We start from the raw sequence: 1,032,314 nt of genomic DNA on the forward strand, positions 1-1,032,314 counted from the left end.
TTGTTGTTGTTGTTTTGGTTCTTTTGGTCAGTCATGGGCCTGCACTTAGGGCCTGGGCACTGTCCCTCAGCTCTTCAGCTCAAGGCTAGCACTCTACCACTTGAGCCACAGTGCCACCTCCGGCTTTTTTCTTTTTGTTTATGTGGTGCTGAGGAATCGAACCTAGGGCCTCATGCATGCAAGGCAAGAACCACTGAGCCACTTTCCCAGCCCTGTCACTATTGTTTAAAATGTTTACAAAAACATTCACTGACACACAAAAAAATTCCATAGGATTAGTGTTAAATATAGAAAATAATCCAAGTGTGACAGTACATGCATATGATCTCAACTCTTGGGAAAGCTGAGGCAAAAAGATGGAGATTCCAAGATGAGGCTGAGCTGCATAGCAAGACCCTGTCTCAAAACAAACAAGCCAATGCAAAAGCAGAAACATGGTATGAGACCACTCTTCAGAAAGTTATATGCATTTACACATAAAAATGTAATTATTCTGTATCTCCATGTGGTAGAATTGTAGGTGACTTTTTATCTTTATCTTTTTGTATTGTCTTTGATATACTGGACTAACTTGTACCAATTTTGTAAATAAGTGTACCATTCTGAGTGCCTACTATGGACTGAGTTGTGTCCCCCTCTTTCTCAGTTTAGATGTTGAAGCTCTGATTTCCAGTGTGATATGTAGATCATTATATTTTGGCAAAAATTTGAGGGTGAGATCTTTATTCTGGGATTAATATCTTTACAAGAAGAAAAAGAAGAAACTCTAGAACTCTGTCTCTTTCTATATGCACAGATTACAGAAGTGGTCATGTGAGCACAAAGAAGATGGTGTCCATCTACAAGCCAGGAAAAACACTCCATCAGAAGAATTCTAGTCTCTGGAATGTGTGTGTGTGTGTGTGTGTGTGTGTGTGTGTGTGTGTGTGTGTGTGTGTGTGTGTGTGTATGCTGGTCCTTAAGCTTGAACTCAGGGCCTGGGTGCTGTCCCTGAGCTTTTATGTTCAAGACTAATGCTGTACTACTCGACCCATAGTTCTACTTCTGGTGGGGCTTTTTTTGTTTGTTCAATTTGTTTTGGTAGTTAATTTGAAGTACGAATTTCTCACGGACTTTTCTGCCAGAATGAGTTGAAGCCTTGACCCTTGGATCTCTGCCCTTTGAGTTGCTAGGATTACACATATGTGCCAGTGGCAACCAGCTTAGCCTCTGAAATTATGAGAAAATAAAAATACCTGTTGGCCACACAACCCATTCTACAATATTTTGTTGTAGCAGCCCAGGCTAACTAAATACACTGCTGAAGGGGACTCCAAAAAATGGTCGATTCCTTATTGTTCAACCTACATAAAAAACAAAAAGAAGAAATAAAATGAGAGACATTCACTGAAATGTCTTTGCAAGTTCAAGGTTGCATGTTTTCTCTCACATATAGATGCTGGACTTTATGGATAAACACGTTATCACATGCAGGATCACGTGTATACACGTGTACAGAGAACATGTTTGTAGTTGTGGGAATGTTTCAAGGGACTGGAGGAAATAGGAAGAGAAAAAGAGAACATTAGAGGGTGAACAATAATGAAACACATTACATCTGTGTGTAAAGATGGCTTAACAAAACTCATTGAAAGCCGTTGACTAAGAGTGGGTGTAGGGATGGAGAAAGTGAGAATGAATAAGGGAATTAATCTAAATAATGTATTGTATATGCAAGTGTGAAGTAACACAGTGAAAACCCTTTGAACAATTAACACACACTTAAAAACAGTTAATGAGGCTGGTGCTGGTGGCTCACACCTGAAATCCTAGCTACTCAGGAGACTGAGATCAGAGGATCCGTTCAAAGCCAGTCCAGGCAGGAAAGTCCATGAGACTCTTATCTCCTATTAACCACCAGAAAACTGGAAGTGGCACTGTGGCTCAAAGTGGTAGAGTGCTCGCCTTGAGCAAAAACGAGCTCAGGGACATTGTTGGGGTCCTGAGTTCAAGCCCCACAATCAACAAAAACAGACCAATTAATGATGGAAATGCCTAACAGGTCCTGTTGTGGGAAGTGGGAAGGATAGTTGAGAGGTTGAAAGAAAGTGAATATGGCTGAAATACTTGTGTACATGTGGGAAAATGGAACAATGAAGCTTATTGTGATTGGTTTGGGAAGGGGAAGGGGATGAAGATGAAAGAGCGGGCATCATCTGACCAAGGCACATGGTATATACATATATGGGCATGTCAGAATTAATAAAAAGTATGAAAATAAAAACCTCTTTGCAAAGGATGCCAAAACTTAGAACTAAAGCAATCACAATCAGATGAGGAAACAATGATGTCAAAGATACAAAAATGGTATACACTGTAACTTGGCAACTGACAGTATTGAAAGATTGTCTTGATGTGTTGGGATTGGCATTCAGAAAGTGAATCCAAAGACTGTACAATAAGAAATTGGATGGTGGTAGTGATATTATCTAAGACAACACATATCCGGAAAAATCTGTTTGGGAGCTAGCCTCTAAGATGGCCTTTAATAATTCCCATTGGCGGTCTTTATCGTCTCAGGAACTACCTCTCCTTAGATACAGCAAGGGAAATACAAATAGTCTCTGACTTAAAATAAGTTGCTTTGTGATTTTATAATTGTTTTTCTTTTGCCAACCGATGCGAAAGCAATGCATATTCAATAGAAACCAATCTCCAAATTGTGAATTTTTCATCTTTTCCAAAATGGTGGTATGCCATGTCTGTGGGTTAGCTAACCCACAGACAGTAAGGAAATAAGGTTTGCCAGAAACCTTGCAAAAGACACTGGAAACAGATCCTCAAGCTCAAGTTCACCCTGATTTCACTCCCTGACAGACCACCAAGTCCCATACTATGAATCTCAGTAGTGTCTTGATTTCTGTGCCACAACAACTGGGAGATAATAAATGGTTGTTTCACGTTGTTCATTTTGAAGGTAATTTGTGATAGCACCCAGTTTTGATTGATGTTATTCTTTTTTTCCATATATATTTTTTATTGTAAAAATACTGTACTAGTCATCGAAGGCAGACATAATGTCTTGGCAGTTAATGCCTCTTTCATGGTCTATAGTCAACAAATATATATTGCAAGCTGAAAAAATAGAAAAGAGATCAGGAAATCTGGCAAAGTAGTTGGGACAGACCCTGGTAGGGGCCGGCTAATGGGCCATAAGATGGAACTGTTTAGGATAAAGATTTGTTAGAAGAGAAGTGTAGTGAATTACTTTCACGCTTGACATTACTTTAGGGCCTTACTTACAATGTTTGTAAATGTACTCTAATAATCTTATGTGCTTTAGAGGCCCATAAATCCCAAATACTCCAAATTGTAGAGTTCAAACCTGCAACTTATTGTCTTTTATAGAAAACCAACTTTGAAAAAGGTGTGGTCCTGGATGTTTTTCACTATAAAAGGGTTTAGCCAGAGTTTTCTTCAAGTTCATTTCAGTGCTTTAGGTAATACATACTGAGCAATTTTGTACCGGCTTTCCTTTTTTATTTTTTTTCCCTTTGGACTATTGTTGACCTTGATTTAAGGCCAAGAAATGTGAAATTCAAAATTTTTGCAGGATATTTTTTACCAATTATATGATGCAGTAGTGGTCAGTCTAGAAACATTCTCTCATGTCTTATCAACAACTGATTGAGCCCATTAATGCCCCAACACATATTAGAACCCAGGAGAAGCAGAACATGTAATAAAGAGAGTCAGTCCATTTAACCTTAGTGTACCAACAGCAATACCTGTTCTCTAGGCAGTTTCTTGTCAAAATAGTCCCCTGAATAAACAAACACACTCATAGGCACCCATGTGTACACTCCATGTTTTATGAAATCACCTCATACTTGTTCCATCACAATGAACCTAATTTTGAAAACTGAGGGCATTCATGAGTCTGTGGAAAAATATTGCATGCTTTATGGCAATGAAATCGGTGGCGGGGGGGGCGGGTAACCTGAGGTGAACATCGGAGTTCTTATTAAAAAGTAACAGAGGAAAATTGCACATCCTAGCCAAAGGTAAACAAAATTAACAAGAAACATTTGCATCTCAGGATAGACTCACAAAAGCTGAGATTAACAAAAAGAGGTAGGAAATCTCAGGAGTTAATCTGTAGTTCTTTCCAGGAGAGATAGATTTTATAACTCTCATTTATTATGAAGTCTAGTTTTGTTTGACATCCCGTCAGCCACCCAACGCTCAGCTCTTGCTTCAGAGACTTCTAATTATGTATAGCAAATACAAAATTTCCCTCCCAGAAAGCTATCTGGTCTTTTCTCTTTTTTAATGTTTCATCTCATAATTCTCTTTGATACTCCTTGTACCTCTTCCATGTAATTTGCAACTTTCAAACACTAGAAGATAGTTAGCCTTGCCATGTAGATTTCATTTGACTAAGTCATCGTCAGAGAGATTTTACTTCCTTTTAAAAAGTAATGGCAAGAGCATCTCTGACCTTCTACCTTGACTGCAATTAAAATATCAGCTCCAATGTTTTCTGGTACAAAATACAATAAATAAAGTATGAATCGATACAACAAATTCACTCAAACTGCAAAACAAATAACAGGGTATTCTTTACCCTTCTGTTGCAGTCAAGTAGCATTCCCTGCTGTGTGGTCTTTAGAAAAACATCTAACCTTTCTGTGCCTTGGTTTCCTAATCCATAATAGGATAATTCTTACCCTTGGGCTTCACTAGGATTAATTTAGGATTAACTCCAGATTATGTGACTCTCTCACAACAATATAGATGATATTATTCGTAATATCTTCCAGAATCCACTGGTCTTCCTTTCTCAAAATATCTATTTCTTACTTCATTTGTGCCTCAAAACCTGAAACAGGAATCATGTTGTTTTTATCATCTTGTTTTTAGATTTGAACTGGACACATCTGCTGAGTTTACGGTATCCCCAGATTCAGTACCATGAGAGATGGTGTGCATACACATGTACATGCATGTATAAATATGTGCATATACATTTATGTATTTAAATATATAATATACATGGAAATGCATTAAAAACTTCAATAATGATGTGTGGTAAAGAAAGCATAGATGTTTATATTGAGATAGGTTACTTGCATGTTCATATTTTATTTATTTATTTATTTATTTATTTTGCTAGTCCAGGGGCTTGAACTCAGGGCCTGGGCACTGTCCATGAGCTTATTTTGCTCAAAGCTAGCACTATACCACTTGAGCCACAGTGCCACTTCCAGCTTTTTCTGTTTATGTGTACTGAGGAATGGAACTAAGGGCATACTAGGCAAGCACTCTACCACTAAGCCACACTCCCAGCCCTGTTCCTATATTTTACTTCCTGATTTGAAAATGTGGTTATTCCTGCACTCAATCATGACTAAGGAAAAACTATAGTACATTTTAGCACCTATGACCTACTCTTTCTGCTGTCAAAGTGTCTTTTGTGGGCAGATTATTCCTCTGTCTCTTTAAAAAAAATCATTAGTATATTTAAGTAGCTGGAAAAGGGATTGCTATTTAACAAAGCACTTTATGACTACAATGTATCTGGATCAGTGTCACACCTTTCAACAGTCTAGCCCATTCCTCCCTCCCCCCCCCTTCCCTCACTGCTCTTAATTTTATAAGATATACATTGGATTATTGACTCTGCTTCTTTTTGGTTTTCTTTTTTCCAGTTTAACCATTTATTTGAAGTCTTAGAGAGCTTAATTACTACTTGATCCACAGTTTATACATCTTTTTTAAAGTTTGTTGGTGGTGGTGGTTGGGTTTTTGTTTTGTTTTGTTTTTGATACCAGTACTGGGGCTTGAACTTGGGGCCTTGCACTTGTCTCTTCTCATAATAGGCTCCCTTCCCACTTCCTGGAAAGAAAGCTTAAGCTGAATCCATGGGAGACAGAAGAATGAACACAAGGTGTTCACATTTTGAAGTCCTTTTGATTTGCCTTCAAATCCAAAATCTACTTCCCCCCTATGGAAGTACAACTATAATACCTTCTCTGAGCTTAATTACCCTTTAGCAAAATAGGAATAATGACAGTATTTGCTCTAATGAGGTTTAAATGAGATAATGTGTGTGAAGCACAGTGCAGAGCACCTAGTGAGTGCTTAATTTGTTGTTGATGGTTCATATTTAAGGCAGGATAAAGCTGTTGCAAGTGTCTAAGAAACACCCAAGAATAACAAAGGCTTAAACACAACAGCATTTAATTCTTCCTCCCTTAGAACCAATAGGGCAGGTCAATGGTGCCAAGAACTCAGGATCCTTTTATCTTGCTGCCTTGCCCAACTCAGCTGGTACCTTCCATCTCAGTCTCAATGGCTTCTCCAGCTTCTTCCATCTTATCCATACCTCAGTCATAAAAGCAGTATAATTACTTATTTGTCTGACTGTTTCTGTATCATAAATCAAAAATGTAGTGGCACACAACAGCAGTTAATTTTCTTACATGTTCTGTAAGGAAGGAAATTGGGAAAGCCACAACCACAAAGGGTAGTCTCTGTGCTACAGTATGGGAACAGGGGTGAATCACTGATTGGAGGCTGGAGCCACCACCAAGTCTTCCTTAATTCATGTTTGAAATAAGTTGGCTACTGACTTTGATCTCCATCTACCTTCAAACCTTCCTTTGTGGCTACTTGAGCTTCCTTAACTGTATGATGTCTGGATTAAAAGAGAGAACCACATTTTCTTGATCCATTCATCTAGTGAGGGGCATCTGGGTTGGTTCCATATCTTAGCTATGTTAAATAATGCTGCAATAAACATAGTTGTGCTGGTAGCTTTAGTGTGACCTTGCTTGTTTTCATTTGTGTAAATGCCCAGAGGTGGGATTGCTGGGTCATAGGGGAGCTCTATGTGGAGTCTTTTGAGTAACTTTCATACTACTTTCCAAAGTGGTTGAACAAGTTTACACTCCCACCAACAATGTAGTTAAGGTTCCCTCTGTCCACATCCCCTCCAGCATCTGTTGTTACTAGAGTTCTTGATTATAGCCATTCTAACTGGGGTGAGGTGGTATCTCAATGTTGTTTTGATTTGCATTTCTTTTATGGCTAGGGAGGTTGAGCGTTTCTTCATGTGTCTATTAGCCATCCTTCTTTCCTCTTCAGAGAAGTCTCTCTTTCAAGTCTTTAGCCCACTTGTTCATGGGGCGGTTGTTTCTTTGAGGATCTGGTTTTGAAGGATTTAATTCCTTGAGTTCTAAGTATATTTTAGATATAAGACCCTTGCATGTTGTATGGCTAGTGAAGATCTTCTTCCAATCTGTGGGCTTTCTATAGATATACAATAGAATCCTCTGCTTCCATCAGAAGGAACAACACTGCCCCATTTGTTAGGAAATGAAAAGACTTGGGGAAAAAAATCATATTAAGTGAAGTATCCCAGTTCCAAATACATTTAGGTCCCATGGTTTCCCTTATTTGCAATAATTAATATACATATAGGATAATCTTATCAGAGAAGCTGAAAAGCTCAAAAGCCATGTACATATGACTATATATGATGATGCTAAGTAAAATGAACCCCAAGATATGGACCCAAGATGTCTGTCTTTACTTTTATTGTTTTAAATGTACCATGTGATTTTATTTTTTGTTGTTTCCTTTGTATGTTCTTTCCCCTACGGCATTTACTTGATTTTGGTACCCTGCATCTTATATATACATGTGTTTAATCTGGGGAGGGGAAGGGAAATAACAAAATGCTGAAACAAGGACACAGGATGACCCATTGCAACAAGGATACTTATAAGACAGTATATTAGAAACTAACTTTACGACTTTGGGCTGGGGGGTAGAATGGGGTGAGGTAGGAGGAGTGTGGGAGGTGGGGGAGGGAAGGGATAGTAGGACAACAACAAGGAAGGGAAGAGGTAACAATGATGGACAAGTAATGTACTCATTACCTTACTCATGTAACTATAACCCCTCTGTAAGCATCTTTACAAAAAAAAAGAGAACCAAGTGAAAGTTGTTGTTTCACCAAGTGAAATAACATCATCACTTCTACTGTTTGCAAGCCAAATTCAAGATAAGGGCCACACAATTCATCTCTCACTACATGAAATGTCAAAATCACAGTGCATGATATCATATGGGACAGAAGACTGAAAAAGTCATTTCTGGAAAATACAGACTGAGATAAGTTCTAGGGATATACACTATATTATACCCCAATGTATTTCATATACCCCAAGGAATGCTGTGGACCAATTAAAGCAGAAGAAAGGTAAGGAAAATGGCAGGATATTAGGTATATTTAGTGTGGTAGAAATGCCCTTTGAAAGAGGTAGCATGGGAATAGAGTCCTCACTGGTTAGGTGGACCAGCCATGCAAGAGCTGAGTCAAGGGAATCATCAAGTGTTATCTGAGGTGATAAGAGTTGGTGTCTATACAGAATAGTAATAAACACATGTGACTGGTGGAGAGAGATTCTGTAAGCAGGAGTCAGATCCTCAAAACTCAATAAGAATTTAAGGCCAAGATTGAGTCTGGGGTTTAGTCAAGGTATGTTTAAAACAAAGAAATCAGTGAATTGTGTTTTCATTATATATATTTATACACATACATACATATATGCTCATTCTGACAACTATGTGAAGAATAGATTATGTAAGAGTACAAAGGGGGCTAGGGATGTAGTTGTAGAGAGCTTGCCCACATACATGATGCCCTGGATGCAATCCTCGGCAATGTCAAAAAGAAAGAACACCAAATGGGGAAACATATAAAAGTAAAAATATAGGTTATGCCAGTAGTCAAAGAAAAGGTGACAAGAGCTTCATAAGGAGAGTAAACTCAAAGACCTGGGAAGAAGGAGCCATTGGACTAATTGGAAGTAATTAATGGACTAGCTATTTGAGTTGATTTGGATTGTATTTGGAAGGTAGCATCAAAAGGACTGGATTGGATGTGAAGTATGAAACAGAGACATGAAGAAGATGGCTATTAGATTTGAGGACCTGGTTTGTATTGGAAATTTCCTCAGCACCTCAAAACTAGAGGCAGCATACGCAGAATGATTCAGAAACCTCAAACAGAAACTCAAACATCAATACAGACTAACATACCTAGCAGTAACCTTGAACTTTGAGCAAAACTAGCCACACGGAAGCTAAACTTTTGGTGTTTGGGTTTTTTTGTTTGTTTGTTTTTTGTGTTTTTTTTTTTTTTCAGAGGCAGTGGCACAAAGGAATCAGGAACTCCCAGAGCAAAGCACAATGAAGCCCTAGGGAAAACAGACCCTGTAATGCCCTCAGAATTGTGGCCTTTGTTTCCTTTGTGCCAGGAACCCAGTGGGCATTCCCTAAACACCAATGACCACAAAAATAATTTTGTTGACTGGGCAGTACTGCACTCATTTGACCAATTATTTATGATCGTTCACCTGATTTCCCACTCTTGTAATGGCCTTCAATTTTACTGCAAACACAATTAGGGCATGCCAACATAAATGCTTTACCATCACAAAAATAGATCTTGCCTCCCACTGGACACCTTTATACATTAAATTTGTGGCTAACAGCCCCACTAACAAAGTCCCAGGCAGGGTTCTCCTGCCTGCAGATGAAGGCAGTTGTAGGAAAAGTCAATAGACCAGATTCAGCCTCAGCAGCGTCACATGGAGTCGACATTTTCAATCTTAGCAACTGTGGTCCATCTGCTTCACCCTCCCCCATGGTGTTATCACATCCATATACTTACCTATTAATTGCATGAATAGATTTTATTTCTGAAACCAAGTATCAATTGATCCCGAAGACATCTTACTATTTTTGTTCTCTTTCTTAATCTCTTCCCTTCCCCCCTACATCTCCAGGTCAAACTAGAAAATAAATTCAACATTACCCTCACTTCCAAACTCATTCAAACCCTCCTTGGGAAAGACATTTTTCCCCTCTCAGATTCCTCTTCCCATTTATTTCTTCAATGTGGTCACAGAATATTCTTTTCTTGGGGGGGAATTAAAATGTTTTTCAACTTAAACCCTACCTGCATCATAACTCTTCTCTGCCAATCTACCAACCCCAGCTGCTGGAATACAGAATGATAGCAAGTGCGTATCTAAAATAAATACAAAGGGTATGCTGGGTTCTCTGTATTTCTCTGTACCTACCCATCTCTGTCCAAGCTCCTGACCTCATGCAAAAATTAAGGAAAGCAATATTCTGGTAATAATTCCAGAATACACTTACAACAACAAACAAACTGAATTATCTAAATCATTTAATCTAGGGCCCAATGGGAAAACATTTTAAGTAACTCAAGCACTCTTGATTAGCCACTTTAATCCATATTTCATTTTCATTTCTTTGACACATTTAAACTATAGATTTTCTTCTCTACTTTGAAATCTCTCAAGCACAACTTCATAACACCGCCATACAGGTAACAGATATTTCTGCCTTCTTCCTGAATGTGATGGTATCTGTCATTTTCTAGCTCTTCACATCTTTTTTTTTTAATTGTTTCTGGCTTTATTTTTCGATCATTGACAAAGGAATCCTTCTCTTATTAAAACTAGTCATCAAATATTTGTGAGTGAAAAAAAATTTCAGATTCCCTGATCTTGGAGATGAAAGACATTGTTCTTTGAACAAATCTAGACTCTAGGCATCTTCATTTCACTTCCTTCTTGCTACATTGTAATCTGGGAGAGAGGTGAGATTTGAACTTAGAGCCTATCATTTGTTAGCCAGTTACTTTACCTGAGCTATACCTCCAACTTTACCTGAATTACTCCTCCAGCTCTTTTTCACTGGTTATTTTGAGATAGAGCCTCACTTCCTGGCTGGGCAAGGGTCTTAGGAATTTTCCTGCCAAGCTGATTTGGAATTATGATTGCAATCTCAGCCTCATACACAGCTGAGATGACAGCTGACAGATGACACACCACAATGCCCAAACTATTGGTTGAAAAGTGGTTTCATATGTTTTCTGGGGCTAACCTTGACCCTTAACCCTCCTGGTCTTAGCCTCTCAATTAACTAAGATTACAGACATAAGTCTTATGAGCTCTATTATACTCTTTAAACCCTAAGTTTCACTTTACTTATCAAACACGTGTCAAAATAACACTAAAGGTACCAGTGGCTCACATCTATAATTTTAGCTACTTGAGCAGCTGAGATCTGAGAATCTGAGCCTGACCAGAAAAACAAAACTGACAAACTTGTATCTCAAATAGCTAGCAAAACAGAAGTGGATGTGTGACCAAGTAGTAGAGTATCAGCCATGAAAGAAAAAGCACAAGGCTCTGAGGTCAAGCCTCAGTACCAGAAGGAAAAAGAGAACAATAATCTAAAAGCAAAAAAAAAAAAAAAAAAAAAAACAGACAACTTTAAATCATTTGATGGTTGTATTTTAAAAAGAAATGTCCATAAGATTTTCATAGGCTAGTCTTAATGACTTGATTTTAATAAATTAAATAAGTAGATGGAAATGCTAGTTATCCTGAATTGACCATATTGTGATATATATGTATATACCACATATAGAAATATCACACCATAGTGTGATATTTCCATGAATATGACCAGTATTCCATGAATATAATCAGTATTTCCATGAATATGACTGAATTGATGAGTATTGAGATATATATGGTATATGTATATATCATATATAGTATGGAAATATTATATTATGGTGTGTTATTCCATGAATATGCAGAAATTTAAAATAAAAATTTAAAATAAAATATGAAGCACTCATCTGTGACTTTAAAGATTGGTCTCTAAAGTTCTTTGTTATGCTCTCATTTCTTTCTTTTGGGACACTTCTCTGGAGAGCAGGAGAACATTAGATGCTTCCAAAAAAAAAAAAAGATTGTTTTGCTGAAGACAATTGGGCAGAAGCAGATGCAGGAGATTTCCCTTACCTCCCTCTATTTGCTAAAAAGTGGGACATAGATTTACAAAGGCAAAAACTATTCTGCCCACCACCTACCAGGTTATCAATGACTAACCACTGAAAACAGAAGTTAGATCCATATTATCCTGGGATTGATGTAAGGGGAATTTATATTTACAAGTTTTACTAATATAATGATAGAAAAGTGAAATACTTCTCCTTGTCCATTGTAAGGATGAGGGCATAAAAAATTCATTCAACATGACATGAAACCTTTAGAAATTAAGACTCCAGAACCCATGGAAAACTTTTTATGCTTGGTTTGACAGAGAATAGATAGCTGTGTAGAAATATGATTATACAAAAAGGCTATGTCCAATTGGTGATAGGTTGAGGAGGGAACCCAGAAAAACCTATCTATTAAGATTCTTTGGTTGCGAGTAGCTCTGCCTGTAATCCTAGATATTTGGGAGGTTGAAATCTGAGGATCCGTGGTTCAAAGCCAGCTTGAGCAGGAAAGTCCATGATTCATCAGAAAGGCTAGAAGTGGAGCTGTGGCTCAAGTGGCTCCCTCCCTCTCTCCCTCCCTCCCTCTCCCTCCCTCCCTCTCCCTCCCTCCCTCTCTCCCTCTCTCTCTCTCCTCTCTCTCTCTCTCTCTCTCTCTCTCTCTCTCTCTCTCTCTCTCTCTCTCTCTCTCTCTCTCTCTCTCTCTCTCTCTCTCTCTCTCTCTCTCTCTCTTCCTGTAGCAGAGAGTATTGAGTATTGATGCTTGCTATGCAGGTGTTTTACCACTTGAGCCACACTCCCAGCCCTCTTAATATTATTCTTCTTAGCTTCTCAGTGTGATATTCCTTCCTGTCAGTCATAGAACAGAATCCTTGTAGAATGAGGGTCAGCAGGGCAAAGGGAAAAGAAAGTGACTATTGTGGGTTTTGTAGCTTGCTTTAGGAGAGAGGAGCTCTAGTATCTGTTCCCTTTGGGGACAAGGAATTGTGGTGTCTATGAATCACCTTCAAGGAGGAAGAGGGGCAGGAGACTATAATATAGAACATCAACACTGCAGTCTCTTTCAGTTCAAAGTGCTCAGCATGGCAAGGTGCTATGCTTTGGAGTATTATATTCTGAACCCAAACACTAACTAACCAACCTTTATCTGCCATTTGTCTCCCTACATACAACCTTAGTTTTGTCCTTTTATTTTGTCTTATCACTTTTCTGAAGATGGGCTCTTCTTGACTGAAGATAACATCTAAGCTGGGATTCAAAACTGTCTGAGAACGATCTACTCTCTAGATGAAAATGCATGTATAAAATATACATAATAAACTCGTGTTTGTTTTTTCTCTCATTAGTCTCTCTTTTATAATAAGCAGTGTGTTCCAATTATGGATCTATAGGGATGATTACTTTTTCCTTACAGGAGTGAACTGACCGGCATGTCCTAAGAATGTCCAATAGCCCTTTGAGGAAGTTCCTATAATGGGGAACTAAGGCCTCCTGCTGACAGCCATGTAAACAAACCATCTTGGAAGAGGATCTTCCAGACCTGGTCAAGATTTTAAATGATTGCAACCCTGGCCAACTTTTTTTTTTTAGTTGTGAAAATACCATACAGAGGGGTTACAATTACATGGGCAAAGTAATGAGTACATTTCTTATCAAGCATTGTTGCCTCCTCCTGTGTTTCCCCTTCCCATCCCTTCCCAACTCCCCACTCCCAAAGTTGTAAAGTTGGTTTTCCCACATAATGACTTGTACATTTCATTGTTGCAATGGGTCCACCCATATCCCTATTTAAACGATTTGGTTTTTTCCCTTCCCCTCCACAAATTATACCAACATCAAATACAGTAAAAACAGGGGTTATGCCGTGGGGGAGGGACATACAAAGCAACAAAGAAATCATCTTATACATATGTTAGAAAAAATTGCAAGAAAGAAAAAAAAAACATTTGAATCCTTACCTTGGGGTTCATTTCACCTAACATCTACTTAACTGACCATTTCTGCTTGTCTCAGACATATACTAGTTATTGCAAATAAGGGAAACCATGGGACCTATGTTTCTTTGGTCTGGCCAACATCTTTATCACATTATGAGAAACCCTGAGTCAGTATCACCCAGTTAAACTGTTCCTTAACCTCTCAACCACAGAAACGGAGACATTAACCATTAGTTATTCAAATTGGCCAATTTGTAAATAGTTTTATTATGCAGCACTAGACCATGAATATACAGACGATTCCACAGGTGTATTACCTTTTGCGAACTTGATTTTACACTGGCAACTAGAGTTACACTTCCATTTTTATAAGGCTCTCTGCAACCATGGCAGTTAGTTGTAGTTGTTGCACATAATATCTATAAAACTTTTAATTAGCTCAAAAGTATATGGAGGCCAGGTGCCAATAGTTGTGCCTTTAATTCTAGCTACTCACTGTACTGTCCGCTCCTGGATGGTGAGCAGACTCCGCCCTCCTCACAGCCAAGTCTCTGCCCAGTACCTGCGTTGCCTTAGACAACTGGGACACCTGGAAGAGCTCACATCTGCATCCGCTGAGGTCACACCTGGATTCAATGTGGCCACACCCCCACCCCTACCCTAGATAAGGCCTAGCCCAGGGCCAGACACCCTCTCTCCCAGACGCATGGAGGGCCAACATGGCCTGGTGCCAGCCAGAACAATGAATTAACCTACCCCTTACCTGAATACCACCTACGTGGTGTTGTTCTTTAAAAGCCTAACACTCACAGGGCTGAGATTTCAGGATTGTGGTTCAAACCAGGCCAGGCAGGAAAGTCCTTCAGACTCTTACATCCAATTAGCAAGCAAAAAGAGGAAAGTGGAGTTGTGGCTCAAGTAGTACATTGCTAGCCTGGAGAAAAAGGAAAAAAAAAAAAAAACTAGAGGACAGTGCTCAGGCCCTGAGTTCAAGTCCTATTGCAGCGCGCGCGCGCACACACACACACACACACACACACACACACACACACACACACACACAAAGAAAATAAAAAAGTAGGGAAATGTATGGCTTTTTTTTTTTTTTTTTTTTTGGTGTTAGGGATTGAATTTAGGGCCTTGCTAATCATATTCTCTATTACTAAACTACACTCCCAGTCTATTTCTGTGTACTTTTTAAGGGAGAAAAATGTTTCTTAAAGTACCATCTATCTGGTGGGAAATCGTTTATTTGATGCCTATTGTGATGCAATTACTGTATTAAAATACTGTGCAATTTCTAATTTGATGTTATAAATTACATCTGTCATAATTATTTTATAGTATAAACCTATTTCATTTCATCCTTATCATAACTTTTGTAGTTAAGTATCACTTTTTTGGGGGGAGGGGGTCCGGTCGTGGGGCCTGAACTCTGGGCCTGAGCACTGTCCCTCAGCCCTTCAGCTCAAGGCTAGCGCTCTACCACTTGAGCCACAGCGCCACTTCCGGCTTTTTTCATTTTGCTTATCTGGTGCTGAGGAATCGAACCCAGGGCCTCAGGCATGCAAGGCAAGCGCTCTACCACTGAGCCACCTTCCCAGCCCAGTATCACTTTTAATAGAGTAAAAAAGTGAATCTCAGACATATTGAGTAACTCATTAATAAACAGCAGAATTAAGATTTAAATCTATTCTTGAAAAATAAAATTGTATTCTGATTCTGTATAAATACAAAAGATTTTTACAAACAGTTCTATTAGAAACAGCAACCCAAGCAAATGTAAACTTTAAACATGTATCTTATCAGATAAGAATCTCACAGTCCTACCTAACACTAATCAAGAGCATAAATTATTATATTATTGCATCCATCTATTTAAGTTGTTTTTGCGTCCTTATTAACACATTAGAACATATCAAACTGATGTGGAAACTGCTAATCTCAACTGTGCCCTGAATTTTCCTCCCATGGTGAAATTCTTTTACATTATAATGAGTTTACTGATACTGTTGCTTACCAATTTCATTCTCTATTACTCTCACATAGGCTATAAAAATCTTAGCAAGTTGTTGGGGAAAATTAATTCAAACATCTATATCATTAAAGGTAAAATAATGTTTCTATAAAAATCTTTTTTCTGAAATAAACTACGTGGAAAGGCACTCAATCTCAATCTCAACAGATGTGTGTGTGTGTGTGTGTCTGTCTGTCTGTCTATGTCTGTCTGTCTGCCTGCCTGCAAGTACTGGGACTTAAACTTAGGGCCTGAACACTGGCCCTTACTGATTTTGCTTAAAGCTAGCTCTCTACCACTCAAGCCATACCTCCACTTCTGGCTTTTTGGTGGCTGACTGAAGACTTTCTTACCTGGGCTACCTTTGAACAAGACCCTCAGATCTCAGCCTCCTGAGTAGCTAGGATTGTACATATAAGCCATCCACAAGTGCATTCAACAGATACTTTTTTTACCATCAAGATGATTTTTTGAATAATTTAGGCCAAAATAATACAATAAGTAAAATAATTGCAAAATTTTCAAGATAAATAAGATGCTTGCTTAAAAAATAATTCCCAGGTGAATCATTTTCTTCAGCTTATAAAATAAGTGACCCAAAATGAATTATTTCCAAAGAACCATATTATTATGTTTGGATGTTTTTTTACTTTACATCTTTTTAATTCATAGCCTAAATTGGTTTTCAAATTTTTCCACAGTGGGTCTCATTGTCTTACATTTTTATAGGTACGCTTCTTCATAGTAGCATATTTTTTCCCTTCTACATTTTCAATTTGACACTACAGATTGTTCAATTTGTTGAAAGACAGAAGGCTAAGAAACACACTAATCAGGTTTTCTAAATCTGTGGTGCTCCCAAAGTCTCTTCCTACAAATTACATGAAAGAAAGGACATCTGTGATATCACTGGGAAATAAAAATTTTCCCAATTTAGCTACTAGGAAGTTTCTTCTATATGTTTTCATGATGAAAGAACTTAGTAGGCAGGTGTCGTGGTGCATGCCTTTGGGAGGCTGAAGCAGGAAAATGGCCAAGTTGAAGGGCAGCATAAACCAACAGGCCTACATAGCAAAACTCTGTCTTAAAAAAGAGCAACAGAAAAAAAAAACAAAAACAAAAAAAAAACACTTGGCAACTGGGAGCTCAAACCAAAGAAACCAGTTGTTGTAAATTCCTCTACTCTGTTACTTGTAATTGGCCACTAGTCTGTGTATGTCTTAGAGCTTGCTCTGAAATGACTTCTATAAATGTCATATTTTTCTCCCCAATACTTTGTAAGCAGTGTATAAGTAGGCCTGATTTGTTTTTCAAATGTTTGAATCTTCTTTGGATCCAAATTAAATTTCTCAAACTAAAATACCTCTCAAATGTAAAATGTCTTTTATGGAACTTTTAGCACTATATGACTTCAGTCAGGGTTAACAACAAACAAAAGCTCTAGTCTCTGTATGATAACTCTGTGTGTGTGTGTGTGTGTGTGTGTGTGTGTGCGCGCGCGCGCGCGCACGCGCGCACATGTCTGTACTGGGACTTGAACTCAGGACCTTTCACTCTAACTTAGCTCTTTTGTCTAGGCTGACCCTCTACCATTTACGCTTCATTTCTGCTTCCTGCTTTTTACTGGCTAACTGGACATAAGAGTTTCTCAGCCTCCTGAGTAGCTAGGATTACAGGTGTGAACCACCAGTGCCTGGCTCTTTTCTGCTTTTTGGTTGAAGTCATCATAAAACCATTGTCATCATAAAACCATTATGATTTGTGATTCTAAAAACATCATTCCATTTATAAAACAGAAACATAGAGGCATAAAGAGTTTATTTTCCTTGTTTTTTTAACAAGCATGATAAGAAATCAATTAAGAGGAAGACATTAGGAAGAGCCTTCCAGCTATATTTGGGGCTGACAACCAGGAAACAACAGCAATATTAAATAGTTATTATGGTTTTCTTAACTTCTATGTACTGTTGAGGAGAATTCTTTTCTTTCAACAGATACAAATACAACAATCTATTTCAATTCATTAGCTTGAAATTTAAAAACCATTTCTCACAAGAATGTTATTAAAATTAAGCATCTATGTGTCTATTCTGCGATTCGGTCTTTGTAGAGGTAGTAATAGTCCACCATTGTGATTGTAAGGAAGCAGGTACCTTCTGTTCCTATGTAGAATATCATTAACAAACTGTATTATATTTGAAAGACTGTCTCTCAGAGGAGAGAAATGAAATTGAGGGCAGGTATTTGAGCCCTTATCAGTTCATTAATGAACTAGCAAACTCCTTTATAAAATGGATAACACCATAGGTCCAACGGAGCTGAAGCTAGCAGCGATACCATTGTGCATGGAGCAAAACAGCTCCCATAGGCATGCTCTAAGATAAACCACAAAGAAGAAAGCCATGAACAATGTGAATTTTAATGTTGACTTTGAAAAGATTTCATTTTTCTATAGGATAATCTAGGTCAGCAATAGACTTTTGCAGATTTGCTGGTATTAGAGGTCTATGGCAAGAAATTTCTCATAAAAAAAGGGCTGCACAATTTGTATTCTCTTGATTTTACAAAGCAGACAACATATCGTTCACAGCCTCATATTTATCTTTAATATGTGGCTATTCAAGAATAAGGTACTTCAAATGGGTTTTTCATTTGCCAGGTTAAAAATAAAATCTTGTCAAGCTCAGTACAGAGCACTAGATGGGTTTTGCGTTAGTGGTGTTTTTTTTAACATCCCTCTCCAGAAATTTTTTGAGTTAGGACCCAAGTGCTTCTCCATTTGTATTCGTTCCCTCCTCATTGCAGTTTGGATGAAATGCTTGGCTCAGCTTTAGAAGAGAAATAATACACTGATATTTTATACCAGACCTCACTGCAGCAAACTTAAGTAATATGATGTCTTTATAAAGCCCACCATTAGGAAGAACAAGTACTCGCACAAATGAACTCAGCAATGAGACGAAGATCTTTCCAATGATACTGAGAAACTCTAGTGCAAATTTAAAACACATCTACAACTTCTTGGAAGACACCACCAACTGCCATAGAGGTAAAATCCATGTCCCCTTCCTTGTATCTCAACTGACCTTAGGGTCTTTTTGTAATGATAGAATATAGTGAAGATGGCCTTATGTAATTTTGAGGCTACCATGTAGCCACTACTTTATTCCCTGGGCTTGCATCCAGTAGAACCAAGTGCCAAGGGAAAAATTCTGAATAGTGTGATTCATTTGCATGGCTAAAGACACTAAGTATAGATACTGGGTAAAGAGCTTGATTGAGCCCTCAACCCTGATCTAGCTTTGATGGCTGGTGTGTGAGGGGGAGCTGTCTTGGATTTCTTGCCCCTCCATACCACAATCTTGGTCCACAACCTGGTCAACTCCTGACTATAGCCACATGAGACCCCTGCTTCATTTAAGAGTGAGCAAAATAGAAATGATGCTTTTAAGCTACACATTTGGGGGATTTGTTTTTTATTTAAATTTTATTTATTTATTTATTTATTTTTGGTCGGTCGTGGGGCTTGAACTCTGGGCCTGGGCGCTGTCCCTCAGCTCTTCAGCTCAAGGCAAGCGCTCTACCACTTGAGCTACAGCGCCACTTCCAGTTTTCTGGTGGTTTCTTGGAGATACGAGTCTCACGGTCTCTCCTGCCCGGGCTAGCTTTGAACCGCGATCCTCAGATCTCAGCCTCCTGAGTAGCTAGGATTATAGGCGTGAGCCACCAGCGCCAGGCTAAAGCTATTCTCACTTTTTTTTATTTTTTTTTTTGGGGGGGTCCGGTTATGGGGCCTGAACTCTGGGCCTGGGTGCTGTCCCTCAGCTCTTCAGCTCAAGGCTAGTGCTCTACCACTTGAGCCACAGCGCCACTTACGGCTTTTTTCATTTTGCTTATGTGGTGCTGAGGAATCGAACCCAGGGCCTCAGGCATGCAAGGCAAGCGCTCTACCACTGAGCCATCTTATTTTATTTTTATTTATATTTTATTTATCATTTATTACACTGAAAAATAATCAAAGCATTCTTTTGCAGAAATCACAAAAACAATAGATAACGCTTTCATCTTCTCACATCTCTAAAATCTAAGATCAGCATTCACACTTTTTCCTTTTAAAAAATTTGTCATTTTTCCGGCCTGCTCTGACACTTCTGGATTTTCAATATTCCATTGATACTCATATCAAGATTATAGACTAGATTTTTTTAAAGAAAAAGACTGGGCTGAGATGCCAATGACATCAAGAACAATTGATGGTCTCCTTTATACAATGGATTATTAATGAAAGCTGAGCTAATGCTACTTTAGCAAATGAGCACAGAGAAAATCATTGTTTCAGCCATGCTCAAAAGTCTAAGTATATTGGCTACTTGGAAATACCTCACTTGAACACAAACATGATCTTCTTTATATGATTTAAGATCATAATGAAATTTTGTTTTGGTTTGGTTTGCATTGGTTCCTAAGTAGAGCCAAGGCTAATAAATAACTCAGGATACAGCTAGAGACAGAGTTTATGTGAATGGTAAAATTTATGACACAACTTTGTCCACACATCTGATTGCTTCAGGATATTGAGAGTCCTTAACCTGAATTTATCCTGCACAAAAGTGGGATGATTAGATAGATTCAATGAACTTCAGTTCTCACTTGATTTGCCAATGAAGCAAAGAAGTTCCTCTAATAAGTGAGCATTTGCCAATGATAAACGACAAAGCACCTTGACCACATCCATTTACATAACTGCCCTGTGGCTATGGGAGCCAGGCTGCAAAACAGCCTGAGTGAATCCTGCCGCTCTGAGTCTAGCTCAGTCGGTGATACTTATCATCATAATGATAAATTCCCAAGCAGATAATCAAGGAGCCATGCCTATACCTTGGCTAAGGAGTGATTTTCAGAATCTTTCCTGAGTGGTAATATTCTAGATGAATAATGCACTACTGCTTTAAAGGTGTTCTCTTGCAAGGAAAATTCAAATTTCTTCCTTACAGATATTTTAATGATTTTCAATCACCTAAACTCTTCCTAGATCACTTTCTCTATACATCAAGAGAAATTCAAGCGACTGGTGATAAGAGGTTACTCAAAAGAGGAGATTAATCAAAATTATAAATCAGTTTTGATAACTGGAGTCTTTCAAATGAAAGCACTATTTGATATCAATTACATGCCCCTACTTTGAATGGTTGACAGAGATAAGCATCTCTGGTAGTTTCCTGACAAGTACTTACTTCCTTTTAGTCAAGATACAGAACCTTCATTTTCTTGGTAAAATTATACTTTGCTTATAGACAGGCTCTATATTTTGAGTAAAGCCAATCTCACTCCTATCTTCCCATTCCACATGTGTAGGCATTTGATTCAGGGCAAATTTGATTCTAGTAGCAACCAGAATGCGCTAAGAAAACTACAAATGCTGGGTTATAAGTAAACAATTGACTCAAAGGAATCAACAGAGGGGGGCACAGGATGAATGCATTCCACAGAACATAGAATTGAGAGGTAAAGCAGAAAGAGATGAGGGAACTCTTGAGTATCTGTGTAGGAATTTGAAATTTAAAAGCCATTTGAGGACTTCACACAGGGAAGATATAGGATGCTTTTTATATTTTTATGAAGTAGCACAGTCCCCATTTTGATGAGAAAACTTTTAGCGGTCCAAGATCGAATCAGAGATTTAGGTTGGAGAAACTGTTACAGAAATCTCAGCATACCATGAGAAGGTACAGAAGTAATGCTGTGGTAATAAGGAAGCGAAGAGAGAAGAAGCGTTACAGAGGTAAACAGTGATTGCTGAATGACTCAAGAGAGAGGAAGGAGAAGACACAGGCTGCCCATGTGCAAATATTTCTCTCTTTTTTGGTGGTGATTGGTTTTGCTTGGTTTATACCCATCCTGGGGCTTGAACTCAGGGCCCTAGCACTGTCTTTCAGCTTTTTTGCTCAAGGCTGATACCTCTATCACTTAAGCCAGCTTTTTGGTGGTTAATTAGAGGTAAGAGTCCCACTGACTTTCCTGCCTGCACTGTCTTCCAGCTGCAATCCTCAAATCTCAGCCTCCTGTGTAGCTAGGATTACAGCTCCATGTTATTTTCATAACATACTGCATAGGATCATTTCTGGTTTATTTCAGTAACTCTCACTTAAAGAAGGCCTTGTATGAATCCAATAGTGTGATATTAAGAGCTCAAATTCCCAATCAGCCTCAACTGTAACACTTCCTTCAGTAATAAGTGTGACTTTGGTAATTTACCAGTCCCTTTGAGCCTCAGTTTCTTAATCTATAGGATGGAACAGATAATTATACCTCCTTCATGGGATTATTGTGAATATGAAATGAATTATTTCATATGTATACCTAGAACAGTTCTGGAACATAGCAAGTAACTCGTAAGTGATAGCTATTGTCAATATAAGGCATTCTCAATAAATATTACAATAACCAACTGACACTGCCCTAAAACACATATATTTCAGCGGGAAAAATAACAGCATGTCCTTTGACATAATTTATCTTGGTTATCTGCTCCATGGTGTTAAAATGAAGAAAACTTATAAGCTACTTTCTGTTAAAAAAATATTACAACAATATTTTAATAAGACAAAAAAGAAAAAAAAGCCAGACAGAATAAAAAATAACTGCTCACAGGCCAGAATCAAATTGGGAAAAGTAGGGTGCCAGAAGGCAAAAACTGAAGCACATGCTATTTAATATCTTTATTAATGATCTGAAGCACAAAGTAAATTGTATATTATTCTTATTTGCAGAAAATCATAAACAGTGAAAAATAGATCAACAGTACGGAATAATCCATAGACCTTGGAGAGGCACATCAGTTTAAGTGTGATGAGTTCAATTTACAAGAACATAAAAAAATACACTTTGGGAAAAATACTATGAGACACAGACATAAACTGAGAATTCTCCTAAAGAACAAAAGGGCTTAGGAGGATTTAAGGGTGAGAGTCAACAGCAAATTCACAAGAGGTTATAATGTGCTGCTAGTATTGCTTAAAAATGAAAAAGACAAGAAAGGGAGACACTCCGCAAGAAGAGCAATATGAAATTACTGGTACTGTGAGAACCCTACAACACATGCAGAAATCTAAATTGTTCCAAGTTACTCTATGAGTTTCTAATTTCCACTGTGGAGAAATATCTAGTAATACATTCCTTGCTGTGATTCATCTTTATCCCCATACTTGTGAAACAGCAAGCTGCCTGAGCAAATAGAAATAAACAATGCTGCTCTAGCAGTGGAAACAGTACTTCCCGGGGCTGAAGGGCTCAAGTGGTAGAGCACCTTCCTAGCAAGTACAAAGCCTTGAGTTCAACTCCCAGTACTGCAACAAAACAAAGCCAAACAAAAAGAAAAGAAAAGAAAAAAGAAAGAGAAAAAAAAGTAAAAAGAAATAGGAGTCCCCAAGACAAATAGTCTTTTAAGGAATTTGAGGGGACAATAATATAAGAATGTCATTACAGACATTTGATTTTATCAGTTATCTGTAAGGAAATATCCAGGAAAAAAAATACATGGCATTCTTCTACTCATTCAGTAAAAATTTATTGATAAAATAATGTAAATAGTAATAAAGCACAATTTTATTATTCCTATAGCAACAGCTAGTTATCAGAAAATAAATGGCATGTAATTCTTTGAGAAGCAGACTCCTCCACTGATTCTTGTAACTCGGAAGTATAAGAGTTGGATTGGGATAGTTGAAGACCAGTCTAGCAGCCACTGTGAAAGCCGAAGTTGAAGAAACAATGTTTTTGGGAGGGGGGTGGGAAAGAATGGCACCTAAAAGTCCAGGTTTAATGTGCTGACAGAGACATCTGGTATTTTGCCAAGGCTGCATCCACAAGTAGCCTCCTTCTCTTGGAAAAGAGTACTTTGATTCTTTTGGGAAGACTTTTCTCCACTGGCTGAATTAGTGATGGGAAGATTTAAGGCCAGGAGATTTAAGCTTAATCCTCCTTTTTTCCCCCCATGAATTAGAATCATGAACCAAAGGACAAGCAGATTGAAAAATGGTGGCAATATTTCACCATAGTATTCCCCTTTTTGCCTTTTCTATTACTTCTTGGCCCTTTTAAAGTCTTTGCTTCTTTCCAAGATTCTGAGATTGCCCTCTCCTCTCCTTAACTCTCCTCCCCTCCTTTCTTCCTCTTCCCTACCTTCATCCCTTCCCTCCTTTCCTTCCCTTTCCTTTTTTTGGCTTTTGACCCAAACTCCCATTGTATTGTTTGCAATTGGACATATCACTACCTATTACATTATTTTTGTTTATTCATATATATTTTCTAAAGGAATATGTACCAAATTACATATTTTTTAAAAGTCCTCCCAGAGAGTGAAGGAAGGGGTGACATTGTTGAAAAAGAAATGTACTTTTTATCTCACTTATGTAACTGTAACTCTTCTGTATATCAGCTCTATAATAACAATTAAATTTTAAAAAAATAGTCTACCAACTGGAAAAAAGCAAGCATTTAAAACTACTTCAAGTGAACCACTCAAAAAATTATTTGTGAAATGTCTTTTTTAAGGCCTAAAGCAATTTAACTTTGAGAAAATATTGGGTTTCCTCAATTAGCAATGGAAGATATTTAAAGCTCTCCTCCAAATCCCTTTAAATGTACTGAAGAGGTAGGTAAAATCAAGTCATGACATCAAGAGAACTATTGAACGATAAGCTCCCCAAGCATTTCCCCTAAGGAAAAATGGGTAGAGTACTTAAAATGATTTTTTTCCATTAGGTACAGCAATGAATCAATTTGAAATTATTGAGTGGCCGACATTGTAACACAGAGGAATAATGTTCTGGAAGTCTCACTTAAATTACTGACATCAGATATTTGAAAATGAATGACTCTAAAATCTACCCACAGGTAAGACACCATGTATGCAATTATTCTTTCAATTTTAACTAGGGAGACGTGCTTTTAAAAGCTTAAACGGAAAGGTGTTTTTTTTTAATTACACTGCCCATTGTATGTATAATTGTACAATCATGAACACCACTGGGCTCTTCTTTTCTCAAATAATTGGACATTGTAAAGTGAGAGCCACCTTCACCAGAGGAGTTAAATCTAGAAACATAAGGTCAGACCACACTCCTGACTAAAAATCATCAAGGATTCTTCATTTTTCTCAGGACAAGTTCATGTATTTTACGGAACTTTCAAGGACATCTCCCATCGATGAACATTTGGGGCTGAGGCACAAACATGTTCAATGCCATTCTGCATCTTGCTCTTGGATTCTTTCTTTATCCTTCTTGGTGGTGGTCTCCCACTGATAGTATTTATGTTTGTCTCTCCTCATTCAGTCAGTGCATTAAGATCCCCTCCATTTATCTCCTCTGTGAAGACTTCTGCAGCCACCCAGACTACCCTAGACAACTCCTAATCAGATATCCCTATCAGTCACCGGTACTGATCAGTCACAAGCTGGTCAAACATCAGTTTGTGTTGGTACTTTTCTTGATATATAGTCATCTACCATGTCCATGGATCGGGCAGGGATTCATTTATCAAATAGTATCTGGATTTCTACCTATGTCCAGGCATCATCTTCTCTACAGAAAATGTAGCAGATCAGACATAGATCTAGTTTAGCTGAGAGACTGATGTTTTATTATTCAAACTTAGTTGTGAATAAAATTATTCTTGTCTCCATTAAGACATCGCTAGCTTCAAGTAGCAGAAAAAAATCTTCATCCTAAACTGTCAAAACTTACATGGATATTTGCCACCTCTTGCTAGCAAGTGTCTTAGACCTTCTTTGAATTTCTTTGGGCTTTGTCTTCAGGCTAGCATCAGGATGATGGCAGGTGTCCCAAGCAACTACTTTCCAGTTAGAAAATATACTGGTTCATTCCAAACTTTTTTACCAGCAAGAAATACTCCAAAGCCCCCTTCCCCCCCCCCCCACCCCGCACACACACACTTTTACTTTACTGGTCCACATCAAGTTATGTGCCCACTTCTTAACCAATCATTGACAAGAAAACTTAATGAAAGATAGAAATAAGTCCCCTGTCCTAAACCATATAGAAAGAAGTGAACACCTGAACAAAATTCATTTTGGACTACTAAGGTGAAAGATGGGAATGAATAATGAATAGGCCACTGTCCAAGTACCAACTATCCATTGAGAGGTACAGAAGGAAGAATATACATACCAGGAGAATGGAACACAGACTGCAGAGCAATGGAGAGGAAAGGTATACACTTGTGAACTATTTGGGCAGTATTTTGTCAGATCCTGACAAGGAATTGAACTGCAGAGTGAGAGAGGGACGGCAGCATCACAGATGACTTCCATTTTTCTCACTTGCCCAGAATAAGTCAGGCCATTTCTCAAGGTAGGAGACTCTGGAAGAAGCCTAAGTGGAAACCAGAATTATAATTCTAGTTGCACACACATGCATTAAAAAAACATCCTTTGCGACATGCAAGCAGGGTCAGTGAGGCAGTTGAACATATGAATTTGGAACCAGAGAATCAACTGAACTGAAGAGATAAGCCCGTGAAATATCTGCATATTGAAGCCATAGGAGAATCAATGTTTCCAGGTACATAAAGTGAACAGTGGGAACAGGGCCTGGCTCAGGACAGAGTCTTCATGAACTGCTAAATTAAATAACTAGAAGGAAAAGATAACTGGCAAGTACAGAGAGAAGGAATTCCCAGAAGGGAGTAGATTGTAGATTAATTGGAGCAGGAACCATTTTATACTCCAAATCGCTCTCAAGTAACAGAAGCACATACACTACTCATTGCAGACGCTCAGATAGTATTCCTTGATTAGCTACAATTGCTCTTTCCATTTAAACATGGCGAATTAACAATCATCACAGTTAGTACCTTTGTAAAAATGCCATCATTCTCAAATTATCTCTAATATACAATTTAGCACTTCATTTTGCCTACCTATATTATTATTCAAAAGAATTGCTAATCTACCACACTCTTCTATTTGTTTCACCAGCCAGACAGGAAATTCCCCATTGGCAATGACCAGCTCTTATATTATCTTTATTCTCAAGGTCATAGCACAACACTCTACCCACAGTAGTCCTTGAGCAGATACCTCTTGAGTTTAATTAAATAGGTTCTGATACTTCCTGCATATTTATAATATCCTTAATTGTAGGGTGTGGAATAGTTTTACTCTTCCTTTATTGAGCTTGAGAGCCAGGCCTACCTACGCGGCAGTAAAAAGAACTAAGCTCTATTTCGAATCCATACACATCACATTCCCAACCTCATAATTATCAAAAAGCATTTTTTACTAACTACGCCTTTTTTCAGCTAATCTACAGCTCTTCATTATTTTTCTAATAGACTAGTTAATAATTTACAAGTGTAAAAATGAAGATTGTGACTTTGAAGAAACATGCCCCTCCCTTTTAACCAGATAATTGCTAATAACATTAGAGTGCTGTCAGTCAAGCCACCACATTCTAATTTTATGCTCCTAAAAGGCATTAGGATTCATTTATTTCTCTGTCCCTTTAATAGCCAATATTTCAGATTAATTTTGGAAATTCAGTTGATAATGACTATAAGTTGCCCTACTTCTAAGAATCTGAGTCTTAAATGCAACCTGCATATCATTCTGGTGGATTTCTATCCACTTTGGGATCTCTAGCATTGTCTTGTGAGCTTTTAGAATGATTGAAGGTAAAGGGGAGGTAGTTGCCTCCTCAAAGGGGCAATGTAGAAATAACATTCCATGAACATTAAGAGGAAAATATTTTATTTATTTATTTATTTATATTTTGTGAACATACTGTACAGAGGGGTTACAATTACATGGGCAAGACAATGAGTACATTTCTTATCAAGCATTGCAGCCTCCTCCTTTGTTTACCCTTCACATCCGTTCCCAGCTTCCCCCCGCCCTGAGGAAAATATTTTTTAACATTTATTTTTTATTTATTTATTTTTTGGGGGGGCGGTCCGGTCGTGGGGCCTGAACTCTGGGCCTGGGCGCTGTCCCTCAGCTCTTCAGCTCAAGGCTAGCACTCTACCACTTGAGCCAAAGCGCCATTTCCGGCTTTTTTCTTTTTGCTTATGTGGTGCTGAGGAATCGAACCTAGGGCCTCATGCATGCAAGGCAAGTGCTCTACCACTGAGCCACCTTCCCAGCCCCTTAACATTTATTATTATTATTATTACTATCATTATTATCATTATTATTATCTTTAAGTAGTTGTATAAAGAAGTTCCCATTTTACAAAACAGTATATGAATACAGGGTGTCTGACAACATTGTCACCCATCCCTCTTAACCCATGCCTTCTCTCACTTTTCTTTTCTTTTTTTAAATTGAGATTAGGTGATTACATAAATTTCACATATTTCACAGTATTGTGGAATAGTGATACTTAGTTAAAGTCACAAACACATTTTAACCTTCACAAGGCAAATTGTCATTATCATGGTCTATAAAGTTTGTGAATTCTATGAGCTTTGACAATATAATTATTTCTTCCACATCAAGTGATGTTTACATTTCTTTCCTTTTGCTTAGTGTAAGCTGTTCCCTCTTTCTCTCTCATTCCTCCCTTCCCATCACTGTCTTTGGGTTGCTTAGTTTTTTTCTTCTATGTCCAGTATGGCTGATGGGCCCCTTTGTTGTATGTTGTTCCATTTTAAAAGGAAAATATTTTCACATACAATAGGAAAACAAAGGCACATGGCCTGATTAGTAATGAAGAGAGCTGCTGACAACCAAGAGTAAGTTTCCATGAGTATATCCTAACCAGAAATCTCAAGAGTTCCAAGTCTACTGGAATTCTCAAGTACCATCACTAACATTTTCAACGGAAAACAACAACAACAACAACAAAAATCCTGGGCTGTCCTTTTTACATTTGTAAAGATCCCAAAACGAAAGAGCTAGATATATTACAAAGTATATATTTGCTAATCTGTATAATATACCTGCTTTGTAGCCTCCAGCTTTGTGTCTAACAGAGAGCCAGTTGGATTGTCCATCAATCTTTAAAACCTATAAGGGGACTCCTCTGCCAGCCATGTGGGGAGGAGGAAAGACTTCAGTAGCAAGCTTTCCAATATGCTTCCTTTCATTAGATTCAAAAGTCACTTCTCTTTGTCTTTTATTAAAAGGAATGATTTCATGTCCAGCTCTCCCTTTAAAAAGTGACAGAATTCAACCATGCAATATTCATTAGTCCTTTTTGACAACTCCATCTAGTTAATGGGAACATCAGGTACATTCATGTGCAATTATTAGATATTGAAAATTTATTAAATGCATGCTTTTTTTTACAGTACACCCATGCTCTCAGGTTTTTACTCTTCACTTGTGAAATAAACACAAGCAGCTGTAATATGCTGATAGGCCTCTGTGTAGTTGTCAAGTTTTCAGTTTGCCTACATCTATTTAGTGTGACATCTATAGCCAATGGTTCCTTTTTACTTTCCCTAGCAAAGACACATAACCAGGGCTCACAAATTTGCCCCAAGTATGTGAAAGTTTCAGAGGATGGGAAGAAGTGGAGAACTGTGCATCACACTATGATACTGAATCTTACCTGTTAACTTGATTGGCTAAATAGCTACCCAGATAGCTGGTATAGTATTGCTGGATATGTCTGTGGGGGTGTTTCTGGAAGACATCAACATTGGAATTAGTGGACTATCCAATAGTGGTGAACACCATCCAATCTGCAGTTTTTCTCTCTCCCTCTTTCTCTCTCTCTCACCCCCCCCCAACACACACACACACCTCTCTTCTCTCTTTGGATATCAGAACTCCAAGTCAGGTTCTTGCTCCTTTGGACTTGGAGACTAGCATTACCACTCTCTTTCCCCAAGTTCTTTCAGGACTTTACCCTCAGACTGAAATATCCTCCCTGTCTCTGCTGGTTTTGAGTCCTTTGGACTTAAACTGAGCTATTCTATGGGGTTCATTGGTTCTGTAGCTTGTAGAGGACATACTATGAGATTTCTCTGACAATCAACTCCTCCAATAAGTCCCTGCTTGCCTCTGTCTCTATTTTGTCTCTGCCTGTTGCCCCTCCCTCCCATCCTCTTTGCCTCACTCCTATTGGTTTGTTTGCCCAGAGAACCCTACCACAAGTATTTTCTTGGCAAAGCCACTAACAGAGATTTGCACTAATGGTTGACAGCGCTCATGGTGAGGTCCATCTATAGCCGGTGAGGCACCATCTATGTGCTCTAAAACAATCTGTGTCTCAGCCTCAGCTGCGTTATCCATTAAGTAGAGGTAATACTAGAAGGAGAGAAAGTCCTGCGAACAAGATAATTATAAAATTCAAACTCAGCAGTCAAGATCAATGTTTTCATGTAATATTCTTGAGAAATAAATGGGTACAATAACCAAAAGTTTGTAAATAAAGTTTCATTAAAACCAGGACTAGATAGGGCCAGTGAGGTAGTCATGCAAGTTCAGGGTTGGATTTCCTCTTACTTTAAAATGATGGTATTTTATATAGCATGTGTATTTGCATGGATTCTGAGTGCTTAAGGTGCTACATGAAAATCCTATTCACCTTGAGCTATGTTGGGTTTGAATCCCCCACTCGCCTCACCAGAGTCCTGGCTTTTACCAATGCCTACGCATGGTATTACTGGGAAGATTTAATGTGACAGTACCTCCAGTCCTGCCCTACTGGCCTGCTTGGGGCTCTCCTTACCCAGTGCTCACTTGCCTGCAGCACACAGTACGTGTACATGCTGACAACTTTCTACATGTCCTAGCAGTCTCTCTCCTTTGTATTCTCCCCCATCAGAGAAACTTGCTTAGTCCAAGGCTTTCAGAAATGCCAGGAGTTCAGCTGGGTATTCACACATATAATGGATCAGGAGGTAGATAGCAGAGGACTGTATTTTGCAAACAGCTCAGGCAAAAGTTAGCAAAACCCCTTCTCCAAAACAAGCAGTCTGGTGACACATCCCTGGAATCCTAGCTACTTAGAAGTTGAAGGTAGAAAGATTACAGCCTAGGGCCAACCCAGACAAAACTGAGACTGCATCTGAAAGACAAACTAAAAGCCAAAAAGATGAAATGGTGTAGTTCAAGTAGTAGAATACTTCACTAGCAAGTACAAGGACCTGAGTTGAAATGTCAATATGTCAGAAAGAAATAAGAAAGGAAAGGAGGAGGTAAGAGAGAAGAAGAAAGCAAGAAACAAAGGGAGGAAGGAAGGAAGGAAGGAAGGAAGGAAGGAAGGAAGGAAGGAAGGAAGGAAGGAAGGAAGGAAGGAAGGAAGGGAGGGAGGGAGGGAGGGAGGGAGGGAAGGAGGGAGGGAGGGAGGAAGAAAGGAAGATGAGAGAAGTAAGGAAGTAAAAGGAAAGAAAGAACAGAAGGAAAGGTAAGAAAGATGGAAGGCCAAAAGTTGACCACCTCTGGGAAGACACTCAACCATAACTGGTTAATAAATGAACCCATTCAATAGATAGAGCTTCCTTCCCAATGACTGTTCACCAGCAGGGAAAGAGCAGAATTAGGGTGCAGCAAAATAAAGGGTGAGCCTCCTGAGTAAAATTTAAGAAGGTGCCAAACATCAACTATCAAGATATATAGTGTTTTCAGGTAATATGTTTTTTCAAAAAAATAATAATGAGCTGTAAACCTTAAAGATAATGTGGTGGTGCACTTAGAACCCCAGAGCTTTTATATGGAGACGATTGGAAGCTGAAAACATTTGTGATACAACAAATGTAGAAATAAGGCTTCTTGGAGCTTTCCTTATCTGGCTAAAAGCAGAAACTTCTGGGAAATGAAATTCCATAAATTTCCCCTTCTGGGCAGTTTTTATACCTAGGAAGAAGACCAAATATAAACCTATCATAAATCCCCTCTCTGGGGGAGTTTTATGGCAACGAAGAAGATGGAGAGACCACTTGCTCCTGCATGAACAGGCATTATCACAAACTTTCTTGTCTTTTTCCCCCCTAGAAATCCATTTCTCTTTCTTAACGTACCCCATTTGTACCTCCCAGAAGCCTTTTCTCCCTGTTTATTTTTCAATCTTAAATTAGGTATATAAGAGCTAACTTTACTCACTTATCATTTATGCAGGTAATTCTTTTGTAAGCTGTCTCCATACAAAGAAACTGTTTGCTGTTGTCCGTTTAATTCACAGGCCCTCAGATAATAACCACAAAAAGGTAAAAGAAAAGATTTTCTTCCTATGATTGCTTAGAAGATCATGACTGTTTCAAATTATGATTGCTTGATTTGAGTAAGGTAAGTTTCATGGTCTACATAACTCATCATCATCTGAAAGTAGAGCTAACCATTTACGAGTCATACACTTTCAGAGAGAAAAAAGAATAGAGAGAATTAACAATGGAGAAAGTCCTGTCCCACGCAAAATGAACAGAAAGTTTCAACTTACCAGGAACTCTCTTTGTTTTTCATTCTCAACCTCTTAACACTTTCCCCTAACAACAGACTACTCATTACCTACAAAAATTATGACTGCAATGCTTTTGGAAAGCAGATATTAAAATATAACCAAACACATTTGGTTCAAACCACATTTTTCCTTTTAGCCAAAATCACTTTTTACTTTCTTATGAAAAGAGGAAAACAAATCCAAGTAGGTGAAGCAAAGAAAGGGTCATATGTGTTTTAGTTAATTCATTTCTCCAATGCAACTTTGTTTTTAAAAGTCTAGTAGAGTTTATGAAAAGTCTATGCAGAACGTCTAATCCTGGGTTTGTTAGAAAGCCTCTCATTAATACATACTCTATCATGCACAAAACCTAAACTGGACATTTTTCTCTTCATAATCCTTCATAGCAAACAAGATTGTAATCTCCCTTTCTTCCTTATCAGGTTCACCTCAATCCTTCATAAGTGCCTCGGAAAAGCAAGGCTAACTGCCAACAGGAACTAGAGAGCCAGTCTTGGCACCAAGATGTTGGGCACTGTAATTTATTTTGTATTTTATTCCAAGGCTTTCATAAGAAGCATGTTAGCCTGAAACAAATAACCCAGAAGGATTGGGATAGCTCATGTAGATTGTCACTCTGGAAGAAGCGCAGCATCCTTTCCTCCTGCTCTATTGTATTATTTCCATGGAGGTCCGCAACAACTCACCGAGCATCTTCCATTCATTCATTCTGGAACAGACGCCTACCCTTTCCAACAGAGGCTTTTTACCACCACTGCCTCTGTAATCATTATACAGAGCAGCCCGCATTTCTTTCACCTCTACACTAGTCAAGCAGATATCAGCTTCATCCTATTTGCATCTGAAATCTAGAGCCCCATTCCTAGGGGAGTCCAAGTAGAAAATACTGATGATGAAAGTCAATAAGAAAGAGCCATAGCAATGGACCACTAAATTCAGCTATACATTGCCAACCTTCCTGGAAATAAATGCAGCTTAGAAGACAGTGGTTTTCTTCAAGTAAATTTTAACTTTAAAAAAAAACTCTATGCACAACTCAATAAGAATCTCAGTACTGAACAACCACCAAAAAAAAAAAAAAGCAATTTAGTTATAAACAGCCAAAACAAGTGCAGGAGCTAAAAACATGAGCAAAAGTTTGTCTTCCCCTACAGCATTAACTAACTAACTTCCCCTACAGCTACATTAACTAATGTAAAACCTCCTAAGTTAGACATTAAAATGACATCATTTTTAAAGAATCAAAGAAATACATCAGTCACAGGTGTGAAACCAAAGGAAATGGGTGTTGGATTATTTTAGAATGCATAAAAGTTCAACAAGCTTAACCAAGCACAAATGCTGCCTCTGAATAAAATATTGAACAATTTTACATACCAAAAAATGCAAGCTATTCCAAGATAGTTTAAACCAGTTGTGGAGAAAAAACAGTTGGAAAATTAGTCTTATCAACAAGTGCTAAAGGAAGTGATTTTAGAGTAAAATCTGAAATAGAAAAATGTTGGCCAATTGTTCAGAGGTTTAATAAACACAGTCACTGTGGAAGATTTGTACTTGCTACTTAGCTCTTGTGCTTTCTAAAGTAGAAACTCTTTTCTACATTCTCTAAGTCTCTTATGAATACCTTTTGAAATCGATTAAGGGGTGGATAACCAGATTGTTCCAGGAATGATACATTCTTGTCAGTCTAATTAGCCACAAATCTCTTTGCTCTGACCCTTATTGTTGAAATTCTTACTAGATTGACTTTTTAGGGAAAATGTAACATACTTCATCTTCTCTTGAGATGTTGGAGGACTTAGCATCACACACAACTGCTGGAATAAAATTATATGGCTTTATTGGGGAGGAGGTGAGGGAAAATATAGGCCATACTCTTATTCTTCTTTGCCCTAATGAGATGGTAGTACCTGTCTAATTAGCATTTGGCTTTTAGCAATGAGGTATAGAGTGATTATTCAAGGTTCTCCAGAGAAACAGCAAATAGGATATCTGTTGATCCATAGATAGATCTATGACTAACTAGATAGATGATGAATAGATGATAGATAGATAGATAGATAGATAGATAGATAGATAGATAGATAGATAGATAGATAGATAGATAGATAGATAGATAGATAGATAGATAGTAATGGCTCATGAAATGGCCAAGTTGGCTGGCAAGTTCAAAGTTTAGTCCATAGAATGGTGACCCTAAGTAAAGTTGATGTTATGGACCATGTGGCTCAAATAAGTTGGCACACAAAATTAACCCTCATAGAAGGGTCAGGGCATTCTTGAAGGATTCATGGAATCTTCAACTGGCAGGGAAAAGATGATGACAAAGAAAATAAAGGGCAAGTTCAACTGCTTCACCCTAACATGTCAAGGCAAGAGAAGGCACGCACAGAAAGCTTGCTATTAGGCTAACCAAGATCATCTTTCTTTTAATCACCAACTAGTTTATTATCTGCTTATATCCCTAAAGCAAGGGTCCACATCAATTATTCTAATGTTCTATCACTATACCTAGAAGACTTATAAAGAGCTTCAGATGTGGTAGAAAGAGGTCAGGTGGTAGAAAGGGATTATGAATACTTTACATATATTACCTATTTCATCCTCTCCACAACCCTATGAAGTAAATGTTCATCTGTCATCTTCACAGATGAGGAACAGATCAGAGAGGTGAAGTGACCAACCTCACATTATCCAGCAAGGAAGAGAGAGAATGATGACTTCCTAATTCATAGTATCACAAAGCCAATATTCTTTCACTCTGGACTGTGGTGCTTCAGTGGTGGATTTCATCTTCATTAATTCATTAATTAATTCTCAAGCACATGTCAATTGTACACAAAAAAGAGTGTGCTGTTTAGACTACAAAAGATGGGAAATTAGGAGCTTCTCTTTTCTCATATAATAATTTTAAGTAACTTCTCTATGCACTTCTTTGAGTGATTACTGAAAAACGAAATGAAATAATTATTCAGGTACAAAAAACAATTTAGAAGCGGGGTGCTAATAGATTATGCCTATAATACTGGCATACTCGGGATTTTGAAGCCAATTTAGGCAGAAAATAAAAGTCAGACTGTAGGTATGGCTCAAGTGGTAGAGTACCAGCTGATCAAGCACAAGGCCCAGAATTCAATCTCAGTACTGAACAACAACCAAAAAAAAAAGCAATTTAGTTATGAACAGCCAAAACAAGTGCAGGAGCTAAAAACATGTATAATGTAAGATACATGCGTAAGTGGGTATGAAAAATCACTATCATCCAATTTACCTTGCAAGCAAATGTAAATACTGAAGTGTGAAGAGTGAACTGAGAATGTATTCTCAGTTCTGGCCTCTTGAGAAGCTCAAAAATCCTGGTAGAAAAGCAAAACTTCAACATTAGGACCACAAAAACAAAAAACAAAAGCAAAATTCAAGCACAATCAAATATCATTAATGGTGTTTCAAGGACCTCTGAGAGAGGAGAGAAAATGTTGATTAATAATTGGTCTTAAAGAGTAGGCAATTCTTGATAAGATACTGGAAAAAAACGAGGAAAAAATAATGATAATTGGCCTTAGTCTTCTAGCTCCTCTAAGAAAGCTCCAAGAAAAATGGGACTTTTGGGCAAGAGGCAGGAAGAAATCAGTCAGTGACACCTTTCAAAAATGGCATACCTCAGCTGGGAACTTCTAGCTCAATAAAGACCTGGTAGCAACCTGTTAGGTTATAACAACTGATTCATTCTCTCAAGCTGTGTCTCTACAAGTGGCATCCAAGGAAATGCAGGCAACCATGAGTTCCATCAAGGTTAAGTAGTAACACGGTCCAGGGCTGCTCCTGCGCCCTGCCTGTGTCTCCAGGCATCCCTCACTGCTGCTGAGCCCCTAGTGCCCAACGCAGGCCGGACAAACAGTTGGTGCTTAATAAATGACCTTACAAATGAAGCCACTAATCAGAGGCAAAGTTGCTGGCTGATGTGAGGACAGTATTTACTCGTTCTGTAGGTTCTTCCTATATTTGCACTTCATACCTACAACCATGTTTGGGATTTGCTTTGCTCTAGGAAGTCTGAAGTCAGTAATTTCTGTCTTACATGGAAATCCAGAGTCACAGAAAAAGTTATCCTAGATTCACCAGGGAGATTGAGTAGAGGAACTCTAAGAGATATAAGGAGGAAAAGATGGGAAATTTTTCAGGAAAGGTGGGGGGAAATCAAAGGTTGATGGCATCCTTTACATAGCCAGACCTCACATTACCCTACAGCAGCAATCTGGGAACACCAGCATTTCAGAGGGGGCTAACTATTCAGGGCTGCTCTTAAGTTAGAAGCTCAGCATGCAAGTTATCTCATTGCTAATTCTAGCATTGCAACCCTCTCCAACAGGCTGTCTGGCAAATGAGGGTCTATGTAGTGTCATCACTCTCTTCTTGAGACCATGTGGACCCCAAGAGCTGTGTGCACAGCATCCTAGCTAGTTGGGAGAATAGGGAAGAAGAGGATCCTGTTAATGGTAGAAGATGAAATTAGACTCACCTTCACAAGATGAGAGCACTTAAGGAAAGATTTAAGGCAATTAAGAAATGAGATCATTTCTTCTATCTAGGAGATTACAGGTGGAGACTCATAATTGCTACAGAAGTTTGGTTTATAAATTGCAAAGAACAAATGCACAGTACTCAGTTGGTGACATATTTATCACCTAGAGAAGCCAGGTGAGTTAGGAAATGTCATTTTGCAAGAAATGCATCCCTGTGGTGGGACAGGCCCGGGGACCTGCTGGGGTCTGTGGCTCATCCCTGTAGATGCCCCACTTCCTAATGATTAATGCCCCATTAGTGCTATTAATAGCAGTAAATGTTGTGGGGTTTTTTTAAGGGAGGAAAAGAACACAAATAAAAATGGTTATATTGTTGTAGAGTTCTGCAGCAGCTGTATAATGAAAACAAAGCAGAACAAAAAAATTCTTCCATGGTATTATTTTTACATACAGGATGGTGCTGAGCTCCATTTTTTGCACACGAGGAAGCAAAGATGTAGAATGGTTTAAAGCCTTCTCGTGCAGATGGTAAAGACAGGATTACAGATCTTTAAGCACAGCATTGAACAGCACATTTCTAGCATTTATTCATCTTGCAGGACTAAAACTTGATACCCATCTATTAGCAACTGTCCATTTTTACCTTCTCATCCTCACCTCCTGGCAAACACAGTTTTATTATTTGTTCCCATGAATTTAAATACATCTTAAGATGCTCCATTTGGGTGGCCATTCTGAACATTAACAAAACTCTTGTTCTGATTCTGCCTGGGCCAAGAACCTTTCCCTTGTCTGGAATACCCATAGTCACTTAGTAGCTATCTTGTTTAATAGCAGATGTCATGTATGCAGTGGTTGCATTCAAATAATAATTAAACCTTATCATAAGTATCTACATCTAGGAGAAAAACAGTATGCATAGGCTTAATACTGTGTATTTTCAGTCACCTACTTGGAGTTTGGGATCATATCCCCCTGGATAATGGAGGAGGAGTACTATACTAACAAATAACCAGTAGGGTCTAAAGATGATTGCAGGTTTAGTGTAAGACATTCTCCAAATCACAAAGATCCTAAGACACACCACCACATACCTCACCAAGTTCCCCTGAATCCTACTTCCCCCTCCTCTTCTTCTTCCTCTCCTTCATTATTCACAGGGCTTGAACTCAGGGCCTGGGCACCATCCCTGAGCAATTTTTGTTCAAGGCTAGCACTCTTACACTAGGCCACGGCTCTACTTTTGATTTTCTGATGGCTAATTAGAGATAAGAATCTCCAGGCTGGTTTTGAACTGCCATCCTCAGATCTCAGCCTCCTGAGTAGCTAGGATTATAAGTGTGAGTCACCAGTGCCTTGTTTAAGTCCTACTTTTCTAGGTGAGACAGCAACCATAACTTGCCCCACATCCTTTCTCTTTCTACTTAAACTTTCTTTCTTGTCAAACCCTGTTCCCAGTTATGAAGGAGGCCATCTATCGTGATGGAGGTGCCATGACATTGTACATTCACTCTAACAGTGACTCCCAAGAGAGGCTAGAGTTCGGGCAGCTCCAGATACTCTACCTATAGGAAGAAAAGTACTTTTGAAAAGTATGCATGAGCTTATTCTTTTTTTGGAAAAGTTTATCTTATATGTTGTTCTACAATATAAACACATGAAATATGGTGAAATCATCTTGGGTGGTGGGAAAATCTACAGGACTGGTGAGTTTTCAAGAATCAAAGAAGTTAAGTTTCGGTAATGAAAGCCACCTTGTTTCATGCTCAGAACTGTTTGACATGGTGAGTTCATGTCTTAGTTTGGGTTCCCAGACTAATAAGGGGAGTGGAAATGCTAGGAAGTGTTACTATGACCAGTGAAGAGTGGGTAGGGAAGAAAGAAAGTAGGACAGGACAGGGACTGAAGTCAAGCAAGGGTATCATCAAAACAAAGTCTGATTAAGGATGCTGCTCCATCCATGAAGGGCACCCTTGAGCTGTTTTTTTTTTAATTTTATTTTATTTTATTTGTGAACATACTGTACAGAGGAGTTACAATTACATGGGCAGGATAATGCGTACATTTCTTACCAAGCATTGCAGCCTCCTCCTTTGGTTTACCCTTCACATCCCTTCCCAGCCTCCCCCCTCCCCCCCAATCCCAATCCTTCTCCTTCCCCCCCCCCCCCCCCGCACCGATGTTGTAAAGCTCGTTTTGGACATGACAACTTGTACTTCTCATTGTTGCAACAGGTCCACCTGTTTTTCCCCATCTCCTCCACAAGTTATACTGACATCAAATATAGTGAAAGCAGGGGTTATACTGTGGGGGAGGGACATACAAAGCAACAAAGAGATAATGTTATAAATGCGTTAGAAACACATGCATGAAAGTAAAAAACATTAAAATACATATCTAACCCTTGAGCTGTTGTAGACAGTGGTTCCTAAGGGGTCGCTCGGACCAGCAGCAACAGCAGCACACCCTGGGAACTCGCCAGAAGGAGAAATTCTCAGGCCTCATTCCAGACCTGCTAAATAAGAAAAGGACTCGGGATCCAGCACATCATTTTCTAACAAGCCTTCCTGAGATTCTGAGGCATGCTAAGATGTGGCACATCTCAGATGACCCTCACTAGCCTATGTTCATGCCAGTGGGTAAAAGATCCAGCAGGTTTGGGGAGGCACTAACTGTACCTGCTAGATTCATATCTCAGAGTGACTTATCTGAGGCCACATAGCTAGTCACTGCCAGAGTCGAGATTCAAATCTAGATTTGAAGATTGCAGGCCTGGGCCTGTAATCCTAGTTACTCTGGTAGCTGAGATCTGGAGAGTTGTAGTTCAAAACCAGCTTGGGCAGAAAAGCCTGCAGGATTATATCTCCAGCTAACCAGCAAAATGCCAGACTGGAAATAGGTCTCAAGTGGTAGAATGTCAGTTATAAACAAGAAATCCAAGCAAGAGTACAAGGCCCTGGGTTCAAGATCCAGTATCAGTATTTTTGGTTAAAAAAGAATCAAAGCTAGGTGCATTGGACCCCCAAAACCAGTCTTTTAACCAAAACATTATAGAGCTTCATGGTGGGCATGGGTGGAAAAGATACAGATGCTTATACTTCTGCAATTACTCTGAAAATCTTTCCTCTTCTTTCTTTCTAAGCCTCTTCTTCAACTGAGCATTTTCATTGAATGTTCATTGAATGTATTGTCTGCATTAAAGTATCAATTATATAGATTTGCTCCACAAACATCCTATCAGTGACAAAGCTACTCCCTTAATTTAGAGAGTGTTAACATCTCTAAACTAGTAAACTAGTAAGGCTTAATAATTTGTTTCTTAGGAATCTTCTGGGCCTGGGCATGGGGCCATATACCTGTTATCTTAAGCCATCAGGAAGTAGAGGCAGGAAATTCACAAGTTCAAGGCCAGCCTGGGATATATAGCAAAACTCTATCTCCAAAACAAAAGGAAAAAATTGGGATGATACATTTTAAATACCAATGGAATGTCAATGGAAAAGCATACCTTCTAGTCCAATCTGTAGTGGTATCTATGCATATAGGAATGAAGGGAAGTATATAAAATGAGTCTGATTTAAGCTTGTTTTGCAAGTGATTCAATACAATTGCTTGGAAAGGATCAAGATGTGTGGCAGAGTTTCTAAAAAACATAACCTTTCTTTTGGCTAATGTAGTAGCAACTAACAATGCTCGAACAGCTACTTCATAAATTCAGTGCAACCTATCACCAAATTGTCATATAACATGCAGTATTCCATTTCTCTATCTGGACCTCACAGACATGAGTTCACAGAGTCTTCCATTGTAGCTCATGAATTGCAAAAATATTTCATGCTATTACTCTTACCATACTTTTCCAAAAAAATTACCAATTGTAAAAATAAAACAATTTTTGTTATTCCTTATATTCCAACCTAGAAGAGTTTAATACAATTAGATTCAGAGATTATTACTTATATATCTGAATTTAAGGTCTTCTGAAGAATCCATCTTTAAGGTCTTGAAGAATCCATCAAATTTCCCTTTATAAAGAATCTATTTAGCCGGGCACCAGTGGCTCACACCTGTAATCCTAGCTACTCAAGAGGCTGAGATCTGAGGATTGAGGTTCAAAGCCAGCCTGGCCAAGAAACTCCGTGAGACTCTTACCTCCAACAAAACCACTCAGAAAACCAGAAGTGGCACTGTGGCTCAAGTGGTAGAGTGCTCGCTTTGAGTTGAAGAGCTGAGGGACATCACCCAGGCCCAGAGTTCAAGCCCCATGACTGACAAAAAAAAAAAAAAAAGACTCTATTTAGCCAAGTGTAGTGGCACATACCTGTAATCCCAGCAACCAAGAATCCTGAGCAGAAGAATTGTGTGTTTGAGGTTAGTCTGGGTTATATAATAAGTTCCAGGCCAGCTTGATTGCATGTCTTGAACAATTCATATAATTTCAACGCAGAAGAACCCTTATATAGATTAACACTTATTATTCAAAATATGGGCCAGAAAAGCCTATATCTTGTGGGAGGATACCAGAAATGTAAAAATCTCAGATTCTCCCCATATCTACCAAACCAGAATCTGAACTATATTCTAATTAAAACACCTAGGGTTAGATCCCAACACCAACATTTACCAAATGTATTATTTAACCTTTCTAAGCTTCAGGATTGTCATCTGCAAATGAAATAATAGAATAAATTCCTGCCACACAGATTTGCAGCAAAGACGAAGCAAAAGAATGCACAAAAGATACAATAATAGAATGTTACCTAAAACACTCAGCTAATATTAGCTACTACATTAGTTTTGGTCAAAACAGCAAGAACACACACACACACACACACACACACACACACACACACACAAATCATACCATAAAGATGGCTTTCTACTTAAGCCAATAAACTGATACATCTTCAAAAGTGCTTTGGTGACACACATTACCTTCAACATTTGGAGAATACACACAGATTTCCTACTAATTTGTTAATGGCTGATAGACCCAATATTGATTTGCTTAATGGCTATGTGTAACCCGAGAGTTTATCAAATTCTCTGTGCAGTCAAAGCAGATTTCCAGAAACAGCATTTAAGGCAGTGCTTGATAGAAAAATACTTCTGTTTGCTGGAGAAATGAGGAAAGTAAATTGGAAATGCTCCCAAAGGCAGACTTGCATTCGACTTGCATTCAGAAAAAAGGATTCAGTCCATACAATTCATATTTACATTTTTTTCTTCAGATCTCTAAAATATTTACTCATATTTTAAAACACAATGCCAAGCCCAATTCAACGAAACTGCAATGAAGCCCAGGGACAGTCTCATCGTGTCGTTATGGCAACTTCTCATACCACTTCCTCTTAGTCCTTGAACAATTGCTAATTTCCTTGCTTTGCAAGGAAGCCCCCATTGCTCTCTCAGAAGAGTTACCCTGGTATCCAAAGAGACTGTGAGTGATGGTGATAGAAATGCTCACAACACTAGCTTTTGGAAGAATAGCATTTTATTGTTAGGCACACTTTGCATTTCAACTTATTTTCTCTCTCAGCATACCATTTGTGCTGTCCCTGATTTCTGACAGTTGAGCAGACTTTAGCAATGAAAGGACTGGATGAAACTGCTTTCTTTCTAAAACCCAGGATAGCACAAAATCTCCCAAGTCATCTGTAACTGAAAGGGGATGGAAGTTCTTCTCTACATCCTTCTAGTCTAGCAAACTGGTTTACTGGTTGAAGACAAAGAGAGAATCAATCATGCAAACAGATTTCTGAGCTAGTACCATCTTTTCCAGAGTGCAAAGGATTATTTCAATGGTTTACTTTTGCAAGACTTAAATGAAATAGCCCATAAACCGAAGAAGTTATTTCATTATTGGTTCAACCTAGAGCCGTGCGTGGAACTCTGAAGGCTCAATGAAGATGTTAAAAAATATTTATTTTTGAGACATGAGAGATATGCAGTGAGGATTATCAGTTCAATCTTGGATTGGGGTAGAAAGTAGTTAAATTGATATCGTTGCAATAATTGGAATAAATGTTAACATTGGCCACATGTTAGATGATGGTGTTATTAGATCATGATATTAAACTGACATTAAGTGTGGTAGAGGGAATAAAACTAATTGCAACCCAGCATACACATGTGTGGAAATGTAACAATGAAATCTCCCCCCCCCAAAAAATGAATGAATATAAGCTAATAAAAAAAACTAACATTAGAAGTCTCAAATTCAATAACTGTGTAGTGATCATGTAGGAGAACTTCCTCACTATTAGGAGAAAATTGTTCATCTGTTTTCTACAATTTCTACAACTAATTCTCAAAACATTTTTTAAAATTACATATACGCTTGTATACATGCGTATAATATAATTACACAGAAAAATACACAGATAAAGAAAACAAATGTTCACAATGGAAACATTGAGTCAAGAGTATAAGGTTGCTTCTTAGGCTACTTTTGCAATCTTTAGATTAGAAATGAAAACCAGGAATGGAGAAGTCCTTTGCCATATAAACCTTCAAATCTGATGAGAAAGAAAGGGCAGAAAAGAAGGGGAAGAAAATACTAGTACAAAAAATTAGATATGAGTATCAAAAGGATATGATAATTTGATAGTTGTATCAACCACTAATAATTCTTTGAGGACCAAAATCATCTCCATTGGATGGTCTCCATAGAAGTCATATCTGACCCTATGATATAATAGATTTTATGACACACCAGAACCTACCTTTAAAATAACACAAGTAGAATGAAATGGTCTCAGACAACTACAGAAATGCTGAGATCATTATGAAAGCAATTAGTATCTTAGACCTGCTGTCTCAGATGACAAGTTTATAGACAGATGACTGGCAGAGCTGGGAACCCAGGCTCTCAACCACACATGTGAGCATTGGCATCCATTTCATGACCTCTTTCTAAAACGTCTCATATCATACAAGTGCTGAACTCATCAGGTTACAAGCTTTCTGAACAGTAGAAAAAGCTCCAAGAAGCCAATATTCATTTTAATAATGGATGCAAAACTGACAAATATTCCTTTTACTCATGTCTGTTGTTCTTGTCATTTTTTTAAACTAAAAAAATTGACCAATCTACTTTTTTTCCCTCAAATACATTCTTCAAAAGTCATTGCTGCACAGTACAATGGACTGGTTAAAAAGGTAAAGGGTCTGAATTGAGCCCACAAAAGGTTAGTATTCAATCTTTTAATCTTTCAGAATCTCAGTGTCCTCACCTGTAAAACAGAGAGAATAAATATATTTTTTTAACCTCCAAGACTTACTATGCTCATTAAATCAGATGATACTTTGTGGACAAGATAGGCCTATTCTAAAGACCATCTAAATATCAGCTCATACTATTTGTACTTCATCTCAATGGACCTACATTCATTTATTTCCCAAAATAAAAGCTACACATAGCACACTGATTTAAAAAAAAGACTAGGTAAAATACTTACCCAAATCATGTAGGATCCCTAGACACCTTATGGTAGAGGAAAAAATACATCATAGATTGTGGAGTTTTACAAACCTGTTTTTGAATTGCTAATCTCTTCTCTAGCTTTAGCAAATGCTTGATCTTTTTTGGATTCATGTCTTCATCTGGAAAAGGGGAATCAAATGCACCTTCTATTCCCTAAGATGACAGACTATAGGAAAAATACCCATTACCCTGCCCACCTCACCCAACCCCACAAGATAGGTAGATGATCATTTTCATTCTAGCAGCCTACTCAACAAGTAAATGTGTCTCTAATTACAGATAGTTGTATATAAACCAACATAAGCAATAATGGTCTAGATTACCTTAACAATAGTCCAGCGTGGCTGAAAGTATTCTGACTTCAAGCAAATGACTTTGTAAATACATTAACTTGTTCTGACTTTTGGGGAATATTTTGATCTAAACATTTTTAGTAGCATACATTGGTTGTACAGTGAGGATACCTGCATACATCTTGATTAGACTCATCTTCTCCATCTCTTATCTCCCAGTCTTCTCTTCATTGTTCTATTTTCACACATGGATGTTAAGTATTTTCAACACATTTACCCAATTAATATACATTTTTAATGGTGATTGTTCATTTTCACAGAATCTCTGTGTAGCCCAGGCTACCATTGAACGCATAATTCTCCTGCCTCTGCTTCTCAAGTGCTGGGATTATAGGCATATCCCACAATGCCCAGATGTTTTGATTTCTTAATGGAGATACAGTAGCAATAAACTGCTTGTGTTTTTTTTCCTTTTTTTTTTTTTTTTGTCAGTTGTGGGGCCTGAACTCTGGGCCTGGGCACTGTCCCTCAGCTCTTCAGCTCAAGACTAGCACGCTACCACTTGAGCCACAGCACCACTTCTGGCTTTTTCTGCTTACGTGGCGCTGAAGAATCGAAACCAGGATCTCATGCATGCAAGGCAATCACTCTACTACTCTACATACACTACTGAGCCACCTTCCCAGCCCAAACTGTTTCTTTAAGCGCACTAATCACAAGCCATAAGCACACAATTTGATGTACTTGTATGTGCACACATATATATGCATGGTATCCTGCACATACTTCTCAGGACAAAAGATAGTACTTCTAACATCTTCGAGCTTCCTCCCTACCCCCAATGTTCACCCCCACAGGAAGCCACAGTCTTCTGCCTTCTGTCAGCAGAGCTGTTTTAACTTTTCTCAGACATTCCTACACATAATGACCCAGTGTGTTCTCTTTTGAGTTTCTCCCCCTTTTTGTAGCATATGTTACATACTCCTCTGAAAACACATTAACATTTCCAGTGTGAGTCTGGTGAGATAGACTCTTCCAAGAACCTTTCTACTATTTTTTGTTGTTATTATTGGAAAGCCCTTGTCTTGGTTTCATATTCACTGTTTGTTTCAGATACATTTTCGGGACATGCTCTGAAATTAATGGACTGTATCCAACCAGCTTTCAGGAACTAAGTGATGACTACTTGTTCTATTGAAGGGAAAAAAAACATGGGTATGGGCATTCAAGTATATCCTCTAGAGAAAGAACACACAAGTGGCTGCTGGGTGCTATTATATAACCAACAGTCACATTCTCATTTCCAAGGCTGAAAGCATAAATGCTTTGTGGTGGGGGCGGGGGGGGGGAGAGCAAAAATACAATTGTGTAGGGTTTGGGAGAGAAGCATGCTCAATATATACAAAATATAACTCAGGGAGATAGCAGCTAAAAGGATAGAATGAGAAAAGCCTAGGGAGCAAGAAACTATGACAAAGGTATCTAAACACACAATAGGATGCTACACCCAGGAAAACAAAGGTTAGTTTTGCTAAATCATGGGTAAGCGCTTATAATAAAAGATGCAGAGCTGAGTGAAGGCGGAGCTACTATTTCATCTCAGTCTTCAGCACAAAGAAAGAGGAAAGCAGGAGCTCAGCAAGATAAATATTAATGAGTCCCTGGGAATACCAAGAAACAGAATTAATAAGAGGCAGGTAAAAGAATACTTATACAATTTAAATATTTATAAATTGGCAGAGCTAGGTGAGACTCATTTGAACAAATTTGATGAACCAACCAAAGCAGATATACTTCCATGGCTACCAGGATTTGTCGAAGAGACTTATGAACCACAGAAATTTAAGCAGGCTGATTTAGTGTTGGAGATAAAGCAGCCAAAAGCAGATCCGGGAAAAGGTGGGCTAGTTAGCGTATCCAAACTACCAGTCAAAACTGTAAATGAAATCATAAATCAGTCCACGAGCACCTTGAGGAAAATAACATAGTAAGTAATAACTAAAGAGATTCATAAAAAATAGAGCCTGTCAAAGTAACTTGATCCATTTTTGGATAGGCTAAGAAACTTGGGGAGGTAATGGACATCGTTTAGGAATAAATAAGACATAGTTTAGAAAGTCCCCCAGATGTTACCAGATAATTCCTTTGTTCCCATCTTCTTGGTGCAGTGGCTGTGGCTCTTACCATTTTCAACAGTGGAGGACAATTTCACTTGCACATTTGCTATGCAGGGATCGCGTTCTTTATTCATTTCCCATGACACCTCAGCATGGAATGCAGCTATCAAGTAAATATAGCCAGTGCCCAGAAGTATAAATTAAATGTTACCCAAATGAGAGTGAGAGATGTTGATAATTCTGGAGCAAACTGGATGCCATCATTTGGGAAAGCAGTATATGTACATGGGCACACGGGCTTGCCTGTAATTAACGAGAGAGTTGAGATAGAAACAAATGTGTTTGAGTGGATTGCTTGTATACTTACAGAGCAAACAAAAGAACTTTGTAGAGTATAAAATGGTTCTACCACCAAATGCTAAAACTATTCCATGCCTTCCCATTTCCTCAGCTAGAATCCTTAGCCTGCCCAGTGTGACCTGTGCACACCTCTCAAAAGAAGATAAGCCAGCTACCATGGCTTATCTACCATGGCTTATCTACCATGTTCTTGCCACTGGATCTTTGCACATTCTGTTTTCCCTTTCTCTTACTCACTCCTCATCTTTGTACTGGGATACTACTTTGAAGAGGAAAATCATTTTTTTAATCTCCTAGATTATGATTTTCATTGGATTTCTGCACAAATAAATGCACATTTCCTTCCAGAAGCTTCTGAAGCACTTCCTTGAAAACATATTTTACATTCATTTTGTAAATATAAAATTTAATTAATATTAAAAATAGGATTTTTTTCCTCTGTTTCTATTTTTGTTTTCATTTCCTTTTGTATTGCTTGTTTATTTATCTGTCTCTAGGAGGGTAAGGAGGACACAGAAATGAAGGGTCAAAGGGTGAACAAATGCAGCAGTGATACTCACTAGACAGTATATTGAAAATGAAATACAACTTATAGGTGGGGCCAGAGGGGAAAACTGGGAGAGAGTAAGGGAAGAGGTGACATTGTTCAAAAAGAAATGCATTCTTGACTTATATAACTGTAACCCCTCTGTACATCACCTTTATAATAACTATAGAGTTTAAAACTTAATATAGTCTTCTTTCACTAGACTATAAGCTCCATGAGAACATGAATGACTTCAAAATTATCTCTCCAAATTCAAGCACAGTGCTGAGCACAATAAACTGTGATCAACTTAATATATATGCATTCATACATAGTCTTTCCAGATAGGATCCCTTCAGAAAAGGTTAGCCAGCAAGAATACCTCTACCCTTAGTATTGCAATATTCGCTTCAGTTTTCCTTTCAAGTACAATACCAGGGAAAAGTCTTTAATGAGAGTCTTGTTGACAAAGGTGTAAAAACATGAGGCAGCTAAAACTCGAATTGCTGAATTCTGTATTTGCACATTTATAGTTACCTCTGATGTGTTCCGAACTTTCATTTCATGGTGATAATGAATCTGTGGGAAATTAGCATCCTACCACTCATCACATGAAAGTGTTAGTGAAGGTTTTCTAACTTGTGTATCATGGAGAGCAAACAAAACACTTTTCAGGTATCCAACTTTGGAATGCAGACTTCCTGTGTTCATCTCACACCTCAAAGACACTGAAACATCCAATTGGAGAGAGCCATGAAGTTAGAGAACCTGATTTTATTGCAAGACCAATCAATCTCCAGAAATTTTCTTCCCTTTCCTTAATACATATCTCTTGGGGGGGTGTCTTTTTTTCTTTTTTTTCTGTCTTTCTTTTTGTTCAGTCATAGGTCTTGAACTCTGGGCCTGGGTGCTGTCCCTCAGCTCTTCAGCTCAAGGCGAGCACTCTACCACATGAGCCACAGTGCCACTTCTGGTTTTCTGGTGGTTAATTGGAGATGAGTCTCACAGACTTTCCTGCCCTGGCTGGCTTTGAACTACGATCCTCAGAACTCAGCCTCCTAAGTAGCTAGGATTACTGGTGTGAGGCATCAACCAGCACCTGGCTCCTAATGTATATCTTTTTAAAATAGAAATTGGTAAATTAATAAGTAACCAGATCCCTGTTGGCAAGATTCAATGATCTCACCTTCTTCATTTGTTCAACACATGAACCTGAATAGTTCCTGTGAATCTGTCTGGTCCTATGCTAAACACTCGAGAAATAAGAATGAAGCCACTGTCCTTGTCTTTGTGAAATGTGTTCATAGTTACCAAGATAAACCAAGCAAGGAAGCATGCTTCCCACCACTGTGGGGAAAGCTATTTGGAGCATCTGTTCTTGGTGCCCCAGGCTTCATCCCTCATCTCTCCTCTGAGTTCAGCCACAGCCACGGTGAACAGTTCCCAGTTCTGCTGCTGGCTTCTCTCAAGTCTAAAGATACCCTCTGCATGAGCCTTGCAGCTTCGGGCAGAGCAGTCAGCAGGAAAATGAGCAGCCTATGGTGTGTCCATCCCTGGGAGGGTTTGGGAAGTGGTAGATAAATGCCTTTGCCCCATCCTTCTGAAGGACAATTCTGAGGTTTATTCTATACCTTGTCCACTGAATTTTTGCAGACTTTCCTCCTGCTCAGTCTCTTTCTTTCTCACCACTATGACTTCCTAAGACCAATTCCCAGTTAAAGTTCCTGCATCTGTCACAGCAACACATAATGTCACTGAATGAATGAAGTTTCGAAAGCCACAGTTGCAAATAGGAGCATCTTTTGTTGGTTAGACACGTAGTCCCTGTCTTTGGTGGGTTGGCTGGTTTGGGTTTGGATTTTACATACCTAAAGATTGTAGTATGAGAATGCAAGTCTGGTAACTCCAGGTCAGAGACTAATTGAATTTTTAAATAAATACAGATGCATGTGTGAGAGGAAGGGGAAAAGATCCAGGAGAAGGTGGGGGGGGGATAGGCTAAACTGGCACCCTTGGAGCCTGGGCAAGAAAAGAATGGAGAGGGCAAAGTAGATAAAAGACAGTGGAAAAGGTCTGATTATGTGGAGCTGCCTATAGAAATAGAAATGTTAGATGATACAGTGTAACCCCCCATCCCCACCTTTGTTCCAGGTTTACACTGGGCTCTATGTGCTTCCAGACTCCCCAAAACACACACACACACACACACACACACACACACGGTTTCAGTCTGTGACTCCACTCTGAGCTGCTGGGGGGGGGGGGCGGGGAGAGACTGCTGCTGCTCACAGAGATTCCCATTACACAAAGAACAGCAAATGAAAAATCAAAGAGAAGGTGCAACATAATGCCTAGAATCCCTGGAATTCCATATGCTGTCAGAAAAAAAGTCACTACTTATCTGTAAGTCATGCCTTCTAAAGGCAAAAACAGGGATCCAGAAAAACAGAAATGTTCAAAATCAACACAAATCAAATCCCTGTTGGGGACTCAAGCGTCACCCCTCTGGGATACCTTCCACCATGTTGAGATGATATCTAGGTTGGAGCCACAGCAACCTAGCATAGCATCTGTCACAGATGGCACTTTATACATGTTTATGAAAGAAAACCAAGAAGAAAAGAAGGATGGAGTAAGATACATAGATATTCAATTAATGAGTCACACATCCAAAGGTTTCAATGATATAAAATGATGATCGATGCATGTAACTCGGTAAATTAAACCTTCATGAGAATGAAGACAAAAACATAATTCAGAATCTCCCTCAATCTTTTGTGTTAGGGATAGTCATCGCCTGGTGGGGCGGGGGGAACGGATGGAGAGAATACTAGTGATTGCTTTTCTTCGGAAAACATCAGTGGGTAAGATGATGTTCTCTTATTGCTAATGAAATTTGGGCTGCTTTCCAGAAAGTGCAGAGATTCGTCTGGCAAATCTTGTGCCCTTTGATGGGAGGATTGCTGAGAAAATACCTTCAGCTGAGTAAGAATAGGAGAGAAATTTGAAGAAGTCATTTCTTTTCTGCTGTGTCTTTGATGTACACTAAGGAAGTATCCCAAAGATAAAGACCTTATCTGTTTTTCTTTCTCCTGATGAAAGCTTTGTTCTACACTTCCCTAGTGGGACATAATCCCAATCGATGGGTGGCAGATAATAGGATGTTCTCATTATCCCAGTATTCATTGCCCCACTGCAACAGGTTGCACAGAAAAACCAGTCACCATAACACAAAAATATTTACTAATGGACTTACCTCTGACTGAAAAAAATTCGTTACCAATTACAAATACCCATATCTATACAACAAAGCCAATCAAATGCTAAAATAAATTGCCAATATCTTGTAAAGGACACAGTACCATGAGGTTAATCAAAGTAATTTTGGAAATATTCTAAATATCAAAGGGATATGTCCTTGGGGGAAACTAACAAAGAATGAACTTCTCTTTTTCTCAAAATGATCTGTATTTCAAACTCTCACCAAATTTAAGCATAAAGTGAATGACTCTATTTTCATGATTCCCTAAAATTTGTGATGAAAATTCTGATTCTTCACTTAAAACATTAGTTTATGATCGTGATTATGACATCATTTTTGATAATACAAAAATAATCATTCAAAGCTAATGCCAGTTTAAGTTTTCAGAATGAGATCTAACTAAACCTGTTTCTTCATTGTTTGCTTTAAAAAGTATTTACTTGATAGGCACCTGTGGGCTCATGCCTGTAATCTGAACTATTCAGGAGGTTGAGATCTGAGCATCACAGTTTTGAAGCCAGCCTGAGTAGGAAAGTCCATGAGACTTGCATCTTCTATTAACCACCAAAAAGAAGTAGAGCTGTAGCTTGACTTCAGCCAAAAACAAAACAAAACAAAACAAAACTCAGGAACTGGTGCCCGGGCCTTGAGTTCAAGCTTCAGGAACAGCACATGCACATGCGTGTGCACATGCACGCTTGCACACACACACACACAGAAGTAGTCTTTGAATTCAATGACTGCATTCTCAATTGCCTCTTCCAAATATTCTGTCTACATGCAAAACTCCTCTACTTTTAGATTTATCTACTTCTCCTATCACTACCATCCCTATCCTAATCCAAACTACCATCTCCTCTCACCTGAGCCACTCCAGGATTTCTGACTGGCCCACCACCTGGCTACCTTCTCTAGTTCTTCCTCCCCATGGTAGCAAAAGGGGACCTTCCCCCATGCAAACACAGCAATGTCTCTCTCTTACATGCAAGTCTTTTCACGGGACCCATCTGCCTTTCATGGGTACATGTCTCAGTAGCTCTTCCAGCATCATCCTGACTCAACCCCTTTCTCTGATTAGAACTGTTCTCCCTTCATTATCCTCAGTCCCTGATCCTGTACAGGTTGCCTCTTCGTCCCAGCTTCTCAACATTCCTCACTGCACTATTGTTCCACAGCTCTGGCTATTATATGAGCTTAATATCCACTCAGCTTTCAGATCTCAATTTAGAGGTCACTTCCTCCAGGAAGCTTTCCCAAATCATCTGGGTTCCATTATGGTAACATAGGTTCTATAATGATCACTATAATGAAGTATTTAGGTCACAGTATAACATTCATCTCTCAGGAGAGAAGAGAGACTGGGCCTGATGCAACCCCCTCATTATTTGGCTGAGAACAGATATGGAGTAAATGATGAATGAATGAGTGAATGAGAGAGGAAGAGAGAAAGGGAGAGTGCAAGAGGCAAAAGGAAGGAAAGGGGAAAGGAGGGAAGGAAGGAGGGAAGGAAGGAGGGAAGGAAGGAAGGAAGGATGGAAGGAAGGAAGGAAGGAAGGAAGGAAGGAAGGAAGGAAGGAAGGAAGGAAGGAAGGAAGGAAGGAAAGAAAGAAGGAAGGAAGGAAGGAAGGAAGGAAGGCAAAACAAAGCTAAATGAAAACTATGTCATAAAAAGAGTGAAACCATGTTTTTAGACTGAAATATTTTCAAGTTTAAGACATTAAAACTATTCCCAAGACAGGCAACAGTGGCCCATAACTGTAATCCTAGCTACTCAAGAGGTTGAAATTTGAGGATTATGGTTTGAAACCAGCCTGGCTAGGAAAGACTGAGAGACTCATCTCTCCAGTTAACTACCAAAAAGCCAAAAGTGGAACCACGGTTCAAGTGGTAGAGTGCCAGCTTTGAGCAAAAAAGCTCAGGGACACATCCAAGCCCTGAGTTCAAGCCCCAGGACAGGCACAAAATAAAATTTATTCCCCATAGTAATTTCTGGGGAGAAGGATTAGCAAAGTATGAGAAAGACATTTCATTTACTTCACACACCTAATGGTTATTTCCATAACTACACATTGCTATTATAAGGAGACCCATTTTTAAACAGTAAATTCTAAAAACCAAGTGTTTTCTATTTATTGTTAAATAAGTTGTGATAAATTTCTCCTGCTTCTAAATTGGAAGATTTCTATTTGGGTTCCCCCTACCCCTAAATTGTTCAAAATACAATAAAATAGAAAAATCTTTAGAACTATCAAAGAAATGAAATGTTCTAGACATCTTAGCTTACCTTATATGTGATGTTTATATAAGGTCTCAAGGATCTTTGTCTATTGTGGATATTATGTTCTTAATACAAATGTGTCTTGAGAATTTAGCATTAGTCCTTTAGTGAAATGAGATTGACCAAAGGCGAGAAGAAACTTATACTTTTCACTGCATACCTGCTGTACCAGTCAAAAATTTTATAAGATGTTCATATTACTTTCATAATAAAAATAAAAACTAATTAAAATGTAAAAGCAAATATTGGCAAGCATTTTATGAAGCTTTTTACAAATACATTAATACTCCTGGAAACTCCAAGGCAAATATTACCTTCACTTTAAAGATGAAGAAATTGAGACTCCAAGAAGTGCTATGGCTGGTCCAAGGTCATAAAGCCAATAAGCTGAAGACTAAGGACTCAAGCACAAATCTGGTTTAAAAGCTAAGGTAAGGTTCTTTAAAAAATGTAATATACCATGTTTCGTTTGTTTTATTAAACAAGCAGATAGTGCTATGCCTAGAGGATAAGGGAATTGTGTCTCTTTGGGGATGGACAAAGATTTCTTTTCTTAGTTTAGGGCAGTAATAAAGCTTAAGGATATACAATTAATGCTTCCTTGGACTCAAAGAAGAAACATATTGGCTGTAAAATTGAAAACAAGTTTCTTTCTCACAGTATTATTAGTATCTTAAGCATTATAATATTTCCTAAATATTATCTCTCAGCCTTGGCAATAATAAAGCCTGCCATACACAACCTTGTGTCTAGAAAAACAATTGATTCTTATCTTAAAAAATTTTAAGTGGTTTTATATGTATACACATACACATATGTGTTTTCAAGTGAGTGTACATATGTATAGTTCAGAAAAATGCATACCAATTTTGAGCTGCTGTACTCAAATAATAAAATTATAATTTTTGCTTTCTGTAGAATTTTATACTTTTTCAATTTTCAAAATGGATATTCGTAAGAATGAGTCAGATCTGTTCTACAAGATAAGAAGATATTATAGAGCCATAGTAACCATTAGTATTGATTTGATAATGGACAAATTGATCAATGAACTAGAATAATATAGAACTCCTAGAAACACATATGAAAAGTTGATATATGACAGAGATAATGGTAGCAGTATGAGCTGGAAGAATGAGGGTCATGAAGAGGAAAGTCAACAAATGAAACTGGGGAAAAATGTTTTCCATAATAGAAATATATGGTTTTAAAGTGCTACCTCAAGTCAAAAGTCAATTAAGGACTTAAATGTCACAAGATAAAACTTGTAGAAAAAAGAATATTTGTAAATTTGTTAAACAAGGCAAAAAGAATGCTAACTATTAAAGAACAATTCAACTCTAATAAATATGAAGACTTTATGCTAAGAACACCCTAAGGAAAGTGGACAAGTCACAAGTAGGGAGAAAATTATGTGCAATGGGACCTCCAACCAATTAGTACAAAAAATATAAACAACTCCTAAAATCAACAAGAGAAAACAAATAGGTTAAGAGATAAAGAGCAAAGGACACAAAATAGTCATCTCAGAGAAAAGTAAATACATGACCAAATGAATACACAGAGCACTTGCCAATTTCATTAGTAGTTGGTGAATACAGATTATAGATAAAATACCATTTTATACCCACATGCTTAGGAAAAACAAGAACAGTGAAAATAATAGGGAAGGTGGCTCAATGAATATTTTTGGTAGCAAGATAGAATTATTTCAGCAACTTTAGGAAATAAATTTAGAATATCTGTTCATCAGTATGGGGGTTCCTCAAAAGAGTCAACATAGAACTCCTGTACGATCAAGCAATCCCACTCTTGTGCATTTACCCAAATGATCACAAACAAGGCCACACTAAAGCCACCAGCACAACTATGTTCATTACAGCATTATTTACCATAGCTGAGATATGGAACCAACCCAGATGCCCCTCACTAGATGAATGGATCAAGAAAATGTGGTATATATACACAACGGAATTCCATGCTTCCATCAGAAAGAATGACATTGTCCCATTTATAAGGAAATGGAAAGACTTGGGAAAAAGCATATTAAGTGAAGTAAGCCAGACACAAGAAACATAGGCTCCATGATTTCCCTCATTTGTAATAATTAGTATATATCTACGATAGTCGTTTGTAGCGAGGATCACAATAGCTCAATAGCTATGTACATATGACCATATAAAATGATGCTAATCAAAATGAACTCCAAGATATGGAAACAAGAGGGTTTTTGTTATTTTTGTTTTTTTTAATGTACTGTGTGAAGTTATTTCTTTTTTTCTTTTATTTTGTTTTTATCTTTGGTTTATCCCCTGTTGTCACCGTTTTTTATTTTGGTACCCTATGTCTTATATATACATTGATTTGATTAGGGGAAGGGAAGGGGAATAAGAACATGGTGAGACAAGGATAAAGAGTGAACCAATGCAACAGTGATACTCACAAGACACTTTGTTGGAAATGAACTTTACAACTTGAGGAGGAGGGGAGTTGGTGAGGAGGGAAAGTGGGAAAAAACGGGGCGGGGGGGGGTAACAATGCTTGACAAGAAATGTATTCATTACCTTACATCCACACATTTTTGCAATAAAATTATTTTTTTAAAAAAAGAATATCTGCTCATGTCATCCATTCACTTGTGTCCAAATCAGCAATTCTACTTTCAGAACACAGAATAGAAAATCCCGTTCCTGTGCTCATGAAGACATATTCAAGAAGACCCGTGGTGGTCAACTTCATAATAGTAGAAAATCCAAAACTATGAGAATGCCCAGAATGACAAGTAGATCAAAGCACACAAGACAGTACCTTTCTTTAACAATAAGGAGTCACTAAATAGTAGTCATTATTGTTATCTCTGAGCATTAGATTCTTCATTATAGTATTGCAACAAATATACCTACATCATGAGAATGTGTAAAGAATTAAGTGGGAAATGTGTAAGTCCTCGCCACACTGGAGACATCTGACAAATATTCCTGTCCCCTTATAACCTGACTGCTGAAACTTAGCCATAGGAATTGACAAAGAAAGTATGCAGGTAAATACAGTATTGCTGGCTGAGGCCAACACTTGGCAAAGTTGCAAATGCTACCTGATTTTGTTTGAAAGCAACATTAATGCTTATTCTTTGCCCAGAAATCTCCTTCTGAAATGATATCCTGTCACTCCCATTTTATGCACACAGAAACTGAGCTTTTATGAGCTGATTGGTCCCAGACCACAAACCTCTGGAGGAGGAGATCTGAATTTAAACCCACAGTCTACTCATCTTGTCTGATTTTTTTTAAAACCAAAACTCTCTAGTAGTTCTCTAATATCACCAGAGCTAACATCATCCCTAATGCAAAGTCAAGCAAAATCTTAATAAGTGGAGCTTCCAGAATCTTCCTTCTATCACCTACTCCTGAGGTGTGTGTGTGTGTGTGTGTGTGTGTGTGTGTGTGTGTGTGTGTGTGTGTGTGTGTGTGTGTGTGTGTGTGTGTGTGTGTGTGTCTGTTGGTGATGGGGACCAATCTTGATATCCTATGGGAAGACCTCAGAGCAAATGTCAGCTCTGAGGGCCAAAAGCCATGAGTGGTTAACAGCATTATTCCCTGAAAGGGTACCCGAAAGTCAGGTAAGCAATTCTTGACCTTTCAGAAGCTATTATGAAGAAAGCATAAAGAAACAATTCTGCAGGCTTAATGAAGGAATGCTGTGAAAAGTGTAATGGGCTATTTGTGCACATCTAAAAAGCATCCTATAATTTAGCACAATTGGCAGTTCATTCTCTACTGTGGCCAAGCAGGGTGTTGCTACTTAGGCCCAAAGAACTTCAGCAAAGCCAGGTCTCCACCTCCCTCCCTTCTCTAAAGCCCAAGGCGTCTACGACTTAATTCTCAAGGCTTAACCATCAGTTGCTGGAATGAGACATGGGGCAGGCTCTCATGTTTCCCTTGAGTACCAAAATACATTTTATTCTTCAAAACATACATAAACCCTATTTTGGTTGAATTTGACTTTTTAAAAAAAAAACCTGCTCCAAATACAGATAGATAGATAGATAGATAGATAGATAGATAGATAGATAGATAGATAGATAGATAGATAGATATAGATATAGATATAGATATAGATATAGATATAGATATATAATCTGCAGGCAATTAGTTTGTTAGGTTGATGCAGCTCTTCATGATTTTGGTGGGGCCTTGTACAAGAGTACTTCATTATTTTTAAAAATGGTTATTGGCTGTGCTCAGTTCCCATATTTCATTTCCAATTTCATAAGGGCATTTAGTGTGCAGAGTCTGTGCATAAGATCATCAGCTGCTACATTAGCACAATGGCTCTTTTGGAACCATAACAGTCTACCATGGAAATGATCCGTGGATTATGTAAGTTTATTAGGTCAGATACACTTACAAACAAATAGGGTTTTTAAAAAAAAGTTTCCATTATTTATTTCTCATTAGGCTATCCTCCCATTTTTTTAGCTCTTTAATATAAATGCAAACAATAACAGTGAAAGCCAGAGAGAAACATCTCCTTGTATGTGTAACTAAGGCTAAGAGATGGCTGAACTGATGCCACCAAAGCTATGATTTTTCACATTAACCTGGCTGCAGCCCCCATGTTTGGTTCTACAGAGTCTCATTCACAGTCTGTATTGCCTTCCAAATGCATGAATAAGTACATGACATTCAACGCCAGGATTTTCTAGATTTCTGGGTTCTGTTTGTATTTTGTGTGGCAGTCCCCCAAGTTTAAAAGACTGTTGAATGATGTATATATAGTGCTGTTGCGATGGCCATGGGACATGTAGATCTTCTTTATTTCAGGTTCTTGGTTGTTCTGAAATTGGGTGGTACAAGAAGGAAGGAAAACTTGGTAATCATGTATCTGGACAATATGAACTTTTTTGTGTATTTGTATAGGTCTTGGGGTTTGAAATCAGAACCTGGGGACTGTCCTTTAGCCTTTTCACTCAAGGCTAGCATTCTATCACTTGAGCCATAGTTCCACTTCAGGTGTTTGAGTGGTTAATTGGAGAAAGAGTCTCAAGAACTTTCCTGCCCAAGCTGGCTTTGAACAGCAGTCCTCAGATCTAAGTCTCCTGAATTGCTAGGATAACAGGAGGGAGCCACTGGTGCCTGGCAGGTGCGAACATTTTTAATCAACTTACTAAAAAGATTTAAAAACAACTTTGTCTCTGGTTGGCAGACAGAAAAAAAATCTTCAGTGGCCTGAACAAGGTCAAGTTCAGAGCCTGCTTGATAAAGCCACACACAAAAGCAGTGGCAAAGTGAATTTAATGACAACAAAAAATGTGCCCTGGACAACTGTCACTGCTCAGATTTGATTGGATAAGTTTTGTTACAGTACAGCTTTGCCCTTCACTCTGGCACCAGAAAATAGATTGTTTCCCTAGAAATGGAATATTCATGTCAAAGGTATTTTTAGACATCTCTAGAAATATATCCATAAGGAATACTGGACTGACCATAGCATTATTTCTCCCTACCAAGACCCAATAAATGGTAGTAAAACAATAAACCCATAACAAAGGCAGACACAGAGGAGAGACACCTCACCAATTTCTGATGCATTATGAAGAGAGCAGAAGCCTTTTGGTAGATGAAAGAGAGTGGGTGAGTATTTGTGGAAGAAGACTACATAGGTAGAAGGAAATCGCTGGTTGGGGGAGATAGAGAGAAGCTAAGGAGAAGAGCGGCAGAGTTGACAAAGGGCAGACATGAAAAACAGATTGGGTGTGATTAGCTCTGGACTTTAGCTTTCTCTCCCACTTTCCTCTTCACAACCCTGATGAAGTAGTGCAGCTCTTGCTGATGAGGCATGTGTGGCTTTTCCACGGCCCTCTCCATTTTCCCCCAAGCTAAATAACCTAGGTTCCTGCCATCACCTTCAAACCATCATTTTATTTCCAGCCTGAAAAACCAGATGGCTTTCATCTAAAGAAGCTGAAGTCACAGTGTGGAAAGGAAGAACTGCTCAGCTGGCCTCAGGCATTCCTATATTACAGACCCCCCACCTCTGGAATTTGAAAGCTTCCAGTCTAAGGACCTGCATGCTTATCTCGAAGCAAAACCATCTGAGCAGTGGTCCAGGCCTGCATCAGTTTTTAGGCAGCCTGATAATTCTCCAACTAATAGTCCTAAGACCTACATGGATAAGAGTGGACAATCATCATCTCTATTGTTGACCCTGCTATCATTATTATCTTCCAACACTCAGTGAGTGCTATGTAATGTCACCTGCTGGGTCTCTAAGACATTGAAATTGTTGTCCCCAAATGGGGCACATTTTCTGACTCCCAGCTTGTTTCCTGGTTAGTTAGAGGTAAGAATAGCATGGACTTTGCTGCCCAGGCTGCCTTTAAACTGCAATCCTCAGCTCTTAGCCTCCTGTGTAGCTAGGATGACATGCGTGAGTTACCGGCACCCAGCATATAATAGTTGTTTAAAATGTGTTCTTAACTGCTAGAAATACAGTCGATCTAAAGTATTCATAGGTGAAAGAATATGCTATGCAAACTATGTTTTGAAATGATCTTGTGAGTGAATTCCTATTTATCAGTTAAAAATAAAAACTAAAATACAACATTGAAGAATAGAAGTATTTAGTAGTGTAGTGGGGAAGGGTTGGGTAACCTAAGGAAAGCTGGGACAGGGTACAGGGAACATGATGTGATTCTCTCTGCTTTGTGTAAGCCTGAAGTTTTCCAATAGAGAAAAATGTACAGGACAGCCTCTGTCATCACACTTTTTAACCCCTCATCTAGAGATCAGACATCAGAGCGAACCCTGACCCTCAAATCCCCTGAGAAGACCCCTTCTGGCACATAGCATCCTGCACCCACAGTAAGGATTTCATCTTCACTGTCCCTCACAGAACTCTTAGCCACTCACTCTCAATCTAGATTGCAAGAACCGGAGAAGTGAAATTACCTCTTTGGGGATGATCATCTAGCCACAGGAGAGTGGTTTGTCCCATACGTCAAAAAGAAAAATGCCAGAGAAGGTACCATGTCATCAAGAACCTTGCCTATGTGTGACATTGTATACATCATATGATGAACTTGCCGACGACCCAATGAAAGAAACATTTTTTAACGTATAAAACTAAGGTACCCTTCTCCCGTGCATTGTGAAGTTTTTTTTGGAGGAGAGGACAGAACTTTTATATAGATGACAACACACACATATACATGCACACTTCTACCTGATACAAGCAACCATAATGAATTTACTAGCCATCCCAAGTAATTTCTCTACTTGCTGTTTCATTTATGTACATTTCAACCTGTATTTCTGGAGTACTTATTCTATAGAAAGCACAGTGCTTGGTACTAAGTGAAGTGGGGACCCTCTTTGCCCCCCAGAACTGATAGGAAGATTATTTTAAACTAAAAACATTTGAGATTCAACATGTATAATGTGAAACCTTCTTGGCATTTCCCTTATCTGACTAAACACAGAAACTTCTAGCAATGAGGCTGTCATAAATCCCCTCTTCAGGGCAGCTTCACTCCCAGTAAGGAGACAGAAAGCGAAAATGACATAAATCCCTCTCCAGGGTAGTTCATATGCCAGAAAGAAGATGGAGAAGGCTACTTGCATTTGCATATACAAGTATTATCACAAATCTTTTTATCTCCTATTTTGTTCTACTAAAAGCCCATTTGTCTTTACTGGAGAAACATGTCTTTTCTTCCCGTAGGAGTCTCTTCTCCATACCACCATGCCTTTCACCTTGTTGTAAAGGTTACAAAGTCCCTTTTTCAGGCAGCTTAGAGACTCAGCTTTTTCTGTAAATTCTCTGAACATAGATACATAAAAATCTGTCTGTCTGTATGCTAATCTGTTTACTGTCCATTTAATTTGCAGGCTCCCATGCACTGAACATAAGAGGATAAAAGAAAAGCTTTTCTTCCCTAATTGTGATGAAGATAGAAAAAGTCTGGCTCTTGTGGAAACAATTAGAGAATACACTCACAAGTGGAAATATAAGAACTACATAAATACATAGGTTATGATTATTGCCATAAACCAAACAATCTATCTGTTTTGACCTGGTACAAAGATAGCATTGGGGTTTTCTGTTTGTTTGTTTGTTTGTTTTTGTTTGCCAGTACTGGGGTTTGGACTCGGGACTTCACACTTGCTTGGCTGGCATACTAGCCCTTAAGCCACATCCAACTCTGATTTTTGCTAGTTAGTTGGAGATAGTCTTAGAGATTTTTCTACTCTGGCTGGCTTGGAACCTCCATTGTCCAGATCTCAACCTCCTGAGTGTCTAGAATTAACATCCCTGCTCAGGATATGATTTGTTAATACTGAAAGTTTGTTCTGGTTGGATAGTAATCATGCCCAAGGATGGTTGAATATTGGGCACTACCCTGAGAAGGAAAATCTGTCCAAAGAAGTAACAGCGTTGAGTTTGAAAGTATGAGAAAGCTCCAGCTTTAAAAATGTGGAACAATAAAGGCAGAGAGGACTCCTCCCTTAAGCTTGAGCTTAAAATGCTCAAACAAAAGTAGAGCAGGAGCAGAGAAGGCAGAGAAGTGCGTACGTCCATGTTATACAACATACAGAGTAAGATTTCAGAACCTGTGAGGGTGATTACTAGAATCAACAACTTCCATGATAATGGGTGGAGCAGGGTGGGGAGAATATAGGAACATCCCAGGTAACTAAAGGGAGATTTCAAGTTATAAGAGACATGGTACATCTGAGGTTAAAAACAGATACAGTAAGCATACATAGATATGCCATTCTAAAGCAAGGACCAGATGGGAGCTATCAGCATCAAATAGAAAGTAGAAGCTCTCAAGGCTTTCAGACTTGGGATAAAGGAGTCCTGTGGGTCTGAACACTGGGGAGGGTGTGGATGAAAAGAGAAATCCAGAGACAGAGCTAAAAATATCAAGGCACATATGAGCTCATGGAATGTGGTCCTCAGACCATATCTGACCCATCATTTTGTGTTAGCTGTCTTTTATGGGGAGAATAGAGAAAAACAGCCACACAGTAATCTTCTTAGTAATGAGAAACATTAGGAAGGCATCTTCATCCCTTTATCAAGTGAACAATGTCTCCTGTTATCTCCTAGAGACCTGCCTGGGACCAAGGGCCTCCCAGAAGGTAGACAATACTACCTTAAAGCAATATTTGTATGCAGCAATGAAGGAAACAGTTGTACAAAATTACGTGACTCCAATATTCCTAGAATTCTGTCTGGCATCTTTGAGTGAAGGTTGGATTTATTTTGTCTAAAGGAGAGTGCATTTTATGTCAGCCTCGAGGAAATGCAGTATTTAAAGTTAACCTTATTACAAGGAGGGATTCCTGGAAAGACATAACAAAATCCAACAATTGGAGGATTGGAGCTGGAGGTCACTCTAATTAAGAAAGTAAAGAGTAAATGGAATGCAAACAATCCTATTTCACACTAAACAATTCAACGCGGGGAATCATTTTAACATAATGACTCAAGGCAGATTACATTGTCGGATGTACAGGCACAGCCCCCATTGACTTATACAGCAGAAACCCATGCATAGCTAAAACACAGTTTGGGGCCTAGAGGCTGGTGAAATAAATTGTGTGAATCAATTCGAAATGCAGCCAGATGTTTTTACTCAGAAAATAAAAGACTCGGGATAGGAGGGAGAAAAAAAATCCACTGATAGCCCTCATGGACGAAGACTAGCAGAAAAGTTTTCCCTACTCAGACAGAGTTGAGAAATGTGATGTCTTTCCATGTCCTCTTACATATCTGTAGTTTTACTTTCTGCTGTTTCAATTTCCGCCCCTCCCACACAGATAGTGACAATCTAAAAATATTAATGGGAAATACAAAAAAAAACCCACTAAATCATCCATTTCTATAGTGTAGAGCTCAGATGTGCCTTGATATTTTTAGCTCTGTTTCTGGATTTGGCTTTTTTTCTATAGTGTACCCATGCTATATATAGTCTCTAGCCAATTGTTAGAAACTCCGTAGCTATCTGAGTTACCAGATCATTTATCTCAATATCATGATACTATTCTACTTAATAACTGTCTTAAAGCAGAAGAGTAGTGATGTTGGCAATGCAGATATGCCAGAGAGAAGCTATAAACTTCATTTAAGTGGGCAGGTGAACATTTGCCATAGGTATGGATGTGTAGGAAAAAACAATGCAAATATGGTTTAGTACTATTAATGATTTCAGACATCCACTGGGCATTTGGGAACATATTTGCATAGACAGAGAAGACTACTATGTTTCATTTTAGGAAGAATACATACTAATAAATTGATAAATATTTTGAAAGTCCTCCTGATTTTAAAATACTCTGAGGAAAACAGGATGGATCTACCTAGGTTAGACCTTAAAAAGCTCAAAATTTTTTTTTCAGGCTCAAATTTTGACTAACAGGAAACTGACTTGTTCACCTACAAGATAAAAGAAAAACAGGAAAACATTGTAAAAATAAATGCCAGAGACTTTTTTTTAAGAAGCTGTCTATAGAGATTTTCTGGAAGCAATTTCTTCTCAAAAAGTTATGGTAATGGGATAATCACCATCTTTATACATTAATAATGACTAATGATAATGAAAAATAGTTTTCAACTAAAGAAGATGTTGGAGGAAATATTAAGAATTTAGAAAATTGCTGATAAAATACTATCAAGTGAAAAACCAAAGGGCTTGGGAAATAGTTCAGAGGTAGAATGCTTGCTTAGCATGAGTAAAGCCCTGCATTCAATCTCCAAGCACTAAAGAGAAAAAGAGAAAGGATAAAAAAGAAGAAAAGCAGCTAACTAAACATAATATACAATATGATTCCATTCTACAATAAAATAAAAATATTTTTACTTTGCTTTGTAAGAGAGGGAGAAAAAAAATGTTCACCAAAATATCTATGCTTAAATGAAACCACAGACCTATAGCTACCTAATCTTTGATAAGGGAGCTAATAAAATAGAATGAAAGAAAGACTGCCTCTTCAGTAAGTGGTGCTGACAAAATTAGTTTAACACATGTAGAAAACTAAAGCCAGATCCTTATATATCACCCTGTACCAGAATCAACTCCAAATGGATCAAAGACCTCGAAGTCAAAGCAGGTACCCTGAAAACATTACAGAAAGGAATGTGAGAAAATCTAGGGCTCCTTGGCACAGGCTGAAATTTTCTTTTTTTAAAAAATTAATTTATTTATTTTTATTGTGAAAATACTGTACAGAGGGGTGATAATTACATGGGCAAGATAATGAGTACATTTCTTATCAAGCATTGTAACCTCCTCCTTTGTTTCCCCTTCCCATCCTTTCCCATCTTCCCCTTGCCCCCTCCCAATTCTCCCCGCTCCCCCCCCCAACACACACCAAAGTTGTAAAGTTCGTTTTCAACATAACAACTTGTACGTCTCATTGTTGCAATGGGTCCACCTGTATCCCTATTTAAACAATTTGTTTTTCCCCTTCCCCTCCACAAATTATACTGACATCAAATACAGTGAAAGCAGGGGTTATACTGTGGGGGAGGGACATACAAAGCAACAAAGAAATAATCTTATAAATGTGTTAGAAACAATCTCATGAAAGAAAAAAAAACATTTGAATACATATCTTAGGGTGCATTTCCCTAACATCACCTTATCTGACCTTTACTGCTTGACTCAGACATATACTAGATATTGCAAATAAGGGGAACCATGGGACCTATGTTTCTTTGGGCCTGGCTTACTTCACTTAATATAATTTTTTCCAAGTCTTTCCACTTCCTAACAAATGGGGCAATGTCACTCTTTCTGATGGAGGCATAGAATTCCATTGTGTATATATACCACATTTTCTTGATCCATTCATCTACTGAGGGGCATCTGGGTTGGTTCCATATCTTAGCTATAGTAAATAGTGCTGCAATAAACATAGTCGTGCTGGTAGCTTTAGTGTGGTCTTGTTTGTAAACATTTGGGTAAGTGCCCAAAAGTGGGATTGCTGGGTCATAGGGGAGCTCTATGTGGAGTCTTTTGAGGAACCTCCATACTACTTTCCAAAGTGGTTGAACAAGTTTACACTCCCACCAACAATGCAGTAAGGTTCCCTTCTGTCCACATCCCCTCCAGCATCTGTTGTTAGTTCTTGATTTTAGCCATTCTAACTGGGGTGAAGTGGTATCTCAATGTTGTTTTGATTTGCATTTCTTTTATAGCTAGGGAGGTTGAGCATTTCTTCATGTGTCTATTGGCCATCCTTCTTTCCTCTTCAGAGAAGTTTCTCTTTAAGTCTTTAGCCCACTTATTTATTGGGCAGTTGTTTCTTTGAGGATTTGTTATTGGGGGATTTAATTTTTTGAGTTCCAAGTATATTTTAGATATAAGACCCTTGTCCATTGTATGGCTAGTGAAGATCTTCTCCCAATCCATGGGCTTTCGATTGATTTACTAGCTATGTCCTTTGCCATGAAGAAGCTCTGCAACTTCATGCAATCCATTTGTCCAGCCTTTCTTTGATTTGTTCTGTTTCCGGGTCTCTTTCTTAAAGAGAAACTTCTTTGAAGAGGAAATAAGAATGGCCAATAGACACATGAAGAAACCCTCAACTTCTCTAGCCATAAAAGAAATGCAAATCAAAACAACATTGAGATTCCACCTTACCCCAGTTAGAATGGCTGTAACCAAAAAAATCTAATAACAACATATGATGGAAGGGATGTGGCCAAAAGGGAACCCTACTGTATTGTTGGTGGGAATGTAAACTTTTCAACCACTTTGGAAAGCAGTATGGAGGTTCACAAAAGACTCCACATAGAGCTCCCCTATGACCCAGCAATCCCACTTTTAGGCAGTTACCCAAACAATCACAAACAGGGCCACACTAAAGCTACCAGCACAACTATGTTTATTGCAGCATTATTTACCATAGCTAAGATATGGAACTAACCCAGAGGCCCCTCAGTAGATTAATGGATCAAGAAAATGTGATATATATATATATATATATATATATATATATATATATATATATGAATTCTATGTCTCCATTAGAAAGAGTGACATTGTCCTATTTGTTAGGAAATGGAAAGACTTGGAAAAAATTATATTAAGTGAAGTAAGCCAGGCCCAAAGAAACATAGGTCCCATGGTTTCCCTTATTTGCAAAAACTAGTATATGTCTAGGACAAGCAGAAAAGGTCAAAAGCTATGTACATATGACCATATAAGATGATGATAAGCGACATGAACCCCAATATAGGAACATAATTGTTTTTTTCTTTCTTGCTATTGTTTTTAACGTATTTATAATGTACTATGTGATTCTTTTGTTTCTTTTGTATGTTCTTCCTCCATGGTATAATCCCTCTTTTCACTGTATTTGATGTTGGTGTCCTGCATCTTGTATATACATTTTTCTAATTTGGGGAGGGAAAGGGAAATAACAAAATGCTGAAATAAGGATTCAGGTTGACCCATTGTAACAATGAGATGTGCAAGACACTATGTTGAAAACAAACTTTACAACTTGGGGGGGGGGGGGTGAGGGAGGAGTTAGGGAAGTGAAGAGGGAAGGGATGGTAGGGGGAAAATAAAGGAGGAGGTAACAATGCTTGATAAAAAATGTACTCATTTCCTTGCTCATGTAACTGTAACCCCTTTGTACAATATTTTTACAATAAAAAACATATATAAAATATTTTTGTGCTTATCCTTCATGGTGATATAATTATAAATGTTTTACTTTTTGAACTCTGGGCCTGGCCGCTGTCCCTCAGCTCTTCAGCTCAAGGCTAGCGCTCTACCACTTGAGCCACAGTGCCATTTCCAGATTTTTTTCTTTTTGCTTATGTGGTGCTGGGAAATCAAACCCAGGGCCTCATGCATGCAAGGCAAGCGCTCTACCACTGAGCCACCTTCCCAGCCCCCATCTATATATTTTTAACCACAACCATACATAAGTTTGCATAACTAAAGTAGAAAACTATTGCAATGTGGGCTTAGACAGATGATAGATATACAACGTACAGAAATTTTGAAGAGGAAGAGGTCACTTCAGATGGAAATGCAAATCCAGGAATTGCAGGCAATGGCAAGGAAAGTAGTCAGTATTATCGGAGAGCAAGCTAAATAGTCTAACTCATTTTCTGTCAACAAATTTCCGAGTCTTCCAAACCCTTCTGTATATCAGCCTGACAATAAAATAAATAAATAAATGATTTTAGAAAAAGAACTAAGTACAATTGGTGATCAGTATCCATGTCCCTGGATTCAACCAACCACTGACAGAAAATACATCATCTAATTGCATCTGACTGGATATACAGACTTTTTTTCTTGCCACTATTGTTTGCATAACCACTATTTATATAGATGGATATTATGAGTATAGTGTTTTATCAGCAATTTTCTAAGTTCTTAATATTTCCTCCAACATCCTCTTTGATAGTTGAAAACTATTTTTCATTATTATTAATCATTATCAATGTATAATGATGGTGATTTTCTCATTACCATAATTTTTGAGAAGAAATTGCTTCCAGAAAATCGCTATAGACAGCTTCTAAAAAAATTCTAAATTCTAAAATTACAGAAAATATGAACTGGTTACATGCAAATACTATGCCACTTTAGATGAGGGTATAGAGCACCCACAGATTTTGTTAGCCATGGAAGGTCTTAGCACAGTTCACCCAGGGATACCACAGATGACTCTATGCAAGGTCTCTGTGCTACACAACTTTGGGTACCATCCTGCAAGTGGTATTTAGTTGTGTAACCAACCACCTTGTAGGCAATATTCTCTTCTCTATGAAACTCATGATTCTTGCAATAGCTAAATAGTATGTCTCAAGTTAGAATGCCTGCCTACCATGTGTGAGACCTTGATTTCAAACCCCAGTGCCAAAGAAAAGATTCAAAAAGAAATGTGCTCCTTACTTGACTTACATACCTGTAACTCCTCTGTATATCACTTTTACAAGAATTAAGTATTTTTAAAGAGAGAAAGAAAAGGAAAAGGACAACGAGAGAGAGGGGAACCGGTGGAGGAGAATGGGAGGGGAGAGAAAAGGAAAAGGAAAAAAGGAAAAATAGAAAGAGAGTTGAAAGATAACTGGGATGGGGGGGGGGGAAGCAAGGCAAGAAAAATCCAACCAATTTATTGATCTAGATCAGTAGAGCTTGTACTAGTACACTTCGTGAACACCTGAAAGAGGCAGGCTTATTAGGGGAGATTTGGCTCTTTGCCCTTCTCCCATTCCATTTCCACAGGCAATTACATAGTTTGCAGTGTCCAATGCAAAAGGAAAATGGAACTCCCTTTGTTATAAAAGCCAGAAAAATGTGCAAGATGTTTCAAGGGATCCAGAGGATACACATTTTGCATAAAAATAATCGTGTGGTGAAGACATTTGAAAATCAACAGATGCAAAGAGGCTTTGTTTGAACAAATGCTTTTCTGCCTAAAACCAGAACCTTCCCCAAAGAATTCAGATACCATAAACCCCCCTTCAAGCAAGGTTTCTTATTCCAGAGAAGATTGACTCCAGACGCCAGAAATGAAGAGCCAGTGCTATCAGGAGGAATTGCTTAAACAGGCCATACTAAAACAGACTTCACCTCCCATTTATTGCCCTCCTTGAAATCCTAATTGCCCCCACCCTTTGTTAAGCTGGTAGAGAAGCCCCATACTTTTAGGAAAATGAAGGAAAAGGGAAAATGAATAGACCAGACTTGATTTTCAACAGGCTAGGATTGTTTATTACCAGCAAAGGGTACAGACCTTCCCGTGGGTATGGAGGTTGTGAAAGGGACTAGATTTGGGGTCGGGTTTATATGGGTCTTTACGAAGGAAGCAGAAAATAATAAAATAAAATAGGCTATGGTCTCCTGGAGGCCAAGGGCCATGTCCTTGGCCAGGCCCAGAATGGAATGCTCTGCCTGGGGTGAGGGGACTTTCAGCTAAGTCAAGGTTAGAGTGACCTGTCTGCTGACAAGCATGCAAGCCTGCACTTGGTGTTTTGCTTGACCTGGTGGAATAAGGCAGAAGTCAATCCTTCACCTCCTGTTGCCACTTCTTGAATCTACATTTTTCTATGAACAAATTAAAGATCTGGCCTTTCTCTGGCTAATTTGTCTTTGTCAGTTTAATTTCAAGGCCACCAATTAATAAGAAAAAAGTAAAGAAAAAGTTTTTTCTCCCCAACAGTATTAAAATATGAAACTTGTTTCTTTTGTGGTTTCTCTCTTGCCTTGATGGTTATGTGTGTGTTTTTATTTCTCTCTTAATGTTTTTCTAGGTAAATAACAATTAAAATGTTCAGTTATTAGCATTTATTGTACCATCTATCTTTATATAGTGCGATGCAATTTTAAGTACAAATAAAAGAGCATTTAATTTATGTATAAAAAATTACTGAAATTACCCCCAAATTATCTCAATATTCCTTATTTTAATTCTTGCTATGCACAGTTTCTTCCAATATTCTTCACTATTGGCTCACAGATGAATTAGGAAGGGCTGAAAGAAAAGGAAATAAAGGTTTTCATTTTGGACTTAAGTGGTTGGCTGAAAGAGATAAATAATAGGAACAAGGAAGGGTACAGTAAGGTTCTGGGTTCTTTCTGTTGTTTTGTTCTGTTCTTTAGCAGCGCTGGTGTGTGCTCTGGGCTTTGCACTAGCTATTCAAGAGCTCTACCACTCTCACCATACCCCAGACCCCATCTGTCTGGATTGCTTAGAATTCCATAACCTTCTCTTTATGCAAGAAACCAATTCTAGTCTAAATTCGAAATGTGCCTTCTTACCCCCTGCACACTCTGTTGTAGACCTAACACAGGTATGGGGTGACGGCTTTGAGTCTTCTAACTTGCACGCTCCATGACTCCATTCCCATGGCGTGTTATTCAAGTCTACATGTCAGTGGCACAGCCATACATACAAAGGAGGCAGCAAGGTCCAAACAACTCCCAACACTGTGCCTTACCTCCAGAGCTCATGAGTATATTTGATTTGTTCCCCTCTAATGTTCTTACAAAACTGAAATTCTCAAGGAGAATTCATAATCAGATAGGAATGGAAACCTTTCAACTGAGCCTGAGAACCTTCTGAATGTGGCACCTTCTGCCGCTGTGCAGTCCCCACACCCATGAAACCACAAGAACAATTTGATAGTGTGAAATATCAGTCTAGTAAGCCATAAATCCAAGTGCCTGAGTAATAGGATAGTAATAGAAAGAAGCCAAGCAGCCTTCTTCAGTTTCTCTGCCCCAGTAGTGAAAGATACCAGGAGAAAATTATTCCAATTCTTCTTATCTCTACCATAGGAAAACCAGTGACGCTTATACTGTAATAAATGACCTCTGACCTCAGCTTCAGTGTCTGGATCCACTGGGGACTACTGGGGGTTAGGAGACAATTATAAACCCCTGACCCACTGAAGAAACAGCCTTTGCTGAGGGCCAGCTACTGTCTTCCAAGGGGGAAAATGAGCCCAATGCTGCAAGAGCTTCCAATGGTTTATTTTGTTTTGCTTTTTGATTTTGCCAGTCCTGGGGATTGAACTCAGGGTCTGGGCACTGTTCCTGAGCCTATTTGTTCTCAAGGTTAGCGCCACTAACCACTGGAGCCACAGCACCACTTCTGGCTTTTTCTGAATAGTTTTATTGGGGATAAAAATTTCATGGACTTTCCTGGCCAGGCTAGCTTTGAACCTCAATCTTCAGATCTCAGCCTCCTGAGTAGCTAGGACTGCAGGCATGAGCCACCGGCACCAGGAAGCTTCCAGTATTTTAAGATATGCTAGAAATCCAAACTCATATGTCACATCTCCTAGTTTTTCAATATTGTCACCTAATTAAATTGAATTTGGTATAAGGTACCTAAACCAAATATATCAAGGGAACAGGACAAATCAGTTGGGGGGGGGGGGGAGATGAACTGCTTAGGAGATAGTGTTGGGAGAAACTGGCCCATCTTATGAACAAAAACAATACTGACTTCAAAGAAGAATAAAACTAAATCCTGGGGCTGGGGTTGTAGCGCAGTGGTATTTTATGTGCTTAGCATGTAAGAGATACTGAGTTCAATTCCCAGCACCAAGAGAGGAAAACAACAATAACAAACTATAAGAAAACACAAGTCCTGACGTGACACCACATAAAAAAGTAATAGCAGAAAATGTAGGAAACTACCTTGTCACTTGGACATAGAAAAAGACCTCTTTAACAAAACTTCAAAAGCACAAACTGAGGGCACTAGGTAAGAGATGTAATTACAAGTCAGTATAAACAGAGTTAATAGATCTCTGACAGATGAGGCATATGCAACAGAAGTAGAATATACAGCATATATATATATATGTGTGTGTATATATATATATATATATATATAATTTTAACTATTTAATAGCCACTCTAGAAAACTAAGTAAAAAGAGATCTAGTTAAATTTAACAATGTATTTTATTTCAATCAATCTTTTCAATATGCATTGCTTACTTAAAAATTGTCAAGATCTTTTATGTCTTTCAAATGCTAAAATCTGATATGTATTTTACATTTATAGCATGTCTTAATTTAGGCTTGTCACATTTCAAATGATGAAAAGTTACATGTGACTAGTATTTGCCATGTTGAACAGCACAGGTCTAGAACAAATGAGGAACTCCTTTAAGTCTCTAACAACAATTTCTGATTAAACCAGAAAAAAAAAATCAAGTGGAATAATGCTGAGTTGATAGAGATGTAGATGTGAGGAATGCTCATTTTCCAGGGAGAGTGTAGTCACCAAGTTATGTGGATGATAGAAATTAATTCTGTTGGTAGGCATTTATCCTAAAGAAATTCTTACACAGCTTAGATTTTACTTTCATGTTAACTGTCTCTCCCATAGAGAGACAGAGAGCAGAAATTTTTGCCTTCTCTGTAGTTCCAATATTGTGCTTACCACTTGCTCGTAGTGGGTGCTCAGTAAATATTTGCAGACTATACAGATCCCACCACAATCATCACAGAAATGAGGAAAATGCCACAAGAGTGGCCATCATCACAGCATAACATACCTAGTTGCCTAGAGTTGGCATTAGCAAAGTCCAGCAGCCCAAACTGATGCTTAACCACCAACCACTTACTGTTACTTACTGAGAACCTCAGAGAGAAGGCCAATCTACACAAACTCAAAAGCAGCACTACCTCACTATGTTTTCATAGTTTACATTAGAGCATGTCTAAATACAAAGAGCTTCCTAACTCCTTGAACTATCTTGGGTAGTACCTTAGATGAAAGATTTTATTTTAATAAAAAGAAGAACAAAAAAGAGAGAAAGAAGAGCAATGGGACTGTGTTCGCTTTAAAGCCTTTTGTTCCCCATTGCACATATCTAGTCATTCCATAACAAAACAGGCAGTCTCTAAGGGAAACAAATCACAGTTTTATTTTACAGCTTTAATGTTAAAAAGGGTTAACATTTACCCACCAGTTTGCGTGCTTTTTGCTTTTTGCCTTTCACTTTCTCTGCATAGTTTGGATGAGTTATCTTCAGAAGATCATTTGAGTACTTGCTTCATTTTCTCAGTTCTTTTTTGGCCATCCATTTCTTGGCAGGTTTCACCCTATTTGAGTCTAAGTACCCACTCTACATCTCCTCTCCATTCGTTATTTCATGAATCAAGTGTTAACTAACTTAGTAGCAAAACAAATCCATCTGGAAATTGGCATTTCTACAACGTGTTTTTAAAACTGCTGTTCATCATTCTCAGCGTGTATGTATGTGTGAAAAATTTGGAATACATTTAAGCAGGAAGCTGTGGAAACGCTGGGTGCACATTTAAAAGCCAGACTGCATGTCATAAAGGGAGGGCAGGTTTTGAGAACTCAAGAGGGTAGACTAGAAGCTTTCATCCGGAATGCTAAATATTTTACCATTTTGACTAAATGCTATTAGTCTTCCTGAGTGTATCCCACCTTCTCTATTTACCTAAGGATTATTTCTCAATTGCAAAAAGGATTACAATTACGCAAAGTCAAAACACCGATTCCTTTTTCTTCATTAGTCAATTTATTTATAACCAAGCCTTGCACACTACACCAAAAGATTTAGTCAACTGGATTATCTGTGAAAGAAATCCTTTCTGGTGCTGACCTCTACATCCAAACAGATAGCATCAATTAAGATTAATAAGAATATAATGATTCCCAAATGGAGATATCTTTTGAGTGTCTACCATGCGTCAGATTGTACATCAAATATTTCATAAATTTGCTTTTCATTAAACTCTCACAAAGACACTAGAAGTACACATGATCTGTATCTCCATTTCATAGACAGAGAAAATTGAGGTTTAGAGAAGCAGAGAACAAACCTGAGTATAACCAGCTGAGGATGACTCTGGGATTGGAATCCAAGCTTGTTTCAGAACGTCCACTCTGTACCAACCGTTATCTATTGCTTTTCTAGTAAGAGATATCTGGCTGGAGAAAAAGGACCTCATCAGTCACTTGAGTCCAAGAGACCCTTCAGCAATGAGCCGGGAAAGATAGGTGACCAAGACCAGCGGTATCAAGCACTTAGCCTTGATAATCTCAAATTGCTCAAACTTAGTGCAGGAAGCAAAGCATAATGCCTTCACCTACGATTGTGCTCCAGACCTTCCTCCCTAGACTGTAAGGCTGTGGCCACCTCTACTTATTTTTTTAACAACCATATCCCAAGTCTATTATGCATGCTTGACATTTAATGGGTGATCATGGAATATTGGTACATGAATGTGCTACCAACTCAGAAAAGAAGGCAGCAAAGGGGTTGTCTGAGGAGACAGTCTTCAGGAAATTAAATCACAAAGCAGGAAAATAAATGAATTTACCCATGAGGGGCCACTTTAGGCGTGATCCCACTAATGTATCCCACTCCCTAATAACCACGTCTTATGTAATCCTCTCACCCTGATTATAGGCCAGACATATTGACTTGCTTCTAACAGATAGCATATGGCACAAGTGGTAGGATGTCACCTCCAAAATTAGATAATAAATAGACTGTAGCTTCTGAATCAGTCTTTTCTGGCTCTTATACTTTCCCTCTCTTTCCTTCCCTCCCGACCTCCTTCCTCCCTTTCCAGATCACCATTGTCACATCATGTGGCTACTCAGGCAGCCTCTGGAGAAGGCCATATGATGTAAGAACTGAGGCTTGTGAGCAACCACACAAGGAAGCCTAGAAGTACAGAGGCCCGTCATCAGCCACCTTAGTGAGTATGGAAGTTGATTCTCCAGCAAGAATGAGACTTGAAATGATGACTGCCCCATGTTGACCACAACTTCATGAGAGATTTCCAGACACAGAATGAGGAATGGTAAGGCTGGTGTGTGTGTGTGTGTGTGTGTGTGTGTGTGTGTGTGTGTGTGTGTGTGTGTGTGTGTGTGTGTGTGTGTGTGTGTGTGTGTGTGTGTGTGTGTGTGTGTGTGTGTGTGTGTGTGTGTGTGTGTGTGTGTGTGTGTGTGTGTGTGTGTGTGTGTTTTAAGGTGCTAGAATTGGGTAATGTATTATGTACCAATAAACAACTAAATCACAGCAGTAACTTCCAAGCAACCTGCTTGACTTCTGACTAACCACTGCATGGCAGTCCTCATAGAGGAGGACCATTAAGGAGCAACAGGGTGACGAACATCAAAATACTTGGTCTCATTCCACAGCCAGTCCTAGAAAGGCCTAAGTGTGTTGGTCATGAGGTCACAGCTTTGAAAAGGGAAGACAAGAGGATATTAGAGGGCATGCCCAGGATTGTTCTCTGGCAAATTCATATTGGTCCCACAATACTTAAAACACTGAAGTTGGATGATATATGAATTAAGGTTAGGTTTAGCTATAAGAAATAGGGAATCCTCCCAAGTAACAGTATCTTAAAAAGAAAGAGTACCCTTGGTCTGTTGTGGGAAATCATCTGAAGATCTGTCCTGACCATCCTACAGGACCATCTGCAATCAGGTGCTTGGTGTCTATTCTTGAGGACTTGCCAGCACAGCAGTACCATTCTCGTAGTTCAACATAGCTGAGCGATCTTTATGTTACATCCTCATTCCAGCAGTGCATAGAAAAAAGAAGAGCAAGCTTTCCTTCCACATAGATTCCTTGGAGTCCCATGCAATTCTTCTGTTTATGTCTCACTGGCCAGGATTTATGCATATAGCACACCAGAGGCCAAAGAGGTTGCCTAATGTGCCCAGCTAAAATTCAAGTTGCTGCTATATATCAGAGAGTCAATTACAATGGCCCTTCTGGTCATGATGGGATTGTGTCCCAATATATCTATCCTAGATTGGAATCATTGTAAGCAAAAATGCATTTACTCTGCCTAATCTGCTGGACATCATAATTAGCACTATGGAATGGTGACAGCATGCTCTCATGATCATGTGGGCTTCTAGACCTCTAAAGCTCGTTGCCATGGGCTTGCATCATGAGAAAGCATGGTACCACATAGTGCTGTCTGGGCAAAGATCAAGATGTAAAACTGAACATATCATGTCCACAGAACAAAGCTTGCTCCTGAAGCATCAAAAAAAATGGTAAATTAAAAACTTGCCAAATTGTGTGCCACGAGAAGTCATCTATCATCCAGATAATAAGAATGATAGGGGACCATTCAATGAGATCCATGATGTGACCCCTTTCACCCTCCAGGTTTATCTCTCCTCTTTTTGTTCCATTCAGTAGGACTTGATTCTATTCCTTATGCTTTCCCATCTTTACCTATACTGGGCCTGGTACTATAGGCTCAGCCCAGTCATCAGTGCTAGCCAGGTCCAATATCAAATCCTCTGTAGTTCTGTACTCTGCTCTCTCCTTCCTCTGAAACCCTACAGCACTGATTTGCTCTTTTGTCCAAGTTCACAGAAAATATTACCATGTACACTGTTCTAAGAATGCAAATGTGAGTAAGGTAAGGATGTGTCCCACCAAAAATGTATCAATAATGTCCATTGATAAATGTTACTTGAATGATGGATGACTGATCTGCTTTGCAGTATTAACATCAAGCTTTTTATTATATTGTTATTCATAATCACTGTGTAATGAATAGTAGAATTCTATTTCAATTAGAATCTCCTCAGTACAGAGTGAAAGCAGATACATATGGCCAAAATAGGTTGTTGGCATGTATGAAAATAGAATAATAAAACCTGTTGAAATCATATTAAAAGGGAGGAAACAGTAAGGGATAATGATAGAGGTGGGGGTAGATTGATTGGAATGTATTATATACAATTGTGGAAATGTAAAAACAAAATTCCCCTTATGTTGCTACTGCATGCAACGTCTAGATAGAGATAGATAGATAAATAGATAGATAGATAGATAGATAGATAGATAGATAGATAGATAGATAGATAGATATGCACATGTGTAACACATTTTGTATACAAGGCCTGATTCTTTCCCTCTAGTAATTAAAGGGAATACTGAGAAATGGAGTAGTGCACTTCAATCCAATAGAGAACTAGGCTTAGGTTGACATATATAAAGTAATAAAAGCACTAACCCTGGTGAGAAGAGTTGGGATAGTTTCCATGAGAAGCTAGCACTGGAGTCTGAAAAACAAATAGAAATGAGGCCCTAAAGGAAGGACTAGCATTTTAGAACAAAGAAAACACCATCTATCTATCTATAAAGGTCCAGGACTGACTGGACATGAGGGAAGATTCCTTGATTACTGGTTTGTTCAACTGAGGGCTTTCACAGAGAAGAGGAATGCAAGAGAAGAAACAGGAGTAAGAGAGGGGAAAAAAATAGGTTCTCCTATACATAAGTTGCTTTGGAGGTACCTGGAGAACATGCAGGGGCAGGTCTGGAGTAAAGATTAGATTTAGCAGCACTTAAAGCCATTAGATTGGATCTTGCCCTCAAGTTGCCAAATATGTTTCTTGGGCGATAAAACTTCAAGATGGTAGACAGTTCTGGCACACTGTAAAAGAGTTTGTGTTCAATTGCCAAAATGCGGTGCATAACTATTTCAGGAAGCCTGAATTAAAGGAAGTTAGTGTAAGGTGGCCAGAATGACCCATATTGCTAAACGAATAAGCAGGGTTGTTCCTTTATTATTATTATTCATTGGCACAGACCTGCATTAGCCTCTGACAAAAGAGGCTGTAGTAGCTCAGAGACTGCTTTCACCACATACATGGATGCCTGAAAAATGTGAAATGCAGAAAGGACATACCTTACCCAACCTTCTCACATAGTGACAGAGAGAAGGGGCTTTGAGGGATGAATGCCCAAAAGAAAAGAATCAAGTGAGATCCCAATACATGCTAGGCCTCCACCCTGAGAAAACAACAATACTTATTCGAAGGAAAATGAGGTATGGCTTCATTTATAAAAGTCAAATGATTAGAAAAATGAATACATAAAAATGTCAGTCTCTAGAGCCAGAAAGACTTGTTTCTAAATCCAAAAGCCTCCATGTAAGCACAGCAATCAGGAGACTTTTAGTTAAAAAAAAAACAAAAAACCAATCCCAACAAATAAGAAAATTATTGGTTGGCATCATCGACGAAGTCCTATGAGTGGTAAGGAAGCCTTTCAGAGTGGTTTCAGCAGACCTCAAGTTTGTTTTCACCATCTCCCAGGCTTAGTCCTCTTTGTAGCCTCTCCTTCAGCATGATTTCTCATTATGTTGGATTCATTTCCTTATCCACAATGCATGGCATGAATACAGATATACACCAAGAGCAGGAAAGTGGAAATGGTCGATTCTAGGTACAGACAGTAAGGAGACATGTTATCTGCAGAAATTTTTAAAACAACTTTAAAAAAAAACCAAAAAGATGGCAATTTGTAAAGATGTCAGTGATAAAATGTTCCTTCTAGCCATGCCAACAGCAACCACATTCACAACTTGGCATGTCAATGCATCTGTGCTCAGAATTTCCAACAAATGTTCCTAGAGCCACACTGATTGGACTACATAGAGTCACATGCCTACCCTTACACCACTCTTGATGAACAGGGACATGGAGCATGCTGACTGGCTAGGAGAGGCGACGGGCTGATCCCAGAGTTAGAATCAGCTTTCCCCAACCACTAAAATACCTAATTGAAACCTTGGATGGTTGGCATGAGGACAGATAAACAGATGCCAGTTAACCAATCACCAGATGTTCACCATACTGTGCAACCTTGCACAAGGTATTTGACCCAAGTCTCAGTTACAGGTCAGATACCATCCTAAGCATTTTACCAGCTATGTAAACTCATTTGAGTTCCCACACCAACCACAGGCTGTAACTTCTCTGACTGTTTACATGGATTAGCTAGGATTTCAACAGAAAACAAAAGACAAGATCAAGCTGGAACAGCGGGAATGACTTATCCATAATGAAGCTATTCATACGGGTATAGGGAACCATTAGGATAATGCAGGGACCAAGAGCTAGAAGCAATGGAGCTACCACTGTCCGGACTATGGAGTCTGTTTGTGAATACATAAACATGGCTTTGGCAACTTGAGAGAAGCTGGTTTGGCCAAATACACAATCAACTCAAAGCAATCCCTCAGCAAGGCAACTTGAGAAATAAATCCCCTAAATCTCTCTTGTAGCTCTTCAGGGGCTCCCTACTGGCCAACCTGAATAGGAAGCAAAAGGGTCAGTAGTCTGTTGATGACCTCCATATAGCTTGCTTCTTGGAGCAGAAGTCAAGAGTTTTTAGAAAGACAGGTAAGTAGATTTGGAAGGTCAGAGAGACGATGCCCAACACATTCCATTCTCCAGATGAGGACTTGGAGATTTGGAGAGGTTAAGTCCCTTGTCTGATCCAAAGGGCCTGGTCTTTATCATTACTCTGTGCAATCTCTCAGAGCCAGTGAAACACCAGGCAGAGTTCCTTATATATAATGCATGCTTCACAGATGTTCACTTTCTACTTCATTTTAGTTTCTACTGCCAAAGAGAAACTGATAAAAATCGCAGTGTCCAGACCCTCCCTGGCAGGGTGCTCCCCACAGCAAATGAACTAAACTCCCCCTCTCCCTGGGCTTCCCCGCCTCCCAAAGTCAACCAACATCTCACCATCTACACAGTTCCATAGCACCCAGGAGACTATGCTATAAATGTAAATGACATGCTGCTCTCTCTTCCCCTCTGCCTTTCTAAGCTAACTTGAATCCTCCAGCTGTACCACAAAAAAAAATAAAATAAAATAAATCAAAATGTGATAGTCTGTGAATGGTTTCCATTCAAGGTGCAATTGATTTGTTACACAATGTGCACAGTAACCCGAGCCACACAGCCTAAGTAAACAGGGTGACTGACAATATGCTGGTATTCTAGCAAGCAGCACCCGCAGATCCCTCTCTCCAAGAAAATCAAAGTGTTCCACTGGCTTCTTCCTCCTCCAATTCATGCTTGCTTCACTCTTGTCAGAGGGTGGGTGGCAGATATTATTTATCATCCCAGTGTCACTGGTGGGCTCAGAAGGGTGACATGATTTACCTATTGTCAAACGAGTTTTCATAACAGCTAACTCCATTTGACACATCCCTTTCAGCAAGCCAAATATGCTGTCGGTCCATACCTTGAATGTGTCAAAATAATTTGCAAGTGACACCCACATCCTTGTCCCGTTTGATAGAGCTGGGTTAGTCACTTGGGAGAGTTACTAGGGAGGTTATTTGGAGAAGAATATGAGAACACTGGTAACATAGAGGCTTTGCCTACACTGATGAAGCTGGTAATTAATTAGAATATTACCACGTGCACAGCACAGACTGCAGGCAGAGTACTGCTACAAAGCCCTATGGTCACATGATCTCCTCAATGGCTCATAAGCATTCTCTGAGGAGGAATTTGATCCTAAAGATTTGAAGTCACATGCTGGAAGCAGAGCTGTGTGACTTTGAAAAGCCCTTACATGTGACTTAGCCCCCTTGAAATTGTTAGTTAACTTGTATGCTGGGGGACTTGCACTTCTTACTTTGTTCTAGGGCCTGAAATAAGATAGCTGGTTCTTCCTAGAGGCGTTCATTCTGCAAAGCCTTGCATTGCATGTTCTGGGTGCTGTGGCTAGGCAGTGGGAAACGGAGGCTCAGAAGTCAGCCTAGCAGGACCCTGGAAGAGATTAGGCCAAGGGAAGCGAGTGAGCAGGCGCTAAACATACTGAAAACAGAAAAGAAACCTAAGCAGCTCCTTCACCTGGCTCTTGGGAGCTGAAGCACAGGCAGCAAGAAGAGAAAGGTAAAGTGAAATTGAGAATTAGGCAGGCACAAGGGCCTGGTTGGGACTTTGGACTTGAAGTTTTTGTCATGAAAGCCAAGGAGCAACAGGAGCTGAGGATATTTAAGAATCACTCGGGCTAAAGTCAAGTGAACAGATTAGGGAAGAGCAAAGAAACTTTAATCTGTCCCACACACCACAGCTTGTTACAAAACAGGTGGGAGGGAAGGCAAGGATACCATAAAGATACGCAGAAAATGTACATATTACTAACTCACGTTTGTGTGTTCTTATACATAGATACATATGTACATGCTACATCTGGAAAAATGATTCACGTTTCATGTAGATATAAATACATACTCACTTTAAAGAACTAAATGTCAAAAAGACACTATGTATACAACAATAGACCACATGATGCATTTCTATCTACTATATGATGAACTCACTCAGACACATTCCTATATCATCTCATATTAAAATTCCTTTGCCATTCCTGCTTATTTGATGAGAATATTAACAACACTGTCACAATTTGTTTAATAGTGTTGTGGATAGAACCCAGGGCCCTCTCTTCATATTACTGTTCAACCAGAGCTAAAATAAAGGGAGAGAGGGAGGGAGGGAGGGATGGAAGGAAGAAAGGAAGGAAGGAAGGAAGGAAGGAAGGAAGGAAGGAAGGAAGGAAGGAAGAAAGGATGGAAGGATGGAAGGATGGATGCTGGGACTGGTAGAAAATTCTCTCATACAAAGCCCACAATTGCTTTTTTTTCTTTAATTTTTATTGTAAAGGTGATATACATAGAAGTTACAGTTATATAAGTTAAGTAATGAGTACATTTCTTTTTGAACAGTGTCACCTCTTAAAAGCTCACAATTTCTAATTTGGTGTTCCCCATCTAATCTTCTACTATCTTTCTTTGGCAGTAGTGGGGCCTGGATTTGACCTCATGCTTGCTAAGCTGGCACTCTATCCTAAGTCACCTCTCTAGACTGTTTTTGTTGGTTATTGTTAAGATAGGGTCTCACTTCCTGACCAGTGCACTCATGAACTGCAATCCACCTATTTTGGGCTTCCCCATAGTTGCTGGGAACATGAGTCACATCATTTCCTACAGCTTTCCTCTGCGGATATGAAGTCTCATGGACTTTTCTGGCTATTCTAGAACTGATCCTCCCAGTCTCATCCTTCTAAGTAGCTAATATTACAGATGTAATATTAACAGATGTGAACCACTTGTGTCTGGCTTGACTACCTTTAAAAAAATAAAGTAATGCCTTATGCATTGAAAGAGATACTTGTATTTTCTGGTCTTAAAAAAGACTTTGTCTAGCCAAGCACAATGGTACTTGCCTATAATCCTAGCTACTCAGGGAGATGTAGAAATATCACTGTCCAAGCCGGGCGCTGGTGGCTCACGCCTGTAATCCTAGCTACTCAGGAGGCTGAGATCTGAGGATCGAGGTTCAAAGCCAGCCCGGGCAGGAGAGACTGTGAGACTCCTATCTCCAATAAACCACCAGAAAACCGGAAGTGGCGCTGTAGCTCAAGTGGTAGAGCGCTCACCTTGAGCTGAACAGCTGAGGGACAGCGCCCAGGTCCAGAGTTCAAGACCCATGACCGACCAACAAAAAAAAAGAAAAAAGAAAAATCACTGTCCAGCCTAAAGCATGAGACCTTATCTGACAAACACATTAAAAGCAAAAGAGTTGGGGATATGTCTCAAGTGGTAGAATATTTGCCTAATACCTGCAAAACCCTAAAACTATTTTTAAAATTTCCTATTCCTATTGAATATCCAATCAGAAAACCATAATAATAATAATAATAAATATCTATATGCAAGGCTGGTCCTACACATAGATTCACATACTCATTAATGAAATCCTGACAACTCAAGAACCAAAACACAATTATTGACACCCTGTTCACACATGTAGAAAATGAGCTACACAAAACCTCACAGCTCATTGTTAACCACTATCCCCAAATCACATAGTTAGTGCATGGCAATGCCAGAATAAATAGCCAGGCTGTCCAGCTGAATAGGTTATGAACTGTACTGGAATTAGCTGAGTGGGGTGGTAAATGACTCCCGGGCCAACTCTTGTCCTTCACCTGTCTTTGCCAATAAAGTTTTATTGTAACATAGCCATGCCCATTTGTTTCCATCTTGTCAGTGCCTGCTTTTGCTACAAAGGGTTGAATTATGACAGAGATCATATGGGCAGAAAGTTCCTAAAATATTTGCTACCTATTTCTTTATAATAAAAAAAAGTTGACTGACCCTTGCTCCAAACCACCAAACTATAATGTATCTCCAGTGTACCAGACACTGTCAAGGAATTAAAGAGATGATGAGAACCAGAACTAATGAGACTTCTGCTCTCATGGTGCTAGTAATTATAAAACCACAAGCTTTTGTGTATGTGAGCATAAAGGGGGAATTCTGCTGCTGCTAAAAATGTGAAGCATTCAAATGTAGATGATCCTTTATAATTTATTCTTCACTTTGAAAAATCTAAGGGTACTAGATCCTTGAGTGTCTTAAAACTTCTTTGGAAGGGAAACTGATAGGATTCTAAAGGTGTCTGTCACAAGCAAGATATAAAGAGTGGGCCTCTGACTTAGCAGGATAAGACACATAAAATACACCTGTCTACTAGAATAGTTCAACTGCTTTGTTCTCATTGAGCATGCCAATAAAAGGATAACTCATAGAGATTGCTAAAAAACCAATTAACATTGGTAATAATCAAATCTATGCCTGCCACTAAAAAAGAAACCTGGCTAATGCCACAGGAATTTAAATGTTTCCAAATCAAAACTCTACCTGCAATATTTTTCTCCCACACCCTCAACTGTCTCTATTAGGAGTTTGTGATTGTCAGCATTACCATGGCAACCTGTTTGTGAGGGGCTGTAAATGATGCACCTGAGGCTACCTTAGAGGTATTCACCAGTAATGTTCATCTTTGATTAAATGGATGAAGTTCAGACTCTTCATGTAACCAACAGTCTATACCAAAAGATTTGCTTTTTTATTCTTTTCTTCTAACAGGTTATCAGATAATTAAGAAATTCACTGCATTCTTAATATGAACGGAATGCTGGTAAGATTTCGCATTTGCAATCAAAACATGGTAAAAACCCATCAATACTGAGCAGTTTGCTGATCATATTATCATAATTGTTGATTGAGTGATAGATGACATTAACGATCTAAACACAGATTTTCTTCTCTTTTTAAATATTCACTCTTAATTCTAACTTGTGGCCTTACCTCATGAATTTTGAAGCCACTAATTTGGAATTTGTGATTCAAATTCAATCAGAACGTATTGAGTGTCTACCAGGTGCCTTCACATGCATCTTTCATCTAATTCTCTAGGCTACATAACCATTCTAGGAAGTATATATTATTCCATCTATTTTGCAGATGAGTAAACAGAAGCTCAGACAGGTTAAATAACTTGTGCAAGGTCACCCAATAAGAAAAGGGCAAAGCTAAGAATCAAATACTAGGGTATTTCTGGTATTTTCAAAGCCAAATGGATATAAACCATTACTTAGCAATATTTCCCATAGATTATTGACTATCTATAGCACAGAGGGTAGAGAAGATATTGAAATAAGTGAGGCAGTTGTTTTCAAGTATCTCAAGCTGTTTAGAATATAACATCTATACTCAAGTCCCTATAAATTTGACATTACAAATAACTCTCTCATTTATTCAAGTATTCCTGAGGTTTATTGCCAGACAGGTTTGTTTTATAGTAGTAATTATTTGACAAGGAAATTCTGCTGCATATTCTCTATCCCTCCATCCTATTCTATGCTTTGGGAGGTCTTTCTGAACTTACAAGGATTCCTTGTTCTTTCTCTTCCTAATGGGTTCAGCCAATGGTAGCACTGTAGGAGATCAGCCAGTCAATTCTGGCTCTCTTCCTGCAAGCTGGCAGCAGATGGATGTCTCTAACAAACACCAAACTCCTGCCAATCTGTTTTATCCCGGAGCTACAGTTCTCATCAGCTTGACTTCAGGCCGAAGGTACTTTCTCTTGCTGAAAAACCAGGGTCATCCACTATCCTTTACTTGTTTCTTTTAACCCTCCTGACTTTTACCATCTCTTCACAGAACGTTCTGCCATCTAGGCCTTCACAGTAGGAGCTAAGATTATGGATTGAAGACTCATGTCTTTTCTTTTTCTTTATTCTATGTTGACAAATTTTAGCTGTGTATGTTTATGGGGAATGAGGTGATGCTATCTATATATTTCAATATAATGTCATGTTATGTTTTTTTTAATATACTGTGAAAAGCCAAAGCAAGCCAACCAAGTCATTCATCACTGTAAACAGTTGACATCTTTTGTGGTAACAGGAAAGATATACCCACCCAATGATATCAAAATATGCAGTACTTTCCAGGCACTGGTGGCTCATGGCTGCACTCCCAACTTTCTCAGGAGGCTGAGACCTGAATATCATGGTTCAAAGCCAGCCCAGACAGAAAAGAATGGGAGGTCCTTATCTACAATTAACCAGCAAAACACCAAAAGTGGAGGTGTAACTCAAGTGGTAGAGTCAGCCTTGAGAAAAAAGACTAAGCTCCAGAAATGAAATGGGTCTTATTCTTCCGAGTTAAGGGTGGCTTTGTATCCTACGGTTATCATCTCTTCATCAACCCAGCCTCTAAGAACTGCCATTCTACTCTCTCCTTATGAGTCCAAGCATTTTGTTTTCTATATATAAGAAAGAACAGACACAACTCGACTCTCTCTGTTTGGCTTATTTCCCATAGCATAATATTTTTTAGTTCCACCCATGTTGCTTTGCTGTCTAGAAGCCTTTTCTTGGGAAATAATCTCATTTGTTCATTTTTAATTTTGTTGTTTGTGCTTTTAGAGTCAGAGCCAAGAAATTATTACCCACAATAATGTCATGTCAATTTTCCTGTTTTCTTTTAGCAATTTTATACTTTCAGATTGTAAGTCTATAAACCATTTTGAATTGATTTGTATATGTATATGTATGTACATGTGTGTATATATATATAATATTCTATTATTTTGTATGTGAAAATCCAGTTTCCTCAACACTATTTATTGAAGAAACTGTCTTGTTTGTACATAATAGCTTGCATACAGTTGGGACTTTTCCTAAAACTCAACTCACTGTAGGTGCATGCATTCATTTGAGGAATCTCTATTCTGTCCCACTGGTCAGTGTCTATCATTATTATGTCATTACCATGCTTTCAGTCATTACTGTTTTGTACTCAGGTAGCACAATGGCTCCAGCTTTGTTTTTTTCTATTGTTATTATAAAGGTGATGTACAGAGGGGATATCATTTCGTGAAGTGAAACCCCTTCCTTCATTCTCTCTCAGTTTTTCCCTCCTGCCCCCATCCACGAGTTGTATAGCTCATTTTCAACATAGTTTACACAGCTGCATTTGTTCACCCTATGTCCTTCCATTTCTGTGTCCCCTCTGTCCCTACACCAAGACAGATTAACAAGCAGACAAAAAAGAGGATGAGGAGGGGGAAGAGGAGAAGGAGGGGGAAGAGAGGGAGGAGGAGGAGGAGGAGGAGGAGGAGGAGGAGGAGGAGGAGGAGGAGGAGGAGGAGGAGGAGGAGGAGGAGGAGGAGGAGGAGGAAGAGGAGGAGAAGGAGGAGGAAAAGGAATCTCTTATTTCCATTTCCTGAAGTTCATTTAAATAAATATTATTTTATATGATCAGAGGCACAGAGGCATTGCACCTTTGTGTATTTCCCTTAAGAGTATCCTTCTAGGCTACAATGCTTGATAAGAAATGTACTCACTATCTTGCCCATGTAATTGTAACCCCTCTGTACAGTATTTTCACAATAATAAAAAAAGAGTATCCTCCTTTGGTCTTCCTGTTGATGGATGCCTAGAGTCCTGTATACTTTATCATGCACTTTAGATCTAGCTCACAGATATGAGGGAAAACATGCACCCTTTGTCTCTCTGATTTTCTTGGCTATTTGGTTTGCTCATGATTCTCTTGGCTATTTGTGATTTTTGTTTTATTTGTTTTATGGTTCCATATAAATATTTGTGAATGTGTGTCAATCCTGGGGCTTGAACTCAGGGCCTAGGTGCTGTTCCTGAGCTTCTTTTGCTTAAAGCTAATGCTCTACTACTTGAGCCACAGCTCTACTACCTTTACTGGCAGTTTAATGGAGATAAGTCTCACAGACTTTGCTGCTTGGGCTGGCTCCAAACCATAATCTTCAGATCTCAGCCTCTTGAGTAACTACGATTACAGGTGTGAGCCACCAGCGTTGAGTATATAAATTTTGAGTTGTATTTTTTGTTTTATTTGTGAAAAATAACAGTGATATTTTTATAAGGATTGCATTGAATCTGTAGATAACTTTGAGTAATATGAGTATTTGAACATTAATTCTTCTAGTCTATGAACATGAGGTAATTTCCCATATATTTATGTCTTTATCAGTTTCTTTTGTTATTATTTTATAGTTTCAGGGCATATGCCTTTCACTTTCTTGGTTAAATTTATTCCTTAGGTTTTTGGGGTTTGGTTTGCTTTTTTTGGTTGTTTTTGTTTGTTTTGCTCTGTTTTATTTCAATTTTGGTTTTAGTTTGGTTTGGTTTGGTTTTGCTATAGTCATTATAAATTGTATTGGTCTCTTGGTTTCTTTCTTAGAAAGATAATTTGTTGTATAAAGAAATGCTATTTATTTGTGTGCTTGTTTCATTTCCTGCAACTTCATTATTTATCAATTCTAACCATTCTGGGTGGGGTTTTTTCCTAAACATAAGATCATGAGATCAGAAAACAATGACAATTTTCCTTCTTTTCAAGTCAAAGGACTTCTATTTCTCTTGCCTTACTTCTCTGACAAGGATTTCTAGAACTCTATTGAATAGAAGTTGTTTATTATATCATGGGTATGTAAATCAAATGAATAGAACCTTCTGTGAACATATTAGATTCTTTTGCTTGATGATGTTGTTGAGTCCTTCTATACCTTTCAATTTTCTGTTGGGGATTTCTATCAATTATTGATATAGGAAACAGGTGAGGAAGTTTTCTGTGTGCGTGTCAATCCCGTGGCTTTAACTCAAAACTAGTATTCTACCACTTGACACCCCCCCCCAGCTCTACTCATGGCCTTTGGATGGTTAATTGGAGATAAAAGTCTCATGGACTTTCCGGGGCTGGGAAGGTGGCTCAGTGGTAGAGCGCTTGCCTTGCATGCCTGAGGCCCTGGGTTCGATTCCTCAGCACCACATAAACAAAAAGAAAAAAGCCAGAAGTGGTGGTGTGGCTCAAGTGGTAGAGCGCTAGCCTTGAGCTGAAGAGCTGAGGGACAGCGCCCAGGCCCAGAGTTCAGGCCCCACGACCGGACCCAAAAAAAAAAAAAGTCTCATGGACTTTCCTACCTGGGGCTGGCTTTGAACTCTGATCCTCAAATTTTAGCCCAGAAACTGGAGCCGAATGATATAAGAACTGGACCAAACAGGAAATCACTGTACAACTAAGAACTATGAAGAAAATGCAACCAATATTGGACTCATCCACAATCCCAAGTAGAAAACAGAATACTTAAAAGTACCCTGGCTTCTCCCTTGCTCTCTCTTTTTTTTTTTTTTTTTATTTTATTTGTGAACATACTGTACAGAGGGGTTACAATTGCATGGGCAGGATAATGCGTACTCCCTTGCTCTCTCTTTGCATCCCCTTCTATTGCATGCCAATGACAAAACCCAGCAAAGGTCATTTGGCAAGGGCACTAGGGAAATGACATTTGTAAGGATCAGTATCCTGGATACCAAGCAAAGCAGGAGAAGGTAAGAAACAATTCTGTGAAAAGAGGCAGAAGACTAGCACATAGTTATTTTAAAGACGCTATGGATTTGAAGTAAAAATGTCCTAATGAAAATCTAGTATAACAGCACATAGTACACACAGAAAATGTTACTATTGTGTGGTTTCATATGTGGTTAGAATTAGGGGGCAAAATAGCCCATCATATCCTAAAATATGTTGATTATTTCCTTAAAATACATCTACTTTCCTTCAGCTATAGCAATCTAACTTGAAAGACAATAAACTCAAAATATTTGTTCTTGTAACTGTACTATTGTTTAGACTCTTGTGCTCTGATAACCAGATAATGAAGTTAGGGGGTTGGGCGGGGGTACCCTATAAATATTCACCACACTTCCTCTGTAATCTTCTTCATGAGGTTGAATGCTTTGTAATATTTTGAATCAATAGTGAAAGCAGCAGCTTACACTATAGTTTCCATGTACTTAGGCAATCTGAGTAGACGTTCACTGTGTCTCCACTTTTAGATGGATAGATAATGCTAAAAAGAGCCTTACTTGGGACTGGATATATAGCTCAGTGGTTGAGCTCTTACCTCACATCCACAAGACCCCAGGTTCTACACCAGTACATCAAATTAAGAGAGATTATTATAAAAATTTGAACAAAGGGGGAATGTCAGTACTGCTTACAAATAGCTTATTCCATTCCTAGATGTCCAATGAGTAGATAAAACCACAGAAAGTATACACAAGATTTAGATAGCCACTACCACTACATCAGTGCTAATTTGGTGCCAATCCACATGAAAAGACTGGAGATGTGGCTCAAGTGGTAGAGCACCAGCATGAGCAAACCAATCTACTTGAATTTTCTGATATAATGGAAAGGAGGTGGAAAGAACTTTCCATTGGCAGAATCTATGAAAGGAAGAAAAAGAAGGATGAAGGGAAAAGCTTGAGTATTTTAAAGACTTTTCAAGGAATCTCTTCTGGTAAATAAGCACTATGTTTATAAAAAATCTCCTAATTCAGATTTGTTAGCATACTCCTCTCAATGAGGTGGGAGTTGTTTCTATACCATATGACAGAATTTATGTGCAACACAAATAAGCTATGTTTATTCTCTCAAATGAGCAATGTCTTTGCCTGGCAGATTTTTTTTCCCTAACTAGCACAGTAGAGTATAGTTGACCATAGTCAACTATGTAAAATAAATCATCCATCTTCTATCATTCTGAACAAAGTTTGAAAAAGAACCAAACATTGAGTGGTAGAGATAGGGCAAGCCCAGACTGTGTGGTCCCTAACAGTGCCCCACAATGGCCAGCCTAGAATAAGATGAGGGTGACAAAAGTCAATTAAAACCTTGAGATGGCTTCTGAGATGTGGAATGCTAATTAAGAGAAAGGAAGCATGCAATGCTGGTATAACCCGGCACGCATTGGAAATCCTGTTTGTAGTTCAAGAAGCCAGTTCTTAAAGAGTACTTGAGAGACTGAAAAGATGCATCTAGGAAAGAAAGCAATTAAAATAATTCAGAGCTGGAACACGTTAGGTCAACTTGGCCCCATTTAGAACAGAAGGGTACCATGGTCATGGAGCTCTCCAGGAAACTACTAGAACAGCTACTTCTGTGAAACTCTTTTGTGGCTTTGTTTTATGTTATTGGTTGTTTTTTTTTTTCCTTTTTTTTCTGGCAAAGGCCACTTTGGAAATACAAATGTGAAAAAGACAGTTACAAGTGTGTAGTGTTGCAAACGATTATGAATTGCCTCTTTCAAGCATAAGTGAGGGAAAAGCCATTTCTGCTCTGGTTAAGCAAATCATATTTGTCTACAATAGGATTAGAGATGCCACAGACTAGGAAGCTTGGCTCTATCTCTGTGACAGGATGTTTACCCTGCAAAAAATAACTACCATCTTTGGAGAGCCTCCTTGTATAGCAAGCACAGTAATATGGTTTATTTACTCCAGAAAGCATGCTACCTAACAGGCAGGGAAGCTTGCTTGTTTAAGGCATTATTGGGCCCTCCATGCAAGGCAGATGGTAGACTTGTGAGCACTCGATAAATAGTACACCGAATGAATGGTTCTTTTCTAATGGTTCCATTTCTTGTGTTTATATTACTTCTGTAATTGAGAAAAATGAAATTATGATTTATTACTCCTTGGTATTCATGCCTCTGTGCAAGCACCTCCCTTTCTGGGTAGGCTAGAACCTAATGTCTTGTTTCTGATGAACAGAATGCAGATAAATGTACAGGATGTCTCTTCTGAGACTAAGCTGTGAAATGACTCACGTTTCCACCAAGTGCTTTATTGCTCTCTCACATGCTCAACATCATGGACTTGGGCGGCCATGTTTTAGGCACCCCATGAAGAAGACCATGACGCAGGGGACTGAGGGAGCCCTCTGACCAATAGCCAAGGAGGACGTAAGATCCTTGGCCCACGAAGGACTGTATCCTGCCAGCAGCTATGTGAGCAAGTGTGGAAGGGCTTCTCCAGTGCTGGTGATCCTTGCATCCTCTGCAGCCAGGTAATCTCACCAGAGACCCTAAGCCAGAGTTTCCCATCCAACCCATGTCTATATTCCTGAACCTCTGCAATTAAGAGATAATACTAAACTGTTTCAAGCTACTAAATTTGCAGGTAATTTATTTCATAGTCATAGAGTTTTTTTTAATGACGCTATAATTTTCTACTTTCTGATCTTTATGAAAGATATTAGTTATGAAAGGTATTATTGCTCAGAAACCAACCTTGCAGTGGCAATGTAATAGTAGCTGCTTCTTCCATGGCCAAAGGATGAAGGTAATACTGCTATCAAAATATTGTCTCCTCTTGGAAAAAAAATATATTAAGTGAAGTAAGCCAGGCCCAAAGAAACATAGGTTCCATGGTTGCCCTTGTTTGCAATGACAAGTACATGTCTAGGACAAGCAGAGAGTCAAAGGCTAGGTACATATAAGATGATGTTAAGTGAAGTGTACCCCAAGACAGAGCCACAAGTGGTTTTTATTTTTCTTGCTATTGTTTTTAATGTACTTATAATGCATTATGTGACTCTTTTTTTTCTTTTGTATATTCTTCCCCCATGGTATAACCCCTGTTTTCACTGTATTTGATTCTGGTGTTCTACATCTTGTATATACATTTTTGTAATTTGGGGAGAGGAAGGGATATAGCGGAATGCTTAAACAGGGATGCAGTTTGACGCATTGTGATGATGAAATGTACAGGACACTATGTTGAAAATGAACTTTACAATGTGGGGAGGAGTTGGGGAGATGGGGAGAGAAAGGATGGTAGAGGAAAAACAAAGGAGGATATAACAATGCTCGGTAGGAAATATACTCATTACTCTACTCATGTAACTGTAACCACTCTGTACAGTATTTTTACAATAAAAATATATAAGAAAAAGAAAACACTGTATCCTGTCCCCCAAAAGATTTTCTTCTCTTTTCTTATTAATTAGAAATTGTGATTATAAAAAAACAACAAAATAGGAGAGAGCAAAGGAAATAGGAGAGAGCAAAGGAAAGGGTCTGTCCAAAAAGAAATGTATTCATTACCTGACTTATGAAACAGTAACCCTTCTACACCTCACCTTTATAATAACAATTTTAAAATATTTAATAACAAAATGAGGCATACTTTTCCCAAGAACACTTACAAAGTGATTCCAAGAAAACTGCTAGTGGATCCAGGCAGGAAGGGGGTGTGTGTGTGTGTGTGTGTGTGTGTGTGTGTGTGTGTGTGTGTGTGTGTGTGTGTGTGTGTGTGTGTGTGTGTGTGTGTGTGTGTGTGTGTGTGTGTGTGTGTGTGTGTGTGTGTGTGTGTGTGTGTGTGTGTGTGTGTGTGTGTGTCTCTGTGTGTGTGTGTCTGTGTGTGTGTGTCTGTGTGTGTGTGTGTGCGTGTGCATGTGCGTGCATGCGTGTGTGCGTGCGTGCGTGCGTGCGTGCATGTGTGTGTGTCCTAGGGCTTGAACTCAGGGCCTTTTTTTGCTCAAGGCTAGTGCTCTACCACTTGAGCCACACCTCCACTCTCAGCTTTTTTGAAGTAGTTTATTGGAAATTAAAAAAAAAAAAAGTCTCACAGACTTTCCTGCACAAGCTAGCTTCAACTGTGGTCCTCAGATCTCAGCCTCTTGAGGAGCTAGGATTACAGGTGTGAGCCACCGGCGCCTGGTGGAAATAACGTTTTTAGGTTTATTCAACACAGCGTTGTACATGTAATGACACTTAGTAATAAGCTTCATCTCTAGCCAATTTCCTATTGAGTCACTCTCTCTGTCTTGTTCTATTTATGGCAATAATGAAATCTGATTTAGACTAGATCAATGGGTCCTATGTATTCATACCAATTCACCATTCCACTTATGACATCTACATTAGTTTACTTTTACACTATTAAATATACACCTTAAAATTCTTAAGGCATGCTTCATATTGTGATGGAAACATGGTAATACATTCTTTGAAACTTTCAGGGTCTTCTGAGTTACCATTATGCAGAGCAAGTCTTATTCTAGTCTATTCATGTGGGCCTGCTATCATGTAACTGTATCTTAAACCTTTTTTTTGTCTTTCCCCAAAACATAGATCTTCTGCTTTATCAGTGATAAGCATCTAGTACATAGGAGACAGTCAGCTAATGAGTTAATATATGAAGTTTACCCTCATTTACCTACTCACAGCTACTTCAGCATGGTCCCTAGCCTAGGACTGATAGGGGAGAAAAAAAGAACTACAGAAATGATTGTGATGTAAGGCACTAACAGTAATTACTTTAGGAAGTACTCAAAATAATATTGGGGACTTATTTTAAAATAAGATCCTTGGGACCCAGCCTCCAGTTGAATGTTTAGCTTGACATGAAATGATTAAATTTAACTTGGTTTAAGAACAAGCGCATAAATCATAGGTTGACAAACACTTTCTGTAATGGTCTAGACACTGAATGTTTGGGGCTTTGCAGGTCATATAAAATCTGTTTCAACCACTCAATTCCACCATTGTGTGCAAAAGCTTCTGTAGGGAGTATATAAATTAATGGATATGGCCAAGTTCCAATAAAACTTTATATATGGACCCTGAAATCTAAATTCATTCATTTCACATAATTTTCACTCACTATGATATATTCGTCTTTTGATTTTTTTTTTTGTTCAACCAGTTAATAATCACTCTTGGCACTTGGACTGCACAAATCAGACAGCTGTCCAGATTTGGCCTTGTAGGCCCTTCTTTGCCAACAATTGGCATGTATAAAAGAGCACAGACTCTTGAAATCTTCCTGACCTATGTTTGTGTTCCAGCTCTAATCTCTTCTAGCTGGTGACTTGGGTGAGGTCAAGGATCCATGTGAGCCTGTTTCTTCCTCACCTAATATCAGGAACTTCAGCATTCACTACATTATCACTGAGATGGCAAGAATCTTGAAGGCCAAAGAATGAAAGACAGACAAACGGACAGTGATGCATACAAGAAAAGCTTAGAAGCCTATGTATTAAAACAACTGTGCTACTTGAACTATCAGAGTAAACATGTTTTCTTTTTACATGCCAATCAGGGAACTAATTTGGACATGGGATTTAATTAAATGTAGCAGGCTGCATCATTAATATACTCCTTTCTTTTCATCATATTCTATTACACAGTCGGCACTTCATTTTGGCATTTGTTATTGTAATGTGATGAGACCTCACCATATCGTGTCATGGAGTGCACCAGACAGCATCTTTTATTTTTATATGACTGGGTTTTAATGGGATTTTACGATTTAGCTCTAGGATGTCTAGCCTGCCAAATCATTCAGCAAATGCTAAGGAAATTGTCTTAACTAGCACACTGCAAGGAAATGGTTCAATTTAATACATCATAAAAATAATAAAAAAAAAAGAGTAAAAATAAAACGGATAGGGAAAAAAAAAAAGGGAAACATTTTTGGGGGGAAAAAAGCCTGACTTCTAAATTAAGACTTTAGGAAATAAAGTTTACATTTTATTTCTGACAGAGGTTATAGCTACTGTGATCATGATTTCCCACCATCCTGCCTTCCCTCCACAAAAAGATAGATTCTTAGTTTAATCACAGTTTATTCTCAGTTTATATTGTGCCTAACAAGTAGTCATTCAGCCTCATTTCAGCAACTTTTCTCTGATGGAGGGACATAAAGCAGTAATGCCTTGTCCAGGATAGTGGCTCATGTATGTATTCCCAACACTTTGGAGGCTAGGGGAAGATGATTGTAAGTTTGAGGCAAGCCAATGCAACATGGCAAGTTCAAGGCCAGCTTGAGTTAAATAGTGAAACCCTGTCAAAGAATCAGAGGGGGGGGGCAGGGAGGGAGAGAAAGAGGAAGGCACAGATATGCTGGGCAGAGCAGGGTGGGAACCAGACTTGGATCCAAGCCAGGTCTTCTGGATTGTGACTATTGGAATTCATAATCAAGTTCAGAAAAACTGTTGGATACCAAGATCTGTTGACAACATTAATGATAATCCAGAGGCCAAAATTAAGTAAATCATTTCACTTACAGTAGCATCAGAAGGAAAAACAAAATACTTGGTGACCTTGGAAAATGTCAAGACATTTTTGAATGACATTCAAGACCTCCATAAATGGAAAGACAATGTGTGCTCTTAGACTAGAAGCTTTAATATTAAGATGGCCGTATATCTCAAACAGAAAGAGGAAGTGAAGGGCTTGGTGAAGACCCAGACCCCATTCCTACCTAGAACCCAATGGAGCCACAAGAACTTTGATGGAGAGAATATTCAGAGCCTAGGGCTGAAGACACCAAGCTGTGTCCTTTTGTTATAAAACAATATGACATCCCAGTACCCATGGTTGCTTGAAAAAGGAGGAAGACAGGCTTTCCGAACTGCCTTTCCTCAACTGATCCCAGGTGAGGGAGAGAGACCAGGCACAACTGACTGGTTTTTCTGGACACTCCAGCCCTTTAGGGGGAGGGATACACCAAATAACTTTGATTAGAATTCATTCCAAGTAGATGAATGAGGTCTGACACGGTTTAATTTGACAAAGTAAACAAATGTGGGTTTCCTTGTCACTAAGAACTATAGATCAAATCCAATACTACAAAGGTGAATGGAAAGAGAGGAGATGATCAAAAGAAGCTATCTAGGGTAATGCAACAAAAAGTAGAAAATTTAAGTTTCTGTTCCAAGGAGAGGGTCTTGGGGAGTAAGTGTTAGAATTATCTGGTTCTCCTTTACCTGTTGCTATTTTGTGTGGTTTGTTTTGGTATGAGATAGAGTCTCATTATGTATTTCAGGTTGTTCTGGAATTCACTGTGTAACCCAGGGTAAGCCTCAAATGCATGATGCTTCTACTTCAACTTCCTTGGTGCTAGGCTCACAGATGTGCATTGCCCTACCCAAGTCAGAATAATCTAATCATTCTTCATGATCTTAGCCAGAACTTACACTAAGCTGGGCAACTGGGACTCATGCCTGGAATCCTAGCTACTCAGGAGGCTGAGATCTGAGGATCGTGGTTCAAAGTCCAGGCAGGAAAGGCTGTGAAACTCTTATCTCCAATAACTACCAGAAAACCGGAAGTGGCACTGTGGCTCAAGTGGTGGAGTGCCAGCCTTGAGCTGAAGAGCTGAGGGACAGCGCTCAGGCCCAACATCCAAGCCCCATCACTGACAAAAAAAAAAAAACTTACACTAAACATGCCTTCTGTTTCTGGAATCAAACTAAAATTAACTTAGTTGTTTGCTCCTTTAGAATACTTTCTGCTGGAAGATTAGGCTGAGAATAACCTAAGCAGCTCACTTCTCAAAGCCACAGTCCATATTTGCCTTAAATTTTCAGCCTTTGCCCACCAACCCAAATAACCATGACACAAACTCAGTCTAATTCCTGCCTACTTATTTGTTTATTTAGTGGTATGTTGTTGTTGTTGTTGTTTTATATATAGGGTCTTACCATGTAGCCCAAGCTAGCCTAGATCACATGATCCTTCTGTCTCTGCCTCACAGGCACTGGGATTACAGGTATGTGCTACTATGCTAGGCCAGTTCCAATCTGTTTCTGCCTTACAAGATTCACCTTAAAATCACCCTAAACTCTAGAATCAACCTCCACTAACATCTTCATTCTGAAGCATTCCTAAAAGTCTATGAAGGTGGCCTATCACTGATGAACTCAGCTTTACTTGCCCAACAGGTTTTCCTGATAATCTTTTAGAACAGTTAAGAAGTCAGCAATACAAGGAAGATAGATCAATTAACAACGTGTAGGAAAAGAATATCACTTAGAAATAAAGAAGTAATGCTGAAGTAATGACTTGAGAACAGATGTGATTTAAAAAGCCTTCCCTCTGGTAGTGGGGAGGGACGAATGCAGACAATTGCATTTTATGATGAGTTCTGCACAAATTATTTTTTAAACCCTATATGCATATTGTCCTGATAAAAACATGTGAAACCTTAAAAATGATGTAGTACATTAATACAGTGACTATTAAGCTACTTTCTAAACTAAAAGAGCCATCTCTTTCTGGATTTAGCCCTAAAATAATACAATACTACAGTAAAAAGGGGGCATTACAGATTATATCTATCCCCAGTGCAAGAACATAAATGTCACAGCATAACAGGCATAATGTATAGGCTCTGAGGGGTGACCAGGAACCTATGAAGCAGGCTTCAACTACTGATGGAGATAAAGATTGCTAGATAAGCAGTAAGTCTATGAAGTCCTGGGCCCTGCCATCTCCTATCACACACTCCTAGCCAGCCCTACTCTCCACTCGCTTTCAATAAGAAAATATCACATGGGAAGAAGTCGTTTTACGTAGAGGACAGAACCTGAAGCTAAGCCTCAGTTGCTTTGTTCATTGTACACCTTAGAAAGGAAATTGCCTTTCTCGATTGGAAATTACCTGTTCGGATTGGAAACCACAGTTTCTGCCAAGCTTCACCCTGAGTTTAAATGAGTTTAAATGAAGGAGTGAGCATGGAGGATGAAGGGGAGCACTCAGAGGAAGGGTTTGGAACTTACCTCCAGTCCTGTCTTTTGCTGCTTATCTTCAAGATAAGGTCTCAGGAACTTCTCTTCCATAGGTGGGTCTCAGAATGCAATCCTTCTGCTCTTAGCCACCAAGAGTTGCTAGGATGACAGGTATGAGCCACAAGTGCCCATCAAGAAAATAGTTTACAATCATGATGTGTTTCTTCTTTTAACTTCAACTTCTACTTGGGATGGTGGTAACAAAAATACTACTGTTTCTTCAGTAATAGTCATTTAACAATGTCTGTTGAGATCTCTTCATGCTAGAAAATACTAGGCACCAAGAAGAAAGGTTAAGAAGTCCTAATCTTTAGTCATAAAAGAAATGCAAATCAAAACATTGAGATTCTACCTCATCCCAGTTAGAATGGCTATAATTTTTAAAAAAATCTAATAACAACAGATGCTGAAGGGGATGTGGCCAAAAGGGAACCCTGCTGCATTGTTGGTGGGAATGTAAACTTGTTCAACCACTTTGGAAAGCAGTATGAAGGTTCCTCAAAAGACTCCACATAGAGCTCCCCTATGACCCAGCAATCCTACTTTTAGGCATTTACCCAAATGATCACAAACAAGACCATACTAAAGCTACCATCACAACTATGTTTACTGCAGCATTATTTACCATAGCTAAGATATGGAACCAACCCAGATGCCCCTCAGTCAATGAATGGATCAAGAAAATGTGGTATATATACACAATGGAATTCTATGCCTCCATCAGAAAGAATGACATTGCCTCATTTGTTAGGAAATGGAAAGACTTGGAAAAACTTATGTTAAGTGAAGTAAGCCAGACTCAAAGAAACATAGGTCCCATGGTTTCCCTTATCTGCAATAACTAGTATATGTCTAGGGCAAGCAGAAAAGGTCAAAAGCTATGTACATATGACCATATAAGATGATGTTAAGCAAAATGAACCCAAAGATAGGGACACAAGAGGTTTTATCTTTGTTGGTGTTCTTTGTAATGTACTTATAATGTATCATATGATTTTTTTTGTTTCTTTTGTATGTCCTTTCCCCATGGTACAACCCCTGTCGTCACTGTATTTGATTCCAGTGCCCTGAATCTTGTACATATACATATTTTTCTAATTTGGGAGGGGAAGGGAAATAACAAAATGCTGAAATAAGGATACAGGATGACCCATTATAACAATGAGATGTACAAGACAGTAAGTTGAAACAAACTTTACAATGTTGCAGGGGTGAGGAGAGGAGGAGGGGGGAGGGAAGGGAGGAGTTGGGGCGGTGGGGAGGAAAAGGATGGTAGGGGAAAAATAAAGGAGGGTATAATGGACTTATTACTTTGCTCATGTAACTGTAACCCTTGTACAGTATCTTTACAATGAAGTACATATATTAAGAAAAAAATCAAAATGATGATCCAAAAAAAGTTCTAAGTCCCACCCATTAAAAAAAAACTCCATGCTAGTACTTTGTACACAGTAGGCACATCAAACATTGACAAAGTGAACAGACAAGAAAAAGTTAAGCCCAAAATAATAACATAAAAATCATAATTGAGAGGCAGACTTTGCTAATTATCTTAAAATATGTTTTTAAATGTCAATTAAATGAACTAAATTGAGAAACTATACAAAGATGAGAAATATCTCCTCACTTAAGGGTGAAAAAATACAAAACTCTACAGTTTTAATGAAATATGTGTTTGTCCATAGGGGGGAAAATCAATAATGAAACAATCTAGAATGTTAGCTATAATTTTCTCTAGAATTAGAAATGATTTGTTTCCATAGTTTCACTTTTTCATTGTTTCTATGCTAAACATACAGCCTGCATATAGATAGGAATATTTTTAATTAACATTTCTATTGTTATTATAAAGCTATTGTACAGAGGGGTTATCATTTCCTAAGTTGGGTAACAAATAGGACAATGTCACCCCTTCCCTCGCTCTCTCCCTCCCTTCCCCACCCACAAGTTGTAAAGTTCATTTTCAACATAGTGTCTAGTGAGTACCACTGCTGCATTTGTTCACATTTTGTTCCTCCATTTCTGTGTCCCTTCTTACCCCCCACCCAAGACAAATGAACAAATAAGGCAAAAAAGAAAAGAAAGCAACAACAACAAAGGGGAAAAACCTCTTGTTTCCACTTCCTTGAGGAAGATTTATTTTTAAAACTCACTACCATAACTGTGTATATAAAAGATTTGGAAAGCAAACTTGACTGACAAGCTAACTAGTTTCTACCAACTTAATCTTGATCCCATAAGACAACTTCATTTTGCTCCTCAAGTCTTATCTCTGGGCGGTGTGAGAGTTGCTAACCCACAGGGCAGCCCCAGGAAGAAAACATAAGGAAATCTTTCTAGTAGCACAAGCCAGGAAACAGTAAGGAACTTGTTCTAATCAGCCCACACCTGTCATAACAGAACCCCTAAAAGCACACACATCTGAAAAACGTTGTTAGATGGATGGACTAATCTTGTTCTTATTCAACAGTTTCTGAACTCACAGAACTTTTAATAGTACAGTGCATAATTTCTACCAAAAATATCATCCTTAAAATTTAAACAGTGTAGGGGGCTGGGAAGGTGGCTCAGTGGTGGAGTGCTTGCCTTGCATGCATGAGGTTCTGGGTTCAGTTCCTCAGCACCACATAAGCAGAAAAAGCCAGAAGTGGCGCTGTGGCTCAAGTGGTAGAGCACTAGCCTTGAGCTGAAGAGCTGAGGGACAGTGCCCAGGCCCAATGTTCAGATCCCACAACCACAAAAAAAAAAAAATCAAACAGTGTCATTGAATAGTCAGTTCATAGAATTAACACACTATGTTAACATAATAGTGCATTAACCAATAATCTTTAACATACTATTAATATTAATGCTATCAATAAAATACTATAGTAAGGTATTAATAATATTGATAATAAGAACAAATAATATTAGTAACTATTATTAATAAGAACATACTATTATTTAATAATAATACGTTAATGGCTACTGTTCGGTTTTTGTTTTTTGGGTTGTTGTTTTTTTTTGTCAATCATGGGGCTTGAACTCTGGGCCTGGGTGCAGTCCCTGAGCTCTGTCCTTGAGCTCTCTGAAAAAAGATGGTAACAAAAAAATTCAGTCAAGATCATGATGCATACTGGAAAAGGGGGCCTGACCCAAGTATGGGTAATTACTGATTTTCTTTCCCTGTACTTCTGAGACATTTTCAAGACTTGATAGTCACTATTTCTCTCCAGGAACCAGGAGGCAGAAAATGCAACTTTTAAGCCTTAATAATCACTACTCACCCTTTTAGCCATCTTTTGAGTAACCTTGAGCACAAAAAGCTCAGGGATAGTTCCCAGGCCCTGAGTTCAAGTCCCAAGAACAGCAAAAAGAAAAGAGTGGAAGAATTAGTGATAAGATATTATTTAGCTATTTCTTTATCAATTTTTGTCTTGTATCATGTACTCTGGTGAAATTATTACCTCAACTTAATATTAAGAAGATAGTGGGCACCAGTGGCTCACATCTGTAATCCTAGCTACTTAGGAGGGTGAGATCTAAAAATTGCTATTTAAAGCCAGGCCAGTCAAGAAAATCCATGAGTCAGTATGTTCACAAATAAAATAAAATAAAATTTTTAAAAAAAGAAACAGCAAAAAAAGAAAAAAAAAGAAAATCCATGAGACTCTTATCTTCAATTAAGCACCAAAAAGTCAGAAGTAAAGTTGCGGTAGAGTGGTAGCCTTGAGCACCAAAGCTTGCAGATAGAACTCAGGCCCTGAGTTCAAGCCCCACTAGGAAGAAAGAGGAAGAAGAAGAAGAAAGAAGGAGGAGGAGAAGGAGGAAGAAGAGGAGGAAGAAGAGGAGGAGGAGGAGGAGGAAGATGAGGAGGAGGAGAAGGAGGAGGAGGGGAGAAGGAAGAGGAGGAGGAGGAGGAGGACGAGGAGGAGGAGAAGGGGGAGGAGGAAGAGGAGGAGGAGGAGGAGGAGGAGGAGGAGGAGGAGAAGGAGGAGGAGGAAAAACAAGATAGTGGAAAGAATCAATAGACATATACACTTCTTGGGAGCATATATGTTTATTGAAACCAACCCAATGCTTCTTTCCTGTATATTCAATACATCAACAGCTAAAAAGTGATTGGGAAATGATTTACACCACTGAAAACAAATCATGTGTGCACTCAAGGAACACCATCTCTTTTGTTATTTTAGATGTGAGTAAGTTCTGTATTTGGTAGGCTGTGTTTGAATAAGATGTCATATTCTTAGTCAAAGACATTAGATCAAAGAACAGTGATTCTGAACCTTCAGGGATCTTTCAAAATATAAGCCTTAAACTTTAAAGATCCTGCTTGCTCTGGGTAGCTGGGGATCTAAATTGGATAAGCCTCCACCATGATTTGGATGTACCACTTGTTACATGACTCATTATTTTGAAAAATACACTGTGGGTAAGAATCAATCAAGCATGGGCTCTAGAGGTCACACAAGCTAAGTCTGAATCATGTCCCTTTCTATTTTGGACAGGGTATTCTTAGTCAAGCAACATAGTTTCCCTAAGCCTTGGTTAAGAGATCACCTTCTTAGCTTGCTATGATTATGAAATCTCCAAATTTTGTAAAAGCCTAAGACTTTTACCGTTTTGGCTCCATCCTGAGTGTCTAACACAAATCACGACTTATGATGTCATACATGCAAATACCAATGTACATATGAGTGCAAGATCCCCATTCACAAAAGTCAAGTGTTCTTCTACATGTATAATTTTCATAATATCTTTAAACAAGAGGAAGCTTTAAAGATGAGTGAAATTCTATTTGGATTCTAAGGGGATATCCCTTCCACTGATAAAAACACTGAGTTCTCAGAAGGTACTTCAGGGTGATCTAAGTAATTTAATATCACAGATAGATCTTAAGCTCTACTGATTCTCTGTCCAGTACAATCTCCCCTCTATCTATTGCTCACTCCATATTTTTCCTATTAGCAAACTCCTTTAAATCCTGCAAAAACAAAAACAAAATGAACACCTGTTTCTATATCGTAATACACAAGGATAAAAAGATTTGTGCATAATTTCATTCTAAGACATAAAAAGCAAGATAGAAGAAGCACCTTCCTCTGAATTTTGTAAAGCAGCCATTTAAATTTTTATTCACTAAGCGTTTGTTAGGATACCTATGAGGTATCCCCCAAGGACCTGGAGATGCAGATGGTTCATTAGGATTCTTTGTTTATTTCAACTGGAAGAATTTACAGAGTACATGATTTATTAGGTAGCTGTAGCAGACACATCTGGTGCCCTGAGTCACATCCACCTAGCCTTACATCTGACTTTAACAAGGGTATAATAGACAATTCAATGCAATCTTAGATTTTTGCTCTACCTGATTAAGATTCTGGCTAGAGTCCCCAAGGAGTACGTTTTCTGTGCCATGGGTGTTTCAATGGAATTTAGAATTTTCTTATGTATATGTGCAGAAATAGAGTAGAGGACAGTCTACCAATGGACAAGAGCTAAAGGATAAATACTCCTCTTTTCCAACCACATCCCTCCCAAAATTGTGTGGAGAATTTTGAGAAGCATTGTATGTACTTCTAGGTTTCTAGTAAAATTAAGCCTGTCTACTAAAGCAACAGACTTGAAACATTAGCCTCATTCTTCTTGTTCCCTTATTACAACCATCAAGCCATCTTTTGGAGAAAATCAAACCACAAAAATTCAAACACTAAAATTTCCATTTATAAGAATTTCGATTTCTCATCTTGTTTCATTTATAAAAACATTACTCCTCAGCTGCTCTTTTCTATGGCCTGTCTTCCTAGACAGTAAGGGATAACTCAGGTAAATGTGTTCTATTATAATGCCATCTAGTGGTGAGGATGAATCAAAGCTCCTGGCCATGGTGTAAATATTAAACCCTGGTAATTGTACGTTACATGAGATAGATGTGGGTATTCAAGAGCAGACAGTCTTACTACAGTTCCATTGAAGGTCAAAAAGATAAATGTTTTGTGACAGGATATTAAAAGGTTGGGATAATTTTATGATATGTAGGTAACACAAGGTAAGACAATGCTAAAGATAATCAAATCTCATGCATGAAAGCTAATCACTCGCAAGGTCAGGAAGAGCTTTACCACTGTGTTTTGATTTAGCTGAGCATGAAGCTATATTAAATACACAAGCCACTTCTCCCAGTACACAAATCTGCCCCAACGGCCAGTGCTAAAGAGATGTCAGGACAGGAAGATGATTAGTAACATGGACAATAATAGCAGCTAGCATTTCATGAGTACTCATTTAATGAGTCCCTAATTTTCACAACAGCCCTCTAAGATGAGTATTGCTGATTTTAAAAAGAGAAACAATAGTTAAGTTTCCCAAAGGTCGCCTATCAGTAAAGAAAAGACAAGGATTCAAAAGGCAGGCCTACTTGGCTGGCTACAAAAATCTCTTACCCAGTTGATGATTCACACAGCCTCATAAACCATGACTAACTTAGGCCAAGTATGTGTTGGTAATCAGGGTTATCTCTAAGAACTCTCCCCTCTGCAGATGGAAGGCTGAAGCAGTCACAGTTATACCTTGCCTCAGGGTCATCTAGAAAGCCAGGGTCTGCTTGAATTAACAATTTTTGCTCATAAGACTCTAGTCAAAACATATATACTTTTCCTTGACTGACTTCTGTCAGCAATTAACTTATATCCTAAAGCAAATGATCTGATTGCCATATTTTGTATTGTAGAACTGAGAAATGCTATTATTAGATAAGATAATCTACAGAACCCTGGGGAGAGGAGGAGAACTATTCCAGAAAATTTAACTCAGTACTGTCTTGGGTCAATGAGTTTTAGAGTCCAGTCAAGTTTAAGGTGAATCTGAACTAAATAGTCAGCAAAGGAGGGTCCAAGTATCTCATCCTGGCGTTTTTTGAGAATCAGGGATGAGATGGATTAACCAGCACAAGGCATTTGAGTTTAGTTACGATAACAGATAACATCCTCCAGTTAGACATGTCCTTCCTCTTAAGGAGAAAAAACTTGCTGGATTCTGTTGAGTGTTCATAAGCAAAGCCTTGGATTGGATATTTAACCTTTCTGAAATTTGTTTTGCATCTCAGAATAAGAAAAATGAGGGGCTGGGAAGGTGGCTCAGTGGTAGAGTGCTTGCCTTGCATGCACGAGGCCCTAGGTTCGATTCCTCAGCACCACATAAGCAAAAAGAAAAAAGCCGGAAGTGGCACTGTGGCTCAAGTGGTAGAGCGCTAGCCTTGAGCTAAAGAGCTGAGGGACAGCGCCCAGGCCCAGAGTTGTGCCCCCCACCACAGAAAAAAAAGAAAGAAAGAAAAATGAAACTAGCTGTATAAAGTAGGAGTAAGGGTTAGGATTAATCTACATAAATAATGAATTCTTAAATCACTTATGAAAATATTCTCAAAAGTGTTACTTCTCTTTCTCCTTCCTGATTCAATGGAAAAAGGATTTTATACCTAGCTGAACACTAAATAATTCTTTAGAATGAATGCTTTTGAAATATCTAAGCTTGCCAATAGAAGATAATTTAGCAATATCTAACAACTTAAAAATGCAAATGCTGTTTGATCCCGCCTGTGGGAATTGACCCTACAGATAAATAATGTAAATATAGGGCTATTTATTACCATATTACGTTTAATAGAAAAAAAAACTTTTTAAATTGAAATGTCCATGAACAGATGACTTGTTCTCCACATTATAATACATCGTAATCCATAAAACAGCAAAAGTACATAGGTGGAACAGAACCCCAGGATATATTTTTAACTGGGAAAAGGCAGGGACACATGGCAAATGTGAAAATCTCACTTAGACTATGATTTGAATGTTTGATCTCCAGTTATTTTGGGAGGTTGTGGAAACCTGGGAGGGTGGAGCCTATCTGGAGCAAGGGCATGCCTTTGAAGGTTATTTTGAGTGGCTAGTCTACTCCTCCCTCTCTTTGCTTCCTGTCTGAAGCTGTTTCTCCACTACCCAATTTGTCTGTCATTGTGATGTTCTGCCCAAGTGCATAGGGCCAGCAGCTGTAGATTGAACCCTTGAAATTGTAGGCCAGATTAAATCTTTCTTTCCCTAACATGCCAATTTCACCATAAGATACAAAAAAAAAAAAAATACTAAGCATTTGGAAATTGTACAGTAGAGTTTTAAATAACCCAGGGATCAAAGAAGTCTCAAGAGAACTCAGAAAATATTTCAAACTGAAACATGAAAGTCTGAGAGGTGTGGCTAAAGCTGTACAAAGAGGGGAATTTATAGCTTTAAGGGATGACATCAGTAAAGAGTATCTAAAATCAAACAGTTAAAATTTCTAACTTAAGTATCTAGAAAGAGATCAAGTGAATGGGTTGGAGGGGGGAAGGAAAGGAATGAGATGTAAAACAGACAGATAAGAGAAAAATTAACAGAAAATAAAGGCTAGTTCTGTGGAAATATTAACTGATAGAAAAGGAAAACATAAAGCTCCCTCAAATTATTAATAATATGAAAGGAAAGTTAATCACAACATATTTTAGGGACATTAAACACATAAGAAAACTTTACTAATAACTTCATGCCCTTAAAAATTGACAAACCAGGGCTGGGAAGGTTGCTCAGTGGTAGAGTGCTTGCCTTGCATGCCTGAGGCCCTGGGTTTGATTCCTCAGCACCACATAAGCAAAAAGAAAAAAGCCGGAAGTGGCGCTGTGGCTCAAGTAGTAGAGTGCTAGCCTTGAGCTGAAGAGCTGAGGGACAGCGCCCAGGCCCAGAGTTCAGGCCCCACAATCGGACCCAAAAAAAAAAAAAAATTGGCAAACCAGTCAGGTGCCAGTGGCTGACGCCTTGAAATCCTAGCTACTCAGTACGCTGAGGTTTGAGGAGCACGATTCTAAGAAAACCTAAACAGGAAAATCCATAAGACTTTTATCTCCAATTAACCACCAAAAAAGCTGAAAGTGGAGGCTTGGCTCAAATGGTAGAGTTCTAGCCTTGAGTAAAACCTTAGTTAACCTGAGTTCAAGCCTCGGGGCTCCCTCTCCCCGACAACACTCACATACACACACACACACACACATACACACACACTCACACACACACACACACACACACGCACACGCACGCACACAGTGGCAAACCATAGGAAATTAATAATTTTCTAAAACATTTAAAAATCAGAATGGGCCAATAGTCAATATATTTTAAAATCAGAATGGGCCAATAAAAAATTGTGGAAAATATATTTTAAAATTGGAATGGGCCAATAGCTAGTAAAGAATATGAATTTGAGTCTAAATTTAGAACTCATCCTGCAAAGAAAACTCCTGCTCCAGATATTTTCACTGGTAAGTTCTATTTTTTTAAGGGAGAAAGATAACTATTAAACTCTCAAAAAAGGAAGATAACTCTTTGCAACTTATGAGGCCAGTGCTACTCTTATGCTAAACCTCACTGAGACATTTTAAGCAAAGAAAATCATACCTTTTATGCATATAGATGCCAAAATCTTCTACAGAATTTAGATGGTCCCTGACTTGTGGTGGTTTGGCATAACTTTGCATTTTAGAATGATAACAAAGCATGCATCCAGTAGAAAGCTGACATCACATTTTGAATGTTGGTTTTTCTTCAGGCTAGCAACAGTGCAAGGTACCATGCAATGCTCTATTGTCATGCTGGCCAGGAGCATGATAAACTTCCCCTTCCAGGCTGGCCACGTAACCACTTCAACCAAATACACAGTAGGTTAGACACATTAGATGCAATTTTAACCCTTAGGGGTTTATTGAGATAATGCCATCATCATAAGTCAAGCAGGATCTGCATTAGTAAGTTGACTACAGGAATATATAAAACTTGCACAGTTTTTGTTTTTTACAAGTACCTGGATTTGAACTTAAAATTTTGTGCTTGCTTGCTCATGAGTCTGCTCTACCACTTGAGCCATGCTTCCAGCCTAGCTTTGTGTTGGTTATTTTGGAGATTGAGTTTGGTGGACTTTCAGGCCCCAGCTTGCTTCAAACCACAATCATCCGGATCTTAGTTTCCTAAGATAAACTAACAGTATATATGTCAAGTTAAAAGCAACAATAACAACTTCATTCAATATTCAAATATTAATTCAATCAATGTAGTTCACTACATTAATGTGGAAATCATCCAATAATCATCAGAATATATATTCAAAAGTCACTTGATAAAACACTTCAAAAACAGAAGGGAAACCATTTCATAAAGGTTGCCTATGAAAAACATAGCTAATATTAAGATATTAACACTTTATCCCTAAGATTAGGAACAAGACAATAATTTCCTAATCACTTTTATTAAATATAGTACAAGATTTCTTAGAAAATGACTCAAGAATGAGCAATAAAAAAATAACCTGGAAGTTGAAATGGATACATTTTATTTCGATCCTAATTTACAGATAACTTCAAACTACATTAAAAATTAAAAGCAACCTATTTTGAAACCAGTAAATAAGTGGATTTATTAAAATTTCAAAATACATATATATATATATATATATATATATCTTTAAGCACTAAATGAAATGTTAACTCTTTAAATGAGTGCAGAGATTAAACACAGACCTAAACAAACCTCCTAAGGATTGATAATTCTAAAATTTAGAATTTCAAAGGGTTAGGATCATCAAAAGAATCTTAAAAAAAAATTTTTTTTAATTAAATTGGGCTGGTACCAGCGGCTCATGCCTGTAATCCTAGCTAGTCAGGAGGCTAAGATTGGAGGGCTATGGTTCAAAGCCAGCCCAAGCATGAAAGTCCCTTTGCCTCTTACTTCCAATTAACCACCAAAAAAGCCTGAAGTAGAGGTATAGCTCAAGTGGTAGATAATGCTAGCTTTGCACCAAAAAAAAAACCAAAACAGCAAAACAAAATAAAACAAAAGAATACCAGGGGCAGCACTCACGCCCTGAATTCAAGCTCCAGGGCCCACCAGGAAAAACAAAAACAAAAACAAAACACCTAAATTGGAACATTTATGTCACCTGATTTCAAGAGTTAATATAGATATGCAATAATTAAGAAAAAATGTAGCAAGATAATTTAAAGAATATTGTTCCTAACATTTCAGCTATATTAGATTCCTACTATAGAAAAAAAAATCTAAATAAAACTCAACCATTACCTCATACCATACATAAAAACTTACTTGAAATGAATCATTGGGGTGGGGGGTGGTGAATATGATTAGGATACACTGTAAGTAAATTACAGATATGTCAAAAAAAAAAAATCTCCCTGCTAGAACTAGTAAGTAGAGGCCAATTAGAAAAATGAATCATGGATAGAAACATTACAAACTAAATTCTGTTACTTCTAGAAGAAAACAGTTACTTCACAACTTTGAGATATCAAAAAAAATGCACTCTTTAACAATTAATGTTAGACCACATGGCAATTCAAATTTTTTTTTTTTTTTTTGTCAGTCGTGGGGCTTGAACTCTGGGCCTGGGCACTGTCCCTCTGTCCCTCAGCTCTTCAGCTCAAGGTGAACGCTCTACCACTTGAACTACAGCACCACTTCTTGTTTTCTGGTGGTTTATTGGAGATAGGAGTCTCACGGTCTCTCCTGCCCGGGCTGGCTTTGAACCAGGATCCTCAGATCTCAGCCTCCTGAGTAGCTAGGATTACAGGCGTGAGCCACCAGCGCCCGGCAATTCAAATTTTTTTTAACTGCCACGATTCCAGTTTTCATACGCTATAAATAAAGAAGACACACATCTACCAGAAGGGACTCCATGCTCTGGCTCCTCACTACATAGCCTGGTGAGGCTAGAATCTCTTCCCATAGGGCCATAAAAACAGCCTCTCCAACAATTGAACCACTGAATGGATGAATACACTCCAGGTGTCTTCGGTGAAGCCTCAACATTACAAAGATTTGTCAAAACCGAAAACAATACCACTCTTCTCCTTCTTCATTTTAGAAAGTATGCTTTGCACAAGACTTACCTTAACATGCAATATGCTGATTATCTTATTTCCCAATGCAATGGTATTTTTTAAAGTTATGATTTAAAAAAAAAACATACTACGTATCATCAGATATACTTTCCGTTCCCTTTCTGTGTGGCCATTCAGAGGCCTTAAGTCACAGTGTTTTTCAAGTATCTTCCAGATACACTATCAGAACTTGTGAATTCTCCCCAACAGAAGCTGTTCCATGAACACCCAACTCCTTCCCTGCAGTGATGGGTATCCCTGCTCCACTTCCTGTGGTTCCAGAGCTCACTACTCCAGGTGCCTGAAAGAAATGAAGTCACACAACATTGCGTCCTGGTATACTGGGCACCTTCGACTTGACTTAGTGTTTTTCTTCCATATTATATCACATCTCTGAATCCTATTCCTTTAAGAAAGACTGAATAATACCCCATTGTATGACAAGACTGCATTTTGTTTACTTCTTCATCTATGTGTAAGGTCTGCACAGGGACACCTCCCTACCTCTTCGCTAAGTTTCTGCCCCAGTGTTACCTGGGTAACTGGAAGCAGTCACATTCCCCTCCTGCTAGGTCGCATCCTGGGCCACCTCTGGTCACATGCCTCCCGTCTGACCTTAGGAGGGTGCCAGACCCTGAGGTCACATCCGGTTCCAGTGGGGCCACACCTCTCCCCCACCTGGCCACACCTTTCCCCCACCTGGCCACACCTCTTCCTGTCCCTGGCCTAGATAAGTCCTGGCCCAAGGGTAGGTTGGCCTCTTTCCTTTTCAGCCATGCCTGTCCACCATGCATGGCTGCGGCAGCAGTTCCGTAAATAAACTTCTTCTCCTGCCTGAATAGTGTGTGGTGTTCTCTTCATCAGCCACCTAATGAAACCTACCTATTTAATACACCTCACACTATTTATAGACACTTTTCTGACTAATGGTTGGAGGATCTTGGTATGGATACAAGTGTCCTCGAAGAGGTCACCCTCATTCTTCCTCAGAAGAACTGAAGGGACCCATCAGCATTGTTATCTGACTTTTTGAGGAATTCTCAGCAAATGGTGCAATGACGTCTGAGACTGAGGAACAACTTAGCAAATGCCTGGGACGCTCCAGCTTCGTCTGGTTCACTGTGGCTTCTGGTACAAGACAAAGGCAGATATCAGGTTCAGCTGGAGGTTATTCAGCTACAGGTGGGTCAGCTGCTGGAGGCTCAGAAGTGTGCCTACGTGTAATCAATGCACACACATAGCCACAGCCATCTATGTTTTTAATATATGGTGTTTAACCTCCTTGAGGGAAAGAAAAGGGAACTTTTGGGTGGATAGGGATTAAAAAAACAGGACAGACATAACAAGTGTCAATAAACAGGTGCTTCTTGTTCCCATAATGCCTTTGGCTCCTCTTCCTCCTCCTCCTCCTCCTCTTCCTCCTTTTCCTCCCTTCATTTTCCCATAATGCCCTGGCTGCCCATTCAACCAATAAAAAGAGCCAGGGCAGTACCTGCACAAGCAATCAAGTAACCAGTGTAAAGTGAAGGGGAATCTCACTACTTTCCTTTCACTTCCAAATAAACTTACTCTGTTTACCTTAAACACTGCCCTGCCTTTTAATTCTTTAATAGGTGGAGAAAAGGAATCCATTCATCTTGATAGCAGCACCCTGTTAATCTTTCTCTTTCGCTTCCTAAATCGTTTGAGGGCACACTCCTATTTGAGTGCATGTTCAAATCTAATGGTGCATGAAAAGTATTTGTGAATTACTTTGAAGGACAGTAAAGAAAATCCTTTCAGATACTCTGTAGAAAGACACCTCTGGTTGACAATAAAGGCTTCCTGCAACCCTGTACTGGAACCCTGTGCTGGGAAGGATTCTGCACCATGTGGAGACTAACAGGAATGACAGGGACTAATTAGCAATGTAAACAGAGTGTGGAAAGATCTACACTAGACTAGATGCTAAATTCTCTTGCAGTTCCAACATTCCATTCCAAATGTAGGGCTGGAGGTATGGCTCAAGTGTTAAGACTGCAAGAAAGCCCTGAGCAAGAAAGCTGAGTAAGGCCAAGGCCCTGGTTTAAGATGCACTCATACACACACACACACACACACACACACACACACACACACACACACACACACACACACACACACACACACACACACACACACACACACACACACACACACACACACACACACACAGTGGAAAGCAAATGTAATTTGGTTTTCAAGCTTCACCCTTACTACTTTATTTTAACAATGATTCCTCCTTCATTAGTACATTAGGTGTAACTATATTGTAGAATCCACTGGATTAAAAAAAAAACAAACCCACAAATATTCCCTCTTCAGTCTTCATCTATACCCCCTCAAAAACCATCCATGATCAGAAGTTCCTTATAGAATTCTTCATGGATTTTTTTAATACATCAGTGCAATTTTATGATAATACCAGGCTGTTAGATTTGAAATGACTCATATGCTTTCATCCGGAGACTCATTTCTTAATCCAACTAGCATTCAGAGACAAATATATACAGCCTACATTTTCATTTTATTTCTAATTTCATGTCTTTGCTTTTATTTATAAAAAGCTACCTTGTTCAAAAGTAAAAAAAATCAAATATGCATTATTACATTATTTCTCCAGTCTTCCTGGTACAAATGGACAGCTGTCTGATACCTAAGAAATTACCAGCTAAGATAAAAATATAATGATGTCTCAGAAGAAAGACTAACAGAAAACATTCAAAGGGACAGTTTCTAGTTATTATAGGCTCCCTGTCAAAGAAAACAGAGAGACGTCTATAAATTAAGCATGTGTTATTATCCATATGGGTGACATGATATGTTGGTATACACATTATTAATTTACCAACAGATTGATCCAAAGGTGTTGAAAGTGGACTGGAGATGTTACTCCCAGAGAGCTCCTTTCATTGGTATTGTTTAGATTTGCTCAAAGATTACAATGCCTTGGAGAATCTGCTGTGTACTTACCTTAAGCCCATCCTGCAAGAAACGTAAATGAGGAATCAAAAATTTTATTAAAATCTAAATAATACTACTTTCATAAAGAAAGGGGGAAAATTACAATTTCTTGAAGATCGGGAAGATCTTTGAGAACAATGAATGTTTTATGGCCTCTGCATACATATGGAGAAGAGCTGCTAAACATTGAGTATGATGGAAAACATTTTTTTTTTTGCAACCAAAGCCCCCAAATATACTACATCGAATTTTATAGCACTCTTTCGCTTTTTAAAAACACACTCACATCCATTATTTCATTTTCTCCTTCCAAGAAATCTGTAAGGCGGACAAGTCAGGTTTCATTATCTCCAAGATTTATCTAACACTCCTACTGGTACTATTTTATGATAGGCTTCATGAATCCAGAGAGAAGTATTACTGGCATCATAGATAGAGTGATTCATAAGAATTAGAGAGATGAGCCAGACACTAGTGGCTCAGGCTTGCAATTCTACCTACTCAAGAGACAGAGATCAGAAGGATCATGATTCAAGGCCAATCTGTGGGGGGGGGGGGGGGAGGGAGGGCAGGGGAAGCTTATAAGATCCTACCAATCTCAATCAATAGCTGGGGGCAGTCGCTCACACCTGTCATCCTATCTATGTGGAAGGCTGGGAGAAGAAGGATGGTGATTTGAGGCCAGCCCGGGCAAAGAGTTTTCAAGATCCTATCTCAACAGACAAGCTGAGTAAGATGGTATGCACCAGCCATCTCAGCTATGGTAGAAAGTAGAAGAAGCGATCCAGTTCAAGCTAGCCTTGGGCAACGAGTGAGATCCTATCTCAAAAATAACCAGAGGATAAAGGGGATAGAGACATGGCTTAAGTGTTAGAGTACCTGCCCAATAAGCACAGAGCCCTGAGTCTAAACCCCAGTGTCGCCACCCTCCCCAATCAAAAATAAAGAAGTAGATAAATGAATTAACCATATGAAAAAGGCTAGAAACACTTTTATATTTGGCTACTCAGAGTTCCCTTACAAATGTTTCTAAAGTCGCAATCGACATATTTGTCCTACTGTGTTACATGGGAGATGTCTACACAGACTACTTTTGATATGGTCCCAGTGCTTATGTGCAACAAAAACACTGATCCATAATTTCCTCCTTCTTAACTTTCTCATGGTTAGCCCACTCCATCTGGCCTCTAAATCAAGAGTCAGGAGGAGAGAATAAGAAAATTCTAGGTGAGAGATAGGCATAGGGATTCAGGCCTGCAATCCCAGTGATCCCGGGAGCTGTGTTCAACAGCATAGCCTCTGTCTATTTGCTTTGGCTAACATTGTTCTGGCTTTCTGGTGACTGGAGACTTACACAGTTTACCTATCATCCCATTCATAAACATTTTCAATTGTATTCTCTTTCCTTCTTCCTTTTTAAAAATTGTTTCTGCATCACCACTGTATTCCTTGCAACAGTTGTCAATTTGAACTCCCTCTAGGCCACACTACAATTCTGCCTTTGAATTCTACTCATGCAACCAAAAGACACAATTTTAAAAAAAAAAAGCTGACCACTTCCTGTGAGACAAAAAAAAAAAAAAAACTGTAGTCAACTCTCTGGACAGATGCCTAGCATTTTTTATAAGTACCTTAGCATTTAATTGAATACTGTCTTTGATTGTTCTTTTTAATATTTTATACCAGAATATGGTCATTGTACAAAGAGGTTTCATTACACATACATTTGTGCACTTATACCTGCATATGTGTACATATGTAGTATTATATATTTGTATAAATCAGGCACATGCATACGTGTGTGTGTGTAAAAGCATTCCTCAGGGAGCAATAATCTTGTGAACTTAGCAACCTCCCTCACTAAATTCAAACCATGAGCTAACACATCTAAGAGTCAGCTCTCTATGCTGATTCCAAACCCAGTTATTCCAATGACAGCTGACTTTATTTACCTGGGGGAAGTGAGAGGGGGAGACCATAAGAACAGATAACCAGTCAGTAGAAGCTATTTTGCAAATGAACTCTACAACTTGAGGGTGAGGATGGGAGGAAAAAGCTGAGAGAAAGTGGAGGAAGGGGTGACATTGTCCAAAAAGAAAGGTACTCATTACCTGACTAATGAAATGTTAGCCCCTCTGTACAGCACCTTTTATAATAGCAATAAAAAATATCTCACCAAAAAGTACAAAATAAAAAACCCATCCAGAATTTAAATCTGACCCATTTCAAGCTAAACCTACTGACTTCTGTTTCACCCACAGCAGACAAAACTAAAGGTTTCCTTGCCTCCTGCCATGGTCCCTTCTGGTCCAGGCTGACTGGCTAGAGCTGTTTGAAGCCCACAGTATAGCTAGCACAGCAGAGAGGGAACAACCAGAGAGGGAAAAATGCCACCTCTTCTCCCCACTGCATGACTCACAGGAGCCCAGGATTACCACTCCCTCCCTCTTCTTTCTAACAGCATGATCTTAGAAAAGGTCATTTTTGTGGAGAAGGAAGATAGCAAGGATTTACCACAGAGGCGCTTATGAGGTTCAATGAGATAGGCAGAGGGTAGCGTGGGTAAGGAAACTGCCATGTGGTCCAGGCAGAAAAGAGTGTATTAGAGGGAGAGCATACTGCAGGCCTGCACAAGATACAGGGGGTGGGAGGGATGCAGGCACGGGTTGGGGATAAAGGGGACCACAATGATGGAGACTGATTATATAGGGAGGGGGCAGGAAGGAGGTGCAGCCACAGGGATGGCTTCAGAACCTGGGGGAGGCAGGGAGGAACCTCCCACCGCCCCCAGGAGCTCTAGTTACCTGGGTTATGAGTGCTAGGTGGTGACTTCTAGGGAAGGGGCCACGTGTTCACCAAGGGAGAACAAAGGAAAGGGGGCCATTTTTCCTGGGTGGACCTAACGTGCAGTATCTATTACTCTCTCAGCAAATGTTAGGAGATAGTTAAAATAGACCCTTTGTAGAAGGTATAATATATCAGTTCAGAAATCTTATGTACTACACCTTCACTAATGGCCTTTACAGACAGAGTCTAGGGTGGTATGTATCTATATGGACATCTGGAACCACATTAAAATATAGCATTGGTAGCGAGGTGCCAATGGCTCACACCTGTAATCCTACCTACTCAGGAGGCTGACATCTGAGGATAGTGGTTCAAAGCCAAGCAAAGCAAGAAAGTCCATGAGACTCTTCAATTAACCACCAAAGAGCCAGATATGGAGCTGTGGCTCAAGTGGGAGAGTGCTAGCCTTGAGTGAAAAAGCTCAAGGACAGCACCCAGGCCCTGAGTTCAAAGCTAAGTACCAGCACAAACAAAGTAGCATTGGGCTAGGGGAGGAGCACAGTGGAGGAGGAGGACTAAACTCATAAACTCCCCAGCACCAGAAAGAAAATGTGTGTGTGTGTGTGTGTGTGTGTGTGTGTGTACACACATGTGTATACATACTGTTACATGTCTCAACTAGATAAAGCATATCATACATCCAGGAAAGGAAAGGTTTAATGTCAGGAAAGACAGACAGGCTGCTTCCATCCCAGACGGAGGGCAGCAGCTGCTGTTTAAGCTAGGGGAGCAATTATAGGGAGTGAACCTGTAGGAATGGGGAAGTGGGAGCCTGCGTTGTAAGCGGGGAAATTGATTCTGAGAGGATGACATTTGTCGTCAGGCCAGGTGGCCAGGCCAGGTCAGGGAGACCTGAGTTACAGGAAGCCAGGCAGAACCTGAGCAACCAGAATGTCCACCACTGCAGGATGACTTCACCGCAGCCACCACCCCTCTACCCCCCACACACACACATTACCTTTTCATATCCTTTATTTTGTTCCTCTGTGCCATCATACTACCTCACACGTACCTGATTATTATTCCGCATAATCCTTTTGTCCTGTGCTGGAGAATAAGCACCTGACAACAGAGATCTTTTATTTAATATTAGCTTCAGCTATTCTAGCTCTGCTGAAATTTGCCTCCTTCCTGGCTTAAGACCACTTGAGTTGCCCATAACAGTGCTTCTGAAGAAGGGATGCTGAATCTAACTGGTGACATGTTGCCCATGTGGTAGATGATAGGATATTGGGTTTAACTGGGGCCATCTTGTCTTCATGGTGAAGGCAGGGAAGTCCCACCTCCCAGGTGATGTGCATGCCTGAATTCCTAGAGGCAGGAGTGGGGCCTTGGACAATAGGTTACTGGTCCTGCCAGTCTTGGGCTGTGAACTCTCCAGCTCCCTATGACTCTGCCCCCTGACCTGATCCTATTTAGGCCTGGACCAGCTCAGGCACTAGTAAGCCACGCCTCCTGTCTCTGTGTCATGTCTCCATGCCTCCTGACACTTCTCCCCGTCAACACTGCACCCCAATTCAGCTCTCCATTGGAGCTGATTGGTTTGTTGGTATTGTTTTTCTGCTCTTTCTTACCTTTCCGGCTCTCGTGGCTGTTTTCTGACAAGCTGCAGGTCTTTGTAACAAGAGCCCACCTGTGGGTGGTTGGCTTTCTAATAAAGACTCCCAGTTCAACCTCTCACAATGTAGCTTCTCTGTTTTCTTGCTTTATGACATTCCCAGGTCTACTCCTCCATGAGACGCTGTTAATTACTTAGGTCTTCTTGAAATTTCCCCTCTTGGGATACTGTTTGTGGCCAATTCTCCTGAAACCTGCACATTCTTTTATCTTCTTCTGTGCCCAACCTCCAAACACTGGTTATTCCCCCACTGAGCAGCAGATAAAAGAAACAGGTAGCTCTCACTGTACTGATGTGGAAAGATTTTCAATATATTGACTGAAAATTTTAGAAAGCAAGATGCTTCTATGCTTTGCTGCCTATCGGTCTTTATTTTTTTTAATACCCTTGCCATGGATACTGGCATTCATGTCCTCAAGTTGACATAACTGGGCCAAGCAGGCCCAGTGCAGACACCTCCCTACCTCTTGGCTAAGTTTCCACCCAGTATCTGTGTTACCTAGGTAACTGGCACCCCCTTCCTGCTAGGTCTCATCCTGGGCCACCTCTGGTCACAAGCCTCCCATCTGACATTAAGAGAGTCCCAGGCCCTGAGGTCACATCCGGATCCAGTATAGCCACACCTTTCCCCCCACTAGGCCTCACCTTTTCCTGTCCCTGACCTAGGTAAGTCCTGGCCCACAGGTGGGTCATCCCTTTTCAGCCATGCCTCTCCACCAGGCATGGCGGGGACAACAGTTCAGTAAATAAACTAACTTCATTTCCTGCCTGAATAGCATGTGGCGTTCTCTTCATCAGCTACCTAATGAAACCTACCTATTTAATATACCTTACAGAATGTATTCCAAGGCTAGAAGTTTCGATTTTCAAAATAAAGGTTTGGGGTGGGACTGGTGCCCTTTTGGAGGCTCCGAGGGAGAATCTGTTCCTTTCCCTTCCCTCACTGGTGGTTCTTGTCAGCAATTCCTTGGCATTCCTTAGCTTCTAGATGCATCATTCCAACGTCTGCCTCTGTTTTCACATGGCATTTTCTCTGTGTGTTGCTGTCTTTGCCTGGCATTCCCTTTGTGTGTATCTGTGTTTCAATTACTCTCACTTTAGCAAAGATACCCAGTTGTTGGATTAGAAGCCACCATCCTTAATCCAGGATGAATATATCTGGATTTGAGAACTTCTGCAAAGGTCCTATTTACAAATAAAGCTCCATTCATGGGTTGCACAGGTTGGAACTTCAAGCTACCTTTTTATTTATTTTTTTAAGCAATATGATTCAACCTATAATACTATGTTTTACTTTTAATTATTTTTAGGCCAATCAAAGAAAACTGCATAGTAAATGGCTGAGTAATTTTCTTTTCATTTCTATGCCTTATTTTCCTAAATCTCATAAACATTTTTAGTACATATATATTAGATAACAATACAGAGGCATTTGCATATGATGCAATAATTATTAATGCCCTATAGCTTTCTGTCCTTGGTTATCAGGTGATATCTGTGAGTGCTATTTCTCTCTTTGTTCAACTCTGTACTGTGAACTGAATTGCACCCACCTAAAATTTGTATGCTGAATCTCTAACCCCAATGCCATTAGCTTAGTCAGTTTGAGAAGCTATTACAAAATACTACAAATTGCATAGCTTAGACAAATTCATTTCCACAGTTCTGGAAATCGAAAGTCTAATATCATGGTGCTAGCACAGTGGATTCTGCTAAAGGTTCTCTTCTAGGTTGCAGACAAGACAACTTCTCCTTAGCAAAGGCCGCATCTCCTAATACTCACATTGGGGGTTAAAATTTTAACATATAGGAGCCATGGAGACTGTTAAGTGATTGTGTTTGAAGAGAAGACATGAAAGAAGTAATTAAGTTTAAATGAGGCCATAAGGGTGGGGGCCTTAGACCAAAATGACTGATGTCCTAATTGGAGGAAACAGAGCAAGATGAGGAATGTTTAACACATGAAGAAAAGGCCACATGATAACACAATAAGAAAGTGACCATCTGCAGGCTGGGAAGAGAGGCCATCGGAGAAACTAACCCTGGAAGCACCTTCATATTCCAGCCTCCAGAATAATAAGAAAACTAATTTTGGCTTTCTGGACTGTTCCTTTTAATATAACTTCCTTAGCTGACTAAAATGCTGTTTGCATGTTTCATTTTTCCCAGGAGTTTAGCTCCTCTTGCTGTGCTGATGTCTCCCAAATCAACATTCTCTGGTCTTCAAGGGTTTCAAGTGTGCTTCCTGAAGTAAGAAGCATGTCATATGTCCATAAGAAAATGACTATCAGCTTTTTTCTTCTCAATCCTCCATCCTGTACTTAAAGACCCAAAGATACCAAAGCCAGAAACAGAGGAATCCCTTTCCTCCAAACACATTTCATCAATCACTATCCTACTGATCCTGTCTCATTAATATCTCTCCTCCAAATCCTCCCCTTCACTCCATTGCCATTGCTTGAGTCCAAGTACCCATTATCTCTTACTTTGTCCACCTCCATAGCCTGCTAATTGGTCCCCCTGCATACGATCTTGACCCCTTAAGTTCATCACTTCCAGGGTAACTAGAGTTATTTATATAAATTACAAGTTGGATTTTTTTGTTGCTCTGCTGTTTAAAACCAGTGCCTTATTCCTCCTTGCCTCCAGCTCCTGACCCTGCTCATAAAACCATCCCTCACCTGTTCTACCTACCCTTTGGCCTTATCTCTGGGCATTGCCTTTAATACTGTTCTCCTAACATCAAACAGGTACTGACTCACATATCTCTTCCTCATTTGTGTTAGTCCCCCTACTAGTACAACCATTTCATGAATCTAAGTCAGAAAAAGACATATTTAATCCTTAACTTTGACCAACACACCAAATATGTTCCCAGAAAAGTTTGAGCCACAAAACAGCCTTAATCTTTAGGTCTGGCAAGAGAAGAATTCAGGCAAGGTGTGAACATAAGTAAAGTGATAGGGAAGTATATTAGAAAAGAAATATACCAGAGAAAGAGAGCATGTGGCATCGCTATTCCATGGAAATATGTCAATTCAGCCTATGTCTGCCATTTTGGTTGCCTTTCGCATTATAGTGGATGGGTTTGATTGGTGGCTTTCCTTTTTGTTTCCTGGAAGGTTCCTATGCCAATTATTTACTATCCACTCACTATTTCATGATTGTTTGTTTTTGTTTTTGTTTTGGCTTTGGTCAGTCGTGGGGCTTGAACTCTGGGCTTGGGTGCTATCCCTCAGCTCTTCAGCTCAAGGTGAGTGCTCTACTGCTTGAGCCACAGCGCCACTTCTAGTTTTCTAGTGGTTTATTGGAGATAAGAGTCTCATGGACTTTCCTGCCTGGGCTGGCTTTGAACCGTGATCCTCAGATCTCAGCCTCCTGAGTAGCTAGGAATAGTAGCCGGCGCCCAGCTTATTTCATCATTCTTTTGTCCTTCGAAGCTCCCTTCTCCCATTCCCTTGTCTGGCAGGTTTTGGTTATCAGCTTATCCTACCACCTGCAAACTGTATAGGCCTCAATTCCCTGATTGGCTGCTTTTCTGCTAACTTGTCATTACAAATGTTCTTTCTTCCCCTTCCTCTTATCCATCTGGAGGGAGTTCAGGTGTATTTTCCTTCTAGGAAACATCTTTGGATCCTAAGTGAGGCAAAGTGCTCTTTGTACATGTAAGCACAGTTCCCTGAGGACACTCAAACTAGATTTGTGCATCCCTGACTGTAAGAACCTGAGTGTTTAAACCATATTTGCATAGTGTATATTTCAATCCCTGGCACAAAGTAGGTGCTAAAGAAATGCTGACTGAGTAAACAAAGGAAGGCATACATTGCAAAGTGTTCATTAACAAAGGACTGTTCAGTTGTGAATTAACATCTCAGTCATCATCTTATTTTGAATAGACTTGGGTTTCTCAAGTTTAGCACTCAGATATTAGAGTGATTCCTTACTGTAAAAGCTGCCCTGAGTAAAATAGGGTATTTAATAGCATCTCTGGCCCCAGATGCCAGCAGCTTTGTACCCTGTATCTGTGGTAATAGAAAGGCTCTAAACACTGATGGAGGTCCCTGGCCATGGTAGGTAGGGGTGGAGGGATTGGGCAGCAGGAGGGGGTTGTTGTTCACTAGTACAGACTGAAGTTCAATGTCAATTGTGAGTTTTGTAACAACTCTGAAGGATGGGCTTCCCAGAACTTTTCATTTGGTCCCGCAGAATGTCAATTATTCTTTGCAAGAACAGATCTGCCATAGTTTATCACATGTTTTTTAAAGGCATTTACATCAACTGTATGTAAAACCCTTAAGAGTTTTTCTAATATAATTACCTTGTAAAAAGATGAGATCATGTCATTTATTGTTCTATAAAAATGTAAGGTTGTTTTATAAAAAAAAAATCACATATGTGCACTGGTTCTCATTTGGAAAGGAAAGAGGTCTATAATTTAATTTGAAAGCTGCTCTCCTCTGCCTAGGAGACAGAGAGGGAGTGAAAGAAGGAGGGAGAAGGAAAAAAGAGAGGAATGAGGGTCATTTTAATCCAAAGGAAAGAGAGATCTTATGTTAACTCCCTATTTCCTTTGCTCTCAGCATGATTCTAACCCACTATTATTGATCAATGTGGTCACCATTAAACAAAGAACAATGAACACTATTGCATGGCCTGGTCAGACAAAGGTCAATCCAATATTCTAGTTGACAGAGTCTCCAATATTCAAAGTATTCTATTAATAAACACACAAAACATGAAAAGCACACTAAAATATTTTAACATTCTTTCAAACAAAGGAAGCACCTCTTATGTACTAAGAAATAGGCCTTTTTAAAATGAATCATACAGATGTGAACTCTATTCCCTGAAAGTTTATGATCTAACTGAAGGATATAAAAATTAATGAAATAGTCACATTGATGGGGATATAATTACAAATTGAATAAATGCTATGCAGAAAAGTAATTACGGAACATGACCTAGACTCGAAGAAGTGACACTTGAATTGAGATCTAAAATTCACTGAAAGCAACAGAAGCACAGCCAGAGCTGGAGGAGAATATACCTTGACTGGAGCGAACATACATGGGAATGAGAGTGAGCCAAGATGAGGGGAGTCTGAAGGAACCAGATGAGTAAATCAGGACTGGGTGGGTCATGCAAAAGGGAGCTAGAAGAGCCACCTGCTGATAGATAGGTTAAGAAATCATTCTGCCTATGTTGTGGGGAAGAGATCGAAAAAGCAGAGAGGAAGAGATGCAGATAGACTAGCCTCCTACATAGATCGAGGTCCTCAGGACGCTTTACAAGCTCTGATTTTAAAAATAAAAATAAAACATTACTATTCTATACCACGTGTACACTTTGTTTTTGTTTGGTGTATTTGGTTTGTTTTTAACTCAGGGCTAGACAAGTGCTCCACCACTTGATCTCCAACCCAAGTCCTTCTTTAGCTTTTGTTATTTTTCTGGGCTTTGCCTTGAATTATAATCCTTCCACCCCAACCACACACACATAGTTAGGATTATGAACATGAAATATGATACCCACTTGGTTTGTTGAGAGAGGGGATTCTCACTTGTGTGGGGCTGGCCTCAAACCTTGATCCTCTGCATCTCTATCTCCAGAGTAGCTGAGAATGGGCCCCTGGGTCCCTGCCAATAGGTATAAACTTGGCAAACACTATACCAAGTTGAAAAGGAACCCAAAAACACTTCTTCAATGGTGTTGGAAAAACTGGATATTGATGTACAGAAAATTGAAACTGGATCCCTATCTGTCACCCAATACTAATATCAATCTAAATGGTTCAAAGACCTCAATGTAAGATCTGAAACCATGTAACTAGTACAGGCAGAAGTTGGAGAAACATTAGAACTTCTCAACATAATCAGGAGCTTTTTGAGCAAACTTTTCATGGGCACAGCATATCAAAAAGAGAATTAACAGATATAACTAAGAAGTTTCTACACCACATAGTTAACAAGCTAAAAAGACAGCATGCATACACAACAAAGGAAGATCTTTGCCAGCTAGTCAGGCCTAAAATCCAAAATATACAAAGAGCACAAGAAATTAACTCTTCAAAGAATCAACAACCCAGTTAATAAACGGGGAAATGAATAAAACAGAGACTTCTCAAAAGACAAATTAAGAATGGCCAATAGAGGCAGGAAGAAATGCTCATCATTGCTAGTCATAAAGATATGCAAATAAAATCTACACTGAGATTCCATCTCACCCCAGTCAGAATGGCCATTTTCAAGAATACAAACAACTGGCCTGGGCACCAGTGGCTCACACCTGTAATCTTAGCTACTAAGAAGCCTGAGATCTGAGGATTTTGAGGATAACCCTGCCAGGAAAATTGTCAAGAATCTTACCTCCAATTAGATACCAAAAAGCTGGAAGTAGAGCTATGGCTAAAGTGATAGAGCACTAGCCCAGAGCAAAAGAGCTCAGGGACAGTGCTCAGACATCCCAGGGCTGGAACAAAAACAACAACAACACATACAAACAACAACACACACAATACAAACAACAGATGCTAGAATGAATATAAGGAAGAGGGAAGCCTTATACACTGTTAGTAGGAATGTAAATTTGCCTAACCACTCTGGAAAGCAGTTTGAAGGTTACTAAAAAAATTAAACATAGAACTACCCTATATGACCCAGCAATACTATTCTTGGGTGTTTATCCAAAAGATTGCAAATAAGGACACAGTAAGGCCACTTACACAACCATGTTCCTTGCTAAACTATCTACCATAACCAAGGTATGAAAACAGCCCAGATTTATCCTCAATGGATATAATGGATGGTTGTAGAGAGCTGCGAGAGGCCGCACCTGGAAGATGGCTCCGGCTTCAACCCTGCGCCTTCCCGATGGCGAGTGCTCTCGTGGTAAACAACTCCTTATATGGCTAGGGCAAAGAATCTGGCTTGCTTCCACGCACCTGAACCTATTGGTGGTTCCTACGTGGCGTATCAGGGTTGGCTACCCAGCGGGTACTTAAGGCTGTGGGGAATTCTCCCCGGGGTTGGGGTCAGAAGATTACTCAAAGGTCCTGAATAAACTGCAGAGAGAAGAGTCCGGTGTCGCGTCTTCCTTGCTGGTCGAGGCGGGTAGCGACAGATGGTGAAAATGTAATAAAAATATACAATGGAATTTTACTCATCCACTAGGAAAAATGACACTACACCATTTGTGAAGAAATGGATGGACCTGGAAAAAAAAATGTTAAGCAAAGTAAGTCAGGTCTAGAGAGACAAATGACTGCCATGTTCTCTCTCATCTGTGGAAGCTAGTTTTACTTTATAAATATACAAGAAAATACATATGGGGTTGTATGTAAGTGTATACAAATGTAGTAAGTGAAGTATGGCATCTGCAAGGGAGAATTCAAATTGTGTAACTTCTCAGAGAAACCCCCAGTCCAATAAAATGAATACCAAGAAACTGGCACTTGTAAAGTATGTGAGGAGATTAAAGGAGAGGGGGTAGAAGTGGGGGAGAATGCAGTCATAATATTCAATGCATATCCTGTAAAAGTAGGAAAATTGAGGGAAGTGGTTGGGAGAGAGAATGATGAAAGAGGTAGCATCAATCAATATGCTTTGTACTTATAAACTGATTTGCTGAATGGAAACCCCTTTGTACAACTACTTAAAGATAATAAAAAAGATATATTTTTAGAAAGGCCACCTACTGTGTGGCTCTATTCACATGCCATGTTCAAATTAGCAAATCAATAGTGACAGAAAGATTAGTGGTTGCCAGACCTGGGCTGAGGGAATGCATAAAACTAAAACGACTGCTAATGTGTAGGGTGTTGCTTTTGGGCGAGATGGTAATAATCTAGAATTAGGCAGTGATGATGGTTGCACAGCTTTGTTAATACATTGAAAGTCAATAAGCAAAGCACTTTATAAGGATGAATTTTATGGCATGTGAATTACATCTCAATAAAATTGTTCCCAAAAATGTTATTATATCTTAGGATAAAACGAGGTCTAAAATTTCTAAGTAAAACACGGTTAAGAGCTGACTTTCAAAATGGTTCATTTTGAAGTCATGTTTTAAAAATATTCATTGCATTCCAAAATTCACTTAGTCAAAATGTAAGAATTATATTGAAACAGAAGCATTTAAACAATAACAGTTGATCAATGATTGAAAGAAAGCTCCCTAATTCCCCAATCACAGTTTTTGTTAAGAAAAATTGTAAGAACACCAACCACTGGGAATTAGATCAATTGGAATTTTACTATTTTGTCAATTCAGTCAAATAGTGTATTGTAACTTTTAGCACGATTTCCATTTTCTATCCAGATAGTCACTTAGGAGATATGTGATAGCAATCTTTATTTCCAACCTCAGCTTTCTGAATGAATCGAATACAGAAGTAATTGTACAGAATGAATTTTAAACACAGATCTCAACTACCCTACAATTACATTTACAGATGATGACCATGGGAATTGCCTTCATGTCAGGGTTCTACCCTGACTAATATTATTAATCACTAATATTATTAATATACATATATATAATTTTACTGTTTTTATTAAGGTTTACAGAGGGGTCACCATTTCATAAGTCAGGTAATGAGTACAATTTGTTTTGCTCAATGTCATGCCTTCCTTGCTTTCCCCCAGTCTCTCCCTTCCATCCCTGCCTACAAGTTGTGTAGTTCATTTTCCACATCATTTATACTGAATACTATAACTGCATTTGCTCACCCTTCTTCCCCCAATATTGTTATTTTAAAGCATACACAATAGTCTAGTACAGGGTGTATATATTATACCTTCTAATAACTATGACACCATCTGATATTGATCTCTCTCTCTATAATATATATATATATATATTTGTGGGTGGGTTTGGGTGTACATGTGTGCTCTTAGTACTAGGGAACACAGGGCCTTCTGACTACATAAGCACTCCACACTTCAGCCACACCTCCAGTTCTTTGGCCTTTAGTTTGATTTTCAGATAGGGTCTCCTGCTTTTGCTCTGTCTCCAGAGTAGATGAGATTACAGGCACACATGCAATACCGTGCCTGGCTTCTAATATTTATTCTGAACTCAGATATACATTAAATTATTATCTAAGGGAAAAAAATTAATGTATGGAGAGACTGTCTGTATCAAGATTCATTTTAACAGGATAGAAAATCCCAATCAACAAAATATAACTAAAAATATATTCTTTAACACCATTAACTGTGGAGTTCGGGTGTGGCACTAACTTCTGGCACAGCTATAGTCAGGGCTCTTGGGTCGTTTTCTTCTAAATTGGTTTTATTTTCAGGCTCAGTTTTGTCCCACTTATAAAAGGATGAAGGCAACAGCTTCTTCTGCCTTTCCCCTACCCTTTTCAGCAATGACAAGCTGTGTCTCCTGACTCCTAATCGAGCATGCGCTCAGTCATGTGGACCAACCAAAATGGCAGGGAAAATGGGGCCTGCTGATTAGCTTGGGCTTGGGTCATATGCTCATCCTTAAAGGATAGAATCCCACTTGAACATGCAGACTGAAAGTAGGACAAATCTCCAGGAAATGGAAATAAGAGTTTTGTTTTTTGTTCTCTTTGTTGCTGTTTTCTTTCTTTTCCTTTTGTCTTGTTTGTTTACTTATCTGTTGTTGGGAGGGTAAATGGTGGAACAAAGGGTGAATAAATGCAGCAGTGATACTCACTAGACACTATGTTGAAAATGAACTGCCCAACTTGTGGGTGGAGCTGAGAAGGAAAAACTGGGAGAAGGTGAGTGAAGGGGTGACACTGTTCAAAAGAAGTATACTCTTTATTTGGCTTATGTAACCATAACCCCTCTGTCCATCACTTTTACAATAAATAATAATAAATAAGTATGTTTTAAAAGGAATTGTTGCCAGAGTATTGGAGAGCCATGTCTGCCAGGGAAAATAAATATCCATTAAATTTCCAAGTTAAGCAGTACAATGGGCGGCTCACACCTGCAATCCTAGCTACTTATGAGTCTGACATCTGTAGAATCCTGTTTCAAGGCCAGATTGGGCCAAAACATTCACTAGACTCCATCTATAATACAACTAGCAAAAAACAGGGTTAGAGAGATGGCTCAAGTAGTACAACACCAGCCTAGTAAGCAAGCAAAGCAAAGCAAGAGTGAGAGGTCCTGAGTTCAAATCACAGTGCTGCCAAGAAGAAAGGAGAAAAAGAAAAGAAGAGAAAGGGCAGGAGAGTGGAAGAGAAGGCGAGAGGGAAGAAAGGAGAGGGGAAAGGAGGGAGTAAAGAAGGAAGGAAGGAAGGAAGGAAGGAAGGAAGGAAGGAAGGAAGGAAGGAGGGAAGGAGGGAAAAAGGGAGGGAGGGAGGGAGGGAGGGAGGGAGGGAGGGAGGGAGGGAGGGAGGGAGGGAGGAAAGAAAATTTCAGTTAGAAGACAGACAAGAGCCAGTGCCCTGAGTAAGCCAATCAACAATTTGGGCCTAGAAATAATAAGAACTCCCTTTATTACAAGACCTGGGGAACTATACCATTTACTATGGATCTGGATAATTTCCCATAGGCCCATGTGGTAAAGGCCTGGTCCAGAGCTCATGATGCTATTGGAAGGTTGTGGAGCCTTAAAGAGGTGGAATTTAGCAGGAGATCTTTAGGGTCACTAGAGGTGTGGCCTGGAAGGGTAACTCGAGGCCCTGCCTGATCTCTTCTTCTCTCAATTCCTTCCCAGGCATGAGGTGAGTGGCTTTGCTCCGCCACATGGTTCCTACACAATATGTGACCTCACTGCCTGCCCAAAAGCCACATAGTTCACCCATCACCGAAGACAACTTCCAAAACCGTAAGGCAAAATAAATCTTTTCTCTTTATAAGTCGATTACTGAGGTATTGGTATTTTTAACAGAAATGTGCCTAACACATCATTCTTTGTATGTTTCCCTGTGGATAGCTTTGAAATAATTCTTTGATTAAACTCTTTATGCATTATCATAATTTGATTACACTGTCTATTTCCTGCTGGGATTCTCACAAATGTACATACTGAGGATGACATACTAAGAATGAGTGGTGGCTGTCATCACACTTTCTTGCATCACCTCATTTCATTATTTCTGATCCTCACATTTTATCCTCAGAGGTAGGGATCATGACTCCCTATGTGACAGCCAAGGGACCTGAGCACAGAGCCCTACAGCCGGTATGACCCAAGAACCCAGCTGACACTGGAAAGCAAGTCTCCTGTCCCACTGTGTGTGTCCACCACTCCTCATATCTGGGTTGAGCTGCAGCTCCACTCTTTTTTTTGTCAATTAATTTTTTTATTGTGAAAATACTGTACAGAGGGGTTACAATTACCTGGACAAGATAATGAGTACATTTCTTATCAAGCATTGTAGCCTCCTCCTTTTTTCCCCTTCCCATTCCATCCTCCCCCCGCCCTCCCACCCAATCCTCCCCCCCCCACCAAAGTTGTAAAGTTCGTTTTCAACATAACAACTTGTACGTCTCATTGTTGCAATGGGTCCACCTGTATCCCTATTTAAACAATTTGTTTTTCCCCTTCCCCTCCACAAATTATATCGACATCAAATACAGTGAAAGCAGGGGTTATACTGAGGGGGAGGGACATACAAAGCAACAAAGAAATAATCTTATAAATGTGTTAGAAACAATCACATGAAAGAAAAAAACACATTTGAATACATAGCTTAGGGTTCATTTCCCTAACATCACCTTATCTGACCTTTTCTGTTTGACTCAGACATATACTAGATATTGCAAATAAGGGAAACCATGGGACCTATGTTTCTTTGGGCCTGGCTTACTTCACTTAATTTAATTTTTTCCAAGCTTTTCCATTTCCTAACAAATGGGGCAATGCCATTCTTTCTGATGGAGGCATAGAATTCCATTGTGTATATATACCACATTTTCTTGATCCATTCATCTACTGAGGGGCATCTGGGTTGGTTCCATATCTTAGCTATAGTAAATAATGCTGCAATAAACATAGTCATGCTGGTAGCTTTAGTGTGGTTTTGTTTGTGAACATTTGGGTAAATGTCCAAAAGTGGGATTGCTGGGTTGTAGGGGAGCTCTAAGTAGAGTCTTTTGAGGAACCTCCATACTACTTTCCAAAGTGGTTGAACAAGTTTACACTCCCACCAACAATGCAGTAAGGTTCCCTTCTGTCCACATCCCCTCCAGCATCTGTTGTTATCAGAGTTCTTGATTATAGCTATTCTAACGGGAGTGAGGTGGTATCTCAATGTTGTTTTGATTTGCATTTCTTTTATGGCTAGAGAGGTTGAGCATTTCTTAATGTGTCTTCTGGCCATCCTTCTTTCCTCTTCAAAGAAGTTTCTCTTTAATTCTTTAGCCCACTTATTTATTGGGCAGTTGTTTCTTTGAGGATTTGTTGTTGGGGGATTTAATTTTTTGAGTTCCAGGTATATTTTAGATATGAGACTCTTGTCTGTTGTATGGCTAGTGAAGATCTTCTCCCAATCCGTGGGCTTTCTATTGATCTTGCTAGCTATGTCCCTTGCCATGCAGAAGCTCTGCAATTTCATGCAATCCTATTTGTCCAACCTTTCTTTGATTTGTTGTGTTTCTGGGTCTCTATTAAGAAAATTTCGGCCTGTGCCAAGGAGACCTAGGGTTTCTCCTATTCCATCCTGTAATGTTTTCAGAGTGTCTGCTTTGACTCCGAGGTCTTTGATCCATTTGGAGTTGATTCTGGGAGCTGCAACTCCACTCTTGCCCTCTTCTTACAGCTTTTCTCCACAAAGAAGCCAAAGTATCACCTGTTCTATAGATCTACAAGGTAGGTCTGAGAAAAGTCTATGATGTAACAAGTAAAGATTGGTAAACATATCTCATAAATATGATGTGGTTCTTCAAATAATGAGGATCCTATGGTCACTTTCAGAATTTAATTCCATAGTGTTAGAAAATCTGGAGGAGACACTGGCAAAACTAAATCTAGGGATTCAGTCTCTCTGGACTCCACCTATCCATCTTCTTCCCTAGAAAGTCTCTCTGAAGGCCAGGCACAGTGGCTCATGCCTATAATCCTAGTTACTCAGGAAACTCAGGTCTGAGGATGGTGGATTGAAGCCAGTCCAGGAAGTGAAGTCCTTGAGACTCTTATCTCCAATTAACTATCAGAAAAAATGGAGATGTGGAGATGTGGCTCAAAGTGGTAAAATGCTAGCCTCAAGCAAAAAAGCTCAGGAACAGTTCCTAGGCCCTAAATTCAAGCACTATGACTGACAAAAAAATTTGAGGGATTACAGTTATATAAGTCAGGCTTTGAGTACATTTCTCTTTGAACAGTGTCACCTCTTCCCACATTTTCTCCCAGTTTTTCCTTCCCAATCCCTCTCCTCCACAAGTTGCATAGTTTATTTTCAACATAATGTCTAATACGTAAACTGCTGAATTAATCCACGGTGTCCCACCATTTCTGTGTTTCCCCTTCCCTTCCATAAATCAGATTAACTTACATACAAGACAAAAGCTATAGAAATCAAAAACAGTGACAAAGGAGGAAACACAGGTTTAAAAACAAGTAAAATTAAAAAAAAAAACTGTTGTTTCCAGTTCTTGGATAAGCATCATTTTATATGATCATATGCACATAACTATTGAGACCTTGTGATCCTCTCCTAGGAATATCTTCCTTTGGTCTCACTGTGTGAATGTTTAGAGTCCTGTTTAATTTTTCATGCCCAAGTGTAATTTTTTTCTTTTATTATCCATTGGGTTTACTTGTAGATTTATAGGCACATTCTCATTATTATAACTGAGTGAAACCATGCAACTGATGTTTCTTTGGGTCTGGCTTACTTTGCTTCATATAGTTGTTTCCAAGTCTTTCCATTTCCTTACAAATGGGGCAAAAAAAAAATTTAAAAAAAACTTTTAAGATAAAGTCTTTCTGAGACTGAGCCCAGAAAGGATGAAGCACCCGCTAACTGTTCCTGTAGTGTTTATCCCTACCACAGCATTTATCCCGTGTGAATTATGTTACCTGCTTTCTACTGCTTATCCCACATTCTCCTCTGTTATAATTGCCCATTTCCTCTCTGTCTCTTACTAGACCACATAGGGCAAAAGCAATACCTATCATTTCTGTATGCCTAGTGCTTTCACACATACCTATAAATAGGTGCTAAGTGTAGACCTGTTAAATGAATGAATTACAACATTGTTCTAAATGGAAAACCAAGCCAGCGAGATCCCCTTTTGGTAGTTCTCATGCCCAATATGGGCTGTCGGGGTCATTAAAAGATCTGTCCCTCAACAGGGAAAAAAATCAGCCTATGGTTGATTTTAAAATCTATGTGATTCTGGATAATAAAGGTACAATCTTATGTCACAAGTGCATGAGTTAAGAGATCTTAAACTACCCTATGTAGTATCAAATAGCTGAACATATAGACAATAAGAATGAGATTTTTCCACGTTTTAGAGAAAAGTTTTTTGTGGAAAAGTGGTGAAATTCAAATGAGGTCTTTAAGGTAGGTAATAGTTCCTTCTCAATGCTTCTTGGTTCCGATTGTTGCATTATGATGTCAGCGTTAGGGAAACCTGGATGAGGAGGGGTAATGAGAAATTTCTGTACTAGTTTCAAAACTTTTCTGTAAATCCCAAATTAAGTCAGAATGAAATTATCCATGATCACATTTCTTTAAAGCTAGACTCCTAAAATCTAATATACGTGATAAAATTTCACCAAGAGGTCCAATATGGGGGGCACATCAGTAGCTTTCTGGGTTAGGCAGGATCGCAGACACTTTGAGTTTGGGGACAATCTTGGCAGTCACCATCCACCATGCTGCCCTTGAGGGAAAACTCTCAATATTGTCCCTGACAGCCTTTGCTGGGATCTCTCTAGGGAATAGGAGTACACGGCTGGCCCAAAATGAATTACTGGAATAACTGGAAGTCTTCCTTCTATCCATCAAGCTGAATCCCTGGGCCTTCATGGTGATGCTCAAAAGCACAGGGAATCGACATCATCCTTTAGCAAAACTACTTGGGTACCTTTGCCAGTGTATAAGGATGTTTTCATAAGGCTTGTCTGCTTGATGCAACTGTTTTTTGTTTTGTTTTTTTATTTTGGGTTTTTTTTCACCAGTCACAGAATCTTGGTCAAGGAAATTCTCATAGGGAAGGCAATATAGAGAAGAGGTAAAAGTTAAACTGCTCTGCTAGAAGAGGCAGGGGAAGGGCAGGAGACCTATTTGACCCTCACCTCACACACCTTAAGGAGAGGAAGTACAACCTATAGCCCTTTGTAAGTAACTTCCTAGCACAAAAATCAAATGAACCGGAAGTGGCGCTGTAGCTCAAGTGGTAGAGCGCTCGCCTTGAGCTGAAGAGCTAAGGGACAGTGCCCAGGCCCAGAGTTCAAGCCCCACGACCGACAAAAAAAAAAAAAAAAAAAATCAAATGAACCCTTCCTTAAGCCACAGGAATGAAAGGACATGGGAACCTCAAACCTCACAGCAGTTTGTACGGGAAATGTTTTTGAATGCACACTTTCTGCTCATCCCCCAAATGATCCCATATGGACAGTTCCTGATACAGTCTTTTGTCAGTGATGAACTTAATCATAAGTAACACCTAAGAATTCATAAGTATCGATTCAAGAACCTGATGGTATGGGTAAAAGGATGATTGTATTTTATAGATGAGAAAGCAGAGATAGGTAGGCAAACCAACTGCTGTCCACAGAAGTTGCAGCGTTTGTCTTGGGACCTTGATTTCTCTAAATCCAAAATCAAGGTCTTGGTCACTGTACCTTCCTGCCTCTTGCAAAGAGAAATATAAAGGAATTATGAGACTTCAACCCTTTCTCCCCTCCCATTCTCCCTTCTGTAGTGGTCACCTGACAACCTGAAAACCCTCCTAGAGAAGACTCCCTGGAGGAGTCTCATAATCACCTTATTTCTAATGGTGGCTTGAGTTGTTGTCCCAGGTCAGGAATCTGTCTGGTCTAGCCATTGCCTGAGTCTAGTCATAGGACATAGACCATGCACCTCAAAATCAGCCTTAGGAGCCAGATGCCAGTGGCTCATGCCTGCAATCCTAGCTACTCAGGAGGTTGGGAATCTGAGGATCACGGTTCAAATTCCAGAAATTCAGTGATACTCTTATCTCCAATTAACTACCAAAAGAGCTGGAAGTGGAGGTGTGGCTCAAGTAGTAGAGCTCTAGATTAACCTATTTCATGAGCAATGTACAATTATCTCTAACAAATCAACAAAATGGTTCTGAAACCATTCTTCATGTTGTCCTTTTTGATTTTGCAGCCAAAACCTAGGCTAGGAGGACTAGCAAAAATAAAAATAAAAATAAAATCTTGCACTGAAAGTCAAGTATTGATTTCTGCTGGCATCTCTAAATACAGCCATATGGTCCTAGAGGCCACAGTGCTGCAAGTTCCACCCACTACAGGAAAATCTCAGTTCCTAAGAGACCATATGTCTAATGATGTATCCCAGCCCTTTCATTCACAGTGTGGTCTGTCAACAACTCTGCTTTTAACTGCAAGGCATTGTCAGCAGTATAGTTCAAGGGACACTCAGAGCAAGTATCAGGTATCTCTGATGAAGGCTTATCTTGGAGGAGAGCTGCAATTTGGGGACTTGGCCATCACTCACTAAAAAGCCTATCTGAGTGGGCTGGGAAGGTGGCTTAGTGGTAGAGCGCTTGCCTTGCATGCATGAGGCCCTGGGTTCGAGTCCTCAGCACCACATATACAAAAAGAACAAAAAGCCAGAAGTAGTGCTATGGCTCAAGTGGCAGAGCACTAGCCTTGAGCTGAAGAGCTGAGGGACAGCGCCCAGGCCCAGAGTTCAGGCCCCATGACCGGACCCCCCCCCCCAAAAAAAAAGCCTATCTGAATCCTTATCAGTTTTAGAAGAGACATCGGGAAGCCCAATTTTCTTCGTTAATTATGCTTCGTTAATTATCCCGGTTCCTTGATTTCCTATGATATATATCTCAAGTTTGGGTCTTCGAGGCCAGAGTGAGAGAAAGAATGGAAAGGAAATTGAAGATTTGTAATATAGGATTCTCACTCACAGGTTGGGGAAAGACACACATCAGTGCAGTAGAAATAAAGACGCAAAGCAAGGTATTTGTGGTTTGGAAAATACAAGGCATATTCTGGTATCTGTGTTGTTCATGTTGTTTGTTTTTGTTTTTGTTTTTCTTTTGGTCGGTCAGGGGGCCTGAACTCTGGTCTTGGGCACTGTCCCTGATCTCTTCAGCTCAAGGCTAGCACTCTACCACTAGAGCCACAGCGCCACTTCCAGGTTTTTCTGTTTATGTGGTGCTGAGGAATTGAATCCAGGGCCTCATACATGTGAGGCAAGCACTCTACCACTGAGCCACCTTCCCAGCCCTGTTGTTGTTCTTATCACTTGGAAGATCAGTGGACACCAGGTGGAGGAGAGAGGATAAAGAAGCATATGATCTGGGATTGCAGGTGGACAACATTCATTCACAAGGTGAGAGTACAGCTCTGTTTTGCCTGGGGGATGAGGCAGACCCACCATCAAGACAGAAACTGCTAAATTGAGACCCCAAACAGGGATTTACACAGGAAGGACAAAAGCAGGACTCTTGCTACTCAAATCAAATCAGGTGACACAAAAACAATCAAGAAGTGCAACTTGATCTTAAACAAGAAGGCTGACTTGACACTGAGTTATGAGGCTGTGGCAATAGGGTTTCTCTAGGGTATCAAAAATGTTCTCAAAACCTGATGTGGAGTGGGGTCTATGGCTCCATCTGTGTGGATGAGATAGGACTGGATAGGGGGCTGTGACAGACAGATTTTGTTCTTTGTCATCCCTTGGTAACTACCTGTTCCCCTATACTCACTCCCTAGCAAAAGGAAGGGAAAAGGAGACCACAAAGCCATCCAAAAGAAAAGAAACAAAGTGGAAAACACCTGACGGTATTGCAGAAAAGCTTATCTTGGCTGGAAAAAGCTACCTCTCACTTGGCAACATGGACCCAAACATCTCTGAAAAATTTCAAGAACAGCATACAGTATGCAAGACAAAACAAGAGTTGCTTCAACAGTGTTTACAATGGCTACAGGCACACAGAACACCCAACAATCTTATTGAGCAACAGATTCACTGACTTCGGACATACTATGTACCCTGTTTTTTTTTAAGTAATGCTTGGTAAAGTCAGGAAATAGTCCCAAGGTATTTTCTAGTTTCACAAAAATGCCTTTAAAAGATTCTAGCTTTCTATAATTTTTTTCTTCATGGTAGTATGTAGTATTGGGGATTGAACTTAGAACCTGATAGGTTCTAAGCAGGTGCTCTATCACTTAAGCCATGTCTTCAAGCCCCATTTTCTGTTCAAGATAGGGACTCATTTTATGCCTTGACCATCATGGGCTGTAATCTACATATTTATGTTTTCCCAGGTGGCTGGGGAATGACAAGACACATGCCACTGTGCCCAGCCATTGTTTGAGATCGTCTCACAAACCCTGGACCCAAGGTAAATTCTCCCAAGGTGACTTGTTTCGTGCTTTCCAAGCTGGTCTCCAACTTCTAGGCTCAAGTCATTCTCCTGCTGAGTAAATGGGACTATGAGCTCAGACTACATATTCCAGTTTTGGTTTCTTTTATTACACCTGCAATGTTTTTGTTTTTGTTTTTGTTTTTATAAATCTTGTAGTTCTGGGGATTGAGCTCAGCCTTATATTTAGTAAACAAATACAGTAAGCAAAACCTTTTGAGCCACTCTGCCAGCCCTATCTATTACAATTCTTTCTGCCAGAATATCCTCCAAAAACTTCACATTCCATGTTTTTGTTTTATATTAGTTGGAGGTATTTGTGAGGTCGTTCTCACTACACATCCCAGACTGGCCTCCAACTTGTGATCCTCTGCCTCAGCCTCTGAGCGTTGGAACGGAGGCAGGTACCACCACACCTGGCTTGGGTGAGTAAATTCTTCAGCTATTTTTCAGTGAGAACCCAGTATATGTCAGACATAGTTTTAAGCTTCTCCCACAGTTAAAATCTATTTGGCCTCCACATAACCCTAGGAGCTAGACAGTATTATCATTTCAGTTTGACACAGATTAAAAACAGGGACCACATGGTTGAAAAACTCACCCTGGGACAGATAGGGACAGGCAGTATGGTTTTGTGACATTATATAGCTCCTTGCATTAAACAACTCTTAAAACAAGTGCTCTGAGAGAATGTCATAAAACTAAGATTCAGTTTTGTCCTTACCCACACACTATCAAGAAAAAAAAAATGCCACTTGTTATCCCATGATTACTGATAGTAACCTTCCAGAACTAAGGGCAAGCAGAATGGTAGGAAAGATTCCAGAATTCAAGGAAGAAAGGGGAGGGATCCTATATCTGAAATATTCTCTATTAATACTACTACACTACTCATTTGTCCAATAACCAGGTTTAAAAAAAGAAAATTTAAAAGAAGGGGGTAGCTGGGAATGTGGCTTAGTGGTAGAGTACTTGTCTAGCATAAATGAAGCCCTGGGTTCGATTCCTTAGTACCACATAAAGAGAAAAAGCAGGAAATGGCACTGTGGCTCAAGTGGTAGAACAAAAAGAAGCAAAAGAAGCTCAGAGACAGTGCCCAGGCCCCAAGTTCAAGCCTCAGGACTGGCAAAAAAAAAAAAAAAAAAAAAAAAGAGGGAGAGAGAGAAAACAAATTTGTCATTAGGTGATTTGGAATCATTCTACAGGAGGCAAGCATGCTAGTAAAAATATTTTAAATGTACTAGCCTTGAGTCTTCTATGCCCAGATCTACTTAACTATATGCCCGGATCTACTTAACTATATGCATTTGTATTGGCACCTAGTAAATCCAGGCATTTAGATCTGCGCAAAAATATTTTACCATTGAGAATACAGATGAAACAAGAATAGAGAAATAGCTGATTGCCCCCTCTCCAGAGATTCTGTCTCATGCTGTTTCTCAGTTGTCTCTAGCCTCAGTGAAGACCCCCACAACTCTACAGCAGGATGAATGCTACAGGCACATTTGCCACTTCAAATGGGGACAGTGCCAATAAGTCGTTATTTCCCTCCTACATCTCCCTTTTCTCTGACAGCCCTGGGAATTCAGACTGATTTCAAGTGTGGGCGGTAAGAGAGTGGGAGGTGTTAACCAAAATCCCCTTCCCCCAAATTCTACACCAAGCTGCTGCATACATTAAGCCACCCTCCGCTCTCCATGCCGTTCAAGGCACGAGAGCATATGGAGCTTCTTTTTAATTCATTTCTGCCTTCGTTGTCACACTCAGAAGGAAGGTTAGATTAAAAAGGGGGGCTCCTTAATAAGGGGTTACTGAGTATGTAATTGCTCCCAGAGTGTTTTTAGAGTGATAGTCTGTTGGTAGGAGCCAAGCTTGCTATAAAGAATCTCACTAAACCGTCCAAAGACTGTAATTCTATTTATTGATGGTTATTTGATTAAGGGAGCATCATTTACTGAAAGCCTTTTTTTCCCCCAGGTTTGAAAAATCACAAGTTCAAGGTTTCTTATTTTTGAATTGCAGAGCGATCAGGTTCTTCAAGTGAGTGCTGAGGTGATTCTAGACTCACAGCAGAATATACCAAAAAAAGCAGATATGATCTTTGCCAGGGTTGCAGCCTGCACATCTGAACTATAAAATCCTTTTCAGACCGTAAGAGATCATAAGACTCATGATCATACTCACATGCCCTATTTCACAAACTACCTCACAGAGCTGGGAGTGGAAGTTCCCTGGGCTCTAACTGGCTGTTCTTCCCATCTTCTCCCAAGATGGATAAAGGCATGCTCAAACCTGACCAGGGTGAGATGGCCCAAAAGGGCTGCATACAGTCTTGACTTCGTAGAGAGTTTTTTGCCCAAGGTCTCACTGGTATTCACATTTCTCTTAATAGAAACTTTATCTGTTCTCTATCATCCCAGAACAGGTGTAAAAGTTCCTCCAGCATCTGCCTACTTTGTAGCTTTCCAGGCTTCACCTTCAATACTCTGGCCTGAGAAGGCCAGGTACACACTGTCTAGCCCTCCTCATTTTCCCAATGGAATCTCTTAGTTTGCCTTTCTTCTCTAGCATGGTTAAACTACAGGAACTCAATGCAGAAGAAGGAGTTTCCACTCTAGAAGCCAGTACACATAGATTTCCAGTTGTGCCTCAGATCTCTCTGGGATTTTCACTTCCTTAGGGAGGCCTTTGGCTCAGGTTTATCCAGTTTATCTGCTTTCTCATTGCCTTTTTAATGGCCCTTTGGTTAGAAAAACAACAGAAGCAAGATGAGCCCTTGTTATGTATGTTTGCATCACTAGGTAGAATTTGCTGGGGAAGCATTGAGATTTTTGTGGACTTTCCAGTAGGTTTCTGGACAGTGAGACAGGATTAAGGTACAAGATCTCCCCCCAACATCTCTCACCCCTTCTTTTCAATCACTATATAAGCTATATAAAGTACCAGAGTTTTTAAACAGAGCCCTATGCTTGCTCAGCTTGCTTGTTTCGCTGGCACTCTACCACTTGAGCCATGCCTGCAGCTCTGTTCTTTGATGGTTATTTTGGAACTGGAGTCTAGCAGAGTTTTCTGCCCAGGATGGCTTTGAACCAAGATCTTCCATATCTAAAATCTTCGAAGTAACAAGTTTTACAAAAGTGTGAACCACCAGCACCAAGCTTCCAATCACTACAGAATCTTGAGAGCTTTCCTTTCCCCATCACCACAATTCTGGGAGCTTACCTTTGGCTAAACCCGTTTATTATATGAATTACTCATTTTATGGTAAATACACACACACACACACACACACACAGACACACACACACACACACATACACACACACATACACACACGGTTTACTTCTCAGTCCTCTGGGAAGTGACTGGCTTTGTGCTGTAACTTAGGCTTATTCACAAGGGAAGTAATGTCATTATGTACCTGACATTACCTTTTGTATTCATTTTGTGAATTATGCACATAGGTTTTTCAATCCTTCTGTGTTACTCAGTGTGACTTAGCTACCAGCCATAGGAGTCAAAGCTTACTGTAGGCCGAATGAGGAACCTTCTCTCAATGCTGCTTCTTTCCAGTGAAAAGCACAGTACCTGAAATGATAGGTAGTCAGCAAGTTTGTTAAATGAATAACAGTCAAGTATTCAGGATATATTAGTCCATTTACTATTGCTATGATAAAAAAAACAATTGGAAACAGACAACTTTATAAAGAAAAGAATATTTAGCTCACAGTTTGGAAGCTAAGTCCCCAAAATGGACAAACCCATTGGTTTAGCCACTGGTGTGGATCTAGAGCACATGAAAATGGCAGGAACTTAAATAGGAAAAAGAGATCACCTGGTAAGACAGGAAGTAGAGAGAGACTCAGGGCTTAGTCCCAGGCTTCTAAAACAATCTGTTCTTAAGCAAGAAGTCATTCTGGGAGATGAGGATGCCCTTCCACAGGCAGCATCCCCAATAACCTAACAACTTCCCACTAGGCCCCATTTCTTTCTCTTTTTTTTTGTTTTTGTTTTTTGGTCAGTCATGGGGCTTGAACTCTGGGCTTGGGTGCTGCCCCTCAGCTCTTCAGCTCAAGGCAAGCGCTCTACCACTTGAGCTACAGCACCACTTCTGGTTTTCTGGTGATTTATTGGAGATAGGAGTCTCACGTCTTTCCTGCCTGGGCTGGCTTTGAACTGTGATCCACAGATCTCAGCCTCCTGAGTAGCTAGGATTACAGGTGTGAGCCACCTGCGCTCGGCAGCCCCATTTCTTAAAAGTATCATACCACCTCCCAATATGACCACCATAAGACCAAGTTTCCAACATATGGAACAAAGAAACAACATCCAAGCCATAGCATGGGGAATACTGATGATTATCTTTTTTAATCGCATGAACTACAATATTAACTACAGAATTTGAGAAGGAAATAATGTTATACAGTTCAGTGTTTACTGTCATAATACAAATAATTAAATACTATCTAATGGTCCATAGAAAGAAAACTCAGGCAGTGGTGCTGTAGCTCAAGTTGTGGAGAACTAGCCTTGAGCACAAAGAGGCTCAGGGACAGTGCCCAGGTCCTGAGTCCAAGCCTCAGAAAAAGAAAAAAAAGAAAAAGAAAAAGAAAAAGGAAGGAAGGAAGGAAGGAAGGAAGGAAGGAAGGAAGGAAGGAAGGAAGGAAGGAAGGAAAGGAGGAAGGGAGGAAGGGAGGGAGGGAGGGAGGAGGGAGGGAGGGAGAGAAGGAGGGAGGGAGGGAGAGGGGAGGGAGGGAGGAAAAGAGAAAAAAAGAGAGAAAAGAAAGGAAGGGAGGGAGGGAGGGAGGGAAGGAGGGAGAAAAGGAAAGGAAAGGAAAGGAAAGGAAAGGAAAGGAAAGGAAAGGAAAGGAAAGGAAAGGAAAGGAAAGGAAAGGAAAGGAAAGGAAAGGAAAGGAAAGGAAAGGAAAGGAAAAAGAATAATGGACAGTTGGAGAGGCCAGCTTAAAGGACCTCAACCTGGAAAGGCTCACAGAATAGTTATTGATCACTACTGTAACTAAGCTCTGCAAAGATTTTTTTTGTTGCAAGCAGCAGGAATTTAGTAAAAGTAGATCAAATGGAAATAGGGGGTGAGGGTTCATTGTAATGCTTCAGCAGTCTCACAGAATCTGAGAGGAATGAATAAAATTTAGATGGATATTATGGCAACCAAGGCATGGAACAGGACTGGAGCTTTTCTCACTGCTGCGTGGAAGTGGTTCCTTCTTCCTCTCACCTAGTTCCTGCTGCTTACTCATCGAAGACACAGCTCAGCAGTGATAAACTCAGATGCCCACACGACACAGCTTATCTCCTTTAGTCCCCAGCTTCAATATAACCTGTCTGAGCAATTATCTGTGTGGCCATATTTATCTGACTTTGGTAGCAATTTAGAAGTCATAGATAGATACATGACCAATTGCAGAGCGGCCACCTTTGAGACAGGTGTACATTCCCAGTACCATCTTCAGTGGCTGAGAGCAAAGATAGAAGCAAATACATTTTCTAGAAAGTTCCAAGGCTGAGGCAGATCATGAAACATACCTAGTATTATCTGTGAACTCTTTGTTTTACTCATATGTACTTGTCACCTAATATAGCAGATATTCAGAAATAGCTAATGAGTGACTCAATAATATATGAATTAGACTGAATGACCTTTAAACTCATTAAGATATCATGTCATACATAACTATAATCAGAAGGACATACAATAACAAAATAATGTTGACAAGGATGTAGAAAAACTAGAGTCCCAAACCTTTATACACTGAAAATGAAATGGTATCTCCTCTTTGGAAAAGTTTGGAAGTTTCTTAAAACATTGAATAGAAATTTTCCATGTAACACAGGAAAATCACTCGTAGGTGTCTAAACAAGAGAACTGAAAACATATGTCCACATAATAGTTATATACAAATGTTCATTACAATATTATTCATGACAGGCAAAAAGTAGAAACAATCGGGCTGGGAAGGTAGCTCAGTGGTAGAGCGCTTGCCTTGCATGCCTGAGGCCCTGGGTTCAATTCCCCAGCACCACATAAGCAAAAAGAAAAAAAAAAGCTGGGAGTGGCGCTGTGGCTCAAGTGGTAGAGCGCTAGCCTTCAGCTGAAGAGCTGAGGGACAGCGCCCAGGCCTAGAGTTCAGGCCCCACGACTGGACCAAAAAAAAAGTAGAAACAATCCAAACATCTATCAACTGAATGCATAAACAAAATAAGAAACATTCATACAATGAAATACAATAAAAATAAACTAAAGATTGAAGAATGCTACAATATGGGTGAACCCCAAATATGTTACTATGCCTGACAGAGCCAAATATAAAAGACCACATATATTATGATTGCATTTATATGAAATGTTCCTAAACCAAATCTAAAGAAACAGGAAGTTACTTAATGGCTACCTGAAGTGGGTATGAAAACAGGATGTGACTAGATATGAGCACTTCTTTTGAAGGCAATGAAAAGGTTCAAAAATGAGATTGTTGTGATGATTGCACAACTAAAAAATTACTAAGAATTATTGAATTACAGACTTAACTGATTGAAATTTATGATTTGCAAATTATATCTCAATACAAATCTGTAGGATTGGCTGGGCCTGGTGGCTCAAGACTAGCTAATCCTAGCTACTAGCAAAGCAGGATGGAGAATCATGGTTCAAGGCCAACCTGGGCATTAAAAGAAGAAGAAAAGACAAGACAAGGGGCTGGGAAAGATGGCTCAGTGGTAGAGTGCTTGCCTTGATGCATGAGGTCCTGGGTTCGATTCCTCAGCACCACATAAGCAGAAAAAGCCTGGAAGTGGCACTGTGGCTCAAGTGGTAGGTAGAGCTGAAGAGCTGAGGGACAGTACCCAGGCCCAGAGTTCAGCCCAAGACCTAGACTCCATCTCAACCATTGGCTGGTGCAATGTACATGTCAACCCAAGTTATAGAAGAAACAAAATGGCTAGGTGCAGTGTTGCATGCCACCCACCTTAGCAATGAAGGGAAGCGTAAATAGGAGACTCACACTCCAGGCAAGCCAAGACAGAATATATAACCTTATCTTGAAAAAAAACTTACCCCCAAAGAGGCTGATAGAATGAATAGCTTAAGTGATAGAATATCTACTAAGCAAACACAAGACTCTGAGTTCAAACCTCAGTATAACCCTTTAAAGAAAAATCAGTGAGGCTAAAAAATGGCCATATAAATTATCTAAAATAACCAAATGCTATTAATTGGTCATTTGTGTTATCTTCCTGTGCCTAATGAACATGTTTCTACCCAAGCCTCTGTTAATTGCATCTTCTCCCTACAATCTAGCTTGTGGAAAATGACTCTAACAGAATCAGAGTGGTCAACCTATTCATTTGAGGCTATAAGGAGAAACTGAATTATATCCAGATAATGTCACCAGCTAAAGTTAAAAGAACGTTGGGATTGAATGTGGTAGCCTGTTCTTCATCTCTAGTAAGCCATTCCCCACAACATAGACAACATACTTATCAAGGGAGATATTACATGGTATTATGATATGGGCCATTTGCTTGCCTGAGAAAATAGAGCCAGCTGGTCATTTTAGGTATCCATAAAAACTTTAATGTAATTGCCCAATGTAGTGTCCCATCAGTGTATGGAGAGTGCTTACGATTACATTCCTCAACAAGACATATTATGATGTTTCTATGATCTCCTTAACATAAATAATTTTTCCATATGGAAGAGATGATAGAAAGATCTTAAAACAACTAAATATTTCTCAATCACCAGTGTCCTCATTATTCCTGGATGGTAAGGAAGGACAATATTGAGGAAACAGCAGGTTTCTAAAACAACAACATTATGGTTAGATCACATATCTTATAGGAAGTTTACAATGTATGGAACATATGCATTCAAAGTGATCACCACTCTATGTTTGCCATTCATATGGTGCTTGAACTCATGATTTGAAGTAAGGAGTCACTCAATTGCTCTCCCTTGCTACTGTTTTCCAGAGACTCTTTTTGCTCAAAATAATACTTTATTTAAACATTTGCTAGAGCTCCTAAAAGGATCTTGGATATGGTATCCAAGATACCTCAAGCATTATAGTATACACATGCATTATAGTATACACATGCATTATAGTATACACATGCATTATAGTATACACATGCATTATAGTATACACATGCAATCTCAGCTATTTGGGAGGGTACAGCATAGGAGGGTCATAGTTTGAGGCCAGTTCAAAGAACAAAACAAAAAGAAAAAAGTAAAACCCAGTCTCATTTTTTAAAAAAGCCAGTTTTGGTTACACACTTAGTAGCCTAGCTACTTGAGAGGTAAAAGTAGAAGAATCACGCGCCAAGGCTTGCCCAGGCAAAAAGCATGAAACGCAATTGGAAAAAAAATGTTTTAATGTGAAAATGACTGAGGCATGGCTCAAGGAGTAGAGCACTTGCCTGAGTTCAATCCCCAAAACCATCAAGAAGCAATATCCACAGATATCATTTAAAACTTGCTTTAAAACAAATGCCCTATGAATTCCCTAGACAGGCTGATTAATTAGTTGAAAAAATAAATAAACAATGAAATGCATGTGTGTATGGAGATGCTTACATTTTCTCTACACAACTGCTCAAGATACTCAAATGGAGCCAGTAAATGTTTGATGAGTCCCTCAAGGGAATCCCTTGTACCATAAATTGCAGTCATGGGCAGGAAGGATACTGATGGGAGCTACTAAGAAAGACTGTGTCTTCAAAGCAGTATAATAAGGACTAGCATTAGATAGGAAAGAAGGGAGGAAAGAGGAAGAGGAAGGGATAGAGGAGGGAAAGGGAAGAGGATGAAGGAGGAGAAGAAAAACCAACACCAATACCCATTAAGAGAGTGCAAAAACCCTAAAAATCCTGGTTCTAGTCCATGGAAATATACAGCACAAAATGGGTTAACAATTCTTTAATAGAAAATCAAATGATAAAATGTTTCCTAATTAACCAGCGCACCTTGTAAGTATTGATTACAGCTTAGGAAAATAATAAACTTGTGCATCATAAATCAAGCAGAACATATTCCTCAAGGCATGATAGATGGAAAACAATGGATTGAACTTATTAAAAAGTTCACTGCAAAAACAAAAGGATTTCAATGTAAAATGTTTATACTTCCTGTTTATCATATGATCTCCCTAAATGAAATAGATCTGGAAGCACATTTTTCAGAAGTTGAGAAACTGATCTTCCTACACTAATAGAAAAAGCTAGGAAAATATCAATCAGCCCAAAATATTACATGATTCAATGTCTGAGGGAATATAATGGGATTATAAATAATGAGAATTTGATACTGACCTTTTTCTTGCCTGTAAACAAAATCAAGTCTGAAATTGAGGTGTCTATCTTTAAAATTTTACTTGCAGGGTATTTGTCTTTATCATACATAGCTCATTTAAAAGATACCAGATCTTAAAATGAAATGGGGCAGTGGGGGGAACAAACAAACCACATTTTTTGAAAACTAGAGCAAGAAAACAGCATTTGAGTAGCGTGGGAATGAAGGAATAAGTATGCAACAGTGTGTGTGCTGTAAAATCACACTATGTTGGATTACTGAGGATAAAGCCAATTTAGATTAATAAACTAAGAACAAGAAATATCTGAAAAGAAAACAAATGCTGTTAGTTTTTTAGCACATACCCCTAAAAAAAAAAAAAAAAAAAAAAAAGCTAATAGCTAACAAAGTGCTGGACCTGATGTTAGGGTAAGTTTTAATTGGTATACAAGACACATTTGTAAATGTGCACGAATTGGTTTTGGACCTGCATTAATCACCAAGTATTTACTAAATACTTTACTGTGTATCCACCCATGTACAGAATGTTGGAGAGGACAACAAAGATGACTTCATAAACTTGGCTTTCTGAGGGAATCGGTAAATGTACTGACTAGCCTTCCTAATTAGAAGTAATTCTAAGCAAATCACACACCCCTCCATTACAAAATAATAGATTTTATGGAGAGTCATTATTAGGGGAATGTGTCCACTGCTGTGTGCTATCAGTCAATGACACTTTCAGGAACCATTAAGGAATAGAATCTTTCAGTAACTCTTCTTCAAGGTCTTCTTCAAGTGCTTGTACCCTCTAGTAACAAACTTGATCCCTATTAATTGCAGGGATCCTCTCTATTGCAATGAGAAACCTGTCTATTATTTTCATCTTACTCATCTTCTTAGTGATAACTGTTAGCCTTTCTACCACTAACCTGTCCCTCAACACATACACACTTACAGTCCTTGTGGTCTAGATCAATCATCATGTCATCCAGGCTGGACATTTCAAAATATCCCATCTTCTTGACTGGTCATAAATGACACAGATTGATCCAATATGAACTAGTTCTAGTTTTTCTAGTTCTATTGGGAAAATGATATCCTCTTTCTATCTTGATTAACAAGTACAAAGATAGTATGATGGATAGCTAGGCTTGGTAACACACCTATAATCCTAGCCACTTAAGATAAAAAGTTCAGGGGCTGGGAAGGTGGCTCAGTGGTAGAGCACTTGCCTTGCATGCCTGAGGCCCTGGGTTTGATTCCTCAGCACCACAAAAAGCAAAATGAAAAAAGCCAGAAGTGGCTCTGTGGCTCAAGTGGTAGAGCACTAGCCTTGAGCTGAAGAGCTGAGGGACAGTGCCCAGGCCCAGAGTTCAGGCCCCACTACCGGACCAAAAAAAAAAAAAAAAAAAAGATAAAAAGTTCAAATGCGGTCATATTATGCAAAGCATATTTGTGAAGTTGGAACTAGAAAAACTGGGGAATTGGTGGAGTTGGGAGAGAGGAGAATTATGAAAGAAGTCATTGTGTTCATAAACTGACATGTTGAATTGAAAGCCCTTTATACAACTACTTAAAGATAATTTTTTAAATTTTTTAAAAGTTTGAAGTCAGCTCAGGCTATATAGTGAGTTTATGGCCAGGCTGGGCAATTAAGTGAACCCTGTGTTAAAACTAAAAAGGGGTTTAGGGATGAAGTCCAGTGGTAAAGCTCTTACATAACATATACAAATCCCTGTGTTTGACACCTAGTGCCACCAAAAAAAAAAAAAAATGTGATAATTGATTGTCAATTTGCTTGGTTTCAGTCATGCATTTTAAGCACATGTATACCTATAAGAGCATTTCCAAAGAAGGACTCACTAAAGGGAATAAGATCTATCCTGAATGAAGATAGCACTATCCGTAGGCTGGGGGGCTAGATGGAATAAAAATGAAGTGAGGGGAAGAAAGCCAGTTAGTGCAGACACATGTTCTCTACTTCCTGGCCACCATGATGTGTCTTCTGTGCCACATCTTCCCTGCTGTGATGGACAGGAACTTGTAAGACGATTAGCCAAAATAAAACCTTCATGCCTTAAATTCTGGTATTTGATCAAAGTAATAAGGAGCTAAGTAACACAGATAATATAAAACTAAAGAGAGATCTTGACAAAGAAGCAAAGAAGTAAATATAGAAGAAAGAACCCTCCCAAAAATAATTAAAAAAATAAATAAAAAAGAAAGAAAATCTTTTTTTTTTTTGGGGGGGGGGGTCCAGTTGTGGAGCCTGAACTCTGGGCCTGGGCGCTGTCCCTCAGCTCTTCAGCTCAAGGCTAGTGCTCTACCACTAGAGCCCCAGTGCCACTTCTGGCTTTTTTCTTTTTGCCTATATGGTGCTGAGGAATCTAACCCAGGGCCTTAGGCATGCAAGGCAAGCGCTCTACCACTGAGCCACCTTCCCAGCCCAAGAAAGAAAATCTTATCATCAAAAAAAGAAGCAGAATCTCAATGGCATGAAATTTCCTGTATTCAGCCATACCTGAAATCCACTCCTATTTCAGTTATGAGCCCTTAGAGTATCATTTTTTACTTATGCTATTTTTGGTTCTATTTCTGATTCCATGCAACTAGAAATACCTGTCTAATGGTCACACTCTATTTCATTTGACTTCTGTAGAAACCCTCTGGGAAGATGACTGGCACATTTTGTGCACCAGAAATCTGAGGTTATCCAGGTACTATGGTGCAAGCCTGAATAGTCCCAGCCATTCAGGAGACTAAGGCTGGTGGCTGGCTTGAGCTCACAGGTTCCAAGTCAGAGTGGGAAACACAGTGAGACCCTTTCTCAAAACAGAAAAAAAAAAAAGCCACAAACAAAAACAGAATCTCAAAGATAATGAGAGAGTTTCTCAGTGATGCAGTCATAACATGAGAACTGAGACTCAAATCTGTGACCATCTACTACCAAAGTCCATGCAGATATTTCCCCCATATCTCATGATGTCCCTATGACCCCTGTGAATTTTTTTTTGGGGGGTCCAGTTGTGGGGCCTGAACTCTGGGCCTGGGCGCTGTCCCTCAGCTCTTCAGCTCAAGGCTAGCACTCTACCACTTGAGCCACAGCACCACTTCTGGCTTTTTTCTTTTTGCTTATGTGGTGCTCAGGAATCGAACCCAGGGCCTCTGGCATGCAAGGCAAGCACTCTACTACTGAGACACCTTCCCAGCCCCACCCCTGTGAATAACACAGGCTCCAACACATATTTGGTGCCCGGGCAGTTTTATATCAGAGTTGGCATTAGAAGAGACAGGATCAAGTTTTACTGCCAAATAGATGAAAGCAAATAATAAAAGAGCTGGGAGAAAATCATCTGGGGAGTGGGGAAGTCTCTAGGAGGAGCAGGGAAAGAAGGAGAAAACTTTGACTAGAATAAAGCATTTTAGCAAATTCTTTGAGACTGGCTCAGTTAAATCCTAATAAATAAATAAATAAATAAATAGCCAGATGCCTGTGGCTCACCTGTAATCCTAGCCACTCAGGAGGCTGAGATCTTTGGATAATGTTCAAAGTCAGCCCAGTCAGGAAAGTCCACGAAACTCTTATCTCCAATTAACCACCAAAAACACAAAAATGGAGCTGTGGCTTAAAGTAGTAGAGTGCTAGCCTTGAGTGTAAAAGCTCAGGAACAAGTGTCCAGACCCGGAGTTCAATCCCCACAACCAAACAGATAAATAAATAAATAAATAAATAAATAAATAAATAAATAAATAAATAAATAAATGTATGTTGACTTTCAAGCATGGATTAAAAATTTACTCAAATTACCTGATCATCTGATTCATTTACTTGGTAGCCCATACTTCATAAATAGCACAAAGGAAAACATCAAAACAGCAACGTTTGTCCATAAAAGCAAACATATACCTAACACCTTCACCTTTCAGACAAGCTTTCTTGCTTCAGTGCTGAATGAATCACAACACTGAATTTGCTCTTTTTTAACTCAAGCTAGTTAGTGATCCCACAAGGCCCTGTTTCTGTTCATGGGCCCAGATCTGTAGGGCTGGCCTGAGCACAACTCCCTGCAGAGCCTGAGAACCCTTCCCGTGTGTTTGCTCCATGGAACCTCAGAGCAAGAAGAGAAACAGCCTCTGAAATGGAAATGCACACACGTGTAACCTAGTTAAACAAAACACACTCCAAATATCATTAGCCCAGTGTTCTCGCGGATGGACCCATGAGGGCCAGCAGTACAGCTCGAAGCTGCAGAGTTGTGTCCATGTCATGAATCTCTTCCAAGGATGGATCTCAGGCCTCACTTCTCTGGCTTACTCATCCTTGGCAGTTCTGAGTCCATTAGGCAGATGACCGGGGAGAGATGCTAACACAAACTGAAGACATTCGTACTCTATGTAGCCATGACAACGGGTGATTACACAGACATTCCCTCCCAGGTGCTAGTCCAGAAGGCAAAGACCTTGCTGAGAAACCCCATAAATTGTCCTTATGATTTAGCATACATGAAATATGTGAAATTTCAAGAATAAAGTCAATTACTGAGGGTTTGCTGTGGTCCCATATCCCCAGCCCCAGTAATCCTTACCTCATCTTCACAACCAGCCCCACCATGGTTGCTACTGATGTTATCTTGCTAATTCCCAAACTAGAGAAAGTGAGGCACAATGAGATTAGCAACCTGCCCAAGTTCTTCCAACTCACGTGTCAAAGCTGGGGTTCAGCTCAGGAGTGAGGTGCTTAACCTGTGGTGTTACCCTGACACCACCGGAGCAGATGCTGAACTTACAGAGGGCTTCCACAATGCAGCTCTGCTTAAACTACATTTCTTTACTTTTTTTCACTGTGCTCAAATGCCCATAATATAAAATTTACCATTGTAACCATTTTCTGTGACATTAAGCATTGTTACTCTGTGGTGTGAGTACCTTCTACCCGACTTCTTCATTACTCCAGACAGAAACTCTCTTTATATATCTGATAATGACGCTTCATCCTTCCCTCTCCTACCTCCTCGTAACCAATATTTCACTTCCTATCTCTGAATTGGCCTATGTTAAGGATCACATATATGCACATAGATACATATTTAGCTTTTTTTTTTTTTTCGGTCAGTCATGGGCTTGAACCCAGGGCCTGGGCACTTCCCTGAGCTCTTTTGCTCAAAGTTTGCACTCTACCACTTTGACCCACAACTTCACTTCTGGTTTTCTGCTGGTTAATTGAAATAAAGAGTATTACAGAGTTTCCTGCCTGGGCTGGCTTTGAACCATGATTCTCACATCTCAGCCTCCTGAGTAGCTAGGATTACAGGTGTGAGCCACCAGTGACTGGCCCATATTTATCTTTTTATGTCTGGCTTTTTCATTGAAGGTAATCATCTTCGAGGTTCCTCCGTGTTGCAGTATGTGCTATGAATGTAGCATATTTGTATCATGTGTGGTACATGTAACATGATAGAACTAACAATGTGGCAGATATGCAATGTGAAATATATGGTGTATGTAGCATGGTATACCACAGTGCATCACATAATACTGAATGTAGCATTGTGGTGGATGTGGCATGATGTAGCATGTATTATAAGCATAATGAGACTCCATTATTTTCAAATAGCACCATTGTTTAACACTTGCGCTGCTCATGAACATTTTGGCATTTCTAATTTTTGGCTATTATGAATAACACTACTATGAACACCAGTGTATGACATCTGTCGGAGTCCCTGCTTTCAAGTATTTGGGGCATAATCATAGAGGTGAAATTACATATAATTATGGGTTTTTTTAATGAACTACCATACTGTGTCCATAATGGCCTCACTGGTTTAAATTCCCACCAACCTTGCACAAGGTTTCCATTTATTCACATCTATTCCAGCTCTCATCATTCTCTGGGGTTTCTTCATGACAGGGGAAGGGGTGTTACAGTTTGTCATATTAGCTACTGGAGTGGTATCTCATTCTGATGTCTTCTTTGGAGGAATACCTTTTCTAGTCTTTTGTCATGGAAATAGGTTGTTTGGATTTTTGTTGTTGAATTATAGATGGTCTTTACATGTTCTGGATATTATCTAATGATATGATTTAGTTCCCATTCTGCTGTTCCTCTGCTGTTAGTATCTTTGTTGTTATTGTCTTTTTGTTGTTGGTGGTGGTGGTTATGGGGCTTGAACTCGGGGCATGGGCATTATCCCTGAGCCTCTTTGTGCTCAAGCACTCTGCCACTTGAGCCACAGTGCCACTTCCAGTTTTTGAGAGGTTAATTGGAGATAAAAGTCTCGTGGGGATTTTGCTGGCCAGGCTGGCTTTGAACCATGATCCTTGGCCTCCAGAGTAGTTAGGATTACACACATGAGCCACTAGTGCCCAGCATATTATTGCCTTTTTAAATTGCCTTTTATAAAAAACAAAAGGCTTATGGCCAGTGTGCACAGAATTGTGGTGGGGGTGGGGGGTTCTAAGGTGGGTAAGAGAGTCTGTACATCACAATGAATCTGTTAGAGGTAGAGTGTGATTAAAGCCATACTGGAGCATTAAAAAGTGCTGGGGGAAGAGGACAGAGGATGCAATGGTTGATTTATATCAACAGAGACGTAGAAAACCTTCCAGTACTCATCTCAAGCAGAAATTGTTGCCATAAAATAGCACCATTCCTTAAGAGAGGATGATCAAAACACAGAAGGGAGATTGAAGGTAGATGGAAAAGAGGACTATCTAGTGATTAGTTTAAGTTACTCTCCCCAAGGGGAGAGAAAGGAAGAGAGCAGAAGGGAGGGAAGAGGAGGAAAGATCAGGGGAAGGATGTTAGAAAACCAGCACTCAATTCCCAGCTGTATACAGGTACCAAATGGGGCGAGGAACAAGTCTTTTCCACCATCATGCTTGTGGTGAGGGTTCATTAATTAGAAACTGCAAAGTATCACTCTTGGAGAACTATGAAGAGCCATCAAACAGAACACACAAGAGCTGCTTAAAATTAGGCCCAGTGTATAAATATTTAAGACAACAATATGGCAATCCAGAGGGCTCCAGAGTGCAAGGAAACTAGGCTGCCAATCATTAGGAAATAATTTGGAGGTCAAGTGAACAAAAGGGAGAACACTTTCAACCTATTTGGCACTGGGGAGGAGAAGATGATCATGGGAAAGTTATCCCCACCCATACACAAGTGTGAGTGGATCATTGCAAATCCAACTCTATAGTTTGCAACTGATATAATGATACCATAAGAATTTCTCGAGGAACAGCCTTATAGGATACATATACTATGAAAATCATTCTTTCAAAGTATAATCCTATGAGGATTTTTTTTGAGACCCTGGATTCTGAACTTAGTGCCTGTGTTTTACCAGATAGACATTCTACCACTTGATTCATGTCCTCACAACATTTTGCTATTTTTTCAAATACCGTTGCACAGTTTATCCTGAGCAAACCTGGAATATATTCCTCTCTACCTCCAGCCACCTGCATAGCTAGAACTATACATATGTCCTACCATTCCTGGCTTGTTAATTGAGATGCAATCTTGCTAACTTTTACTCCAGATTGTCCTTGATCTCTAACTCTTGAGTAGTTGGGTTTATAGACATGAGCTACCATATCCTGGCATCATAAGGATCTTAAGGATATTTTGTGTATCCTACTTCTACTGCTTTCCCTACTCTACCACGCATGCCTTTGAAGGGAGTCCCCTCACTGGATCATATAGTTGAGATGGAAATATATGGAATGTTCCTTTCACCACTACTACAGAGGACAGGTAACCATAAGAACTTGGTTGGCTTCTCAGGTTCAAATATGAAATGTTCCCTATAGGCTCATGTTTTGAAGCCTTGGGCCCTCAGAAATTTCAGGAGATGGAACCAAACTGGAGGACTTATCGTGCCCTGGCCCCTTCCTGTTTCTCTCTTCTTCACTTCCTGTCCACCATGCTGTAAGCTGCTTTCCTGCACCCTATGTTTCCCTTCATAATATTCAGCCTCGACTCTGGCCCACAGTCGTGGAACCACCCAATCATGGACTGAAACCTCTGAAACCAGAAGCCAAAAGTGATCTTTCCCCTTTTTAAGTTATTCCCCCTAAAACATTTGTCATAGCAACAAAAAGTGTTCCCAACACACCGGCCAAAGAGAACCTCACATCCATTTATTCATAGTGCTGATTTGAGATAGGCACATAGACCAAATTAATCCCCCAGAGAGAACTGTTTGATGGCGTTGGGGGACAAAAGAAGCCCTCTAAAACAGAAGTAGTGAGGCTGGAGTCCCCTCACGCCACACCCTATCTCCACTCGCCTGGCCATGTGGAGGAAATCCACCTGGAGGAGATGAATGAGACGGACAATAGAAAGGACAGAGTCCAATGAGAAGAATTGTAAAATGCCCAATGATGCGTCTCTCTCTACCACTGGGGTCATCAAACTACTGTCTGTATATGAAGCTAAGCCTGGTATGGTAGGGCTTAACTAGGGTTCTTACACTTTTGATATGGTTGAAGACAAATGGAGGGTATTTTGATATATGAAAATGTTATGAAACTCATATATACTGTCTGTACATGAAGTTTATAGGAAAATAGCCATAGGCATTCCCTGGAACCTTATTTGTGGCCCCTTTTGTACTACCACAGCTGAACTGGGTGTTATAACTAGACCTTGTGGCCCATAAAAGCTGAACATATGTGCTATCTAGTTTTATCAGAAGAACTTCACTGATCTCTGATCTAGAGAGAAGCTGTCACCAACCTTTGACTGTTATGTGAGTCTAAAAAAAGTATTTTATTACCTATACCATGTAAGGGTTGGATCTTTGTCACCTCAACAAAGAATGTGCTGAAGAAAAATACCCCCTTGGCTTTGGACATGAACATGAAGCTTAGAAGAAACACATTACTGGATTGATTGTACGTTCAATTACAGAATAAGACTGAGGTCTCCAGTGTCCCACAAAGGCTGGCTTCGTGGAGATACAACCTGAGTAGCATTGGTCCTGAACTTAGAAGGCCTTAGTGTTTGGTTTAGTGCCTTGTTTTCACTATCTTGAAATTCTTAATCATTTTGAACACAGGGTCCTGCATTCTTGTTTGGCCCTGGGCCACACAAATTATGCAGCTGGTGCTGGTACGGCCCACACACTCCCCAACTCTACCAACCTTACCCTTCGTTAATCACATCCCACTTCAACATTATAATTTTCAATCATCTTAGCACATTAATATTTGGGAAGTCAGTATTATAGCAGCCTCCATGTTTTAATTCCAATATAATTTACAGTCAAAGGCACCCATTTTCCCACCTTTATAACCAAATTAAGTTTCTCCAAGGTTCATGTAAAATAGCTATAATTTTATTTTCCCTGTGATTTAACCATTCTCATCATCATAATTGTTTTGTATTTATTTTGTATTTCAATTGCACTCTGGGAGTGGTGTGGCACAGGGAATGAACTCAATAATCCTGCAAGTTCATAAATTATGAATGGGATTTCAAAAATGGTGCTGGTGATTGAATCTCATGGTTGCTGTGATTCTGAATTGAAAAGATATATAAACTGCTCAGATAAACCTCTAGCAGAGCAATGTTTGGGTCAAGTAATTTATAGCAGAGGGCAAACAGGCTTAGTTGCCTAGTCAAACCTAAATCTCTGTCTGAAACATTCAGTCTGCAAAATAAGAGCCTAAGAAATGCAAGAGGAGCTGTGTGTCAGTGGCTCACATATGTAATCCTAACTACTGAGTAGGCTGAGATCAAGGTTTCAAGCCAGTCCAGGCTGACAAATCCAAGCTACTCTTTATTTCTAATTAACCAACAAAAAGCCAGAAGTGGAGACATGGCTCAAGTGAGAAAGCACCAGCTTTAAACAAAAAAGGTAAAGGAGAATGTGAAGTCCCGATTTCAAGCCCCAGACCCAAAAAAAGGAAGGAAGAAAAAGAGAGGAAGGAGGAAAGAAAAGGAAAGAAAGGGGGAAAAAAGACATGTAAAAAAAAAAAGGAAAAGTCAATCACCCAGAACAAGAGTGTCCTCCATTTTTATCAATGTTACTCAAATTATATTGTGCATGATGTGGGGGAAGTGAATAGTGGGTGTGAACGTGCACTAGTCTGAAGACTTGAATTCAGGGCCTGCGTGCTCTCCCTGAGCTTTTGTGCTCAGAGCTAGCACTCTATCACTTTGAGCCACAGCCATTTCTGGCTTTTGGGTAGTTAATTGAAGATAACCTCATAGACTTCTCTGCCCAGACTTGCTTTGAAACACGATTCTCACCTTTCAGCCTCCTAAGAAGTGAGGATTACAGGCATGGGCCACTGGTGCTGTGCTCTTGTGTGAGATTTTTTTTGTTGTTGTTGGTCATAGGATTTGAACTCTGGACCTGGGAGATGTCCCTCAGCTCTTCAGCGCAAGGTGAGCACTCTACCACTTGAGCCACAGCACCACTTCTGGTTTTCTGGTGGTTTATTGGAGATAAGAGTCTCATGGACTTTCCTGCCTGAGCTGTCTGTGAACTGTGATCCTCAGATCTCAGCCTTCTGAGTAGCTAGGGTTACAGGCATGAGCCACTGGCGCCCAGCATGTGATATTTTTATTTTACAAGGTTCCTTGTTTTTCTAAGCCTTTAATTAACTAGCTTATTCTTCTTTCTCTTTTTTTCTCTTCTTTTACAGTTTTTGCCATTTACATAAATTACCCAAGTAATCCATGCTCATTGTAGAATATTTTTCAAAAATTAAAAAAAATGACCATAAAAATATCTACCATCTTACCACCCAGAGATAACTATTGTTAACATTAATTTTTGTCACTGCTAACATTTTAAGTATGCCTTTACTAATCAGTTTTATGTGTACATACAAAACTTTTAAAAATGGAATCTGACTGTGCATACTGTTAGAAAATTGCTTGGGTCTATTTCCCCATGTCTTCATTAGTCTTCTGCATTGTCATTTTAATGGCTATATTTTATATCATCTCTTTAATGAATTGCTTAGTGTCAGAGATTTGGGTTGCTAATTTTCAGCCATTCAAAACAACACTGTAGTGAACATCCTTATAGCTAGGTTGAGTATGTATACCCATCTTTCTTTTTTTCATTGTTTATTAAATACTAAGAGAAACAAACTATACTCTGTATAACTCTACAACTTCTCATTTCCATACCACTATCTATAAGGGAATTTGGATTTAAAATAATTGTGGTGTGTGTGTGTGTGTGTGTGTGTGTGTGTGTGTGTGTATGTGTGTGTGTGTGTGTGTAATTTCAAACAGTTGTATTAAACAACGCCTCCATTTAGCTTTGCTTAACTAATGATGGTTATTGACAAATCCAAGAGGGCATAGCTTCTTTGATGTCTAAATCAAGAACAGTCTTCGTTAGGTCTCATTTGTAAACTCAAACATCAACTTAGCATTGTGTGTGTGTGTGTGTGTGTGTGTGTGTGTGTGTGTGTGTGTGTGTGTGTGTGTGTGTGTGTGTGTGTGAATGCACTCATACATGAGTACACATTAGTACTGGCGCTGAACTCAGGCCTTGTACTCTTTGCTTGGCTCTTTTGCTCAAGGCTGGAGCTCTACTATCTCCATTTCTGGCTTTTTACTGATTAATTGGAGTTAAGAGTTTCAGATTTGTCTGCCTGGAATGGCTTTGAACTTTGATCCTTAGCCTTCTAAGTAGCTGAGATTATAAGTGTGAGCCACTGGCGCTCAGCTCAACATAGCATTTTTGGAGTTTCAAACATTTGTATTGTACCATCCCATAGAATATAAGTGCCACTAGTTTAGTGCCCATATAAAAAGCAAAATATCCTTTTAACCCATTTCTATTTTAGCATGTCCCCTTTACCTTATTATTTTAGAATTACCTAAATCTATAGTAAGTCAAAGTAGTCAGAAAACTAACAAATTATAAGGATACAGTTATATGCAAAACACAATTCACCAATATTCTTTTCTAAAAATTGTAACAGTGTTAGAAACAAAGATCCAATCCCAACTTAATAAAAATTAATAACTGGGATTCAGGCTTTTCCATTTTTATGTTAAATACATCTAAGGTATTTTATTATAACTGACAGGTAATTTTAATTTTTAAAAATAGATTAAATACTCATAATAAGAGGATTAAATTTAATCCCTTCTTGGTGTAGTACTCTACAAGGGACTCCTGTCTTATAGACTTCTAGTAACCAAGTTTTGAACACAGCAAATTTTCATTTACATGTCAGCAGATATGTTGGTATATCCCAGGTTTCTTATGAATCTCTAGAATAATCATCACTCTAAGCATAGTAAGAATCACTGAAGAGAATGCTATAGCATAGTATTCAGTTTCAGGCCTTGTATATAGATTAGAATGAAAATTTTTGCTAATAAACTAATCAATCAGTGCCCTCAGATATTATTTTATACTTAACATCCAGGATAACTTTTTCTTCTCTCTATTGATTACCACCACTGACTTGTGATCTCTCATTGTTCCCTCGTCTGTAAAATGGGTACTATCATTGAGAGACATGAAGTTTCAGTGAAGTACATAAAACACTTTATCAGGCCTCAATGCATACTACCCTTCCCACAGCAGCATTCTAAACATCACCGTGACCATCATCACCAGCATCATCCCTATTAGCATCATCATACTTGAATGCAAATGCATTTGACCTGCTCTTATTTTAAGCAGGCAGAAACAAGAATAAGAATACCCAATAACTTCCTTACTTGGAGGTGCCAAGGAGAAAGAAGTGAGAACTGAGGGAACACAAGGAGAGCTAGGTAACTTAGGAAAAGCAAGATATCCCAGAAACCCTTGGCCTAGTGTCTAAGAAAAAAAATACGCTGTGTGATTACAGTTGTTATGGAACTTGTGTTTTATGAAACCAGAAGCTAGCACTGTACACTAAAACAACTCCAAAATATCAAAAGACCACTTTGGGTGGCCTGCCAGTGGATTATAGACATGACTTTTATATTGAGAGGGATTGTCTGGCGGTGAATCAGAAGAACTATACAGCAGGAGCAGCAGGAGACCAGCAGCTAGTTTGAGCTTAAATAAAAAATCAAAAGTGGCACATCAGTACAGCATAAGCAAAGCCTTAGAGATTTGTTTTGTACAGTGTGAAGAGAGTGGATTTTGTAAACATCAAACTCTAGAGGGAAAGACTGGGGCTTTTCCTTATTTTTGTCTGTGTGCTGAAACTTTGCACAGAACTCATTGTTGTACAGGAAGATATCTAATATCACAATCTGAATGACAGCACTCTTTCAGATAACTGAAGAACAAATTCATCATTAAGAAAACTCACTGTTCTAATTATTGAGGGGGGAAAAAGATCACAAGTTCAAGAGGGATCAGGGAAGGTTGAAATGTCCCTAATTTCTTAACAGAAAAAGGAGGAGGGGGGAAGAGGAAGGAGGAGGAGGAGGAGGAGGAAGGAGAAGGAGGAAGGAGGAAAGAGGAAAGAGGAAGGAGGAGGAGGAGGGGGGGGGCGGGGAGCTGGATCCTGTTGTAATCCTAGCTGCTCAGCATACTGAGATCTGAGGACTGCAGTTCAAGCCAGCCTGAGAAAACAAGTCCATGAGATTCTTATTTCCAATCAACCAGCAAAAAGCTAGAAGTGGAAGTGTGGTTTGAGTGGTAGAGCACCAGCTTTTAGCAAAAACAGCCAAGGGAGAGCCCCCTAGCTAAGCACAAGTAACAGCACTGCACAAAAAAGAAAGAGAATGAGAGAGACAGACAAACAGAGACAGAGACAGAGAGGAGGGTAGGAAGGCAGGAAAAAGGGAAAGAAGGAGGGAAGACAGGAAAGAGGGAAAGAGGGAGGGAAGAAGGAGGGAGGGAAGGAAGGAAGGAAGAAAGAAAGGAAGGAAGGAAGGAAGGGAGGAAGGAAGGAAGGGAGGGAGAGAGGGAGGGAAGGAGGGAGGGAGGGAGGGAGGGAGAGAAGGAGGGACGGACGGAGGGAGGGAGGGAGGGAGGAAGGAAAGGAAGGAAAAAAATTGTTCTTTACTGAAAATCACACCCCCAAAAGCTAATTTGAGGATTTATCACTGTGTCAGTCAGCCACTGGTGATTGATGAGTTAGCAAATCTTATAAAACAGAAACAAAAGCAGGCACAACTTTTAGCTCAAAATTAATCAGCTACCACGGCAGCATCCGGAATTCTGCTGTGTGCTGCTACCTCTCTTCAAGACGGATTGCTGATCCATGTGCCAAGCAAGTTCTAAATCCATTTCAGCGGCCACCATCGCCATTTCTCATCCACTGGAACACAACATGCACAGAATGTCCGAGGCGGCACAATGGAGTTATGTTCTAGGATATTTAGGAGCCAAGTCTCCTGTGAAAGCAGGTAAACTATGAATACAGTGCTAAAACAAGCACAAACAAACTGTCATTTCTCCCTGAAAACTTTCACCATGACTTTGCCCATGAGTGATTTAGAGCTAACAAAGAGAAGACTTCCGGTCATCACAAGTGACGTTGCTGTTTCTGCACAAAGCCCACTCAAGAAATGGACTGTTGGCCATATTAGCACATTTTGAGAGCTTATGATTATACTTTGGTCCTCCCACTGGGGTTTGAAATAGAGACTTCTTTCTGTTCAACCCTTTGATTCAACAATGGCCTACAAACAGAACTTTCACTGGAACTCTCGCTATTGGCCTTGCTGCATTTCAGAGAGAGAATCTGAATCAAGCCTTGATTGCAGCTAATTATCTCAGTCCAACCAGTGTATTCACACTCCCAATCTGTCTCTTCTGTCAGTACTGAGCTTGCTGGCTAAGAGCAGGCTGAGCTTCCTGTCACCAACCCCTGTTCCTTCCATCCATCCTCTCTGCCATCACAGATACCTTTCTCAAACATAAATCAGATATTGTCAGCACTCTGTTTTCAAAATCATCAGGAGCAAGCCTCTTTGCCACTGGATTAAATCCAAAATCCATACTGGAACCATTAAAAAAAACCCTGCATGTTGGGCACTTCGTAAACATTCTAGTAATGTAATAATTACAATACTTTTTAAACTGTTAAACAAAGATATATTTTAACTTTATGTATCCTTCTGTTTTACAGCTCTTGGGGAAACAGTCCCAATTTTCCTGTTGTTGTTTCTATGAATCACCAGATGCATACCAGAATAGAAGTTTTCAACAAAAGAGAGTTTTTCCTCCAGGGGACATTTGGCAATGTCCGAAGGTATTTGTTGATGGACACACTGGGAAGCCTCAACAAGGGTGAACCCTAGAGATGCTACTAGTGGCACAGGACAGGCCCTCACTACAAAGAATCATCTGATCCCCAAATGGGAAGAGCTCTTTGGATGAGAAACTCTGCAATAAAATGATTTTTTAAAAAATACTGCCTAAGTTATGACCATGACATTCAGTTTTAGAGTCTAAGATGACAGAAATAGGATTCAGCGGCTATAATGTCTATTTCAAGGAATTGTCCTTAGCTTCATCATCATAAGGTTGTAGCAGATAGTGAAAAAGAAAGGTCAGGTGCCAGTGGCTCTCATCTGTAATCCTAGCTACTCAGGAGGCTGAGATCTGAAGATCAGGGTTCGAAGACAGCCCCGGCAGAAGAGTCCATGAGACTCTTATCTCTAATAGAAACTACTCAGAAAAAACTGGAAGTGGTGCTGTGGCTCAAGTGGTAGAGCATTAGTCATGAGCAAAAAGAAGTTCAAGGACAGCACCCAGACCTTGAGTTCAAGCCCCAGGACCAGAAAAAAAAAAGACCACAGTGCATATATACACACACTATACACACATATACATTATTTTGTGCATAGGATCTACTGCATATTACCATGGGAAACACACGCGTGTATATGGCGAACGTGGTTTGGTGTCTCCAGATGGATCAGGCAGCAAAAGGGCTCAGAAAGGATTTAAAAATAAAAATGTTAAGCTTTAGATGCTGAGCAGAATTCTCACTCCACACTATCATTGCTGACAGTCCCCTACGAAGAACTAGGGGACCTAAGAAACCACCCCTCTGAGAGCATGCAGTGACAAAGTCTGCTGGAGCTAAACAGCCTGTTTCTGTATTCCTTGCCATTTAAGATTCGCACATCCTCCAACTTCATCTGTTGGTGTTTCCATTCATCACCATCCCCGCAGGACGGAGACACGCCAGTGAGACGATGATGATCTGAGCTAGACAGAGCTGAGCAAGAAAAGGGAATTTGAAAAGTCTCCCGTTAACATAGCAAAAGTAAGCCTGGAGATCTGAATGAACTTTTGTTGTTGTTTTCTGTCTCTTCACCACAAGCTAGAGGAACCAAGCAACTGGGCAAGGATACAAGGGAATTTCTCTCATGGTAGGGGTCCAGATAAAATGTAGGAGGAGAAGAAAGGCAGGCAGGCATGAGAGTATTGATTCCAAACAGAATCAAGATCCTAGATAGAATCTGGGCTGGGGTGGAGGGAGGAGAAAATGAGGGCCAGGCATCACTTTGCATTTGTAATTCTGAACCAGCCAAGGAGAAGGAAAGTGTAGCATGTTTTTGGCAAAGAGATAGATGGTCTGGAGGAATGCAGATGTTTCCCCATGATGAATAACCAAAATCAGTTAGCAAGTTGTTGACTCCAGTTGAGTTGAGCTGAGGCTGGGATGGTCAACTAGAGCTAGAGGTCAGAAGCAGGATGCAGGGAAGATCTGCAGATTCTGCCACAAGAGACCCCATGTCAACATGGAAAGGGTAAAGCACACGAGGAAACTCACCAAGAAAACTGAAGGTATTTTAAAACCATCTCTGAAATTCAACAACTACTGCCAAATGGGACCAAGCACATCTTCATGAGGTTCACGATGGCCTGGTAGGCCCAGTCTGTGGCCTAGTGGTCTTGATGTTAGTCCTTGACAGGGCATGCAATGTGTATACACAGGTATCCACTTAGGGGAGAGAGAACTCTGAGAGAGACAGACTGAAGGTCTGTTCAAATGTGAGCAAAGGCAAAAGGAATAGATAACCCTGACATTTAAAGAAGCTGTAATATTTCACATGACTGAGTTGCACTGTTGAAATATGTCACTGCTCAGTGTGGTGGTTCACTCCCATAATCCCAGCACTCAAGAGGTGGAAGCAGGAAAATTCATGAGTTCCAAGTCAGTTCAGGTGATCCAAGCAGGTCCAAATCTCAAAAATAAATAAAATAAAATAAAAACTCAAATGCAGATGCCCATTTCCATAGCAAACTCCTTCTTACTGAATGCAATTATTAGGAAATTGGGCCTGGGAAGGTGGCTCAGTGGTAGAGTGCTTGCCTCCCATGCATGAGGCCCTGGGTTCAATTCCTCAGCACCACATAAACAGAAAAAGCTGGAAGCAGCACTGTGGCTCAAGTGGTAGAGCGCTAGCCTTGAGCCTTGAGCTGAGAGACAGTGCCCAGGCCCAGAGTTTAGGCCCTACAACCGACAAAAAAAAAAAAAAGGAAATCACAGTGTTAAACTCACAGCAATCACAGAGCCTGGGGTGAAATAAGGTGGAGCCCTGGCTTCAAAGACCAAGATTTTTCTTTCCACTGTGCCTCCCTTATCACAGCATTCCAGCACACCCTTGGCAGTCTAGCCTCCCTAAATTACTGGCCTGTAGATTCTTACATCACACTGGCTTTGTTTCCAGGATTCTTTCCCAAACATGCTAGGCTTTTTCCTCCTTCATGGTTTTGAGCAAGTTTTCCTGCTTTATCCTATCCACTTTCAGTATACCCTTTCCTTCCCTCAAGTTGATTTTTCCCCCTTTTACACAACCTAAAAACCTTTGGGTAGGCTGTAACCTTCTTTGTTTGATAGCAGTGGATAGGAAATACTGAGATGCTCGCTGACAGAATTTCATTAGCCTAGCCAAAATTCCCAGAGAAAGAGCACTTCTGTTTCTTAGCCAATCCACTCTCCTTCTGGAGCCAGAGGCTGATAGGTTCAATGGCCAGGGCAGCGTGGGTCCCCACCCATTGGCTTGATTTGACACTGCTACAGTAGTGTCAACAAAGCCACACCCATCAGTCCGCCAGCCCCAAAGCTTGTTCCTTCACCCTATTCACAGCCCCACTATTTCTTAGACATCCAACCCTTATTCCTCTGGCACACACCTTCCCCAACTTTTCTCCCCAACTCTTCTCCACCATGACACTAGTCCAGCCACCCACGATTCTTGTTTATCTTACCTTCCTGTGGCTTTTCTCATCATCATGTCACTAACGTGAGCGGTAAACCCACAAATCAAGACCATCAGAATTGCTTCCTTCAATCATCTGACACCCCTCACTCTTATGGTCCAAAGACTCACAATGTCCTGGAGCCTCTTTCCTTCTGGACTGGCCGTACTGAAGTCTCCCTACAACTCCAAATCAATTTTTGTTCTCATGAAGCCAGTTAGGGAACTACAGTGAACTCTCCAGTAGAACTGTCGATGATGATGGACAGCATGTTTTCTGTCTCTTTGTCTAATATTGCGCCCAGTGGTTACTGGTGGTGACTGAGTCTTTGCAATGGTAAATTTTAAATGGCATGTAATTTTAATTAATTTAACTATTAAGGCAAATTGCCATGTGTGGCCAGTGGCTATCATGCTGGACAGGCCCAGGATCAGAATAGTCTAAGTCTACTGAATATAAAATGTATCTCTAACATACAGAATATCCCCCCACATGCACGCACATGCACACAGAACATGATTATATATTACCTAGTAACCAAATCCATCTTCTATGTTAATACTGAGTCTACAATAGTTATTTTCCTCTAATGCAGATTTCCCTTTGTTCAGCAGTTATTATAAGCAAGCCAACAATTACTTCCTCATCAAAGCCCTCCATCTCCTCTGCAGAAGCTGGCATCATTCTTTTTCTAAGACTTAGACCATTATTCCCTATGAACATATCATAGAACCCGTCATTGCTGCTCAGTGTGTCATCTACATGCTACACATACGGCAGCACCCGTGGAACCTTGGTAGAAAGGCTACAATCGCTTTTTCAAACAAGCACAGGAAGGATGAAGTTTGACTAGAGCCGAGATAATAAATGTATCGCCTTTGTGCATCTTTCTTCTACACGCGTCTTTTTTCTGGAAAGTCACTGTATCACTCTGAGAGATGATGTAGAATTCTAATTGCTAAGGAGGCCTCCACAGAGGCCAGCACTAAACACAGTATTTGAGTTGTCAGTTATCAAATGTTGGGAGACAACATGCCTGGTAGAGCGGTTCTCACCACAGTTGTCACCAGCTACACATCCCAACCCAAGAACACATTTCTTCAGGCTTCTGAGTCACAATCGCTATGGGGAGTGTTGCTGTCACTCCCGCCCCTTCCTGGCCTTTTCCCAAACTGGAGTGTCGTTGTCTTTTTAAATGCAAATGACGCTGGGTCATGACCAAGACTGAAATCCACTGCTCACAAAACTCCTCAGCACGACTTGCAGGAACCTGAATGAGCTGTCATCTAGGACTTCATGGTCTCCAGATAACTTCCTTCTGGCCTCAGAGCTTATGCACTTCCAGTTGATGCTCCCTAGAGACTCTCCCCTCTCTGACTAATCAATGTCATCTCCTTCCTCAGCACTCAACTCAGGTGTCACTTATAGGAAAGACTTTCTTGATCATCTGGACAAATCCAGATCCTCCCTTTAGCAACAACACACATGTCTTCAAAACTCTCATCACAGAAGACTTCATGCACAGTTGTGGTTGATGCATGTCAGTCTCCTCCTCTAAATGTCTCGCTCCACGTGACCCTAAGCTGTGTCTGCTTTTATTTGCAATGTGAGAGCTTGGTTCTTAGCCCTAGGCACAAAAGGTATTCCATAAGTACCTAATGGATGAGTGAAATGATTACTGATTGGCACATATAACTTTTCTTAATACTGTAGGCCCAGCAATGAAATATTGTTAAAGATAACAACTCAAGCTAGGCATCAGTGGCTATCCTAGCTGCAATCCTAGCTACTCAGGAAGCTGAGATTTGAGAATCAAGGTTTAAAGCCAGCCTGAGTAGACAAGTCCTCAAGATGCTTATTGTAGCTCAAGAAGTAGAATACCAGCCATGAGCAGAAAAGCTGAGCGAGAAGCTGAGAGTTCAAGCCCCAGTGCAGGGAGGCAGGCAGACAGGCTCACACATACAGAAACTCAAACTCAAATACCTAAAGAGAACATGAATTGGGTTCCCAATAAAGAATAAATTCATTGATCATAGCCTGACTTCCCTGTAGTAAACAATGAGGAGGAGGAGGAGGAGAAGGAGGAGGAGGAGGAGGAGGAGGAGGAATAGGAGGAGGAATAGGAGGAGGAGGAGGAGGAGGAGGAGGAGGAGGAATAGGAGGAGGAGGAGGAGGAGGAGAAGGAGGAGGAGGAGGAGGAGGAGGAGGAGGAGGAGGAGGAGAAGAGGATGGCTCTCAAATCAACAAGGCACCAATTACTTAGCAGATTCTAGTTCTTCTAAGCAGTGACCCCATCTAGAAGAAATTATCTTAGCATAAGAGTCATAGAAATTCTACAGGAACTTAGAAATACTGACGTTAAAATATCCAGAATCGGAAGTGGCACTGTGGCTTAAAATGGTAGAGAACTAGACTTGAGGAAAAGAGATCAGGGATAGCACCCAAGCCCTGAATTCAAGCCCCCACGAGCAGGGAAAAAAAAAAATCCAGAGACCCTTATCATGAAATTTTACGTCAGGGACTAAGCATAGGAACTTCTAAATTAAAAGTTTCTTCACAAGTCAAAGGAAATCAAAGTTTTCCTTTTGTATTTTGCGTCTGACTTTGGATATTGCTGTAGTTTGCATGTGGTCTGTTCCCCAAGCGGTCACGGGTAGGAGGCTCAGTGCTCAAATCAGGGTGCAGAAGTGATGTGGAACCTTTCAGAGGTACATGGTCCTCCTGGGAGCCACTGCCATCAGAAGGGACAAAGGGGACCCTGGTGGGACCCCTGAGTTCTCACAGAACAAGTTGTTCTCAATCAGTCCTGACCCTCAAGTCACGCTATGACTTCCGGTTCTGAGATGGGATCCCTTCTTCCCTGTCTAGTCCCATCCTTGGTGACCGAACGGGTCCTTGACAAGGCAGAGCTGACACCAGCCCAGACTCTCGAATCCCCAGACCGTGAGCCAAATTAACCACCAAACACGGACTACCACCGAAGAGGGAGAAACACAAACTTTATAATCACACAATGCCATACATTGAGTAGAAGCAGACAGCTATTCATTCAACAACTATTTTGTAACTGGCTAATATAAACCTGGCCATGTTTGGCACACACAGACACAAGGTGTCGCCTCGTGCAGCCTCCAATTCAGCCAATGATAACAGCTCAGATTGAGCAAATAGCTGCTCCTGTGGCAAACATTATGCTAAGAGCCTAACATGCATGATCTCATTTTTTAAAATTATCTTTAAGTAGTTGGACAAGGGAGTTGCCATTCCACAAAGCAGTTTATGAATACAAGGCATCTGGGCCGATAAAAATATGTTAGTCCATTCGGCAGTTTTTGTTTGGGAAATCCCTGGGAATGCACGATTCTTAGCAGTCACTAACTTTTCTGATAAACTATGCTCAACTGTTCAACCAAAGCTCACCCTCCTGAGCCCTGTGCTCAATACTGGCGAAGCCAAACAAGAGCTCCCTGGCTGGAGCCTGGGCCTCACGCAGAATGACAGAGATTGGAAAACAGCTGCTACGCCATTCCGTCTTTAAACTAGACTCCATCTTTAAACATTCCTGAAGGCAGGAGGTTGCTTAGAGCTTCCTTCTTCCTAACTTCCCTTGCTGTCTTCAAATGTATGAGCCCCTGATATCCTTCCAAAAAGAAAAAAAAAGAGGAGGTAAACTCTCTCTCTCTCTCTCTCTCTCTCTCTCTCTCTCTCTCTCTCTCAAATTGATACTTACAGCTTAAGAAAATTGCCATTACAAATGCTTGTTAGACCATTGCCTTTAAGATTTCACAGTATTTACTCTTTTGAAACACCAGTGCAAACAAAAAAGAAATCAGTAGTCCTTTGATTTACCAGAAAAAGGATTGCTTATTGTAAAACTGGAGGAGGTTTGTAATAAATATAAAAGATGCAAAAAACAAAAGATAGGTCTTCAAGTAATTTATACCACATGACCTCTTTCTTCATGTTTGCCTCATCCCTCTGGCTTACTTTAGACAGATCTATGAAAGAGATTCTTAGAGAGATTAGCGAATGGGGGGGATGGGGGGGAATAGCCTAGAAGAAACAAAGTCTTTAGGTCGAAAATGATAGAGTTAGGATTTAACCCATGAAGTCTGATGGTGGAGGTGAGGTGGGCTTACTCCCAACAAAGGAGATCTGCCCCCCAAGTCCCATGGATTGCAGGGTAAATTCCAGCAGCAGGTTCTGTGCCATTCCAGTTGGATAAGGACATTATTAAAGGTCACTATGAGCTCCCAAAGTCTACGTGTATGTTATTCTTTGTTGGCCAGTTGGGGGAGGCAGGCTGGAGGGGAGAACTAACTGAAGGATCTCCTAGAACCCAGCATGGAGGTGGTCCACAGAAATGGGTGAGGTAGAGGTTTGTAAATAGAAGCAGCCAGAATGCCTATAGCTTCTAGTTCCAGCTGGACACCACAGTAGAAGGGTTGACTATTGACAGCTAATGGTTTTCCTTGGCTAGTACCCCCAAATTGAGCTGGAACCTGAGTCAGCTTTCCAGTTCAGGTACCGCCCCCACCTCCTCTCCCACGTCCTAGCTAGAAGCTCCATGTACTTCCAGAAGTAGGAACACCCACCCGGCAACCATGTCTCTAAAACCTTCAGGCCCCAAGCCTCTTCTAGTGAGTTTTCAAGTCTTTGTTAATGCTCTGGATGAATTAGTCAATCCTGGGGGAAGAAGAAAAGGATCCCACAAAACAAGTGAAAACAGACAGGGGTAGAGACCCTAACTCGCTGGAGTTGTAGCTGTACCTCATACCAAAGGAGTCTACTGACACATGTTCCTTATGAACTCACAAGAGGAGAAAACGTGTATAAATACATTGGAGTCCAGGGAAGAATCTAAGAGCATTTCTCTCCCTGTGGGTTGTGGGTTTCTCACACATACAATAACAAATTTCTGGCTTCCCCAGCACATATGTTGAAGCAATGTGTTGCTGTAGCTGTGACAGTTGGTGACATTTCCTTTGCAGTCGGTAAGATTCGTACAGAGGCTGTGTGTCCAATAGAGAAATTAACATCCTGCATTCCTACATTTGCTCTTAGTCATCATCTGTGCCTTTATCTAAAAAAAGGACTCATTGAACACCTACTGGGTGCTCAGCCCTAAGTGGACACAAAAATGAACCCAGAACCACCATTCATGCCCTTGGGGAAATAACCATTTTACCCAGTGATATTATTAACAGGAAAGACTTGCGATCAACATCATTCTCTATGCATTTTAAGTTACCCTATTAACTATACACAGTTTAAAAATAAAGAAAAGGAGCCAGGAGGGGTGGTGCAGACCCATAATCCCAGCACTTCAATGGCTGAGGCAAAGAAGAAAGTGAGAGGTCTGCCTGGGCTCTAAAAAAGATCTTATGTCATGGCTTTGTTTGTTTGTTTGTTTGTTGTTGTTGTTTGTACCAGTCCTAAAACTTGAACGTAGGGCCTAGATACTGTCCCTAAGCTTTTTATTTTTATTTTTTCACTCAAGGCTAGAGCTCTACCACTTGAGCCACAGATCCACTTCTGGATTTTTGCTGGTTAATGGGAGATAAGAATCTCATTGACTTTCTTGCCCATGCTGGCTTTGAACCATGATTTCTCAGATCTTAGCCTTGTTAGTAGGTAAGATTACAGGCATGAGCCACCAGCACCCAGACGCAAAAACAAATTCATAAAGGGAACATGGAAGAGTTTTATGGCCTCAAGATCTCACGAGTACATTCTGACACAAAGTGCTTCTGGGCTTCAGGAGAAAATTTGTCCCACAGAGCGGTGCTGGGAAGGTTGAACAGCAGCATCAGTGTGTGAGCCCCTGGGGTTGCTGTGTAGACTCTCACCTTCATGTTAAGGAAGTGGAGCACATTTCCTTTGTGGGTCTCACCTTCAAGAATCATTGCTGACCTACATCCTTCATCAGAGAGTTGCTTATGAATCTGCAAGAACTGATAACAGACTTAACATGGAGACCTGATGCTTCTATTGATCTCTTTTCGAAGCTTAAAAAAAGTTCTTTCTACTGGTTTGTTGTGCTTGAGATCTGAGAATTCAGCAAATCGATTTAACACTGGGAGGAAATTACCACAGTTAGAAGATCAATTGGAGAAACTGATACCTTGACAAATTTGCCTATTGGCTAAAAGGCCAATACACTATCAATTTTTTTTCAACTACATGAGAACTTAGACATAAACCAATCTATCACTTCCTGTTTAAAAATTTTAAAAAGGGGCTGGGAATGTGGCTAGGAATGTGCATGAGGCCCTGGATTCGATTCCTCCGCACCACATAAATAGAAAAAGCAGAAAGTGGCACTAGGGCTCAGGTGTTAGAATGCTAGCCTTGAGCTGAAGAGCTGAGGAACAGCACCCAGGCCCAGAGTTCAGGCCCCACCATTGATGAAAAAACAAACAAACAAACAAACAAAAACAATGGCTCACTCAAGGAACTATCTGATTATGAAAAAGAGTCAAGATTAACACCCTGTCTTCTGATCCCTAATCCAATATTCTTTCCACATCAGAGAACAATTTTATTGAGATATAACTGAAATATACTAACTCACATATGCTGTGAGCATACAAGTTGATCTGTTTTGACGTATGTATTCAACTGTAAAACCATCACCAAAATAAAGATAAATATTTCCATTGCCCTCAGAATTTTCTTATGCCTTCTATTCCTTCTACTACCTCTACTCCTAAGCAACCATGGATCTGCTATCTATCACTCAAAATTTTTATTTTTGACAGCTTTACATAAGTAGAATCACACAGTATGTACTCCTTCTGGCTGGTTCTTTCATGCATAATTATTTGGAGATCCATTCATGATGAATAAAGACCACATGGTTCATTCCTTTTTAATTGCTGAGTAGTAGTCTACTAGGTGGTTTGAAACACAGCTTGTTTAGCCATTTGTCTTAAACGGACACAGGTTCTTTCCAGTTTGTAGCTATTATTGTAAAAAAAAAAAAACTAATACAAAATAAATATCCAAGTAGACTGGGATATGTATGCTTAGCTTTTGAATAAAATTCCAAGCTAGCCTTTTTTTTTTTTTCTTGTTTGTTTAGTGATACTGGTATTTAAACTCAGGGAGCTGTACCATTTGACTCCTGTCCCTTGACCCATGCCCCTTGACCTATGCCATCCTTTTTTACTTTAGTTGTATTTCAGACAGGGTCTTGCTGGCCTCAGATCAAAATGGTCCTACTACACTTCCCACAAAGAGGAAACTATAGCTCCATACCACCATGCCTGGCTGGTTTGCTAAGATGGGAGCTTACTAACTGGGGTGCTCTTTAACTACAAGCATCCCAACCGCTCTGCTCTGCAAGTAGCTGGGTTTATAGGTGTGGGTCACCACATCAAACTTGTTTGTTTTTTTCTTTTTCTTTGTGAGACACAGTCTCAATGTGTAGCCCAGGTCAGGCAGAAAGTTGCTATTTAGCCCAGACTGACCTTGAACTCATGATCCTCCTGCTTCAGCTTCCCAAGTCCTGGTATTCCAGATATAGTTCATCACACTGGGCCTTGAAAAATTGCTTTCCAAAGCTGTGCACTGAAGTCAAAACTTCAATGAGTGCATGTGAATTCCTGTTACTCCACGTCCTCTTCAACAATTAGTTCTAATTTTCATTTCATTACTATCTTTATTAGCTAGTAAGGATTCTCATCACAACCAACAAGTAAATTCTTCCACACATCATTGGTGGAGAGATGTCTTTACAGTGTCTGAAGTCTGGAAATGATTTATTATCCTTTCTTCCTTCTCTGTGCTTTCATGGGACAAAATCTTTGGTGTAAAAATAAAAAGAAGTAAGAAGAATGGGTGTTTCTAGAGGAGATAACATGAATAACAGAGCCTAGCTTCCCTAGAGGAGCCCCCTTTGTGAATCTGAAGGAAGATAGTGCTCTCACTTAAAGCACAAGCTGCTCCTGCCTCCAGCCTGGAAGTAGAGGCAGCACATTGGAGGTTGGAGGATCCAATGTCTCAATCCCAAAGTGTCCAATGAAGGGAAAGAAGAAGGGAGTCCCAACCAATGGGGGCTCTTCAAGGACCACAGGTAACTTTCTTTTCCTCTCCTGGACTCTGACAGTAGACATTTGCTCTATGAACAATTGGTAGAAACTAGCTCTAGTGATTTGTTCATGGTAGCCACTAGGTAATTGCATGTCAAAACTCTGCTACAAATATCAAGTCAGTGATCTCGTCAGCATTCTCAGAACCATCATGGTGCCACTAGCATTACTAAGAGTAGGTATTCCTCATATGTTCCAGCTGAGAAAGTGAGTCCCACCAGAAAGACACGTCACATCCTTTCTGTTATATATAGAATCCAGATTTTTTTAAAAGGCACTGACAGTAAAGGGATGACTGACTATTTGGGGAAAAGAAAGGGATAAGCAGGGAAGAAGAAGGGGGACAAGAGAAGGTAATATGTAAATATGACCAATGTGCCATTATATACATGTATGAAATGTCATCAAGGAACCCACTATTTTGTACATTGACACACATGAATAAAACACTGAATGTGAAAGTTGTGAATGTAAGTGAATAGGCAATCCCTTGCAAGCCTCACCCTCGGTGAGTCTACCTGCAGTACCATGGAGTGATTGTAGGCATTGCCATTATTCAAAGAATTCGCACAATCTTTAAATACTCACCAAAAGTAGGTCCTTCATGCTCCCAAGAGAACCCTGGAGAGAAGAGGGAATCTGTAATTAGAACTTTGGTTACTAACTCTACGCATCTTTCCTTCCCTTTTCCTTTCCTTCCAATCTATTCCAGTTTATGTGTCAGCAATTACTACAAATTTCCAGAGATGAATGCATATATGCAATGCCAAGATTTGGCATAAATTTCCCCTGAAAGCCAGTATGTTAGAGGCTTTATCCTCAGCCCAAGACACTTTTGGGAGATGGTGTCATCTTTTAGAGGTAGGGGAAGGCCTGTTTGAAAGTCTTCTGGGCCAACGTGGGTGTGATCTTCAAAGGAGTAATGGGAACCCAGCCCTGCCTTTCTCTCCTTGCTATTCATTCAGCCACCACGATGTGATCAGCCTGACCCCACTCCCCAACGCATGCCACACAGTACTATGCTAGCATAGCACAGTGCCAAAAACAATGGGGCCGAGTGATCCGCAGCTGGGGGCCTCAAATCTGAGAGACTAAATTACACTTTCCTCTCTTTCAGTTAGGTCTTTTAATACTTACTAATACTATGTCACTTCTGACAACATCCAGCGGTTCTCCATCTATGGTGAGCACAAGTCTCAACTGGGTCGCATATTAAAACAGAAATACCAGATCTGTAAATTCTTCAATTCTGGTTGAATAAAATGAAACTTGTTTTGAGTGGAGCCCATGCATTTTCATCAAGCGTCGTAGGCAGGGCATTCCATGTTCTTCTGGTAGCTGTCCATCATTCTTCCCTGACCTGAGGGCAACACAGTTTAATTAGGGGAATTGTCCCACTGGGCTTGGTCTAGGTGGGAAGGCAACTCTGAGAACTCACCTCCTCAGAGCCAAATCCTATTTCCCATTCGTTGTGTCACACAAGGAATTGACATGGGACCTAAGCTTCACCAGTCATATGCTTCTCTCAAAACCTGGAATTTTCAGCGAAGAAGTAGTGATGATTCAGATCAGCAAAGTTTTTCTATGTCAGCTATGATGACCTGCTTCCTGCTTCTTTCATTGATGTTGTCAGCCAGTAGTAGGGTTTGAACTCAGGGCCTCACCCTCTTGCTCAGCCTCCTTGCTTATGGTAGGCGCCCTACAACTTGCGTTGTGCCTCCAATCTGGCACTTCCTGCTTCTTTCCTTAGCATCTAAGCGGTCCCCCAGAATCTTCTTTTCAACAAATACATTGTGTGTGTGTGTGTGTGTGTGTGTGTGTGTGTGTGTGTGTGTGCACGCGTGCATAGGTATGTGCGCACACACACATGCATGCATGCACACACACGCTGGATTAGCACTTGAACTCAGATCTTTGGGTTTTTGCTTGTTTTTTCACTCATGGTTGGCACTCAGTCACTTGAGCCACATCTCCAGTCTGGCATTTTGCTGGTTAATTGGAGATAAGAGTCTCTTGGACTTTTCTGACTGGGCTGGATTTGAACTACAATTCTCAGATCTCAGCCTCCTGAAGAGCTAGGATTATAGGAATGAACCACCAGTGCCCAGCTTCAAATATCTTTTCTTCCCTTCTCTCACATTGATCATTTTGTCATGCTTGCAACCAAAGGGATCTATCCGGATACATCAGGAAATTCTGACACAAGGGATCATGAGCCCAGCCATTGAGAGGCACAATCCTTAATTTTCAGTGTTTCCCTAGTTGATCATTTGGGGAAAAGCCATGTTGCCTCTACTAGCAATCTTTCATCATCTTTTCTACATAAGTAAAGCTCAAATCTTTTCACAAGCACAAAGAGACCTACTCCAATGCTTTATGCTTCCTCTTTTGCATATAACACAGGTAATCTTTGCATACACAGTGGTTCACTGTTCATAGAACTCTATGATGTTCTTCTTGGGTTGCCAACCCCAGGATTACCCTCACTGGCTCCTCTTTGTTTGTGCAGCTCGCACGCCTCTGTCTTGCAGTAGCGGAAGAGTTGGAGAACCAAGTGGACATCTGACGAGCCACTAATTAGCTGCCTCGTGGTGAGATGGTATGGGCCATGACCTCAGGGAACTGACTAGAAGGTGACAGTCCATAGGGAAGTATGGACTACCAAAAGTGCACCAATATTAGCAGCTCCTGATGAAACAGTGACATTCCAGCAATAACAATAGATGCTAATTGTCCCCTAAAATAAAGTTTCTATGGTAATAAGCCTTTGGTCACAGATTTGTGGCTAAAGAGTTAGTCATTGTAGAACAAATTATAGCAGAAAAAGAAGAAGGGCTGTAACCTTCCTTTCCCAGCTAAGGCAATCTATTTACTTTGGTGTTACATAATGCTGTTAGAAAACTAGTTTTAAGATCTGATCTTCAGAAGAAATGCCACCTGGGAAGACAACAGGCTTCTGTCCACCTAGTAGCTATTGTTATTTTCCCCTCTGAAGGAAGTGTCCTGATTTGTCTCTGGGAGACCTCCATTCCCCCATGGTGGAACTATGTCCTTTCAATGAGATTGATGCCATCTCTTCAGTTTCCTAGCACGGGCAGCAAATATAGGCTTGGCCTACATGGATAAAACCAAGATGGGTGTATGGTACTGTCAGACTAGTGAGACTCAGAACTGGTTAAAAAAAATATGTTAACGTTCTATCATGAAAGGAAAGTCTAAGAAGCAAAGCATCTCAGCAGAAAGCAAATCTGAGACTGAAAGAGATTTCAAATGTCCCTGTGTGAGTCCTTGGATCCAGCCAAGACTAAAGTAGCACAACCCACTAGGCTTTTCCATTCCAGCAGTCAATAAAGTCCTTTTCTGGGCTCTACTTAAGTTGTTATTGAATTGGGTTTCTGTCCCTTGCAACCACAAAAAAAAAAAATCCTGATGAATACACATGGGAAGCAATAGCCTGACCTCCAGGAAGGTTATTTGATGAGGTTTGTTAATCCATTCATCTGGAACTTTCTGTACCACTCTTTTTGGTCTGAAAAGGGGAAGGCCAGGAAGCGCTTCTAATTGAATCCTTCTGCTGCAAACACTTTTCCCACACATTTCCTAAGCTACGCAGCTAAACCTTGCTTCCTTGCCTTTCCCTTCTGTACAATATTTTCAAATTCAGAACATATGCTGACAACACTCCAAGTGAACTCGACTTCTGTTGTTTCTCTTACTCCAAGAACCCATTTTCTTTTTTTCTATGGACTGGCTAGTCTCTCCTGTCTTCTTGATGCCTTTCTTCCACTTGTGGTTCCTTTAAGAAATCCTACCAAACCAAGGTCATAACCCTCTTAGGGTCATCCAATGACTTGAACATATTTTCCACCGCAGTGGTCAGAGAGAAGGCTGGGCAAGGCCAACTCTTTGAATTCACCCCAATGTGCACATTCTGTTCCTTAATGAATTTGCACTAAGGGAGGGACTCTTCTCTGCTGGTGCAAATCAGACTTTCCGATGTAATGGGATAGATCTATTGAGTATCCCAACATGCCTCACTCCAGAGGAGTTATAAAGTCAATTTGCAGCTTATCACCAGCCTTGACTCCTCACAAGCAATTTATTGCCAAACTCTGGGATCTCTGGCCACAAGGAGCTTAAAAGAATGAAACTCAGATTGGCTAAAGGAAAACTCAAAGGGTTTTTTTACTACCACGAATCAGGGTGTGAATAAACTCAAGACCAACTCCACTAGATATATGACAAAATAAAGTCTAAAACCTTGTAGAAACTGACTGGAGATAATAGAGAAGAAAATGTGAAGGAGACAATAGTAAAATTTCAGGGTGTAGAAATCAGAAGGAAAAGACATGCTAAAGCATCATACGAGTTTCTCACTCAGGAAGTTACATAGAAAGTCATAGCCTACCCTGTAGACATTTTATATATCTAAAATGGTATATCTAAAATGTTGAGTAATTCACTGAAAAATGAAATTTCAAAACTCCTGTTTATACTACTCAGTGATGTCAAAGAGTGATCATAAAATACTATGCCAGACCAGCAGAAAAATCCACAAGACTCCCATCTCCAAAATAATTAGCACAAAGCGGTGCTGGAGGCATGACTCAACTGGTAGAGTACCAGCCTAATAAGCAAGCTGAGCAAGTGTGAGGCTCTTAGCTCAAATCTGACACTGGCAAACTAAATGTACCATAGTCCACCTAACAAATTCCTTATGATTGGGCATTTAAACTGTTTAAAAATTTTCTGTATTACAAACAATACTTGCAATGAAATCATTATATACGCATACACATCTGTCATCATTTCCTAAAAACAAATGTGCTAAGAGAATCCCGGGGGTGTTTCATCAAGTGTTTTTCTAAATCACATTTCCAACAGGTGGATGAACCATGTGGGTTCCTGGGCACCAGTTCTATATCAGGGTATAACAGCAAGTCAGTCCTGGTGGATATAGCAGAAGAGACCGGAGTCAGAAGATGTGCAGGCTGGAGGGGCAATCCAGCAAAGCACTTAGGAAAGTAAAGCCCAACTTCCTTCTCCATGTCTGGTTTCCTATCTACACAAACAGAGATAACTAAACTTGCCCAGCTTGATGCATAAATGTGAGTTTCAAAAGATACCACACACTGTACCATTCACGTGGACCAGAGTAATTCATGCCTGCCATGCTAGGAAAATCCAGGAATAGAAGAGAGGGAAGAGGAGCAAGTCAAAAAGTAGAAGCAGGATGTGGGATTTGAAGATAGATCGATGAGACTCTTAAAATTGTTTTAAGAATCCAGTCATGGGAAGAAGAGGAGCGAGTTTGATTAGGATATATTTATATGCATGTTTGAATATCTCACACTGAAACCCTTCCTTGTACAAATAATATATGATAAATATAGAAATCCTAGCTGAGATATGAGGATCAAGGTTCAAAGCTAGCCCAGGCAGGAAAGTCTATAAGACTCTTATTTTTAATTAATCACAAAAAGAAAAAAAAAAAAGCCAGAAGTGAAGCTGTGGTTGAAGTGATAGAGCATTAGCCTTTAGCAGAAAAATCTGAGGGACCATAACACGTCCTGAATTTTAGCTCAAGTACCAGCACAAAAAAAATGAATCAAGTAAGTAATACAATATTAAATAAAGTAATAGTATAAGCATATCTGAAACACCAGGGTGAACTCTCTTGGTGCGATTAATACACTTTAATTTTTAAGACAGAAAAGCAAAACAGGTTCTATTATGGGCAGTGGGAAGGACTAAGAGAGCAAATGAGGATGAACATAGCAGCTTAATTGCATGTATATGGATTGAATATTGAAACCTGTTGAAATTGTTTTAGGAAGTGAGGAGTGGGGAGAGGTAAGGGTGGGGTTGATGTATATGTACTGTATACGAGTACGGAAATAAGACAATTAACCCCCTCTTGTACAATTAAAACAGGCTAGTTTAAAAATCATAACATAATAATGTAAAAAGAAACTGATCTCGAGGCTGGGAGATTCTTCATGTAGGGAGGTGAGGCTAGACAGGCTGAACGAGTTCTCCTGTTCTATGGCACACAGCGAGAGCTATACACAACAATAACTGTACCACCTGTTCTCGCCACAAAGGAATGCTAAGTACAGAGGTGATGGATAAGCTAACTTGGCTGATTGGATTAGTATACAATGTGTACATGTACCTAAGCATCACACCATACCCCAAAATATACACCACAATTAGGTACCTATTAGAAACAAACAAATAGAAACAAGAAGGGGGACTGGCCGGAAGAACCAGGATCCCCACATGTTCAAGTTGCAGAAATACAATTACCTCCCTAAGAAGGCAAGCCCAGGAAATGTTCCGTGCCGGCTTCCACATGTCCCTGCTGGTGTGTCACCCCAAAACGGATTAACTAAATGCTTCCTGACTGTTATCCATTCCACAGCCTGAAGCGACATGTGAGCTGCACAGAAGGCCAGTTACTGAAAGGGACTGGGCTACCTGCAGAGGGGTGAGGGGAGGTGGAGGGAGGCAAGCAAAGGACAGGGGAAGGTGAACAAGGGAAATGTTCTCTCTCATGTCCGATGTAATGTACCTGTGTGGATGCACTCCACCTATCATCCAGACCATTCATAACTGCTTATGGGTACATGTACAGTGTATGTGTAGATACATATATATATTTATATATACTATAACACATTCATAAAATTATTCAAATATAAGTATTGAATCCAACATATGTTCATAAAAGTCAAACATCCTTAACTGAAACTAACCATGCTGCTTAAAAGAAAAAAAAAAAAAAAGATTGAGAGGTTACTATATACCAGGTCCTATACTAACTACATACTGGGTATTATAATAATATGGTCCAGAGCTGAGCATAGTGGCATAATCATATAATTCCAACACTTGGGAGACTGAGGATGGAGGATCTTGAATTCAAGACTACCATGTGCTACACAGTGAGGCCCAAGAAAGAAAGAAGAAAGAAAGAAAGAAAGAAAGAAAGAAAGAAAGAAAGAAAGAAAGAAAGAAGGAAGGAAGGAAGGAAGGAAGGAAGGAAGGAAGGAAGGAAGGAAGGAAAGAAGGAAGGAAGGAAGGAAGGAAGGAAATAAGGAAGGAAAGAAAAAGAAAAAAGAGAAAAAGAAAAGAAGGAAGGAAGAAAGAAAGAGGGATTGTGATAAAGCAATACAAAGCTAATTTGGTAAATTATATTTGTAAATGGAGATGTCACAATGAAAGCCCTATCCTCTAGAGTTTCCACTCCAGCAATATAAATTAACAAAAGATATTTTAGCATTTGTTTTTCAATGATTAGATAGTAATATAATAAATGATTAAATAGTAACATAGTAATAAAAACCTTAGGTTTGTTGGGGTTAGGGTATTGTTGTTGTTGTTGTTTGCTTGCTTTGTAGGTCATGGGGCTTGAACTCAGGGCCTGGCTGCTGTCCCTGTCGCTCAAGACTAGCACTCTACCACTTTAAGCCACAGTGCCACTTCCAGTTTTCTGGTGGTTAATTGGAAATAAGGGTCCATAGACTTTCCTGCCTGGGCTGGCATTGAATCACAATCCTCAGAGATCAGCCTCCTGAGTAGCTAGGATTATAGTCATGAGCCACCAGTGCCTGGCTAAAACTTAGTTTTTAGAATAATGAATGATCTGCAACAGCTATATAACAGAGCCACACAAACAAATGGACACATAAAACAAACCAAATGAAAAATAAACCAGCGCAAAGAAGGCTTACAGCCATGATTTTTAAAAAGAAAAAAATATATACAGACTTCGGGATTAAAATGAATCCATTTGCCTGGGACTGATGCCTAATGCCTGCTACTCAGGAGACCGAGAACTAGAAAACTATAGCCTATGTAGAAAAGTTTGCTAGACACGAGTTCTAAAATAACTGGCAAGCCAGGCTGGAAATGTAGATCAAGTAGTAGAGCTAGACTTCATGAAAGCCCTGCTAGGGGGTGAGGGATGGGGGGATCTATTCTCAAAAATCTTATTTAAGCCAGGCAACAGTAGCTCATGCCTATAATCCTAGCTACTCAGGAGGCTGAGATCTGAGGATCATGGCTCAAAGCCAGCTCAGGCTGTGAGACTCTTATCTCCAATTAACTACCAAAATACTGGAGGAAGAACTGTGGAAGAGTGCTAGCTTTTTTGGGGGGGGCGCTGTCCCTCAGCTCTTCAGCTCAAGGTGAGTACTCTACCACTTAAGCCACAGCACCACTTCCAGTTTTTTGGTGGTTAATTGGAGATAAGAGTTTCACAGTTTTTCCTGCCCAGGCTAGCTTTGAACCACGATCCTTAGATCTCAGCCTCCTGAGTAGTAGGATTACAGGCATGAGCCATGGGCACCCTGGCCTTAGAGTGCTAGCCTTGAGCATAAAAGCTCATCAACAGTGCCCTGTCCCTTAGTTCAAGCCCCAGGACCAACACACACACACACACACACACACACACACACACACACAATCTCATTTAATCTCTATTGCAGAATAGGAATCAGCAAGATTTTTCCACACAAGACAAAGCAGTAACTGTGTTAGTCTTTAAAGGCCTAGGAGCTCTGTGAAAATGGCCATGGACAGCAGACTGATGAATAGGCAGCCTATATATATGACAAGATTTCACTTGAAGGTGGGGAAATCTGAACTTCCCATTTTTACCTGTCATGTCTTTTAGGGTTTTGTTTTTCTTAATCATTTAAAACCATAAAAATTACATGGGGGAGAACAATGAAAGGGGTGACAATGATCAAGATGCATGATACTCATAAATTATGCTGAACTGAAACCCCTTCACTCAACTACTTAAAGAACATCTTAAAAAATGACTTCTAACTCTTTAAAACAGAGTTGGCCACAGGTGACGATTGCCAAGCTCTGATTGTAAGAGCTACCTATTAACCCATTTGTGTTGATGTATTTTTTAAAAATCCCCCACTGGTAACATTTAGATCATCTCTAGCCTCTGCTGTCCCACACAACGGAGGCATGAGCATCCTTAAAGGTCAAAGAAGGATCTTCTACTTGTCCATCTCTGAATCCTCTCATGTTGGAGGCATCCCTCCCTTCTGAAAACACTAATGGGAGGGGGATCCTACAGTAATCCAAACACAGAGGCTCATGCTGCTCTTTTATGCTCTACCCTAATAATTCTGTTTTTAAAAGGCTGTCAAATTACCTGATGTGAGTTATGCCTTACCAACCCTGCTGCTTGTTTTTAGTGATTCATCAGCCTCGATATTTACTACCAGGTTCTCAAGATGGCCTTGAGTTTTACTCACCAGCCATTTGTCCAAAGCCTACCTCACCAATGGACTACCACCTACCCTCAGTGTCTCTCACCAGGATCACTCTTTACCTGGAGCCATCTTTGTCCTGACAAAGCATTTCCTTCCCACTATCATTTTAAAGCAAGTACCTGGATGGATGTTTGGTACCGTTGTCTGTATTTTTTTTCAATTTCTTTGTCTTTTCATGGTTATTTCTGCCTGATTCTGCAGGCTTCTATTTTCTCTTTTTCACCCACATCACTTCAAACTTTGTTCTTAAATTATGTTTGTGAATGAAATGCTTACTTGTTGTAAGAAAAGGAAATATAACCTCATTAAACACCATAAAGAGCAGTGGGCAAAGTATTTCTTCTACGCCCTCACAGTAACGCCATCCAACCCCATCAGAACAGAGGCAGCCTCTGTTCTCAGATCCTGGGATTGTGCAAAACGTTTATCAGAGGTGACAAGTCATTTCACTTTCCTGAGTCTTCTCTTCTTCCTCTGTTAAAGCAGAAATGATAGTTCTTGTCACTTGGGATGAAAGTTATGCTTTGGAAAAAACCTACCAATACAGTACCTGACCATATCAAATGTTTAGTACACACCATAGCTATATTAGTAATATTACTAAGAACTTTTTGCTATCCCTTCTGTGCAAGTACTAGGATTTTTTAACTCTAATTTTCATCTTCATGCTTATTAGGCAAGCATACTACCAAATTTTGGTAGCTTTTGAATTCATTTATCTGGAACGTTTGTTTTATTCTTTTTAGTGACTATGAACTTCCAGTATCCTGCTGTCCCATTATTTCTTTGGAAATTCCACCAATGATGAATCTGAAGTTTTCAGGTCATATCGACTATGTGTTATTTATGGTACTAGAGGGTTGAACCCAGGGCAAGTGTTTGGCCACGCGAAGCTCTCAGCTTTTAATTCAGATCTTCAGTGCTAAAGGAATATCCTTGAAAACACTAGTTTGGGGATTTATGGAAGTATTTTCTTTCTTTTTTCTTTTTTCAGTGCCAGCCCTAGGGCTTCAGCTGTGGGCCTGCGCACTGTCCCTGAGCTACTCAGGAGGCTGAGATCCAGGGATCGCCATTCCAAACTAGCTCAAGCGGGAAAGTCCATGAGACTCTTATTTCCAATGAACCACCAAAAAGCTGGAAGTAGAGCTGTGGCTCAAGTGGTAGAGAGCTAGTTTTGAGCATAAAAAGCTCAGAGACAGTGCCCAGGCCCTGAGTTCAAGCTACAGAAGCAGCACACACGCATGTGTGTGCTCACACAGACACAGACATAGACACAGACACAGACACACACACACACACACAGACATACACACACACACACACACACACACTCAGCTGACCTGTCACAAACCCAGGACTTTCATGCTATCAATCACACATCATTTGTTACCACAGCATAACCTGACTGATACACTGCCAAATTACTTCTCCCCAAAAGATTTTTTACCAAAAGAGCTTGCTTTTATACATGTCTTTTGTAATTTTTCTGAAATTTGTTCCTTTGCATTAGACCTATTAGAGATGATCAAGAGGAAAAGTGTGTAATGTCCCAGCCAGTCACCAAGGCTTTATTAATTTCACACCTTTATTTATTAGCAAATGCGATTCCCACCATGCTAATATGCCACTAAAAGCCTTTCTCCAGCAATTTAATTGCTTTTTTTCAGCATTACCTAATTCCCTCTTTGTGGATCTCATCTTAATTTTCAATATCCTAAACAACTATACTATAATCCTGTCCACGTCTCTCCATGCTCTTCTCTTTTGGGGGGTAGGGAGGGGAGGGTCCAATATTGGGGTTGAACTCAGGATCTGGGTGCCTTTACCTCTCAAGGCTAGTGTTTCACCACTTGAGCCACAGCTCCATTTCCAGTTTTGGGATAGTTAATCAGAGAGAAGAATTACTTCCTGGCCTGCCTTTAAGCCATGATTCCCAGATCTCAGCCTCTTGAGTAGTTAGGATTATAGGCGTGAGCCAATAATGCCCAGCTGTCCTTGTACTCTTGATTTTTTTATTCCTTTGGAGAAAAATGAGCAGTCACTATATTGGATATGTGACTGTTCTAACTGGTTCTTTTGAACCATTTTGTACATTAGCATTATGACTTTTACTTGTATTTCTAATAATGGCTTAAGGTAGCAGCCCCCTCCTCTGAATTTCTGTGCACTTTGTCTTTTCCACAGCTCTGGCCTTGAGAGCTGCAATGAGCAGATCTGCTCTGTGAGCTCACCCTTCTTCTGTCCCTTTTGCAATCATACCATGTGTTTATATGGAACATATTTTGCTACTGTTGAATCACAAGTTGTGTCACTGGGTAGCAGCTGTCCCTAGGAGCTAAGGAAGTCATGTGATCTAAGCACCAACGTAAAGCATTGCCAACAAGGATTTGGAAAAGTCTAAAAGCTTTAATATATGAGTGCTCAAATTCTAAAACCCCAAGTATATTTACACCCACACATACATACTCACCATATCCCCCCCTCTTCATAAGTCAGATAACTCTTCTACTGAGAAAATCCAGGACCAAGGGATTTGTGATAGCCTTTGGCTCAGAAAAATGTAGTAGGACAGTGTGAACTGACTGACTCAGACAACAACTACTAGAGGAAATTTGTTTTTGGTAGAATCTGAGTTCCAATTGGGCATATAGTAATTGTTTAATACATATTTAGAGGTAAGTCGATGTAAACTACCTCCCTTAAATCTTGCCTCAAATCAAGTCTAGTTCCAAACGCTACCGTACAAACATTAGATAAGCACTTACCCACAAACAGGCACACAACCAGTGGTATAACCTCCAAGCTCAACCAAATCCCCTTTCTGTGTTCTATGTGCTCTCAGCAGAAACATGCCCCTGAGCCAGACACAACTACGTTCTTGAGATACAATTCAGTTAGCCTGCATAGGGCAGGGCCAGGCTGCCAGAATCACCTGAGTTAGTGGGTGGAGGTAGGACTACATGAGAGTCAAGCTTCAGATAGCACTTTTTGGAATATTAAAGAGCCAGAACTGTACTAGAGTTCTATGTCCTACTCATGCAAGATTGAGAATCACTCTCAAATATTGTAGCCCATCTAACCCACTTCTCTTATGTATTATGCTAATTAGCATAGCCTTTGATGATGTTCATGAGTAGACTAGTTGAGGCACATGTGGTTAAATTCATCTGAAGTGTGGCCTACAAACAAATGTAAACCAATCGTCTCTAGAGCAACTTCCCAACCAGAGGCTGTCTGCCACCAGGGCGTAGCCATCCATTCAAACCATGCTCACTGGCAACATCATTTAAAAATCAATTCTAGACATCAGTGCCCAAGGTTTCACTCATAGAAGATTCAAAATCACAAAAACTAGGGTACTGAATCTAACTCTTGAAACTGGGAGTGTCCCTGAACAAGAAGCTCCACTGGCATCTCTGTCTATGTCTGGTCTGATGAACTTCTATGACAGTGTAATAAAATGAAGAATTGGACTCACCAGGAAGACACGTCTTCGGGCATATTGCCTGTGTACACTGGGAACAGCTAACAGGTAAGCCTCAGCTCTCCAAAGTGATCAGTGAAGACTCCATCCACCCTCCCCCACCCCCAACAACATATCCTCTCTTCCCATCGAAAATCTCAACATAAACCTTGGAGCATTTCCAACACACAACTTTAAGACTGGAGAGAAAAAGCAATGTATGTTTTATTCCTTTAATAGAAAAACAAAAAGAAAGGTTTCTTTAAAAGAGATTTAGGTTTGCAGAAAATTTGGGCAGCAGGCACAGAAAATTCCCATATGCCTCCTCTTCCCACAAACTCCCTGACACCCACAGTTCCCCCTCTGTGAACCTTTATCACAGGGAGTATGTGTGTGGTATCTGATGAACCCACACTGATATGTCATGATCACCCAAACTCTATACTTTAGGGGTTACTCTTGGCATTGTACATTCTGTAGGTTTAAGAAAATATGAACTCATGTATCCAAACATACGAAGTGCCTTCACTACTCTCAAATTCTTCACTACTCTACTCATCTCTCACTCCCTATAATGTCTCTAACTATCCCCAAAGCTGTAACCCTTCAAGTTAGATACCTTGTGACCATATACCTATACATCATTCTGGGACATCTACTTGAAGAAATGCAAATTGGTACACAATATACAGGCCTGCACACTCATATTTATAGCAGCACATATTTGCAATAGCCAAACTATAGAACTGCTCTAGGTACCCATCGATCAATGAACAGAAAAAGGAAATGTGGCATGTGTACATAATGTTATATTACTCAGTGATAAAGAAGAATGAAATTAGGTCACTTTCAGAAAAAAAAAATGGATGGAGATCCATCAAGTAAAGCAAAATAAGTCAACTCAGAAAGACGAATGTGGTTGGGCGCCGGTGGCTCACACCTGTAATCCTAGCTACTCAGGAGGCTGAGATCTGAGGATCACGGTTCAAAGCCAGTCTGGGCAGGAATGTCTGTGAGACTTTTATCTCCAATAAACCACTCAGAAAACTGGAAGTGGAGCTGTGGCTCAAGTGGTAGAGTGCTAGTCTTGAGCTGAAGAGCTCAGGAGCAATGCCCAGGCCCAGAGTTCAAACCCCACAACTGATAAAAAATAAAAATAAAAAATAAAAAAAAGAATGACAAATGTCACTTTCTTTTTCCATATGCAGAAGCTAGCTCTAAAGGAAACAAAAAAAGTAGACATGAAAATAAATGGGGGACTCTTTCTGGGGAGAACTACATGGGTGGTGGAAAAGATAGGGTAGGGAGGAATATGATGAAAGACATTGTATGCATTGTTGTGAAAAGGTTATAATAAAATTCATTGGAAACTGCAAGAAAGAAACATTTTTTAAGGTAGAGGATGGAGGAAGAATAAGACAGTAATAGAAGCAGTGAAAATCATCAGCATATTACAATGTATGTGTACTAATACTCTATTTGAAGCCACACACATTAAACAATTAATTTTAGAGTTGGGAGGGGGAAGGCCACATAATTAGAATCACTCAGTAATACCCATTCAAACTGGCTTGTTTCTTCTTTATTGTCTTTAAGGAGACTAGAATGGAGGGAAAATTCTCTTTTGGACCCTCATTACATTGCTCCTTCTCACCACCCTAATCTTCATGTCAGCTACCCACTGCCCAAAGAGACAGTTCTGGGTCATCCTCAGTCTCCTCTCTCTCCCCCCAAAGCACTCCTTTCACTAAAAACAAAAAAGCGTACTTTTGTGGTGGTTCGTGCAACATTTTACTACACCCCTGGAATTCCTCCACGAAGGTCAACCACTTGAAGCTATAACTGATTGCACACTGCTTTTTATTATTTCCTCGGTATTTACATAATGCTTTTTAAGTGTTTTTAAAATGTGTTTTGGGTCAGTGTTAATGGATGAAAAGTGTTGAATGGTATAACTCTAAGTACCTGTATCGAGGTCTTTGGGAAATAATTTTATGGTAATAATTTTCCACCATAAGTCCTTACACTGTGAGTTGCATTTTTCTGGGAAAAAATAGCCTTGATATGTGATGCAAACCCCCTCTGTTCCTAGCATATATCTCTTCCTATTGGAGACTCTCAGGGCAGGATCTATGCTTTTTTCATGGCCAGTGAATCTGGCATCCAGTTTTTTTCTTCCTTCCTTCCTTCCTTCCTCTCTCCCACCATCTCCCTCCTTCCCTTCCTCCCATCCACACATCCTTACCCTTTCTTCCTTTCTTCCTTTCTTTCTTTCTTCCTTCCTTCCTTCCTTCCTTCCTACCTTCCTTTCTTTCTTTCTTTCCTTCCTTCCTTCCTGGCTTTCTTCCTCTCTTTCTCTTTCTCTTTCTCCTTCCCTCCCTCTCAACTTCTTTCTTTCTTTCTTTCTTTCTTTCTTTCTTTCTTTCTTTCTTCCTTTCTTCCTTTCTTTCTTTCTTTCTTTCTTTCTTTCTTTCTTTCTTTCTTTCTTTCTTTCTTTCTTTCTTTCTTTCTTTCCTTCTTTCTTGTCATTACCATAGCTTGAACTCAGAGCCTCACTAGTCTTGTTGGCTATGCCTGGAATTCTAAGACTTGAGTCATGCATGCCTCAAGCTCTGCTTTTTTGCTAATTATTTTGGAGATAGAGTTTCAAGGACTCTTCTACCCAGGCTACCTTCAAATTTTGGGATTTCAGGCTTCTGAGTAGTTAGAATTACAGGCATGAGCCACTAGCTTGCCTCAATGTGACTTTTTTTTTATTTTATCATAAAGGTGATATACCTAAGTCAGGTAATGAGTACATTTCTTTTTCAAAAACCTCACCCCTTCCCTCACTCTCTCCCAGGTCTTCCCTCCAGTCAACCTACAAGTTGTGTATAGTTCATTTTTAGCATAGTACCTAGTGAGTACTACTGCTGCATTTCCAAGTGGATTTCTTAAGTAGGTGGACAAGGAGTTGCATGACAAAGAGTGATTATTGGCTATTTGTGATTGTTTGACTATGGTGCTGGCCATATTTAGACTTATCTTTGCTCAGCAATTATGTTACATTTTCACTGTATTCCGTTGGATCCTAAGTATACACAAGTTTAGTGTACAACTTAGTTTATTTTTCCCTGGTACTAATTTTATATTTTTACAGAAAGAATGGTGGGCATGTGCCAACCCTACAGAATTTTTGCCTGAAATTAAATCAGTACTTGCTGTGTTTTTAAAAACACTCTAAATTATGGGGACAACTGGTGGCTAGTGTAATTTTCTTTTCTTTCCTTTTCTTTTTTTTTTTCTGTCGGTTGTGGGCCTGAACTCTGGGCCTGGGCGCTGTCCCTCAGCTTTTTAACTCAAGGCTAGCGCTGTACCACTTGAGTCACAGCGCCACTTCTGGTTTTTTCTGCTTATGTGGTACAAAGGAATCGAACCCAGAGCCTCATGCGTGCAAGACAAGTGCTCTACCACTGAGCCACCTTCCCAGCCCCATGGCTAATGTAATTTTCTAACTAGAAGAAAGCTTGGGGTTTATTTAATAATATGGGTTTCTGTTTTATTGTATACTTACTATTTGCAAGGACTATGCCAAGTAACTCCTAAGCATGATCTCATTGGATCTTATTTCTCTTGGCCTCAGGCTCCAGTATGGCTTGGCACAGCACCATTACTGATCATGTTCTTTTGAAAATGTTGATCATTTACTCATCATGAATTTTTTTGCATTAATTTTGATTTTTAATATGATTTATCTTGGTTGCTGAGGAGGGTTTTTTGTGTCCTGTTCCCAATAACAGCTTTAGAATATGGAGATCTTTCTCCCCTCCCCTCCTTTTAGAGAGAAAGACACTGGGATCAGAGTGGTTGCAGTTGTGTAAGATTTACAGATACCAGCTCTGGTGGAATTAAATCTGAATCCTAAAGCCCAGACATATCACCCATCAGCTTCAGCCTATAATTTTACAGATGAGGAAACTGAAACATGCTAAAATCTGGCATTTCTCACCTGTCATTCAAATATATCAGAAGGACATTCCTTGCCAATGCATCCTTTGTACTCTCCAGGACTGCTGAATTGATTCTTCAATAACTGTCTAAGAGTTAGACCTAAGAGTGGCATGCAATGTACTTGGTCTAGCATAGAATTTGGGAAGAAGTAGACTTGAAAGGCCTTCATTCCTTCATTTACCCACTTATGCTCTAGCACACACTGTAGCATGTGACTTTAAGATATACACAGGCAAAAATCTAAGCCGGATGCCGGTGGCTTACACCTGTAATCCTAGTTACTCAGGAGGCTGAGATCTGAGGATCATAGTTCAAAGCTAGCCCAGGCAAAAAGTCCCTATGAGACTCTTAGCTCCAATAAAATACTCAAAAAAGGCAGAAGTGGCACCGTGGCTCAAGTGGTAGAGTGCTAGCCTTGAATACAAAAGAGATTCAGGGACAGCACCCAGCCCTGAGTTCAAACCCCAGGACTGGCACACACACAAAAAAAATCTAAGATGCAGTATGGTAAAGTTCAACCATGGAAGGGCTCAAATGTTACAGGGCTTCTGCTGTATATTTTGAATACTCATTAACTTCAGTGACACTTCATCCTCTAAAGACAATGTTATGTGATGGCTGGAACGTTTTCAGAGAAACATAAAATGAGCCTCTTTCTTTTTCAATATGGACCCACAAGAAGTCTCTCTCTCTCTCTCTCTCTCTCTCTCTCTCTCTCTCTCTCTCTCTCTCTCTCTCTCTCTCTCTCTCTCTCTCTCTCTCTCTCTCTTTCTCTCTGTATATTTATATATACATACACACACACGTATGACATGCCTGACATTGACTTGACTCGTTTAATGATTCTCATAATTTACAGATTTCTTTGCTGTATAAGCATTCATTTCTTTTCTCATTGAAAGTGTATTGTCTACCAGACAATAGTGGCTCATATCTGTAATCCTAGGTACTCAGAAGCCTGAGATTTGAGGATTGTGGTTCAAAGCCATTCCAGGCAGGAAAGTTTGTGAGACTCTTACCTCCAATTCACTACTGAAAAAACAGAAGTAGATCTGTGGCTAAAGTGGTAGAGCTTCAGCCCTGAGCAAAAAGAAAAAGCTAATGGATAGTCAAGTAGAAAGCAGAGTATTCTACTAAGAGTTTGGATAAGAACATCCTACGTGCATGAATTGGAGATGACTCAAGGTATTTTCTCAAACATTGCTATCCTAGGTGGATGGATGTGCAGCTCAGTGGCAAAGGGTTTAGCTAGCAAGCCTCGGGCTTGATCATCATCATTCAAAAAACAAAAAACAAAACAAAAAAACAATCACAGACAAGAAAGAAGAGAATTTGCTTATAGCCAAGTCCTTTCCAGCTCTCACTGGGGACATGTACGCAAAATCTTTTCATTTGAAGAGTGGTTTGCTGAGCCACAACTTCACAAAACAACTTTGGGATGATTATAAAAGTTTACCTGATTCTTTTTTTTTTTCAGTAAAAATACAAAGAGATTTAAGACAGATTTAGAAACTATTGCTGGATATATAGCCTCACAAATCCAAGAGTGAGACTATTTGTAAACAACCCTTTGAAAGACCATTTTCCAAAGCAATTCAGGACTTCGTGTCAGCAGGGCAGACGCTAGATAAACAACACTGCTGAACAAAGCAAGTAAAACACTGGATTAAAAACATAAAAATGTCTGTTTAAGTGCTTCGCTGGCCTGGGATGGAAAGAAGAAATCTCCAGGGGCCACGAACAGAAGAGCAAAGTTCCTGGGAAACATTCTTAAGACAGGAAACCTTGATCTGTGCCATAGACAGCTACTCAGAGCAGGCATCGGAGGGGTGTCAGTGGATAGAGGTGCTAATTTGATGTTCCTACATAAAGTTGAGACCCACTGAGCTAGATGCCAGGAGAAATAAACTTAGTACTATGACAAGAATGAGCAGAAAGGCCCTGTGGGGGGGGGGAGGGAACCAGGAAGAAAACTCCTCTGAGAACCTGTGACAAGCCTGCCTTTACCTTTCTTGATCCACAGACTAAATTCAACCTGTAGGATCCCCAAAACACTTCTAGAATAAAATTTAATTTAAAGCAGGACCGAACAGTTTAAGGCCCTATCTTTTCACACATTGAACAACAAATTTTTTTAAATTGTAAGGTTTCTTTATTAGAAAGGTTTCACAAACATACACACATACATATATGGAGAAAGTGCAGAAAAAAATCATAGGAATAGTTTTCAAGAAATGGCAGGGGCTGGGAAGGTGGCTCAGTAGTAGAGTGCTTGCCTTGCATGCATGAGGTCCTGGGTTCAATTCCACAGCACCACATAAGCAGAAAAAGCCAAAAGTGGTGCTGTGGCTCAAGTGGTAGAGTCTTAGCCTTGAATTGAAGAAGGACAGCGCCCAGGCCCAGAGTTCAGGCCCCACATCCAGGAAAAAAAAAAGCTACTTAAAATCAAGAAATGGCATATTCGTCTAAATTACTAAGAAATTACAGAGTTTTAAGAGCATAAACCAAGAGTAGTTATGGTAATAAAATGTTTAAAGGCAGCATGTCGAACAGAATCACTCCTTTAAAAATTATCTGCCTCTTTTTTTTGTCTTGGGTAGTTGCTCTAGTTAATGTTTTGGCTTTCATGTAAGAAAAATAAAGCTTTTAGAGCTCTGTTGGAATGAGAGAATACGATGCATCCTTTTAACTGGCTTAATTAATGGCAACTGATAGTTTTCTTTAATTATATCAATATTTAAGCTCAGGGGGGATGACAGGGAATTTCCTCTGAACTAAGTCAAGCATGTAACCCTGGGAGGAGCTCAAAGCAGATGGGCAAGGGAGAAAGAAGTTAGATCTTGATAACTATGTAGGTCACTAGGGAAAAGTAGTATAAAGGGAACAATTATCTTGATATATCAATGTTTTCCTCCAGCAATCAACCTCAGTCTTCCAGATGTTCAAATTTGCTTTATTTGTTCAAAGGAAATCAATAGCATCCACAAAGCACAGTATTTAAAGAGTCAGGTTTCAAATTTTACCCAAGCAGATGTTTCCTCCGTCTCATTAGCAGGTCCTAGAGCTCGAACTTAGGGCCCAGGCACTACTATCCCTGACTTTATTCTCCTCAAGGATAGTGCTCTACTACTTAAACAACAATTCCACTTCCAGCTTTTTGCTAGTTAACTGGAGACAAGAATCTCACACTTTCCTGCCCACACTGGCTTTGAACTCAATTGTCAGATCTCAGCCTCCTAAGTAGCTAGAATTACAGGCATGATTTATCCATGCACAGCTTCTACATTCTTGATTTTTTTTCTTGCAAATATCCTCCTTTAAGTCATATCAGGTAATTCAGGAATTGTCATATATTTAGGGTTGATAGACAATGAGATGCGATGAATGCTCACAGTGCCAAAATAATTATTATAGCTCTATTATGGGAGCAGGGATTGGTAGTCAGGCTAAAACTATTTTAAATCCAAAATCAAGATGTCTCAGCATGATCCTTTCAATGTATGATAATAGATCTGCACGGTATTTCATTAAACATAAAGGCACTTCTTTGATAAATCAAATCTAATCTCATTTTCCTGAAGAATGTCTTCCATAGGAAAAGTTAAGGCTCACCCTCTTAATTTATTTTGAAGACAGTTTGTAATAAGTGGGAAGGTAACTATTCTCTAACTCAAGTCAGACACCTGGCTTCGCTGGCCAAAAAAATGAGCAAAAAAGATGACACTTTACTGAAATTTGATGAAGAGTTAAAAAAAAAAGAAGAAGACATGAAGGAAGGAAAGGAAGGAAGAAAGAAAGGAAGGAAGGAAGGAAGAAAGGAAGGAAGGAAGGAAGGAAGGAAGGAAGGAAGGAAGGAAGGAAGGAAGGAAGGAAGGAAGGAAGGAAGAAAGGAAGGAAGGAAGGAAGGAAGGAAAGGAAAGGAAAGAACGGAGAAAAAGAAACAGCCTTAGAGGGAACATTTGCTGATGGCCTTTTCTAGGTGATTTCTAGTCTTCTCTGCTCTAGACAGTACCTCACACACACTTCCCAATCTGAAACTCTGGCTGGAATTGAACTCCTCCAAGAATGTAATGGCAGCCCTGAGAGGCTATGCCAGCCAATATACCCTTCTTCTCCCCATCACAGAAAAGGCTTATTGGAGGAATCAGGGAAACAAATACCTCCTCTCTTCCATGGAAGCTTTCTTTTTATTTCTGCTAATGCAGAAGAATGTAGCCTTCCTTCCTGCTACCAGCTTTTTGTGATTATAAAGCATGCCAGGCTTTAAGTGAAGCCTGTGAAGAGGAAGACAACATGGAGAGGAAAAAAGAAAAACCCTGGCCCCTATTGATACTGTTTGAACCAGTAGACCTATCTATACTGGAAGCCTGACCTGTCATGGAAATTCTCAGCTCAATAAACTGATAAGTTCCTCTTACTGTATATGCTAGGCTGGATGGGATTTCCTGTTACAGTGCAAACAAATGACTCTAGTCAATTATCAGTGGGTACTGCAACCAGATTAATAAGTGGGCAACCTTTAAAAGATCCAGACTAGAATAAAACGATTCATGCATCTAGGGATTCACAGCTTATACAGCATAGGTTATTACTCAAACAAGAACTATAACTTGGTATTTAATAAAGTTGAATCTATTCACAAAGAAAATACTAACATGCTGGAAAAATTGTTATTGCTGGCAGAGTTTATGAAAACTCTTCACTATGGAAAAGAACTAAAACTAGTATCTCAGTCTATTCTTATGCTTATACCAGGAAGGAAGGAGGGAAGGAAGGAAAGAAGGAAGGAAGGAAGGAGAGAGATCAAATTTCTATTTTTCTATTTCTTTCATCATCTCCATGAAAGTTGTCAGATTCTCCATCATAAAAGGCTTTGTACAAGAACATGTTGGTTGGCTGATTAGTTTGTTGATAGACTTGAAGACAGGAATTTACTGGGTGTGGTGGTATATACCTGTAACCTCAGATACTAAAGAGGCAGAGATCAGGAAGATTGCAGTTCAAGGTCAACCCAAAGGAAAAAAGTTAGCTTGGCTCCAGTCTCAAAAAAACAAAGCAAGTATGGTGGTAATAGTCTGTGATCCCAGAAATCTGGGAAGTGGATATCTGAAGTATCCCAGTTTGAAGCTAGTCTGGACAAAAATCAATGATACCCTCCCGACCTCAATCAATAAGCTAGACATGGTAGCACACACTTGCGGTCCCAGCTGCACAAAAGACACAGGTAGGACTGTGGTCTGTGGCTGGCCCAGACATAAACATAAGACCTTACCTGGAAAATAACTAAAGAAAAAAGGGCGGGCTGGATATAGGGCTCCCATGTGGTAGAGTGCCTGCCTATCAAGTGTGAGACTCTTGAGTCCCAAGATCAATTAATAATGATAATAATAATAATAGTAATAAAGGAAATCCAAAGAAATACTCTTTGAATTTTTAATATAAGGAAAGAGCCAGCATTGGGTGGAAGAATTAAGAGTGAGGCCCTGACTTCAAGCCCCAATACTGACACACACTAAAAACTGGTAAGCACAGAATTCTTTTTTCACTCATCCTTCAGAATGCCATTGAGAAAGTAGCACATTTAGAGGTCTCCACGGTGCACTGTAGACTTTCAGCTTGTCTGGCCAGGATCTACCACCTGTGTCCCACCCATATGCAAACTGCCCTGGGATGCTGGTAGCCATGATTCTTTCATGGATCCCATTTGCTGAACCAGGGTTGGATTCTTGTTCTGCTAAGCCAGTCAGCATCTTCTGTAGAGATCTGGGTTTGAAAGCAAAAGAGCATCAAGTTAATTTCTATCCTGACACTAAATACTCTGTGGAAGTCTTAACTGCAGAGCCTGGAAGAAATCATTATTTATCAATTATCATAACAAGGAGAATTCAAGGAACAAACCATTTTTGAGAGCTTCCTCCATAGTAGACACTAAGACCTACACATCCCTGAGGGAACAACTGTTATGCCCAGTTTATACATAAGATTAGTAGGGAGCTAGGTTATTGCCAAGGTAGAAGACCAGTGAGTATGAGAGCAAGCATTCAAGTCTGGACCATCTTATGTGTGCTGGAACTTGAAATCAGGACCTGGGCTAGATCCCTGAGCTTTTGTGCATAAGACTAGCACTCTACCACTTAAGCCACAGCTCCATTTCTGTTTTTTTAGATGTTAATTGGAGATAAGAGACTCAGAGCTGAGGGGTCAGTGGCTCATGCCTGTATTCCTAGCTACTTAAGAAGGTTGAGATTTGAGGATCATGATTCAAAGCCAGCCTGGGCAGGAAAGTCTGTGAGACTCTTATCTCAAACTACTCAGAAAAAGCTGGAAGTAGCACTGTGGCTCAAATGGTAGAGCAATAGCCTTGAGCACAAAGAGGCTCAGGGACAGCACCTAGACCCTGAGTTCAAGCCCCAGAACCAGACAAAAAAAAAGTCTTAAGGACTTTTCTGCCCTGACTGGCAACTACCCATCCTACTGGGTAGCTAAGACTACAGGTGTGAGGCACTGGTGCCCAGCTTCAGACTATCTTACTGTTGATCACTCATTTGAAACCTTTAAATCCCACCCTTAGTGCCATTTTCCCTTGGAATCCTGTAAAATCATCCAGTATTTCTATAATAAAGTTCCTTTTTTAGCTTTAGTTGGTTTCTGGGTTTTGCAAGGGGAAAAAAATGTATCTCAAGGAAAGCATTACTGAGAATCAAGGACCAGCCATTGGCTGGTGCCAGGGTGAGCAACTGCATAAATGAACACAACAACTTCCAGCTACTCAGGCCCTGTTCCACTCCTGACGCAAAGCACTGAGCAATGCTTCCTGTTTGTGCCCCTGCACAGCAGATGCTCCATCCCTGGGCGTTTTGGTAGTAGGTGGATGATTTCCTGGAACTGGAACATGTTCTGGAGCAGACACACAGACAGCGGCCTCCTCTGCCGGCTTGGCATTTCAAAGGACAGATGCAGGACTCGAGGGAATTACAATGGGGGTGTGGGTGGGGGGACTGGCATTGAAATGATTGAATTTCCGAAAAGCAAAGCCACCTTACTTAGGGCAAGATTAACTCAAGGCTGAGAATTGAGAAGCAGGTTTGACTCAAAACCCTGAAAACCTACAGGTTCACCATTTTAAGCATTTAAACACAGACACACACACACACACACACACACACACACACACATTATTGAAATTGAAAGGGGCAACCCTACTACAGTATTTTTTAAGACCATGTTTCTCTTAGAACTATCATTACATCTTAGCATATTTGCCTTGAACTGGTATCTTCCTATCGCCACCTACTGAATAGCTGGGGTTGCAGGTGTGTACCACCATGCCTGGTATCAACTCCATAACGTACTTATCTGGCATAATCAACTGGGGACCAGAGATGCTACTGGCACAGCAATGCATAGGTCAGCCCTACAATAAGGAACTACTTGCCCAAAATGTCAAGATACAAGAATGGAGACCAGGGGCTGGGAAGGTGGCTCAGTGGTAGAGCACTTGCCTTGCATGCATGAGGCCCTGGGTTCAATTCCTCAGCACCACATAGGCAAAAAAAAAAAGCCAGAAGTGGTGCTATGGCTCAAGTGGTAGAGTGCTTGCCTTGAGCTGAAGAGCTAAGGGACAGCGCCCAGGCCCAGAGTTCAGGCCCCATGACTGGACCCAAAAAAAAAAAAAAAAAGAGTCTGAAATCTGAGGATTAGGGTTAGCCTGAGCAGAAAAGTCTGTGAGATTTTTTTTTTTTTTTTGGTCGGTCATGGGGCCTGAACTCTGGGCCGGGGCGCTGTCCCTCAGCTCTTCAGCTCAAGGCTAGCGCTCTACCGCTTGAGTTACAGCGCCACTTCCGTTTTTCTGGTGGTTATCGGAGATAAGAGTCTCACAGACTTTCCTGTCCCGGCTGGCTTTGAACCGCGATCCTCTCAGATCTCAGCCTCCTGAGTAGCTAGGATTACAGGCTTGAGCCATCCACTCTCTGCAAGTCTGTGAGATTCTTATCTCCAATTAACCACCAGAAAACTGGAAGTGGAGCTATGGCTAAAGTGGAAGAGTGTCAGCCTTGAGAGAAAAGTCTAAGGGACAGTGCTCAGACTCCAAGTTAAAGCCCTAATAACCCCTCCCCCTACACACACACACACACACACACACACACACACACACACACACACACACACACACACAATGTATTCCCTTGCTATAAGTAACTGACTAATACATTCTCCAGGAGGATTAGATTTAGGGAAGACCCATCTGGGGGAGAAAAATAGAAAAAAGAAAAAGAAAAGGATTATTAAAACCCAGCATTTGACTACTGAATACTGAAGATGCCAATTAATGTGTTTCAATACTTGAGCAAAAATTTTATCAAGTAGCCTTCACAATTCATTAAGAAGAAAATACTTTCTACTTGTCTCCTTAAAATGTTTTGCTTTTATTGTGATGACTAGGAAGCACTTTGCATTTTGGTTGAATATACAGAAACTTAATTTTCTGCATTAATATTTTGTAGATTGTGGTACAAAATAAAATGTATCACTGCAAACCAGTGGCTCATACTTGTAATCCTAGCTATGTGGGAGGTGGAGAATGGTTGGGAGGATTACAGTTTGAGGCCAGTCCTGGCAGAAAAGTCTGAGAGATCCCTGAGCTCAACCCATAGTTGGACACTGGTATGCATCTGTCATCCCAGACTACAAGTAGGGTGAAATTGGTAGGATCACGATGCGGGTTAAGCAGGGGTAGAGAAGTCCATTAACAAGACTCCATCTCCAAAGAGGGAAATGAGACATAGAGCACATTCCAATGGCCCAACAGGAATATCTTTTATTCTTCTTCTAAATTCTAAACGGAAAAGGATTCTCCTTCGTCTTTGCCTTGGTACTGTACTAATACATGGAAAAATAGGCTTTAGCTGGGATGGCTTCATGTGTGTGCTGCTGTTTCTAGGAGACAATTAAAAAGAAAAAAAAAAAAAAAAAGGAAGCTGGGTGGCTCATACCTGTAATCCTAGCTACTCAGGAGCCAGCCTGGGCAGGAAAGTCTGTGAGACTATCTCCAATAAACCACTAGAATACCGGAGGTTGTGCTGTGGCTCAAATGGTAGAGCCTTGAGCTGAAGAGCTGAGGGACATCGTCCAGGCCCAGAGTTCAAGGCCCACGATAGGAAGGAAGGAAGGAAGGAAGGAAGGAAGGAAGGAAGGAAGGAAGGAAGGAAGGAAGGAAGGAAGGAAGGAAGGAAGGAAGGAAGGAAGGAAGGAAGGAAGGAAGGAAGGAAAAAGAAGAGAAAAAAACCCAGATGATTTCAAAATCCATTATGGATAATCTCAGTGGACACTGAACTGGACCAAATCACATCACAAATAAATGACTTTGGATAGGAAAAATAGTTGGAAATATGCAAACATGGACCGATACCAATTCGCAACTTCTGTGAAGACCAAGTGGATGGCCTTTTGGAGTTAACAGAGCTATTTATAAAAGTCCATAGGGCTGTGGATTAAAAATAAAGTATTAAGAGATTTGGCAAGATGTAAAATCCACAGGCTGGTGTCCAGAACTAAGGAGGTCACCCTAACTGTTCAAAGGGAGCTCAGCATGTCACCTTGGAAAACCATGATGCACCATGTTAAAGGAAGAGAATGCAGAAATGAGGACCAGCATCAACAGAGTCAATATAAACAAAGATGTCATTTGACAAGTGATATTTTCCATGAATAATTAAATCTAGGGTTTGCTGAAGCCAGACTCCAAGTCATTCCTTGAAATAAAAACAAATGCACTAAATAACCTCAAGGGAAATTCCCGATGTGTTAAATGGAAGCCCCCCAGCTCAAGGTTTTGACCTTGATCTATTTCTGATATCATCGGTAGAGCTCTGCTCACCTGCTCCTTGACTGAAATGTCCACTCTTCTTATTTTTTTCTCTCTCTCAAATTAAAAACATACTACTTTTTAACCAGCTTTGGACATTTCACCAAAAGTATCTGTGCTTGTTTTAAGGGACACAGAGATAATTAACGTGTGCTCCCTTTCTACTTGGAGCATATACCGTATACTGCATGAACAATAATTATAGTGAAACTCGATTAATATAATAATAGGCATAGCATAGAAGCTCTCTTACATAATGTACAGTTAGGCCTTCAATCTTGTTCTTTCACTGATTTGGCGATTCTAAGCTATTTGGCATCTATATTTAATTTTAAAGTTTGTCCTGTCAACTTATATTTTTAAAATAAGAATGTTTTTTAAATAAGAATGCTTTTCTTCATTTGTTGTTAATACTTTTTTATTGTAAAAATACTGTACAGAGGGGTTACAGTTACATGACCAAGGTAATGCGTACATTTCCTATCAAGCATTGTTGTCTCCTCCTTTGTTTTCCCCCTACCATCCCTTCCCTCCCACCTCCACAACTATACTCCCCCCTGCCCCTGCCACCTAAATTGTAAAGTTTGTTTTTCAACATAATGTCTTCTACATCTCATTGTTATAATGGGTCAACCTGTATCCCTATTTAAGCATTTTGTTTTTTCCCTTCCCCTCCTCAAATTAGAGAAGTGTATATACAAGATGCAGGGCACGAACATCAAATACAGTGAGAACGGGTTATACCATGGGGGAGGAAGGTACAAAGAGACAAAAAAATAAATCACATGGTACATTATAAATACATTAAAAATAATATCAAGAAAGAAAAAAACCACTTGTGTCCCTATCTTGGGGTTCATTTCGCTTAAAATCATCTTATCTGGTCATATGTGCATAGCCTTTGACCTTTTCTGCTTGTCCCAGACATATACTAGCTATTGCAAATAAGGGGACCTATGTTTCTTTGGGCCTGGCTTTTTTCCAAGTTTTTCCATTTCCTAACAAATGTGGCGATATCATTCTTTCTGATGGAGGCATAGAATTCACACACACACACACACACACACACACACACACACACACACACACACACACACACACACACACACACACACATAATCACATTTTTTGTTTTTTTGTTTTTTTTGGGTCCGGTCATGGGGCCTGAACTCTGGGCCTGGGCGCTGTCCCTCAGCTCTTCAGCTCAAGGCTAGCGCTCTACCACTTGAGCCACAGCGCCACTTCCGGCTTTTTTCTTTTTTCTTATGTGGTGCTGAGGAATCGAACCCAGGGCCTCATGCATGCAAGGCAAGCGCTCTACCACTGAGCCACCTTCCCAGCCCTATAATCACATTTTTTAGATCCATTCATCTACTGAGAGGCATCTGGGTTGGTTCCATATCTTAGCTATGGTAAATAATGCTGTAATAAACATAGTTGTGCTGGTAGCTTTAGTATGGTCTTGTTTGTGATCATTTGGGTAAATGCCCAAAAGTGGGATTGCTGGGTCATAGGGGAGCTCTATGTGGAGTCTTTTGAGGAACCTCCATACGGCTTTCCAAAGTGGTTGAACAAGTTTATACTCCGACCAACAATGCAGTAGGGTTCTCTTTTGGCCAACATCCCCTAAAAATTACAGAATTTTTGACATGCTAATAATATTTGATTATGTAGCCCATGAATTTGGTACATAACCCCCATTTATTTGAGTTTTCTTGGTAGATTTTTTCTTTTTTTATTGTGAAAATACTGTGCAGAGGGGTTATAATTCCACGAGCAAGGTAATGAGTACATTTCTTATCAAGCATTGTTGCCTCCTCCTTTGTTTCCCCTTTCGGTAGATTTTTTTTAATATTTGTGTTTGTAGACACTACTCTAATAGAACTTAAACTATTTTTTTTTATTTAGGAACATCTTATAAGCATCCATTTGACATATTTTAAGATGCTTTATATATCATACATATTATAAGTCAATAGAGATCCTGATTTTTCTCTTGTAATTTATTGATCTGGTAGATTGATTTTCAAATGCTGAAGATTTCTGTGTACCTGTAATAAATCTTGCTAAACACAGCATGCATTTTTCTACATCTTTGTATTTGAATTGTTATTTTGTTGATTTTTTTGGTGAATTTTTTATATGATGTATCTTAGTAAGATGTATTTGGATTTATTCTGTTTCGAATCTGGCCAGATTTAGTTGAGTTTGGAATGTTTTCAATAATAGTTCTTCAAATACTCCCTCTCACCTCTTCTTCTGGAATGCTGATGATACAAATGTTGGATTTTTCTTTATTCTTTATAGGTCCTTAAGTTACTTTTTCTGTTTCTTTCATTCATTTTGGTTTGAATCTTCCACTCTAATTTTGAGCCCAGTCAACAAGTTTAAAATGTTTGTTATTGCTGTTTTCATTTCTATAATTCCTATTTTCTTCTTTTCATAACTGCTGTCTCTCTGCTGCCATTTTCTAGTTGTTCATTTTAATTCATCTCGTGGGAAACTGCTGGATTATTGAAATACTTTTTGTAATTTTGCTTTAAAGTCTGGTTTCTATCAGTCGGTATCATTTCTAACTCAAATTTTGATGATTCTTGCTTCTTGTTTTTGGGGTGATTGTCAGTTGAATGCTATAGATCATTCTATGCTTTTAAGAGGCCTGAGTCCTATGTAAATCTCAACCATCCTGTTTAGACTAGCATATGGGTCAGGGCCTCCTTTGTGTTAACTACATTTAAAGTAGTATAGTTTTCAGAGACTTTGGTGTGTTTTTGTTGTTGTTGTTGTTGTTTGGTTTTTGTTGGTTGTGGGGCTTGAACTCAGTGCCTGGGTGCTGAGTTCTTTTGCTCAAGGTTAGCACTTTATCACTTTGAGCCACAGCTCCACTTCTCTTTTTTTTTTTTTTTTTTGAGAGGTTAATTGGAGATAAGAATCTCATTGGGACTTTTCTGCCCAGGCTGGCTTTGAACCATGATCCTTAGATCTCAGCCTCCTGAGTTGCTAGGATTAAAGGTGTGAGCCACCAGCACCCAATTTGATTTGTCTTATTTTGATCTGCTTTGTTTACTATTGCATATGGTGCTGTTTAGACAGAAGAGATTTCCCTGGGCCAGGCTACCAGACATCTTTTGCTGAAATGGGTATATGGTGAACTGTACCTGGTAGTGGTGTCTGTGGGTGAGAAAAGAGAGTAGTGTGTAGCAGAACTGAGAAGTTTCTTGGAGTGGACTACTTGCGATGGTAGGAGCTCTCTAGTATAGCTCTTGGCAAAAATGTGTATTTTCCGTGGTAGGGAAAAAGAGCTATCAGTTGAGTTTTTAATAATAAATTAATCTTGCATTTCTGGAATTTGAATTTGATTTTCCTATTTTATTGCTCCAGATTTTTTTTATCAGGAATCCTCAGGGATAGTGAGTTATAATTTTCTCTTTTTAGAATCTCTATCTCAAGTTTATGTGCAATGTTTGTCTTTTAAAATGAAGGGGTATGTATGTTCTTCTCTACATTCTGGTTGTGTAATAATGGCCTTATGTTTTCCTTTGAGTATTTGATAGAATTCACCAGTAAGTCTCCTATATATGGGGAGCATTTTATTTATGAGAAGGTTTTCTTTTTTCTTTTTCTTTTGGTAATGTGTTAATTTTATTAAATTGATAGAGATAATGGGATTTTCTGTTTCATCTACATCTATAAGTTGTATGTTTTTAGCATATTGAATTTTCTGGCATAAAAGTATTCATAATATTTTATTATAACATGACATTACATTATAGGACATAATAGGACTGCAACAATAACATCTATTAGTGATATTGTGATTTATATTTTGTTTTCTCTGGATCATTACAAAGACCAAAATTTTGATTAACAATTATTGTTACTCTGTATCTGTTTTTTCTTTGTTTTCCTCATTGCTCTCTCATTTGTTTTCCACTGCTTTTATCTTTATTATTTTCCTCCTTCTTTGACTTGTTTGGGTCTGCTCCAATCCTCTTATTTTAGCTTTTTGTAAATGTACAACCTTTGATCATTGATATAAAGAATTTGAAGTTATATCTTTCTATCTCAATACTGTTTAGCTTGATCTCACCAGTTTTGACATGTTGTATATCCTTTGTCATATAGTTCAAAGTATTTCATAAATTTCCCATTGATGTCATCTCTGAAATACAAATTGTCTAGAAGTATCTTGTTTAATTTATAATTTATAAATGTTAAGAATTTTCCTATATGTTGTATTATTATTAAGTTCATTCCTTTATCTCAGAAAAACATATTTAATACCCTTAAATATATTGAGACTTGTCTTATGATCTATGTTATGGTTTATTTTCATCAATATATCATAAAACTTGAAAAAAACATTTCTGGTATATTCTATAAATATCAGTTAGATGAAGTTGGCAGAGAGTATTAAACAAATTTTCCAATTCTTGATTTTTTTTGTTTTTGGTTTTGTGCCAGTACCTGGGCTTGACCGCTAGGCATCAAGTTACTGCTTGGCTTGTTTTGCTCATGGTTGATATTCTACCATTTGAACTATGCCTCCACTTCCAGTGTTTTGCTAGTTATTATAAGAGTTTCTCCTATTTGTCTTTACCACTTGGCTTTGAACCTCAATTTGGAGATCAAGCTCCTGAGTAGCTTGGAGCCATTGGAATCCAGCAAATTTTTCAGTTCTTCACTGATTTTTGTTGTCTAGTTTTTCTACCCTTTGTGATAGAGTATGAAGATCGAGTGCTATAATTGTAGAATTGTCTTTTCCCTTTAATTATGTCAATTTTTCTTCATGTATTTGGAAGCTTATAAGTAGGTAGCAGCAGGATATAATCTGGAAACATTCAATGTTGGATAAGACTAGGCATGGAATAATATTGGAGTTTTTAATTTTCATTTTTATTAAATAATAACTGCATGGATAGTTATAACAACATTATCATGCTGTTTCTAGTTTGTATAATAAAACTTTTTATAATAAAAATAAGTTATCATCAGAAGAATCTCCAGGCACTTCCAGAACAACTTATCATTAGGCAGAGTTTAAATGAAATCTTTTACAGAAAATTGTCTTAAAATATACAAACACAAGTAGGAGGTATAATGGTCATTATCATTATAAAATCAGAGACAGAGTCATCTTCTAACCAATTCCATGTTAGAGAAATGAAGCCTTTAGGATTAATAAAGTCCATTAAGAACTCTTCTATAAACTATTTACAGAGGAGCTTGAGGTGTGGCTCCAGTAGTAGATCACCAGCTGTGTGGGGAAAAATAAAAACTATTTGAAGTCATTATGGTGTTAGTAGGGAGTACTTTTCTATGGGGGAAAGAAAAAGAAGAAGATAGGTAGGTAGGTAGGTAGGAAGGTAGGTAGGTAGAAAACTACTCTGAAAATTACAAAAGGATACCCAATAATGAATTAAGTAAATCTGTACATAAGCATAAGAAAAACTGATCAGAATCCATTGTGTGTGTGTTTAAAGACAAGACATGACTCCACAAGGATATGTAGACATGTCTATGTTTATTTGCACAGGTCTAGATCAAGAATGAAATTGTTAGCCATAGACAACTCTAAGGGAAGGGATTCCAGAGTAGGGAACTCTAGCAGGAGGTAGACAGTCAATGGTACAAAGGAGGTGCTTTCACTTTCTATATTTTATATTATTTGTTCTTTCTTTTATAATCAATATGTATTATTATCAATATGTATTATTGATCTAGGACATGGTAAAAAAAATATGCACCAAAAATGTAGTTAAGTTTTCAAATGTCGGAACAGGACAGAATCTTAATAAAGAGAAACTCCCCAGTGTAGGTACTTCTCTAATACAATGCTGCATACAATTGCTAGAGTATTTTTTTCCTGAAAATTATCTGTTCTGAGATTAATGCTAATCATATTTTGTAACTTGTTTGTGCTGTTGGATTTTTAATCATACTTTTAAAAAAATTAGCAAATACAGAGCTGTCTCCTGAGCATTAAGCACAATAGAAACCTTCCCCACCCAGTGATACTTTATGTAAGATTCATTAAATTAAATTGGTTCTTAGGGGATCACAAATTCCACAGAAGCCTAAAAGACAGGGGCACGTGGAACTCCCCAAGCACAACAGCATTGTATCAGGACCTGGTGGGTTGGGCTGGTCAGTGAGAGACAGAAGGATTTGCTTGTAAACAAATCTATGTTAGATTAAGCAAATCTATTTTGTCCCAGAAAATTATGTTGGCCTGCTGGTTGCTATTAGCTCACAACTATAATCCTAGCTACTCAGGTAACTAAGATCTGGAGGATGACTATTTGAAGCCAGCCTGGGGGTAGTAGAGAGATCATCAGCCAAGCAAGTAAGAGGATATCCCTGAATTTAATCCCCAGTAGCAGCAAAAAAAAAAAAAAAAAAAAAAAGATAAACATAAATGAATGAATGAAATAGCTCTGTGACACTCTTCTTACTTTGAGTCTTGCTGCCCTGTTGTTTTTGCTTACTGTGGCAGCCATCTTACTACACCCTTGGAGGAACTGGTCACTGATACACTGAAGATTCCCCACCAGGAACATGGAAAGAATCTGGGCCATCCTTTCAGTAGGAACATTACCTTGAAATCACCTTTTTTTCATACTTCTATTTGTTCTTCCTTAGATACGCCGAGGTGTATTCTACTTAAGACTGACAGAGGAGAACCAGTACTGTCCATTTCTGTGGCATAGATTGAGAGGCTGGAAGCTGTGTGCAGCACAAGAAGCAGCATGACCAGGGAGGTTTCCAGTCACTGTGTGTGATCTGAGGAGGAAAAGAAGGGTGAAATCCCCTTGGGGGGGGTATTGACCCCCTCAGACAGAGCTCCATTTCCCAGAGGAACTCAGCACATACCCTCCAGTCCATGCATCAGTGAGACAGGACTCACCCAGTGGTTCAAAATGGATATTTCATCTATCCAATCTACCTCTTGCATAAGTCGTTCTTTGTGCAGAATTTCATACTTCTGGCATTTAGGTCACAGACCTTCTCCTATAGACTCCCCTATAGACCCCCATCAGTGATTTATCCCTTCCAGGACTTGCAGGCTGAAGGCTGTAACTCCAGCTGAAGGCTTTGACTTCCAGGCAATCAGAACTGCATAGTCATGATATACCTAACACTTATTGGCATCTCTTCTGTGCCAGGTTCTATTTTTCATGCTTTCATGTATTGTTATGATAATTTCATAAAGAGAATATTATTACTTCCCCCCACCCATGTAGGCAGCATGTCATATCCACTAGGTTGCATAGCTGGACTACATTCTCCTACCTAAAACTTTCATTTAGAAATAAGCTTACTTCTGAATCTAAGGAGAAGGCAGGAAAGAGGATTTAACCTAAAGAACGTATTGCATAGTTGGGCACTGGTGGCTCACGCCTATAATCTTAGTTATTTGGGAGGCTGAGATCTAAGGATCATGGTTCAAAGCCAGCCCAAGCAGGAAAGTCCATGAGACTCTTATCTCCAATTAAATACCAAAAACAAAAAAAATTAAAAATCCAAAAGTAGAGATGTGGTTCAAATTGTAGAGCTCTAGACTTGAGCTCAGGAATAGTTCCTAGGCCCTGAGTTCAAGCCTGAGGAAAGGGGAAAGAAGGGGGAGGGGGAGAAGGAGGAGAAGGAAAAGGAAGAAGAAGAGGAAAGAAAGGAGGAAGAAGAGGAAAGAAGAAGAGGAGGAGGAGGAGGAGGAGGAGGAGAAAGAGAAGGAGAAGAAGGAGAAGGAGAAAGAGAAGAAGAAGAAGAAGAAGAAGAAGAAGAAGAAGAAGAAGAAGAAGAAGAAGAAGAAGAAGAAGAAGAAGAAGAAGAAGAAGAAGAAGAAGAAGAAGACGACGAAGAAGACGACGAAGAAGACGAAGATAATGTATGTCCAGAGGAACAACAAAAGAAAAGAGCAAGAGTTCCCAAGTGGAAAATGTGATGAAAATGAGTGACACTCTCTGAATCATTACATCATCACGTCCATCATTACATTATCATTACATCCATCGTTACATCTTTCCTTGCAATTCCTTCTTTCAAAGCAGAGAAGGCATTACTGCAGTCAAAATGTTTCCCTGACTTGCCAAGGATTGCTAACGCCTTTTCCCAAAGCTCCTACTTTTACTCTCTCCATCCCTTTATAACCTTATGTTTGCTGACAATATATTTATCAGGTGGTACATAGGAACTTTAGGTTGCTATTTTTCTTAACCAGCCTTTGGAAACAGTGAACTGTTACCTTTGGTGGCATTTGACCAAGAGCGAGGTGTCAGTTTCCTTACAGAGAAAGGAGTTACAGAGGCAGGATGATACACTAGCAAAGCATTCCCCTTTCCTGCTGCTTCTGTTCTGTAAGGATGGATTCTCAGTATCACATCGCTCCCCTGGCATCCCTCACAACTATTTGCCCAAAGAGAACCCTCCAACTTCAGGGGTTGCCCTAGACCTCCCCTAAGATGGTAATTCTCAACTCTAGGCACAGTTTGAATCACCTGGGGAACCTAAAACAGAGTTCATATGATGCCCCAAATCAATTACATCAGCCTCTCTGGAGGTGCCACCCAAACAACAGTACTATCTGAATTGCCCCCAGAGGTTGAGAATCATTTCCTTATGACAATGCACAGCCTCATTGTTAAAATATCATTTTTCAAAAAAGGTACAACCGTGACTCTTATGCAAATATAAAACGAATGTGTCAAGTTTGTTCAACTCATCAACGAGGGAGCCAGTAATGTGTCAAAATCCAGGTCAAAGAGCATGTGAGGAGCTAAATATTTATAGACAATGTTAGTATAAGGTTGTCCTGTTACATACAAAACTAATGAATGTCACTTCCTGAAGCAAGATACAGATTCAATGGGATCCCTATAAAATCCCAATAGCTTTTTTTTTTTAAAAGAAATTGGGGGGCCCACGACCGACAAATAAAAAAAGAAAGAAATTGGGGGGGAATCCTAAAATTCATCAGGAATTGTAAGGGACACTAAATCCCTCATTTAAAAAAAATTGGAAAAAGTAGAACAAAGTGTAAGGTATGTTAAATAGGTAGGTTTCATTAGGTAGCCGATGAAGAGAACACCAGGCGGTATTTAGGCAGGAAAAGAAGTTTACTTACTGAACTGCTGCCCCCATCCCCATGAGTGGTGGAGAGGCTCGACAGAAAGGGGCAGTTGACAAGAGGCATGCCTGCCGTCCTGTCAGGACTAATGTAGGCCAGGGACAGGAAGAGGCGTGGCCAAGTGGGGAAAAGGTGTGGCCACACTGGCTCTGAATGTGACCTCAGAGCCTGGGATCCTCCTACAGTCAGATCAGGAAGCAGTGACCAGAGGGGCCCAGGATGTGACCTAGCAGGAGGGGTAGGTGACTGCTTCCAGTTGTGCCAGTTACCTAGGTAACAGATACTGGACTGAAACTTAGCAAAGAGGGAGGGAGGCATCTGCACAGGGCCTGCATGGCCCAGGGTGGAAGTTGAAGGCCTCATACTTGCTCATTCTGAATCTTATTACAAACCTATACTGATCAAAAGGGTGTGGAGCTGGCATTAAGACATACATATATTCCAGTAGAATTGAATAGAGTGTGCAGAAATAAGCCCATATATCTACAGCCATCTGAATTTCTACAAGGCCATTAAAGGAGCAAAGAGCAGTCACTTATTTTTTTTAAAAAAAAAGAATAATAATAGGGTCAAAGTAATGCGTTATCCATGTGCTGAAGAATGAAGTTGGACCTTTAACCTAATAACATAGCCCACCCCAAAGAAAACAAAGCTTCAAAAATAGATCAAAGTCCTAAATGTAAAACAACAATGTAAGTAAACCATGAGTAAATATTCACTACTCTGAATTTGCCAATGGTGTCAAAAGTACGAGCAATGAAACAAATTGATAAACAACGTCAGAGAGCCAAAAGACAATCCCCAGAATGAGAGAAAATGTTTACAGATCATATCCCTGATAGACAATTAGAATACATACAGAATTCCTAAGACTCAAGATAAAGATAAACTCAACAGTGCCAAAGGACTGGAATAGACAGTTCTATGACTTGAAATGGTCACCTAGTACATGACAAGGTGATTGGTGTCTTTAGTCATTAGAGAAACACAAATTAAACCTATAAAAGTAAGTCAACCCATCAGCTGCACTGGACATTGACCAAAATGAACTAAGCAACTCAATGGCAGCGATGGGAGGGAGGGAACAAGTGGGAAAGAGGGAACAGCTGATGCTATGCAAAACAAAAGAAATGTACATATCACCCAATGTGGAAGAAATAACTGTATCACAAAGCTCATAGAACTCATAAATGTTATAGACCGTGATAGACAATTTGCTCCATGAAAGTTAGAATGTGTTTGTGACTTTAACTAAGCATCACTGTCCCACAATACTGTGAAATTTGGGGAATTATGTAACCACTCAATCACAATAAAAAAATTTGGAAGAAAAAAAAAGTAAGTCAAGCACTAGTGACTCACATCTGTCATCCTAGTCTCTCTGGAGGCTAAAATCTGAGGATATTGATCAAAACCAGCCCAGGCAGGAAAGTCTGTGAAACTTTAACTTCCAATTAACCACCAAAAGGCTGAAAGTGGAGCTGTAGCTCAAGTGGTAGAGCTCTAGCCTTGACAAAAACAAAAACAAAAACTCATGGACAGTATCCAGACCCTGAATTCAAGCCCCAGGACAGGCACACACACACACACACACACACACACACACACACACACACACACACACACACACACACACACACACACACACACACACACACACACACACACACACACACACAACAACACTTCTACAAAAACCTACATGTCACACACACAAATTTGGTCATGAATCCCATACAAAGGAAAGTGTTGATAAAAGTTAGAAATTGTATGCATGGTACTCCCTCAAAAAGCTAAATGTATGCTTGGAGCTGGTGGCTCACACCTGTAATCCTCCATCTAAAGCAATGGCTGGTGTGTTGGCACATATCATCCTAGGCAAAAAAAGGGTACACAAATGGAAGTATCACAGAGCAGGTGAGCCTGGGCATAAAGTGAAACACTGTCTTGAAAATAACCAATGCAGGGCTGGGAAGGTGGCTCAGTGGTAGAGTGCTTGCCTTGCATACATGAGGCCCTGGGTTCAATTCTTCAGCACCACATAAGCAGAAAAAGCTGGAAGTGGTGCTGTGGCTCAAGTGGTAGAGTGCTAACCTTGAGCTGAAGAGCTGAGGGACAGTGCCCAGGCCCAGAGTTCAGGCCCACAACTGACAACCCCCCCCCCAAAAAGAAAAGAACCAATGCAAAAAAAGGACTAGTAGAATGGCTAACCTGGAAAGAGGCAAGGCTGAGATCTCCATTTCTCAGCTCCCTGAAGACTTAAGTCCCCTATGCAAATGTACTACTCACTTTTGCCAACAATCAACAAGACCTCATGGGTGAGTTTATCTGTCTGACTATAAAGCCTACTTATGTATGTCCACAATGAGGAGGGAAGAACTAGCCTCCCACTGCCTAGGGAGCTGGATTCTCAGTCCTTCGCAAATCTGACAAAACACAAAATGCCCCAGCAAACTCTTTGTTGTTTGTATGTTTACCTCCAGAAAGGTTGCTGGGCAAGAAGAATTCCTTCCTACTCCACATCCCCACCCTCCCACCCACCCCCCCTGAATAAAGCAGAAATGGCCAGGATAAAGCATTCTGTAATGTTCAGTGTGATCTTGCTAACCTGTCTATAGACAAAGCCTCCAGTCGGTAGCTTTCATCTTTCTGAAAAGATTCACCGAATATATGAAATTGCTCCCTTTATTTGTAGGTTCCTGAAATGAGGAAATCAAATCGTGATCCAGGAAGAGCACATCAAAGATTACTTCATAGACTTGCTTTGTGTAGTTCAGTTACTTTAACTAATTAGCCAACCACTGTTTAAAGACATTCATGTTGAAAAACCTTACTTCTTTCATTGTGCCACATTTATTTACTGTGTCACTCTTGTGTATGTACATTATTGATTAATGAAGTCTAGAACAGTCTGATTGATTAGGCATTACAGTTTTAGGCTAAAAATGCAGTGAGCCCCACCAACTTCTAGATTAAATTAACTGTATTTACCTTCTCCACGCAAAGACAGACAGACAGACACAGATATTGTGTGTGAGCATACATATGCTTGTGTTGGTGTAGAGGCTTGAATTCTCTGATCTTTTTAGCTTACGGCTCATTTTCTACCACTTGAACCACACCTGCACTTCTAGCTTTTGGCTAGTTAATCAGAGACAAGAGTCTATTGGATTTGTCTGCCCAAGGGCTGACTTCCAACTGTGAACCTCAGATCTCTGCCTTCTGAATAGCTAAGATTAGAGATGTGAGTCAAGAACAAGGGTCTTACATCTGCTTAAATGCTGCCCCTGTCAATTACAAACTGGTATTTTCCTCTGCTGAATGACTTTATAATTACTTATTTCTGCCATGCTATCACAATTGTACTCAGAATTCTTGGTAAACCTTGGGCTATTTCAGAGGAAAAGGAAAAACATACACAGCAGAATGGTATTGATTTGCGCATCGGGCGATCGGATTCTACTCAACACCAGCAAGAATTGACAAGGAGCAAATATCTTCATCCTACAGATTGCAGACCAGAGACAACCCAGGAACCAACACTCTAGTGACAATGAGACAAGGAGAGGAATGGAAGGTGTCAGGAGCCTCATATTGCTCATTCAGCATCACCTCATATTGTAATGACACTGGAATGGTGAAGTGGCAGAGAATGCTGTGACCTCCACCAAGTGAAGGACCTCTATGATGAAAACTTAAAAAACCTGAAAAAGGAAATCAAAAAGGAACTTAGAAAGTGGCAAAATCTCCCATGCTCCTGGATTGGAAGGATCAACATCGTGAAAATGGCAATATTTCCCAAGGCTATCTACAAATTCAATGCGATACCTATCAATATTCCAACCTCATTCCTCAAGGAAATAGAAGAGGCAATCCAAAAATTCATATGGAACAATAAAAGACCCCAATAGCAAAAACAATCCTCAACAGAAAGAACAGTGCTGGAGGAATATCAACACCAAATTTCAAACTCTACTGCAAAGCCATAGTAATCAAAACAGCTTGGTACTGGCACAAGAACAGACCTCAGGACCAACGGAATAGAATTGAAAACCCAGAAATGAACCCACAGACCTATAGCCATATAACCTTTGATAAGGGAGCTAAAAAAAAATAGAATGGAAGAAAGACAGCCTTTTCAGTAAATGGTGCTGGCAAAATTGGTTAACTACTTGTAGAAAACTAAAGCTAGATCCTTATATATCACCCTGCACCAGAATCAACTCCAAATGGATCAAAGACCTCGGAATTAAAACAGACACTCTGAAAACATTTCAGGATGGAATAGGAGAAACCCTAGGTCTCCTTGGCACAGGCCAAAGTTTTCTTAATAGAGACCCAGAAGTACCCTTTGTTTTGTATGTAAGTTTGGTTTGGGGAGAGTAAGGGGAAGCACAAAAATGGTAGGACAAAGGGTGAGCTCATTCAGCACTGATACTCACTAGACACTATGCTGAAAATGAGCTTTACAACTTATGGTGGATGGGAGTTGGGGGGGGGTGGAACTGGGAGTAAACAAGGGAAGAAGTAACACTGTTCAAAAAGAAATGTACTCATTACCTGATTTTTGTCACTGTAACCCTTCTCAATATCACCTTTATAATTAAAAAGAATACATCACTTGTAAAAACAAAGAAAGAATAGTTTTGAACCCCCCCCCAAAAAAAGAATGGTATTATTTTGGAGGGGGGATGTAAGTTAAAAATAAGATTTATTTTGCATACACCATAAAAGGGCAGTCCTCAGCCGAACTGGAAGGGCAAGAAAGAGCAGATGCATAACTAGGAGACAACGCGGAGTCCTCAGGAAGCAGTCTGCAGGTCCGAAGGCTGCGAACAATCTCTCAACTTCAGTTAAGAACATATCATTAAGTGTCATAGAAATTTGTTTTCTTAATACTTTTTATGATTATGAAGTTTAAAGTAGGATGCAAGGTCTTTTTTTTTTCTTTTTTCTTTTTTTAATGTCATAGAGTTGATGAACTGTGTTTCTAGAAAGATGAAGAAAAAGACATTAAACCAGAGCCAGTAATCAGTAGCCAAGGGCCAAAATCCAGTACAGGATTTTACAACAAGCATTCTTTTCTTTGACCCAGTTACCATTCTGATTGGCCAGGCACTTTGTTGTGATTCTGATAGGCCAGACACCTTGTTCTCATTGATTAAAGTCCTGGGTAACCAACTTACCCTTGTTTATAGGGGAATTCTCCAGTGTTAGCGTGGAAAAGTCCAGTATCTCTTTTCTGTCATAGGAAAACAGACAGTAAGTCACTGTAATTACCCCCTTAACAAACCCCAACATTACTCATCTAAAGCACCTCAAGTCCATGTTTTATAAACAACTGTCCTTCATCAGACTTGCAATACACTCCAGGGGAAAAAAAATTGCTTTAATATGCTCAATTTGAAACACACTTAAGACCAGAATGGAAATTACATGAGTATTGTGTCAGAAATGCCTGGTAGCAGAAAAACTCATTTGCATTGGCATTTTACAATGGAAAAAAATTTTCCATATTATTTGTGAAATTAAAAATAAAGATTTTTAAAACAAGAGGCAGATTTGGAAATCTGCCTCTAAGATGTGTTAATCTAAGAAAACTGAGGAGTAGAATCTCTTGTATGGTTTCAGGTGTGTTGTTCTTTTCAAATACAAATTGTGGGGGCCTGGGAAGGTGGCTCAGTGGTAGAGCGCTTGCATTGCATGCATGAGTCCCTGGGTTCGATTCCTCAGCACCAGATAAGCAAAAAGAAAAAAAGCCAGAAGTGGCACTGTGGCTCAAGTGGTAGAGCGCTAGCCTTGAGCTGAAGAGCTGAGGGACAACACCCAGGCCCAGAGTTGAGGACCCACAACCAGACCCCACTCTGCAAAAAAAAAAAAAAAATACAAATTGTGTTTATTGCAATAGGTAATAAAAGGACACAGGACAAAAATTCAAAGGGAACGGGAAATCTGTGCACAATGAGGCAACTCCTGTGCACTCCATTCCCCAGCCATTCAACCTCCCCAAACCATCATTAATACTGAAATACTGCTCAGTCACTCCATGCAAATATAAACAAATAACCATTTAGAGAGTTAAATAATTATGACTTTAGATGAAGTTGGAGGCATGCAAGATCTAACCTGGGGCAAAGGTTGGAGAAGCCCGCTCTGCAGGTTGACTTTAGGGTAGAAGGTCCGTCCTCAGCCAAACTGAAAGGGCAAGAAAGAGCAGAGGCATAACTAGAAGACAGCATGGAGTCCTCAGGGAGCAGTCTGCAGGTCAGAAGGCTGGGAGCAAAGGGTACAAAAGTACTGGGGACTGGAAGAAAGAAGCTGAGGGACAGGCAAGATCAGAAAATGATGCTTTCTTTCAAGCAGGAATGCATAATTTTTTGTTATAAGTGAATGTGAGCAAAAGCAAAGCATATTGAATCTCTACCAACAGGGAGGGTGAGGGAAAGGACAATGCCAGTTCTCTTGCTTCAAGCCCAGTTTAGACCAACCTTGGGATAATGCTGTTCATGGCAGAGTGTGGAAAAGGGAAAGGGGTCTATGTTCAAGAGCAGACTGAGTTTCCTATAAGACTGATAACACTCCCATAAACTGAACAATAAGCAAGCCTCTGACAAAGGTAGCCTCTAAGGGGAACTGTTTCAGCAAGCATTCAGCTTTTGCATTTCCCTAGACTATCCGGACAAGCTCTGGAAGAGTCCAGATGGTTGGCAAGGGCTGATTTAAAACAGTCCTCCCTCCTCCAGTCAGGGCTGGGGCAGATGCACTCTTTGCATCTGATGTTATAGGAAAAGCGTAAATTCCATCCACTGGTGGTGGCTAATGGCTTCTGACAACTCTAAGTGTGTTCCCCTTGTTGAGCCAACCCCCAAGACTTCTATTCCCAAGCAGTTCAAGGCAGGAGTCTCCTAACTTGGCTCCGTATTTCGGTCAACTTAAGAATTTAAAAAAAAATTAAAAATTCAAAGCCCTGACCTCAAATTACTATATCAAAACGGGGAGAGGATGGGTGATAAAGTTTTTCTTGTTTTGTTTTGTGTTATAAGCACCTTGGGGGTTATAATTAATCAACCAGATTTGAGGGACTCTCGGTTACTTTAGAAAGAGGCAAAATCCTCAACAATTTCCCTGAGGCAGTTGACAGGTTTCTAAGGACAGTTTAGGAGAGTAACTCCCCTGCAATGTGCTTGCTGGTCTCCGCTGCAGAGGCTGTGGTCAATGCAGAACAAAATCCTTATGAACACTGCATTGTTGGTGGTTATTTAGCCCTATGGGCTTATATTCATGCAGTAGATGTGTTTGTGTTCCCAAAATAAAGAATGAAGTAAACAAACTTTTATAAGTGGGATTTTGTAAGTGTACAAGGAGACTTAGAGATTTACAAGGATCATACGGGGTATTTTTCAAATCAGTATTTTCTTTTAAATGTAATACATGCAAGAAATCCATACCCAGTAGGGAAGAAAATAAGGAAAGGTTAAAAGAAACAAAAAAATGTTGCTTCTACTCCTTATAATTTCTCCCAAGTAATGAACAGTAACCCTTTCTCATTCCCCAGTCATTTAACACATACCATCATGAGTTTATAAAGTCTCTTTCCTCATCTATTTATGTATGAGTGACCCTTCTCTGTGTTAAAAGATTGAGAGCCCCATCATATGTATACTGGCAGAATGGATGTCCCTTAATGTTTAATGTACTTATAGAAATTTAGGTGATATCTCTCTGTTTTTGTCTCTGTCTCTCCCTTCCTCTCATGTATACACAGAGAGACATACACATACAGTAATGGGCCTATAAAAACCATGGGTGAATATGTCCCTCTGAATGTCTTCATAAATATATAAAAATGTATTAGGCCATAATCTATTCCTTAAATACAGTAACACAGAGTAATAAGTTATAAAGGAAAGGGTTTATCTGGGCACCCGTGGCTTACACTTGTAATCCCAGCTACTCAGAAAACAGACATGGAAGATTTTAGTTCAAAGCCAACCCAGGAAGAAAAGTTCAAGTGATTCCCTCTCAAATTAACTAGCTAGACTGAAGGTGTGACTCGAGTGGTAGAGTACCAGCCATGGTGCAAAAAAAAGAAAGCTGCGTAAGAACTAGAGACCCTGAAAACTGCATGAAGCAAAAAAAAAAAAAAAAAAAATCAGGGGAGAGGTTATTTTTGGTTCATGTTCTTGGTCCAAAGTTGAGGGGCTGCATCTGGTGACAGCCTTCTTACTTAGCAGAATCCCATGGCCGTACCAGGCATGTATCACATGACAAGAGACAGGGAGCACATATGTCCTAGCTTCTCTCTCTCATTGTCTTTTAAAAATGATTATTTAGTCATGGGGCTTCGCCCTAATAACTCTAATTCTAATCACCTGTCAAAGATGTCGCCTCCAAATACCCAAATCAGATTGTTTCTATCCTCTGAATATCTCACGATGGGGATTCCACATCAATATAAGTTTTCAGAAGGGACAAACTGTCTTCAAAACGTAACAGCAGGTATCTATAGAGTGCTACATTGTATCATCCAAGATAATTTCCCAAAGGTGAAACTGCTTGGTCTATGCTTGTCAGATTTCACAGACCTTCTCATTCTCAGAAAGTATTCCCTGAAAAATGCTCCAGCTTCCGCTCCCAACAGCGTGCATGGCGGTCCCCAACATGAAGTCCCCACCTCGCCCCTCCCCCGCTCTGCCATCTCACCTGTGAAAATGTATCTCATTCTGGTTCAAATGAGGATGATATGGTATGGAGGCCGATTCTATTTCCCTGTGGGAACTGGCCACTTGGACTATTCTAGTGAAAATTCTTGTGCATAGCAGAATCATTTTTCAAAGTGATCCTTCTGTTCGTGGCCATGATTTATCCCTTTCTAAGTTCCGGTTGTCAACAATCAGCCAGAACAAATCATTTCCAAAGGGTAACCGAACCCAGGTCACCATTATTTTGAAAAGGCCATCATTTGATCCTGCTCCTGTCCCACTTCTCGTCTTGGCTCTCCTGCCAAAACACTCAAACTTATTTCCTCTCCGCCCACACCTTCCTCTGTTCCTGAGTTCTGGCATCTGTCCCTACCATGCTAAGGAATGGGCCTTCAAAAAAGGTCACCAAGTACCTCCTTATTGCTAAACCCCTTGACCTCTACTTTATAATCATTCTCTTTTATTGGGGGAGGGGGGGAGGGAGAAAGGTACTTGCAGGGCTCTACTGCTCCCAATCCTCACAGGGCCTCAGAAACACAGAATATACTAATAAAAATACCCCTCCTAGCTTAGGTTTGATGAGAGTTTTAAATGAGAAACTGTCAATGTGCCTTGTAAGCTATAAAATACAACACAAATAGAAACTGTCACTACTGTTCCCTGACCCCACTGTAGTTCCCAGGATAGGGTAAGCTTACAGGAGCTACTTTACTCTTTCTGAACAGATGACAAATTGCCTTTCTTACCTTTCTTCCTTAGAAGACATGTTTATGAGCTGGGCGCTGGTGGCTCACACCTGTAATCCTAGCTACTCAGGAGGCTGAGATCTGAGGATCACAGTTCAAAGCCAGCCAGGGCAGGAAAGTCCATGAGATTCTTATTTCCAATAAACCACTCAGAAAACAGGAAGTGGCGCTGTGGCTCAAGTGGTAGAGCGCTAGCCTTGAGTTCAAACCCCATCATCAACAAAATAAAAAAAGAGAGAGAGAGAGAGAGATGTTTATGAATGCCTACTGTATACCAAGCATCATTCAGGGTGCCAGGGAAACAGAGTAACCACTTTTGGAAACTCTTCCCTTGAATGTTGCTAGTAGGTCGGTTAGTATTATGCCCACCTTTGGTCCTAAGCTCCACCCAGACCTGAGCTCCCCCCAGCCCTAGAGTTCCTGCCATACATCTGGCCACTCCCTCTCTCTGCCCAGACCCACCTGAGCACTCACCTACGTCATTTCTGGCCCCCAAGACGCTCCTGCTACCTGGATAGGGATGGATGCCATGTGCTCCCTCTTTGGGGAAATACGGCTCCTCTAATAAACCTTATAATAATCTTTCTCCTGTGCCTGGTTGCCTCCGAGTGGTCCCCTGGGATGGCTGTGAAGGATTCCTTTCAGGGTCAGTGTTGTGTCTAGCAATCCCCAGCAATAACAATGTTTAATCCTCACATCAGTTCTCAGAAGCAAGCATCATTTACGCTCGACCCAGAAAAGTTAGTTTATCTAAAATTATGCAGACTGCAAGCAGGGAAGCTGGGATTTGAACCCCGGGCTTTATTATTGCTTCAGAGAATGCTTATTCCTACCTGCTTTACACACCTGTTGGGAGAGTTAAGTGAGACAAAGTAGATGCTTACTAATGGTAACTTCGTTATAACCCCAGGACCCGTGCATAACTTCAGCACCTGCTGGCCTAGGCAGAAGTGATATGAGGGAATATCCTGGCCTCACTCAGGGGCACTTTAGCTTCTCCAGTTGAGTACAACAGTGGCATTCATTGTATGATGGCCAGCCTAAGCCACAACCAGTAACCCATTTCCACTTTCTGCCACAGGGGTCCATACCACTCCTGTTGTCACTCAGTTGCTGGCCTCAGAAATGGCAAGGGATTGGAAGTCATGCTGCAGTGTAGAGCCTGGAGAAAAGCTGTCTTGTAGGTCCCTGCAGGTAGGAAGAGCAGGGTGCCTCCACTGGACTTGAACTGTTGTGTGGCTAAGATTCTGTTGAAAAGTGAATTAGCTGTCCCTCAAACTTATTTGCATATTAGTCAGACAAGTCAAAGAGAAACATAGTTCACTGATAGACCATCTATATGGAGCAATGAAAAAATTACCAATACAGCTGAATACCCTTGGCCACCAAGGACACAGCGGGCTAAGCACCATTAAAACAACTCTGCTGCCCTTTTTCAGGCAAAATAAGACAAAAGCATTTGGGCCAGTTTTTTTTTTGTTGTTGTTGTTGTTTTGGGGGTCCAGTTGTGGGGCTTGAACTCTGGGCCTGGGCGCTGTCCCTCAGCTCTTCAGCTCAAGGCTAGCGATCTACCACTTGAGCCAAAGCGCCACTTCTGGCTTTTTTTCTTTTTGCTTATGTGGTGCTGAGGAATCGAACCCAGGGCCTCAGGCATGCAAGGCAAGCGCTCTACCACTGAACCACCTTGCCAGCCCTTGGGCCAGTTTTTAACGTACTGCTAAGAAAACCGACACTTAAATCATGATCTACCACTAATACTAAGATGCACCTTTAGCAGGGCTACAAAGGTTAAAAAAATGTATCTCAGAACTGATAGAATTTGTAATAATAAGAACAATTAGAATGTGAATGGCTGGGCACTGGTGGCTCACGCCTGTAATCCTAGCTACTCAGGAGGCTGAGATCTGCGGATTACGTTTCAAAGCCAGCCCGGACAGGAAAGTCGGTGAGACTCTATCTCCAATAAATTTTTTAAAAAGTTTTCCACTGGCTGGACTGTGTTTTCAGTGCATATTCATAAAAGAAACAGTCTCCCTCTTTCAAGGTAAAGACTTAGAGGTCTAGAAACCTCCCCACCACATCACAGTCAAGGCCTCAGGACTTTCCATGAGCAAGTGTTGTGTCTCCTATCCGCTTCCATCAGTTTGGGAAAGATCAGCATGCTCTTCAGCATGCCCAGCAAGCAATGTGGAGTCACAGAGACCAAGCTGGAGAATGAGTGTAGTGGGAATGTTGCCCAGAGCTGGCACCTGCCAAATGACACCGGGGACAACGCGCTACAGGAGATGTTGTCTGGCTTTCTTCATCAAGGTCATCTAACATCCAGAACTCAAGAAAAGTTCCAGACAAGCTCTGGAATGGACTTTACCAACAGGCCCTGATTCATCTCCTGCACAGACAGAGCTGAGCTAGAGAGTTGGGAGTGAGCCCACCCTGACAACCCTCTCCTTGGCTTATTCCTGGCATGCTGAGCACATGCTTGACCAAGAGGGCCTGATGAAACCCAGAAAGAGAAGTGTTCCCTTTGGGCATATTTTCAGAGAGACCTCCAACAAAAGCTAGGAAACCATTTGTGATAGTCATATGGAATCCTATGATAATGGGGTTCATTTGCATTATTAAACGCCTAGGCTTAATGGTATCTTACCTTTATTTTTATCAGCGCAGCAAATGGAACAGAAGGTCCTAAAAAGTGTGGCAGTGGAGGGATTACCCGGATTGCTAAAACAGTTGGGTGCTTTTACAAGGGAAATCAGCGTTGTCATTAATGAGGGCGGGCAATGTCCGCAGGCCACACTCTCAACTGACTCACCTCAGGAATCTCATTAAAAATACTTACCTGCACCGTTTCCCTGCCATCCCATTTAATCAGATGAGAATTCGTATTTACCTTCTAAATCTACAACTTCTTTTTTTTTTTTTTCCTTTGGTTGACATTTGCACCACGCAATTCTTCTGAGGGAAAGAAATTTGGAATAGTTCCCACCTGGGTGAGTTGCAGAGATGGTGGGTTGCAGAGATGCAAATGAACCTGCATTGATTCCTATTGTTTTCTCTAACAGGGAACCAAACATTTCTTCCAGCTGCTTTCCTGAACATTCACCAGCACGGCATTCATTCCAGCTTTTTCATAAGGGGAAAACTGCAGCTCAGATGGCCCTAAGTTTAGTGGCTATGTCAAACTTCTCCGAAACAAGAATAAATGTGTTCGATCATTATTCCCATTTTACCGGTGTGGGCTCCAAAGCCCACAGACATCAGCAATTTGCCAAAGACTCAAATATGAATGAGGCAAGTAAGGGTTAGAGCTTGAAACCACCATTTGAATAAATCTATTCTTTTGGAAATGTGGTTTTAGCACTTTAAAAAATATTAGTCTGTAAACCAGGATTCTTATAATCCTAGCTACTCAGTATGCTGAAGTGGAGAGAATCAAGGTTCAAAGCCAGCTTCTGCATCTCCAAATAACCAGCTGGAGGAGTAGCTCAAATGGAGCAAGCATATAACCCGGAACCTAAGCTAACCTGTTTCCATCAACTATTCCCACTGACCAATGAATGGATAATAAAATGTTGTGTACATATCCAGCTATTATATATATATATATATAAATGAAATTCTGTCATTTGTGGCAACATGGATGAGCCTGGAAGATATTACACTAGGTGAAAAATTCAGTCACAGGAAAATGATGACTGCAAGTTCTCTCTCATATGTGAAGCTTAGACTGCTGATCCCATTAATATAGAAATCATAGTTACCAATGGATGGGAATGGGGGCAACGGAGAAACAGTAGATTAATGATACAGAATTATAGCTAGATGGGAGGAATTCATTCTAGTGTGACATAGCACAAGAGAAGTGACTATAGCTACCTGAAGGATGGGAAAATATTCATTGCACTTCAGCTGCACCCATTTGTGGTTCTAATTGCAAAGTGTCAAATATACCAGAAAGGATTTTAACTTCTACACAGATTCAAATAGAACTACTCAGTTCTTGTGTTATTAAAATAACTCCTTACCTCAGCTGATTAAATGTCAGTGCACAGCAGAATCCTTTTTGCAACTTGTTAGAAATGCAGATTCCTGGACCTGAGAGGTTGTGTCAGTAGATTGAGAGTGGGGTGAGATTTGGAGATGTGCATCCGTAATGAACATCCCAGCTGAATCTCACCGTGGGGACCCATTTCTGAGATTCTGCATTAGCAAAACTTAATTTGTAACTGCTCTCCATTCTTATTCTCTTTCACTCCAGGGGTGAGTGGGAAGGGGCTGTTTTTGCAGTCAATACAGACTTGTCAGAGGAAGTTGAAAGAGCTCTGAGTTTCAAGAAAAAAAAACAGGTGAATTACCAGCAGTGATTTATGAAGTGAAACAACTCACTCATTTAGGCAGAGCGGCTCCCCCTTGTGGAATGTCCCCGGTGGCAGGTACAGTAGCCTCTCCATGAACTGGTCTTTGGTACTGAGCTGATCAGCAGAACTTAACCAAGAATATTCCTGTGCTTCTTCGAGTTGGAATTCTGGAAAAGCCATCTGGTTTTCTGCATCCTTCCTCGCTTGATTTCATGCATCTGATGTGATGCTTGAAGTTACCAGACCACGATGGCATGAATAAATATTAATTGAATTAGCCTGCCTCCAACCTTCATTTGCACCAACTCACTTAGCATTTCATTCTGCAATGTCTCCTTTCCCTCAAAGCACTCTCTTTTTAGAGGTGAAAATCCCTAGATAAACTACCAACAAAAAGGTTTTTTCCCCTTGGCTGTTTCCAAAGGTAGATAAGCGAAATGAAGTTTGTATAATAGCTTCCGTCATCATTTCTAAAACAAATATTTTTTTCAAACTCTCTTAATTCTATGATAACCTCTTGTAACATGTGTTTGCTGTATTACTTAAGATTACTCAATTCTGCGATGGAAAAATAAGGGAAGTAAATATAGAGAAGAGATGAGCCTAAACATAGAAGCAAATATCTTATGAGACACCTTACCAGATAAAGTAAGAAGAGAGCAATATATGTGTTCAACATAGATTACGGAGGACGAGAAGATCAACCAGCACCTGTTATACAAGGTAGAAACCAGATTTCTAAAAGGGATGTTATGCAAGAAATTACACTCATGCAAGTACAAGAGCTATTCAACAAGTACAAGAGATATTCAGGCTCCCCCACCCACCCCAACTTGCTTAACACTGTGGGTCTGTGGTGGCGAGGGTGGGGTATAGCAGTACTGAGGCTTGAACTCAGAGTCTGGGTGTGATCTGTTAGCTTTTCCCCTTAAAAGCTAACACTCTACCACTTAAGCCACAGCTCTACTTCCTGTTTTTCTAGGATTAATTGGTGATCAGCCTCATGATTTTCCTGCCAAGGCTGGTTTTGAACTGCAGTGTTCATATCTGATCCTCCTGTGTAACTAGGATTACAGATACAAGCCACCAGCACCCAACTGACACGTTGTTATTGTTGTTATTTTTTTGTTTTTTCAGTCATGAGGCTTGAACTCAGGGCACTGTCCCTGAACTCATTTGCTCTACCACTTTGAGCCACAACACCACTTCTGGTTTTCTGTGGGTTAATTGGAGATAAGAGCCTCACAGACTTTCCTGCCCAGGCTGGCTTTGAACCACAATCCTTAGATTGCAGCCTCCTGAGCCACCAGAGCTTGGCTTGACATTGTTGTTGTTGTTGGTTCTTTAAATTGCTTCAATAAACCATATGAGCTGAGCACCTTTGACTGGTTGGGAGACGCTGAAGTAAGTGAGCCTTCAGTTAGCTTGCTTGGTTGTATATTTGGAATCTGTCATTACAAGGTAATTTCCTACATATCTCTTCATCTTATGTTGCCAAAAGCTTGTTTTGTTTTTTGTTTGTGGTGCTGGGGGTTCAAAACCAGGGCTTTGCACATGCTACGTAAACATTCTAACACTGAGTTACATCCCCAGCCCTAAAGCTTGCATAGAATACATTAGTATACACAACATGTAATGTATGTACAAGGTAACTGTTAGGCATTTAAAGAGGCTACTGAGTAGGAACAACACCATGCACATGGTTTTCAGGTAAGAGGTAGGTTTATTTAGTGGACTGGCTAGCACCAGGCCAGGTTGTCACTCCACGCAGCTGGAAAAAGAGGGCATCTGGCCCCGGGTGCATGCCTTACCTAGGGTAGGGGCAGGAGAAGGTGTGGCCAGATAAAGGGTGGTGGGACCAGGTAAGAGGAGATGGGATCAGATGGGAGAAAGGTGTGGCCACATCAGATCCAGATGTGACCTCAGCAGATGCGGATGTGACCTCTTCCAGGTGTGCCAGTTGCTTAGGTAACACAGGTACTAGGCAGAGACTTGGCTGTGAGGAGGGTGAAGTCTGATCACCATCCAGCAACGGACCTTACAGTAATGCTTCTCCACCAATCAACATAAATATCAAAATGCTGGATCAAGATCCCACATGCAGTCAGTAGGTGAAGAATACTAATCATGAATCAATACACTAGAGATGCCTCCTTTCCCAATGGCTTCAAATCTCCCTCAATGGCTTCAAATCTCCCTATTGGAGATAGCACCATAAGTTCTATTAATTAGCATAAAAGGTGCTAAATAGGTTTCATTGTATGAAGTGATATGAAGTTGTGCCTTGGTACCCTCTCTCTGGTGTGGCTGAGTGTATGCTTACCTCACAGTTCAGTAGCCAAAATGGTACTCAAATCTTATTGCTGGTCATGGTGATGAACACTGGTAATCATTAGTGAGGAGGAGGAGTCAGGAAGATGTTTGAGAACTGCCTGGGCTCTACACTTTTGGGGACTGAAGGTGGAGCTCAAGTCATAGCATGCTAGCCAAAGCCCAAAAGCAAGCATCAGACACCAACTTTGAGTCTCAGTCTTAACAACACACACACACACACACACACACACACACACACACACATCACATCACATCACAAAGCTTAGAAGTCATTTCCATTTTAAGCTGTCTCCGGTTTAATGTATTTTCACCTTGATTTGCCTTTCACCTGGTCACAACAGCTTATCCAGTTCTGCTTGGAATAAACCCTTTCATACACAATGTCCTCAGAGCATCTAACATGACAGAAAACAATTGCATGTGTGATTGTTTGGTATCTATACTTGTTCGAGTGACTCAATAAAATCTGAGACTCTCCTTTTGTTGTTTCCATTAGCAATGCTAGCAGGGAGAGGAGACGGAGCCATTTCTCCCCTAACTACTGGAAGGTATCATACCCATCAGAAAGAACTCTGAGGGGGCTGGGAAGTTGGCTCAGTGGTAGAGCACTTGCCTTGCATGCATGAGGCCCTGGGTTCGATTCCTCAGCACCACATAAGCAAAAAGAAAAAAGCCAGAAGTGGCGCTATGGCTCACGTGGTAGAGCACTAGCCTTGAGCTGAAGAGCTGAGGGACAGCGCCCAGGCCCAGAGTTCAGGCCCCACGATCGGACCCCCCCCCCCCCAAAAAAGAAAGAACTCTGAGGCAAACTGAATTTCCTCATGTGAATGTGACTTATACTGGTTATCTACTTTGGAAAGGAAGAAAGAGAAAGAACGAAAGAACGAAAGAACGAAAGAAAGAAAGAAAGAGAAAGAAAGAAAGAAAAGTACCCCACAACTTCAGGTGATATGCAAGTATGATCTCAGGTTTCTCTGATCAGGAATTCCTAGATGATGAGGCTGGGGAAGCCTTACTTTTTAGAAGACTGCAAGGAAGTGTGTCAGGGTCAGCGTCATTGGAAGAGGTTAGCAGAGTGGTTCCCAAGGCATATCATTCTTTTTTTTTGGTTCCAGTCGTGGGCCTGAACTCTGGGCCTGGGCGCTGTCCCTCAGCTCTTCAGCTCAAGGCTAGCACTCTACCACTTGAACCATAGCGCCACTTCTGGCTTTTTTTTTCTGCTTATGTGGTGCTGAGTAATCGAACCCAGGGCCTCAGGCATGCAAGGCAAGCGCTCTACCACTGAGCCACCTTCCCAGCCCATGCATATCATTCTTGTTCTTTGCAGGCAGTGTTGGGGAGGCCTGGACTGCTTGACTCGTGAATGACATGTGACTAACACGTGAATCTCTCCAAAGGACCCACTTGGGCATCCTCAGGGTATGGAGGCTGGCTTTCTCCACCTACCACCACAAGGTGAAAGTATTAGGATCTTTTATAGAAAGTTCTCAGGAATCACAGATACTGTCTGCTACCATAGTCTACTCTTGAGCAGTGACTGACAGAGAAGTCTGTCAGTTGAAGTGCTACATAATTTGAGGTCATTTGAAGACCTCCACAAGGTATATATTTGAGCCTCAGATTTGCAAGCTAAATGAGATTTGATCCAATCCATCCACATTCTTAAAACATAAGCCTTAAACTATGAGCCTTGTAATAGATGTTAGGAATAGCAGCTCTGAGCCTAGCAGAGCTTTGGGGTAGGCAGGAGGAAGGAGGTAGGCAGTCAGCAGCGAAGCCAACTGACTGCAATGGAAGGGTGTGGTTTTGTGTGAGGATGTGTGACCGTGGTGACTGAGGTAAAACACTGAGTGGTTTCCTGTCTATAGAACACATTTACCATTTAGATGATCTGCAGGACTATGTCCGCTCAGTATGTCCCCTTCGCTCGCTTTTTTCCAAGGGAAGATGGAAGTAGGCAAAATTAACAAGTTGCAATGTTAGCAACTATTTCAATTTTTTTTCAAAACACTATGAGGAATATATGTGTGTGCATATATATATATATATATATATATATATATATATATATATATATGCACCTCCTTTCACCAAAGTTTGTCAAAGATTTTGCCAAATCTAACAAACAACAACAAAAAAAAGCTAATGATTTCACAGTAATGTAAGCATAAACACCATAGTGGTAAGACAATACTTTAGTGAAGGATTGAAAGATGGGAAATTCATGCATGAATATCACATAGATCAATGTGTTCATGTAAAATAGTACAAGGGCGGACAAAAACTCTGTTACCCTTTTAGAGGTCCTGATAAGCTTAAATACTGTTAGATTCTCTTATTTTAAAATGATGTTAGGGGCTGGGAAGGTAGCTCAGTGGTAGAGTGCTTGCCTTGCATGCATGAGGCCCTGGGTTCAATTCCTCAGCACCACATAAACAGAAAAACAGCCAGAAGTGACACTGTGGCTCAAGTGATAGAGCACTAGCCTTGAGCTGAAAGTACAGAGGGACAGTGCCCAGGCCCAGAGTTCAGACTCCACAACCGGCCAAAAAACAAAAACAATAAATAAATAAATAAAATGATGTTAGTACTTTTGGTAAAGCTCAAAAACAAAAATCCCTAGAAAATAGAGTTTTTAAAAAATGGTGTAGGTCTGGGAATGTGGCTTAATGGTAGAGTGTTTGCCTAGCAGGCATGAAGCCCTAGATTCCATTCCTCAGTACCACATAAACAAAAAAAGCCAGAAGTGGCACTGTGGCTCAAGTGGTAGAGTGCTAGCCTTGAGCAAAAGAAGCTCAGGGACAATGCCCAGACCCTGAGTTCAAGCCCCAGGACTGGCAAAAAAAAAAAAAAAAAAAAAAGAGGGAGGGTTTGTACTTAAGTAAAGTGAGTATGTAATCAAGTTCACAACAATCCTGGATAATGTTTTGCCCGGCCCCTTACTTTGAGGGGGGGAAAATGTGATATATAAAGAAATGGTTATAGAACTAAACATATAGACCTTTATCTATATCAGAACCTAGCTTACTAACTTGATGATTCAAATAAGAGCTATCAGACTAAGGATGCTGTTCACTGGTAGAGGGTTTGCTAATTTGTGAGTGACCTGGGGTTCAATTCCTCAGTACTGAAAAACAATTAAAATAAGAGCCATCTCTTAATTGGTTAGTCATCTCCCCTTTTCCCCACCAATGTTTTCCTCTCTTTCTTTCTTCCTTCCCTTCTTTCTTCCTTCCTTCCTTCCTTCCTTCCTTCCTTCCTTCCTTTCTTTCTTTCTTTCTTTCTTTCTTTCTTTCTTTCTTTCTTTCTTTCTTTCTTTCTTTCTTTCTTTCTTTCTTTCTTTCTTTCTTTCTTTCTTGAGTGGGGACTTTTTCTGCTTTGGTGTGGTTTTTTATTTTGGAGGGTTTTTTTGTGCCAGTCCTGGGACTTGAACTCTGAGCCTCCGGGTTGTCCCTGAGATTCTTTTGTTCAAGGCTAGTGCTCTACCACTTTAGCCACAGCACCACTCCAGGCTTCTCTGAATAGTTTATTGGAGATAAGAGTCTCAGGGACTTTCCTGCCTGAGCTGGCTTTGAACCACAATCTTCAGATCTCAGCCTCCTAAGAAGCTAGGATTTCAGGTGTGAGCCACCAACGCCCAGTTTCTATTTTAAATATACAGTTTGCAACTGAGAAATAGAAACCGTGATGTAGCATGCTTTTCTTTTTTTTCCTTTTTTTTTAATGGTACTGAGTTTTCACCTGTGTCTTGTGATTCTTAGATACGCACTCTTCCAGAAAGACATAGTTTTAGCCCTTTCGTGCCTGATTACTTCAGAGGGAAGATCCCACTTCCTGCTGTGTATATACTTAAACCTCAATGTGAGCGTGTTAACCTTTCCCTCATAGCTGAGGTGTGTACCACCACAAGATGGAGTCTTGAGAACTTTTCTACCTACTGTAAACTGTTCCAGAACTGAGATCCTCCTGCTCTCAGCCTCTCATGGAGGTCAATCGTGTGTGTGCCATCACATTCAACTATTGTTTGAGAAAGGTGGGTTGGGGGTAGGGGAGGCTCTTGAGTGGGGAGTGTGCCCAGGCTGGCCTTGAACCAGATTCCTGTACATCTCAGTTTCACAAGTAGCTAGGATTACAGGTATGAAGCACTTCTTGCTTTAGTAATGAAAATATTAAGCCAGTAAGACTGACTCTCTCATGCTTTGGAATTTTAACAAAACTGTTTAAGAGTGGCATTCTGTAACTGAAGCAGAGTGAATGTGGATGCTCAAGTTTCAGAAGGTAAATGATTTCTGCAGATAAAGTCAGAGGATTTATACCAAGAAGGTCTTGGTAAGAACATGAGTGTTTAGTTTCAGATTTTTTTCCCTGATAACAGGGATTGAAATCAGAGCCTTTGGCTTGCTAGCATTCTACCATTGAAGCTACACTCTCATCCTTTTCCTTTTTTTGTTTTTGGTATATGTTCTGCTTTTTCCTGCAATCATTTACCACAATCCTATCTCCAGCTCTCCTGGTTTCACAGGCTCAATACCTAGCATGTTTTTGAGATAAGCTCTGATATGTTTTGCCTGGGGCCTGCCCTGAACCTTGATCCTCCTATCTCTGCCTCCAGATTAATTGAAGTTACAAACATGAATGACTATGCCAAGCCCAAAATTTCAGGTTCTTGATTTTATTTTATTTTTTGTCAATCGTGGGGCTTGAACTCTGGGCCTGGGTGCTGTCCCTCAGCTCTTCAGCTCAAGGCTAGCGCTCTACCACTTGAGCCACAGTGCCACTTCCAGTTTTCTGGTGGTTTACTAGAGATAATAGTTTCATGGATTTACCGGCCCCGGCTGGCTTTGAACCTTGATCCTCAGATCTCAGCCTCCTGAGTAACTAGGAACACAGGCGTGAGCACCAGTGCCCAGCTTCAGGTTCTTGAATTATATTAGAAAAATTATTATCTTAGACAAATTATGACATCTCTCTAGAACTTTTTCTTTTAAGTTTTTAACTTGTAAAATAAAGACAATTATGTAATACACCTCAAAGCCCTGGAAGGTTGTACAAGATCTCTGTACATTCTCAATGCTCAATAAATGTCAGTTATTGGTATTACCTGACCACAGCTTCCATATGGCTACCTTGTGGGAAAGGACTCTTCCTACCTCCTATAGATCTTTCTTACCCTTAAAGTCCATGGGGCTCCTTGTAGGTCACAATTTGAGCTCACAGCTGCTTTCTTCAAAGGGAGTTTAGTATCACCAGGTAGGAATTTGTTTAATCCCTAAAAAATTGCCTTAGTGGTGTTCAAAGAAATTCAAATCTTGGCATTCATTTGATGACCTCTTCTATCAGAAAGGGTAAATCACTTAAACTCTCAGCTTGTTTGCTTAGAGATGAGAATAAAAAGTCACTTTCCTAACTGTGATATTAATTAGGACAAGTAAAGTGTTTTGGAAATGCAAAATATGGCTAACTTTTTTCAGGGTAAAACATAAATGTTAAGTTTCTTGAAATTTTATCACTTTGTAGAGGAAATATAACTGTGTTAGTGCTTTTTTTTATAGGAAAGCATTAGATGGTGGTGGTAATATTTAGCTTTCAAAGATCTAGATTCATTTGGAGCAAAGCTAAGCAGAGCCTTGGGACATGAGACACACTGCCAAGTATTGGAGTTAAAGGGGAAAAAAGAAAGTAGGAATTTTATAGGACTATTTTCCCTATGAGATCTTTTTAGTTAAAAAAAAAATGTTTCTGGTTTCCCAAGATTTCCAGTGCTGAATATCTCTAGTTTTAATATGGGTATAATAGCTCTAAAATTTCCTCTTTGCCACCGAGGGACTCTCTATTGAGTGTTAAATTGTTCATTTCCCTTGTGGAAATGAGGGTCCCTGAATCACCAAATCAGCGTAATGGGTTTTTATGTGCTGGTTTATATCAGTGAGATATTCCCCAAAAATGGCTTTCTTAAAGAACTATTTGGTTTTTCAATATGGAAGGACTATCCATTTGACCAATAAAATTCACAGAAAAATCCCTAACAGGGAGAGAAAACTGCCATGGAACCGCAGTGAATGTTGGTAAAGAATAGGGTGATGGCTTCTTTTTATTTTATAAAGACTATTTAGCTTTTATTATTATTATTATCATTATTATTATTATTATTATCACAATCTTGGGAGAGTCCTTGTGGAGTAGACATTATCCCCAAGGATGGGAGGAAATTAGGGCACTTGGGTGTGGTGACTGACTTTTCCTGAGTTTGTGATGGAAGTTAATGAAAGAACCAAAATTAGAATCCCAGAGTTCCAGCCCACTCTCTTCTCTCCACTACGCACACTTCATTCCAGGCAACCACCACTTACCATTTCCTGAGAGGTCTCTGAGGAATTCAGACCCTCCCTATTCCTTTTTAATTTAGTCTCACCTTCTTCCAAAGACAGGAATATATTTATTCAACTACTCTCTTCTAAAGATCTGCCAGGCACCAGCCATTTGGGGATTTTAGAGGAGGAACAGGCTGATGAATTGGGTTGCAGGTGACTGGGTATCCCTGCTCAGGGTTGAGCAATGGGTCTTGTAACAGAATGGAATTAGTTGAGAAAAGACAAAAATCTAAAGACGGCCTGAACAAGAAGCCTCAAGGAAAGGAAAAATTGTAACTAGGGTTGCACAGTGATTGAAAGCAGAGCTGGGAAATCAAAAGGCTCAAATTGAAGGATAGAGGTTGAATGAGAGAAGGGGAAGATTTTTGTGTCTGGGCTCTGGTTGGAAAGGTAAGCAACTTGAGGATGAAGAGGAACTTCTTGAGTTTGGATGTGATGCTGTTTAGAGTGAAACAGGGCCACCGGGTCTGGCCAGTGCCATCTTGGCCACAGGGTGGATGGTAGGGTCTGGCATCTTGTCTTCATGGTGGGAAGGTATAGGCCCTGCTCCCCAGGTGATTGGCCTGCCCAAATTCCTGGAGGCAGGGGCAGGCACTTGGCTGATAGGTTACTAAACCTGTCAGTCCAGTGCCTGGGGGACTGGTAGTTTCCTGTGAACCTGCCCCCTGACCTGACCCTATTTAGGTCAGGACAGCTCAGGTGCCATTAGGCCATGTTAATGTTCTATCTCCTGACTTTTCTCCAGTCACTATGGTATCTCAATTCAGCTCTCCATTGGAGTTGAATTGATTTGTTGGTATTGTTTTTGTTCTTTTTTCCCCTCTCTGGCCTTCATAGCTCAGTTTACTGTGTTAAGTGTATTTGCTAGAGGCCACCATGCAGTCACCTGCCTTTTAATAAAGACTCCAAGATTCAACATCTCAAAATGTGGCTTCTATTTTCTCACCTGATAACAAGAGAAAGGGAACGCGTGGAAATTATGGGTCCTGGACTAGGTAGGTAGGCAGAGAAAATGACTCCAGACACAGAAAATGTGTTATTCAAGGCCACAACCAAATATATTGCTACCCACCTTCCCCCCCTCCAGTCTCCACCCAGTCAAGAGCCCCTTTTGTACTAGTACATAGAAACTGAGGATCCAATCATAGGGAAACTTCTGTGTTTGTGCTCAGAGTCAGAGTCAAAAGAACCAATAACAAGACTCCCTGAAGTGCATATCCACTCTTTGGCCAATCAGACTAGGAGCACATCCTTAGGGATGGAGACAAAGGTCTCTATAAATAGGGCCCTGAGAGGGGTGGGGGAGAGGAAGAAGGGGGGAGGGAATGGGAAGGGAAAGGGTCGGGGAGGGGACAGAGCACCCGGCTTCAGGCTTCAGAACCTCTCATTGTACTGATACACTGTTTTATGCCAAATAAACCTGATTTGTCTGCTTTAAACACTGCCCTATCTTTTAATTCTTTAATTAGTGGGAAAAAATGGGGAATGGACCATATGAGTCTGTAAGGCCTGTCTGTGTCAGAGAGGTTCAGACTGAGAGCCTAGGAGATGGGAAGAAGTTTGGGGATCTTATAGCAAACGCAGATTCTGACCCAGTATGCCTAGCATGGGTTCAGTCTGTGTTTCTAATAGTCTCCCCCAAAATATCAGACATCCTCCCTTTCTTTAGAGCCACTGCTGTGTTTCATAGAGAAACTGGGTTATTCAGGTTTTGTGGCCTGTTTATCCTCTTTCTAAATTTGGCTCACCGCTTCCCCATAAGTTGTTTCACCCGTTCTTATATTCCCTATATTTCCTGTGGATTGTTATTTATTGCTGGAGGAGTGAGGAGGTCCTGAGTACCAGAGACTCTTAATTAGAAAAAGAGTTTTCAATTCTGTCTCTGTCCTTGGGAGTACTAAACATTACAGATGCCCAGGTCTCCCAGAACTTCAGGTTTAATTGGTTTGGGGTACACTCTGCATGTCAGGATTTTTAAAAGCTTCTGGGTGGTTCTGGAAGACAGAAGGATAGAGAAGTTCTGGGTGGAGGTGGAGTACATCTAAAATGGAGGCACACTGGCATGGACAAACTGTGAATAATTCATTGAAAATCACAACTTCAAACAGCCTGGAACACCTACTCAAGAGGCTGAGATCTGAGGACTGCAGTTTATAATCAGCCCAGGCAGAAAAGTCTGCGAGACTCTTATCTCCAATTAACCAGCAAAAAGCCAGAAGTGAAAGGGTAACGCAAGTGGTTGAGTGACAGCCTTGAATGGAAAAACCCTGACAAGAATATAAAGCCTTGAGTTCAAGCACCAGTACTAACATACACCCATAAAAGTAACACTTTCTCCAACCCAATTGCTCTTCTGCCTGTCTCTTGTTCTGTCCTGAATGTTCCCTTTCTATCCCAACTGAAAGAAAAATCTCTGAAACACCATCAGAGCAAAACCCAGAAACAGCTTACAAATTGTGCTTGCAAAGAAATCTTTATTTATTTATTTTTTTTGAGAATTCACCTGGCAAAGAAGCCTCCTTCACAGCACCTTGCTGAGAATTAGTCACCTGGTAGGAATCTGATAGGACTGCATGGGGTAGGCCCTAGGGTCTTTAGCTTTGAAGTATCTCCTAGTGATGCTAATGTATAGCAAAGATTGACCCCAGGACACTGCTTCTCAGTTTTAATGAGTACCTGAGTCATCTGGGACCATACTAAAACTGTGAGAGGCAGACATCAAGAGGATCAGGGTTCAAGGCCAGCCCAGGTAAAATAGTCTAGGATACTGATCTCAACCACTGCCTCAGCCAGTAAAAAAATGGGCACAGTGACACACCTGTCCATTCCAATCACAGCAAGAACACAAATATGAAGATTGCCCTCCGGGCCAGCCCAGGCATAAATATAACTTATTACCAAAAAGAGAAAAAAAAAACCTGAAGCAAGAAGAACTGAGGATGTGACTGAAGTTGTAGAGTACCCATCTAGCAAGAGCAATGTTGTAGTTCAAACCTTAATATTACAAAAAATAAAATAAAAGAGAGAGAGAGAGAGAGATCATGCACTTTGGTGGTAGAAAGAACTGCTATTCAATTCTACAGCCACAACTTTCTAACTTGTGTAACTTTCAGAAACTAGCTTACCTCTCTGAGCCTTTTTCCTTCTCATAACAGCCTTAGCTTTAGCCCAGGTTCTTGGGAGATGTCAACAGCACAGAAAGCCCCATCTGGGTGTTGAGTCTTTTCCCACTGATGCTAGATCATTTCCAAGATGTTTGGCCTTGTGGCTGATCTTCTGGTGTAACCTACACAGATCAGTGCATTTGAGGAAAAGTTTTCTGAGAGCAGCTTGTCTATTCCACTGCATTGCATCAGACTCTGCTAAGCCAAGCAGAATTTGAGGTTATCCATGACCTGGGCTGTTTCTTAACTTCCCATCTTCATTACCTCTGATGGGTATCCCAGCTACTTTGCTTTGCCCCAGTGCTCTGGCTTAATCGTCTTTATAATGTCATAAATCACAGCCAGCACCACGTGTTTCTGTGATTACCATGAAGTGAAACTCCTCTGATGGTTCTGTCTGCCTACGTGGCCCCCAATCTCTTCAGGTCTTCTGTTTACCCTGACTTTCAACACTCAGTACAGACCCCATCAAGAGAGGTACATCTGTCTTCAGGTACAGAAAATAAACTCTCCAGTTAGCAGAACTCACAAACAACAAGTTCAGATCCCTTCGTGTTAGCCTTATAGAGGAATTTGGAAATTTGTACATCCTGTGACTAAATGAAGAAAGACCCTCTCTATTTTGTGTACACACACACACAAAAAAATGTGTATTTATTGTTTCCTTATGTTGTCAGACAAAAGTTGGCCATGTCCTGGAATGGGTGGCTCACACCTGTAATCCTAGCTATTCAGGAGGCTGAGATCTGAGGATCACAGTTCAAAGTCAACCCAGGCAGAAAAGTCCTAGTGAGACTCTTATCTCTAATTAACCACTCAAAAACTGGAAGTGGTACCATGACTCAAGTTGTAGAGCACTAGCCTTGAGTACAAAGAGGCTCAGGGACAGTGCCTAGGCCCTGAGTTCAAGCCCCACAACTGACAAAACAAACAAAAAACCCACCACACTCAGCATTGTAGGCAGAAGTAAAGAGATAAAAAACAGTAAAGTCTCGTGAAAACCTAGAAGGGTGGGGAACTATCTATATAATCAACTATCATATGAGCTCACAGAGGTGGACACTTCTCAAAGCCTGGGATCCACCAGGATTTTCCTAGTTCATCACGCAAATACTAACTTTGTGTTATCATTCATTGTCAACACACTGTCCCTAGTGGTAGGTCATAAAGACTCTGAGATCAGAAATCTTATCTCCCTATCTCTAGGGTCTAATCAAGGCCTGCAAAACAAAGGATGAAAGGGAGAAATGAGAGGGGAAAAAAGGCTAAGTTGGCAGTGAGATGGACTGGTGTTTATTCAATGACACTGAGTAAAAAAGATATAAACACCACTCAGTCCCCAGGAATGCTATTAGACGAATCCTGGAAGCAATGCAGCAGGGTCGATCTGAGAAGTTATTCTAGTATTTTCAGCACCTGCCAAGTGCAAGGTAGGGATACAGAGTGGGTATCTCTGTTGATTTAGTTGTGCTTGGGATAAAACCCAGAGTTTGTTGCTTGCTAGGCAAATACTTTATCACTGAGTCACTCCCCACAACTGTGCAATTTTTTTTTTTTTTTTTTGGTCCGGTTGTGGGGCCTGAACTCTGGGCCTGGGCACTGTCCCTCAGCTCTTCAGCTCAAGGCTAGTGCTCTACCACTTGAGCCACAGCGCCACTTCCGGCTTTTTTCTTTTTGCTTATATGGTGCTGAGGAATCGAACCCAGGGCCTCAGGCTTGCAAGGCAAGCGCTCTACCACTGAGCCACCTTCCCAGCCCAACTGTGCAATTTTAAAATGGAGATGAAGAAGTAGATCTTCAGGGTGTGTGTCAGTGGTAGAATGCACTTTAGCATGTGGGAAGCCCTGGGTTCAATTCCAGGACCCACAAACACAAAAACTGTGCAACAGCAATGATAATGAGAGAGCTGTTAAAAGCCATGGGTGCAAAACCATCCATTCTCTTTTGTTCATTAACTGAACATATTGTATGCAGTGGGTGTTCTGGGTTCTGGGGCTCAGAGCAATGCAGACATGTGAGGTTGCTGACTGCGTGACGCTCAGACTCAGAGGAGAAAGGCAGTGATTTAAGAAAGAAACCAGAGGGGCTGGGAAGGTGGCTCAGTGGGAGAGCGCTTGCCTTGCATGCTCGAGGCCCTGGGTTCGATTCCTCAGCACCACATAAGCAAAAAGAAAAAGCCGGAAGTGGCGCTGTGGCTTAAGTGGTAGAGCACTAGCCTTGAGCTGAAGAGCTGAGGGATAGCGCCCAGGCCCAGAGTTCAGGCCCCATGACCGGACCAAAAAAAGAAAGAAAGAAAGAAACCAGAAGCAGAGCTTGGCACAGTGAAAATGGAAGCAAGAGTTGAGGAAATGCAAGTATTGTGGCTCAAGTCAGGCTCAAGCCTGGGTACTTGGGAGATGGATAACAGAGGACTGTGGTTCAAGTTGGAGCAAAAAGCTTTTGAGCTGGGCACCGGTGGCTCACACCTGTAATCCTAACTCAGGAGGCTGAGATCTGAGGATCACCCTTCAAAGCCAGCCCTAGCAGGAAAAGTCCCTGAGACTCTGCTCTTCAGTAAACCACAGAGAAACCGGGAATGGCACTATGGCTCAAGCGGTAGAGTGCTCGCCTTAAGCTGAAGAGGTGAGGGACAGTGCCCGGGCCTAGAGTTCAAGCCCCACAACCACCACCACCACCAACAAAAACAAAAAGCTTTGGAAACCCCATCTCAACCGAGGGCTGAATATGGTAGCATGTTCCTGTTACCACTACTGGGAAAGTACAATGGCTATGGGAGATGATATGATGATGTCACTGAGGCTACCTGATGGGACCACAGGCCAGGCAGAGTTGGCATAAAATAAGACCTTACTTTAAAAATTAGCCAATGCAAAAAGAGCTTGGTATGAGCTCAAGTTTAGAGTTCCTGCTTTGTACTTCCTAGTAATTCCAAAAAGGGAGAAAAACAGTTGAAAATAATTCCAGCGAAGACAAACCTGAGATTGGGCATATTTTGCTCCCCAGAACATTAGAACATTAAGCCGTGTATGTAGACATTCTTGTTGTCATGTCTTTGTGTGTGTGTGTGTGTGTGTGTGTGTGTGTGTGCGCGCGCGCGTGCGCGGCACCAGTACTGAGTCTTGAACTTGTAAGACCTAGACTTTTTCCACTCAAGGCAGACATTCTACCACATAAGCCATACCTCCAGTCCTTGCTTTTTGCTGATTCATTAGAAATAAGAATCTTATAGACTTTCCGGCCCTGGCTGGTTTCCAACTGCAGTCCTCAGATCTCAGCCATCTGAGTAGCTAGGATTACAGGCATGAACTACCAGGGCCCAGTTGGTTATCATGGCTCTTTTGCCTACCTAAATTGCTGACGTGGGAAGAATTTGCCATAAGGGTGTAGTGGGTGGAGGCAAGGGAAGCTAGGAAAAATGCTTTAGTGCACAGGAAGCCCCACAACAAAGAGTAACCTGACTCCACATGTTAGTCACACTTATCGTGACAGCTGGGCAGCTGCTCCCAACATGAAGCAAGCAGGGACTAAGTCTGACAGGCAGATGTACCGAGGTGCTGGTGGCTCACACCTGTAATCCTAGCTGGTCAGGAGGCTGAGATCTGAGAACTGAGGTTTGAAACCAGCATGGGCAGCAAAGTCTGTGCAAGTCTTACTATATCTAATTAACCAGAAAAGTGCCAGAAATAGAATTGTAGCTCAAGCAGTAGAGTGCTAGTCTTGAGCATAAAAGTTCAAGGATAGCACCCAAACCCTGAGGTCAAGCCCTAGTGTTCAGAACAACAACAACAACAAAATCAAAGCGGAAAAACAAGATAGACAGAGGTGCATTGAGGAGCCCAGAGAGAAGAGCAGAAGGCAACAGGGAGGTGGAGAGGTAGGGATCAAGTCTTAAGAGGCCTTGCTGACCATGGCAACCAGTACTCCAAAACTGTGTGACTTTAAAACCATTAACCTGGAGCCCAGAGCTGTCCCCTTTTAGGATTTTAGGTGGATAAAGTATTTCCTTTAATAACTTTACAATAAGCAAGTCATTGTATATGGGTTGCTGTTCCCAGCTTTCTGTGGTTCCAATAACAGAGAAGAAGAAAAAAAAACCCAACAAAACAATTTTGATACAATTTTCTTCTGAGAGTTTGAAGAAAAAGAATTTGCAAACAATTGGGCTGTTCATTCTGTGGATCAACAAAATTGCTGCAGCAAAAGAGGGACTTAGAAAATGGAATCTTGTTTAACCCCATTTAATCCAATTCTCGGGGCTTCTGTCATACATCTTTATGGCTCTTTCGCCCACCTAAATTGCTAACGTGAGAAGAAAGACACCTTCATTACGGAGAGCTCAGGTGTGATGGATGATGATGTAATGATTGATTTGCTGTCGTTGCAAAACCTAGCTATTCTGTAGAGAAGCCAGGTTGAACAGAAACATGGCTGCTGAGGTGGTTGTGGAGCCACGTGACATCACGTACCTTGGAGGTTTTTGATTTTCACACAAGTGTCTAGATTTCTAAGCATGTTTATGAATGCTTTAGTTGTTCCTCACTGTATTATGGATGTAGCCAGGAGCTCTGTTGTGTGCTGGAGTATGTGTGCGTGTTGGAAGCTAGAGGAAACAAGAAGGCAGAATTCTTGGTTTAAAAGAATTTATACTTTATGGATAAATATACTTTATATATGGACAAATTTATAGTTTATGGATGTCACTCATGTAGTTAAGCTGGGTGCTGGTGGCTCACGCCTGAAATCCTAGCTACTCAGGAGACTGAGAACTGAGGATCATGGTTTGAAGCCAGCCTGGATGGGAAGGTCTGTGAGACTCCATTTGTTTGCTTTTTTGTCAGTCATGGATCTTGAACTTGGGGCCTGGGTGCTGTCCCTGAGCTCTTTTGCTCAAGGGAAGCACTCTACCTTTGTGAGCCACAGTACCACTTCTGGTTTTCTGATACTTCATTGGAGATAAGAATCTCATGGTGCCAGCTGGAGCAAGAAACTCCAGGACACTCTTATCTCCAATAAACCACTAGAAAACCAGAAGTGGCACTGTGGCTCAAGTGGTAGAGTGCTCACCTTGAGCTGAAGAGCCCACGGCCAGCGCCCAAGCACAGAGTTCAAGCCCTACTACCGACCAAAAAAAAAAAATCTCATGGTTGTTTCTGTCCAGGCTGGCTTTTGAACCTCAATCCTTAGCTCTCAACCTCTTGAGTAGTTAGGATTACAAGCTAGAGCCACCAGAGCCCAGCCTGTGAGATTCTTATTTCAATTAGGCACACACACACAAAATATCTAAAAATGGAGCTATGCCATAGCAAAAAAGCTCAGAGACAATGCCTGAGTTCAAGCCCTAGTACCAACCAATATACAGAGAGAGAGAGACAGACAGACAGAGACAGAGAGAGACACAGATAGAGATAGAGAGAGACAGAGAGTCTGAGACAAAATTGAGCCTAGAGGAAGAGAGAAAAAAATCGGTAGAGCCTCTGTGTGTGTGTGTGTGTGAGTGTGTGTGTGTGTGTGTGTGTGTGTGTGTGTGTGTGTATCTCCAGGGAATCAAACAAAGGGCCTAACACATACACAAGGGGAGTGCTGTGTTACTGATCTACGTCCCCAGTCCAAAAAAGGCTCTTTCAGCTCTTCTTGAAGTCAGGGTCTTCTTTTTTGTGGGGGAAGGATTTGAAGGAGGGCCTAATACTTGGTAAGCAAACTACCACTTGAGCCATACAGCCCCTTCTGTTATTTTTCAGATAGGGCCTCATACTTTTTGCCCAGACTATTCTCAAACTTGAATCCCTTACAAACATTGCCTCTTGAATCACTGGGATTACAGGATTGAACCACCAGGCCCATTTTAGAAAATGTTTTTTAAACTTACATGCTGAATTTTCTTTGGTGCATAGATGTATGTTATAACACATGCATATACCCGGGTAGGTACAACCACGATCAATATTAAAACAATGCTATCACCCCTCAAAGGCTTCTACCCCACCCATAGCTGACACAAATGTTTCTGTTTTGTATCTATAGTTTTACTTTTCTAGACTGCTACAGAAATGGAACATTCTGTGGAACATTTCTAGAATGTCACAGAAATTGACTGGCTTCTCCCCAGGGGAAAACTGCAATTTATCTAATAATTACCTTTGTATTGGTGGGTAATATTCTACTGATTAATGTGCCCCTGTTTACCCATGTTCCTTCTGAAGGACACTTAGGTTATTTCCAGTGATTATGACTGGAGTTGCTAGACCCAGTCAAGACAGGCCTTCTTTCTGGGGTAAATTTCACTTGGGTAAGTACATATACGTGGGATTGACTGGCAAATGGCAAATGTGTGATTAACTTCACAGGAAACAGCCCACAATTTTCCTGAATGGACCATCTTTATATTCCGAGTGAGAATTCCATTTACCCTACCCAGTGCACTTTGTATTGTCAGTCTTTCCTTTAAACTGTATAACTGGGACTGTAGTGATATCTTCTTGTGATTTTAGCTTGCATTTCCATAGGGGACTATGATGTTGAGCTTGCTTTTCATCTGTACATCCCTTTTAATGATGTGTCTGTTCATGAATTTTTGCCCATTTTTCCTTGCTTATCTTTTAAACTGTTGAGTTTTGAGAGTTAAAAAATTCAAGATACATATCTTCAATAAGATAACTGTTTTCTTTTTTTTTAAATTTAATTTAATTTTATTTGTGAACGTACTGTACAGAGGAGTTACAATTACATGGGCAGGATAATGCGTACATTTCTTACCATGCATTGCAGCCTCCTCCTTTGTTTACCCTTCACATCCCTTCCCAGCCTCCCCCCTCCCCCCAATCCTTCTCCTTCTCTCCCTCCCTCCCTCCTGCCCCCCCCCCCCCCCCCGCACCGACGTTGTAAAGCTCGTTTTGGACATGACAACTTGTACTTCTCATTGTTGCAACAGGTCCACCTGTATCCTTAAACAACTGGTTTTTCCCCATCTCCTCCACAAGTTATACTGACATCAAATATAGTGAAAGCAGGGGTTATACTGTGGGGGAGGGACATACAAAGCAACAAAGAGATAATCTTATAAATGCGTTAGAAACACATGCATGAAAGAAAAAAACATTAAAATACATATCTAAGGGTTCATTTTCCTGACATCACATTATCTGACCTTTTCCGCTTGACTCATACATATACTAGATATTACAAATAAGGGAAACCATGGGACCTATGTTTCTTTGGGCCTGGCTTACTTCACTTAATATAATTTTTTCCAAGTTTTTCCATTTCCTAACAAATGGGGCAATGTCATTCTTTCTGATGGAGGCATAGAATTCCATTGTGTATATATACCACATTTTCTTGATCCATTCATCTACTGAGGGGCATCTGGGTTGGTTCCATATCTTAGCTATGGTAAATAATGCTGCAGTAAACATAGTTGTGCTGGTAGCTTTAGTGTGGTCTTGTTTGTAAACATTTGGGTAAATGCCCAGAAGTGGGATTGCTGGGTCATAGGAGAGTTCTATGTGAAGTCTTTTGAGGAACCTCCATACTGCTTTCCAAAGTGGTTGAACAAGTTTACATTCCCACCAACAATGAAGTAAGGTTCCTTTCTGTCCACATCCCCTCCAGCATCTGTTGTTGTTAGAGTTCTAGATTTTTGCCGTTCTAACTGGAGTGAGGTGATATCTCAATGTTGTTTTGATTTGCATTTCTTTTATGGCTAGGGAAAGATAACTGTTTTCTTTAAATCTATGCCTTGAAAGTTTCTGTTGTTGTTAGCAGTATTGGGATTTGAACTCATGTCCTCAGGCTTAGCTTGGCTTGTTTGTTTGGCTGGCTCTCTACCACTTGAGCCATGCCTCCTGCAACACATTATCTTTTATTCTTTATAATAGGTTTGTCAGAGCAAAACAAAAAGGTGCAATGCCTGTGTACCTCTGATCATATAAAAGAATATTTATCAAAATGAACTCCAGGAAATGAAAACACGAGGTTATTTTTTCTTCGTTGGTTTTTGTTTGTTTTCTCTTTGTTCATTTATCTGTCTTTGGGAGAGTAAAGGGGGAGGCCCATAAGTGGAGGGGCAAAGGGTGAGCTAATACAGCAGTGGCATTCACTAGATATTATGTTGAAGATGAACTATACAACTTTGTGGGTGGGGATGGAAGGGAAAAACTGAAGGAAAGGGTGACATTGTCTAAAAAGAAATGTACTTATTACTTGATAGATAACTATATGTCAGGTATATATAACTATAGCCCTTCTGTACATCATCTTTATAATACCAATGAAAAATGTCACAAAAAAGAGTTATGAGAGTTGATTTCCTTGACTTGTTTTCAGTTTTGAAAGTTAATAATTCAGTCTTTTACATGTAAGTATGAGACTTGCTGTGTGTTTTTAAAACTTAGGTGGACTTTATCATGATTAAGGAACTTCCCTTATATTTCTAGTTGGCTGAGATGTTTTTCATCATGAGTGGATATGGAATTTTGTCACATTCTTTTCCTGTTTTAACTGGAATAATTGTGGAGTTTTCTTTAGTCTACTAATATGACAGAAGATATTGACTGATTTTCAAATATTGTATCAGATCAATATTCCTGGGAAAAACTACATTTGGTTATGGTATATTATGTTTATTATGTATTGAAGGACTCAATTTGACAAGGACTGGCAAGAAAAAAAGGAAAAAGAAAAATAGCATGAGTATTTAGAAAAAAATATATAGATAATGACATGCAACTCTTTGTACTTATGGTTCAAATAAATCCACCAAAATATGTGGTAAGTGTAATACAAAATATCACCTTTCAAATAATTTCTCTTGTAAGATTATTAATCTTGTAAGTGATCATTCCTTTGTGCTTATATATATGCATGCATACATGCACACATGCATGTGTGCATGTGTGTGTATGTGTTGCAGTACTGAGACTTGAACTCAGGCCCTAGAAACTGTCGCTGAGTCTTTTGGGCTCAAAGCTAGGGTTCTACCGCTTGAATTCCAGTTCTACTTTCAGTCATTTTCGTGGTTAACTGGAGATAAGAGTTTCATGGACTTTTCTACCCCAGCTGGATTCAAACTGCAATCCCCAGATTTTAGACTCTTGAGAAGTTAGGATTACAGGCACGAGCCACTGATGCCTGGCTTTATTTCATTTCTTAGTATTCTCCTGATGGTGTTTAGAATTTTAAGAATCCTGTAAAAAGAGCTGGTTGAATAATGAACTTCATGTTTTCACCTAAGAATAAGAATTAAGTGTATTATAAAGCTGCAGAGTTTGTTCTTTGACTTTCTGACTAACTGTCTTCCATTCACACACATTTCAAGGCACTTTATTAGGGCAACAAACTGAAAATTTCCAAAGTAAATGTTTTTGTTTTCGAAGTTTCATTGTAGAAAAGTTTAAAAGCACAAGAGTTTTAAAGAAGAAAATAAAGCCGGGCGCCGGTGGCTCACGCCTGTAATCCTAGCTACTCAGGAGGCTGAGATCTGAGGATCGAGGTTCAAAGCCAGCCCGGGCAGGAGAGACCATGAGACTCCTATCTCCAATAAACCACTAGAAAACCGTTAGTGGCGCTGTAGCTCAAGTGGTAGAGAACTCGCCTTGAGCTGAAGAGCTGAGGGACAAGCGCCCAGGCCCAGAGTTCAAGCCCCACAACCGCCAAAAAAAAAAAAAAAAAGAAAATAAAAATCACTGGCAATTTAACCATCCTGATATAACTATTCTAAGTGTTTTTTGTGTTCTTTCTTCTTATCATTTAATTATGCATTTTTTTTTACAAAGTTAGGGCTATCTATTTACATTTATGTCTGGATTTTTATCTTACACAATAAGACAAGCATTTTGTTTGTCTTGAACATCAGTTCAATGGCTGGGCAATGACCAATTTACTATATTGATAGTGAGCTTTCCAACATATTGTAGTGGTATCATGCAAAATTCCCAACATGTTGTTCTGTGTTTATAATTTGCTATTATGAAGATTTGTTTGCAAGAAATATCTTTATAAGTATTATTGAGGGACTCCTATCTGAGTATTTCTGTTTTAATAATAGCAAACTAGTATTCTAAAAGTTTAATTACTGGCTAAAAGATGCCAAGATTTTTGCGGCTCTTGATATGTATGGATAGCTATGAGTAGAGTTTGATTTGGCCCCTTGAATTATGCTGAAATATAACTGCCATGTGAAGTATTAAGAGGGTAGAACTTAATCTCACTAGGCTGAGTCCCAGTGGACACTAACAGAAATGAATAGGATTAGATAAGGTCACTAGAGTGGCCAAGTGCTGGTGGCTCACACTTGTAATCTTAGGTACTCAGAAGGCTGAGGTCTGAGGATCACAGTTTAAAGCCAGCCTGGGCAGCCAAATCCAAGAGACTTTTCCTCCAAGAACCATCAAAATGTCAGAAGGGTAGCTATGGCTCTGGTGGTAGAGTACCACCAGCCTTGAGCAAAAATAGCCAAGAGGAAGTGTAAGGCCCTGAGTTCAAGCCCCAGTACTGGTAAAATATAAACTAAAAACAAAAATAAAGTTACTAGTGTAGAGGCCCTGTGACTGAATCCTGATGGCTTGAGAAGGGGGAAGACCACGTAGACATATTACACACACACACACACACACACACACACACACACACACACACACACACACACACACACACACACACACACACGTCTCTTGCCATATTATGCTCTGTGCTTCCTTGAGACTGCTGGCAAGAAGGCATCACCAAATGAAACCTCTAGACCTCGCAACTGCTAAAACCAAAATAAACTTTTCTTTGTAAAGCAGCCAACCTCAGATATTTTGTTAATAAACATCTGACTAGTACACTGACAAACTGTGTTTTAGAATGTCTATATCAACCTACATTCCCCTGGCAACACCTGAATATCCATTTTGCTGAATGCTTAGTAGCATTTAGAATTGCCAATACATACTTTGCATTTAAATCTTCCTCCTTCCTTCTCTTCTCTTCCCTTCCCTTCCCTTCCCTTCCCTCCTTCCCTCCTTCCCTCTTTCCCTCTTTCTTTCTTTCTTTCTTTCTTTCTTTCTTTCTTTCTTTCTTTCTTTCTTTCTTTCTTTCTTTCTTTCTTTCTTTCTTTCTTTCTTTCTTTCTTTCTTTCCTGTGTGTGCCAGTCCTGGGGCTTGAATTCAATTTCTGCACCCTGTCCCTGAGTTTTCTTTGCTCAAGGCTTGTGCTCTACCGCTTGAGGCACAGCCCCGTTTCCAGTATTTTTAGTGCTTAATTGGGGATAAGAGGTTCATGAACTTTTTGCCCTAGCTGGCTTTGAACTGGGATCTTCTGATTTCAGCCTCCTGAGTGGCTAGGATTATAGGTGTGAGACACCAGAGCCCAGCCTTTGGTTTGCTTTTGAGGGGCACTAGTTACAGAGCCATTGCATACATGGAAAACAAGCCATTTCAGAAAAACAAAAGAAAGCAAAACAACAACAACAACAAAAAGGAGGTTTCTTTCTTATCTTTACTAACAGAGAATCTTAAATGGAAAACCAAATCCATTGCTTTTTCTAAGTGCTTGTTTTTTTTGGGGGGTGGGTGGGGCTCCAGTCCTGGGGCCTGAACTCTGGGCCTGGGCGCTGTCCCTCAGCTCTTCAGCTCAAGGCTAGGACTCTACCACTTGAGCTACAGCATCACTTCCGGCTTTTTTTCTTTTTGCTTATGTGTGCTGAGGAAGGGGGCCTCATGCATGCAAGGCGAGTGCTCTACAACTGAGCCACCTTCCCAGTCCATCAAAGTGCATGATTTTTTGAACTCCCCTCCCCCACCTTTTTTTCTGCTATTGTGACAAGAATTACTATAGCTATTGGAAAACTGTTTGAGATTTTTAAATAATTTCAAAATAATCCTTGTGAATGGCAGTGTAATAAGCTATTAAATGGCTATATAACTTAATTGATTCCCCCATAGTTGGAAATATTTCAGTTGGAAGTGCCACAGTGAAGATTCTTATTCACTTGTGATTCTTGTTCACAGATTATTCTGAGCTTTCAACATGGTCCAAGATGTTGTGGTTTGCCATCAACTTTATCTTGGAGATCTGGAAAGTAAGTGTTAGGGCTAATCTCTAAGCCCAAGGTACCCCAACAAACTGAGTCTCTATCTTATTCTCGAGTCCTTAGTAGCTTTACAACTAATTACCTAACCTCATCGTGCCTTAGTATCCCCTTTTTTCAAATATCTGATTTGGGGAAGGGAAGGGGAGTCACAGAAATGATGGAACAAAGGGTGAACCAATGCAACAGCAATCCTTGCTAGACCCTATGTTGGAAATGAACGTTAACAACCTGAGGGGGGGGAGCAGGAGAAATCCAAGGGAGGGGGTAACACTGGTTGAAAAGAAATGTACTCATTACTTATGTAACTGTAATTCCTCTGTATATCACCTTTACAATAAAATAAAATTAATGTCAGAGGCTGGTGCCTTGACATCCACTGCAGCAAAACCCAAAAACTTACATGAAATGCAGATTACAGGTGATTCTACCACAACTTCAAGTTCGTGAGTCAGTGCTTTCTAAGCCACATCAAAACTATGTGAACAGAAGGAGGACTAAGAGCGTGCATGTGCACATGCGTGTGTGTGTGTGTGTGTGTGTGTGTGTGTGTGTGTGTGTGTGTTTGAACTCAGGACCTCATGCTTGGTCCTTTCTGAGTACAGGTGGATCTACTACTTGAGCTACCCCTTCAATCCTGGATTTGTTGTTAGTTTATTATTGGAGGTAAGATTCTTGAAGATTGTCGGCCTGGACTGGGTTCAAAAAGTAGTAATCCTTGGATCTCAGCTGCCTGAGCAGTTAGGTTTATACAAGTGATCCATTGGTGCCTTGCCCTTGACAGAGGTCAAGAATTTTCTTACTGATCCTTTTTCTCCTCTTTCAATCGCCAGTTTGGCTGAGTCCAATATCCTGATCCAGGCAGGGATACAGAATCCAATGAAGATGAATCAGAATGCATTTTGGGGGCATCAATATGTGCACTGGAAAAGAACTTTGCAAGAACAGAAATCACCAACAAGAGGAAATACTGCTTCTCAAGCATTTGCCTGTGCAGTTGAAACTATAAAAACTAGAGAAAGCACAGCTAGGAGAATGTGAGGAAAAATTGGAGGTCCTGGACCCAGTTTTTGAAGTCTTGAGCTTCTCAGCAGTCCTATAAATCAATAACTTCCCTTTCTTTGCTCTCTTTGGTACATGGGCTTTTGTTACTGGTAACCAAGAGTCTTATCAGTCCTATTGGCTATCATTACATAAGCCTACTTTTTATAGGGTACATCAGAACCATTAACTTGTTCATTTTCCTTCAGGCCTTATATATAGGGCATATATGTAACACATGTTAATATCAGAGGTCTTTAAATTTTCCATGTTACATTTATTTTTCAGAACAGGTAAACTGTGTTTAATTTTAATTTGTTTTACACAGAAATAAACATTTCCCCTAAATGTAAATCTAAGACACTTAGAATGGGCTCTTTGCTGTTACAGGTTTCAAATATTTGCTTGTGTTGCTGAAATTATAAAATCTATTGAGGGGGCAGTGTACTAGTGGCTCATGCCAGTTATCCTAGCTACTCAGGAGGCTGAAATTTTCTGGGTTTGAAGTCAGTGCTGACAGAAAAATCTGTGAGAATCTTATCTCCAATTAACCAGCAAAAATCAAACCAAAACAAAACAGAAGTGGAGTGTGGCTCAAGTGGTAGAGTACTAGCCTTGAGCCAAAAGCTCTAGGACAGCACAGAGGCCCTGAGTTCAAGCCCAAGGACTAGCACAAAAACAAAACAAAACAAAACAAAACAAAAACAACACCCAACAGCTGGGCGCTGGTGGCTCAAGCCTGTAATCCTAGATACTCAGGAGGCTGAGATCTGAGGATTGTGGTTCAAAGCCAGCCCAAGCAGAAAAGTCTGTGAGACTCTAAGGTTCAACTAACTACTAGAAAACCAGAAGTGGTGCTTTGGCTCAAAGTGGTAGAGCACTAGCCTTGAGCAAAAGAGGTCAAGGGCAGTGCCCAGGCCCTGAGTTCAAGGCCCATGATGGGGGGGGGGGAGACGATATTTTATCTGTTCCTATCATGGTTACATTTCAGAGCTTCAGCTTCACCTGAAAAAGCATCAACTCAAAGAGACATAAGTCACAAGAGGAAGTTATTAGTTCAAGGAATTGACAAGTCTAGAGATAGGCCCAGCCAATCTTATTAACTTATAAGATTAATTAACTTGTATTCATTAATCAATTAATTTCACTTATTCCACTTGAAGACATTGGGTTTCTTGTCCCCTTCTCACTCTCCTCTCATGTTCTGCATCCCTCAATATGTCTGTTTCATCCTCAGACAGGCTCATGAAAGCTGGGGCCCTCCTATCAGTTCAAGTCTGGCAAAACGAAGGGGAAACTTGGCCCTCATTGGACCAATTGAACACATGACCATGGTCAAGGTGGGCCACATGTTCATGCTGAGCTGGAGGAATAGACGGTAGAGGCAGGGGGAGGAAGGCAGGGGCTTCATCACAACCAGGCAGGGTGGTTCAAACAAAGGAAAACTAGCAGAAAGGAAAGCTGAGCAGGTGGAAAATAACAGATGTTCACTCTCTATCACATTGCTGGGTGAACAGATAACAGTAATAGCTTACATTTATTAAATGCTTATTAGGTACTTGGCACTGTTCTAAGTACCTTATGTATATTAATTCCTTCAGTGCCTCTCAGTTGAAGAGTAAATGCAGTTATCTCCTCACTTTACAAATGAGGAAACTGAGGCATACAGTGGCTATGGTGCCCGTGATAATGCATCTGCAAGCAATATCAGAACCTACTAAACGTGCTTCAGAGCTAATGCCTTTAATCACCAGTCAGTGTAGATGGTGACTTGTGGTGTGTGTGTGTGTGTGTGTGTGTGGTTAACTTTGCAATGAGGGGCAAGCTATCAGCATTTGGTAGGAACCATAATTTTCAATCTGGATTTTGGGTTGATATTTTCTGGAGATATTGGGCAGGTCCGGGTGAGAGGTAGTCACAGGACCACGGGGAAAACAAGCAATACTGTACATTATGCTTATAATATTTCTGACTTACAATGAGTTTATCAGGCTGTAACCACATTGTAGTATCAAGGGACATCTGAACTCTAAACAGGCCATCTCCTCTTATGCTAGGCTGAATCCAAATATAATCACCGAGATTGGCGTTCTAAATATATAATTCCCTCTTCCTGAGAGCCAGTAGGACTTGCAAATGTGGTCACTCCCTTGGTGAGGTTAAAGTGTGGCATAGAAGTAGTGGCACAGTCATTCTCAAGAGACCATGGGAGAGGGTTCTCCTGTTGGTTTTGATGAAGTAAAATGCCATCATGTGAGAGAGCCGTGAGGCTTGGACCTCTAGCTGAGGCCAGAAAGAATGAAAACCAGGATCTCAGTGTTACAGCCACAAGGAGCTGAAACCTGCCAATATCTGGAATGAGCTTGAAAGGGGACTTCAACTTCCAGAGGAGAAGGCTTGATTTCAGCTGCAAACAAAGGATGCAGCTATACTACTGTGACGTGCTCCTGTGAGGGTGATGAGTAGCTAACAGCAGCACCTTGTGTTTGTAGACTTTTCATCTCCCACCAAGGGACAGGCCCCTCCTTCTCACCCCCAGGACCAGCTCTGTACTGGGTATCCTCCATGCTACCTGGGAGGGGCCATGTGCTGTAACCAGGTGAAGGCATGGACTGGTCATTTTTGAGCCACCAGTACTTGAAACAGTATCAGCTATGTATGCTCTGCAATTCTTGTAAAATGAGGATGAAATTGCATTGTGTAGTATACCTATAAAACATCTTCCTTCCTTCTTTCTTTCCCCTACCCACTCCACCCTCTTTCCTTTTCTCCCTTCTTTCTTCTTCTTCTTCTCCTCCTCCTCCCCCTCCTCCTTTTTGCTAGTCCTGGGGCTTGAATTCAAGGCCTGGGCACTTTCCCTGAACTTATTTTGATCAATACGTGAGCCATGGCTCCTCCTTTGGCTTTTTGGGTGTTTATTGGAGATGAGGCTGGTAGATTTTCCTGCCAGGACTGGCTTGAACTTCAATCCCCAGATCTTAGCCTCTTTAGTGGCTAGGATTTTTTTTCTTAATAGGAATTGATAGAGGCTGGGTTTGTGTTTCCAAGATCAGTTTGGGGTAAACTTCAGCCTAAGACCCCAGAACATCTACTAGATGTTTCATATCTAATGGATGTGAAATATTAGCATGGGGCCCTTGATCCACGAGGAATGGTTATTCAACTCTCCAGACATGTTACATTTTCTTATAGAAGCTGCCTTGATTTCCACTTACCCATTCCAGTGTCTTCTGAAACTACTTGACTTGACAGCTTTGAAGGCAAGCAGGCTGCAGCACACAGTATGCTTAGCATACCTACTAAGTTCTCAATACATGTGTTGACTCAGCAAAGGGTTCGCACAAAGAATTCAATTCAGCTCAGTCCCTAGTAGACAGTAAGCACGAGGGCAACTTTTACCGAGTCTGTTTTACAGATGAGAAACTCGAAGATGACGCTCAGGTTTCACAGATTTCCCTCTCCGCCCACCCCCCCCCCTCCATTTTATCAGCCGGCCTCTAAGAAGGCAGTCCGGTATGTTGGCATCATTCACCGATCTCAATTTCTGACAAAGGAACTTCCTCCCCCCACCCCAAACCCCACTTCCAAGAACAAGTGGTCCCCACGAACACTCAGGAGGGAGTCAGCGCTTCCAACAAAACCAGGAAGACCTCCAATTCCAAAGCAAACAAAAGTGGCTTCATTCTCCACCCAGGGGAAGGTGGTCACTAGACTCTGCTAAAGATAGAGGCTTGGACCCTCCCCGGGAACTTCCTGGCTTTTATTACTTTGTCACCCCCACCCCCTCCCTCCCCACGTTAAGTTTTCAAAGACCTTTCTTTGGAAATGTGGGTGTGAAACTGCTTCCTAATCACGTTTTGCGGGAAAAGCTCTGCGAACATCTGTGTATTATTGGAAAACCTGGAATCCGGTTGGGTGGTTCCAGTGGGTGTGGGACCCCGCCCTGGTGAGATCAAACCGCAGGCACACGTTTAAAAACGCGTGGTGATCGCTTTTTTTAAAAAACAGGCAGAAAAATTAGGCGAAAATTACAAATGGCTAATTACCTTGGCTTAATTACACAGGTAATCAAAAGCCCGCCTCCCCACCCCCACCCCCTTTAGCACAAAAGTAAGAGCGGAAAAATGGGAACGCTTAGAAGTCTCCACGATAAAGATCTTCTTTCTCAGCTAGAGCCTAGGGACAAAACTCACTACAAGCCCAGCTCTCCCTTCCCCTCCCCAGCCCCACCCTCGCCCCCCCAGGCCTCTTCGGAGACTTAGGGAACTAGTAGTTTCCCCCCCCCCCCGGGGCAGCTTGGCTTTCGCCCCGTGGGGGTAAGAGCACTTCCTGCGCCGTCCGCCAGACCAGGCCCGGGTGCAGCCACCGTCTCCAAAAGGAATCGCGAACTGGTTAAACTCCGCCACGGATCCCTCACTGCTGGGGTGGGACTTGGGCTGGAATTTTGCAAGCTTGGGGATCAATATATCATCTTCCCCTTCTCCCATCTCCTCAGTGGTGGACTCCGCCAATGGAAGCGCGAAAGGGTGGGGGGGGGGGGAAGAAAAAGAAATTCCACGCAACCTGAGTGCAAAGGTCGCTGGGCTTTGTTCCCAAGTCCGAGAATGCGCCGGGCAGGGGGCGCGGGGCTGTGCGCCCCGCCGCGGCAATGCTTAGGCGGTCAGACCGATCAGGAAGTCTCCACGCTCTAAAAAGACAGCTGGCCACTACCTCCCTCCTCTCCCCCCCCCCCCCCAGCCCAGGATTCAGGCCAGGCCATTCTCCCCCTCTTTCCCCCCCCCCCCCCCAAGTCCCGGATCCGTGAGCGACGCCGACAGGCGATTCCGCCAAACCCGCGGAGAGCGCAGCGTCTTTTAAGAGCTCGCACGACGGGAATCTGGCAAAGACGCGCCGGCCCCAGAAGGCAGTCATCCCCCCCCTCGCTCTCCAAAATCCGACCTGAGTCACTCCAGGGGCATCCAACGGCACCAGCAGAGCCCCAAACTCCCAAGGCCCGCCTTGGATGGCAGAGTTGTGCGACCCACTCCCCCTTTCCACCCCCACCCCCAGCCCCCCCTCCGAGACCGGAGCGGAGCGTGGCCACTTTAAGAGCGAGGAGCGCGCGCTCCCGCCACTGGCCGCCCCGGGCCGCGCGCCCCCAGCTCGCGCGCCCCCGTCGCCGCGCGTCCCCAGCTCGCTCGCTCGCTCGCTCGTTCGCTCGCTCGCCGGCTTTAAAGTCTCTGCCAGGATCCATGCTCACATGTTACTTCCTGTATGGAGGCATGGCCAGTTTCCAGCCCCGCGCTCCCGGTTTCTCCTCAGCCTGCGCCGGAGCCACAACTTTCGGGAGCATGGACTGAAGGCGCCCTCGCCTCAGCGCCCCTCTGAGAGCCTTTGTGTTTTCCTCGGTTTCCTCCGGCCGTTTCTCTGCGGTGGGGGGGCGCTTTCCGCGGCCCCCGTCTCTGCCCTCCCCTTCCCCGCTGGCAAACATGCCTCCTTCCTTCCCGGGGCCCTGGAAGGAGCTGCCCGCCTGAAGCCCGGAGACGCCGCGCCGCGCCGCGCCGCGCTCAGCCCCGCCGTCGCCCGCCGGCTCTCCGGCTGCGCTGCCGACTCAAGTTGGGGGATCGTCGGCTGCTAGCCGCCGCCTGCTAGCCGGTCCCTGCCGGCTCCGGGGCCGCGGGCACCGCCGCCGCCTGCTCGTCCTGCCCGCTCGGCTCGCCTGTGTTGGAACGGAAAGCAAGCCCTTCTCCGCCGCGAGGACCGGCCCCCCAGCGTGGCCGGGCATCCCCGGCCACTTTTTCCTGGTCGAGGCTTTTTCCGGGAGGGGCGCTCGGCCGGCTTCCCGGGTTCCAGCGGGACTCTCGCCGCCGGGCGTGGGGGGGGTGGGGAGGGAGGCCCCCCGTGCCCCCGGCGAGCAGGGGGTGGCGGAAAGCGCCCGGGCTGCGCGGAGCCTCTCGCACGGAAGCCAGAACTTATTCAACAAGTTTACCTCCCCCCCACACACCCCCTGCGTTCCTCTTTTCGATGTGCGTTTTCGGACATGCGGAGGTTACTGGAACCGTGTTGGTGGATTTTGTTCCTGAAAATCACCAGTTCTGTGCTCCATTATGTCGTGTGCTTCCCGGGTGAGTGCTTGCCGCTTGAGGGGACCCGGCCCCGGCTCCGGCTCCGGCTTCGGCCCGCGCGCGCGCGCGCGGGTGCACGGGGTAGGGCAGAGTTTGTGGCTGGGGCGCGGAGCTTGGGCGCCAATCTTAGGGACCCCGGAGAGGGTGAAGGGGAGGGTCAAGGCGGGGTGGTGGGGGGGGGCGAGAAGGAAAAGATCTGCTTCACTGCCTCTGGCAATATTTAGGGAGGCTGGTTGGTTGGAGGGGGGTGAAGAGTGGAAGCCAGGAAGGGCTGGCCGGGGGAGGGGGGAGGAGGGTTGGGTATTCCAGGGGTCTGCTACCACTCTGGGTTGGGGAGCTCTGGGGGCCTTGGAGGCGGGAGGTAATGGGATTTGCCTTGCTAATCCGGCACCCATCGTGAGGGCTAGAGTTGTGGAGCGACTGGGGAGCTTGGATCCTTGGAGAGGATGCTTGTGTGTGTGTGTGTGTGTGTGTGTGTGTGTGTGTGTGTGTGTGTAGGGGAGTGGTGAGGTGTTGATGGTGGGGTCCCGGGGGTGGTCCCCTTGCTCTGGTAGGGATAGAAGGAGCTCTTGGCAGGGCAGGGGGGCTTTGCTTTGCAGCTCTCCGACAGACCCTTTGGGAAGGCTGGTGTTCGGGGATGGAAGCAGGAGGCTGGCCGCAGAGGATCGGGATGTGGGGAGCAGCTGGCATTCTGGTCTCGGGGAGGGGGTGGCGGGGGCGCCTCCTCCCACACCAGCTCAGGGCTGGGGGACCTGGGTGCCAGGCTCCCGGGGCTGGGCTGGGGTGGTGGGTCGCCTCCCTCAGCCCTCGGCCTCCTCTCTCCTCCTCTGTTGCTTGGTGGGGCTGGGTGGGGGGGTCGGGTCGGTGACTAGGTTTGTGGTTCGCGCCGGGGCGGATTTTTATTTTTATTTGAACCTCTCCTGTCTCCCGCGCCCTGCCTACCTTCATCTTTGCCCTTTTGCAGACTGTTCGCAGCTGACAGACCCAGACCGGTTCCTTTCTGATCAGGTTATAAGACAGGAGCAATATTGGCCATAGACGACTGTAATAAATCACGGCACGTAACGGTGTTGTAGCTCGGCGACCCTCCACTTCCAGCCGGCAGCCGGCACACCCTCCCACCCCGACCCCCGCGAGGGCAGAGGCCGGCCGAGCCTCGCTCGCTCTCGCCTTGTGCGGGGCCGGCCCCGCGGGGAGGGCTTGCAACCCCCCCCCCCCACAACTCCCTCGAAGCTGTTTAGCCCCCTTCCCCGGGGATGGAGGCCACATTCTCTGCCCTAGCTTAGGGAAAAGGGTGGAAAAATGGGGGTGCCTTTCTTCCCTGACTCCTAGGAGGACAGGAGAATCCCCCGTTTTGGATCCCCCCCCCTGTTTTCTCATTCACCACTTCTTGGATACTTGCAGGTGAGGGTTATCTGAGTCGGGGGGGGGGGTAAAGGAACGTTTCCCCGATGTTTCTTTCCCTGCTTCACCGCCGCCTGCCCCCCCCCCCGCCCTCCGGCCGCCAGGGCGCCGGGATTTGGTGCAGCGGCTCCCCCAGCCTGGTCGTGCGCCTGGGCGCACGGTGCTGGCGCCCTTGCTGCCCTCTCGGGAGCTGGTTCCTGGGGAAGGAGGACTGGAGGAGGTGGGGGGGGGGTGAGACTGGCCATAAGAACCCTCTTCTCCGTTTCGAGGGTGATCTGGGGGGACACGGGTCTTTTCCTTGGCACCCCTCTTTTCTCTCTGCGCATCCTCCGGTGCCCAGCACGGCGCCGATGTCTCTGGTCAGCGTCCTGAAACCCAGCTCCCCGGACCCGAGCGAGGAGGACGTGTCCACACTTCTTCCCAGGAGGCCTGGGGTTGGGCCACCCAGGGTTCCTTCCGGCTTCTGTGGGATCATCGGGGTGGAGAGGCATCTCCCCTGAAAAACAGCTACCCCTTCTCCCCGATCCAGACCACCGTTAAGGATTTGCACCACCGCCCCCATCCCATCGGCTAGGCTCCCCATCTTGGCCTCGGAGTGGCCTGCTGGGTGTCCAGGTGCACCCCGGGCCCTCTGTGAGGGTCACTGTTTTAACAGGGGCCGTGGGAGGCGGCGAAGGGCAATCTTGCGAAACACTTCATTTCCAATTTCCAAGGCTGGCCGCCTTCCTGGGGATGCGTACAGTTGCCAGCCGCGATGTTCTTTTCCCTGGTGTCTGAGAAAGCTTGAGATAAAGCAAGAAAAGAAAAAGGAAATGGGATGGGTAAGGTTGGGACGCGGTTTCTCGCTCTCCTTTTCCTTACCTGCCACGCTGCGAGCCTGAGCTCCCCCGAGAGCCTGGGGACATGGGGCAGAAGGGACAGCGAATGGACGGAGGCCCCCCCCGGGAAGACGGGGTTGGGTGTGTGGAAGGGAAGGAGCAGGGTTTCGCCCTCTGTTTTGGCGGCAGCCGAAGTTAACCACGTCGCACACAGCCTTGGGAGGTTCGGGCTTTCGGTTTTCCGAGGTTGCTGTGACGCGGCTGGACCTCAGGGGGCGCCCCGAGCCACTCGTCAAGCTCTGGCCACTTCCTCTCTACGGAGGATGGAGAGAGGAGAGAAAGAGAGAAGAGAGAGAGCACAGGTTCAGAGATGGGTGGGTGGGGAAAGGGGGCGCAGCATCCATCTCCACCCAGTGAAGAGATGATGCTCACGGCCCTGGCGCTGCTGGTCGGCTGGAAATTGGAAGGGGGGGGGTGGCTGGAGTTCGTGTTGGGACCCCCTCACACACACACACACACACACACACACACACACACACACACATATCACTTGGGAAGCTTTTACAGATTCAAAATGAGGGATTAAAAAAATTCTCATTTTGGATTAGGGGGCGGCCCTCCTTTGTGGGCTCTTCACCCCAAAGCTCGTGTTACTTTGGTTACTCAGAATCACCCCACGTTCTCAGTTGTATTTTAGTTTCCAGTTTCTGTTGTAGACCACAGGGTCTCCCTCATCTGGGCAGGGCGTGGGGAAACATCTAGCAGAAGTCTCCTCCTCCTCCCTCCCCCACTCGTGAATCAGAAACAGCAATTTGTTTGTTTGGTGCCTGTACTGAGGTTTAAACTCAGGGCTAGGGCGCTACTACTTGAGCCACAGCTCCAATTCTGACTTCTTGGTGGTTAATTGTAGATGAGTCTCCCTACTTTCCTACCCAGGATCCTCACAATCACACCCTCCTGAGTAGCTAGGATTCAAGACATGAACCACTGCCACTCAGCTGAGTTTTTCAGTTTTACAACAGCAGTTCAGCTGTGGTGAGATCACATGTTATTTATTTATTTACATATTTATTGCCAGTATGGAGGCTTGAATCAAAGCAGAGTGGTTGTCAAACATGATAGTGACCACCTTTCATTCTTATTAAAGATGTTCTTAAAAAGTTGTTGTGAATAATATACACGGAAGAATATAAGGGACCCCTCCATGTCTCCTACTCAGCTCCAGACTCAGTTTATTTTCATCCGTGTCCCCCTCTCTTCCCAGCATCCTCAACAAATGTAATTTTAAAGCAAAATTCATTTTAATATTTAGTCTGTAGCTCCAGTTTTTGGGAAAACAGTGGCCTCTTACAGGATGTAAAAATACGTTACTCGAAAAGGGTGTTATCTATTTTAAAATTCTCTAGCTATTCAGAAATTTTAAGTAAAAAGAAAATATCTCTTTTCTTTCGGCCCTGGAGTAAAACTTCTTTGGTTCTGAAGTTTTGTGTGGCAATTTGATTCCATCTAGGCTTCGGCAGTAGGAAGCTGTGTTGGACCTTGGATGGACAGAGAATCTTGACTTTCCTAAGCAGGTTTTTTCCATATTTGCCTGTGCTTGGCTTTTATTCCGATGAGCATCTCTCAAGACTTTCTTAGGGAAAGGTAGAGGTAATATTTGCAAGTCTATAGTCTAATTCTCAGAAGTGTGATGAGAAATCATAACAGTTTGCCTCCCTCCCACCCCCATCCCTAGAGTGTCTGGTTTTGAAAAGATTTTTCCTACCTTCTACACTGGGTCCCTTTGATTAGGGTTATGGAATTAAAACCTTTGATGTTCCTGTTTCCTTATAGATTGGAGTGGATGAAGTTAGGACTTGAATATAAGGCATAACAGGATCACTGCATAGTTGAGGAAGAAGGGTCCTAGGAAAGCTGTAATGCCTGAACACAGCAGTCTTACCCCCTTCCCCCAATACAGCTTGAGCAAGTCCCTGTTTTCCCTGACTACAAGATTATATTGTTGTTTACATGAAGTTCTTCAGGGAAATGCTGACGACTTAATGCTATGAAACCAAGCAAAAAACCTTTTAGATTTACGTTTCTCTTTTTCTCAAAACACTCCTCAGTTAACAGAATATCCATGCACCAATTGCAAGGGACTTTCCTGTTAATATCAGACCATTTCAAATGCTCCTGCATAATCATGATTAGGGAAGCCCTTTTCCCTCATTTCTCCCTCCCTCTAACCTCCGTTTTTCCTGGCATCTGAACCAAAGGAACAATCTAGGCACCTTGGTCTTGCCTAGGTGAGGAAGGTCTATAGTACTGCTAGTGGGTAGTTGATTTAACATTTCTCTTTACCCATGAAAGGTGGTGGTGACTTGAGATGGGGTTTCAACTATGCTCTTCGCTGCAGGCCAGCTCTGTACTCTGTGTCGTCCAGGCTAGCTTTGTACTCAGTGTGAGGCTGGCTGGCATTTTCCATCTTTGCCTTCACATTCACAGTGATTGGATGACTGGTGTGTGCATGCCTGGCTTGGTAGTGGTAATCTTCAATCTGGTCTTCCTGGTTTAAGATGAAACTCAGCTTTTCCACCCACAGCTTGTGGGACAGTGCGATGCCATTTCTAGGTAGGATGAAGATGATTTCGTGTGCATTTGGAATAGGGAGATGAAAAAAAAATAGCAATTTTGCTTTCATCTCTGGTGCTCATCTGTCTTGTAGCCACACGTTGTAATCTAAAGCTTATGGGGGAAAATGAGCATACTTAAGGTTGTACCCTGAAGTACCTGATGCTGGCCAGTATCTCTGGGGATACATCATCAGTGGAGAGATCACTGTGAAATGGCAAGTGATCTGCACCAGCACAGGCTGTGCCTAGTCAGAAGTAAAAGACTTTGCAGAACTAGTACTATAAACGAACCCAAGGAAGTCTGTAAACCCTCCCCTCCCCCTTAGGTCTCCTGTGTGGATCTGGGTCAGGCCAGTCACCATTGATTGATGCAGGAGAGGCAGCCGCTCAGAGAAGTGCAAAACCTGCGAGAAAGAACTTGCTCCCAGCAGGCTGTGAGAGCTGGGTTTGGAATTTGGCAATAGTTAGTGTCCCAGAACCAGGTGGCCGAGGCTCACATCAGGCTGAGGTTGGCCATGCATGCTTTAGGCCCTAAGAAAATATTTGCAAGAGGATTAAAACATTAGGTAACTTCCAGTTCCCCCTCTGAGGAACGGGAGTTAACCATCTTGACTGCAGGGAGAAAGAAAAAAATCCTAAAAAGCAAACAAAAGACAATCCTGGGGCTCTGGCAATGTTCTGTGCACTCTGGAAATCAAGTGCCCACCTGTAACAAAGGATTATCTTGTTACTGACTTGGTTTGACTTATTTTTGGTGGCTAGAGGACTATCTTAGTCTTGCAACCTTTTCTGCCTGGGCTGGCACTGAACCTTCATCTTCCATGGTTCAGTCTCCTGAGTAGCTAGGATTATAGATGAGCCATCTGTACCCAGCTTCATTGGTAAATGTTAAAATTTTTTTACGTTTTTTTTTTTTTTTGGGCTGGATAGAAGAATGAGTGTTCATCAGATGTAGGTTTTCTTTTCTTTCTTTTTTTTGGCCGGTTGTGGGGCTTGAACTCTGGGCCTGGGCGCTGTCCCTAAGCTTTTCAGCTGAAGGTGAATACTCTATCTTGAGCCACAGTGCCACTTTCCGTTTTCTAGTGGTTAATTGGAGATAAGATTCTCACGGAGTTTCCCACCCAGGCTGGCTTTGAACCATGATCCTCATTCTCAGCCTCCTGAGTAGCTGGGATTACAGGCGTGAACTCAGTTTTTCTTTGAAGCCCCCTAACTGAACTAGATGGTATTGTTGTACGTAGTGTTGGGAAGGGGGTAGGAGGCAGCTGGCACATTGAGAACTTGGGTAACCTATGCAAGTTGGATGTATTGTTTGGTCAGCATATATAGCAAGGAGAGACTGTTCGGAAGCCTATCACTTCTTAACACTTTTATTTCATTTTTTCCCCCCTAAACCAAGCTATTGAGAGTTGTAAGAGAATATAGCGAAGCAAGAATTTGGTCCCTGGAACCAGGCTGTTGCTAGCTGTGTTACCTTAGCCAAGTTATTTAACCTCTCTGTGCCTACACTTTCTCTGGGCTCGTGTTGTTATTTGACTCCTTAGGTCTTTTTGAGGCTCAAATGAGTGTGCGTGTCTGGACTTAGCACAGTGTGGTGAAGGGTAAGTCTCAAGAATGGAGTTTTAATGGGAAGCCAGCAGTGGTCTGCTTAAAATTATCACCGGTGTGACCCTTGAACAAGCTTACATCCCCTGACTCTGTATTTTCACAAATTCAGACCTACATACAGAGCATGTCAAGGAGAGCGTAAATCCTATTCCTAGTTATGGCCCTCACTGTTTTTCTTTTTTTTTTTTGTCAGTCCTGGGGCTTGAACTCAGAGCCTGGGCACTGTCTCTGAGCTTCTTTTGCTTAAGGCTTGCGCTCTACCATTGGAACCACAATGCCACTTCTGGCTTTTTCTGCTTATGAGGTACTGAGAAATCCAACCCAGGGCTTCATGCATGCTGGACAAGCACTCTGCCGTTAAGACACATGAGGTACTGAGAAATAGGGCTTCATGCATGCTGGACAAGCGCTCTGCCACTAAGACACATTCCCAGCCTGGCCCTTACTTTTGTTGCAGAAATTGGGAAGATGGTTTTCTGGCCCAACAACAAAATGTGATTTTGAACTACCCCGTTTTAGCTGTTTTGGGGGAGTAGCAAAGTGACACAGTTGGCTGCTGAAATCTAGCAACTGAAACATAAGAAATAGAAGCACAGTTCATGGATATGTAATATACTTCTATGGAAGAAAATAGGACAACCGATCTTATTTTTGGGTCTGTGATACTTACTATCTTTCTAAAGAGCAGAGGGAAGCGGGGTGTTGTATGATGCCATGGATACACTTTTGAGGAATTTGGATCAGCTACGATATGAATCAAAGAGCTGTCTGGGTTCTAGCATGGTGGCCACATACATTTTGTAGTGCACTTGAAATCAGATGATGAATTGATTTGGAATTCTCTGGATGGGGCTGCCCGTTGCCTATGGCTTATGCCTGTAATCCTAGCTACTCAGGAAGCTGAGATCTTGAGGATCAAGGTTTGAAGCCAGAAGTGAAGCTGTGGTTCAAGTGGTCCTTTGAGTGAAAAATCCAGGGGACAGTGCCCAAACCCTGAATTCAAGGCTAAGTACTGGCACATGTACACCACACACACACACACACACACACACACACACACACACACACACACACACACACACACACACACACACACACACACACACACACACACACACACACACACACACACACACACACACACACACACACACACACACAGCAGTTTGCTAAGCAGAAAAGCATAGTCCACACACACACACACACACACACACACACACACACACACACACACAGCAGTTTGCTAAGCAGAAAAGCATAGTCCAGATTACTGAGGAATTTCTTGTTGACTTCAAGGTTGTCTTTTCTAAAACTTCTAAGAATTGTCAAGAAGATTTATTGGTAAAGCAATGGTTTTAAGTGATTCTTTTTTTTTTTTTTTTTTTCTTTTTTGCAAGTAACACTTTTCTGGAAGTGTTTTTATTCAGAGTTTGGAGGCTAAGAGTCCATGGTAGTCTTTGAGCCATCCCTGGCTTGGTAGGCTGTTTTGAGCAAGTTATCTAATATTTTTGGGGTGCTGGGGGGCATTGGAGGTTTGGGACTTCTAGATATTATAAGTACTTCCCTCCCTCCCTCCCTCCCTCCCTCCCTCCCTCCCTCCCTCCCTTCCTTCCTTCCTTCCTTCCTTCCTTCACCCTCCTCTATTTTTGTGTGTGCAGGTACTGAGCCTTCAACTCAGTCCTGTTCCTTAGCTTTTCCCCTCAGGGCTGGCATTCTACCACTTTAGCACACCTCTACTTCTGGCTTTCTTGGTAGTTGATTGGAGATAAGAGTCTTATAGACTTTATTGTCTGGGCTGGATTTGAACTCTGTCATCAGATCCCAGTCCCCAGAGTAGCTAAGATTACAGGCATGAGTCTCTGGCACCTGGCTGCTGTAAGTAACTCTTGAAATCAGAAATCACACCAAGACTCCAGAGAAATTCTCTGTCCATTGCAGCAGCTTTCTTGGGCAAATAGGGCTCAGCCTTTTGATTTCTAAAATGGGCACAGCAGTTATAAGTGCTCACACTTACCAAGCATGATGTAGGTGCACTGCCTGAGTAATTTATATGCCTCAATCCTCTCCAGAAATGGAAATCATCATAGAATGGTTATAATATTAGGAAACAAAGCTGAAGGAGGTTGTTATTCGTTTAAAGTCACATAGGCTTAATAGGTTTCTCTTATCATTTTGAATTTTAGACCAGATGCTGTTTGAAGATAGGTTGAAAGCTGTTTTTTCCTAATTACAAAGGAGGGCCAGTTCAAAGACAGCCTCTGCTTTAAATCTCTCACCCTGTTACTTTGCCTATAGAAGTAAGTACCATTAAAACCCTGTTAGAAATCAAGGTGCCTTCCTTTCCTGTATTTGCTACAGTTGAGTAAGGAGGCAATGAAATTAGCATAGGATTTTATTTGGTTAGATCATAGAGACAACTTTTTAGCATATCACTTTAGCTTCTGAGTAAGTTGATAATAACTGTGCAGAGAGTCTGAATTTGTTGGTGGTGAGTTTTTTCATTCCACTCATCTTCAAAATAATCTAAATTGATTTGGTTAGTAATTTGAGAACTTCTGTTTAGGGCCTAGACTCTGGCTACTTTATAATCATGAAGTATTTTTATTATACCTTACATTACCAGAGTGTAGGCTGCAGGTTCTGAATCATACAGGACTTCAGGAAAAGGCAAGAGGGTGTTAAGTTGTACTTAGGAAGAGATGGTTTGGGGTTCTGGATTTTTCCTCCGGAGTTCAGAACTATCTCTGAAACCTAACTTACCAGCGGAGATCTTGAGGAAGGCTTTGGAGCTATTTTCCTCTCTTATAACTAATTGGCTTCCAGAATTCATTTGAAATTTTAGGAGCCATTGATTCTAGGTAGCTTGGGAGGATTGTGGTCTTTTTGCAATCTGCAGATCAAATGCATGTTGTGTACTTCCTGTCAGCTTGGCTCCTACAGGGCTAAGAACCTTTCAGTTAGCCTATTAAACCTCATTGTGGAATATCTCCAGTGGGTAGATCTTAAGCCATGGATGCCTGTGTTTCATTATAGAAGTTCAATGGATAGGTGTTTATGGAACACGGATTCATGAGAGGAGTTGAGAAAGAAAAGACCTAATTTCTGCCTTTTGTGTTGTTTTGTTCATGATGGTGCTCAAGTGACTGTACTGAAATTTACACAGCAAAGCCGGTTACAGGGTATCAGAGATTGGACACAGGGACCTAGCCCAGACTGGTGATTGGAGAGCTCCCTTGGGAAATAGCAGCTGACCCTGACTGATTCTTGATCAGAGGCAGGAGCTGCTTAGGTTGATGTCTCATGAGTGAGTCATGTGACATCTCAGCTGTGAAGTTGAGGTAATGCAGATGGAGAAAGCACCCTGTAAAATACAGAAGGGTTAGTAATGTTTCAGAAAGAAGATGACAGGGTACCCTCAATGTCAGAAGTATCAATAGGAGGCAGCAGAAGGACTGGAGATGTGGCTCAAGTGGTAGAACTCTTGCCTAGCAAATGTGAAGCCCTGAGTCACTCCCCAGTAAGGCCAAAAATTAAGTAAATAAAGAATCTCTTAAAAAAATGACAGAGGAAATAGACTGAGATGGCTTCAAATCCAGACCCTGCTAACATCTCTCACAGGAATTGGGACAGTGCTTAATCTTTCTTAGTCTCTTTTTTCACCACTAAATTCAACATAATAATATCTTATTGATTATATACACACATACCTATATATATAGGTATATATATATATATGCATATATATATATTTATCTATATATTTTTGGGGGGGGTCCGGTCGTGGGGCCCGAACTCCGGGTCTGGGCGCTGTCCCTCAGCTCTTCTGCTCAAGGCTAGCGCTCTACCACTTGAGCCACAGTGCCACTTCCAGCTTTTTTCTTTTTGCTTATGTGGTGCTGAGGGATTAAACCCAGGGCCTCATGCATGCAAGGCAAGCGCTCTACCACTGAGCCATCTTCCCAGCCCCATATATATATATTTTTTTCTTGACCTTTTCCTCTGTTTTATTTTATTTTTTTTTTGGGGGGGGTGCTAGTCTAGGGCTTGAACTCAGGGCCTAGATGCAGATCCTGAGCTTTTTTGCTCAAGGCTAGCAGTCTATCACAATTAAGCCAAAGTTCCTTTTCAGTTTTTTTTTTTTTTTTTTTTTTTGTGGTTACTTGGAGATAAGAGTTTTACAGATTTTCCTGCCCAGTTGGCTTCAAACCTGGATTCTTGGATCTCAGTCTCCTGAATAGCTAGGATTACAGGTGTGAGCCACTGATTCCTGGCTGACTGGCCTACTTGCTTTGCTTCCCTCCCTCCCTCCCTCCCTCCCTCCCTCCCTCCCTCCCTCCCTTCCTTCCTTCCTTCCTTCCTTCCTTCCTTCCTTCCTTCCTTCCTTCCTTCCTTCCTTCCTTCCTTCCTTCCTTCCTTCTTTCCTTCCTTCCTTCTTTTTTTGAAACTAAGTCTTGAGTCTTGCTTATATAGCTCTGGCTGGTCTTGAACTTGAGATCTTTCTGCTTTAGCCTCCTGAGTGCTGGGATTTTAGGTATGTGCCACCCTATCCTATTTTTTTTTCCAGTCAGTGAGAGGGATTGAACTCAGGGCCTGGGCGCTGTCCTTGAGCTCTTTTGCTCAAGGATAGTTCAAAGTGCCACTTTGAGCCACAGCACCACTTCTGATTTTCTGGTGGTTAATTGGAGATCACAACCTCAGGGACTTAGCTGCCATGGTTGGCTTTGAACCTCGATCCTCAGATCTCAGCCTTCTGAGTAGGATTGCAAGTGTGAGCTACCAGCGCCCGATCGTTTTTTTGAAAAACTTTTAAAATGAGCACCCAACTTTATTTCTCCTCAAGTCAGGTAAAAAAACAGTTTTGCTCATGCCAATGAAGTTACAGATGGTCTTTAAAACTATCTCCTGTGATTTATAGTCAGGCTGCAAAGGAAAGAGTCTGTCTAAAATGAGAACACACAGCCTATTCTGGATCTTGTGTCTCCTTCTAGAAAAACGAAGGGAGAAAGCACAGTCATTGGGATTACCTGGAGTTCTTCAAGGGGAATTTGGCCCAAAGATACTCTATTTGCCACTTATAGTGTTCTTAAAAGAAAAAAATTGAGTTAAAAAATTGGGGGCTAGCTGGGTGCCGGTGGCTCATGCCTATAATCCTGGCTACTTAGGAGGCTGAGATCTGAGCATAGCTGTTCAAAGCCAGGCCAGGCAGGAAAGTCTATGAGACTCTTATCTCCAATTAACCACCAGCAAACTGGAAGTGGCACTGTGGCTCAAGTGGTAGAGTACTAGCCTTGAGCTGAAGAGCTGAGGGACAGAGCCCAGCCCCAGAATTCAAGCCCCATGACCGATAAAACAAAACAAAAATTGGGGGCCAGGTGTGGTGCACACCTGTAATCCTAGCACTTAGGGGGTGAGACAGGAGAATGGAGGGTGCAGACCTCAATCTGTGTGCTTAGACTCTACCTGAAAAATAAACCAAAAGGGCTGAAGGTGTGGCTCAGGTGGCCAGGTATATTTCATATGGACACAAGAAAACAGCAAGTGTTTTCCTAGTACCTACACTGTTGCGAGGTACTGTTTCAGACATTGGGGTGGGGGGAATAATGGTGACCCAAACCGACATGAACCCCTATCCTCCAGAATGCTTCCCATGAAAGGCTTGGATTACTCTTGGAAAATGGAAATATAGGATCCTAGGGCCTGTGTTCTTGCTTGGTAACAATAGCAAGCTAGAATTAAATAGTGACTGCCCCTGGGAATAGGGTGCACACCTGGCCCATAGTGGTTATTTACAACGCTCACCTGATCCCTGGAGGGCTTCGCCAGCCATGAACGAGTGAGTTCTACCTGAGAGACAGGTGGTTTTTTTTGTTTTGTTTTCTTTTTCTTTCCAGTGCTTGGTTGGGGCTTAATGTTGCCTGGTCTGGTCATGCAGAATAGTGTGAGCATATGCATTGTTGGCTGATGACGTGACTTCATTCCTGTCTATCTGGTCTATAAAGTCAAAGCCCAGCTGTTGCAGTGTGTCCTTTTTTTGGCTCTACAAGTGGCCTGCTGCATAAATATTGCAAAGTAATGTGTTGACTACTATTTGTGATCTCAGCTAGCTTGATCAATTAAAAAGTGATTTGATTTGAGTCTATTTAAGGATTGGCTTGCCAGAACTGACTTTTTTTTCCCTTGGATGAGATGTACTGCTTGTCTACCTTTGCTAATGTTGTGGATTAGACATATGTTGCCTGTATCGTGGTGATTGAATGTATTTAGGCAGAGACTTAAGTTTTCTAGAACATATTGCTAGTCCATGCCTGCCATATTCCTTTTCCTGCCAGGTGCTTTCTATACTAGTTATTTTCTCTTCCTTACATGATCAGAAAGTGTAGAAAATCTCAAGTTTTAGGTATCAGCCCCCTGTTTTCTCAGTTGTTGCGTTTGAAAAGAGGCCACTGAAATTATTTCAGTTAATAGAAGGTGCTAACTCTGGCATTAGTGTACCTTTGTTTTAGTTTTAGTTTTTTTTTTTTTTTGGTTGTGGGGCTTGAACTCTGGGCCTGGGCACTTTCCCTGAGCTCTTCAGCTCAAGGCTAGTGTTCTACCAATTGAGCCACGGTGCCACTTCTGGTTTTCTGAGTGGTTTATTGGGGATAAAGGGTCTCTAGGCCTTTCCTGCCTGGGCTGGCTTTGAACCGTGATCCTCAGATCTCAGTCTCCTGAGTAGCTAGGATTATAGGTGTGAGCCACTGGTGAATGGCATTAGAGTTCTTTCTGAACACTGTTTTAGGTTGTGCTTTCTAGAAACATTTTTTTTCCCACTTACTGAAATATTTTAAGTGAGATAAGGGGGCTGCTGATCTTGAGATTCCTGTATCTGCTCATGATGCAAAGTGGAGGAAAAACTTGACTTTCTGGAAAATCTTGGGAACACTGACCATCTGAATGAAGAAGTCTGTGGAAGTTACTCTGCTTCTCCTGTTGATGCAAATGATGACTTTTTTTCAGTTGCACAGATGCTGGAGAGAATCTCAGTTTTTTTTTTTTTTTCTTGGTTGGTAGTGGGGCTTGAACTCTGGGCTTAGGTGCTGTCCCTGCGCTCTTGAGCTCAGGCTAGTGCTCTACCGCTTGAGCCACAGTGCCACTTACAGTTTCCTAGTGGTTTATTGGAGATAATAGTCTCACGGACTTTCCTGCCTGGGCTGGCTTTGAACCGCAATCCTCAGATCTCAGCCTCCTGAGTAGATAGGATTACAGGAGTGAGCCACCGGTGCCCGGATGTTTTTTTTTTTTTTTTTTTTTTTTTTTTTTTTTTTTTTTATTGTGAAAATACCGTATAGAGGGGTTACAATTACATGGGTAAGGTAATGAGTACATTTCTTATCAAGCATTGTTGCCTCCTCCTTTGTTTCTCCTTCCCATCCCTTCCCATCTCCCCCTGCCCCCCATTTTCTTTTTTAAAAGGTAATGTACAGAGGGGTTACAGTTACATAACTCAGATAAAGAGTACCTTTCTATTTGGACAGTCTCACCCCTTCTCTTGCTCTCTCCTACTTTTTTCCTCCTGTTCCCACCCACAAGTTGTATAGTTCACTTTCCACATAGTGTCTTGTGAGTACCACTCCTGGATTTGTTCACCCTTTGTCCCTCCATTTCTGTGCCTCCCTTTTACCCTCCCAAATACCGATAAGACAAAAAGAAAAGGAAACAGAAACAGCAACAAACAAAACAGAACTCTTGTTTCCATTTTCTGGAGTTCATTTCCATAAATATTTTTTTAATATAATCAGATGCACGTAGGTATTGCGCCTTTGTATTCCTCTCCTAAGAGTATCCTTTCGAATTTCAGTTTTGTAGCTATTTATTTGTGGCCATTTCATTGTTTTTCTCATCTGTAAAATGGGCATACTGAATTTTAGTGGTGCTTTAGAGTCCTTGAGATGATTTACTGACATGTGTGAAAAATCACTGGAAAACTATTGAGCACACAGCATACTATAAATGGTATCTGTTGTTTAATAGCTGTTGTTTAAGACCTCTGCAACAAATGCTGTACTAAGTAAGTTTTCATTTAATGCCATGAACCCTGGGAAGAGGAGGTGATCTGAAGCTTAGGGAGAACAGAGATCCACAGCTAATGGGGCAGAGCCAGAACTTTGAACTGAGTTTTGGGTCACTGTCACACTTCCTTCTCTGCCGGTACAGCCAGGTGGTGGATGAGTTTTAAGGTTACATGTCTGCTCAGGAGTAGTTGTTATTCACAGAGGTTTAGTGGAGATAGTCTTTGTGTTAGTCAGATTTCTGTTGCTTTGATGAAATACTGGAGAGAATCGACTTGTAAGAAGGAAAATTTTTGACTCATGGTTTCAAAACTTTTGACTCATCCATGGTTTCTTGGCCCTGCTGCTTTAGAGCTATGGACAACATGGTGGACCGTATGGTGGCTGAGAATGGGGGAGAGAGCAAGGGTGGGAGGAGAGGTAGAGAAAGACAGGATAAAGGAGGGAGAGAGGGAGGCAGAAACGAGAGAAGAGCCAGGGTCCCAATTTCTCCTTTAAGAATACATCCTTACTGATTTAACTTCTTTCCATTAGCCACCACCTTCCACTACCTCCCAATGGTACCACAGATGGGTAACCAAAAGTCCTTTGGGAAACACTTTAATTTAGACTGTAGCAGCCACTAAGGTTTCATTTGCCAGGTATAGCCCCTAGTTGGAAGGAGTAGGCTTATCAGATAGGCTTTCTCCTTAATCCTTCTGCTATTTTCATTATTGAAATGATCAGTGTGCCTATGTCTGTGTTATCGTGGGGGCAATCGGTTCTCCTGGATATGTATTAACAGGAACATGAATTGAAAGCCAGCAGCACTCTTCTTCCTGCCCTACTGTGTCATTTTATAGCTTTTGTGGAGAGGGAAGGGAGGTCAGCATTTGAGCTGAGGGGTCCCCAGTATCATGTGGACATGGCAGACATTGCTAGTTGATTACAGAGCTTTTGTCTGTTAAAAGCCTAGCTGAGGTACTCGACTCCTTTGGAAACTCTTAACAGGGAGAGGCCTTCTGTTGCCATCTCTGTGCTAAATTGAAACACCTTTGCCAATCAAACAGCTCCAAGGCAGCTTTCCCATCCTTGCAAGTAGATGGGCCGCTATGATGGACAAGTTTTTAAGGTTTCCCAGTTCATGAGATTGATTTTTGTTTCCTGTTTGTTTATTCAGGAAAAGAAAAAAAAATACGATCTCTTGATGACGGTTACATCACATCCTAATTGGTGAGATCCTCTAATGGAGGTTTAGGGATCTAAAATTACTTGCTTATTTTTCCTTTCTTCAAAGCCCAGAGGTTTTGCATCAGATTGTAGTACTTTCAGGACTGTTTATATTCCAGAGTGACACCTTTTCTGAATTCTTAGCTATTTAAGTCAGTGTTAAGTACGGGCTTGGTGACAGCAGTTTTTAAAACTGTGACTGACTTAATTGATCCCTTCCCTCTCTTGTTTATACCTGGTGAAGTATCGGGTGTTTACTGTGAATAAATTCATTGTTACTTTTAGGGTAGCTTGTTTCTGAATATTGGAGTTGGTCCTCTGATCAGTGTTATTTTTGTAAGGAAATCGGAGATGAAGGATGAAAGGGGAAAGGAATTTATTTTGTGAAGCCAAGTATGTGGATGACATCAAGAAATCCTGTGTTTGTTCCCTGGATATTATTTTTTCCCTCTTTTTTTTTTATGGCAAGTCCTTGGCTCATTTACTACGAAACTTCTGTACAGCTGGTCTGTCTCTTGTGGTATTCACCAGCCTCATGTGGCGGCTGTTGACACTCGAAATGTGGCTCCTTTGAGTTGAGATGTGCTTGAAGTATGAAAAAAGTATGTGGAGTATTAGATTTAAAATGTGTTTTATTACCTAGTAACATGGTAACATTTTAGCTATATGGAGCAGAAAACATGGTTAGAATTAATATCACCTGTTTCTTTTTATTGTGTTTTATATGACAGCTATAAAATTTAGAATAACCTATGTGGCTTACATGCACAGCATAATTGTACCTGTATTTGTGCATTGCAGTTTAAAAAATTATTATTATAAAAATGGAGTACAGAGGGATTATAGTTACATAAGTTAGATAAACATTCTTTTTGGACAATGTCACCCCTTCTCTCAGACTCTGTGTGTGTGTGTGTGTGTGTGTGTGTGTGTGTGTGTGTGTGTGTGTGTGTGTGTGTGTGTGTGTGTGTGTGTGTGTGTGTGTGTGTGTGTGTGTGTGTTAATGGTGTTTGAACTTGGCCTTACGTTTACTAAGTAGGTTCTCCACCAGTTCCTTTTTGCTTAACATATTTTCAAAATAGGAACTTGCTTTATTCCTGGGCTGGCTTGGACTGTGGTCCTCCTCTTTGCGCTTTACCTTTACCTGGGATAACATGCATATACCACTAAGCCTAGCCATTAATTGAGATGGAGTCTCTTGAACTTTTGTGCTAGGCTAGCCTCAAGACACAAATCCCCCAATCTTTGCCTGTCAAGTAGGAAAGATTACAGGCTTAAGCTTCCTGGCCTGGTTTCATTCATTGCATTTTAATCTCAGAGCTCTTGTTCATACTGTTTGTTCCAACCCTGTCTCATCTTGCAGATGAACATATTATTTTTGTAGTCTGCTGTGTAATTACCATTACCCTGGTTACTTCTTCTCCTCCCCCCACTCCATTTCCTCAAAGCTTAGCCCCAAGAGAGGGTTTGCCTCATGGAAGCCACTGTTGCTTAGAAAGCATTGGAGGCTGGGAATCATGATGTTGGGTTGGGATTGTTTAGGTTGGTGAGTTTGTTTGTCTGTGAAAGGTAATGATTGTGTTCCAGGAGGTACTTGGAGGAATAAATAAGGTGAGCCACCTCAGGCCTGTGACACAGGCCTGGCATCTCTTGAGCACTTGAAAAGAATAGCCATCATTGTTATTTTTCAAGCTCCTGAGTGAGGATTGAGCCAAGTCCCTGGCATTGATTTCTCCCTCTCTGGTTGGGGTTGGTGATGTGTCATGGGTCTTGGGAGGGTTGCAGGTTTCTGCTAAGGAAAATCAGACACAGAGGAGAATACCGTGAACATTGTAGCTAAGCTCTTCAATGATTGGAACTGCAGAAAAGGCTATTGCAGATCTTTCAAGGTGGCATGTGGCCTGCAAAAGAGCCTTGACAAAAGTGCTAATGCATTTTGGGCCTCATTCTCTCTCCTAGCTGGGTAGAAGAAGCTATTGTGTTATTCTCCTGCAGCATTTGGGACTCTACACTTGGCCTTTGTGGGTATTTTTGTTTTACTGAAGCTCAAATTCCTGTTTTTACTGACAGCCAAGCTTGTAATAGGATCCACGTTTTGCACTTTGGGTTACTACCTAATGCAGGCATTCCATACAGCTGTAGATTTATTTAGTGTATTGGATTGGATAGTGGTCTCTGCATCTACATTCTGAAGGCCCTCCAAATGCTTGGTTCCTTTCTCTAAGAGAGTGCTACAGGGACTGACTCTGTGCAGTGAGTGAATGTTCTGTTCCTATCCACTCTGCTTCAGTTCCCCCTTGGTATCTGGAGGTGTGTGTGTGTATGTGTGTGGGGAGGATGGCTGGGTCTCCACAACACCTCAACATCCACAGATGCTCAAGTTCCTTAAGACAGTATAGTGTTTGCAGATAACTTCCACAATCCTCTTGTAGACTTTAAATGACTCTTAGATTACTTAGACTTCCTTAAGACAGTGCAAAATAGTTGTTATACTGTATCTCTCCGGGATTGGTGACAGGAGATAAAAGTCTGTGCATGTTTAATACAGATGTAATGTTTTGGATTCCTAGTTGTAAGGAATATGGGACCATGAATATGGAGGGCTAACTAGACCTAACTTGGAAGGGAAAATGGGAAGAATAGGAGAAACAGACAGAAGATCCCTTTACCAGAAATGTCTGTTAGGCTTGCCGGATTGTAGCCTAGGCCCCGTGAGTATCCTGAGGCTGGAGGGGATTGGGTGGGGTGGCAGGGGGATAAATATGGGGTTCATCCCTGTTTCACTGTTTCTCAGGATCCTCCTGGGACTACTGCTTTCCCATGAGTTTGGCAGGCTGGACACCTGCCCTTTGTGTAGTGCAGGTGGAAGGAAGCTGGAATTCTTCTGGTTTTGGGTGGAATAAAGGAGTCTGGAGTCGTAACAGCAAGCATGTGGAAAGGATATGGGGCTGCCTGATTGGTATCCCAGGGGAGGGCTTCTGAGAGCATCTGTGCCACCCACGTGGGACAGGGAAGAAGAAGCACTCTCCAAGGACATCCTCAAACTGCTGAAGGACCAGACTTAAGTGATTCTTAAAGGCAACAGTCCATAACTGTCCCTTTTTAGAGTGCTGGGATTCCTTGCATCTGCCCTGGTGACACTCCCCCACCTCCCATCCCCTGCCTTGTTCTTCCTGTCTTGTCACTGGAATTGTCTTCCATGCAAGCTCTGAGCTGTAGGTACCACCTCCTTCTCCAGCCAGTCTTAGGGTGGAGGGAGGGGTGAAGGAGGGTGTCTGGGAAATCTAGTGCTACCTCTTCTACAGGTGCTTTAAAGATGTGACTGATGTAAACCACTGAGAGCATCCAGGATGGATCCTTACTATGTGTGAAGCAAGATAGCCTCTTGCTTCCTATTGGACATAGCTTTTCTGTAGTTTATCCTTGCATTTCCCAAGTTGTACAAATAGGAGTTCTGCTAAGTTAAGAAACACGCCCAGTGTGAGATAGCTTTGCTGATTGTGGAATCGGGTCCTGACTCGATAGCTGTCTGTCCGTCTTCTTTCTGCATGGGACAACTATTCATTTATTCAGCGATACGTATCCATTCATACCTGGAGAACTGCACTTACTGTACTAAGCTGATTCTGATTCTGTAAAGGAGAAAGGACAGGTGATCAAGCCAGAGGCTAACACAAGCAGGTGTTTCATTCCAAAGCACTTGGCCACTATAGGATCTGTGGGATTGGTCTTGTATTTGCATTCTTATCTAGGGTTAATGAAATGCTGGAATCCGTTTTTAAACTCAGACAACTTGCATGTAAGAAGAAGGAAGAAAACTGGGTGTATAAGAGGGTTTAAAGATTATTTTCTTGTGGCTGGGGGACACCTTTCTGGAGATCTTCATTTTCTGGGTAATTATACCTTTTGTCTGCAGGGGGTGGCATATCAGCAAAGTATTATAAGGTTTGTATTGCTTTTAGAGGCTTCCAAATATTTTACCAAGAAGAAATATCTTATAATGGAGAGATAGCAAACATATGTATTTGGCCCTGTGACATTTGAAAAACATTTGGCCTTGGTCCAGTCAGGTGTTTATATGGGTTACATTTTTGGCACATGTCTATAGACAAAAAAAAAAAACATAGCTAGAGTGAATTTCTAACTTCTGAAAGCTGAGTAGGTGGATACTATTTGGATAAAGACTTGTTGTAAATCCTCATCATCCCTCGCTCCCTTCTCTCTCCTTCCCTCCCTCCCCCCTCCCTTTCCTCCCTCCTTCCTTCCCTCCCTCCCTCCTGCCCTCCCTCCCTCCCTTCTTCCTTCCTTCCTTCCTTCCTTCCTTCTTTCCTTCCTCCCTCCCTTCTTTCCTCCCTCCCTCCCTCCCTCCCTCCTTTCTTTCTTTCTTTCTTTCTTTCTTTCTTTCTTTCTTTCTTTCTTTCTTTCTTTCTTTCTTTCTTTCTTTCTGTCTTTCTTTCTTTCTCTTTCTTCTTCCTTCCTTCTTTCCTTCCTTCTTTCTTTCCTTCCTCTCTCTCTCTCTCTCTCTCTCTCTCTCTCTCTCTCTCTCTCTCTCTCTCTCTCTCTCTCTCTCCCTCCCTCCTTTCCTTCTTCTTTCCCTTCCTTCTTTCTTGCCATACCTGTTAATTAGGTATAGACACTGGTTAATGAGACTGCAAGTGTGAAAGCTCCAGGGTAAGGAGGGAGGTAAAAATCTGTCTGTACCTGCCAGAACAGCCCTCGTTCTAGGAGCGAGGTTTGTGGCAGCTTTCCCTTGTTGGGTCCTCAGCTCTGTAATTGATTCATTTCTCCTGCCCACCTGAGTGTCAGTGCCCATTGCGGTGGGACATTTTCTCTTGGGACAGGAGGTTTATGTTTATTGATGTGAAAGTGAGGCCACAGAATATGACAGGGTTCACTGAGGTCAAGCAGAATCAGGAGTCAGTGAGAGAACACCGAGCTGTTTCTTTATCTTGGCACTTGGCTAACCTTTTAAATTATATTTTTAAAATTAGCTTACATTAGTTATACAGAGCAGAATTATATTATTACATTTCCACATAGGTTTATAATACATTCTACTCACTCTCATTTGGCAAACCCTTGAATAATCAGTTAATTAATTAATCCATCAATCCATTTAGCCGCCCATCCATCCATTTGTGACTGGCTGGTTTTGAACTTGTGAACTTCCTGCCTCAGATTCCCAAGTGCTGGGATTATAGAACCATACCAGGCTTCCCCCCCCCTCCCCGCCCCCAACCCAATACTGTGGCTTGAACTCAGGGCCTAGATGCCATCCCTGAGTTTTTGTGCTCTACCACTTCAGCCACAACACCACTTCCAATACTAGTTTTTTTGCTGGTTAATTGGAGATAAAAGTTTCAAGGACTTTTCAGCTCAATTCTCAGCTTTCTGAGTACTTAGGATTATAAGTGAGCCACCAGTGCCCAGCTCATATATGCTTTAAAATATGGGTTGGCTATCCTACATCTGAAATGCTTGAAAAACACCAGTGTTTTAGATTGTGAGCTTCTTCAGACTTTAGAATATTTGCATATGTGTAATGTGATAGCTTGATGATGCCGTTCAAGTCTAAACATGAAATGCATTGGTACCTCTTAGGCACTTTTCACATAAAGCCTCAAAATAATTTTTTTCCCACTGTTTCTAGTACACTTGTGTTTTGAGTCACATGAGGTTAGTGTAGAATCCTCCACTTGTGTTGTCACACTGAATGTATTTCAGATTTTTGAACCATTTTGGAGTTTGGATTTTTGGGTTAGATGGGAATACATGATTTCTTACCATCCTAGCTCCAGTCTGTGATAGATTCTGCATCTCTCAGAGGGAGTGGAGATTGTCTCGGGTTGATGACTTTATATCACAGGGGACAGGTGCAGCTGCAAGTAGCATAGCTGGAACCCTGGGCCTAGAGTTGAGTTGGGGTAGAATTTACCTTTACTGTCTCTTATATGTGAACAGGAAGACTCCTTGCTGGGTGGAGCCACTGACCTCGGTTTGGACCTCTCTGTTTCCAGGTTGTAGATAGGGAAAATGAATATCTAAGCTGTCCATTGGTGTATGATGGTTTTGAGTGATCAGGGGAAGCCTCCTATACATCATTGCAAGGGATGTGATAGCTTCCAGATGACTGTTATTAGAAAATAACATGAGTTTGCACTGTGCTTAATACTGTGGGATTCTAAAAATGTGTGTGAATGTGAGGAATAAGAGATCTCTAAGACAGCTCATATAGCTGTGAAACTCTGGAGATAATAAAATGTAAAGATGGACTGAGACTCTGTGTCCAGGAGCTTCTCTGTGAAGCAATGGCAACTTGGCCAGCATTTTATTTGAGCACAATAGTAGGGAGCTGGTGTCCAGAGGCTGTTCTGAACCTGTGTAGGTGCTTGGCCATTGAGTAAGTGGGTTATTTATTTATTTATTTGTGTGTTTATTTATGCAGGTACTGTGGCTTGAAGCCAGAGCCCTGAACTCTGCTCTTGCTTGGCTTCTTCACTCAAGGCTGGTACTCTACCGTTTGAGCCACAGCTCTACTTCTGACTTTCTGTGGCAGGTATTTGGACATAAGAGTCTCATGGACTTTTCCTGCCCTCGCTGACTTCAAACCTAGATCCTCAGATCTTAGCTTCCTGAGTCAGCTAGGATTACAGACATGAAACTATTGGCGTCTGATACTTTTATCAACTTTTGCTGACAGCTTCTTGGTTGTGTTTTAGATGTGAGTGTTTCTTCTCTGGTCTTCTTGGGACCCTCTGCTTATTACAAGGCTCTGTTCTTCCTGATTGCAAGTACAGTGCCCAGGTTACTCATCTTCTGACTTATTTTTTTTTTTTCCTCCCTGGATTTGATTGATTGAGCCATCTGACATAGGCAGCATTTTCTCTCTTGATTCCTGAGGCCTGGAACCTTAGATCGGCTCTGATCCTTGCCTTTCTGAAGCTGGACTGTGTGGCTGTGTTTGGATTCTTTGAGAGGTAGACAAGATCCTTCCACTCCTTTCTTTTCTGCCTTCAAGAGTTCAGGGTTGCTTTTGGTCATTTTCAAACAAAGGGCTTAGTATCACTTAGGACAGGTAAGTGGGTGTTGAGAACAGGAACCTTCTTCCTAACAAAATAAAAGTCCTTTTGTAGTGGGTGTTTTTTCTTTAAATTTTTTTTTTTCCCTCTTACACTGGTTTTTAGAAGTTCATGTATTTCTAGCTTTTTATCTTTAAGAATACAAGGACTTTTATTTTGGCTGTTGGAGACCAACAGCCTCTCTTGAGGAGACACGCTGGTAACACTTAGCCATAACTGCTTCTCCTGATTTTATTTGTAAATTAGAGTCCTAAGGATCTGTATAGAAACGACTCAAACTTAATTGAACAACATTTAGAGCCTGAATTAAAAATACTACTAATAAAAAGTTATCCTGAATGGTAAGAGGCCCAGAGGATGAGATGAATGCAAAGCCATGTGTCACATCTAATCCTAGCTGTGGTGGTTAACTGCTGCTCGCACTGGAGGTTGGCAGTGTCCCATTGCCACCAGAGCCCTTCTCCTCTGATCATATCTTGTCCCTGTCCACCTTTTTTTTTCTGGCATTATTGGACAGCAAGTGTTTCAAACTAAATTAAAATCAATAAGAAGCAATTTCATTTGTGTTTTACTGTGAAAACAAGTGCTTCCAGCAGAGCACAGTAGTTTCAAGTAAGGTTCAGTTTTATTTGTGTTTTATGTGTTTTTGCTCTTTCAGGCTGGTGCACATACACACACATGCACACACACCCACACATATACATCGCACACGATATACAATATATATATCACATACACATCATACACATGACATATAACATCACACAACACATACATCACACATGTGATACACATCATATATATGGTATATGACATATGTAACATATATCACATATGACATATCACATATATGATATATAGTACCACACACATATATAATCTATGACATGTCACATTAGATATACATTATATGATACATATTATATATATATATATATACATACACACATATGACATATATTGCTATATAACATATATCTGGTACTGGGCCTTGAACTCAGGCTCTGGGTCCCGTCCCTTAGCTTCTTTACTCAAGGCTGGCATTCTACAACTTGAGCTACACCTACTTCTGGCTTTTTTGCTCATTAATTAGAGATAAGAGTCTCATGGATTTTTCTGTCCAGGTTGGCTTCCAACTGTAATCCTCAGATCTCAGCCTCCTGAGTAGGATTATAGGTGTGAGACACCATTGCCTAACTGCGTTCATTCACTTTTACATGGTGGTCCTGCTTTGTCGTAAGTCCTTGTTAACATTACCATGTCTGTTAAACTGGCATAATTGGTTGGCATCTGAGTTTTTGTATTTTATAAATCCTTAACTATCAAAGTATAGTGAGGTTTGGTCCTTGCAAGAAAGAAGTCTTGTTGAAAATCAGGATCTCAGCCCTTGCTAGACCAGTGGAATGAGAGTATGTGTTCATTTCTCAAAGCTCCACAGGTAACTGGGGTCATGCTGGAGTTTCAAATCTGTTCTCTGTTTGAAGGCAAAGGTTATTTTCATCTCCTTGTTTTTCATAGTTTCTTCACTGGTGATTGAAGTATAACAAATGTTTATTATAGAAAATAGATAAAAATACACAGAGGGACATAGAAATTGCAATGTCAGAACCCAGATATAATGAGTGACTTAACCATTTGATCTATAACCTTTGGGTAGATTGTTGATGAATAAAAACAAAACAAAACCACAACAGTTTTAGCCATGTGCCAGTGGTTCATGCTATAATCCTAGCTACTCAGAAGGCTGAGATTTGAGGATTGCTGTTCCAAGACAGCTTGGGCATACAAATCCATGAGACTTTTCTCACCAATTAACCAGCAAAGAAACTGGAAGTGGAGGTGTTGCTCAAGGGATAGAATGCTGACCTTGAGCAAGAAAGCTATGGGACCCAAGTGCCTAGGCCCTGAGTTTAAGTTGCAGTACTAGCATACACCAAACAATAACAAACAAAAGCAGTATTAGGAACGTATTATAAATACTAAAACTTTTTTTTTTTTTAATTCTTTTGCCAGTCCTGGGGCTTCTTTTGCTCAAGGCTAGCACTCTACCACCATTTGAGCCACAGTGGCACTTCTGGATTTTTCTGTTTATTTGGTACTGAGGAATCTAACCCAGAGCTTCATGCATGAGGCAAACACTCTACCATTAAGCAATATTCCCAGCCTAAAAAAGCTTAGTTCTTTCGAGGTGAAATCAAAAGATGCAAGCTCTCCTTTAGTTGGTAGCAGAACATTCTTAGAAAGCACTTTTTCTCTCTTTTTTTTGTGTGTGTGGGGGGTGGCAATCCTTGATTTGAACTCAGAGCCTCATGCCTCCTACCACTTGAACCATACTTCTAGCCTGTCCTTTTATTTTTCTGTTATTTTGAAAATGGAATATCTTGCACTTTTCTTCCTGGGCTGGCTATAAACCATGCTTCTCCGGATCTCAGCCTTCTGAGTAGCTAGGATTATAAGCATGAAATACCAGTACCCCTGTGGAGAGAAAACTTGTAGCATTGATTACCTGGGGAACTAGTAAATGGATGATGGCAGAAGAACATGAAATTAAAGATGCTGTTTGGGAGATCTGGCCTTCTCATCTGTATTTTTGGTGAAGCCACTGACAATTGAGACTGAGGATGTGTCATTAATACAGTTTACTTTTCCCTAGAATTTTCCTCCTTTGTGTTTGGTTAATGCTGGCCTTGTTTTGCTAGTATGTGCTTTGAATTAATTGGTGCTTTAATTGCTTTCATTAGGTGATAGATTCCTCTGATTGAGTAGACCTTTTCCATCCCAAAATAGCCAAGATTTGAAACTTAAGGTTAGGAAGGAGTATTCTTTATTGGGGAAATTAAAAAAAAAAAGAAGAAGGTGGTTGTCTTGGCAGCGGAAGCTTGCTAATTACATGGCTGGTTGTAGTATCTATTTGTGATGGAGGCACTGGGGACCCAATTAGCGGGTCATGTTCATGTAAGGGTTTTGGGATTGGTCTCTGGTGTGTGAAGATGATATGGTAACGAATTTGCATGCGCCTTCTCAGTGTTGGGGAATTAGAGGTAGCTTTAGATCTTGTGGCCTCAGATTGCTGCAGTTCACCAAAGCTTTGGGAGACCAAAGGTTGGCTGTGCCTTCTATTCTTTTGATCTCTTGGTTTCAAAGTTGTCTTGTCTGCAGGGCCCACTAAAGTATGCACAGGTTTCTCCTCTGGAGAGGATGGCTTCCAGGAAGGCTCTGCCACAGTGGTGAGGCCAGTGGAATCATGACAGGTCATGGAAGTGGAAGCCCAGGGTAGGAATAGCGGTGGCCCAGGAGTGCCTGGACACATCTCTTTGGTTTGGATCCCCCACCCCACCCAGCCTTTATTTGCGGGTGCTTGAGCTTGAACTCAGAGTCTGGGCACTGTCCCTGAGCTTTTCTGCTCAAGGCTAGCATTCTTGAACCATAGCTTCACTTCCTGTCTGGGCTGGTTTTGATCCACTATCTTCAGATCTCAGCTTCCTGAGAAGCTAGAATCATAGGGGTGAGCCATGGGTGCCTGGCTTGTTGTCTATTTTTCTTGTGACAATCTGCTTTCTCTACACAGGATCTGGTTGATTGCTGTAGGACATCATCAGACCCACTGCAGTACCATAATATTCTCCCGGTTTATTATTTATAGGGTGTGTGTCTCCCACATGTTTCTGTGCTTGGTCTTCTGCTCACATATGACTGTATAGTAGAGTGTTCCTCACCAGGCGCTGCTGAGGCAGGATGGGTTCTGTGAAGCGGTGATTGTTGTAAGGTTGGTAATGGGAGGAGAGTTTGGAGTCCATTTTAGCAATACTGAGGTCAGAAAGAAGAGCTTGTAGTGACATCAGACACAACCATGTATGCTTCCTCCTAGCACTAATGGCACATATCCCTTTACATAATTCTGTGAAATAGAAGCACAGAAAGCAGCCACACATGCTGTCCTTCCAGAGGACTTTCACAGGAGACTGAAATAGTTGCACTTTTCTGGAGAAGTTGCAAAAGTTGTACAAAGAAAGGATCTCTGTAGTCAAGTGTCCGTTATTATATTTGTTGTGTATTTCCACATACATGTGCAAAAGTCTCTCTTGCTCGCTTTCTCACACAATCATGCATGCACACAATTTTTCTTCTCTCTCTCTCTCTCTCTCTCTCTCTCTCTCTCTCTCTCACACACACACACACGCACAATTTTTTCCCTCCTGGGGTTAGGGAATTAGAGGTGGGGAAGTTGCAAATATGATCCTTCATCTTTCAGCATGTTAGAGTTCATTCATTTAGTTTTCTTCACTTCTTCTCTGGAACTATACCCTGAAATGAAATCCTGTTGTCCAGTCATTTGTGGGCTATATGTATTTACTGAATGATTTCAGCTCCACAACGTATAAGCCCACGATCTCAGGGTACACTGTGCTGTCCTGTCACTCTTGTGTCATTGTCTGCTTATATTGTTCATGACCTTGACCTTGGCCTTGAAGAGTACAAGCCACTCTTTTGTAGGATTTCCCTCACTGTGGATATGTGTGCTGTTTCTTTAGGATTCAAGCTGTCATTACAGTTGTCTGTCCTGTTTCTGAAAAGGGAGCTAGCTAAATAGGGCTTGCCTTGCTCATGTTGATCTGATACTCTTTATTAGGGTAAGTTCTGAACATATATGCCTACTATATATATTTCTAAATTACACATGCATTATTATACTGATGTTATGTACATAAAACATTCCAAAGATACAAATTTCAAGAGGCACAAGTTACTATTTATGCATATATGCATATTCATACACATGCATATTCATTTATACATCCATGCATATGAATATGTAGCTTTTCTTCAATTAGCCCAGTGCTAGAGACTTCTGCAGCAAACAGCAGTGACAGTTTCCCACAGCATGACAGGCTGGGATTTCTTGGAGTTCCTTTACTGTAAGGGAGTCTGTGGCCAAAGTTGCCCTACTGCCCTTCTTGTCTATCTGGTGAGCTGACGAACATTATTTTACCTTATTTTGCTTTTTTTTTCTTACATTTTAAAATCACTGGAAACAGTTTATTAAAGTATTTCAAGATGTGAAAAACCATATGATGTTCAGTTCTTGTGCCTACAAATAAAGTTTTATTGGAACAGTGTCATGCCTGTTTGCTTATGAACAGTATCACAATAGGAAAGGACTGTTCAGCATTCATACTTGAAATATTTACAGGAAGAGATTGCTGGTTCCTGTTTGACTTTTTTTTTTTTTTTTCGGTCGGTTGTGGGGCTTGAACTCTGGGCTTAGGCTCTGTCCCTCAGCTCTTCAGCTCAAGGCGAGTGCTCTACCACTTGAGCTACTTCCAGTTTTCTGGTGATTTATTGGAGATAGGAGGCTCATGGTCTTTCCTACCCGGGCTGGCTTTGAACCTCGACCCTCAGATCTCAGCCTCCTGAGTAGCTAGGATTACAGACGTGATCCATCGGTGCCCAGCTCCTGTTTGATTTTTTTGGTCAGTGATGGGGTTTGGATTCAGAGCCTTATGCTTGCTTAGCTTGCTTGTTCGACTTGCACTCTACCATTTGAGTCCAGACTCCAGCCCTGCTTTTTGCTCTGTGTGTGTGTGTGTGTACGTGTACATGCACCAACACAGTACTGGGGCTTGAAATCAGGGCCTGGCATTCTCCCTTAACTCTTCTAGCTTTTGCATCTTCAGAATAACCAGCCAAAGCCCTGTGCTGGTGGCAAATGTCTATAATCCTAGCTACTCAGGAGGCTGAGATGGTGATTAGTCCCTAGTCAACCACCAAAAAGCTGGAAGTACGGCTGTGGTAGAATGTTAACCTTGAGTGAAAAAGCTAAGGGACAACACTCAGGCTTAGAGTTTAAAGCCTAGTACTGGCATAGAAAAACAAAAGACATAAAATAAAAAATTTATGAATATATATAAAATTTACAAATATATGAAATATGTGAAAACATGTATACAAATATATATAATTGAATAAATACACATACAGGTATATATATGTGTATGTATACATATATAGTGTATGTATATATGTGTATGTATTAGACTGGCTGTGAATTGTGATCCTCATATCTAAGCCTTCTGCATGGGTAGGATTACAGGTGTGAGCTACCAGCACTGGGCTAATACATTATTTTTTTAAAGAACATTTTTAGCTAAAGCTTAGATCTGCTTCCCTCATTTTGCCTCTTCATTCTGAAGTTATAGTTTCACTCATAGATTTATACAAATACAGATCATTTTATTGCTAATTTTTTTTCATTTAATGGCATTTAAAAAGACATTTCATTATTGATCTTTATTACATTTAACATAGTTGTTTTGATTGCTATATATCATTGTGTTCCATAAAGGGCCTGGGATTTAGCTCAATGGAAGAGCACTTGACTGGCAAGTGCAAGGTCCTGAGTTTGGTCCTCAGCTCTGGAAAAACAAAATAACAACAAAAAAAAAGAGCATCATTGAGGTAATTAGATTCTTTCTTGCTATTAAGACATGTTACAGAGAACAGTTTTGTTTTGTTTTGTTTTTGGTGGTTGTTGTTGTTTGGTCCTAGGGCTTGAATTCAGAGCCTGGCCACAATTTTTTCTGACCTTTTCTGCTCAAGGCTAGTGTTCTACTATTGGGCACCACAGCTCTACTTCCAGTTTTTAACTGGTTAATCAGAAATAAGAGTCTCACGGATTTTCCTGCCTAGGCTGGCTTTGAACCATGATCTCAGATCTCAGCCTCTTGAGTAGCATTATAGATGTGAGACACTAACACCTGGTGAGAACAGTATTTTCTTTTTAAAAGTTGATATGTAGAATTTGATTTGCCTGGGTGAAGAATAATAAAAGACTGTCTGGTTTTCCCTCTTCTGGTCCAGGATACTCTCCTATGTGATTCAACCTTCCCACACCTGTCTTTATACTCTGGGTTCCTAAGGCTGCATTCCTCTTTGTTTGTGGAGGCTGAACAGGCACAGGGCTATATGCCTGATGTCATACTTGAGGGCCAGATGTGCATGAATCCAGAACCAGCTCACCTACTGAGTCACTAGCCCTGCAGTAGGGTTTCCTCCCCCTGGTTGTGCTAGAGTGGCAGGGCAGGTATATCAGATTAGCTAGGGCAGCCATACCAGGTCAGAGGGGCAGAAAAGTAGATGGGGATAGAAAGGAAAAGGGAGTGGAGAAAGGAAAGGGAGTGGAGGGGTGCAGAAGAATTGCAGAGAATCCTGTGGATGATAGTCTTTGTGCTTGCTAAGGGCAAGGCCTTACTGCTTGAGCACAACCCAACCCTCAGGGTTTGAACTTGGCAAGACACGTGCCATTTGTTCCTGATTAGAAATACTCACAGAAAATCTGAGCGACATGGCTGTTCGTTGTATGCGGTGATCCCAGCTATTCTGGAGAATGAGTACTAGTGACAATCAGGAGGATTATAGTTAAAAAAAATGTAGTGAGGGGCTGGGAAGGTGGCTCAGTGGTAGAGTGCTTGCCTTGCATGCCAGAGGCCCTGGGTTCGATTCCTCAGCACCACATAAGCAAAAAGAAAAAAGCCGAAGTGGCGCTGTGGCTCAAGTGGTAGAGCGCTAGCCTTGAGCTGAAGAGCTGAGGGACAGTGCCCAGGCCCAGAGTTCAGGCCCCATGACCGGACCCCCCAAAAAACAAAAACAAACAAACAAAAATGTAGTGAGATGACCCTTCTACTTCTCAAGGACTAAGCTGGGTATGATGGCAGAAGCCTGTCATCCCTGCTATGAGAAAGGCATAATTAGGAGGATTGTGGTTCAGGCTGGCCTGGGCAAAAATGGGGAGACTCTATTCAAAATATTTAACTTTAAAAAAGTAAAAAGGGCTGGAGACTTGGCCCAGGTGGTATGGCCCTGAGTTCAAATCACAGCACTCCTCTCCCCGTCAAAGGAAAAAAACAAAATCCAAACAAACAGGCACACATTTCCTCATAGTTTAAATAGCTGTGGTTCCATGGGTGGGAATTGCCACTGATAGCATGTTCCTTACAAATGAGCTGTGTATACAGTTCCCTTTCTTAGCTAAACAACATGAAATGGCTTTTAAAAATCAGAGATGAGTGAGTTTGTTTTTTTTTTAAATCATAATCACGGGCATTCACTCATCAGCTCTTGTTCTTTTCTTTTCCTTTCAGATCTGGGCATTTTTAATGAGGAATTTAAAAGCAGGGGGTCAGGAAAACCAAAAATCACAGAAAGAAAAATTCTGCTGAGCTCAGGAGCTGTTCTCAGTTGCTTAAAGTGCTTAAAACGTAATAGTGTGTTGTTACTAGATCTAATTAATAGCTAGCTTGTGCTCAGGAAGATGTCTTTCAAACTTCAAGGCAATTGGAAAGATGCACAGTTGTGTATTATCATAGAGAATGAATTCTCTCCCTCTCTGTCTCTGTCTCTGTCTCTGTCTCTCTGTCTCTGTCTCTCTCTCTCTCTCTTCCCTTCATCACTTAGCGCTTTATCAGCAATGTAGACAGCAGATGGACAGCTGTGTTTGAAAAGTAAAACACATCTCAGGGTGCTCACTGGCAGGGAATGAATGTGGATTGATTGTTAGAAATAATATTTAATTTTTAAAAGAAAAAGAATACGTGTCATTTTGAAAACAGAGTCTAAACTGTGCTAAGCATGGTTCTTAGCTAAGTATTCAACCTCTTCCCCTGGGGATGGATTAAATGCACTAGTATATGGAAGCCAGCAAAGGCGCATTAGAATGATTGAACACCAAGGGAGATTGAAACACAAAGAGAGGATGAAAAAAAGCACATCCAGGCTAGGCATGGTGCTGTATGTATGTAATCCTGGGAATGGAGTGGCAGTGGAACACTGGGGGTCCCAAAAGAAGACAGGTAAGGATTGCAAATGTTGCATATTTAGTAAAGAGTGAAGAGTGACTTCAGAGGTCTGGAAGACTCCTATCCCTCTTCAGTTCAGTGATTTCTGGTGAGCCCTGCCCACTTGAGGGCAGAGGTGTTTAAATAGTCTTGGTCAGTTTGGCAAACATTTTTTTCTTTTCTTTTTAGCTCATGGGGCTTGAACTCAGGGCTTGGGCGCTGTCCCTGAGCTCTTTCACTTAAGGCTAGGAGTGTACCACTTTGAGCCACAGTGTCACTTCCAGTTTTCTGGTGGTTATTTGGAGATAAGAGTTTCATAGGAGTCTCATAGGTTTTCCTGCCTGGCCTAGCTTTGAACCGTAATCCTCAGATCTCAACCTCCTGAGTTGCTAGGATTACAGGTGAGAGCCACCAGTGCCTGGCTTCTCTTTTCTTCTTCTTCCTTCTTCCCTCCTCTTCCTCCTCCTCCTCCTCCTCCTCCTCCTTCTCCTCTTCTTCCTCCTCTTCCTCTTCCTCCTCCTCTTTCTCTCCTTTTTCCTCCTCCTCTTCCTCCTCCTCTTCCTCCTCTTTTTCCTCCTCTTCTTCCTCCTTTTCTTCCTTCTTTTTTTGTATGTGTCTGTCCTAGGTGGGTACTGTCCCTGACATTTGTTGTTCACAGCTAGGGCTCTACCCCTTGAGCTACTGTTCCACTCCTAGTTTTTCTGGGTGGTTATCTCACAGACTTTTATGTCTAGGATGGTTTCAAACCTTGATCCTCTGATCTCAGCCTCTTGAATAGCTGGGATTATAGGTATGAGCCACCAGCTCCTGGCTGGCAAATGCTGTCTTAAGTATGTCTTCTGCACCAGGTGTCCTGGTTTGAGCCTGGGATCTGTGGATAGCCATCCACAGTCCACATGCCCCTCATTTACCCTGTGCTAATAATCTGCGTTCAGGCTTACTCTTATCAATAAACCACAACAAAGTAATCTGCACACTGTGTTTAGAGAAATAGTTTACAGGAAAGAACCAAATTGGCAACCAAATTGGCCTGCTCTAAGCAGAGCCAAGGTCTATGTTACAAGTAGTGCACTTAAAAAAAAAACCCTAAAATCCAAACTCAAAGCATTCTTAGTCTGTTAGGGGAAAATGAAGGCTATTTTTTTTTTATCTTTAAAGATTTTTTTTAAAATTTTATTTTATTTTATTTGTGAACATACTGTACAGAGGGGTTACAATTACATGGGCAGGATAATGCGTACATTTCTTACCAAGCATTGCAGCCTCCTCCTTTGGTTTACCCTTCACATCCCTTCCCAGCCTCCGCCCTCCCCCCCATGAAGGCTATTTTTTTAATCCAGATGAGAAATGGGAAAACTGGTGTGTTCCTTTCCAGATGTTTATCACTTAGTCAAGCCATACAAATGACAGGCTGTGTTTTTATAAGGCAGGAGAATGTCCCACCTCCTTGGACAGAACTGAGCAAGGTTGAGATGTTCCCTTTGTACCCTGAATGAATAGCTAGGCTTTGCCCTTGGGTTGACCGAGGAATCACTTTGTTTCCTGGCTGGGTGGATGGTAAGATCATCTTTTCAGTAATAAAGACATTTATTGGTGATACTTCTGTCTAGAGAAGGAAACAGCTGTTGATGTTTAGCAGTACAAGGAAGTTCCCTGAAGTTGTGTTAGAATAAAGTAGCTCCAGCATCCTCATAACTTGGCGTGATATCAGTGTAGATATCTAATTGTGGGATTAGATTACAGGTAAAGGGAATGTTTATTTCTCTGGCTACTGGGAGGAAGATGGCAGAGAATCTCCTTTTGATGTAGTTTGTCCCTAGGCTTGCTCCCTCCTCTCTCCTCTCCTCCCCTCCTTCCCCTCTTCTCCCCTCCTCTTCTGTCCTCTCCTTTTTTGGGGGGGGGGCTTGAACTCAGGACCTGGGTGCTGTCCCTAAGCTTCCCTGAGCAAGGCTAGCACTCTACCACTTGAACCACATCCTTACTTCTGGCTTTATTTTTGTTAGTTTAGTAGAGATAAGAGTGTCATTGACTTTCCTACCCGGGTTGGCTTCCTCAGATCTTAGCCTTCTAAGGAGTTACCTGCACCTGTCTTGACCTTTATTTAATGAGATAAGGAATAAGCATTCATTACCTGGAAGACTGGAGTGCATGTGTACATGTATGAGTGCATGTGTACATGTATGAGTGTGTGTGTGTGTGTGTAGACCTAGCTGTCAGGCTGTGGGTGGGGCTGTGCATATACATATGATCTAAGACCCACAGATACAGCTAAAGTCTATGAGTTTTCTTTATATCAGTTTTATAGGTATTGCATAACTGTGTATATAATAGGTAAGAAGTCTAGCTAATATTTACATCAGGATAAAAGACTAGATAATCCATCTGCTGTATTTCTTTTAATGTTTTCTCTCTAAACAAAGCTTGAGGCAGGTACTAGTGGAAGGTTAGCATCACTATAGTCTTTAGTAAGACTTGAAAAATAGAAAACAAATTTGAAAAAGAAAGTTCTCCATCTGCTATTTACTTTATCCATAGCCCACCTGGAGGCAACAATCTTGTTAGGTAGAAAGACAATTCATCTGGTAAACAGAGGTGAATAAATTCAATTTTTAATGGATTTTAGAAATGGAAAATGTAGCTGGGTACTTGGTGGTTCACGCCTGTAATTCTAGCCACTCCAGAGGCTGAGATCTGAAGATCACGGTTCAGGACCAACCTGGGCAAACAAATCTGAGATCTAGGTATCTTCAATTAGCTTGCAAAAATCTGGAAGTAGAAGTGGTGGATCACCGGCCTTGAGCAAGAAAGCTAAGCTAGAGTGTGAGGTCCATGAGTTCAATTCCCAGTACCAGCACAAATAAAAGAACTGGGAAAGATAATGCTTTTTAGATTGATTTTCAGTAATTTTTGTTAAAAAATATTTTAGGGTAGAGAGCAGTGTATTCATTAAAAAAAGATGGTTTCAGCTATGTGCCGGTGGCTCACGCCTGTAATCCTAGCTACTTAGGAGCCTGAGATCTGAGACTCTTATCTCCAATAAGCCACTAGAAAACCGGGAGTGGCGCTGTGGCTCAAGCGGTAGAGCGCTTGCCTTGAGCTGAAGAGCTGAGGGATAGCGCCCAGGCCCAGAGTTCAAGCCCTACCACCGACAAAAAAACAAACAAAACAAAACCTGGCTTCTTTCTTCTTACACCCTTTTATTTTGGGTGATTATGCACTGGGTATTCATGTACTGCTGAGATATTCCCTCAAACCCACCTCTTCTAACCCCCAAGTTCTTAGTTTAGAAATGCATTGGGTGGTCTTGGGGCTTGAACTCAGGGACTGGGCCCTGTCCCTTAGCTCTTCAGCTCAAGGCAAGTACTCTACCACTTGAGCCACAGCGCCACTTCTGGTTTTCTGGTAGTTAATTGGAGATGAGAGTCTCATATGGACTTTCCTGCCCGGGCTGGTTTTGAATCATGATCTTCAGATCTTAGCCTCCTGACTAGCTAGGATTACAGGCGTGAGCCACTGGCGCCCAGCTCTGAGAGCCTCTTATCTTCACTAACCTTCCCCCCCCCTTTTTTTTTTTTTAAGAAAGGCTGGAAGTAGAACTGGCGGGGGGGGGGGGGATTCAAGTGGTAGAGTGCTAGCTTTGCACAAGTTCAGGGACAGTACCTGAGTTCAAGCGTCAGCACTGGTGTTGCCTATGCACGTGTACACACATACACACACACACACACACACACACACACACGCACACACAGAGTAAAAATTTATCCATGTTGGTCATCTTCTTATTCTTGAATCAACTAGAATGAAGCCTGCACACACACACACACACACACACACACGCGCGCACACACACACACACGCACACACACACAGAGTAAAAATTTATCCATGTTGGTCATCTTCTTATTCTTGAATCAATTAGAATGAAGCCTGCACACACACACACACACACACACACACACACACACACACACACACACACGCGCGCACACACACACACACGCACACACACAGAGTAAAAATTTATCCATGTTGGTCATCTTATTCTTGAATCAACTAGAATGAAGCCTGGCCCTGGCCTTTTCAGCTGTGTTTTAAAAAAACGCTGTTAGGTCACCATCCTAAACTTACTACATTTTAACATCCTGTATGTGGTTTGCTCATGTCCTGTTTGATTTAATCCATTAAAATAGATAATTGGAAAGAACACTGAAGCTCCTGTGCTTCTTTGAAAGATTTTTGTGAGCCATTTAACCACTTTGTTTTTGCTGTGGGTTGGAAATGGATAGAGTGGTTTGTATTGGTTATAATTAGGGTCATTTTACTAATATGAAATTTATCCTCATAAAGTATTTGTAACCATTACCATAGAGTAGAACACAAAAGGAAACATTATTCTTCCATGAAAAATTTACTTGAAAAGTACAGCTCTGGCCAGTTTGTTTTCTTTTCCTGCTTTGAAAACAAGGGCCACTGGCCATTGGAAGAAGCTACTGGCACTGAGTGAATAGAAATAATACCCATGCTTGTTTTGAAACTCTGCTACTTCTGTTTAGGGTTGACTAGGCTCAGTAGCAACAAGCTTAAAATGAAATAATGCTTTTTTGCCAAGACCATCTTGAGTCTTCTTGTATGGACTTCTTGAGCCAATGTAACACGAAATGTAGAGCAAAACAAGGAATCAATAAAGCCATTAAGCAGCTCACTCTCTGTCTGGCTAGGAATGTTGATGAATGGGTTCGCATTTCCCCTTGGGTGTTTTTATTCACCACGGAAGAAAAGAAGTGGGCTACAAAAGTAGAGAATTAGACAACAGCTTTTCTTACTTGCTTGCCTGACACCAAGCAACTAGTGCCTTTTTTTCCCTTTAGCCTTGAAGACAACCCTCTTTTACAGCCTTAGATATGAGCTTGGTCATCTGAGCTGTCTGTTTTTGGGGTTATTACTTGATAAAGTGAAGAGGTATGGGATATATTTAGGAAACTCAGCCATTAGTTGAGTTATAAGTATAAATAAGTATACTGAAGACCAGGGCAACGCTATATAGTCAGGTAGCAAGAGGAAATGTGATTGTATATAGTATGTCAGTATATAGATAGGCCCCAGGGCCAAGTTGTATATAGTATGTCAGTATATAGATAGGCCCCAGGGCCAAGTGTATATATCTTCGTGGTTTATATAACGGAATTTTGTCATTTTGTTGTTTTGGGGACCAGAAGTCTCAGATCTAGGTTGTGGACAGGGTTGGTTCTGTCTGGGATTGTTGAAGGAGAATTCTCTCTATGTCTCCCCTTAGATTGTGGGGTTTACTGGCTAGCTTTGACATTGCACGCCTGTCTTTAGGTTCACATGACATTCACTCGATAGGTATGTGTTTGTCTAAATCCTGGCTTAATAAGCACACTATGCTGGATTGAGGTCCTTCCTGTTGACCTCATAACTCCATATACCTGCAGTTACCCTGTCTGCAAAGTAAGTTTGAACTCTGAGGCACTAGAGGGATAGTTTTCAGGACACAGTTCAACTCATGAAGCTAGGACTGCAGCTAGTTTTTAAAATTTTTTTTTAATTTTTAAATTTTTTTATTTAATAAGTTTTTTTTAATTGTGAAAATACCGTACAGAGGGGTTACAATTATATGAGCAAGGTACATTTCTTATCAAGCATTGTTGCCTCTTCCTTTGTTTTTCTCCTACCGTCCCTACTACACTCCCACCCCCCTCCCCCAAAGTTGTAAAGTTCGTTTTTCAACATAGCATTTTGTACATCTCATTGTTGCCATGGGTCCACCTGTATCCCTATTTAAACAATTTTTTTTCCCTTCCCCTCCCTAAATTGTACCAACATCAAATACAGTGAAAACGGGTTATATCGTGGGGAAGGGACATACAAAGCAACAAAACAATCACCTTATAAATATGTTAGGAACAATAGCAAGAAATGAAAAACCACTAGTGTCCTTATCTTGGGGTTCATTTTGCCTAACATTATCTTATCTGACCTTTTCTGCTTGTCTCATACATACACTAGGTATTGCAAATAAGTGAAACCATGGGACATATGTTTCTTTGGGCCTGGCTTACTTCACTTAATATAATTTTTTCCAAGTCTTTCCATTTCCTAACAAATGGGGCAATGTTATTCTTTCTGATGGAGGCATAGAATTCCATTGTGTATATATACCACATTTTCTTGATCCACTCATCTACTGAGGGGCATCTGGATTGGTTCCATATATTAGCTATGGTAGATAATGCTGCAGTAAACATAGTTGTGCTGGTAGCTTTAGTATGACCTTTTTTGTGATCATTCGGGTAGATGGCCAAAAGTGGGATTGCTGGGTCATAGGAATCTTTTGAGGAACCTCCATACTGGTTTCCAAAGTGGTTGAACAAGTTTATACTCCCACCAACAATGCAGTAAGGTTCCCTTCTGTCCACATCCCCTCCAGCATCTGTTGTTATTAGAGTTCTTGATTTTAGCCATTCTAACTGGGGTGAGGTGGTATCTCAGTGTTTTGATTTGCATTTCTCAGGACGAATGGAATAGAATTGAAAACCCAGAAATGAACCCACAGACCTATAGCCATCTAATCTTCGATAAGGGAGCTAAAAAAATAGAATGGAAGAAAGACAACCTCTTCAGTAAATGGTGCTGGCAAAATTGGTTAACTACTTGTAGAAAACTAAAGCTATATTCTTATATATCACCCTGCACCAGAATCAACTCCAAATGGATCAAAGACCGCAGAGTCAAAGCAGACACCCTGAAAACATTACAGGATGGAATAGGAGAAACCCTAGGTCTCCTTGGCACAGGCTGAAATTTTCTTATTAGAGACCCAGAAACACAACAAATCAAAGAAAGGTTGAACAAATGGGATTGCATGAAGTTTCAGAGCTTCTGCATGGCAAAGTACATAGCTAGCAAGATCAATAGAAAGCCCACAGATTAGGAGAAGATCTTCACTAGCCATACAATAGAAAAGTGTCTTATATCTAAAATATACCTGGAACTCAAAAAATTTAAAAATTTTTAATTTTGTAGGTCATGGGGGCCTGGGTGCGGTGTCTGAGTTCTTCAGCTCAAGACAAGTGCTCTACCACTTGAGCCACAGTGCCACTTCCTGTTTTCTGTTGTCTAATTGGAGATAAGAGTCTCATGGATTTTCCTTCTCCGGGCTGGCTTTGAACCTCGATCCTTAGATCTCAGCCTCCTGAGTAGCTAGAATTATAGGTGTGAGCCACTGGCACCTGGGTGTAGCTAGTTTTATGTCTCTAAAAGTCTCAGTGAAGACTGGCTTCAACCAAGCGAACTACAGCTTCTTTTTCTTTTTCTTTTTTTGCGCTGGTATTAGGACTTAAAGACAGAGCCTCATGCTTTTGCTTGACATTTTTTTGATTAAGGCTGGCACATTTTACTACTCAAGCCATACTTTTCCTACTGGCTTTTTTGTTGATGAATTGGAATTCTGGTACTTTTGTTTTTGTTTTCTTTGACTTGGCTTGGCTTTGAATCAGTATCCTCAGGTCTCAGCTGAATGAGTGACTGCTTGCTGTTAGGACTTTTTCTTATTGGGACAGTTTTCCTGTTTCCTACCCTAGGTAATAAATGTATTCCTGTGTCTACAAACAGCAGAGATTTTATTAATAGGAAAAGAGAACAGGCTGGGAATGTGGCTTAGTGGTAAAGTGAAATCCTGGGTTTGATTCCTCAGTACCACACACACAGAAAAAGCCAGAAGTGGTGCTGTGACTCGAGTGGTAGAATTCTAGGCTTGAGCAAAAGAAGCTCAGGTACAGTGCCTGGGCCCTGAGTTCAAGCCCCAGGACTGGCCAAAGAAAAAGAAAAAGAAAAAGAACAGACTCCATAGGATGTCTACTCATCTTGTTGTTTATTCTGGCTACCAGAAAGCTTAATTATAATCCTGAGTCGCTCAAGTGAGTACTTTGATTTTAATCAAGCACAGTGGGTGGCAAATGTAGGCATTACACAAAACATGGACTGCCTCACTGTATAAAATGTAAACTGAACTGTTTGGGTGAGTCAAAGGATTTGTCAAGGATAATTTTAACTGTGGCTGAAACTTTGTACTCTGACTTTTTTTTTGTTTTATTAGCATAAATTAATTGCACGAAGGGGTTTCATTATGATATATACACACATGCATATACCGTACATTGATCAAATTGACCCCCATTATTGCTTTTCTTAAGCCTCTCTCGCCACACTGATTTATATTTATTTTTATTTTTGGTTGGTTGTGGGCTTGAACTCTGGGCCTGGGCACTGTCCCTGAGCTCTTCAGCTCAAGGCTGGTGTTCCACCACTTTGAGCCACAGTGCCACTTCCAGGAGATAAGAGTCTTTATGGACTTTCTTTTCTGGGCTGGTTTCCAACCACAATCCTCAGATCTCAGCCTCCTGAGTAACTAGGATTACAGGCTTGAGCCACCAGCACCTGGCTTAGATTTTTAAAAAGAATTTTACTGATTAAATCAAGATAAAAACATCTTCTCAAGCTACCTTTCCCTCATGAGCTGAGCGAACTCATCCAGAACACAGCTGGGTATAGACGTAGAGAAACTAATGCGTGGGCATGTTTACTTTGTCATGTGGTGAGAGTTTTTTAACACCCAGGGGAAATTTGCAACCAGTACAACTATCATATAATATGCTTTTGGTCATTTCAGGTTATTTATGGATTCAAATCAGTGCTCATGTTTTGGCCTTTCATTCCCTTACTCAGCAAAAATTGGGTGACATTTGTGTCAGTGAGACATTTTCTTCGGCCAGAGCTCATCTATTCATCCATCTGAGTGCCTGCTTCTTCTGCACTGTGTTCCATTTGATCTGGAATAATACTGGCTCTGTGGAGTTTGTGTTTTCATGGGGGAGGATGCTAAGTATCAGGAAAAAGGAAATTGGGAATGGCTGGAACTGGGTGGGTGGCCACCTATTTTAAATACACCTCTCTGGCAGAAATTGACATTTGGCAGAAATGTGAAGGAGAACAGAGAAGTGCAGTATCTGGGAACAGAGGCAAGATCTCATTTGTACCTGGCATGAGCAAGGACTGTTAGAGCACTAAGCCAGAGCTGAGGTCATCCTGGACTAAGTGACTAGAGTTGCAGCCCGTGGGTGAGCTGTGAAATGCAGATGCCTAATGGGACACGTGTACATGTGAGCTGCCTTAGGCTTCTATGGCTGGTGCTGCGTAGCCTTTGGCCAGCCTGAGAATGTCAGAAGGATGAGATTAATCTCTGTCTTGCTCACTTGGGTTTTTATGTGCCTTGCTCATAGTTGGTGCTTATTGCACAGGTGCCGGTTGAATGAATAGGTCCCTTTGGCAGTTACAGAGAAACCCGCACAGTCCAGACGAAGGTGACAGTACAGTTCAACGCAAAGGAAGATTGTCTGTTCAGGGTGCTTTTCGGCCAAGCATCCAGCTGTTCTGCAGCTGGGGCTCCAGATAGCTACCTCACTCACATACATGAGCCTCTAATTTTCTCTGTGGGTCACACTAAATAGTCCGTTGTTCATCAAAGAGAGTAGAAATTGATTTCAAATTACTCCCGTATTGGTTAAAAACCGAACTGCCATGGATGTTTTATGGGATCAGGGAGAAGATAGGCCCAGGGTTTTAGCTGCAGTAAAACCTGCTTAATTAACCGAACACTGTCTATTACAATCCAACAGCCAGTGTGACCCTCTTCTCCACAATGGGCTCAGTGTGAAGACCATATTGCCAAGGCCAGGTGGAGTGTAGGCCTGTGAGGATAGGGGATTTATGTTCTTCGCCTCTTTCCCTGGGTCACAACTGGTGGTGAGGACCGATTATTACCCATTCAGGAATTTTGAGAGCTAGTTACTAAACACGATCTTTTAAAATACAGAATTATTATGTAAACTTATGTAGGTTATATTTACGAAATACTCCAAACTCATCAGCACTTTTTAGTGATTTCACTGCCATCTCTGCTTAGAGGCTCTGCCTGTCCTGTTTGTATGAGTGAAGCAGGACACACCAGAAATGCAGTGCTGTACGTGCATCTTTGCTCATTCACACTTTTATCACATCATGGTGGTAGTTTGGAGCTGACCACTGTGGAAATATTTACACCATAGAAATCAGCATCAATTACAGATGGATTGCCCTACTACAGCCAGCGTGAAAATGTTTATCAAAATGCCACAGCTCAGAGCCCTCTTCTGTATTAATTTCTTAGAGTGGCCATAACTGAATGCCATAACTGAATGCTTTAGAGGACAGAAACACACAGCCTCTTGGTTCAGGAAGTCAGAAGCCCCAAATCAAGATGTTGGGTAAGGTTGGTTTCATTCTGGAGGCTTTGGGGAGGGCTCTTGGCTTGACTTTGCTTCTTTATACATAGCTTGTGGTGCTTTTCTGAATTCCTAGGATTGTGGAAGCATCTCTTCTGTCTCTTGGCATGTTCTCTGTCTCTGTCTGTCTGTCATAGCCTTCACACCATAACTATACACCACCACCATAACTGCTGCAGGTGTCTTGGTACCAGCCCAAGGATGAAGTGAACGTGGAGAGAGGCTGTCCTGGAAGGGAAAGGAAGGGCCTGCGTTCTTGTTGACATTCTTGAGCTGCTGAGTCAGCTGGCTTTCAAGCCTGCCTTTCATTGGATGGATTTCTGTTTGTGGAAGAGGATAAATGCTATATTGCTGTTTTCAATGCTGAAGGCAGCTTGAACTGGCCTGAGCAGCAGAGAAGTTGGGAGGCTCCTATGCATTTCTAAACATGATGAATCACTGGTGATATTGGAGGATTATCCAAGGTAATGTTTCATCTTTCTGTGGAGAAGGAAGCTACCTTCGGGGGAGGGGGGCGGAATAGAGGATAGGGAGGGGGTGGATGGAGACATGATCACTTATATTTGTTAATGGAGTACAAGGTGACATGTGGCAGGAGCACTGTGTACTTGTGGCTGAGGGTTTGGGGGCAGGCCTGCCTGCCTATGATACCAAGGCCTTAGATTTACACCAGGTTAAGTATGAATTAATACCATGAACTAAACCATGACCTTTTCCATTCATAAAAATGGTTTTTCAAGTGATATAACTTCATCCTGGAAAGGACCTCACCCTTCCAAGGAAGAGTTATATTTAGTGCAATCCAAAAAATGTCAGGTGCTTAGAAAAGTATAAAATAGATAGCAGTTCCTGCCTGACCTTTGGATTTCTTTGAGGGTAAGTCAACTTGGAACACCACACGTATCTACATAGTCCAGATTGTTGTTGTTGTTGTTTTTAAAGATTAGACCATGACTTTTAGTTTGTGCTGGTCCTGAGGCTTGAACTCAGGGCCTTGCACGCTCCCTTGACTTTTTTGTACAAGGCTGGAGCTTTACCACTTGGGCCACATCTGTACCTCTCTCTCTCTCTCTCTCTCTCTCTCTCTCTCTCTCTCTCTCTCTCTCTTTCTCTCACTCTCTCTCTCTCTCCCCCTCTCTCCCCTCTCTGCTCTCTCTCTCCCCTCTCTTCTCTCTCTCTCCCCTCTCCTCTCTCCTCTCCACTCTCTCTTTTTGTCTCTCTTTTCCCTCTCTTCTCTCTCCCCTCTCCTCTCTCCTCTCTCCTCGCCTCTCTCCTCTTTCACCTCTCTCTCCCCTCCCCCCTCCCCCATCTCTTCTCTCCTGTCTCCTGTCTCCTGTCTCCTCTTTCCTCTTTCCTCTCTCCTCTCCTCTCTTCTCTCCTCTCCTCTCCTCTCTCCTCTCTCTCCCTCTCACCTGGTTAATTGAAGATAAGCACCTGGGCTGGCTTAGGACCTGGATCCTCAGATCTCAGGCTCTTGAGTAGCTAAGATTACAGGTGTGAGCCACCAGTCCCTAGCAAAACCATTACATTTTAAGAAAAATTCCTTCCATCAGCATGTGCAGGTTATTTTTCCAGCCTCTCCCTAATTAATTAAAAATTAAAGATTGGACCTTCGTGAATAATGCAGATTGTTGAATGATGCACAATGGATCTAATAGCTATGTTTATTTTATTTTATTTTTGTGGGGGCTGAACTCTGGGCCTGGGTGCTGTCCCTCAGCTCTTCAGCTCAAGGCTAGTGCCCTACCACTTGAGCCACAGTGCCACTTCCGGCTATTTTCTGCTTATGTGGTGCTGAGGAATTGAACCCAGGGCCTCATGCATGCAAGGCAAGCGCTCTACCACTGAGCCAGCTTCCCAGCCCAGCTATGTGTTTTTATTTGTGATCAGTGAGGTGTTTGAATAGTTAGGATTGTGAACTCTGATGCTGCCTGCCTGGGATTTCTGTATTTCTTTTCTCTTTTTTCCTTCTCTTTTTTTCCTTTTCTGAAGTACTGGGGCTTGAACTCTAATTCTCACCTCTATCACTTGAGCAATGCTCCCTACCCTCAACTCTTTTTGTTTTAGTTTATTTTTCAGATAGGGCATCATACTTTTCCCCCATCCCCAGGGGTGGACTTGAGCTGTGATTTTCCTATCTGTTCTGAGTGCAGGTAGCTGGAATTATAGGTGTGTGCTACTGGACTTGTGCCTGCCTGGATTTAAAACAAATTTTTTTTTTATTGGCCATGGGGCCTTGGCAAACAGATTACTCTCTTTGTGGCTTGGCTTCCTAATGTGTACAATGAAAGTCATTATTGCAATGACCTTGTAGGAATGTGAGAATTAAGAATTTGATACATTAGTACATTTTAAAGTGCTTGGAACCATGCCTGGCACACTGTAAGTGCTATGTGTTTGATGTTAAGTGTAATCAAAATAACTAATAAAAATCTGTTATCACATTCCTGGCTGTGTGGGATCAGTTTTTGTTAAGAGATTTTAGAAGACTGAAATCATTTAGAAGTTGCATTGTCACTGTCTCTTAGATTATGAGTAACTTAAATTTCCCTAGGAATAGCCTTGGAGGAAGAGGTCTCTTTGGGCCTAGGATCAGCTAGGGTCACAGCTATAAAGTGACTTGCACAGTGCCTTTCTTCCTCAACATTTTAATTTTCTTACTTTTCTATTTCTAGCCAGCATTTTAGCTTCATGAAAGCTTACTTAGAGGACAATATACATTGTACCATTTTTGCTTCATCTCAGTAGATCTTTCTCAGGTAGAAACTTGTTTAGAAAGAAAAGAATAGGGCTGGGAATGTGGCTTAGTGGTAGAGTGCTTGCTTAGCATGCATGAAGCCTTGGTTCGATTCCTTAGTACCACATACAGAGAAAAAGCCAGAAGTGACACAGTGGCTTAGGTGGTAGACTTGAGCAAAAGAAGTTCAGGGATAGTGCCCAGGCCATGAGTTCAAGCCCCAGGACTGCAAAGAAAGAAAGAAAGAAAGAAAGAAAGAAAGAAAGAAAGAAAGAAAGAAAGAAAGAAAGAAAGAAAGAAAGAAAGAAAGAAAGAAAGAAAGAAAGAAAGAAAGAAAGAAAGAAAGAAAGAAAGGAAAGAAAGAAAGAGAAAGGAAGGAAGGAAGGAGGGAAGGAAGGAAGGAAGGAAGGAAAGAAGGAAGAGAGGGAGAATGAAAATAAAAGAATACTGTTTTCATGGTGGTACTGGGGTTTGAACTTGGGATCTGTTCCTGACCTACCACCTGAGGCATGTCTTAAGCCCTTTTTGCTTTGGTTTATTTATTTATTATTTATTTTTAGTGATTGGGTCTCATGTTTTCATCTGTACTGGCCTTAGACCACACTACAATCTCTGCTTCCCAAGTAGCCAGGATTGTGTGCATGAGCTACCTCCAGCTCTCTCTTGTGTTTGAGACAGATTCTTGCTATGGAGTCTAGGCTAACCTTGGTCCAGGCTAACCCTTGAACTTGCAGTCTCCTTGCTTCTGCTTCCTGAATGTTGTAATTGCAGGTATTCTCCGCCATACCTGTCTGCTTCTTCTCCTTTGATGAGTCTCTTTTATTATTAATTTTGGTGCTGGTCCTGAGCCTTGAACTCAGGGCCTGGAGCTTTTCTTTGCTTAAGGCTAGTGTTCTACTACTGGAACCACAGCTTTACTTCCTTTTGTTTTATTTTATTTTATTTTTTACTTTTTATTTTTTACCAGTTCTTGGGCTGGAACTCTGGGCCTGGATACTGTTTCTTGAGCTCCTTTTTGCTCAAGGCTAGCACTCTACCACTTGAACCACAGCAGCATTTCAGTCTTTTTCTGTGATTAAATGGAGAAATGACTCCCAAGGACTTTCTTACCCATACTGTCTTCAAACCACAATCTTCAGATCTCAGCCCTTTGAGTAGCTAGGATTACAGGTGTGATTCACCGGTGTCTGTCTTGTTTTAATTTTTCAGAGACTGGGTCTCACTATGCTACTTGAGTTTGCCTCAAACTCTTGTGCTTAAGTAGTAGGGACCTTGGATACATGCTTCCATACCCATTTTAGTTACTGAATTTTTTTTGATGAATGTTGTTTGTTTTACATCACTAAATTGAGCTGTCCACATCCTAATAGAAATTTATTTATGGACATTGCAACCTGAATTTGGTATATGTTTCATGTTTTATGAGATGCTCTTTTTTTTAAACTACTTAAAAACAGAAGAAAACAAACTCTCTTTACATGAGTACCATATACAGACAGGCAGTTGGAGTGTGTTTTCACCTGCATGAAGGTTTATCAAAACCAACTATCATATTCTTTACAGGTGAGGAGGCAGTCCCTTGAAGGATTTGCCTGGCAATTATGTTATGTTGTAAGGTGAATCATCCCAGAAGCCACATTTTGAAATACATAGTATTGGAGTCTTTATTATACTGCTAACAGGCTGCAGGCAGCCAGTTGTTACAAAGGCCTGCAGGATGCAAATACACTTAGTACAGCTAGGAAACAGCTAAAGAGGAAAGAAAGAACAAAAACAATACCAACAATCCAATTCAGCTTCCGTGGAGAGCTGAATTGGGACACCATGATGATGGAAGATGAGCCAGGAGACAGGACACAAGACACAACATGGAGACACACATGGCATGGCATGATGGTAGCTGGGCTGGTCCAGGCCTAAATAGGTCTGCACAGGGGGCAGATCCACAGGAAATTCCCAGTCCCAGTCCCAGTAACATAGGTTACTGAATCTGTCAGTAACCTATCAGCCAAGTGTGCAAGCCCTGCTGCCCCACCCCACCCTGCTTCCAGGGATCAGGGCACGTCCATCACCTAGGAGACAGATGATGGGCAGGGGGTTTCCTTCCCCCAGCATGAAGACAAGATGCCAGACCCTACAATCCACCATGTGGCCAATATGGCACTGGCCAGACCTGACCTCCTTATTTCAGTATCATGTTCAGTGTCTTAGAATGTACAGCATTGTTCTGTAACAATGTCTGATTTGGTTGAGAAACTGTTTCCTTGGATGGCTCCTGCCAACAGATGGCACACATCATTCCTATCTATTCAGCTCCAGGTAGTTCTGGGCAGGGTAGCATGTGGTCTGATTCCAGTCAGACATGCTAGTGCTGTGAGCCCAGCCCAGGTAGCTGTGGGGCATGCATTGCCTGATTGCTTTCCTGAAAAGCTGTTAACTTCTCCACTGCTTTTGAAAGGAACTTGAGCTTTATGTATTCTCCTGCCTCCTTCATTCCTTCAGGTTTCTTACCCCCTGTCTGCTCTGCATTAAAGGTGCATTAATGTATTCTCTGTGCGACACTTTAGAGTTCTTGGAATAGGCAGAGAGCAGTTATATCCCATAATAGCAGGATAATCAATGGCAAGAGATAGATTGCCAGGTTGTAAATCATGTGAGAGGATTTGATGATACCAGCTTCAAGGGGCGAAGCAGGATCTTATTATTCATTCTGATTCTGAGTTCTTTGGTTTTTGGAGTGTGTGTGTGTGTGTGTGTGTGTGTGTGTGTGTGTGTGTGTGTGTGTGTGTGTGTGTGTGTGTGTGTGTGTGTGTGTGTGTGTGTGTGTGTGTGTGTGTGTGTGTGTGTGTGTGTGTGTGTGTGTGTGTGTGTTTGTAATCACTGGGTGGAACAGCCTTTGCTGTGAACCAGCCAGGACAAAGAACAGGTCAGCTTTGCTCTGTAGTGTCCTTCCATCCCTGCTGCCTGTGATCACCTGCTATGAAAAGTGATTTCTATACAGGATGTAGTCAGGCTTGCAGAGTGGCTCACATTAGACTGGCAGCCTGGAGAGAACACTGATTCCTCCATATTCAAAAGTAGAGAAGAATCAACCTTTAGACTCGAACCCTTGTAAAGCTTCCAGCATCCTAGCAAATGCAATTGCTTGGCAATCGAGAGTGAAGGATTTTTTTTTTTTTCTGTTTTTAAGAAAATAAATGGTGCTTTCTGACTTAAGGCAGAGATGTAAAAAATATGCAAAAATCATGTTTTCTAGAGGCACAGACCAGAGACATTTTAGAACCTATTCATCTAGCAGAACCAGCCTCCTTTCAACAGAACATCAGGATTGCTTCAATATTTAGGTATTAATATTCCCTTGTGGCTCAATCAGCTCTTTGAAAATGAATTTCTCCGCTCTGCTGTCACAATTAAAGACAGGCATGCTGAGGTGCACGGGAATTTGTGTGGTTCTTAGATTGCAAGGATGTGTTGAGTCAAATGAACATCTTCTCAAGGTTAAGTTATCTATTTAAATCCCTCCCAATTACAGTCCCAGGTATAATCTTTGATGAGATTCAGAGAGGAAAAAAAATGACGTAATCTGTGAGATTCTTTTTGTATGAAGGGAAAGCTTTGCAATCAGAATGAACTGGACAATGTTTATTATCAAGGGGAAATAGTTACATAAATTGAACATGGCATAGTCAAACATGAGCCATTATTGGGTTATGAAGCCTTCTGATAAAAGAGGAGAAGAATGGTTTTCTTGTTAGTTCTTAATGGCTTGGATCTCTTCTTCCCCTTCCTCCCTGGCCTTCCCCTCCCCTCCTAGTGCCAGTACTAGGGCTTGAATTCAGGGCTTCACACTCTTGCTTGGCTTTTTTTGCGTAAGACTGGTGCTCTAATAATTGAGCCACAGCTCTTTCTGGCTTTTGGCTGGTTAATTGGAGATAAGTCTCACAGACTATCCTGCCTGGGCTGGGTTTGAACTACAAACCTCAGATCTCAGCTTCCTAAGTAGTTAGGATTTACAGGCCTGAGCCACTGGTTCCTGGCTAATGGTTTGGATCTTAAATGCCTCCCAAAAGTTTATGTGTGGCATAGTTGATGGTGCTTTTGGGAGGGGATGGAGACTTTAAGGGTGGGGCACAGTCAGAGGCCTTAGCTTACTGTGTGTCTAGGGGGTAGTCGGATAGGAAGAGCCTGACTCCATCTGTTTGCTTCCTGAGATAAGCAACTTCCAATTGTCATGTGTTCCTGTCACAATGTATTGGATTGTCACAGGCTCCAAAACTTCAAGACCAAGTGATTGTGCACTGAAACCACTGAAATGGTGGGCCTTTTAAAATAAAACTGCCTTTTCCTTAAAAGTTACTGATCTCAGGTATTTGTTGTGGCATCAGAAATTAGTGGGATTTTTTCCCATGTGGGAAAAATCGTAATAACAGTAATAAGTACTTCTTTGTACTGAGTCTCATACAAGGCACTTCAATGAGAATACAGGTTCCTCCCCCCCCGCCCCCCCCCCCCCCCAGTTACTGGAGTTTGAACCCCAAGGTACTAAGACCTTGCAATTGTTTGGATTTTGCTTGGCTGGTGCTCTACCACTTGAACCATGCTGTCATCCCAGCAGTTTGCTGGTTATGATGGAGAAAGAATCTTGTGGACTTTTCTATCTGTTCTGATGTTCAACTGGGATCTTCAGGGCTCAACATCCTGAATAGCTGAGATGTCCTGTGTGAGCCACTCTGGCACCAGGCCTATTTATTTCTATAGTTTTATGAGTTAAAAATCTTGACACCTCCAACAGAGTTCAGCCCTGCATGGTTCATCTTAGTTGTTTTCTTCGTACATATGTTATTGTCCTGTCAAACAGAGAGGCTTGGTTTATATTTGTGAGTATGTTTTCTCACCATATATCACAGCATAGCTGGGGCCACTTTATATTGTTGATAGCTTCTTTACCTTTCCTACATGCTAATACTCTCACACTAAGTTCTTCTTCTTTTTCTTCTTTTTTTTTGGGGGGGTGGGGGTGGGTCATAGGGCTTGAACTCTGTCCCCCAGCTCTTCAGCTCAAGGTGAACACTACCAATTGAGCCACAGCACCACTTCTGGTTTTGTGGTGGTTTATTGAAGATAAGAGTCTCACGGACTTTCCTGCCTGGGGCTGGCTTTGAACTGTAATCCTCACATCTCAGCCTCCTGAGTAACTAGGATTACAGGCATGAGCCACCCTCGCCCGGCTTACCAAGTTCTTCCTGATACCCTCCTGCCTCTACTGGTGCCTCTTCTGAAATTCTTCTTCTTCTTCTTCTTCTTCTTCTTCTTCTTCTTCTTCTTCTTCTTCTTCTTCTTCTTCTTCTTCTTCTTCTTCTTCTTCTTCTTCTTCTTCTTCTTCTTCTTCTTCTTCTTCTTCTTCTTCTTCTTCTTCTTCTTCTTCTTCTTCTTCTTCTTCTTCCTCCTCTTCCTCCTCTTCCTCCTCTTCCTCCTCTTCTTCCTCTTCCTCTTCTTCCTCTTCTTCTTCTTCTTCTTCTTCTTCTTCTTCTTCTTCTTCTTCTTCTTCTTCTTCTTCTTCTTCTTCTTCTTCTTCTTCCTCTTCCTCTTCCTCTTCCTCTTCTTCCTCCTTCCTTCCTCCCTCCCTCCCTCCTCCTCCTCCTCCTCCTCTTCCTCCTCCTCCTTCTTCTTTTGGAGTACAGGAGATTGAACTCAAGTCAGGATGTCCTGCACCTTTTGTTTGTATTCTGTTTTTGAGAATCTAAATTTGCCCTGGCTGGCCTTGAATTCTTGGTCCTCTATCTCTAACTGTAAACATAGTTAGCTATGTTTACAGTTATGCCACCATCATCAGTTCAGGTGATGCTCTGGTGCAGTTAAAAAGCCATGCTATTTTCCAGGTGGAGAATAGCACCATACAAAAAGTACTCTTGTGGGTAGGCTGAATTTCATTTCTCTCCAGGGACCCCACACCTTTGTATCACATAGTAGGAAATACCTCTACTTTATGGGAGCTGCCCTGATGATTACTGTGTCACACAAGAGTGATGGTGATGGGTGGACCCTACAGTAGGTTGGCCAATGGTAGCTCCTAAACCACCTTGGATCTGAGGTTATACTGTGAATGTGTTGCTTTGTTGACTACAGATTTGAGATGCTGGTGCTAGTAGTTGACTTTTTGCCATGGAGGGTGGGAGACAGACAAGATGTGGCTCAATGAAAGGAGGGGAAAGGAGCAATAGAGAAAGGACTGTTAGAGGCTAAATGGAAGGATGGAGCTCCTGTCCTTGGTTTATGTTTGAGGCTAGCTGCTTGTCTGTGTTGGCATTTGAGGAACAGCTTTGTATTTCTTGAATATGAATACTTTCACTGTTGAAGTTAAGCAAGTCATACAGCCATACCCCAGAGCAATGGACAGAACAATAGGACACTGTGAGCAAAGGCTGTAGGTGTAGGGGCCAGTTACCCAGTAGACGGACTATTGAGAGGGAAAGTTGTTTGCTAAAGGCTAACTTGTTAATAGGTGGCAGAATTCAGAAATCAAATGAGGTTGTTGACATCTGATAATCTCTTTTTTTGCTTCCCGGTAAAATAATAAGAGACTTGATCTGCTGGTGGGTTCTTAGGATCTGTAAGTGATTTTAAAGGGTGCCTCTCTTTTTTCTTTTCTCCACCTTCTTGTAAATGGGAAGCTTGCTTTTAAGAATATGGTGTCAGTCAAATAAACATCTTCCAAGAGCCAGATGGCCTTCATTTCTTTCTCCCTGATTAGTTGTAGAAAGCTAATTGTCCAACTGAGAAAGGCTTCATTTTCCAGGCTTATAGAGTAGGCAAGCTTATTGTTACACAACTTCTCAACCCTCTTGTGTATTCCTTACCAGAGACTCTGTGTTGTAGGGAGAACCTGAATTTAATACTGAAGAGTTTTAGAACAAGTTCAGTTGTTACAAAAAGTCACTATGTGCAGATCAGTATCAAAACATTTCAATTTTGCCAGTTACAGGTGTGTGTCTAAATGTGGTCCTTAGGTCCTTCATTATAGGATCTCTTTGTGTTTGACATTTTAAATGGCTGGGTTGACAGCAGGAGTTTGTGTAGTTTTTCTTTTTGCCGGATAGTGTCTGCATTTATGTCCTGTAGGCAAAGGAGGGTAAATGCTGGAGACCATATTAAGGAATTATAATATAAAAATTATGCTGAATTATAAATGTGCAGGAACACATTATTCTAACTAATTATGAAGCTCACAAAGAGACCAAGTGGTACTTGGTAAATCTGATTATTTAGTACAGCAGAAAAACTATTTCTGCATCGGTGGAAATAGTGTGTTCAGGCATCGTGCCTTTTATGTAGAGTAAAGATAATAGTGCTTAGAATACAGGATTAGCATGGCAGGCTGAAAAAAATCCATTTGTATGTATGTCTGGCAAATTGCCTTTCTAATTTAAACTTTGAAAGTTAAATAAAGTTTATTCTGAAGTTATATCCACTAAAAAACTGGTAAAATAGTTCAGTCATCAAAGCCTAGACTCCAGCATTACGGTTTGTGTGCGTGTATGTGTTCTGCTAACATTTTGGTTGTGAATTCACGTTGCATTCCATTGTAAGTGTGTGACATTTTTAATTAAGACTAAAGCATGGCAGGGTATTCTAAATTAGGCCTGATTATAATTGTAGATGGCAATTGAGCTTTTTGGAAGCTGATTTCTTGAACTGTTAAATAAAAATAGTCTTTTTAAAGTATTAGTTTGTAGACGTTTAGCAGTGGTGGTTCAGGGAACACTTTCTTTTCAGCTTGTTGTTTCCATTGAACTATCATAACACACTCATCTTCTTTTCATGGGGCTTGGAACGGAGAATTTTTTCCTTCAGATTTTCTTTCGTTTTAGTTCAGAGACTGTATTCAAACTCAGTACCTGATGCTTCCACTCATTGGCTAGCACTCTACCAACTGAGCCACACCTTCAACTCCAAGATTTTCTTAACAATTTGTCAAAGTCAAACTTTTAGTTTTGACTTTGAGCTTTCTGGAGACCTCCCCATTGATGAATATGGAAAAGTCATGATAGATGTTGTCTAGGGGCCTTTGACATGCTTATGGGTCAATACCATAATAAAGTGGTGATATTCTCTTTTATTATGGAAAAAAATAACCATGACCCTCAGGAGATGATTAATGATCAGAGTTAGATCTTCTTATAACCTTCTGTTTGATAGGGAAACTTGACTTTGTTCAGTGTTCCAGGAAGAATTATGGGTATGGTAGAATATTACCTAGATGAGTAATTGATTTCTTTATGGGGTTTCTTGTATGGAGAATCATCTATATGCAGTTTCTACTTATTGATAGATATGTAGACCTTATAGACCAGTGGTTCACAACCAAGAGTTCACAGTTATGTCCTTTTCTAAGGGACATTTGGCCGTGCTGGCAACATGTTTGATAATCAGGGTTTAGAGCATATTACTGGCATTTGTTAGGTAGAGGTCTAGAATATTGCTAAATATCCTGTTGAGTCAAGCATACCCAACCTTCCCCCTGAAAAAATTTTCTGCTCCATGGTGTCAGTGGTGTAGCTGTTGAGAAAGTTAGCATTAAACAATGAGCTTGTAGTGCCTTCTTTGGTCTTCTTCTGTAAGATAGACATGTGTTTGCCAGATCCCTTCTTGCCATATTTTATCCTGCCATTGTACAGCTGCTGCATTCTATATTAAATGTGAATTGATATGGAAGTGTTTTGTTTTGTTTTTGTTTTTGTTTTTGGGGGGAGCTGTGGGTGTTTGGCTAACGTGCTCAGGGCTAGAAGGACCTGAGTTTGATCCCTAGTGTCTTTTCTCCCTCTGTCTCTCATACCCAAACCCCCAAATCTTCCCACACCACCTCCAAACATATTTCTTGGAAGAAGTCAACAGGGAAGTCAAAGGAGAACCATGAATCAGGGATATCCTCTAGAAACCATTAGTTTACAACAGGTCTGATAATGGAGTTGTAGATGAGCTTTGGGGAAAAGGATGTCTTTGACTTGAAGAAAGTCTGCTTTTGTGAAGGTATTACTTTGTCCTTTCAATATTAGTTCTCACAAGTGGTGAATTCTTCAAAAGTTGTTGGTGAAAACAGTTTCATAAATGAAGAATGACACATTCTGTCACTCTTTCACACTAAACCTTTCCTCATGAAGGCTGGCTGTGTGTGACTACCACCACTTAATATTGCCACACAGCAGAGAAAATAGAATAATAAAAGGACTTTTCGTATGGTGGTATTTTCGGTGTGTGTGTGTGTGTGTGTGTGTGTGTGTGTGTGAGTGTATATGTGTATGTTCCTTTTCAGTTCTATGTGACTGGAGGAATACAGGAGCAGTATGTCAAGTAGCTTCTAAACGGTTAAAACCACTGGGCTTCATTTACATTGTGTAGCTTGTACACCCTACTCCTTCAAGCACGTGAGTAGGGAATTGAAATTGCACTTTGCCTATTATGTGTTGGCAGAAATCTTTCAACAAAAATTTTATGTTTCAAAATCAGGCAGCCAACAGCAGTAGCCAGTGATCTATGGGGCTATTGATGTGAATTGAATTTGCAGAGGGAAAATGGGATTTGGTTGCTGCATGAACTCTTAATGAGGTGGCCCACAGATTTGTAATGGTCAGCCATTGTGTGCTCCTGGGATTAGCTAGGATCAAATGTCTTTTGGGGAGAGACTGAAATGAAACTTAAAAGTTTTATTTATTGATTTATTTTTCAAAGCTAGCTTTCTATGTCTACCCCCTCTTTCCCCCAATGAATGGAGTGGTTCTGAAGTGATGTCACTTAGTTTGGCTATTGAAGATACTTGCAGTTTACAGGTATGTTCTTTAAAAAAAATTCTTTTTATTGTAAAGATACTGTACAGAGGGGTTACAGTTAACATGAGTAAGGCAATGAATACATTTCCTATTGTGCATTGAGGTATATTCTTTTAAGAGAGGTTTTCATTGATTGCAGACTGATCAGTAAAGACATTGGACCCATCCATACCCTTGATATAATACATATCTTTATTTGTATCAATAATATTTTTTTTGTGTGTATTGCCAGTATTGGGACTTGAACTTGAGGCCTGGGTGCTGTCCCTTAGCTCTTTTGTTTGAGGCTGGCATTCCACCACTTGAACCATAGCTCTACTTCCAGCATTTTGGTAGTTAATTGGAGATAAGAGTCTCATGGCGTTTCCTGACTAAGCTGGCTTTGAACTGTGATACTCAGATCTCAGCTTCCTGGGTAACTAGGATTGTAAGACATGGGTCACTGGCATCTGCCTCAAGATATGTGTTCTTTTACTAAAATCTTTCATAAAATACAGCGCATCAAAAGTAAAGCATATAGGTAAAACTATTATAGACAGAAGGTAAACTTCTTTGTATACCCATTATATATATATTTGTATACCCCATGTACTCAGTGCTAGACGTGATAGGCACGAGACTTCTTTAGGTGATGGTTCAGCATTGGAGAATATTAGTAGTCTTCCTTCTACAGTGCAAGCATCTTGCTGAAATAAGTTGACCTAGTATTGAACCCAAAGTTGTGTTCTATGGTGGGAGCTGTAGCTAGGATTGGATTAATAATAGATTCAGGAGTGATTTTTCTGTTTAAGGTGTGAAGTGGAGCTGAGAAGTAGATTAAGTCACCCAAAAATGTTCTCACTTCTCAGGTTTGCCCTAGATGCTGTCCTTCAATGTTTATTCTCATTCATCCCCATAGTTTTCTTTTTTCCCCACCTGTATACTTTTCTTCCTCATTCCTTCACTTTCTTTTATGTGCCTTCCTTTTTTCCTTGTGCTAGAGGAGACCAGGACATACTATATATATTCTAAACATATACTTATAATACATATGGAATGTATGTCTAGAATTTGTTTGTTCTTTGAGGTCAGTTAACTGAGTTTGTGGGCTAAGTTAGAATCACCATAGATTCGGATAAGTGAGTGGATGATCAGTAGATTTATATCCCTTCTTCCCACCTCTCTTGGAATAATAGTGGGCCAGTTGGTGACTATTCTGATAATTTCTTTTCTTATCTGGGACCCATGCAAATACATTTATTTCTTTGTAGAGTAGATCCTAAAGAGAGCCCCAGCACAAGGTTTAGCATCATGTATATGTCCTTTTAATTTTCATGTCATGATTCTTTCAACAGTTCTGCTCTACTTGGAAGCTTTCAGAGTATTCTTGAAAGTCTGTACTCAACCTCAGAACTTCCATGGCAGAATGCAGATTTACGTGTTTTTTCCTCCTCAGTAAATTAAGATTTAGGGGTAGAGGGTTAGAAACCAAATGTCAGTTTTGCTTCACTGACTCTTCTTGGCTCTTCTCCAACATCATGATCAGTATAAAATCAGAGAACAAATTCTTAGCTGTCAGGTAAAAACATTTTTGTGTTGAAGTTCCTCAAACTTCAGTTTGGTGTTGAATCTGAAAATTGGCTTTAGAACTACAGAAGGTGTATGAAAAAAGTTGGAAGGATTTCAAGAAGGAAACTTTGCTAATTGTAATTAGTAGTGCCGAACAGAAGTTGGTACATTTCTGTAGTTTCCCAATGTCAATCACATTGGGTGATTAAAAAAATTTTTTTTGCTATTATTTTAAGTGACAGATTGCAGTATGTATTTTAGGACCTACCATCCATATTGATTTGAAAGATTATGTTGGAATTTTAGAGATGGCAGGTAAAGATCTAATTTTACTAAATAACAGGGTCTTCAGAATCTTGTAAATTACTTTGCTCTTAGAACAAGAAGTATTTTTCTCTTGATTTATTCTACAAGTAACTGTAAATCCTACACCAGAGCAAAGTAAAATGTTTCAGAATGCCTTTTAGGATCTGTTTTTGGGTTTTATGTATTCTGTAATAGTTTCACCTTACTAGGTAAGAAGTATAAATTCTGTTGATTGCTGAGCAAGAGGAAGGCCAATATATTTTGGTTATTTCCATTTAGCATCTGCCTCATATTGAGTAAGATTAAATTTCTTAGTTCCTTCCTTTCTTTCAGAATGCTTCTGTGTGTACCTTAAATGTACCATAGAGATACTATTATTTGGTTGCTGTTTTTGTTTCTAAGAGGTATTTTTCAGGTGATGCCACAGGGTTTCTTGGTTGTAGCCCATAGTGGAGATTGTCACTGACTTCAGCTGGCTTTGGAAGTACCATAGGGTTTTTTTTCACAATAATCTACTAATGTATAAGTGGGAAGGTTGAGGACAATGGGCACAGATGGCCACTTGGTGTGATGTCTTGATCCCCATCATATCCCAGTTGTGAGAAGCTGGGCGCTGGTGGCTCACACCTATAATCCTAGCTACCTAGGAGGCTGAGATATGAGGATCACGTTCAAAGTCAGCCTGGGCAGGAAAGTCTGTGAGACTCTTATCTCTTATTAACCACCAGAAAACCAGAAGTGGCACTGTGGCTCAAGAGTGGCTCATCTTGAGCTGAAGAGCAGAGTGACAGTGCCCAGTCCCAGAGTTCAAACCCCACAACCGACGCCACCCCTCTCCCCCCAAAAAAAAAGAAAAGAAAAGAAAAAAGAATGATGGTATTCAAAACTCAGATTTATCTTTGGGAGAGAAAAATGACCTGTATGGATAACCTCAAGAAACACTGGATACTGTGCCATGGAGAAATGGAGAAGAGTATCATGAAAGGTATTTTTTTTTTTTTTTGGGTCCAGTCGTGGGGCCTGAACTCTGGGCCTGGGTGCTGTCCCTCAGCTCTTTAGCTCAAGGCTAGCACTCTACTCTTGAGCCACAGCGTCACTTCTGGCTTTTTTTTTTTCTTTCTGCTTATGTGGTGCTGAGGATTCGAACCCCGGGCCTCATGCATGCAAGGCAAGCACTCTAACACTGAGCCACCTTTCCAGCCCTCATGAAGGTACTTAACTACAGCTGGGTGGGGTTTTTTTTTTGAGGGGGGAGGGTGTTTTTTGGTTCAGAGTCATACAATGTAAAGTTTTGGTCATGGAACTCCTCATGCCAGCCCTGCTGGGTGAGTGATTTGCTTGAGACTGTAAGTTATTTAGTATAATTAGGTCTTTACCTGTAGTCTCTAAAATTTGATGGTCAGCCTGTTTTTTTTTTTTTTCTCTTCCTAGACAATTTGATTCCTAAGTCATAGTACCTCAGACTGAAAAAACAAACAAACAAACAAACAAACCCTGAGTCTCTCAATTAGCAGAGATAAAGGTATTGACAATGTTATAGAGCAGATGCCTGTAAACATAGACATTGTCTAATTAGAAAAGAACAATTATATAAGATGCAAGGAAAACGGCTGTTTTCTCCTCTTCTCCTTTCCTTCCTTTTTTCTTTCTCCCCAACTTCCTTCTCCTTTGTTTTATAATATAGGGATTGAACTCAGAGAGTCGCTGTGCTTGTTACTCAGGTGCTCTAACATTTACACCCCATCTTTTGACCTTTTCAGACAAGGTCTCTCAGGTAGGCTTTTCTGTGAGCTGGTCTTAGACTAAGGTGTTTCTATTCTCTTAATTCTGCTTCCAAGATACTGGGATTATGGGCATGTAACACATTGTCCTCACCCCTAGCATGTGTTTGTAGAAGCCAAAAGCAGAGGTGTCACTGATTTAAAGATTCTTAGTAACCTTGAAGAAATAAAACACTCAAGGTGACAGCATCAAGCAGGGTATTAAGTCTGTTCCCAAATCTTATTGCATAGCACCAAAAACAGCCTCTGGTGTTTATTTTGAAAAGGCTCTTTTTAGAGGAGAGGAGGAAGAGAGAATATGATCAAAATACACGATTTATATGTAAGGAAAGCTGAGTGCCATTGCAGCTCATGATTGAGAATTACAAGTCTTCTTTGTGATGCAGTGTCAGCTTAGTGGCAGCCACACATGTTATGGGACCACTGCTGATGCTGGTGACTTTCCCTTCTAGTTACATGTTCCAGGTGCCAGAGTTCACCAGGCTAGTACTTGATTAAGCCATAGTACATGTACAGACATGTAAAAAGGCTGCAGTTTCTACTGTGGAAGGATTCCTCTAACTCCCTTTTAGTGTGAAGCCAGTGTCCTCCTCACAGCTGTCTTCTTTTCCTTTGGCAAACATTTCAAACATTGAGATCATCCAAAGTGAAAAGCCAGTAGTTGGTGAGCAAATAAAGATCATTTCTGTCCTGGCAGGACCCCTCCCCCCATGACTTTTAGGCAACATTATGTGTTTGTAGGGGCTTGTTTCACATAAAGGCATAATTTAAGTGCAGCTGAATAGGAATCAAGGGTCTGATTCAAGTGTAAGCCCGTGTTACTTTATAGATGAATTACTTTATGGTGGCCTATTTCCTGACAAAGCTTTCTTTTTTTCTTTTTCTTTTAAAAACAACTCAAAAAAGGATTTTTCTGCACTCTAATCGTCCATCCTGACAGCAGCAAAAAAAAAAAAGTTGTTTCTCCCCTCCCTTTTTATTCTCCCCCTTAGCAGTGATAGTAGGAATTGCTTATTGCTTAAAAAAATCTATACTTGCCTGCTGGTATGCTATTGGAAAGGGATTTGTAGGCTGAATTCCATTTTTCCATCTAATGTAACATATAAGGGAGTGCAGTTTCTGTATTGGCCATATGGGGAGTGGCAAGGTGAGCTGTGAATTTCCTTTTTCTGTTAACCCATGCCAAGGAATGGGAGGGAATATTTACGTGTGAACTAGGTGGATGGTAGCTGAGTTGTTAACCACTTTAAGTTATGGGCCAACCGGGATACAGATCACCATTTGAACCTGTTGCTGGGTGTATGGGTGTAGATGCCTAAAGTGGACAATTCTGACCATCCCAGCCTTGTCTGGAAGGCAGGGGCCTTGTCTGGCTAGTCATGAAAAAGAAAAGTTTCATTTCCATGGCCCGTATGATCACTTACGATATGTTCTTGGAGAGAGAGGAGTAGCTTAGACAGTGGGGAGAAAGCATCAGGTAAAACATAAATACACCTGGAAAATAACCAACAACCAGAAATCTACAATGAGGAAAATTATACACTACCCAGGACTTGATAGAGTCTCAACAGTTTTATCAACCAGCTTCAAAGGCAGGGGAAAAAAAATGCTCTGGATTAAAATCAACCAAATTTAATGTGTGGACTTAAAGGGCCTTGTTTGAATACATCAGTGTTATTGTTTGGTTGTAGGACTGGAACTCAGGGCCTATTACTCTTGTTTAGCTTTTGAGCCACACTTTCCTTTTCAGCTTTTTGTAGGTTAATAGGTGATAAGAGCTTCATGAACTTTTCTGCCTAGGTTCACGTCAAACCATGAATCTGAGATACCAGCTTCTGGAGTACCTCGGATTACAGGTGTACACACTGGTGCTTGCCTTTTTAAAAAAAAATTTTACAAATGCAGAAATTTGGTTTTTGGATGTTATCTGACTTATGGAATTATTATCATGTTTAAGGTATGGATAAGATAGATCATAATGTTGGAAATATACTATAAAATGCATTCTTAAATGCTGAAGTAGTGATGGGTGAAATTATAATGTCTATACTTTAGAAGAAGTCATTTGGAACAAGAAGTGGTTTGGAATAAAAAGAAATAAAAATTGGCTTGCAAGATAATGATTGAAGGTGAGGGATATGTATATGAGGGACTCTTTGAATGTTGGGAATTTTCAGAGTACAAAGTTAAAAAATAATAATGACAAACCTGCCTTCAGTTCTTCCTGATGTTCTGGCTTTAGAAGGCCTGCTTCTTTTTAAGTTTCTTGAATATTTGAATATATTACCTTTTACCTCAAAGTACTCTGAGTATAAATATGGTCACTAACTATAGCAACTAAATCTTGCAGAATTGACAGATTTTATTTAATGACCCATTTTCCTTTATTTGAACTCAGCCCTATGGAATAAATGGAATGTTTTATTCATCAGACTTTTTTTTTAAATTTTAGAATGCCTTTGTAGAAATTAGCAGGTGTTTAATTATCAATGGGAGGATTCTTTATTTGCTGTATGCAGTAGAAAGTCATTAAAAGGAGTTCAAAATATGAAAGAATCAAAGTGGGAGAACTTGGGGGAGAGGAATAAACCTGCTCTCTCATGTCCTGAGTTTATTAAGGTCAAGTGAAGTGTGGTTTAATGTTTTGCTGCTTCCTTGTAAACCCAGCCAAAGTAAAGTCTTTCTGCCCTGTGGTTAAACATTGCTCTGTGAAGAAAACACCACTTGAAATGGAACAATGCCAAAGTTTTGGGGTCAGACCTGAGACCATAAGTTTAGATAGCTGTGCTAATCCTGGAATAGAGAGATTTACCCCATCCTCTACATTAAGAGGTTATTTCCATTTTTACATTTACTTTCAAGCTTGCAGAAAACATAAACTACCTGTGGCATATTTACCTGTGTGCTGGGCACTAGAGAAAAGTACAAGAATTTTTACACACACACACACACACACACACACACTGTTTTTTTTTTTTTTTTTACTTTATCCTTTGTTTTGTTTTGTTTTGTTTTGTTTGTGTGTATACATGGCCTTGAACTCAGGAACTTAAGAGCTCTCACTTGATGTTTTCACTCAAGGCTGTCACCACTTGAGCTTCAGTTCTGCTGCTGACAATTTGCTGGTTAATTGAGGATCAGAGTTTCTCAGATTTGTCTGTCGGGTTGGCTTTGAACCTTGGTCCTCAGGATTTTAGGCATAAGCCACTGGCACATGGCTATCACTTTATCCTTGTCTGCTCTTACTAGCTTTGTTTTTGTTATTGTTTTGTTTATTTTTTAGCAACATTCTATAAACTTCTAATAATACAGCATTCATACTGATGGTTAATTATTTGGATCTGGGGGAAAAGATGTGGTTAAGTTGGAGCAGCTGGCAGAAAAGCAAAAGGCTACCATTTTATACTCAGCTCTGACCCTCTGCCATATACGGCATAAAGATGTTTAATGTATTTGATTTAAAAAAATCTCACATAAGGCCAGGCACTGGTGACTCATGCCTGTAATCCTAACTTAGGAGGCTGAGATCTGAGGATCATGGTTCAAAGTCAGCCTGGACCGAAAAGCCTGAAAGACTCTTATCTCCAATTAACCACCAGAAAACTGGAAGTGGAGCTGTGGCTCAAAGTGGTAGAGCACTTGTTTTGAGTAAAAGAATTCAGAGACAGGGCTGGGAAGGTGGCTCAGTGGTAGAGCGCTTGCCTTGCATGCTCGAGGCCCTGGGTTCAATTCCTCAGCACCACATAAGCAAAAAGAAAAAAGCCGGAAGTGGCGCTGTGGCTCAAGTGGTAGGGCACTAGCCTTGAGCTGAAGAGCTGAGGGACAGTGCCCAGGCCCAGAGTTCAGGCTCCACGACCGGACCCAAAAAAAAAAAAAAGAATTCAGAGACAGAGCCTAGGCCCCAAGTTTAAGCCCCATGATCGATTCCCCCCCCCCCCCCAACAAACAAACAAACAAAAACCCAATGTAAGAATTATTCTGACAACTCTGAGAGTTAAAGCCATGACTCAGGTGTCATAGCTTATAAGATTCTTTTCTGGTAAACAAACATTGGAGGGCCATGCTTATAACTAACCTACCATATGCTGAAGGTTGTAATGTTTTCAATGCAAGATCTGCCATCTTGGAAATCCTGATTCTGTTTTTGAACAGTCCCACCATGGGACCTTCAGGAACCAGAGAGTAGGAGAGGGCATTTGGGAAGTAGAGGCATTTGTGCCTTCAGGCAATTCTCTTGGGCTTCTTACCATCTCCATAAACTACAAGGTTCCCTAAGTTAGACTACAGCTTGGAGGTTTTCTCAGAGAAGGAAGGACTCAGGAAGGAAAAATAGAGTGATGGGTTTTGGTACTGTGAAGTGGCTTTGCTGGTTCTTCTGCATGGCTGCAGTGTTTCAAGCTATTTCTGTCATGTAATATACAGGGATCTTTGTGAACAGAGCCTCTGGTGAGTATCAGGTGTTGGCCACAGTACACTGTCTTCTCAGGCCTGTAAATGATTGTTTTGGTGAACTCAGGTAAGGAGATCAGAAGGGTAAGGTTTGTGGAGTTTGTGAAGCAGTAACAAAGGCAGTCTGAAGATTGTCCTGTCTCTTATGTGCTGTCCTCAGTTCAGGCTCTTTGGCTATTCAAGGGTGTTTCTGCCAGGCTGTGACCCACTGTGCCAGGAGTGAAGTCTGATGCTGAAGCAAAGTGTTTGCTAAACAGGTTAAATGGACAGCAGTGTTTGCAATTGATGGACAATAAATAACAGTTGGAGAAGTTACTCGTGCTGTGGTGTTGTGGCCAAAGTCACTGAACACTGGCTGATGACTGGGTTGACTACTTAAGTAGTGTTTCTTGGCTACTTGTGGTAGGAATTGGTTAGTTGGTTATTTGCCTTAAATGGATGGTGTTGTGGACAGGAACTAGAACAATTGAGGGACAATATCAGACTTGCTTCCTGTACCTTACTCCATGTCTTTTTTTTTTTTTTTTTTTGGCTGGTCGTGGAGCTTGAACTCTGGGCCTGGGCACTGTCCTGAGCTCTTCAGCTCAAGGCTAGCACTCTACCACTTGAGCCATAGCACCCACTTCCAGCTTTTTCTGTGTATGTGGTGCTGAGAAATCGAACCCAGGGCCTCATGCATGCAAGGCAAGCACTCTACCTCTGAGCCATGTTCCCAGCCCCTACTCCATGTCTTTATGTGTGGTGTTGGCCAGCTCAGACTTTTAAATTTTAATGATTTTAACTAGTGAATTAAGTTTTTGTAGTCTTAGAGTTTGAACTAGAGTCTTGGTAGGCCGTGGCTCTACCATGTGAGCAACATCCCCATGTTGTTGCTCTTAGTTGTTTGTCAAGTAGGATCCTGCATTTTGTTACTTGGGCTGGCCTGCATTGTGATTTTTGCATGGAGTAACATGTATGTACGAACACACCCAGTTCACAAATGTTCTGCTCAGGCTGGCCTTGAACCTTGATTCTCCTGAGCTCAGCCTCCTCAGTAGCTGGAATTACAGGTTTAAAACTACCACACCTGGTCCCCAGAAAAGATTTTGAGATAAGGTCTCATTTAGTAAAATGCTGAAGTATTTCTACAGACCCTACACACATCTGCTTGTATATTTTAAGTTATTTACAGTTTGTGCGTAATACACATTTTCACCATTGTAAATGATTGCTCTACTGTATTGTTTAGGGAATAAAGGCAAGGAAAAAGTTGGTGAGGGTTCAGTGTAGATGCAGTTTTGTTGCTGTAGTTTTTTTTTTAAACCAACTTTTGACCCACAGTTTAAATCCACAGTTGGCTAAACCTGAGGTATTGGGGAGGACTGTACTGTTTTAAGAGACTGGGGAAGGTTGTAGTAAAGATGATGGTAATTGTGCTGTCATTTTCAGATTGCAATGAACTTTATATAGTATAGTCATCTGCTAGTCATATGGAAAATATGGGAGGCCGATTGCACAATGGCTCAGAGAGGTCGCCTGACATACCCGGCCGCACAGTGAGTAACTGTGAGGTGTTCAGAGTTTGAGCACTTGTGACCATTACTCTGCAAAGGACCAGAGGGATCACACATATCAATTCCCTTTATCTCCTTACTCACACGAAGCCAAAGTGTACTTGTCACTCCAGACCAGGGCTGAGACTTTGCCTTAAGACCGAACCTTTTGCTTCCCTTGTAGGGTAGGTATTTCAGGAATAGAAGCTTGCTTCTATCCCAGAGATCTTAATTTGAGCTGTTCCAGTTGCATGGAAAGCCATTGGTGTCCCAGGCTCCCCCACCCCCACTTTCTTAGTTAGACTTGTTAGAATACCATGATTTGAGGGAGGCCTCCTCGATCACTATATCTAAACTACACTCTACCCTGCCATCAGCCTGTCCTCACCTTTGTCTATTTCAATTTACTTAACTTTTGTTATGACACTCCTTCAGAAGCTTTTTTTTGTCAGTTGTAGGGCTGGAACTCAGGGCCTGGGTATTGTCCCTGAGTTCTTTTGCCACTTCTTGTTTTGGAGATAAGAGTCTCATGGACTTCCCTGCCTGGACTGGCTTTGAATCTTGATCCTTAAATCAGCCTCCTTAGTAGCTAGGATGAGAAGTGTGAGCCACTGGTGCCTTTCATGTCTTGTATTTTGTATTTCAAATTAGAATGAATATTTCATGATGGATGATGGAAGGAAAAATTTTCCCCTTTTATTTGCCATTATTCTCTGATTTCCTGGATTGTAGGAAGCAATCATCAAGTATTTACTAAGTGAAATAGTTGCTTAAAAGTTCAATTTGGTAGTTTTCCCAAAACTAGAACTAGGAATTGTTGAGTTAACTTTTGGGACAAGGTGATATCTAACACAAGCTTTTACTGACATTTTTGGATTAGTCATTGCTAGTTTACAGAAATAGGATTACCGTTTGTGTATTTATCTTGTGTCCTACAACCCTGGTGAGCTCTTTCATTATTTGCATAGTTATTTTCCACATTTTTTTTTTTTTTTTTTTAGGATTTCTTATGCACTCAGTCACATCATCTGCAAATATATAGAGGTTTACTTTTCCCTTTCCAATATGGTTGCCTTTTGTTTCTTTTTTCTTGCTTAATTTCCTTGTGAACATCGAGTATAGAAGTGAATAGACTTATGTCCTTCCAGAATGGATATGATGGGATCAGATATGCGATCCCAGGATCTGACACTGATCTCGGGAAGAAAAATTGTCTTTTGTCATTGACACTGTCATTGCCTGGTTTTTCTTTTTTTCTTTTTTCTTTTTGTGCCTGTCTTGGGGCTTGAACTCAGGGCTTGGGTGCTGGCCCTGAGCTAGTACTCTACCACTTGAGCCATAGTTGCACTTACTGCTCTTTGATGATTAGAGATAGGAGTCTCAGGGACTTTCCTGTCCAGGCTGACTTTGAACTGCATTCCTCCGATCTTTGCCTCTGGAATAGCTAAGACTATATAGGTGTGAGTCACCAGCACCTGGCAAACTGTGAATTCGTAATACAGATCAAGGAAATGCTGCTTCAATTCTGGCTTGTTGAGTTTTTGTTTATTTCTTTTTATTTTTTAAATCATGAAATGGGGTGGAATTTTGTCAAATATTGGATCTGCAGAAACCTAAACCTTCAGGCTAGAATTCTACCTTTTTATAGTACATATTGCAGGATAAAACTTTCCTTCTTGACATTCACTCAGCAAAGCTTTCCCCCTTGCCTCCTCTGAGCTCTCTTACCTACCCAGAGCTGCATAAGTCTCAGGGTTAAGTGTCAAAGAGGGATTCCTGGGGTGGTCCTCTTGAGGAACTCCATGACAGGATGTTTTCCTGTGAGTCACAGAAACAGCCTGCTGGTATACGATGCCTCATCAGGTGTGTACACCTTTGCTGGGTTTGTTTTGCAGGTGTAAGGCTGTCACCACACTGTTGAGTGAACTGATTTTGAGCTGTTGATATAGTGCAGACCTTGGCAGCTGTCTAATCTCCTCGAAGCCTTAGTGTTTGATTGCATTCGTTTGCCCTGCAAATAGTGAACGGTGTAAGTGATCTCAAAGTGAGAATATATCTACAGCCTGTATTTATTATAGACAAGGTTCCAAGGAGGGCTGAGAACTTGCAAAATACACAACGTGGGTTTCTGAGTGTGTAATAAAGACTTTTAATTCCTGCTTTTCTGTGCCTGTTAACTTATTATAGGAATGGTTTGGATGCATGGGACTTTTTCTTTTTTAATATTTACTAATACATGAAAATACACATTTTGTACATCTCATCTGACATTTTAACATGATATACATGATGTAATGCTTATGTCAGGTTACACATATATATTTCCTCAGTCATTTTATTTATGGTGAACATATTCAAATTTCTTTCTCACAGCTCTGTATGCATCCAATTGTGTAGTAGCACACCAGAGCTGCTTACTAATATTTAGCTGGAACTTAGTACCCATTGATCAGCCCTAACTCCCTCTACCTTCAAAGAACTTGTTCTTTTAGAGATTGAGCCCAGACTTTCCTACTTGCCAGGCTGGTACTCTACCACTTTGTTGGGTTTTTTTTGCCGGTCCTGGGTCTTGAACTCAGGGCCCAGGCACTGTCCCTGAGTTTCTTTTGTTCAAGGCTAGTGCTCTATCACTTGAGTCACAGTGCCATTTCCAGCTTTTTTGTGGTAGTTTATTGAAAATAGGAGTCTCACAAATGTTACTGCCTGACTGGCTTTGAACTGAGATCCCCAGATCTCAGCCTCCTGAGTAGATAGAATTAACAGGTGTGAGCCACTGGTGACTGTCTTGTTGATAATTTTTAAGGTAGGGATCTTATGTGAAGGTAGCCCAGGCTGTGACTCCCCTAACTTGTGCTTCCCTATGTTGCTGGGGATGACAAGTATCTGCCATTGTATCCAGCAATTGTACTTACCTGTAGCTTTGAACCTTTTAATTCTATTGTCTTAAGCTTCCCCAGTGCTGGGATTATAGGCATGTCCCACTGTGCACAGTGTTACTTATGAAGTATTATGAACAATGTTGGGATAGGCCTTTGTTCCAGCTGTTATCTTGAATGCACAGTGTTCTCCCTTGGAACTGCTTGTCTGTTACATCTAAACATAGAATTTACTTAGTAAGATCTAATATTGTTAGTATCATTAGTAAAACTGTTCCTATTGGTCCCACCTTGCTAGAAGTGTGAAATTCTGATTCTTTGGATGTGAGATCTGTTCATTCCAACTTGTATGTTCTCCCAGTTGGTTACATCTTCATTCTCTGTTCCTCTAGCTCCTATCAAAATACTGCACATGGTTGATAGAGTAGCTGTCTACCACATAGCTTGCAGGGGGACAGAATCTTTTCCTTCTAGCCATTGGTCTGTGTGCTTTTAGTTAGGGGACTAACAATTATCTATGTCGATGGGAAACATTTAGATTCTGACTCAGGTATCAAGATGGCCTTAGGGAAGTTGCTTGAAGCTTAGCTTGGTTGATTTTCTCATTTGGGAAATGAGGCTAATAGAAAGATTAAGCTCACAGGTTATTGAGGAGACTGTGTGAAGCGGCCCATATAAAATAAACATGTACTGGGCACCTTGGTAAGGTTCTATTTCAAGGAAGATAATGGGGGCCAGTGGATTTTCTGTGGCTTTCTCCTTGACCAAATAGGAGCTACCACGCAGAAGACCTGAGGTTCCTTTGGGAGCCTCATTCCCTCAGGTGTCAGTTTCTGAAGGATGCAGATGTGCTTGTGATGCGGGAACAGCACACCTGGGGACCTTCATCCCACTTGGGAGCTGGCCAGGGTGGTGTGCTTCACTTCTTTCCCTAGTGTGGTCATAGGGGTCTGTGTCAGTGTGTACTGTTATTGACCAGTCACCACACACATACCAGTCAACCACATCTGAAACTACTGGTCACCCTATTGGAAAAAGCTCTTGCTTGTCAGTGCAGCTGATCATGGAAGAGCCTTCTCTCTTCAGTGATATGGATAAATGAGAGTAGCCATTCTACTAAGTCCAAAATGTTTATTTCCTTGATCTGGATTAATTTCATTATAAGAACTGTGTGTAATCTTCATATCACAATCCAATTTCAATGATCAGAATGATGACTCAATCTTAAGAAATTTTAAGGGCTCAATAAAAAAAAAATTGTGGTTAGCTTTTTAGAAACTGTTGGCCTTAGATTTGTTAAACCTTTAACCACTGTTTTCAAAATTGTGGTTATAACAGAGTTATAAAAGATTATGTATTCCTTACCCTGAATCAGGCATAGAGAACCTTCTTTCTGCCCAGGATCATCTGGCTGTTATAAATACAGGTCGCCAGTGCGAAGCATGCCTCTCATTTCTATCATATACTATAATGGTCATTCCATGTTTCTCTCCCCAAAATTAAAGTTATTATTATGATTCACCTAATAGAAATTTATGTTGCTATGAAAGAAGTTCCTAATTGTATTGAATTTTGAGTCCTGCCTGGGTTGCCTTGGCTGGGCCAGGCCAAATGATTTTGTAGGGCCAAATGATTTTTATAGGATTTAACTTGTTCCTTACCTCTGGCTTAAGATGCTTGGGACCACAGGTGTTTCAGGTTTGGAATCTCAGGGATTTGCGGGGGGGTCTCCCAAATTTGAATATATGTAAAAGATACAAGCTGTGAAAATTTCTTTTGAGTGTTACGTCATACTTTGGCAATTTGGTGCATTATGGATTTTGGCTAGAGTGGTATAATTTAGATTTGTACCATTCACCCATGGAGTTTAAACAGTCAGAAAGTCTGAGAGAGGAAAGGGGCCTGAGTGAAAGATGAGCTGCTACAGGAATGCTGCTGAGATTTATATATATTCCAGGAGTATCTAATAAGGCTAATTATAGTCATGCTTGAATATAGGGGTTTTTTTTGTATTGTTGTGGTTTATAGCAGAATGTCAGAATGATACTACAGAGCTGTGTGTCTCAAATTTAATTTACCAAATCCTAAATGGGAAATATTGAAAGAATTGTTAATTTCTTCACAAGCAGAAGATACTTCTTCTTTTTTCCTTGAGCTGTCTTTTGACCACCAGTTACAAAGGATTCTAACCTGGCTTGGTTTCAAATGGGCATATCTTATTGATAGATGATCATGGAAGTGGAGATTCTTGGGCATGTGAACTGGAGTATACCCTAGTTGTCTTTCCACTGCATTTTGAGAGCATCTCCCAGGAGATGATGAGCCCAGGTGGAATATGAGGATCTGATATTTCTAGAAGGAGAACTGTGGGTTCTACATTCATGAGGCTTGGGGTGAGGGTGGGGGTCAGGGGTCGGTGTAGGGGGAGGGGGGGGGGGTTGGGCTTTTCCCCTGGGATTTTGTAAAGTACAAGCTGTGAGTTTTCTGAAAAATGTTGGAAGAGAAATTGTGTGTGTGTGTTTATGTGTGTAATTCATAATTGTGTATATAAAATGTACTTGGTTTATAGATTTGTTTTAGGTGGCCTATCTGTTATACACCCATAGTTTCTTAGACACCTGATAATTGTATTTTATTCTCTGCATATTCTCTGTGTGTGTGTCTCTCTCTCTATGTGTACTCTATGTATTTTTTCTCTCTGTGCACATGCGCGCGTGCGCGCACGCGCGCGCACGCGCACACACACACACACACACACACACACACACACACACACACACACATTCTCTTCCCCCCACCCCAACCTCTAGTAGCAGGAATTTATTTCAATGCCTCTATGCCACTGGATTGCTAGACAAATGATCTGGCACTTGAGCCATGCCTGGATTCCTTTTCCTTTTCATTTTTCTTTTTACTTCTTTCTTTAAGATAAGGTCTTGGCTGGGCTGCCTGAATCACTAACTTCCTTCTGAGTAACTGAGATGACAAGGGTGTGCAACCACACCTGGCTTCCTTTGCCGTTTTCTGACAGTATGTGGCCGGCTCAGAGTTTATGGTTCTTGGATCACTTTAGAAGAAGGTTCCTTCTCAGTTCCGTTATTTGAGCATGAACTAACTTGGCATGAGGTTGAGCCAAGTGTATTAGTTTCCCATGGCTGCACAGTCTCAGTGGTTTAAAACTCTAGAAATGTGTTGCCTCATGATTTGAAAGACCTGAAGCCAGAAGTCTAGGTGTTGGCAGGCCATATTTCCTCTGGAGACTCCAAGAGACTCTGTTTTTGCCTCTTCCAATTTGTGATGGCTGCTGGCATCCCCTGGCTTGTGGCCCCCTCTCTTTCTCTGTGGTCTCACTGCGTCTTTCTCATCTGCCTGTCTTTTTTCTGTCCGCCATACTCTCATGAGGGGACTTGTCATTGGATTTAGAGCCTACCTGGGTAATCTAGGAGAAACACCTGTGAAATCCTTAAGCATATCTTTTGTCATGTAAGGCAGTATTCATTCCTTTGCTTTGCAAGATGATAGTCCCAGGTCTAGATGTTAGGACGTGGACTTTGTGGACTTCTCTCTTGGAGGATGGGCAGGGGGGGGGCACACAATTCAGCCCAGTACCACAGTCAGTGTAAAGTGCTAGGTTGTATCTAGCTATGAACAGCTTCCATAAAGAATGTTGGATGCTCAGCAGAATATAGTGCACCTTTTAGAGGGGCCCTATTTCCTTCAAGTGACTTCTTTGTTAGATTTCCTTCGCCTCACACTGTTGTTAAATAAAAACTATATCCTAGGTGGGGGTGGGGAAAATCCCTTCAAAGTATAACTGACATGGCATCTTTCCCATGGAGAGTCTCAGTGTGTTGCCTTCTCTCCTTGAAGGCTTATCAGCCCCCATGCCAGGAGGACATTTCCTTGGCCTGTCTGTCCTGAGTCTTGCCTTGGTCTACGATTGACAGCCTTGTTTCCTGGTTGAACAGTTTATGTGAGCATGAAAATTCATCGTGGCCTTAAGGGATGCATGGACTTCATGTGGTAGGTAGGCAGACAGCCATCACTGTCTTTGTCTTTCCCCCAAACCAAAGCTGTCCTCCCCTGAGGGCAGAGAAGGCTGTGAGGTCTGATGGCTTAACACTTTTACTGCCCTAGCTTGAGCTTTCCCTGCCATGAGTGATAAGTGCTGTCCATCTTCCTTTTCTTTTCCTCTTCTTCCTCTCCTCAAGGCTAAGTACAAAGGCTTGATTTTAATGGTCGTACAGCTGTCCTCATCCTATTTAAAAGGGGAGTAAAACTTCTTGGGGGAGGGAGAGACGTTACCTGTTGACCAGTCATGTGACTAGCTCCTTGTGGGAGCCTGAGGTTACCTGGGAGTGATCCCACTCCTTCCTCATTCTGTGTAGAAAGGAAATGAGGTATGACACAAGCTGCAGCCATCAGAGCTTGCAGCCATCTGAAAGACCAGGCAGAGATATATTCAAGATCCACTTGCACATCCCTGCTCCCGGTTTCTTCTTGGGGCAGCCGCAGAGTCTGGTGGATCTGGCTCAGTCAGGGCCCTGACTCCATGGATTTCTTACTTCTCCTTCAGTGCTCTAAGTGGAATGGTGTTTGTACATTAAGAGAAAAGGTGATGTGCTGCCTAGTAATGCTCCTTGCCACCATTTGAGGGGCCCGTAGGGCACCTGGCAGGTCAAAGAAAGACTTCCAACCCTGTTGAAGATTTCCAAGGTAGATGATGTGAAGGCCTAGGAAATTTATAGGGAAGATCTGCAGCCTGACTGGTCGATTCTCTCCTTGGAGTATCCCGGTACCTCTGAGGCTCCCTTGGTTGTGGTTGTTGCTCATAAAGCTGTCCTGGCTCTTGGGGAGGCGGTAGTGAACAGCCATGGATGGAAACCTCTGCCCCTCCAGGGTGTTCCTATCCCTGGGATGCAGTGGAGGCCTGAAACCCAGCACATGGTTATCCAGGGCTACAATTACAATGGGAGGGAAGTGTTTGCTAAGATGTTTGCTAATCTGGGGAAGAGAAATGTTTCTAACATGTTCATTTCTCTTTGTCTTCTTTTGGTTGATCTTTTTTATTGTGGGGGGAGGTGATGGTACTGGGGCTTGAATTCAGGGCCTTGTATTTGCTAGGGAAGCACTCTACCATTTGAGCTATTCCTCCATGGTTTAGCAATTTTTTTTTTTAAATAAGGTCTTGTGTTTCTCTATAGGGATAGCCTCAGACTCTGATCATCCTGTTTGTCTCTTGTTAGGAAGGATTAGAGGTGTGGGGCTTACTTGTTGAGATGTATAGCCTTCAACTGCAATACTTCTCCCTCTGCCCCTAGGTCTCAGCCTGATAAGTAGCTAGGACGACAGGTCGGAGCCCCTGCACCTGACTTTTATTTATGTAAATATTTCCAATTTCTTTAGGGCTTATCAGCTTTCAGCCCGTGGTTCTGCTTAAAAGATGGGTCATTGGTACTTCCATATAAACCCTTAATCCAGGTTTCAAAGTGCCTCATGAAATTTCACACTGATTATAAACACAAAGCAGCAGGCCACAAATTCTGCATATATTATGGCCACAAATTCTGCGTATGTCTGTCCAACTCTGGAAGATAGTCAAGGGCTCTAATTCCAGTGCTTATACCTTTTAGAAAAATGGAAAGCAGGAGATGATCCTGGCCTGCCGCAGAAGCTTAAGGTTCAGAGTGAAGTGGGTTGAATTTTGTTTCTGCATTTCTGTTTAATGGCCTGGCCCCTTTCCTTTGGGCTGGTTGCACATTTAGCTAATGAAAGCTTACTGGGGAGCTCTGGATGGCCATAGAAGGAGGGCATGCCTGGCCTTCGTGTCTGGAGTTCCAAGAGGCAACATGCACACTTGCTGGCAGAGCTACAGCAGGGCTTACCTACCGAGTTGTTTTCTGTGCTTCCTGTTTGACAGGGTTGCTACTTGATTTAAAAAAAAAGAAAGAAAGAAAGAAAGAAAAGACCAAGCAGAAACCCAAGCACTGACCTGAGATATTTATTAACTCAGCTCCTCCAGCCATCTTTGTCCATGGCAGAGCTGCCCATCAGCTGCAGGCCCTGACCCCTGGAGCATGGCAGGTACCTGTCTCCGCCTGGGGGTCATCAGCCTTCCAATTTGTAAAGCTTTCTTTCCATTGACTTCAGACCATAGATTTCATTCATTCCCCACCCCCTCCTCCCTTTGTCAATGTCTCTGCTCTGTGCTCTTGAAGATCTTTCCTGGCTCACCTTAAGGGAGCCTCTGTTCAGGTCACAGAGGCCTGCCTGGGGCTTGGGGAGCAGTTCAGACTCCCCCAACATTCTGGGAAAGTAGTGGAGGAGGGGGCTGTGCTCCAGAGCTGGTAGTTGAGCCTGCAAAAAACCCCTGCCTAGGGCCCACAAGGCAGACCAACAGGGTCCTGAGTTCTCTGCACACTTCCGTGCTCTCCCTGGACCCTTTGTAATCAGATGTGAGCTGAACTGTCTTGTCCTTTTTCCTCATAGACCCCAGAATGCATTGAAAACGAGGAGTCTTTGGGTTGTGATGTCTGGTCATGCTGTAGGCAGTGGGGGCTCCGATGAGTATGGAGATCAAAAGTGCAGTCTTCAGGCAGAGGTAAGAGGATTCTGAATTCAAGGCCAGTCCAGGCAACATAGTGATTCCATTTTAAAAAAGAAAAAAAGTAATAAATTGAATAGCTTAGCATGTGTGAGGTCCTGGATTCCAACCCTCAGATGGCTTTGAACCTTACCATTGGGGAAGTGAAGCAGAGGAGGCAAGTTTTCCTATATAAAATCATGAAAGCTAAAAATGAAGGCACAGCGGTAAGAATTTGAGGAAGGCCCTATTAGTGAGCTGATGAGTCTAGGCATGAGACATCCTCACTTGGCAACATCTGCCCCTGGGAAGGAACAGCATCTGCCCCTGGTGGTAGATGCCGGTTTCCAAGGAAGTAGTCTTAGAAAAACTAAGCAGTACAGTTGGTTCAAGTACCAGTATATGGTAATTACATCATGGGAAACAAGGGCAAGAGTCCATACCAAAGGCAGAGATTTGGTTACTTAAACAAACCAATGGCAGAGGTGGAAAGGAGGTTAGAGAGGAAAATTTACATATGAAAGAATTTAAAACACCTAGTCACCAGTATATCGGTGAGTCCTTTATTTGAATCCTGATTCAGATTAATCACGTATAAGTTGGGCATACCTGTAATCTCAGCACTCCAGAAGCTGAGGCTGGAGGACTGTGCTATAGGTACTGTGCATTTGGAGATTTGAACCCTAAATGAAAATGAGATGCTGTTGGGCAGTGACTGTCGAGATGTTTTAGGTGCAATGCTAGTTTTGTTGCATTAATTTGAAAAGCTCTTAATGTCTTAGATATTTGTGGATAAAAATAAGCAGGATGTGTTTGAAATAACATGAAAGGAGGAGGTGAGTGGGTGTTGGTGAAACAGGATTGGCTAGGGGCTTATAATGTGGAGGTAAGTACACTGTGGTGGGCCTTCTTTATATTGTTTATCTTAGGTGTTGGAAAATCTTCATAATTGAAAATTTTAACAAAAGGGAAATAGGATAAGGAACTACCAGTAAAAGTTTTTATTGTTTTCCTAATAGGAAACCACATATGTTCACTGTAATAAATACAGGTAAAGTAGATACTTAGATGCTTTGACTACCTTAATATATTTGTGTGCATGTACATATTTCAGCATTTCTAAATGAACATGAATGTTCCAGAATGCTCTTGTCATCTGCCTGCTTTGTTGCTCTGTTTATTTTGTCCTAGTCCATTGAATACTCTTCTGAAACCTTGAGAATTGATTATTGACAAATGTTAGGTTTCATGCTTATGCCTTGATTTTATTTAACGGTTCCTTTATTGTGAAATAAGTGGTGCTTACAATTTGGGCTTTTATAATAACCTCTGTGCTGTGCTGAAAGTCATTCAAAATCTCAGCACATATCTTTTATTTAAAATAAATTCCTTGAAAGAGCTAGGAGAGTGTTTATTCCAGTGTTCCTGAAAGCTTTCATTCCTATGCTTTGCTAGTGAAATCAATGTTCTTAATTTCCTTTTGTAGGCTTGCCTGCCTGCCTGCCTGTCACCCTTCCCTGCCTACCTGTCACCCCTCCTTCCCTCCCTCCATCCCTCCCTCCCTCCTTCCTTCCTTCCTTGTCATTACTGGGACTTGAACTCGGCATGATACACCCCTGCTTGACATTTTTGCTCACAGCTGGTGCTCTACTACCTGAACCACACATCCAACCCAGCATTTTGCTGGTTAACTGGATATAGACTCTTGTAGACATTTCTTCCACTGATCCTCAGATCTCAGGCTCCTGAGTAGTTCCAGATTATAGGCTTGAGCTTGGAAAATGAATGTTGCTTGAAGTGTTTGGGTTTATTTTGGGTGGCTAGGATACAACCAGATGGAACATTATTTATTTAAATCAGTGAAGCATAGTTTTGTGCTCTTGGGGTGGTTTAGCCACTCCCTTGTGGTCCTCCTTTCCTTTCTCCCAGCAGTGTGAAACGGGGCTATCCTTGAAAGATGGGCACAGAATTGTTTTGCATTTCCAAATTTCACGTAAGAACCTGCTCTCTCTGGGGGAGAGACAAAGAAGTTGAGTACCCATTGAGCATTTCTCATACGAACTTCTGCAATCTGAAACTGTGTGGGTACTTCCAGGACAATGGGAATGGAAGATTCCCCGCCTGCGCTTGGAGGATGGCTCACAGTGAAAGCCCAGGTGCACTTACAACGTGTTTGAAATTACCTCAGGCTCTGTGTGCAGGGGACTGAAACACAAGTACATTTCATGTTTAGACTTGGGCCCCATTCTCAAGACACAGCTTACTCCATGTACAAACATTTCACAATCTGGAAAAGTCTGAAGTTTGAACCATTCCAGATAAGGGCTTCGTCTGTCTGTAACAGCATAATGGAGGTCAGTTTGAAAAGTCAGTATATGGGGGCACCTGCTGAAAGCAAAGCAAGATATTCATCTCAGACTAATGTAAAGGCAGCCAATTGGACAGGAGTAATCCGGACCCCCCCTTCAGCCTGTAAAAACAACTATGTGGTATTGTTCAGGACCTAGAAACCGCCCCCCCCTTTCTTGGTCAGTTGTGGGGCTTGAACTCAGGGCCTGAGCAATGTCCCTGAGGATTTTTTGCTCAAGGCTAGCACTCTATCTCTTTGAGCCACAGCTCTACTTAAGGTTTTTAGATGGTTAACTGGAGATAAAGAGTTCCTTGTACTTTCCTACTCAGACTAGCTTCGTACTGCGATCCTTAGATCTCAGCCTTCTGAGTAGCTAGGATTATAGGTTTGAGGCACCAGTGCCCAGCTAGGTAGCAAAGGCTACCATTATAGTAGCCCAGCTAGGGCCCCCCTTTTTTTGTGTTTAAAAAGCAAAAGTTACCATGCAGACAGAACTGACTTTGTATCCTAACTGTGCCACAAAATGCTGTTAGTTTGAGAGAGATTACACGAACACATGTGCTTCAATTTCCCCATTTGTAAAGTTGTGAAATCTAGAATTTACCAGGTAGCTAGAAGGGTTAAGTGGAATAATAAATGAAGTAATGTTTATGTCTAGAATGATTAGGATAGTACTTGGCATGTAATATAATGGTTTGTGATTATTATTGGCTTTTGTTTTGTGTGTATGGTTCTGGGAATTGAACTCAGACCTTAGTTATAATAGGTAAATGCTCTGCCATTGAGTTTACATCCCCAACCTTTCTTTTTTTTTTTTGGAGGTTAGGCTGGCTTAGAGTTTGAGATCTTCCTGCCTCAAACTCTAGAAGTTAGGATTATAGATATAGCAGTATAAATATTTGGAGGTATTTCATCTAACACTAGTTGCATTGAGAAAACAGCAAATACTGTCTAAGGTTCACTTTGCTTGCATACTACATTATTTACATTTAATTGCTAGGATTTTTTTTTTCCTGGACGTGCATTTGTACCATATAGTGGGGGAGCACACAAACCTCCTGATTTTTTTTTTCCTTCCTCCAGGCTCTGTAACAGCAACTCTATTATGTATACAGCACCTATTTGTAACAGAGATGATTGTAATCACATTGAAATGAGACTGTGTACCTACAGACTTTAAGCAGATGTGTGAATATTAAGTTATTAATAACTAATTGGGTGCTAATTATGTGCTCTTGAGTTCTTGGAGCTGATAAAGAGGTGTCATGTACTGTGTCAGGTCTCTGTCTTGTCAGTACTGGAATATCTTTTTTTTTTTTTTTTTTTTTTGGCAATTTGTTAAAGTTAACTTTTGAGCCTTGGGATTTGAATATCATTTCCCTACAAGTTTTTGCTTTTATTGTTTTTGTGCCATGTGAAACCTTCTTATGGAACTGCTGTGATTTTCCACAAGTAGAAATTCCATGTAGCATTTTTCAAAGGTGAGGAGTACCAGTCGGTGACAATGCTGTTTCCTCTCTTGTGGAAATTGAAGAACTACATATGTCTGTGAACTGAGAATAATTCTGGGGATGAACTCGATGTTGCTAGGGGAAATTGTAGAGTGACTTGATACCTCAGTGGGCTTTTTATTTAATTTTAGTGATAACTATTTCTGAAGGGCCTTGAAAGGCCATTTCACCAGTAAGGACATATGCTTTGAATTATCACTATCTCCAAGCTGTTGATCTATCTTAGTTCCATTCAGAAATATGTCAGCTTTAGTTAACCTGACGAAATCTTTCAGTTAGACATCTTGAATTAGCCAGCAGTGCTGGTGGCCCATGCCTGTGAGCCTCTCAGGAGGCTGAGATCTGAGGATCGAAGTTCATAGCGAGCCCCAGAAAGACAAATCCAAGAATCTGTTATCTCCAGTTAAGTAACAGAAAGCCAGAAGTTGGAGGTGTGGCTCAAGTGGTCTAGTGCTGGTCTTGACTGAAAGATAAGTAACAATATAAGGCCCTGAGTTCAAGCATTGGTACATGTGCGCGCGCGCACACACACACACACACACACACACACACACACACACACACACACACACACACACACACACACACACACACACACACACACACACACACACACACACACACACACACACACACACACACACACACACACACACACACACACACACACACACACACACCCTTGGATTCACGTCACGGAAGGAGCTCTATAAAATGTAAGAGAGATGTTGTAAATGAGACAATCACTGTAGATATTGAACTTTCTCTCTTTTTGTCCTTAGTAACTTATAAGCTTGTTGGAATTTTCCATCTCCCACTTTTAGCAGCCTTAACAACATCCAATAAGAAAATGAGGTGTTGCTTTATGGTTGATTAGCTGTATTTGCTTCTAGAAGTTGGTTAAAATGTCAGGGCTGCCTTGTTTGCTTCGTCTTTTGTTGAAATTACACAAACATACATGCAATTGAACAGGCTCTGGGGTTGGATATAATTATGTCTTATCAAAGAGAAAAAATTAAAAAAAAAAACCTAAAATCCCCCCAAACTTTATGTATTTCCAACCCAAGGGATAAAACTAGAGTACAAAGATGAAAGGGAAAACTAAAGATGAACGCAAACACGTAGGAAGCTGGGCTTAGCAAATATTGACAACGATTAACACTTCTTACTGGTCAAGTTGGCAGAAAACCAAGTGTTTTCGTTGAGCCACAGAAAGTAGTAGTGAACTCATTTGGCTTGTGGTTAATAGCTTGGTCCACAATCTGCATATGGCTTCTATGCTGTGTTTTTAGATTCCTGCTTTGAAAGCCCCGTCTATGTTCTGGCCTTGCACAAAGTCTATGTGACTTCAGGTTTCTAGCCTACCTTGAAGCCAATTTGTGAGCACGTGTTTTGCTGTCTGCTAGTGTCATACATCTGCCTCTTATTTGGAGGTGGTTGGCTGGTGCTTTTACAGTCATAGGGAGAAGGGAAAAGACATTTCACATGTGCAGCAGTATGGTGGATGGGCCTTTTCTTTGATTTATTAGTTTCAGAACTTTATTGGTCTGGCAAATATTTTTCTGTAAAGGGCCCAGAAAATACTTTTTGTTATGTGGGCCAATTGCAGTTTTGGTTGAAGCAACTTCTCAGCTCTGCTGTAGTGGTGTGAAATCAGCCATGCACAATATTGAAAGGGATGAGCATGGCTGTGTTCCAATAAAACTTTATTTATAGGAACAGGCAGTAGATTGGGTTGGATTTTAGTTTCTTACTCTTCCATGTTTTTTAGCCAGTAAGTCTAGGAACTAAGCTGTCTAATGCTTCTAATAAATTGTTTTTCTTACATCAGGTAGAGTTGGTTATTTTCCTGGCTTTTGAGATGGTAATTCCTACTTCTATACTCCATTATGTAATTTATTACGTATAGTGGCAGTAAATTTCTCTGTACTTTATACAGATACAAATTGGGTCCACTCTGTGTACAGAGAGATGGTAGTTCTTTTAAGGTAAAATGGGGGCACATTCCTGATTCTCTTCAGTAGATCACTTTAATTTTTTGTTTTTGGTTTGTTTGTGGTATTGAAGATTGAACTCAGGGCCGTGAGCACGTTAGGCAAACATTTGAGCCATGCCTCCAGCCCTTTTCTTGTTAGCTTGTTCAGATAGGGTCTTACACTAACTTTGGCCCGGCTGGATTCAAAATGTGATCCTCCTATTTTTCCCTCTAGAATAGCTGGGTTACAGATGTGAATCACTGAACATGGCCTTAGATTATCTAATTCTAAACTGATCTTTGCTGAAAACTTTTACACCTGCAGACATACTTTTCATTAGGCATCTTTCTTTCTCCAGAGTTTGTCCCTAGCACATTTCTCCCTCAGTGGTATTTTCTATAATCTATGAAGACCAGGACATTGCCATTATTGCATTTGCAAGTTGTATTTGGATTTTACTAGTTTTACATGAATGCAATTGGGTTTGGGAAGTATGGGCCTCTGTGTGTGTGTGTGTGTGTGTGTGTGTGTGTGTGTGTGTGTGTGTGTGTGTGTGTGTGTGTGTGTGTGTGTGTGTGTGTGTGTGTGTGTGTGTGTGTGTGTGTTTCACATCACCTCCAACACAGTAAAGATACACTCAGGATGTAACAAAGATCTCATGTGCTACTTCCTTGATAGCCACTTACTAGCCAATTGCTAACCAATTGTCATTTCAATAATTTTGTTTAGATGTAGTTAAATAGTATATTCTCTTTTGAGACTGGCTTTCTTCACCTAGCAGGATTCTTTTTTTTTCCTCCTTTGAACTAATATTTCTGGCTTTATTTATTCATTTATTTATTTGTGTTTGGTTATTTAAATATATTTTTTAAAGTTACAAACCCCTTTTAATCTTCACAGTGATAGTTATCATTATCTTGATCTACATTGATTATGAGCTCTATGAACTTTAACAACAAAACTTTTTTTTTTTTTAACAAATCCGGTGATAGGTACTTTTTCTTTTTTCTTTTTTTTTTTTTATATGTACTTTCTTTCCTTTTGCTTAGTATCAGCTGTTCCCTCCTTCTCTTTTGTTCCCTCCCTCCCATCATAGCCCTTGAGTTGCTTAGTTCACTTTCATCGATGTCCATTGCAGCTGATGGCCACTCTGTTGTATTTCTTTTTTTTACCCACTTTCCACTGATTCTGTTCTCTCCAGCTGGATTCTTTTGACCTATCCAAGTTATTTGTTTTTATTGTTGAATGGTATTCCATGGTATGGGTATAATACAGTTTGTTTAACTTCACTTCTTACGGTTTTGGGTTTTAAATTTGGGACTCTTGCAAATAAAGCTTTAAGAAACATGCTACAAGGGTTTTTGAGGCAGGGTTTTTTTTTTTTTTTTTTTTTTGCTTCTCTGAGGTAAATGCCTGAAGGTACAGTTGCTAGATTATATGGTGTTCATATGTTAAATTGTAAAGGAAACTGCCTGAATCTCTCTTTCCCTAACCAGGCACAAGACAATTTGGATTGGCAGTTTTCCCTTTCACCTCCATCTTTCCCTCTTTTTCTCTTCTCTGTCTTCTCTCTTCTTTCTCCTCTCCTTTCTATCCTCATCCTTCTCCTTTCTCCCCTTTTCCTCCTCATCGTGTGTCCTTTTAGCCCTCTCCTGCCTTCTTAGAACAAATCAAGAATGTCTGTGTGTTACGATGCTTATGAAGTGTTTTGACCCCATCTTGCCTTTTAAGGCCCCTTATAGCCTACTGATGATACCTTTTTGGACCCATCCATGAACTTACTGCTGCTGGGGTTTTATTCCACATACAGTTTTTAATATGCCTAAAGCCTGAGGCATTTTATCACTTCATGTTAAGTGAAGGCTTACATTTGGTCCTGTGTTTGATCACCTAGGAAAGTACTATAAGGTTACTCTCATTGGAGAGGAAGATGTTCTGAGATTATAATAATGTAGTTGTAAGCCCCGAGCTGGTGGCTCATGCCTAGAATCCTACCTATTTAGGAGACTGAGATCTGAGGATCACAGTTCAAAGCCAGCCCAGGCAGTAAAGCTTGTGAAACTCTGATTGCCAATTAACTACTAAAAAGTCAGAAGTGGAGCTGTGGTTGAAATGATAGAGCACCAGCCTTTAGCAGAAAAACTGAGGAAAGGCATCCAGGACCCAAATTCAAGCCCAGGTACCGGCCCACCCCCCAAAAAAAGGCTATTGTAGATATAGTAGATTCATTTCCCATGCAGTATGTTCCATGAAGACAGCCAAGAGCTGAACCTCAGATGGACTGTGGATTTCCTGGCATCCTCAAGAAACCCATGAACTCCATACCTGGATTTCTTCATGTGGTCAGGTTCTGTCCCAGACTCCTGGTGACCCAGATGTGTGACATTTGGAATGCTCCCCTGTCAGGGTATGCAAACTCACCATAAGAAGCATAAATGAAAACCAGGTTGCAAACATCTTGAAATACCTCAATTCCTACACTGTGGGTCCAGAGCATTTCATTTGGACCAGCAGTTCAATGTGTTTGATTGGGAGTGGCCTCAGGCTAATGCACTTGGGGAGTGTCTCGCTTCTGTGGTTTTCTGAGGCAGAATTGCCAGTCCAAGACACTCATTTGACTGCCATCTGGAATCCTCCCAAGGAGAGGTTAGAGAGGATTTTTTTTTAATATTACCCTGTGTTAGAAGCTTAATGCAATATTGCTTCACTGTTTCCTAAGAGAATGTGTGTGTGTCTCTGTGTGTGTATGTGTATGTGTGTGTGTGTGTGTGTGTGTGTATGTGTTCGTGTGTTCCAATGTCCAACTTTTAAATCTGAGCATATGGATGATAGTAGGGGCTGATAAGTGAATACATTTCCATGTGAATATTCTGATTGGTTGAATTAATTATTTATTTACATTAAAAAAAGATGCCTTTCTTGAACTGTGTCAGCGAATCTAAAAGTTCAGCAGTGCATCTGGATGTGGTAGTGCATGTTTGTAATTTTAGAATTATGGGAGGCTCCTGAGTTGGGAGGGTGGGGGAATTAGGAGTTTTAATGCTATAGTAGGTTACAGACCCTGACTCAGGTACAAATTAAAGTAAAACAAAACACAAAAAGTAATTCTTGTTTGGAGGAAAGTGAGTGAGAGGAGGAGTAATAGGGTAGGCTGTGATTATGATTGAAATGTTTCATATGCATGTACAAAAGTAGAGTAAAATTCATTACAAGTTGTAAAAAATAAGGGTGTGAGTAGGGGGACAGGAGAAAGATAAGGCAGTGAGTTTGATCAAAGTGTATTTTATGCACACCTCTTTGTACAGTTACTATCTACTAATAAACTTTAAGGGAAATTTGCATAGGTTTTTGTAAATTGACTACCAAGATGGCAAAACACCTAGTGGAACTTGGTGGGGGCATGTCTTACTTTGTTCATTTCAGCAGTGATCAGATGATACTGAAGGTGAATGATTGAAGAACAACAGAAATTTATTTCGTATGGTGCTGGAGGTTAAAAGTCCCAGGTGAAGATATTGGCAGGTTTGGTTGTCTCTAAGGGCTCTCTCTCACTGTGGCTCCTGTATCTCCTAAGGCCCAAGTGTAAGGTGAGTGGCCTCAGCACTGCAGGAAGCCTTGCTTTAGGAGGTTCTTAATCCCATTCTTGAAGGGGGAGCCCTCATGTTCCTCCCCTCCTTCCCCCAAAGACCCACCTCTTAATACTCTGTCTCACTGGCAACTCCTTTAAATTTTGGAGGGGACACACTTAATAGCAGATCTCAGTCAGTATCATATAACAGGTAGGTTTTGTCTTGTGTTGAGCATGGTACAAGCATTTTGCTTGTGTTTTGATTCCTTGTAAAAGTGGATTAGTCTCTTATCTAGATGAGGATTTGCCCAAGATCTGGTGATAGGGGTTATTATAACTGGTTTGGACATTGTACTTTGACTTGTCCCTGATTTCAGCCAGTGTTCTGTGTTTGGCTTCTGAAAAGCAGATGGTGAAGAAAGAATACCTATTACAGTGGGTGCTGTGATGTATACCTGTAATTTCAGTACTTCAGAAGCTAAGGCCTGTATAGTCTGTATAGAGACTATAGACGGACACCAAACCCAACCACAAAAACAAAAACAGTACTTTGTAAAAATGGCAAAAGTTCAAATAAAGATGGCCCAGAGTTTACTACTAACTTCATATGGGTCTTCTCTATGTTCTCTTTCTCCTGCCTTAATTCCCCAAAGAACAAACAAAACCCCTAAATACCAGAGAGATTAGAATGGTATCTTTTTTCCTCTCTCTACAAATGTACAGAGGAAATCATGAAAAGCAGAGCTGCCTACAAGGCTGGGGAATTACCTTTTGATGCCTGAGGTTCAAAAACTGCCCCAAGGGAGCCAGCTAATGGTCAGTGCTCCCTGTATAGGAGTCTGGCCCATATCAAATGCCAGCCAAGGGATAGGGAGTCTGTCATTGCCACACAAGGAACAGCAAAAAGAATGTGTGATACAGGATTCTTGTGGGATGACACTCATGTTCAAAGAGTGTAGGGAGGAGTTTTCCAGAAAACTGCTAAAAAGAAGCCAACAAAAAAAGAGCTCATGAATGATTATTGAGCCCTGGCCAAGCGAAGGGAAATTTGGCAGCTGACTTTATTAGGATACAATGGTTATCCAGTTCAACCAGTGAATGTGCCTGTGGCTTTCCTGAGGATTTTTGGAGGATGATTGATGAGAGAGAAGTTTGATGTTGAAGTCCATGTGCTTTTCGCCAGAAGTTGTTTCCTTCCTTCCTTTAATTTTTTTTTTTTTTTTTTTTTAACATGCTGGTATCAGGTGCTGTTCCTTAGCTTTTTTGCTCAGGGCTGGCACTCTACTGTTGAGCCACAGCCCCATTTCTAGCTTTTTGCTGGTTAACTAAAGATGCGAGTCTGATGTGCTTTTTCTGGCCTGAGCTAACTTTGAATCGCGATCTGCAGTTCTCAGCCTCCTGGGTAGCTAGGATTACAAGTATGAGCCATACATGCCTGGCTAGCAGTTTTCTTTCCCACAGAATAAATGTTTTCCACCTCTTGTGTGAAAATTTAATCACCATTATCTCATCAAACACAGTCAAGTTTTATTTTAAAGTTTATTAATGCAATCATTTTGAAATGCCTTGTGTTGTTTAAACTCCTGATAAAAGCTTTTCTCTGAGATGGGTACATTTAGAAAGGTCTTCCTCAAGGTTTTCCTTGGATAGCTTGCTTTTTTTTTTTTTGTTTACTTTCTGTTGTAAACTAATTTTAACTAGCCATAAAAGTTTTAGGGATCCTATTTACATCTGAACAATGATTCAGCAATTTGAACCTATATTTTTCTGCTGTGGAGTTGTCTAGTAAAAACTTTATATGACTCTGCTGACTCTAATGGCTTAGATAAATTACACATTTATCTCTGTGTCTGTTTATATTTCTTTCCTCTCTGCCTCCAATTTTAGAACCCTATTCATCAACTTCAATTACATGGGTGTATTTGGACATTCTTTCCCTTTTTTTCTTTTTCTTTTTTTTTTTTTTTAAGGAATAACATAATTTCTATGTGTTTCCAGATGGATGTGTTGGCTGTAAGATAAAACTCCCCCCTCGCTCCCCTCCCCCCAAATACTTACCAGGCCATCTGGTACCTTGGTGGGGTTTAGTTGATTAAGTTCTTGTATATTGATCGCAGTCTCAGCAGAGATAATCACACCCTGTTTGGTGTCTACTTAAAAAACAAAGTGCCATTTACATTTTGTCATATTGTTACAAAGTTTTCATTTTCACACACATACACACACACAACTGTTGGTGATAGTAGAAGACATTTATTTGTTTTATGCTCTCATGTCATTGCTGTTGACTGGCAGTAGGCCATACTGCACTTGGCTTGATGAGATATATGAACTGAGCTCTGTTCATAGGACACAGCTCGCTGTCCAGGAGATGCTAAAGAGTCTAGGTGGGAACTGACCTCCCCTGGGTTCCTTAGCTTTGAGCTGAAACGAAGCAGGCTCCATTTTCCAATGTGTTGGAGGTTTTGGATGTATGCATTGTATTTAGCTAAACACTAATACTGTACTTTTTTTGGGGGGGAGACTAGGGACAGTATTTGACGGTGATAGACATTGACCTGGGTAAGTCAAGTGTTAATCACTTAGCGCAAGGGTCAGCTCTCTGTGGCAGGAGTGTTTCGGCCATTGGCACAGCTAGTCTGTAGCTCCTGGCTCTGAAGATGGAATTTAATCTGGGGTTGCTCTGTGCTCCCTTAGTGGATTAGATACCTGCTGGCTCTTGGCTGTGTGCCACACCTGGACTATGGCAGGGGTAAGGGACATTCAGAACAAATGTGCCTTTTCTTTGCCCAAGTATGACCTTGTTCCTGTAATAATAATAATTTATGTGTTCATTGTTCTTTTATTTATAATCAGTGTTTAGACGTCCTGCCTATTAATGGTAGATGGTTTCATTCTAAAAGACATATTGAGCTAGGTTGTTCTATGTTGTGGAAACTCTGCCACTAGCATTGGCCCGAAGATGGAACAAGCAAAAGTCTCTGAAGAGGCTACCAAATGTCCTTTGGAGGCTGGGGGAGGCAGCCTGGCCTCTGTCCCTGAGTTCTTTTGCTCAAGTCTAGTGTTCCACCACTTGAACCACAGCTCCTCTTCCAACTTTTTGTGGTTAAGAGTCTCATAGACTTTCCTGCTCTGGCTGGCTTTGAACTTTGATCCTCAGATCTCGGTCTCCTGAGTAGCTAGAATTATAGGCATAAGCCACTGATGTCTAGCTTCTTGTAAGGACTTTTATAAGTAACTGCCTGCCATCTGTTTGTCACCAAGGACAGAGCAGAGGCCTGGTTTGGCAGCTGCTTAAAGTTTCTCATCCAGACATTGAGGAAGGAAGGTTTTCAAGATGACCACTGGGGATCAGTGGGGGTGGACATTGTGTCAGCCAGCCGATTTGTATTTATGTTAGGACAATGGATAAGTACAGTTCTCCTTGAAATCCAAGGGGCATCCATTGTAGAAATCTCCATTAGTACTCAAACCTGCAGATGCACAAGTGTCTTATGTAAAATGTTGTACTATTTGCATATAACTAATTCATATTCTCCCATATACTGTAAATTGTCTTTCGATGACTGATGATGCCTAATGCATTGTCAGTGCTATTTAAATAGATGTTATCCTGTACTGCCTAGGAAATAACATCAGATAATAACACACCAATAATAACTCTCAGTATAGATGCAGGTTTCTTTTTGTCCCTAAGCTGTTCAATCTATTGAATCTGAGCTTGTGTGTGTGTGTGTGTGTGTGTGTGTGTGTGTGTGTGTGTGTGTGTGTGTGTGTGTGTGTGTGTGTGTGTGTGTGTGTGTGTCTATATGTATAAGATAGGAAAGGGCAGTTTTAAAAAACACATAAACAAAAATTGGAATAACATTTAAATATCATCGTACAGTCTAAAGAAAAGTGTTGCTTGATGTTTTACTTTATGTCTTTATAATTTTGTTTCTATACCTTTTGTATAGAATAGATATGTGCACAGGAGAGCTAAAACATCCCTTCCAGCTTGCTTTTTTTTAACTTTTTATTAAGACTTGCTTTCTTTTCTTTCTTTCTTTCTTTCTTTCTTTCTTTCTTTCTTTCTTTCTTTCTTTCTTTCTTTCTTTCTTTCTTTCTTTCTTTCTTTCCTTTCTTTCTTTCCTTTCTTTCTTTCTTTCTTTCTTTCTTTCTTTCTTTCTTTCTTTCTTTCTTTCTTTCTTTTCTTTCTTTCTTTCTTTCTTTCTTTCTTTCTTTCTTTCCTTCTGAGAGATGGAATCAAATGTAAGATAATTAACTTCCTTTGTGGGCTGGGAAGGTGGCTCAGTGGTAGAGTGCTTGCCTTGCATGTATGAGGCCCTGGGTTCAATCCTTCAACACCGTGTAAACAGAAACAGAAATGGCACTGTGGCTCAAATAGTAAGCATTACCCTTAAGCTGAAGAGCTCAGGGACAGTGCCCAGGCCCAGAGTTTAAGCCCTATAACTGACAAAAAATTAAAAACAAAAAGCAAAAACAAAACTTCCTTTGTGGTCCAGGCTAGGCTAGAATTTTTAGTTCTCATGACTCCTCTCTCTCTCTCTGGGGTTTGAACTCAGGGCCTTAACCAATATTCTACTACCTGAGCCAGACATCTAGCCTAATCCATAGGTTACTTTTAAGATAGGTCTTGCTTTATGTGCCACTATCCTGGCTACTAGTCTCCTACGTGTGCTCTCCTGTGTCTGTGGGGATAACAGATTCTGTGCCCTTTGGCATCTCTCAAACTTGTTTTATACCCAGGCTGGCTTTGGACTGTGATGTCCTGATCTCCATTTCTTAAGTAACTGGGATTACAGACTTGAATTACCATGCCTGGCTAGTTTACTTTGATAGTCATAGACTTTTGCCCAGTCTATCCTTGAACTATAGTTCTCCTACTTTTACCTCCTTAATAGATGAGATTGTACCCCCATGCCTATCTTGTTTTTTAATCTTTTTTTTTTCAGTACTGGGATTTGAACTCAGGGCCTTGTGCTACATGTACTACGCAAACTCTTGGCTACTTGAGCAATGTCCCTAGACTGGCTTGGTTTTTGAGATAGGGCCCTACTTACTTTTTGCCTTGTTAGCCTCAAACCTTAGTCATCTTGTCTTCACTTCCTGAATAGCTGGGATTATAGGTGTCTGCTTTGATGCTCTGTTTATATTCCATTTGTTTAGGTCTTCTTTTCTGGCATGCTTTAAGTCTACCCTCATTTTTCATCATTTCTATCAGTTGCATTGCTAATCTTTAATTAATGGGCCATCATCTTCTTTTCTATCATTTTAGTGATGAACATTTAAGTTTTTCTTCTTTTTTTTCTGGTTATAAACAATGCTTTATTTTCTAAATATTTCTTCATATCCTATCATGAAGACAGTTACTCCTGTTTCAAGCACGCATGATCATGTGTACCCTGGCCTGTGCATCTTGGTCAGGTCTAGCGAAGGATCATCTTCAAGTGAGAACACAGTTCAAGTTGATGATTTTTTTTTGGGGGGGGGGGTTGGTTGTGGGTCTTGAACTCTGGGTCTGGGTTCTGCCCTTGAACTCTTCAGCTCAAGGCTAGTGCTCTATCACTTGAGTCACAGCGCCATTTCCGGTTTTCTGGTAATTTATTGGAGATGAGTCTCTTGGACCTTCCTGGCTGGGCTGGCTTTGAACCAGGATCCTCAGATCTCAGCTTCCTGAATAGCTAGGATTATAGGTGTGAGCCAACAATACCTGGCTGGAGATTCTTTATCTGAAACATTTTGGCCCCAGAGGTGTTTCAGATTTTGGTATATATGTGAGGAGGGCACTCAAGTCTAAATGCACAATTCATTTATATTTTGTGTATACTTTATCTGTCTGTCATCTGTCAGACTTTTTGTGCATGAAACGGTTTCACATGTGGGGTTTTGGAGATTTTGACATTTGGATTAGGGGAGTTTAGCTGGTATATGCCTATAAAATCATAGATTTTCTCCACTAAGCTCCCATCCCATTTCTAGGTCATTACTGAAACACCATCGCAGGGGTAGCCCTCTACTCAGGAACATGAGTTCTCCTGTGTTTTCTTCTACATCTGTCTTGTTCTACTTTCATCTGCAGAGTACCTGAGTATTCCTTGCTGTTCCCTGCTTTGATAGGGCCTGAGTCATGGCCTGATGAGCATCAAAGACAAGATGTTCATTGTTTTTATTTTTGTAGCTCCAAAGCTGTCAGTCTGGTTATTTGTTCTCCAGATTTTATATGGGCAAACAAAATATATGTGTTTTTTTTCTAATCAGCAAAGCTGTGATTATACAAGTCTAAATAGTGCCATTCTGCTGAGTATTTTCTAGTTCCATTTTCAGGAGCTTTTAACTGTGCTTTGTTCATTGGAGAGGAAGAGAAGATAATTTTGTGGAATGCAGCAGGAAGGAGAGACAGAAGACTAGGCTTTGATTTTTGAGAGCCTTTTCTCCAAGGATGTTTAAACAATTAAATATTTGTTTTTAAACCTTTGTGTGTTGGTTTCCTTCTTTTTCCAAAGAGTGTATTAGTGTATTAGCTTTAATGCCGTGTAGTATACTAGATCTAATGTCATATAACTAGTAGATATCCTTTCCAATGTCATTGATGATTATTAGTAAGTAATTACTACTTAGAAGTCTTGTTTTGAGAATTCTGAAGTAATATCTAGGAAAATGTCAAGATACACTTACTGATATTTCTGTTAACTTATTTACCTAGGCCAGATGTATGCTAGTTTTTCATTCCTGTGTATGATATAAGGTTTTTCCTAAAAATCTATTTATTTGATTGGAAATTTTGAATTAATGCTTTTCATAACACCAAGATAAGAGCTATAGGGATGATGGATATAGCAAAAACTAGGCACATCATATTAGAAAGAAATTCTGGAAACACGAAGAGATGACTTATAAAACTGGTATAAGTGGCTTAACAGGCCTGTAATCTCAGCTACTTGGGAGGCAGAGATTGAGGGGTTGAAGATCAAGGCCAGCCTGGGCCAAAGGAAATTTGTGAGACTCCATTTCAATCAATGGCTGGTCACTGTGACAGATACCTGTCATCCCCAGAAACATGGAGAAAGTCAGTTAGAAGAATGTAGCCCAGACTGGCCTGGGCATAAAGTAGCACCCTACTTCAAAATCAACCAGTGCAAAAAGATCTGGATGTATGGCTCAAGTAGTAGATACAAGGATTTTAAAAAGGACTGGAAGCTTCTAGAGCACCACCGGGTACAGTACAACACAGCATCCATCATGTTGGTTTTGGTGTTGATTCCTAGGAATAGGATATCTTATGTACATTCAACAGCATTGAGCATCCCTCCTTGCTCCCCTTTGAGCTGACTAAAGTCTTACTAGTTTTATCAGCTTTGTTTTTATTATTTTTTTAAAGGAGTTACTTCTGGATGGAGAAATAGCAAACATTACCTTTAAATGTGCTGTGTCTTCCCTAGATTCTACCTGCTACATTTTGTGCTGCATGATTCTTATTTATCTGGCTGCCTGGGCCAGTTTAGAATATATATGCATTTATGTAACTGAGTATTTTCCATAGCCACTTAAAAGCCTGTAATCTCTGGGCAGGTCACAGTGTGTCTGTGTGGGTCACTTTAGATGACTGGTGTTACAGAATGGAAAGGTCTCCATAGGTATTTGTTGAAAGAAAGAATAAATACCTAGTATGAATTAGAGTGATTGACAGTGTTTTTGAGTCTCAGTAACATGTTCTGTGTGGTGAAAACAAGTAACTCTGTTCTTATAAGGCTATTGGCTATTGGAAGGCCTGGAGATTGTGTGTCTTTGTGTGTGTGTGTGTGTGTGTGTGTGTGTGTGTGTGTGTGTGTGTGTGTGTGTGTGTGTGTGTGTGTGTGTGTGTGTGTGTGTGTGTATACACGTGTTTTTGTTGGTTATGGGCTTGAACTCAGGGCCTGGATGATGTCCCTGAGCTTTTTTTTTTTTTTTTTGTCGGCCGTGGGGCTTGAACTCTGGGCCTGGGCACTGTCCCTCAGCCCTTCAGCTCAAGGCGAGCACTCTACCGCTTGAGCTACAGCACCACTTCCGGTTTTCTGGTGGTTTATTGGAGATAGGAGTCTCACGGTCTCTCCTGCCCGGGCTGGCTTTGAACCTCGATCCTCAGATCTCAGCCTCCTGAGTAGCTAGGATTACAGGCGTGAGCCACCAGCGCCCGGCTTCCCTGAGCTTTTTTTGTGCAAGACGAGTGATCTAGCACTTTGAGCCACAGCTCCACTTCTAGTTTTCTGGTAGTTAATTGGAGATAAGAGTCTCATAGACGTTCCTGCCCAGACTGGCTTTGAACTACAATTCTCAGATCTCAGCCTCCTGAGTAGCTAGAGTTATAGGCGTGAGCCCCCCGTGCGTGGCTTGTATGTTGTGTTTAAAGCACCTACTTGCACATCTAGCCTGCAGTAGACAGGTATGTATCTCCTTGCATGCTAAGAAGTAGTTGGAGTTACGATGTCAGAGAATAAATGTGAAGTTTGGGTGGAAATGGCCTGGGCAGCTCTGTTCTTGAAACTGTCAGTGATGGATTCAGAAGGAAGCTGTTGTGTTCGGCTTTCATATTAAGTGGATTATGCTGACAAGTTCCTACTGCACATGCTCCTTGGACTGACACTGATGTCACACTCTTGGTTTCCTAGCACATCTGCTTATAGTTGTGAGTCATGGATCTCCAGCAGGAAGCCATGCTCCTAGGACTCACTGATGGTACCTGAGGACAGAGCCCATAATGTGATTGAGCCTCACTCCTAGATTAAAGTCTTCAGTCAGAGTCATCAAGATCACTGATTGCTTTCACTGGGATTGTTCCAGTAAAGCAACCTGTTATAAGTCTAGATATTCAGCAAAACATTTAACTTTAACCTTGTACTGTAAAATAAGTACATCGTGCTCTCTTTTGGGCATTAAAGAAGGCATCATAGGAAGATAGTGAGTGGGAGGCGTTTGTCCGTAGATTACATGAAGTTCATTGGATTGGGAATGCCTATTTTGTTTTTGTTTTAGATTTGTTTTGGTTTTGGTTTCATTGGCAAGTCGTTTTCTGATACATGTTAGTGCTTCTGTTACTGTCATGTAAGAGTTACTTATGAGGGACTCTACACAATTTGTAGCAAGAGACTGGTGGCTCATGTCTATAATCCTAGCTACTAGGGAGATTAGTAGCTAGATCCTAAGAAGACTAAAATGGTTGGGTCAGGGTTTAAGGTTAGCCTGCCTAGGCTTAAAAAGAAGTCTGTGAAACCCATTCTTAATGAAGATTGCTAGACAAGGTTGTTGTGCTTATTATCCCAGCTAGAAGTAAGCCTAACATAGGTGGACCCTGACCAGGTGCCTGTGCGGCCAGGAAGCAAGACTTATCTCAGAAATAGCAAGCAAAAGTCAGGGATGGAGGCATGGCTCAACCGTAAGAACACCTTCTTAGGAAATGTGACATCCTAAGTTCAAACTCCGTGACTGTTAGTAGAAGAGGATTTGTATTTAATGTCGGATGTTGTGCTTTGTGCTATTGGTCTGTGGTCAAGGTAGATTTCTTCTTTTTATTTATTTATTTATTTAATTTTATTTGTGAACATACTGTACAGAGGGGTTACAATTACATGGGCAGGATAATGCGTACATTTCTTACCAAGCATTGCAGCCTCCTCCTTTGTTTACCCTTCATATCCCCTCCCAGCCTCTCCCCTCCCCCCCCAGCCCCAGTCCTCCCCCCCCCCCCCCCCACGTTGTAAAGCTCATTTTGGACCTGACAACTTGTACTTCTCATTGTTGCAACAGGTCCACCTGTATCCTTAAACAACTTGTTTTCCCCCATCTCCTCCACAAGTTATACTGACATCAAATATAGTGAAAGCGGGGGTTATACTGTAGGACATCTTGTGCAGAGATCCTGGTAATACCAGTCTCTCCTTAACTTTCATGCAGAGGTATAGACCCAGACCATGTACGAAATATAGACCCAAGAAATAAATCATTGACTTTTCTGCAACCCTGGCCTACCTGTGCATTTTCACTGTCCTCTAACTAGAAATTTGGTTTCACATCCATTATAAAAAGTCAGGCACAAAGGTTTGAGTTCACAGTTCTTTTATAGAGATGTAATTCTCATTTAAAGGAGGCTCAGGGAGTCATCTTGCAAAGTTTAGGCTATTTTATGAAGCAAAAGCAAAAGACATTGACTGGTTTTTTGTTTGTTGTCTGCTTTTGTTTTTGAATAACTAGATTGTTTAAAGATTTTGTTTAAAGATTTTGTTTTCCTAAAGATGAAATATGGAGACAGAACTTTGATTTGAAATTTTGAATGTGAATTTGAGAGGTTCAGAACATGAAAACAGATGCAGTTTGCGTTGAAAAGGATTCTCTGCCCCCCTGCCCCTCCAGTGAGATGATTAATTATACTAGGAACTGGGAACAGGTGGTATCCGTCTTGGTTAGGCAAGAATGAGGCAAACCTGCCCTGAATGCTGGTGGTTATTGAGTTTGGACAGATAATCCCATAAAGGAGAAAGAGCTGCAGAGTGTAATAAACTCCCAAGGTGCTCAATAAAACCTCTGTTCCTGTTCCTGCCGGCTGGTCAAGATCAAGGGCACCACTGGGGAGCCGCCAAAGCCTCCTTACCTGGGCGAAGGTGATGAGTTCTCACTTCCCCTGTTCTCTGCCCGAATTAACTTCTGGGCCTGACAGAGATGGGCCTGACTCTCACTTGACAGTAGCTCAGAGACTGGATGTCTTGCTTTTTTTTTTTTTTTTTTATAAAGAGTTAAACCTACCAGTCTTCATTTGCCAAATAATTTCCTCTTCTGGGTGCTGTGTGGGGGTAAATGACACATTTGTAGTCCATTCCTAGCTGTCCATTTGAAGCTGTAGGGCCTGGAGCAACAACCCAACCTCTCTGTGCTAGCTGCCAATCAACAGGAAAAGTAGCTTTGTAAGGCTGTTTGGAAAGTAAAATGAGGTGATGAAAGCCTAACATTTTGGGCCAGATTATTCCTTTTTTTTTTTTTTTTTTCCTTCCTATTCTGAGGAATAGGAAGGGTGTTCTCCCTTAGCTTTCTGTTCAAAGCTGGCTCTCTAGTCCTTGAGCCACACCTCCACTTCCAACTTTTTGATGGTTAATTGGAGTTAAATTTCTCTTGGATTTTTTCCTTGCCCAGGATGGCTTTGAATGTTGATTCTCAGATGCCAGCCTCCTGAGTAGTTAGGATTACAGGCATGAGCCAATGGCACCTGACCAGATTATTCCGTAGTTGTTTTTTTTTTTTTTTTTCTTTGGTCGGTAGTGGGGCTTGAACTCCAAGCTTGGGCGCTGTCCCTGTGCTCTTCAGCTCAAGGCGAGTGCTCTACCACTTGAGCCACAGCGCCACTTCCCTGCAAAGGCTAGGGTGTTCAAGAACATTATTGACCTTCATATTAGATGCTAGCATCATAACCCTTTTGTCTGTGATTCTAAAATTGTCTCCAGACAAATTTGTCCCTGATCACTGCTAGAAATCACATTAAGAAAACTTGATACCAGGTTTTATTCCTTTGTTAAAAATAGTATAGAACAAGACTGGGAAGTTGGCTCAGTGGTAGAGTGCTTGATCGCATGCATGAGGCCCTGGGTTCAATTCCCCAACACCACATAAGCAGAAAAATCTGGAAGTAGTGCTTTGGCTCAAGTGGTAGGGCGCTAGCCTTGAGCTGAAGAGTTAAAGGACAGTGTCCAGGCCCATAGTTCAGGCCCCACTACTAACCCCACCCCCCCAAAAAAAAGTGTAGAACAGAACTGGGAATTAAGGGGCGACTTCCATTTAGTAATTATTTTTCCATTTAATATATCATAGTGTTCTACTCCTCTCTCCTTCCTTTCATTGAAATGATGATTTAAAAGATGTTTTAAAACTTGAAGTCCTATGGTTAACACATGCATGCACGCACGCACACACACAAACACACACACACACACACAGAGGGACATGTTAAATTGTATAAGACTCTAGACATGTACACACTGAAGCCAAAGGAAGATATGCATAGGAGTCACTGACAAAGTCTCAATGGTGATGTGCATATGATCACATAAAATAATAGTTTATGAAGTGAATTCCAAGAAAAGGAAACCAGATATTTTTTAGTTGTTGCTGCTGTTTTTGTTTTCTTTTCCTTTTGTTTTCTTTGTTTGTATTTGGGAGGGTAAAGTAGGCTACAGAAAAGTGGAACAAAGGGTGAACAAATACAGCAGTGGTACTCGCTAAACACTATGTGGAAAATGAACTGGGTAACTTATGGGTCAGGATGGGGGGGAAAAATTGGGAGAGAGAGAGAGAGAAGGGGAGACGTGGTTCAAAAAGAAATGTACTCATTACTTGATTCATGAAACTGTAACCCCTCTCTATACCAACTCTACAATAACAATAACAACAAAAACTAAAAACTTGAGGTCCAGCCATCTGCTCCTTCCTGTTGTAAAAACCTAGCATACACATTTGGGTTGGTTTTGTAAACAACAACCAAATTACTGCAGGACACTCAGGTCTTAGGGCAATCACATATCGTATGTGGAGGAGTACAAAACTTAAATGCATACTCAACAACTTAAGTTTGGATTGCATACTTTTATGTATTTGGCTGGATATTTAAACTCCTAACATGTATTAAATATTGGCCAGGTCTACTTGTTAATAGATGTCAGCCTGGTTATAACTTGCTTCTGTCAAGTCTGCAACTGACCCACAATAGTAGGCAATCCATGGCAGACAGGGAAAATGTCACCAGGATCAATTTTGACTAATGAAACTCCCTTCGTGCACAGCTACTCACCCTGTTTGCTGATTTCTGGTAGCTGTTGTCTTGGTCCGGTGCATTTGTGGTTACAACAAGGCTTACTTACCAAGGCTAAAAGATTTACTCCCATCTGGATCTCTTATGAAAAATATCTGTACAACGTTATATAAGAATATTATCTTTATGTATAACTTAGAAAAAGAAGATATTAAAAAAACTCTTACTTCCATAAACTTTTAAATACAATCTAGTTAAAATTCATGCATTGAGGATCTTAATATTTGATGCCATTCTTACAGTTACAGTGGATTGTAAAACATTTACAGAATGTCCTGTCCCCTCAGGGCAGTCTCCACCATCTAGAGAGAGAGAGAAAGAGAGAGACAGACAGAGAGAGAGACAGACACGGAGAGAGACAGAGACAGAGAGACAGAGAACGCACAGTGAGTACGAATGCTATTACTACAGAGTCAGATTGTAACTCCTGCAGAATTTGCAAATAGCTTTCAAACTCTGCATTCTTCTCCTTGCTTTTCCACACCAGCTTCAGAATAGAAACAGACTTGGCGATGTTACAGAAAGCACTTGGCCCTTTCCAACAGGAGGCTCAAGGCTGGGAAGAAAGAGACCAGAGAAGTGAGTTCTATAGAAAGTATTACAGGAAATAGGCTTTAATTTGTTTTATGGTTTTTATTTGCTGTTTTTAAAAGGTTACTTGGTGAACATTACCTTGCCTGAACATGGTGAGCCCTTCTGAAGTTTAATGAGATCTTGGAGGAGAATCTGCACAAATGTATCTCTCACCTGATTTGAAGAGATGGGATTATCTGGGGCTTAACGTGTGTCTCACTAAGGCTGACATTTAATAGGAAGATTTACTCTACCACCCTGTTTCTCATTATCTGAAATTACCAAGAGCTGCAACATAGAGCTTTTGGTTGACACCGAATTTGTAGAATACTTATTCAGTGTATCCTAAATCAGTGGTGGCCTAGTTGTTGTTGTTGTTTTTAAAGGCTCATTTATTATGGTGAACTTTAGTTAATATAGAAATACTTTATAATTACGGTTTTGTCCCCTGGTAAAACAAACACTGTGCATTGCATTTTTTATAATTGGCATTTCCCCCTGGGAGAAGAGGATGGGGGTGGGGCGGTGGGGGGAGGGCTGTTTTCTAGGACTGATAATTTTATACTTTGATTTTTTTTTTTTTCCTCCTTGAAAGTGCATGAGGCTTGGCAAGATTGAAACAGAAAGAAGAATGGTAGGGTTGATGGATTTTTTTTTTTTTTTTTTTTGTGGTCTAGAGTTTGTGATTCTTCCTTTCAATTGTTCAGTAGACTCAGAATAAGGACATAGAGGCTGATATCAAACAGAGTAGCGCAAGGCAGGGGATGTGGCTTAGGGGTAGAGCACCTGCTTGGCATGTTTGTCCTTGGATTCCAGTCCCAGCACTGCAGAAACTAAACAAAAAATTACTTGGGGAGTTGACAGTGTAGCTCAGTGGTAAAATATATGTTAGCAAGTGCAAAGCTCTAAGTTTGATTCCCCCTGATGCTTACACAATAGAAACCAATGCTGTGCTTTCCCATTGATACCCAGCTCCAAGAGATTAAGCAGCTCACCATGGGATGGCCCATGGCATACCATGCCTGTAGAACACCCACTCAGGTCCACTGTTAACTAACTGTGTCTATTTCATGTAGCCTATTTCCTTTTGGATTTCAGTGTCTACAGTGTAGTGGTGTGTGTGTGTGCATGTGTGCTGGTACTGGGTTTTGAACTTGGGGCCTCATGCAGTCACAGCTTTCTTGCTCATGGCTAATGCTCTGCTATTTGAACCATGCCTTGCATTTTGCTATTTAATTGGAGATGGAGTCTTGTAGACTTTTCTGCCCGGGCTGGCTTTCAACCTCTCTCCTTTAGGTCTCAGCCTCTTGAGGAGCTAGGATTACAGGTGTGGGGCAGGACACTATAGTGTTTTGTGTAATGAATGGATGTTTTCACTTTTGTATTTTCTTCTTTTTTGAGGGAAGTAATTTCTCACTTGCTATCATTCTGCAGGGTGTGTGTGTGTGTGTGTGTGTGTGTGTGTGTGTGTGTAAAACCATTCAGTAGCAGGTACATCACTTTGATGGTCTCTGTCTTCTATAGCTACAGAATTCTGTTCCTGGCATGGTCTAAGATGGAATTGGAATTGTAACAGACTGTGGTTGGTTGCTGATATAATGATGGTGAGCTGGGGGTGTCTGCTCTGGTTGAATGTAGTAATCAATGGGTGCAGCCTTGGTTGGAGCTGTTCCTACTTGGGGAAGAGGCCCTGATGGAGTGGTTAAGAGTTTAGTTGGTATGGACATAGTGACTCATGCCTGCTATCCTAGGTACTCTGGAGGCAGAAATCTGGAGGATTATGGTTCAAGGGTAGCATGAAGAAGAGAGTTAGTGAGACTTCATCTGAACGAGTCAGCCAATTGTGATAGCTAGTTCTAAGCTGTAATCCCTGCTACACAGAAAGCATAGGTAGAAAGATGATGATCAGACTAGTCCACAAGGAGAACATGAAATACCTTCTGAAATACTAACTAAAACCTAAAGGGCTTGCAGGTATGCCTCATATGACAAAAGGGCTTGAATTCCAACCCCATGGCTCCCTTATGCCCCTGAAAAAAAGTAGCAGTATTGGGAGTCCCAACAGATTGAGATTTGTATCCCAGCTCATGGAGTGTTTGACGTCGAAGGACTTTATTCAGTTCCTTTAAACAGTAGTTTCTTTGTCCATTTGATAGGGGTTAAGTAACTGTGTCTTATGTTGCTTCTTGGGAAGATTTTGGAAAGCCCAGTGCTGGGCCCCTTGTTAGCTTTATGGTAATCAGATTTGAGCTCAATGCAATGGTATTGGGACTGGTCCATCATCAACGACTACTGTATAGGAATGTCTGAAGAATACGGAGTAGATTTGGCACATCCTGAGATCGTGTTTTTTTTTTTTTTTTTTTTTTTTTTAAAGGAATTTGCTTATTCTTTTAGTATAGCAAGGTGTCAGAGAATTAACTAGCTGCTAGGGTCTTAAAATGTTACTGTGACTTCCAAACCTACTTGACTTATTCTTAAGAGCACCTTGCCTGGTCAGAATCCATTCTGTTATATTTGTTTAAATTACGTTAGTGTGCATTGTGGACCTGTAATCTGTTCTCACTACGGTATTATCTGCCCCCAGGTTGATGTATGCCCCATCTTTTACTGGCTTATCTTCATTTCCCATATGGGCATACTCCAAAGCTACACCTCAAGGAGACCCAGGCACTCATTAACCCCTCTGACACAAAATTCAGATGCTCTGGAGGGGACTGGCCATGGGAGGCAGTGTGTGTAAAATCTCTTTTAGCTCCATTGAGTTTTTTCCCAAGCCGTGGGTGTAGGTATCAGAATTGGTGCAAGTTTTCCCCACAGGGGGGAATTTGCCATGGTTGAGATTGTGCTGTCATTTGAAAATTGTTGTGTAGGTCTTTGAAAAATAGAATCGCAGCAAGGAGAGTCCTTCCATTGTTGATATGTTTTCCTTTTTTTTTTTTTTTTGTAGTTGTAGGCATTGACACCTCAGCTCTCTACAGATTTGCCCTACCTACCCCATACTCAAGCTATGCTAAGCTGAAAACATGATAGATTTCCCCTCTCCCTTCCTGTCCTCAGCCCTCCCGCTTCCCTTCCCGCATACTTACTAGGCAGTCTTCACCTTTTGAATCTACAAGTACTTTGTAGTGTGTGATTTACTCATCTTGTGTTGCAGTTGTGTTTCCGATAGAGTCTTTCACCTTTTTCCAGAAACCAGACTCAGATCATGATCTTCCTCCCACTGTCTTCTGCACAACTGGGATTCCAAGTATGCCTCACCACACTCAGTAGAGGATTTCATTTGAGAACATGGTAGTGTCTATATCTAGGCTGTTAAGGGTTCCAGAGAAGCTGGATGGAAAAGCAAAATATTAGACATGGATAAGAACAAATAAAACAAACAAACAAATACCTTTCCCATGTGGTTTGTGTATTTTGTTTGAGGTCTTTGGATCACCCTCAGCATTTTGTGAAGAAAAGTGTTTTGGAGATTCTCTCATATCTCAAAAAATATTACTAAGTTGTTTCTCTATGTAAATCAAGTACTCTGGGCTTTTTGAAAGATGTAGGCATTTTTATGGCTTGAGAGCTTCTGCCTATTTTGGATAAATGCCTAGGAGTGCAGTTACTGGGCTGGATGGCAAGTATGTAGTCAGGTGCTTTCATAGCCGCAGAACTCTTTACAGTTCTAGAGTTTTTACTGTTCTTCATTCATACCACAATTACTTGAAAGGTAGATTCTCTGTCACCTAAACCCCAGGTTTTGGCTCATCCTCCTTCCCCTTCTTTCCCTCCCTTCCCTCTCTTCCCTCCCTTCCTTCCCTTCCCTCCCTTCCCTCCCTTCCCTCCTTTCTTTCCCTTCCTTCCCTTCCCTTCTTTCTTTCTTTCTTTCTTTCTTTCTTTCTTTCTTTCTTTCTTTCTTTCTTTCTTTCTTTCTTTCTTTCTTTCTTTCTTTCTTCCTTTCTTTCTTTCTTTCTCTCTCTCTCTCTTTCTCTCCTTCCCTCCCTCCCTCTCCTTCTTTCCTTCCTTCCTTCCTTCCTTCCTTCCTTTCTTTTTCTCTCTTTTCTCTTTCCTTCTTTCTTTCTTAAGCACTTGTTAGTAGAATCAGTAGAAAAGGAATATAAAATAATTTCATCTTGACCTTTTCCTCGAGCAACATTTGTATTACCTCATGAGGTAGCAAGAAAAGTCCTGGGATGCCTTTCAAACTCTAGGTGGGGGAATTACTGTTTAGAAGTTGTCAGCCCTTGTCAGTAGGTGATAATTCCCCTTGGTGAATGTCATGGTTACAGTCGTTTTTTTTTTCCCCCTCTAAAAGAACAATTATATTCAAGAAATTTCTTAGTGCATTTAAAAACAGCTGGGTGAAAGTCATTTTAAATCCCCAAATCCAACACATTAGTTCTTTTATGCATTTAATTAAGCAGAAGTTAAAATAAATTAGAACAGAAGACATTCAGTGCTGATTGTTGAATCAACAAAGCAAGAAACAGCCTAGCATTACCCTACCACAGATGTCTGTCACTCACTGCTGGTGCCCCAGAAATTTGCATTAACTCTTCACATTTTTCTTGAATAACGATTTATTTTCTAGTAAAACTGGCACATGATGTATAGTAAGTGCTGTTTTTTACAAAAACCATACGTGTGTGTGTGTGTGTGTGTGTGTGTGTGTGTGTGTGTGTGTGTGTGTGTAAGGGGGGAAGGAGAGGAGAGAGAGAAAGATGCTCCCTTCTTACACTTGTATACATATTCTTTGGAGGATGGGGGAAGGGCTAGACTAAAATGATTACATTTATAAAAAAATACAGAAAAGTAAGATTTACTAATCCATTTAGGTATTATTCATGGATGTGAATGTTGAAGTTGTTTCATTTCTCATACTAAAATATTCTTAAGGATGGAATGAGATTGAGCTTCATTTATCCTTGCAACGCATGTCATGCATGATTTGTTGTAGAAAAAAGCCAAGTAAAGACACATCATTCAGGAACCCAGCCCTGAGCTGCCATGACCCAACCCATAGTTAGCATGTGTATGGGAATGTGTTTTCCTTTTTTAAACAAAACAGGATTATGCTTTTTAGACGGTTACCCTTCCCCCCATTAATACTAATTTTCCCCATCCATACTAAATTGTATTTAGCATTATTAAATTAAATTGTATTTAGTATTAACTTTCAAATAACCAGCATGAAAGTTGAGTGTTTGGCTCCTGTTTTCACCCAAACAAAGTTAGTTTTACGCTTGGTATAAATCCCATGGCTAGGTAATAGGTACTTCTCGGTGTTAACCTTTGCTTCCCTGTTTAATTTCTCTTATTAAAACTGTTTCATGTGTCCATCAGTTCTAAAGGTTATCTCAGATCTCTACTTTACATCTATGTTGTTTCTTTGAGAAGCCATGTATCATTGCCCTGTAGCCTGGACCATAAATTACCTAATTCCCTATCATTAAAATCTCAGTTGTTTAGCTTTAGCCTCTTGTTGGCAATGAATACAAACAAGCCTGATACTTTCCTTAAGAACTTGTGGGTTAATTTTTTTCCTTTTTTATATATAGATGTATGCTTGTGTATATGTATGCATGTGTTATGCATGCATGTGTGAGTATGTATGTAGGTAGTTTCAGTGGTACTGGGGATTGTGCTCTGGACCTTTTACTTGGTCTGCTGACATTCTACCACTTGAGCCACTCTTCCAGCTCATGTTACATTGGTATTTTTGAGGTAGGGTCTCCTTTTTTGGGCAATTTTTTTCCATTTGTGCTTATTTTCCTACTCCGTTGTTGGGATTAGGGATGTATACCACTTAGCCCAGTCATTTGGCTTCCCCTGTGGGTAGGATGACAGGTGTATCTCACTACTCCCAGCTGTTGGTTGAGATGGATTTCTTTTTCATCTTAATTTTATTGTTATTAAAATGGTGCTGTTCAGAGGGGTTACAGTTACAAAAGTCAGGTAAAGAGCACATTTCTTTGTGGACAATGTCACCCCTTCCTCACTCTCTCCTAGTTTTTCCTTCCCATCCCCATCTATAAGTTGTGTAGTTCATTTTCAACATAGTGGCAAATGTGCACCATTGCTTCATTTGTTCACTCTTTGTCCCTTCATTTCTGTTCCTCCTATTACATTCCCAAAGATATATAAGTAAACAAACAGAACAAAAAGGAAAGGAAACAAAAGCAGCAGAAAAGAAGAAATCTTTTGTTTTCATTTCCTGGAGTTCATTTCAATAAATATTATTTTGTATGATCAGATGCACACAGGCATTATGCCATTCTATTCCTCTCCTAAAAGTATCCTCCTGTGGTCTCATTGTGTGTGAATGCCTAGAGACCTGTATAATTTATTTTAGATTTAGCTTCTGCACATGAGAGAAAATTGCATGAGAGAAAACATACGCTGTTTGTCTCTGAGTTTGGCTTAGCTCACTTAACATTACTTGTCCTAGGTCCATCCATTTCTCTGCAAATGACATAATATTATTCTTTCTAATGGCTATGTAAAATTCTATTGTGTACAGGTAACACATTTTTTGTTTGCACTCATCTACTGTAAGTCATCTGGCCGTTTCCACAACTTGGTTATTGTGAATAGTGCAGCAATGAACATGGATGTGCAGATATCTTTATGACATCCTGGCTTGTGATATGCTAAATGCCCAGGAGTGGGTATGGCTGTGTTGTTGTGAGATGACTTACTTATTTCATGCTGGTTCTTTTGAACTCAAGGCCTGGGCACTGTCCCTGAGGTTTTCTGCTCCAGACTAGCACTGTAACCATTTGAACCACAGCTCCACTTCTGACTGTTTGGTAGTCAATTGGAGATGAGTCTTATGGACTATTCTGCCATGTCTGGCTTTTATCTGCAGTCCTCAGATCTCAGCCTCCTGAGTAGCTAGGATTACAGGATTATCTGTGAGCCTAAACTACCTCTTATAGTAAAGTGGTTTTATCTTTTTCATTATCAATAAGGAATCTTGAAGTTTGATTAGAGATTGATTGATACTTTGCCTATTAAACACTATAACCAGAAATTTCCGAAACTTACAAGTTTTTAGTAAAGTGAAGTCAGTACATTTTTCACATTCTATGTTGTCATTCAAATGAATCTTGTAGACAGACAGACAGACAGACGCGCGCGCGCACGCACACGCACATGCGCACACACACACACACACACACACACAGCCTATCTCCTCATACACATAGTTTAACTCATTGCTACTTTTTATGGGCAGATGTCCTTTATCCAAATACATCTTAAGATGGAGATACAATTTATGTGATTCCTTAGGAGATGTCTGTTGGGCAATGAAGACAGGTCTGTTTTTGTTGTACTGTTTATTCACCTCCACCAACTAATGTCCACTTTTTTTTGTTTGTTTTGTTTTGGCTGGTCGTGGGGCCTGAACTCTGTCCCTCAGCTCTTCAACTCAAGGCAAGCATTCTACCACTTGAGCCACATGTGGTGCCACTTCCAGTTTTTTCTGCTTATGTGGTGCTGAGGAATCGAACCCAGGGCCTCAGGCATGCAAGGCAGCCCTAATGTCCACATTTTACCTGAGAGCTATCCTGGGCTTTCCCCTGGTCAAGGGTCAGTAGAACCAGACAGGACAGAGATTGGGTAACATCCAGTGTGAATCAGTAATTCCTTTCTTTTCTGCTTCTATGTTGTCTAACTGAGGATGCAGAGATAACTCTGTGTTTTGAGCCTCCAGAGAGTTTACATAAGACTAATACATGAATGGTCGCTTTCCATGTCTTTGTAGTATCAGACAGGTGCTTTGTCACACCTAGCATCCATCTTGTCCACCTGAATCTTTTAGCAGCCTTCACAGGCAGTCTCTATTACCCCCACTTTATCATCAAGGGATGGAGGCCTAGAGACATGAGGTAATTTGTTCAGTTAAGGTTACACAGTTAAACACACCTTAGATGACACCTTTAAATGCAGCTTTGATCATGATGTATCAGTGTTGACCAGGTGATGTGGTTCACATCTGTAATTCCAACTCCTGGGAAAGCTGAGATTGGGAGAATTACAGTTGGAGGCCAATGAGGGAGAAATTTTTTGAAGCCCCTTATCAACTAGTAAAAGCTGGGCATGGTGTTTTGTACCTGTCCTCCAGCAGTATGGGAAGTGAAAGTAGAAATATAAAGGTCCATTCGTGAGATCCTGCTTGAAAAGTAATAAAAGCAAAAAGTTTGCCCCAGGTGTACAGGACTTTTGTTTAAGTGTCAGTACAACAACAACAACAATAATAACCAAAAAAACTATCAGTGTCAAGTTTTGGTAGGCATATAGCTTTTTACTAATTACCATATATACCAATGGTAGTACTAGTCTTGTGATTAGAATCTACCTGTTGGTTGTTTCCTGAAGTTTCTTTCCATTTATATGTCAGTAGACTAGATTGTGCTGACTTCCCATTTTCTACCTCTAAATTGATTTGGAACAACTTAAATTTCGAGTGCAGAGGGTCCCAGAGTAGTAGAACGATGTGCTTATTTGGCATATTTCTTGTTAGAAATTCCTGAAAATTGGCAGCCCCCTTTGATGTAGAATACCTAGGCTATAAGTCAATTATAGAGTCCTTAGGAGTACTGAGCCGTGGGCTAAGTGGGGGTGAGGCAGGGAAAAGACTGGCAGACTCTCTTCCAAAAGTAGCTTGGGTACAGTGGTTCTCATGAATTAAAAATTGATGAAAGCTGTTTGGGAACTTGAAACCCAGAAGAGCAGACTCTGTACTGGGAAGCATAGCATGCTGTGCACAGAGCAGAGCAGAGCAGAGTTTGGATGTTGAGTAGATTAGAGTGTTTTTATCATCTTTAGACTAGCAGCAGGGGCCAGCCCACAGCGTGGGTCAGGGGATAGGGCTGGATGCCCAGGCTCAACTCACAAGCTTGTGTGGGGCTGCCCAGCCGTAAGGTAGAGAAAATGATAAGGAAGAGAAAACGTTTTCAGAGACACTTGAAAATTAGCCTCGTGGAAACTATTTGGAATAGCTACATGAATTGTAGTTCTTATGGCTTCTTAATAAAAAATAGACAGTCAGTGGGGCTCTGGTAGCTCACACCTGTAATACTCTCTGCTTAGGGGGCTGAGATCTGAGGATCATGGATTGAAGCCAGTCAGGGTGGGAAAGTCCATGAGATTCTGAACTCCAATTAACCACCACCAGAAAACCAGAAGTTGAGCTGTGGCTCAAAGTGGTAGAATGCTAGCCTTGAGCAATGAAAAGCTCAAGGACAGCACCTAGGTCCTGAGTTCAAGCCCCACTACCACCCTAAGCAACAACAACAAAAAGGAAGGGGTTAGATAGATTTGTTTCAGGGAAGAATTGTCAGTTTGTTTACTGATGTTTACGTATTAGTCTTTATACTTGTGTTGTCTAGATGCACAATGAAGAAATGGGAGGAAGGAGTCATGTGACTGAAATTGGCACACACATCCTGGTATTTCTCCTCAACTCTATTTTATTCAGAAAGAAGGGTGAAGCTGTCCATGGGAGCTTTCTCGTCTTTGTGCTGAGTTCTCCAGGTCTGGAATATCTCCACAGATGTACCTTACTGATAAAATGTTCTGTGCCTGAAAACTCTAAGTAAGTTTACCATCCTGCCTTCCAGACTTCTTATCTTTCTATCTTGTGTTCACAGGACAAGGGCTGGTCCTCTCATAACCTTATTCCATTTTTGTAAGTCTTAAAGAACTAAAAACTCCTTCGTTTGCAGTTTTTCTTTTTTTCACCTCTGTGTATCTTTCTCTCTCTTAAAAAAAGTTTTTATTATCCTTAAGTAGCTGAAAAAAGAGGCTTTAACTCAATGCGTCAGTGTCTGAGTATAATATATCTTAATTGGTTTCACCCCTTTCATTTTTCTCCCCCATCTCCCAAAATCCATCCATTTCTTCATTTTACCTAATTCCATTTGATTGTTGTTGTTGTTTGATTATTGTTTTAACAATGTAGCACAGGGTGGTCTGGAACTTGTACTCCTTTGTCTTGGCCTTACAGGTGTGTATCACCACTACTGGCTGTTGAAAGTTGATTTTTATTTTTTTAAAGGTAGAGGCTCATTATAAAAGCCAGTGTATCTGTATCCCCCACTCTTAGGTTTTTGTTGTCTCTGAATGCCCCTTATTATGGACCTCTGAACTAGATAACTGCCACCCCCACCCCCCCACGCCCTTTCCTTTTGGTTTCTTGAAAGCTTTTTTCCCCCTTGGTGAAGATAGTCCTCCTTGAGTTATTTATCTTACTAGGGGAGGGAGAGAAGGCTTCACTGTCTGATGGGATGGCAGCGCGTGATGAATAGCGTGAGACTGTGCCACAGTGTGATTTGGAAAGTTTGCTGCCTCGGGGACAGATGTACATACAAACTCCCTAACGGTACATTAATTGATTTTGATTATATGACTCCAAAGCTGGAGCATATCAAACTGTTTTCAAACCTATGGCCGCCACATTTGGCAGGGAGCCCAACTGTGCACTGGGCTCATTATCAAAGGAGATCTTGACAGCACATCAAGAGGATGGGATGCATGCAAGGTTTTGGAATCGTTGCTCAGTTGCAGAGGACTTTGCATTGTTTCTGCTTAAAAGGTCTTTGACCTTTAGCACCCCCATCATAAACCAGCCTTTAAACCCCCCAGTCATCACAGTATTGTACATGCAGAACCTGAACAACATGGGCTCAAAGTCTCCTCATTACATTCTAGCTAATAAAACTGTAACAGATCAGAGGTTCCTGGGGTTTAATGAAAATTCTCTAGAAAGCAAAGGGTGGTTCCCAGGAGAAGGCCACCCTGTGTAACACCCTGCCTGCTTCACTGTGTCCTACTTTCTCATGAAGTGGCCCATGACTAGAACAGTTTCTCTTTCTCCATTTTGACTGTCCCCTTAAGCAGTGTACTAATTAGACATTAAAACTTGGATCGTCTCAATCCCAATGCAAAACCGATGAACCTTGCAAAGCAAAGTGATTGGGCTAGAGAAGAACAATGATACCTGATGCAGACAATCCCAGCAAGAGCCAAAACAGGTGCCCAAACCTGGGTCACCTTGCCAGCTTGCCCCAGTGTAATTATGAACTGGGTATCCTTTCACTCTCAAGCTTACTGGTCTAGACCATGTGCTGTGAGACCACTGTCCGAACTAGTGGTGCTGAATGAGGTAGGGTGGGAGAGAGGAGAGGCCTTGGTCTCATGGAGCAGCCAGTACTCTTCCTCATCAGCACGGGTGGGGCTTCACAGGTACCTACTGGGCCCCAAATGGAGCTCAAGGGAAGCCAGAAATTTGGTTTTTGGGTGAATGTTCTGATTTCAAAAATATTGGCAATGATCCAGCTTTATAGAAACACTGACAAACTATGCTTGTGATCTGTAGGCTGCTTTTGATTAAAAAAAAAAAAACAAAACTTCATTCCTTCTACCTTGTAATTTAAATCAGGGTAGCACCAAAAGGTAAACTGGGAAAATAGAGAGCATGGCTATTGTAGCCCTGGGGATGGGTTATGAGATTATATAATTGGCCACACACACACACACACACACACACACACACACACACACACACACACACACACACACACACACACATCCTATAGATATTTCTGGCTGTGCAGTACAGAGTAATTACTCTGTAATTCTGTAGGCTGATAGAATAATTGTTATTACTGGGTCAGTGTTTGGCTACAAGTGTCCCCAATGGACAGCAGCACTCAATGTGGTACAGGTCAGGAACGCCATAGGACACATGACATATAGGAAAGAATCAATGTGGAAGCTATCATTTTCAAACATAGCCATGGCTTTTAGGTTGTGAATTTTCATTCCATTCCACAATCAGTTTAGATGTACAGCTTTGGTTTTGAGTCAAGTTGAGTTAATCTTACATCTTTATGTTTTTCTTAAAAAAAAATGTAATAATGTCTTCACTTCCCTGAAGTCATTTCTGTCTCTGTGAAATAGGCGATTTAAGGTCCATCCTGTCCTAAAAGCTTTTAGCTTCTGAAAAGCTGCTTTTTCTGCTTTTAAAACCTTCACTCTGTATTTAGAATAAATGGCAGTTCCTGGATCTGTTAAGCAGGCAGTTAATAATGCCATACAAGCTGCCCACTGCATACCCAGCTATAAAACCTGCTCAGAGGGCAGCACATGCACTGGAATGTTCTGCAGATATCAGATGCTGAAGTGTTCAAATGAGTGGGATCCTGCAATCTGCCTGTCTGCCTGCCTTTCTTCCTTTCTCTGGGTTCTGTACTCGCTAGTTAGGCACTGTTAGCACTAAACTATACCACCAGCCCTGTTTTTCTGGTTGGCTGTTTTTAAGATCCAGTGTGGTTCCTACCTTGGCTCATGCATGGGACATGGTCCACCTGGGTGTCCAGAGGCTAGAGAGAACAGATGTCTGCTACTATGTCCAGCTCTTTGGTGAGCTGAGCAAGGGGGGGGGGGGGAGGTCTCTCAGACTATTTTTTTTCCTGCCTTGAACAATGATCCCAAACCATCTCAGCCTCCCAAGAAGCTAGGATTATAGGCATGAGCCATTAGAGCTAACACAATCTGTGTTCTTCATTTACAATGGTGTAGGACCCGCTTTTAATTTATCCTGAAGGTTGATGGGAAGTCAGTAATGTGTGCAAACTAGACTGCATGAAAGATGTTCTCATCTGCCATGCCAGACAGGCTCAAATTCAGCGTTTCAGAGGAGGGGTTGTCATAGGGAAAAAACACAAACTTTCATCTTGTAATGTTTCTCCTTCCCTGGGGACTATTCTGCACTTGATGTCTGTAAGCTATAGATTGTAGGAACAGATGCTTCGGAATCTTCCTGGGGTTAGATTGACCATGATGCCTGTAGACTTAGTGTTTCATGTATAAGCTCCAATGAAGAAGATAGCCATTTAAGATACCTCTTGCTCCGGATTTCAATTTTTTAAGATCCTGAATTTTAGATTAGTGTTGACTACGGAGGACAGTTGTAAAAAAATGGATTGCCTTTTTTTCTTTTCTTTTCTTTTTTTTTTTTTGGGTCCGGTCATGGGGCTGAACTCTGGGCCTGGGTGTTGTCCCTCAGCTCTTCAGCTCAAGGCTAGCGCTCTACCACTTGAGCCACAGCGCCACTTCCGGCTTTTTTCTTTTTGCTTATGTGGTGCTGAGGAATCGAACCCAGGGCCTCAGGCATGCCTTTTTTTCTTGATTGTTGAAAAATAAGTTACCTGTGGAAGCAAATAAGCATTAGTATTTTTTTTTTTGAAAATGAATGAAACACAAAACTGGACTGTAAATCAGATCACTACATACAAGAATGTCCTTGTCATAAGAAATACACACACGTGTTTGGGGGCTTAAGGGATATTCTCTCAATGGTCGAGGATAAAAAGATTGAAGCCTAGAAATTATCATTGTATATAACTATCTAATAATGAATGTGGATTTAGTTTGGAGCTTGTTGTAATATTCAACAGTGAAAAGCTTTTAGTCAAGTGGGCTGGAGAAGGAAAATGCTGCTTGCAAATGTAGTGTAAAAGGATTGGTTCAGTTCTGCTGGAAGTTTCCGTCAGGAGCTGGATTCCTCCCAGTGATTCTCTCTGTCTGAGGTTCTTTACTGTCCTGCAGTTCTCCATCCCTGGGCAGATTATTTGGGCAGAAGATCTTCCTCACCCAGATGCCAGTGGCCCTGCCGTGTTGTTTCCAACTCCCAGCCATAATCCTTTGTTCATGACATTATAATCATCACCATAAGTGGCTAATTGTGATGTCACAAATGGAGGATTATGACTCAAATGAGGAATAAACAGCAGGAGTGGATTAATTCCTAAGCAACAGAGAAGATTCTGTTTGGTTCAAATGCCCTAGGGTAATAAAATTTAAAACAGTAAAAGGCAAGAGGAAGACAAAGCTGAACATATGTGATCTATTAGCCAAAATTTCTTTAAGTGGACAGTCAGCTCCCCCCGCCCCCCCCCCCCCGCCAGCCCCACTTAATTTCTATGTGGCATTTTTAGCTCCTCTATGGTAGATAAATGGATGTATGGATGTATTTTTAGGTCTAACAAAGGCTCAAGGTGTCTTGCTAACTAATTACAGGAATGTCATGCCTGGGCTGAAAAGTGAGTCATTATGGGGCCATCAAGGTATTTTTATTTTCCATCATATTGAGTTGTCTTTGCAGCCAACATTGCAAAAGTCAGGCTATAAAGATCAGTGTTATGGCTGGAGACAGCTGGGTTGATAATTGACAGCAGTCACAACCTGGAAACGCCGTGCCTGTTGGGCCGAGCTAGCCGGAAAGGCATGGTTCACTCAGGACAGTTTGTTGAACGGCTTACATGGAAATGAAGCCGTGGTAACAGCTGCTGCTCCGGGTTGGCCTAGAATTAGTAGTCAATTCTCTGTGGAACTGTAATTTTCAATTCCAAGTGAAGGATGTATTTTTTTCCCCCTCCTTTTTGGAAATATGTGGCTCCCATATACTCTCTGGTTAACCAAGCATCCAAGTGACACTTAACTGCTCTTTTAGCCTCAGGAGTTCTTTGGCTGTCTCAAGAGTGCTCTTGAATTTGTGGCCTATTCAAAAACCAACGTAGCCAAAGGAAACCGGAAATCCCTTTGAATTGTCCTCTTCTTCCTAGGACATTGTGTTCTCTTTCTCCATCCATTTTATATTTAGTTCTTCTTAAGTCTGGACTTTGCCCATCACTTCAATGTGGGAAGCCTTCTTGAAAAACATCTGTTAGAGAGTTGGAGCTACAGTTTGGTATTAGCAGAACAACCAAACCCATGTTTTTTAAAACATGGTAAATTTAGTTATAAAAAGCAGACTTCCCATTTGAGTCTAGGCACTTAATAATAGCCTTTATGTGCAAGGTAGAAATTACGTGATTATTATCTTGAGGTTGTGATTAGGAAGTGTTGCTATATTGGTTGCATTTAGAACCATCCTTGGCTCAAATGAAGCATTTGTGGTGCCAGATAGCAGGGCATGAACTCAGTGATGCAGTTGCTTACTAGGTTGATGGTCTCTCCAGACAGCACAGCCAGGAGAAAGCTAAGTGTCTTGGGTACCGTTTCCACTGGAAAAAGCTGTCAATGAAAGGAATGTTTCCTATGTTGGTTGGAAGAGCTCAGACTGAAGTTTTGAGTTCTGAGCTATGTAGTCACAGCTGGTCATTTCATATGTGTGTGTGTGTGTGTGTGTGTGTGTGTGTGTGTGTGTATGTTGTTCACTGTCTAGTTTGGTATCTGCTTTTCTCCAGGATGTTTTATCTATGTATCTTTGTACCTGTGCTGGTCATTTTGTGTGTGTGTGTGTGTGTGTGTGTGTGTGTGTGTGTGTGTGTGTGTGTGTGTGTGTGTGTGTGTGTGTGTGTGTGTGTGTGTGTGTGTGTGTGTGTGTGTGTGTGTGTGTGTGTGTGTGTGTGTATGTTGTTCACTGTCTAGTTTGGTATCTGCTTTTCTCCAGGATGTTTTATCTATGTATCTTTGTACCTGTGTACACCTCTTTGGAGGTGAATGGACATTTAGTTTTATTTTTTTACTTTGGGTGTTTTTGCCTGGAGCAGGCACAGCCCTTTAAAAAATAAATGCCGTCATTTACGTGTGATTTTTCTCTCATCCAGTATTTGTTACACTCCAGTGACACTGGGAGAAACAAAAGGCAGCTGTCCAAGCCCAGGGGGCTCTGTCTTAGTGTGTGTGACCAGAGCTCCTGTTTCCAGTGTGGTTGTTATTGTGGGAAGTCCATTGCTCTGCAAAATGGGGAAACAAATAAACACAAGCAGCAGCTTCTGATCCTGGGGTATTTATGGCTTCATTTGGGAGTCTAAACCATATGAAACAGCTTTAAATAATTACAAAAGCAAAAATCTGCCAGTATGGCGATATAGGCTTATACTTGCATGTTAGATGTGGAGGGACTTAGAGAGAAGGGAGTAACAGTTTAGTGGGGAAGATTGCCTAGGATTGGTTGGGAAATATGTTGTGGGTTTTTTGTTTGTTTGAACTCAGGGCCCAGGTGTTGCCCCTTAGCTTCCCCCCCCCTCCCCCCAAGGCTAGCACTCTACTGCTTGAGCCACACCTCCACTTCTGCCTTTTTGGTGGTTAATTGAAAGTAAGCGTCTCAAGGACTTTTCTGCCAGGGCTGGCTTCAAATTGGGATCCTCTGATCTCAGTCTTCTGAGTTGCTAGCATTACAGCTGTGATCACCTGGCTGGGAACCAGGTTTTAAAAGTACCAGCAGAGGGTGATGAAAGGTGACTGTGATCTTTGTCCCCAGAGGCTGCTGAGTGTGATTCTCATCCCTGCCACTGAGTGACCTTGGGACAAATTATTTACTGCAGCCTGGTCCTCTGGAGATGAGTTCATGTCCCCACATCCCCTCTTCTTTTGTTCACCCTCCCCCCTTTAAAAAAATACAGGTAACTATTACATTACCTGGTAGTCCTAGGCACATGCAAGATATCTCACTAAACCGAGAATTTGGAATTACTAGTGGAGGAGAAAGAGATCCTGGCATATGCAAACAGTCTAGTTCTGACTTGCACAGCAGGTTATCTTGGCTAGGAAGGCTGGGCTGTATGTCAGTGGTAGAACAGGTGTTCTTTATGCAGGCCGTGGATTTCATTCCCAGTACACACACACACACACACACACACACACACACACACACACACACACACACACACACACACACACACACACACACACACACACACACACACACACACACACACACACACACACACACAAGGTTGTGCAGGAGGATGTGGGTGGGGGCTGGGGGGAAGGTTTGATTAAAAAAAAAAGAGTATCCATGATGGTTCCTGAAGGGATCTGACAGCCTTGTTCCAGTCAATTCATGGATGTAGACATTGAAAGTCAGGGAACTTGGTGGAAAGTTAGTGCCTATGGCAAGAAAAAAAGCAATGTGTGCACGTTGGGCAGGAATGACCTCAGAATACCATGCGGGTTTGACTGACATATTCTCAGCCAACTCTGTGAACAGCCCTGTACCCCAACTCTGTGCAGTCTTTGGCTGGGGACAAGCTTCATCTTGACCAAATCTACTTGGATCCTAAATGATCCAAACAGAGAAGCAGCAAGTCCTCTGTCCCTCCCTTCACCCTTGCCCTTCCCCTCCCTCCCTCCCTCCCTCCCTCCCTCCCTCCCTCCCTCCCTCCCTCCCTCCCTTCCTTCCTTTCTTCCTTCCTTCCTTCCTTCCTTCCTTCCTTCCTTCCCCTTCTTTCTTCCCTCTCTCCCTCCTTACCTCCCTTTTACTTTACTCCTCCCTCCTCTTTGGTTCTGGGTTTGAACTTAGGAACTTGATCTATTGCTAGGCAAGCTCTGTACCACCAGAATCATATCTCCGTCCTTTTTAGCTAGGGACAGGTAAGTTCCTCTACCCCATCCCTTGCCAGGTGGCCTCAGACTGTGAGCCTCTTACAGATATGAACCCCTAAATCCCCATCTTGGGTTTGTTCTTTTAGATAGGGTCTTGCTACTCCCCCCCCCCCCTCTTCCTCTTTTTCCCAGGTTGGTCTGCAGCAAAATTTCTCTTCCCAAGTAGCTGAGATTACAGACTACTGTGTATACTGTGTATACACTAATATAAGTATTGTGTCTTCCTAGGACTGTTCGACTCTTTTAGCTTGGGTTGCTAGCCTATCTTAGTTCTGTCATGTTATTCTGTTTATTTCCTTCACAGCATTTGATCATCAATTGTAACAACAAATTTGTATAGTTAATCTCTGTCCCTAGGGTGCAGTCTTTGTCGGTCTCATCGACGGCTGATTCACTGAGCACACTGATGGAGTCCAGAGGTGGCGATTTCTTGGACAGCCTGGCATGTACCAGTGTCAAACCTCTGAATGTCTTCAGTCTCTCATTGGAGAGATGGGTTACCATGTGCTGGGCTGGGAGTAGGAGTTGAGTTGTTTGCAAGGCTTTCACCAGGTAGTTCACTGCAGTGAGCACTTGGGTGTGTTCTCATTCCTGTGGTCTGGCATGGGGAGGACTAGATTTTATTTGTTTAGAAGTCTGCACGCAGCATATATCTACTGGTAAGTGAGAAGGGTGAGCATTAGAGGACATACACATTAAGGTTCTCAGGGCCACTGTCTTCAGGAATGGCAGAGCCCTTTTGTGTTCTCTAAGCCTGTGTTCTAATTGTGCTGCTATTGACAGCAGATAGAATTGGGCATCAGGGAATGAAGGGGCGGAGGATTTGACCCTCACTGCCCCTTGACACTTCTCATTATCCTCTGTGCCAGAAGTAATTGGTCTTTCAGAACCAGCCTATGCCATGAATAGTTCGTACAGCTGTGGGTCTTGAATCATAGCCCTCATGCTAGTGAGGACTTCATATTGATGCAGTTTCTGTAAAGAAACTAGGCCTTGCCTATCACCTCACATTTATATATTCATGCATATGTGCGTGCGTGTGCGTGCGTGTGTGTGTGTGTGTGTGTGTGTGTGTGTGTGTGTGTGTGTGTGTTTCTTGAGACAAGATCTTGCTCTGTGGACAGGTTGGACTGGAACTCACAATCCTTCTGTCTGAGTCTCCTGAGTGCTGGGATTGCACGTACATGTCCTTTAATCTGGCACCTCTTCTCCCAAGGCACCAACCCTGTGGATGTGCTTGTCCACGAATGCAAAGTGACAGATGTCAAGGTTATTCATTGGTATAGCATTTAAATTTAGAGAAAAAAAATGGAAGTCACCTGACAGCCCATTAATTGGGGCAGCTTTAATAAATTATAGTCTGCTGAATTATGGCATATGTGCAGCTGTTATAATTAGCGAAGCATCTCCCTGCGAACAGATACATATGTTTACCTATATATCTGTATCTATATTTCCCTAGGTACTTTATTAATTGGATGGGGCCAAGGTGTGCAACAGATTTTAGATGAGGCTACTTTTGTGGGGTACACACAAGGGAATGATTCAGATGTTTGAGGAGAGATGAAGGAAGAAGATGGAGTTTTTCACTGTCCTTTCTTTTCTACCTCTGACTTTTCTTTTGTGGTATTAGAGATTGAATGGTAGGTCTTCTGCGTGCTAAGCAAGTACTCCACCACCTGAACCGCATACCTCAGTCCTGACTTTAATTTTTATAATATTTTCATGCTTTATTAATTAAAAAATAATAGAGTCACCGTAAAACTCCTTCAAACCAACTCACCAATCAAAAATGAATTAGGTATTGGCCGTGAGGACTGGTGAGGAAAGCTCACAAGTAAGTTTACCAGTTGGCCATAGCGTACCCAGACATAATGCACAGTATCTTGTTTGTTTCCCACTGAGAGGAGAACACCCAGGGAATTTCCACCACATTTGAAGTTGATGATAAGAATAGTTTGACTTAGCTGTCTTACCTGGCATTTGCTTAGGGCTTCAGCAGCCCTACACATAGTGTTTAGCCATATCCACAGACTCATCTTTGCATTTGGAGTGGCAGGTGGTTGCCTGGCTTCTGCCTTCTTCAGAGTAACAGGTGTTTCAGCACTCTTCAGAGTAAGCAGCAGTTTCTTCATGTAACAGTGATTGCTGATTGATCACCACTTTAGGGCAGTGCTGCTAGGGTGCTCACCTCCTGGAGGAATTTATCAAAGTGTTCAAAGGACTCTGGATCCTGACATCCAGGGTACTTGGCCTGACCTGACTCGAAGTGGCTTTGGGATCTTCATGGATATTAGCACCTAATATTGTTTTCCCTCTCTCTTTTCAATGTGATAGCAATGAGAAGATAACAACACCATGAACATTTTGCATTTATCCAAAAGTATGGGAAATAATATGGAGTTCCGAATTATCTTTTAAGTAGGACTGTGTAGCTTTGCTGGCCATAGCCTTATTAACACATTAGATACATTCTTTAGAGACCAATTTGCATTCACTTAGAGAAACATTTGTGGGAGTGGCATATAAATGTGCAGCCATACCTGCTCCTTTTTGGGAAATCAATTGTTCAATAGCCCTCAGCCTATGACAGCTTTAGGGTAGATTATGACTTCTTCTTTTTTTTTTTTTTTTGTTTCCATGTCTGATTAAAGGGCTAACAGAATAAGACAGTTTAATCACATGACATTATGTTGATAGGAGTATGGGAAGCTCAGATATTGTTCTAGAAGAGGAAATGGGCTTCTTACACCCTGCTTCTTCATGAAGCTTATAATTACCTGGTTTGGATGTATGTCCACTCAGCCCCTTCTTTTAAGAGGCTGAGTTGTGGCTGACATCACTTGGTCTACCAAAAGGTCCAGGAAAGTGATTGTCGGGGAGATGGCTTGCTAGGTAGGTGATACTTGAGAGGGTGAAGAGAAGATATCTTGGGGGAGATGGAGCAGGGAGGGAGAAAGAATATGAATAAATGGCTGGATGAATGAATTTATGAAATTACCTCCCTTGGGTAAGCTTTGTTTTCTGTCACATTTATATTGTTTACAGAGGCTAGTCAAGGATCCAGGCTTAGGTGTTCAAAAATTGTTTTTGGACTTCAAGCCACAAAGGCCTTTGTGATCACTGAGCAGGAAGTATGTCCCCGCGTGGCAGCCTAGACTGTGTCCTGGCATTTGTCATCCCTGCTGGGGATCTTTGTAAAGTCGGAGCTCCATGAAGCCAGAGCTCATCAAGGCCCTCTTTTCTCCTCCATCTCCATCTTCCTGAGACTCAGAGGTTACCAGCTGCGGCAGCGGGTCTCAGCTTTGTCGGTGATTAGCTGCACGGTGGGGAAGGCTCTTCGCCTTTTCCTCTGTGCTGGGGCTCTTGAGGGGCGGGGGGCTGCGGGGAGGGGGATTTGCAGCTTTCTAATCTGGCTCCTCACTGTGCTGGTTGCTGGGTACTGTTGGTAAAAGAAAAAAGCCACTATCCCACCACCCCTGTGTGTGTTTTCCATACCAAAGGACTTAAAGTTTCTGTTTGCAAAATTCAATTGTCAGTGCCCTTGTCAGCTGCTACTTTAAATTCTGTGTTCTTTTTGTGTTTCTGGGTCACTGCTTCTTGAATGGCAAACACTGCCATCTCTCCCCCCTCCTCTACCCCCAGCTTTTCTTCTTCTGGGTTCTGTGTGTGTGTGTGTGTGTGTGTGTGTGTGTGTGTGTTTGTGTGGTGTGTGTGTGGTGTGTGTGTGTGTGTGTGTGTGTGTGTGTGTGCCTCATTAAGAGCAGAAGCTTTGGTAGGGCAGCTTAGCCTTACCACAGTTGCCATGGTCATACTTGTCCTTTCTGCTCAGAACATCAGGAGACATGTCTCCTGTGACCTTGAAACTGTCAGAGAGGGCAAAGGGTGAGCATTTTTTACAGTGGACCTGTACTTGGGACAGGGGGTCAGTGTTGATATATCATACCTGATTTGCCTAGGAATCCCATGTTTGCCTGGACCTTTATCCTCCTGTTTTAGGCTCCTGAAGTAACTGGGATGAAAGGCACTTGGTCTCACACCAAAAAATTCTTTCTGTTGAGATGGAGTTGTCTCGGACTTACCTGCCTGGTCTGGCCTGGAAGTGCAGTCTTAGATTCTCAAGCAGCCGAGATGACAGACACCTGCTAATGCTCCCGGCTATTGGTTTGTGGGGGAAAAAAGTCCAACATGTTTGCTTGTCACCTAAGCATCTTGACATCTGTTGAGGGCTTTTTGGTTTTCCCCTCCCCTAATAATTTATCACTGTGGACTTTAGGTTCTAGGAATGGAAATTATATTTACTTTTTGCCTAAGGAAACCATTTTTGCAATTCATATTAGGGGCTGGTGTAATGAAGCCTAGCACCATCTATGAGTGATCTGGCAACTGGAATTACCTATTTGATTCATATAATGGTTCCCTTATCATCGTGGACAATGATGAGGTGAAGCTATGTATGCATTCACACACATTTTTATACTCACACTAATTTGTTTACTCTGCCTTACAAAAAGTTCAGAAGGATTTTTTTTTATGAAATTGGATATGGATTTATGATGGTCTGGCTTAAAATGTAGCAGGTATGAAATTCCCCACAGAAGGAAATTCAATCTCCTAAGGGGAGAGCACTTCAAAGAAATAACTAAATAGGCAACCATTCTCCTCTAGAGCACCGAGCCAGACACAGTTGGAGGCCAGTGTAGCTGAATGGTGGAAAGACCTAATCTCTGCTACCGTCTATTGAGGATCATTGAGGCTTTGGAAACTTACCTACCTCTGGTGAAAGGGCGAATGTGACTTGTGGGGGTGCTGCTTTCGGATGTATTCCTGAGCCTCCCAGGTGGTGAAGTCGCCTTAGGAATTCTTGTCTCTTTGTGGACAATTCAGGTATGATAGTCTCTTAGAGCATGCTTATCCTCATCTCAAATGAGTTGAGCAGACTTTGAGTTCTTAGTCTGCTTTTATTTATTTTATCCCGGAAACATTTGTGAAGTCTTTGTATTTTGAAACTTTTCTAGCTAGGATGTTTTAGTAGCATTTAAAATTAAGTTTTTTTCATGTACTTTGCCGTGAAAGCATTTCATTAGACAGGACAGACTGGGCACTGTCCTCTCTAGGTTAGATGGTCACGGAGAACTTTGCCAGATTCCTTTCTGGCATGAACCCCAACTGGCCAGTAGTGTTTAGTTGGGACAATTTCACCAGGTCTCATAGCTTGCAGCATATAACACAATGATTCCTGCGGCTTTTATCACTCCTTAGAGGGTTTGGGGCTTCCTTTTCTTCACATTTACTAGACCTAAACAGGGAGAGACTTAAAGATGGCAGAGACTCTGAAAGGGCCCATGCCAGAAGCCTTTCTGAGTTTGTGGCTTTTGCTTTCCAGAACAAAAGGACAGGGCTTATTTTGAAGTCCCTGTGCTCTGTGAGGACATATGTTATATATAATAGGTGTTTCAGGACCTGGCTGCCTTGTTTTCCATCCCTGGACATCTGATACATACAAAGAGAAGGAAATGTAGAAATGACTAGAAGGTAGGTTGAATAAGTAAGCACAACATAAGGTAAAGGCCAGGTCCTTAAGATGTGCATCGTGTTCTTGGACTGAACATTCAGGAAGGGATAAATTCATGATCATCATATACTTCAAGGCCAAGATTGTACCATTATTAGATTCCCCATACTGAGAGAAAACCATTCACTTAGAGTTTCTGGTAGTTGACACCTGTTCTCTTTCAAATGTACTTCTGAGTAGTAGCTGGACAGAAACAAAACTCTTTGGATAGCAGTAAATGTCTGTTGGCTTTTGAGTTTGGGTTGAACTTTTGCTAGAGAGTAAGTTTTTTGTTTTTTTGTTTTTTTTGGGTCCAGTCGCAGCTGCACTCTGGGCCTGTGTGCTGTCCCTCAGCTCTTCAGCTCAAGGCTAGCGCTCTACCACTTGAGCCACAGCGCCACTTCCAGCTTTTTTCTTTTTTGCTTATGTGGTGCTGAGGAATCGAACCCAGGGCCTCATGCATGCAAGGCAAGTGCTCTACCACTGAGCCACCTTCCCAGTCCTAGTTTTTTTTTTTTTTTTAAAGGAAATTAATAGATGATATACTCAGTGCCAGAGAGTTTTAGATATCAGAAAAAGACATTCCTCAAAACATGTTACTGTTTCTTTACATTTCTGCAATGGAACTGCCCAGAAAATGATTTTATTTTTTTTTGGGGGGGGGGAGAGGGAAAGGAAGGAAAGAACTATATACATACATATATATATAATTATATATATATATATATATATAATTTTTTTTGATTGGTTGCGGGGCTTGAACTATGGGCTTGGACGCTGTCCCTGCACTCTTCAGCTCAAGACTAGTGCTCTATGGCTTGAGTCACAGTGCCACTTCCGGTTTTCCAGTGGTTTGTTGGAGATAAGAGTCTCACGGCCTTTCCTGCCCGGGCTGACTTTGAACCGTGATCTTCCTGAGTAGCTAGGATTATAGGTGTGAGCCACGGGTGCCTGCTCTGCTATGGTTTTATATAGTCAAAATTAGACTATATGATATGTCAGTGGAGGAATGATAAATCAAAAAGAACACACCAGAAGTGTGGAATATTAGATATCCTCTAAAGTTGGAAGTTTGTAGGCATGAAGTTTGTATGGAAATGTGTGTGTGTATGTGTGTGTGTGTGCACGCGCGTGCACATACACGTGCACTGTCTGTGCTCTGTGTGTGTGTGCCCTGTGTCTGATACTGGGTTTTTAACTCAGAAGCTCTTGTTCTCACTTAGCTTTGTTTCAACTGATGTGTTGTTTCATCACATTAATGAAAACATTTATATAATCTTGATAAATAAATTCTCGAAACTCTCCCAATAAGGTTAGTACTTTAATGCAGAAAGAACTTTACCTGAAGGCTCATTTATGTTCTTCTTCAGAACAGATGGCTAGCATCAAGTATTTCAGTATAATGTTACTAGTTTGGTTCTTTTGTTGTTGTTGTCTGAGACCAGGACTTAAAACTAGTATCTGACGCTTTTGTTTATTGGCTAGTGCTCTCCCAACTGAGCCATACCTCCAACCCTAATGTTACTAGTTTGGATAGCATATGGAAGGTATAATCAAGTCACAGTAAGTCAAGAGGACTTGTATTTTGATTCATAATGAACTTAGTGATGGGAAGGAAGAAATGGATGTTACTGTACCATATACAGATAGATGGGAGGCAGGCATATTTTGAGTTGTGGAAAGTACTTAAGTATAATGAAGAATGAGTATTCCATGTTCTCTCTGTAGTGTATGCCAATGAGAAATAGTGAATAATGTTGGAGGTTGTGCAAGGGACTGGATTTTGGGGTGGGCTTAACAAGGAGGCAGAGAATAAAAAAATGGGCTGTCATCTACTTGAGCTCCAGGGTGATGTCCTTGGCCAGGCCCACAGTGGAATGCTGGGTATGGGGGCTATTGTCTCCTGGGGGCCAAGGTTGGAATGACTTGCCTGTGGACCAGCATGTGAGCACACACCTGGTGCTTTGCTTGACCCTAGGGAATAAGGCAGGACTCAATCCTTCAAATAATATACAACCAGCTATGAAGTTTCTCCTGCTACTTTGCTTATGGGTTCAGCTACCCTTTTAAAATTTAATTTAATTTAATTTTTTTATTGTGAAAATACCATACAGAGGGTTACAATTACATGAGCGAGGTAATGAGTACATTTCTTATCAAGCATTGTTGCCTCCTCCTTTGTTTCCCCTTCCCATCCCTGCCCTCTCATCCCCCTTCCCCGCCCCCTGCCAAAGTTGTAAAGTTCATTTTTCGAAATAACGTCTTGTACATGTCATTGTCACAGTGGGTCCACCTGTATCCCTATTTAAACGATTTGTTTTTCTCTTCCCCTCCACAAAGTATACCAACATCAAATACAGTGAAAACAGGGGTTATACTGTGGGGGAGGGACATAAAAAGCAGCAAAGAAATCATCTTATAAATATGTTAGAAACAATTGCATGAAAGAAAAAACATTTGAGTCGTTATCTTGGGGTTTGTTTCACCTAGCATCAACTTATCTGACTGTTTCTGCTTGTCTCAGACATATACTAGGTATTGCAAATAAAGGAAACCATGGGACCTATGTTTCTTTGGGCCTGGCTTACTTCACTTAATACAATTTTTTCCAAGTTTTCCCATTTCCTAATAAATGGGCAATGTCATTCTTTCTGATGGACGCATAGAATTCCATTGTGTATATATACCACATTTTCTTGATCCATTCATCTACTGAGAGGCATCTGGGTTGGTTCCATATCTCACCTATGGTAGATAATGCTGCAGTAAACATAGTTGTGCTGGTAGCTTTAGTATGGTCTTGTTTGTAATCATTTGGGTAAATGCCCAAAAGTGGGATTGCTGGGTCATAAGGGAGCTCTATGTGGAGTCTTTTGAGGAACCTCTATACTACTTTCCAAAGTGGTTGAACAAGTTTACACTCCCACCAACAATGCAGTAGGGTTCCCTTCTGTCCACATCCCCTCCAGCACCTGTTGGTATTGGAGTTCTTGATTATAGCCATTCTAACTAGGGTGAGGTGGTATCTCAGTGTTGTTTTGATTTGCATTTCTTTTATGGGGAGAGAGGCTTAGTATTTCTATTGTGTCTTAGTATTTCTAATGTGTCTATTGGCCATCCTTCTTTCCTCTTCAGAGAAGTTTCCCTTTAAGTCTTTAGCCCATTTATTTATTGGGCAGTTGTTTCTTTGAGGCTTTGTTGTTGGGGGATTTAATTTTTTGAGTTCCAGGTATATTTTAGATATAAGACCCTTGTCCATTGTATGGCTAGTGAAGATCTTCTCCCAGTCGGTGGGCTTTCTGTTGATCTTGCTAACTATGTCCTTTGCCATGCAGAAGCTCTGCAATGTCATGCAATCCCATTTGTCTAACCTTCCTTTGATTTGTTGTGTTTCTGGGTCTCTATTAAGAAAATTTTGGCCTGTGCCAAGGAGGCCTAGGGTTTCTCCTATTCCATCCTGTAATGTTTTCAGGGTGTCTGCTTTGACTCCGTGGTCTTTGGAGTTGATTCTGGTGCAGGGTGATATATGAGGCTCTAGTTTTAGTTTTCTACAAGTGATTAACCAATTTTGCCAGCACCATTTACTGAAGAGCAGGGTATAAAATTAACCCTCAAAAATCAATGGCTTTTCTGTATGCCAACAATGAGAAAAGTGTGGCTGAAATCAGGAAAGCAACTCCATTTGTAATAGCCCCACAAAAAATAAGATACCTAGGAATTAACTAAAGAAGTGAAGGACCTCTATGATAAAAACTTTAAAAACCTGAAAAAGAAAATCAAAACAGAACTTAGAAAGTGGCAAAAACTCCCATGTTCCTGGATTGGAAAGATCAACATCGTGAAAAAAATGGCAGTACTTCCCAAGGCTGTCTACAAATTCAATGTGATACCTATCAATATTTCAACCTCATTCTTCAAGGAAATAGAAGAGGCAATTCAAAAATTCATATGGAACAATAGAAGACCCCGGATAGCAAAAATGATCTTTAACAGAAAGAACAGTGCTGGAGGAATATCAACACCAAATTTCAAACTCTACTACAAAGCCATAGTAATCAAAGTAGCTTGGTACTAGCACAAGAACAGGCCTCAGGACCAATGGAATAGAATTGAAAACCCAGAAATGAACCCACATACCTAAACCCATCTAATCTTTGCTAAGGGAGCTAAAAAAAATAGAATCGAAGAAATACCCTTTTTTTTTTAGATGTGATGCCAGTTAATGTACAGCATGGTGATCGGTTTGATGGTACATACTTCTGCAAATACATTCTTTTATTTGTATATCCCACAGGATTGACCAAATCAGTAGTCAAGTCTGCATCTGCACAAGATAGTAGGAATACATCCTTTAAGCTTTCAGCTGGGGTTTTGGGGCTATAAATGTGAATTAAAAAAATCAAACTTAGCTCATAGGATTGATCTATTTGCACCAAAACAAACAAGTATATTTGGTGGCATATATTATTGAGTAGCTATTAGCTGCTGTTACCAAAGGACTTGCCTGTCCTCTCTTGGCCCAATATTTTATTTATCTAAAGATGGAAGATGAAGGATGTCAATCCACCTTATTCCCCCTGGTCAAGCAAGACACCAGGTGTGCAGGACTAGTCTTGAACAGGCTTGAACCTGTCCTCAGGCAGGTTATTCCAATGTAGGCCTGGCCGAAAGTGCCTATCACCTCAGGCAGGACATTTTACCCTGGGCCTAACTGAAAGTACCCAGCCCTAGCCCCCGAGTAATTACAGCCTGATTTTTACTCCTTTATTTCTGCATTAAGACCCATATTAGTGGGACCCCAAACCCAGTCCCTTGTACAACCTCCAAACCTTCAGGAAGGTCTGTGCCCCTCACTGGTAATAAACAGTCCTAGCCTGTTGACAATTGAGTCAGGTCTATTCCTTTCCCATTGTCCTCCATTTTCCTAACAGTTACGATAGCTGGAAATGAGTAAAAATCAAATTTTCATTTCAAAGGTGGCTGCTCTTGTGCAAGTATATATTACAGTTTTTTGTTTGTTTCTTTCATTGTTTGGTGTGATGATGCTAGGGCTTGAATTTAAGGAATTGTTCTTGGCTTTTTGCTCAAAGCTACTATCCTACCACTTGAGCTATACCTTTACTTCCCAGCCTCATGGAATTTTCTTCCCAGGCTGGTTTTGAACCTTGATCTTCAGATCTCAGCCTCTTGAGTTATGAGGATTACAGGCTGAGCTACCAGCACCTGTCTGGTGTATTACAATTTTTTGGTATGTTGTACAGTTCCTTCTTCAATATCTTTCCAGTCCTATTAGTAACAGTTGTTCTTACAGCAATTGGACGTGTGAGGCTACGAATTTTATTAATTGGTTGCTATTCTTTGGAATAAAAATGAAAAAAAGATTAACAATGGAAGGATATTAAAAGTGCAATTGGCTCATTCATTACATGAGCTGTTTGAGTTTTATGGAGAGGTAGGCATCATATTAAAGTCCAACTATTTAGCAGGATGTATAAATGATTAATATATGAGAAATTGTGAATTTAATACCCGTCTAAAACTTGTTAGAATAAATGATTTTTATGTTTCCATTAGATTTTGTGATGGGAAATAATACATTTTATGTAAGAGAAAATTCAAGTGCTTTCATTTCTTAGCCAGGAGGTGTCTGTAAACTTGGCACTGCCTTCCTCTTTCCTAATGTATTCTGAACTCTTATGGTTAACTGCCTAGGTAATGCGTTGTAATTGAATATATGTTCACATTAATAGTGCCTGTTAGCTGGTACCTAGTAGAGTCAGCTAGCCTTTTCTGCCCGTTAGGAGGGTGGGCTTAGCAGTAATGAGGCTGGTCCTTGTACCTGGAATGGTTGGAAGTATGGCTTAGTGGCAGAGCACTACCTGGAATGCAGGTGGAGGTTCTGAGTTCAGTTGTCAGCATGAGAAGCAAGTGAACAACAATGAAATATGCCAGGAAGAGAGACAAAGGTATAATCTGCTACAGAAACAAAAAAAGGGGAGCTAAAAGATATGTGTGTCCTTTGTTGGGGAAGAAGATAGCCAGGATGAGTTCTGACTCAGGTTTGTATGTGGTGAGTTTAGAGAGGTAAGCAGGAAAAGTGACTTTTCAAGGGGAACCCAGCTTAAGGGTCTGTCATATCCTTTCTGAGACAGTAATTAAGGAAGAACACTTGCTAAATAAGACTAGTAGGTACAAAATGCTAAGTTAACTCATTAGGGGAGTAGCCAGAGTAGTAGCTTAGCAAAAACTTGAGTAATGTAGGCAAGAGGCCAATTCATGGAGAGCTTTGTGAATCCTTCAGAGACATACAAAGCTGGCAGTCAGGAGACTGAGATCTGACAATGGCCATTCAACAAAGCCAGACCCAGCAGAAAAGTCCAGGAGACTCTTGATTTACAATAAACCACCAAAAAGCTGTTCCTACCTGCAAGGTGTGGCTCCATTAATAGAGTGCCAGTCTTTAGGCACAAGTGAGAGCTTGAGGCTCTTGCCTGGTAGCAAAAAAAAAAAAAAAAAAAAAGCTGATCTAGGCTACAAGTAGATGAATGGGTGTGGCTATGTTCCAATAGCACTTAATACATACACACTGAATTTGGCCCATAGAGATCAACAAATGTACCTGTGTTTCCTGTACAACCTGACTTACCAAGAAGTTCAGATTTGGCACAGTAGTGGCTCTCAAACCTTTCCATCTCAGCTCTCCTTCATAGTCTTAATAATTATTAAGGCGAAGCCTTTCCCTCAGCTTTGTTTATAGAGACTCTATCTATAGAGAGATACCATTTTAAAATTTGAAACGGGAAGTTACAAAACTATTCTTCTCAAACACCACTTAAAATCTTAGTATGTTCAACCAAGTGACACATTTCTCTGAAAAGGAAGCTATTTTCTAGAATAAATTTTAGTCAGAAGAGTACAAAATCCCTTTTTCACCTTTGCCTCAGCAGAAGACAGCTGGATTTTTCAGAACAGCTTTTGCGTGCCCTCTGTTGGGATGTTATGGGTCATTCATTGTGTGGTTCTAGAAAACTCCCTTGTATCACCTGAAAGTAACTTGGGGACCCTAGGGACCTTCATGCCACCCTTGGTACATCTCTGTTTGACCGAAATCACAAAGGGATGTTAAGTGAAACATTCCCTGGAAAATGCCAGCTGCTCCTACCTGCACTTGCCAGTGCCTTTGTCACCCTTTTCTGAGCTAAAGCGAACAGTGCAGTGTCCTGCCCTGCTGTCCCCAACCCCCCACTACATGTGTCATCAGGTGGTAGGAGCAGAGGCAAACAGATTTGTTTTATTTTCTGCAGTGATTGTCATCTTAGCTTAAATTGTCTGCGACATAGAGTTTTACTACAGCCAAGAAACAAAAGGCCAGAGATAGTATGAATTCATTGGAGTAAAGAGAACAAAAGACGTAGCTTTAGAACAGGAAAGTGCCTGTGAGGACAAAGGAACCTAAGAGAACAATTTGCATAAAACTGAAGCACTTGAAAAGCTGAGGGGGGTGGGGGTGGGGAATAAGATTAAGTATAAAAGGAGACTCACCCAGAGCGTGGTTGCTTTTGAAATAACTTAAAAAAAATTTTTTTTTCAGGATTTTCCAAGAACAAATGATTTATACTGTCGTTTCAAGGGTCCTTGAACTCTATAAAGCAAAGATGGCTTCTAGTCTGGATTCTTGGGGGTGGGGAGTTGTGTGTCTCTGTGGTTCTTTGGGAATCCATTCTTATTTAGTGAATAGCTAAGCGGGTCTGAAAACCCTCAAAATTTTCTTACTGAATTTCTCTGTATGCATCTCCCCCCCTCCAACCCCATCCCATTCCATTTGGGAGTTGTAACTGTCTTGTAACTTTTCAGCCAAGCAATAAGTTGAGTCATGTGTATATGGACCCAGGCTACCAGAGTCCCAATATAAACCTATGTAGGTGAGATATTTTTCTCCCAAAGAAAGGCAGTTATTTTAGCCAGATCTATCTTCTTAGATACCCAAATAGATAGGGTGACAAAGTGGAAAATAAACTGAGAGGGTTTGATGGAGAGATTTATTATAGCCCTGATGAAATAGATATTGAGATAATTCAGCACAGTGCTATGAAGCCTGTATCTGCCTTTTCTTTCTATTTAGCTTAACTTAAAAAATTATAACTAAATTGGGCACAGTGAATTCCCAGGTTGCCTACTTTTATTACCCATTATGATATATTTCTGCTTAATTTACCTCTGTGATCCTTCAGCAAGGAGAGGAATATTTGTGGAACATGGTGACATGAACTTGACTGTCTTTCGAGGCTGAACTCTAGGATTTCTTAAGAAACAAAAAAAACCCAAAAAACAGCCACAAAAAACAGTGTTATTCAGAATGTGGCTATTGGAATTATGGCTTCTATATGAATTCCTGAATTAAATACTTTAATTTTCTCATCCACAGGTTCAGCTGTGTCGTTTCTATTCTGTGTTTATGCCCCTTCTCCATTCATGATATCTGTTACTTCTGTACTCCACAGAAAATAAGATACCTTAATCACCCTCATCAGAAACAAATGTGCATCCCCAGTATTAAAGCTTCAGCTTGTAAGCTTCCCTTCCATAACAAAGTCAAAAGGCCCTGTCATAAGGTACCCAGGTGATTAGCAAGAAGTGAAAACTGCCCTTTTTCTGGAATCTTGTGCATTGCCACATTCAGTAGTGATCTCTCCCACCCTCCTTTCCTAACCCTTTTGTTCTGTTTATCACTAGCTACATATTTCTTCCTGTGTGTTCTCTGAGCTCTGCACCATCACACCATATGGGCTTTTTCCTCTGGTGATTAATCAGGCTACACGCTGGGCTCTCTGATTCATTGGGGACTGTGTTTCCTCATGGTCTTGTCAGAACATGCAGAATAGCAGTGTGATACTTCTCACATTTGCTCTTGCTGCTAACAAGGTATCTGACAACTCCTGAATATCATGTTGGACACAGGACTCCATCAAGGAAGCTTTTGGGCAAGTGCTGTTTCGCTTGCAGATCCCTGGAAGGTTCAAGTTCGAGGAGGTCCAGGTTACATTCTCTGAGTTGTCCTGCATCACTAACTTAACTGATTTCGTGTTATAATAATCGTATTTGTTGCCCTATTTGATTCAACCACAAGAGGCAGATGTAAGCCAAGTTCACATCCAATGACCAATTCTTTACCTCTACAATATATTAATGAAAAGAAGTAGACAAATATCTCTAAAAATGATTATCATTGTAGTGATGAGGGTAGAGATAATAGCAGCTTATGTGCCATCAACAGACAAAATTACAACAAATTTAGCTGCAGATATAATGGAATTTTATTTAAGATTTGTGAATCAGGAGCTCTCCATTTTACCAAACAGAATGGAAGTTCCCACTGAGCAGTGGCTTAACAGTGGGCTTTAACAGGAAGGAATAAGAAAGCAGAATAATAATCTGAAATAAAAACATGATTGTTTAATCAGGTTTAACAAAGGTTACATTTTTGTAAGGGGCTAGGAAAAAGGGTTTTCTTATCCCTTTGAGTCAGTTAGACTGAATTCTCCTATAGAAGAACAGGTCAGTTCTAGATCCCAAGTTTCTATAATGGTTTACTTTGATTCTGTTCTGTTTAGCATGAATGACTCCATTTTGACTTGATCTGGTGTATACATATATGTGGTAGGGTCTCAGTCCCAAACAGTGGCATAAATAATTTTTATTTAATATTGCTTTGAGGCAATGGGATACGATTTTATCCATTGTTAAATGGTGTTTACTTTTTACCACAGCATGGTGAGGGTAGGTTGGAACTATAGTTATGTTCATTTTACAGAAAAGAAATTTTGAAGCCAAGGAAGTGAAATATCTAGCCTCGAGTCTCAACTGAGAAATTGCAGAGTTGCATTTTTTTGGTACTTTTCTTTAAACAATTTGGCATTTTGAGTAATTGAATTAAAACATATGCAGTTATCTATTTATAATGTAGTGCATACATACATCTGAAGTTTGTGGCTGCTTTACTTCAGAACTATCCCTAAAATAAAGATATGGCACATTCCCAGCATCCTAGTCACCTGGGTCATTTGTCCCAGGGTTTACTCATAGAACCTCAAGCATGTGAAACCACAGAGTATTTTCTCTGTCATGTGTAGCCTCTTTTTAGAATTCCTTCTTGATAGAGTATATGGTACTTTTTGTTAGTTTATGTCAATTATATCAACATACAGCAGTTTACCTATTTTCCTGTTGTGATTACTTTCAACTGTTTCTGGTTTTAGGGTTCTGGAGACACAGCTGTAAAGAGCATTCTGTAATGTCTGTTGGCATACAATTGAATGAGTTCTCTTGGATGCACATAGGAAATTGCAAGATGGATGCACAACTTACCTTTGAATCTGGGTTTTCTATCCCTAGACCTTTTCCTTTGCTGCTACCTGCTTCTCCTGCAGCCTATAACTAACTTCAAAACTTGAATTGCTCCTCATATGATGAAGTTGTAGATTTGCTTTCTGAGAGTTACGTGGACTGGCCCTTTGAGATATTTCTTAACAAGTTGTATTTGTCTCCCTCTCATGTGACTAAACTGCCTATCATTTGCCTACTGATGCTTTTGGTAAAACAGATAAAGGATAGTTGAAGAATGACTCTTACCATTGCTTGAGGTTAAAGTAGTATCAGGAGTTAATGTCAAGTTCTACAAGAGTAGCTTTGTGAGAGTAAGTAATGTTTAACTTGGCTGATGTTTTTCCTGATTTGAAATGTAGTTTGAAAATTATTTAATAGTCTTGCTTCTATTCAGATGATCACCATTCAGAAACCCCAAATAGTATTTCTAAGATGTTTACAGGTTGGGGAGAATGGGTACCATCTTTTCCTATGCTTCCCTTTTGCTAAGCGGTTTTTTTTTTTTTTTTTTTTTTTTTTTTTTTTTTTTAAATTGTATTTTATTTTATTTGAGAACATACTGTACAGAGGGGCTACAATTACATGGGCAGAATAATGCATACATTTCTTACCAAGCATTGCAGCCTCCTCCTTTGTTTACCCTTCACTTCCCTTCCCTGCCTCCCCCTGCTAAGCGGTTTTGTGGTCTTGGAGATGCCACTTAGCTTTTCTTCCTGGTTTTCTCATTGGTAAGCGGTGTGTGTGTGTGTGTGTGTGTGTGTGTGTGTGTGTGTGTGTGTGTGTGTGTGTGTGTGTGTGTGTGTGTGTGTGTGTGTGTGTGTGTGTGTGTGTGTGTGTGTGTGTGTGTGTGTGTGTGTGTGTGTGTGTGTGTGTGTGTGTGTGTGTGTGTGTGTGTGTGTATGTTCAGAGAGTTCTTCCCTTTGCTTGGTAAGCTGTGGAGTAACTCTCCTTTGAAAAACATTTGCATAACATATTTGCATCCAATATTCTATGGGTTTGTTCATTTCTATTAGCTCAGGATTCCTCAGTTGAAAAGGATATTTCCAATTCTGCTATTAAATAAAAACTCATCTCTCAGCGGTTTGAGGGATTCTTTTATTGCATCAGGTTTATTGTTCTAAATTCCAGGATGTCATAGCTAAAATAAAAACGAAACCATGGCTTGCCTGTTACAGGGGGAGCTGGGTACACCATAGGTCCCACTTTAAGTCACTTGTCTTTGAGAACTGCTGCTGTAGGGTGGTCTTTGTCTGGGACGTGGGGAAGGGGACAAGGCATGAACTCTTTACCCTCCTAACTAGCAGTACTGTTGGGGTGGAGAGGAGGGGGCTGGGTTTGGTTTGGTGACCAGCTATGAAGAGGCCGCTAATCTGGGAGGCCTGATAGTATAATGGGGAAAGTGCAGGTCTTTGTTGCACATATGTTATATCAAATCTGAGATCTGCATGGGTCAGTCTTTTAAAACTTTTACCTCCATGTGTCTTATCTGTGTGTATTAATGCCATCTGCCATTTAGGATTGATTATCAAGGAAGTATTTCAGGGCTTTGCCACTGCTGGTTACTAGGCCAGATACTTGTCACAGGAGGGTATTCTGTGCATTGCAGGGTATTTATCCAACTTTTTGGCTTCTATTCAATAGCATCCTTCAGTGTGGTAATGAAAACTGTCTCCTGGTATTGCCCAGTATCCCCTGGAGGGTAAAAACAACTCCAGCCCTTCACCCCACTTTGAGAACCACTGGACTTATGTGACATTATCTGTTAAATGCAGTGGTAAAAAGTCTTACTGAAACAACCCTGGCCTTCTCTTCCCACAGTTCCTCAGAATAAGCCCTAATTTCCTGTCTGGTTGTGGGAACAACCTCAAAGGTAACAAAGGCCAGTAGGCAATGTCTTCCTGTCCTTGCCTGGCTTGCTGAGTTAGGGATGTGCTTTCTACCATGCACGGTGGCATCAAGTGGCATTGTGGGTATCAGGTAGCAGAAAGACTGGTGGCTTCTTCCTGGCCCCTGCCTGTGGTCACTGTCAGGTGACAGTTCTGCTACCTGCTCATCTGCAGTTTACCTTCCCAGGCTTCCTGCAAACAGACTTGGCTCTGGTCTTTACTCAGAACAGACTTGTGAAATCATGTTAAAGCTGATCAGCTCTGCGTAGAGGATGCCAGCCTGCTGGAGGTATGGGATGGGGGCTGGGCACTGTGTGAGCTTAGTTGGTGGGATCAGAGAAATAGATTTCATTAAAAGGTGCTGGGTGATGAGTGCTAGATAGTGGCTTAGCAGCAAGTAATACCCCCATACAGTAGAGCTATCAGCTAGAAAATGGTGTTGGAGTACCTGAAGTGCCAGTTATTAAGTTAGTAAAGACGGCTGGAGTGAACCTGAAGATGGTGGGCCTAACACCTATGAAGACTGTGGAAAAAGCAGGGAGTGATATTGTAGTACCTGATGGGGTCTGATTGTTGGGCCCCCAAGCTGGAGGAAGGGAGGAAGCAAGGGGAGAGGTTCCAAGTCTTCCTTTATTTTTCCTTTGTTCAGTTGCATCATGTTTGTTAGTCCTTTCAGGTTTTGGGTTCTCTGGCTAAGTTTCAAGTGAAACTGGAAGTCTGCTGTGATGTGGACAACCGTGTGTGTGTGTGTGTGTGTGTGTGTGTGTATTGTTGGTACTGGGCTTAAATTTAATGCATCATGATCTCCCTTAGCTTTTTCCCCTCAAGGCTAATATTTAACCCCTCAAGCCACATCTCTACTTCTAGCTCCTTAGCTAATTAATTAGAGATTCTCATAGACTCTACTGCCCTAGCCTGCCTCTGAATCACAATTCTCACATCTCAGTATTGTCTAGTTAGGATTACTTTTACGATTAAAGATATTTTACAGGGAAAGAATGCTATGTTATTCTCGCTATCATTGTGCAAAAGAAAATGTAGGAGGAGCAGACTAGAGCAGGAGGGAGCCTTCCCTTTCTAGCCCATCCATTTGGTGATATGGGACTCATGCATAGTGTTGAATAGTGATGAATTAATGCATGACCATGTCCGATGCCCATCTGCCTTGGTTAGGGCTAGATGACTGCCTTTCCATCAGATGTGACTTCATGCATGCATCTGTCCCTGACGTTCTCGTCACTCCTCATTCTATCCTTTGCATTTGGTTTTTCCCTAAATAGCTGGCAAGAGTGTAGTACTACAAGGTGCATTCCCATTCCCAAAGCGCTCACTCTGCCTCTGTGCCCTAAGGTACAGCTAGGTCACAGAATGCAGTCCCCATCTTCTGTACCCCATGTCCACACAAGAGAAGGCTAAATGAACACAACGGAATTTGAATCTGCCTTAAATGCTTGTACTCTATTGATACTCCAAATGCTTATAGCGAAGAGAGCTTTTACGAATACAGAGGCAACCTGTTATTTAAAAGTCTCGTAAAAGACACCCAGAGAGGGTGCTGGATGTAACTTTGAGTTATCCTGGTGGGTAAGTTTTTAATTTAAGTTGTGGCCTTTTTTCCTACTAATAATTGAAAAAGCATAGTCATATAAATTTTCAGTAAAGCTATCCGACAAGGAGAAGCTCCCCCCCCCTTTTTGCTTTTGAGAATGAATGTTAAAGCTGTATTAACTCAGTTATTTTCTTTGATTTTTAAACAAAATCTCACTGTATTATATATTGCTTCTTGTTGATTTAAAAAAAAATGAATCCATTACTGTTTAAACAATTCTAAAAATAGGAAGTAGAGCTGCGACTCAAGAATAAAGTGCTAACTTTGAAAGAAAATGCTAAGAGACAGTGCCCAGGCACTGAGTCCAAGGGGGGCTTAAATGCCACCCCCAAAAGTATGACCCTCAGCTGGGTGCCAGTGGCTCATGCCTGTAATCCTACTACTCAGAAGGCTGAGATCTGAGGATCACACAGTTCAAAGCCAGCCAAGGCAGGAAAGTCTGTGAGACTCTTATCTCCAATAAACCACTCGAAAACTGGAAGTAGCACTGTGGCTCAAGTGGTAGCATGCTAGCCTGAGCTGAAGAGCTGAGGGACAGTGCCCAGTCACGACCAACCTCCTCCCCTAAGAAAATGACCCTCTAAAAATGTGTTAACATGTATTTCTAGACCTCTTAGAAGTAACTTCTGTGAGTTTTGTGCATTTTCCATTTATTTACCTATAGGGAAACAACTAATTTTCAGTTTATATAATGCTATATTCATATTGTTGTTAAACTTTTCTTTCTTGGTATTTCTTGGAAATTTCTTGGAAACCAGGTTATTTCATAGATAGCATTCTTATTATTGTTGCCCATTGTGTAGTACCTGTGTCTAATTGTGAGATTATATTGAAAACTAAAACCTGGTCATGCACAGGTGCATTGCAGCCATGTTCAAGAATACAGAATTATTTTTATCTGTATAACTCAGCTCTTCACCAATGGCTTGGTGCCTGTGTCACCAGTTACACAGGTGACACCAGTGACATAAATAGATTACAGCCCAAGTCAGCATGGCCATAAAGCTAGACCCTACCTTGAGAATAACTCATAGTAAAAAGAGGCATGGATGAGCAAGCAACCTTTCTGAGTTTAGTCCCCAGTACTCGCCTCCCCCTTTCCCCCAAAATATATGACATGGGAAGGAATTCCACTCAAAGTCACTTCATTAATATATTGTATCATTTAGAATTTTGGTCTTGTTCATAATTGAATTTTCCCTTAACTCTTAACCCCACTCCCATGTTTTCCAAAAACTACCCCATGGAGGTTATTTTACACGAACCTTGTCTGTCTGTATAAACTTGGAAATATTTTAGTTTTGGAAAACAGGGCATCAATATTACTGTTGCTTTCCTCAGAGAAAAGTATCTTTTAGTTTCACTGTCATCGGTTCATTCTTTTTGTTAAAGTTTGAGTTAATTTTTTACATCAAGAAGAAACACCAGACATTAACACATGCAAATATTTCATCCTAGTTATTTTGAGAGAGAGAGAGAGAGAGAGAGAGAGAGAGAGAGAGAGAGAGAGAGAGAGAGAGAGAGAGAGAGAGAGAGAGAGAGAGAGAGAGAGAGTGTTTCTGCTAGACCTGGGGATTAAACTCAGGACATGGTTGCTGCCCTTAGCTTTTTAGTTCATAGCCAGTGCTGTACCATTTGAGCCACAGCTCCACATTCAGCACCCCCCCCCCTTTTTTTTTTTTTGTGGCTCATTGGGCATGAGTCTCATGGACTTTCCTGCTGGGTTAGCTTCAAATCTCAGCCTTCTGAGTATCTAGGATTATAGGCATGAGCCGCTGGTGCCTGGCAAGGGATTGTTTTGTTTGTTTGTTTGTTTTAAAGAGAAAATACTAGGAAATAACTAAGTTTCTAAACATCTATGGCTCTTTCCTTCGTAGCAAAAGTCAGATCTTTGTATTAAAATCACAAAATCACGCACAGAAAAATCACATGTAGTTTTCAACAATGTCAATTTTATGTTCAAATTCTACTAAGTTCAGGGCGTGCAATGCCTCTGTGCCTCTGATCATGTAAAATAACATTTATGGAAATGAAATGAGATTCCCAAGTAAGTTCTCTATGAACATTATTGGAACAACTGGTATTCTTCTGTTTTATATGGAGACAGCATCTCACTATGAGGTATAGACCAGACTGGTCTTGCACTCCCAAGCCTCTGCCCTCAGACTTGCCCTTGCTGGGTTTACTGTGGTGCCCCTCCACTCCTGGCTCTATCTTACCTGGCATGCCAGCCCTCCCTGGCTCATCAGTGAGGTTTTATGTTGTTTGTTTTATTTTGATTTACCACTGCCTCTCTCAGACTCCTAGAATGTGTGTGTTGTGTCTCATGCTTTCAGTTTTTATTAGCTTTTTGACAGATTCTTGGAGGCAACAACTACTGTTAAGGCCTTTGATGCCCTAGGCCTTTTCTTGGGTTTGGGGCTACACTACCAGATAAGACGTATGTAGATTAAGTTTTCATGAAGTGTGGACTCAAGTAGTTCTAGTTTCTACCCCCTACCCCAAGTTTGGTACAGTTGTGAAATCTTTAGATGAAAGGTTGTGTCTATAGATCAGTGGAGCTTCAGGTGTTATATGCAGGTGTCTGTGTTAGTTCCTGTCACCCTCATGTGGCAGGCAGTGTATCCCATTTTTTGGCTCATCGAAGGTGGTCACCTTATCTATTAGTTGGCAATGAGGCATCTGAGCTCCTATTAAATGGGCTGCAAAAGTTATGTGCTCGTTTCCATTCGTTATTAGACATTGTGCTAATTGCACGGGTGATTTCAATGTTACAAAGGCAGTAAAGCATTTGTTGTAATAATTAACAAAGGAAATCGGCGAGTTACGAATGAATGATTATGCCGTATTTTTAAAATACAGCGTTACACATCTATGTAAAGTGGTACAGTTATGAAACATTAATATCCAAATGAGAGGTCTGAACTGATTGATCTTCTAAAATCCTTTCAAGTAAGTACTTTCTGCTTCTCTGAAGTATGAGATCTACAGCTATTAATACGTTTCGTGAAATGTCAAATGATTCTACTCTGAACATCTCAAGGAGAAAAGCCATCCCACCTTTCATTATATACCTCTGTGTTAACCTGGTTTTTGATAATGAACTATAGACTGCTCATTGTCTTTATTTTTTTTTTCAGTAATGGTAATCCTGGTTTTCTTAGGCAGAACTACATGGAATAAAGACCAGCCTTTAGCTTTTCCTGCAGTTAACTGTGATTGATGTACTAGCTAGTGGGATGCATGTTTAAATGGCTTGCCATTGCAAAAAGTTTCCTTAAAGGGAAAGTGACATGTCCCTTTGTTACCGTTTTCTTTCCAGAGACTTTCTCACAGAAAAAAAAAAAAAAAACTCTGACTATGGGGTTAAGTGACAGGTTGAGATTCTCCCCAAATCCTGCTTCCCAACTTGTACTTGGAGAAGGGTTGTCTCTGACTCCTGGTCTGGGTGGGGAAGGCCTGGTCCTTGGCCTCCTGTTCTCCTTCACACCTCTTGGCTGAGAGGACAAAATGAAGTTGCAGGTTAGATATTTAGAGACCAGGTACGGGGCTGGGGGAAAGCCTACCAAATAATTGGAAAAGAGAGAAAATATAGGAAAGAATACATTCATGTTGACATGAACTTATACACAGGCCTGCACGTTCTCCAAGTCATCAGTGGATTGGAGCACATATTAGTGTTTTTGTTTTATTTTTCCAACAGGCCTTTTTGCTTCCTCTCCTGTTTGCCACTTAATTCTCTCCTATCAAGAAGAGAGCGCTAACTCTGTATTTATTAGTCCACAGATCGATCAGCAGATCCTTATCGACTCGTCCTGCTTTGTGCGGGGACCATGGTGGGATGTGAGCAGGACATAATGACATAATGGATGGAGGCCCCCTGGGGGGCTGCATACAGCCTGATTCGTGAGGCTTGCTAGCCTGCACAGCCGTGCACACCCTGCAGAAAGGGGCTGGTGGCTTAGCTGGCTGCCCATCTGCCCCAGCCCTTCCATCTACTATCCCTGTGGGAAGAGGTTACTCACTTTCTACCCCATAGTTGGGAGATGAGGTCTTAGCTGTGAGAGGCTCGTGTACCCTGAACGCCCCAGAAACTGTCGCATCTGAAGTGCTGTTTGTGGTGGTTTCATGGTTTTTCTTTATGAAGAATTTACCTATGCAGTCCTGGTGTCATCTGATGGTGAATTTTGGTGGTTTTTTTTTGGGGGGGGGGTATGTTTTTTATTGTAAAAATGCTGTGCAGAGGGGTTACAATTTCATGAGGAAGGTAATGAGTACATTTCCTGTTGAGCATTGTTGCCTCCTCCTTTGTTTTCCTGCTACCATCCCTTCCCTCCCACCTCCCAAGTTAGGGACACAAATATCTCTTTTCTTTCTTGCTATTGTTTCTAATGTATTTATAATGTACCATGTGATTTTTTTTGTTGCTTTGTATGTTCCTCCCCCATGTATAACCCCTATTTTCAATGTATTTGATGTCGGTGCCCTGCATCTTGTATATAAACTTCTCTAATTTGGAGAGGGGAAGGGAAAAATAAAAATGCTTAAGTAAGGATACAGGCTGACCCATTGTAACAATGAGATGTACAAGACACGATGTTGAAAACAAATTTTGTTGTTTATCAAGGATGCATCTCATTTGGAAGAGAGAAATTTCTTATTATGAAGCAAAACAAACACAAAGTATTGTGTACAATATGGGAAAAGTGTCTCTTCTGTAGGCATTTGAATTATTGTTTAGGTCAGGAGGGTAGGTTTATATAAACAAATTATGTTCCCTTCTCATAAACACAGGGGGGTGCTGGGCAACAGTGGCTCATGCCTATAATCCTAGCTACTCAGGAGACTGAGATCAGAGGGCCCTTTTTTTTTTTTTTTTTTTTTTTTTTTTGGTCAGTTTTGGGGCTTGAACTCAGGGCTTGGGCCCTGTTCCTGAGCCTCTTTTGTGCTCAAGGCTAGTGATCTACCACTTGAGCCATACTTCAGTTTTCTTGTAGTTAATTAGAGATAAGAGTCTCACAATGACTTTATTGCCTGAGCTGGCTTTGAACCATATCCTCAGATCTCAGCCTCCAGAGTCGTTAGGATTACAGGCATGAGTCACCAGCCCCTGGCAAAGGATCTTTGTTCGAGGGTAGCCAGGCAGGAAAGTCCATGAGACTCTTACATGTCAATAACTACCAAAAAAAGCTGGAAGTGGAGCGTGGCTTAAGTAATAGAGCAATATCCTTCAGCAAAAAAGCAGAAAATCTCAGGGACAGTGCCCAGGATCTTGAGTTCAAGCCCTAGGAAGGGCATTAAAAAAAAAGGACAATGGAGGACTTAGAATCTCTTACATGCCATTATATCCTTACTGTAGGTTCCATCACAGGCCGTGTCACAGCCTTTCAAAACCCTTGCCGAGGGCCTGGGAAGGTGGCTCCGTGGTAGAGTGCTTGCCTTGCACTCATGAGGCCCTAGGTTGATTTCTTTTTTTTTTTTGGGTCCGGTCGTGGGGCCTGAACTCTGGGCCTGGGTGCTGTCCCTCAGCTCTTCAGCCCAAGGCTAGCACTCTACCACTTGAGCCATAGCGCCACTTCCGGCTTTTTTCTTTTTGCTTATGTGGTGCTGAGGAATCGAACCCAGGGCCTCAGGCATGCAAGGCAAGCACTCTACCACTGAGCCACCTTCCCAGCCCCCCCCCCCCCCCCCCCCGGGTTGATTTCTTAGTACCACATAAGCAGTAAAAGCTGGAAGTGGTGCTATGACTCAAGTGGTAGAGCCCTAGCCTTGAGCTGAATAGCTCAGGAACAGCCTCCAGGCACAGAGTTCAGGCCCCATGGCCCACAAAAAGCAAAAAACAAAACAAAACAAAAAACCCTTGCTGAAAAGCTACATTGCTAATCTATATCCATTTTTTTCCTTTTTCATTCTTAGTGATACTGAGGATTTTTGAATTCACAGCCTTGTGTTCCTTGGTAGATACTCTGTCACATGAGCCACACCTCAGCCCTGTTTTCTTATTTTTGGAGCATGGATTCCCTTTTTTGTTCAAGCTGGCTTGGTCCATGATCCTCCCATTTATACCTCCTGTTAGTTGGGCTGACAGGTAGCCAGCCTTTTTTTGTTGAAGTGGAATTTTATGAACTTTGGCTGAACTAGACGGAGCATTTTGGATTTCAGACTTTTGGTGTATGAAGTGTGTGCAAATATTTTACATACCTCCCAAAGACTCTGAAATCTGAAACACTTCTTAACCCTAACATTTTTGATAGACTCTGACCAGTATTAGAAATAGACCAAATTCTGGTTTGACTCAGAGAAATTTTCAAGTTCATTGTTTTCCTCTTGGTACGAATTCAGTGTGTGGCCAAGAGCAGTGGAATTTAGCTTCTGTGTTTTTAGATGTAGCTTTGCTTAGGGACCAGAATCCACAGCTTGAAAAAGCTGAGGGTGTGGCACAGGCTTAACTCCTGCTGGCTGAGTGGGACTGGGCTGTGCACACGTTTTCATTTGTTTTGGCCTGGTTTCCTGCAGGTCTCTATCCAGTTCCCATTGTAACAAAACCCTGTAATTCAATGTTATTGACGAGGAGCAGTCATTGACATGTGAAGCTCCAGTGAATTTGGAGTTTGGTTCTTGAGAGGGAATCAACAATCAACATTGAATTGTTGTTACCTGTCAGAGCTCTGTGGCTACATAAATTGTCCCCTGTGATCCATCACAAATGGTAGGTTCTAGTCATTCCCCTGCTTACAAAAATCATTCGCAATCCCCAAACCTCAATTCAGGGACTACATAGTTCCACACATTAAAACATAGATATAATGTATTGCTTAGCCTGTCACTCAACCATCACTATCACGGAGAGAAAAATGAGCAATGGAATATGAAATTTGTGGGGGAAATACTTGCTTGTTGAATTGTGTCCCATGTGATGATGTGATTAAAGAAAGGACCTGGGTTAATTTCTATAATGAGAACAAAGCACTACACCTATTCATTAAGCAATTGGAGCCCTAGCCTTGAGGTAGAGGGAGATCTGTAGGATGAAAGCCTTTCTTACCAGAATTCTTCTCTCTTCTTGGGACTTAGCAGTTTTGAGGTGGTGTGCTCACCTCCTGCTCTGCTTGGTACAGCTGTGGTGAGTCTTGTGCAGCAAGGGTGGTTACAAACAGAGAACAGGAAGAAGGCAGAAAAAAAAAGTATATTTTCCCCTGTCCATTCCTTTTCCTCATTTTCTACTTCTCACCCTCTCTTTGAAGTGGAAGATGCTTCCTGGAAAAGTCCTGATGGTGATAAAATAGGGAAGAACTGCAGTTCTCCTACCAGTGTTTGCTGTATAGCTGGGACCACAGCTTTGTAACACCATACTGACTTACTGAGAGTGGATCTGAATAACTTTTTATCCAGTGTTGTCCTGAATCTTGATTTCCCAGGTGACTACCTCCTGAATAGCTATGGTTAAAGGTGTGAGCCACTGTGGTCAGTTGAGAGCGACTTCCGTCACTTGCCTTTATTGCCTTTATGTGGGTGGAAAGGAGAAACCCAGGACACATTGAATGAGAAGCTTTTATCCCTGAGCTAGCTAGATTTCTCAATCAGGCAGTTTCATATTTACGGGGTTAGCCTCAGTGTTTGGAAAATGCATTTAGAGACTTTGGAAATATTATCCAGTTGCAAAAACCAGCCATTATAACTTAGCCAATTAGATTTGTCACTTGTTTCCGCTGTGTTGGCCTTGATTATTTAAGTTTTTACCTGTGATCTCTTTAGGCGAACTCTTCTTGCTCGTAATTCTAATTTATTGTCTATTCTGTTTGCTAGACACTTAATCAGCCATCTCTCGGGTGACCATCTTACAGGATTATTTAACTTCTTCTTGCCTTTCAACTACATTGTAAATTTAACCAAGCATAATTAATGTGCACCAAATTTTACCCTGCAGTCCTGATCCTTCCATAGCAGGAACTATAGTGCATCTTTGTTCCTGGTCTCTGGCTGGTCTCTGTGGTGATTTGAGAGTTGGTTACTGTTCCACTTGGCTGCCTGCATTTGAATTGCCACCTGTATTGTTTTAGTGCTTTAAGTAATAGAGTGTCATCAAATCTGATTATATTGCTAACCATTTGAGATTTGATGATGAGTTCAAGGATGCAGTGGCTTCTCTGGCTGTAAAGATGTCTACAAATTCAAGGATGTGACACTCTCTACCAGAGCTACTTAGTAATTGATGAATCAGGTTATTGGGCTTTTATCCTGAGGATGACAAAGAAGTGGCCAGAGTCAGGGGAACTTCTTTGAACTTATGCAAAGTCATCTGTCTGTGAGGTTTGACCAATGGAGTAGTATATAATCATTAAAAATCCAGAGGAGTGGTATTTCAGGAGGAGTTTTGTGTCCTGTTTTTATATTTGACAACACACCTTGTATATTTCCCTTTGTCAGGATAAATTGGTTTCTTTTAAAACACATCAAGACTGCTTTTGTGCGTTTGTATGCGCGCGCGCGCGCGCGTGTGTGTGTGTGTGTGTGTGTGTGTGTGTGTGTGTGTGTGTGTGTGTGTGTGTGTGTGTGTGTGTGTGTGTGTGTGTGTGTGTGTGTGTGTGGCATATAATGAAAGCCCGTGCATTACTTAGGAAAAACCAAGTGGTATGTATGAAAGACCCAAATCGCAGCAATGAGAAAATCAGGAAGCTAGCATAGGGTATTGCAGATCCAGACATGTAGTGTATTTGTAGGGAATTGGTGGGATTTGGGGTTTGTCCTATCCTGTTGACACTGTTCTCTGTGTATTTGATTTGTCTTGATCCAGTCTTCTACTTGCTGCTGGGAACTTAGGCAGCATCCTTGAAGCTTCTGGCAGTCTGCTTCCTTCCTATTGCTGTAACAGATGACTAGAGACAGAGTAATGTATAATGAACAGAAGTTTATTGGTTCGTTGGAGGTCAGATAGTCCTAGACTGAAGCACTACTAGCATTTAGTGAGGACCTTCTTGCTGTCATATCTGAGAGCAAAGAGGGAAGAAAAGAGAGAAAACAAGTCTGACAGACACACACATACATACCTCACACTTACACGATTACTCTAGCAGTAACATTTATTCCCAAGATAGTAGCATTAAGGAGATAGTAGCATTAAGTGTGCCCCTGATCCATTCTCCCATTTTTCTTCATCTCCCATTCTCACACATTCTCTTTTGGGGGACTCACTTAGCATAGCAAGGCACACAGCTGAGTGATGGAAGGGATGGAGTAGATTCTGACCTGGAAGGGGAAGCAGGTGGGCTTACAGATACCCAGTGGTATGGGCACTGAACCTTGATGGGTACTCTGTGTGCTTCCTATAATTAGGGCTGGGTTTTAGAGCTTAGCCTGTGTACAAGATTTTCCTGCCAGGCTTCTATTCTAAGCCACTACATAAAGTCACTATCAAATTTCTGTTTTCCTTTAATTTTGTACTTGAACTAAGTGAAATTATTACCTTGGTTAGGTCATTATTAACAGTGAAATTTTTTTTGTTAGGTTTATTTATTTTGGTGAAAATTTCAAGCAGACTTCTGTCCATTTTCTTTCTGACCTAGTATATTTTAGCCTGTAGATGTCTGCTATGTAGATCTTTAAATCATGGAAATGTATTTTGTGTTCTTAAGAATTGTGTGACAGGGCTGGGAAGTTGGCTCAGTGGTAGAGTGCTTGCCTCGCATGCATGAGGCTCTGGGTTCGATTCCTCAGAACCACATAAGCAGATAAAAGCCAGAAGTGGCACTGTGGCTCAGGTGGTAGGGCACTAGCCTTGAGCTAAGAGCTGAGGGACAGCACCCAGGCCCAGAGTTCAGGCCCCATGGCCGACCCCCCCCCCCCCCCAAAAAAAAAAAAAAGAACAAAGTGACAGTGTCAGCTTTTGGAGTAATGAAAGGAATGTTTCTATTTGAATAGTTTCAAAGATCAAGCTGAAGCTTAGAGGATTGTTTGAGGGGTTGGTAGACTTGCATGACTAATATAGAGGCATTGGTTTTGTAGCCTGTCCCTGAGTTAAAACTTTCAATACTGAACCCAGGTCATATATTTAGAGCTTGGCTTAGTTCCCCTCCACCCCCCCCAACCCTTTATTTTTCCAGGAAATGCCTTTGTTGTAGATATTATATAATCCCTTAATTGGTTCATTGTTCAAAGGCCAGATAATGTGTGGTAACACACTTGTGTTTTATTTCCCAGTGTTTTATCAGATGATCAACAGGAAATTACATACCTAGAGTAAGCTGGCTGTCCTCTTTCTCCCTTCACATGCCATTGATCGCAGGATCTGATTATCTGTGCTGATACCTTGCTAAGAAGCCATATGTTTCACAGGCTCCTATTCTCTTCCATCTTCCTCACACTATCTATCCCCTTTTGGCTTTCTATTGGCAATAGGGTATGTGGGCAGTGGTCAGTGTTTTAGCAGAACAAGAAAAGAGAAACTGTGATTTCATTGTCTTCAAATATGTGCGTCTTGTAGCATGATTTCCTGCTTTATTGTGCATGTATACACACAGTAGATATTATATATATAACTATAGACACATATACATATATACGTATATATAGATATACATATATACACACAATGTCTATACAGATATATATATAGAGAGAGAGAGGGATATATACGTATACATATATACGTACACACAGATGTTCCTCAATTTGTGAAGAGCTATGTTCTGAGAAATTCATCCTTAGTTAAAAATACCCTAAGTGGAGAATTTGCTTCATAAATGTGCCTTTGGGACATCCTAGCTTGGCTATATTGCAGTAGAAGTTTGACTGTTTCCCCTTGTACCACAGAGCTGTCTTGGAGATACTTCCTGCTGCATGCCCCCTCTTCCCCTTCTGTCTATGGGAGACCAGGGAGTGTTGGCTGTGGAAGAGCTCCATGTTTGTTAGTGCCTAGGATGAGTGGTGGAGGACAGGCCTTCATCACATTTTGAATCTAACTTTTCTGGTTTAACTGTTTCCACATGAATCATCATCATGTTTTGTCCACTTTTCACCTAAGTCTTTGTGTGTCTGCAGACTTTACCTTCGGATTTCAGTCATACTTCATTGCCTTGGTTTGTGTTCAGTGCCTTTTTCTTAGGAGCTTCCTCTTACGGCTTCATTTACCATCATTTTATTTTATTTTATTTTTTTTCTTAGTCAGACTTTATTTTTTTTTATTGTGAAAATACTGTACAGAGGGGTTACAATTACATGGGCAAGATAACGAGTACATTTCTTATCAAGCATTGTAGCCTCCTCCTTTGTTTCCCCTTCCCATCCCTTCCCATCCTCCCCCTCCCCCCCATGCAATCCTTCCCCCCCCCACGAAAGTTGTAAAGTTCGTTTTCAACATAACAACTTGTACATCTCATTGTTGCAATGGGTCCACCTGTATCCCTATTTAAACAATTTGTTTTTGCCCTTCCCCTCCACAAATTATACCAACATGAAATACAGTGAGAGCAGGAGGGGCTATACCATGGGAGAGGGACATACAAAGCAACAAAGAAATAATCTTATAAATGTGTTAGAAACAATCTCATGAAAGAAAAAAAGACATTTGAATACATATCTTAGGGTTCATTTCCCTAACGTCAACTTATCTGACCTTTTCTGTTTGACTCAGATATATACTAGTTATTGCAAATAAGGGAAATCATGGGACCTATGTTTCTATTTAACATCAGTTTAAAGCAAAGGCCTCTTGATTTTCATTTGTTTGTTTAATTATTTCTAGCTCTAAAACTTGAATTTAGGGTCTGGGTGTATCTTTTTGCCCAAGGCTACTACTCTTCCACTTGAGCCACAGCTCCAGGTGCTTTATTTCTAGTGCTTAATTGGAGATAATAGTTTCATGGACTTTCTTGCCCCAGCTGGCCTTGAACCATGATCCTCAGATCTCAGCCTTCTAAGTAGCTAGGATTCCAGGTGTGAGCTACTGGCTCCTTGCAGGCATCCTGATGTTTAAACTCAGTGGATCTTTCTTTTCATGGAGAAGGAAGTGTATGAGTTAAGAGTTGAAAATAGTCATGCTTTGTTGTGCAGAGCCTACCTTAGGACAATAGAGAGAATAATTTTTAGGGGGAAATATACCATCAGTTCTTATATTGAGAATTTGCATAATGGAAATATATTGCTCTTCAATGGATCACATATAATTTTAAGTGGTAACTTCCCTACTTCAGGCATGTAAGATGCCTTCAAGGCTATTTTATAATTCATTAAGCACTGCTGGTGGAATTATATCCCCTTCAGTGCTTGTTTTGATGCCTGAAGTTTGGCCATTAAGGATCATTATTATGATATTTTTGAACTCCTAGAAATCCTCAAAGCTAGTTCAGCAATTCCCCTGAGCTGCTGATGTGTTAAGCTGCTCTTGCTAATGGAGATTGAACTATAGGATTTCATGTGGATGTTTGGGGTCATTTTCCTGAGTGCTATACAACATTGGAAATGGAGTGGAGAAAGAGAGGCACACCTAGCACATAAATTTTGAAGGAAGAATGGTAGAAGTCATTGCAGCTTTAAATCATAAGCTTCAAGATGTTAAAAACCTGCTCTTATCCAAACAAAAGAAACCTATGGCAGAATCTGATCCTTAATAAGATAAACAATATGGAAAGCTGGCCCAAGGCACATTTTGAGGAACTGAGAACTCACAGGCCATGATAGCTGGATTATATCCCATATTGGTTAATGTCCAATCAGATAATAAAATTGAAACTCCAGTTATTACTGTAAAACAGTCCTGTTTTTCTTCACACTGGACAGAGATCTATAAGTTAATGTGTAGCTTCAAGTCTTGCCTTTATTTTTTTTAATTTTTAATTTTTAAACATTGGGGTTTGAACTTAGGTCCTTGTACTTGCCAGGCAGCTATACCCCCAGTCCTTTTATGCTTTTATTAACAGGGCCTGGGCACTGTACATTAACTTTTTTTTTTAAACCCAGTTCTACTTCTTGCTTTTTGGTGGTCAATTAGAGATAAGAATCTTAAAGACTTTTCTGCCCAGGCCAGCTCAGATCAAAGATTCAAGTAGCTAGGATTTCAGGCACAAGGCTCTGGTACCTAACTTGCTCTTCTTTAATTTTTTAAAGGAGGGTCTGCCTTTCTTTTCTTTAGTATTTTTTGTTGCCCAAGCCAAGCTCAGACTGTGATCCTTCTACCTGTGTTATAGAATGACAGGGGCATGCCAACACACCCAGCTACTCTAGCCTCTATTCTCAAGTTCTCTGCCTCTCTAGTATCTGGGGTGACATAAATGCACAACTATACCCATCCCAAGTCTGGCCTTTAATCCTACCATATAGGATTTCTCCTGGATCATGAAATAATTTGGAGTAAACTTGTTAAATTCTGTAGCACAATGACACTAGTTTGCTATGGTCCATTCTCCGACTACTTTCCAAGTGTCAGGTATTGCTCATCTTCTGCCTGTGAAGCTTTGTGAAGCTGATGATGCTGGATTATACCTATAGATTATACATTGCTGATGCTGAAGGTAAAGCACTTTACCAGCTGCACTTGGTCCATTGTTTTCCTTTGTGGGCATTGAGCATGTGCAGTTCCTCACCTTCGCTTCCATTACTCTGCTAGACTCCATTTCTGCTTCTAAAGTTGAGTAGCACACTGGCCAAGAAGAACCAGTTGTGGACAGGTTGTGAACCCCTTTTTTATTTTCTCTACAGTTTTGGCCATGGGGTTTTATGAATTTGCCTCTGCCACAGAGCACTTGAGTGACTTGGCCTCTCCAAACTTCTGTTTTGGTGACCTAAAATAGACCGCATTCCCCATGCTTACTGCTACATGACTGGTGCCGTGAGAGCAAAAGATGAGAATGAAAAATTTAAGTGATACACACTTTGTAAGTTTGCCTGGTAATCTCTAAAAGCTTTATTATCTTTTCTAATTTCCTGTTTTATACCCTAATCGTCCTGAAAGATTTGCACACCTATATCTTTAAGAAGGACCAGGGTGGCACATCCTGGAGACTAGCTGAGAAGACTTGCAGAAACCTAAGTGCTGAAAAGGCAGCTCCCTGGCAGCCCAGCTGGGGAAAGACCTGGGTTTTGGAGCAGTAGTAAGGTGAAAGGAGGCTTATATCTGTGCTGGGCCACTTGTTGCCATGTGGTGCAAGTCACTTGATACTAATGTTTTTAAAAGAAGAGGCTCAAGTCTGGATTGACAGGTTTTTGTTTTTTCCTCTCCTTTGTAAATGTTGGCAACTGACTGATGTAAAACAATTATTCTGCATTTGTGAGTTCCATGTTTTTGATCCTTTGTTTGACCCAGGACTCCTGAGTTGACTGAAGAAGAAAAGCGTATTGTTAACTTAGATCATGGAATACCCAATCTGTTGCTTCACAGATAGGGCAGTTGGATTTGGGCTAAGTCACATGATCTGTTGGTGATACTTTCAATTTCTTGATGGAAATGAGCTTTATTTTATACATTATTCCACTTGGGAGATATATAGATATCTCTGAATCTAGCTGTCTGTCTGTCTGTCTGTCTGTCTATCCATCCATCTATAGTATCTACTTTTGTAATTGTTGTTTTTGAGATTCTTTCTTGCCATGTAGCCCAGACTGGACTGGAATTTTTGATCCTTTGCCTCTACTTCCTGAGGGTTGGGGTTATAGGCATGTACCACGATACCCAGTTGAGCACAGACTCTTATTGGAAAATTTCTCCATGCATTAACAACAACAACCAAAACCTATGAGTCCACTGATTATTGGAACATAGGAAGGAAATACACCCATATTTGAGCAGTGGTTATGGCTATTTTATTTTCTTGTTTATGATTTTTATGTACTCTGTGTCTATTTAATGTACTTGGCTTATTAATGTACTTTGCCTAATGTGCTTCTGTCATGAATATTTATGGCTCTTATAATCAGAAAAAGCAATAAATGCTATTAAAATAGGAATTTATCATAGAAATGCTTAGATGTGTGATAATATGATTATTGATCAGCTCCATAGCCTCAAAGATTGCTCGCAGCAAAGTGAAGTTCATTATTTCGTCTCCTCCAGGACAATGACAGTGCAACTGATTTTGCTATTTCACTTAGGCTATTCGCCTGTGGTGAATTCTTAGACCGAGTGGTTTGTGACCTGGAAGTTGCCCGTCTATCCCTGGGCAACTGCCTATGGGGAATCCAGTCTGTGTTGGCAGAGGTAAGGGCTGGTCTTACTGGGCCAGAGCCTACCAACTGTTGTAGCTATGGCTTCTCAGCTGTTGTGTTGTGCTTTTGCCCTGTTAGTGGCCATGTAGATGTTTAAGGTTCAAGCTAGGGCACATCTGTTGTGAATCCTGTGACCTTTAAAAACCAGACCAGAAGGAAATGCAAAACATACGACTTTGTATTTTTTTTTTTGGGGGGGGGGGCTAAATCTCTAGGCTTTCTGCATATACATCATTTTAGAGGACCTATTGAGAAATAGTTTCCTAAGCTTCTTGTGTAAAAGGTTATTTTCCTTATATTAGCACTGGATTTACATTGCTGATGACTTGCTCAGAATATGGTTTGTTATAGGACTGGCATCCCATCAGAAGTTTGTTCAAAATGTAGATATTCTATAGCCCCACAAAGGGATTATGATGTTAAGGGTGCATTCACAAATTGCATCATTTAATTGTATTATTTTTTTAGGTAGTCTCCCTATGTACATCAAGCTTGTCTTGAACTCATGTGTGAACCCAGGCTGGGCTGGAGCTCACCATCCTCCTGCCTCTACCCCCAGGTGCTGTGATTCAGGAATGCACTAGCATATTTACCCCCAGTGATATGGGCATTGGGACTGTGTGTCCACAAGGTCAACCTCTTTTAAATAATTGGCATGACGTTAGAAATCTGAGACTGACATGAGAGGTCATGGTCAATCGGCTAAACCTAGGAATACTTAGACTTGTTAGAAAGTTGGCTTTTGTTCAGTTATCACATAGTAAGGAAAATGAGTGTAGAATGTAGGGAAAGATCCTAAGGTTATGTGACCTAGAAATGACCATTGCTTTGCAGGAAGAACTTGTTTCCAAGACTGCACATCCTGATTCATTTGGCTGTGGGAATAGTCTAAAAAATTGTCCTATTGAAAATGAACATGAGCACCTCACTGTATGTGCTCTCTTTCAACATTAAACCAAGGCATCCAATGTGCTCATGGATTTCTGAGACCTCCCTTCCTGATGCTAAAGAACAGAGAACCACTGGGCTTCATAAAAATATGCCCTTCTACCAGGCACTGGTGGCTCATACCTGTAATCCTAGCTACTCAGGAGGCTGAGATCTGAGGATCACAGTTCAAAGCCAGCCTGGGTGGGAAAGTCCATGAAACTCTTATCTGCAATAAACCACTCAGAAAACTGGAAGTGGCACTGTGAATCAAATGATAGAATGCTTGTCATGAGCTGAAGAGCAGCGCCCAGGCCCAGAGTTCAAGTCCCATGACCAACAACCACAACCACAACAAAAAAAGCCCTTTCCTCTATTGAATTTATTGTCCCTTGAATAGTAAAAACAAGGAAGACAGAAGTTGAGTTCCCTTCAGTGTGAGAATGGGCTAGGTAGAGAACAAGAGAACATGGCAGGAAAGCAGTGTTGGAGCTGATGATCATCCTAGGGCCATGTGAGGGTTTGAATAACACTTTCCTTTCCTCTCCATTTTCTTGTGTGCCACTGCTCAATAGAAAGAATATAAAGTCTGGGATGATTCTGAGTGATAGAGTATGAGCCTGAGGGCCTGGATTCTGTCTGTCTCCCGCAATGCAAAATCCAACAATAGCCAGCAGTGGTGGCTCATGCTTATAACCTTAGCTACCTAGGATATCAGAGGATCACAGTTCAAAGCCAGTCTGGGCAGAAAAGTCCATGAGAGTCTTATCAAAAAGCCTGAAGTAGAAACAAGGCTCAGGTGGTAGAGCCCCTGCTTTGATTGAACAAGGTAAGTAAGAACACAAGGCCCTAAGTAGTACCAGTACAAACCAACCAGCCAACCAACCAAACAGACAGACAGACAGACAGACAGACAGACAAACCTTCCCTACATACTTACCTACCTACCTACCTACCTACCTACCTACCTACCTACCTACCTACCTACCTACCTACCTACCTACCTACCTACCTGCCTGCCTACCTACCTATCTTCCTACCTCCCTCATCAGTAAGCCATATAGATGCTTTAACTTCTAGTACCAGCCATCACAGGAGAAGAAACACGTGATACAACTATAGCAACTTATTTGATATAATCTAGGGATATACATAAAATACCCTTGTAATGTAATGAAACGAGATTGTAGAGATATTGTACCTTCTTCATGGGTCACCAAAGTCCTGTGTAAAGGCCACCTGTGAAATCCACGTGGCTAGGGTCTGCTGTGAATGGGATAGTGTGGCCCTACCAAGCGCCATCTCCTCCCCGCTTCTCAGTTGAAATGTGAACATATGCCTGCGTGGAATGTTCTCTTCTGCTGTTTTACAGAAAGTGAGTTGTTTTCTCAGCAGTTCGTTGGTGTTAGCATAATGCCTTCCTGTGTAGGCTGTAGTGCTAGAATTCTCTTTGCAAGCCTTGTAATAATTTTCAGGAATTACCATTTTTATTACAGTCCATTTGGTGCAAGTAGAGAGATACAAGTGGAGAGCGTTCACTGTGTGAGATCTCTTAAAAGGGCAAACGAAAACACATTGTGCACATTGTGTTTCTTCTGAGACAAGAGGGATGGGTAGTAGCTTGGTAAAACCGAATTGTTCTGGAGATTCTTGGTTCAAGGGTTTCCATTTGAATCGATTGCTTTGGCATTTTGTGTTCAGTTCTTTGTATCTATTTGTTTTAAAAGATATAAATCCCTCCTAGGTAATCTCTGTGGAGCTCTAGGTCGTTTTCTCAGTCTGTGTGGACTGTCTGCATTTCAGTTCCTTTCTCTGTCACACTCAAGGTGGCTTTGGCAGACGATCTAACCATGTTGTGGCTCAGTTGCCTGGCTTGTCACCTGGGAAGGATGAGAGAATTTGCTCTGAAAGTTCTAGTGGGGTTTCCTTGAGTTATTCTGGCTGCATGCAGGACTTCTAACATAGGGCTCAGTGCCTGCCAAGGAATACAGCTCTCCCTGGGTGCCAGGGGCTCACACCTGTGATCGTAGCTTCTCAGAAGGCTGAGATCTGAGCATCACAGTTCAAAGCCAGCCTGGGCAGGCATGACACTCGTATATTAACCAGCAAAAAGTTAGTGTGGAGGTGTGGCTTAAGTGATAGAACATTAGCTTTGTGTGAAAAAGCAAACCAAGTAAGAGTGCAAGGCTCTGAGGTCAAGCCCCTTACTAAATACCCCCTCCCAATGCACCCCCACCCCCGAAAACAAAGGGAATTTAGCTCTTAACAGTTTCTTCTGTGATCGTTTTTTGCTCACATTAAAAACTAAAGCAGCATGGGGAGGACTTCTGGGAATGCATTTATTTCTTTTCACAGAGACAGAACTTTACAAAAAAAGCTTCATTCTGTATCCTAACATATATTTAAACATCTCTCTTCCTGCCACATTATCTTTAGACTCTTTTCTCCCTCTGACATTTTATCCTAGATTCTCGTATCTCTTTGCTGGGTAATTATTTTATTTTCTCTATTTTTGATTTTGATTTGGGGTCTTGATATGTAGCACAAGCTGGCCCGAAACTCACAGTCTTCCTTCCTCTGCCTCCCAGTGGTGGGATTCCAGGGCTTGGGGTCATGATGCCTGACTGGTGTTTTTTTTTTTTTTAATAAGAACTTTCTAGTTAAGAGTATCAACTTTGAGGATAAAGCCTCAAATGTAATTTCACAAAGTATCGTACTGTCTTCTTGTCTATGCTGTAACACAAGTTCCTGAAGAAACCATAGATGTCATTCACAGTTGACAACACCCACAGACTTCCCTTTATCCAATTTTTGGTTCATTGTGTTGCATATCAGAGAATGTATTAATCAGAAAATGGATAGACCAGCATGAAAGAAAAATCAGAGGCTTCGAATTGTTCTCAGCATTTTATTTAGTACCTTCTTATTGCTTATGCAGAGGTGATATTTAAGAATCAATCTGTTTAGCAGAGCTTTGTAAGTAATATTTAAAGTGGTGTTTATTTTCCACGATTGTTTCAAGAGCTCTGTGGTCCACGATGCTATAGTTTGGCTCGTGTACTGGAGTATTGCATGGTTTATTTTATATTGTTCTATCTGCTCTGCAAACTCAAAGGGACAATTTGATTCATTCATTTAGGCCTGATATTGAAGTCTCCAGAGAGAGAGAGAGACAGAGAGAGAGAGAGACAGAGAGAGAGAGACACAGAGAGAGAGAGACAGAGAGAGAGAGAGAGAGACAGAGAGTGTACCATCAACAATTTTTTTTCTTTTTAAATAAAAGAAAATGCCTTTTTATTCCCCCTCCCATACCAAGTTTGATTGACTGGATTGCAGAGTTATAAAATGATTTAAATTCAGGGTAGAAGCATCTCCTTGAAATTGATTGCAGTCCATTTCTTGTATACAAATAGGTATTGTGAGAGGAAAAAAAGGGAAATATTGAACCGAAACTTTCAATTTGGGATTTGAGCTTTCTAGTGTTATGCAACTGCTTTTCCATTTCAACTCTTGGTGTGGGTCTTGCAAGCAATTGGTTAGAGCCGGAGAAGGTTTTAACAAATTCAGAAGGAAGAAAGAAACAAAGCTTGCTTTTTTAATCACAGTACTTTGTTCATTTGGAAAGGACTTATGGTTCAATAGCTTTTTATTTTCTTCCCCCCCACATAAGAGGACATTTTTTTTTCCTCTAGTAATTATTAAAGAAATTGCTTTTAAAGCTATTTAAAGAGACTTAGAGATAACTGCCTAAGCCATCTCAATAAGATCTGGTGAAAATTTTTATGTGGTTAGAATTTTTAAATGAAATCATTTTATTTAAGATTGTAATAGCCCTCTTAAATTATTTTCTTTGAGACTTGCATTGTGTTATTTGAAGTTAATAACTCCTCTTGAAGCAAAGCAAAATGCTTCTGAACGTTCTTGCTGCCCATGAAAGAGAGGACGAGTGAGCCTCCCATCCTGAAAAGAAAGCAAACAACACCAAATGGAAATGGAGATAACAGATATGAACTTGCAAAGCTGCAATGCTGGTGGCTTGTACCTGTTTAATCCTAGATGCTCATGAGGCTGAGATCTAAGGATTGTGCTTCAGAGTAGGAGCATCACCCTCTTACCTCAGATTAACCACCAAAAAGCAGGAAAGTAGATGCATTGCTCAAGTGGTACAGCACCAGTCTTGACCAAAATAAAGATAAGAGATAGTGACCAGGCTTTGACTTCAAGCCCTAGTATGGCACCAAATTAAAGAAAAGAAAAGATAAAGAAACAAACCTAAAGCTTTGCGACATTCTGACATAATATGCAAGTTGTTGCCTGGTCAATACTAACTGAATTTATGGGATTATTTCCCCCCCCCCCCCCTTAAATGTCAGAGTTGGGTTTGCATTGATTAAAGAAACACAATGAAGGTGCTTGCTTATCAGACCTAAGAGATGATTCTGTGGATTTGGGATGAGGGAGAGCAGTGCATTCAGTCATTTATCTCCCTCTAACCCTGTCCCTGGATATATTTGCATGATTATATAGACAGTCTTCAGCAGTTGCTAAAGACAAAATCTATATCATTACACAAAGATGAATGACCTTCAATTTAATTTATTAATTAGCCTTTATCTAAGTTACTTTCCATTCCTGTTGCTCACATCTTATGGAAGTTATTTTTCAGGGCCTCTTCTTGGCAGACTCTGTAAGGCATGTTTTAGTATGTGCATGTGTAGATGATGATAAAAGATTATTTTAAAGAAAAATCTTCCCTTAAAGCTCCTCTGAAACCTATGAGTTCTCTGTGGCCGTCCAAATACATCACACATTTCCAATCTCTGTCTTGTAGCAATCTGTAGGAAAGTATGGTTGCTTTTTTTTTTTCCTTTAGGGAAAATATAGTGATGATGGTTACTTTTGCTTTTTTCCCCCGTCTTCATTATCTTCGTAAATAGTTGCCTGCTTTTTGTTCTTTTCTTCTAACTGAGTTGTGTAAGTCAATTCATTTCTTGAGCAATTTTATTCAAGATGAAAAAGAGCAGAGGTGAATCAGAAAAAAACCATAGCAAAGAAAAACTAAGAAGCTGTTGTCCAGGCATTTGTCCAGCTAAGGTATATATATTAGACCAGAATTTGTTTCCGTTCTACAATTTGGCTTGTGTCAAAGGCCTCAATTCCCCTGCACAGGGGTGCAAGTACAGGCCTAGTGTCTTGAACCCTGGGGGCTACTTTGAGGAGCCTCTGCTTCACTCCTTGCCAACCTTCCTCCTCTGTTCTCCACAGAGAAATCGTTTAATCTCATACCTTGGTAAAGATGCTCTCTATAATTAGATTAGGCTAGTGGTTTTACAACTGTATGATAATATTAAAAATCATTTTATTGCAATAACATTTTTTTGGTCAGTTGAACTCTGGACTTGGGCGCTGTCCCTGAGCTCTTCAGATCAAGGCAAGCACTCTACCACTTGAGCCACAGAACCACTTCCAGATTTCTGATGGTTAATTGGAGATAAGAGTCTTACTGACTTTCCTGCCTGGGCTGGGTTTGAACCTCGATCCTCAGATCTCCAGCCTCCTGAGAAGCTAGGATTACAGGCGTGATCCACCAGTGTCTGGCTTGCAATAAAACTTTTAAAGGATATCATGTGTCAGACTCCACTGGTTTCTACTTGAGAGCTCTTCCTGTGCCTTCTCAGTTTCTTTTAAGGTCTTACCCTTTGCACCTCACCAAGCTTCAGCCAGGCGGCCGTTTTTCCTCAAGTCTGTCTTCCCTCCTTGTATTCTCTGTGGCTTTATCATTTATTTCACTTCATTTTTGAAGTTTGTTCTCCCGTGTATACAAGCTAAGCTCCAAGAGGGCAAGAGAATATGAAGTACCCATTCATTTCTCCAATGATGTTGTTCAATGACGCATTCTTGAGTGATATTTGCCTTTGTCTTAGGATACTCCTTAGAAATTCTATTTGGCCACAATCATTTAGGAACTACTTACACAGATGGTAAGTGTGGAGGGAGAAAAGAGATTTGGCTGACCAGAGGAATGAAATGTGAGGGACTATAAAGCCACAGACCATAGAGTGCATGATAGGTCTGCATTGAAGGGGGAATCTCCAGCCTGGTTCTGGGGTCACTGGGGTTTGATTTACCAGAATGGATGCGTAAGAATTGGGTCTTCATCTGAAGGGTGTCATGTTTGGTGTGTACTCTATATTTGATCCTCCGATGGTGGGGCCTAAAGTTTGTACTTGCCATTTTAGAAAATATCTACGTGGCTTTTGGTTATTGTGGAAATATAATTGTCTTTAGTCTGTTTTCTGTTAGTATAGCCATTATCATAAAATGAATAATTTATAAAGAATAGAAATTTGAAGCTCGCCATGGCTACACATACTTGAATACCACCAACACATGAGAGGAGACAGGAAAATCATGGGTTCAAGTCTAGCCTTAGGCTACAGAGCCAGTGGAACAAGGCCAGTCTGGTTACATAACTAAGGTATTATCTAGCTTCCTATTTTGGAGGCTGAGAAGTGTAAGAGCTTGTTATCTGCCCAGGACCTTCTGGGCTAAGGACCACACGGCAAGATGGAACAAGCATGCCAACGCCCTAGACAGCCCACAGTTCTTTCATTTCATGACTGGATCAATCTGTTCATAGGAGCTGTGCTCTCAGGAGTCGGTCATTCACCAATACCATTCACATTTGAATTTGGGCATTTAGTTTCCAACAGAGGAAATTTGGGATATACATCCTATCCATCCCATTGACTTATCCCTGAATTGGGGAATTGTCCTTTGTGGGTGGGCTGTTGGCATGTTACTAGAGTTGGATATACTGAGATTTTTAAAGGGCCGCCCAAGCCATACTTGAGCAATGTTGTTGTTGCTGTTTGCCTATTTTTTGTCTTGTTAAAATATACATATTTCAATATTCCACCTGCAGTATGTCTGTTATATCGCACTTGAGCCATGTTATGAAGCTTATTTCTCATGAATGAAATTGTATTAGTCACAATTAACATTTTAAACAAAAGAATCTGAGTGGAGAGAATTCATTACTTCCTCATTTGTTTCTTTACCTTAAGTTATAATAATATATGTAAGCTGGGCACCAGTGACTCATACCAGTAATCCTAGCTATACATGAGGCTGAGATCTGAGGATCCTGGCTGGAAGTCAGTATAGGCAGGAAAGGCCATGAGATTCTGGTCTCCAATTAACCACCAGAAAACTGGAAATGACTCTGTGGCTCAGAGTGGTAGAGTGCTATAGCCTTCAGTGAAAAAAAGCTCAGGGACAGCATTCAGGGCCTGAGTTCAAGCCCATGACTGACAAACCAATAAAAACAAAACAAAACAAAAAAACCCATGTAGTTGTACTTGGATCTTCTCAACGTGGTAGAGAAACTATATTTTTTTCTGGTAGTATTGTTGTGAAAAATGCTTTTTTTTTTTTTTTTTTTTTTTTAAGGGATTGAACCCAGGGCAAGCTGTTAATCCTTTTGCTTTTATTTTGTTGTTGTTGTTTTTCTGATAGTGTTGTGCTAATTCTGCCCTACCTTGATCTTCCTACTGTCTCCCTTTTGCAGCTGGGATTATACATATTATTGTGCTCAGCAGAGGAGCACGTTTTTATCTTAAGTTTCCAACAGTGGTAGGAAGAGTAGCCTAGACAGCTTCCTTCTTTTGAAACTGTTCTGTCTTTAGTTTCCTTAAGGTTCCTCTACAAAGTTTTCACTTGTGATGTTGTTGATTTTCTTTTGAGTAAGTGGAGTAGCTAGCTGTTAACTTAGAAATGATTTATGTTGTCAATACTTAGTTCTGTGAAGAATATTTGTAAGGGGCTAGGGTTATAGTTCAATGGAAGAGTGCTTACCTCACAGGCATGAGGTCCTGGGTTTGATCCCCAGCACTAGGTAAAAGGAGACTAGAGAACAGATGAAATACAGTATCAGCTGTGCAGGCTTGAGAGTAATACCTGTCTCAGAACAAGTAACATACATTTTCTGAATAATTATACCCGACTCTAGTATCATTGGAAGAATTATACAAGCCAGTATATTGATTCCAATTACAATAGTGCCTGCCTCTTACGTAGTGATTGACTTAGTAAATAACTTTTAATTGAGCCAGTGTAAACTCAGATGACATATTAAGAAATATAAATGATATTTATATTTCTGGATATTTGTGAACGTTCTTTGAAAAGCTGGTTGCTATATAAAATCTAGGGAAATACAGATACTGGAGCTCTTTTTTTTTTGCCTTTATCTGTGTTGGCAACTAATCACACACACACACACACACACACACACACACACACACACACACACACACAAGTGTGTATGTGAAATAAACCATCTATGTGTATGGTCCTTTCAGTATGGTGGCCACCAGTGTACATGCAGCCTCTTGACTGTGTTTGTCATATTTGTATCTAGTTAAGTATTATAGGAAATGGCACAACCATAAAATTGGAGAATGCATTTGTGGCATTGAACATCATCACAATGCTACCTGTGAATAAGCTTTATATTCCTGGAAATATACATGGATTCTTTGCAGACCAAACACTATTAAAGCAAACCAAAATAATTGTTTTACTTCTCTCTGATGTTATAATGGATTTGAAGTTGAACCCCACCCTTTTTAAGAGGGTGTTGTAATAAAAAGTGAACCACAATATTTCTCAGTTTTTCTTTACAAAGGTACCAAGAACTTTATTATAGATCAGTTTTCTGCTGGGCTCTGATGGCTACCTACTTAAGAGGCTGTGATCTGAGGATTCCAGCCAGAGCAGAAAGTCCATGAGACTCTTATCTCCAATTAACTAGTACAAGCTGAAAGTAGAACTGTGGCACAAGTGGTAGAGCCTCAGCCTTTAGTGGAAAAAGCCAAATGAAAGCATGAGGTCCTGAGTTCAACCCTAGTACCAGAATACATACACACACATACACACACATTTTCTATGTGTACTTTTCATTCTTGGCTATTCAAACTGTAACAGAATTAGCATGAGAGCAGTAGCACTAATATTTTTTTCTTTTTAATAATTCCAGGGTTGGAATTATTATAAAATAATGAAAAAAGTTTAGGATTTTGCATTTCTACCTGATTTAACATGTTTGAATGAAGTAGTGTCTCTTTTGTCTCTTACATCTCTTTTGTCACTGAGGGGAAAAAACCCCACTGCTTTGTGATCTCCTTTTCCCTTCATTTGCCTCTGAGCTTTAGTAACTTATTGTATGAAAAAAATCATGGCTCTATATTAAGTCTCTTTAACACCATTAGATTATGAAAAATATTTCCTGGCAGGACAATAGGTACATTTGAATATGATAAAATGGGCAATCTACTGTAATAAAATCTATTGTATTTGAGGTTAGCTCAGAATCCCACACAACTAGAGAACCCATCTGGAATTCTTCCTTAGTTGCAAAAAAATAAAAATAAATAAATAAAATAAAACATACTTTTTGATTGTACTTTTTTGGGACACTCACCAGGTACATTTTAGTACAATTAATTGCAATCTAGGCACAAAAGAGATGAGAGGCTGATCAGAATGTTTAATTACGTTTAACTATCATTTGATACTTTTGCCCATTGTGGACACAAGAAAGATAAAGATATATTCATTTCAAACTATTGTGTAAGATTTAATGTTCTTGAATCCTCTTTAAAATTTAGAGAAAATTATGCTTGATTTCACCATCGTTGAGGGATCTTTAATTTGTTTGTTGTATGAGTAGTTATAATCAATATAAACAGCCTGCCTAACTGCTTGTTTGCCATTCTGAAAAAAATCTGCATTCTGCACAAGAAAATAAAAGTGCCTGTTGCTTCTTTTTAGGTGGCTCATTTTTGGCAGTGATTGACAGATGACCTAGGACTGTAGTGGAGCTTTCTCCATCCATCCATCCATCCATCCATCCATCCATCCATCCATCCATCCATCCATCCATCTATCCTCTGCAATATTTATTTTAGCATTCAGGAGCCAGAATATCTTTGTTCTGCTGTTTTCAATTTTGTATGGATGTTTTTCCCATTCTCCCAGGCTCCATACTCTTTGGAATGACCTAGAATCAGATCAGTAGTTAAGTGGAAATACTCTTACACACGACCAAACCATTTTGCTTTGGGCACAGTCAATGCAACTGTATTGTGCAAGGAATTATGGGTGTTAGATATTTACTATGACCTTACTATTTAGCCTTTGTCTTAGAGCTGCTTTGTCTTGTAGGAAATGACAACACAGAAGATGTCTAGTGGACATCACTGGCTTGGGTGAGAGTTGAGACTGTATTGTGGAGAAATGCAGTGTTCGGAAATCCCTGATGACTACCTGTCTTCCCTTCTTGCTAGGTATATGACACTTCCATACACGAGCACATACGTAAAGAGTCCATTTTTTTCAAGAAAAAGAAGACATTTCTAGCTACTCAGGAGGCTGGGACCTGCAGGATCAATATTAAAAGCCAGTCCAGACTCTAGAGCCCAGCAAAACTCCTTCCTGAAGGCATGGCTCAGGTGGTGGCTCAGGTCATGAGCAAGCAAGCTGAGCTAGTACCAGGCCCTAAGTTTAAACCCTTGTACCAATCAGTTTAAAAAAAAAAAAAAAAGAAAGAAATCATCCTTTTACTTTGATTTTAGTTTATTTATCTGCAGATTTGGCTGAGAAATATTTTGTATCCATATAAGACAACTTTGGTCTTTGTTTTTATTTTGTGTGGCAGTACTAGGGTTTGAACTCGGGGCCTTGCATTTGCCAGGCAGTTGCTCTGCCCCATGAGACACATTCCCAATCCTTGTAACTACCTATTCTTATCTCCCAAACTCAAATGAACCTTCCCTCCATCTCACAGTAAAATCTAGAAAAATCTATCCAAGTCAAGAATGCTATTTAATGTGGTATTCAGAGGAGCTGGGCTTATTGATGGAAAACTTTGTCTGCAAATTAACACAGAAGACTTAAACACAACTTCAAGTTATTTCCCCCCAAGTCAGAATCTCTGTGCAACGCTGATGCGACTGATCACGCAGAATCCTCCTGAAAGCTTTCAGGTTATATATCTGCTTTTAGATTCCCAGAATAAAAACATATATTCTCATAAACCATGTCCAGTAGCTCTGGGAAATTAAATCATGTACATAGGAAACAGTTTTGTAGATATCGTCAGTAGTAGGTATATTTTTATAGGATATTTTTATATCATAGGATATTTTTATAGGAAAGAATTGGGCCTTTGGGTCTGGAAACAGTTTTATCTTTTTTGCTTCAGGCTGGAAATGAGGAAGGCTAGGTAGAAGTTCTGAGAGGGGAGAGAGTTTATGAAAACTCCCTGATGAAAATACCTGTCACTCATTTAGCTGTCTGCCTAGCAACCAAGTTGACTTAAGATTCCTCCTGCTGAGTGAGATGTAACAATCATTGGCTAGTTAATACTATTGGTTTTGAAATCTCTACTTTCATTTAGTCAGAACTAAGAAACGCAAACTGTCCTGTAGGATGGGAGTGGTTAGATTTGTTCTTTGCAATCCCGTTTCATAATTATACAATCCAGACCCTTGACGACTACTTAAAATTCAAATTCCTCATGCCCAGGTTTACCAGTGAGTTGGGAATATGTGTGTTTCTTGGTTAAAATGACATTAGAGTTGATTTGTTAGGCAAGGGAAATAGAGCTATGTACTACTGGGTTTCTTTTTGTCTTATGTAACAGCCATTGCAATTGCTTTCAATATTGCATCATGATTAAAAACCCTCTTAAGCTTTTAGATAACAAATGACTTCAGCTCCATAAACTATAGTGGGCTTGGTGCTGTAGAACTTGCTAGAAAATCTGTTTGCAGAACACCATTTCCTTCCTATTCTTAGTCACATGGTAACCATACGCAGATTTACACTTATTGTCTGTTTGGAAGAGTGAAACTGACTGTTTTCATAAGCATACTCCATTTTTAATTGGGTAATTAAGTTGCTGACATAAGCAAGTATGCAATTTCACATTAAGGTAAGGATCCGTAAAGGCATGCATTTGCATAATTTAATTTTCTGCATAGAAGATATTGAAAATCAATAGCATGATTCATAGCCCTACCATATCAGTGCCATGCCACTGTTGGTTGGCTGTGGGGGCTTAGGAGAGTACTGGGTATTAAAATTGATTGAATTGGGTTTGCTGACTCTGGAGCTTTATTTGGGAACCACACAGACTGCCAATAAAATATTAAGTTGTTTAATATACTCTCTTATATGTCTTGGACTGCTATTCAAATAATGGTCTTTAAGAATTGTTTTAGAAAACTCACCTCATCATTGATTGCAATACATTTGAGGACTTCAACTTTTGTTTTCCTTTGATGTACGCACTGCCAGTCATGCATGATTATGTTGTTATTAGGGGGCGGGGCAAGAAATCACTCATTGCTTCCAGATACAAAGAAAAAAAAAGGAAGCTAAATATAGCCACCTTTAATGAATAGTTTATCTGTCAAACAGAAAATCTGGTGCCAAGTGATAAAGTCCTTTGCTGCCATGTTTATTTCTGAGTTACTTCCCTGAAGAATTGTTTAATGGGGGCCTTGGGAATTTTCCCTTCTTACTTTGGGTATTAAATGTTTGCTGTTTCTGATAGGTGGGCATTGGCTCAAAAGACAGGCTAGGAGGGGGAGAAGGTAGTGTTTTTGTGGTGGTTTACGGGAATACACACTGATGCCGGCACAGAAGTAGTAGGTAGATGCTCTCTTGTAGATGCTCCCTAACCTGGCCGAGCATGGCCTTTCCGTAGCATGTGCACACATTCCTTCATTCATTCCCTCCCTTCTTATGTGCAGGGGGTTATGTGGTGGTCCCCTGTTGGGAGTGGACTGGCAGTGGTCCCGGAATATATGCGCTCCTATTTCCTGGGGACCTAGAGCCCCTCATACATGCTGTGTGCCTTTGGAAGTGGATTTTCTTGCACAGCCTGAACTTGTAAGTCCTATAGAGTAACCTCAGTTCTGTAAGCCAGGGAACACAACGTGAATTTCCCTTCACCGGTGTGTAGTTAACACTATCACATTTCCTTTTTGTCCTACGAGATCTACTTTTTTGACAGGCACTTCTTCTGGGTTTCTAATCCCTAGTCCCACAGAGCCATGTAGTTGTGTGGCTCTGGCATCATCTACTTTTCTGGGGTATCTATTCTATGCTTAAATGTCAGAGGACAGTCTTTTGATTTTTTTTTGAATTGGATGTTGGTATGGATTGACTTTTTTTCTGTTCGTTAGTACTGGAGTTTGAACTCATGGCCTCGTGCTTATCTGCTACCATTTGAGACGTATCTTTATTCTTTATTTTTTCTTTTTTGCTTTATATATTGGGATAGGGTCTCTTTTTGTTTTTGTTTGTTTTTATTACCTACCTGTGTCTCCTGCAGAACTGGAAACAATACACTTGGCTCTTTTGTTGAAATGAGAACTTCCTTTTTGTGTGAGGTGGCCTTGAATTGTGATCCTCCTGACTTCCTATGTCCCCTCCAGCACCCTGATGATCTGCATCATTCTGGGGAAGGAAAACTACTTCCTTATGAATAAAAGTGGGAATGGGTAGTTGGGATTATGATTTTATATTCTGCCTGTTATACAGAACATAGGAGTCAATATGCTTAAAGAATACACACCTTCTCTCATTTTCTGTGTGCTTGGCTCATGAGCTTTCTGGATAGAAGTCTGTTTTGCTCAGTTCAGATTTGTTTATATGCATTTGAACCACATTCTTATCCATTCTGCAGCAGGCTGCACCTTTCTGCTTAGACAGTCCTTTACTTGTGTGGGTTAGATCTTGAGGGCATGAGTTGGGGATGGCAGAAGTGAAGGGAATCTTAGGTACATCTCAGTAGGGAAGTTAGTTGGCCCTTTTCTCATTCTTCAAAATATAGTTATCTGGACCCAGAAAGAGTCTCATGTGTTCCTATAATCCCAGCTTGCTGGAAGGCTGAGGCAGGGCTTTGGGGCTAGCTTGGGCAAATAATAGTCTTAACCAAACCAACCAACCAGTTGACCAACCAAACAGTTTACTTGTAGAACTCCTTATCTATCCCCTTTCTTATTTATTTCTGGGTCCCATCCCAAGTAAGTTTAAAGGCATACGTTTATTTTGTGTTCCTATCTGTTCTGGGTTCACAGACTTCAGTTCTAACAATAGCCTTTTTATGAAAGGAGAAATTGATAGTCAGAAGTTGAAATGACTGTGTTAAGGACACGATCAGTTTCACTGAGGGATCTTTTGTGTAATATGGAGAACAGGAAAAATGTTAAGAGGTATTTGGATTATAGTCTTACTACCTGAAAAGGTTAGGATAGGGCCTGGTTATTTGTGAATCAAGCAGTCACCCACAAACAGAGCAGGTTCTGCAAATCCAACAAACATATTTGATCAGTAGATGTTTATAGAGAGAAATGAAGAGGAGACACAGAAAACAATTTAATGGGCTCCAGTTTAGTCAATCCACCACTCCATTTACTTACATCTTAGCCCAGTAATTGTTTACAACTTAATCAGTTAATTGGCTACAGAGCTTGCTGCACCCAGCCAAGGTTAGTTACTGCAACTAAGCTCAAGTCTGTCCCACCTCTGCAGAGGTATTTTTTGTTTGGTAAGTCCCGTTGTCTTCCTAGCAGCTCCTCTGAAGCTGGCTTTGTTTTGTTTTTTCTTTATTTTACAAAGAAGAAAATGGACAGGACCCTGTTTTACTCAGTATCTTAATAACAACAACAACAACAATTTGGGACTAATTAGTTTGAAGCACAGTGTACATTATAAAGCTTATCTTATGCACATATAAGTAGTCTAACAAATAAGTAAGTCTAACAGTTATTTAGTGTGTGTTAGTGGGGAAGAATAGATTGGCAAGGTAGGAGATGAGAAAATTTAGTTTTGATCTCTGGCAGGTTACAGGGTCAACTTCTAGTGCTCTGAATGGCTCATCTGTAAAATAATAGGTTGGATTGGAAGATAAGGAGCATAAAACCTTCATTGTAGTTAAAAAAAAAAAAACAAAACAGAACATTGACTGAAATTCTTACTTTGTTATTCTAGACCAATAAAGAAAGAATAAATGTTGTGTAGGTGTGTGTTTGGAGTTCATTAGAGTCCCAGTTTCTCATCTCCTGGAAGGTCTTGGTTCAAGCATTACTTATTGGTGTTTGCAATTGAGGTGTCTGCACAAAGTGCATTATATGTTTCTTCATTTTCCTTTCTGCTGGTCCCTTTCTTACCAAAGCTCTCGGGATGATACTATTCACTATTGTGTTTCCTCCTTCCCATCCTTATCTTAAACTGAAGAAGATACAGTTCCTCTAACCATTTTCTTTGCTTTTAAAAAGCACCCTTGATTTTGTTTGGGTGCATTTAAATATGAACATAGTCAGGTGGAGTGTTTTGTTTGAAGATAATTCCATTTCATTTTGATTCTGGGCACCTGTGATGTTTGTCTTTGTACACATCCTTGCATTCAGGTGTGGGCTCACTACAAGAGAGATTTGCATCCCTGAAGGAGATGGGAGGGGAAGGGCTTTGATGGAGATTGCAGGCAGATGGAAACTCTTCATAATGGTGTAGAATTTTTTTGTTTTAGCTGCATCGATGGGATTCTTTTTTTTTTTTTTTTTTCCCCTTCAGAAACTTGTTATTTAGTAGTGTTCTTTTTCTGGCATCATCTGCCTGGAAGGGTTTCTTACTTCAGATCCTCAGTACCACAGGTGATTTGTGGCTTGTGGATCAAGGTGTGGGAGATGAGGCCTGACACAGTGCTGTGGTTGGCTGGCAGAGAAACTGGCTTTGATGTAGGGATATTTATGTTTATCCCCAGGTTGGCTACCTGCTTACCTGTGTGTTTGCGGACCAGTTAGCATCTCAGGGCCTGAATTCTTTTACCTGCAAAATGAGTACAATGTCCTCTAGCTCTGGGAAGATCAAATCAGACTATTCTAGGCTTATTCCTAGGACATATACCAACTCTTTGCATAGTTGGAACCAATACCACATGTTCCAATTCTTCTAAGAGTTTCACCTTGGGCACATGAAAATGTCTGCACTTCTTGAGTTCAATTTGCTTATTGTTGAGATGAGTATATCTATTGCCTGGTGGTATTTGGCAGATTAAGTAAAAACATATGTCAAGTATTTCATGTGTTGTGTATTTGGCCCAGGGATCATTGTGGACTCTAGTGAATATTATAATCTCTCTGGAGTTTTCTGTAGTTGGATCTGCCTTCTAAGAGAAGGAGGTTCTATTTATTCATCCACAAGATCTCCCAAGTCTGTCACCTAGTATATACATCTGTCACCCTATGTTGGATGGGATGACGAGTTTGTCTAACTGTGGTCGCTCTCTCTTCCAGCATTGACTGAAGGCTATGTCGGGGCCCTGCAGGAGGACAGACACGGCAGCACAGTGCAGATCCGAAGGCGCAAGGCGTCAGGTGATCCATATTGGGCCTACTCCGGTGAGTTGAACTGTCCTGATGGAACTATGCCATTGTGCTTTACTGGCAAGCCCAGGTTTCCCCATGTTCTCACCTGAACTCTGTCTCTGGAGTCTTTCATTCAATGGAAGTTTGAAATAGCCAAGCCTGCGTTTCCTCAGGTGTTAAGCACTCTTAATTCATCCTTCCACCTGTCTTCTCAACCTTTCCTCCCACCCCCAGCATTTATTCCCGAACTTTCCTTATTAATGCGTTATTATACCAAACTTGTAACTTTCTGAAAGACACGGCCTACCTTTTAGTGGTTGTGATTTCAGGATGTGGAAGATAACAATGGTCATCTTAAATTGCTTCAATGTCAGCTAAATATTACGTATGTATCAGCTGCAGAAGGGAGTCTCATCTTCTATGAAGTACAACCTTTATTTTAGGTCCTGTTGGTTGAATGTATTGTAGTTCTTTACCATTGACTGCAGCTTTTTTCATGTTTATTTTTAGTCTCCACTTTTGAGAGAGTGAAATGAGAAAGCATTGTAATGAATATTACCCTGGAAATAATTCTCTTGTATTTAGAGACCTGTCTAGATTCTGGATTATGTTTCTCACAATGAGCAACAAGATTTTGAAGCTCAGAAATATATGGAAAAAGGATTATTGCTAATTAAGGAGGAATACTTAAACAGGAAGATAGACCACCTTGGAAATTTCTTTGGCACTGAATAATTCACATTTCTTGTATGAAAGAGCTTGGAGGCATAGAGAATTACTCTTCATAATAAATCTATGTATTATGCAATGTTGTTGATTATAGAGCTGGGAAATGTCCTTTTCATAGTCATACTGTGGTTTTAAATCCTGAATTTCCACCTGCAAATCTTGTTAAATTTATGTCATTGTAAAATTTATAGGTCTGATCTTTAATTAGACCTTATCTATTGGCTTTTTGCATCCTTTTGTCTATTGATAAATCTCCTGCTCCTACAGGGAGAAGAAACTATCAGTTTTGTTTCGCTGCTAACAGATAGTTATTGTGAAGTCTTCCATCACACCCAGTTCTTGGTGATTAGAATGATTTAATTAGAGCTCTTTTTGTCACTATTTTTGATAAATGAAGGATATCAGGCCAGGAAGGACAAAATTTTATTATATATTATTTTTTATTTTTTATTTATTTAGTATATTATCTATTATTTTACACAAACACATATCTATCTATATCTACCTTTATATCTATCTCCTCTTGCTAAGGAGCCCAAAGTAAATTTATTATTTTGTACTCTGTGGCTCTGATATGAGACAGAAAGTGGCCTGCTGTTTATAGTTCATCAATTTAGAATAATAATGCTGTTAGTCAGGGAATTGGAAGTTATATCCCATCAGCATCTCTAATTGTAAATGGCAGTGAAGAGATGAAAAGCCTAAAACTTCTCCCGTTATGCAGTTACAACAGGACTTAGATGGTGCCATCTTTGGGATGGAGCCATTATTGATGTCCTTGTCTCTGGAGGTGAGGGTTAATTGATCTCCATTTGTACGTGTGGAATGTGTTTTGACTAAATTTGAGTCCTCCCTTTATATTTGGAAGGCCTCATGATTCAAGTTTAGGGATTGGCACACTTTTTGCAGAAACATCTAGATAGGAAATGTCTGATATTTTTCTGACCATATGGTCTCTGTCGTAGCCGCTCAGCTCTGCCATCACAGCACAAAAGCATCTACAGATAATTCTCGCAGACTGGCTGTCTTCTCATAAAACTTTATGAACACCAGAATTTGAGTCATATAATTTTCATGTGTCAGGAAATAATCTTTTGTTTTTTTTTCCCTGAGCCATTTTAAAATACAGAAAATCCCATTCTTCCTTTGCATGTTTTGCAGAAATATGTTCCCAGTTGGTTTGAGTTCACAGGCTATTATAGTTTGTTAATCGTTGTTTTGGTAGATTTCTTCTCCTGTGCAATTTATATAGGACAGTCAGTTAGTTATTTTTCAGAGGGCTATGAGGTGGTTTAGCAGAATCAGTAACATCATTGTTAGTGTGATGGAGAAAAGGATAAGACAGAGACTGGTTCAAGCCTGAAATATTCAGCACCAGAAGTTAAAAGTGAGGTGTAGACTCTTCTGCCATCATATGTACACACATTCAACAAGTTTTGAGTTTTGGATAGCTTAGATTTTGGATTTTTAAGTTAGGTAGACATATGTACAGGTCTTTGTACATAAGCAGTTCTGCTTAGAAATCTACCATGCCAGTGGTTTAGTATTGTCCTTAGTCCATGAAGAGTTGAGGTCCCTCAGCTACTTCTTAGTGTCTAACCAATAAACAAAGAGCAGGAAGGTGTAAAAGTTGGGATTTGTCTTGATGAATTAGGTCCAGTGCCTTAAAACCATGGCAGAGTAGACAGGAGATTATTAGCTACAACAGTATAACTTTGGGCATAAATTTTGCTTGCAAAGCAACCCCAAAGAAAAGCCCTTTCTTTGTTGAGAAAATGTTTATAAATTTATCACAGTTAAATGAAGCCATTGTTCAAAATTGGCTTATTGGTTCGTTTTCTAATCTCACATCTGCAATTCTCCAGTGAGATATGGCCATTTGGTGCTTTAGGAGTAGAAGCGTATAAGAGTACGAAATTTTGTAGTTATATTTTTAAACCCTGGTTCTGATAGCAATATAACCATTATGTTTTTTGAAAGAATCCTTAATTGCTTGGAGTATTGGTTTTCATTTGTGAAGTAGTGATAATATTCCTTTCCTTAAAGGGTTTTGTGGGGATAAAGAAAGATGATGTGTATGAAAAGTTTTAACACAGTCTCTGCCGCGAATCCAGTACTAAATAATAACTGCTGTTTTTGGCACTGTTAAGTCATCAACTGTTGTTGATGTTGCTATTACTGGATTTTTCCTTGGGTTGTCAGTTTACAGTGGGTGACTACTAGATAACACTAAGAGTTGAAGAAGCAAGAGTCAGTCAAATTTACAAGATTTCCCATTCAGGGTTTGGGAATTGGTGTCAAGTTTACTCTGAAGTTCAAAGGTGGGCAAAGTACAAACTACAGCTTCTCTTTATAACTCAACTTTTATTAGAACACAACCATTCTTATGACTTTGCTTATAGTATGTTGTGTTTTGTGCTATAATACAGAACAAAGTGTTTTTGACCCATACCTTTTGACTGAAAGTGTTCAGATACGATTTGTCTTTACAGAAAAAGTTTGTCAGTTCTTTTGATGCAGCCTGCATTTTGAATAGTTCTTGAGTCAATTGAAGAACTGTTCAGGGATGGAGAAGAGATCATTTAATTTCTTTGCATTTCTCTGGAGCTGGAATATTCTCAGTAAGCCTTTTGGATAGCACTCACAGTGATTATAGTGATCTTATTTTGGAAAGGCTGAGTGGCATTTGATATGTTTTGGGGAGTGGGTCAAGGAGATGAGTGACTGGTTACTATTCTGGGTTGCTGTATCTTGTGCCTTAGGTTGCTGTGGTGTAGGGTTGGGTTTGGTAGATGATCCTAACATCATTATGTCAGTGGTATACTGTAAGGTCCGTTCCTGGATGGCAAGCAGACTCCACCTTCCTCGCAGCAAAGTCTCTGCCCAGTACCTGCATTACCTAGGCAACTGGCACACCTGAAAGAGGTCACATCTGCATCCTCTGAGGTCACATCTGAATTTGATGTGGCCACACCTTTCTCTGCCTATGCCTTAGATAAGGCCTAGACTAGGCCCAGATGCCCTCTTTTCTAGCTCTTTTCTAGCTCTTTCCCAGCTCTTTTCCCAGCTCTTTTCCCAGGCCTTTCCCATCTATGTGGAGGCCTGGGAACCAGCCTGGTTCCAGATGGCCTGGTACCAGCCAGAATGATGAATAAACCTACCCCTTACCTGAATACCACGTGCGTGGTGCTGTTCTTACTTGGTCACCTCTTTTTTTACACATACTATCCCAGTCACTCATGAGAGTTATAGGAAGTTTAGAGGTTCTTTATAGGATATTGTCTTGAGTGAAGTTCATTAAAATTAGGGTGACCTTTCTGTTTTCAATTTAGGACTAACCAAACTAGTTCATTTTTACTGAATTACTTTGCATAATGCAGATATCCTGTTTCTATTTGAAATATTATAAAAAGCTATACTTTTATAGACTAATCAGACAGTTCCTTTGTTAACAACTACAGTTTTAGCATAGAAGTTGATTAGGTTTAGGAACCTGTTCTAGATTCATTGTGGCCATTTGAAGATGGGTTACCTCTTGTTCTTTATTTGATCTGTTGTATGAAAGGGTCATACCATCTGAGTTTCATGTGGAAACACTGTCCATAAAAGATAAGAAGTAGAACATAAGACATTGTGGTTCTCTGTTAGTAGTATCCATGTCATTTCAAGATTGCTTTCTATCTTTGCATTCTTTTTCTTTATGCCAGGGAAGAGAGGGGGGAAAAAAGAAAATGATCTCTTTATTTCATGCTGATTTATACCAGAAAAAAATGCAGTTGCTTCAGGCATCTCATTAGAAATCATAAAACAATTCCTCGCTGTTGATTTTACATAGCTAGAGATGTAGGTATTTTTCTGTGTTACTGCAGGTGATGACAGCTTATGATTTTTGGAATTTTCCCAGAATTTCTATAATTATTCCATGAAAAGTAGCACATGTTGGGTAGGTCACCATTGCTGGGAAGAGAAATAAGAAGCAAATCTGGAAGAAGTTCAAGTGGAGATATAATGCATTTTTGTAAACTGATCTACATGTTGCCCTTCAAATTCTTACTTGGAAAAGAGAAAAATCTTGTCCCTTCCTCCAGATTCTTTACTGTATCTTTAATACTGTCTCCTGTTTCTTCTGTGAATAAAGAATTTCTGTGAATCAATACAAAGGAGAAATCTCTTATCTTTAGAGGAATCCAAAATTTTGATAAGCAAAATTCCCTGCAAAAAGTTAATGCATTGGGCCAGCTGAAGGTCAAATGAGATTATTCTAAAAAGCATTGCTTCCTCCAGCAGGGACAACCAAGGTCCTTTCTAATGGCTTTGGTGTTGATGACCTGCTACACTGTAAAAACCAAGATGAAAGGACCACATTTGCTAGCATGGTGGCCATAATCATAATGCTCAGAAAAGCTGAGGCAGGATGGTCTTGCCTGGGTTACTTAGTGTGAGACACACACACACACACACACACACACACACACACACACACAGTGTGAGACACACACACACACACACACACACACACACACACACACACACACGATAAACCAACAAAATCAAACCAATCAACCATCCAAACCGTAAATTGAGCCTACCTTCCAGAGTGGCTTTGATCAGTCCAGAAATGTATGTTAGCCCTTGAAAGAAACTTTGGATCCAGCTTGGTGTGAAGGAAATAGTAACGGTTACTTTTTAATAATATGCCATTCTTTGTATGTTTGTATAAGATCTTGTGAAAGACACATGTCTGCATGTGAGTGCATGTGCAGGTATCTGTCTGTTTCCCCAGCAATTGTTTTTCAATTTTGTATCCAGATGGACAGATAAAGGTGGATCTTGCCAGTTTGTGCATATGCACTCATTATGGGGATCCTGCCATAAATATTGACAAAGAAGTGGGTGATTTACTAAAGCTATCACCGTTGGATCTCTTTAAGTAATGAGCTTGCCAGGTAAATTGAAGACATAATTAAATTCTTTAACATTACATTTCCATGCCTATTTTTAAGAATGTCTATACAGGGTAAATCAAAATACACCTTCCTGCCAAAGCCTGCTTTTGTCATTAGAAGAATAAAAGGCACTGTACAAGCTTGAGGTTTAATAGTAATATTATCTATTATTTGCCCTTCTTTTGAAGGCCTCCTAGAGTCTTAAGTGAATTACTTTCCTAGAGACTTTTTCATCATAGATCTCCTCTGATCCCGTGGTGCTACACCAGATCAGTCTTGAATTCATTCTCCCATAAGTAATCCTAGTGATGAATAGCCTTGACCTCTAACCTTGACCTACCTTTCGTGTGTGTGTGTGTGTGTGTGTGTGTGTGTGTGTGTGTGTGTGTGTGTGTGTGTGTGTGTGTGTGTGTGTGTGTGTGTGTGTGTGTGTGTGTGTGTGTGTGTTTTCTGTTTTGTGCCAGTCCTGGGGCTTGAACTCAGAGTCTGGGTGGTGTCCCTTACCTTTTTTTGCTCACGTCTTGTGCTGTACTTCTGGCTTTTCACTGTTTAATTGGAGATGCGAGTGTCACTTACCGACTTTCTTGCCTGGGATTGACCTTGAACTGTGATCCTCAGATCTCAGCCTCCTGAATCACTAGCATTACAAGTATGAACCAGCAGTGCCCCATCTTCCTTATTAGTTTTGCACAGTCTTTAAAAAAGAAAAATTGAATACTGTGAGCCATGTTGGGTTCCACTGTAGCCAGAAAAGCTCCTTACAGAATTGCTTGTGAAAATGCTCACCTATAAAGATTGGCAGATGATTTGCCACAGTGGGCAAAGGCTTTGAGGCATAATAACACTCTGAAAATACCTGGCACGGGAAGAAGTCCCATAGGTCCAGATTCTGTGCTAGGGTAAAGAAAGCAGGGGGAATGATGCAGAATGTTGCATTTCATCTAGTTGGAGGTATAGCATTACTTGTGATTTAGAACTAGGTGGAGGTTTATGGCATTACTTGTGATCCAGAACTTTAGCTGACAATTGGTTTTCTGTATAAGATCACTGAATGGTCAAGGATTGATCAATGGGAAGATGAGGGTGGGATAAAATAAAATGATGAGGTTGTTTTTTTGGGGATTTGTGAGATAAAAGGAAAGAGTCCATGGAAATTTATTACCACTGGTACATGGGAGAGAAAGCAAAATGGAATGTGCTGGATGTTCCCTATTGTGATTGAAGATGGTACCACATTTAATTTAAAAATGAGCAAATGTGGAGTGGTGGGTTGGCAATAAAAAAAAAAAACTTGGACTTGAACCTATTAAGATGTGGTTTATTGTTTTGTCCATTTTTCTTCTGTTTTGTAGACTTTATATTCTCTTAAGTAGAAATTTGTTCCTAATTAATCTTTGTACTTCCCTGTTTCTACTTCAGTGTTTTGCAGTGAAAGATCTGCAGGGAGGAGATAAATAGTGGAACAAACTGTAAATTATCTGTTCCTTGTCTGCTTGATCTGTGGCTACAAGGAGAGCTAGGGTGAGAAAGAACACATATGGCCACACACTAATCACAAGCTCTGCACAGAGAAGAGAAAATGCATTGCCATATGCTAAAGGTACTTTGTCTATGCTTTAATGTTGGCCAAGATTTTTTTCTTTCTCTCTTACTGTTTAAAAGAAATGGTTCAAAAAACCCCTGCAATTAGTTGTTTTTGTTGTTTCTTCTCTTCCTCTTCTTCCGTCTTTCCATCTTTCCTATTCTCTTCTTGTTCTTCCTTTTCTTTCTCTTTTTTCTCTTCCTTCTTCTTCTTCCTTCCATCTTACAAAACTTTATTCAACTCCTTACCATTCCAAAGTTTCTTGATCTCTTCTTTCCAGTCAGTTTCATAAATGAAACATGAAAGGCATATTGTAAGAAGATACCACCTCATTCTTTAGTTCTTTGTAACCCTTTGCAAGCATATTAGGAAGATGAAATACAGCTTGATGCTGTGTTGGGATCCTGTGAATCATATCAGTGGTAATGATTTCAGTTTTTGCTGTGATGCGACATTTGAAACATGGGTAAGTGGTAGGCTGAGAATTTGAAGGTAACATGTTGATAGAGTCTGTGGAGGGTTTTTTGGCAATATCTGTAAAATGTTAAATATCGATAGTCTTTCATCTAGCACTTCTGTTCTCAGGAAGTTACATTTCAGAAATACTTGTGCTTGTCCTCAAAGTGGTACAGTGTTTAAACAGCCAAGTGTCCATTGGTAAAGATTTTCCTTACATTGAAATGCTCAGCCAACATCCATCAAAATGAAGTTGAGCTTCAAGATGAAATAGTGTAACTCCTTAGAAAGCCAGAATCAAAAGTTCAGCAAAATGAAACATTAGGAAACGTACTTGAAATGCATAGGGTGGGGTCAGGGGGAAAAGGCTAGAAGGATAAAGAAGAGGGGGGAAAAATGCAGACCAGAATCCAATGAATATCTTACAAAATTAAGAAGAATGAGGGAAGAGGTGGATAGGGGAGGATTGGGTGAGAATGTTGAAAGGGATGACATTGATCAAGATACACTGTGTTTATAAACTACTTTGCTAAATAGCAACTCTTCTATACAACAATTTAAATATAATAAAAATAAGATGTTAAAATGATACGGATAATATGGTCGCATTAATGTAGAAAGTACAGAGATGTAGAGACAAAACCAGATTTAAATTGTGGTTATTGGTGAGAATTGAGGAATATGCCAGGATATCTTTTAGGAGAAATATATATACTTAGAGAAGTATATCTTGAGTTTATAAGTTTCTCATACCAGTATATCCATAATTTAAAAAGTGATCCTTTATTTTAGAATAGATGGCTGAAATCTTATCAAAGTTCAGGCAGTTTTCTTTGTAACAATTTTGAAGGGAGAAAAATGGAAAGTCAGGAGGATTTCCCAAAGGGAAGCTAGAAGAAAAGCAAAAGTGTTGTTTTTTTTCCTCTTGGTTAGCTGTATCTAAGATTTTAAGGTGAAACATTTTCACTAGCAATCCAAATTGTATAAAATGCTGATATGAAGCAGGCAGAAATTAATGAACTGATATTGACTTAGTTTGAAAATGAACATCAAGATTTATTGAGCAAGCAGTAACTATTGACCCAGGCAGAGATAAGGTCAATATTTACTTTGACATAACATAAATCCTTATATTCATTAATCTATAAATTTTAGTGGGTCTACACAAGGCACACGGGGAGTTATATCTAAGTATATATTTTTCATATCTGTGATGGATCAAAGTCAGGCATCCTCTTTTCCTCCTCATAAATCTGAAAGGATGATCTTCTGGCCTTTGAAACTGACTTTTTTTTGGGGGGGATAGAGTGGGGTAGATTGTGGGTGAATGAATGAGTGGTAGGATATTATTTAATAGCTCAAAGGAAAAGTACACAAGTTTAAAATACATGCCTAAGAACCAGGGAGCGATTATTTGAATGTGCTCTGTGATTTACTTAAAAGTTATAGGTCTGTCTTTCCAACCTAACAAAATGTACTCATTTATTATGTCTGATTTGGTTCATAAAATCTACTTCCTGGTTTTATAAAACAGAGGAACATTCTCTCTTTCCTTCTGGATGTTGTTAAGCTTAGGTTATGTAGAATTTTCCTTTGACAAATAAAATATCTTTGGCATATATCTTTCTGAATACCACTTTATTGGCTTTTTTCTTGTTGAAATTAGTAAGTGGGATTGAACTTTTATGACTTGTCTTGTTGCCACTGCTCCTGGCATGGTGTTCCTGGTAGCAATATAAAATTAAGAGAAAGTTGTTTCACTGGATTGTGAACTTTCAGTAGTACCAGTGTATTAACAGAAGAAGTGTGTAATATGTGCTTAAGGATTGAATAAATTCAAAAACTTTCAGGGTCACCTAGACCTGAGCAGTTGACTTTTGTCTTACATGTTACCAAGTATGTTACTGTGATAATCAGTTTAGGAGGAGGAAAGGTTTAGTTTGTAGCTATGGTTTTAGGAGTTTCAGTTTATAGTTATGTCAAGGAAACTGCTCACATAGGGATTCAAATAAGGAGACTCAGAGAGGCCCTTCAGAAGCATGCTCCCAATCATTGAGCTTGTGTCCATTTCAACTCCTCCCTATAGGGCCATACCCTGCCCACCAAAGGGTCATTACAGATTGAACATATAGACCTGAACTGTTCTTTGAGTGATGATTTTAGTCTTCAACGCTTGTTGGCTTATTCTGTAGTGACGGACACTGGCTCCTACTTCTTAGCTGGTTATGTTTTTTGATTAAAAGTAGCATGTCTTCTTGGTTGTCTTCCATGCTATCAGAACTTAGCTTTCCTATATTTCAGTGACTGTAAACCTCATTTTCTATTATGGATGTAAGACCCTGGTATAGTTTTTTAAAAAAATAGTAGTTGTATGTTTATCCTGTAGAACCTTGCCTTCATGAAAAATAATTTCTAATAGCTTTAAGAATCTTCACTTTTCAGCAATGACTCTAGTCTATTATATTTTCCACCAGTGTAGCATCATTGAATGTCATTTTAGGTCGTGATAAGTTCTCTGCTGTGATAGAAGTATTTGACTTTAATGAAAGACTCTACTATGATATGTAAGTATTTGACTTTAACATAAAAGTCATTTCTTCTTGAGTGCTCTTTTTTTTTTTTTTTTTTTTTTTTTTTAAATCAAGGAGGAACTCATACTCTGGCACTCATAGATTTTTACACTTTTGCTTGTGTCTTTTTCTTTTTCTTTTTTTTTTTTTTTTTTTAAGATTGATAGAACCTGCCCTAGAGTCTTTAGCTGATAGAATATCTTAGAACTAGACTTTGTAGATTCCATTATTTCTTGGTACTAGTCCTGTCTGGCAAGTCCTGCTAGTTTTCTGTTGGAATGTGTTAAATTTCTTATTAAATTATATTTAAGATTTTTATAGAACATTGGCCTGTTTAAGAAAAACTTTATCTAAACAGTGATACACCTGGTATTCCAGTATAAAAAAATAATTTGTCTTGTATAGGAGTTCTTATCAACATCATGGAAGAATTGGGAGAAGCTACCCTAAAGTTAGAGTAATCTGTGGTTTGAAAAGTTATAAATGGTATGTCATTTCTTTGAATTAGTTTAAAAATAAAGGAACTTCTGCTTAGCAAGTGTAAACCCCCAAGTTTAAACCTCAGGATCAAAAACTAAATTTGCGAAAGCATTTAGAGTCCTGATTTAGAAACCTTAGCTCATGGCATGTACTGGTTCTGGTATTGTGATACACTTAGACACCCTGAAATTCATAGTTGTTCTTAGTCTCCTAAATTCAACCTCTACCAATGCCCTAGGGCATCTTTTCTTTACTTAGGAATGTGCTAAGGATCTGAAGGGAAACCTCTACATTCGTCCTTCATTGTCCAGTCCAAATATCGGATTTCTTAAATGTTTTAAATATCATCTCTTTGTATTCTGCTGGAGGGAATTCCAGAAAGTATGGAGGCTGACTTGATGATATTTTGGGATGTATGATATATTGATTAACTTACTCCTTTTAATTGATCTTGATAATCTCCCATGGAACTGAAAAGTCACTGGATTCAGATTTGTTTATATAGTGATCCACAATTTTCTAGTTTGCGGGCCACTCCCAGGACGGAAAATTAAGCTCCTTCTTGAAGCTGTGTGAAATTTTCTGCTCCCAAGGGTATCATTTAGTAGCTCTGACCCAATTATTGATGACCTCTTTTCCTCCTGTATATAACCCAGTTTTCTCTCTCCCACTATTGCCCCTCTTCCAAATGTCAAGACTATATTCTTCCTTTTAGCAGGCATAAGTGCCATTGGCACAGTCAGTATTGATTGGTCACTGAGAGGTTTTAGCAGGAAAGTATAATGTGAACTTTTCCTAGGTTGTTTGACTAGTATTTATCAGGATGAGCTAAGGCGGCTTTAGTGTGTTTCTGTTTCTGGGACTTACTGTGATAATGGGAGGTATTTTCTTCTCACTGTTGTTAAGTACAGAGTCTACACTCTGCTTGAGGAGTGGTTTTGACACTTTTTGAAGATCCTGTGGCTTTTTACATTCTTACACCACCTCCTAATGAGCTATCTTATAACATCTTTTTCAGGTAAAGATTGCCCTTTCTCTCACCATCCACTAGGGTGTGAAAAGGAAGTTTCCACACATAAGGAAGGCCATTGGGCAGCTCCCCTGCTATGCCAGGAAGGGGCAGTCATGCCACTGTACTGCACTGAGCCATACTGTTGGGATCTTTCTTCTGAGAGCCCATAGAAGTCCTTTTCTGGACTGGTTGAGTGTAAGAATTTGTTGGAAATGAGTGATGATGTTTTAGCCTCTCACAAAGCTCCTTGACAGACAGGTGGCTTGATAATAAGGGCAATTTACTCTCACACACCACTCTGGGCAGCTTCCTTGTACTTACTCTGCCTTTTAGAAATTACAGGTATTGGCTTATTGATACTTCATGGGCTCCCTTGGACCTTCGAGGCACATTCCTTGTGGTTTTCCATATATATGGCTTCAGGAGTTGGAAAGTCATAACTACTGAGTTATGAAGTCCAGAGGTTGAGGGGGGGTGGCGTGGAGCAAATCTACCTCTTTCTTATTTCTGTTTAAAAACAAGTGAAATGTTCCTCAAAGCACTCCACTGCTTGACCAGACAAACCTCATATTTTATTGGCCCACGCCTAGGTTACATGCTCATGCTTAACCAATCTCTGACTGGAGGAATGGAATTAACATGATTGATTTAAGTCTAAACAGTGTTTGCCCAGCACTTGTAGCAGAAATGGATATAGTATAAATAGACTCTGGTAGTTACTACTAACATTGCTGCAAATGACATTTTGAAGGGCTCCTTTGGAAAGGCATCTGGTATTGAGAACCTCCCTGTCCACTTCTGTCCACATTGGCCATATGTGGCTGTTTAAAGTTGAACTAATTACGTACAATTGTAAAGTTTCTTTTCTCAGTCTCATTAGCCAAACTGCGAGTTCTCTGCAGACATTAGTGGCTTCAGGCTGCCCTTTTGTTCAGCTTGGGGATGGAGTATTTTCTTCCTAAGGGAAAACTCTGTTGGGCAATATTGTTCAGAGGGCGGAGATATTTTAGAGGAGTCAACAGATCGGTATTTATTGAGCAGCCACTTAGTCCCTGGCTTTGGGTTAGTTGCTGTGTCTTAATGGATGCTTATAACATAAGATAATGTCTTTTCAGGAAGGGGAAGTGAGTTCCTAGAGACTTTTCCAAAAGATAAATAGAAAGCATTAGGTTCTAATGTTGATTAAGGTCTTTCTGAAAAGCTTTCATATAGCTCCTACAAGCTTCTTAATCCAGGGAAGCCTGTTCCATACTGGCCTACAACTTCCTTCTGGGGAATTTGGGAAATTGGGCTTAAGTTAGAATTCATAAACTTTTTTTTTTTTTTTTTTTTTGCCAAGATTCTGTATCTTTGGCCAAGTCAGGGAATTACAGTGAGAGCAGTGTATCTGGGGCATGGGCAGGGTTTTTGTCCTATTGTCAGTTTTCATTCTTGGAGTCATTCACTGAAAATTATTTATGAAGCCCTGGCCAGGTGGCAAGCTTAGCTCCAAACAGTAGGACTGCTCTGGAGAGCAAATTACTTAAGGTTGCATGCCTAGCTGGTGGAGAAGGAGTGAAGCATCCCATCATATAGTCATGTGAGATGATACAGTAAATTTGAAGAGTGATGAGAAGGGAGAAGAGCTCTGTTTAGCCTTGGAAGACCTCTTTGGTGATATTTGACCAGAGACATAAATATATAATGAGGGGCTAACTTTGCTGGATATGTAGGATAACCATTCCAGGCAGAGGAAAAAAGGACAGCCACATAGAACTGAGAAAGATTAAACAATTTGTCTAAAATCCCTCTACCAATTTTGATTAAGCTTCCTTTTGGAACCTTCTGACTTAGAAGTTTTGCATTGTGCTTGAGGAGGTGTTCTCAACTGGGGACTGTTTCATCCTCTAAGGAACCAAGTACAAATGTCTGAAGACATTCTGTGCAGTAGTGGTGTGGGCCATTAGTACGTAGTTAATAGAAGCTTCGGTGTGTTAAGCATCTTGCATGTAGAACACTTCACATGAGATCTTTCCTGCCTTCAAATGCCAGCAGTGCCAAATTTGGGAAAGTCCTGTAGTAGAGATGCACTAGAATTGATCGTTTTTACATAGTTGGTCACCACAACGCTATGACAGTTACTCCTTGCTAGGCAGCTATCGACTAGATTTTCAATAGAGAGTGTATTGAGGGACACACACACACAGCAAGCTTGGATATGAGGGATGACTGGAGTGTTGGAGAATCCAGTGAGTGCCACGGAGTGTCCAGTCTTTGGCGTTCTGAAGTTGAAATGGGAAGCTTGGCAAATGAGTCACAACAGTCTGTGCCCTGGTAAAAGCACAAATCACGGTTGTTTCTGATCACGGTGAAAAGCCCACCTCTTGTGTCAGTCACGTGAGGATGATGAATGACTTGGTGTTGCCACAGTAAAGAGGTAGTGAGATTGCTTTTATTATGATTGTTTTACTTTCCAGGTCTCTGATGACTACTCCATGTGTCAACTCTTTGATCTAAGAGGCTGTTATGAAATAATATCCATTTTAGTGTTGCTAACCATGAAGGCCCATGAAGAATCGACAGGCCAAGCTGCTATAGCACCATAAGAAAATTTATGGTTGTCCAGTTGTAAACTTTGACAAGTCACTTCAGGGCTGGGCAGGGAATAGCAGCTCCTCACTTGATCACCTGTAGCAAATGAGTCATTGACAGGCAACCATCTCCTACTTTTTTTTTTCTTTTTCTTTTTTGGTCAAATGTCATCACCTGAATATTTAATGAGTTGTATAGTGGTATAATAAAGGCCACAAATACCTTCCAGGATGCCTTCCTCTCCTCTTTGTACACATCCCACAAAAGGTACATTGTAATTGGCTGTGTGTTTATTGATTCATCTCTTACCTCTCGGATGGTCCTTAACTCCCACAGAGGAGGTGGTTGCTCTTGTGTACCAGTTCATGTGCGCAGCCCTCTTTCCTGTGTTTGGATTTAAAGATGAAATTCTTGTGTTCTCTATCCCTGTGGGTCTCAAAATGTTCTCCCTTCCCTTTTGAAAACGAAATTTTAGTATCAATATTAACAACTGACTTTGTACATTTAACATAGCAAGACGTGAAATATTCATCCTGATTATTTAGATGTAAAGTCTCCTAAGAATTGAAAAAGATGGAAGGTTAGTCAGATGCCAGGTACATTCTGGGATGTCTTTTCTTTTTCTTTTTTTTTCTTTTTTTTTTTTTTGGGTCCGGTTATGGGCCTGAACTCTGGGCCTGGGCGCTGTCCCTCAGCTCTTCAGCTCAAGGCTAGCACTCTACCACTTGAGCCACAGCACCACTTCCAGCATTTTTTCTTTTTGCTTATATGGTGCTAAGGAATCGAACCCAGGGCCTCAGGCTTGCAAGGCAAGCCCTCTACCACTGAGCCACCTTCCCAGCCCTGGGATGTCTTTTCTTTAATTGGGTATGCTAGCGTCTTACCAAATTGTTGTCACAATCCTTTTCAGTGTGTGTACACGTGATATTCCAGCTCTTTCTCCTGTTCACAGGTAAGATTGAGAAGCTTGTTGATGGTGGAAGTCATGGAAGACATAATCCCTTCCCCCCTTTTCCCTCACCCCCCCCCCAAAAAAAAAAGGTTGGCCTTATTTTAGGATCTTTTTCCTGCCCTGGCTTCTGGCTTCATTCTTATTTCCAGAGTGTTTTTCCCCTTCTGATACTAGGCACTTGAACTCAAGGGTCTGGGTGTTGTCTCTAGACCTTTTCCCTCAAGGCTGATGCTGTACCTCTTGGGCAACACCTACTTCCAACTTCTTGGTGGTGAACTGGAGATAAGAGTCTCACAGACTTTCCTGCCTAGGCTGGCTTTGAACCACTATTCTGAGATCTCACCCTCTTGAGCAGTTAGGATTATAGGTGTGAGCCACCAGCTTTATTTCTGGCATCATTCAGAAAGCCTCTTCAGGAATGCTGGTGACGAGAGACATTATTTTTGGAGATAATTATTTCTTTAAGTTTTCTCTTTTAAGTCTGATGTCTCTGATGGGTACATTTTCTAGATTTCCATCTGTATATAAAAAGAATAGATTAGAGATTTCAGATTTGTCTGGCGGAACTAATGTCTGCATTATCAAAAGGAAAATAGGTTGTTATCGCAAATGTATTATTTAACACTATTATTATGTTAAAATGTTTTTTTCCTAATTAAATATGCTAATAAATAGCCATCAATTATTCAAACATATTAGTTAGAAAGTAGGACTGCCAGATTCTGTTTATTAAAAATAAGCAATTTTGAGTTAGATAAATGTTACATCATATTTTTTTATTTCCTTTGGTTTATTCAAAATAGAGATTATTTTTCTTGTAGTAAATCATTAAAAAAAATCAGCATGTAGATATTCCCAAATGTGTAGATTTTTCTTTATATGGATTAATTTCATGTTAACTCTTAAATATAGAAGAAGCCAGGCGCAAGTGGCTCATGTCTGTAATCCTAGCTACTCAGGAGCCTGAGATCTGAGGATCACGGTTCATAGCCAGCCCAGGTAGGAAAATCTGTGACTTTTTTATCTCCAGTTAACCACCAGAAAACCAGAAGTGGCGCTGTGGCTCAAGTGGTTGAGCACTAGCCTTAAGCTGAAGAGTTGAGGGGCAGTGCCCAGGCCCAGAGTTCAAGCCCTACGACTGACCAAAAAAAAGAAACTTTTTGCTTGGGTTCCTCTTTCCTCCCCACTCCTTCCCATCCCCCACCATTACTGGGGCTTGAACCCAGGTCTGGGCACTATCCCTTAATGTGTTTTCCATTTAAAGCTGTCTGGTGCTTTACCAGTTGAGCTAGATTTCTTCTGGTCTTTTGCTAGTTAATTGGAGAGAAGAGTCTCTGATTTTACTGTCTGGGCTGGCTTTGAATTGCTATTCTCATGAGCAGAATAGTTCAATAGCTATATACATATGATCATATAAGATGATGCTAAGTGAAATGAACTCCAAGATGTGGACACAGAGGTTTGACTTTGTTGTGGTTGTTTTTAATGTACTATGTGATTTCTTTTTTCTTTTGTGTTACTTTTCCCCTATGGTTTATCCCTCACTGTTTTTGATTTTGGTACCCTGGGTATTGTATATACATTTATCTGAATTAGGGAAGAGGAAGGGAATAGTAAAATGGTGAGACAAAGGACAAAGGAGGAAACAATGCAACAGCGATATTCATAAGACAGTATGTTGGAAATGATCTGTACAACTTGTAGGGAGGTTAGGAGGGGAGGGTAAGTGGGAGAAAAATGAGGGGGGGGTAACAAGTTGGACAAGAAATGTACTCACTGCCTTACTTATGTAACTTTAACCCCTCTGTATATCACCTTGACAATAAATTTTTTTAAAAAAGTGACCTGCTATTCTCAGATTTTAGCCTCCTGAGTAGCTAGGACTATAAGTATGAGCCTGGCATATATGGTATTGTTTTCAGGGTATTAAATACATTTAAAGTATGTTTGGTATTCATTGCTTGGCATTTAGAAATTTGTAGTTATCTTAATAAATTAAGTAAATCTGTAATAAGAAAGGTGAAAAAGCAAGTTTTTACCCTTCAAAGATATTTCAATACACTGTATAATGCTTAACATGTAAGTTAAGATGAATATTTGATATTTTATTTCGAGCCATCATTACAGAACAGCATAGATTTATGCCTTGGGAGGAGAAGAAATGTAATAATTAGAAATATATTAATTGATTTTAGATTTTTGTCTGTAAAATAGTGGTCATAAATAGAGCTATTAGAATCCGTGTTTATGGTCTTGGAATTTGATAGAGACAGAGAGTTATTCATCAAAGCAGCCAGCCACCAGTCTCGCCATTTATCACTACAGATCATGGATTTATATCTCTGCAACTCACAGGTGTGATGTATGTCTTCTTTTTTTTTTAAAGTGGCAACATTTACTATGAGAATTAATTTTAGACATTGGTGGAATTTTTCAGCCATTTTAACCATTCCCTGCCTAGATATTTTTCTTTTTTTATCAGTTGTGGGGCCTGGGCGCTGTCCTTCAGCTCTTCAGCTCAGGGCTAGCACTCTACCACTTGAGGCACAGTGCCACTTCTGGCTTTTTCTGGTTTTGTGGTGCTGAGGGATTGAACCCAGGGCCTCATGCACCAAGGCAAACACTCTACCACTGAGCCACTTTCCTAGCCCCTCCCTGCCTAAATTTAAATAGCTTCTTAACATTTACCTGGGAGAATAGATTTTTCTTTAAAAAAAAAAATTAGCCATGTAGGGTTAAGTCTCTCTCTAATTACCTCAATACTGATTTTCAATGTGGAAGTTTCTGAAAGATCTTAACTATATGTACTTGCATATACAGCATATACAGCTCAATGTCTTTGACTTCAACATAAGTAATTGGTATTTTACAAGGACAGAGTTCTATAGCCTGTGGAGATTGGGAAATGCAAAGGTAAAGACTACCTTTTTGTTTATGCCAGTATTTCTTAGAACTTTTTATCGTTTAGCCTTAATAAAGAATTGAAAACTGACCTCCCTTATTCACTCTCTAGATTCCTCATGGAGCTCTACTACTTGATTCAAATGCCCAGTCCTTTTGGTTCTTGATAAATTTTGAATAGAATATCTTTTTTTGCCATATTCTGCTAGTATGATAGGTATGTACTAAAACATTCAACCTTTTTATTGATCAACATGGAGTTTCCTGAACTTTTTGCCTGGAGTTGGCCTTGAACTTTATAGCTGCTTGAGTAACTTGGATTAGAGACATGAGTCACTGTATCCATCTTAAAAGCTTAAGAAAAATGGGCTCGGTGACTGTGAAGACATAAAAAAAAAAAAATGGGGCCATGTTTCTTTAATTATCTTTTTGTTCTTTCTGACTCTACGAAGTAGCAGAACCCCCAGTTGGGACAATCAAATACGTTTCTTGGTGTTGCTTCAGGTCCCCTGGGAGACAATGGTAACCTCATCCTGGGTTGAGAATCACTGCTGTAGAGCATGTAATAAATTATAACAGACAGTTAACAGTATTGGATTATTAAGTGCTTCATTTGGAGTTGGTGTTTCACCTGACCAATTTATGTTGATTATTTTAAAAGGTTCCTTACTATAAGGTTTCTTATAGCAAGGTCTTCGTGTTTGAATGAGTCGCTTTTATAAATTTGGTGGGTTGGAACTGGTCACTGGGCACTGGTGATTTATGCCTGTAATCCTAGCTACTTAGGAGGCTGAGATCTGAAGATCATGGTTCAAAGCCAGTCTACATAGGAAAGGCTGTGAGACTTCTTTCTCCTATTAACACCCAAAAAACCAGAAGTGGAGCTGTGACTCAAGGGTTAGAGCACCATCCTTGAGCATGAAAACAGGGATAGTGCCCAGAGTCTGAGTTCAAGCCCCAGGACTGGCATAATTCACCACCACCAATAAATGTAAGGGGATTGGATTTTTTTCCTTCAATTTTTGCTATGTGAACCCTAGAAATTGGGGATGATGTTGATTGTGTGTCATTCAAAATGACAGGAGGTCCCTAGTTAGCAGTATCTGTGTAGGCCCTAGTCTGTACAATCCCTTGTTTCAGGTTTGTTTCCTAGTGATTGGGTTTGTGTTTAGAGTTGATTTAACTTATCAGGATTTTATCAACAGACCTTCATCTCACATATACTTCTGTAAAGAATCAAACTTAATATTAGAGTTCTTTATTATAGCCATTCTAACTAGGGTGAGGTGGAATCTCAATGTTGTTTTGATTTGCATTTCTTTTATGGCTAGAGAGGTTGAGCATTTCTTCATGTGTCTATTGGCCATTCTTATTTCTTCTTCAGAGAAGTCTCTCTTTAAGTCTTTAGCCCACTTATTTATCGGGCAGTTGTTTCTTTGAGGATTTGTTTTTGGAGGATTTAATTTTTTGAGTTCCAAGAATATTTTAGATATGAGACCCTTGTCTGTTTTATGGCTAGTGAAGATCTTCTCCCAATCCGTGGGCTTTCTATTGATCTTGCTAGCTATGTACTTTGCCATACAGAAGCTCTGGAGCTTCATGCAATCCCATTTGTCCAACCTTTCTTTGATTTGTTGCATTTCTGGGTCTCTATTAAGAAAATTTCGGCCTGTAGCCCCTCTGTACAACATTTTTACAATAAAAAACGTACCACAAAAAAAGGAGGGGTAACAATGCTTGATAGGAAATTCCTCATTACCGTACTCATGTAACTAACCCCTCTGTACAGTATCTTTACAATAAAAAAATAAAATAAAAAATAATCAAACTTATTGCCCATAGTTAAAATGTTAGTTGATATAACGTTAACTACCTGACAATGTTAGCCTGAAAATGTTATGCATGCGTACACCTGTGTGTGTATGTGTGCATAAGGCGGGACTAATTACTTGAATGCTTTTCTTTGCATTTACTTCTTCCTACGTTTAATCTACCTCAGATCATATTAAATTTCTGCAAAAGTGGCTTCATAAAAGTTTTGAGATGAACTATGATTTGAGAGTTACTCTTAGAAATGAGAATTGCATTTATCTGAGTTAGAATTTTATCCTGAATTATAACTTGATAACTTTTACAATTATTTTACATTCATCTCTGAATGTAGTTAAAGAAAGCTGTTCTGATTTTGGGGTAGAATAACAGCTCCCACCTCTGTTTTGCCTGCCAAGGAAGGGTTTCTTTCCCTTTGGCTTGTACAGGGGGGCCTTTCCACACCTCTTATTTACTTCCATCCCTGCAGTGCCAGGGTTTAAATTTTGCGTGGCAGGATTTCTGCTTTCTCCATTTTTCTACCTTTGGTCACTAGCAGTCATGCCTTGGGGCTGCTATTTCTATTCTCAGACATCTCAGTGTTAGTAGAGCCATGGTGTCTTCTCTTGCTTCTTCTGTTTGGTTTTTGGTAGTTGGAGTGGTTGGCAGGTGGGAAAACTTGATTTCAATGAAATGGAAGTGAACTCCTACCTCTTCACTGAACAGTGTCTGAAAAAAAAAATTGGAACACAAAGAAAATCAGATGCATTATATAACAAAGCTTTAGCCATTTCTGAAGATGAAGTATTCAGTTCTCATAATAATGAATGGAGCTCAGAAAAATCTGCCAGGCCTTTTTATTCTTTGTTCAGCTCAGGCTTGCTCTGGCTCCTAGGAGGATAGAGACAAGGGGATGTTGAAACTTGAGAGCTTTATCTTTGGGTCCTTTAATTTTATCTTTTCTTTTTCTTTTGTAAACCTCTTAAGGGAAGTCAAAAGGCATATTAGCTTTGTGTTTCCATCGTTTTTTAAGTTTCATTTAAACCAGACAAGCTGACTTCTGTCTGTGTGTTAACTCACATTTAAAGATCATTGACCTGCCTTGGTTCTTTACTTGAATTCTTAGGCATCCCTGGTAACTTGTTTGTTTTATAGTTTAATTGCTATGGAGATGAGATACAAAGCCAAAATAATTATGATTCCTACACAATTTGTATGCTCTTTGGATTTACTGCATACTAGATTTAAAAAAGGAAAGTGATTGTTTTTCCTGGTTGTTTGCATCTTGTGTGTTCTTTAGTTTTTGTGTATTCTTTTAGTGTTTTGTTATTTCCCTCAAGGAGTTAAAAAGGGAAAAGAAGAAAAGATAAATTTTTAGCTACTAACCAGTGATTGCTAAATAACAAAAAGAAAAGGTAAATTTTTAGCTACTAACCAGTGATTGCAAAATAACAATGGACTCCAGTTCATTCAGTATGGGAAAAGTGGTAGAAATTTCTGGGGATGCTTCATATTTTAAAAGATGGACACATGGCCAAAAAGAGAAACTTTGGAGATTGAAGGTGGTTATTGGATGAACAAGAATGTATTCCTTTGTATAAAAGATCTGCGATAATATCCAACATTTTTAACAGGCGTGATTATTGTTGCTAATGTGTAAGTGTAAAAATCAATGGCAGTGTGGTTAAGCAAACTGCCCAAAACTAATTGTTGTATAATGTTGTATAATGCAAAAGGGCCTAGCATGTAGTACGTTCTTTGGATTCTTTATTTTTTTGTGTGGCAATACTGGGGTTTGAACTTAGGACTTCACCCTTGATGGGTAGGCATTCTACCATTCTACCATGCCTCCAATCCAGAAAATATTTCTTTTTTTGAAGATTAAACATTTTGAAGTTTCTACCATGTGTCCATTCAGAGATCATCTTACAGACTGAAATTGCTTCATGGAGTTGTTTATATAGAATATAACAAAATATGATTGGAAAGGAAGATTCTTTCAAAAAAGAAGTTTGTTTATAAGCCCATTTTGCTGATGATCTTAGTGACTTAAGAATCTCCAGACTATGAGATTGTTCACTAGGAAGTGTTCCTGGGACTCTCTATGTTACTTGTTTATAAACATCAGCATACATTATTTTTGCAGGTGATTGTCTGTGTCTGAATACCATTTTGGAGTTTGTTGGCCGGCATTTGAAGAATCTTTGGCAGTTATATAAATGGTGTGAGGATTAGTACTAGACTGATTGTAGAAGGACCATACTTTGGACCATAGTTCACAGACAGAGAACCTGCACCTTAATCAGAGCCCCACATTTGTGGTGCATAGCAAGGTTTGTGATGGCTGGTTGCCTCAGCTGGATGCAAATCTGAAGTTGGTTTCATTTTGTTTTCTAAGTCTGGATGTGTCTTGACTACTCTCTTGGGTGACTTCAGAGTTCAAAAATCAATTGTTTCATAATTAAATAGTGTTAGGAACATTGTCAGTCATGATAGAATCAGGAGGAGTTGTGTTATGTGGATTTGTGTACTTAGGCAGAGGAAGGTGAAGGATGCATGTGCATTGATGGTGCCTGATTTATAAATGGCCCAGGGCTGCTGACTAACTTCTCAGGCTATTAGGAAAACAGAAACTATGTTACTGGTGCAAGCAAAATTGGAATGGAGGTCAAAGAGTACACTGTTTGCTCTGTCCCAAAGTGGAGAATTTATTCTTTTGGTAAAACCCAACCTCCCCTCCGCTTTCATTCAGTTCAAATTAGTTCTCAGTTTGTAAATTTGACCAGAGATTATGTATAATATTGTAAAAAGAAAAAAATCTTTTAAAAAGTTATTTCAACATTCAGTTCTTTAAAAAAAAAAGTTCTTTCAGCATTTTAAACTTTTCAAGAAGGAACCTTTCTTTTGGTAAACTCATTGATAGCAAATTCTCAGGTGGGTGTAGTGGTACAGCTATTTAAAATCGTAGCTGAGAGATAGAGTTAAGTTTGAGGCTTGTCTGAGAAAAATTAGTGAAATTCTTCCTCAAAAGACAAAATAAGCAAAGAGATTTTTTAAAAATGCTTCTATGGACTGTGGCATAGCTCAGGAGAAGTTCTGAGTTCAGTCTCCAGTATCACACATGTAAACATACGTATATATTCACATGCCTACATTCCTATACACATACACATATGTATGTTCATACATAGAAACCAGCTCTCCAGTTTCATCCAATTCTCAACTATCTTGAAAACAGCTTCACAGAAAGAGCTTAGTTTCATGGACAACAATCAATGGCATGGCTGAGGATTCAAGCTTCTGGTACCATCAGTGGATTAGGTTGGTCTGAAATCTCCACACCTGTACGTCTTTTTATCTACAGTTGCACCAAGGAATCCTAAACGGTTCTCCACTGAGGGAATGGTACTCCTTGCTAAGTCCCAAAGTTTTAGTGCCAGGGTTTTTTGTTGTTGTTGTTGGATGAGCAGAGCCATGAGCTTGCCTTGCTTCTTGGTGACCTGCAGCTTCTCATTACTGAAATTTTCAATTTAGTTTGAGTATACTGATACCCCCATGTTTAGGACTCCCAACGTAACAATACATGGTGATGGGGAGAACGAGTTTGTGTCTATTATTAATATTTTGCTCTTGGTTAGACCTGCTCTACAGACTGAAGAGATATAGCGAGAGAAGGCCTATTTATAGTGAACTAGGAACCCTGCTCCGTACTCCATAGACTCTGTCCCTTTAATTGGAGCCTCGGGGTTCTGGAGACTCTGGTTGTGATGATTTGCAGCTTTGCATCTTGCCACACTCTTTCTCCTAGTTACTACCACAAAAAACATTTGTCATTCTCGAACATTCTCAATTTTTCCTGCAGCTGCATTTTAATTTCTATGCATTTTGAATCAGGAATGGTTCTTTGTTGTTTACTAAAATTCTCCCTGTCTTTGAGGAGTATCACAGAAACCACATCTTTGCCTAAATGTTGCTAGAATTTAAATTTCACTTCATTCTTCCATTTGAATGAATTAACTCATGCCTGCCTTGCTCTCCTTAATGATTATTTTTGCATGGAGTCTACCTATCTTTGACTGTGTTTGACACTCAGGCTTGAACAATCCTTGAGGGTTAAAGTTCAAGTCTAATTCATTTGTGTTTCCACTGGGCCTAATCTGGTACCTCACAAAGAAAAGTTCTTAGATAAATATTTAAAGTGTTTTATTGAATTAGTGTTGCTGGCAGACATCAGGCGTAACATTTCCTTTCGTTTTTGGTCAATACATAATGAAGGGTTTAGTTGGTAGCTTTATTTCATGAATGTCTATACCGGCACAGCCCAATAGAAGTCTTTCTGATGATGGAGATGATCTATTCTGTGGTGCCTAACACAGTAGCCAGCATCCATGTGTCACCACTGAGGATCTGAAATATGGATACTGTTTCTGAGGAACTGAATTTAGTTTGATTGACTTTTGCCATGTGGCCCTGAGAGAATGCATGACAGAGTCTCTGCTGCTTTAAACTGAGTTTTTTCTTTTTTTTAAGTCATCTTTATGAAGCACGTTTGGGAACAAAGGCATTGCCAAAACATTGGGGATATGAAGACGCCTTAGTTCCTTTGAGGACTGGGGGAAATGTATTACAGTACTTTTGAAGGACTGAAGATCTCAGCACTCTTGAATGCAGAGGAGTAAATGTGATGCTCTCACAGCCAGGAGGAGTAAATGTGATGCTCTCACAGCCAGGAGGAGACTAGGGAAACCTAGAAGGAGAGTAGTTTGAAGCCAGGATTGTTTACAGCCCAAACCTTAGAGCTAAGGGTCAGGCCCAGGTAGGCCAGGCCAAGAAGGTATCACAGGATGGTCACTTGAGATGACCGTATTTTATTGCCGATGGTATGTGTCTTAGAGTAGCTTTAGATTTGTTTTTCCATTTGTGAAAGATGGCAGATGGTAATCAAGGGACCTGTTAAGGTATCTTTGTTCTTAAGAAAGTCCCTTGTAAAAGTAGGTCTCTTATAAAAGACAGCTTTGAAGTCCTATTACATTGCACAATTCTTCGACTTTCAACCCTGACATTGTTAAAAGCTTAGTGCGTCAAACACCACCTGGATTTAGCTTATGTGCCTAATTTACGACCTGCTACATGGAAGGTACATAGGAAACTTATTTACTCAGTCTTACAGCAGACTCTTGGTGCCCTGGTTCATGACACTGTGTCTTCTCTCCAGTGTGAAAAATACCATAGTGGGCCTCTACTATCACCATGAAGGATGCGAATTGAGTTGCCATAGGTAAACACAGTAGGGGTATATTTTAGGCGACACCCAGCAAGGTTCCCCAGTTATCTGGGACCCTTGGAAAGAATTCCAAGCAAGAAGAATGACGAAGGACCAAAATTGAATCATGAGGAGAGCACATTGATTGTTTTAGCACTGTCGGAAGGTAAGTGAGGGAGACAGAATGAGGGAAAAAGGAATAGGTGAGTTCTTACAAGGAGGGAGGATAGGAAGGAAGGAAGGAGTGAGCAAAGGAGTAAGTGATAAAATGCTGTATAATCTGGTTCTCCTAGAATGTGTTCTGGTGCATAAAATCTTAGCATTGGTTAATGATCACTGAAGTGAGTAGCAGTGTTTATGTTTCCTTCCAGAAGACACAGACAGACAGAGAGACAGACAGACACATGCACTCGCGCACGCGCGCGCGCACACACACACACACGTATACTCTCAGGGAGAAAAGTCTATAAAACTTTTAGTCTACATCCTAGAAGTTCTTCTGGTCAGTCCCATTGCTATTTTGGGATACCCTCATTTGGGTCATAGATTAAAATCCATTAAGAAACTGCACAGTGCTCTGCATTCTCCAGGGAGTGCTTAAAGCTAAGTAAACTGGAGGAACTTCTGATGAATCCTTGGAGAGACAAGAGTGGAGGAGATAATGCTGCACAAGTAGGTTTTGACTTCAGGTCTAATTTTAAGAGTGAGCCTCCCTGTGAGAGGCAGTAATTGGCCAGAAGAATGTGATTGCTCCTAATTGCCTTTCTAATTACAGATGCCCATGTTGGGGTCTGAAGGCCTAGTGCTTGGCACTGTACATCACAGTTGACTTGTCCTTGGAGAGTGGAGACCAAAAATACCTCCCAAGGTTGAGCCGATTTTCACAGCCCTCCTGCTAGCAATGATACAGACAGGAGGAATTGAGAGATGGAGGTTATGTAAATGCTCTTTTGTGGGTGGGAGTGTTCTAACTGGAGTAGATAATTCACCAGACCTAGGCATCGGAGGGTTGGTTTTCTAACTTCTCTTCCTTTTAGCTTTCGCTTGGTGTAGAGTGTACCAAGAATTCAGGGGACACAGATGACATTGGTGCCCTACCCATGTTTTCTCTTCATTTCCAAACACATACGTATTTTCCTGGGTTGTTAGGCTGCTGCTCATCTTTTTGGCTTCTGAGACCACAGGAAACTGCATCTGTCATTCCAGAAGAGAGAAGGGGGCTCTTTCTCCCTAGTGAAGTAGTTATGAGCCCATCTCTGATCAGAGTGGGCTATTTCATTTTTCTAACTTGTCTTGGACACTCATTGTTTCATGGACTATTTCCCAATTAAATTACTGGGACTTAAATTTCTATTTTAAGGCCTTATCTGTGAGTGTATGTGTGTGGGGGTGTGGCGGAATTCCAGGTTGAAACACTCTGCCTTAAGAAAAGTTGATACAAGAACTTCATGGATACAAAGATTTATTATAGCTAGACATGGAGGTTAGATGTGGAGCCTAAATGGGTTTCTCTGAATAAAACAACGTCAGAGTTACTTTATAAAAACTATAATCTGTGCTGGGAAGGTGGCTCAGTGGTAGAGCGCTTGCCTTGCATGCCTGAGGCCCTGGGTTCAATTCCTCAGCACCACATAAGCAGAAAAAGCCAGAAGTGGTGCTGTGCTCAAGTGGTAGAGCACTAACCTTGAGCTGAAGAGCTGAGGGAGACAGCACCCAGGCCCAGAGTTCAGGCCCCACAACTGACCAAAAAAAAAAGTATAATCCACCATTTAGTCATTGTCTGTTGTTTCTTGCTAAGGATCATATTACAAAGCTGAAAATGGCTGAAGTTTGATTGGGAGAGAGGTGGATATGTTTGAGAATGGTAGATGAAGCTTCTGAGACCTTTGTATGAAATGTAATCACTGGCAAAATGGATTTTTCTATAAGTTTAGGCTGCTTTGGTTTACATATATTTTGGGTTCCTAGTGTTCTCACTGTCTTGGAAATGGTTTCCAATATTTAGAAATGGATAATTTGAATCTGAAGTGCCAAATATTAATATTTTCCTTTCATTAGACTCATATTGCACATCTTTAAAATGATACAGGAGAAGCCAGCAGTGGGAAGGCATTCAGCAACAGGGCTGAATGCCTGCAGCACCTCCTTCTATTTAGTTCCCACTGTTTCAGAAATATCTTGAACTCTGCTGTTGCTATTCTCTGCCAGGCCCCTTGGGACAGTTGAGTTTTGCATCCATGATTTAAGAATTTGTTTTCAGTTCATTAACTGTTTGAAAAAAACTTAATTCTTAGGTATTACTACCAATTAGCTTTAAATATGAAGATAAAAGATGTACCGAATTAAAATGTGAGCCTGTGTCCATCCTTTTTGTTTTAGAGGGTCATCTACTCGACAGTGTGCTATTATAAGTTAATGGGATTTTGTTAACCAAAACATCCATGAGCTCAGAGCTCTCCCTGAACGTGCCTCCAGAGGGAATGGGAGGAATTTTTGGTAATTATGTAGTTCTTGGAGTATCTGACTCCAGTCTTGTTAGTTATGTTAGCTAATTTCAGATGACTCAGAGTGTCTGCCAAACAGTTGAGGAACACATGGCTAGAAGTACTTGGGTAGAAACAGCCTTATTGACGCCCCCTGTTGGAGGAGGTCTGCATAGAGCTCTAATAGGGAATTAGCTATTTGATTCCTTCCCTCTTTCGGTCTCAGAGCTGGCCTTGGCAGTGCACACATTTGCAACCTCTGACCCTTAGGGAGACCAAGGCCAGGAGCATTGTGTGTTCAAGACCATTCTGGTCTACCTAGGGAGACATCCCATTTCATAAAAACAGACCAACCTCCTAAGTCAATAAACCTTAGCAGAACAGCCAGGGAATGTACATATTATTTCATAGAAAGTAATTTTTAGTTATACACATATATATGCTTTTGTGATAAAACTTTAATAGATGTTTGTGTACATGTGTTTAACCTTTTTTTTTTAATTATACAACTTAATAGTAGGTAAAAACTACCCTTAGTTTGGCTGTTGTTTGAATGGTCATTCTAAAACTCACAGGGAAAACCCTTGTCATGTCGACCAATGAATTTGAAGTAATCTCTTTTTCCACATCCTGACCTGTATAAAATTTGGTTCATGATCATGATTGGCTTTTCCCCCAAAGCACAACAGTATCTATTTGTGTAAGTTTCTGAAGTAAGAGGATTTATTACTTAAGTACTCCTATTTTTCTTAATAAGCAACATCTAAATCTGCTTCTCCTCAGACTGAGATATCCTACCTCTTTGAATGAGTACTGTCCTAGCATTAAGCAAAGTGCTGCAGTGAATAGGTCCTTTGTTTTGTCTCTCTGTGACATTACTGAACACCTTCTTTTGTCTTTTGACATTTTAAGACCTTCACAGCCAATGGAAAAAATTCTTTGAGTTTCCATTCTGTTGACTTCTATTAAAACTTGAGCTAAAGCTGGTCTTAAGTATATCTGTCTTGTCCACCATCTCTGCAATGCCAGGTATTGTTTATTTTTCAGAGAATCACTTGGACGGTTTGACAAACCAATCAGTGCTAATTTAATAATAGATGAAGATGCTTTATTCATCAATTTAGTCATGTGTTAAATCAGTCAGTAAATTGAGTATGAACCATTAAGTCAGGCTGATGAACCCAGCCATCACAAAACTTAGTTGGTATTACGTGTTGAGATAGAGAGAAATGGCTGAACACATTTTTTCACCAGTTGTTGATTTAAGAGTGATGTGAACAAAGTAGTTTGGTGCGCAGCTAACAAGCAAGTTGAGTGACCCAGAAATGGTAGCATTTTTAGGAGGCGAATTACTGATGTTGTTAACCGAGGCGTAGTGTTCTAATGAGATAAGGGCCAGAGGAGATTGATGAGGAGGATGTATCTTGGTTAACCTACTTGAGTTAGACCTTTTCCTTGCTGATGTGATGTTTAAAATAGAAGGTTTTATGCCACATTTGCTTTGTCTTCCTTAATCACTTGAGTATGGTGGTTTTGTAATGTACCTCTTAAAGTATATTTATTTGTTTATCTGCTTTGTGCCAGGTACCCTCCTGGGTATACTTAAAGCACCTAACAAGCCCTTAAAGGATGAGGTACACAGATGACAAGTCATAAAACATCATCATGATATAACCGTGATAGTAGGGAAATGCATAGCGTAAAACCCCAATGGGATCCTTAAACTGAGGTGTGGCTTGGTGGACTGAGAAGGTTGCTGACATGTATTGGGGATGAAATTGTCCCACGAGAGGAGGGTTGAGAACAATGTATATTGAAGGTGGAGATTGGCATTTCATTGGGGCAGGTGGCAGCATCTTGGCTGTCAATTAAAAAGACCGAGCAAAAAAATGGAGACCAGAACTGGCCTTACCTCACACTGTCATTCACAGGGAAGACTGAATCCTAGAAGAATCCAGTGGGCAGGTGATAGAGAAAGATGAGCTTGAGTTGTCAATCAGGACCCTCATCACAGAGAGTCTTTGTACTACGCTTTGCCCTTTGAAATAGAGAGCCATGGGAGGGATCCATGCAGTTGGTGGGTTACAAATTAGAGGTGCAAGGTCTAGCTTAGTCATTGGCTACTTGACCATGAAGATTGGGCTGGGACAGAGATTTAGAATTAACTGAGATGACCAACAGAGAATTTATTGAACAACACCTTCTGAAGAGCGCTGGATTTTAAGAAGTTGAACAGGAAAAAAAAAATCCACAGAAGCAAGACTTGCATACAGTTAAGTCAGTTGAGTGTCTGATGAGCTGGAAACTGCATCACAGTTTTTGAAGAGGACCGTGGTGGATGAAACGAGCAGAACATGTTCTTCATGCTTAGCAGTGATCTGAATAGCACCACATGACTCACCATGAATTGCACAGCTGAGGGTGTGGCTCATGGATGAGTAGGGAATGCCCAACTGGGCAAGAAGCATCTTTCAGTCAACTGTTCCATGTTTCCCAGATGATGATCTCTCATCATGTATGTGATAATAAGAAAATGCTTTTGATTCTGCAGGAGATGTTTTTAATTTAAGGATGGTGGTGAAGGGGAGATAGAGATACTTTATGACATGATGGAGTTTATTACTGGCTGATCCTAGGGATGGAGAAAAGTGGTTGAGTGAAAGCTGTTATCTCTGTCTCTGTGATCTTTGGAGAGGGATGTGCTGGGGCTATATAGCAAGTCTTACGGGTAGTTCTTCCTTTCTAAGTTTCTAATGCATGCCCCAGTGAATTAGGTGCCTGATAATGTCTTTCTGTGGCTTTGATCTGTTTCTTTTGCCTTTCCATTTTCACACGTAGAAGCAAATATCATTAACAAGCAAAATGATTCATTTGCTCTCATTATGAGATACAATTCTTTTCAAGAATTTAGTATGCATCTCCTTGACCTTTTTTTGGAATTAAAAATTATCTTGGAAAATTTACCTCTACATCTGTAATTTCTGTGGTGTGCTCAAGAACAGCTTAATAGTGTGAAAACGGATGAATTTAAAATTAGAGAGTTGAAGGTCGTAACCCAGGAGTGATAACTCAGCTAATGAAATATTCATTTCCAACGACAAAGTGGCACTGTATATCAATATGTTGTCACTGCCTGTCATCGTTACGTAGAGCGCAGGTATATTTATGCATTTATAAATAGCTTAGGAGAGAAAGAGAGGCTAATTACATGCAGGAATGCTACAGAAATTTTCATGGCTCTGCCTCTAACAGGCAGCTGCTAACCATTTTTCCAAGGCGTGTTTATGAATTAAGTATAGGTTCTACATGTTAACCCCCAGTGTATTTGGTTTGAGAATGATGCAATTAGACAGAGGACAATTCAGGAGAGATACGTGTCTTTTTTAAGCCCTGTCCACTCCAGGGGTTTATTTATACAAAGGTAAAATGAAGTGTGCAATTTAGCACTTACCTAGGAAAATTAAACGGAAAACCCTTTGGTTTGAAAAATCTAGAACATTTCAGTGAGATATATATTTATACAATTAGTTTCACCAATTAAGAATGGATTTACTTTAGCAAAAATCAATGTAATTATCCTGATAATTCAGGCTAATTAAAGTCCTTCCCACATCCTTAGACCTTCATTAGCTGCACGTTACTGGTAACAGCAGATTTTTTGGTGTTAGTTAGCTTTATAATTTGTATCAGTCTTGCTCTGTTCTGCTGGTGTAGATCTGGCTTAAAGTGATAGTGCATATTTGATAAGTAGATGTCCTTGGGAGAGAAAAATGAAGTGGGAAGTGTAAAAAGTTTGTGCATTAAAGTGAAAGCATGGTTGAACTTACATGGACAAATCTTAGAATATCTATGTATATATGTATATATATGTGTGTATATATATGTATATATAAAATCTTTACACTCAGGGCTCATACTTGTAATCTACTTCATGGGAAATGGAAATGGGAGGATTGATCCTCAAGGCCAGCTTGAGCTTGAAAAGTTCATGAGACTTGACTTTAATTAGTGGCTGGGTGTGATTGGCCACATCTATTATTCTAGCTACAGGATAGATAGCATATGGTTGGGTGCAGTTGCACAGGCACAGTGACAATGGGAAACACATGTAAGAGAATTGCATCCCAGGCTGGTTGAGGCAGATAAAGAGACCCTAGCTTGACAAGAACCCATACAAATTAGGCCTGGTGGTGTGCCTCTGTTGGTAAACCTACTGTCTAGCAAGAGTAAGACATGAGTTCAAATTTTAATATCACCTACAGAAAGGAGCTTTGTCACCTACTAGCTAGTGGCAGTGCTCTTGAACAGCACATCTTTGTTCTTTCAAACAGCTTCCTGTGGAGACACTTGGATAAATGTCCATTTAGCCCACAGACTCAGCAATGTGGGCCATTATTTTTGGGCCCAGGCTCTGAGATGTTGCTTGGCTCTTGACTACCATTCTTGTAAACTGTGGCTTTGAGAAGGAAGAATTTAATCCCTTTACATAGGGTTGAATATATTTAGGGCCATAATAATGCAACTTTAGTGAATGGTCTGTTTCTCTCTCTCTCTCTCTCTCTCTCTCTCTCTCTCTCTCTCTCTCTCTCTCTCTCTCTCTCTCTCTCTCTCTCTCTCCGCACACTTAAGAAACCTAGTTCTCCTCAACACTTTGCCTTCTTTTTCTTCCCCAAATTTCTCTGGTCTCAAGATAACCACCTCTTCTCTCTACTAATTGGTTTTATAAATAAATGCCACCTTAAGTGAACATCATATGTAGGTTATCTAAAAAATCATTTATACCTCTCGCATTTTCCTAAGCATCCACTGTGGAATAAAAAATATAAGATTCTCATAGTTTCCTCCGTAATATGAAGGAGGGTGGAGTAGGCGGTGTCAGATGTGTGCGTCATGGTGGTTATTTAGAAATTAAAATAGGAAGATTTGCCTTGGGCGACTGGTATTTCGTTTTGGTGTCTGAAAATTTCATTTGGTTCTTTTTCTTCTTCTATAACTATTCGTAGCTTTTTTTAACTTGAGAAAAGAACACACATATATCTTGGACTCACTTCATGGCATGGAAACCACATGACCATATTCAGTTTAGTATGGTATTTGACTGTGGGTAGATGTGATAACTTGTGATTGATGAGTTATTTTATTGTTACGTGGTTAGGAGCTATCTTTAAAGAGCTTTGAGGGGAAAAAAGAAAGGTAAGTCTGGGCTGGTGATTAGAATTCAGGTAGGAATTCAAGGGTGGTTGGAGAGTCAAGAGTTAGGACAGAGTAAAGAAATCTATTTCAAGCCTGGTTATATCATTAGCAGTGTCAGGAACAAGAAAGTACATTATTTTTAGATAATAGGCCTACTTTTATCTTGGCAGTCTGTCTATTTTTATACCTACATCTCATGTTTTTTTTCTTTTTTTTTAAATACCAGAGATGACATGTCTATCAAGTTTTGGAGCTAATACATTTTAAAGTAATTATTCTCTGATTAGATCATGTAGATTTCAAATATGCTAAGACTGAGGAAAATTACCCTTGTGTCTTTGAAATGTTCCATTGGGAATTGAAGCTGTGCTCACCGTAAGGTGCTGAACAGACAGAGTGCAAACAGATGTGTTCTGAATTCTTTCTTAGTTACCACTGACAATTTCCAGGTCTCTCTGCTAGATTTGTTAGAATAAAGTAGTTTCAGTTTTAATAGATATTACAAAAAATTAAAGCGCTTGTGATCTGTTAAGTTGCTTGAAAGTGCTTTGTAATGTAGAGTTAAAACAGAGACTTTTATTATTTTCCATTATAAGAACTATATGCAGTGCTGAGGGCATGACTTAAACAGTTGAACACCTGTCTAGCAAGTGCAGTGCCTTGTTAAAATGTCAGTAACAGGAATATACACAGATATGCATAAACAACCAGGCAAATAAACAACTCCCCAATAAAGCCCCTAAATTGTATGTTTTGAGTTTCAGCTCCTTCTTCTGTCTCCAAAATCCCCATGGATGACTTCTGCCCTTTGCCTTGCTGCGACAGTGAAGTATTCAACCCATTTCAGATGATGTTTTTGAGCATCAGTAAGCATTACATGGGGCCTTGTAAGTAGCACAGCAGGGACTCACCTTCTGTCTTAGGTATTGGAGAGATATTTAGAGTTTTGGAACTACTACATCTAAAATAACTTTTAAGCCCTGTCAACCATAGGTTTATAGGATTATAGAAGAAGCTAGCTTCCCCACTGTCTGCCCACCTGCCTCTCTACATACATGCATACCTACATATACACATACATATATAGTATGAATGAATGAATGGTGGGGGGTAAATAATCTCTAGGGACCTTTTATGCTCCTGTTTGGTTGTAGTTAGGGAAAACTACTTTGGAACGATTCCAGGAGCATGAAAACGTCCACAGTAGGTTCCCTTCCTGCCACTTGGTGAAAGGATCTTTTGGACCTGAGATGGAAACAGTCCCTCTCTGCTGTGATCAGTGTTTTGGATGTATTATTGCACTAGTGATTGAAACAAGAAGGATTCTGTATTGTATTATTCCTGTTCACTATTTGGCGCCTGTGTGGCCCACTGTGAGCAGTCAACACAGATACTTACAGAAACACTGCTATTTTATTGATTAGGCCTTTCTGGCTAGCTTCTCAGGCTTTCTCATTGAATCAGTGGATCCTAAATGTCTCCCATGCGCCTCCTCAAGAACTTTAATGTCCACTCTGGTTTTCTGAAAGCCTTTTGTTTAGGATGATGGACATTCGATTGCAGTGGTTTCCACAGAATTGTTTCACTCAGTTTGTTTCTCAAAACTTAAGAGGAAAGTTTATTGGCTGGATGGGCTATAAAGTTGTTTACCTTGATTAAGAGAATTACCTTTTTAGGTAGGCCCTAGTGCCCAAGATAGTTTCATGATACTTTGTTACCCAGTGCAAACTTGTTAAAAGTGTTGAAATTAGGACACCCATCCCCCAAGGATCTTGATTCTTGAGGATGGATTCCAGTGTAGGGGAAAGAGTGACTGCCCATTTATATAAGTTTATCTGGGTAAAAGGAAAGGTCTACTGCAACATTTAAAATAATCAAGGCAGTAATCCTGTGTTTTAGAGCCTACCGAATCTAGATTCCCCCTACTTTTCCCCAAAGTGGCCATTGTAGAGATTTCTGTTCCTATCCTGCTACAATACTACAGTATTGATTGACCTGCAACTGGACATGTGGGTTCATGTATATCATCCTAACAAACTTAAGAGGTAGAAATCAAGAGGATAAAAACTCAAAGCCAGCCTGAGTAAAAAGTTTGAGAGGTCACATGTCAACCAACAGCTAGGTGTGGTAATGTCATGTACTTGTCATTCTAGCAACATAGTGTCTGAGATCAGTAGGATCCTAGTTCAAGCCAGTCATGCTAAAATGTTCTCCAAAACCCATCTCAAGAGAAGAAGCTGGGCATGATGATGCACACCCACTCTCAGAACTAAGGTGGGAAGCTTTAACCGGAGGGTGGAGGTTCAAGTTGGCCTTGAGCAATTAACAAGATCTTATATCAGAATAAACCACAGGAAATAAAGCTGGAGGTGAGGCTCAGTGATAGAGTGTCTGCCTGGAAAGCACCGCCCTTGGTTCAAGCTCTAGTATTACCCTTTTCCCACCCCCAAATTGGCCATGTTGAGCAATTTCTGTCCCTGTTCTGCTGTAATAGTGAAGTATTTACATAATTCAGACTGTTCTTTTGAGCATCAATGTACCCTGCATGGCGCCTTGCAAGTATCAGAGTAGACTTATATTTCTCTCTTGGGTAGTAGAAAGAGAGGAGGTTTAGTTCCTGGGGACTACTAGATCTAAAAGTATATGTTTTTAATGGGAACAGTGGATATATAATATTATAGAAGGGAGTAGTTCTATTGAGATAGTTTCTAAATATTACAATTTGTGATTGGTAGTAAAAACCTATTAACAGCTATCATAATATTAAGTTGCCATGAGTACCTGTGGCATTTTGAGATACCCGCAGCAATTGTGTTGTGTGTTATTTCTGATGGTGACGCATTCTCAAGGACTAACAGTATCCTAGTTTCTCCTACCTTCATAGTTGCTAAATGTTAAATTCAACAACTTGAGTTTGAGATTGTAAAAAAACAGAGATATAATTTCTCTTCTAAATTCATGGTCACAGATTGCTGGAATTCTAGGTATATATAGTTTGTTGTAGATCAGGAGTTGCAAGCTTATTCTGTAAAAAGTAATGTGGTAAATGATTTCCTCCCTCCCTCCCTCCCTCCTTTCTTTCTCTGTCTCTGTGTCTCTCTCTTTCTCTTTCTCTGTCTCTGTCTCTGTCTCCCTCCCTCTCCTCCTCTTCCTCCTCCTCCTCCTCCTCCTCCTCCTCCTCCTCCTCCTCCTCCTCCTCCTCCTCCTCCTCCTCCTCCTCCTCCTCCTCCTCTTCCTCTTCCTCTTCCTCCTCTTTCTCTCCTCCTCCTCCTCTTCCTCTTCCTCCTCTTTCTCTCCTCCTCTCCTCCCCCTCCCCTCTCTCTTGGCTTTGTAAGCTAGATAGTGCTTATGATCCCATGAAAGTAGCTACAGTTGATGCCTACATAATTGTTCAGGGCTGTTTTCTAATAAAACTTTATTTGGAAAGAACTCACAGCAAGAGTTCTGGATTTGGCCCATCAGTCATGATTTGTTGACCTGTTATTTGGTGGTGTTTGTTTTTAATACGAAGGTTTTCTTTCCAAGACTCAATCTCTATCTTGGCTGACAAATTATCACTTAAAGGGTATGTCCCTTTTCATGGTTGGGTACTTTCTCGAATTACTTTTTCATTACATTTTTTACCTTTTTTCTTTTAATAATAGGCATTTCCTGAGCACTAGTACACTACAGAGATGATTAAGACACAGTCCTTGCCCTTACATAACCTCCTACTGGTTGGGTAGATCAACATGTAAATGCACATTTACATGTCATGTTACAATTGCTCCACTATAGTTCAGTATAAAATGTTACTGAAACCCAGAGGAAGACAAAAATAGCACTGCATTCTTCCTTCTTGCTGCTCCCCCCTGCCTTGTATTCAATACTTCATGGGGATTTCTTTCTCTGTCTACTGATAGATATAAAGATCATAATGTCTATGCTTAAGTATTTTATTTGAAGTGGGCAAAGGACTCAGAAATTTCAAGCTTTTGGATTATGGTAATTGACATTTATTTGCAGTTAATCATAACATTCTACTGTGTTTGGAATGGAGTGGTTGTTATTGTAGCCTCTATTGTGAGTGGGAGGAGGTAAAGATAATGCTTAAAGTCTGGATTCTCTAAGCTGAGAAGGAACCTATTTTGCTCATGGGGGGAGTTTCTACTCTGAGTTCCTTCACATTCAATTACTTAGGTTCATTTTCTGCAGGTTTTTCTAAGTAACCCCCGCGTTAAGTGACTTGTGTCTACATAAGTGAGTAGTGATGGTTTTACAGGCTGTCCTGAGCATAGTGGGGTGGTCTGGTATGAGTGGACACCTTAAGGTAACTGACCTCTTCCTATCTCACACTGGAAGTTGGATTCTTTTGCTATTGAGACAATCTTGTCACATGTTACATGCTGCTGGGCCAGTAGGCTTGTCCTGTTCTTCCCTACCACTTTGTGTTTCCCTTCCTCTAGCAGTGGGTTTACATAAAGCCACCTTGTCTTAATAACTACCGTGTCACACACTTACTAATTATAAGACTGCAGTTGAATAAAAAGTGGATTGGATTAAAATCAAACTTGATGAGAAAACTCAGCCCATGTGCTATTTTAGTGCAAACATCAATATTGAGTTCTTTAGAGCTGGTAGAGTTAGAGAGTCATAAAATACTCTTTCACCTTTTGGCTAAGTTTACATGTGAGGTTATAAATGTGACTCTCCTTACCTATCCACATGATGAAGTAGTAGAGGAGAATCTTTACAGCAGCTATTTCTTTTGCCCTTGGTCTCGCCATTAGCTTGACTGAAGCCTCACAAGACCCTCTCAGTTGTAGAATTCTTTTTATCTCTACAGTTCTTTGGATTCTTTGATTTTTATTGATAGTTTTCAGAAATTCTGCATAGTGATTGGGTTATTTTCATTTTGGAATAAATGTCTGAACGAGCCTTTCATTTCTATTATAAATAGGAAATTGATTTGTTAGAAAGTAATTAAACATCAATACCATAAAGTATATGTAAATCCTGGATATTATCTATCTGTGTATGATTGTGTTTTGCTCTGTTACCCAGGCTGCTCTCAAGCTCTTGATCTTCCCACATCTGCCTCTTGTGTTCTGTGATTGCAGGTGTGCATGTCCAACTGATTTTTTTAAAATGTATATATATTTACAAGGAAATTCTGGGTTAAGATGAATTATAAATTAATATCTCCCTTTTCCTTTTAATGTGTGAAGATAAAACTGTTGATCCTTTTAAAGCCACAATTGTACAATCAATGGTTGTGATATTTGTATAAATTATTAATAAAACAAGAAAGGAATGTGATGTGATTCTGCTTTTCATTTCACTTCTACACACACATGCGCGTGCGTGCGTGCACACACACACACACACACACACACACACAATTGATCCTGAGTTGTTAGATCCCAAGCTTTGAGGATAGTAGATATTATTATTTCTCAGTAGGAATGGAAAACAAAACCAACATTTGCCTTGGGTACTTAGAATATCTTGTACCTTACATTTGTAATTCAGGCTTCTTCCCACAGAGACTGGAGAATTACTTTTTCTGGCAAAGATGAGTTCCTAGAGACACATAGTTCCAGCCTTTGATTCACTATCATCAGAAGACTTTTGGGAAGAAAACTATGCTGATTCTGAGATTTTTTTGAGCCCAAGGTTGGATTCCAGTTTCAGGTACCCAGGACTTCTCTTTCTCATAAAATTATTTATGCTACTTAATGACTCTTGTACAGGCCACAGAGCTTTTCTACTAGTTTAAGGTACTTTCTTGTTTCCCGAGTTATTATGTATTCATGCATTTATTTGAATCTGCCCTTTTTTGGATTTTGTTAGTGATTTGTAGGATAGAAGGCATGAGGGAGGTAGAGAAGTACATACTCAATGCATTGTCCTGAATAGTCAGCCAGAGGCTAAATTGTTGTACCTTCATGCCTTTCTTGTTGGAGCTCCTTGTTCTACTTGTGTGGCTGTGATGTCAGGGACGGTGAACGATCTGTGTTCATTCAGTGTCATCAAAGTGCATTCTAGGGACCTCTGGCTGCTCCTCTTTTTTCTTCCTATACAAGACTTTCCGGCTTGACTTGGCCCTTGAAGTTGTTCTTAGTGGACACCTGTTGGCCCAAACTACATTCCTCTCAGCTTTTGACTCCTTCCACCAGTGAACTCAGGAATTTAGGTTGCTATGTGCTTTGTCATATTTTCCTTAAGTTTTTAGTTCTCCTTGGCAAGTGCTTCTTCTTCTTCTTTTTTTTTCCTCCTGCTTCTATTTTCTTCTATTGGCATATAAAATGTTGGTTGAATGGCTAGGAATATTCAACTATTTACCTCAGAATCATTGTGGGTCCAGCCAATCATTTTCCCAGATTACTCAGTCCTACTCTTAATAGTGATCAGATCAAGAACTTACTCTTTACCTCCCCTAATGCCTTTCACATCAAAGGATAGGTTATGTAGGTTTGTTTGTGAGTTCCTCATTGGTGCTTTCAAGAATGGCCTTGTGTCTCAAGCAAAGCATTCTCTAGTTTACTAGTTTCCTCATAAACATAAGTTTTTCACTTAAAAGAGGGCCAAGTCAAATACTAGGGAAGTAGAAATAAAGTGCCCTTGATTAAAAGAATAATAGTGTAACCAACCTCCTGCCTATAATTATAGGCTCCTGCCTACAATCCTAGCTAGTCAGGAGGTTGAGATCTGAGGATTATAGTTCAAAACCAGCCTGGGCAGGAAAGCCCATGAGACTCTTATTTCCAATTAACCACCAAAAAAAAAACTGGAAGTGGAGCTGTAGCTCAAATGGTAGTGCGTTAGCCTTGATTTAAAAAAATGCACAGAGACAGTGCCCAAGCCCCAAATTCAAGGCCCATGACCAACAACAACAATAATGACTAAAAAGTTCTATGACTAGCACAAAACTCTAGCCTACAAACAGACTTAAGTGTCTAGATGCCATTTCCTGGATGTGGTTCATTTGTCGTGTCTAGCCACTTCCACCATTGCTTGCTAGCTTCCTTTTAGCTAAAAGAAACAGCACTCCAGGTTTGTCTAGGTTGAGAAAAAGAAACAGAATCATCCATTTTCCAGTTCTGTGTTTCTCTGTCTCTATCTGTCTCTGTCTTCTGCCTCTGTACTGTCTCTGTCTCTCTCTGTCTCTTTCTCTATGACTCTCTCTATCTCTCTCTGTCTCTGTCTCTGTCTCTCTTTCTCTCTGTCTCTGTCTCTCTGTCTCTCTATCTCTCTCTCTGTCTCTGTCTCTCTGTCTCTCTGTCTCTCTGTCTCTCTGTCTCTCTTTCTCTCTGTCTCTCTGTCTCTCTCTCTCTCTCTCTCTCTCTCTCTCTCTCTCTCTCTCTCTCTCTCTCTCTGTCTCTGTCTCTGTCTCTGTCTCTATTTGGATTTGAACACTGAGACTTTCTTTTCACTGGTTAATTTTAAGTCTACCTGAAATGTGATTCACCTTTTAGGCTTGCAGTGATTGCTGGGAACACAGATGAGTCTTAGGAACTTCTGTCTGTGCTGGCCGAGAACCTGAACCCTCCTACCAAGTAGCCTACCAAGTAGTTTAACATGACAAGTTCATGCCACTCTGCTCAGCTATGGGTTGAGAAATGTCTTGAAGCTTTCCTGCCTGGGTTGTTTGGGAACTGTGATCCTCTAGTTCTCAGCCTCCCAATAGCTAGGGATTAGAGGTATGAGCCACTGGTTCCTGGCTCTCCCCTTATTCAGTTATAACCATGGCGTGAAGTTTTTTTTTGCCAAGTTGGAGAATGATAACTTGCTTTGGAGGCGACATCTCAGGAGTCGGATAACGTTGCAGACTGCTTCACTTGCTTAATGTGGAAAGTTACACAAGCTTACCTCATTACTTCATTGTTTCAGCACTAAAGACCATTTCTCACTAATAGTCTTATCAAAATCTTTTCTTCTCCATTACTTGCCCTATCTTCATTCCCACATCTATTTTCCCCTTTAAAATCAGAATTTGTTATGATTAGGTATTAGGATTTGGGTTTGGGCTTTTTTTTTTTAAGAATGTGTTTGAATTATTATTATTTAAAAATTTCTTCTTGTCTTTATTTTTCGATTGCCATCTGTTTGTTTAAACATTCTCAGATTGTTTATGGTTTCAGTTTTCCCTCCATACATTTCCTGGCAATTTGGCTCTCCTTTTCTGACATAAGAGGTCAGGCTTTGAGAAATCTGGCCCCCACGTAATTTGACTTTTCCCTTAGTCAACATTCCGCCTATGTGTTCTGCAATCTTTCATCTCTTAGGTCTTTGAGCAGATGTTAAATGTTTAAATATTTTGTTGTTTTGGTGTAAAGAAAATTGAAATACAAGACGTCAGTGATAGCATGTTTTGCTTATACCAGAGCAGATTGCTGCTTACAAGTTGAATATGCAAATGTCTTTAACACACGGACTGTTCCTTCTTTTATGCATTTTAACCATAATCTACAGGTTGTGTACTCTGGAAAGATGGGGAAATGCATCAAGTTATACTGAAAAATTCTTCAGGAGTAAGGAAGCATGTTTAAGGAACAAGTGTTTTTATTCCCCTGAATTGGTTTTCAACCATGAGAAACACATCTTAGAGTTGACTGGGACTTTCTTGGGGAGAGTAGACAGTGGACAATAGAGACAGAGAAGGAGACAGTGATGGAGAGGGAAAGAATGTTGGGGGTAGGAGAGTTGTTCTACACTTGCCAGTTTCTTGTTCATCTTTTATTAATTGTGGTATTTGGACTTCTCCTTTTTGGTAGTAGTGGCAGTTATGTTATTAGTTAACACAAATTATTGCATATTTAGTAAATCCCAGACCCTGTTTCAAGCCATTCATTCATTCATTTATTTATTTATTGTGTGTGTGTGTGTGTGTGTGTGTGTGTGTGCTCGCTTGCGCCCACGCACCTGCCATTACTAGGACTTGAACTCGGGGCCTGGTCTGGCTGCTGTCCCTAAGCTTTTTCCCTTAAGGCTAGCACTCTACCACTTGAACTGTCACTCCACTTTCTGCTTTTTGGTGGTTATTTAGAGGTAGGGGTGTCATAGACTTTCCTGTGTCGCCTGGCTTTGAACTACAATGCTTATATCTCAGCCTCCTGAGGAGCTAGCAGTGATAGTTACTTATTCTGTTTTGCTTTATTTTATTTTATCTTTTAATGTTTAGGATAAGAAGATGCTTTTTTGTTTAAATCCTTACTTTATTTTATTTTGTGCTGGTCCTGAGGTTTGAATTCAGAGCCTGAGTTCTATTATTAAGCTTTTTTTTTTGCTCAAGCCTAGCATTCTACCCCTGGAGTCACCACTCCACTTCTGGCATTTTGGTGGCTAATTGGAGATAAAGAGTTCCTCTTAGATTTTCTGCCCAGGCTGGCTTCTATTTATTGTCATTCTCAGATCTCATCCTCCTGAGTACCTGGGATTACAGGCATGAGCCACTGACATCTGGCTCATGCCTTTATTTTTAGTTTTTATTTTTTGAGACAAGGTCTCCCTGTGTAGCCTAGGCTGACCTCGAGCCTGAAGTCCTTCCATTTCAGCCTCTAGAATGTTGAGTTATCAGGAATGTGTCATCAAACGCATCTCCCAGGTATTTCTTCAGTCCTTCAGTCAATGCTGGATTTTGTTCCTTGTGATTTCCCTAATTACAGATGAGGGAACTAAGGCTTAGAGTCCATTGGGATAGCTTTCCTAGGGTCAAAGGAGTAATAAGGAATAGGGCTGGCATTTCTGCTGTCCTGGTTTGAGGTTATTGTTCATGGACTTGGCCTCTTGCAATGCTTTATTATAGTAAAGGGCTTTTAAGAGTCCGGGCTGTGAAGGTCAGGAAGAAGTAGCATCACTAAATCTTAAGTTTTTTTTTTTTTCCTTCCCAGCTGTAAAAGTAGATGGGAACAGTATCTCTTTAAGTGTTCAGAGGTTAAATGAGAGAATGTAGATGCCTGGCTGGTAAGTGGTCAGTAAATATCAGCAGTTGTTATTTTTAAGGCTATCGATTCCTGTTATACTGTAGAACTTTATATATACCATGCCTCTGCCTCCATTAGCATGTGGCCCTTGGACGGTGAAAGTTCATTATGGCTTGGAGTGCAATCATATCTTTGTGTAGATAATGCATCACTACTTCTGTCTTAAATGATATATTAAATGATTGAATTTCCTTAACTTTATTCAGATTGCATCCTTGGGCTGCTCTCCACAAGCCAAAAAATGAAGAAAAATTTGTGGCTCAGGCCCTCAAGTTGAAAGTGGGCATTAATATTAGCAAATTCCCTTTAATAATCCTCACATTAAATTTAATGAGGAGAAGGGATGTCCTCATAGCTTATAACTAGAAAATAATATGTCTGGGAGACAAGGGAGGGCTTCCCAAATGTTAACCATTGAGCAAGATTAAAGAGACAGATGACCCTGGAGGCTGGTGATGGGCCTTGTTAATCCAATAGTCTACAATGCAGATAACTGGTAGGTTTGCTGTACTTCCTTTAAATTTTCATTGCAGAGGTAGAAGATGGTAGAGATCTGTCCCAGAGCAAAGATTATTGGTACCTTTTCTTCTTACTTGACTCAAAACAAAAGACAGCTTGTAATAAATCAAGATTATGACCTTGGGGTTATTGAAGAGGAGTCCTTAAATTCAGCAGTCCAGAGAACTGATAGTTGCTTCTTAGAAGGTCTAGAATGGGCAGATTTAGTTCCATGAGGCAATCGAAGCTGCTTAGGAAGGGCTAGAAAGAGCACAGCCTTCAGAGAGAGCACTGTAGTCAAGGTGAGGGGGAGTCAGAGGGTGTCCTGGGAGCTGCAGGGGTTGTTGCTTCTTTGTATTTGGGGCCTAGATCTTTGGGCATTGTTGATCATTTTCTCTGTTTGCTTCCTTTCTTTTCTTTTTTCTCTTTAGATCACAGATGACATGCAGGCGAGTAAATTTTTACATGTGGCCTCTCCCAAGATGCTTGATTTTTCTATGCCCCCTTCTTCATGTTGTTTCTTATTTCTTATTTCTCTTCACTTCTCAGACATAGAAGCAATGATTTTGTTTGTTTCTTGACGGTCTTTTCTGACTCAACCCTGGGCCTGGTGGCATGTAAGTGCCCAGAAGGATTTAGAGACGGAATATCAATTACTGGCTTACTCTGTGTGTGTTAATAAATCATTGGTCTCATCTCTTCTCTCCCAAGTGAAAGAGTTTAGTTTGTGGATCCAACTTGACATAGTTAGAGATAAGAGATGGAGTGGAGGAATGTAGGAAAGGTACTGGAGTATTTCCTGTTTTACCTAACAGGTTCTTAAATGTGTTTGTTTGTTTGTTTCCTTGTACTCATTATTAGGGCTTGAACTCAGGGTCTTATTCTCTCACTTTGTTTTTTGCTTAAGGTTGGTGCTCTACTACTTTAGCCATAGCTCAACTTATGTTTTTTTTTTTTTTCTTTTTGCCAGTTAATTAGAGGTAAGAGTGAATCTCATGGATTTTCCTGCTTCAACTGGCTTTGAACATGTTTCTTTCAGATCTTAGCCACTAACACCTAGCTCTTACAGGTTCTCCACCTTCCTCAAAGGTAGGTAGGGCTGAACTGTGTGTCCCTCATCATCAGCTCATTGAGCCTTCTTTCCATCATTTGTGAAAACCGGAAGTTGCACTGTATCCTTCATTTCCTTGGAGGCTGAAGCATGATAGCACATTTCACTGGCTCTGAGAGTGTTTTTTTCTACACATGCTAACACCTCTGAACTGAGAATGTAAGTTTCATTGAGTCATGTTTGAAATTGCCTTTATATTTAACATTTGAACATCACTAAAAGTGGGTGAGTCTCCTAATCAAGGAATTTATGAATAATGTGAGAGGGGCCGGTATGTATTGGTGTTAGGCATGTAAGAAATGTTGTCTTCTCTCAATAACAAAGGAGAAGAACATTTTGGCACAGGCATCCCTCCCTATCAGAAAGAACGGCCCCCTCAGCTGGAGGAGAAGCACAGGATAAGTACTGAGTGTTGGCACTAACCATTAACCTTCCTTTGTCTTTTCTAAGTCAGATTGTTTGGTTTTCTTTTTTTTTTTTTCCTTTTATCATGGATTACTAAGAGCTTATTGAACTATGTGTTTGCAAGCATTATAAAACAAGCCCTGTGTCTGTAGGCAGTTAGAATCTTTAATACCCATGGAAGTGATGGGGTGTGCAACAACTGTCTTTTTAACAATACCCAGAAGATTCTACTTGCTGGCCACTTGATCATCAGCCTGACTTTCAGTATCCAGAGGAGAGAGGGAAAAAAATCAAAGGAATGGAAGAAAGAGAAAATACATGAGAAGAGTGTAGGATTGTGGCACAAGCTTGTAATCCCAGCACTCAGAAGGCTCAGACAGGGGGGTAGGGACTTCTTCTAGGCCAGCTTGGGACACTACATAAGTATAGAAGGAGATCCTATCTCAAGGAGAGGTGGGGGGGGAGAGGAATAGGGGAGAGAGAGAGGGAGAAAGACAGAGGGGGGGGTGGAGGGAGGGAGGGAGGGAGGGAAGGAGAGAGGCGCTGTCCAGATAAATAGAGCCAGTGGAACTTCCTTTCCAGCACAAGATCAAAAAGCCAGAGTTTTGAACCTGTTTCTTGAATCTGAGCATGTGGTAACATTTGGAATGCCCTCCAATCATGTATTTTTGTTCATTCTTAAGACACACTTGTCTGCCGTTTCATTCGGATAACTTCATGACTTCCCTTTCTAGCAAGAAACTTTTTTTTTCTGCAAAGATTAACTTTGCCAGCTTAATATCGGGCGTCATCATTTATTTGCTGTGATATAGAAAGAAATATTTCTGATTGTGACAAGCAGAGGATCCCATTGTAATTGTAAATGCCACTATGCTGACTCAACATTTCACGATCCCCACTCTAGCCCCCATAAATGTTACAACTAAATATTGTGGGGGGACAGGAAAAGGACATGGAGTTAATTCTCTGAGTAGGTTAAGAAGGCCTCTTTGGGGGTTGAAAATAGTATCAGGCATGAAATTACTTTTTCAGTGTAATGCTGGTTGAAATCATTTGCAGCTCATCATTTGTCCTTTGAGACTTGTATACAGAACATTTCCCAGGAAGGAATAAAAATTTCTCAAAGTTGCCTTGAATTTTAACAAGCCTGTTATTTACCACCCTTGCATAGTGGTGATATGGTTCATATTTTTTTTTAATTAATTTAATCTTTTTAGAATTTTCTTTTAGGACTTTGAATGATTTGAATATTTTTATTTATTTATTTTTTAACCTTTGCATTGGAAGGGAACTTTGATGAAAGTGTGTTCTTCTTGTTTGTAAATATCTGCTATCACAGCAACCAGTCTAATAACTCAGGAGTGTAAAGGAGAAGCTTGATTAGTGAAGTACATAATTTGCCCTTACAGTAATTAGTAACCAGGTAGTGAGATGGACAATGGAGTGCACTAGAAGCCTGATGAAGGTTTGTATGTTTACCAGTGTGCAGAGCCGGCCTTCTGGTCTTTGGCAAACTCCTTGTCCTTCCTGGGTCTGGGAACTGGAAAGCATTTTGTCTTTCTCCTGAAGTCATTGGGGACATCGTCTGTAAAATTACAAAGACTGGCTATTTTAGACTTTTCATATTGGTGCAAAAATCATGTAGAGGATAGAATTCCCAGACATCCCATGTCCAGTTTTAGCTATTGTTAACATTCATTATTATATTGGTCTGGTACATTTAATGCAACTACAGAACCAAAATTTGATGCAGTGGTATTAAGATTGACTGGTCAGACTTCCTTAGGGTGTTTGTTTGTTTGTTTGTTTTTAGAATCAGTCATGGGGCTTGAACTCTGGGCTTGGGGACTGTCCCTCAGCTCTTCATCTCAAGGTTAGCACTCTACCACTTGAGCCACAGCGCCATTTCCAGTTTTCCGGTAGTTTATTGGAGGTAAGAGTCTCAAGGACTTTGCTGCCTAGGCTGGCTTTGAACCGTGATCCTCCTCAGATCTCAGCCTCCTGAGAAGCTAAGACTACAGGCGTGAGCCATTGGTGCCTGACCTCCTTAGGTTTCAACCTAATACTCTTTATTGTTTCCCAATTCCATATAGGACATGTTACATTTAATATTTAGTTAACATTCTCTCTGTCTCTTGTTCCTCTCTATCTGTGATGGTACTGGGGTTTGAGGTACTCAGGGCCTCCTACTTGCTAGGCAGGTGCTCTACCACTTGGTTCTTGATCCTTTTTGTGGTTCAATTTTTTTTTTTTTTAAGATGAGATCTCAAATTTTTGTTCCAGGATGACTTGTTCCCAATATCCTCCTATCCATGCCCCTCAGTTTGCTGGACTTATAGGCATATATATGTACCACCACACCCAGCTTATTGATTGAGATATGGTATCTTGTTCACTTTTTCCCCCTGAGTTGTCATCAAACCAACCACAATCCTATGGATCTCTGCCTCTTGAATAGCTGGGTTTACAAGCAAGGGATACTATGTGTCTACTATCTAATCATGTTAGGTTCTTCTGGACTAGGATATTTTCCCAGATGGGAATTGTTGATACTTCAACAATTTTGAGTCATACTGGGCCAATGTTTTTGCAGACTGCTCTTTCATTTGGATGTTATCTTCATAACTATTATTGGGGAAAAATCATTTCTGTCAAACTAAAATGTCTCCATCTTGTAACCATTCTGTATTGTTCCTGGTACTGTTATTTCCTGGAATTATTTGCTTCTTTGATTTCAGTTGTAACTATCATCTGTGTTGTTTGAGTCCTTACTAGTGGAGTTAACAATTAGACTCCTGATTTGAGTGGGAACTTTACACTGACTTTACTAATCTGTTCCAACTATAACTTCCTAGCTCCATATCCAGCCCTGTTCCTACCCATTTCTAGCCAGTCATGATGATCTTCCCCCTTCCCCCACCAGTAGAGACCTTTCACTGATGGTTAACTTCTTCATATTACCTCATCACCCTGGTAACCAATTGTAAAAAAAAAATGTGAGCCTGACTCCTTAGCAACAAGGAGAAAGCACAAATGTCACCCCTTGTGATAGGATAAAAATGGAGCAGACCATCCCGTTCAGTGTGCTTGCTTACCTCTGGGGAGAGCTGAAAACATCCCCCCTCCCACCTTCTGTACAGGAATAAAATGCCTTGATGAAATCTCCTATATTTCTTGTGTGTCTATTCATTTTCTGACAATGGAGGGTCATTGGATTTCCAACAACCAGTCTGAGGTTCTAGATTTTGGGGGTAGAAGATAGCACAGCTAGTGCCCTTTTCATCATGCCATATCAAAGGCATTTGCTATTCACACAGTTTATATCTCTTGGTATTGACCTTGATCATCCAATTTGAGTCAGCCTGTGTTAGATTTCTCTACTGTATTTGTTCTCTTTTCTGTACTATTCCTTCTGAAAAGAGATTACTGTGTGCAGACTAGTTGTAAGGAGTTGGGAGTTATACTTGACCCCCTAGAGAGCTTGAACATAGCATTTCCTCTCCAGGATCACTAATGAATTAACTCACAAAGACTGGATTCTTTATTTGAAAAATGTCGTGTTCTTGTACGTAGTTTGACACTGAAACCAAAGCAGTCTGGTCCTACATCTTGCCAGGTGTGTGTCCTGACAAAGTCAGTCTCCTCGTCTCTCCTATCATTTCCTCATTGGTACTGCAGACCTACTAGTGGAATTTCGTGAAGGTAACACTTAGTCCTTGTCTGGCACATTTTCTTGTTAAATACTACTTTGATAATGTGGACGAGGTAGTTGGGGTGGGGATAGCTGCTGTCTTACTGGTTTTAAATTGGTTAGTTTTCCCACATAGCCCGTGTTGGAGAAAGTGGTGGATTTTTCTAAGTAAGGAGAAGATAGATAACATTTTACTGCAGTGCCAATTTTCAAAATAGAAGAAAAGAAAGAAGAAACTGGGGTGAAATTTTTTGGGAGAGCTGGGAGAGGTTAAGGTGTTTGTATGGGGAATTCAGTGTGTGTTGGGAACCAGGGAGATTTTCCTGGATGCTTCTTGGCACCTTTCTGGGTGCAGAGGTTAGTGCTGGCTCTTAATGTAGCCTGAGATTCTGGGTGTGGTCCACGTGATTCTTCTCTTCCCTCTGAGCATGGGTAGTGGAAGCTGAATGAATAAATTATTTTTGTTGTAGGAGTGGAGGAAGAAGCAAAGTTCAGTGTAGACCAAACTGCACGGGACCTTGAATGCGGTCCTGTGGTATGAGTGGTATGAAGCAGAAGCCATAGGAATTCTGTTTGCAGCATTTCAGGGGAGGTGCCTGCCCCAGCCCTGCCTGCTTCAGCTGCCCTTTGGGAAGTGACTTCCTGGGAGGTAAAAAGTGTGTAGCCAGCTGCTTCTGCACAGCAGATGCTATAGTAGCTCAAGGGAGTGCTTACGAGGTGGGAAATGGTTTCTGACTGCTTAATTTAGCTTCAAAAGCACACACATTTTCATTAGTACCCTCTAGGGGTCTACACATCAAATGCATGTGAACATGAGTGTGCACACTCACACATGCACGCTGACAGATACTTCCCTACATGTACTTTCCAGATATAGACTCCAAGTGTGTGTGTACAAGTGTGTGTGTGTGTGTGTGTGTGTGTGTGTGTGTGTGTGTGTGTGCCTGTCTGCACATATGTTTAAGTACAGTTAGTTTGTGCACACACCAAAAGAGAAAATGGGTGGTGAACAGGGGGAGGAAGGTGAGAATGATGGTTTTCTCAATCATCTGTCAGGTACAAACACCAGGTGCTAATTGGCTTTAAAAACAAAGGAAGGACTAAAGTTTGGTGGACGTAGGATTTCAAGACTGTTCGAGACCCTGTTTGCTTTCTAGTGGGTCTCTTCCACGTACAGCATTATCTCAGCTATCCCTGAACCATATTTGTTTTCTGTCTTAAAATTTTATTGTAAAGGTGGGGTACAGAGGGGTTACAGTTACGTAAGTCAAGTAATGAATACATTTCTCTTGAAAGTATCACCCCCCACCCGTTTTCTCCCAGTTTTTGTCCTCTGGATCCCCACTCCTCAAGGTGTATAGTTCATTTCTAACACAGTGTCTAATGAGTATCACGGTTGAATTGGTTCACCTTTGTCCCACTGTTTGCACCATATTTGAAAGGAAGACCTTTCTTAGGAGACCCAGTGGCTGGCTCAACATTGCTGGCTGTGTCTGTTGCCTCCTAGTTCTATTGATATTTATACCTTAGATACATGGCACAGCCTAGCAGTCCAGGTGAGATGAGCCAACTTTGTTGTTGCTGTTGTTTGTTTTGGAACTAAGTTTTCAATTTCTGGGCTTTTGCTTTCTGGACAGGTCCTTTTACCCACTTCAACCACACTTCCAGCTCTGTTTTTCACTGGTTACTTTTGAGACAGGATCTCACTGCCCACCCAGTCCTATGCCTAAGCCAAGTTTCATGCAGTTGCTGTATTACAGGTGCATGCCACTATGGCTGGTATCTCTTCCTGGGGATGGAGTCTTTTCTTCCCAGAATGACTTGGAATAAATCCTGTCATTTTTCAGCCTCCTGAAATAGTTAGGATTACAGACATCAGCTACTCATTTCTACCTAAAGCATTTTGTAGACTGTGGAAATTATCATTAATTTATAAAAACAGTAGGAAGAGTACAATGAACCTCAGTCTCCCAGTTTGAGTTATACCTTTCTTTAAATCTTTTAATTTAATCTCTGATTAAAATAGGAAAAAATTGGCAACTCAAGACTAAAACCAGTATTGTTAGCCAGAGAGGATAAAATAGATCCTGGGAAGCTAACCATAGAGATTTGATTAAATGAATTCTGGGAAGCCAACCACAGTACTTATTACTCAGTTATTAAGGGGCCCAGCCTTAGTGGATATAGTAGGCAATGGGTTTGTTGATTATTAGCACAACATCCTATACAGGAAGTGTCATCAGTAGTTTCCTTAATTGTTGATGTCTGCATCTTGAGAAATGTTGCCTGGTATTTTTTATTGGAGGCTTTGCTTCCTCTATTGGTAGGATAATTGTACACGTTCCTGTCAAAGCTTGTCATCCAGACATAATGATTAATTATGTTCTTCTTTTCTTTCTCAGAATTGATTTGGTTTGGATAATAAATTGTGTGGCCAACTTACTTCTCAGTCTCCCTGATAAAGAATGCATGTTATCTGCTTCTTCACTTGTCACCTTGGAATGCTTCTTTGTGTGACATTGAAGCCACAGCAAAAATGCAAACGCACATGGCCATTGCATAGGAGGCCACTAAGACCTGGGCTTTGATAGGCATGCTGGGACCAGGCATACCCATGGCCAATCTGAAGGCATTTCACGTCCAGGTTTTTCCAAAAGCCAGCCTGGAAAGAAAAACACATTTGCTGACTAAATTCAGGCCATGGCTCCTGGTATATTCATCTTTTTCTTTATAGAAAAGCTTTAAAATTTTAGACCTCAGGTAGGCAAAGTAGGGAACAGAGGACAAATTCCGCTGTCTTCCGGTGTGGGAAATAAACTGTTATTGGAACATAGCCACACCCATTTGTTTACACATTATCCATGACTATTTGAACACTGTTGGCAGTCAAAGCCTACGATATTTTGTGTCAGGCACTTAGAGTTTCCTGACCCTTGATCTAGAACAACGCAGTCCAACACTAATATCATGGGGACTATCAATGTGACTCACACTTGTGATTTAAAATTTACTCTTGGTCACAATAAAGCAGTTAAGAAAAACAGTAAAATTCAATAGAATAGCATATTTTATTCAACACATTACCTCTGAATTATCATTTTTAACTTGCCAGGAACACAATGTATGGTGAGATATTTTACATTCTCTTTTCTGGGAAGTGTTTGGAGTTCAGTATGCACTAAATAGTGTGAGTACAACTCAGTTCTGAGTAAGCCATATGTCAAGGGTTTAAGTGGTCCTGTTTGGCAAGAAGCCACTGTGTCGGAGAGCATGGTTCATAGAAGTTGGGTATGAAGCAGGTCTCTGATCAAAGTGTGTCTCCTAGCACCTTTCTTAGCTTTTGTTTATGTGTTATTACATTTCTCTTTTGAATTGTTATTATAATGGTGATATACAGGGAGGTTACAGTTACATAAGTAAGCTACTAAATTCATTTCTTTTTAGATAATGTCACCCCTTCCTTGCTCTCTCCCAGTTTTTCCCTCCTGCCCCCACCTATAAGTTGTATAGTCATTTTCAACATAGTGTCTCGTGAGTACCACTGCTGTATTTGTTCATCCGTTGTCCCTCCATTTCTATGCCTCCTTTGCCCTCCCAAAGACACATAAATGAACAAACAAGACACCAAGAAAAGAAAACAACAACAGTAACAAAGGAAAAAAATTCTGATAGTTAACTTTTTCCCAAAGGATAATTTTGTTTGCCTTTAAATGATAATGAATGGTGTGTGCATGCACACATTTGTGTGTGCACGCATGCACATACACATTTGCTTCCTATAAACTAATTGCCTTTGTTTTGTTGTTGATTTTTTTTGAGAGTCTTACTATGTAGCTCAAACTGGCCTCAAACTTACAATCCTTCTGTCATAGCCTCTTGAGTACCACCACGCCTCAATTGATGTTCTTTAACTGCAAAATGATATTCAAATGTCTGATGGTTTCTTGGCTTTCCTACTGGGTGATATGCCACTATACCCCAGTTGCCTGGCAGTCAAGCTGTTTCTTCCTCAAGAGATTTAACAGTCTCCATTTGTCTTGAATCTTCTGGATCTGCTAGAATAATCACCAAGCATGTGGAAAGTTAAAAGTTGCAATGCTAGGGTCTTTTGTGCTTCCTCTAGGACAGAGTTGTCAGGTATGAAAAATCTACCATGGCAAGATCCATTTATTGTATTAAGCACTACCTTTCCTTTGGAGTTGATTTACGATTCTGTGGGAAATTCAGAAAGATGCTTTATTGCAAATAAGACCAAGTCACTTCCTGGAGACAGAATGGAATGCAGGTTCAAAGGGAAGAAAAATCCCAAGGTTCCTGAGAAGAAATGGTATGCCACTTAACGTTCCTCTGGTTTTATGGAAATAAGTACTTACTTGCTGACCAATTTGGGCTTTTGGGCATCTTACAGAGGAAAGCCTAGAGTAATCTTCATTGCATGGGGGTGACTCGTTGTATTTAAAATGTTTAGGTTAATCACAGGCCTCCATTGTTGTTTGAGGCTGACAAAGAAAGACATATTGCACATGACTTTCTTTCATATTGGTAAAATGATAAATTTGATGGGAATCCTGAGGTTAATGGTTAAAACTAATTTCCAGAGCCAGGCAACTCATTACTCAGGAGGCTGAGATCTGAGGATCCTAAACTATTCAGTTAGGATCTGAGAATACTAACTACTCAGTCGGCTGAGATCTGAGGATCACTATTCAAAGCCAGTTGGGGCAAGAAAGCTCATGCATGAGACTCCTATCTCCAGTGAACCACCCAAAGGCCAGAGAAGTGGAGCTGTGGCTCAAGTGATAAGAGTTTGATCCTTGAGCAAAAAAGCTAGTGGAGAGTGCCTAGGCCCTGAGTTTAAGTACCAGTACCAGCATGTGTGCTTGCGTGCATGTACACACACACACACACACACACACACACACACACACACACACACACGCATACATGCACACACACACACAGAGTCACTACTCCTATTACCACCACCAACAAAAAGACTTGGTTTCTATAGTCTTTTGTGGGGTGTAAGCTTTGTCACCTGTGTACACCCTTCCTCCACCCCACCCTCCCATTCTTAATATTCTTAATGGTAAGCCTTGATTTTCAAGCTCCCAAGCTTGATTTGCTTTTGTATCCCCACAATGGAACTTCTCCCTATCTCAGTGGTACTTTGCAATAGACTATCTGGCAACCTCTTCTGCCAAGGGGTTAAAACGAATCTGTCTCATCAGTGTCTTTTTGTTTAAGGGTAGTGTGAAAGTGCTGATGGTTAGTTTTCTTTGCTTGTATGCTCATTTTTTATTTTTACTGCAGGCTTTACTGACTGCCTCTCCTCTTCTCAAACAGAAAGAAAAAAGACTTCATTGGTATGTCAAAAAGATGAACAGATATTATACACATACTTAGACTTGCTGTTTCTGTGCCTACTGCCCCGTTTTAAAAATAGGTCTGTTAGCATCAGGCAAAGCAGTAGTTTTGAAGCTGAGAAGTTATTCCTTTTCTCATGTGGAAAAACTATAATGTCTCCCCTCTTTGCATATATGGGCTTTTCTCCCTTTGGGGTTTGAGTTTTCTGATAGCACAATATGAAGTGATTGACAAATTTGTTAAGATAAAAACTTTATTGTGCTCCCGTTTCATTCATGATGGGGTTATAGGTGTCAGAACTCTGTGAGACAGGATAGGTTACAGCACTCCTTCAATATTGCCAGGGCAGAACTTACTTATTATGAAAGGTTATTTCTTTTGCTCTAGATCAGTGATGGCCAACTTGGGGAGGTGATTTTACCCCTAACAAGAAAATTTGACAATGCTTGGGGATAGGATTGTTCATTACAATGGGAGCAGAGTTGGCAACGTCCAGAAGCTGGTAACCACCCTACAGGGCACAGACTGTCCTCCTTAATAAATTATCTGACTGAAGTTAACACTGTTAATGATGCTTTCTAGGATAAGTTATATCTGGTGTGTTGATTTCTGTTGTCATTTAAACACATGCCACCAAGTCAAAAACTATCATGTATCTTCATGATAAATTATCTCTTAAGAACAGTCTCAAGCCTGCTCTTCCTGAAAATGGTAATGACAGTTAATCAAAATGACTCAGTGGTACCAGTTATGCACTGATGACATTGCCCTGAAAGGCTGTTTTTGGGGGTTAGGATCATTAATACAACCTAGGAGATGCTGAAATCTAAGGTAAAAGGTATTAGCGATATATCTGTCAGCTGAAGCACTGGAATGTATGGTGGTATAAACTGCAATTACGTTTCTTCTTATATTTATCTAAAGATAGGAAAGAAATAAAGGACTGCTCTTTGCCATTCTTTTTTTTTGAGGGGGGGTCCGGTTGTGGGGCCCGAACTCTGGGTCTGGGCGCTGTCCCTCAGCTCTTCAGCTCAAGGCTAGCGCTCTACCACTTGAGCCACAGCACCACTTTTGGCTTTTTTCTTTTTGCTTATGTGGTACTGAGGAATTGAACCCAGGGCCTCAGGCATGCAAGGCAAGCGCTCTACCACTGAGCCATCTTCCCAGCCCCATGCCATTCTTACTCAGAGCAAAACTCTTTCTTTTTCTCTCTCCTCTTTAAAAAGTATTACGTCACTTCTTTTGAAAGTAGATGTTGGAGAGTAAAAGAGGTAGAAATGAATTTACAAATACTACATTTTGCAAAGTTATGACGTGACCTTTTGTTTTTATATGGTGGACTATGTTTTCTATTAAGCCGTCAATCATATTCCCTCTTTGCCATTTAAGAAAAAGAAAACCTTTATGGATTTGAGGATGGGGACAAAATGTAGTGGTTTGATTATTAAAGGTCTGGGGCAGGTATTTGGAGCTGATTTCTGAATCAACAGGTGTTAAGGTACTAAATACAGTTTTTTCTGCTCTAAGTCTCTACTAAAACTTGGCAAATCATTTTTAGCCTGAGATTTAAAAAAATTTTTCATTGTAAAGTTTACGTACAGAGTTGTTACAGTTACATGAGTCAGGTAATGAGTGCATTTCTTTTTGAACAATATTACCCCCTCCATTTTCTCGCACTACCCCCATACCAAGCTGTAAAGTTCATTTCCAACATAGTGTCTAGTTTGTATCATTATTGTTTTGGTTCATCCTTTGTCCTACCATTTCTGTGATTTCCCTTCCCTTCTCCAAATCAGATATATACAAGACAGAGAAATAAAAAAAATGATAACAGGGAATAAACCAAAGGAAAAACAAGAAAAGAAAAAGAAATAACTGAAAGTAGGACACTAAAAAACCTCGTTTCCATTTCTTGGGGTTCATTTCTGTAAGCATCATTTTATATGGTCATATGTGCATAGCTATTAAGCTATTGTGATCCTCTGCTAAAAAAAATCCTAGGTATGGGGGAAACCATGCAGCCTATGTTTCTTTGGGCCTGGCTTGCTTCACTTAATATAATTTTTTCCAAGTCTTTCCATTTCATTACGAATGCAGTAATGTCATTCTTCCTGATGGAGGCATAGAATTCTTTGTGTATATATACCACATTTTCTTGATCCATTTGTCTACTGAGGGGCATCTGGGTTGATTCTATATCTTAGCTATGTTAAGTGATGCTGTAATGAATATGATTGTGCTTGTAGCTTTAATTTGGCCTTGTTTGTGATCATTTGGGTAAGTACCCAGGAGTGGGATTGCTGGGTCATAGGGGAGCTTTACGTTTAATTTTTTGAGGAACCTCCATGTTGCTTTCCAGAGTGTTTGAACAAGTTTACTTTACCACCAGCAGTATACTAGTGTTTTCTTTTGGCCATGTCTTTTTCTGCCAGCATCTCTTATTATTAGTTTTCTTGATGATGGCTATTCTAACTGGGGTGAGATGGAATGCATTTCTTTTATTGTCAGAGATACTGAACATTTCTTCATGTGTCTATTGGCCATTCTTATTTCATCTTCAAAGAAGTCTCTCTTTAAGTCTTTAGCCCACTTATTAATGGGCTGTTGTTTCTGTGAGGATTTGTTTTTGGATGGTTTAATTTTTTTGAGCTCTATGTAGATTTTGAGCTTATAGTGTAGATATGAGGCATTTGTCCATTGTATGGCTAGTAAAGATCTTCTCCCAATTTGTTGGCTTTCTATTTATCCTGCTAGCTATGTCCTCTGCCACCCAGAAAGTCTGCAGTTTAACTCAATCACATTCATCCAGCCTTTCTTTGATTTGTTATATTTCTAGATATTTATTTAGGAAGTTTTGACCTTTGCCAAGGAGCCCTAGTGTTTCCCCTATCCCTTCCTGTAATATTTTCAGGGTATCTGATCTTATGTTCAGGTCTTTGTTCCACTTGGAATTGATTCTGGTGCAGGGTGGTTTATAAGGATCTAACTTCAGTTTTCTACGTGTGTATAGCCAATACTGCCAGCACCATTTGCTGAAGAGGCTCTCTTTCTTCCATCCTGTGCTTTTCCTTCTCTTATCAAAGATTAGGTGGTCACAGTCTGTGGGCTCATTTCTGCATCTATTCCATTGGTCCTCAGGCCTGTTCGTATAGCTAGTACCAAGCTGTTTTTGTAACTACAGCTTTATAATAGAGTTTGAAGTTGATATTGATATTTCCCCAGCACTGTTCTTCCTGCTAACAGTTGTTTTTGCTGTTCGGGTTCTTCTATTATTTCATATGAATTTTTGGATAACTTCTATTTCATTAAAGAATATTGTTGGGATATTGATGGATATTGCATTAAATTTGTAGATAGCTTTTAGCAGTATTACCATTTTCATTATGTTAATCCTCCCAATCCAGGAGCATGGAAGGTTTTGGCCACTTCCTTAAGTATGCTTTAATTTCTTTTTTCAGATTTTTAAAAGTTTTCATCATAGAAGTCCTTCCCATCTTTGGTTAATTCCTAGGTCTTTCTTTTTTTTTTTTTTTTTTTGAGGCTATTGCTTTCCTGATTTCAGCCTTGCTCTTTTTCTGTTGTCATACAGAAAAGCTGCTGATTTTTGTGGGTTAATTTTATAACCTGCTACTTTACCAAAGTTTCTGATCAGGTTAAGTAACTTGGGAGAGGAGTCTATGGTGTTCTTTTAATACAAGGTCATGTCATCTGCAAAGAGTTTTACTTCTTCTTTTGTCTTTAGATCCCCTTTATGTTTGTCTCTTGTTGTATTGCTCTGCCTAGGAATTTCAATATATTGAAGAGGAGTGGAGAGAGTGGACATCCTTATCTTGTTCCTAATTTTAGTAGAAATGATTTTAATTTTTCCCCATCAAGTATAATGCTCTGTGTAGGTTTGTCATATACAGCCTTTATTATATTAAAGGATGTTCCATGGATTTCTAGCTTCTCCTGAGCTTCATCATAAAAGGGTGTTGGATCTTGTCAAGTGATTTTTGTGCATCTGTTGAGATGATTATGTGGTTCTTGTCCTTGCTCTTGTTAATGTGTTGAATTATATTAATTGACTTGTGTATATTGAATTGGCTTTGCATCCCTGAAGTGAATACCATTTGATCATAGTATATGATTTTTTTTTAATAGTTGTTGAAGTAGGTTGGCCAGAATTTCGTTGAGAAGTTTTATAATCGATGATCATCAAAGAAATGGTTCTATAGTTCTCTTTGATCAGTTCCTGTCTGGTTTTGGAATGAGGATTATGCTGGTTTCATAGAATGAGTTTGGTAGTGATCTTTTCCTTTCAATTTTATTGAAGATTTTGAGGAGTATTGGAGTGAGTTCTCCTTTGAAGGCCTTATAGAATTTGGCTGTGAATCTGTCTAGCCCTTAGCCTGAGATTTTGAGACAGGGTAAAGTGTATGATCTTTTATGTTTGTCATTTTGGGCTTTCAGAGTGGAGAGGGGGGGCGGAATGGGGGAGATGGAGGGAGACAAGGACACATAGAAAGAAACAGACACAGAAATAGAGAGGAAAACAGAAACAGAGGTTAGGATGGTAAGGGGGAAGGAGGAGGCACAAAGGAAGGAAAGGACTCCACTAACAGAAAGCATTCATAATGGAATGATCTTCAGCTAGACTTTGTAGGAAATATTGTCATTGTTGAGAATCAAGATTGGGTTTTTCAGGTTAGCTCTAGTGTTTGCATCTGGTTAAAATTCTGTAATCATTCTCAGGACCTTTTTACTGATGTGTTAGGGACTCCATTTCACCATCCTCCTCATCCATGTTCTAAATATACATGTCCTGTTGTCTCTACTGGGGCACATTTTGGCTGCAACTGGCAGAAAATTGAATTTAATTGTTAACACCTTTTGGTTTTTGAGACTAGATATCTGAATGATTTTTGTGCCTACAGATTTAAAGTATAAATGCATGTGTAACTGTGTGTGTTTATATGGATATACATGTATGTGTATCTTTTTTTAAGCAATTCTACAAATTGGCTTCAAATCAACATGTCATTTTATTAGTACAATGCATCTTGATCACTGTTTCCATTTCCATCATTCTTCCCATCTTTCTACACACCACCATCACCTTAAGTTACCTGATTCTGTTTTCCCATATGTACATTGGATAGTGAGTATTTGCCCAACCCTTCCTCTCTCTATTCATCATCTCTTCCTTTTCCTGACCCCCCTCCTGACACAGTTCATGTTTCAGCTTCCCTATATTCATTTTGTTAAAATACAGTGCATCTTAATAAATCTCAGTTCCCCCTTAAATTAGCTAAAATCAGGTGATAGAATAGTAGCAGGTTATGCTGGCTGTATTTGTGGTAAAGGAAGGAAAAGGAAGTGACAGAAATGGGCTTCCTTAGCTGAATCACAGAGCAGTAATTATTCTCTAATAATAAAAGTCAAGTTTTACCTATTAGAAGCATCCTAAATGCGGCATCTAACACATATCTGATTTTGCTGTTGATGTAATTTTAGGAACGCAAGTGAACTGAGATGGAAATTAGATCTCATATGCTGTGGCTTGCACCCCTCCTCCTGAGTTCTATTAGATTTAATAAAAGTTCTCCAGATAGATACACAGCAGGCTCCGATCACTTCAGAGAGTTTGCTGTTCAGAAACCGAATATGGAATTGTGCCTTTTAACTCGCCATTTAAAAACATTCTTCATTTTCTGCACCCAAACGATTTATCACACGCACAGAGAGGCAATTCAGGATATTGTATTTTGACAAAGGGAAAAAGTAGCCATTCAAATTCCTATTAAAATGAATTGCACACCCTATACATCCCTTTCTAATTTCTGAGAGGACTTGTAAATCATGGAGAGAGAGGGCATGTTACCATTGGTCAGGGGAAAAGAAATATAATCGTTTATTAAAGACCAACAAGAAAAGACTTTGGTATGCAAGGCCCCTGGCTTTGGTGATTCAGTGCATTTTGAAGTTCATCAGACTTACAAGCAGAGGGACAGTTTAATTGAAGTTTCTTGCTATGCTCTCACTCTGAGAACACAGTGCAGTTCGGTGATATTGTCAAAAGTTAGATTTGACCCTAAGAATTGTTTATTTTTCTTTTATTTCTACTGGTCCTGGGTCCTGAACTAAGGGTTTGGGGTGGTTGTATTCCCCCCCCCCCCCCTCAAGGCCATAGCTCTTCTTTTAGCTTTTTGGTGGTTATCTGGAGTTAAGAATTTCACAGACATCCCTGCTCAGGCTGGCTTCAAACCTCAGATCTCAGCTTCTTGGGTAACTAGGATTAAAGGTGTGAGCCACCAACACCCAGCTTAGTGCAACACATCTTGATCAATGACTTTCTGCCCATTTCTCATTCTTCACGTAGGAAGTTTCCAATTGTGGTCTATTTTGTTTCACCAGTATTGGTCATGCTGAATCCCATTAGTAACTGCATTTTGTATTTTTACCCATGTTTGAAGGGATTTATATTGCTGAAATATTCTAAGAGCTAATAAAATATATTTACTTGTGTGTATGTGTTTATACAAACTTTGAATTCTTTCTTTATAGTTGAACTCTGGATTTATATGTGTATATGGATGTAATTATCATTGAATCATTTCCAGATGATGTTTTCACCTTTCAGGCTATGAACTGTGTATACAGACTGTTTATAGAATTCTTGTAATCAAAGCCTCTCTCTCCTGCCTTCCTCAGAGGTGTCCAGAGAGTGACTTTATCTGGGAGACTTGCCTTTTTGATCTTGTGTAAAGTAAGGAACACTCTGACATCTGGTTCAACCAAGGCTCCAGAGTTCAGGCATCCAGGACTCCTTGCTGCTGTTAAGGCCTGGTTATCAGATTATTGAAGGGCAAGCTGCTGGCTTCAGAATGTGCTGGTTGCTCCCTTCGTTTATATAATCCCATCCAGACACACTTCTGATAGCATTACACAAACAGAACTCTCAACAGACGTTACCAGAAATGCCTAAGATGAAATTCTTTAGGGTCAGGCCTTTTGTGTGTGGATGTAACTGATTATCATGGTGAACTGATAATCATGATTTGCAGTTGTTTGAAATTGGTGTTGTTGATTTCCTAGAAGTAGAATATTCCTCCCCCCCGCCCCCTACTTCCGGCCCTCATTGGCTGTGGAGGAGGAGAGGGGCTGGGCAGCAGGTACAGTGTCACTGTTGGGAGGAGCAACAAGTTCTTATGTAACGATAATATATTGTGTATTTTGAAGAGATCTAAGAGAGGATTTTGAATACTCTCGCAGCTAAAAAAGCGTTCAATGTGATGGACTTGTTACACTATTCCATAAATAAATGATTATTTTCTGTCAATTAAAAATGTTACTACACTGTAACTTCTTTGTACATCATCTTTAAATAACAAAAAATTAGAAATACATGAACAAACAAATAACAAAAATGTCACCGTGAGCTGTGTGCTGGTTGGTAGCCCATGTCTGTAATCCTAGCTACTCAGACAGCTGATATCTGAAGAGTAAAGTTTGAAATCAGCGTGGGTAAGGAATTTTGTGAGACTATTTCCAATTAACTAGCAAAAAGCCAAAATTAGAACTGTGGCTCAAGTGGTAGAGCACCAGCCTTAAGTGGAAAAGGCACATGAGAGCTGGGGATCTTAAGTTCAATCCCTAGGACCAGCATATACACAAAAAATAACTTAACCTGGGCTAAATGTTGATTCCAAGGTCAGTAAGTGTCAAGGTTAAGTCTCAAAAATCAAAAAGTAAATCAATATAAACTTTAAAAGTAACTGGTTTATGACTTTAAAACATGGTATTATTAGAAACCAAAACCATGGATACTGGTGTTGATTTGCTTGGTTATTTTAAAGTAGATATATGACCATCGCTATCTGTATAGATGTGGAATGGACTGGAACATGTGGTTCTGACATCTTGGAGCTCATCAGAATACATTAAGTTACACTTTAACTGTGAAGTCTCCAATTTGTTATCTCCATTCATGCCAGCCAATTCTTATACCAGTGATTCCTTGGTCCAGTTTGGGACTTTGAAAATAGGCTATCAACTTCATCAGAATCTACCCAGACAGGAATCAATTTCTTTGTGCAATTTAAATTTCATAATGTAATATTGGACCTTAAGGGCAGATTAAATTATATGGGACAGACAATTCTTGTTACAAAACAGAAAGATTTCAACTTAGGCTTCGGAACATATAGTTCATTGGGCACCGATTCCCCTGGCCTAGATAATATTGAATTATACCCCTCCCTTTCCTGCCCTCCCACATAGAAATTGGCAGTGGAACCCCAGTGAAGGTTGTTCTTAAAATCAACTCTGTTGTTCAGCGCTGGCAGTAAAAAGGCTTAAAAACTTGGGTTCACTCCTAATGGAGCCTCTGGATCCAAGAGCTTAACGTGTAGCTCTTTAGTGTTCTAGAGGATGAAAACTGAAGCATAATGGACTATTTTATTTTTTCAATTTAATTTATTTCACTAATTTTTTTCATTAATAGTATGTATCAACTGCTTAAAGGGATGTTATTGTGATTTTTCCTTCCTTATATATGACATGTTTTAATCATATTCACCTCACTCTCACTCTTTCTTACAAAACATCTTACCACTTACTAGACATGTTGGTTTGGATCTGTTTTTCCTACAGGGCTTGTGACTTAACCTTGCTATCCTTTGCTTCTTTACTTGCAAAATGGGTTAGTAGATTTGATAATAATAATTAGTGCAGAGTGAAAGTACTGTGTCAAGTGTTAGTTCACAGTCTTACACGTGGCAAGCATTGTTTAATTATCCTGAGTATTGGAAGAGTTACCCTCAGGAAATGTCAGGGAGAATGAAGCCCTGAACAATGTTGTCATGTGACATTGAAGTGGGTTATAATGTCATTCTCTATCCCCTGTACCATGGGAAAGGTGACAGTCTCCAAGGTAGTTTCAAGGGAGAACTGGAATAGTGTAATTCCTCAGTAAGGCAAAGTCAAAGTCAAAAAAAAATAAACAGTAGAGGACAAGGTGCTTGAAAACGGAGAGAGAGGATCCAGGGGAAAGGAGTCAAGAATGAAGAAAAAGGAGAATGCAACCAAGAATTCAGTGTATAGCCTACAAAATTAAGAAGAGTGAGGGAAGGGATCATTAGGGGAAGGATGGGTGAGAATGTTGAAGGCTATGACATGACATCAAAATGCATTGTGTTAGAAACTGCTTTGTTAAATGGCAACTCCTTGTAGAACTACTTAAAGTAATAAAAATATATTCACATATTTTTTAAGAAAGAGAGAAAGAATGATGACATTTCCCCCCCAAAGGAGAAAAGATAGCCAGTGGTTTTTTGCTGCCTATCGAAGTGGTATACCCATTGCCTTATAAAGGTTTTTGAACTTGTTAGCAAGAGTCACGTAAGGGGCTGGGCCAGATAGAAGAAAACAAGGAAAGAACATGATGTAAAGTCAGCTAAACAATCGTTGAAAAGCACAGGACTTTACAGAGAAACTTGCATTTGCGTTGGTCTTGTTAATTTATGTAAAACCAGTGTTAGGATATTGACCATATTAGTTGGATGCAAGAAATGCATACTACCTATAACAATGTAATTGTTCTCTTCCTATGGAAGGTACCAGAAAGATGAAGATTATAAATATAAAAATATACCAGAAAAAGTATTTTTATCTTTATTAGTATGTGTTAATTATTCAAAGTAGTGGGTTTTGTAATGAAATTTTATTACATACAATTGTGTTCTTCTGTATGGCTGAACAATACTCCTTTGTATGCATTTGTATTTCTGTGTGTGTGTGTGTGTGTGTGTGTGTGTGTGTGTGTGTGTATGTGTGTGTGTGTGTGTGTGTAAATGGTTTGGTTATTGTCAATAATGCTGTTGCAAACATGGGTATGCAGGTGTCTGTGCAGGTGTCTCTTATTTAATTTATTCTGATTTTGATTGCTTTAGGTGTGTTCCCAGGAGTAGAATAGCTGGATCATATAATAGTTGTAGTTTTGGCTTTTTGAGGAATTTGTATACTGGCAGCACTAATTTACATTCACACTAGCAGTGGACAAGAGCCATTGTCTTCCACTCTTACCAGCATTTGTTTTCATTCACACACACACACACACACACACACACACACACACACACACACACACACACACACACACACACACACACACATATACATATATATTTTTTGTCAGTCTTGGGGCTTGACTCTGGGCTTGGGTGCTATCCCTGAGCCGTTCAGCTCAAAGCGAGTGCTCTACCACTTGAGCAAAAGGGCCACTTCTGATTTTCTGGTGGTTAATTGGAGATAAGAGTCTCACGGACTTTCCTGCTGGGGCTGGCTTTGAACTGTGATCCTTAGATCTCAACCTCCTGAGTAGCTAGGATTACCAGGATGAGCCGCCAGTGTCCAGCTTATATTTTATTTTTATGATTGTCATTTGGACTGGAATGATTGGGAATCTCTGTTTGCATTTCCATGGGAGCTAAAGATGTTGAACATTTTAAAAATGCACTTATTGGCCAATTAGACTTTGGAAAACCAACTGTTTAGCTCATTTACTAATTTATTGATTGGATTATTTATCTTTTGGGGTTATTGTTTGGGTTCTTCAGATATCCTGAATATTAATTCCCTAGTGGATAAATAGCATGCAAGTATTTTCTCCCAATGACAGCATTTTACTACTAAAGCTAAGGGGTTTAGATTTTATTCACTTGTCATGTGTGAGCCTTAGAGGCTTTCTGACCAGGAACACAGGCAGCTCATAATATCAAGATAATTCCTTTGAGAATAGCAGAAAAGGAACATTTTCTCCTCAAATTTCTTTGCTATCAGTGAGGCAGAGGTCCCCTGTGGACTTCTCTACCTCTCCCCTCCTCCCCCTCCCCCCCCCCCCCCCCCCCCACTGCCCAATGCACATGGGAGAGTCCTGGCTGCATATAAACTGAGAAAATGCCTTCCTGTTGAGCCTGGGCAGCTAATGGTAAGCTCTCTGTGATCCACACAAATGGTTCCTGGCTTGTTGCCAGGTACTAGGGGTACTTGTAACTAGGTTTACGGTGACACATGGTTCCACCATCAAGGTGACACCATATGGAGGGAATGAGTGTTTGATTGGCCACCTACCAGCCAGGGAATCATCAGTAAATCCCAAACTCCTTTAGTCTACCTAAGATTGGATATTAGGGGCTCTCCAAATTAGGGCATATTATGGGGTATCTGGGTTAATGGGAGACCTGCTTATTGTATAGGTTGAAAGGTTGACATTATTTATAGTGGATATGTCCATTGTAGCGATCTAGCTGTGGGACCATCCCTTTACTGTGTGACTCTGCTGTGTTTCCCAGTTGTGTTGACTGAGGAGTTTACTCTGACCCTGTTGCTAGTGGGCTGGGCTCTGTGATCCTCTGGTCTGTGGAATGTAGTGGAGGTCACCTCAACAAAAAGTGCTCAGATGTGATTGCATGGCTGGATTTGACCTTGTCTGTATGAAACAGCATGGCTCAGAGGTCACAGGTAACTCTTGGTCTCCAAATGTGAAATAGGTGAACTTTTCCTGGACCCGGGCACTCATTGTACCCAAATATCAGTGAGCAAGAAATAAATGCTTCATTGTTCTTTACCCAAATCCTTCCATCGAACCCTTTCTTTCAGTTGCATAGTATTACCACAGCAGGAAGCTGATCTGTTGAATTATGTCTCTCTTTACTCTTTGGCCAGAAAAGCAAGAGGAGCATGAGTAGTCAGCAGTGTGGGAAATGAATCAGGGATGGCTTGGGTCACAGAACCCGCCCTCTATTTGACCAAAGGTGAAATTCCATCATTACTGTGTTCAGTATTAAATGATCTGCTATTTTTACAAACGGCAACTTGAGCTTTCCTATTCTGATTAGCAGAAGCAACATACATTATTAGGCTTCATTTAAAGGTATAATCAGCTGTGTCATTCTGATAAGAGAGAAAATGGTAACATGGACCTTTTCCAAATTCCCACAGGCTCAAAATATAAAAACTCCCTCTAGACTGCTGACAGCACACCTTGCCTGTTATTATAGCTTGGGTTTTGTTTTGTTCCTGTGCCAGTATGAGAATATCATTAGGTTACAAATCAGATCTAACAGGTTAGATTATTGTTCATCTTGAGCTGGGCGCTTTCTCTCCATTAGTTGTGGTATAACAGAAATAATTTAATTTATTAGCAGGCTCATCTTCTAAAAACACTTTTATTTCAAAATGTGCTAGAGGATGAAGTGGGAAAGAACCATGGACTTAGTGTCTCAGGAGGTAAAATTGCTAGGGGAAAGCAGGCTTGAAAATCTATGTGTGGTTTTGTAGATCAAGCAGATGATGTTTGAGCCTAATGTAGCACATCTTTGTTACAGAGAACAGGTTTTCTGACCTTTGTTTTTCCCCCAGCCAGGTAGATGCAGATCATTTTCTTAGTGTCAGGGTCCAAGTTAAGTCAAAACCATGATTTAAGATGACTATTTCAGGTCTAAGCAATTTAGCACTGGGTTCCATCTACCCATCCATCTATCCATCAATGAAACAGACAATATATACCAATTCTCCATATTTTCCAGGTATAACCCATTTTTCTATGTGATAGTATATTAGAAAGGTTGAAAATTATTTGTAGTGGATATGTCCATTGTAGCGATCCATAAAAACTTCACAAATTTAATCTTTGTTTTGTTTTGTTTTTTACCATATTTCCTAAGTTTCCTCATCAATTGGCTGACATTCCAAATTATTCCAAGAGGGCTTGTATGCTTTTTTACTCATGAACTTAAATTCAGATTCTTGAGAAGACTTAGGTTTTTCAGGTCAGAAACCATCTCAATGAGCTGCTTTTCACAGTAGATACTGTTAAATGGCTGTAGAATCAGGATAAGGCTTCCATGTCTGTTACTTGTGTGCTGCTTTTTTTATCCACCTGCAGGAGCCCTGTCTGTGTTGGTCCAGCTCAGGTTATGGGATTGAGTTATGTGTAGTGGGTGCAGGGTGGTGTCTGAAGACATTGAGAAAGACTAAAGTGCTATGAACAACTGTTTGTTTGATGAATATTTAATGTGCAATTACTGGTTTAGGATGCTGGATTCAGCTAAATGCACAAGTCTTCCTATAGGATTTTAAATGCTGCCCCATGCTTTATGGAGACATTTAAAGTGTAGTTCCTGTAGGCAGTGCTGTTACCTGCAATGAATAATTGTTTATATAAACTGAAATGTGTTTCCAACCATTATGGTTCAGCAAAAACCAGTGTTTTACCTCGAAAGCTCACCCTGGTTGTGTGTGTCTGTAATCTCAACACTGTGGAGGCTGAGGAAGGAGGATCACCATGAGTTGAAGACAGCAAGGACCACTTAGCAAGATTCTGCCATTAAAAAAAAAAAAAAAAAAAGATACTCTTCCAGGGAAGTGTTGTAGAAAGCATTCAATTATTTAGTAAGCTGGGGCCAGTAGCTTATGCCTGCAATCCTGTCTACTCCGTAGGCTAAGATTAGAGGATCACAATTTGAATCTAGTCTAGGGAGAAAAATCCATGGCACTCATCTCCAACTAACCAGCAAAAAGCTTGAAGTGGAAAAAGTATGGATCAAGTGGTTGGGTGCCAGCCTTAAGCAAAAATGCTAGGAGGGATCCCCCTGCCCTTCAGTTCAAGTCTCAGTACTGGTATATAAAATAGAAAAGAATTCTCTAGCATGAGATACTGTGTCATAGAGGATGACTTTTGAGTCTTTGGTGACAGTACCGAATTTAAGAAGTAAAATCTTATTTGCATGTGTAGGGAGAGAATGGGGTTATACTAATTTGTTTTTCAGCTGTGGTGGCTTGAAAAGTTCTGGATGCCTTCAATATAATAGTCATGGTTGTAGCCCAATGGAGGTAGTCATTTATCTCATGCATCGTGTCCTCCTGGCTCCATCCTAGAACCTCTGTTGGCCTTGCTGTGATAAATCTATGATGAAGGGGCTGTTCTAGTTCTCACAGGACAAAGGAAGTGATGTCTGCAGGATGTTTACATCCCAAACATTATGTAATGCTATAATATGTATTTGTAGTGTATTTCTTCAATTAGTTGGACACATGATCTCACTAACCTGACTTTAAATGTGCAATCCTGCTGCCTCAGCTTCCTGAGTGGTGGGACTATAGGCATGTACCCCCATACCCAGCTCTATAGTAATGCTTCATGGTCACATTACGCGATGCTGTTTTTACAGTGAGGAAAACTGAAGCAGAGAAACTTAATGGCACCTGTTCTGAGTCATGGCCATTTGGAACTCAATCCTCCAGCAGGATTTGAACTGGGTACTCTGGCTCTTGCACCATCTTGCTCTAGGGCCTATGCTTAGTAACCATTGCATTATTGCATTTCTTGTATAAAAGAACAAAGTTAAGGGGCTGGGAAGTTGGCTCAGTGGTAGAGCGCTTGCCTTGCATGCCTGAGGCCCTGGGTTCGATTCCTCAGCACCACATAAGAAAAAAAAGCCGGAAGTGGGGCTGTGGCTCAAGTGGTAGAGCACTAGCCTTGAGCTGAAGAGCTGAGGGACAGCGCCCAGGCCCAGAGTTCAGGCCCCACGACCAGACCCAAAAAACAAAAAACAAAAACAAAAACAAAAAAAAAACAAACAAACAAACAAAAAAAAAGAACAAAGTTAAGAAGAGGCTTTGCTTAATTTTAAGAGGACACACATGACATTTAGCAGGAGATTTGTGTCTAGGGTTAACTTGCAGTCTGCTTCTTACTAGAAGGCTCACATTTTCTTGTTTGTTTGTTTATAACTTCAGATCTCAGGGAAATGAGAGTTACACAGTATACTATTGAAATTCCTGTATTTAGGATTAGCACCAAGAGGAAAAAAAACTATAGAAATGTGTGTGGCTTTGTTGTTTGATACCTCCATTTCACGTTTTCCTTCTTTTCGTCTTGCGTGACTAGGAAAATAAATTTTGTTGCATGACTAGTTTGTGCTAGCACATAACTTGAAGTACTTTACATATCTAGTCCTATTTTCCTCCATGGAAATTGCTGCTGTGGAGAAAAGTTTTTATTCTTGTGTTACAAATAAAGATGCTAAGGCTTGGGCCAGTCAGAGTGGAAATAAGACTTCAAAACTCGTATCTGCCAACCTCCAAAGATACTGCCTTTTACTTCTAGAGGACTACCTCTATGCAGTCTGCTTGCTTGGTAGGCCCATTAATGGCAGCCACTCTCTCTCAGCTGTGGTTGTGTTTATGAGTTGAAGACATCTCATTGTTTGATTTGAGTGTCTCTATTGGTTGTAGCCATGTCATTGCAGTCTTAGAGATGGAATATATTACCATGAGGATAACCAGTTCCCAGTGACATCTCTCATTTGAGCTAATGAGTGAACACGAGTTTATATATTGGCAAGATTGTAGGGCCTAGATGAGGAGGCTTCATTGCTTTATAGAGCACAAGTAGCTTATCAATTCTTTTTTGCAAGGGCTTATTGAGAACCATATTGCTGTAAGGTCTCAGTCATTACCAAGCAACATGAAAGAGATAGCAGTCATTTATTAGGTTAAGAGAAGCCTGTGAATCCATCCAATACAATGTTTACAAAGTGACTATCACATGCTGGGCACTATTACTGGCATGGAAGATTCAAGAGTTAAAAAGCGGGCCAGGTTCCTAAGGTATTGTAGAAACATAACTAGTGTTTGGAAATTCTAGGATGGACCTCTCATTGTTTTCATTTTCATTTCAGTATAAGCTGTTTTATTTCCTAAAATTCCTGATTACTAGCCATCTTTTGAACCATGAAAATATTATTCACAAATGAAGTCTTTTGAAAACAGAACTATCTAACACATTGAGTGATGAACGTTTGCTTGCTGTTACTCATTTAAGGTTCCTTAGAAAGTTGGATGTTGAAGTCAAGGTATCTAGTCAAACTTCTGTCATTCACAGCAAAAGAAATCGAGACCCAAGGATATAAGGTTTAAATTTTCAAGGCCTCCCCCTTTAGGGTGGAGATGTTGATTTGCTGTGATTTTACATCTTGATTTTCCTGAACAGAATGAAAAAACACAGAACAAATGGTGAATTCTTCACTATTCCAGACATTTACTTGCTATTTTGACTTTACTGGTTCTTAAAGTTTGGAGGACCAAGAACGGCTTGGATCATTCTACCTTAGTCAAAGCCCCATGAATACCAATTCATTGCATAGTTTTTGAATACGGTTGGAAGAAGATGGGTGTTGTAGTGTTTTTAGTGAGGCATGATGAATATTTTCTTTCTGAGGATAATGAGGGAAGTAGAGAGGTCACCAGATAGGAAAACTGTGGTGAGATAAAAGTGGAATCCCACCGTGCTGATAAGAAATGCTTGACTTGTAAATTTGTGCATAAATGCAGCTTTTCAGGAAGTAGTAATTGTCATAGCATTAATGTTAATGCTGTGATGCTTCTTGGTAGGTAGTTGTTTTAGTAATTTCCTTTTTAAAAATCTATGTTGATATATTTTCAAATACCTATACATAATATAAAACACAAAGCAATACTAAGCTTTCAGAATTGAAATTATTAATTGTATGTTCATGTGAGTGTCTAAAAAGCAGTTGAGTAGTTTCACAGGAAACAGGTATGATGGGAGTTTTTGATTTGGAAATCGGTTGAGAATTTTCTTTCTTTCTTTTTTTGACACAAGGACTATGTAACCTGGTTACTTTTAATCATTTCTAAGTAAAGTAAAATGCTTAATTGATTTTTTAAAATGCAAAATCATTATAATTTGAGTTGTATGTAAATTCTGAAAAGGGGAGTACCAAGGATGGCAGGATTTTGTTCATTTGTTGCTTTTTGTTTCTGTCCTGGGATTTAAATTCAAGGCCTAGGCACTGTTTCTGAGCTTTTTGCTGGTACAGTAACATTTGAGCCACAGCTCCACTTCTAGCACTTTGATGCATAATTGGAAATAAGAGTCTCATGGACTTTTTCCTCCCCAGGCTGCCTTTGAACCTAAATCCTCAGGTCTTGGCCTCCTGAGTAGTTAGGATTTCAGGCATGAAAAACTGGCCTATGGCCACTTTTTTGTATTAAGAGAAAAAAAATTGTTAGTGCTAGAGATTGAACTCTTTACTACGAAAACAGTCTACCTACCATCTAACCACATACCCACCCTAATAGATACTTCATCATCAACTGTCTTAACTTTATCTATAGTAATTAACAACAACCAAAAACATTCTTGTGATGTCATGGTGTTCCTTTGCATGATGATTTCAGGTTAATAGAAGACTTGAATACTTCTTGATTAAATACATGATAGATTTTTTTTTTTCTTTCATGTTGGAAGTGTGAAAACTAGGGCTTGGATGATAAGTGATGATAAGTGACTTGCTATTACTTACAAAGTTAATGAAGGAAAGCTAGGACAGCCCTGGGGGTAGGAGAAAGAAGAAAAAGGAGAGAGGAAAGATAGGAAGGTTAAAAAGGTTAGAAGATTAGAGAGTAATGAGTGTAAGGAATGTATCTAAATAGTGATATGTATAATGACTGTGCTAATGATGACAATGACAGAGAACCTTCTCTCCACAAATATACCAAAAACTTGTCTACTATTACATGGTTTGATTTATATACAGCACCTTTATACCATTATATCATCCATTATATCATCCATTTTGGAAAGTCATAAACAGAGCCGGTAGAAGCCCAGGGCAGGCTTTACCAGATCCTACAGCACCATGGCCAGTGTTCTTTCCAAATATTCCACAATCATGTGTCTTACTCCTTCCTCTCCCAGTGATCATGTAACAGTTTCCTACTCAGATGAAGTAACTTGCCTAAAGATCTGTGTTTTACAGTTTTTCCTTTCTAATATGGAAGTGTGATTTTGCTGAGTAAGTTTGTTTTTGGAATAGCTCCCCAGGGCCCCCACATTGTCATGTCTTTCATACTGTCCCTTTGACTTCAATGTCTGTGTCTCATTGATCCCCTCTTTCCACCCACATTCTCAATCGTGAAGCTATATGCTTTCACATTATAACCAGAAAAGGTAAAAGATGCCTGTCTGAAAATAGTTCTGGGCTGTTGGGAATGTGACTTTGATATTGAGAGAGTTTCTTTCTTGTCCCTGGCTTTGATATAACTTCCCCATTAATGAGGACTAACACCATAATAATGTTGACCCTGGACTTTTTTTTCACAATAATTCACCAGTGGAAATGCTCCCAGCCAGCACTGCAGTGAATGTTAAAACAAAGACCCTTCTGTAGCAAAAGGAAAGAGAGAAAAAAAATCCTTTCTGTTCTTACAGAGATTCTTCCTGTTTGGTAAAACCAAATGGACAAGAAAAATAAATTAGGTGCTTGAAGGAAAGGAGCTTCATCCTTGAGAGTGCTATATTTGTGAAAATTCTTATAACCCAGAGAGTTTCTTTCCAGTTTAAGCAAGGAGGAATTTTCCAATGTGAAACTATTTTTATATTTAGTGTTGAATTTGTTGCTGGCCTTTGGTGTAGTGACTTTTTATTTTAAGTTTCTTACCTTCTTAGACAACTGTAGTCTTCTAGAAAATCTCTGTAACAGTATCTTCCTACTTTCCTCCTTAAGGAGGTACTGGAATGCATTTTAGTTTTGAGATGGACTCTTAGATACCTAAATGTGCTAGAGAACCAACTCCTCTGATTTGCATGGAAAGGGAGATACTTAGTAGTGTCTACTCTCCTTTTTGAAAGCTGACATACCTTTTGATATTCCTCATACTGGATTTCCTATTTAGGAGTTTCTGAAACAATTGAGTGCACCAAGTGAACTATCTTGCTCCAATCTATTCTATCCTGTGTTGTGTCCTTTCTACTCCAGAGTTTGGTTGCATTGGGAGATTGACCTCACAGGTGTTGATGAACCAGTTTGTGAAAGTTTTTAGTTAGGGAAAGCAGACTCAGTGCAGAGGAACAAGTATAGCCTCCCAGTGGTAAGCATTTTTGATGCATGACATTTACGCATTTAAAGTGAAGTTGACTTTCACTTAGCACAAGTGATAGACATCTTAAAGATTAGTGTGGTCATTGGTATTATTTCTATTTTGTAGACTAGCTATTAAAGTAAAGAAGAAAAGAAGCCTATTCTTAGAGGTAAAATATCTATCTGTGGGTTCCAGAAAATTGTAGAGAATTTGGTAAAGTAAGACAGGGGAGAGATATCTATTTTTGGGTATGTCTTCCAAAAAATACTGATGTTAAATATGAAAGGAAAAAAAATGATAGTCAACAGTTATTTTGGCAGTTCTGAGATTTGGGCCAGTGATCTTGAATTTGTTTCACCAAGTAGACTAAACTCTTCCTGTTCTGTTAGTTCAAAATATTTTCAAGGCTTTTCTGCAGAATATACTTGTCATATTTAAAGATGAACATGTTAATTCTGTCAGAGAAGCCAGATGAACTGTTTATCATTTGCTTCCTTCCATGTTAAAATTTTGCTTTGAAAAAGTCTTCATCAACCTTCAACTGTGAACCCCATAGAGCCTTCTGCCACCAGCTTGTTCAAGTAGGATAATTATGTGGAAGAAAACCAAAGTGTACATTGAACATAGCTCCCCTTGCTGCGGCATAAGCCATAGCTGTAAGCTGATTCCACTGTAAAGATTTTTAGTTTCTGTGGAATCCTTAAGTAAGATTGTAGACAATCTGTAACTATCTGCTCATTGTGTTTGGATAAGCCATTGAAGGTTCAACCAGCTTCCTTGCCTGTAGACAACAGAGCCCATGGGGTCATATATGTTTTTGACCTTTAGTTATTTAACCAGGTGTTGCCCAGAATTGCCTTCAGATATGGGCAAATGAAGAAGGACCAAGGAGAGGAAAAACAATGGCTTTTAATCCTGACTCCTGGGTCTGCTGTTAAGCACCATCCCTGAAGAAGGATCAGGATATTGAAGATGTCTTAGCAAATATACACCTGAGGTTTGTCAGGTTAGAGAAAACTTCTGGGTTACTTGTCAGAATTCAGGAGGGAAGGGATAGTGGGAGAAAAACAAAGGAGTGGGTAACAATGTTCGACAAGAAATGTACTCAGTATCATATTTACCTAACTGTAACCCCTCTGTATAGCACCTTTATAATAAAATTAAAAAAGAAAAGAAAAAAGGTGTCTAAGCATTTTCAGAAACAAGGTAAATTGAACACAAGCTTACATTCCCCTAACTTTTGAATGTTTTTAAATGAAATGCTATAAGTCAAAATTGTTCATTTTGAGCACAGAATAATGAAAGGAAAGAGAAATGGAAATATGGAGTTGTCATCATCTAAGGGATGAGTTTCCTTCTGGTTGTGAGCCGTACATAGAAACTAGAATATACCAAGCAGGAACAACAACAACAAAAAGCAATCTCGGCTGCTTTTGTGGCTTGACAATGTGCATCTTGCATAGATTTATTTATTTATTTATTTATTTATTTATTTATTTATTTATTTATTTATTTAGCCAGATGCTTATAATCCTAGCAATTCAGGAGGCTGAGATCTGAGGTCTGTGGTTTGAAGCCAGCCTGGGCAAGAAAGTCTATGAAACTCTTAACTCCAATTAGCCTCCAAAAAAAAGCTGGAAGTAGAGCTGTTGCTCAAGTGGTAGAATTCTAGACTTGAGCAAAAGGCAGCTCAGAGACAGTGCTCAGGCCCTGAGTTTAAATCCTAGGATCAGCAGAAAATAAACAAAACAAAACTGAGTTGGGTATTTGTTCCTAGATTCCAGTTGTGAACTAGGAGACAATATGATAGTTAAGTAAACTTCATAAAGTTGGGAGTAAGAGTAAATTCTGATCTCTTCAATCAGTTGCTAATTTGATCATCTTAACAGTTCATAGAAATAGTGTATGTAAGTTGCTTAGTTTAGGACACATAGGAAGAACTCAAGCATCTTTAATCCTGTTATCATTAATAGCTTTGCCTATGGTTTTAAAAGAAGAACATGCAGGGCTGGAAAGATGGCTCAGTGGTAGAGTGCTTGCCTTGCATGCATAAGGCCCTGGGTTTGATTCCTCAGCACCACATAAGCAGGAGAAGACAGAAGTGATGCTGTGGCTTAAGCGATAGAGTGCTAGTGTTGAGCTGAAGAGCTGAGAGATAGAGAGCTCCCAAGCCCAGAGTTCAGGCCCCATGACAGACCAAAAAAAAAAAAAAAAAAGGACATGCAGATTTGAAATTGAACTTTGTTTTTTACTTAGTACAAGGAGTTTTGCATGCTGTGGCAGGGAATAGCTCCTTCTTTTGTCTTCTGAAGATTGCTAAACACTTGAATTCCCTCCCTGAGAAAGGGCTGTGCTCTCCCAGGCTGTGTTGCATATATAGTGAAGTGAATATCAATGCAAACACCCTGAAGTTGCTGGGAAACAGACTCAACTGCCTGATGCTGAGTGGATCTGACAAAATAATGACATGGAGGTTGTTGTAGATTGATCCAGGTCACTGGAGAATAACTGGGAAGTGTCCTCGTCCTTCCTGACCCTCCCACTCCGACAGAATTGTTTTGACTATAATCTTGGACAGATTGGTCCATTTTCCTGCATCTTCCAGAACTTCATAATCGACTCTCTGTACGATTGGCTCTCGTACTTCTTTGATGAGCTGGTCTATTGACAAATGTAAAAATGACTTTATATTTAATGTTAGTGTTAGTAGCAGCCCAGAGTTAAGTATAGATTTCTTGACTGTGATACAAAATGCCTCTGACATCTTCTTTTAACCCTTTTGGTAAACAAAGATGAGCAACTCCCTTAGATTTTTGTCACTGAGTTCTGCAGGTTCAAAATCTGAGACAAATGATGCTTAAATGCAGAAGTATCTCAAAAGGAATGATTGTTTTTATATTAGGCTCACTCTGGCAAAAAGCTAACCTGTCCTCCAATCATTTGTTGATTTAAGAAGTAAATCATTTTGACTCAAGATTTTTTTTTTTTAAAGCTTGATATCTTCAAGCCTGTGGTGGTAGCCTTACAGTTCTTTTTCCTTCTACTTTGGGTATGCCTCTTAGACTTTCTCAGACATCTTGACTATGTGTAGGTATAGAATGTGTTTTTCTTGAGGTGGAAGCCGTAAGAGAGAAGATTTACTTTGGTGTATATTCATTCCTCTGTGGTCAGTGAAGTGTGAAGGGAGTGGTGAGTGGGAGCTAGCCCTAGGTGTTTGGGTGAGGGAAATGGTGAGCCTCCTCCTAAATGCTACTTTTAGAATATGAGCAGATTAGTCACTTTCCTCCTTGCTCTGACCCAAGAAACTGGACAGAGGGTCTGGGAAGGTGGCTCAGTGGTAGAGTGCTTGCCTTGCATGCCTGAGGCCCTGGGTTCAATTCCTCAGCACCACATAAGTAAAAAGAAAAAAGGCGGAAGTGGCGCTGTGGCTCAAGTGGTAGAGTGCTAGCCTTGAGCTGAAGAGCTGAGGAACAGCGCCCAGGCCCAGAGTTCAGGCTGCACGACTGGACCCCCCCCCCCAAAAAAAAAAAAAAAAAAAGAAACTGGACAGAAAAGACTTAAGGGAGGAACGTTACTTCATCATTATTTCGGAGGATCCAGTTCCTGGTTGTTGGGACCTACGTGCTTGGGCAGAGGCTGGTGGTGGTAATAGCATAAGAGCATATGACAGAGGAGCATCTTTATCTAACAGTCTTAGGAAGCAGAGACTCAAAAATGGGGAAGGGAACAGATCAGGCATCACCTTCAAAGGTACATGACCCCCCTCTCCTCCCTTCCCCAGCTAGGGCCCCACCTAAAGTTTCTACCACCTTCCAAACTAGCTTCCCTAGATGGGAACGAAGAATTCCATATGAGCAATGTTTCACCTTCAAACAATAACAATAAGCAAGAAAAAACCTTGTTGTTTGTTTTTCTCTTTGAAAGGTTTGTTTGCATTTACATTATAACCTACTTTACCATGAGAAATACAAGGTGAAAAGAAGACTTCTATTTTTAATCTGTAACTTATTATAGTTCTGGAGAAGGATTTCAATTCTCAGTTGTCACATATCTTGTTCCTAATCATGCTGCCTCTCTCCCCTGCCACCTATAATCACTGGTATCATTTGGTAGGAAAGAAGGAAGGTCAAAATCTGGAGTGCTAGACTCACTCAGAAATCTCCTAAGTCTTTTCCAACCAATGAGGAAACATACTTCTTGCAATCTTTAGATACCCTGTGATAACTTTGATCAATTCTTTCATCCAAGGAAATGTTGCTTTCTGTAGTAATTATATATATATATATATATATATATATATATATATATTATATGATGTCTATCTCTATCTATCTATCTATCTATCTATCTATCTATCTATCTATCTATCTATCTATCTATCTATCTATCATCTCTTCAGTTTTCAGCTTTATTAAGATTGGTCAAATACCAAAAAGATATAGTTGTAATAACTAGCAGGTAAGATACAGATTATGGCAGGGAACCCTTTCTTTATATACTTAGTTTAGAGATCTAAGGACATAGCACCTATTATCTACTTGGTAAAATTATCTCACAGGTAAAGGTTCACGATTTTCTGGTTAAATAGTACCATAAACAGAGAGCTACTGGCTTATACCTGTAATACTAGCTATTTAAGGGTCTGAGATCTGGAGGATTGAAGCTTTAAGCTAACCCAAACAGTGAACTTTGAGTCTCCATCTCCAAAGTAACTCAAGTATAGCTGGGTTGGAGGCATGGCTCAAGTGGTGAAGTGCTAGTTGAGCAAGCAAGCTGAGTTCGGGGCCCTGAGTTAAAAACCTGGTACTGACCAAATCTTTATGCTAATACATAATAAATAGTGCATTTGTTCATATGTACTACTTGAAGAGATATTTTTAATTTTTTGAACAGCTTAGATGCTTTCCTTAACATTAAAATTTAGCTTTCCTTAATCATTTCCTTCAATTGAAGATTTGTAGACTAATTATGCATTATTAATTTCTAGTTCATGCTCAGTAGTTTTTGCCGTTATACTAGCCATTGCTGTGTTTTTCTGTAAGTGTGTTTTTTCTTGTTTACACTTCTATGTGATATATCATAAGAAGTTTTATGTTCTAATCATTCTTAGGAAATAAAATAATTGTAACCCACATTCCAAAGGTGCATGACAAAGAGATAAATGACTTTCCCACACACAATCAGACCATTGTAACTGGATAATTGCCCACACATCTGACCATCCTTTCTTAATAGCAGTCTATGTGTTGTGCAACCAAAGTGTATCACATGTCTGATAATGGGAAGACCCAGATGGAGAAGTCCATGGAGAGATGCCACTGGATACGGCACCAAGGAAGCAGGAACTGTATTGTTTATGACCAGGTTCCTTCATTATCACTACAAGGTGAAGGAAGTATGTTCGATCTTGTGCCTGACAATCTTTGTACACCTGTCTTCTACAGATGGTCCTGTGTATGGTTGGGGCCCATCTGAACAGCTTCAGATAGGGGTGGCATTGGGTTGGAATCAAGTGGAAACTGGCTTCAGAATAAACCTCAGAGGATATGGTGACATGTTTCACTGCAGTGACAGCAGCTTCTCTAAAGGCCTTGTGGTAAGAATTGTGTGTAAAGGGATGCCCTGTGGTCTTCGTTTCTGTGAGGGATCTGTTTTATTCAGGCGACAACTCTTATAATTCCCTTTTCCTATGCTTCTAGGAGCATAGGATAATTCTCCATGTGACCTACTCTTCTCCGAATTCCAGAAGTTCAGATTAAAACATCCCTTCTCTGTTCTATGCCTGCTTTATTAACTTCTGCTTGCTTTGTGTTTGTATATATACAAGGTTCTAGGTACACATGGCGTGTGTGTGTGTGTGTGTGTGTGTGTGTGTGTGGTGTATGTGCATGTGTGTGTATGTTGCATGAACAATATTCAGTGTGTGTTGGATCTCAAGGATCCCGGCAAAGGAGAAGTAAATGTCTCTGTGGTGTGTCACATAAACCGTGAAGCACTAAATAATATAGCGAGAGCCTCATCGAGCCCTGCACAAATAGTACATTAATGTCAAGGAAGTGTTGAGGAATTCCCAGGGAGCATTGTAGTTCAATAATGACCGTTATTTATCTCAAACGTGCTCTCTGTTTGTTCACATTGGGTAATGAATGACCTTTCTGTTTCCACGGCCAGGCCAAATGGGCCTCTGTTGACACGTGTGCAGCCTGGGGGCCATTTATCATGCTTCACTTAGCCCATTCCCTGCCTAAAGGATGCCACCGAAAGAATCTGGGTTCACAGGCTTCTGGGATAACTACTCCAGCAACATAGGTTGTACCACCCTCCTGCTTGTGTACCCTCCCTTCTGTCCCTCCGTAAAATTACTTGATGATATGTAAGAAAAGCATGTTTTCAGTATTGATCGTGTAGCACGATTTTGTTCTTGTTTTCTTATTTCATGCCATGGCTTTGTTTTGTTTTGAGTTTTTAATGAAAATGACTCTCTCATCATTCCAGTGAGAGACATCCAGTCCAGAAAAGTCACTGTATGATGCCATTTAGCTACTGTGCCACGGTCCTGAACTAGGTGGGAAAGACAGCCAATGCACCCATGAATTTTGGAGACAGGAGATCATCATCTGTGTAGTTTATTTGGGACTGTTTATGTGTAAATGAAGAAAGACCACTTCATTCACATCCATTGAAGCTATGCCCTAATGTTTGTTCCATTTGTATACTCTCACTGAGAAGGAGGTAAAAGCTTTGCTTCTGATGGTTTTAATGCTGCCATGTGAAGAGTGTGTTTGTCACACATAGCAGTTGTCCTGAAAAGTTAGATTTATGTCAGATGCTGGTCAAATTTATCCACTTACAAATGCATTTCAAAGCCGGCTCTGAGAAATGCTGTGATGTCACCTGGTAAATTCCTGGGCATACTGCCAGTTCTGAAAACCTAGGTAGCAAATCACAATTGTCATGCTTTTGGAAACTTGACTGCAAATTTTGAGCCTGCTATGTGTTAGAATCATATAGTGGGGACCAGCTTACACTCTTATGATAAAAAAAATGCTGTCATCTTTGAGTTTATTCATGTTTAATATAGTTATATGATTGTATGTCAGGTAGAAAACTCAGAGATTATCTACCTATCCATCTACCTAGCATTTGTTTGTCTTTTAAATGGCAAACAAACTTTAGGGGCTATTAAATGTTCTGGTTCTTGACAAATAGATGTGTTGACTATTTTCTCTCCATCTTCTGGTGATAATTCTTTTCACCAGAAGTAATAAGCATATTGTAATTTATGGTGCTAAACTAATTTCCTTCCTTCTTTCCTTCCTTCCTTCCTTCCTTCCTTCCTTCCTTCCTTCCTTCCTTCCTTCCTTCCTTCCTTCCTTCCTTCCTTCCTTCCTTCCTTCCTTCCTTCTGTCCTTCCTTCCTTCCTTCCTTCCTTCCTTCCTTCCTTCCTTCCTTCCTTCCTTCCTTCCTTCCTTCCCTCTGTCCTTCCTTCAATCCTCCTTTCCTCCCTCCCTCTCTCCCCCCTCCCCTCACTTCCCTCCTTCCTTTCCCTCCCTCCCCCCTTTCTTCCTTCCCTCCTTCCTCCCTTCTTGTAGTATAGACTATTGAATTTAGTTCCTTATATTTAGCTAGACAAGCATTCTACCACTTGAGCCACGTCACCAATCCACATTTTATTTCTTTTTAGAGGACACTTGAAGCCTTCTCTAGCAGACTGAGATTCTCACATTTTTGTTGAACACCAGAATGATGGATGTTTAGCTGCAAAGTATATGCCTTAATGACCTCTATGTTTGCTTCCCCCCCACCCCCTTTTTTTTTTTGCCAGCCAGTATTGGGACTTGAACTCACAGCTTTGTGCTCTTGGTTGACTTTTTCACTCAAGGGTGAAACTTTACTACTTTAGCCATAACTGTATTTCTGACTTTTTTCTGGTAAATTGCATATAAGAGTCTTTCTTGGATTTTTCTGCGCATGTCGGCTTTGAACCATGATCCTCTCAGATCTCAGCCTCCTGAGTAGGTATGATTATAGGGGTGTACCACCAACACCTGGCTCTGTATGAATACCTACTCTTACTGAGCTAAGGTTGTATGCATGTTCATTCTAGTTTTATGCAGGGTGAAATTCAGTCATCAGAGTTTATCAGTTATATGTGTAAACATGTGTCTTACAACTTTGGTGAGAGAACCAATGCAGCTATTAAGAAGTAAAAACAGTGGACCTGTTCATGGATTCCTGTAATTCCAGCAGTAGGGTGAGCCAAGGAAGTCGTGATTTCAAGGCTATCCTGGGCTATTTAGTGAGGCTGTCTCAAATCAACCAACCACCAAACCAACGATCATATCAAATCTCTGTTATTTTAAGTAATACTACTTGCATAAAATCATTGACACAACTTTTGTCTGTTACAAAAAGAACGATTTTTGGTCTCATTTCTTGTTTTAAGAGACCCCTGTTCTTTTTAAAACTGTTATCACTATCCATGTGAAAAGGAAATTAAACTCAAGCAATTTCCCAGTTAATTCTATGATGTATGGCATCCATCGATTTTCTTTCTATGTTAATTGAATTACTCTACCTACAATTATTTGGGAATTTTAGGAATGGGTGACTTGGGGAAATTCCAGTGTCCCCTGAAACAGAAAATAAAAAATATAAAAAAACTCCCAAAATACTCAACCAGATTTTGAGTGCTGTTTTTTTTTCCCTTCCACTTTTTCCTCTTATGGAAAATGATATTTTTGAGAAGTTTTATATCGAAAAATTAAAATAGTTTGCATTAAGAATTTTTGGTTCAAACTGTATATCTAAATAACTAACCACAAATATATGCATACACATTTAGGATAGTTGTTGATGGTGGTAAAAATTTCTAAATTGCTTCAGCCGACAAGACTGAAAAATATACTGAAAAAGAGATAAGCTCCTATCTTATTTATAACTATTCTAGGTAGTATGTTCTTTTTTAGAAATAATTTAATATTTCTATAATGTTTCTAGATGAAGGATTATATTTATGCATTGATTTATACATTTGTATCTTATAAATATCTCAGAAAGAGTCAATCAAGAAATTATATCTGCCAAAATACATGTAATCATGTTGTTCAGCCAACAAGAAGGAGGAGTTACTTTGCATGCACAATTCCATGCAAATGAGCTCACATTTACATTTAGCTGTAATGGGCATATTCTCCCCACAGCTGTGCTTTGGTTTTCACATGGTGATAGGAACTCACAAAATTATTGGATTTGGAAATAGCGCTTGTAATATTGAAATTGCTGCCTAAAATGATAACCAAAAAAAAAATTATTTGCCAGGCACCATTCAAACATTGCCTGTACTAATTCATTTAGTTTTTCATCACAACTCTAGAGATAGATAATGTTACAGCCTAAAGGGAAACTGGAGCCATAGAGATGCCAGATTTTTGGCTTAGGACCACATAGTTGGTTAAAGAGTGGCCTGGACTTGAACTTGGGCTTTCTGGCTTTGCTAGGGCTGACGTTGACTAAAATGCTGCACTGCTTTCAGAGTGTCAGAATTTTATGTCATTGACCTCACACACTCCACTCCCAATCCGTGGTTGGTGTTGGTGTTCATTTTATAGCTAAGAAAAGGAAGGCACAGAATCGAGTGGGGGTGCATTTCTATGTTTTTCTTCCTTTTTAAAATTTTTATTCTTTATATTGTCATGGATTGAACCTAGTGCTTAATGCATTCTGGGTAAGTTTTGTCCCATAGAGCTGGATCCCTACCCCTTATCTCTTTTCCCTCCCTTCCTCCCTCCCTTCTTTTGATGCTGCTCCTGGGGCTTGAATCAGGGCCTTGGTGCTGCCCTTGAACTTCTTTTGCTCAAGGCTAGCACTCTACCACTTGAACCACAGCTACATTTATGGCTTTTTGGTACTTATGGAGGTAGTAGCACAGACTTTCCTGCCCAGGCTAGCTTCCAACTGCCATCCTCAGTGCTGAGCTTCCTGAGTAGCTAGGATTATAGACGTGAGCCACCAGCCCCTGGCTCCCATTTCTTTTCATTTAACAGGTGGAATAGTGTTGGTCAGACAATCTCTTGACTGAAAGTTTTCAAATGAATTCTACATATGCTTAAGACATAGATTTTTCTGCCTTCAATTTTTCAGGGCAATTAGCTACATCTGTCAAAATTAAACATGCATATTTTTATATAGCAAATCGACTTAAAATCCTTATAGAGGACATCTCAAGAGACTTTTCCTGGTTTAATTAAGTTGATTTCTGAAACTTCTATTTCATTCTTGGGAGCAGTGTTTGTAGCTCTACTAAGAGGTCAGAAAATATGACCTCTGCCCCTTTGGATTCCTTATCCCCTGCTGTTTCTCTTCCCTTCCTTTGTGCTTCATTTCTTTATTATTGAGTTGCTGAGGAAGGCTCATCTCTCAAAGGAAGAGCTCTATTTCCAGTTAGATACTCTATAATATTTTAACTTTTATTTCTCATTAGACATCGCACCCTATCTTCCTATAATTAGTAAAGGCTAAGTCTGCTATAGAACTACCAAAAGTACTTTTTTATAGGAAGTAAACATTACAGATAAATTTATTCCTGTTTTCTTTCTTTTGAGTTGTCGCAGAAGACATTTGCCTTGTTATAGCATCTTTTTTTTTTTTTATATGTTGCCTTCCTAGGGTCATTTCTTTACACACACACACACACACACACACACACACACACACACTTATACCTCCTCCTACAATTCAATTTGTTAGATTGAGCTTTGATTTAAAAAAAGTTTTTTTTTATATGTTGCCTTCCTAGGGTCATTTCTTTACACACACACACACACACACACACACACACACACACACACACACACACACACACACACACACACACACACACACACTTATACCTCCTCCTACAATTCAATTTGTTAGATTGAGCTTTGATTTTAAAAAAAGGAAAAGGTCGAAACTTCCTAAATAAAGACCCAGAAACAAAACAAATCAGAGAAAAGCTGGATAAATGTGATCACATTAAACTGCAGAGTTTTTGCATGGCAAAGAACATAGCTAGCAAGATAAATAGAAAACTCCACAGATTGGGAGAAGATCTTCACTAACTATACATCAGACAAAGGGCTTCACATTAAAATACACATAGAGCTCAAAAAAAATTAAGCCCTCCAAAAACAAATCCTCAAAGAAACCACCCAATTAATAAGTGGGCTCAAGAATTAAAAAGAGACTTCTGTGGAGAGGAGTAAGAATAGCCAATAGACACAGGAAGAAATGTTCAACATCTCTGACCATAAAAGAAATATGAACTGCTGGGAATGTAGCCTAGTGGTAGAGTGCTTGCCTAGCATGCATGGTTCCTCAGTACCACATAAACAGAAAAGGCCAGAAGTGGAACTCTGGCTGAAGTGGTAGAGCAAAGAAGTTCAGGGACAGCAGGCGCCCTGAAGTTCAAGCTCCAGGACTGGCAAAAAGAAAGAAAGAAAGAAAGAGAGAAAGAAAGAGAGAAAGAAAGAAGAAAGAAAGAAAGAAAGAAAGAAAGAAAGAAAGAAAGAAAGAAAGAAAGAAAGAAAGAAAGAGAAAGAAAGAAAAGCAAATCAAAACTACATTGAGATTCCACTTCATGCCAGTTAGAATGGCCATTATCAAGTAAACAAATAATAACAGATGCTAGCAGGAATGTGGCTAAAAGGGAATGCTACTAACTACACTGTTCGTTGGGATGTAAACATGTTCAACTGCTCTGGAATGCAGTATGGAGGTTCCTCAAAAGACTAAACAGAATTTCCTTATGGCCCAGCAGTCCCACTTCTGGACATTTACCCAAACAATCACAAACAAGGCCACACTAAAACTACCAGCACAACTATGTTCATTGCAGCATTATTTACCATAGCTAAGATTGGGAACCAACCCAGATGTTCCTCAGTAGATGAATGGATCAAGAAAATGTGGTATATGCACAATGGAATTCTATGCTTCTGTCAGAAAGAACGACATTGCCCTATTCATAAGGAAATGGAAAGACTTGGAAAAAAATTATATTAAGTGAAGTAAGACAGACTCAAAGAAACTCAGGCTCCATTGTTTCCCTCATTTGTAATCATTAATATATGTCTATGATAGTCCTAGCAGAGGATCACAATAATTCTGTACATATGACCATATAAAATTATGCTAATCAAAATAAACTCCAAGATATGAAAATAAGAGTCTTTTTTCTTTTTTTTGTCATCATTTTGTTTTTTAATGTTCAGTGTGAGGTTATTTCCTCCCCCCCCCCCCCCCCCCCCCCGCCCCTTTGGCTTATCCCTTATTGTCACTGTTTTTTATTTTGGTACCCTGTGTCTTGTATATATGTTTATCTGAAATGGGGAAGGGAAGGGGAATAACAAAGTGGTGAGACAGAGATAGTCAAAAGACAGTATGTTGGAAATGAACTTTACAACCTGGGCAGGGGGTTAAACCTGTGTTCAGGGGGAGGGAAAGTGGGTGAAAACAAGGGAGGGGCTAATAGTGTTGGACAAACAATGTATTCATTATCTTACTTAGGTAACTGTAACCTCTCTGACATCACCCTTACAATACAATAAAAGTAAATTTAAAAAAGGAAAATTTGTTTTAGAATTATGTGGAATATTGTCAAGTGTATTCTTAAAGCATTTTTGTTTTGGGCCTTATGCATGCAAAAATACTTTCCTGATAAAAGAGGTAGGGGCACATTTCACAGTGTCCAACTTTCTTTACTGTGGAGCTTAATTTATTTTAAAAATCTGGTTCTGGTTCTGGTGTGAGGTGCTAATTTTCTCACACAAAAAGGTTTTTTTTTTTATTTTTATTTTTTAAGTGAATATACTGGTGATCCATGGCTCAGGCATATATATATATATATATATATATATATATATATATATATATATATATATATATATATATATATATAGAAACTTGGATTTTATTTCAACCAGATTGTCAGTCCCAGTCAATAAACACTTCCTCTTGTATGCTTGTTATTAGTATGTTTTTGGATTTGTTTCATATTTACAATGCTTCACTGTGCTTTCCTATCTTTAATTCTGCTACACCTAGAAATAAAAGCTAAACATACTTCAAGTCCAGCATTTTAAATATTAGGTCTGTTGAGAGAAGATTTGTGTTTTGGTTACAATTACTATGTTGAATACAGGAGTTTCTGGTGACAATTGGTTGAGACAGGACACCTTGTCACGGGTCATTACTGTGATTCTACTTCAGCTCCATCTTGCATATTGTCTCAGTTTCTTTTCACTTTTTCTGTTTTGAATGCTTCCTTCCTGCTCCAGGCTCTTCCATAAATGAAGTCAATTTTCTTCCTTAATCAGAACATGCTATTTCTTCCCCTGCCCCGACCCCTCACCATGTCTAATGGCTAGGTCTTGTTGATTACCTGAATTCTGCAACTACCTACATCCTTGGTTCTCAACCTTCCTTTCCAACAGCATGTCTTTGAGCCTGTATTAAAAGCAGCATATAGACCCCACTTTTCGTTTTGGCTTCTTGGTGCTTTTAGGCCTTGAGCCTAATCTGTGCCCTAGATTCGTTTATTGGTAAACGCCAGCAAGTCTTCACCTTCCTCATCTTTTTTGTCCCTTTCTTCAGTATTGTTTATTGCTTATCCTTTTGTTTGTCTGTATGTTTTGTGCATTTATAGTTTGAACTCAAGATGATCTATCTATCTATCTGTCTGTCTGTCTGTCTGTCTGTCTGTCTGTCTGTCTGTCTGTCTGTCTGTCTGTCTGTCTGTCTGTCTGTCTATCTATCTATCCTATGCCTGGTAAAACACAGGACCTCAAGCTCTTACTTGTCCTTTTCTTTTCTACATAGTACTCTACCATGTGAGCTAGGCTATACCTCCAGTCCAAGTGATTCTTTTTTGTATGTTTATTACTGTGATTGAACTCAGAGCCTTGTACTTGTTAGGCAAATGCTGAACTAGTTGAGGCCAACCTAGTTATTCTGTTTTTGTTTTGGGTCTCACTCTTTTTATCCAGAGCTAGCTTTGCTTATAATCCTCCATCGTTCATTTCCCAAGTATCTGGAATTACTAGCCTTTGTGTTGGCTTTTAAGACAGGATCTTACTGACTTTTTGCCTGGGCTGGCTATACAATTATGATCCCCTTCTATGTACTGCCCAAGTTGTTGGGTTTACAAGTGTGTCCAACCATACGCAGATTGCTTACCTCTTTTATTATAGTACATATCTCTTGTACTCTGAGCTCTCAGGTGCAGGAACCCACCATCCTCCTTTTTTTCCTGAGAGGGTCACACACAGAGTGGTTGGTTTATGTGGTTTAAGATGGCTTGATATAGTGGTTGGTGTTAGCTAGTAGGAATTGGAGGCTCCATTCAAGAACAAGATTCAAGGCTTGTGTCTTGGCTGCTGGCTTTTAGCGAGGGTGACACTTATTTATACTGTGCCTTTCATATCTCTCAGATACATTGCTTATTGCGTCCCTGACATTATTAACATCTAGGCTTAACATTAAGAGCACCAGCTCTCTATTGCTATCACTTTATATTGGAAAAACACAAGTGCTCAGTATGGCACTGTTGGAATTCATGTGTGCCTTTAGAAGTTGGGATGTCAGGTTAATATCCCCTGAAACACTAGTATCAGACAACACAGAATGGAACTCCCACATACAGTCCTGTACATGTCTTGCAGAATGCTTGGATGCTGGGATACAAGACTCTTAAAGGTTAACTAGAGACTGGTAGACTTGAAGTCATAATCCAGGGTCAGAAGAGAGTCTGAGTTTAGCATTGGCTTCTGTATTTGAGGTGAAGGGAGTGAAGACACCAGAAATGATCATACTGGCACAACTGTGCTATGTTTCCAACTGCCAGGGCCTCCACGGATCATGGTGAGGGACCATCAAAAATAAGCGGTGACACTGAGTTCAGATACATTAGTGTCCTATAGCAACTCTAAGAAAAAACACACCTGGGTGATTTTAACAGAAAATATGTATTTTCTTACAGTTCAGGAGGCAGGAAGTTCAAGATGAAGGTGTTGGCAGATTTGGTATCTCTGGAGCTTCTTTCTCCTTGCCTTACCTGCTTCCTTACTGTATCCTCACATGGCCTCTTCCTCCTCTTCCTCCTCCTTTCCCCTCTCCCCCTTTTCCTATGAGGATGTCTGTCCTTTTGCATTAGGGCCTAACTTATGACCTCATTTAACTTTTACTTGAAAAGCCATGTTTTCAAACATACAGGAGCAACAGTGTCCAGAGATGAGATGAGATACAGGAGTTTTCAAACTTACTGTGGTACAAAAGTGATAAGCATTCAGTGGGCGCTTATATTCTGAGTTTTAATTTCCCTCCTCCAGGCAAGGGAGCTAGTGATGTGGAGTAAGATACCTTTGGTCTGGCCAGCAGGGAAAAACTGCATGCTGCTCACATGGCAGCACCCAGCCCTCTGGAGTGCCATGTTACTAAGCTAGGTAGGCTGGTTGTCTGTAGTGCATTTTCAAGTTAGGGTATTCTGATCTTGAAAGTTTATGATATAGCACCATTTTGAACTGAGGAGTGGCAATGCAATCACACTTGGCTTAGGGCATCAGTGCTTGAATTGAACTGGGCGTAGTTCCATCCACTCACAGAGTGATGTTGAACAACAACTGGTCAGATACGTAACAAATGGCAAAGACCAGAATCCTCCTGAACTTAGTATCTGAGCAGTGTAGATAACCTGAAAGGTAAGTGTTGTTGGATCATCTAATTCAGTCCAAGAATTGTGTTGTCTCATAAGCAATGGAATTTAGATTCTGGGCTTGGATTTCAAATTATATTGCCTATACACACATGATTTTTTTTTTTTTTTTTCTGGTCATGGGGCTTGAACTCTGAGCCTGGGCACTGTCCCTCAGCTCTTCAGCTCAAGGTGAGTGCTTTACCACTTGAGCCACAGCACTACTTCTGGTTTTCTAGTGGTTTATTGGAGATAAGAATCTCAGGGAGGGGCTGGGAAGGTGGCTCAGTGGTAGAGCGCTTGCCTTGCATGCCTGAGGCCCTGGGTTCGATTCCTCAGCACCACATAAGCAAAAAGAAAAAAGCCGGAAGTGGCACTGTGGCTCCAGTGGTAGAGCGCTAGCCTTGAGCTGAAGAGCTGAGGGACAGTGCCCAGGCCCAGAGTTCAGGCCCCATGACTGGACCCCCCCCCCCCCCCAAAAAAAAAGAGTCTCAGGGACTTTCCTGCCTGGGCTGGCTTTGAAATGTGATCCTCAGATCTCAGCATCCTGTGTAGCTAGGATTGTAGGCGTGAGCCACCAGGGCCTGGCTTCTGTTTCCTTTGAATAATGCTTTTGGATTGAATTTCAAAATGAAATTACCAGATTGAACTTCCTAATCCCTTTCAGTGTGTCTTTGAGTTTGGGATGTACTAAACCCAATAAATTTAATTGTTCCTACAAATGACTGGCTGGAAATGGATGAACAGAAAGACTGTGGTGTGGAGTCTGGTTCACATAGTGTCTAATAAAGATCTATTTGGTTTTTAGTTTTTCAAAACTCTAGATTTCTTTTTATCAATGCTATAAATAAAGATGATTCCTTAAATAAAAGTGATGTTTGAAATTGGCTTTTATATGCTTGGCCTTTTGAATGTAGTACTAGCTTAGAAAAACATTTAAATAAGAGATGAACAAGTTTTATTCCAATAGCACTGTAACATTCAGAAAGTGAGATCCTGTCTTCTCAGGGCATTCTCTGAGTGTTGGCTTCTTCTTTTGCTTTCCCCTGATAGACCTGTCACTGGGAATTAGTTCTTGTCTTCTGTTTCTGTAAATAAAATTGATAGCATGTTATTAGTGGCTTTGTCTCTAGAAGTCTGTGTGTTTGCATTTAGAAAGGAGCTATATAAAATCCAAGCTTTTCATGCTTAATGGGCTGGTCTTTAAAAGAATGGTAGGGTAAAGTTAGCACGTATTAATTAAAATGTCTGGAAGTCTGAAGCCTTATATATTCTGTAAGATTGAGCGAATTGTGTAGATTTCTGATTTGGATGTTAAAAGACTAATTAGATCTAAAAGAGATCTAAAATCAGCAAGATATATCTCTTATAAGCTTTAAGAGGCATCACTGAGAAATGAAAGTTGGTAGGGGGACATTATTTTTATTAGTGTCAGGAAGAACTTATTTGATACTTCAATTATGTTTAAATTATATACATATCATAGATACAAATTAATTCATATATCTTAATTGACTAATGGATTAATTAAGCAATACTGGGATTTGAACTTAGGTCTTTGTGTTTGTGAGGCTTTCATTCCACCAGTTCAGAGTCATTTTTGCTTGAGTTAGTTTTCCGAATAGTGTCTTACATTTTAGCAGAGTTTGGTTGGACTGCAATTCTATTTGTGGCTCCTTTATACCCAGATGATAGATATATCATACTATCTCTGAATTATTTGTTGAAATAGGGAAAAACTAAACTTTTCCCTGGGCTGACCTTGAACCTCAAGCCTCCTGATCTCAGGTTTCCCAGTGGCTGGGATTATGGGAGTAAGTCACTTTTCCTCCAAAGTGCTATTTTAAGTGTACAGAAAGCAACAGACAGAATACAAGGTTCTATAATATTGTTCTGTTTCTTTCAAATTGCATCTGGCTGCTCCTGAGAACCTTACATCAGTGGGGAAGATAAATGTAAAAAATAAGTAAAAGAAGGGAAATATCCTTCATCTGCCAGAAGTTTCTCCAGCTGCTAGAAGCAGCTCCAAGAGCCACAGGCTGAAATACTGCAGTCATCCTTGACCCAGTTCAGGCTTGAACTGAAAAGTGAAGAATTTGCTTTATAAGATAATACAGCTTGATATAGCAACATCACTTTCTTGTTTGAGAGAATTGCTTTGAGATTTTTTTGATGAAGTTTAAAGGTTATAGAGGCCACACACATTCCATATTGAGAAACTAGAGAACAAAGAAAAATGTAGAGAAATCAAATAACAATGAGTTACTTTTGGTCTGAGGGGGACCTACTTTGGAAGGTTGTTTTGTTTTGTTTTTTGTTTTTGTTTTTGTTTTTGTTCAGTGGGATTTTTGCCACTCCTGGGGCTTGAATTCAGGGCCTGGGCACTGTTCCTGAGCTGCATTTGCTCAAGACTAGCACTCTACCACTTGAGCCACAGCACCACTTCCAGCTTTATCTGTTTATGTGGTTCTAAGAAATGAAACCCAGGGCTTCATGCATGCTAGGTAAGCACTCTACCACTGAGCCACATTCCCAGCCCACTTTGGAAGTTATGTGTGTTCTTTTCCAGTATTGTTCTTGGTACCCTATGCATTCGCCACTATCATGTCCTTACCATATACGTAGCCCTTGGTTCTTCACTGTACCTGCACAGTATCCAGCACTCATTTCCTCATTTTCCTTCGTAGTACCAAATACTCTTCTTGCTTTAACAGCACAGTACCTAGCACTCACCTCCTCACCGTATCTGCACAATACCTAGCACTCATTTCCTCATTATACCTGCATAGTACCCAGTATTCTCCACCTTACTCAGCCCAGTTCCCAGCACTCTACTCACAGCACCTGCAAGTGCCTGGCACTTACTTTCTTACCTTACCTCCACAGCATTTTCAGTAGAAACCCTCCCCCCCCCATTTGCTTTATTTGGGAATCCTAACACATCTTAGAGCTGTATATATTTTATGTGATACTGTTTCTTTTTCTTCTAAAAAAGCTGCTATTAAAACGACTGTGCATTTCAAAATTCATGGAGTCTTACAATTTAGGGAATATAGCACCCATATATTTAAGTCTACACTTATAGTTTATATTCATACATATAGTTTATATTCATACATATATTTAGATGTGTGCCTACATTTCCCTCTTGATGTTATATCATAACATTTCCTAGCAGTAGTAAGGACTAGGCACTTTAGTAGGCTAAATTATATTACTTTATATGATTATGGTTTTGCTTTCCTTAGTCATTTTGATTGCTTTTAATATTTTGACTAGATACACTTAACTTTCTCAAGAACATTCTTAATTAATTCTCTGAATATCTACCATGGATTTTGATCTATTTTCTTCTAGTTACTAATTCTTTAATGTATAAAATAGTGAGGAATGTTTTTATTTTTTATTATGATGTAAGAATTGAATGTCTTACACATAGTATTAGGATTGGGCAAATCTATCTTATTCTAAAGCAATAAAAATTAAACATTCATCTCCTTAATTATATGATTTAATAAGAAGCTAATGTGTGTGTAATGAGACTGATTTGGGCTTTATTACAAATGCTGGTTGAGCGAATTGTGTAAGATTTTCTTACTTTAGTCATCATGGGCACTGAGTCAGAGTAAATATTCTTTTATTTGCCAACACATCTTTGAAGGGCCTGGCATAGGCTTGTCTAAATAGGGCTTCAGAGGATGATACGACTTTTAGTTTTTGGAGTTTACATTGGGGGAAGGGAAGAAGGTGATCAATCACACAATATACAAGAACCAAATGCGTAGAATATAGGTAATTTCCAATATATCAGAGGACTGCCTTTTCCCTCCCTCGATTTTTTTGTAAATTGAGTTTAATATAGAGAAAAAATAAGGTATGAAGTTTGTGTATTGTGACTGTTTACAGAGATTCAAACAAAAGGATACTAAAGAGGGTCAGGTGTGGTGGTGCAAACTTGTAATCCCAGCACTAGATTGGCTGAGGCAGAAGCATTGGTGATTCAAAGCCAGCATGGACTCCAGGGCAAGGCTGTCTTAAAATTATAGAGAGATGTTTGAATGCAGTCAAGAGTTATAGTACTGTAAGAAGGGAAACCTTTATATTTCTTCTCTTCCTAAGTCAGTTGAATTTGTTGAAGAGCCATAAATTAAAGTGGAGACTTCCTGTGCATTTTCTAGGAAGAGAAATTAAGATCTTATAGCTTTCTTCACAATGATTTTAGTTTTGTGCAGTTTCTTTCTTTCTTTTAAAATGAAGAGGGGAAAAAAGATCTTTGTCCTGTAGGTGTTAAGTCATTAACCAGACTAATGGGGCATTGAACTCACCCTGAGGTGCAAGGTAGACTCTTTTTCAACCTTTGTATCGAATCCTTTCTAGTGTCAGGTCAAACAAGATGTAATTAAACTTAGCCCCAGTCCATCCCCACTCAACCTGCTGCCCCCAAGAAATGTTTCTATGCCTTGGAAGTGGCAGTGGAAAAAAACAGGCATGTCTTTCCATTTATTGGCGATTTACCAAGTGAAATAATCCAAAAGAAGAAAAGAGGATACTGGGAAGTGCTTAAGTTCCACAGGCCTAGATAAAAAGCAAATGAAGGAGGGTAAATGGATGTACCAGGACATGGGCCAGTGTTTCTCTACCAGGGAAGGAACTCAGTGTAATCTGGGCATGAGTCTCTTCATCTGGGAGACTTACCCACCTTACCATCAGTGTGAGATTTACTTAGTGGACATGAACTCCCTGTAGGTGCTGGAGACAGAAGAAGGCAGAATATAAGATTGCTTTTGGGGTCTTAATACATTCACTTATTTTTATTTTTCATCTGTATGTGTATATGTTTCTAGACTGTGCATATTTTATTTATCTTCTATGAAAAGTTTTTTTTTTTTTTTCAAATTCTTCTGTAAGTTTTTCAAATTCCCTCTGGTCATTTCTGCTTCATATGAAATACAGGCTTGGATCTTGCCAAATAACTAGTGGTCACATGCCAAAGTTTAAGTTGACATATGTAATGAAACAAAATTCCTTTGCAGAGCGCATTAATAAGATACTGAGATCGAAGAGATGTTTTCTGTTAAGTGGGATGGACGATAAATCAGACCAGAGTGACAGAGTTATAAGAGAGATGCCTGACATTTCATGAAATATAATTTGTGTTTCCATTTGATCTGAAATATCTTGGACATAATATTAATAATGCTGGTGATAGTAACAGGCTCTCAAATCTCAGAGGCTCAGCAGAATGAAAGTTTGTTTCCAACTCATGTAATGTGAATAATACCAGGGTGGTTGGTTGGTCAGTGGGCTTAGCTTCCTGTTGTCGTTCTGAGCCCCAAACATCTTTTTTTCTTACAGTTCTGGTGACCCAAGATTCTAGCTTGGGGACATGTTACGGGCCAGGAATAGAAGTGGTGCGCATTGTTCTTGTCACATTCTATTGGCCTAAATGTTTTTTGTTTTTGATTTTTGGTCCACATCTGCGTTGCAGAGAGAGTTGGAGAACATCTCTTCCAATGGTATTAAAGGGAGGAAAGGATATTTAAAAAAACTACTATTGATGTAGCATAACATATCTATGTCCTATATATGCTTTATAGGTGTAATGTGGAGCTTCTGAATCTTTTCTCTCTAGCTCTGGAATACAAATAATGCAAGTAAGGAAGGTCGATCTGTGCTGTCTTCTTTTGGCAACATTTTGGCATTGAGAAATCCAGGATGGAGAATTGAGCTAAGGATTGCTGCTCACTAGGCTAGTGAGAGAGAGCACCAATGTGTTTGTATATTACTGTGCATGTGTTATGATGAATCTACCACCTTTCAGTTGGATAACATTCATTCTAGAAATTTTTTTAAAACTTTTTAAAAATTATTATTTTTTTTTAAATTTTTACTGCAGCCGTGTGATTGGTGTACAGAGGCTTGATGAATATTCAACAGGTTGCTAATGTGGACTCTTTTTGATTAGATGTGGTATTCGGCATGCTAGCATGCTCAAATGCAGCTTTCTCTGTCTTGTCACCTATTCAGCACTGCATTTGTCCTTATAAATGTATTTATCAAATCACACTAGAAACGGCTGCAATCCTATAATGAAAACTCCAGTTAAACCTTTTATTTCTGTGTGAACTCTCAGGGTTGAGGTATTGCACGATTTTGTTGGACCGCTAATTGTATCAGCCATCATGGAAGTGTTTGTTGATATGGGTTTTCTTGTTCCATATTTGAACACATAACATGGAGGATTTGTGTTTGGTAACTTGCTTGAAGTTTTCCCTGTTTTGAGATTTGGCACAAAAACTTATGTTTCATATATTTGTTTTACAGCTTAACACTGCTAGCTGATATGTTGGCCTTGCCAGATAAAATACAGAACACACAGCTATATTTTAACTTCAAATAAGTGACAATTCTTTTGTATAGAAGCATTCACTTTAGTACTTATACTAAACACTGTTCTTTATTAGAAATTCAGATATACCTGGGCCAATTTGTATGTTTTGTTTACTATACCTGACAACTCTAGTTTGTAGAACCTTTTCTACATATAATGTTAAAAGGAGATAATTAGGGAATACTTACCTGCAACAATTGGAATGGTTAAAAAGTTTTTCATTACATAGTCTAAGGCAAAATCATGTCCAGTGTCAGTGCTTAGAGCACAGGATTTCAGCAACCATTTCTTTTCTAGTTGTCTATAAGTGATGGGAAATTAATTTCTTCCTTTTGTCATTCTATGTGTTTTAATTTTGTCACACTTCTTCTTGTACCTTATTAAGAATGTCTGTAGAGACACTTTCCTAGTCTTCAGGTGTCCCCATCTCCCACCCCTAAGTTTTATTGATTTAAAAGCCACCTAGAAGGAACTCTGAATGAACTGTTCACCTGACAAGACTTTTGAAACTCAGGGATTATATGAAAGAACAGCTAATAGTTATTCATGTTAAAATTTTCCTCCCTTCCTTCTTCCTTTCCTCTCTTTCTTCCTCTCTTTTTTCATTTTCTTTTTTTCTTTTGTTGGTACCTGGGCTTGAATTCAGGAGCCTCAACTCTCAGCTTTCTTGGTTTATAGCCATGGCAGATGCACTACCCTTTGAGCCATACTTCCAACCTAGTTAATTAGAGATAGACTCTCATTGAATTTTCTGCTCAGACTGGCTTTGAGCTATGGTCCTCTGGTTCTGAGTTCCCAGGTGTCGAGGATTATAGGTATGAGTTCGGCTCATCTTGGCTACCATGTTGAAATTTAGCAGAGTTTTAGGCAACAGCTGAGGACAAATAACTTCAAAGTGAGTATGCCCAAAGTATGAGGTGGCTTCCTGACAGAAACAGCAGAGGCTGTTGCTTTAGGCAGAAGCAGATGTCTCCACTAGGAAGCTATCTACTGATCACATTATATAGAGACTTGAGATGATGTTTTAATTTCCCCTTTGAGAGCCCATGATGTCATTTAAGAATTGTTTGCTTCTTCCTTAAACTTTCATGTAAAGCCATGTATGGAGCTAAATCTCTTTTGTCACAACTTTCATTTAAGAACACATTTAGTATAAGACAATATATTATGGAAGATTAGAAAAGAAAATGTCTGTTACATGGTATGGACTTTTCTCAAGGCAGATCTTCACGGAGGCTTCGAAGTATCTCATATCATTGAAATATAGTATTTCCCAGTAAGTTTATAAGAACACAGTTGTATACCATAATACATTGTATGAAGGTAAGGGACCAAGTGGCTATGAGGTTCTGGGAGAAAGAGTTGGGCTCAGTCCATATATATTTGAATGCTAGATTTGATGGACCTTTCTTATGCTCTGGAATGAGTCAAATAGCCTTGAAAACCTCCGTTAGCTCAACTGTTAAGTAGAGATCATAGTTCTATTAGGTTGTGGCTATAAATTGTCCCCAATACTCCATATAGTCAAGGCTTTATTCCCATTGGTATTAACCTAATCAGTAAATTAATCCATCGATAAACTCTTAATTTGATTGTGATATTGGATTGTGTTGGAAACTAGGAGTTATGTCCTACTTGGGGGGAGGGCATAGGTTATATTCTTGAAGAATATAACTCCCTGGTCCTTGGTCTTTTCTGTCTTTTTGCTTCCTCTTCTCCTTGAGGTGACCAACTTCCTTTGGTACCTGTTCCTTCTGTCACTGATGATCTAAACAGTGAAATCAAGAGGCAAAAGTGAACCTTCCCACTATTTTTTTTGTTGTTAATTCTCTCAGGTGTTTTAGCAAAGCAATGAAATGTGATGAACACAAATAGTAATAGATATGAGAACTCAGAGTCTGTATGAGGCACTCACTTCCATGTGTAACCACAGAGAAATGCTCGGAAAATTTGAATTGCTATATTTTATTCCTTATACAGGTAATATTAAAGAGGTAATTATTGTCACATTGTTAAGACTCAAAGCTACAATAGCAAGTAATTAATCCTACAATAGCAATTAATACCTGAGTGATGAATTATATTCTTGTGAGAAGCAGCTAGAGAATATGTTTTTCTATGTGACTTGTATGCCTTAAGACAGTTCGGTGTCACAGTGAAGTCTCCAAGGACATAGCTGAAGTAGGACCTGAGACCTAGGCTTTGGAGATTTTTGATTTTTTAAAAAAGTTTTAGTTGGAGTTGCCTTCTTACTCAGCCTCTCAGAGAGAAGCTGTGTTTTTGAGATACATGATATTTATTTCTTATTAAATTATCGTACAAAGGGATATCAATAAAACCTATCAGTGTTATGAGTACAATGCATCTCGATCAGTGTCACTCCCTTTCATCATTCTCCTCCATCTTTCCCAGGCTTGGCCAGCTTCTCAAATTACCTAGTTCCAGTTACACATAGGTACCTTGAATACTATGAGTGTATTCACCTGCTATTCTAGAGGGTAGCTCTTTAACCTTGAATGTAGTACAAGTATTGCTTGTCTCTGAACTTGAGCTTCAACTTGAGAAACGTGAGAGTTCCAGTCATTCCTACCTGAGAAACGTCTGAGTTCCAGTCATTCCTAACCTTGGAACCTGCTATATAGTGCCTAGTAGACAAGAGCACATGGCAGAACAGCCCCGTGAAAGAAAACCTGTGCCTAATCAAGTTCAAGTGATATAAAGTAAAGTCTTAAGTGCCTCCTTGTCTGCAGTGGAAATTTCCTATTGTTTTACCTATCCATCCAGCTCATGTTACTTTATTATGCTCTTCTTCACACCTTAACACTTGCCTCACTGTTGTATATTAAACGCTCAGTAGGCAGGTGGTGTGGGGGAGGGGACACACCTTCCTGCAAGACAAGCATTACAATTGTCTTCCAAGGGATTCCATGCTGTTTATAACCCCCCAGAAGCTGACGCTTAAGGAAAAAAAAAATAGGAAAAGTTTGAATGAATTGTATGAAGTAGATTCTTTGTTCTGGTACCCATTGCAAAGCCTACATGATTTAAGAATGATAATAAAAAAATCTCAGCCTCAAATCTGTGCTGGTCATTGTGGCTACTAAATCTTCCCAGGGACATGCTGTTCGGGAGGAGCTGGGGAGCCAGCTGAGATGGCCTTTTCTCCTGGGCTAGAAGCTTCCTCCTTCTCCCACTCTCCCACTCTTACATAATTGCTTTCTATATATAGCTCTTCCCTTTGCATCCAGCTCTGCTTTTTCCTTTTTCTCCCTCCCCACCTTGTCTTCTTCCTCACTCTATAGAAGTGTTTGCAAAGAATCCAGGAGCTGTAAATAGGCAGATGAAAGGTTAGTTCCTCTGGGTTGAGGACTACTCAGGGGTGTGTGGGGGGGGGGGGTTGCAGAGGCAGTCCTGGTTTTAACCCAGGACATGTTGTAAAAAATCTCCTGCACCCTTGCCTTCGGCTACAGCACTGATGCCAGAGAGCCTGTCCTGGAGTGGCTCCTGAATAGGACCTGTCAGTGAAACGGCTCCTTCTTGGCAGAGAATGGAGATTGAAACCTGTCTTTTGGAATACCCTTTCCTTCCTTAGTTGGGATTTGTGTTTGTCTATGGGGATAAAGGTCCTTGTGACTTCTAATGGAACTGAAGTTGTCTTTCTGCCATCTTTATCCTCTTTTTTATGGGGTTAGATCCCAGTTTCGACACTGGCTGTCTGTGGCCCTCTGTCTGGTGGAGAAAGAGAAGTTTGTATACCTGACCTCCTGATGACTCCTTCCTCTTGTCCTTGAAATGCCTCTGCTGGCAAATGTCAGAAGTTGTTACTTCTTCAAGTTAAGGATGTTCTTTCAAAAGTAGGGTTACACTTTAGAGTACCTTAATATAACTTTTATAGCAACTCATGATCTTGAAAATGTATTTTTTCCCCCTCTCCCTGGTAGAACTTTTCTTTGAGACTATTTTTATCCATTGAGCCATTGGATTAAACTGTCCTTTCACATATGAACATGGGCCATAAAGATGTGGTTCTTTCTAAATAGCTCATCACACTTCACGTTGGGCTGCTTTCTAATGAATCTGAAACCTCAGTTATGCTCAAGCATATATGTACGCACATCAGTCAAAAATACCAGTATTGTATGAGGCAAATACATGCATTGTAATCCTTACACTAAGTCTTACAAAGATGTCCATGGTTCAGTAAATCACAGTTTGTAGGCAAGAAAACTGAGGTGTAGGTTAGTCTTCCATCAGGTCCTGAGGATTAAGAACAGAATGGAACTCCCCTCATACCACAGCATATCGATGCACCCCAATACTTGTGCAATAGTAAGTTCATTAGACATTGTTTACATCAGAATTGTGTCGTTCTCACAGTCTTTGGAACACACTGGTCCCTTTACAGTTGGGACAAGCTCATTTCCTTTCTCAGTGGGAAACCCTCCAAGTATTCCTCTTGAAACAAAACGCCAAGGATTATTTTTGCAGACTTCTGTGGAGTCCTTTTTGGACAACACCCTGGAACAGGAAACCACAGTTTCTCCTAAATTTGTTCAGGATGGAAATAGATAACATTCTTTATAAACCCATGGCCACAATTAGTGCTTTTGGAGCAGCATAATAGTAGATGGTTTGTTTTATGCTTTTTTTTTTTTTTTTTTTACCTGAACAGCTTATGGGAACCTGCAGCCTGGGAAATCTCATGAATAATTTTAGAGGGTTTTATTTTATAAACTGGAAATGCAGTGCAAGTATATGTGGAGTTATGGAAAAGGAGTGTTCTATGATTCAGAGGCTTTGAAAGCTTTCTGGGGAAAATAGATTGGAAAGAAAACAAGGTTTTGCAGTGTAAGTGATGGGAACCTGATTGCTACGGTTTTGCAGCCCAGGTTCTGACTTGTATTATTGGAGAGCATGCAATGAGCTTAATGAAGTAGAAGAGAGTGTATGAAGGCAAGCCCACTTTGTAGTCACCAGGCAGCTACTCATAGATGGTGAACTTTTCTGTTTTGCTACACTGAAGTAACCAAAACTCTACCTGTTAGGAAAATGGAGGAGAAGGGAAAAGGAATACGCTAGGACCAACAAACCTTCCCATGAGAATGGAGGTTGTATAAGGAGGTGAGGTTGGAGTTGGGCTTTTATGGGGTCTGAGCAAGGAGGCAGGCATTAACAGAAAAGCCATTAGGTCTGGGGAAGTGGACAGCTTTCAGTTGGGCCCACAATGGAATGTTTCCAGCCAGGCTTAGATAGATTGCCCTGTGTGCACAGCAAATATGCATGTCCACATGTACCTTGGGTTTTGTGTGACATCTGTAGGCACCTGAAATAATACAGTGCCAGGACGGACTTAGAAGGATTGAGATATTTAAGCTAGCTAGGCCTCCACTCGTACCTTTAGAACCCACTTTTAGAACTCCTTTTCCTTCAGGTATGTTTCTTAAATATGTTGGTAGTTCAGCTGACTGAAGTAGAATTGAGATATTTAAAGGTTACTCTATTTTCACTATTAGTTTGTATTTATGGTTACCATCACATACTAACCATTATTTTAACCATCACATTTTCCTGGTTTAAAAAAAAATTGCAATGTTTCAGAGAGATCTCATTTTCCCACTGGTTCCCTAATACCAGGGCTTTCTACTTCTCCAATAAAAGCTATTGCTGGGTTTGTTTGTATATTACTGGTTTGCTTGTGTGCTCAATGTGAGTCTGAGTGTGTCCCCTGGGGAAATATTTATTGTCATTGGGTCTTTCTTTCAAAACTGTAGAAACTAAATATAGTTAGGTGAATGTGTGTCTGGATAGATAATATACTTTTAAAGTGAGCTTTGGCACATTTGTGATTTATATATGTTGTCTCCATTAATTTTTCTGGATTTTCTTCATGTTTTAAACTGCTGGGAAGGATTTTCTTAGTGTGGCTATCCTTGGTGCTCTATCTACTTTTCCTTCCTGGTTGATAATATTATTTATATGTTATTGACATTCACAGTACTACTTTTTCAGACACCTCAGCAGCCTGAGTGTGTAATATACACCACTGTTTATGAAAGCCATATTTAAAACTTTGAATAAATATAGCAAGAATGAGAGCACCATCTTTCAGCTAATCTTAAGGGATTTTTTTTTTCAAAGCATGACTTTTTTTTTTTTTTGTGCCATGGGATGCCGTAAAAGGTAGGTCTTGGTTTTATATCCCCATGTTATATCTTTCTGAGGCTGCTCCATGGGCAACTGCACGGGGATTTCTTAGCTCCTATATAACACAGAGCATGTGAGATGTGAAGAATGTGAAATGTGTAGACGTGAATGCTGATGCTACAGTGGAGAGAGATCATTTCTATTTCAGATATAAATAATAGGTTAGGTGTGATTTTTATTTTTCAAAGCATTAGCTATTGCTTTTTTTGTCCTGCTGAGGAATAGCAAAGTATCCTGGCTATTGAACACCTAGCACTAAGACAGGGTCCTCAAATAATACAAAATGAACTGGTGCTGTGTCAGAGAGTGCCACTGAGTTTCAAGTGAGGGTGGATTTTATTGGAGAAGGACAAGAGAAGCTGGTAAAAAAATCTTTGGGAAAGCTGAAATCCCAGCTGAGAGGGTATTACATTTGGGGATGAATTTAACTCAAAGTTTTTGTCATTATGTTTAATGTTTTTTGTTTTTTTTTTTTAAACATTGTACAGTGGGCCTGCTCTAGGGAAGAGCACGTCCTCCGTTTGAATCAATGGTCCATCAAGAAAGGAAAATACTGAAGCAATAGAAAACCAATTCCTCCCTTCCTCCCAGCTATTGGAAAGGCAGAAGTAGAAAAGATTCTTCTAAAATGGCGGGGATTAAAGGTGTGCACCATCATTCTCAGTATGTTCTTACATATAGCAATTGAGATTAGAGATTCCCTAGTTTAGAGTTTTGGTATGGATAGTGCTATGAGAGGGTTTTTTGTTTTTGTTTTTGTTTTTTTCCTTCAAAAAAGGTTACATGCAGTTTGTTGAAATTTTGAAGTTTCATTTAAGTTCTTAGCATTATTAATAGTAGTAAAGACTTTTGACAATGCTTCCCAGTATATAAATTTGTTATAGCCATTCTCAGGGGCCTTAATGACTTTGCTTGTCCTTAAGGCTTGTATCATGGCATAATTATTGCCAGCTTGATCTAAATCTCTGCCTATACACGTTTAGGTAAGCAGACTCACTGGCTGGCTTTCACTTTTGCTTTTAATGGCCTCATTTGAAAGTACAAATTAGAAAGCTTTGTTAACAAGAAGTTTTCAGGTTTCATTGTCCTTTGGAATTGTTGCTGTATAATTTTTTTCCCTAATGTTTGATGAGATGCTTTGTTGATGATTAAAAATCTGTGATGTGATATAATTGGCATAAATAATTTCAAACCATTAAACTTTTGAGGTCATTTGTTTGCAAAAAATACATGAAGAATACATTGGACTAAGACTTTTAGTGTAGGGAAACTGATTCTCAATGTTTTGGAATTAATTTTTAGGGAGTCTAACAGTCATATCTGTGTTAATAGTCTTCTTACTACATTGTTTGAAGACAATATAGTCTGCCTTTGTCAGAAAAAGATAATTGTTTTTGTTTTTATTTGTTTTGCCAGTCCTGGGGCTTAAACTCAGGGCCTGGGCACTGTCGCTGAGCTGCTTTTGCCCAAGATTAGCACTCTACCACTTGAGCTACAGCACCACTTCCAGCTTTTTCTGTGTATGTGGTACTGAGGAATCAAACCCAGAGCTTTATGCATGCTAGGCACTCTACCACTAAGCCACCTTCCCAGCGCAAGATTTTTTTGTTATTTTTGTTGACCATACAGGAACTTCAAACTTTTTCCTCCCATTGCTACCCAGTACTTGTACTACATTATAAATCTTCTGTCCATCCTTATCTTCTGGACACCCTTTCCAGGCCTTAGTAATCTCTATTGCAATCTCTACTGCTTTCAGATCAACCTTTTAGCTTCCACACATACGTGAGATAACACAGTGTTTGTCTTTCTGTGCTTGCTCTCTTGCACATCCACGCCTGGGCAGCTTTTCATTTTTGAATTTACTGTAAGTATAAAAAACCTTGAGCCTCAATGTTCTCATTTGTAAAATTGGTCTGATTTCCCCTGCTTTGGTCAGCCTGTGATGAGAAGTTATTTTTGGAAGGTACATAAAGAATTCAGGGGAGGGGAGGGGAGGCTAGGAAGGGAATAGAGTAGCCTGAGGATGTGGTTCTGTGGTAGAACAGATGTGTAATATGTATGAGGCTTCATTGTTTCAAACAAACAAACAAACAATTAAGATTCCAAGACAGGGAAGCAAGAGGTTTTTCTTTGTTGTTGTTGTTTTTAATGTACTATGTGATTTCTTTTTCCTTTTGTGTATTTTTTCCCTATGGTTTATCCCCTATTGTCATTGTTTTTTATTTTGGTACCCTGGGTATTGTATATATGTTTATCTGATTTGGAGAAGAGACAACAAAATGGTGAGACAAAGGACAAAGAGCAAACAAATGTAGCAGCAATACTCACAAGACAGTATGTTGGAAATTATCTGTATAACTGTGTGTGGGGGGGGGTTGAGGGAAGTGGGAGAAATGTACTCTACTTACCACGTGTTACTGTAACCCCTCTGTACATCACCTTGACAATAATGTTTTTTAAAAAAAGATTCTATTGTCGCTATTTGCTCTATTTCCTTCTTCCCCATAAAGTCTTTATGCTATTTCAAAGCACTGTGATTCTTTTTTTTTCCCTTTAAAGTCTAGGTTTCTTGATTGTATACCTGCTTGCAGTTTTGCAAATTAGCAAGACCTATGGAAGTAGATTAGACTAGATAAAGTACAAACAAAGTGCTTCTTTCCTGAAACAGGAACCCTTTGAGTGGTCTTATATGAAGGTTTCTACCAGATGGGCTAATGTGAAATAATGTAGAAGGAAATTCTGATGCTATGGTACAGGCAGATCATTTGTATTTCAGATATAAAGCTGTAGGTATATTTGGACGTGATGTTTCTGAATTGACTATTTTTTTCCATTTCATATAATTTTGAATGACTTGTTCTTGGTGAGTGAATAACCATTTCTGCATTATGTCTTTTTTTTCCACTAAAGTTGGAGCAACAGGATTTAGAATGGCATGACGCCTCTTGGAGATGGTCAGGATTTAATTTTTTCCTTTTTTTGTTGTTGTGGGAAAGTTCCACAGTTACTATGCATTTTTTCTTTGTATTTTTAATTGGTTGTGGGGCTTGAACTCAAGGCCTAGGCACTGTCCTAGAGCCTCTTCGTGTTCAAGGTTAGCACTCTACCAACTTGAGCCACAGTTTTTGAGTGGTTAATTTGAGGTAAGAATCTCGTGGGGACTTTTCTGCCCAGGCTGGCCTCAAACCATGATCCTCAGGCTCACGAGTAGCTAGGATTTCATGTGTGAGACATCAGCACTTGATTCTATGTGTTTCTTGTATTGGGCAAACCTTTCTTAGCCAGCTTGGAGCCCAACCTCCTGCATAGGTCCTGAAGGTCTCCAAGCTGTGGAATTGCAACTTCTAGCCTAAAAAGTTATAGGATATGAAGTTTTCACAAGTGGACTCTGGTTCTACTTTATCTCTGGCCTCTCTTCTCCTGAATGGATTAATTTTTCTAGCCGCTCCTGCAGCACTGTGCAACAATAATGATGTCCTTTAAGTTTTGAAGCATTAGAGTTTGGCTTTGGCTTTGCCTCACCTCCCATTGAAACATATTTCTGTGTCCCTCTGAGCATACATCATTCTTTTTTGTTGTTGTTGTTGGCCGTGGGGCCTGAACTCTGGGCCTGGGCACTGTCCCTCGCTCTTCAGCTCAAGGCTAGTGCTCAACCACTTGAGCCACAGTACCACTTCCGGTTTTCTGAGTGGTTTATTGGAGATGGCAACACAGGCTGGCTTTGAACCACGATCCTCAGCTCTCAGCCTCCTGAGTGGCTAGGATTATAGGCGTGAGTCATCGGCGCCTAGCTGCATACATAATTCTTTTCTGCCTTGTCTACTCACCACTGAGTTTTCCTTTCCCCTCTTTCCTCCCTGCTTCCTTTATTGTCTTGGCATCTGCAGGCCTAGGTATTAGTAATGCTAGTCAACGTTGATGGTTTCTAGCTCTCCTGTTTGTGTTGAACATTAAGATAAAAAATGCATCTAAATTGTAAAATACACACAACATACATTCCATGTTGAAGTGCATGGATCAGTGACAGTACAGTCACAGTGTGATGCAAATGTTCCACAGTTTAGTTCCAGAACTTTCTAAACATCCCCAGATGGAAACCTCATACCCATTAAGTGGTCACTCTCCATTTCCTGCTCTTCTCTATCTCTCTTATCAACTTTCAGAGACCATGAAATTTTGAGGGTATTTAAAAATTATAAAATATATGTCCTTTCATCTGTAGTGAAAGAACAAACCAGAGGAATCCTGACATGAAGTCTTAGATGCAATGTCTTTTTAAATCTGTGTTTTGGGGGGTGGTATACTGGGGCTTGAACTCAGGACTTTGTAGTCTCACTTGGCTTTTTCACCAAGGCTGGCAATATACCACTTTATCATACCACCACTCCTAGCTTTTTGCAAGTTAATTGGAGATTAACAAGCTAACAAACTGGATTTTTCTGCCGGGGCTGGCTTTTTACTGTGATCTTCAGATCTCAGACTCCTGAGTGTTTAGGATTACAGGCATGAACCCTTTGTCCACGTCTGGCTTCATAGTATCATTTTTACTCTTGGCATTCCACTTTCCTACCCAACCTATTGCTCAACCATTTGTTCCCCACTCTATTCTCATTGGGTGCCTAAAATCATCTCTGATTTGATGCATGAAATAATTTCTGATTTTAATCATTCTGATTATTTGTAAGTATGGAATTGGAATTGCAGTGTACCCTTCGCTTTGTAAGTCTTTTTTGAAAAGGATTTTATGAACACATCTCCAGGTCACTTTAAATAACTCTTTAACTCATTCATTCTACAGCTCTGTAATATTTTGAAGTATGAGTAACCCATGAATTTCTCCATTGTGCTGTAATTAATGTAGAGAAATTCTGTGGTGAAAGGCTGGATATGTAGACTTTGGTCCCTTTTGTATGTGAGGGCACTGAGCCGCAGAGGATAGATCAGTTCCCTGACGTCCCCTACACAGCACTGCTCTGTGACAGTGTCATTCCATGCCTTCCAGGTTCATGAAGCTCAGGTCTAATTCCAGTGCATTTTCTCTGCATGTTGTTCCTTCATTTTTAAAGACAAAGGCCCCTTTTTTGTTTGGTCACTTCCCTTCATCCATGAGTCGTCCCTCCTCTCATGATTCTGCATGTGTCTAATGCTTTTGCTTTACTTCCTCTAAAGAACTTCATACAGTAGGTATTTGCCAGTTTCGCAGCTGAGGCACCAATGCTTCATGACTCCAGAAATCTCACACTGAAATATCTTATTTAAAGTTAGGATCTTTTAAGATCTTAGTGTATGTTATATTCCTTTACTTACATGAAGTATATCTGGAGAGTTGGAATGACGTGTTTAAGTTCATACAGCCCTCCAGTGGCCACGGCATGACTTGAATTCACTTCTGCTCAATTCACATCCCATCCTGGATGCCAGATACGTAATTTCTCCCTTGGCAAATTCATTGAATGGTAGTGGTACCTGTAACACTATGTGGAAGTAGATTTGACATTCGGATTCATTAATAATAACTTTATTGAGTGGGATAGGCCAATGGAGGAGACTGGAGAGAAGTCAAAGTGGCAATTTAAGTGCCATGGGTTGCCTCTATCCCCATATAGTGATGATTTTTTAATATGTCTACAGAATTATTTGATTTCACTGATTATAAGAGTTAGCTTAGTGATGATTCAGAAAGTCAGGTGAGGATCTGTGTCTCATTAAACTTTGTGACTAAATATTTGTTATGCATTCTTTATCTTCCTCCTCCCCCTATTTCCTTTATTTATGTGTGAGTGTGTGTGTGTGTGTGTGTGTGTGTGTGTGTGTGTGTGTGTGTGTGTGTGTGTGTGTGTGTGTGTGTGGTGTGTGTGCACATGTACATGTGCCCTAGCTCTAAGTTTTAGTTCTCTTCTGTCCCTGAGCTTTTTTTGGTCAAAGCTGCCTCTCTACTATGTGAGCCACAGCTCTACTTTCAGCTTTTTAGTGATTATATTTTTTTTCTTTTCTTTTTTTTCTAAATAAGTTTTTTATTGTGAAAATACCATACAGAGGGGTTACAATTCCATGAGCAAGGTAATGAATACATTTCCTATCAAGCATTGTTGCCTCTTCCTTTGTTTTTCCCTTACCATCCCTGACCTCCCATCTCCACGACTACACTTGAGATAAGAGTCTCATGGACTTTCTTGCCTGGCTGGCTTCAAACCATGATCTTTGGATCTCAGCTTTCTGAATATCTAGGATTACTGATGTGAATACCAGCACTTAGCTCTTGCTTTCATTAAAAATTTAAAAAATAGTATATTTAAGTAGTTGTAAGAAGAGGTGTGTTTCAATGTGTCACTTTTTGAGTACAATGCTTCTTGATCAGTTCCATCTCACCCATCTTTCTTTCCCAACTGCAGCATCTGTACAACTTATGTGTTTCCATTTTCACATGTACATTGAATATTATGAACCTTTTTTTGTCTTTATTTATCTGCCCTCTTTCACCTGACTTTCTTCCTTCTAACAACACAAGTCTCAAGGACTTCTCTGCCTGGGCTGACTTCAAATCACAATCCTCAGATCCCAGCCTTCTGGGTAACTAGGATTACTAGTATTACTAGATTACTAGGATTACTGGGTAACTAGGTGTGACAATGCTTGTCTGATGCTTTTACTTTTTGGAACTGATTGGATTATACTTTGCTTATTGATACTGTTGTTGGTGTCTTTCCACTAATTTGGGAAGACTCATGTAAGTTTAATTATTTTATCGACTTTATCAGTATATTGCTATTGAATGTAGAGTTTATGAAAGTAATTGATTTTTTTGCAGTCAAAAACTATGTTCACTTCTCTTCAGAAGAAATGATGTAGAATGAGTTAAACTGATCTATATCAATCTTAGCACTGTGGACAGTGGGGCTGGATAAGTTTCCATTGTAAGAAGGCCAACGTGGGCATTAAAGAATATTTACTGACCTCCTGGCTTCTACTTGAAGGAAGAAAATAACAACTCCCCCTACTACCTTACTTTCTTAACTTTGACAACTGGAAATTTCTCCAAACATTGCTGGCCTAATATCCCATGAGCAAAATGGCCTGACTGAGAATTCCTTGGTTACACCGTACCTTACTTTCAATAGTGTCATACATTTCTGGAAGATAAATTACGCTGTGGTAAATTTGCACTTCAAATGCTAGATGGGTCACAAGAAAGGATGCAGAAATTATGAGCCCTTATTACCATGAAGCAAATGGTGGTCAGCTCTTCTTCCTGGTAAGACAGAGCAGGAAAGCCAGAAATACAGACATTCCTGCTACAGCAAAGGTGGCACACTCGTCCCAAAGCCTAATTCACAAAGTTAATGGAGAAGACTGTTCTGCAAGCCAATGTGTCACTCCTATGAATAATGTTACCAATTCATTGATCTTATTTCTCTTGAAAGGATATTGCCTATAAGAGTTCTTTTATAGCCAATTGTGTGCTTAGAAATGAGCACAATTTTCCATTTAGTTTGTAAAAACAAGCCTGCAACCAGTATAATATTTACAACAGAAATGTTACATAATCATGGGATTAAACCAAGTGGTTTTCCATGTATCAATTATTTTTTCAGTTGAGTACACTTTTGGTTTTTGGTTAGGAAAAAAAAAACTTTTAGGCTATTAGGTATTCTATGTGTATTTGTTTGAACAAGAGAATGAGTATTTATTAGTATTTTAATTAAAAAGCACACTATTATAAAAAATGGCTTTTCTCTAAAACAGGTTTTCAGTGCCTGCTTAGGGGAATTAGAATAATGGCAGCTTTGCTGCTTCCTTTGCTAGGAAAATCTTTTAAACTTTTAATTATGATGCCTTTATGTATATTTGGAGAGGACTATAAATTGAAATTTAAAGATTAAAACCGCAGTGCTTATATCTAGCATGATACACTAGCTCATTACAGACTCCTTTAAATAAACTATCTACTCATAAATTCGGAAATAAATGTCCTTTTTTTCATCATCTGAAATGTGCAGGATATATCAAAAAGAATTTAAAAAGATTGACCAAAAAGTTTCTCAAAGAATATTTTCATGACTATACTTCTGACTTGTTTAGGAGGGTCACTAATCCAAAGAAGGTTAAACTTGTGGAAATTCTCAAAAGAAATGCTAGGATCACTTTGAAAAATCATAGTATTTAAAATTCATATTCATATTCATTTATTTAAGCATCTAAAGACCCTGAAATCCTGTATCATGATCATACTTCTGAACATTTGGTTTATATCTATGATGTGCTCAATATTGTTAAATACTTTAGGGAGCATTTTAGTCCATAAAATGATTTTGTAGAATGAGGAATTCATATCCTCAGGAGGGTTATCAAGTAGCTAAAGCCACAGTGTTATTTATCAAGTCAGACTTAAACTCAAATCTGATTTGAATTACCCTTTATCTAGAATCAGAAAATGTTACAAGAGGGAAAAAATGAGCCCCTGTGACCTCATGTCTGAACTTCCCATTATAACGGCGTCCCTTAGTCATTCCTGCCTTCATCTGTGGAAATCTCTGTTCAGAAAAAATAATATGGAAGTCTCAAGAAAAGTTGACACAAAGGGTGATTGATTGTTTGAGGCCCTAGTTGGTTCTACCTGAGTGTTTCATTTGTCAACCCCTGTGTTCTAGAATCCTAACTTATTTAGTTTAAAATAAGGAAACAGAATTATAGAAAAAGCTAATGAACGATCAATGCATGGTAGATCAGTTGTAAAAATAATGACCTGAGTCTAAGTTTCTTGAGAGATACTACCAGAATTGCCTTTCTCTTAGACTGATTTTAAGTAATAAAATACACAGCTATCTATGTCATTTGATCTGCATGGTGAGTAACTTTTTCTATGCTTATATTTTTCTGTACCACTGCAAATACTTCCTTGTATACTTTTTTTCTAGCACTTAAAATCATCTGGACATGGTCTATTTTGATTAATGGATTTTACCATTTATTAATGCTGAAAAACAGTGAGGGATTCTAGTATGTATATCACTCTAAAATCATGTGGGGTTGCTTAAGTGTGTTACTTGAGGTAGAGGAGGAAGAACTCTGTCTAGAGTGAAAAGTTCTGCCTCCAGCTTGGCTTTGGTACTGGTTGGTTAAAAGGCCTAGAGTAGAAAGGAAGACCTGTCCCTGGATCTTAGGTCTTCTAATTATCATCTTGGATCTTGCTGTAGTTTGCGCTGTCCTTTCAGCATCACAGACTTCTGGATAACTTTTTCTCTGCGGTAGAAACCCATTGGTTGATGACAAATATACGCTGTTTACCCTCAAGTCCTAGAAAGTAACTGGCTTTTCAATAATAAAACTATTCAGACCATTAAAGTTTCATTTCCAGTTGTATAAACTATGATAGAGAGATATAAACAGCCAGATGCTGGTGACTTATACCTGTAATCCTAGTTACTCAGAAGGCTGAGATCTCAGGATCTTGGTTCAAAGCCAGCCTGGGCAGGAGAGTTTGTGAAACTCAAATCTATAACCACCAAAAAGTCAGAAGTGGAGCTGTGGTTCAACTGATAGAGTGCCAACCTTGAGTGAAAAATCTCAGAGACAATGCCCAGGCCCTGAGTTCTAGCCCTAGAAATGGCACCAAAAATAAGTAAATAAATAAATAAATAAATGCATAAACAAAAAAGAGACAGACAGACAGAAACAAAGGAAGGAAGGAAGAAAGAAAAAGAAAAGCAAAGAAATAGCTCAATCATTACTCCTCTAAGCTTTTGTCAAAGGAGGAGTAGGGAGGCAGAAAACAAGAAAGATAATCACCATAGGAGCAAGAGCTGGAGAGGAGAAAATGCCACCTTCCCCTTTCCTGGTTAGCTATAGTTGGCTTTTAGTAGAATGCTGTCCTTTGTCTTCAAAGCCTTGGAGAAATGTTCCACATAAAAGAAGATGAAGCTCAGACCACTGAGGAGGCTTGCCTTTGTTGTTGTTTATGCACAAAGTATTATTCTCTGCTATTGGCAAAGTAATTTTCAGCTCCAGGTGAGCCCAGATCAGTCACAGTGGTTTTCACAAGCCTGAGAGGGAGGCCCAGAGTGGTGTTAATTAGTCCAAGTTGGGCAATGGAGAACCTGTGTTGACCCACTCCATTACACAGTGTTCCTCCAGTGGTGGGCATTCCACCACAGTCCTTGCTATAGAAGGGCAGTGGGTACTTCTGATGCCCATGGATTTTATTATGCTACTTAAATTCTCTGCCATGTGTCCTGATGGTAGGAGAGCATTACTGTTTCAGAGATGCAGTACAAGCTGTGAAATTAAATGAAAAAAAACCCATGGGGGTAGAACCAAGGCACATACAGAGGGAGATGGGGCAAATACTTTCACCCTCTTAAGGTAATAAATGTGCTGAAATGGTTTGAAACTTTGATATTGGCAGCTATAATAATGGCCTGGATTCCCTTGGCTAAAAGCCAGAAAAATTATCACTAGTCTGCTTTATAGAGCAGCAGGATCGAGTCACCTATCACTTATGTGGTTTGGGTCTTTGTTCTTGCTTGTAAAAATCTACATTGGGATTTTGTCCCCCTCCTGTTTTCTTAGTTTCTCTCTGATGTCAGCACAATTAGTATTAAGTCCCATCTTAATAGATGAATCTGAGAATGGTGTTTATAAATTCTTGGCACCATGATTGCCACAAATGTAAAGCAACAATTTGATTTCACAGGAACCCTCTCCTTCCTCCAACTGTATTTCTTAGCAGTTAATAAGATCCATGAGAATGAAATCTAATACCAGGTGCCTTTTTTTTTTTTTTTTCTGATGGGAAGTTCATTCCACCATTGTGGTTGTCTTGAATTCATGGAATTCAACTGCAGAAGCCTGTTAGACATCACTGGGCTGCCTGTTGTTTGGGCTATGCTCTGACAACTTCTTTTCCTTTGAGAAATGAGTTGACAGTGGATTGATACTATAAAATCACCAAGAATAGCCCTCTATCTGATCCGATGCTTTCCTTCATGAACTATCACCCCAGTATTTCTGGGGAGAAATGCATTATCCTAATTAATAAGCAAAAATTATCCCAGACACCAGTGGTAGGCCATTGCTTAAGCATTTTAGCACTGGAGCCGGGCGCTGGTGGCTCACACCTGTAATCCTAGCTACTCAGGAGGCTGAGATCTGAGGATTGCGGTTCAAAGCCAGCCCGGGCAGGAGAGACCGTGAGACTCCTATCTCCAATAAACCACCAGAAAACCGGAAGTGGCGCTGTAGCTCAAGTGGTAGAGCGCTCGCCTTGAGCTGAAGAGCTGAGGGACAGCGCCGCCCAGGCCCAGAGTTCAAGCCCCATGACAAAAAAAAAAAAAAAAAAAAAGAATGTCAAAGCATTTTAGCACTGGAGGGAAAAATGTAAGTGTTCTCAGAGCAGGTAAGGGAAGGAACAAGTGAATGTGGCCTGTGACAATGTTAATGAAGACCTTTGGGGTGTAAGTGCAGGTATTTTCCTGTAAAATTCTTTCAAATTTGTTAGTATGCGTGAACATTTCTATAATAACACACGAGGAGGAAGAATATAATGGAAACGTAATTGCTTTAAGTCTGGGAGCAGATGAGTTAAGAATGTTGTCTAAGGCTACAAGTCTCAGTGCTTTAGACTTGATTCCTGGCCTTCTCCCACTGGCCTTCCCAGAGAGCATCACCTGCTCACCCAGAAGGACGTGTCATGGGCAGCGGATGCCTCCATTTCTTCCTTTTGCCTTCTCTGCATTCTTCCTCAGCAAGGCTGTTATCTTTACTTGTTGTGGGACTCTGGCGTTCCTCAGGCAGCATGGCTCTGGGTTCCTAAAACAAAGTTTGCTTTTGTTCCCTGATCCTCTTTCTGAATTTTGTGTGAGTTCAACTTTTTCTTTCCCCCAGCCACCCTAGAATTCTAAACACATTGATAAATCAGGTTTCAGGAAAGGTCAGCCTGACATACATGCTGAGCCTTTCATTTACCCCTACATTAGAGGAGAGATGGTGTGTAAGGATGAGCAGATGATCTGGAATGAACCTCAACATTAGGAATTTCGTAGAATATGCTTTGCAATACCAATTCTGAAGAAGTTACTCAAGGTTGCAGTAATGGGTTCAAATCCTGTCCCTCGTTATAGTCCTTGGAAGGTCATTTTCATGTCTGAATCTTCTGTACTTCACATTCCTAAATAAGTATATAATCTGCAGGGGCCAGCAGGGGGGGGGTGCGGGGGGGGGGGTGGGGGTGGGGGGGGGAGGGCGGGGGGGGGCAGGGGAGGGGAGGGAGTATTCTTCCTGCTGTGTAAGGAGAACCTTTTTTGGCATTGTTCTGTCATTTCACCTTGTAGTTTATTTTTCCTCACCCAAGGAAAGGAAGGGATCTTAATAGTTGGTAGAAATGTTAAGACTTTGTCCTAGAGCATTCATCTCCAAAGGTATCCATCTTGGTGTGATGGAAGAGTAAGTGGATGGTTGCCGTGGTTTGGCTATTATTTGAGTATGGCCCTCCAGGGTTACTGTTTTGGAAGCTTGGTTCTCATTATGCAAGTGCTGAGGTACTAGAACCTCTTTGTTAGAGCTTACTAAAAAGTAATTTGATTGTTGAGGTCCCTGGCCTCAGGATTTAGTACATTTCTTGTGTCCTAACTCTACTCCCTGTTAATTCTCATGAGATAAGAGGCTATTACTTTCTGTTAAAACCTGGTGTCTGGCATCTGTATGAACATTTTATATCTTTCCTCATTGCATATTCTCCTGCCAAGATACCCTCCGTCATGAGAGTATCACAGATAGGGCACCATGAGCACCTGAACAGATAGCGCCACATAATCTTGGACTTTCAGCCTTCAGAACTGTGTGCTAAACCAACCATTTTTCCTTATGAATGACCCAGCCTTCCTACTTAGCTATAGTAGCAGAGGTTGGACTAGTATATACTGGCCCTACCCCATCCTGAGATAGCGGAGTATGTAGTTCTTCCAATTTTCTAATTCTGTCCAACGCAAGCGCAGGCTAAACTGAGCGTCTTAAAAGATTCTGGGGGAGAATTAAGGCAAATGCTGGGGGATTAGGAAACCACAGTCATTTGCTTGAAAGATCAAGTGTGATCTTTCTCTAATAAACTATCAAGTTCAGTTTTGCATGGTGAACTGAATTTGTTTCAGCTCTTAATTTTTCACCTTGTCACTGTAATTATCTGGTTGCCTTTGCCATCTTTAAATCTGGTTCACCAGCCACCCGGCACGCTCAAATAACCCAAGCATTTTAAGGTTTTCAATTCAACATCTGTGCTTTGGAAATTGAGAGGAGACCAAAATTTAGGAGTACATTAGGAGGAAGGCAGAGGAGACTGCAGGATCCATTGCCCTGTCATGTGTACTACCTATTTTCTCATTCTTACTAGATTGTTCCACAATGTTCCTCTCTACTCTTCTATCTAAATGGTTTGACAAAAACTCTGTCATGGGATTTTAGCATCTTGAAAGCCTTCTATGGCGGCATGTAACAGTCCCAGGGCACATTCAGCCATTCCCTCACTCGCTTACCCACTCTGAGACCATTTTATGTTTGCTCCCTCCAGTGCTAAGTGGTCAAGCAATTGGTTACCTCAGGTGTCTGGAAATTGGGGGTCATTTTTACTGATTAGTGGAAATGAAGGTGCTTTTTTCCTGAGGAATACTGGGAGTTGCTTTGTGTATGTAGCCAAGGAGAAATGCCTTTGGCTTTTCTGGGGTCAATATTTGTCAGAATCAAACATTATTCTCTCTTCCTTGCATACATGTGACACCAATACAACTATAACAATACTGATGGTGAGAATAATTGCAATTACCACTTAGCTAAATATTTGACCATCTCACTTAATTCTCTAGAAGTCCCAGAGCTATTATTACTACTACTACTACTACTACTACTACTACTACTACTACTACTACGACTACTACCATCACCACCACCATTTTTCTATTGATACAAAATGGGTACTACCGATCTCTATGCAAAGTATGTGTCCCATGAGTAGGGTAGTCAGGGTTTGAACTCATATACTCTCAACCTCATACCTAAGATTAATACCTGGGTAGTCTGTACCCAGTTCTTCCATTAAACCTAATATAAAATAGATAGGGTCAGGGATGCTGTCCTCTATATTCATACTGTTTTGGACCTTGTCATAATATAATTAGTCATCCCCCTATTGATAGGGCAGGTGACAGCAGGCTGCTTCCTTTTGCACAAGCCTAGTCATTTACCATGTCCTTCCTTTCTGCACATGTGTCTTCTGCCTTTGGAGCCAGATCTCAGAGTGTACTGCCCGAGGGTAACACATATTTCATGTGATGGTCAAATAGCGAGAGTAGTCCCTGAAGGCCTGGGGCATGGCCTGCTCTGTATTTTCTGCTGTGCTGCATCTGTACTCGTCTAGAAAATGCTGAGATTCAGCAGTTGTTCAAAAGGCACTGACAACTCATTATCTTCCTGTTGCCTGTTGGTTATCTCAAGTCTCCAAAACATAGTCAGGGTGACACAGAATTTAGCCCTGGTTCCTTTACAGATGTCATTGTAACTGTGTGAAGGAGATTGGTATGGGGGCAATTTCATGGTTGAACCAGGCAGGGGTCCCAGTGCTCACTTTCTTGTTGTGTGATAAGCCATGTGGTACAACCCCTCCTGAATCTACCGGTGGGCTGACTTTTATCTGTCCACTTCTTAGAAAAACTGTTTTAACTACCTCCGCTAATATATTGATGACTTATGACAAAGTAGTTTGATATAATCAACTTAAAAGAGGAAGGATTTATTTTGACTCTCAGTTTTCAAAGTTTCAGTCCATGGTCATCCCACTCCTTTGAGTGTATGCCTGTGATGAGGTAGAAACCATGGGAGAAAGACCTAGTGGAAGAAAGGTGCTTACAGCATGGCAGCCAGGAAGCTGAGAAGCAAACAGAAAGAAACTAGAGACAAGTGATACTCATCAAAGCCATACTCTTCATGATCCATTTCCTCCACCTAGACTCCACCTCTGAATAGCCTATTTAACTAAGTATGAAGTTGTGAGATTAGGATCTTTGGTATCTAGTTACTTCTCAATATCTCCACCAGTTTTGGATTCAACACATTTATAACAACTACATATAATTTTGTTGTTTTATGTTGTCTATTAAACATCTGTACTTCCTTTGTCTCCATCCCGCTGCAAGTACTTTTCATTTTTACCAGGGTAAAAATGAAGACATTTGCATGTCTTGGATCATTTTCTTCAATTTTCTTTTTCTTTCTACCAGAGGAGAATAAGGTGGTGTTAGATACAAAGTAGGAGACTTCTGTCCCTACTTTGTAGGTCTGTGAGAAGTTGGCCTGTGGCCGAGGGACACATCTCCTTTCTGGAACAATTGTCTAGGGGCTGGAGAAAGAAGTGAGATAGCTATTATTTTGTATAAGCTACATTGTGCAGAATTGTCCCTCTTTGAAAGTGATTCTTTCTTGTTCTGGCTGAAGCTTCGGTTTTTGGTAGAAGAGAGGGTGCAGGAGAGCTAGAATTCAAATTAAGAGAGTTTGATAGGCATTGCAAAGTTTCTTACCCACTAGGGAGAACAGAACTTTTCCAACCAGACTGAGTCCTTTATTAGATGCCCAGGATTGGAAATGGATCAGTAGCAAATGGCCAACTGGTCCTGAACATTCTGTCTGGAGCTGAGCAGGGTTTTCTTACTGCTATGATTCAGTGACAGCAGGCATTTATGGATGCCCCTCTGGGTGCCTGGCATGGCCTCCTACTCTTTGTTTCCCAGAAGCTGCAGCCCTCCATGGCCAACAAGCAATTGCATATGGAGGCATATTCACTATTGCTGTTGTGCTGAGTTGGTTTCCTGAAGGGAGAATGGTTAAATGGATAATTGATGGATACAGAAAGCCAAAGGAAGTAGGTGCTAGCTGTGTAACTAGTTAAGAACCTGTCCATGTATAGTTGACATTGATAATCTTTCCAAAGTCTTTTCATTTATATCCCATAATAATAATAATAATAATAATTTTAGTACTTCATTGCTTCAATGAGTCATATGTCTAGATTTTTACATTTGATCAATTTGATCAATTTATTACGTACTTCTTGCTATTAAGAGGGTGTGTATGTGTGTGTTTGTGTGTGTGTGTGTGTGTGTGTGTGTGTGTGTGTGTGTCTGTTACTGGGGATCGAACTCAGAGCGTTGTACTTGCTAGGCAAGCACTTTCCCACTGAGCTACATCCCAACCCAACTCCTTGCTAGTAAAAAGAAACAATTGGGCCAGGTTCTGGTGTGGTTCGTGCCTATAATCTAATTACTCAGGAGGCTGTGATATGAGGATCCTGGGCAGGAAAATTCATGAGATTCTTAACTCTAATTAACTGCCAAAAAGCCAAAAGTGGATATGTGGCTCAAGTGGTAGAAAACTAGCTTTTAGCAAAAAATCTCAAGGATAGCACCCAGGCTTTGAGATCAAGCTCCAGGACTGGTATGCATTCACACGTGTGGACATGTGTGTGTGCGTGTGCGTGTGTACACATTTGCATGTACATATGTGCTTGCACGTGCGTATGTGCACGCACACACACACACACACACACACACACACACACACACACAATATTGGAGGCTCAGAAGTGGAATGTGGTATCTATGGCGACACATTTGGTAAATTGTAGAAGCAGGTTTTAGGGCAGACTTTCCCAACTTGACAGTTCTGAGCTTCAGTCTGAACCTGATCTCTACCTTTCCTTTCTTTAGAGTGCTTGTCCTGTGACCCAATTTTGTGCTAGCCTCTGAGTTCAGCCTTTTCCATGTTAGCTCTTTCTGTTCACACCCATCAATGGGCTGGGTCTATGCAGTGGATCCTCTTATTCCTGATCATGGAGAAATGCCCTTTCCCCCCAAGATCAGAGAATACAAGGTATCTTTCATGATATGCTCTGCTTCCAGACCTTTCAGTATCGACTCAGAATTAATTCCAAAACCCATCAGTGATATAAGAAAGGTTTGGAAGAACCCAGTCCCTGCTTATCTCATTGTCTTTATTTCCTGCCTCGTTCTCCCAAGCATCCTCGGCTCCCTGTGTCCAACCCTGGGCCTTTGCATGCTGGCTCTCTCCTGCCTCCTTCGGCCTTTTCCCTGTTCATCTCCATGTGCCCACTCTCTTTTCTGTTAAATTTTCTGTTGGGTAAAGTGAACACATTTGGCTTCTAGAACTATTCCAAGACCCATTTGTAACAAAAATTGTTTGCAAAGGAATAGTTGTTCCTTGAGTAAACATGAGAAGGCAAACCATGCAAGGTTGAGGTCAAATACTATTTTTCAGGGTATTGGATGTTTCTAAGCCCAAACTCTGTAGTTTGTGGATTATTTTGAATTCCTCCAGGTGTGGGTCGTTGTAACTGTGAAATAACTTCATATTTTGTTTACCACACATGTCTCATTTTATGACTTGCTTAGGTTTTCTTTAAAATAAATATGTTATCAGAATTAGGGGATCCTCTGGCTTCTGTGGTATTTTTTGGTAAAGTGAATCTGACGTTCTCTGTGTTCTCCTCGCTTTGGAGGCTAGATTAGGACAGTGCTTTACTGAACCATCACTAGGCCTTTCCTGCTGTTCTCTTTACTTTAGCTTAGAGCAATCTGTTGTGGGCCATTTCATTATAGCTTTATAGTCATTTTGTACCTCCCAATGATGTTGCTACCTGAAAAATACTGAGTTTAGAGGGGGAATTGCACCCTGATGTCTTTCCAGAGTTTCCCTATTTCTCTGAAGTCTCTGTTTGATTTAGGATTTAGTATCTATCTGTACCTAGGGTCCAAATACCTGTGTTCTTCAAGAAGTACCCAGTGAAAGACCATCTTGTGGTTAGACCTCTTTTTTTTTTTTTCTTGTTGGTTGTGGGGCTTGAACACAGGGCCTGGGCACTGTCCCTGAGCCTCTTTGTGCTCAAGGCTGGTAGTAATCTACCACTTGAGCCATAGTGCCACTTCTGGCTTTGGTTGGCTAATTAGAGATAAGAGTCTCACAGGGACATTTCTGTCTGTCTGGCTTTGAACCACCATCCTCAGATCTCAGCCTCCCGAGTAGCTAGGATTACATAAGCCACCTATGTCTAGTAGCAGTTAGATCTTTCTGTGAAAGATTTTCACAGTTACTTGGCTGCATGTATTTAAAGAAAACAAAAAGCTAACATCCAGAATGAAAATTTGCCTTTGTGGCAAGTGGGTGCACAAGTTTCAGATAAACCCACCAGTTTCTCTGATAGGTTTACCTTGTGACTGTTTCGAAGTTATCAGGCTATTCTCAGAAGTCCTGGCTGCCATCCGGTGGGCAGAGTACCACAGAGAATAGATGAGATCTATCCTCATTTCCTCCTCTTCTTCCACTTCTTTCTTTTTCCTCTTCCTGCTCCTTCCTTCTTGCTTTCTTCTTCCTCATCTTCCTCTCTTCCCTCTGCCTTTATTATGGACCTGAGGAGCCGTTCTTCCACTGATCCCACTCACGTTAGGAGTTACGTTTCAATGAACTTTTGGGGGGATGAAAAGCAAGTATTCAGGTCACAGTATATGAAGAACCCCATGTTGCTTTATACAGTTTCAATATGAATAGTGTGTACCTAGATGCTTTTATATAAACTTTATTTTCAATGTTGGAAGGAGTGACATTGATCAAGATACATAATATTCATAAACTGCTTTGTTAAATGGCAGCTACTTTTTAAAAAACCTTGTTTTTGTTAGATACATATGTGTATGTATGTATATATATATATACACCTATACAGTAGGTATATGTATATGCATACTCATATGTGCATATATGTTTACCTAGATGTGTATATATACAGGTAATATATACACAGATATGTGTGTATATTTACATATGTGTATGCATATTTGGTCTTTACATAAGAAACTCTGCTTACACTCAATTTTCTATTACAAAATGGGAAAAATAATTTTTACATTCCACTTTGGATGATCAGTGATTACATAAAATGTATGAAAGTGGTGTGTGTTTAAATCATGAAGTCCTGCTGAAGTGTTTGGTAAAGGCAATCACCACAGTAATAATGGAGTCGTGCTAGGAATCGGTTTCTGAAACAAATGCAGTTATTTACAAAGAGCTCAATTAATGAATGTGACTTGGAATTTTCTTTTTTATGTCACTGTTCTGAATCAGCAGATACTTACACATAAAAATTCTGACTGGGAATTTTCTTGAAAAACCGAGCAGTTTTTGGCATGTCTGTCTCTGTGCTTAGAGTTTTCTTGTTATCTAGATTGAAGAGGGAATAGCTGAGATTTTTGAGGGTCCTCCTATATTCTACTTTTCTCTTACTACCTTTGGTTAGTTACAAAGCACAACCATGCAGTCTGCCTTCTTCACATACTTTGTTCTAAGAAAGGGAATTTTGTCTTCTGGGCCTTGTTGGATCTTGGCTGAGATTATTTGGCAGAATTCATAGTGATTTTATGAAAAGAAGAAAGTTTTGTTGATGTGGGGATTTGATTCTCTCCTGCTTTGTGTGTTAGAATTCACCTTGCATTTTCCTGTCTATTGATTGTAGGATAGAGTCTTTGGTTGTCTGGGGAGAGGGCCTGGAAATCACAGAGGCCTTTTGGATTTGTAGCTCCTATGCAATGTTGCCCGTTTGCCTCTACTTTTGAAGGAGATAAATTGCTCCCTCTCTTTCTCTTGCTGTTTCTCAGCAAGGCTGTTTAACTTTAAAGGCCATAAGCATCAAGGATCCAGGGATATGCATTTTGGAGCTGAGTGTTCTCATCCAGCCTTTCAGAAGCCTAGCTCTGAGCCGAAGCTTTCAGAGCCAAAGCTCTTGACAGCTGAAATCCCCCCTTGGTCTATTCAACAGTACAGCAATGACGGCTTCTAGGATAACATAGCATTTCTCATATCCTCCGTGGATAGACTGTGGCAACAGCAAGGGAAAACATTTTGCAAAATATCCTTTCTACACAGGACTGGGCCAAATAAGTCTTATTTACTGGGAAAAGTAGCATGCCTTTGCACAAAAGCATAGTCTTTCCAGTGCAGCAGGTATTTGAAATGCAGTCAGAGTTTTGGTTCTGGAGTTAGAATGAATTGGTTCTAGTATTTGGCTCTGTGGCTCTTTGGTTCTGTCGTCTTGGGTTAGTTACTAATTCTCTTGTGAGCTCCAGCTCCCTGCTTCTGTACAAGTGGAATTACATTTGGTTCTGAGCCTGAGAATGCGAAGCATTGAGATGATGCAGGTTGTTTTGTGTTCCCTAGCAGGAGTCTATGCCCACGCTGTAGTTGGCAGTCCTGTCCCCTACTTCATGTGATCTTCTGAAGAAGTGAAGTCACTTGAGTTCTGGTGGCTCATGCCTATAATCCTAGCTACCCAGGAGCCTGAGATCTGAAGATCAAGATTCAAAGCTTGGGCAGAACTGTCTTAGAGACTCTTCTTTCCAATTAAGTAGCAAACAACTGGAAGTGGAGGTATGGGTTAAGTGGAGAGCACGAGATTCTGAGTTCAAGCTCCAATGTAGGCAAAAAAAAAATACTCTCCCCAAAAATCTTTGGACTGGTTTGGAAGAGAGACTTTTAACATATCTCATCCCTGTATTCTCAGAATCACTGAAGAGTCAAGTCAGATGTAAAACATCCAGCCTGGTAAAACCACTGGATTTGCATAGGGTGATGCTGTCCTTGAAATTCCATTTCACTTTAGAGATCCTTATTTAGAAAATGTGGGAAGGTGATTGTGGGTCAGGCCCATCTAGCAGTAAGAGAATGAATTAACAGTTGTAAAATGTGACATTTTTACTTTTCCGTTTAGAAGTGCTACTGAGTGGAAATAAATGGATGCAGCCATTTGGGGGAGCTGTATAGTAGTTATTCAGCGAAGTCAAATAGCTGTATGTTGGTGGGGGGCATCAGATCATTCCTTTTACCATTTAGAGAAACGTTGGATATATATAGCTGGGGTGATGTGAATGAGTTTGCCAGGTCTACTAACATCTGGCCTTAGCTTGGCATGGCTGCCATTGGTTAGATGCTTTGCCATCTTCATACCATAGGAAACCATGCAACTACCTTTATATTTTGCCTGTATGATTTCATATCTAAAACAATAAAATGGACCTGAAGCAAACATGGCCAAACAAAAAAAAATATTGTTAAATAATGGTGGCAACTGTTTGGCTGTTTGGGGCTCATTGGTTATATATTTCTGGGTGTTTAAAAATAGTTTGAATCTTAGATTGCTGGCCCCAAAGAAGAAATTGAGCATAGAATACAGAATAGGTAGTATATGGCATTTGTTATTATGTCACGCAATACTGGTTTGTTGAGGAAAACAAACAGGGAATATGTGTTCAAATTGAAGTGTTTTAAATGGATATACGTATTTTAGGGGGAGGAGCTAGCTCACCTGTCTCCTCCCATTTGGAGTGACCAGGATGACTTCCTTTAGTTTCTGGAATTTATCATCCTCTCTCATTCTTCCTGGGTATGGAAGAGGCTGAAGCAGACACTCAGGCTTGTGCCTGTTCCTTTTCTTGGGCCACTAATCCAGTTGAACAATGGTTATTAAAATGGATTGCTTCTGTTTACTAGTGTCAGTATGTGCAACTGAGTAAATGTGATCTGTTCTTTCTGGTTATAGTTTGATAAGGGAACACATATTTGACTGTAGTTTCATAGTAACATAGTATAGGGACCCCTACATAACTAGAAGCTCTGAACAGACTGTATCTCCGGTATAAGAATATGGAGTGCTCAACAAAGCATCTTGTCCTTAACCCTCAACTTGTCTTGCCAGTTCAAGCTTCTTGAGCATAGTGGGCAGCTGCCTCTGGCCCCTGTTGGCTTGGCATTTCAAGCCTTTGAAATTTCAAAGTGGCCTTTGCTGATTCTCTTAAACCCCATCCCCTTGGGGAGCCTTTTCTCTTGAGTTATTCCTGTTGGCCCTGTGTCTACCATTTACCTTGTTAATTCAGATGTATTAAGTGGCACTGATGAGCTAGCAGTCTTTAAAGGCACAGGGTCAATTTCAAATGTGTAAGTTCTCATTGGATGGATTGCATTTTGAGGCAGAGAATTAAATGCTTTCTGTAATGCTTGAATTCACATACTTCTTTCTTTTCTTTTTCTGAGCACAAAGCACTCTTTTTTTTTTCAAGTTTTCCCCAGGATACTGGATAATTCTTAGCAAGGAGTAACTTCAGCATTCTAAGGAGATACTGGGCAATGTCTCTAGACAAATCTAGAATTTGGGGCAGAGATTTTGTGCTGTTAGCATCCTTGGGTTGAGGCCAGGCTTCAGTGAGCCCACAACAATCATAGTGCCAAGGACAGACATCCTACACTTATAAATATCTTGGCTGATAATTCATAAGCAAAATTGAAGACTTCTTCTCACTGATGTTGTTTCAGTGTGTAAATCAATCAGATTAGGAATCAATATTCTTCTCTAGTGCCAAAACAGAAGACAGGTAAGGGGTGAAGCAGACATGTGAAGTCCTGAATATTTTAAACCTGCATCAAGTCCATGGTATGAACAGGAATAGAAAATGACTTCCTTTGAAAACTTCCCCTCCTCTTTTTTCTCCTGTCATGAGCCCATGTAAGGAAGGCGATTGAGAGTGGATAAAGATCTCAGGAGTCTTTTACTATGGCTTTTGCTCTTGCTTCTCATTTCTTCTCTTTTCAGGGTATAGAAGACACATATCAAAGCAGAGAAAATTGAGAGTGTTAATAAGGGGTGAAGCCTCCTTCCTTCTGGGTTCTGGCCCAGCAGCTGGCACTTGAGTGAGGAGCATATATTGATTCCATTCAGGGGCCTTTTCAGGAGTGGCTGGGATGCCTAGGGACTAGTCAGGGGTACTTGATTCCATCTGCAAGGCAAAGTGATTTGAGAGGGAGGACCATCTACTGAAGGATGATAATGATGTTAATGTTAATTATACAGGCTACTCCATCAGCAAAGTGTGTTCTTTAGCTATTAAGGAAACTGGAAAGCGTTTCTAGATGAGGGTTACCTAGTGGCTAGAGAGGGGTGTTTGCTGGTATTTGTCTTTTGTGACTGGATGCTGGTGATTCAGACATCTGTCAGATGGAGAGCTAATAGCTTGGAGGTTTGCCTCTGACACACACACACACACACACACACACACACACACACACACACACACACACACACACACACACACACACACACACACACACACACACACACACACACACACACACACACACACACACACACACACACACACACACTTTCACATCTTTGCCAAGGTCTTTCTTTTCTGTAAAGGGTGCCATTATTTCTCACAGAGATGCACACACACACACACTTTCACATCTTTGCCAAGGTCTTTCTTTTCTGTAAAGGGTGCCATTATTTCTCACAGAGATGTAACTGAAGAACAAAGCTCACAGTGGTGGTTTGATTCCCCGGCCCTCTATCCTTTGCTTTTCATTCATAGGAGATATAGGTCATATTCTGTTTGTTTTTGTCTTACTTTGATAAGAACCCAAGCTAAAGGAACGAACTAGTAGTGATGAAATTGTCTCACTGAAATGCAATTTCTACTTGTGAAAGTCTTATGTCCTCACTAATTAAAAGTAGATTTGTCTTCGAAAAAAGCCGAAAAGGCTGAGCACTGGTGACTCAGGCCTGTAATCATGGCCATCCGGAGGCTGAGATCTGAAGATCGTGATTAGGAGCCAGCCTGGGCAGGAAAATCTGCATACTCTTATCCCCAATTAACTACCCCAAACAAACAAACAAACAAAAAACCCAACAGAAGCCAGAAGTAGAGCTATGTGTCTCAAGTGGTAGAGCACTAGCCTTGAGAAAAAAGGTCAGGGACAGCACCCTACAAGCCCTGTGCTCAAGTCCCAAACTCAGTGCTCATGCACACACACACACACACACACACACACACACACACACACACACACACACACACACACACACACACACACACACACACACACACACACAGAGGCATGAATAAGGGCATCAATATCTGAGTATTTGATAGCTTTATGTCTGGTAATAAAAGTGGTTTTAAACTAAAAAAGTGTGACTCAGAGCAGACCTAGTACTATTTCTCCACAAAAATTCATAGCTGCAGTATAATTCAGGGCTGACGTGAGGCACACCTTGTTGAGGGATATTCCATAGAACTGAATAGGACATCTGCCACGATCATAAAAGGCCAGGAATCTGGGGAGTGGTACAGAGAGAAGCTACTGAGAAATAGCAATTAAGTGCAGTCTGACATCTCAGACAGGGTCTTGAGCCTGAAAAGCGGCATTAGGGCATTCTGATATAATTCAAATAAGATCTTCTATTTCACTGTGATTATGGTAAATGTCCACGTTTGGAAGCTGGATGGAGGGATGTATGGAAACTGTGCTGTTTTTGTGACTTTTCTGTAAATCTAAACTTAGCATATAAATTTGTGTATTTTTGTTTTGGTCATTAGCATTAATTTCACATGCCTATAATGTGCTTTGATCAAACCACTCAATTATTCATTCTTATCCTCTCTCCCTTCCTTCCTTTCTAATGGGTGTAAATCTATTTTCATATATACTTATAAAGTATTTTAGTTTTTGTTTTTGTTTTCCCGGTCTGGGGGCTTGAACTCAGGGCTTAGGCGCTATCCCTGAGCTTCTTTGGCTCAAGGCTAGTGCTATACCTCTTGAGGCCACAGTGCCACTTCTGGCCTTTTCTGAATAGTTATTTCTCCAATAAACTACTATCTAATAGACTCTCCTGCTCAGGCTAATTTCAAATCTGGATCCTAAGATCTCAGCCTCCTGAGCTGCTGGGATTACAGGCATGAGCCATTGGTGCCTGGCTAGTTTGCTTTTTAAATAAGCAATGATTAGTATGAATAACCAAATGTATTTGTAAACTTGTTATTTTATCATTCATATAGTATAGTAATTTAAGTAGCATTTCACAGGTGACAAAGCTATTCATTTTTTAATTTTAAAACCATGAAAGTGTTTTCTTCCAAATGTCATAGGACAAATTAATTTTTAAAATGAAGAGGATTCACCAGTAAACTTTTCTGAGGTTAATAGCTTTTAAAATATATAAAAATCAGTAAACAAATTGTACAAATTAAAATAATGAAATTATAAATTTGAATTTTCCCTTTTGATTCCTTTCCTCATTTCTTCTAATGCTACCTATTAATGGATAGTACAGGGTAATCTTACATTAGTGTAATCTTACGTTAGTGTCATACTCCCTCATGTATCTAGAGTTGTTGTTCACAAACTCGAGAGTACAGAATATTAACGAAGTGGGATCATATTATATATGCCCTTTGAATAGAAATTCATGGCTACTTTAGTATATATTGTTCAATCTATTATTACTTTTTAGAATGATCATTATTATACTGGCCCTGGGGCTTGAACACAGGACCTGGGTGTACTATCCTTGAGCTTTTATGCTCAAAATTGGTGCCCTACCCCTTGAACTACAGCTCCACTTCTGGCTTTTTTAGTGGTTATTTGGAAATAAGGGTCTTACAGAATTTTCTGCTCAGCTCCGGATTAGAACTGTGATCCTCAGATGTTAGTGTCCTGAGTAACTAGAAATACAGGCTTGAGCACCCAGAACCGTATACATTTTTATGCTATACATTATCACAGTTAAAAATTTATTATAACATGTACTTTATTTCAACACTTTTTTTAGAATCATATTCTTTAAGTTTTGAGCATTATTGAGATCCTCTTTGGATGTCTTCTTTTGAGTTTTTGATCATTCAGAAAACTATCTTTGTAATTCAGTATTCCATTTTACAAAAGAAAAACAGAAGAGTGTAAGATCTTTGCCTATTGCATTGCTTTTCAATTCTTCCTAAAGTGTAACTTTGTAGATGTCAAATACCTGGGTCTATATCTAATAAAATTTTACATATTGATCTACAAACAAGAAAACCTATACTTAGCTAGAAGCAGGGGCTCAAGCCTGTAATCATAGCTACTTGGTAGTTAGATATTGGAGAATTACAGTGTGAGATCTCCCTAGGCTAAAAGATACTCCCAGCATTCCATCTTCAGAAGCAGTGGCTGTACCTGTTACCCCAAGTATGGGAAAACACAAGGAAGATTGCAGTCCATGCTTGCCTGGGCATAAAGTTAGTCTGTGCCTTGTAGGTAATCAGTGGAAAAGGTGCTAGAGGTTTGCTTAGCAACCATGGCACTTTGAGTCCAATACTTAATACCACTCATCACTGAATCTGTCAATCACTAAAACCCTCATTTGGATTCTGTGGTATCCTGATTCATTTGTTTATGTGAAGAATTTGTTCAGGAAGCACATAAGTGTACCTTAATATTTTTTAAATGGAGATGTACTTATTCTGTACCGGTGGGAGAGGTATGTGAGCTTGCTGGCTTCGTCTGGTGCAGTTAATTTTGTCTCTCTAAACTGTGGTACAAATGCTGAGGCTCCCTGCAGGGGGTTAATAAGGAAACGACAGAGAAGCCACCAAGGTGCCTACCTGTGATTGTCTTGTAGTTCATCATTCGACCAGGAAGCTTGATGGGGAACAGCTGACCAAACAACTTGCCACAATATATCATACTTGAGGGGTTAATAAAAATATATCAAGCAGAATAAACATCAGGGCTTTTGTGTTCTCACTGGTAGGACAGTACTAACTGGTTACTTGTCTATCAGAAGCATGCTTCTGGGATCATCGCAAGTGTTTGCATATGGAGACTATATGTAAACTAGTCTGCAGAGTATATGCATTCTACTCTTGGAACTCTTAGTAATGAAGACAATGGCTAAAAATGAAAAAAAATGAAAATGAATGTTGATTGGTGACAGAAAACACCTCTTTGGATCGGAAATATTTAAACTCCAAAGAGGCTATGTATACTGAGGAATTTACAGAGTTAACCATAACCATTTTCAAAATAAGGAAGAATAAGCTGTATTCCTGAGTGTCAGAGGCTAACAGAATGACTCAGAGTATAGTCAATGTCTATCTCCCTCTTTGGGTTTAATCTTACATAATTATCTCCTTACATTATGGAGTGTTTAGTTCAAAATGCTGCCAAGGGTCATTGTGTGAGAGATGTACTTCCTCAGATCCTTGTTGTTAAGTTTGAGACTTTCTTTCATGGAAGATAAGTTTTAGTAGATGTGTCCAGGTGTCAGAATTGTTGGTCATATTCTGGCATTTATCACCAAAACTCAGTTAAAGACTTAGAACGTGTTCAGTGTTATTGCTCAAGCCTTTTAGGGATATTTTTGTGTCACATGGAAATATATTAATTTCGGGAGGTTTGAGTGAAAGATCCATCTGCTCTGCAGAGGCTTTCTGATACAGTAGTAGTAGTGAACGTGAGACAGTACAATTGAATTCTCATCCTGTTTTAGGTTCTGTGTAATTGTTGATTGCTGACTCAGGCTAAGGAATATAAAAAGTGAACCCCAGTCTTCTAAGTTTACCTTTTTATCTTGGTTGTGATTTGACTTTTCCGCAGATTTGTAAAACATAGTAGAACCCTCCTGTGATTTTTGGAGTCTCATTATGGGATAATTGAATCTGCTTTCACAGTTTGTACAAGCATCAAACTGCATGGTTTAAGAGGTACATCTTATTTTATAATGCCACTGGCCTGTGCATACAGAAAGCCTTGATCGATTCAACTATTTTCATATGGTAATAGAGAGAAAAACTAATCTGGGTTATAGAAAATTAAATGTAGCCATCAACACAAGTTTACAAGGAATAAGTCCTATGGAATGAAATCAATTTCCTTTTTGATAAGAAATGAATCAGAGCTGTAAAAATTCTTTGAAAGACCCTTGGGCTGTCTGAGCTTAAGGCTAGTAGGCTGTTTATATTACATGGTGATCAGGCACTTTGAGTCGTGATTAATCAGGCTGTTAATACTTAGGAATAGTTTTCTTTACATGGATTTATGTTTTGCTCTGTGTCATCGTTAGCTCAGATGGGAATATTAAACAGATTAAGTCTTCTTATATAAGAACATGTGATGTCTTTCTACTTTATATTGTATTTATTTTAATGTAAAGATATTGTACAGTGAGGTTATAGTTACATGAGTAAGGTAATAAGTACATTTCCTGTCAAGCATTGTTACCTCCTCCTTGGTTTTTCCCCTAACATCCCTTCCCTTCCTACCTCCCCAACTCCTTCCTCCTCTCCCCCTCTCCCCACCCCGCCCCAAAGTTTAATGTTCATTTTCAACATAGTGTCTTGTACATCACATTGTTACAGTGGGTCAACTTGTATCCTTGTTTCAGCGTTTTGTTATGTATTTGATTCACACCTTCTTCTAGTGTTTCCAAGGTGTTTTATAATTTTCTTTTTTGAGAGGAGGGAGATTAGGTGGTGTTCTTAATGGTGCCTAAATTCATAGCCTTCAGCTCTTGCTTGGCTTTCTTGCTTAGCCATCTCCCAGCCTAAGAAACTAGGATTACATGTATGAGCCACTGCCACTTGGCCCTGTTTTCTTTATTACACATGTTCTTAGCAGTTTTATGTTATTTTGCGTTGCTGGGGAATTGAACCCAGAACCTCACATATATGAAGCTTGAACTTTACCATGGAACTCTATCCACAACCCTTATTTCATTATTTTTTTGATGCCTTTTATATGGAATTGTTTCCTTACTTTCACTTTGGGGTTGTTCATTGCTAGCACAGAAACAATGACTTGAATTTTATATATTGCCCTCATATCCTAACAATTTGTTAATTTGTTGGCGATCTCTTTAATTGTTGTTTTGTGAGTGTCTTAGGATTCTCTGTGTGCATGATCACTGTTACTGTGATGGTCTTTGTTACTGCAAGTAGAGGTTAGTTTTCCTTGCTCCTTTTCTGTCTGGATGCCTTACATTTTTCTTGTCTAATTGCCCTGGCTAGAACTTCCAGCACAGTGTTGAACAGATGTGGCAAGACATCCTTCTCTTCCTAATGTATTTTGGGATAGATTTTCTTCCGTTGCTCATTTGTGCAGGGTTTTTTTTTTTTTTTTTTTTGTCATAGCTCACCTCAGGCTGTCTATTCAGTCTTTCATGTTGTTTTTGAAGCCTTTGTGTTATAAATGAAGCAAATCTAAATTCCCTTTATAGTTAAGAGTGGAAAATATATCCAAGTGAGAAAAGAGTCTTCTCTTTCCCTGTCCTCTCAGTTTCCCTGTCATTATCTTAGTTTTGACAGCCCTCTGAAGTACCTTGTGACGTGTGTGGAAAATTGCTAGCTCCGGTAAACTTTGGAAATTCAAAGTTTTCTACTGCAACACCTTTGACATTGTCATAGGCCATATGCCTTGTGGATGTGAGGTTCTACTGTAGGATAGGCTGCTGAGCAGCACTGCTGACCTCTACCCACTAGATGCCAGTAGCTGTCATGGCAAACATGATTACAGACTGTGTCAAATATCCCAGTGAAGGAATATTGTGTGTGTGTGTGTGTGTGTGTGTGAGAGAGAGAGAGACAGAGACAGAGACAGAGAGAGACAGAGACAGAGACAGACAGACAGAGAGAGAGAGACAGAGACAGAGACAGAGAGACAGAGACAGAGACAGAGAGACAGAGAGAGAGAGAGAGAGAGAGAGAGAGAGAGAGAGAGAGAGAGAGAGAGAGAGAGAGAGAGAGAGAGAGAGAGAGAGAATAATCATTGGCTTTGACGAGAACTCCAACATCTACATTAGTAGTTTAGGTGGCTTTTGCAGCCCTAAGTATGCATCTAAATATATATTGATTTTTTCCAGTGTAGCATGAGGAAAGATGCATTTGGGTCCTGTATGATTTATTTGTTAACTAGGTACTAGTAACCCCTTTCTCATAAGATTCCTAAAAGTACAATACACGTGTACAACCTGTGGCATTATGTAGAGCTCAGAGAGGAGACTAAATATTATAATAGGTTATTTAGATTGTTTAATAAGATATTTATTACTCAGTTATTTGGTACAGACTTTTAGAAGCATACTGGTAACTTTTTTTTTTTAAGAAATGTCTCAGTCAATTTTTCAGGGTACCCCCCCACCTCCCACTGCACACAATTCCTCAGACTTCTGTCCTAGAGCATAATTGTTGCTGCTTCTTTGGAGGCTCTGTGGTATAGCAAGAGCTATGTATGCCAGGGTGTCCCACATTTGTCTAACATCCGGTTGCATGGCATTAGTGCTGATGGCGTTTCCCTTCTCAAGAAAGTTATGTGCCAAGTCTTTCTTTTCCGGAGAGCACAATCTGGGAACAGTTTTTCAAATGGAAAAATCATTTGGCATTTTGGAAGCTAATTAAAGAGCATCTGAGTAACTCAAAAATTGTGGGTCAGTCAACTGCATTTGTTTTTCGCACGATGCCAATGGCTGGTTGGAAAGCTGCTTTTTCGGAACCGAATGGTTTGCTCAGATGGATTTGCTTTCCAAATGACTAGATTTGTTAAATTGGCTTTTATTCTATTTTCAGAAGCCAGAATGTCCTAGAAATTGTATAGTTTGGATATTTTTAGTTTGCGTCAGTATACTTACTATGACGCTACTCTTGGTGATATGAGATAGACACGTTTTAATCTTGGAGGAGAGGCTTATTCTTGGTTCAGTCTTTGGTCCACAGTTAGTATGAATTACTAAGAGCTTTGAAGTGTGTCATCTCCCTTATCTTTGCTTTTCTAGCAAAGTCCAGCAGATTCCCACAAATGTTTAAAGAAGTCATAGAATCTTATATCTAAATACCCCTATCTCATGCTAGTTACCATTCTGATTTGTAAAGGATCTTTCTCTTCATTAAAGGAACTTGCATCACAATCCCTGTAAGTCTTTGTTGTAACTGCTTACTCCCTTGTATGTCTTTCTCCTAGACCAGAGCAACTATGATCATTTTTGAGTTAAAACTTGTCATACCGAAGGTTGAGAAAGCGGATTAACAGAGGCTCTTCCCCTGCTTTCCAAACCTCTTTCAGTATTTGGTCTTTATTTTCCAATGTGTCTACTGCCATCCCATACCTCTTCCACCTTGGCTATGGGATTTTCATACTTGTTTAATGGTGATCCAATACCAGTCTTGCCCTGAGCAGTAGAAGCTCACCTTGTGCCTTCACTCCAGGGTTTGCAATGCTCAGGACAGCTGCTGATGTCCACTGTTGTCCAGTAGTCACAGAACATCATAGCAATTCACTGAGGGATTTTCAAACTGAGGATACAGGTTGTTTGTCATTCTGTGAGCCCTACTTTTTCATTGACTTCATTTATACTTTTAAAAAGTAATAATATAATGTTGGCAGAAATGAAAAAAAAATCTAAGCAGTTATAGTATGAGCTCCATACATTGTCTTTTTTTTTTTTTTTTTTTTTTTTTTTAAAGCCAGTCCTGGGGCTTCAACTCAGGGCCTGGGCACTGTCCTTGAGCTTTCTTTTTGCTCAAGGCCAGCACTCTACCACTTGAGCCACAGCACCAGTTCCGACATTTTCTGTTTATGTGGTACTGAGGAATCAAACCTAGGGCTTCATGCATACTAGGCAAGCACTGTACCACTAAGCCATATTCCCAGCTCCATACATTGTCTTTTTATCTAACTTGTTCCCCTTGTTTTTGTAGTCTCAAATTAGATGAAAGTGTTGTTGAGTCTCCTGGTGTTCTCAATTCTGGGTACTTTTCTCATTGGCTCTGGTGCTGGAGAGCTCCAACACTTTCATAATGTTTATCATGTGTGAGTCCTATCCATGGTAACTTTGGTTCCAGCTATCCCAATCTCTTGCTGTGCAATCCCTTTTTACTTTTTTATTTATGTTTAAATCACCCCTTTTATTCCTCCATTTCTCCCCTCAATTTATCTACTTCCATTTTCACATATGTACCTTACTATTATGATTGTTTTCATCAACCTCTTCTTTCTTGTCCTTTTAAAATACATCTAAAATATTAACTCTCACTGAGTAATTCAAAACTTACTTTTTCTGGAAGAAAGAATTCTTCCAGAAAAGCAGTTAAAATAGCTTATTTGAATACAAAAATTCAGTAAGTCTTCTTTGGGAAAAAAAGAATTGTATCTTTGAGAATTAGGAAAGAAAACAGGACTAGAAATGAGATAAATCAAATTTCAAAATGCACCTTATATGTCTTCAAGGACTTTCATGGACTATTGAATATGGCCGTTTATTCAGACTTGGGCAGGGACAGGTTGCCACATTGGAGTTCCTGTGACCCAGCTTCCTTCTGCCATATCCCATTCCTAAAGATATTACCACCTCTTAGTAGTATTCCAGACTGGGAATTAGAACTTCTTTTTATTTTGTCGGTTGTGGTGCTTGAACTCAGTGCCTGGGTGAAATCCCTGAGCTTTTTCAAAACAAGGGTAGCGCTCTACCACTTTGAGCCACAGCTTCACTTCTGGTTGTTAATTAGAAATAAGAGTCTTAGGGACTTTCCTTCCCAGGCTGGCTTTGAACTGTGATCCTCAGATCTCAACCTCCTAAATAGCTAGCCATTGGGAGTTGGGGACCAAATCTTTAACACATAGGTCTTTGTAAATGATGTTGAAGATCAAAATTATAACTGGAAGAGTACAAAAGATAAATAAAGTGGCAGAATCTTTAAATGATTAGAAATCATGTCAAGTCTTGGGGATGGAAAGTTTTGAGACTCTTGATCTACCTGCAAGTAAGATTATAGAACATCTCTTTAGGATAGCATTTAAGCTACCCTGAAGTAAAAATGTAGGAAGGTATTTCATTCATTCATTCATTCATTCATTTTTTAAAAATGTTTTGTGTGTGTGTATGTATCTGTGTTCTTGTCATTTGTGATCTGTTGGCAGTCAAAACAATTGTTCTGAAGGCTCTAGGCACTAGTCATGACTGGATGTGTTTATAGAAATAAGGGATGATAATGTTATACGGGAATTTGATTGCAAGATACAAAGAAGCCACCATTTTGAGAGGTCAAATCAAGAGTCTTCATTAGAAAGCCCGCAACTTTGGGTAGACACATGTCCCCCAAAAAACTTGCAGCCTTGAATATACTTAATACTGTTAGGTAACAGCCATGAGGTAGTATAGTAAAGAGAGAGCAGAAAAACAATCTCAACAAACCAATCAACTCTAATGGAGAGTCTAAGAGGGATACCCTGATGGCCTGAGGAAATCAAGAGACACAGAGCATGGTGCAAAATGTCAGCTGAGGTGGTAGATCTAAATAGGGTCATGGTCAGGGTGCAGGGTTACAGGGAGCTGGAGTGTTCAGAGTCTTTCTAGTTCATGGTACAGTTCTGGCAGGGCCAGTAACCTATTGTCCACATCCCTGCCCTTTCCTCTAGGAATTCAGGCATGCCCTATCACCTGGGGCTAGGTGTAGAATTTCACCTCTACAAGTTTTTGGTAAAGTCCCTTATCTACCAGATACCAAGATGGTGCCAATTTCAGTCATGGTAATTGGGGTGACAATTGAACTTTTCTTTCTTCTTTTTTTTTTTTTAAGTTGAAATACTCTTTGAAAGCAAGAACTTCTTTTACCTTTAAAAGTCATCACTCCTTTCTGGTAATTCTCCATGAAAGCAGGTATTTCTCCAAGACGGTAATGTATTTTATGCTTTGCACTTGCAGCTTCTAAATAAACTGAAGGAGTGGACTTCAAATTTGGTCCTGGCAGATTTTACATGCTCCTTGCAAAAGAAAAACCCTAGAAGAAAAATAGGCTGGAAGCTTCCTGAGAGGTTTCGGGTTTAATCCGAATACCTGCTCTCAGATTCAGAGCTGCTCACAGACCGGCCCTGCATACTCCATCAGTAAATAATCTTGACATGTGCTATTTGCTTTCGTTGTCATCTGGAGCAAAAATGTCACTTATTTTACTCTGCCAATTTGAAAGCCATGCTTTCATATGAAAATATCAGTAGATGAGGTGGAGAGGTGGGTGGTTTTTACCTTCTTTTCAACCCATTTGTAAATTTCATAGATCATAGAGCAGGGTAAACTGTGACAACCTTGCTTAGAGCCAGATACTGGGCAAAAATGGGCTCTGAGTTTTGCCTATAGATCTCTATCCTGAGGTTTTTTTTTAAAAACCTCTGTGGGTTTCTTTTTAATACAGTGAAATATTTGGAGAACACACCAAAGTCTAAAGAAACAAAATGATCGCTCCTCCTTCCTCTAGTAAGTTGCTCTTTGCTTGCTTCTCAGTCTATGTTCCCTTGAACCCTCCTCCCCAACAGTTGTTTTCCCATGAGCACATACTTACTTTTTTTCATGAGCATCTTTGTATGTGTGTGCAGTCCTGTTCCTCTAGTTTCTCCTTGCCTTCTTATTCTTACCCCACACAGTATTCAGAAATAATTTTTTAAAATCACACTCTCCATTTTCTGAATGGTGACAAGGATTGAACTATATCACTTGGTCTGCTGTTGTAGGGACATCTTCATATCTTTTCACTGAGTCTTAACCTGGGAACCTCTCTACACCTCTAGATATAGAGATCATGTGGATCCTGCTTAAGCAAGCTACATCCATCAGTAGTCAGGTCTTCATTCTGATAGTGCCTTCCACTAGCAACATGGGTATATTGATGGGGCATAGTATGGGGGGGGGCTAGCACCTAGCACAATGACCCAAGATACTTCCAACATACCCTATGACTAGAATATTAAGAAAGAGCTTATCACAGACAAGTTATCACTAATGGCAATACCTGTTAGATCCCTTCTACTAGTTTCTAATGATAAAAAACCCTTTTCGTTTCTATGCAGACAAGTAGCTGAGACAGTTGGATGGAGAATTATCACTATACTTCACAGGGGTGGACAGTAAAAGTGATTTCTCCCAAAGGTCTGTTCAGAATAGACATCAAAGTAAGCTTGCTTGCATTGAGTTTTTAAGTGTACATTGTAATGTTGAGCCACTAACTAGTAGATCAGTCATTTCTGTATTGGTTCTCTGTATTACCTGCTTGCGCGGGGGTGAGGGGGTGGGGGTGGGGGTGGTGGTGGTGGTGGTGGTATTTTTTAAATCATTTTCTTGAGTATTTTGATTTGAGGTAACAGGGAAATCTTTTAGAGACAAGCAGTAAAAAGGGTGATGTTCTAAGACAGTACTACGTCAGTATCAAATCTTGAGTGGTCTACCATGTATCTAATGAGAGTTCTCGTGTCAACATTGAGATCTGTAGAAGTCATAGGGGAAGGTAGAAACCTTGAATTTGTAGACAGGAAACTTCCCTTCTACATTTGATACAAGGTGTTGCTAAAAATACACTTCCTAGGAGTTGTGACCTGAGATCATTTTGAGCCACATTAACTAGCCCTTCCATTTTCTGTGTCTTTCCCAATATGTGTTTTACAGATAGTCTTCTTCCAAATAGAGGGGTTTTATTTTCTGCTTAATTGAGTGTAAACAATTGATTACATGTTTGCTTCACCAACTCGTATTGTGCCATTTTTCTGCTGTTAGGGAATTGATCAGCAAGGGACTGGACTCTTATTTTTAAGTGAAGTTTTGATTAGGGATGAAGTCCAACAGTGCAGTGTTCATGGACGATCAAGCAGACCAATGAAGCATCTTGTGTGCCTTGCTAATAAGAGGGGGGGAAACCTGTCTGGTTCCAATTTTCTGATTGTTTTCCGCTGAGATATGTTCTGTAAATACTATTTTTAAAACAGGACCACGGTATCTTATTTTAAAGTAACACTTATATACTCATGTCAGCCTGGTAAACAAATTCAGTCACTACAAGGAGAGAAATGAAAGATCAAGATAAAAGCCTACAGGATGGGGCCCTGCTGAGGATTCTAACTCCCTGGCATTCTTTTTATTTATTTATTTATTTATTTATTTATATTTTTTTCTCTAACCAAGAGCCACTAACTAAATTTTAACAAGGTCTTTTAGACACAGTGAAAACCATGCTAAGTTAAAGAGTCCAGCAAAACTTTGATTTTTTTCTCCCTTAAGGTTTTCTGACCTCACTGTTTATACAGATGTTTTCAGTCTTGAAGTGTCTTCATATTTCTTAAGGCTAAGGAAACTAGCAAACAAAAACATTCAAAATCTATTCACACACCAGAAAGGAAATTTCTTTACCATTTCAGTCCTTTTGATGTGGGCTGTTAGTTAACCTTTCTGTTCACTGTGTGGTGATTTTGAGCAGTGACATTATGAAGTTTGAATATTGTTGCTTTGAATATTCTCAGCCATATGTTACCAGATCATAATTATGTATGATGGCTTTCAGTAAGTTTAAAAAAAAAAAGAAGAGACGATAGTTAAATCATCCATATTTATTTAGGGCGGGGGAAAGAAGACCTCAGGGTATCTTAATATATTCTTTTTTATTCTTAAATAAAAATTAATGCATACTTCCCTAAATATTGCTGATGTGTCACATTCCTGGAAATGCAAAGATATTAGAAGAATAGTACTCAAAATCTAATTTTTCATAGGAACATCATTATAGATTCTGTTGGGGCTCTAGAAGAAAACCAAAGTGGATTAAGGTAAGATCAAATAAGAGAGTCACATTTAAAAAGTAAAGGCAAATATAACCAGAATGGAATAATCAGAAGAAATTCAGATAGATGCTGAATATCAGTGAACTATGTTTTTCTCTATACCTTTAAGAAATTTTTGAGTATTGAACTTTTAAGGTGATTTCAAAATTTGAGTAAAGTTTGAGGAACAGGATAAAAACAATCTGCATCCTTGTGATCTGGTTTGAATACGTTTCAGCATTCTTTTTCTGCATATATATTTCTTTTTATATTAGTAGATCCCTTATATCTTGCTATTTGATATCATGGGGAAATAATATATTCTCTTACAGTTATAGGGCAGAATAATTATCTAAATCAGGAAATGAGATGTTGGTATGATCCCATCATCAAAATCCACACTCTGTACCCACATTCTACTGTTTGTTTCTGTTATGGTCTTTAGATCAGATTTCTTCCTAGTCCAGGATCTAATCCAGAACCACATTTTACATTTAGTCCATCATGTTATAATCCTATTTAATCTGAAGCATATGTTTAAGTCATAATTTTCTTTTGAAACTGACATTTCAAAGAGTACAGAACAGTTTTTGTTGAATATTCCTTAAATTAGATTCTCTGATACTTTTATAAGCAGATAGATATAGGCTATGTAGAAATAGATATGGAGGTTGTTGTATTTTCCTCAGTCACTTACATCTAACATATTTCTTCAGTAACATATAGTTCTTATATTCCTAAGTAATCATTAATAAATGATTTTATAAGTGAGATTTTGAATCTGTGCAAATACTCTTTTTGGTCAAATTTAGCCAATAATTTTATCATCCATTCATAATTATTGACTTTCCTATGATGGTAGTTTTCAAAGTCAGTATTTCCTTTACATGTAATTCTCTACCTTCACTGGCATCCTACTGGAAGACAGTCTTTTCTTTCCTATTAACTAATCTAGTCATTTATTCACTATTACTTTTAGGACTAATATATACTTGCTTTATTCAGTGGGTTGAAATTTGTCATTATTATTATTTTAGCCTTTAATTTGCCACACTAGAGAGAGAAAGAGACAGAGACAGAGACAGAGACACAGAGAGAGACATCTCCGTATTGTGGAACATGAACTGTTGCTTTGTTCATTTCATCAGTATTTTTCCTATAGTATCCCCATCTGTTGTTACTTCTGGTTTATGTGCTTGAGTATTTTGTTTGGACATTATAATGCACTTAGTGTTAGAATTGTTATAAAATGAAATCTTCCGGTAAGTGTATTTTTCTATGGAGATATCACACTCTTCCCCAGAAATGTTATGCCTTGCTAAACTCTTAGCTTAATGAATTGCAGATGTCCATTTTCATATTTAACTTACTTCTCTTTACAGTTCTAGAGTTCTAAATTGACACATTGCAGAGGCTACCTGCAAAGAAATGAAGAATGTTTGAAAAAGTGATAAAGGAATTGTCTTTGAAACACATGGAATTGTGTTATGGGCTGCCAAATTGAGTGATTTTTGCACATAACCATTCTCATACTTTTTGTAGAAAGATATTTTAAGTTTTTCCCACTTAAGCTTTCCTGCAGGGTATGTGGGGACAGCTGTTGCATTCTTTTTAGTAGCAGAATATGATTCATGTTGCAGTCTGAAGGTCAGACTTGAAACCCAATTATTACCCTTAAGGTATTAATTGCATGGAAATGATCCATAGTTTAATATTCAAGGTTAAGTAGATTTCAAGAATTCAAGACTAGGAGCAGTTTAACAAATGGTGTCTTTTTACTCATTGTTTCTTCTTATTTGCCTTTTCTGTCTATACTGTGTAGCCTTTTGGATTAATCAAGCCTAGCTGTTTGCCATGCAAAGCGATGGATAATGGATGTTTTTGTGTTTTTTTTCTTTTTTTGGTATTCATTTAATTGTATATTTTTTTGTGTGTTATTTTCATAGTCAGATTTTTCACTCTTCTTTTCCAGATCTCAGTAATTCTTAGTCTTTGAGTAAAGGAGGCTGTAAACTTTGGCTTCAACAAAATTAGAGACATTCCTTGAAACTGCTATCCAGCCCCTTTTTATTCTAGACAGGAAAAAGTTGAAATTAACAGTTTAAAGTCATCAGATTTGGAGCTCCTAGATTTGAGAATGAATTATTAGTTTGATATAAACTGCTGGGTATTGGTGTCTCAGGCCTGGCTACTCAGGAGGCTGAGATCTGAGGATTATAGTTCAAAGCCAGCCCAGGAAGGAAAGTCCTTGAGACTTATTTACAATTAATCACAGAAAAAAGCTGGAAGTGGTGCTGTGGTTCAAGTGATAGAATGCTAGCCTTGAGCAAAAGAACTCAGGGACCTCATCCCCGCAGTCCCAGAGTTCAGGCCCCAGGACCAGCCAAATATAGATAGATAGATAGATAGATAGATAGATAGATAGATAGATAGATAGATAGATAGATAGAGATAGAAATATAGATAGATAGATAGATATAGATATAAATGAGTTGAATTCGAGTTTGTTATTCAGTTTTGCTTTTGCCCTTTCCTCTTGTACTTTAAAAGCAAATGGGGAATTTTCACCTGACACTGAGTTTCTGATGGAAGATCTTGCTTATGTCATTGTCAGAGAGCACATATAACAGTCTACAGATATTGCTTAAGATGGTACTTTTCATCACCATGAAAAGTTTACCTCATTCAATTTTAGTAATTTTACAAATGTGCATGAGGTTGATTTTACACATGGTTCTTGAATTTTTATTTTATTTTATTTTGTGGAAAGGAACTTGTGGATTTCAGATACCTGCTTTGTCTTGGTGCTTGCTCTCTAGCTGTCTCTTAGCTTGTCTCCAGTGGCCTCTCTTCTGTGGTAGACCTTTATTTTTTAATTCCTTGGAAGATGTAGGTCTACAGGGAGATTTTCTCTGTTAACCATTTAACTTTGAGAAGGGAAACACAGCACCATGGATTTAAGATCATTGATTTTGGTACGTTATTTTAGAAATTGCTTCACAGAGACGCAATTCAGAGAATGAAGTCCAAGGTCAAGGAAGGTTTCTGTATAGACATCTACCTTCTAGAAAATACGCAGAGTGACTAAGAACAGCAGAGACAGCTAGAGGTGGTTTCCCAAAGCAGAACTGAATTTCCAAAGAGATGTTAATGTGTGTTCTAAGTGATTATGAAAGTGGTACTTATGGAAACTTTTTTGACTCTAACTTATTTATTTATTTATTTATTTTTAATTGTGAAAATACTGTACAGAGGGGCTACAATTACATGGGCAAGATAATGAGTACATTTCTCATCAAGCATTGTAGCCTCCTCCTTTGTTTCCCCTTTCCATCCCTTCCCATCCTTCCCCTGCCCCCTTGACTCTAACTTTTAATTAATCTGAGGACACAGTTTCATACTGTAGTGAAGATCATCTGTGTAAGGGGTTCATCCCCAGTCTGTTTCAAGTTTTGTTGAAATGACTGTTTCTAAAAGAATATTTCCATATATTAGCTAAGTTGTGAAGATACACTGATAATTATTTTTCAATGCATCTAAATTTAGCTGATCTTTAATTTCAAAGCTACCACTGTGAAGTTGTAATAATCGAGATTTACTATATGCTGATAACATGCTCTTTTTGATGCATCTGTAATTTATTCTTCTTAATGTCTTTTAGAGGTAATACTGTTGTTCCCATTTTGTGGAGTGGAAAGCGTACCTCAGAAAGCTTACAGAAAATACTCCAACCCATCCATGTCTTTACCTGACACTAAGTGATAGCAATGCTGAAGTAAGCCCTTAGGCCCCTCTAGTTGAGTATTAATTTCTGTGTGTGTGTGTGTTTGTGTGTGTGTGTGTGTGTGTGTGTGTGTGTGTGTGTGTGTGTGTGTACATGAAATAAAATGGGTAACAGTTAAGTTCTATTTTTAGCATGATAATCTTTAGGGGTTCCAAGGAGCCATCATAAAGAATAAGAAGTAAACCTGATGCATTGTAAACTTTCATTCCCAGTTTGCAAGCCAGGGATGTAACAGATGTTCTCAGATTTAAACTGTTATCTTGATAGGTGGCATGCCACTATTGGCGGCTGCTGAGGAACTACAGATGAGGGCTTCGGGGAGCCAAGTGTGATAGAGGACGGGGTTCTAATTGCAGTGCTCCAAATGTGGAAAGTGCTAAAAACATACCAAGGCTTTAGGATGATGCATATTGTGGAAAAGTGAGTATGCCTGCAAGACAATGAACGATGTCCTAATTCCCTCACTGAAAATCAAGGACTGTAGCATGGAAAGTTAGGGAATTCCAATTCCTTTGCTAATAAGGATAATAATATTCACTATTAATTGAGCACCAGGTACTGTTCTACTGCATTAAATGTACTAGCTAATTTAATCCTCATAAGAACCCCATGAGGTAGATGTGGTTAATACCCTTTTAACATTCCAAGTAAATAGGACTCTGGGTGGTTAGGTTATATGGATTGTAGATGAAAAGCCATCATCTGGCTTTACTGTGTTCTTTCCTGACTGCTACTGTTCAGCCACCTCTCTGGTTTTAATAGCTCAGGCCTCCTGAAGACTGTATGATAGAATAGAATTGTTTAATAGAAAGCTTTTCCTTGATCTGATTAGTTGTCTTGGTACATTTTGGAATGGTAAGCTATAAGCATTTCCTTCTAAGTCAGTCTTAAAAAAAAAATTTAAAGACTGGTAGCCTAAATTGAGGACCTGGCACTACCCCTTAGCTCCTTCTTTTACTCAGTGCTGAAATTCTACCACTTAAGCCACACCCCCACTGATGTTTAGTTATAAAGGTAAAAGTCTCATGGATTTTTCTAGCCCAGGATAGCTTTGAACCCTGACCTAAGCTCTCAGCCTCTTGAGTAACAGTGTGATAGGCATGAGTCCCTGACACCTGAATCTAAACCAAGTCTTTTCAGAGAGGAGGAACTATGCATGTGAATTTACTATTCTGTTGGGTTCCCAGTCTGGGGCTGGATCTCAGTGCCTAGGCACTGTCCCTGAGCTTTCTTTGCTCAATGCTGGTGCTCTCCCACTGAAGCCACAGATCAATTTCTAGCTTTTTGGTGACTAATTGGAGAAAAGAGCTCTTGGATTCTCCTCCCTGGGCTGGCCTTGAACCATGATCCTCAGATCTCAGTCTCCTCAGTAGTGGTATGAGCCACAAGTGCCCAGCTGAGTTTATTGTTTTATTATTAGTGCTTAGTACTCAGGGCTCACAGTAAAGTACAGACATATTTCTTGTCTGGATTTGTATGCCTGCCCTGGAGGGATCTTCTTTCTATGCTTGGAAAACTAGACTGATGACCTATTCTGGGTCAAGATTATCCCTTATATGAAACCATTAGTAGGCAGTTAGAGACGCTGGTGACCGTATTCATGAAGAAACCAATTGATACTAAGTTTACAGGTCATTTAAATATGGATAGCTCTTAGTAAATGCTGGAGGAGCTGACACTAGTTAAGAGAATAAGCATATGTAACCTGGAGGGGAAAAAAAAAGAATCAGAAATATTGTACTTTATTGGCAGCTGGGAAATAAAAAGACTACAGAAGTAGGTGGGTGAGAGTTCATTAATAACAACAACACATACTTATTTTGTGGAATCTCTGCTATGTTCTTTGACAGCCACATCTTATTTATTTTCATTTTTCTAACAGCTCTTGGAGAGAAGAGTAGTTATTAATCCCTCTTTACAAATAATAAACCGAGACTTGCTAAAGGTAATTGCTTTGCTTAATGTCACCCAGATATTTAGTTTCAAAACTGGGATTCCAACTGGGTCTTTATGGCTCCGGAATTGATGTTCTTAATAGCTGCATGGTTTCAGAGAAATGTTCTTCTCTGCGATGAGTCAGACTCCATCATGCCAGGGGAGTAACAGCTACCTCTGCCCTGAGACTTTACTTCCCCTCATTAATTCTAATTTATTAAACGTGTGCTAGTTAGCTTTGTGGTACTGTGGCAAAATAACAGAGTTACCAAAAAAAAAAAAAAAATTAAGAACAGGAAAAGTTCATTTTGCTTTAGGGTTCCAGAAGTTTCGTAGTTGTTTTGGTTGTTTCTCAGCAGTTTCCATGGTTGTTTTGGTTGTTTTTCAGTGGTTTCCATGGTTGTTTTGGCTCTTATGCTTGGGGCCTGTGGCCGCACAGACAGTACATTGTGTGTATTGTGAGGCTGCTTGCCTTCTCAAGGCCCAGATGCAGAAAGCGGGGAGGGGTGGGGAGGGGGGGGGAGATTGACTTGCTGGACTCCCAATTACCTCTTCAGGGCTTTTCCCAGTGGCCCAACTTCCTCTAAGTAGACCCCACCTTCTAACAGTTTCACCACCTACTCCCACAATAGGCTGGGAACCCAGCTTTCAACATGGCTCTTCAATGTGGGCATTCAAAATCTAAACTGTGTGTGACTTATTCACATTTTCTAAAACATTGTCTATTAAACTCCTAGTAAGGACCTCTTCTTGGAGTTTCCACCTCTGTAGGACTGACATTTGGCACTGTACTTGGATTCTAAGATATTTAGCCAGACCCTCTATTCCTCAGGTTGTAGCAACTGAAAGTCCCAAGACAGATACTGCTGAAGGCCTCCTAGAGTTGAAACCATCTGGGTTGAAAACCTCTAGTCTACATGAGGAAGATAGCCATGTATTGTGAACAAGTATTGAATGGGCTGGGGAGCTTCCATGTGTATAGAAGTCAATTGATAGCTTGTTGCTATGGTTCTTCCCAAGCATTACTCTGACTTGGGTCTGGGAAGGAGCCAAGGGGAAAACAAGAGAAGCTGGCACTGGGTAATTCTTGGTCCATACTTTTCGAAGAAGAGCTGAACCTCTCGTGCTTTGAAGCCAGCTGTGTATCCTACTTCACAACAGAGGGCAGTTTCTTATGGGTATTAAGATGCTTTCCTCCCTGTCCTTTCATCTCCCCTAGATCCTCTGTCCTGTCTCTTAGTGATTGGGTTTACAGTTCAGCTAATGATTTGCTGCAGGTTTCACAGCTTGTAAAATCACATGCGGTGCATATGAACAGGGAGGATTCTGACCTTATAAATGGAAGAGCAATTATTCACATGTCTTAAGACAGAGGGAGACCCCTCTTTGACTTTGAAAGTATCTTCTAGAGGTCATTTTGTTTTAAGGAAGTGAAGTTTTGTGTTTCTAAATATCTGTTTATGAGCCGAGATGGTAACAGTTGAAGACAAGGCTTAATTGTGAATGTGAGCTGACACAGTTGATAAAAATGATGCTTGGAATTTTGTGATGATTTAGTTTTTCTGTTACACTGGCTCCTGGTGGGGCAGATAAGCTGGAGTTGGCTGTCTGGGTGAGTTCTGTCAGTATTCAGGCAGCTCTGTGCATAGCTCAATTTGGAAGGCATTGTATTAGCAGGTGATGGTTCTAATGAGGGTCGATTTTCAAACAGAGCTTAGGGATTGGCTTTAACAAATTTGTAAGTGAAACCATTTATAGTTTAGGATCCACACCATCAGCAACTGCTGTGTTTTGATCAGCAGTGCACATCTTTTTTTTCTTTGTTAAGATAAATTCATACGTATTTGTGAATATATGTAACACAGAGATAATAATGAAGAGTGATTGTTTAGATTTTTGGTTACCTTCTATGAAACTATAGTACATTGTATCACTGGAAAATGATATCACATTAGTGATGTCGAATTTCCTGAATCCAGTTTATATTCTGGAATATAGATTATATTCTGTAAAATTTGTTTTGTATTTGTTTATTTTTGAATCCCTAGGTTTTGTGGATGTAGACTTGACCCCTAAGCTGTATTTTGCAACATGACATTCTCTGTGATTTTATCATTTGTATAAGATCCACCCTCAGAGTCAAGATACATTACTGATACCTTGAAGATCTGTCAAATTTTCCTTTTAGAAATAACTTTAACCCTTCCTCCTCACTCTTTTTCTTCCCTTATCCCTAACTCCTAGAAACCTCTGATCCCTGCATTTGTAAAATTTTTATTTGTGAGGTAATACCAATAAAACCATGCAGTATATTGTCTTGGGAAATTGGCTTTCCCCCCTTGTTACACTTAACAGCTTGGATGACTCCTTTTTTATTGCCATGTAATATTCTAAGTTTGGGGTCTGCCACAACTTGAAGGGCCTGGAATTCCATCTTTGAGCTATTCTGAATAGAACCATTGTGAACATTTGTGGACCTCCGTTTTTTTCTAAAGAGGGACAACTTATAAGAGAACAATTAAGAGAACAATTGATAGCTTGTATGCTTGCTACATGTGTAGTTTTTTAAGTAAGGTAATAAATAGTTTATTTAACAAAGAGAAAGTAAAGGCAGCTCTGAAGAGGACCAGAAAACTGATAGCCCTACATGTATAGTTTTGTTTAAATACATAAAATTTTTATTATGACAAAATTTACTTTATTGTTATTATAGAGGTGATGTACAGAGGGGTTACAATTACATGAGTCAAGTAATGAGTACATTTCCTTTCACACAGTGTCATCTGTTTCTCCAATCTCTCCTTGTTCCTTTCGCCCATCTCCACGCACAAGTTGTATGGTTCCCTTTCATTAATGTCCACTGAGCTCCACTGTTGCACTTTTTCACCCCCTTTTCCCTTAAGTTCTGTGTCTTCCTGTCCTCCTCCCAAAGATATTACATGTGAACATTCCATACATAAGGTAAAGAAGACAGTATCATCAAAATCTGAAAACTGAAAAAAAAAGTCTTCTGTTTCCCTATCTTGGAGTTTGTCTCAGTATGTGTATTATTTTATATAAATATGAAGAGGCTCTTATGGATTGTGCCTTTGTGATTCTCTCCTAGATCTCTTTTGGTCTCACTGTATGTGAGTATCTAGAATACTGTATAATTTGTCACATCCCAGTGCCTTGTATATCTAACTTCAACATATCAAGAAAGCATGCACTATTTGTCTCTCAGCGTGGCTTACTCATTTAACATGATTTGTTCTCCTTCCACCCATTGTAGTTTTATTAAAAAATTGGCAAATGTTATTTCAGACTATAGCATGTTACATTTCTACAGTGACATGTGTCTGATCAGTTTTTCTGCATCCTTGCCAGTTTTCAAAGTCATTTTACTCATGTGACATGTGTGTAGTGTTACCTTTTTGTGGTTTTAACTTCTTTCCCTGATGGATAGACAATAAATTGTAATTCTTTTTTTTTTTTAGGATGGCATTTAGAGACTTTTAAAATATCTATCTATCTATCTATCTATCTATCTATCTATCTATCTATCTATCTATCTATCTATCTATCTATCTATCTACCTACCTACCTACCTACCTACCTATCTATCTATCTATCTATCTATCTATCCTAAATCCTAGTTTTTTGTTAAATTTATGTCTTGCAAGCATTTTTTTGAGCCTGTAATTTATTTTTATTTTTCTGTTTCTGTCTTTATGGGTTTTCATACTGTGATGAGAGTTTTTCATTTTGATTAGGCCTAACATTAATTTCTTTCTCTTAGTGTTATGAGCTATGTCTATAGTCTGTTTAGCCTTATATCCTAAAGGGTTTTTTCCTAAGTTTTTCTCAAAGTTTTATGATTTTATATTTTCCATTTACATTGGTGATCCATTTTGGTTTAATTTTGCCTGTGGTATCAGCTTTACGTTGGTTGATTTTCTTCTTTTTCCCTCCTTCTCTCCCCCCTCCCTCCCTCCCTCTCCCTCTCTCTCTCTTTCTTTCTTGTGTCTTGTAAATGCCTGGTTACTTTAGCACCATCTGTTGAAAAGGCTATTCTTCTTTCATTAATTTTAAGTTGCCAGACAAAAAGACTTGCTTATTTGTCAGGTCTATTTCCGAGTTCTTCCTTCTGTTCAATTGATGCTGTGTCCTTCTCCCCAGTGTCACACCATCGCTATGGCAGTATCTATGCAATATTTCTCGGGGGCAATTGCTTTCCCTCCTTGTTCTTTGTTCACTATTGTTTTTAGCTATTCAAAGGTCTCTGCCTATCCATTTTGTAATGTGGTTGATGTCTGCACAAATTTTGCTGGCACATCAATGAGAATTAGACAAATAAGGTAGATTGGTATTGCCACAATGGATGAATTTTCTATGCTGTCAGACATTCCATACCCCAGTCCCTCCATTAGGATCTGTTCGGCTGTCTCTCAATAGTTTTAGTGTTTACATAGAACTTCATTGCAATTGGAGTAGCTATGATTGGTCCAGTTTTTGTTTTATTCATTATTGGCTTATAGAAATGTGATTTGAGGGAACGGGTAGGGTTTGGAGAGGTGTGCGGGGTGGGGACGATGAGGATGGAAGAAGTACCCCTAATCAAGATAGATTGTACTCATAACTTGACATGCTAAATCAAACAATTATTTAAAGATGAAGAGAAATTAAAGCTTGAAAAATAAATGTGATGCAATCTCATGGTTGAGCCTTTGCTGTGCTAACTTATTTTAGCTCACTTACTTGTTCTAGGATGATATTAGGACATTGACTGGGATTTTCTCTGTCACCAATCACAGTATAATTTTCCTTTTGTTTGCATAGTCTTCTCTTCCATGCCTTATTTCAGTGGCTAGAAGAAGACTGCTTGGATGAAAGCTGTGTGAACATACATCTGGGTTTCATTTTCACCCCTGGTGGGACCACATTCAAACTTGTACCATTAACTATTTGCAGGTTGTAGGTTTTACTGTGATCAAGTTGTGGAAGTTCTTACTAAGAGTTTTTATCATGAGTTTGATGTTGGATTTTGTCAAATTCTTTATTTTGTGCTATTTAGGATGATTTAATTTTTACCTTGTTGATTTTGGAGAGTTGCATAGTCTCCATATTTGTGAACACTGTCCAGAGATAAATCTGCCTCTCAGTTTGCCTTCATGTCTTTTCTATTTCCCTGTCTTTGTCTTGTTCTGACATTGTTCTCATTTCTCTTGTTATAATTTTTTATTTTTTTGAGGGGGGGTCCGGTTGTGGGGCCTGAACTCTGGGCCTGGGCACTGTCCCTCAGCTCTTCAGCTCTACCACTTGAGCCACAACGTCACTTCTGACTTTTTTCTTTTTGCTTATGTGGTACTGAGGAATCAAACCCAGGGCCTCATGCATGCAAGGCAAGCGTTCTACCACTGAGCCACCTTCCCAGCCCCTCTCTTGTTATAATTCTTATAGTCTGTGGTTCACACAATACAGGACAGAAAAGTTGGTGCAGATTTGGTTAGGTGATACGTCAGAGCCATCCAATTTGATACTTTAACCTACCTTTCTGACTCAGTATACATAAGATGGTAAATCTGATTTTACTGTTATTCTCAGGCTTTCCCTATCCTTCTTTTATTATTTTTCAATACATTTTCTTTTGTTCTTGGCCCCCAACAATAGGGAAAGACTTTAAATGGCAAAGATATTCCTTGGATATTTTTCTTGTTGATTGATGTGAATAAATGCATAGAATAAAAGAACTGAAATACAAATTAAGAGAAAACCTTGTAGAAAATGATTGTGGTGATTGTGGGTTAAGATTAATCTGACTTCACTCCTCTATAGGGAATTAGTCATAATGTCTCCCTGGAGAACTTCCTCAACTCTTTCTAAATTTTTTTTTCTTTAAAATCTCTGAAATTGTTCTCAGGACAAGTTAAAGGAAATGGCAACTCTGCCCTAGTCCCTAGCTACATTGTCTGCTCCTAAGAAATGTTGATCAGTTTTGATCATGGCATTCTCACAGTATATGGAATGGAAGAATAACTCAAAAATAAAGAAGAATGACAAGTTGAAGGTAGTTATGCAATGGGTGCTAAGACAACTTGTTTTGTATTTTTCAGTGAAAGAAACCTGAGCTAAATTTTCTCAGGGGGAGAGAACCTAGTATGCCCCAAACAGTTGTATTTCATAGGGAAACTTGATGAGTTGAAATGATTTCTAATGAAAGACTAAAGGCACTTCCATGAGAGAGCGCTTTGGCTTCTGCTTTAGTGTGATCTCAGCATTGGTTTGGTTGTAGCTGTCTGCCCCAGTACTGCCTGTGGGAGATTGTGAAGCTTCCAAAATACCCACCAGTAATGGGTCCCCAGCCAGACTTCCCTGCAGACTCATCTTGGAACACCTGTTACTGCATTTTGAGAACCTATTTCTGGATTCTAATTGAAAAGGTCAGGTGGGGGAGGGGTGTTTGACTCTTTTTATCTTCATTGATTAAAAATACAGAATTCCAAAATAGGGCCAAAAACATGAGTGAGAACCATTGAGGTGAGAGCAACATTTAGGATTTACCTATAGTAACACGTAAAATTCTGGTACCAAGTTTGTGTGTGTGTGTGTGTGTGTGTGTATGTGTGTGTGTGTTTGTGTGTGTGTGTGCACATGCGCATGTGCAGCCCCAGGAAAATCACTTAACCTTTTTGTACCTTCCGTGCCTCAGCCTTTTGAAACAGGAGGCATAAGGGATAATAACTCTGACCTACTTTACATGGTTGTTGTTAAGAATTACTTTTAAAAATGACTGCAAAGCACTTTACAAATAGAAATTGCTCCATAAATGCCTTTTTAAAACAAATCTAATTTTCTAACACAGCTTTTACACACAAATAGTCTTGTTGAGTGCATCAGCTCAAATGACAAGTATCAAATGACATGGTACGATGACTAGAACTCCAGTTTTGCTTTCTTTCTTTTTTTTTTAATCCCCTAAATTGATGGCGGTAAGGAAACAACATAAGGTTGTAATGTCTCTTTTTATCTGTATCATCATTCAAAAAATAATGCTGATGCTAACCTCTAACATGCACATTTTGTTTTGTTTGGTATTGTTAATAGGCTACTCCCACCAAGTTGAGAATTTAATTAGAAAAATAAATGACTTTTTACCATTGTGGCTATGTTGTTAATTCTCCCCTCGTCCCAATCTCTCAATTAAAGGCTTGCTCCCCCATACACTGAGGCAGCTGTGGATCTGTTGAAACGTCTGTGATTTGATGGGCACATACGGAGTTGGCAGACATGCCTTTAGTCCCTGTCCTTTGATTCAAGGTGTGTTCTGCCATTCATCCCTTCTTACACCAAGTGCCTGAATGACCCTTTCTCACAGGGCTAACTCACAAAGCTCTCCATCTTCATGTCCAAGAAAAATGCACACTTGTTAATACCAGTGGACATGACTTGTTTCACTATGTAGATGATAAGCTCTTTTTTTCATCTCACAATTTGTTAGGGAGATTGTTGAGGTGGCAAGCCACATCAGATGAGTCAGAGGAAGGGCAGGAGGGAATTGTGAACGTATCACTTTAGGGTTTTTTCATTAGCTGCATGCCCTGTCATTAAATAGTTGGCATTACAGAATAATTATTGCAGAAATGGCTTAGTGTAATTTCTGGTTTCAGTGTGGCCTTAGGCAAGGGCCTGCAGTTAGCCTCAGTAAACCTCTGTTACCTCTTTAATCTGGGTGGTGCTAGCAGTAATGATCATGTTTAGATTGTTGCAGATTAACGGAATAAAGCATAGAATCTTTTTAGTTCAAAGCCTTGTACATAGAAATGTTTCCCCATCACTTAGCCATCTTATCTGTTGACAAAAAGCAGCGGTGACCTGTTAGGAGTGGATGGCAAACCATATGGTCTGATGTGCGTTTCAGAGGCTGTAGTAGTTTATATTTAAATATTTTGAGCCCTAATGCCAACAAAATTAGGTACATCTATGGATTACATGTTTGATTCATTTTTTCCATTACATTAGATTCTGCTGCCACACGTGTAACATTTGTATCTTCTTTAGGATAAAATCACAAGAATAGGAGTGTTCTGTGTGTTTCCTTTTCACTGTCTGATTGTGTTTTCACCAACCAGGAGCGCAGAAATTGGGTTGGCAAGCAAAGTAAGATCTGTCACCAGTTTTGAATTTTGTGATGCCAAAAGTTATTGAGTGACCTTCTAGTTTTAATTAATATATCCTATTGACTGCTGTGCCAGGAAAATGTTATTGCTGTGCACTTGGTGATATACATTGAGATATTCAGATCAGATAAGATCAGAAAGATTTACAGAACCCTAGGTATAGTGTGCCAGCTCCCTTGGTGGCTACCAATTGCAAGGTGAGTTTGCACGTTACGTGCAAAATTCATAAATGCCCTCCATTTACCAGATGATCTTTCAAGCCACGAAGAAGCACTTGCCTTTTGCACTACTCATTGAAACTGGGTTAAGTGTTAATCGTATCCCCCGCTCTTCAGTCCAGCAAGCTTAGAGCCTTTTCACACTGCTTCTGAGATAAGCCAATTTGCCAACTGTTCTCCTAAGGTGACCACCTGTTCCTGGGGGCTGAACCATCCTATTTAAAACAGATTCAAAATCCCGATTCTGTAGATTGTCTTTGTGTTTTGAAAAATGGATATTGCCACACGTGTACCTCTTTAAAACAAAAACCCAAGGAAATTTATTTAATTGAGAGAATATTTTCAAATGATGGTAATTTCCTAGTTATGGGTTGCCTGTTTTTCTGCCTCCCTCCTGCTCAACAAAGGTGTTTTTTTTTTTTCTTGTCATGAAACATGATAATAAAGAGCAGACTGAATGAGGAGGTCGTCTAACCATTCTACCAGCTCAGCATTGTGAGAGGGAAAACATTAGATATGTACTGAATTGTTGGTTTTCACCCTCTCTCTCTCTCATCATGGGGCACCATATGTAGATCTCACTTTCTGCTCTGGCAGCCTAGATAGACAGTGCTTTCTTTAGTCTCCTAGTCTGATTGGAACTGGTGAGGTTTAGGCACAGCTGTCAGGGTGACTTAAAGGAGAGAAGAATGAAGTGGAAGAATTTACAGAGCTACTTTCCATAGTGAGTTGCTAAGATATCCAGGCTGAGAGTAGCACTGAGATGCGCTCAGCAGGCATTTTACTACTTGAGCCATGCCTCTAGTCTTTCTGCTTTAGTTATCTTCAAATAGGCTCTTCTATTCCCCCCCCCCCCCACCATGGATTACCAGTACTGTGGTTCTCTTACTGATTTCCCATGCTTAGTGTTTGGTTGACAGGTATGTCACAACATACTTAGCTGACTGATTGAAATATGGTCTCATCAACTTTTTTGCTCTCCTAAAACCATGATTCTCCTAATCTCTTATCTCCCAAGCAGCTAGGATTGTAACTACCATACACAGCCCTTACCACCTTACTTTATCTAACTGAAGACAACATTGTCTGTAAGGTCTGTATTTATGTACTACTCCAAGAAAATTCACTACCAGTAAACCATGTTTTGATGCTTAGATACCATCAATGATAGAATCTGTCTTGATTTTAGAGATATACAGGTATAAATTTGTCTTATTACATAGCTAGCATTCAGTAATCCTTTACATTTTTCTCTCAGTCCTTTGTCCTGATGACATTTTCTTTCTAATGGTAAATCTTTTTTGAGTGAGTAATATATCCCTGGCCTTGATTGTGATATTGCAGACCTATCAGTGATTAAAGTAAGACCCAAGTCCTGACTGTTGTATGGCTTACAGGTCAGGCTAGCACTCTGTTTTGTAGGTTCAGGGTGACATACGTACTAGGTAGGCCACACATACTCCCCAGCTCACCATCCCTTTCCAGCTGGCAGATGCTGCTTCTCTTGATCTGATATTGCCTTGTACTTGCTGGTAGCCTATACTCTTAGAACACTTAGAATATCTGATAGACTGTTTTGTCTTCTTACACCTAAGCAAATGGTAGATCTTTCCTCAAACAACCCTGCCCTAACACATCTCCTGGCTTGTGACAAGTGGAGATCTGGTATATGCTTCATTAACCATGATCATCTAGAAGTTGTCCTTTTCCTCTTGCCTTTTCTAGTCCTTGCCTTGGCGTGCAGTCTACCACCTAGGCTGGCTCTGTGCCTTCTTTGCGTTTGCTTTTTTTAGTGGGACACAGTGAGAAGTGCACTCTTGTGAATATGGATTCTGTAATGTGAACATTTTACCAGCCACTTTTTATCTGAGCTCCTTGTTCTACCTTTGGTCTCAAAGCAAATTCTGAATGTATGAATGATCTCATGAATACTGGTACTGCCTTAGCCTTGGAAGGTATGTTTAAGACCCCTAGTAGACAATTGAAAATGCAGATAATTACCAAATCCTGAGCGTAGTATGGATTCTTTTTTAAAAAATCATAATTATGGTACAGTTAAGCTCTGAAATTAAGCATAGAGATGAACAACTATAGAAATAGAGCAATAATAGTAGTAATTAAAGGTGAATGTGATAACTCTCTCAAAAATAACTGTTTGTACTGTACATAATTCTCCTTCTTGGAACTATGTAAGTGATCCTAAAAGGAAATCCTTCAGGGCTTTTTCCACTCTTGGGCTTTGATTGCCATTTTTAGATAACAAGTGTGACTTGAACCCAATTGCTGATACTGTCACAATCCTGATACTCAAGATGGTGACTAAGTAACCAAGGGCGGTTTTGGTGTAAGGATGCTGGAAAGGGGCTGATTTACATTCCAGATGCAACCCAGTGAGATGGTAAAGCATTTCATCATGGTATTCAAAATGGTGATCCCTTTAAAACTAACAAATTACTCACTTAGAAATTTAAAAATTTTCTGTTTAGTATTTTCTGATCATGGTTGACCACATGGAGCTGAAACTGTGGATGTAGAGTCATGTCATAGGCAGTCTGGGATTGCTTGATTATTTTTAATACCTTATTAACAGGAAGCCTGTAATTAACACTGAGGGCTCTTCACACCTCTTTTCTTTTTATATGTGACTACTCCATCTTCTCACATTTCTAGATGGACTCAAACTTGTCAGTCAGCAAGAATGGATGTCATTCAGGCAGTGGCAGGAAGAGGTGCTTCTGTAAATAGTCTCCTTCACATCTGGGTGTTGAGTTTCTCTGGCTGGGGCTCAGAGAATTGCGAGCTTTGGGCATTTTTTCTCTGCCCAGGACATATCCTGTCTGTGCCTCTGTGTGTTCCACTACGGAATAACTTCCTCCTGTTCTTGTGCATTTTGAGTGCCCAAATGCAGCTGTGGGTCCCTGGCTGGCCAGGGGATTGCCAGGATTCACCACTTGAAACCCGGCCTTGCTGTGATTTTGTGTCTCTATCCAGATGGAGTTGAGCTTTTCTAGAGACTCCAGAGACTGTGAAAGTCTGATGAAAAGGGGGTGGTGGGGTGTTTGTATGCCAGGAGAAAGAAGTGCAAACACCCTCTGTTTTCTGCCTCTCAAGCAGGCCAGCAGTTTCTGCTGCTGTGTTTTTTGAAAATGTTATTTGACTAACTGCCTCCCTATGGGTCCAAGTAAATGGGAGCCATGCTGACCAAGCCTCCCAGGACCCCAGGAGACTTACAACATGCAAGATTTTCCAGTGTGAAACCATTCACTGCATTCAAAACCTTCCTGTCAGATGCCCACAGGCAGGCCTCCAGCTTCTATCTACCTAGGTTTGCGGTCTGCTTTTTTTTGACTCTTCCATAATCCCCAAGTCCACACTGCATTTAAATTGTGACTCAAAATGTAATGTACTCATTCTGAAAGGCTATTTCCCTAGGTGATTTCAAAAAGGTGTAAATCCAGTCTATAAATGCCGTGAAAGACATGTTGCGCGTGTGTGTACACACACACAGGCACACACACACACACACACACACACACACACACACACACACACATTTATGCAACGTCGGCATTTAAAAGTTTTATACATATACATTTTTTTCCAGTTGACCAAATTTCACCTGAGATTTTCTTCCCAGTAAATTCTTAAATATGATTAAGATAATGTGATCTTTAAGGGGAAGTTTCTGTTCCTTACCCCACAGTCACCCTTCCACCCCAGCCTCCCTTTCTGCACTCTCTTCTCTTTCCTTCTTTTCTCATCCTGTTTCTTCCTTTCTTTGTGCAAGATCAAGTTGTAAATGGTTAGGAAATCCTTTATTTTGAATGTGCCTGTCATCTTTCTTCCCTTTCCCAAACTTTCTGTGAAAGAAAGTCCTTTAAAAAAAAATATTTCCAGCCCATAGTAAACCTCAAAAGAAAGTATTATTTTAAAGGAGCAGGATTCTCTGTGCTCTGTGATATTACCACATTACAGATAATTGAAAGCCAGATGCCATAATCTCAAAGTTGTTTTCATGATCTGACTACTCCTTATCATAGAGCTTTAACTACACTCGTGTATGTTACCTAGTGAGAAGTAAGTAGGGCATGCACACTTCCCCAGGATGAGCAGGCTACAAACACAAACAGGACTCCTGTTTGTATATTGAGCCTAAGCCACCAAGAGTCCCTTGGAATCTTCTAAGGCCCTGTCCATACACAGGCAATGTTTTAAAAATCGTTTCTCTTTTTGACCTTATCCAACTTCCAGAATCTTTTACCTTCTGAACTTCATTTTCTATGCTGAATTTTTATTCTTGTCAGGTTAAAAATGTACTTTCACTTGTAATTGTTTTAGCTTACTAGTTCGCATATTTCTTTGTTACCTAACACAAATCTTCAGGTACTGGGAGTATCTTTTTTAAAATTTTTGGTTCTAGGAATTGAACTCATAGACTTGGACACACTAAGCAAATACTCCTCTACTGAGCTACTTCTCCAGCCATTGGTTTTATAGGCCAGATTCTCAAGATGTAGCTCAAGGTGGCTTTGAACTAACTGTAGCCCAAGATAGTTTCCAATGTGTGTGTCCTCCTGCCTGTGTCTTCAGAGTGTTGAAATTAACTTCTTTATTTTTATTTTTATTTATGTATTTTTTAAATAAGTTTTTTATTGTGAGAATACTGTACAGAGGAGGGGTTATAGTTACATGAGCAAGGTAATGAATACATTTCTTATCAAGCATTGTCTCTTCCTTTGTTTTAACCCTACCATCCCTTCCCTCCCATCTTCACAACTACACTCTGGGAGTGTATTAGATGCAATTCTAGAACATTTGAATGAGAATGTGTGAGTTCAAGAAAGGACTTCTGAAATCAAACCAGAGAGGTCATATCTTTGTCCAACATGGTTGCTTTTTTTCATACAATGGTGGGCTCAACCGTGACAGATCAGGGTACTATTAGAAAACTTGGGTCTTTATCCTATTTCTTGTTTGTTTGTCTCCCAAGTATGTTCCTTCTAGATGACATAGAAAATATTGAATACCTTTAACCTTTGCTTTGCTAAAGAAAGTCTCTTTTGCTTATAAAGTAAATGTCCTAAGCCCGGCGCTGGTGGCTCATGCCTTCAATCCTAGCTACTCAGGAGGCTGAGATCTGAGGATCACAGTTCAAAGCCAGCCCGGGCAGGAAAGTTCTTGAGACTCCAATAAACCACTTGAAAACCGGAAGTGGCACTGTGGTTCAAGTGTAGAGCACTCGCCTTGAGCTGAAGAGCACAGGAACAGCGCCCAGGCCCAGAGTTCAAGCCCCACAACCAACCCCCCCTCCCCAAAAAAGGAAATATCCTGTTATGAAGGAGTAATTTAAGTATTAATATTTCCACTAATCACTTTATGTTCAGCATAAATGAATTTAGTTTTATTTTTCAGGTGTTTATTTAGCCTGCTAGTTGCTTGTGACATCATTAAATGTGGAGAGATTCTTTTTTTTTTTTTTTAACCCTTGGAACTAGGTCATATTGGAAGGAAACATTTGTAAGATCTGGGACTTGAAAACTGTAGGATCATATTTATATGGAATATGTTCTCTCTCTGTGTGTATATATATATATATATATATATATATATATATATATACATGTGTGTGTATATATATATATATATATATATATATATAAAAAATATGTTACAGTGTAGAAATCTAACATATTTGAGTTAGGTTTTTAAAACTGTCTCACTACTGTTGTTTTGGCTCAAACATAAAGAGAAGTGTCCTAGATTTCCTTTTGAGAAAGAACTATATTTTCCTTCCTTTATAGAAAATAGAGAATTAATTGAACCAATAAATACAGTTATTGTTCTTTTTTTGGGTTGAGTGACATAAAACCCCCAAAATGTGGAATTTCAAAAGGATTTCTTCCAAACAGCTTTTTTTGGAGACAAAAACTGTCTCTGTGTGTCCTAATGGTTCTTCATCCTTCACAACTTGCTCCTTTCTTATATGAATTGCTTTTCATAGTAAGTGTTCAGTATAAAGTGTTGCACCATTGTCCTGCTTTTACTCTATGCCTTGTTCTTATTCTTGCTATGAGAATCAGAATGGCAGCTCTCAAATTTTACAATGGAAGTGTTTTCAGTCCTTGCAAAGCTTTCATTCTGGATCTGCCAGCACACAATTTCTCTCCCCTGACTCCCATGATCATGGAAGACATCACTAATTGATCAGACACATTTGCTAGCAGAGCCCAGATGTGCCCTCCTGATTCATCCTAGCATTTCTCTACAAATTCCTCTTTCTTTCATGTTGAATTGGAACTTTTATTGTTATTATTATTATTATTATTATTATTATTATTATTATTATTATTATTTTAAATCAGAGGTTCTTTTCTGGCTAAAGCCTGTGCTGAAGGGAAATAGAGAAAAAGCTTATCTTTTAGGAATTTGTATTTCTAGTATGAAAGATCACTTGATTGAGCTGAAGAGCTGAGGGACAGTGCCCAGGCCCAGAGTTCAGGCCCCACAACCGGACCCTAAAAAAAAAAAAAAAAAAAGAAAGATCACTTGAAAGTACAGTTAGATGCTCCTGGATTGTGAAGCCACATACCATGGCTGTGAATAAAACTGAAATTAGACTCTGCATGGTGACTCCCCCACCTCCTGCCCAATTTGGGTAACGCTGGAAAACTTGTTCCTTTGTAAGTTTTGAGTTTAGACCATTGTATAGGTCGGAATCAATATTTAAATCAAGTTTTAGAAATGGAAGCTTTGTTGGAAATGTATATTTGGAGATCATTGACCATTTGGCACTATTTTTGCAGGCAACTTCAGAGGCCATAGTGAGTATGTGAGTACTTTAGGTTCAAGGGTTCAATCTGATATAATTTTGTGACTCAGCACGGTAATAAGCCCTGCATCTGTTTCTGGTGGATCAGAATTAAGGAACGACAGGAATAAAGCAAATGTGAGTTAATTTGACTTTATGCCCTTAAGCAAAGAAAAAAAAAATCTCTTGGTGAGGTAGAACTTCCCACAATCTACATAAGAATGAGTAATACTGACATTTTTTTAAAAAAAGAATTGCATATAGTACTGTGATTACAGATTTCAATCCTTTCAAGGTTTATGCTTGCCCATAAGTTTAAGTGGACATGGATACTGCCCTGCTTATTTCAAGTGAGATTTCCTGCCGTTCCTTTCAATGACTTGCCCTTTTATTAAATAATAGCATACCCTCCCTCCAGAAACACTATAAAGGCATTTGCTTTTTCTCCGAGTAGGAATGAAATGGATTTTTCCACCCCTTTTGATGACCAGGTAATTTTAATGGCAAGGCTATTTTTGGCTTTATTCCTTGGCCAATTTGGAGATTTTTATTTTATTTTTTTTAGTACATTAGAGCCCACATGCTCAGTAGCATCTCTTTAGGCAAAAATTCAAAGGCGAATTACCAGACATTTTGAGATTTCCTGTTAGAAGAGGTCAAGCAGATGATCCAAGTTACATAAGTATTTTTTGGACAATAGAGGAGCTGTTCTCTCAGGCTGAGTGTACCCTTTCCAGCTCAGGTTTATAAGTCATTGAGACTGTGAAGTCTAATTGTGAAGGGTAGCAATCATTAGTCAGAATGTACATACTTGGTTAGAGAAAGAGCACTTCTCATATTGCTGCCATGAGTTCATCTCTGTTGAAGTACCATAGTAGATTTCTATAGCTGATCAGGATTGAAGTGATTTGCAAATAACTTGAACATACTCTTTTTTAAAGTATGGGTGTCAGGTTCCAAGGGTTGTCTGCATGTTAACATCCTGGCATTTTGTTGTCTTACTTCATTTTTTTTCTTTCCCTTGAATTCCATTCATTCCTGCTCCCCTCTCCCCATCTTCAATGCCGCTATTTTTAATTCACTAGGTTATTTTAATTTACTTGTTACTGATCTCATTGTTGAATTGCTCATTTTCATTTAGCCGTATCTTTTAACATGTATTTGAATCTCCTAACTTCCCTTTGACCGTTGCTTCTGATGGCATTCTGTGTAGTATTTGTTCCATGTATTCATCCATCCTATTCTGTTTACCTGTTCTCCCAGCGAAACGTACTCTCCTTGTCTGTAACCTGTTGCTTCTATACAGAGTGCAACCATGAACATTCACATACATCTTTCCTGCTGGAACTTTATATAAAAGTGAAGAAATATTTTTTTGGGGGGGTCCAGTCGTGGGGCCTGAACTCTGGGCCTGGGTGCTGTCCCTCAGCTCTTCAGCTCAAGGCTAGCACTCTACCACTTGAGCCACAGCGCCACTTCTGGCTTTTTTCTTATGTGGTGCTGAAGAATCGAACCCAGGGCCTCAAGCATGCAAGGCAAGTGCTCTACCACTGAGCCACCTTCCCAGCCCCAAGAAATATTTTTATATATGTGCATGAGTAGAGTCTTGTCCATGCATACACTGTCTGAAGAGTAGACATCATCCAAATGAAAGAGAGCCTACAAAGGGAGGACATCAGCATCAACAGTGAATTTCTTGAATATTTGGTGAATCGATGAATTGTACAAATTTGGTGCATTTAACCAAAAATCTGTCTTGTTTGCTGGAATGCCTATGCAATGTTTCAATGTCATTTGCATGCAAATTCATGTAAGTTTACCAATAATTTACATGGCCTCCCATTTTGGAGAAATGATCCTATGGGCATAACAAAGTGACTCACTGTTTCACTTTGTCATTGTCTTCTTGTTAGTAAAGTTTAACAGTGCTTTGTATATTTGATCTTTAGATTCTCTCTCCTCAGAATTGCTTCTTCTCTTAGTTTAAACATTGACTTTTCTTATCAAGAGTGGGTGTATCTTCTTAATCATACATATGAAATTTAGGGTGATGATATTCTTGCACTAGTTATACATATGAAATTTAGGGTGATGATATCCTTGCACTAGTTGGTGTAGACCTTGATCCACCCTCTTGTGTCTTTTTTTTTTTTTTTGTCCTGGTACTGAGGCTTAGACTTAGGGCCTGGGCAATGTCCCTGTGTTGGTTTTTGTGTTTTATTTGCTCAAGGCTTGTGTGCTTTACTACTGGTGCTAGAGGTCCCTTCTTGCCTTTTGGTAATGAATTGTAGATAAGATTCTCACAGACTTTCCTGAGTAGCTAGGATTACAGGTGTGAACCATTGATGCCCGGTGCACTTTTGTTTTTGACTGAATAAATATATGTATATTTCTGTTAACATTGACCATACAAGTATTTTTAATAGACAGTGTGTTATGCATGTTATTAGTATAAATGTCATTATGCAGTCTTTTGCTGTGCCATTGTTTGTATAATTGTTTCACTATTTTGAAGCAGTAAGTTTTTTAAAAATTTCATTATTTTTATAATAAAAGGTAATATTTCTTGGTATGAATTAATTTCTTTACCCCCTAGTTATTTCTTTGGAATTATTCTGTTGAACAGCTCTTATTAAAAGCTGCCAGGTCATTAAGGAAGATTGAAGTTGGCTTCGTTGCTAGCAATGCATACCTGTTTATCTGTAGCTCCACCAAAATTGAATTTTATAATTTCATTGTAGTCTAATAGGTCTGAAGTATAACTTTAAAGTCGTTTCAATTTGCGTTCCTTTCAGTACTGGTAAATCTGTATATTTTTCACCAAGATGATTTACGCCCTCAATTTCCTCTATTTTAAGTTGTCAGCATTCATTCTTTGATATCCTTTTTGATGTAATCAAATCTTTTCTTTTTCTGAGTGGTACAAAGAGCAAGAAGTCAGGATCTTATCTAGCTGTGCAGTAGTTATTTTTTGAAGTATTTTTAGAGCCCCATAGGATTTGCTTCTAAGGGTATTCCTTGATGTTGGAGAAAATGTTCTCCTTTATAAAGAATTTCCATTTCCATGTGGTTATGACCCCTAACGCTGGTAAGACCAAAACAAACAAACAAAAAACCAATATAAGTTCCCTTCAACCAAGTGAGATCCAGCCCCCTTATTATAATAGGAATTCATATATAATGGAGAATGTGCTCTTCCTTTTAAATTTCAAAGTTATTTGTGGATTTGCATTCCATAGTTTCTCAGCATCATTTAGGATTAGGCTTTGCTTACTGAACTCAAACTGCAAAGCTTCACTTAAGCACAACTCTATTACTCTTTAATGTAAATGGAAAATATAAAGGAAAAAAATCCATTGGAATTTGTCATTATGATTGATTCTTATGCACAGAAAGACTGGCAATCTTTCCCAAAACTTTCATGACTGGTTTTTTGATCTCTGGCCTTCTTATTTGATATACTTGAATAATCTGCATAGTTTTGATATTTAATTCCCCTTTTTCTTGTCAATTGGGAGATAGGTTTGGGAAGTTGGCATTTATTTATTTCCTATGGAGTGTGAGTTTTCTTCTAAAGCTTTCTAAATTATGTAAAGCCCAGAAACATAGCAAGAACAGTTTTATAGGGGTATTTCAGTTCACTGGGTGGAAATGGACAGCATGGGTTTTGAGTCCAATTTTGATTTGTTGGTTTTACTTTATCCCCTCCCTCCCCCCACTATTTTAAAGTGTTATTTTCTTTCCATTTCTTTACTCTAGGCTTTTTTTCTTCCCCATGATGAAAATTATGGAAACTTTTCTCTGTATAGAGCTGCAGGGGATAGCTGGGCAGGATGCTTGCTGTGTTAAGAGCACCCACCAACCAAGGAGACAGGTGGAGGCTTCATCCCAGAGCCAGGATCCTTTCACTATTGCACACAGATGAACTTCTTATGAGCTGGTTAGCCATTGTGTGGATGTATGACTTTAGTAGCTGCTCTGAGTTTTGTAGTTCTTGTTATCTCCCTGTAGATAGATCCTTTCCCTTCATCTTTTTAGAATCTTGCCTTTTGTGGTCTTCAGATAGGGTTATCTAGTGCCCTGTGTCTTTTTTCCCCCCGTTTATAACATACTCCTTATGCAGTCGGAACCTAGGATTGATCAGTGTACCCCACTCACCCTTAAGTGGGATCACTCCATTGTGCTAGTTCTTTGAGTTCTTTATACAGTTTTTCTTCTCATGGTGTGGATGTCGGATTTTACAATGCTGTGTAAAGGGAGAGGTGCTATCTTAAGGAGTTCAGCTCACACAGATTAGTACCAGTTTGCTAAAATGTCCTCTTTTGTGTCTGTGCTATAGCAAAAGAAAGGCTTTATCCCCCCTCCCCAACCCAACTTTCAGCCTAATTGAGTGTGTTTCACAGTGGGATCACAAAAAGCTCTGGTTTATTTCCTATCTGAATGGAAATGGTGGAGTGTGGGATTGCCTGTGTTCTTATCCGCAGTTTTTTTGTAGTTCCAGTTTGAATTGAACAAGATGTCAGGGGAATGATCCTATTACTGATATCACACAATCAGCTCAAAGATGAAGGTCATGATAAAGATTCACTGGTCCTCTCCTTTTCCCCTTTATTGACCCACTTTTCTTGTGTTGGGAAGTGACTGAACATTTCCGACTGTTATTACATGTTGGCTGTATTGATGTTCTTAGAGGTGGCTCTTCTACTTCAGACCCAGTTGGAATCAGTCTTCCTTGGGGGAATTTAAGTTCCTCCTACTCTCTGCTCATTGTTTTAGAGAGATGTGCTGGGGACACACAACCATATTTGTAGCTCCTGACCATCTGGTAGTCATCATGGATTCCTTTTCTTTCATGCTGTGACTACTGCAGTGTGGGAGGCAGTGTCGCCCATCTCCTTGTTTTCTTTTTCCAAGTTGGAACATCTGAAATTGTTCTTCATAAATTAATCCGAATGGTCTTGCTCTTTATGAATAAAGATGGTTATTTTGTAATGTCACCTGGTTCTCCTCTTTAGAACCAAACATCTACTGATTTTCATTAGTTCACTTTTTTCCCTAGCTCATGGTCAAGGACATAAAATGTTGATCACAAAGAGACGCTATGATAACCTTTGAATGTATGAGATTTTAATTTAGAGAAAGCGAATGAGCAGGGCAATTGCCTTGAAGCAGGGAGTCTTTCTCACCCAGTTCTCCCATTCTGTGTTTTGTGAATATTTTAGAACATTCCTCTCACGTCTCTTCTGTTCACTTGGGTATGGATGGCTGTGGCGGGGGAGTAGAGCTGTAATTCTGGTTAATGTGGAAGTGTACATGTGTCTTTACCAATTTTAGTAAGAGACGACTTCAAGTTGGAAGAAGGCGTTGTTGTTCTGTAATTAGAACTGTTAAATACATCTTATTTGTCATCATCTTATTATTGGCCTATTTCTAGAGATCATGTTATAAAGTTTGTGAATCTGCATTGGAGATCAGTATTGTGATCTCATTCTAAAGGTAGACTCCTACCTCCCTGTCTCCTTGTCTCCTTCCCTCCTCCTTTCCTTCCTCCTTTTATTTTTCCCTTGTTTATTGTAGAGATGTTCAAGAAGTTCAAGGATACTTTGTGGAAGTGGAAATTATTCTTCAACAGGAGTAGTACCTCTTAGGAGGTATTATTTAGTTTGCAACGCACCACATTATCACTTGATACAAAGTCAAATATCTAAACTTGAATAATATAGGAAATCCCAAGTCATGGCATGTCATTTAAGACTGGTTGAGTTGCATTTATAATTTCTAGACTATTCCAAGTGTTGTCACTTACTAAATACATGGTCTGAACCATAGCACATATATGAGGAGGCCACTCAGGGACTGAAAATTGTTATGAATAAAATATATACACACACATGTAAGTCAGATCTGACTACTGTGGTTTATTACTACCTTGGGGAAAATGTAGTGCCACAGAATAAACTTGGATTTACCCTGTATAGGAACCATTACAACATGAAAATAGATAATTGTTGGCCACTGCAAATTTAAGCTTTTCATGGGACATTAGACTTATTTTTGACTCTGTAGGACTATGGTATTTAATGAAAATACAGTTTGCATCAGACATGAAGGCATTGTTGCTGAGAATTCTTTTAGTAACTGGATTATCATTATAAATTAATTTGGAAGTCTTCATTTTGGCACCCAAGACACCATGTGTTTGAAACTATGCTTTTTAATAAATGATTTCTAAGTCTTATAAATAGGTTAATAAAGTAGTTATTCTTGTTTTAATCCCTAGCAACACAGACAGATACACACACACACACACACACACACACACACACACACACGCGTGCACACACACACATCAGGATGAAAGAAAAAAGGAAGGAAGGAAGGAAGGAAACAAGGAATGAAGGAAGGAACAATGCTAAGAATCAAAGCTCACTTTCAATTTAGGTATGTTCATACATATATTATGATATCAGCTAGTAGCCATTAAGCTTACAAATGAAGCTTCATAGATTGATACTTAATTATTCCTTTTCATTTTTTTTCTGGGAGAAAATGATATATGTTTTTGTTAGTATATACGATCTGTATTTTGTTTTATTTTATTTATTTATTTATTCATTTATTTATTTTGTGCTGGTCCTGGTGCCTCAACTCTGGGCCTGGGCACTGTCCTTGAGCTTCTTTTCCTCAAGGCTAGCACTCTACCATTGACCCACAGTACTGCTTCTGGCTTTTTCTGAGTAGTTTATTGGAGATAAGAATTTCACAGACTTTCTTGCCTTCTCTGGTTTCAAAACACAATTCTCAAGTCTCAGCCTCCCGAGTAGCTAGCATTACAGAGATGAACCATTGACACCTAGCACGTTCTGCACTTTATTATTACATTTTCCTATTGGGAATGTGTTGTGCTTCAATGTGTACAAAGTGTCTATATGCACATATCCACCAGGGATATATCCCAGACCCCCAGGAGATGGCTGAAATTATGGATAGTTAATGAACAGTGTATATATGTTATGCTTTTCCTATTATACTGTGATCAAGTTCAATTTACAGATTACCTACAGTAAAAATTAACAAGCACAAGTAACACAATACCAGCAATTAGAATAGGCTTATAAGTTGCTAGCATTACTTTTCTTGAGCTTTGGGTCCATTACTAAGCAATGGAAGGAACACAAGTACTGTCATACTGTGACGGCAGAATAACCAAGGTAGCGACTGAAAGAGTAACTGGAAGGCAGTGGGTACAGGACAGGGTAGGATGATGTGAAGTTACAACATGATGCTTAGAATACCATATCATATAAACTTAGTGAATTGTTTGTTTGTTTGCTTGTTTGTTTGTTTATTCTTGGTCCTAGGACCTGAATTCTGGGCCTGGGCGCTGTCCCTCGGCTCTTCAGCTCGAGGCTAGCACTCTGCCATTTGTGCCATAGCACCACTTTGGGCTTTTTCAGCTTATGTGGTGCTGAGGAATCGAACCCAGGGCCTCATACATGTAAGACATGCACTCTACCACTGAGCCACCTTCCCAGCCCATGATTTTTGTTTTTTTTAGAGCTTACTAGTTTATATTTTTCAAATAATGTTTTCCAAGGGATTGGAATATTAGAAAGCAGAACTGGGAGGGAGGCTACTGTATATTCTTAATTCTCAAAACAGCAACCATAGCCAGGTGCCAGTAGCTCATGTCTGTAATCCTAGCTACTCAGGAGGCTGAGATCTGAGGATTGCAGTTCAAAGCCAGCCCACATGGGAAAGTCCATGAGACTTTTATCTCCAAATAACCACTAGAAAACCAAAAGTGGCACTGTGGCTCAAATGATAGAACACTATCTTTAAGCTGAAGAGCTCAGGGACACCACCCAGGCCCAGAGTTCAAGCCCACCACTGACCAAAAAACAAAATAAAAACAGCAGCTGTATGCCCATTTCCAAAATGATGTACCTGAAGTATAAGAATATTTAATAGGACAGCTAGTTGGTTTGTGGTAGAACCACTTGCATCCCAGATCTCAATCACTGTTTATAAACGCTTGCTAGCTTCTTTATAAATTTAAACATCAGACTATTCTGAATCTGTAAAAAGTAATGGAACTTGAGGGGAGCAGGTGGTGCCCAAACTTGCAGATAGTTCTAGCCTGTATTCTCAACCATTCTCTTAAGAAGCCTTTGACCTGTCTTTTCCCCAGTAATGTTGGGTCTAGTATTCTACAGAATCAGCTGCACTGGCTGGTAGCAGATGCATTTTGGGTCAAGGTGGCAGCCACTGCTTTTTGGGTCTCCCGCAGCTGTTGAGACAATATGAATCTGTGCAATGTAGGCCTGCCAAGTTAGACTCACGGCATCTCATTATGCTTCGGGAACTCACACTTTCCACGAACCTCCTGCCCTGCAGTGGCTCACATCAGTGCATTGCTATGTCAGGCTGAATAATTCGCAGCATTTAGCACTTAAATTGGCTCATTGCAGACAATCCAATTAGAATAAAGTCTATTATCGTTTTGGTACCTTGGAATGAAATGGAGTGTTTAAACGATGAACATACCACGTTGCCTGGCAGTTGCTTCGTGTCTGTCTCATCCTTGTCTTGCAGGTTCTTTGCTTCTTGCTAAAATGTCGCCCTGCCTTGGTGTGAACCATGCATGAAGTTTGGTGACACACCTTTTCTCACACAAGCATTCTTTGATACATCAGTATCAGAAGGCTTATTAGAACTCAAGTGATACCTTTTACAATCGTGCTTCAATGTCTTGCTAACAAAGGACATTTAATTAAGGTTGCCCTCAGGTTGAAGTCCAAATTCCAACCAGGTATTGAGTAGGCTCTAACAGTATCCTGCAAGAAATAGATTGTCTAGCTTACAAGTGGATAAAATATAAGTAGGATGAAGTACAATTTGTAGAGCTTTTATATTTTTTCCTTAAGCTTTGCTCAGTGTTAAATAAGAAGAATGAAGAAAATGGGATAAAGCATGTGTAATGAATGCAGAGATGGTCCAAGGGAGATGTTTAACAACAAAGAAAAAAAAAATCCTTGGATAGAATCCAAGATAGAATGATGGAAATTTGATTCCATTGTCAAAGTCAGGCTATCCTGGAAGACTAACTGTTAATAAAGTATAAGTAGTTCTGAACTGACATCATAAGGACACAGATGCAGTTACTTTCCTCAGGCTTATAGATGAGAAAAAAAATCCATTATTAATGGAATATGTGCAAATGTTCCTAAGTATGTGTGTGTATGTAAGACATACACATAGGCAAATTTGCAATTATCTTAGGCATCGTGGTACTCTGAATCATGGTATCAGAATCAACAGACCTGAATTTATGACCTTGAGGAATACCAATTAGTATGTCAAGACTTACCTGAAAATAAGTGTAAAAATACTCCCGGGAACAGGAAGTAATATAGAACTGCTACTTAGATTTAGTAAATCCATAAATTTTGTCTCTTTGTTTCAACTGGAGGCTTCAAAGGCACATGGACAAGGAGAGTGCCTGGGATGACTTCCTTACCCCTTTGCGATTTAGAAAGAGCAGACTTTACGTTGGATACTATGAATGGATTGGGAGCAGGGTTGGAGAATACTTCTGCCTTCCCTTGAATCTTCCCTGCCTCTTCTTCCTTTTGTCTAATATGCAATTTTTGTGGCTAGCCAGTGGATCTTCATTCACCTATTTTACACATTGAATCAGGAAGCTTTGTAATTTCCTAAGAAAAGCATGGGTCTCTGTACCAGAATCAACTCCAAATGAATCAAAGACCTGGGAATCAAAGCAGACACTCGGAAAACATTACAGGATGGAATAGGAGAAACTCTAGGTCTCCTTGGCACAGGCCACAATTTTCTTAATAGAGACCCAGAAACACAACAAATCAAAGAAAGGTTGGACAAATGAGATTGCATGAAATTGCAGAGCTTCTGCATGGCAAAGGACATAGCTAGCAAGATCAATAGAAAGCCCACGGATTGGAAGAAGATCTTCATTAGCCATACAATGGACAAGGGTCTCACATCTAAATATACCTGGAACTCAAAAAATTAAATCCCCCAACAACAAAGCCTCAAAGAAACAACTGCCCAATAAATAAGTGGGCTAAAGACTTAAAGAGAAACTTCTCTTAAGAGGAAAGAAGGATGGCCAATAGACACATGAAGAAATGTTCAACCTCTCTAGCCATAAAAGAAATGCAAATCAAAACAACATTGAGATACCACCTCACTCCAGTTAGAATGGCTATAATCAAGAACTCTAATAACAGCAGATGCTGGAGGGGATGTGGACAGAAGGGAACCTTACTGCATTATTGGTGGGAATGTATACTTGTTCAACCGCTTTGGAAAGTAGTATGGAGGTTCCTCAAAAGACTCCACATAGAGTTCCCCTATGACCCAGCAATCCCACTTTTGGGCATTTACCCAATGTTCACAAACAAGACCACACTAAAGCTACCAACACGACTATGCTTATTGCAGCATTATTTACCATAGCTAAGATATGGAACCAACCCAGATGTCCCTCAGCTGAATGGATCAAGAAAATGTGGTATATATACACAATGGAATTCTATGCGTCCATCAGAAAGAATGACATTGCCCCATTTGTTAGGAAATGGAAAGACTTGGAAAAAATTATATTAAGTGAAGTAAGCCAGACCCAAAGAAACATAGGTCCCATGGTTTCCCTTATTTGCAATAACTAATATATGTCTGAGTCAAGCTGAAAAGGTCAGATAAGGTGATGTTAGGGAAATAAAACCTAAGATACATATTCAAATTTTTTTTCTTTCATGCGATTGTTTCTAACACATTTATAAGATGATTTCTTTGTTGCTTTGTATGTTCCTCCCCCACGGTATAACCCCTGCTTTCACTATATTTGATGTTGGTATAATTTGTGGAGGGGAAGGGAAAAAACAAATCATTTAAATAGGGATACAGGTGGACCCATTGCAACAATGACATGTACAAGTCGTTATGTCAAAAAATGAACTTTACAACTTTGGGGGGGGGATGGGAAGGGGAAACAAAGGAGGAGGCTACGATGCTTGATAAGAAATGTACTCATTATCTTGCCCATGTAATTGTAACCCCTCTGTACAGTATTTTCACAATAAAAAAAAAAGAAAAGAAAAGCATGGGTGTATGTATATATATATATGTGTATGTATGTGTGTGTGTGTGTGTGTGTGTGTGTGTGTGTGTGTGTGTGTGTGTGTGTGTGTGTGTAGCCTTTTATTATCTTTGAATGCTGATAATGTCTTCTTAAGAATAGTTTGGTGCTTTTGACAACAGGGCTGGGGATTCTGTGTAGGATGCTACCATACTATAGATGAGTTGTTGTTGTTGTTTTGTGTGTTTGTGTGTGTGCGTGCAGGTGCTGGTGTTGGTGCTTGAACTCAGGGCCTGGACTCTCTCTTTTATATTTTGTCCTCAAGGCTGACCCACCTTCAGGTGAGCTACAGTTATACTTCTGGCTTTTTGCTAGTTAATTGTTGGTAAGAGTTTTATGGATTCAGCCTTCTGAGTAGGCAGGATTACAGGTATGAGCCACTGGAGCCCAGCGATGAATTTTTACTATTGTTCCCCAGGAGTCAAGGCATTGCTGCTTGACTGGTGATTGTTCTGGTGACTTCTGCAGGTGGTATCAGGGATCTTTTCCATTGTGATGTCTTTTGGGGAAGGCTGGTAGAACTTCTACTTCGTGGTTACTAGCTGGTGGGTCATCTCTTGCTACACTGTGTTTTCTGGAAATGTTATGGAGGACCTTTGAAAATGAACCGTTGTGATGGAAATTGCAGTTTACAGAGTAGTCAAAATTTGCTTTCTGTTTATTTTGTAATGAACAGGAAAAATTAAATAGCCATACAACATTCACTTGGTCACCTGCAACGTGTACATCTTTCTACCATGGACTAGAATTGCTGTGTCTGAAGAGCTCAGTCTCTCCATTCAAGATAGTGCCTACTGCCTGTGGGTGGAAGCAGAAAGGAAGGTTTTACATACGGCCTGTGTAGGACCACAGGGGAAACTTGGATCCTCCAGTGAAGTGGAGCAGGGCAAATGGGAATATTTTGAAGCTACTGGCATCCAGTCATGGGGAAGATGTTCACTGTTTCATGTGCCTCTGCTAAATAGCTCTACTCATTCTCATTTCTCTATGGATGTACTTCTCACTTGCCTCACAAGTGTTTCCTTTGGTCCCATGTCCTGTTTCCCTTCAATCTTTCCCTTCCAGCTTTGTGACCTGTGCATCAGAGAGGATTATAGTCCGCCCTCAAAGCACATTGCCCTTGCCAGGCCTTCACCAGGAGCTGCTCTTGATCTGATTCACTCCTCCATAAGGATCAGAAATAAAAAGCAGTACATGTGGTCCAGGATTTCAGACATGTGCTATTTATTTCTCTTGGTTCTCCTCCCTGATAAGAAAGTATTTCAGGTATGAATGAAGTAGACTCTGTTTTTTCTGTAGACATGTGCTCTGAAGGTGTGATACCTTTTTAGAAAAGGAGCTGCTTGAAGAATGGGAAGTTGTTTTCTTCCACAGGGATAACTTTTGCCTGTGCCTGTCCTCAATGTTTCCATTGTAGAACAGACCCTGCTACTTGTCCTGTGTGCTTCCCAGTTTATTTCCAAATCTGCCTCTGTGGAGCCAGGTTGAGAAGTGTTCTGGGTCTTCCTTCAATTGCAAATGTGTCAGTATTGCTGTCTATGCACAGATGAGCTTCTGCTGAGTGTTTTGACAGTTGGCAATTCTCCATTTTAAAATAGACATACTTAAATATATTTTTGAGGACAATTTTGCATCCACAAACTTGAGAGAAAGGTATAGAGATATTTCCTGTGCTTTCTGAACTGACATATTTTCCTATTTTACCAGCTTTCAAATGTTTGCATTTTTAAATATTGGTGTGCTGTTCATTAGAGAGTTGTTAATATTTAAAACAATGAATGTACATTTAATGAAAGTATATTTCAAATTAATAGATTACACTTGGTAAAACAGGATGTGTTTCTTTGGCTCCTGTTCAGTTCAGTTGTTAACTTTCCCAAATTAAAAACAAAAAACAACCCTTGCCTGGCACTGGTGGCTCACGCCTGTAATCCGAATTACTCAGGAGGCTGAGGTCTGAGAATTGGGGTTCAAAGCCAGCCCAGGCAGGAATGTCCATGAGATTCCAATTAACCACCAGAAAAGTGGAAGTGGCATTGTGGCTCAAGTGGTAAAGTATTTGCCTTTAGCTGGAGAGCTCAGGAACAGCACCCAGGCCCAGAGTTCAAGACCCACGACTGACAAAAACAATACAAAAACCCTTATTTTCTTTCACTTGACATTAAAAGTCTTATCTCATGATAATGTTGCAGCAATCTGTGAGCCATTTTATTATATATTACATATGTTTTATGTTTTTTTCAGTGATGGGAGTAGAACCCGGGGTCTCATACATACTAAGCAAGTGCTCTGCCACTGAGCTGTATCTCCATCCTTGTTAAAATATCATTCTCTATCAGTCGATTTCTCTTTTTTTTCTCTCCTTTCTCTTCTATCTTGCCTCTCTTCTTCCCTCTCTTCCTCCTTTGTTTGTCTTATTAAGAACAGCTTACATATTTGGCTTCAGGAAAGCTCTGTGTACTTTGCTTTTGCTTTAGTCATTCGGAGAAGAGTAAAGAGAGATGGCCACGTAGAGCTAACTGCTGAAACAGGACACTGGAGGAGTGAGAAAGTTCATACTTTGTTTTAGAATGGCAGAAAGCTGCGATGGAGAACAGCATGCAAGAATGTGGTGGGTCGTGAGATGGATGACAGCCCTTGCTGAGGGGTATTATTGGGTTCTGTACTTACACACCATTGCACATTGGTTTCCTTTTATATCATGGTCATAGAAAGCAAAAAAGTTTGTTCATACATATTGAGTTTAATACATCTGTGACATAATAGGCATACAAGTTTCTTTACTTGAGATGCTATAACCTATAAAATTATACCAGTCATGGTATAATTTGTAAGGCTCACTGAGGCAGGAGGATTGAGAGTTTGAGCTTATATGAATTACATAGTGCAACCTTATCTCAAAACCAGCTCCACTACCCTGCCCCAAATCCATAATAAATTAAGCATCAAGATCTACTTCTAATTGAATTGAGTGTCTAATTGTATCCAGTGCAAAGGAAGCTTGGAAGTGTATACTATGCTCAGTTTGGGAACCATTATAGCTTGCCATGCTTCCATTGGCCTGGTCTATTGCTTCGCTCTATGTGTCTGGTGAACTTGATCTACCATTGGGAGTCTTGTTTCCCAGCTGTATGTTAATTCTCTTCGCTCCAGAGTTACCAAAATAACCCTATTTCACTTGATTTGTGAGTAAAATACAACCTACGAATAAATCTGGAAAACATTTTTTTTTCCGGAATCGCTTTTATACATAGTCATCTAGGAAAGTCAATGTTTCATCTGACACATTGATGCTACATCCTGGCGTAAGGCCTTGTGCCTGCAGAGGGTACCTGATTTAGACAAATTGACCAGCAAGCTGGCAGCAATAGAGGGATGGAGCACATGTTGGTTTATATGTTGATATGTGTCATATGTGACCCAAAGAGAAGCCAACCTTGGCACAAGCACTATTTCATGTCTGAAGCATATTTGTTTCCCTCTTCCCTTTTGTGTATATTTGTTTACTTTGTTTCTTCAACTAGCTTAACTTGTTATTCAAATTCTGTCTTTCTAGAGGTGCCTACCAATCAGACTGTCTAAAAATATGTTTTTGTAATCTTTTTTTCCTCTCCCCTCCCAAACTTACTTTAATTTCTATCATCAGAATTGTCTACTGGCCAGGCCCAAAGAAACATAGGTCCCATGGCTTCCCTTATTTGCAATAACTAGTATATGTCTGAGACAAGCCGAAAAGGTCAGATAAGTTGATGTTAGGTGAAATCAACCCCAAGATAAGGATTCAAACGTTTTTTCTTTCATGCAATTGTTTCTAACATATTTATTAGATGATTTCTTTGTTGCTTTGTATGTCCCTTCCCCACGGCATAACCCCTGCTTTCACTGTATTTGATGTTGGTATAATTTGTGGAGGTGAAGGGAAAAAAATAAATCGTTTAAATAGAGATACAGGTGGACCCATTGCAACAATGAGATGTACAAGTCATTATGTCAAAAAACGAACTTCTACAACTTTGGTGTGGGGGGAGGATCAAGTGGGGGGGGCGGGGAGTATGGGGAGGGATGGGGAGGGAAAACAAAGGAGGAGGCAACAATGCTTGATAAGAAATGTACTCATTATCTTGCCCAAGTAATTATAACCCCTCTATATGGTATTTTCACAATTAAAAAAAAAAACTTTAAAAAATTATCTACCGGCTGCAAAATTGGCCATTGTATCTGTTTCTTCCCTCCTAAATTAGAGTGGAATTACTTTCTAAAGCTTGACGTAGGTACTAATTACAATTTATTAAGCTAATTAATGCTGACATATCAGCTGAGTCTTTACCATAATTTGAGCCCTTTAAGAGTTTTCCCTAAACATCTTATAACTAATCTGAATTTTGCAGGTGTATAAGTTGAAACTGTAGAGTAGTGCAAACAAGGTATGCACTTAGCTTGGGCACTGGTGGCTCACATCTGTCATCCTAGCTACTTAGGAGGCTGAGATCAGAGGGTCATGGTTTGAAGCCAGTCTGGGCAGGAAAGTCAGTGAGACTCTTTAATCTCCAATTAGCCACCAGAAAACCAGAAGTGGAGCTATGGATTAAAGTAGTAGAGTGCTAGCCAGGGGCAAAACAGCTCAGGGACAGCGCTCAGGCCCTGAGTTCAAGCCCCATGACCAATTTAAAAAAGAATCAAACCAAAAAAGAATGGACTTAAACTTATGTGATATTACAGTGACATTTCTTTGCTTGCTGAATGAAATTACGATGGTTTTCCCAAAAGTGGAGGTGTATTTTGGAATGCTGTTTCTTATTCATGTTTTCTTACGGACTATCCAAACTCAGCCTGCGACAGATTGTGAATTGGTCAACTTATATATTGCTTGTAATGTCTTTTCGGGAATAGATTAATACTACTGGAGGATTCAGAAGGAAGCTGGGAAAGAAAGGGGAAGAGATGAGAAACAGAAAGAAAGTGTGGGAGAGAGAGAGAGAATCATTCCCTTGCTTCTGTCTCCTAAGTACTGATCTCACAAATGTAGACTGGAATTGCTGTGCTTTGAATATGCTCATATGAGGTTTAACTTTTCAATGCCCATGTGATGGCAGGTGGAGCCTCATGGACAGTGCTTGGCTTGTGAGGATAGATGCCCTCCTAAATGGATTGTCTTCTCCCAGATGTGTACTCTTGTTCTCTAGGGACTAGGTTACTTATCACAACATCAGAGTGTTTGTAGCATCACCCTCCTGTCTTCTTTCTTTTGCACTTGCTTGCCCTTCTGGTTTTTATCAAGAGTTGGAAATAGACCACAGTTATCAACAGATACAACAGCTGGATCCTACACTTCCTAGCCTCAAAACCCACAAGCCAAAACAAACGTATTCCTTTATAAATGTCCCTACTTCTGGTATTCTATTGTAGCAATAAAAATGGGTCAGATAATATTTTATTACTCTGATGCCTATTGTATGGATTGGAAAGCTGAGCTTCTCGAGGGCTAAATGAATTATCCAGGTACCCAAGCCAGACCTCCAACCCTGTTCTTCTGAATCCATTGCCTGTCTTAATATATCATTTATATATTTATTTATATATTATTTATTTATTATATATAATATTTTTACTACACAATTTTTCATAAGAAATACCTTCACTGCCACTGTATGTCTTTAAAAAATATCTAGTATGTATTTATTTATTTCCATTCATACTATTTCCCTACCAAATAGTGTTATGAACTAATTTATTAGAGATTCAGGATGTTGGGTCTTTTACCAGTCATGCATCATCCTCCTACTCATTTTCCCTTCCTTCCTTTGTTCAAAATTTGTGTTTCCTCTTGGGCTCCCAGAAAGATGTCTATTATTGGATGCTTAGGCTTGACTGGCAACTCATGTTGGCTAGACAGGGAGCTGCCCATCCTGTAGTTCACCAGAGAGGTCTGGTGGTCATGGAGATGGTGACCCACACTTCCAGGTCCCCAGGGTCAACAGCTTCTGGATTTAGCAAATCCACATTTGGAAAAGCCATTCTGTCCTGTCTGCAAGTAGCCATAACAGAAGGAAATGGAGTTCATGGAGGATGAAAAGCAGGCTACTATTATTATCAGGAGGTTATATTAAGAACTGTCATTTTTTAAAATGTGCATTTCAAGTGTCTTGTATTGGGGAGCCCAAGCAAGGAACAGAAGCTTAGAGGCATCTCTTGATAAAAAGTCTGAAACCCAGATGCCCCTCAGTAGATGAATGGATCAAGAAAATGTGGTATATATACACAATGGAATTCTATGCCTCCATCAGAAAGAATGACATTTCACCATTTGTTAGGAAATGGAAAGGCTTGGAAAAAATTATATTAAGTGAAGTAAGCCAGGCCCAAAGAAGCATAGGTCCCATGGTTTCCCTTATTTGCAATATCTAGTATAGGTATGAGTCAAGCAGAAAAGGTCAGATAATGTGATGTTAGGAAAATGAACCCTTAAATATGTATTTTAATGTTTTCGTTTCTTTCATGCATATGTTTCTAACGCATTTATAAGATTATTTCTTTGTTGCTTTGTATGTCCCTCCCCCACAGTGTAACCCCCGCTTTCACTATATTTGATGTCAGTATAACATGTGGAGGAGATGGGGGCAAACAAGTCGTTTAAGGATTCAGGTGGACCTGTTGCAACAATGAGAAGTACAAAATGTCATGTCAAAACCAGCTTTACAATGTCGGTGTGGGGGGGAGGGGGGTATAATTGGGTGGGGGGAGGGGGGAGGCTGGGAAGGGAGGTGAAGGGTAAACAAAGGAGGAGGCTGCAATGCTTGATAAGAAATGTATGCATTATCCTGCCCATGTAATTGTAGGCCCTCTGTACAGTATGTCTCAAATAAAATAAAATAATATTAAAAAAAAAAGTCTGAGCACAATTACAGTCGTCACAACTTCGTGCACACCTCCTATGTGCCAAATATTGTGCTGAATGCTGGCATATACTAATGACCAAGATTGAGAGGTGTCTACTGTCATGACAAGGAAGACAGCATGGAAGAAATCATTGCTGCAAAGGTGAAATGGAAGATGGACTGAGCAATATGGGCAAGTGATTTAATGTTCTAGGCCAGGGGGCAGGAGAATTTTTCTGAAAAGGGGCAGGTAGTAAATACTGCAGACTTAGAGAGTCATAGACTTTCTGTTACCATTACCCATCTGTGCAGTTGTGGTACAATATTGGTGGTCCTGAGATTCCTGTGTTGAAGCCCAAAGTGATAGATGATGTTGGCAGTGGAGGCCTTTGGGATGTAATTAGGTCACAAGTGCAGAGCTCTCATGAATAGGTTGAGAGAAGGACGACCACAAGAGATGATAATCTCTTTCTTTCTGTCATGTAATGGTCCAGGGAGAAGATGACTTACCTGCTAGCCAGGAACCAAGAGCTCATCAGAACCCATTCAAACCCTGATCACAGACTTTATGGCCTCTAGAATGGTGAGGGCTGAGGAATAATTTCTGTTGTTTTAGTCACCTGCTGTGGTATTTTGTTACAGTAGCCCCAAGCTGACTAAACAGCAACCTTAGACTGAGAGTAAGCAAATAGTCATGACTCTCTCACTCTGTTGAAACATTATTTACAAAAACAGTTGGAAGTCTGCATTTGACCTATATACTGTTTGCTGATCTTTGATCTACTTCTTTTTCTATTTTCACTTTGGTCCTCTGTGTGTGGTCTTCAGTCTTCCTACCTTGTAGTTCTAAGATGGCGCCACTAGATTGATGGAGCTCTACTCCCCATCGCCTAGTCCCAAACAGGGACTAAGCCAGATGAGAAGTTCATATTGTAATTACAGGAAGCTCAGCCACTTTTTCCTCCTATCATTGATCAAATTTGGATCCTCTTCCCACTACTGTCCCAGAGGGACTGGGATGATGGTATAGTCACAAATCATCTCTTAAGTTGGCTATCCGACCATGCCCCAAATTTGAAACAACCACAAAACTTTCTTTAAAAAAAAAAAACAAACAAACACAAAAAACCCAACTCTCAACTCTAGGTTCTTACTAAAATAAAAGCAAGAAATGCTGCTGGTGAGCCTATGATGGGTGAGGTTTCCATAGAAACTGAGGTCCTCCCACTGAGCAATTGCCCTCTGACCGTCAGCATCAGCATGTCCTGCCAGCTGGTTAGATGCAGTGCCTTTCAGCCCTCCTCTATGACTTATAAATACATTAAAGTTTGTGAAGTACTCGTCTAGATGGCGTCAAGAAACATTTTTTTTTCTGTGAATTCCTGGTGAAATTGAGATTTTTGAAAAAGAGTCCATTGAGTGGATGGTAGTGCTGCCATAACTCCCATTCATCTCATTACAAGTCAGTTTGCAATGATATTTCAGACTTAACCTAAATGATAGCCTGTTTATTGGAGTTGAATGTTCAAAGTACATCAGAGATTTTTTTTTTAAGACCCATTTTAGTCCTTTTTGTTTCTAGTCCTACTTTTGTGCACTGTGATAGATGGTTGAAAATACTTTTTATAAAGGAACAAAACAATAACAACAAAAATTACATATCCAACCAGAGTGGGGGGCAGGGAAACAAAAGCCTGAAAGCATTATTTGTTTTTTCTTTGCATGAGGTTGACATGGTATTTCTTGTTTTTATTTTTGAAAATAATTTGTTGTCATTCAGTATGGACAATCACATAAGTACATTATTAGGTTGTTGAGTGTCTGGATTCTATATTCATTTACCTGAAACTCCCTCTACCTTTCAGTAGCCAAATTCCATTTCAGAATTCTGCTTCTTTGTTTTTCTTCTGTTCATTTGATCTTTGCCATCGGTCCCCACATTAGCTTTCAAAGTATGAAGAAACTGGTCTGTCCTTGTCTCTCCTCCCACTCCCCCTCCCAAGCTAACTGGAAATGCAATTGGTCTCATGATATATGTTCAGGTCCTATCCAACAGTTCTATGGCTGCGGTCAATGTTGTGAGATATTTGAAGATTAAGCTGCAAAGTTCCCCCTTGGAAGGCCATTAACTGGTGTGGTATGCTGTTAAGAGCTAAATCTGGGGAGTCCTATTGAAGATTTTCCCTGCCAGCTGGGATGGGCTCCCACTTGGCTGGTGTGAGAATGGTTATATCCTGTACTGTGGAAACAGGATGAACTTGGCCACTGGCACCAGCTAGCAGCCCTCTGTCCCATTTATGCAGCCTTGCTGGTGGGGTACTGAGAAGTGCATGATTTCATTTGGGAACTTTCTGTGGTTTACTGCTAACCATCTGAGTCTGCAAAATGATGCCTTTTAAGCATGACCGGGACAAAATAACCCCGGGGCTGTATTTGGTTTGGTTTGTCTGGAAGGTTTAAAGGCTCACTATAGGATTTTCTCACTTTAGAAAACTGGAACCTCCTTGAAAGTTGTGTCATTTCTATGGTTCGTAAATCGGATTATCCTCTCCTTGTCAGGGCGGTTGTTGAATGTTTAACAGAAATGGGAGATAAAAATTCTGCAAAGATGTCATAATTGCGAGTTTGGTAAAACTGGGGTGTTTCCTCTCTATGGGAAGTGTGCATACAAAACTCAAGATGGGGAGATGCAGAGGGTATACAGGAAACGGTTGACAGTGGTCCAGAAGTTCTCTGTAGCCCAGGTGTTTCCTTGTATCAGCTATCCCTCTGCATGAAGAAGTTGTGGGGAAGATCCATTAGCCAAATGATGATGACTTATGCCCCATCTTATCTCAAGGAGTCTGAAAAGAGAGGCTGGGAAGTTGGCCCAGTGGTAGAGTGCTTGTCTCTCATGCATGAGGCCCTCAGCACCACATAAGCAGAAAAAAGCCAGAAGTGGCTCTCTAGCTCAAGTGGTAGGGTGCTTAGCCTTGAGCTGAAGAGCTGAGGGATAGCACCGAGGCCCAGAGTTCAGCCCCCATGACCTACCAAAAAAAAAAAAAAGAGGCTGAGTGACAGGGTTAGATGACCTTTCAGTGCCCTCTGAGTGTCTACACAGCACTACACAGTTGCTAGAAGACAATGCTGTTGATTTTCCTGCTCCTAGAACATGCAAAGCAAACCATGCTGAAACCCTTTGTCTGTATACTCCTTTCTATAATGTGATGCTCTACTCCACCCAGAAAGCTCCTGCTATGTAGAACCACTCCAATGCATTTGTGAACCATCTAGACTTTAGAAAGTATCAGAAATGTATCAGTTGCCTATCTCAAGTGAATTCAGAAGCAAATCCAATCCTATTCTCTAAATCAAACTTGCAGTTGCTGATTTTGCTCCTTAGTATTTTTTTTGTCCCCTACTTTCTTCATGGAGGATCAAATTACACAAATACTGAAAGAAAAATCACCTCCATTGTTAAACTGTATGAGCAGAGGATTTATTCCTCTTACATGGTTTGAGTTAGCACTTTCCTAGAACAAGTTGCTGAAGTTGGTGAGCCTTTTACATTACGCTATCACAGAATTGGTATTTGGTCATCTTCCTCAAATGAAAACTTTAGTACTACTGTGATAATGTGACAAGGTGTTTTGTTGTTGTTCTTTTCACTAAAGATTTTCCTTTACTAAACTAGTAATTTGCTAGTTTTTAATTTCCTCAAGTAAATTTAAACCATAGTTTTAAATTTAAATCCAGTGATATTGGGAATAAAATGTTTGAAAATAGTTTTATCTCTTTTTATCCCTTAAATGTTTCTATTTGAGAGATAAATGTTTCTATGTGGATATTTATATATGGGTATTGAATGTGTGATGACAGTTTGTAGATAGAACAATATGCCATTCAGTATAAAGCCATTGTTGGTAGAAGTACAGTGGTTCTTATTCTTTCCTTCATCTCCGGATGAATTTGGAAAATAGCTGGAAATGAATTTGGAAATAGCTGGAGACATTTGTGATGGTAACAACTGGAGGAATGTTGTGGCCTCCCTGGGTGGAGGCCAAGGCTGCTGCAAACCATCCCACAGTGTGCAGGACAGCTCCCTCGGCAATGAAGTATTTAGTCCAAAAGGAAAAACTCTGGTGTGGCATACTCTCAATGCAGTAGTGTGTCCTGAGCTTTAAAATGTGACCAAAAGTCACAAAAACAACAACAAAAATCCTCTTCAATAGCAATGTGAGCCTCCCCAGTCAAACCACTTCAAGAATATTCTCTCATTGGGAATGAAGACTAAGGTGCTATTTCATATTCTAAAGTTCTTCATATATCTATATCTATATCTTGTTGTTTTAGTGGTAATAGACACCAAGGTTAACTTTACATATATTGGGTGATATGTACATTCCATCCCTTTTGCTTAGTATCGGCTGTTCCCTCCTTCTGTCTCATTCCCTCCCTCTCATCACCACCCTTGAAAGGCTTAGTTCACTTTCATCAATGTCCAGCGCAGCTGATGGGACCCTCTGCTGTATTTTTTCACCCACTTTCCACGGATTCTATGCCTTTCTCCCACTGCCCTCAGATGTGCACGTGTATACACCACTTATGAGATAAAGAATACAGCGTTGTCAAAAAGTATAAGACAAATGAAGAAGAGGCTTTGTTTCCTTGTCTTTGGAGTTCTTTTCAGTTTGTATATTATTTTAAATACATATGAGGATGTGTTTGGGTATTACATTCTGGTGCTTTTCTCCTAAGATTCTGAAATTCTTGTATGTGTAAATTTTAAAAAAGTAGACCACTTTTATGAGATTGAATATTTCTCTAGTGACTTTCTCTTTTAATCCAATGATTTTTGAATGTACTTGTTTGTCCTAAAATTCCCTGCCTAGTCTTCACCTAACTCAACATTTAATTGTAAAATGAATAGCCTGTTCTAGGTCCATATGTTTTTCATTGTGTGCTTCCTTTGAGAAAAGCCCATTAAATGAGCCAAATTGTCCTCTGGATATTAGTTTTTTGTGGATCACTGCCCAAAAGGTGATGAATTAAATTGTTAAGCTCATTCTTGTGGTGACCTGAGATGAACAGAAATGTATTTGGAAAATACAAAGCAGATTGTTTAGGCCATGCCGGGTGAGCTTCCCCTTCAGAGTTTGCATAGACATCACTACAGCCCTGGCCCAGAGGACCGAATGATTACTGGCAGGAGAGAAGACCCAAGTCTTCGTATGGTGATATATGGTTTTAACCTTACCATGTAAAGTTTGAATGTGGATGGCTTTATTGTCTTGATTTTTATGTTTCTTTATTCTATTGTTTTCTTTATCTTATGTTTACTTTCTTTCTTTTTTGTGTAATGGGAATATAATGTCATGTATACTAACTTAGACTAGATAAAAGGCATTTAGTTGTCAGGCATGAAATACTAACTTTATAAATAACAGTATTCTGGGTTTTTTCTTTTTTTATTAGCTTACATTCTACAAGGGAAGGTGATTTTATTGTTAGATTTTTCGCATGTATTTACACGGTATTCCAGTGAATTCAGCCTCTCTATCACTCCCCTTCCCTATGGTCCCAAATAACTTCAACAGGTTTCACTGCTACATTTTTATAATTGCAACTCTGAATTATTAAGTTTTAATTAAAGTTATTAATAATGCCCTTTTTTTTGCCCAAGGTCCTTGGCTATAATTCATTAAAGAGTAGCATAATGTATTATTTTTACTTCTATAATTTGCTTTTTTTAAGTTCCCTGTGATTTAGTTGACAATCGCAAGTGTAAGTATTTATAGAGGAAGATAAAGATGGAGCTACCTACACGGTATCTATAAATACAGCTGTACATAGAAATTTGACAAGGACAGCCATCTTGCCTGTATCAGATGTGGAAGTTTTTCCGAACATTTGAAAATAGAAGATGATATTTGGTCAACTGATTTTTTTTTTGTATTTCATATTTAGTTTTTTACTTTCAAGGGTGACTTTGACCCAGGGACATTTGAAAATCAGTCTTAATTGAATCTATTTGGGTGAATGTCACTCATTTTCTAGGGATCAGAGTTGTGCTTTCTCTTTAGGACTTATTAAATGTGTGTGGATGGATACATTGGTTCATTCTGAAGTGGAGGATAAGATCTTGTTCCTTTCATTCTGTTTTGAGTAATTATTTTTGTTTCATCAGCTACTTAGAGACAAAGTAGAAACAAGTTTGAATACTGTAAAGATATGTAAAATCTGCAGAACCTTGAAGCTTTTAAGTGCCTGGCAGACATCACCATGCATACCATCTAAGCAAAATTATAGTTACAGAAACAATAGTGATTTTATTAGAAAGAGCCTGGAAGGGAACAGGAAGAGCAAGCAGTGCAGCCTGTGATTCATCCTTCTAAAGGGCCCACGGCCTTGTTATGCAGTGGGTCAAGTCATTTGACCTTCCCCTGCTTCACAGCATGATGGTTTTCTGATCACTTGTTTCTGCTCTTTGTGTCTTAGCATCACTTAACTGTTGCCTGCATTGTTCTGTTCTCTAACTTCTCTACTGGGGTCTCTCTGTTGGAGAGCTTTGGAAGGCTCTTGAGACATTGGGTTCATTGTTATATGCAACATTTCTGCTAGCAGGTTTATTCCTTTTTGTGGATGAATCCAGTTTTGTACTTTCTCTTTTGGCTATGAATTCTTTGGGGGAAGAAATCTTGTTGGTATCATTGTACTGTCTACTGCCCTCCTGTTCATGGTGACCCTCTTCCTGCCATCAGGTACAACATTCTAAAAATTCATTAAATGAATTAATACATTTAAATAATTGTAAGTTTAGCACTCAGAGGATTAGGTGTTCATTTGGCTGGAATAAATGCTTTTGATAATATTGATAAACAGCAATTTTATTCAGCACAGACAATTGTCGATAATTGCTATTCCATTTCCTTTTAGGCTGTGAGTTGTTGGCCTGTGTACAGAGTTTTCTGACTGTTGTCTTGCTAAATTGTGGCCTCTTTGCCCTCCATAGTACCTCTACAATTAAGATAACCTCACTGGGTCTTCTAGAAAACCTTAATGGGTCTTTGCTGAAGCATAAGCCAACCCTGCCTATTGCAATTTCTCACTCACCTCCAGCCATAATGGTTCATTTCCCAGCATTCAGAGAGTGTGATAATTTCCTTTATGATCTGCCCTTATCATCATTTTTTATTAAAATTGTTTTCATTTATTTACTTTGTGTATGTAAGATCAAACTAACAATGATTGGAGTGCATGCTATTATTTTCTGGGGTCCATGAAAAGCAAATGAGTTCTTCCAAACCTCCCAAAGACTAGTAGGTTGAAAATATTAGTCATACTTTCCTTTTTACCATGAATAATCCCTGTGAGATATTGGGTACATTGTATAACAGATTCTCAGCTTTGATAACAGAATGGTTTCCGAGTTGTAGTTCAACAGAATTTAAAGCTTAACTTTTGTGAAGCTTTTTTTGTTAAACATAACTACATTTGCTTCCTTTTTGTCAACTGACAAATATCTGTTATATCCCCCAAATATATTTGACATTTGTATTTTCATTTCTGGCTTATTTTTTTTGCTGTTATTCTTGTTGTTGAGATTTTATTTTTTTTTCCCTGTCGATATTTGTGTGCTTTTTAAAAAGAGTGAATTAAACTCAGTTTATATATTTCAATTGACTATCTACTGATAAGTATGCAAAAGAAGGCATCTGTCTATAGATCTAAGACTGACTTGCTTAATCTGATGGTATGGTAAAGCTTTGTTGGCCTGAGCAGTGCATTTTGGACTGGATATTGCATACATTCTAGTTCTGCAGTACTGCATGGAATTATCCTGCTGTAGGCATCAGTGTTGAACACAGCAGACCATAAAATTCCATTTCATTTTTGTTGCATAAACATAGGATCACAAATAGTGTGATTATTTCTGGCACCCTCAGGCATCTTAGCTAAGTGGGAAGATGTAGGAGAATATGAATACTTAAATATATTGTAGGGCTTCCCTGTATGAGCTGACCAAGTGCCTTTTGTACTAACCTTTAAAAGGACTGGAAATCATCAAAATATCTAATACTGCCATTTACTGAGTTTTGTCATGTGGAAGGCAATGATTTCTTGAATTGTATTAATGACAACATAGCCAGTCTTCAAACCGTCATTAGAGTATATTATATCTTCATTTACAGGTCAGGGAATGGATGTCTAGAGAAGTCATGAGACCTAACAAGAATGTCCAGTAAGGAAAAGGAATGGGTTTCGAACCCATATCTCTTGTTTCTACACAGAAATCTTGGCCATATACTCAGGAAAGACCCACATGGTTTACTGTCTTCATTGATCTAGATTGAAGTTTTCAGGTAGAAAAAAGAATAGGTAGTCTGCTCATCTCCTCATTGCAGTATCTTTGGAGAGACAGGCAGTGACCCAGACACATGAGGAGTCTTGTCCTAGACAAGAAGAAAACCACTAACTTCACTTGCTAATTTATTTGTAGCTAAAGAGGATAAGGTCCAGAATGGCTGTGTTGGCTGTCTGGAGAGGAATTGCCAATTAAGAAACCCATATGGCTAAGAATTTGTGGTCAGACAAGCAAAACCGTTGAGCACAGCCACTGTGCCTGGATCCTATAATTGGGATCCCCAAAGCATTGTAAATATGTAAGCCACTGGGGAAGGTCTAAGACAGGAGGAGATGATGGCACCCCAGACTCCATGGAAGGGTGTGTGCTTTCTTCAGCATCAGGTTCAAAAAATAACGGCAACATGGCTAGGGTATAAATTTGTTCCTTCTGCACTTCAAATGTAGGCCCTTAGAAGGCAGATCTTTTGTAATTTTACTTGGGTCTTGTTAGATGTTCATCAAATATGTTGCGAATGAATCAATTGATCCCAGCCACTATAAGCAAACCTGAAGCTCAAGGGATAAATAAGATCTTAACAAAAGTGCACTTTGCTTCTAGACTGTGGTGAGGCAAGTCATAACAAATGTTGAATGTTAACAATAATCTCTGCCGACCGATTGTCACGATTTTTGTAGTTCCTTTACTTTACTGGAGTGGGAGGGTAATAAGCATTTGGAAAAGATAATCCAAGTGTGGTTTCCATCTACACACTGGGGGCATTTTCCCATCTTCAGCTGCTCCCTCCTCCTTCTCCCCCTTCTCCTCCTCTCCCTCCTGCTCCTCCTCCTCTTCCTTCTTCTTCTTACTATTATTATTGTGATTTGTGGGGCTTGATCTCTGGGCCTAGGCTCTGTCCCTCAGCTCTTCAGCTCAAGGCTAGCGCTCTACCTCTTGAGCCACAGTGTCACCTCCAGTTTTCTGTTAGTTAATTGGAGATAAGAGTCTCACACACAAAAAATAAAAATAAAAATTTAAAAAAAAAGAGTCTCACAGACTTTTTCTGCCCAGGCTGGCTTTGAACCCCAATCCTCAGATCTCAGCCTCCTGAGATCTGAGCCACCAGCAGCCAGCTGCTCTCTTATTTTTAAAGATAGTGCTGCACATCACAACCAAGCACTGTGCACATGACTATTCTTCCTATTCCTATCCTTTCTCTATATTTTCTAGTTTGCTTTTTTATACTCTGTATCTCAGTAGTGGCCATAGGAAATGACAAAATAATCGAATTGATTTCTCCCTTGTCTCTTCATTGATGCCAGTCTTTTCTTTCTTTGGCATTTATATCAAACATATAATCAGTAGATCAGCTAGTTTGAAAATAATCTGCACTGCAAAATTTCACCTCATTTGTTATCTATGCCATCAGGGCTAAGGGAAGCAAGTATTCTGTCTACAAGACAGTTACATGCGGGTTGGGCCAGGCCTAGTCTTTCACTCCTATAGCTGTGTTTTTGTGCAGGAATATTTTTTGGGCTCCAGGATGCAGATATAATCACTTTGCTTTCTGATAACCTTCAGTCTCTTATACCAAGGATTTAGATTCTCAGTGGAAGGAGGGATATCCTAAAAAGAATGAAGAATATCAGTCTTAAGGATGGCTCTTAATCACCCTATGTGTAGATATGTAGAGAGATATGTGCATGCATACATTTTCTTATATGAGTTGCAATTGCTGACCATGCATATTCTGATGGATTGGTAGAATGCCCTAGGAGATAGATCTATAATTCATAGGGTAGATTATGCTTTTATATTTGGTCTAGTTGGATTATCTTAATATTGATTCTGCTGTTAACAAAATAAAAGTATCTTTGCTGGGTATATATTTGGAATCCTATTCATTCAGTAAAACAATCCAGAGAACAATGGCTTAACCAATATGATGGAATTTATTTTGCTATTATAATAGTCTCTTCCAAAGCAGTTTAGGGTAGTTCATGCTACTTTTTCAGGTAGGATTCCTAGTGCTAACCACCATATCTTCTCTCTAACCATTTAGGAAGCAAGCCCAAAATGGATATAATTCCCAATCTCTTTAAGAGAAAGTGCTGCTTCCCCTAGTTTCCTATTGGTTAATATTCAGTCATATGTATATACACAGCTGCCAAGGAAGCTAGGAAATGTAGTATTGGGTTTGGGTGGTCATTAGCCCCAATAAAATTGAAATGTTCTACCGGTACTCATTCTGATTTGAAGTACTGTTGTCATATTCTATCATCTTTCATCCTAGCATATCTGTCATCCTATTGAGTGTCATATCTCTTGAGTTCAATTCTTTTATTGTCATATCATCAATGATTAAGGAAATGAATAAAATGGTGACCTTGTCATCTCTGAAACTGTAAAGTGTGGAATTCTGGTTCTACCTCATTTTGTTGCTCCGGTTTCTGTCAATGGGTGTAAGGAAGTCCCACCTCTCCTCTTCCCATGTCTGTGCTTTCCTTGGTTTGAAGACAGCTTCTACTTCTCCCCTCCTCTCCATCTAGCACCCACTTTCCATGTAACTGTTGTATACGTTCGTAAACTGAAGTCTTTCCCTCATCCTTGTCTCTTACCTCAAACCACATTTCCAGTTTGCTCATTTCTCATTTGAAAGTGTGATGTGCAGAATGAAGCACTGCTTCTCAGTTTCTCAAGTAACAGATGGACAGAAAGCAGTCTGCTCGTGTTCTTCTGATGGACACCCTGTCTTATCCAAGATGTTAACTGCAGCTTTTTTTCTGTATGTCCCAGACAGTGGTGGAGATATGCAGGTACATATTTACCCACTTTTATACCTTGCCCCACCAAAACACACCATCAGGAAATGTCACTGCAAGTGGAAGGAATGAACTTCGCTAGCCCTTCTCTAGAAGCTGGGAGAAATATAAGCCAGGCATTATAGCTATTTGGTCCCTAGTTCATTTTGAATAGCATCCTGGCAACTATGCAGAATTTATTTTCCACTCCTGATTTTGCCTATAGTCTCAATTTTCTTATTCTCATTTGTATGTTACTTAATAAAAGTATTTGTAAGATGTCTGAAATATAAGACGATCTTTTACAGATTAATGTATGTATAACTTAGAATTATTTTAATATGAGCCATGATCAACTAACCATTGATTTGTCCTGAGCACTACAGTACTAAGTACTTCGTGTAGAATATTTAATTGTAGCCCCATGGAGTAGATAAGATTTCCATCCTCTTTAAAGGTAAGGTGGCTGTGAGAAGTAGGTTAATATATTCAAGATTTCTTTCCAAAGATGTGATGCAGTCTTAGGTTTTCTGATTCCAGAATTGATCTTCTTGAGCAGTCATTATCCACCGGTATATTCACTTGACCTTGAAATTTGTCTTTGAGTAGTCCTGTCTGTTACCATAGTTTACAGTGCATTAAATGAATGCAAGCCAGAAAATATGGACAACAAGTCCCTCCCAATTCACTTGATGGGGATATGCCGTGGCTCATATAAATTTCTATCAAAACAGAGCTGTGTACAATAGCCCCTATAAATAGAGCCAGCACAAGTGCTGTGTGTTGGTCTGTAATAGCTATGACCTTTAACCAGGACTCTTTTGCTTTTCTTATGTCTGCTCTGAAGTAGGAATCAATTGTACTTCAATTACTTTCAACAGTTGTGGAGATTATGGGTGAAAACTCAGCCTTACCTTCTGGACATGAAAAGTATATGATGGTATGGTATGTATAGGTACAATATGAAGCCTATTATTATCAAGGACAAGAACAAGGAAGAAATACCTCCTGTGGTTTTACTTCCTCAAAAACAACCACTGTGAAAACATCTCCTTAAAACAGCCATACAAGGGAACAGATTATTTCTGTTAGAACTAGATGTGATCCGTGAAGGTGAGGAAAGTGACAGACAGTTAATAAAAAAGTAAAAATTAAAAAAACGCTTCTAGGGCTCACCAGTGACTTACCATTCCAACCATCAGGCTGTTGGCTTTCTTTTGAGACATCTCTGTAAGTACTGTGAACTAAAATAGGAATTGTTCTCTGTGTTGTCACCCTCCTATTCAGATGAGATGTAGACTCAACTGTGAGTGATGGAGCTATTTCAGTGGCTATATTTTAATAGAAAGATGGTCTCCTGAGCTGGTCTTAAGCTTTGGGGAGGGACTGCATGATGGAGAGTCAATTTAGAGCACAGATAAGTGTTTCCTTCTTGCTCCATTTTCGTAGTATTCTTTTGGCTGTGCTGGGGTTTGAACCTAGGAAAGTGTGCTATTACTTGTGCTATACTCCTAGCTCTCTCTGTGTGTGTGTGTGTGTGTGTGTGTGTGTGTGTATGTGTGTGTGTGTGTGTGTGTGTGTGTGTACCAATACTGGAGCTTAAACTCAGAGCCTAGGCACTGTACCATAGCTTTCTTTTGATTCAAGGCCAGTACTTTACTACACGTGTCTCAGCCTCACTTATAGTTTTCTGATGTTTAATTGGAGATCCTGTTCAGGCTGTATCTGAACCATGGTCCCCAGATCTCATCCTCCTCAGTAGCTAAGGTCACAGGCGTGAGCCACTAGCACCTGACATTTTTTCCCCCCTGCTTTATGTATTTTTCCAAGGGGATGTCACCTTCTTTGTGGTGTGGTGCTGGCCTTAGGGTAAAATCTTCCTGTTTATGCCTGAGATAAGCAGAAATGGCAGGTTTTAGAACAGACTATTATATCCAGCCCTACATGTGCCTTTTCATTTGAGATGCTCTAAAAATTTCATTTGAATGAAATGAAGTCCATACTTCTGAATCAGAGTCGCTCCTCTGAGGTTTGGTATGCTTTTTCATATCGGGATGTTATGACTTGACATCCTCTTGCAAAGAAAAGCCTATATTCTGTGCCTGACGGTCTCTAGATACTGGTTACTAGATCCAGAGTCCTACAAGCTGTGAGAAACACCCTTATGGAGGATTTTGAGCTGATTGGATTTCTGTTATCCAGCACAGACACTTCAAAATGTAGATCCAACTTGCCTTTGATGGAGGCAGCTGAAGTAATCACACTTTATGAGTTCTCTGTTCTCTTCTTTGAGGCCTGGAAACTTGGAAACATTTTCACAGCTTCTTGCTTATTTTAGAGGCAAGAAACATGTAGTCAGAGTGATGACATTTTTAGATTTATACCAGGTGACGGCAAAAGGAGAACATTTTGCTCATCGAACTGCAAATGTGACTTCTAAGCCCCAGCATCAGTATATTTATTAACATCTTTTGAGTAAAGTCTTAAAATTATCTATTAAGCACAATTTTTCAGCCTTTCTGACAGATTACTGGTACTGCCAAGAAGCTTTTAAGCTGTAAATGAAAAGGAAAAACAATCTTGCATTTGATCTTGGTGTTTTTTTTTTCCCCTTCCCCTTCTTCAGTGAATTATCTTAGAATAGAATTGTGCTGTGAGTGCTTTTATTGGAATTTAAAACTATAATGCTACCTTTTCCTTCCGTCTGGACTTCCCACTGTTCTAAGACTGCATTTGAAGTAACCTATCTTATCTTAGTAAAGGCTTTAAAAATATTCTTCCTTTTCATTTAAATTTCTTTTCTCTGTAGTTAACCAACTTTAAATGATTGATTTTTATCAAAGCTTTAATATGTATCTTTTCCAATACAGACAGCTTTTTATTTCTGGTCTTCCCCCCACTCTATCTTCCTTTTTTTTTTTTTTTAATAAACTTTCCAGATTTGGTTGGTTTACTATATGATATGGGTGTAGAAATAGTTTTTTCTATGACCCTAAACTTTAAAAATGGGTTTTAAGAAAGCCTTTTTATTGACTTCACCTACAAATTAGAAACTTTCTGATCTGGAAAAGGACTTTGTTTTGTATGCCTCATAGATTTCCCTAGTGTTTGGTGTAAATTGAGATTTATTATGAATCAAATTCTATTTTAGGTGTTCTTGAGGAGTGTGTAAATAGTGGTCCAGAAGGAAATTGGTTTAGCATGCAGCACTCCACAATGAAGATCATTGTGTTCCAAGTCTGTAAATGTTCCTCTTATATTAGTTATTTTTCCTAATAACCTTCCAGACAAGTCTTTTAATGAAAACTGTCGCTAATCCTCCCTCCCCTCCCCATTTAGACTGGAAATACTTTCTCTTCCTCTAGACTTCATACAGAATGAGAATGATGACAGGGGTGACATTGATCAATATGAATAGAACTCATCAACTGATGTGTTAAATTGAAACCCATTTGTACAACTACATAAAGGTAACAAAAACAATTGAAAAACATTTAAAAGTGAGTCTCAAGTGGAAGTTAAAACTTTTCATATAATTTTCTATTTTACCGGAATGTTCTGGGATGAAAAGTAATGCTAGCATTGTTTAATGCCTTCATCATTTATTATCTAGGTATAGTGGAGTTTTATGTTTGGGCTTTGTAGGTGAAAACTTTTATAAATGGCCCTTAATTCTATTGTAATAAATATAAAATGGTTCTTTGTCTATGAATGGAACAATACATTCAGACCTAAAGTAATCCTGGAAATTACTGAATCACCAGAAAAACAGAGAGCTTGATACAGCCGCACTGTCCATATAGCATTCTGGAAGTGATTTGGGTGCTGTGTACAAGATGAAAATGGGAGTCACACTGGTATTTGTTGGAACTGTTTTATACACAGTAAGTAAACTCTAACATGGAGCATTGCTGTTTCTGATACAAAGTACTTCTGTGTTTAATCAAAGCTCAGTGGAGTAACTCAAGAGCAGGGTCCTGAGAGCAGACCTCAGATAAGCCCTTTTAATCTAACAGATCAAAATTGAATAAATATATACAGGGCTTATTTTTTTTAAAAAGTCATAAGTGATGAAACCCAAAGGAAAAGCCAATGTATAATGAGCTCTCGGTGTGAAGCTACATGACTAAGTCAATCGTCATAGAAAAGTACCTGGCAAATAAAGAGTAACGTAGTTTGATAAAGTTACTGGAGGTTTACCCATATGAAAGTACAGCACTATATTTTTAGAGAAGGCGTGGCCAGATATAGTACATGAAATGATATGAAAGTGTGTTTAACTTTATTTTTTTCTACTTTAATCCAAAGTATCCAATATAAAAAAAGAAAGAGAGATAGAGACCTTTTGAGTCTATTGTAATGAAATCTGGACTGGGTTTACATCTTGATTTCATCACGAACTTGACTTTAATGCAGTTATATTTGTTATTTTTTCATATCTCCTTTAATGTTAGAAGAAAAGTCACTTTCTAGAAAAACACCTAGTAAATAATCACTCAATAGATAGGTTTTGTCTTCCAGATACAAAGGTCTTGCTTGAGTGAATGAAATTTATGAAATACTGGGCTTTGGACCTCTAATCACAAATCAAAAAATTCCATTATTTTTTTTCCCATCACCTATACTAATTGCTGATGTCTGCCTTTTTTTTTTCCCCCTGGACCTCCCATAGCATGTGCTATTTTATGCCTTTGGATGTTTTACAGATTTATTCTCTCTGGAATTATACATTTTTTTCTAATAAAGGGGACTGTGCTTTGTTCTCATTTTCATGAATTCCTGGTATGTTTAATAGGTACTTATTGTTTAGAACTGACTGATTTGATGAAAGAGGTTGGGTACTAGGTGGGGGGCAGATTGACATTTTGATTCTAACATTGGTCTTGGAAAAAAATGACAGCTTTGTTCATTCTTTTCTTCACTTGTTAATATGGGTAAGGGAAATTCTAAATATGACTCTGTAGAAGTCACTATCCTGTAATTATTAAGCTGCCTCCTTCTCAAAGAGAATTAACTTGGTGACTAGAATATATGACAACTGGACTTAGGATTCTCTACAAGGGGCCAGATGGCCAGGTTAAAAAAAAAAAGTGATTTTGAAGCCACATCACTAAGAAGGTAAATTTGGCCAGTTACCACCACCATTTTAGAGAACATTTTAGAAGAGTTTTAAAGTTGACCATCTTGCATGCATATGGTTCTTAAGTAGCTTGACTCACACTGTCTTATCATTTGCTTATAAGGAAATGTTTAACATGATAAGTGACATATAAAGTATTTTTGTCTTAACAGTCGGAGCACTTTGCATCATGACCAAGATTAACCAGTCACATTGAACCTCTTTGCTTTACCTCTTTGTAGACTTGTTTTATATGCTTTGGTCCCTACCTACCCATCCCAATTCTAATTTTAGTGCCACATGTCAATTGCTATTTATCACCACACATTTGGTGTTGTTTTCCAACTAGCAAAGTTAAGAAGAAATTTTAAAAAAATAGTTTCTTCATATTACTGTTATTTAATTAGAAAAAAAAGTCCTAGTCTAGATCACCAACACTGCAAATTTCCTTAGGCCCTCCTCACACATGAAAGGATATTTGCAATCACCTCATTGGTCATTTTGACCTTATCATTCCTTACCAAATGCAGTATCTGTTGTTCACATCACAGCAAAACCTATGCTAGTTACATCTGATCATCTCACTTAATTTTCCCTCCAAGTCCCTGGGATAAATGCCAATGATGATATTTATTTAAAGGTTTTGAGAAGTGGGAAAAAAAACAACAACCCAAAAGCTCATGGAAGTTTGTGAATTAGCCTTAAATTATACAGCTATTATCTAGAAGAACCAGTCTTTATACACCATCCTGGATAGTTGTGTTATTTTTATCTTTACTTTGACATAAAAACTCTACTCCAGATTTTGAAATAAAAATAGAAACTTCTTCATTGAATCTGCTTTTGACTGTTTGGAGAATACAAATTGTGATTTTTTTTTTCCTTTAGAAAACAATAAGACTCAGAGCAAACTTCTTTTTCAAACACAAATTGAAATAGGAATTAAGTAGCATAATCTTTAGCCATCTCACATTTTTAGATACTGTTTTCTGATATGAAGAAAGGTAATATCTTTAATTGGATAATTGAAGTCATTATATTCAGTTGTTTTTTGTTTTTTGTTTTTGTTTTTTGTTTTTTGTTTTGTCTTGAGTCCGGTTGTAGATTTACTTACTAAGGCAGAATTCTGTCTTTCCTTTGCAGCATTGAATGCTCTGGCTTCGCTAATGGGTTATTCAAAAATTAAAGTGAGTTGTGTATTATTCTGCATTTTATTGCAAATACTTTTCTTTATACACAGGCATCAGATGTAGAAAAATTACAGTGTTAGAAACAGATGTAGTAAAATGATTATTAGTCATATGAAAGGGATTGAATTAGAGTTTTGCAGTTCTCACTGAATCCTAGCCTGGGGCTTTTAGACTCAGCATTTTGTTGTTGTGAGCTTTTTTTCTATAAAAGCTAGTATGTAAATGCTTCTAAAGGTACATATACTAATTGTTATCCTGTATGACTGTATAACTTGTGCAGTATAGGAGAACATACAGCAAATAAAAAGCTATGAATACTATAGAGCTTTCAGTATATCATTGAGCAGCCATCCTCCTCCTCCTCCTCCTCCTCCTCCTCATCATCATCATCATCATCGCACCCTAAATTCTTATCATTCTCCTAATGATGATAGGACAGGACTTTGTGCCCCAAGGACAAGGTAGCTGCTATTTAATGGATACGGTTAAGGTTTTCAGTACTTCTATCTCAGGAAACAGAAGAGCCTAAAAAACCAAGACTTTAGGTAGCATTCTCTCATTCAGCTTTCTTTCTTGATAGAGCTTTCTAGCTAGAGCCCTATCATTTGAGCTACCTGTATTTCAGCCCTGCTTTTTACTGACTCCTTCACGGATGGACTCCCACAGACTTTTTTATGTGGGCTGGCTTCACACTGTCATCCTTTAGGTCTCACCCTTCTAAGTAGCTGGGCTTGTAGGTGTGAGCCACTGGCATCCAGCTTCTCCTTTTATTTTCCTTAGTCCACTTATGCTAAAAGTAATTGTGCCTGTGCTGCAGCTCCAAATAAAGTACAGTATTACCTCAATTTTACCAGGCTTTCTCAACCTCAGTACTAATAGCATTTGGGGCCTGGTAATTGTGTATTGAGTGGGCAGAGCTGGGATTACACTGTGCATGGCAGAAGGTTTAGCAGTATTCACGGTTTCTGTCTGCTAGATCCCACTAGTATCACCTGCCAATTGTGGCATCAAATCTGTGCAGACACTGTACAAAGGTTTTGTTTAAGTTTAATAACAATAGAGAAAATAGGACACTTGTAAATATAAAGTAGAACAAGTATGTCTCCCACCTTGCTTGTCAGCATCACTTGGTAACCCGCCCTGGGTCCTGTTTCGGTGGTTGTGAGACCTATGCACGCAGGCAGTGTATACAGGTCATAGAGAACGTTCTACCTTCTTTCTTACTGCAATCTAAAACCTGATCCCTTTAAGGGATCTTAACATCTCTTACCAAGGCTGACCTGTGGTGAGAGGTAAAAAATTGTATATATTATTTACTGGGTAATGCTTCAAGACGGTCACAATACACAACAGCCAATTAAAGGGGCAGGCCGAAGGCTAATTCAAGGCAAGCCATGAATCATAGGATGTTCCCATCTTCACAAAGTCATACTATCCTGGACCCTGAAGATCCTTCCTGAGATCAGGTGGGACAGAATAATTATAAACATTGAAGTGTGGGACCCTGCATACAAACACATACCCTTAAAAAGTTATGTGACTGGAAGAGTTCATACTTTGGAGTGTTCTTCATGTCACCCAGGGGTGGGGGGTACACTGAAAGGCAAAGGTTAGAGGGTCAGAGATCTTCTGGGTCAGGCTTGGGATGGTCTGGTATCCTGGCCATTTCTTCTTCCTCTTCCTGCATTTTCTTAGTACCAGTCTCCCATGATGTCTCAAGCCCTGTGGATGCCCCATGTTCACATACTACTGTTCCTGTGAGTGTGGCGGGACTTATGTTACTTCTGTAAGTGGAATCTGCAGCAATGAGTCTGTGGGATGTAGCATCCTGCAGTAGACAGCAGTACTGCTTCAGCCTGCATCTAAATTCCCTAAGTCCAGCCCTCTTGTGCACGGTTGCCTGACAGTGCTAGTAGTAGTGTGGGGATTGCATGTAGATGAAGGAGACTTTTAAGTCCTTCTCAATTTGTAGAGCCTAATGACTTTGTCACAGTCTGAAACTTCCTTTTCCACAGGCCCAGAGAATCGCATGCTATGTGATAATCAAATGTGAGTTCCATCCTGGTTGATCCTCCAGAGAATGGCTAGGACCTGTCATCAGCCTCTGCCCTGCTGGAGCGTGATCTTGAAGGAAATGTTAGCAATTTCATCTGTAGTCTTTCCTTCTGGAATGTAATATGATTAGCCATAGACTGCCTCTTAAAAAAAATTAGCTTCATGGTCTACCATTTATCTGTATCATTTTAACCACCAATCAAATTCTTTCCGTACCCAAATCGGATGGCTTTGCTGCTTGATTGCCCTATTCCCCTCAGGCTGAAATTACCATGGTATTAGTAATGCTTTGAGAGATACTCCCTAAGGTCTGTGCTATAGACTTCAGTGGTTCTGCTGGGAATAAAAGGGAATTAGACATGAGCCCACTCCATGTGAAGTATACCTTATCTGGTTAGGAGAGGGCAGAGCTAATTATGAGACAGGGTTCGTTGTAAAAGTGACAGTCTTAGACAACAAATTGTTAGCTCAGCGGGATGAACTTCCTAATCCAGTCAGGACATGTGGTATGATTTTGATCAAACAGCCTTTGGTCCAGCTGACCCTGAAAGCTGTGGGGTTTTTTGTTTTTGTTTTTGTTTGTTTTGTTGTTTTGTTTGTTTTTTTGGTCATGGGGCCTGAACTCTGGGCCTGGGCACTGTCTCTGAGCTCTTCAGCTCAAGGCTAGCACTCTACCACTTGGGCCACAGTGCCACCTCCGGCTTTTTTTTTTCTTCTTATGTGGTGCTGAAGAATTGAACCCAGGGCCTCATGCATGCAAGGCAAGCGCTCTACCACTGAGCCACCTTCCCAGCCCATGAAAGCCATGTTTAAAAAAAAAAATCATGAGTTAAGACACTGCTGGAAGATATTATACAATCTCTTGTTCTGAGCCAGAAATGGTCTATTCACAAATCATAAAAAAATGGATCGAAATGAACACATGGAATTTTTTCTAATATATGATATTGACAAACAGCAAAGAACAAATTGTTACCTCTATCCAAGTACTTTTATTAAAGAAGAATGACTAAAGCTATCTTGTATTGAGCAGTTAATATATACCTAGATGCTGTCCAAGGAACTATGAATGGAAAATTAAAATAGAGAGCGTTGCCCATGAGTTTGGGCACAGCAGTAGACAGGATGATTGTGCTTTTCCCATAGGAGTTGAGCAAGTATATATGTAGTGGCTTGTCCTGGCCATGAAATTATTAAACTTCACTGCTAAAATGTACTAAAATACCTTGAATGGGAGCTGCTGGCTCATGCCTGTAATCCTAGACACTCAGGAGGCTGAGATCTAAGGATCACAGTTCAAAGCCAGCCCAGGCAGGAAACTCTATGAGACCCTGATCTCCAGTTAACCACTAGAAAGCCAGAAGTGGTGCTGTGGCTCAAGTGGTAGAGCGCTCACCATGAGCTGAAGAGCTGAGGGACAGCGCCCAGGCCCAGAGTTCAAGCCCCATGACTGACCACCCCTCCCCCTGCCCAAAAATTCCTTGATTGTCGTATTGATTCCTTCATTTAGTCATTCTGATGTGACTTCTTTTAGTATTGTTTATTTCTCCCTTTGTATGACACTGTCATTATTATTTATAATACTAAGCTTATTGAGTCAGTTACTAAACAGGTGGTACAAAATTAATACCTTTCTGGAAGGTTATTTACACATAGCTGGTGATTAGTCCTTTTTGTCTTCCTCATGGAATCCTGATGTCAACTCCATCTTTGATAGAAGTAAATAAAAGCTCACTGGAAAATCAGTTTCAAAAATTTCCATCTATCAGATATATGATCAAGGCTGTGTACAATCAAGTTATTCCACAGTTGTCCAAAGCTGAAGAACTACATAGATGGTTTTCAATATAATAATTTTTTAATGTGAATTCTTAACTATTACTGGAAAGTTTGGAATCAGGGACAGAACAGAGAGAGAGAGATTTAATTTGGGGAAAGGGAAGGAATTATTTTGGAAATGACTTAAGACCTCAGTTATAATGAAGAAGATGGAAAGCCTTTTGGTGGGGTATTTACCAGCCTCCACATTCCGAAGATGTCTTCTATGTTCTGTGTAATTGCAGTGGACCTGCTTGAATCCAGATGGGTTGCTTATCCATAGGTAAGCCAAGCACAGGTATGATGTTCCATTGCTGTGGATGTAGCTGTCTTGATTTTGTAAATGAGAGGCCTAAAATACCTGTGCTTGGTAATTAGTGTCACTTACTGCATTGGTATGCTATTTTGGCACTCCTCTCTCTGTTGCAGAAATTTGAAGACATCTGTTTACTTTCAACTCTCAAAGACCTTTTCAGGCACACTGAATTTGTAGGACATGAGTTTGTTCTTACATTAGACTTCTTTGCGGTATCTTCTCTCTTCTGGAACATTTTCACCAAATTGTCGAAAATTAGTGCAAACATTTGAACAAATTTAGACATAGTATGATGAGAAATGACAGCTTCTAATAAAGGAAAGAGTGTTCTGCTAAAATCCCTTCGCAGAGGCGTTGTGCTTGGGGTTAAGTAAGGGAGGCTTTTTGGAGCTTTCTAGCAGAGGTTTATTAGTCCTTCATAGAAATAAAGTCCCTACTTTCTTTGAAAAATCACCAAAGTGGACCGACTGGGGTGACAGTGCTTTTATTAGAAATGATAATTAGTTCAGCTTAAGCATGTCTGCATTTGGGCTTTTGATCTTGTGCTAATTTGTGGGCCTGCAGAAGGAGATAAAGTAAGGTGGACTAAAGGTCAGTGTTGTGGTAGGCCTATGTAATGAGCATCTGTTCTAAGTATAGAAAACCATCGTTTAAAAATGAGTACGTTTATGAAGCCATCTTACATAGGAACGGGCAGTGCATGGTTTAGACTTGAGGGATTGAACAAAGAAAACACATCACAATACAGGGAAGCATTAATTTCAGCAGCAATGGTTCTGTCCAGTACCCCAATACTATGGAAATAATGGATTGAGATAAAATGAAAAAGGGCCTATTGGGACAAAATGCCAGGATGTACAGGAAATGTGCAGCACTTGAGGATTCTAGGTGGGATGTTGTCTGTTCATTAGGAGCAGGTCTGGATCGTGCAGCACAAGAATCCAGAGTCACTGGGATGAAGCGAAATGTGGAATTTATTGAGTGATGTAACTGAGTAGTCAGGAGCTATTCCTGGCCCTTAGCTTGCCTCATGCAGGCCTTTGCCTCAGTTACTTGCCTACTAATCCAGCTCTTAATTCCTGGTGGTCTCCTTAGAGCTTGTGTGGAGCCAATCGAACAAGAGTTTCTTGTCCTAAAAGTTCCTTCCAAGGTCTTTTATCATGGGACCATTCATTCTTTGCTACCAGAGAGCTGTGCATGCCTAATTGTGAGGTCTGGACTTCTGCCTGCTTCCTTTTTCAGAGATGCTCCTGACACTTTGCTTTTGCTTTCCTAAAAGGCAGAATTGGATTTCAGGAAATAACTGTGAAATGGGAAATCTGTGTTTAGAAAAGGTGGGGAAGTAATGAAGACCAAGCAAGAAGCCCACCTATAAAATAGGAAACCCAAAAACAATCTAGCCACTCATTCACTCCTCTTTCAACAAATAACTTGCAACCTACATTTTTCTAGGTAGGAATTCAACAGAGCACAAAATGCCTGCAGTTTTATTTGTCATGGAGGTTATAATATGTTCACACAATTGTTGGGGGTCGAAAGTAAGGAATGTTCTCTAGATATGGAGAATATGGTTGGTTGCTATAGCTACAGTAAAGGGCAGGAGGGTTGACTGATTCTGGGAAATGTAATCAAGAGTACAGGAGATGAAGTATATCAAGAAAAGAAGGAAAGGAGGGAGAGAGGCTTGCATACATCTGAATAGGAGACCCATGCTGAGTACCTGGAATATTTTTATCAGGCACAGAGGGTTTAGTCTAGATGTGTGAAAGACTTTCTGTTAATTGGGAGTGGGAGAGTTAAAGTATTTACTTCTGAGAATGCAGACATGATACCTTGTTATTTTAGATGCTTTGCGAACCCTAGAAGAAGCCTGGAGTTGGTGATCTAATAGCTTGTTACCACTGTTAATGTCTATGATTATCTTTGTCACAGTGGGAATATAGCTGTCAGGGAAAGAGAAAGACATTTCTCCTTCACTATCACTAACACAGCTTAACTTCCTAACACTCTGTCAAGAAGGGAAGGCACTTAGCTTAAAAACGTAGACTCTTCGCCCTCCCCCCAAAAAATGTTAAAATTTTCATACATGAAGACTTTCAGTGGGAATACTCGAATGGTGTCACCAATTTCCAGAGCTTTTTGTCCTGTAAAGTCTAATAATTTCTTTAGAGCACGGCGCAATAGCTTATAAAACAACAAGCAAACAAACAAAAAAGAGAAGCAAAAAGAGACAAAAGCAGGTGTGACAGGGTATTTATAACTGAGGGAGAATGGATTTAAATGAACAGATGGAAAAATAAAAATAAAATGTAGTGTTGACAATGGCAGAACAAAGATTTATGGGGGGGAGGCAAATGTAAATGTGAGGGCACAATATGGACTGTTTGAGGGACTTAGTATCAGGAATTAAGTATGTAGAGAAAAGTTGGGGTTATTTATCATGTACTTCATCCAAAGCTCATGGTCTAGTATGTCTTATCTTTTGTATAACTCATCTTTTGTACAATGCCACATATGAAGAATTTGTGACAGAGAAATTAAGCCACTTATTGCCCAATGTTAGCCTAGGTGGCAAATTCCAGGATGTACGCACTTTTCCTAAACCTGTAGATTCATTTTGAGAGTTGTATTAATGACTGCTGATTTGTTTGTTGGTTGGCTGGTTGATTGGTTGGTTTGGCATTTATTTATTTAGCCAGCCTTTGGGTTTCAACCACTGTGTTCACTTCAGTTGTTTCATGATTTCCAACGGAAATGCTCTGAAGGACCTCTCACAGATACCAAAATCAGAGGATGGTCAGCTTTTGTCTAAAATGGCACAGCATTTGCATATAACCTACACACACATCCTCTTGTGTGTTCAAGCTTCTTTCTGGACAAGTTATGACACCCAGTGATATAGATGCTATGTAAATAGTTGTCATGCTATGTTGCTTAGGGGATACTGACAAGAAACGATGCCTGTTCAATGCTAATGCAGTTTTTCAAAACTTATTTTTGATCCAGTGTTGTATCTATACCTGTAAATAAATACAGCATGTTGGTTTTTTTTTTAAACAAATAATTCGATAAATGTAATGAAGGTAATCAGCATCCTTTCTCCAGATGGAGATCCCTGAGTGGCCTTCTTTTGCTATAAAATACATTCTTACTTTGCAAGGGTTAAGAGGTCCTTTCTAAGCCTGCTCATACAGATGACTGCCGTGCCTGTTGAACTCTGCTGTTTTTCCTGACCTCTCCTTGCCCTTTTTTCATTTCCCTCCCTCGCTCTCTCTCTCACTCTTTCCTTCCCTCCCTCCTTCCTTCCCTCCTGTCATGTGCAAGCAGTTCTGCTAATACCTCCGTGATAACAATTCCACCTTCAAATTGTCTTTTTTTCCCCTGCATACTTGTCTATGGGAGCTTTTGTGAGTTTTAGTTTTATAGCAATTGTGTCCCGTGATTTTCAGCTCTAGATTTTTAGCCATAGTACGGTGAAGTGAATGCTGAAAGAAAATGTATAAATAATATGTGGGAAAGGGCTGGTAGCAATTGGAATCTCCTTTTAGGCTGAAGCCTTACAAATACTAAGAGCTACACCCATGCTTTGCATAGACTCTATTAATATTTTTAAAACATCCTTCGGTATAGGTTCTTTGTGAATAGCTGTATTATGGGAATGTTGTTTTCTTTGCTTGTGTTTCTGGTAATTGAAAGAGAAAGACTTCATCCCTTTGGGAAGCTTTGCTTTGTAGCTGAACTGGCGAAATTAAGCCCCTTAATTTTTACTGTATTTATGCTTGTCACAGGAAATGCAAAAGTAGATCCTTCCGATCTGTGGTTTAAAATTATTAATGTAAGAAGTAAAAAGGAAGAGAGCTCATATGCTGCATGACATGCTACCTTCCTAAACATTCACCTCTGGAAGACTAGAACTAGAATATATTATTGATACTTTACCACAGTCCCCTCCTATGGGCATCTCCCAACCATGTCATCTTCCACTTCTATCTCACTGTCTTTGCTGAATTGGAACTGGTTGAAAATATCAATTTCCTCTGTAATATAAGAGGCTAAGGGTTATCAGCTAGCTGTTAAAGATTACAGAGTGTCTGATCTGACAATATTCACCCATGTGTCTGGGCAAACTTTATGTATGTTTCACTGTCTGCTACTTCTTGCCAAGTATATCTCTTTTATTGGAAAAAAATCTTCTCTTCTCCCACTTGAATTTTTTTCTCTCAGTAGTTACAATTAGAAATGACAGTTTCCTTTTTGATGCCCTTGAGATTTCTGTGAAGGCTCATGCATTCTAGCAAACCCTCTACTACTTAGCAATATCACCAGCTCAACGTTTCTGATCCAGCCTGCCCAATGTGTTCTAGAATGCCTCTATTGAAACTATTTAGGAAGTATGGTGTCTTTTCTAATTGGAGCTGAGTAATTGTTTCAACTCTTTCTTCTAGTATTCTTTTCATAATCCATTTATTTTCAAATCCATTTACTTTCAAAATTTGCTTCAAGTTTATGCTGTCTTTGGCAGACCATTCATCACCTTTGTGCTAGCTTAGATGTTCTCTAATTAAGTACAGTAATATAACATTAAGCTTTGAGCTGACTTCAGACAGTCTGTTAAAGAAACATTCTTTATTGTTGTGTGGTTCAAGGAATTTGCATGTTAAGGGGCTAGGAGGGTGGCTCAGTGGTAGAGCGCTTGCCTTGCATGCCTGAGGCTCTGGGTTCGATTCCTCAGCACCACATAAGCAAAAAGAAAAAAGCCAGAAGTGGCACTGTGGCTCCAGTGGTAGAGCGCTAGCCTTGAGCTGAAGAGCTGAGGGACAGTGCCCAGGCCCAGAATTCAGGCCCCACAACCGGACCCAAAAAAAAAAAAAAAAGGAATTTGCATGTTAGTTCTAGGTTTCTTGGCATGAGGACATCTTCCAGTCTGCTTTCCCTGTTGCCCTACTTGTACCTACAGGTGCCTATGTCAGCATCTATCTACTTGGGCTGCAGTGTATGAGAAGTATGTAATTAGTAATGTGCAAGGACTTCTTGACAGCAATTGGCTAAGTGCGGATGGTATACACAGTCCATCAAGATGTGCTCTGCTGCTTACATAGCTTTTATTTGGTTCCATGAGATTTGCTTTTCCTAACTTGTATCAACATACAGCTCAAACCAAATAAGGAATGGCAGACTGAGTGAGAATCTTACTATTGCTCAAACCTGACATGGAGAAGCAATGTGGAAGCAGGCCTATGACACACAGGAACTCTGGGCCTCAGGAAGATTGCTGAGGACCAGCCAAGGGACAACCTAGGTGTCTGCCTTCTGAGCCAGGAATCTCAAGATTTTGTGAGTAATGTTTTTCCTTTACAAAGAGAGAACTCTTTGTAGGTTTGTGATCTGGGGATGACAAGCTATCAATTTAACCACATCAGAGCTGTGAATAATAAGAGTCTTCATTGTTGTCACTCATCCAGTTTGTTAACTTTGGAATTCCTCAAAGGAATATCCTCTTACGATGATAGCCAAAATTGCTTTCTGTTCTAAGAGCACACTCAAGTTATTTCTGATTGGAGCATTTCTTTTTGTCTGGTTCCTGACATTGGGGTTCTCAGAACATCGCAAAACCAACCTCCGAAATTGTTCCTCCCCATTTTCTGTCTTTATTTTGAACCTGTTGCTTTCCTTTCCTGTGTTAATGGCAGTTCCCAAATTCCATTTGCAGTATTCTCCAAACTAGGGTTCTATTCTCCTTTGGTATTGATCTTGTCTCCTTCTGAATTGACCTCTTAAATCCATTCTTTGTTTCCTGGCTTGCTACCACCATTCAGTTATAATCTCTTGCTTCGACATCTACAGAGCATTCTGAGCATCTTTCCAAGTTGACTGTTTTGTCAGTTTACTAATGTCTACACAGAAATCTGGAGGACCTTTTAAAAATGGATGCATGACTGTGTCACTTTCCCTCCCCTACAATTTCCTTTGCTAGCCTTCCACCTACCACAATCGCTTCTGGGAGCCTCCTCCTCTGCTCTCTTCCCTGCTTTGCTGCTATTCTACCTTCCTTTGGTTAGATTCAATGGTAAGCTTTAGAAATTTGTTCAAACCTCTTTTTTAGGAGACTTTTGCTGCCTCCAGTGAAATCACAGTCTGCCTGTTCTCCCCACTTTCTCTACACTAGCAACTAAGGGTAATTAGAATTAGGCGGCTTAGGGAGAAAAACAGAAAAGAGGCTGAGTCATTTAGGTAACAGGAATCCTCTGACAGGAACTGAGGGCCAGCTATGCTATTGTTTACTTTTATCCCCTGGACTTTGCAAACCTGAATAAGAGCTCTGAGTGTGAGGGGCTCTACAGGAGTGAGACTGCCTTTGTATCCCAAGCAATACTTCTTGTGGTTCACCTAAGGGACCCTAGTGAGTCAGTACTTGATAGCACATGGTAGTTCAGCAGCGTAATGTACTAGGTAAATAAGGATACAAGATGCTTTCGCTAAAAGTACGGACCCCTCACTTGGCCCTGCAACTGTCCAGCACATATTTAGATTCAGGATAGATAGTTGGCTGCCTCCTTTATGCAGCTGTCTCCTTTACTTTGATTAATCTTCTTCTGTAGTCACCTCCGATTTTGGAAACAATAGGTATGATGGACAAATGTCTTATGACAAGAGTCAAATCTGTCCCCTGAGCACCAGGCAGCTTGGCTTGTCTTATCTTGACAAGGAACTGCTTGAGAATTTTGAGATAAAGATCAACCAGATTGCTATAAATTAACTATGCATGCTTCTTGTCCTCCACTCCTGGTCCACTCCCTTAGGAAAGGAATAATGACTAGGAGTTTATGTTCTCAGTCCTTGATGACAGTGCTCAGAATGTCTCTAGCCAGAGTAGCTATACTGATTGGACTTCCTCTTACCATTATTTTTTTCTTTGATGTCTGGGGTGGTTGATTTAAACATAATTTGTTGAGATCACTCAGATTTGGGCCTCTGTCTCGGATTTGGTTAACCATTATTGGGTAGTTCCTTAGGGCAGAAGAAATTCTTTCCACAGCCTGGATGCCTTCCCTGCTGCTCATCTAATTAACATAATTTCTAGCCCTGGGCTCACTGCTTCAGTTTCTCTTACAATGTAGACAGATGATGTAGGAGCACCATATGTCCTTTCAACTTACCATGGCCATCTGTGGTCAATGAGGTGAGGGGTAGGAAACAAAATCCTTTTGTGGATATTGTACACATGGTGCTTGCTGTAGGACACTCCACTCTGGAAAATGTGAGGGGTTGTTAGAATCTGCTACCGTATCACACATTGCAACTTGTTCATACCGGGATATTCTGACATGATTCTGAATTTCAGGGTGGATCTATTTTCTATATTAGGCCCCATTGCAAGTCAGCTCCTGTGTGGGGAGCCTCCTTTCACAGAGAAAATCTAGTTGGAAATCTGGGAAAGGGGCTGACGCCTTGATGGTCCGTCCAATTTGTCTTCCTAAAGAAATCTTTGGCGGTGAATTTAGAGCATATCCTGCCTGGGTTTCACAGTTTGTCTCGACTTTCGCACATGAATCCCATATATTTCTTACTCCCACTGAATATCTTGGTCCTTTATTGAGGAGTGATTGTGAGCAGAGGTTCCTCTTTGCCTTTCTGTGTGAGGGTCATTTCCTATAGCCCTGGATGTGGATATGCTTTGAAGGGTAGCAGTGGGGAATGTTGCTGTTTATTCACAGGTGGGTGCAGTGTTCAGGGAAGCTGGGCAGGCAAGGCTGGTAAAAAGAAAACAAAACAGGTTCCTGGACACTTGGGAAAAGCTATAAATACCATCTGCTCCTATCACCTTGATTGTCTGTGTAAGATTAAATGATAGGTAAAGTCAGGGTTGGCTTGTAGAGCTTTTCTATTTAATGAAGTAAGCAACAAGGACCTGCAAAGATTCATGGTGGAGACATTTGTTACAGGTCTGAAAAATGGCGTGGGTTGGGCAGACAAGATTGGAGAGGGGAGACTGAATTTAAGGGAAGCAAGGATGAAGACTTTTCAGATACTGACATGGGTAAGAAACTTTGCTTTATTTCTTACAAAAACTTAAACTACATCCATCATTCTTTCTTGAGCTAAGTTATAGTACTGGTCCATTGGAAATATTTTGTGGGAAAATTTTGGGAATTTGGTGGTATTAAAAAATAGATCAGACTATATAGGGAAAGACGTTTCCATGAGCTGTGCCATGGAGGAGGACTTAACAAATCAGAGGGAAAGGAGAAGCTTAAACAGAAATCAGTTTTAATGTAAAAGGAATTGCATGCATCCCATTTCGATTGAACAATGCTAACATGTTCTGGGGGGAGGGCAAAGACTTCTCTATAATCATCTGATGGAATCAATTTGTGATAAATTGTAATAGTCACATTGTTGTTTCCATTTAAAAGCCTTACATAATGACATCTCTTAGCCAGTAATCTGGCATTAACCCCCACCTTAATCTTGGATGTAAAAGTATAGTTAGGCTGAAATATACAGTGCATTAGAATCACTGCCAACTAGACCTATGTTCAGTCTTTATTATTTGTGACCCAGTAGGATGCTAGCTGTTTTTAACCAGAATATGTTAATGGCCATTTTTTCTTATATGGGAATTAAGTGTTATATAAAGTGAATCTTAATGCTTATTTGGTCCCAGAGGATGATTACAAAAAAAGAAGCCATTAGCTAATGACCATGGTGATGTTCAACTTGTTTTTAATTGTAAAATAATATTTATAATGTGCATTGCTGCACTGTATTGCTTCCCACTTAAGAAAATTTTATGAACATCTACATAAATGCACATGAATTTGGTACCAGGAGGAAAAATGACATAAAAGTATGCCTGAAGTCTATTTATATGTATGTTTGCATTCCAAGCAATATTGCTATCTAGCAAGAAACCTGCCTGCTCAATTATAACTAAATGTCAAATTCTCCTACAGTTACCCATTATTAAATATATCCTCATCTTAAATTTACTTTGGCAGTGTAATGTGCTTGGTGATTATCATTCTGTGGATCTCTGGGGAGTTAGGGATTTATATTATGTTTTAGTTCTACTGAAATAATAGCATTTATAGTCACACACATCTATATGTGTACATAAATGTACTTACTTGAGAAAGTTCTGCTTTCACAGTAGGTGATTTTAATATTGTCTGAACAACAATAAAAAAAATCTTTGTTTTATGACTGTCATAGCATCCTTACTTTTTCCTTCCCCTCCAAAATAGATAATACAACAAATGTGTCATGCTCATTAAAGAAAAGAATTTCAATTTCAGAGGTAGAATTGCCAAGTTCATTATTTCTGAAGGAAAAGAAAAGCCAATAACAAATGTACTATCCTCTTACTTTTCGTTTGAAAAAGAAAAGAGCATATGGATCAAATGAAATATATTTATTAAAAGACACAGTGTTCTTAGAGTCATGTTGTATTTCTTTTTTCCAATAGTTATTTGAATTGCTCCCTTGGAACAGGACCATGAGAAACTGTTTTATATTTCTTTAATTATTTCTCTAGTACATATCAGTGTAACACACAGCTGTCAAACACAACACCTCCACAAGACCTGACAGCATACTCACCCATTCATTCTATAGGCAGGAAGCCATGAAGGAGTTGGTTATCCAAATTGACAACCCAGCAATGTTGAAGATACATGTTGAAGTCTTCTTACCATAGCTTTGGCTCCAGTATTGTACTAGCACCCCTCAATCTCACTATGCATGGAAATATTGATGTCGTAGCTCACAGTCTGGTTAGAGAGAGCTCCCCCCCACACACACACACAAAAAGATTGACTATTTTCTAATTCCTATTCAAACATGCCAGGTCAACATTTAACTTGGTACTGTATATTAGTCTAAATCTGATGGCTGAATGAAGGGAAATTGCAGAGAAAATGGACAGGCTAAAGCAATACAAAAATAATTGTGTTGGGTATGGTCATATGCAACTCTGGAGGGTAAAACAGGAGGCTCATGGGAATTTTAAGCCAGCCTGAGTAACACAGTGACACAGTGAGACTCTCTCTCTCTCTCTCTCTCTCTCTCTCTCTCTCTCTCTCTCTCTCTCTCTCTCTCTCTTTCTCTCTCTCTCACTCTCTCTCTTCTCTCTTCTTTTTTTATTAAAAATAAGTATGATAGGGTTGAATTTGGTTCAGTGGTATAACATATTCAATATTAAATGCCTGACTTTCTGGGTTCAGTACCAAACTGTTCTGTTGAAATGAGAAAAAAATACAGGAAGTTGTTTTTACATGCATATGTTGAATTGTACTAGTCAGTTGCATACTGACTACTACATTTTCACAGACACTCAGAATGTTAATACCATTTCTAATTGGACAGATGAAGTAACATCCTAAAGGTATCTTTTTTATCCTGGAAATAAGTACAATAGCATGACTCTTCACTGTTCAAAACATTCATTAGTATGATTGCTTTGGGGTATTCCATCTATAGCCTATTTTTCTTTTAGTGTTCATCTACCTAGAAAGTTGAGTTGAAGACTCATTAGTTTTCTACATTAGTATTAACTTCATATCACTAAATCACTACTAACAAAAACTGGTTCTGTGATGTGTGTTACTTGTGTATAAATATCACCTGAAGAAAAAAGAGAGAGCAAATAAAGCCGTGTATGTTTAACTGGGAACAGTTGAGAATTAATGCTAAATTAAAATATTGTCACACAGATTAGTGCAGGCATACACACACAAAACAGTCAGTCTCTGATGCCTTTCTTTTTACTGTGAACACTGAATAATAATTATTTTATGAAGGTAGTGCATTGTAAATATTTATAAACAGAAATGTAAAACAGTGAGACTACAGTGAATAAATTATTTTTGAAATATTTTAAAATCCAGTTTTTTATATGCTTTTTAGTAAAAATTATTCATGGTGATCAATATTTCTTTCTCACTTGCCATCTGCTCGGTTTCTTTGGCTGTGCGGGTGTAGGTAACTGATGCACTCTGCTGTATAAACGTTCTCCCCAAATTTATGAACTTAATTGAAGCATTTGCACACAGAGCAAGCAAACATGGAATCACTCAACACAGGTCTTTCTGGTGTCTGTAATTGCCAGTGTTTCCCATCCTCTAGAACCATTATATGATAGGATACCTCCTTCCTCAGTGCTGATATCTTTCTGTACCTTCTCTCTGGGAACGTAGGGAAATTTACTCCACTTAGTCCTGGAATGACTGGTCAAAAAAATTCCATATGACACCTTGCTGACAATTTGTGTGTGTGTGTGTGTGTGTGTGTGTGTGTGTGTGTGTGTGTGTGTGTGTGTGTGTGTGTGTGTGTGTGTGTGTGTGTGTACTCAGAGACAATTTGTGTGTGTGTGTGTGTGTGTGTGTGTGTGTGTGTGTGTGTGTGTGTGTGTGTGTGTGTGTGTGTGAATACTCAGAGCCTGCTGCTGTCCCTTAGGTTTTGCATTTAAGGCTATAGCTCTACCACTAGAACCACACCTCTACTTCTGGCTTTTTGGAGATAAGAGTGCCTTGCATTTGTCTGTATGGGCTGGATTAGATTTCAGCCTTCAGAGTAGCTAGCATTATAAGCACGAAGCCTTAGTACCCAATGAAGTTTCTCTTAGAGCTGAAAATAGGAGGTGTGAAATGCCTTGTTTGTATAATTGAATTTTGATTCCTTTTCAGTGACCCTTTTCTCTCTCCTGAGTTCCCATACCTAAATGCCTCTGGTAGGATCGTTGGGATGAGACAACCACCCTTACGTGGTTTGTTCCTTCTTTCTTAATCTGAAAGCAGATGTTTGTAGCTGGTTAATGAGCTATAACTCTTGAGCTTACTTTTTGTTATTTGGCTTGGAGAATTTACCTCAGTGATGTTGACATTCTTTGCTCGTTTGTTGGGTAACTTCCTCTTCCTCCAAGCAAGCCATTGTAGACTTTTTTGTGCTTGTTGGATTTGTTATAAATATTCAAGAAATTTCCTTGGAAAGGTTAAAAGTATAGTGATGGAGTGATAATACCTGTATTTGAGGACAGATGAAGGTTGTCTTGTCTCTTCTAGAAAACCATCCTTGATTCTTTTAAGTTTCCACTAATCACCCTTCTTTGTATGCTTTCTTAGTTACTCCATTGTTCTTTGGTTGTTCTTTATTAGTCTGACTTACATAATCTGCCTTTATGGTGTCTTCCCTGCTGGAAGGCAAAGTCTACAGAGACAGAATGCAGCCTTTCTCATCTTTGCTTTGCAGATCACAGAATGTACAGTTGATGATAACTTGTAAATTGGAGGTAGTCAAAGTTTTCTCACATAAATACCCTCTGAACCCTCATTGTATCAGTCAAAGATCATTTAGTAGCAAGACTAGAAGCTCACACAAAGTTTCTTTCAGCAAAGTCAAGAGTTCCTTTAGAGAATACAAAAATGTCTCTCAGACTGAAGGCTGACAGAATCTCTTACCAAGACTTAATGGAAGAGTTCATTTAGGGGAAAACCATGAGATTCTCCATTAGTGGTCCCACCGTCTGACTGCCACTTCGACTGATAGTACTACTGTTTCATGGTCTGAGTATCTGTCTATCTGTAGAGACAGCATCTGTCTTTGCCTATAGAGCTATTTCTTCCTTTCCATTCTAAGAATCCTGCTGTGTTTCTTTCAGCCCTACAAGTCCAAGGTTTCAACGTAACTAATTTTGTATCTCAATTTCACATTCCCTATTTAGGCAATATTATAGGTTTTCTTGCTGCCCAGATCATGTCTATGTCAATACAGATCATTTTTTGGGAAAAGGATGATATCTAAGATATTCTGGATTGAAGAGCTACATCTCTTTAGGATGGGTTTGGATGGACAGAAATGATTGGTGGATAAAAGAAAGTGGGAAGTATAGTCTGTGCCTTTGAAGGGATTTAACAATGACCATATTTGGCCTGGAGAAAATAATAACCATGGTATGTTTGTTTTGGTTCCTGTATCTCCCTTTTCCTTTGGAACCATGTCTTCCTCTCTTATGTATAGAATCTACACCCACCATGTTTGAATCAGTGAACCTTTTTTTTGTTTTTGTTGTTGTTGGTGGTGGTCATGGGGCCTGAACTCTGGGCCTGGGCACTGTCCCTCAGCTCTTCTGCTTAAGGCTAGCACTCTACCACTTGAGCCACAGCACCACTTCCAGCCTTTTCTGCTTATGTGGTGCTGAGAAATCAAACCCAGGGCCTCATGCATGCAAGGCAAGCACTCTACCACTGAGCCACCTTCCCAGCCAGAACCTTACTATACAGAAAGCTTTCTGGGGACACCATAGCCCAGAGCTCTTATTCTTCTTTGCAGTTTTTAGAGAAAGATCCATTCTATTCCTTTCACATTGGTGTTGTTCTTGTCCTTGGTTTTCATGTTGCCAGTTGTAGGCAGATTCCCACAATGCCCTTCCACCACCACTTTACATAGCTATCAGGGTTCAGTTTTATTGACACCTCTCATGGTTCATACTGTGTTCTCTCCCAGCTCTTTCTCCTTGACTTCAGTCCCTTCCTATTCCTTCCTATTCAGAAGTTGAAGTAAGACAAGTTTGTGTAGTTTGTTCACTTGATGCTTTCTTCCCACACCAGAATGCAACCCCTCCCCCAATTCTTCTCTGACCTCTTCCCCTCAGATCTCATTACCTCCTATACAGTAGGATCCCCATAAATGTCTCTTTCACAGGGAGTTGTCTGGCTATCGTGCATTTTTCCAAAGTACCACACAGCTTCTTGAACAAACAATCATGAATCCTTTGTTAGGCCCTCTGTATCTAGGTGATAAATTCCCTGTTTGTGTAGTCAGCTGCCCTACCACCAGTGTGGCCCTGCGTTATATGCATAATATAATCATTTAGCTTTTAGGGTTGTTTTTCTGCATCATTTGGTCAAGTCGTAAACCTAAGTTATGAAGTTGACTCTGGAGACCGAGTCTAAGTCTAACTGATCAATGGGATCTGTCTTGGGAACAAGAAATTTAATGTACTCTACTTGACAGCTGACTAAACTCATTGTTTTTGCTCCCCAAATGGAGGACTAATCGCCCACATATGACTTGTTTTTTTCAACGAGCAACTTAGGCATTTTTGCCTTTGCTTCTGAACCAGAGATATAAGCTGATTTTAGCCTTACTGCTTTCTGTGTAAAGAATTACTGCATCCTTGCATCTTAGAAAATGTTACCTATCCTTGTGCTGTAGCCAATGACCCCTCTGCTCAGGTGACCCAGCTTCTAAAACTTCTACAGTAAAGAACATTGGCTGAGTTAGAAGCTTGTACATTAATCACCCTAATGTCAGTCCCTTTGCTGGTGGGCTGTGTTCTCTGGGAAGACTAACATCACCCATTCCATTCTGCATTTATAAAGTAGGCTAAGAATAGATTGTCTGAGTTAGGATCTAGCGAGGATTATGATGCTATGCATTTATTATAATAACATGTATTTTTAATAAAAAGCTAAGCAGGCAGTGAAATGTGTAGAATCTGGTATCTCACATCAGCATGACCAACACCATCATCTTCTGTCCAGGAGTCCCTGAAGAAATGGCCATCAGATCACTGGACAGGAGAGCAGGAAGGTCATCGAGGTAGTCACAGGCAGAAATACTCTGGTGGGCAAGGTATACTTTCCTAAGCCTGGTTTTGTGTTTTATTCTTTGCTTCAAATTTACCTTTCACTTGTTGCTGATCACTGCTATTAAGAGTTAAGAGCTGGAAAGATCGCCTTGTAGTTATGAAATAAACTGGCACCTTAAGATTCAGGGTAAATAGAGGGAAAAGAAGGCCATTTCACTCTTGTCTTTCTGTTCAGATGAGATTGTTGTCTATGTTTGGGGATAAATGTGGCCTACTATATTCTTTAGTCCTGCAAACAAGAAAGGTTAGCTACATCGTTCCTCAAGGTTGGATACTCTTGTCTTGAACTATTATTCTGTTGAATCGGTAAAATGGGTTTTTTTGTTTGTTTTAAATAATAACCTGGGAAATTCCATCATCACTTGAAAGCTTTGAACAGTTCTCTGGGTCTCAGCAGTTGCCTGTAACTGAGTAGAAGCAGCTGCTTTCCTTCAGCTCAGTTGTTCTCAAAGTGGGGTCCCTTGGCCATCAGGATCAGCATCCCTTTGGGAAATGCATGGTATTCATTAGTTGCCTTGTTGTGGCAAATCCTTTGTACAATGACTTAAAGGTTATAATAGCAATAGTTGAAGAAGTGCACATATCTGCTTTCTTTCCACTTCATCTCAGGGCTTTTACATGGGACATCATGGAGTAGGTATAGGAGCCCTTACTAGTTTGAATTAAATAGAATTGACTAGCTGTTTCCCGTTAAATTCTTGGCGTGAAGTTCTCCCAGATTGGAGAACTTCATACCTTACATGTAGTTCTTCTTACTGAGTTAACTCCACCTCACTGGTGGCTCAAGACGTTTACGTCTGGGGACTTAAGAATTTTAGGGCTGGATTGTGTGTATGTGTTGATTTGTGTTCTGCCTCAGTAGATGTGACATGTTAAGCTTCTTTAAGTCTCTTAAGCCCCTGTAAGCCTGAGTAGAAATCCAAGGTGAGAGGGACACGTCTGTAAGAATGTGTTTAACTTGCAGAAGACTTCTGACAGCTGGGTTGACTCTCAAGGCAAGCCCAGGATAGCAGACTGTCTCAAAAAGAATGTATTAATATTATCCCATAACATCTAAGGAAACTGGTTCTTCCAAAGTACAGTCGAAAACTGGGATTTAGAACCAATTGTAAAATATTTGTTTTGCCTCTGATCATATGTGGTTTAAGGAGCATCTTTTCACCTCTTGGAGGGAAATTTCTTCCATGGCAGACGTATAATATAACCCACCTCAAAAAACAAACAGACTCAGAAGAGATGAGTGGTATGGGCATAAGCAGATTCTTAGTTATTAGGTTCATATTCATATTGATAATCAAATTTATCAAGAAAAATGTTGTGCAAAACTGATGAACAGTTCAGGAAGTGTAGTTAAAATGAGGAATTTATTGCATCAGCAAGAGGGCATGTATTTAGCCACACAGTTATGTGTAATCATTGTTTATTATAAATTGTATATAGAATATCTTCTTCAGTGAGCACATTTTGATGCTTTGTGTGTGTCAGGCACTGTGCTAGAAGGTGGGACATCTCTGTCTCCTGTTTAGACAAGATCCTTGCTTTTCTTCTGTTGTTCCTAATCCAGTTCAGAGGTGGGGAGAAGAGACATAATCAAGTGAATGAGTAATTGAATATTATGATGCCATGGGCTCTTTCAGATGGTGTTCTGTGTAATACCTTAGCAACAGGTGTTCATGTAATCTATCCAGGGATCATGGAGCCAGCCAGAAAACAAACTTCATCAGTATAAATAGATTTGCAAATGTCCTGTGGGATTTGCTTCAGGATGCCTAGACCATGATGGCTCCAGTGTTAGCTTTTCAAGAATGTAGAACTTGGTGAGGAGGCAGAGAGAGCATTTTCATTCTGTGATCACGATGTGGTTTGGACTCCTTCCCAAGGATATTGGCAGTATGGCTTTATCACATAAACCATGACTTAGAGATGATAGAATTAGTCAGTAATCCTCACTGAAGTAGAAAGCGCTGAGTGAGGGAAGACCCATTATGGAAAAGGTTGATCCTTTCTTCCTTCCTGGGGGACTTTCTTGGCTGCCTCTCTTCATATCTACTCAGGGATAGCAACGTCACATCCACTGTACTGTGGGGTTATGAGTTAATGAGTCATCTTTATGTCCAACATCAGAGTAAAATATTTGTCTGTGGTGCACTAAACGGTATATCTAACAGGCTTGAATTCCAAATCCCAGAATTTCCCTTTCCCAGACGTGAATGTGATAGAATCTGTTCTATCTCTGCAGGCTACCTGTAAAGCCAATAATTCTGTATTCATGTGAATCTCCTCTTGTCTTTATTGCCTCTGCCCTTCCTGTTCTCCTGCTCTTATTATAGGAATCCTTTGTTTGTCCTTGTTGTGTCCTGACATTACATGGTTCAACCTGAGCTTCAGGCTTTGTTCTCTTGGCTTTCTAAAAGCTTTTTGTGGTAAGTTCCTGAGTCGTTCCAACTCACATTATTGTCATCTGATCATTTATCATCTCATTGGCCTAGAATTTTTGAAGGTATGAATCATTCACTCCTGATTTTTTGTGTGGAAATACTTGTGTACTTTGTAAAGGAAACAGAATAGGGGCTAGGAAGGTGGCTCAGTGGTAGAGTGCTTTCCCTGCATGCATGAGGCACTGGGTTTGATTCCTCAGCACCACATAAGCAGAAAAGGTGAGAAGTGGCACTGTGGCTCACGTGGTAGAGCACTAGCCTTGAGCTGAAGAACTGAGGGACAGCACTCAGGCCCAGAGTTCAGACCCAATGTGCGACAAAGAAAAAAAAGAAAGAAAGAAAGAAAACAGAATAGTGACAATGTTAAGTTCAAGCCTTTGGGTCAGACTGATATTAAGGAACACAGAATGTATGAGTTATTTAAGTACGTTCTTCTGAAGTACCTACAAAATTCCTTTCAGGTGTGCTCTTCCATTCAGTGGTTTTGTATTTATCATAGACCTAACATGCTAGCACTTTTGTAATAATAATGCCCCAACTGCAAATAGCATAGTATGCACTATGCTATTTTCAACATACTATTTATAGGTCATATAAACCTCATACAATACCATGAGTTTGGTACTACCTAGCTATGTACCCTACTTTGCAAATTATACAAGTGTGGAGCAGAAAATTTAGATCACTTTTCCAGGGCCACTCATACACCAAGTTACAAATTTAAGAATCAGTGGTCTGGTCCAATATTCATGACCTGTTGCATTATTCTGTTCAAGATGTCTTTCTTCCCTGAACTGATCTAGTTGAAGCTATTCTATACACCATTGTTTTCACAACTCCACATGGGAAACCTGTCCTTTGTAACAGAAGCAAGTCTTTATTCTATGTCTTTATACATTACCCCAGGATCCAAATTAAATACAAGTTGGAAGGAAGGAGACCTAAGCATAGTTACCATGCTTTATCTTCTAACATGACTTGCATATCAACCAGGCCTTTCATATTCACTGACATGTCATATGTGATATTTGCTTATCAACTTTCCCCTGGGCAGTCCCTTACACATTTTGTGTACCTCCTGGCAAGATTTTTGTGTGTTTTTTTTTTAATGCATGGAATATTTCCAGGTTATTGAAGCATCACAAGTTAATTACTTGTATGCACAGCAGGCAGTGCTGGAAACAGGCAGCCATCAGCAATTCAGGTAGGAGAAGTGACTTGAGAGACTGAAGATAGGGTTGTTACTAAGTCATGTGGATGAGTGTCAAGAAGTCAAAGAACCTCTTCGTTGTAATGGTGTTCAGATGATCCGCACCTTGTTGTAAGTTAGATGTGCTGCTGCAAGGGCATCTCCTGGTAGAATCAGCAGAATTGGTGGACAGGAATTCAGTGTTTGGATTTCAGGTGAACAACACTTGTCAGGATTAGAACCAGTGACTTAGCACTCATTGTTTATGGTTTTTTTTCTTCTTCCTCAATTTATAAGGTGAAGCATGATATTAGGGTGTTACTCTATTATATGCTGGACGATTTTGCTGCCCTCTAGGGAAACAAGTGAGAAAGTAATGAATAAGTGATTTTAGAATTCTGCAAAGGATTCTCCCATTGCAGTGTATAAATTGTATGATTTGTCAGTTCAACAGAGGCAAACTTGGCTTTTATTTTATTCATGTTTTATAAAGGCCACTTTGGAATCTCCATAGTCATAGTTTCCTCTCTCTGTTTCTGGAGACTGATATAAAACTTAGGGCTGGGATGGTGGAATGTCACAAACAACAGAGACTCGAACTCTTTTATGGAATCAGTGCAATGTCTGGGCCCAAAGAAAAGTTAGACTTTTTCAGGAAACTCATGAGAGAATAACCTGATCTGGAGTAGGAGCTCAAGGAAGGCTTCTTTGAAGAAATGAAACTTTGCTTCTTTGTAAACACCTACTGTGGAGTACTGGCCTGGCCTGAACCTTTCTAAGATCCCACAGAGACGCAGGGCTGATCTTCATATTCCTACAGGGTGATGGATTTGATTGAGTGTGATTTTCTTCTCTTTGAGTAAATTGTAACTGTAAAGGCTTCTTTTTTTCTCCCTCCCCTCTATTTTTGTTTTTAAATATAATTTTATTGTTATTATTAAGGTATTGTAAAGAAGGTTTACCATTTCATATGTCTGATCATGAGTACATTTCTTTTTTGACAATAGCACCCATACCTTCATTTTCCTATAGTTTCTCCCAACCATCTCTGCCTATGAGTTGCATAGTTCATTTTTCACATAGTATTTACCATGCCTGTATTTGTTCACCTTTCCTAGGAAGAGTAAAGTGTTAAAATATCCCATTAGAAAAATTTTATTGTGACTTATTTTATTGGGAAGACCTTCAGTTCATCTTAGTCCTTCATTTCCTAACCTTTCTAGTTGACAGAGATTGTAGGAACTGTTAACCTTCTATAGGAATAGTCTCGATCCTCCATTTGAAGTGGTAGCAATGCATCAAAAGCTTAGCTGCCTTTTAGATGTATAAATCCTTTGCTTTGTGGGAAGAATATATAGTTAATATTGAAAAGGAACTGATGGTATGGTAATTTATAGTCATCGTCTTCTGATCAGAAATAAATGGCATCTCTTAAGGTTTAGTGCATGTCATGGTCACCGAACACTGGTGATAAGTTTGACTACTTAAAACACGTACTTTCCTTGTTGGATAAAATGACCATTTCTGTCTGTTATAGAGAATAAGTATCTTTTAAAGTGGATATTCTGAGACAAAGAGAATGGATACTCTTAAACTTGAATGGATAAATAGATGCATATATAAACCAAAGATTGTGGTTTTGTCAAGAAATACACATTTGAGTATGTATATAAGCTTACAGATTTTTCTCAGATGAACATATTAAAAAAGCATACTGAATAACAGTATATGTTAAAATGATAGATGGCTGATTTTATATGTAAGTTCTTGATTGTTAGAAGGAGAATATATATATATATATATATCGATTATTTGTATTTATATATAAAATATATTCAGTTTTCAATTGAACTAAAGTTTGAACTTCACCAGTTGCTAGACAGGTGCTTTGTTGCTTGAGCCGTACTCTTAAGCTTTTTTTGCCTTAGTTGTTTTTTTAGGTAGAGTCTCACATTTTTGCCACAGGCTACGTTTCCATGCAGCTTCTATTACAAGTGTATGTCACCATGCTGGGTCGTCAGTCATAAATACTCTCATGCAAGGCAATGAAATGCCACTGCTTTGAACCATCTAAGATATATGTTCTGATGGATTGTGTTTATAATGTCAACTGAAGTTAATTTAATTCACCATCTTAATTCATCTAGATTACTTCATAGATGGTATTGAGAAACTTTATGGCACAGATACACACACAAAAGAATGCTTTTAACTCCTTTGTTGTCAAGTGGCTTTTGTCTGTGTTTTAGTATTAGAAAGAAGACCTATACTTAAGGAATTTTCCTGTCTTTCTTAAGTTGATCATTTGCCACCAAAGAAAAACAGAGACCTGTGGAAAACTTCTCTGGGAGGGCTATAGAAAGCAGTCACCTTTTCAAATTCAGTGTTGTGTTTGCTGCTTTTGGAAGCTAATTTAGTGTCAAATAGAATATTTGTACCATTATTACTCTGTGCATGAAAGAGCAAGTTGTCATACTTCTAAGAGATCCATCTGTCTTCTAGCATAAGCATGCACCTCCCAAGTCTGAGGCTGGAGAAAGGATTCTAGGGAATGTTCAGTGTGACACAGATTAACAGTGGACTAGCTAGATTGATTTCTCCTCATGTCTTATAACTTAGTTTGGGATTTTATTCAAAGAGAAGGGGAAAAGCCTTGGGTCTATTTTAAAAAGCCCCGATCTATCCTAAAAGAAATGCTAGATAAAATGTATATTTTAAAATATTTCTCAAACTCACCTTGATTTGAAGGTCTGTTTTTGTGACCTTGCTCTGCAAGCATGGTAGAGTTTGGTATTAAAAATCTGTTCCTTAGTGATTCTTTTTTTTTCCTTCTGATTTTCTATGTCCTGAGATTTTAAGCATGTTAGGGAGAAAATGTAATGCTAACAAGTGAAAATGACCTATCCAGCTAAGACACTCCAAAGGTCTATGTTTCCTCTTCAAAAGTAGTCCTGAGGTTGAGTATCATGACTGCAGAAAAGAATGGAAACTGATTGCCCTAGTGCTTCTTCCTCTTTATCTAGCCTCTTCTGAAAATGGTTATTTTACATTGAGGCTTTGTCTGCATTTCCTAGGAAAGGACTTCTAAATTTACTAATTAAAGCACTTGTTTTCCAGGATCCAACTGCTTTGGAAATCATTGAGCATTTTCCTGGGATGTAAGATCCTGAACTGTAGAATTCCAGCTCAGCACTCCAGTATGTTGGACAGGAATTAACATACACTTGCATCTTTCCATGCACAGTTCTAGAATCTGAAAGGAAAACTATATGTGCTGTCCTGTTTCTAGTTACAAGCTAGAATCTTGTCTTCACTTTCCTACCACAAATAGTGCAGTGTCTTGAGAAATTTTTCATTTTCATTTCCTCTTCTTGTTTCTTATCCATCCATCCATCCATCCATCCATCCATCCATCCATCCATCCATCCATCCATCCATCCATCCATCCATCCACTGTTTCTGGGATTTGAACTCAGAACCTTAAGCTGAGGTTCTTCTACCGGAGCCCCATTCCTAGGTTTTGAGACTTCTAGACATTTTTAGGATGAGGGGTCTGGGGTTTGTACCCAACTTTTTCTTGGTTGAGGTGAGGTCTTGTGAACCTTTTGTCTGGGGTAGCAACTGCAGTCCACCTAATCTCAGTTTCCCATGTTGCTGTGGTGATATATGTTCCCTACCACTCCCAGCTATTATGTTAAGAAAGAGTCTAATATGTATGGCTGGTGACCTTCCTATTCTTTTTTATTTTATTTTATTTGTGAACATACTGTACAGAGGGGTTACAATTACATGGGCAGGATAATGCATACATTTCTTACCAAGCATTGCAGCCTTCTCCTTTGTTTACCTTTCACCTCCCTTCCCAGCCTCCCCCCTCCCCCCCCACCCAATCCTTCCCTCCCTCCCCCCCACTGACATTATAAAGCTCGTTTTTGACATGACAATTTGTACTTCTCATTGTTGCAACAGGTCCACCTGAATCCTTAAACGGCTTGTTTTTCCCCATCTCCTCCACAATTCCTATTCTTAAACTTCCTATTCTTAAAATAGCTTGGATTACAGAGTTAGCCACCAGTGTCTTGCAAGTCATTAGTCTTTTATTTAGCATTTTAGTCTTGAAATGTCTTTTTTGTGACAAGTTGTTTCTAGACAACCAAAGCAGTTATTAATTTGCTTTTCTTGTTGCAGTTTACCACAGACATAGTCTTGTTGAAAATGTTAGTATTTTGGTTAATACTTTGCTTTGTGCACATTTACATCAACAAGAAAGTTGGCCATTTTTGGTTTTGCTGATTTGCTCTTTCTTGTATTCTCTTGACATGTTCCATTTATATAACAAAAACTTTATGAAATGGCTTCTCTGCCAGGTGTTGGTGTTCAAAAGTGAAGAGATTGTACCCTGGGAGAACTCTGTACTTGTTTTTCACAAGGGAATTCCCTTGTTAGCCTCTGTTAGTTCCCTGCAGTGTGTTGAAAACATTAGTAAATTACCAAGGGTATATGACCTGAGTAGCTGGATTTTAGCAAGAGCCTTGACAGAATATCTTGTGTTATTTTCAGAGTTGAGATGGAGACATGGGGCCTTATAACAGATTGAAAAGTCCTTCCCAGGGAACTCTGGATACTATAGCATCATAATGATGGAGCATTTTATCTTTCGCCTTTTGAGGATGTTTTATCAAACAACTTGACAAAAGGAGATGGATTTATTAAATTTGTGAATGTCATGCAGCCAGAGGCACAGGTCAGAAGTGGGAAATGGGATGAAAACCATCAGCATCTCTTCACTTCCCAAGAGGTCAGAATGATGAGTGAAGAGTAGAGCCAATGGATAGAATCGTGCAGTAATAGAAAAGTGTCTCAGACATGTGTTTGAGTCAGTGCATCTGTGCCCATGTGTACTGCAGTACTTAGTAACTTACAGGTTTTTCAGATGGCATTACAGTATAAAATAACCATGAGAATCCTAATGACTTCTAAGAACTAGGGACTTTAAAAAATAGTTTTCTCATTTTTCAGTTAATAAGGAGTTTCAGTTAATAAGGAGTATTTGCTATAATTTGCATCTGATTTAATTTTTATATGTAGAAGACAGAAGTGTGGTTCCCCTCAAAAAATTTTTTTCATAAGGTATTATTTCTCAACCTTAATTTTGGTTTCCTTTTTAGTTTTTTGTTTGTACTAGGATTTGAACATGGGACCTTTGACTTGCTAGACAAGTGTTCTACCACTTTACCCATACCTTCAACCTTCAATATTGTTTTTATTTAAAGGCCCAAAGCCTTTTCAGAGTTTTCCCCCCAAAGCTTCAATACACAAGATGGATGTGTATCTTATGTATTCTATGTATATTATGGTCTGTAAGGTAAATATAGTAAGACAGTTAATCCCCCCAAATAAGCTCTGATCTCACTAGAAATAATTTTAACACAACAGTCTGTATGTCCCAGTATAGCAAGACCACATGACATTCAAGTTCTGTCAAGAATGTTCTGTGGTCAATATTCCAGGGCATATTTCCTCTAAATTTTCACTTTTCTTTTGTTGATGATCAAAGTAGTATGTCTATTTTCAATTAAATCAAATTCTCAAAATAAATATCTTACACAAATAAATATTAAGCACTCTTCCATTGAGATATGTACTCTGATACTCCTTTTCCCTGTTTTTAAAGTTAGTTTTAACATGTTATAAGGCTTGTGGGGTTTTCATTAAAAAAAAATATAACTTGAGACCGTATCAGTATAGGAGAAGGAACTAGTTCCCTTTCTTCAAGATTATTCTAGTGCATTGCTTTGCCATGATTTTCATAACCAGTTCATTTGGTAATGCATATTTATTTGTTTTCTAATTTTGAGAATTACTAATGATACTGTGAACAATTTTAATTGTGTGCAAATCCAAGTGTATTTATAGAACTAATACCAAGGGGAAAGGACTTCACTGATGTCAATAGTTACTATCAAGTTTTCTTCCCATAAGGATTCTGTCTACCTCCAAGTAGTGGTAGCTGAATGTACATGCTTGAATGCCTCAGTGAAAGCTTGTGTGCTCAAGTAGGTGAAAATCTTTCCTACTAATTTAATTTGTGTTTCTCATGAGGTAGAACAACTTTTCCTATATGGAGGAGCGCCCATGTTTGCTTTTTCTTGACTCCCTGGGAATGGAACCCAGAGCCTTGTACATACTTAGGCCACTACCCACCACTGAGCTATCTCCCTAGCTGTATTTAATTTTGGTTGTTTTAGAATTAATTTTCAATACGTTAGTATAGATTTATTTGGCATTTATCCCATTTTTATACCATTGTATCATGATATGAACTTAGCAAAGTTGGATTAGCAAATCTCATTTGATGAACATTATTTACACTCCACCTCTTTCATAGCATGAACATTACTAACATTCAGTTCTCATCTTTTGCACATATGTTAGCACTGCTAAGGCACAGAACATTCACATGTTTATATACCCACATTAAATTTCTGCTAGAGAAACTGCATTCAATAATGTCATAGAGACAGAGAGAGGAAATAGGGCAAATATTTTGGCTTTTCTGCCTTTGTATTTTTGTGTTTTAAACAACTACTCAACCATGCTGTTTTCATATAAATGTATATACATTTATATAGAGACAAGTACATATGGTGGTCCAAATTTACAATAAGACAATAGAGATTTGCTACATAGCAATTTGAAAACCCCCTGATTTGCAGCATAGTTTTGACCCCTACATCTGGAAGTAACTTTTTGTGTGAGGGCAACTTTCCTTGCTTTTGAACCTCAGTTTGCTTATCTATAACATAAACTAATTCACACACGACATATGTTTTGTTTTTTTTTTTTTGGGGGGGGGGTCCAGTCGTGGAGCCTGAACTCTGGGCCTGGGCACTGTCCCTCAGCTCTTCAGCTCAAGGCTAGCGCTCTTCCACTTGAGCCACAGTGCCACTTCCGGCTTCTTTATTTTGCTTATGTGGTGCTGAGGAATCGAACCCAGGGCCTCAGGCATGCAAGGCAAGCGCTCTACCACTGAGCCACCTTCCCAGCCCCACGACATATGATTTTGAAAGTATCAAATAGAAAGAGGAAAGAAAGTTTTCATCACAGTAAGTGTAGCGAATATTCTCCAAATGGATGAAACACTTCAACTGATAATCTCCTAAATGTCAGGCCTTTAGTAACAGGACTGAAGTGCATAGTTCCAGAACATTCCACATTTTGATAAGAGCATATTTTAATGCTGTATCATTGATAGTATTTTTTTTTTGCTTTCATCTTACTCCCTAGTATTTTATGTAGATTAAAATAATACTTTGCTCATGGTAGGTGTTTTTTACATTTAGTTTAATTTCTCAACTATTACCTGATTGGAAAACTGACTTTTGATGAATGGCTTATTCAACTTACCCCAAAGCCCCAAGTTAAATAGCCATGTATTAAAAATAAATAATTGTTGGCCAACATGGAGCTTATTTCCTGTTGGACCTACTACTGGGAAGGACATTGTCAAGATTAAGGAGTGGATAGAATAGAATGCCATTTTAGATCAAGGTCAAGAAGGGCTACTATGAGTAGCCAGAGTTTGTTGTCACTGTGTATGCTAAATTCCTCTCATTTCCCTTTTAGTTACCATTTATCCTAATATAAATTTATCAAAAGATGAAATTACAAGTTTAAAGTCAGTTGCTCCCTGTGTGACAGAGTGATCAGGATCCCTCATGTTGTGTTGGCTTTACCTGACAATGTGCCCTTTCATGTCCAGACATTTCCACAAGTAATGTTGAATAGTTACTGTATCTTGAAGCATACCTTCCTTTTTTTCTGGTTGCCACAAGAAGGGTGTAAAACATCCTGTCATCCCTCTCTAAAGTGTTTTCTTATCCCATGTTCCCTGTCCCCTAGGCCCGCCCTTCAGTTACCAAAGGAGTGTCTCATAAAACTGATTGTAATTTCTTGTTCTCTTCCTTTCAGCTCTGATGTCAGTGGGCTTGCCTAGACTGCAAAACACTTGGGTTGAACTTAGGGCCTGGAGCTTTCTCTTGAGGCCGGTGACTTTGAACACACCTCTACTTCCTTTTTGTTTTCCTGGCTAACTGGAGATAAGAGTCTCACAGACTTTGGTCTCAGAGATCCTCAAATCTCAGCCTCAAGTGAGCCACTGGTACCAGCTCCAACCCACACATTATTTGTCCCTGGGAATTTCCTTTTTTTTCTCCTCCCTTTCCCTTTCCCTTTCCCTTTCCCTTTCCCTTCCCCTTCCCCTTCCCCTTCCTCTTCTCCTAACCCTTTCCCCTTCCCTTTTCCTTTCCTTTTTTTTTTTTTTTTGGGTGCCATCCTAGTGTTGAACTTATGACTTGGACATTGTCCCTGAGCTTTTATGCTCAGGCTAAGATTCTACCACTTGTGCCTCAGCTTCACTTCTGACTTTTTTTTTTTTTTTGGTGTTTATTTGGAGATAAAAGCCTCATGTACATTTCTGCCAATTTCTGGATTTTTTTTTTGAACCATGACCCTCAGTTCTAAGCCTTCTGAATAGCTAGGATTATAGACATGAGCCACCAGCACCTGGCTGTTCCCTTTGTCTTCTTAGAATATCTTCTGAGCTGGAACAACTTAAAAACACTGTGAACGAGGACAGTGATAGTGGAGAAGTGGGGTGAAAGCATCCATTCCTAAAAAGTCAGGAAATCTCAGTCATGTTTCAAGCAGGCCTTGCCCATTGATTGTGACTTGCTCTCTGAGATGCATCCATGACCTTTCAGAATAATTTATGGTCACCTCAGCCAGTGTTCCGCACAGGATGGCTTGAGCTGTGGCGGTCTCTACAATGGAAGGCATCAGGGAGAGGCAACTGTTCCCATTAAGTCTCTCATGGATTCTTATCCCATGACCCCTGCGTGAGCGGAGCAAAAATGTGCAGCAAGGGACCTGAGAGCTTGTTTCCTCTTCCTTTGTCTAAATGAGATCTTTAAGCCCTTACCTAAGTTCATCCTCTTCTAGGGAAAGAGAGTAGAAAAGAAAGGATGGAGAAATAGGCAAGTCAGGAGATAATATCCTTATATATTCCATCCAGCATGCAGTCCTGATTTTTATCTTTATAATTTGACATATTTGTCTTTGTGATGAATGTAGAAAGCACTGAATACTTTAACCATTGCTCTTCTTATAGCAGCATTTGGCTTATAGCTTATATTTTTAGTTACAAATAGCAGAGTGGGTATAAATACAAAGGCATTTAAAGTGATAAAGTTTAGAAATAAACTTGATCTTTGATCACGTCTCTTCAGGAATTCTTTTTGCTTCCTTTTGTTTCTGCCTTTGCAAGTGTGTCTTTGCTTGCATGTTAGTCCTCTTCCTTCCTTCTTCAGTCTTATTCCTGGGAGGAGGCAGGTTCTTCTCTGAGCTCTGAACCAGGCGGGCTCTCCTTTGTAAAAGGTCCTAAGATAGTCCCTCTGAGCAGAGGAATCAGTCTCTTGTCCAGAAAGTATGGAGTTTTACTAATTGCCAAATTCCAATTGGGTACCATTTCTGAAGCTTGGTTAGGTCCCTACCATCCAAGCTTGAGGGTTTATATCCAGTTCTTAGAGGAAAATTCAAGTGATTATTTTATTGAGCACTTCCTATATGCTAAATACTATTGAACTGTTCATTTAATAATGTCTCTTATCCTTACCACATCCCTGTGGCTACTTTTTAAGAGTGTGTTTCTTGGATTTTGGAGATTGGCTAGGGACTGTCAAATAGCTTTGGCCAATTTAGGTATTTCAGGTATGACTGGAAGTACTCTTACAGAATTTGGAGATCTGAGGAGCTTTAGAGGTCATCTGTTGTAATCCTGAAATTTCTCACAAGGAAATTGAGTCTTTATCAACTAGTGCCACATTCATCTTTAGGTTTCAGAGCAGAAACAGCATAAAGAACTAATATTTGACTGGGCTATTACCACTTGCCCCCTTGAACTCTTGACAGATATTGCTAATGGATCTAGTCTTCTTGGGAAAGTAATGATATAGTCCCGGAGACATTTGGTACTCACTTGTGACAAAGCTTTGTTGCTATTCTTAAACTAGACCTCAAGTAATTAGCCTCCTCACCTAGCACTCTTCCCACTGTGCTATATAAATTCTTTCTTCTGTGGGTGATTGTTTGCCTGTTATGCCTGTGTGGGCAGTCATTATTATAAAAGAACAGATCCTCGTTAGTGACTAGTATTGAATACTTGAAATGTACTTCACTTGAGTGTTGAAAACATCAGGTCAAGAGCCTCCTTGTATCCATTTGTGTAAACATGTAAGATGTTTATATTGATGACAAAAATTGTGATGACTTTGTTAATTGCTCAGATGACTGCTTTTACCCATTCCATGCTGTATCCCAAGGAGTGAAAATAGCCTCCTTTCAAATCATCCTATTTAGATATTGAGTGAGTGACTGATCCCAGTTATTAGAGATGGAAAAATTTGTTGAATGATTTGGATTTGGGGTAAATTCAACTTTTCATCTCAGATATATGTAAACTTGAACCATGATGGATTTGATGTCTTTGAAGAACTTTCAGAGTCCCCTGGAATATGCGAAATGTATTTGGGTTCATATTGCATGTTTGCTACTCCCATATTATATATCCTTTGCAGACATCACTGATCAGCCAAATACTCTGAAGCTTTACCTAGCTTTAGTGCCTATCTTCAAGTTTTGTAATACTTGCAATTTTCAGATAGCATTGCACTTTTAGAATTAGATTCTAGGATGCCCAACTTTTCGGACTCTGTGCTAAGAAAGAAGAAAGAATGATAAGGGTGAGCTTTGTTTTTCATGCAAGCTCCAAATAACTCACAGGGTGTATGATCCATGAATCAACACATCCATTAGCAATGTCTTATCAGGGGTGTAGTTCGGACACATCTTTCCTTTTTCTGTTCCTGCTTAAACTCTGGGGAGTGGAGATGAATGTGGCAGTCATCAAGTTTGATAGTCCTACATCAAATTTTAACTGAAACTTGCCACCCTGGGAAATTAGACAAATACTACTTGGAAGTTAGGACAGATTAAGGCTCACTTTGGTGCCATTGTCTGGTATTACCTCTGGTGTTATGGTTACTTACTGTGAGTTCTCTTAGAACCTATCATTGACAGAAAATGAAAGAATAAAGTTTTTATACCTAAAATAAAAAACCAGGAATTTACAAATTGTACATTTTCTTAACTGGCTTAAAAATTAGAGTATTTCTGCCAACAAAGTTGAACAACTTCCTAATTACACATTAATAAAGTAAATAGAGTGGAGAGCAATATGAATGCTTTTTAGCACTTTCTCCATTTTATATATGTGTGTGTGTGTGTGTGTGTGTGTGTGTGTACACACACACACACACACACATATATATATATATATATATAAAACAAGTAATACATAAATGGTAATTATGCCATCAGTATTGGTGGGTACAAAGGAATCGTAAGCTGAATCCCACATAAAATTTTTAATTAGAAAATGGAATATAGATGTGAATTAGATTGGGTGAAAAGGCATTAATTATAATACTAGGCAAAAATGAATCTACATATTTTTGGATTGCTGCTGTTGGTGAAAGTAAGATATAAATATGCAGAGCACTGAGCTAATATTCACATAATACTTTTAATAAAAGTTCCTTGAAGAGGGGGGGCATTGATAAGCATATTTGACTAGAAACTACACATAACATGTATATTATTTTTGTTTTTAATTAGATTTAGACAGAATTCATTATTTTTAATGGCTTTTCATTAGTGAATAGAAACCATTATTTGGATCTATTGTGGTAAAGTAAATTCAAGGTGTGTGTTTATTTCCAGTAAAACACCTCTTATGTATTTAAAGAAAGCATTGTTTGGAATGCAAATCACAGGGGGGTGTTTAAGATTCCTTGCTTTTAGACAAAAGTATGAAAATTGTTGCCAGGCGCTGGTGGCTCACGCCTGTAATCCTAGCTACTCAGGAGGCTGAGATCTGAGGATCACGGTTCAAAGCCAGCCCGGGCAGGAGAGACCATGAGACTCCCATCTCCAATAAATCACCAGAAAACCGGAAGTGGCGCTGTAGCTCAAGTGGTAGAGCGCTGGCCTTGAGCTGAAGAGCTGAAGAGCTGAGGGATAGCGCCCAGGCCCAGAGTTCAAGCCCCACGACCGACAAAAAAAAAAAAAAAAATACAATTGTTTTTCTTAGATCATTGATTAACCAATATGCATGTTTGAAATGAGAGAGTTTGCTTATATTGTAGAAAAGTCTTATGGCTGACCATATATTTGTGGTGTTTTTGAGTATGGGTAGGAGTGGAAGTGGATAAAAATTAATATTCTTTCAGGTTTTTATTTAAATTTGTTGAAATAGAACAGCTAATATCAGTTTAAGATTGGTAAATGTAGACTGAGTTCTTTTGGGCTAAATCTGTCTAAGAAAGAAACATTGAGTATCAAACAGGCTCTCAGACAAGAGCCTGGATTTACAGTATTTGCCACTATTTTCATGTGTCTGTCTTAAATGGGCCACTTGGATTTAATCTCCACTTGTGTGATTTATTCTTCATATTGAAGAAATGTATCTTCCCGATGCTAGTCTCCTGACTTGTTTAACGTTTCAAAATGACAAAAATACAGGGACTTGTTCATGGCACACTGAGGAGAAAGACTTATTTTAAGACACAAATGAGCCATAAATTAAGCTAATGATGTTATTTCTTAACTGCAGTTTTCTCCAACTTTACAAAAGTTTTTTTTTTTAATATATAAGTAGAAATAATGAAACATCCCCTATTTAAGCTTGCCGGGCTTCTTTATCCAAGTCTGGTTCCTCCTCACCCATTTCCACTTTGCTCAGGTCAACTTCCTTTAAGGATGGTGAGAACCATCTCGCTGCCCGCCCAACAGTATACATCAGTGTGCATCTCCCTCCTTGGGTTGCCATGGACATGACCCCAAGTAACCCCCAGAAAATCCAGACAACACTGAACAATATGTTTTAACCCCTTTAAGAGAACTTGGGTTTCATTTGTGATTATGTTGGATTTTATTACAGTTGTGAACAATATTTTTTCATTTGGGGGTCAAAAGAATGAGCTATTTGTCATCACCAGCTAAACATCCAAAACTGGTATAAGCCTACTACGCACTGAACTCTAAATTTTATTCAGAACTCATACGTTTTCTATGTATTTCCCATTTTTGGTCTTGGCAAATAATCTTATTAATTAACACATTATATATAATACATATTACATATATTTTCTAACTATGTATATAATTTAAATATATTTATATGTAATATTATAAAATATATGCAATTCACCTATATGTATTATATATTATATTAATGTAATATGTAACATTGTATTACTATATATGCTATATATTGGTATATTATGTATCATATATTAAGTATATTAATATGATGTGTTGTATGTTATATAACATGTTAACATGTTATATATTACATTCATATAATATACAACATAATTGACTCATTACATTGATTGTCATAGCTTAGTCTCCTTTGGTTATATATTTTGTGAGATTGGTGTCAGTTGGGTTTGTGTGATTTGACTGGAGATCATGGAAATTTGCAATACCACAGAGAGGACATGTCCTTACCATATCCAGTCAGGGTGATCTTGTAGCCCATACTATTACAGGTGATGTTAACCTCTTCACTGGGCAGAAATGGCTTTGCTGGGTGTCTCTATTATGTAATTACTGTTTTGATCTTCCCCTTCTTAATTTTTGACAATTAAGTCTCTGAACCAGGTGAAGCAGGGGTAAAGCTCACTTCTGAAAAAGGTTAAACTTTAACACTCAGTGTTAAACAAGTGAGGAGCCTACACGAGATGCCCAAGATTCAGTCAATGTCTCTGAAGTTCAGGAGTTTATGCCACTCTAGTGTCCCCTCTCTGTACTCTCTGTTCTAGAGAAGGTGAGGGTCTTTCGCTCCTGAGTACCATGAAATACTTGCATCCACCTTGCTTAGTCCTTGCTTGGGCTCCCTATCATTTTCCTCCATTGTATAGTTTCTTTGAAAGCCTGTTCTATATTTTGGTTACCAAGAACAAAGTCATACCAAACATGTCTGATACTCTAGTAAGTACTTACACAGACAGGAGTCATGTTAACCACCTTTTGAGTATCTCTTAGCCCCAGGCAGCTTCAACTGTCCAGTGACCCCTTTCCACTGCCTGACCCCAGCAGCCTGGCTCTGTAGTACACACTCTCTGTGAGTCAGTATTTAAATGTAAAAAAAAAAAATTGTAGCTTGATTAATAAAACCAAATTTCATCTCCATTGATAATCTTTCAGCAGAGAAGTCTGCTAAAGCATATAAAAAATAAGAGAGGCTCGAAAATAGTACATCACAAAGGGCATCAGAGCAAAGATTCTGTTGCACCCCTGCTTAAAAAAGTTGCACTGGCCCTTGGTCGGCTTGCACACAGAATTGTTCATGCGTATCACATATTCACAGCATAGCTTACCTTGTTACAGTTCAGATTAATTGAATGTAGTAATGAAGAAAAGAAGTATTTACTTCCGAAATTGGCAGCAGCACTCTAGAGAGGAAGCGAGTCAGGAAGACTTAGTAAAGAGTTAGCAGATGAGTAAAACTAAAATTCAAGCACAACAGACAAATATAACATGCATGGTTCTGTTAAAATATGAATTTTCCCCCCTTTCATCTCTTAAGTCCATGTCATTTATTTGTTTCCATAAATACACTTTAGGGAGCTTGTTTGATGGAGAACCCTGTGCTAGGTATTGATATAAACCGAAGTCTTTTAGCATTAACCAATAGTGGAAACGACAGATATTTAGGGAAAAACAATAAATCGCAGTCGTCATAATAACTCCCAGAGGAAGCTGAGAAACCAGTGACAGGATAGTACATTTGTGACAAAGGGTTGGCGCGATCAAGCCTGGGATTTCTATTGCGTTCCTAACATTAATAAAAGGAAAACATTTTTCAGCACAGGGTGAATGAGGAAGTAGTGTTGGATGCCCCAGGTCTCTACAGGTTGGTAGGATGTCTTCTTCTGATTCTATCTATTTAACAGCTGAATGGGAAAGTACTTTAGGCAGACCCAACCACCCTATGGTTTCTACCTCTGCCCTCCCCTTTCCCTTTTGAGAATAAATTTGGCCTTATATGTGAGCTGTTGATCTCAGAGTTAGTGAGCTCTTCCTAATTCATGGAGCTACAAAAATGTAAATATCTTGCTCATTCTAAGACAGATTCAATAAGAGGAAATGAAAGTGTAAATGATTTCTCCTTATTTTAGATGGGCAGTGGTGTATGAGGAAGCTTCTTGGTGATTATTTTGGGGTTTTGTGGTTTCTTTTCGTTTCACTCGCAGCTAGGTTTCAGCTACCCATAGTCTTTATTTAGGACCATGTGTTTTACTTGGCTACATTTATGCAAAATTCTGAAAAAGCATTCAAGACTGCAAGACTTTGTGCAACTGCAGATGATTAATGATATAATTCTGAGTCCTTTTATAAAGTGTCTTAACACCAGAGAGATTTATACAATGTGGCATGGAAATGGTGCTTCGATGTAAGAATAGGTAATCAATATCTGCAAGCCTGGGAAAAGTGTTCTATTTCCTCCACTAATGACATGAGGGGGGTGGAGGGGTGGGGGTTGCAAGGCAAGGGTGTCTGGAGCATGAAGCACTCCAAAGAAGAATTAATTTAAAGTCTGAAGTGGAAGATCAGTTTCAATTAAAATTGCACTTGAAACGTATATTGGGTAGAAGTGTGAAAGCAAGCATGTAGTTAGCTTAAATCTTCAGATTGTTACCAGCGAATAAATGAATCCCACTAGTAAAGACTCTGATTATATTATTATAGAGTGCTAAATTATGTTTCACCCACCTCTGGAAGATTGTGAGAAGGGAAATAGGAATGCCAAGTACTTTTTATGATTTTGCAGAGTAATTTTTTATTAGTACCATTATCTATAAGTATCTGTGTGTTGACAAATGATGGCTTCCCATTATTATTTCTTTGGAGTCATATGCGTTAGTATTTATATACGTGCATGTATTTCTGTTATATGCATGTTTGTATTATTTTACCCATTGCATTTATTTCCATTGGGTGTGACTTTATGGTACTCGTAGGTTTCTAGAAAGTACAAACACACATAAACATAACATTTAAGTATTAGTTTTCACATATTGAACTGATTTCTAGGTGATCAAAATTTGTATCTGGTTTATCCATATTTTCTCTCTCTTTCTCTCTCTCTTTCTCCCTCCCTCTCCCTCCCTCCCTCCCTCCCTCCCTCTCTCTCTCTCTCTCTCTCTCTCTCTCTCTCTCTCTCTCTCTCTCTCTCTCTCTCTGCCATTTCTCAGTGGATTCTTTTAGCATCTGATAGTCAATTTAAAGTGAGTGATTGCACCAATCATAATGCTTGACTAAACACATATGGAAACACACATTCTGACCCTTTAAGACTAACTCATGTTAGTCTTTGGGAATTTGAGCAAGAGTTAAAACACCATGAGTAAAAGCCCTTGACATTTTCAAAGTTGGTTGACATTTCCTAATTTAGCTGGAGTCCTGCTAATAATGGCAATGGTGATATTCCCTTTTTCTAGTCAGTATTCTGGCACTTACAACTGACTTAACTGTGCCCTGAGGTTACCAATACACAAGTGTGCTCTTTTTCCTCTATGCCTAATTCTCAAAAGAAAATGGAGCTAAATCTTTTTGTAAAAATTGTTCTTTGTTCTTGGTTGTTATCTATGGAGCCGCTATTGCCCCTGTAGTTTTGTGTTTCCAAGTGGGTCAGAGAAGTAAATGTAGGGTTTTTTTTTTGTGCTGACCTCTTATGGGGGCCCATCAGAATAACATTCCATGGTTGTTTCTGTGATGTATCCCCCCTTTCCCCTCTTCCCCAAGTCTTTATTTGTTTGAGTCCAGAGTCAACTCCTGCAAGCGATTTCTTGGAAAGAGAGATGTGAGCCTCCTTAACATTCATTAGTAGCAACTCTGGACACACTGAGAAGCCTTCCAAAATTAGTCAGAGAAAAATATGCCTCATTTTTCTCCATAGTTTTTCATGACTCACATCCATTTTGTACAATATTTTTCAGGTTGTTTTTCTTTCCTTTTCCGGTTTACACACTCCTGTGAGCTAAGAAGAAAGTTGTATTTAGGATATCATTCCCAATAAGGAACATACTAAATCACTTAAGTCACTTTCTCTTTTTTTTTTCCTTTTTTTTAATTGTGAAAATACGGTTTAGAGGGGTTACAATTACATGGGCAAGATAATGAGTACATTTCTTTTTTTTTTTTTTTTATTGTGAAAATGCTGTACAGAGGGGTTACAATTGTGCAACAATGAGATGTACAAGTCCTTATGTCGAAAATGAGTACCTTCCTTTCTTCCTTTCGGGTCCGGTCGTTGGGCCTGAACTCTGGGCCTGGGCGCTGTCCCTCAGCTCTTCAGCTCAAGGCTAGCGCTCTACCACTTGAGCCACAGCACCACTTCAGGCTTTTTTTTCTTTTTGCTTATGTGGTGCTGAGGAACCGAACCCAGGGCCTCAGGCATGCAAGGCAAGCGCTCTACCACTGAGCCACCTTCCCAGCCCCAATGAGTACATTTTTTATCAAGCATTGTTGCCTCCATCTTTGTTTTCCCTTCCCATCCCTTCCCATCCCCCACCTCCACCGTCACTTTCTTATGAATAAATGCTCTGCTTATTTTGGGAAACTTGTTTAAATTAAATATAATTTTTTTTTTAAAAATGTGAACTAAGCCGGGCACCAGTGTCTCATGCCTGTAATCCTAGCTACTTAGGAGGCTGAGATCTGAGGATCGCGGTTCAAAGCCAGCCTGGGCAGGAAAGGCTATGAGACTCTTATCCCCAATAAACCCCCAGAAAATTGGAAGTGGTGTTGTGGCTCAAGTGGTAGAGCACTTGCCTTGAGCTGAAGAGCTGAGGGACAGTGCCCAGGCCCAGAGTTCAAGCCCCATGACTGACTCCCTCCTCCCCCCCCCCAAAAAAATGTGAACTACTCTTGCCAGCCCTTCTTCATAGCTCTCTGAATTTGATTAAAGGTTAAGTTAGCAAATGGTTTGATAACAAATCAAGAAGTGACACTGCTTTAAGAAGTACATTGACCCCTAGGACTGTTCTGACCTCTTTGAAATGAGACATGTTGGGAGATGTACTTCCACCCCTTGCCCTGAGGATTGAACGTTGCCTTCTTTTCTGTCAACAGGCGCATATGGTCCTGAGCACTGGGTTACATCTAGTGTCAGCTGTGGGGGCCGTCATCAGTCTCCTATAGACATTGTGGATCATTATGCTCGTGTTGGTGAAGAATACCAGGAACTGCAACTTGATGGCTTTGACAATGAATCTTCTAACAAAACCTGGATGAAAAACACTGGGAAAACAGGTAGACTCAATTTTTATCTACTGATCAACGTGAAACATTTTGGAATACCTTTGATGGTTTGCTTTTCCCTGTCTTGCTCCTTGGAAACATACATATTGTTTTCATTCAGCCTTTGGCTTAATAAAGCAACTGTATGACTTGGAGCAAATTACTCAACCACTCTGTGACTCTATTTTTGAGAAATATTTAAAATGTAGATAATGAAATAGTATCTACCTTGTAGGGTTGCAATGTGTTCATTGATTTTAAAGTGCAGAAAATGGAATCTAGCAATATGGTAGCTACTATCCCCTGTGGTTTTATTTAAATTTAAGTTTTTATTTAAAAAGTAAATAAGAAAGCTGAGTGCCTGTGACTTACACCTTTAATCCTAGCTACTCAGAAGGCTAAGAACTGAGAATTGTAGTTTGAAGCTAACCCAGGCAGGAAAGCCTGTGGGACACTTAACGTTCAGTCAACTACTCAAGAGCTGGAAGTGAAACTTTGGCTCAAGTGGTAGATGGCTGGCTTTGAGCAGAAAAAGCTTAAAGACAGTACCCAGGATTGAGTTCAAGCCCCAGGACTGGTCAACAGCAAACAAACAAACAAACAAATAGAATTTCTGTCGTCTGTTGTACCTGGTGTTTTTCCAAGGCACTGCAGCGATATATCCCTTGTGGTTAGCTTGTCCGTAAGACTGGATAGGGTTCTGTCATCTAGCACTGTGCCCTGTGTGCAGGCTGAAATAAAATTCTTAGCTTCTTCGAGATGTTGCTTTCATTATATTTCCTATCCTATCAGAGTGAAGATTAACCCTCTTGTCCTTTTGTATATCAATCCAACTGCTTAATCCTTTCCTTACCCTCATTCCTCATTTGGGGATTTGTGAATATATAGCATATCTTTCTATCAGTGTTAATGGGAAGCTCCAGGCTGTGTATTACATCCTTGCTTACAGCTGCCTGGCGCTTAGTGGATGCCAAAAGGATATTTTTCTCATCTTCTTCTTTAACTACTGATGACTATATTCCATTAAAAGCAGTTCTCTTTCTCTTCCCTCTCTCTTTCTTCCTCCCCTTCCTCCTTACTCTTTTTCCTCTCCCTCACTTCCTGACTTTTCCTTGCTTTCTTTTCTTTTCTTTCTTCTTTTTTGTAGCCTGGAAGGTCACTTCCAGATCCTTGACTCCTGGGGCCAAAGCAACATGCTGTGGCTCCCAGAGTTACCTTGCCTTGAAACCTACTGGTAACACAGGGAGCTCTAGGGATGCTTTTCCTTTGTCCAGATGCACATCTGTCTGAGATTGCTCCTGGTGATTGCTTCAAACTAGCCAGTCTCCTTTGTACAAGCTTGTCCTTTGGCCTGTGCCGTGCTTGCTAGCTTTGAGCTATTTCTCCCAATGTTCCATGAATTGCTCTCCTGTCTGTCATAGCTGGCTTCTCTCTCCTGTATCTCGATTTACCCAGTGGAGTAGCTATTCTGACAAAATTGTGTATCATCAAGGCTATTTGTGTCATTTGTCATCCCCGCTCTCCCCCATCCCTCAGTATACATTTTACGTCTTTGGTCACAATCCATTGTCTGTCAGTGATTTTGTGCCCTAGACCAAATGGTGGAATCTTTTTGGAGAGCTCTGCTGGGAGCATTGCTGTAGAGAGCATCTGAATGTAATGGACAGTGAGAGCCCTGCCACACTAGGTGTGACCAGTGTTTTGAAGGCAAGTGTCACTTCAGTGCCTCCTTCTGGAAGTCTGCCCGGAGGGAAAGCCTTGATAGGGTTTTCTACTTCGCTGGCAATGCTTGTCAGCCTTCTGCAAAGATAACACGTTTCAGTGACAGCTTTCAGCTTGCTATCACCAGTGAAAGGCTTTAGACATGTTGGAGGGCTCACTTGGTGTAAGTTGATTCATGACCTTGGCCTTCCGGAAGCTGATTATCAATCTCTGTCACTCCGCTGGCTTCCTAGAGTAATCCACAACCTGTGGCTGATCGGAGTGCAAGTTCCTGATTTTAGAGCACAGCCAGGCAGGTTCAAACACATCTGTCTCTGTTCAGAAAGCACAGTGTCTAGAAAAGCAGAAATCAATTCCCATTACCTCTCTCAACTGTACTTACCACTGAGTTATTCCTGATGTAATGCTTGATGGGGCCATCTCTCGGAAGTCCCTTAAGGTTACTCTCTAGGAGTGTTTTTTTTTTTAAGTGACAGCCCATTGCATACAATTTGAAAGAAAACCATGGAATTTTGATCTCTTGAAAGAGGATCAATATTTCACAAACTTGGGTAGAAATTCAGTTAGTAGTAGTTTTCAATTAAAAAAAATAGATCTACAATCCTCTTAATTTTTTTTTTTCAGTCTTAAAAATGCCATAATTTGCTGGGTGCCAGTGGCCCATGCCTATAATCCTAGCTACTTAGGAGGCTGAGATCTGAGGATCACGGTTCAAAGCCAGCCTGGGCAGGAAAGCCAGACTCTTTTCTTCAGTAAACCACCAGAAAACCAGAAGTGGTGCTATGGCTGAAGTGGTAGAGCGCTAGCCTTGAGTTGAAGAGGTGAGGGACAGTGCCAGGACTGGAGTTTAAGCCCCATGACCGACAAAAAATAGACATAAAAAATATGCCATAATGTTCTAGTTGCTAACTTCCTCAGTGATTAATTTAGGTAGTCTACCTGGAGAAAGCAGGTTTGGGTGCTTTTTGTTTGTTTGTTTGTTTTTAAGGCATACATGTCCTTCTGAGCTTTGTAACGGTCGAAAAGGGGTCAGAGTATCTCTGCATTGTTTCATAAACGACACACAAATCTTTGATTATTGGCAAAATTAAGTTTATTTTAATTTATGTATTGATTGGCAGTACTGGGGTTTGAAATTAAAGCCTCATTTTTGGTGAGATGAGGCAAGTCAAGGGCTCTCACACATGAGTGACATCCCCAGCTTCTCCTGTTTGTAGTTATTTTTCAGATGGAGTCTTATTTTTTTGTTTTGTTTTTGGTTTGGTTTTTGGTACCAAACCGGACTATGATTCTATTATCTATACCTCGCTGGTCTCTGGATTTATAGCCATGAGCCTTCATGCATGGCTTGTTTGTAGAGATGGGAGGAGGGGGGGATGATTAGTCTTGAATTGTGATCCTACTGATCTCAACCTCCTGCTTTTCTGAGATTACAGGTTTGAGCCATTAAGCTCTGCCCAAAAGTTTATTAAGGGAAAAAAAATATCCAGATGACATAGAACTCATGGTTTAATTTTCCTTTCCCTCTCCTCTCTCCTTCCTTCCTTCCCTTTTTCACTCCTTTCTTCCTCCCTTCCTTTTTCTTTTCCTCCTTGTCTCCCGCATTCCCTCTTCTGAGGATTAAACTCAAAACTCTGTGCTTGATAGGCCGGTGCTAGACCACTTGTCTATACTTCTACCTGCTTTTTACATTAGTTATTTCCAAAGTAGCGTCTCATTTTATATCCTGGCTGGCCTGTTGGACTGCCTATATTTTCCTTGTCATTGGGGATGATAGGCATGAGCCTCCGTGCACAGCCATTGGTTGAGATGGAGTCCTGCAAACTTTTATGCCTAGGCTGACAAACTTTTATGCCTGTGATTTTCTTCTGCTTGAATGCCTCTCAAATCCCCCAGAGCTAGATGTACTTTCACAATGGGGGTTGCTCACCTCAGTGTGATGTTCATGCAAGAGCCTTTTAGAGACCTCATTGGAAAGAAACATCTAGTAAATGTATGTGTTTATTTTTGTGGTTTAGAAGACTTCCCTTGTGATCTTCGAAACATTTGTCCTTTTGTTTTCCCCTCTGGTTTGTCCTTGACTTTGGACCCCTGCCGTATGACAAGGCCCTGTGACTCAGCCTATGAAAAGATGTTCTTCTCCCTCCCTTGGCCCCTTTTCCTCCCCAGTATGGACTCTTCCTGACTTCATTTTAAATAGCTGAACTTCACACATCCTGAGCAGGTAGTCTACACTGAACCAAATTGCCCACCCAAGGAATTTGAAATTATTCTGTGTGCGTGTGTGCGTGCGTGTGTGTGTGTGTGTGTGTGTGTGTGTGTGTGTATGTGTGTAAATATGCATACATGCATACAACAGTCTTGGGGCTTGAACTCTGGGCCTGGACGCTGTCCTTGAGATTTTTTTTTTTTTGCTTAAGATAAACACTTTAGGGGCTGGGAAGGTGGCTCAGTGGTAGAGCCCTTGCCTTGCATGCTCAAGGCCCTGGGTTTGATTCCTCAGCACCACATAAGAAAAAAGCCGGATGTGGTGCTGTGGCTCAAGTGGTAGAGTGCTAGCCTTGAGCTGAAGAGCTGAGGGACAGCACCCAGGCCCAAAGTTCAGGCCCCACGACCGGACCCCCCCCAAAAAAATAAAAGATTAACACTTTACCACTTGAACTACAATTTAACTTCCAGCTTTTTGATAGTTAATGCAGTTAAGAGTCCCTCTGACTTTTCTGCCCAGGCTGGCTTCAAATTAGTTTCCTCAAATCCCTGCCTCCTGAGTAGCTAGTATTATAGGCATGGTTCATGGGCACTCAGCTACAATATGAAATCATTTTATTGTGATGGGTATGGTTGTGCATGCCTGTAATTTTGGCTACTTGAAAGAGGATCTCTGTCTGAAACCAGCCTAAGAATGTTAGTACTAGAATGTATCTGAAGAACAACCTAAAAGCATATAGACTAGGTGCCCAGTACTATCCAGGGGAAAAATGTTATTTCTTTTATTCATGGAGGTGAGATTTTGCTGTTGACAGCAGTTACCTTTGTTTGTTCTCAGTTAAGGAAAATATATTTTACCTGTAATGGCTTTGGATGGGGAGGTTCCTGTAGATAAACGAAATGGATAAATGATTCCCAAATCTCCTTTGTTGTGCATTTCATCTTGCTTGATACCAAATCACTACCTTAATTTTTTATTACTGTCTTCACACCCTCAATGTTCAATGATCTTTAATAGGCATAAAGGTGGAACACATGGACTCATAATTCCTGGCTGACATGTTTTATCTTTTGAGTTTTGTTTTGTTTTATTGGTCCTGGGGCTTGAAATCTGGGCTTGGGCGCGGTCCCTTCCCTGTTCAGCTCAAGGTGAGCACTCTACCACTTCAGCCACAGTGCCACTTCCTGTTTTCTAGTGGATTATTGGAGATAAGAGTCTCAAAGACTTTCCTGCCCAGGCTGGCTCTGAACCGTTATCCTCAGATCTTAGCCTCTGAGTAGCTAGGATTACAGGCGTGAGCCACCAGCACCTGGCTATCTTTTGAGTTTTCTTTATGTCACTGAAGAATTGGTCATTTTACCTACGAAGTGACTGTCAGACTTTCTGATTAATAGCAAAACTCTTGTCAAGTAAACAGATGTTGAAAACATCTGGGTGTTCACCTGATTTATACTTAGCCCCATACCTGGAATACCCTTTGGCACTTCCATTTAGATCAAAGTTATTTAAAAGAGAAATTTTAAGCTGTGTGCTTGTATTAAAAGTCTATTATTCTTTTAGGAAATGCTATTTCTACTTTGGCTGTTTGCCTTATAATGCTATTCCAGAGGTGCAAATTCTTAGATTCTTTCCTCTTAGTTTGAACGTGTTTCACCTGACTTCTGGAATTTAATGAGGAGCCATTTCTGTGCTTCTGTCTTTTGCCAGAAACATTCTAAACTCTCTTCTGGTCTGCATAGCTCCATTTCCTTCTTTTATCCTTATCCCCAGGCCCTATGTTCACATAGTAAGTATGTCTTTCTCCTATGACAGAATCCTAATTACACAATGCCCTGAGTTTCAGGGTCATTTTTAAATCCCCCTTCTTTCCTGTGGTACAGAATCCTCTGCTAAACTCCAGTGTGTCATACCTGGCTCAGTTAACGTGTTGACAAATCTATCCCTTTCACCTTTCTCAGCTTAAGTTAGAGCCGGGATAATCCCAAACTATGTCCTATCTCCAATGTCTTCCTTGTCTGAACACAACAAGCCTAGAATCTCTTCTACGAATAACTTCAGGGAACTCTTAACTTTGGCTGCTCCTTTTCTCCTAGGCCTTTTCTGTAGAATACCCAGAAAATTAAACCTAGCTCCTTAGCTGCCTGTCTCACTCTCGTTTTCCTTTTGTCTGACAGGCTTATGGAGGACTGACCCTTTGTCTTAGAACAAAGATAGACTGCTCCTCTTCTACCTTATGTTCCAGCCTCTTGTCATACACTGCTGTCTGGGTACCTGGTGTCTCTGTCTAGAGGACCTTTGCACAAGCTGTTTCTCCCTCATTGTGTTCCCCTTTTGTCATTATTTCCCCTGGCTACTCCCTTTACTCATGGCTCCCAAGAAGCTCTGTTCTATCCTGTCCTTCTCTTATCTGGAATTGGGTGCTCACTTGATACTAATGGTCCAACTTGGACAAGTTTGTTCCTACTAGTTTGTTAGTACTTGGGGCCTGTCTTTCCCATTGATCCTTATTAGTTCTGTGAGGGTGGAAGATGTATCTGACATACTTAACCTCTTCTTTCCCAGTAAATTCTCAGTAAATATTTTTGAATGATTTCTCAAAGCCAGTGTCTAAGGGGAATTAGGAAAGTGATGTTCAAGCAAGGGCTTTTGTCTTTTATCATAGGCCACAAGATAGTAGACTGAATATGCTAGGAAGGGGTCTGGAGTTGTTCTGTTAAGATGCAATCATGCTGGACTTTTCTGACAGTGTTAAAATATAGGAAGGAATAAGATAGTAAGCAACTAGTTTTTCTCCAACTCCAAGCACCTGCAGTTGTATGCACAGCATTTGCTTCAGCCCTGCATGATATACACATGTTAATGTTAGTTTATAAACTACTTCTGGAAGTCCTGCAAAAAAGAAAAAAATTGGCATGAAGGGCACTAATCTTGTCTATGAGAATTCCACTCTGGTCTTTTGCCAAAGCTTTACTTCCTAATATAATTACATAAGGAATTAGGATTTTGGTTTATTGTGAATTAAGGGGAGGAATCATAGATGCTTCATTCTATAACACCTTCTTCCCAATGCTGAACTATATGTTTGTCACATTTCCTAGTTTTTTGTGGTATTCATACCCAGTTATTCCTGCCATTGTTACAAATTTTGTTTTTATTTATTCTTATAGTATTATGTGCTTACTAGTTTTCTTAGTTTTTGCTTATTGTAGCTCAATTCAATGAAATAATTTTCATAGAAAACCTTTTTGGGAGAGAGTGGGGTGATCATGTTCTCCCTGAGCTTTTTCACCTAAGGCTGGCAATCTGCCGCTTGAGCCACATCTCCAGTTCCATTTTTTTGCTAGTTAATTGAAGATACCAGTCTTTTGGATTTGTCTGCCCAGACTGGGTTTGAACCAGTCTTCAGGTCTCAGCCTCCTGAGTAGCTAGGATTATAGATGTGAGCCACCAGTGTACAGCTCAAAGAAAACTTTTTATCAACACCATAAATGGGGACAACAGTGCTAGTGGTCACCAAGTGAACTTACTGTTAACTATATATATATATATATATATATATATATATATATATATAACTATATATATCATATACATATATATATATAATGGATAAAATGTCACAGTTACCTTTGTTACTAAATTCTAAGTCTTGAATGGAAATTGAGAAATGAGTGAGTGTCATGAAAAAGTAGAGGTTTACATGATCAAAAAACTCAGGTTTTCTTTTCCTTGATATGATCTGAAGGACAGAAATAATCTACAAAAGGACATAACTCTCTTCCTCTCCCCCCTTTCCCCTGTCTTTCTCCCCACTTCTCCCTCTCTTTCCCTCTCCTTTTTCCTTCGCTGTGTGTTTTAATGAAGTGAGAACTGCACCTTGGACGAAACTTACAGAAAAGTTTTGGGCCACATCCCACCTGCCCTGTTTTGTTTTTTGTTTGTTTTTATTTTTTTTTATTGCAAAGGTGCCATGCAGAGGAGTTACAGTTACATGAGTAAGGTAATGAGTCCATTTCTTGTCGAACATTGTTACCCCCTCCTTTGTTTTTCTCCTACTATCCCTCCCCTCCCGCCCCCCCCCTCCACCCCGCCAACAAAAAGTTGTAAAGTTTATTTCCAACCTAGTGTCTTGTGAGTATCATTGTTGCAATGGGTCATCCTGTGTCCTTGTTTCAGCATTTTGTTATTCCCCTTCCCCTCCCCAAATTAGACAAATGCATATACAAGATGCAGTGTACCAAAATCAAGTACAGTGACAATAGGGAATATACATGGGGGATGAACATACAAAAGAACCTCCCCCCTTAAAATCACAGTACATGAAAAACAACAACAAAGAAAAACTTTTTGTATCCCTATCTTGAGGTTCATTTCACTTAGCATCATCTTATATGATCATATAAGCTTTTTGAGATTTTTCTGCTCATTTGATAAGATTATCCTATATGTATACTAATTATTTCCAATAAGGGAAACCATAGGACCAATATTTCTTTGGGACTGGCCTACTTCACTTAATATGATTTTTCCCCAGGTCTCCATTTCCTAACGAATGGGGCAGTGTCATTCTTTCTGATGGAAGCATAGAATGTGTATATATATATATATATATATATATATATATATATATATATATATATATATATATATATATATATTCATATATATATACATACATACATACATATATGAATATATTCACATATATACATATACATGTGTGTATACATACATACATACATACATACATACATACATACATACATACATACATTTTCATCTATTGAGAGGCATTTGTCTACTGAGGGGCATCTGGGTTGGTTCCATATCTTAGCTATGGTGACTTATGCTGTGATTTTGTCCCTACTTCAAACTACTTCTGTCTTTGAAGACAATATTGCTTTAGAATGGAGCTCCAATTGGAATGAGAGTGCCAGCCTTCTGTGCTATACAGGAACTCTGCCCTGGATTCTAGAAATAATCAGCAATAGGTGTCCTTGGGCCTGTGCTGGCTGCCTTCCTAACACTGGACTAGGATTTTGGCCTATGGTTTTCTTCAGGGGACAAAAAAACCTGGCAGGGCATTATTATTTTCATCCCCAGGTGAACCAGGGGGAACCTGAGGCACAAGAGATGTAGGATAAGGTACTTGAGGGCATAATGCTTTTGCAAGCTAAAGGAGATGAATGCATACTGATAAGATCCCATGTGTCCTATGGCAACTGACTTTGCCCCATGGTGAGTCAAGCCAGTGTGGTGATCAGTGTTCATTAGAAAATCATTACATGAGAGCAGGGAAAGTGCTTCTCCCAGATTTCTATGTAAACAGAAAAAAAAAAAAGGCAATTTTTGGAAGGTGATATAGTATGCTGTATATGCGTGTGTGTGTGTGTGTGTGTGTGTGTGTGTGTGTGTGTGTGTGTGGTGAGAAATTCCACAAAATGAAAAATGAGATTAATGTTTCATTTTGTACGGTTCCCTAATTATGCCTTTAATAATTAATATAAAACAAGTAAAATGACCCCTGACAGAGACATAAATGATTTAGGTAAAATCAAATATTTATAGGATGTTGCTGCGTCCCTTGGTGTATTATAACAGATGCCTCTATGTTTTGGAGGCAAAAATTTTATATATAGAGTTTATATATTATATAGCAGGCAGAATTGAGCTAAGGCCTAGGTATTTTGATATTAGAAAGTTTTAGTGGTGGTATCATATACTATTCTGTGTATGTTACAATAATGTGCTGTATATGTATGTGTGTATATATATATGTTTGTTTTTTGTGATGGTCCTGGGGCTTGAACTCAGGGCTTGGGTGCTGTCTCTGAGCTTTTTCACTAAGACTCGGCTTAACCACTTAGCCACAGTTCCACCTCTAGCTTTTTTTTTGGGAGGGGGATAGTTAATAGGAGATAAGAGTCCCATAGACTTTCCTGCATAAGCTGGCTTTGAACTACAGTCCTCAGGGATCAATCTCCTGAGTTCTACAGTTGCAGGCATGAGTCACTGATGCCTGGTATTTTTATATTTTTCATGATTGGAAGCAGTGAAGAAAAGAATACTGTGTGATATGTGAAAATGGTATCACACTCAGATTGCCATGTGTTTCAATAAAGTTTTATTGGAACATCACCTTGTCATTCATCCATAGGTTACCTTTTGCTGTTTCTATACTACAAAGAGCACCAAAGACTCAGTGTTCTGCATAGCCTATAAAGTACTTATCAAATGGCCCTTTAAGGGAAAAGTGTGCCAACCTCCTTTCTAAAGCATGCCCCAAACAGAGTAAAGTTGGAATACTGCCAGGGTGTGTTTAATTGGCACAAGACACACTTGCTTTTACTTCATTTTTAGCCTTTAATTCCCTGTCCCCCTAATTGAACATTCACTGTATATTTTTCAGATGTTGGAGCAAAAAGTGCCGTTTGAATGCACTAAAAAGGGATTTATATTAGCCGGATTTCTTTACTTGCTTCTAATGCTTTTTTTATATTGCAAAGTACTGAAACTAATTGCCCTGTTTTAGAAATGGGTCATTAGTCTACTCCTTATCTTTTATGGAGACCTAATTTTTATGCAGAATTTCTAAGGCTCTTAAGTAGGAACTCTTTGGGATGAAGAGACAAGATCTGGGGAACCCTCATTTCCCATGGCTTACATCAGCTTAACTTTGGTCACAGCCATTCAGTGGGTTGGTTGACATGTTACATGACTTTCTGGCAGCTACTAAGAACTTGTTGAGTGAATGAATCAATCTACTTTACAAGAGGAAAAAAAGAGACTGTCGCTTACAACACAAACCATTGGGCTGGGAAGGTGCCTCAGTGGTAGAGTGCTTGCCTTGCATGCATGAGGCCCTGGGTTCGATTCCTCAGCACCACATAAACAGAAAAAGCCGGAAGTGGCACTGTGGTTCAAGTGGTAGAGCACTAGCCTTGAGCTGAAGTGCTGAGGGACAGTGCCCAGACCCAGAGAGAGCAAGAGAGAGAGAGAGAGAGAGAGAGAGAGAGAGAGAGAGAGAGAGAGAGAGAGAGAGAGAGAGAGAGAGAGTGAGAGAGAGAGAGAGAGAGAGAGAGAGATTACTTTTCTTTTGCAAAAAGAATTATATTCTGTTAACACAAATCCAAATTATTCTTTTTTTTTGAAAATTTTTTTATTGTGAAAATACTATACAGAGGGGTTACAATTACATGGGCAAGATAATGAGTACATTTCTTATCAAGCATTGTAGCCTCCTCCTTTGTTTACCCTTCACATCCCATTCTCCCCTTGTCCCCCCTACCCAACCATCTCCCCCCCCCACCATTTTTTCGTTTTTGACATAATGACTTGTACATCTCATTGTTGCAATGGGTCCACCTGTATCCTTATTTAAATGATTTGTTTTTTCCCTTCCCCTCCACAAATTATACCAACATCAAATACAGTGAAAGCAGGGGTTATACCGTGGGGGAGGGACATACAAAGCAACAAAGCAAATTTTTCTTGAATCCTTTTTCTCGAGATCCAAGGAAGGAGGTATGTTTTTGAAATTTGGAGTTGGGATTGGTTTAAGTTCTGTGCTGTGCATGTGTTCTTTCTCCTGAGCTGAAGGAAAATGTTCTTCTGCTTGGAGATAGAAGCAGCAGGGGAAATCAAATTATCTGGCAATATTTCAGTGACCTTATGATTAGATTTCACAGTATGCTTTCTTGAATATAGTTATCATACTTAAAGACTGTACTCCCAAATCCTATCTTCCCCATACAATATCTTTAATAGTAGAAGAACTGCAATTTTGTTTCCCCCTGATACCTTGCTTCAGTTTTCTTATGGAAGGAATGTGCCTCTCTCCAGTCTGGTATATGTTGAGTATTTCCTATTTCATTCTAGATCTTGAATCTTGGGAAATCCCTGGGAATGTGCTTCAAAAGAAACTTCTCAGGCTCCAGTTAATTTTGTCATTTAAATTTTGTAGACAGTGAAACCAGGCTACTTCTCTCATCATCTCCCTTTCTCCCCATCTGTTAAACAGAATTAGAAATTCTGAGGTATTTCCCTGGGAATTGTCACAGTTTAGATCCAACTGGTAATCCCAGCTCTCTTGGATCTGTAGCTGAGATGTCCTAGTTTATGCAGCCTGATGGATTTGACTTGTTTGTTAATAGGTACGTAAGGAAATAATTGGCATCATGGTAATTGTGAGCTTCCTTACAAGCAATGGGAGACATCCTAAGCCTGAGTTTGAAGCTCACTGATTTCTCTCTTCTTTCCCTTTTGCACAGTTGCCATCCTTCTGAAAGATGACTATTTCGTCAGTGGCGCTGGCCTGCCTGGCAGATTCAAAGCTGAGAAGGTGGAATTCCACTGGGGCCACAGCAATGGCTCTGCGGGCTCCGAGCACAGTGTCAACGGCAGAAGGTTTCCCGTGGAGGTGAGAGAATCTGAATATAACTGTGCTGTGTGGGGGTGCTCAAATGAATCCTGCCAGGTCCTTCCCCTGCAGTTGTTCTGCAAGTGAAAGTCGGGCAGAACCTCCTCTCATACCTTCGGAACCCCGAATCTCTATGTAGACCTACTACGTAGTTGGCCATCCTAGTTGCTCATCTTTGTTCTAAATGGAGAGCCTGAGAGTGGTCACAGAGACACATGCGCACACACTCAGCCCTCCCTGGTTGATGACGTGGATGGCTTGTTTCCTTTTTCCGCTCTGTTTCTGAAACCCTGCTTTCTGAAGGTGACATTTGTGTGGAACCTGGGTGACTTTATTGTTACCTTTTTAAGAAATGGGAAAGCAAGTGGCATCCAAAATTGGAGTCTCCAGATCTTTCTCTTCATTGTGAACTTGTTTGAAAAATGATTTGTGCTCCAGCCAGCTGTGGATGAAAAGGCTAAAACCACTGGGGAAGGCCGTGGGGGGAGGGAAATTGGAGTGGCGGGAGAGAGAAAGGGGAATGAGTCACCACTCAGTATGCAGGGATTAATGGATATCTATTTTGGTTCAGCTCTTAGACATTTGTTCCCATCTTCTCACAAATCCACGCCACTGAGAAGAACATAGGTGTGGATGCCAGAGGTTCTGTAGTAACGTGCAGGGACAAAGGAGGGAATGGGTCTCCAGTCCTTCATTAATGTTAGCTCAGAGTGGAGCATCACTTCTGCTGCTAGCCATGGTCCATGTGTGAATTATGGTGAACATCTTTGTTGATGAATTAGTTCTCTGTGTGGTTAGCCTTGCACTGGAAGAGAGATTCTAGTTTCTGTGATCTGCCTTAGAGAGGGAGTCAGGAGCCAGGAACTTTAGATGGAAGCATGTACACGTGTGTATGCACATGTATGTGCATGCGTGTGTGCACACACACATACATATATCATCATGGCACCTACAAATAGTGCCAGGCTTACAAATTTGTTGAAGAACTAAACGGGGCTGGCACCATTCTCTGCTGTACTGAAAGCACTGAGTGACTGTAAGATTTTACCATGTTTTAATCAAAAGGCAAGGAATGTTTGCAACCCAATGCTATTTCATAATTTCGTTTAAGGTATTAATGATTTGGTGATCGGATGAGTGCGAGAGGGGCCTTCTGGAAAGAAGGGACTGAAAGTGTCCACACATGGATGTGCCTCTGATTTGTTAGCATTTCATCTTTTTCCCTAGCCTGTGTATGAACCTTCTCCTAGAAGCTTAGGTAAAGGACCTCTACAATAAGAAAATCAGTGGTGTCTCGTTGTTTATAGATGCTGTTGAGGATGTGGGGAAACAAATATTCTGTGATCCCAAATATGTGGGGCTTTTATCCCAGAGATAGCCAATTAGAAATTCACCAGCTGGTTATCTCTTCAAGTTAGTTCCACTCCGACCCTGTCTAGCTGAGGAGAGAGTTTAAAGTGATGGTTCAGTCAGCACTCTATACCCCTGGTCATTCTTAACAACCACCTACAAGTTAGATTTTCCATGATCCCATCTTGATATTATTAATTTGTTAGAGCAGCTCACTGAAATCTGGGAAACATTTATTTTGTTTTCTCCTTCCTCCTTCCTTTCTCCTTTCCTCCCTTCCTCCCTCCCTCTCTCCTTCACTTCAGCCCCCCTCCCCATGTTTTCTCCTCCCTTTCTTTCTCTCTTCCTCCCTTCCTTGCTTCCTTCCTTCCCTCTTTCCTTCCCTTCCTTCCTTTCTTCCTCTTCCCCTTCCAAAATAAGTTTATTGGCGTGGCTTCCTCACTCACCACAGTTCATAAGACGTTTAGTGCTGCTTCCTCCTGAAGGAACATCTCTCTGTAAGCCTAGCTTTCCCTGATGTCAGCTGTCATCTGACTATGAAGCAGCCACCACACAAAAGTACTATTTGTGCTTAGCTAAAGGCAATGATGATTTCACAGCATCCTGGACATTTCACATCCATGAAGTAGCAACTAGGGCTCTGTACCAGGTGCTGCTTCTCCTGTTCCTCTTTTTTTCTTCTGGAAAGAGCTGAAGGACATTTCTTTTCCAGGGCCATGTTCTTGTGAGAAGGTCATCACCATTGGAGGACCAAAAGCTGTCTCTGCGGGCAGTTTCAAGACAGAAGGGCAGGGGAATGGTAGCATGACCCACCTGTGCAAGAGGGATTCTAGTTTTTCTGTGGTATGCCTTGGAGAAAGGAATCAGGATCTAGGGGGTGTGAAAGAAAATCAGACCATACATGACACAGTATTACATGCTTACACTGACATAGATGTCTTCCCTATCCACTGTTCCTGGGGAAACCAGAGTTAGCTACTCTAAGTAAATGCTGCTTTTTTTCTTTTTCATTGAGCTAACAATTTCTCAGTGCCCATATCCTCCCGGTTCTAGGACTCTGGAACTTCCTGTTCTCGTCACACTAATTATATGTCTCCGGAGTAGGATTTCTGCTTAATGGGATCCCTTTCACCCTCTGAATGGAATGACTCATTTCTTGGAAGTCTGACTTTATTCATACTTGGAAAACTTGATTCCTAGAAGCAAAATTCCAGCATATTGCTAAATAGAAATCCCTTCTTGTCTGTGGACAGGCTTCCCTGGGTAGCGGGAATGGAAGAGGTAATCTGCACTAGCCAGCTTTACTCTGAAGCCTCTTTGTCCTAGAATTGGGTTACCATTTGTTCAGCTAATGTTTTGGACAAAAGGTCTGTGCTTAAAAGTTTGAAAACTTTGTCTTGTGGTTACCCTGGAAGAGAAGGTCTTTAGAGCAAGGAACTGAAAACATCAGCATCATTTGTAATCACTTCATCCCTTGCCAAGATGTCTCCTCCTTATGCTTGAATGTAGAAAAGAATAAAATAAAATAGACTCCCCATGGTTTTGAGACCTTATGACTTACAAAGTATATTTTGGTTTCTGTTACTTAATGAGAGCCATGGAATTCAGCTCTGGCAGCTCCTGTGCCCAGACTTACTGCTTGACTAAGTTACTTGCTTCTTTTTTTCTTTTAAGTAATGTCAGATGGCAAGCCTGCCTATATTAATTGAATTTATCATTGAAGCTTGTCTGGTTCATAACTTGCTTCCTGAAAATGTGATAAACATGTTAAAGTACTTAGTGCTATATTGGGAGGAACATGAATTACAGAGATTAAAGGTAACTGCATCCAATTTAATGTTAAAATATACATACGAAAGTTGCTCACTTTCGTTCCTTACATGCCTGTGATATTTTATATGATGTTGTATTGCTCATTGAGCTCTTTATTAACAATCGTTGTCTTCCTAATGTTTGTTTGCTTTCTGTGTGAGGGCGTGTGTGGGGGGGGGCACGCCAGTTTGGGGGCTTGAATTAATGGCCTTAAGCATTATTCCTGAGCTTTTTTGCCTCAAGGCTAATGCTCTACCATTTGAGCCATTTCTGGCTTTTGTAATGTTTAATTGGAGGCAAAATTCTCCTGGACGTTCCTGCCTGGAGCTAGCTTCAAAATGTGGTTCTTAGATCTCAGCCTCCTGAGTAGCTATGATTTCAGGAGTGGACACTGGTACCCAGCAAGTATTTATACCATTTAAATATCTCAGTGTCGGTTCATCTATCTAGCTATCTAGCTATCAATCACTACTTTTTATGCTAAAAAACTAAAAGGAAATTAAGAAAATTTTCAGAGTATCATGGAAGAATTGGCCTATTGGTGATACTATTTATTCTGTATTTACTCTATGTGAGGACCAGCAAGTCTTTATTGAAGGTTAGCCTGGGACTGGTAGAATATGGCAATGTTTTTCTATTGGGGACAAAGTCCTTTTTTGCTGCCACCATGGCCACAGGACATGAAGAAATACCTAGAGATATTTTGGCCATCATCATTTTGGGCAGGACTTTGATAATAGTTTCCAGTAGAGTTAGCCACCCAGGCTGCTGCTGATCAGTTCACTCACTGCACAGACCAGCCCGGCTCCAAGGATGTCACTCATGGGACAGTTGAAAGATGCTGGAGCAGACAGACACAGAAGAGTGTTGAGTGTAATGGAGCCTTGCTTTATCACTGGAGTATCATTCTAAACATATTTGAACACTAAGGACTTGTTTCTTAAGCCCTTTGTTTGTTGGTTTGTCCTTTCTGTGAGCAAGTGTATCTTACTTTCTGTGTAATAGCAGTGCTGGTCTGCTCCTTTAGACCCTACTTGAGAAATAGTCGCAATCATGGGAGTTCTGGCAGCACCGCAGGCTGAATTCTAAACATGTGCCCTACAAAACTGGGCCTGCTCCCTGTGGACAAATTGCAACAAACACACCTTTGTAAGATTTACTGCTTCCCAGGAATTCTTTGAGGTCATCCAGAAATTAGATCTCTCCGCAATTGCCTGGCTGTAATCCTAGATTTGGTTGAGCATTTCCTACATTTCAAAACATCCAGTCTAGAAGTGAACGGTGAAGTCCTTGTCAAAACAAAACCCAAGCTCTTCAATAGCCAGTATTCTTAGGTGTTTGCAGTGTAATGCTTGAGTGACTGGACACAGCTAGCTAGATTTGTTTGTTTTTGGGTGCCAGTACTAGATGTGATACCAGTTTTTTGATATCACATCCTATGTAGCTGGAATCACAGCCATATACCACCATGCTGAGCTCATTTGTTGAGATGGGTATAGCTAACCTTTTGTAGGGCCTAGTTTTTGAACTACATACAGGTCTCTCTATCTCTGCCTTTGAGTAGCTGGTATTAAAGATACATATCACTAAACGTGGCAGTCTTTTACATCACAGTTTTATCTGACGGCTTGTCCCCTATCCTAATCCCACTTTTTCACAGTTGCCCCATGTTCTTCGGTTGGTAAGCTAAATAAAGGTTTGTATAAACACTAATAGGAATTGAATCCTGCCTTGTTTCCACTAGTAACTGAATTGGAGTTAATTCAAGAGCAACCTCCCGATGAAACCTCTGAGAGCTCCATTAAAGTAGAGGTTCATTGCTTGCTTGTTGTCTGAGGTAATTAAAATCGTATTTATTACAATAAGAAATTGCAGGAGTTGTTGATTCAGACTTATTGGTGCTTTATGAGTTGAAGTCTTCAATAAGTTTAAATGATCCAAATTGATTGTGTGTGCCCTTTCCAGGGAAACTCACAGCTGGTTCATTTCAGCTCTGTTTAGACCATCTTACAAAGTGAATAGCGGGAAAGATATTTTTCTTCATGTGTACCACGTACACATTACCATATGCTAGAGGTCTATAATCCCTTGTCTACAACCCTGCAGTCCAGATGTTTGAGCTTTTAGTATTCTGAAGAAAAGTGTTGTAGCAGGGAAAAAGAAGGCGGTGATAGAGTGATTATGATACACATGCACACACATATATACGTACATATATAATATATATGTAATATTCTATTTTCATATATATGAATATATAATATGCTATCTTCATATATATATGAATATATATGTGAAAATAGCATAGTGAGGCCTTCTAAATATATATATGAATATATATGAAAATAACATAGTGAGACCTACTAAAAACTGTTCAGAAGACAGGGCAAGAGGGAGAAGTCTTAAGAAAGTAACAGACTGGGTGAATTAGATTAAAGCACATTATGTGCATTTTTGCAGATATCAAATGTAACATCTTTGTACAATTTTACATTAATATTTTTTAAAATAAAGGCATTATAATTCTTGTCATCTAATTTGCAAGGGATAGTTTTCTGCACATCTCTTTCAAAGCATGATTTCTGAAACAAGCAGGCGAATACTAAGTAGAAACATCAGAAGTCTAAGCTACTTCATCTCTCTTCACATCAGTCTTTACCATCCAATGAGATTTTATTCCAAGCTTTTATATTAAAGAGATACTTTTCAGTCGTATTTTGAAAGATGTCCAAGACTACTGTATGGATCTCAGGTTTGGTGTGGCTTTATTCCTGTGTGTTTCAAAGAGCACAGGGTAGTTATCAGCCAGAACAGAAGTATGTTTAATTATTTGTCTATCTGGGTCTCCAGATATGTCCAGGTCCTTTTCTCTCCTTCCTCCTGACTTCTCTCTTGTGATCCTATACAATGTTCTTCATGAAGGTGAAGGATGAACCAGTACAGGGGAGAAAGTTTCAGCCTTCATTTTGTGCCTGCTTCCCTGTTTATTCTACATTGTTCTGCCCGGACCTGTAGCTGTCTCCACTCTCCACAGCCCCTTAGTGACCATTTCACTCTTCTGTTTCCTTTGTCTGTTCAGACCCTGCCTTCCTACGCTGAGTGAGACAGGCAATGTTCCTTTCTGTTGATGACATGGATCTTGGTTCAGTCACACTCTGGCTGCACAGCATCTTGCTGTGATCTTGTGGCTAGAGCTCCTAGGATCTGAATTCTTGCCAGGCTGCTACAGAACTCAAATGTGCTCCTGCACATCTGTGCACCAAAGCCCATGCTAATCTCAGGCTTTCATAGTGGGTGGATCTAAAGTATGGACTTGGTGCGAGGTTCACTGTATTCTGTTGGAAACAAGTTTAAACGTGACATGTTTTCTGGAAGATTTATGATATTCATTGGCATATTAAGGTCTTTGGAGGGTCGGGCTTTAAATGAATCTGTTGTTGGGTGTGGTGGCTCACATCTATAATTCCTGGTACTTTAGAGACAGAATTAGGAAGATTGAGTATCTAGGTCAGCTCTCAGGGAGGGGTGGGGGGGGTAACCAGACCTTATCTCCAAAAACAAGGCTCAGATGATGGTTTATGCCTGTCATCTAACTGTTTGAGAGAGAACAGTCAGTGGCCAGTGTTGAACAAAAGTGGGAGACCTTATCTAAAGAATAAACTCAGAAGCTAAGTAACAATAATGCCCCAAATGGTAGACCACTGCCTAGCAAGTAGGAGCTCCTCCATTCAGTTTCCAGTAACCACTTGCCCTGCTATTTAACACAGTTTTTCCCCCCCAAACCTACATGGGATCAGTCCCTCTCCTTTTTTTCCTTGAACTTGGAACTTTACATCAGTCTTGGGGAAAAAAATGTTGGTTTCCAAAAACCCCGGTCTCCTTCAGTTCATAATTCGTAGGACAAATAGAGGCACGGAGAGTGATGTGGGACCACCTTGAAAACTGAAAAGAAATATTGTTTGTTGAAAATAAATAATTGTTCAGAGCTATGAGTTTGATATATGCTTGGTTTGTCTTTAGAGGGGTGGCGGCTAAAATATTTCTTTTAAAAACCTGGCAGTCGCATACCTTCTTTTCCCACCTGTTGTACCCTCTGTAAATTCCTGAAGTGGTTTTATTTTATTATTTTATTATTTTAAATTAAAAAAAAAATTTTTGGTCTATTGTGGGACTTGAACTCAGAGCCTAGGTGCTGTCCCTGAGTGTCTTTCCTTAAGGCTAGTTCTCTACCACTTTGAGCCACAGCACTACTTCTGGTTTTCTGAGGTTCCTTGGAGATAAGAGTCTTGTGGACTTTCCTGTCTCTGAACCAAGATGCTCATGTCTCAACCTCCTGAGTAGATTACAGGTATGAGCCATTAGCACCCAGCACCTAAAGTGGCTTTAGGACCTCTGAAACAGGCTTTCTTCACAGATTTTGCCCACGGAGCTTCAGACAGGCCCTGATACCTGAGTTGTCTCTTTGTGAGATGCTTGGAAGTGTTAGAGAGCAGCTTCTGTGCTTCCATGGTGTTCGCCATCCTGTGGTATAGTCAGGCTTACCTCAGACACGACTCCTTTCAATGGCAAGAGGATTGCTTGAAATTTAGTGACTCTGTTGAAATGAAGATTCCATTTTACAGTGATGTTTCATCCTTTCTTAATATAATATTTAATTTCCATCTGCCTGAGCTTTCATATGAGAGGAGCGTTTGAGGAGGTCTGGGTACTTAAGAGGATGCTCCATGGAGAAGTTAATGCATGGATGTACAAAGCCAGAGAGCAGATTTTGTGAGGGTTAAAAAGCAGCCTTGTCCCTGGTGTGATGTCTGACAGTCCTCCTCACAGTCATCTTTAGATGTGAACTTGGCTCAGGGCCGTTTGATGGTATGTCATCGACATGTGGCGTGCTGATCGCTGATTGAGTCGTACCGAGAGTTACATACAGCTAAGGAGAAAGATGCTCTCTGAATATCAAATGTGGTAAAATTGGAGTTGTTCTCAAAGTAGAAACTTAAGGAATTGTAGATCTTCCAGCGACCAAGAAATAAGGTTACTGGTGAGGTTGGTGGGGTCAAAACCGTCATCTGATTGTAATGCACATATAATAAGCATGGTGGGGAATTTTCCAGATGTTTCCTCCCTTAAGTTTCACATCAACCTTATGAAAGAGTGACTCTTACCACACCCATTAAAGATGGAATGGTTGTATTCCTATAGTTGTAAGGAGAACACAAGGGAAACTCACTATTACTGTGCTTGAAACTGGTCTCCCACAACCCCCACCTAAACTGTCTTTTTAAAAAATTGTATTTTTAATAATTTTGCTGTTTTTCTTTCCATTGCTTTTGGAACTACTGATGTAGTCCAAATGTCACTACAATTTTAACTGCTGCTTTCAAAGGTGCTTCAAATGATTATGGATGGCTGCCAGAGATAAAAAGAAGGGATGAAGGGGATAGGAAGTCTTGTCAGATATTTGTGTAGAAATATCTGTGGTGGTTGTTCTGGTCCTGGGCCTTGAACTCAGGGTCTGGGTGCTATCTCTGACTCTTAGCTTCAGGTTAGCAATCTATCACTTGAATCACAGCTCTACTCCTCACTTTTTAAAATAAAGTGATTAATAGGAGATAAGAGTCTCAAGGACTTTTCTTGCCTACACTAACTTTGAACCATGGTTCTCAGAGCTCAGCCTCTTTAGTAGCTAGGATTACAGGCGTGAGACAGTAGAACCCAACTGAAAAAAAGTAGTTTTTAACTGAATTGACCACTGTAGTCTAATCATTTAGAGCTGTGCTGTCTGAGAACAAATATAATGAAATCTATACATTGTCTGTCTTTTAAGAAGCTACATTGAAAGAGGGTGAAAGGGAACCAGACAGTGATGGCTCACACCTATAATTCTAGGTACTCAGGAAACAAGATCTTTAGGATCATAGTTTGAAGCCAAGCTGGGTTAAAAAAAAAAAAGTCCCTATGACTCCATCTCCAAAATAAGGAACATGAAGCTGGGCTTGGAGGTGTGATTCAAGTGGTAGAGCACCAGCCAAGCAAGCTGAGTATGAAGTTCTAAGTTCAAGCCCCAGTGGAAGGAAAGAAGGAAGAAGGAAGGAAGGAAGGAAGGAAGGAAGGAAGGAAGGAAGGAAGGAAGGAAGGAAGGAAGGAAGGAAAGAAGGAAGGCGGGAGGGAGGGAGGGAGGGAGGGAGGGGGGGATATCATCACTAAATAAATTTTCTATAGCTTGCCACACAGAGCAAATGCGAGTACCTATTGAAGATATTGGATATGTTCATTTGTTCCACCCTAATAATCATTTTACTCTATCTCTAAGTATCATATTATATACCTGAGATTTAAGATACATATTTACAATACTTCAGTTTGGTGTTGGGATATGACTTTCTTGTTGCAAAGATCTCCTGTGTCATAGGTCTTTTTCCTTTATTAGCTTTCTGCCTTTTCCCCTTTTTTATTTTTCTCCTTTCCATTTATTCCCAAAGCTTTGAGCACTATTCTTCTCAGAATCCATTTCCAAGCTGGAAAAAAAAAAAAACCAACCTCAAATAAAGCTGGCTGGAGAGACCTTTGTACACTGAAAGTAGACACCTCATGCAGCCAGATCAGATGTATTGTAATTCAGGTTAAGAGGATTTATGGGACTGTGGCTCTACACCTCCACCCACCCCTACCTTTTTATTTTGTCCTGTCAAAAGTTGAGCAGAAAGGTTTCAAGCCACCTTAAATCTAAAGCCTTTCTAACTTCTTTAGTGCTCCTGCCACTCAGAAGGGACAGTCAGAGAGATTTACAAAGAATAGAAAGAAGTTAAGTTGGAAAGAAAGTTTATTTCATCTCACCACTTTAGATCCCTGACACAGAAATTCATAGCAGCTCCCCTGAATGGAATAGAAAGGAAATTTCGGAGCCTTCCTGATTCAGATTGTCTGCCTGGCAGGGTTTGGAGCACAGATTGTGTTTGGATACATTTATTGGGATATGCAGACACCAGCTGGACAAATTCAACCCAAACCCTATCTTATTATGTAAAAATAGACATTTCATCTCGTGCATGTTTGAAGATACCTTAAAAGATGTGACTCAAAATCTCAGGTTTGTGCCTGTAAGATAGGGATGTTTAGTAGTAAATTCTAGCACTTTCCACACAGAATGCAGCCTTAACTCGAGAGTCTTCCCGCAAAAGCCTTTAGTGCATTGGTTCAGTACAGTAGGGGATGCTCTCAGCTTATGCCTTCATGATCAGGAAGTGAGTTCTCCCTTGGTTTCCTACCATTTCTCATGCTTCCTCTTGAGTTTGCATCTACCTGTGACTCTGTCTCTTCTTTACTCTCCATCTCCTTATCAGGCTGGTAAGTGTACACTGGAATATCAACCATATTCAGTTGTCCCTGCAGAATAATACGGCCTCCTGGATATTTTCTGGATTCTATTAGTCTTTCTAAACATACTGCATAAAAAGAGATCCATGGTCAGTCAAATACATTTAGGAAATACTATAGTGCTAATCCATCTTTCTCTTTAGGGCTTGGTAATGGGCAAATATAGTAGATCTGTGAAATATTCAAGGTAAGAAACCTGCATGGTTTTCATTTTAGGGAGAATTTCCCTGCATTGCTTGACTGTGGGACTCTTGGTTTGCATATCCTGTGTGGCTGATGATGAGGTCACTCTGGGAACAGGCTGCCCCAAGGAGTCCCAGGGCCCTCATTCCCAGGCCATGATGCTGTGTGCAAGGTTATAGTACGCCTCCTCTCTGGTGTCTGCATGCACAGTGGTATTTGTTCATTCATTAGGTCAGCAGTCTTCCCTGTGTGGGATGTGGGACACAGAATAGATTGCTTCCAGGAGGCTTTGACTTCATCCTGTGTTGAGGTCCTGCGGCAGGTTTGGTCTGTACCATTACTGTTGCAGAAGGTGAACAGGGGCAACAATGGATGACAGTATCAAGGTGTGAGATATGGTGCACTAAGGGAAGTCCTGAGCTTTTATGTCAGGCAAGGTAAGACGCCAGGAAGTGTTTTCAGTAGGAGAGCATGGTGGGCTGGCTTGTCTTTTAGAAGGGTACCTCTCATTGACCTTGAGAGTGGCAACTGTCTATGGCTGCTGAGAGCCCAGTGAGAAGATGAACGTTACACTTCAGGAGAGAAATGAAGGCTCTTGGGCAGAGATGAGTGGTTAGTAGAAGAGGCCCAGTTGTGAACATCTTTTTTTTCTTTGGGGCCAGTATTGAGGCTTGCCTCAGGGCCTCCCATTCCCCCTTAGCTTTTTTGTTCTGTCACTTTACCACTTGAGCCAGACTAGAGGTGTGATCTTTCTATCCTGTTTTCACCAGTTTGGTTCTCTCCCCCACCCCCCCCCACACAACCAAGACTACTCTCTCCCTGGTTATTCTTTCTCTGGCTCCTTCCTGTCCTAATCTTACCAATAACAGCATTATATGTGCTCTCCTCTCCAACTCAGTCACTTTCTTTCTCATTTCCACTTTTCTTCGCAGTTGCTTGTTGATTAACTCCCTTCCCTTTCATCAGCAAGACTCTTCAGCTTGGCTGAATGTAAACTTCTGGAGGAGAGAGATCTGTCTGTCACTGAGTCTCCAGAATTAATGTCTACAATCCCATAACAGGATAAGAAGTAATATCTGCTGAGAATGTCTCTTAAGGGCTAGTTGTTTTTAAAGAGGCTAATTCATGAGAATGGAAATTTTTTAACTCATTCACTAAAAAGAAAGCTTTGGTGACTCACCCCTAGCTACTCAGAAACCTGAAATCTGAGGATCAAAGTTCAAAGCCAACCCAAGCAGGAAAGTCCTTGAGACTCTTATCTCCAGTTAACCAACAGAAACCCTGAAATGGCACTGTGGCTCAAGCACTAGCCTTGAGCAAAAGATCTTAGGGACAGTATCCAGGCTCCATGACTGACCAAAAAAAAAAAAAAAAATTAAGTGTTGAAAGAAACAAATCCTTCCCTTAAAAATCTCTCTTTTAAAAATTCAAGCCCAGATCAATTAGTTACTCCCAAATAACCACATTTATCCTCCACATGCAAGACTGGGAGTTAGCTGTGCAGCTATGAAAATGCTCTTTTGAAGGCCAGTTCTTCCAGAGTGTGGCTCTTATATTAACAACCATTACATCTACATATCAAGACAGATTGTTCTAATTAGTCAGTGAGGTCCAGGGTTTTGAGAGTTGTTAATATGTACATGAGCAATTACTGTTGCAGAGTTAGCCAGAACGCCATTGGGAATTTTAGATTAAGATTATTGGTTTCATTTATGAGCGAAGGCAGAAGGCTTTCCCTAGAAGATGTTCTACCTGGCAACCTTATGTGAAGGCTCCTCTCCTCTCTTCTACCCCCAGGCAGTCCCCAATCAGTACATTCTTCTGGATTTTTCTCAGGAAAAACCAGGCTTTGTACAGTGTTGGATACGTCAGTATGAACAAGATGAAGCAAGCTCCTGACCTTATGCAACCTGAGAGACCAGCAGAATAAACCTTCACCAGAATTTATATGGAAAAGAAGCAACAAAGTTATCTCCCTTTCCTTCCCTAGTATTGGAAAATGAAAATAAAAATAGAGATACTCAATGGACGGCATTTTTCCATGTTCAACTAAAACATCATATATCTCCCATGTGAAAATCATGCCTCTGCATTCTGCTCAGATTGTCAACTATTTCCAGAGTTGGCTAGAATTCTGCCATAGAAGCTGGGGATTGGAGTCAGATAATCGGTGGTTCATAGACTCTAGGGAGGATACCCCCTCTCCATCCAATAGTTCCCCCAGTCTCTTTGAATAATTTGAGGTCTCCAAGTCAATCTCAAAACTCCACCATTTCAACTGAGATATTGCTGCTCATTCAAAGTCTAGTCTAAGGAAAGGGAAAAACTCTGTAAGGATTGTGGCTTTCGTGAAAAAAAATAGTGAAACTCATGATAATGGGCCAGTGGTAGTATTATAAAGAGCCTAAGATGCACAGGTGATCAAGTGTATTAGAATAGAATGTGGGCAGGCCTGTATGCATCAGTCCCTGGGAAGGAAAGAAGGCTCACATACATCATGGGTGAGGATATGGAGGGGTCAGGAAGCATTATGTCCATTAGGCACACGTAGTTTTGCTGTTGGTGGGAAGTGAGCTTGCTTCTTCTCTAGGGGACATGATTCAAACTGACAACGTGTACTGGTAGACTGTGTCCATGGCCCTTGACATTTTTGAAGGGATTCTCTTAAGAAGAAATCAGCTTGGTTTTTGGTGCCCTCCCCATCACCGGCCCCCACCATTGTACTGGGATCTGTGGAAATGAACTCTTCAGATCAAACTAGGTACAACCCAAGGCAGGCTCAGCAACACAGGCCAATAGCAAGTACCAGCCACTGGCTCAGTTGCACTGTTTGGAGAAGTACAAGATACTCCCTATACATCTATGAAAAAGCCAGTGCCTAGAGGAAGAATAATTTCTGATCAATTATACATCATGGTAATCATAGTTTAGAACAGTATGTTGTATCCTAGAAAATTGTTAAGAGTAGATCTTTTGTTCTGGTTTGCTTTGGTTTGGTTTGTGATGCTGGGAATGAAACCCAGGACCTAACACATACAGGATAGTCTTTTTAATGCTGAGCTATATTCTCCCACACTGGAAGAAGTAGCTTTAAAAATCTTCCCATCACAAGACAAAAAGATGAGTGGGGTGATGGGCATATTAATTATTTTGATAGTCATTCCACACTGCATTCATAACCAGAGTGCCATGGTAGAAAACCGTAAGTATCTGTGATTTTATTTGTAGTCACAAATTGAAAGTTAAAAAATAAAAATAAAAACTATTGTGAGTATAATGCTAGTTGTCTTTTCCAGAGGTACTCTTTACTGTGTATAGTAAGAGCTCTCTGAATACATTATTGTTAAACCACTTATTAAAAATGTTCTTCCACTGAAGGATGGCAGTTAAGATCTACTATCTCTTTTTTTTTTCCATTAAAAAGAACTGATAGTAAAGGGGTCATGGTGAGTAAATTGTCTATGGAGACTAAGTGGAGGTGATGGGAATTAGTTAAGAAGTTTGATTTGGTGGTCTGGGCTGTCCTCTATTGATAATTGGATACTTTTCCAGTATTTGGCCAGGGAACAGTAGTGAATGTCATCATAAATATGTTTAGAGACTGCCTGCCTTGTGATTCCATACTTAGTAAACTTAGTAAACTTCCCAGCTCTTCTAAAATCAGATGGGATTATTTGTATCATGTTGCATTCTACATATTTTCCCAAAGCATTTTACTTTAACGTCAAGGAAAGAAAGTAACAGAGCAGTCAGTAATGTCATTGCTAAGACCCTACTTATTCTTCTGAGCAGGAACAAATAGAAAACTCAGTAAATAAATGAATGGGTTTTTCTTTTGCACAGTGCAAATACTTCTAGTCTTTTGAATATCAAAGCATTATTGTGAATCATAAAATAATTCAAACAATATGTGAGTTAAAGTAAGTCTTTCTTGTGAAAATATAACACTGTAGAAACACCAGCTTGCTCCACACATGTTTATAAGCTCATTTCCACTTTCTCGGGTATGTGGACAGCACAGGCTTTGGTTTATTTAACCTGTTCCCTCTGTTCTTCTTTTTTCTTGCTTTCCTTTATTTTTTTTTGTGCCAGTCCTGGGGCTAAGAAACAGCTGAAGTTTGGGTGTGAAACTTTGTGCATATGGATATCTTTTTTATTTTTATTTTTTTTATTGGTTAGTGTGATGGGTGATAGCTAGTCCTCTAATTAGTTTTTAACATTGTTTTTACATTCCTTAACTCCTGAGCAAATTCTTCAAAGATAAAGCATCTGGAGAAAGAGGAATAGATTCTTTTTTTCTGAGGACTCATTTTTTTTTTGTTTTTGTTTTTTTAACCTCCTAAAGTACACAGCATAGGAAACCTCATTACTGATGCCATGGGCTTTTGGCATTCCTAGAGTCTCATCAGAGGTTGACATAAGTGATTTTCTACCAGCATATTGTAGATAAGGGATCATTGCTATCTCATTAATTTCTATAACCCAGTGCCAAGTACAGTACCAAGTCTATCATAAGTGTCATATTTTTGTTGTTGTTGTTGGATAAGAAAATGAATCAGCTGTTCTTTCTCTTAGTAGGTTTGGATTATGAGAGGCATCTTTCACTCAGGTTTACTTAGTATCTTTTATTCAAAACTGGTTGCAGTGCAGGGTTGTGGTATAATAGTACCAGTAGGAGTAGATATTTTATTTTGCCATATCTGACTGGCAAGCACAAGTCTTGTTCCCTGTATGAGGACTTGAGAGAGGGTAGAAAGTTCAGCAGGTCTTCCCCAACAGGCTTTGTTCAATTCAAGTTGATTACGTCGTGAATGATGGAGGCAGAGATAAGAACTGGCAGGGAAGTGGAATTTGAATAGGACCTTCCATTTATGAATGGGGGCAGGCCATGGTTTTTGGTGATAGGTAGAAAGATTGGCTCCAGGATTGATAGAGTGTTAGGTGGATTAGTAAATTGATTTGCTAAGCACTGGCATGATATGCCTTTGGGGATTGGCAGTTCACCTAGCAACAGCCTAAGATAACAAACCAAGTGGTACTTGCATTTCAATGGTATTTTACACATGAAGTGGCTTTTCTGTAGAACTATTATTTCTTCAGAAATAAAAGCTATTATTTTACTTAACAAAATACTTAATTAATTTCTCAGTGATACATCATTTTTTTCAAACCTTTCATTTTTTTCTTGGCTTTTTAAAAAAATGTTCTTCGACCTTATTGCCTATTTATTAAAATAGTATAAGAAATAAATTTAAACAAAATGAGCTAATTATTTACCCCAAAAAAGCCACTTCACTGATTAATTACATTTAACCTCAAAAGGCCTCAGTTTTACTATCCTACTATGTATGTTAGGAATAAATTACCTCTTCTAAATATCTAATAAAACAAAAGAATAAGAGTAATACCTGGTGATTAAATTATCCATAACATGCAATCTGAAATCTACCTCAGAGGCTAACAATAATAATAATAATAAGCATACAGTGGGGTTCTCAACCTTTGTAGCACTAATGAGAGGCCCTGGAAATCAGAATGGATCAAAAGTGGAGTTATGATAACCTTTCACAACTGTCCTTCTGCATGAGTAACACAAAGGTCTGTCTCCCTGGAAATTTCAGCCAAAGATCCTCTTTCATTCATTTCTGTTTGCATCTTTCTGCTGAGATCCCTGAGTCCATTTCCATTCTAATGTAACTACTAAGTCCTTCTCTGTAGGACTATTTCTTATTTCTCTGGACTCCTCCAATATAAGGTTTTTTTAAATTTTTATTATTATAAAGGTGATGTACAGAGGGGTTACAGTTATATAAGTCAGGTAAAGAGTATATTTCTTGTTGGACAGTGTCATCCCTTCCCAGTTTTTCCCTCTCATCCTCACCCACAAGTTATGTAGTTCATTTTCAGCAATGTGTAGAGAGTATCATTGCTGCATTTGTTTACCCTTTGTCCACTCCATTTCTGTGCCCAAAGACAGATAAATGAACAAACAATACAAAAGGAATAAAAAAACAAAAACAGCAACAAATATATAACATCTTGTTTATATTTCCTAGAGTTCATTTTCCTATAACATATATTTGAATACACATTACGTTCTTTTCTACTTACTATTTTTGTTTACTTACAAAGAAAACAAAACGAGAAAATCCTTGCTGTGCATCCTTTCCCCAATGGCTCATGTTTGTGAATGTTATCTAACATTAGCCTTTTTTTTTATAGGTCAGGAAACCCAGGGAAATTGATCCATGTCAAACTCCAGGGCCAGCCTTGGTAATGTCAACTCTTAAATAGAAAGAGGTTAAAAAACCAGTTCCCAGGAAGCTGGGCTCAGGGGCTCATATCTATAATCCTGGCTACTCTGGAGGCTGAGATCTGAGGATCACGGTTCAAAGCCAGCCCGGGCAGGAAAGTCGGTGAGACTCTTATCTCCAATAAACCACTAGAAAACCTGGAGTGGCATTGTGGCTCAAACGGTAGAGCACTTGCTTGAGCTGAAGAATGCAGGGACAGCGCCCATGACCAGAGTTCAAGCCCCGTGGCCATCAAAAAAGCCAGTTCCTAGGATTCTGGTACATTGTAAAGAAGGTGCTAGTGTAACAATGTTGTGGAACCTAGTAAAGCCCCTGTATAAGCAAGGTTATGAAAAAATACTGATAGGCTTATGAGATTTGTACAGTAATCCTTCAATACCACTGTTAATAACTCTAATGACCTGTTATTAACTGATGGGGTATATGTCAATTCACCACATAAGGCTTGTCTTAGAGTATTTGTTACTTAGAAAAAAAAAAAAAAAGGGATTCAGCCATCATTGGAAATACAATTGAACATTGTTTTGAAAATATTTGGTCATTTCTTGTCAGTTCTTCTTCATCATCATCATCACCATTATTTTGAAGTTTAACTTTGTTACCTTTTTGCATGACAAGAACTAGAGGTATTATAGTATAATACGTGGTAGAATATTCTCTTCCATGTCTTGTATGTGTACACTGTATAATATCCAAATCAGTCAAGTTAGAATATACATTACCAACTGTTTCTAGATACCCTGTGTCATTACTTTTTGAAGTCATTTTTGTAAAAATTTAGTTCTCTGGTTTACCCAACAAACTTGAGATTTCTTTATAAATATGTGGTTACCAGATCTCCTGTCTCCCTTCATTTCCATAATGTAATTGTTTTGGTAGTACCAATAATGAAACCACTGCTCTCTCTATCTTTATAAGGTTTGGTTAGAAGAAAAGAGTATAGGGATGGGCTGGGAAGGTGGCTCAGTGGTAGAGCACTTGCCTTGCATGCATGAGGCCCTGGGTTCAATTCCTCAGCACTACATAAGCAAAAAGAAAAAAGCTGGAAGTGGCACTGTGGCTCAAGTGGTAGAGTGCTAGCCTTGAGCTGAAGAGCTGAGGGACAGTGCCCAGGCCCAGAGTTCAGGCCCCACGACCGGACCCCCCCCCCAAAAAAAAAAGAAAGAAAGAAAAGAAAAGAGTATAGGGGCCAAGCTTGGTCCCTCTTTTTTGTAATTGCAGCGATTCAAGACACGGAGGTAGAAAGCCCATGGCTTGAGGCCAGCCAAACAAAATTAGCATGAAAAGCTATCTTAAAAGCACAAGGAGCTGGGTGCAGGTGGCTCACATCTATAATCCTAGCTACTCAGGAGGCTAAGATCTGGTTCAAAGCCAGCCTGAGCAGAAAAGTTTCCATGAAACTCTTATCTTCAATTAACTACTCAAAAACTAGAAGTGGCACTGTGGCTCAAGTGGTAGAGTATCAGCCTTGAACAGAGAGGCTCAGGGACAGTGCCCAAGCCCTGAATTTAAGGCCCACAACCGACCCCTCCTCCTCCCCAAAAGCACAAGGATTGAGGAAATGGGTGCCTAGCAAGTCCCAGCCCTGAAGTTCAATCCCCAGTACCATAAAAAATAGTAGGTGTATATATTGCTTCAGGCCTTGTGCATGCTGGAAAGTGCTTTGTCACTGAACTATATTTCCTGTTCTTAAGCAGATGCTTTTTAAAGATAGTCAACTCCAAAACTGTTACTGTCAGTATCTGATACTGATTTTTCTTTAATCACACTTAAGTAACCTACTTAAATTGAAATACAATGGAAAGTAGAGGCAAATTGGAGACGATTGAAGTTTCTTAGCAGTGGGTGGATTATCCAGTTTCTCTGTGTTTGGCACAAACTTCTTGGCCATTACCCACTTGTTACCCATTATATCCAATATAGGTACGAAGTCAAAATGATTGAATGCAGGTCCTTCTTCTGTAACTCTTTCATGTCATCATGCAGATTGGGTTTGATCTATTAGTAAGTTAATTTGAATTTTGCAGATCTGGTCATTACTTCAGGCTTGACCTCCCTCATATCAAATGTAGCATTATTTTGTGAGTTTCACCATAAACCTTTCAGACTATTTAACCACATTCTCAGTAGCAGTCTATCTCAGAAAGCAAGTTTGTGCCACTGTCAGATTGACCATACTACTTTCTTGTTGTTTGTTAGTAGAAGAGTTACTGTCATAGACTCTGAAAGCCATGCCTGTGACCCCAGTGAGAGAAGACAACTTTATGTAACTGGCTGGGAGTTAGACCAGAAGGTTTTCATATGTGGGCAGTGGAGTCAGAGTTAGACTCTGGAACAGGGAGTGGGAAGAAGCACCGAAGACTTTAATATGTGGTGTCTAAGCTGTCACTACCCACCTCTGCGCTGAAGAGACAAACTTATTTTTTTTAATTATAGGTCTGAATGCATACATATATAGCAGCACACGTTTTCTTTTTCTTGTTTTAAAAATCTATTTTTTTAAATCTATTTTTCGTGTGTGTGTGTGTGTGTGTGTGTGTGTGTGTGTGTGTGTGTGTGTGTGTGTGTGTGTGTGTGTTGTTAGGGATTAGATCCATGATCTTATATGTGCTTCCCAATGACATGCTAAGCTATCTGTCTGCAATCCTGGTGTCTTAAATATTTTTTCTCCTTTTTTTTTCTTGTTTTTAGGGGGGGATGGGAGGAGTAGGGGCAAATGATTGAACTCAAGGCCTCTTGCATCCTAAGCCTTTGTTCTTTTCACTTGAGCCACACTAGTCCTTGGTTTTTGGTTTCTTTTTCACTCAAAGCACTTTCAGGGGTCTGGTCCTGGATCTCTATCTTCCTGTCACTGTCTCCAGCATAGCTGGGACCACATATGCATGCTACCATGCCAGGCTCGCAACAGACAGCTTCATGATACAGATATATGCATGTTACTCTGGGGAACTTGTTCTTAACCTTGGGCTGTGGTGTTTGAGATTCACTCTGGGCAGTAGGACTGAGAGGCATTCTGGAAATAGGTTGTCTGTATTCTATCTATAAATACTTTGTAGGATATCTCGGTGTAGTAAGATTGGAGGGAGGACTGTTTTCACAGTTTTTAAATGGGCTAGTTCCCCCCCCCCATTTTTTTCTAATCTATTATGCTTACTTTTTCATTAGCATACATTAGGTATACAAGTAGGGATTCATTGTGACATTTCCACATATGTATTAACACGTTCCTGTTTATCACTCTCTCCCTTACCCCTTTTCTTTCTTCCAAAACCATGTCAAGAAGTTTCATTGTTTTATTTTTTTATACATACAATCTACTTGGACCACATTCCTCCTTACTCAACTCTCCTTTTTTCCCCCTGCTCCTTCCAGCTTGAACTCACCTTCCTTACCTGTTTCCCAGATTCCTACTGGCCAGGTGTTTCACTGAGTTTCTTCATGCTGTATTCATATATAGTGCAGTGTATTTCAAAATGTTCATCGTCTCTATTTTTGTTTTTCCCTTTCAGCTACCTGTTCTCTACGTAGTTAGATATCTCTGTCCCTCCCCCACCCCTTTATGGTAACCTAAACAAATTTATTTAGTTGAGTTCTGAGACCCTTAAAAGAGTTCCAAGATTTTGTTTCATTGACATTTGTAAAATAGAGCCATTATAGAGAAATCTTGATCTCTGTGAATTCTTTCCATATGACCTCATTCTATGGTTTATCCTTCTTAAGTATGTACTTGTCCTTAAAAACTATCATGTTTTAGAAACTCAATTCTCTTTGTGAACTAATGTAAAGATTACAAATGTTTTAGGTTGATACTAAAACAATCTGAATGAAAAAAAAATTGGGGAAAAAAAACAGATGGGTATGTGTACTGTAGCTCTCCATAATAACCAAACTAATTTTTATCAAAGTTAGAAAAGAAAAATCTTTAGCAGTGACTCCTTCAATTATTGGCTGTTAGAAGGCAAACCCATTTTGATATTCTTTCTCATATTTTACTGATACATTTCTAATCATAAGTTTTTGAAAAGGTTAATAGAAATTGCAGCACTTCATTGTCATGATGCTTAAATGATTTCTTTTTCAATAAAGGGTATGTTATTAAAGAGAAAAGTGATTTTGCAATCCATGCATTAAAGCATGCACTGCCATCTGTCTTAGGCCCTGATAATCAATGGTGTAAGTGAAGCCAGTTTATTTCTCATAGATTTACTAGCATCACTGCATAAATAGCCATAATGGAATTGATTTCTTAAGCTGAAGCAGCTTTTATCACGTACAAGAGTTTGATGATGACTGTATTAAACATTGGCTTTTTATTAGTCTTGGGCTCTCTTGGCTACAGTGGTTTCAGAAACTTTATGCTTGAGATTGAATATGCAACGGTTTTTGACATTCATATTTTTAAATATATATTAACTACTTATCCTTGCTTTTTATTTCCTAGATAAGATCGTGTGTCCTGACTTATGTTTATCTCAATAAAATATTCTGATTGCCATGAGCATTACCTCCTTTATGCTCACCTCAGTGTTACACAGAGTAATATAATGAGTTAGTAAAGGTAGCTCAGGAACTAAGCCTAGGCCTAATGACTTGACTTCTTCAAGCCTTGGTTTTCTCATCTGACAAATAAGAATATATAATCCTATTTAGAGGATAGTCATATTAAATAAATGCACATAATCTCTTGATATTATTTGCAACGGGCCTAAAATCGACCAATGAATGTAGTAGTTTCCATGATGATTGTCTTATCTTACTATTGTTACTATGACTACTGAATCAAAGCAATGCACTCCCTGTAATCATCTGGAATCACCCCGTGTGCTTACTGTAAAAAAGGACTCTTTCCAGTTCAAGCTAGTTTTTCTTTTTTCTTTTTTAATAGTCCCACTCCCACAAGACTGTTTTTAATAAGGCAAATTGGGAATGAAGCACAATATTTGAATTAAAATGATTTTTCTGCAAATGATTTAAAAATTGGCAATTAATAAAGCAGAGAGCTCTTACCTTCTGGACAGATGTAAGCTCTGGCAATCATATACTGTGAGGAAAGTTATGGGGATCTCTTTTCTGATTACTCTCCCCCTCATCCCCAGTGCAACACTTCATTCCCATTCTAGACATAATAGAAGGCAACTAGCAGCTAGACTCCCTCAGGCCACAGCATGCCTTTTCCACCTGTCTTCCTCCTCTAGTGCTCTGGGTTGTGGTGGGCTAAATCAACCTCAGCTACCCCCCTTTAAGCAGTTAACATCTCAGATTTTTAGGGTCTCGCCTGAAAGAAAGAGTCTGCTTAGAAAAATAATTTGTTGTTTACCTGAAAAAGCCTCTATGCTATGCTAAATCTAATTCCTCCAAATATTTTCAAGTGTCAACTCGTATTTTAACCAAGCAGCTGACAAAAATATACCTGTAGGCTAGCTTAATCAGATTTTACCCTAGTCAGAAACCTAGCCAAAGAAATACACTTCCTTCATGCATTCAGATTTCCAAATCTATCAAAAAATTGTGCCTCAGAGCCAATGTGATTTTTTTTCTTTATAAAAGGATTTGCTAAATGATCATCCAGGAAATGTGTGTGTGTTCATCTATGAGACAAGGCCAGGGGTGAGGAGTAGAGGCACATTTTTGTGTTTCAGTAAGTAATTTTCCTTGTTATAATAAAAAATCACATCACTTGTTGGAAATCTGGTTGGTACCCAAGTGCTTCAGGCAAGTGTTTGCAACTTGTGATTATTTATTCCCCAGATCTTTTTAGATGTGCTATGTGTGAATCAGCCCAGCCTGCATTTAAGGCTTGAAAAATGTTCTTTAGGGTTCCTTGGTATCAGAGCATCCATTAATTATTGCAACGATGAGACAGTGCTTTACTGGAAGTCAGAATCTCCATGTTCTTTGTTCTAAAAGGGAAGAAAAGACTCAGGCAAAAAGTAGGGCCACTTTCTGAAACACCCTTTTAATATCTTGGGGAAAGATAATATACTTCCTTCTTTTTTTCTTTTTTTCCCCCATCAGTTGTGGGGCTTGAACTCCGGGCTTCGGCACTGTCCCTGAACTCTTTTCCTTTGAGCCACAGTGCCACTTTGGTTTCTTGTTGGTTAATTGGAGAGAAGAATCTCAGGATTTGGTGGTTAATTGGAATAAGAGTCTCATGGACTTGCCTGACAGGGCTGGCTTCGAACGATGATCCTCAGATCTCCTGAGTAGCTGGGATCACAGGCGTAAGCCACCATGCCCGCTTCTTCTTTTTGTCATACAGAGAGCTCTTTCAAAATAATCTTGCTGTGGTGACATCCCCATTATCCTGGAAAATATTCCTTTGTTCCTGGCAGCCATACACTAATTACTGCCCATACATTTTTAATAGTTTAATCTGTCATATTCTAGGAGAGGAGTAATTCTGATTCCAAACACAACTGAAGTGCATGATCAAACACATTATGAAATGTGTGGTTTCATTAAGTTCTGTTGTTAATTCAGGCAGAAGGAACGTGTTTGGTTCAAATAACCAACAGGAATGCTGGGGTATTGTCATACTTCTGTGAATACACATGGAGGACAGAACAGAACAGTTCAGAACAAACATGGAGAAGATGGATTTTTCACATCCCTGGGCCTCTGTGTGAATGCTTCCCGAGTAAAGAATGCAGGGCCATCTCCCTAACACATCCTCTATCTCACACATGGAGAACTTCCTAGGTTTGATGTCTGATGTCAGAACCTCAAGCTGGATGCTGCCATCAGTGCAGAGTGGAACTGCAGGAACTTCCATGTGACATGTGACCCCACAGTGTGTCACAAGCAAGCCCGAAGGGCACGGGTGTGATCTGGGACCCCATATGGACTTTCTGCTTACTTCATCTTCACAAATATACTCCCCACTGCCACAAACCTCCAGTTTACCTTCTCAGAACAGAAGTGATTGATGTCTCTTATTTTTAGATAGGCTCATTATCAAGAGGTGGCCAGGGCTATATCCTCCTCAAATTCACATTCCTGGCACGCCCTTAAAAACTGCAAAAACCCCAGGTATTATTTATGAACGAGTCAAAATAGCAGCATGTCCTCTAAAAGGGATGCTTGAGTTACTTATTTATTAATTTATCCTTCTCCATTGGAAAACATACCATCTGGATGCTGTCCACATCTTAAAAACACATAAATTAAAACCCAGGGCAGATTGACTATACCGTGGGTGACCTTCAAACCTTCTCTTCTCCAAGCCAGCTATTTCCCATTGTAATTGAGGGCGGGGGACGGGGGGGAGGGTGCGGGAAGCAAGTATTTACAGAACACGGATAGACTTATTCTTCTTGTTTCTAGGAGGTCAGGTCTTCCTTTATGAGACGTTGTAATTTACCTTAAACTTTAAATAATAAGTGATGATGAAATGTGAATCAGGAATGCCACCCAAGAGTGACATTGCTGAAATAGCACTGTGCATTTCTTATTGCCTGGCCTCCTTTCACCTGTCACAAGGTATTGTCCAATCTGATTTCCCAACTTGCATTTTCCAGCTCTGGTTGAATGACTTCATAAATTGCTTTCATGATTATCCTTACGTTCTGTTAAAGGATACAGATGTGAGGAATAAATATATTGTTTACAATTTGCAGCTCTCATGTGTAGATCCTGAGTTACTCAAGTTGTAAATTGCAGGCAGCTTTTAGTGAAATCACATATATCCAAACACAGGTTTGCCTATATGCAGATGGATTTTACATAGCCACCCAAATTCTAGATTGGTGGACATTTTTCATGTTTTTTTTTGTCTTGTTTCTTTCTACAGTTTTATAAAACTAAATTTTTAACTATACATTGCCCCCTAAAATATATTTTTTCTTGGGGGCAGAAAAATCCTGTTCTTCTTGGAGTTATCTAGTAGGTTAAGATGAACCTGTCACCTTTCTTATAAATTCGTTGCCTTGTAAAAAGAATTAATTTAAATATTTCTTTAAGGAACTTTTTGTTCAAAGGGAAGAGGACAAATATGCAACTATTAGTTAAGACTAATTAGTATTTTTGGTTTTCATTTTTTTAAAAATGTTGTTGTCAAGGTGATATACAGAGGGGTACAGGTATATACTTACGATAGTAAGTACATTTCTTGTGGAACCTCATTTTTTCCTACTTTCTCTCCCTCCCAGCCCACTCCCCAAGTTGTGCAGATCATTTCAAACATATTGTCTTGTGAGCATCACTGTTGCATTGGTTTGTTGCCCTTTGTCCTTTGTCTCGCTCACCATTTTGTTGTTCCCCTTCCCTTCCCTAATTCAGATAAATGAATGCCCAGGGTACCAAAATCAAACACAGTGACAACAGGGATAAACCATAGGAAAAAAACACACAAAAGAAAAAAGAAATCACATAGTACATTAAAAACAACGGCAAAAAGAAAATCCTCATTTCCATATCTTGGAGTTCATCTCACTTAGCATCATCTTACATGGTTATATGTACATAGATAGCTGTTTTGCTATTCTGCTCATCTGCTAGGACTATCCTAGACATATACTAATCGTTACAAAAGAGAGAAACTATGGGATCTGTTTCTTTGGTATTTTTAAGAGACTACATTTCTATCAATTAAACATTCAGCTTAGGGATGTGTGTGTGTGTGTGTGTGTGTGTGTGTGTGTGTGTGTGTGTGTGTGTGTGTGTGTGTGTGTGTGTGTGTAGAAATATGGTTAAATAGGTCTTAGTCAAGTTTAGCATGTTTCATAATTACGGGTAAAAGGAATGAGGCTTTTACTGGCAATGCCATCAGTGATCAGTCAGTAGACCAGGAAGGGAAGAGTGAAGAGCACGGGTCTTAGAATGGTAGGATACACTCATAAATTGTAATACTAAGACTGGGGAGCGGGGGTGGGGAGGGTGCACTTCTGAACCATTAGTGAACAGCAAATAGTATGAAATGACTAACGTTGAGTTGCAGACAAATCTTAGACTATGACGTGAGTCTCTATCACGGTATTAATTGTACCCACACACTATTGTCCTTGACTTTATTTTGAATGAATGCTGATTCATCTCTACAGTGGACAGGGACTTTGACCCCAGCTGCCCATTTAAGCATTAGTCAACAAGTAGGTATTGAGTACTGACTACATCAATTTATGTGTGAGGTGAATGAAGATTGGAGAATACTTCCTTAGAGGAAATTTTAAAAAATAACATAGAATTATCTGAGTCTAGAGAAAAGTGTGTTCTAGTCAAAAATGTGTCAATGCCTAGAGTTTAGGAGAAAGTGATACATTTAAGGAAGAAATCTGAGATACCAATGGAAAATGTGGTGTGCTAAGAGAGAAGACTGGAGAGAGATGAGATACAACAGTAATGAGCTTGGATTTTATCCTAGGAGAGATGGGAATCTTTTCAAATCTGAAGCGGGAGTAGCAAGGTCAGGGAAATGACGGGTCACAGGTCACATTAAGGATAGCAACTGGAATGAAGGTGTAAATGTTGGTAGCGAAAGTGGAGAAATGTTAGGATGTTAATCCATGCTTTTTAGTTTATGCAACTGGGTCTGAAACGGGTCCAACAGTGAGTCTGATGAAAGGCAGAGGCGGGCACAGGAGGGAGAGGATGATTCTTCTCCTTCTCCTTCTCCTTCTCCTTCTCCTTCTCCTTCTCCTTCTCCTTCTCCTTCTCCTTCTCCTTCTCCTTCTTCTCCTTCTCCTTCTCCTTCTCCTTCTCCTTCTCCTTCTCCTTCTCCTTCTCCTTCTCCTCCTTCTCCTTCTCCTTCTCCTTCTCCTTCTCCTTCTCCTTCTCCTTCTCCTTCTCCTTCTCCTTCTCCTTCTCCTTCTCCTTCTCCTTCTCCTTCTCCTTCTTCTTCTCCTTCTTCTTCTTCTTCTTCTTCTTCTTCTTCTTCTTCTTCTTCTTCTTCTTCTTCTTCTTCTTCTTCTTCTTCTTCTTCTTCTTCTTCTTCTTCCTCTTCTTCCTCTTCTTCCTCTTCTTCTTCTTGTACAACAAACTGTGTATGTGTATTATTACAATTACTTTTATATGCCAAAAATGTATATCGACGTTTCCATTTGTCTTGTCAGCATCTGAGTACAATGCATCTTGAGCCATGTCATTCCCCTCATCATTCTCACCCATCCCTCAAGTTACCTGGTTCCATTTTTTTTTTTTTTACCTGGTTCCATTTTGAATCCTGTTTTAACATATACAGAATATCCCATTGGAGAAGTTAGGGAAATGTTTAGATGGGCTTACCACGGAAAAGACAAGTCAGAGCTGCAAATAAGGATCTGAGAGACCTTAGCGCATACACAGACCTTAATGCCATCATACCAAAGAAAAGTGATCAGCAACTTATGACTTGACTGTTTGCTGTTCCCTCTAAATCCTATGAATCACTCCAGCATTTAACAGACAGTTAGGGACCAGGAAGAGAGTGTGTCGTGGGAAACAGTGAAATGGATTAGCAGAGAAGAAGGTATGTGTGTGCTCAAAGAAGCCAGGGTACACATTCGCTTTGTGAAATATAGGAATAGGCATAGTGCTCTATTTTCCTTTACTCACGTACAATAGAAGTGGAACTCACCTACAAGAGAGATTATTGGTGAACTTTGCATAAGTAATTGTTTTGCATTTAGTCAAATGAAACTCTTCCACATATCACTGAACAAACTTAAGTACCAAATAGACCACCAAATTAAACTGGAGATGCCAGTGGCTAAACTGGTAACCCCCCTATAGCTTTTGTGGCTAGATAGAAACACAACAACTGGATTTTATTGACGAGCATTCCAATTTTTTCAAAAGTATTGAAGGAAAGAGGGAAGCAACAAATCTGATTTAGTGAAGACGTTTTCCTTGACAGTAAGATTTACTCCTGAGTTATAAATTTGCCATGATCGAGACTAAAATGCAGTGAAAGTTAAATTTCACCTATATCTCATTCAATGCCTAACGTGATTTAAATGACAAGATTTCAGAAGTGACATGTAGCCTTGGATCTAAATATATATTTTTTATGGTTGGAAATTTTAATTTCAGATCAGTGAAAAAATCATGACGCCTCTTCATGTGTAAGAGACTTAAAGAGTGTGGAGTGTTAGGCCATTGCAGATGGCTTCTCAGGCAAAGCTATTAATGCTAAGGGGAATCAGATGGCAGAATTTGTGCACGCATAAGATAATATTGAAATGGTTGAATGACTGACCTAGTTCTAAGATAGAGACATGATGAGTTCATCTTGTTTTAATCTCACACTGAATGTTCAATTTGCCTGTGACAAGCTGGCATGGATGCCCTATGAAAGCATGATGTGTGTATGACCCATCTCCTGCTGCCTTCCCTTACTGCATCTGGAAATAGTCTTTTCCATACTCTCTCTGTCTAAGCCTTGGTGACCTCCTTTCTTCAAAGGACCTTGCCTTTTTCCATTCTAAGACCTTTGACCTTCCCCTCACAGTTTTTCCTATCTCTGATCAGACTCCTTGTCGAATGGTTTTGCAGGGAGTCTTTTCATGCTTTCTTGTCATCTGCTGTCATTATCCCTGCCTTTTTTTTTTTTTTTTTTTTTTTTTTGAGTAGTGGACATTGGGAACAGACAATTCATTAATGACTACCTTGACTGTTGGTTTGAAACTTTTGCAAAGTCCCTTCTTTGTTCACTAGTGATTCTTGCAGAGGAAATAATGATATGTTAAAGTTGTATTAAGTATACATGGAATCTATGTGAGCACATAGATTAATTCTCAAAGGAAACCTATGTCATTAGTATTATTTTTATTCATGGCATATGCAGAAAGTAGGACATGGCGATGAAGTAGTCAGCCTCAGGTCACCAGCTAGTAAATACAGTGAATGGGGTCAGTGTAGTCCAGACCCTCAGAGATGCCTGATTGTGGGATGTTTTCACAAGGCATCTGGTTAAAACCAGGTATTGGGTCGGATGCTAGAATGTCTTTCAGCTCCTTGTCTTTTCCACTTTTGCTACTCTTTCACTTACACTTATGTGAAGGTATATTGCTATTGAAATTCTTAGCTGCTGGTATACACTACTGCATCTTGATTGTTGACACAGGTAGTCTAGTGATAGAAAGGAAATATAGCAATCCTGAATGGGCATTCTCCTGCCCCAGAACACATTTAAAAAATGCCCATGCTAGCAGAAGAAAATGGACGTTGATTAAAAAATATATTATAAAAAAAAATCAAAGCTGTGACTTTGGGTTTTCCATGTGATTTTCCACAGGAGACTTGGCCACCAAGGCAGTCAGCCACAGGAGGGCCGGTTCGATAAATGTAATGGGAGCAATCTCACTCTATTACTTTTAAATTAACTCGGTCTGTGTGACTGTCCCTGTGCCTGGCTTCTTCTTGGGGAACCGGACTGCACTATATCGATTTAGAGGATGGATGAGAATATCAAGCATTGAAAGGCAGAACAGGCACCCCCACTGAGGTCCCATTGAGGCACACCCCTGTTTCAGAGTAAATTAGTACCACTACATGAGGGTCCAGCAAAACCCAGGGGTACTTCTAACATTCAACAGTGAACATCCTATCTGTGCTTGAAACATGAAAATGGCACTGCCTTCAGACCCTGCATTTCCTCTAAGCAAACACCATCGCTAGAAAAGACGGACATGAATTGATCGAAGCAGTGGATATGATTCCCCTGTCCTCAGATTTGCTGGTACCACCACCTGGGTGGTAGAGATCACTCCAATCAACACAAACATCACTCAGAAAGGGTGCAGTTTAGTTGTCAGGCCATGAGAAGTAGATGTGAGCTGGTAGGGTGAGAAGGTATGAAGAATCTTCCAGGACATTCTAGAATAATTGTATGGATGCTGCATTCAGATGTTGGCAGGTAGACTGGTTAATTGCTTTCATCTTCATTTTTCTCATTTATATGCTTTCGTTCCTGTCTTCACTGTCTCTTGTTTTGCCCAGTCCTCAATGTAGTCTTCCTTCCCTCCCTTCTTCCTCCCCCCTCTCTCTTCTCTTTCAAGTCCTTTATTATTGCCAAGTGACATAAGTGAAACCTTGCTGCTGACATTCATAGACTTATAATCCTACTCCTTCAATTGCTTTATTAATGCTTTGGCTTTCAGCATAAAAGCCAGCATATTGAAAACCGCAGAAATTTTCCGATTATGACAATGACATTTATCATTCTCTAATGGAGAAGCTGTAGCATCTAGCTGGATAGTTGGCGAGTGCACCCATTGTGAAATTCCTCATTTTGGATGCAGTGCTTGCTAAGAGCTCTTCTCCCAGCCACTGGATAATATTTACACCTCAGACAGTTACAAGCCTGTTTCCAGCGATTGGTGGGGACACCATTAGTTTTTAACTGTAGTTTGTGTGAGTGAAAAATTGATGTCATATTAATTCCGTGGTGTGTCCACCCTCTCAAGTGCTTTCTCTATGCTAAACATTGCCTTTTACTCTTGGACTATGCCACTGAACACAAAAATATTCTTGTCACTAACGAGATTGTAGTCTGTCAAGGGATATGTGCTCAGGCCTGAGAATGTTATAAATAATTGTATATCTTAGAATGTGAAAAGCACTTTGGAAAAAAATAAACTGTGCTTTGATATTTTGATCGGAAATATGTAGGGATTGGGGGTCACAGTTCAATAGGCTCCTTGTTAAGATGATTTTTAAGTTGAGCCTTCAAAGAGGTGAGTCTGATTTGAAAAATCTGAGAACCCTAAAAGTAATTCCAGATCAGATTAAACAAGCATAACTCAGACTCCCCAAAATTGGAAATAAACAAAAACAGTTAGATATTAGAAAATAATAAGTCCTGGGTTCTTACAGACTAGAAATGCTTTCTCTTTTTCTTTTCAACTTCTGAGATTTCTTGAATCAAGAGTCCACCTGGCGACACACACCTATAATCTTATCTATCCAAGAATCTGAGATCATAGGATTTTGGTTGGAAGCCAGTCTATGTTCCCAGACTTTTATCTCCAGGTACTCACCAGGAAGCCTAAAGTGGGTCTGCATTTCAAATAGGAGAGCACCAGCCTTGAACAGAAAGCCAAGTGAGAACATATAACCCTGAGTTCAAGTCCCAGTGGTGGCAGAAAAAGACATGTATTCAGGAGCATAGGAGGAGGAGAGGTTAGCTGTAGGCATACTTTTGTCTCACTTTTATTGATATTGAGTGTGATTCACTGAGCTGAATCAGTTTTAAAGGTTCACTATATATGCGGCTTCTTGGGAAGAAAGGAAGATAAAAATGTCCCTAGAGCAATTTTACTGAGGTTTTGGCTCAAAAGGCAACCGTGTAAATAAACAGCAAGAAAAGCAGGCGCTAAGGAAATGTGCCTGAAAACAAGCCAGAAGACAAATGCGGGGTAATTTGTCCCATCCTCTGATTTAAGTGGCCATGAGCAAATCATGGCGGCCTCCGGGGGCTCACTCCATCGCTCTTTGTTGTGGCTGTGGGATGACGTCTGCTGGTATATAGATCCACACTCAATAACTCAGTTCAGATTGTCACAGCTTCCCCACTACCCTCAGTGTCACACATCCATGGCATTCCTGGATGTACAGAAGCCAAGATGAAGCATTATTTAATGCCAGTAATCTTGAAATACATTATTGAGTCGCACAATGACCTTAGCAGAGAAGTCTGCATTTTATCCTCGGTTTACAGATGAGAAAGCTGGGGTTTTGAGTGGTTAAATCAGTGGTGCCCAGCATAGACATAAGTGAATGGGCTAGTGTAGAAACACAGACGTTGGGCCAGAGTCCCAGTCTAAAACAGATTAGTTGTTCCTTGACTTGATGCCAGATTGTAGGATACATAAGATTTGTCTCTTAATGTTCTACTTCCTGATGGGCAAAGCTGTCTTCTCTAGTCCTCACTTCCCACCCCAATCTACCTCTCCCTACCCAGGTATTTGGTACCCACAGAATGGGTAGCAGCACCCCTGCCTGGATTCTATCCACTGCATGCCACTGGCAGTCTCGCCTAAAGTGTAAAGGTCAGCATGCCTCCAGATTTTGACACTTGTCCCTGAGGGCCAAAACAATTTTTTTTTTTCAGAACTTCTGGTCCACATGCTTAGATTCCATGTATCTTTCCTCTGGAATACCAATATCAGTCTCATCATCTCTATCCTACGCCTTACCTTTGTGAGTGCTGATGACTGCGGATGGTGTGTAAGTCTGCTCAGTCTGATTTAACAAAGGAGGGGACAGAGCAGTGTCTCCAGTGTGTCTTCTTATGAGGGCACGGATTACACTGGGGGGTCCCATCCTCATGAATTCATCCTCCCAAGGTTGTATCTCTCATGAGGGCCTAGGGGACTCAATATCTAAAAGAGGAAGCACTATATAATTTAGTCTCTTAACCCTGAGCTTTGATACATTAGAAGGATAAAGAAAGCATAAAGTCAGATAGACTAGAGTTCACTCCTGGTCCAGTGCAGTCCACTTCATAGTATACTGTTTTCTAGTACTGAATACTGTGTTATACTGCGCAGCATTTTGACAAATCACTTAACCTTTCCTTAGGCCAGTTTCTGACCTACTAAATGAGATTAAAACTACTTTCCTCCTAGGTTGCTTTTGAAGATTAAGTGAAATGATCTCTCTTAAGGTATGTCAGTTTTTAACAGGAAAGAAATTTGTGTTCTGTTTTTCTCCAGAACTCCCACTGTACCCTAGGTAGATGATGTAGGGCTCTCTTCAGAGGTAGAAAAGTACCCTAAAGTTTTGTAGCACTTAGTATGTTTTCTGCTGAGCATATGATTCTATATATTACAGGTTATCTAGTGAATAGTCATGTAACTAGAAATGATTTCTTTTTTTATTAGCTTACATTATTTGTGCAGAGGGGGATTTCATCTCCATATACTATATTTTAGTCAATTTTACCCCTTTTTTTTTTTATCATAGTCTTTGCCCTTACCCAAAAAAAATCTAGTATCACCAGTAAATTTCCTTTTCCTAATGAGCTCAGTTGTTATGAACCCAGTGAGGCACTGTTATATGTGTATGAGAGAGAGATAGAAACAAAAAGAGAGAAATTTCACTTGCTGTGGTAAGGATTGAACCCAGAGTCTTTTACATGCTAAGCAAGTGCTTTACCACTGAACTGCATCCTCAATCCATGAGATTAAAAAAAAAAAATACAGGTGCTTATGTGTACAACTTAAGTTAAACTGAAGGAAAAGCAACAGGTATAATGCTATTAAGAAACTTATGCAAAGTAGGCTGTAGTTTGATCATCATGACTGTCTGGAAAAAAAAAAGAAATTTCTGGAAACTTTCTTGGCATCTTTGGTAAGAATTCAGTGTCTTTATGTAATTAGGAACTAAATCTCTACTCTAATAAGATTGTAGGAAAGGGATGGAGAATAGCCAGGTGAAGGATTAGAATGTTTTTCAAATACTATGTTATCGGAACTGGAGGCATGGCTAAAAGGGTATAGTGCCAGCTGTGATGTAAAAAAACAAAAACAAAAACAAAAAGCTGAGTGAGTGCAAAAAGCCCCAGTACTAGCAGGCACGAATTTGCGCGTGCACATGTGTTCATGTGCGTGCACACACGCACACACACCACAAAACCAAATACTATGTTATTATAATGTATTATTGTCTACATTTTTTTAATGCCAGCAATGGTCTGGTACCTACATTTTAACTTCAGTTCACAATTTTTGTTAGATCTATCAGCAATTGTAAAAATTGAAGTGTCTACTTACAGCGTTATTAATTGTCATTTTGAAGAGTTAAATGAATATGGCCATATGATAAGTGTGGTTTCAGAATGTCTTTTGCTAGATGAGCTAGCATGCTTATGACTGTATCGTAGCTCTTAGGAGGTTGAAGAAGAAGGATCTCAATTCAGAGACCATTCTGGGATGCATAACAAGAGTCTGTGTCCAGAAAGAAAATTTGTTTTATGGGGTGGTCAGCCATACCCCCTTAGAGATTTTGAGTCTTAGCAGACATTATAAGAGTCACAGCTGGAGCCAGCCGAGCTGTAAATGCTTTGCTTTGTCACAGTACAACACTCCCTGCCCCCACCAGTCATAGAGTAGTGTGCTCATCATTAAGTACGTTTAATAAAAAAAATCTTCTCAGCTTGTGAGTGTTTCTCTGTGTTAAATATTTTAAGCAGTTATTCCGCTCAGTGAGACACTTTTGACATTAAATAGATTTAAGAAGAAAGTGTTGGTTTCTGATGGTTTTCAACGTTAAGTATTTTTTATAGGTAGTTACTTTTTCCCGGCAACAACGAGCTTTGAGTCTTTAATATTTAAAAAGCTGCTTTTCGAGCTGCTTGGTGCATCTGTGTATAAAATATCACATGAGGATTGCCTCTAAATTTTGAAAGGCTCTTCCTAATGAACATAAGAAGTGAGTGTTTTCATTTTCTAAGCATATTTATATTACATACACCGAAGTAGATTCCAAGTTTCACAAATTGGCAACAAATTCTCCCCCAAATAATCTGTTTTAATATCTTATAAGATGCCAGAGCAAGGTACCCTTGAGGACATGTATTTATGCAGCATTCCATACCTATAGGGAATATACTGTGGATGATGATGAAGAAGTGTGATGCTCTATCTCATCAGAGCCCTATGAGAACTGAAAGAAGAGTCACAGCCCCTCATCAAAGTTGCACCCAGTGCTCCTGGAATGAGACTTTTGAATGCAACAAAGTAATGACATAAGGAGTTTGTTGAAGCTTGGTTGTGTGACATGAAGTAGAGCTGTAACACGGCTTGACTTCTGTTTTGTATAGCATGTGATGGCCAGTGAGGCCTCTACACATAGCAATAATTTTGCCAGTGTGGCTACCATAAGCTGAGGGTTGGGCAGGACCTTGGACAGGAAGCAGATATAGAAACAGATACAAGTGAGGAAGTTGAACATCCCAAGCTTGGAGTCCTGGCTCCACCCACTCTGGGGCTCTCAGTCTCTTTGGGCCCAGACTTTTAACCTCCCATGTCTCAACATCTTCCTTTGCAAAGTGTGGGTTAGCAATGATTGATGCTTGCGTGCTGATAAACACTAAATGGAGGAATGTGGATACCTTTTCTGCATGGGTCACTCCCCATATATTCAGTATTCATTAAATATTTACTGTTACGTGTTTATTTTTCTGTGTAATTAGATGGCACAGTTGGTCCCTTGCAATACAGCTTCAGAGGAAGTTTGACTTGGAGACTTAGAAACCTCTTTGGAGGTCAAATGTGGTAAATCCAGAAGACAGACACACTGTTTCTTCCTTACGTGAAGACTGTTTCCATGCTTTTCCACCAATAAGTGGATTGGTGACCAAAGGTTGAGATGCTTGTCTCAGAAAGCCTGCTACTAATCCCCCTTCAAAATATGAAAAAATGAATCATGTCCCTTAATGAACTTAGGTCACATCTTGAGAGGGTTAAATACAAATTCAAAATAAATTTCCATTTAAAAGGTACGCTTTATTATACACATATTTTTTGTTCTTGAGCAGCTTGTGTCAACGTTTTGGGGCTAATTTGGAGCAAGTTTGTCAGTTTGAATGTTTCCTTTTTAACACAGAGAAGGCATAAGGAAAGGCAAATTTGTTTTTCTTTTCTTTTTAATTTGATTGTATAAAAATCATCTTAACAACTATAAAGAGATCCAAAGTATTTTTCCATTAAGTTTCTGTTTATTTTGTTAAACCATCTCTATAGACATATACCTTTTGTGATTTGTTCTCCAAAATACAATATTGTTTATTTTTGTAATCTACTTCCTCTCTCCAGCAATACACATCAAGGCTTTTTAAATCAACATTCAATTATTATGAAATGATTTTTCTGCCTGTTTCAGAAAGCTTTTAATATGGTTGTGTTCATTTTATTAAAGAATCATTATGTCTGCTTTGGGACAATGCTGTTAGAATATTCCAAAGTCCTGGCAGTTTTATAATTAATTCAGAATAAGTTCTCTTTAATTTTAAAAATATAGACAACCCAGCCCTTGTCCAACAATAGTGGTGTTATTTAGGAAAAGACAAATAAATACAGAAGTGTTGGTGCAACTATACAAGGCCTTTAGGAAACAGAACAAAGGCCAGACATTAATGGCTCACAACTGCAATCCTAGCTGGTAATCATTCCTAATTCTAGATCTCAGGAGGCTGAGATCTGAGGATAGCATTTCAAAGCCAGTTCAGATAGGAAAACCCATGAGATTTTTTTTTTTTTTAATCTTCAATTAACCAGCATAAACCTGGAAGTAGAGCTGTGGCTCAAGTGGTAGAACACCAGCTTTGAGCAAAAAAAGCTAAGAGCAATCCCCAGGCCCTGAGTTCAAGCCCTAAACCAGGAGGGGTGAAAAAACAACAACCACCAAAAAAGATAAAGAAAAAGAAAATGATCAAAATCATAGTGGCCTTGGCCTAGTACAAGTGGTTAGTATTTATTTACATGAAAGGAACATGGAATGTGAAGGTGCCAGTTTTCAGGTTTCCTAGGCAGGACATTTAGAGGGTAAGTTTTGTTCCTGACAATACTAGAACCAGGCACCCCAGTACACTTCCTGATTTCTCAACTGCACATTGTAGTGCCAACCATTTACAGAGGCAATTATACCTAAGTCTAAAGTATACAGGTGCTCAGCATTGCCCCTTCTCAGCTGTGCTATATCTAGCAGGTCACTTACCTTCTCAGTACAGTTTCTACATCTTTAAATTGAGTTAATATTGAAACTGTTTAAAAGTAGGCACGCAGGGGGTGGGGAGGGGTAGGGAAAGGAGTAAGAGAAGATGTGATGTAGTAAATAATAATCATAGTAAGTTTCACTGTGAAATCTTTTTGTATAATTCATCCTAAGAAAAATGTAGATTGAAATTTAAAGAAATGAGTGAATAGTGATTTCTGCCAGCTGAGATTAATATCTCATTCTACAATGAAGTGAGCTATTTGAAAAAGAAAAGAAGAAAAAAAATTAAGTGAACTATTGATTTCAGTGCAGTTAGTTCTGGGTATGAAACATGGTAAATACTCCTGAAATCAAAGATCTGGCTGTTAATAACAAAATAATCAATAGCATATGTTATGCATCCACATTGCCATTATGATTAATAACTTCCTAATCTCAGATAGGTCATTGCTCAACCCAAATGCCAGCTCTTCCATTAAGCTTTTGCTCTTCATCCATTGGATTTAATTACCCTTCTATATTCTTATTTACTTTTTCCTGTATGTTTAGTATAGCCCTTAATAGTTAATGGATTTTATTATGTGTGTCCTAGAAACTTGGGGCCATTTCTTACCCATCCTTTTAATTAAGCCTCAGCATAGTAATTATATTTTAAATTAAACAGCATGGTGGAAGAGGAAACGAATTTTTTTTAAAAAATGACTTGGATAAGTGTTTTAATGTGCTTTCATTGTAAGAATGGAGAGGGTGGTATCATGGGGTGAGGGTAGCCATTTTTGTTTCTATAGTAGTTAACCCAGAATAGAATCCTAACTCTGTCCTTCATTGGGAATTATACCATGATTTCATTACAAACTCTGTCTTAGGTTGAATATTTGGTCTCCAATTCAGGAAAGAAGTTTCCCCAGATGGAAAGCCTTGAATTATTTATGCAGTGTTTATCTCTGAGTTTACTTCCCATCACAACCAATTAAGGCTATTTGGTTTCATTAAAAATAGCATTTTCTCATTTGGGAAAACATTTATCTGAAGGAAATTTAAATTTACCCACTTGGAGGCTCCAAAGCTAGTGTTGAGTTAGCTCTACCGCCCTTAGCACAGGAACAGAAAAGGAAACCAACTCCTCACCAGACACATTTTGTTTTCTTTTCTTTTTAAATGTTCAGCAGATATGAGTTAATAGAATAAAGTGTGTGTGTGTGTGTGTGTGTGTGTGTGTGTGTGTGTGTGTGTGTGTGTGTGTGTGTGTGTGTGTGTGTGTGTGTGTGTGTGTGTGTGTGTGTGTCCCAGTAATAGGCTATGAACTCAGGGCCTGGGTGCTGTCTTTTGGCTTTTTCATTCAAGGCTAGTGTGCTACCACTGGAGCCACAGATCTACTTTCTGGCGGTTTATTGGAGATAAGCATCTCACTGACTTTTCTGCTGACTTTGAATTGTGTTCCTTGGATCTCAGTCTCTTGAGTATGTAGGATTGATTATAGGTATGAGCCACCAGTGCTTGGCTTCAAACTTCATTTTTGTCCAGTGTTTAGATTTAAGGCTCTGCAAGACAGAAATATATGCATGGCATGTGAAAGTAGATTACATTGCTCTCAAAGCTATAGAATGGTATCAGTTATTGCCATCTTCTCTTCCTCACACACATGTAGTTTTAAGCACCTTCATTTCCCAGATCAGTAATGTTCCATTGAACACTACAAGGAATGGAACCTGACATTGCTTCACACACCACCCTCCTTCTCTTCCTCTTCCTCCTCCCCCTCCTCTTTCTTCCTCATCCTCCTCCACCTCCACTTCCTCATCTCTTCCTTCTTTTAATGAAAATAAGTTTTATGAGCTGGGAATGTGGCTCAGTGATAGAGTGCTTGCCCAGTGTGCATGAAGCCATGGGTTCAATTCCTCAGTTCTACTTAAACAAGAAAAAGCCAGAAGTGGTGCTATGGCTCAAGTGGTAGAGTGCTAGCCTTGAGAAAAAGAAGCTCAGGATAGTGCCCAGGCCCTGGGTTCAAGCCCCAGGACTGACAAAAAAAAAAAAAAACAAAAAAGAAAAGAAGTTTCATTAGATGAGCAAAGGAGGGATGGAGTGATAACACTAGAAAAATCTGACAGACCAATTAGAAGGATATCTATCTGGTATACAGTGCAGTTGCAACACATGTTCTGCTATCCCATTACTTCTATAAAATAATTGAATAAAGCCACCATCACACATTTAATTATCCAAGAATGAAAGGCATGACTATCAACTTTGTGGTATTACAGTTATCCCACTGGGGCACCCTGTATCTACTCTATGTCACAGAAGGCCACTTAAATCCTTTTCAGTGAGAATGAAATTGGAGTAAGCCTTAAAGTGTACTGATGTTGATGATTGTTGATTGAATTCTTTCTTTGTGAAGGATTATATTTGTATTGTTTTCTTCTGTCTATCCATGCTTTTAAAGTGTATGTGGGAATGACCTGTGAAGTATTTTTTCCTGTTTTTCTCTCTCCTTCATAACTGCTCTGCTTTCCATTGCCTTTGCCTTTCTTGATGGATGATAAGAGAAGTATATGATGGAAGAGGAGGCTAAAGCCCATATCAGACCTCACTAATTGATTATAGAATCCTTTCCAAAATCTGGTGAAATTTTCTAATCCTTCTCAAAGATTGGAGCCAAGCAGCCACCCCATCTACATTCACATGCTAGATGAAACCTATTCACTACCTTCAGTTTATGTGAAGGTCTTTCTTGACTGCCTTCAGCCTAGGGATCTTTCTGTCACTTACAACTATATGTTGTTGTCATTGTTCTTGTTGTTGTTTTTAAATCAAATTTTCAGAATTCATGTGTCATCTACAATCTGAACCAGTCACATTTTTGCCATACAGAAATCTTTGCATCATTCAAGCCAAGTATATTGAAAAAGTCCTTCAGAAACACATTTTTTTAAAAAAATTTACCAGTAGGTATTTGTTACTTATCCAGATTGTTTTGGCTCTTTCTTAAATGGAATGATGTTGGAAGCCTTCAGTATACACAGAGAGAGAAAAAAAATACTAATCACCCTACCTTTTATTGGCCACTTAACAAGATACCAGAGTGTCTGCTGAGGTAATTATGAACATCATGTTATTTAATTGTCACAAATGTGCTAAGTAGGTAATATTACCATGCCTTAGTATGGTGGGTCTAAGTGGAACTGCAGAGGTTAATTTACCTGTGTATATGAATGCTTTGGAGCCACAAGTGGATCCTAGAATAGAACTACAGGTTTGCCATATTCTTTTTGATTAAAATACTCTGCCTGACAGGTTTCCCATTTACTTCTATCCTGTTGCTCTATGCTGGATTCAAGACTAGCTTCTAGAAGGCAGAGATTACTTCACTTCCTCGTTTTGCATGTATTTAGGTAGTATCCCTAAATCTCATAGTTCTGGATCTGCACAAAGTATGAAGTCCATATAAACCACTTGTATCCCAATTCACTTGTCGCCTTATGTGGCATCCTTCTATTGGATGCTTAGATGTCCATGCTGAGTTCCTCAAAGATATCTGTACCTGTTCCAAGATGGTAGGACCCCTTGGTCCCACATAGAAATCATTCCAGCAGAGAACTGTGAGCTCATAAACAGAATACAGTTTTCACTCTTCATTCTCTGACCACAGCCCTGCTCTCCCTCACTCTCTCCCTCCAATTTTTTCTAAACTTATTTCAGGTTTACATTTACATGAATGCACTAAAAGCCAGCATCATTATGTAGCCCCAGTTTTCAGTTAAAACAGTGGGATGCATAGCTAATTTTACTCATATTTTTAAAGTGTGTATTAGTAAGATGACATTCCATTAATTACTGTATTTCATATTACAAAGCTAAACTTGCTTGTTTTAAAGCCTGCTGAAAGGAAGACAATTACCTCTGCAAGCTACCTCTCTGAGTGTTTTATATTTAACGGAACATATTAATACTGTTTTATGAAGAAAAGAAGGTACAATTCATGCTGATGATAAAATCACTGCTTAAACAACAAGACAGTACAAGCTACTCTTCCAGAATTAAAGAAAACATTTCTATGGGAAACAGACTTACCCCATCCCCACCCCCCAGCCAAACCTGGTCAGGTTCACATGGATGGTAGATATTGTAACTTGCTTGCTTTGGCAATTTAGAAATTTACTTCTGGGGCTGGGAAGGTGGCTCAGTGGTTGAGTGCTTGCCTTGCATGCATGAGGCCCTGGGTTTGATTCCTCAGCACCACATAAGCAGAAAAAGCTGGAAGTGGCGCTGTGGCTCAAGTGGTAGAATGCTAGCCTTGAGCTGAAGAGCTGAGGGACAGCGCCCAGGCTCAGAGTTCAGGCCCACAACTGACAAAAATAATAATAAAAATAAAAATAAAAAAATAAATCCCCAAAGTCCATAATTTAAAAAAAAAAACATTTAAAAAAATGGGGCTGGGAAGGTGGCTCAGTGGTAGAGCGCTTGCCTTGCATGCCTGAGGCCCTGGGTTCGATTCCTCAGCACCACATAGGCAAAAAAAAAAGCCGGAAGTGGTGCTGTGGCTCAAGTAGTAGAGCGCTAGCCTTGAACTGAAGAGCTGAGGGACAGCGCCCAGGCCCAGAGTTCAGGCCCCACGACCGGACCCAAAAAAAAAATTTACTTCTATTTGCCTCTGTGTCTTTAGTGGGGATTAAAAATATCAACTAAAATGTGCCCTCATTTTTCTGCAAATAGGTATTTTGTGACCTCTAAGTATAGGCAAGGTAAACTTTAAATACTTGTCTTCTGCCTAGAAATATGTAATCGCTATTAGGAATAGCTTTTCATCTTTCAAAGTCTGAATGTAGTAAAACACTATAGTTATCAACAAGAAAGGCAATCTTTTCTATTAAACTTTTTACCTTTTTCCCACCTTTTTAACTTACCACCTAGTCTTTTTCACTGCTAGAAAACCCAAGCAATACTTTTAGGTTGGAAGGAAACTACATTGTTAGCAGAATATTACTGTCTTCAGGAGTGTTTGCATTCCTTCATTCTTTCTCTAGACTCTTGAAAGTTTTCCACCCTCCACAATCTCTGTGCCATTATGTTTTATTGGATCTGTAAAGGTGAATGTGTTCTTTTCCCCTCCTCTAAGGAACAAAGCGTGGAAAATATATGTAATTCAAAAATTGGCCCCAGCAAAGACACAGAACTTTCATTTAATTAAACACAGCAAGAAAAGGGAGTTTGAGATAAGCTTGAACAAGTGGCCAGCTGCCTCTTTCCTTCTGGCCTTTATCAAAAGGGACATAATATATAAATGAATACTTTGTGAACTGAATGAGGAAATATAAAGAAGAAGAAATGACTTTGACACAAATTTGTAGTTGATAACCTTGAATCAGACACAGAAAGTGAGGATCCTAAATGTATTAAAATTAAAGGGGCCGGGGAAGAAGCCGGAAATGGGAACCGTCCCCGAATGTAACTCTTCTGTACTTTTCAGTTGGCTCCAAACTGGCTCTGTTCCTGGAATTCTTGGGATCTGCATAATGTGAGCAGGGTGTTAGCTGTCGTCAGACCTCACATTATGCATGCTTCTTTTCATTTTCTAAATGAGTTTTCATTCATCCACTTCTCCATGTACTAATACATTGCTGAGGTGCTTAGCTGTTTGATATATGGGATGAAGAACTTAGAAAGAAGGAAATTTGAAAGTCTCTATCTGGTTGGATGTTTTTGTTTGTTTGTTTGAGTAAGCCTTTCCTGTTCCATGTATTTAAATGCATCTTTACTGTGTAACTTTCCAAGTGATGTGAAGAGTATTGCTTGCCTTGTGGCCATTAAGGTCACTGAAGTCTCTGAGGATACTGGGAGATTATTTGTATGTGTCCAGGCATTGGGGCTTGATCTCAGGGCCTCACACTCTTCCTTAGCTTTTTAACTCAAGGCCGGTGATCTACCACTTGAACCACAGCTCTACTTCTGACTTTTTTGGAGATAAGAATTTCATGAATTTTTCTGCCTTGTTGAACCTTGATCCTCTGATCTCAGCATCTTGGGTAGGTAGGATTACAGGTGTGAGACACTGGCACCCAGATGAAAGTTTATTGTGGATTATGCATGCATGTTGATGGAGACGTTTCTGGGAAACTATATGTACAGCAATTGAGTTCCACAGTATGCACCCACCATGGCACATCAAAGGACCTCAAAGTAAGAATTGATGAAATTATTGACTTGATGGAAGCTAAAAGACTCAGTTGAAATAAAAAGTGGTGGGGAAACAATTTTCATTAAGCTAAAGCAAGAATTGCTCGTGTTTGTTACTTCTCTTGGATCCTGAAAAACATCAAAACTAGTGTTAAATTGGGGGAATATTAGAAAGAATTGAATACATGATTAGTATTACACCAAGGAGGTTTTTAAAGCTGCCAGCAAATTGGAAAACTAAATTTGTTGAATGTATTTTTAGTAGATGTCAACAGTATTAGAAAAAGGACAGTTTCTAAACAGGGAAATTGTTCAAAAGAGGTAAATCAGAATAAATCTATTTTATAAAAGAATATCAAAAGAGGCTCTTGAATTACATAAAAAACAATAGAAATTTACACTTAGAAAGGGCTTGAGAAAACCCAGTGATTATGCTGTTTAAATAAGGAATTTGAGAAACAGGGCATTAAGATTTCCTAGATGAACAGAGCCAATAGCATATCTGTACAATTATAATAGAGGATATTTTAGGTTGGTTGACACAGTCAGAGGTGAGACTCACACTGCTCTTCTACAGAGTACTAAAGAACCAGTTGCTACGTAGTTTCAAAGCTGGACCGCTCAAATAATGTTGTTCTCAGTTTTAAGGCTGAAGGCCTTGAAGACCCCTAGAAAGGTACTAGTAAAGTCTATGTCAAACACAAAATAAGCTCAATTCTGGTATCTACCAACAATGGTAGCAATGTAGTGGGCCAAATAGGTGAAAAATCCAGATGTAGGTTTGAGTTCCAGACTTAAATGCCAGTTATGGGGGTCCTGTCTCTATAGCCCAGCTCTAGTTTTTCCTGGATTATCTTCATACCAGCTGTTTCCTTGGAATTGCCCATATAGAGCAGCTCTAATTTGTGTCCTCTTTAGTGCAAATCCAGCAGGACAGAAAGTACATCTACCTCGCTGAATATTTCTGGGGAAATTCCCATATTCCCCCTACTTTGTCTAAATTGATTCCAGTTTCACCCTTGTAACTCAAGGTTACATAGAAAGCTTTTCTTCTAAGAGTAGAGAAAGAATTGGTTTTTAAAGAAATCAGAACTTAGTTTTCCAAGGTAGGGGTCAAACTGACTGAGGGGTTCCCCCAGCTTTCCTGATTCTTCCTGATTAAGCTATTTTTTTCCCATGAAGGTTATACAAAAAATATCTAGTGTCATTCATGCTTACAAAACACAGAATGTAGCAAGAGCCTAACTAGCAGATTGGTTTTTGTCATGGATTTGACAGGTACTAGGTATTAGTGTTTGAAGTTGAGTGCTACTGTCATTTAGGCTGGCTTTCTTGGACCTACAGTATCAGAATTTCTGGCTTAGATGTCCAGAAATCTCAGCTTTCCACAAATCTTACAATGCTGTGGTGAACCAGACTGAGGGTCTACTATGGAGAAAATACACACAAACACACACACACACACACACACACACACACACACACACACACCACACACACACACACACACACACACACACACACACACACACACACACAGTGTTCTGTGCATGGATAAATGTCTTCATAAAGGCCTTTGCAGATCATTCCTATTATTCCTGCAAACCAGGTTGACATTTATCAGGGCTGGAGATGTAAAATACTTTTGATTTGGAATTATTATCTTAAACTATTAATCTCAGGGCTCCATCTAGTCCTGCTTAAATTTCTCATCTTGGTCATCAGAATTTATATTTCCTTTGAGCTACCCAGGTGAATTCTTGCATATGATAAAATGATTCTTCCAGTTGGAATGTGCCACATTAAAACATTAGGACTCAGGAAAAGTGCTCCTTTTATGTTTTATCCCTTAAATGCCATTTTAATATTAATTGTACACATTGCAGATGGCATTCTCTGTAGTCTGAACTAGAAGGTCACATCTCTTTTTTTAGTAGATATTTGATTGAAAGAATGAGAATAACAAAGTATATGAGCATCGAACTCTTTTCAAGCTATTGCAATCCATTGCTTTTTATGTATGCATATTATAGACAAATCTGTACGTCAATATTTTCCTTGTAAATAAATCACAATTCCCCCAGTAGGCAAATAGTTTAATCAACATGCTTTCTCTCTTAGCCATCTTCTGAGTAAAAGAACCAGGAGAATCTAATCAGATCTGAAGTGAAGCTGGGCATAAAAGTTATGAATTATATCACTGCAATTTGATAGATTTCTCTGTGTCCTATCATTAAATATGAATTTGAAATACAATTTTACACTATTACCAAACAATAATGTAAAGAATAGCATGATACTTTAAAATGGTGGTTCTTTCACTTCACGTTTTGTATTTACAGAATGAACAAACTGTTTTAGCAGAGCAAGTGTGTGTGTGTGTGTGTGTGTGTGTGTGTGTGCGCGCGCACGCGCGTGTGTGTGTGTATTTATTATTTATCAGCAAACCAAAATAGAGGAAATCCTGTACACATAAAGTTGCACCAAAAATAAAAAAGTTGTACCAATTCAGTAGTAGGCACATGATCTTAAAAAGAAAAAAATGCTGGTACCTTTGGTTAGCCTTTTATGTCCTTGTTGTGTCCTTGTTGTTTGACATTAGAAAGAAAACGGAGGAGCTGGTGGTCTCCCTCACTGAGCACTTCTGAAGTGTGACAAGTCCCTTTGTTCCAAACCCAGCACTACTGAAGAAAGGAAATAAAAGAGAATACAACATGAAACTGCTGATGCTCAATTTAGGCCCTATGGAAAATACCTTCCATTCATTTGCATGTGTATACATTGCCTTCTGTTTGTTTATTGGGCTCCTTTACATATAGTTTGTAGATAGAAGAGGAAACAACAGACTAGTGAGGATTCAACTCACACCACATATTAATTTTCTTTATCACCCATTCTTCTGAATCCATTTGCTTTTCCTGTAGGTACAGGAATGTGTTAGTGTGCACGCTTCTGGCTTTGAAAAAAAAGAAAGAAACTTTTTCCTAAGGGTACATGAAACTCTTGACAGATATTTGAATGTCATTTTTCCATTTTTCATGGTTTAATATAGACTGTATTCATATTTATAAACGTAATTGCACTCCAAAGGAAATCAGTAATTTGTAAGCTATTATCTGTATTTTGAACTTCACTGCCATGCTTTTGAGACGTGTGAAATTTATGTGGCTCGTGCTTAACATTCTGCAGGCATGGCTTTGTTTGCTGTGAGAAAGATAGGAATGGCATCTGCTTTGCACCTGTGGTGCTGCCAGTAAGGAGAGCGCCATGAGTTCTGTTCAGGGTTCTTGGCAGGATCTTCAGGGAATTGTCCATGGTCTTCAGATTTTGCCTTCTCTCAATGGAAATGAAAATGTAGGCTCCTTCTGCCTATCAGGGCTTTTGAAGGGTCACAAGTCTCAGACGGGTCATTAGATTGCTTAACTTTCTAGTTCTACAAGCCATCTCTTCCTGCAATGAAATGTTTAGAACTTTCTTCTAGGGTAAAACCATTCAACTAGGAAGTGAACAGCCTAGTGAAGTTTTTATATGTGCACACCCCTGTCAATCTTATCTCTAGATCTAGATGTAGAACAGATCCATGACCCTGGGAGGATCCTTTATGCCCTTCATGTAACCCCTGAAGCCACTGCCCAACTAATTCAAGCCCTCTCCTGGACCCTAATGACTCCTCCTGACCCATGCTGCTTGCTGCTCCTCTGCGGTTCTTACTGGATAGACCGTTTTTCTTGGCAAACTCAGTAGGACAAAATTTCTATAACTCTCAATGAAGGGAATATCCTGCCTGCCTGCCTGCCTGCCTGCCTCTAGAATGTTCTGATAGGCCTTCCATTGTATTCAGAATTTATTATTAATTTGCTAATATATGGAATGTATTTTTTTGTCTTTCCATTTGTCTTTTCTCTTCAGGTGGCTTTTACTGTAGAGCTCATCTTGCAAAGAGTAGCTTGCTAAGTTATTACTGTGTAAAATCCCTTTTATAATGATCCCAGGAGCTGATGCACTTACCATTTCTTAGCAGTAGATGGGGCTTCTAGGAGAGTGGTGTGGACCAGGTTCATTTAATTCAGAAAAGTAACTAGAAAAGCCCTGGTTCATTTTTTTTGGTGTCACTTGGTTTCACTTGGTTACTAGGTAAGTATCTGTCAGAGCAGAGTACAGTTTCACTGTGAATGCTAAAGCAGTTCCTGATCTTATTTGGATATTGGAACTCTTCTGGTATATGGAAATAGAAACAAAAATAGGACATACTATTGTATTTTGTTCTTTTCTTGAATCCTATGCCTCTGTCCCAATAGCATTTCAGTATTGTCAGTTATCAATCACCTACTGTCTCTCTAAGACACTCAAAGTTATGGTCCAGACTACCTAGGAGAGGCATATATCTTGCCCAATAACTTCACAGATGAATCCTGAAAACAGTTATATATAGGCTCTGTTGGGAGCAAACATTGGAGAAGAAATACTTACTGTAACACATCGCATTAATTTGAGCCTTGGAAGATGATGAGTAGGCGATTCCCTAGTTAGAATTATATCTTTCTGGTTGTTCTGAATTGATACACTCACATCATAAATTGCTATTGTGGTTAATGTTGTAATTAAGGAACAGTGATGTTTAAAATATTAGTGAAATTGTATCCCCACACTCTGCTGTATTGTAAAATTTAAAGCAACAATTATTATGGGAATATTTTTATACTATTATTCTCCTTTTCAAGATAACACTGTACTTAGAATTTTTTTAACATTTTAGATTAGAATTACAAAACATGTTGGGGAAAAAGGCGGGGAGGGGAGCGTACCACAGAGGAAGAGGTAAAATAACTCAGATTGTGGAGATGAATGTAAAAATAGCTATTATTGGTTGACCTTTCAGTGTGGACAAGTTGATCTGTTTCACTTGTATTGCTTTTCTCAGCAGTCTTAAAACACTGGGTTCTGTTATATATAACCCATTTTTCCCCTCCTTGATATAGACAATAAAGGCATGCCTAGTTCCCTGTCTCATTTCCCTTTAGCTGTTTTCACAAAGCACCACAAACTATGTGATTTGGAACAACAGATTTGCTCTCTGGTACTTGGTGGCTCTAAGTTGTTTGGTTCCTCCTAGGACTGTGGAAATAAACCCTTCTGTGCTTTTATCTTCTGGTGATCAGCTGACTATCTTTGAGACCCTTTGGCTTGTCTTTGTCTGGCATTCTTCCTGTGTCTGTCTCTGCCAGTTTCTCCTTTCTAAAAGGACATCATCATATTAGAACAAGGCTCATCCCACTGACTTCATCTCAAGCCGATCATCAACTAAGATCTATCTACAAAGTGACAATCTGAGTATAGAGAACAAGGACTTTTGGTTAGAATTGGGCATAATTTAGACCTTCACTTCATTGTGTATATGGCTAGTAAACAAAAGAAAGAATTCAAGTGCAAGTCCATGTGATTCCATAGTCTTGAGTCTCTGACAAGTGAACCGTTATACATTAGGGAAATACATTTATATTAAGTATTGTATGTACTTTTAAATTCAGCACCGAGTAGGCATATCTCATGATAAGAATAATCCTGCTCCAACTGATGTGATTTAGGAATGTTTACGAAGAAATGTTAGTGTTAGGTGATTTGGAATTGAGTTTTGCATGTCCAGTCAAATGTGTATTGTTCCTTAACCAGAGGGCAATTGGGCAGTGTTATTTTTAGTCTAAATAGAAAATAGATTCTGTCCATCTCATTCCATGTCAGAGCTGATGGGTCAGGCTACATAACTCTGTGTCATGTGTGTTGCAAAATATTTACACACATCTTTGGCTTATTGTATCTAGGAATGCAGAAGATTTTTATTCCATTCTTGCTACAGTTGTGACAACCAGAATTGTCCCTAAACACTACCAAATGCCCTCTGAGGATAGAACTGTTTCAGGATACTGGTTTAGAAAGGAAGAAAAGCATTGTGAGTCCCACACCAGGGCCAAGTATGAAGCATACTTACTTGAGGCTCTGTGACATCCATGGGCATGAGAAAGAAATTGATAAATGAGATGGAGAAGTGAAGACTGGGAACACATTTTGCATGTTCTTTGATCAACGTGATGCTTTTAGGGCAAGACAGTTTGGGAATAAGCAGGAGATAAAAGCAGAGATTTATCATCTGAACAACAAAGCATCAGCCATGTTGCCAGAGTCTGACAGCAGCCTAACAATGTTTTTACTTGGTATCATCCGCAGGGGAGATTTGCACTTGAGTCAGAGTTTCCAAGGGCCTTAGGTCTTAAGGAGAGGGTGTGGTCGACTATTCCCGAATAGTCTTTTTTTTTCACCCAGATCCTAATGGGGGGCAAGTCCTGGCTATATATTCTCAACTGCCATTGGCGCATTGTCAGGAAGTTCTGAGTTATGGCCACCCACTTTCTTTCTTCTCCAATTGGTTCTTGTTTCTACTACTCTGCTTAGGAATATAAAGGAGTATTAACTCTACTGTTTAGATGAAGTTGGTGTGTGCAGGGCCTACCAAAAGGATGCCATCCTGTGACACGCCCAGGTATCTACACCTTAGGCAGATGTCTTTGTGCCTCTCATTAGCCAGTGTTTTCTCTTGGTCCCAACCATTAATACAGTTGTACACAGCTGAAAAATGAGCTTCCCTACAAGGAATGACAGCTAGCAAAAGTAACTCTGCAAAAGCAGCATACAGCAGAGTCTGCAGCTCTGAGAACCACAGTGCTGATGGCCTGAGAGAGAGAGCCCAATCGAAATTGTGGTGAGGGGGAGAGGAGGAGGAGGAATCTGATATCTGATTAACATTACAAATAGTAAAGCCAGAGAACTCAGATGAGCCCTAATGTGACAAAACCCAGAGAACTGTGAGGTCTGTGCCACTCTGTGCTCTCTTCCTGGGAACAAAACGCAGAGTATTTCTGCAAAGTGCAAATAGACAGTCATGTGGAGGAATCCGTGGGTAGGAATTATGGAGCCAGCATGTTAAAAATACTTGAATTGAAGGCGTTTGAAGACATAATAAAGCTCGATGCTTCAACCTTTAGGCCAGGACATGGTGCTATATTAAGATGGAATGTAATGCCTTGAATAAAAATATAACTCCTTACCAGAGACCCTTTTCAAAATACAACAGTGCATAGGCAGATGTGTTTACTTTAGCTCTCCATGGACCCTGCTTTATGTGCCTGACTCTACCCAGTCAGTCTTCACATAAGTTAATGTGCCTTTATTGTGTCTCTGATAGTCCGTTCCTAATCTCAGCATTTCATAATGTTTTTAATTATTAAAACTGATACATGGAAATACAAACTATATCTAGTTATGGGATGCTTCTACACACACACACACACACACACACACACACACACACAGTGTAACACCTAATAACTTTCAAAAGCAGTATAAGTTGACTTTGGTGGGAGGTGACTAGGTACCACCTGCGAATTCTGAGGTCTCTGTACTTGCTACATTTTTGTGGGGAATTTCGTGCTCCATATGTTGGCAATAGGTCCTTCCAAGTAAATAGAAACAAGCCTAGGTGGATTTGGTTAGTGTGAACCCAGGAAACTGTGTTCAGGGTTGATATCAGTGTGCCACACATAGGACAGGGCTTGATCCTAACCAATGTGATATTGAAGCAAACAAAACAACAAAAAGGAGAAATAAGTTCAGGCCCAAAACAAAGAAAGCTCAACTTCCTGGGAATGAGCTTTTCCTCTGAACAACTTTCCTGGGTCTCTCCTTTGGAACTGCAACCTGGTACGTGCTGGGTGTGTCTTCCATCTGCCTATGAGTGGTAGACTATAAAAGGATGAGGACTCCACAGTAGAATGCCGCATTGATAGGCAAAAGAATGGACACAGCACTGTGTGTCCAACCTGGTGGAGACCAGCCTAATAGGATCTGGAAACCAACCTATAGATGAGCCCTGACTGCTCACTGGTTGTATTTTTGATATCTCTCTGTACCATCCTATCCCAGGCTTTATGAAAACAGATGATCTAGGCACTGGTGGCTCACCCTGGTAATCCTGGCTACTCAGGATGCTGAGATGTGAGGATCATGGTCAAAGCTAGCTAGGGTAGAAAAGTCTCTGTGAGACTCTTATCTCTAATCACCCAAAAACTGGAAGCAAGAACTGTGGATCAAAGTGGTAGAGCACTAGCCTTAGAAAAGAGCTCAGGGACAGTATCCAGGCCTTGAGTTCAAGCCCCACAACCAAAAAAAAAAAAAAAGGTGGATGAAAGCAGCTCCAGCTATGTGGAGATGTAGGACAAATCAAGTTCCCTTTTTTTATCTAAAGCAAATATCCCATTCTGTATTTCATAGATGGTGCTCAAGCATCATTCTTAATTATGAAATTTAGACATGAGTCTACCATATTCTGTGTCCTCAGGACCTTACTCAATCCATCTCAACTTGAAAATAGCTTTAAAGCTTTTTCCCTGAAGAGTCTGAAACCATTTTCCAGCCCCCTACAGTATGCCAACCTATTCAGTAAGCAAGAACTCAACTTCTGATCTTGTAGCTACCGACCTTACAAAATGGACTGGGGCATCATGTAAAGAGAATTATTTGTTTCCAAGCATCCTAGTTGCTCATAATTAGAATGTGTTTAAAGGCCATGCTATGAGAACACACATCTTCTGTGAAAGTCAGGAGATTATTTACTTCTACTTGTGGCTTATGATCAGATGAGATCACTTGAATGTGGAAGGGGTAAGACATGTCCTGTCTCCCATCAATGCAGATTCCCTGGGCATGCTCACTCTGAATGGCTTACAATATGGCTCTCAGAACTCTGTACATCAATATTTAGTAAAGTCTGCAAACAAGTCTTGCCATCTATGTGCTGTTTGGGCCCGTTTCAGTTCGTCTTTGAGGTTACTGTCATGTACTTGTCACTTCAAATATTTTTGAAAGAAATTCTTCTTATTGACGACTTGTTAAACAGCACTGAATCTGTAGCACAAAAATTGAAGTCATTGTTTCATCTCACCCTCTACATTCCCAGAGGTATAACTGCAGTTAAAGCTCTTAAAGATCATTGTAATTTTTTTTCCTGTCTCTATGTGTTTATTTTTTCCTTTCACTCAAACAAAGGGATGATGATGGGGTGCGTGTTTGCATGCATGCTGTGTGTGTGTGTGTGTGTGTGTGTGTGTGTGTGTGTGTGTGTGTGTCCATGACACATTTTTTTAAAAATCAGTAATATATCAACAAGAGAAGGTACATTAATCTTTTTAGTAGCAACATAATATTCTGCAGTATGGATGTTCTTTAATTTATTTAGTCATTCTCCTATTGATTGACAATGAACCTGTCTGCAGTCATCTGCTATTAAAAATAATGCTTCTCAGACTCCCTGAATCTCCCTTGTAGCATCAGTGGCATGGTTTAAATTCCAACTAAGGCTGTCACTTTGAAGCAACTTTTGATTTTGAATCTCTTCACTAAGGTTTTGGGCAGGCAGTTTTGTGCACATGGCTTTCAGTGATGACTAAATGTGAAGACTGGAGATAATGAGCCAGGTTTCCTGGGCAAAGATGGTGTGTTTTCATTATTCCATTATGTATTACAAGTCCAAGAAAGTAAAAGGCAAAAGTGTTTGAACACTATTATAGTTAACATATAGCCATGCTGGATATTTTGTATACTAAGCTTGATAAGCCATGAATGGAGCCAATCAATAACATGATTGTTGGCCAACATGGTTTCCTGCAGATTTTTTGGCTTTGTAAAGCCATTACTTTGATATTTTGTTGGTTTTTAATTCCCTCGCTTAAGCTCTATTTTTCTTCCAAATTATTAGTCGATGCCTGCTGAGATTTATCTGTCAGAGTCTCAAGATGCTTGCATTAATACTGGAGTAATTAACCCCTGTGAAGACCAGCAGGATGTCCTGTGGTTTGGTCCCAGAGCCTAAACCTTGCTTGGCTTCTTGGCATGAAAACCAATGATGGTGCCAATGGAGTTTTCCACTTAGAACTCAATATCTGATTAAATGGTTGGGTTGAAGGGTAAATGGTTGTTTGGGAATGAATAAAATGTGAGTGGTGGAGACCAGATGATGAGTTTATAATTGTCCACAGTGAAATTCCTCCAACTTTCCTCCTGTGTTTACATTTGTTTTCATAACAAAATACTAAAGGGCAACGGAATAAGTGGGGAGAAAATGAGCTGGAAAGAGAAAATTGTGAAATCTAATCAACAAAATCTTTAAAGTTATACAATGAGTACTTTTTTTTTTAAATCAAGCAACCAGTTCAACATAAAGGTAGTGTTTTTATTTATTTATTTTTTGTACTAGTGCTAGGGCCTGGAGTTAAATTGGAGTTAAGAGTTGTTACAGACTTTCCTGCCTGAGCTGGCTTTGACCCTGCATCCTCAGATCTCAGCCTCCTACATAGCTGGGATTATAGCTGGCCAGAATGTGGTTTTGAAATAGAGTTTTAAATCATAATGATATGTATAGCATCCCTTACATTTTGGGACAGTCTTACTTTCCCTGTGGTAATAAATCCTATTCCCAAATTTTTATAACTGACACCCGACCCTCAAACCTTTTGTAAGCCATATTCATCCAAACTTCACTTTATGTCAGTCTTCCCTATGTAGAAACAGGGACTTGAAACAATTAAGTAACTTATGATCTTACCACCTGATGAGGCATAGCTTGAACTTCAACTTGTATTATCTAATAGTGTCTTTCCCATTCCATTTTATGGTGTCTCTGACTATGGGATTCCAAAATCCAAAGTCCCACTCAGGAATTCATAAATGTTCAGCCAAGATTTTGAACTATCAGCAAAGCTCCAATATTGGCAAACGTCAGTCTTCTTACTACAGAGGCCTTTGACCATTGCCTAAAAGAATTGTTCTAAGCATCTCTTCCATTCCTTCCCCCATAAAGTTATTCTGGTACTTGGTCTATCTTTCAGCAGCAGTGATTTGCTCTTTTACTTCTCAGGAGTCTTTCTCACCAAATGCAGGGTCTTGAAGAATCAGCACTTGGTACAGTGTACAAATTTTATGGCTAGATGGTGGGAAACCATTAGTCTAAATGAAAATATTCTTTTCAACAAAGAAGTTGCGTTAATTGAATTATCCATGTAGATCAGAGACAGCAGCTTAGTCTTTTCTTTATTTCTGCCTCCTTTATGGTGTTCATGAGCTTGAATAGCTGTCTGTTTCATGACAGGGAGGGACAAATGAGAAGAGAATTGTTTCAAAGTGGGAACCGGAATGAAGGAAGGTCACACCCTGTGTGATGCTGAGCTGTGTGTCATGGAGGCTGACAGATTCGTGCTTTGCTGATGAGGTTGGAGTTCTGAGTTCAGTCCCCAAGTCAGTGCAATCATTTCATCCTTCTGTCCGTGAAACCCTGGTGGCAATTTCAATTTCATTTCTTTTTTACAATTTTTCATTTTTTCTCCGTCAAAGTGTATTTAAATTTTCTTCTCTTGAAGATGAGTTATGTTTGAGAGCCAGCAAGTATTTTAAGTTGTGATAAACAAAACGTTCTGGGCCCCAAATCAATCTTGACTCGTGACCTCTAAGAAAACTACTGTTAGTATCTATTTTCCATAGACAGGCTGGTGGCTCTGCTTTAGTGTTCTGCAAATGTGTGAATACGCTTACACAAGTGCAGGGTTGTGGTGGATGTAATCTTTAAATCAAGTGTGATCCCATTATACGTATTTTGCATCCTGACCTGATTAGTAATGTATCTTCAAAACTAAGGGTAGTAGCTCATGCTTATAATCCAAGCTACTCTGAATCCTGAGACAGGAGGATTACTAGTTCAAGGCTGGCCTAGACTGTATATAAGAAGACCTTCACATGAATGAATGAATGGATGGATGTCAGTGGCTACTGATCATTTCTTCAACCCCTCCCTGATAGGGTATTTATCATCCCTATTATGCATGAATTTTTTTTCCTCATACCAACAACAGTGGAGGAAAGTACTTGTATGTTTGTTTGCCTTTATGTTTGCAAGGAACCCTTACAAGAAAGCACTGGTTAGAAATCATAAAAGACTTTCTTAAACAATGAAATGGGTTCTCATTATTAGGGGAAAAATGAATGAAGATAATATTCCTACTTACTGATTTTGAGGATAACTTAAAATGTGAACAGAAATGTGTATCCAGTGGGTGTAGAGTAAGCATAAGCGAGTTATGTGAGTCACTGGCACTATATGAAAACCACATCCTTGATGCTGGAGGTATGGCTTAGTTCATAGAGATCTAGCCAATGAGAAGGCTGCAGGTACAGAGTTTGAGTCTGAGGGGGGAGAAGAGAAGGGGAGAGAGAGAAATAAGTATTTGCTCATTGCCAAGTATTCATGGACTCTGATAGGTAGTGATTCTTAACCCTTCTGGTTTATGGTACCTTTGCAGATACCAGTCAAAGCCTCAGACCACATGAGAACAGGGCTTTGGCAAATGTATTGGTTAACTTTTTCATCACTATGACAAAATTACCTAACATAAACAACTTAAGGGAGGAAGGATTTCTTTTACTTCATGATTTCAGATATGTTGGTCCATCGTGGAAGACTAGACCAGAGGAACAGAGCGATTCATATCATGGCAGTCAGGGAGCACAGAGAAGGACATTGCTGTACTGGGTTGGTGTTCTCCTTTCCTCCATTCTGTGTAGGACCCCAGTCTCTAGGATGGTGCTGTCCACCTTCAAGGTGGGTCCCTTCCCCTTAGATGATTCTCTGGACACACCCTTATAGACATGGCCAGAGGAATGCTTACTAATCTAGATTCTTCCCAATCCAGTAAAGTGACAATCAAAATTAATAATCACAGTGGGTTTTCAGTACAGGTCATATACACAACCGTGAGTTCATGCAGTGGGAAATGGTACCACACATCTGGCACTTTTAACAGTATTTCAGGCCACTAGCAGCCCTGCCACAGCCTTATCCACAGCACTGTAAATACCCTCTGCTCAGACCATTCATCTTCTCAGAGGGGTTTGTTATTGTAAGGGAGGCAGAACAGAGAAATGAGGAAAGATCTGGATGGAGAAAAGTAGCTTCCATTCATTCATTCTGTAATCACTTAATGAGTGCCTACTGTATGGTTGGATCCAAGGACACCAGTACTCACAGAGGTCACAAGAGAAAGCTGGTTTAGAGCCTTCACTAGAAGTTAAGAGATAGTTTGTGGAGAAAATAGCTATTTTAAAGACAGATCATCTAGATTGATTGACCTACCTAGACATTAAAGCCTGTTAGCCAGACATCAGTGACTTATATCTGTAATCCTAGATATCTAGGAGGCTGAGACCTGAGGATCAAGGTTTGAAACCAGCCCAGGCAATTGTCTGTGAGACTTATCTCCAGTTAACACCAAAAAGCTGGAAATGAAGCCGTGGCTCAAGTGGTAGAGCACTATCTTTAAGCAGGGGCAGGGTGAGGTTAGAGCTCATAGACACCACCCAGGCCATGAGTTCAAGCCCCAGGACTAGCAGCACACAAAAAAGCCTCAGTTTGTTCTAAGGACATTAGAATGTGTGGTGATATTGTAAGTTTACAGACTCAAAAAGCAATTGGGAAGCTTCCAGGTTGTCTTGCCTGTGTATTCACAGAAATGGTTTGCATAAATCTTTTCCTGGCTGTTTTCTGGGTACCATAGCTTCGCTTGTGTGTTCATGCAAGCTCTCTAGGAGGCCTTGGCCTGGAAGAAGGTAAGATATAACCAACTCCACACCTATGTTACGTTTACTTAGCTAAATCCCAAATTTATGGCATCATCATCTGTGCTTCTACACACACACACACACACACACACACACACACACACACACACACCACACACACACACACACACACACACACACACACACACACACACACACACACACACACACACACCTGTTTTGGGTAGAAAATGCAATATCAAGAGTAAGGAAAGAACCGGAATGGGAACTTTAAGTGAGTACGTTAACATATAAACTATATTTCAGCTTTCTTGTATTTCAAAATGGGAGACAGATTGCTGACTCCTAGTTGGTTTTGAATGATTTATATAACCTTTTATTTGTGGTTGAATGTTACAGTCTGTGTTGTCATGGAAATTCTATTGAATTTATAGGTCCATTTATCCAAAATGATTTTCCAGACTTCATTTCATGGTGAATCATGTGGCTGTTACTTCCAAGTACAAAGCAATTTCTTTAAAAAAGAAAAAAAAAGTTTCGTATTACAAAGAGCACAAATACTATGGTGGTGATTTTCCTGTTTTTGAAATACAGATGAGTTCCACATGCACCTCAGGGGGCCTTCCGATATCCATCCACCAAGTCTAAGGCCATGAGCGCCAGTGCCTTCCAGAACTGACCTTATAGACACAATCACTCTGCATTCAAGGAAGCATTGTTCTGATAGGAAAGAAAGTCCTAACAGGAACCTCAGGAATAGGTGGAAGCTGAGAAGGAACTAGTTTGTAGGTGGGACAAAGTGCTCTTCCAATCTGTGAGCCCTAGTACAGAGGACATGCCTTTCCTCCCCTCCTCCCACTCCACTTCATCATAGGGGAAAGAGAAACATAGTACATTTCCATATACATTTTGGAGGAGGGGTATCTGATCCTCAGCACTGTTGACACTTGGGATTGGGTAATTACTTCCTTCCTGTGTGTGCTCTCAGTGTACTATGGGTAGTTTGGCAGCATCACTAGATGCCCATAGTAAGTACCCTACAAGGTAGTGCTAACCAATTATGTCTCTACTTCTGACTCTCAGTATTCCCACTGGGGCTCAAAAGCATCGACCATTTCTGTTGCATGTTGGATGCGGTAGCTTCACCCTTTAATCCAAGTTACTTGGGAGATGAAGTTGGGAGAACTATGTTTTGAAGTGGGCCTGGCCATGCAAGTTTTGAAACTCCATCTCAACTAGTAAATGGGTATCATGGTATGATTCTGCCATCCCAGCAGTGCAGGGATAGTAAGCTTATCACCCAAGCCAGGCATCAGTAGTTTACGCCTGTAATCCTAGCTACTCAGAAAGCTGAGATCTGAGGATTGTAGTTCACAGCCAGCCCGGGCAAGGAAAATCATGAGACTCTTATCACCAGAAAACCAGAAATGGCACTGTGGCTCAGGTGGTAGAGCACTTGCCTTGAGCTGAAGAGCTCAGGAACAGTGTCCAGGCCCAGAGTTCAAGCCCCATGACCAATCAAAAAAAATAAAAAGAATACAACCTAAGCCAGCATAGGCATAAAGCAAGATCCCATCTTAATGATAACCAATGCAAAATGGGCCTGGTAGAATGGTTCAGTTAGTAAAGTTACAGCCTTGTAAACACAAGGCCATGAGTTCAAACCTCAGTACTACAATATACTTACATAAATAAATAAATATTATTTTCTAGAAGCTTCAAGATAATATCCTAGAAATGAATAGTAGGCAGTTCTCAGGACTAAGGAGAATTCTCATCAGGATGTATGGTAGACCAATTTAGGAAAGGTTCTGCAGTGTTCATGTTCAGATGACAGTTGTGTTTCTTGGTAGACATGGGCTAGTACCTTGGCCTTCATTTCTTTTTATATAAAGTAGGGGAAATAACAGTCTTCCTCCTGAGAGTAGTGGGAAGGACCTAACTAATGTAATGCATTGTTTTGGAAGGGGCATTTTAAAAGAAATTGTTTCTTTGTTTTTGAACTGAAATTTGAACTTTTTGTTTTTAAACTCAAGCCATGAAATTTGACCTCAAGGCCCTGAATTTTCTAAACAAAAGGTGTACCACTTCTAGCTCCCTTTGCTTTTGTTATTTTTCATACAGGGTTTTGTGTTTTTTGCCTGAGACTGACTGCAGTCCCTCATCCTTCTACCTGTGCCCTCCAGCATATCTGGAATCATAGGCAGAGCCACCATTCCTCCATTACTGGTGGAAATTCAGTCGGAATAACTTTTGCCTGGCCTGGCCTTTAGATGCATCTCGGCTAAACGCTGGCTCCTGGGTAGCAGAGCAGTGTTTGGTCCCCATCCCCACCTGTAGTCCTGTGATCCTTCACAGTCCTGGCTGGTCATTATAACATGCTCTGCCAAGCAGGTAAGCGTAATCATGCTTGGCCTCAAGATGAGTCAAATTGACTGCATCTAGAAGAAGAAAGCAAAATCAACCGTATTCTGTTTCTGAGCCAATTACCTTTTTCATCTTGTTTGTTTTACTTATCTGCTATTGAAGTATCATATAGAAAGAGGAAGATTCCCAGATGTAAGTGTACAACAGATCAACTTTTCATACTGTAGTTATTAGTACCCAAATCAGTGAACTGAACTAGCACTGCAGCTGACTTTCCCAGGTAGTATACTACGAAGGTAGCCATTGTGCTACCTCATGAAACTTCCCTCCTGTTTCCACTTTGTGCTTCTTCCTCCCTATAAGTCATCAGTACACTTTCTATTCCATTTTCCCATGAGGATATAAGGCAGCTAATTCCCTATGGGTCATATAGCTATTGTTAAACAGGACAGTTCTAGTTTCTGCTGGCTTTCCTATGAAAGGGATATGGTCATGATGTGCTCAGATGCCCACGTACCCAAACTTAGGCTGATTAACAAAAAAGCATATTGTAAATCCCTGGAAAGCACAAGTTACCACTGTAATGAAAAGCCTGAACTCTTCCCTATTAAGGGCGAGGTGCAAAGATTAAATATTTATATGATTAGTCAGTTGTATCACTGAGTTAGAGAAATACTGAAAAATCAATCAATAGAATAAAATGGAATAAAATAAAATGGAATAAACTTTAGCAAGGACTCCCCAAAGTGTCTCAACCCCCATTTGTATGACTCATCTTGTAGCCTTAACGTTCTTCTATTCTAAAAACTTGGATTTCTGCTTTAAAGTAGTTAAGATAATCAAGTGATAGGCGGAAGTAATACACTGGGTGATTAATGGTATTATACAAAGCAAGCCTTTGGAACTGTTTACTTAAATGCTACTTCTCCTACAAAGGTAGTGAGTACCTGCTATTTTTTGGAGGTTGGTTCTTCTAAAAATACCTTTTCAAAGAAAGCCCCTTAAGTCCACCCACGGGTTTCTTTGATCTATCTTGCCACATGATTCATTGGGATGCTAAGTGGCCAAGAAAAAGACCTGTTTCACCTTAATTTACCCATTTCTTTCAGTATCTCTTTCAGGAAAGTGATACTAATCTCCAGCTGTCGCAAAATGAGATTTTTTTAGTTTGCTCTAGCTTTACAAAGGCATGATTTGTGTAGGTTTATCACAACCGTCTCAGGATGAGTATGGCTTCTGTTTTTCTATGGGAGACACTGAGCCATAGAGATGGTAATGTCTTCAGCTTCCATGGCCTCTTCCCCTCAGATCTTCCATCACTTACTATCCAGGTTGGCCAACTATACCATTAATCCCTTGCAGAACAAGAGAGGAAAAGGAGTGTTAGTTGGGCTGCATTCTCTAGGGAACAAGCCTGCAAGAAAGAGGTGCAATATAACTCTGTGTAACTCTGGCTGGATTATGAAGACTGGAAATGAACACAATTTCTGGGTTGAAGTCTGGAGGCAGAATCCTTTGTTTTAGCGAAACTTTGTGCCTTCAGCAGATTAGATGAGATACGTCTGTATTATTCAGGGTAATCTGCTTGATTCCTAAAATCTGACTTAATGATTAATCAAATCTACAAAATACTTATACGGAAAATATCTCAAAGCCAGGTGTTGGTGGTTCATGCTTGTAATCCTAGCTATTCAGGAGGCTGAGACCTGAGTATCATAGTTCAGAGACACCTGGGCAGAACAGTTGGTGAGACTCTTACCTCCAGTTAAGCAGCAAAAAGCTGGAAGTGGAGGTATGGCTCAAGAGGTAAAGCACCAGACCTGAGCAGAAAAAGCCAAACAAGAGCACGAGGCCCTGGTTCAAGCCCCACTATCAGCAACCTAAAACTCCTCCTAAATTACTCGATGTTTGGATTATGTATTTTCACTTATTAGTTTTCTTCATAGGTAAGAATAGATCCTCTTCAGTATACGCTTTAAAATGTTTGAGTTTCTTGTAGATTATAGAGCAAGTTGTGTGTATAATCTTGTAGAACCATATCTGGGGCCACATGCCCGTTCACAGTGATTTGGATCTATATTTTACTGTGCAGAGCATTTACTGCAGTGGTTTAATCCCTTTGTTCATTGAGTGTCCATATCTCTTCAAACATCTCCCCCTCTTCCTCCCATTCTCTTATTTATTCACCTTCAGGAAGGTGTTTGTGGCTTTAGTACCTGGCTATCCTTGCTTCAAGCTACAAAAAAAATTCCCCTTATTTATTCACCAAGAAATAAAGTAATAATATTTGCAGTGAATTACTTTGTGCTAACCATATACACTTGAACCTGGCTGACTTATATTTTGTCTGTAGGGGTTTTCTTGTGTGATGCTTTTTGCAGATTTAAAGATTAGAAGTAATGATGGGATGAACATGTGTGATCTGGCTTAATAATAATTAAGGTACGCCATAAATTTTAAAAAATCAACTTGGATTGAGTACTGATTTTACAGATCTCAGTTCTGACATCATCCAAGGCAAATTGTTCAAAGACAATGAATAAGTCATTACTGTGCTCAGATTTTTACTTATTCTTTATTACACTCTGTGTGTGTGTGTGCGTGTGTGTGTATGTGTGTGCGCGTGCATATGTGTGTGTGTGTGTGTGTGTGTGTGTGTGTGTGCCAGATACTGTATGGGGCTTGAACTCAGGGCCTGGGCACTGTCTGAGTTTATTTTTGCTCAAAGCTAATGTTCTACCACTTGCACCTCAGCTCCACTTTTGGCTTTATGGTGGTCAATTGTAGATAGGAGTCTCACAGACTTTACTTCCCAGGCTGGCTTTGAATCTTGATGCTCAGATCTCAGCCTTCTTGAGTAGCTATTCTTCCAGGCATGAGGTGCTGGTGCAGTAGTCAACACACTTTTATTCTTCAAATATGGTAGCAGACAGGGAAAAGTTGCCCAAGAACTGGTTTGCCTACAGGTTATCACCACCCATGATTAGAAAACCATGTTTTCCCTCTTAAGTTCTGTTCCTTACTGCCTTCTTGTGATTGTTTTGAGTTTTTCTGGTCTGTTGTTGTGTGTATGGATTTTTGTTTGTATACTAGAGATTTGAACTCAGAGTCTTGTGCTTGCTAAGTGAGCACTGTTGATGCTGAGCTATGCCTCCAGCCTGGATTTTTGCTGGTTCTTCTTCAGACAGGGTCTTGCTCCCTGCCTAGGCACACACCTTGGCACACTATATTAGCTTTATTAGTACCTAGGTTAACAGTTGCACGCCACTGTGTACAGCTCTTCATTGACAGGAAGGCTCATATTTTTTTTTTCTGCCTTAGGCTGGTCTTGAAACTTCTATCTCAACCATCTCAACCTCCCAGTAGCTTTGATTAGAAGCATGAGTTGCTTCCACCCATCTTCTCCTGAAATGATACTTGACCATTCATAGCTTGACTTCCTCTAAATTAAATATGCACTGATTCATGACTTACTTCTCCTTCCCCCTCTCCTTCTCCCTCCCTCCCTCCCTTCCCTCTCCCTCTTCATTTCTCCCTTCTCCTTCCCTTTCCCCCATCCCTATCTCTCCCTCCCTTCCTCCTTTCCTGCTTCTCCTTCTTCTCTGCTTTTTGTTTTGTTTTGTTTTTTCCTTTTTTTGTAGTACTGGTGTTTAAACTCAGGGCTTCACACTCTCTGGGCAGATTCTTTATAGCTACTACTTAGCTATCATACTTAATTCATCCTGTTTTTATTTTTTTCTTTATTTTTTTATTTTTATTATAAAGGTGATATACAGAAGGGTTGCAGTTACATTTGTCAGGTAATGAATACATTTCTCTGTGGATCGTGTCCCTGCTTTTTCTTAGTCCTTGCATGGGGAGTGTGTATAATTGGAATCTCTCAAGAAAAAAATGGAGTAAGTCTGCAGAGAAGACATTGGACTCTCTGGCATTGCATTTGTTTCCACTTGCCTTCCTTATTACAAAAACTTGAGAGCTGACTTAGGCCCACAGTCCTAGAGAATAAAGTTCCTCTTCTAGAGGGAAAAAAAAAGTTTCCTTCTCTTCTGTATTACTTTAGAATTCACTGAATATACTTCTCATTTGACCAAGATCTATTCATTGCCTTAGGCTTTTTTGTGATACCTTTACTCAAAGCAAAGGTTAACCTTGTCTTACTAATAACATCCAACATCCAGCCTTTCTAAGGCTTGGCTGTGTCTTCATCAGTCGTCTGGTGCCTTGTACAGAGCAGCCATTATACGCAAGTATTCTTGCCCTTGCCATTATACGCAAGTATTCTTGCCCTTGCCATTATAGGCAAGTATTCTTGCCCTTGGAAAGAAGCTCATTCCCTGAGTTCTTGAATCCTTCTCAACCTTACTCTACTTTCTTTCTTAATGATAGTTGCAAAGTTTGGAAACTTTAAAAATTGGAGAGATTGGGTTGTGATCGTTGATTTGCCTGTCAACTTGATTGGAAGATCCTAGGACACTGGAAAGTGCAGCTGTGAATGTGTTATTTGCGGTACCATCCCACACTGGGTTACCCCAGCCTGATGGGTGGAAGCCTCTGAATCTTAAATCAAATCTGTCCTCCTTACCTTATTTTTCTCATCTATCTGTCACGGTGACAAAAGTCTGATTAACATACTATGTAAAGAATATATAAAATAGTGCAATCAAGTGTGGAACGGCAACAATGAAATCTGTACTCCTCACCCTGCATAATTAATAAGCTAGTAAAAGAAGAATAGAGAAAAAAATTAATAGAAGTTTTTGTGGTGCTGGGGTTTGTACCCAAGAGCTTGTGCTTGGCAAGCAGGTATTTTCATAACTGGGGCATGCCCCGCTTTATCCTTTAGGTAATTTTGAACAGCATCTCACATCCCCCCCTCCCACCATGAACCTTCTATTTAGACGTGGTGAGTAGCCTCCACCATTGTTCATCTCTTATTTGTTGAGATGGAGAGCTCATTGACTGTTCTCTGGACTGACCTTGAACTACTGTCCTCTCCATCTCTGCTTCCTGAGTGGTTGGGATTACAGTGGTGAGCCATAGCACTTTTCCATATTAGATCTTTGATTGCCGAACATTTCAAAAAAAATTTTGGCTTCTTTGCATCATGCAAAGTTGTTACATTTCAAGTGTTGTTCATATCCGTCTTATTAGAAAGAACATATACTTTGTGGGATATGGGAGGGAGGTGTATGGGGATCTGACTTTTGAGAGTAAATGTAGAGTCTTGGTAGCCATGCCCAAACCTACCAAAATATCTTTGCAAAAGAGGTTTCTAGCATCTGTCCAAATTTTAACTCATCAGTAATGGCAGCACAAATCCAAGACTTCATTTCACTCAGCAAAACCTTATCTCCTTAGTTACTTTCCTATATTTAGATTTATGAACTAACTCAGTAGACTACCACGTGAGAAAAATAGCAAGGAAATTTGATATTTCCTGCCTGTGCTACTGTTCTGTTTGAGATGTTTCATTATCTGGGTGGGTGGAGCCTGGATGTAAACATTTTCTAAAACCACATGTATTTATCTAGCTGTAAATGAATGTCCTTAAAGAGGCTTAAAGTATTCTGTATCACACACTATTGACATGATGCCTTAAACAGCACTGGCCTCATTTGTGGGCCGAAGTATAACACAGACTTCTGTGAACCTATTTAATTTGAGGACCTATGTTTAAAAGGAAAAGTGAAGTGTAATTTTCTGAATATACTTGTGCAGAGTTTCTTTCCTTGGTTTAGTAGCATTGTGGCCAAAGCAATTCACCTAGTATTAAACTGTTTTAATCTGCACTTCATGGGATGGATTTTTCTCAGTGTAAATTCATGAAGTCTAAAGCTGTCCGAACCTAAAAGTAACACATTTGTAAGTAACTGCCAGAATCAGTGAGGATCCAGTGTCCTGTGTGAAAGTATTTGCTTTTAAGAAAGAAAATCTTCCAAAAGATTCTACCTTTTCCATCTCCCATATGTGTAGATACCATCCCAGAATTTCCATGGAAAAGTGCTCTGAATTGAGCTACCTAACGTCACCCACCCTTTAGAGTCCAAATGGTCACATGTTCTTAGATACTGTTCATCCAAACTCTGTTTATCTTTGGCCTATAAATCAGTTTCTCACCTAGTTGTGATTTAGCTTTGCCCTCTAGGAATTGATGTCAAGGTCAAATCCCCAAAGTTCCATTAGGATGTATTATGGATTTACCACACAGGATTTTGACCAGACATAGTAAAAGTAAAATTAAATAAAACACAAGAAATGTCAAAAACAAAAATTTTTAAACACCCATATGCATTTCACAGCTCAGTGTGGAAAAGCTCTGTCAGCCTTGTGAAAACTTGTTACCCCAAGAGCAAATGGTGCCTACAAAGTAAGGCTGAAGTTGATGTTGAAGTGATAAAGTAAAATTTTTAGATTTGTTATCAGATTTGTTATCAGAGGGTATGTCTTTAGCAGAAATTAGATGACATTATGGGAAAAAGGAATCAAGCATCTACAGTATTTAAAATGAGAGCTGTAATAATATGTACAGAAATAATTTTTGTAACAGTAAGATAGTCTAGTCTATGTGGCTTCAATGTATTTAGATCCATGGTACATACAATATAAGTAAATTTGGGTAACTTCATGTCTTGGGCACCATCCCTGAGATTTTTTTGCTCAAAACTCTACCCCTTTGAGCCACAATGCCACTTCCGGTTTTCTGATAGTTAATTAAAGAGTCCAACAGACTTTCCTGCCCAGGCTTGCTTTGAACTGTGATTCTCAGATCTCAGCCTTATGAGTAGCTAGGATTACAGGTATGAGCCACCAGCACCTAGTATAAATAACTTTAAATCACTCAACTTGAAGCATCCTGAAGATTTTGTTTTTCTTCAACGATGCTGTCCTTGGAGCCATGCACCTGCAATACCCAGGACCTACTGTTGTAAGGTAAATCATCCCAGAAGCCACATTTAAAAGTGTATAATAATGGAGTCTTTATTATCCAGTTAGGCTGCAGGCTGCCAGTTGTTACAAAGGCCTGCAGCACGCAAATACACATAACACAGCTAGGAAACATGCTAAAGAGGAAAGAAAGAACAAAAACAATACCAACAAGCCGGTTCAGCTCCAATGGAGAGCTGAATTAGGAGGCCATGATGACTGGAGATGAGCCAGGAGACAGGACACAATCACAGAGCCACACCTGGCATGGAGTCCCCATGGCTAGGCTGGTCTGGGCCTAAATAGGTCTGCGCAGGGGGCAGATGCTCAGGAAATTCCCAGTTCCATGCACTGGACTGACAGATTCAGTCACCTATCAGCTAAAAGTGCCTGCCCCTGCCTCCAGGGGTCTGGCATACCCATTACCTGGGAGGCAGGTGATGGGGGAGGAGGGGTGTCCTTTCTCACAGCATGAAGACAAGATGTCAGACCCTACCATCCACCATATGGCCAATATGGCGCTGGCCAGACCTGACCTCCTTACTTCACTGTGTTACCAAGAAACAAACAAACAAACAAAAATCATGGTACTATTTAGAAAAGTGAGGAAACAGAGGTTGTGAAAGGAACTCATAGTGTAGCAGATCCGATTTTCTCTTAAGTAGTAGGGTCATTCATATTGAAGGATAAAATGGAGTCCCATTCACCTAGGAATTTTAAGATGTCTATTAAAGGCTAACCTTGCTATAGGATGATGGTGATAAAGGCTGGTGAGGTAGAAGCACAGTGCTCTGCACTACACTGACATGTTAGATCCTCACAACCACCCTCCAAGTGTTATACCGAAATTCGGGGACCCCCAGAAGACCACCAGAGACCACGATCAACGTAAGCAACAAAGAGCCGGTTTATTGCAAGCTCAAGCTTGGTCCTCCGCACACATGGTAACCGGTGACGCTAAGAGGCCCTGAGCATAGAATCAGCACAGTTTTTATAGTATTAAACAAACAACTTTAAGGAACTTTTACATAAGAAATTACATGATTGGTTAACATTTACATTTAAAGCAAGCTAAACTGGGCAAATAATGATTGGTTGATCTTTACAGAAAAAATGTCCTTGGTCCATAGCTTGACCGAAAAAGGTTAGGAGTCACACCCAGACCAATAGAATGCATGGCATGTCTCGCCCCTGGCTCTGAAGAATGGGTTGGTTAGAAACTCTTAGTCCCAGGTGGCTGGGGGGCAACACCACTTGGGGGCTAACACCTGACTTAAGCAAATGCCATCTATGGCTCCAAGAATTGTGCATGGCTTTCTGTCATAAATTCCTAGCATTGGGGCTAAAGTGGATCACGAGTCAAGTCGCAGAATTGAGATGGAGTGTTAAACAAAAATAGAGTTGCTTAGGTTTCTTAAAACATTATATTTCTTCCCTAGGGCCTTACTGCCTCGGCTTCCGGGAGGGGCATTGCAGCTATGGGGATAATTCTGAGGACTTTGCCCCCTTGGTCAGGGCTGTAAACCCTTTGAAGTCTTTTACTAAGCAACTCTAGGCTCCCAGGCTGACATTCCACTACTGAGTAACTAAAACCAGTCACAGTTAAAATCATACAAAAACCATACAGTCATCTAGTACAAAGCAATTCATACAGAAGCAAAAATGGCTGTTAGGTGCTGTCATTATATATATATATATATATATATATATATATATATATATATATATATATATACACACATATATATATGATTATTTTTTTGCATTCTTCACAAGTAGAAATACCTGTCTTTATATGCGAGTAAACTGAGGCTCTGATGATATCTTGCCTGCAGGCTTGTAGAAAAATAGGCAAGGAACTGTTGTTCTATCACTCAGTCCTCTGGGTATGCTCTGCAGTCTCCTTTTGTTTTCTGAGTGCTTTTTAAGTAAGAAGATATTTTCAAGCATTGAAACTGTGTAGTGATTTTAAGTTGATCTATCTATGTTTTGTTTATTTCAATAAGAAACTCTAACCAGGTGTAAAAGAAAGGATTTAAAGTAGGGATGGGAGTACCCAAAATAGAGTCTCTCTGCTGTTCAATCTTCCACAACTTGCTGTCATCCAATTCCTGAAGTATTGTGTTGTGCCCACCCCCCTTCACCGCCCCCCTCCCCACTTCTAGCTAAGTATAGTCATTTCTTCCATGTCTTCCCAGGCTTGTTAAAAGCATTAAGTGACAGAAGGAAGGGAATGGATTTTTACACCCTGTCAAATGGAAACCATTGCTATTATCATTTGCCATTGGGTTTCTTTGTGAATTGACTGGCATTAGCCCTTTGGACTGTCTCTTCAAGCTACTAACAAGCTTCTTCACAATTTTCCACTTGTATACAATTCTTTTCTTACAGTGTCCTCGTTTGTGTGTTGACAAATGGGTACTCTAATAGGCTATTTTCTACACTGAGATATTTAATGGTGTTTAAAATTTTGCTTCTTTGGGGGGGGTAATTTCCCCGTGACCTTTGTAGTAGATAAGGAGGGATTAGTATTATTTATTTCTACAGTGAATGTGATGCATCTTTCATAAGTAGGAGTAAAATGACCTATTATCCTGTCTACTTGCAAATATTTTAGCAACAGAAATGTCTAAATACATGATTAATGTGGTACTGTGGGAAGATAAGTCCACTCTACTATTGCCTACCTTCGTGTGCATATGAAAATTTTTCTAATACTTTTTTTTAATTTGTTGTCTTTACAGATGCAGATTTTCTTTTACAATCCTGACGATTTTGACAGCTTTCAAACCGCCATTTCTGAAAACAGAATAATTGGAGCCATGGCCATATTTTTCCAAGTAAGTTAACAGTGGCTGAAGTACTTCAAGCAGAGAGTTTCTCAGAGCATTGTTTTTTTAGTAATTCGCCGGATTGTTCCATGTTTAATGAATGCATCTGTTTTCTAGTTCACACCTGTCTGAATGAAAGATATTTCATATTGTCTAATGTGTGATTTAAAATGTAAATAAGTATGTTTAGAAACATAATGAAAATTTTTGCATGAATTATTCTGATTTTATTGCTACTTGTCTGGTGCACAGATTGAAGAGCACATTTATCATCTAAGTTACTTTGCTGTTAAAGCGTTTTGAACAGGTTCCTCCAGCATATTAAGAGACTGATTTTTTTTAAAGGTGGTTTTCTTTCTAGCAACTTTAAAATTTGACATTACTTCTTGTATCTAGATTAATCAATAACATCAGTCACTTCTTTGAGGGAGATCCCTTCTTCTTTCTCTCCTCCAAGTCCTCATGGTAACAAGTTCTTACTGAAACTCTTTCTGAATTAGTATGTCCACAAACTAATCAGTTCTTCTTCTTTTAATGTGCTTATATTGATTATCACTCAGAGCTTATTGTAGATTTTGCATATAGAATGGAAACTGTCTATCCTGCCTCAGATAATCCTCTCCAGGCTTAATATGTCAAATCAAGTTAAAGCAAGGTAGACAAGTTGTGTGCCTTGGCCAGGTTACCTATAGGAGGCATATTTGTGTTTTGTAAGGAAAACAACCCAAGCAATAGGCTATGATTTGTTGTTGTTGTTTTTCCTGGTCTTAAAATTTTGCCTAAAAACACTACACACATGTGCCCCTCTTTCTAGTGATATATTCCTAACAAAGGGAGGGAAAAAAAAGATATCCTTGCCTCTTCTAACTTAGGCCTTTAACATCTGCCTTTTGGGACCAGTCTTTGTCATTGAGATGATGCCATTCAGTTGGAGGATGTTAATTTCCCCCTCTTTTTAGCAGACAAGTCTCTCCATTCACCTCTAACTCCCTCTAAACAATCTCCATCCATTCACTTTGCTTGTATAAAGAATGCTGTGGGAGAGTATATGTGAAAAGCTTAGTATTCTACGTACCATCAAGTTAGAGCATCAGTTTTCAAGTCAGCGGACTCTATTCTACCAGTATGCCAGGAAAGCATTTCAGTGGCCCTAAACCAGCATTTCTAAAATACATTAAATCCAATTATATGAAGTAGGGGAAATATTGCCATATATCATGCTGTAAGGATCAAAATGTTTTTAGCACATGATGAATTTATTTATACACAGTCTTGCATTCTGGACTTTTACTGGTTATACTATAAAATGTATTATTTTCTAGGGGGCATGGTCAAATATTTTGGTTATTTATGTTCTGTGTTAGGCTGATTGACCCATTGTTCTTCAACAGACTTTTCTGTGATGACATTGATGAAACACCATAGAACATAGTGTTTTAAGAGTTGATTTGATGAAGGAGAAAATATTTGCTCTTGAATCCCACCTCTTCTACCTGGCAGCTACATAATGCTGATGTGGTTAAACTTTGCAGCCTCAGTGTTCTCATCTGTCAAATGGGGATAAGAACAAATGCATCAGGAAGATGATAGTTCTGATTAAATCAGTCCCTTGTTTGTAGTTCCAAGTACACAGTAGACACATTTGGTAAATGCCAAATACTGTGTATTTATATGTATTCATCTGTGTCTTGGGCTGGAGACCTCATGATACCTATGTCTTCTTTTCATGAGCAGGATATTGTGAGCATCCTACACTGCAGGTTATGGCACTGCCCTGGTGGAAGATGACATGATTGTGTCTTAGATTTTTGTAACCTTCTATCCTTTTGCCCTTGACAACACTACTATTACATAAGTACTCAGTGGGTACTTCCTCTTTTCTTGTTAGCTCCTTTATTTCTACATGCTGTTTTCCACTTAGCTGAGATTCTGCTCCCCACCTTCTCTGTCATACTCCTCTCAGCCCAGACCAACCAAACCCACTTTTGTAGGTCATCCTTGGTATAATGTGTTTGAGTTTTGATTGGTAATTCTATACATACTTGTTAAGTATAAGACCAAGTAGAGTCTAGAGCAGGCAAAGCACCAAAATACTCTGAAATCTAGATTAAAAACAAGTTTCTTTATGTATTTCTAGGATATGGCTCCTAGCTTGTATATATGAAGACATGCAATGTGTATTTCATTTCTTAGGTACTCTGGTAAATTTTGCCTTGCTAGGCTGTGGACACAAAATAGAGAACAGGTAATAAGAAATAGGAGAGACTTTTATTTAGACAGCAGCTGTGTGGAGCTGCTTTCTTTGTTGTGTATTTAGATATTTGAGTTCACCCTGTGTCACACAATGGAAAGGAAAGAAGTATTATTGTTATTTTAATTTCTCAGCTTAATTAGATCTCATTTTGAGATCTTTGTATTTTGAATTTTTCTAGAAGAATGATTAAGTTTGAAAAAGTTTGATATTTCTCTCCAAAATAGAGAAATCTTAAGATATATATATATATATATATATATATATATATATATATATATATATATAATTTTCAAATTCCAACCTGGCCTCTTATATTTTGGTATCAAAGAAGCATTTATCATCTATTTACCTGTTTTGTGCCGGGGCGGCACTAATTGGTGGATTCATTCTATCAGATAGAAAGGCCTGCTATTTGGATCTCACAGTCATAGTCCTCTGTGCTAATGGCTACAGGGGGTAAACAGAAGCCTGTCCATCTATAATGAGGCTGCACTCTGGCCAGGTATTTATAAATCGTGTACTCATTCTCCACAGTGACCTGATATGAATGGCCCCCATGTGCATGCTCATAGGCCTCAGTTCCATGTATTCATTGACCATATTGATGCTGACGGTTCTATGTGTAAAGATGGCTTTCTTACATTTTCACTCTTTCCTTCTTTCATCCTCCCCTTCCAGACTGCACACATCTCTTCAACATATATCTGTCATTCTGGGTAATCTTCGTGCTTTCTGGTTTGGCTCCCGGTCATGATTTGTTGAACTTGTACTGTTCACTATGAGTGGTTCATGCACATAAGGACTTGATAATGTCCTCACAGAAATGAAGATATGAGGTGTTTAGGTCTCTGCCTTGGTGGAAAATGCATTCCCTCTCTAACAATCTCCAGAGACGGTCATCATCTCTTCACCTTAACATGGTCTCAAGATCATGGACCCCCATACACTTTGAATAGCATGATTGGTAATTGCTGGGTTTTTTTGGTAACATACTGAGTTAAGGTTCAGCTTCAGAATGGAAAGATGGCAAACTATGTTTCTCTGAGTGCTTTGTACAAGCATACATGAAAGAAGAACGAATGACTATTCTGTAGAAGATGGGGAAGCATAGCAGCCATGGATGGTTGTGTATTTCATATCTTATGCCACAGAACCCTTGAAGAAGGTGCACTTGCTTCCTAGAACTTCCCCCATTCCCTACTGTGGGTCTGTTTTAAATGCCTGTAAAAAAATATATATGAAATATGGGAAGTGATTTGTTCTTTTAAAATATACTCTTTTATTTTAAAATTTATTTTTTAATATACAATGTACTTTTAAAACATACTATTATTCTAATACCCTACATGGATCGTCTAGTTAAAGAAATAGGAAAACCCTTGCTAACAGGAAATAGAATTTAGTGTAATAATTGGATAATCTTCAAAACTTTACTTTTAAAATGGGCCAGAATTAAAAGATTTAATTGGCTTCAGTTCATAGCCAGTATTCCAAATGACTTTGCCTTTGAGTAGGCTTATAGATTTTAGAACAGGAATCTTCTGTCACACCTGTGATTTGGGTTCTTCTTTTATTTTGCTTTTGTTTTCCAGCTGTTCTCTTATTATTGCTTTTATTATTGCTCAACCTTTCATTTGTCTACCAACACCAAAGCACATTTGGTGCCGCCCACTATTTTTTAAATTTTATTGTAAAGGTGATGTACAGAAGGGTTATAATTACATGATTCAGGTAATGAGTACATTAATCTGTTGCTCATAGAAGTTTGGTATCTCCATTATATAGGTTCAATTAATTTTCATTTTTAATTGAACTTACAATGGGCGGATAGTGTCCCATTCATTTCATTATCTCTATTGCCACATTATCTCTATTGTTACCTAGTGCCTAAATTTTCATTTAGGTTTTCTGTGGAACTTTGGAATTATAAATGTATGCTTCTGTTTTGAATTGGTGTTTACTTGTAATACAGACGGGTTTCATTGGAAGATATAAGTGTTTGATTCTTTTAAGAGCATCTATATTTAGAAGCCTTTCCCACATAGCATTCTCTCCACCTCCTTTTAGGGCATACTCATCAGTTGGTTTTTACCTCAAACACAAAGCTATTAAACTATGATCATGTCCATATGTAGGAACCCAGCCAACAGGTGTATTGATATAGTTTTTTTTTTTTTTTAAGTAAATTGCATGTGACTTGTTTGTGAGTTATCCTTCCTGAAGTGTTTCTCTTTGAGCTATCTTCAACAGCTTTTGGGCTTTCTGCTTTTCATGTTAGCTCTCCTATTTCTGTTGGGAGCATTGAACCCCTTTGTATTAGTACTTTTTTCATTTCTATTAAAACTCCATCCAAATTTTATTATAGCCATTTGAGTTTCCCTAAGGTGAATGGAGTCATTTGCCCTCTTTTTTTTTTTTTTTAAATTTCTGCCCTTATTTCATAGTTGAAAGGAAACATCCAAATTCAAATGTCTCTTGAGTTACTAATCCATTCTTTATATCATGTTGGTGCTACAGTCTGCTTAATTATTTTTCTCCATCTGGAGAGGCTTAGTAATTAAATGAAATGGCAGCACCTGGGATTATTTATAGACATTGGGAAGGCAGGAGGAGTTCTTGATGACTCATCTATTCAGAGCTGGCAAGGAAGCCTTGTCTCCACTTTCCTGCATTTCACCTTCGATTCCCCCTACTCACAGATAGAGGTAATTTGTCCTTCCTTTGACCTCAGTGACTTTTTTCTTCCATTTCATTTGGAGAATGTGTTTTTACTTTCTTTGGCCTCTGCACAGTCAGATTGTTAAGAACTGGAAAGGTTATTTTCCATTGCGTCCCTTGGATATGGCTAATGCTATGGCTCAATTGTATAAAGACTTAACTAACTGTAATGGAAACAGTCTCTTTGCTCTTGATTAAAATGAGACATCCCCTATTAGAAGCAGGTATTGGAGTCTGGGTGATGGTGGGTGGGTGTCTGCTATCCTAGACGGTGGAGGGGTATGGACCAGCTTAGGTAGAAAAGTTTGCTAGATCCTTTCTTCAACCTATAGCTGGGTGCAGTTGCTTGTGCCTATCATTTTAAGCTACAAATTAGCTTAGATGGGAAGGATCCAGATTCCATTGTAGCCTGGGTAGAAACATCAATAAGACTCTTTCTACAGCAGAGGAAAGGTGCAGACGGTGGCACACATCTGTCACCTGTGCAACTATAGAAAGCTTTAAAAATAGGTGGATCATGGTCTGGGTGTGTATCTGGAAGTGACTGCTACATGGGAAAGGCTTCTAAATACAGATGTTCTTAAAAGAGTCAAACATTCCCATGGTCCAATGAAATACCTTAGTATTACAAGCATACACCAATTCAAAAAAGAAACATGCATTTACAAAGTTCCACAGAAAACCTAAATGAAAATTTAGATACTTATGTGACAGTGGCTACAAGGATAATGAAATGAATGGAGCGCTATCTGCCCGTCATAAGTTCAATTAAAAACAACAACTAATTGAACCTATGGAGTGGAAATGAAACCCTATCTTAAAAGAATAATCAGTGAAAAATAAGGCTGGCGGTGTGGCTCAATTTTAGAGTCCTCCCAAGCACCACCAGAGGAAAGAGGGTGTAGGAGCTGAGAGTACTGGAATATAGTCTTAGAAATAGAGGTGCATGTCTTTCTTGTTCCTCTTTATATCCAATCTGGACATCACAGCAACTTTTGCCTTTGGTGTTGTTCAGAAAATATGTACTAGGAAGGATTGATTTAAAGAGATCCTCAAAGGTTCTATCTTTACCATTAGTGACTGGGTTTAAAAAGAGTATTACTGGGGCTGGGAAGGTGGCTCAGTGATAGAGTGCTTGCCTTTCATGCATGAGGCCCTGTGTTCGATTCCCCAGCACCACATAAGCAAAAAGTGGTGCTGTGGCTCAAGTGGTAGAGCGCTAGCCTTGAGCTGAATAGCTGAGGGACAGCACCCAGACCCAGAGTTCAGGCCCCACGACCAGACCCTTCCCCCCCCCCCAATAAAAAAGAGTGTTACCCAGGTTGCTGTATAAATAAGCTTCATCTACTAAAATATGGTGGTCACAACACAAGTGAAGACTTTTGAAATGCTCGATGTCCTGGAACACAAAGGCTGTGTGATTCTAATTCACTGAAAAGGATGATTTCTCTGACCTGCAGCTCCATCTTGTCTAATGGGTTTAAAGGGATAGGTCTCCATATTTATGTCGGTAGTCATGAAAAAGCAACAGGATTTTGAAATTCTTCAAGTAGTAGTGCATTTAGAGGCCCTCAAGGAGTGCTTTAATGCCAGGAATATCTAAACATATGTGCCAGGAATGTTTTTATAGCGTTTCTTGCCAAAGTGTTTTTATTTCGGGAAATAGTAGGTGAAGAAGGTATTTGGATTATTTTGCTAATTTTCTTTTTATTTTACCTCCACCTTTTGTTGAATATGTACTTTCTAGGGTTTCTCTGTGTCTGTGTTTTATCATATCTCTGTTAATTTCTATGCTGTTTCTTGCTCTTACAATTCTTTTACATGTCTGTATTTTTCTTCCTTTCTGCTTTTTTTTCTAAAGATTGTCTAAGTCAACAAATTATAAGATGTTCTTCCTTACTTATTCATTCATGTACTATTTGCTAATCCATTTGTTCATTATGTAAGTTCTAATTATCATGCTCACTGAAAATGACAAAGATGGTATCCCTTATGTAATATTCCTGCCCCCACTGGATTGGGGAGTCTTAAGTTTTGTAAAGATAGTAGACTTTGAATTTTTATCTCCCAAGTGACCATGATTTTGTAACTGGAATGTAGAAGTCTGTTCAAGCAGATCAGGAGAATATGATAATGATATCTTCTGTTCAGAAACATAAAGTTTATTGTTATGAATATTAAAATTAGTCTCTTGCCATTTTTCTTCTTCTTTCTTGCAAAGCACCAATACTAAAGTACAAATCATGCCTTTTATTTGTCATGACTTCAAATGATCTTTTTAGTTTTGGGAAATATCTGTCCCCAATTTTTTTAAAATTGTTATTGATAAAGAATAACTTTTTGATCATTGTTATAGATGACTCCACTTTTCTACTTTTTTGTTGCTGTTGTTCAACTAGTTCTGATGATAATGTCAAACAAGGGCAGAGAGAGAAAAAGAGAGAAAAATACCTAATTTTACTATCTGCCACCCATCTTTCTCTCCTCATAGAAGAAGAACCATTAGTAACAATTTTTTAGTCTGAGCTCATGTAAGTTTGTAGTAAGGACTACTGATAGGTTGTTTAAAACTCCCTTCTTAGACTGCTTTTCAGAATAATTGCGGTAAACTAATATGATCTTAATTTACTCCTTTCCAGTTGCTGCTGTTTGAATATCATCCTTCTCACATTTTACACATCCTTGATTTCACCCAGTTATAAGTTCAATTCTTTCACTACATTACCCAGAAACACAATTTCTGAATGTTTTGTGTTGATTAAGAAGACTTTTTTATATACACAAGAAAAAATTAAAATATGTATGTTCCAATTAAGCTATTTTAACAGCCAATTGATTTCATAGGATTGACTTAATAAAAATCCAAATTCATTCCTAACATTCAGGTGCAATTTTGGATTCAATTTATCGATGTACAGCTCTGATTTTGCACTTATTAGGTGTTTCTAGTACATCTTCTGTTGCAAATGGCTTTGTAATTCAAATTTCCTTTTGTGGACATTACAGAGAACTATTTAAATTATTGGCAAAACATTACATAATTAAGACATTTTGAGGTCTTTGTAACCATGTGAAAATCGCTTTTAATTAAATCATTGCACTTCAAGGACAATTACTGAGTACTTTACTTTGCTATAGTACAATATTCAGTGATGCTTTACCTTTGTGGTAGCCATTGATTGTTACCCACATCATACAATCTGGTGTTCTTAGATGGAGAGATCTTAGCTTCTTTATTGTGGTTGCCCTATAATGACAGATTTTGTGTGACTCTTAAAGTTTTAAGTGGTGACCATTGTCCTAAAACTCCTAGCAGTCCACCAAGCCAAAGACTGAGTTTTGTAATTACATTTGTTGTTATCTATGAGAGACCTTCCTGAAGTGTGACCTCTTGGGAGAAACTTGCACAAACATTTTGCTTTCCAAGTTTAGAGACTCCTGCAGCTCCCTTACACATCTTTTCTCTCTCAGATAAACTTGTAAAAAATGGTGTTTTTAAATTAACTAGAATCTGAACGCTGGTATGTTAACATTATTAAGGATTTCATTTTGCAAAATTTGAAAGCAAAGTGCTACCTACTATCTTATTTAATAGTTCATTGAGATGTGTTAGAATTTAGATGTGTTAGGACTTCAACCAGTAATCCTAGCTACTCAAGAGGCTGAGATCTGAGGATCATGGATTGAAACCATCTAGGACAGATAAAACTGGACTCTTTTTTTTTTGTAAGTCTGATGTACAGTTATGTAAGTAAGGAAATGAGTACAATTAACCAGCAACAAACTAAGGAGTATCTCATATGGTAGAATAGTACTTTTGAGTGAAAAAGCCAAGTGAAAACTTTGTTAGGATTCAAGCCTCAGTACTGGCATACACACAGAAAGATAGTATTTAATTTTTTTTTTTACAGGTATGGAAGCTGAGACAAGGCAGTGGGTTCAATGTAAACTGTTCAAAATAACTCAGGTTAATAAATTTTGGAGCCCATAGGCTAGTGAAAAGGCTCTTTGAAGGGTATGTACTCTATAAGGAACTGAAGAGTCAAGTTAGGTATTCTGTTAAGGGAAAAAGAATAGTATATTTTGTAAGTTCATTGTTGGCATGTTTTTATAAGTGCTTAAGTCCTTTTCAATTTGATGGTTAGCTGAAGAGTTATTTTCTTGTTACTTAACATTTTGTTCTTCTTTTGTCCTTGGTTGAACCCTTTGATCCTAACTTCTCTTATGTTCTGTGCATATAATTATTTTATGGATTTGAGGGCCTCATTTTTCTTTAGCTTCTTCTCTTTGATGAAAGTATTGCACGTGTATGAGTGCAAAGAGGATAGACTTCAGTGATCATTTATTAACCTGTTTTATGGCAGTGGAATAGCCAAGGCATTCTATTCTACTCCTCAGGGGAAGTGTGGTCATTTCTAGAGATACCTTTGTTTGTGACAATTGAGGCAGAAGGTACTACTAGCATCTAGTCAATAGAGATCATGGGTGTTGTTACCCATGCTTCAGCACATGAGGAAGCTTCCCCTTTGTCTGTCTGTCTGTCTGTCTGTCTGTCTGTCTGTCTGTCTGTCTCTCTCTCTCTCTCTCTCTCTCTCACACACACACACACACACACACACACACAAACACACACGATCAATCACACACACACACACACACACACACACACACACACACACACACACACACACACACACACACACACACACACACACAAAATTAACAGGCTCAACATACCCTAGCTGGTTAATGTTGAGAAATTTTGCTTGATGGTTAGTTGTCTATCTTCACCAGAGTATTTTGATCTCTGTGACAAGGCTGAGTTAGGGCTATTTAGATGTAACTGTGGGTTGATAGACCATACATAGGAAAAACTAATTAACCCAGGCCCAAGAAGTCTAGCCATTCAGGCTACCAAGACTTGGATAATTGGGATTCCAACAGAAAGTGCAAAGATTGACACATTTTAATTTACACATTTAATGTTCATAGTTTAATTACATGTATTTAATATTTCTTCGTGCTGGTGGCTCATACCTATAATCCTAGCTAATCTGGAGGCTGAGATCTAAGGATCATGGTTCAAAGCCAGCTCAGATATGAAAACCAAGGAGACTCTTATCCTAATTAAGCACCAAAAAAGCCAAAAGTGGGGCTGTGTCTCAAATGGTAGCCTTGAGCACAAGAGCCCAATGACAACACCCAGACCCTGATTTCAAGCCCTAGGACTGGCATGCTTATTATATTTCTGGGTACCATAGTTCAGTTACCCTGCCAGAATCACAGAGCTCCTGGAGGTATTTGTTCCCAGAGACTGCAATATATTTTTTAAAGAGGTATTAGAGTTAATAGAACGTTGACCTAGATGTGGAAAAGTCAACACAGGTGAGAGCATGTACAGAAGCTTTTGAACTTAAAATCTGTAAGACCAACTGGAAAAATCTGAAAGATCAATGAAAATCCCTTGTGGACTTTGTAGAAGAGTCTGTCTCTACAAATCACAGCACACAAGTGTTACCATCACACTCGAGGAGGATTTTCCAAGGGCAGGATTTTAAAGCTGTTAATGCTGGCTTACTTTAAGGGTTTCCTATTGACTCTTTTTGAAATCTTTTTTCTATGACCTTGGCCATGTAGGCATTGATGGTCAAATGTATTAATTTTATGGAATGAGATGCATCCTGAATCTGGCTACTTGCACTACTGCTGCATGGAAGTTTCTTCTTTTAAAACATTGACTTTAAGATTGACAGTGAAGCTACTTTAGCATAAAGTCAAGCTCTCTATTTAGAGTTATAGATGGTGGACCATCTACAGCTCTTCACAAATGAGGTTAGGCTGAACACATCCATTCCCACAGTCTTTTCTAGATATTGCCTATCTTCCTATCTCTGAGTGATGCCCAAGTGGGCATTATGTATACTGTGTAATTTATATATTTTAAGACAAAACAGCTTTTTCATAGGCTTTTCCAATTTGGCAGAAAGCCATTTAGCCATTTTTGACATGATGTTGTAGCAGACTGAGAAGAAATTTATTTAGTTTCATTTATCTTTGTGTCTTAGTCTGCTTTGTGATGTTATAAGCAAACATCCAGCACTGGGTAATATATAAACAAAAGCTCTTTATCAGGGTCGATTCTAGTGGTGGGGAAATCCTAACAGGGTGAAGCAGGTATCATGGGAAATCCCTGTCTGGAGTGGCCAATGCCATCCGTGGTGACAGCATGTAGAAGAATAGCAGTTGGAAAAGTGCAGAAGAGCTGTCCTTGTGGGGAGGGCAGTAAGGGAATGAGAAGGAGACAGCCTCTTTCTCTTATAAAAAACCCATTCTAGTGGGAATGAATCCACTCCTGTGCAACCAGCATTAATCCCTTCATGAGCCAGAGGGTCATGACCCAACCAGGCCCCAATTTTAAAGTTTCTCTACCTTTCAGAAAAGTTTCATTGCAACTTCCAGTCTGAACTTTGGGAGGATAACCATATTCAAACTGTAGCACTGTGTGAGATCTTTTGTGATTTTTCTCAATTATAAGGCAGGTGATTTTCTATAACACTTAAGTCTTGGTAACACTGTTTTGCTGATGTGATTTTTTTCCCCCAGAAATTTAATTCCTCTGGTTTGTGAGGGATTAAGAGATAGAATCTATTGTCTATTCATCCAGGCTTTTAACTTGCCATAAATAAGCATCAAAATTTGACAAAGTGGAAGGCACCAGAGTTAGAGCCTACATTCTTTATTGTAACTGTACAGGAGTCCTTTGGGAAAGGCATTAGCCTCAAATCCTGCCATTTTGGTTTCCTGAGAGCTGTAAAACATACCTATGCATTGACCAGGATATTTTTGAACAGTAGATTCTGTTTTTCTTAGTTCATGTGCTCATGGTAGAGGTATATGATTCCAAGTGTGTGTATATGTGTGTGTGTATGTGTACATACAGATTTCAATAAATGACATATCACTGAGTGGTAAAGTGGGAAGATAGCATGTGTGAAGTCCTGGGTTCAATTTCCCATAACAAAACAGAAACAATGGTGCTAATTTACATCTTGCTTATTTGGAATTTCCATTGATCCAAAGTTGACTTAAGCCAAGTCTTAACTTGGCATGTTATTGTAAAAAAAAGTATTAATTAAATAGATTCTCTGAATAAGTTTCTAGTGGAAAGGATGGCTTAATTTATGCATCAGTTGGGCATTTTATGTAGTACTCATTCAGTATCAGCCTGTTATCTGTAACAGGGACCTCTTATGTATCCATATAAATGGGTTTGTAAGGGTCACTTTGAAAATTACACTAGTAGTTGATTTTGTCCATGTAAAGTGAAATTTTACACCAGTGCTATGAACCAATGGCTTTGTACATACTACACAAGTGCTCTTCCACTGAACTATTCCCCTAGCTTAAAATATTTTTGTGTGAAACTGATTCTTAATCCTAACAACGTGATACATCAGTTCTTGGAATTTCTTGATCTATATTGCAGAGATCTCATTGGACTTTAATGCCCTATTTACAATGGCAGTATGTGGCATCCTTGTGTGCCGTTCTGTTGAGGGTTCAGTGGATTCTTTCTACTTTTAAGCATTTATCAGTCCACTACCTTACTGTTTTTTAACTGACTTAATTTTAGGAGTTCTTGCTAGATGCTTCAGCTAACTAATAACACGTAGCCATTTCATAACCCTTCCACAAAAAGAAATTGATCTTTAGAGTCACATCTGAGCCTGTCAACCACCTGCCTTCTTTTTGGGTGTGTATTAGTGGCAGCCCACATGAAATATTTTGGTTTCTTTATATTTTGAAGGTTACATAATGATGGAAGATGTCCTTATCCTACCAAGGGCATATCCAACTGGTAAAAGATTTTTGGTATTTCAGTCTATTTGACTATGTATAAACAATAATTTGTTTTTTTTAAGTAACATGTATTAAGCCTGATTATGTATCAGCTCTCTGCCATATCTACACAACATTTCACCTATCTTATCCCATGCTTTCAGAACCCTCTGATGATTCTAGAACCTTCCCCAAATGCTAAGAGCCCCTTGGACTGTGAAATGCAATGCCTTGAGGATATGGGTGAGAGCTTGTGTGCTAAAATTCTGACTTCGCGTTGACCAGTTTTTTCCATTACCATCTCTCACCTTCAGTTCCTTGTCTATAAAATGGATTGATCTGTTGTGAATTCACAAGATATGCCATGTATGGAAGTGCTGTGGAGAAGTCTTTGAAGCACTTTATATAAGTTGACAAAATGATTGGTTTGATCATGGTAATTAGTAAGGACTTGTGTTGAAATGTGAAAGTCATAGGATGCTTTGAGCTTTCCTAGATCCATAGCTCACAGTCTACATATTAAAATAAACATAGTGCTTCAACCTGTCATCCATATGACATATCCTTCCAGTGTACTTGCATTTTGGTGAAGGGTGCTTCAGATTTCTGATTGCGTTTGGCTGTGAGACTAAGTCTTAAGTGGTTGTTATTGGTGCCGTAACTCAGTAATTCAGGAGGTGGTAACCAAATTCAAATTTCCTCAAGGAGCCTCTAACGTGTCTCTCACACTGCTTTAAAGAGGATGGAAAGTAATTAGTCACAACACCTTAGATGGTGAAAGAAATACTTATTTAACGGAAGCAGCCAGTCAGCTGTAGAGAGACAAGCAATGCACTATTCTGGATGCAGTTACCTGCAGCTGCTTCAGTAGCCCTCTGGAACGGAAAAGGCCCATGGGATTCCTGAAATTCCTAGCAGAAGTAAGACGATAGAGTATTCTTTGACTGTGTCACAGCCATACAACTAGAGCATCCCTCCTCAGTCAGGTTCCTTGTATGTGCTGGCTAGGTTATGGCCATGCCAGCAATAAATATGAGAAATGTCTGATGTCATGCCCTGAGAATATATGCCTATTTGGCAACTCATTTCATTAGTTCCAGTGTGGATGCAAGTGGAAGGTTCGATTTAAGGAGAGCAGGGGACAGGGTTCCTTCTTGAACTGTGGCAGTTTTGACAGGTTCCTCATATCTAAAGGACTGAGATTACTCCATGCATATACCACCTCTCCTCTGTGTTCTTTGCAAAGTTGTAAAATCAAAAGTTGTCCCAAATACAGTGGCCAACACTAGAGAGTTGAATACAACTTGGTCCTCCTACTCCACACAGATGTGGAGCTTCCTGGGACAGCCTTTAGTGTTGATGTGCTCAACTACAGAGATGCTCAGTGAAAGTAAGGGAGGGCTTGAGAGTCAGCTGATGGAGAAAAACAGACTGTCGATACAGAGTTTAATTAAATTCCAGTTCATTAATAGCAGTTAATTCTGTTATCTTCACATAGCCATATCTCATTTTCTGGATCTGGACAATGAAACCAATAACAGAACCATGGTGGAAGGTTGTTTTAGTATTTATATTGGTTTTTTCAGGTGAGATGAACATGTGCTGGAAGGTAGTAAATGTCAATAAATGTAAGTGTGATTAGGCAGTAGTATCTGTGTGTGTGTGTGTCTGTTTGTCTGTGTGTGTCTGTGTCTGTGTCTGTGTCTATGTCTATGTCTATGTCTACTAGAGCTTGAAATCAGTGCCTGGGCACTGTCCCTTAGCCTTTTCACTCAAAGCTAGTGCTCTACCACTTGAGCCACAGTTCCACTCTGCTTTTTGCTAGTTAATTGGTAATAGGAATCTCATAGACTTTCTTGCCTAAGCTGCCTTCAAACCATGATCCTCAGATCTCAGCCTCCTGAGTAGGTAGGATTACATAGGTGTGAGCCAAAAGCACCATTGTCTTTTTTATTTTTTATTTTTATTTTTTTATTGTGAAAATACTGTACGGAGGGGTTATAATTACATGGGCAAGATAATGAGTACATTTCTTATCAAGCATTGTAGACTCCTCCTCTGTTTCTCCTTCCCATCCCTTCCGATCAGTAGATGAATGGATCAAGAAAATGTGATATATATCACATATACATATAAATGTGATATATATATATACATATATATGTGTGTATATATATATATATACCTACAATGGAATTCAATGCCTCCATCAGAAAGAATGACATCACCCCATTTGTTAGGAAAGACTTGGAAAAAATTATATCAAGTGAAGCACCATTGTCTTATTGCAGTGATTCAGTTGTCAAGAGCAATGGTTAGTTAGAGGGAGAGGCATGAACTTAATTTTGGGGAGAGGACAAAATTGATCTCACCAGGTTGGTGCTTCATCTGTGAATGGGGGCGAGGGGGAGGTATGACATTTCCTCCTCAAATTCAACAGGCTGAGAAAGTTATAGGTCACTCTTCCTCAGCAATGGTATGCTTTGGAATCACTGAACAGATTTCAAATTAGCACATCAAAATTAATTTAAATAATCACATCTGTACTGAATAGGCCTCGGCTTTTTTTCTTGTCATTATTCCCTAAACAATACATTGTAACAGCTACTTAACATAGCACTCATCATGCAGTTGGTGTAAGAAGCCACCTAAAGATGATCTGAAACACACAGGGGAATTTGCGTAGGTTGTGTATTTACTACATCACTTCGTAAAGAGACTGGGAACATCCATGGATTTTGTTTCCCTTGGAGGGCCCTGAAATCAACCATCACAGGAACTGAGAAACAACAGTAATGGATCTGGGAGATGGTCTAAGCATCACTACTAGCTGTCTATGCCATCCTAAGATGCCCTGCAGGGTGGGAACAGCTGGTGTGGCCATTCATCTGGCTCCTCAGGACTCCCTTGGGTTCCCCTCTTTATCCTTTTCTTCTCTCTCTGCCCTCTCTCTGCTTAAGACTGTTGATGGTAGTTTAAGCCTTATTCTAGAGCCTCTAAAATTCTTAAGAGTGTATCTTCTCAGCGCCTAACACACTGAGGACCCTCGCCCCATGTCTCAGAGTAGATGCTTCAGGAAGATAAGAGTTAGGGAGTCTGCTGGCCACTCCATCTTGCATGATCAACAATAATAATAACAACAACAACAGTAATAAAACAATCCCTTAGGTGTCAGGAACCTGATTGTCTCCACTTCAATTTGAGTTAGAAGCAAAGAAAGATATCCATGCTAAGACCTATTGAAGGATGCAACAGGGATCAAAGGTCCACTGAGCCTTCTTGCAACCTAGTTAAATATGAATGAGAAGAGCAAGGCCTGTGGGGTAAGAACTAAACGTGAAGGAGTGAGGACCAGGATCTTGGCTTGCCCTCATTTCATATCAGGCTAAGAAGGAAACTTGTGAGACTGAGGAGACTCATGGTTGTTCTCTGGGGGAGGGATGGGCCCCTCAGCTGCTGCTGATAGCTCTTTGAGCAAGCCTAGAACAGTTCTCATTTTGGCTGTGTTCCACCAAGGGCATATTTGATCCTAAACTAGGAAAGTTACAACTTCCTGCAAGGGAACACTGATACCCACAAGTTGGCAGTGCCAAGCCAAAACCTCTGGTACCTTTACCTTTCCAACTCCAAGGGTATCATATTCTCTCGGCTTTATAAATGATGAAATGTTGCTCAGTGGTTGTTTTGTTTTATTTTGTTGGCCAGTGCTGGGGCTTGAATACAAGGCCTGGGCTTTGTCCTTGAGCTTCTTTTGCTCCAGTCTAATGCTCTACCACTTGAATCATAGCTCTACTTCTGGCCTTTTCTGAGTATCAGTTTTTTGGAGGTGAGAGTTTCATGGAGTTTCCTGCCCTGGCTGGCTTTGAACGGCAATCTTTACATCTCAGCCTTCTGAGTAGCTAGGATTACCGACATGAGCCACTGGCACCCATCTTTGCTCAGTGTTTTCTTGTCAAGCTAGGCTAGATGCCTAGCAAAGTGCTGTATCTTCAATTACAAAAAAGCTTCATTTTAAAAGCTTAGCTTATAAAGCCAACTGAAGCCAGGCAGGATGAGTCACACCATAATCCCAACTACTCCAGAGGCTGAGATCAGGAAGATTTCACTTCAAAGAAAACACAAATCAAAAAGTCCAGGAGACCCAGTCTCATTAGAAAAAGCTGGGCATGGTGGCTCAGAACTGTCACCCCAGCTATGGTAGGAAGCGTAATTATGATTGCAGTTCAGGCTAACCTCAGGGCAAAACCAAGACTGTCTCAAAAATAACTCAACTAGTAAGGGCTCTAGTGATATTGTACTGTTCTTGGCAAGGACGTGGGCCCTGACTTCAAAATCCCAGTACCACCAAAAAAGAAAAGGGTAAGAAATAAAGTAGAAAGGGAGCACTGTTTACCCTTGATATTGATTAGGCCAACAGTCTTAGGTGTTAGAAACCGCACTGTTACAAAGCAAAGTTACCAGTTATCTATGTGTCATCATTCTTTCCACTTTAGTGTAGCCTTCAGTGAGACACAGGAAGGTGACTAAAGATTTGTGTGGCTCGGTAGAGATGCGATCTCACTGGGGACTTACAAATCTCTTCAGTATACAAATGACAACTATGGGTAGACAAGGGATCATGTACTATCTTGTATTCCCAATGAAAGAGGAGATTGACTGTCCACCTCTGTCCAGCTTATATATTATATATGCCAAGTTACACTATATAATATACATACCTATTATATATGTTCATATATATAGCCAAATTATACTACTGGTTGATTGGTGGTATAATCTGGAATCTTTCAATATTCATCCACAAAATAGTTCTTGTTCCCAACCAGGTAAACACTTCTGCTAGGCACGGAGTCTCCTTATGGTAACATAGGAAACTATATGGTATTGGTCTTTGCAGACATTAGTCTGTTGGGGGAATTGATCATGTACATATGCCAATGGACATATGATTAAAATTGTGTTATAAGCCCAGTGAAGAAAAGGAAGATGGGGAAAAGATAAGGGAGAGAAATGGAGAAGAATGATGGAAGGTGTTAAATTGATCAAGATGCATTGTATATATAATCTGACTTGTGGGATGTGGGACTTAATCCCCTTTGTATAACTACTGAAAATAAAAAGTAAGAGAAAAGAATGGGGATATCTAGTGTTTCAGGACATGCAATGGGTATTGTATCCAATTGGGGGTCAAGCAACACTTTTCAGAAGAACATGTGATTGAGCTGGAGTTGTCTGAGTTAGGAAGTCCAGGATAAATCATGCCTTTTCTCAGCTCCAAGAGGAGCACAGTGCAGGTCCCAAGGCAAGAAAACCAAGTGGTTGTGGGCTCCAAAAACTAGGAAAACTAGAGTTCAAGCAGGATAGTCATCAACTCTGGATGTTTCTAGGGGATGCCACTGAAGACCTGGAGGAGTCTCGTGTTTTGAGCAGATCTAGGGTTTTGGTTAAGAAGTCCCTCTGGAGAGAAGCAGGAAGGTGCATGGACAGTGATTTTGCCATAAAGAGAAGAGATAATGGTGGCTGGGACTTCTGGAAAAAAAATAATCTATTTCTATTACTGAGACTGTACGAATTTTATGTTCTTATGTAGGAGGAAGGAAATTAGTTTCAGGCTCTGGTAGCATGCGTTTGAAGCAACTCGGTGACTAATGAAAATAGCACTTTGGGAGAAGGAAAGCAGGTCAGACCAGGGCTTTATAAATGCTGCTCACTATCGAATTTGTTGAAAGATCCTTATTGTTGTTTTGATACTGGCAATTTCTCCAACTCAGTTTTTGCTGCTTTTCTCATTTGACGTTTTCTCCTGTTGTATTTATTTCTCTCCTTGTTTATGTGTGGTGTATGAGTGTATTGAATGGCCCTATGCCTTCTTCTTGTTCCACTTTAATATTTTGGGGTGCTAGGCAGAGCGGGACTGCCATGGATAAGTGCATGTGTGCATTTCACTATGTGTTATCTCTGCAAATGCAACTGGCCACAGTTGTGACTCTAAAAGTTAATTTTCCAGCCATATTGGAAACCTATAAACCCACAAATTGAACTTTCTTGGTGATTTCATTAGTGTATTTCTGCAAATAGCCCATGCTTGTCTAAAACATGGAAATTCCTGTCGTCATCCAGTGTCATCTTATCTCCTACCCTCTGTGTTTCAGGACAGATTGATAAGCAGATTGAACTCTGATTATAATTATCCAATCCAAAGAACAAATTAAGGGCCACCGCAGTGGTCCTTAGTGCCGACACATTTTATACTCTATTACAATTCATGGTTCCAGTGACCTTCCATTTCTATTTCATTTGCAGCAAAGAAGGATTTTTAAATATACACAGTTTACTAGCTCATCTTCAAAACACAAAGGCAGCCATCTTCAAAGTATATTTATGGGGCTGAAACGACACAATTAAAAACTGTCTCAGAGACATGAAGAAGTCCTCAGCTGGCTATCAGCATCGCCAGCATTTAAAGTAAAGGGCAAACTCAGAGTCTCTGTAACGGATGGGCTTCTTCCACTTAGGAGGACACACTGGCTGTGAAACCTCTGGTGTGAAATGGGCAATTCTTTTAGATCTTGCTCATGCAGCCTTCCAGTGGAGAAGTAAGGATATGACCCCATTAACTGCAGTTCAGGATGTTCGGCCAAAGGTGCTATTACTCCAGAACCATGTCCCATCCAGTACGACCCGTGTCCCATCCAATACGTGAAAACCTATGTAAGATCAAGTGTTCCTTTCAAGACTCCTGGTATGAGCTTTGTTACGTAAATGCATACACACTCACGAGCCATGGTGCCTTTTTTGGAGCGGGCGGGGCACAGTATATGCCAGTATTGAGGCTTGAGCTCAGGGTCTGGACACTCCTGTCTCTTAACATTTTCTGTTCAACGCTAACACACTACCACTTGAGCCATAACTCCACTTCTGGCTTTTTGTTGGTTAATTGGAACTACAAATTTCTCTAACTCTCCTCATTGCGTTGGCTTCCAACCATGATCATCATATCTCAGCCTCTTGAATAGGTAGGGTTACAGGCATGAGCCATTGGTGTCTGGCCATGGTGCATTTTGACATACTCACGTAATGAGCTAACGAATGTGCACTGAAGGTCACAGCTTTTTGGGAGGCAAAAATGGTCCCTTCTTTCTACTCTTCAATAAATTAGACAGCATGATAACATGCGGGAATGGGTAATGTCCACTCCCAGGGTTGTATAAGGACCAGAACGTCATTTGGTACATGAAGGGACACAACTCATATGCATCTTGTGTGCTGTCTGAGACTCTTCTGCCTGCAGTGATAATTTTGTATGGCTTATGAATGATGCTATAAATACACAAATAGCCATTGGCCCAAAAGATAAGTTCACTACCCTTGGTAGGGATGTGATGAGATCACAAATTTCTGATAATATCTTGTACGAAGTAAACCTCACTCAGCCTTTTGTGTCATCTATATCTAACATGCCCCCAAAATAGATCTTCCAAGAACTCCAGTACTCAGTCCCATAGCTATATTCCCTATGTGTTTATGTGTATTATATAATAAGGAATACAATATTAAAGTATACATAAAGTAAGAACTAGACACTGCTAATGACCAGAAAGTACCTTAAAACCAGACACTTATCTTTCTGACAGGATCTCTTCCTCTTCATCCTACTATAGTCTTTCTACTTCGAAAATTTGGTAAGTTAGATTTAGTATTTTAATACAGAGAAATGGTGTCGATTTTACCCTTCAGTCTTCATTTGATTTTCTAAAGATAAGTTAAGCAAAGTACAGAATAAACACTTAAAATGTAAGTGTCTTAAGAAGTGATCTAATGAGATAACAGGCATGGCTGAACATTCTCACAGATCACTTTTTGAAAGAAGTGACATTTGGGCTTCTCTACTCTTTTTAAAAATGAGCTTATATATGTGTCTCAAAGTACGCTTGGTGAAATGCTTTTATATGCATAATATAATGCTAGGAGAATGCTTTCCCTCTTAAAAAATAAGTGATATATATGTAAATAATAAAAATACATACATAAAATAAGTGATATATATCATAATAATAATAATAATAATGATCACCATCACAATGTCTCATTTGAATGGTTGCCACCTTAGAGACTTACTAATCTTGATTAGAGATTATCTTCATGGTGAATACTAATCTTAATCTGTCTAAAGGTCTGAAACTTTTATCAATTGCCTTTACCTATAAAATATTGCCTAAATAGACAAATAGAAATTGTAAATTTCCACACTGAGCAGAGCACTTTTTTATGTCTACATTTCTTAATATACTTCCTCTAGGGGGAAAGATCAGAAGTTTTGTAACTTGCCCAAAGTCACAAAATTAGGATTAGCATCCAGAGCTTTAAGATTTAATTACTTCCAAAATGTTGAGCATTTGAGCCTCTTCCACCAAGTGTCCTAATCATTTAAAGAAAGTGTTCTTTACTACACTCTAAAATATCTAATTTTCTGTAGGTGGACAAGTTCATGAATTTGTCTGGAAGGCGTGCTTAGTGTTTTTATATTTACTGTTCGAAGACAGGCGTAAAAAGTTTGGTAGCTTTTAACTTTCAATGTATGTAGATGGTAGATCTGTATTGAATATAAGAAGGTGAAGGATTGTATCCACAGCACATTTTCTAACTCCAGGGGATAGTTGGTTAGATGTAGAATGTTTTAGAAACAAAAGTACCTATATCAGTTTCACTGGAAAATTGAAATCCAAGATTATCGATCGTACTTTGGAATTTTGAGTGGAGACGACATGCACCCTGATGGCCACTTGCCTACATATGTAGCTGTGTTTTCTAATGTGCCCTTAGGATTCCTACATTCAAGGGTTCTCATCATTGCACCAGAGCTGGGGCCCTATTTTGAAGGGTTAATTTGTTTGTACTTGTGATTGTTTCAGAGTTAATAGCTGCAATTCAAAGTTAGATTAGTTTAGAATTCTCTCACATCTATGTCTGCTTTCATTACAAATTCTATTTATTTATTTATTTATTTATTTATTGGGCTTGAACTCTGCACCTGGGCACTGTCTCTGAGGTCTTCAGCTCAAGCAAGCACTCTATCACTTGAGCCACAGCCACCACTTCTGGTTTTCTGGTGGTTAACTGGAGATAATAGAGTTTCAGGACTTTTCTGCCCAGGCTGGTTTTGAACCACAGTCCTCAGATCTCAGCTTCCTGAGCAGCTAGGATTATAGGCGTGAGCCACCTGCGCCTGGCACAAATTCTAATTTTTGAAAACCCATAGTAGTCATTCTAAATGGTATTTGGAGTCTGGAAACAAAAAAAAATCCTCAAGAAAATAGTTTAAAGGTTGAAAAGCTTTGAGCACAAAAGTACGGATTCCATGAGTATGACAGTTGGTGGAAAGGACTCCAGGTCTAATATTTTGGAAATAATTAAATGAATTGGGCCCACCCTGAAGCTGAAATATTACTTATACATTAAAATTATATTTTATGACAATGAGTCACATTATTAATTATTACTATCAATGACAGAATGTTAATGTCATTAAGTGAACATAGTGATTAAGAATACCAAATACGATACCAGGTACCAATGGCTCATGCCTATAATCTAGTTCCTCAGAAGACTGAGATCTGAGGATTGTCTTCAAAGCCAGTCTGGGCAGGAAAATCTGTGAGATTCCACAGATTTTTATTTACAAAAAAAATTATTTATTTTTATTTGCAAAAAAGAAAAAAGTCAGAAGTAGAGCTGTGGCTGAAGTGGTAGAGCACTAACCTTAAAAGAAGTTCCGGGCCAACACCAAGGCCCTACTATTCAAGCCTCCAGGATGGGCACCCCCTAAAAAAAAAAAAAGAAAATAGCAAACCTGGATATAGCTCTTGCCTGGTTCTGATCTAATCATTTAACATACATTAAATCACTTGAAGTAAGCAGTCATAGTACAGGATACAAACACTTTTGGTGACTATAGATGAAGAAATCAATCCATCTGGTTAAATGCCATAGCTAGAGAAATGGAAGACTAAGGATGTGCTTACTACTGCTCTTGTGCCTAGCATAAGGTGTGAAACAAATGATCACAACTATGAGGCAGAAATGTTTGTGTACAAGAGAAATTTAGAAGGACACATGGCCCCATTTCCAGTGCTGATGACCTGTGATAAGAATTTAGATGGCCCATTCAGGCTTCTACTCCTTCAGTATCTTACAAAGTGTATAGGATACTTGTAATACTAGAACCTGCTGCAATTTTAAAATAAAATAAATGGAAGACTTATTTCCATCTCCCAGAATTTCCTTCTCCCTGAGTGAATACCTCCTGTGTCTTCTTATTCCTCTGCTGTCAGATGATAGGTTCCAAGCTTCCTCTACCATCTACCACTAACTTGGCATCACCTTAATTGGAGAATAAGTTGAGACAAATCAGATTTGCCTGGTTGATTTTTCTGCTTTCCAGTCACAAGCAAAAAAAAAAATTTTTTTTTTTTTGGAACATGGGAATGAAGCATCCAAAAAGACTCTGGATCCTTCAGTTCTCTTGTCACATGTTTTAGGTGATTGGCTAAATTCTTGGGCATTTTCACCATGGAATAAATACTGGTGAAGGCCTGTTACCACTGAGCTTTGGACAGATGGGTTGTTTATATGCTGCTTCAAATACAGCTTTTTTTTTTTTCAATTCCAATTTTGCTGATGACAAGTAGAGCCAGAGTTCTTTTTTTGGTTTTGTTTCCTATCTCTCTGCTAAACCTTCTGTCTCACTTAAATGCTTGCTTCTATAAAGTATAATTTGCAATGATAAAGTGGTACCCAGACACAGTAAGGGAACCAGCTTGAAGTCTCTTCTCTCTAGAAACTCATATGGAAATACGTGCTTCCATGGTCCAGGATTTACTTTCCCATTTTTCACATTTTCACTTTTCACATTTGCTCATGAAGCTGAATGATTAGACTTATTCCTTCTAATTTTGTGTTGAAAAAGAATCATCATGGGGAAAAAAAAAAAAGTAAAGCAGTCTCTGAGCTGCTATCCTGGTGTTTTTGTTACATCATGACATGCAACAGAATGAGTTCTAATTTTTAAGGCTGTTATGTAGAACTTGAACCTACAGATTAACAAAGCATTGCCATAAGATAAATCATGAAGGTCAATCACATTATTTGCATATAAGATCCTCCCAAAAATAAGTTCTTTCAACTTACCTAATTGTGTAATAATAAGAGTGGGTTTTGATAAGTTTAATGAGGATCTTTGAACTTGCAGTCTTTTGTAAACCATTAAGATGTATTCCACTGGCTATTATCAAGATATCTGAAATGTGCACCCTGATTGTAGCTCTCACCCAACAGACCACCATAATGCTCCCTCCCAACTAGCACCGGTTTTTTGTTTTTTGTTTTTTTAAATCACAATTCTCATTAGAATGCAGCAGTTGTGCTCCACGAACCTATGAATAAAGTCAGATAAACCATTTTTAGTCTGGCCCCAAACCACTCCTGTGGTTGATATCTTTCTACAAAAGCATTTCTGGAAATAGAGCCCACATTGTCCCCTGAGAGTAAACTATTGAAAAACTCCTCATGCTTATTTTCAGAACTCTCTCTTAATTGGGCCAATTTGTCCCCCTACCAAGTGCCTACATGTTTTCCCATATACAAGTACATTAATGGTTGTTATTAGTTTTGAAAATACCTTCTGAAATGATCAGCTATAAAACAACAAAAGATACTTCTTTTCTTCATGGTATCCTTGAAGGCATACGTTTTTCCAAATTTTCACTAGTATTCCATGTAGAATATTCTCGTACCTTATTTCTCTCTTCTTGTTACATTCTGTACTCATATCTTTCCTGCAGAAGAGAGGCTAATCCTTCATTCTCAGATGGAAGCTTCCAGAATGGGTGGGGGGAGAGGGCTGTTACTCATGTCTTTAGTACCTGATCCAGTGCCTAGCTCCATGTATGTACTTAAAATAAGTAATCACATTTTAATACCTTCCTTTAAAATATGACCATTATGTTATCCATTTTGAGTAGAAATTTCTGTACTACTCATTGCTATGAAATGCATTTTTTTTCCCCTTGTAAAGTAAATCATTACTCTAATCCAAAGGTGCCCCTGGGAGAGGCCTTAGATAACAGTGGCTATAACATAGGTTGATTTTCATTCCAATTTGTAAGTTCCACTACCCCAGACTGTGAGAGCCTTACGTAGGAAAAGGATATATGCTGGGCTTTGATTAGCAAGTTGCTCTTAATAAACAGTAATGACCTGTAACTTCTTCAGCCCTGATTAACAATTTCTCATCAGACATTTTTAGGGTGTTATTATTGCTTATTTTGGTACCCTCCCTTCCCATCTTGGTCTTAAATATAAGGTACACCATAAGCTTTATATCTGGATGCTAATTAGCCCTTGTTTTATGTGACTTTGCTTTCCTTCTCCGCAACATGAACTTTGGTCCTAGAATGTCACTTTTCATGATGGCCATTTCCCCATAAAGCCTGTTATATAGAAGAGGTCCTTTCTTTTGCGTCCTCAGTTATTACTACTCCCTCTAACACTGTGATCGTGTGAAAGTGTTCTGGGTCTCTCTAGTAATATGAGGAAGCCTGTTGGTGATAGTGCTCTGATATAGATCTGTTCAATCAAATTCTTTTTTCTTTTTTATCTTTTTTTTTTTTTTTTTTTGGCTAGTCCTGATTCTTGAACTCTAGGCCTAGACAGTGTCCCTGAGCTCCTTTTGCTGAAGGTTAGCCTTCTATCACTTGAGCCACAGTACCACTTCCTGTGACTTAATTGTAGTTAAGCTTTTTCTGTGACTTAATTGTAGTTACGAGTCTCACAGGCTTTCTTGCCTGGGCTGGCTTCAAACTATGATGCTCAGATCTCAGCCTCCTGAGTAGCTAGGATTATAGGCTGTGAGCCATTGGCACCAGGCTCTCAGTCAAAGTCTTGATGAAATGCTGTAGCATTCAGCGTTCTCTACCAGTTTCAATCTAAGCAGAATTGTGCCTTCTCTTCCTATTCATCAAATTAGAATTCTTTCAAATGAGAAGAGCATCTAATAAGACTCCAATACTATGCCTTTTCCTTTTCTCCCCCCCCCCCTTTTTTTTTAACCATGGTTTTGGAAGGGATGTTACTTCTTTTTGTTTTTGTTGATCATGGGGCTTGAACTCAGGGACAGAATGCTGTCCCTGAGATGTTTTTGCTCAAAGCTAGTACTCTACTACTTTGAGCCATAGCTCTACTTCCAGTTTTTAGGTGGTTATTTGGTCATAAGAGCGTCATGCATGGTCTTTCCTGCTGGAGCTGGCTTCAAACCATGATCCTCAGACCTCAGCCTCCTGAGTAGCTAGGATTGTAGGTATGAACCACAAGTGCCTAGCATTATATTTAACAGAGGGCCTTGCTCTACCACTTAAGCAGTGCCCCATCCTTTTCTGCATTAGTGTTTTTTTTTTCCCCACTGAGCATTTTTAATTTTTGCCTAGGGCCATCCTGGGACTGTGATCCTCCTATTTGTATCTCTAACACTACCACACCCACACACCCAATGTATTGATTTGTGATGGGGTTGCCCTAACTTTTTCCTCAGGCTAGCCTTGAACCTCATCTCTACCTGCCAAGTAGCTGTCTCTTTTCTCTTCCTTTATTTTTTTTTCCATTCCCTTTCCTATTTTGTAGTTTTAACTGAGCTTGGAAAGGCCAACCTGGTATGGAATATATAATTGCTACTTACCAGTTGGTTTTATCTCCTGGGTTCTCCTGAAGAAATGTCAAGCCTACATTGCCGCCTTCTGCAGATTTTCTTCTTTCCATTCCGATTTTGTGACAGATGAAGAAAGAAGCAACAATTCCAGGCAGCTGAGTTGTCTGTGCCTATATTTTGATGATAACTGTCATGGGACAATCCAGGCCCAGGGTAGAATTGCAGCCTAGAGTTGCTTTATAGTTTTGATGGTACATAGGATCTTCATGTTGTTGTACAGATAGACCCAAGTTTTTGACCAACTTGCTTTTTACAAAGAGCTGGTCATGAGTTATTGTCTCTTAAGTGTTGTCCTTCCCATCAGTTACAGAGTTTAATTATAACACATGCCATCCCTTTGATATTCTAAAGTTGTCAGTTCAAGTTCTAGAACATCCAGTTTCTTTTTGGTGTTTTTTGATTATCCAACATAACTGCTGGGAAGCATGTTTTGGCAAGAGGAAAGGTTATAGTAATCCTTACACACACACACACACACACACACACACACACACACACACACACACACACACACACATGCGTGTGCACATACACACACACAGTGTACTTGTTATCAAGTCTCTGTGTCATGTTCATATCACTTTGTCCAAGCTAGAATGATCTACTAGTAAGGATTTTTGCTTTTTGTTTGTTTTGTCAGTCTGAGTCTTGAACTGAGGATCTGGGCCCTGGTCTTGAGCTTTGTTGTTCAAAGACAGTGCTCCACCACTTTGAGCCACAGTAATACTTGTTTTCTAGTGGTTAATTAGACTTTCCTTACCAGGCTGGCTTGGAACCATGATCCTTAGTTCTCAACCTCTAGGATTACAGGCGTGAGTCACCAGCCTGGGTAGTTAACTTTTTCTGTGACTTCTTTTCGAACTAGTCTTCAAACTAGCAGACAAAAACAGAAGAGCTAACAATTTTAGCCTCTTAGTAGTTACAGGTCTTCGCGACACAAAGCACAAAGGAAGGACTGTTGTGAAGATGAGTGGACTTGGGCTTACTTACAGTTCTGTCTTTGTTACAGTTGATTTTGGTGACAATCAGGTGCATAGAAACATTTCATTGGGAAAAGATCCTGTCACATGGAGTGATGGTAACTCATGCCTACATGGGAGAATGAGATTTGGGGATCACAGTTCAAAATCTGAGGCCCAAAAGTCTGAGAAATTCTTATCTCCCATTTAACCACCAGTAAAAGGTGGGAGTAAAGCTGTGGCTCAAGTGGTAGAGTACTAGCCTTGAGCAAACAAAACCTCAGAGACTACGCTCAGGCCTAGTGCCTAGCAATCTCATATGTTTCTACTTGGAAATGGAAGCTAGAAATGGTAATCTAACATGTGTCAGAAACTTCAGGACTTTGCATAGTTTGTAAATATGTCAGTGTTGTACCATTCTAGAATTATTATATTGTTGTGAGATTATTGCATTGGGAAAAAACTAGCCATTTATTATTAATCAAGAATAAAATGTTGATTATAGGGGGGATAATAGAATACATTTTTACTTTTTTAACTTTGCCTACCTATATTTTCTAATTTTCTGCATTTAACATTGTTATGTTAGATGATAAAGAAGTCGTTGTTTAAATAGTATAGTGCAAGGGAAGAAATATCTCAATTAAAGAAGCAAAGTCATTTTGGAATTGTGAATAGCTGTATATTTTATTAATCAATCTGGAAATTCACTGCAATAGCAGTGATATTGGAATGGAGAATGAAAAATTGTCCACAGATATTTATGACTGGAGCTACATTAAGACAAATAACATATTTTAGACATTGTTAAAAGGGAAATTTATTGTATTTGCAGAGAATTTCTATTAGCAGCCACTGTGGCCAAATAGCTATATTCATGTCCTGGTGTCTGATTTGGGTTAATTACTGTCATCATTTTATTTGGCTTTCACATAATTTCTTCTCTAACATATTAAACTCAAGAAAATTCAAGATCACTATGAACCATGTTGCTGCAAATGTATCTCTAATACAGACAACTAAAATCAACACGATAAAACCAAATCCTCCATAGGAAAGTGAAGAGTTCCTAGCTTAGCCTGGAGCTTTTACTCATGACTGGAAGTTTCCCTTGGAGAAGAGACTGGTGAAGTTGCCCAGCTTCAGGGAAAGAACATGTAGAAGACTCTCAGTGTATATGCAATTTGGCACTTCCTGTTTTGGTGGCTGAGAGGCTCACTTTCTTTAAATACAGATTCTACAATATGGAGGGAGGACATGGAACACATGATGATGTATAATTTGAGAATCAAGAGCTAGAATCCAGTAGCATGTCACCCAGTGTTCTTAGGCCAATGTGGATGCCTCAGTCTCTTCTCAAGTTCATTCATTTATTCAATAAACAGCTGTTTAATGAACATTATGCTAGATGTTTAGGATACAGCAATAAGCACAACAGACTCAATCTCTGTTTAAATGTGGAGATTTCTAATAGGACTTTTTTTTATTCTAACACCAACCTAGGGATCATTGAGATCTTTTTATAAACATTATATTCCTTTCCAGAAATATAACCATTATATTCACACACATTGGGTATCTTTATAGATAGTGTGTGTGTGTGTGTGTGTGTGTGTGTGTGTGTGTGTGTGTGTGTTTGTGTGGTATTGAGTGTCTCAAATACACTGACACAACACCATAGATAAAAATTTGCTTGACTTTGTGTGTTTGGACATATTCTAAAATATTGTATAAAATTACCTTCAAACTATGTGTTTAAGGTGTACATGTATCATTGATGTTTAGACTTGAGTCCCATCCTCAAGATTATCTAAATATTCTAAAATCTAAACAGATCTGAAATCTGAAAGGCTTATAGTCCCATGCATTTCACATAATTACTCAGACTGTAATACCTCTCAAGTAAAGCTATAATATCTCTAGGAAATCTGAAAAGGAAACCATAAGATGGACAGATTTTCTAGTAATTGCATCACTTTGTCATACAGATGGAGATGGAATCTCAAGATTGTCAAAGTTGTTTCATCAACTTAATAGGGAGCAGTTTTCTTTGTGTTTCTGGAGTCTAGGGTAAGCGTTAGGTAGCCTGTGATGGAATATTATAGCAGATAGGCACTAAGCAGGGCCTCTCTTGTGCAGAAAGTCCTAACTTGTGCAGAAAAGTGATATGAAAGCTACGAAACAGCTAGATGTTATCTGTGCTGTGTTATCACACTTAATTCTATTCTAGTCTCAGTCCTAATTGCATTTGGCCCTCTGCAGTATTTTTCTTTTGTTGTAGTGTTCTGAATCAAACATAAATCCTTGTTGGGTGCTAAGCAAGTGCAGTACTATGGATCAACCCCTCCAGCCTTCTGCAATCTCTTAATGATCTCCCTCATAATATATTCAGTAAAATGGTCTTTTCTACTAGGAACAGGAAGAGATAGCTTGTTTCATGTAGCAGTATAGCAAAGCTACCTCCAATGTAGCAGTTGTGTACTGAGGATCTTAACTTTAGCTGTTTCTGTAACTCTGAATGCCTTTGAGTGCAAAACTTATACTCTTGTCTCTTTTCTAAGCAATCATTTGGTGTCTCCAATAATATAAGAATCTTATAGAAAAGCAACATGATAGCTCTTGTTATTATTGTTGTTCTTATTATCTTGACTGGAGGTACCAATGTCAGACTGCTCTCAGCATTAAGTTGATTTCATTTATTGAACAAAAATCTCTCCTACCTATGAATGAGAAGTGTTCAAGGTGTTCCAGTTAAGACTGAGAACAAAGGAAATGTGGAAGAGTTGTAGAAATGGAATTTACAGACACATGACTATATGTCACTTTCATCAGTGGTGTGCTTGTGATGGATTGTTTCTCTATCAGAATTATGTCAGGAGAATCAGATTCTGCAGTGCATTATGGGAGGCAGCTGTAACAAATGTCTATATGGGAATTCACTTACATCATGAAAGATACTTGTATGAAATGATTGATCACCTCCTAATTTGAGATGTGTGTATCTTTTAAGTTTTCATAACAAGGAAGTTTCTGAATTATTTATAAAGGTACATTCCTATGACTTCACCAGAAATTATGTGTACAATATATGCATACACCAGGTTGCTATGATGAAGATAGCTTTGGTTATTCACCCCAAATATAGCTTATGTCCTAAACAACAACCTGTGAGCTCCAAGAATGTTGAGTTCTGTTGTAAATTCCAGTGTGTAAAATAAATTAGAACCTCACTGAAGATTTTTTCCCTTATTAATTGAGTTTTGATTAAAATATTACTACATAAGACAGTAGAAGCTTCTTTAAACTGAGCTTGTCACACAGAAAATGTGCAAGAAATGACACTGTGGCTCAATTGGTACAGCGCTAGCCTTGAGCTGAAGAGCTCAGGGACAGCGCCCAAGCCCAGAGTTCAAGCCCCACAACTGACAAAACAAAAGGAAAAAAAATAAAAGAAAATATGCAAAACTATATCCTGGTTTCTACATGCTGATATTCTTTCAGATATACCACAATAATCAGTGTCACAATTTAAGATAAAAGTTAGAAACATTTATTTGCTCATTTGTTTCTTATGTTTTTATTGGAAACCTTCTGCCAGCAACTGTACCAAGAACTAAGTTGTTTTTTGTTTTTTCTCGTTTTTTCAGAGGGAAAGAGCTTTTTTAATCAATGCCTTACAGAATTTTTAACAACTTTTGGAGATGAACTAGTAGTAATCTCTCCCTTCTTGCTAAGACTCTTCAATGCAAAGTTTGGTAGTTAGCCATTTATTGATTCTCTGTACATATTCCGTTTTTCTTTGTCCAACCTTGAGAGCTGCAGCTGAATGAATCCTTGTAAACATCTCTTTAGACAACTAGTGCGTTAGACTTTGTCAGTAGAGGGCACTGCAGAGCATCGTAAAGGACAAGTGGGTGGGGCTTCTTTTCCTGGTAGATAGGGGACCAGGAAGTGGAGACACTCAGCTTTTTCAATACCCACAGCCTCTAGCAAGTTTCTTCTCTATGGGCTGGGCTACTTCTGCTGACTAACTCCACCCCATCCATCTGGGCCTAGTGGGGGCTGTATTTCAGGTATATCCCCCTATACTCCATGAACCATTCTTCAATATGTGCTCTGACCAGCCTCATCCCAGCTATTTGACTCCGTAGTGGGCCATCTCTGTGGTCCAGCACCAGGATGCCCCCTCACCGTGTCTTTATCATAGGTTGCATGTTTCTGTGAGGTTCTCATGCTCTCCCAAGATTGTCAGACCCCCCCCCCCCAAAGAGTGCAGGCTTGTGAATTCTTAGTTTCTTTTTTGTTCATTCTTTCTTCCTTGGAGATAATAGCCATTTTCCACACTAGCTTTCCTTGTTCCCATTAGGGCCATCTCCCCTCCCCACTCCTTGTTCATAATTAAACACCTTTTACTTGTTAGCCATTCTTTGGATGAAATTTTCTGTGTTCAAATTACTGGTGTGGTTTCTCTCTTGTTGGGACTTCAACTGAAGGAAAAGGGGTGAAGAGAAAAACCCACCTATCAAAAGAACTAATTGCCACTCAGCTACCAACTCGTGTCCGATGCCCTATTTTCTTCAACGTACTTGATTTTATTTCACTATAGATTACATCAGACGTTTCATAATCAGGTGCTGAGTACTCTCACCAGCATGGCAGCATTAAGCACAAAATAGGTAAATACCCTTTTATGCTTCCGTAATATGAAGGCATTTATCCAGTCAGCAGAGATATATTTCAATGATGTCTACAATACTTGGCACTGAAGTGGGTGCAAGGGAGGGAGGGAAGGAGAGAAGGATACTCAGGGTCCTGCTTTGCAAGTTTGTCAGGGAGATGGGACTTGTGTGTGTGTGCAAAGTTAACCAACAAGGCGATAGAGTTTGCAAGGCAGCATACGGCCCCATTAGCATTTGTATTGCTTCATATTTCTAGACTAAGTAATGTTGCAGAACACCCGCATCCTGTTCTGCACAATCCGTTCGCATTTCTAAGCGCCTGGGCGTTCATTTGTCTTTTCAATTGTTTTCTATTTTCTCTGCACGCAGATACTTGGTGTAGGAATTGCAAGGGTTGTGAATTGGTAGGTCCTCTGTAATCAATGAAAATAAATAGTTTATGACACCAGGCTTTGAAAATGGTGTTTGCATATGCACACTTTGGGGCTTAGAGGCATCTTTTTACTGTGTGAATTACGGGAAGCCAGCAGAGCCAGGATGCAGTAAGAGTGTTTGGGAGGGGCATGTCGACAGTTTGGAGATCATACAGGGCTCCGTGTGAACTGATTCTAGTTTTGGCACAGGTACACACACAGGCAGGATTCTTGGAGCCAGACTGAGGATGTCTAGTGTACCTTCATACATGTACACTCTGCAGAATAATACTTTAAGATGCTACCATCCCATCATTGTCCTCATTAATCTCTCCTGAGGTATTGAGTTTTCTTCTCTCCAGCTCATATAGAGAAAGATGCTAAATCACACTGACAGGCAGTGCCTTTGGCACTTCAAACCCGTTGCTGAAGGTGATGCTCTGGAATTCACTAGACCAACCTTTCCTTGTGCTACAACTGGAAGGCGCTCGACCTTGATCTGTTAAGTCTTGGGAAGCGCTGTCTGTCTAGTCTACTGTATCTTCCTCTGAGACCCTGACTGACAGTACAGTTTCGTGTGCTGAAGATTATCTGATAAAAATATCCCCAAATTAAAAGCATCTATCATTTTTTTTTAACCAGTCTATGAATGACTTTTCATCCTGGGTTCTTTTTGTTTTTCCCTTTGAATACCTTTTGTTTCTCAGCTGAGAATCCAATTAGAGAATGTGTCTATTATTTTTACTTAGCTACATTGTTGAAAACTTTACCCCTTCCCTCCGTGTGTGTGTGTGTGTGTGTGTGTGTGTGTGTGTGTGTGTGAACTTTGAACAACTTTAAATCTTTAGTGCTCCTTGCCATCCTTAAGGACTTAAAGGATTAGATGAATGACCATAGGCTCTGGGATCTATGAGTACAAGTATAGGAATTATGATGAGGTGGGTGGTGACTTGGGTTATACCAGCATCAACACCACCTAGGCTGGAACCCACCATTGTTGCTTTCCAACTGTGACTGTCACTACACCTCCTGTTTTCTCAAAGGCCTGCCTCCCAGAGCTGTTCGGTGAGGAGGGCTACTTCTCATCTTGAAGGGTTGCTGTGGGTAGTGTGGAGTCCGGTGACATGGTTCTGTGTGTGGCATCTCAAAGTACTTTAGAAAACAATATACTGCTGCCCACGGAGGTGTTTCCCACCTAACCACATTAAGGCAGTAAGTGAAACCATTTGAGCTAGATGTACAGAGAAGTGAAGGGCCTGGAAACTTCCTCCCTAAGATGTGCGTTCAAGTCTGTGCAGAGGGATCCTAGCTGAGCCGGAATTCAACACAGTGACTCACCTCCAAGATTCTTCTTCCAGTTTAACATCAGATATCTGGGCTTGACCCTCTGCTGACTGGAGGTCACAGGGGGGGGGGTAATTTGCCTGTCATCACACACAGTCACTTGAATCACACACATCACAATTCACTGGGAAAGGAGGTGGTTGCTTTCTGAGAGCTGATTTAACTCTGGATGTATTTGGGAAGATAGCTTCTTAGGCTTAGCACACATGTGCTCCTTGCTGGGGTGAGGGCCAGGCTGGGTCTCTGCAATCCACGGAGGTATTTGGTACTGGCACCTTCTATATCCATCCACCCCCACATGGTCAAAGCAGATTAAAGAGTTGTATAAGAATGTACCCTTTTACCAGTCACTGAGAAAGCTCTGGTTTCACCATACCTGACAGTGAATCAAAAACGTGATAGTAGCTGGGCACAAAGATGGTACAATTCTCACTGATGGCACTGGGTTAGTCTTTGCTGAAACACTAGCTGTGGTATAGGTATATATACATTAACGTTATCATTTACCTATTTAATACTGGTATGCTAAATCTGATCTTCCCAGGTGAAAAAAATCACAATATAGGTACCAAATATGATACACAGATGCATCAACATCAAGTATAAAATATATCGAAATTTGCAGGGTTTTTTCCCAAAATGCAACACGCTTTTCAGTGGCCTGAAAATAATCATGCTTGCGCTAATTTTGAGCAACATAAAATTCTGTTAAGGAGCAAGTAGTCTGCTCTTGTTCACACCCTCCAGAAAGAGCTCTTTTGTTTACTGCTTATTTGTATTGTCAGGTGTTTGAAAGCATTTATAAATTCACAGTGCCTGAATAGGCTGAAGGGCTATAAAGGCATTTTGACCCTACTGATGTCTCATAGCAATATCTACATATTAGCACATATAAATTTTCCTCTGATAAATGAGAATACCATACCATCCTTCCTTCCTTTTTGCTTTGGTCTTTCTCTTCCTTCCTCTCCCTACCCCTCTCTCCCCCCCATCTTTCTACAATAAAGTGCCAAGTACTCTACCACTTTCGCCATGCCCCAGCCTTTCAATTTTGGTCTTGAGATAGACTCTTACTAATGTTGCCCAGCCTGGCTCAGAACTGTCATTCTCTTAACTCTGTTTCTCAGCTATCAATGGATTTTTTTTTTTAGTAGTGTCAATTTTTTTCTATAACATCAAAGTGTTAGATTTGTGCATTTGCATATTTGTGCCCTTTCCTCCTTTCTTTTTTTTTTGTTTGTTTTTTGTTTTTTGGGTCCAGTCATGGGGCCTGAACTCTGGGCCTGGGCGCTGTCCCTCAGCTCTTCCGCTCAAGGCTAGCATTCTACCACTTGAGCCTCAGTCCCACTTCTGGCTTTTTCTGCTTATGTGGTTCTGAGGACTCGAACCCAGGGCCTCATGCATGCAAGGCAAGCACTCTACCACTGAGCCACCTTCTCAGACCTCCCATTCCTCCTTTCTAAGTGGGGTGTGTGTGTGTGTGTGTGTGTGTGTGTGTGTGTGTGTGTGTGTGTGTGTGTGTGTGTGTGTGTGTGTGTGTGTGTGTGTGTGTGTGTGTGTGTGTGTGTGTGTGTGTGCGCGCGCGCACATGCATGCCCGTGCCAGTCCTGGGGCTTACACTCAGGACCTGAGCACTGGGCATTGTCTGTTAGCTTTTTGCTCGAGACCAGCATTCTACCACTTGAGCCACAGCTCCACTTTCAGCTTTTTGGTGGATAATTGGGAATAAGAGTCTCATGGGCTTTTCTGCCTTGACTGGCTTTGAACCATAATCCTAGGATTCTGGGCATGAGCCACTGGGACCCAGAGTTAAGTGTTGTTTGTTTGTTTTTTAAATTCTTTCTTTCCTTTTTTCCCCCCTTTTTGTGTCAGCATAAGGGCTTGAACTTAGGGCATCCCATTTTTCTTCAGCTTCTTTTCTCATGGTAGTGCTCTGCCATTTAACCCACACATCAAGTCTCCTTCCTCGATTCCATGCATAGTAGCCAACAAACACCCGTCACACACTTCTACTGCACAAGCTAAGAAACAAGTCCGTATGGAATAGAACAAGGAATGTTGACTTCTAAACATATGAAGTTAATCTTGAAAATGACTATTTTTCAAAACCCAAAATACATATGGTAATTTATACTCTTGGACTAAGGAACATCGGCTTGCTAGAATGAGATTCAGCTGAATGTTTTGGTTGTATAGATGCACAGTCAAAGCTTAGATTTTTCTTTTAAAAAATAAGGAAAGTATAGAGTTTGAGGTCACCATCATGTTTTTCTCTTCCCTTATCATACTATACTGATTATTCTGTACCCTTGTAGCCTGACCACCAAGACAATATTATAATCTCCCTCAGGTTCCATGAGAGGCCATGCATGGAGTCGCTAAAATTCATAGATAACCTTGCTATTGGCTTATCTCTTCATTATTAATGCGGATGATAGAAAAATCACACACAGAGAATTCCCCTTTCCCTCGGAAGCTTGAAAGGAGTGTTTATCTTTGGTGCAGACTCCCCACTAAAATTGTGTTCTCCCCTACATCTCAACAAATTTTCAAAGGTTGGGAATATGAGCAGGTGGATTACTTCTTTGTGAAAAGTGATTGATAAATAAGAAAATACCATGAAACTTAAATTTCTTTGCTCTTGACAGTTTAACTTAATGAGAAGAATTAATACATCACTTACAGATCTGCTTGAAGTCAGTATCAATTTCTCTTTTATTATCTGAGAATTTCAAAAGATTGTAGAGTATAACTATACCAGGTGTAACTATACTGAATGATCTAAGGCATGTTCTAATAGTGGAAGACAATGTAAATAGGAGGTTGCCCACAAAATAAGCTTATGAAGAGATGTGGTAGAGCATATCTTTAGCATGTACAAGTTTCCAAATTCAGTTCTCGGGAGCAAAGCAAATTAGTACTGAATGAATAAATGAATCTTACAGTATTATTTTTCTTGACCAATCAAGCTTTCTGTATATTCAGAGTAACTTTTCCAGTCACAGTAATAACCAGTACATTGGGAAAATACTCAGTGATGGTACTATTGTATTTACAAGTTAAAAGAATTGAGTCTCCAGGAGGTTAAGTGACTTGCTCAAAGTCAGCCATCTAGCAAGGGCCGGGAACTCTAACCTCAAGCTCTGCCTAACTATTCCAGTCTTTGTTCTTGGCCAGAGTGTGCTCTGCTGACGCTGGTGCCTATGGGAAAAGTTGAGAATCCCTCCTACTATGGATATGTACCACTTGGTACCATTCGAATAAAGGTCAAATTCAACTTCATTGTGGCTTTACCTCTTCCTGAAGTGATACACCCCACTCTCAAATGCCATGTGGTTGAAAATCTGCCTCAAGTTGGAGGTCATTTCTCCAAAAGAAAAGAAAAAAAAAGTGTTCACCAGTACTACACATCACTGGATAAATTATTCATGGCATTTTGCATGATGGGGTTTTGTATAGCTCTATGGAGATCATGGGTGAATTTCCACAGATACGATGACGAGGGAAAGAAGGTGAAATAAGAGACTGCTGTATGATTCAATGTGTATATGGAGGAGTAAGGAAGTTCCCTAGGGCATTCGCCATATTTCTCTTTGCCTGGCTAAGGTTATATATTGACATATACTATGTAATATATATTTTTTACTAGGTAAAAATGCATCCAGTTGTATCCTGAAGATTTGTGTCCCTTACTACTTTATATTATTCCTCAACTGAAACTTAAAAACAACTCAGAACATATTTCATGTGGGGCTTCAATATCTTTGGAGCTCTTTGTCTGGAACCTGTTTGTCTTTGAGTTGTTTCTCAATGAAACCTCTGATTGCCACCCAGCTTAAGTGTGGGCTAGTTGTCTAACAACCATGAGAAGTGTGTTAGACAGGCAATAATTTAAAAATAAACTTTCAGGTTCAGAGGATCCACGGTAGTACGTAAACTGTATTCAGCAGTGAACTCGCCAAGCCTCTTGTCATTGCATTCTGTCATACTCAGCAGTGGGTTCCTACACCCTAAACTTGAGCTTTATTAGACTCTAATCACCCAATTATTTCTCAAAACAATCATTTACAATGGCTTAAATTATGTTTGGGGAGGTAATGAGGCATGCAATAGCAATGCATTATACAAAGGTTCCATATGAAACAATGAAAAGAAAGTTAGAAAAGTTAAAAAAAAAAAAAAGATGTCTCTTGGTTAGTTAACCAGCTGCTTTAGTGTGGCTCATTCTACCAGCAGAATTATTGCACTGGGCACCATATAGCAGCGTTGAGGTTGGCAAACTTAGCATTATAAACTCTAGTATGTCCCAGTGTATTGCTAGTCTGTTTGAATAATAGGCAATATAACCAGGATCTAGATTTGATACATCTGTGAAAAGCTGTGTCTAAATTTTCAGTGGTTTACAGGTACCTACAATTCACTGCACCGTGAAACCTGGATAGTTTCTGTATATCATGGAGCCAGCTCCCTGTCTAAGAAATGTCAGTCTGTCATTGCCCAAAGAAATTTTAAAACTTGATTGTGAGGAAACACTGCAACTCCTGTTTGAAAAATGTCCAAGAAAACAAAACTTAATGGTGTTTGACATAATACTCATACTGTTTCTGTTGATATTTATATTGCTGTGTATAACTCACAGGCTTTAGCACTTTATGGGCAGAATTGTTCCCCTTTTTACTGTTTTGGTTTGGGTATTTGTTTTGTTCATATAGTAGATACATTTGCAATGCACTATATTCTTATATAATTGTTGGTACTTACTAGGCGCTTAGTTAAAAAAATGAAATCTGAGTTAATGAATGGGGATGTGGGTATTTGTATGAAGTTTAGCACTGATTATTTAAATATTTAAATATTAATCAGTTGTTACAATTTTCACATGTGCCTGGCCCTGTACTGAGTATTTAGGTGAAGTTTTGAATCTACCAATGAGGTTTCAAAATAACTTCAGCACTTAACCACTAGCTAGGTTTGCATGTGCAACTAGCTGTGTAAGTTGATCTATTCATCTATGCTTTTACTGTCTTGTCAAAGGCAGTTTTGTAAGATGAGCCTCTTTCTGATTAAATGTTACCTGGACAGACTCTTAGCTCCACTGGGACCATTTTTTCCAACCCAAGTGCTAGAAGAATCAAGAACACTGAGTACAGTTGCCTAAATAAGTAGACTTCCTACTCGATGAAGAAGTCTTACTGTTTTCTCAAAGGAGAGAAAGTTGGCCCAGCAATGCGATGATTTCTGTGCAGGAACTTGCTGGTTTTCCATTTTGTTCTGCTACAAATGGCACATTCTATCAATCAAACTGCTGGGAACATTTTTGTCTTTTCTTGCCGCAATTTAATTTTATCCTCTGTTGAACTCAGGTGCATTTTAAACACAAAGCCAAACTGTTCAGTTCACATTAATCTCAGTCTTCCTTGAAATGTAGAGGCTAGACTTTGTTTAGACTATCACTTAGTAGACAGGAGTTTCACTAATTAGTGGATTTAAAGCTGTTTGTCCATTTAAGTAATCTATTCATAACCCCCAAACATAGCTTAACTAAAGCCCTTAAATCAGATGCTCAAATGCCTTAATTCCATTTGCACTGCGAATGAAGTACAATGTTTAGATAAGTGAGCAGGTTTATTTCAGAGGACAGAGACAGGGGAGCTTAAGTCTCTCTAATAACGTCCAGCAACAAATTCTTTATAAGACAGCGTGGTTTGGAATTGGGGGTGGCCTGTGAGGTATTGCTTAGAGGACTGAACTGATGCGTAATCAATCTTCAGAGACTACATTAATGGAACAATCATTCAGTCTTAAAAGGAAGCATGGAGTAGAAGTACCCCTGGAAAAGAGTACGGTGTTGTGTAATGAACTTGTACTTGGGTACTGTGAATCTGAACAGTTGCTCTTGCTGTCTGTAGTACCAGACTATGCACTGATTTTTTCCCATGAAGCTAGCTTTGGATTTTGTGCTGCAATGCAGTGAGTTTCTGTGTTTTGTTGTACATATTGCAAACAGTGTCAATGTGTAGTTGTTCCACCTGGACAGTCCCCCTTATTTTTATGCTTGGTTTTTCTGGTTGGAATCTGGTTGATATACTTGTGCTCCTTACCCAATTCTGGAAACTGACATATGGGATGTAAGTCTGTGAAGGTCAGGGGGGTGGTCACTCAGAAAGATGGGAACTGCCTTTGGAGAGCTATGCCTCAGGGTTCAGATGATGACGATGGTGATGTATCTCAGAGCCCTTGTCCTCTCTGTGAGATGCCCCTAGTTTGCAGCCATGGGGGGTTGAGGTGGGGAGGGGTGTGATCTGTTCAGTGACAGATCCTGTTTTGCTGCCCCGGTCTTGGCATGTGACTGCCTTTTGCTTTGTGGCACATTGCTACAAAGCTAGCGGCTTAAAGTAGCAGCTGTCCCTCAGGTTCTATGAATCCTTTGGGCCTCGGTGTCTCATGTGGCTGCAATCAAGTTGCCATGGTGACATTTACTTGGGAACCTAACCTGCTTTCCATTCACTCAGTTTGTTGCCCAAGTTCATGCCTTCCAGAAAAGTTTGCTGTGGGTCTTAACTCTCCTTTAACAGTTGGCCAGGTGCCCTTGGTATACTTCCATGTTTTGTGGGGTTCTCCAATAAAACCATTGGTTTTACTAAAACATACAAACCCAGGAGGTCTGATGGATAGCTGCTAGCAAGGTATGAAGGGACAAATCTTCTATAACCTAACCACCCCAGAGATGAGGTCCTTTGGTGGAGCCCATACTGTGGGGACGGGGAAACAACTCAAGAACTTGGATACCTGAAGTCAAGGACCATTGGTTAGGTGTCTTAGAATCACAAAATACATCCAGCAGTAGACATCCAATATATATTCCTTGAATGAAATAAGCTGAGTGAATGTCATAGAAGCTAAGTACTCTACCACATTCCTCCATGACTTAGGTCAGGTCACTTTAATATCTTATTTATATTACTTTTTATTTGCAAAACCAGATATTAAACCCAAGGCCTTGCACATGCCCTGGGCAAGGGATCTTCCACTGAGACACAACCCCAACCTCACTTTGGTATTTTTTAATATAACCCATCGCCAATATTGCAACCCAATCACCCTTCCCTATTCCTCCTTAAAGAGGCATATTTTTTCACCAGAAGGATCAGCCTGACAAGCCCTTTGATCCACTAGGCTTTGTCTCTTATATTTTCCTCTCCACATACATGGTAGGGATTTAAAACAGTCCCCACATAGCACTTTCTGGATTCTGAGTCTTTTGACTGCCCCAGAGCAGCTTTTTGCTATGAGGCAAGGAAAGAAATCAAAGGTGGGAGTTCACATCGAATGTGTTTTTGGTTGAAGTTGCTTGCTATACAAGGAAACAGCCAGCTCCGCTCTCTCTCCCCCCTAAGCCTTCGTGGGGGCTTTTCAGTGCATGGCGGGATTATTAACAAGGAAAAAGTCAAGAGTTGGCCAGCTCCACCACACAGAATGGAGAGAAACTCGAAGGCACCGGCAAGTCACTGAACCTGAAATAAGTTGCTCTGGCCCCAGGCTTCTCCACGTCTCAGACTGATTTCCTCTTTCTTTTTTAATTCAGAGGTCATGGCATTATTGAAGTGAAACAGTTGGCACAGTAGCTTAAAACTGGGTTGGGTTTTGTGGGTTGGAATTTCTCCTTTGCTTCTTTTTTGTTTGTGAACAATCTGTACTTTGAGACTATGGAAGAAGTAAGACAGGTTTTCTGGGTCCCCCATCTTGAGTGGCTTCCCCACCACTTTTGGGCTCTGAGGATATGAAAAGGACAAGGGACAGAAATCACCCTGTAAGGCCCCTATAGGAAAACCATTTTCTATATGCTTCAACCTGCCTCTTCCTCCCTGCCTTTTGCTTTGGCTTTGAAATAGTGTCAAATGTATCCCCAGCCAGAGATGAAGTGGAATGCCCAACCTAGGACCATTTCATCCTCATGAAAGTAAGACATTGCTTTGCAATGACTATAAGCAACGACACCATCTCCAGTGAGCAGCTATGCTTCCAAACTTCCCTTACCATCAACCTGCATGGCTTGATTTTTTTTTTTCCACTAATGGATTTTTATTTTTGGGCCAGTACCAGGGCTTGGACTCAGGGCCCTTATTTTTTTTCGCTCAAGGTTGATACTCTACACTTGAGACAGAACTCCATTTCCAGTTTTTTGGTGGTTTAAGTGTGTCTCACAGACTTTCCTGTTTGGCTAGCTTTGAGCCAGGATCCTCAGATCTCAGCCTCTTAAGGAACTACTAATGGATTCTGCCAAACTCGATTTGACAGTTAGATGGCAGAGACTCTGGTAGGCTCAGACATGGATTCAGGAGGACAGAGAATATAGTCACTGGAAAATGTATTTCCTCCATGACTTTCTCAAGCCACTGATCTCAGTTCTCTGGAGATAAATAACTTGTGAATTGACTCGTTTCCACTAATATTATGAATTAACAGTAAGTAAGCTGTGTCAGGGCTCAAGCTCCATTTAAATGAGGGAAGGAGAATCCTATTAGCATTTATAATTGTGTTTCCTTTTCTTATGAATCCTTTCTGTGACTGTGGAATTAGGAGTTTTCTCATCTTTGGATGGAAACCAGTCCCAGGAGTTTATCTATGTCAAGTGCTAGAAACCAGATGATGATGGAGGGCCAGACCCTTCCCTTATGCTGGGGGCTGTTCTCTGCTGGGAAACTTAGGTAAAGCTTTGCATATCAAGTAGATTAGGCTTTTGGTACTACTCTGGAATCTTAGCAGTCATATTTAAAGCCAGCTTTTTTATCTGGAAGCTGAGCTTCCTTACCTTTCATGGATTGGGAAAGACTCTTTAGGCTATTCAAGAAGAAAAATAATTTTTTGTGAATCCTAAGGAGAGGAATCAGAGCCAAATGCAAGTGACTGTAATACTGTAATACTCCCTACTTAAGAGGCTGAGGTCTAGAACAATACACAGAAGTCAGTAAGACTCCATCTTCAGGCTGGAGGCAAGGCTCATGTTGGTAGAGTGCCAACCATACAGGCAAGCCAAGCAAACATCAAGCCCTGAGTTCAAACCCTAGCAATGCCAAAAAAATAAAGATTTAGGAGAGAAAAAGTGTGTCCAACACAGGTCAGCAGGTAGTGTGTCAGTGCTAGAATCATCTCCTTGAACATGGGAGCGTTGCCTAAATTACTGGCAAGCATTTAACTTGTTAATGAGGGAAGTGGATCTGTATTCTGGCTCTTGGTAAGGGCAAAGGCAGTGGTGTAGAAAGAACCTGGAACCATAGTCTAGCCAATGGTGACCGAGTGGTTGCAGTCAGAATGAAAAAAAAGGATCATTTTCCCTTGCTGTATTTTGTTTTGGTTTGTTTTTGTTTTTAAGGCAGGATAGGGGCCTTGGCAAAAAGAGAATGCAGTGTAACATTAAATCTCCTGAGAAATGCGTACCCTAGTCTGCATCAGGCACTTTACCAGTTCTTTAACCTTCAGAGTGGATGGATCTTTGTCTTTGCAATTCAGGAAGGCTATGCAAAGTCTCTGGTACCCCTGTTGTTACTTTCCTTGCAGCCAGAGTATAGTTATACACCCTCTGGAGGCATAAATCCTTTTCCCACAGAGAATATTAGCTTAGATATGGAGTTTATGGGACTAAAGGGATAGTTGGCAATGTCGGATTCAAGGTAGGTAGGTTGTTTGGCCAGGATTTGATAGGTTGGAAATTATTAAGATCTAAAGCAAGGACCAAATGCACAAGGAGATGGGGTCGGGATAAAGCAATGGCACAGCATAGCTGAACAGAGGCACCCACAGTTTGAGGGGACCTCTCTGCCCTGTTTGATGTTACTTTAAGTGAGAATCAGTTCAGCTCCTCAGCTAAAGACATGGATGTTAAGTACATCCCTAGAGATTATTGATAACTTGGCTATGAATGTACTAAGTGGTTGAATTTACATGGTGAGCTATTATTAGGAAGGATAGATTTCATCCGAGTGTCTGTAGATTTGGCCTTTGGTGTAAATCTACATGTCCCTATCTTCTGTACTGCCAGCATCTCTGTGTATTTTGGATATATCTAAAGACAATTGGAACGCTTTCACTCGGAGCCCTCTGTCATGTTGGTGTGCCATCCTTTTGAAGATGACTAATGCCACAAAAGCTTCTGTAAAGTTGGAAGTGCCAGGAGCTAAGTTTTGCGACGAGAACACAAATTCTGCAGGGAGAAGGGGGAGGGGGCAGTGTCTGTTTCTGGCAGTGCTTCTTAAGCTCATTTGTGCAGTTGGTGCCTTCTCAGTATTACCACGTAACTCCTTTGATCTTAATGTGGAAAGAAGTGACTTTCAGGAGCCAGAAAAAACTCCTCGTGTGGCTTTAAAAGGCGCAGCATATTACAAAATTGAGTGGATGTCAAATAAAACATAAATTTGGATCTTTTGAAATTTGAGCTCAAAGAGGTATTACTGTGAGAGCCAAGTACATTGAGATGTTGGGGATAAAAATGTTGTTCAACATTCACTTGAATTTGAGGGATTAGGCTAATGTGTTGCCCAGTAGTGCACATCTCTCAGATACCGCGTTTGTCTCCAATGTGATTCTCCATGCTTATATTTAAAAACCTGAGGCCTCTGAGAATGTGGTGGGATGTGTCCCTGTTGTACAGATGAAAAGTCTGAGGCTTCTAACTTGGGTACCTGACTCCGAATTCCATTTTTTCATCCTTGCTTCACCTCCGTCTACCCTGGACAGAGAACACAATATAAACATAGATAGGTGGGTACAGCAACCTTCTTCACTGAAAGCACATTTAAAAGTTGCCCAAATTGCTTAGCGATGTCCACATTTTTTTTAAGTAGCAAATGGATTCAAACAGTGAGTGGAAAGGATTATTTCAGTTAGGGCTGAGTCTTCCTGGAACAAATCCACTTATTAGCATGCTGTTCAGATTCCCCACCCTGAGTTCTGGAACCAAACACAGACTGGCGGATGAGCTCCGCAGCACATAAGCTTCATCCCTCTCCCCCCATCTCCACATCTGTCTTCCCAGCCCCTATACACCCACAATGGTGGCTCTGCTGCTGAATGAGTGGCTTAGAAGGCTTTGCATTTATCGGTTTGCTGGGAATCTGGGGTGAGGTCTTTGAGCTCCTATAAGGCCAGGTCTAGGTTTTGAATCCAGAGATGCAAGTGAACAGGAATTAAAATTGGATTAAGTCACCTCCTGGTTATATCACTCTTGTGTAGCCTACAAATGTTTTCAGCAATGTCAATCATAGAGGATTTGGAACACTTCCTTTAGCCTTCATATCAGCAGACAAGACCAAATGCATTAAAGAATCCCTCTAAACCATAAAACATCCCCTCCCATTTTGGAAGGAGCATCAAAGTACAGCATGTCTACTCGCCATGTCTACAGGGGATGTATTCCAAGACCCTTAAATGAATGCTGGAACCACAGAGGCTACCATGGCCTATGTATGTTTTTCCTACACATACACATCTATGTTCAATTTTTACGTATAGATTATGCACAGTAAGAGATTAACACTACCAATGAAAACAATCTGCTGAAATAAAATAGCCAGCATTACTACTGTTGGCCATTGTCAAGTAAAATCAGGACAACCTGTAAGTAAATTGCATTGCTTAAGAAAATTATTACTATAGCCTGTCCTTCATCTTCAACCTCTACGTGCACTTGTAGATGCTCTCACAGCCAAATTTTGCTGTGTAATAAATTATTTTAATTAGTTAAAACTCCAGTCATTTTATTATTAATGGATTCTATAAATTGGCTGGTCGGCTGTGGTTGGCTCTAATTCAGAGTTCTCTACAGACTACAGGTGATAAAGATAAGGCCAGGTGGCCTCCCAAGGACTCACCTGTCTGGTAGTTGGCAGATGGGTAGATCTACAAGGACCTCCACTGGGACCTGCCCTTGTCTGTTCCCTGGCTCTCTCTTCCTCCTGGCCAAACTGGGGTTCTTCACCTGGTAGCCTGTGGTTCAGTCTGCATTACAGTCACCACTTTCCCTTTAGCCAAAGCAAATACAGTGGACAACTTTCCTCAAAAAGAGGAGATCTTGGTATACACTTTTGGGTTTTTTGTTTTTTAAATTTTGTGTGTAGGGGCTGGGAAGGTGGCTCAGTGCTTGCCTTGCATGCATGAGGCCCTGGGTTCGATTCTTCAGAACCACATAAGCAGAAAAAGCTAGAAGTGGCAATGTGGCTCAAGTGGTAGAGCACTAGCCTTGAGCTGAAGAGCTGAGGGACAGTGCCCAGGCTCAGACTTCAGGCCCCACCACTGACAAAATAAATAAATAAATAAAAATTTGTGTGCATGTTGAGGCTTAAACTCAAGGCCTAAGTGCTGTCTCTGAGCTTTTGTGCTCAAGGCTAGCACTCTACCACAGCTCCATTTCTGGCTTTTCTGGTAGTTAGTTGGTGGTAAGAGTCTCACAGACTTTCCTGTCTAGGCTGACTTTGAATCTCCATCTTCAGATCTAAGTCTCCTGAGTAGCTAGGATTACAGGATTTACAGGCATGAGCCACCAGCAACTTGCTTTTTTTGGTGTGTGTGTGGGGAGGAACAGGTAATTGAGGGAGAAACTGGGGGTTTTTTGTTTTGTTTTTAGTCCTGGGGCTGGAACTCAGATCGTGGGTGCTGTCCCTGAGCCTCTTTGTACTCCAGGCTAGCACTGTACCACTTGAGCCAGAGCACCACTTCTGGCTTTTTCTAAGTAGGTTATTGAATATCAGAGTCTCACAGACTTTTCTGCCTGGGCTGTCTTCAAACCATTATCCTCAGCTCTCAGCCTCCTGAGTAGCTACAGTTGCAAGTATGAGCCACTGGCACCCATCTAGCATACACTCTCAATGGAGGAGCTGCAACATCAAATTGTAAAGGTGCATGGGGTAAGGATGGGAGGAATTTCTACCCATGTTTCCATCTTCCACATATTTGAGCAACCACAGGTAGTTAAACTGGAATAAATGTTTCCATCAGGGTAAATCAAAAAGACTGAGCTGTGTTAACTCTCTGACTCTATAAGAAAATATACAAGATCATTAACTTAACAAAAGAAAAGATTTCCTTTGGCTCTCATTTTCAGATGTTTAAATCTTTAACTAGTTGGCCCAATCACTTTGCTGCAGAGGCAGGGTAGCTCATAAGGAGACTGTAATATACAAAACCACTTCACTCATTGGCCAACAAGCCAAAGGGAAAGGACCAGAGTGTCCCAGTGTCCCTTGCCTGGCATACCTCCAGTGACCTAAGAACCCCCCACTGAGCGCCACTTCCTAAACATCCACCAACTTTCCAGTAGAGCCACTCCATTGAAGTTCCCCCAATTGAAGCTATAGTGTCTCTGTTTATTTCCATTTTAGGTTTAACTTAGGAACTTTCTCTGGGCTCCTACTCTGTTGTAGACTGTTCGAAATTTAGTCACATTTGCTGGGAAGTTCTTGGCATTTTTGAGTTTTGATTCTAAATTTTGCCACATTTAAAAGTTTCAATAAAGTGCTTGCTGTTGCACAGATAGGTTATTTTCTTTGAATGCAATTTGTATTTGGTGTATTCTGTGAGCTTTCAAGAATGTTTTGCAGGGCTGGGAAGGTGGCTCAGTGGTAGGAGTGCTTTCCTTGCATGCATGAGGCCCTGGGTTTGATTCCTCAGCACCACATAAGCAGAAAAAGCCAGAAGTGGCACTGTGGCTCAAGGGGTAGAGCGCTAGCCTTGAGCTGAAGAGCTGAGGGACAGCGCCCAGACCCAGAGTTCAGGCCCAGGACCAAGGAGGGAGAAAAAAAAAGAGAATGTCTTGCAGACCAGCGGTGGCTGAACCTCCCCTGGGGCATGGCACCCTTGAGCCAACTCCCAGAATTCTAATTTTGTAGTCTGATACACCGGGTCCCTATTCACTGATCCTCCCTCACCTCCCATATCTGTAATGATTACAATGTGGTGTTTACCAAGCTCTGCATTATTATTCTGTAAACATAATACTGTTTATTGCCACCTGTGTGCTGAATGTACGCAAAACTCTAAACATTCATATGTAATCACAACATCCTCCTATATTTCTCAACCTTTGCCTCTTTATCACTGAAAGCTCTGGCGAGTTAATTCTTTGTCACGGAGGTAATTTGAGCATCATAAGATGTTTAGCATCTTTCCTCCTTAACCCTCTTGATCCCAATAGACTTTCCTCTTCCTTTGCCCCTCCACCCATAGTTATAAAGACCATAAGGTATAGTGGATATGGTCAAATGTCCTTTGGGAAGAGCCAGGTTGCCTGAGGTGAACACCACTGCTTTCACTAGAGATGCTAAAACAACAGAGAAGGAAGTGTGTGAATTGTGGTTTATTGTGTGTGAGAGAGAGGGAGGGAGAGAGGGAGAGAGAAAGAGAGAAAGAGAAAGAGAATGAGCTCACAAAGTAGGAACAGCAGCCAAAGAGGGCAAATCTGTAAGAGAACGAAGGAGTCTGGAACATTTACAGTTCCTTTAAAATTCAACTAGGGCTGTCTCTGGTTTCCTTCAAATTAACCTGAAGCATCAAAGTGAGTCTTGTTGCACCCTGAAAGGTTCATCAATATCTTGACTTCATTTTGGTAGAAGTGGATTAATAGTAAATACTATGTCTAAAGTGCGGAGAAAATGAGGAACTATGTAGACCATAATGGATTTTGAAAAGCCTTTTACTTTGGAGGAAAAAAAATAGGGATATAGAGAATAGAAAAAATCCTGCCTGCATCTCCCAAGGTCTTAGATTCAAGGCCATACCTCACTCATGGACCCCAGCTATCCACTCAGGTTATTATTTTATTTTGGTTGTTTTTAGTTGTTGTTCTTTTAGAGTAAGTTTTTTTGAAAGTGAAAAGAAAGCCATGAAAGTAAATTGGAAGACTCTCTGTTTGGAAAGGGGTTCCAAAGAGGAGTCCAGTGGACTTGTCTTGGAGGACAGTCATTATAGTACAGGATTTCTCCCATAGCTCCTCCCTGCACTTTGTGCTGATCATTTGGCGGCTCTTGCATGCATCACACTGGCTTTTTTCATTGGTTGAGCAGGTACCTAGGGCAATATGGGAAGAAGCATTTGAGCCACTCAGGTTATTCCAGGCATCATTTTCTCATATTTGTATTTCACTGTATAGGTAAGAGGAAGTACCTAAAATTATGATGATAATATGCTGGTGAATTCTGAATCTTCTAGAGAGGGGAAATACAGGAAATCATACCAGAAAGTCAAAGGAAAGAATGAATGGGATCAAGGTTAACAAGGCTTGGCTTTCAGGAACATTGAAAACTCCAGAAGAAGAGGAAGGCAGAGACGTTATGTCTTCAGGCTAGTCTTTTCTGGTGTCTTGAGTTGGAAAATTCTTACTTATAAATGCCCTTTACAGTATGTGATTTTTCACAGTGGCCTGGAGTATTTATGAAGGAGAATAGGCTGGCAGGGACCTGATGCATTTTCTTAAAAGAAAAGGAAAAAAACATAACCACTAGAAGGTATTGAAATATCCAGTCAATGATGGATTGCACTCAGCTGACTTTCAATGACTTTTTCACCGATTAGGGCCTGCTTTTAATAAACCAAAGCAGAATAAAAAAATACATAGTTGCTTTTTAAGATTTTTTGCTAGGCATATGGCAGTTCTCTTGTTAAAATATATTCTGAGAAGTTTCTTTCTTTTGATTTAGACCTCCTTGCTATATTTTATTTTGTCATAAATCTCTGGTGTTTGGTGAGAGCCATGGTCTATATGATCCCTTCGCAGCTTGCTAGATAACATCTACCCTCCCCCCCCACGCCGCCCCCCCCCCACTTATCTTTAGAAGATTAAACTGAGGCTGTTGTATCTGATGCCAGAATAGATTTAACCACTCATGTTTCCTTTACATGTAGGTCAGTCCGAGGGACAATTCTGCACTGGATCCTATTATCCATGGGTTGAAGGGCGTCGTACATCATGGTAAGTAGGCTCCATATAACTTCCTTTTGCTGGCGTGTGATGGGCTCAGTTTTCCACCTGAAGGAATTGGGTTATCTTGAAGGGGACAGAGGGTGACACCCATTTCTCATCCACTGATGTTGAAGAGCATTAGAGCTATTATTTGATGGGTAAAGAGCATGCCCATTTATTACCTGTGAGTGGATCTGGGTTAACAGTAAGCCATTTGTTTCTCTTCAAGTATGACTTGGAATGCATAGGTTATCAATCATAATACCCTAAGATACACCATTCTTCGTTGTGGAGTCAGCCATTTTTCTCATCTCCTCAAAAGTGTTTTCATCATTTAAATGTCTTTTTCACTTACCAATTTTTTTGGAGGAGGGAAGTGTCTTAAAATTTAGAAGGAGAAAAGAGGTAGCCAGTAAGCTTTACCCACATGTGAGGCATGATTACACAGCCAGAGATGGAAAAGGCTAAGCTCACATCATATTCTCAGGCATAAAACTGGGAGAGAAAGTTCTGTTTCTCTGACTGGTTTTCATTGGAGGAATTTCCCTGCAGCTTTCTTCCTGCCAATGCATCAGTACCTGGGACATCATGATCCTCTTAATTTCCAAAGGACCCTTGTCGCAGTGAGGTGTGGCATCTATGCTGAGTGTCACTATTTGCCACGTTTTAATAATCTAATTAGAATTCAAAAGACATTGACAGAAATAACATTAGTAGCCATAATAAATCTCCCTTCATTCCCACCGCTGTTGATCAAATTTCTTCCCACCTTTGGAGAGGATTGTCTTCAGACATGAGCCCCCTCGGTGGAGCTTAACAAACATCTCTTCCAGAGAAATGGAACCAGTTATCAGGATTCGATTAAGTGGGGTTTAGGATTAATTGTTCTGTGCTGAACACTGAGCAGTCCTGCCGTGGGTGACAAGAATAAGCCGAGTGAGGCTGAAAACACCCCCATTGTGCTTTTCCTTTCAGGAAGTTTCCCCTGCTTCGTTCAAAGTGTTGGTTTCACAAAAGGTATTCATGTCATTCATGAGGGCTCTGGCTCCACAACCTAATTACCTCTTTCCCTAAGTCACCCCCAATACCATCGCTGTTGGGGGCAGCATTTTGACAGATGAGTTTAGGGAAAGACTCAGGTATTGAGCAGTAGCTATTACCTGTGGGGACAGGTAATAGCTGCTTAGGTAAACTGTGAGACTCAGATAGGGCTGTAGTAATGCTTGGCCAGGGGTCTTCCACCTTGCTCTCTAACCTGCTGAAAATACTTTATCTACAAAGGAAGTTTATTTATTAAGCAAAACAAAGTTGAGGCACACACTGTGTGTGTGCAAATGGGTGTGGGAGCTTTGATGAGGATAGATTGGAAAGGGAAGGAAGGGAAGTACTGGCCTCCTCTTCCTGTGGCCTGCCTAGACTGTCCCCTCCCAGCCTTGGCCATTTCCTCTCCTGGCAGACTTCTCCCTTTGCTTGAACCTTTTATCCTTGCAGTCTCAGTTCAGATACTGATTCCTTAGGAAGTTCGTTCTCAATTATCCTGTGGAATTACTTACTTACCCCTTCCTCACTCCTAACATTCTGTCATAGCATCTGGAGTTCTTCCTTCAAAGTTCTTAGACATGTCTGTAATAACCTTGCCTACCCAAGTAGGAGCCTCCTATGGTCTGGAAGCCAAGTCTGTGTGCACAGTGTACCTAGCAAGTACTTGTGTACCTAGCTCAGTATGTCTCAGCCAAATGACCAAGTACAGGAAACACAAAGCCAAGCACCAGTGACTCAGGCCGGTCATCAATCCTAGATACTCAACAAACTAAGATGTAAGGATCACAGTTTGAAGACAGCCCAGGAAGAACAGTCTGTGAGACCCTTATCTCCAGTTAAACCAGCAAAAAGCTGGAACTCAAGTGTTAGGACACCAGCCTTGAACAAAAAAAGCCAAAAGAAAGCCCAAGGCCCTGAGTTCAAGCTCCAGTACCAGCACCAAAAGAGCAAATGCAGGAACTTTCTATGCATGAAAATGTAGCAGTACAAAATTGGACCAAGGGTTGTAGGCAAATAGTCACCCAGATTTAGCTTTGAGAAGCAAAAAGAATGAGTCTGTCATTCTGTAGAAAGGGAAATGATAACTAAAATATGCAAAGAACTTTGTTGGACCCAGAAGCATTTCCACTGAAAGTCCGGGGAAAGATCTGTGTGATTTGTTAATTGGAAAGAGTGTAAGTAGTTGTGACCTTCACAGAGTTTCTAGCTCGAACATCACAATAGAACCATATGAACAGAAAAAAAAAAATCAATGTGGATTTCTGACACAGTTCAGAAATGGCTTTGATTTCTTCAGCTCCAGGAGTTAGAGCTTAGAATGTTAATTTCTCATTAACTGATTTTTTTAAATAAGAGAAATCTTCTATGTTAATTCAGCTGAGACATCAATGATAAATCTGGTCCTATAGCAGCCAACTAGTGGGCAATTGGTCCGTGGGTGTTCTGTGAGTCTGTGGAGGTTTTAATACTGGAAGGGAGGAGGGCAAAGGAGAGGGAGACAGAAATGGGTGTGCAGAGGTGGAGACAGGTCTCACACCTCTGAAAGGAGGGAAGGGAGCTAGGTCTGAAAGCTCTAGAGCCACCACTGCTGCTGTGAGGAGCGTTGGGGCCAGCAGGAATGGTCCATTTCTCCTCTCCTCACCGTGGAGTCACAGGATTGAGCGTCCCCGGAGAGTGGTTCAGTGCACACATGGGTGGATCTGGAGGTACAGCTTGTCTCAGAAGTGGGGATGTCAGGGGAATCTCCCTTGGCTGGCCCAGAATGCTGCTCTACCTTCCCACGAACTACCATGTTCTACCTGCCTAGTGAACTGCCAGTGGCTTTTCTGCTTTTTTATCCTCACACCTAAAATGCGCACAGCTGTGCTGTGTTAATCTGCTCATCACCACGGGCCACCCAATGGAAGTGAATCAAAGAACTAGCTAGGCACAGCTTGCCCAGGGCCATCTTCCTGGGTTTGAATACCCTTAGGAGAGATCCACTTAAGCAAGCAATGGCACTGAGAGCAGGGAATGGCAGACTGCTTTCAGACATTGGGCCTTGGAGGTGTCACATGGAGTGACCACTGTGGCCTACAGGTGTCTAGTGCTTGTCCAGGCCAGCAGGCGGGCTCAGCATCCAAGCAGGACCTGTGTAGATGAAGGTGTTGAGAGGACTGGGTGTGTTTGGGCTCCAAGCCCTGCCACAAACCTATCTAGTGCAGTGGAGAGACATCCTGGACATACCTTGGTCTGTGTGAGCTTCACAGACTTGCAAACCCTGAACTATCAAGAGAATGGAGTGGAAGTGACTGTCACTGATTCTGGTCTCATCTGTCTGCCCACTCACTGTGGACACTGACATGTATCTCGTGTTTTTTGTTTTGCTTTGTTTTGTTTTTAACCTTACCATCATCATCCACTAGAAAGGAAGGATTTAGGGAGAGATTGCATCAGGACAGTCTATGTGCAGTGCCTTCATATGTATACAAGCAGCCACACTAGATATGTTTTCCTAAGAAAGTAGTCTAGCAACAGTTTTCTCTTAACACCACACACACGCGCGCGCGCGCGCACACACACACACACACACACACACAACCAATAGAGAGAGAGAGACTGACAGGCATGTGTGTGCACATGTATGTGCATATGTAAGATTTGGTATGTGGATATTGTTTCCTGCCTGGAATGGCAATACATACCTATAATCTCAGCCATTCATGAAGTAGAAGTAGAGTTTATGCTTCAAGACAAGCCCAGTTAAAGTTAATGCTATCTCAAAAACAAGACAAGCATGTAATCACAACCAGTTCAGAAACGGAATAGAAGGATTGAGGTTCACAACTAGATAGGCAACAGCATGAAACCCTACCTGGAAAACAGAGCAAAAAGGGCTGTGGGGAATGAGTCAAGTAACGGAGTACTTAACGTTCCAACTTCAAACCCCAATATTTGGGGCTGGAGGGGTGAAGGAAGGAAAGAGAAAGGAGAAGAGAAGTAAAGAAAGATGGGAGAGAGAGGAGGGAGGGAGAAATAAAGAGAGGGAAGGAAGGAAAGGAAGGTAGGAAGGAAGGAAGGAAGGAAGGAAGGAAGGAAGGAAGGAAGGAAGGAAGGAAGGAAGGAAGGAAGGAAGGAAGGAAGGAAGATGGATGTTGAAAAACATCTTGAAACACATTGTGCATAGTTTAAAATGTGTATTCTGTGCTGTCATGAAAAATGCTTTTAGATTGCATATTTCCCACTCCTTTTTGTTGCTTTTTCTCAGTGTTAAGTGGGCTGTCCTCCTTTAGGAGAAATGGTGGAGACAGCTAGAAATTGCCTTGGACATGTCTCTCACTGGCCATTTCCAGATGACTGCTCTCCCTAGTCACCTTGTCCCTTGTCTCTTCCAACAAATAAATTATCACTGAAAACACTCTTCTGATAATGTCCCAAAATAAGGCTCTTACAAGCTTTTCTTATAAAATCCCAGTGTTGGAACCAAGGCCAGGACAAGATTCAATCAATCCTTGCAGAAGGGTTTTGCTGGCTTATTCCAGGCTCACCTTTGTTCTACCTGCCCTAGGTCTTAACTCCTAGCCAATCTGTGCAAAAAGTCCTAGGATAGAGTGGCTTCAGGACCCAAGCAGAAAGGGAAGCAAGAAGTTAATTTGGGAAGATGTGCTAATGGCTGCCAGGTCTTTGCAGGTAGTGGGAAGAGCAGATGTTTCACATCTGTCATGTCTTTGAATCCCACCTACATGGACTGAGATGTGTACAAGAAAGAATAATGTGCACACTCCCCAAACTAGGTGATCCTCTGAGTCCTAGAAAAAATAGCTAGCCTCATTTCACACAACTGTATGTATCCATGATGAACTAGTTTAAGAGAAACCAGCTCCTAGTTAGTATTCTGCATATACCACACCCACCGAATTGGAAAGCCCGTGCATAGGTGCATACACACAAAGAGTGTCTTGTGCACTACCAGAGGCATATCCTAAATAGCTTATACACTAGGGGCTTTTTCTAAAAGCCTCCAGTGGTCACTGAGGTTCAAGTTTTAGCGTATTTCTGTGATGAAATATTATACAGCAGTTAAAACAGTCAACTTCTGATTCATGCGAACTTGAAGAGTACAAAGCTACGGGACTCTAGGCATTTGCACACAGTGACACCAAAGGAGGATACTCTTAGGGCATGAACACAAACATGCAATGCCTCTGTGCCTCCGATCATAGAAAATAATATTTATCGAAATGAACTCCAGGAAATGGAAACAAGAGGGTTTCCCCCCCCCTTTTTCTCTGTTCTTTTTTGTCTTGTTTGTTCATTTAAAAATGGAGGGAATTAGGGTAAACAAAAACAGCTGTGGCACTCGGTAGAAACCATGTTGAAAATGAACTATACAACATGTGGGTGGCAAAGGGAGCAAAAAACTATGAGAGAGGGGAAGGGGTGACATTGTCCAAAAAGAAATGGACTCTTGATTTGTCTTATGAAGCAGTAATCTCTCTATGTATAATAACAATAAAAAAACTTTTTTTTAAAAAGCAAAGTATGTAACTGGGCATGATGTTTCACACCTATAATCCCAGCACTTAGGAGGAGGAAGAGGCAGGAGTAGTGCGATATGAGTCTAGTCTGGAGTAAACACATACCAATAAAAAATTAAACTAAAGAAAGAAAGGTCTTTGGTCATAGTTGACATGGTTGACATAGTCCTAGTTGACATTGCTTTCCTAGTAAGTGTTGAGGAGCTGCTTTCCAATTTCTAGGGCTGAATACACTAATACACATAAGGTTTCTTTATGCAAAATTCAAGTGCTGACCAATCTATGGCCATAAAAGTCAGAATAGTGGGGTGAGGTAGAAAATGCATATGAAGCCGGGCGCTAGTGGCTCATGCCTGTAATCCTAGCTACTCAGGAGGCTGAGATCTGAGGATTGTGGTTCAAAGCCAGGCTAGGCCAGAAAGTCTGTGAAAGTCTCATCTCAAACCACCAGAAAACCAGAAGTGGCACTGTGGCTCAAGTGGTAGAGCACTAGCCTTGAGCTGAAGAGCAGAGGGACAGTGCCCAGGCCCAGAGTTCAAGCCCCACGACCAACAAACAAATCAACAAAAAAACACCCAAAAAACAACGAAAATGCATATGAAGTTTTGGGTGGTATACCTTGATCTAGAGGTTTGGTATGTGAATTTTGCCATGCTCTTCCTTTTTGATTTGTCCTTTGGACTATTTCTAAAGTAGTTAAAGAGGTCTGGGTCATGGCTCAAGTAGAAAAGTACTTGCCTAGCAAATAGAATGCCAAAAAACAAACCCTAAAAACTTCAAAAAGTATTATAAGGTATTGTAAATATAGCCTTATGTGTGTTATAGTTTAATTTCTCAAATACTAGCCATGGCCACAGTGCCCAGCATTGGCAAAGACAGGAATGCCAGGAACTGTCATTTGGCTGTTCTATGATCAGGTAGCACAACCATACTTTGGAAAACCTTTGGTATTATCTTCCAAGGTCACTGCTCAAGTCCCACCTTGTGGGTCCTTAGAGACGTCTAGATTCCTAGAGAAGCTCAGGCATAAAGTATGCTGAGATTTTGCACAAGAGTATTATGGTAACTGTTTCTTCTAATTACCAAATCTACAAATGCCATAGAAAGCCAGCCATGGGCAGGCTCCGTGTAGTTATGTATAAAACGTTCACATGGCAAAATGGAATGGATCACACAACAGCACAGCATGGTGCATTCAAGACCCATGAAATTGAATACTTGAAACTAGATTCTAAAAAATATTGTGCATATCCTTTCATATAAAGCCCACAAAAGGTTCATTGCTTAGAGGTACATATACAGAGAGGTGGCCAAAAAAGCAAAGTAGAATACCCCAGTAGAGGTCACTGGGTTTGAACTGAGCCCCTCATACTTCTGCAGCTTGCTTATACAGATAGTGCTCTATACAGTCCTTTTATGCTTTACTTATTTTTCAGATAGGTTCTCTCACTTTTTGCCTTGGGTAGGCCTTAGAATTGTGATCCTCCTATCTCTGTCTCCTGCGTAGCTGAGGTTGTAGCAGCTCACCACCACATGGAACTTGTTTGTTCAGATAAGCAGGCCTCAATCCTTCATCCTCCCATTCCTAGCCTCATGAAAGACCACATCAATTTTGAAATGATTATTTCCAAAGATGGTGGTTTCTTCTTGAGGGTAGATGGGATAAAGACAAGGACCTGGCCAGCGAAGGGAGCCAGGCCTCCTCTGGTTTGAGTGGTGGCCACACACCAGCTTTCCCGTTAGGTTTTTTGGCAGCAGTCCATTTATGTTTTATACACCTTGCTGCCTGTGTGTTATATTTCACAATGAAAAGAGACAACGATTAGCATTGGACAGTAAGAGGCTTCGACAGTGCTTTCCTCTGGGACACAGCGAGTACCAAGTGGCCTCACAACAAGCAGAGTGTGGAGTGACAACACTTCTCTATAAACTTCTTACCCTAACTGCCTCTGACAAGCTGCTTGTTCTCTCTGCTAATTGATTGCAGGCCAATGAAAGAACTGGGCCTGCCTCAGGACCATCTCATTAAGCGATGGCTTTGGAAGCCAATATCTCCTTGTGGAGTTCCGAAAAAGGAAATCAGCCACATAGGGGTGGGGTGACAGATCTAAGAACAAAAGGCCCTTCATCACGCTCCTGTGCAGTTACATGCTCTCTCTGCACCTAGGAAGTGTCTCATTAGCCCAACAGGCATCAACAGATCTTCCAGAAACTCTCCTGAGATGTCATTGCCTGGTCCACATGACATAGACAAGCGAGTACAGCAGGAAGTTGCTGGGGAACTTACTGTGGGGGTCACACCATGAGAAGTCAGCTCAAGGTCAATCCAAGGTCTTTATGGGCTTGGCTGGTGTTCCTCCTGAGCTGTCTACCCTCTTTCTCTGCCAGGCTCCTTGCCTGCATAGCCAGTCGCCTGGAGTCTTATCACATAGGATCTGTTGAAAGAGCAAGTAAAGAAATATTTAACAGAACCATAATCTGTCATGGTTGCTCTGGCACTATTGTGACAGTCCCAGGTGTCGAAAAATCTCAAAATAAGCTATCTAGCTAAGGCGTAAATGGCTTGAGTTTCTGAAAATACCTTCCAGAGAAGACAAATTCTATAAAGGACTCTGTAATATACACAATATGCATAAATATAATACATATACATATATAACATATATGTTATATACATATATTATATATATATATATATATATATATATATATATATATATATATATATATCCCAGTAATAGAAAGAGGCTGGTGTGCTTAGAGGGCCTATTGTCTGTATATCCTTGAACTTGAAGCTCCTTTTAATCATTAAGTCCCTTCTTCCTTCTACCCATGGAGTGAGTGTCTTGTAAGCACTAATCACGTCGAAAGACTTAAAAACAAACACAAAAAATATTTTTTAATGCCCTTGGGAAAAGGCTGTTCTCGTGGCAAATTTATGATTATTTTTCTATCTTTTCTATTTTTGGTGTGGAAAAGGCTACTACTGCCTACGTTCAAATTAGTTTCATGCGTTCACACACATATGCAGGCAGTCAATCATTATCCATTTGGAAATTGACTCCTTGGGAACCCACACAACAGAACAAGGATACTAATGCAGTGTTTCAAAGTTCAGGCTGTCTTGGGTTTGAATTCTGCCTCTTCGATATAGGAACTGTGTCATTCTATACTAGAGCTACATCTATTGGTCCCTTGAGTTTCCTTTTGTAAAATGAGGATAATGAAAGCATCTGTCTTTGGAGCATTAAGGGCTAAACACATCGGGAAGGAAAAACACAGAGATGCCTGCCAGAGAGAAGAGAGAGAGAGAGGGAGACAGACAGACAGACAGACAGACAGACAGAGAGATTCTTTGGTCTAGTGTCCTCTAAATCAGCACTTGGCAGTATTTTCTATTAGCCAAATCCAAGCTACTGCCTGTTTTTTTTATTAATATTAAGTTTTTTTTATTGTGAAAATACTGTAAAGAGGGGTTACAATTACATGGGCAAGGTAATGAGTACATTTCTTACCAAGCATTGTTGCCTACTCCTTTGTTTCCCCTTACCATCCCTGCCCTCCCATCTTCCCCCACCCCCTGCCTGTTTTTATCAATAGGGTTTTATTGTAACACAAATCTCGCCCAATGGTGACATTTTTGTCAATAAAGTTTTATTGGTCAGCCACATTCACTTATTTGCACATTGTCTCCAACTGCTTTTCCAGTATGATGGCTGAGTTAGGTAGTAGTCATTATGAGACAGTGGCATGCAAATCCTTAGATGATGATTCTCAGGCTCTTCTCAGAACAAAGAAAAAAAAATGCCTGCTTTATCTAATAGTATCTACTGTTGTAATTGCTCTACCACTGGTGTTTCTTCCCCCCAGCAGTTGTGGATATTGGAACTGGCTAAGTATTCTCTGGGGTCATTATTTAACATATAGACTTCACAGAGGTGGGCTTCAATTTTGATTTTGCCCAAATCATTATGTAAATCTGAATGTGTTCCCTTAAAGAAAGAATTTGAAATCAATTTTGTCCACTGGAAAGCCAGTGCCTATTTATAGCTCACTCCCCATTTCCAACATCTACGGCTCAGAGATAATTTTGGACATCTTATAATACGTGACAAAGTTTCCTATTTGAAGTTTATGTTTCCGGCACTTAATTACTTGGAACTTTTCTGAAGTGGATTGTAAAGATGCAGCACCCACCATCTCATCTCTTTTTATGGATCCAGGAAAGACTGATGCTTATCTGAATACTTTTGATCTCAAAAATCTTCTAGAAACAGGCCTACTTAAGCCGTTCCCACAGTTTCCTGGATTTCAGCGTATCAAAAGTACCACCATAGATTTGAGCTCTTCCCATCCCTTCCCTGAGTCAATGCCAGGAAATGGGGTGCTATGTGAATTCTATTTTATCACTAATAGCATTGTTCACCGTAATTGAAGACATAAAAGGCTTTCAGAAGTGATTCTTTTTAGGTTTGATTTAGGTTTGATTTGAACGTGAGGCTGTTTGTCACTCAAGCAGTCTTCTTTGTCAATATTTTACCATTTGCTCAGGATTATAAGGTTCCAGGGAAATGCCCTTTGCCTGACTCTTTCAGTGAGATCTGAAAAGCAAAGAGAGTTTATAAGATGATTTCCAGTGTTCCACTGTGAAAGTGTTCACTGAAGAACGTGGGGTTATTTGGGTGACTTTTTAATTTTAATGCTGTGTGGTGGTACTTGTCTATAGTCTTTGTACTTGGGAGACTGAGGGAGGATTACAACTTTGAGGCCAGCCTAGACTATAAAGCAAGATTTTCCCCCACTGCCCACACCACCAAAATGAAAACATGAAAATGATGAAGATTTGAAGTAGCCAGTCCATTTGAGCTCACAGAGAACCAAAAACTACGGGAAAGGAGAATGTGCTGCCTCTCAGCTGAGCTGATCATCTACCTAGCCTGCCAGCTGTTTTCTAGCTAGGGTCGTACTTTATCCTCACAGCAACGTGAAGATAAGAATTCTTTCTTTTTCCCCACCACTTTTTTGTACTAGAACTAGGACTTGAACTCTAAGCCTCACACTCTTGCTTAGCTGTCTTTTTTTGTTCAAGGCTGACACTCTTCCCCTTGAGCCACACTTCTACTGCAGGCCTTTTGCTGGTTCATTAGAGAGAAGACTCTCATGTACTTGTCTACCTGCTGCTGGCTTCTAACTAAGATCCTCAAATCCCAGCCTTCTGAGTAACTAGGATTAGAGGCTTCAGCCACCAATGCTTAGCAAGAATTCTTTTTTTTTGTCGGTCTTGGGGCTTGAACTCAGAGCCTAAGCATTGTCCCCGATCTCTTTTTGCCCAAGGCTAGTGCTCTGCCACTTTGAACCATAGCTGCACTTAACAGTTTTCTGGTGGTTAATTGGAGATAAGAGTCTCACTGACTTTCCTGCTGGGACATACTTCAAACCTCGATCCTCAGATCTCAGCCTCCCGAGTAGCTAGGATTACAAGCATGAGCTACCAACCCCTAGCCCCAGCAAGAATTCATCATCCCCACTTTAAAGATGAGTAAACTGAGTGGATCCATAATTTGAGTGGATCCATAATTTAACTGATCCACTTAGACTCCGGGGTGCATTTTCTTTCCCCTCTGCTGGGCCAGCTTTTAACCTGTAGCATTGACTCACTTCCTGCTGATTGTCAAAGTCACTTAATTCTTGTGTGCCTTGTCTTTTCCCTTGTGAATGAACTCATTGGCTCATGTCAAAAGGGAGCTGAAAGACTATATACATGTCAGTTCTGGTCACCAGAACCTTGTAGGGGAGAGCATTAAGACCTGAAACTCCTCCGTGACAGTGCTAGGGGTTTATCACTGTGTGACTCTGTATTATTTAAACGTCATGTTCGTTTCTTTCATTGTTGACAAGACTGTGATCTTCATGTACTTGCTCTTTAACATCAACATCGTTTTATTCAGACACCAACATGTTTGAATAAAATGCCACAATATGTGGATCAAAATGCCACAGTTGGTCAACAGGAAGCATTAATGAAGTCAAGAATCGCATGGCATTGAGATCGTGTAGCTACATGAAGACCCTAGTACACTTTTCTTGGTGCTTGAACTTGGGATCTGAAGATCATCGTGTCACCTTTCTCCTAGCCCCATCACCAAATTACCTATGCCATGTTCTCGACCTCTGAAATTTTCTCTGGACTGTGCCTGTCATGTATTTAATTCTCTGCCCATTTTGGAGTTAAACTTAAGTCCCACATCTCTACTTCCCCCTATATTTGCTCTATTGTTTGGTTTTGGTTTTGGTTTTGTTCCATTTTTGCACCAGTCCTAGAGCCTAGTCTCAGGGCCTGAACTCTTTTTTGCTCAAAATTAGTGCTCTACCACTTGAGCCACAGCTTTTTTGCTGCTTAATTGGAAATAAGACTCTCAAGACTTTCCTACCTGGGCTGGATTGGAACCACAACCCCCAGATTTCATCCTCCCAAGTAGCTAGGATTATAGGTGAAAGTCAGTTGTGTCCAGCTTTTTTTCCCCTTTTCATTACTCATTTTGAATGTCCTATGCTTCACATAGGAACAAGACAGCAAATTTTCCATAAGGGAGCATAGCAAATATTTTAGACTTTGTAATCTTTTTTCCTATCTATCTATCTATCTATCTATCTATCTATCTATCTATCTATCTATCTATCTGTTCATTTATTTATGCCAGTCCTGGGGCTTGAACTCAGGGTCTGGTTACTGTCACTAAGCTTCTTTTGCTAATGGCTAGCAGCCTACCACTTGAGCTACAGTGCCACTTCTGGTTTTCTGGTAGTTTATTGGAGGTAAGAGTCTCACAGACTTTCCTACCCAAGCTGGCTTTGATCCTCAGATCTCAGTCTCCTTAGTAGCTAGGATTACAGGTGTGAGCAGCTGGCACCTGGCAGACTTTGTCATCTATATATTCTGTTTAAAAAGTGAAGTCTGTAATCTTAAGCAGCCATGGGCATTCAATAAACAAATGGGCATGTCTATGTTCCAATAAAAGTTAACTTTCAAAAGCAGGCACTAGGTGACTATGGGCCTATAAGCCATACATAGTTTTACCCACTTTTGGCCTAGAGGTACTTAGTGACAGCTTGAATTATTTATTTCAGCCGTGTATACAAGCACTGGCAAGAGTACTGATAAGTCAAGAGACATGGTCTTAGAATAAAAGAGTTCCCTCCCCTGCCCAGCCTGCTAAGAGACCAGTGTCAACCAGTATCATAGACTGAATGAGACCCAAGTGTATTCCACCCTCGACCTTGACTGAGTGGGCAGTCCTGCTCAGGATGTTAACATCTGCTTCAAAGGTTGTAACGTTTCATATAGAGAAAGACTCCAGCATTCAGTTCCTAAGCTATGACTTGAGGAAAGGTGAATGGCAGCATATCCCACAGTATGGGTAGCATCTCAGGCACAGGTCAGTGGATGGCAAAGTGAGGCTGGAGAACTCAGTACAGACATGAGCTAGTGCTACTCCCTGACCCTTGAGCATCCTTCACTCTGTCACAGAACCATCCCTGGACCAGGTTCCTGCCAGATCCCTAAAGTAGGGAGGCCCCTCATGAAAAGCGCTGCTGAGTCCTGCCACTATCCTCACTCCAGGTCTGCAACCCCTGCTTCTTTCTAACAAGAATGTCTCTTCGAACTGATAGCATGTCATTGTTTGCTTAATTTGCCGCTTTTATTGATGGATTTCAGAATAATGATGCATCACCTGTTGATGGTGACTTTGACCATGAGGAACCATTTGTAGAAGGATTTATTGGCTATTTAAAATACACCGAACACTCCCATGATGGTCCGTTCCTTTGTTCTTCTCTCACGTGCCTGCATGGTACCTACTTGACTCTGGGACATGCTTCAGTAGCTGGGTGTACACAGGCAAGGTCTTGGCCCACGTGCTAGGAAGGAAGGGAAGTAGGTGGACTCAGAGAGTTAATAGCAAAAGGACATGTTGAGTGGGGGTGGTGATGGCAGGTGCTTAGGCGATATTTAAGCAGAGTCCAAATGGATGGGAAGAGGAAACTCACGTGGTGGGTGGGAGGCAAAGCATTTCAGGCAAAGAACAGCAAGGTGGGGCAGTAGGAGTTCCACTGAGGGGGGAGAGAGAGAGAGAGGAAGGGGCAGGTTGCAGAGGCCAAATGCATCTTACAATGGATACGGACCTCAGGACTCTGTGACGAGGTTCAGATTTCCTTCTCAATAAGCCAAGAATCCACTTAACCAATCTTGTTCTCTCTGTGTGTCTCTGAAATTTCATTTTCCTCATTTGCCAAATGAACTGGACCTAGCGTTCGTCACTGCCCTTTGGACCTCTCTAATTTTCTGTGGTCCTTGGATGAGTTCCCCAAGATCATCCAGTGCTAATTCCACTCCCAGGATTTACCCAATGCTCACCAGTCTCCTGCTGCTCCTTGGAAACCATTTATCAGGAAGCCTGGTAGATGGCTGCACATTGGACATGAGACAGCACCACTTCCATGGGTCCTTCCTCCTTGTCATCACAGAGAGGCCCAGGCTTTGATGACCAGCAGTGGTGATTGACAGCAGGAGTACTGTTTATATGCACATCATGAAATGCACTCCCCCTGGGCTCTGCTAGGAGGCCTCTGCTACCATCTTAGTTCTAATCAAGTCCTTCTCGCCTTCAGTGTGTCTCTGGGTGCCTCATTCTTAGACCCCTGCCATCTGACCCTCAACCTTGGTCCAGATGACCCGCCTTGCCACCCCTGTACTTGGCAGGGCCTCCTGTCACCAGCTGTCAGACCTGAGACTCTTCCCAGATCACAGAGACATGGATGACAGACCCACATCAAACCCAGAATTGCAGGCTTCTCCTCTGGCATTTCAACCCCTCCCTGTCCCCTCCTCATTCATACATTTTACCCATGTTCATCATTGTCCCTGCCTCAAACCTGTTCTATGTGGGGCTTTTGAACCTTTTTGCTTTAGCCTTAGTCTAGGCAGAGTGAGTTCCTTTGCTGCCTTTGCCCTGCCTGGGGTGTTTGTCTCCCTGGGTGACAATGTGGCTGTTGTTTCCGTACCACTTGGGGTGGGGGGTGGGAGGAGGGGGGTCATTGAATGACAACCTTCCTTTTCAGTGAGCCTCCACTCAGCATTGCACACTGCATGGGTCTCTTCTGCATGTTGACTGTTCACCATATTTTACAAAGCATATTCTTTTTTGCATATGTAACCAAAGCATTGCAAATATTAAGTTATTAACACACTGAAAAATGCCATCCATCAGATGATTATCATCTAATGTTTTAATGATCACATTTTTTAATTCAATTATGCATGTTTGAATCTTTCGAATTTCCTTTAATTAAAAATTGCCTCTTGGCACTAGTATCAGAAAGAAGAAATGGAACAGAGTCAGCCAGATATAATTTAATGTTGGAAGTCGTAAGGATAACTGGGCTGTGAGATGGGCTTATTGAGTGACCATGACTTTAAAGCTCTCATACAAAATTTCCTAATTGATTAAGAAAAATTTAATCTTCTTTAGATATACTCCATTTGCATTCAGGTAAGGTTTTTTTTTTTTTTCTCTCCCCAAATAAACCTCCCTAACAGATTATTCATATTGTCGTTCAAAATGCTTAAAAATGAAAGACAGAGTTGGGTGAAATGTAGACTACTTAATACAGTGTGTATTTAATATAAAATCTATGCATTATTCATTTTTTGCAATTTGAATAACTTTGAATTTAGCATCCCTGTTCCTCATCTTTTTCTTTGATGAACAATTAATTATTAAAATATAATATTGTCTGCATACAGTGCCTGGATCCTTGAAAGTAGAATATGAGATTCATTCTATTCCAATCCTTTTATCTAGTAATGCACAGTACCTGCTTATTATGGTATAATGAAATGAATGGTGGTATAAGGGGTGTGTTTCAAATATTTTTCTCAGCGATTAAGTGGCTGGAATAGGAAATGTTTGGAATTCAAATTACTCATTGGAATAAAAGTTGAAGGCAAGAGAGTCTTCTGGAATGGCACTACTTTACAAAAGGAAAAAAATAATTTTTTTTAACAAGCACCTCTATGCACTTTAACTCTGTGCTAGATACTCTCCTAATTCCTAATTTTTGAGACAGAGTCTAGCTTTGTAGATCAGTCTGGCCTAGAACATGCAGAGCTCCCGCCTCAGCCTCCTGAGTGCTAGAATTACAGGCAAGTGCCACCATACCCTACTCATCATCTCTTAACTAATATAAACTCACTCAGTCCTCAGAACTCTCTTATGAGGTCACTACTGTTATCCCATTTTATAGATGAAACAGTTACAGAGGTTAGCTAACTTAGGCCAGGCCTCTCAGGAGACGCAATGGGATTCAAGTCCAGCGGGCTTCTCCTTATTTTATAGGGCCAGATTCATTAAGATAGTCTTTGTGGAGGCTTGTGCTTGGCCCTCAGTAACTGTGCTCGGGAGCTCCCTCTCTTGAATCCAGCCAGTTGAGCCGCAGCTTAAAAGCCAGCTTCGTCGGTGATACTAAAATGTAAGGTTGCCATTTTGAAAGAAGTCTCTAACGTCCACCTAGACATTCTTGTGAGCCTCAGTTTTCCATGGAGTACTACCTAGAAGGCCCAGCAGGAAATGGGAATCTTAGGAAGATTCCCCTCGAGGTTAATTCTGTAAGTTGGGTGTGATAGCTTACATCTGTAATCCCAGCACTTGGGAGACTAAAGAAGGGGAGCCATGTGTTTGAGATCAGCCTGGCCACTGTAAGACCCTGTCTCAAACCCCACCCCCACCCCCAAAACCAGACTTCTTTACTGTATTATTCACAAAACAAATGATTCTTCAGTGATGGCAACTCTCTGAGCAGGCAGCACAGCGTCCTCACCCATGGCTGGTGCGCCATCTAGGTGATTTTTTTACTTTAGATCCCTTCCCATGCTTGTAGTAAAACAGAACTGGGTGGCCAGGCACCTGGTGGCTCAGGCCTGTAATCCTAGCTAGTCAGGAAGCTGAGATCTGAGGCTTGTGGTTCAAAGCCAACCCAGGCAGGAAAGTCCATGAGACGCTTATCTCCAATTAACCACCAGAAAACTGGAAATGGTGCTGTGGCTCAAAGTGGTAGAGTACTAGCCTTGAGCAGAAGAGTTCAAAGACAGGGCGCAGGCCCAGAGCTCAAGCCCCACAACTGCCCCCCCACATCCAAAAATAGAAACGGGCAAAGTACAGCTGAGGGGCAGATCATCCACTGCCTATTTTGTGTGCCCAGTGGACTAAGGAGCCTTTGTTTGCATCTGATCCCTCATTAAGTGAAACTATAACCCTGAGAAAGAATTACATTCTTCTCATTAATAGACATACATTTTAAAGCTTGTACTCAGTTATTACTAGAATGTTGAATACTATATCCTTAATAAGTAGGTTTGTTATATAAGTATCTATATAACATCTTTGATTTTTGCCTCTTGGACTGCAAAACTGAAAATATTTACTATCTGATGTTGTGCAGAAAATGTCTCCAAATCCCTGGTTTAAAACACAGGAGGCAGCCTGGAACTTTGCTGATTGCTCTGGGCGCAGTACTTGCCCGGATAAACCAGAGCTTATGTATGGGTCAGGCACTGGGGTAAACCCCTCACGTTCATACGCTTCCTAACTGTCGCAGCAACCCTGAGGGGTATCTATATTCCCATAAATGCCATTTTATAAATCATGGTAATAGCTCAGAGAGGTTAAATCCTTGCCTAAAGTCACACAGCTGTTAAATATCAGATTTGGCCATGAAACAGCTGGAGAATATGTCAGACATGGTGGCCCTTAGGCATGAGGAATCAAATTAGAAAGAATTAAAAAGACATGGAGCCAAAAATGAAAAGAAGTAGATGGTTAGATTGGGATGGTCTGAAGGAATCATAGTAATAATTAGGATAAGAACACGTCAATCATTCTTTCTCAGCTTGTTTGCTGATTGGCTTATTTAATCTTCTCAGAGCTACATAGGTTTACTTCCCTGCTAAGCAAAGGCTGTTCGGAGGTGGCAGGATTGGGGTTTGAAGCAGAGACAAGTTGCACATCCACTCTATTTACCAGGGCCTATTAGAACAGAAAAGTGGGGTGCAGGAACGGGACTGTGGTTAGACCTTCTTTGTTAAGTGTCCTTCTTAGTGACGAGTCCTGACCAACAAACATGGTGCTCTATTCCAGTTCCTCTATGGATTCTGTGAAGAAGTAACTTCCACTTGAGCCATGTGAGGTGGCTCACACCTATAATCTCAGCTACTTAGGCAGTTGAAATAAAGATTGTGATTTGAGGGCATCTGGAGCAAAAGAAGCCTATCAGGAGGAATAGATGAGGAGATCATGTGTTACCCCAAGCAACACCATAAGACCCTATCTGAATAATAACTAGAATACAGCGAACTGGGATGGTGGCTCAAGTGGTAGAGCACCCACCGAGCAAACGTAAGGCCCTGTGTTGAAACCTCCATGTACTGACTTTTAGAAACAAATTTTTTTCAAGTTGTTTGGATATTCTTTGACAAGCCTTTGACCTTGGGTTGGTTCCTTCACCCTTCACCTTAATGAACTACCCTAATGGTTTTCAAAGTGACCCTGAGTCTCCAGCGCAACTTGTTAGAAAGCATCTGCACATTTCACTGTCAGAGATGTTGGTGAGATTACCCAGGGTAAATCTGACCCAGTGTAAGATTTTGCCGGGATTGGAGCGGGGGGGGGGGGGGGGGGGGGTGTCAGGGGGGCATGGTTCTTTGGCTTCCAGCCTCACTAACTAGGGTAGCTACAGGATCTTCCACGTCTCCCCAGTCTGGCTGTAGTTTCACGGTCTCTGGGGATGGAATGAAGGGGCGTGGAAGCCAGGCATTCCCCTCCCAGCCCGTAGCTAGGCCTACCCCCAGCGAGAGCCAGGCCCTGCAGCTGAGGCCTGGAGTGGACACAGACAAAGGCTCCTGTCATCCTGTCACCCCGGCTCACGCTTGTAGCTCCCCACGGGTCCCTGCAAATTCACAAGTCCACACAGGAACTTCTTTTCCAATCTTACTCCAGCTGTGTTGAGGTTCCCTATGAATTCACATTCCCATCAACCAGTGAAGCCAACCTTTCTGCTTTATCTCTTTCTGTGCTCTTTAAAGCCATCGCCTCCTCCTGAATGCATGCCTGGGCTGGGGGGCTTTCCTGCTTATGTCTGGCAGAGATGGCTTTGTTATAGCCCTGATGTTGGATCAAGCCCCTGGAGAAAGTTGCAGGGTTTGTTTTTTTTCCTTTTCTCCGTGTTTAGATTAGAGCCCTTGATCCTAAGCCAGGATGGTGGGAAGGGTCTGCCATCAAGTTCACCAGCAGCAGGCAGGAGTAGGTGGTGGTTTGGCAGCCACTGATACCATACTCCCTACACGCCCTCTATCACTCCAGGCTTGGTGTTGGCTATTTACACGGCTCAGGAAGCACAGAAGCAGCCTCACAGAGGCCAAAATATTTCCTTCTTACAGCCAAACCAGTCCCAGCCAAGCATGCTTACAGAGCTCACCCACATCCCAAAGCCTTGGTAACTAGGTTTCAATTAAAGCCAGACCCTACGTCCCTGCTGGTTCCAGCCTGTTGTCCAACAGGAATTCTCATTGCCGAACCCAATGATTTGACAATTTTTTCATTTATTAGTTAATAGTTAATTTTTCCTTTGAAAGAAATCAAGCTGGGCATGGTGGTATATGTTTATAATCTCAGCAGTAAGGAAGTTCAGGCAGGAGAACCAAGGCCAACTTGGTCTGTAGAGGGTAACTAAATAGTACCTGGCAGATATAGGAAGATCCAGGTAATCTCTGAATCTAGTTCCACTCACTGATCTCTCTTCTTTTCTCTGTTTTTTTTTTTTTTTTTTTTTTTTTAATTCTGCTTTTGGTCAGTTGTGGAGCTTGAACTCTAGGCCTAGGTGTTCTCCCTGAGCTCTTTTGCTCAAGGCTAACACTTTACCACTTGAGCCACAGCACCACTTCCAATTATTCTGGTGAACAGTTGTTGATAAGAGTCTCAGGTACGTTCCCACTTCATCTGGCTTTGAACTGAGATCCTCAGATCTCAGCCTCCTGAGTAGCTTGGATTACAGGTATGTGCCACTGGCACTAGGCACCATTGATCTCTTTTAAGCGGAAGTTATACTTTTCATCATCCTAGTGTTGGTTATCACTGTTCCCCAGTTCCATAGACTTGGTAAGTCTGGGGGTACATTTGTGCCCAGGTGCCTGCATAGTTGTTTTGTATGAAAGATTGAAGGGAAAAGAGAAGACATGAAGTTTGGAAGACATGCCCAGACATGTCTATGAGATGTGTTGGAGCTCCCAGATCCTCCAGGAATTGTCAGAGGAGCCATAATGGAAGCCATAAATAGCCACAGAAAACTTTCAGCTCAACTCTTAGTAGTCTATTGACATCTTTAACAGGGATGGGGAGAGTCTCAGGCTTAAATTCAGAACTGTTTCTAAAGGCATAAGGAATAAGAACCCACTCTTGAGATGGATGTGGGGGGAGATTTGTAAGGCCAGTGTCTTAATCACTATTGAGCTATTTCTCTCTGCTTCTGGGACTTCGCAGTTACTGTCCACACAACCTAAAATGCTTTTCTTCACTTTATTTTTCCTTTTTTGCTTCTGGTCTTCTAATTTCTGACTTCAGCTTCTTTAGTCAGAAACTATGTTGTGGTCATCAGTCAATATATACCTGTCTTAATAATGCCCACTTTGCTTTTGGGGAGCTGTGTGGCCCCAGGTAGGTACTAACTCCTGCCATGCCTCCTTCCTGTGAAAGCTATTGTAATATGTCCACAGTGGGTGTCAGCTCAGATGTCGTTTATCCTTAAGCAAAGACATCTCCATTTTTAGGACCATCATCACTAAAGTTAAGGGATATGCTTGGCTAGACCTTGGGTGAAACCATAAATGCATATTTGAAAGTGCCCTTCATTTTTGGCCTGTGCTATTATTCCTTCATTGGTGAGTTTCTCATGATGATCAATTCATGATTTGTGAATAGAGAAGGGTTCCATAGTAAGACAAGACTGAGAAGAAGTGGAGTACATAATATCTAGACAATTTTTTCCCTACAGTACTACTCAAAGAAGTAAACCACGGTAGGATGTTTTATTTCCTGGGGTGCAGGAAGAATTCTCTGTTGCTCACCAGCCTGGAAGCTGGCCTTTATGAAACAAGGCCAGAGCCAGTTGCTAGCGGCTCACACCTGTCATCCTAGATACTCAGGAGGCTGAGATCTGAGTAGTTCAAAGCCAGCCCATGTAGGAAAGGCCATGAGACATCACCATTTGACCACCAGAAAACCGGAAGTGGAGTTATGGCTCAAAGTGGTAGACTCCTAGCCTTGAGCAAAAGAACTCAGAGAAAGCACTCAGGCCCTGAGTTCAAGCCCCCAAACCAACAACAACAACAACAAAAGAAACATGACCAGTACTAGCATTGGGAACACATCCTGGGAAATGCTGCCTTGCTTTCTGACATCCTTCTACCATCAGCTGCCCATGCTCCCCAAGGTGCAGACACACAAGGCTGAGACACAGCATCTGTAAGCTAGAGACTGGTGTGGTAGACTCACCATTGTGTTCTTCTCTTCCCAAACAGAGAAGGAGACCTTCCTGGATCCTTTTGTCCTTCGGGACCTCCTGCCTGCCTCTCTGAGCAGCTACTACCGGTATACTGGCTCCTTGACCACCCCTCCCTGCAGTGAAATTGTGGAGTGGATTGTGTTCCGGAAGCCTGTCCCCATCTCCTACCATCAGGTGGGTACCCAGCCCCACAAGGATCCCTCTGTGTCCTTGCTTTATGGTGACTCTGCTGTCAGACATCACTACACCTAACTACCAAGAATTTACTTTAAACAACAACAAAAAAAAAGGTTTCCAGGTTCTGATAACTTTTAATTCTATTTATAAACTGATAAACTTTCTACACTAAGAATCTGTTGATAACATGATCTTGTCAACATGAGAAGGAAATGAATTAAAAAATATATTTGTCCTGGTTTAAAATGAGTATCAGGTACACATTCTTCAGCAGGAAAAGCTAGTTAGGGGATCAGCTGAGGCCAATTCATTCCATGATGTCTCCAGCATCTCCCAATACAATTTATTATCAGGAGAAACTCTGTGGTATTTGAGAACAAAGGAGCTAAAACTCCTACTGCAGTACTAAGCCTTGAGTTTCTTCTACCCCCTTGCACTTAGAAGTCCCTGGGTGCTATCTGTGCTGTGTCACCAGCAACACTCATGGAAATCATGTGTGTAGAAGCCCCTCTCCCAGAAGACGTGAGCTCCTTCTGACATGGTGTTCAATGATTAAATAACTATTATTCAGCTGAATAGAGTGTTATCCCCAAACTCAAGAAATACCACTAAGGTGGCACTCTCAGTGAGAAAATAAACAGAACCAGCAGTTGTTAGGGATCCCTTCAGGGATTAGCTAGCAATGATCTACTATAATAAATATGTACCATCAAAATGTGATGGTGAATTATAGTGGTCAGGCTACATTATAAGTTATTACATCTAATTCATGACAGGATTTTGGAAGGTTCTTATTGCATAGTAGAACTTGAAGAAGGCTTCTGGGAACACTTTCTATTTGGTCCGTTTCAGAACTTAATTCTTTCTCTCTGTCTCTGTCTCCCCATCCCTCCTACCCCTCTCCCTCTCCCTTTCCCTCTCCCTTTCCCTCTCCCTCTCCTCTCTCTCTCTCTCTCTCTCTCTCTCTCTCTCTCTCTCTCTCCCTCTCCCTCTCCCTCTCTCTCTCTCTCTCTCTCTCTCTCTCCCTCTCCCTCTCCCTCTCTCTCTCTCTCTCTCTCTCTCTCTCTCTCTCTCTCTCTCTCTCTCTCTCTGCCTCTCTCTGCCTCTCTCTGCCTCTCTCTCCCTCTCTGTGTTCCATTACTGGGGTTTGAACCCAGGACTTCATACTCTCATTTGGCTTTTCCACTCAAGGCTGATGCTCTAACCACTTGAGCCACAGCTTCACTTTTGGCTTTTTGGTAGTTAATTGGTGATAAGAGTTTTGAGGATTTGTCTGCCTTGGCTGGTTTCAAGCCTTGATCCTCAGATCTCAGCCTTCTGAGTAACTCAGATTTCAGGTATGAATCACCATAACCCAGCAAGAACTTACTTTTTAAATTTTCCATTGGTTTCTTTGGTTTTTCCAATAAACACATTTTTGAACCCAAGAATAGTAAAATACAAAATATGCCCTCTGAGCTTCAAATTAGCTGAGAACTGCGGGCATCACATGCAGTATTGTTTACTAAGCTCTTTGTATGTGTTAATCCATTTAATCTTCATGAATAGTTAGGAGGTAGGGGAACTATGTTCACCTCCACTTTATAGGGAAGACAAAAGGCACAGGACATAAGAAACATTCCCCAGATCTCACAGCTGTGAACCAAGCTATGGAGGTCTATCTCAAAGCTCCTACTCTGACTGCTAAGCCTACCCCAGATTCAGAAAAGAGATCTGAGTACACAAAGACAGGAAATAAAACGATCATTAATTGAGCTGTGAGTCACTGCCATCACTGTGACAAACATCCATGCAAATCACCCTAAAGGAAGAATGATTGATTTTGCTCAGGGCTTCTGAAGTTGAAGTCCATGGTCCACAGAGCCATTGCTGTGGATTTGAAGTGGGGTCTAACTGAACATCATGGGGAAGGACGGGGTGGTGGAAGGGGGCTATTCACCCAGTAATAGTAAAATTTGAAAAGAGACAAAAGAGGAGCCAAGGACTAGACATATCATTGAAAAGTATGTCCCTAATTATCTTCTTCCTCCAATTAGACCCTACTTCCTAATAGCTATGAAGTCATTGATAGATAAATCCATTGATGGAATTAGGACCCCAACAGTGCCACCAGCTAGGGCCAAGCCTCTGACACATGCATCTTTTTTAGGGGAACATTTCCTATCCAGACTACAAACTTGACATAGGTCAGCTTAATCAGTGGCCAAGCAACATTGTGGTAAGGGTATAAGACTAATGTGGTGCACAGGACATTGTGCAATGGAGAGACTGGGTCACATTCTGAGCAGTCATGCATACTGAGTGATGAATCCAGAAACCATGCCTGGCTTTATCTGATTCAAGGTTTGGGACCAGTGTGTTATACTGCTTCATTTTAGGCTTGGCCTCCACCCCTGTCCTTAAAGGACAGGATGTAAGCCAAGCAATTAATTGAGGGTAAAAACTGGTGACACGGGCATGGGAATGGGATTAGGCATTGTCAGAGTATCGTCAGCCACCAGGGGTACAGAAAGGGCCTTGTGAGAATTAAAAGGCAGAAGAGGAAAACTTCCATAAAGGATACATTCGTTGTCAGAACTTCAGCATGCACTCAGCTAGCAAACAAGTAGCTGTCTTTGGTATCATTGTCAGATTAGAGCCAGGAACCATGGGGGATTGGGTAAGAAAGTACACTTGAATCATTTAACTAGGACTATGTAAGAATAGAAGGTTCTTATCAGAGCTGTACATAGAAACGATTTCTCCAATCCCACCTTAACAGCTTTACAGCTGAAGGGAAGGGGAAGATTCTGGCATTCTGTGGTAATGTAGCTAAAGACAAAAGCAATGAGATGTTGTTGAACCTGGCTGGTATAGAAGATAGTTTAAAGATTTCCCTAACTGGGGCAAAGAGTTCCCAGTAGGGAGTGGAGGGAAGAGGCTGTGCTAGGTGGTATCCTAGACACACCTTGTTCCCAATGGAAAAGTAAAGAAATGATGATCTTGAGCCACTGAAGAAGAGGAATGGTGTGAAGAAGGCATGCTGAGATGCAGGCGTCTGAGTGTCATCTTGAGCAGGACGAGGGAAGCACTGTGGTTTTCCCTGTGTGTTTGCGGAGCCTGCACACCTTAAGTCTCAGTCTCAAGCTTTGAGATCAGTTGGGCATTTTTTAATGTAATTGTATTGTTTTTTATCATGTGCTGTATAGAGTAGTTGCGGTTTCCTAAGTCAGGTAATGAACAGTGTCACCCCTTCCTCTGTTTTCTCCCAGTTTCTCTCTGGAGTCCCTGCCCACAAGTTGCATAGTTCATTTTCTGCTTTGTGTTTACTAACTACCATGTCTGCCTTTGTTCATCCTTCCTCCCTCCATTTCTGTAATCCTACACCCCCCAAGAAAAAGACAAAAAGCAAAAACAAAGAATACCTCCACCACTGCCAGCCACGAAAACAACAGCAACATGTTTCCATTTCTTGATGTTTATTTTTTTGGGGGGGGAGGGGCCTGGTCGTGGGGCCTGAACTCTGGGCCTGGGCACTGTCCCTCAGCTCTTCAGCTCAAGGCTAGTGCTCTCCCACTTGAGACATAGTGCCACTTCCAGCTTTATTCTTTTTGCTTATGTGGTGCTGAGGAATCGAACCCAGGGCCTCAGGCATGCAAGGCAAGCGCTCTACCACTGAGCCACCTTCCCAGCCCCTCCTGGTGTTTATTTTGATAAATATTCAGTGGAGTTAGGCCTCAGTTGGTAATTTTGCAAATTTCTGCTTCCTGTTCTTTCCCAGCTTCTTTTCTGTTGGTTCCACAGCTTAAGATAATTGTTTCAGTCCCCTTGACCTTTAAACTCAAGGGCTGGCTGCTAGCTTACAAAAGTCTAGGTCTTAGGTCAGGTATGGAAGATGATTTGAACAGATATTACCCCACTGACGGATGGAGTGGCCTGGGTCATGAAACCATCCTTGACTAAGACACCAGAGGGGCTGACAGCGTCCGGAGAAGCCAGTGTTTCCTGTCTGCAAGTAAACAGAGCTGGAAGGAAATTGGAGCAGGAGAAACCCTGTATCTTCTGACAAAGTTAGGAAGTATGACACCAGACTAGCATGATTTATTTGGCTTTCTTGTGGTTGGCAATCATTTTTCTTAGTTTTTTTCTTTCTTTTAATTCCACTTTGACGACAAAGGAAGGATTTGGCAATTTAGTTTCTGAACAGGATCTGCCAGCCATAAAGAAATAATGAAATAAGAAACATTAGTTCTTCCTAATGATGAAGCTGATATGGTTTAATCTGAAGCAAAAAATAAAAATAAAAGTACTGTCCAAATACTTATTTTTGCAAGGTTGAAAGAAGAGTGTTTTTTTATAAGGTATTCTTTTTGTAAAAAGATTATCATTGATGATTAATGTTTTTGTCATCAATGATTTAAAGGCATAAGACAATGAAGTATCACTGTACACATTTGGCTACTTTTCAGGGATTTCAAGTAAAGAAAGAACCAGTTGATTGGCTGAGGTGAATTGGGGCCCCTTAACACATACTGGGTTTTAAGGTCGCTCTTACTATTTAGGATCTCCAAATGAAAGTCCTACTTTGAGCCTTGGATATCTGGTGTTTGTCCATTGACATTTGGTGACTGAAGCTTCTAGAAAATGCTTTGTTAGTACATTTGATCTTCTACTCTACCACGAAAGATATACCAAGAGAAGAAATAATGATGTTTTCTTTACCTTCTAATCTGTACTTCTTGGCAGGTATTACCTTTCAGGGAAACAGGAAAAGAAATTAACCGCACTCTTTCTAATTTCTTCATTACAAACCCTCTGCAGATTAGTGAATTCACTTCTGTCAGGTACTCCTGCTCCATCCATGTTTGGCTCCTATTCATGTGGCCTGGCTGGATCCTTGCTGGCTAGCTTCCTGAGGTTACAACTGTGGCATCTCCTGGAAAGAGCAACACTGGCCATCTGAGCATTAGCCCTTCAGCCCTTCCCGCCCTAGCCCTGCCAACATTCTTTCTGAAGTTAGCACAAAATGTTCGTTGCAGAAGGGATCAACAGCCAATTCAAAAAAGCCAAAAACATAACATTTAAAAAAATTAGGGAGTCTACTTGTGCTTTTATCCGAAAGCAAGCATTCCTTGTCCTTTTCGTCTTTTGCTCCTCTCTTTCTCTTCAACCTCTGTCTCCTCTTGTCTCGCAGGCCCTCACTGTGGGTGCCTGCGAAATGGTCACCTTGAAAACACGGTCAGCATGAGTGTAGTGGTCAGTGAACACTGTTGTGTGCTGTGGTGTGGATTTCTTTGCCACCTCTGGAGTACACATGAGCCCTCCCTTGTTTCTTTCCTCCTTTTATTTGCTTGTGTGAATCTAGTTGGACATTGACATCAGCCCTGTCACCGGCCAACTCTGCCTCTGACATGTGTGGTGATCTAGATCAAAATGCACATTGCTAATTGCTCTGTTAACCCAGTAGGCAGCATGTCCATTTGGTCCTACTAATCTGTATGTTTGGTGTTTTGTATGCCAGTCCTGGGGCCTGAACTCAAGGCCTGAGCCTTCCTCTTCAGCTATTTTGCTCTGGGCTAGCACTGTACCACTTGAGCCAGCGCTCCACTTTGGGAAGGAGGGAAAGTAGGTGTTAGAGATGAGTCTCCCAGATTTTCCTGCCCTGGCTTCGAACCACTATCCTCAAACCTCAGACTTCTGAGTAAGTAGGAGCACCAGCATCCAGCTTAGCCATATTAAATTTTGACTCTAAATACCAGACAAGAATTTTGCTATGACCTATTTTCCAACCAAAATGGACCTTTTATTTGGTATGAGAAGTCAAAGGAGTAGGTCTAGCAGATGGAATTGGTTGCCTGTGATGTGTCCATGTCAGTCAAAGAAGATGATTGTCTTTGAATCCAGTGTTCTAAGTTTATTATAGAACAAAGGTTCCTAGATTTATTATAGAACAAAGGTTCCCAAATGCTTGCTGCTTGCCCATTGGCAGCTATATCAATACTCCCTACCTGGCACTGTTGCCCCCTGTTGGTTAAAATGAGACACTGCTTATAATTTTCTCTAGCATGAATTTTTTTTTTAATTTAATTTAATTTTATTTGTGAACATACTGTACAGAGGAGTTACAATTACATGGGCAGGATAATGCGTACATTTCTTACCAAGCATTGCAGCCTCCTCCTTTGTTTACCCTTCACATCCCTTCCCAGCCTCCCCCCTCCCCCCCCCAATCCCAATCCTTCTCCTTCCCCTCCCCCCCCCCCCCCCCCCGCACCGACGTTGTAAAGCTCATTTTGGACCTGACAACTTGTATTTCTCATTGTTGCAACAGGTCCACCTGTATCCTTAAACAACTGGTTTTTCCCCATCTCCTCCACAAGTTATACTGACATCAAATATAGTGAAAGCAGGGGTTATACTGTGGGGGAGGGACATACAAAGCAACAAAGAGATAATCTTATAAATGCGTTAGAAACACATGCATGAAAGAAAAAAACATTAAAATACATATCTAAGGGTTCATTTTCCTGACATCACATTATCTGACCTTTTCCGCTTGACTCATACATATACTAGATATTACAAATAAGGGAAACCATGGGACCTATGTTTCTTTGGGCCTGGCTTACTTCACTTAATATAATTTTTTCCAAGTTTTTCCATTTCCTAACAAATTGGGCAATGTCATTCTTTCTGATGGAGGCATAGAATTCCATTGTGTATATATACCACATTTTCTAGATCCATTCATCTACTGAGGGACATCTGGGTTGGTTCCATATCTTAGCTATGGTAAATAATGCTGCAATAAACATAGTTGTGCTGGTAGCTTTAGTGTGGTCTTGTTTGTAAACATTTGGGTAAATGCCCAAAAGTGGGATTGCTGGGTCATAGGGGAGTTCTATGTGAAGTCTTTTGAGGAACCTCCATACTGCTTTTCAAAGTGGTTGAACAAGTTTACATTCCCACCAACAATGAAGTAAGGTTCCTTTCTGTCCACATCCCCTCCAGCATCTGTTGTTGTTAGAGTTCTTGATTTTTGCCGTTCTAACTGGGGTGAGGTGATATCTCAATGTTGTTTTGATTTGCATTTCTTTTATGGCTAGGGATGTTGAACATTTCTTCATGTGTCTATTGGTCATCCTTCTTTCTTCTTCAGAGAAGTTTCTCTTTAAGTCCTTCGCCCACTTATTTATTGGGCAGTTGTTTCTTTGAGGATTTGTTGTTGGGGGGTTTAATTTTTTGAGTTGCAAGTATATTTTAGATATGAGACCCTTGTCCATTGTATGGCTAGTAAAGATCTTCTCCCAATCCGTGGGCTTTCTATTGTTCTTACTAGCTATGTCATTTGTCTAGCATGAATTTTATTTAAGTGTTTTGGTGGCACTCTCAAAACCATAGTAAGCTGGAGAGTATGTTTAACATGTTTGCCTTTGGATGCTTGATTTTTTTTTTTACAATAAGCTGGAATGATTGGGAAAGGTTTCTTTGCATTACCCATAAACCAAAGTGATCTTGTCAATAAAGAATAGAAGATCTCGTTGAAGTGCATGCACTGAGCCTTGAAAGTGAACTGTCTGGGTTCTTTTCCTGACTCCATTCATCGGCCAAGCAATAGAACTATTCAGTGCCTCAGGTTTTCCATTTGTGTTTGTGGAATGTACATGGAACACCCAGTCTCCTCCCTGGTAGGAGGAGGACATGCTTAGGCAATACATAGTTGGCTTTTTCCTCAGTAGGTTTAAGTGATCACTCATACCACTGCCCAGTAGAAATTAGGCAAGCTAGATAGATCACTGTACATTTTCTAGTAGCCAGGTGGAACAAATGTAAAGAACAGGTAAAACCGATTTTTTTCCCCCAGTGCTAAGTTTCAAACCCAGGGTTTTTGTGCATCTTATTGCTGAGCCAGATCCCCAACCGCCAAATTTATTTCAATAATGTAGTTTAACCCAGTATTGCAAAATATTAATCATTTCAGTGTAGGCTTAGCAGTGTTTCTAAAATAATATCCATGTGTAACCACTGGCTGCCAGTTCTGAGTTTATGAACTGTCGTGATTCTCAAGGTAATGACAGCTAAGTCACTTAATTCAGGAAGTTTCTGTTCCAACACTGCAAGATGTACTTGTTCATCATTAAGCCCACAGCTTTCTTTGTTAATTACGGTTGAAGCTCTTTCCCTTTCTGTCCTCCGCCTTCCTAAAATCACCTTTGTGCAAAACTCCCTGAGCCACAGAGGGACATGACCCTGTAGTTATCTCACATTTTATTTTTATAGCTGCATTTCAGTGAGTAAGACTCAGGATGCTCCCAGCTATTGAGAATTTCATATTCTACCAATTTTCTAGTTTAATAATGAGGCAACACAACAGAACCTCTCCGGCCGTCTCTTAAATGTGTCTTTGTGACCCTAGCTGAAACATTATACTTCTAGTGCTTATCCTCTAGTTTCTTGTTATGCTAATCAGGACTCTGGTCTTGTTTAATTGCCACTATACACACATCCTTTAGAATATTGTGCATATCAGCCTTTTAATGGTTCATAATTTTATTGCTCCTGGTTTTCTCATCTCTTCCTTCCAGCCGCAAACCCCTTACCCCATCATGAGGCCAAGAGCTCTTGTTCCACTGAATGGCATGAATAGGTTTCAACTTTCCTTTGATATGCACTGACAGATTAAAACTAATTATTCCTCTGTAATACTTTTATAATAAAAATGGGGTTGAAATGATTTATATATACTTCCAGCCAACACATTTACAATTCAAGGTTAAAATTGTTCTTGAAACAGGACCAGTTAAAATGCAATTACAACTCCCCAAGCAGGGATAAAAGAAAGAAATGTTTCACACATTCACTTCAAAAGTTAAAAAGTCAATTTAATAGTACAGAAATTAAAAAATAACTTTCATTTATTTTTACAAAATGATAAAGATTTCATTAGTTATCTTAAAGGAATGATACATCCAAGTGTGCTTATTACCTACTTCTGGGAAAGGAGTAGGCTGATAGAGATGGCAAGGGTTTCTGAGCCTGGGAGGGTGTGGGGGGTGGCGTGTCTTGTTCACACCACCCAGTCACCCAGTTCTTGCTGTTTGGGCCATAGCTGGTTTCTTTTCAGCATACCCAAAAGGGCTAATAGATCTATGCGGCAGTGCTGGCATACCTGGCTGGCATGCCTTCATCGAGATCAGCTGTGGGAATAATTTGGAAATAATCTGCTGTGACCATATTCGGTTCCTTCACTGTGTGGCTGCTCTTCCCATGATTCATGTTGAGGGTATGTGTCCTGGAGTCTGAGAAACCGAATCATCACACACAGTGTCCTAATCCTTACTTCACCTCTTGACTCCTGGGCAAGTAACTTCGTGTCTCTGAAGCCCAGTTTAAGTTCTGTATGTTTGTTGTTGTTGTTGTTTGCACAGTCCTTGCCACGTAAGTGCTCAGTAAATATTCTCTGACAGTGTTCATGATTTTTAAATAATAATATAGCATTAAGGATGGTATTTTAAACTAAATATAAACTAGAAAGCAAAATAAAAGGCACAATGCCTTTGTGCCTCTGATCACATAAAATAATATTTATCGAAATGAATTCCAGGAAATAGAAACAACTGATAACAACAACAACAACAACAACAAAGAAACCAAAATGATTTCTGCACAGTGCTTGACACATTACTTAGTTTCTCAAGTAATGAGAAGGGGAAAGCAGCTACGGCACCTTCCCATTGTTGGCAGTGTTGAGAAGACTGCGACTGCAGTGAGGATAACACTTACTAGACACCTGCTGTGGGCCAGGAATTATTTCAAAGACTTGATGTCTAGAAACTCACTTAGAAAGAAAAACACTGGTGAAAGGCAATAAGGTTATTACTCTCATACATAAGGACAGCAAAAGATGGGAAGATTCAGTAAGTTGACAAGGGCCCATCCCTTAGTTAGGTAGAATTCCAAAACAGGTGGCAAAGATAGGAGTTTCAAAGTTGGAAAATTTAGCTCAGTCAGATCATTAGGACCCCATAGTTAGGAATGGAAGCCTGTGTTGGGTATAGTGTCAGATTTCTGTAATTTCAGCTTCTAGGGAGGTGGAGGTAAGAAGGACCCAGATAGAACTTATCTCAATAACAAAAGTGAAAATAAAAGCTGGAGGGGTGGCTCTAAGTGGTGAAATACAAGCATTGTGTGAGGCACTTGTTTCAACTCCTAGTATTGCATTAATTAATTAACTAATTAATTAATTAATTGATAAATTATTATGGGACAGCTTTGAACAGAAATATGGCATGATCTTAGCAGTATTTGTAAGTTAACTGCAAAGCCTTGGAACAGATCTGGAAAGATCAAGTCAGTTAAGCCCTAAACATATACACGAGTCAGAAACCCAGAGAGACACAACTTGCTGTAATTTGTCCTGTGGCTCCCATGTCACTTGGGACTCTGATGCCGTTCAACTCCAGGGGACCCCTTTCCATTGTGGCCTGGTGGTATCTTTGGAATTGAACATAGTGGAGGCATGAGGCAAGGCTGGGAACTCAAGGACTACTGAAGTTGTCACATAAGAATGCATCCATAGGGCTGGGAATGTGGCTTAGTGGTAAGCGTGCTTGCCTAGCATGCATGAAGCCCTGGGTTCCATTCCTCAGTACCACATAAACAGAAAAGTCCAGAAGTGGCTCAAGTGGTAGAGTGCTAGCCTTGAGTTCAAGTTCAATCTTGAATTCAAGCCAGGCCCTGAGTTCAAGTCCCAGGACTGGCAAAAATAGAAAAGAATGCATCCATAGAGTTCTGCCCTGGGTGATTGCTGTGTACCTCTCTACACTCGCAGCACCAATCCAGAAATCATGGGGGTATCCACTCAGTGGCCAGACAGGAGGACAGTTAGCCAAGAGACAGGCTACTGGCAATTGTCTTTCCACTTAGAGGAATGACAGGGTTGGAGTGAGGCCTGTCACGTCACCGAAGGGCACTGAATACGTCTGCCAAGCTTCTCCTCCTTGAACTCTTTTGTGCAACTGTCAAGAGAAGCTATGATCCAGTTGACAATATAATATCGCTCAGGTCATCAGTTCATTCAGAGCCGTCACAGTCTTTCTTTAAAAATCGGTGGGCACGTTGAGTTAATGACAAGGAAGAGGCCTGAGCTTTTAAGCCATAGCATGTCATTAAACTGTAAGAGCAATTTAAGCAAAGGCATTTGTGTGTTTCATTCACAACCTGACTCTCTCTACAGTTACACTAATCTTCCCTGAAGCATCAGACAGAAACTTTTTAGAACTAAATGCTCACTGTGAAAGCGGGCAAGTGTTGTAGACAGTAAACAAACCTTCGAGTTGGACTGCTTGGGAGCCTCCTAGGCCGTTCTGATGTGACAGAGATTAACCTACTCTAGGACAGTTCTGTCTTCTCCAGAATATTTTCCATCTTATTGTGTGTGGTAGCCCAGTGGGATTTAAAAAGAGAAGATGTTTTTAAAAAATTACCCTTATGAGCAAATGCAATCCTACTATTAAATGGACATATGTGAAACTGGAAGTGGGTAATTTGAGGGGATGGGTGGGATTAGGAGAGAGACCATGCATCCAGATGCACTGGACTCATACACTGATAGGTTGAATTGAAACTCCTCTGTCCAATCACTTCAAATTTTAAGGTTTTTAACAAAAAGTAAAAGTAAATCATCCTTAAAGTGAAGTGATCCTACTTGATTAAACTCTCTCATCTCCATGGCTTTAATTTAAGCCCAGTTCCTTTCATTTGGCCTTCTCTATGTATGGAGAAGAGCTGGTCAGCATGTTCCATATACAAGGGCCTTTAATCAAATTACTCCTTACTCATCTTTTCTTCAGGCTAAACGTGTCCACTCCCTTTAACCTTTACTCACAGGATTTATTCTTCACCCTTTCATTTTTTTTAAAGAAAGATTGTTTTTGGTCATTCCTTGGAATGTCTCCATAGGGTCTTTGTTAATTCTTTCCATACACTTTTTGGACACCATTTTCATTTTTTCTTAAGAAAAAAAGAAGGGAAAAGAAATTGGAAGTCCTCCTCCCCCCACACCCCTACCCCCAATGCATTCTGTCTGATTTGGGTCATGCTATCAAATGAGCCGCAACACTGGGTTGAGGTAATTTCTTTCAACACTATAAGTTGTCTGTATCTCAGTGGCTCCTCTCGGGACAGAATGAATACAGAATAAATAGTTAGGTTATGAAAAAAAAATCTGACAGGGTGCTGATTGTTCACATCTGTAATCCTAGCATCTCAGTAGGCTGAAATCTGAAGGATCAAAGTTTGAAGCCTGCTTAGGCAGAAAAGTTAGCTTTTCTTATTTTCATCTGTAAAATAACTATCCAAAAACAGGCTGGATACATGACTCAGGTGAAAGAGGAACAAGCCAAGCAAGCCCTGAGCCCTGCATTAAAACCCTGACACAGGCTGAAAAGAGAATGTGTATTTTTGTCATTTAGGATGTCTTTTTTGTCTTTAAGTACAAAGGAGGGGGAGTAAGAAGGAAAGTGAAGTTTGAATAGAGATGGTCTGAGCTGTTAGGAAAAGCAGAATAGTCCTAGAGAATTGAGGTCATAAGGAAATCAAAGGGCACTCTCAGGCTAGGATGAGCTCTCAGGCTAAGAGAAACTGTTACCTTGATGAAAAGGCACAAGAGGTTTCTTCATGCTTTATTACCATTTCACATAAGCGATAGCTTTGGAGAGAGGGAGAATGATGATAGGTAAATCTATTTACTTAAATGATTTTGCTTGGCTAAAATCACTAGCAAATGCATGGCTTTCTCATGCAAAGAGGAAGTCTCCAATAATTGTTGCTAGCAAATCATTTTCTGGGACATTCCCTGAGGTTGTTTGAGAAACAATCGTGTTAGCTCTAGGTAGTAATTCTTTTTCTTTTTCTTTTTTTAAATTTTACACTCTGCTGTTGACTGCCACCTGGTTCCCTAAAGCCAGCAGCAGATCCCCTGCCCACCCCCACCCCCACCCCCCTTTTTCCCCTCTTGCTTGGAAAGCTTTTTCTGTTCTGGTTGTCTTTGAAGTTTTTTCCTAGGGAAAAGCATTTCCATCTGCAGTCTGGAGGAAGGAACCAAAGGGGCCAGAAGTGTTCATCCACTTTTTCTCTCCTCCTTGTTTCCTTACCTCAAGGAGCTAGGGTTTGGGAGTTGGGAGTTGCTTTTCTTTGGTGACAAGAATCACGTGGTCCCAGGAGAACCAGTTTGACCGCCAGTCACAGCTCCATCTGTCACACACAAGCGAATGACCTTTGATAATGATCTCAATGTAGAGAACCACACAGAATCCCTTTTCATTTTAGAAATACAATCTCAAAACTTTGTATTCTCTCCCTCTCCCTTTCTCCCTTTCTCTCTCCCTCTCCCCCGGCCCCTTTTTCTTTTCCCAGAAAATTTTGTGGGCACTCCTGGGGGAGACATTTCCTCCCATAAATAATAATGACAGCAGCCAATCTTGTATTGAAAACTTACTGTGTGCTAAGTGACCTATCTAGATTTAATCCTTACACCTTTGAAGACAGGCCTTTCAACAACAGATGTTTTACAGATGAGGAAACACAGAGTTTGAACAGTTTGTCCAGGCTAGCACATCTCATGAATGTTGACTTGGGCAATGTTATTTCCCCCGTGTACCCTGGTCGGTGACTTGGTGCTTTGGCTGAGCTTGATCCTTTGTGTTTCAGAAGCAGACTGTGATAAAGCATTAAATCACAAGTAGGTTTCAAGCTTTGTGTGGCAGGAACTGTTTTAGCACTGCGTCTGGACCCAAGAAAGGTCAGGTAGATGCTCTTACGATGGTGTCCAGGTTATGGAGTAAATGGGAAGCTCAGAGAAGTGAGCCGGGCTGTGTAGGGGCCACAGAATGGGTGAGTGGTGAAGAATTATAACCAGGCAATATAGCCTTGCACCTTCCAATATAGCTGGAAGACAGTGTTCCCTTCTATCATACAATGATATCCTTTCCAGGGAACCCCGAAGAAAGGACTCTTGTCTTGGCTTCAAGTGCTCTGCACATCCCTGAGCTAGAGAGTTGCCTAGGTGAGGCAGGCTGGACAGACATTACACCCAGTTCCAGCAGGAATAGTATTCTTGTCACCCACCTGCTCTGGCTCAGAGAACTCCTAATGTATGTGGGTCTTCCCCCCTCCCTGTCTTTCTCTCTTCAGCTCGAGGCTTTTTATTCCATCTTCACCACCGAACAGCAAGACCACGTGAAGTCAGTGGAGTATCTGAGAAATAACTTCCGACCACAGCAGGCTCTGAATGACAGAGTTGTATCTAAGTCTGCCGTCCGGGATGCCTGGAGCCATGACATGGCCGACTTCTCAGACAACCCACTGGGGACAGAAGCCTCTAAAGGTAAATTTAGATTAAGTGCCCTGTCCAGGGAGAAGATTCCTTATCATAAATTACTTTAAATTAAAAGTAGTTTAAAGCCAGCCAAGAATCGGAACTTGATGTTAAGAGCATAGGTTTCACTCTTTAAAAAAAAAAATGTCTAGATGATAAATAGGAGCAGTTGTGGGAATAACTTCAGTTAAATGGATAGGTTAAAAATTGTTCTTTTGACTAGCAATAGATCAGTCATTCTCTGCATTTTTACCTTGTCCTCAAAACTAATTAATGGTATCTGAAGAAAGCTCTTGGAGAATGTCTTACCTTTTTAACTCTGTCCCTGTTGAGATCAGTTTTCTTCCTCTGAGCTCAAACATCAGGAGCTTTGAATTACTTCCAATACCCAGCATGCAGTGCCTTCTCTCAACTACGCCAAGCAAGAACTCCAACACCAGCCTTGTTCTCCCACTGGAAGTTCACTGGCTCCTAAAACTCTTGGAGTTGTTTAATTCCCATATCTGATAAGCATGTGTTTATCATGTTTCAGGCATCTAAAATCATTTCTATTTCTACTTTCTCTGGGGAAACAAATGAGTTTCTCTCCCAGGGAACAAGAAAGTCTGATTCTACTCTTATCTTCTTCCTCTCTGGCTCTAGGCTTGATCAGAATTGTGGCTTAGAGCTTGGAAAATAATGGGGGCAGAATATTGATCAAAGCCCTAGTAGATGGAAGGGAAGAATTCTCTTTTTATGTCAACAGATGAATATTTTCCAGTGTTCTCCTCCTGTGGGATTGTGAGCTTGGGGGACACAGGAAGAATTCTTTATTAACACTGGAAATAGGCTGTGGTCTATTTGGTGTGGTAAATTAGGAGTACCCCACTCCCAACAAGAAAGACCAGTGTGTTACCATATAAACTTTGGGAGTGAGACAAGGCATAACATGGTACTTTGTTAGTACATGGTACATTGCACATTGTAAGCAACTACATGATGAACACTTTGATGGTAAGAAGGAGCCCACTTACCACTTGTATACCTGGAAATGAGCTGAAAGAAAAAGAAAAGAGTGCTGAAAATCAAAATCCCAGGGCTGGATGTATTGATACATTCATGTATACCCAAATACTCTAGCAAATCAAAAAGTTAGCAAGGACCCTACCTCATCTCAACGAACAAGCTATATGTTAGCAGATGTCTATGGGAGGCATAGGTAGGAAGGTTACTTTTCAATATAAGGCCTTTGCTGGGCAACAATTGCAAAATCAAATCTAAACAAACAAAGCAAAAAAGGACTTGGATCATAGTGATAAGAGCGCCTGCTAAGTACTTAGCACAAGGCCCTGCGTTCACCAAGGACCACTATCCCCCAGGGGGGGAAAAGAATAAAAAGTAAAGCAAGGTTCTTTCCTCCCTGTCTGAAGGAAAAAAAATAAATCACAAAAAGTGAGCCGTTCTTGAAATTCAGGATGTTTGAGGTCTATTCTATGTCAAGGGATCTTGCAGTGGAAAAGCCGGAAGTTCATAACCTTTGAGATTTCTCAGGTTTGCATAGGCAGAGAAAATTTGACTTTGTGTAATTTTTTTTTAACTTAGCTTTAAAAAATAGAGAAACTATATTTCCTAGGAGAACCTAGATCAGAAAAATGGGACTCTTTTGGCTTTACTATTTTATTGGAGGTCTGTGGAGAGGAGATACAAAGGGTGAGGAATTTAAATAATCTGTGAGGGGGGAAAAATGTTTTCTAAACAACATAAAAATAAAGCTAGGTGCTGGTGATTCATACCTATAATCCTAGCTACTCCAGATTCTGACATCTGAGGATCACAGTTCAAAGCCAGTCCAGGCAGGAAGACTCTCGCCCCCGCTAGGAGACTCCAATTAACCACTAAAACACCAGAAGTGGAGCTGTGGCTCAAAGTAGTAGAGAACTAGCCTTAAGCCAAACACAGCTCACGGACAGTGTTTCCACCCTGAGCTCCATGACCAACCCCCCCCCCAAAAAAAAAGTGAATTAAAAGAATTTTAATTAAAATAAAAATAAACTGACCATGAACACAAGATCTGGATCCTCAGAATGGCTGAGAATGTGGCAGCAACTTCCTTCTTATAGACAAGTCAAAATGTTAGAGAAGGTAATGATGTTCCTTCATTCCCATGTCACACTAGACGAGATCTCCTACTGAAGGGCTTTTCTGGTTTTTGGCCCAAGCCAATGATGTGTGTCCTTAAGTATAGTGAGCCAGTTCATCACTCTCAAAGGTTGGTCCCAGTAATTGTCACGTCCAGTGCTGACTTGTAAGATGTGTGAATCCTTAAAATGATTTGCGATCTCTCTAGAGTCACAGAGCTCAGTCCTACTTGAGTGTTGATATTGGAAGGGAGTAAAAACTCCCCTGATCCCCTCTGAAGGTTTAATAATGGAGTCTATGAAATAAACAGACACAACAGGCAGATTCACAGGACAAAAGCGATCCTGTTGTATTGCATGAGACATCCCATGCAAGGAAAGCAAGCAGGAAAAAACACTCAGTAGAATATAGAAGCATGCACTCCTTCCTCAACAGGGAGAGAGAGAGAGAGAGAGAGAGAGAGAGAGAGAGAGAGAGAGAGAGAGAGAGAGAGAGAGAGAGAGAGAGAGAGAGAGAGAGAGAGAGAGAGGGAAGTGCTTTCTAGAAAGATAAGTGCCCTCAGAAAAGCAAGCAATAGACTGATGGCACTGCCTAAACCTCCTGTCTTCTCTCCTCTGACATAGCCACGGCCTCCCTGTTGGTGAGACTCCAGGGGAGAGGATTCTTGACCACTGGACTCCTTCTGGAGACTGTGTTTAGTTTGAACTCCAAAGCTGCATGATGTTTGCAGAACCCCTGTGGCATATTATTTGAGTATAACATGCATGCAGCACAGTGTATGTGTAATGTGTGCACAACTTGTTTACTAAGTTACCACTCATATTCATAGCATCCCAGGAGTATCCCACCCCTTCAAACAACAACCAGAAGTACTTTTGCCTGTTTGTGCATTTCATGTTGATAGACTCGGCTGGTACCTGTGTGGGCGCATATGTGCATACATGTGTGTGTGTGAGAGAGATACTTGGACTACATTGGTTTTGAGCATTAGCTGTGTTGTCACATAGGATCACAGTTTGTTTTTCCTGTTATAATCCTCTGTGTGATTATTCCAGTATTTATTTATCCCTTAGAGCAGGTAATGAATACATTAATTACTTCCAAATTTTAATGACTGTGAAAAGCTATCGATTATGCCGTTTAGTGGACTCATAGACTCATCCCATATGTATCTCCAATACACACACACACACACACACACACACACACACACACACACACACACACACACACACACACACACACACACACATCTACACATACACCTACTTGGGGTAATATGGCTGAATCCTCTAATGTATGTATATTTAGGTTTCATTAGAAGTTGCCAGACAGTCTCTGAACGCGACTGTGTCCCTTTTTTCCTGCCAGCACTATATGAAAGGTTTTTTATCTCCCGATTTATTCTACATTGTACTATTCTAATACTAAGATTTCAATTATTTTCAATGCTGGAGAATCAAATTCAGAGCTTGCTGCCTACTAAGCAAATGCTTTACTACCAAGGTACATTCCCAGCCCTCCTATATTTTATAGCCTTTTTAGAGCATAATTTATGTACTCTAAAATTCAAGTATTGCAAATGCTCAATTTGCTCATTGTTAGTGAATTTTATATGTGTGCAGCCATCTCTGTAATCCAGTTTGAGAACATTTTCAACACCACAAAACAATTGTTGCCCATTTCTAGTTATCTGTCTCTGACTGCAACCCCACACAACTCCTGGGGTTGTGTTTTTTTTCTTTCTTTAATATTTTATTTTAGAGTTTATCTATGTTGTCCTGGACATCAGTAGGTCATTCCTTTTTATTGTAGAATAGTATCTCTACTGATTCTTTAATACCTGTTTTATGGAGGTTTATTCACATACACAATCTAAGTGTGCACTTCAGTCATTTTTATAGTATATTCACACATTTGGACAATTCTTCTATCTACTTCCAGTATCTTGTTATCACCCCCAAAAGAAACTTTTGAAATTAGTCACTTTCTTTCTTTCACCTGTCCCCAGCCCACTGGCCTGCCTTCTCTCGTGGTTTCCTGTATACTTTGTCTCCCTCCATGGATTTATCTATTCTGGACATTTCATAGAAATAGGCCATACACTGGATAGCTTGTGTCTCTGGTTTGTTTGACATAGTCTAATACTTTTCCAATTCATGTGTACAAATCAGAAGTTAATTCTATTTTATGGTCAAAGAATATACCACCATATAGAGATATACTACTTTTTGCTCATTCTTGTGACAATTACTGGGTTTATCTACTTTTTGGTCGCTAGGAGCAATGCTGTTTAGAACATTTGTGTCCAAGTTATTGTGTCAGCCTATGCTTTCAGTTCTTTCAGATGGAAAGTCAGGAGAATTGTTCAGACATACCATAGCTCTTAAGTTTATAGTTCTGGAGAGCTTCCACACTTTTCCCAGAGCAGGAGTGTTCCATCAACTTTGTCTGAGTACTCCAGTGTTTTCATGTCCTTGCTAACACTTGTTATTATGTCCTTTTTATTTTAGCCAAACTCATAAAGATGAAGTAGTTTCCTTTTTCTGCTTTTGATTACCATTTTACAAATGCCTAAAGATGCTACTTTGTGCCGATCCTGGGGCTTGAACTCAATGCTTGGACACTGTCCCTGAGCTTTTTGCTCAAGGCTAACTAACACTCTACACTTGAGCCACAACTCCTCTTCCAGCTTTTTGATGCTTAATTGGAGATAAGAATCTCACACTATCCTACCTGGGCTGGCTTTGATTCTTGATCTTCAGATCTCAGGTTCTTGAGTAGCTAGGATTACAGGCCTGGGCACTGGTGAGGGCTGACCACTTTTATTTTTAAATTCATTTGTTATAGGGGGCCTTCCTGACCAAATATTCCTCTTCCCCTTCCTTCCCCACCCGTCTCCCCACTGAGACTAAGGTACCTCAATTAATTCAGTCATGCTGTAGGCTACTGAATGGCCTAGAGAACTTAGATGATTGATTTTGGAAGCTTAACAGGAAAGAGGCAAGGCAAAGGAAGGATCTTTTTCCTTTCTTGCCATCTTTTGCAAGGAAAGACCTTAAAAGAAGGTGGTATTCTATGATCTTCAGGTGATTCAGGAGGAGCAAAGGCTATCCAATTGGCATCTCAGACAGACCTTTATTAGATGCACAAAAAAAGCTATTATGTTTCATGTATTCATTGGGCTATTATCATAGGACAAAGAGAATTTATTTAAGGCAAGGGTCATGAAACTTTTTTAGTCCCAGGCTAGATAGTAAATACTTTTGTCTTTGCAGGCCATATGGTCACTGGCTATTCAACTTTCCTGCTGTGGTATAAAGCCAATGACAGGGAATATATAAACAAAACGGTGTAAAAAATGTCTTCCAATAAAACTTTATTTATGCAAAGGGATCTGGGACAGATTTGGCCTAGAAACCATAGTTTAGACCCCCTTCTCTCTAAGATGGCTGAACCCAAGATGGAGAAATTAGACTTGTTTTAAGGTAAACATTGAATATCATAGGTGGTAGTGGGGTTGGGATACAGCTCGGTGATGGAGCATTTGGTTATTAAGCACAAAGCCCTCAGATTCCATCTGTTACAACCAAAAAGCCTGAAGGGGTAGTAGGGCTCCTTTTGGTTTTGCCTTTCCAGTCTACTATCAGACTGTAAGACCAATTAATAAATGACTCTCATTCATATTAGAGATACAACCAGAACTTCAGGTGATTGAATCAAACTTCCTAATTCCCTCCCCAACCCACCCACACAAGCCAATTCCCCTAATTGTGATCTTTACCTAGAGCACCATGTTGGTGAGTACCAGAGTACACAGGCACCCCACTTTATACCCTCCATCAGGGCGGGGGGGGGGGGGACTGGAAGGGAGGAAACAGAATACAGCTTTTCCATTTCCAGTTAGGAGATTGGTAGACACTTTGGACACCAGACAGGAGGAAAAGTGATCTTAATACCCAATTGTTGCCGAAGAAAGACATAATGGATGTCATCCTTAAAAAAGAAAGCAAGCTTCAGTTCCAGTAAATGGAAACAACGTTTAGGCTCAGAGGATTGTCCAGGGACCATCCAATTCACCACACTGCCCTTTGTTGGTAAATAACGTGGACCGACTTTAGGATTTAATGGGCTGTCATTTCAGTTATTCTGCAGCTCATTCCGGGCCATGTGGAAGAGCATTCCATGATGAGGGGCTGAATACTGTCTATTGTGGAGACTTTTGGAACCGTGAGCACAGAAAAATAACTTTCCTTCCAACAACATGAAACATATGGTTTATTAATTTAACGAAACCTGTTCATCCCACAGTGGAATCAAAACCACTTGATCTGATAATTTGATTCAATGGCTTAATTAAAGTGACATGGTATAATGTAATGAAAGCAAAGGAAATAGAGAGGATATTGGGCCGCCTGAATACCTCCCAGTCTCATGAGCCATTGCCTCCTTTGGAGAGGAAGGGGCGGAATGGATTTTTGCTTGTCCTGATGGAAGCATCTATTTTTCAGCTACATTTACAATGCTAAAGATTGCTTCCTGATCCTGTTTCAGAGCAGTTTTAAAGGACATATACCAGTGTGGGGGGAATGCTTGAGTAACTCGCCTATTTTAAATCAGAATACATTGAAGAAGAACATCACATCTTGTACCTAAATTAGCAAACAAAGAAGTAAATCCATGATTGCTTTTAAAAAGAGTTTGACATTGAAATCATGGTTTTCTGCTATTTTGGGAGAAAATATTAATGTTGTTCTATTTTCAGTTTCATCATTTCCACTCACTAGATTAATGAGCTTGAATTACTTTATCTTATTAAAAGAAGCTGTGATATGAACATTTCATTCCTTTGTAGACAGCTGCTCTCCTGGAAACTGTTCCCAAAAAGTTGTCCTGGACTTCCAGAAACTTCCAGCACAAAAGTACTAAGTGAAAAACGGGTTGTTGGGTTTTTTTTAATGCCATTCCCTGGAGACATTTTTCTTATCCTCCTTTCAAAAATAACTTGCATTTGCCACTTTTTTTTTTAACTTTGCCAGTAGTTAAAACAGAAGGCAAAAAGTAGAACTACACTAAAACCATGGATTTTACTAGTGTCTTATATTTTGAAGTACCTACCATATTGTTTGTGTGTGTGTGTGTGTGTGTGTGTGTGTGTGTGTGTGTGTGTGTGTGTGTGAGTTGTTATACATACTGTCTTAGGTATGCTAAGTGCTCTACCACAGAACTACAAGTCCTTGTTTTTGTTTGATAAGAAACCAACCCTGCACAGATCTGATAGGCCTGTTCTTAGCAAAGGCCCTGGGACAAAAGAACCAGAATGGAACAGGATCTCCTTGGAGCTCTTGATCCTCTGCTCTACTAAATGCTGGATTACAGGTCTGTGCCATCATGTACAACTATATCTAATACTTTCAAGTGCTCAGGTTTCTATGATGGTTGTGATCCTATGTAAATATGAAAGAAGTTGTGGCTTTAAGTTGAGCTAACACGGTGTGGTTTTTCAGGCATAGGTAATGTAAGCCTATGTCGGTCTGTTTCTTGTGGCCATACTGGTCCTTGTCTCTAGGTCAGCAGTGGTTTCTTTGTAAGTCAGAGGGCATTCAGAGGGCATCTGCCTCTGACATGGTTACTAGAGAATGTGTTTCGGAGTAGAAGGACTGTGCTTCCTGGCAGCAGTGTGAGGCCAGGGTGTTGGCTCGTATTGAAACCTTCCCCGGGAACACACACAGCACTGTGTGGTCCACACTGTCCTGTCCCCTCCCTAGCTCCATCTCACATGTCAGTGCTTCCGTTCACCCACCACCCTCCAATCCCAGCGGGCTTCCCTGGTGCTTGGAGGCCCTCGGCCTACGTCTGCCCCCAGTGACCTCTCCTCAGCTTCAGAGCTCTGCCTCAGGCTCCCTCCTAGGGACATTTCCTGACTGTCTTGGCCTAGCCAGTTGGGTCAGGCCACCAGTACCATTTCTATATAGTGCTTATGATTTTGGGGGTGTTTTTCTCTTATGTATCTTTCTCACTTCTGCAAAAGCTCCATGTCATCGGTAAGGAAACTGCCCCCCTCCAGCCTCCCCTCCCCACACTCACTGTACAGAAGGTATGCTGATCAGTGTTGCCTCCTTAAATATTGGGTTTAGATGGGTGGATTGGAGGAAGGACAGGACACAGATAGATGATACGGCCAACATGTTGTACCCTTCCTCCTAGAGCAATGCACTTCCCCTTTCTCGCTAGCCAGCAATCACAGCCCATGAAATGTGGGGCTCCAACGTGTTAGCTCGAATCTGGGTGGAGACAGGGAGGAGTAGAGCTGGGACCAGACTGTTCATCTTCTCCATTCCTCTCACGGAGCCTTTCTAGTTCCTGCATGCCTTTCTTTAGCATTTCACGCATCTCTGTTTAGGAATACTCAGGCTTTCTTGTGGCCTGAGAAACAGACTCACCCTTCCACTCCTGAGAATCCAGCAGTGGACAGTCCAGGTGGCTGTGTTTCCAGTCATCCTTTGCTCTTCTCTTCTCAGCACAGCCAGCATCCTTCTGTTGCTGGCTCTACCCCTAAGCAGCTCTCTGGGTGGGTTTTGTGGTTTCGAAGCACTGGCTTATACTGAAGTGCGTCTTGGCTGTCACATTTCACATCTCTGCCTTTGCAGAGAAGGCTCCCACCTAGGTGTCTGATGCTAAATGCTGTCAGGTGTAGTTGAGCACCCAGCGCCATGTAATTTCTATACGTCTGTGCTGGCACTGGAAACATTCTCCCAGGAGAAAGGATCTTTCTCTGGGAGAAATATGCTGACCATTTAAAACCAGATGTTGATTTGCATCTGCCAGCTGTGAAGGCTGAGCCCCTCGGAGCATTTGGACCTGCTTGGTAGAGGTAGCCAAGAAGCCCTGCTAGCTCAGTTGCTGTTCCATGTTTAAATTGGTGATCTCCACTGGAGACCACTAGAGGGTGCTGTCCACTCTCGGCCTAGGCTCAGCATGCCAAATGGCTCTGTTTGCCTTCTAGGCCTCCTTGATTAAGCCTTGTAGGAACTGGCATAGGGCAGTATCTATGAATGGGAGATCCCAGAACCTTACCATATAGGACCATCCTTACCAAGTGACCAGTTGATTTACATGTTACACCAGAGGGTTGAAGTGAATCTGGAATCCAAGAGCTTCAACCACCTCACTCCCTCACCCAGCCGAAACAAGGAAGAAGTAGAGATCCAAAACTAATCAGGCACAAGTCAGGTGCAAGTAAGGTCACTACCAAACCCATTTCCGGAAGACAAAGACTAAGTAAAAAACAAATGAGGCCTTACAAAATCAAATCATACTTATCTAAAATAACTTTTTAAAAACTGATACCTGCCCAAGCCAGGTGCCAGTGGCTTACACCGGCAATAATGCTAACTACTCAGGAAGCTGAGTCCTGGAGAATCCTGGCTCAAAGTCAGCCTGCGCAGAAACACCTGTGAGACTTTTATCTCCAAATAACCAAACATTTTTTTAAAAAGTGAAGTTGGTAGTGTGGCTCAAATGGTAGAGCACCATCCTTGTGAGCAAGAAAGCCAAGCAATTGTACAAGGTTCTGAGTCCAAGCTTCAGTGTCCAAGAAAAAAAAGAAAAGAAACCTAGCTAAGCCTGTTCTGGCCAGATAACTGGGGGGCATTTTGCCACATTCATTAGAATTACTTGTAAAGGTACTGCTTGGCTCTTACATTTGGTGTTTAGATCTCAGTCTTACATTGCTAAGGGCAGTTTTAAGCTCTGTTTTAAATGGCTTGGCTTCTCTTTTCATAGCTGTAACGTCATCTTAGTTGTGAGCAAAAGGAGACCAGGTAGAGAAACACCGCTGCAATGCCAGGGCCCTGAGCCAAGTTCAAATTACATGCTGTGGATGCCCTAGAGACATACTGTCTGTCCTTTCCATACTGTCTGTCATTTGCTGAGTGTAGAATTGGGTCGGGGCAGCGATAACTTCTCAAGTTGGCCCTCCTCTATGGTCAGGGCAACCACGTATCTGATACTCGTTTTTTGTTGAGAAACCTAGATATAATCACCATGTGATTGGATGGTGTACGAAAACCTCCCCAGGTAGCAAGTTCTATCAGTTCACAAACAAAGGACTTAAGACTTGCAGTTGTTGTCCTGATGCTTGGTAGAGTCTCTCATGTCTAGCACAGCTTGACCTCTGGAAGAAAACCCGCCCTGGGACAAATCCTGCTTTCAACGCTAAATTTGAGACCTAGTCTCAGGCCATGTGAGTTTTCTCTCCAGTTTTCCCACCACAGGGTCCTTGTCCAATCTGTTTGTCTGTCTGACACATCCCAGTCTCTTTCCTTCAGGCTCACTGTTGAGTTTTTAGGTCAAGTATCACTCAATTTAGTAAATCTTCCCCAGCTACAAATCTGAATCAAGGTTTCCTATGAAACCTCCATATAACAAGAACACTGGCATTTCCGTTAGGAGCATGTCACTATATAACCATTGGTGGTAGAAATATTGGACCCGTTAATTGTCTGGTAGATCCCCTAGGCCTCTTCTCATATTTATAATGAAGAATATTTGAGCCAGGCACTGGTGGTTCACACTTGTAATCCTAGCTACCCAGAATACTGAGATTTGAGGATCGTGGTTCAAAGCCAGCCTGAGCACGGAAGACCATGAATCTCTTACCTCCAATTAACCACGAGAAAACTGGAAGTGGTGCTGTGGCTCAAAGGGTAGAGTGTTAGCTTGAGCTGAAGAGCTGAGGGACAGCATCCAGGACCAGAGTGCAAGCCCCATGACTGACACACACGCACACACACACACAAACTGATTATTCAGAAAGCCAGTTATGATATGGTGTTGTCAAAATATTTCAAAACTGTGGTGTCCCGATCCATCTGCTTCTCAATGAAGACATTTATCTTATAAGTCCTAGCAGGGGTCTAATAGCCATTAGACTCGGCCACTGGCAGTGTCCCATCCATCTTGCTAATACTACTGCTGTTTGTAGCCAACAAGTAAAATATAAAAGAATGGTAAATGTTTGTTAAAGGTGGAAATAATCATATCTTTTTTTTTTTACCCCCTTCCAAGTTCACAGAGTTTGGTGAATTCTCCCCAGAACCCTCCATTAAGAGGCTGCTTGAAGATGGTCAGATGGCAGATGCATTTGCCTCTATCCAGGAGATCAGGGTCCAGGCCAGCCTGCGCTTATCCCCTTTTACCCCCTAACCAGAGTGTGGCATGTGGCAGGTGTTGAGCAAATAGGACAGTGGCTCCTACGGCGCAGGTGCATTTCCTGTGCTTGACCCACCTTGTTCCCAGGCTGCATCTGATGCCACCCAGCTGGTTACGTCCTTCATCAAAGCAGAGTGGGGTGGGCCTTGGTTGATGCCTTCAGCGCAGGTCTCTCAAGCCAGGGTAATGATGGACCCAGCAGCGCCACAGAGTTACAGGAGGATTTGAAGATATGATTTGCGAGGCCCAGGATCAGATTCCTCCTTGGATTCATTGCTCAGTGTAGAGGAGAGGTTTAGTGATGCCTGGCCTCAGCTCTATGTGTGTTCCGGTGGCCCCTGAATGGCTTCGGGGGGCCACCAGTTCCGCTGGGTACCCCTGATGATAGGAGGATGGTGATCAGGCTGGGTAGATTCACAAGGACCCCCAGGAGTTGGAGCTGCTGTGGAAATTGTCCAGAGACTCCCTGCTCTCATTGATCATCGAGACGAGAAGAACGGGGAGAGTGGCTGAGGGCTGGAGGAGGGGGACAGAAGCTTTTGGCCCCAGAGGGTGGTTAACCCTCAAGGAAGCCCTTGCACGGAGGCTTCGGTGCGAGGCGGTGCTCGCCGTCCAAGGGTGGGCGCCTCGGACATGGGCAGGCAAGAGTATGTGCGGAGAGAACGGCTGTGATCACAGTCAGACGGCACTGGGTTCCAAGTGTGACTCCTCCGCCCTCAGCCCTAACGCGGCGCGTCTGGGACCCCAGCGCTCAGGGAAGTCTGAGAGGAGGAGATAGCCTGACCCTGCGTAGCCTGTGCTGGAAGTTACGAACCCAGGGCACACCAATCCAAAGTCCTGCCCTGATCACCTCCAGCGCTGTCCCCAGACTTGGGGTGGGCAGGCACGGGGGAGGTAACCCCCCACCCCAAAGCGCCAAAGATTCTAGGTTTGAAGTCCTCCCTGGTCTCTGCGGGGACCCTGTGTTTACTGAGACTTCTTTGATACAGCCCTTTAGAAAGCGAATCCTTCCCTGCGGCCGTTTCTTGAGCAGGTTCCCGAAGGACCTGAGCTGAGCGGGGGCCGTAAAGACAGGGCAGGCAGCAAAGCAGGCTGAGAGGCAAGGCTGGCTCCTAGCCGTGGGGCTCCCACACCCCCTCACCCACAGCTCTGGTCTGCTCTCAGGGGGAGACGTGGACTGTGCTCACTGAGCCTAGGCCCTCTGCAGTCCCCACCCTTGTGGAGAGCACCAGGAAAGAGCAGAGCTGCCCCGAGGGGCTGTGTTGGGGCCATCCTCTCTCTGACTCCTCCTTGCAAGAGAAGGCCTGTTGTCTCTGTCCAGGGTTGATGTAGGGGGGGACACTTAAACAATGACCAGCGAGAACCAGTGAGAAAATGATCCTTGATACAGACTTCGAATCCAGGCTATGGGGCCTCCACTGGGAGTCTCTGCATTGTTTTAAGGGGGCTGGGATCATGGGTTAAGGTGGATCTGGCAAAGTGCACCGTGTAGGAAGATGTGAAAAGCAATGGGATCTTGGTAGGAATGGAACCAGAGCCCTCCCTCCCCTCCCCCCCCCCCCCCCAAGAAGAGCAAGGCTGAAGTCAGGACACTCCACAGGTGATTTTTCCTTGAAGAGCCAGAGCTGGCACCTCCCGCATGGATTGTGTGGAGTTGCCACGGGCAAGGTGAGGTTCGCAACTGGCTGTGGTTAAGGTAGGGAAAGGTGCAAGGCACCTGTCATTTCCCCTGATCGCACTCTTGAACTTTTATGTTTTTGGTGGTTACTAGAGTTGGAACTTGGGGCCTCACACTTGTGAGGTAGGTGCTCCATCCCGTGAGACTTGTCCTCAACCCTTTTTGTTTTAGCTGTTTGTGTAGACTGTGATACACCTACTATAACCTTCTATGGATCCAGGATTAGAGGCATATTCCAGTATACCTTGTTCTTTAAGAAAAGATTTCACTAGCTCTCTTTTTGCCTTGGCTAACCTGAAACTAGGATCCACCCTCCTGGGTCTCCCACTTAGCTAAGAGTTCAAGTGTGAGTAGAAGAATCACCTGACCTTGGAGGTTAAGCACCCAAGGGTGAAGAGACTGAGTAGAGGCTATGAGGACTGGACAGTACCGGGCCCAGTAGGGGTGTGGGCTTTGGAGCACAGATTTCTTACATCAGCTCACTGCAATGGATCCATGCAACTTCCTGGCACTGCTTTGTCTCTGTTATACTTGAACTTGGGATGGTTTCCATGTCTGGAAACTGTTCCCATACCAGCAGATCGCTGGCAGCACAGTGCCCCAGCCTGCTGCCCACTTCTGCTTATGCTCTTCTAAGGACCTTTGGCCCTCCCACCCTTCCCTCCAGCTGCTGAGCATTCTGGGAGTTTTGTTGCCTCCATAAATGGAACAGGATTTCTGATTGGCCAACATCTCCTTCCAGAGGTGTGAGGGAAAGATTGGGGCTAAGAGCCCCACACAGATGCAAGGTCCCTGAATCAGGTCACCCTAGGAGTGAAAGGAGAGGCCCTGATTTTCTGGATGGGAACTTTATCCCTGGTGCTAAGAGGCAAGGTGCTTTCTCTTGTTCTGACAATGAGATCAGAGGGACAGACAGGTGGAGGCAAAGATACTATGAGAAAAGGCAAAGGAGCCACATAATATGGAAGCCACATTGGCGGTGGGGCTGGGCTAAGAAATTGGAAGGAAAGGGTTCACCACACAGACCTGCGAACCATGATGCACCAAACGTGCTGAGAGCCAGCTGCATGCCAGCTGTAGACTTCAGGCAAATGTGTTGAACCAGACATAGAAAGTGCCAGCCCCTGAGCCTCACTGTGAAAGGCCAGGTGAGCAGGGAAGTCAGCAACATAATTGCTGATGCTATAAAGAATACAAATGCAGTAGGTGCCACAGTTCCAAATAACAGTTTGATCTCCCTTTATCTTCAAAGTCTGGAATCAGCAAACCACTGATGCATGGGGCCAAAGCTCACCCACCGCCATCTTTTGTATAATGGGAACTGACAGTGGTTGTTAATGTTCTTAAACAGTAGAGAAAGATCAAAAGGAAATTTGTGACACCTGAAAAATCCAATGAAACTGAAATGTGGGGACCATAAATCAAGCTTTTCTGGCACAGCCACGCTCGTTTGTGTGTACTTACTGTGCTCCAGAGTTAGGACCTTGTACTCACACAGCTGGAAACCCTTACTCTCTGTCCTTTGACAGACGAAGTTTCCCAGCCAGACCCTCCAAATCTGGACCACTGTGCACAGAAACACTCTTACTAGTCAAGAAGGTGTGGGGCGGGCTGGGGAATAGAGAGATAAGATTTCCTTCTCACGAATGGCTTCTGATGTGTGGTCTGCAGCAGGCATTTTAATTACAGAATTGCTTCCTGGAAAGTGAACCTGCAGAGTGAGTCGTCCTACAACAGCTTAACTCAGTATTTCCTTTTTTTAAGTGTATATATTCATTTTTGTCAGTCTTGGGGCTTGAACTCTGGGCCTGGGTGTTGTCCCTGAGCTCTTTTGCTCAAGGCTTGTACTCTACTACTTTGAGCCACAGCACCACTTCCGGTTTTCTGGTGGTTAATTAGAGCTAAAAGTCTCATGGACATTCCTACAGGGCTGGCTTTGAATCAGGATCTTCAGATCTCAGCCTCCTGAGTAGCTAAGATTACAGGTATGAGTCACTGGTGCCCAGCCTAACTCAGTATTTTCTAATGCATCGAGACAGAAGCATTCCATACTTGATTTCAAAGCAATAGTGCCATTCACTTTCACAAGGAGGAAATACAGCCATGATGTGTGGAGCAAAATACTAAAAGAAAAATTAAATTGCAGGCTATATACATTCTATTCCAGTCCCAACCCAGTACTGGAGTTTGAATTCAGTGCCTTGTGCTTACTAGTCTGGTGTTCTGCCACTTGAGCCATATCTCTAACCTAGCTTCTTGCAAGTTATTTTGAAGATGAAGTCCAGCAAACTATTCTGCCTGGGTTGGCCTCAAACTGAGGTCTTCCAGATCTCAGCCTCCTAGTAGCTAGGATTATAAGCCACCAGTGCCTAGCTAACACATCCCATACCTTACCTCAAATGGTTTGCATGTGCTTTCACATAAGGATGAAGAGACTATCTATATGTTGGATCCCCAGAACATTTGCCCTGTGTGTGTGTGTGTGTGTGTGTGTGTGTGTGTGTGTGTGTGTGTGTGTGTGTGTGTGTGTGTGTGTGTGTGTGTGTGTGTGTACGCGCGCGCATGCGAGGTAAGAGTCTCACAGGCTTTCCTGCCTGGGCTAGGCTTTGACGCCATCTTCCGATCTCAGCTTCCTGAGTAGCTAGGACTACAGGTATGAAACCATTGGCACCTGGCTTGACATGGTTGTTTGTGGTTTACACTGACAAGATTCTTTTTTTCTTTTTGGTTTAAAAGAACTAACCCAAATCATCTTGATGTGCATAGAAGAACCTAGCAATTTTCATTTCAAAATGCCAAGTGCCCGTGGCTCATGCCTGTAATCCTACTTACTTGGGAGGATGAGATCTGAGAATCACCATCAGAGGCCAGCCTGGACAGACAAATCTTACTCAGTTAACCTGCACATGCACACACACACACACACACACACACACACACACACACCCTAAATATGGCACACACACACACACACACACACACACACACACACACACACACACACACACACACACACACACACACACACACACACACACACACACACACACACACACACACACACACACACACACACACACACCCTAAATATGGCTCACATTGGTATAGTGCTAGCCAGGAGTGAGAAAGCCAAGTAGAAATCAAGGCCCTGAGTTCAAGCCCCAGTACTGGAAAAAGAAAAAAATAAAATAGCTAAGTAAATAAGAATGGATGCGTTGGTCTGTGGCTGATAGAATTACTTCTGTGCTTGTGATGTAATTGCTGGAGAGAGATACACTCCCTTGTAGTCCATCACTAAGGAAGATAAATAAGAACATCGTAGGCGGTAGGGGAAGATGCGGAAATCAGGTCATGGTTGTGAGCTACAGAATTTTCTAAACATACAACTCTTGATTGACTGCTAGTATTTGAAAACGGGGGTGTACGTTTTGGCCAATCCCCCCCTCCCCTTTATCTGTGACTTTCTTGAGAAACAGACTTCTTCCTATATTGGTTTTATTTAAAAGCAGTAGCCTGGTGCCACCTAGTGTCCATGCTACATTACTTCCCCCTTCTGTGACAAAGTCTCCTTTGATATCCCAGCTCTAGTGACATTTGTGTGGCAGGCGGCATATTGCCTCCTGGGGTTTTACGGGGCAGTGGGAATGCTTCATTAATTTATCCCTTCTTGTCTCAGCCACGCAAAGCACTTCTCCCACTGAACCATGGTTTGGCAGTTGAAGAGCAAAAGGATGCCTAAAAACCTATACCTGCTTTTCTCCAGCCATGGCTCCCGAAAACTCATGCTTTTCTGGCAGGCTCGGCCCTCTCCCTGTGGGGATCTGGGGTAGAAAATAGAGGTATCTGGCTCATGATGGGCTACCTTGCTTACAGTTGGGCCCTGGAGGTGCCTGGGTCAGGACCGAGCCCCAGTTCCTCAGCCTGTCTACTTAGTACACACCCCTCCTTCTACCCACCTCCATGTTCCAAACTTACATATTCTCATTGACCCCCACTCTCCTCCACCTGCTCCCATACCCACCCGCACTCCTCTCCTCTCCTCTCCTCACCTGGCGTACATCTAGGCTTCTCAGCTTTTCTATCCTTCAGCTCTGAAACCTGCCTGCCATTTCTCTGCCAAGGTCATGGGTGACATCCACTGTGCAGACCCCTCCCCTACTCCAGAGCCTGCTACACTCCCTGCAACCAGTCATCCTCTTCCCATGACAACTTCACATCGGCATGTCTGGCTCAGGTCTTCTTAGTACCTGCCAAGGGCTTGCGGGAGGAAGATCAGAATTCAAATCCAGTTCCTATGACCTTTACGGCCCCAGCTGCACCTGGTGCCGTGAAACCCTCTGCCCTGTCTCCTTTCGTTACTCTCAGGCTCTGCTCCTATGGTCTCTTCTTCCCTGACAACATCCCAACTACTTCACACATCTTCCCCTGGGCCCACAGGCCGAGTCCAGTCCACTTCTCAAATGCTTCCAAGCTATCATGTGCCTCTCCTCCCAGCCTACCATCATCCCATCCCCAAAGTCTGTATCCGCTCTGAATGGGTGATTCATTCTTATGAATCTCTTTGTCTTAGACCACCAGTGGTTCTCATCGGCCTGGGAGGAGACATTTTCTGATATCTGCAGACATCTTTGGCAGCTGTCATCTAAGACACACAGCCTCCAAGAGCAAAGAATCGTTTGCCTGAACCAGGAGTGTCCAGGCTGAGAAACCCTGTTCCACATATCTAAAGTCAGACTTAAAACTCTCAACACTAAAGTGGGTTTGTGCGTACACAGGTGCAGATGCACTGTGTCCCCTAACACACACACACACACACACCCAGCACAGGGATAAAAAGATGCACTAGCTGACCTCTGTGTGTAACCCACTGCAGTATGAGCGCACCGTGTTCTGCTGCTCCAGACAAAGCCATTATTTTTCTCTGTGTGTCTTTCCTTTAAAATGACGTAAAGTCTTGCAATAAATTGTACTTATTTATACTCTGAGATATCCACAATAAAATTTCACCTGTGGGAAATTCGTTGGGACACTCTACAAGTTCAAATGGATGGCTTCTTCAAAAAGTCTTTGTTGTAAGCCAGGTGCTGATAGCTCACGCTTGTATTCAAGAGGCTGAGATCTGAGGATCACAGTTCAAAGCCAGCCTGGCAGGAAAGTCTGTGAGACTCTTACCTCAAATTAACCACCAGAAAACCAAAAGTGGAGCTGTGGCTCAAGTGGTAGAGCTCAGGGACAGTGCCCAGGCCCTGAGTTCAGGCCCCAAGACGGTCTTACTCCCCCAACCTCCCAAAAAAGTCTCTGTCATGGGGGGGAAAGTCCATATGACTTGAAAGGGGGGGAGCTACTAAAGTGTGGGAGAGGAGGAGGGTGACAGCTCAGGGTGATTTTTAAGAATTGAGAACAATTGAATATGGATTGTGTATCAAATAATATTATGAAATTCATTATATGCAAATAGCCCAGTGAAACTGTTCACTTGATGCAGTTAATATATGTTAATGAAAGCAATTTCTAAAACAATACTATTGAATCAACATTTAATTTCTTAGGTATGACACAGATGTGGTGACTGTATGGAAGAGTGGCTTTCCTCTTCCAGGGGTTTTGTTGGCAGTATTGGTGTTAGTACTCCGGGTCTCACACTTGTTCAGTTGATGCTCTGCCACTTGAGCCACACCTCCAGTCTGGCTTTTGGCTGGTTAATTTGAAATGGAGTTATACAGACTTTTCTACCTGGGTTGGCTTAAAGCATCCATTCACTGCTTGTCAGCCTCTTGAGTTGCCAGGATTACAGGCATGAGCATGTCCACATTGCTATGAGGATGTCCTCAATCTTAACAGGTACAGGCCAGAGTATTTAGGGTTGAAATAACGACCACACTTGGTGTCCAGTGGCTTCCCTGTGTACATGGCCATGCCTAAATGGTAAAGAGGGAGGGACACCCATGTGGTAAATATGGATGGTAGCGGGGCTTGGCTGGCAGGGGTATAGGTTTCCCATGTGGCCATTTCAACTCGTCAAGGCTGATGTGGGAAAGATGGCTTTGGGCTGGACACCCCGCCCTCCCCCCCTGAGCTTGGCTATGTGTGTCTTTAGTCTGCAGCTCTCCGCCCATCCACATGAAGGTACAACCTCTGAACCAGACAGTACTGCAGGTGTCCTGGAGCCAGCCTGAGACTATCTACCACCCGCCCATCATGAACTACATGGTCTCCTACAGTTGGACCAAGAATGAGGATGAGAAGGAGAAGACATTCACCAAGGACAGTGACAAAGACTTGGTAAGCTCCCACCCTGCCCCATTCCAAGTCCATCCTCTTGTGGTTCCAGTGCTCTTCTGGAACCAGTCCCCTTTGCCAGACCCTGTGTCTCCCTGGCCTCCTTCACTGCCCGCTTCATCCTGACTTTACACTTAGCAGCTGGTGGAGCAGGAACTGCTGTGGTTCTGTTTCCTGGTACCAGTATTCACGACTAACATCCAGAGTGCCTCCACTCTACCCTTGTTATCACATCTGATTACTGGGTATGCTAAACGTATTACACAAGTATACCATGGGTCTTGATCCCTAGCAAGCGCTATATGAATACTTTTTTTGTTGTTCTTGTTGGTTGTGGGGCTTGCACTCAGGGTCTGGGCACTGTCCCTGAGCTCTTCTGCTCAAGGCTAGTGCTCTACCAATTTGAGCTACAGCTCCACTTCTGGTTTTTTGAGTGGTTAATTGGAGGTCAGAGTCTCTTGGGGACTTTCTTGCCCTGGTTGGCTTTGAGCTGAAATCCTCAGATCTCAGCCTCCTGAGTAGCCAAGATTACAGATGTGAGCTACCAACTCCCTGCTTCTATGAATACTCTTGATATGTATGTTTGTGAAAGTCCTTGGGCTTGAACTCAGAGCCTAGGTACTACGTCTTAGTTTTTTCATTCAAGACTGGTGCCCTACCACTTGAGTCACAGCTCTACTTCTGTCCTTTTAGTGGTTAATTGAATGTAAGAATCTCATGGACTTTCCCATCTGAGAAGGCTTCAAACTAGGAGTGTTTTTTTATTGTTGTTTTGTTTTAATTTATATTTATTGTAAAGGTGATGTACAGAGGGGATACAGTTACAGAGGTCAGTTAATGAGTACATTTCATTTGGACAGTGTCACCTCTTCCCTCATTTTCCTCCCAGTTGTTTCCCTCCTACTCCAGGTAATATAGTTCATTTTCAACAGAGTCCAGTGACTGTCACTGCTGCATTAGTTCACCCTCTCTTCCACTAATTCTGGGCTTCCCTTTCCCCTCCCCAGAACAAATATACTTACAAACAAAACAAAAAGTACAGAAATCAAAAACAGTGACAAAAGGGGAGGAACAAAAAAGAAAAACAGAAAAACAAACCAGGATTCTGAGACCTCATCTCCCTGAGAAGCTAGGATTACAGGTGTGAGGCACCAGCCACCCAGCTTATATGAATACTCTTCTGATTACACTTTGCTACCTCTGTCACCATCTTTTTATCGTCCCCACCACCCCCACTGTCCCTAGTTCCCTCCACTTCTTGTGGCCTGACACATTCCTATTACCTGCTGTGGAACCCCGTGGCCAGGCCGATTTGTTCTACGTCTGTTCTCCAGCTCTTAGATGCTGTTGTGTCTGTCCTTATTTTGAAGGAAACAAGCCCTGTTCAACTTTTCCTCCTCACAGTTACATAAACGTTGAGCCTCTGATGCCCACCAACCACAGCCTTTCAGAGCAGTTGATGGTAGAAGCCATCTTTTCTTCTCCCAGCAAACCCTCCAACACTCCCTCATCTCCCAAATCTTCGCTCATGTCCCAGTGTTTGCCAAGAGAAACTCCGGGTGACAGACATGCTGGTTGGAAAGCCTAGCTGTGCTTATTGTTAATCAAAGGAAGTCTTCAGAATAATGAAAACCTACAATTGTCTATGCAGGTGAAAACTGAAGTGACACTGAGGGGGATTCTTAATGGCTGTTCCCATTTTTTCCCCCCTTCTCCCAATACAGAGTCCTTCCGGGCCCATTCAATCAGTGATACAATAATGCTTTTCATATTCCTTCAGGTGAACATTCTTTGACTTCGTTACCATTTAGATTTTCAATTTCCCTGCTAGACATTGTTATCTGGGTCACATTAGAGAAGTGACAGGCTTTGTGAACTCAGAGAGTAATCCAGTGGGAGACACCCAAGGTGATACCGAATTCTAACCTTGCTTTTGCCACCCTAGAAAGTCAGGAAAGGGGATTGGTCCTGGCTGAACTCACGCATTCATCAGTGAAAACTTACCTGGGCACCTACTTGGTTTCTTGTTCTAATTGGAAAATAATTCAACCCGTGGAGATGAGTAGAAACTGGCTGGAAGTGAATTCTAATAAATCTCTGTACAGATAAAGGGAAGATTTTGCTTGGAATAGAATAAGAGGAGGGGGAGGGTCAGAGGTTTAGAAAATGAGGCACAAATTAGTTTTAGAGAAAGATCGAGAGATACACAGAAAAATGTGCTTTGATAGCAAGTTCTGTTTCATAAGGAATTCTAGAGTGGTTTTTTTTCTTCTTTTAGGACACACAAAATTAATATTCTTAATTCCTCAGCATGTCAAGACTGCTGACTTAGTGTAACAACACATTTCTCTAACTTCTGTTATTATATACTGATGGAGGGATGCAGATACCTACTTCCTTGCCACCCACATGTGAGACAGATATAACTGCTCCCTTTAAACGAGACCAATAGTTAAAATGCCATGAGCCTAACGTAGTATTCCTGTACAGTTTGAACTTGGGGCCTGGGCACCATCCCTGAGCCTCTTTGTGCTCAAGGCTAGCACTCTATCACTTGAGCCACAGCACCACTTCTAGTATTTGAGTGGTTAATTGGAATTAAAAGTCTCATAGGGACTTTTCTGCCTGGGCTGGCTTCGAACTACTGTCCTCAGATCTCAGCCTCCTGAGTAGCTAGGATTATAGGTGTGAGCCACCATTGCCCAGCCTGTACAGCTTTCTTTCTATATACGACCCAGAGTGCACAATTCCATGACAAGACCTCTTGCCTCTCGGACCCTCTAGAAATCAGGGTCTGTTTTGTTGTCTTCTTTGAGAAGCAAGTACTAGCTGCATTTAGGTATATGTTATTTTTATTTTTATTTTGGTTTGGGGTAACTGAGACTTGAATTCAGGCACTCACTGTCTTAGTTGGATTTTTCACCTAAAGGCTGGCACTCTACCACTTGATCCACACCTACACTTCTTACTTTTTGCTGATTCCTTGGAGATAAGACTCTTACACTGTCCTGTGCAGTCTGGCTTTGAACTATGATCTTTAGAACTCAGCCTCTTGAGTAGCTAAGATGACAGGCATTACCAGTGCCTGTCACATTCCCTTACTTTTAAAAGCTATTGGAATAAATAGTGAAGAAGAGTGACCCGGATTTGTCTGGTGATGTTTGATCAGAGGTTAGCAAATGTTTTTCTATAAAGGGCCAGATAGTAACTAGTTTATGTTTTACAGGCAACACAGCCTCTGTTTTAACTATACAACTCTGCCAGTGTAGAGTAAAAAGAACCCTACATGGTATATCCATGAGTGGCTGGGACTGCATGCCCATAATATTTTATTTATAAAGCAGATGGTGAGCCAGATCTGGCCTCACAGGCTGTAGCTTGCTGATCTTCCTGCAGAACACCTGTAGCATTGCTTCTTCTGCTCACTGTGTTCTACTTATAAGCCAGGTTTGCTTGGCCTGGTCACAGGTCTCACCAGAGCCTATGGAGTGGTTAGTCCTACCCCCACCACACAGTTGAAGCTGGAAGCTATTGAGCAGCTGAGTGAGGCTCACAGGGCTCCAGAGAGCAGTGGCAGGGTAGATCTTCATGACCTCTGGCCTAGTGTTCTTGCTGCCTGTCCTCTGATATACATAGTCAGGATACAACAAGGCAGGCCTTCAAGCTGGAAAGAGACAGACACACAATTGAGTTCTTTTTGATGTCCTAAAGTCTGTGAGGCACTAGAGATTATTTATCTGATCATTGTAGGTATTATCTAGAATCCATACTTAGCTGGGCATGCTAAGGAAGCTAAGACAAGAGGATTGCAAGTCTGAGGTGAGCCTCAGCCATGTAGTAAAGAAAAATCCTGTCTGAGCCAGGCATCAGTGTGGCTCATGCCTGTGATCCTAGCTACTCAGGAGGCTGAGATCTGAGGATCACAGTTCAAAGCCAGTCCATGCAGGAAAGTCCATGAGACTCTTATCTCCAATAAATCACCAGAAAACCAGAGGTGGCGCTGTGGCTTAAGTGGTAGAGTGCTGGCCTTGAGCTGAAGAGCTGAGAGACAACGCCCAGGCCTGTCTGAAAATTTTTGTAGCTTATTCAGGTGCCAATGGCTCACAGCTATAATCCTTGCAACTTCGGAGACTAAGATCTGAAGATCCTGGTTCAAACTGGGTCTGGGCTGGCAAAGCCTGTAAGACTCTTATCTCCAGTTAGCCACCAAAAATATCAGAAGTGGAGTTGTGGTTCACTTGGTAGCACATTAGTGTTGAACAAATAAAAAACAAAGCTTAGGGACAGGGCCCTGGCCCTGGGACTATCACTAATGTGTAGGAGCACACACAGACACACACGCGCACACACACACACACACACACACACACACACACACACACACACACATACACATATGCAATAATATATAGCCTAACATGACATATAACATATTAATATATTAAATATATAGTATAGTATATCATGTTATGTGTTATATATAAAATATGTTACATGTATATATAACATGTCACCTATGTATATAGATATAAGCTATATGTATATACAGCTTATTAGGTATAACAGCTATCAATTATGACAGACATGCTTTAAAGGGAGCTGGAAGCAGGTTCTAAGACACAGTGAAGAATAATGTGCTTCTTTCTCTTCCCAGACCAGGTCCCTTATGAGCAGTCTATATTCCAAAGAAAGCCCTCAGGGGTGGAGAAGCTCTGGCCCATGGGCAGTGTAAGAGCAGAGAAATCATTTGGTACAATGCAGAACAGACACCTGTGCTTCCCCTCAGCTGCCCGATACAGTCTGCTTGTACAGATCATTTTGTGTGGCCCTTGACGGGTTTTACAAATATGTAAATGTCCTTTGGTAGACAGAAGGTTCCCGCCTTCCCTGAGGTACCCAGGTTTGTTTTAGATTGCTCTGTGTGCCTTGACTTCGATGAAAACCACCTCACTGCCGCCCTCTCTTTCTTTCCTACAGAAAGCCACCATCAGCCATGTCTCACCCGATAGCCTTTACCTGTTCCGAGTCCAGGCTGTGTGTCGAAATGACATGCGCAGTGACTTCAGCCAGACCATGCTTTTCCAAGGTGAGGCCGGCCTCTCTCTTCTTCCCACCTGGGCCGCTCTGAGCCACCTCCATCCTCATGCTTTTGTCGTTTTCCTCTTCTGGGGCTTGGACCAAAGAAAGCACAGATGACTTACTGATTAGGGTAGGGGTTGAAACCAGACCCAGGAGACCCCAGTCATTCAGATCTGTATTTATAGTTGGAGGCTTCATAGGCAAGAGTACAAAGCCCAGCTAATTGTTTATTATTATTATTGGCTTTATTGTTCTTTTCCAATGGTAGGGAATCAGGTTCAACTTCCTTAACCTGACCAGGGGTCTAGGGTGGTGTCAGATGATGAAATCACCGCATTTCCTCTCAGTATTTGATGTGGAAATCCATGGATTTCTCTTCAAATGCTCAGCACATTTCAGTTCTCTCAAGAACTGGAGTCCAAAATAGAGGCAGTTCACCTATCTGACCAGCCGGCCAGGCCGCTGTGGGCCAGATCCCTGAGATTCCTGGAATCAAGATGCATGAGCCTGCCAGCAAAAAACTACTAGAATATTCTGGGGGTCAGATGTAGGGTGAAGTCAGTGGGACTTCACCTTGGCACAAAATGTTTAAAAGGTATCCCAGAAAATCCTAATAATAATCCATCAAGAGATGTAACATTGTCATGGAATACTTTTTAACGCAAAATCAGTGCAAGATTTCATGAATAAAACATCAGAATTTTCAGTAATTTCAGTATTCTTTCTAGAAATAGGCAGCCAGTTCTGGCCCCGCCTGCTCTGGGCCACAGTGGTTTTACGTTAGACCCCAGCACCAGCTTGGCCTAGATTACAAGGCTTTTCTCAGCGCTCTGAGGCTTTCTCTGATTAGAGTCTTTCCTTCCCAGAGCCTCAGCTGTCCCAGCTGTAAGGTGAGACACCTGCTTACTAGGCCAAAGGCGTTTTCCTGTTTTGAGTCATGGATCGGATGCAGTTGGTGGATTATTTTGCTAGAAGATGACAGGAAGTTGCACATAAATGCAGCACTCCTGTAAATCCTGTGAGGAGGGCAGGAGATGGAATGGGGAGCGGGCAAGACTCCAGCCTCCACAATGTCTGGGAGAACCCTCTCAGAACCCCTGCAGTATGGGCCCAGGATTCTAAGCTCTGGCCAGATGACCCTGGTAACTGGCAAGTGCATTCATGGACTGAAAGATGCCAGGTTCGAGCTGGGCTCTAAGCCTTGGGGAAATCAGTCCTGGCTACCTTTTGGCAGCTGTGCCATCTGAGATCACTTTTTCCCTTCTCGAAGCTGTCGTTGGCCAACCCCAAAAGTGGTATCAACAGCACCAACAAGACCAGATCCCTGAGGAATAACACGAGGCGATGGAGACATGGGCACAGTACTAATTCCTGGCTCTGTCTACACGCCTGTGTTTCCCTTATCTGCGACTTGTGGAGCCCAAAGAGTGTTTCACGTTAGGAGCTTTTCAGGATTCAGATTACTTGCCTCAACTTTGGTTCAGCATCCCTGATTCAAAATGTTGAAGTCCAGGAGGGCTCCAGAGTTCTAAGCCATCTGACAGTCATGAGAGTCATCATCAGGTTTCAGCTGTGACATCTTCAGATTGCCCTAGGACTGATATAAAATTGATAAACCCTGGGTAAGAAGGCCTCTAGCCTAGATTTCTTCCAAGAGTCTTCATTTCTAGTTGGAAATTTTTAGGTATCTCATTTAAGTATTCTTTACTATTGATCACATCCTTTTTTTTTTTTTAAGCAATGAATTGAGATTAGTGGGGTTTTTTCCCCCATAAACAAAACTTGTTCCCTATGACTATCCATAATCTTGAAGGTATATTGAGTTAGGACCACAGGCCAAGGTCAGCTGTGAGACTGCCAAGGAGAAAGAGAAGAGATGGCCAGACTGGGAGCTTACTGAGGCCGGGCCTGGGCACTTTGGAGTCATAAATCATGATTAGGCCTCCTCTGAGTGCTGACCAAGAGCCTAGGATCTGCAGAACTGCCTCTCCTGATTAATAGCCCCTGAGCTGCCTGGCTTCTGCATAGACTTTGAAAAATTCAATGTTTATAATATAATGCAATTTTAAAAGGCCCTGTCAGCTATAAATTTATAGCAGGGAGTACTTTAAATGTTTGGTCATGGAGACTTGTTGGATATGGCCAGTGTCTCCAGGTGTCTGCCTGTTTCTTTGGTCCAAGGTGGACACACACATTGGCTCATTTTGTATCCTGGTATGCATCAGAGTTGAACCAGGGGCAGTAGCCTTTCTCCACCCGGCCCCACCCTGGACTCCCATTTCCCTGTATCTACCCAAGTACTGTACACACCTGAAGCCAGCGATTGGCCCTTTCCTACTGAACCAGATCGGTGCTTATGAGCCAGACAAGCCAATGTTGATTTTTTTTAAATTTTTTTGGTCATGGGGCTTGAACTCCAAGCGTGGGCACTGCCCCTGAGTTTTTGTGCTCAAGGCTAGAGCTCTACCATTTTGAGCCACAGCACCATTTCCAGTTTTAATTGGAGATAAGACTCTCATGGACTTTCCTGCCCAGGTTAACTTTGAACCATGATCTTCAGGTCTCAGCCTCCTAAGTAGCTAGAATTGCAAACGTGAACCACCAACACCAGGCCCCAGAAACTTGAACTTCAAGCCACATGGCATATTTTCTCTATTGTAGGAAATACAGCAATATTTATATTGTATATAAGATAGTGAGAAATCTTATTTACCTCACTGTGCTTTTAATTGTAGTCATAGTGAGCAATAATTGTAATGTGATGGTTGCAAAGAAATCGTCTTGAACCTCACAGATGGTAGCTTATACTATAGGTGTTATTTCACAAATAGGACTGTAGTTTAAGGCACGAGTAGTTGGAGAAAAAGCTCTTAGCTATTAAGTAAATAGAGTTCAGGGGTTTGGTTCGGTTCGGTTTTGTGTGTATTCATGCACTCACATACCAGTACTAGGGATTGAACTCAGGGCCTGCTTTATTCTTGCATACCTTTTTGTACTCAAGGCTGGTGCTTTACCATTTGATCCATACCTCCATTTCTAGATTTTTTTTGCTTGTTAATCATAGGAGTGTCTTGGATTTATTTATTTTTCCCCAGGCTAGCTTCAAATCGGGATCCTCAGATCTTAGGCTCCCAAGTAGCCAAGATTATAGGCCTGACCTAGTGCTACCTAGCAGTGTTCAGTTTACTTATTCTAAGATGCAATCATTTCTACACAGCAGAGAGTTAAGTATTACTTAGTACTCTCAGTTTTCGAGGAAATGATAAAAAGACTGGCAGCTCTTCCAGCAAAATGTTTTGCTCTTCTTGGTTATTCTAGGAAGTGGAGGTTTTCAGCCGGGCACCAGTGGCTCACGCCTGTAATCCTAGCTACTCAGGAGGCTGAGATCTGAAGATCGCGGTTCAAAGCCAGCCCGGGCAGGAAAGTCCGTGAGCCTCTTATCTCCAATAAACCACTAGAAAACCTGAAGTGGCACTGTGGTTCAAGTGGTAGAGCACTAGCCTTGAGTTGAAGAGCTGAGGGACAGTGCCCAAGCCCAGAGATCAAGCCCTACAACCAACCAAAAAAAAAAAAAAAAGTGGAGGTTTTCTACCATTTTCTTTGAGCCTACGACCCATTGGGTAGCCTAACAAAGCTTTGAATAAACAAGCCTCCCAAAGGCTTTGAATAAACAAGCAGATTGCTTAGGAGATCATTTCAGATTCAGATTCAATTTATAGTCAAACACTGCTGTTAAAACATTTTAGACAAACTAGGAAGATAGTCTATGAACTAACTGCATCAAAGCATCCAATGACAAAAGATTTGTCCATTGGCCACTGGGATGTCCAAGTCAGCGTTGAGCCAAAATAGTCATCAGATCTGCAGAAGGAGTTGAGGTTGATGCCTGTGTTCATCCTGGAAGGAGTGCTTAGCTAAATCAGGTGCCTTGTCTCTGCATTCCCTTAGACCCTCTGATGGTAAGTTAACCGCTCTTGAGGTGAGGGGTCCTGCGAGTCCTGTGATCACTACCTTGGTAGATGTTGTCTGAGGCTGATATAAAGAAAAACAAACAAACCCCATGCTGATGTAGTAAGCTGCTACAGGGTGTAATAAGCTGAAGATGTATACTAGGCTTGCTAAAAGATTAATTGAAGTGATGATTCATAAAAAGATAATGCAGAAGGAACAATGGGTTGATACAATTTCCATCAAATAAAGTTCAAAACAGACAAAACCCTGACAGTGGTCCCACAGCCTCTCTCTCTATCAATGTATATAGACATCGTGTCTATATCTTAAAGTGGGTGGCGGTTATGTAGGCATTTACACATGTAAAATATAATTAAACTGTCAGGTTTTATACTCATGGGGTTTCAAAATAGCTTTTGTTTTCAAAGCAAACTAGATTTGTGAACCTTGAAGTTACTGAATTTAAACTGAAGATTGTAACAGTAGTCATTACTGGACGTGTCAGCAACAACCCTCTCCGAGTGGCTTGATCACTTTATGAAAGGGCCTTTTAAAGTTGTTGTTTAGCAGTGACATTTAAAATGGTCCAATTGCTTTTTTCTTTAATGTGACAAAAAAGAATAAGGATCAAACACTATTGCTGCTGAATGCCATAACACTGTACTGTAAAATTGTGACTGAGGAAATGAAAAGGTTTATACTTTAAAAAATAAAAACAAAACATCAAATGGAAGAAATTATTCATGAAACCTTAAAAATAAACTGCACACTTAAATCCTGTGCATTATATATAATGTATCTCAATGAAAGAGAAAACTAAAACTTGAAAGTCTTTTAAATTAGTACCTTAAGACAGGAGACAGCAAACTACAGATTTACATATCCGCTGTGTCTTGCTCTCATGTTTTAGCATGACTCACAGGCTAAGGATCTTTATTTTTATTTTTTGTTGGTCATGGGACTTGAACTCTGGGCCTGGGCACTATCCCTAAGCTCTTCAGCTCATGGCGAGCGCTCTACCACTTGAGCTACAGCACCACTTCCGGTTTTCTAGTGGTTAATTGGAGGTAAGAGTTTCACAGACTTTCCTGCCCTCACTGGCTTTGAACTGCAATCTTCAGATCTCAACCTCCTGAGTAGCTAGGATTATAGGCATGAGCCACAGGTGCCCGGCTCAGGCTAAAGATTTTATACTCTGACATGGTTGAAGGAAAAATAACAAAAGACTAATATTCTGTTACATGAAAATTGTCTGTAGTTTAGATTTGTGTCAGTAGGGGGTTTTTGAGGAACCAAAAAAATGATATTTTGTTCACATTATATCTTCTTTATTTCTCAGCTAATACCACCCGGATATTCCAAGGGACCAGGATTGTGAAAACAGGAGTGGTAAGTAAAAGGATGTGGTAACTTTGTCCTAGTTGGTTGTTCATTTGCATGTAGTTCACATTCTTACCATGAGGTGGCAGTAAAATGTTGTTGAACTGCTCAATGTGGAGATTAAAATGGAGAAAACATTATTCACTCTATAATTCATTAGTGAAGCAAGCTCTGCAACAGTATTAAAGGCCTACATTGTATTATGTGAAAATTAAAATCTCCTGAGTTTTTATTTATTTATGAACTCTGGGATCAAAGAGTACAGGAACACAAAAGTAATCCAAACCTTCCTTTTGGCATAAGCCAAAATCCAGATTTTCACCTACCCAAAAGTTCCAGGATTTTCCAATTTCTGGATCCTGGACTCAAATGTCAGTTTTCTCTGTCCTAGTACAGGTACTGATCATAATATTAATCCCAGTATAGATGGTAATAACAGTAGCCTAAAACTCATTAAGCACTTTGAAGTCTTTAGACAGACTATTTCATTTCTTTCTTAAAATAACCCACAGAATTGGTAGTACTGTTATTCCCATTGGCCACATGAGAAAACCAAAGTGTCCAGTATCGGCTTGATTGCAGGTTCAAGCCTAGGCTGTCTGACTTGTTTATACCATGTAACTTAATTATATTGGGCATTTGATTTTCACTAACCGGTTTCAGAATTCAACTTTGCTTACACGAACATCTTTAAGCTACAAAGCCTTCCGTGTAAAATTTGGTGATGAAGTTGCAATCCCTAAATTATTCAGGTGATTGTTTTAAATGGTATAAAAGATGGATGGAATCTTAGAGCTATAGACTAGTCTATAAGAACTTGTCAGAATAACACTTGTTCCTGGGTCCCAGTGGCTCACACCTGTAATCCTAGCTACTCAGGAAACTGAGATCTGAGGGTCAGCCAGCCCACGAAAACAAATTCAAGAGATTCTTACCTCTAGTTGACCAGGAAAAATGCTGTGGAGCCGTGGCTCAAGTGGTGTAGAGTACCAGCCTTGAATGGAAAAGCTAAAGGACAGTGCAAAGGCCCTGAGTTCAAGCCCCAACAGGACACAAAAAAAATAAAAATAAAGAACATTTCTTTTTGGGAGGGGGAGTCCGGTCGTGGGGCCTGGGCGCTGTCCCTCAGCTCTTCAGCTCAAAGCTAGCGCTCTACCTCTTGAGCCACAGCGCCACTTCTGGCTTTTTTCTTTTTGCTTATGTGGTGCTGAGGAATGGAACCCAGGGCCTCATGCATGCAAGGCAAGCGCTCTACCACTGAGCCACCTTCCCAGCCCAAAGAACAACATTTCTTAAGACTGACCCAGGAAACTTGTTAGGCCCTGGTTTGAAATGGTGGGTAAAGGAGGCCGAAAGTAGCTCTGTCTCTACACCTTCCTAACCCCTACCACTGCTGAGTCTTAGTTTCCTCTCCTGCCGTGAGTATTGTTAATCATCTGCAATGGCATAGATTTTGCTCTGGATAAACTTGAGACTCTGAAAGACACAGTGGCTGGAGAAAAGTGCCCGGATGGAAGCTAGTTACCAGAGCTTGTGCATAGTGTGGCTCCTGCTTCTCACTTGGCCGCTGCAGAGCTGGGCTGGCCACTGTCCATCTCCATGCAGGTGGTAAGAGTTGAATCAGATCCCAGACTTCAGAGCTAGTTACTCACCAGCAGTTCTTTTGGTTGCCATAAAAGTTGGGGTCCCTGGCTTCTCATCATTACCCCCCAAGAATAGTAGGCTAGCTGATGTTGCTGATTTAGTACTTTGAGCCAAATGTAATGCTACTTACTTTTTGCCACTTGGATCATTCCAAGCAGTATCCATGAAAGGCTAGTGTTGGAGGCCCTGGTACAATTCTTAGTACACATCTAGAGGAATTCCAAAAGAACCATTAGCAGGAGAGTTGCTCATCGTGGACCAGCCATGGTCAGCTTCCCAGCCTCCGTTCAGCACCCTCACAGGATGGAGGAGGAAAAGTTTGAGGTTTTCCAGAGCAGGACATCTTAGGAAATTACTGATCACCACTGTGTGCTGTCTCCTTCTGCCTCTTCTCCTCCCTCTGCTTACCTTACAGCCCACGGCGTCTCCTGCCTCTTCGGCCGACATGGCCCCCATCAGCTCCGGGTCATCTACTTGGACATCCTCGGGCATCCCCTTCTCCTTCGTTTCCATGGCAACAGGCATGGGCCCCTCCTCCAGCGGCAGCCAAGCCACCGTGGCCTCGGTGGTCACCAGCACCCTCCTGGCCGGCCTGGGGTTCGGTGGGGGCGGCATCTCCTCCTTCCCCAGTACCGTGTGGCCTACGCGTCTCCCCACGGCCCCTGCGGCCACCAAGCAGGCGGGGAGGCCGGTCCTGGCCACCACCGAGGCCTTGGCCTCATCGGGTCCCGATGGAGATTCAGCCCCCGCCAAGGACAGCGAGGGCACAGAGGAAGGAGAGAAGGACGAGAAGAGCGAGAGTGAGGACGGGGAGCGGGAGCACGAGGAGGAGGGGGAGAAGGACTCCGAGAAGAAGGAGAAGAGCGGCAGGGTGAGCCACGCTGCCGGGCAGCCCAACCAGACAGCGCCCACCCCGGCCCCCTCCGCCCCCAACAGGACTGCCCAGGAGGACGGTCATCAGACTATACCGGGGCGCAGGCGGGAGCACCCAGCCACCCCCACCCTGCAGCCCGGAGAAGCGAGGAACAGCACCCCAGGCCTGGACTCGGATGAGGTCCCTTCCACCCACGTGCCTCCCACAGCCACAGAGGAAGAGTCTACAGGGAGTGACCCCAGGAGTGACCCCAACCTGCCATCTAGAAGACCCGCGTCCCGAGGGGACAGATTCTCTGAGGATAGCAAGTTTATCACTGTCAATCCAGGTGAGTCCTGGCTTGCTATGTGAGGGGTACCTTGTCAGGCCTCTGTTGGGGGCAGGTGGGTCGATCATTCTTGGATTGTATATCCTGGATGTAACCAGGGCTGGTGGATGTGTCTGTCTACACTGCAGTGTCTCCAGATTTTTATCCTAACAAGAACCGACAGACCACACGTCTCCCGATGTTATCTTAGCGACCTACTGGCTAATCTCTTGCCCTAAGATCAGAATAATTCCAAAGTCTTCACCTAGCAATAATAAAAATGAGTCCGGAGGGCATCAGTCCTGAGTGGTTTACTCCTGAAGATGCTTTTGTCATTTATTGCACACACCTGGTTTAGCGTGGATTGGTGGTTGTTTTGTGCATGCTGATCCTGGGGCTGTCCTTTAGTATTTTTGCTCAAGGCTGGCTCTCTGCCACTTGAGCCATAGCTCCACTTCTAGCTCTTTGCTGCTTCCTTGGAGATAACTAGTCTGAGGGACTTTTCTTTCCTGGCTGGCTTCAAATTATGATCCTCAGATCTCAGCCTCCTGAGTAGCAAGGATTATAGGAGTGAGCCATCAGTGTCCACCCAGTGGCTTGGTTTTTGTTCTAGGCCTTGGGCTGGCTGCCTGGTACTGCCTCTTTCGGCAAAGGGGAAGACACAGATGACTGGCCACAGCTGTCCCAAGGGCCTACCAGGGGCATTGGAGAGCAAGCTACTTTAATACCAGTTATCTGGTAAACTAGAAAGCTAACATAAGCATTTGGGATTTGGCGGGGGGGGGGGGGGGGGGATTCTGTTGGTTGGAAGCACTGGTTTGATTTCAGAGCCCCATCCTTACTAGGCACCTACCTACCACCTGAACTGGGCCTCCAGCCCTTTTCACCTCAGCTAGTTTTAGAAGAAGATCTATTTTGCCCTAGGGCTGGCCTCGGACCACACTCCTCCTAACTCCACCCCCAGGATCGTTGTGACAACAGACATGGACCACCATGCACAAACTTGTTGGTTGAGACTGGTCTCCATAACTTTTTTCCCTAGTGAGACTTGAACCCTGTGCTCCCAATCTCCACCTCTTGAGTTGTGGGGATTACAGATGTGCCCTACCACATTGAGCCGCCTTCACTCTAAAAAGTTTTCTTTAATTATGAAACGATGATACGGGGAATGAGAAGATGATGTCCAAGACAATAATGGGGAGGCCAGGACTTCATTCAAGAGAGCCATTCTGGAGGAATGAATGGCTCCTGTCGGGAGAGAACAGGTATAGCCCTAAGGAATGTGGCCCTGTTTCCCAGACCTTCCATTGGCTAATTGACAAAAGCAGGGCGGGGCTGGTATGGTCTCACTTTCTGAAATCTTCCTTACCCCATACCAGTAGCACACTCTGACCTTAATGAGCTGCCCTGATCTCCTCTACTGGGAAGCTCTGAAGTACTGTGGGGTTGTTATTGTTGTCAAGGGTTTTCTTAATAAGGAATTCTTCATTTTGCCAGACTACAAGATGTTTAGCAACAATTTTTTTTTTTTTTTGCATCTAAGCTGTTGTGGAAGATTTTTTTCTTTTTTTTTTTTTCTTTTTTAAAAAAAAGGCAGCTGGTAAATATTTATTTGCTTTTGCACTTGTAAACATTAAAATTCATCTAAAGCTGAGATCTCGTATGTTAAGATACAACTTAGAATAAATTTTCATGTGTTGAATTGACTTTGCGTCGTAAAGCTGGTATGAACTAATTTCTCGAAGGAGGGTCTCCTGTGGCTATTGCTCAGTTTGTTACAGTTTTGGGGAAAGATGCCCAGGAGCCTTCTGTGAAACTGGGTGAAAGGAATATGGAATCCCCCCAAAATATCCCAGTCGGAATAGAACATTCTGTCTCCAGGGATTGCTGTGGAAAAGGTGAATTTCTTAACATGTGAAGCAATCTCAGGACTCAGAAGCAGACACTAGACTGGCACAAGTCAGCACAGGACTGGATACTGGGAAGAGGACATAGATGAAGACAGACTTCCGTTCTCCTGGTATGGAAGTGGAGGAGCTTGAGAAGATTCCAGAAACAAATGCATGACTAAGTTAGTTGCGAGAGTCAGGGAGGGGACAGTGTAGTGTGAGACCAATGGAAGAACATAGCAGGCTGCAGGAGCTGCAGATCTAAAGATGACAGGGGCAGGAATGTATTTGAAGGCATAAGGAGGCCTTGAAGAGAGGGGCCGGGGAGGAAAGAATGTGGTCAAGTGAGTGACACTCAGAGAAGCATAAGGTTTTGTGTTGTGGCAGTACTAGGCATGAACTCAGGGCAGCTGGGGATACCAATCTCTTGGAGTTGTCTGCCCAGGTTGGCTTCAAACCACAATCCTCAGATTTCAGCCTCTTGAGGATTACACGTGTGAGCCACCAATGCCCAGCTTGGATGAGGTTGATTCTTCTTGAGATGAAAAACCAATGTCAGAATTCAGCTCAGGGGGAGGTTAGTGGCCTCTGTGTGCAGATTATACAGGAGAGACAGGAATGGAGGCAGGAAGGCCTGTTTGGAGACAGTACCCATGTAGTCATTATGTGTGTGGACCATTGTGTGTGATGGTCTCCAAAGAGAAATGATGGACTTAGACTTGATGTTCAAGTTTGTGTGGTTCTTCCTCTGCACCAGGAACTGTGGCCAGAGCTGTATTCTCACCATGTGCCAAATCTTATTTGCCCAGACTCTGAAAATCCGGGTAGAAAGAGAACAGGGCCCAGTGTTTAAAAGGCTTGAAGAGGGACCGGATTCCAGACGCTGGCAGGTTGTAGAAATGGGTTTCTGCCAGTGGAGTCAGATAGATTCTGGATTCTGGGAAAAGGGGAGAAGAAAAACTCCTTTAAGCCAGGCACCAGTGGCTCATGCCTGTAATCCTAGCTACTCAGGAGGCTGAGATCTGAGGATCTGGGTTCAAAGCCAGCCCGGCAGGAAAGTCCGTGAGACCCTTATCTCCAATTAACCACCAGAAAATTGGAAGTGGCTCCGTGGCTCAAGTGGTAGAGCGCTAGTCTTGAGCTAAAGAGCTGAGGGACAGTGCCCAGGCCCAGGGTTCAAGGCCGATGACCGACAAAAAAAAAAGAAAAAAAAAAGAAAAAAGAAAAGCCTCCTTTGGACATCAGAGCACACCCACAGCCTTCCAGAAGTAGCTTTTGGAATCAGATCAGTTTGCTCAGCTCAGTCCCTCCATCACTGTGGAGTGGAGCGGCCATAGTCCCTTAGTGCAGGAAGTGATGTAGATGAATGGAGTTACCCTTCTTGTGACAAGAAGGGCTGGTGGAAGCAAAACTCAGGTGACACAGAGTTCACAGTGGCACATCTGAGGAGACCTCCCCCTCCCCCCAAAAAAGGTCTTTCTAGCATTCATCCAAGGATGTTAGAGAGCAGGCTAACTTGAGTCTCCTGATGGCTGCATTAATGATCGCCCGTGGGACCCCCATCAATCCAAGCCTCTCCAGCCTTGGGGCTTGAACTCAAGGTCTTTCTCTTAAGTTTCTTTTGTTCAAGGCTAGCGCTCTATCACATGAGTCACGCACAACTCAACTTCCAGACTCTTTGAGTGATTACATGGAGATAGGAGTCTCTCGGAACTTTTAGCCTGGGCTTGTTTTGAACTGTGATCTTCAGATCTCAGCCTCCTGAGTAGCTTCTCTGCCACCTTTAGCCAAATGGCCGAGTCTACATTTTCCCAAAGCCACAGAAGAGCTTCCTTGGAATTGCAGGCAATGTGCATTTTTTTTTTTGCTTATTTATTCTGGTGTGTGTGTGTGTGTGTGTGTGTGTGTGTGTGTGTGTGTGTGTGTGTGTGTGTGTGTGTGTGTTGGTAATGGGGCTTGATCTCAAGGCCACTTGCTCTCACTTGGTTTTTCCACTCAAGGTTGGTGTCCTACCACTTGAGCTACAGCTCCACTTCTGGCTTTTTGGTGGTCATTTAGAGATAGAATCTCATGGACTTTTCTTCCCAGGCTGGCTTCAAACCATGATCCTCAGCTCTCAGCCTCCTGAGTAGCTAGGATCACAGGCGTGAGCCACCAGCTCCCAGCAGAGGAAGTCTTCATTTGAAAGAGATTATGGGATTCCCTCCCCCTCAAAGCTTCATTGCACATATTTTCAGCTGTGGCCACCACAGTTCTCATTCACACCTGCTCCCTTCAGCCTTACAAAGCAACCACGGATCACACCTAACCCAGAGGATAGACAGGTGAAGCAGGGAACTTTGCTTACAAAGGCAGGTCTGATTTGTTTCACAAGGTCTATCACTCAAAAGTCTTTGGATCAATATTTGCTTGTATGTGTTCCACATGTATTTTTTTTTCAAGTTCAGTGAAAAAGAATTATCTGAAGAAAAATTTTTAAAAAGCGATCATTTTTGGGGGGTGGGGGTGGTCATGGGGCTTAACTCTGGGCCTGAGCGCTGTCCCTGTGCTCTTCCCCTCAAGGCGAGCGCTCTACCGCTTGAGCCACAGCGCCACTTCCAGTTTTCTAGTGGTTTTTTGGAGATAAGAGTCTCATGGACTTTCCTGCCCCAGCTGGCTTTGAATCAAGATCCTCAGATCTCAGCCTCCTGAGTAGCTAGGATGACAGGTGTGAGCCACCGGCACCAGCTGAATAATGGTAATGTTTAAAGTGACAAAGCATGTTAAGTTTTGAGCAGTATCTCTAAGAGGCTTGTCTTACCACCTTCTCTGTCCTGAGCTTGCTCTTCCCTTGCTATTTGATAGCAGTGTTTTAAGGAGTGATTTTAATATCTCCTGGGAGAGAAGAAGAGAACTTTCCCATCAGAGACGTGGCAAGCTCACACACAGAAATCACATAGTTCATGTTGGTGAAGGAAAAGGACCAGGCATTGAACACTAGGGGGTGGTAGTGAGGACTAGAGAAAGCTGGAGAGCATGTGTCCTTTCTCGAGAGGAGCAGGGAGAGCCTGGCAGTGTTCAGCCTCTCTGGGAGTGGTGATTCCTACATTGACCACTGCCTGGGAGCCTGTCCTGGGACCGGACACTTCCTCCGGCCCAAGCCTCTTTGAGCATCTCTTCAGCACCCAGCCATCAGCTGGATGTGAGCTATATGGCAACCTGGCATGTGGTCCTTCCTCCAGAGCCTCAGCTGAAGGAGAAGGCAGATGCTAAGCCAGGTGCTACAGTAATATGTTCTTGGGGGGTAGGGGAAGAAGGAGGGTATGTCCCTGGCCAAAACATTTCAGAGTGCACAGTCTACAAACACAGCCTCGAGTTCTGGCATTGTCTGGTTTTGTTTTCTTAAGTAAGGGAAACTTTTTTTTTTTTTTTTTCAAATGGAAACTTGCGCAGAATTCCAGGGTGTGAACCTTCACTCGCTCACTCACTGCAGGCTCAGCCCTGGGCCGGCCCAGGTCAGTCCCTAGCAGCTGACAGCCTACAGCCAGATCTCACCATAGCCTGCCGTCGGGTGGCCCTCAAGCTACAAGTGGACTGACTAGGGTTGTTTGTCTGACTAGGGTTGTTTGTCTGCTTTGAGCTAGAACAGAGCCACCCCTACTCCTCTGGTGGAAAGCCAAAGGCACCTCTTTGGAATCCTCAAGCTCTATGGAACCCAACTTTAAAAGATTTAACTGTTGAAATAATGATGACATTCTTGGTTCACATGTGTTCCATGCAGACAGAGAAGTGTAAGCCCCTTGCCCTACAGCACCCCCTTGAGGGCCATGATGATATGGTTGCCATCCAGTGAGGAGGAAAGCAGGGCCCAGGATGATCTCTTGACTCCATGGTACCTGGGAAGGGCGCATCCCCAACCTTGAACTCCCTTTATGCTATGGTACTAATCCTACAATGAGTAACCCAGATGGTTGCAGATGAAATATTAATTATTAAGTGAACTTCTGTTGTATTATTCCTAGGGATCGAGCTCAGGGCCTGGGCTCTATCCCCGTGCTTTTAAACTCAAGGCTACCTCCCTGGTACTTGAGCCACAACTGGCTTTTTGGTGGTTAACTGGAGATAAGAGTCTCATGGACTTTGTTGCCCAGGCTGGCTTTGAACCTCCATCCTCAGTTCTCAGCCTCCTGAGTAGCTAGGATTACAAGCATGAGCCAGTGGCGCCTGACTTTAAGTGAATGTTTTAATGTGTGCTTCTAAAACCCTACCAGTTTTCCACTTACACAGGGGTTCTCTTATCAACAGCAATTTTGGCCCTTCCCATGAGGCAAAGTTGGGAAGCTTCTGGAAACATTGTGCTTGTCACACAGGGACAGGTTGTTCCTGATTTCTGGCCTGATTTCAGAACTCTGGGCTGCCCATTTCCCCAGTACCCACTTTGGATAAAAGCGCTTACCCAGCCACTAAATGTGGTTGGATATCCTTCTTCAAAGTATCTGGATCCTGGGAAGTATCTGTCAATGTTTCCCTTCTCCCAGCGCCCCCAGCCTTAGAACTATGACATTGTTCATCCTAGAACCCTACTAAGGAGACTGCAGTCAGGAATTTAGGTTGTAGGGACTGGTTTCTTTGACATAAGGTAATGAATGGCATTTGTCCCCAACTAATCTGAGAATCGCATGATGTTACAAGAAAGTGGTTATGGGGAGGGGGCAGTGTTCTAAGATAGGACTGGTTATATTTATGAGATTGGGAATTGAATTAGGAATTGCTAAATTACACCATAGATTTCCCAGCGTTTAATAACTATGGCAGAGCATCATTCTCTCAGTCTGATGAAGCAGGCCTGAGCACTGGGGAAGAGCCTTGTTCACTATTACCAAGAGAGGCAAACAGTGCTCTCATTTGACTCATGTGGGCTCACACAACACAGCACCAGGGCTGTCCTGTCACAGTAGAATGTGTGTATCTGGAACCAACACATTGTCCCGTTGCCACAGTGGCTCAGATACCCTCAGGGCTCCAGGAAGAAAAAAAAAAAAAGGAATATCTTGTAGCCCTATTTAAAAAAAGAAAAAGTTGTCCAGTCACTTTCCACCTGGCAGAATGCCTCTATGTTAAACATGTAAAAAAGTAATAAAAATGTGAAGAAATGAGCCGGGTGCTGGTGGCTCATGCTTGTAATCCTAACTCCGGGAGGCTGAGATGTGAGGATCATGTTTCAAAGCCAGCTTGGTCAGAAAAGTCCCTGTGAGACTCTTATCTCCAATTAACCACCAGAAAACAGGAAGTGGTTCTGTGGCTCAAAGTGGTAGAGCACTAGCCTTGAGCAAAAAAGCTCAGGGACAGCAGCCAGGCCTTGAGTTTCAGGCCAAAAATAAATTAATAATAATAATAAGTGAAAAAAAATGGGACCCCTTTTTTGTGTGTTGCTTAGTGAAACCATCAAAGTGCATAGTTCCCACAAGACACAGTGCAACTGTCCCTAAAAAAACTTGAAAATGCAATGCCCCTAGGATCTAGCCATTCTACTGCGGAGTAATACATCCAAAAGAGGTTTTGAAGGGATATTTTCACACTGTGTTTACAGCTGCATTAATCACACACATCAAGGGATAGAGGGAACTCTTGTTCATCCATGGATGAGTAGATAAACAAACTGGAATATCACCTAGTGTGTGTGTGTGTGTGTGTGTGTGTGTGTGTGTATGTGTGTGTGTGTGTGTGTGTGTGTGTGCGCGCGCGCGCGCATGTGCGCTCACATACATACATGTTGCAGTTTGAACTCAGGGCCTGGTGCTTGCTAAGCATGCAGCCACATCCCTAGCTCTTTTGTCTTTAGTTCTTATTCACATGGGGATCTCACTTTTTTCCTAAGCCATCCTGGACTGAAGTCCTCCTGATATTTCTCACATAGCTGTAATGACAAGCATCTACCACTGTGCTCAGCCTTTTTTTTTTTTTTAATTGATTGAGGTGGGGATCTTTTGAATTTTTTGCCTGCGCTGGACTCCAACCATAATCCTCCCCATTTCTGCTTCCCTAGTAGCCGGAATGACTAACGTGAGTCACCACATTGCACATTATTATCCAGTCTGAAAAACAAATGTGGTACGTTGTGGATGAACCTTGAGGACATTATCCTAAGTGAAATAAACCAGTGACAAGAAGACGAAAGCCTTGTGATTCCACTTGTAAGAACCTAGGTTAGTCATAACTCAGAAAACAGGAAGTAGAAGAGTGGTTGTCAGAAGCAATAAGGAGGACAATAAAAAGCTATGTTTGATGGTGACTGAGTTTTAATTTTATAAGATGAAAAAGTTCTGCTGTTTGATTGCACAACAGGATAAATATACTTAGCATTATGAAACTATAGAAATAGGTAGGATGGTACATTTCCTGTGTTTCTTAAAATTACAATTGGAAAAAATGCAGCCACCCTCATTTTTTTTAACATGGGTAGTTTGTGTGTGTGTGCGTGTGTGTGTGTGTGTGCATGTGCATGTGTGTATGCCTGTGTATGTGTGTTTGTGTATGTGTGTACTACCAGCACCGGTGCTTGAACTCAGTGCTTGAACTCAGGGCTTACACGCTATCCCTTAGCTTTTTTGTTTTTCTCAAGGATAGCATTCTACTACTTCAGCCACAACTCCACTTCTAGCTTTTTGATGGGTAATTGAACCCACACAGGCTTTGAACCATGATCCTCAGATCTCAGCCTCCTGAGCAGCAAGGATTACAGGCATGATACACTTCTGCCTGGCAGCAAGTATGTTTTTAATGAGGATGTTACTCAGAACCCATGTGGCATTGCCCCAGAGAGGGGCAGCCTGTTCGTTTGAACATACAGATGATGGTGCTTCTCTCTATCTCGCTGTGAAAGCTAGGACCATGCTTTGTCCACTCCCCGCAGTGTCCTTACAGATCCAAGCTAGTTTTAGTCCTAAAAGCATAAAGGTTCTTGTCCGGGAGCTGGAGCTGAGCCCTGATTTGGGGGTTGGGTGGGGAAGGAAGCATTTGAGTTGGGTCTGTCCATGTATGGCTGCCTGTAACATTTATAGTACATTGTACTCCGTTTTTATTTGCTTCTACTGGGATAAGAGCCAAGCCAGTAAAAGGCAAACAGCATTAATTCAGTGATGACATATGCCACTGAAAACTGTTTTTCTTTTCTTTTTTTTTTTATTTTTTTAAAAAGCAGAATGGAGGCACTTTATTCTGATTGTACTGGATGCAGAGCTGAGATGAATTCTGGGAGCAGATAGCTAAGGGTCTCCTAGATTTCTTCTGCATTCATCTGGAGAGCCTCGTCTCCAGTCTCATGCTCCCGGATTCACTTGGAAGCCGTTTTCTGCAGAAGGCATGCTCTCTGAGCCTGCATCCACAGAACCTGCCTGGTGCCTGACTCTCAGGAGCAGCTTTGTCAGCATTCTACCCGCCCACTGTCCCCCCTCCCCCCACCCCCTGCAATCACACCCCTTCTAGAAACTCTTAATAATTTTGTTTAATTTGTGTGGGTTGTGTGTGTGTGTGCGTTGTGTTTTGTCCTGGAGCTTGAACTCAAGGCCTTGAGCTCTCACATGGCTTTTTTTGCACACATCTGGGGTTTCGCCATCTTGAACCACACCTCCAAGTCTGGCTTCTTGCTATTTAATTGGAAGTAAAAGTCTCACAGATTGTCTTAAAGCTCAGATCCTCAGATCTCAGCCTCCTTTGTAGCTAGGATTACTGGTGTGAGCCACCAACACCCAGCTTGAAACTCTCAATAAGCTTTGAATGAGAGGCCCTACTGATTCTATTTGCATTTGGCCCTGTAAATTGCTATCATTTACAACCTCTTTGCATAGATTATCTCATTTAATCCTCATGGCTCCCTGGAGAGGGGGATATTAACATCTATCTCCTTTTGATAGAGGACAGACGCGTGGCTCAGTGATGAGCATTCATTTGCTCAAAAGCCACAACAAGAGACAAGTCGGAGCTTGTACCCAGGTCTGCCTGATTCTGATGTTCAAGACATCAGAATTACACTGCCTTCGTTGATGCAGAAGGTTTTTAACCCTCATTTTGCCTGCCACAGTGTACGTTACCCATATGCAAGTTACTGCATAATAACAATAGTACATGGAAAATTCTAGAAGCAAACAGTTGTAAATTGTGCACCATTCTGAGTAGCCTGAAGAAACTTGACAGAGTTTTGCTTCATCCTACTCAACTCTGTTTTCACATAGTATGCATGGCACTCTTTCTTAGCTACTAATAGCTATCTTCGTTATCAGATTGGCTGTCCCTGGTACCTGGTCCCCATTGTCTTAAATTACCCTCAGTTTACTTCATAATGGCCCCACAGCAGAGTATGCCTAAAAGAAGCCCTGAAGTGCTTCCTTTATGTGAAAAGACTTAATAAAAGGAAAATCATAGATTGGGTTTGTTAAGGAGCAGTAAGATATGTTGAGAGAGACCACATTCACATAGCTCTCACCCTAACGTGCTATTAACATGTGCTGTCTTTCACTATTAGTTATGGTTATTCTCATACCACTCCTACTTTCTGCATGAAGCTTTCTCATAAGCAGTGCAATGCATAGGAGAAAGCAATCTAGAAGGTTTGGTACTGTCTGTAGCATCAGGTATCCACTGGGGGTCCTCGGATGGATTCCAGAAATCATGGGGCTTCTCTAGCATTCCCTGGTCTCTGGGTGTCTTGGCCTGGGGAAGGTTCCTTGAGATGTAGAGGTGCGGACAGTGCAGGGTTCTGGGTGTCCTTAGTAGTTCCTGGCAGCTTGCTCCACAGATATAGCAGCAGGACAGGTGTCTTGCAGAAGGATGGCAGGAATGGGGGTCTTGTCTCAGGAAAGACTGTAAGGCTGCAGCTTCTTTGCGGGAGTGCCACAGTCAGCAGCCCCTGTGCCCACGCCCTGCATCCGAGGTGCCGCGTGGCTGTGACTCATGCATTCAGGTACGACAGGGAGGAGGAGTCAGAATCAGCGGACACCCGTCCCGGCACCATCTGCCTGGTGTGCCGTGCTGCGATGTTGGTGGGGAAGAGAGTCCGGATGGTGGTGATGGTGACGAGGATTATGCTTCTGCAGATGGCGGCGTTGACAGTCACAACAGCTAACGTTAGCCAGGTCCTGCCGAGTGCCAGCAACACTCTCCGAGTGTTGGACATGTACTAATTTAATCCTCACACCACCACCATCACAATAACAGTCCACAACATTATCTGCGTTGACAGAGGAGGAAACTGAGGCACAGAGAAGGTTGGTTCCCTTACCCAGACTTGTACAGCTAGTAAGAAGCAGAGCTTTCTTCCTGTTCTGCTGAAGGCCAGATGGAAATCCACCCTGCTGTAGTTAGGAACAGTTTGTACTTGAGTGTCCTGTCCACAAGAAGCAGCAAGCAGCACAACATAATGACGATGACTGTATTTACTCACTTCTAAGCATCCTACACATAATTTCTCAGTGAATGTGCCTAACCCTCCTATAAAGTAGCCTTTTTTTTCATCCCATTGTAAACCAGATTGGTTTCTAAGTGACTGGTTAAAGGTCACACAGGAAGCAGCAGAGATGAGATTTGAACCTGTGATCTTAACTACTCCACCCTCCAGAGATAACACAAACTGAGGCCATAAGGAGACCTCAGAGAAGATAGCTCCAGAATCAGGAGCAGGGTCCTAGAAGAGCTCCCAGGGGCCAGAGGAGAAGGGCATTTCTGGTAGTGAGAACAGCAGGGCAAAGGCAAAGAGGGGGCAGATAGGTGTGGTTAGAAGATAATGGGAGAGCCGGGCGCCGGTGGCTCACGCCTGTAATCCTAGCTACTCAGGAGGCTGAGATCTGAGAATCGCGGTTCAAAGCCAGCCCGGGCAGGAAAGACTGTGAGACTCCTATCTCCAATAAACCACTAGAAAACCGGAAGTGGCGCTGTAGCTCAAGTGGTAGAGCGCTCGCCTTGAGCTGAAGAGCTGAGGGACAGCGCCCAAGCCCAGAGTTCAAGCCCCATGACCGACAAAAAAAAAAAAAGAAGATAATGGGAGAGGATGCCACTCAAGGATGCTAGGACTTGGCTGTGCAGGGACTCAGGACCGTAGGCCAAGAGGGGCTCCTCAGGATAGTGACGAGATTTCAGGTCACCTGGAGATAGAATCCAGTTCTAGGACCCTAAGTACCATGATGACAGAGGCATGATGTGAACTTGAAAATGAAGTCGACATCCTCATGCCCCATGTGCAATTCAGTAGCTACTCATATGTCTATTCTTCATGGAAAAGGCCTCAGCAAATGCGACTGTCTACCAGGCTAGGAATCCAGCTGTGGTGGGCAGCGATTCTCTCCATTTCTTCATGTTGTAAGGTGCTGGCTGCAACTTGAGATCTCCAGACATTCCCCCTCCCCAAAATAGGACCCCAGAGCCCCACATGGTATGATGAAATGACTCTGAATGGTGCATCCGGAGTCTAGCCCAGCTCTGAACCTGGTTACCTTGTGAATTTGAGACCCTCACCCTGCCCAGACCTCCTTTCTGTCCCCCAGCAACACTGACACGCCCATGCTAATAGCTACAATCTTGTCTGGATCCTGGATCTCCCCCTGGGAGAACTTGGAACAACTCAACCTTGCAGAGGAGGAGGGAGGGCTCTTCCAGAGCTGTCCATGTAATTTCAGGAATAAATACAGTGCTAATTTCCCTCACAACAAGATCATTTCTCTGCCCCCAAGAAGGCCTGGAAAGTCTGCAGTAGTCTTACAGGATTTCAGATGGGAGAAGTACCGTGCAGCTGATACTTCCAATAACGGGTTAGAAATGCACGCGGAAGGCATTATTGGGACCGAGAAACCTTTGCGAGGGTTTAGGACAGAAGAGAAGGATTTGCATCCTGCCTGCCACAATCCCACAGGCAAGAATCCTTTTCTGTAAGGAGTGGCAGAGAAATAAGACACTGGGGGAGTCCCCTAGCACCTGAGGCCTTCCCAGGGTAAATACTGAGTTAATTGGACACGTGACCTGTCTATCAAGCCTCCTGACATTGTTTTCTTTTCATTAACAGTACCTGCAGGTCTTTAAGATGCCCCCCACCCCCACATCCACCAGATAATTGCCTGGCTGAGCTGACCCCTGATGGGGCGTCATAAATTCATTCTCATTTGCAACTCTGGTTCCTCACAAGGACTTCACAGTCAAAACACTCTATGTCTGATATCTGTCTCCCTCTTGTTTCAGCTACTATTACCATAGCTTAGATCTGAAACCACTTCCCCCCTAATTCAGCCTCCCAGGCTCTAGCTGATCTGGATTCTAATTTTCCCTCTTGGTCATGTATCTCTTGTGGTCATATTTTCACCTGGCTGACTCTCCATCCTTCAGATCTTCCCTGAGTGCTTCCCAGTGATTCCCAGTAACCTGTATTTGCATGCTGATTGCCCCTTGGGGGAGGGGGGGGCTGCTTCTTCTCCTTTAAATGACTCCTCCCCCTCGTGCAGAGAATTGCTTCTGTCTGAGGTGTGGCTCCCTCCCCATCCTGTAGCCCTGTGTCTGGCACACAGTAGGACCAGCTGGTATATTCATGCAAGGTAAAATGGGGCCCAGAGAAATGAGCTGGCACAGCCAGGAAGGCTACAGTAAGATGATCTGTAGTGGTTTTGAATCAGTGTGTTTACCCTGCGTGGCTCTGTGTGTTTACCTGTAAGTTGAAGATAATAAGGCCCCACCTGTCCCAGCGGCCTGTGCCTAAACAAAGGTGTTGGGTGGAAAGTCCCTAAGAGGAAACACAGTAAAACCCACCAGAACACACCTCCTCGCAGCTCCGGAGCCTTGCCCCTTTAAATATCTCTCAAGGCTAATTATGTCTTTCTGCTCAGCCCACCTTCCCTCCCTGGGAAACGCAGCCTGATTAGCCCTGCATTTAAGTCCATCCTGCAGAGGGGCACTGGGCCGGCAGTGTGCTGGCCTCATTTTCACAGAGCGGGTAGAATCCTTGCCCAGCACAAACCAGCTGCAGCCAGCTTCCGATGGTTCAAGCCATCCCTCTGCGTTCTCACCTCCTGTCTCCGCTCCCCCTCACCTCCGTACACCTGTGCTGTTCTCCAGACGCCTAGCCTGGCATCTGAGCTCCATTAGAGCCACCTGGCCATTTTCCGGTGCCTGGCCCACAATTCAAGAGAGACTAGGCTCTCGTGCTGAGGCTCGTGGGGGGCTGGAGCAGTGGAGAAAAACAGATGCCTGGGTAAGACGTCTTGGTTAAGGAGAAAATCCTGAACCCATTGGCCGACTTGCCTTGTTTAACGGCAAGCGTGCGGCTGGCTACTTAGAGCTGAGTGAGTGTGGCTTCCTGTCTTCGCTGGTGTGGGAGCTTTTGGAAGGATCAAGGGTAGGTTCTGGGCTCCTGGGAGCTAGAACTTTCACGGAGCCAGGCAGGGGAAGCCTGTGAGCAGAAGGGATGGGTGCAGACACCAGGGTGAGAGTATCATTGCCCTGGTCCCACACCCACGGCCGGCTGGCCCAGCTGGAGCTCCACCCTTGAATGGCTGTCCCACCCTGGCCCTGTCCAACAGAGCAGGGTGGAGTCACTGTGGGAGGACAATGGGTGGGAAGACAGCAAGAACCCATGGCCACTTGGTCCAGACTGGCTTTCCTTAGACCTCTCCAGAAACCCAGGGCACTTCCTGTGGACATTCTCCCTCTCCGAGCACTGAGTCGCATTGTCTCAGTGCATCCAGAGTTGGATGGGTTGGGAGTGTCTGTGGAGTCAGGTGGGTCATCTTCCTCCTGCCTAGCTCTTCTTACAAACATCTTACTTACAAACTTCATCAGCACATCCATCCTACTGGCCGGTAGAAATTGCCACCCGCAGAGGAGGCTGTATTCGGCTTTGGACAGAGCAGGACATAAAAGGACTGCAGCCTTCCCTTCCTGCTCCACCCCTCACCCCTACTCCTCCAGGACAGCCCAGGGTGAGCAGCTGAGTTCACTGGAAACCACACAGAATGGGGTGGAGCGCCACATCATGCTGGGGCTCCCCCAGGCGCGCTCCCTGGCCTGCCTTGGTGGTCTAACTGCGATGGTTTCTCTTGGCAGCAGAGAAGAACACCTCTGGAATGATAAGCCGGCCCTCTCCAGGGAGGATGGAGTGGATCATCCCTCTGATTGTGGTATCAGCCTTGACCTTCGTGTGCCTCGTCCTTCTCATTGCTGTGCTAGTGTACTGGAGGTGAGTGATGGAGGAGCTCCCACAGTGTGTGGGGGGGGGCGGGGATGAGCGTGGGGGGGGGGACATTGGCCAGGTGTTGCTCACCCATGGAAACTGAGCCAGCTAAGAGCTGGCTAGTGACAAGATCTTATCTCTGGAAGATGACACAGGCCAAAACATTTACCTTTGAGGTGCAAGCTTCCAGGATTTAAGTACCAAAGAGGTTTTGCCTGAAAAGCAGGGGGAGATCTAAGTTGAAGATTCCCAGCTTGGCTGTTTGCTGGATTCACATCCCATTTCCAATTTTAGTTTGTGAGCCTGCCAAGTGAGTTGCTAAGTTCCAGAGCATTTCCTGGTTCTCTGAGACCACATACCACTTGGCTGTAGCCACTGAGTAAGTCCTCTTCACCTTCATGCTGTTTTTATAGCCTTTTGCTGAAGATTAAATGGGATAGTAAGGATCCAGTTCGTGTATAATGTCATAGTTAATACTGGTGATATAAAAGTGGCAAGTGGTAAGCCTCCCTTCTGTGATGATTGTCCCGATGTGCCCACTGTGTCCCACCAGGGCCATTCCCGCTGCCTGAGTCTCTGTCGATATTCTGTGTTTTCTTAGCTAGACCCTCTCAGCCAGTTCACCTGAGAAAGCCAGGCTGGCCACTTGACAGGCCTGGCTGCTTGCCCCTCCCAGACCAATGTCTAACAAGCGTCACCAGGGAGAAACAGGTGTTGTCCTTTGATCCCTCCCTCCCTCCTTCCCTCCCTACTTTGCATTCCTTCAATTAAGGTTGAGAAGCTGCCACATGGATAGGCACCTGTAATACAAAGGTGAGCAACACAACAATTCCAGTTCTCATCGAGCCTCCAGTTAGTGGAGGATCCGGGCCAATAAACAATTATGATGTAAGTCCTGAGACGATGTTGTGTGTCATCGAGAAAAGAAAATCTGGGAAGAATAGGAACATAACAGTTTCATGTTCAGACTGGCGATGGAAAAATCTAAGCGGGGCAATGACAGATGAACAGGCCTCCATGAGGGAATCAGATGGGCTCCATCTCAGCCTAACCCCATGCTCCTCCAGGCAGAGGGAAGATCAAAGGCACCTGGGTGAGGGGCGGGCTGGCATGTTGCCGTGATGTAAGTGGCAGGAGCATGAGTCGAGAGGGGCAGAGTAGAAGAGGGTCAGGCTATGGTCAGCCTTGAGGGCCTTCGATGGCACGTTACCTGTGGCTATGACACCCACTGGGTTTGGTACAGAAGAGTGACATGATGGGACTTGATGACCTGGTTGCTGTGCAGAGATTGAAGCAGGGCAGGTGAGAGGCCGGCAAAGGAAACGGCTGCAGCAAAGCAACGGGAGAGCCGGTGATGGCAGGGTTGGTCCTAAGGCAGGGGGCAGGCATCAGTTGCCTGGAGATGGATTTTAAAGGTGAGATTCACAGAACGTACAGGCAGGTCTCCTTCCTGTGTGTCCTGGGGTCTAGGGACTAGAACCTGGGCCAACAAAAGGCACCATCTCAGGCTTCCCTCAGGCTTCTGATTGTAACGATAGGGCTGTCACTGCTGCTGACCAGGAGGGGATGAACTACCTCCCTGCCTTCCCTTTTCCAGGCAAATACTGAGCTAGAGATTTCTAATGCAAGTTAAAATGATTGTGGGAAATTAACAGGGACTCTTGGCTCTACTTGTGACTGGGATCTTTTTAGTCTCTAAGTCTTTGTCCCACATTCTTTTGCCAGACTACAGACACTATTTAGCCATCCCAGCATCAAGACACACTTTCTAAAACCAGATATGGTGACTCATAACTATAATCCCAGCACTGAAGAGGCTGAGGTGAGAGGATCTCAAATTCAAGGCCAGCCTGGGCTACATAGCCTGTCTCCGAGTGAAAACAACCACAGAAGAAACATCATAACCAAGTAGTTCTGACAAAAACCTCAGGACTGTTTCTCAGGCTCACCACTGTCATTTGCCCATCTGTGAAAAGACACCACAGAACCCTAGAAGGACCACATAGTCGAGCAGACACAGAGGTCACACAGCTAAAAACGAAGTGTTTACTGCCCACGTATTGTAGAAGAGAGTTGTGCCCCTAGTAAAGACAGCTTTTTAAACCCTACCAATCACTCAAGATGTGTGGCCTTCTTTTTACCTTGAGGAAATGACAACTGTTTATTGTTTCAGAAAAAGACCAAATGGAAAGTGTGTTAATCACCCTATGCCTAACATAATTTATAATAGTGTATGTGTATATTCTAAAACTTGGTTTCACTCAGTAGATTTGAGTTGTTTTTTTAACCGAATTCTCAATGCCAATAGCACAGAGATGAGGGCTAAAAAGAAAATCCTTACGGAGCAAAGCAAATAAAATTGAATTAGTTTTAGGATGGATGAGTTGGCTAAGCAGGAGAACAGCCTAGAGGGGACAAGGGCCCTTTTTTCTGTCCAACTTTTTTTTTCCTTTTTATTAACGTGAAAGAAGGAAGCACTAGAGAGCTCCCAGAGAGAATTGGCAAGTACAGCGGAGACGTGTGTGTCCTTTGGCAGTGAGGGTTTGAAGCTAGAACAGCAGTGTTCTCTTGCCTTTTGAGACACAGTAAGAGTGGGTGATTGGCAAACGGACTTGACATAAGTAGAGCATGAGGCAGATCAAACCCTCCTTCCTGATCGTGCCTTTGATGCAGGCCTTGCTGACACCCACAGATGGGCCCAGTTCCTCGTGGCAGCACAACCATCACCATCGAGAACGGACCCTTCCTAGCTCGTATTCTGGGTTCTGATTGCATTCACTGGGAGTTGTTGACACTGTCACTTAGTGGATTCATGAAGTAGAGAAGCAAACCCAGGATTCCTGAACCATCCCTCCACCCATGTCTCATGGCACATGATGCTATAGGACTTGTTGGTGTTCAGTGGGTGGGTCTATCTCGGGAGCCAGGCATTGTAGCAAGCATTTGGGTGGCACAATTTCACCTGGTTCTTACCAGTATGTATGGTAGGCCTCGTGCCTGGACCTTCCCTTTGATGAGAAAGGAGAAAGGGAATTAGTATTTGTTACATTCCTATTGTGCAGATCAGGCGTAGGTACTGGGAGGGTCAGAGCCCTGTTATATTGTGCTAAAAAAAAAAAAAAATCTCCTTTCAAGCTGCTTTAACACAAGAGGAAGAAAATTGTGTTGATCCCGGAACTGCAAGTTTTAGGAGCATAATGCCTGGTTGGACCAGAGAATGGAACAAGGATATGAGGGCTTGGTTGGTGTGGTCTGCCTGTGTTTCCCCCACTGGAATCTCTCCGTGTGATCTCTCTTAGGCAGCCTGCTAACTCTTTCCATGTAGTTAACTTATGGCCCATGTTAATCTTTTGTCTCTACTGCCCAGTAGCAGGGATTTTTTTTTCTTCTCAAAGAGTTCTCATGAAGACCCAAGGTCGTGTACGTTATGATTGACATAGGTCAGTTGTCCATCCTCAGAGTCTTCTGGTATCCAGAGGGATGGAATGTGCTGGTCAGATCTGGTCTGTGGTAACTGTGGAGCCTAGAAGTTGAGTCAGTGCCCATGCCATAAAAACCATAAACTAAAAGCTGGATGTGGGGGTGGGGGGTGTACATTTTCCTCTAAGTACCATCCAGGCTCAGAAAGGCTATGAGTCTAGATGCTTCAGCTTCATGTTCTGTTATATATGGCATGATGAAGTTTATACTGTCATGTGGCATGGACCATTTACAGCTTCCTACTGTTCCTGCCTTGCATTAGTGGATGAGATGATTCAAGGATGCAGTCTCTTGCCCTCACCATCCATCGGAAGAATGGGCAAGCACATATATAATAGAGTATGCAGAGTGGATGGAGATGGATAAGTCCCAAGTTGGGCTTCAGTATAGCCTGGGAGGGAAGTTGAGGTCAGCGCTCTGTAAGATCTCATATCCAGGCAGCTGTGAGTCAGGAGAGGAGGGCTTGAGGATGAGTCTGGAGAGAGTAAATATGCCTGCTGCAGGCATATGCGTTTAACTTGGAACAGTGTGTGGGAAGGGAATGTAGCACAGCAAGAGCCAGATCAGGAAGGCATTGGGTGCTACCTGAAAGGGTGTGTGCCTTGCCCTGAGGATGAATGCAAGTCATTGAAGGAGCTGGTGATACAGGAGGGCAAGGTCCAAGAAAGGAGATGCTGTCAGCAGTTAAGTAGAAGCAGGGGTCACAGCCTGGATTAGGAGCCAGCCTCTAGCAGACCCACCACCCCTGTGGCTAGAAACACAAACATTTTTGTTGGTTGGTTTGTTGGTCGGTCGTGGGACCTAAGTGCTGTCTGTGAGCTCTTATGCTCAAGGCTGATGCTCTGCCATTTTGAGCCACAGACCCACTTCTGATTTTTCCGGTGGTTAATTGGAGAGAAGAGTCTCATGGACTTTCCTGCCTAGGTTGTGATCCGCTCGGGTGATAGGTGTGAGCTGCCAGTGCCCAGCTCAGAACACAAGCATTCTTACCAGGAGTCTTTGCATACAAATACACATCGAATGTAGCCACAGATAGGCAATGTATTAGTGGTATTGAAATTGCATAGGACTGGGCAATTAGAAAAATAGTTATCTGCAAAGGGGTATTATATGAAGTCCCAATGAAGTGCCAAGTACAGAAGCACTGCTTTAGGTTAGGGATAGGGGTAGGAATCCTCCCCCAGCCTCAGTTTCCTGATCTACAGGTTAAGAAGTGTGCCCCAGATCTCTTGGGAACCTTCACTTCAGTGTAAATTGTAGGAAATACTTGTCTCAGTGACAGTTGGATGGTAAAAATGAAAATGGTTGTTGAGTTACATTCACTCTGACTTTATTTCTGGGTATGTACCTGAAAGGAATGGTTTTATAACATGAGATACACAAAGTCTTGCACTGGTGGCTCATCCCAGTAATCCCAGCTACTCGGGAGGCTGAGATCTGAAGATTACGGTTCAGAACCAGCCAGAGCAAGAGTCCATGAGACTCTTACCTCCAATTAAATAGAAAAAGCCAAAAGTGAAGTGTGACTGAAGTGATAGAGTGCCAGCCAGCCTTGCACAGAAAACACTCAGGGATAGTGCCCAGGCCCTGAGTTCAAGCCCTTGAACTTACACACAAAATTATATGACCAGGTTTAGGTAAATGCCACTCCTTAGATTCATAGTCACGTTGTATAGGTGTATACAATTTCCTATCTGCCTGTGGCATAACACAGTATTCGTAAGGAACTTTTGGAATTTCCTTGTAGAGTTCCTTCTTTTGAAGCTCAGTTGTGCAGAGTATCCTAGAAATAGCTAAAAGACATCTGTTTAGGGCTAAATATAGTGTAAATGTAGGTTAACCAACTGAGCAGAACTACTTCAGGCTTAAATACAAAAAAAAAAAAAGGCAAGAGTACTATAAAATTAATGGAATTGGCTTGAATGGTGTTCCTAATGGGACTAAAGGCAATTAATTCCTGAGGGGGCTGTCCCTGAATAACCAGGTTCAAGACAAGACCCAACCCCAAGTCAAACAACGTGAACACCCAGTGGCCAGCCTTGTTCATGGAATAAGCTTCCGGAGCAGCTGCCCCAGACCAGTTGCCCGACAGATCGAAGTTTAGGTTCTCAACCATGTGACATCTGACAGGGTCAGGGCAGTCCTCCACCACTGTGGCTCGTCTTTCTGGGAAAGATATGCAACAAGCAGAGAGAAAATGAGTAGGCAGGTGAAAACTTCCTTTCGCTCCCTCCTGGCCACAGGTGGTCACAGAGCTGCAACAACAAAAGATAAGGTAACAGGGTGTGTGTGGGGGGGGGTATACATGGGAGTTTGGGAAACATTGCCACAAGTGCTCTTGAATATTCAGGCCCACTGGGATCATTGCATTCAGCACCTATTTCCTTTAAAAAGACACCTTTAAGCAACAAATCATTGTTATTTCAGATTTGACCCAAAGTAAAAATAATACAGGTACAGACCTCAAGACACCTGTTAGGTCAGAGATCTCAGTGTCAATCAAGCAACTATTAGAAACAGGTCACAATTTGGATCTAGAGGATGAAATTTACCTGCAGATTTATCTAGCTTACAAGATAGGATGCTATGTTACCATTTTGAGGGGGACCTGCAGAGTTCTGTTTTGCAGAGAAAGAGAGAAGCTCGAATCTGTAATGATGCAGAAGCTGAAATGAAGCTAGGAAGGAATGCATGCAAAGTGGTTATAGACAAAAGCCAGAGTGGTAGGGCAGCTGATAAAAATAAAATCGGCTAACAGCTTCCGCTCGTCTCCTTTCCTAAATGGAGCTCTGATGGGTGCCTTATAAATATTGCAACCCCTAACTGCCAGGTTCAGAGCTCTTGAAGATGAGGGAGAAGAAATCAATTCAGTAGCTTTTGAAGTGGGCTGTTTCGGCCTTACTTGTCAAGACAGGAGCAACACACACCTTTTGAATGAAAGTGTCAGAAAGCAAATTCCTTTAGCTGCGACTCCCCAGCTTTACCAAGACAAGCTGTTTATATGCTTTAATGTTCCTGAAAAGACTTGAAGCAGCACAGCTGCTTCCACTCAGAGAAGAAGACACATTTTGGGAAGGTATTTTGGCTTTGCATAATTTGAGATCAATGTCGGACTATGAGTCCCATATACAACCAGTGTGCTCAGGTACGCCACTTGTTGAGTCTCTGGGCTCAGAAAGAATTTAGTTACAAAGAGCAAAGCAATTGTGTAGTCTTAAGATTATTGGTATTACAAAAAAAATCGTGTGTGTGTGTGTGTGTGTGTGTGTGTGTGTGTGTGTGTGTGTGTGTGTGTGTGTGTGTGTGTGTGTGTGTGTGTGTGTGTGTGTGTGTGTGTGTGTGTGTGTGTGTTCGCGCCAGTACTGGGGTATGAAGTAAAGGCCTCATACATCTGCTTAGCACTTTTACTCAAGGCTTGGCACTCTACCACTGTAACTACATCTTCACTTCCGGCTTTTTGCTGGTTAATTGGAGATAAGACTCTCTTGTATTTGAATGCAATCCTCGGATGTCAGCCTCCTGTGTAACAAGGATTTCATCTGTGAGTAACCTGTGCCCAGCTCCTTCTGGAATTCTGAGGGACATTGAATACATCTTTCTCTGTGATGAACAAATTGTCTTCCTAGAAATAGCTTTGTTTATCTTTAGGCCTGGATAACCATGGCCCTTTTATTGAATTTTCTCCATCGCAGACATGTGTTCAGGAGGTTATATCTCAGGATTTAGTGCTATTTGTGTGGGGTGTATGTGTATATGTGTATGTATGTATGTATGTGTGTGTATGTGGGTGAATGCCAGTCCTGGGGTTTGAACTCAGGGCCTGAATACTGGCTCTGTGTTTTGTTTTGTTTTTTTTTTTGCTCAAGGCTAGACCACTTGAGCCATAGCTCCCACTTTGGACTTTTTTTTTTTTTTAAGTGGGGGAATTCCTAATTGGAGATATGGGTCTCACTGAGTTTCCTGCCCAGGCTGGCTTTGAACCTAGATCCTCAGATCTCAGCTTCCTGAGTAGCTAGCATAGGCATGAACCACTGGTGCTCATCAGTGCTCCTATTCATTATGCAAATCTGAAAACTCAGGCTGACGTGGTCACATTATTTGACTTCATATCCCAATGTCTTAGCCTTTCCATTATCTTTCCTCTGATGACTGGGCAGTGTGCCTGGAGAGAAGTATATATTCCTCGCCCAGCTTACAATGGAAGTGCACCCTTTGCATGTCAAAAAGACACTGCAAGGAAGGAATTTGAACTGACTTCCTCATTGAAGTGCTCAACTGGCTTGAATCTGGTTGGTCAGATAGCAACTTCAGGAACCAACTATATCTTCAGGTATTCTGGAAGCTGGGCACACTGTCACTGTTCAGTTACATTTCCATTACTTTGCAATTTCTTTCAACAAATAGGGGCATCTGTGTCCAAGCCAGCCTTGACCAAGATCCTTCTCTTGATGCTTTCCACAGAATGACAAGCATGTACCACTATGTCCAACTTTTACTAGTTAAGATGAGGTCTTGCAACCTTTTAAAAAAAAAAAAACTGATCTAGAACCCTCTTCTGACTATGTCAGCCTCTCCAGTAGCTAGAATTATCAGCATGAGCTACTCAGCTTACTTGGAATAGATTTTGCTGTTGAATAGTATGGTGTGTTTGGTCTGCCTTAATCCCAAGTGATGAGTACTGGTTCCCTAGTTGACAGAATATCTTGTTGATTGTAATAATTCCAGTCTGGGAAAGACTTCCCAGAAGGATAAAGCAGCTTCTCAAATTCAGATAAGTCCACAGATTCTGGATCAAAAGACTAGAAACTTTCTCCAGGGAAATTGTAACCTTCCACTCAGGTTTGTTCGACTTTGATATTAGAAAGATTTTTTTGCTCTGATCCAGCAAATGTATGTCCCTCTTGAGCTCATAAGTCAGTCCGGTGGCAAATTCAATCAGCACCAATGTAGCCTCCTGCACAAATAGAAAGAGGTCTTTCTTTTCCTCTGAGTTCCATCTCACAGACTTTCAGGGATTTTTGCCATGTGTCGGTGCTTCCTCATTAAGAATGCTGTTCGTGAAAACAAATGAGTTTTGTTGACATTGCAATGTTTTTTTTTTCTTCCCTGGATGTTCAGTGGGAGACAGAGTGTAATAAATATGAAGGGATGCAAACCGCAAATGTGTGGGGGATTCGTGTTGGCATGACGGGAGCTCAGGCAAACAGACAGATGCATGTGGAAGTCGAGTGTAGGCACGTGGTAGCGCGCCACCCGAGCCCGAGCAATGACTGACCACATGTGCCTCTTGGGAATGTGGGTCCCCCTTGTATTCCCACCACTCAAAGTAGCTGCAAGCAGGTAGGTGCTGTGCTGTCTCCATGCCCCTCTGCCCTTGACGCTAACACTTCCCCTACTAGCTGGCTGAGGATTCGCATTCTATGTTTGCCTCCCCTACACCCCCACCAGCAAAGTCATCAAGGAGACCAGTGTGGTAAGAGGGACTTCTTCCAAACAAGGTGACTATGAAGGGACAGCAAAGGAGAAATACAACTAATAAAAACCCTCCAATAATAGTTGAATTAATGCAAAGCACCTGTTGCTTAAAAAAAAATAATAAGTGCTAGTGACAGAACCCAAGCTTACCCAATGCTCGATGGTGAGCTACAGCCACATCCTCTCAGCCCTTTTTAAATGTTTGTGTTGAAATGATGGGTCTTGCTGAGTCTGGCCTTGGACTTATGATCCTCCGACCTCAGCCTCCCAAGAATCTGGTATTACAGGAGTGTATACCAACCATACCCAATACATGGGGTATCGTTTAATTCTCAAGCAGCCACCTTTGGTAGCCTGTGGGTCCCAAGAGAAGAAAGGTTCCAGACAGGGAAATGGTTTATGTGGAATCATGGGGCTCCTAGGTTTTGCTACTCCTCACACCTTGCCTTGCTGCCCTTTATGGGTGAGTCCTTTTCTTCTCCTTGTATTCACCACTTCTTACACTTCGCATTAGTATGGGACACTGGAGCCTGTCCAGTAGACAAAGGTCGCACCTTGCAGAGGGTCCTTCCGCTCCCTTGTGGAAGAAGTGAGCACGCCAATAAACATTATCCCACAAGCCCAGTGTCCTTTAGATCAAGTTCTACATGTTGCTTTTGGAGTGCTGACTCTCTTGACATAACACGTGACTCACATCCCAGCTGCCTGAGTTCTTGCGATGAACAGTAAGATCCACAGATGTTCATCTCTTCTTCCCTGGTGGCCCTTGCAAGCCAGAGCTGACCCCATGGCTCCTCTGTGATGGGCAAGCATTTGCCAGCTGGCCCCAGCATCTGCTGATGCTGCTTTGCCCCCGCTGGCCCCGTGGCTTTTGGAGAGGGTTGGTTGGATTTATACTCCCCAGGCTGCAGCTATGATAAAGGGAAACAATGTGCTGTGGAAGGGATTTGACCGTGGCTACCGTGCAGTGGAAAGGAACCAGAGGCAGGGAGAAGTGGGTGTGTAGAACAAAGGGAAAGGACAGATGCTCGGGCAGAGGCAGCTGTCTAGGAGATGACCTAGAAGCATGGATCGTGGGGCCAGCGCTCCTGGAGTCCCCCTTCCTTCCATGCATTCAAAGCACAGGCCACCTTCACAGGAGCTTCTCCATGGGGCTCCACATGTACAAAGGCCCTGAGTTCAGTCCCCCACCACTCAGGGTCCTCTTGCGCTGAGAAAATGAGAATCAAAAGGTAGGTTTTATATAACACGACTCCTAAGCTTAGCAAAAGCGAAGCTTCCAAGGCATTTTCGGGGGCTTTGCGTATTGATGGCCTTTATTCTTTCTACAGAAAGACCATTTAGTGGACCACAGATGTTCAGGATATCACTCTTTCCTTTTAAAACTGCTAACTGCCTATGCAATTCGCCTCTTCCTAGAACTTGCATCTGTAGCCGTATTTCAAGGTTTTGTTTTTGGTGGGGTTTTTTTCTCTCTCTCTAATCATTAGGAATAATTTTTACCATTGAGCACCTGACAATGTGTCAAGCCAGTGAGGAGAGTTAAAGCACACTTCAGAATGCCAAAATCTGGCCTGTCTCAGAGGGTTGTCATTCATGATGACACTGTGGTGTTAAACTGTCTTGCTCCGAGATGCTGAAAGGAGTAGGGGCGAAGGAGCTTTTCGAGGCCTGTTGTGAGAGGTGGACAATTTTCTTCTTCTTTCTTCTTCTTTCTTCCTCTCCAGGCAACTAACTGTTCAGGGAGATCTGGGTCACGTGGTAGTAATGATTCCAAGCAACTTTTTACTCAATAACTGTTTCCCAAATGGCTACTCTAGGGCCTTTCAGAATTCACAAGAGCTGTCAGTTGTTATAGTAACCGGCCCCCTGCTGTCAAGTCGGCCCTGGGATGCCAGTGGAGGCTCTTGGAACAGGCTAACACACAGTCATTAGACAAAAGCAGCAAAAGGATACCCAGATAAAGGTTTCCATTTCACCATGCTTCATGATACTTTGAAAAACGGCAGCGACTGATTGTGCTAGGCAAGTGGTGGATGGGTGGATTTGTAAAACTTAGCAGGAAAGGGGAGATTTTCATGAGGGGTTTAGTTTCCTCAAAGTGACGAAAAAGCACCTCTGTTTGAATTCTCAGGATTGACCAGCATCCTCTCCAATGTTATTGATTGTATTGTAGGTCAGCATAGATGACCCTCCCTTTTGATTGCTGGAGATATTAATTATTGATTGTCTGACATTTGCTTCTCAGTGAAGTGTTGTCAGTTTACGGGTGGTAGTTTTAAGCGCCTGTGATTGTGTGTGAGAAAAAAGCTGCGGAGATGGCGGCTCTGCTCCAAAATTCCCCCTACAGTGAATCTGGCAGAATTCTGAGTGGGGCTAAGGGTTGAGGAAAAGTCTAAACATTTGAGGAAGCTGCAAGTTTCAAGTTTCTATGAAAATTTGTAAAAACATTCCAACACACTCGTGATTTCCTCAGATTAATGTGCATAGCCACACAGCCTATCCGTGATGTCTGGAGGACAGTCATTGTAGTTCCAGAAAGTTCTCGATAGAGGGAGACAAGAAGTTCAGAATTCCAGCAATCGCCCCTCTCCGCCCTTTGTGTCACATTCCCAACTTTTGGCTTCTCTACATTTTGACTCCTTTGCCAAGCACTTTTTACCCAATATGTAGCCTAATAATTACCAAAATAAAAACTTTACAAAGGAGGGGGGAAAGGGCCTGCTAGCAAGAATTAGATAACATTTACTTCTTGAAGGAAAAAAGCTGTTAAAGTTTTTAACAGAATTACCCACCTGACTTCACACTCCTGTGCACGATTCCAGAAAAGAAAATATCCACAGATTCTAGTTTAGGTAGGGGTAAAAAAAATCATTTTCAGCCGGGCGCTGGTGGCTCATGCCTGTAATCCTAGCTACTCAGGAGGCTGAGATCTGAGGATCGCGGTTCAAAGCCAGTCCGGGCAGGAAAGACCTCGAGACTTCTATCTCCAATAAACCACCAGAAAACCGGAAGTGGTGCTGTAGCTCAAGTGGTAGAGCGCTCGCCTTGAGCTGAAGAGCTGAGGGACAGCGCCCAGGCCCAGAGTTCAAGCCCCACGACCGACAAAAAAAAAAAAAAAAAATCATTTTCAGATTGTGGAGCTTGGGAACAATAGGATTCATTTCAGTGTGAGTTTCTCCAGCCCAGGAAATGTAGCTAATTAAATATAATCAAATACTTTGAAGTGTTCATTTAGCTCAAGTGTTCTTCATGTATGGTGGCAAGAAGTATGTATCTCAAGTCTATAGCCAATCATGGTGGCTGTGGTTATTTACATTTTAAAGGGAAACTACACAGAGAATTTCTCATTTAGTAATAACTTGCCAGTTCCTGTTCCTGTCTCCCTGGTATGTATTCTACAGTCTGTACTGTGTAGCAGGACAGCATTTATCCCAAGGTGATAGGAACGCAAGAGAAAAAGACAAACCCTGGATTTCTCTAATGATAACCAAATTTAGAGAAAGTTGCAACACAAGGGTAGGATACTGGCCATCAGCAAATACCTTCCCCTCTGTTAGTTGAAGCCAGAGGTGGTCCAGCAGATATCAGAATGAGAGGAATCATTCTTGTTAAAGTTCCAGAGTAATGCCACCTCCACCTTCCAATACATAAAGACAACCTGGAAGAGCTCTTTTGTATTTCTTGTTCCAGCATCAGAGACCTTCCTGAAACGTGCCATCTTTGAGTGTGTGGTTTCCTCTTTTGAGCTCCAGGCCCCCCTCTCTTCCCCCCCCCCCCGCCCCTCCACACACACACCTACCTCAGGAAAGGCCTGCCTGTCAGGGACACCTGTGTTGAAGGGGAGGGAGGGTATTTGTGTGGAACTCTTGAGTGGCCAATTGCAAATATTGTCTTCTACACCTGTTCTCTTTTGTTTTTTATCCATTTAGAGGGTGTAACAAAGTAAAGTCCAAGGGCTTTCCCAGACGTTTCCGTGAAGTGCCTTCTTCTGGGGAGAGAGGAGAAAAGGGGAGCAGGTGAGGGGCGGTCCAGCTTCAGGGGGGCGTCTCAATCGCCGGGACTGGCTTGCTGAATTCTTTTTTGTTTTTGTTGCCACGGGGTTTAAAAATGTCTTCTGGATAGCAAATGCTCATCCTCACCTGTTTTACCCCAACCTTCAAAAGCAAGATGTGCAAAAATATCAATTTTACAGTATGCCCTGCATATGCTTGCTTTGCTTTGTTTTGTTTTGTGGCTTGGGAGGTGGGTTTTATTTTGTTTCTAGATTGGTGCATACTGGGTGTGTTCTATGTTTGTATGTTGCATCCATTTTCTTTCAAAAATTTCAGATGTTTGCATGGTTTAGAGCTTCTTTGTAAAAAAAAAAAAAAAAAACAAATGCATGCACTTACCCATATAGGTGAAAACACATCTTCTAGAATACTACATGTGTAGCTCCTTTAGAGGTGAAGAGTAGGAAATGGAGAGAGAACTGGGCAAATGTGGATTTATCATGTGCTTTTTCATCAGAAAGGGCAACTTTTGATGAGTTGTAGATGATTTAAATACTGCATAAAAATTATTGACCTGGAGAGATTTGTAACAAACAATCTTAATCACCACACATTATAATGAAGGTCTTCATCATAGTTAAGTAAGGATTATTGTAGGCAAACTCTTGAATGTAAATGTAAGATTTTAAGATTACATTGATGGTGCATAGGCCTACTCAATGACCTAATGCCATAAGTAGTACTTTTCTTTCTTACATTTGATTTTTTTTCCATGTGCTGATTGGTCTTTATTGGTTGTGAGCAAAATCAGGTTCCTAAGATGAAATTCTGCTTATCTATCCTCTATAATTATATACACAGATGACATGTGAAAAGATTTGTATGGAAATTTTGACAGATTAATGAGAATATTCTCGATCTGTCTATCTTCTAACGTGCGTGGTGCAATGTTGGCCTTGCACAGAAGGCAGAGATTGGTAGTATAATTACCCATGATCTTTTTTTTAACTTGTTGAAGTTTTCAGTTTGTAAATAGATGTTCAAAACTCCAGTAGTATAAAAGTGAAATAGAAATCCTTCTTTATACCTTTGGATTCAAAAGATTTCGGTTAAGAGAGGGAAAATTCGGAGATCACTTGAATGCTTCTATCTAGCCCATAGAAATGTGGGTTTTAGTGCAGTTCTTACAAGAGCCAGCAACGCCTCACGGACCACATAGAGATAAATGCGTCTCAGGTTCCCCAGAGATAATGTTGAACTGTCCCATTAATGTACTTGGCCCCAGTGTGGGAGTGAACAGGTTGTGGCCATGCTGTAGACAATTCAATTAGACCCATGATGCTTTGCAACTGTATTATGTTACAAGGCACCTAGACCCTGTAGTCTTTTCTCTGCTTCTGAGTAAAAGGAACACAAGTAAGTTCCATGTAGGTCTAAGTTAAGATCCATTGTGGGAACTATGAGAATCTATCTGATTGTAAGTCAAATAGTGTACTACCCTCCCTACCCCTTTTTACAATGTAGTAGCTTTAAAAAAAAAATGATGGCCGGGCGCTGGTGGCTCACGCCTGTAATCCTAGCTACTCAGGAGGCTGAGATCTGAGGATCGCGGTTCAAAGCAAGCCCGGGCAAGAAAGACCGTGAGACTCCTATCTCCAATAAACCACCAGAAAACCGGAAGTGGCGCTGTAGCTCAAGTGGTAGAGCGCTCGCCTTGAGCTGAAGAGCTGAGGGACAACGCCCAGGCCCAGAGTTCAAGCCCCACGACCGACAAAAAAAAAAAAAAAAAAAAAAAATGATGGACTTTTGACTGAGATTCAGTGGTTACTTCAGGTCTACCATTTTCTGGCTCTGTGAATGAAAAGTATTCTGAACTTTGATTTCCTCATCTAAAAAGTAAGTCCATTGAATCTGGGTGTGATGGATCACACCTGTAATCCCAGTACTCAGGAGAGTGAGGTGTAAAGATGGTTAGTTTAAGGCCAGCCTGGGCTCCATCATGAAACCCTGTCTTGAAATAGTGAATTGTTGGCATTGTTGTGAAGACAGAATGAGATAGCACACAGGAAGTGGTTAGTGGGGGATATATGACTCACAGGACAGGAGGAAGTTGCACTTGTGAGAAGGTAAGGTAAGTGGCCAGGCCATACCCACTGAAGTGACTGAGCTGGACCCTCCACACTTATTGAAGTACTGACCAACTCCTCCTTTCTCTGTCCAGTGCTGGGCTTTAATATTCCATGAGGAACAAGTGGGCCAGGTAGATCCTGGTCCTCAAAGGTCTCAAAGGCTATCTTCCTTCTGATGCTGCTGTCTCTGCCTGCTCTGTTCCTCGGAGCCTACAATTCCCTATTCACACTTTGGGTTCTGTGTACCTAAGACCAGCACCCCATCTTCACACTTCCACCTCCATCTTCCTGCCCCAGGTGCATGGCCTGCTTCCTCCCTGCCCAGCTCCATGCTGCTGCTCTGTCCACAGCCCTCAGGAAGGCAGGGTGTCCCCACCTCTGCCAGGCTTCTGCTGAAGGCCGGAACAGCCAGAGCATCACTTCCACCAGCCTCGTTTTCTGCTCCCTTTGCCTCTTCTGTCCCTCTCACGTTCCACAGGGTGGCCACGGATCAGAGGAGAATGACTCAGGAGACACCCAAAGAGTCTGAGTTCCAGTGCATGAACTTCCTGTGGCATTCAACAACCCTTTGCCTCTCTATCCCAGTTGCTCACGTTAGCCCTCTGCTGGCAGGAGCGAGGACTGAACCCCTAAGGCCCGGAGTGGAAAGAATTGTTTAAGATAAAGCAGTAAAAGGAGAGAACTGGTTATTTCTCCCAGAAAGGAGAGGACAACATTCGACATGTCATGTGCAAAGTATTAAACTTTTCCAAAAGGCTTTGAATGGCTAATACTCAATACAAAAAGCTTAAAGTCATATATACCCCACTGTGTTGTTTCCTGCCTGCTCACAAATAGCTCCCCTTGCTAGTTCACCCACTGGTTTTCCAGCGATTGTTAGAGACATAAACACATAGGAAGCCATGTTCTGCTTTTACACAGAACAGGCCTGCACACATTACCATGCTCCTTAGATTTGTACTTAGCCTGATGTTTCTCTATTCCTCTCTAGTCTCCCTATTTTATTTTTTTACAAAAGCATGGTAATTTTTTTTGTATAGCTATGTCAAGACTTATTTAGGTTGTCCCTAGGCTCCTGTTGTTACAAACAAGATTCCCTATAGCAAAGAACTTTGTGTGTCCATTTGGTTAAGTGGATAAAGGACATATGTAGGATGAAGTCAGGAAACTGGCAGTGTCTGTCCCTCGGTACATGTGTTGTAATTTTGATGGATGGTGCCAAATTGCTTTCCATGGTAGAGTATCAAGATGGGTTCCCATTAGTATTGTGTGAATATACTCATATCCCCATATCCTCCATAGTGGATTGCCATTGTTGCTCATCGCTATAAAAAAATCATGTCTCTGTAGTTTCCGTGTGTTGCCTTTTATTATAAGTGAGTTGGACCATTGGTTTTTATTTTTCCAGAAGACCTTATTTATACCTTTTACCACTTTTCCCTTTGGGTTGTTGGTCTTTTTCCAATGAAGAGAGATGAAGATATCCCCTCTCAATAGTATGAGTTGCATTTTTTTTTTTTTGTTATCTGTAGTTTACTTTTTTTTTTTTTTTTTTTTGGTCAGTCATGGGGTTTGAACTCCAGACCTGGGCTCTCTCTGTGAGCTCCTTTGCTCAGGGCTAGTACTCTATCATTCCTGATGGTTAATTGAAGATAAGAATGGGTTGAACATTCCTACCCAGGCTGGCTTTGAAGCAGTCTTCGGATCTCAGCCTCGTGAGTAGCTCGGAGTAGAGGCATGAGCCACCAGGGCCTGGCTCTGTGGTTTGCTCTTAACTGTGATTCTTTGACTTTTCTGTAATCCAGTATTTCTCTATTTGGGGTTTTTTTCCCCTTAGACTTTTGAGTTATAACTAGGAAGTTCCTTCATTCTGAGATTACTATTTTAAAGTATGGATTCACATTTTAATAGAAAATGTCAAATCATTGAGAATTTAAACTGGCCAGACTGTAATTTTTTTTTTTTAAGATATTCAGCCAGTACTGGTGGCTCATGCCTCACATCTTCGCTTCTTAGGAGGCTATGAACAAAAGGATCATAGTTCAAAGTCAGCCCAGGCAGAACAGTTTAGAAGACTATCTCAAAACTAACCAGCAAAAGCAGGGCTGGAGTTGTAGCTCAGATGGTTAGAGCATTAGCCTATGAGGCCCTCCGTTCAAATCCCCAGTACCTCCAAGAGAAAATAAAAAGCAGGCTCTAGGTTTGTCAGAACATGTTTTAGGAAGTAACCATGGTTCTCCATCTTCTGGAAAGTATCACCAGTACTTCAAAGTACCTAGGCATCTGCAAGGATCTCTTGTCAAAGTTAATGTTTAGCAACAAGATACCTATTGTCTTCAGACAATTAGCATTAATAATTTGATCATTTTCTCCCATATACATATTAGCTGCCGGCAATCTGATTCATCTACTAAAATTCTCAGTGCATAAATCAGATATTTTTTTTTCTCCTCCCACCTTTAAGAGGTGAAAACCAGGGAGGGCATTTCCCATGCCTGAGAGAAATCCAGAATTTCTTGACACAGTTTCTCGTGTAACATTTTATCCCCTCTCACACCCTACCGATCTTTCCGAAGATTTTACTCTTTTCTCTTTTCCTTCTTCCTTTCCTCTCATCAGTCCCACTGACTAGACTTGCTGGGGCGTGACAGACATACACCTCGGGATTTCCAGGCCAGCCCTCCCATCACAGTCAGATTTCATGTCCCCATTTATGGTTTAGGAAGTATGCCAATCCGAAGCATATTTTGGGTTCTGAATTTTCCTTCCTAGACGATCCTTTCCTGAGAAGATACTGCCAGGGTAAACTCAGTTGTAGAAACTGAACTACTTAACATGTAGCAAAAGAAACTTAACAGCAAATGAGTTGTTGTATATGAAAAAATCTCAACTTAGAACTAAATTGGGCTTCTTTCCAAGTGGAACCCAAGAGTAACTTTTCCCTCTCTGAAGGAAAGCTCAGTGATACTTATTCTTCTCCTGCCTCATTTGCCACTTACATTTCTGCAAACGTTTCCCCTAATGATTTTTTTCCCATACAGTTCTCAGTCACCTTCTTTAAAGGTGTGTGAGCACTTTATAAGTGACTCTTATTCATACATGGTCCACTACAACAGATCCATTTACAAGTAAATATTAATGCAATTTCTGTTCTTGACAGCATGAGAATAAATGGGATTATTCGCGAGCATGGCACTGTAAATTTAAATGAGGGCAGTCCATAAATCAGTTAAGATTGCTTAATTAACATGCGGCAGCCGCTCAGCTAACTGCCCACTAGAGTCTGCAGTTAGGATTTTGCACTACACACTGCTAGCAAACTTGCAGTGATGTGATTATAAAACCCTTGAGCTTAATTTGAAGAGAGAGACTTGATTTCTGATCTCAGAATAGCAACATTTGGTTGGTTTTCATACAAATCAGGAAACCCCCCTCCCATGCCTGGCAACCGTGGTACTGTGGAGGACAGACCTATGGAATGACCCAAGGTTGCAGGATGGGAACAGTATGGGGTCTTTATGCAGAAATTTGGCCATTGTGGGTGTTAGAGTGTGTCAGCTTTCTGGAAGTTAATCAATGGGGGAAGACATTAAAAGTATAGAGATTTTTCTACCTATATTTGTAGTTGACTCCATTGTGTTTAGAGTAAACCTCTCTTAATGGGAATGTATACTGATACTTACAAAGCACCATAGGAGCAGCTGTGTGTATGTGTGGTGTTGCGTGTCATTAGTCAGCCAGGCCAATTAAACACAGCCATGTGCTGCCTGTATGTGTGTGCTTCTGCAGGAAGCTCAAAGACTTGAACTTGACAGCTGATAAGGGTCAGTGTTCACCGCACTGGTTAGAAGACTGCTCAACACACGTGCTGTGCTTTCACAAGAGTAGAATTTATTTATTTTTGGTCGGTTCTGGGGCTTGAACTCAGGGTCTGGGTGCTGTTCCTGAGCTTTCTTGCTCAAGGCTAGCACTTTATCACTTTGAGTCACAGCATCACTTCCGGCTTTCTGGTGGTTAATTAGAGATAAGAGTCTCATGGGCAGGGTCACCCTGCCAGGGCTGGCTTTGTACCGCAGATCTCAGTCTCCTAAGTAGTTAGGATTATAGGCATGAGGCACTACTGCCTGGCTTCAGAGTAGAATATTTGATTGTTGAAAAGTCTCTGCCCCTAAGGACCTTCCTCATTTGAAAGAATAGAAAGTTATTTTTAGAAATTTTAGTCCATGAGCTGAAGTCCTGATCATCAGCCTCCTTGTCCCATAGACTGTTTAGAAGCTAGACACTTGCACAGTGTAATCTACCATGAGGCTATCAGACACCATACAGATCCGGACCACAGGAGTAGGATATGGGCCTAAGACCAGGGGAGCTGCTAATTAGGATCCATGCAGACTTACCAGCTGCCAGATAGGATAGTTTATATTACCCTCTTGATTTCCAGTCAATCCTTTCTTAGAAATCTCTCTCAAATATATAGCTCATGTAGGTTTTCCAAAATGGATGAATGAATGAAAAATAATAGGAAGCCTGCTCACATTTGTCTCCTAGAACTTCCTGTGGAGCTGTGCAGAGATGTGAACCGTCAGCGATTCTTGGCTAAGCATTAGATGTCTTTGGGTTTTGGGTGGCATGTCAGAGCCTTGTTGTTTAGCACATGTATACCTGTAAGTAGGAAACTCTTCAACTCAGTATCCAGAATATTCACTCTGTGGAAGCATACCGCATGTGAATCTAACTTAGGAACCAACAGATTCTCAGTTCCCATTTAATTTTCATTCTATTCCATAGACCCATCAAGTTTGAATTGAAGAAATCATATATACTGAGTTGTCTCCTTAGGCCTACCTGAGAACATTCAATGAACATCTTATATCACTCACTGTTTCCTAGGGATGGGTTTTATTTTATTTATTTATTGTGAAAATACCATACAATTACATGAGCAAGGTAATAAGTACATTTCTTATCAAGCATTGTTGCTTCCTCCTTTGTTTCCCCTTATCATCCCTCCCTATCTCCCCTCTCCTTCCTCCCGCCCCCCAGGGATGGGTTTTAGAAAGCTATATATAAGTACAATGTCTTCCAAATTTGTTCAAGTGGCAAGACACTTGGAATTTAGTGTCAGAATACTACCAAGTAAATAGCAAAGTAAATACTGACAAGTTCTTCATCTCAACAATTCTTCATAGAAAGCAAAATAAACTTTGCTAATCGACATGTAGCAGAGTCTACAAGAGTGGCTTAAAAGGTAACTTAAGGAGGGGAACATTTTATTTGAGAAATATAAGTCTTTATGTAAGAACAATAAGTCTTTGGCAGGAGGAGAGGGGGTGTCCTGGGGCTTGACCTCAGGGCCCATGTGCTGTCCCTGAGCTCCTTTTCCCTCAAGGCTACCACTTGAGCCACAGTGCCCCTTCTGGCTTTTTCTGTGATGAACTAGAGATGAATCTCATGGACTTTCCTGCTCCTGCTGGCTTTCTGCTGCAGTCTTCAGATCTCAGCCTCCTGAGTAGCTAGGATTACATTCATGAGCCACAAGCACCCAGCTCTAATAAGTCTTTATTAAACCAAAAGCCTTTATTCAGCAGTGGGTAGCAAAACAGTTTGCTCTCAGGTCAGAATGCCATCCTGTTTCTAAGAACTTACCATTCTAACAAAAATAGAACCAAGGAGCTTGAAATTTTCATCTACATGTGCGCCTCTGCATTGGACATGATTATGAAATACCTTTGAACTCTTTATTGACTGTTTCTTATCCCACATGGGATCATGTAAATTCTCTTCTGACAAATCATTATTCTTATTATATCTCCCATTGAAGACTTTTCTTTTTAGTGGCTTCTTAGTGACAGCACTGGAGACTCAGGAACCTTTGTCCCTTTGTCACAGTAGTTCTGAAATAGAAACAATATACATGGCCCTCCCTGGGGAGGAGAGACTTCTAAATACATAGACTGTGCTCTCCTGGGCCTACTCAGCAAGATTTATCAGGAGTAGGTTTCAGCTTGTATGGGTATTAAAAAAAAAAAAGCTCCCTAAAGTAAAGAGATAATGCACAGTATTGGCTTATACCCACTGTTTGATTGACTCAAACTCTGATGAGAGATTTATTCTTTATAATGCTGCAAAATTCAACAGTATACTAAAATAGGGATGCTTCGAATGTCATATATAGATATTCCTCAAATGTAGATTAGGGGAAGTACATGACAAGAAACTTGGATTATCAATAGGCCAACCAGGATCAATAAGAATATGCTACTTGTCTTCTGTTTCTCAAAGGGATCAGAGAGCATCCTGGAGCATGGAGAAATGGAAGAATAAAATGTATGGTGGAGACTCACTGGATTAAAATTGTTGTCAGACTTGAATTTTTTTAATTCAATTTTTAAATACTACTTCCTCATTTCTCCTCTTTATGGTATTTCCATAAGCATGTGTTTTGTAGAGCCACAACAGTGGCCATTGATGCTCCAGACACTCTGTTTCATTCAAGATGAGACTTTTAAGGTAAGTTAGGTGAAATAGAAGTGGACCTAGATAGAAAACTGAAATGGTTTACTCAGTGACGCACATCAGCTTTCTAAGAAATTCTATCTGCATTCCCCTGAGCTCAAAATTTGAGACAATCCTGCCTCTTTGAACAAATCACAGGTTACAAGTTTAGAGGTATTAAAATGCCCCCCCCCAGGGGGGGGAGGTGCAGGGTTTGCTTTTCCTCCACGTCCCTGCCTTTGTCTTTTTTTTTTTTTTCTGATACATGGCTAAAGGTCAAGAAACAAATTTTTTTTCATGGACTTCTAGGAAGTCAGCAAATCATAGAATTTGTACATGCGAGCTCTTCCTCACAGTGTGGGATGATAGTTAAAAGTTTAAAATTAGCCGAATGGCCCTTTGAATAAACCCAAGGTAGATCCCTAAGAAATTAGTAGTTTAAATACTACTTAATACCTCAATGAAATGGAAGACCAAGAAGATATTTGTAATAAGGATGTCAGCTGGTTTGTTATCAGGGAGATACTGTATAGTATGATTACCCTTTGTTACTAAAACAATAGAAAATGAACAGTGTCACCCCTTCCCTTGCTTTCTCCCAGTTTTCCCCTCCTGCCCCGCCCCCACAAGTTCATTGTCAACAGTGGCTAATGCTTACCACTGCTGCATTTGTTTACACTTTGTCATTTCTGTGCTTCTCTCTTACCCTCCCCAAAACAGATAAACTTATAACAGGACAAAAGATACAAAAGAAAAGAAAAAAACAGTTACAAGGTGGAGGGAGGCTCCTGTATTCATGTTTTGGAGTTCATTTACATAGATATCATTTTATATGATCATATGCCCATAGCAATTGAAACTTTTGATCCTCTCTGAAGAATATCCTCCTTTCGTCTCACTGTTTGAACATCTAGAGACCGGTATAATTTATCGTGTCCAAGTGGGTTTTTTTTGTCTTTTACCATCCAGTGTGTTTACTTGTAGATTTATAGGCACATTCTAATTATGACAAAATGAGGGATATGATGCACCCTTCTGTACATCACGTTTATAATAACAAAAAGATATCAAAAGGACTACTCGTCATTGGAACTTTTTTCTGTATTGATGAATGAGATGATCATAATTTAACAGTGAGTATAAATTTTGTCCACTCAAATATTTAGTGGAAAAAGGAAAAATGTCATTTAAAAAGTCCAAATGTTATCAAATGTTAAAAGTTAATCTGATTATTGAAATGAGCAAAATGCAAATCAGTTACAATGATTTTTTTCTAGTATTATTTAGAGAGGTTCCTTTGCAAATAAAATCTGTTCCTATTTTGCTTTAAAAAAATAAAAAATGGGCATTTGCTTACAATTGCCTGAGATCCCAAGTTGGCTTTGTCAATCCCTGTGTTCAATTCTTCCTGTTCACCAATACTCCCTATACGCCATTCCTCACATAGCAGCCCAAAGGAATTTCTTGAAAGAAATGAATCCATGTCAGTACATGGACTGGAACTATCCCCCTCCCGCCCCCGCCCCATACTGTCCCTTGCTCTTAGGTACCAGGGAAAACCTTCGAAGGCCTCCTGGCTCTTGGACGATGGGCCTTTGACCCTCCTTCCCAGTCCTTCCTGGGGCAGCCTTTCTCTGTTCTTGTCACTGCTTTCCTTTCTATCAACTGCCAGAGTCACCCTGACGCACTTCCTCTAGCTACTAGATCCACCTAGGTTGGTGTCCTCTCTGTAGTTTATCAAACTCATCCTCCTTTATTGGAGCCCTTACCCGCACCGTTTGTCACCACATCATTTATGTGTTCTCCATAACTGCTATTTGAAACTTTGTAGTTGGATTTCCTATAAAAACGTAAATGTCATGAGGGCAAGGTCTTGGCTGCCTTAATTATCCTTCTCCCACTGAAGATGACTAAGAAATAGTCCATGGGGAAAAGCGTGTAAAAAGATTTTGCCCCCAAATACTTAATACAGACTATCACAAAGAGGAGAACTGAGTGATTGTAATTGATCCACCCCTCCCCCAATCATTTCCTAATTTCTCTGTACAGATCCTCTGTTCCTTACATAATTCTCTTCAGTCACTCCAGCATTTAGCCAGGCTTACAGAAGTGATTTGTGAGGACTGTGGACAGTTGTCCAGAATGCGTTAATCTGTGCACACAGTGCCATGGAGTGGGTGCTGAATAAACATTTGCTGACTGCTCTCAAACCTTCATTCGAAGGAAACAATAATACACAAGAAATGCATACGAAGGAAAGACACCCCCGGCCTCAATCGCTGCAGCTAGTTGCCCACCCAGGTCTTTGTGCAGCATGGTGCAGATGTTCGGGGCTCTGTCTCCCAGCTTCTGACCCTCATTCCCAGTTGTGTGCTTTTCTCTGGCAATCACAGAGTTATTTTGCTCCAGGGAAAATCCATTATAAACAGCAGCACATGGGGCTCTGCAGTGTGATTTGCTTCAGTACACACTGCTTTTTTTTTTTTTTCCTCCAAAGATAATGTGGAGCCTTTAGTGCCATACGTAGCTGAGAGACTGGCTAAACTGTCTACCCTCTAGAAAAAAAAAATCAACATGACAGTTTGTTCTTCTCAAGTCCAAGACTTTAACACTTGGCTAGTACTCATAGCTTTGGCTAATCGCTTTATGTGTCTAAACTTAGTAATAGACTTAGTAATTCAAATCTTGAAATAAAAGTTCCTTTTCTTTTTCCTCATGCAGTGTATCCCCGGCTGTTAAACTCTGATCTTCCTGCCTCAACCTTTGTAGTGTTCAAATTATAGATGTATACTGCCCTGCTTGGCCCAGAAGTTAATTTTGTTTGTTTTTTTTCCATTTGTTAAAGTGGACGAAAGTTCTAGTTTAGAAATCGGGCTGTTATTTCAAATATAAAAATCCCATGTTTTCACCTGGATTTTTCCGTCTTTGCACACTCAGTAGCTGTGGTGAGACCCAGAGCTCCATCATTTTATATGCATTTTACATCCATGGAAGTTGAGTCTCAGTAACTGAGTCTAAGTAATTACCCTCAACATAGGTAAAAGCATCTATGAAAGTCATGAACTTCCTTTTATTAATTATATTACAATTGTCAGGTAATTCATAGCAACAAAACTTTTGTGTGCGTGCTGTGAGAAATGTGCCAAGCATTGGAGTTGCGTATGTTCAGGACCCCATATTGGTATAGAGGACCAATCCAGACTGATTCAAGAGCCATGCCCACAAATGCCAGAGGGTGCTGCTCTCCGTGTGACAACCGGCTCTGGCTAAAGAAAAGCACCTGCTCCTGTGACCTGTGACCTTTGCCACAGCATTTGGTAATAGCTGCGCTGTAGAAAGTGATGACAGAAAACCGAATAGATGACAGAAAACCGAATGACTCTGCTGTCCCCGTATCTCCCCGTACCCCCCCCCCCCCGGGGATATCTTTGGTTTAGATAGAGGACGCTTGATTTCTCTTCTAACCCTCTAATTCCTTTTTATTTTTGGAGGTGGGGGAGCTTCCTAGAAAGATCCCGGGCCACTTTGGACTCAATAAGCAACACCGGAGCTGGAATTACAGGCTGCATTGTGTGTCCATGTTGTTAGTGAGAGAGATGGTAGAGGAGTGGGGACAGCCCAGTGACACAGAACACCAGAAGGATGCTATCTGCTTGGCTAAAAGACCCAGCAGTAGGGCCAGCTATTGTAAGGCCCCTCTGCCACATGAACAGGGACCCTTCTCTGGTCACAATAGCCATTCACGCTGAGCGGCCTCATTAAATATTCAGCCTGTGCTTCCGGCAGCTCATTAGGGCTGCAATGAGCAGTGACGTGGAGGCAGGAAAGCTGAGGGCCGGCCAGCTTCAGCTGGCAGAGGCTGAGTGAGCTGCCGATGGCTTTTTTGTCCACTGCGTTTCCTATGATGACCAGTGTGTGCTCCCTGCTTTGCTTGAAGTACAGGTAAAACCCAAACCAAGCCCCAAACAAGCAGATGACACTTAGGGTCTCCTGTTTCTTGGTGTAGCTCTTCTCTGACTAGGAGGGGCATACTTGCCCCCCTGCAAGTTCCCTGGCCGCCCCCACCCCCCTTTATGGAGAGAGCAGTCTGAGGCTTCAGGTACCCTGGCTAAACACAGACAATGTGATAACTGTTGTGTAGTTGGCTGTTGGCTGCTTGATGATTCCATTTGAGGGGTTCAAGGTATAGTTCTGAACTCAGTGCCAGGGTACAGGAGAGGAGGGGATTTCTTTGTAACCTGTCAGAAGTAGAAATATTGTGTGTGTGGTGGCAGGGAGGGGGATGCTGTGGCTTACAGAACTGTTTGCTCTGTCTGCGGTGAGTTCTCACTTACTTGAGGGGTCAGTGCTAGGAGATGGGTATTCCCCAGTCCTTCTGGCTTCCTGCGCAGGTGCATTGCTGTCCCCCTGTCGTCTTCTTCCATGGCTCTGGCTCAGCGCTCTGTGGTTTGTAAAGCTGGGGAACCTGGTGGAAAGAGAATTGAAAAATGATTGAACTCAGAATTTCTCTGGTCTCACTGTTGGCATGTTTTGTTTCCCACACAGAAAATGTTTTCAGACTGCCCATTTCTATGTGGAAGATAGCAGTTCACCTCGCGTGGTCCCCAATGAAAGTATTCCTATCATTCCTATTCCAGGTAAGTAAGAGGCAGGGGGTTCTTTTCTCTTCTGTTTGGTTTTATGTGATAACTAAGACAAAATATTATTTGTACAAAAGGTTTTTTGTTGTGTGATTCCTCAGCCGAGGAGATCCTAGACTAAGAGCACTTAGGTAAAATCTTTGCTTCTGTGCATCTCTTCAAAGTAATGCGATGAACTGGGTTAATATAGCCTAGAATCTCATGGAAGGGAAGTAACAGAAAAACGGGAAAACATACAAAGAGTGTATCATCCGCTTGAACTATATTGCATTGTCACAAACCATTGTGTGTTAATGTGTTCATCACAACTTGGGATATGTTTCTAAAGGTAAGTTTTCTCCTGAGATTCCTCATTTGGATCGTGATTGGTCTTCATTAAGAATGTTTGACTATGATGTTTGTGTGCAAGACTGGGGATGGATATGTTACTGCTTTAGGCTGTATTTCATTTGTCCTCAGACAAAACAGTAAGACACCCAGTGTTAGGAATTGGTAGAGTACACTGTAAGGAACCTTAGCAAATGCCATAGATATTTAGAAGGGCAGCAGTGAGTTAGTAGTTAGCAGGTCCGATGTGGGATATGAAGCTGTCACCCTCCATAGAATTCCTTTTGATCACATTTGCCCTCTGCTCTGCTGTGTTTCCTTCCTACATTGAGATATTTACCATCTGGACATTCATCATTCTTTTGTATATCGAGGTATGACTTGTTTTTATAGTGCCAACACCTCACCTCCACACCCATATCTCCTCACCCCATTTGTCTGCCTCATTCTCCTTACATGTTCTTTCCATCAAATGGATTTTACTTGCTTATTGTCACTCCCACTAGAATGACAGCTTCATAAGGGCAAGCAGACATGTTCCTAATCATGGAATAACACCAGACACTTAGTAGGCATTCTTTAACTCTTTGATGAATGGATGCATACTTGATGGCTGTCAGCAAAACTTCCTTAAAGTTCTTAAAAGGCCGCATGTCAAGCTCAGAGGTAAGGTTACTTTTGGGGTAGCAAAAAAGGACTGCTTCTTGGTGTTGGCAGTGTTACTAGGTATGGCTATGGCTAGGGATTTGTCACTTTAAGCGTCCATGAGGTGAATCATTAGGTATTGCTGGAATTGGCTGTTGTTCCATCCATTCTAGTCAACTTTCCTAAAACTTCACAGAATCAACAAAGGCAGTAGAAGAGTTTCCTTCATTCCTGTGGGATCGTTCCGTACTGCCTGCGGAAGACTATCATACAGATGGGGCTAGGTTTGTGTTGCCATGTGTTCCCTCTCCACTGACTTTTATCCTTGGTGGAAGCAGATTGAATGCTTCTTGTGAGAGGAGAAACAGCCGACAGGAATCATCGAGCTTGATCACCACGGGACAGGTTGTTTCGCTGAATCTACCAGACTTGATCAGTAGCACCAGTATACTCTCTTTCCTCTAGCAGCATCCAGAATATGTGTTGATCACTGAGAAATTCCTGGGAGTCTGTCTCTCCTCACCCTACTCATCGAACACAGTTGCTGTGGCTGTTCAGCTCAAATTCATTTTTAAAAAGATAAGCGCTGAAATGCTTGAGCTATTTTTCGGTTTTTATTTTCCTTCACCTACTAGATTAGAAACCAGAAAACCTAGGTTTTCCCCCCTAGCTGCACCATGATTTTTTTTTTTTTGGCGGGGGGCGGTGGATTGGCGGGGGTCACTGAATTGGCTTCCCTAAGCCTTTGTTTTATTTTTGTCAGTTGTGGGATTTGAACTCGGGGCCTGGGCACTGTCCCTGTGCTCAAGACTAGAACTCTACCACTTTAAGCCATACTTCCAGTTCTCTATGGGTTCATTAGCGATAAAGAGTCTCATGGACTTCCCTGCCCAAGTTGGTTTTAAACAATGATTCTCAGATCTTAGCCTCCTGAGTAGCCAGGATTTCATGTATGAGCCACTGGCGCCCAGCTAAAGCCTTAGTTTTTTGCATGTCTTCTTGACACTTGAGCCAATTGTAAAGGTCATCTGAGGTGACGTGGAGAAGTGTTTTGGAAACCCTAAGTGAAGACAGGTGTAAGCTGCTGGGATCTGTCTTTTCAAGTCATAGTATTGGCAATCTCAGCTTCTGTAGAGGGAAAGCATTTTCCTGGTCTCAGAGTCACATTCTCCCTAACACAGATCCACATTCACCAAGTGGGGCTCGCCTCACACTGCTTTCCCTTTGGGGGGTTGTGGGGGGAGGTTAAAACTTTCACCAGAACCTGGTACCTACCAAGTGCTAGGCTTCAGGCAACTACCACCGTACCAATCTGACTTTTAAATCCCAAAGCCTGAGTGGAATCCAGAAGTTGTGTTACAGGTGGGAAGTGCATTGATGAGTTGTAATACATCTGTAAGACTGAATGGCTTACATGGTGTAAGGCAAAAAATATTACATAATGGGCAAATAATGAAGGAAAGCTTTAGTTAAATTTCCTTAGGTAGTGATACTCATTTAATCAATAACTATCCAAAGCTTATCTTCTATCTCCTGAAGACTCGTTTATAGACATTTTTGAAGCTCTTTAAGCTATCTCGTACTAATTCCAACTGCAATGTGGGTTTACAGGATCCTTAATGTGATCTTAATATATATATATAGCAAAGACAGTTTTTTCTGTGGTACTGGAATTTGAACTCAGGGTACATGCTTGCCATGCAGGTACTCTACCACCTGAACCACACCCCTACATTCTTTTGGCTTTTGCTATTTTTCAGATAAGGTCTCATGTGTTTGCACAGGTGACCTCATATAGTGCTCCTCTATCACACTTGGTAGGATGTCAGCCTTGGTCACCATACCCAGTGCGGGGGTCTCCCTAACTTTTTGCTTAAGCTGTGATTACATGAGCTATCTCTCCTGGCCCTGTGAAGACAGCATTTTAAGAAAGATTTAAAAAAAAAAAAAACTTATCTCATTTATCTTAAGGTAAAAATCTGGCAATGTTGGGAACCAAAATTATCACAGCTAGGATTAGGGACATAAGAATGAACTCATAACATAGGAGTATCCAATGTGGGGCTGAGAAGGTGGCTTAGTGGTAGAGTACTTGCCTAGCATGCATGAAGCCCTGGCTTCGACTCCTTAGTACCACATTAGCAGTAAAAACTGGACATGGCACTGTGGCACAAGTGGTAGAGTGCTAGCCTTGAGCAAAAGAAGCTTAGGGTCAGTGCCCAGGCCCTGAGTTCAAGCCCCAGGAGTGGCCCCAAAAAAGAGTATCCAATGTGAAAACGTGTTCCCAAGCATAGTGTTCAGTTACCATAAAAGTGACATTCTCTTTTTTTAAAATATATATTTATTTATTTCAACCATTCAGTGTGTTCACTTGTAGATTCATAGACAAATCCCAAAGCCATGCAGCCTTATGTTTCTTTGGTTCTGGCTTGCTTTGCTTAATGTAATTTTTTCCACGTCTTTCCATTTCCTTATGAATGGAACAATATCATTCTTTCTGATGGATGAGTAGAATTCCATCGTGCATATATGCCAAATTTTCTTGATCCATTCATCCACTGAGAGACATTAATTCTCTCATTGGGAAGATTTTGAATTATAGTGATTGCTCTGGGATGATGAATGGGGAAAGCAGGTTATAAAAGGAATAAATTAAACTGAACTTTGAATGAAAGGAACTTATATATATATATATATATACACACACACATATATACATATATATATTTAATCTTTAAGTGGTTGTACAAAGAGGTTTCAATTCAACATACATTCCATTTTTTTTCTCTAGTAGGTTTTCAAAATCAGATGTTCCACAGTTACTGATTTCCCATTGTTACTGTACGAGGCTCAAGTGTAGTTTAGTGTAGTAACCAAGCTATCAGAGTTATGTCTTTAAAATCCATATTACTTTTTTCCTCCCTCTTCTCTTTGGAGACATGGTCATCCTATGTAGCCCAGGCTGAGGTGAAACTCATGATCCTCCTGTGTCAACCTCCCAAGTGCTGGGATTACAGCTAAATCCACATTACTCTTAACATTGACAGATAGGATTTAAGATATCTTGATCTAGGAATATTCTCTTTTCCCCCTCCCTTAACTTCCTTTCTTCTTCCTTTCCCTCTTTTTCCCCTCTCTTCCCTATCCTTCTCTCCCCACTTTTTTTTTTTTCTTTCAATTGTGGGGCCTGAACTCTGGGCCTGGGCGCTGTCCCTCAGATCTTCAGCTTAAGGCTAGTGCTCTACCACTTGAGCCACAGTGCCACTTCCAGCTTTTCTGCTTATGAACCCAAGGGCTCATGCATGCAAGGCAAGCACTCTACCATTGAGCCACCTTCCCAGCCCTCCCTCCTCACTTTTTTTTTCTCTCTTTGTCATTCTGGGGAATCGAACCCAGGGCCTATTAGGCTAGTACTCTACCAGTGAGTATACATATATTCTTTTGAAACAACAAAGCTGAATAGTATTTTGATCGCATTTATTAATAAAGGTAAAATTATATAACAAGCAAATGTAACTTTGAGATGACATATTTGCTTGTAATATCATTGTTTCTGACATTAAACATGTATAAACGTTTTAAAATCAAAACTTAGCTCCTGAGATCATTTCTTTATAGAGCTTCCCAAATTTGCAACTTGTCCAACACAAATATTCTTACAAATGCTTTTCTCTGGGAATTAGAAAATCTTAACTTTCTAATAAGAGCATGAAAAACCAAAACGCTGTTGCTAACCAGTAGCTTGGAAATCCAGAAAGGATTCATGCCTTTCCATCAGTTAAAATACATCTTAGTAATTTGAAGGTCACTGATTTCAGCAGGGTGCCAGCCTAAAAGGGGGTTTTAAACATACAGCTTAAAGCCCTTGGGCTTAAACCAACCTTGTTGGCATATTTTATTTATATAGAGATTATCTCCAAAGGAGATTCATTGGTCTTTTGACTATCATGAAGCCTTTTCTTTATTGACTTTTATTGTGCCATGAATGAAAAAAAATGAATTTCTTTTTAATGTCCAAAAATGTTCCAATCTCCACACCAGTTCTTGTAACCTGAGGATCTGATTTAGATAACTATCTAGGTGTTGTCTTCTTGCAGGAACTAAAATCTTGATAATTTTCTCCTATTTCATGATCTCCTTTATCTTCCAACGTTGACACGGAAGTACTACCCAGCACAGAGGCCTGAATTTGGCCTGTGGGAAAGGAGAAGCAAGTCCCTGCACTGGAGGCATGCTTAAGCATAGCTGATAATCGCCCTGCTGGTGGGACTTGACTGGGAGGTGGGAGAGTAGAGAAAATCCTAACAGTATTCACTGGAGCCAAGCTCCATATTAGGCCATTACGTCTTCTCCCAGTTCACGGTCAGATTTGGTTGGAATTTGGAATTGAGGATAAGGTTAAGAGAGAACTGCTAAAGATTAAATACTTTTGGTATAGGGATCTTGGAAATTTCTCTCTCTTTCTTCCTTTCTCTCTCTTGGATGTGTCTCTGTGTATAAAAGCTCATTTCTCAAGTAAACAAAAGTGGATCTTTTCTTAGACCTAAAGCCAACCAAATCACCTAACATTGGCAAGCAAATAAATACTTTCACACTGCCATTTATCTGGCATCTTCAAGGTGACTGATCTACTGTTGAAAATGTTCTGAATAACTGAAGCTTACCACAAAGCAAAGCGTATTATTTCAACCCTTGTATTATTGGAAACATTTCTTTCATGTGTCAGTCTATGAAAGCAATCCAGTATGGAAGAACCTAGTCTCTGGAGTCTGCCCCATCCTAGTACTAGATAGAGAGAGGCCATGAGCCTTGGGCAAGTGCCCTAGTCTGTCTTAGCCAGAGTGTCTTGTATATAAAGCGGGAGGAATCATAGCCCTTAACAATAAATCTCTCATTTATCTCATACTTGTTAAATAACCAGCACTCTTATTTTATTTTTTTATTATGAAAATACTGTACAGAGAGGTTACAATTACATGGGCAAGATAATGAGTACATTTCTTGTCAATCATTGTAGCCTCCTCCTTTGTTTCCCCTTCCCATCTCTTCCCATCCTCTTCCCGCCCCCCCCTCAATCCTCCCCGCTCCCCCCACCCCACCAAAGTTGTAAAGTTTGTTTTCAACATAACGACTTGTACATCTCATTGTTGCAATGGGTCCACCTGTATCCCTATTTAGACGATTTGTTTTTCCCATTCCCCTCCACAAATTATACCGACCTCAAATACAGTGAAAGCAGGGGTTATACTGTGGGGGAGGGACATACAAAGCAACAAAGAAATCATCTTATAAATGTGTTAGAAACAATCGCATGAAAGAAAAAAATATTTGAATACATATCTTAGGGTTCATTTCCCTAACATCACCTTATCTGACTGACCTTTTCTACTTGACTCAGACATATACTAGATATTGCAAATAAGAGAAACCATGGGACCTATGTTTCTTTGGGCCATAACAGCACTCTTATGAGGCCCTTTCCTAGTTTGCTTTTCATTCCTCTGTGAGGTTGGTATCGGTTTTGTTTTGTTTTTTTCCATTTCACAGATAAAGGGAATCCAGGTGAGGAAAAGTCTCAGCACTATGCAGTCTGACTCTGGATCTCTGCTCTCACCATTACCTTTAAATGCCTGATCTACAGCAGGTGCTCATCCCTGGGAGCAAATAGAGTAACAGACCCACAGTCCTCCAGGAGCTCAGGCTGATGGATGGTAGGGTGCTGCGGCTGGCCTGACGAGCAGCTCCTCCCTTTAGGGTACAGTCAAAGCACTGGCTACTGCTTTTCCCTTTGAAATATCAAATCAAAGATGGCAACAGGAAAGTTAACTTGTTCTCTATCAGATTATCATTAAAATTAAGAGAAAGCAAATTTAACATACATGAGTATGAGAACTCTTAACATATAAGCGGTTTGCCTGAGAAACTGAAAGCATTAGTGATTTGTTGGAATCTTACTGCCTTTTGTCCTACTCCAACCTGCGGTTATCTTTTAAAACTTTTCTTCTTAATTTATGAGTATGAAAATCACAACCTTCCCTTTGAGCGCATGTTAATACACATAAAGTACCTAGGCACTAAGTCATGTGCTGATATTCTCTGTCATCCTTCACAATTAACTCAGACATTTAGCTGGCAATAACATGTTAACGTTGGACATTTCCTTATAATACATAGGACCTGTCCAGATAAAAATAGCAGATTTAGCCCTAGGATATTGTAAGGAATGACTTGGCCTTCTGCTTAGTGAATTTTATCATCACCTGGCTCATTAAGAGACTTTATAGAGACTTTATAAATACGAGTACTGCTTAAAATACAGGAAAGAAAGTAATGACCTCTCCACTATTTACCTTGAATGAAAGACAAGTGATCTGTAATCTGGGTAGGTGGTGGGTGGTCAGCCTGCACCTCAGGGAGCACCTGCCTGTCTGGTAGTAGTACATTCTTGGTGTTGTCTACAAACCCAGAGGGTGTGGCTAGACTTGCTTGGATAAAGGTACAAATGAGAGAGACTAGTGAGTCATCTATTTCCATGTTAGCTCATTGAGTTCTGCAGGATTTCTGGTGCATCTAGCTCTGGGATAGCAGACAGACTGAATTCTAGGCCATGTGTGTCATTAGCTTGGATATTCTAGTTGAGCACTTTGCAGGAAAAAATAATCATAAACTATGAACCTGATAGCATTTCTTAGAATGATTTGTGGTGGGCTATGCTGTCATGCCTTTTATTTTAGAATACTGCAGTCTTGATCATCCTTAATGTTACAGAGGAAGCTGATGTGATTTTTCTGATTTTGTACCTGCCATTCAGTGTCCATCATGATGGCACTGTCAGTTCTCAGGGCAGCTGGGAATTCTTGAACTATCATGGGCATGTTAATATTGCCCTTTCCCCATCACACTGTTAACTGGGTTACTCTGCCCTTGGAAGCTGCTGTAAATGAATGGCAAGTAACTGCTGTGCTCTGTATACTAAGGTTGTTGTAGCATTGGATTGTATCTCCTTTCCCTCATTAGCTCAAAATGCCCTTATCTGTGGACATTGATAAGAGACCCCCCCGCCCCGCAAGCTCTGAACACATTAACCCTTTCTTTAGCTTGGGGATCCATTCTTTGCCACCCAATCATTATTGTAGAATTCTAAACATTTTAAGTGGTTGCATAATTTGGGAAATTTTTCTTGAGCTCTGCATTCTTCTAAATATTCTGGGGAAACATTTTTGGCTCAGTTTAGTTTGTTAATACTGGTTACATCATGGGAGCTATAGATTCTTGGGTGTACAAAACGATTGCATATTCATGAACATCTTCAATCCTGAAATATTTGTAAATAACTTGGCAATTTTTTTTCATAAGGTCGCCTATTAAAATGAGTAGGACTTTAATTGTTTACACAGAGAGCATTTATGCTTGCAGAGTACCACCATCGCAAGAAGCAATGTGTCACTGCTGAAACCACTTGGATTGTGGACATATAAATCACCTTTCCTAAACAAAGTATAAGATATGCTATTTTCTGCCTAAGAATGATTCAAGTTTGAAAATGTCAATAGATGCAAAAAGCCACCCTAGAGCTTTGCTCTCTCAAAAGAAAAGTAGAGAAGGAATGACAGAGTCAATGTTAACTGTCACCAGATGAAGAGAAATCAGATTGTCAGGCCTGGATCTATAAAATTCTTGCCAAAGTAGGACCTCATTTACACATACAGATCTTCATACCCTTTGCTAAGAAAAGCATCTGTGGCAGTTTAGATGTTTGTGCGTTTGCCAAAGATCTTTCACTCTGAATAAAGTAAATGTCATGTCTGTTGTTTATCTCAAATTCAGCAGGGTATTTTTAAAAGGAAATATTTGCGGGGGAGGGTCGAGGAGAAGAAGGTCTGGAGCTCAAGTGTAATGGGTGTGGCTGTTTAGCAGCAGTGATAAGGATTGGACCGGGCCTCTGTAAATAAGCCTAACACATGCTTTGGGCCCATTAACTGAAAATATGTCCTTAAGAAGTGACAATGCTACAATAAGTTGGAGAATGTGGAATCTTCCTGAATCTATACCTAGTCTGTCAACACCAAAATAAATAAATAAATCCAGTTAATTCCATCGAACTGATTATTTGGCATCAAGTAAGCACAGCTGTCTTGAACTAAAATTCCAAACACTTAACGATAGATGGCATTGTATCCAGAGCCAGCCTGTACAGGGGCCTCTGATTGTGTACAAAAGATCATATAGAGTTCAAAGACTGGAAATAGTACTTTCCTGCTCCAGTTGGAGCCTGACCCCTATTGAACAGCAATTAAAAAAATAAAAAGGAATCAAAGCTCAGGTTCTGATACAGTGTCTTGGCAAATAGCTATTCTTGTTAAATTCAGACAGTTTAAAATGTGGCAATTTGATTGTATAAACAGCCTGACTATACAAAGTAAAGGGAAGTCCGTGTGTACCTTTTGGAAAATACCCTATTTAACCTGGCTAATAGGCAATTCAAAGTTCTAATGAGATCTTAATGTAAATATAAACCTTGAGAGTTTTCTTCAGGATGTGGATTGCAGATGATAGAATTATACCATTCTTTACAGAAATGAAATATTTGTCTATACTAAGGAACTAAGGATGGTTTGCTTTTTCATTATCATTTGTGTATGGAAGTATTCTGTGTGACTTTGAATATCATTTTATTTCCCCAGATGACATGGAAGCCATTCCTGTCAAACAGTTTGTTAAACACATCGGCGAGCTGTATTCTAATAACCAGCGTGGGTTCTCTGAGGATTTTGAGGTACGTTTCAAAGCTGAAAATTAATTTCAAGAAACTCACTTCATTTTATAAGGAGGTTTGTTGTTGTGGTGGTGGTGGTGGTTTGGTTTTTTGTAAACTTGAACTGAATTTAAGCATAACAGAACAGTAACTCTGAAAACTGGTAGTTTTTCCTTTTTCTTACCATTGATGATTTTTTTTTTTTTTATTATGTGTAAGTAGTTGTACAAAGGAGTTGCCATTTACCAAAGCAGTTTACAACTACAATGTGTCTGGATGCTTTTTGACAAGCATTCTATCCTCAACAAAATAAGGTGAGAAAGAAGGTGATTGCAATTGTTCTGAATGAGCACTTGTCTGAAAGATGGAACTTGGTGGTAGAGAAGAGGCCAGCTAGTGAGGATTTTTTTTTTTTCTTTCTGGTTCTTTCTTCCCATTAATTCTAACAGAGGGCGACAGTCGTGATGCAGAGCTCCCTGATTCCATGTCATTTCTGGGATGCACATGGTAGCGTAGAGACAGCAGGTTTGGCATCTGAAGAACTGGGTGCTGTCTCCGCCAGCCGTGTGCCTCCTAGTCGTCATCGACGGGGCCAATCGCTTCATCTCCCATTCCCAGTTTCCTCATTTTTAAAAAGGGTGCTAATGTCACCCACATCCCCAAGTTGTTAGGGGGGAAAAAACATAAATACATGATAAACATCCTTGTAAGTGCTGGGCTCATTATTAAGAAGCAAGCAACCATCCTTGATTGTTGTTGTTTTTGTGATTATTAATCCTTGGAGAGAAGACACGGGTTAACACACAGTCTTCCGGATTTTAAGAAGTGGTATGTCGGAAACAAGGTAGGGAGTAGCAGGCACCACCCTGCCAGCTCCGGTTCTGTGCCAGTTCAGCAGTGACAGGGTGTCAATGAGGAGCTATTAAACAGACTGCCCTTTTCTTCACTGAGGCGCTTAACTAAGGCACACATCCCTGGCAGCAAGAGTTGTGCCGAGGAGGCCAAGTTTTCGTGGCAGCTCAGCTGTCTTCTAGCTTTGTGGGTAAGGCGGTTCCTTTCTCCTTCTCATTTCGGTGTTAAAATGGAAATGCAAAGGGTGGAACCTGCCCACCTCCTCTCACATAGTTGGTTATGGGGCTCGAATGAAGTCATGGAAGATAAGCACTGGGAAGGACGAAGGCACTGTGCAGCTGGAGGCACCATGATCTTGCCTGAACAATACGAAATAGGCCCTGAATCCCATGTTTGTATGCAAATTTGGAATCCCTAACGGCCATCAGCAATGCCATTATATTGACAACTCATTTTAAATTAAATCTTTCTCTTAGGTTTTTGTTGTGGTTGATTCTTATGTTGGGCTTTTTTTTTTTTTTTTTAATGAGTAGCACAAAAGTGAGAGAGAGAAAGGACTCTGATTTATTCCACAGTGCTGTGTTTTATGGAACAAACAAACGCATGTCAAGTATTTAATGATGCTATTATATGCTGACCCAAAAAGGTGCCTATTCGGCGACAAAGAACATGGTTGCAGTCAAACATTTTGTATTCATGAGGACAGCAAATGTGTGTGGTGGTGGGGTGATTTAGTTCAATTGACTGTTGGCTGGATGACTGAGCAAGAATATTGAGGCATTTAACAATGTTGATGGTATTCACCACAAACATTTATCCTCCAGAGAGCGGAATTTGATCAGGATGATCAAATGCAAACTCCGGTTTCTCAATTATGTATGATTTGAGACCCCAGTGCTATTCATCACAGCTGGTTTTGACACCATTTAATTATTCAAAATAATCAGCTACACCTCCATAAACTGGAGCTGACTTAAAATAGGCTTTCCTGCATCAAAAACCATGCCTGTTAACAAATCCTGGGCCTCTCAGTACCTTATGTCTATCAGAAAAATAATAACAATAATATCGTGGCTCTAGTCACCTCCATTGAACTTTGTAGCAAAAATATTATCAGCCAGTAGTTGTAGGAGTAGAATGGAGAAGGTAGACAGGAAGCACACATTGTTCTTTCATTTCACAATCCCTCCTGGATTGAACTACTAAAATGGAAGCTTTTCAGAACAGGAAGAATTTTCTTTTAAAAAGAACAGTAAGGTAGCAAAAGCTACACCAATATATTGGTACAAAAGCTCACCAACATATTGTTATCATCATATTTGGTGAAAATTTGAACTATTTGAAAAGAGAAGCATTATTGTCTTGTGGTAACTGCTAAATGGGAAACTGGTAGCACTCTACATAAGAAATTATTATGAATATTATAAATTGAGGTTATAACAGGCTATATAGAAAAAGCACAAAAGGAGATTGTGTATAATAGTAAAAGTAATTAAAATAACCCCTTTAATATAACCAGAGAGTAATAACTTCAGATTTTCAGATCTTATATGTGGGATAAAGATGCTGAGACCTTAACACCATGTATACATTATTTCACCTCTCAGTGATAGGTGCTATTTCATTGTCTTTATAAATGAAAACTTGATCCAAAACAAAACTAACTCATTGGGTCGCTATGCTTTGAAATGGTATCAGTAGGGACTTAAAGATGAAGGCTAACTAACCTGAACTCCCATAGTTTCTGGATCCATCCAGAAGTGAGCTGAAGTCAGGGCAAAGAACCAAAGTTTCTACTAATGCATCTGTGTCTTTAGCAAAAAAAGAAAAGAAGGTCAGAATAAAGAGCCAGGACTGAGAGTACTAGGTACCTATCACACACCTTTCTTATATAGATCCTCAGCAGCCAGCATCTGGCATACAGATTCTGTATCCTACTCAATGTGTGATTAGAGACCTACAGTCAATCAAAGTACTGATCTTTAGAGTATAAAGAAATACCTCTTAATAAGCAATAGACAATGTTTGAAGAGATAAAGTAACTGTATTAAGTACCAACCATTCTCTGGACAAATATATAGTATAAAGATGGGTTAGACTCCTTATCCTGATGGGTTTAGTCAGATGGATGTGTGAGGAGACCAGAGGAAAGCTAAAGTAGAAACATAGCAACATAGGATATGTGCTGTAGTGCAGGTAAAAAGTTATGAAGCAGTGAAGAGGAGAAAGGGTACCCTTAAATTTCAGTTAGCTATTTCAGGGAGCCTTCCCCCTTACCCAATCTAGCTTTAAAAAAAATAATGGAAGTAAAAACTTAGAGTGAATAAAAGTCACATTTCCAGAACTCTTGGGGGAATGAGAAGAAAGTCATGCTGGTTTTGAGTCTTGTCTGGCGGTCATGCTGAAAGCCAGCATGTTTGTCGTGCTCTGATAAATGTTGGAGATTGTGAAAAGCTGACCACAACAAACCTACCTCTTCTGACAGATTCTGCAATCAGGTGTGTCAGATGCCTCCGTTCATCAGCTCCTGGGCTTTACTCTCCTTCCCATGGAGTGACTTTCCAGGATAGTTTTATAGAGTAGCAACCTTTATGTTAGCCTCCTCCTAACCCCAGTCATAGTGCAGAAGGCAGTGAAAGCAAAGAGAAGAGCTTGGAAGCTTCACGGGTCCACACAATAATAGATAGGGATTGGAAGAATCTGAAGTTTAAAGTCTGGGTGCAGAAATGAGACCAAAAAGGCCTCTTGACCAAATCTTCGGGGGATGGTTGTTCTTGCAATGAATTAGCTGAGGTAGATTTGGGCTGGTTGCTCATCCTAAATCAAAAGAACAAAGCCTCATCCACCTGAGCCCAGTGCGCTGAGGGACTTGTGGCCACAATCACTCTGTGTATTGAAAGGAGACTTCCAGGGTTGCTGATGACATGTCACGAGAGTCCCTGGACAGAGGTAAGGCTGTGTATAAAGATTGCTGCCTGCAAGAGGTCAAAAATTAACCCTGTGTAGTTTGCTGTGACCAGATTCCCCTTTGGTCCTGATTATTATTATAAAGGAAACCATTTTGAACTGTTACGTTGAAGAGAGAAAATACGGTTGCTTAAGACATAGTTAAGAACAGGGAAAGGTACATGAAACTATAATTGGAGGTTATAGATCAGCTGTAGGATGATGGGTACTGTGTTATACCTTCCAAAAATTCACTAATTTTCTGGAAGGGAAAGACAAGTCATTTTCTATCAGCATAGACAGATCTGGAAAAGAAAAGAAAAAAGAAAAAAAAGCCACTCTTAGCAAGATAAACAGTAGTAAAGCAAAGAGAAGGAAATCAGTGTCTCGGAAAGGCATGGATTTGAAACTATCCTAAGATTGGAAAGGGAATTGGTGGAAGACAGCAGGGACCTTGAAACGCTATTGAAGGAATCGGGCACCTGTTCAAAATGTTTTGAGTAATGGAATAAAGGAAGTCCTTTCAGTCTTGGGTAGCACTTGGGAAGCTGTGGCAGGAGAGCCACGGGTAGGAAGACACATTAGGACCATACCAGGTATTTGGACACTGTACATGTCCTGGGACCTAACCAAGCAGCATTCTCTGGATCCTTAACACAATTAGTTGTGAACTGTATACATGGTACATATACTGAATCTAGTGCTTGGCAACCAGGTTCTAAATACTTCTTCCAGTAATCTGAAAGCTTTCCAGATGTATTTTGTTCAATTATCTTTTCTTTTGAATGGAGCCCAAGAATGGTAGAACGGCAGATCTTTCACATACTGCCTAGACGGCCTCTCCCACTGACTGCAGACAGAAAGTGACTAGGCTATTCATCTCCCAAGAATTCTTGCTATCTCAAAGGTTAGTGTTAGTTTATGAGCCCTCCAGTTTCCATCGACTCTCTTCTGGGGTTGGATGCCTGTTAATATTCAGAATATTCATTTTAAGAGTTTGGATAGCTTTTAATAGCGACAGAAACAAGGAATCTTGTTGGGCACCGGTGGCTCATGCCTATAATGCTAGCTACTCATAGTCCTAGCTACTCAGGAGTCTGAGATCTGAGGATCATAGTTTGAAACCAGCCTAGGCAGGAAAGTCTGTGAGACTTTTACCTTCAGTTGATCTCTCACTCTCTATCTATGTCTGTCTCTCTGTCTCTGTCTCTCTGTCTGTCTGTCTCTCTGTCTCTGTCTCTCTGTCTGTCTGTCTCTCTTTCTCTCTCTCTCTCACATACACACACAAAGCTGGAAGTGGAGTTGTGTCTCAAGTGGCAAATTGCTAGCTTTGAACAGAAAAGCTCAGTTCAAAGTCTAGGACTGGCACAGAGAGAGAGAGAGAAGCAAGCATAAATCTTAAATTATTTGTCAGGGTACTGAATAGGTAGCTTTACTATATATACTTCACCAGGCAGTGACACTCTAAAGATTTTTAACACCGATTAAAATCACATTAACTTTGAAATGCCAGTTCCAATGGAGGAAAGCCACTCCAGGATCAGATGATATTATCAGCATCTAAATGAGCCAAGCAGTACCACAAGGAATTACAGATGACATTATTATCCACCAGACAGAATCAGGAAGGCCTTAGGCAAGCCCCTATGAATTCTAATAAATCAGATTTAGCATTATTTATGACTAGTCTTTGTTTTCTGTCATTCACATAATTGGAAAAGTGAAGCAGAGCCAGTGAATGAGACCAAGGGTTTTAGATAACAAAAGAAGTTTGGACATACTGAATGACCACTTAAAACAGTGCAGACAGCTGGTACCAAACAGTCTTGGTCAATTATATTATAACAGAGTCCTAGCTTCAGTCCATAGCTATGGTTATCACCACATAACAGGAGAAAAATAAGCAATAACCAAAATGAATCTTAGACTAAAGAACTTACAGCTAAGTAAAACCTAAACAACTCAGCTCGGAGGTACATAGCCCAGGCTATGACATTCACAACGTAGAAACAAGATGTCAGCTCATTTCTGCTGTTTGTATACAAATATGAATATGAATCGACTTTAGAAAGTTCTCTGCCTTAGAACAGTATACCTCAGGCTTTAAAGACAATTCCAAAAGACATGGACCAAACCAATATTGCAAGTCTGGTTAACATTGCTTATGTTCTTGTAGATGACAACATATCAGACTATGTTAAGCCCAAACTCTTCCACATTTTAGAGAAAACAGCCAAAGGCAGTCTTAAGTCCTTTGAACTACTGTTTGCAAAGCTACAAGTTATTAAATTATTTTAGAATAGAACAGAAAATAGCTTATTGCATTTAGAAGCAGGTTAAGAATCTTCATGAAATATACTTCCCCAAAGAGCTGATTGAACAACTGCCTATGGGGGTCTTTTTTTTTTTAATGGACAGCTAGGATGGCCTGTGATAATGAAAAATTCAATATGTAAACAGCTTCCAAGAACTGGAGAGTCAATGCATGTAGGTCCTTTGAACAGACAGTAAGCCTTTATTTTTATACCTTAGTTATTCTTTCATGCTAGTGAGTTGGTCCTAGCAGGGCAGAGAGGGATTCCTTCCTGGGAAGTCCTCTGTGAATATACCAGACAACTATTCCCTGTTGTCATTATGCTTAAAGTAAATGCTGTGGCAAAGATCTGTAATTGCTATGCAACTCCTTTGTGAAAGAAAAAAAAGTCTGATTCTCCTAAACTCTGTTACATCTGCTATGTGTAAAACATTGCTCCTGATAATTTTGTTACTTCGCTCCTGCTTGTTGTAACAGCTGTGCACTGCTAATGACTTCCCTTTATTAGTTTGCTCCCATACTTTCTTGGATTTGAAGCATTCGCTGTAGAAAAATTTGGCTTTTCAGCAACCTTGTCTTTGGCTAAATTGATGTTTCTATGCAGAGAGATAAGGTAGTGGAAAAGTTGTTTTTGCCACTGTTGTTTTTGTAGAGAAAGTACACTTGAATAAAGTTCAGCAGTGATTTGTCAGGGGGCATACATATCTGAGCCACAATTAGTTGCTGAATATTTCAGAACTGGATTCTTTAAGTCAATTTGTATACTCTCGTGGTTATAAAATGGTTGCAAATCATAGTTGGATATTGTCCTTGCAAATTTCTGTGGATCCTCTAAGACTCAGGATAAACTGTTGCACCTTGGTTTAAACTTTCCTTGCTTTGTTCTTAGAATTATTCTTCTTAAACCTCTGGTCTTTTGATTGCATTTGATTGACAGCATCTTTTCTTGAGTAGACTGTGGTCTACTTTTAAAAAGATATTCTTTTGGATCTTAATGCCTGGCTCCAAATCTGTAGGAGACAAAAGATGAATTAGTAAAGAATGAAAACCTTAGATCTTCATGTATTCTTCATATGCTTATTATGTTTGTGGTAATGGTTATATCTATCTTTGGGTTTGGGGAGGTAATGGTGCATTCAGCGTTAGAGAGTAAGTACTTTGTAGAAGGATAGATAGATAGGTGGATAGATTAGACAGATAGATAGATAGATATCATTTAATGATGAACACAGGTTCATAGAAGGACCTCACTGGACAATTTTATCATTGTATGAACACCATAAAGTGCAGTTATACAAACTTAGATTGTTTAGGTCAGTGAATGAACAGGGCCTCCAGTTTACAGTACTGGGAGTGGGGCCATACTATAACATACCAATAATTTACAATAAAAAGCAGCTAGTAGCAAGTCCTTTATTATCATCAAGTATTATATATCGGACACAAGTGTACATACTCTACTTAATGATTGACAGGACACCATAAACACATGAATAATGTGGTATGCTAAGTTATCATGGCTTTGACGTCATGAGAAGATAGGAATTTTTCAGCCACAATACAATTATAGGGAATCCTGTTATGTATTCAGTCCATGGGGATAGAAACATTTATGTGTGACGATGGTTGCTTGTTTTCTAAAGTGTGTTTAAAATGTCGCCGTTTGCTTTCTTCACTAGGAGGTCCAACGCTGTACAGCAGATATGAACATCACTGCAGAACATTCCAATCATCTAGATAACAAGCACAAAAACAGATACATCAACATTTTAGCATGTGAGTAATAAACTTTAAACTATCTTCAACTGTGAGGAAATTGAATTTTCATGCTGAGTAGACGCTAAAAGCCAAATACAGCCAGAATGCCAAGAAAGAATCATGCTTGCAAGCTAACCTCTCATTAGCCTGTCTTCCAAAGTCTAAGGAAGTGGGGACATTCTCTACCCGCTCAGTCTTTTATTTGGCTGTCAGATGTCAGAGAGTTTAATAAGATGACTCAAAAAGAAAAAAATGTTCTGAGCTTCACTGTTTTCACATGAAGGGATGTCCTGTCAGATGTAGGGAGCCAGAATATAAATATTACTGGCATTGTAACCAATGAGGATAGAGGGTTCTAATAACAAGCGCAGGGAAGTAAGTTCAGTAAGCTGAATTTCAGAGCAGTCTTTCTAAGGCTGCCTAATTAGGCTTTCCATAAGGGATGAACCTCCTGTCCTTTTGGTCCATATATTTAGCGCTACCCAGTGTATTTTCAGGCTCAGGAGCGACCTAGAGGTTAGAGCACATCAGACAGTGAGGTATGCTACACATGGGGCCTGAAGGAATATCCTAGTACAGACTACATCTGTGACTGGAAGGTCAGGTCCATAGACACGGAGAACTTAGGTGAGTGGCTAATAATGTAGGTTGGGCATTCTTAACCTGAAATATCAAAGGACAACATTATTGAACATGACATGATGTTAAAAAGTTTCAGATATGGAAATATGTCAATATGGATCGGGATGCTTAGCAGGTATGTGTTACTTTTCCATAGCTGTGACCACAGTACCTGCTTAAACAACCTAAAGAAAGGAGCTGTTTGGAGGGTTCAGGCTGTGGTTACTTGGTCCCATGTCAGTGGGAAACCCGTCATAGTGACAAAAGTATGCGATACGTAGGGAGCTCCTTTACAAGGCAGATGGGAATTCAGGAAGAACCAGGGCAAGATATATCTGTATCTCAAGGGCACCTGCCTCCATCAGACCTACTCTGTCCCCCTAGAACTAGGCCCACCTCCTATTTTTCACCATCTCCCAGTAATGACATCATATCATGAATTAACCCATTCATTCCATTGAAGCAGAGCAATGTCTTTTCTCATCCTCTTCTTAATTTGATCACAGAAAGCCATCTAATTAATGTCAGAAAAGCTGTCAACCACATACCCAGAGATGTGTTTTACTATTACCGTGAGCCTAAACATTTTGTAAACAACTCCAGTTGACCCTCACCAATTTACCATCACAAAGTGTACGCTCTTGGATGAAGGGCAGACATAGTGATTTTATGGTGAACACATACTTTGGTTAAGCCCACATTATATAGAGTGGGTTTAAATTGGGCCACTTAAAATCTGAACAGTATGGAAAAATTTTAAGAAAGCCTTAGTGAAATGTAATTCACAGTGAAATGTAATTCACACCACATGTAAAGTACCCATTTAAAGTCAACACACAATTCAGTGGGTTTTAGTGTGTTCAGAGTGCAGAGTCATAACCACACTCAAACATTTTTAACATCTCAAACCCCATAGGTGTTAGCTGGCACTCATACCTCCTTCTTATCTCTGGAGATTTGCATATCCTATCCCTGTCATGTAAATAGTATCTCAGGTAACTTTTTGTGCCTGGCTTCTTTAACTTAAGATAATGTTTCCAAAGTTTGTATCAGTACTCCATTCCTTTTTATAGTTGAATAGTACTCCATTGTATGGCTATGGCACATTTTATTAATTCCATATATAAGGCTTTATTCAAGCACATATTTTAGCTTCCTTGGATATGTACATGAATAGAATTGCTAGTATGGTAAGTCTAACATCTGAGGAATTACCGAAGTGCCTGTTCCACTTGAGATTCCCACCAGCAGTATATGAGAGGTCCAGTATCTTCACATTCCCACCAGCACCAGCTAATTTGGGAAAGGTGGGGGTGTGGTGGTGGGGGTCATAATAGCCCTCATAGTGTAAAGTGCTATCCTATTACTTTAAATGTGCAGTTCTGTTATGATTAGTGTTTATTGATCATTTGTCTGTGATTTTTTTTTGGAGGGTCCAGTCATGGGGCCTGAACTCCGGGCCTGGGCGCTCTACCACGTGAGCCACAGCGCCACTTCTGGCTTTTTTCTTTTTGCTTATGTGGTGCTGAGGAATCAAACTCAGGGCCTCATGCATGTAACGCAAGCGCTCTACCACTGAACCACCTTCCCAGCCCTGTCTGTGATTTTTAATCTTCCATCCATCCTAGCTAGGAAAAATAAAGCTCTCAGCTTCCTTTTATTTCTTTTGCTATGGTAAGAAACCATGTCTATTCTTTTGAAACTAGAAATACATATGATGCTCTTACGTCAGATTCATCTTCAAATCTGACTGTAGCTGATGCACAATGAGATTCCTCTTGAAGGATCCCAGGATTAAGTCCTTGGGTTCTGTGACAATAACAGGGAATTCATCTGAATTTAGTGTTGGAATGTTCTGCATAATCACATTTTTAGACCTATTAACGGGGGATGGGACATGGGTAATCAAAGGCCTTTGAACTTGCTTTCAGCATAAAAAACTGCATTTCTTAGGCACTCTGAGTGGCTATAAATGGCCCTGTGCTTTCTCTATGATTTTGAATGCTCTGTGTATTTAGCAGTTGCTCAGAGGCTTCTCAGTGTATTCATTCTGGGAGATTACATGGGGTTAATGTTTAAAATGCTGCTTTTTAAAAAAATTCTACATTTTGTTTTGCCTTTTTATCTTTTATAGATGATCACAGTAGGGTGAAGTTAAGACCTTTACCAGGAAAAGACTCTAAGCACAGCGACTACATTAATGCAAACTATGTCGATGTAAGTCAGACATGTTTTTATAACCCTAACCCATTTCTGAAACTGAAGAATACAGCAGAGATTGCTGCATGTATTTTAAAACTGCTGAGGTCTCATGGAAAGCTCAGCCTATTCACTGTGGAAGGTGCTTGAATTATTAACTGGTCTTGTGTGATACTGCTTTCATTTCACTTTGTACTCTGTCACCTTTGAAGGGTTACAACAAAGCGAAATCCTACATTGCCACGCAGGGACCTTTAAAGTCGACATTTGAAGACTTCTGGAGGATGATTTGGGAGCAAAATACCGGAATCATTGTCATGATTACAAATCTTGTGGAGAAAGGAAGAGTAAGAGTATCTTGCTTTATTATCTTAATTAACAAAGTATTTGTAGGATGCCTATAGTAGAACAGGAATTTAGAGAAGTGAAAAAGTGTTCTCGCCACTGTAGTTCTGAGAGTGGACTGGTGGAAAAAGAACTAAGGCATTACAAATGTGAACTCCATGAACGGCATCCTCTAGTCCAGAGGGTATTACAGTAGCTAATATCTAAGGGGAGACTTGAACAGGGGACAGCAAGAGCCAAAAAACAAAGAAGTTGGAAGATTTTAGGAGGGAGTGAGGACACTACAGAAAGGACTGCTTAGACACCCTGACTTTCAGACCACATTTGAGAAACACCATAAGTGTTGTAGAAGATACTGGATAATGAGTCTGTGGTACTAAGTTAGGTTGGAGTGAAGGCTAACGTTTCAAGTTCATTACCCAAAAATAACTACTGCTTCATTCTGACTCTCTTTCTGTGATGACCCAAACTGTAACACATTCCCTGGACTCTTCCATAAATCCAGGCCTGTGTTCCACATGGTACATACACTTTCTCTTGCCCCAAGTTATCCCAGTGCAGCAACTTCTTCAGAGGTCACTTCTGCCTTTAAGTAGTTCAGCCTATGCTGACTTACCTGTGTCTGGCATTGTCATTTGTAACTTTTGTCTTTTTTCAGCGGAAATGTGATCAGTATTGGCCAACAGAGAACAGCGAAGAGTATGGAAACATTATCGTCACACTGAAGAGCACAAAAGTACATGCCTGCTACACTGTTCGTCGTTTTTCAGTCAGAAACACGAAAGTGAAAAAGGTATCAGGGACTGGGCGGGCCATCAAAGCATCTGTGTACCTGTGTGAAAAATCAGTGTACAATATAGGCCAATAAGTTGTTTTGATAAAAACGCATCCTTTTTTGGCAAAAATGTCATGTATTTGTTGGTTTCCCAAGAAATACTAGTCCTGAACTATACTTATGTACAAATCCAAGTTTTTGCCAGGCACTAACTTAGTTGGTTCACACTTAAAACCATTTAAAAAAAATTCTAGCTACTCCTAAGAATTGTGGTTTGAAACCAACCCAGGCAAACAAGTTCAAGAGACTAACCAGAAAAATGTCTGATGAAGGCATGGATCAAGCAGTAGAATGCAAGCCTTGAGCATAAAAGCTAAGCACGTGTGTGAGTACAAAGCCTGATACTGGATACATACACAAAGAAAACCAGGTTATGCTGTTGATAAGAATAAAAAATGGATGCTACAGAATATGTATCCTCTTTTAGAAATGAGCAATGAACACAATATTGGAGTTTGGTTTTTCTGATTAGTGTTTTCTAATGTCAACTATAAAAATGTTTTTTCCCGGGGCTGGGAAGGTGGCTCAGTGGTAGAGTGCTTGCCTTGCATGCCTGAGGCCCTGGGTTCGATTCCTCAGCACCACATTAAGCAAAAAGAAAAAAGCCGGAAGTGGCGCTGTGGCTCAAGTGGTAGAGCGCTAGCCTTGAGCTAAAGAGCTGAGGGACAGCGCCCAGGCCCAGAGTTCAGGCCCCACGACCGGACCCAAAAAAAAAAATAAAAATGTTTTTTCCCCCTGTGGAACTATTAATATTCAGAGAATCATGCTGTTTTCAAGTTACTTCAGTGTTTTTATTTTTCAAAATCTACTGTGATGACCAGATTCATAGATCATCAACTATAGATAAATGCTCAGAAAGAAAATACGCAGCTATATTCTCATATATAGGACAATTGTTTGCAGAAAATAAGACTTTTTTTTTGCCATCTTAGAGATCTTTGGAAATGTGTTAAAACAGTAGTCCCCGTGACCCATAAATCACAAATCATATAGAATTCTACAAATAGCTGAAGACCTGAAAATCAGTAGCACCATCCCTGTGTTTATATCATAGAGCAAATCAAGAGTTAGTATAAAGCTATTATGACTCATCGGAATTCTTCAGGAATTTAAGCAGACTCACACTTCTTATAGAAACAACTTGTCAGTGAAAGATATAAGTAGGATCTTAAGGTGTTCTGGATACTGATAGCAAGAAAACAGCCTTGGGCCTTTGTAGCACAGTGCCAGGTGTCCTGTAAGCCCCATTATTGGCCCTGAATTAACATGTCAAAGTTCAGTCCATTAGAGGAAAACTTCTTTGAAAAAGTGCAGAGGCTGGTGACTTGTTTCACATTTAGAGCCCTCTCCTAAGCTCCTGGAAAAGAATACACAGCAGTACCTAGCCCGTATCTCTGCTTCCAGACGGTAGAGAAGGGCCAGGAATGATGGTCCACGGGGAAATGAATGCAAAGCACAGAAAGGGGCAAGTCAGGACACAGAGCCTTGTAGGTAAGATATTCTGAGTCCAAATGCCTGCTGTTAAATGTTCACTCCTGGTATGACCATCTTCTCTTGGTATGACCATCTTCTCTAAGAGATGGGGTGGTCTACATCTAGCTAGATATCTCTGTTTAGTAACAAGGAAGTTAGACCAAATTGAGTAAGTGACATAGCTCAGAAACAATAATTGGGAAAATGAAATCAGAAGCCTTATTTCCAGGCACACTTGAAATCCTTTTGTCCAGAATATTCACTCTCAGATTCATGGCATCTTTTTACACCTCTCTTCTAGGGTCAGAAGGGAAACCCCAAGGGCCGTCAGAATGAAAGGATAGTGATCCAGTATCACTACACACAGTGGCCTGACATGGGGGTTCCCGAGTATGCCCTCCCGGTCCTGACCTTCGTGAGGAGGTCCTCGGCAGCCCGCACACCAGACATGGGCCCCGTGCTGGTGCACTGCAGGTATGTTGGCATCTCTTTCTTCAGCCTCCTATTTGACTCCTGAAGTTGCCGAGCAGGGTACTTGTGCCTTGTGAACTTGGAACCACAGCTATTGTTTCCTTTGACTTAGAGCCCACGTCCTTATCTGAAAGTGAAGATGAGTAAATCAGCACAAACCTAAATATCTGCTCAAGTAGACAAACCTCTACTGCTTTGTTTTTCTATTGAATTTAAACCTCTAGTTTTCATAAAGTCATTTTCTCATATAAGACTATTGTTGATAGGGAAAGTAGCAGGCTAAGTAAAAATCTATACTTCCCAAAGCGTAGTAGCGGCATTTTTAAGTATCTAAAACTTTTTATATATTTCTTTACTAGCATTTGTGGTTTTTTTCCTGATTTAGTACTCAAATGGATGTTACTTAATTCGGTGATGGATGTTACACACCTGCATGACATCTTTCCTGCTGATTGTTTGTAGTTTCTGTACCAGCATGCCTGCTAGGGTTTTTCACTCATGACTGGTGCTACTCTACCACTTGAGCCATATACCACTATTTCCAGCTTTTTGCTGTTTGATTGAAGATAGGAGTTTCATGGTTTGTCTCCTCAGGCTAACTTGGTACCATGGTTCTGAGATCTCTCACCCACCTGAGAAGCTAGGATTATTAGACATGAGCCCCTGGCGCCCATCTACATGGTATTTTCTAAGCTTTTCTTTGGGCTATTCTTACAATATGCTCTTACCCCCAAAAAAGTCCCTTTTAGAAGTTGGAACACATCCATATTCCCAGGAAAACTCTGCTTTTATGCTAATCCATTTAGGAATCACTAAAGTAGAGAGAAGTCTATCAAACAGCCTAGGTATTGTGCCAGACAGAAAAGTTTCTGGGGCATTTGACCAAAAGAAGATTGTTGCTGAATACTAAAGAATCCAAATCTTGGCCGGGCGCTGGTGGCTCACGCCTGTAATCCTAGCTACTCAGGAGGCTGAGATCTGAGGATCGCGGTTCAAAGCCAGCCCAGGCAGGAGAGACCATGAGACTCCTATCTCCAATAAACCATCAGAAAACCGGAAGTGGCGCTGTAGCTCAAGTGGTAGAGTGCTCGCCTTGAGGTGAAGAGCTGAGGGACAGCACCCAGGCCCAGAGTTCAAGCCCCACGACCAACCAAAAAAAAAAAAAAGAATCCAAATCTTGCTGAGTATTTTCCAAAATAACAAGAAATATAATTAAGCCAAATTTTCTACAGGTCACAGTCTCAGGCTATTCCTTGATATTACTAAAGGCAAATATCCCTTTTTAAGTAGGAACCTGCTAATACTGCTCACTGGTCAGCTTCTTCAATGCAGGCAACAAAAGCCAACTGAGGCAGTTGTACAGGAAAGGGGTTCATTCACAGGATGAGTGCTCACAGAGTCACAGTGCCTCAGCAGCTGGCTTCTGCTACGGCAGTGACTGCAGCTGTGCATCCCCAAGCTTCACACCTCTTTGCAGGGTAGGCCAAGAAAGTAATATACATTGTTTGTCTTGCAATTCCTACAGTATAAAGTGCTCCTTATCATGACTTGCAAGGTGGCAAGTGCCCTCAATGCAGTTTGTAGGCACTGTCTACATGAATGTCCTATGTCATTTATACTAGGTTAGACAAGGTTATTTGCAAGTTCACTCGATATTTAACGTACTGAGTTGCCTTCCTTTCTTAACAGCGCTGGTGTGGGCAGGACAGGCACCTATATTGTGATAGACAGCATGCTGCAACAGATAAAAGACAAAAGCACAGTTAATGTCCTGGGATTCCTGAAGCATATCAGGACTCAGCGTAACTACCTCGTCCAGACTGAGGTAAGGAGGGGCTGCCAGCACCCTTTCAACTAAAAGTTGAATGACACTGAAAACACAGATTCATTCTGTTGGGACATGAAGGAATGTAGAGGGTTGTAGAAGATATTCTACTATTTGGATCTGTTTTCTATTTCTGGGTGGATCTGAACATTCAGATTTGTAAATCACTATAAAAGCACTTAAGATTGAGTTACAGCTGTGTTACAAACTATTGGGAGTTAAATACATTGTTGGGTCTGATACAACATCTAGGACAAGATGGTTCGTAAGGCCTTCATTGAAGACACATTTGTGGACTGCTGGCCGTATAGACCCTCCAGGCACAGTGTAGAGCAAAGAGCTGTTAACAATATCTGCCCTAAAATAAATTATGATGAGTGAGTATTGAAACAGACCATCTAGCTCCAAATGCTTGCAGGAAGTCACTGACAGGTCCCTATTTGAGGCAGAATTAACAGGTTTCCTTGGTGATCATCATATATTGCACTTTGTAGGAGCAGTACATTTTCATCCACGATGCCTTGTTGGAAGCCATTCTTGGAAAGGAGACTGAAGTATCTTCAAATCAGCTACATAGCTATGTTAACAGTATCCTCATACCAGGAGTGGGAGGAAAGACTCGGCTGGAAAAACAGTTTAAGGTAGAAGTTTGCATAATAATATCTTTAAAGCAAGGAAGTAGAAAAGAATTGAAGGTCAGGTTCTCTTTGTACTCTTTAACTGTAATGTGAAGTCAAGTTCTGATCCATGTAAGTATCATTTGTATTCAAGTAGATGTAGTCCTGTTCCATATTTTCTTGTGAGCAGTTTATGACTTTATCTGACCATAAACATCATCTTCTGGTCACAATAACATGAAATTATGTCTGTATTCTAGTCAGAAAGAAAAGATTGTTACTTGAACTTGATGGCTCAAGTGGTAGAGGGCCATCTAAGCAGGCTCAAGTGGTAGAGGGCCATCCAAGCAAACAAACTGAGTGTAAGGCCTTGAGTTCAAACTCCAGTGCTAGCAAAAAAAAAAAAAAAGTTATTTAACATATTGTCCTTAAAGTATGCCTGTTGAAAATCTATTCCAGGAGACAATTTTTAAAAATGAGTTACTAAATAATAACAGAAAACTTGTGTTCCTACAATAATTGTTCTTTTTCTTCAATAGGAGTGTAACATTTAAAGACAGTTAGGTTATTTGGAATTCTCTGAAGGTGAAAAAAAAGATGTTAAGACTTTAATTAAGATGAGAAAAGCTCAAGGAATTAATTGTAACTTTGATATGCTGCCTATCTTTCCCAACCATTTAATGGTTTGTTATTTGTTAGTCTTGAATTATCTTTTCAATTCTTATTTTCCTGCATTTTGTTCCTTATGTAAAGTTAATTCTTTATCTTTGTGTTAAGATGGGAAGGATGGGATGAATCTATAGCTTCATTTCTCCTGATAAATCTTTCAGCAGCCTCTGAAACCTTCATCTGGATCGTGCCAGGCAAATTGGATCCTATGATAAGAACTAAAAAATAGACTCTATTGAGTTTGGTCATAAGAGTAATTTTAAATTTCTAGTTCCTGTTAACATCCTAAATGCTATAAAAATCACTTCTAGGGATTAATAGTAAGGACACAGTACATCACTTTAAATTTTTTAAATGAGAAAAAAATCTGTAGGTAAAGATTCTGGAAAGCTCTATTATAAGAAATGAGCACAGACTCATCTCATTCTTTTCCAAATTTTGTTGAGTGGCAGTATGATGCCACAAAACTCCACACTGTGAAACTTCATTTCAAGCACTAGAATTATTACCTTCAGGCTATGTGAATATGAAACAAATTTATTATGTTTAGACTTGATTCCCATCCCAAGACACCTCATATGTAATCAAATATTTCAAAATCCCAAAGAATCTGAAACTCTTCTGGTTCTAAACATATTTTCTTAATTCATCAAACAATCCAGTGTATATTCTTCTGAAAACCAGGTATCTGGCTTTTGTACAGTCATTATTCATTTTAGAACTCAAATAGAAGAAGGGGGAAAAGTCAGTCAGACACTTGGAGATGACACTTGCCTCTAGAACCCAATGGCAGCAGTTCACACACTGGGAAAAGAAGACTTCCCATATGTTGCTTGTAAATAGCCACCCCTCCTTCCCCATATACACTTAGGAAAGCAGATTGACCAAATGATTGCCAAGGAACAAAATAAGAAAAATGACCACCCTACTGGGCTATTTATAATGACCTTTAAAAATTCTTATTTCAACAGACACGTACTAAGAACCTACTAAATTCTTCATCTACAAGCAATGTAATTAGCTCTTGATGAGTTACTTAAGTTTTGTGTGTCACTAAGGACAAAAATCAAAACAGTAGTGATATCATGTTTACAGAAGTCCACATAGTACTCAGGTTCCAGAAATGAGACAGGGTTCCACTATATTGAAGCATTGAGAGTATTCTGAGTCACAAAAAAATGTCCTTTTTAGTAATCTGATTATTGGTATTTTTCTAAGTGATCAAGCAGGTATATGAATTATACCCTTGAATGAAGACTAAAACATTACTTTTCTTTTAGCTGGTCACTCAATGTAATGCAAAATATGTGGAGTGCTTCAGTGCTCAGAAAGAATGCAACAAAGAAAAGAACAGAAACTCTTCAGTTGTGCCATGTAAGACCTTAAAATCAGTTTGACTTGGGTTAGAGGGTTTAAAAAAAATTATCTTTAAGTCGTTATTCCAAGGGGTTACCATACAACATACCAGTTTATAAGTACAATGCATCTCGATAGCTATTACCTCTTTCATCATTCTCACCCCTGCCCCCATCTCAAACCCTCCTGTCAATTATTTCTCTTGGGTAGGTGAATGATAGGCAGACTTTTGGAGTTAGTCCATATATCTGACAAGAAATCTAGTTTAGGTTCCCCTTGAAATATAAGAATTCAAGCTGGGCACCAGTGGCTCACCCCTGTAATCCTGTACTCAGAAGGCTGAGATATAAGGATCACGATTCGAAGCCAGCCCAGGCACTAAAGTCCATGAGATTTATCTCCAATAAACTACTCAGAAAAAGTCAGAAGTGGCACTGTGTCTCACGTGGTAGAGGGCTGGCCTTGAACACAAAGAAGTTCAGGGACAGTGTCCAGGCCTTGAGTTCAAACCCCAGGATCAGAAAAATATATATAGAATTTGATTACTTCTGCCATCTTTCATTTTATGATGATAGTAATAAAGCTCTTACCACTTATCAAATCCTAGATTAATCTGTACAACTAGAGCTGCAGCATTCAATTATCCTGGATATTGAGATCCAGACAAAATTGATTGGGAGTTATGCTTGCATTAAATCAGGAAGCTTTGTATGTATACTGCAGACACAGATATGAGTAATCATCAGAGAGATTTTTCTCTGAGAACAGCCCTTCATGGGGCAAAGACATTTATAAGTTTGCAGGGACAAAAGCTAAGGAACTCTAGGACTATAAACTAAAGTAAAAAGTTATCACATACCATCTGACATGTTTATATAAGATATACCTTAGAGGTCTACTGGATCTGTACACCAAAATTGTGTTTAAATTCTTCCTCTCCCTTTGCTGAGCCATGTAAGTAAATTTCAGAAGAGACAGAGAAATATGTTACTCCCACGAAGAAGAATATGTTATTCTCAGGAGGAGCTGTTGTTTACTGTATCATAAGACTAATGCTGTGTTACTGATTTTTCCATGTGATAGCTGAGCGTGCTCGAGTGGGTCTTGCACCATTGCCTGGAATGAAAGGAACAGATTACATTAATGCTTCTTATATCATGGTGAGAGTCAACAATTAATCATAAATTAAGTCAATTAAACTGAAGGGTGTTAAAGCACAGATACCACCTCTGTGGATATTTCTCTCTCTCTCTCTCTCTCTTTTTTTTTTTTTATAATTTCTCAATGTGTAAAATACCAAAAAAATTAGAGATTTCTATATCTTAGAATTTGTAACAAAAGATACCCGAACAGTAGGAGTACAAAAATGCCTACATAAAGCAAAATGCTTCTTAAGGAATTATTTTTTTTGTTACTTTTACCCATCTAACATTTGAATAAATGTTGAAATTACTAAGTAAAAACAGCAGGGGTAACTTGAAGTGAATTGCATGTGGAGAGAAAATTGTTTGCATAATGTTAAGAAATACCTCTAAAAATTAGCCAAATGTACTAAATGCCTTTCCTGAATATTTTAAAGTCACCAAAGCAATGCTTGTCTGGTTTCATGAATCTATTCTGCTACCACCAAGTTAGAACAAAAAGCTTATAATCACTAATGTTTCTCTCTTTCTAACTGAAGGGCTATTACAGGAGCAATGAATTTATTATAACCCAGCATCCTCTGCCACATACTACGAAAGATTTCTGGCGAATGATTTGGGATCATAATGCACAGATCATCGTCATGCTGCCAGACAACCAGAGCTTGGTAAGTAAAGCACATCTGCTAGATTTTAACAAGCCCCTAAGGCTCCAGATATACAGGACAGTAATACTATTGTGTCTGTGCAAGGGAGGGAACTCAGGACTGTAGAGTCACTTCATAGACTCATACTATTATCCTTAATTCTCTGATATTACCCTGTGTGGCTAGGTGCTAGAATGCTTCAAGAACGATCCCTTAAATAACCTCAACAACAAAAAAAATCCTAATTTGTAGACTGACTTCTTGCCTGCTCTAGGTCACTTGTGATAGTTTTGTTTGTTTTGGTCAGTCATGGGACTTAAAACTCTGGGCTTGGGGGCTGTTCCTGTGCTCTCCAGCTCAAGGCTAGCTTTCTACCGCTTGAGCCACAGTGCCACTTTCAGTTTTCTAGTGGTCTCTTGGAGATAAGAGTCTCACGGAGTTTCTTGCTCAGGCTGGCTTTGAACCATGATCCTCAGATCTCAGCCTCCTGAGTAGCTAGGATTACAGGTGTAAGCCACCGGTGTGCCCCTTCCCCCCCCCCCCTTTTTTTTTTTTGGTCGGCTGTGGGGCTTGAACTCTGGGCCTGCGCGCTGTCCCTCAGCTCTTCAGCTCAAGGCGAGCGCTCTACCACTTGAGCTACAGCGCCACTTCCCCTTTCCCCCTTTTTTGTGATAGACTTACAACATCTACAAAATGTGTCAGTGTTCTTCCTCTCTACATATTCTCAGAACAGTTTGTGGCCAAGAGGTAGTTAGAATTTTATGTAATAGATGAGAAAACTGAGCCGACTAACTTATGTCCAGGAGCATAGACCAATAATTGGAGCCAGGACTTAAACCTGAGTTATCAGTCTCCAAATTCCATGCTTGTCATCTCTTGTACTAAAAGTGTGTTGTTATTTTATCACATTCTATAGTAAGAGCCATTGCAGGGGAGTAATTAGGAAGGGCAGTTTGGGGCCCAACCTGTAGGTCGCTCTTAAGGCTTTGACCAAGCCATTATATCTTTGCCCCTTCCTTGCTTTAATAGATATTTCTCTTCCCCTCCTTTTTTATTCTATTAAAGTCTCAAAAGTATTTAGAAGAGCAGTGAGCAAATTTAGACTTCATGAATTAATAAATTCTGAATTCACTCAGTTTTGAAAAGTTAATATGTGGACATGTGAGCCCACAAGATAAAAACAAAAACAATGAGGATCTGGCTCCTTGAGTGTCAGATTAATGAGTTTTTTAATCAAGAAGGAACAGCATGTGATTGAACCCATAGTCTGGATGACATGCCTTTGACTGTGTGCCCAGTCAGTAGGAACTTCTTCACTTTGTCTCATTTTTGCTCCAGCTTCAGAATACCAAGGCTGCTTCTGTATGATGGAATGGCAACAAATTTGAGAATCTTAAGCTCAAAGCTGGAGTGTAAATTTTCAAATTAGCTGGCAACAGGGGTCCGTTCTGCTTGGCATGTGGAAATGGGAGGCATTTCAGGTTTTTCAAACATTCATTTGTTGGGAGTATTGAGTCAGTATTTGGTATTGTCAATCCACCAAGGACAATCATGGTAAAGCATCTGCCTAGACTCATTTGTAAGACAGGTTACAGGGTGCCTGGACCCAGTAATGGGATACACATTCTACAGATACGGGATAGAACAGGAATAACCATACAAGAGTCTCTGAGGTTTCTGGTGGTAATAGTCTATACTCGTGTCTGTCTGCTCTCGCAGCTGCAGTACTCACTCTTTGAATCCTTGCAGTTTTTTTCCTAAAATGGGTAATACCTAGATTTGCTCTAGTCTTTTACTACTATATATAATTTTCTAAGTAGCCTAAAAGCATGGTCCTAACTCAGGAAACATTCTCATCACAGTCTAGATAACCTTTCATCTGGAAGTATATTTGTCAGCAAACAACCACAGAATGCCTTCTGAATTAAAAAGCAGTATTTCATTTTCTTCCACAATGAATGATTCCTGATCACAGTTTCTGTATTTAAACTTTTTTCTGTGTTTTTTCTACTGTAATTAAAATCTCTTTAGTATCTAATTTACTATCCATATATTTTCTGAGGTACATAGTTTAATTCCCACTTTCAAACATCGAAATTTAAGCCACAGAAATACTAATTTATCTAGGATCACATGTGATCCTAATCCTATGCTAACCTGGGCATAGTTCTGATGCCCTGTTAAAACAGTTACAGACTTCTGTATAGACTAAACCCAATTGCTAATCTGTTTCCCCTTATGCTGAGCTTTAAAAATAAAAATGTACTTGGCAATAAACTATTGAAACTTGAAAGGGTGATAAGTCTTATTGGACTTGTTGGCTCATTTCTAATTCAACAATGTAAGATTAAACAAAGCCTTCTTTGTTTTGAACATTACTCAGAATTATTTCTAAAGTCAATGATAGTATCTAGGATTTTCCTGAAAATGTCCATAGAAATCCTCATACTATGTGCAAACTAGCTTGTCATTTGAGCTAATTAGAAAGGTGGGGAGGGGCGTACTATCAATCACGTTTTACACAACCTCTAACCTGTGAAACAGTTCTCGAGAAGTACCAAGCCTGAATATTAGAGCTGAAAGACTATGTTCTCCCCTTTTGAAATCTATCACTGACAGTTTTAAAGAATGCCTTGTACATAAAGCCAACATGCTTATTTATTTGCACAACTTCTTTCCAAGGTGTTCTGTCCTTACTATTATTCTCAGTGTGATTTTAGCGAATTTATGAAGATCTCTGAGTATATATGTTAGTCTCTAAACAAGGGGTTTTATCCTTTGTCCTAACACTCAAAATGTATAAAGAGCTTGTACACGTTGACAGTAGAAAAATGAGTAATCCCAGTTCAAAGACCCACCAGCAAGTCATAGAGTAGTCCTCAGTGTTTTCCATCATCAAGGAAAGGCAGGTCAGAAACAACTGAATGCTTTCATACTGTTGATGAGTGTGTGGAATGGCACGTTATCAAAAACCGGTATGGAAGTCTTTAAAGAAATGAAAAATAGAGCCACCATATAAATTCAGCAATCTCTTCTAAGCATATAACCAAAGAAAAGGAAATTGCTACCTTGTAAAGATAATCTTCATTCCTATGAATTCTGCACAGTAGAACCTGGAAACAACTGTCAGTCGACAACCAGATAAAGAAATCACGATGAATATGCACATTGGTATACTTTCCAGCAAAAAAAAAAGACCTTTATACCATGTGACTTTACAAGTCTGACCTAAAAGAAAATATTGCATGATCTTACCCATTAAAAAAAATTCTAGGGGCTGGGAAGGTGGCTCAGTGGTAGAGTGCTTGCCTTGCATGCATGAGGCCCTGGGTTCAATTCCCCAGCACCACATAAGCTAAAAGAAAAAACCCGGAAGTGGTGCTGTGGTAGCGCTAGCCTTGAGCTGAAGAGCTGAGGGACAGCGCCCAGGCCCAGAGTTCAGGCCCTATGACTGGACCCCCCCCCCAAAAAAAAATTCTCATATACAGAGAACAAAACAGTAGTTTAGGGTTGGGGCAGAAATAGGGAGTTACAGATCAAAGGATATGAAGCAGCAGGTCTGACAAATGACCAGTCTAGAGAGCTCAGACCCAACACAAGGAATCTAGGTGATAAAACTGTACCACACTTGGGATTTATGCTGTTTTAATTTCTCTTGCCACAAAAAAAGTTTAAAATGATGCATATGTTCATTTGCTTGGCTAAAATAACCTTATTATCTCTGCATTATGTAACATTGTACTTTGTACTTTATACATAAAATTTTTCTGTAAAATGCCCTTTATCTTAATAATGTAAAAATTAACAGATAATGTTTATGAAGCTGTTTAAAAAGCTATTCACGTGTGTATTTGTTACTGATATTACCCATAGGAAATAACAATTAGCATGTTTTAGTTGCTTAAGCAACTGTGAAATAATAAAATTAATTGACCTAGATCCAATCTCTGTTCTTGCTGTGCCAATTATGATTCAGAACACTTGTCATCTGGGAAAAATACATCCCCTATGGAGGGGGTGTTTTGAGTTGTTACAGTAATAGGTGAGAGGTGCTAGGAAATGGTTATTATCAGGATGCATTTTGAGATAAAAGTACAATAACCATCAAGACTAGATGAAAATACAGTACTGTGAATTCAGCTTATAAGATGACTTGAGAGGTGTGGGAAAAGGCAAGGATTTACTCTGCAAGAAAATTCAAAAATAAATGTTGAGTAGTACAGCAAAAAAAATTTTTTTCTCATTGATTCCCAAAGGCAGAAGATGAGTTTGTGTACTGGCCAAGCCGAGAAGAATCCATGAACTGTGAGGCCTTTACTGTCACTCTTATCAGCAAAGACAGACTGTGCCTCTCTAATGAAGAACAAATTATCATCCATGACTTTATCCTTGAAGCTACACAGGTAACCTAAACCCCAGGTCCCCTGTAATAGCCAGATGTAGGCCCTGGATGATCCTTTTAAGTAATAATGAAGTAATTTGCCACCCTCAAGACAGACCCAGGTGTTTGAGTAAGACCTAATTTAAAATATGTACCTTTCCCTTTTTTCTTCCTTCAAATATTTGCCCTTTCCAGCTGGCTAAATGAAATGTAACAGTTCCTCTGATTGGACATGCATACAAATAGGTCTGTTGACCTAATTTTAAAAACAATATAATAAAGCTCAGTTTTTGGGGGGTTTTGCCATCAGAAATGTGAGTCTTGCAAAATGTGTTGCAGAGATAATAGTAAGTTGGGTTTTTTTTTTAACTAACCAATATTTAGTATATTATCACTTGCTTCTAGTATAACAGGATGGAGGGAAAAAGAAAAAAAGAGGGAAACATATTTCTTGCTCTCCTTGAAGGAAATGGGAGTAGACTACCTTCTTTTCTGAAGTGTGAGAGAGGCCTTCTTATGTAAGTGGTTTAAGTGATAATAGCCTAGTACCCTCTTCCTTAGCTTGCTAGGCTGCCTTTACCACTGGAGCCATGCTCCCAGACTTGCTTTGTTGCTGGAGATGGAGACTAGTGAACATTTCTTCCTGAACTGGCCTTGAACCTCAATGCTCCAGATGTCGGCCTCCTAAATAGCGAGATTATACACATGAGCCACCAATACCCAACTGTTTTACAGTTGAATTTGGGGGCTGAACAAAATGAGCTTCTACTGTTTAACTCACACAGCCTGTTCATATTCTATGGCAGGCAGATCTTTGCATTTTTCTTCTCAACACCTGCACTTGTGTTAACCTGACGTTATTCAGAATTCTACAATATATGCTAGCTGAGGAACACTTTCTAGTCCTTTGATTAGACCTATGAAATAGAGGACAGATAATCAATGTGACTCCTGTTATGTTACTTACAGGATGACTATGTCCTAGAAGTTCGACACTTTCAGTGCCCCAAATGGCCTAACCCAGATGCTCCCATAAGCAGTACCTTTGAACTGATCAATGTCATCAAGGAAGAGGCCTTAACACGGGATGGCCCCACCATTGTTCATGATGAGTATGTATTTACTTCTTCATTATAAAATTTAAACAATGTTCTTACTGAATAGCTATGGAAGACAAAATGGAAAACGTCCTCTCTTTCAGCTTATGACAACTCCATGTTATTTCTAATGTGTACTTATGCCAAGTTTTGTGCTTCCATTTACATTTTAATAGGGTCAAACTGTGCCAAAGTTCCAGGTTTTCCTACAGTTTGTATTCTAGGAAAAAAGAACGAACTATGTCTTAGCTTACAAAATAGCTATGCATGTGTTCAGCTTATAATGTAATAATTTGGTTAACTCTTTACATTAGGTACCGTGGAGTTCTTCTGTGCCAGTACTAACAGTTTACACATAGGGAGGGCCTCCCATTCTTCCTCCCTCCCACCCCCCCACTCAAGTCCTGGGCACTGTCCCTGAGCAAAAGAAGCTCAAGGCTAGCACTCTACCACTTGAGCCACAGCACTACTTCTGGCCTTTTCTGTTTATGTGGTGCTGAGAGATGGAACCCAGGGCTTCATGCATGCTAGGCAAACACTCTACTGCTAAGCCACATTCCCAGACCCAGGCCTCGTACTCTTGCTTAGCTTTTTCACTCAAAACTCACTTTACCATTTGAGTTAATTTTGCTGGTTAATTGAAGATGGAGCCTCATTAATTTTTCTGCCCAGGTTGGCATAGATCTCAAGCCATCACCATTTCTGTTTTTGGTCTAAAGTAGCCCCTTGGGTCAGTGACTCCTTTATTGTTAATCAAATTACCAATTCTTTTACTAGCATAAGATACTGATAAAATAGAAAGGAAAGCTTAAGACTTTGAGGTAGTGCTGTATCATGAAGTGCAGAAAGACTTCACCCTAGGTCAGAACCTTTATCTCAGTACATAGTATCCTTCTGCTTGAATTTTCATTTACTCAACCATATTGCTGGCGGCTTCCAAAGACTTTGGTGGTCTATCCTAAGAAATAGTAAATATTTCAAAATGTTGGCCTAATAGTAAAATGGATAATTAGGAAAGCATTATCTAATAATGCTTTAGATAATAATAATCTAATAATGATTAGATAATACACTAAGAACAATCCTTAGAAATGTAACAACAGTGTTTACATTAGGCAGTTGCTATCAGTCTGAAATTTTCTAGCACATTGGCATAAGTATCAGGTTATTTCTTGGTTGTTCCTGGCTAATCTGGATTAGCCTTTCAAATTCCTCCAGCGTTTACTAGTTCCTACCAATTCAGGATACATTCTAGTGTTGCTGCCTCATCTTTGACTAGTTTCTGTTAAGATGGAACTTTGTCCTGAAATTAGAATTTGTAGCTCATCTTAAGTTTTTGTTAGTGAAAGATGGAGAGAACTAACAGCAGTTAAGACATGGATGTTACTATTTGGTTCACAAGATTAATCAAACATAAATAAATGCTAAGCCTGTCAGTATGCTAATGTCATATAAATGGGCTGATAAAAGCCATGATTGATATTATTTTCCTGTGGGGGAGACATCAATTCCATATTTACATTATTCAAGAGCAAATGTAAATGTGTTAAAACAGACCAGTTACCTTTCCAGCTTGATCTGTTTTTGGTACCACTACATATCCCTTCTTAGGGTCTACAGAGGTCTCCAATTCCACCGCCTACCACCACACTCCTCCTCTCCTCCTCTCCTCTGTCACTCCATCCACTTAGCAGCTCAAACAGAAACACAGCAGCTTTTTCCAGTTTCCATTACCTTCACATCTGACTGGCCATCAAACCTTGTGGCTAGTATCCATTCTCTAAATATTCTTTACTAAATCTTTGACAGTCTGCTTTCTTTTTCCAGCTACTAACCCAATCCTCCACTAAAACACTACCTGCAGACCATCTTGCCCCGAAAATTCTATTCCCTCTGAATAGCCTTTCATTTGCACAGTGCAAAAATCACCTTTTTGCGACTCTTCCCACATATGCTAATTACAATCATTAGCAAATACATCCTTAGCAGCACATTAACATACACATCAGATGAATGTCCTTCCTGCTTATCATTGTCCCACACTGGGAAGAATATACACTCTATAGGAACTGTTCCCAGAAAGCATGGCTTTCTGTCAGTTATTTTTCCTGTATAATTTGTTCTGTGCAAAATAGATTATTTGCAGCTATGAAGATGGAACAGGGAAACCTGCTGGAGGCACTATTTCTTAGAAGAGTGGAGACAATGTGATAGAGAGGGTGAACCTGATTAGAATACATCTTTAACAAGTGTGGAGATGCATAAACATAAAACCAACAAGAATACCTTGTGTTTGTGCCATCCTGGGGCTTGAACTCAGGGGCCTATGCTCTGTCCCTGAGGGTTTTTTGTTGTTGTTGTTTTGTTTTTGTTTTGCTAAAGGCTAGTGCACTTTCATACAAATCATCTTCTTTGCTCAAAGAATGAATAAGTTTCCTGTCTAACTAGGCTAGTTTCAGTGAAAATCAAAGTGCAATCTGAGGCCCCCAAAGGGAAAAGGTAGCATCTCCCAAGCTCTTTCAGAGATCCAGAAAGTCAGACTGTTTACATAAGATGTCTACTCTCAGGAGTGTAGAGTTTTCCAGAGTTATTTGGCATGTGATGAAATCATTATACACAGGACCGGCAGAATGTATGCATACATGTTCTTTTGTTTTGTGGGCCACTGGCACCCGGCTGCTTATGTGTTCTTGTAATGCGATCTCATTTTTTAATTTCTAATAGAGTAAATATTGATTTACATAGCTCAAATAGGAAAAAGTCAATAATTATATTGTTTGGTCTGGAGATAAAAGAGCAGAGATTACTAAAATACTCTATAAGAAATGTAGAAATACCGGGCACTGGTGGCTCACGCCTGTAATCCTAGCTACTCAGGAGGCTGAGATCTGAGGATCGAGGTTCAAAGCCAGCTCAGGCAGGAAACTGTGAGACTTATCTCCAATAAACCACTAGAGAAAAAACCTGGAAGTGGTGCTGTGGCTCAAGTGGTAGAGCGCTCACCTTGAGCTGAAGAGCGTAGGGAAAGCGCCCAGACCCAGAGTTCAAGCCCCACGACCAACAAAAAAAAGTAGAAATATGTAGACTGTAAAATACAGCTAATTCGGCTTTTTCCTTGGTACTCAGAATGGAAGATTAACTTGGGAGATTAACTTCACATTTGAGAAAACAGGTACAATGATGGAATCTTCCTAGGACCTAGGTAGACTTACAGTTAATTAATGGTATCTGATGCGAAAAGACAGGGATCCCTTGCTAAAAAAATTATGACATTTCCAGTAACTACACGCCATTAAAGAATCCAGAGGAGCCTTCTGAGCAAGCCCAGAAGCTCACAGCTAAAGGCACATCTGTCTAATCCCACTGTTAAACACTGCCTCCCACTGGTTTTCGCAGTCATCATTCTGTACTTGTCTCCCAGACCTGTTCAAATTGTTAAAGTCCTCTGGAATGAAACAGACTCAAGCATGAATGCTTTCACTTCCTGCTTTACTGATTTCTGAAGGAAGCATCATTTTCATCATACTGAATGGGGTTCTGACTCTGGACTGCTTTTTTAGTTATGAATTTTAAAAATAGCCTCAAAAGTAAAGCTGCAATAATTGTTAGGAATTACATGAAATAGTAAAACTTGATTACATGAAATAGTAAAACTTGATTAAATGCCATAGACCTGATGCACACTAGACATAAAACTTTAGTGTATTTTAAAATGAATATAGCTGGTACTTTTTAAAAAATAAGTATATAAGGAAATACTGTATATGAGGAATTCTAAGTAATTTCTCTTATAGGAGAAGGAGTGGAATATTTTGGGCTTTTTTCTTTTTTTCTTTTATTATTTTTATTGTGAAAATACTGTACAGAGGGGTTGCAATTACATGGGCAAGATAATGAGTACACTTCTTATCAAGCATTGTGGGCTTTTTTCTTAACATCATTAAACCAGTACTTTTTAACAGGACCAAACCCTATGGACTTATCTACTACTCTTGTTTTAGCTAACTTATAACTTACCGGTATCACTTTGCTCCAAGTTCCGTAGTTCTAAGAACAAATCCCTGAAACTCAGCAAACATCCTTTAATCCTACTTAATTGCTAAACTTCTGAGAGTGGCCTTTATTTTTTTCAGTCTTTCTTCTTTGATTTTAATGTTAGATACATAGAAAACTTTAAAACTGTGCATTTAACTGATTTTTGTTCCTAGTCATATTCAATAGCTTGTTTTATAGGTGCTTCCTCTTAACTCAGGCATAATCATGCATCACTTACCAAGGGGTATACATTCTGAGAGGTGTGTGATTAGGTGAATTCCTCATTGTGGGAACATCACAGAATACTTACACACATCTAGATAATACAGCCACTATGATATTTCTCTTCTCTGTCTGACAGCATTTAATGGCTAAATATAAGAAAACCCCTTAAAAATGCCCAAGTAATCCCATGTGAAAAGCACATTCTGTAAGGCAGATCAAGTTACTGGGCTTTTCTATTGGACTGGCCATAAATACCTTTAAGAAAGAATTTCAAAATAAAAAGGTAGGGGCAATCCTGAGTTCAGCGATATCCTTAGGACTGATTAAAGTTAAATTCTTCCTCTCATGAACCAAATCAGTACAAATGATTTTTTAATGCCATGCTAAAATAGGTCAACTCAGTACAATCTAGAATCTGAGGAAAGACAATATGATGAACAAGAACCAAAATACACAATAAATCAGAGTTAATAGAACAGTCAAAACAAGATATTAAAATAACATGCTCAGAAATCTAATTAAGAATATCTATTATGAAGAAGAAATTTAGCACCCAAGAATAGTAAAATATATAATTCATGAAATTTAAAATGCAAGAGATAGATTGGCTACTACTGAAATAAAACTAGCATGTGGAAGCTGCATACAGAAGTTCTATATGTCTAAGAAATTATCCAGGGGGATAAAAGACAGACTTAAAAGGATAGAATAATAGCTGAGGTTTTATAAGAATTAAAGTGCTTTAGAAAAGTAACATTCAGAGAGAAGATCTGAATTTAACAAACATGGTCTAATAGTGATAACAGAGAAGTATACACCCAAGAGAAACTGTGGAGGGCTGGAAGGCGGGAGGTCACATGGTACAGAGCACCAGTTTAGCAAGTACAAGGCTCTCAGTTCCAACTCCAGGAGAGACAAACCAAAAGAAACTATGGAAAGACATAATAACCCCTTTAAATACATTTTTTTCAACTTGAAGTAGCTGCAAAGGGGAGGTTACAATCTTATATCCATTTAAAGGTCCAATGTTTATTGATCAGTCACCTATTCCATCATTCTTCCCGCCCTCAGATTAATTTCACATTTCCTACTTCCTTTGTAACATGTACATTTAGTTTTGGGTTTTTGTCTGTTTTTGCTGGTCCTGGGGCTTGAATTCAGGGCCTAGGCACTGTCCCAGAGCCTCTTTGTGCTCAAGGCTAGCACTCTTATCACTTGACCCATACTGACACTTCCAGCTTTGTCCAAGTAGTTTATTGGAGATCAGAATCTCACGGACTTTTCTACCCAGGTTGGCTTTCAATTGCAATCCTCAGATCTCAGCCTCCTGATTAGGTTGGATTAGGCATGAGCCATCAGCATCCAGCTACATTTAATACTTTGATTGTATATGTCCCCTGTTCCTTTTTCTATTCACCAACCCCTCTCCACTAGTACCCTACCCTTTAAACTTTGTTTCAGCTTTCTGACACATACTTGTTAAACTTAATTGTTCAATGGGTTTACTCCATGGAGTTTTCACATACAGTATATCTGAGTCAACTTGATGGTATATGTAAGCATATATCATACTAAGCAAAGTAAGCCTGGTTCAGAAAGAGAAAAAGCACATGTTTTCTCTCATAGGTGGATCATAGACCCAAAAATACCACCTATCATGTAAATACACACAGGGGCATTATATACACGATATGCATATATACATGATATACATTATGCATGTATACATGATTTATATTCAGTAGCCAGAAATGGAATTTCAATACATTCCTCTAAAATGGATACTATATAGTGCTTGACTTGTCCACATATGAGTCCATGAATTCAAAGTCAAGCACCACGGGGGGAAAAAATTGGTTACTGTACAAAAGCACACCCATTGACCACAACACATTGATATGCGAATGTCATAAGTTCACAAATCCTTATGCCTAGAAACTGAAATCCAAACATCCAGAATTACTAATAAGCAACTCATAGGTTAAAGAGGTAACCAAATAGAAATTGCACAATACTGAAGACGAAATGATGACTGAAGTACTGCACTTCAAACCTTGGTGGGCTGGAAGCAAACTATGTCCAGAAAAATATTCAGGACCAGACTACATTAGTTTTAAAGTAATCAAGCTCAAGATGCCAGAGAAATAATTATGAAATGGGACTAAGAAAATAGCAACATTAATAAAAGATACACTTTCGTAAAAATATGATGAAGAAAACAATAAAAGAAGGCACAAGTAAAGAAAAATAGCCTGGGAAGTGGAGCTTTGGCTCAAAATGGTAGAGTGCTACCCTTCAGCAAAAAGAGCTCAGGGCCCAGCACCAGTGGCTCACACCTCTAATCTTAGCTACTCAGGAGGCTGAGATCTGAGGATCGCAGTTCAAAGCCAGCCAGGGCAAGAAAGTCCATGAGACTCTCATCTCCAGTAAACCACTCAGAAAACCGGAAGTGGCACTGTGGCTCAAGTGGTACAGTGCCAGCCTTGAGCTGTAGAGCTGAGTGAGAGTGCCCAGGCCCCGAGTTGTTCGAGCCCCACGACCAACAACAACAACAGAAAAAGTATCTGAGAATTGTTTGTTTGTTCAGGTGTTTATTCTTTTAAGTCTTTATCTTGTAGTTCTAAAATAATTACTAGTAAAATACCTGAAGTTTTCTTCTAGGCATCTAAATGATGGTGGCTACATAAAGGTTACCATAAAAGGTTACTAGACTTGTGTGTGTTTAACATTTTCTGTAATGAAAAGCTAAAAGTAGTATTCAACTTTTATAGGAAACAAAACAAGCATTTGAGACCGTTCTTTAGTAACTCTACACTAAAACTTTGAGCATAGCAGGGCACTGGTGGCTCATGCCTGTAATCCTAGCTACTCAGGAGGCTGAGATCTGAGGATCGCGGTTGAAAGCCAGCCCGGGCAGGAGAGACCGTGAGACTCCTATCTCCAATAAACCACCAGAAAACTGGAAGTGGCGCTGTGGCTCAAGTGGTAGAGCGCTCGCCTTGAGCTGAAGAGCTGAGGGACAGCGCCCAGGCCCAGAGTTCAAGCCCCACGACCGACAAAAAAAAAAAAAACAAAAAAAACAAAAACAACTTTGAGCGTAAAGAGCATAATAGAATGTTGAACACAGGCTGTGTAGAAGTCTCTGTTCTGAGCTGTCTTTATATGTCAGCTGAATTTTATGCTGTAGTTCAGGAGAAACTGACCAATTCATCTTGAATGTGCCTTGTTTCTTCAGCCTCAGGTGGATACAAGTCAATGTATGTTAAGTACATGGAAGACAACATAGCATGAAGAGTACATGCACATTAGAGATTATTTAAACACTGACTAAAATAATAAGTTCTTCAACTATTAGGGGCCACCAAGCCCTCATAGATGTACATTCAGGTGGTAATATACAGAAGGAAGACTTTGTGCAAACCTGATTTAAACAGACAAGGCTAGCAGCATAATGGGAAACTAGAGTCCAGTATTACATATTTGGATATAGATGCAAAAATGTAAATAAAATTCTAATAAATCACAGTACATTAGAAAAATTTACCTTGGCAATATACAGCTGGTTGAATGCTGCCAAAAATGTATTAGTGGACCCAGGATTTTAAAGGGATTTCAAAAGATAAATCAATAGACATAAGCTGGTACATAAGCTATTTAGGGTATGATCAAGGCAGCCAATCAGTTGTGATGGGTACCAGTGACTCAGGCCTATAATTCTAGTTGCTCAGGAGACTGAGACTGACAGGATCACAGTTTGAGACATCCCAGGAAACAAAGTCCAAAAGACCTCTTCTCTATTTAATCAGCAAAAACTCAGGCTAGAGATGTGGCTCGGTGATACAGCAACAGCTGAGCAAGTGAGAGGCCCTGAATTCAAACCCAAGTACCAGAAGACAAAAAAAGAAAACCAAAAATGTAGGAAGAAAAGGTAAATGGTAAAAGGAACACTGGCAGATAAAGATTTGGCCAACCACCCAAAACAATCCACACATTATTACAACTGAAGAGTTTTTTCTGTATAACATGTACACACATTCACCCTGTCAAGTAATTTTCCTTTGCATCAACTAAGACCACAGATAGGTCTTCCTAAAGTATGATTGGCAAAGACTATGGAATCTGGGCACCAGTGGCTCATGCCTGTAATCCTAGCTACTCAGGGGCTGAGATCTGAGGATCGCGGTTCAAAGCCAGCCCAGGCAGGAAAGTCCCTGATACTCTTATCTCCAATAAACCACCAGAAAACCAGAAGTGCTAGCCTTGAGCTGAAGAGCTGAGGGACAGCGTGCAGGCCCAGAGTTCAAACCCCATGACTGCCACAAAAAAAAAAAAAAAGACTATGGAGAAAAGTACAAAGACATTATGCTTGTGAACAGAAAAATTCTTGTACATATTAATGCGACCTAATAAAATCCTGACAAGTTTGGCGTGTTTTGTTGTTTTTTGTTTTTGCCCCTGACAGTTCTGTTTTAAAATCATCATATAACACATGCAATTTGGGTATAGCTCAGTGGTAGAACACATGCTTAGCATGCATGAGGGTTAAAGATTTATATTCTGAAGATGAGTATTCGGGAGATACTGATCACCCTCTCCTAGTTCCTTCTTTCTCTGCTGTGATGTCCTCACTAATTCAGCTAAGCCTGTTTTCCAACTGTGGACAACAGTCCACAGTCAGCTTACCTCCTCCAGGAAGCCCACCTGTATGGAACACTCATTTAGGATTCCATTTGCATCATAAAACTAGAGCAAATTCATAATATGTTTGAAACCAAAAATTAAATGAAATATATATAGAGACCAAGACTATAGCAGAAAATTGACTTTATAAGATACCAAGATTATAAATGCTGAGATATTCAGCTATCTGCTAGAAGAGAATATCTTTAAAATACTAAGCTATGGTCAGGCACCAGTGGCTCATGCCTATAATCCTAGCTACTCAGGGGCTGAGATCTAAGGATCACGGTTCAAAGCCAGCCTGGGCAGGAAAGTCTGCTAGACTCTTATCTCCAATTAACCACCAGAAAACCAGAAGTGGCGCTGTGGCTCAAGCAGTAGAGCACTCGCCTTGAGCTGAAGAGCACAGGGACAGTGCCCAGGCCCAGAGTTCAAGCCCCGTGACCAACAAAAAAACAAACAGAAAACTAAGCTCAGAAAAGCATTCTCAGGCTGGGAATATGGTTTAGTGGTAGAGTGCTTGCCTAGCATTCATGAAGACCCTGGGTTAGATTCCTTAGGACCACATAAACAGAAAGGGCTGGAAGTGGCACTGTGGCTCAAGTGGTAGAACACTACTAGCCTTGAGCACAGAGAGGCTCAGGGACAGAGCCCAGGCCTGGCAAAGAAAAGAAAAGCATTCTCAAACAAGATCCTCCTTCCCCTAAAAAAAAAAAGCCAAAAATAAAAAGATTTAGGTTTATCGGTATATTTCAACACAGTTCATCCCTTCATTTGTGGGCTAATAACTTTGATTACATGTAAACACTATATTCCATTAAAATGGCCCAAAAACTGATTCCTATAAAACTAAGTTGAAAGAAATAAACCTGATAGCTAGGTATCCTATCTATAATTAATTACGCATTTTTGGAAGATGAGATACAGAGGACAAATAAATGTTCTTCCTTCTTGGTAATCAAGAAAATAATTAAACAACAGTAAAATACAGGTTTTTTTTTTAACCCATCAAATTGACAAAACTTAAAATTTTAATGATGAGGAGAAACAAGCACTTTTATCCTGGGAGTAATACGAATTGTAACCACCACAAGAGTGAGAAATGTGGCAGTCGCTTTAAAACAGAAAATGTATATAACCTGTGACTAGATAGATCTCCTCTCGAAATACAATTAAAAGATATGTTCTTCTAGCCGGGCGCTGGTGGCTCACGCCTGTAATCCTAGCTACTCAGGAGGCTGAGATCTGAGGATCGCGGTTCAAAGCCAGCCCGGGCAGGAGAGACCGTGAGACTCCTATCTCCAATAAACCACCAGAAAACCGGAAGTGGCGCTTGAGCTGAAGAGCTGAGGGGACAGCGCCCAGGCCCAGAGTTCAAACCCCACGACCGACAAAAAAAAAAAAAAAAAGATATGTTCTTCTAAAGGAAAACAAGCAAATCTGATACATGTGCCACAAGTTGAAGGGATGAATGTGTTGAAATACACTGATAAACCTAAATCTTGAAATGTGTATAATAATTTTATAATATAATAATAATAATGCATAATAATTTTTGCATCTGAAGAGGTTACCTCTAAAGTGGGTACTGAGTTAAAGGGGTCATTGGTCTCATTCAACTCAGATTGAATTGAAAAGCTCCATTATCAGTACTTTCTAAGGGAATGTAGCACTAGTCTTACTTCTATCACCAAACAGCAGCATCACCTTCAACAGCTCATTTCATCCATTGTTTCTGTCATTCTATGGAAACTATGTCCTGGCACAGGTTCCTATGGAACTGGAGTTGCCAACCTGTCTACTTTTCTAATCTCTGTGTGTGTGAAACAAAGAGAAATGCTCTTTTCTGAGAATCTTAAAGATTACACTCACAGATTGCGCTCACAAGATGAGACTTACTCTACTTCATAGCCAAAAATATGAAACTGCCTTTGAAACTTCTCTGACTTAATTTTGATCCACATACTGTCATATGACACTTAATGGAAGGATGAGCTCTTAGAAATTAGGGTATTTGTACAATTAGGGTATGATAATTTTAACATTAAAAATAAAAGCATTGTACCGTTAGATGATTTCATTATTGTGCAAACAGCATACTGCAGTTACACAAACCTAGAAGATGCAGATCATAGATCCAAGATGTATGTATATAAATGTATATGTTGTAGTTGTGTATGACTGGAAGCACAGTAAATCTGATTACACCAAGATCATCATAAATACATGTGTTATGCTAAGCACATCTTATGATGATTATGACATCACTATCCAGTCTGAACTTCATAAGCACCACTTTAATCCTATGCATCTCAAAAAGGCAGTTAGTAGTTGTAATTCCATTGTTTATTCTTTATACAAGTAAATTCTTGGCGGTTTGAGGTGAAAATTTTTCAGAGCCCTTTACCAGCTGCTACTTATTCAAAAGACTATATAGTTAAGGTTCTCCTACTGCTTTTTCTTAACTCCCAGTAGCACATCCCAAGTCTGCCTTGATCCTTTCCTTTCAGGCTAAACTTCTAATGAAGTAGATAAACCAATGTTAACCTTATGTACCACCCCTCTCTCCGTCCAATATTTAGTTTTTTCAATGCATACAAATGTCAATACGTATTTTACTAGCAAAGAAAACATGATATGGTAATTTCATCCAGTACACTCGTTCCCTGAGAGATTCTGACATGGTGTCTTTCTCCCTCCTCAGGTATGGAGCAGTTTCAGCAGGAATGTTGTGTGCCCTTACCACCCTGTCCCAGCAGCTGGAGAATGAAAATGCTGTGGATGTTTTCCAGGTGGCAAAAATGATCAATCTTATGAGACCTGGAGTATTCACAGACATTGTAAGTAGTCTGATGAAATTATACATCAGCTGATGTTTTGTTGTCAAAACTGCATATGAAGAGACATGCTCTGGCATTTAGTGCATAGAGGCCAGGAATGGTAAACATCCTAACATGTACAAAACAACTTTGACCACACAGAATTATCTGGTCTGAAAGGTCAGTAGTACCTCAGTGGAGAAACCCTGCTTTGAAGAATTCTCTAGTTTTAAGGTATGAATGCTCCATTACTTAGTGAACTATCAATATTGAGAACTGGCTGCATACTAACAGATGTAAGAAGGATAGGAAGGTGTACACCTTACTGTAAACAAATTCAAGTGATTACATTAATTAGATAACATTTTTGCTATTCCTGTTTCTCTACAATGTTAATTCAAAATTACATTTTTAATTGGTAATTCCATCTGAGATGGAATGACTAAGTTGTTCCTTGGCTCACTGTTTTCCTCTTGTTTTTTTCAGGAACAATACCAGTTTGTCTATAAAGCAATGCTCAGCTTGGTCAGCACTAAAGAAAATGGAAATGGTCCCATGACAGCGGACAAAAATGGTGCTGTGCTCATTGCAGATGAATCAGACCCTGCCGAGAGCATGGAGTCTCTAGTGTGACTGGATTCCGGAAAGGGCACTTAATTTGTAAACTTCTGAAGACTGAGAACTTTTTTGAGGCCTTTTTTGCCAGACTCTAGGTTATACAATAACCCAGTTACTTTTTTACACTGATAAAAGTTTTGATATTTATTTTTTGCCATTTTATGTCTTAATGGTATCCTACTGAGCATTTGCACCTCTGTTCATTTCACACAGTGAAACGCAATTTTACCTAGTTTGCACTATATGATCAGTGTTACTGCCTATAATCTAATACTAAAGCAAACCCTGATGTGACATTCCATGACAGCGTATGTGCTACTTTTTAGTTCAGTACAGTGAAGGTCTTTGTAATGACAGTGAATCTTGGTTTTCATTATTATTGCTAAAGCAGTTGCATTCTACTAGCAGGCAATGCTGTACTTTTCTTCAGTCCTCCCCTCCTATTTTTTAGGCACTGTTCAATACTGTATGCCTTCTGTATTTTAATGGAGTGGATGGATCATGTTTTCTTTTACAAAATAGCTGGCTATCAGGAGCTACTAAGGTCTATCAACATTGTAGCCTTGAAACAGTTCCGTTTATGATGGCTAAGAAATCCAGTAAGAAATTAGGAGGTTTAAGAGTTGCTTCATGTGAACATCTCTGATTAGTTATGAAGTTATATTCACAGCTTAAAAAATGTGTCAAAATAAAGGATAACTGTATTACAGCTTTCACAGTAGCTATGTGGACAGTGTGTGTTATTTCCACTTGACTCTCTGAAACAGCTAGCCCCTAAAATCAGGGCTATCATTTACAGTAGAAAGGTGGCAATCTTTTACACAACTATAGATCCTCTAAGTAATCCTCACTAATGCATTTTTGTTGATAATACCTTCCCTTATGATAGGTAGAATAAAAATTTTTGCAAATGTACAATTCTGAAACTAGTACTCTAAAAATGTTCCACTACATATAGCCATCTAATAAAAACTACCTGTAGAATTAACATTCTTTTCTTTCCTTTTGGCCAAATGTTTCATAAATCTCTCGCATTCTTCCACTTAAGATTAAATTGAAAATACTGTATTAGCAAAAGTTTGGGGACTGTCTAAACTCTCACACGTGATTAAGTCTTATTGGGAAAAAAAGATAAATGGAATCTTAAATAAAAGGTGATGTCTACATTTCCAAGTGGATTTTTAAGAGAAGGAGGTGGCTTTGAATGCTTTTGTGTAGTTTAGCCTCAAGGAAACAGATAATCATTAGCATCAAAGAAACTGATAAACTATAATCATTAGAGCCTCTAAAGTTATATTCACAGTACTAATGGAAAAATTGGGAGACTTTTTTAAGAAATATCAGTAGAGTTAGAAAAATAAGCACTTACTGAGATCTGTTCCTTCAGTTTCATGTGTCCTTTTCAGAGTCAATTTCTGTCAGACTTGAAATCATAACCAGAATTGGGCCTCTGAAGAACAGGCTTTTGTGTTATTTTATGCCAATAAAACTTGAACCAAAAGGCCACCATGGCTACTCTATTTTCTGGGTAGGCATGACAGCATGAATGACAAAATTATGATGAGCACTGAGGTTCTGTTATCTTGAGTTGCTTGAGCCATGCTAGAAGACCAGTTTCTATGGAGAGAGGAACTACAGGCCAAGTTCAAACATTCCATTGCAGGGGTCAGATCAATAGAGTTCTCATGAGCTATGTAACTTTATCAAGGTTAATCTCAGCTTTTCATCACACAACATTCAATAGCACAGACTATTTGCTTCTACAAAACTGTATACTAGTCTTTGGAAAAAGTGTTCAAGTGAACAAAATGGGCTAAATGTATGTTGATAGATGGCACAGACACCTTTACCACTCCTCAGCTCCCACCAGACATGATGGCTTGCCGTTGGAACATTTACAACTGCTGGAAGGCTGAGGGGAATAGGAAGAGAAAAGTTTCAGGTTTGGTTGAAAGCTGAAAGTTTCTCATTTAAGTGAGTCACTTTAGTTGTGCAGACTATTGATATGAACTAATGCTTGTTAGTAGATGGCACAGTGGCTTTATCATTCAAATGTAACATTTGAGTGCATGATTCCTCCAGTCATTTTTTTTTTTTCTGAATAAAAGGACAGTGCTTAGAAAACAAAAGCAAGTATTCCCTTCTGCGCTATTTACAGAAGGTTCAATCTGTGGAAATGAATACCCTCATTCTGTGACTGTCTTGCTGTTACACGAGTAACAGAATAATGATGAAAGGGAAAAAGAAAGAGCAAGTCAATAGGATAGACACTTTATAAAGATGTTTTCAAAGTTCTATGTAAGCAATCTGTTTATCTACAGCAGGCTTGAACCAAACTGTACAGATCCTGACCCACTGAACTGTGAACAACTGCTATTTGCCCATCTTACCAAAGTGGTCCAAACCCCTCACTGAGCATAGTTCCAACTTTCACCACAATGTGCATCATCACTATTACTATCCATCAATAGCAAAAGTACACTTGCATCTCTCCAGAGGCAGAGACTTGCAAAAATGGCATTTTGAGACATAACACATTGCTTCCGTAGTTAACAATGTTATTACTACTTGCACTCAAGGGGAAAATAAATAGCTATTCCAAGTTAATGTGTACTACTTTATAAAAATAAAGCTGTTTGGGGGTTTAGCTCTAAAGAATCAGAATGTGCAGATCATATAAAACCAAACTGCCCTGATCAGACCAACTGGTGCTGGACATCAAAGACATCTTATGCCATCAGAACTTTCTCACACCTGATAGCTATACTACCATCTTCCTCATTTAAAAGAAGTTCTGGCTTTAAATAATAGAATTAGTTAATTTTCCTAATTTTATGCCTTGCAGTTTTAAGACTCCCATTTGGAATAGAAGAGTCCAGCAAGGTCAGAGAAGAGTTTGGGTATTCAAGTTCTAGCTGTTGGAATTTGTAGCCCAGAGTGATACTGAAGTCAATAAATAACCTAATTATTTTGTAATGACACAGCACAACTGCCTTGTTATGACTTTTTCTTAAATGCATATATATTTAAAATTAAAATATAGATACCAATTTACCAAAGACACATATTACTAATTCTAAGCAAAAAGTAAACCCAAATTAATCGTAATTTAAGAGAAAACCAAGTGTAGTGGTCTTGAGAAGTTAGCAGTTATACTGGAAAATGCATTTTTTAATTTCTATGTTCTAAAATTTCTGTTCAAATGGTGCCAGTGAATTTTTATATGAAGGGAAAAAATGCCTGCTTTCTTCTGTTGTTAGCAGCTGTAATTTCACTTAACCCTTTGCGCTTTCCCTTCGTTCCATCTAACATACAATATTGGCTTTACTTATCTCTAGAAAGAAGGCATGCTAAAAATAGGAAAGAATTGTAATAATGATATTTGGCCTCTACTTTGTCTTAACTGTTAAAACTGTTTTTAGTATTTTTGTTAACTATTTGCAAGGGGAAGCGTTTTCTACAGAAGATAATTTCAAGAAAAAAATATCTTGAGTTTTAAGAAAAACATCTCCAGAAAAGGAGAAAAGTCAATTTTGTAAAACGTCGCAACTCTCCAACATTTGGGGTAGTGACTCCTTTTTTGTTAAGACATTTGAAACTTGCAAGCAGCCATTATTTCTAAAGAATTCAGCCTTCATGTTGACTCCTGTTTCTTTCACTTCATTTTGAAATAGCTGAAATCATTAAAGCTGTAAATACTTTGTTGCTTGGGTAAACATCTTCTGGGAACTTTGTATCTATGGTATATAATCATAGAATTTTATATTTTCATATAAAGCTAATTTTTTTCTAGTTTCAATTCCGTCATAGTTTTTCTTTTCTTTTCTTTTCGTGGTGGATATGTGAATTCAACGTTCTGTGTATTGAAGTAGCAAGAACCATCTTTGCATTCCAGAAGAATCCAACATGTTCTTTCTTTGAGGCAGTGATTGTGAAAGTTGGACTTTCTTTAAATCCCATTGACCATTTGTGCAATAGGAACTAGACATGATTAGTCACTGAATTCATTTGTTGCATTGATCCATTTGGAAGAAGTGATTTTTTTTTTTTAAATTTGTTCTGGGGGAGGGGTTTTGTAACCTGAAATTTTTTCCTTTTTTCTTTGTTTAAAACTATATCAAATCATTCTATTATAGTGTTATTTAATATGTAAATTGTATTGCTATACATAAATAAAGTATGGTTTTTGATGTACTCATTGTTGAGCATTTCAGTGAAAATGTCTGTATCCATTAAAATGAGATTACTAGCTTCCTTTAACATGAATACCCACCAGGATTCCATCTTAGTTTTCACAGTAGTAAAATTAATTCTAGTAGTCACTTTTACACAGGCAGTAAACCAAAGAAGTATCTTTAGTAGGTTAACTTATTAATATTCTCAATCCTTTAAAAAGTCAACAATGACAAAGCTTTACCTATATATTGAATCAAACTCTTGACTCTCAAACTTCTTGACTCTCCTGCTACATTGTAAACAAAATTACTACTTTCTCAAGCATATCAACCACATGTGTAGCAACTTTTCTTAATTTATTGACTGATGAAAGATACTACCCTGCAAGACTTTTGGAGAACCCATGGAGTATATGTAGGATCAATACAAGTGCTTCTACTTAGAATAAACAAATTTGTAAGTAAGTATATAAATAGGAATCTGGTTAACTTCTCTGTCTCTAGGCAGTTTCTCATGTAATTATATACACTCTCATGTACTAGTAAGTCATAAAGTATATGCCTAAGCACAACCTAACCCCTGAGCTCTACATTCATATTCAGCAGAGTATTTATTTGTATTTATAAGTCTTAATAAGCCTCCCAAACTTAAGGTGGCAATAAGTATAACAGATTTTTTTGCCTAACGTCATCCCCTATGCTTCTACCACCTACAGTAACAACAGCATTTGCAGAGGTCAAACTAAAAACCCAGTAGTAATATTTGATTTATCTCCATCTCCTATTTTTATTTTGCCAGTCTGGGATTTGAAATCAAGGCCTGAGCACGACTCTGAACTTCTTTTGCTCAAGGTTAGCATTCTACCACTTGAGCCACAGCGCCACTTCTGGCATTTTTCTTTTTGCTTATGTGGTGCTGAGGAATCGAACCCAGGGCCTCAGGCATGCAAGGCAAGCACTCTACCACTAAGCCACATTCCCAGCCCTCCTGTAACTTTTAAAGAGGTAGTATCTATGTTGCCTAGACTGGTCCTACACAAGTAGTCTTAAACTATTTTTCTGCCTCATCCTCCAGAGGAGCTAGAGTCATAGGTACATGAAGGTACATAGGTACATAATAGAATCCTGTCATTTAATCAAATAAATAATTTTTAATATATGCAAAATGGTTGAACAGATTCCTCAGTGTATATAGATGGCAAATAATTGAGAGGCTCGATAGTTTTAGTCATTGGACAAATGCAAAATAAAATCACAAAATAGATACAAAACAATAGCATCAGGGAACTGGAACATAGGTTAACATGTATGACCAAAGAAGAAATGTAGCTTGGCTGGGCACTGGTGGCTCACACCTGTAATCCCAACTACTCAGGAGGCTGAGATCTGAGAATCACAGTTCAAAGGCAGCCTAGGGAGGAAAGTCTGTGAGACTCATCTCCAATTAACCACCAGAAAATCAGAAGTGGCACTGACTCAAGTGGTAGAATGCTCACCTTGAGCTGAAGAGCTCAGGGACAGTGTCCAGGTCCAGAGTTCAAGCCCCATGACTGACACCCCCCAAAAAAGGTGTACATATAAGACTGAACAAAAACAACAAAATCTAAGCTGGCTGAGAGTGTGCTTCAAGCAGGAGAGCTCCAACTTTGCAAGCATGAGGCACTGAGTTGAATTCCCAGTACAAAAAAAAAAGTAGAAGAGAATGATGTTATATACACAAAATAGGAATCCCAGAAGGAGAAAAAAAAAGGCAGAAGAAAGAGCTGAGGAAACAAATGTCATGTTTTCCAATATTGATGAAGCCAAGTGACAGAAAACAATGAGCAAGATGAACACACACAGAGATATACATGCACTAAATGATCGTACCTAGTCATATAAAATCAAATTGCTGGAAACCAGACAGGAAGTCTTGACTAGGTGCAGGCTGCTCAAGTCTAATCTGTGAGATTAGTCTGTGAGATTCCATCTCTAGTTAAAAAGCAAAAAGCTACACTAGAGGTACGGCTCAGCTGGTAGAGAAAGTGTGAGGCCTAAATTCAAATCCCAGTATTGGAGGAAGAGAAGGGGGATGAAGGCAAGGGATGAAGGTGGTGATCTTGAAGGCAACTACAGAAATTCGTAAGCATGCATTATCTAAAACAGTACAGAAACTTAATGCCATAAACCACACAATGCAAAAGTGACAAAGTGTTGAAGAGGAAACAGTCAACCTAGAATTCTCTACTCAGGAAAGACAAGGTTCCTCTTGCAGAGTGATTTATAGATTAAGCAAAAAGTATTTCTCATTTATATCTATAGTTGTAGACTTAACTTTTCAAATGAAAGTTAACACTTAGGCCAGGCGCCAGTGGCTCACGCCTGTAATCCTAGCTACTCAGGAGGCTGAGATATGAGGATTGAGGTTCAAAGCCAGTGGGGGCAGGAAAGTCCATGAGACTCTTATCTCCAATAAACCACCAGAAAACCAGAAGTGGCACTGCGGCTCAAGTGGTAGAGTGTTTGCCTTCAGCTGAAGAGCTGAGGGACAATGCCCAGGCCCAGAGTTCAAGCCCCACAACCAACAAAAAAACAGTCAACACTTGGAATGGTATGTTTGTCCACGTGATGTTTCATAAATATGATTTAGAAGTCATCAGTGTATTGGTTCATGGAAAAATCTTAGGTAGTCAGTAAAGCCTTATGTAAAATTATTAATTAAAAACTGAGTTAAAAAATTAACAGAAAGAAGCTACTCTATTATCATATTGGTGTCACTAAATATAAATAAATGAATGTCTTGTTAACAAAATCTTCGTTTATGCTGTTTTGTTAACAAAATGCAACAGAATATGGGCAAGCACACTAAGATTCTCACCTGCATTATGCAGATTAAACCCAGACTGTCTTTAAGAAAATACTGGCAGAATATGAAGAAATCAAAGCACACTGCTGAATTCCCATCACTCAGGTTATGTGAATAAGCATGTAAGACATTAAGCCTATCTTAATTGCATATTCAAAGAACACTTGGAGAATGAACAAAATTCTCTTAATTTCTCTTATATAAGTGGCCAGTGCCTCATGTCTATCCTAGCTACTAAGGAGTGTGAGATCTGAGGACCAAGGCATTCAAAGCAAGCAGTCAGAGAGAGACTCTAGTATCCAATTAACCAGTAAAAAGCCAGAAGTAGACACATGGCTCAAGCAATAGAGTGCCACCAGTGAATGTCAAGTGAGAACATGAGACCCTAGTAGCCCCAGTAGCAGCACAAATAAATATCTTAAAACATGCTAATTTGGGGGCTGAGAAGGTGGCTCAGTGGTAGAGTGCTTGCCTTGCATGCCTGAGGCCCTGGGTTCGATTCCTCAGCACCACATAAGCAAAAAGAAAAATGCCAGAAGTGGCGCTGTGGCTCAAGTGGTAAAGCACTAGCCTTGAGCTGAAGAGCTGAGGGACAGCGCCCAGGCCCAGAGTTCAAGCCCCATGACCGGACCCCCCCCCCAAAAAATGCTAATTTAGCCAGGCATCAGTGGCTCATGGTAGCTAGGATTGCAATCCTAGCTACTCAGAAGGCTGAGATCTGAAGATCACAATTTGAAGCTGGCCCAGATAGGAAAGTCTGTGAGAGTCTTATCTCCAATTAAGTACCAGAGAAGCCTTGGAGCAGTAGCCTTAGCCTTGAGCAAAAAAAGCTCAAGGACAGCACTCAGGCCCAGTGTTTAAGCCCCAGGACTAGGGATGGATAGATAGATAGATAGATAGATAGATAGATAGATAGATAGATAGATAGATAGATAGATTAGATAGATAGATAGATAGATAGATAGATAGATAGATAGATAGATAGATAGATAGATAGATAGATAGATAGATAGATGATAGATAGATAGAGATCACTTGACTGAGAATGGGATCATTCTAATCTTGTCAGTCCTCCTTACAGTATATTGAATAGTTCTTTCTGCAAATGTTATTTTAAAAATATAACTCCTCCCTTTACCTCCCATACCTATGCCACTTTGTATTTCTTCAACTTGCACATCAGTTCCAGCCACGTTCAATCCCCCCACACTCACTGCTACATGCCTGCACTTAAGATATTCACTCTCAATCTCTCCTCTTCCTTAGAACCCTCCATGAGACTCCAATTCAACCATCAGGCCACAACTCTGTCTTTGAAACTATTTCTGACTAGTTAATCCATCATTTTACCAGTAAAAATGAACTACTTGTGTCTTATACCCACGCTGCTACGATTGCATGTTCCAGGTCTGATTTCATCTAATTAAGCATCATCTGCCTCCAAGAAGCTGAAAACAATGTGTGAGAAACAAAGACCTGAACGATGTATTACTATGAAAGAGAAATTAACACTAAGAGATCCAGGGCCAGTACCATTAAAATGAAGCCAGGATACCATGGGTTTCCCTTCAGCTTGGTATGTTGACAGATATGAGCTCACATAAGTGAAAACTTTCAATAACCGAAAACTCTATAATATATAATGACTAAACGTAGTTCATGTTCCTAAATGCTCTTGAGCACTTTTGTCAAAAGTTTTTCCCACATGAGAATATTGTTCTAAAGAGAGAATATTCTTAGGCTACAAGACTATGTTGAAATGAACTTTACAATTTTGGGGGAGTAGAGGGGGAAAAGTGGGAGAAAATAATGGAGGAAGTTACACTGTTCAAAAAGAAATGTACTCATTACCTTAGTTATGTAACTGTAACCCTCTGTACATCACCTGTACAATAAAATTTAAATTTAAAAAAGGGTTCAATCAGCCTTCCCACTAAGAACTAAAATACTAGAGTAGGTAACTATCAGAAGGTACTAACATATGTATACTTAAAATATATATATATATATATATGGACCTGAAAACTCAATGACAGTACAGGGTACTTTATCACTAGATCTCAAATAGATTTAGTTTTTGTGTTTTGTTGTTAAAGTACTGGGGTTTGAGTTTGGGGATTCGTGCTTGCTAAGATGGTGCTCTACCACTAGGATCATACCTCCAGCCCTAATTTTGTAAGATAGATTCTCCAGAACTTTTCTTCCCATCCTCCTGATTTCAGCTTCCTGAGTAGCTAGGATAACAAATGTGAGCCTCCGATGATCAGATTAATATTAATTAAAATTAATAGATCAGTGGATTAGTATTAACTAAAATAACTAGATAAATAAAATAGATTAGTATTAACTAAAATAACTGCCAAGGGGACAGAGGGAAAGTTTCAAGAAGATCATGACACTTCATGTAGGCCTTAAACTCAAATAACAAAATGGGTAACAAAGGACATTCTGTTTATGTAAATGTTGGAGGCAGCCTAGCAAAAGCAACATATTTAATCTAAAAAAATGAGATGATGTATTCTGTGCAGTGGGAGACCCTTACTCTCAAATAAAAGGGCTTTTGATTTCACTGAGTCTGAGGATAAGAGCCAAAGATTTAAGTGTACCAATGGTGTTTCTGTCAAAGACTGTACCACATTCTATTTGTCTGAGTCAGTACTGTTTTCTTGACATTTTTCCTTGAAAAACATCTTTTTTTCAAAGATTGGAATTTCCTTGTGCAGCTTTAGGTAAGTTTCTCTATTTAAAAGTATACCTATGAATGGTGGTGAAATTTAAGTACAAATAGTAAAGTTCTCTTTTTAAAAGTCAAAAATTATGGAATCTGTTTCATATACATTGGGGATTAAATAGTATTATAATTTTGTGCTTTCAAAAAATCCCTCAAATCCCATAGATTTGTTCTACTCTCTGGGAAAATGGTGGTCTGAAAATTAAAACATTTTAAAGTTGAGATTTACTTATCAGTAGCTTTTATAAATTCATTCTTAAGTTCTAGAATGAAAGATGAATATTCAGTAATTCCACATCTAAAATAAAGCACAGCAAAAAATATTTCATAAAGCCCCAATAAAAGAATGTGAATCTCTGGGCTGGGTATGTAGTTCAGGGCTAGAGCACTTGTCTAGAATGTGCAAGGCCCTGTGTTAATGTCCAGCACCACACACACATACAAAGTAAAACTAAATTTTTATGTAGTATATCCAAAGCTAGAATCTATGTTCTAATCTATGTTCTAATTTGGCAATATTGTCATTTCTACACACTACTTTTCTAGTAAATACTAGTTTGCAGAAGGTTATAGTACATTTAATTTACAAATGCCAAACTTAGCCTTTTACAGATCATAAACTATGTTATAATTGTTATTATGTGTGGGATATAAAAAGATAGGTTTGCTACTTTAATTTTTTTCCTGTACATGATTCATGTACGTATGGGCTGTCTTTCCCAAACAAGTTAGAATTTTATATAGATTTATAACATTTATGTATAGTAAAGTTAACACAAGTAAATCTATAAACTATTTTTCCCATCAAGTAACAAATACTCTCAACAGACTACATTTAAAACTCTCCGTGAAAACAACAGTGACTTAAAAGGAATTTGAAAGCACTCAAAGTTATCAGAAATTCATTTGAACCATAAAATCATTTAGCTTGGAGAAATATATTTTGGATATATGAAATAAAAGAATGTTCAATTTCATTTAGGAAATGCTTCTAAATCATTTTATACATAAAACCCATCTTGCTCAAATAAAAAGTTATCATGCAAAACAACAAAAACTATTCCAGAAAATTTTTAACCATGCTACATAACACATTTCTAAGGTTCATCTACTATGAATTATACTTACCAAGGGTTTACCCCTATGAGACCCTGAACTCAAAATCCCAAGGACCATAAACAAAGGGAAGGAAAAGGAGGGCTGGAAAGAGAAAAAGAAAATTTATCTAGGCATGGTGGTATCTGTCCATATCCCAGTACTAGGAAGGCTGAGGAAGGAGGCCTCCAAGCTCAACAAAACAAAACATGGTTAGGGCAGTGGTATGCCAGAAGCAGTGCTATGCATCTCATATTCCAGCAACAAAGGTGAGAACACGTAGAAAGATCACAGTCCAGGCCAGTATGGGCCAAAAAGCAAGAGTAGTTCTCAAAAACAACCAATTCCAAAAAAAAAGGATTTCCAGAATGGTTCAATTGGTAGGGTGCTAGCTTAGCAAGCACTAAGCCCAAAATTCAAATCCCAGTACTGAATATGATTAAAAGGCAAAGGGAACACTCTAGAATATGATCATATTTCTTGGAGCTTCTACTGAACATTTATTCTATAACCAACCTAAATGGTAAGAAATGATTCCAAAATCTGAAGTGTTCGATGAGGTCCTAGGTTCTGTTACACTTACCTCCACATCTTTGAACCTTGAGAACAACATTCCTTACTACAGTTCACAAGTCTTACAAGGGTAGAAACAACAGGGTCCTTCTTCCTGGGTATTAGTTGGGGCTTATGTAATTAACTATTTACAAAAAACAAAAACAAAAACAAAAACCTCATAAATTGCTAAATACAAGAAGTGAGAAATAAATCCTCTCCAAAGGGGAGTTATTTCACATAAAATCTGTAATACTTTAAAACTATTATAACTTTTCCTCTTCTATGCCAGCTGAGAAGTCAGGTGACACTGTTTAAGCCTGCTTAAAATTCCTTTGTTCTATTTGGTAGATGCTGTATCACTGTGTATGGTGGTGACAAACAAGGCAGTGCATTCTAAAGTCTATTAAAATGGCAGCTCACTCCCAGAACTGGGCTTATGACATAAAAACAAAATAAAATCTGCTACATTTTCATTTCCCTCATAAATATCTTCATAAATACTGCTAGAAACATAATTTCAGTTCAACATAGAAAAACAAGCTAATATTGTGAATTATATGTTAATGTCCAAACAAAAATGCATTTTAAATAAAATCAAAAGAAAATTTAATCTCAAATGTATATGTCAGACTTTTAAGTGAATTTTCACAACATATTTCATCAATATACTTTATTTTCATTTAAACCTAACTATACAATAGCTTGACTGATAGCACATAGCTTGACTATACATAAACGAAACTACACTCTGAACTAAAAATAAAATACAAGCAACATAAATCAGTATAGAAACCAGTGTATAGGTACTATGACACATTACATGCCAAAGGGGTGGGGGAGGGCTTATTTCCACTATTTCACTTGTGTGTAATTACATTTTATACAAATTTAGTGATATCAATCTAAGACAACATTTTGAGAATATAATTTAACTAGATGCAAGAATTGTGTAAATGAATGTCTTACTATTTCCCTGTTTCTGTATTTCAAAAAGTTGTTCTTTGTTAGTTGTGTTTAACTGCCATCTAGAGTTAAAATGAATCAATTTCTTTTCCTTTTCCTACTCCTTTGCAAAATTTAGGCATATATTTTAGGCAATTTTCAGGATGAAAAGTTGTCAAAGGGTAATTTCTATTCAACATCTTAAATAATGGCAAACATTTGCACCCGCAACATACATTTCAAGTTGACTGAAAGGAAAAGGATTGCATTTTATCTAACTAATAACAGTCCTATTTATTGTATGAATAAGCCAGTAAACAACCTAATACATATTTGCACTTGAAGAATTAAACTTATAAAATTAATTTATACTCTAATTCTTTTTTTTTTTTTTGGGGGGGGTCTGGTCTTGAGGCCTGAACTCTGGGCCTGGGCACTATCCCTCAGCTCTTCAGCTCAAGGCTAGCGCTCTACCACTTTGAGCCACAGTGCCACTTCCGGCTTTTTTTCTTTTTGCTTATGTGGTGCTGAGGAATCGAACCCAGGGCCTCAGGCATGCAAGGCAAGCGCTCTACCACTGAGCCACCTTCCCAGCCCCTATACTCTAATTCTATAGCATTCAGGTTGGGTTTCTTTTTTTGAGTCCAAGCAAAGCAGGGATAAATACAAAGACACTCAGGAATCAATTTTATATCTGAAAAATATGAATATAAAAATTACCTAAGTCCCAAGTGTATAATTAACTAATTGAACTTATTAATGCACTTCATTAAAAGAAGCAATTAAATCCAAGCTAGAAATGTTTATAAGAATAAACCAGTAATGCAATACTTAGGTTTCAATTTCAGAAAGTCATTGCTAAAAAGCAATTTTTTTAAAAAATACTGGGATTATAGGTAGGTGCCACTGTGCTTATTCAATAGTGGAATAATTTTTAAAAGCCACTACAAGATTATAAGACCAAAAGGGGAAAATCTGGAGGAAAAAAAAGAGGTAGGAAGATCATGAATGACAAAATGCCTACATCAAAGAAAGCCTGAAATAAGCAGTTAGACTAGTGAATATATATGGAGAGCCAGTGGGAAATCAAGACATAGATAGATGGATAGATAGAAAGATGTAGAAAGATATATAGATATAGATATAGATATAGATATAGATATATGCATGAAACTAGAGAATTTAAAACAAAAAGATTGCTTCAACTTTAAATTACTGGTATTTGGAAGATGAACATTATACATACATGCAAACAACATACAAATGATCTCCTAAGAATTACTAATGCAATTTCAGTGCAAAAATCTTAATACTTTATTAAATTTTAGAACCAAAAAGTTAAAAAGCATATGTAAATTCTCCTTGAAAATCTCTAAGACTGAGCATCATTTTGTCTGCAAGATTTTGTTATCTCAACCAAAAATGTCTACAACACAGGTAACCAGCTGTGATAATAATCTCTCTATTGCAGCATTTTATCTGATTGGACCTAGATTGGCACCTAGTTCACTAAGTAACAAGAGCTCCTAAGATACCTAGTCATAAATTCTCTTGGTCAAAATCTATCAAGGGCTAATTTAAAGTATTTCAGATACATTTTGAGTGTAGAATGTTTTCTCATAGTAAAATGGACAATACCAATATGAAATGAAGTAAAAATCTAATGATTTTTTATTTCAAAGTGAAGAAAAACAGATATACACTTAATGAAGCTATTTTACCAAATGCCTGGAATAAAGAAAAATCAAAACCATTTCAGCTATAGGTTATTTCATAAGTACTTGACTACCCAGAGGAAACACAAAGGGAATCTAAAAAGATGAATTCTGCACATAGTGTAACAGAATGGACTTTAGCAACTTGTAATCTTTAATGTAACCAATGATTCTTTTAAATTATATTTTATTCCTCAAACCTTGTCCTCCCATTTTCATGAACAACCCTTCCTTTCCCATCCTTATTTCTATTCTCCACTTGCCTACCTCACCTCCTTCAGAACACCTGTTTATTACTGCTAACCTACCATTTTTAACTTCTCTGGTGCTTTCCCTGTATTTGAGGTTGGTATAATTTGAGGAGGGGAAGGGAAAAAAACAAATTGTTTAAGTAGGGATACAGGTGGATCCATTGAAACAATGAGATGTGCAAGTCGTTATGTGGAAAAACAAACTTTACAACTTTGGTGGGGGGGAGGAGGATTGGAAATGGTGGGAGGGGAGGAGGATGGGAAGGGATGAGAAGGGGAAACAAAGGAGGAGGCTACAATGATTGATAAGAAATGTGCTCATTATCTTGCCCATGTAATTGTAACCCCTCTGTACAGTATTTTCACAATAAAAAAAATCAAAATTAGGAAAGTTAATGGAACTACTCTTCTGTTTCTTTTACCCTATTCCTCACCCCAGATATACTGGCACACTCACACTATATTTCCCTGCTATTTGACACATCCAGTCACAAAAACACATGTCCACTTTCTACTCATTTCCCAAAGTCCACCTCAGTCTTCCAAAATGCTCTCTAGGCATTCTCTCAATAGAATTTAGACTTAAAATGAGTGCTGTCCTGTTCGCAATAGCTAGGATATGGAAACAACCTAGATGCCCCACCACAGATGAATGGATCCAAAAATTGTGGTATCTATACACAATGGAATACTATGCAGCCATTAGAAATGACAAAATAATGGCATTTGCAGGGAAATGGATGGAGCTAGAAGGAATCATGTTGAGCGAGGTAAGCCAAGAACGAAGAGACAAACAGTACATGGTCTCCCTGATAAGTGGATGATGAATCCAAAATGTTAGGTGATATGACAAAACTAACAGGACTTAAGAAACAAAGAACTCCCACTCATCTGGTTGAACCACTACTAAATATCCCCATGCTGCTGATCACATATATGGTATATAACATATGAGCACCGTTATATATTACAGACTGTGATAGACAATTTGCTCCAGGAAAGTTAGAATGAACTTGTGACTTTAAATGAGCATCATTATTCCACAATACTGTGAATTTCCGGAAATCATGTAATCACTTAATCACAATCAAAAAAAAAAAAAAAAAAGAACCTTGGGGAAGGGAGGGAGGGAGGGGATGGTAGGGGGAAAACAATGGAGGGGGTAACAATGTTCAAGAGGAAGTGGAAGTGTACTCATTACCTCACTCATGTAACTGTAACCCTCTGTATAGTATCTTTACAATAAAAAAAATTAAAAAAAAAAAAAGCAGGCAGTGCTATAGGCAAAGAAAAAGAAAAAAAAAAATGAGTGCTGTCTTTGAGCTTCCTGGCCACAGATGAGCTTGCCTGCCTATAGCCCCAAAGGCAATGCACCAATGGGACATTAACTGAGAACCACCAAAAAGCAAGTGCAACAGCTATCTCATTAGCATGAACAGAACAACAGAAGTTTCAAATATCCTGTACTCCTTAATTATAGCCAGAAATTTCCTGTTTTTTTTAGACTTTTCTATTAGAAAAGTAAAATTTGTTTTGTTTATTGGGACAAAACAAACGCATTTATTTGCTAGCAATATAATCAGTAACCCCCAATTTTATCAACTAGAAGAAGAGTTCAATACCCTGGTTCATAGTGCTGTTATTACTATTAGGTGAGGAAATGATGCCAATTACCTGGTACAGAAGGAACACGAAATACATACTAGTCACTTCATCAAATCAGACAATACCCTCTATCACTTTTGGGTATATCTGAGGTGCTCAGCCAGATTCTAAATTCTCACACCTTAAAAATGTTTAGTAAAGAAATTTTTTGGCCAGGTACTAATGACTCATGCCTGTAATCCTAGCTACTCAGGAGGCTGAGATCTGAAGATCACAGTTTTGCAGCCAGCCCAGGAAGGAAAGTCCATGAAACTGTTTTATCTCCAATAAACTACTTAGAAAGAGCCAGAAGTGGTACTGTGGCTCAAGTGGTAGAGCACTAGCCTTGAGCCTGAGAGGCTCAGGGACAGCACCCAGACCCTGAGTTCAAGCTGCAGGACTGGCACGCGCATGCGAATAAGGGGGTAAATTACAGTAATCTAGTACAAGATCAAGTCCAGGAATCAGAACTCATTAACTTCACTACACACACACACACACACACACACACACACACACACACACACACACACACACACACACACACACACACACACACACACACACAAAGAGCCAGGTGTTGAATGGTCAGAATACTTTGCATTCTAGACAACCAATGTCTCTTCAGAAAGTACTCAGGCTTACCTAGTAAAATGGAGCTGTATACTAATACAATGCAATTGCTTCAGATTCTTCCTCACGGGGAAAAAAAAAAAAAGATTCTTCCTCATGAGCCAGGTGTCTCACAGAACAAATCATCTGTGAAATAAGTCCTGAGAAAGCAAGCTGTCATAGTCTCTAAGCAGAGCACTTTTTATGGGATGCTCTAAATTATCACTCTCTTCAGATAACCTTTAAGTACCTATAATATATTACTGGTTACTCTTTTCCTAACAGTTGCAAGCTATTCCTTGATTCACTGCTATGACAGACAATGACCCCAAAAAGTTGGGCTCAATGCTGAAAGAGTGTGTGTCCCAATTGTGCTGCCCTGTAAACTTACACATAGCAAGGAGGCAAATGAAGTTTGTCTTCAGCAACATACACACTTTCATGTGCAATCACTAAATTCTATTTCATGAAACCCATTACTACCTTAACAAAAATCTTTATTTGTAAACTCATACAAAAAATAAAACATGAATGCCTTCTAACTAGACAAGAGCTCTATTTCATCCCTAGTATATAGAACTATCCCAAGGTCAGGTTTATGTTGTTGTTTGTCTTTACTAAGGTAAAGGTATGGAATAGTCTATCAACTGGACAGATCTTATCAACTGAAGACAGCTCTCCAAAATTTTGGTGATATTTCGCAGGACAGAAGGTTTCATTTATTCATTCACAAACATTGAGTATCTACAGGTCCAGCCAGTTGTAGTTGTTGAGGATACAATGGAAAACCAGTTTGAATTTCAATGGTAAACCAGTGTTTAAATAATAAAGTAATGTCTCTGACTTATGAAAAAATGTAACAGGAGGAAAAGTAGGCAGGACATGGAGCCCTTACACTGGGGCACTGAAGAATGCTGTGAAGCATTGAAAGATGTGAGGAACTTTACCTGCCCTAAGCCGGGAGGGGAGAGGAGGAAGGAGCTTTCTAAGCAAAGGAAGTCTTAAAATCAATCAATAGCCCTGAAATGGACAAGAAGGCTTATGTAGATATGCTGGGAACTAAAACACCTGGGTGGGAATTCTAGTTCTATCCCCTCTGCCAGCTAAATATCCCCGGTGAGTTTTGCCTCTTTGTTGTTGTTGTTGTTTGCTTTGTCGTCTAGGGGCTTTAACTTTTTCCGCTCAAAGATAGAGCTCTACCACTTTGAACCACAGCTCCACTTCGAGTTTTCTGGTAGACAGTTAATTAGATGAGTCTCGTGGAGTTTCCTGCCTGGGCTGGTTTTGAACCGTCAATTTCTGATCTCAGCCTCCTGAGTAGCTAGGATTACAGGCGTGAGGCACGGGCACCAGGCAAGTTTTGCCTCTTGATTTTTTTTTTTCCTTCCTTCTTCTGTACACTAAGCAGAGAGAATATAATGCATCTTAGTGGCCAATGCTTAAGGGGGCAATTGGGAGGAACCTACAAGCAGAGGGAGGAGAAAGACTGAACTATGTAATTGAGGGTAGGGATGGGAGGGGGGACACAGAGAGGGCAGTGGAAGGGGTGGCACCGATCAAGATGCACTGGATCCATAGCCCGCGGCAAGGAACTGAACACCCACTTGATAATGCATTTGTTAAAAAGAAGATCTATACCCGAGGGTGACTGACAGCCATGTGTTTCCTTGTTGGGTAAATGGGGCTGACGGTACCCTCAGCCACTGGGGAAGCGTGGGGACTTACGCAGTAAATACTGCGCATAATCCAGGCGCCGACACGGACACCCAGGCCTTCCCCCACCATGTTGCCCCTCAGAGCCCACGAAGCACCGGGGGGCTCTGCCAGACGCTGAACGGATCGGTTCTGCAAACACCTGGAACATTCTAGCTTCCTGAAAACCGGCTGCACTCTAACGCTCACTGGAGGAGAGCTACGTTCTTCCCGAGGTTCAAATTAAACATTTCGGGGAACCCTCCCGCGCCCGGCCTACCACCACACAACACAGGATTCTCCTCGGAGTTCCGACGCCTAACAACCACCGCCAGCCAGACGCCCGCCTTTTATAGAGGTGCCGACGTCATCACCACTTTGCGCGTGCGCACACGGAGGGCCATGACCACGCCCCCTCCCAGCGCGGAAGCCTCCACCCTGCGCAGGCGCAGTGCGCGTCAGCGCCTTTCCCGGTAGTCCTTGGAGGTGCACTCGGCGCGCCAAGTCCCAGGCATTGCGCGGGAGTCTGCAGAGCCGGTGAGCAGGAGGTGGTTAAGGGGAAGATCGGGGTGATGAGAAAAGTTCCGAAGTGTGTGGTTTCTGTTCATAGGGAAAAGGGAGTGCTGGGGTGGTCGCCGTGCTGACGCCGGTGCGAATCCTTGGTTCCGAAGGCAGGATTTCCGTAGGGATCCGTGTGGAGTGCGCAGGGCTGGCGTCACGGAAAAGTGAGCCCCGGCCTGACTTTCTGGGCTTCCTTCCAGACTGCCTTCCCGGGACCCCCGTGGCAAAAGGAAACTGGAAAAAGGAAAAGGAAATGACGAGGGCTGGCCTGCTCTGCGGGGATCTGAGATGCCAAGTATCCAAGGAGAGCCTGGAGGGCCGGGCCGGGCCGCGGCGCTGTCCTCGGTGCTGAAGGCAGGCCCCGGGGAAACCCCGTGGAGGACCCATTCCCCCAGGCCACGGCCCACAGTCCCTGGCTCCAAGCACAGCGCAGGCTTTCCATCCGCGCTGGGCACTGGACAATCAGAACGAGCCGGTGGCAACACAATCTGCAATTTCAGAAAGTTGAGATGAGAAAGGAAATTCCATTCCTGTCTCTCTTGTTCTTGGATTAAGCCCCTTTGGTCTCTGCCCCTCCCGATGGTGGTGTGCCCTCAGACCTGGCTACCTCCAGGGCAGACTCCTGTCTGTACTGCTCCAGGCTTGTTAGCCAAGGTGAGCTTGCTTTTGATGTAAGGTGTGTCACCAAAAGAGGTTTATCTAAACACAGCCAGGGTAGAGTGAGAATTGTGCTTTTCCTCACAGTTACACATGAAAAATACTTGTTTGGAAGAGGCATGGTAGGACTGGGCAGTCTTCCAATAAAGAAAAGACCACGAAGTTTCCAATTGGTTCTCGTACTCATTTGCCTTTGTGTGTGTGTGTATGTGTGTGTGTGTGAGTGCAAGCGTGCGTGCATGTGCACGCAAGGAACGGTGTTTCTGTGAGTGGATTTTCTTCTGTTGATACAATAAAATGTTCACTACTCCTGGTACCAACTGCCTGTTTTTCATTCTGATAAAGGTTAGAGGGGTATTTTGTTGTTGTTGTTTTCTTAAAGAGAAGAAAATGTGAAATGTATTTACCTGACCTTGGTGTTCTTGGATGAGTCTGGCATATGCAAAGTTATGTATCCTACATAGAAATGTGTTTAAATATGTTCTTTTTATCTTTTGATCAAAGATGACTTCCTTGTTTGCTCAAGAATTTCGCCTTTCTAAAAGACATGAAGAAATGTAAGTTTTGAAAAAGAATGACCTAAATACAGAGTTGTACTGGCTCTATTAGTACACCTTTATTAGTACTTTATTATGTACATAAATGTGTATTACCTTCTTACATAAAAACTTATGTAAAATTTTATGTAAAACTTTATTCGCACCACACTTAAAGAGATGTTGGTACAGGAAATTTCATTATCTCTTAACAACAACTAAGAGGGCACTATTGTTCAGTATCTCTTTGTTTCTAATTTCTAAATAATCTCACCTTTCATCTCTCCCTTTCTGGACTACACATTGGTACTTAATAGATATCTCTAAGCCTCCTATCTGGGCTGACTTCATATTCATGGGTGTGTAATCGATACAGATCCAACACTTGGTTTAATCCCTGATGCCAGGCCTCAATCAATTTTCTTCTTCCTCTGAGAGCTGAGACTTTCCTGAAGCCTCTACGATACTTCTTTACAAAAAAAAAAAAAAAACTGCTCAAAGAGCTCAGCTTTTAGTTCCACTTTCAAGACAAGCCTAGGATAAAACAATGTTTTCTGAAAACCTTTACAACTATTTAAGGATTCCACTTGTGTGGATACCATTTATGTATTTTCAGTCATCTGACATATTTTCTTATAGGGGTGGGAACATCCGGCCCCAGCCTAGAAGGCCTTCAAAATCATTTGGTACATGACAGGACAGACATATATACTTCTCATATGCTTCTTGTCAGTTGCCTGTGCCATCTGTCTATATTGACAACTTTGTATGGCCCACAAATGACGTTATAAATATCCAAATGGCCCTTGGCAGATTAAAGGTTCCCTGCCCCTTAAAAACTTGTAAAACGAGCATCTGACCAGCATAGAACTTTTAAAGTATATTATATATAATGAAATAGTTTGAGAATTTACTTTTAACTTTTCCCATCTTTCTTTAGTTACTGTTTTACCTTGTTGTGAGCATGCATATATACACACTGCCTCTCACTCATATATCAAACCATCATCTTTCTCTTGGAAAAAGAGGAAAAAAATATTTTTATTGCTTCTTCAAACATATGGAAGTTTAGCACAATTCTAAATGTGTAACATGAGATTCAGGGGTACTGAAGTGTTAAGCAGAAGGTTTCATATAGCAAGTTATATCAATGTATGTGTGTGGGGAGGTATATATAACTATGTGTACAAGGAGATATGTATTACAGTTTGCATTTTCACCAAAAATTAAAACATATCTTCAACACTCTAAAATAATTTCAAAAGACCACAGAGGCTAAAGAAGAGAAGCATGTATTTATGGTATATATAAAGAATAGATTCGTGTTAATGAAAATAATTTTATCCAAATTGACTTGAAACTTAGAGGATCACCAATAGTCTTCATTGTCGTGTTAGTTTACCTACTCATTAACTTTCAAAGAAAATAGGTTATAGTTGAAGTTTAATGCAATTAAAACTTATTTTGTGCTTTGGTCAATAAGATCATTTACTTCTTAAATTCTTTTCAGTTTATATAATCTTCACTTTTTTCAGAGTATCACAGAGACTAATACTACTTCAACAAATGAAGAATAAATCTGCAAACAAAAACACAGAAAAGGTATCTCAGCTGCCAGCAGCTGAAACTGCTTTTAAAAGGAACCTTAGTCTTTTAAAGGTAAGTTTCTATGATGAATATAGAGATTTTTTTTCCATCTTTCCAAAACCATCTTAATTTTATTAGTTTGACTTAATATCTTTGTTCTCAGCAATAGATAGAATTAATGAAGCAGCATCTTTTTTGGACCCCTGATAGTGGAGTAAATGACAGGTCAATTTTTATTAATTTTTTTTTCAATCAGCCAGAATACTGATGACTACAGGAAGAATAGTAAGGTCACCTTTGTGCACAAAGAAATAGAAGGTATATCTTTCCATTTCCCATCTTTTATTTGAAGGAAGATCTTGAACAACCATAAGCTGTAATGTGTTCAGATTCAATCCAGAACTATTGAGGGTACCATGAGAAACAAGGACAATTTCATTTTGCCCTACTGAAGCCATAATCAACATACAGAACTCCTATCTATGATAACAGATTTCTCAAGATTCCTTTGGATGGTTATGGAGGAGGTGGTCAAAATGTATGATTGTGCAGGGCTTCACCATTTGGCCAATGTACCCATTTGGAGTAAAATCATATGTGTAACATTTTTGGCTGCCTGCTATACTTTGCTTCCAGAATTGTGTGGCTTCATCCATAATTAAAACCCTAAAGTTTGCTTCCATTCAAGCTTCCAAGAGATCCTATGACTAAAACATTTGGTAGTAAGACTATATTATTTAAGTTATAAAGCAGTGCTTTCAGTTTTTTATTGTTAAATATTTTCATCGATAGGCATGATACAGCTATCTTCTATCCTCACTAGAGATAAAGGAAGAGGAAAATTCAGTTATCTTCTCAGCTTCTGGCAGTTTGATCTACAGTAATTTAAGTCACAGCCATAGTGCTACCAAAGCATTCTATATTGCCATATGTCTTACTTGCCCAATGGTGTTAGCGATATTTATTTTTAAATGGAAAATATAGGATATTCTGGAATTTGCTGTGAAAAGTTAGAAAAACTAAATTAGAAGACTAGATTGCTATCTACCTGCAGCAAGTGATGTAACATTTGATTTTAAATGTTTTCCTCTTAATGAGCAAGTGTTTGACAAATACCCAGAGGCTAACAGTAGAGAATACCAAGTTAAGTATAAATCAACATTCTTACTCTCCAGGAGATAACAGGGTTAGCTGACATTAGGATCCTTGTAAGATCCTTGTTATTAACTGAGTTTAAACACTAAATTACGTGGCATACAGGCAATGAGACATTTGAGACTATGAGGAATTAAGAGCAAAAAGATTTTTGAGAGCTTTTATGAGTATAGTGATTTGTCCCATCTTTCCAAAAAAAGTTTTACATGAATTTTATGACTTGGATTTATGTCAAAGTCATATATCTGAGTAAGAAGTATAAATAGCAAAGCAGCATTAATATGACAATATTGATGCTCTAAGAGGCTTCAAATAGGAAGCCCAAGACTTCAGCCATGATTGATTAGGCAGAAGGCAAGGTATTCCCTTGGATTCTTAAATAAAAAAGGCCAAAAACAGAGAAATTGAAGAGTTCTATTAATGTTCAAAGGACTGTGGAGTTCTATTAATGTTCAAAGAACTGTGAACTAACTAGCTTGGAAGAAAGGTTGGATATGTTTGGGGAATCAAAAGAAGTTGATTGGGCTGGGAAGGTGGCTCAGAGGTAGACCGCTTGCCTTACATGCCTGAGGCCCTGGGTTCGATTCCTCAGCACCACATAAGCAAAAAGAAAAAAGCCGGAAGTGGTGCTGTGGCTCAAGTGGTAGAGCGCTAGCCTTGAGCTGAAGAGCTAAGGGACAGCGCCCAGGCCGAGTTCAGGCCCCACGACCGGACCCAAAAAAAAAAAAAAAAGAAGTTGAGAATTGATATGTAAGGACAACATATTACTCTAAGTGAGTGAACAAAAGAAAATTGTACACTTACATAGGAAATAAGTGGTTGTTTAAGAAAGATTAAGTTTTCATTTAGATGATGCAAGGTGGTGTTAAAAACAAAGTTAGAGTTCAGAACAGTAGCTGAAAACAGGGTATATTAGGTTTAGTGTGTTAAATGTGTTTTCACTCAGGATATTTGCAACTCATAATACATTTATAGGATGTAACCTTATGAGAAGTCAAAGAGTACCAAGTAGAAGGAAGATAATGAGGGTGACTTCACAGTTGTGAGAAACTTCAATTTGGGTTGCTATTTTTTCCCTATCAAAGGGAAAAACCAGAAAAGCTAAAGAAAATAAAGTGATCTATCACCAGACCATGCTATCCATTTGGAAGCAAGTACATTTTTGCCCATTTCCGCCCAGTCCTTTAATAACCATTTCCTAAGCACCTATTATGTTGCAAATGCAGTGCTTGCTGCTAGTTGTGCTTTCTTCCTTGTATTTTTTTTAGATTCTGAATAATTGTCAATGCAATTTTTTTATCCCACTTTTCTTCTCATTTCTTTAAAATTTGGAAGATACTACATAGAAGCAATTGTGAAAGTAAGATAAAATAAGGTTGAATTACAGAATTTTGAATTGGGAGAGACTTTGGGGGGAAGAATATGGGTGAGGATTAAACATAGGCCCTTATGCATGCTATATACACATTCTACCACTAAGCTCCCAAAGGATAATTCATTATATTCTCATTGAAATGTTTCAACTTTTGAAATTTGCTTATTTATTTATTTAGATACTGTCTCACTATGTATCCTAGACTGGCCTCAAACTCTTGATCTTTCTAAGAGCTGAAATGAACAGACCTGGTACCCACACACTGGACAAAATTTTTTAGCATTAATATATTTTCAAAGGTACAAAATAGATAAAAGTGGACTTGACTTTGACCCAAAGCCTCACTTGATCAGCCTGTCACTGTTGCTCAGTTTTTACTCTAAGAACTATGAAAAATACTAATCTGGCCTGTTTCCATAAAGATAAGGAAACTACTCTATTGTTAAGAATTGGTTATCTCTAGGATAGGTACTTCAGAAGTACTTCACACACCAAATAAGAACAACTTCTGTTACCACATGCTATTTAACCATGTGTAGATCCTTTAACCAACATAATAAACATTAAGGCAAAATGAACTAAGCCAGGTGCTGGTGGCTCACACCTGTAATCCTAGCTACTCGGAAGGCTGAGATCTCAGGATTACAGTTTGAAGCCAGACGAACCAGGAAAGTCCCCATAAGACTGTCCAATTAACCACTCAAAACTCAGCTGTGGATCAAAGTAGCAGAGTGCTAGCTTCAGCAAAAGAGCTCAGAGACAGCCAGGCCCTGAGTTCAAGCCCCACGACTGACAGAGGCTGGGGGAAGGGGGAGGAGAGGGATGGAGGGAGGGAGGGAATGGGACTAAAGGTACAAAAATCAATAGTGTTAACTATACATATAATTACAGAATATAAGAGATCAGATTCACATTTCTGATAAAACTATTATAATATTTTAACAGGGGTTATCCATGATAGTGTTAAGACACTTATTACACTAAAATGTAGGACTAAAAGAAAACATAATCTGGGTCTCAGTGATTCATGCCTATAATCCTAGCTCCTCAGGAGTCTGAGATCTAAGGTCTAAAGCCAGCCCAGGCAGGATTTTGTGAGATTATCTCCACAAAATCACTTTTAAAAAAAAGCCAGAAGTAGAGCTGCTGGCTCAAGTGATAGAGCACTAGTTTGAACTAAAGAAGTTTAAGGACAGAGTCCAGGCATGAGTTCAAGTCCCAGGACTAGCCAAAAAAAAAAAAAAAAAGAACACATAAAAGGAGATATGCTTTAATCCTGACATTGGAGACTCTTATTTTTCTATCGTTACCTGTCATAGCATTATAGAGTTTTGTTTTAAATCCCAGAAAAGTGTTCATTAGATTCTGTAAAACACATAATTTTTATACATGTAAATTTGTTTGAAAAAGTAAACTGGCAAGAATATCATGGCCTCCAGTGAGTCACATCTAAACCCACGATGCTAAGACCTAGGGTACCAAGGTTCAAAGCCAGCATAAACAGAATAGTCTACAAGACACCATCTCTAGTTAATCAGAAAAAATGCTGCACTAGAGACATGGCTCAAGCGGTAGCATGCCAGCCAGAGCAAACAAGCTGAGAGCCAAAGCACTGAGTTCAAGCCCCATTACAGAACGTACAACAAAAGAACCAAAGGATTTTTCAAGGAGTGCTAGAAGAAACTAATTCTATCAAATATTTAACCCTATTAGTAAATAATAAATATGGATACATTTAAGATGACTCAAGCTTCAAGTCAGCAAATGCCGTAGAAGATAGTGAACCTTAAAGCACAGGCCCAGTGATTTTTTTCCTCTATTAGTATTAATTGGAATGTATCTACCTTTATTAAAAAACAAACATAATGGATAGACATTTGGAAGAGGGAGGATTTTGTTTCTGTATAAACACTTCTATGAGGAAAACTGACCTCTCCACTACCACCTCCCAGAAAACTTCATTTGACCCAGAAAAGCAAGGCTGTGATAAGTGACTTTACCCATGAGAAGATGCACACAAACCTTGCAGGCAAACGAAGAATATGACATTGTTAAAGCACATCAGAGACAGAATGAGTGCTGTCACTGACTGAGTCCTTATGGGACGCTTGGCAGTTATAAAGAGCTTCGGCAGCCAGGTGCCACTGGTGTGTGCCTGTAATCCCAGCTATTCAGGAGGCTGAGATCTGAGGATTATGAGTCAAAGCCAGCCACAGCAGGAAAGTCCATGAGACTCTTATCTCCAAATAAGCTCCAAGAAAAGCCAAAAGTGAAGCTGTAACTCAAGTGGTAGAGGGCTAGCCTTGAGTAAAAAAGCTCAAGGATAACTCTCAGGCCCCGATTTCAAGTCCTAGGTCTGGCACGCTTGCGCATGCCCTCACGTATGCACGCTCGTGCACACAGTCAGCCTCAGCAACCTGCATCCAGGATGACCAGTAACAATTTTCAACTGACCGTCTTCTTCTTTTTTGGATCAGTTCTGCGGTTTGGACCCAGGCCCTTGAGGCTAGGCAGGCATTTTACACTGCTAGCCCTTTGTTTTTGTGCCGGTACTATGGCTTGAACTCAGAGCCTTGAAGCCTTTCCACTCACTGCTGGTACTCTAACCACTTGAGTCATGCCTCCAGTACAGCATTTTTTGCTGGTTAACTGGAGATAAGAGCCACTCACTTATCTACCTGGCTGACTTTGAACTTCCATCCTCTGATCTCAGCCTCCTGAAGAGCTACGAGTAAATGCGAGCACCAATACCTGGCACCTTTTTATTTTTTTTTCTAATAAACCATGCCAGCCTGGATTATGATCCTCTTATTGACATCTCCCTTGTAATTGAGATGACAGACATGTACCGCCAAGCCCAATTGCTATAGGTTAAGATGGGTTCTTGCAAACTTTTGTTTAGACTGACTTCCAAACCCTCCTCCCAACTTCTACCTACTGGGTAGGTAAGATTATATGCCCAGGTACCCACTTTCAATAGAGACAAATTAAACATGAGCCTAACATACCTAAAGCTCTGGGTTTGATCCTTTACTCCCACCCCAAAAAAACAGATGAAATTAATTTGTCCTAAGAAGCATATACAATATACTGCAAGTGTTTGCTATAAAAGAATTGTTCTTCACTGAACCTTTAAAATTCCATGTGTGTTTTACAGTTAAGCACATCTTCATCTAGCATATTTCAGGCATTCCAGTATCCACATGCAACCAATGGCTAGTGTATTAACAGTATACATCTACAGGCCTCATCAGATTCAGGTCTGATGTTTTGAGGAAGACCACTTCCAGAATGGATGGACAGTTTTTTTCTTTTTCTTTTTTAAATGTTGGCACTCATTAAAGTTCATTGCCTAGAGGTCACAAAGGGTGGTATCCAATTTTTAAATTCCTCTTTGATCCTGATTATTTGTATAAAGAAAATATCCCTTCTCATTAATAACTGGGTTACACTAGAATGTAGTTCAAGTAAGGAAAACTTGACTGACTACTTGATTCCTTTTCCATCTTTTGTTTCTGTTTGTTTTGTAGTGTTGGAACAAATCCAAAGCCTTGTATGTGCTGTAAAGTCTCCCACTCTAACCCTGGTTGGTCTAGAACTTGAGATCCTTTTTCCGCTGGTGCTAAAACTTTTGTTCTTACTGATTTTTAATGATTGTACTAGTGTTGAGCCATGCCCTCGGCCTTTTTTTTTTTTTTTGCTGTTTTGACTAATTTTTTAAATATAGTCTTACATTGTTTGCCAGGAGCCAGCATCAGACCATTATTCTCCTACTTCGTGGCCTCCATTTTAGCTGGGAGTACACTTTAGTGTAATCACTACGCCCAGTTTATTTGTTAAATTGGGGTTACATTAACGTTTTTGCCTGGACTAGCCTTGAACCATGATCCTCCTGATTGCTGCCTCCTATGGCACTGACTGACTGAAGCCACCTGCCCTGCAATTCCCATTTAGATTTCAGTTGTTCTTAGCAGTTGGAAGCATCATGACAGTAATAGGTTTTGGGAGTTTCTTTTCTTTCTAATCTGATGAGTTCTTCCAGGCTTATTGTGGTGACTTGCTGCCCAGACTTGGAATTGGTCTTTGCTTCAAGGAGCCCTGTCTTCTTTTGGCAGGAAATATATTTAGAGCCCTCAATCTGGGCACTAGGACTATTTATTGCAACTTCCTCAGATTTTAAGATAAAATATAAGAACTTCTAACAGTACTTCCAATTCAGTTACAAGATTACAAGAATATTAAAAACATTGATTTTTGTGCCTCTTTTTCACACACCAAAAATCTCAATTCCCAAAGAATTTTTCAACACCAACATAACTATGTATAATAGCTCCCCCTTTATCTGCAGGACATATTCTGCAAAACCCCAAGGGTGAGAGGGATGTCAAAAGATTTCCTTGGAGTTGATTATTTAGTATGGATGAAATATGCTAGAAACTGAACCCAGATCTTGTACATGCTGAGGGTGTAATCTCTACCACTGAGAGATACTCTCAGCCTCTAGAATTTTCTATTGAATACTTTCAGGCCATCATTAATAGTGTGAAGGGAAAATGTTGGAAACCATGGATCAGGAGGGACTCTCGTTTATACTTTGTCCTATGATACCAACCAGAGTGGTTTTTACTAAGATACCTAGTAATAACTCTGTTATTACTAGAGGGGATATCTTGCTAAGAGTGTTTGGTTAATACTGTGCTTTTAAGACCACAGTTATGCCACCAACTAATTTGCTTTATTTGTTTTTGAAGTTTTAGTGTTATTCTTTATTCATTCTATAACTTCATCAAAAATTAAATGGTGGAGTGACAGATCTATAAAACAGTAATAAAGTTTAGTCAGAAAAGTAGCCTTTTTTCCATTCTTCTTTTTCCTTTTCCCTCCCCTCATCTTGGCTCCTTTTTATTAAGTTTAACTTTCGGGTTATACTTAAGAAACTTTTAACATCTTATTTATTCTTTTAATGAATTTACAAACACATGCCCTGCACTTGTATAAGGATCATGTGGGACATAGTACATATCTTCTAGTAGTATATATAATAGTCAATGGAAAAATTCTTTTATAGAAGTATTAGAATATAACTTGTTACAGAATCCTGGAGTCAAATTGTAGAGCATTTTTGTTTTGCTTTGGGTGGGTTTGGGGTTTTGGGTGGGGGAGGGAAGAAGGTCTTTGCATTGTTCTTCGCTCTTTGCACTGTACTCATAAGTTGATATGTTGAATTGAAACCCCTCTGTACAACTACTGAAATTATTTTTTAAAAATTTAAATCAATTTTTCTTAGCATAGGGAAGAATATAATTCAAGTACTTCTTTCCATCAATGAATTAATCCCTCGACAGGTATGGATTGAACTAAAGAAAGAGAGAAATGCTCTTGGCATGAGTCAGAATAAGCAGTGTAAGTACTCATTGAATTGAGTAAGTACAGTAATAAGACAATAGCTGTGGGAATGAAATGGAAAGGCTAGAAGAAGCATTCTCAAGAACAATCTGGAGAGCTTTGAAATTTTTAACTGGCAGAGAATAAGAAGATTTGAAGATGAAGGAAACTGTCACTAACCTAAGAGGTATCTAGGAGAATAGAATTCCCAACACCATTCATTGATTGGGCCCATTCAGTGGGAAGAAAATGGGCTTTGTTGTATTTAGTAATGAGGGGTAAGGTAGGAAGGTTGTCATCTTCTACAGTAATGGTTAGATGAGACTATATTAAGAGACAGTCATGAAAGGAGATAAAGTAAAAATAGGAAGACAGATGTCACAAATCTTAAGAAACCCACACTGAAGAAAAGAAACAGTGCCAGTGGCGCACCTATAATCCTAGCTTCTAAAGAGGCTGAGATCTGAGAATCACAGTTCAAAGCCAGACCAAGCAGGAAAGTCCATGAGACTCATCTTCAATTAAGCACCAAAAAAGCTGGAAATGGAGCAGTGGCTCAGCTCAGGGACAGTGACCAGGCCCTGATTTTAAGCCCCAGGACTGGTACCAAAAAGAGAAAGAGAGGGAGGGATAGAGTGGAGGGAGGGAACTAGAAAGAATAAGAGATAAGCAAAAACATCTAAGAAAGTCAAAGATCACATGAGGAAAAACTTCCAGAGAAGTGGTCATCTTAGACAAAATGCTGGAGATGACAGTCTTTGTCTTACCACAGACCTCCTGCTTTACCAAATCATGTGCCCTGCCCATACGTGCACTTTGATTGCATATCTGCTCTTCAGAAGTGATTCTCAGCATCTTCATTTTCTCATCTTCAAGAGAAAACATCTACATTCTCTCTACCTGAGCTAGCTCCGCCACCAACAATAACTTTGGGACTGTTCTTAGAATACCAACATAGCTGAAGGCATGACTGTTCTGTGTTTTGGCTACTGGATTACAAAAGTTAAAAATAATAATTTTCCGAATGTGGTACAGTCTATTCAGATTACAGATGAGTTAGTTGCTCTCTATATCTATGGGCATAGACATGAAATGCTTTTTCACTGGAAACTTCACTGTGAACTGCTATGAGTAAACACGCTAACATTAGGTTTTTAAGCCCAAAATCAATGTCGTGTTTTTTTTTTTTCTTTTCAAATCACCTTCCTCTAGACAGCAGGTGCATTAATGGTTGTGCAACTTTGGGGAGTCCCTTTAGGGAATTTCCTGTTTTTCCCTTTTACATTTCACACCCATTCCTTGCTCTGCCGCTACCATCTGCTGTCTTTTTTCTCCTGTTCAGCATTGGCTTCTTCACACCCTACTCCCACGCCCTTTTCCATCTCCCTCCGTCTGTCCAACAGCCCTCGACTTAGATTGCTCCAATGTTGTACATGGATCGAGAGAACTTTCTCTTTCCTATCAGTTCCCTAAGCTCAAAGGAGAAACAAAATTTCCCCGGTTTTGTACCAAGGCCTCTGAACTTGATAAACATAGTTAAGTGGCACCAGACAACATAGGTGCTGACATGGAGGAACCATTTCTTACACAGCCTTAAATATTTTCATAATTGCACACAGAATCCTGTGTTTCTGGACATATGTTTGATGCATCTATCAAGGTAACATTTATACCGAGTTATGAGCTAAGTTACTGTGGTGTTTCTGCAGTGATAAAAGAAATATGCACATTATCAAGTTAAACTACAAACTAAAGCCTGGTACTTGAATGCTATCGGCTTGAATGATATACCGCCAAGCAATAAAACATACTGTTAAAATTAACATGGAAGGTTAGTCCCAGACATCTAGCTAATATGGGGGGGGGGAGCCCTTGTCAAAAACAACTGGGGCAATTCATTGAACTTCTTTTAAATTTGTGGAATATTTGTATAAAATGTACAGATGGAGTGTTGAATAAATGAGCTGGATGCCACTCATATACCACTCAGGTCATCTGCAGAGATTAGGACTCTGCTTTTAGGGTGAACACTGCAGGTCTATCTTGATTCTTTTATCTGTCAGGATGCTTTTAGATGGTTTGAAAACTAAGTTAATGCTCTGACAATTTTTGCATCTTTAGGTTTTTGAGTCAGTCTTTACTGTGTAGCTCAGACTGGCCTCAGACTCACTCTCCTCCTGCCTCAGCCTCCCACTGTGGGGATTGCAAGTGTGCACCACCACACCCAGCTGCTCAAAACAATTTTAAAGAAAGCTGCTTTTGACAAATTACTAGCACTTACCAGCTATCCAAAGTGAAAAGACAGAACACTGAAGTAACACCCCCTTTCTATTTTTAAAACAAGCAAACAGTACTCTTTACTAGAAGTGGGTTAATTGAGCTATAATCAGTTCTAACTCACTATGCCTCCATCAGCTCAAACTGTATCAAGAGCAGAGATGTAGAATGCAGACCTTGGCAGCAAAGGTGTCATTGGTGGTATATAGAAATGCTGTAGTTTTTAAATGCTGTATCTGTTACAGGATATAGAAGCAGCAGAGAAGTCTCTGCAGACCAGGATTCACCAACATCCTCTGCCTGAGGTGCTTTCTCTTGAGGTGAGACCAAAGGAATAAGTAACAAGTGAGAACCAGTCCTAACTGTACAGTCGACATTGAACAATCCTGTGTGTGTGTGTCATTTCCCAGCTCTGCTCAGTCAGTACAAGAAATAAGATATGTTTGATTCATCTTTAACCTTATAAGTGGTAACTGAGAAGCATGAACAAAATTTATACCCAGTGGAAATTTTGGCAAGATACTCTTCCCCCTCATCTTTTGACACAACTATCCTGTTAAAATCACAACCACTGAAGATTGCTGTAAATCAAAGGTTTGAGCAGGCCCAAGCTGAGGGCTTTTCTTGTTACAACTGTTCAAAGGAGTGGTTTATTCAGTGCCTTGGCCAGAATCTAGCCAAGGATTCTTAAATACATATTATCATACAATATAGTGTAGCATTTGTCTGTTGTATTTAGCTCCGTTTTCAAGAACAGATTGGGAAGCTGGCTCATGAAAAAAAAAGCCATATTTGGTACACAAATATGTTTGTGATGAATGGGAATTTACTATGTATAGAAAATTTTCATTTTATATTTTAATGCCTTTTTTTTCAAATGCCATTTTTCTTTCTTCCCAACTAAGGATTATGAATAGACTCAAAAGGAAAGGCTGAGAATTTGCCCCTTAATTTTCTGTGTCATCTAGGGTAATAAGAAGGAGTGATCAAGGACTGAACAGAAAACTTCTGGTACAAAGTTGTGCGTTGGGCATGTCTTTTTCTTTGTTGATTCCCCAATACTTTACTCTGGCACATACAAGGCCTACATAATAGGGGTTAATCCAGCCGTGAATGGTAGAGAAACCCCCAACCACGGGCCTTGGATGGCATTTTTCTTAGCTAGTCTCGCACAGCAGGATGACCTTTATTTTAAGTATTTCAGGCTGTTTCTCAGACCACATGCATAGCTGTCCAGATACACAGAATTCCTCACACCATTTTCAACTGTGTAGGCTGTGTTACCTTCTTAATGCTTAGAATGAACAATTATGTGTTTCTAGTGCTACCTCATTTGCTGAATTTCCCAAAATACAATTGTTAATGTTGACCTAATGTAAAATGCCCTCAGAAATGTTAGCACTAAATCACTGTGGACTCTTTAGGGCTGTCACCTAAGAAACCATGGAAGTTCCTACACAGAAAAGGAAATGGTAAAACCACATGAATTTCTCTGGCCTATAGACCACTAGAGTCCGACCACTAATATACATCTTGCTGGTGGTTCACGCCTGTAATCCTAGCTCATCAGGATGAAGAGATCTGAGGACTGTGGTTCAAAGCTAGTAAAGTCTATGAGATTCTTGTCTCCCTTTCACCAGTAAAAATCTGGAAGCAGAGCTGTGGCTCAAGTGGTAGAGTGCTATCTTTGAGCAAAAATAAGCTTTAGGGACAGCTTCCAAGCCCTGAGTTCAAGCCCCAAGACCAGCACCAAAAACTAATAAGTAAAACAAACAAACAAAAACCATGACATCAACTTACAAACTATTATTAAATGATACTGATAAAATGTTCTCATAATACAACTTTTATAAAAATGGCAATTTGTGACTTCAAATATTTTCATAAAAGTTAATTTATGATGTATGCTTTTACACACCTAAAAGCAAATTTCCTTTACATTTCTTATCTTGTCCTAGGTCAAATCATTTGCTATTGTGAATAATGTTTTCATGTTTAATCACTTCACTGTAATAACTTCAGTGTGGGTAATTTTGATGTAGGATAGAAAATATTTAACAAGTCGATGCATACTGTAAATGATAGGGCTGGCAATTATCACAAGGTTGACCACAAGAGGGCGTGTAAAATCACAATAAAATTCTAAAACCTGTAATTCTGCCAGGCTCTGGTTTTACTGAGAAATTTGAAAATTAACACTAGTAAGTAGCCAGATTTTTTTCTAAAATTAACATAAAATATTCTGTATAGGAAATGTATTCTACTTATATCTGTGAGTGTGTGTGTGTGTGTGTGTGTGTGTGTGCACGCGCGCGTGTGTGCCCGTACGCGCACTCTTGCGCTTAGGTGAATAAACATTTAGACTATTATGAAGAGCCAAGTTCAGTCACTTGATATGGTGTCTTACTTTGGGGTATTTTTTTTTCAGGCTCGTTACTGGGCATCAGTGGAAGAATATATTCCCAAATGGAAACAGTTTCTTTTAGGAAGAGCACCATACCCCACTGGTGTTGAAAATCATGATAAAACAGAAAACAACCTTCAAAAGAAAGCTGCAAAGCAATTAACTTCTTCACATGCATTTTAAAAGACCTATTTAACAAGCTGGATATGTAACATTTGTAGACAAGTATGATAATTTCTGAAATTGACTATGTCCCTATAACAACATGAACATTGTATCATAAATGACAATAGAGACATAATTATGTACTGAGAAATGTTAGATTGTCACCTAGTGCTACTTCAAGGTCACAGATTTGTTTTCTGCTAACCCCACTGAAGTGTTAACAACTGATATTAAAGGTTTAATGTTTAGTCAATGAAGTATGAAATCAGTGTTGTCATTTAGAATACTTACAACCATTCTCATGTAAGGAGGTTGGTTATCAGTTTTCTAGAACCTATACTTTGAAGCTATTACATTGTGGGGAAAAGGTATAGGATCAAGATGGTTCCTTTTAACAAATAAAAACATGGTGACACTTGGCTGCTGTTGTACATAATAGTTATCAAAAATAGATCTAGAGGATTATGCGCCTCATAGATAGACCTCCCACAGCTGTGGAGATGGACAGACCTACACTGTGAAGCATTTGGTAAGTAGCTAGTTTCAGGAAGGCTTGGAATTGGTTTTGAGAAAGGGAACCTAGTAGAGCCGAGTAGAAAGGTTGACTAGACTCGTAAGATGGTTATTAAAGGGTTGCCAACCTTATGTGTGCAAATGACCTCTCCTCATCTTTCAACTTCCCCTTCCTTCTCCCTTCAATTTTGGTTTTTTTCCCTTCTGTTTTGATTTGGAAAACACTACTAGTTGGAAAGCTGTGGGTGGGTCACAGCCCTAAATAGCTTTAGATTCCTCAGATCTCCACTGCTTGAGCACTAGGAAGGAAAAACAAAAGATAATTTTTTGACTATAGAGGCAGCCCCTGATAGTGAAAGGTCTGTGCTGGCATTATACCGAACTGATCTCAACTGCAAACTGGTTTCTGTTTTTTGTTTTTGTTTTTTGTGTTTTGTCGGTTGTGGCTCTTGAACTGGGCCTGGGCGCTGTCCCTTAGCTCTTCAGCTCAAGGCAAGCGCTCTACCACTTGAGCCACAGTGACACTTTCTGATGGCGTAGAATTCCATTGTGTGAGTATGTGTGTGTGTGTGTGGGTGTGTGGGTGTGAGTGTGTACATATATATCCCACATTTTCTTGATCCATTCATCTACTGAGGGGCATCTGGGTTGGGTCCTTATCTTAGCTATGGTAAATAATGTTGCAATAAACACAGTTGTACTAGTAGCTTTAGTATGGTCTTATTTGTGATCATTTGGGTAAATGCCCAAAAGTGGGATTGCTGGGTCATAGGGGAGCTCTATGTGGAGTCTTTTGAGGAAACTTCATACTACTTTCCAAAGTGGTTAAACAAGTTTACACTCCCACCAACAATGCAGTACGGTTCCCTTCTGGTCACATCCCCTCCAGCTGACTAGATAAGATGATGTGAAGTGAAATGAACCCCAAGATAGGGACACAAGTGGTTTTTTCTTTCTTGCTATTGTTTCTAACGTATTGATAATGTACCATGTGATTTTTTTATTTCTTTGTATGTTCCTCTCCCACAGTATAACCCCTGTTTTCACTGTATTTTATGTCAGTGCCCTGCATCTTGTATATACACTTCTCTAATTTGGGGAGGGAAAGAGAAAAAACAAAATGCTTAAATAGGGATACAGGTTGACCCACAATGAGATGTACAAGACACTATGTTGAAAAATGAACTTTACAATTTAGGTGGAGAGTGTAGTTGTAGAGGTGGGAGGAAAGGGATGGTAGAGGAAAAACAAAGGAGGAGGTAACAATGCTTGACAGGAAATGTACTCATTACCTTGCTCATGTAATTGTAACCTTTCTGTACAGTGTTTTTACAATAAAAAACATTATTTAAAAAAAGAGTCACATGGATGTTCCTGCCCAGGCTTTGAACCTTGATCCTCAGATCTCAGCCTCCTGAGTAGCTAGGATTACAGGCCTGAGCCACAGGTGCTCAGCTGGTTTGTGGTTTTAAAAGAAGACAATAGGACAAGGTTAAGAAGAAAATCTACCACATACAAAAAATACATTGGAATATCTATTGTGCTGATAAGTTCCTCTAAACTACCATCTTGAAAATATCCTGTTGAGTGGGTGTTGGTGTGGGTAACAATAACGTTGTTTTCATAATATATGCTGGCAGATTAGCACACTTCTCTGCAGTGTTAACAGTTGTAATTAAGAAATAAACAGCACAGGGTGTCAGTCCGATGACAATTTCATCTATAGTGTCACAATACAAAATGTCACAAAATATTAGAACTGTTATATAACTATAAAAAGTATCAACCTAAAAACTGAAAGCCTTTGGGAGAGAGGGGGGAGGGGAGAGAGAGGGAGAGGAAAAAAGAGGGAGAGAGGGAAAGGGAGGGAGGGAAGGAGGGAGGGAGAGAGGGAGAGAGGGGGGAGGGAGAGGGAGAGAGAGAGAGGGAGGGGGGGGGATAAGCAAACTGACACAAAGGCCAGAACAATTTTATTATCCCCTCAAGAATGTTGTCCTGAAAATAAGTTGATAATGCATTACAGTTTGGTTTCAAGCCATCCGGTTGATTTAGCAAGATAATTCAGGTTGGGTTTTGTTTGTTTGGTTTTGGTTTTCATTTTATTTTATTTTAGCAGCTTTAAATTGGTAAACAGATTTAGATGTAGTAGAGAGGAACATGAGGAAGTTTGGCGATTTGTTTTGTGTTTTTTTTTTAACATCCAATCTTTCCCAGCATATGCACATAAGAAGGTGAATGAAGCAATGTGAAACTTATTTCTCTTTAGTCAAGTGAAAAAAAAGGCTAAACATTTGTTAGCTGGTAAAAATATTGTGTCAAGCAAGTAGGCACATTCCAAAATTAAACAGTGGTTGATACGTTAACGTCCCTCAAATATTTGAGCACACACTTCCTTGAGATCTGTAAATTAAATCACCAGTAAGTTAGATTAAAATACAAAATGAATGGCAAAGTAACCATCGTAAAATGTCTGGTTCTTTCTTCCTACTCTAAATCCATTGACTTACTAGGGTTTTTTTGTTTGTATGTTTTCATTTTCCTTTTAGTCTATTTATTATACCCTGGGTTATAATTTAGAACAGAAGATAAGGTATTTTTTTTTTCAGACTAGCTGTACCATTTCCACCACTTTGGTTAATACTTCAAAAATTCCCAGAGTTGACTTTATTCCTGGCCCCTGCAAAGCTTTCCCACCCCACCTCGCTTTGTAGACTGTAACAGATTGCACCACATGGTGTCTGTGTAAAAAAAATAAATAAAATCCCACAGGGACCTGGATATCCCAGTAAAGGGCTTTATATTCCTCATGACAAATTAGCTTTACATAGAAAGGCCCAAACATTGTTTTCTGGGAAGAAGGGAGGACTACTCTATAAAGTATATTTTTTTCTATAGTTCATAGGAATCCAACAAAGGAGGGACAAAATGTCACGTACTCATATCTTTCCCGCCCTCTCACCCCCCTCACCCCCCTCCCACCCCCCCCCTCCCTCCCACCCCAGCCAGTATCTTCTCCGTGCAATCCTGAACCCACTAGTCCCCAGGAAATCAATGAATTTTGATTTTTTTTAAGGAATAATGTCTTTTTCAAATTAAAAGCCATTCAAGGAATTTTTCCAATGCCATTCTTGGATTGTTGCAAATGCAAAAATATTCACAGTTCATTTTCTGCTGGAATACTTTGATGAAATTATTAAACTGTAAACTGCTAAAGATCAGAAGTAGCTGATGTTTTCCTCCAAATTTCATAAAACATACATTTTAAGAATACTCTAGAAACCACATACCTGTTCTCCTATAGGGAACAGCATGAACAACAGTGAAGTCCAATGGCCAGGCTTGCCCTTAGATACAGCTGTTTTACCTTGTCTGTCTGAGGCTTAGATAATAATCCGAACACTACATTTTTACGTGTCCATTTATGTGCACAATGCATCAGTCCCCCCACCCATCATTCTCCTCCTCCCTTTATATTTTTTGCTTCTGTATCATTCCCCTTTCTACACTAAAAAAAAATTAAAATTAAACTGGATACTTTTAACACTTTTCCTATACTTGGAGATGTGCTTGCTGTCAAATCAGAGTTTGTCATCACCAATTTCAAAGGAACGTAGCAGACTTTAAACCTTCTCCAAGGTAAGTTCTTGCATAAAATGAAATGTGCAAGGCCATAGATTTGGCTCATTTACAAAATATTCTTCTGTTTTTCCCTTTGTAGTCTGTTAATTTGGTTTCTTACTCTAAGCCAGTACATATCCTTCTTTAAAAAATATAAATCAAGTCTTTTGTTTAGAGTGAAGTTTCTCAGCCTTTTACTGTGTTCTTTTCAAGAACTGCCCAAGCATAATAGCTACATGTTTTATAATACTTGTTTATAGGCACCACTTTTTTTTAACCTAATTAAAAGTAATTAGGGAACCGGCATTTTTTCTTAAGTTTGCAAACCAAAATCTACCCTTTCAGGAAGGTAAAATCCACAGGCTCAGTATAGACAGGAAAGAGTCTCCCGAAAAGATGGAGGAAAGAGTACTCCAAGAGCTTCGAGTTGGAACAAGGCAATCCTCCCCACCCATGTGTGTTTTTGTTTTGTTTCTCTTCTAGTTTAGAAGTTAATTTGTCTACCTAGGAAACTTAATTCCCCATTACTAATAAAAGAGTGTTTAGAAATTTTCTGAGACAAACATGGGGGCCTGTCAAACGTGGGTAATTGAGGAGAAGATTGATTTGTGGATTTGACACCTGGCATTGTGAGTACTGTTTCTAATGGAACTGAGATTATATCCTTACTCAAATACAAGACAGGAAAAAAAAATGACCCCAACAAAGCCAGGGGTTACAAATACTTCCGGACATAGTCTAACCATACAGAGTCAAGTTTCCCTGCTTCCTTCTACGTTACAGCAGTGCTTTAAGGTTCTTGCCATTTTAAAAACTCACATTCATGTCCTCGAACAGTAAGATTGAGCTTCTGTGAAAGTAACTACAGAGCTTTTAGAACAACTAAGTTAATAAAACAAAACAGAAAACAAAAACAAAAACAAAAACCAATAGTTGCAATGAGAGATCATGAAATATGCTGGTCTTAAAAAGAAAGATTTAGTGTTTCCTTTTTTCATGAAAATTGGTCATTTAACCTCAAATGTGAAGGTCAAGCAATTTTTTCATTATTCCAAGTCTATACTACCAGTATAGAAAGTCTTATATTATTAAATAGTTGTGCAAAGGGATTAAATCAGGTTAAGAGTACAGAGCTTCTTGGTCAGTGTCACCCCTTCCATCTTTTTTCTTCAATGGAGAACTTTTTTGGACGCATTGCACCATGCCACTTTAGGTACAAGGAGCCATATTAGAGGTAAAAATCAATTTTTTTTGTGTGTAACACATCTCTGTTTTCTTTCGTGTCCACTTTTCATTGTTTCCATACACCCAGAAAGTCTGTAACGTTTACAAACATTTCTTTGCACTGGGATGAACACACAGGTGGATGGTATTTGAGTATCACTCATACATTCAATAGATGGGTTGACTGCTTACTGTGTGGAAGGCAACTTTTAAGCACCAAGAATACAACAGCAAACAGCAGAAAAAAAGTCCATGTCCTCTTAAACTTTACATTCTGGTGAAGGCAGTAGGTGGTAGGTGGTAAAGTCATAAGGCAGAGATCAAAACAAAACAAAAATTAATGTGGAGCACTAGGAATTGTATATATCTAAAGTATTTCCTCAGTTGAAGAAAACAAAGCAAGCTTCATAATTTCTTCAATAGTAGGATGGAAAGAAGTGGTATTGCCTGTTCAAAAACCTAGAGAGAAGGTTCTCCAGTGAAGCAAGATGCACTAACTTGGAAGTTGTATAAAGAATAGGTTTGTGATAAAGAATGCAAAAAAAAAATCCTCACTATTTTCAACATGCTTTTGTATGCCAACATCTATAGTAGATTATTCATAATAACCTAAAAGTAAGAACAACCCAAATGTTCACTGGTGGATGAGAGTAAATTGTATATACAATGGGATATTCTCCAGCCTTAAAAAGGAAATTCTAACACTTTATACAACCTGGATAAACCACAAAGACATAATACTAAGTGAAATGAGACAGATTACAAAAAAAGAACTTTGTGAGCAATTCCACTTATATGAAGTACCTGGAACAATCATATTTATGGATAGAGAGAAAAATAAAATGTTATCTGACAGCTGCTGGGGCATGTAAGTATAAGGGAATTCATATATAATGATTACAGAGAAAATGAAAAAATTTCCAGAGATGAGTGGAAATGATGGCTACACAATATGAGCATGCTTCATATCACTGAGCTGAATATCCAAAACCAGTTTAAATGACAAATCTTATGACATTTTCCATAATAAACCAGCTTACTAAACATAAGGTAAGCTGTTTAATTTAAATCTTGTTATTTATGACTGCCATGTACAGATCAACAAGGCTGATTTTCTTCTACAAATAAGAACAGGCATGCTGTACACAAGGCTTCAGTGAATGAGAGGTTGCAGACATTATGGTGGTCCCCCAAGACTGTAATGGAGCTGAACATTCCTTATGACTTATTGATGTAGCACAAGGCATTACTCATATTTGTGATGATGGTAATATGGAGAAACCACACAGAAAAGCACAGTCTGTACTATTATGTACAGTCCACAATACATTATAGTGATGATGATTATGTTCTTGGTTTACATCATATTTACTGGACTATGCTTTCCACTGTTTTTTTGTTGTTATTTGTTTTTTGGCAGTTGTGGGGTTTGAACTCAGGGCCTGAACGCTGTCCCTGAGCTCTTCTGCTCAAGACCAGTGCTCCATCACTTTGAACCACAGTAGCACTTCCAGTTTGGGTGGTTAATTGGAGATAAGAGTCTCACAAACTTTCCTGCCTGGGCTGGCTTTCAACTGCAATCCTCAGATCTCAGCCTCCTGGGTAGCTTGGATTACAGGCATGAGCCACCAGTGCCCGTCTTTCCATTGTTCTTTGAGCATGTACTCCTACTTATAAAACAAAATTTGCTGTCAAAAAAACACATTGTATCTTACCACCAGCAGCCTCAAACATCTCCTGTTTACCACGACTCCAAGGCACCATGTTCTCTTGAACTGCATTAACTTAATGTTTTTTGTTTGAGGGTTTCTGTTTGTCTTATATTTTGGTATTAGCGATTGATCACAAGGCCTATGCCACTCAAGCTACACCCCAGACTACATGCCAGTCCTTTTATTTTAGTTTATTTTTCAGATAGAATCTCAAACTGACTTTCCTGGGCTGGCCTTGAACTGTGATCTTCCAGTCTCTGTCTCCCACAGAGGTTGGCTAACAGGCATGCATGATCCTATCTGCTATCCCTAGAACTAATAGGCTATCTTACCTATGTACTATGTAGCTAGGTGTGTACTGGGATATACCATTTAGGTTTGTGTAAGAATATCCTGTGATTTTTGCACAATGACGAAATAATCTAATGATAGATTTCTCAGAACATATGGCCCAATCATGAAAGACTATGTGACTATATTTAAACAATGCATTATCCTCATGTTCTCAAATTCATTTGAACATCTGCCTTTTGAAATGGAAATATACTATAAAGGTAAAACAGACATTGGATTTTAAGAAAAAAATGAACAAAATGTAGCTTTGTATATTTTTATATTAATTGCACATTTTAAATCCCCCAATTTAAAATAAATGTCCCATATTCCTTTTAACTTTTTATTTACAAAACAGCTGCAAGAGAATTCAAAATTGTATAGAGGACTTATATTTTACTGGACAGCATTTAACTTGACTATTCCCAAGAGCTTTTGTAATTCTTAGAAACCTCATACTAATTTCTTAAATCCATTTTGCAGTTTAATTATAAAGCCAATAACTGATAAATCTGAAGTAAAACTTATAACTGCATACTTGAAATTGTCCTATTTCACTTCTAACAGAATGCAGAAGAAGAAATATCCATGAAGGTTGCCAAGAGCAAAGCACTGTTTTGTCTTCAGTCGTGTTCATACCAGCACTCACATTAACATCACAAGTCAAATATCAATGCCTAAAAAATATTAGATGCTCAATAAATATCTTTGATGAGTAGTAAAACGAGGATTTGCATTTTGAACAGACTTTTGAAGCATATTAGTGAAAACATTCATGCAGGATGAAATAGCATTAAGGCCACAAGCCAAATAAAATAATTTTGGCACTCATTTTCTTAGGGCCCAAGATGAAAAGATAGTCAAATCCAAGGTTTGTTTTTCTTCAGAGGACCTTGATAATCCCTGAAAGTAATGTTAATACTTGCTGATATAAAAGCATCGCTCATAAAAAATGTACATTGTAGACAAATATTAGCAATCATACGATTTTTTTAGATGGTGAAATGAGAGCAGTAAGACGTTTAGTGACTGTCAAAGTCAGACCAGGGTCTCCCATCTTACTCCTAGGAACTGAGCTTTCTTAGTTCTCTTTTCCAGAAAAACAAACAAACAAACAGAAGCTATTATCAGTTAAAATCTGGATGAAAGGAAACATTGCTTTTACAAATCATGTATGATTTTACTTGAGAAACAATCAGCTACAAGTCCAAAATGGAATTAACATCATTGTCGATAACTAATTGAAAGCTCTGGGTCAGGATACTTGTGTTAAACTTCAGTCAAAATTAACGTACGTGTGTGTGTGTGTGTGTGTGTGTGTGTGTGTGTGTGTGTGTGTGTGTGTGTGTGTGTGTGTGTGTGTGTGTGTGTGTGTGTGTGTGTGTGTGTGTGTGTGTGTGTGTGTGTGTGTAGGCCCTGAATTCTGGGCCTGTGAGCTGTCCATGGGCTTTTGTACTCAAGCCTACAGCATGCCTTTTTTGGAAATAATTGCTGCCTGGACTGGCTATGAACTGCGATCCTCAGATCTCAGCCTCCTGAGTAGCAAGGATTACAGGTCTGAGCCACCAGCACTTAGCTGTTCTGGTTTTTTGTTTGTTTTTAACAAATGTACCAGATTGGCGAAGCGCCCTGTCCTCCTACTGGCAATACCAATGTCATGAGAAATGGTGCCTTTTTTGGCATGTTTATTTTTGTATCAGTTGCATCATCTAGTACTTTACTCCTCTACATGTTTGTCAGGCTCAGGAATGTGGTAAATAAAACAAAGCTTCCTTTCATATATTTTCTCTTTTTAGTTGACAGTGAAATTCAAGTGAGTACTTAGACCTTAGAATGGACTAGGAATTTGATATGGGTAGATCTAAACAACGAGCTTGCCTCAGAGTTTTCTGTGGGTTGGAGGAGTCAGTAATATATACAGAAATGGGAGGAAAGGCTGAGGTAAGAATGGTAAGTCAGCATGGAGAACAGGAGCCTGCTAACAGGAAGAATTAAAGAGGCTGGGAGAAAAGAGAGGAGTAACCTGTGTTTTATTTTAGGAGATAAGGAGGAGAAATTAGCCAAGAGACTTCCAATTTCAAGATGGCAGATAAGCAATACACCTCCTCTTCTGTTCCAGTTCTTTTTTGGGGGGGCGGGGGGAGGAGGGGTCAGTCATGGGTCTAAACTCTGGGCCTGGGGACTATCCCTCAGCAATTCAGCTCAAGGCTAGCATTCTACCACTTGAGTCACAGCGTCACTTCCGGTTTTCTGAGTGGTTTACTGGAGATAAGAGTCTCACAGAGTTTCCTGCCTGGGCTGGCTTTGAACCTCAATCCTCAGATCTCAGCCTCCTAAGTAGCTAGGATTACAGGTAGTTAGGATTACAAGCGTGAGCCACCAATGCCCGGCTTGCCCCAGTTCTTATAAAGGAAGGATTTTCCTTCCTTAGCGCTAATTTTCCCCCTCAACTCTCTCCACCGGAGTAGAGGTTACAATTGTCTTCACCTTACTAAGCCCAATGTCTGTCTCAAGTACTCATCTTTCTTAATTCTCTGGCAGCAGGTAATACAGTCATTCTTGTGTGTATTATGGACTGGAACTCAGGGCCTCACATTCTTATGTGGCTTTTTTATTTTTTTTGCTCCAGGTTGGCACTCTACCACTTGAGTTATATCTATACTCTGGCTTATTGGTGGCTAATTGGAGTATATTGAGTCTCACAGACTTTTCTGCCAGTAGTGGCTTTAAAATGTGATCCTCAGACCTCAGCCTCCTGAGTAGGTAGGATTACATGTGGAGCCAGTACCCAGAAAGTCCCTTTTATTCTTGAAGCATTCCTCACTGGTTTTTTCTGGTGGTCAATTGGAGAAAGAGTCTCACAGATTTTCCTGCCTGGGTTGGCTTTGAACTGTGATCCTCAGTTATCAGCCTCCTGTGTAGCTAGGATTATAGGAGTTAGCCACCAATGTCCATCCTGTGGCTTGGTTTTTGTTCCAGGCCTTGGGCTGGGTATTCTACCCAGGAGCCTGGTACTGCCTCTTTCGGTAAAGGGGAAGACACAGATGACTGGCCACAGCTGACCAAAGGGTCTGCCAGGGAGTTAGATAGCTGGAGAACAAGCTATTTAAATACCAGTTATCTGGCAAACTAGAAAGCTAACATAAGCATAGGAGGCTGAGATCTGAGGATGATGGTTCAAAGCCAGCCTAGGCAGGAAAATATGTGAGAGATATATATATAGATATATCTATATCTATCTATCTATCTATATGTTTTTTGGGTTTTTTGGTCAGTGATGGGACTTGAATTCTGGGCTTGGAGCTGTCCCTGCACTCTTCAGCTCAAGGAGAGTGCTCTACCACTTAAGACACTCCACCACTTCTACTTTTCTAGTGGATTATTGGAGATAAGAGTCTCACGGACTTTCCTGCCTGGGCTGGCTTTGAACTGTGATCCTCAGATCTCAGCCTCCTGAGTAGCTAGGACTACAGGTGTAAGCCACTGGCACCCTGCTCTGCGAAACTCTTATCTCCAATTAACCGCCAGAAAATCGGAAGTGGCACTGTGGCTCAAAGCAGCCTTGAGCAAAAGAGCCCAGGAACAGTGAGTGCCCAGGTCCTGAATTCAAGCCCCACCCACCCACCCCCAAACAAACCATCAAAACAAAAACTAAGTTTTAGTGTCACTGTCATAACCCTGGTCACGCTGGCCTACACTACAGAAATACCCACCACTTGGCTCTTTCTTGACCTTTCATGTGACCTTCTCCCCACTTTTTTGTTTTTTTGCCATAGAGCACCCACAGCCATCTAAATGATACTCTCCTGCCATAAAATCCAAGGCTCCCAAATACCTTTAAAATAAGTACCGACTCCATCTAGAAACCCAGGTCCTCTTCATCCTGGCTGCTTCTGTAACATGATTTCTTAAGCACTCTGCCCTTGATCTCTGAGCCCTGGACCCACCAACTTTCTTCCCATTGCTCACTCTTGTGTCAGTGTTTTCCTGCTTGTTAATGCCTAGAAGTCTCTTCTCTTCCTCAGTTCATTTGGGCTTCTGCTCAAATCTCACTTCTTAGTAGAAGTCTTCCCTAATGTTCCTCTCAAAAATAAGGCATTCCCTCCTTACACTTCAAGATGCATTGTCTTAGCCGTTTTGTGTTCATAGGACATGGTGGTGTGGCTTGTAACTCTTTTGCTACGTTTATGTTTCTCCTGCCAAAACATAAGCTCCAGGGTGGTGAAGATTCTGTCTTGTCACCTTATCATCAGCCCCTAGCAATGTCTGGTACCCAGAGGGTACTGAACAAATATATTTTAAATAAATTAATAGACAAAGAAATGAGTAACTACACACACCTGTTCAAAACAAAAAGAGAGGCAGAAACAGTGAGAACAGAGAGACCCCCCAGGAGTGGTTCAGAATCTAAACCAGAAGCTGGGGGTGGGGGGAACAGATTCACAGAAAAGCAAATAATAGCCAAGAAAGGTAAGAAAAGGTGCTAAAGCCCAGCAAGCCTCAGGAAAATGTGAATGAGCACACCAGCTCTTATCCATCACACTGAAAAACAAAGTTTGATACTATTAAGTATTACCAAATATATGGGGGAGGAGGGCTCCTTCATATGCTGCTACTCAGAATATAACCAGGCACAGCCCCTTTGGAGGGAAATTTCATAGCACAAATAGTCCCTAGCAAACTGTTGTTTTGCTCTCCATGGTTCTAGTTACCCACATTGAACGGCAATTAGAAAACATTAAATGGAAAAATCCCAGGAAACAAACAACTCCATTCTGAGTAGGATGATGAAATCTTACACCATCTTACTCCATCCTATCCCAGATGTCAATCATCCTCCGTCCAGTGCAATTATGCTGTATGTATTACCACCTGTTAGTCACTTAATAACCCTCTTGGTTGACAGATAATCATATTTCAATGCTAACTTCAAGTAACCCTGGCGTAGTAGCCATATATACAATGTCACAATGTCATTCACTTCACCTCATCTCATCATGTAGGAATCTCATCATCGCATATCAATGCAACAGCAGCCAGGTGTCAGTGGCTCTTGCCCGTCATCCTGGCTACCTGGGAAGCTGAGAGCAAGATGGTAGTAGTAGCTGGTGACAAGCCTAGACAGGAAAGTTGGTGCATGATCCCCCCTCAACCCAGTGCAGTGGTGCGATTTTGCCCTTCTAAGCTATGTGGAAAGTTGAGATTGGAAGGATTATGATTCCAGGGTAGCCTAGGCAGAAAAGTCCACCAGACTCTAACTCAATGGAAAGATACAGGGTGTGGCCTAAAAATAGGTGGATGGTGGTCCAAGCATGTAAGCAGGTAGGAAGGAAGGCACTATCTCAAAAATAACCAGCAACATAGGGCTGGCAGTGTGGTTCAGTGGTAGAGCACTTGTTTGACCAAGAGGGTCCTTGAGTTCAAAACCTAATACAAATAAATAAATAAATAATGTTTTAAAAAAGAATGGGTGAGTAGAAAACCACTAGGTATTCTGAGAGAGACTGAGGTTGCACAGCTTTTATGGTAGCATATCATCATAAATCTATGATTGAGCCTCAGCCTTGAGTAAAAAAGCTAAGGGAACATGTCAGGCCCTGAGTTCCAGCTCCAGGGCCAGTATACATGCACACGTACATACACATACACAAGCACGCACACATACATACATACAAACCCAAATGGAACTGAAAGAAAAAAATAATGATACTTACCTATAAAGATGTATTTAATTTGCCTATTTAACTTCTTTACCGTTGACAGTATCCACTCCATTGATCATCATCTCATTATTACATCAAAATTTTTAGTTAAAGCTGAGCAACATACCAGGTGCCAGCAACTCCATGCCTGTAATCCTAGCTACTCAGGAGGCTGAGATCTGAGAATCATGGTTTGAAGCCAGCCGGGGCAGAAAAGTCCCCTTAAGACTCTAATCTCCAATTAGTTATGTACTCAAAAACCAGAAATGGAGCTGTGGCTCAAAGTGGTAGAGTGCTAGCCTTGAGCAAAAGAGCTCAGGGACAGCACCCGGGTCCTCAGTTCAAGCCCCATGACCACCAACACCAACAACAATCTTCAAAAGTAAAGCAATAGTGCTGGAGGCTTGCTCAGCAGATTAAATGCTTGCCTGTGATGCCTTCATTTCAAAACTTTTTTTCCAAAAAATAAATCGCTTCTGAGAATTATCTTGTGCATTTATAAAAGAAAGTTCTGGTACTGGAAAACTAGAAAGTTAAAGCAGTTCTGTAGCCCCACCTTGAAGAAAAGGAGCAGTTGACTGAGCAAGTCTTACTTTGTTACTTTCCTGTACCATTCCGGCCTCTACAAAACCTCCCTGTCTCTACAGGAAAATTCCTGTTCCTCCCTGCCCAACCAAAACTTGTCAGTCCCAACAGCAGTGATCTCCCAAAATCTCTGGACTGCAACCTGGGTGAAGAAATTAATTTTGCACTGTAACACTGCAGAAAGAGGTGGAGACACAGAACAAATTCAACATTCCAAATAAAATTATACAAGTTTTCTCTGTTTGATTTTTTTAAGTTAAAGAGGTAAAGCTAGATGCTGGTAGCTCATGCCTCGCTACTTAAGAGGCTGAGAATGAGAGTACTTTGGTCTGAAGCCAGCCCAGAAAGAAACATGCAGGGGGATCTTCATTCTCCATAATTACTGGGTATAACAACATATGTCTATGATTCTAGCTACTTATTAGGAAGTTGAAATTGGCTAGCCCAGGAGAAAATTTCCTCAAGACTCCATCTCAACAAAAGCTGGATATGGTGGTGTGTGCCTGTCATCCCTTCTACTATGGGAAGTCTAAAGGAGTCAAATTGAGATCTAGGGGTATATATAGACAGAAAGCAAGGCAGGGTGCCGGTGGCTTATGCCTATAATACTAGCTACATAAGAGGCTGAGATCTGAAGATCATGGTTTGAAGCCAGCCCAGGCAGAAAATTCCCTGGGGCAGGAAAGTCCAGGAGACTCATCTCCAATTAATCAGTTAAAAACCAGAAGTAGTGCTGTGGCTGTAAAGTGGTAGAGCACTAGTCTTGAGCAAAAGAGCTCAGGGACATTTCTGGGCCCTGAGTTCAAGCCCCATGACTGACAAAAATAAAAATATAGACAAAAATAAACAGTACAAAAGAAGAGCTAAAAATGTGGTTCAGCAAGTGACTGGCAAGTTCAATCCCCTAAATTCAAACCCCAGTATAGCGCAAAATAAATAAAAGACAAACAGCTAAAATGGTATGTAGATTGCTATTACATTATATCAAATAGTTATTAACTAGTGATACTAATTACATTGTGATGAAGACAGAATCTATACTTTTTAAAGATGTAGACTGATGTGCCCTGGAGTAAAATTGAGTTATAAATACGATTGAGTACCTATCTTCAAAAGACACAGGGATGGTTTAACATACGTAAGTCAATAAATGTAATCCAACATATCAACAGAGCCAAGGTCAAGAATCACATGATTATCGCTACAGATGCAGAAAAGGCCTTTGACAAAATTCAACATTCATTCATGCTAAAAGCTCTGGAGAAAATAGGAATAGAAGGAACATTTCTAAAAACAATAAAAGCCATTTATGACAGACCAATAGCCAATATTATACTTAATGGGGAAAAGCTACAACCAATTCTCCTAAAATCAGGAACAAGGCAAGGATGCCCACTGTCTCCACTCCTCTTCAATATAGTCCTAGAACCCTTAGCCAGGGCAATAAGGCAAGAAAAAGACATTAAAGGGATCCTCATAGGAAAAGAAGAAGTTAAACTATCCCTTTTTGCAGACGACATGATACTATACCTCCACGATCCCAAAAACTCCATCCCCAAACTCTTAGAAATCATAAATCACTTCGGCAAAATAGCAGGATACAAAATAAACCCACAAAAATCAGTTGCCTTCCTATACACTGATAATGTACAGGAAGAGAGGGAAATAAAGGGAGCAACCCCATTCACAATAACCTCCCGAAAATAAAATATTTAGGAATTAACCTAACCAAAGATGTAAAAGAACTATTTAATGAGAACTATAAAAAGTTAAAGAAAGAAATTGCAGAAGACACTAGGAAATGGAAAGACCTCCCATGCTCCTGGATAGGCCGACTTAATATAGTAAAGATGGTAATACTTCCAAAACTAATATACAAATTCAACGCAATTCCTATTAAAATCCCAATGACGTACATCACTGAAATACAGAAAACAGTCCAAAAATTCATATGGAACAACAAAAGACCTAGAATAGCCAAAACAATTCTAGGGGATAAAGACAATATGGGAGGGCTATCCATGCCGAACTTCAAACTCTACTACAGAGCTATAATAACAAAGACAGCATGGTACTGGCACAAAAACAGACCCGAAGACCAATGGAACAGAATAGAAGATCCAGAAATAAATCCACAGGCCTACAGCCAGCTGATATTCGACAAAGGAGCCAAAGACATACAATGGAAGAAACACAGCCTCTTCAACCGTTGGTGCTGGGAAAACTGGGCAGCCACATGCAGAAAACTAAAAGTGGACCCCAGCCTATCACCATGCACCAACATCAACTCAAAATGGATTAAAGACCTTAACATTAAACCTGAATCTCTGAAACTACTGCAGGACAGAGTAGGAGAGACACTTGAACTAATAGGCACAGGAAGGAACTTCCTGAACAGAGTCCCAGGGTCACAACAAATTGGAGAGAGACTCGACAAATGGGACTACCTTAAAATAAAAAGCTTCTGCACAGATAAAGCTATCGCAACCAAGCTAGAAAGACAACCAACTAATTGGGAAAAAATATTTACCAGCAATATATCAGACAAGGGGTTAACATCCTGTATATACAGGGAACTCAAGAAACTAATCCCTCCCAAACCCAACACACCAATTACTAAATGGGCAAGGGAACTAAAGAGGGACTTCTCAAATGAAGAAATAAAAATGGCAAAGAAACACATGAGGAAATGTTCATCATCCCTGGTGGTGAAGGAAATGCAAATAAAGACAACCCTGAGATACCACCTTACCCCAGTCAGAATGTCCCACATCCACAAATCAGCCAACGACAAATGCTGGAGGGGATGTGGAGAACGAGGAACGCTATTACACTGCTGGTGGGAATGTACACTCATACAACCACTTTGGAAAGCAGTCTGGAGGGTCCTTAGAAAGCTAAAGATTGACCTCCCTTACGACCCAGTCATACCACTTCTAGGCATCTACCCTGAACAACAGGAACCAATATACAAGGACACGTGCACCTCCATGTTTATTGCAGCACTGTTCGCAATAGCTAGGATATGGAAACAACCTAGATGCCCCACCACAGATGAATGGATCCAAAAATTGTGGTATCTATACACAATGGAATATTATGCAGCCATTAGAAATGACAAAATAATGGCATTTGCAGGGAAATGGATGGAGCTAGAAGGAATCATGTTGAGCGAGGTAAGCCAAGAACGAAGAGACAAACAGTACATGGTCTCCCTGATAAGTGGATGATGAATCCAAAATGTTAGGTGATATGACAAAACTAACAGGACTTAAGAAACAAAGAACTCCCACTCATCTGGTTGAACCACTACTAAATATCCCCATGCTGCTGATCACATATATGGTATATAACATATGAGCACCGTTATATATAAAAAAAAAAAAAAAAAAAAAAAGAACTGAAACTGGAAACTGACATGGTAAAAACTTTACCGCCCTGTATGGGAGATGGGTATGTGCAGGCTCTCAATATAGAGGCTGAATATAGATCAGAAATTCTCATAATTAGAATGACTTCATATTTTTTATTTATTTTGGATTTAAAATATTTGCACATGTGTAAGGGGATAGCATCCAAGTCTAAACACAAAATACATTTCTGTTCCTTAGATACCTTATATTCACATGTATACACATGCACATCCCTTATACACATAGTGCGAAGGTAATTTTTTTTTTTTGGTCCGGTTATGGGGCTTGAACTCTGGGCCTGGGCGCTGTCCCTCAGCTCTTCAGCTCAAGGCTAGTGCTCTACCACTTGAGCCACAGCGCCACTTCCGGCTTTTTTTTTTTTTTTTTTGCTTATGTGGTGCTGAGGAATTGAACCCAGAGCCTCAGGCATGCAAGGCAAGCGCTCTACCACTGAGCCACCTTCCCAGCCCCCGAAGGTAATTTTATGTGCCTGCATTTTGACTGAGACCCAGCACATGAGGGCAGGTGTGGAATTTTCTGTCAGCAGCCAACAAGTTTCAGATTTGGGAGTATGTTTGAACTCTCGGTTAGGGATGCTCAGCTTATGTTATTCTCTCTACTTTGAACAGGCCTAAGATTTTCATAATAAAAATTCAAGTTTAGCCAGGCACGGGTGACTCACATCCGTAATCCTAGATATTCCGGAGGTCAAGGATTGATTGGCCTTAAAAGATTGTGGTTTGTCCTTTTTTGCTGGTTCCAAAACAACCAACAGAAAGCCAAGATGGAGGTGTGGGCCAAGTGGTAGAGCCCCTTTCATGAGCATCACAGAGGCCCTGTTCAAACCTCATTACTACCAGAAAAAAAAAAATTAAGATTAAATGAAAGAAACCTCTTACAAAGGCCATATTTTCTCTTTTCCCTCCCATCTTCTCTCTCTCTGTCTCTATGTCTTCCCAACCCCCTTCTCTCTCTCAACAAAATAGAAGGAATAAAGAAGTCCAATGAGAGATGAGCTTCCATGTGAGGTAATAATTAACATGGGTTGAAATCCCAGCTACTGCCTGCACTCTGCCCAGATGGAGTCTTTCGAACTCCAAAGACACTCTCTGGTCATTTGACTGCAAATTCGAAAAACGGAAAACCTAATTCTCCTCCGTGTTTCCAACTTCCAAAAATGTAATGCCTCTTGACATTTCCATAGTTGTCTCTTTAAGTTCAACGTAAATAGCTGCTGCAACTTTGGAGTGCCTGATAATGTCTATCACAGCACAAGGATGCATGGCTCTCTGCTAACATCGAAATGTTGATCTTGTAAATTCAGCGGCAACACATAATGTAGTACCAAGACATGCCAAGTAGCATCAAAAACTTTTTTTTTTTCAAAATCTGGGTTTAATCTAAATGTCAAATTGCATTTAAGGGAAAACAAATTACAATGTGTATTTCGATGACTAGAGCTAATTAATTTTCCCCATTGATAATATTTTGAACTTTGGACATAAAGGATGTTGAATGTTTTATTTCTGTTGTCACTTGTAATGGCTAATTTACAAAGCAAGATAACCTTATTAACCCAAAAATAAAAGCTAAAAACAAACAAACAAACAAAGTTCTATTTTTGTACTAAGTGGGAATTTCCCGCATAAAGTAAAACTATGTATCCCAATAGATTGTATCATGCAGATACGTGAATTTAAAACAAAAACAACAACAAAAATCACTATGATCCAAGAGATAAAACATATTGCTCTCCAACTTCCTTCTACTAATCTGTGGGGAAAATGTCCATCATGTTTGGCTGTGCTTCTCCAACTTAGTAAATTTTTTTTGAAAAGTGTTAACAAAATTTACTTGAAAAGAAATATGGCAGAGAAAGAGATGATGTGACATGCCACAGGCTGACAGCACCATAGTTCATCTTTAGCCATATCAAGGGTACAGGTAGTGGTGTTAGGTTAAATAGGGTGAGTGGGACAGAGAGTGAGAAGGTATGCATGTTCAAACAGTCCCAAGTTACAGGTAGGTTCAGAGTTGGCACCAGATGGCTTGAGAATTCACTGTCTCAGGATTGGTCAGGTAAGACTTTGATACAATAGGAGTCATTAGCACCCGGTAAGTAGTCCAGTCCTTCTGGGATTCCAAGATGGCTCCAAAGTGACTGTAGGACAAAGTGGCTCAGGAGCATTCTCTCCTCAGGAAGAGCCCACTGGGTAGATTTCCCACTAAGGGTGGGGAAGGTTTACTGAATTTGACTACTATTGGTAAACATTTTGAATGCTGTTCCAGAGCCACAGTAGCAGATCTTGCTGGCAAGCTAGCTGGCCTTCACATCACAGCACCCCTACTTCTCTCTTCTTAACCCTAACTTGGATTTATTCAGCTATCGCCATTCTTACATCATTAAGTACTTCAGGAATGTGACCCCACCCTAACTGTTAATACCAGTGAATATATTAAAATGGATCTTGCTATCATGCCAGTCTCCTTTGTCTTGCCACTGATTGGTTTAGGAATGAACCTGAGATACAATTATGGCCAATGAGACAAAGATAGTAAATCCATCAGGATATTTCTGGGAACACTTTCTAGCTGCAAAGAAAAGAAGACTTTTTGTTGATCTGGACATTGTCCTTGATGCTCAGGAGGCTGAACCCTCTGAGTATCTTCCTACCAGCCTAAAGGAAAATTTCACACAGATAAATGCCAATGTGAGAGAATCTCAGACCAAACAGACTTGAGGCTTCTGTGGGTTTCATATAACAAGAAATGATGGATGTCCTTATTGCTTAAGTCCCTTGAATGTTACTTGCAGCTAGGAGCTCTGAATGACACAGTACATCCATTATTTGCTAAGCAATTTGTGGAACTGAGGGCGGATCAGAGCTGGGTGGCATATACCTATAAGCCTGGCAAACAAGAGGGTAGGGCAAAAAGATCTCTAGTTTGAGGCTAGCTTGGGCTACATAGTGATGTCGTGTCTTAAAAAAAGTGAATCTGTACACTCTAAAAACAGTCGATCCTTTCCATCCAGGAAAAAATATCGGTATGAGTAGATATGCTATTAACAAAAGATTTTAGAATGTGAAGAAAAAATTCTAGAGTGTTAAGTCTCTGAAAAGTTTATGGGGTCCTGTAGCAAACAAAGTTGCACAGAGAGAGCAAAAAATAAAATAGGCAAGAAGACGGATGCTCAGGTTAACACTATTAGAACAAAGGGGAGGGGGGGACCTCACACATCTCAATTTCACACATCATTATCCCCAATGAATTTAGAGGCATGACTAGAAGATGTCAGCTGCTACTAAGAAAGATCTTCTCGTTCTGGCTAATTACGAGAAAAGCTGTACTCTAAACAGGATGTCTACATAGCTAAAGTTCTGAACACTTCCACAAGATGGGCTGACCTATATATTTTGTGACCTGGTCCTGCTCAGTATATATAAGCAGGTGAGTTTTGATGGGAGGTATCAGCAGATGAAGAGATGTCGATCCAATCTCATGCTTGGAGAAAGAAAATTAAAAATGAAGACTAAATTTTGGCACAAGATCTTTTGAGGGTAAGGAGGAGATTAGCCACCTGATTTTGCCATCAATAAGCAATGACTGGAAAAAAAGCCTGGTAGCATTGCTCCAGCTCTTTTCTATCTGCTTTCCTCAAAGAGTGTCTAATCACTGGTTTATTTTTCTAATTTTTAGAAAGTCCTGCCTGGTGGAAGAAAAGGTAGGTAGGACTTGGTTTCCATTTTCAGAAGGGTAATGTGAAGATAATATGTTTTAACTCTAAAAACATCTTGAGCTCCTTGAAAGAAGGGAACGATGTAATTCTAAGATGAGAATAATGGTATATTTTATGTAAAAGAGTTATACGCTTGGCTTGTGATATTTAAAGCAAAATGATCACAGCATATGTTTGTTTTAGATGATCAGAAAAGTGACATTCGATTTTGGAACACAGCCAGGCACATAGTAGGCACGTAGAAACTAGTAGAAGGGATATTTGTTAACTGTTGGAGGAAAAAATATTTAATAGTGAGGACATTATTTGTCTGAATATGGAGGAGGTAAATTTTATAAAGCCCTTTAACTTCTAAAACTTCTTAATAAATTCAAAGTCTTTTTGCATGTTATAACTTTAGAATAAATTATTTCTATTATTACCTTTGAGTTTTATTTAAAAAGCTGACAATTTTTTGGGTTAACAAATATATTTTTAAACAGCTCCTACAACTAAATTAGGCTTGATAATTACGTGTAAATTGAGATGTGAGGTAAACTTGAAAATCTATTCTATACTTGTCATTATTTCTTAATACATTGGAATTTTAGAAGAATTTGAATGGGGATGATAGTTGGGAATATCTGCTTGCTAGGGAAGATTCCTTGGATTTGTTTCACATATGATTCTGCTTTAGTTTTTTTTTTTTTTTACAATCTCATTTGGTAAAAATCCACTAATTTACCAGGATTTTCATTAATGGGATATTATCAACCCCACTTGAAATGACTCAAAGTATATTTAATTCCAATCTGACCCACACCGTGTACTATTTCTTAAAAGCTGATCAGATCCAAGTCTTTGAAAATGCATACACTGTAACAGATTTTTTAAAAACATGATGTAAAATATATACCACCCAGCTAAACACTCTCTTGATTTAGAATTGAGGCCTATATGTTTCTATTTCCATAGTGACTACTGGTGGAGAATCGACATGTTTTAATTTAGATATGAGATTATAAACATCATTTGGAGACAGAATTTATTTTCTTCTACAATTTCTGAACATTGATCAGTCCAAGTGCTGAACAGAAGTAAATCCTAGAGCAGGATTGAGAAACTATTTCATTTAAGGGATATTTGGGCCTGACCAAGGTGACCTTTCAAAGAAACTCAGGGCCTTGTAAGCCTGAGAAACAACAAATCCCTATACTTTACAAACAGAAAGGGATACCAAGTCAGCATTCCAATTTTTGTAAACATGTAATTGTCTGAGAAAGAAAACATCAGGAGGACTCAATAAGGACACATCCTGCGCACAATTTGATCCATTTTTCCTATTTTAAAAAAAGCGAAATGAAACATGTTCTCCACATCAAGAAGAAGAGTATTTCAGAAAAATTGCTAGGGTGTGACTCATATTTAGGTCAGCTAGACATTAACAACTGAAATTATTAACACAAGGGGAAAGAATCCATTACTTTTATTAACTTACTTGTTTAACAGACCCTTGCTATCCCTGGGCTCAGGAAGTTCTTATTTTTTATTTTTTTTGGTGGGTCGTGGGGCTTAAACTCTGGGCCTGGGTGCCTGAGAACCATGATTCTCAGATATCAGCCTCCTGAGTAGCTAGGATTACAGGCGAGAGCCACCCGTGCCTGGCTAGGAAGTTCATTTTGACGGTGGGAAGATGTGAGGGAACAGGCAGGTTGACAGAGGCTTGGGGATGGTGGAGAGAAGTTCCAGAAAAGAATGAGGCAGGGGTGGTGGAATTGTTCCAAGGTCTCTGCACAGGGAAAACTTGTATATACTGAAAGCAAGGGCTTCTTTTTAAAGTATGTGCATGCGCACACACACACACACACACACACACACACACACACACACGCACACCACACCTTTCAGACACTTCTGCTTAATATGGTAGAAACATACAGCACATTAGCAGACAAAAGTAGGTTGCAACTTGAACTTATGAGAATACCATACTATCTGGTCATAGAAGTGCACACTGGTAATCCAAGCTCTTGGGAGGATTGTTGAGAGTTCAAGGTCAGCCTGAGCCACATCGTTGAAACCCTGAGTCCAAAACCCAAAGGCAACCGAAACCACTAGCACCACCATGAAAAAGAGCCATGCTGATTACAATAATCTTTGAACTGCAACTTGCTGCTTCCGAGGCATAAGGTTAGACGACACCCCAACCCCTTCATCAAGTCAAGCTTTCTGATGGTCTCTTTTGTCTCTTGCATGTGTCTTGTTCAGAGTGCAGTATTTCAAAGGCTTCTACAACTCTTGGGTTGCAAGCACTGCCCCACTTTCAGAAATGCAGCTTCTCAGCCCAGAGATGATCTTCCATGGAAACAATCCGAGTCTGCAGGGGAGAGTGGCGACAGCTGAGAGCAGGGACAGGGCCAGCCAGAGAAGACATTCTTTTGCATAAATGGAAATGAGGAAGACTCTGAAGTCAGCAGAAAGCAAAAAGCTAGGCTTGGATGGCTCTAGAAGTTCTCAGGTCTTGGCTGAAGATTTATAGCTTAATGCAAGGGGTCCAGCCACATCTTTGAAGGGACCGTAGTTAATATCTCCTGTTAGGACTGTTCATTCTTTCAAAGTGATTATCAGCGAGGGCTTGCTGGGACTCAGGAGGCCACAGAGAACAATGGAGCAGATCACAAGACACAAGAGTAAATTATCAAGCATTCCATAGTTACTAAACACCTATTGGTTGAAGGGTGATAAGGAGTACCTACCGAGACAGGCAGAGGCAGAGGGGAAGACAGAGATTATTTGTTTAATGAAGAAAGATTCCCTTTTCAAATGGACTGAGACCTTGGGAGAATTCCTAAGACCTCAAAGGGGACGCTGAAAGCAAAGTCCTGAAGGGAGAGAAGCATCATCCATGGAAGAAAGCCCAGCACAGGCAAAGGTCCTGAGGCAGGAACTTGCTTGACGTAAAGCCAACATAACAGGAGTGGAATGAGAGAAAGCAGGTAGGTAGAAATGCTTAGCCCTGTTTGCATGAAAGGAGGAGGCAGGGGCTTTGTGACTGACAGTGACACGCTCACTGATTGGTTGATGGTAAACACTCAGGGATTCTGAGCAGAGGCAGTGGCACCAGGTGCTCTCCAACAAATATTTACTGAGCATCAACTGTCTGCAGAGCACTGTGATGAGCTATAGGTGCCATGGAAACACTAATACCTGAGACAGCCTTGCTCTCTGCCCTCGTGGACTTCTAGGGTAGGGGAGAAAGAAAAACAAGTAAAATAGATCCCAAGAAAGAATTTATAGGGCTGGAGACATAGCTCATTGGTAGAGTATCTGCCTAGCAAGCACAAGGTCCTAAGTTCAAACCCCAGTACCACCACCAAGAAGACAGGAAGAAAGATTAAGACTTCAAGAAGAAGTCCAAGTACTTCGCCTAATGATAAGAGGAGGCCAAAGGGAGCCCAGGTAAACTTGCTCTGAGCAAGAGCATCAAGGAGGACTTCCCTGTGGAGAGGTGACATTTGAGAGGAATCTTCAAGGATTCGGGGGAGCTGGCTAAATACAAAGTGAGATAACAGAGTCCATCCAGCTGGGAATTACATGTGTGAGAAAGGGAAGGATATATAGCTTATTCGAAGACAGAAAAGGAAACACTACGTCTGGTCATCCCATGCATGAGGAGGGAGAGAAGGGGACAGAGGAGATTGTGGAGACGCTGGCGCCGGTCCAGGCTGCTAAAGGACTTGAACATGCAGTTAGTGAGAGAAAGTAGACAAATGTCAGACCTTATAAAGGAAACAGAGATCAAATGCCTTAAAGAAAGACAGCTCACATAGGAGTTTCAGGGAGAATTTATTTAAGTCGAGATCATGGGAAGTCAGATAGAGCTCCAAATATCTATGCAACCAGTCACTGCTGGGGCCAGACTGGAATCTTCCAGATCCTCTGATATGATGACAACTTGCAGGTAAGATGTAAAAATATCACCTATAAAACTCCATGTACAGCCGGGAGCCAGTGGCTCATGCCTGTCATCCTAGCTTCTCAGGAGGCTGAGATCTGAGGATCACGGTTCAAAGCCAGTCTGGGCAGGGAAGTCCATGAGACTCTTATCTCCAATGAACCAACCCCAAAAAGCTAGAAGTAGAGGTGTGGCTCAAGTGGCAGAGTACTAGCCTTGAGCAAAAAAAGCTCAGAGACAGTACTCAAGCAATGAGTTCAAGTCCCAGGACTGGCACACACATAACAAAACAAACTTCCAGAGCAAATGTCAGATAAACTACAGTTTTCGTGCCAGAACAGAAGTTCCATTCACTTGCCTTTCTCCTCCTTACTCTGAGAGAAATTAAACAGCTACAAACAGAACTCTGCCAATCATTTTCAACACTCCTTTTTCATGGATGACCTAACTTGTGTTCTCATCTTCAGTTTAGTTTATTAAGTATCTACATGGTGCCAGGCATAGGACTGGGCACAGCATACACCGGTGATAGGACAGGGCACAGCATACACAGGTGATAGCAGGACTCTGCATTGTGGTATTTGTGATGCCCTTAGGGACCAAACTAGAAAGGAACAAGGAAATATATGACATGTGATGGAATGAGAATGGAGAAATGTGGAAGGAATGAGGCAAATCTAGAGTGGGTGATGATCTGGCATGGGTGGAGAAAGGGGATACAAAGGCTCTTTCCAATGATACGAGTCTTTATAAGCCAAACTTCTGCCAAGCCTTATTATACAACCAGTATTATTCGATTCCTTCCTTCCCAGGAAAGCCTTTCTGGAGTGTGCTATATTCCTCAAAATAGAAGCAAATAGCCATGGGAAGAGCTGAAAGAGAAGCAAAGGAAATAGTATGCAAAATAATCAGCAAGATCAAACCCAGAAGGAAATCAGCCACCAGTTTAAAAAACAAAACAAAACAACAACAACCAAAAAAATCCCCTCATATTGAGCTGAGCATGGTGGTACAAGCCGATAACCAGCATTCAGGAAGCTAAGGTAGGAGGATGGTGAGTTCAACATCAGTTTGCCCTACATAGCGAGACTTAAGTCTTGCAAACGCAAATCAAAACACAAAACCAACATTGAAAACTCCCAAATCTTCCCTCTCTCACAGACACAGCACGTATTTCCCCAGAGGAAGAAATGTATAACGCTGACTTCCAAAGCTAATGATTTCCCACGATCTAACCCAAAGTGATGTGTTGAGTACTTTTAAGCTTAGAGCAGCCACTTGTGAGTTCTACAAAGCACCCTCATGGGAGGCAGTCACAAACACCAGAATATTCCTTTCCAGGAGACCAGACAGTGGTCTTATGTCAATTTTATAGATTTGAAAGAAAACCATAGAGACCTGGTGCATCTTCTTCAAATTAATCCTTCACCTACAGTGTAAATCGCATGTTTACCCGGCCTCTCTGAGAGCTGCCCGCTCTGCTCTGCCCCCCTCCCCAGAGGCCCCCTGAACTTTTTATCCTAGATGTGTCATGTAGGAGAAATTTATACGAGAGGAGCTTCTGGCCAAGAGGACCATTTTACTAAAAAGCTATGCATTTTCATGAATCTACAACAATCAACTTTGGCTTCCTGCATTTTCCTCTCCTCCACCGTGTCATAACTGAACTTGGCACCTTCTAGCTCTTCTTGCAAACCAGACTAGTGCTAACCTGGAAAAGCTTGATCTCAGGAGATAAGTATTACAAGCCTGGATGAGGAGTTGGGAGCACATATTTCACAATATGTAAGGGCAAAGAAGGGACCTAAAGAAAAAAAAATTAATGATCCATCCAGGATGGGGTGAATTGGGAAGAGATGGGAAGGAATGATGGAAAGAGAGGGTGGCATGGATCAAGATGCTCTGTGCTAACAAAATAACATGTTGAGTTGAAACCCTTCTGTATAACTACTTAAAGATAATTTTTTAAAATTTAAGAAGAATTAAATACATGCCAGGTGCTGGTGGCTCACACCTGTAATCCTTGCTACTCAGGTGGCTGAGATCTGAGGATTGCTGTTAAAAACCAGCCCAGGTAGGAAAATCCATGAAACGCTTATCTCCAATTAACCCCCCCCCCAAAAAAAAAGAAAACCAGAAGTGGCACTGTGGTTCAAAGTGGAAGAGTATTAGCCTTGAGCAAAAGATCTCAGGGACAGTGCCCAGGCCCTGAGTTCATGAAAAGAAAAATTAAATGCTAATTGTTGAGAAATATATCAGCTGTTCTGTTTGTTTTCTGATGTCTCTTGAATAATAACAGGAGAACATAACCTGCTGTCCTTACCCTCTTTTGGTTTTAGCTATCAGGAGATTCAGTGTTTATCTGTGGAAGCAAAACCTCTTTCACAGTAACCTTTGTAGCTAGCTTATTTCTCTCCTATTTATCATTGTTTTCCTATTTATATTGACTATGTTATTGAATAGATAAGATCTGATTCTAAATTGATATGTATTGTTGGGAAATGAATAAAGGATAGAGCTTCTTAACTCAATGTGCCCTGATCTCCAGGATGTTTGTTCAATAAGCAAAGCACAAGTTCACACCTGTATTCCTAGCTGCTCAGGAGCTTGAGATCTGAGGATCCTGACTCAAAGCCAGCCCAGGCAGGATAGTTAGTCCAAAAGACTCTTATCTCCAACTAATCACAAAAAGCTAGAAGTAGAGCAGTAACTCAAGTAATAGAATGATAGCCTTGAGCACAAAAGCTCAATGACAGTGCCCAGGCCCAGAGTTCAAGTCCCAGGAAAAACAACAACATTAACTTTAAATTAAAAAAAATATAAAGCACATAAATCTACTTTATTTTGTCAGTCATGGGACTTGAACTCTGGGCGCTGAACTTGCATGTTGTCTGTGCTCTTCAACTCAAAGGCAAGCACTCTAACACTTGAGCCACAGTGCCACTTTCAGTTTTCTAGTGGTTTATTGGAGATGAGTCTCATGGACTTTGCTGCCCTTGCTTGCTTTGAACTGTGATTCTCAGATCTCAGCCTCTTGAGTAGCATGAATCTCCAGCGCCACTCAAAGCACAGAGTTCTAGATGCACACTAAAAGTTCATGTCTTTCTCATTTCTTGACTTGAACTTAGACAATTATCTTAAAAACAAAAAACCTATGTTGAAGAGTCCTTTTTCTAGTACTGGGGTTTGAACTTAGGACTTTCTGCCAACTTCCTGCCTCTAGTCAAATCCCCTTTTCTTCTTCTCTCTCTCTCTCTCTCTTTTTTTTTTTTTTTGTCTGAGAACCAGGATTCAAACTCAGTATACGTGATGCTTTTGCTACTTGGCTGCTGCTCTACCAACTAAGCCACACCTTCAAACCCAAGTACTCTTTTTAAATAAACTACATTTAACAAGTTATTCCTATTTCTTGGAAGTGCTGGGAAAAGAAAATAACCAGCTTGTTACAAGAGCACTTTCTAAGTAAAACAACTCTAAATCTCATTATTCCTGTGCTGCTGCTGCTGGTGGTATGGGTGTGTATGTTGTGTGTGTGTGTGTGTGTGTGTGTGTGTGTGTGTGTGTGTGTGGTGTGTGTGTGGTGTATACACACCAGTCCTAGGTTTTTGGGTTTTGGGTTTTGTTGTTGTTGTCAGTTGTGGGGCTTAAACTCTGGGCCTGGGCGCTGTTCCTGAGTTCTTCAGCTCAAGGAGAGCACTCTACCACTTGAGCCACTGCACCATTTCTGGTTTTCTGGAGGTTAATTGGAGATAAGAGTCTCACAGACTTTCTTGCTTAGGCTGGCTTTGAAATGCAATCCTCAGATCTCAGCCTCCTGAGTAGCTAGGATTACAGGTGTACCACTGGTACCTGGATCCAGCTCCACTTGTGGCTTTTTGGTAGTTCATTGGAAATAAGAATCTCATGGACTTTCTCCCTGGGATGACTTCAAATCTAGATCTTCAGATCTCAGCCTCCTAAGTAGCTAGGACTATAAGCATGAGCCACCAGTGCCAAACCTAATACTGCATTTTTAAACCTCTCTTTGTCTCCTCTCCTGCTAGCAACAGCTTCAGCCCCACCTCAGACTGAAATAGTTTTATTCTGAATATAAATGTGCAGTGTGGACATGCTTTTATTTTTCCTAAATACTTTTTTTTAAAGAAGTGGTAGTAGTGGTGAAGTAGAAGCTGGTATAGGCAATGGAACACACAATCCCAGCATTCTGGGCACTGAGGCAGAAGTATCTAGAGTTTGGGCTTGTCAAAAAGGAAGAAGAAGGAGGAAGAGGAGGAAGGAGAAGGAGGAGGAGGAGATGGAGGAGGAGGAGGGGAAAGGAGGAAGAGGGAGGAGGAAGAAGAGTAGATCATTAAATGTGTAAGCCATGATTTGCTGAACTATAAGCTTCAGGTCAGGAATAAAACACAGGGGAGGAAAAGTAGATCTTAAATTTCTAATGTCTCATTTCTAAGGACTATAAAAAGAAGATTGGTCCTGAGGGTAAAGATGATGAGTTCAAAAAAAAATCTGTGTCTTTTGAGCAAGGCATAGAAGGCAGCAAAGTTAATACCAGATTTGGAAGGACAAAGATTCGTGTAACTCGAGATGTGAGAGCTAACTAGCTCATCTTCAGTTCTTGAAATGATCGGTTATCATCAGACTTAAGGATTGTAGCCCTGTGACCTAGTAAGGTCCCATTTCTGCTCCTGGCTAGTGGGTATGGAGTATCTATGGCAGGAGGTGTGGCGGGGGGTACTTACCCCCACTACTACCTCCCAACCCAGAATCAGAATCAGACTGCAGATAAGCAGAAGAGAGAAAGTAAAGGCTGGACATACAAAGGATGGAACCATCCTTATGCTCACCAAGTGTTCATGGGTGGCAATTATTGGCACTCAGATTTCTACAACCCTCTTCACTCTGGAGCTTGTGTAACAGTTCACTCTGTCGTTCCCCTCCCCTGACACCACAGCTAGGTCTCTGACTTCTGTGACTTCAGGAAGTGTGAGAGAAAAAGAGTGGTATCCTGGAAAGCTCTCACCCAAAAGTCTGTTAAGAGTCTCAAGTTCCTAAGACAAGCAACAACCACCTCCTTGTGGAAAAATATGGCCTACCCAATATAACTGTTAAACAGTCACATTTAAGTCAAGGATGTGTTGCTTCGGTGATTCCATCTGGAGACTTGGCTGGGAAATGCACGGTTTAAAAACATGGCAGCAGTATCTCTTTCTATAAAATTTTTCACTTTGATCAATTACCATTTCATTCGATGGAAAAATGGTATGTGGGTCAAAGGCCTATACCACCCATGCTCAAAGGAAGCTTCTTTTGTTTTGTTTTCTGTGCTTACCTTGAAAAACTCCTGTTTAGGAATTCAAGCAAAATTAAGCTGGTCCAACCAATGAATAATTGGGGATGTTGGGGAGGGGAAACTTTTTGATTAAATCAAATTGAATCAGTGTGAGGGAACAATTGGGAGTCGTACAGATGCCTCTTATCTCCTGGGTCTGTGGGGAACTTTAATTCCATCAACTAGAAGGTGCTGACCTATTTCAAATAGCCTTTACCCAGCTACATCCCATCTGGCAATCTTCTTTTCTTTCTTTCCTGTTGTTTATCATACTCAGAAATTATTTTATACATCTTGATTCACTTACTGTCTCCCATCATGAGAATGGAAGACAGAGTAGGTCAAAGCCTGTCTCGTTCACACCTGTATTACTACAGTGCCTAGCACATCACGGGCCTTCTGTAAATATTTAAACACTGAATTCCTAATTCCTTAACAGTTCAGTGTGGCTGCTTGGAAGACTGGGTCGGAGTAACCTTCCCACTTCCAGAGGAGTGGAAGCTGATAACCAGTTCTTAACTTTCATTGTTCTCTCCTACACAGAGTTGAGCACAGAGCTGTGGGCAAAGTAGCTACCATTTGCTCCACAACACTGAGCCCAACTTGCTCCTTCGTTTAAGCATCTCAATAGATGACAGGTGATAACAGCAGTAACTAGTAGTGAGTATCTGTAACTACATTTGTAACAATATCTATGTGCCCAGCACCTGACATTTTTTTTGTGTGTGGGGGGGTTCCGGTCATGGGGACTGAACTCTGGGCCTGAGCGCTGTCCCTCAGCTCTTCAGCTCAAGGCTAGTGCTCTACCACTTGAGCCACAGCACCACTTCCGGCTTTTTTCTTTTTGCTTATGTGGTGCTGAGGAATCGAACCCAGGGCCTCAGGCTTGCAAGGCAAGTGCTCTACCACTGAGCCACCTTCCCAGCCCAACACCTGACATATTTTATCCCATGTAAATCTTTCTCACAATTCTTCCAACAGTAATGATTCTAAAGACCAAGAAACCAAGTCTCCTCGAATGTTAAGAGGCAGCGTCCACAGTCACTCAGCTGACGAGTGTTGAAATCAGCGGGTCTATGGGATGCCAAAGGCCATACTACTTTCACCTGGACCCTATTGCAGTTCCTCAGACACAGGCTGCCAGCCACCAAACAGCAAACTTTGTGCCCTAAGACATCTCCAGCTCCACAAGACCACACCATTAGACCATTGCAGAAACTCACAGTGTGAAACTTCTTCACAAGATGTGGGTAATCGCAATCCCTTACCCAGGTGCCTTCAATGGATCAGGTGTTTGCCTCCTCCACTTCTTGAACTGAATCCTCTTAAAAACTAGGCGAAGGGATGCTACTGTCTATTGTCGCCCTCACTTTGCAGAGAAGAACCATGACCCTTAGGCAAAGGTGAACCTCTAGCAGAGTCCCATAGCTGCTCAGCAGCAGCGCTGTGTTTCAAAGTCAGTTGTGTTGTAAATAAACTTAGTCACACGCAAGGGCATCTGGATGTCAGTCATTGCTTTGCCTCTGCGCTTCCATTTCGGCAGGCTGGCTGGCTGGCTGGCTGGCTGGCTGAGATGGCTCCCTCTTTTCTCTCCATAGTGAACACTCGGTGCTGTGTTTTAAGTCTCAACCCAGGCATTGCTTCAAGAAAGGCATCTCAGACTGCCCTGTGGAAGGAACCCTCAGGACTCTTAGGGTGACCAGAGACAGACTGTATGTAGAGCAAATACCTTCGAGGTTCACAGTTTGGGTCACGCCAAAGTCCAAAGAAGCTGAAGAGCCCAAGTCTCAATCTTTTTTTTTTTAATTTTTATTTATTTTTTTATTGTGAAAATACTGTACAGAGGGGTTACAATTACATGGGCAAGATAATGAGTACATTTCTTATCAAGCATTGTAGCCTCCTCCTTTGTTTCCCCTTCCCATCCCTTCCCAGCCTCCCCCTGCCCCCACACCCAATCCTCCCCCCCCCACCACCAAAGTTGTAAAGTTCGTTTTCGACATGACAACTTGTACTTCTCATTGTTGCAACGGGTCCACCTGTATCCTTATTTAAACGACTTGTTTTTCCCCTTCCCCTCCACAAATTATACCGACATCAAATACAGTGAAAGCAGGGGTCCAAGTCTCAATCTTTTTAAAGTTTCTCCTGTGGCATTTGCAGTTCAGGAAGGGTCTCTCCAACCGCGCATCAAATAGGCCCACACTAGAAGCCCAAGTGACCATCCAACCGGCTTATAAAGTTCCTGGCTTTGGTAGAAGTCTTGGGTAGGATTCTCATTGACCCGCTTTTGAGTCAGGTGCTCAGTCTTGAGCCATTGTCTGCGGCCAGGATGATCTTATGCTCTGATTGGCCAGGCATGGGTCACATGGCCACAGTGAAGGGATGGAATTGCTCCCACCTTCACCATATGGACTGAGATTGGGGGAGGGGACCTTTCCAAAGGAAATGTTGGATGTTGTTACCAGACGGGAGAATGATGATCAGCAGGCAAAAATAACAGATGTCCACCACACACATCAACCCAGACTGGATTGAATGCCCAATTTCATCTTCATCACCAAGTATTGTATGGTGATTTTGTGCTTTTTTTCTCTTCTACTGAACTATGAACTTTTTTTTAGGGCAGAGGCTGAGTCCTTTGTAACTCCAGTACCCACTAAAGATTCACCTATAGGTGGTCTTTAAGCCATATTTTTGGAATGAACTTGTATTGTGTAATTTGCACACACACAAAAATCTGGAACTATCACATCATCTTTCAAAAGCAGCATCATGGTAAAAGAGGTGGTGGATAAATAAAAAGATAAATGTTTTTCCAAGTGAAGTCAGGGAAACCTCCTTTACGAGGCCCTGAGTTCAAGTCCCAGGGCCAGCACAATAAAATAAAATAAGATGGGGCTAAGGCAGGCTGAGGGGTACAATTCAGTGGTAGAACACATACTTAGTATATACACAGCTTAGGATTTGAGCCCCAGCATCAATAAGTCAGCCAACCAACTAGTCAATAAATAAAAAAGGTGTATATAAAGTAACCACACAGTATATAAAGTAACCACACAGTTGGTTTCTTTATAAAAAGTCATATTAAAGTTTTATTATTAAGCTTCTAGAAAGGCCAGCATTCATGAACCTGGTGTTGTTCTAAAGTTCTAATGATGTGTTCACTCAGCCCAAGAGATAGATACTCTTCATACCTTGCAGTGGCAACAGGCACAAGTCATTTTCAGGGTTAAGTAGCTGAGCCAAGATTTGAACTCCAGTGCTCTGATACCAGATTTCAGACTCTACTTCCTCCTTAGAGATGGTATGTCATCTCCTGTGCAACTTAGCATTATCTACTTTGGGGTGCAGTAGGAACATTGAACCTCTTTGAGGAAAATAGAGTTCTAAATATGTCTTAGGTCTGAAAAAGATTTTTTAAAAAGTGGGGAAGTGGAGGAACAATGATGGTCAGGTCTTGTGGCTTTGACAAGATACCTTGGTTTATATACACTCTGGCCTACCTGCAATAGAAAAGTCTTGTATTCTTCTCTCAGACTTTTCTAGGTTCTGGAACACCCCTATGCTTTGAGAACCAGAGCTAGTCTTTAATCTTAGATGACTGTTTTTGTTTTGAATTGCTGTATTTCTTCCCCTTCCTTCCTTCTAGACACCAATATATTTTTCTGTGAAGCATGAGCAAAGCCTGAAGTGCAAGCCAAGCCCTCAGAAATGTGATAGCTGTTACCAAGGATCTGAGAAGAAGAATACAAAACCTAGAATGAAGATTTAAATGCTGCACTTTAGTATCTGGGAGAGAAATAAGGCATTTGCCACACAAGCTTTGTTCTGGGTTACTTGGATCTTGAGCAACCCTGAAAAAAAAAAATCTCACCCCTGGATTCTGTTCATCTGCCTCAACTGAGCACAGTGTTTTAAAGAATTTCTACCTGGACATTTGTTTAATTACAGTATAACATGCACCTCGCATAGACGTATGTCCTTTGACCTAGTTTGTTAAAAAAGAGCAGATACTAAAAACAAAGTGTATCTTAAACCCCATGAACTACCATGAAAAATAATTTAAATACTGTATGACCTGGTTTGCACAAAGCCAAGTTGTAATCAATACCTTTGTGTCCTTGTCACCTCTGTTCTGTGCAGCTTTGGGAAGCCAGTCATTGATGGTGAGAATTTTGAATGGCCACTACGAGAAAGGAGACTAGAAAATCTGAATATGAGCTGGTAACATATGGTGCCCCAGGGGTGCAGAGGGTCTAGAAGAGAGGAAGGGGGGGTTGGTGAATGCCAGGGGCTAATTACCAGATTACAAGAACTTTGGGAGAGAGACCTACTCATGCTAGCCTGATCCGTTTTGCACTTAAGAAACAAACCTCCAGCGGGTGAGGAGTGGGGCAGGAAGAGGTTCCAGTCCGCACCTGCGAAGCCCTGGGGCCCTTGGCTGGAGTTTGCTTCATGCTGGAAAGCCTGCTTTTCAGCTCATTTTGTAACTCTTGGCCTGCTGAGTTCTTCACACCGTCTATCCACTGTCCACCAAGGGACCTGGCCATCGCTCCCTTTTCTTGAGCTATGTACTTTCAACCAGTTTTGAGCAGCCCCATTTCAGATTGGCCTTTTTATGTTTGATATAAAGAATAGTTGTTGGCCAATTTCATCTTTTCATCGCTGTTCTCTAGGCCTGAATCCAAGCAGTTTGTCAGATGCTCATTAACTCCCCCTTTGGCTCTTTCTAGTGTGTCTCCTAAGCTCATTGTGCCAAGAACTAACGCTTTCTTTTACACGATTCTCTTTCTCTGCTCCATCAGGGAGACAAATTACTTTCCAAAAGGGATCGCCAGGGATGGTTTAATGAGAATTTCTTTGGGGCTAGGCATGGAACGCAATGTAGTTAACATTCGGTGGACTTAATTGGACTTTTCTTTTCTGCCTCTTTTTAAAAAAAATCTGAAGCTATCCTGTTAATCTCTCATTTGTAATCAATTGTGTTGACTAAACAAAAGTCTAGGTCGTCTTTTCTTCCTGTCCCAGACAATCCTTTGTTGCCTCTAAATGCCTCATTCTTGAGTGATCCTGGTCGCGTAGATGGGCCCGATTGTTGACAGTTCATTATTGCGCTTTTGTCCATTTAATCTTTCTTGCTGTGTTTTGCATGTGCATGCCTTAATGAGCTCCGTTGGCAATTAACATGTTTCTGGGAGCAAACTGGTTGCTCAGACGTTTGAGAGGGAAGTGCAGGGAAAAGGGCAACGCAGCTGCCTTGAGGTTGTTTATTTCCCAGCATTTTTCTCAAGACTGGAGTCCTCCCTTTGGCAGCCCCCCCACACACCCTCCTGCTCCTTGCCCCTTTTCCTCCCCCACCCCCCACCCCAGGTCCAGTCCATCACCTGGCACACCTGGACACTTTGCTCCTTTAATTCTTGGACTTGGTTCAGGCAGCCTCTTTACCTTCTTGGGAGCCATACAGCAAAATGGGGGCTCCCGTAGACCCATTTACAGCAACCAAAGCAAGAGTGAACATTGTACCCCCCAAAATGTGTCTGGATGCTGGCAACTTCTCTGTGTCGCTCTTTGCAGGGAGAAACCTCTAACCCGCCTGAGGCAATAGGACTGTACAATCTGTTATGTACAAGGCTGTGGCTTTGGAAGAAGGCTTTTTTTTTTTTTTTTTTTTTGAGTCTTGCTGGCAAGATTGCCGAAGTGTGAGCAGTCGTGGACAGAACAAACATCTTGTAGGGGAAAAGATAATTGGAGTCTTTTTTGTGTCTGTGACAGGATTCCCCTCCCCCGCAATTTCATTTTTAAAATATTTTTTCAGGGTGGCCTCTTCCATTTAATCAAGGTTAAAATATTAATATGCAGCTGATGACTACCTTGTTTAAGTCATTTATTAATATTGTAAGTTACAAGTCACACAAACAGTGTAATATTAAGGAAGGGAAAAAAATCAGAAAACAGAGCCTTTCACCCATCAATTCCTATGCATGGTGAATAACTAAAAAGGATCTCAGCTAAGATGGCTATGCAAGGAGCTGAGCTTAGCATTGGCTTCAGAACACGTGCTGGCTGGCTGTGGAAGGTGTTTAGAAATTCAGGCAGAATTCCCCCCTCCTCCTTTCACTACTTTTGAACTGAAGGAATCCATTCCTGAACCCCACAAGGAAAGGAAACAAACATTTTAAACCTCCCACCCTCCCCGCACACACAACTGACTTCAAATCCATAGAAAGCTAAGCTGAGTTTTATAGATGCCAAAGAACTGTTTATCTACAATTACCATCAGATGTGAAATAACACCTTCTCAGGTGAGAGCGATTGACAGAGGCTGGTGTGAAGGTTAAGTAACAATCAAGTTAAGAGGAAACAATCTCAAGGAGGTTAGAGTGTACAAGAAACTGCACAGGTATCCATACTCCTGGGCCAGAGTTGAGCAATCCAAGAGAGAAATTTCCTGCCTAGTTTGCAACACCACAATCCCCACTCCTCTTCAGAACTGTCAAACTGGAAACAAGTTTCTTCCGTTTAAGGAGACAAGAAACCCTTCTAGTCTCCTGGGCACATTTCTTCCAGAAGACTTTCTCAGAGAAAGTTTGACTTGATAGCTAAGAAAAAGTTATCTCCCTTGGATGGCATATTCCTTTTTACTTAGTTTCTTCTTTAAGAAAAGAGCATGATTATCATTTCTACCTGGAAGTCAACTTGCCTCTGCCCATGTCTTTAAAGGATGTCTTTGCACAAAATATCCCTGTAACTGGTCTTTGCAGGAAAGTCTAGAACTATCTGAAAAGGCCCTTCTCTAGATAAGACCTTCTCTAGAAAAGACCTTCTGTAGAAAGGAAGGGACTTAGTTGAGAGAATCATCATAGAGCACACAAGCCTCCTACCTGAGGGATTTATGGGAATTTCAGGGTAGACAAGACCCCCCCCCCCACTAAGAGAACAGGCAGGACTCCTCAAAGATTAGGCAATCTCACCCTGGGTATAGGTGACTGGACAAACCTGGAGAAACCCAGGCACCCCATATCCTTAGCGGCCAAGTAAGTTCTCCTTGCCGGTCCTGGGGTTTCCTAGGGCTTAGAACATGCATAGAGATTTTGGAGTTAAATTTTTATATTCTTACGATTTCAATCTCCCCTCAGAGAACTGCAGCCAGAACGACATAGCATTTAAATTTCCCCTAGCTTCCTCGGCCCCCCCCCTCCCCTCCCCTGGCTGTGTCTTCCCAGACTGGGGGGGGGGGGAAGGGGGGGAGGAGAGAAATACAAAAAAAAAAAAAAAAAACGAGGACGCTCTCCTTTCAGGAAATGGAATTCTAATGTACGCGTTCCTATTTCTGAATCGGAGGTGCTAAAAATACCCCCGCGACAGCCTGAGGAAGCTGTCACTGTCCTCTGTGCAAACAAAATCGACAATCCTCCTCTTGCCCGTGCAATGGGTCTTCGAACTGGGAGGAGGCTGGGGACAGAACCGGAGGCTGTGGCCAGGACGCGTCTTCCACCCCGTCTCCCCCCCCCCAACCCCCCACCCCCAGCCCATCCTCCTTCTGAGCCCCAATCTCGAGATTCCTCCAATCCCGATTAGAACTGGAAGCCGTGGGGAGTGGGGGGGGGGGGCTCCTGGAAGCCAGGAGTTCGAATTTCTGTTCCTCCCAGACCAGTGATCCTGGGTAGGTCATTTCGATGGCTTCTCGGCTCTTCTTCTTCCTCGCCAACGAGGAATTCAGTGTGGGAAGCGTGCGGGTTGTCCAGGTTGAGCAGAGCGAGCCTGTCCTCCGGGGACGGCTCTCAGCCCTGAGCGCCTACTGCATACCCCAGCGCTGCGCTGGCCCGCGCTCAAGTTACTTTCCGAGGGACTTGCGGGGGGCGGGGGGAGAGGTTGCCCTTTGCATTAACCGTCTTTCCTCCACATCGCTGCCACTCGCACTGGAAACCCGCGTGGGGTCAATGCCCTGCTCCTCGCCCCCTCCCCACCTCATCCTGGAAGCTGCGTCCAAGCGCACGAAGCGCATTTGCTCCCCGCGCTGGGGAACATGATTTCAAAAGACGTGGGCTGCATGGCGGCGCGGATATTAAAAGTGTGTGTGTGTGTGTGTGTGTGTGTGTGTGTGTGTGTGTGTGTGTGTGTGTGTGTGTGTGTGTGTGTGTGTGTGTGTGTGTGTGTGTGTGTGGAGGGGGGGGAAGAGGCCCGGCGCGACGCGCCAGTAATCCGAGCTCTTGATTATCAAGATTCGGATCAAACGGGGCGGCGGCGGCCGGCCCCCTCCTGGGGATGATTAGATGATTAATGTAATGCTGTTTGAAGGGTCTCTGTTTTCTCTCTTAATTTGGGTCATTACTTAGAAAGCAAGCGTGAGATCATTTCATCAGCGTGCTCGGCGGCGGAGATAGCTATTCAGGAAATGGGCTAACTGCGCGGTAATCAGAACCCGGGAGGCGGCGGCGGCGGCGGCCGCGCGAGCTCCGGGAGTCCGGGCGCGCCCTCCCGCGGCAGGGCGCACCGCACCCGGACGCCAGCCCCGGAGCGGGAGCGCCCGCGGGGGAGTCGGGGAGCTCCCAGCCAGGCAGGGGACCCGTGACTTAGCCTCCAGATCTCGCCGCCAGGGGAGGTTGGGAATCCTGGGCTGTCCTCCTTTACGTCGCTCGGAGAAAGGAGGTGCCCAGAAGCTGGCTGGCAAAGCAAGGCTTGGGCCTTTCCCTTTGCACTGCGCGCCGCTAAGGCAAAAGCTCTTCTTTAAGATCCAGACACTTCTAACAGGACAGAAAGAGAAAGAAAGAAAGAAAGAAAGAAAGAAAGAAAGAAAGAAAGAAAGAAAGAAAGAAAGAAAGAAAGAAAGAAAGAAAGAAAGAAAGAAAGAAAGAAAGAAAGAAAGAAAGAAAGAAAGAAAGGAAGGAAGGAAGGAAGGAAGGGAGAAAGAGAAAGAGGAGAAAGGAAGGAAGAAAAGGAAGGAAGGAAGGAAGGGAGGAAGGAAGGAAGGAAGGGAGGAAGGAAGGGAGGAAGGAAGGAAGAAAGGGAGGGAGGGAGGGAGGGAAGGAGGGAAACATTTTCTTCACTCAAATAAACACCCAGAATTCCGAGCGTCTTTACAATCATTAGATTAAAAAGAAAAATTGATACCCCTAGGGGGCCCGTCGAGGCCCTTTGCCCTGCCCCTGGGTTCCTTAAGCCTCCAGCGCTTCTGGAGCAGCAGGATGTGTCCTGGCCCCAGAGCCCTGGAGGAAGTCACATTTGGAAGGGGAAATGCTATCAACGCCTATTTCCATCTCGTTCTTTGGAGTTATTGAGCTGACCTAGAGGCGAGGGGAGGGGTGGGGGGAAAGAAAACGCGCACTAATGATTCTTTTTATTGAGTCACATGTGTGTATGTATTCCCGTGTTCGCTTGTACAGGAGGAATTACATGGCTGTCTAAAGATGGCTGGGGAGGGAGCCCCGCCACGTTCTTCTGGGGGCGCTCACGATGACAAGCTGGGGTTAAACACCGGCTGCCGGAGGAGAAGCCGAGGCCTGGGATTAAATATGTTTCGGTGCACTGGATTTTAAATAAGTTTCCTGAATATACAAAGGTGGGAGCCATGAATTTGTTGCCAGTCATCCAGGAAACGTTTAACTTTCCAAAAAATATGCTGGTTTCGATAAATAGATTTTTTAAAGCCTCTCTGCTATAGTTCTTTTTTTTCCTTTTAACTTTAGAAATAAGTTTATACGTGTGATCTGTGTTAGGTTGGTACAGGGCAGGAAGGGAGGGCCAGGCGGAAGCTCTCAGCTCTGCACCGTCCGAGTCAGTTCCTTTGCAGAAGGGGTGGCGGGTCCCACGCTGTCATGGAGTTTGCGCACGTGTTTCTTTAAGTCAAAGTTTCTGCAAAACCCTTTGCCGCAAGTGGCACACGTGAAAGGCTTCTTGTCATTGTGCGTGTGCATGTGGAAGGTAAGATTGTAGACCTGGTGGAAGGCCTTGTTGCAGATAGTACATTTGTACTGCTTCTCGCCGCTGTGGGTCAGCTTGTGGTTCTTGTAGTTCCCTACAGGAGACCAAAACGCATATAAAACAACAACAACACAACAAAGTAGGGGTGTGGAGTTAGGGTGTGCAGCCTGAGATCCCGGGCAGGGGGGGAGGGGGGAGGGCTCAGGTGCCCGTGTTAAGAAGGCAGGCGACGCTTGGCTAGGCGGCCACGACCTCTCTGAGTGAAGAAGTTGTCAAACTTTGTATTCGTCAAGCCCCCAGCACTAGGAAAAGGATGGAGGGCCGGGTCTTTTCAGAGCCAGAGCCGGCCCCAGCCGCCCTGCCCCGGTACACAGGCCCAAGAAGCTCCCTCCTGCCGCGTTCCCCAGGCTGGGAAACTTCGGTGCAACCCACAGAAGGCATTTCATGCTTCTGCTTAGCTGATGCCTCGCTGGAGGAAATCTGTAGGAACCTGGGTTTCATCCCTCTTTTTTGTTTTTCTTTCTCTCTCCCCGTTTTTAAAGTTACTCTTAATTACCACCTAGGGATTGAAAAGGGCTTTGGAAATTTCAGGCCCAGGGGACCCTGGGAACAAGACTGATTTTTCCCTGAGTTTTACATTGCTCCCAGGAAGTACATTTTATCTAGTTGTTTTTTTTTAAAATTCATTCGAAAGGGGAGTACCAACTGCCAAGGGAAATCTTTATCTGGAAGGCGGTGCTGTCTCTTTCCCCGACTTCCTTTCCTTCTTTCCTTCTCCCATCCCAAATTCAGTGGTATCTGTACATTCAGCCTGATTCCACCAAGGTCTCCTCACCCAGCCCCTGGACGCTTCCCTCCACACCCGCCCCAACCCGATTCCAAAGAACTCCTGCTTCTAGCCTGCAGCTTTTGTGCGGCCTCTCTCCACTCGGTCTGTCCCCCACGCCACGACTCACTGAGAGGGCCTCGCCTAGTACAGTTACCTTTTTGGTGAAAGCCTTTGCCACAAAATTCGCAGACGAAGGGCTTGTAGCCCGCGTGGATACGGATGTGCGTGTTGAGCGTGGAGCTGCGGTTGAACGCTTTGCCGCACTGGTTGCATTTATGAGGCTTTTCCTGCGAAGAGGGGCGGGTGCGCACAGTAAGGCTGAGACCTTCACCTCGAAGGGACACGGCAACCCTCGGAAGGGTAAGGGCCATCCTACCCATCCCCAATGCCATCGCTCACACGCGGGGCTGCAGTATGGGAGCTGGCGGCGCCTGGGCCGGGCCTGATCGGGTAGTGGTGGTGGGGTGAGGGGGGGGACACATACCTGGGTGTGAATAATTTTGTGTCTGCAGAGCGTGCTGGCCTGGCGAAAGCCTTTGCCACAGACTTTGCACACGAACGGTCTGGCTCCGGTGTGGACCGGCATATGGCGGGTGAGGTTATAATGAGCATTAAACACCTATGGAAGGATCAGAGGGAGAAGGGGGGGGGTTGTGTTGCAGACCTAGAAGCAATCCAGGAAGCCACAGTGTCTCCCTCTCCAACCCCTACCCCCTTAGAAACGACAGTGCCTTTGTAAAGTCCTTCCCAACTTACTGCTCACAAGAGACTGTGGGGCTACTTGGCAACAGCACCCCCATTTTACAGAACAGGAAACTTAACTAGCTATCCAGTTGGAGTGCTCAGCTATCCTGGAGCTTCTCTGCCTGAGAAAGCGGCGGCAGGGGGTAGGGGGTGGGTGGGCAGGGGTGTGTGTATGTGTGTGTGTGTGTGTGATTCAAGTCTGCCCCGGGGGAAGCATCTGGGAAGGGGGGTGTCCCTCCCAGCCCTGGGGACCCTGGGCCTCACCTTGCCGCACACCTCGCAGGTGAAGTTTTTGGGCTTGCCGTCCGCAGATCCCCCCGGGAGCTTGCTGTGACCCTTGATGCCCCCGCGCTCTGCGGTCAAGGCCGAGTTCTCCTTCAGCACCTGCTCCAGGGGCGCGGGCAAGCAGCGCTCCTTGTGGGGATAGGGAGCCGGGTGGGGAAACTTGTCCGCAGCCAGGCCAGCCAGCTTGGCGTTCTCCAGCAGAAAGAGCTTGGGGTGCGCAGCCAGAGCTGCGGGGGCCTGGGCGTTGAGGAGGCCGGACGGGAAAAGGTGGCCACCAAGGAGCTCTGAAGGAGGATAAGCGGTGGAGTCCAGGTAGTTGAAGTAGTAGAGCGAGCCGCTGGCCGGCAGCCCCACGGCCTGGTTGATGACCTGCGGCTTGATGACCCGGCCGGCGGGCAGCGCGGACGGCGCAAGGCCCAGCTCGGCCTTGCAGCACACGCCACAGTTGGTTTTGCACAAGCCGCTGGCTCCGCACACGGGGGCCCCCCCTCCGCCGCCGCCGCCGCCTCCTCCTCCTCCTCCACCACCGCCACCACCACCACCCGCTCGGAGGCTGCTTTTCCAGAGCTCCGAGTAACTCAGCAGTGTCTTGGACGGCACCTCGTAGCCTAGGGGCTGGAGGGGGATCATACAGGGCAGCGGCGAGCAGAGGTTGAGCAGTTTCTTACTCTGGGTGCCATCCGCCTCGAGCGCCCCAGGCCGGGGCTCAAAGGGCGCGCGGGGCTCCGACGTCTTGGCCATGATGCGCTCGATGGAGAAGGCCAGCGTCTTGGAAGTGGCCGGTGATGCTCCGGCGCGAGGGCAGGGCTGGGCCACCATGGTCTCCAAAGAAGCTGAGCTGGCCATGGTGTGCGGAGTCCAGCCGAGCCAAGCTGGGCCAGGGCGCTCTCTCTCTCTCTCTCTCTCTCTCTCTCTCTCTCTCTCTCTCTCTCTCTCTCTCTCTCTCTCTCTCTCTCTCTCTCTCTCTCTCCTCTTAAGTCTGCATTCCGGAAAAGGCAGGGAGGGGGGAGAGAAAAAAAAAACACACCACAATTTAATAAGCACCTAGTCGGGCCCTGGGTCACCCATTTGCATTCAAATGAACAGAGGCAGAACAAAGTGCACCCAAGGGTACCAAATGACTGCCCATTAACCCGGCTCGCACAGGAACCCACCAGCCCCTGCCCTGGGACTAGGAAAGGGGGAAGAGGGAGGAGGTTTTACAAAGGAAAAGGAGAGACACACGGAGAGAGGAGGGAGCCCGCGCGAGAGACCGAGGGAGAGAGAGGAGAAAATAAAGAAAAGAGCCTCAAATTACCCACTCCACCCCCCCTCCCCAGACCTGGGCCTCGGCCACGCGCGCGGAGAGCAGGGCAGTGGAGGGACAAAGTTAAAGGAGGCCGGGGAGAGCCACTGCGCGGTTACCTCTCTCCCCCAGCGCCCAGGAGATGCGTTCCGAGCCATGCAGCGCGTCTCTTCTGTCACATTTTGATGGCAAACATCTTCCCCTCCGCGTGAGATCACTGTCTTTTACATTCAGCTGACATCACATGAAGTCACTTGAAGTGGAATGACATGGGCGGCGGCGCGGCTTCCCGTCGCGGACCCCGTGTTCCCCCGCGCGCCCGCCGGCCGCCGCCGCCGCCGCCGCCACCGCCCCTCAAACTTTAAAAGGAGGCAACTGGCGCCCGCGCTCCCCTCGGGAAAGTGCGAGCGGTTTGCGAATCGGGAAGGAGGGAAGAGACGCGAGGGGGAGGGGGAGGAATCGTGATGGTTTTGCCGGTGGAAAGGGGGGGGGGAGCCCCAACTCAAACCTAGGCAGAGTTCCGTGCGTGATTCACAACTTTGGGGGGCCTACAGGTTTGGGAAAGGCGCGCGCTGGCGGGGGGGGGTCCCCGGATGCACTGCCCACAAAAGGCCCCTGGGTGTCCGTCTAGGCAGCGAAAGTATCCCTTAGCCCTCTGCAGCCGAGCTGGGCATCGTGCTAATAAACTGCCATTTACCCACGGAGCCGGCGCCAGCCCCGAACACGCGCAAATGATAATTACCTCATTAGGATGTGGCGCATGGATGCGGGCGTCGCGTTTGCTAGGAGGTGTGTGGGGGGGGGGACTTGTTAATGGGGAAATATTAATTTATGCAAAAGCGTCGAGAGCTCGCCTGGGCTGGCGTCGGAGGTCGGGGAGAGAGAGAGACAGAGAGAGGGAGAGAGGGACAGACAGAGCGAGACAGAGAGAGAGAGAGAGAGAGAGAGAGAGAGAGAGAGAGAGAGAGAGAGAGAGAGAGAGAGAGCGCTCCCGCCGCCTAAGGACGACCTCGAAGCGTCCGTAGAGCCAGGCCGCGTGCGGCCGGATCCCGGGGCCCCTCGGCGCCCAGACGGGTGCGCCTCCAGCTTTCCCCCCCGGCCAGCTCCCCGTCGCAGGCGGCAGGAGTCCGCCCCGGGGAGCTGGAGGATTGTTGGGGTTCCTAATCGATCAGCACTGCTGATTTATGATCGCGTTTCTGAGTCAAAGCGGGGCTGTGAGCCTGGTTTAGGACTGCGGCGCAGGGCGCCTTCGGAGAGCGCCTCTCCCCGCTGCTGGGTACTTACTGTTGGTATAATTGAGAAGGTCCAATCTCCACCTGTTTAAGGAGCAGATTGAAACAGCAGAACCTCCCCTGGATCCTATTAAAACGTTTTTCCTCCTAAGGCCATTCAGTCGAACCAATTTTCCGAAGTGATTCATAGAGCTGAATTCTGCCAAGGCAGCTCTTTCACTTTTAGCCACTAAAGCACCGCGTGGAACCGGGTTTTGTGTTTTTCTAAAATAAAGAGAAGGATTATCAGAGGGGAGAGGGAGGGGGCCTGAAGGGGGGCGCCTAGAGACTTAGTGTGGCCAGAGGTACAAGCAGAGGGAAGAAAAGGCCCTTTTCGAGACAGGCCCCAAGTAAGTTCGAAGGAATTCAGCGTTTTGTGCCCGGCGCACAAAAGCAGTGCGTTCGGTGCTTGGTTTGGAGGGGCTGAATTCATCTGTTTGCAGACCACTCCACCTGCGTATCACAACAAACTGCTCAAAGACGCTCCAGCACTTTCAACAGGCCGGGCGCTCTTGGCGACAACAAAAGTGATCGAGGCTGAGAGTTCTTATGGAGAGGGAGGGTGGGGGGAGGTGACTAACTAGAGAGGAGAGAGCGAGAGAATTAGGTTTAGGAAAGAGGGGAGGGGGAGTCCAGGGGTTTTGGAAAACTTTTGGCTGGTTTTGTTCGCGGGACAATTATATCTTGCCAGTCGGCTTTTGCAAGAGCACGAGCTTTGTAGCCGCCACCACAGTTTAAGAGGATTATGATAGGTATAATATGAGCAAACAGGGTTGAGGGTTTGATAGTGAATTCCATCTCCAAAGACACACCATCATATGGAGCAAAATGCAAACCCTCTCCTTCTTTATTCAGGAACAGGCTGGGTATCTGTCTGTCTGTCTATCTATCTATCTACCTAGCCCCTAAGCACTACAAAACCAACAGATAGACAAGCAAAAAAAATCTTATTTTAACTACAGGCAGACAATTCCCTTTTTCCTTATAGAACTTCTCTCTCCTTCTACCCATTCATCTGGTTGGGGCTCCTGGGATGTGCCATTTCAGACTGGATGTGAACATGACAGGTAGGGAAGGAAAAGTGTACTTGGGGAAGGAACAAAGACATCTCTGAGAAGAAGTGACTGGCTTGTATGGGGGGGGGTAATAATAGTTCAATGTTCCCATCCTGCCAAACTCTGAATCTAACCCTAAATCTAGCAATCAGAAGTCTGTTCCCCTAACATTAATCCCATCCCCCCTTTCCCCTGAAACACCCAGATTTTCAAACTGGAGAGAAACTTGCTGCACTGGAGGAGAACATTTCCATACAGTTCATTTAATTTAAGATGTGTTCAGAGAGACTTGAATTTCAGACCCAGCATCCCCCTACCCCTAGACTAAGGTGGACACAAAAACACAGATGATTCCCCACCCCCATCCCACAAAATATGAAACAAACCACTCACCCCAACATTGAAAGTGTATTAATATACTTGCAGCCTCTCAAAACCTGAATTTCTATCCCGACTTTCCTGTGAATCTCGTTCGCCACCAGCATCGCACCCCAACCCTTTCTCCAAATTGGGTAATTGTTGATCCGCAGCAGCTGAAAGATCTGCTGGTTTGAAAGCTCCATCAGGCTGAAAGGCTTCCAAGGGCTTCTGGTGAACCTGCCTTGCCATCCCAGTGCTTTTTGCGGCTGCATAAGCCATCACTCTCTCTCTCTCTCTCTCTCTCTCTCTCTCTCTCTCCCTCTCCCTCTCTCTTTCTTTCTCTCTCTCCCCGCATCACAAAGCAGTGCTACCTTCCACAGAAGGAAAACATTTGGGTAAAAACAAGTTGCCTCTAATGTGCCTGTCTTTCCAAATGTTGGGTGAATACACTGGCTTTTATGAAAGTATTTAATTAGCTTCTACAAACTTCTTTCCTCGCCTGCAGATTATATTGAAGTGGAGGGTTGGAAACTATTTTACACCTTGCCACTCACATGTTAATTAATCTCTATCTAACCCTAATTGCAGTTTATTCAAGCACCGCTCAACAGCTCACCCACACAATAAACACTGATCCTACTTTTATACATATTACTTCACGTTAACACATTGAGTAATTAACTCCAGTACCAACTAATAGTGCAAACAAATATTTTCTGTAAACGAGACAATTTCAGGCAGAATAATAGAAGACTCAGGACCCATGGCACACGGTGGAAGGAGGGCTGAGACTGCCATTCGTTGCCCTCATAACCCTCCAAATTTATTTTTCCACCAAGTACCACTTTTTTAAGGCTGTGATACTTTCTTCTTTTCTTTCTTTCGTTCTTTTTTTTTCTTTGAAGAGGGACAAGTATAGAAATGAAAAAAAATCTCACAATTTTAGAGAATTGATGGAGGGCAACTTTTTCTTACAGCTACATTTTCAGTGGAGGAAATTCCAATTCACTGGGCAGGGAGGAGGATCAGCAGATGTTTCAGGGATTGTCTTATTCAAGGAAAATAATGTTCTCACAAACTTCCCATTCTAAAGAAGTCCTGTCCTTTAAAAATAATAGTTTTCCATAGAAGAGGGTGTGTGTCCTGTGGTAACTGAAAACTTCCAGTATCTATCCAAATCCTGAATGATACAAGCTCCACTTTGGATATAGTGGGGTTGAAGGATAGACCTAGGGGTGGACTTCACCAGGAGACATACAGTCACCACAGCAGTAGGTGAAGGGCTTCTGGGGCTGGATTCCCAGACTCCCTGACATTCACTGCAGTAGTGGCCCAATGTGGAGTTGCCTATCTTTCATGACCATCTGCCTGCATCTTCCCAACCTTAGGCCTCACTCAGGTCCAGGCCTTGCTCCTCAGAGCCCCAGACAAAAACAAGACATTTTGGCTTCTTTACCAGCTGGCTTTTGGCTAGGGCCTCAACTCCTGGCCACTGGGAGGAGACTCAAGAGTGAAATCAGAAGCCCAGGTGCGGCTTGCACCTTTCCCCCACCGCAGAGGTGGACGCCTCTCGGTGGCTCTTGATCTGACCTTCAACCCCAGCCAAGCAACTGGAACCCCACTGATGAAGGATCTGGGCCAGCCCCAAGGACTGGGATGTAAACTTTTAACCGAAATTGCAGGAAGAGGCACAGTTGTCTGCTTCTGTTGATTTTACTGGAGCTTCTCTGGGAAGGAAACATTAACTATGATGGGGGCCCATTCCTCTCTCCCCTTCCCTCTGAGCATTTTGTGGTCACTAACTTGACCCCTTGTAGTAATTTAAGTCAAAAGAAAATTCAAATGCCAGAAACTGCCCACACATTAGGATGTGTTGCTTAGCAGAGGCCTTCCTTCCCCAAACGTGGACGGTCTCAAAGGAAAATCCTTTTCTTATGCAAAAGCTCCCACGTGCGCCCCCTCCCCCTTCTGACATCACTGAAGATAAAGGCAAGGATTTCCACTCCAAAAGGTGTGGCGATTCCAGCCCTGGTGGCCTGAGTCTCTTGGTTTAGGGTAAAAGGGAATACTATTATTTTAAGCCATTGCTATTTTCTTGTTTGATTGCAATACCTAAGACTTTGTCTCCTGTCACCTCCCCTGGGGGTGGAGCATCTCGGTCAGAGAGGCTCCCTGGGGGCCCAGCGTTTGGGGGAAAACCACCACTGCCGCAGATTTGACTTCTTCATCCAGCTCTTGTTTGGGGTGATGGGGGCAGCCAACCTCAACCCCCCCAAATTTTGATTTAAAACATACACTTCCTTTCCCTCCCTCCCTTCCTTCCTTACATCCTTCCTTCCTTCCTTTCTTCCTTCCTCCCTCCCTTCCTTTCTTCCTCCCTCCCTTTCTTCCTTCCACCCTCCCTCCTTTCCTCCCTCCCTTCCTTCCTTCTTCCCTCCCTTTCTTTCCTGCTTCCCTCTCTCCCTCTCTCCCTTCCTCCCTCCCTTCCTCCCTTCCTTTCTTCCTCCCTTACTTAGAAACATTTAAATGTGATTTACTTGGTGCCGCAGCTCAACCACTGCTGAAAATAGACTAACTTCTGAGGGGAAATTCTTCCGCGATCCTCTTTTTTTACTCCAGGAAACATTTTATTGAAAACATTCGAACAGGCTTGCTCCTGGGCGCTTGTTCCAGGGGTAAGGGCCTCTGCCTCCCGAGCGTGAGCATTAGCGCTGGGAAGAAACAAAGAACCCCAGATAGCCCGGCCAGACGAGGCCCCGCGCCGCCCCGGGAGAGTGCCCGGGATTCAGGTACCGCACATTCCCAGGCTTGAGCCACTAAGGGACAGATGGGCCACAATGGTCTGCAGCTGCACGCGTTCTTTGGGAGCTTGTAGTGCTCACATCCAGGGTGGCCACGCGCCCAGCCCTCTGCACCCAGTGGCTGTTCGGCCTCTCTGTTTTCATTCAGGAATTGGTCGGCAAATCTCAATGTACCCAGAGACTGGTGTTCACCCTTGAGCAGCGAGAGCGACCCCGGGCTTCTCAGTCTAGGTTGTGAGGGAAGGGGTAGGGGGAGAAAGGGCAGTGATACAAACCTATCTTGATTTCCAGGGTCCTACCAACACTCTCCTCCATCCCATCCGAGAACATTCGCTGGGTCTTCGCAAATCTGAGCAGTGTACACACTCCTGGGCGAGAGGGATTCTCTCCAAAGAACAGATCTGTAGCTTTTTCCCGGGCAAGTTTCATGCACTCTCCTCTCTGCTCTGGATGCATATATAATCACAAACATATATGCATATCCTATCTATGCACATCGTTGTATATGCATGGATGAGTGTATATATACTATCGACAATCCTAGAACAGCCATTTAATTAGGAATCTAATATAATCCTCTCCCTGAGCAATTCGCAAGGGGACCTGTCATTTTTTTTTCCAGGCATGATAAAGGAAGGAAGTCGCTACCTGATCATTTACAAGGAGAATGGTTTATAAGAAACAATTATGGTATTTTTACAAAGACACTCATATAAACACACGTACTCATATATATATAATTTCATAACTATATAATTGCATATCTATATTTGAAACAAGACTGCCATTTGGGTGAGTGACAAGCTTTCTGACTCTCTGAGAATATGGCTTAGGATCCTCAGTGTTATTTAACTTGGCAGCTGGTTAAACTCCCCAGTGGAGCATGCCCAAAGGTATTAGCATTAAGTGCTGAGAGCCTGAGTTAAGCCGGCAGGGAAAAGGAAAAACCCAAGGGTGGGAAGGGTGAAAGGAACCGAATTCATAAGCTCCCAAACTTCTGTACGTTTGCGGGGCAGTGCAGGGCAGGGTTGGATGGTGCTTCCCACGAGAACGTGAACTTCAGGGAGTGCCTGGTCTCTGCACTATCTGTTCAGGTTTGATAACTTTGCACCTGTGCTCACAAATGGACGAGTTCTGTCTCTTCCCTGGTCTCCAGAAGGAACTCTCACACCTGGGGCCAAATCCCATGTTTTCCTTACCTGGGTAAAGATTTCTATCTGCTACCAGTCATTTGAGCGTTTGCAGGTTGATTTAAGACAAAATGAAAACTCCAAAAAGTGTCCAGGAGAATCCCTTCAAGAATGAATCAATCTGTTTCTGCCAAATCAGTGTCCTGGACACACAGGAGTCCTTTTTGAGTGAAGCAGCTAGGATAGCAATTAGTAAATGATTGTTTAAATGTATTATATTTATGACCAATTATATGCCTGTTACAGTACTAAATTAAATATCTACCCTACTCAGTTCTCATATCATCCATGAAGTAGTACATTGGTCAATATCTCCATCAAACAAAGGGAACATTCTAGGAGGCTGGCTAACATATCCAAACTCATAACTGGTTAAGTGGTTGTTCCCAGAATCATGCTAAACAAAACAAAACAACCCCTCCTCCCAAAACTAAGCAAGTTGATGGACTGTGGATAGTGACCGAAACATTGGAAATCTGATTAGTAATATCCACTAAGGTGGAGTATTGGCATTAGGACTTCACTCCTAAGCATGTACACAAAAGAAATGTGCATCAGTATTCCCTGGATGGTGTACCTTGGTGCTGATAGCAGCACTATTTGTAAATTCTAAATTGGAGGTTAACGGAATAACCACCGGGTTGTGAAACCCATACATAAATAGTGGTGTAGTCACCAAATGGAATAATATATACCACTAAGAACTAACTAGCTATTGCTATATGCAACAGCATAAATAAATCAAAAATTGAACGTTGATTAGAAACAACCAAATCCAAATACTTGACAGTGCTGGATTCTACTTTTAAAAATTTCTGAAAGGGGCAAAATTTTTGGGCTTAAGATAGGCTTCTGGGGATATTGATAAAAAGTATTTTTTTTAAAAAATCAGGCTGGTGGCTTGTTAATTGTCCTCAACCCATGCCTACTTATTTGTTTGTTTCTCTACTGCTATATCTGTTGAATATACCTATGCGCTCCTCTTTCTGTATATGTATCTATGTGTCTGTAAAATAAATGAACAATCAGCATGAGTTTGTCTGACCACCCCAAGCCCCCAATTTCCCCAATTCTCTCGTGCCCCTTTCAATAGTGCCCCTTTAATTCTTGCTCTGGACTAGACAACCACATCCATTCATTGACTTCTCTAAAACGGTGAAAAACAAACTCCATTCAAACTTCTAACCCTCTTGTCTTTGGAGGTGGTCTTTGGAGTTGAGTCATCCATCCAGCATCCCCAGGGACTTGCAATGCCTCAAGCATGCTGAGTCAGCAGACGTCATGTGGAAATTTCTTCTCCCCCACCTCATGGAGGGTGGGGGGGGGGCGATGGTCACTGAGATTGGACTTGCCCCTTTGTTCAGAGCTTCAGGCAAATGACCTGTGGCCAGTAACTACTTCAGACCCTGGGGGAAACACTGTTTGGCAGGCAGCTTTGGGGGGGTGGAATTACCCATTGACCGCAGGACAGGGTATGGGATGTTTGTAAGAACTGGCATTAATAGAAAGGCTTGGCAAGTCCTTAGGGCTCAACTCACTGGGGTTTGGCCTGGGACAAGACCAGGGGAAAAAGACAGAATCTTGGCTCTCTGGCAAGTGACCCAGTTAGCAGAATGAGCAGTTTTGCTCTGGGAGAGGGTGGGGAAGTTTACTTTCAGAAAGAAGGGTGGGTGGGGGTCTTTGGAACCCAGAAACAGAACCAAATACTTACAATCCTCTTGTGCAAATTCATGGTGAATTCTGCCAGTGGCAGGAGCTGCAAATATGACCTCAGCATTTCAAAACTGATAACAGGAGCTTATACCTAAAAGCAACTAAAGTAGGGACAAAGAGGAAGAAAGACAAATGGAGAGAGGAAGAGTGGGTGAATACAATCTAGGAAGGGTATTAATTGATTATGTCACTTCAGATTAACACTAAAAAGAGGAAGTGTAATACTCTATGCTTCACTGAGACCAATGTAGACAAGACAAAAGGAATTTTACTTTCCCTTGACTATCTATCTATCTATCTATCTATCTATCTATCTATCTATCTATCTATCTATCTATCTATCTATCTATCTATCTATCTATCTATTTATTTTTGTGCCAGTCCTTGGGCTTGAATTCAAGGTCTGGGTGTTGTCCCTGAAATTCTTTTTCTCAAGGCTCTACCATTGGAACCACAGTACCACTCCTGGCATTTTCTGAGTAGTTTCTAAAAGTCTCACAGACTTTCCTGCTTGGGCTGGTTTTGAACTATGATCTTCAGATCTCAGCTTCCTGAGTAGCTGGGATTACAGGTGTTGAGCCACTACTGTCACCTTGACATTTTTACTTTTAGGGTGCTTTAAGAGTTAAAACAAAAACAAAAACAAAACTAGTGCCTTGATTTAAATAGACTCAAAAGATGATTCTTTTGTTCTGGAAATTGGGAAGAGGCTGGACTCAAAGCAATGGACAGGGACAACAGAAAGCCCCTAACTCCCTTGTCCTGGTCCTCCCTTCCCACCCTCCTTCCCTCTTTCCTGTCTTCCCCTTCTTCCTTCCTTCCTTCCTTCCTTCCTTCCTTCCTTCCTTCCTTCCTTCCTTCCTTCTTTCTCCTTCCCCTCTTCCTCCTCCTCTTCCTCTTTATTTGTAAATAAGATGCATTTTTGTTTCTGATTTAAAAGTATTCATGAACAAAATGTGGGGAAAAGCAAAGAATTACAAAGAAGAAAATGAAAACTGCACATAATCTTACTAAACCACGGATGGTTCCTTAATGTATATTCTCTCTATGCTTTTACAAGATTGGCATCATATGATATAAACAGTTTTATAATCTGCTTTTCCATTTGATATAGCCTGAATATTTTCCCTGTACTTTAAATATGCTAATAAGGCATGATTTTAATGTCTCTGTAGTATTTCACTATGTCTTTTAAAAAGAGTTAAATAGTCCTTTGCTGTTGGGTATTTAAGTTGTTTATAATTTTTTTTGCAATAGTTCCATCAGGAACATTCTCACTCATGAATTCTGTGCATAGCTAATTCCTGTAGGACAAATTCCCAGAACTAGAATTACTATGGCAAGAGATATGCACATTTTTAGATTTGTGTTAGATACAAACTGACAAATTGCCCTTCAGAAAGGGGGTACATATTTATCTCCACTTCAACCAGCAGGACATGACAAATCCTCTTTCCCAGAACCTTTACTCACACTAGGCATAATCATTAAAAAAAAAAAAAAACCAACGAAACCCTTACCAATTTGATAGATCCCAAATGGTATCTCATTGCTATTTCTGCCCATGTGTTCTTGCCCAGGGCAGACTCGGTTGCCAAATTATGGAGAACTTGGAATGTACAAATCATGGTGCAGACCTGGGTGACAGAATACAGGAAGACATATGGGAAAGGATGTCCCAGAGAGAGAACCCTCCAGAGAAAGAGGAGACCAGTGTCACATTTCTTTTGGCATCCAAATGGTTCCAGATTGCTTTCGGCTTTGAATGTTTCTTCGTGAAGTAACCTCACTCCCCTAGTTGTTAGAACCCCCTGTCAGAAGTGGGCTGGTGGCCCCTGTACTCTCTCTAGAACTTCTGTTGCAAGTCTGAATGTTTAGGATTTGGGGTGCTACACCTGTAGCTGGAGATCTAGCCTCAGAAGTGGGAGCCTGGGGCTGATGAGGTCAAGATGGTTTCTGAAAGACAGAATCTTGGGAGCCATACTGGTTTGGGTGTACCCTCACCCATGTTTGTTCAGTGTTTGAGGACAGAGGAAACTTCACATTGGTTTAAAAATATAGCCTGTAGCTGGGCACTGGTGGCTCACAGTTGTAATCCTCGCTACTCTGGAGGTTGAGATCTGAAGATCACAGTTAAAAGCCAACCTGGGCAGGAAAGGCTGTCAGACTCTTACCTCTAATGAATCATCAAAAAGCTGGAAGTGGAGTTGTGGCTCAAGTGGTAGAGTGTTAACTTTGCGCAAGAAAAACAATATGCTCAGGGACAGCTCTCAGGTATTGAGTTCAAGGCAAGACTGGCATGCACACACATAAAAATATACATTGTAGCCAATGCCCAGTACAAATGGTGACTCTTCACCACCGATTAGTGTGCAGGCAGATTGGCTTTTCATTTTCCACAGTTTCTACATATATGCTTTCAATCTCTTTCCTAATAACCAGCTGAAGACACAGAAGTCTTAGGCCTTTCCTTTGGATATTGAGAAAATAACATAAGTACTTTATTGCCAGAATAAAAACTTCCTTCGGAGCTTCTTCTCCTTCCACCTCCACCTCACAGGTTCTTTGGGGGTGGCACAAAGTGATGTATGGGAGAAACTTCACATTCTATAAATAAGAGCTTGTTTGGAGAATGATTGAGGAGCCACAGCAAGAAAGTCTCTATCACTGTTGTTAAATCTGAGCATCTGCGGACTTACCATATTTCAGTATGCTGAGAATTCTCTTTTGATTTGTGATGGTAGATTATGTTTTCAACTAGGAACATAAAAGCATAAGTCAATGAAAATGAATCACCTGTGGTTTATTAGATCAGGCTTTTGTGTTAGATGCCTTTTTTGTCAGCCAAATAGCACCATTTTTTGAGTTAAAACAACAAAATATATTATATAGTAAAACAATCATATTTCTCTATCATCTTCTATCTATAATCTCTTTATGAAGAAACTGTTAGCAATTTCCAACTGTGTGCCAGACCCTTCCAACTTAGTAACTGTTAGTAAATGTTTTATTGAGTCAATAATATGAATCTATAAAGTAAGTTGATTAGTATCCTCATCTTCAGACGTAGTGAAGGAGGCTTTTTGGGTATTAGTGATTAATTTTAGGCACTAGCTTAGTTGAATGACAGAGTAATAATTTACAGCTGGCCAGATGAGATTTTCATACCCCTGGAGGTTCACTTCTCATCCTATCCAGAACATGGAAAAAAATGACCTATTAGTATTCTCCAAAAACAAACTGTAGACTATATCTATTGAATTGGATGGGAGACTTTGCTTTTTCTTTCAAGAAGGTTGAAGTGTATACTTAATGTGGTTTGTATAAAAAGAAAAAGGACCTATCTTTGTGCAATAGGATAAAGGAAATTAGAAGAGCCAATGGATAAAGCAGGGAGAGGAATGGGGAAGAAAAAGACTTTAGGCACAGATTCTCAGTCTCTCATTACCCCCGTGTGTGTGTGTGTGTGTGTGTGTATACATGTAGTGACACATGTCACTACACCACATCAGCCCCTTTGGCAGTGAGGTCATCCTCTGCATCCTGTCTCTGAATAATGTTTATGAGTAAGATAAAATATGGGGGGTCTCAAAGGCTACCAATCATATTGATGTAGTTATTGAAATCTTTAAAGATCTTTATTATATATTGTTACATGAACTTGCTGTGTAACAATATATAGGCTTCCAGAACCTTTTCATCCTACCTGCAGACTTTACACTTGTGGGCAGTGTTTCCTCATTATCCCACCCTCAACTTCTACATTCTACTTCCATGAGTTTGACAGTTTTAGGCTACACATGTAAGTGAAGTCATGCAGTGTGTGTCTTCCTGTGCTTGGTTTTTTTTCTATAGCATAATATCCAATATCCTCTATGTTCCTCTGTGTTGTGGCAAATAATGAGATTTTCTACATCTTTCCAGCTGAGCAGTATTCCATATCTATCTGTCATCTATCTATCTATCTATCTATCTATCTATCTATCTATCTATCTATCTATCTATCTATGTCTATCCATCCCTTTGGAATATGTCACATTTACTTTATCTATTAATCTGTTGATGGGCACTGTTAAAGTTGGCTCCGTATCTTGGCTATTATTAACTCATGTTGCAGTTATTGGCTATTGTGAGTAATGTTACAACTGTGGGAGTGTAGCTATCTCTTTGGTATGCTGCTTTCTTTAAGATCTAGTGGCAGGTGTAATAACTAAGGTAATTGAGAAATGCTGATGAGCTGAGCTATCACAATGACTGTAGCATCAAAACTATAGTGTGGACAACAACTGTAATGTGAGAAGAAGGTATCTATCATTCCAATTAGTATCAAAGTCACAAATACTACTAGGAATACTAGTGTTGTTTGTGCTTACTTCTTCCCCCATTCAAGTTCACAGATATCTTGAGTTTTGCCCAAACACCTCAAGCTAAAAGACCTCCTCCATGAAAAAGATTGCAGGCAGAGGTTGGAGGACAGTACTAAAACTATCTTCCTGTAGCTGCTGTCACTATTCGTACTTTGATTCTACATTTTTCTTGTCCAGATGTGGTGAGACACTTTTAAAAGCAAGTCTATTTGAACTATATTCCGAAATTACTTTTAGTGTGAAAAATAATACATGCCCATGACTGAAATATCCAGTAATATAAAATGGCATGCATTGAAAAAGAATCTGTTTTTCAAAACTCTGCTATTTTCTCTCAGAGGTAACCACTCTTTCTAGGTTCTTCAGAATACCCCCAATTTTAGCCTTTGCTCTTGGCTGTGGGAAAGTGGTTTTCAGAGTATATAACAGTCTATCTATCTATCTATCTATCTATCTATCTATCTATCTATCTATCTATCTATCTATCTCTAGATAGATATCTATATCTATAACTATATCTATATGAATGAGACTCGTTCCTCTTCCTCTTCTTCCTTCTTCCTTCCCCCCTCCTCCTCACCCTCATCTTCCTCCTTCTCTTCCTTCTCTTTCTCTTCTTTATCCTTTTCCTTCTCCTTCTCCTTCTTCTTCTTCCTCATCTTTTTTGGTGCCAATCCTGGGGCTTGAACTCAGGACTTGGGTTCTGTCCCTGAGCTTTTGTGCTAAAGGATAGCATTCTACCACCTGAGCCACAGGTCCACTTCCAGAATTTTTGGTAGTTAATTGGAGATAAGAATCTTATGGACTTTCTTGCCTGGAATGACTTTGAACCTCAATCCTTAGATCTCAGACTCCTGAGTAGCTAGGATTACAGATGTGAGCCACATGTGCCTGGCTCATAAAGGACTCTTTTGAAGGCTGGAAGACAGGCTCCAATATGGGATGAATGAGGTTGAGACCCAGCCACATATCAAGATAATTGTGCATGGGCTACTGGTGCTGGCCACTGAGCCATCATTGGCTGTGCCTGTTCTCTTCTCTGACGCACAATTAAAGTCACGTATGCATTTGAGTTCTTCTCTCAAGAATCAACTCTGATCTGGAGCATCTGGTCATTAGCTACCTCCCAGGAGTCAGAGCAGAGAGCAGACATCCTTTCTCTTTTTGGGTCCGGTCGTGGGGCCTGAAGTCTGAGCCTGGGCGCTGTCCCTCAGCTCTTCAGCTCAAGGCTAGCGCTCTACCACTTGAGCCACAGTGCCACTTCCAGCTTTTTTCTTTTTGCTTATGTGGTGCTGAGGAATCGAACCCAGGGCCTCATGCATGCAAGGCAAGCTCTCTACCACTGAGCCATCTTCCCAGCCCCATCCTTTCTCTTTTTGGATCCATGGATTTGGACTCTGGGAGGCCAGAAAGACAAGTGGTCATTTCATATCTTGGAAAAAGCACACTTCTAGATTTGCCTCCTTTTTTTGGTATACAAGTGTAAGAATTCTTTAGACAATGGTTTGCCTCTGGATACTTTTTGTAACTCAAAGATATATCTCAAGCTAGGTACTGGTAGGTCACTCCTATAATCTTAGCTACTCAGGAGGCTGAGGTCCAAGGATCAAGGTTCAAAGTCAGCCCTGGCAGGAAAGTTCATGAAACTCTTACCTCAAATAACCACCAAAAAGCCAGATAGTAGAGCTGTTAGATCAAATAGTAGAGTGCTAGCCTCAAGCAAAAAAGTTCAAGGACAGTGCTCAGGCTCTGATCTCAAGCCCTAAGAACACACACACACACACACACACACACACACACACACACACACACACACACACACACACATGGTATATCTCAAATATCTTTCCATATCAGTATATATATAAACCAGATTTGTCTTT

At 40.5% G+C, this 1,032,314-nt stretch overlaps 3 protein-coding genes, 2 long non-coding RNA genes, 1 other non-coding gene and 1 pseudogene across 9 annotated transcripts; 2 read left to right on the forward strand and 5 right to left on the reverse strand.

Annotated features, from left to right (window-relative positions):
- Positions 1-211,351: 211,351 nt before the first annotated feature.
- Positions 211,352-215,918, reverse strand: LOC138824537 (uncharacterized). The gene is made up of 4 exons (XR_011371122.1): positions 215,873-215,918; positions 212,551-212,619; positions 211,611-211,666; positions 211,352-211,414 (listed from the first exon to the last, which is right to left on the reverse strand). It is a non-coding gene; the product is annotated as an uncharacterized lncRNA (long non-coding RNA).
- A 34,842-nt stretch (positions 215,919-250,760) lies between these two features.
- Ptprg (protein tyrosine phosphatase receptor type G) lies at positions 250,761-944,344 on the forward strand. Of its 3 annotated transcripts, none has more exons than XM_070018858.1 (30): positions 250,761-251,311; positions 417,016-417,120; positions 651,916-652,095; positions 664,285-664,433; positions 732,982-733,077; positions 782,925-782,991; positions 804,169-804,326; positions 818,502-818,694; positions 837,792-837,976; positions 842,951-843,059; positions 848,343-848,392; positions 850,443-851,229; positions 866,154-866,286; positions 879,168-879,254; positions 892,400-892,491; positions 902,151-902,242; positions 910,013-910,109; positions 912,847-912,929; positions 913,124-913,258; positions 913,915-914,049; positions 915,866-916,038; positions 917,725-917,860; positions 918,355-918,501; positions 920,427-920,520; positions 921,586-921,662; positions 922,184-922,312; positions 926,548-926,694; positions 927,642-927,784; positions 939,414-939,549; positions 940,015-944,344. In XM_070018858.1, the coding sequence occupies exons 1-30, from the start codon at positions 251,227-251,229 to the stop codon at positions 940,159-940,161; spliced, it is 4,347 nt and encodes a 1,448-aa protein (XP_069874959.1). In that variant the 5' UTR covers positions 250,761-251,226; the 3' UTR covers positions 940,162-944,344. The 3 variants fall into 3 exon arrangements, with proteins under 3 accessions (XP_069874959.1, XP_069874958.1, XP_069874957.1); XM_070018856.1 differs by having other exon boundaries at positions 251,086-251,311; positions 866,157-866,286; XM_070018857.1 differs by lacking the exon at positions 879,168-879,254 and having other exon boundaries at positions 250,914-251,311.
- Positions 519,203-519,333, reverse strand: LOC138824908 (small nucleolar RNA SNORA33). Its single transcript, XR_011371223.1, has one exon. It is a non-coding gene; the product is annotated as a small nucleolar RNA SNORA33 (small nucleolar RNA).
- LOC138824720 (small ribosomal subunit protein eS27-like) lies at positions 666,247-666,405 on the reverse strand (annotated as a pseudogene).
- On the reverse strand, positions 909,780-958,709 carry LOC138824721 (uncharacterized). The gene is made up of 7 exons (XR_011371158.1): positions 958,684-958,709; positions 925,150-925,276; positions 921,389-921,618; positions 917,701-917,770; positions 915,976-916,162; positions 913,873-914,088; positions 909,780-910,066 (listed from the first exon to the last, which is right to left on the reverse strand). It is a non-coding gene; the product is annotated as an uncharacterized lncRNA (long non-coding RNA).
- Positions 958,710-958,845: 136 nt separating this feature from the next.
- Positions 958,846-974,758, forward strand: Cep15 (centrosomal protein 15). Of its 2 annotated transcripts, XM_070018859.1 has the most exons (6): positions 958,846-958,940; positions 959,165-959,618; positions 960,126-960,178; positions 961,693-961,816; positions 972,182-972,256; positions 974,365-974,758. In XM_070018859.1, exons 2-6 carry the CDS (start codon positions 959,544-959,546, stop codon positions 974,521-974,523), a joined length of 486 nt encoding a protein of 161 aa, XP_069874960.1. In that variant the 5' UTR covers positions 958,846-958,940; positions 959,165-959,543; the 3' UTR covers positions 974,524-974,758. The 2 variants fall into 2 exon arrangements, with proteins under 2 accessions (XP_069874960.1, XP_069874961.1); XM_070018860.1 differs by lacking the exon at positions 959,165-959,618.
- Positions 974,759-1,014,283: 39,525 nt separating this feature from the next.
- Fezf2 (FEZ family zinc finger 2) lies at positions 1,014,284-1,018,161 on the reverse strand. Its single transcript, XM_070018398.1, has 5 exons — positions 1,017,794-1,018,161; positions 1,016,369-1,017,368; positions 1,015,845-1,015,979; positions 1,015,515-1,015,647; positions 1,014,284-1,014,625 (listed from the first exon to the last, which is right to left on the reverse strand). The coding sequence occupies exons 2-5, from the start codon at positions 1,017,233-1,017,235 to the stop codon at positions 1,014,366-1,014,368; spliced, it is 1,395 nt and encodes a 464-aa protein (XP_069874499.1). The 5' UTR covers positions 1,017,236-1,017,368; positions 1,017,794-1,018,161; the 3' UTR covers positions 1,014,284-1,014,365.
- Between the last annotated feature and the right edge of the window lie 14,153 nt (positions 1,018,162-1,032,314).

The sequence above is a fragment of the Dipodomys merriami genome, unplaced genomic scaffold (genome assembly GCF_024711535.1).
Source record: "Dipodomys merriami isolate MVZ:Mamm:240054 unplaced genomic scaffold, mDipMer1.0.p SCAF_13, whole genome shotgun sequence".
Classification (NCBI taxonomy): Eukaryota; Metazoa; Chordata; class Mammalia; order Rodentia; family Heteromyidae; genus Dipodomys; species Dipodomys merriami.

Coding starts and splice junctions, on each gene's coding strand:
- Fezf2 (XM_070018398.1), bottom strand. CDS start 1,017,235: ATGGCCAGCTCAGCTTCTTTGGAGACCATGGTGGCCCAGCCCTGCCCT. Junction 1,015,980..1,016,368: donor CCTGCGAGGTGTGCGGCAAG/GTGAGGCCCAGG, acceptor ATCCTTCCATAG/GTGTTTAATGCTCATTATAA. Junction 1,015,648..1,015,844: donor ACAAAATTATTCACACCCAG/GTATGTGTCCCC, acceptor CCCTCTTCGCAG/GAAAAGCCTCATAAATGCAA.
- Cep15 (XM_070018859.1), top strand. CDS start 959,544: ATGGTGGTGTGCCCTCAGACCTGGCTACCTCCAGGGCAGACTCCTGTC. Junction 959,619..960,125: donor CTCCAGGCTTGTTAGCCAAG/GTGAGCTTGCTT, acceptor TTTTGATCAAAG/ATGACTTCCTTGTTTGCTCA. Junction 960,179..961,692: donor TCTAAAAGACATGAAGAAAT/GTAAGTTTTGAA, acceptor CACTTTTTTCAG/AGTATCACAGAGACTAATAC.
- Ptprg (XM_070018858.1), top strand. CDS start 251,227: ATGCGGAGGTTACTGGAACCGTGTTGGTGGATTTTGTTCCTGAAAATC. Junction 902,243..910,012: donor GGTTCTCTGAGGATTTTGAG/GTACGTTTCAAA, acceptor TTTCTTCACTAG/GAGGTCCAACGCTGTACAGC. Junction 927,785..939,413: donor CCCACCATTGTTCATGATGA/GTATGTATTTAC, acceptor CTCCCTCCTCAG/GTATGGAGCAGTTTCAGCAG.